Raw genomic sequence first — 1,124,394 nt, 5'->3', positions numbered from 1 at the left:
GCACAGTGATGGCTTCTGCTGCTGCAGGGAAGAGGGAGATCGGGAGCTGCAGGGGAATGTCTCCAGTGGAAGACAGAAAGCAAAATTCTTGAAGCTGCACAGAAGATTAAAAAGAACAGTTGCTGCCTGGCATTTTCTCTCTCAACAGTAAACTGATGGCCAGCCGCTGTGGAAGAGAACTCATCAGTTTGCTTACAGTGTCACCTGGACCTCTAAAATAATTTTTTTGTAGCTGGAAAATATTTGGGCTTAACTGACACTGGTAGTGCTGCAACTCTAGGGAAAAATATGATGAGGGAGGGGGAGACAGGGTTGAAAATGCAGGAGACATGCTGTGTTTGCACAGCAGGCTGTGGGTCCCCCAGCAGCCTGTAATCACTCCTGCCTGCCTCACAAAGCAGGTACTCAATGTGTGCGTGCAGAATACGGCTGAGGAATACATCTGTGCTCCAGAGGACGCTTCAGCTTCATCGGCCTGTGAGCAAGAATCAAGACATGTCTTACAAATAAATAATTTTTGAATGACAGAACATGTGAAGGCTGATTTCAGAGGGCTTTGTTTGCCAGGTTGGATTATTATGTGTGTAATAATGTACAGGCAGTGACTGAAGTATTCCCTGCAGCTCTCTCCTCCCTCGTGTGAGTTCCCTGGTACTCACTCACACATTTGCTTTCACAGTGTGATCTGGCTTTCTGCAAGGGGTGCTCATTTTCATCTGTCCTCCCACCTAAGTTTTGTAAAGCTTTGAAAGAAGACTATCTTTGAGACATCTAACACTCAATTCCTTTTGGTTGAAAAGTTTGATTTTCCATTTTAGGAAAACAGTTGTGGTGTAGCTCCATTGCAGGAGGACTTTTTAAAAGCCTGATATCTGATGTCTCTTCAATTAATTGTTTATTTAGTATGTCAGAACTAAACAAAAGTGCAAATAAGTCATGCACATGCAATATAAATTACCCACTCAATTCTAAAATCATTCAAGTCTCATGAAATTCCTTTGCTGGTACCTGGACCTATTACCTGAGAAAGTGCTGCCTAAATCTAGTCTCTTCAAATCAGAACTGAAGCCATTTTTTTTGTGACAGAGCAGGGAAGGGAGCCTGTGCTTGATTATTTTTAATAACAGAACAAGAAGTAAAAGAGTTTTCTTTTTCCGTGGTTCTCCAGTGAGTATTTTTCACAACCAATATCTTTTCTTCTTTCAAGGTAAATATATTGGTCTCTTGCTGGTTGAAATATGATGCCAAGGAATCTATATTAATCTCATCATTTTAAACTGAAAAAAAACACCTGTACTCTAAGAAGCTAACAAGAATAGATAGCTGACCAGCATCAAGGTTTCCACTGTGGTCTGACTCTTGCTGCATGCCTGCTGTCCGGACAGTTCTTTGAATACAAAGGCAAGAGTGAAAGTGTTGCCTTTATACTGTATATGTGCACTTCAGCTCAAGCAAATTTAGCTGTGGACACATACCGACTCCATTTCTCCTAAGAAACGTGTCACTATTTGTCTCACCAACACATACCAGCATCTTTTCTGCAGAATAGTGACGACCATTGCTCGTTCTGCATGCAATGCGCACATGCATGCAAAAAAAAGAAACAAAAGAAGAAACTCCCCAAAGCAAGAAACTGATGAAGTAGTAAGCAAAACCAAATGGCATAAAACCAGATACTGTAGGAATATGATGAGATTGGAATAATCTAATTTACAGTTAAGAATGCAATTTTCCATGGGAGCAAGAGGCCATGCTGGAGCCACGCTAATAACTTTTATTCTTTCTAACAAGTCTATTGTCACCTGAACTGTACATCAGAGGGTCATCCTGGTCATGGATGCAACACAGATTTAAAGGTCAGCCTACAAGAGACCCAGCAACCATCATAGTGAAATTCAAGAGAGATATGGACTTCAGAGGAGTGTAGAACTTAGTTAATATCCAAAAGTAATACAAATTCTATCCTGATACCATGAATAAAAGGATATTAAGAAGTTCAAAAGTTCTCTATTGAGAAATACAAAGTTGTCTTAGTCTTAGGAGCCCCAAACCACTATGTGTTAATACTAGTTGGATGGTTACTGTGTGCTTCCACAACAGGGTAAAATGATATTGAAAAGTTTCCAACACTGTTTACTGATGTATTAGGATGTGGTTTAGAAGGAATTTTTTAAAAGTATGCAATGGAGGGGCAGAGCTGCAAGGCAAGGTGACAATCAGCCCCCAACTGTGTGACACTTTCTTTGGGTACCCTAACAGGATAGCTTTAAGATTACAGATTTTCCTCCCAGCTTACAGATGAACTGATGGACTGTCAGATTAGTCCTACCCCTGAGCAGATTTGCCTTTCCCTTTTATCTCCCAGCTTTCACTGCCTTCTGCCTTTCTCCATCTGATTAGATGAATTATCAAAGCATATTTTTGTGCTGAGCGGAATACCCCATCCCAGTGTAGCATGGATGGATTTTCAAAAGAACCTAATCTTGGTTTTGATGAGGCTTTTGATGAACAGAGAAGATGAAGCCTGCTAGTCCATGCAATGTGTCCACCAGGTACTCCTGAAGGTTAACTGATAGGTGTTCATTGCTCTCTCTGAAAGGCCTCCAAGAGTTTACTTTTCAAGCTCAGGCTCCATCACTACCACCTCTCTGTCTTCACTCCCTTCCCTACACCTTCCTGCTGCCTCCTTGCCCTGAGCCTCTCCCTGACGTCTACCACCACCACTTTGCCCCACAACACCTTGCTCCTGCCTGAATCTCCTGCAGTCAGGGCTGGAGCCAAGCCAAGCAGCCTTAGCGGAGTTTATCAGCTCAGGATCTGTCAACAACAGGTCTTGGCCCCTGCTGGGGCTGACATACCTCGCCAGCAGGGCGTGTCTCTGCTGTCTGAGGCAATGTGGGCATTGAGGTGCCTCAATGTCACCCAAAGCCAACAGGGATCCACGGCAGCATTCCCTCCAGCCATGCCATACCGTGTCAGGAGCCTCTGCACAAATTACTACGTCTACATATCACAGTGATCTGCCTGTCAAAAATAGTAGCTTTGGTCTTGAAGTATGAGGATGATGCTGCAAGCAGATTAATGAGCACACTCACTCTCAGCAGAGACAATTAGCCAGGGTAGGCTGGTGGGTTAATTCAGTTCCAGAGCTGGCTTGTTTTCTAGTTGTGACCTTGTTTGCCTCTAATTTGGGTATCGTTGCATGCTGTCACACTACATCTTGAGACCTGGCAGCATCTATGCCACTTCGGAAATGCCGCTTAGTCATTTAGTTCATATAAGCCTTGTCACACTCAGCAGAGCTATACGTAAATGTTTTAAGTATCTAGGCACCAGCACACTTCTCAGGTGGTTTCAGGAATCCAGCCCACACAGCCATTTAATGCCAACCTGAGAGTGGCTGCTGGCTGCTTCATGCAAAACCTGGACTGATGCATTGTTTGATATATCTATCACAAAAGTAAATAAAAATGCAGCATAAAATACAAGAATCAAATTAAAGTGTTAGTGATCGCCACACTGCCAGTCCACATGAAGAGGGAACAGCTAGAATGGGCACCTAGAAGACTGAAAATCAGTGGGAATATCCAAGTTCGGTGACAAGCCCTGAGAACTGCTTACTTTTATTTGAAGAAAAAAATCCTGTCTGTCTCCTTCGTTTGCTCTTGAGGGAGGAAACTAACACTTAAAAGATGTATACAAAGTCTTCAAGAAAACAGTTTAAATGAGGTGACTGTCTTCAGATTTACTTTCAGAATAAATTGCCTTACACTAGGCTCATAGTCACATGGCTCAAGGCAGTAGTAGCAAAAAATTTAGTAGCCCTTTACTGTAAAGACACATCCTTAGACAAAAAAAGAGTTAAAATTTTAAACAGTCAGGAGAAAATTGCTCATTATACCTGCAATAATCTGAATTACTGTACCATATCCATATTTTAGTACTACTTAGTCATCAAGGTTGAAATATCTTGTTATTGCCATAATTCTCCAAGAGGCAATTGTATTACTGAAGACATTATGAAAAAAATTTAACTTTCCTTATTAGTAGGAACAATGTAGCAGGACCAAAAAAAAAGGGGTTTATTCAGTATCTTTGAGGGCTAGACATAACCAAATTTCTGAAAAATTGTCTCTTTCATGTCTCAGAAAATTAAGTCTGTAATTATATTTTAGATCTTGGTAGAGACTTAGTATTTACATCGTTATGCACTTCTTCTTTATATGTATGTTAATGTGCCATTTTTTAAGTTTTTGTAATTTTAATGTATAGATGATTCATTTTGAGCAGCAGTAAAGGAATCTTGAAAATTTTCATCTTTCTTTCCACACATTTTTGCAAATCCAGTCACAGCTTTGCATAGACGTGAGTTTGTAACCAAGTATTTTCAGTCTATGTATTTACAGAAACAGTTCTGAGTTAACGTGAAGTAACCACGGAAAGCTGCGACAACCTTCATACTCCAGCAAAACTGTAAGGAGATATTGAAAATGAGCTGCTGTTAAGAATAACTAAGTTAAATAGGAAATACAGATGTCACGGTTGCACAGGGCGGGTTTTGCAGGAGGCTTTGGGAAGGTGGGGGGAAGGCAGGCAGGGTGGGGAGGTGCGATTAGCCAGGGCCCCCGGCAGGGACAGGGTTATCGCCAGCGGGGACTCCTGCCAGGTCACGGGGCAATACTTCTCTGAAGCGGACAATCTGCAGGAGTTTAGTCATAATAAAACCGGATAAAGTGTGTTTTCGTAAACACAAAAGGGACACAGGTTCAGGCTGCGAAAACAGCTGCGAAAGCTGTCGATGTTTTGGAGTCTGACTTTCTCAGCTTCAACTTTTGAGATATTTAATTCTTCACGGAATATTTAAACAGGAAACAGTGACCATGAGTAGAAATTTAAGGTCTGAGTGGGGGGGAAAAAGGTATTTTCAAGAGAATATAGTGTTTGGGATTTTGCTTTTGCAAAATCTAGTAAAAATAGAGAGAATTGAGGGAAATAAAGGAAGTAAACTTTTTTATCAGACATATTTTCTCACGGAATGATCAGTGAAGCAGAGACGCTTGTTCCACATTGTGCAACTCTCCAGTTTAGGGAAGTAGGTGAATGTCACAGGGGGAGTTTCAGAATTAAATGTCCAGGTCTCTCAGACCCAGATCCTGCACAGAGAAACCAAAAGGAAAACCTCAGGCACTGCTGGCACTTCCAAGATTACGTCAATAACTGCATAGCTTCACTCACCTTATACTCGCTGTAGGGGGGCTATTTTTGTCTGCAGTTGTAACGCTGCAGCACAGTGATAACTCACTATGAAAGTGCGTGGGCCTTCACTGTGTAGTTTCATCTGTGCTTGGGCTGATCCTTCAGCCTGAGCCCCACCACCTGCCTTGGCAGGGCTCTGGGTAGCAGTGTACATTCACTTTCAAAGCTCTGTTTCATACTAGTTCAATGCCTTCTTTATTGCTTATAAAAGGGTTTCCATTTTTAATACCTTAATTCCTGCTCAAATTTTAGACATTTGCCAACAGATAAAAAAACCTCATGTGGGTACCTAAATGTTTAATCCAGCTCCATGTCTACTACTAGATGACTTAGACATTACTCATATACTCTTGTACAGATCAGAAAGCTTGTGCTTGCAGATCCCTTGCAGGACTAGGACCATACTTCATGAGTTAAGAACAGCTCTCCATGCTCAGCCATGTTTGGCTTTGGCATGTTGCATATGACAAGGTCAGCTGTACTAGTAGGGGTCTGGACGTCTAATCAACCAGAAAGAGCAAACAGCTATCTCTGGCGTCCTCCCCCGTCTCCCAGCAGAACACATTTTTCCAGAGCCACTGATATTCTTGCAGCACAGACCTGATTTATGACTAGTGCCTTCAGGAGCTACTGCAATGCACATACTTAATTTGATAGTAATAGTTACCGTACCACAAACTGATAACATCCACAGAGGATCTTTCTTTAAATTACTTGTATTTACAGAAATAAATTCCATTGGTATTTCCTATTTTCAAACATTCAAATCTGTGAATATGAATGCTCCTGCATTTGTACAAAAATATCCTCAAGATGCTCATAATAAAACATTATTGAAACATGCACAAATACACATGAAACACAGTATAAGAATTAAAGAAGAGAAATACACCAAATATACTCTATCAGAGAAATACACTAAAAAAATACCTGTTTTTAAACTGCCTGTTCAGCCCATATAACAGTCTAACTACATTGCTCAGGCGGATGGTCCTCTCAGCTACTTTCAGCTGAAGTACACAAAGCTGAATTTAGGAATTAGATAAAAAAGTAGAGCTACTTTCTAATTTCCACACGTTCAAGTACATTAAGCAATTAGCAGGAACACTTTGTGGATTAGCTTTTGCAAGCCCTACTAGAGGGGCCTCATGTCCTTAGCCTTGCTGGAACTGCACGCTGATGAGCTCATGCACAGGTTAAACCTGCATAGCCCCGTGCCATTTCCTGCAAAACACTTTGCACGTGGTAGTAGGGTCTCTTCTATTAACTCAAAATGTTTTAACATCTATAAGTTATTTGTTTGATAGAGGGCAATAAAGAAAGGTGAAGAGGGCTACCCCTTTGACCCACAGTGTAGTGCTCTGCAGCAGCACGCAGTAGCCTCGGGTGGTTTTTATGCCCAGGATTAACAGGGATTGGGAACGATGCAGAAGCAGCATGCTGAATCAAGGGTCGGAAATCGCTTTGCGGAGCAATTTCTCCAGTAAGATTCAAAAACAATGATGATTTCCAAGTACAAACAAACACCCTAATGGCTATATTCAGAATTTGTTCATTTAATCTCAATTTTTGTACAGTAAATGGTGCAGCTCAGAGCTTGTTTGGATGAGCTGTCAACACTGCGTTTCATCACACAGAGGTTTGGCTGCAAGTGACAAAACTATCAGAAAATTTGGGAGAAGTGAATGCAAATAAGTTTGTTAAACTTTGACAGCAAATGAGAGAAAAAAGAGAACTTGTTTTCAAACAGAGACATCACGCCATGCCCTTTTTCCCTTATTAGGGAAGGCAATGAAGCATTTCTGTTTATGCTGAATTTACTCCTGGTAGTTATGGATACAATTAGTTTCAAATATGTACTCTTTTTAAAAATCTTTATCTCTCAACTACATATTGACCTTTGATGAAAAAAGATTCTCTTGGATCCATTCTTAGTCAGATGGATTTCTACCTCTGGGTTTATTTTTTTCCTCATGTTCATTTTGGCTTTATGAAGGTTTCTGTATTAAAGAAAATGAAACATTTCTTTTGCTGCAAAGTCCTCTCCTTGTAAAAGCAGCATGCCTCTTTTTTTCCTCATCCTTGATTCTCTGTCCCTTTGGTTCATTTCTTCTCCACAGTCTTCAAGCATCATAAAAGCTTCAATTCTCTTTTCCCGAGGTTTCTGATAATTATCTCTTACTTGTTTCTACAGTCTCTCTCCTATTCCCTTTAAGAAAATTGCCAACACTCTACAAACTGAATAATGAATAATAATGAAGTATTTTATTGCACACTTAGCTGTAAGCACACTCATGAATTATCTAAGTTTGATTGTGAATGAATATTTACACTTAACCTTGCCTCAGACATATACATACATGCATTAAGAGTATCAGTAATATCTGTGACAGACAGAAATGTCTCAAGTTTTCTGTAACAAGGGAGAAAATCCTGTCTTGATTTGCTTTTCAGCAGTCTCAAGAATGTCTGTGGACTAAGAGTATTTTTTTTTCTCTTAGCTGAAGGACAGAGTTGCATAGTTCATCATGCCAAGATAATGTATTTATGGTCCAAAGAGCTCTCCTCACCCCCAGACTTCAGGCTTACAGTGGAATCCAAGGTATGTAATGATGATATGAATATGATATACTTTACTGTAACCTGTGCTTGAGGCAGCTGTTAATGCCAGTCTAGCTTTCTGTAGTCTGCAGCCAAAGGAAAGTTGTCTGCAGCATATGTATAGCTTCAGTCTGCAGCATACTTACTGTGAAGTCAATGGCATGCTAAAGTAGATGCCACAGAACCAAAGAGCCATTTGTTAAAATTCAAGTCTGAGATGTTAACATATATTTGGGATCATTTCTCTGCCTAAGAAAGAAATTAATTTCCTCCCTGTTAAATTACTATTGCAGTAGCGTCTAAAGTCTCGCACACAGATCCAGAGACACATTGTACTAAACTTTAGAGAAACACTGGGAAAGATGGTCCTGCTCCAAAGAGATAAAAGTCAAAGGTAGCAAAAAGGTCAAAACACATAAAGGAAAAACCAAGAACTACAGTGGGAAGGGAAACAGATAGATACACCAACCTCCCCACAACTGTTGAGCAGATCAAGAACAGAAGTATTTGAACTCAGTCTGTTGGCTCCTAGTCTAATCTTGCATTGTATGCTGCTGCTTCTGACAATCCTGGTCAGGAGAGAGATGCCTTACTATTTCAATACTGCCCTAAATAATCTCTTTTTAAGTTCTCTTGTTATGCAGACCCTTACATTTTCAGCTACAGTTTATGCAAGTCACATGTTGCTTTGTTAACCAGGAAATCATTACATTTTTCACCGAGTGTACATGATTTCAGTGGCATGCAGGTCAATAATATCCAACTCCCCTCTTAGTTTATAAACATGCAACACTTACGCACATGATGTAGACCCAAAAATGTGCACAGTGAGTTTCTCTGCAGCATCTCAATTAGTGGTTCTGGTCCTGAACTGCCAGGGAAGAGAATCAATCAATCTCATTGCTTTTCCTTGGACTTTTAGTCTCACTGATCTGCAAAAAATAACATGAGTAGTTTTTAAGTTCAGATCTTCAAGTGTGGAAGGATTGCTTAGTTTTATTTACATGCAACACTCCTCCTAAGACATCCTCATAGGATGTTTATTTTTGTGCAGCAGTATGACATGGTTGATTCATATGTGCTTTTTTAAAATTCTATAATCTTTAAACATTGTTCTACTGAACTGCTGCTAGTAAGCAGTTCCCATTTCTTAATTAATAATTTTAATTTATTAACATTAAATTATATTTATCAGTACCTAAATGTACCTCAGCTATAAGAATGCTAAGTGAAGTATTATCAAAGGCTTCATTAACCTCATCACATGTACTTACAGCTTCTCCCTATAGTCTTATTTATGTGCATACATTAGTGAAAGCTACAGCAACATGTATTGATTGTACTGTGGATTAGATTTTATTACAGTTCGTAGAACAATGATATAATTAAGTTCATGCATTATACTACTGCTGTGGAATAACTTTATCTTCTTTGCAACATTTTCTAGAAAACCGTTTCTCTACGAAGTGACTCTATTTTCAATCACACTGCCAAAATATAAAACTGCAGTCATAATTCAGGTGCTGTACACCAAGTACATCTTCAGTGTGGAGGTCTCAAGACCTTTTTGGAGTGCAGGGGCATCACCCATGCTTGCAAAGAGGTGAAGCTCAGGTATGGACACAGCTATCAATCACCTACACCTGAATTTCTCATCTACAGAGCCAGCTATCAGGTGCCAGACTGAATATGCAAGTGCACAGAGTGACAGGCAGGCATTGTGGACGACCAAAGATAAGAACTAGGTGCAAAATTTGCAGCAGATCAATGTGGACAGTACAGACATGCTATTTATCTTCCCAGAGCTCCTTGGAAAGGGCTCAAGACACCTTCAAGGGCATTTCCCCTTACAAGAGAGAAAGTGAGAACCTCCATGGCTAAACTCCTTAGTGATCTATAAAGGATTAAGCATTAGGGGGAAACAAGAAGAGCTAAAGTTCTGTAATTGATTTTTGGCAGAGAGGAGCACTCAAAAACCCCACAGATTTGGTAATAGCAGGCAAAACTGATTTCTTGGATCTAGTGCTACACAGAAGTATGAAAAGGGCGTAGACAGGAAAAGATGACAGCAAGACCACAGGGCAAAAACAGAGAGTAGGAGCTGGCTGCATGTTAAGAGAATGAGAGTGAAAAGAAGGCAAAATATACATTAACATCAATTTTATTTCCATAAAAGCCCTATTTTCTACTTGACTTTTTACATTTTACCTTAGCCTTTGATGTCAGTGAATGGCCTCTGTTCTTTCTATCAATAAATCTAACACACAGCTTCTAGATCCCACTATTTAACGAGATTTTGGAACTTTGTCATTTGATTATTTGAACATTTCTATCTGATTATTTGCACACTTCTACTGAAGTATTTGTCTGTGTGACATTCTGACCACTACATCCATCCTAAAACACACCTTGGAGTAAGTGTAACAGTGGGTTTTGCTTGCCTGAGCATTTTTAAAATTGGAATGCAATCCCAAAAGAGGAGCTAACCTGCATGTGTAGAATCATGAGACTACTTTAGCATCCTGCAAATACATTTGGAGAGAGCAAAATTAAACATTTAAGCATGCTGATTAAGGCATTGATTCTGCAAATACTTACTACCAGGCTTAATCCCTTTGAAATCAGGAGGACTATTCACGGTCAGAAAAGCTGTGCCTGTGAGTAAACACTCGCCTCTCTCAGCCCTTGAAAGCAATTGCAAGCAATATTTTCCTCCTAGATGGACTGTGCTCAATCATTGGCAGTCCACAACTATGAAATGACATATATTATAATTGTGAAAATTATATAGGACTGCCCCTAATAACAGCCTGTAGTCAGTAATTGGCTCAGTGGTGAGATGAGAAGCGCTTAGTCATTCCGAGAGAGGCACGCAGGAAATGCCGAGATGAACTGTCGTAATTAGACACGTTATTAGTATTTATTAAAACACAACTAGTTACACTGGTTGTGCGTATTCTGTAGGCAGACCTTTTGAAAAACTGAGTACTCTAGCCTTAGCCGTGCAATATAGGCCTTGTTTACAATAGAAAGTTGTGCTGACGTAACTATATTACTACAGTTAAAGCTGTGCATCTCCAGTTTAGGAGGAGCTGTATCAGAACAGCTTATGGTTTCTTAGCAGAAGGAAAAACAGCAGCAGTGTAAAACACCTTTGTACCAGTATAAGCATGCATCATTTTAAATAGTACAATTAAATGGGTTGTAAAAAGTCACACAGCTCAGAAAACATAGTTAAACTGGTGTATGATATATGAAGAGACCAGACTCTCTATTTCACAAATAAATGTGAATCAATGAATCTCACCCCTCCTGTGTGCAAGGAGGAGGAGAACAGAGAGGTGAAAATTTCCAGTGTTTAGGATAGAGCCTTTTATGCCTGAGCATCTTGTGACCTAACCAGCATTTGCAACTCAGTGAAATGCAATGTATTCATTTGGTGGCTGCCTGTAAAAGTACACTGATTCTCTGAATAGGAACGAAGAGGGAATCACTACGGCTGGAGGGAGAGAAGCTGCTCATTTAAGAAAACAGCAAAAGGTCACAGAGGGATAAATGTTTCTGCCAGCATTAATTTTACTATAATGTTCCAGTTTCTCATCTTGAAAATTGAAGGGATTTTTCCTTGTTCTTCCAGTCAGAGAAAGTAATGCATATATATGAATAAGAAATGCACTGCATTATGGTGGAAGCTGGTTAATACTCTCTGAAGAAGATTTTTATTTTCCAGTGATCTCTGATGAACACCACGGTGCTAGTGGACAGACAGCAGGACCAGGCGGCAGAGACTGAGCTTCTGCTTGGGACCCTGCCTCTGTCCTGCTGTAAAACCTTTGGTAAATCACCTTCTCTCTCTGTGTCTCAGTTTCTTCCTTTACAAAATGAGAGAAGGTCAAACTTTGAGAAATAACAATGACGAACAAGTGCTATATATTAGTTGGGTGGAATTGTTATTAGTTTCTATAAGTTCTTTTCTTATGCAATAGCCACCATTAAAGACAGAAATTTCAGCTTTGATTGCTTAATAATTTACTAATTTTGGACCCAAATCTGAATTCAGATTTCACATGAAGTTCAAAGCTTCAAATTATTGAATATGATTTTTCAGTTTCATGTTACAGAAAATGCAAACTTTCATGCAGAATACTTCAAGAAAACACATTTTTTTTCCTATTTATTATCTCAAGTACCCAAATGGACACAATCGATCTGCTCAGCAATGCTACCTCTTTTTGAAGATTCCCCTCATTATGTATTTATAGAGAATTTGCTACAAGTAATTCCATTACCAATTGCTACCAGTAATTCCATTAAGCTGAATCACTGAGTAACCTCGTTTCTGACACTATAACCAGATATATCACATGAAGTAGTGAACTGAATGCATCATGCACTGGGTGGCTGCTGAGAAGGATATACTGAAAATTAGGAAAAAATAGCATACAGACATGGGATCTAACAAATTGAGGTAGGATTTGGAGCCCATTGTTTCTTGCTGTATCTTACCAGCAAACTTACTAGAATTAAACTTTAAAAAAAAAAAAATCGATTAGCATAATTATCCGGCACATGGCACATCTTTTACATAAAGTCTCAAATATGGAAATAAAACTATTCACATGTCAAAATATTTTCAGGATCAGAACTGATATCATAAATCATTGAATCACAGAATGGTTCGGGTTGGAAGGGACCTTTAAAGGTCATCTAGTCCAACCTCCTTGCTATAAGCAGGGACATCTTCAACTAGATCAGGTAGCTCAAAGCCCCATCCAGCCTGAACTTGAATTTTTCCAGGGATGGGGCATCTACCACCTCTCCGGGCAACCTGGTCCAGTGTTTCACCACCCTCATCATAAAAAATTTCTTCCTTATATCTAGCTTGAATCCACTCTCCTTTAGTTTAAAACCAACTTGTTCTGTCTTTCTTATGTTGGTGCCCCCAGAGCTGGACACAGTACTCCAGGTGGGGTCTCACAAGAGCAGAGTAGAGGGGGAGAATCACGTCCCTTGACCTGCTGGCCACACTTCTTTTTTAGGCAGCCCAGGATACAGTTGGTTGTGAGCACACTTTGCTGTCTCGTATTCAGTCTTCCATCCACCAGTAACCCCAACTCCTTCTCCGCAGGGCTGCTCTTAATCCCTTCATCCCCAGCCTGTATTGATACTGGGGGTTGCCCTGACCCCGGTGCAGGACCTTGCACTTGGCCTTGTTGAACTTCATGAGTTTCACATGTGCCCACTTCTCAAGCTTGTCCAGCTCCCTCTGGATGGCACATTCCTTCCCTCGGGCATGTCAACCACACCACTCAGGTTGGTGTCAGCTGCAAGCTTGTTGAGGGTGCACTCGATCACATGGTCTATGTCGTTGAGGAAGTTATTAAACAGTACTGGTCCCAATAAGGATCTCTGAGGGACACCACTAGTCACTGCTCTCCACTTGGACATTGAGCTGTTGACTACTACTCTCTGGATGCTACCATCCAGCCAATTCCTTGTCCACTAAACAGTTCATCCATCAAATTTAGAGAGAAGGATGTTGTGGGAGACCATGTCAAAGGCCTTACACAAGCCCAGATAGATGACATCTGTAGCTCTTCCCTTGCCAACTGATGCAGTCATTCCATCACAGAAGGCCATTAGGTTGGTCAGGCAGGACTTGCCCTTGGAACAGGTGTTCCCATATGTAAGTTCCAGGCAGTGCGTGCTCTCACTGTAAGATCGTATTTGGTGTCAGTTTTACAGCTTTAGTTCCGTAAAGGATCAAATATAAGTAGAGTTAAACTGGAATAAAGGAAGCAGAAGCTAGTCTCGGCTGTTTGTGTACTGGGTGTGGGAGAATAGCTACTCTTGCTTAATTGAAATTGGCTCTACTTCTGGTTTACAGTTGTCCCTATTTTGTATATGCTAGCTAAATTTATGCATATTATTTACACATTTTATATCTGAAATGTTTATATTATTATATAGTGTTGATATAGCACAGAAAATAATCTAAAGCATATATTTCAATAATATTATTTGTCAAATCATTGTATCTATTTCATAATGGACTACTCCTTTACTTTTTTTTTGTATTTCTTGTGTTCTTGATATATGTAAGAATTCTCTTCATATGGCATTGAATCTTTGAATTATAATAATTCATTATTTCCTGTAAGACAGAAACTTCCTAGGTATGAGAATGGTTCATTCCACAATTCCTGGTAAATCTTTCCGATATCTGAAGTTATTGTCTTGAATACCGGTGATCCAGGCCCCACTGGTTTTATCAATATCAGTTTTACTGAGCTATCTGCCAGGATGCGTGTGATGAAATACATGAATAGCTTTTGTTTTATTATCTTTTGGATATCATCCCAGCATCTCTGGCCATTCCAAATCATGCTCACTAGAGATGGGTTTGAATTAATTCTCCAAATTCAATGACTTCTCAGTTCAAGGAATTCAGAGGGAGGCTCTGATGTACTCCGTTCTATTACAAATTTCCCGCCTATGTCCCTTCATCTGGTCCCATGCAGTTATCTGAAAACCCTGTGCAAATTATGAACGCTTTTTAAAAAGCTCTAATTTTGCACGGATTTGTATAAAAATAATATTGTAAACATGTATATATGGATGATGAGAGCAGTCTAGGATCTTAACAGGTTGTGTTATTCCTGTTCAATTAGTCGTAAATCATGTATCTTTCTGGCCCTAACATAGGAAACCACTTTAACCTGTGATTAAATACCAGTGAAATCAAGATCTCAGCACACATTTAAGGCTTAGCTTACACGTAGTGTTCAAAAGAGCAGCTTAACAACATGCATTCCTGAAGGAATATTTATCATGGTAAACCAGTATTTCCCTGTGATTGGGATACAGTGTCCAGGCAATCCACCAAAAGAGATTGAAGAGATCATGAGACACTGAAAAATTTATTAAATAACACTGAGACAGTATTAAATATTCAACTTCTGTGAGGTCTGACGTAGTAAGTTTGGTAGCTCCACCCTTTCCATACCCTGCAGGTGACTCTTGGCATTATCTCAGTGCTCCACAACCCACACTCCCTTATCATTCACCTTCACGAATTCAGTCAATCTCTTGAAACATGCATGGAGATGATATATGCTTATACTGAGAAATGCAGAGACATACCATTCAGCGCTCCTATCTGAAAAAACAGTACAATTTAGAGACACGAATATATATCAGCATACATTTATGGATTTCTGCTTTTACTTTTATGAACTCGTGCAACAAACTTTGCAACACCAGTATTTCATTCTTCCCAGGGAAGTAAGGGATTTGTGTATATTAACCAGCTAAACATAGATTCATCTCTGTATGGCATCTTCTCTGACATTTTGCTAAACTGAAAAATCATCTGCATCATTGTTATTCCGTGCTTTCTAGAAGTCCACAACTGAACTGTCAGCATGTTGGAGCATGCTGGTATAGCATATATATATGCTATATATATACACACACACATATATACTATATATGCTATATCCTGTCAAAATGTGTCAGAGCTCCTATGGTCCTTCCCCAGAGCCCTTCCAGGCGCTGGGGCTTAGAGGGTATGTTCCCTTCTGGAAAACTAAATGTACCCCATAATGTTTAACTACTGCTTTATCTTCAGAAACAGGTTTTCCAATAAAGTAAAATGAAATGAAATGAAATGAAATGAAATGAAATGAAATGAAATGAAATGAAATGAAATGAAATTAAATTAAATTAAATTAAATTAAATATACATAAATATAAATAAATATAAATAAATATAAATATTCTGCTGTGACTTCTAGTGGACTCTCTTATATTGTAGTGTATAAACAGTTTTTTTGATTATCTGTCACATGGAAAAGGGACCGAAAGTGAAAGAAACAAACCTTATGCAAGACAAAATGAGTATTCATAGTCGTATGTGGTAAAACTTTCCCAAAGAGATAATGTAAATTATGAAGTTTATTTTTTTCATTGGCATTACATCAATCTCTTACCAAGACATTTTGCCACTGCAAATAGTAACTGATATTTGTATGCAAATATGATACACTACCATGGGTGTTATACAAGCCAAATACAGCCCACAAGACAATTCCTCTCATACCATCATTACCATCTAGTACATCTTGGAGTGGAGATGACAGGAAATGACTAATTCAGGAGGTGCATGAATCTCAGCAGAAGTTGCTGCTTCCACATGAAGGAGTGGTTTGCCATTGCTTGGCAAGCAGACACTGGCATATTTGTCCAGCAGCAGCTCCAGGGTTAAAAAAGCGGAGCATGCATGTGCATGAACCTCTGATAAACCTTCTCAGATCCTTCTGGGAATGGGTTGCTGCTGCAGTAACATTATCACAAGAGCCTGTCTGTAGAGAGTTCTGCCACTGCTGTGTGTTGAGTGCAGAAACATGTTGGTACAACCTCTCTATTCAGCCCTGGGAAGGCTGAGAGGCTGGTGAGACCAGTGGAAAGACTGAGCTTCCACTCAGTGGAGCAGCACCATACTGTCCACTATAACTATGATGATGTACCCTTGACAGGTGATAAATCATGTCAACCTCCCTAGCTGCCATAATGTTTCCACTGCAATTATATCTATGTATCTATTTATTGCGATGTTTTATCTTACGGGTTTTAAATATGATGTATTAAAACATGGTGCAGTGTAATCCAAATGCAATGAGGCAAGTAACTGTAAAAGCCAAAATTAGGAGAGAGAGAACAATGTATTTCAAATTAAGTGGGAACAAGATTACTTGTTAGCTGAAAATAATGAGCACCTTCAGTGCCTTATGTGCATGCAAATGATAGGTGTGCCAAAGGAATATAATATCAGTTGACATTACAAAACCTACCACCATGAAAAATAAGAGAAGGGCACTGGAGAACCTAATCATTACAGAATTAAAAGAAAATCCTCCCCAAATCAACATCACAAGCAAAGAAGTATGCTGATTTATGTGCCACTACATAAACCCAAAACCTGGCTGCCCCCAATGAGACATGTCTCGGGTGAACCCCTGCAATGGGATGGTGAGACAGAAAAAGGTATGCAGTTAAAATATTCACTGCATCTATGTGTAAAAAAAATTTAACAAATCATGGAAGCCTGTTATCATCTCACGTAACTATAGAAAGCAGAATAGTTGATGCAAACAATCACACGCTCAAATTTTGAGACCAATCACAGAAAAAAGTAAGCACTTATCATTGACGTTGGATGAGACCACTAAGAGCAGTGAAACCAGGCAGTTATTAAATTTCAGCTGAGCTATTGGTAAGGTTTTCTTTGTAAAACAAATGGGGCAGTACTTTTAACGTACATTGGAAGTACTTCCTTCTACCACCAGCTCGTGTAACAGTTTTCAAAACTTCCTTGTCACAAATAATGCCAAGCAGTTACTGACTAGAAAAGTCAGTGAGTTTGCTGAAAAGAAACTGCAGCTGGATACCTCACTTTCACCGCACGATACATTATCAGATGGTGATAAACCCAAGAAACAAGGAACTTGAAGACTAGTATCACATATATGGTTAACCTCATTCACAGAAGAAATACTGTGCAGACACCCAGAAAATGTATCAAATATCTTAAGGAACTGAATCCAAACTATGGGAATTTACCCCCTCATTCAAAAGTTGGGTGACTGTAAGCAGGGAAGCTGCCTTCTTTACTTTTCCATATGTGCATGTCTTGAAGATGAGAGAGCAAATAACACATTTCAGTTATAAGAGCCTATCTCTGCTCATTGGTCTTCCTACCAGCTTTGTAATAGTTCCAGTCTGCATGATGCCTAAAATTCAAGAGTGCTATTCAGGTCACCTATTATCCATGGAAGAGCTTAAAATTTACTAGAGTTTCCACGTCGGACTACAAAATTTGCTACGAATACACCCCCCCCCTCCTACTTAAAAGTATCCCAAAGTGAACTCTTAAAGCTTTAATTGAGAAAGAAGTGCCTAAACTCTAAACTCATCCCCAGAGAGCCTATTCCCACACCTAGCATCCATGAATAGCACTGAATTTAGCTCAAAATCCATTTAGTACCCTCAGCTGACATTAGCACTCTTATCCCGCCTGTGGAGCAAGCTCTTCCAGAAGACTGCTCTAATCAGCAGCGTAGATTGTAGCTTAGGATGACGTCTGTATCCTCCTTCCTCTTAACTCTCAGTAACTCACTCATGAGATAGAGATAGTATTTACATTTTGCATTACAGAGCTGGGTAAACTGCATACATATAAAAGGAAATAGAGTTTGAATTCCAAAACTTCTAGACTTTTCATTTCAAAGGAGTATCTTCAGCAAGAAGATATAGGGAGTTTGGGTCTGGTTTTATACTCTTCTTGGATCTGCCTTTCCTGTCTGAACAATAATCTAGTCGCAACAAGACGGATGGAGAGTGGCCTGTATCCTAGGGGATTCTACCATTTGCTCATTCCTTTGAAAAATCAGAATTAGTGGGTTCAGCTTACTCAAGACTGAAAAGATCCTAGAAGAAACATTTCTGTCTTCCAAGACAAATGTTCAAATCTACAGATTACTGTGTACAGGGCTGCCACAGCTACATCCTCCACTGTTACCTGCCTGCAATGAAGACACAAATCAGTATTTTGAACTCTGAAGTTACGTTTACACTGGCATATAAACCAAGACCAGGGTATGGACTTGAATGCAGGACTACATAGTACATAACTATTAGCATAGTTGGCCAGTAGCAACTGCTTAGCATCATCTGGAGATAGCACGTGCCAAGAACCATCTCCGATAGGAAACCTGGATGCAGCCACACTGGTTTCAGGGAGTGAGAAGGAAGTGTAATCATGCAGATGTGAAGTGGAGGCCCCTCACAGCCCCTACTTGTAAAAAAGTCTTGGTGTCCAGAGTTATTTCTGGCAAAGCTGAACCTGATGATTCTTCAGATGGTTTTCAGTAGTATTTTCTACTGATGAGCTCTAAGCAGTATTCCGTTTCAGCATATGGCAGTCCCGGATCAGCTGGCAGCCCTAGGCAATCAGGGCAGGGAAGCTGGTGCCTCATACAGGTGCCCTGAATCCGTTTTTACGGTGGCTTTCAGTTTTCCACTGACTGCGGAAGTAATGTTGCCATAATATTTTTTTGGCACATCAGTGCTCCAATTTCAGATATCTTTTTTATGCACAACAGTGAAGCATGGAATTTTCAGCTTGCTTCTAAGGATATCATTTCCTACCTGCAGAACTTTTCAATTAAGTACTGTTCAATGTACAGGAGCACGTGCAGCTGTGAAAGTATGCTCCCAGAAATAAAAATCTGTAAAATCAAAATACTGCAACAAGCCAAAAAGCAATGCCCTTGGCTGCCAGTTTTTATTCACTGTTGTGAATACTGACATTGACATTTAGGAAGAAAATATTTGTTCTGAGAAATAAACTATTCTCTTATTTAATGATACTGCATTCATTTTTCCCCTTTAACAAATAAAGTCCAAGCAATCCATCTCATAGGATTATACTCCCATCTGTGATCTGTAGTTGTGGCCCTCACCTGGCATGTAATATTCTCCTCTGATATGCCACCACTGGATTATCTTGGTCTCATGTGTCTCCTCCTTGTGTTATCTGATCACAGTAGGTTCATTATTTAGCTCTATCGGGGCCTACAATCAGCCTCAGAGAAAAAAAAAGTTGCTTTCTTAGTGGAAGTGACCTCCATCTTCCCCACACCTGGAAAAGCTGGCTGGGTCTAGACATTTAACCATTTCTTTATTTCATGACCTCTTCAATTGTCGAACTGTGTGGGGTTCTTTTAACATCAAGACAGCAATTTTCATTCAGCCAGTCAACTATGTGTGTTTTTTTGTCTCTGGGCAGTTGATATTGAAATCGTATCCAACACAAAGACACACCTATTTCAACACAAAATCCTAACGAAACCAGAAAACAAGTAGTTTTCATCTCAACAGAGATAACTTTCTTGAGACAAAACACCTTTATAATATAAATACAGAAATTGGCCTTGGAAAGCGAGATAGTTTGTTTCCCATTAACAAGTTCCAGTGAGTAATACTGCAAATGAACATCTAAATATCACTCAGTTAAAATTACAGGCCAAAATATCATGAAAGATACTTAGAGAGCATATCAGTGTAGTTGCAAAGTATTGAAATAATAGCTACTTCTTGACAGAAAAGTATCCTTTCCTTCTCTTGTGCTGCTCAATGCTTTCTATTTCAGGCTGACAGCCCTGTAGTCAATCACACTAGCTAGAAATCTCTCCTTAGTGCAGTTACAGGTTTGGAAATGCAGGTACTAGATCTCAGAATGTATTTCCAAACAATTTTTTTCTAAGATCAAAATAGTAATTTTTTTGGTTGGGATTCAGCACCCTATTTTAAAAGCTGCTTTTGTCAAACTTAACTTTTATTCCCTATTCTATATGAGCTCTTTATAACGGCTGCTGGTGTTAATCAGCCACTCTTAATGGTTCTTCAATATCTATGGAATTAGTTATTTTTAATGGCAGCACTTCTCAGCTTATCAGTTTTATCAGAAAGCAGCAATGGCCATTTTTCCTTCTACTCCCACACAGATAAAACAGTTCACACACACAAATATACGTAAGTTTATTACAGCCTGTAAGTCATGCACACAAATTCCCTTACCTGCCAGAGCTTTCAAAACATGTTAGTTTCTTTTTTTTAAGCCTCTGAAAACATGCGCTCTTTTTGCTTTCCAGTTTTTTTAACATGGGATCAGATAAGAAAGCTTTTTTTGATCAGTCAAAACATGTCAAAGTGCCAGGACAATAACCCATTAATAGACAAAGGATCTTTTCTTTTACTAGGGTCTGCAACAGAATAACATGTTAAGAAAATGCTGATGCATTGGATGAAAGAATAATACCTTCAATGCAATTAGTTTAAGAACTTGATATATTTTCATGTGTTTCACTTTTTGTTTCATATAAACCATTAATAAAGACGGAATGACTCTTTTAATATATTCATTCCAAAATCCGTGGCCAGATCGTCAGCTAGTATAATGCGATCAACTCTCTTTTCAGCATTTTCGCTGACTGAGAATATGGCCAATATCTGAAAAAAATGTTTGGAGGAATTAGTGTGGAACAATAATTGTATTTCTGACGAGTAAGGCAAGGAGACTGAATGCTGATGCTGCAGGCTACTCAAGGATGGTTAATTGTATTCACGAACTATTTGTAAGACAGCAAGCTGCCAAAACCTCAGACATTTCCAACATGGTAATTCTGGAATGCTGTAGTAAATAGGAAAAAACAGATGTCATAATGTGTTTCATCTAGTTTAAAACTTAACATGTAATTAACTTAATGGCTCGACAATAGCTGATGTAGCAACAAATATAATGCAATTAAATTAGTACCTCATTATGACATCAAATACTTCTACATATGCATTACAAAAAAAGATCAGATTTTGAGACATTGGTATATTTGATGGTGACTACTGTCTTTAAAATGCAATCACATGTAATACTTGCTTTGTATTTCATCACTTGTGAAAATTATTTCATTTTTATAGCACTGTACTTTCTGTAGTCTTTTCATTATACCACTAGTGAAAGCTGTTCCTTGGTTTATTGTTTCAAATGCGCTATCTAGGTTCTTGGACTTTTACATCCATTATGTAGTATAAAGCTTTCATTTTCTTTATCTTTTGTACTGCTTGGCTGTTTGTCCAAAGCGCTGTAGGCAATTCTAGCGGATCTTTCACATCTTCTCTGAGCATTTCTTACAGTAGTCTTCAGGTGGTCTGTTTTATGCACAGCAGCATGTTGAGACAGAGTCCCGTTCATGTATTATTTTGGACTTTCCAAAGGTTTCTCAAGGTATTATTAGGGTTTCCCAATTGTTAGTACTGCAGGATGAAAAGGGGTAAGAGTACACCGAAGCAGAATAACTTTAAAAAAAAAAAAGTAAAGTCGCAAAGAAATGCCAACACCAAGTCCAGACAGTCTTGTTACAAAACCGCACTGCCTGACCTGCAATTTCTGTGACAGTTCCCTGTGTGCAGTTTGTGTTCAAAGAAAGCAAAAATGCATTTTGAGGTTATAGTGATAGAGTTGTATTAAATAGAACATAATTTTGCTTTGAATTAAGTAACTGATTTTTCAAATGACTCAGATTTTCCAAACTCACCACGCTAGTGTGTTCCTATTAAAGATATTGAAACCTGTTAGAGAGGAGTCTGAAAGGGAAAAGGTCAAACTGTGGCCTAATGCAGATCCTACTAAAATTTAATGTTACTTTCCATTCACTGCGGTAGCTGAGGTATCCTTGATGCTGACAACAAAGTGGCCCTCTGATGCTGTGGGTATCTACAGCTTGCTTTTCCACTGCGTGGGGATATTATTAGGAAAGAGGGATCAGTAAAAAGGAATCTGAAACCTGATCTAGTGCTGAGGAATGCCTTTTGAATGTGTCATTTGAACCTAGTTATTACTTCTGGGAGGTGTGAACGTTTTGCATGAGTCTTTGCTCAAAACCTGAAATGGACCGTGAAAAGTAGTAAAAAAGTTATGCAAGCCTTCATGCAATTAAGCAAAATAGTTTCAAAGAGATAATTATATACTTCTGAAGCTGTACATCAAGATATCCAATAAAACGCATCATGTATCTATTGGATGTTCCTTGTTTCACCTTAAATTAAGGTCCATCCATTTCATGCATTTTAAAAATATCTATGAATTTATGTATATATTTAGATCCTGCAAACTTAGATGATCTTTTTTGTTCTTAAACTACATTTATTCCCTCATGAATGTTGCTCTATCTCCATTTCTAAAACGCTGAATGGGCAGATTGTTTCTATCAAGCATTTCATATGAACAGTTTATGAAGTGTGAACATAGAGGACTGTCTCATGATTGGTTATCATGACTTTCAAAGTTAACTGATACAGAACCCCTGCTCAGGGAAAACCAGGGTTTTTTTATTGCACCTGGCAGGAAATTTTAGGGAATATTATAAACTCACCCATTTTAAGGAAGTAAGATGGATGGCTGACTGTAAAATGCTTACAAGCTGTGGCTATGTAATACTGAACTGCTGTGCAATTCCTTCTTAAGTATGTTCCTTAATAGGAAAAAAAATAGTATATGATGAGATTGATACAATTTTAGAAATTTATTGGAGACCCTTTCCAGCAGGGGTCAGAATGAAAATGGGAAACCGGTACTTGGGGAGGCCCACAGCTAAAAGCACAAGCCCATCAGTCACTCAGATGTTGTTTAGCATTCTTTTCAACACAGATCATTTAACCTTGGTTTTCCAAACAAGTGCTGTCACCTACAATGCACACCCACCTAATTGTTCTCCCTGTGTGTAGGCTGTCACACGGGCCAACAAACAGGATTCCCATAGAGAACTTCCATCTTTGATAGTAGTTCAGAAAGGAAAGGACTGATTGGAGTTAGCATGCTCTATCCCTTCAAATTTTTGGAGGAAAAGTTCATTAGCTTCTTCGCATGCCAAGGGACCAGCTGTCCTTCAGCACATGGAGCAGCTCTGATTGACCAGGAGGACAAGTGGGAAATAAGCTCACAGCAGTGCCAGCACGGCATATGGTCGTGTACCAGCTGTTTCTGAAACGCTTGCCAAATGGAGATCAGAATCAGGTTGGCTGTTAGGAAAATAAAACCCCCAAAAACCAACAAGCAAACCAAAAATTCCACTGTCGGGATTCCTGAGATCTGACCACAAAACCAGAACTGTCAATTTGAAATGTCACACAGCAACTACGTGGATATTCAGAGTAATCTGTCACTGGCTTGCATGCTCTGACTTGCTCCATTAGAACACTGATGTTCTGAGCATCTGTCCCTTCTGCAGAGCTTTCAGAGAAAAAAAAATTTCTAGAAACGGTAAAATATGGTAAGTGGACTCGTATTAGTGATATACACTACTAATACATTTGGAATACGTTCAGAAGACCGAATGCAGATTGATTTAAATTGGTGCCAATTGATATTAGAGACCAGTTCCAGGTGTCCACACTTTTCACTATATTTTATTTCTACCTTGAAAGGGGAATTCAGATTCTGAGCTCATGAACAAAAGGAGATTTGATTGCGATTGGCGGGAGTCGTTTTACAGCGTTGGTGAAATGCTTCTGATAAACCAGTGGAATGACTCAGCAGAAAACTGTCAGCAGGATTTTTCCCCCAAAGCTTTTCAGTTTCAGCTTTTCATAACAAGAAAATAAAGTGAACAGTAATTAAATGGTTCCCAGAATGATGCTGTCCTTCTATCATGGGGTTTCTAGCACTACTTTCTCTTTAGAGCTTTCCCATAATACTCCTTCAAGGTTTGGAGAAAGCCAAACTATTAACTGCACATTCATGACATCAATTACTGCCTCCGTGGTGGTTAAGAGAATGTTAGTAGTCCATTGTAGCTACAGAATCCTGCATATTTAACTTTTGACTAGCCTAAATCACATTTATGACCAAATTAGGCGCTAAGGAAAGCAAAACCTAGCTAAATCAAAAATAAGAGTAATGCTGCTCCTGTATCAGGAAATGAGGATATAGGCTGGGAGGCAGTGGTTACTATCTTGGCTTGTGTTCATGTTTCTTATGATATGTATTTTTATATACAGGCTTAACTTGGTGAAAGGCCTAAATGGGGCTACATCCGGGGTGGGGGGGTAATCACCTTTTCAAAGATGAGCCTGGTTCCAGTCACGTTGTTTGCACAGAAGGAACAGTGTTAGCCAACGTAGATGACATACCGCATTTTGGAACTCTAGGAGCCACATTTAGCAGTGAATAAAAGGAAGAAAACCCTTAGGATTACGCACAGAGGACTTACTTTGACATCTTACATAATATTGACTTTCCTTAGACCCATACGTGTTCGTATATTTGAGAAATGTAAGGTGCTAGTGTACACCTGAAAAGGGCATTATTATTTTCCCAATTAAGCAGCTTAATTAGTACTTTGGTGTGTCTTGTCATATTTTCAGTCTTACAGTGGCCCATTTTCACCCATCTACTATGCTAAAAATGTCGCTCTTTCATTACTCTACAGTTGTGTAAACAGTTCTGATTAAGCTGGCATTTAATCAATGGGAATAAAATTCTCCCGGCTCCTGAGGAGCTCACCTACTAAAACCGACTTTCAATAGCATCAATCTTCTAAAAGACAACTTTCCTTCCAGACGGGCTTTCATTTAGCAGCAAAATAAACTTTATTTGCTAACCTTGCCCTCGGAGTCGTGAAGCATTTCAAAAGGACCTCACATTACCAACACCGCCACACTCCATCATTATCCCCCATTTCCTCCTTCGCATTCCTGCCCCGGCCCTGGGTGTTTCCCTCCCCGTCGCTACCACGCAGCCAGCCCTCCCGAGGGGGCCAGGGTGGCTCCCGCCGGCAGCTGGCTGAGGGAGGCGAGGTGAGGCGAGGCGAGGCGAAGCGAGGCGAGGGGCCGCCGCCCGCCTCCCCGCCCGGGTGACGGCTGCCGCAGGCATGAGGGACGACGACGACGAGGGCGCCGCTGCCCTGGCCCGCCGCTGAGGCGGCCCTCGGCGGCGCTCTCCCCGCCGGCCGGCCGGTGACTTTCAAACGCCTCGCCCGCCCCTTTTCTCCTCAGGCGCCCGGCGAACAGCGCGGCCCTCTCTCGGCGGGCGGGGCCGGGCCGAGGCTGTACAACCAGGGCAAAGGGATACTTCCCCTCTGCCCCCCCGCCCTTCCTGCACGGCGGCCCGCCATGGAGCCGGCTCGCTGGCGCCCGGGCACTACCGGAGGGGGACGGGACGGAGCGACGCGGCGCGGCACACCCCCCCCCGCCGCAGTCGAGAGCTCAGCGCGCCCCTCGCCGCCCGCAGCCCCCCGGCGCGGCCCCACAGCCCGGCCCGCGCGCCTGGGCGGCGGGATCTGGGCCGCCCTCTGGGCGGAAGGATACGGGGAGGAGCCTGCGGCGCAGTCCGCCGGGGCGCTGAGTCCTGTTGCCGGGTGACGGAGCGGCCGGCCCCCCTCCCTCCCCGTGGCGCTCGGAGCCGCCGCTGCCGCCGCCGGTTTACGTAACGCCTCCCAGGGCAGGTCCCGGCTCCGTCCCGCCCGCCTCACTCGGGGACGGCAGCAGCGGGACGGAGTCCGCCGCCTCCTCCGGCTGCCAGAGGCCCCAGGGCCCCGCTCTGCGCCGCCACGGCAGGTAAATACCCGCCGCGGGCCCGGGGAGCAGAGGGAGGGGCAGGGCTGGAGGGAGGGCGGCTGCCGCCCTTCCCGTGGCAACGGGAGAACGGAGCCGGGAGGCGGCGGCCGGTGTGCCCCCCAGCCCCCCCCCCCCCCCCCGTCCTCCTCCTTCCCGCCGCTGCGCTGAGGGACGGGCAGGCTCGACCCCCGGGGAGGGCCGGGCCGGCGGCTCAGGGCCCGGCCGAGAAGGCCCGCGCCGGCCCGCTCTTCCCTCCCCTCTCCGCTAACAGCCTGGGAAGAGGAGGAGTTGCGGGGCCGGGCCTGGCCGGCGCTGGGAGGACGGTTTCCCGGGACGGCGCGTCCCGCTTCTCGACTGCGCCTGCCGCAGCGCGGCGGGAGCGTGCCGGGGAGGCCGGGGGCAGGGCCGGGGGGAGAGGGGAGGAAGCGCGGCGACGGGAGGAGAGGGGCCGGGGAGGGGGTGACAGGGAGCGCGAGGGGCCGGCCGGGGGGGCTGGCTGCGGGCCGGCGGCGAGGCAGGGCTCGGGGGCGGGGCCGGGGGCCCGGCCGGGGTGCCCCGGTCCGAGCGCCTGCCTGGGAGCTGAGCCCCCCCCGCCCCCCCCCGCGCTCCTCCATCCCGGTCCGGCCCCCGGGGTCCCAGCGTCAGGTGAGCGGCTTGTGCCGGGGCGGGGGAGGGAGGGAGGGAGGCACCGGCCTGGAGCGGGAGCTGGGGCTCCGTGCCTTCGGGCAGGGTCACGCCCGGGAGGAGAGGAGGAGGGAGAGGGAGGTGGCACCCAGCACCCACCCGTCGTGGGTGCCGGCCGGCGCCGATGTCACCCGGCGCAGTGGACGGGAAACCGGCGGATGCGGCGCTTCGGGTCGGGGTAGCGGGAGCCTGAGCCTGGCAGCCCCTTCCGTGCCCAGCCTGACCGTGAGGTTGAAGTGACGGGGCTTTGCGCACCCCCCCGCCTCCCGGCAGGCCCGGCTGGCGTGCGGGAACGGCTCACGCCGTGACCTTTCATCTGTGCGTAGTTGTACAAAGCGCAGACAGCGGCTGCTGACCGGTGAGGAGGAGTCGGGAGACCGGGCGAAATGCCTCGGGATCGCGGTAAATGGGAACCACCGCTGGCTCAGCTGCGGCGTTCCGGGGTTACCCTGGGGGCCGAGCTGGTGGGACTCGTTCCCCTCCTTTTTTTTTTTCTTTTTTTTTTTTTTTTTTATCTCCCCCCCCTTTCCAACAGCATTGTCCTTTAGGGCCTATTGAAGGCAAAAGGCGGATGGAAGGGCTAGGGCTGCTGCTGTTTCAGGAGGAGGAGCTGGGCTGATAGGAGACGGATGGGAGCCGCATCCTATGGCCGCTCGGAGCTGCGCGCCTGGGCGGGCCCGGCAGGGCCGCAGCCTCTCGTCGGCAATGGGCGGGGGGGAGGGGGGGACACGGACAGACAAGGTTTGGCGAAGGTTACAGCTGAATGCAGAAGTGACACAAACTGACACTTCATTCCAGCAAACTCATTTCTATCTTCTCCTCGTGTCTTCTGGATTAAAAGTATACATTTGCTAAGTTGTGTTATGAAACTTTGAGAAAAGCGAAAGTGCGGTGCTTTTTTTCGGTTTTGCCTTTGTTTTAATTACTCATTGCAGTACCTGATACTGATCTGAAGGGTGAAAATAGTACGATTTGCTTGTCCATTCAAGTAAAAGGTATTCCTGTATTTCGATGTTTTCCAAATATAAGTAATTCGGGTTGTAGTTTGTAGGCCTGGGATCAGAGGACACTGTGGTACCGGTAGTTGATTTTCCTCATGCAAACCCTTTTAAATGTTTAGGTTTTTACCTTCAGTGGCACATGGCATATTACTTCTGTGTTCCTGGGATGAGGTGGGAATCGTAGATCAAATCTGGTTTCTTAGCTGTCAAAAGTGAGCTCGTGATGATTCAGTAGATAATTGTGTAAAACAAACTACTGCAGTGCTTAAAACCCAAGTATTGCAGGCTTCTCACAATCCATGGGAGTCTGAAATTGACATTTTTTTTTATCATTTAAGACAAAAATATGCCTTATAAAAGTAAATGACATGGAACTTGATTGTTACTTGACATGTAACTGTACAGATTTTATTTTGTACTAATCCTCCATCTGCTGTTTCTTGTCAGTATGGATATGCTAAAATGGTAGTGTACAACCCCTCCCAATCAATAAAGCATATCGTATAGGTATCAAAATCGTCTATTTTGATCACTGAGATATAAAAGGGGGATGTAGGTAACTTGAATAAAATGAGTAGCACATGATGTATTTATAATGTTCTTCATTTTCAAAGACTTAAGAATTACAGGGGAAATCCTGGTTTGTTCACTCCATTGAAAGCATCAGCAGTTTATGTCCCCGCCATATTCTGTTTAGCAGATATTCCCACATGTACAGTCACAGAACTTTATCAGTTAATTTGTTTTGTGCACCATGGGGGTAATGATTCCTTGAGGCCACAGATTTTGCAAATTTGGATTGGATACATGACCCTCTAGCTTTTCTGCTTATCAGCAGGGGAATCAGAAGGAAAGGAAGGAGCAAACAGATCCGTATGTGACCCAAAAGGAAAAATTAGAGGCCTTGAACTTTTCTTATCTTAATATGCTGACTTCATAGTCTGCATTCCCCACTGCTTTTGTTGTTGTTGCTATTCGTTAGTCTTCCAAGTAAGAGAAATTCCATAGGGGTAAAATGATGTCAGCATTTTCCTTCGCTCGTTTGCTGTGCATTCTAGCAGGAATAGGGACAGGGGAAGAGCTAGATACTGCTCATAACTTTGTTATTTGTCCTTCTTGAGCATCTTGTTTCTAGGTGATTAAGGGGAATGAAGGAAGCCAAGAGGCTGGTTTTATACTTACCGTGGGTGAATTTTCGGTGGAATTCTATTGGTTTTTAGGCATTGTGCTGTAGAGTCAGAATAGACTTTCTAGCTACCTAACTAGAATCCTAGCAAAATCATCTATCAGTCTGCTTCTCCTTTAAGCTTTGCGTAAAGCAGCATACAAAATTTGTAGTGATGGATGTTGAAAGTAGTACGTATGTGTTAAATATTTCCTTTAAAGCCATCTAAATGTTCATGTGTTCAAAATAAGAAATTGGAGGGTTTTTTAAAATCTGTTTTGTTTTTGTAGTTTGCGAGAGTAAAAGACCCTTATTTCTTGTTACTCCATTGCAGCTTATTTTTCTTCTTTCTTTTTCTTAAAACATTCATTTATAGCATGGATTTCATACCTGTCTGATAGACTGATAGGGTGAAGTCCCTAACATTGTATAATGGTAATAAGAACCAATAGCTAATAACTAAAAGTAATAACTTACTACTATAATGAGTAACAATGTCTGGTAAAGCAGAATCTGATGAAGACAGCAAGACTTACAATTCCTGTAGGCAAAGAGAGGTAGCAGGAACTATTCTAGTTATCTGCACTGCTAGTGGAGCTTGGAATAAGAATTATCTTCTAGAAGCTATTTAATATGCTCTGTTTATTGGGATAGTTTCTTCTGAATTGTGGAAACAGAGATTGAAATCTTTCGTTTTAGTCCAAGAACGATGACAGGCTGGTTGGGTCATTTGTAAATGTAACTATAGAAAGGAGTTGTGTTGTGTCCGTCTCCCCAACCCCACCCCAAGAATTTTTTCAAATTTCATGATACAATATAAAAATGTTCAAATGAATATTTGAATGCTCAGTTGCATTTCAGTACACAGACAAAAAGAAAATTGGCTGATAGGAGGAAAAAGTATGTTTTTTAAAGAATTTGGAAATAATTTACCAGATTTTTGTAGGCAGAAGTGCCAGGTAACTGCAGGGCTGTCAGAGTGTTTTAGCAGAACAAGATCTCGATGAACTAGTTATAATATTTTTACTAAAAAGCATCTTGTTCTACTTTCCTGAAAGTTAGTTGTGTGCATTTATAATGGATGCTGAGGGACTGAATGTGTATTTTATTGGGCCACGGTGGTGGTTGGGGGGTGGAGGGAAGGGTTCAGTAGTTTGAACATTCAGGACAAAGATTATTCTTTTGCAGACTTCTTTCTATAAGTTATTTCTCCAGCTTTATTGGAACCTACTGAATAATTTAAATTTTTAATCTTCTATTTGCTTTATAATTTCACATACAAGTGTTTGGATTTACTTGCATAAAACTATTCATTGATTATTTCTGCATTATGTAGATTCTGTTCGTAACTTAGTTTCTGTATATCCACTTTGGTATCTGTCTTTCCAAGAGAGATATTTCTAAGGCAGTAGTGTGAAAATCTCAATTATAAAGGATTTAAATTCATTTTTCATTGTTGTGGTATTGCATGTAATAGATGAATTATATTTTGCTAAGTTTGTGGATAGTCTGTGCTCAGGCTTGCTATAACAGTTTTCATTTTTAATATAACTTGGGGAATGTTTAAATTTGTCTTTTTTACTGTATTGAGGAAGAATTTTCAAATATGCGGTCCATGCTAATCTTACTTTTGTCTGTAACTTCCTAGGCCTTATTCTAGAAAGGATTGCATGTGAAAATGTATACTCTGTGCAAAAAACTTGTGAATAAATAAAAATAGATTTTAACAGGGATGAAATCTGAATAGCCTTGTGTTCTTTTTGTAGCTTTTAAAAATCTTCCCCTAGTTATTTATCAAATTTATATAAGGAACAAGGTCTGCTGGATAGAACGCTGGACTAGGACTGAAGAGACCTGCAGTTTTCTATCAGCTCTGTCACTGAGTGGATTCAAGCAAATTGTTTCATTTTAGTGTGCCTGTGTTTAAGGTGCTGTATGGAAAGGAGGAGCTGTTACGCTTTTTATATGTTATTAAATTGTGTGAGTGTGGGTTTTTTGTTGTTTCTATAGTTTGGTTAGATGAACTAGCTTGGTCACAGAAGAATTCTGAAGGTCGCCATAGTTGCACTGCAGATGAGATTTTGCATATATAGACTGGGGAAGAAAGCACACAGAGAGAAAAGAGAGTAAGAGGCTAGGGGCAGCGGAAGGCCAGAAAAAAATAAAGCAACTTTTCTTAAGATTGTATAGTTTTAACATCAGAACAGCAGAGTTGAGTTGCAAGATATGTATACTCTGCAGAGTTATTCCAGGTAGCGTTAGCTTAGTCAGGATTTAGACTGAGATGATAACCTTCAACAGTAAAGTGGGAAAACATGTTAAAACATACGTAGAGTGATTAAGGAAATTATTTTGATCATTTAGCATGTGTCATGTGTGCTTTTAAAGAAAATAAAGTGTTTTATTAGCATAAAGAAAAAAGGCTGCTTGAAGCATCACTAATGAAGAAATCAGTAATGCGTATTGCTGCCATTGGCTGAGTGATTAATTCTCACTAAATCCTTGTGACACTGTAATCTGTTATTACAAACTTGAAACAAATTTGAAGACTCTGTGGCTGAGTGGGAGTGCAACATTAAAACACTGCATTGAATTTAGGCCACTGGCTTATCTTGAAAGAAACGGAGCCAGCTTCCAGTGATTTGTTGGACTGATTACTTACGAAACTTCAGGAAAAACTTTTTACTGTTTCATGATATTTCAATTTTGCTGGCTGAAGATTTTGAGTTAATGACTGTTACTAATTAGCTAAAGGTCTCTGTTGAGTGAATTCCTATTATCCTGGTTCTGTCTTCTGGGGTAGAAGTTCACTCCGCTGCTTATTCAACTATTGCATTTAACAGTGAAATTGAATTATCTATACTAATTTTTGTTTCATTGCAGTTTTCATAGCTGCTTTGCTGGAAGTCATGTTCATTTGTGCAGGGTGACACAAGAGTTTTAGAATGATTGTGTAAGTCCAGATATTAGTTTAATTTTCATATTTACATAGATCATTTTTTGCCCAGCTTCTCTGAACAGGATATCTTATCAGCTTGAGAGAAACCTCAGAGTTCCAGTTTTTAGTAACTTTGTTCTTGAGTTGTGAAAGAAATGCCTTGGTTAACAGTGCAGTAACTTCCTTGAAGAGAAGTAATATGATGCTAACCTGCTGGTTTTTGTAAGAGGTTTTCTGGTGGTGATAGTTAAATGTTTTGTATTTTAGTAAAATAAGATTTCCAACTGTCATTTGAAGTAGCAAACAGCAAATTTATTATTTTAAGAACAATATTAATCTGTCCTACCTGTTCAGTTTGTAAACTTTTTTTTTTTTTTTTAATAAGCAGTAGCATTTCAGGCCACATACTTAATCATAAAAGTGGAGGTATGATATGACAATAAATATCACCACTGTTTTTAAGAAAAAGAAGAAAAAGACATTTTTCTGGCAGTCTTACAATGTAAATGGAACAAACAATGCATATGCAAATGCACTCAAATGATAAAATAAATATTCTTTCATGTGAACTGTTCAGAATTGCAGAGTTCTGCTTCTGATCTCAATTTCATAAATACATAGAATTTTATTTAATAACATTATGGATTAAAAATTAGAGGTGGTAGAAGTACAGGAGAAAAGAACTTGAAACAATTTCCTTTGTAGGTCTGCCATATTTTCTTTGCTGCAAAGTTGGTATCTTCTCTGCTGGTTAAGTCATAGAGCTTACAAATTCAACTTGTCAGAACTCTTTGTGATTACTGAACCTCTTGTGGCTGACACATTGTACATTTTTACAGAGTTACTAATGAAAACATTGTCTATATGTGACTTCCAACTGAATTTGTGATAACATCTTTTTTTTTATAAAGAGCGCTGTTGAAAAGACTGTATGGTTAGGCAATAGTTGTATTTGGTTTTAAACCCTTCATGAGGCTATTTTAAGCATTTCAAAAAGGTAGTAATTAACTCCTTGAATTGCAGACCAAGTATGGAAAACTTCAATAGTAAGCATTCAGAGATGACCTTCATACAAAATAAAGAAGTTAAAATGTATAGTGTGGTCATTAACTAGTTAGATGTATATATATTGAAGTATAAATAGCTGGAGAAATACCATAGCCTTTAAATGGACAGTAGTTATTGGATCTTTGGCATTCATAATTCATTCTCCTTTTCTCTCCCCAGCCAAAAGATGCAATATATGCCTAAGAATAAATTGTATATTAATTGAAATAAATCCTATGTGGTTGCATGGAGAGAGTGGCCACTGGGCTACTTGGTACTGCAGTAGCATTCCAGCTGATGTGAAGGGCACTGAGTATTTTATCAGGGTGGCCCCACTGGCAGCCCAGGGAATGATTCCTTATGGTGGCTGCCTGTGCCTCGGAGGAGGCTGGCAACACTTGTTGGGCACACTGGTGGTCGTGTCGGTGCACGGAGACATTATGAAACGGGAGGCAAGTCTGTTTTAATGGACGCACATGTAACTTGGCCTCCAAGCCGTTACCATCCCGCCTGGGAAGGAACATGAAACACAGGCAAATAGCTGTTAGTAACAGGTGGTTTGAACTGCTCTAAAAGTTGAACTGCAACTTTTATAGCATCAGGAGGGCAGGAAAGAGAGTGATCAGAGCAGTTGAGAGAATGTATCTGATCTTTGCGTTACTTGACTGCATCCTCTGTTGCGTTGTTAAGCCCCCCCACATGCAGTCTAGGTGCTAGAAAGGCTAGTGAATATCGTGAGACACAAGTAGTAGAAAGCTTACAGATTTTACATGCCAAAAGTCCTGAAGATAAATGTCTCAGCTTAAAATGTGTGCATCCTTTGTGATCTTAGTTATATTTGGTTTTGGTTTTTATTAATGCCATTTATGTTTCCTTAAATCTGAAAAAGAGTAATTGAATCAATTCAGTCTGTTGCTTGTGTACATAGTGAAAGATACAGCTTTTGATAAATAGTGTCCCTGTGAAGATTCTCATGGGACTGAACAAAAAAGGCTGTAACTGTTTCCTCTTTGAGGTTACTGCTAGACAAGTGTTTCTCCCCATCTAGACAAGTATTTCTCCCCAGGACCTCTCAGGCCCTGTAGCAGTCCATCCAGGCAATCCTTGTGTGTATCAAACCTGAGGGAAACAGGAGAGAGTGAGATGCTTGTCATTAGCTTTACTCTGGTATGCTGATAAGATCTGCAATTTTAAATTGAAAAACTTAAATCATGCCAATGTCTTCAATGGTAAAAAGAAATGTTTTGGAACAATCTGATGTCAGTGATACTGAAATTACAACAATGGTTGGGGAGTAATGTAAAGTATGAGCTGAGACAACATCTATGTTTTTGAGGTGTACATGTGCCCACCTTCTGCATTAGCACTCACTTTCTCTTGGGTTCTCCACACTTTGGTAATCCTTAATATTCTAGGCTAGCTACAGTGCAACACCTGCCTCTCTCTTACAACTTGAAGCAACCGGTAATTTCTTTGCCATCTCCAGGTTACTGTTGCAGTGGGATTCTGTTTGTTTTGAGGCTGAATCTGCTGAATGATATAAGTATGGGGTACAGTTGCATGGGTCAGCAGGGAATTTCTGTAAAAATGTTGGAAGTACATATCATATCTATTGAAGTACCTGGATTGGCTTCCACACTTCGTGTTCCAAGAAATAATGCTGGTTTGAAAGACTTGCATCTGAGTTAGCTAAAATGTAGTTTCAGAACTCTGCCTTCCTAATGTTTTCTTGTTCTACTTAAGTGTATCTAACAGTGGGCCGCTGCTGAAAGGGGCAACCCCACTTCATCTCTTATGCCAGATGTAGAAATTTTGTGGCAACGAAGCAAGTTGATTGCTTATTTGTATTTTTTGAAGACTGGCCCCCCAAAATTGCATTTTTTCCATTTAGAACAAACTGATCTAGTTTGTTCTTGCAACCACACAGTGGATGGGTTAAGTACAAGAACGAAAGGGTGAGAGGGCCAGGAAGGGACGATGTGAGACACAGTAGAATGTCCTTTCTCGGTGGCAGTATGTGGTTGCAGTGCAGTTTGTCTTATGCTAACTAGCCTTTGAGTCAGCCACACAGGTTCCTCTGTCAAGATGCTGCTGCTGGTGGTCTCTGGAAAGTTACTTACTGCTGGTATAAAGACCATCACTTCTGCAAACTGGTATATGTGCTGGCAATAGTAGTAATTACTTCAACTTTTGTCAGTTATATGCAGCATTAAGTTCATTTTTAATGTGAAAAATATTTACTTAAACTCATTATCATTAGATGTCTATTTGTATTTTTAAACTTACAAAAAATTAAGTTATGTGATATGTGTACATTTTCCTTTTTTCAGATAGGATTTTTTTAAAAAGTAGACTTGTTTAAACAAAGGATTAAAATTTAGTTCAAACACCGGTTTTAAGCATCCTAGAAATTTATTTCAAAATCTAGTCTGGACAGTAACAAACCAAACTGGAAAAAAATTTTCTCATGGCAGTTTATGTTCCTCTTTTTAAAGAATAGAATGGAATTACTTGGACTGTACTGGTAGCTGGATAGCCTTGTTTGGACAAATTCTTACTAAAATAATGTAAATGTTGCCATTGTTAATGGCAGCTGGGCATTAGAAATTGGTGAAGTGGTATTTGAGTCCTAGATTCAGACAGTCTATAAATATCTTTCAATTTATTAAATTTGATCAATGCTTGAAAGTGTTTTGAAGAGTTGTAAGTCCTTCTTAAAATTAATAATGAAATTTTTGGAGACATAATGCTTTGGGTTGGGGGAGTGCAGGTTACAGATATACTGTACACAGACTTACATGGTACAGCTGCACAACAAACTGTGGTACCAGAAATTGTTTTGAGATTGTTTTATTTCTTGTGTTTTATCTTGTCAGAAATGCTTTGGACTCCATTGTGTTTGTTGAAATGGAAGTGGTGGCTATGTGCTGCATAATGAAGTGCTTGCTTTTGATTTTTCTTATGCATCTTTAATGTTGAGTCTTGACCTTCTGAAATGGTTTCCTGAGTGATGCTATGAAATAACAATACTTCTGTCTTGAAGGTAAAATTTGCTTTCTAAATTACCAAGACACCTATTGAACCATGATCTTCAAAACTTGCCAACTGCTAGGGCTTATTAATTAAATTTTTAAGACATATTACATGTAGTGAAGAAGCACTTCCTAGAGATGCTTCTTTACAAGTCTGCTATATGTAATAGGAACCCTTTCAAAAGAGTCTGTGTATGAAGCCTCTGTCAGACCTTCTTATAAATCTATGAAGTGATGAAGGTTTTGTTTGTGGTGGACATAGTATGCTGTGGCTGTTCTTCACAGTGTTTGGAGGTTTTGCTGCTAGGTCATGCTTTTTCCTCTTTCCATCTTGAGGTTTTTTCCTAACTTACAAATTGTACATCTTACAATTTTCCATCTTATATTACATGTTCATTTTGAGGAAGTGGAGAATACTCAGGTTACTGAGAATCTGGGGTTTTGGATACACAGCTGAAGCCCTAGTGTAGGTGCCTCACCAGCTAATTCTGCAGTCCATTAATAATTGTTTCCTGTAGCTCCGTTTTTGCTCTCTGATAGGATTGGTGTTCTGGCATCTTGTAACAAAGTTCATATATGTTAATAGTGTGCAGCCCTGTGAGTGCATCAGCTAACTGAACTCCTCCAGCTACTGTTTTTTGAAGTGTTGTTCTTGTATTATGGTGAACATGAATGTTTTATAAGAACAGCTGTAGTGGTTCAGACAAAGGCTTTGTCAAATCAGGTACTTGTCTGCAACAGCATCTGTGAGTGAGTTGTTAAGGACAACAGAGGATGCGGAGAGTATATGTGGTACCTCTCCTGAATACCCCCTCAGCCTCACACCCTGTTCATTCTAGGGGATTTCCTGAGCCTGATGTAGTTTGTCTAGTAGGAAACTCTCAAGGGATCTCTCTTGTTCAATTTCCTTTGGGTCTTCAGTATCTTTTGGCAAGGAATTTCTGGTAGCTGTTGTGTGAAGTTTTGTGCATAGCTCTTACTAGCTGGTTGGTAAGTTCTGTTTAAAAATGACATTGGGCAGTCTGTCTATCCATGGAGAGGCATGTCATCTTTGATATTACAGGACCAGGGTTGCATGTTATGTACAATATGTGTGCAAAAACATTAATTCAGTGATGCAAAGATTAGTTTTGTTCTGTGATTTGACTATTGCTGGGTTTGATCTTATAGTTTCATGGAATATCTAACATACGACCTGGGAAATAGATCCTGGGATTATTAGTCAGCTCACAACTTGTTTTTCTATGTCTTAATAGCATGGGGTTATTATTCTTCCCTGTCTCATTTCAGGTCTACCTATGATGAGTTTTGTTTGCCTTTTAATTCGCCAGTCCAGTTTCATAAGGTCCTTCTGCATTTTTTCAGTTATTTTGTGTTCACTATCCCTGATAGCTTACTGTTTGGTGGTTTCTTAACTGTGTCATCTCATCTTCCTGGTCACTTATGAAGTTAAGCAATGCAGGTCCCAGTGCAGAATCCTACAGAACTGTGCTGGTGATGTCCCTGGTGTCATCTTGGTTATGTCTCTGTTCTTTTTCTTTGCTAACCTAAGTAAATGAAGCTTATATGGTAGCTCTTGAATCCTTTTGAGTAATTCCAGTAAGCTTTTATACAGGGTTAGCAGCTTCAGATTTTCATTTGGATAAGTGTTATGAAAATAAGCTTGCAGATTTACAAGAGAAAAAAATCCTGCAGTAACACCCACACACTGGTTTCTGTCTCCTCTCTGGGTTCTCTGACTTGACTGGTGTTACACCAGAACCATAGCATAAGCCCAGCCTTGTTAGGTATCAGTCAGCCATAAAACATATATCCATTACAAATGAGATTGTATCACTCTTGCAGTTCCCGATAATAGTTCTTAATAAAAGGAAATTCTCTGTATATCTAAAAGTTAATTCACAGAGCTGCTTTTACACTTCTGACCACTTGTAGTGTTCCTTGCTTTGATTCCAGCCAGGTGTTTTAATCTGTGTTTCTCATGGCACAACAAAGCTTCTGAAGCTTTGTGGCAGAAATTGTCTGAACTCAGATGGAGGGAGAGGTTTGTTTATAGCGTAGGCATTATCAATTTTTTTGTTTTATGATAGTGTTTCAGTGCCTTGGTCATGAATCAAGTCCCTGCTCTGCTGTTTATTGTACAATAACATCAAACATCACCAACACATAAAAAAGCTGTCCTTGCTCTGAAGACTAGACAGCCAAATTTCTTAGATTATCGAGGAATGTGATGAAAAAGTGTTAACTTCCTTTTACTTCTGAATTCACATGTCTTTTAAATGCCATGTGAAATTCATTAAGGACACAGATTCCATTGTTTGTTAGATTTTAAACAGGCTTTGTTTCTGGGCTTTGACAGTGCCCTCCCCAGTGTGTGGCTGTTTGGTTTGTATGTTGAGGGTTTGTTTAGATTTTTCACTGAAAAAAACAAATGATGGTAAAATTGCTGATTCCTCCATAATATATAAGAACAATTTTGGATTTCTGTTACCGTCATATGATATAACTGTGCTTTTGGTTATCAGTCTTCTAGAGGGGATTGAAATTTACTGAAGTGAATATGTGATTTTAGTATATTACCAAAATTGACGAAATTTTCACTTTGATTTATACAAATCAGGATTTGCATATTTTTGCTACATGTAGTTGTCAGGGAGAGGAAGGATTGTTTTCTTTTAATAGAACCATTCTGGGAAAAAATACTGCTGCTAAAAAACTTTGTCCTGACTAAAAAAATGTGGACACTTATATCCATGTTAAATAAATTTAAAAAAATTTAAAAAAAAAATCTATAATCTTTCTTTTTCTCTGTGCATTGAAAAATTGTCATACATTGTCAAAGACCCTAGTGGGGAAACTTTTGAAAATGAGAGCTGTTAATTGTAAACTATATAATGTACTGGCATATTTTGAAGAATAATAGAGGAGACTTTGTATAAAACAGCAGTTGCGACTTAACTGTTGTGTGAGAATTTGTCTGGTCTAATTGTTAACATATAACAGTAGGCAGAATGAAGCACTGGAAACACAGATGTTATCCCCTTTGGGAATGGAAGCAAGGAAAAAGGTAGCAACTGTAGCTTTATCCCAGAGATCGACTTCTATGTAGTAAATGTATAAAAATGTATAAAGAGTAACTTTGAGGCTTGAGAGACTTCATTTGCAGATTATACAAATAAATAGTACGTGTTTTCAACTTCCCTCTCTATGTAGATCCTGTATTTTTTTTTTTTTCCACTGAGAGTATAGACACCAGTGTATGAATTCAAGCCTGCAGGCAATTTTCTTTTTAAGTTACCTTTTTATGATCTCCAAGAAATAGTCTGTGGACCTTTAGTCTACCTGAAAGAACAGTAAGGGTATGTTTTTTAGTCTCCTATTAAAATATTTTCTGTTACTTTAAGAGCTGATAGTAGGTATATCTTTAAGAAAGCTTGTTAAAGCATTAAGTTGACTTTTTTTTTTTCATTTACAAAAAATGGTTGTTGAGAACCTTTCTGTGTGGATACATAATTTTCAGAGGCCTCTTGGTGCTGATAAAATACAGATGAGGTTACCTTAGATTAATTCAGTGGGTTTTGTGGTTTGGCTTTGGTCACTGTTTTCCAAGATTAGAAACAATTGGGAAAAAAAGGCCTTACTTTTAAGCTCCTTAAAAGAACAACTTTTTTTGTATGAAGGGGAATTATGAAGAAAAAAAGCTGTTGAAGACTTGAAAATGTCTTGCCTGCTATGAGCTTTTAGCCAATCTACCATTTCTGTTGATAGTCCAATAAGAAATTAATTGAAAAGTGATTTAATTACACATTTCTTTTACTGCACTCTTTGGTAATCTTAGTGTAATTTTACACTATCATGCTATATTCCTGTAGACACAGCTGTCAAAAGAAGGTGTTTGTGTGGCACTCACTATTGCAGTACCAAGCCACTTTTTAAAAAAAATTATATTGACTATTTGTTATTACAATACCCATATTCCATTTCACTTATGGGGAAGACTAGGTTTTTTTTAGTCTTTAGAAAAGGTTATTTATGATGCCAGAACAACTCCGTTGTAGGCAATGGACCTGAAGTGTTCCAGCTTCAGTTTCTGTACTGTTGATCCTCCCTTCTTGTTTCTTGCTATAGATAATTTAAAGTTGTCACTTCTCCATAACTCAACCTCAGGAGACTAAAACTCAGTTATTGTCTTCTGCTGTCTATTTTAGGTCAAAGGAATGTTTAGTGACTATCACACTTAGAATTTTGAGAAAAAGTATCTATTCTAAGATAGTCTAAATTGTAAAATCTGAGTGTTTACACAATATTGTATTGTCATTCCTTTACAAGACGCTTCACAAACTGGCTTTTGTGCCTCTAGTTGTTAAGCTGTTGACAGTTTATCTAACATTGACCTTGTTCAGGTCATTGATTAGTATTACAGAAACTGAAGGTTACTTAAAAGGAAAAATTCTAATAGGAAGTGGAGTAAGTATAAATTCTTTTGAAAGAATTTATCAATAGTTTGTGAAAACTACAGATTACTCACCAATCGTAAAGTCAAAAATATATGATTAGAGATGTGTAAATTTTAATTTGGTAATTCTTTAATTTGGTAAGGCGTGTCCCTCCATCATATTTTATAGCTGAGAATGGAGAATTCTTTCTGACTTGATAGTTAAAATACCTAGCCTGGCACTAATTACTTAGGCTGTAATGTAGTCTCCCTGTTCAGATTAGCCATGGTCATTGTGAGAATAAAGTAATTTTTAACAACAATGTGAAAAAGATTAAGAAGGGATGATAATTTATTTGTCAGAAAATGATATGTCTGAAATTGAGCAGAAATGCTTGCTCTCTGACTTGTATTAATTTGATATGGAAAGCTTCTCTCTAGTACTGGGATGGGAAAATACTCAGTTTGCATTAAATTTTGTTAATTCTAAACTATAATGGAAATATGTTTAAGACTTTATGTAAAATAAAGTACTTGAGACAGTTGTAAAATGAGAACTGTCAAATATTATTTCAGAATTTTATTCAGATTTCCAGGTTTTTTTTATATCATGTATATATTTTGAAACTTAAAATAATGTTAAAATAGGTAATTGAATATGATATTCAGAAAAGCTGGACTATAATACTTGAACGTGACAGAAATTTTGTTCTCTCATTTCTTAATTCCTGTGATAACCTGTCTCTCTCTTGCTGTCTCTCCCCTTTCCTCCTCATCTGGAAAAAGCAAGACAGGCTTTAACTGGTCAGCCAAAGTCAATCAGATTTTGTCAGCCTAGATCTCAAGAGTTGAGTTTCTTAAATGTCTCGTGAAAGTAAGTGTAAAGATAGAAAAGAGAGGCCACGTTACCGCATTCAGGGAAAAGCTGAAGCATAAACTCAGTCCTTACTAGGTGTGGAGGATCTAAACCACGTGTCTAAGTAAGTTTGATTCAAGTTACTCAGTATCCAGAATCAGAATGGTTTGGGTTGGAATGAGCCTTTAAAGATCATCTAGTCCAACCCCCCCTACTGTGGACAGGGACATCTTTCACCAGATCAGGTTGCTCAAAGCCCTGTCTAGCCTGACCTTGAACACTTCAAGTAGGTCATCCACAACTTCTCTGGACAAGCTGTTCCACCCTCATAGTAAAAAATGTTTTCCTTATGTCCATTCTAAATCTCCCCTCTTTCAGTTTAAAACCATTGCCCCTTGTTCTGTCAGTACAGGCCCTCATAAAAAATCTGTCCCCATAGGCCACTATAAGGTCTCCCCAGAGCCTTTTCCTCTCCGGGCTGAACAACCCTACAGCTCTCAACCTTTCTTCATAGCAGAGGTCTTCCATCCCTCTGATTTTCATGGCCCTTCTATGGATCCACTTTTAACAAGTCCATGTCTGTCTTATACTGGGGACCCCAGAGCTGAACACAGCACTCCAGGTGGGATCTCACAAGAGTGGAGTGGAGGGGGAGAATCACCTCCCTCAACCTTCTGGCTATGGTTCTTTTTATGCAGCTCAGGATATGGTTGGCTTTCTGGACTGCAAGCTCTGGCTCATGTCCAATTTTTCATCCACCAGTATCCCTAAGTCCTCCTCTGCCGGGCTGCTCTCAATCCCTTCATCCCCCAATCTGAATTGATACTGGGGATTGCACTGACCCAGGTGTAGGACCTTGCACTTGGCCTTGTTGAACTTCATGAGTTTCACATGGACCCACTCCTCCAGTCTGTCAAGGTCCCTCTGGATGGCATCCCTCAAGCAAAGCAATTGCACCACTCAGCTTGGTGTCATCTGCAGGTTTGCTGAGGGTGCGCTCAATCCCACTGTCTGTTTCATTGATGAAGATAATAAATAGTATTGGTCCCAGTATGGACCTTAGAGGGACAGCACTCATTACTGGTTTCCACTTGGACATTGAGCCATTGACTGTAACTCTTTGGACATGGCCATCCAGCCATTTCCTTATCCATCTAATAGTCCAGTCATCAAATCCGTATCTCTCCAATTTAGCAGTAAGGATGTTGTGTGGGACCGTGTCAAAGGCCTTACAGAAGTCTAGGTAGGTGACAACTATAGCACTTCTGTTGAACTTCCAATATCCATTGCTTTGCTATATTGGATACTCAAAACTTTCAAGGAAAAATATGATCACCTTAACCAAACCCTCTCCATCCTGCCTCTCTTGACTGGTGTTGATGGTGTCTTTGCAGACCAAAGACTACTAGGAACGTGTGTTTGCTGTCCCTCTCCATTCTCCATACACTTTGTAAAAGAAAAGATTATGGGATAAAATAGATGGGAGACCTGCTGAATTAGAATAAATTAATTTCTTGTTTGGTCACTTTCTCACTTTTTTTCCCCTGATTTTCCTCCCCATCCACCCTTTCATAATTCCCCTTTCCAGTGGAACTTTATGTCAACTCTGTCAAAAAATTGTTTGTTCCCTGAACATTCAGGTAGTTCTACTCCATGTCTCAAAAAAGACAAATCAAGAGAGTCAGTTTTCACAGATCTTTGAAACATGGGGTTTGTGGGGCTGACTGGGATCGTGGCATTGACTTGGGGACAGTGTTCATCACATGTTGTGATGTGGAGTACCAGCAGGAGAAGGATGAAGTAGATATTTGAGTTGAATGCTGTTCTTCAACAGTTAAGAGAATATGGGCTGCATAATAGTTGGACTTGTGGCTCTTGATTTGAAGTATTTTGGTCACAATATTAGACTTTTATCATATGTTCTGTTCTCTGATTATGTGATGAAACAGTAACCTCTGGGCCCTTTGCAGGATGTTTCTACCTACTGATATCTATGCTTACGAGATTCTGAGTAATACAAACATGTTACTGACAAAGATTGAATACTCTTGTATTACCTACTTTCTCAAAATGAGCATTGAAATCAGAGAAGTAAGGTGACTTTAGGTGTAGGGTTTTGGCAGCTCTATAGCAACTGATTATAATGGGTTTCTTTTCAATGATGTTGCAATTGACTCAGTAAAGATCAGAATATACAGTTGTACCTGGGTGGTGATGCAAAGAAAGCTTCTAAAAACTATGATACTCTGTTGTGTGGACATAGTTATCAACTGTAAGGTCATCTTTCAATTTTGTTTGGCCACAAAACACATGCTGCCCACATGAAATGCTGCACACAGTGTATAGTTTAGATAGTTATATTAGGTGATGTCTGTTTTGAGTGTGTTGGTCATCTTGTGGTGGGGTTGAAACAAAACAGTAGATTTTTGCTTAGATCCTTTAGTTTTACTTTCCACTGAAAGGAAACAACTAGGATTTGAGCTTTGTTTTCTCTTGCTGAGAAGCTGGAGAGAGGAGGCCTACACAAATGCCAGATTGGCATGTGGTTGATGGTCAGACGAGTCCAAAAATGCCTTTTTTTGAACTGGCTGCTTTTGGGTTAGAGGGCAAAATGCTTATGTGTGTGGTGCTTGCATCTTCTACCCCTTACTTACCGAGATTGATTTGGGATTGTGGTATAAGTCTTAAGATGGTTTGTCTATTTTAGGATATGATTTAGAGTGTAAGCTTCAGGTAAGACTGGTGTATGCTTTCTGTAAAGAGGGTTAAATGTTAATTCTGGCACTGATAAATTATGTTCTGCTCAAATTTTTTTAAGTTACTCCAGAGATTTATGTTTTTATGAGGACAGATTTTGGATAATAAAATGCTTTGCTGTCCTGAGGCAAGGCAAATATTGAAACTAAAAAAATCCCCCAAACCCAAGCCTGAAGATAGCAACTATTTAGTGGTAGGATTTATGAAACTTCTGGCCAGATGAATTTCATAAATTCAGTGTTTTATAACAGAGACACTTTTTTTCTATTCCACAAACGGAAATCACTGCAAAACAGTAGGATTATATTGTCTTCTAGTGATGCAAAATATAGTCAGTCTTTATGCAAACTAACATAGATTGGGGTTTTTTTAATCAAAGTGGGTTTTTTTAGCTGATAGTGAAAGTAATAAAATCTCATCTTTCCCATAAAGCTGGGTCAAATGTGTTTCAATCAACGGATTAGTTGTGAAGTCTTTGATGAAAGAGTGTCTCTTCCTGCATTAAAAAGTACTTTTCTAAAAGTCACCTTTAAATTTGGAATAATTCCTGTTACTCTTCAATATGACACTGAATAGGTGTACTATATATGTGGAGTAAGCAGTATGTAATGACTGCTTTCTACATTGGGTGTTTTTTTCACTGTTTAATATTATTTATGTATGGATACATATTATCACAACTTATCGTTTTTTCCTCTTTATAGGTCCTGCTGGGGACTTGCATCTGGCCTCAATGTGAAATTAAGGTAGAAAAACACATCTACATATGTGTTTGCTAGTAGGATTTAGTTTATTCACTGGTCATGCCTGAAGAGTGATGTTCGTCTCTAGACGGCTAACTGCCAGGAAATATAAATGATTGTCCTAGAAGTCAAGCCTCTCTCCTATTTACTGGAGTGAAAATCACCTCCAGATATCGACGGAATATCAACTACAGAAAATGCTTCACGTTATAAGGATGCCAACCACCTAGATTCATGCGCCCTATCTGTACAGTTGTTGTGGATGGTTTGCCATCTGAAAGCTCCTCAAGCTCTTATCCAGGCCCTGTATCTGTTTCTGAAATGTCTCTGCTACATGCTTTGGGTCCAGTGCAGACCTGGCTGGGACAAGAGCTAGAGAAGTGTGGCATTGATGCCATGATTTATACTCGGTATGTCCTCAGTCTTCTGCTGCATGATAGCTATGACTACGACCTGCAGGAACAGGTATTTACATATTTTAGATGTTGTCCAGTGAAAGTGAGTTTTTGTATCAGTTATGTTTTGTGTATTATGGGTATGGCTCAGACTGGGGGGCGGTTGTCTTTCAATGTGTGGGTGGAAGGGAGGTATAAACAACAGGGGGAATCAAATTTGATGGGTGGACTGAGATTAATGTAGTTAGTTTGCTGTAGGAGCAATTACATTAAACAAAATTTTCACACTGCTACCATTGATATCAGAATTATTAACACTGGAATGTTCTGTATCAGAAATGCAGACCTTCAGTACTCATGATTATAAGGTTAATTTAATACTGGAACCATTAGTAAACTAATGTAATTCTTGTAAACTGTGTGTCAAATTGGCCTACTTCACAGTAGTTTGTAGACTCCCCATCACTTCTCATGGATTTCATCTTGTGTTATTTTCAGTAAAGAATAAAAAAACCCACCACTTTTTTTTTTTAGTATTCAAGTATTTGAAATACATTATTGCACATACATTATTCATCTCTTCTAAAAGAATGTTAGTGCTGAATCCTGATAAAAGGGTTGCAAAAGAGTAGTGGAACAGTGAGTCGCTATACATGGCTGTAATTCAGAAAGGGCAGGGAAAGAAAGGTGAAGCTACGTACAACTCTGTTTTCATGTGTCTTTATTGCTATAGATTTTACATGTCCCTAGAACATAGTTTTCAGTTCTGATTTCACCTCTTTTTTTTCTTTTTAATTTTCTAAATTTTAATTTCTCTGTATCATCAGCCTATATCAAAATACTTCTAATAGTGGAGTTTTCTGGATGTAGGACTCGGGGAAGTTCTGGTGTTTTCAAGAAAGGATGAGGATGCTGTTGATCATAGACTTCATCCTATAAGGTGGTTTCTGACTACAGTGGGAAGGAAGGAAAGCAAATACCTCTTATTCAGTGGCTTAATTGTTAGTTCTTTTTTGTTGCTGTTGTTTTGGTTACACTTCACACATTGCCACCTAACTGCTTCAGAACTTTCATTGTTTTCTAGCTTACTGTTTTAAAAATCCAGCAAGAGCAAGGCAGGGTATTGTGGAATAGATGTAAATGTAGCTGAAGCATAAAAAAATTCATGTCAGATGCTGCCAGTTTCTGAACTCTTAGCAACCATTACTGTGCATAAAAGCCTTCATGCTTCCATTGTCCAAACCAGAAAACTTTATGTGCAAAAGTAATTTTTGTTCAGAAGTTTATCTAGGAAGCAGTGGAAGTCACTAGAAACAACTAATAATAATAATCATCATTAAAAAAACCACTGCTGTAAGCACTCTTTAGAATGTACCTTAACAGTGAACTTGTAGGTCTTGATCAGACATGAATAGTTGTATTTTAGAAGGGGACAGAATAAAGTTTTAAAACCTGTTTGAAAGGAGGGTGTAGGGTGAGGACAGAAAAAAGAAACCAAGTGAAACCACACCAGAATATGAGGAGCTTTATAGATAGCCCTGTGGCCTTAGGGAAAAAATGAAGACTTAATTTCTTTTCAGTCCGTTTTAGAGTATAGTCATACTGTGAATTCACTACTGTTTTCTTTTTATCAGGCTTTGCATGAAGCAGGGTAACTATGTTATGAAAACCTCATTCAGTTTATTTCTCGTTTAGATACCTTAACTGGGTGCTTTGTGGGTTGATAGCTGAGCATTAAGGAATGTGTCTGTTCTTTTTCCAAGTTGATTATCTGAACCTAATGAGCCAAAGAGAGAAGAATACCACATGCTGATAGTGTAGCCAAAACCTGTGTTGCTGAGCGGGTGCTGTAGTACAAACGTACAGGATGTCTTCTGAAGGACATCAAGATTTGAAGAAGCTGGAAGTTTCTTTTCCACCTCCTCCAGTTTGATCCTGCTTATAACATACTTTTATCGCATTTGTTTCCTCTACTTCAAATAACTGTTTTCTAAGTTTTGAGACCTAATATCAATTTAGTTTTGGGATGATATTCTATAATCGTGATTGGATGCATATGTTGTGAAACATACTGCTACCTAATTCCTTTCTCAAATAGACTTTAGAGACTGCAAATACATACGGAGAATTGAGGAAATCTTAAACCACATGTTCTTGTTCATTTATTTATTTATTTATTTCTTATTGCCTACTGGTTATTTTTATGACCTGATATTTTAAAATTAATTTTGGTTTAGTTAAGTCATTCAGAAACAAGAAAATCTGTACTCTAAAGCATATGTTTGCAAATAAGCAGTTTCAATCCAATTTTGCTGATGGGTACAGCATTAAGACAAAGGGGAAAAACAAATACTAGTGGTGTTTACAAATAGAAATCAGGGAAGAGTGCAGCAATTAAACATTTAAATGAGAAATAATTTAGGAGGAAAATACTGAGAGCTGCTGAGCTCCTTTAATTCGGATTAATTACCATGGAAGAGGTGGCTGTTGACATCTCAGGAATTTTTTCTCCCATACGATTCCTTTGGTTCTTGAGGAAAGATGACAGAATTTCCAGGGAAAGAACTGTTCTCAATAGTGGGTTTATTCCAATGATTTCTCCCCAACTTGGAGGATAGCCACAAAGAGGATGGGAGGCTCTCTCTTCACAAGGAGCCACATGGAGAGGACAAGGGACAACAGGTGAAGCTTTGTCTTGTTATAAGAAAGAAATTCCTTTTTTATTTTTCTTTTTTTAGGAGTGAGAACAATCCTCCTCAGGAATGTGATGAGTCCCCATTGCTGGAGGTTTTCAAAATGCAGTAGGACAGGGTGCTAGATAATCTTATCTAGGCTCCCTTTCCCTTGAAAGGGTGGACCAGATCGTCTTTTGCGGTCCCTTCCAACCTGGGCTGTTCTAGAACTCTGTTTCTCTGGAAGTGTTTAGCCATTACTTCTTCCCCAAAATACAGCAATGACTGTTTTGAACTGGTTAAGAAGGAATGTGTGGTCTCTGAACACCCAGAACAGGATTACACATATGAACAATCCATTGCAATGCACTTTTTTTGCAGGTGGGGAAGAGGGCAAATTTATGAAGTCTTAATCTTATGGTTACTGTATAAATCATCTTCATTAGAAATATTGCAAACTGAAGTTAAGATGGCCATTAAGATCTTTCTACCTCAGAATGTTGATGACATCATTAGCACTGTTTTAGTTGCTTCAGGGAGCCTCCTTCCATGCTTTCTTTATAGTGTTCTGATGTCATCAACTGTAGCAGGCAAATGGAACTCTGAAGTCCTGGACTGAGGTTCTGTCAGGTAAGTACAGAAAGACTTGAAATAAAAAATTATTGAAAAATTATTGAAAAAACATCCCCAACCTTACTAGGCATACCCAGCTATTGAAAATATTAGTGCCGTGTTACCAGACACTTCTGTTTACGTTTAAAATAAATATTTCAAAAGAATATGGGAGTCTTGATTGACTAGGTCCTGAGGGTTGTTTTCGAGAAGAGGCAGGATGTTCCCTTCTGGTGTGTTAGTAATACGTAATATGTGGTTTCTGGTCTTGATTCTGCTGCAGACTTCTGTGGCTTTGGTCACTTGACCTCTCTTCCTCCAGTATTATCTGTCTCTGTATGGTGAGGTAGTTTGATATGTGGATAGAAGATAAAATGTGTTTAAGGTTCTGGTGTGGGGGGTTGGTTTTGGTTTGTTTGTGTTTTTTTTCATTTTTTTGTTTGTTTTGGGATTTTTGTGCATAAGGCTGGTTTTTGGGAGTCTTTTCTGGTTTTGTTTGTTTTTTGTTTTTATTATTACTGTTAATTCCATGCCTTGCCCAATTAGAGTGGTCTCTGTTGGGTATCATTATATGAACTTAGGCTTAATATTGCGAGATGATAGATCAGTAAGTCATGAGTTTTTGGAGAGTTGATAGGGGCTTTTTGCAAGACTTGTGTGGGGGGCTGTGGCTGGAGGCGCAGTAAGGAAAACACACGTGAAAGTAAAACCCTAATATGCTGCAATCAAATTTTACTGGAATATTTGCAGTCTATTCTGATTCATTGGCTTAAACTGAAATCAAAATATTGGGAAAATTGATAAGCAGGTTTGTTTTGCCCAGCTGTGTTTCAAGGTACTAGAGAGCTTTCAAGAAAGGAATTTTGTTTATGGTAAATTGCACTGTGGTTCCAAGATCTTCCAGAGCTGCTATGATTATACATATGTTATATGTACCTATTAAGAATTATCGTAACACCTCCTGAATATACACACTTCAAATGTTTTTTAAAAAATACTCAAGTACTGAATTTAATCATTGGTGTTTATAGCACAATTCTTATTCAAGCCTTGCTACTACTTGCTACTCTTGGAAATGAGTCTAAAAGCTGAAGATGTAGAAGTTCTTAAGCAGTCCTTCATTCTTAGTGTATGCACATTTTTCTTTCTTCTTTTTTTTTTTATTTCCCTCTCTCCCCTCCCCTTGCTTTTTGCGACAATTATATTGCTGGTGGGAGGGTGTAAGAGGGCCGAAGGGAAGACGCTCTTTAGGATTTTCCCCCAGCGTTGACTGATGGAGGAGAGAATACAAAGAGAATATGAACTGGGTTTGCATATTTTCCTTAATTACTGTGACACAGGATGTTCACAGAAGTAGTTTGGGGGTTTTGTGGCTAATTAACTTAGGTCTGTCATATCAAAAGACGAGTAAGGACTTCAGTGGTAGATTTGCCTCCCCTTCCCCCGATGTTTCTTGCTTACAAACTTTCTAGAGAACATGATTCTCAAATTGATTTACATATAAATTAGGTGTCTACATGGTCAAAATTACTAAAGGAATCTGTTGAACCATGTTATATAACACATTATATTCATTATTTAGGTGTGTTGGGGTTTTTGGTTGGTTGGTTGTTTTGTTTTTTAAGATTTGAGTCCTATCAATGGTCTCTGTTCAGAATGTTTGGAAACCACTGGTATTTTGTTCTGAGGTAGATGACCTTTTAGATGCTTTTGGTCTGTTAAGGAAAACCTCATAAAATTGGTATGGATTTAAAGACTGTTATGGTAACTAAAGTGCAGAATGTTTCTGTTAAGTGTATATGCTTTCATCATTTACATTTTATAACTGATTTTTCTTATTTTAGAATAAAGGATAAATTAAGGAGAAAACCCCATGAAATTACTGACAAATCTTTAACTTTTGGGGACCCACAGAACTGCTGTTCTGAACATTGTGAGACAGCCTTTAGACTTCAAAATAGATTGATTTTTTAATCAGAATGTCTTCCTCTTAGTTTCCTAATGTTAAACCAACTAGGTGCTTTTAAGATTTCTGATTGTTATTTAAGTGCTAGTTAAAAGTATATTTGTAGATACATGTGTTCTCAAACCAGTTTGTGATACAGTAAATATTGCATTAATATAGTATAATCTGTGCGAAGCAGAAGGCATTGCCTTAAAATATATTTTGTGTGAAACATTTTTTCATTGATCTTTATTTGTACAGTATTAAAACCAGTGTTCTGTGTTGTATCTTTTATATACTATTTGTGAGCATAGCTGTTTCTGAATATAACAAGTTCATGGTTTTTTGCCTGCAGACTATTCTCCCTTTTGAAGGGATAGAGCCTTTATTTAAAAAAAAAAACAAACCACAAAATACCCAAAACCCCCCCCTCCAAACCTACCAGTTAGACACTCTGCAAGATAAAGGCTTTGTTTGTGAGCCTTTGGTCATGCAGCATGAAGGTCTAAATGCATTTGTTATGCATACTTTCCATATCAAGTGTCTTCTGTTGCTTTTGATCTACTTCTTTCAACTTGTTTTTGGAAGTTTACCTTTTTTTTGACTCTCAGAAGAAAAAATCCTAAAAGAGTTTTTTCTAAAAGATAATATTTTCCTGACTCTCAGAGTTAAGTAGCTGTTGTACTGCAAACTGTTATTCTGTGGCCAGCATGAGATTTTTCCTTTTGATTTTTCAGTTTATATGAGGGAGGGTTTCATTCTGGAAGATTGATTTGCAGACTGATTTGAAATAGTTCCATTCAGGTAATCTTTTATGTGGAGAAATAGAAAAAGTCTTCAGAATGATAGCTGCACTTCTGCTGACTCTCTGCTCATAGTTTTTATTCTTGCTTTTTCATCATTAGCACATACATATTTAAAGTCCAAAATGTAGTTTTTTATACTAAGAACAGAGGGGTGGAAAAGAGACCGCCGCCTACATATGATAAATTTTAGGTCTTTACTTGGTTGTTTTATCTCCACAAATGCTTTTGGCCTATCACACTTTGAACTGGGGTGGGGATATCATTGGCAGCTCTTCTGCATTTGGCTAGTGTGTGCTGGTGACACGGGACACTTTTTGTTGACATCACATGTGATGCACTTGCTAGGTTCCAAGATCCAGTCAAATGTGGGGCATTTATTATCCGTGCCATGCCATGTTAACCCAGTAGAGGGACCTGATGTCTAGATTTATTTTCTAGTAATAGATATTTTGTTTTTCACAGGTATATTTTAGGGAGAAGAGGATGTGATTTGTTATGTGTGTTCTGAAGTGAAAATCTCATCCATAACCTAAAGATAGGAGGAGAAATGAGGATTTGGTCCTCTGTACTACACTAACCCTGTATTAAATGTTAATCTGGCTGACATGCCTATTTAACAAAAGATGATGATGCAGATTCTAGTGTAATTACAACTGCTCTTTTATCATCCCTAAGAAATAACTGTGGGTCATTCAAACCCTTTTTTTAATGCTTTAAAATATGCAGAGTATAGTTCAGTTACACTGTGGTAATGTTGTGTGACTGCTGCACACAAGTGTCATTAAGTTTCAAAGATCACCAGCAACACGTAAATTTCTTGAGTGCAAGACATTTTCAGTTTAGTTTGTATTTGTGTTTCTGCTTATTAAGTTGTGCAATATTCCTGTAAGAACAATTTTTAAATTTTTCTGTCCTTTTTTAATCATTACCCAAACTAAGTATGTAAAATTCAAGTTGTGGAAATGTGTGTATGAAGAAAAGAGTAGTTACATGGGAAAGGGAACTGTGAGACCAAGACTTCTGCCTAACTTTTTTATATGATTAATTTGAAGTCCTTAGAGTATTCAAATGTGTACATGTATGCAGGGTTGGGAATAAAATCCCTCTTTTTTTCTCATACGTAAACATGTAAACCAAAGAAAAAGCAGATTTTTCATATTTAGAAAACAGTGCTATATCCTCAAGTTAATATGCCCCATAAACATTACGTACTAATAGAAAATAGTTTAACTTCTGTAAAATCTCAGGCAACTAAGTTAAAAAGTTCACAGAGGAAAACTTAGCTGTGCTCCCCCTCCACCCCTTTCAGGAGTGGCTAGCTGAGGACTATATAACTCACACTGTCATATTTAAACTTTGGAAAGTAACTTGGGGAGAAAAACTGGGGAGATGTGGAGTCCTCTTCAGTTAAGCAGTGGAAAATGACTGAAATGACTTTACTGTAAAGGCACGTGCCTCAGGAAACTCCCAGATGTTCTCTCTGAACTGCTGCATGTGCAGCAGAGTAGGGCCTCTTGTTTTCAGTCTTAGAGCAGACTTGTGATTTCCCCCAGTGCAATGGGCTCTGTCCTGTGAAAGCGTCTGTAGTTCAGCTACAACTGCAGGTCCTGCAGTGGTTTCAGTTGGGTTCCTTTTCAAGTGCTGTCCATACAAGAGCTTCCAGCCAAAGCTCATGTAACAGTTCTGACCAATGCAACTCAAGTTCTTGCTTGTGCAGTGTCTCTGGGACTTACTATTTTCTTCTTTTTTTAAAAAAATTTATTAATCTTTATTTGGCATTTGACTTGTTAATTATGAGATAACTGTTATGTTCTGTATTTCTGTCTTGGTTAGACATGGGGTAGATTTTGCAATATGATGGACTATGCATTTGTGTTCTTTATGCTCTTTTAGGGGCAGGATTTGCGGTGGCAGGGATTGGAGCTCAGCAGCTAGGGTCTCAGGGTTATTGTATTTGTGCAAACTGAACAGGTTTTGGGGTAGTCAGCTTCAGCTGATATGTTACTGGAAAACAAAAACATTTGTTCTCAAGGACTGTGATTATCTGATAAATTTTTCTTTCAAACTTTCTGCCTTTGTACCAGTGTGAGCGATCATGTTGAAATGCTGATTCCTTTGCAAACATGTCTGTTCCAATATGTGAAACATCCATTTCAGGACATCAAACTTACGTAGGGTCTGTGGTGCCTATCTTATGTACTATCCTATTGAAGTAGGCATGTCTATGTAATAAAGTTAAAATGCTATCATTAGCTTCTGCTCTGAGTAACCAAAGCTATCTTTTAAAACAGTACTACATTACCTTTTGTGACTTTCTAAATAGCACCTAATGCTTAGTTATGGTGTATCTCTCACAGTCATGCCGAAAGAATAACAGAATCACTTTTTTGTTACAACTACTACTGTATTCCCACAAAGGCTTACATAATGCAAACCAGAGATACAGGCTCAAGTGCAAAGCGGGTTAGTCCTCCTAACAGTCGGGATTTATTTGCAGCTATCTCTCTGCTGGTATAATTGTATTGTTTCAAATTCTGGGGCTAGCTGAGATACCTCCATAGTGTTCTTTGTACAGTAGACCATTGCGTGACGGTACACTCCCCACATATCTCCAAGCATAGGGGTGCACTGCCTATATTCTTTGAAGGCAGATGGTTACAGTGGTCTGTGATGCTTGCTGTGCAACTTTATCCCTAAGTCCAAGAGAGCTACTGTAAATGCTGTGAAATAACTTCTCCAGTCATAATGTGACTCTTTCAGGTATCTGGACTCTGTTGTGGCAGTGTCTGGTGAGTTCTTGGCTTTGTTTTCTGCCGTGTAGGTAAGATGTGCAAGTACAATGATGTCTTAATAGCTATAACCTTGCTAAATTTTCTTCTTTTCTGTTTTTACTGTAATGGGAAAACTCTAAAGGCAGCCTGCTCAACAAACATAGGATTTCAACAGATGCTGCATTTGCATGTTCTCTCGGTCTTGGGAGTGGGTGTGATCAAATTTCTTTTGCTTGGTTTCAGACTAGAGTAACTTCTAATTAGTGAACAACACATAGACTGCACTTTCAAGTTGGTAGGATTATAAGCAAGAGTTCATAATTGACAGAAACTCGCATTACAGGATTTTGTGCTCAGATTGATTGGTTTTGATAGGTAGAGTTCTTCCCTGCCTGCAGATAGTGGAATCATCAGTCCTGAATGCCTTGAGGACCTTGAAGTTGTAGCAGTGCGTGATGTGGTCTGATATATTATCAACTGTTCCGTTACAGTCCATCAGCATAGGATTGTGATGTTTCAGTTACAGCAGCTGGGAAAGAGGTGACTGTAGTGGTTACATGGTTCTCAGGCTTTTCACAAAAAGTCTGAGATGAATTCTTTCTCTGGTAATATCCGGATTTGGAGTAATTATCTAACATTAAAGAATGTTTTTCAGTCTTTTCCATTCTGTGGTAGCATGGCTTTTGATACGGAGAAAACTTGTGCTGCTCTCTCAAAGTGTACTTGTCTGTTGATCCTCTTGTGTGTCTTCTGGAGAATATAAGATGACCTTGTGACACTGTTCTTGTGTTTTCTTCTGAATTGTCTTGCATATGTATTATCTCATTATCTTTGTCTCAGTCTGAGGCAGCCTGTGAGGAACGTCTGAGCCGATCTTGGCCCATTATAAACCTTTTTCATTAATTATAATGAGATGCAATGTCTCTTAAAAATTTTTGCAAAAGCCATTATGAAAAGGTGTATATCCCTGTGGCTGTAAGTGGTCTGTGAGAGTTTTTTCTGGAATTTCAGTTTAGGGGAAGTATTTTTTTTCAGGGAAGATCACCCAAGGTATTTATACAGTCTGCTTCTTGAATAATCTTAAAGGTGAAATGCACGTGTGATCTGTTGCAGTTTTCTCCAAATTCTCCATTATGAGATCCTTCTAGAGGTAGTGAGGACTTACTCCATTTTGCATATAATTTATGGCTGTTTTCTTCCATTGCTTGCCTATCCAAACATCTCAAGAATTGATTTTTGGAGTTCTTTAAATAATTTTTGGAGAAGCTTTCTTGCAGTGCGCAATGGTTCACACCTGTACACGAGCATTGCATTTAATTAAACACCAATGCTGTAAAAACTGTTGTTGCAAGAAGAGACCAGGACTGCTGGACTACCTGGGGTTTTGTTATGTCAGATTATATAGTCTTTGTTTTTGTTTATTCACTACAAACCTTGGTAGTTGTCACTAATTTAAGATATAATGATGATAGACTTTAGCAGGGAAATTTTGTGGACTGGGTGTTGATGTTCAGGAATTATGTTGCCTGTGTTTGTGGAGAGAGAGAATGTGAATGCCTTTGGGGAATGCTGCTGGCTTGAGCTGAGACTGTTTTGTCTCGGCAGAGTAAAGATCTGCAAATCTGTAGTTCTATCTGAACATTTTGGGGTTTGTGGTGTCTTGTACAATCCATGACCACAGTATAGCAGTTGGTTTGGGTGGTCTGTCTTTTCCTGGTTTTGAGCTTCTTTCTAAGGAGTGATGACATAGGCACTGATCACTTACTGTGTTCATGTGAGCATTCATTCTGTGTTTCCCTTTGGCCTGTCCAGTAGTTTGATGATCTATTTTAATTTTATTTGAGCATCTTTATAAAAGTTTTGTAAGAAGGGTTTATCCCTCAGCTTGTTAGAGGAGTTTGCAGACTAATGTCCCAGTTTGGAACAAGCAGACAAAACTTAATCTTTATGTACTGCACTGGACAGGAACTGGCCAGTCATTCAGTAGACATACAACTCCAAACTGCTTATGGCAAAAATACCAATGAACTGTTCCACTGAGTCTTTGGCAAATGTTTACCCCTTTTAAAAAAACTATATTTTTTTTTTTCACACTTCCTTGGAGATACCTCTTAATCTGTTGGCTGAGAATTATAAGAAGGAAAAATTGTGCACATATGTTACTCAACAATCTTGCAGGACTCTGCCTGTATACCTTAACAATTTGGGAAATTATTTTTTCACATTAGATGATCTTGTCTGGATGTTTAGGTTACTCCTTGAGTTGAATTCTTAAAGGGAGAGACTGTGTGTGTGATTATTTTTTATTTGAGAAATTATGATATTGAATGCTTTTTTTTTTTTTTTTTTGTACTAGAACTTGCTTGTTGAAGCAGCACATTTTGTCAGGCCAGCAATAACTTCTATGAGAGCAAGAAATGCAAAGCTGGTAATATGCTTGAGTAGTGACTGGTTTGTGCTGAAATTAAAATGCTCAAAGAAGAGGAGTTCTTCAAAATTCTCCGATTCAGAATTTTTTTTAACTCAGTATTTTATTCTCTCCTCTAAGAGAATGGAAATTCTTGCCCTAAAGTCTCTCATGTATAATTTGAAATAGAAATGTTGGCCACATAGTTAATTAGATAATTAAGACTGTTCAATACATTATCTGAAAACTTGATATACATTATATTTTTTCATCATCTTAGTGTGTATCTAATTCAATCTGTAGTGCATTTATACAGGGACAGTCTTAGGGAATCAGTTTCCCTGAACTTACTTTAAGAAAAAAAAATCTGATCTTTTTAAAACATGTTTTTCTGCTGATTTGATTTCCCCATTTGGGGAGTTTGTTGATCAGGTTATTAAATCTGATTACTTTCCTGTGTGTTCTGCTGATAAGGCAAAATTTAAGCCTGTTTACTTACCTGAATAGAAAGTGGGACCTTGAGTCATCTAGTTTCTGCATCAGTACACTTGACTTCAGCTTTTAAGAAATATGGGTCGTTCCTGCAAGATTCTTGAAGTATGTTTTAACATTGATTTGCTGTTTATGTAGACTATGAGCTTCAAAACTATTTTCAGTGTTATCACAAGGTGTCATGTTTGTTCTCCTACTCACAGTATATACTTCTCTGCTACCTTTCTAATAAATTAAGGTAAGAAAAACCACTACCAAACTTGCTTTTCTTTTGATTCTCCAATATCTTGGTAGTGGGAAGGGAAGTGGTGGAATTGCTGCTTTTGTGTAGTTGAGCAGGAGAAACAGTTTAGAAATCTCTTTATAAAATTTGTACCTGTATATGAATTTAGGATTGAATTATGCACTCCAGGATTTCTTGAGGTAGCATTAGCATAAAGAATACAGATACTTCACCAACTTTTTTTTATCCACATTTATGATTCTTAAGTTATTCTTGTGTTATGGTTTGAGCCCAGAGAGAAACTGAGTACCAGGCAGCCACTTGCTCACCCCTTCTCTCTCAGAGATGGAAGGTGAAGATAAAGCAAAAGGCTCAGGAATCAAGATAAGGACAGGGAGGGATGACTTGCCCATTATGGTCATGGGCAAAAGACAGACTCCTTAGGGGAAGAAAAAGAACATCAGTTTAATTCAAACACTAACACCACCACCACTTAATGGAGTAGGACAGTGAGAAGTATAACCACCTCTTAAAAACATTTCCCCCCCACCCCTCCCTTCTTCCCGGCTCACTTTTGCTCCCGATTTCTCTACCTCCTCCCCACCAGTGGTGCAGTGGGTGGGGGGTTGCAGTCAGTCTCATGCTCCTTCATCCTCAGGGGGAGGACTCCTTGTGCTCCAGCGTGGGGTCCTTCTCAAGGGAGACAGTCCTCCACGAACTTTCTCTGACATGACTCATTCCCATGGGCTGCAAACTCTTCTGAGGCTGCTCCAGCATGGGTCCCTCCTGCATGTTGCAGTCCTCCCAGTGCTGAACTGCTCCAGCATGAGCTTCCCTCAGAGTCCCGGCCTTCTTCAGGCACAGCCACCTGCTCCAGCGTGGGGTCTTCCACAGGCTGCAGGGGGGCATCTGCTCCACCGGTGGCCTCCATGGGCTGCAGGGGCACAGCCTGCCCTCTCACCACAGGCTGCAGGGGGGGTCTCTGCTCCAGTGTACCTCCCCCCCTCCTCCTCCTTTCTCCCACTGACCTCGGTGTTTGCAGAGGTGTTTCCTTCACAACTGCTCCTCACAACTCCAACTCCTCCTACCAGATTCCCCTTCTTACATACGTTACTGCAGAGGTGCAGCCACCATCACTAATTGGTTTGGCTTTGGCCAGGGGTGGGTCTGACTGGGAGCCAGGGAGCTTTGAGAAGCTTCTTACAGGGGGCCACTGCTGTAGCCCCCCTTCCTCGCTACCAAAACCCCACCACACACACAAACCCAGCTCAGTCGTCATGAAACTTCGTGCTTTCAGTGACTTTACAATTAAAAATCTCTTAATATAGAATTATCTAGTTACTTAGTAGGTAGGTACAGTAGGACTCTGAAGAATAGATGTTTAAATAGCAGTTGAGACATTCAAACTTGAATTTTTTTCGCTATCCAGATGGCCTCAGCTTGCTGTTGATATTTATTTAATATCAATATAAAAATTTAAGTAGTGGTAGTGTGTTTTAAATAGAATCTTGTGAGCCAAATCTCAGTTTTAATTCTGTGTGTATGCATGCTTTTTAGATCTATAAGTTTGGGGTGGCGTTGCTTTCATGAAATATTCAGTGACCACTAAATAGAATTGTGAAAATTCAAAGTTATGGTAGAGCTCTTGCATTAAAATGAGCATTATCATATAATCTCTAGTTCTGTTAGGAAACAAAGGTAGACAAAGGCATCTAGTAGCTGAAGAGTACAGAAGTCCTTAGTGATTCTTTCCATGTGAAGTAACTAGTTTACTTGCCTTCATGCATACAGAATGTTTTGTTGAACTGTTTTCTTTCCTGTTTGTCATGGACTTAATATTTTCCAGTCGAAGGAGTAAACCTACTAATGGGCTCCTGACCACCGGATACAAAGACAAAAAAAAAAGCAGGGGGAAAAAGCAAGAGATTAATTTAAACCATTTGAAACTACAGGATTGTCTATTTTTTTTTTTTTTTTTTTTTTTTTTTTAAATCAATTTAGTTGTCATAAAAACAGAATTCCACATGGTTTCTGTGTCACACCTCAAGTTCTACAACCTCACTCTTTGGGTATATAACATTGTCTTTAGCCATTCTATTGTAATGATTTTTTTCTTTCTTTTTTAAAAATTGATTTAGAGTGGTTCTGATAGATTATAACGCAAGAATTATGTGTAAGGATTTTTCTTCCCTGTTCTGCAGTGTTTTATGGGTGTGGTGTTTGATTTGTATGAAGAAAGTGCAAGGTCATCAATAAATTTAGGCTATATCAACTACATACATAGTGCTGATAAATATTGTAGTTTACATGAGGGTTTTAAAGTTTCAAAATTTTGTGTGGAATAGCTGTAATCCATGGTGTTTGCTAATCTTATAAAATATGAGGCTAAAAAACCAGCAAGTTGGTCCAGGAAAAAAATTTCAAACCTCCAAGTTTTCAACAGGCTTTTTCCTATAAAACCTAAAATGGCGGTGTGAAGCCCTGGCAGCCAGGTGTGACTGAAAACCATATGTTCAGAAACAAATTTTCTGTATATTGTATAAAGAGGTAGAAAGGAGAGGATTCTACTGGAGCTCTGTCCTCAGTTGCTGCATCCTACATGATGAGTTGTTTCCAGAGTGCACAAACAATATGCTTACTGTGGAAGGAGGGGTGAGACTGTGATACATGCAGCTCTGGGGTGTGGGCCTGAGAGAGAATTCCACTTAGCCTCCCTACCCCCGTTTAAAAAACTGGGTATTTGTTGCAAGGATTAAATTTTTAAAAATTGAAAAGTATCAAAGTTTTGTAGACAAGTATTAGATTATCTTTCAGATTATGTCTGTGGAGAACTGAGCAAAGAGCTTTATAAATTTCTGTAAGCATGAAGGTTCTTACTGCTCTGCTGACTGCAAGCATGTATGGCTAGTAAAGCTGCTTTTGCAGAGGTTAGCTTTAATGTACCAGTACAAAGGAAAGCTTTGTTGGTATAGATAAAACAAAGTACTTTAACATATTGGTGACGTTTTCCTAGTGTAGATGTTGCCTTAAACAACTTTTCACCTAAAAGCAGAATAAATTAGGTTAACCCAGGGCACATTTGCTGGTGTGCCTGGGTCTCAACAGTTTGTATACTTTCATGTGAATTTTGGGAGGAGTTGGAGTGCTGTACAGACTCATTGTATATAAAGAAATATATAAACTACAATTTTGGAAAAGACTGATGAACTTATTTTTTAAAAATGGAATGTATATGTGCACAGTCTATTGAACCTATTTTCTGATATTATTTTCTTTTTTTCCCCTATTATTTCTTTCTGTTAGACCTTCTAATAACAGAACAGTAGCCTGTTCAAATTTCTTGTTCTAAGTGAATCACTGGCATCTTGCACAAGTATAAGGAAAAACAGAGTGACTGGTAGCCTTTTGTTTGTTCAGAACTAAATCCATTTCTTCAGTTTTGGTGATCAAATAAGACTTTAAGAAATAAGTCCAATAAATTGCTCTACTCTTTCCTGAAGGACTCAGTCATGTAAAACCATGGACAGCAGCCATTTCAGTGCCTACTTCTGGAGATGATTGGTCCCTCTCCACCCCCTTTTTTTCCCATCTTATTCTTTGATTGCACAGACACAACTAGTTTCACTGACAACTTGTTTTTACTTCATTTTGAAGCCATGAGGAACTGCGATTTGTTTTAAATGACTGTAGGGCTTAGCCTGGATTTCATTAGAAGTGGTGATGGATATGTTGAAAAGGTTGAAACAGGTATGTTGAAAAGCATCATGTGATTCATTATCATCAAATCTGATAATAAATTTTGTAAATTCTGTAAAGTGATATCAAACAGAGGCTTACATGTCTTCAGATCATTACACATAATACAGGAACGTTGTTCTTTGATTTTATTGTTCTTATATGTATGGGAACCCAACCCCGCGTGCCCCTGTCCCTCCCGTCCCTCCCTCCCAGTGTTTAATTTTCTTCTGAAATAAATTCAGTTTCATTTTAAGATAGGCACTGCTATCTCTAGTCATAATCATGTTCATTGTGAGACTGTGAGGCTTTGGGATCTATCATTGCATTTTCTTCTTTTGGTTTGTTTAGCTTTCTCTTAAGTTTGATCCTAACTCTGGACTACTTGCTTTTCATCCTTATTATTTCAGAGATCAGTGAAAATCTCTAACATATTTTGTGTAAATTACAGTAACACACTCAACCTTAAGTTGGCCATAAAATGAACTTTATGGATATGCTTTGCAATTGGAAAATATTGCAGTGAAGTGTGAGTAGCCTCCGTCCTGTGAAAAAATATATGTGCTATTCTGAATAGTGAGCGCAAGTTTTCTGTAATCAAACTAGTCTTTCATTTGGCAAAAAGTAGTTTTTAGTAGATAGGATGAGGTTGGTTTTATTTTGAACAGTATGTTATTTGTAGTCCTGTTCTGCTATAGTACTGGAATATTAATGTATTTTAAATAATGTAATTTCTTTATTTTGATTTTAGGAGAATGACATCTTCCTGGGCTGGGAAAAGGGAGCTTACAAGAAATGGGGAAAGAGTAAGAAAAAGTGCTCTGATCTAACACTAGAGGAAATGAAAAAACAGGCTGCTGTCCAGTGTCTTCGCTCTGCTTCTGATGAAGTAAGTTTGGACTATTTAATAGATTCTTAAGACTTTATGCCCTTCTTTGTGTTAAATATATTTAGCTTGTGATGTTTATCTTTTAATTTGTGGCTTCTTAAAATGCAAGTTCGACCAGAGTTCTCTGAGAGTTCTTTATTTTTCTTTAGGAAATTATGAAATCTGTGTATGGCAGGAGGATTTCACAAAAGATTCTGTACTATCATGCTTTCCTTTCTGTAAGCCCTCACCTATTCTTGTCAGGGACAGTTGCAATGCACCAGTTTGTGTTGAAATTACCACAAAGCTTTGCATAAAGGTATTTCTTAAAATTCTGTATTTACTTTGTGTGGTGTGCAAGCAGCAAGGAATGGAATATTTGGGCGGAAAGCCATCTTGCTTTGTGTGTGCTGTATGTGTAATCCAGAATTGCTGAATAAAATGCAATGTATAGTAGCAAATGTTCACTTTCTAGATTACATCACTGAGTGGAGTTGGAGTTGAAGTGCACTGACTGGAGAAGGTGAGGAGAGGTGAAGTCAACAGGTTGAAGGAAGATACCAGAGGCAGCAGATACGATGTAGCTAAAGGAAGAATGGAGAAAGACTATTAAAGCAAATGTTTAAAAAGAAAAAATAATCTGTAGCACAGGTCAGTGAAAGCTCTTCAGGGAGATTTTTTCAGCCAGCAGAAATGAGAAAGTCTATCTTTTAGTTTACAGAACTACAAATACTCTGATCTGTCACTACTGCAAGAAGAAACTCTACGCTGCTTATGCAGCCTGGTTGCGTTATTGCTCCATACAGCTTCCTAGTCACAGTTTGTGCTTGCACAAGCATTTGTGTGGTTGTGTGGAGAACAGGATTGGGAAAGTGAATCAGTTTCCTGAGATTAACCTGACTGGGGTGGAGGAAATGTTAACCCAGAGAGGTTTCCTGGTCAGATTTGTAGCACAGACACTTGTGCCAGCAAGAGTGAGGAAGGTATGTGGCCAAGAATAATGAAGGAAGTGGGGTTGATCTATGTGGTCCCACCACCACCTTTAGCAGCATTGCCTTCCTATACTGGTTTACCATTCATGAAGCTACTTGAGCATTTGTTCAGTTACTAAAGTGCTAATTGACTAATTGGGAGATTTCTGAATTACCGTTTTCCCATTACTTATTATCCTAACAAAGTGATGCAAAATATAATTTTGTTCGTAATTTGCTTTGCTCTCATAGTTACAGAATATTGAGGCTGGCACTCTGACTACCCTAAAAGTTAATTTAAATATGAAGCAAATATGAAGGAATAATTGCAAGAAGTAATGTCTTTCTTGAGGACATGACAATCTTTGTATACTCATTTTATGGACAAGAAGAAGTAGTAGTCTTATACATAGACCACAGGAATACTGATGAAATTCCTCTCTTTATGCATCTTCACATAGCTGAAAATCAAAGAGCATCACTTAGAGCTAAATTTATATTATGTAGAGAAATCTAGTTGAAAAGAAAAAGGAAGGAGGTCAATTTAGTAATAATCCCTGGTCTGCCAACACTTGAAAGTTCATATAATCTAAAACAGAAGGGAAAAAACCCTTTAACTAGAGTTTTGAAAGAATAAAAATATGTGTGATCTGAAAGGTTAAACAAGTAACTTCCTACTTTGATTCCTGCCACGTCAGATTTTTATTCTTCAACATTAACCTATAATCTACAACCTGTAGACTTGTGTTATTTCAGGGCTATTTTGACTTCTGTTGCATGCTCAGACAACTAAGCTTGCACATTTGTTGTCCTTAATGAAGTTGTAGGACATAATTTTTTTAATGTATTTTCAAATACAGGGTGGAACCTTTAAAAAAAAAAAGTTGTGACATAAAGCTGTTCTGTAGGTAGTTTACCATGGGTATTGCATAAGAGAGAAACACAGATTTTTTTTTTTTTAATTTTTTTTTTTTTTACCCTGGAGTTTTGGGGGGGAAGGGTGATCCTACTTTGATGCTAGTGATATTTTAAAGTTACTTGTAAGGTATGTTTTCTTTCTTCTTTTCAAATACATTTCTTATGTTGGCTGGTTTCTGCACTTATGTTTATGAGCTGATCTGATGGGAATAATCATTAGTTTTTGGACTGTGAAACATAATGTTAAAATACTATTTCTGCTAAGGCATTCAAGCTGCTCCATGCAATGTTCATGATTTCATCTCTACAAAAAGACAAAAATACTCTGTCAACTGTAGCCAAAATTGATTAGTGGTGTGTGAGTGAGGAGCACTTATAAAAACTGTTGAGATACAAATAAATACTTTTTTTCCAATGCCACTTGAATTTTTTAAAATTGCTTTCTGAATCATCTGAAAATGTTTACCTGTAGAGATTTTTTTTTGGTCAAATAGGTAGATGTGTTCATTAGGATCTTCATAAATATGTCAACTAGCAGCTTTGTTCTCACAGGTTTTTTTCTTCTTGCAGTGGGTCTGGCAGTAGTCCATGTGGGCAGTTCTGGAGCTTGCTTATAGTTTTGCTGTCTTTCTGTGATCCTTTTTTCAAAGTAGGTGGATACAGAAATACCAATATCCTCACACATATATGGAACACTTGCTCTTCCAGCCTAACCCCTACTTTCCACCTTATCATTGGAGCAAAGCAGGCAAGGTTGAGGTAGCCCCATTATTGGGAATAATTGAAAGAAGTCTTAATGTATTTAAATAAAACTGTATTTAAGTGAAATGGTTAGAATGTTTACCCTGTGTGTGTCTGTAGAGAGAGTATATGCACACACGTGTGTGTATACACACACAAACAAAAGAAAAAAATAGGGAGACGATTAAATGAAGACTTTAGGATTTTGCAGCCTGATCTATTTTAGGGGGAAAAATGTGCAGAGGATGAAAACGTATTGAGGGTTAATAATAACTTTTCTAACTCTTATAGGAAATGACAGAGATTCAGGTACCATGATTGTGATGTTTATGTTTTATTAGTTAAACCAGCAATGTGTTGAGAAATTGCACAGTCTATCTCCTCCCTCTCTACCAGTAATCAAAGGCCCTAAAATTGGGTGATCACTTCAAAAAGATGCTTGATGGGCAGAGGAAGTCATAAAATAGATTAAGTGAAAATTGACTTGATAACAGTAAACACTGTTTTGTCAGTCTTTCATTTAATGAGTGAAATAAATATTTTGAAATCTTATCTTTTGTGGATTTTCATTATATAGTATTCATTCTTAGGGATTACTTTATTTGGTAGTTTAATTTGGTTTGAATTAGTTTTTTTTGTCTCATTAAAAAGAGTAATGTTGTAAAACACTAGTCTGAAACAGAAATCCAAGATTCTAGTTCCAGTTTTATGGTGGAGAAAACCAACGTTTGACTTCAAAAAGACTACAGTTTGGTGTTTCTAAAACGCTTCCTAAGTTATGGAATGTGACAAGTCAGAGAAGCTGCAGTCTTGTGACTGCTGTGTGTCAACTGTGTCTTGCAGTGGCAAAGCATGTTGTGGACGAAGTGCTTTTGTGAGAGGAAGTCTGATTTTGACAGATACTATCTGGTATATACAAGAACGCAAATTGTTAATGTATGTATGTTTTGAGGGCAGTGTTTTTTGTGACAAGCATTTTGATGTCTCAGATTGTCTATATTCATATGAATCTTTGGCTGCAGATGCTCTTGATGCAGTCAGAAGCAGAGAAAAGATAAGTATGTTGCAACTTGCCAGAAAATGAAGACAGAATGATGGTGAGAAGAACTTTTAAGACAAGTGCTTTAATGTAGCAATCAATTGCTATTCTTACTGCAGTTCTGAAGTTTTTTCGAAAACACTTGAATAGAGTATAAATAGCAGTTCAAAGACATGCTGAAGAATTGTTAATATTGACCTTGAGTAGAGACTTTATCTTAATTCTTATCCTGCTGAATTGTAGAAAAAATCTTAAAATGTTGGTTTGCCATTAACTGGCAAAGTAGGGGTATCCATTCTAATGAAATGTTGGGTAAAAACCCCACCTGTTTAAGACTGTGCAGTATTTATGTAAAAGTCCTTTGAGGAAAATAAATTTTATTTTGAAATTACTGCCTGAAATTTTAAGTTAAAACAGCTGTTTCTGTCAGCATTAAAACTTTCTTTTGTTAGTTTTGTTGTTGTTTTCTTAATTCCTGTCTGGTACACCTAAAACTGAGAAGGTCAGTCTGTTCATGTGCAATTTCTGTGATGATGCTTTTTTTTAAGCCTCCTAATTCTGAAAGTCTGTAAATTATTTTCGTTTTGAATAATCAAACTTGTCAGTAACAACACAGAAAGCAGTATTTTTGAGACTCAGAAGTTTAGTAAAAAAGTATGAGTTTAGAAATTCACCTGTGTTTGTGTTTTTGAAAGGTGGATACTGTCTCAGCAAGATTGGAACTAGAGGTTACTTGATAAGACTGATATGTGTAAGGCTTTTCAGTAGGTATATTTTCTAGTAATAATATTGAAATTACTCGTATTGCCTGTCCATTTGATCATAAATTCAAGCTTAATTAACTTTTACTTGAGTAGTTTTCTGCTAAAAGTTTCATTGCTCAATAGAGTAAGCAGATTTTCAGCTGTGTTATTGCAGTTCCTATATAATATAGTTCATCCACTGAACACTTGTAGTATTACGTGTGGAATTCCACCCCAAGATGGTGCTAGAGTTTCAGTTAAAGCAACCGGTGTATCTTTATTCTGCTGAACTGTATGTGGACATTTTAAGAATGAGCAAAGGAGTCTACTTCATATGTATCTTACTTTCTGCACTGATGAAGCCAGATGTCCCAGACTCTTTCCTTCTCTGCCTGTAGACGGCCACTTCACCTAAGCTGTTCCACAGCACATACCGAGACAGTGCTAGTGTCTAATGCTCCTCATCTTTCAAGGAATGTCCTAATGGGGCAATGTGGTCCATTTCTGAACTAACCAGGCTCTCAAAATCTGCTAACTGCCATGTGAAACAGTGTACAACACGTTAAAGTAAGAATTAGTCTTGGTTGATAGATTCCATAATGAATTTTGAAAGAGCACTGCTCTAAGATACTTGACAAAAGCAAACAGTGCCTTCCATCCTACTGTTCTAAGAATTTACTGCTTGGGGGTAACACTGAAACAATTGGTGAAACATCATAACAGTGATTTCTTTGAAATGTAGTCAGGTGTGGGCATGCTATTATTTGGAGCATTGGCTTTGCTTACATTGAATTATGAGGGGGAATATGACCCTTCTGATAGCTGTGTTATTGTATGGGAGCACTTAGAGGAACAAGTGTGGCTCTAGTGAACAGTGTTGTTAAAAATTTGAAATGGTAATCTTATTCTCAAATGTACCTTGCTTTCAGAACAAATTTGAGATGTGTCTGAAATAAGATTCTGTTGCAAATTTAGCGTTTGTCATCTTTCTTACTCTTAAGTGCAGAACTGTCAAACTTTCTATGCAGTTATACATAAACCTCATTTGAAGAATTAGGCTCCTAATCAGGCCAAATTAATCAGTTGGTCATGATTCCATGTCTGAGCATGTTTTTATTGATGGCCAGCTATTGTAGTCTCCAGAGATGATGGTATCTGTGTGCCTGTTAGACCAAGGCACTATTGCATAATCTGTTTTGCACTTGGCAATAGTGATGTGCAAGAACTGAGGCAAAAAGACTTGTGGAGCCTGTAGCGCAAGGACTATGTTTCGTTTCTTCCTCTGTAGGATGCCAAGTTAACTAGATTATTTAAAATTCATTTTAATCACTGATCTATTTCTGCTGTTCTCTGCTTCTCTGATGTAAACCAATATTAATTTGGTAATAGACTCTGACCACTATGCTGGGGTATTAGGGAATCAGCTGGTAAACATTAGGTGGTTTGTTAAGTGATTTAGTGATTTAACTTACGCATCTTTATATAACTAGAAGTTACATGAACAAGAGATGTGTAAAAAACCAAACCAAAACAAACCCTCAAACCAAGTGCCCAATATTCTTTTAACTTCTTTTTAAAAATAAGTGAAAGTCATAAAGCCGTGTAAGGAGGGTAACAAAGTGCTAGGATGAATACTGTTAATGTAAAGGACAGCACAAGAATGAAGCACACTGTGTAAAAGCCATCTTAACAGATCAGAAAGATGAAATGCTGAAGTTGCTGTTGAAAAGTCCAAATTTATTAAAACAAAAAAATGAAGTTAAGGTTCCAAAACTACTGTAATGCTTCTTGAGGCATATATCCTGTCTGCCTCAGTAGTAAGCATGTCTGTGTGTCTGAGGAGGATTGTTCAGGATTTTTTACAGGAAATGCCAAAAAATGCCCAAAACTAGTGAATGTTATCTTTTCTTCTGGGTTGTATCCAGTTGGCCTTCTGGAAAGGGATATACTAGCTGTTTCCAGAACGTACATCAATGTTTAGGAAACAAATTTGAAATTTTTCAGGACCTAAGAATTTTAGACAGGATGTATGTTTTGAAAACTAAAATGAAGGTAGGACTGATGTCACTCAGCTTCTTTTGTGAGAAGGGAGCATAGGGTTTTATTATTTCCAACAAGTCTGTGTTTTTTTAATGATAATTTAATTTGTATTGGTTTAAGAGAATTTGTATTGGCTCTGTATTATCAAATCCATTGGCTTCTAAAGTTTTTTCCTTTTTCCACTCATACTAAGTAAACTGTGTGGTATCGAATTTTGCAAACTGTATTAGCCTGTGTTTTATAGCTTCAGATACCATATAGAAAATTGAGGTGAGTTTGTCTTGCCAAGGTAACCATCACAGAATAAAATATTTACAGTAAATCAATTCTTTTTTCCTTATGACTTTGGCATTTAAATAGATATTCATAGTACCTGGTTTGTCAGGTTACTGAAGCTGCTACCATCAGTATAACAGTAAGTTTAATGGAAGTTGACAGAAGTTTAATTTATTCCAATTTTTGTATGGTTTTTCCTGATACAGAAAAAGTATATATTGAACTGGAGAAGTTCTTTGTGGGAGCTTAGTCTACACAGAAGTTGCTTCATAGTACTTTTTTGGGCATTTTTTTACTCATTTTACATCAAGCTAGCAAAAGTAAATTAATACTTATCTTGTATTTCTTGTATTTATTCTCATAGACAATTTTGTTTTGGAGGCTGAAAGTAAGTGTTCAGTATGACTGAAAGTTATTTCATCTTGCATGCACTCCCAATGAGCATGGGAGCAAAATGGGGCAAGGTAATTCTCTTGGCAGCAGCTTCTCTGATAAGTCTGAGACAGAAAGAAAGTTTGCATATGCACATCTTAGAGAAGGTGGCACAATCTTTCAGATACACAAGCATGGCCATGAAAATGCCAGAGAAGTTGGTTACAGAGCTATCCTGAATAATGCATTGTGTTTCGTCACAGAACAATGTTATTAGATAATAATTTTCCTTAATGTAGAACAATAATTTTCACCAAAAATTTGATTTGAGGTCCATTATGAATTTTTATCATACGCACAAGCAAACTTCAATGAGTATGGCAGAGTACCTACTGAGGAAATTTCAAGTGTCCTTTCTGCATTTCATTTGATGCAGAAAATAACTTCTGCATAATTGGTGGGAACACACTTCAAAAAGTTTCTCCCATTTCACTGATAATATAAATAAGAACATTCCAGCATCTGCAAGCCGAAGTACTGTGATTAAGTGAAATCTTACAGCAGCACTGCTTACAAGGATAGTAAGTCTTCTCTGGCTTTGAAGTCAGCATGTTTGTTCATAAGCAATACATAATAATAAAGAAGAATAGTTTCTAGAGAGGAGTTACCTTTCTTGGGTGGATGACTTATCTCAGTGTAGTCTGCTATGGGAGAGAGCTACAAGAACAGAGTTTTAAATAACAGAAGTCTGATTAGCTGCTCTAGTAACCTACATTTAGGGATAGCGTGTTCATTTTAAGTTAATTTGAGCTGGTAGTTGACCTCTTTTATCTAGAATTAGTAAATAACATGTGCTAATATCTCTCTGTTTTAGAACGTGCAGTGTGAAGTGGTGAATTACAGCTCTGAAATCTGAGCATGTACCTAGATATGTGATTTACCTTTCCTAATGCTGTTTTAATACAGAAGACAGGGCTAAGAGACTTGCAAGAAAGTATTTTGATCTCCTTGTTGGAGAGCGATTGCTCTTGTATTGCTTGAGATTGCTTGAATTTTTTTGTGATATTGTCAGTTTGTCTGCTTGAAAACTTGATGTTCTAAGGTCACACATCTGTTGAATTGAGTGTTCACGAGCCCCAGAAGAGAACTTAATAAATAGAATTTGTTTTTCTGACTGGTTCAGTGTCTTTATGTATTCAAGTGAAAAATAAAGATCTAATTGTGTTCTCAGTACTGAAGGATCAAAAAGTTGTTGAACAAATACATACTATGAAATGTTTCTTAGTGTCATCCACCTTACTATGCTGGAGGAAGATCCCATAATGCAAACTGGAACCTTGTTTTATTCCTTTCAACTCTACCTGGATTGAGCACCCCAGGGAGGCTGCTGTTTTGGTGGATTTATTTATTTATTCATTTATCTATATAGTGCTGATCTCGGGGCTGCTGTTTTGGTGGATTTATTTATTTATTCATTTATTTATGCAGTACTGATCTTTGGGTTAGGGATTTTTTTTAGTTTTGAGCACCTCTTTTGAGAGTACTTGTAATCAGATGAATTATACTGTATCAGAATGTTAGAAAATGAAAACCTAGACTTTTATCTAGCTCTCATCATCCTACAAAATATAGAAATAGATGTGTGGTTGCAATGAATCACATTTTATGCCTTATTCAGTTCATGTGGCTTAGCAGCTGATTCATATAGAACAGCTACCTAATCCTGCTCTTGGTGACAGGCTACATGCCAAGAAAACAGTCCTGGTACACTACAGTCAGAGTACCATCTCTGTCTGGAGAGTCTCATGACCCGTTAAAAGAATGATTCGAATCCATGAATATATTGATTTACTTTAATTTCTAGATTGTTTGAACTTGTATTCTGTGAAAGAAGCATCTATATTCTGCTCTAGTTGATCCTGCTTCAGCAGGGGCTTGGACTAGATGATCTCCAGAGGTCCTTTCCAACCTAATGGTTCTGTGTGTCTGGGAAAGTGAAATGAGGATTTATTTTAAAAGTGTAAGCTAGAAAGCTCTCAAAAACCTAAAAGCAAGTGAGTGATTATTTTAATTGTTAAAGTAAGATGAAGTTTAATGCTTTTGTCTTTGCAAAAAGCTTAAAGAGGAACAAGGAACTTTCCTCATACCTTACAGGTGTGAAGTAACAAGCTATATTTAGTAAATATTTTTACACTACACAGTTCAAAGCTTCTGGAGGAAGCTATTAACTTATGTTAGGCTAGAAGCAAAAAAAAATAAGAAACCCCCAAAAACCGAACCCAAACCGAAACCCCCCTTTAATCAGTGGAATTTTTCAGTTTCTGTGTATGTTTATGGTACATCAGATGTGGAAATCTCATTCTAAAGAGTGGCTATCAGAGCTTGGTTTTCCTTTTTTTTTTTTTTTACCTGTTGCGTATGTACAGATCTGCAGAACAAAGTATACATTTGTGTTGCATTTTTCTGGATGGAAGTACGAGAGCCGTAACTAGACATGACTGGGTGATGGAAAAGGGTGAAAGCTTGGTGAAAACAAAAAGTTTTGCTGACCAATGCTATCCTCAGTTCCATAGAACAACTATGTGACATAATAGTGGTGCAGGAACATTTGTGGTCAAATTCAGGAAAGACTTGTTAAATCTCCTGGATGGTGACTGCCCAGTGCTTGTTTGCAACATTCAGAAGTAACCTGTTAGCAGAGATGAATGTCAACAAAGATTAAAGTGATTTGTCAAGAATCTGAGAGGAGCTGATGTTTCACAGCTTCTCACTAAAACCTCTCAGAACATAGAAGCCAGTGCCCACTGTTAAAATAGGCGACAGTTTTTAGAGAGTTTGATATGGTGTACATAATACTATTTTGTTTCCATGGTTCACAATTAAACTGACTATTTTAACTTTCTAAAAATATTTCAGAAGTAACTAAATTTACATATTTGATATCTTCTGGGAACATTTTCTGCAGCTATATAGGGGTGTGAATGTACCTAGAAAAGCTGTTGAGTTGCTTTAAGCTAATGAGTTACCATTTGTTATCTCTCACTGCTGTACGTCCAAAGTAGAGCATGTTAAAAAGAACTTTGATTTAAGATTTGACATTATATATATATGTGCAAGTGTATTAAAGAAAAAACCCCACCCAAAAATCCCAAACAAAACACCAACAAACTTTTACATAGCTGTATATATAAAAATGTGTGTGAGCTTTGTTTTTTTTAAATTCCTCTCATTTGTTGTTATGCAGAACTACATTAGTTTGGCTCTGAGTAGAGTCATGTTGGTCAGTAAGGAAGACTTAGCGTCCTGTAACTCCAGCAGTCAGATTGTTCTTGTTCATGCTGACTGAGTTCAGAAGCTTAATTTATCTGTTAGCGCGGTCGCTCCTATGCCAGTAACGTAACACCTGTCCTTTATGTAATCCTTCCCTTGCTTCAATCAGCTGATGAAAAGCCAAAAAGAACAACTTTTTATGGAACTGGATGTAAGTTAAAGCAGGGGAAGGAAATAGAAATATGTTGGAAACAGTAGAACAGAATAGAATGTGTTTGGTGTGGAGGAAGTTTTGTTATGCAAAATGAAAAATATGAATTAAAAAAATGACGTGCTGCCCTTTGTAATTTGAATGAGAGAAGAAGGTTAGTAGAAATCTGGGCCAGTAGTTTAAGTAATCTTAGAGATAATCGTGAGATTTAAGCCTTTCCTGCTGGAATTACAAAAGCAATTGTAATTAGTCACTAAGACTTCCATGTTGAAAAATGGTCTTAAAGTACTCCAGTATTTGTATTATTTGGGGACTGTCTTTAAATATGAACATAAGCAAAGCGGTTCAGGCAGATCACCTGATTTTGTTTAACTGATTGTGTTGTATTGAACCAAGCCAGTGCCTGGAATATCTTACCTTCTGACAGCAAGGCTGCTGCAACTACAATGCATTAACCTAAACAATGAAAAAATACAGTAATTAAATCTTGCAGTCAGAAAACAACACTGTCATATACGAAAGAATTGCTGAGACATTCGTTACATTAAGTCTGCAGCTTGTTTTTATATATTGCAGTAAGAGGTTGAGCAAGTGGTCTCTAGGGACTTGGCATTCTGCACAGTGGCTTCATGTCCCGTCCTGTCCCTCCGTCCCCGTCCCGTGTCCCCCCCCCCCCCTTTTTTTTTTTTTTTTTTTTTTTTTTTAAAAAGCTACCGCTAGCTACATCAGTGTGCTATGCAGGACAGCGTGGAGCATGTCAGCTGATGCAAGTATTAGTTTCATGGTACAGGAGGAAATGAAGCGTTTGATTCCAAAAGTTTTCACTTCTTCGGTGTAATGGTGAGCATATTGTTGCTGGTTTTGGGGATTGATTTTGTTGTTTGGTTTTTTTTTTTTTTTTTAACGTGATGTTATGATTAAGGAAGTGAATCCGTATTCCTTAGATCTGAGTATTTGCTACAGGTGTCCTTTTGATTAGACAGTTCAGAGAGCTAGGCATAAACAAGGCCAGCTCCTCCTCTGTTGCCCTTTTGGGGGGACGAGGGGGGAGTCAGGAGTGGTATAGGCATAAAGTGATGATTATTATAACTACTTAGGTTTGTGCATATTACTGTGCTGCTTGGTTCTTTCTAAACAATTCAATTCATGTTGGTAAATTTACTGATACAGAAGATGCCTTCTAAAGTTTAATATTGCTAAGTCATTCTCCGTTAAGTATGTGGCATAAAGGTTTATATTTAGCACTTCAGTGCAGCAATGCAGTTAGGAATAGAAAATTGCTTTCTCACTTGACTGCAAATAATTAAAATTTAGAAGTTAGCATATAAGTCGTTGCTTCAGTATATGATTTTTCAAGTGTGTGTTTCTGACAGAATTAAACAAGCTAGTTTCACTGTATAAATTAGTATTCCCTTTTACATAATTTTTCTTGTGCTTTAGCAACATATAGTCACATTTCTCAGCAATTTCTAGCCAATAATCAGCAGAGAGGAGAAACTCTTAGATTTTGGAAAAACAAAATCTTTATACCACCATGGTGACACAGCAAATCAAACTCGTTTTTTATGCGTTTCTGTAACTTGATATTTGATCTGCGTTACGTTTGGAGAGAATGCGTATTCCATGACTACGTGCACACATGATCATGTCAAACTCAGAAGTGAGATGATTTTGTAGGAGGTTTGTGTAAGTCTCAGCATCTGCAAGCATGATGGGGACAAGATGCCGGAGTTGTTATTGAGGAAACTGCATAGGATACAAGAAGCTGCCCAGTTCTCCCTTGTTACCATTCCCAGCTGTATGGAAATGTGCAGGGGACTTGCAGCCTCCTCACTGGTTTTGGGTTGCTGTGTTTCACTGTGATTCCAGCCTTCTGTTTGCAGTTATGGAAAGTACAAAGTGTAATTTCCAAGCGTGATCCCTGAGCATTGAAATACTAAGAACACAAATATTTATGCAGTAGCCACCTCATGTAGTTTTCCTTCCAACAGGAATGGTCATTTCAGGCTGTAGGTTGGTATTTAGTATTTCACTGGCTGGAATTCAACTTTCCATTAGAATAGCACGGGGTTTTCTCCTGTGGGACAGTTGGTAGTATATTGTATCGTGTGTGTGTGTTTATTTTTCAGTATTTTGCTGTTCTGGTGCTTGCAAGTCTAGGCAGATAGTAAAAGCAGAAGCATGTGGGAATAACACAAAAATGGGATTTAAGAGGAAGCTTGAGTGTATGGAAGGTTTATGTGGAGAAATAAAGGAGGAAAATAGAGGATTCTAGAGAAGATGAGTAAGGTGTTTATTTTTCCCTCTGCTCTCCTGAGCAAACAACACAATATTTAAAAAGAAAAAACTGAGCATTGTAAACTGGCAATACTATGGGATAAGTTTTGCATGAAGATACTGTGGAAGCGTTTCCTCTTCCTCTCCATCTCTGCCACCTATACCTGTATGTTTTCATGCTTCCTATGTTTTCACCTTCACTCCTGAGTTTCTGTATCCTTTTAACAGTCCCTTTCTCACAGGTATAAATTGTGCAACCAAAAGGGTCAGGCTTAGCTTTTTTAAATGCATCTTAGTGATCAGTTGATTCTTGAACTTTTATCCTGAGACTCTTGGCTAAATCCTAAGTGATACAGTGCAGTATGTGTGACAGGGTTCGCAAAACCTTGGATATACAATAATGCAACAATGTAACTTGTAGTTTGAAATCTCTGTGTGAGTGTATCTATGTGTTTTGTGGAGTCGTTTTGACCTCTAATGTATTTAGAGGAATGGATTTATACCTAATAGTAGTATTTGTTGCTTTTTAATGTGTAGCTACCATGCAAAAAGAAAAATACATGTCTGCTAAGATATGCTTACAGTATTGATGTCTTTCTATAAAATGAATATTTGTTTTAGTAAGTTATATTTTCTTTCTTCTTTTTTTTCTCCTTTTTCCCCCTGTGCTTTTGTTGTTATGCAGAGCTCTGGGATTGAAACGTTAGTGGAGGAGCTTTGCTCCAGACTGAAAGACCTTCAGAGTAAGCAAGGTGAGGAATAAATCTTTAAACTTCTGAGGCCATATATTGTATTTATCTACTGTGTAACATTCTGAGACGTGGAGGTGGGGAACAGGCTGTTAATTAAGTAGCTTTTAATATAGGCCATGCAATTTTAAAATACGTTTGAATAATTTCATTCAAATAGTTGTTTAAGCAATTCTGTGCTAGTATGTTTTGTTTACCTAAGAAATAGTCATTCACAAATGAAGTTTTCATCATGAAAACCTGTAACTATTCATATCCAGCTATGTCTGCTTTTTTAGTCAATATTCCATATTCAGCATCTGCCCTCTCCACCAAAAGAAAAAAAATAAAGTAAGCTTGGTTCTGTTCCTTTTGTGTATTGATACTTGCAAAGAGTAGATTGGCCTTAAAATTGTTATATGCTAACTATTCCTGTAAAAAGCATCCAAGTAGCCATCACAGAGAGGTGTGCCTAAAATTTCTGGGCTTTAGGGGATGCTAATGGGGACTTCATGTTGTCAGACTTAGAGCAGGGAGCGTAATATAAGATTGTGGTGTCTCCAGTGAAAGTTCATTGCACATAAATGTTTGTTCAGGTGCATAGCAGCAGCCTTTGACACTTACAGTAAAGTTAATATGCTTATCATGTAGTATAAATAGCAATAAATAAGGGATATTTACCTGCTCAGAGCATGATTTTAGCAGTTACCATTCCGTTTTTCTGTTTCTAAACAGTAATTACTAGGCAGCTTTTAGTATTTCAGTGTTATGCTGTGACATTTTCTTACTGAGCCAAGGTGATGCTGACCATTTATTTTGAACAACAACAAAAAAAAAAGTAAAATTAATGTGTATCTCACAGCATTTTTTTTGTGTTCTACAGATTTTAAAATAAAGAATTAGAAATATTTAGAGCCACCTCTCACACAGGAAATATGCCTTTACATCCACCCAAAGCACAACAACTCCTGCAGGGGTATTTCCTTTAGTGATACACATGAGAAGTTTGATGCAACCATTCGTAAGAATATTTAGTTAAATAATTGATTTTTTAAAAAAAATCTTTTTTCATATGTAGCAATGCAGGAAGGAGAGAAGGATTTGGATATGAAATAACTAAAAATTCAATAGGAAGTCTCCTAGTGGGAGCACTGCTAACCATGAAGTTGCATGCAGCTGCTAGCTAGTCATCTTTGGTGAAATTTGCAGGGCTTAACAAGACAACTGTGGAAAACTTGAATCTTTATGTATAATAATCAGACTATAAATTGTTCTCTTATTTACAGTGCTCTATGGAAATTTGCTACTATTACAGCTATACATCCTGGTGCTTTTTGTTAAATACTGTTATTAAATTCACTGGCTTTTTGAATTTTTCTGTTAAGCATTTGGAATTTTCTTCCAAAACAGAGGAGAAGATTCACAAAAAGTTAGAAGGCTCTTTGTCTCCTGAGACTGATTTATCTCCCACAGCAAAGGATCAAGTAGAAATGTATGCTTTTTTAATTATTATTATTATTATTATTATTGTTATTATTATCTAAGATGCTTTTGTCTTTTCTCCTTTTACTTCCGTATTTTAACACAGTGAAGTTAACTTTGTGGGGAATCTGAAGTTTTGTGGAAATTAAGAAATAAATTTTTTACCTGCTGTCTTATTTTGTTACTCATACATATATAAGAATGAGCATTTGGTATCATGGGCTAGTTTAATTTCTGGCAAAGTCCTTACTGCTTTCTTTTGACTATATGCAGAACTCAAAACATACTGTATTTTAGTTTCCTTAAGACCAAAAGCCTTTAAAACAGCATTAATTGACATGTTAGACCTTCAGGGACAGAATCAGTTTCCTGGGTTCATAGAATGGTTTGGGTTGGAAGGGACCTTGAACATTCATCTAGTCCAACCCCCCTGCCATGGGCAGGGACATCTTTAACTAGATCAGGTTGCTCAGAGCCCCGTCCAACCTGGCCTTGAATGTTTCCAGGGATGGGGCATCTACCATCTCTCTGGGCAACCCGTTCCAGTGTTTCACCCGCCCTCATTGTAAAAAAATTTCTTTGTTATGTCTAGTCTAAATCTACCCTCTTTTAGTTTTAAAACCATTACCCCTTGTCCTATCTTGTTCAGAATTCTTTGTCTTCTGTTGCAGAAATGGGAAACTGAAACTCTTTTATAACCTTTAAACTCTTTATAACCAAAGTGGTCTACTAGCTACCAAGTACCTGTGTCCAGTGTTACTGAAGTACCCAGGAGTTTTATCATTCTCTTGGAGAATGGTAAAAAAAAGAGACTGTATCTCTTAATTGGTAGCAACAGTGTAGTAGAAGTGTCGCTAAATGGATGATACTTCTTCAGGGAACTGATTGTGCTAATGTGCATTTAACGTAACTGACTTCCGAATGTTTTTTAATACGTTTTCATTGAAATATCTGTGATTCAGTATAAATGTCTTTACTGTCAAACATATACTACTTTAAATGTTGCAGAAAACTGTATTTTAATTTTGTCCCTGTTGCACAAAGTTAAGCATCTTGAACCATTCAAGAATTAATCTTGTTTTGCAATAGTTTTTTTTTAATAACTGAACGATGAAACTATGTAGAACTTGACAGCTAGTGTCTTATTTCACAAAGGAGTATTAAAAAAAACAAAATTCGGGACTGAACTGACTGGAATTCAGGACTTCCTCATTTATACTTTAAATCAAACATGTTTAAGAAGACTGCAGTGAATTGCTACATTATCTAATCAATCTGGAGTCAGCCTTCCACTGTTTTAAGCATCCACAATTTCTGTCTACAGTGAAGTTTAGTAGTCCCTAAAAATGGGATTGTTTTACTTGGCAGTATATTTTTAAACCTATATTAATATAATCACTTTTAAAGCTTATCTTAATCTCCCCTTTTGTTATCATTCAAATAACCAGTGCAATGAGTGAATGTGCATATGTAGAACAAACTAGATTTTTTGGCAGTTAGATTGGTACTGTTTTGATGTGTTTTTAGTAATAATTTCTAATCTTAATGCCTGTCTGAAGTCCTACGATCTCAATGTCACCTTTTTGTTTTCCTTTTAGGTACTATGAAGCATTTCCTCCTCTTTCTGAAAAGCCAGTTTGCCTGCAGGAAATTATGACTGTATGGAATAAATCCAAAGTATGCTCTTACTCTAGCTCCTCATCTTCATCCACTGCTCCACCAACTAGCACAGATACATCTTCTCCAAAGGACTGCAATAGTGAAAGTGAAGTAACTAAAGATAGAAGTAATAAAGTATCTGCCACTGTACAGGAAAGAACCCAGCAAAAGAAAAGTAAAAATGAGAAAGAAAACAAGTTTAGTAACAACACTGTTGAAGAAAAGCCCGTTTTGTACAAAAAGCAAGTCCGACATAAGTCTGAGGGAAAGATGCGTCCTCGCTCCTGGTCATCTGGATCCAGTGAGGCTGGCTCAAGTTCTAGTGGTAATCAAGGTGAATACAAGGCATCAATGAAATGTATTAAAGTAAGACACAAAACAAGAGAGGTTCGAAATAAAAAAGGGCGGAATGGGCAAAGCAGGCTTTCAGTGAAACCTGGTGAAAAGGCCGATAGAAAAGTCCACAGCGGAAGCAGTAGCAGCAGTAGCAGCGGGTCCATCAAACAGCTGTGCAAAAGAGGTAAAAGGCCATTAAAAGAAATTGGAAGAAAAGAAGCTGGCGGTAGTGATGGAAAAGATTTGTATTTAGACAGCAGAAATGAGAAGGAATATAAAGAAGAACCCTTGTGGTATACTGAACCGATTACAGAGTACTTTGTTCCTCTTAGCAGAAAAAGCAAGCTGGAGACTACATACCGCAACAGAGAAGATATACGTGGCGTAACATCAGAGGCTGTAGAAGAGTTGTCTGAATCAGTGCATGGTCTTTGTATTAGCAACAATAATATTCATAAAACATACCTCGCAGCAGGTACTTTCATCGATGGTCACTTTGTAGAAATGCCTGCAGTTCTAAATGAGGATATTGACCTCGCTGGGACCTCAATATGTTCTCAACCAGAGGACGACAAATATTTAGATGATGTTCATCTCTCAGAACTAACACACTTCTATGAAGTGGATATTGATCAATCCATGTTGGATCCTGGTGCCTCAGATAAGATGCAAGGGGAGAGTCGGATTTTAAATATGATTCGACAAAAGAGTAAAGAAAAAACTGATTTTGAGGCAGAATGTTGCATAGTGTTAGATGGAATGGAGTTGCAAGGGGAAAGTGCAATATGGACAGATTCGACCAGCTCTGTTGGTGCTGAAGGGTGGTTCTTGCAAGACCTTAGTAATTTAGCTCAATTTTGGGAGTGCTGTTCATCTTCTAGTTCTGGTGATGCAGATGGGGAAAGTTTTGGAGGAGATTCTCCGATCAGATTCTCCCCCATCTTAGACAGCACAATGCTTAACTCACACATGCTTGCTGGCAATCAAGAGCTCTTTTCAGATATTAATGAAGGGTCTGGTATAAACTCTTGTTTTTCAGTGTTTGAAGTGCAATGCAGTAACTCTGTTTTACCATTTTCTTTTGAAACACTCAACTTGGGAAATGAAAATGCAGATTCTAGTAGCACTGCTAATATTCTTGGGAAAACACAGTCTAGATTGCTAATATGGACCAAAAATAGTGCCTTTGATGAAAATGAACACTGTTCCAATCTTTCAACAAGAACCTGTAGTCCATGGTCACACTCGGAAGAAACACGTTCAGACAATGAGACTTTAAATATTCCATATGAAGAATCCACGCAATTTAATGCAGAAGATATTAATTATGTAGTTCCTAGAGTGTCTTCGAGTTATGTAGATGAAGAAATTCTAGATTTTTTGCCAGAAGAAACCTGCCAGCAACAAGCTAGAACTTTAGGAGAAATGCCCACTTTGATTTTCAAAAAAAAATCTAAGCTAGAATCTGTCTGTGGTATTCAGCTAGAACAAAAAGCAGAAAGTAAAGACTATGAAACTACACAAGGGTGTAGTGAAAGCAGTCCACATGGAGATGGCTACAGCTCAGGGGTTATTAAAGATATTTGGACAAATATGACAGACAGAAATTCTGCAGCAATGGTAGAAATAGAAGGAATAGAAGATGAATTGTTTTCAACTGATGTAAATAACTATTGCTGCTGTTTGGATACAGAAGCAAAAGTTGAAACCCTCCAGGAGCCCAATAAAGCAGTGCAGAGATCAGAGTATCATCTTTGGGAAGGTCAGAAGGAGAACTTAGAGAAGAGAGCCTTTGTCTCAAATGATCTATCAAAAGTAGATGGTGGTGACTACACTACACCATCAAAACCTTGGGATGTTAACCAGGATAAAGAAAACTCATTTATACTTGGTGGTGTGTATGGGGAGCTCAAAACATTTAACAGTGATGGAGAATGGGCAGTGGTGCCACCTAGTCACTCAAAAGGGAGCTTATTACAATGTGCAGCTTCTGATGTAGTGACAATAGCTGGTACAGATGTTTTTATGACTCCAGGTAATAGCTTTGCCCCTGGTCATAGGCAATTATGGAGGCCATTTGTATCATTTGAACAGAATGAGCAATCAAAGAGTGGAGATAACGGATTAAATAAGGGTTTTTCTTTTATCTTCCATGAAGACTTACTGGGAGCTTGTGGTAACTTTCAAGTTGAAGAACCAGGGCTTGAATACTCATTCTCTTCCTTTGACCTGAACAATCCATTTTCACAAGTTCTTCATGTAGAGTGTTCTTTTGAGCCAGAAGGAATTGCATCTTTCAGCCCTAGTTTTAAACCTAAATCAATTCTGTGCTCTGATTCAGACAGTGAGGTTTTACACCCCAGGATATGTGGTGTTGATCGAACGCAGTACAGGGCTATACGGATTTCTCCAAGGACTCACTTTCGCCCAATTTCTGCATCTGAACTTTCTCCAGGTGGTGGAAGTGAGTCAGAATTTGAGTCAGAAAAAGATGAGGGAGGTATTGCTGTCCCTTCTCAAGTAGATGTATTTGAGGATCCACAAGCAGATCTCAAACCTCTGGAAGAAGATGCAGAAAAAGAAGGGCATTATTATGGAAAATCAGAGCTTGAATCTGGAAAATTCCTTCCCAGATTAAAAAAGTCTGGAATGGAGAAGAGTGCACAAACATCATTGGATTCCCAAGAAGAGTCGGCTGGGATGTTGCCAGTAGGAAACCAAGATCCCTGTTTAGAATGCAGTATGAAAGAATCTCTAGATGGGCGGGCGATGGAGAGCTCTAAAGTAAACTGCAGAATAGTGGAACCGCGTGAGGAAACTAGCAGGTTTTGCAGTTGTAAAGCAGGGTGCCATTTCCCCACGTACGAGGATAATCCCGTTTCTTCAGGAGAGCTTGAAGAGGTATGTGGATATATAAAATTACAGAATTTGTAGCTGGCAGCTGATAACCAACTATTTGTCATGTGATAGTATAATTTAAATGTTTGTAATTGTATAGCTCTCTAGAAAATACAGTTTTGCAGAAACACTGGAGGTTCCATCTGAGCCTAAGAAAAAGCTTTTTTACTGACCTAGTGGCCCAGTGCCCTGGCAGTGGCACAGGTTGCCCAGAAAGGTTGTAGAGTCTCCTCCATCCTTGGAAATAGTCAAAAGCCATCTGGATGTGGTCCTGGACAGCCTCCTGTAGGTGGCCCAGCTTGAGTAGGGGGAGTTGGACATGATGAGCTCCAGAGTTCCCTTCGAACCTCAATCATTCTGTGATTCTGTGAAAAATTAACTGTCTTCAGGCATTATGGTGTCATCTTGCATACCTTTAGCAATATATGCATATGTACACTCATGTGACTTTAAAACCTCTTTACCTTAGGTTTTTGGCTTACCTGATTTACATATAATATGTTAAAATGTGCATAAAGTTTGAGTAATGAGATATTACTGATTTTGATTCAAACTTATTTTAAAATTTTGAAGAGGAAGTTTTGAAGTGTCTTTTCAATATAGTTACTTCCAAGTAGAAGAATCTGAAGTTGAATTATTGGATGTCAACTTCAGCAAAGAAAGGTTTGTAGAAAGGCTTAATTGTCTGGAAGTTAAAATGTTCTCTTGTCAGCATAGACACAAAAAGAAATAAAACATGGATGCAAAATTTCCATCAGTAGTACTGTAAGGAGGCCTAACGGTAACTATGGGTTAAGCTCAGAGTTTTCTTTTAGGTAATTGTAGGCTTAGGTTAAGTAATGATCAAGAGCAAAAATCCTTTCCAGCCAGAAATACCCAAGTTTTTCTTGCTATGAGCTCACTCTGTTCTTGAGAAGAAATATTTGACCAACAAAATAATTTAATTGTGTGGCCAGCCCAGAGGTATTGTCTGGGTAGTTACAAGTTGCATCTTACATTTTCTTTTGCTCTTTCACATACTCAACAGTTGTATCTATGTCAGGAGGGAATTTTTTTCACTTTCAGCTGAAGAGTTGCACCCAGCTTGTGTTGCGCGATTTTATATTCCTTAATTACAAGTTTGAAACGCTAATTCATGTATGGGAAAGCTAACCTTTCTCTTGCTAAAACTAAAGCTAACCTTTTTGTTGAACAAAATCAGAGTTCCTTATTTTCCTTCTTCCCCATTGTTTCTCCTTTTATCCTACTTTAATTACTATCGCAGCTTCTTTTCCCAGTGTCAGTAAGTTGATGTCTGCTGCTTGCACATGAATCAAATTTGTGACCTTTCCAGACCCTTTCTAGACATCTTGGTTCCTGCTGCTTTGTTAACAGAGATAAAGTGGCTCCAAAAATCTTTTTTGGAGTCTGGGAGGTTTCTGTGTTTGTGCCAGGCCTTGCAGAAGGAGTCACCAAAAAAATTAATAAACTTAGCCTGTAAGTCAGAACAGATTCTGGAATTCCCTTTTACCAGGAGTAAGCAGAATCTAACTTCATCATGCAGTAGGACATAATGAATGAACAAATGGTATAATACAGTTATTTGTGACAGCAAGATTCTCAAGTTCCTTCTAGTCCTTTCCAGATCTCCTTTCTGTATGCATAGTGCTCTGTAAGGATGTTTACTCTCATCTTTGCTTCAACCACTTATCCATTCAAGAAAGTATTAATTGTCTGGTGTAAGTTTACAGTGGTTCTTTAGTTTATGGTAGTGATGAGACTTGAAAAAAAAACCTGTGGTACTGAAGAGTGCTCAAAAAGCTCTGGTATTTTATTTTGTTTCAGTCCCTCAGTGCAACAGGAAAACTAACTGCTTCCCTTGCTTGGGTTACATGATTTTGTAGGCATTTTCACAGCTTCAAAATTATAAGCCACTGAGAAGTACAAAGGGCCAACAACCGTCTCAGCAGTCTAGACTCCAATTTGGTTTGCAATTAAGCTCTTCCTAGGGGGCTTGAGGAGCCTGATTACAACCTAAGCTCAGAAAGACTGGGTTAACTAGCCCTCCTGCATCTAGCATGTCTCAAGAGGATGTGTGTACACTCAGGGCTTTTTTTTAATCGCCATTAGTGTGCATCTGAAGATAACCGGCTTTTTGGCTTGAGAACATTTGTCTAAATTTATTAATGTACTTAAGTCTATCTGTAAAAGAAGAGGGTTTTTTTTTAAGCATTAAAACAATTCTAATATGTTGGTTATGAAGTAAACCTTAATCAGTAAAGATGATGACTATATCATGTTCAGGAAGGGGTACAAATGTAATGCATTAATAATAGTGATACTATTTATTTTCATGAGCATTAAACAAAATCAATAAAAAATACCTAGAATTAGAACAGTTTAGGAGAAACATTCTTCCTGGACACCCCACACATACATGCATGGGAAAAATAGTTTTAACTTGAACAGAGGCTATGGAATTGGCTGATAGTATAGATCAATATTTGTAAAGAATGTTTTTAAATGAAACTTCTGTGCTTCCTTTTATTGACTTACGATAAAAATTAAAGTTACTGTTTAACTTACTGCTATCTAACATAAAGTTTGTGTTCTGAGGTATCTCTGATATTTTTGCATAAATAAAGGCTGTGAAAATAGGAATGTAGACCACAGTGTAATAGTAACACATTCTGTTTTGCATTACATAAACTTGACTTTTATATGTGCTGTGCAAACACACATCTTTGAATATCTCCTATTTATAAGACTGTAGGAGAATCTGGTTCGGTTTCCTCCCTCTTACCTTCTATATTAGAGCACTTCTAGAATTATAGCATATTTTGCAGCAGGAATTTGCTGATAGCTCCTGCAGTTCTTCAAAAGTGAATTATAATTATATACCTAGCCTTAGGATTAAAAAAATCCAAAATCCCACACTACAAAAAATCCCACAAAGCAAACAAACCAACCCCCCCAAAACCCCCCCGATCCACCCCAAACAACAACAAAAAAAACCCACAAAAAATGCCCTCTGAAGTACAGTCCTTTCTCCTCCAAGTAAATGCTCTTGCCATTTAGCTGTGGAGTTGTAGGTAAGTATACAATCTGGTCCAGTTAATGTTCTCTGAATATAACAATGCTGAATCTCTTATCAACAAATTTTAGATGGGCTCTGATCTAGTAAGTGTGTCCTAAGAATGCTTATCCTATTGAGTCCTTGAGAGAGATAAAGGGACTTGTGGGTTTTGTTGGGATCGGCACCAAACTTTTAAGGTCTGAACATGCCTAGGACAGTGCACTTGGGGATGAGGAAATTTTGCTGGCAAAAACCATATTTGTGGATCTCACGATTTAACTGGCCCATTAGATTTGGTGAGGTACTTCACTTGACTGGAGTAACGCAATGTAAGTGTGTAACTCCTTTAGGAAGGGCTGGCAAGAGAGGAAGGGGAGTGTCTTACATACATTGGTTCTGAGGTCAATAGTGTAGGACTTAGATAACCTGCTATAAATCTAGGTGGTGATAAGAGGGAGACAAAATTCAGAGGGATCTGCATTGTGCCTTAAAATCAGGAGAATCAAGTGGGAAAAACATCAAAGAGCATGTAGAGTGATCCACATACAAAGCAAAGGACTTCATTGAAAAAGAGAGAGTAGGGGGTTATCGGAGAGAGTTGGTCCAGATAGTTCTTGATATGTGCTGATCACAGCAGATGATAAAAACAGCTACAAAGACTCTGAGCTCTAACTTTCTAATTAATAAGACATTAATTTGCTGAGATTTTGAAGGGTGAAAGTATCTTGTATGAGAGGGATCTTAAAAAGGTAGAGTTCACAATGACAGTATAAAAATCGTGAGGACAAAACCAATTTCTAAGCCAATAAAAGATTTGGTACACCTAAATGTCTTATAAGTAAATCAGAAATACAAAGATGACTGAAGGATATTTCTGAGAGACAGAACTAACAAGCTATGAAAAGATAATGTTGAAAAGGTATTGTTTAGTGCATTTTTTTTGTCATTGTTTGAATTGGTGAAAAGGCAACTAAGCAAAGGAGTAGTACAGATAAATTACACTGCTTCAGCTAGTTGTAAGAGTATTTGGCTAAGTATCATGAGAAGCAGCAAATTTGAAAAAAGCCTAGTAGAATACTTGTTTGAGAACACACAGAAGGTAGAAAATATATAAAGGGAAACACATTTCCATCTTTTTAAAGAGGAAAATGGAACTTGGGGTATTACCAATGACACTTAAATTCCTCAAAGAAATGTTTTAAACTGTAAATGGCATAGATGCACAAAAAAATGAGAATGTTTCTAAGTGTTGGTTTGGCAAAAAGATTGCACTATCAAAATAAGTCAGTAGCTTAATAGAGGACAAGGGAGATGATTATTTTTTTCTGATCTCGGGCATAAAATACGTGTTTGTGAAAATCCCTGATGATAGCAAACTGGGAAAGTCTTCAGTTACACTGGAAGACAGGATTAGAATCAAAAGGTTGTTAAATTGGAGAAATGGTCTGAAAAATAAAATGCAATTCAGCAGGGACAAATACAAACTTCTGAAGAGAATAATCCTCTTTACAAACAGTGTGAGCAGTGACAGGCGAGGAAATTATGTGAAACACAAAAGCATCTTCAAGTAGGTCATAAGTTGAGCATAAATCAGGAATGACACACTGCAGAAGACAGGAACATTGTGATATATAAATAGGAATGCCCTTCTGTAAGAGGGGAAGTAATTGCTCCTCTGTAGTTGGAACTGGAAAGCTTTCTGCTGGAGTACTGGGCTCAGCTCCCATTACCTTGTATCAAGAAAGATCACTACTTTTGAAAACAGAGTGAATTAACTGGGATTGTTTTATCTCAAAAGAGAAACTTGAAGAAAAACCCATCAGTTTTGTAGAAGCTATGTTCATAGTTACATGAATTTATTTGTAAATGCATGTATTTCTTACTAAGTCCTGCTTTAAATACCCTTGAGCCCCTTCCTCCCTTCCGGAGTTTGAGCTTTTGGAAGGTGGTTCCCAAAGGACTGTTCCTCATTGTTAGGAGAGGAAAGCAGAATGGACAAGTTCAATATTCATTATAGCAGAATTTCATGAGAAAAAAAGTTTAATCTGGCACCACACTTCTGAATACAGCTCTTAAGTTGCTCATTTAGTTTGAGGGGAGCTCCTCTTTATTAAGCAATAAGCATTTGTAAGTTTAGGTTCTATAGGTTTGTAGTTCTGCAGTAGCTTAAGGAGGAACAAAAGGAGGGTTGTTAATTTTCCATGCTTAAATGTTCTCAGGTTTACAGAGGAGACTGGATAGAAGCTCAGTGTTGAAGCTCATTTGTCACTGGTTTTTAGTAGCTAGTTGCACTATAGTTTGTTTTTTAATCATTGTCTAATATCTATAAGGGATGTTACAAGCTGGCATCATCTTTTGAAGGTTAATGGGATTACCACAGGGCAGTTATAAAACTAGGGACATGTCTGTTGTGACAAGCCTTTGGTATTTCAGCCACATCCATTAATTTCATAAGGAAAGGGCTCTTGTTAACTTAAATTAGCATTAGAATATGATAGTGGTGGGGAGTATTTAGGTGTCTTTAGTGAGTAGATTGAGATGATTTTTAGCAAAAAGACAAATTATTAATCATCCTCATAACCAATTTGTCTTCACGTTGATACATTAGTTCTGTAGTTTAATTTTATGTTATTGCATTGATGGTACTTCAAGCATTAAATTTTGCCACTTTGCTTTCTTTTCTGCTTTGTTTTACACTGAACTGTTTGTCATGTTGACTAATGTTTCACTGTATTTTCATCTCTTGGGTAGCCATCTGTTCTCTTCTGTTTTGTACTTAAAGTGTAGGGCTGGAACTCGTCTTTTTGTTCTGGACTTGTACAACTTTATATCGACAAAGTATGAGCCCCTGTGTGGAGTGCATATTGATTATAAGAGTTCAGATAATGGATATTCTATTGTAATTTGACAGTCCTCCCACTAGTATTAGAAATTGAACCGTGTGACCGATAAGATCTAGCAAATTGGTTGTAATACCAGAGTTTCCTCCTTTACATGTAAGTATATTATTTATGGCATAATGAAGCATGATTATTGTCTAAACACTTTCCTATATTAAATACTAATCTGCAGAGAATGAGTGGCAGCCAGGAAAAGCAATGCTGGTGGGAAAAGGCGCTCTATTCTCCCCTTTTTCCTGCATCACAGTGTGAAGGTAAGAAGCCATAATAAATTCTCTTATCTGTGAGAGAATTGGGATGCTTCAGTTGCATTTGTAATCTCTAGCATGCTTCTAAACAGTTTGAAAGTACTTTTAAAATAGTCTTAATATTTATGCAAATTTACTTAATTCCAGGCTCTGGAATTAAGTAAGTAGAATATCTGACTCTGAAAATACTTAATTACATTTTTGAATATGTTTCAACCTGAATAATATTACTAGGTAGCTAATTTTATAAGAATGTGAAAACATGATAATTACCTTTTATGGTTTCACATAAATAACATGCCAACTATTCAGTGAATGTGTGGAATTTCTCTCAAGCTGGGAAGGAGAGGGATTTGCCTCTTGGGCACTCCTTTCGAAGTGACAGTCTGGGAGTTCTTCTGTCCCGCACAGCGAGTACGCCCAGTGCTGGTAGGCAGGCTGCTCGCAGGCGGAAGCAGGTGTGCCTCCAGCACTCTCTGTTGCCTCCCAAGAATTTGTAGCATCTGACAGCTGGCCCAGGCCCAGGCCCAGGTTTTCAGTGGACAGGCAAGAATCCAGACAGCTTTTTTTTTTGCCTGCATACCAATTTACCTTTTCTGGGGAGAAGGCAAGAAGCTACATAAGAACATTCTGTATACCGAATTGACAGGCTGTCTGATGCTTTCTGTTGGCAGAGGCTCAGTGCCATAAACTTTTGATCAGAGACCTGGTTCCTAAATAATCTGGAAGAAGATTAGCCAGTAATTATTACTGAACTACTTTTGGAGGGCACTTTAAAGTGCGATAAACTAAACTGTGTTCTCGGTGCCTAAATGGCCTTACTTTGCTGTTTACCACAGTTTGGGTTACTTTCAAGAACATCTTAACTTACTTCACTCCCAACTATGGAAGTGCATTTGCACAGTGAGAGAGTATAATAGATTCATGTCTACAGGACTTTGATTTGCCTCCTGGACTGGTCACAGAACTTCCCATATTAGTAAAATACTCAGTATTTACAAAGTAAAGATATTTAGTGTCCTTTTGTAAAGTTTTGGGGTTTTTTCATGGTGATAATTGCAGAGATATTATTGGTCTAATAGCAAATGCAGTGACCTGCACTTGAGTACATGTTTTACACAGAGTAATCCTTGAACTCCTGTGAGTGAGTTGTCATCTTTTTGCTGACATCTGCTGGTGAACCTCCATAACTGTGCAAGCGTTTCACCACCTTATTTCATCAGAGGAAGACAATATACAGTATAAAATACTATGAAGTCCAGAACCTGCTTGGTACAGTGGCTGAATTTCTGTGAAGAGAATAGTTCCAGGATTTCCTCTTTTTAACAAAAACAGAGCTTTATTCTCAGAGCTAATGTTATTCTTTCACAAATCGTTAGCTGTATCCAGTTTTCTGTATGGGTATTTTTTAATTATGGATATTGATGCATGTGATCCATATATATCTGTATGATATGTGTTGATATTATATATGGAAGTTTACTCTGGTAAATAGAAATCGCAGCAATTCACATCAACTTTTTTTTTTTTGAGTTCAGTTGGGATCAGGCTGCTATTGTACTATATTTTGTATGAGTATAGAAATAGGAATGGTCTGAACACCGTGCAGTATCAGAACTGAAAAATGTACTGAAGCATTTATAATAAAAAAAGTAATTCTTGCTCTTTGTCCCTTACTGTTTTAGATGTTTTCTTCAACTAAGTAGCTTCTTTTTTTTTTTTTAATTATTTGGTTATCCAGGTAAGATTTTTGTGAAGGTATTGTGCTTATCTTTTTAAGGATGTCAGACTATAAAATCCCCCACAAGCACAGAGTTTACATGGCTTAGAGTGTGAATTTCAAAAATACTTCTCTAGATTATTTCGGTTTGGCTCAATGTAAATAACAGTGTTCTTCAATTCTGTTTTTTCTTCCTTCTTCTGAAACACCCCCACAAACACAATGTAAGAGTGTTATACAAATGCCAAGGGAGAGAATGGTGTAGGAGAATTTGCAGATGTAAAGGAAATATCCAATGATGATGAACATCTTTTAGATTTTAATATGGTAAGTTTGTCATTGGTTTGGGGGAGGAGTTCTTTTGTTTATTTTATAAGGGTGTGCTACTAGATCTTTCCTTTCATCACAGATTTCAGTCTGGCCTCAAATGAAATTCCTATGAAAACCTTCAAAAGCTTTTCTTTCCTTACTTTGTTTTTTAATCTCCTCTGTGTCTTGAGCATTCTTCTGAAAACTCCTCAGTGTTGTACTTTGGGGAGTACAACCCTTTGTACAAACAGTTGCACTTCTAGTTGTTAAGCAAATTCAGTTTCCTTTGGGAACACTTGGCTTTTGCTTGTCTTGTGTGTTAAACATGATCCTTCTTTTCCTCAACTTCTAATTTCAGTAAGTGTAGAGTGCGCTGATGTGCACTATGAGGGCAGAAAGGACCAGCAACTAAAGGCATAAACATAATGTATGCTGAATTCTGTCCTGCTTACAAGCAAAAACCCTGATCTTTGTCTGTAGGGAAAAAATTCCATGTACGTGTGCACTTACTGATACACTTTTAAACTTTATAATGATGATAGCACTTAAATTTACACTTGTGACATGCTATAGATTTACTGATTCAGCTGAAAATATATTGGGTTTGCTTGAAGTTTAGTCAGATCTGTGCTGTGTTTTCTTGGTATTTAACACTACCAAATTTTGGAGATAACTTGTACAGTAATTTTCTACCATGAACTGTGATAATGATGTATTCGGACTGATTCTCTTGTTGGTTTGTGCAAATCCTAAAATTAAGGAATAGGAAAAAATAATAAAAGCAAGCCCCACCTTTTTTTTCTGCTGTTCTGCAGTCCTTTCTACATAGTGGACTAAATCAGGAAAGAGGAGGACTTGCCCTGTAATTGTGACATCTCTCTTGAACAACTACAAACCTGTATAACCTCCCAGCCCAGAAAAAAGCAAGCATGTTCTTTATTGTTCCCCATCAACACTGTCAGTTTAAATCCTTAGGTTTCTTCTGTTTATGAAGCAAGATGTGCAGATGATATAAATGCTGAGGCAAAACCAAATGGCTTCAGGAAGAAGATCTACTCCAGTGATAGCTCCAGCTCTGAAGACACAGCTTCAGAAGGTGGAAGTGAATGGGCTGATCCGTGTGAGGAGGAGCTTTTTTCTCGAACTCAACTATAAAAACTGCAGAGTAGAACAGATGATTTAAAAGTAACATGAGATGGAAAACTATCCTTCCTGAGGGTCTGTAGCTCTAAAACAACAACTTGAGTTTCCTCTTCAGTTAATGGATTCAGATGTGTATTTATCTTTCTCTTCTTGCTTATTTTATAGATGAGGACACAGCTGTCCCGTTGAAGATTTTTTTTTTTTCCCCCCCAAAAAAACTGTTAAATTCTTGGCTATTTGAACTAGACTAGATTGTGTTGTCAAATCAAGAATGGATGTGCATGTGCTTGTCTTAGTAGTACCACTGCTTTTTTGCATCTTAATTGCAGTTATTTTCATTCGTAACTGTAGCCCTACCACTATTACTATCTTCTTAGCATCGCAGTGTCTACAACTACTTCTGCTATTCAGAGACTTCAGCTTTCTGCACATTAGGCTTTGTTCTTTAAGAACTGGGAGATAAATACTTAACACTGTAATCTATCAGTGCCTTTCTGAATGCAGGAGAAAAGCATGAATGACTTGTCCAGTCTTCATTCAGTAAATCTCGTAACTTTGAAGTAGGAACAACAGGGTTGTGCTTTAGAGACTTACAGAAACTGTGTTTTCTATCCTATGATTCCCCCCTCCCGCAAACCAACACCGAGGATACCATGGTTTGTATTTTTGCTAACTGGAGAAGCCAAGGATTTTTTTGTAGGTATGGAGGCTATGTGGGGTTTTTTTCCTTTTTTTCTTTTTTTTTGTCCTTTTTAGCAACTTGCCAATGTGGGGCAGAAGTTTAAAAAGTAACACCAAAAATAATAAACCACTGGGGTGATGTGTGGATTGTTGTGAATTTTGTAACGAGTAATGAGAATGTTGTCTTGTTGCAGATGATGGCATTCATGTAGCCTGCAAAAGCATCCCGTACTGAACTTGAGCCTGAATGACTGAAACTATCTAAAATGCTCAGAGTGTTCAATGTTTAAATGCAAAGGGTCAGTGCTTCACTTGAAAGATATCCTGTGGCTGCTGCAGTTAGCTGCTGTTGTGGCTGTAATTTAGTAAATCTCGTAGTTCATTTTGTGTTTCTGAGAGAATGTGTGGGGCAAGTTATGTGTGTGGTGGGTGGGGGTAGGGAAAGTGATGACTTAAAACATACATGTGTGATTGCAGTAGTGATTGTTGCTTTATGTGACTTGCTTTTAAATTTTATTTTGTTAACTTAGAAAGTCAATACATCGTCAAGTTGCATCTGTACAAGACTATCAACTCCTTGTGCTTTTAACACATTATGCAAAATGTATAAGCCAGGAGGAGCAATATTTGCAAAACTAAACATTCTAAGTTTTTACCAACTCATAGTTTAAACAACAACAACAACTAACTAGTCTATACAATAGCAGCATGTCTATAACATCAGGAAGTGCAGAAAGTCCAATACTGACTTGAAAAGCTTAACCATTAATTTTGACAGGCAATAAACCTCATGAGAACTATAGCTGTTTGAAATGTGAGCTGAACTGCCTTTGAAATATGTTCTGTGCTAGAAAGGTTTTCAGAGTATAACTGGGTTTTGTTGCCTTTATTCAATTGATAATGTAAGAATTTAAATACGTGTTTGGAAAACCATGCTATTCTTTGTGCAACGCTTTTGTTGAGATCTTTACTTAAAATTGGCTTGGTTTGTCCTTACCCAGGGACTTTCTTTTGGTCCTCCTCTTAGACTATGTTTTAGGGTTTGTATTCATACGACTCTTTTGACACTTTACAGTTTCTTAATTTATTTGCAGACTTTGGATAGATTTTTATATATTTTACTTTCTTCTGGAGCTTCCTTGAGAGGTTGTTTAGCACCTGCACTGAGAACTAGATAACTGTAACATGAAAGTAAAAAACAACTTTACACACAAATTCTTCAAATCACTACAGTGAAGAATGGAATAGAACTTCATTTGAGAACAAGAAATGACCAAATGGACATATTTCAAACACAAACTTCAGCTCAGTTAATTTTGGCTAGAGCTGCTTCTTTGGTAAGAAAGGGCTCAAAAATAACAAAGGTGTTGCTTATAGTTACATTGTGGCATGTAATAATTCCAGCACCTTTGGGGAAAATGAGATCATATATTGAGCTTGGGCAATAACAAATTGTCTTTACTTGTTTTCATAGTTTAATGGCTAAAGCTCTAAAGCTTTCAGTGAGAGTTGAAGTGTGGTTTTTAGTTTTTCTGTATGGATAGAAACACACACAACAACAACAAAAGCATTAAAGGTTGGCATACGCTGAACCGCACTGTGGTATGAAGCGCATTGCATATCCATAGCACTGAAGTATCAGTTTTCCATTCCTGGGCTGAAATTTGTTTCTACTTTTTGCTTCAAGTGGTTGTATTGTTCTGATTTCACGTACACCAGAGTAACTGATTTTGTTTTCTTGTGGAGTTACTTAACACCGAATAAAAATATAAAAGGACAATTGGATGGTGTGTGTGCGTGTTCATTTTGTTTGGCTAATGTATATAACTTAGATACAACATGGCAGTTAAGCATTAAACATTCTGGAGAGATAGTATGAGGTATCTAATTTGGGAGTCATATTCATTGCCATAATTTGTTAATCTATTTTTTATTCTTTTTCAATACAAGGCAGAAAAATTAAATACATTCTATATGTTCTTTAAAAAAAAAGACAAGTGAACAAAAAACCACATTTTCTGTAGAAAATATCATCTCATTTCAAAAATTAATTTGTAATCACAACTTCATGTTGAGAGAACATGAGACCTCTAAAAAAAACAAAACAAAAAAACCACCCACAAACCCACAAAACAACCCATGCAAACCCAGACCCTCTCTCACATCACAGCTAAAGACCTTTTTTTATATAGTGCCAGATCTAAAATAGCAGACTTTTATAAAATAGCAGACTTTTATAAAATAGCAGACTTTTATTTCTGTTTTCAACTGTGTTCAGCCATCAAATGGTCAGTATCTCACTTCTACTTTTAGAAAAACTGCACCTGTGACAAGAAAATGCATACTCTTAACTCTGTGGCTGTACCTCTTTTTATAAAAAGGAAAAAACCAACCCAGTTTTCAACAGCTCACATTTCAGCTTGGTGCAGACGTGCATTATGTTGCTGTACGTTTACAGCCATAGTGACTTGGGATTCTGTGTAGAATGATTCAGGCTCCCCTGAATTAGAAGTGCAATGAAAACAACACATAGATACACACTTGAGAAATAATGGAAAACAGTTGGGTGAATACTTTTGTTCATTAGTATCTAGCATGCTTTAAACTTGATAGTTAAAACTTTCAAAGGCATAAATTCTTTTAAATTATTTCTTAAATACAGCAGGAGCATATTTTCATTGTGTTTATAGAAGATGCTTAATAAAAGAACTAAATTTAATCAGCCAGGCCTTTCAATTACTGTATCTGAATTAATATTAACTCTACTTATCCTAAAGAATTAGTTTCCAGTGTAAACAAAGCTTTGGTTTTTGCAAAAAACACTGTATAGACCTAGGCAGCAATTGCATCTGCCAGTGGCAGGGCAGGCTTTAGTGGATGTCAGACTTGTCAGACTGTGACTTCAGGGGAGTGCTGTCTGCAGTGAACATACAGGGAAAGGTCCTGCAGCTCCTAGAGAGCCAGTCTTCCCAGGATTCCCTGACAGTAACTCATTCTTTTCCTGCCAGGACCAGCATATTTAAGTATCATCCCCAATCAGTTATCTATCTTTCACACACAGCATCTCACACAATTTTCTTTTATGACCTGTGAAACTAGTAGCAAGACTCCAGAGGTTTGGAACAAAGGAGACTTAACTGATACATTTTAGTGCTCTACAGTAAGCTCTCTTTTCCATTGTTCAAGTTGTTCTTAAAATGTATTGTAACATGCAAGCGCCTATAAATTTTAGGAGCTACCTCTACGCTCCAATGTGATGATAATGGGATTAAAAGGAAAAACAAAGCTGACTGAGCTGGCAGTGGGTCAGCATGCTGCCGAGAAAAAGGGACTGGGTGGCAAAACACTTGTTTCCCTGCCCTGCTTCACTGTGTATGTGCATAGCTTCACCTATAAGGAATGCACCAAGGACAGAGACTGAGATGAGAGACTTCCGTGTATGCTGCCTTCTACCCAGCACCTCTCCTCTAGGGCAGGTGCTTCTCGAAGAACTGTACCTGTTACTGTAATGTATTTGAACTGCAGAACCCAGTTAATCCAAGAACAGGAGGTACAAAAGCAGTAATAAGTCTACAGTACAATGTAGGGTCACTTTTATTAACAGCAGTAACAGCTATATAATATTGCTACAATTGCTTTTCACATAAAGATTTTAGAAATTATTAATGAAGAAGGCTTAACTGCCCATCATTTCTGTGTAGACCTTATTTTACTCACTACAAGTAAATGGAGACACAGATGTGGCAACTCAGTAAGTTTGCAGATGACACCAAGTTGGGTGGGAGTGTTGATCTGCTCGAGGGTAGGGAGGCTCTGCAGAGAGATCTGGACAGGCTGGAGCGATGGGCTAAGGCCAACTGTAGGAGTTTCAATAAGGCCAAATGCCGGGTGCTGCACTTGGGCCACAACAACCCCCAGCAGCGCTACAGGCTTGGGGAGGAGTGGCTGGAGAGCTGCCAGTCAGAGAGGGACCTGGGGGTGTTGATTGACAGCCGGCTGAACATGAGCCAGCAGTGTGCCCAGGTGGCCAAGAAGGCCAATGGCATCCTGGCTTGTATCAGAAATAGCGTGGCCAGCAGGGACAGGGAAGGGATCTTACCCCTGTACTCGGCACTGGTGAGGCCACACTTCGATTCCTGTGTTCAGTTTTGGGCCCCTCACTACAAAAAGGACATTGAATTACTCGAGTGTGTCCAGAGAAGGGCAACAAAGCTGGTGAAGGGTCTGGAGCACATGTCGTAGGAGGAGCGGCTGAGGGAACTGGGGTTGTTTAGTCTGGAGAAGAGGAGGCTGAGGGGAGACCTCATCGCCCTCTACAACTACCTGAAAGGAGGTTGCAGAGAGCTGGGGATGAGTCTCTTTAACCAAGTAATATGTGATAGGACAAGAGGGAATGGCCTCAAGTTGCGCCAGGGAAGGTTTAGACTGGATATCAGGAAGTTTTTCTTTCCAGAACGGGTTGTTAGGTGTTGGAATGGGCTGCCCAGGGAGGTGGTGGAGTCCCCATCCCTGGAGGTGTTTAAGAGTTGGGTCGACATAGCGCTGAGGGGTATGGTGTAGTTGGGAACTGTCAATGTTAGGTTAATGGTTGGACTGGATGATTTTCAAGGTCTTTTCCAACCTAGACGATTCTGTGATTCCTTATCACAGAGCTGAGCAGTCTCAAATTCTTAAATTTCGTCTAAAATCAATGTAAGCAATGAAGCCTGTTAAAAAGTATAAATGAGTATATTTTCATATTCATTTCAGTGCTTTTCTTGTTCATAGCCACAGAAACGCCTGAGCAAAGGGCACTACAGTACAGTAGCAGTACTGAAAGCAAATACATAAGCACTAGAATAGACTGCCTAAAAAAGGCATGCTACTTCCACTGTTAAGAGATTTTCAGGAACAGATTAGACAAATGTGTCAGCAATCATGTAGGTATGTATACGTATGTCCTGCTTCAGGGGAAAAATGAGGAACTAAGTGATCTTCAGATTTCTCTGAATTTGTTTCCATACAGGAACAGCTTGTATCCAGGAGGGTGATTAAATTGATTCATAGTTTACAGAGAAAAAAGAACCATTAGATTGCCTATGGGACATAAAAATTTGTGCAGTTTTTCCTTTATTGATCCCAAACTTGTGTTTGAAAAAAAGTACAACTTGCGTGTAGTTTAAGCCCATCATCCAAAGAGTAATTTGCCTCATTAATCCCTGCCTGGTATGGTAGGCCCACCCTTCCAGATACAGGACAGAAATTGGGTCTGCATTTTTCTTTTTTGCACAGTTACTTTATTCATGCAATAATGAACATTAAGGACTGTTAGGATCTTTCTTGTTCCTGATACCCTTTTGGTAAGATTTTTCCCTTTCACTATTTTTTCTACGTTTGGTAACTTCTAAATTTTGTACTGATGTTTGGCTTTTAATTGTCTTTGCTTCGCGATGGGGTTTTAGCCCATAGCCTTTTGACTCTGGAACCATTATCTATTTGACAACAAAGTCTACTTCAAGAAGTCTCGATTGTTATTTATGCTTTTTCAATATTTTTCCTCCATTTTTCTTATAATTTTATTCAATACAAAAATAATAAATCCTTTGAAGCACTGCAGATCCATCGAGACATAATAAATGGATGTTATCTGCCCAAACTGAATGTTACTTGGTTTCATTCATCATTACTAGTTCCAGACAACTAATTTTCAGCGCAATACTTCGTTTTTTTCCTACCAAGTTCCAATAGAAAGTTACCATATGTTGGGTGCAATGCCTTTGGTGTTACAGAATTAATATATTTGGGGTTGGAAATGTAATTTAAATTGTGCTTGCTTAAGAAAATAAATCTGCTATAGCATCTCAACCTTTCATTACACAGCTGTGCATAATAAAAACCTTGTTTCCTTCTCTGGTATGATTTAGTGATGAGTGAAGACCCATAACAGAAGTACCGTGGAGGCTTTGTTAGCAATTATTTATGGGCACTTAAGATTCTGCAATTCTGAGATATTAATACAAGTAGCAACATTTGTAGTCTTACTCCTTCTCACCTTATTACTCATTTTGCCTTTCCTAAAGAGCTTGTAGACAGTGATAGAAACAATCCAGTCACATGCATCATGTTTCAGGAATATCAGTTTGAATGTGCTGGGAGGTCTCACACTATCTTTCCCCACCTTCCCTGCTCTTCATTTTCTTGCTGTCTCATGGAGGGGAACTTTAACTATGTAAGTCTATTCTTACCCAGTGGTAACCGAAGGGTTAACAGTAATGGTAGTTAGAGACCTGGCTTCATTCTCCTCATCCTTTATCAGGTTTAAGTACCTATAGGAGGCGGAGGCCTTTGGAGAGAATGAAATGGCATGTTCTCCAGCTGTTCCTGATTCATCCCAAACCTATTAAAATGGTTTGGTGCACAGAGGTGCCGCTGCTAGTAGGCATGGCGGTGCAGATAGTGGCTGAGCTGGAAATGGACTGCTATCAAACAGATGTGCAAAAGACAGACAAATACTACATTGTGTGAACATAATTAATTGGTGATGAATTTGAAGTAGAAGAGCATAGTAGTCTCCATTTGTCAAAAACATCACCATTTGCTTGTGAGGTACTGGTATTTTTGATGAAATAATCATCCTGCTGATTGCTGCAAGTCAGTAGAAACCTGAATTTATTCATTGCTCCCTTTTCCTGTGCCATAAAACATGCATTCGTTACTTTACCATACATACAAGTAATTCTGTAAAGCAAGGAGGAAAAAGATCTATGTCTCATCTCTGTTCTAACACTTACCTTCAAGAGAGCACTTTTCTGTCTCCTACCATGATGGACGATAACAGAGATTATCCATCACTTGCTACACTTAGTACACTTGCACTCTCGCTTGTGCGAGCCAAAACTACGTTAAATAACAGTGATGGGAAAGGGAGGCAGGAGCTATTGGTCAGCTAGTATTCAATAATGTGTGTTGTACCTTCACAATCTGCAAATCTTTGGTTAACTAAAGAAAAAAATATTACATTGAAATGTTTTCTAGTTTATGACAGAGAATTAACTGACCTCAAGATGGGTAGGGAGCTGCACAGCCAATTCAAATGAAGCTCAGCTTGGCAGTCTCTGAAAGCTGCTTGCATCATACTTGGCTTCTGATGAATGAAAATTCAATCTAGATGTTCCCATCTTAAAAAAAATTAAATTAAAAGTCGTATCAATTGCAAAATTGCTGAAGCTTCAAAACAGAACTGAAAGCCTAAGCGGAGAATGATTTCCCCCATCTGCACACATAAGCAGTGTGAGGGGAGCTTGCGTTTCTGTTCCTTAACTCTAAAGGAACAAAGGAAGGACTTTGCATACTTTTTTCATATGTAGTATATTTTGGAGAAATCAGTGAGACAGAACATGCTTTCTTATAAACATAAAACTGGTATATCGAATCCTGCTGGCACGTACGATAAGAGTTTTTCGATTGAATGTTTTCAAAAAAATTAAATTCTCTAGCACTGATCTATTATTAGAGTATTTTACAGGTTTACAGCTTTACCCGACTCTGAATCAATGGCAGGGGACTGATGATAACCACGCTAAGTGCCACAACTAACTTATCAAGCTTTTGAGGATTTACTTAGAACCCATCTGTTAAAACAGGAAGATGATTTCTCAGCATGCCCTTCTGGATGAACTTTAAATTTTGCACAAAAGGTCCCCTTTGCACTTAGTTATGCATTTATACCTCCCATACCTCATAGTACCTGTTCTGTTTCCTTTCAGTAATTAGGACATGCCACGCTTCTGTGACAGCTACTGGTGTGATGCTGTATTTAGTCACATAATGTCAGCCCTTCAGCTTTTACACAATACTTGCAGTCAGAATCTATGTTATCTCAGATGGAGGTGGCTTTAGCAGAACTGATGCGAACTGCTAATGCAAAAAGTCAACTTTTGCTGATAGCTCACAACAATCAGAAATGCCATTTCCCCTTTTCCACAAGTTACACAGTCATTCACATGCAACAGAATTTTTTTTATACTGTCTTGGCTGTGATTTTCTGTAAGCATTCTGAGGCCCACCCTGGTATTTTCACACTGCCTAGCACGTTGGGACCCTGGTGGTTCTGTTTTTCTTCAGTGCAAAGAACAGTAAGAATTTTGTTGTGAGTGGGTATCAAAAAACCTACCAGCTGAATAGGGAGTCATCTGTGGGTTGGAAATGGAAAATGTCCACTAAAATAAATCACTTAGAATGGGAACTTAAAGGTGTTATGATTGTTAGGCAAAATTCTATCCTTAAATAACTGCTGACTCAAAAAGTGTTTAAGCGCTTAACTCCCTGTGTTATTTGAAACTGTACTCTACACTCTGCTGCTGCTGAAATACTTCCTGCAGATTTTTTTAATAGCTCCTTCAGCCTAAATATTACAAAGATGGGAGTATCATTATTTCCTTTGAGACACTCTGCAGACTTAGAGAATTCATGACTGTATTTCTATTCTGTTATTTACCCTAGGAACCTAACAACTTTGACTCCAGTTGGATGATACCATGATGACAATACACTCTTACGGTTGCTCCAACAGAAGAACTGATTTCCACTCTCAAAACCAAAAGGAAAATGTTAATACTGCAAAAGGAATTAGTGACAGTATATGCTCCAAAACAGTATGTCTCTTGCATATAAACAAGTTTATATTGCTTTTATTTACTTCTCTTAATAATAATACACTGTCTTGGAGAGATAGCAGTGATTTTCAAAGAGAGATATGGAGAAATTAGTGCCAATCTTAATTGGTTTATATTGATATCTTAGAAATCCAGGAGAGTAAGTGCTGATATTTATCAGTCTCTGACCCAGTTGCAGAAAGTATCTGCAGAGGTGTAATTTTTGGTTGATGCCTACTTCTCATTTTGATAATGACCCAATTCTCATCTTGATAGCATGGAACTGGTGTCAATGGGGTCATGGTGGCAAGTACTTCCATGCAAGTTTACTCAGACTCTCGCAATTTATTCACGTGTAACTTGCCCATATCAAAGCTAGAATAATCTTGATACATTAACACAAGTTCAGATATTTCTGCATTTGCTGCACTCATACTTGCAGCTTCAGGGTAGACATAAAAGGTGTGAGGTGACAAAAGGCTTGTACTTACATCCTCAGTTAAGACAGGAGACAACTTTCTTACCTACCAGAGATGTTATCAGCGAGTCTAGGTGCAAAACCCATATGACCTTTGTACAAAAAAAGCAATGAGTTTCAAAGGTGGTAAGGAAACATGAGAGCTCTGCTCCTGTAAGGTACTGACTGCTCATAACTCCTTTCATTTCAGTATGGGGGTGGAGAGAAAGGGTGTGCACGGCAGGTTCACTACGCTAACGCCAGAAGGGAGCACTTTTGAGATGGAAGGTAAACGAATGAAAAGATAAACCACGCCTAGAACCTCCACTTCTGGCGTTACAGATCAGTTCCACACAGCGAAGGATACACCTTCGCTTGATGCCCCAGACCTTCCACACTTGTGAAAACCACTAAATTTTGTTTTCCTCTTAAACGCTGCTGGGAACGCACGGGCAGCCCCGCCGCAGACCTGCTCCCCCCGGGGGCCGCCAGCGCGCAGGGCCTGGCCGCCCCGGCCTCCCGCGCTGCCACTGGCAGTACCGCAGGACGGGCTGCAGCCGCCCGGTAGCGAAAGAGCTGCTCCCCTCCAGCGTGCAAGCCCGCTGACTGCCCTCGCTTAAAGCCCACCGCCCATTCCACCCGCCCCGCTCCCCGGGGCCACCCCACCGCCTCCGCCACGGCTGAGCCGGGCGCGCACAACCCACCCTCGCCGCTACCCCTCCCCGGGGCGCGCTGAGGCGATTCAAAATGGCGGCGGCTCTCCGCGTGCCTCCCCGCCTCCCGCCGCGCAGGCGTTTCCTTCCCCGGCGGGCGGCGCCTCGCTCCGCCGCGCTGAGGAGGGGGAGCGGAGTGGCGGTGGGGCGGGAGGGGAGGAGAGAAGACGAGAGGCGAGGCGAGGGGGCTGAGCGGCAGGGACCGGAGCGTCCCGGGAGGAGCCCGGCACCTGTCCCGCCGGCAGAGTCCGCCGCTGCGCCCGCAGCCAGGTGTGCGCTGCACCGCGCCGTGCCGTGCCCGCCGCGGGGGCGGGCGCCATGGGAGGCCCCGTGCTGCGCGGAGAGGGCGCCCAGCGGGCGGGGGCTGCGCCGCCTCCCCTCCGCTGAGCCCGCCGCTCCTCCGCGGGGACCGGGCAGCGATATGGACCGCCCGCCGCAGCCGCCGGCCGCCTCCTAGTCCCGCAGCAGCAGCTGTGGGGCGGGTTGGGCATGGCCCAGCGTGAGGAGAGCGACGGAGGGCAGCGCTACCCCGGTGGGTGAGGCGTCGAAGTTTCTGCGTGGCTTTTCCTCCTCGGGCGGCGCCTCGCAGTCCTGCCGGGGCTCGGCCCGCGCTGGGGGGCCGGGGGGGGGGTGGCGTTCGGTGGCACCTGTTGGGGTGAGGGGCAGAGCCCGGGGGGGCGAACGGGCTGCAGCCGGGCCGGGCGGGGTGGCGGGAGCGGAGCCCGGCGGTGAGGGGCTCGGGGGGGGCCGGCCGGGCCGCGGCTGGGGGGGCGGCTGCTGGCGGGGCCCGGCAGTGGCCGCCTTAAAAAGTTAGAGGCGCGGCGCCGCCGGAGTCTTCACCGAGTGGTTTGGAGACCACAGAGGAGGGTGAGCGTTGCTTCCTCAAGGCTTTGGGGAAGGTATTGGTTGTGGGGGTTTGTTTCTTTTATTGGTTTTTAGTGTTTTGTTTTGGGGAGCTTTTTTGGGTTTTCTTGTTTGTTTGGGGTTTTTTTTGTTGTTGTTGTTGTTTTTTTAATGAAGGCCACCAGCTAGGAAACCTTCGCAGTGCCGGGTCAGCCTCAAAGCCCGTGAAAAGGAGTCGACTTTCATTTCTCTCTCTGCCTCTCTTTCTAGTCAGTCTCCTAGGCGATTCCCAAAGACCAAACAAAACTACAGCAAACATGAGCTGAAGTTCTTGTGGCGCTGCTGCTAATTTAATGTGGCCTCAGATTTTTCAGTAGTATTGATGCGAGAGGAAAAAAGCCCTGTAAACTGCTTCTGGAGCAGAGACTTTAAAAGAACGTTGTGACTCATTTATATTGCTTGCCTGACGTAGCAAAAAAGGGGAGAAGTGGTGAATGGTTTACTTACGATCACTCTTCCAAGCTCTCCGTTCACAAGGCAGATTTGTAAAGCTCATGCTTCATGAAGGGCACCAGCTGTGAGTTAGATAAAAGACTTCTAAATAAAAAAAAAATCCTAACTTGCTTCTTTTATTTTGCCATTAAAGTTTTGGCAGCGTTTATGTATGTAGCCTTATTTGCTATATGCCATGCTTTGTCGAAAGCTCGACTTCTGTAGCCTCAGGAATTCTTCACTGTTGGCAGTGCTGTGGCTGTTAGAATGTGAACATAAACAATCTGAACCAAGAAATGTTTAATAAACAAAACTGGGTTTGATGCTTTTGTGCACTGAGGTCAGCAACTGCAGTTGCTCTCGAGCAATGTGTTTCTTGCTATATGCAACAAAAATATTGTCAAATGCATGGGGAGTATAATCCCTTGATTTTTTAAAAAATAATTTTCCTTTAAGAATTAAAAAAAGGGTTGCAACTTTGTAATTGAGGAAATTCCTTGCTCTTAAAAACTAAAAAAAAAAAATCGTTGGCAGAGGTAAGTGTTGAAAGAGACAAGATCTGTGATAAAAATTGAGATATTAACTCTTTGAGAACTGAGCAGTATATGTAAACCATTCCTCTTCTTATTTCTGTGAGGCAAGAAGTATAAGCCTGTTTTGTAGGTACCTGTCTTACCCTTCCTTCTAAACAGGTTAGTTGCCTAAATTGCACTGCAGTTCACAGCAAACTTGGAAGACGGTGGCTTGAATTGGCATCTTTCTGATCTTTGTTTTACTCTAATGGTTTGGCATTGCTGTTAAGTTTCTTTAAATTTTACATTAAAATGTGTTGAAAAGCTGTTTTATTCTAGGTCTTAGAAATTATAATCGAATACGACTTGTTCCCTCTGTGTGGTTGAGTGATATGAAAAGTCAAAATCTGTTTTAAAGCCTCTGGTTATTGTCAAAACACTCATTCTTGCATGCCATGATCAGAATCTGGGGAATGTGAGGCCACAGGGATGGCTGTACTAGGATGGACCAAAACTCCACCTGTCAGACAAAAGGATTTACCTGGGAGAGAGCCTGTAAGTGAGACTAATGCATCTTGGTAATTCCATGAAATTCTGACACTTGCAGTTCAGGGACTTCCTGAGTTTGTTTAGTTGTCAGTGATTTATTTTTTTTTCTTCTCTGAGCTTACATGTAAACTTCTGGCATCCACAGTGTACTGTCAGCAAGGAGTTAAGCAGTTCAACTACCCTTTGCATGAATAGCTAGGTCCTGATGTTAATTTTGAAGCTGGCTACAAAACTATCTGGTGCCCCTTAGTGCTTATGCTGGAAGAGGTAATGTGTAAATAATATGTACCTAGCCTCTCACTGCTACTTGTGACCTTTGCTGTATTTTCCTGTCTCACTTTCCCTTGTTATCTCTCTTCTGGGATATTCACACTTATGAGATCAGGGTTCCTATAAGATGTAGGATGTTAAGACTTTACAAATATCAGGTTTTTTTAGATGATAATATATTTAAGTAAACCATGGGGATTATGAATGTTGTGCAGACAAAATTGCTTATTCTTTCTCAATAGTTTATCATACTACTAGTACTTTAATAATGCTATGTTTATTATGATGATAATGTTACAGTGCTATGTTAATTATTTATGGAAAGAAGTTAGTATTGGAATGTTTGACCTCAGTTGTCAGATTTTGCACTTAGCGGTGAGGCAGCTAAAATAAGGAGTATAAATATCACTTCACTACATCCTTAAAAACAATGCTACAACAATCTAATGCAAAATGAATCAAGGTGTTCTCATGTATGTTTTTGACAGCTGATTACATCTCACGTTTTCATTTAAAGCCCTTCATGGGTATACTTCAAAGCTTCCCACAGTTTCGCTGAACTGTGTAAAACCTTTGTAGCTTGTTATTGCATAATTTGCTCCAGCAAGCTATAACTGTTAGATATTTTGCATTTGCTGGTTGCACATTTAAAGGATCTCTTCCTGTTAAATTTCTTGCTTAAAAAAATACCGAGCCAAATTAAAATAGCTTCAGTACTCCATGTGGAAATTTATTTTCACTTCTCTTTGAACTCTCTTGCTCCTTATTTGGCCTCTTGAGCTGCTGTGTTTACTGGCTCTTCCAGGGCTGCTTGATTGCTTACCATTTGTAAACCTAGTCAATAAGAGCCATGCAGTTAAACTAAGGACAGTCTGCTTCTTGGGAAGATCACTGAGCAGAAGTGAAGGCAGTCACTGTAGGAATTCATTATGGGACATGCTTGTGCTGTTTACCCAACCATCATCAAAGTTATTCCTGGCTGATTACATTACTGTACTCTGTTTTCTGGACTGCATTTTCTAGATGCATTAATGAATATGAATTGTGATAAAGCAAACACCTGCACCCTTGCTTATACAGTTCCATAGTGTGTGTGTGTATATGTTTTAGAGTAACGTTGGGGCTGGGTGGGCTGTTGTTTTAAAGAGTAATATAGTGTGTATGAAGGGGTGGGTAAGCATGGGGAAGAGGAAACAGTCAGGCTTACTTTAGAAAAAAAAGTGAATCCAAGCAGGAAGGTCCGAGAGCAGATGCAACAGTAATTATATCTAATGCTCCATGTTACATCATGTTTGTACACTTCGACTGTCGCAGTTGCCTTCATGAAGTAGAATAGTTTGTTGCCTGTATTCAAAGATCGTTGTTTAGGGTTTTTTGTTTGGGTTTTTTTGCTTATCCTTGCAATTTTAATTTAGTGAACAGAGGGGTTTGTAATGTTTGTAGTTGGTATGCTAGCTATCTCAAGACATCACCTCTTTAAATTGCAGGGGATGTAAACTTTTCAAATCATGGTAATGTGAAAAAAGAAAAGTTGCTATAGCAACTCTGTGAGAAAAGTGTACATCTTCGCAAGCTTTTTAGTCAAAACAATACATTTGAAACCTTGTTTATCTAAAGGATTAGGCAATTGATGCATTGATTGATTCCGATGTGGAGTATGTAGTTGACTGTTAAAGTTCTGAAATGGTCTAAAAGATGAGATATTCCAAGTTGTTTCTCCTTGACTTTTGCCTACACTTAGGAGTGGATCGAACTGGAGTGTCAGGTCAGCTGGTGAATAGCATTTGTGTAGTAAGCTAAAGGGTTGGTATAGCATACGAAGTATGTTTGGATTCATCAGCTTGTTATGTGACTGAAAGCTTGTGGAAAAAATTGTTATGGTTTGGACCAGTGGAATATGTTTGAAATTTGTTTCCTGTCACTTAGTCCCTGTCAGTATCACAAAGCCAAAGTGTATTGATGGGCTTAGATCTAGGAATGGACAGTGTGTCAAACCCTGGTGTTTGCCAGGGCTTAAGTACCATTAGCCAGTGGTTTGGAACTGCTGGGAGGAACCAGCTTTCCCAAATGAGATGTTTGGGTTTTGTTTTGGTGTAGAGGTTGGCGGTGGTGGGTGTTGTTTGTTTTTTAAAAGTAGAATGTGGGGAGGACCTCCTACAGGACAACTGGCACCTTTAATTAAGTGCTACACTTGAGAGAGAATAGGATACCAGAAGTAGGAGACCAGGCTTCAGGAACTGGAGAAATATCTGTCTAGAAATTGAGCTGCTTGCAAGACGGGAGGAGTATTCTTCACTCCTTCACACTTAGCCCAGAGTGTTTCAGAGTGAAGAAACCAAAGCAATATGTGCATATTTGTTCTGCCAACTGCTGCAGCTTAATTACACTGCAAACTTCAGCAGAGCTGTAGATAATGTAACTATTCATATAGAAAGAGTCAATGTATGTAATGTCACAATAATAATCATGTAGTGTTTTAAAGGGTCGGTAGCAGTTCTTGGGAGCCAGGGCAGCAGTCCTGATGGTCGTTTATGAAAGGCTGCAATTGCACATGAGGACAGTGCGTCTGACCTGCAGCTCACACTTAACTGCCCTCTGAGGGTCACTCAGATTTAGACTGGAATTGGGGCACTGACTGGATTAACTAACCTGCTGGCAGCCCCTGGGGAGGCAGTGTGAATACATATTGCAAATATGAAGGATAGTGATCCCTGAGTGCAGTAGGTACGGTATATTTGTAAGTGTCGGTTTTACCGCACCTGCACTGATGAAGTGCATCATGTGCGTTGTCAAAATGTTGACTACATGGATAGCTTTATAGATATTCAGATTTTGCATCTCTTGCTTAATGCAAAACTGATACCTTATGCATTCTATTTCAGTGACAAATTTATTATAAGTTTTATGGTTTCCGGAAGAATGCCAAGAAATTCTGTTTAAATGAACATTTTAGAATTTTGGTTTAAGTATATGGAAACAAGTTTTGTAACCACCAACATCAGTAAATATGGATTTATGACTGGATAAAAATAAATTTCAAATACTTGTCTTAATATTGACATGGAACATTAAAGTACCGCAGTTTTTATAGTATGTAATTTCACTCTCAGGAGATGTAGACAAAGCAAACACTGGCACACAAACTGCTTCTGAAAAGCTTTTCATGCTTGACATTTTCTAGAAGCCTAATTTAAGTTGCCATTGTCCTGCTTGTTCAAGCAGGGGGAAGGGATAGTAATCATGTGGAAGAGAAGATGAATAACTTTTAATTAAAAATCTAAATTATGATGGGACTGAGTGTATTAAAAAAACCCACTAAAAAACCACGCCAGCAAACAGTCAAGAACAAACCACAACCTTCCTGCAAACTTATAATCTTGTCTTTTCTTTCTTTTTAACCAGTTTCCAGTTGGGCCAAGACAACTGATGTAAATTTATCCAGCTCCTTAAATGGTTTGAGCTTCATGGGAATTCTGGACGCAAGAGTGGGCAGCGGTATCCAGGGCCTTCAAAACTTGAACTCGGGGACCCCGAGATCTCTCTCATTGCCTGAGTATGGGCCTGGACAGCTGTCCAGTGCTTTGGAAGATTGTCATAGCCTTAAATCAGTGGATTCTGGTATTCCAACTCTTGAAATAGGAAATCCAGAGCCTGTTCACTGCAGTGTGTTAAATGTGAAGAGAAAGCAGTCAGAACCTGAAATTGTGCCTGACAGGGCTTTTCAGAGCGCATGCGCACTGCCATCTTATGTGCCTCCACAGTCCCTGACTTCTGAACATGACCATGCTGTGCGAAAATCCTCTACTTTCCCAAGAACTGGGTATGACACTGTCAAACTTTATAGTCCAACTTCAAAAACTCTGAATCGAAGTGATGATATCTCTGTCTGTAGTGTTTCTAGTCTTAGCACAGAACTGTCAACAACTTTATCAGTTAGCAACGAAGACATTTTGGACTTTGTGGTCACAAGCAGTTCAAGTGCAATTGTGAATCTTGAGACTGATGAGGCACACTTCTCGGATGTTACCCTGAATTCCACTAAAGAGACCAATGATCAGAGCCAGCAGGAGTGTTGTCAAGAGACAGATGTGGACAGTAAAAGAAAAATACTGGGACCTTTTACAAACTTCTTTGCCAGGTAATGTTTCTGTAAAATATATTTGTATTTTAACCGTGACATTAAGTAAGATCATAGGAGAAAGGTCTTGTGTGATATTTTACTTTGAAAGAGATAATAGCTCGCTGTTTTAATTTAAATTGCTATTAACAACATATTTTTTCTGTTCTGAGTGAGTAGGCAAATATTGCAATGAACTAAGGCTCTGAATCCTACTCTGTATTATCTTTATGATATATGGAAGCATTTTAAATCTTCCTAAAAAGATTCCTTCTACATTACAGTAAAAGGAGTTATGAATAAGGTTTTTTTATCTGAACAAGGTTTCCTTCCTGGCTTCTCTAGTGATGCCTTTTGTGATTGTTGGCCAAGGTCCTTAATCTCACGACACATAAATAGGTAAATATAGGTAGGATCCATACCTGTATTGAAGAGCTTTGACATCTAAGGGTTCATAAGTGGTCTAGTAGTGATGGAGTATTTTATTGATCACTGTAAGTATGTGAAGCTTAAATTACAAATATTTGCCGAACACGTGACTACTATGATTTTTCCAAATCTCAGTTACAGTTTTGTGAATACGTTTTTTTCCTTCATTTTTGTATGGAATGAAAACATCTAACATTTTGTCATTCAGTTGTTGAAATGAAAGCACTGGCCACTCAAAGCAGTTATATGACCTCTTCTAAACACAGCCTTTGTATGAACGATAAGGTGTTCTAAATGCAGATACCCAGTGAAAGTAGTGAATGAGGAAAAGGACTAGTTACTTCTTGAGGTTTGGGTTGTTTATTGTGGTTTTTTGGCTTCGGTTTATTTAAGGCCTTCATAATGTTTCTTGCTTTTAGGTTATAATGTCCGAAGTATGATGTATTTTCAAGAAACAGTTCTAGAAGTGAACTTTAGACAACAGAGTTGGCTGCATCTAGTCTGTTTTGAACATATGATTGCTTCAGCTAATCTCGTTTTTCCTGCATGAGAAGAATAGGCTGGTACGAATAGACTGATAAAATACTTGGAGAATTGGCAAACATCATTCTTTGAAAGGCTGCCTTACTTGCAAAGCTTTAGAGATCAGTTTCTTTAGATCTGCTAAACTGGCTGAAGCCTTCATTGATTTTTATTCTTAAGTTAGAGTACTGTGCAGCAGAACTCTAGTCATCAGTCATGTTTGAGGTACTGAAGTTTTTGTGGACCTGTCTGTTTGTTGCCATGGAACCAGACTTAATTCTGGAGCAGGAGGCTTCTCGGCACTTCAAAGCATGAACTTTTGTTACCATTCTGGTATCACAACTGCTAACTCAAACAAATGCTGTCCTTCAGCCTGGAGGGAGCTCAGTGGAACAGATGCATTTAAACCCTGCTCAAAGTAGGATGTTTAACCACTTCTCAACTTTTCTCATCCAACAAAATAAAGCCATCTGTCCAAATTCTGTTCTAGTATAGCCTCTAGTGGTTTTTCCAGTGTTACAGAAACGGTGGTACTCACTAGACTGAGCTTTTTAACCTGATTTTTTTCAGGTACATTGATTTCCAGAGAACAAAGATTTCCTTCTTGCCTTTCAAATGGAGAACAGGTTATCTTGGTCACCACATGATGTTGTCATGAGAATATGAGGATTAAGTTCAAACTAGGTGATTGGCTTGAAGTTCCAGATGCTCTGTCTGTAACCTGGCCTTTAATATCCTTCCCTTTAACATCCACTTTCTACTCTGTTTTGAAGACAGGAGCTGCTCACTTTTTGTCTGCACTTGCACACCACACCCTCATTTTTTATGCATCTGTTCTCTTATGTCGTGTGACCTCGTGGTGAGTTTCACAGGTATTGAACAAGTAGGGAGCATCTGAAGGTCCTTCTGTGCCACAGGGACTACTATCTATATTTATGCTGTCAACATTGTTAAAGATCAAAACATGCTGTTACTAGTTTTTGTTGATACTTGCAATCTGCTGTTGGTGGAGTTGTAATTGCTTCCTCTAATGATCCTATACAGTCCCTGTTCCTGTGGGCTCCTTGGATTCCCAGGGTTTAAACGAGTACTTCAGTAAACGAACTTGGGCCCTGCAGTGTTTTGTTTGAAAGTAACTGACTTCTAGGGGCCTTCCCACCTAGCTTACCCTGAGCTGTGTGCCAGGGTTTGTGTATGGTGTTAGACAAGGAGGAGGCATTTGGAATGGTATCTTTGAAGACCAGCTTGCTGAGAAGGGAGCTTCTTAAAGTAGTTTGTAAAAAGTGCTGCGGTGGTAGGCATAAACAAAGTCCCAGAGAGGAGCATGCTCTTAGCACTTGGTGCTGAAACGAGTTTCACTTGAGATTCAGTCTTGCAGGTTAAGTGTGTAAACCTTCCTTTTTGAAAACCAGGGACAAACTATGGCAGAAGAAAGCCAAATTACTTTGTCTTTGGTCAGTGGCTGGCACACTTGTGTACAACATGGAAAAACAAGCACCTGAGTGGTTTGTACGCAGCCTTTCTACCTTCCAGCGGCCTGATGGTCATGGGCTAAGGCTCTCAGCCTTGATCTGCAGGTTTAGCCCTTTGAGGACTCTGAGTAATGGGATACAGGTTTGAACCACTAGGAGTGAAGATGAATCAGCTTAGTTTTTGCTCAAGTTGTTGACATTCGGTAGAAGGAGAAACCTTGTTTCTTGAAACAGCAGCTGTGCTTGTATTGAACCCCGTCTGTCATCTGAGAATGTGTTAGTTTCTCCGAACTTGTCAAGACTGAGTTTGCTCTGGATATGTCAGTTAAGATTTGTGGCTGCCTGTAGAGATAATGCTGACAAAAATGAGATGCCTCCAGTGCTTGGTCACATGCACCTAAGCTGCTTATTATCAATTAAGGGTAAATCTTCTATAGTATCAAGAAAATGCTTAGAGAAACATCTGCTTTGAAATATAAAATTATTTCTTAGCGCTCTGTAGATTTGTTTTTCCGTGCAAGACTGTGTGCATGTGTGCACGTACGCTGTGCATGAAGTTGTGTGTTCTGTATCGGTTGTAGCAATATCTGTGGTGTGTTACAAAGTGTTGGTCTTGGCTTGGGGCTGCAGGTGAAAATTGAGTTGTAGAGGAGATCAAAGAAAGGAGAACGGTGTTGGCTTGTTGCCTGTCAATCCCAGCACCTTCAAGGGCACTTGGGAATAGAGTGCACCTGCCCTGCCTTCTGGAGCACTACGGGGAAGAAAGTTTCCTGGACTGCTTCTCTGCCTCAGTTGCTGTCTCCAGCAGTTTGAGACTCCGAAAGGGCTGGTTGTTTCCTCAGGCTGTTACATGCTGCTTTGGGTGTGGCAGGAAGATCCAAAGTGAGAAAAAGAAGCCACTTTCCTGCTTGTTTACCCATAGCTTTCCTGTTGAAAAAGCTTAAGGCATCACAGGTACAATGCTAGGTGGAGTACTAGTGCTCTCATTAGGCTCCAGGTTAGCACATGAAAATGGGATTATGGCTTCTGAAAGGCTGACTGCTGACAAAGAAACCTGTCATGTTAGTTGTTTTCAAGTGTCATGCATACTTGTATCAGCTCTAAAAGGCCGGAGGTCTTTCACGTAAAGCATGAGTTTGAATTAATTTCCTTCATTTGAATATATTCAGGAACTTGGTTTGAGAAATAGAGTGAGCAAATAATTGGCTGGGAGACTAAAGGGTCAGTGGCTTGTCTGTCCCTTTACCTTAGTGACCTAGAATAGCATGGGTTAATGTGTTTTACCTTTGGACTTTGCTTCTCTACAGTACTGCTGAAACACAGACTTTTTAAATGCTTGGGTTTTAAACAGCTTTGCTGAATCAGGACTGTTGTGAACTTACTGTAGAAGTCGTACTTCCCACTTATCTTTTTCATCTATCATTTTTGAGACTGAGGATGAGGCTTTTACGGTTACACGTAGAGTGACCATAAAACAGACTAGGACTATGTTCAGTTAAATAATAAGCCATGCAGTTCCCTTTCTTTTTAATGGACTACAAGAATCCAAAGTCTTTACTTAGTCCACTGCTGTGGATATTGTCTATTTTTCCAGGAATATGGATTCTTTTTCTTTTCAGGCTACTCCTAGAAGTTTTTGATCCAAATGCTCTAGGTAGCAGAATCTCACGAAACCTCTACAGAGAACAGGGACTACACATGAAATGAAGGGCTTTAAGAAGAATATTACATTTTACTGTTTCCAGAGAATCTCTGTTTCTGAGAGAAAGCTTCTGAAGCAGGATTGGCATCCTGTATCATACATAGAAGCACAAATCTAGTTCAGACTGTGGCCTTACTTGTAGTCTGATAGAAGAAGGGCTTAAGTTTCAAAATAATAGCTACTGGTTTCAGCAGTGAGCCTGAAATCATGTGATTTTGATATGTTTGTCACACGTTATGAGGTGACTGGTCACACATAATTCAGAGTTCTGAATTTAGGAATTAGATCCATCATCTATAGCATAGATAAGTCACCCGTGTTAATGAATAGGACTCTCTCATAATGCTGTTTGCTGCTTTTAATGAGAGGACAGTTTATTTTGCTTCTCTAATTTTGATGTTAAAAGAAAGGTAGAACAACAAGGAGCATTATAGTGTTGATTTCCTTTTCATCTTTCCAAAAAGGGAATTCACTGACCATAGAAGGGAAGAGAAAGGATGAAAATAGTTATGATTTGAGTAAGCTGAGATATTAAACTTTATATGTGATGTCTCAACTTCTGTGCGTGTTTTATGTTAAATGAAGCCTATTAGATGGAGTATAGGCTGTTCAGGAGGAGACAGGCTAAGAACAGGACTGAAGTGTGTAGGACAAGGGACAGAAAGAGCTGGATGCACTGTGGGGGAGGATATGCGTGCACTGCTTTTAAGCACAAATGAACAAAAACTAGCTGAGCTGCAGGTGGAGTTGTCCAGAAGCTGGGAGTAAGGACTGCAGAAACTCTGTCTCTGACCGAGGGAATCTGCATGGACACCCAGCCCAGGCTGCTTCACTGCCCTGTGGGCAGGCTGGGCTCCCCAGTGCTGCGGTTGCCCGATCCCTGAGATTCACTCTCCTCTTGGAGGGAAAAGCTAATTGTTATCAATAATGGGCATCTAAAAGGGCTGGGGAGAAAGGAAGGCAAAGAAGCTTGTTTCAGTGGCGTGGGAAGAAGATAGACACTGAGGATCTGTCCTAACAGATGATGGTGAAAACAGTATTTCAGAAGCTCCTGAGGTGTTCAGGTATGCTTATCTGATGGGTGCTTCGGTCTTCACAATATGGTTTTGGATACTACTTATTTGAAAGCTACTTTCTGTCTACTTGAAAGGAAAGACTAGTGGTCCTCCCCTCGTCTGGACTCAACCAGCATGTCTCTGTGTAGAACCAAAGAAAAGTTGCAGAATTTTTCTGAAATAAACATTCTCCCAAAGCAAATCTTCCATAGGTGCAAAGTTGGAGTTCTACAAAGATAACAGCCTTTTGATAAAGGTTGAAAATTATATGATACACTTTTCAGAATTCATATCCTCTAATTCAGTGTGTGAAGTTTTGAACTTTGTCATGTGTCATGTTCTCCACTAGGTGTTGAACTGAAACTGTCCACATTAATTTTAATCCCTATTTTCCATTTATGTGTGGAGTAATGTAATTTTGTTTAGAATTATTGTTCTGTTAGTTCTTCCTTAAATTTTGCACTAAATCTTATTTGAGATGTGGCTCTTTAGAATAAAGGGAAGTTGCTTTTGTAGATAAAGCCTGCTTTAAATAAAGTCCTGTTTGTGCAGAACTGTTTTCTGTTACTCAACAGCAAAACTAAGAGGCTTGTTGAAGTTATTTGTTCATTATGGAAGTTAAATGAAAATCTGCTCAGCAGTACTTTGAGTTTTGGGTGGGGTTTTTTTAGTAGTGGTACAACATTATGCAGTAAGTGAGGACTTAATGTGGTCCAGTTACTATTTAAAAGAAAGTCAGATGTGTATGTTTCTTTTCTAGCAGCTGGTGGGAAGCATTACAAAGTCTCACACCGGCTAGTGAACGAGATTTGTAGCGTAGATGGGTGTTCTATGTTGCTTGCAGCATTCAGCTATAATGCTTTCCCCCCAATTCCTTCATCTGCTGTGTGAGGCTGCCTTTTGGAAAGCTTGCAGTTGTTCAGTTCTACACATTCTACATGCTTGCTTTTGAATAGAAAGAGTAAGAATTACATACGTTTTGATAGATACATACAAGACTTCAGGAACTAATTCAAGTGAATGAAATTAAGGTCTGTTTTGACCTTGAATTAGTGAGTTAGTCTTTGTATCTTCAGTTAAATTGCAATAACTTTCCTGATACGTTTCCCTTTGTGAAAAGGAGCTGTGAGGCTGAGTGGATGGGCACTGGGGAAGAGGCAGAGTATCGGCATGATCACTGCTGTATGACACACTCTTTATCTAATCAAAATACCATTTAATGTTCAACTGACTTTTTGCTTCCTCCCTTCTGTATCACCAATATTAACTGTTGTAAGTTACTGCAAGTACAGAAATGATTAAAAAAAAATTACTCTGACTGTAAAGAGTACTTAATTCAGGGTCAACACTGATGGAATATTATGCATGCTTAGAGATTCTGAAAAATGCAGTGAGCAAGGTGAAATTAGATGGAATAAATACCAATTTGTGCTCCTTTCGATACCATCTCCCTTCCTGTGTTATGTAATCTGTGGGGAAGTTGGAGTCAACATTAACTTTTGTTTTGTAATATCTTTATAAAGGCTCAAACAAGAAGTGGCCTATTAATAAAATTCTATGTATGGATGAATGCTTGTTTAACAGAAATAGTATATGGAGACCATGGATTTTCTGGAGCAGGAGTATGTGTTTTTATGCCTTGCTCTGGATATTCAGAGTTCTGTTAAATAAATGTTGAGTTTGCTGGCAGGAAAAAAAAAATCTATGAATTCTTTATGAACTGTTAATCGCAATTTGGGCATTAGTTACATTGTTGTTTTAAGGAGATATCCATATTAAACCTCTCTGTCGTTAAGTGCCTCAGAAGTTTTTGAGCCATACTGTAAGAATAATAGAGAAAAAACCCTACAGTAAACAAGGAGTTATTCACACCTTACATTGACAACTGGCAGAATAAACACAAGAACTTAGTAGCTGTCCTGAAATAGGACAAGGTATTTATTTAGTTCTTGGACTCCCCTTTGTGAGCTGCAGCTTTCGCAAGTACAGAATCACAAAACAGTTGAGGTCAGAAGGGACTTCTGGAGCCATCTGGTGTAACCTCCTGCTCAGTGCAGGGCTGGCTTCAGTACTAGATCACGTTCCTCAGGACCTTGTCCAGTCAATTGTGAGTATATCCAAGGATAGAGTTACCATGCCTTCTCTAAGATACATGGTCCAGGATTTATCCCCTACCACTGTGATTTTTTTTTTTTTTTTTTTGGGCTCCCCTTTTATCCAGTTGGAATTTCCCTTGCAGCAGTTCACTGCTTTGCCTCTTGTTTCTTCTGTTTGCGTCTCTGGGAATGGTCATCCAGGCAGAATGATCTCTCAGCATCCCCACTTGTATGTCGTAGGCCTTGGCAGCCAGTCATCATAGTGGTCAGCCATTGGGCTTCCTCCAGATCTTGATCTTTCTTTATTTTAACCCAGGGGCCCCAAACTGGATACAGATAGTCTCATGGATACCAGGTAGAGCTTTTAATATTTTTTTCCCCTTGATCTTGCTAATACAATCCAGTCCATGTTTAATCTTTATTGCTGTGAGGTCTTATTGCTGACTCAGGTTCAGCTTTTTCCCACAATGACGTTTCAGGTATTCATTCCAGTTTTGATTTGTATGGTAATAGTACTTAAGATCAATGAAGAAATCTGCTTTTAGACTCTGGGAATAGAATTTTGGGTTTTTCCAATAACATTGGGATAACTAGAAATATTGCCAGCTAGAAAAGAACCATTATGTATAGCTTGTTGACTCTTAGTAGTTTGAACTTGGACCCAAATACTGCTGTTGTGTGAGAGTCCTAACTTGCTGAAACTCCTGTTTCTAAGAATTCTGCAGTATTCGCATGGTAGGCTAGCACTGTGCATCATCAACATGTAAATTAGTTCTTGGTTTGCTGCAACCAGTCCTAACTGCTAAACATGCAGGATTACTGTCTGATTTATCTTTTCATGTCTTTGACACTAGTGCAGGCAGCTCTACTTTGTTCCCCTCTGAAATGGGGTCTACCCTCTAGGAAAAAAAGGTAAATGCAGAACATTGTAGTCATGATAAGTATTTATCAAACCCTATTTTTTTTTTCCCAGAAATCTAAAGAGAGATTTCCAAGTTACCCTATTGCAAGCTATCAGGTATCCTGTACTGCTGACTTGTACTGTATTACTGTCTTCCTCAACCTTCAGACCTGCAGGTGTTTGTTACGCTGTAAAGTGTCATTATTCTTGGTTCTTACTGAATATACTGGAATGTCAGTGGTTGGAAAACTTTATTTATAAAATGTGACAGGGATTTATAAAACAGGATTTGTCATTAGTTATTTCTTTCATAGGTAGGTCAACTTCTAGGCTGTCTGGCTCTACTTCTGTTGCATTTGTTTATCTATAAACCAGGCATTGTTCTTCCTTTACCCTGATGTTTGGCAATCTCTCAGAGATAAAATTTTGCAAACCTTGCATTTGTATGTAATTTTGGAATAACTTCTGACTTGCTGATGAAGGTTCTTCACCATAGCTAAATACTTGGACTTTTTTGGTGATGCTTTGTCGTGTTTTTTTCGTTTGTTTTTTGTTAAATAAAAGTGTAGGCTGACTGAGAGGTGATCTGGGGTTGGGAGAAGGGAATGCAAGAACTGACTATCACTGCATGTAGTGAATTATTTCTAGAACCCAGTGTTGTCTGGTCGTGGGTACTAACTGTTGGCGTTTACCTGTTGAGAATGTAGATTTAGGGCTTTTCAGGAGATTTTGGTAGGTCTTCTGACAAGAATTTCTTCTCAAGTCCATCACAGTCGTCATGATTTATATGTCAGAGTCTTGTTCCTCTGCTAATCGGGTAACTGGAATTCCTGTGATAGAATATATTACTGATTTTTTCAGGGTTTATTCTCTGTGGCTCTGGAAATTGTTTAAGTGGACAGAGTGCAAATTGGGAACATCTAGAGGTGAGAATCTTTCTTCTGTTCAGGGTAAGTTGTGAAGGTTATGATTAGTACAGAATACAGAAGGTCATTGAAGGATGAGAAGAGGACAATGTTGTCACACCTCTTACCTAAATTCCGTAGTAGTGTGAGAATGTTTCCTAGATAGTGTTAATTGGTACCATTTCAGGTAAGATGGCTGGACACATTTGCTCACAATGCAGCAAATACTTAATAAAATTTATCTTAATATATATTTTTCTTAATAGGTACTGTATGTTACTTAAAATGTCTTCTTTCAATGTAGGTTTCTGATACTTTGTGGAATGTCTGTGGAGACATCTCTTACACTGTGTTTACGTGCTTGACATGGGTTTACCTAGTTCTTATGATTAGTATATGCTTACTGTCAAACTCTTTATGTAAATGCTGTTATACGCTCCAGTATGACTGCCTTTGCATAGGCGGAGGGGCTCAAGACCTTAGTGGTGTCTCCTCATATAGTTTAGAATTATCAGGAAGTTTCAGGGTCTTTTTCCAGAAGCAGCTGAAATGAACTTTGACTTGCCTCTGTTTCTTTTCTGCTTCTTAAGAATACATGCAAGTCTTACACTCATTTGAAATTGTTTTTCAAGATAATTTTGTTCTACAAAATCTGAACCTGTTGAACTTTCTCCACTGTCCCTATTTTTCATCAGCTCTACTCATGAGACTGGTAAGTCCTTCCAGTTGTTAATTCGCATGACTATTTAAATTGTTTTGTCTTCTGGAAATAACCTTTGTAATTGAAAAACTAATTAAAATTTGGATGTGAGCATGCATCTTGAGAGCAGGAAATGTTGTATGTGTTTTTAACACTTGTAACAAATTTACTTGCAATTGCACATTAGTTTTGGGTAAATGGAGATAAAAAATTGCATCAGTCTGTGCATGAGTTGGTTCAGTTTCTAGTTAGTTCTTATACATGTTTCTTTACGATTGCCTTTTTTAAGAGTAAGGAACCCATTTCTTTAACACTGACCTAGCATAGAGATTATAGGTGTAAAGTAGCCTACCACAGAGCAGCAATATGCCGGTAGTTCACGTACTGTGGAACTTCATCTAAGGAGCCACAGCAAAATAGCTAAAAATCATCAATTTCAGATTTTCTGAAGAACCCAAATACTCTAATCATGAAAACTCCTAAGTCCTAAGCTCCCATACCCTTTTATTTCAGGCAACTGGTACATCTTGGGAGTTCTGGGGAAAAAAAAACAAACAAGCTGTGCACTGCCTGGAAGTCCAGGTGTAGGGTGTGTGTGTGTGCACCAACAGGTGTCAGTGGGTGTGTGTGTGTGTCTGCCTTGCTCGACTCCACCCTCTGACAGCTACTGTGTTGGAGCCCATCCTTTTTACGTGTTGTTCAAGTGACATGTGCAGGAGAAAATTACTTGCCTCTGGTGGTGCAGAACTCGAGAGGTATCTCAAGAGGTATCTCACCTGTATGGTGTTGAGCCCAGCCAGCTAGAGAAGACTTTGAGACTTTTCAGGGAGGAGGTTTACAGCTGACTTTGAGGTCTGGAGTAAATTGGCAGCAGAAACCATGGCAGCACTGTTTCTGTTCCTTTTAGTGGATAGGTTTGTATACTGAACTGGGGGGAGTGGTGGGGAGGGATGACCTTTTGAGAGGTGACCACAGAAGCGGCTAACTTCTCTGTTTGGACAAACCACAGCTGAAATACAGAAGAAGTGAATACTTGAACACTTGTGGAGCAGCCTATGAACTCATCATGTGGCAGTAGTGGCTGGCAGTTGTGTTAGAGCCTTCCTGTCTTTTTAGAAAGAGGATTGGACTGAACTAGATAAACTTTCAGCTTCAATGGTGATGCAGGACTTTATTTAAAAGCATAAACTTGAAAAAGCTGTAATAGATGCTATATGGAGAGGTTTGGCTTCCTTACTTGTTATTGATGTGGTTCTAATTTTTTTTTTTTTGACTGAGGCTTTAGCCTGACCATGACAGCACATAAGGCTACATAAATACTGGCAATATATGAATGTGCCATATGTATATATGGCAGCTGTTCAGTAAGTTGATCTTAGCAGTGCTTACGGAAACAAAACGAAATGATTCTTAAGTTTTACTAAAAAATAAGGTTTCCTCATACTGCTGAACTTATCTAACTGGTATTAACTTCCTCTCTTCCCCACAAGGCAGTTGGGCAGATCAGTATACAGTAGTGGTGCAGCATGTGTATGTTGAAGCAAAAGATTGTTCAGTCTCTCTCCTGTATCACAGGATGCTATTTGTATGTATGTAAACGTTAACTCTGGAGTTAGAATTAAATTCTCTTCAGGCAGATAATTCCTCTCCACAGCTCAATTGAAATAACAAGGTTAAAACAGCTGTTTGGTGCCAAATACTTTTTTTAGGGGATTGTGCAAAAGTAATTTCCTGTTTGAAATGTGATCTCAATTTAACTTCCATGCTTGGTTTTCCTGAAATAAGCAGCTGCAGACACTGTGTAAAATAGTTAACGTGTTCAATAGGATTGCAGATGTAACCCATGATTCTTTAATGGCTTCACACTAATGATACTGCAGACGTGATGTATCATGTCGGATATTTCTGTTAATATCCCTGTTGTAAATCAGCATGATGTGCTCTAATGGTTGTGAAGAGGACAGTGAGACTGAGATAATGACCAGCATGTGATCTTTGCTTTCCAGACATGTCAACCCTTTTTACATTCAAGATCTCAAATTAATTTTTGTATCTTAAAGCACTTGTAATTCAACTTTGAGGTATTTTACCCTAGGATTTCTGAGCTCGTCTTTGGAGTGAAGATGTTTGTTTGTTGTGTTGGGTTTTTTTTAAAAAAAATAGAAAATTTTTGCTCCTTATTAACCTGTATTTTCCATTAGGTAAGATATCCTTAAATTACCTTTAGAGAGGAATTTTTTTTTGATGACTTTCATTTACTCAGAAGTAAGACTGCTTAGTACTTTTTTTGAAAATTTTTTTTGAAATACTTTTTTTTGAAAGCTGTGTAAACATGGGAGGAAGGGAATTCCTTTTTCTGCTGTGGCAGCAGAAAAATGAAAGCTTTTGCTATGAATTATTTGATATATACATATGGCAGAAATTTTACAGGAGTTACATATATTAAGGGTCTACTTTCAGTCCAGTAGTCTCAAGTAGTGGCTTTATCAGGATCCTGTGGTGTTGTCTTCATTTATTGCAAAGATCTGCAGAAATTAGACCAAAGAACATTCCACAGTATTTTTTTTCCTTAAGTTTTTTCTAAAATCAGGTGCAAAAGGAGCAGCATCTCTTCTGCATCTTCTGTGCCAGCCCAACTGTTAATGTGGTTTACCTTTGGTTTGTTCCAGTCTGGGGCAGATCAGGGTTTAACAATGTGGTGTGTCCTCAGTCAAAGCAAGAATAGATAGTATTTTGTGGTTCTACCTCTAACTGTGCCAGTTTGTGGCTTTTGACAACGTTATGCCTTTTGGGAGTTTTGAGAGTTTTTGGAGTGCATGAAGAGTGTGGAGATCAGCAAAACACCAGGCCTTAGGCAGAGAGAGAGCAGGGAAAAAGAGTAAGTTGCTCAGTACAGAATGGGAGTGTATATTGACCATGCCCGGTGCTCTCAGTTCAATATATATTTTAAATTTTTGAAAAAAGTGAAACTGAAAATCCCTGCCATAGTACAAAGAGAGGAAGAGATGTCTGGTGCTCTAGAACATACAGTAGTAATCATGCAGACAGAAAAGAGTGAGCTGAGCAAGTGCTGTGCCATCTGCTAGATAAGCTGTAGAACAGATTACTTATTATGATGCTCCCTCTAAAGGGAAAACAGTTAGGATTGCATAATTGAATTAAAAGTGTGAGATTGAGTTTTCAGGTTTAGGTTATTTTATGCAGGCACTTGCAGCAGAGGGCTATTATACTTTATCATTCCAATTCATCTTTATTTTTCTCCGAGGTATTGCTGCTCTTAAAATCCCTCAGAGGAGATTGGGGGGATTGTGCTAGCAACCTCTAATGTGGATAGATAGTGAGAGAAAATTGCGTGTTAGTCCTTTAATTTTCCTGTTATTGCAGTGCTAATGAACTGCGGTGAAAGCCTTTTACTTGCAAAAGAGCATTAGAATGTGCACGGAAGTGTCACACAGGTGTGCCTCCTTATGAGCCTCTTCCAGGTGTCCTGGATGCTAGAAGTTCTTGTTTTCTCTGAAGACAGTATGTGGTCTGGAATTTAGTTTGCTTGCTTCTGAAGTAGTAACAACCTGAAAGAAAACCTTTTGCAGGAACAGCCAGCCTGTCTTTCATTGTGTATCCTATTTACCTTCAGTGGTTTTGATGATGTTATTCCTGTCACGTTTTCCTTTTTATTCTTAGATATATTTTAGAACTTAAAATTTCTCCATTTTAAGTTAACTAAACATATAGATACACAATTAATCTCATGTCTGTTTCTCTTTACATTTATTTCCCTGGTAGCTGTCTCAAACGATCCTATAAATCCTTCATCTCAGGCTGTGTTACATACATGTTATGAACTTGGGCAGAAGTAAAAACATAATTACATGCAGAAGCCCTTCAGGGTGCTAAACGCTCAAACAAAATGAATTCTTTATATTGCCAAGATGAAGGAATTGCTGGTGAAAATAAAGCAAATTCAACTGAGATATGTTTCTTGGAAGTTGTTTTTATGAAGGTATCTTTTTCCCAGCACTAGCAGTTGCAGCGGTAGCAGTGTAGTCAAACGCGTTGATTAATGCTCTAGTTAGCTTATAAATTTCTAAGTAGCATTACAACTGTGGTTATGAGCTACTGGAGAGCTTCATAACACTGAAATGGAGTATGCTAGTTAGAGACAAAGCAAATCTTTGGTTTTGACAGAGTAGTTTACCTGTAGAATTATAATTTCATGCTTTGAAAAAAGTGGCAAGGGGGAAAACATGGCAGTATGTTTCAACGTTTTCCATGTTGCTGTTCTTTAGTGCTTTCCTTAGAATTGTTTCCCCTACATCTTTATACTATTTTTTATTTTATGTGAGGTGGGGTAGGGGAAAACTGAAAGGGGTTTGTAGAAGTACAGTTACTGCTTAGCTTTGATGTCAGTTGTACTGACTTGTGTGATTTCTGGACCTAAACATTTTGTTCTTATCTTTTAATATGATAATCTGTTCCTGGTTTGGGTTTCAAGGTAACTGTACCCTTGTGATATAGAAGCATGTGATCATTTGTGTAAATACGTGCATATTTAAGAATCACAGCGCACCCTCTTAACCTTACAGTACATTCCAGCCCACTCTGATGTTTGTGCCTCAATTTTCTCATATTAAACATTTCTCCTGTATTCCAAGCACAGGAATTGGTTGGTGTGTTTATGATACTGTTCATGTTAGCTGATCCAAAGTGGCCAGGAAAAACAACTTTTTAGTGACCAGGTCATTCCTATTGCAGATGTGTATTCAATCCTTTTAGAACATGAAGCTCAATATAGTTTTATTTCCCAAACTGCCACACTCTATGAATGAGTTTGTACTTGGTTGGTCAACCCCCTGGGCATTAAGGTAGTAAGTAACTAAGGAAAAGCAGTAATGCCAGACTGGAAGCATCTGTGGTATAGTTGCCTGCTGATTGAAGTAGCAAAAATGCTTTTGTCTCAGTGGAATTGTTTGGTTTGGTTTTGTTTTGTTTTTTTTTCTTTTAAATGAGGGAGTAAAAGCATATAGTCAAGTTCCCAGGAAAACCTACCACAAGGCGTGTAAATAATTGAGCTAACCTGGACATATTTTGAATATTTGCTGAATTTCGACAGTAGGACAAAAGAAAATCTGTTACTTTAATAATCCAGACACGCCATGGGTGTAGAATACCTGTTGTGCTCTTGGAAGAGCTGAGTGCTACCAGAGGCATGAAGACTGGTCTGTACTGTGTGTCCAGTTTTGGAAAAACATAGTTATGGTGAGAAGACCTAAGTCTGGCATATCACTTTATGATGTAAAAACTAGCAATGTCAATAAAATACCTTAATTTTCAGTGGCTTTGTCTAGCTTTATGACTGTTACTATAGTGTTTAAGCTGGTTAATTTGAGACATTTCAGAGAGACTTCAGAATTAATGTGTTTTGATAGCTGCTTTTAAGGTTATTCAGGAACAATGATCTTATGAAAGCAGATCAAATACAGTAAAAGGCTACTATGTCTGCAACTTTTTTGTGAGGTTTTTGTTAGTAGTGTGTTGTAACAGGTGGAGAATGTTGATGCAGCAAGAGATTCAGTGTCTTAGTCTTACGTGAAAAGAGTGAGGCTGAATGATCAAGAGGGAGTCTAAAGAAGGCCACTTCTAGAAAGTTACAAGTGAACTTTTTTATCTACTAAAAATTCTTATTTAATGAAGTCCACTTTCTAGTATGGTGATCATACTGCATGGTGTACCTCTTAAGGATAGGAAACAATGCCTGCCAACAACAAGAGGATTTGGAATATGTGATTGGGATATATAAGCAACTTGTCTGTCCTTCTGTTTATTATAATTAATCAACTCTTTTTCTTAATCAAACTTTTTTTTTGTAGGAATTTGTTTACCAGAAAGCAAAGTGCAAGATTTGAAAAACAAAATGATGTGGGATGGAAGTTGTTTGGAAAAGTACCTCTCAGAGAAAACTCACAAAAAGATCCAAAGAAAATACAAAAGGTATTTGTTTAATTCTGTGTTAGGATTAGTGGTGAATGTACAAGCCAGGTAAGTTTATGATCTGCATATATGACCGTGAAGCGTGTTTGAGTTGCGCACAATTTCTTGGAGAGTATCAAAGAAAGTTCTTAATTGAAATTTTACTTCCATTATAATAGCGTCATTCGAAAGAATGTATTGGCTATTGAATTGAGTGCTCCATAAAAACATGTACGACTTTGGTATAAAGCATTTCATGTAAAGATTCAAAGTACATGAATGTGTGTTTGTTTTTTATAATCAAGCTTAGTAGGTATTTTGAAAATCTTTCAAATTTCTTTATCTTGTTCTAGCTTTCACTGGTTTATGGCCTTTGTGTCATAGACCCATGCACTTTGAAGGGCAATTGTGTTCTACCGGGCCTTGGCTTATTTGTGTTAAAATAGTAATGAAAAATACAGAAGTTCAAGATAGAGTGAACATGGTAGAGTGCCAGAAACTTGTGTTGGAAAGCTAGTTTCACCCATTTCTTGTTTTCTGAAGTATTTGCTGTTTGGAATTTAAATTCTCCATGTGTGGGCCTTGATGAAAATTTGGTTACTGACTTGGAATGTTGGAACAATACAACATAGTTCAGGAAAAGTGAATGGAATAATTATTTTTTTTTTTCCTTGTACAGTATAGTTCAAAAGAGAGTGTGTATTGCAATTGTTTGTTGAAGTGGATCCTTGAATAGAGAGAAACTTTACAAGCATCAGAAACACCAAAGAATTTGGATTTCTCTCTCCCTTCATTGCTGCTTGACTAGTTTTTGTCTTGGTTTTTATGTGTGTGTCCATTGCTTATATTTGCCAGTAGTTAGATCTATGATTTGTCAAACTTTAGTGGCTGTTTTTGGGGGTGGGGGAAGGGAGTGAAGAGGTTATAGCTATAGCATTATCACATTGTTGTCAACATAACATTTCAGGGGACTGGTTCTGTTACCGTAAATTTGGTCTCAAAAGAACCCCGTAAGACTCAGGTTGAAGAAGGCAGGTATTCTTTATTGCAGCACTGGATGCACAGGGGATCATTCCACCTGATGTGCATACCAAAAGACAAAAGCACACTTAGATACAATAAAGGAAACGAATATTCATGTAATTTCTGAGAAGTACACACCTATTTCCAGAGGATCTAATGCATATGTTAATACATTGTGCAAGCGTACTAAAATTTGGGGAAGGGTCTCAGAGGGGCTTCCATGCGGGTTTTCGGTGGTCTGTGATGGTCCCTAGTGGTTGCTGAAGAGGTGTCTTAGTGTCCTTTCCATGAACTCTGAGGTGTTGTTTTTTTTAATATATGGCCTCATCTTGGCTCATTGCTCTGTCTGTGAAGTTTCTCAGCTTTCTTATCTTTGACTACCACAGGTGTCTGTTGGTTTCTCTGCCCTCCCCAGGATGTACCCATCACAGTTGCAAAAATGATGTCCTTGGGTGCATTCTTATCTGAGGCCCCTTACAGCAATTATGTCCTTGGGTGCATTCTTGTCTGAGGCCCTTTACAGCAATTATGTCCTTGGGTGCATTCTTGTCTGAGGCCCCTTACAGCAATTAGCACCAACTGCTTGCAGGCATCAGCTAGCAGACATCAGTTCTACTACAGATCAACCCAATCACAGTGCTAGTGAATCAAATTACCTGCCTTCCCAATGGGGAAAAATCTTGTGAAATCCAACTATGTGGTCAGTAGTTTGAGCTCCTCTAGTGATAAGAAAACATTCTCTTTCAATCTGTCTGTCCTGGTTTTGGCTGGGATAGAGTTAATTTTGCTCCTGGTAGCTGGTACAGTGCTGTGTTTAGGATTTAGTGTGAGAATAATGTTGATAACACACTGACATTTTAGTTGTAGCTAAGTAGTGCTTATCGGAAGTTAAGATTTTTTCAGTTTCCCATGCTCTGCCAGCAAGCAGGTGCACAAGAAGCTGGGAGGGAGCATGGCCAGGACAGCTGACCCAGGCTAGCCACAGGGATATTCCATACCATAGAATGTTGTGCTCAGTGTATAAACTGGGGGGAGTTGGCTGCTGGGGCATTGGTCAGTGGGTGGTGAGCAATTGCATTGGCATCACTTGTCTTTTCTTGGGTTTTATATATATCTCTCTTTTAATTATATTTCTTTTCATTACTATTATTACTATGTTTTATTTTAGCTATTAAGCTGTTCTTATCTCAACCTGTGAGTTTTACCCTTTTTTTTTGATCTGCTCCCCATTCCACTGGGAGGGGGGGAGTGAGCAAGCGGCTGTGTGATGCTTAGCTGTTGGCAGGGGTTAAGCCACGACACTGTCTCACTTGGTCTGGGATTTTTGGATTGCACATATGCATTTTATGTGTTTGGGGCTTTTGTCGTATTTCATTCAGTTCTTGCTTCCTTGTTCAAACCACTGTAAGAGTAGGGAGGTTTGTGTGGAGAGATACCATGTAGTAAGAACTTCAAAACCAGCTGCTGTGTGTGAAAGGAGAATGGTGATTTGAAGGACTGTGCTGATTATTTCAGGGTAAAGCGCCCTGGAAATCCGGGTGTGTCATGTGACTGTTCTTAGCTGTAGCCAGGCTGTTAAAGTGAAGTTGAAGCAGCTTTTTGAAGTTGTCACTATGATCAACCATTCCGACTTTATCTACAGCTGGTCTTGATACAATTGACAGTTCCGAAGCGTTCACCAAAGATTTTTAATTGACACGATTGAAGAAGCTTAGTAACTGCAGTACTCTACATTACTCATCCGTTCTTTGATAAGTGGATAAACAATTTAACATTTCTGTGATTATTGCTGGTACTGTGAATATTTTTCTTTTACATCCAAACTATCTTACTTCGTGAGTGTTCAGGAACATTACAGCTTTGGTTGTATTAAATTTGTTAGAAAAAAGTAGCTATTAAAGAATTATGTGGTATGGCATCCAGCCATTGGTGAGTTTCTGGCAAGATTGCAAGTCTGAAACAATTGTCTCCCATGCCTCTTGGATAACAATAACTAATCCTTCCTAATTTATTTGGCACTTTCCTGAAGTTATTTTTGACATGTAGACTTTGAGACATGAGTAATGTTGTAAAAAAACTAATCGAGCCTCACCAGCATCCAAAAGCACATCCTGATTTAGTTACCCCCCCAGGTTGCTTTGACAATGACAAAGTAGCACTTGTGTTGCAGAGTTTTCTGCCCATTTGGAGGCACGCTTTTAGCCTTTTGATTTGTGCCTAAAGAACTTGCATATGTGTAAGTGTAGGAGGTGACAGCATATGGCTATTGGAATGCTGCCTGTTGGCCAACACCAGTTCCTTCTCCTTTCTGGAAGAAGGGGTACTAGGCCAGAAGAATAAATGTTCTGGCTCTATTTCTGCCTTGAGGCATGTATTTTATGTCCAAGGTCAGAAAAGTAGGCGCTTGAAAGATCCTTATCTTAGGTATTGAAGAATTTGGAGGTAGGCAGTGAAATGTAGAAGTCAGGGAAGAAGATGGCTGTGGTCAAGGTAAATGGTTGGTGTTGTAGTAAATTGTTTCAGTGTCTGCACTTTTTCCTGTGGGGCATGAAACAAGGTGCCTAAAGTATTTTTTTTTTTACAGGTGTCTATTGTCATTCTCCCAGTCTCTGTCCTCTGGCTGAGGAGGCTGGATTCCCTCAATACAACTAGTCTTTCTATTAAAGACTGAGACAAAGAAGGCATTAAGCACCTCAGCCTTTTCCTCATCACTTGTTACCATGTTTCCTCCTGTGTCTAGCAGGGGATGGAGGCTCTCCCTGGTCTTTCTTTTGCTGCTCACATGCTTATAGAAACATTTCTTGTTGTCCTTGATTGCTGAAGCCAGAGTAATTTCCAGCTGGGCTTTAGACCTCCTGATTTCCACCCTGCATAGCCTCACAGCCTCTTTGTAATCACTGTGATTTTGGGGCCAGTCCTGTTTAACATCTTTATTGATGATCTGGACAAGGGGATCGAGTGCACCCTCAGTAAATTTGCAGATGACACCAAGTTGGGGGTTTTGATCTGCTTGAGGGTAGGGAGGCTCTGCAGAGAGACCTGGACAGGCTGGAGCGATGGGCTAAGGCCAACTGCAGGAGTTTCAATAAGGCCAAATGCCGGGTGCTGCACTTGGGCCACAACAACCCCCAGCAGCGCTACAGGCTTGGGGAGGAGTGGCTGGAGAGCTGCCAGTCAGAGAGGGACCTGGGGGTGTTGATTGACAGCCGGCTGAACATGAGCCAGCAGTGTGCCCAGGTGGCCAAGAAGGCCAATGGCATCCTGGCTTGTATCAGAAATAGCGTGGCCAGCAGGGACAGGGAAGTGATCTTACCCCTGTACTCGGCACTGGTGAGGCCGCACCTCGATTACTGTGTTCAGTTTTGGGCCCCTCACTACAAAAAGGACATTGAATTACTCGAGTGTGTCCAGAGAAGGGCAACAAAGCTGGTGAAGGGTCTGGAGCACATGTCGTACGAGGAGCGGCTGAGGGAACTGGGGTTGTTTAGTCTGGAGAAGAGGAGGCTGAGGGGAGACCTCATCGCCCTCTACAGCTACCTGAAAGGAGGTTGCAGAGAGCTGGGGATGAGCCTCTTTAACCAAGTAATAAGTGATAGAACAAGAGGTAATCACCAGGGAAGGTTTAGACTGGATATCAGGAAGCATTTCTTTCCAGAACGGGTTGTTAGGCGTTGGAATGGGCTGCCCAGGGAGGTGGTGGAGTCCCCATCCCTGGAGGTGTTTAAGAGTAGGGTCGACATAGCGCTGAGGGATATGCTGTAGTTGGGAACTGTCAGTGTTGGGTTGATGGTTGGACTGGATGATCTTCAAGGTCTTTTCCAACCTAGACAATTCTGTGATTCTGTAATTGTCTGTGCTTTATGTATGCTTTACTTGAAATTGGGCTTGATTTTTTTTTTTTTTTTAAATTAGTTTTCTTTCCAGAAGTGCTGGGGCCTTCCTTAAAGCTCAGTGCAATGGGAGTTACACTTGCATTATTTGAAATCCACTATAACCACTAGGTGCCCTGAGAAGCTGATTGATTGGGGATGCAACGTTGGTGACAGTTTTGGAGCTTGAGACTCCATATCTTGATCACCAGCGTTTCATGACTTGACTACCACACTGTCTTAGATGTGAAAAACATTGTGGAACATTCTTACAGGAACTTGTCAGTATGGGAGCTGGGTCTTGAGGACTAGGCGGTGAACAATGGTGGCAACATTGTAATTGTCAGCTCTACTATTGAGTGAAGTGTGTAGAGGACACAGTTCTAGTGGAAAATGCCACCCAGACAGAAGGGACTAATTCATAAGTATTCTTTTAACACAGCACTGTGTGTTAAGTTCCTATACACTTCAGGAAAATGAAACTGGAGGGAGAAAAGGGAGGGTCAGTTTTTGGGACATTGTGGGCAGTCAGCAGGGTTTTGAAACCAACTGTCTGTTGATCTCTTGAGCTAACATAGTGATTCATAGCAGCAGTCACCTGTCACTCCATACCATACATTTCTGATATATTAACAACTGGACTTGTGCAGACTTGATGAGAAATAATTAGACATTGCTCATGTGCTGCTGGCCACAATTTTCGTGAGTATTGTTTCTTTCTGTAGTACATTTTATTCTATCTTCTGTATGTGCAGGTTTATCTGTCTTGATTCATAGGATTCAGTACTGTGACAGACTTATTTTCTAATGTTTTGTGCTGCTGACGTGATGTACAAAAGAATTGTGTGTTGGTATGCCCTTTTGTAACTAACTTTTCATCACTCTGCCTCTTGAGTATTCATCTGGATTTGTACTGAAGAGATACTCGGTGCTCTTAAAGGGTTTTCGTACCTATTTGCTGGTGGCAGGAAATGGTCGGGCTTCTGAGAGTGTTACGTGAGATGCCTCACGTTTGGGAAAGGGTGGAGATACAGACTGTGCTGTGCTTTTGAGCTTGAGCCTCTGCCTCCTGTTCCATTTCCTGCCTCTGTTGATGCTGGTACTTGAAACAGGGGTTGTTTATCGAGCAAGAGCCTTTCCACTGTCTGAGTGCTCAGGCTTGACTCATTGATTCTTTTCAGGGGGAAAAAAAAATCCAAACTTATTCATACCATAGAGTTCAGGTCTTACTGCAAATTGTCTGCTCACAGTGATGTTATTGTTTATGTGGTGAAACACTCATTAGCCCATAGATTGTAGGAGACTCAATCTGTCTAATTGCAGAGGCTCTTGAATAGTGTTTCTATTAGCAAAATCTTGGTCTAAGTTTATTCTGAAAGGCAACTTAAAGGAAAGGTCATAAATTCTTCATTGTGATTTTTTACATGGTTGTGGTTTCCCATCTTGAAAAAAGGAAGAAATAAAATTGAAGTGGCATGTAACTTGTTTAGGCTATCAGAAGTTCTTTGGATTATCAAAGATGCCACAAAATAGCCTGACCATAGTAGTAGCTATGGTTATCATTTTCTGTTTGTATCAGTCCTTGAGTTTCATGTACCTAGGGACATCTATTTGATTGTACTTGCTTGGTATGAAGCTCTTTGTGCACAGGAACTAACATGACTGAGCCACCAAGCAGTCCTTTCTCAGGTCAGCTTCTTTTGCTTCTGGACAGACATTAAAGAAATCCTTTGTGCCAGGTCACTAATTAGAGCCCTGTCACTGTCCCATTAATTTGGCTGTAGAGTCCTGTAGGGAGTTCATTGGTATGTTCATCATTCCATCTTCTGATACCTTTATCATATGGAGGAAAGATTATTTTTTTTCCACAACAAGATGAACAAAGTTGACTGCAAACTTAAATAGTCTTGTGAAAGGTAAGGATGATGTGTTTCTGTGCACATTTTTTTAACTTATATAAAGGGAACAATCCTTAAAATACATTCTTACTGTACATTGTTCCAATACTTTCCCCATAATAATCTTGTCTGAGATTGAAAGAAGTTTGCAAGAAAGAAGCGGAAAAAAGTAATTGAACTGCAAAGTGGGTAAAAATTGATCTTAGAAATAACCAGTTTTTACTTCCTTCTTGCCTTCTACTTGTAAAATAAATAAATAAATGATGAAAACTCCAGACCCTCAAACTTCTCTTGCTGTTCACAAGTTGAATGTTGTTATACTATGACTGGAGATGGCTGTACGTACAGAACTGAGCCAGGCACAATATGAAAGGAAAAGTAGCATTTTTTTTTTCCTCTGACCAAAAGAATAGTCAGACAGGTTTTTGAGCTCATAAGCCTTTTCTCAAGTCCTATAAAAAACTCTTCTGACAGCCCTCATTTGTTCAACTAATGTATACATGGCATAGCATCGTATTGTATTTTAACAATGTGGGAATTAAAATCACTCCAGCTAAGTTGTTGTTTGTCCTACTTTTAATGATGACAATATACATGAATATTAGTCTTTTGGTTAAGAATCAATATTGGCATATGCTAAAGTTGAATTGCTTTGCATGGTTACTAAGAGCTTTTGTACAGCTTTTTTCCAGTTAAATTTTTAAAGCTTAAAAGCTGTCAGAAAAAAGTAATCTCATCCGAGAAGCTGGAAGTGCATTTACAGTGCAGGTTTACATGATTAATTTTTTGTATCAATTATCTTTAGGAATCCTGCTCGAGCAGAACCGGTTATGTCAGTTGCTTTTGTAATTGATGTGTGAAAATGCACTAAAAGACAGATGACAGTACTTCACTGAGAATAAACACTGAAGTTAAATTATCTTCCCTTCCAGTGGACTATAGAACTGAGCTAGACTTTGCAGCCACTTTCTTTCAGGAACTCTTTTCAAGATTAGTAAGAACAGCAGATATAAATACTGTATGTTTGCAATTTCTTTCTTTTTTTTCCCAGTGGTTTTGTTAGTGAACGTTCTTGAAAAATAAATTCCTTTAAATATTCAAGAAGAGGTAAAATTGTTCTCAGCATATCATTTGGTTGTCTGCTCTCATGTGATCAGTCTTCACAGAACTTGTTTGCAACTGGCCAGTCGAGATCTTGTGTATTAACAGACTAATGTATATAGAGAAAAGTCATATTTTAGCTATATCCAAGAGACATGTTACAGCTGTCTTTCCCAAAGGAGCAGTTTAAATGAAATTACTTTTTTTAATAGCATATATACCTTCTTTTTTTCTGTAATAGGAAAATCAATTTTTCAATCAGTGTAATTTTTTTCCCTTCCAAATCTGTGACCCTATGAAGACTGTTCAATTTAACTGTATGAATTCCATAAGAGTAAGAGCTCAATGGAATGTCTTTGTTTTCTTTGAGTTTCAATACCAGAAAAATTCAGCACATACAACACTTGAGGCCTTTCAGTAACAATCTTTACCCATAAATTCAGGTCTAAATATTTTAGGATCTCATTTGCTGACATTCCGTATCAGAATATTTAGAATTTCTAATGGCAGTTCCTTACTAATAAAAAGTAGCTATGATTTTTAACCTAGGGATTGTCACCTTCCCAAACTTTCAAGGATTTATTTTTTGAAAGCCACAGTGCTCTCTTGTGGGGGGTGGGGAGACTTTTTCTTTTAGGATTCAAATAAATTAATTACTGGTCGGTTGGATTCCTGCCATGAAGCCACCAATGATGAAAACAGTCTGCCCACCTCAGGTACAGTGGAAAACTACCGGGGTTTATGTGCAGCTGTGGGTAACAAGTTTGTGTGAGGCCCAGGGAGCAGATTCCAGGCACGCTGTAGGTGGAGTGGCAGCATAAGAGCTCATCGTCAGGCTTTCCAGCACACCTTGCTTGTTCTGCCCTTACCACTACAACAAAGTCATTTGAGCCAGACTGTTCAGCCTTGATGATCACATTAATACAATATTGTATTAAGTCTTATTCTTTTTTGGTACCAATGCTAAAATTTCCCAACTGGGCTGTCTTCAGCTGGAGACACAACAGGCTTTCTTTTAGGAGTGGTGCACTAACAGGAAATAATGATTTACCAATTATATTTTTCTGTAATAATTAGATCATGACTATACATGGGATCACCATTCCAGTCGATTAAAATCAATTGTACTTAAGAGGCTTGCTCTGCACCATATGATAAAGTGAAAATGAGCTCTTGAAACAGCTAAATACATTGCTTGGCTCATAGGTGATGCTTTTTTATGGGATAAATAGTTGAGCCTATAACAGTACTCTAGGAAGAATCTTCATGAGTTGATTTGGGTCAGTTATCACTCAGGTTGCTCTTCACTTGATTTTCTTTTTTTTTTTTTAAACAATAGTCCTAAATGATTGATAAGACCACTTTACTCAAAGTCTGTTTTTTGGCTTGAACCTATTAGGTGGAAAAGTGTTGCACCCAGCAAGAAATACTGAAAGAAATTACAACCCATGCTTCAGACAGGCAGTGATGAAAGCTCCTGTTGAGAGCTGCATGTTTTATCCAGGGTGGAAAAAAAAACCCCACCAAACCAGAGAAAAGTCTTCTGACTGCTGACGTGGAGGTTCTTGTGCAGCTCCGTGTGCAAGGGCACTCCAGATGGAAGCTGTGCAGCATGGCTGGCTGGTGCCACATGTTCTACATCTGCAGCCCTCTGCTGATGGGTGGCAGTTGTCTAAAAATACTGAGCTTTTCTAAGCGTTTTGTGTTCAGATGGTCCATTCAGGGCTTTTTGAAGAGGAAGTGGTTGGTTCAAGCTGGCTGCTGATTCTGGGGGGAGCTAGATCTATGATTTTGCATAATGCATTGTCTTCTGCTCATACGAGCTTGTCTTTGGACAGATCACTGGATAAATCATTGTGACTAATGGCTATAGCTGTTAATGATGGGGTGAGTGTTTGCATGTAGACTTCATTCACACTTTAAAGCATTCTAGGCTATAAAAGGTGTAGTGCATTTTTTCTGTTCTGCAGTAGAAGTCCTAGGGTGTAAATGAGTCACTTCCTGTGTTCTCCTCCTCTGGGTTCATTTCTACTCCTCAGCCTTCAAAAAAGGCAGGATTTAGATCTGTCATAGTGTGCCTGAGTTCCTTTTTTTAAGAACGAAGAAACAAAAGCGTAGTTGCAGTGCAAGAAGGCATACTTACTGTGGTTAGTTTAAAACTGACCTATGCTTATTCTTGTTGCAATTTCTAGAAATAAAGGCATAACTCTAATCTTTCCATTTAAGGATTATAACCCAAAACTTGCAGGTTGCCTTAATGCACTGCTATTTCATGTCTGTCTTCTGATCGAATTAAAAATATTATTTTATTGTAATCATATGTAAAGAGCATCTAATTATTGTGAAAGTAAACAAAAATAGAGAAAAGAAACCTGGTTTGTCACTGAAGTCCTAAAATATTTTTTTTTCCAAGAACTGTGCTAGATAGATTATTCAGCAATTCCAGTTGACTGTATTACTCTACAAAGAGTGTGTTGCCCTTGACTTGAAAATTACCTGCCTCAAATAAATCTATCATATTTAAACAGATAAAGCAAGAGTAATAGCTCCCATCCTCAGTAAATGAAGGGCTAATTTAATACTATGGCAGAAGGGGATTGTTCCTGAGTATTTTAATAATAAAAGAATGTAATATGACCCACCCAAGTATCATAATCTAGCAGACTCTAGCTGCCAAAGTGCTGCTTTTGATGCTATTGGAACTTCTTCCCTTATGTTGTGAACCTGTGAAAGCACAAAATAGGTTACGAATGTCATGCTAATAGAAAGTACAAGCTTTGACTATCAGTTTTAACAGTTATGACAAGCTACAAAATATGTTTTGAAAGGAAGTGAGAAGTTGGTTTTCTTCCTTTTCCAGCTTTAAAGCTCTTGTTTTAGTTTTATCTCTCTTTAAAACTCCTCACAAGTTGTCGGGGTCAAAAGGCCTTGGAAGCTGGAGGGATCCTAAATAGGTGTAACAGGTGGTGTTTAAGGATAGGTGTTCTTCTTTCTGGCATGAAGATACTAAATAGAAGCATAAGCTTTGTTAGATGGCTATTGCAGTTAAAATATCAGCTGACTACTCTTGTACTGAAGGGCCTGTTTCATTGCCAGTGGCATGTTTCAGGGGAAATGGAGTAAGTTTAAAGTTGTCCAGTGAGATGGTAAACTTTGTCTGTTGTAACTGAAACAGTTACTTTGTAGCCCAAGTTGATGCTTAGCATTAGGTGGAATATAAATTCACATGGCACAAGATTATTTTTAAATGCAGGAAGCCACAAATTCATGGAAAAGTGCTTCACTTTTGAGGATGAAGTACACAGCTCTTCCTACCCCCAAAATTTCAAGGCCAGGGAAGACAACTTTTCAGAACCTGATACATTGGTGGAAGTTTGTTCTCATTTTTTATTAAATGAGAATCCAACATGCAGCTGTCATTTGTGTGTCTGCTAGTGCTTACAGATAGATACTTAAACACCTACATCGTTGTGTAGCCAGTAAGCTTTTTCAGTGTAGTAACCTTCCACCATCCATGCTGATAAATAACACACAGGAGGTTTTTGGAATTTTTTTTTTTTTCCCCCATGGGTTTTTTGAATGCAAATAGAAGTCCTGTAGAGAGAGCGAGCCTGGAAATATTGGCACATACTCTAGAAAGTTGCATCACACAAACACTTGGCAAAACATTTACTATGAAGCAAAGCTGGAGATAAATCCTTACAGGTGTGTTAGCCTCCAAATGTTGTGGTGGGACTCCCTATCCTAACAGGAGACTAGAATTTGCATTGCTAAAATGTAAAATTGAGAAAACTTTGCTAGACTGCAATATTTTATTTTTGTGTTAAGCAGAAGCAAGCTCCCAAGAAACCTGACCCAAAGGTTTTCTTTGTCTGTCTTCCAGTTTATACATTCAAACTTCATCTAAAATTAAAGAATGGGGGGAGGTGAAGGTTTTGAAAGGCTCTTACCATGCTCACTAGCAACAGCAAACAAAGCTGATGTTCTTTGGCTCTGCAAATGAATGAAGTTACTGTATGCATGTTACTGGAAACTCTGAGGATCCAGATGTAAGGATTTTAAAAAGCCAGACTGGTACTTTTTCCTTAAGTGTCTTTCTGAAGTAAGACTGTAAAAATATTTTGTCAAATTTTATGTTCTCATTCTCCCTCTCTTTCTCAGAGGACACTTGATCTCATTTTTCAATATGATTTTATTACACATTTTTTGTGCCTGTTAGTAATCTCCACATAAAAATTTTCTTTTACTCTACTGAGAAGTTCTCTTTCGCATGACAAAGTTCAGTCGAAACAGTTTTATGAATATTAAAGCCTGGAAATGGTCATCGCTTTAAGATAGACTATGAAGATATGTTGCCTTCCTTCACACATTTTATTTATATTTGTGTGTGGCTTTACAACTTAAGGTTCAGTTATGAGAAGAGATGAGACTGCAGCTTTTTAAAGAAGATTATATTCAGGAAAAGTTACATGCTGATACAGTTTTTTTGTACAATTAAACATAATATGCACAGAAGTCCACCAATCCGAACAGATGATGAGACGTACGAAACATACTGTCAGTGTAAGTACAAAAGAAGCTTTTGTTAGACATGTAAGAAATTGGCACCAGTAACTGCTTCAAGGGTAGTTTCAGGGATCAGAGAAGTAAACATGGATGTAGAAAACCACTCAGAAGCTTCAGTGCAATAGACTTGTCACCTCAATTTTCTGTAATTTCAAAGGGTAGACAAGTATCAAACTTGAAAAGGTCAGAAATCCTTAGAGATGCACAAATCTTGATAAGGAAGCAGAATCAAAATTAGTGGAGGGATTTGAAAAGCAGGGAGGGAAGTGGAATGGTTAAAAGTATCAAGCAAAGTACCTTTTCTCACACTGGTTTGGTGTACCTACTGAAGTCATGTAGCTGAATACAAGCCTGCACATACTTGCCTACATAGACAGCTGTTTGCAAACAAAAATAGTAACTGTGCTGTGGTGGATATCTGAACAGCATAATAATATGAGGAGTTGTGCATGGGCACACCCATTCTTGGATGACTTTATGCTGTCTTGAAGATTGCAAGTACCTGAGGTCATATTTGCAAGATAAAATGCCATATTCCTGTGACTCCTTTCCTATATCCTGGAGTTAACCCGGTCCTTTGGCCACTTCAGAATGGTGTCAGCATGAAGCTGGTGCAGCATAGAGAGTCCTTTTATTTGTGTCTCACTCAGAATGAGGGGGATATTTCTGACACGCTCTTCAGCCAGACTGAAGAGCATGTTATTTGAGACTAGATAGGAAAGATAAGTTTTCTTCTGCAACATCAGCACTAGTGTGAAATGGTTGGAAGAAGTTGCTGAGAGATTATTTGGAAGAGTATGGTGCTGAGGCTATACAGAAAACTGAGGTGGGGAGATCAGTGAATGGACATACAGTTTATGTAAAATTATGTTTTTACATGAAGTCCATATCCAGTGTAATCGCAGTCCCTGGAAATGACATTTAGGGGATATGCTGAAAACAGGTGTTGGTAGTATTTTATTCTGACAGATGTTCATTTAAAAAAAAAAAAAAAAAATCATTTAGCTTGTATTCTCTTGCTCAAGCATTTACCAGATGCTTGCCCTGCCGGAAGCCTTTCTGGTAGGTGTTTCCACTTGTTTGATACTGCAGTATATCAGATAGTATATAGGCAGACTGTGCACATGCTTATATATGCAGATTACATTACCTCCTTTTCAGTAGTAGGGTTTTTTTGTTACTGTGACTCATATCGGAGTCTCTTGTAACAGCATGCTGTACAATCTCATTAAAGATCCCACATTTGACAATAAAGAGCTGTTCTTAAGCTGCGTGGTTCATAGGTACGCTTTGTCTCTCAGAGTACTTCAAATACAAGGAAATATTCTAGGTTCCTTGCTTTTTAATAAAGCATGTCATTCTATATGAAGCAAAAAGCACTTAAATTATTTACATACAGCACAAATGAAATGTGAACCCTGAGGGTGAGAATCATCTGATACGTAGCACGCTGCATGATTAGAGGTGACAGACTCCAAAACAGCAAACTGTTATTCTTTCTTGGAAGACCTAACTTGGCCTTATCTAGGCTTAGGTTTTAAATGTTCCTTAATTTGATGCCTCTGTTGCTCAAAATATGACGCTATAAAAATACATACACATAAAAAGTGTTAAAATAGCCCAGTGGCTGGAGCACAGGACTGCAAAGCAGAGTATGTGGCTTCCAGTTCTCTCTTTACTGTTAACCTTTTGGAAGTTCTGTGCGTTATTTTATTCGTTTAACTTCAGTGTAAGTGTGTGAGACCACAGTTGCAAGCCCAAGCTCCGAATCACCTGTAATCAGAAGAGACAAGTAGATGCTTCTCAGGGGAAAAGGGGGAAATTTCAGAGCACTTGAAGTGATGCCTAAAAACAGGTAGTGTGAGGTTTTCCTCATGTGAACTGGCCATAGCGTCTTACCCTTACATTGTTTAAGCATTCCTCGATTGTTAAGTAGGGAACAGGGGAATACTGTGGTACTAAAGACAAGAAGGATATCTTGGTGGAAGATAAAACTTCACACACACGATGTTATTTCAATCAAGTTCTGTCATCACATTGATATCTTCTGCTCTAGTATCCTTTCTGTAACATAAGAGGATTAAATATATATATAGATGAGTAAAGCAAGTAGGACTGATAGTTCTTGAACCACTAATTAATTGTAGAACTTGCCAGATCACTTTGGCAAAGTGTACAGGTTGAGTGTGCACCTTGGCTTTCTCAGGTTGTTAGATCAGTAACTAATAGACTAATTGCGTTTCAGAGTAGTTCTGTACTTGTTTTGAAGTTATATAAAAAGCCCTCATATATATCCCTTAAGGAGTTGTTTGAAAGTTTAATATCTGAACTCAGAAGTTTGTATTCTCTTTCTGTTAAGTTTTGAAGGATATTCTCATAATCCAATCTTTGCCTGAGGTGCCAGTCTCCTTAAGTTCTCTTTGATTACTGTATATGTAAGAGCCTCAACTAAAATTGCTTTATTATGGCCTGGTGCCATGTCAAGTATCCGATGTTAGTTTCCTGACCCAAAGATCATCACAAGTTTCATGGTCTGCTGGTTTCAGTTAAGGTTCTGAAAGAAACAGTCCTGCTGCTTGCTCCTTTTTCCTTCCTTTTACTTCCACATTTACACTGCCCCACAGCAGACATAACCAGAGTAACCAAACTAATACAGCAAAACAAAAGGTTAGTTTTTAGCAGTATCATTTCCCTAATCCAGTGCATTGTACTAGTTGTTGTACAAGTAGTGGTGTACTAGTCACACAACTACTTAATGGGGGCACAAAAAAATGTGAGGGGCCAGAAGGGCAGGGGAGAGCAGTGAAGTGCTGGGTGTGTACCAGCTTAAATTTGTCTGTTAAACCACTTCATAAATAAAAGGCAAGAGATTGCAGATGGACAGATGAACATGCAGTAGAAAGCTATGAAGCAACAGAAGGGAATGTTGAAGCAATATTTAAGTAGCAGTCAGAATCAAAACCCAGGAAAAACAATTGTCTGTTGTTTGTGCAGACCTGGTGCAGTTGCTGTCTTGTGGAAATTCCAGTGGAAAAAACACCATGTAATTAAAGCTTGTGCATAACTTGTTTGAGTAGCCTCAGGTACTTTCATAATTGCAGCAGCCTAGAAATAGTGACTGCTACCAACTGTGTAATGTGTGGCTAGCTATGGTTTGAGTTACAGAGCATACTTGGCTTTTCACCCCACGGAAGTGTCTTCCTATGTCACCAGCATCACTTTCTCCCAATCAGTGTTTTGCAGAATCCATAGTTGGTTGAGCTCCTCTTTTTGTGGATTGACAAATGGCTATTTCCTATGTCCAGAAGAGCTGCAGTATTGTTCTATTTTCAGCCTGTGAAACCACGGAGATTTACCACAAGAATACTGTTGTCCACCTAAGGTTGCTCTTCCTTGTGATCTGAAGTTTTTTCTGTGTTAATAGCTGTAATATTAAATAAATGTTTTTTGATACATGCAAAAATTTACTGCTTCAGATAGCTTATGAGAAAAAGCATTAGCATTGGAGGCTGTAGTGCTTTTCATGAGCTATGTTGACTTGCCGTTGTGGTAATTATTAGTGCTCTGACCCTAGATGCTTGGATGCCAGATGTCTGTAATTAATCGGTGGTGGTGGGAATGAAGCTGAGATACTTTTAAACAGTGAGGTGGTCCTTATTGGATATTATACTGCTGCATCCATGAATTAGATGAGAAGTCCCAGGTTGAAAACAATAGCTGATACAACAGCTAGCACTTCTAAGAAAATAAGTTATCTCAGCCTTTACAAAGCCACCTCTTGAAAGCAGAATACTTAAATGACTTTGGTTGTTTTCAAGTCTGTCCCTGCTGCTCATTTTGTGATTCAGGATCAGGCTTTGATTAAAGGCCATGAGCAATGCAGCCTGGCAGCTGCAAACAGTAGTCAATGAGATTAAGGAATATGAAATCCTTAGTAGAGTGCTGAGAAAAGGACAACTAACGGTTGCAGATGAGTAGATAATAGGATAAAGTGTGGCTCTTCCAAAGATGGTACCACAGCAACTTGGGTACCTCCCCTGAGTTAGGTAACAGAGCTTTTGGACAAAGGAAAAATGGCAAATTTAATTAATCTGGATTGAGGCAAAATATTTAACGAGATGTGATTTGGAAGTTTTCTGCACTGTGCAAGCGATCTGTATCTCTCTGTTTTAGAGCTGTCTGAAGAGGACCGAGCATGAGTTGAACTAAAACGCTTATGCTGTAGGAAGTGTTTTCAGCGTAAGACTGCTGCGGTTCCTTGGGGACTGATTTCAGGGCTGCCGAGGTTCAGCTGCCCTTACGCTCAGGGCTGTTACGGAGGCTGTCTCGGCACGGCTCCGTACCCTGCCCGCTACCCGCAAACGCCCGACCTGGAGCCGGGGACGCGGGGAGGGGGAGCGCGAGTGTGGGAAACCAACAGAGCGGCGTCCCGGTGTATCAGGAATGCAGCTGCGCCCTAAGCAGCGCGTCTAACTCCGGGCTGTTCTGGGTTAAAGATGGTTGTGGCGAAGGGACGGGAGCTGGTGCAGGGTCTCGGTCATCGATCCGAGCCGCGCTGGGAGGAGCCGCTCGGGCGGCACGAGGGCCGGAGAGCTTGTGCCAGGCAGAGCGCGGCGCCGGGCAGGGCAGGCGCTGGCCTCCCCGCGGCGTCCGGGAGGCGTGCGGCCGGCTGGCCGGGGCCCCGGCGCGGCGAGGCCTCTCCCGTGGGGCCGCCCCTCCCCTGGGGCCGCCGCCGGGCGCGCCGTGCGTGCTCAGGCAGCGCTGGGCGAGACGGAGCGCACCGATCGGGCGCGGCGGCTCCGCGGGTGATTAGCGGGGCTGGCGGGGCGGGGCGGGCGGGCGGAGGCGCTGCGCCCGCGGAGGGCGGCCCGGGCAGGGCAGGGCAGGGTCGGGGCGGGCGGCCCGCGAGGCCGTGCGGGCCCGGGCGGCGCCGCGGCGGGGAGCCAGGCCCGCGGTGTGGGGCGGGCATGGGGCTCCGGCGCCGCTGCCTGTGAAGGGCCGCAGCTTTCATGGTGAGCGAGGCCGCGCTGGGCGTGCGGGTGCGGGCAGCCGTGCCGCCGGCGGGCAGGGCAGGGCGGCTGCTGGGCGCGCGGGTCGGGGGGAGACGGGATGGGTGGGCGCGGACCTCGCCGCGTATCGGTAAACTCAGCCTCGTCCCCGTTTAAGTCGCCCTGCTGGGTCTGGTAGAAAACCAACTTTCCGGGAAGGGGATCCCCTTTGTGCCGGGCGGGGCGGCGAGACCCCGCCGGGGGCGGAGGGCAGCGGCAAGGACCGGCCGGCGGCACAGGCCCGCCCGGGGGCTCGGGCTGCTTCAGCGCTGAGGCTGCTGGCTGGGAACCGGCGGGAGCGCTCACGGCCGGTCATCTCCCGGCCCGTGCAGAGCTGCCGGCCGCGGAGCAAGAGTCGAGCCGTCCGGTGTCTGCCTCTGTGGCACCTAGCATGAATATTTCATGTTCGACTCCCTCGGAGAGTGGTTACCTTTAAACAAACAGGGACGAAACAAGATGACCTTGATAGAGCGGTTTATGTTATTGTAGGTTCAGTTATGCTGTGCTGCTGCTCCTCGGGGAGGCTCGGTGCGTGTGAGAAGTCACACAGCCCTCTCCTGGTTAGCGCAGTTGATCTTTTAGCACTTACCCTGTGTTCTGGTGGGTTATTTGTATGTCTCCGTAGAGGTGGTTTAGGATCCCTTTGCAGGTTAGCTTCTCTTTCTTGAAGAATTGCAGAGGATCATCACAACTTGAGCTTCTTGCATTTCAACTGCAAAGCTGCCAGTTTCCACCCAGAATTAAACTCGGTTTCGGAGGAGTGTGTTTCTGTGGGGTTTTTTGTTTGTTTGGGTTTTTTTAAATCAGTGCTTTAATCTACAGCACGTTCCTTTAGAACATCTTCAAACCCTGGTTCAGTTATTGTGGCTGAAAGCTGAATAGGTTAAGACGAAACCTGGAAGAAAGCCTAAGTGATCTCAGTGATAAGGATGTAGTCTAAATTGTAAACGATCAGCTCATCCTAAATTGATCCTAAAATTAACTTGCAACCATATCAGGTTCGTAACCCTTAATTACAGTATAGGATTTAAATAGATGCTGAATTATTTGTACCTGTGAGAGATTTGAGTGGTTTTAAAAAAAAAAGAAAAATCTTAAAATGAGCTATTGTGTGGTTCAGCCTATTTGCAGTATGTCTGTATGTGCAAATACTTCTACTTGCTCTGTCAGCAGATACTCTTAATATGAGTTTGTGGGGGCTTCAGTCTGCTTCGTTGCTGTATCATACATTGTGCTCTGTTCAAAATTGCATTCTCTTCTTACTAGAATAAAAGATCATTTTCACTAGCTTTTGTCTTCTGTGAATTTTGGGTGTTTCGGGTTTTTTTGGTTTATTGGGGTTTTTTTGGGGGTGGAGTAGGGTTTTGGTTTGTTTTTCAGTTTTTCCTAATAAAAAACCCCGGTCTTGTAGATAATGACTGTCACCAGCAGACATCTTTATTCTTTTTTGGCTGCCACTGAAAAGGATGGAAGTACTACAAAGGACTCAATCTGATAAAATGTGCCACTCCCATTTTTATGCTGGTCTGGCTTCTTTACTGTAGGGTAGTGCAGAGTAGAACACGTCAGTGAATACTTGCTGAAATGCAGGGTGGGCTTTTGCTCCTTAAGAGGTTTGAATAACTGTACTAATATGCCAGTGCTTGTAACTAGCCACCCATATTCTAAAATAAAACATTCCTTGACCAAGAAATTCATGGAAGAATGATAGGCACAGTGCTGATCTGGAAAACTTTGTGCTTAGCTGAATGAGATTTCTAAATTCTTCTGTACAGAATAAAATCCCCATTGTAGCCCAGTGTGCACAGTTTTTCTTATCTTCCAAAAGCAATTTTGCTCTGCAGTTGGCTTTCAATGAAAGAAGACCCTGAAAATCATATTCATAAGCCAAAATCAAGCAGTTTTTCTGGAACTTGTACTGTAATAAGCATTGGTTGCATGTGTTTTAATGTCAAGTTCTGTGATGCTTTAGGGAGATCAATATATGATGATCTCTGCATATTAGCAGTTTCTTATGGATGCTGAATAGTTTTTCTTTCACTAGTAGTGTCTCAAAGGAGTAAAAACAGATTTGGGGACAAGGTTCACCTTGTCTGTGGAGGCAGTAATAGAGGTTAATATTTGACTATGTTAATTTGTGAAAAATAGTTAATAAAAAAATCAGTCTCCTAATAGAAACTGGAAGAAAGAATGTCCATTTGCTTCATTCCTGCCAGCACAGTGGATATGCTCTGCAGTTGATGGTGCAGCTGAAGCACGTTGTGATGGTGCACTCATACGCTGGTCACTATCGGCTGCTTGCAAGGAGTTACTAATGCAAGAATAATGTCTTGGCTTTCTGAATATGCTGTCAATCACAGTACCTTTTTTGTTATATTTCTTTGCTTATTTTCTCGCAGGACTTTTTTTTTTTTAGTGAATAGCTTTGTCAGCATGAACACTATCCCTTTACTAAACAAAACTAAGTATTATTCAGTAGTTGAAATACGTTTTTCTTGGTTCTTTTCCTTGTTTTCAAACTGATGTCATGCATAGCAGTATTAACTGGTATTAATGAGCCAGACATTCCAAATTCATGACCGTGTTTCCCGTCACAGCAATGCAGGCATCATAGGATTGATTGTTGAGACAGTGCCTGGTTAACAAACAAGAAAAAAGAGGGGTTTTCTGTGTCCCGAGCACTTCACAGACCTGCACCCATGAGTCCCACAGAACTAGCTTGAACTAGAGTGCGAATTACACGACTCAGAGTAGAAAACCACAAGCCGTGTTGCTCTGCATTCATGTGTGTTTTTCATCCATCCTTTTTTTTAAGGTGAGGTTGGAGGAGAAGGCATTTCTGGAAGTGGTAAAGATCCTGGTTTAGTTTCTGAATGATTCTGGCTGTTCTGATTGTGTTGGAAAGGTTGGATCTGTTGCCCAAGGAAGTTTTTTCATAAGTGACAGGTTAGGTTGAGCGAAAGAGATCAGTACCTTTGGAGGAGCGGTTTGTGCTAGCAGGAAAAAGTCTATGGCTGGAACACTGTTCGTAGCGCTCATTTATAATGATTAGTTTTCACAATATAGTTTCCTTTTTTAAAAATTTTAATATAAATGTCATAAACAAGGTATACATGTAAGCAGGTGGGTTTTGGAAGTGGCAAAATGCATTATAAAGTTGAATGTGAAAGTATCTATAATATGGACTTGATTTTTCTCTTGGACTGTTTGACCGTGTTTATTGTTTGCATATCACTGATACTTTGAGTACTTAATGTTTGCTATAGCACTTCAAGCTTTGGAGTAGATGGGAGTTGTGTAAAGGTTGTTTTATCCCATTAGGTCATGGTTTTGGTACATTTTCTTCCAAAACAGTGTTTGTAGGAAAAATAAAAATAGCATGGTACATGTAATGCCAAGTTCTCTAATGTAGATCATAGTGATACAATAATTAAGGGCGGAAGGACTGCTGAGGAGCTAACTCCCCTCTCAGAGCAGAGTCTGCTTAGACCAGGTTCCCAGGGCTCACCCACGTGAGCTTTGAATGCCCTCCAGGTCAGAGGTTTCACCACGACTCAGGAAATTTGTCCCCAGTGTTTGACTACCTCCTAGTGATTTTTTTTTTTTTTTTCCTGAGACCAGAATTTCACTTGTAGCAGTTTGTGCCTGTTGTCTTCGTGTTCTTTATACAAGCACCTGAGACTTGTACTCAACCTTCACCATCCTGTTATTGCTGTCTACCAAAGATCCCTACAAAGCCTTCTGCTCTGAAGGCCGAACAAGCCCAGTTCTGTCAGCCTCACCTCATGTGTTGCTTGCTCTAGAGACCCCAGTCATCTTGGTGCCTCTTGCTAGTCTTGCTCCGGTGTGTCAGTGTCTGCATTACAAACGCAAATTAATACGTTATGCTCTGTTATGATTTAGGATTGTCATACCTCAAGGCATAAGAACAAGTGTGGGGTTCCTGACTAACCATGATTTTAACTTTTTTTTGCCATTGTTGAACTATTGTATCTGAAAATAGCTTGGGTAGGAGAAATCTTATGATGAGATTTTAAGACAAGGAGCTTGTCAGTTTTGGCTTCAATTTCTAAACTGTGTAAATCAAAACAAAAATATTTTAAATAGGTCTTATTTTATACCTCAGATAGTATCTGCTGTTTGTAAGCTCATTCTTAGCAGGCTGGCACTCAGAGGAACTTAAGATGTTTCTACAAATAGAAGGAATGGAAAAACCCATCAAAACTCACTCCAGAACATAAATTTTAACATTGTTTTCAATTCTGAGGTTCCTCTAGTTGAAAAGCTTTAAAGGGACTGCAGTTGGGCAGAGACGTGAAATCATTATCTTGAAGACTTTAGTAGACCCTTTTAAAATTCTCATGTGCATCATCTCGGTGTTCTCCACTCTTGTAATTTGCCCTGTCTTTTTCTTTAGGAATATGAAGAAAAAACTGGACGAGCTCACAGACCACTCTCTCCTAAACAGAATGTGAGGAAGAATCTTGATTTTGAACCACTCTCCACAACAGCACTTATTTTAGAGGACAGACCAGCGTAAGTTTTGGGAAATACCACAGTGAGGGTCTCTTTAAAATTAGGCTAGCAAAGCTTTTCTTACTGTGTGTGTTTGATTAACTTAGACAGATGATTTAAAATTTAAAGGGTTTTTTTTTTTCAGGCTAGTGAATATGAAAGTGGGATGATTATGAGAAAAATTATTCACGCGAAAGTAAGCTTATTTTATAATAAAAGCAATGGCTTTGTATGAAAGGAAGTAATCAGGAGAGCAGAGCTCTACTTTTGAGTAATTCTACCTTCTAAACACAAATAAGGGATTTTTATTTTCCCTGAGAGGACATAAGCATAAAAATGAAGCTGGTATTTGCTAAAGAAATTGAGAAGCAAGGATACAGTGTCCTGTTTAGACAGAGAAAGACCACACCTCCATAAATAATGAAACAATACAATGATTGTTCTGCAGTGGGTTTAGCATTGCATTTTAAAGGTTGTCAAGTACTTGGTAAGTTGTTTCATGCTTCTGTTACTGCAGGGAGATTCTTGCATCTGCAGACTAACTCCATAACAATTTACTGGCAGCTGCTTCACCATGAATTGTTCCTGAATTACACAAATTCAGTCATGTTTAGTCAATTTATGAATGTTACCCAGCTTTACAGGCATGGCATCTGCATTTTTAATATAGCTGTGTATTGATGTAAAGAACTGGCATAACATAGGTCCATGTTTTCATCAACAAATCCGTATGAAGAATGCTCGTATCAAAGTTGTAGGGTTATTTAAGACACTTTTTGGCTTGATTGGTAGGCTACGTGACAAGATTTCTTGGGACATCTAGAACAATGTAAGAGTGTTTATTTGTTAGAGCGGGTTTTATTGTGTATAGCTGGAAACAATACATACTAGTTTATTTTTGTATTTAAAACCTGTCTGTTAAAAATCATTCTTTGTGAGATAATGTGAAAAGTACAGTGTTCAGATAGATTGAATTAGTGATACCTTAGAGGATAACATTCAGATTTTGCTTGCTTTTCCTACTGTTGATAGACTGAGGAAGTTCTAGCAGAAAAGGTATTTTTAAGATTCTAACCACTTGAGTCATCATTTCTTTTGTCTAGTAGGGAAAATTGCTCTGGACAACAGTGCCGTCCTCTGATGAATCTTTCTAAAGAATCTTTAATTGTTTACTTATAGTTTGCGTACTATTTTTTTTAACCTGTTAGGCTTTAAGTAATTTATTTTTGATTTCCTATGACAAAAAGATTTAAGACTTCTGGAGCAAAAATGCCATGAGACTTTTTCCAAAATGGTTGCTCTTGATCTTGCACTCATTTGTAGGGTTTAGGTAAAACTTTCTGGGAAAAAATTAATAAATATTCCGTAGTCCCTCTAGCTTTAACTGAAAAAAGTGTTGAATCTTAATAGATACTAAACATCATCTCACATGTATGGTGATGTTGTTAAGAGACAGGACAAATAATTTAAGTGGTGGAATTTAGGTTAACGGAACATGCATTGTTTCATCTGGTTTCCTTTCCAAACTTTCCCTAACTTACACCATTTCTAAAGACTTGGATTTAAAAAATATGCTGGCCAATTTATATAAATAAAACTGGAAAAGAGTAAGTAGATCGTTCTCTGTAATTTAACAATGACACTAATGTGAAAATCCACTTTTCTTGTTCTTGTAACAATCTTGATTTTAAAAAATACTCATAGGCATGTATCACATGGCTATGCACACTGTACAGGTTATATGATTATGTAAATAGTAAAGCATACTACTATTAGTGGTGACTGTGTTAATGGCTAGCAGCTGCCTTGTGTGACACCTTACAGGAATGTGAAAGTGAATTTTAGCATATCTTTTTTAGTAATCAAAGATATAAACTGTCCTAGGAATACAATAGTGTTCTACAATACAGAAGAACAAAATACTTAGTCATTTCCTGTTCTGATGTTTTGGTGATCCTGTAGTTGAATGAGATATGTAGTGTGGTTATGTTAATTACAGATATGATTAGCTTAAAGTTAATGTGGTCTGACATACGAGCACGTGTATTTGTATGGCAGAGATCTTACCAGTTCAGTCTTTAATCACAAATCAAGATGGCTGTGTTGGTATTGATAACTGGAGAATATAGAGGATGATTCCAGTGCAACTTGTTGGTGTAGAAGTGAGGGGGAGAAGTTAAGCCTTTAAAAGAGAAATGGGGTCTCAGCAGAGGGAAAAAGGAAGCTGGTGTAGGGAGTCATTACTGCATGTGTGAAGAAAGTTGTGGGTATAACTCTTAAACATGGTGCATGTTGTATGTTATCTGTAGAGGTCAGTTTAAATCAGAACTACCAACTTGGTATATACCAGTGTAGTCCCTTAATTTATGAAGATCAGCCTGTGGTTTCAGTTAGTTTAATAATAAAAATGCTGAAATTACCAAACATAAGGAAATTACTCAGCATAGTTTGTGTATAAAAGTAGTCGTAGCTGGTCAGTGTTCTTTCCTTCTTTTCTGCTGACTCTGGCTAAAAAAAAATCTTTCCAAGGATCTGCTGCTCTACTCTTTGATCAAATATTTTGACAAGAAGCAGTATATGCTTTTCTTTTAGAAGTGTCTGGAATTTTCTTTATATAGGCATGCCAAGTTTAAATACTGATTTTTATTTTTTTTTTTAAATTTAAGGAACCTCCCTGCAAAACCAGCAGAAGAAGCTCAGAAACACAGACAACAGTACGAAGAAATGGTGGTTCAAGCAAAAAAAAGAGGTGATGGAATTTCTTGTCTTCAGAGGAGAGCAGTAGAGTTAAGGGGTATTTCTTGACCTGAAATGCACTGTGTCAGTTTGTTGCTCTGTAATGTGAGGGATTTGTACCTCCTCTCAAAGAAGAATCAAGGCAGAGGAGAGAGAGGAACGAAGTAGTTTCACTAAAAAACCCCACTCCAAGCTGAAGAAGAAAACAGTACTAGAATCCAGCAGGAAAAAATTTTAATTTGTAACTCTTAAATAATTGACTAGCATCTGTTTGTGGGTTTAAAAACTTACCAATATATTGAAGTAGATTAATCTTCACTAATTTGACTGATAGACTTGTTTAGATAACTACAGGATATTTGATAGTTTTGTTGGGAACAACCTGTTGAGCCTGTAGTACATAAATACATAATTTTCCACATAGGAAAATGTACATAGTTATGTTCATCTGATAATCTCTCCCACTTAAAATTTACAGATTTCCCAAGGTTTTGATCATAATTTCTTATCTGACATTGTTCACAGAAGTTTCTCAGCAGCACTGTACCATGCACATCAGGTAGAGCTGACAGTAGTGGTTTCCTTCGGCTGATAAATTTGAGCATCTGGGTTTTCTAATTAAAAACAGCCATTGCAATAATAGAAAATCTGGACTCATAGAAGTTTTGTGTCCAGTGAGAGCTACTGGAAATATTTTTTTTTTCCAGCTGGCCAGACCCCTGAGGCATATGAAACAGTGGAAAGGAGATATGAACACAGCACTTGCTTTCTTCCTGTGGTTGACATATTAATAAAAGTATCTTCTTGTGGTTTTGAACCATACCTACCAGTGAAGTTCTGACTTCATGTGACTCCCATGTTAGTATATTCACTTAACATGTAGTAGTTCAGATGAGTTCTTCTGTTCTTTCTTTGCACGTAGGGCGGATAGTTTGGGAGAAATGGGTTGATGCTCAGGTTAGGCAATGGGGCAGGTCCTTGTGCTGTCTGCACTGGACTGGAGTATGTCATTCTGTCCTGATAAATAACCTGGCAAACCCATTTCCCCTAAAGCCACTCCAGATGAACAGCTTTGCAGAGTGATGTATTGTGTAGAGGTCAGGAAATCAAAGAATGTAAACACCCTCTTTTTGTTTAGAGAAAAATTCAAAGCTTGCATTAGGCAGGCTTACAAAGAGCTTGTATCAAAGCTGAAAATACTACGAGGCAGTTTGTATGCTTCTGCTCAGACACAGCTGCTTCTGGGTTTTAAAGTGGACCCATCAGATTGTATGTGTTTGTTCCAAAGACCTTGTTCATGGTACTGCTGTTCTTCAGTTAGTTTTCTTTGCCAGGTCAGTACCTCCCCATATTGTAGACAGTGTGTGCGTGCACGCGTGTCCTGTATTTCCACTGTGCTGCTATAAAGACTGTCTGCCTGCATTTGTTAAATTGCATGTCTAACAAATTTGCCAGTGGAAAAAATAGTAGTTGATGATGCAAGAAGGAATACTGAGTGATAATGCAAAAATGTAAAATATGTTTAAACTAAGCATGAAAAATGTTGTCTTTTTAATGAACTGAAGGTTTTCAGTATGTATATACTTTTGTGATGTATGACATTTAGATTAACCATACGATAAGTAGCATCAAAAAATGGTGGCTCTTGTGTTTTCCTGACAATGTATCTAAATCATAATTTATAAAGACAACATGTAAGAGTGAAAACAAAATACAAAATTTGTATTATTTTAGCCTGCATTTTTGAGTCTGACAAAAAAGGGGGTGGGGCTTTATTAGGAAATACTCTGACCTGGCCTACTAGGTGGGGCTGTTGGTTGTCAGAGATGCAAATTCAAAGTTACTAATGTGGTTAGATTTGAAGGATCAAAGGAGCCATATATTATCCAACTCCCTTTGTCCCATCTACAGAAAATGAGAGCCTCATGCATAGTTCCACTTTGTTCTTTATTCACATTTGGTCTCACTGCTTGGCTTGCTGTATGTCTGGGAGATTTTTAGAATTTGAACAGTCCACTGTACATTTAGGTGAATATAGTGTGCTTTTACATGGCTATATAACTATAATGTAATGACTACCTAACTCTGAATATTTGGTTTCTGGTTTTATTAACTTAAAAAGGAAATTACTTTTCTGCAGAGCTTAAAGAAGCTCAGAAGAGAAAGAAACAACTGGAAGAACGCTGTAAACTGGAAGAGAGCATTGGCAATGCTGTTTTAACTTGGAACAATGAAATCTTGCCCAACTGGGAAACTATGTAAGACAGTATGTTATATTGAGTTTTAATTAAAATTGCTGAGTCTGTATCCTGAAGAGAAATTACAAAGTTAGCAAGTAATATTTTAAATGGTCTGGAAAGCTTTTGTTTGAAAGTCCCTTTTGGACAGCTACAAATCAAATGAGCAACATACATTTCATTATTTCTATAAGGTGGCTGGAAGGGATGCAGTTCTAGTTTTTACTGTTTGTCTTTAATGGAGGTTCAGGGTATTCAGAATCTGAAACACTGGGAAGTGATCTCTGGTAGAGAATGTAAAAGCAGAAAGCATAATGCTTGAATGCCATGCATTTATCAGAAATGAGCTTTCCTTGACTACTTGAGCTGTTGATATTAATGTAGCTTGAAATACGTGTATGGTATTATGAAACCTCTTTAATTATAGAGTGGTATACCTGCTGGGATAATCAAGTGATGGCAAAGAGAAGCAGGGGAGAAGTTATTTTAAAAAAGTACTCAGTGCGAAAAGATCTCCTACAAAGACACAGCACAGGCAGTTGGTAAACTACCTTCGCTGTCTAGTTTTTCATGGACTTTGCTAGTCATCTTAAAAAAACTAGGCACCCCTTGCTGCTGCCCGCCCCCCCCCCCATATAACCACCACATCAACAACATAAACCAACCTCCACAGCACTCACAATTGCAGTTGTATTCACTATTACACATTTTAATTCAGATTCTGCTTTTAGATAAATGGATTGTTATGGTTTTTGTCACTACCACAAACTCATTGGTGCTTAGGTGCTATTCTGGTCCTCCTTCTGGGCATTCAGACTGATGAACATCAGTTGCAGCCATTTCCAAGCCTGTGTTCTGCTAAAACATCTTTCGTGCTGCCACCTAAAAGTTATTACTTGTTACATCTTCATGCATTTTTCTGGAGGGTTATTGCTGCAAAGCTGAGGGGGAAACTGCATGTCTTATTTGCACAGCAGGGTGATGACAGAGGGGAGAGGGTAGACTTCCATAACTTGTTTCTGTGTTTAATCTTACATGGAGATGTCCAGTCTTTAGCATAGGCAGTGGCATAGATACAGGCTTTCTTTTCATTTTTTTCTGTCCCCTATGATTCTTGCTGGTCAGGTGTGGTTGCAGATTACAAATACTGTGATTGTAGTGCTTCTGTCAAAATAAGCCATTAACTTGGAAGAAGTAAGCTTTCCGTTACAGTTCAAAGCAAAATAATACTAAGGAATGGATATGTGCAAATCGTGTTTGACTTCCTGGCCTGTTAATGTTTATTTTGATTTGGATCCCTTTAGTACTGGTAGGAGGAAACATTTGCAATTCAGCTGGCAATGGAATATTTCCTAGAATAATCTGTTTTACTTTAAACAGGTGTTGTTCCCGTAAAGTTCGAGAGCTATGGTGGCAGGGCATTCCACCGAGTGTGAGAGGCAAAGTCTGGAGCTTGGCAATTGGCAACGAGTTAAACATCACCCATGGTAAGACTGTTGTTTTGCAAAGAGAAAGGGTGGGGGGGACAGTCTTGTATTTATTATGGTGTATCAGAACCTGAGGTGTGGGTGTGAGGAGATGTTATCTAGTTACGCTTTTTTTTGTGGTGCTTTGACATATTTTGTTCAAAAATACAGTGTCTTTTTATCTTGTAGCTGCCCCAGGACTGCTGCTGTGAATTGTTTCTGATTATTGCTGTTACTGTGTCTTGCTTTGATGTTAGATGGAGATGGTCAGAATTAATGACTCAAGCTTTTTTTTTCTTTTTGAAACTTGGAATTGTTGGGTTTTTTTGTAGTGCCTATGAGTATGCATATAGTGTGCTTCCTTTGATTTAGAGCAAGACATCAGGTTTGTGAGAGATTAAAAAGACCCATGGGAAAATTTGTATTTTCGTTTATGTGTGTGTTTGTGAAAATAGAAATAATGTGCTACTTCAGAGTGCAGAAAAACACAGCTCTGAAAGACTAACATACGTAATTAATTCCAACATAGAAGTGTGGTAGATTGCCTGTACTCCTGCTGCGTTGTGCCGCTTTTCTGTGCTTGACTTGGTTACCTTGGGTGTAGTTCTTACGCAGAATTTACTAGACTTATCCCAATTATCCATTCAGACTATAATTTTGAACATCAGTGCTCTGTAAGAAAAGTAAATGCTTGAACATAAAATGCAACTTTGCCTAGATTGCTTTTCCTTTTCACTTAATCTTAAGTTATAGGTCAGTGGAACAAGTGTTTCAGAACCATAACCTTCTTGAAGACATTCAACTACTATGTTAGAGTCACTGTTACTTGTAATGACTGGGGCAGCATTGCTCATATGTTAGGTAGTAGCTGACAGTGGACGTGAGCATATACAAATAGTGGACTTGGTTTTCTCTGTTTCTCTTTTTCCAGAATTGTATGATATTTGCTTGGCTCGTGCCAAAGAGAAATGGCGATCACTTAGCACAGGAGGGGCTGAAGTAGAATGTGAAGGTACACTTTTCATGAATGATTTGTGCTGTGTTACAGCGTAAGAGATTTTGTAAAATTGTTCCTTAAAATGAAATCATGGATTTTAAACAAAAAAAAAATCAGCTATAAATATGTGTCTGGTAAAAAGAAAGCTGCTTTTTGTGGAAGCAAGAAATAGCTGTGTTCTTTCTTCTTAATGAAACTATGGTCTCTTATAAAACACACTTGTTCATTTTTCTTTATAAACTGTCTCTAGATACAGTTCTTACTTGATGTCAATTTGAAGGAAAACTAAGAAAGTTTGTGGATTATAATTCGAATTGCAACACTAAAATAATTTGCTGCATCTGTAGTTTTGGGATTGAAACTCAAATTATAGCAGAAAATTGCGTTTTAGTCCCTTACTGCAGCTTTGAGCCTATCTCTTGGGTGTGTTTCAGAGAGCAGCAATTTATTTTTGCAGACAAAGTGGTTTGAGATTTACTAATTGATTGGAAGAGTTGTCTGTTTTTGAGAGAGTGTAAAACTACTTGCAGATGCTTGAAATTGCCTTTGGTAAGTAATTATGCTGAGCAGAAAAGGAGAACATACATACTGGCATTTATCAACAGAAAAATATTTTTGATTGGAAAACCCCTACTTTGTTTTCTTAACATTGTCTGCATTTTAAATAAGATGACATCTAGTATGTTTCCAACTTCCTCTTGCAGTTCATTTTCTGGAATGTAGGTGCTCATGTGATTGGTGTGAGCATTGACTAGTGACAACTCTTCTTTTTGATTGCTCAGTAAGTAGCAGTAGGTAATTCCCAACTATACTTACCAGAACAGACAAAATAAAAATAAAACTTCTTGATATCAGAAAGAAAGCTAATACTTTAGAAACTTACTTCGTTATGAGATCCATTTCAGTTACGGAGAGTGTATTGCAGTGTCCGTAATCTTTAACAACACATGCAAGGAGTAAATAAACACAATTTTGGAAGAAGAACTGACAGTACGGTGGAATCCATGAAATGCCACTGCTGTAGTACTTCTCTCTCCCACCACAGCCTTTCCACAGAGGCAGCTACTTCAGGAGCCACTGGGAAGCCTTGTTGAGGGCCAGGGCATCGCGGGTTAACAGCCTTGTGTCTGTCTAACGATTTGTCAGCAGATACCAGTAAAATGCCTGGCCTGCCTTGCCCTGCGTCTTTCCCCCCATCGCTTCAAAACATACTGAGGGTCAACATGCACTGTGGGGTTGCTCTGAGTCAGGACATACATGCTTCTTAGCCTCTGCTGAATTCAGAGAATTGTCATGTCTATACCCTTATTCTCTAGCATTCGCATCGAATTAAATGAACTGTGCAAAAGCTAACTCTTACTGGGGGGGGCGGGGGGAAACATACACTGATCCATGTAATAAATGCAGTAACTTTGGCTTTTGTAGATGCTGGATTTTCTGCAGCTGACAGAGAAGCAAGCTTGGAGTTAATAAAACTGGATATCTCAAGAACATTTCCTAATCTCTGCATATTCCAGCAAGTAAGCGATGTTAACTTTTGTCTTGACTTCTCAGAGAAATTAAGTTTACGTAATCTTGCCTGTCCCTTGGTTGAAACAGCCCATTGAGTTCAAATCTGAAGGAGTACACATCTTGAGAGGACAAATGGAAAACTATAAATAATCTAGAAAAGAGTAACCTCAAGGTACTATACATTTGGAAGAGGCAGAAAACCAATCTGTTGGCTAATCATCATGATTCATCTAGCCCTGTTCATGCTGGTTTCTGTCTGATGCAGTGATGCAGGTGAGTGTTTCCAAGTCAGTGAATCAACAATGCTGGGTTGCAAAGACACGTAAGTGAGAGAGAGCACAGCTCAAGCAGGCAGGATTTGGGGGCCTTATTTTGGTTCCATGCAAGACCAATTTAACTTGTATGGTTTTGGTATGCTTTCATGACTCATTTTAACTAGATATTTTGTCCTTCTGTACACAAATTTCAGCAGCCTTGTAAAAAGTTCAGATTGTCATAAATGAACATTTTTGGAAATTCTTTGGAAATTCTCAGCCCGTTACAGTACATAGTGTAAGATACAGCAGCTGTTAATAGTCAACAATGTGAAATTCTTTTTAGCTCTACATGTCATTCTTGATATGCTCTGTGTGTGTTATGGCATATTGTTGTTTTAACTATTTTCTGCTTTCTTGGCATTATTGTCAAAGTGCTGCTAAGCGATAAGGAATATTTTAGGCTTATATTCCTCCTGTATAAAGATTTAGAATGTAATTGATGTATGAACTGTATGCATTTGTAGTAAATATGGTATGGAGGGCTGTTTAGTGCTTTTAAAGCCAAAATTATTTTGAAAGACTTGAGGCTGTTCAAAGCTGCATGGGAAACTAGTGTGTCCATCGGAAGTAATAGATACTGTCTGTAGCACTGAAGGGTTTTTAACATGTTTGTTATATACTTGGATGTATTGTCTTGTTTTTGTTTTAATTATAGGGTGGTCCTTACCATGACACATTGCACAGTATTTTAGGAGCCTATACTTGTTACAGACCTGATGTAGGCTATGTAAGTGAAGAATTTCTTTTTCAGGGGTGGGGAGGGAGGATTGTGTTAATCAGTCCTTTGTAGACCAGTATTAAATGATTTTGTGAATACTTGCGGAGTTTCTGTGTGCTTTCTTCTGTTCCAGTACATTCTTGAGAAGTGTATATAATGGTTCTGTGGCTAGATTTAAGCTTTTTACAGGTTAATTGGAAAACTCAAAAGTACATATTTGTAGCGCTTGTAAATTGGAGTCGGAAGATGTAGTTAAATTGGTCCTTTGGAGTACATACTGTTGTTAATGGCAGTCTTACTGAGACTCTTCTGTTGAGTATCTTACTCCTCTCGATATGCGTTTCTGTGCCTTAGCACTGTGAGCTTCTGGAACAGTCTTTAAGGCAATGCCTATTGAGGCTCCGTGAGCTCCCTCAAAGTATTTGAAGTAGTGATTATGAGAGGACTGAGTGGATTTCAGATACTTCATTTAGTCTTTTTTCCTAGAGCAGGGGCATACATATAGGAGCTTATTCTTTATTTGGGAGCACTTGTTTTAGAGTAGGCAAATGTAGAATAATGTTCCTATTCTGTGAGTAGCATGCGATGCTTGACAAAAACTGCTGAGTGTGACTGCTGGGAAACCAGGAGAAGGGCAGATTGGGTGGTGTGCTTCATTTGGCATGGAACCTGTTGTTGTGTTGGGAAGGAGCTTGTTCCTCAGGTTTGCAGGAAGGACTGTCACACCTTGGTCCACGTGACTCTGCAATGGCAGTGCTACACCCTTTGAGTGAGCAAGCTTTGCCTAGATTCAGCATTGATTCCACAGCATACTTTGTAGAAAAATGCAACAGCATCATGAAATTACGGTAAATGAAAGAGCTTAATCTTAAAATGCTACTGCTTATAAATGAGTCATTGCAGTTTGCAGTTGTCTGTAGCTGCTGGTAATTGATTGAAAAAGGAAAGAGCAGGCTTTGTCTCTAGTGTCCTAGTCCAGCTTTTCACAAATAAGGGTATCTATGACCCATCCCTAGGAGAAGAGAAATTACTTCGAAACAACTTATTCATCAAAAAAATCTTCTGTGTATTTGAAAGTGCCGTCATCCTAGCCTGTTTTAGGAGTTTTACTTGGAGTCTTTGAAAGGAGGCGACATGGGCATCATTAGCTTCCATGCTCTGAACATTCAATACCAAAGGGTCACGTGGGTTTAAAAATCCTGCCTTTCTGAACTTTTTGCAAAATTCAGCAGCTTAGCAAGTGCATTAAACACTAGTGATTACGAAGACAAAATGGGTCAGTATTCTTGAAACAATACAGTTATGGTTGAATAGTAACACTTATCCTTTCTTCAGGTACAGGGCATGTCATTCATAGCAGCAGTATTGATCTTGAACTTGGATACTGCAGATGCCTTCATTGCTTTTTCTAACCTTTTAAATAAACCCTGTCAGATGGCGTTCTTCCGTGTGGACCATGGCCTTGTAAGTATGCAAGAAAACTGTAATCTACATGTTGTAGATATGTGTAGGGGAAGATTTTTTTTAAAAAAATAGTGGGCTCATGTCATGGTTCTACTATGAAGAAAATGAACTCTATCCCAGCCAAAACCAGCACAACTCAGTAGCTTGGAAAGTCAGAAATTTATTTTAAAGCATACTTGATAAACAAAAAAACCTCCAACACACACACATGTGCACACCCCCTCAAAAAAACCGAACCTAACCAAAACCCACCCCACTAACCTTTTTGAACTGGCAGGTGAATGAAAGTGTTTTATGATGCTCAGAGGATAGTTATGAGAATAATATTGTAGGTGTTTTTCAAATGGAGCACTGTAGGTGAAAGCTGAAAACACCTTAATATTAGAAGTCTCTTGAAGGTGCTAAAAATAGACTGTTGTAGTGGAAACCAGGTTTCCCATCTCTTATTGTAGCAGCTGTGTTTGAAAAGGAGTCTGGGGCAATCAGATGAGCAGACCCCTCCATTCTTTAGTGGGAGCTGGTTGCCTGATTTTCTCTGGAGTGTCTAAAACTCTTTGTTCGCATGTACACTGGGCTACTTGTGTACCATAGCAAAACAAGACACATCTCCTGAAATGTTTTTAGTTTACTTTAAAAGTATTTTTTTGTAAAATATATGGCATTCTGTATTTCTTTCTTGTTTATTTGCCTTTTAACACTATGAAAATAGGATCTGCTTCTCAAGAACTCAAATGGGAAAAATAAAGCAAGGAAATGGATGACATCAACAACAATCACTTTTGCTGCTTAAAGAGTAGGACATCCTGTCCTAGGGATCCTGTCGGTATTTCCTGCTGGAAAAGCAGTATGTAATTCCCTGTTGCAGCCCCTGAATCTCAGCAGTTGTAAATGCCCATGGGGAGATGTACCACAGCGCAGACAGCATTTCTAGAAGCAGTATCAGTCATCTCCATTACTGTACTTGGAAAAAGAGGACATGCTTATGCATTCAGTTTGTAAATATGGTTCTTGTGAAGATGATTTTGGAATTAAATTTGCTAGAATAAGATTTTTATTTTTTTTTTAGCTGAAATAGTGGGTTTTTCTGTGCTCTTGGATAGTGTCATTTAGTTCCATTAGCCTGGCTAGATAGAGGCTACATGATAAATGAATGCTTATAGAAGAGTAGAGATGGTGACACATGAAAGAATATTAACATATTGTGGAAATTACAGAGCCATGATTCACACCACAAGGAAAACTTTGTACCTAATATTTCAGAGAGTAGTGAGACATAAAGTAAGAGAGTTTGGGCTTCCTGTGGTTAATACACTGATCTGCTCAGCAGATGAGGAGTAGATGACCCTCACCTTTTTGTGTCAGTTTTACAGCTTTTAATAACCAAATGCTGATTTGTCGTAACATATAATAAATTTTTTTAAAAAACAAAACCAGAATAAATTAGTTGTTGAAGTAATAGTAATTTATACTTACTTCTCTTGATCTCTTGTGTTGGTTATAGTTTCATTAAACTAGAAATTTTTTTAATTACTACTAAGTAAATGTCTTGTTGAATACCTGAACTGCTATTGCATTTTTAATAGAGCTGCCTGCATTACTATTAGTAGATGTGATTGTAGCAGTTATTTGTAAGATTCCTTCTCTAAAGTACTTCTGATATGCTTTAGTAGAACCCTCTCACCATGGTATTGGCATGTAAACAGATAATTTTGGAAGTAGGACTGTCTGTTGCATTACCTGCTTCCTTCTTTATAATCACAGATCTCATGTGATGCTTGGATTTCATGCATTTAAACTTTGTATGGCTATTGCTGTAGCATACACCCATACACCCATCTCTGATTGGTTTTGAAGCCTTACACTCTTACTGACTACCAGGCTCAATTTTTGTTTGCCATTGTTAATGAAGGTAGTCCACCATCTGTCACTTCATTCAGATGAAACAGAAAAAGTTTCTGTAAGGTCATTAAAAAAACTGGGAAACAAATCTGTCATCCTTTAAAAGGTTTTCAGACAAAAGGCTCTAAAAGGCTCCTTTTTTCCCTTTACTGTCATGGTGTTTTGGGGAGAAGCATACTGATACAGCTCATACTTTGAAGAAATCACAGCTATTCCTTACTGCTTTTATTGGGATATTGTAATTAAAATTACTGAGTCATTCAAGGACTCTGCTTAGTTTTTCTCCCTATAGTATTAAGAGGACAGGGCAGGATGGAGCTAAAAAGCCTTTTATTTTTAACTCTTACTTGGATTGAAAGATTTTCTGTGCCCTCTGTTATGAAATTTGACCTAAATACTCAATTTTTAAAATAACGTGAAAGTCTTTGTGTTAAAAGCAGTACAGTTCAGGGGTTACGGTATCAGATGGGAGTTACAATCTGTTTATGTAGGTATTTCATCTTGATCTCTGCCTTTTTTGTGAACTTCGTCTTTCCCTCTTTGCAACAGAAATGCTATTATCTTATTTAAAAAGGTATGGTGTAAAAGAAGCTTTGGTATTAGAATATGAGTTATCATTGGAGCCAACTGGACGCTTCACTCTTGCCATGGACTATTAAATTATTTTAGTTTCATATTTCATTTTATAATCCATTGAGCCTTGGATTTTATTCAGTATAATATTAAATTACTGCCACAAGCATAAAGCACCATTCTGTTACCATAGTTTTTTTGAGAAATCAGCAAATAACTTATCTCCTGCTGGTATTTTTCTTTCCAAAGGAAGTTGGCCAAGACCCAAAACAATAATTATATTGTTTAGTATGAGAGCAGTATATAGGTAGGTCTTAAACTCTGTGTGCTTGCAGATGCTGTCCTTTATGTAAATGTTTATCTCTTTATTGTATCATGTAACTCATATAATCCTGTTTTTGAAGGGCGTTAAACCAACAACATGTAATACATTTAAGCCTATGAATATAGCTAACTGCTTTTTTCTCCCCATTGTGTTTTCCCAGATGTTGACTTACTTTGCCGCATTTGAGGTATTCTTTGAAGAAAATCTGCCAAAGTTATTTGCTCACTTCAAAAAAAATAACTTAACTCCAGACATCTATCTTATTGATTGGTAAGCCATTGAAAGTATAATGAATGTGTATACTAGCATATAGCTCCATGTCAGTATTCATGACAGAAGCTGAAGTGCTCTTACCTGGTGTAGTATTCTTTTAAGGTAAAGGCTTTATCTTTTGTTCAGTACTTGAGTTTCTCAATCCAAATCATTCCCACATACTTCTGTGATGTTTAACATTTGCCTAACCTTTATTATTGTACTTCTGTTGAGTTTGAAGCTTATTTTAAAATACAGCTGTATAGCAGTGTTTATCCATATTTAGTGTGTGTTTGGATTGATCTTCTGAGAAAATCTGTTAGTTTTTCTACTTTATATGCAGGTGTGTACCAAGGGTGTATATCCAGACGGTATTGCTGGTCTTGCATTTGAAAGTTACAGTTTGTCCTCTTGCACAGAACAGGAAAAGCATACTTAAAACATAGTGTTTCTGTCCATACAACAAAAAGCTAGAAGCTACAGAAAAGCAAACACATAGGCTTTTGGCAGGATTAACTGTGGCTCCTGGGCAGTATCTCACTCATATGTTAGGTGGTCCTAGATCCTGTTTAGAGGATGCCAGTACAGGTTGTTTAAAAACTGATCTTGATACAGTCCAACTGAGTAGCTAAAGGGCAGTAGCATGTTTTTAATTACTGCACTTATTCCACTTTGCAGACAGGCAATTACAGTCTTTTTATTTGGTGAAACTGCCTTCCCTTTTAGTTCTAGTGTAGTTAGAACCTTTTTCCTTAGAGAGGAAAGAAAGGCAAGGATCTTATTTATGCTCCCGACAAATTTCAGTGTGGTATAAGGCACTTCAAATTGAGTATTTGCATTTGTGCGTGTCAGACTTTGGTTTGGGGCAGCGAAAATGTCTCTTCTCGTCAAGCAAGACTTTGTTGGCAGTTTCAGGATGATATGAAATCTTTTTTGTGAAAAATTGGCTTGCCATTAAATTGTTGACAACTTCTTCTGTTTTCAGGTGTCTGACTAAATACCTTCAGTAAAAATTTCAATTCCCAGTAGTAACAGCATTTTTTTCTGAGCTTCATAAGTTATTATTTTGGAAAGCATTTGTACTGTTAATGAAATTCTACCTGAACCAAGCTCTTGATACCCTGGTGATCTTTAAGACCTAGTTGTTAGGATTGGATATCTTGCTGATCCATTGGACAGAAATCCATTTAAAGTAATTCAGTCCAATTCAACAGTTCGAAGTCTGAATATATGAGTTTTCATAGGTTCATAAAATTGCTGGGGCATTGGAAGGGACCTCTGGAGATCATCTAATTTAAACCCACTGCTAAAAGCAGGGTCAACTAGAGCAGGTTGCCTAGGACCTTGTTCAATTGGGTTTTGAATAGCTTCAAGGAAGGAGACTCCACAACCTCTCTAGGCCATTCTGTTCCATTGTTCAACCACCTTCACAGTGAACAAGTTTTTTATTTTCTTATGTGTGAATGGAATTTCCTGTATTTCAGTTTGTGCCCACGGGGTCTTGTCCTTTCACTGAATACAACTGAGAAGAATCTGGCTCTGTCATCTTCACGCCCTTCTATCAAGTATTTTTACACATTTAGGTCTGAGCCATCTCTTCTCCCAGCTAAACAGTACCAGCTTTCTCAGCCTCTCCTGTGTATCAGATGCTCCAAGCCTTTAATCATATTCATGGCAAGCTGGATTTGCTCCAGTTAATCCATGTCTCTCTTGTACTGGGAAGTCCAGAGCTGGCTCACCATTGCTGAGTAAAGAGGAGGAATGACCTGCTTTGGCCTGCTGGCAGTGCTGTTCCTAATGCAGCCCAGGAGTTTGTGGACGTTTTTTGCTGCAAAGGCATGTTGCTGGCTTACATTCAACTTGTTGTCCACTGGGACCTCCATGTCCTTTTCTACAAAGCTGCTTTGCAGCCCACTGGCCTTCCACATGTATTGGTACCTGGGCTTATTTCCTCCTCAGGTGCAGGAATTGGCATTTCCCTATGTTGAACTTCATGAAGCTCACATCAGCTCATTTCTCCATTGTCTCAAGGTCCCTATGGAGTGGCGTATCAACCAATCCTCCTGGTTTTGTATCACCTGCAAACTTGCTGAGGGTACAGTCAGACCCATCATCTAGGTTCTTAATGAAGACGTTTAAAAGTATTGGATGAGTATCAAACTCTGGAGTACTCTACCATTGTTCAACGAGTGGATTGGCCTGGAGCTGTACTTCATGCCACTAGTGACAACCTTCTGAGCTTGGCAGTTCCAGTCAGTTTTCAGTCCTGTTCACTGTCCATTTATCTAGTCCATACTTCATCAGTTAATCAACAAGGGTTTTATGGCATACAGCATTGAAAACCTTGCTAACGTCAAGACAAACAATATCCATTGCTCTCCCCTCATCTCATTGTAGAAGGCTTTCAGGCTGGTCAGGCATGATTTTGCTTTCATAAATCCATACTGACTTCTCCCAATTACCTTGTTGCCCATCATATGTTTTGAAATGATCTCCAGGAATTTGTCTTCCATTACTTTGCCAAGGACAGAGGTGAGGCTGACCATCCTGTACTTCTCTGGATCCTCCTCCTTGAAGATAGAAGTAACATTTGTTTTCTTCTAGTCCTCAGGAACCTCCCCTGACTACTGGGACCTTTCAAAGATAATTGAGGGGGGCCTCAATGACACTTCTTCCTCTGCACTCACGTGTGTATCTCACCAGGTCACATGCACTTGTATATGCCCAATTTGTTCAAATGTTCTCTAATGTGATCCTCCTTGCACTAGGCTTTCCCACTGGTCTGGAGGATCTGGGATTCCTGAAGGTTAGTCTTCTTGGTAAAGGCTGAGATGAAGGCGGCAGTGAGTACCACAGCCTTCTGCATGTACTTTGTCACCAAGGTCCCTGTCCTGTTCAGCAACAGGCTCGTGTTTTCCTGAGTCTTTTTTTTTCCGCTAATGTACCTGTGGAAAACCCTTCTCGTTGTCCTTAACATCCATTGCCATATTCAACTCCAGACAGGCTTTGGCTTTCCTAGCCCCTTCCCTGCATAGTCAGATAATGTTTCTGTGTTTCTCCAGGGTCATCTGCACCTCCTTCAGCCTCTTGTATGCTTCCTTTTCGTATTTGAGTTCTGTCAGGAGGTTCTTGTTCATCTGTACAGGCCTCCTGCTGCCTTTGCTTGAGTTCATTGATTTTCATATGCCTCTTGCACAGAGGATAGTGTAACATGGGCTTTGTTTGACTTGGCTTTTACACTCGGATTAAATTTTAATGCAGCATGAGTAGGAGAATGAGGGGTGTGTAATGTATAGGCTCATTTCTCCCAACATTTGCTGGAAGAAATTTGGAAGGATTTTTATGACTGAAGGGTGAGAATATTAAACTGAACTAGATCTATGCACAGAGCAGGAGGATGCTAGAAAAAATACTGGAATAGGATAGAAGGGAAGGAAGAAGGTAGAGACTGGTATGTTCAATGATAAGAGGAAAGATGTTGAAATTATATTACCTCAGTGTTGTGAAAAGCCTGTGTGTGGAGGAAGCAATTGAATAAAGGGGATATCAGAATGGAAAGACTGTAAACGTGCTGGAGAATAACTGGATAAACAACATTAAAATCACCAGGTTATCATCTTTAATGGATTACTAGTTTAATATGATGCTGTTGTAAATAAGGGGATTTTTTGATGTAGGAGAGACTAAAAACAAGTGTCTTCATGGTGCGGGCATGTTGTTATCACTCTGTTGTCTAACTTTGAGCTTTACATTGTAAAGAAGAAATCCTGAGGAACAACACCAGAAATGGGAGATTTAGAAAAAGACTTTTGATGAAATATGGAAGGATTACTTTCCTCTCAGCAATTTCACTTTGATAGACTAGTCTTTATTGTATTTTCTTGAGTAAACATTTATGTGATCAGTTATTCTCTCTAGGCACATTTATAGGCTAAAAAAAAAAGAAAAAAATGCCTGACTTAGGAGCAAAGTGTTGAAGTCTGAGTGTGTGGGGCCTCCCTTTTGTTCCTTTTGTGCGTGTTAAGAGCACTTGAAAGAAACTTCTGTCAGGAGTGCTTGTGGATGGTGCTTCTCCAGGTCTTTGCACAAATGGACTGGCAACCCTTAGCATTTCTTGCTGACTACCTGTATCCTATTAAAGCTGTTTATTTGAATCCCAAGGACAATTTACTGCGTTCCTCCCCATCCCTAGAGAGTCACAACGCTGTGATCTTGCACAGGAATGTAGGCTAGTTGAGGTAGTCCTGCCCAATCCTATATTAAACTTTTTCACACTTGTCTTGAGCTAGACAGCTTGTCCCACTCCGTCTTTAATTTTGTTAGACAGTGGAGTTGGTATTTAACTGTGTTAAGATTTAGGTATAATATTTAAACATATGCGTGTGTCTGTGCATGTGTATATATGTATATATATGTGTGTGCACATACATATATATACACTTTAAAATACTCTCCTGTAGGAAGCAGATTTAGATTTATTTTTTTTTTTAAGTGGCCACTGGAAACTTAGTGAATTGGGCTTTATATGTGCTGTCCTTCTGTTACTTCCAAGAAATAAGATAGAAAAGATGTGAAGAAAAATCTGGTGGGTCTGTGTTCTCACAAGTGAGAAACTATTAAAGCTAAGGACTTTGGAAAATGTTGTTTATAAGGTTGCCTGTGGGTCATGGCTGACAGTGACTTTACTGTAGTACAGATACTGCTCCATTAAAAACTGTTTCCGGAACGATAAGAATGTGGTTTCAGTGTGTTTAAAGTCAGGAAAGAATATGGTACAGTGTCGCTCTGAATAGACAGACCTTTTGGTTTGTAGGTAAAAATCTCTGTGGAACAGCCTTGATCTACCAACATTACTTTTATTTAGATGTGCCTTTGTTCTGATCTCCAGAGGGATGCCTGCTGCTGTTTGGGTGGCTGGCATGGTTACTGTGCAGGCATGTGTGCAGTAAATCTCAGTCGGTGCCAGCTCTGGGAGGGCTCCAGTAGCCACTGCTGCACAGACCAGTTGCTGGGAAACCCTCCTGCTCCTACCACAATTACAGTGGAATCAACTAGTCTCCTTTGTGCTGCTTCCTGTAACCAGCGCCACAGGGAATGGCAGTAAAATTGGTATGCTTAAATCATTTGTTGAAGGAATATGTTCCAAGAAAAAGAAATGCTGTGCATATAGATGGGCCCAGCTATGCAGGTGATGCAGTGCTGCTTTGGGTTTTCTTGGGGCTGGTAGACGATTTAGGGAGGGGAACTCCCCTGCCAGTTCAGTTCCACCACTGCCTTCTGTGATGGGAAAACGCCAAAGACTTAAGAATTTAATTAAAAGCTACAGTGGCATGATTATCAGTGGATACCTGCCAGAAGGCAGGCATCTCTTTTAAAAAGGACCCATGTGCTTCAAGCCCCAAATTCAGCTGATAAATCTCCTGGTAAGAATTCAAAAGCTAGACAGGTTTTTACTTTTTTTGAAGAATATAAAGGGAATCAAGTGTGAGAGGGGTGTAAAAAGCAACGTGCAGTCAGGTTCACAGAGAATAGAGGGGAAGTAGTGTGTCTGAATAGCCCAGTTTTGGCCTCTCGGCTCTGTCAGCTGATGTACCGCAGGCTCTTGTGAGCAGAGCGGAATGCGGATTTGCAGAGGACACATGCTGTCTATTTATGGCCTGCTGCTGCTATGCAAACACCTCTTTATCCCCACTCAGAAAAATGATTTTGGCAATAATTATAGCCAAGGGCTTTGTTTGTACTGATGGATTGATCAGTGGTTCTTTAGTATTGGCTGTGTCTGTGAGCACTAACTTTCTATTGATACCATTTGCTTGTGATAAAGGTCCAAGCCACTTTGTGTGGATGTTTGTAGTGTAGACACCTCCAGTGAAGTATTTATAAGCTTCTGATCTGTTACATTAAGAAAAACAAAATCCATGTCATGCCAGTAACTCTTCACCCCCCCAAAAATATGAAGCTTGAGATGATGCTTTAAATTGCATGCCTCCTTTTCAAAGAAAAAAATGGACTGTAATTCTGTCCAAAGGTTTCTGGTGACATACAGATTTTTTGTATTGGAGTTGTTACTAGACTCCAAAACATAACCGTCTTCAGCCCAGTTTACAGTGTGATCATCCGTATGTTGCTGCAGTTTAGGGTAAAATCAAGTGAAATATTGCACTGCTGTGTAGTAGTCCTAGGTGAGAGAGCAGGGCTTTTTGGGTGCTGCTGACTGATTGGAAATTGCTCAGAAACTGACACAGTATTTGTATTATATTGATACATTTTACAATGCAGTCAGATTCGCTGAGTGCTAAGAAGTTGCTCTGTTGCAGTCAGTATTGTATAGCACATAATATTTTTTTTCTTTTCCTAATAAGGAACAAAGTATGCTTCGAATTTTTTTTTGACTGTAATGATTTTTAAATTGTACTAAATAAACTGTTACCAACAAGCTTAGTGCAATAACTCTATAAAAGTGCTAATGAGAACAGAGATGCCACTATACAATACAGTAATGCATGAACACTTAGAAGGATGCAATCTTTGTCTCAAAGCAGATGTAGTTGAAATTGATATAAAATGTAGCAACTAAAAGTCTGTACCAGGATGGAGGAGGGAGGATCCAAGAATAAGTTAAAAAGCTGAATTAGGTCATCAGTTTCCACAGCTGAACTCAGAAGTTGCAGAAATATTTTTGTGCTGTTACAGACATGGGAAAAGAATGTGTAGTGCAAGAATATAGAAGGTCTGATTTGCATCAGCACTGTTGTGCGTGAGTTGTCAATCCAGAATCCGGCATACCTGTCTTCAGTGCTGTTGCTAATGATAGCCTATGAAGACTTTTTAATTAAAAAAGAAAGGAGAAAAAAGTGGGGAAGAAGGAACAAAGGAAAGAAGGCACAGAGCCTGTGATTATCGTGGTAACAGTGCTTTCTTGATAACATTATGGTCATACGCTTTCCCTGTGAGTAGCAAACCAGCCAGGATTTCATGCATCTACCTCAAAGTACACTTCCATTGTAAGCAGGGCTGGGAGGAGCAGGAGCATCTGGCACTTCAGTTTTTTTCCCCTCTTCCAAACAGATAGCAGCCAGTAGCCTGCATGTACTGGGTCACTCTGACACTGGACATCTCTGTGGTAGTTAGCTGTGTTGTCTGCACCTGGGACTTCTAGTGAGTTGGAAGAGAGCTGCGGACAGAAAATCATCCTGCAGTACAGTGAGAGCAGATCATGTGCAAGTAGTGTGCTAGCGCTGCTGCTGTAACTGTTCTAGTCTAGCAGCTGCTTTATTACTATAATAAATTTCAGCTGGGTTTCAGACCAGTAGCTCAGATGTCTAAAAAAAAATCTTTCTGGAGGAAATGTTTGAAGGGAGCAAATGCTGTATCCTTCTTAGCAGTAATGATTCCCACTGTTGTTTCATTGCTTATTCTAGGGGGCCCAGTCTCCATTCTTAGGACTTGATGCATTTAATTCTATGCTAGTATTAATGAAAATTAATTGCCTTGTGGATTTGCTGCAAATTGCACTTCCTTCCAAATTATGAAGAGATCAGCGTCAAATACCTTATTTGATGTGACAGCTTTTTTGATGCAAGTAAATCTTTTCCTACAAAAAGTAGCGTTCTGATAAATAGTTCTGACTATTTTTTTCTGACAGTTAATTTTCTGCATAGTCGCAGATTTAGTACATGTGTTATTCAGGTTAGGCCTGAATCATGATAGAATAATAGCTCTTGTGAATAAAAACAGATCAAAAAAATGGGCATTGTTACCTATCTTTAACCAGGCCTAGTTTCTGGCTGAGTGTTTGCCTGCTACATGGTGACCAGGAAAGGACTCAGTTGAATTGCTTCCTATTACACTGTTCTTTTTAAATGGAAAAGCTGTTGCTGTTTCCTGTGTGTGTGTGTGTATAGACAAAGTCTTAACTCTGCTGTGTAGGTATTCTGTAGCAAGACATTTTTATATGGTGTGTGACTGTACAAAAATGTTTAAAGTGTGTACAAAGCTGCAACCCAAAGAAGGGGCTTGTATTGTGCTATTCTTATACGTTCATGTATGTATGCAAAATACATATATGAACAATAGTGGGTTTTTTTCATCCCAGACTCAAATAAAAATTTGCTTATTTTTATACTTCTAATTTAGCCTTTTGGAGAACAGAATTTAAACTATTTTCGCTTGTTATAAAAACATTGCAATGAGATGTAAAAACAGAAAAAAAAAAAATCCTAAGGATACTAAACCTGCAGTTTGCTTGTCACCTGAATTTGTGCAAATGGTTTAGTTTCATCTTGATGCTTGTTAAAATGAATATATTTTCTCATTTTCCTAAAGTGCGCTGATTCACAGAGAAGCTGGATACTTGATGACACATCATTCAAATAATCTTACGTAGTAAAAAGCAGATACTGCAGAAAACCTTTGATTATTAGAATTTGCTGTGAAAATATACTCATTCATATTCTATATGTATATATATGTGTGTGTATACATATATATACGTATCTGTTCCATTGTTTTTTTAATGTAAACCCAAATTTCCTAAATAAAAAATCAGAGGGCATAGTGGGGAGTCTTAAACAGAAGACAACTACTGTTTGATTCAGCATACTTGAAAATAAATTTTGTTTTAAAAGATGTGGGAAGGTTTTATTTAAATTTGAGGCTTTGCTGACCTCTGGTGGAGAAATAATTATTTGCAGTTTTACAGAGTTCTTTTATACAGTGCACCTGTGGAGAAATGTTCTCTCTAAATTCTGAAGGAAAAATACCACTGTAACTCTTTTCCCTTATATACTATAATGTGATTCCAGGAAACTTAATTCTCCTCACTTGCTGTTATGACATTGTTAAAGGCAATGAAAACTGCTCTGCCTTGTAGCAAAGTGTTGGATAGAGGAGGGAGTAGAGAGCATCTTCGTGTTCCTGGTTGCAAGGCTGTCAGCATTTTGATGAAGGAAGAAATGTGCTCTTGGCAGTCAATGAAAATACAGTTTTAGCAACTGTGAGGAGGTTCTTGCTTCTGCTGTTACCCTTACTCTTTGGGGATCACATTTGTCCAAGCACGCTGAACCACCATCTTATCACAGCTATCTACACATTGTCTCTGGACATCTTGCCTGTTTCTCAACTCATGAGAGTTTAAACTGATCTTTTCTCTAAAACTCATGCTATTATTACTTTGCCAGTCAATCAAGCCTGGAACACAGAGTTAATTTTACACATCTTCTTCATCTGATTAACAAAATTCCCTTTGCAGTATGTCTTAAGGTTCAGCTTTTTGTGTTCTCAAAGCTAAAACTGCATCAATCTTCAGCATCAATGCGATGATTAAATGTGTCTTTGATTAGACCTGTGGCTAGTGCATGTCCATCATAAAACCACGTATATTGTTTCTCTGATGTGATCCAAGAAAATTGAACTTGGAGACTCAGATTGATAGCAAGATGCCTTAATGGTTGTACGTTTTTATATTGTTTCATGGTGCAACTAGTAGAAGTGCTTTTGAAATTAAAAAAAAAAAAACTTGGTTATAAGTATTTGAGAAGCCTCAAACTTACTGATGGTCAGTCTGTGTACTTCCGTGAGTATCTAAGAAATTTTTCTTATTCAGTAACTGAAAATTTTATTCTGTTTTTCAGGATATTCACATTGTACAGCAAATCTTTGCCGCTAGACTTGGCATGTCGTGTCTGGGATGTGTTCTGCCGTGATGGAGAAGAGTTCTTATTCCGGACAGCCCTGGGAATATTAAAACTTTTTGAAGATATTTTGACCAAAATGGACTTCATTCATATAGCCCAGTTTTTAACAAAGCTACCAGAGGACTTGCCTTCAGAAGAATTCTTCACATCTATTGCTGCCATTCAGATGCAAAGTAGAAACAAAAAATGGGCTCAGGTAAAGAAGATGTTAGTCTTTGATAACAGATGATTGTACTGTACTCATGAAAATGGGGTTTGGCAACACCTGGAAGAATGTTTTAGCAGAGCTAGAGTTTGATTTTACAGGTAGGTAGGACTATGTAGCTCACTCCATGCTTTTAGTGTACATTCAGGAGAGTGGATTCCCTGAGCTTAATCTCCTCTGGAAAGGGAGAGCTCAGTCAACATTCAATATTGAAACGTTGAGTGGAGTTGAAGAAGTAAGGTATCATGCAGCTTTTACATTTATTAATTATAAAGGCTGCTGGCAGCACTACAACTTGATATTTAAAAGCAGAAACTCACTCTTCGGGAGGAGATGACAGTTTGTCAGGACACATTATCATACAGTCATCTTAATATTCTTGAGGATCTATTTTGCCTAATTTTGGGCTGTACAGAAGCGATTGTATCTCTGACTTCTTTATTGGAATTTAGCACTGAAGCCCTTATTTCAGAAATTGTGTCTCATCACTGTAATTTCAACTAAATTCTGGTTTAAAGAAAAAAGATGGAAGTGTGTCATCTGAATGTGGAAATCATTAAGTGGGTGTAACAGCCATTCATGCTGGAGAGTTAGGTCAATTGTACTCCACAGCGTTTGGAGTGGAAACTTTTTTTTTTCCTTTCTTTCTTTCTTTGAAGCACTAATACAACCTGCTTCATGGTCATGCTGTAATAGAGCTCTGACCATTTTACCCAAATTCGGTTTTGCAGTGAAACTGAAAGGTGATGTTAAACATAGTGGTTATGGCAATTCAGCTGCAAATGGGAGTTTATGGTTCTTTCCTGGAGTAATAGTCTGCCTGTAGATGCTGGGGGCTGCCAGCTTGCTATTTGAGATGAGAATTTCTAACCTTCACAGTAGGAGTCAATTGTAACCTTCTGAGCTTTATCTCGTATATAAGGAGGAGCACAACCTGTGCTGCCCAGCTAAGAGCAGCACACTGCCAGCATTTCCTCCCTGACACAGCTCTCCTCACAGCTTAGTTTGCATTTCCCTTCTGGTCTTGGTCATAAGTTGCTAGTACAGATCCAGCTTTGTTTCCACCCTCAAGAACATTTTTCAGCCAGTAGTGTGTCTACTAGTGAACTCCCAGTCTTGTTCCTTGTTCAGATGGCTCACTTTCTTTGAACACATCATGTGTGGATGAGGGTTGCAGAGAAGGAGACATAGGGGTCCTATTCTGCCAAGTATCCCAAGTAACAGGCTTTCTTAGCCAGTGGTTTTTCAGTCTGTGACACATGTGAAGATTTAGTGATGATTATCACAACAGGAGGAGGACTTCAAAGTAACTTAGCCCAAGCAGTCTTCCTCAGTCTCCTCATCATCTTCATTCTGACTACACTGGAATTTGCCAGATTGTTTTTGCTTGTTGTGGCAAACTGAAGAAAAAAATGGTGCTGAACCGTGGTGCAAATACATCTCAAAGAGAGTGAGCATGCTGTGGGGTTGGTGTTGGCTGACATCTTACCTATCTTAACTTCTGCACCAGCTGGCTTTCTTCACCAGGTAGTTCCACTGCTGAGTAAGTTTCCATCAGGAAAGCCTGTTCTCTCTCTAGCCTGCCATCCTTTTCCAAGCCAGAAGTGGGCAGGGGCTATGAGTCTGCTCATGTTGTGCTCTTACTGGGACTGCTCAGTTGTTGAGGTACCACTGTTGGCTGTCGGAACTGACCTAGAAACGTTAACAAGACCAAGAGGGTGTAGGAATTTGTTTTCTCTTACTAAGATGCTGCCTGTGACGGCTTCTTACCTCTCTTGTCTTTAAAGTTCACCAGGAAGAGTTTGTACTCGGAAACCTAACTTTGCTTTTCTAGGACAGACAGGCTTTTGGTAGTGTGTAACTTGGTTGCAGAGGTGGAGTGCTGGGTATAAGTCCCACACAGTATGCCTGAGAAGTCTGTCTGTGGTTGGGATGGTTCCTAGCTAGATAAGTTTTTGACCGTGACTATTGCTGTAAAAGTCAGATGCTTTGCTGTGTTATCCATGTATTTTCTGTAGGGAAATACCTTTTCAAATTAGCAAAATGGATGTCAAGAGCGATGGATGCACAACTTTGAAGATAAACTCCTAGGTGGACTGACTGACCAGGTGCACTAGTTCCCAGAGGATGCAGGATGCTCTTGAGCTTAGAAAAGTGGGCTTTGTGTTCTCATCTCTAGCATCATCTCATTTGGTTACAGTAACTATACTGCACAAGCAAGCAGCAGAGCTTGAGGTACTACTTCTTTGTAGGAGTATATTTGACTGTAGAACTCAGAAGTCAATTCAGCTGCACATCTCAGCAGTAGGTGTACTTGGCACTCAGAAAAACACCCGCTTACTGAACCTTTCACCTTGCTGTACCATGGTAATTATGGTCCTTTTATCCTCTGGGTCACATTCTGACCTGATGTTGTCTAGAGATGATATATGTAGGACCTCATCTGAAATGTTAAGGGGCTGCTTATGAAGCTGAATCCCACAGTCCTGCTTCCTTCATCAGATGGGCTGGTGTATGTTTTCCATTTCACTCCATTTTCCCTTGGTCACTGACAATGTGATCAGGAAACTGAAGACTGAAAGGAGTCCTGGTAAATCATGGACACAGCACCTCTAGTTACAAGGACTCTGGTTATTAATAGGAAACCTGCAAGCTCTGGTGTTCTTCTGGAATTACCTACAAAGAACTCCAGGGCCTTGTGCCAATACAGCATTAGCCTGAAATGTGAGTGGGTGTTTGTCAGCAGCAGCAGAGGAAAAGAGATGATAGAACAGACTAGACTGTTGGCTTAGCATTTCTGTAATCTGTATGCTTCAAATTTTAGCTCCATAAAGTTTTCCAGATAACTACAGAATATGAGCTCCATTAGTTGGCTTAAGGTCTATGCTTTTCTGGATCAGTATTTTGGTGTCATTCTCATGTCCCTTAAAAAGGGTAACTTTTTACCACCAAGGACATTGTTACTATGGCAGTTGAAACTCTCATAAGCCTGTTTGAGTAGCTGTTGATTTACCCTGAGTCTCTATGAAGAGGACCTCACTGAGATCTCTCTCCAACTTTAGAAATCACTGAACAGCCAGCCAGCTGTGGCTCTGTTCAGACCCATGTTGAACTCTCGTTGCAACAGCTATGGGTGCTTTTGCACTGAAGTGTAGGTGGTGGTGTGTGATTGCCCCGTGAGTGATTTAGCCCCACCTCCTGTTAATTCTGGTAGGCTGAGGTTTGTTTGAAGTCAGTCAGAGGGAGAAAATAAGGTTCCTTACTCGTAACTGCAGTTCTTTGAGATGAAGTGTCCCTCAGTACATTCTGTTCCAAGGTGATTCTTGAGGATGCTGCTGGATTTCTTCAGCAGAGACTAACTATAGGGCAGGGAGCATGTTAAGCAGCATGAGAAACTGACTGTTACTTTGCCCTCTACGCAAGGGCTAATAAAACAAAATTGTGCATTGGATACTAGGAAATACAGATTTTCAGTGAGGATACAAATGTAGACTTTTTGCTTCAGAAAAAAATGTAAGCAGATCTGGAGACAGTGATGTGCTCTAGACAAGCACCAGTCAGCGCTAAGGTAGTTCTGTCCTGAACTCTTAGGTAATGTCATATTGCTCAGGCTGCTCACTTGCTGTGTTTTTAGACATTCCATTTATCTTGAGAAGTATAACTTCCTCTCAGGCAGCATCCTTTAGTAGTGCTAAACTTGTGTAATCTGGGTAAGAATCTCACTTCCGGGCTTCAAAGTGTGTGTTGGGGAGAGATTGAATTTAAATGTTAAATCCATTTGTATCCACCATGCCACAAGGACTTATGGGAGAGGTCTCCATCAGTGGAGAGCCTCTCTAAATTTGATTACATTTAACAGTTAAAATGGTATTGCTCAGAGATAATTAAATTGGAAACTCTTCAGACACTGATTTATTGAGTCACTTTTTAAATCTAACACTTTTCTCTCTCATTCCTTGAAATGTCTAGATACTGGCTGCTCTGCAGAAAGATAACCGAGAAATGGAAAAAGGAAGTCCTTCACTCAAACGTTAAAATTATGGTTGCCTCCAGTGACTCACGGGAAAAGAGCTAAAGTGGCAAAAGTATTGAGTATTGTTTGACATGTATGAGCCTGCAAATCAAAGTGTTATTTCAGAGTTTTGTTTAGTAGTAGGATAGCCTTAAATGGGAGAGAGGAAAAAAGAGAAGGAGGGGAAAAAAAAAAAAGGAAGGAAGGAAATCAGGGGATAAAACCCTTATAAATTAAATTTAGGCTTAGCCTTAAACTTTTAGTGGAATGAGCATTTGCTGTGGACAGCGTTACAAATTCTGTACTTCTGATGAGGGCAGTGAAACTAAACAATATTAAGGGTTTTTTTAAGGTGTTTTTTTTTCTTTGATGTTTTAAAAGACTGGGCATTCGGCAATGTCGGTTGCTTTGAAAGCTATTCTCCAGTTTCATTCTTAGGCAGGATATACTTCCCATACCTATTAACAGTAGCTGGATCTGGATTTTAAATAACTGGTGCTGAAATTTATAGTTAAATGATGTAAGGACCATTGCTTCAGAAATGTTTCTTGTTTTATAGGCTGTGGGTCCCATTTACCAAAGAAATCATGTAGACATAGAACTACATTCCTTTCTTTAATAAGAAAAAGTTAAGTAGAAAGTAAACTTGGAAGAGAAGTCATGCTAGCAGTGCAAAACCAATTATTCTTCAAGATGCCTTGGAAATCTGTGTTTCCAATCTGGGTGCATATGGAAGAAGTTCCATTAATTAGAATAGATTCCAAACTCACCGGGGGGTTTCTAGTATTTATCTGGCATCATCTCCCAATTGTACTCTCCTTCCTGTTTAAAGCCAGGGTCACACAGTACTAAATGTATGTTTCCGTGTCTCCCTCTTTCTGGAGCAGTGCTGTTTGGGGGTGTTCTTGCCTACCAGCTACTTATTCCTGTACCATCTCCCCAGTCACGCTGATAACTGTGGGCTGAGCAGATAGACTGAGAAACGGTTAAAAGCGGTTTTTATGGTTACTTTAAACCCAGCTCTGTTCACTGGCAGAACTGAGGAGGAAGGGTGTAGGGGAGCAGTTACATAAGCCAGCGCTGCTGCTGGAAAGAAAAGGTTATGTGGGATCTCCTGAAGCTGCTGCTGCCACAGTGGGAGAGCATTATGTGGAGCTGATCTGTATGTAGTGACAAGTGAAAGAAGTTTATTGGGGAATGTGCCAGACAAATACCATCAGGATAAGTACAAGCTGTCATTTCCTAGCGTTTTACCCAGCTTCTAATACATGGGAGCAAGTTACAGAGGCGGTTGCATAATTCTGTTATACAGGTTAGATCCCCCCTGCATTCAGATGAATGTTGAACTGTAAATCATGAGTGCCTCTGATTTACAAGAATGTTTATTGCATAGTGTATAATGCAAAATCTATTTTATAAATAATGACGATCATTGAAAAGGGAAGCTAAGTGAAGCAATATTTGTGTTAACTGTAAACAGGTGTTACTAAATCCTCCAGTTGTATGGTCAGCAGTTTCCCAGTGCTCTTCAGTCTGTTTTATGCTAATTATTTTGGCACTGTGTGAATAAAAAAATGAGAATAATAGTTGCACACTGCTCAACTCAACTTGTAAAGGACTGTGGGATATAATCAAACTGCTGCCCTTTAGTACAAACATTGTTTCTGCAAGGGATAGTTTGATTGTAATATTAAAAAGAGCAAGAGCAAGATTCCCCGGTAAGTGAGGACTCATAATCACTTTGGAAGATGTGTAATGCTAATGCAGCTTGCAAGTCTGATACCTCATTGGCCTCTTTTCCTGTCCACTTTGTGTACCTGGTGTAATGGATGTGGTTTTTTGTTGGCCATCTTAATTCCTCCATAAGACGACTTCTAGGTCATCACTTACTGAAAATAGACATTAAGATGTTGGTATGAAACACATGTTAATTCTCCCAGAATTTGTATAGCTTTGGTTTTTCAGTGACCGGTACTTGTATGCTACATTGCTTTGAAGTGCAATAGAAAGCTGGAAGGTCAGTAAGTGTTTCTTAATACTACTTTTTCTGTTACTACAACAAATATGCCTTTCCATGAAGAGTATGAGAGGCCTACCATCTGAAACATTTGCACTATGCTATAAAACGTTTTATTAAACAGAGACAACTTTTTCCTCAGTATACATTTTTAGGTGGTACTGTAACTGGCTTTGTGATTTAAGTCTTCATTGCGACTAGATTTGTATTTCCTTTTAAACCAAGTCCACAAGTGTGGCTCATTTGTCTGGTTAAAATGCATTCTTTAGCTACTAGGTATCTTTTCAGCCATCCACAGCCTGTTCTCCTTTTTCTCTTCTCAGTAAGATGTTGAATGTAACAGTGAAAATAGGCATAGTTGTGGGGAAAAGGCCTGCTGCAACACTTGTGCACTGTTTGTTACTTGCAATGTAATTATTTTTTTTGTGATTTGATCTTTCTGTTCTTAGAAGATGTATATATTTTCTAAATGATTTCTTTGTGTATATAAGGTATGTTCTTTAATGAAGAAAAGCAATGCAATAAGGAGCTTTGCACAGTTCGTTCTCAAACAAAATACATTTGAAAAAAAAAAAATCACCTGCCTAAAGATGCAATTGTTTCAACTTCTCGGTAACTTGACTTGAAGGTAACGCTTGAATTTTGATTAAAAACAGAGGTGACTAGTAAGGGCATAGAATTACTTGCCACTGAGCTTTTTAAGTTTCTTGCAGCATACCAAATCTCTTAATTAGCTCTTAAATGTTTCTGTAATAAATTCAGGGATTGCATAAAAAATTCAGACAATTTTATTGTTCAGGTGCTTGAGAGTATCTGTAACAAGATGCATGAGATTTTCTTTCATTGAGGAAGTGTCCCCATCAAGCAAACTTTTTCTTCATGGGTTTAAGGAAAAATAAAAATGCTGCAGTACATCAGAAGTCTGCAACTACCACTGTACATGCAGCAGATTAGAGAAACAAGAAAACTTCAACCAGGTTTGGAATTCTGTATGACCTGCACTTTATTATAAAGCCGTTTTGCAACTTCAATCAGCAAACAATCATTAATGTTATTTCATTGAGTAAAGAATTTAATTTGAAAAAAAAAGAGGTACCTTGTAACAGCTTATTTTTGAATGTTTTAAAACTAGAATGACATATTAAGTGTTGATACATCCCCTGTACATCATGTTTAAAGCGGTTTTATGTAGTTATCAGGTTTGTTTTGTTTAGATACATGTATCAAACTGGAACTTTTTTCAACTGTAAATATATGGTTTTGTTAAATAAAGTCATGTAAAGTTACCTTAATCACCTATTTTCATTGTAATTCAGAAATTAAAAATTCAAGTACCCGTCTGTTTCTTCACAGGCTTCTTTAGCAATTTTTGTCTGTCCAAAATCAGGACTTTGGGACGTTTAAGTATTGCAGGTGGAGGACTTCTTGGTGATGCTTTCCAAGTTCTCCTGTTAAAATACCTGTTATATTACATGTGACATTTGGAAGATTTCTTATGGTCCTCATAGTTTAATCCATTTCATATGGCTTTCTCTGGAGGAGGTCTGAGATCTGATAAATTTATACAAAAAATAGATGTAAATACATTTTTGTGAGATGTGCAGAACTCAGAAATGCCTGAATCTTTTCTGTGTTTTAAAAGAAGAAATCCCGGTCTATTGCAAGTTTCATAATCACAAGGCATTTTTGTGCTCAATTTACAGCATTTTATTGTTTTAATATTTATGTTGTCCTAACTTCAGATTAAAATGGAGATGCTTCCTGTTGCTTACTTAACTGAAAAGGGGTTAAAGCACCAAATAAAATGTAAATAAAAGCAGGGGAGAGAAGATAGTACCTGTGCAACAGGACTGCGTGGGGAATGCAGTCAAAGACTAGGCTGCCACGATTCTAGTTTCTCACTTCCTTGTACTTACTTTATATGGGCCTATACCAGTTTGATACCGATAGAGCTTTCTGTTGTCTATATTACAGGAGTTGCACAAAATTGTTCAAAATTAGATTCTTTTACTTACCTGTTTCTCAGTACTAATTTCAGTCTGTTTGAAGAGAAGTGAAATACTTTCCTGCATGCCAGCACATGAGATAAGGAAGTAAAAAGACATTTGTCTGTACTGCTTCCTGATGGAATGTCTTCCTGTATTTATAGGAGGAAAATGGAGGAAAGTTTGATCTTCAATCTCGGGGTGCTTTGGAAGGCTGGGGTAGCGGCAGGTTGTCTCAACAACTTGGTGCTGAAAAAAAAGTCCTAGAGACAGTGTGTGAAGTTTAAGTAAATGTTTCAGTATTTGTTTAGTAGAAATACTCAGTTCAGGGAATATGCCATCAACCTCATTGGCACCCTAAATTCTTGCATTCTCCAGATGTCAAACATGAAGCAATGAAAACCATCTAAGATTTACTTTCCCTGCTTCTCCCTGTATCTGTCTACATTTGTTTCTTAATAGTGTTTAAGAAGTTAAAGGACAGTTTATATCTCTTAAGCCAAAAGCAGCAAGAAGCATAAGAATTTTCCTGGCAGGAATTTGTAAGAAGTCAAACCAGGTAAAAGTAACTTCTCTTAGGGAGATGACTGCTGATCATCCTTAATTCTTAATTATTTATGAAAACAGTTTTGTGAAACACCAGGCAGCTACTCAACTTATGCGATAGCCACTCTTTCAGCAGGAGAAGAGCTCACTTTCAGTAACAAAGCTTAAGATGAAAGGTACCGATTTCGGTGTCTTTTTTTAAAGTAAGTGGTTGGCAGTTGTCTCCTTTTACTATCCAGCAACAACAGACAGAGGTAGATCTACTAGTATTTTGTGAAAAGTTTCTGAATACTAGTTGTGTAATGTCTCTTCATGAACAGAGTGTTTGAGCTGCTGAGTACTCCATCCATGAGCAGAACAAGAGCCTGTGCTGGTCCATATGCAGTTGTTCTGCAAAACTGTGAGGACCTTGGAAGACTATAACCAAATTGCTACTGCCTAATTGCAGTAAGAAATTGATGATCTCTTCTCTCATTTCACTGCGACATCAGAACAAAATTTAAACCTTCAATAGTGTAATAAGCACTTCAATTATGTTTTGTCTTTTAAATATCCTGGCAATTCAGAAAACCTAGTTCAGAGATGATTTAAAAGAGAAAGGTGTAAGCCATTCCTAGAAACGTCTTTATGTAAGTTCACCTACTTTTTATCCCCATATAAGTGCATTCAGTGGCTTGTGTGCTTTGCTTCTTAATTGTGTTCTTTGCTTCTTAAGTTGCTTAGGCAACTTAATTTAGAACTAGAACCAGCAGCTCAAATACAGCTCATCAATACTGGTCCTATGGGGTGTAATTCCAACCTGCGGTGGAAAACCAAAAGACTCCATTCTTACTCTTTCCCACTGGGATGTGCTGCCTTTCCTGCAAAATTCACAACCGTTGAACACTTCAATCTGGGCCTTTAATACCCAACTCTGACTGCCAGAAATGGGACTAAAGTTTACTGGTCTAAGCAAAGTAGTGGTATCATACATAGAAATCAACAATTAATAAGGTGGGACTGATTCAATAATTGGGCACATCAGCTAGTGATGGCCTATAAGGACCGGAGAAAGTTGCAATTCCTTCAGTAATGAGAACATAGTATGTCAGAGCTCCACCATTTTACTGGCCTAAGATGTTTCTATGTTCTTGACATCCATCCCGTGCCTTAAATCAAAAATAATGCTACAACAGCAGCAGCAAGAGCTGTGGGATATAGATCAGTCTCATAGCCACTGTTTGCCATGGGAGAATCGGAGTTTAAAGAACATACTATTTTGAAAGGGTAAGCTGCTTCCTGTTACTGAAGCTCTGTGAGCTGTACAGTCATAAATGTGTAAATGTTTTTTGCTGCCTCCCCTTCAGTCTTTTTTTCTGGAATTCTGATGCACTATAGTTGAGCAGTGCAGAGGGGACTGAAACACTGATGGGGCTTATGCTATTCTCTACCTCTTCACAGACATGAATGAGGAGAACAAGGTTGAGTACCCCCTAAAACTGTAAAAGCTGAAAGACCAAAATAATTCAAAACTAGTTTTGAGTGGTAAGATTCATGTATATATTTATACTGTCAAAATAGTTCTTAAAGTAATAAACATTTCTTCTTGTGCACCACCAGGGCAAAGTTGGCAGCATTTACAGAATGGGTGAATGATTTAGTGCTTCTGTAGTATATTGGCTGTATGCAGGTCATGTCAGGTATTGACAATAAGCTGCTCTCCAGTTCTCAGCCCCATCTGTGAAAATTGCCCCTTGTGATGGGGCAGTATTTATTGTACAATATTTATTGTACAGATGAAGTCAATACCAAGTTACAAAATCCATACAGATGGTTGCAGAATCAGGATTTGAGTTAGGGTATGGGGAGTGCTGTGCTTATACAACACTGCCGTGGCCTTAAAGGAGTGAATGCTAAGATGGTTTTCTGAAAGTGCAGACTTTTGACTGAGGGTTTTTTTTTTTTTTAAGCCAGGCACATGTATGTGGTTTCATTCAAACTGAGTAACTACTGTAATCTCTTCGCTGAATGAATAATACTGACAGGTCACTTAGAAAAGGCTTTCTCAGGAGTACGTGTAACATATTAAAGACTTATCAAAAAGCATGTTAAGAATTAGAATTATGGAAAACTCTGTTTATTTCTTTTCCATGCTTTCTTTTCTTCAGTCATTCTCAGCAAGGAAAGAGGAATTGGCCTCCCTGATTTTTTTCTGAATTCCCCTACAAGTAAGGATCAGCCCAGCATGGTGATGTTTCAGTGTTTCCAATTGCTGGCTTAGCAGCTCTGCAGTATCTACCTTTTCCTCAAAGTCCCGAAGCAGTATCTCATTTCCAAGCAACCCACATTTCTGCTGCAATTTCAAATTGTTTCTCCGCAGCCTGTCTCTGGCCTGTTTTGTTTTGGTCAGAACGTCTCTCTCCTGTGACAAGACGGTCTCGATGTCCATCAGTTCAGCCTTCCGGCCTTGATTTTCAGCTTCCACAAACTGTAGTTTTTCCCTGAACTGGCTGAAAATATGTACTGTGTTTGATACCTTCTTTTTGAGCTTCTGGATTTCATCACTGAGGTCATCAATCTTTTTGTTGTGTTTCTGATTCTCTTTCCTCACGTGCTCAAAGTCCACAAAACGTTGACTCTCTACCAGCTCTCCCTGAGCTTTCAAGACGGTTTCAAGGTTTTGGATTTCATGCTTCAGCTTGATGTGTTCCACGCGGGCCTAGAGGAGTAGAAATAAAAGAATTACATCTTTAATCCCTGCCTTGCCAGGGAAGAAGTGCTTCCGTTTAAAGTAAGACATGACAATAAGCAAGCCTCAAGGGGAGAAAAGCATCGTACAGCTTCTGTTCTTCAATAGCGAGCGGTAGATGTTAGGGGGAGACAGTGCCCTGGCTGCGAGAGGGAAGCGCTGGCCTTGTCAGAAATCTTTTCGGCAGGAGAAGAGAGAGGGAGGAGCGGGACGACCGCGGCCGGAGCCTCACCTCGCGCACCCGCTGCTCTTTGTCCCGTTCCTGGGCCTGGATGCGGGCGGCCGCCGCTGCCGCCCCGCCGTCCCGCCGCCGCCCTGGGCTGAAGGCGGCCACCGCCTTCGTACGGCGCTGGAAGGCGGCCCACTCGGCCTGGGCCCGGGCCTGCCGCTCCTGGCCGCCCCGCTGGCGGGCCGCCACCCGCTCCTGGCAGGCGGCGGCCTCTCGCTCCCGCAGCTGCCACAGCCCCCGCAGCTCCCGCAGGCGCTGGCCGTACAGCTGCGGCCCGGCCGCGCCCAGCCCCGCCGGCAGCCGCCTCTCGCCCTGCCGCAGACGCAGTCGCTCGCCCAGCCGCAGCTGCAGGCGGGCGCTGGCCTGCCGCAGCCGCTCCCCCTCGCCCGCCAGCCCGCGGTGCAGCTCCAGCAGCGCCGCCCGCTCCCGCCGCTCCTCCTCGCCGCTCCTCCGCTCGGCTCCGCCGGGGGCGGCCGGCGCCGGGGGGCCCGGGGCCTCTTCAGCCCGCGCGGCGGGAGGCGCCTCTCCCGCGGCACCGTCCCTGCCGCTCGCCTCCTCCTCCCCGGCACCGCCGGCTGCTGGCGCGGCCACCGCGGGCCCCGAGTCCGACGGCCCTGGCGGCCCCGCCGCGACCTCCGGCTCCGAGAGCCCCGGCGGCTCCATCGCCTCCGGCCCCAGCTTCTCTGGCTCTGAAAGCCCCGGCGGCTCTTCAGGTGGTGGCCCCGCCGGGACCTCCGCCCTCGGTTCCGCGGGCTCCCCTGGCCCGACTTGCGCCTCGGGCCCCGGCGACTCCCCGGGGGCACCCGGGCTCAGCTCCGCCGGCCCCTCGGGGCGCCCCAGCCCTGCCGCCGCCTCCATGGCCTGGCCGCTCCCCGCTTCCCCCGTTGCCCGGGCAACGGGACTCGGCCCCGCCCCTCACCCGTGGCGCCGGCTGGGCCACGCCCCCTCACCTCTGACTACCACTCAGCGACGGGGTCGCTTGGGGTCGCCTCTCCGATTGGCCGCGGGAAAGGAAGACGGATCCCGGGCGGCCAATCGCAGCCGTTCGTTCATTTTAATAGCCCCTGAGCCCAGGCGCGTTGGTCCCATTGGTCGGGAGCCCGAGAGGAGGGCCAAGCCCTCAGCGCTCATTGGCCGTCCGTCGCGGGGCTCCGCCCGTCGGGCGCGCCGCCATTGGCGGGGCCGCTGCGGGGGCGTGCCGGCGCGTGCGCGCGGCCTGTCGGCGGGCGGGGTAAGATGGCGGAACTGGGGAAGAAGTACTGCGTGTACTGCCTGGCCGAGGTGAGCTCCCTGCGCTTCCGCTGCACCGAGTGCGCCGACATCGAGCTCTGCCCCGACTGCTTCTCGGCGGGCGCCGAGATCGGCCCACACCGCCGATGGCACGGCTACCAGCTCGTCGACGGGGGCCGCTTCACCCTCTGGGGCGCCGAGGCCGAGGGTGGCTGGAGCAGCCGGGAGGAGCAGCTGCTGCTGGACGCCATCGAGCAGTTCGGCTTCGGCAACTGGGTAAGGGCGGCGGGGCGGGCTGCCGGCGGCGGGGCCCGCGTCCCGCCTGACAGCGAGGGAGCCCGGGGCAGCGCCGCCCCTCAGGCCGCGAGCGGGCCCGCCCTCTGCGGCGGGCGCTCCCCCGAGCCCAGGGCGCGTCGGCCGCGGGTGCGTGGGGCCACGGGCCGCCGCTGACCGGTCCGAGGGACTCGCCGGCCTGGGCCGCGGGCAGCCCGCGGGCCTGCTGTAGGCGGGGGACGTGCGCGGAGCTGAGAGGAGGCTCCGGTGTCGCGTCCCGCTCCGCGGAGGGGGCAGCCTCTGGCCGGCGGGTGCACGCGCCTCCCTGCCGGGATGGGGCCTTTCGGCCGTTCGCGGGCTACCTGCGGGAGAGCCGCTGCTCCGAGGAGCTCTTCAGGCTTCTCAGAGCTGTCGCTGCCTTCCGTTCCAGCATGTGCCTTCCCCCTCAGCTTCTGTGTTACTGCTCCTATACCCTCCTTTTCCCTCAGTATGGCACAGCTGTAAACTTGCTGCTTGCCTTCTGTGTCAGTACACAGTCAGGCTCGTTTTTAAAAAATAGCAGTAAAAAGCAGCATTATCTGATTCATTAATTGTGACTCGATTGTGATTTGCTTCATTAAACGTGAGGACTTTTTCAAAATCTTTAAAGTTTGTGAACATTATAGCTTGTTTAAGTTCTTAACTAGAGAACAAGTAAATACTACCTTTCTTACTGTAAATACTGTATTTCTTTATATTGTTCTAAAAGTACTTCAGCAATGCAATATAAGTGAGCAAAAGCCAAATGATGTAGCGATCTCAGTGCTGGCTTGGGACATAGGAAGCTTCCCGGTGATGGTAAGCTCACTTTTTGAGAGAGTGAAGGATGCTCAGGAATCACCATGTGGATCCAGCGTCTCGATGGTGTTCCTGTGCCTAAAGGATCTGATGCAGCTTGCCTTAATGATGTTTCTGGCGCTGTTTTCGTGGCCTGCACGCTCCTGAACACTTGTAAATGCTTATCTGGACCTAAAAATGCAGATCTGATTGAAACATGGCTAACTTCAGTATTGCTAGAAGAGTTTAGGTATTGTGAGTTGGCTTTTGAGAGCAGGAAGGAAGTCATGCTCTTACCTGAGTGCACGTTATGCTGGAGATGTAACGGGAATCATTTTATCACTCCTCCTTATTTTCTGTTTAGGAGGACATGGCTGCTCACGTGGGAGCATCCCGAACACCTCAGGAGGTGATGGAGCACTATGTGAGCATGTATATCCATGGTAACCTGGGAAAAGCCTGCATCCCTGACACTATTCCGAACAGAGTAACGGATCACACGTGTCCCAGCGGTGGCCCGCTTTCTCCCAGCTTGACCACGCCGCTCCCACCATTGGATATATCGGTGGCTGAACAGCAGCAGTTGGGATACATGCCGCTTCGGGACGACTACGAGATCGAATACGATCAAGATGCGGAGACTCTGATCAGTGGCCTTTCGGTGAACTATGACGACGACGATGTGGAAATAGAGTTAAAAAGAGCTCACGTAGACATGTATGTAAGGAAACTCAAGGAGAGGCAACGACGGAAGAACATTGCACGAGATTATAACTTGGTACCGGCCTTTCTGGGGAAGGATAAAAAGGACAAGGAGAAAGCTCCCAAACGAAAGATCACAAAAGAGGAGAAGGAGTTGAGGCTGAAACTGAGGCCTCTGTACCAGTTCATGTCTTGTAAGGAGTTTGAAGACTTCTTTGAGAACATGCACAAAGAGAGGATACTTAGAGCAAAGATTCGGGAGCTGCAGCGGTATCGTCGAAATGGAATCACCAAAATGGAAGAGTCAGCAGAATACGAGGCAGCCAGGCACAAACGGGAAAAGAGGAAGGAGAACAAAAACATAGCTAGTTCCAAGAGAGGGAAGGAAGATGGTAAAGAAGGTGAATTTGCTGCCATTGAAAACCTGCCTGGCTTTGAACTCTTATCGGACAGGGAAAAGGTGCTCTGCAGCTCTCTAAATTTGAGTCCTGCACGGTATGTGACGGTAAAAACTATAATCATTAAAGACCATCTCCAAAAAAGACAAGGAATTCCTTCAAAGAGTCGCCTTCCCAGTTACTTAGATAAGGTACTGAAGAAAAGGATTTTAAACTTTCTAACAGAAAGTGGTTGGATATCCAGGGATGCTTCATGAAACTCAGCTGATCTGAAAAAACACAGCAGAGGCCCATTATAGCCTCAAGGACTCCGTTATTTTTTTCCTTCCCTCCCCAAAGATACAGAAATTATGTCACTTAAAAAAAAAAAAAGAAAAAAAAAGGAAATACATAAATCCCCACAGTATTCATGATCCATGGTTCAAATAGACTTCTGCTTTGGATCATGGAAAATACTTAATTGTGATCTTCTACATTGGATTTCACTGCTTTTGGTACATTATTAGAACAGATTTCTTTCATGTGAACTTACTCAAGTCCAGTAGTCCCAGAGTAGTTACTTTACTCCTTACTATTGGACAAATGAGTATCAGTGTAATCCTTGCTTTTCTTTGAAGGTAGGAGATAGTTTCATTTGCTGGAAACTTTCTTCTCCCTTTGTTTCGTTTTTTGGTGTAATGCTGGCAGCAAAGTGAAGCTTACAAAAGTCCTGAGCATGGTGAGCAGGGATTTTTGTGACCGTTGCTAAGCTTTCAGAACATTCTCCTTAGTAACTACAGCCAAGGCGCTGGGACAGCGAGGTGAGAGTTTCTGTCGAGAATACAGCAGGGATGAGCCATGGCAGGGAGTGGAAGGAAAGAAATGCGGTAGGTGAGATGCCTTCAGGTACTTGTGCTGTGGAAAGGGTTCTTGAAGAGCTACCTTCACACCCAGCTGATCCGGACATAGCTTTGACTTCAGTTTTTGCTGAAACAGACTCCGCTGAAGCTTCGATGTTAACTAATTAGTAGCAGAGTTGCAGGAGTACGTGGCAGCTGTGGTGCTCTGTTCCAGAGGAAGGGTCAGCACTACTGTGAAGTGGCTGATTTGGGCTAGAAATGGGGTTTGGGAAAATAGGCAGTGAGTTGTCTTGTAGCTGTTGGGAGCATCAGGCAGCAAAATCACCGTTTCCTCTTGTTGGGGGAGGTTACGCCTTCTTTGGCATCTGTAACTTCTGAGCTTGTATGGGATGAAGAGGTGTAGCTGCCAAATCCTGAATTTGATTGGGAGGGACAGGGAAAGAGAGTGAGATTCTCAAGTGAAGAGCGATCACTGAGATTGGTTTTTAAAAACAAAAATAAGAAGTGATAGAGATTAGGTCAAGATGCACAGCTAATGTGCTTCTGAAGTACAGAGCTGTAAATCAAGCCATTACCAGCTTCTGATGGCACATACCTTGAAACATACTGGACTAAACACGTTGAAGTTGAAATTACTGATGTGGCAGAACAGTGACTGCAGCCCACCGTAGTGAGAACAGTGCACCTGGAGAGGGAACTTGTCACGACTCTGACGACTAGTCTGAGCTGGTGATGTAACACAGCGTGTGGCGGAAATGCCAGACCCACAGCACTGTTCTAGTAAGATTAAGGGAAAGATGTTGAAGGAAGACTAGAAAAGATTTTAATGCTCATTTCATCCTTAAATTCCCGTGCTGGTATTTAACCAAAATGAATAAAAAATGGTGGTTGCCATGTGGAAGACAGCACAGTGTTACTTGTGCCTAAGCCTCTGCTGGTTGTGTCTGGAGCGGGAAGCTGTGGCCTCAGGCCAGGTGGGCAGGTCCTCTGGAGCGCAGGTGTGCCAAAACATGGAACTTAACTGGCTTCAGAACAAGTGCAAGCACTGGAAATGTCACTTTGGTTTGATGCTTTGGGCTGTAGTCAGTGAGGATACTTAAAACAGTATCAATTCTGCAACTTGGCAGAGGTATACTGATCAAAACTGGGTTTTAGTTAATATATCCAGCATTACCAAAATAGTGTTACCAGTGAGTTTAGAATAAAAGGGTACAATTACAAAGCCAGCATTTCTAAGGAAGAAGAAACCAAAACTCTAGTGCCTTTTTCTTGTGAGCTTGTGATGTTATGTCCCTTCAAAAAGGTAAGGGCTATGTCCTCTCGGATGTAATGCTTTGTTTGGCTTACCTGTAAGTGGCTTGTTGTGGAATACTTGAGACAAAACTGTCTCTCCTTGGCAGCAGTGGCACTAACTGCAATGTGCTGAGTAGCTTTAAGAACCACTTCCACCCTATATGCATGTACAAACAGCACACAAGTTCATAAGGTATAAACCCGTGGTTATTTTCTCTGTCCTACTCCTGTGGAAAGGAAGCTCAGCCTTTCTTTCTAGTATTCTAATTATGCAATTTGGTTCTTCCTGGAACTTGTTACCTAACTGCCATAACATACCATTACTGATAAGTGTTCTGGATCCTCAACTCTGCATGTAGCTGAGAGTTTAAAAGAATTGATTTGGGTTTTTTTAGTTTTTTCTCAAATCTGTGATTTTTATATTTCTACACTGTTTTGGCACATCTAAGTCTAACTGAAGCAATAGTCTAAAGCCCATCTGAACAATAACTTAAAAAAAATAATCTTAGGCACCAATGAGTCATTTAAATGTTGAAGTGAATTCTGCATTTAAACTCTGTAGTTTAACTCCTCAGCCCCTCCAAAATGTTTCTTTGGTGCTAGACGTAACTTATTGAACATCAAAATGAATGTAAAATAAAGTATTTTTAATGTATGAAATATGGATATCAATATTTATTTTATACTTGCAAGCAAATTCAAGGTGGTAAATGTTTGCTTTAGCAAATACTAGTCCCTTGGAAAGGGCTTCCCTAGAAGCAATGTCTCATTGTCAGCTATGCTTTTAATTTTAAAGGTGACTTGCACTAGAGGATGCTGCTGTTCCATATTTTCACATGGAACTGATCTAGTCTAAGCATTCCTTTGTTATGAGCTGCTGTTTTTTTGTTTGTTTGTTTTTAAGTTGAGATGCAGTTATGTTAATCCAGCAACTTACTAGAGCTACGCTGCTTCTCTTCTGTGGTGAAGGGGCTGAGAAAAAACATGGCAAAGAGCTCTTCAACTTGTATCTTGTGTTGATCTGGAAGCGCTTCCTGTACTGTACAAATAACCTAGCCTTCATGTTGCTAATGAAAAGGTGTTTTATATGCTTAATGCTCTTGACTTTTCTAATTAAAGATATTACTAATGATAGTATCTGCCCTAACAGCATTGATGTAAGCCTATGAAAAAGTGACACTCTGTAAGCTGTTCAAAATACTGATCTTCTGCTACAGCAATAAGTCTGTTTTAACGCTGTATGTTTACTTCAATCAGTCCAGTCCCAGTGATGTTTTACAGTAATATTTGTTCACTAGGTAACAAGGGAGTGATAATCTCCATTCTGTGTGTACTACCTGGTGCAGAAGGGCTTGTTACAGAGTGTTCTGGACACAGACCCTCCTGCCCTGTGTTCCGTTGCAGTCCCAGCAAAGCATTAGGAACAGCATTAGTAGGTTTGCACGAGTCTTTGACCATGAACTGCCTTGTAAATCACACAAACTAAGCACTCTGCCAATTATTCTCTTGTGCGGCGGCTGCATCAAATTTCTTTGCAACTGTAATGGACTTCATTAGCCTTTCAGTTTACTATCTCTTCTTGCAAAATGTTTTTGCATGTGCCCCAGTTGCTCTTACGTGATGACACATTGAATACTGTGAAGGAAGGCACGTGGTGAGCCTGTTCAGCTCATCAGCTTCTTCCTTAAAGGGAATGTTGCACTCATTTGAATCGTGTACTGGTGTAGCTGTGCCAGACACGCAAATGCCTGTGCTGAAATCATGTAAAACCTAACTGATGTTGTGCACACTCAGCATTTTATTAGGTTTTTGCATTGTATATTGGTAAATAAACTTGTATTAAAGTTTCTTTCCATTATTGATTTAATGGTAACATAGCTTGTGTAACGAGGAAAATGGCTGAAGCCTTTGCAAGAACGGAGATGCATTATAGCTAAATGATGACGGGTGGAGAAGTGGTCTTTATGAAATAGCTAAGCCAGAGGTACCTGGTGGTAGCTTTGCTGGCTGCTCTCATGCTTCAATTTCAGAACCACCTCCCTGTTTGATTTCTTCAGTGCTTCTGACTGTGGTATGGCTGTGTGTAGAGGTGCTCTGAGCTCTCAGTACAGACTGAAGCTCTCCCTGCCGAAAGCCTCTCTGAAAGGGCAGGCCAAGGAAAAAGAACCACTTAAATGAGATACTCAGTTACCAGCTTTAAAGATACTGGTTTGAGTCTTGCCCTGAACATTTAACAGTAACTTGTGTTTAAGAACCCCCTCAATGAAGTAATGTAGTCCAAAAGAGACAGTTTGTGTGAGGCCCTAGGAAGCTCATTAACAAGATCTTAATCTGCTAGGGAAGCTGTCCCTTTAATTGCCCTGCTAGAAAAACTTCTATACTTGTGAAGTGATTATTAGTTTTAGTTTAGATCCAGAGGGGGTGGGAGAAGGTAGAACAATACATAACAGTTCTTAAAAGGTATATAAATCAACCCTGGTCCCTATATGGTGTATCAGTTGAGCACAGGTTCCAGCCAAAGTGCAGCAAAACTCTTCAGTCCTACTTCACACAGCCACAGCTTGATCTAACCCAGATGGAAGCAGTTAGCGTGATCCAACTCAGATGGAAGAAAGTTACTTCCAAATTCTACTTAAGTATGTGGAATCCCCTGTTTTTTTCCCTGTAGTTTTACACTCAATTTTTGCATTTTGATCCCTATACTTGGTTAGTTTTAAAAAATTAACACTGCAGTTGTCTTACTCTCCCTGCCCAGTCAAAGCATTGATTTTCTTTCCTGGAGCTAAGAATGAATGAATCCTTAACCCCCAAACAGTATGCACTTAGGTTGTTCCTAGTTAACTGTCTGATTGCCATGAGGCAAACTAGCACTGGGAAAAAAGTCTTAAAGAACAAGTAATCACTTCTCACTGCGAGTAAGTCTAGTGTTCAGTAAACTGTTGGCACCTCTACATCTGAACCAAAAAAAAAAAAAAAAAAAAAATCAATACTTGACCTTAAAGTAAGAAGCTCCTTAATCTACCACAACCAGAAATGGTGAAAAATTCAGAACTACTTACTGTTTACCAGGTCCTAATACATGCATGAGTTTGAAGTTTCTGTCCTGTGTGTTAAATATATGGACTGTGAGGATACAAGAGGACAGATGCTTTGTCAGTTGTGTAATTTGCCCAGTTCCATCCACTCCTGTCCAGGTGACCAGACAAACGTAGGACAAAGCATTCAGTGAATCACGTACTGTATTTCAGCCTGATTCTGCAGGACTGGGAGCAGCAGGTGGAGTTAGACATGGCAAGAGCTGCGTATGGGAAAAGTTCTGCTGCAACTTAAGATCCAAGCTGAGTCAATGCAAGAAATGAAGATGAAACTAAGATCACATTTTTTGTTTTGAGCCACTTACATGCAATTATTTATGTAATTCTAAAAGACAGTATATACCAAACTCTCAGCTACTCACTTCTTTGGGTGTTGTGTCTTTTGGAAGGGTTGTAACTACAGTTTGCATAACAAACTGATTGTAAAGCTTGGAAATTACAAGACTATCAAAATTGTTTAAACCAATTTATACAATATTAAATTAAAAATCCAGAGATAGGATAAATTCTATTCGTTCTTCAATGCCATACAAGTATTAGATGGTTTTCTTGAGTCAACATTACTACAGAACAAAAAGGGTTGAGCAATTACAAAAGATATCTACTCTTCATTACCTTTTATTTACAGGTCAGAATTCACCAAGGTTTCCATTTCAGTTGTTGAGAGAGATTATTTCTGAATAGACAAAAAAGGGCATTTATGATATTGGTGTGTAAAGCTGATGGATGCTGGCAGAAAACAGGTTATTGTACTACTTCACCCACTTCTGCAATGTTAGATTCTACAAAACAAAAGGAAGTGTTCGAACCATTTGGATTTTCAATCTACACACAGTGATAAAACTTGAGACTGCAGAATTCTTGTAAGCATTTCATTCCTTGCACCTTTAGTAGCAATAGTTGTAAAAAATATCTAATTTAAAGCATTAGAGGGCTTAATGGCTCTTGTATTTCACACTTAAGAATTACGGATTAGTGATGTTGAAGGCCACTAAGCAGGAGAAATTCATTGGTTGCTTCATTTTCACTGAGACACCTCAATCAATTCATTTAAACCTCTCAGGGGGCAGAAGAATGAGGAAAGCATGGTGTAAGAGAAAAACCATCCAGGTGTTTAATAGTTGTATGGCATTTTAAATTCTCAGATTAAGCAGCTAAGCATCTTTCACAACACCCACCAAGGCAGGCCGCAGCGTACGCCCATGCAGCTTGTAGCCAATCTTGGATACCAGCGCAATAGTGCCAGGCTCCTTCCCTTCCATGGGAGCGTGGAACAACGCTTCGTGTTCATAGGGATCGAACTTGGCTCCGACAGGATTCAGTCTGAGCAGGCCATGTTTTTTAAACACTTTTTGAATCTGTACTTCTGTCATAACAAGACCTTCATATAAACTCTTCAAGTGAGGATTTTCATCCTTAATTTCTTCTTTTGGAACACTTTCTGTTGCTTTCTCCAAAATGTCTGCAACTTCTAGTAAGTCCTTACAGAAGCTCTGAATCCCTAAAAAGAAGTAAAAGAGGAGGGAATGGGATTAGTCCACTGAGGGAAACAAGTGTTAAAAAACCCCAAACACACAACCCCAAAACCTACAGCAATAATCTGTACTCTTGTAGATTTTTTAACAAGATATACGATACTGTAAACATCTGGGTAAAATGTACTTTCCAATTTTACTTGATGATACAGAACTATTACAGATACCCTGAAATCCACACCACCTCCTCTAGTTCTATGGAAGAATTGTATTTCAACTTAAAAGAGCTAAGGCTATGCTGATGACCTGACATTATCAGTTAAAATTCTAACCAAAGTTACTAAAACCTTGAGATGGCTTAATGTAATTTCCTCATGTCTCCCCCATCCCAGGATTCACCTAAAGTTCAAAGCATTACGCTGCCCTATTCTTACCCTTTAATCTGATGTGCTAAAGGTATCTGCAGAAGCAGCAGCATGTAGTCAGACTGATGAGAAATCCGAGAGATGAACAGGGATTCATACTTGAAGGAAAAGAACTCACACCTCTCCCTCTCACTGAAAACTACTTTCACAGTCAGAAGCTGTGCCTTGTAAAGACTGAGTAATTCCTAAGCCAACAATAGTCCGTGTCCTGAAGCTGTTCTCTGGCTCACACTAAAAGAGTGTGGACTAATCTTACTGAAGACAAACTGTCTCTAGCTAATCATGAAAAATCAAAACAACTCAGTAGAGTAACACATTTTTACACAGAAGTAAAAGTAAGCCAGTGACAAACTGCGCTGCATTTTGGTAGCCTTGTTCTTTTTTTTTTTTTTTTTGCCAGACAGCCTTTTTAATTCTAGCTCACAGTTTAGATTTTTTTTTTTTTCCCTTACCAAGAAGCAATATAAGAGCACATGTCTTTGGTTTGAACAAAAAAAACCTGCAGAAGCACCTTGCAAGATCTATAGGGATCAGCTAGTTCTCAGTAAGGGATCACTTTAATAACTGCACAAGTCTATAGAGACTTGAACTCTTTATAGAGCAGTAACTAACAGTGTCCAAAGAGTTCACAAATATGAACAAATGAATGAAGGTTTTAAATTAAAACTGTGGTTAGGGCTGAAGTGTCTCAGACTAATCAGTTGTCTAGTGATCTGGATCAAACTAAAGAACCAAACTCTTCAGAAGGTGGTTTGTTCTGGTTTGGGTTTTTTTGCATAGTTACCTCTGCAAATATCTGTGACTGCATCTCTGTGAATTTATGCAAGTCTCAGAAATTAGTTTATCTTCTTCCAACAGAAAAGGCACTCATGTACGAATGATAAAACTTACAATCATGCAGATTATCTGTAATTGTTTTAATGAAAAATTTTATTTGAATATTTATTTCTATTGTAGCATCTCTGAGATCAGACATCACTCAAAGTCCTTCTGCACTAAGTAGCAGATTAGTGAAACAATGCTTACTGAAAATCAACTTCAGGATGAAGCATTCAAACATCCATTAAAATGGTACCAGAATACTATGTAACTGAGAAGTGCTTTTTCTTACAGTACACATTAGCTGATGACGCTCTATTCAGAAATTAAAACTTCTGTATTCAGAATTAAACTCTACAGCTGTGTATTAGTGTGTGGCAGAAAAGGTCAACTCATTTTTCAAGCCAGAGCGACAGTCAAACATGAAGATGACAGCACTCTTCTGCTGCAGTATTTGCACACAATTTCTGTTTTACAGATTTGTGTTTAAACTGTCAAAAAGCTAAATCAGATGTCAGTAGCCTCGCTCTTGAATAAAGATGTGTTTCTAGCACTCCTCGTAGCCAGTGATTGTACATTCCTGAAAAGAATCCAACCCATCTAAATGTGTTACTTCAATTTGAAAGCTATGGCCTTCAACAGAACAGAAACATTATTTGAATATAAGAGGCTAAAAAAAAAACCACCCAACAAAAAAGAACCAAACCCAAAACAAACACCAAGAACAAAAAAACCTAAACCAGAAGGAAAGCTAGTATTCCATGCTCTTGGTTCAGTTTTTACGCAGTCAATTCTGAGACCAAGGTGCGTGAAAAAGGCAAACTTCAGGCCACAAACCTTACTGAAAAATCTGCTAGTGTAGTACATATTGTAGGAAATCAGACACCAAATTTAAAGAAAATTTCAAGTTGATGACTTCAGCAGTTAAAGTATTGCCCTTGTCTAGCAAGATGATTACAATCCTGATGCAAAGTGAGGAACTGGTCAAACCTCTCTGTGCCAAATACATTTTTTAACCAAGTAGTCAGAATCACTGGGAAGTACAATTTGTCAAAAGTGGGGGCCAGGCAGCTCAATCTTCCAGGCGCTGCATTTCCTGGGTCTTATGAATATACACAAAAGAAGCCCCCACTGACCGTATAACTTTGCCTCTTCTACCAGTTTCTGGCTTCTTTGCCTCACGTTTTCTGCATCTGCCAAGGCACGCTTGTACTTGTCCTAAAGAAGAAAAACCAGTAACAGAAGAGATTTCATTCCTGGTGGTTGGGTAGTTGACAATAATTCAAACCAGCATATTCAGTATAAAACAGCATTTTCCAACAGTTACATAGCCTAAAGCCACCATCTGAAGAGTAATCTGAAGATAACATGCCAATTATCACAGCATCCTTCCTACTAGGGCAGATGTTTGCTTCACTTTAGTGCAGACAGAAGTGAGGGAAAGGAAGTAAGATGGGTTTCCAGACTCTCCCTATTTGTCAACAGATTAGCTGGAAGAAATTTTTAACTCTATGGATATGTCAGGTTTTATGAATCAAAGACTTCTGCTTTTTCTGATGTGTTCACAGAAAGCCTTCATCAGTCACAAGGTATTTTGACACTCTGACAAACAAGATTCAACCCAGCCATGACTTTCAAACCATCTCTTCCCTCTCCATACATACCACAGAATGTCCTCCAGTTTTTTCAAGTTTTACAAACTATGAAGTCTAGTTCCTCTGTTGTTCAGGAACTGTATCCTGGGCTGCATCAAGAGAAGCGTGGCCAGCAGGTTGAGGGAGGGGATTCTTCCCCTCTACTCTGCTCTCGTGAGACCCCACCTGCAGTGCTGTGTCCAGCTCTGGGGGCACCAACATAAGACAGACAGGGACCTGCTCAAGCGGGTCCAGAGGGGGGCCACAAAGATGATCAGGGGGCTGGAGCACCTCTCCTACGAAGACAGGCTGAGAGAGTTGGGGTTGTTCAGCCTGGAGAAGAGAAGGCTCTGGGGAGACCTTATAGCAGCCTCCAGTACTTAAAGGGGCTACAGGAAAGATGGGGAGGGGCTCGTTATCAGGGAGTGTAATGATAGGATGAGGGGTAACTGTTTTAAACTGAAAGAGGGTAGGTTTAGATTAAATATGAGGAAAAAAATTCTTTACTGTGAGGGTGGTGAGACACTGGAACAGGTTGCCCAGAGAAGCTGTGTCTGCCCCCTCCCTGGCAGTGTTCAAGGCCAGGTTGGACGGGGCTTTGAGCAACCTGGTCTAGTGGAAGGTGTCCCTGCCCATGGCAGGGGGGGTTGGAACTAGATGATCTTGAAGGTTCCTTCCAACCCAAACCATTCTATGGTTCTATGAAATGCTGTCAACAGAGACGTTAAATAACATCTCTGCTTTGTCCTTCAGTGCTTTGGGAAGAGCAACAGATAGGAAATTCAATCCACTTATGATCCATACATACTGCTTCTATAGAAGGCTCTGGGCTACCTCTCAAAGTCTCAAACACTCTAGAGAAACATCTCATATAAAGCACTGATCCTGAAAAGCAATACCTTTGCTTAATCCATGCCTCCCACCTCTCAGGGCATCCTTCACCCTCTGCTGAAGTCACGCATGGAAGGGAATGCAAGATACATTAGGCCAGACAGAGGGAACGTGACACTTCAGCCTTATGTTTGAAGGGGTCTCCAACAGAGAAGGTTTGAAAGTTCCACTTCCTGAGTATGTAGTAAGTATGCTATTATATAAAAGCTAAGCATCATTAACCCTGACCTTTGAAAAGTCAGCAGCTGTTTTCGGAAAGCCTACTCTTAGCACGCACAAATACACACATCAAAGACACATTCAAACCCTTCCGTGGGCTTCCAAAAATCATTCCTCTGCTGAGCAAAACTTAAGTGAACTTAAGTCAGTGAAACTCAGTAACAAATCTTCAGGCGGAAGAAGGTCTAATTTCATCCAGAAACTGGAAAGAAACTATCCAAAATCTTAATTTTGGACCAGGGACTTCAGGTCTTGTAGCAGTCACACATCTGTATCCAGACTGTGCACTGAGAACCCGTAATGAATGCTCTTAGGTATGCAGTTTGTAAGGTATGCAACTTGATGACCAAAAGACACTTACAGTAACTTCTTTTAGTTGTTCTTCCAGTTTGCCCTTTTCTTCAGTTAAGATTTTTTCAGCTGTGCTGGGTTCAATTTTCTGCTCATTTTGGCTCTGACTCTGGTCCTCTTCCAAGTTCTGGCCAGTATTTTTCTGTTGTGTTGCTACACAAAGCAGTCGTGGAGAGGTCCTAAGGCAAAAACATGCAGATAATATTAATCAGTTGCTTAATTTGTAAAATGTTAGCATTTTCTGGACATGCTGGACACTTTGACACTTCAATGTCTACAGAATTCTCACATTAAAGCACGAATCAATACAATTCTAGATCTGTGAAAACTGTTTGCAGAATCTCTCATCAGAAGTAACTGAACTAAGACCATCTAAACTGTTGCAAGAAGTAACTTTCCCGCAAGATAACAACCACTGGGCAGCAGCTTGCAAGTGTCCATTATATTCAGTTTACGAAGTTGCAGCACGTTTAAGGGGAATATAAGCTCGTTTTCAACACAGCACTCATCAAGAAGCAAATCCAGTTTACATGATGCAATCATCTGCAACCGTCTCACAGAAAACACACCAACGAGAACACTGGTTTGCTGCTGACTGCTAGAGAGCAACTGAAAAGCACCTTCTGTGTCACTGCTATATCGCAAATATCATGTCAAGCACGGGCCAGTCTCCATGAAGCTGAGTATTTATCCCTTCCTAACGCTTCTTAGGCTGAACTAGCGGAGCTTCCTGAGCAAACCGGTTTACGGACGAGGCGGGTGGATCAGTGCCGCAACGACAAAATGCTTCCGATCCCTGCACGCCACATCAAGGCGTCAGGCCTGGAGGCCTTCAGACGCAAGGCCGGGCCAGGAGGGCCCCGCCATGCCTGGCCGGGCCACTCACCCGGGGGAGAGTAAGGGAAGCCAGCAAAGGGCAGCGGGGCATGGGCGGCCGGCATCAGCCCGTCCCGGCTGTAGGAAGGGGCTCCTCGGCGCAGAGCCGGAGGGCCGGGGCTCGGGGGGTGAAGCACCCCAGCGCGGCGGGGCCGGGCCCCGCTCTCCCTTTGGCTCGAGCCAGGCGGGCGCTGGCGAGGAGGTGAGTGCGGACCAGAGGGAGACCCTTCCCGACGCGCCCGATCTGGGCCAGGCGGCGCGGCGCGACCCTCACCTCAGGGAGAAGCTCAGCAGCGGGTACCGCGGACGGAGCGCGCCCCGCACGCACTGAGCCACCGCCGCCGCCATAGCGCCTTCCTGCCCGCCGACCGCCTCAGCCCGCCCCTCCGAGACTCCGCGAGACCTCCGCCAATCGGCAAGCGGTCACGCTAAGAGTGACGCGTCCGAGGACCAATCCGCAAGGCACATGCACGCCGCAGGCCAAACAGACGGAGGCGGGAGGTGGGGCCTGTAGGTCTTCCGGGGCGCCGCGGAGAGCCCCGGCGAGGAGCGCTCCTCCCGCCTCCTAGCGGCGGGTGACGCGCGGGTGGGCGTGGCCTGAGGCGGGGCGAAGGGGCGGGGCTCGCGCCGTGTCCCGCTCCGTGTCTCGAGCCCTGAGGGCCATTTTGTCTTGTGAGGGAGGCGGGAGGGAGAGGGTGTGTTTGCCTGGAGTGTGGGTCCTGTCGGGTCCTTGCTGGCCCTCCGCGGGGTGTTAAAGCATAATGTCGGGAACGAAAACCTGCGAGAGATAGCAGGGCACTGGTTAAGGTCAGGCATTGGTATTTTCCTGTCAAAACTGGTCAACACAAGCTGGAGGCAGTTTGGTGGCTGCAGGTGGTCCAGTCTGAGGATCTGCATCTTTCCCGTGCAAGCTGTGACTGGAAAAGTTTGAAGATTGCAGCCTATTTTTTTTAAAACTGCTGAATAACTCTGTTATTAGTAATACCTTGTAGCATCTTATCAATGTGCAAACCTCAATGTAGAGATTTTCATCGTGTGTCTATACCTGCTCACTATAACTGCTGTATACACTCTTGCTGGATAATTGTGATCTAAAATCTTAGGCTTTTCTTAAACGGGATAATGTTGGTAATCCATGGCTTCAAAATTTGGCCACCTGCTTGTGCAACCTGTGTTTGCAAGTGGCCTGTGTAACTGGAGGCTATGGAGACCCTGCTTGGTGATCCTTGGATGACTTCTTAACTTCAGCAATTAGTTTGTCGCTATCCTGTTAAAAGGAGGGGAAAAAAAAATCAAGGTCATGGATTTATTGTACGGTCCCAAAGTGAATGCTAGATTACTCACAGATGCCTGAACACCAGCTGTTAACCTGATTTTTGCATGCATTTGTACACTTTCCAAACAAAATCTGAAGGAGAGAGAAGATGCAAATTCCGTAATGCAAACTCAGTAAATGTTATATTCAAGTATATAATTAAAGTATTACTAAAAGAAGAAGCTGCAGAAGAAATTGCTGGCTTGCCACATGAGAATCCTGCAGAAGTTAGGACCTTGTTAAGTTCAGTCAAACTTTGGCAGAGTGCACTAGTTTTTCAGCATGGCCTTTATTTGGCAGGTTTGCTTGTCTATGATGTGTTGCTTCACAGCCTCTGCAGAAAGCAGGATAAATGGTATAATGAGGCCAGTGGCCTCATACTGTAACAGCTGTTAGATCCCAAGGAGTGTCACTGTTTCTTACAGTTATATGGATTTGGATTTCTCCTCCCATGAGAAGATTTGGAAGAGCTAGAAGCATACCAATAAACACTCTTCGGTGACAACAGGCAACAGCTCTAAGATAAGAGCCAAATGGTTTTGCAGTTCATGGCTTTATATTTTGGTTACTGCTGTTTTGTGATGTGACACTGGTACAGTCCAATGGCTTGCCTGTACAGAACACAGCAAAGAAAAATAGCGTACGCCATGTGCTGTCCATACATGGAGTGGCTGTAATGCTGTCAGTATGTGCTCTCTGGAAAGTAGGTAAGCCACAAATTCCAGGCTTCATCCTCAGATATACTGAAAGAAGTAGTAGAGGAAATCTGTTAAAGATGCTGATAATGCTGAGGAAGGAGCAGAGAGAACAAAGAGAAAAATAGGAATAACCATAAAGGACAATGTCCACAGAAAGCCATGAAGAAATGAGACTGAGAAGGTTAAGTGGATCATTAGGTCTGATGTTCTTAAAATGTTTCCTGGAAAGATTATTGGTTCCTTACAAAACCTAGACAAGTAGTCTGCCTGTCTCGTCTTTATTGTTTTTCCCTCACACTGTTAGCATGTAGCTTCCTATCATTCTCTGCTGCCTACCATCTTTGGAAGTGGTGCTTGATGAATGATTGATCACAAAATCACAGAAGTGATAACAAAAGGTTGAGAAAAGCCTATTGACAGCATGTCTCATTAACAACTGAATAAAATATATTGGATTCAAGATTTCTGAAACAAGTTCTTTCTTGTATTAGGACCCATTTACCTCAAATGACAGTTCATAGGCCTTTTGCAAGCAAATTTTCAAGATACTCCACAGAGAAAATGAATTTTGTTGTGATTTTCTCAACTTGAACAGCTGTCAAGAAAAACCCACAGGTAGCACAGATATTGATGGGTCAACACTAAACAGCACATGCAGCACAAAAGAAGAGCATGAAAGTTTACATGGAACTTGTTTGCATCATGATTGATGTTGGCTGTAAGTACTGTCCCACTCCGTCAAAAAAAAAAAAAGTTTTTCATGCTTTGTTCTGGCTCACGCTATTGCAGTCTGTTCTGATTTAATTGTAGTGCCACCTAGTGGGTTGGTTTTTTTTTTTTAAACTCAACTAATGAGTATTCAGCATGTGTTGCTTGACCTGATTGGCAGTCACAGGTGTTCAGTAACAAGCATAGTTTTGTTCTTGAGCAGTCCTCTCCATATCAATCGGTCTTTTGCTCTTCACATAAATACCGAGTTTGAATATGATTTGATGATAAGTAATGCTTATCCTGAATTCTAAAACATTAACCAGCTGCTACTTTTCAACATGATGTGGTTGAAAGTGACTCTAACCTCCAATTTCTGTGGACTAGTGATAGAATCAGGTAGTCTAGATATAATTCCTGGTTCCTCTAGTGATTCACTTGGTGGTCTTACGCAGTTATTTAACCTAATTTCCACATTTCTACAACTACAAATTAAGGGTAGTAATCTTTCGGTACCTTACAAGAAAGTTGTTTTGAGAGCACAAGGGAATTTCTGTGATATTTTGAAAATTCAAAATGGCAACTGAATGATAAGTCTCTTTTTTTATTATTAACATTGCACTTGTAGTAAAGAGACTTGTAATCCTTTGAGATGGAAAATGCCATAAATGCAAGATTTGTGCTTGAAAAGGTAAATGAAAAATTAAGGTGTTTCTGTTTCTCACAAAAAAAAAGCTAGTTCTGTCTCCTAATGCTAAGATATAGTCTATTGATACTCAACCAGCAAACAGAATGCCATCACATTTGTGTTTCTAATATGAACTGTATTATTAATGTTTTGTGGATGAAAGTAAAAGGGTATCATATCTTCTCCTATCAGGTATGTTATATGTCATCCTAATCAGAACTAGATATTGACCTATGGTGGGAGCAAGTGGAAAAGGAAAAATATCAAAAAATATCTTTGTAAATATTCTAGCAGTGACCTTTCAGGCCAGTTACCAGGAAATACCTACATCGAATTACAGAATGTTAATTTAGCTGTAAGATTGTTACTGAACTATATAGCAGTGAAGACAAATTTGTTATTCATACCTGTGCCCTTTAGAAAAGATCGCAGATAAGACCACTTAGCCGTAGTATTCCATAGTCCATTGTGGGAAGATGTCTAGTGTAAAATTAAGGGACTGATCCTTGTGTATAAAATAATTTAAAAAATTTATTCTATAAGGATTATTGAGACTGAGGATGAGCTACACTCTGGATCTGTTTCAGACAGATGACAATAAAGATTAAATCATTACTTGAATCCAGAAACTTTAAATCCTGAAATGCAGGTTGGGGTGTGGGAGGGAGATAACCTTACTTTCCTTTAATTATATCAGTACTAAAATGGTTAATCTGTACATTCAGAATTTATAATTTTTAATACAAACATTTAAAGAAATCTCTCCCAAGAGAGAATGTGTAATACCTACTTTCTGCCTAGTTTCTCCTTAGGCTGAAAATATAGAATCATACATCTTGCTCTGATTATAAAGAGTACCCTGTGAGTTCCCATAGCTTTTTGCTAACCAGTTTGAAAGGTACATTTTGTAACGATCTTGTTGCCTGGAGAACGTTGTCGCTGTGTTGGAAGTCTAATAGCTATAGCCACAGGGCTCTGAAGAGAGCTAATTAGAGCAATTTAGAATAACAAAAGTTCTGTTCTGGGAGGACACTGAAGAGATCCTTCCCCAGAGCAACATGCCACAATTTCAGAGACAATTTATTGTAATATTCCTGCATAAGTCATCTGGTATCCCAAGGATTTACAAATCTGTCTATCTATTATGGTTTGTTCTGTTAGCCCTCATGTTATCAGGGGCACTCGTGTATGTCTTGTAACATTCCTGGAGATATAAAAATGGAAAACCTCTGTCAATCAAGCATTGTCTGTCTTACTTTAGTCTAGTTACCAGTCAGAACGAAGCTGTGCATAATGCACAGAAATAATCTGTCATGCTGATGTGGCTTTCCACCTAGAGACAAATTTATTGAGCTTTGAGAGAAGAGTTTTCAAATCAATTGTGATTCTCTTAGTGTGGTATCATGGATTTTCTTAATATTTATCATAAAAATAAATTGTTGCCTTTCTACTTACCAGAACAAGTTGATGGAAGAGGAGGTCAGCTCTCTCTTGTCACATTCAGATTTGCCAAGAAGACAGCAGTTGTTGGTATCTGTTTCTGTACAAAGGCCAACAATGGAAGTGCTGTTATTGGAATGATATTCTGACATTCAGAGCTACATTTTTCTTTCTTTCTTAATTTTTCTTTAAGATTTGATGAATTAGTTGCTGTGGGCCCATTTCTGCTGCCCTTGTGTACAAGTGATTTGTATTAGTCAACGGGAATGTTGTATGGTGAAGGACTGCCAAGCCAGGTGCTAGGCAAATAGGCTGCCAGTAGCGCTGTAAAAGCCTGAGGCCTGGCTATTCATTGCTCAAGCGTGACTTGTGCAAATGTTTATCTCTTGCTTTTTACCTTTTTTTTCTGATGACTGACAGGATGTTGAACAGCATGGTTGGTTGGGCCAGTGCACACAGCTCTGTTTAGGCATGATGGTTTAGTGCTCTGATTCACAGTTCAGTCTCATAGGTAGGCTGAGGCTGTTCTTCGAGCACCCAGCTGGCTAACAAAGGAGGAATGCTCATTCTGCTGACGTCGTGCAAGGGTATTGAAAAAGCTGTGAATGAAAGAAACATAAAGCAAAATTTAAAAAGGTTATCTTCTGCTTTTATTCAATGCCTCTAGAAAGCAGCAAGAGCTTTTAATTGTGTTTTTATGTGTAATTAATGAGCGGGTGAACACTCCTGTGGGACCATTGCTGTGCTCCATTCAATCCTAATCTGGCTAGGTGAGTCTGGCCAGAATGGAGACAAAGAGCTCAGCTAAAAATAGCTGGAGTGGGAGGGAATAAAAACTTCCAAAAATCTGATTGCCACATAAATAAAATCTACCTAACACCTTTTTGGTGCTTTATGTGGAGATCACAGTCTCTGAACCTGGACTTAAACCTGTCCCTAAAAAGAGTGCTTCACACTTTGTTCCCTTCCCAAAAGCATCTGTGAAGGCACAACTTCAACCCTGTTATAGGAGCTCATATCATCATTAGACTGGTGAAATTTAAGGGGGGGGATGTGTGTGGTTTTGTCAGATTTTCCTCAAAATCAGTTGGGTTCTGTTACTGATATCTATGATATAACTCCAGTTTTTGGAGTTTATTTGAATGTAAAACATGTGCCAGGCAGGTACAGACAGAACTGAATGTGAGTCCTTGTTTTACATCCACAGTACTTGGACCTTGTTCAGAAAGCAAGAGCATGGCTGCTTTAAGTTTTCTAATAGCTGTCACCCAGAGTACTTTCACTGCTGTTTTAAAGGTCACCTCAGCTTTACGAATCACCTCAGGTTAATGTGTTATTAATCAATCAGAAACTGGTTGAAAATTATTGGTTCAGTACTGTCAATGCTCGTGTGCTAGATGCTTGTAAAATAAAATACCAGGAAGGGACTCTGTACTTCCATGCTATGTGTTAAATAGGAATTCTGAAACAACATAGTCTTTCCCTCTGACTCCATTACCACCTCCTGGTCCCTGCACTATTCTCTGATCTGACTGGACAAGCTGCTTCTCATTGCCTTTGCCAGCCATTGTTGGTCTTTGGATTTTTCCCAAGCTTATGCTGTTCTTCCTGCTTCTTCCTCTTTTACCTTCTGCTCTGCACTTTCCATCACCACGTCTGCTCTGTTTAGTGTGGAAGAGCCTTTTTAACATGCTGCTTCCATCTCTGCTTACTCACTCATTCTCGGGTTTTGCTGAAGCTATCCTTGCTTAAGATCTCATCATGATTTATGATCAAGAACACCTTCACCTTTTCAGTATTAAATATTGTTTCAACAGCACTGTGTTCATTTCTACAGATGGTGTGACTGGTACCCCCTGCACTGGTTCATGATATTAGCGTTGGTTGATAATTATGCTTGTGCTGTGGTAAAGCATCAAGGTGGAGAATCCCTGCCCCGCCGTGGCTTCTCTTTTAATTCATCTTTATTACTGAACAAAGCAGACTCTTTCATTTCAAAGAGCTTATCGCTTTTTTATGACTAGTGCTGTCTGTAGTTTATTAGGCCACCTTTTTCTGCTTGCTTAATTTCCATGTTAAGTCTATTTTAAAAATGATATTTCTATTGTGTCTTTTTAAATGTGTGTTTATTACTTTTCTATGACTCCCCAAGTGCCTTGGCTGGCAAAGTCTTAATGAATAAAATTACTGTCATGTTTTAGCTATAAAAATCCACTCCCTCCTTGGAATGGGACATGCAAGTTTGAAGAAGCTGAGGAAAATGAGAAGTATAGTTATCTTGGAGTTATTTTAGGTGTAATAGGATAAATACATAGAAAAAATGTTTGTAAAATTATTTTGCAGTTATGAACTGTTAATGTGTTGATCTTCCTAACTCTACATTGTGCACATAAACCAAATGGTGCATCTGTACCTTTATTATTACAGTGATGTTTGCTCTGTAGGACAGATCCACCCAGGCTAACTTTGTAGAAGTTGAACGCTAACAGTAGTCTGGAAGTACCAAAAATTCTGTATGTGCTAGAAAACCTGCTTGAGTGTCACAGTACATTGTTATGCTAATGAGATCTTGAGCTGGTTGTGCTGTTGGAAGACAGCTTGTGTCTGAGGCACCTTGTATCTCATACAGCTCTGTACTGCTCTGCAGACGCATTAGTGACTGTCTACACATTGATTTGACAGCTTTCTATTGTTTGGAAAAGAAGGAGCTGTTTTGAGCTGCTGGTTGTTTTTCAATAACAATTGTTAATACCTTGGTACAACACCAAGTGAATAAAAGATGTACAAACGGCAAGTTGAGGCTTCAGAGTCAACTCTGAGAGCTGTAAAGTAGATGCTGTACTCTTCTGCCAGAAGACAGCATGACAGACTCAGGATCTATTCTCATGGTTCTCCACATTGCAAATAACTGTGTTTCAGAGCCAGCTCTTCAGTAAACTCCAGTTAAACTATGTAGATCGTGTAAGCAGTTGGCCAGTGCAGCTACAGGCAAGGTCAAGCAAGAGCATAGCACAGGAAATATTTATGCATTAATGGCAATTTCCTTGTTACAGCTCATGGTTTGTAAGGAATAAATTTGCAGTTGGGGGCAATTCTGAAGCAGCAATCAAATTTACCGAGCTTTTTACTTTTCAGATTTTACCTGCATTTGTAAGGGCTCTGCAGATCATTAAGTAAATGCAAAATGCTGATAAAGTTAGGTGATGACTTAAGGCAGTCTCAGCTTTTCAGTCAGTCACTGAATGGGAGAGACAGGGTACGTTCATCTTCCTCTGTTGGCACAATGTGATGGGTTGACCCCGGCCAGCAGCAAAGCATCCACCAGCCGCTTGCTTATGTTCCCCCACAGCAGGAACAGGGGAGGGAATCGGAAGGGCAAAAGCAAGAAAAATTCATGGGTCAACAAGAAGACAGTTTAATAAGTGAAGGAAAATTTGAAAAAAAAACCACTAAGTGATGCAAAAGCAATCACCACCTCTTCATGAAGAGACTGATGCCCAGCCAGCCTCTGAGCAATGACTGCCTTGGAAAGACTCCCTCCCCAGTTTTATTGCTGAGCATGACATAGGGCATGGAATGACCCTTGGGTCAGTTTGGGTCAGCTGTCCCAGCCATGTCTCCTCCCAACCTCCTGTCTGCCCCCAGCCTGTTTGCTGGTGGTGAAAACCAGAGAAGGCCTTGGCGCTTTGTAAGCACCGTTCAGCAATAACATCAGTGTGTTAACAACACTGTTTTAGTCATAAATCTAAAACACAGCATCATACAGGCTGCTGTGAAGAAAATTAACTCCATCCCAGCCAGAGCCCATACGTACAATAATATATAGCCCTGACCCTACAGTGGGATAACACTGTGCTAACTATAAATACAACTTGACTGCATTTGTTCTTATTTTCTTTAGTTTGTGTTAATGACATGTATCCAGTTGACACTGAGAAATACCAGTATCTTAAACTCCTAACAAATTTTATGAAAGCTATAAGCAAAATTTTCAAATGGAATGGCTGAAATTGTGCATCTGATCTCTGTTTATGCACATAAATATTTTGGTCTTCAGACGTGTTCTTCACTTGCAGTCCCAGAAAATTTGTAGTAGTCTTCATTTTACAGGGGTTTTATATTCATCAGGTTTTGCTTGCATTTTGTGATATATTTTCATTGTATATCTAGTTGAAATTCTACTTTAGATAAATCTGTAACCTAGATAAATATAAACCTCTGGTTTAGAGAAACTTGTTCCTATAGAACTGTCTCTGTTTTCTTCTAGAAAAGTCCATGCCCTGTGGTGAAATTTCACTCTTTAGGGACTTTCTGAAATGTCATTTCTATCATTCCTGCATTTGCCCTGTAAGTATTCCTACTTTACTTGAATTCCTGTTTCTATGTGAAATTTTTTGCATTTATTTGTGGAATGGAAGATCACTTTGAGCAGAGGAGCTGAGATGACATGTGATGTGAGATGGAGGTGGTATGAGGCTGGAGACAGTAATACATTATTAAAACCAAGCAGTGTTTTGATCTACAAAGGGTCAAGGGATAAACTGAGCATCAGGCTTCATTTTGTTTGGCCAGTAATACCACTCTGGAACTTTTCTACCTGTCTTTTGGGCTGGCATCGGAGTCCTCTGTTTTTTTCACCATGTAAATTACAAAGCAAGTGATTCAGGTGCTAAATGTATGCAGTCCCCTTGTAGACACCCCACATATCCCACCTGGCCTCCAGCAGCTGTTCCAGAAGTGCACAAGCCTTAGTAAGCCTTGTTTTGTTTCCACCAGCCCCATACTGATGTCTCATTTAAAATGTTTTTAGGTATCTATCTTTAGGCACCTGAATCACTCTTGAAACATCGGTTCTAGCAAATAAGTCTACAAAAATCCTGTAAGCCACAGTTCTACACCTGGTATATCAGCTATACCATTGTAACTGGTGTACAAGCTCCTCTGTGCATGTCAGTATGCAGCTTTACATCATTGGGGCTTGTCTGCCTGTGCATCCCATGTGTTTGTGTGTCTACTTGGCTCTTGGCAAAATTATTTATGCCCTTTCCAGTCTGCCTTCTAGAATCATCCTGAGGCCTTTGGCTCAGTCTTCTGGTCTTCAGTCTGTTTTCCCTGGCTCTGCTCTCATCTGCTTCACTCAGTATTTCTTATGACTGTGACTCTTGTCAGTGGTTTACCCAGCTATTTCAGGAGATATCCTGTCTTTTGACTCTTGCATTTTGTGCTCTGTCTTGTGAGCTGGCCAGGTATGTGAGGGTCACCATAACCTTGATTTGAGTCATCTGAATGCATCCCTGTGTCTCATGTTATATTCCTAACTATAAACCAGCATGTTCTTCTTGCTTTGAACCCTAAGACACCTCAGGAGACAGACTTTTAAACCAAACTGTTGGCCTAAGAAGGCTTGGGATGCTCCTTAAGAGCCTCCTTCTGTAGCTTTGGATAACTAATTCCTTCTAAGTGATTAGGAAGGAAGATCAACTGTTTGGGATGAGTGAAAAAGTAGTTTAACTGCAGGAAGGACTTCATAAACCTTAGCGAAAGTTGGGTTTGCTATTTCAATATCAGATCTTCTTTCTTCAGCAAGATTTGTGATGAGCCAAATGCTCATTGCTTATCCTTGATGTTTCTTGGGCTCTCTACGTTGGTGCCAGAGATGAAGTGTATATATAGTACATACAGAAATATGTGTAATGGTCAGGTTAACGTAGTGTCAGTATACTACCATGTCTGATGAGCATATTGATGCGTATCACAGACTGAACTGAATGCTTAACATTTATTTCCTTGATTAGAAAGCATGTGGTGCTAGTAATGGCGTTACAAAGATCTCTTTTCAGTCATGTCAGAGTTGGTTCATTTGTTCCTACTTCTTAAAAAAAGATAATGTTGATTTATATGATTTAACTATAACTACTTACCTGGTGCTTGGACCATATTGAAAATAAACCCCATTGTATTTAACAAAAAATGCTACCCCCAAATGCCACACAGAAGTGGCAGCCAGCATACAGCAGATTGGAAAGATCTTCTATTATTTTTCTAAAGTTGTGAAGTGAAAAGAACATGCCTGTGAAAATATTTAAGTAATATATTCTTCTTATACTGTACCTTGTGTTCTGTAAATGCTTCTGAAAATCAATAAAAACAAATTGTACCTAATGTGTTCTGTGTTTTGCAAGGAGGGCAAGCCTTTCCCTCTGATTTATTAATGTTTGGAAAAAGTCATTGCACATAAAAATCCTATATTAAAAATAGTAATTCATGATGTTTTAATATCTTTTTCCCCTAGTTAAAGAAGAGTATGAAGTATAGGAGTGGTTGTTCTTTACTGCTATGAAAATATTTCTATTTTTTGACAGTAACTGGCATCAAGAATAACAGTAAAAAAAATATAAGCCATACTGAGTATTCCTCCTCTGATGTTTTATGTCTACTCAGAGAAGATAGGGTACAGACAATTGTTCAGCTGCAGTAAAGTTCTCATTTTTATTGTGCAGAGCTAAATTTATCCTTGCTGTAATTTTTCTGAAATTGGCAGAGTTACTTCTGCTAGGCATGAGAGTGACCTGCTCTGATTGTATTGCTGTTCTAGGACAGACTACACTCCAGCAGGGTTTTTTCACTTCAGTTGAATACACGTGTACACGTAAATTGTGTTTCTCTCTGCAACTGCTTGTATGATTATAGCCAGCACAGATAGAAGAGCACAGTAACTTGAATCTGTGGCTCTCAGGTGGATGAGATAAGCTTTTGTTGTTTCAGAGGAACAATGCTGTTCCATATCGTACTTCATCTGAAATGCTTCACCACATATCTGGTTAGGCAGAAGCCTTCTTTAGAATCAAACTGGGGTTGGTACTCATGAGATGTTCAGGCTTGGTATTTCCTACAGACTATACTGAAATCAAGGGTGGGGGGAAGGAGCTTAGATTTTTTTAATAAATATGTTTCTAGTGTTGTATTGGAATATTTTATAGTTATATATATATATAAAAAAAAAAAGTTGGTGCAAAAGAAAATAGGCTGATGGGAGTTTTTCCAAAGCTTGTATTTTAATGAAATAAATGTGTCAGAAAGGAATAGAGGAATATAAGGTTTACACAGAAGTAGGTCCAAACTGGGATTTGACATCCAGTTTCTGTTTTGAGATTATTCATTTTCTCCCTATTAGGCTGTACAGACCCAAAATGAGCAAGTTCCCTGTAAACTGAAGATTCATGTTTCACTCCCAATGTTTCATGTTCCAGTCTCCCTTTGTATTGATGTGAAAATCTGGATTTCTAATAGAACTGATTAATTTTTTTTCTCCTCCCTTGGAAGTATCATGTGTCCAGAAATGTATATGGTTCATTTCTGTGTCTGCTTATTTTTATTTATTTTTAATGGATTCTCTCACTCTCATCAGTAGCGTATGTATGATACAGGTTGCCATGGTAAATATGAATTTTTTATTAATGTTGTAAATATTAATTTAAAACATGAGAAGCTGGTAACTGAGATGTTAACACTGCTTTGGAGATTTTCCTGCTCCTGAGGTGATAGAAAGTATATATGGGATTAAAAATGTGAAAAGCAACGTGTCTTGGGAAGGAGGTCCTGTAGTGATAGTACAGCAGCCTAAGGGCACAGAAATGTAGGATATTTGGACTGTGAAGCAAAGACAATAGGTGGTCAGACATCAGCTGCTGAAAGTTAATAGTAGGGATGACATGGAACCAAGGTTCAAGTTTTAAATTCCTTCCTTCCATTTCTGGATCATTTGCAGTCAGTTCTTTGCATCAGAGTATGACCAATTGGCTCAGCTGAATCCAATATAAAAAAGGGAGTGTGAAGAGACGCAGTTAGCTTCAAGGCAGGGAGGGGCACAGGGCTGGCCTCCCAAAGTTTCATTTATGACTTTACATCTAACTTGCTGTGCTAAACAAGTAATTTTAGGCAGATTTTTGAAAACTCCCAGTTACCCAAATTTCGTTGGACTCAATGGGAGTTACCTGCCAGGAAGTTCTTGAAAATTCACCTTTCTAGACATAATATATCTCTAAAACTCATGTCCTTCAGCCTTGTGATTTTTTGTGAAATGAGTCCAATGTTGCTTTCTTTTTTGGGAGATGAAGAAGCGGAAGTATTTTTGGATTGGTGCTAGTTTTGTCCAATGGAAAAAATTTTCTGCATAACCTGTGATTCCAGATGAATTTCTATTCATCCATGAAGTCCCTGGTGTTATGACAGAGTGTTAATTTTTTCACTATGGATTCACTTTTAGAGCAGAAAGTTATGAGGTTGTTTGTTGTCTTGCCCTGGGACTTTGACTCGTATTTGATGGTGTCACTGAAGAGTGATTTTAGAAGAAGCTACATGATGAGAGGTACTATCTTTCAGCTGATATGTTAAATTGAGGTCGCTTCTGTCAATGGCCCTCTTAAAAATCACTTCTGTGTCTTGTCAGACATTCCATTTCCCAGAGAAATTTATTCTAAAAATCAAGGACTGTGTCTGAGGTATTATGAAGCCCATAATGGTGGCTCTGTTTGCCCCATCTTCATTGCACTACTGGTATTTCACTTACTATTTTTGTCAGGACTTATATTATAAAACTCAATTTTACTCCGTTCTATATCATGAAGCAGCATATGTCACGCTAACTCCACTGAGCAGAGTAAGATTACTACATGAAATCTTACATCATCTTGTGATATATATACACACAAGATTACTCAGAAAATAACTTGTCACCACTGTAGGCACTTCATGGTTGCTGGAAAAAGCACTCCATACTGAAGGTCACATTATACATACACTGATTTAACAGCTCTATTCACCCTTTGCTAGAACAGTGCTGCTAGCAGAAAGACAGGAGACTAGTAAAGCTTCATACTTTCAAGAAAAACTTTCAGATTCCTTCTGTTTAAAGGACTGAAGTTCCTTATATTAAAAGGAAATGGAACTTAGTAACTACATTATTTTGTAAAAATAAAAGCACTCTCAACTCCGTTTCACCTTGGACACAATTAAGACTCCAAATGTGTCACAAATGTTGCCATATAGCACACCTTAGTGGTTGCAGCATTAGACACTTTTAGATTGTTAGTTTCTTGGTTTGAATCATGTTGGGGATCTTTTTTTTTTTTAAATACGGATAAACAGTACAAATAGTTCAGTGTCTTTCGGTTCTTTCAGCTGAGATGTTAAAAAGCATAGTCCTCTCAGATTCCTAGCAGACCGAAATCTTATAACCCATTTTACAAGAACAGGATTTAGGAAAGTTTTGGTTTTGGGTGCATCTCTTTCCTCCATACTCTGTTCACTGTACTGTATGCTTTTCTCCTTGATGCATTTCAGTAGTGATTTCAAAGTTAAGAAGGCTTCCTTTCTGCTACTCTCATGATTGCCGATTGGTAACCTACTGAAATATAACCTTTTACTGCTAGTGGCCTGTGCCTTTGAGGTGGATCCCAAAACCCTGTGTCTTTCTGTTGGTTCTGTGCATTCCCAGCTGAGATGCTTAGTTTTGCAGACTCATGGTTTATGTGTTCTGACTTACTGTGTATCTAGAACTAAAGTTTGTTTTGGCTATGTGATGCTGGTTGATTTCTTGTCCTAAAACATTTGACAAACCCAGCAAGTTTTTTTATTTCTGTTGAGTGTATTTGATAAGAAGCGACAACATTTCACATTCTTCTTTTGTCAGTATGCAAAAATTATGTCTTAAGTGATTTGACTTCTAACAGACCCACATTTCAGTTTTTCACGAGGTTCTGATTTGCTTTGTGTTAGTTGATTTCATTAATGGTTCCAGCAACATCTTACGACAGAAGAATGTTATATGCAACCCAGTAGTGTTGCACTCTTTGTAGTCCACAAATCAATAAATGCACTTGAAAAGCTAAACTCTAAAAACCTTAATTACAGATATAGGCAAAGGTCACTCTCTCTGTCAAATTCCTCTCCCTTTCCTATTTCTAAATAAAGAAATTATAAAGCAGCACGCAATTTGTGAAGTCTAGTGATGTTTATTTTTATATATAAATTAGACTGTAATGGGTTCCATTTTGGAAATGGAATGGAAAAATTTCAGTCAGCAGAATTCCCTACCCGCTTAATAAAAATGGAGGTCCTAGCGTATTATAACAACAACAAATCCAGGAACATTATTGTGCTCACTGTCAGTATCTCCATGTGGAATTACTTCTTGATTGTAAAATGGCAGCAGTCTCTCAGCACTTTTACAGTAACTAGGCTGGCACCTAAATTGGTATTCTACCACTTTCATTTAAATTCTAGCAATTATATAAAATAAATAGATAGACACTTTTTGATGTTTTTCTGTCGCGGCCAAAAAACCGAGTCAAAGTGTTCTTTCTTTCTGCAGGGCAGGGAACGTTTATTTTCTTTAAACTCTCTTTTTCTTCTTACAATAATACATACTTATACAATAATACATACTTATGCCCTCATTCAAGCTCTTACTTCATAATAAGCAAATCAACAACTAGGCAGCCATCAACCCTCTCTCCCATCAGACAGTTCCGTACTTTTCCACAGCTCAGCGTTGCAGCTGTCCGTTGTTTTTCCCTGCCACCTTAGCACAGCCTGGCAGTTTCTTCTCTTTCTTCCAAGGCCTGTTTCTCCTCAAAAGCCTTGCTGCTTCTCCGGGCCTGCGCAGAGCTGACCAGCCGATGTTGATTTGCCTCTTAACATATTGAATCTTCCACAGCTGCGCAGGGCTGAAACTCCCACATTTTCCAAGCCCTGAATGTTGAATTAAAATGTGGAACTCCTAATTATGTCAAATGCATGTCACTTGAAAGTAATTCAGACATTACAGAGAAGGGTACGGCTTAGTCAGCTTATTATTTCTTCCACTTAACTTGAGTTCTAATGTGAAATTAACAGCTTTGTTGCTGTTTTAAATGTTTTACAGGCTTTCCTTCTCCACAGAAATTTTAGTCACCATATTAATTTAGGAATTTTTCCTTAATGAAATTAGTATTTATAAAAGTTGGCAACCTTGCAGGCAAAATTCTGTGTTTGTTCTTAGGACAGATAGAGCATAGGCAAGGAGAATGTTGCTAGATATGCATGGTCATCTGGATCAAGCTGCATCAATTAAAGTCATCACCACAGCCCCTGGAGATGACACCACTGTGTCCTACGCTCTGCATTGTGCAGGTGCTCTCAAACCATGTCCTGTCAAAGTCAGCTGAGACAGCCAGGTTTGCATTGAAGGAAAGGAGAAGCATTTACTTGTTTCTTCTAGTAGCAAAGGTTTGGGGGCAGTAGCCTGTGACAGGGGATAGTAACAAGCCACTGTAGATTACTGATATCTGATACGTGCTTCCTTGAGACATGAATGTGGATCATGACCTGAACTTCCATTTCACTTGTTCAATGATACTTCAGTCTTATTTTGGAATAGAAGAACAATTTCTAGCATTATGAATATGCTCATTTTTTTGGTAACATTGCAGTATAGATTGTGATGAAGGTTGTCTCTACCAGTATCATGTGAATGCAAAAAATTTTATTGTGAGCTAATAGCACTGAACACTTCTGCCTTATTTTAAATTGATGAAAATTATGCAGGGCTGTGGATTATGGGGCTTTAGGATCTTTCCATAGTTGGTAAAGGGACTTGTGCTAACTCTGTGATAAATAAGATGTAAAAAACCTAATGGTTATATGGTACATACACAGCCTGTTTTTATATAGCAGACATAATTTTGTTTGTTTTTAAGGTAGCAATTACAAGGTATCATTGTGCTTTTTGAAATTTTAGCTTCTGCACAAGAACTGGTCTACCTGCTTTGTCAATTTTGGTTTGACTTAAAAGGGCACCATTGAACCAGTATTTGAATCAATGCATCTGTATAATGTTGATGAAATGTAGGTAGACCTGCTATCTAGAAGGTGAGTAAAGGAACAAATACACTCTTCAGCTAGAGGTTAGTACACCTGATGCAGAGCTTCAGATTGGTAAATATGCAACATGGTGCAAAACCAGCCAGTGTAGCTCCAGCCATGACTGGTGTGGTTTAAGATGAGCTTTGACCTTGCCCTGAAGAAATGAGGAGGACTCACACATTCTGGCTTCTTGGCTTTGATGCGAGGGGAATACCTTCCAGCCAAGAGATGGCAACATGCAGCTTTAGGACAGTGACACCGCTTAAGGCAATGTTAGGGTAGTAACTGCTCCAGTCAACTGCTAAAAATCTAGTTTATATTTGTTAGTTTTGAACCATAAACATATAAACTCTAAGAAGCAGATGCAAACTACATGGGTGTAAACCAGATTAGATGTAACGCAAGAATCATAATATTCATGTATAATACTTCAAAATATCATTCATTAAGCCCATGCAAGTCACAGAGAGATCTGGGGGGGAAGAAAGGGTGCTACATTACAAAAATTACTAAGCCCCACTGTCTAAATCAACTCAGGCATTGGAAAGAATAAATGTCATGGAAAGTCAATAAGACTTGGCTCCTGGGTAACCTGTGTTATTTTAAATGTCATGCTCTGTACTAAATAGTGACTCATTTTGTACATGTTACTGAATCTTCTTGGGAAATAGTCTAGATTAAACTAATGCCCATGAAAGGAGCAGTCCCTCTCTGGCCATCCATTTCTGAATTTTTCATTCTTTAAATATTGATAACGCTGCAAGGGGTCTAAGAGAAAAAATGTCTCGTAAACTAAAAATTATCTGAATGCCTAGTAAGGATTTATGGCAAAGAAACCAAAGGTGTCAAATGCCCTATGAATTCTGAGACAGGACTGTTACATACAGAGGCAGACACACTTGCAGCTCTTTAAGTGTAGTTCGGGTCTGAAAGAGGGTTTCATATGTACTTACAGTTTTCCAGGAAATGTTTCACGGAAGTTGTATTTATGTTAAAATAAACATCTTTAATTTACTGAGCTGAATACTATAGTGTTTTCCAGTTTTTCCTCTCTCTAAACTCTGCTTAAGTGTCCTCAAAATAACACAGATGGTTTTGGTTGTCAAATAGCTGTTAACTTTGAATTCCAGGTTGTTTTATAAAGGAAAGTTGGTTTTCTGGTTCTGTCAGAACAAACAACATCAGATTGTATATGTCCTGGTCTCTACTCTTCCTTCACGTTAGTCTTGTACTCAGTGCAATCAATGGCTCAAACACATACTGAAAGTAGTAGGAAGTATTCTGTTGATTAATAGCAGTTGGACTTCTCAAAGAAAAAGAAAATCATCCTCTGAGATCAGAATCTCGCATCCAGTTTTCTTTCTACAATTTTAAGTATTTTTCCTGACTTTTTTGTGAACATGAGAGAGATTTTAGACAACCATCTTTAAGTCTACAACAGGAGTTGAAGAAGCAGAAATATTTTGTCTTGTTTCGGTTCTAACCGTGCTTGATTATAGTGTTCTCCTGTATGACACCATAGAAAAGATCTGGCAGTTAATAACTGTTTTGAAAGCTGTGTACTTTGGCTGTAAATAGCATTCCATGTGGAAAATTGGCACAGCAGGTGTCAGCTCAGGATACTCAGAATTCTTCCTCCCTCTGCTACTGATTCAGGCACAGAAAATGTTGTAAGGATTTGGTGGTTTCATGTTCCAGTGTGCTGTTTTTCATTCTCATTACTCCTATTTTACCACCCATCCAGCCTTCTAAAAGTTTCTTGAATGAGTGAGGTTCTACAAAAATGCAAGAAGGAGAACTATGTGAACTGCAGGCTTGGTAGCATCACTTCAGTCCTGAAGAGATTATGGAGCAAGTCATGTTGGAAGCTCCTTTCTACACATTTGAAGAGCCAGAAGATAATTGAGAACAGCACAGATTTACTGGGACAAATGATGCCTGACCAATTCATTACCTTCTAGAATGAAATGAGTGCTCTGTGGTTGAAGGAATAGCCATGGATTTTTTTTACCTTGACAAGGCTTCTGACATGGTCTCCCATACCATCTTTGCAGCTAAACTGGTGAGACATGGATTGGGTAGTGAATGAAAAATTGGACTGTTGGCTCAAAGAGTGATCAGTGGTTTGGAATAAAACTGGCAGGCAACTACAAGTGATCTTCCTCAGCGATCAGTATTGGGGCTGATACTGTTGAACAGCATCAGCACAAAGGGGCAACATGCACCCTCAGCAGGTTCATGTATGATGCCAAATTGTGTGTGTGGGAGGGGAGCAGTTGATATGCTGGATTGGAGCAGAGCTTCTGTACAGAGGGACCTCAACAAGTGGGAGGAATGGGCTGGTAGAAGCCTCATAATGTTCACAATGCAAACACACTGTTCTGCCAAGACAGATTAGTACAGGCTGGGGGCCAGCTGGCTAGAAAGCAGCTCTGCAGAAAGACCTGGGGGGTTCTGGTGGTGATCACGAGTCAGTAGGAACACTCTCAGAGCAATGAAAGCCAATTGCATACTGGGCTGCCCTGTCAAGCCAGCAGGTCAAATGGTTATTCCCCTCTGTTCGTTACTTACAAGACCGCATGTAGAGAAGTGTTTTCAGTTTTGACCTCCTGTGAAAGAGAGAGATGAATAAACTGGAGCAAGTCCAGTAGGGAGTGAGTAAGATGGTTAAGGAGCTGCAGCATACGAAAATTAAGGAAAGTTAAGGCAGTGCAAGGCAAAGTTGAGAGCGCTGTACTTGTTTACCCTGGACAAGTTAAAGCTAAGGGAGGATTGAACTGCAGTCTTCCAGTACCTTGAGGAGGGATATAGAGAGGACGGAACTCAGAACTGCACAGTAAAAGGACAAGATGCAGTGGATACAAGTTGCTACATAGAAAATTCAAAGGCATTAGGAAAATGTCTTAGATATAAGATAATTTTATTTCACAGGGGGGCTGCTTAAGTACTGGAACAGGTTGCCCATAGAGGTTGTGAAGTCTCCATCCTTGCCGATATTGTAACTTGTTACATCCCTGAGTAACCTATTTCACTTTGGAATGACCACGTTTTGAGGAGGAGGTTGGGCTTGTCAATCTTCAGAAGTCTTTTCCAACCTAGCTATTCTATAAGTACCCCATTCTGTAATAAGTCTTCACCTCTGGACATGACATTCTTCTGAAATGTAGGAGATGTAGCAAGGAGATGGGAAAGAATTGTGAGGTTTGGAAGTTATTCTGTGTGCTTTTGTAGATTTTTTTAGATTTTAGGTTAGTCCTCGAGTCAGCTCTCCTGATTTCCATGGGTGTGTTGATCCTTAGAAGTATCACAGAGCTCAGGTAATGCCTGAATAGCATCATGGTCCAGTGTGCAGGACACAAGACTGAGCTGGCTTCTGGATTTGACCATGCTGCTGCCTTGATAATGTACAAGTCACTAGTTTGTTTTCCCCTCCCATTCCTTCCCTATTTAGACTGCAAACTTTTTGGATCAGGAAGTTAATTTTTGCTAGTTGTTTCACACACAGCATGCCAGGACCTCATATTGGGTAGGCCAATATGTAAGTGCAATTTTTTGTAAAACACCATCTGAGGTGAACAATGTTGTAAAAATGCAAAGTGTTATAGCTGTAATTTCTCTCAGACTATTTGTCGTGTAACACTGAGAGAAAATGAAAGTCCTCAATGCTGTACTGCTCCCAGTGAGAGACTTGAGCTCATATTATAAATGGAAATGTTAGCAATGATGACTGGAGACTGGTATTGAATTAGAGTAATCTGGAGGAGAGAGGCTGAAGAGTCTTGTTACAATTAATGGGGCAAGACAACAGAGAAGAATTTGTATTTACTCATAAGACTCTGCTTGTCCCTTGGCTCCCTTTTCTTCCCTCCTCCCAAAATAAAAATAAACCCACAGGGCTTTATTTGGGGCTGAAATCCTTATGTGACTTGGTGGAAAACTTTCTGTTGATTCTGTAGTGTTAATTCCTGGAGGGTACTGTGAACCCTTGACTTCCAATTAATGTTGATGTAAAGTGCTCACAGGATTTACGGGCCAGAATTAAGAAAAATAACTGATGTGGACTGCTGCCATAGGCTCTTGAGATTCTCTTGTAGCCAACTTTGCTGCCACTAAAATTGTTTCTGGCAAAGCACTGCAGCTTCCTTTCTTTCCTTTCCCAAGATGGAAGGAAATGTCTGATCACGCCGTGTGTACATGTTCCCTGCAGCTTCTTACAAAAGCAGCTGGAACAACTGTTGAAATGAAGCGTTCAGAGGCCCAGTGAATAGTTCTGGTTGTGTTGCCACCCATGAGGCAATAGAAGAACAACCATAAAGCCCACTCCATCGCCAGGGACAGATTAACTCTGCTGTGGAAGAGCGCTGTGTTACTACTTTCTTCTGGGCCATGCAACTGTGGGTATGGCTGGGACATGATATGGTGCTTCAGCAGTGTTAAATGCCTGAATAGCCCCCCTTTGCTCCCACATACAACATCTGCCAAGCTAATTTCTGACCATTGGATAAGGGAACTGTGAACCATGTTTGCTGATTTCCTTACCTTTCCCAAACTGAAAGCCTACATCCGAGACAGCACAGGACAGGGCTGAAGCTTTTAAAAATATTTGTTCCTAGCAATTATTTGTCAGAATTCACTGTTTTCTTAAAAAAAAAAAAAAAAGAAAAAGAAAAAAGGATTCTTACCTACTGAGAGTATAAAGTTGTAATTTAAATTACTCTGGAGATGGTATTTCTAAAATAAATACTAGTCTTAGGTTTATATTAACTTGTCTTTTGCTCAGTTTTGCTCTGATAGAGCTACTGTGAACATATGGCAGGTGACTTAGAAAGCTCTGAATTTTATTTTGTTGCTGCCCCTGCTTGTCTCATTATTCCTCATGAAGTTCCAGGATGTGATCTATGAGTAATTTGTAATTACATGTGACTAGAAAGGTAATGCTGGTCTTGCAGATAAATCACAGGACCTGATGGCAAGAGATGTATGTTCTTTCAGCTTCATTAGCTTTGTGGCCTCCAGCAAGCCACAGGATTTTGGTGTCTTACAGTACCTATCTGCTTAAGTGGGCTCAGAAGCCCTGTCAAGTACAACAGAGACTCAGTATTTATATAGATTTGGTGAACTTTTAATGGACCGTTGTGTGATAGTTAATGGTATGATTTTGTAGATCTCAACCCAAAATTTAGAGCTCACCCAGGTAGCATGTTTCTGGTGAAAACATTGCTGCTCTTCATTCTGTTGTTTGGAAACTGGCTTAAAGTGCATGCAAGGCAGGAAAAATAGCAACAATGCCTGAACTGAGGAGATATGATACAATGCACCTTCCGCCTTTATGTTGTACCAACGTTGCTATCTGTAGTAACAATAAGTGTTTTTATGATGGTCAGTATTATAGTGTAGCTTCAGAAGAGGAATGTTATATCCTTCTGAAATTAATAGGCTATAATCTGAGTATCTTGACTGAATACATAGTTGAGAAGAGATGTCTTCCAATAGCAAATTTTCTGACAGAAAATTCTTGACCTGTAATAATCCTGGGAAAACTGATCTACAGCTTAATTCTGCACACAAAACAATAGATTAATAGATGGCCAGAAGTAACCTGATGTCTTTATCAAAGACAGCATTCCTATTGATTAAGGATTTTTGTGATTAGTTTGTTCTGTTATAGACTATGATAACTGCTGTGCACGGTGACACCTGGGAAATAGCTAAAAGAGAGACTATTACAAAGCATAATCTATCATTTTTCTTTTTTTGTTGAAACATACTTGTGATATATCTTACTGTTATGTTTGCTGAAAAAGAAATATCTGTGCACATACTTCTGTAAAATTTAGTTGGACTTTTATGAGTAGTGTATTTCTATGTGATAAAGAGAGGGAGATAAAGTGATAAAGAGAGCCAGAAAGATCAGTTGAACTGTACTGATCCCAAACTGTATGCTGGAGTCACACATCCATTTAACTGCAGTATGGAGAATTCTGATTCCTGAATACATTTTTTTTGGTATGATGATTTTTAAATAAGCCTTTAATGTTTCTGTATTTTTAAGGATTTTGTAGTTTTCTTAAAAGTATATAGGACTAATGGATTGACTTGTAGCATAGAAAAGGCTGAGTAAAATATTTTCCTTAAGCTTATGGTTCTGGTACCTTTACGTGCCTGTCCTAGTTCATTGAAATTCATTGAAATTCATTGAAATTTGTGTTGATAAAAGTTGGATTTGAGAACAGATACTAACCCTGACATATTCACACTCCACAAGGATAACTCCTTACTCCTGTTTTTTTACAAGTGGTCTAATTAATTTCAGTGGAATTTGTCACAAGACTCAAGATTTCTGATGGGTTTAGGGGCTTTTAGATTGAATCTAAAGTAGTGCAGTCCACTTCTCGATGCAGTTTGACATGAATGTTGTTCTAAGCTTTGACATAGAATAGCATAGCTGTGTGCTGTTAATCAGCTGCTGTGTCCCACTCCATGTGTTTGCTTGTGATTCCTGTGTCTTCCTTTAAATTTTTTTATTAACAGGAGGTGTTATTGGTGTTTATCAGGTGCTTTGAAATCCACATATGAATGGTGGTGTAAAAGTGAAAAGCTGTTCTTTGGCAATGCCAGGGAAAACAGGCATTGCTTTGAATGTGGCCCATGGAATTATTCTCATATCATTACTTGGCTTTATGAAAAAATAAATAAAACAATGGGGTGTGACTGGGCTCATTAGAAATATATTTTGTTATTAAGCATCCTATAAAGAACAGACTGTAATATCAATTACTGGCTTCAGCAGTTTTGGGAAATGGGAGTGCCAAAGTACACGAAAGCCAGTATGCACCAATGGTATAGTCATTGATTTTCATGGGACCATGGGAGTCAAAAATGTAAATTGATATTGCAGTGATAGTGATGTCCTGGGTAATTGACCATTTAAGTGGTTTGGTAGTAGTCCTGGAGGTAAGGGAAGAGATGCCCTTCTTTGGTGCCTGTTCCATATTAATGAGTTTCATACTTAGTCTTTTATGCTTGTTTCATTTATAGTAGAGCTCTAAGTACCTGAACTTGACTTGAGAGCACTTGGCATCTTGCAGGATCAGGAATTGTGCCTGCTGAAGCTTGCTGCATTTAATTTAATTGTATCATTTTATTCACTGTTACTCACTCCATCTATCCCAAGGGGAACACAGGGAAAGGAAAAGAGAAAGGAGAGAATGCCAGTAAACTATAATAGCAGAAAGAAGGAACTTATTTTAAACTGCTTTGAAACATGCTTTCTGTAAGCAATGTTGTCCTCCCAAGTGGCAAAGGGCTTAACTATTGAGGAGAACTGCAATAAACTTGTGTTTTCTTCCAATGGCATAGCACAGTGTGTTGATAACACCTACTTAGAAGCACTGTCTAAAATGGCTTTTCTAACCTAGGGAAATTGTCAAGTGGAGCGGACCCAAAACCCCAGAAATCCTTATTATGATCATAATTTATAGTGAGGGTCATACAGAGGGTTAATAAAAGACTTAATAGATATTTGAATAAAAGACAAATTGGCAATTACATCCAATAGGTTGCTTATGATCATTGCCTTTAACTATACGTTAAACCTAATGATATTGTCAGCTGTAATATGTAAATCTTATAACTATACCATATTTATAACATGTTATAGCCATTTAACCTTTATAAAATATTTATAAATGGAACCTTATTGTAAGTATAGCCCATATTTTGTGTCTTTGGTTTCCACTCTGCAGCATGCTGCTTATTGTGCAGATCAATATTGTCTTATTGCTTCCTTGTATTCCCCCATCTGCCTGTATGTAAGAAGAGAGGATTTTCTTTAGGTTAGTATTGCCATGCTACTGTGGAATTGTGCAAATGTGTTTAATAACGCGCACAAGTATTCTGAATGGCTTCCGAAAGATCAGTTCAGGAAATGCCAGAATGAATGTTGCCTGTCCCAAAAGAGGCACATGCAATCCTGATGTGAAGGGCTCCCATCTCACAGCGTATGAAATTGGGAGTTAAGCCTCTGTGTGATGTTGTACATGAAGCAGTGTTCCTCCTCTTCCTCCTGTGCTTTGACAGCCTACCACATGGCAGGACCAGCATGACGGTGTGGGTAAAAGGAAGATCCAGGCTCAGTGTCATGTCATTTGGTGGATTCACTGTTAGCCCACTTCGAAGGAGGAGAGTAGTTTTGAAGCAGATCTCCCAGTTGTCAACACTTACTGCACATTTCTTTGCATCACAGAGCATCTGCAGTTTGGATGAGCTAGATTGCTTTCAGATGAAGCTAAACCAGAAGATCCACTGTGGGTATGTACTAAATATGCCCCAATCCCTAATAATGAGGACTGAAACCATGAATTGCCCTCAGCACAGTGATGTTTCCCCGCATGAAGCAAATGCACACCAACAAAAGGCTCTTAGACAATTAAGAGTTTGTGCAGCACTCAGAAAGTGCTCCTAGTGCTATATAAAGGCCCATATGGCAAGTATGCCTTGATGTTTGCTGCTGTTGACCACAGATTAGTAAAGCCTTGTTTATCAATTAGAAAATTTTGAAAAGAAAATGTGAGTTGACAAACATTTTTCTTCAGGTATGCAGCAGATTGAAGATTTTTACTTAACTTATAAAATAGCTTCAAATGCTGTGTTAGGCATTTGGGGTGAATTAGAATTTTTAATTCAATTTGGTTTGACAGAAGTTACACAAAAGCAGACATTTCATAAACAAGACAGATGCTATTCACGAGTCTGACTCTAAGACCATGAAGAGTCAAAATAATTGTGTATTACTCAAATAAGATCTTAAATTAATTTATTTTTGTCAACAGAGAGAAAATAACAATGCACGCCACCAATAAAAATTAAAGAATACAATTATTTAAGGTTTTCTACTTGGTCATTCAATTTATCATTAAAATCTGTGACTATCAATCAGCATAGCTACAAATTGTCAGTAATTCAAAGGCAGCAGCAGAACTTTCTTACTCTTCAGACAGTCTCAGTATTCGAAGATAGAAATTTCTGTGGCAAAATGGGAAATAAAAGAAAGATCTGTGGAATGACACTGATGATTATGTTTTCAGTAATTCCTCAGTGGTAAAATGCTTATCGAGCAGTTAAAGCTGAATTGAAATGTGGCTACATATATTGAAATGCTAACTTACTCTACAGGAAATCACATTCATTTCAGCATCATGTTCAGTAATGTGGTGGTTAGTCAGTCTAAGACTAAGGATGGTCTTTTGCTTTTTTAGTTTCTTCTTTCTTACTGCTTGTAAATTTTCTCTGTATTTTTAGCTGCAAGTAGATAAAAATAAACTGACCACCATAAGGAAATTGAGCCAACAAAAGTATTTTACCTTTGGATATGAACTTAATGGAGAAACAACAACAAAAGCCCTCAGAAGACTCAGAATCTGGACTGGAAAGGCTGAGCTATATTTTTAATTGTAACACTTCTAAATTCTGTGCTGTTACTTCAGGTTGTTTCTCAATGGATTTAAATGGTATGTGATGAATAAAATATTGATTGGTGGTTTTGGATGACAGATGCTTCTAAATCTGAACAAACATAACTAATATGAAATTCAAATTCTGATCAAACAAAAAATTAATATGAATTTCATATTTTCTTGCTTTTAATAAGCACAGATGTCTTGCCAGTGGCTCAGGCTCTGTCAAGCATCACTGCATCACTTTTCGTGGGCTCAAACATAAAGGTATAGAGATCTTTCTATGTATGTGCCTTGCATGCAGAATCAAACTAGTTGATATTCAGGCATAGCTGATGTGGATTTTCTTGAATGGTGATTGTGGTCCTGATGTAAAAACCCTGAAATTCTTTGCTTTTCCAGTACAATAGGCATTTAGTAATTTAGGACCAGAATGGTCCTAGTTCATCAGTGAATCATGTCCCCTGGTCTTGCAGGCAATTTGATCGTATAATCCCTTTAACAGACTGATGCAGCTTTGTGCCTCTTACTGCATGACAATGGATAAAAAAGATAAAATTGATGATACTTCTTTTATCTTCTACCACATTACTGAAGATTAATATCCTTGCCTAAATAAACTACCGGTTTAGTGAACGATGAAGTATATGAATACAAGAATTGCCATGTAGGGCAAAATATTGTGTGTCTAGTCCAGTATCCTAGGTTTGACAATGTCCTGTTCCAGAGGTTTAAGAAACTCTTCTCTGAATCATCACACAGTGACCTTCCTCTGGGAAAGGCATTTTTCTAATGGCTGTCACTGAGAAATCCACCCAAATAGGAGATTTAATTTTTTTTAATCCTGCTGTATAATTTATGTATTCATCCTGTTTATATAAGCATATACGCTTTTCTTTTAATGTCTTATAGTGATGAGTTTCAGAGCTTAACCTGACGATTTTTATATTTTAAATATTTCTGCTTTTTACCTTCACTATTTCGCTGATTGAAGGTATTCTAAACCCTGACTGATTGTGGCTATACCACTGATTACTTTATATATCTCCATCATATGTCTTCTTGTTGGCATCTTGCCAAAGCACTTAGTTACCTCCATTATTTTTGAAAATACGATGCCCAGAACTAAATGCACTATTTCAGCTGAAGGCATATTAATGACTAGAATTAAATGACATGCTGACATTATTTTTATTCTTTTCTGTATCATTCTGTTACAGAAAATAAGGCTGAGAATCTTAGGAATCATCTTTTCCCCTCCTTCTCCCATAATCCTAACACAGTTTGCCCCTTTATTTGCAGTTGTGTGTTGTGTGTGATTTGTATTCAATCTGTTTACTGTAGTGCTCCTGTCTCTTTCCTGAAAGGTTCTAATTAGTTTAGAATTTATCAGTGTCTAAGTAATTCAGACAGGATTAATGTATAGTGAACTGTGTCTGTATTAAAATCCTCATGTGTTGGATTGCTGAGCAGATTTGTGAAAGCATGCAATGCCATTCAGTTCTAAGGCAGTTTGATGTGGTAGTGACCAAAAATTTCCACTGATGTGAATGGAGATTGTGGTGGTGTCAACTTGGTATTTTTTTCATAATTGCTATGTTTTTAGGAAATCTTCACCAAGAGGCCAAGGATGGTCTGTGCAGGTGTCTCTGAGAGGTGGGCTGGAGTGAAGAAGCTGACACTGCTGCTCGCTCTACATTATTAATTCTAAAAAGACCCCAGGGAAGGGCAAGAAAGTATTTTTTTAGTCAGTCAGAGACTTAAATGGTATTTCAGCCCTCCCCAGAGTGATGTCCTGAGTGTCTTTTGCTCCTTGGTTCAGGCCACTATGTTACATAATTCCTTTAATAACCTAACCAAACTCAGCCTAAAGATGTGCTGGGCACTGTGGCCATGGCCAAAGGATCCAGCAGTAATAATAAATTCTGATTAGGAGGCACCTACGCCTGAGGATTATAGCTTCATTAGCTGCAATTAGCATGAATATGCAACAAGCTGAAATATGCCCAAGAGTGCAGGATGAGAAAAATCTGAAGAAAATTACCATTTACATCCCATTGCCTCAAAACACTTAAAATAGATAATAAATATATGTCTGTACAGGAGCGATACAGTGTACAGCCTATTACCTGGTTGAGTCCTGATGTGCATATAGATACGGAAATCTCATTTCATGGCAAGAATGTACAGAGCATATTCAAAGAATGGAACAGACACAACACACTGGGTACATGAATTATCAGTATATGAGTATATTTTAAATTGGTACAGATAGTAGATACATAGTAGATTGATATGTCTAGTACATGTACATAAGTATTAGATGCAGGAATAAACTTAGTCTTACTCCATAATTTACTCTTCAGTCTTTCAACAGGTAAGCTAAGGGTCTAAATGTGAATGAAGGGAAAAACTCTGAACTTCATACACAGAAGCTGTAATTCAAACAACAAAGCAGATATGTTTAAGAACATTTAATAAGTAGTCATTAAATAGAGTAAAATCAAAGCTTCCAACACTTTTTGTATGTTAAGATTGTAAGTTAGGATAATAAAAGCTTCAGTAATGAGGATCAATTAAGCGAAGTCACATGCAGACCATAAGTAACAGAACATTCACCACCACTCTAATGAGAGGGCACTTGATTTTAGTAGAATGTGCTTTCTTTCTATGAAATTAATTATGCATGTTCTTAATCTTTTAGATCTAGGATTTTTAACAGGTAGTAACCACACCTTCAGGTGGGTATTAATTATATGGTAGAGACCATAATTTCTGGTGTTATCAGTTGGTGACTTTTCCCAAATCAAGCTGGAACAGACTTTGCACCTTATTATAAAGCAAAGGAGCAGGTAGGGACCATGTGATGTTTTAGAACAGTAGGCAATATAGAGAAGATTGGTGCGCAGCAAAAACTCTAAAACTGAAGTTGTCACCCTGCACGGGGCTAGAACTCATTGTTCAGAAAGTTAATAGTTTGCAGGTCCTTTTCCCTGGTGAGCGTTATTAGAAGTTGACCATCACTATGCACTAGGAAGAGTTTGATACATTTTAACCAAAATTGTTGCTGAAAATGTCCAGTAACTAATAGTAATCTATCCAACAGATACAGACTTTCTTTCTGCAGTTCTGTTTTTGCCATTGTGTCTTTAATCCTATTTGTCCAGAACACATACTCCAGTCCACCCTCACAATTTCTGAGACACTGAATCATTTGATTTCTCTAAATCCCTCTGTGACTAGATGATGAATTCATGTAACTCAGTAATCTTGCACCATTTCCCTCACTGAAGTAACATATTCAATAAGAGGGAGACTGTAACTAAGCTTGGTGCTTTTGCACCAAGTTTCTTGGGAACCAGATGGTCACGTGGCAGACTTGCTTAATGTCTTGCAAAAGTGAATTCTATTTCATGAAATTAATGGGACTAGGACATAATTCTAGTAGCTGTCTGGCTAGTTTGGTAATGCCATCTGAAAGTAGTGGAAAATGACATGTAGATAATTGAATTTCACAGCCTGTGTTGTTATTTTGTTATTGCTCCATATCTGAGTGTAGCTTCATAGAGACAGAAAGGTGAGCTTGCTGCTCTCGCCTTTTACAGTTAAGTTACTTTGCATTTTAAAAGTTAAAATGGTGATACAAACAGAGCAAAGGGATATAAATAGAGCACTGTCTCTCAATATACAGTAACAGATGTTTTGGGAAAAATAAAAGAAACAGGGCAAATACTGAACAATCTTTCCCTGGTGCCATCCAACCTTTATGTAAATGGCAACTTAGGGACTTTCAGACCTGGATGTTTCATCTGTACCATGATGCTCAAAAGCCTTGGTGTGCTGTTACCTCTCTCTAATGTCTCTTTATACTTCTGGCTTCAACAGCATCTCATGTGGAATTTAATTTTCTTAAGAAGTGTTTCATTTTGTATGTTTTAGACCTGCTGCATGCTGAATTCACAAGCAGCTTTCTCCCTACCAATTATTTCATAGACTATAGTGTACTCCTCCAAGTTCTTCATCCAAGCCAAGAGTCTGACTAGCCTCTTCTCATACAGATGTTGCTCATACTTCCAATCATCATTGTTGCACATTTCCTTCTTCTAGGTCTGTTACATCCTTTCTGAGATGGGAAGATCAGCGCTCCACACAGTATTTAAAGTGTATGCACACCATATATATATATATATATGTACAATAGTGAAAACTGTCTTTGCATCTGTTCTCAATTTCTTTTCTAAAAATGTGGCCATCATAGGAGAAAGAGAGTGTTTGAACACCTTGTCATGCCATTTACAATCAGCTGTGCAGTTCATCCAGGAAGACCAGACCTTACCCCTTTGATCTCTTCTAATGCACCCTTTCCTGGTCTTAAAGAGTTTCAGAGCTCCCAAATGGCCAGATTCTCTTTACTGGATATGACTAGCTCTGGAGCAAATACTTCTCTGACCTGTAATTCCTTTAGCCCTTTCACTTCTGAGCCTCACAAACAGCTACTGCTGCCTGCTTGCTTGGTGAAACTGCTGTTCCGTGTGATGTATGCAAAGGTGCTTCCCAGTTTATACATGCCAGCAGTCTCCTTCTCCATTGGTTTGTTTATCTGGCTCCTACTGCTTTCACATGCATGGAGTGCCATGTTCTTCCTTCACTACCTGCTCCCCTTTCAGGGTCTTCCACTTCTACATTACTTTGCTTGTATTATTTTTCACCTTCTGATCTTTTTCAGAAATCAATGGTGAGAATTTAATGTGATGGGAGATTGGAGGTCAGTGGCCCATTTTGTCAAGCAGCATACAAACTTGACAGAAAAGGTAATCTTAGTTCATAAGAGCTTACTATATAAGTTAAAGGTAATGAGGGGCTGTGACAAGGGAAATGGAGCAGAGCAGTGAACTGTAAAAACCAGAGGTAGTCACAATGGCCCTACATGTAGATGTAAGTCTCAGTCGAACCTGGAGACCTTGTAAGGAACTGTGTTAGACATTGTTTGTCTCAACATTGCTGCTCCGCGACCACCACTTCCCACCCCCAGCATCCTGTTGTTCTAAAGGAGTACGCTACAGAGTCCCCGACAAAACCATGACGTCCGCTCAAAGTGAGAACAATGACAGCCTTGGCAGTGCCTGCCAAGCCGTACCTGCGCGCAAGCTGGGTGCGGGGCGAGGAAGACGTGCAAAAGCTGAAGGGACCGCAGGTCGACCCCCCCCCCCGCCAGCACGGCCACCATGAACACCTGGGCATGCGCGTATGGAGGACCACGGGGCGGCACATATTACAATGAGCTCCGTGGAAATGGGCGGACTCTTCGGGGAAATCGTGGGGACTAAAGGACTGCGTACTCCTCTCTTGGTGCCACCGTCTTTGCAACCTGCTTCGACACCTGTTACCTGGAGCTGGGACCTCGGCGGAGCTTGGAGCACCACCACCTGCACCGAGGCCAAGTCTACGGAACATCGTTGGATCCCTGGTGGTGGCGGTAATTAGCTGCATCTCTACCATTTTCTGGCTTAGGGATTCTGACTTTCTCTTTCCTTTTCTCTCTGTCCTATCGCTATTACTAATTGTTACAGGAAATAAATTTTACAAGGTTATACAGCATTTGACCTCGTTTGTGTCTTAATCTCGCTCTTGGGATCGTTTAAGAACCCGCCCCGATATTGGATCGGGACATTTTAAATTGGCGTCACGGACAGGATCCCTTGAGACGAGAGTGCTGTACTATCTTGCTGTGTTAGATGCAAACCTCTCAGGATGAAATAACCCCCTTTGTGTTACACTAAGTTGTGACCTCCTGAGACTGAACAGGGGGTACTTGCATACCCAGGTGTGGCCCTCTCAGGACGATAATCCCCTTTGCATTGCTTTTGTGTTAAATTCAGATTTGGCCTCCTGAGAGTGAACAGGGGAATTTGACATTAAGTGTGTAATACTCTGTAACTGAGGAGTTGTTGTTTTGCTTCGAAGAAAAATGAGTATTGCTTTAGAAAAACCCTCAAAAGAGGAAGTACCCAAAATAGGGAAGGAAACTTTGTTTAAATTGTTAGAGAAACATAAATCAAGACCTTCGGTGCCTGGAATGGATTGGGCCCGGGGGAATTGGCACAACTTACAGGCTGTTACTGATAGGATTGTTGCTCTGCAGAAAGATGCAAAAGTCAGGTCTGGCAAGGGCAAAGGTTTTATATGTGCAGTCCTGGGTGCCAGTCTGGCAGCTGCGGTGGAAGAGAAAAAGCAGAAGTCGTATCAAACTGATATTGTAATAGACTCCCTGCAGAGGGTCATACAGACCCTGCAGGAACAATTGAAAGAAACCAAAGAATTTCTAGAGGAGGAGAAAAAACATAATACTAAAAGATGAATTGAGGGAGCAACTTTTGAGGAAGACGGATACACTGGCGAAGGCAGAGGTGAAACTTCTGGAGAAGGGGATACGGCAAATTTATCCCCAAGGGGATTTGCAAAAGGCAAAAGAAACCGTAGAAAGTCCCCCCCACATGTATCCGTTGGTTAAAACAGAGTATGTGTACGAGGATGATAGAGATAACCGTCCTCAGGTTATCACCAAAGAAATCCCATTTACATCAACCGAATTGGCAAAGTTGAAAAAGGATTTTGCAAGGACTGCAAAGGAATCAGAGACAGAATATGTGTGGAGAGTGTCTTTGTCAGGAGGGGATGGAATCTTATTGTCAGAGAAAGAAGCAGAAGGATATTGGGGTCCGGGTGTGTTTTTAACTACCGGTGACCACCGAGCCCCATGGTCATTAACTCAGAGAGTTGTGTACTGGGCTGGAGGGCTGAACCCCTTGGAGAGGGGGGATCCCCTTGCCATAACAGGTACGGTGGATCAGTTAGTGGAAAGTGTGCAGAAGGCAGCCTGTCTGCAGATGATGTATGATCGAGAGCTCAAGCCTAACCAAGGCTCCCCGATGATGATGCCTGTGGACCCAGAGAGAATGACTCCCCTGATACGAGGACTTCCTGACTCCCTAAAACCCATTGGCATTCAGTTACAAGGAAAAATTCAAAATAGTTCTGATGTAGAAAGAATGACGGCCAGTCTTGAGGGGATAGTGACTCCTGACCACCGACAGCCAGGGAGGAAAGTATGGACATGGGGAGAGGTGGCCCAGGAACTGATTAATTTTGGGAGAAAGTATGGCCCCGTTGGCAGGTCGTCGCGAAGAATAGAAACCAGGATTTTATGGGCTGCAGAGAAAATTATTGGTTGACAATCATCTATGAGGAAGGGCCAAGGCCTGGGATCACCCCGATTTCAGAATTCTGGGAGAGAGAGACCCCTAACTCGACAGGGACTGTGGCAACTAGGGCTTCAGAAAGGCATTCCCCATGACTTGATGGATGGGCTTACAACGAAAAAATTAGAACAACTTGTGCAGAACTGGTCAGGACAAAGGGTCACTTCCAGACCAACCCCAAGTGCCCCACCAATCATAAGCGATCCACCCTTGATAGACCTTGGGGAGGAACCGGCTGGAGAAAAGAAGGTGGCGGGAAACTAGACCCTCCGCCCCCCCAAGGTGAGAGGGGAGGCTGAGGATGGATGTTTATTAGACAACTCACCTGCAAGCCGAAAGGGGACTTACTCATAACTGTTGCTGCAGGACCAAGGAAAAGATTAGTAACCTTTTTGATTGATACTGGGGCACAAATTACCGCGCTAACGCGGACTGAAGCAGAACAATGTGGAATTCCGATTCCCTCGAGAAACTTAATTGTCCTAAATGCCCTGGGAAAAACACAGTCAGTACCTATGACTCCTGTGACACTGTGGCTACCAGGAGAAGAAAGCCCCGTCAACACCATGGTAGCCATAGGAGCTTTCCAGATGAATCTTCTAGGTATAGATGTTTTGAAAGGTAGGCAGTGGCGAGACACCCAGGGAAACTCATGGTCATTTGGTGTCTCCCAAATCAGGCAATTGGCCGGAACATCAGACACAGAAGTGCGTTTATTGCGAGCGGCACCTACCCTGCCTCCCTCCAGATTGACAAATGTGAAACCCTACCCACTGCCTCTAGGAGCAAGGGAGGGAATCACACCAGTTCTGGAGGATTTGAAAAAGCAAGGTGTTGTGGTCCCCACTCACTCTCCCTTCAGTTCACCAGCATGGCCGGTCCAAAAGCCAAACGGCAAATGGAGATTGACAATAGATTACAGGAGACTGAATGCCAATACAGGTCCACTCACATCTGCTGTACCAAACATTGCTGAATTGATAGCAACCATTCAGGAACAATCCCACCCTGTTATGGCAACAATTGATGTTAAAGATATGTTTTTTATGGTCCCTTTACAACCTGAGGACCAGGATCGCTTTGCCTTCACCTGGGAGGGACAACAGTATACTTTTACACGACTCCCTCAAGGATACAAGCACTCCCCCACGCTGGCTCACCATGCTCTAGTGCAAGAATTAGAAACAATTCCCAGAAAAGCAGAGGTAAAGATTTACCAATACATAGATGATGTACTCATAGGAGGGAGTCAGGTAGAAGAAGTTGAAGAAACTCAAAAGGATATTATTGCCCATTTAGAAAATATAGGATTGACAATTCCACCTGAGAAAATACAGACCCCCTCAAGTGAGGTAAAATTTTTAGGAATCTGGTGGAAGGGAGGCATGACGTGTATCCCACCGGAGACTCTCTCCTCTCTCGATCAGATCAAGATACCAGAGTCAAAGAAAGACTTACAGCATGCATTGGGGTTGCTTGTGTTTTGGAGGAAACACATACCTGATTTTTCGATTATTGCCAGACACTTGTATGATTTACTGAGAAAAAGAGCCCAGTGGGAGTGGACTCAGGTCCATGATGAGGCTTTACAGTTGTTGGTGTTTGAAGCGACTGCCTACCAGGCCCTGGGTCCAATTCATCCAACAGACCCGGTCCAGATTGAATGGGGGTTCGCCAAGACCGGATTGTCCATCCATTTGTGGCAAAAGGGTCCGGAAGGTCCAGTTAGGCCCATTGGTTTTTATTCTCGTAGCTTTAAAGATGCTGAAAAAAGATATACAATTTGGGAAAAAGGCCTATTTGTGGTTAGCCTAGCTCTGAGAGAAGCCGAATGTACCGTTCGGCAACAACCTTGAGTTCTCAGAGGCCCATTTAAAAGTGATCAAAGCAGTTTTGGCAGGAACTCCTCCCCCTGATGGGGTGGCCCAGAGAGCCTCCATGCGAAAATGGTATGCACAAATAGAGCACTACTGTGAAATCTTTTCTGTAACCGAAGGAGCCACGAAAGTGCTAAATATACAAGATGAGGTAAACCCAGATAAGGAAACACCCGAGCTTTTGCCAGTAATACAAGTAGCTCCTCCGTTTTCTGGACAATTGCAAAATGTCTGGTTTACAGATGACTCATCAAAGCGGGAGGGGAAGATTTGGAAATACCGAGCTGTGGCACTTCAGGTAGACACCAAGGAACAGATCATTACTGAAGGAGAAGGTAGCGCACAAGTAGGAGAACTAATTGCTGTGTGGAGCGTTTTCCAACACGAGGCTCAATCTGCTTCTTCTGTCTATATCTATACTGACTCTTATGCTGTATTCAAAGGTTGCACTGAATGGCTTCCATTCTGGGAACAAAATGGATGGGAGGTCAACAGAATACCTGTGTGGCAAAAGGAAAAATGGCAGGATATCCTTACCATTGCCAGACAAGGGAAATTTGCAGTAGCATGGGTAGCATCTCACCAGCAGGATGATACCCCAGTAAGCCGCTGGAATGCTGAGGCAGATGAACTAGCCCGGCTGGCTCCCCTACAAAGCTCCCAGATAGCAGAAGATTGGGAAAGTCTGTTGGAATGGCTACATGTAAAGCGGAAACATTCAGGAATTAAGGACCTCTATTGTGAGGCACAAGCCGGAGGGTGGCCAGTGACCCAGGAAGAATGTAAAACTTGTATATCTTCCTGTGAGCAATGCCGTGTCCGTCTGGACAGACAGCCCCTGGAGAGTGACCCTCGGCACTTAAGAGAGGGAAAAGGCCTATGGGAGGCCTGGCAGATCGATTACATCGGTCCCTTTCGAAAATCAGAAGGAAAGCATTATATACTGGTAGGTGTAGAAATAGTATCTGGACTAGTGCAAGCTAAAGCATGTGCCAAAGCAACAGGAGAAAACACAATAAAAGCACTTGAAGAATGGTTTGGAATCTTCCCCAAGCCACACTCAATCCAATCAGATAATGGCTCACATTTTACAGCCAAAGTGGTCCAAGAGTGGGCAGCCCAGGAGGGAATTTCGTGGGTGTTTCATACTCCCTACTATCCACAAGCAAACGGAATTGTGGAAAGAACAAATGGTCTACTAAAATGCTTCCTCAAACCGCATAAGCCAGGATGGGCTGAGCAAGTGTGGGATGCAGTGACCAGCGTCAACAGTCGCTGGGGAGTAAACGGATGCCCGAAGATCACGGCATTCTGTCCAAAACCTCCAACAATTATACCAGCCCCTCATGGTCCTGATCACCCTAGCAATCCATCTCATTTTCCAGGACAACCTGTCCTGGTCGAGCTCCCTACAGTGGGCAAAGTGCCACTGGTGTTGGACACACCCCTTAACAAATACACCTGGAAGGCAAAAGATGCCTGTGGGAAAATCCATAAGATTCACACGAGATGGATTGTCCCCTCCTTCTAACCCGAGAAGCGAATTTGTTTTTGTTTCACTTTCAGGAGGAAGCAAGCGACACAGACGCAGCTACAGAAGGAGTGAAGCAGACGCAGATTTTGGTGTAATCTGATTATGATGTGTATGTTAATTCTTGTTGCATTATGTTGGGGACTTACCTATGAAGCTGAAGGGAAACCAATTCCCCCACCTTTACCCAACCCACATGACCCCCTTGAGGATAATGAATTTGTTCTGTTAGCAAAGACTGTAAATCAAACCTTTAATCTAAGCCACTGTTGGGTTTGTGGAGGACCTCTAGGATTATCAAGCTGGCCGTGGGTTTCTATACCGCTCTCCCCATCACAGATTGTAAGCAACTATAGCGACATTGCAAATACCACCTGGGATGATAGTGGAACTTGGCCAGTCCAATTCCCAAATAAGGGCAAATTTTGTTTAAATCGCACTCAGAAAGGAGGAGTTGATGTAGGGGAAAGTAGGTGTCAATGGACACTCACACATAAATTGATTAACAAAGATAGAGGCATTTATGTATGGTTGTGGCTCAATGAACAAGGACGCAGCAAAGGATTCAAAGGGTTTTGGTCAAACAAAAATGAAACAGAACATGCTAAATTACAGGGAAACAACTTTTTCAACCAAACTTGTAAATGGAAAAATGACACTGGGTCTTGGTACTGTACCATCCGGATAAACAATCACCTAAATGAGGTTTTCAGCCCTCTGGGAGATAGAAACACAACCTATTTTCAATCCCCAAGGACTGCAGAGGGACCTTTTGCCAAAGGTACCAAAGCCAAAAAGGGTCATTATTGGGTATGTGGACATACTGCCTACAAACAACTACCAGCAAACTGGTCGGGAATTTGCTATGTAGGGATCATTCGACCCCTGTTTTTCCTCCTTCCAGAGGCAGATGGTCCTCAATTGGGAATAAGACTATATGATAAGCTAGGGAACAAAAGGACTGACCGCAACAAGCGATCTGTTGAGTTTAAAATAGGTGGAACTCAAAAGTGGGGGGAAAATGAGTGGCCCCCTGAAAGAATTATTGAGCATTATGGGCCTGCCACTTGGAATCCCAATGAACCAATATCAGGGGCAAGAGAACCAATTTATAACTTGAACCGTATAATTCGACTACAAGCAATTCTAGAAATTATTACTAATAAAACTGCTAATGCTATAGACCTTTTAACTCAACAATCTCAACAGATGCGCACTGCAATCCTTCAACATCGTATGGTTTTAGACTACCTATTAGCTGAAGAGGGAGGAGTATGTGGAAAACTAAATGTTTCTAATTGTTGTCTGAAAATAGCCGATGTAGGTGAAGTAGTCCTTCAGCTAACCATAGACATTAGGAAACTAGCTCATGTCCCCGTTCAAACATGGAATGGCTGGAGTGGTGATCTATGGTCTTGGCTACTCGGAGCACCATGGGTAAAGCAGCTTCTATTTTATCTCATATGTGCATTTGCTGTCCTGATGTTTTTGCCGTGTATTATTCCTTGCTTTATTCAGTTAATCCAACGTGTTGTTTCTAACATGCAATTTATATCTACTGTCGCACCTGATGGTGTAAAGCAGATTCGTATCGTTCACCAACCAAAGCCTGTAGCTGTATCAATCATTTAAATTTTAAGCTTAGGATAGACGTTTTTAGGCCTAAACCGCACATGTGCTCTGGGCTGGGGGCGTCCATTTTGGCGGATCCCCGGCTCAGGCAAGTCCGACCACCATTTATTCTCCGGCATTGCAGCTTGTGATAACAATTAGAATGTATGCTCTTTTAATACCTGATTTTCTGGCTCTTACTTTGTTGGCTATTGCTGTATTTACTCTTGCGTTTTGTATGTTTTCATCCGGTAAGTGTCCATGTAAGCCGTCTTGTAGTTGTGCTGTCTCATGTAAACAACCATCTCCTTCCCCTCCCCGCCGCCAAGGACCGAGAGCACATTCCTCGGTCCGCCCTAAGACGGGACCAAGGGCACATTCCTCGGTCCGGTTTGAGACAGAGCCGAGAGCTCATTCCTCGGTCCAGTTTGAAATGGAACCAAGACCGCATTCCTCAGTCTGGGTTGAGATAGAACCGAGAGCGCATTTCTCGGCCCTGGCTGAGACACAGCTTTAACTTTGTTTAGTTAAAAACCTGTTAGTCAATAATGTTACTGTTATCTTTTTATATGTTTATTTAGAATGTTGTTAATGTTGTTATGGATAGTGTTGTTTATTTACCTTTAAGTTTGGGAAAAAAGTTTCTAGGCCCTAATGATGCATGCACAGTAGGAAAAGGGGGCAGGGAAAGGAATTTTTCCTGCTGCGCATGCTGATCCCAACTGCAGCGGACGGTGTGGACGGCCAGAGACTCAAACATTTTGTGGTATTTTGGTTAAAACCGCGGGCAAAGATGGAAGAGGTGTCAGATTTGATTTTGATTCACGTTGTAATCTTTGCTTTCTTAATCACTATCCTAATTGTTATGCTTATTCTCCTTTTTTGTCCCTGTAAATGTCAATCATGTAAACTGCCATTATGTTCTTCTGTCAATTCATTGGAGCCTTAAAATTAGTTCATAAGATGCTTTGGCTTTATAAAATTGGTTAGCTTTATGCATGATATACCTGTTAAAGAATATTATTGGTTATTGGTTATATGTTTGTTAGTTAAGAATGTTTATATTTGTTATCAATGATATGTTTGTTAGTTAAAAAATGCTTATACCTGTTAAAGATATTGTTAAAAACATGTTGATTGAAAGAAAAGTTGTTGGAAATCTCGTTTGTTATTGTATTTTGCGCTTTTCTGGTCTTTCTCTCTCTCTCTCTGTACTGTTATCTTTATCGCCACCACGAAGACAGCAATGTTGAGTCATGGGGTGGTGTAAGGAACTGTGTTAGACATTGTTTGTCTCAACATTGCTGCTCCGCGACCACCACTTCCCACCCCCAGCATCCTGTTGTTCTAAAGGAGTACACTACAGAGTCCCCGACAAAACCACGACGTCCGCTCAAAGTGAGAACAATGACAGCCTTGGCAGTGCCTGCCAAGCCGTACCTGCGCGCAAGCTGGGTGCGGGGCGAGGAAGACGTGCAAAAGCTGAAGGGACCGCAGGTCGACCCCCGCCCCCCGCCCCCCGCCAGCACGGCCACCATGAACACCTGGGCATGCGCGTATGGAGGACCACGGGGCGGCACATATTACAATGAGCTCCGTGGAAATGGGCGGACTCTTCGGGGAAATCGTGGGGACTAAAGGACTGCGTACTCCTCTCTTGGTGCCACCGTCTTTGCAACCTGCTTCGACACCTGTTACCTGGAGCTGGGACCTCGGCGGAGCTTGGAGCACCACCACCTGCACCGAGGCCAAGTCTACGGAACATCGTTGGATCCCTGGTGGTGGCGGTAATTAGCTGCATCTCTACCGTTTTCTGGCTTAGGGATTCTGACTTTCTCTTTCCTTTTCTCTCTGTCCTATCGCTATTACTAATTGTTACGGGAAATAAAGTTCACAAGGTTATACAGCATTTGACCTCGTTTGTGTCTTAATCTCGCTCTTGGGATCGTTTAAGAACCCGCCCCGATATTGGATCGGGACAGACCTATAGTTCTAAAATGTGGTGTGGAAGGAATTGTCCTTGTGTTTATAGTAGACAGGATCAAACCTTTGATTCAGGTACCACTAAGCACTAAGATAAGAGAGTGTTAAAATTGAGACAATATTTTCTTGTGCCTCAGACCCACGTTCAAGTGAAGACTTTAAAAGAAAAAAGTCTCTGCAACTACAGCAATAAAAATACTAAATAAAAACAGTAAATACACTGTAAAGTTAATACAAGCACTCCCTATCATAGTGTTATATTCATGGTTTTATGCACAGGAAGTCTTTTGTACCCATGACATGATAAGTTATTATTGATAGATGAATCACCTGCTTAAAAAAAGCTACAAAATATTCCACTACTAACAAACTTCTACCTGATATATTTTTATCCTCATAATTTTTTATAGTGTCTTAACGTAAGGTGCTATTGTAGACCTGTATGTACAACATGTAAGGTGTTTTGAGAATAATAAATGAAAGCTGCTATAGAAATAACACAGGAGTGCTTAAGAATGACTTTTAAATGGTTCGTTGAAGTAGATACTGGAACAGCAATCTAAATTCTATCAGACAAGGTAATGGAGGGTAAAGAAGCTGGAAACCAGAGTGACTGGAAAACTAAATAAGCCTGAAGTGTAGAAGAGCTTTGAAAAACTATGCAAATGGGCCAGGAATCTAATGTATACATGAAGGACTGTAGCTTGAAGGGAGTACAATGAATATCTGATTGAAAAGTGGTCAAGGAAGACCAGAGCCAGAGGTGTTACTGAGGGCTTTTGCTCTGGATGCATGGCATCCGTGCAGCTGAGGGCTAAATTTCCATCTGTGGTGTTTTGATTTAACATAAGGCCTATACACATACAAAAGATGGCTAGTAGCAGTCATCAGGTGAATTCTTGGCTCCAAACCAGGATCAGTTGTACCTCAGCCATTCTTACAAAGCGTTGTTCTACTGGTCCTTAAAAGCCTGCATGGGGATCTGCAGTCACCAGAGGCATTCTCTTCCAGGTGTTGGCAATTCACCTTAGGGAAGTTTTCCTGATACCTCACCTTAATATTTCTTTCTGCACTTTGGACCCTTTAGTTCTAGCCACATCCTTAGCTGACAAGAATGAGAAGTTGCTGCTGTATTAGCTTGAATCCCAGGCTTCATTTCTGTGCTCCCAGAGTCATCCCTAATGTCTGTATGATACCCTTGGGCTCCGGTCTGGAGTGACTCACTCACCTCTGTAGACAGGGAACTTAGGTCATTGACAAAATGCTACAGGTGCCATATTTCTGTCTAAGTTATTTGCACAGAAATATTTGCACATTGGCCTGATAGTTACTGGTAGCTACTATTTTGACTGATACCCTGGATATCTAGCAGCCAATCACAAATGTGTGAATCTTCCATATTAAGCCTGGAAGAAAATCCTGGCTTCAAAAGGAGAACACATCTTAGAGAAATCCGTGGGAATACAACCTGGGAGGGAAACATTCACAGCTGGTGAATTCTAGTTTGAATGTGCTTAGTCTAAAGTGTTCTGACAATGGAGTGCTTACTGATAGTTATTTGAGAAATACATAATAAAAATAGCAGAGAGGCAATTTCAGTTCTCATATGGAACAATGACTGAAAAAGTTGCTCCCAGTGCTTTTCTAGAATTAGACAAGTATTCACTTGTCTAATTTAGCAATAGTTAGCAATAAAAATAGTTCAGCAATAAAAAGTGGTCTAAAAAGAAAGCTTAGCACCACAGTCCAGCCATGTGACAAAGTATTCTGAGTGAGTGAATCACATGTGTATCACAGTGGAATCCTGTGGTGGTTTTATAGATTTGGTGTTTATTGATGATCTGGCTGCTGTTGAATAGAGTAAAGCAGCAGATGCTATGTTGACATTTTGATTGAGGAGAAGACTGTTTTTAAGTATCTCATCCAACCTGGTTCCTTGAGGACTTGGAAGGAAGAATGTTCAGACAACATGGCCGATGAATGCCTTTGCTATACTGGTCAGTGCTACAGCTGTACTTGGTCTATAACCAAGCCTAAGCTTCTCAACACATGGTGTTTGGAACAATTAACTGTTGACTTCAAGAGGGAGAAGAATTTGATGTAGTTTGCTCTGATTTTAGCCAGCTGGATAGTGCCACACATTATTTAGTTTTGATTAGCTCAGTCAATGCACAGGGCTAGTAAATGTTAAACATTAATATTAATCATACAGCAGTGCCACTTACAGGCTCTTGGCTTTTGATCTTTAGCCAGAAGTGCAGGTGTGCAAATGAGGAATGTTTTGGCTTTAAAAGCCAAACCTTTCCACCTCTCATACCTGTACATGTTCGGAAAATAAATATAGCCAACAAAAGCTCTTCTAAAATATTATCATCCAAGGATTCCGTACCCAAACACTTGCAAGACATGCACACATACATAAAAGAAGCAGAAGCTATTCTGAGAAGCATGCATATTGCTCAGACGTTGATGTCATCTACTCATGCTCATCAGAACAGCAGCTTGTAGGAGGTATTTGATTACCTGCAGAGTCTGGTCCTGGCTCAGTAGACTTGTATATGTTTATCTAAAAAGCCTCATCTTGCTCCCTCTGCAGTCAATGCCAGTATTTTCATCTTGTCATTAGTGGGTCATCCCTTGGCAACACTTCATGAGACTGTAGTTCACATACATGAGGTTCCAATTAAAATCTTTGCAAATATCTCCTTTCTTGTTTGTTTGTTTGTTTGCTTGTTTGGAGACACTTAAACATTTCCACCTGCCTTCTGCATTTTATTGTTATCTTATTGTAGGTTCATATGTTTTTTAATACTCAAAATTACAGAGTCAAAATAACTACAGGAGTTACTCTACTGATTTCTGTAAAGTTATAAATGCATAATCTGCATGGCAAAATCTGGCAAAATGCAAAATCTGATATTAATAATCTCAGTTTTTGTAAGAAAACCTACTTTGAACACTGCTTGAGGCACTGTATTTTTGAAGATGTTAGTTCAAAATGAAATCGGAATTTGGTAAAGTGTACTTGTGAATAGAATCTATCACACAGGAGATAATATTCCCTGAAAGTTGCACAGACCCTCATGAAAGCTCTGCTGCTTAAAAGCAAGGTCTTCTTGTAGTACAGGATACACAGATGCCTAATATGTATCTTCCAGAGGTCAAGGAGGAGATAAGAAGATCAAAAGTATCCTCTTTAGATCAATAAACTTTTTATGAAGAGAAGTTGGATCCTGACTTGCTCTCCCAGGGAGCTCCCAAAGGAAAAAGCGAGTGTGTGTGTGAATCTCTTCCTGGTGTCCAGTGAGACAAGTGATTACAGAAGGAGTTAGTGCAGTTACTGTTGGAATTTCAGCTGTGCAAGTGAGCATAAGCACAGCAACCTTGGTAGCATAGCTGGGGAAAGCATGACTGAACTTGTTTAGAGCTAGTTTGGTTATCTCTTTCAACAGCAGATGTGAATCTGGCTTAATGTGTAAAACTTGGGGATACCCCAATTACAAGATGACAATGGGGAATATTGGCAGAACTATTTAAAGGGAATAAACATCATGAAGGGAAACAATTAAACTTTTCAGAGAGATTGGAACGATATCTAACTAAATGGAAATAATGGAACCAAGTCAAAGCAAAACTGTTAGGAAACGTATCTCATTTGCTTTGTGGCTCAAATGGAGTTGCATTTCTTACACTTGACCTCATTTAAGGCATACATTCACCTAAAAAGATCACTGTAGGCTTGGTTTGCATGGTAGTAAGTCTATCTAAGGTTCAGAAACAATGTTTATAGTAGGAGAACAAATAAGTGAATGGCAGTAGCTGTTAAGACATGATTAAATTTGATGTGTATGTCAGAGGTGGTTAACTTCTGAATGGCTAGAGGCTACTTTTATTCTCTGGTAGATGTTTGGTGACCAGAACTAGCAGCTGTATTTCTGAGGCATTGCATGGCCTGCCCTAGATTAGCATCCTCTGTATAACCCACACACAGAAATGCCCTTTAATTTGGCTGGTCTGTTGACCTGATGGCATTCCTGGAATCCAGGTATCTCTAAGGTTTCAGCCCTTCAAGACCTACTGACTCAGATTACTGAGTGGCCACTCCTATCAACTGTGCTGCAGATAGTTTTCCAACCTCAGTTAGGGGTCACAACATGAGTAAGACTTTAGAGTAAGCTGGAAATGGAAAGTCCAGATGACAAATATGACAGCTTGCAATGGGCCATCATCAGTATGGAAAATGCTACTATGAAGTCAATCCTTCTCCTTTGAAATGCTAATGCTTAGTGAATGCAATGGACACGAAATCGGGATTATGTCCATATTTAACCCTTTTTAAAAGTGTACAAAAATTTTTTGTTTCAGGGGGTGCAAAGGAAGATTCCTAGTGAAATCAGGGGATCCACTTGTATGACAAATTAAATGTGTGCTCAAGGTCTGTGCTGATTTGTGAGCCTTGGCGTAGGACCTTCTTTTATTGCTCTTTTTTGTCATTGCAGTCAGTAATGTATTCAACATATTTTCCATAATTTATAACCCAACAGTGACAAGCACTGTATCAAATGCTGCTGTAATGACTGATTGAACTAATGAAGTCCAGGGGCCATGTGCAATATTCCACAGCTTGGTGAAGAATTAGGCTGTTTGTGGAGATGGGAGGAGACTCAGCTAGTATAAAAAAAGATCAAATATGCACCCTATTTACAGTAATACTCATATCCCTAGGAATAACTACTAATACAGCTAAGGTGGAAAACCTAGAAAATGAAGGTGCTTTGAAAATAAAGTGGTAGAAATAAACTAAAGATGAGAAAAATTCTGCATCAAGCCAGTTACAACTGAATATCTTCACTAATATATTTTTTTTTTTCTGCTGACAACAAGAGACCCCATGAGAAGTCTTTTTTTCTTCCCAAAACAGAAGATTTGTGCCCTGTGATGCAGTTCTATGCAGGCTAAAACTACAAGAGCACTGCTGGAAAATTGCAGGAACAATGATTTATTCCTGGGTTGAAAGCTGAACAAGGAAAAACACATAAACACTGCACTATAGGCACAAAGGGTGATTATTTTTGCCACATGAAACAGTTCTAAAATTCATGGGAAAAACTAATTTTTGACAGTGTGGTGTAGGTGGTTTAGGTCTTATAAAAATAGCTATGGATGGTATGTTTGCTTTTCAGACTGCTATCTTTGCTCTACCATTCAGGTATTTTTAATGGCTTTTCTTGAATAAGACTTAGAGTAGTTATATTTATTGATGGATGAATTTATATGATTACAGCAGTCTCAAACTGCAGAATCTTTACAATAGCAGAAACAAATCTGTGGCCTTACTGTATTTTTCTTGAGCAAGTTGTCTTGGGAGAAAAGATCTGATCATTCTATTTGATTGATTTTTTTTTTCCTCATTTGTATTTAAGTATTTTGGTGGATAAATGTACTACTTTTCTGGGTACTACACTCTGAATCATATATGAAATTAGAGTGAAGTATGGGAATTTAGCAGTAGGTTTGTCACTAAAATATATATAAAAGTCATTCTCTGTTTCTTTGTCAATTTTTACAGTTTAGGTGATGCAAATTCAGATTTCATATGCTCTTTCATGAGCCCTAAGCAGATTTGTTTTGTTAGGTGTTTCTAACATCCATCTTTCCCAGATTTCTGGTTCCATCTTCTGTAGATCAGGGATACAGAATTTCCAACTAAAGATGGAAAAAGAAAAATACTAGTTAAGGTCCTTTTTTCTTAAAAATTATTTCCCAAGTATCATTTCAAAACCAGATGAAATTATCTCAGGTCCTGTAATGTAATAACCACTAAAAGCTTTTGCAAGTTTAGTCAGGCAGGAGAAGAAGATGGTGAGAAAAATCATACCAGACCCTTCTGCCACAGCACTGGAAAAAAACTAAAATGTTGAAAAATCATGAGGACGTCCTGAAGAATGTGACATTAAAATAAATTCTTGTCTTCAGTTTCTTTGTCTTCCAATATCCTTAGTCTAGAGAATTAATTTATTCTGTGTTTTCAGTCTTTCTTTGAAAACATGAGGACTATCTAACTTCCTAAATGCCAGCACTGGGATTTTTATGAAGTCTTCTGATTCCAACAGCTGGAGCTCTAAGAAAAATATTGTGAATCTATAAGCAGCTGCATAAGCTTTATATATTGTTTCCTGTATATATTGGATACATATTTGCTCTTATTTACCTCTCACACAGTACTTATTCCCAGTTTCCAAGTGAATGATATAGCAGGCATATGGAAAAACATACAAGTTTCCCAGACTTCCCTGCTTTTTGATAATCCCAAAGAAAATTGAAACAGTCACTCATGCCAGATTTCTAAAGGCAAATTAATTTTCTGAAGTATTTGGGCTCTTAGCTCCCATTGATCTTCACAGAAGTTAGGACCCAAAAGCATTGAAAATGCTTACCTGTATCTTTACAGATTTAGGTTCTTTCAAGATTCTGGATCAAAGAGAACCTCAGGGTAGGCTGCAATTGTTTGGGATTGGAGAGAAAATATTGCATGGGAAAGAAAAAAAGGTAGAGAAATGCTTTTCTTTTGGATATTTTTTCATCCTGTGTGTTTATAAGAGGTACTGATAATGGAATTTATAGAGGGCTCTTCAGAACAGTTTGATATTTATGCACCAGTTTGGTTTTTTTAAAGTTAGTTAGGTCATTCTATATTCACAGGACAGTACTAAAAGGCACCTTCTCTTTTGGAAAAGTAGTATATTGTCTTGATATAAGTAACCTGGCTTGGTGCATAAAACAAGACTTTAAGATGTTACAAAACAGGGGGGGGTTTGTTGTTGTTTTTCTAGCTCAAATACATAGCAAGAATGATTTAAAAGAAAATAATGTTTACATGTAGAAATAGAATTGATAAGGGGAAACTTGGAAAGACCTTTGTATTTCTCCAGCTTGTGATTCCAACGCCCTCCAGCCTTTTTCTTACGCAAAACATCTGCCTTCAGCTGTTCCGTTTTCAGGAACAATAGCTTGTAGGAGAGGAATTGGTTCCAGTTGTCTTTTATGTTTCTATTACTTTAATTTTCTCTATTACCCATACAGGGTTTTTTTTGAAAATGGTCTTCTCCAAAATGTGTAATAGTCAGGTTCCCTGGCATCTGATGATAGTACACATTTTTCACAGTGGTACATTACTTCCAGTAACTTGCTCTTTTGGGGAGAGGGGAGGAAGACCATGCAAATCTATATTGCAAACAAACGAGGAAAAAAAAAAAAAGACATGAAAAAGAATAAGCCAGCTCAGAAAAAAAACACTACCTAAACAAAATGAATATACTGTTCTGTTAATTATTTAAAGCATCTATTCCTGAAGGTTGTTTCCTTAAGTAAATCTATTTCACAGATTGAAAATAGTGTGGTCTTCTATGATATTTTAGTTGAATGTGTCTTCTACACAAAACTCCCTCATTTTTGTTGGTTTGGCTTTGAACCAGCCAGTGCTATATCTGCATACCTCAGCCATGAGACAAAATTTAGCAAACTCCCTGGAAAACTTACAGCAAAATCCTTCCCAACCCCTTCAAATAGTCACATAAGACCACAAAGTTAGTACCCAGTCCCACACCAACTTAAGCTTGATTGCTTGCAATAGAAAGGATTTGCTCTGTTGGGCAAAACCTATTAACCATAAATTGGAGCCTACTCACATCTGCATACATTGCTTAAGCTCCTTCCATGAAGAATTCAAGAGGATCGAGGTAGCTGTAAACATGTCATACTGGCTTCCCACTAAATGTTTACCAGATGGGAAGATCTCCTGTTAGAAAAATGGTGCCTTTAGGGATCCTTTGCAAAAGACCAAAAGACTGATTTAGAATGGATTGGTTTTAGTTGAGCTTAATATTTATTTATTTTTCTGATACCATTTTCTCAGAAATACAACTATATTAGCAAACTGATTAATAAAATTACACTAGTAAAAATACTGGTACGATTAGATCAGAAAGTAATTGGTTGGTAAGACATTAACAGTATTTTTTTAAATAAAAGGAACTGCATATCTGTACCTATATGAAGCTGAATGTAAACCTGAGAATTACATCCTTCACACCATATTTTACTTACCTAAATACCCAAATCTTTCCCAGCTTTCCATATTTTCTCAAATAAGCTTCATGAAGTTTTAGGACAGAAGAAGCACAAGTGCAAAGCTATTCTGTGAAAACCAAATTCCCACAGTCTTGCTAGCCACATGAAAGAAAAAGCTTTTCTTGTGCTGTTCTGAGCTCTTAAGGTGTAGACAATTAATCCAACTCTCTCATGTTTTCAGAACTCTCCTCTTTAATTGTTGGTGAGAAGTTATGAAGGCTGAAGACAGATATCTTACAATAGCCACCACAACATTATGCTTCACTATATGTTTTCTGTTTCACACTAAGCCACTGTTTCAGGCTCTGTGGCATAACAAATTTATACAGGTTAGTTGTATTTTTGTTTTTTTTCTAGTTGATGGAAGATAAAACTTCAGGGGCTCAAGGCAACTTGTATTCATTCTCAGCCTGTTTTGTAAGTGACAGTAATTTTACAACTTTTTTCTCTTCAATTTCATGAGCTAGAACTAGGGAAAATCATAGTGTATATTTTACCTACTTACTACTAAAAATCCTGCAAGGTGCTGAGCTGTTCAGTTGCTTTCATTGAATTAGATGAGAGCAGAAGATGCTCAAAGGATGAGGTTTCTAGTCTACTTCAGTGACTTCTTGTTTATGACTTCTTGTTACTGGCCTATATAAACATGGATGGTTGTGTCAGTTTTTTCCGCATACTGTTTGCTAGCTTGATACTGATAAAATTAGAAGCTATTTAGCTTTCCCTCAAATCATTTGCAGCTCTTCCAAATTGTTTCTCATAGGTGTATGTCAGTTAGTATACTCATACCTGAACACAGCTCTCTGTAATAATCAGAGATAATACACTATACTGAAATCCTCTCTCTTTTATATTGTTCAAATTTGAATAGGATAATTGAACATGTACTTTGTAGCTTAGTCAGTCCTTCATGGAGCAAAGGCAGCTACTCACTTTTTTGACTTCAGAACTGCCTACAGAAGTAGAGTTTTGTTTTTCTAGTGACAAGTATTGCTTCCTATTAATTAGGCTTTCTTCTGTGGGCCTCTGGGCCAGCTGCTGACAGCAACGTATCAGTGAATTAATGTGAACAAAACAATCTGACATCTGCTTGATCTTTTATTCTCTCAAATGGAAAGTGTTAAGACACCTAGATTTGTTGACTATAGAAAGATTTTTTTTCGTAATTGTAGGAATACAAATAGAAATAATTTTGGACCCTGAGAGGCCTAACTAAATCAAAACTTAGGCTGCTTGGCATAAGGGAAATGAGGGTATGACATTATATATAATAATTTGCATTTAATGTAGAACAAAGCATTTGTTTTTTGTTAATTGGGTAACAAGGCAATAAAGCTTTGCCATTTATTAATTTGTTAGCTTAGAATGTGGTCAGAGTGAGTAATAAGGCTGTTTTGGAGTCAGGCATTTTGATAAGACTCGTGTGAGACTAAGTTATTTTCATGCGTGAGCATTTTGTCAAAAACCCTGCAGGTCACTGTGCTCTTAATGATGTTGTTAACATAAAAACAATGTAAATGAAAATTGGTTTATATCTAATGAATAGAATAAGGTATACTAAATCCATCTTGATACATTAATTTAAATCAGCCTTTAAAAGAGGTAAACAATCTATAAGGAGCATGTTTAAATGGGTAATTCATGTTTTTCTACCATATTGTGCATCTGCAGTCATCTTGTGTTATCAGCCTAAGAAGGCTGTGAGTATAAAACATATAACAAATTGTTACCGATCTTTTCATTTGTAAGAGTACTTCTTATGTCCAGTAGCAAAAGGAATATTAGCGCTGCATCTTGGTTTCTGCTCCAGCAGAACTTGCGGCTTTCTGTAATACTTTCAGTGTTTAATCAGAAATGAACCTGGTAAAAATAAAGTGGGTTAATTGAAGCCTTTTTAATCTTAATATAATCTGACAGTCAATAAAAATGTGAGTAGACTTTATTTGTATAGCACTAATAATTCTGCCATTAACAGGAAGAAACTTGCCTTGGATTTACAACACACTAATTCTTTCTCAAGCTTTTTCTATTCCTATTCTGGGACTAGAGGAGCTCAGAGGTGTCTGATACTAGGTTATTTGTCTTTTTGTCTGCTTGTATGTGTTTGCTGAGCCAGAGTTTATAGGAGACATAAAAGGTGACAGAAATTTAGGGAAACCTCTTTGTTTTATGAATCCTTAAACTCAGTCTAAACTAGCTTTTTGGCAACCCTTAAAAAGTTCCAGTTAAACAAGCTTTGAAACTGGGAAAGCCCTTCACTTCTCAGAGTTGGTCTCTTACACATTGCTTAGCTTGCTTGGGCTTTCTGGACAAAATTATGCTCACTGGTCTATAAATTAGATTCCTTCCTTTATTAACATGCTTGATGTTAACAAACCTAGAAAAATCAGTAGCAATCTGTTCTCTTCTGTTGGTGTTTCAGCTGGAATAGTCACAACAGAGTAAGAAGTAATTAAATATTCAGGTCATACTTTGGACTAGAAGTATGTTATTTTGATTGTCCTTTACCTAACCAAACATTTCTATGTGGCTGGATCAACCTGTGTTTTCTCTTTTTGTAGAGTACCTACCTCATGCAATTGGACCCTGATCTGTGATGTGGTCCCCTGGCTTTGGACAAAACAAATACATAGTTTTATTTCTTAGGTGATTTAGCTACAGGACTTTGAATGACATTAATGGGAATTATATAATGAAGCTTCCTTTCTAGTTTTGCGTACCTCAGCCTTCTCATCTAATCTGCTCAATACTCATATTTTGAAACTATACTGTCATTAAGCGTACACAGTAGTGATATAATGCAATACAGGTATTGCTGCTACCATATCCCTAGTCTAGAGTTGCAACATTTTATTATTGTGAATTACTGATATATTAAATATGCATTTTTTATTAGATTGCAAGATTCAGTAAGTGTGTATTAATCTGCTTGATGCAAAACCAGCTTCAACAGCCATTGAAGAAGTGGCCAGGTAAAAGCCTTTCACTTAGTGGCAGAAGTTTTCTATCTATCCTGAGAATGGAGAGACAAGAGATGGTGCAAATATTTTCATAGCATTGCCCACACATCTGTCTTGGTTATGCTAACCTTTAAAGGAGGGAAAATAGAGAAGTTACTTGTGATTCCATATAATCCTTGACCTCTCAAGAGCCTGACACTAAGGGATTCAATTAGTGATGAGTACAGTGGTAGGTTGAGTGATTCATTCCCGTGTATTCAAATCTAACAATTCATACAGAGAAATAAGAATTACACCCATTTCTCTCTGCTTTAGCTTCCTTCAGGCTAGATTTTTAATTGACTTGCCTAAGAATAAAAGGCCTGTGAATCCTTCTTTGTCAGTGAGCAATCAGTTGGGCTGTGTGTCTGTCCATCCACCTTGGTCAACATCTTCTGAACCTGTAAGACAATTTCAACTAAACTGGCAAACAGGGGGAGGTCACAAAAATAAATAGCCAGTTTTGTGATTGGACAGACAAGGACAACTTTATTAGTGGATTTGTAAGGTTCCTGGAAGATACATGGGAAAGAATTCTCACGGTGGGAAAAGATTCAAGCAGACCTTGCAGTTGACTACTACGGGCTGGAGGAAACCAGGCTTCATTAGTTCTAGAACTAGTGCTTGTTTTTCTTTTTCTGTCTCACTGTGGGAAATGTCAGTTACTGACAGATACAAAGAGCTTGACTCTTCGGAATGTGGATGTTATCATCTCTTATCTGCTGCTCACTGGGAGCCCTACCTGTGGAACACAATGGTGAATGCAAAATGGATAAGCACAACAAAGCCCAATTGTATTCATTCAGATGAAGTATTAGTGTTTGCGTGTCAGTTTTAATCTGTTAGGGACTCAGGCCCTTCCATCTACTCTAAGTATTTTTCTGATATCCTACAAACGTTGAATAATCTTCACAATTTCATGGGAGAAAGGCCATGATGTCAGAATCAAAATTATTCACTTCCCAATAATGGACAAATCACCCTTCATGGTGGTCAATATGATTGTGGTTGGTCAGTGTTTTCCTAACAATTCAGCATTGCATTTTTATCCTGTTCCCTTTTGTGCAGAGGTGCAAAAGATGGAAGGTGACACACTCAACATGCAAGCATTAGTCCAGCAGGAATGACTTTCCATTCATGTATCTTCTGCAAGCGGTTGAATTACTGCCTAACTTTTGTGCCCCTAAAGAACATGTCCAGACAGCAATAATTCAAACAAATGTTTGACCACCAGCTGTCACTGAGACCAGTTTGCAAGAGTCAAGGGGGTTCTGTCTGGAGAACTAACTTTCTGCCTGCTTAAAACCAGGTGGTTTTCCCCTCACAAGGGTAGTGTTTCAGAGGGATAAGACACTGTGAGGAAACTAGCTGCATGCAAAGATCATTCTTATCTCACGCTTGTGTTTCACTTCCTTTAGAAGACTCCCTATAGCTTCTCCCAGGCCTTCTGAGCTTTCAGTATCATCTCCAGAAATCAAGATTTGGAAAAAAAAAAAAATTACTTGCTTTTTACAAAGTACTTCAGGAATGAATTGAATATGCAGCCCCTTCAAGAGTCCCAAGGGCAGCTTCTGGTGACCTGGGCCAGGTGGTGCTGCCTGTGGCTGCCCAGGCTCCTGTTGGCAGGGCATTCAGGGCAGAATCTCCAAAACTGGCAGCTGGAGATTCCCAGAGGAGGGGCAGTTTCTTCTGTTAATTCAGACACCGTGCTGGAGGAACGAGGGGGATGGTTGTGCAGAGACCATTTTAAGGGTGTGGGGCTGTGCTGGGAACTCTGAAAGAGGACTTTATTGGGAGAAATTGGCAGAAAAAGCACCAGGGATTATTTTTAAAAATTATTTTTAAATCTTTATTCCTTTTGAAATGTGAGTCACCCTGAATTTGAAGCTTACAGTTTGAGCCACTACAATAATAACAGGGCAGGTTACCATAGGTCTCCTAGCACTGAAGGTGTACAGCTAGTATGTAATCGTGTAGCTGGCTGAAAGTCATTTTACATGAATTTGGGACAACCAGGTTACTTTAGGTCATTATGGCAGTCATCCCAGGCCTGTAAATGGTATAGTTAAACCAGTGGATACTATTTTTTCTATTAATCTTCCTAGAAAAGCCTTTGTAATCCTAATTTGCTAAACCATTAGGGTAAAGGCAGATTACAACTAAAGCTGGTTTGCTGACTTTACTCACCTTGGTTTTACCCAGCCCAGATTTCTTCTGTTAGGTGTCATCTAACGTGTGCACCTGTAGCTGGAGTCGTTACTTCCCTCGGTGGTCTTTCTAAGATGTTTTCTGACATTTAGGCCTGAGCAACCTTATCTTATTGTGAAGTTAAATTCAGCTTCAGATTTGGCCCTGGACTGCGCAGCAGGTTGGACCAGGGATGCTCCGGAGGTCCCCACCAACCCCAGTTACCCTGTGATTCCAACCTGCTCCCTCTCACTGCATCAAACTGCTTCACAAGCCCCGTTTAGTCACAGTTACACAGCACGCTGCAGTGGAGCAGGGAGAGCATCCCATCTGTGATGCTTAAATCTTCTTCCACCCCTTCACGGGTCTGTTTTGAGTTATGCCACCCCGCACAGACCCCGCCGTTGCCCCTCTGGCCGTGACCACACTGCCCTCAGCATTTCCTGGTGCTTCCATGGGTCAGCCGCAATTTACAAGTCCCATGTCCCCACAGTGGGCGATGCTGGATTAGCAGTTGGCTCTGGACAATGCAGGTGACGAGCCTGGTGGCTCCTAGGAGCCGAGGGGCAGCAGAAAGGACAGGCTCCCGTGCTCCACGGAGCCGCTTCTCGTCTTACTCACAAGAATCCTATTTTTGCACCTGCTTCATTTGTTCCTCGGCTTCCAGCGGCGGACAAACAGACCCCTTCTGACTTTTTCACTGCAGCCTCCTGGGACTCACGGCCAAACCAGGGCCCCGCCGCTGTGCCGGCAGAGGCAGGGCTTGCCTGCTCGCCCCATCCAGCGCCCCTCGGTCCCCAGCGACCCCGCGAGCTGCGTGAACGTTCCTCGGAGCGCTCGCGAAAACCTGGAGCTCTCCCTGGAGCTCCGCCTGAAACTTCACACGCAGCGGGCTCTGCCGAGCGCGGCTCCTCCCCGGGCGAGAGCCCTGTCCCCGCCGCTGCTCCCCCGTGGCGCGGGCGGGTGTGACCGTGACCCCGCGTGTGTGTGTCCGTCCGTCCGCGCGTTGCCACCGCGCCCCCCCGCCCCCTCCGCCGCCGCCGCCGCCGCCCGGCGTTTCAGCGCGGGCCAGCAGATGGCGGCGCCGCCCCGGCTGGGCGCGCAGCCCCGCGCACGCCGCTGCCGCGCGAGCCCCGCTCCGGTTACAACCCTCCCCCGCCCCCGCCCTCCGCGGCGGTGTCTCCCTCCCCGCCGCCTCCCCGCCTGTCACTACCACGCCGGAGAGCCACCATGGCGCGCGGCGGGCCACGCGTGTCCGCCGCTGCCGCTCCGCGCGGGGCCGCCCGCCTGCCGCCGCTGCTCCTGCTGCTGCTGCTGCTGCCGCCTCTGCTGGGCGCCGCCGCCGCCGCGCTGCGCTGCGCGGAGCCCTGCGGCCGCCCGCGCCCCGGAGCCCTGACCCGCGGGGCGCGCAGCCCGCCGGAGCCGCGGCGCGGCGGCGGGGCGGCGGCGGGGGGCAGCCGCTCCAGGAGAGCATCCCCGGCGGCGGGCCGGGAGCAGGTCTCCCTCGTCAGCACCTCCTTCGTGCTCAAGGGGGACGCGTCTCACAACCAGGCGATGGTGCACTGGACGGGCGAGAACAGCAGCGTGAGTGCGAGGGGCAGTGCGGGCGGGGTGTGTGGGGGGGTCCCCGCCCTTACCCCTGCCCTTGCCACTGCTTTGCTCCCCCCAACTTGCGGGGCGCAGCCTGCCGCTGCCGCCTGCGCTCCGCTGGGCTCGCTGCGGCCGGAGCGCGCTACTCCCGCCGCCCGCTGCCCGGCCGGGGGCGCGGGGGTCCCCGCGGGCTGCGCTCGGGGCGAGCAGCGACCCGACGGCCGCTGAGGTGCCGCCGGGAGGCGAAACGCCGCCGGGGTCGGGCCGGCCCCGCGCACCCTCCGCCACTTCCCCAGAAGTTTGGAAAGTTTGCGAGCGCGCATCTTGCAGAGGGGCCGGGTGCGCGGTGCGCGCCGCGCTGCGAGGAGGAGGAGGAAGATGAAGAGGAGGAGAAGGAGGAAGAGGAGGAGAAGGGCTCGGCCCCGGAGCGGCGAGGCGGTGTCCGTGGGGGATCGGCGTGCCCCCGGGGCTGTGCGAGAGTCTCCGGGTAAAGGAGAGGCAGGGGGCGAGCCGCGGTGCGGGGATTATCCCCTCCAGCCCCGCATAAAGTCCCAGATGAAATTGTCGAGGCTTAATCGATTCGCCTCGATTCAGTCATCCCCGTGTAATCTCCCCCGCGCCGCGCTCTGGCTCAAGCGCCAGGGAAAGAAAAACCCCAAACGAAAATCAAATCAAACCCAGCCCCGGGCTTGAGGCGGATGGGAGCGGCGGAGCGGGGCGGTGGCCCCGCGGGGCATCGGCCCGGCGAGCGCGGAGCCTCCGCGCCGGCGCGGGCGGTGCGCGGGGAGGGCTGGGGCCGGGCGGGCTCCCTCCGCACGGCGCGGGGCTTCCCCCCGCTGGACCGGCTGCGCGCCGCGGGGCGGGGGGTCCCGCAAAGGTCCGGGAGCAGCAGCAGCAGCTCTCCGAGGGTTTTCACAGCCTCGTCGATGGATCAACATCGCGCGCTGGGGCCAGTGTTACTGCATCAGAGCATCGGTGTTCACAACTTTTCGCAGTTAAAGCAGCGTGCCTTGCCTTTATTAGTTAATTACCTATTTTAGACAGGAGCTGTCACGGTGAGCGCCCATAGTCTATTTGTAACTCATTTTCAATTTCAGCTAGTCGTCATTTCTTCATGTATCGACCCGTTAATGGTTGTGTATTTGCACGGGTGGTTTCAGGGATTTGCTGCTCCTAATTTGTCCTGCACTGAAACATTATATCATAACAGTGGGCGTCATAGGTAAATATTACATAGCACCTTGCACTGTCTATGTAACTTCATTGACAGGAAAATACCCTTATGAAGGCTCAAGATCAACTTTCTCCTGGAGGATTTTAGTGTTTCTGGAAAACTCTTGAGTGTTTTTACTACAGTTCGGCTAAGCTCTGACTCTGCTTGAACTTTGTGAATTTAGCATAAAGTTTACTTAAACTTGTCTCAGTTCAGAGAGCTTGAGTTGTACTTCTCATAAGTATGTGAATTATCATCCTTTCTCTAGGATCTCAAGTCCTGGTTTTTGCCTGTTTTGCTAGGGAGTCACCCAGGACGTGGAGCTGCTAAGGCTCCACCGGTGAGGATGCAGTGATTCCCTTGAGCACACTGAGCGCTTGTGTTAATGCTCTTGTATAATCAGGTGTCAGAGTTGGAGTCAGCATCATAAAGCTTGACACTTTCAAAGGCAGTTTTTGATTTGCTCAGGAAGGAAGCGTAAGATGCTGGCCATTTTCTGTGAAAAGAAAATGTTGCAAATCAGCATCAGCTATTCTGATTCTGTCCTTCCTCCATTTCTCTGCTGTTAGACTGCTGCCATTTTTTTGCGGACGGTGTTTGCAGGCTGTTAGGACTACTTCCTTGAAGAATTCAGTATTGAAAAGTTGGCATAAGTTCATTTTTTCACATAAAAGGCAAGTAACAGCTTTCATGCAAAGCGCTCTGCACTCTAAAACGAATATAGTAGAACCTTGCTAATCCACATTTATGACTAGTGGTCTCTCCTCGCCTCTCTGCAAAGATTTAATAACAGATGCTGCAGTGAGGGTTTGTATTGCTAAAATGTTATTATTTTTTTTCAGTGTGCTACAGTTCACTTACTAGAATACTACCAAGTAGCCTCTTCAAAAGCAAAGATAAATGGCAACTGTCAGAATAAATGAAAGTGTTTACAGTCTTTGCTGCAACTTAGTTCTTTTTTTTTGTTTGCTTAGTTACTATCTACTAATTCAGTCTTGCAGGATGATACTCTCATCATGAACGCCTGCAGACGTTCTCTACAGTATTTATGCATTCAATAAAAAATACTTTTGCAGAGTTACTTTAAAAGTATGTTGCTTACTCTGCCTGCCATCAGGTGATTACCGTCAAGCAAGGATGGGTTTGAAGGAGTGACCTGGTAATGAAAGACTCGTTGCTGCCCAAATGAGAGCAGCCAGTCTTTTGGCACTGGATGTTTTACAGTATGACTGTCAGCATTTTTTTTGCACCTTTTTTTCTTGTTAGCTTTGTTTTATTGCATGCTTCCAGCAGAAGAGCTGATTTTAACACAGGCTTCCAGAGAAAAATGATTTGTAAGGACTGCCTGTAGACCCTTTTTTTTTTTTTTTTTTTTTTTTTTTTATATATATATATAAAAGAAGTGGAAGAAATACATTAAGCCCCCATTGGAAGAAGGATGGGCTTAAAGGGTTTGGAGAGAATTTTGCTGCCTGTATGTATGTCAGATTAAAAGAATTGAAAATAAGTATCTGATCCAAAACATATTTAAGGTAGTCTTGAATGTTTCTTTGTTTATATAGGTATGTATGTATGTATTTATTTATTTTACTCTGGGTTGAGTGTTTGGAGGTAGGAACGCTAAGATCTAGTGCTTTTCAAACCTGGCACCTTACCCTTTGTTCTTAAATCCATGGCAAATCTTGCCTTGCCTCAGAAGCACAGGCTTGACCCGTGAAGTGCTGTTCTGTCCCAGACACACTACAGTCAAGGGAAGGACTATCATTCCTAACACTGGGGTTTTGGATCCAGGCCTGCGAACCTCTGGAGGCACTAAGCAATCTTAAAGTGTCACCACCCACATTTGGCACCTCATTGGAGGTACTCAGCACTTTGTAAACCAAGGAGCTAAACTAGTTGCTTTACCCTTTACAGCTGCATGGCTGAAAATTTGACAGTGATGAGCTCCAGATGACCGTATATCCTCTTAAACACCTCACCTAGTAAAATAAATGAAGAAGAAGTATGCAGTGGGATTATTCCTTTGAGCTCTGTGATGGAGAGACAAATAACCATAAAAGCTGAGGGGGCAGCTGCTTCTCTGAGGGATGTTCACCTGCATGAATAGTTCATTGAAGGTGCCACCATGGAATACTAGTGTGTGGATTAAGGGCAAATAAATAAATAAATTTGAAAGGGGCAGAGGTTAGGTTGATGTGCACATGGAGCTTTTAAAAATGTATTTACATCTTGTAAATCCTCCTGTGCTGCAATAATAGGAGTATGTAATTTTTTGGTTGCATGAGATGTCTTAAAAGAAACTAAGGAGGCTATAAATTAAATCCTTTCTCCTTCCCCTTCTTTTCTGTACTGTAGAAGTCTGACACGTACTTTATTATCATCTCATAATGCTGTTGGTTTTGTGAATTAGTAAGAAGGTGGATTTGAGAGCACAGCAGAGTATATGGTTGCATTGATGGTAAAGTGAGCTTGAATAACTGGGAAGATCATCTGTACAGTTCCTTGCCTTGTCAAGAGAGAGCTGTGCAGGGAGGTATGCAAATTGCTTCCTGTTTTGTGTCCTCATTACTTTTATTTTGTATTCTAATAATTAATTATTTATAAATTCCATAAACGATAGGCCTGTCTCTGACCTTTCTCGACAGTGGCATGTATCGTTAAAACCATCGGTAGAGATGCAAGTCTTGCAAAGCTAGTCCTTGTATCAAGAGTGTATCCGGTTAGTGAATTCCTACAATTAGTATTTTTGCTCTCTGTCCCCTATGCCCACGGAAATCTGTTGTGCACTATTACTTTCAAACAAAGGCTCATGCAAGTGGAACTAATTTCCTTTCCAGTCTTAAAATATCATAAACTGAAGACATGACAGGTGGGTGGTGCAGTGCACCATTTACTCTGGTAAGGGTTAGTGATCGACATTTGTGTAACTGATAAATAACATGGAGTTGTGCATTGGAGTATATATAGGCAGCATGCTCACGGAATAACCTCTTACTGTGTTAAGCTGAATATGTATGTTCCCAGATTTACTAAAAATACGCTACCCTTTCTTTGATTTGGGGAAAAATAGTCAATTGATGACAGCTTTTAAAAATCCTACTTTTCCTTAGAAGAGACCTTATAGTTGTCCCAGGGGCTTTTTTGTGCTAGACAAACAACTTTCTTTGCCAAACTACATTCTTTTTGACCCTTATGGAGAATTCCCATTGTTCATTAATACTATCTGATTTAAGAAAAAAATCAAGACCAAGCCAGAAATATGGGGAGAATGAGACTTGTATTCACAATTGATTTTGATTCATGGGCTACTCTTCATGCTGTGTGCAGACTGCTAAAGTGTTGTGAACAGGACTTTGGCCAACTAGTTCTAAGTCTGCAGTTTCATGGTGTCAGTATTTCCTTTTTTTGTTTGTTGTCAGAATATTAAGTCCATGCAGGCACTTATTTGTCCTTATTTGATGTCATGATCCCTCATAAACATGTTGCTCTTTGTTATGGAAAATAAACATAAATGCACACAATTTTTTCCACACATAATATTTAGCAGCACCTTATCAGAAAGGAAGGTTTATTGCACATGTACAGAAATTGCTATGCACAAAAATTTTAGCTGATTCAGACTTTTCTGTATTTGATATACAGATACTTTGTTTAATTTAAAAAATATTACTCTTTGCGATACAGTTTCATCATATATGATTTATACAGCCCAGTGATCACTAAATGTATTCTTCTGGCAGATATTTTATTTAATTGGTTTTCTGTTTTGTTCAGTTTGCAATAAATTTTGCTGAGGGGATCTATAAAAGGCATTGACTTCAATATTACTATAGCAGTATCTGTAAGAATAAATGTAATTATCTGTCCAAACTGGGCAAAAGTCCGTTTATGGTTAGGTTCTGGTGCTGTTTCTCCAGAGTAGCCAGACTACTTCTTATGAAATGAAAGGGAGCATGAGGTCAAAAATCCTGACGGCTCAGACCTTTGATAAATGGCAGATATATTGCAAAGTGAAAGGCAGATTTCCCATAGGGAGTTTTTTTTTTAAAAATACCTTAAGATGATAGTGTGATAAAAAACAAACAGAAACCAAACCCAATAATCATATTTGAATGGAAGAGCAGAATCCCACATGGAAAGCAGAATGATTTTAATCTGACTGAACTAACTCTGAAATTTAACATCTTTTTTTTTCTTTTTTTTTCTTTTTTTTTTTTAATGGTATAAAGTTTGTGACTTACTTCATCCATTTGCTTCTACCAGCCTCTGTTTTCCCTTTCTTCCAGCCCTACAGCTTGCTAGTCACGTTGCTGCCTGCTGAGCTCTCTCCACATTTCTGCAAATTCTCGCTGCTAAAGAGAAAGCACCTCTTCTCATCCCCTAAGTAGACACTTAAAATTGATACATACTTTAATTAGTCAGTGTGTGTTTCAAACATGTTTAAAAGTCTTCCTCCATGCGCAGCCCTCCACACCTGCAGTCATCCTGGTTTTAACTGGTTTGCTGGTTTAACTGGCGTCATCTGGATTGCTTAGGAGCAAGCTACTAGCAGCCTTAGCAGGATTAGGTACTGCTGTGCTGACATTGGGACGAGCTCAGAGACTTTAAGTCTAGGAGGGAAATTTAGCAATGAACACTAAAGACAGACACCAGATTGAAATCCTAGCTCTGATACTGCTGATATGCATGATAAACCAAGTCTGGCTTAATACCAATCATTAGATACGTGTTTAGGCTCTTGATAGCAGGTTCACATATCACAGTGGGAACATAATGCATTCTTCCCAAGCTTTACAGTGTTAGGAATCTACTGATACAGATCTTTGAAGAAAGAAATGAGGACACCCCTTCTGATTTTATTAAAATTCGATAGACTAGTAGATTCTTTCTGAACGAACAGAAGGGGAAAATTATGAGTTTTTCAGAAAAACTGTAATTGTTCTGCGAAAATGTGAAGTTCTGAGAGGTGTGTACAGATTTATGAATTTAAAACATGAAACTGCCTAGATTACGGAAGTTTTTATGCCAAGCCCTTTGTCCAAGTAAAATATTTTCATAGAATCATTTTGGTTGTAAAAGACCTTTAAGATCATTGAGTCCAACCGTAAACCTAACACTGCCAAGTCCACCAACACTGCCAAGTCTGCTACAGTCCTGTCAAATTAAGACCAAAGCATGTTAGCATAAGGGGAAATATTCTGCAGTACAATGCAAGTGAGATCCTCCTAGTTCCTGAAAGCACAAATTCATTGAAGCAGCAGCTGAAAGTGTAGGTTGAAAGTAGTCTGTAGTATATGACTGCTTGCCGTAGCTCAGGACGAAACTTGATGACCAGCAACATTCCTTTGGCATTTTTATTCCCATAGTCTCACATTCTTTACCAAACATTCCCATCCTCAACCCCCTGCCCCAGTAATAATAATTTAAAACCCTAACAAATCACCAATGACAAAACCAGTTTTAAAAGAAATAATGGATGGGATCTTTTGTCATGCCTAACTTCAGCCTTCAAGTCTGAGTTTGGACTTCTGCAGTGGGAAGGAGGTGGAGATGGTTCCTGGATTGATCTCTCCCCTGACAATCTTAACATCCGTACTTGAGAAAGCTTGGATGAGTCGACTTCTGAAAGCATGTATCTCTCTCTCTCTGCTTATTGTAGAGGGGCCTAGATGACAAACTTTGATAAAACACAGAATTTATTTAAAGTTATCCCTAACCCAAATCCATGGAGTTTATTGCTGCTGCAGTTATTTCCTTCCTTACTTAGTGCAGCATGGCAGTTAGAGTTTCAGTTATGGATTAAGACTCTGTTGTGGTAGGTATTGCACAACCACAATGCAAAAATACAAGTGCAGCTCTAAAGATTTTATAATTACAGTTCTACCTGCATACATCCCTGAGAAGCAGAATTCTATACCTAAAGGATGTACCTTGACAGAAATTACACAAAGGTCCAAGTTTCAGTCCAAGGGATGCTCCAACAGCTGTTTAAGTATTTTTTTTTTTCTAATGGCTTGGAATATTTAGACATAAGCAGTCATTGGGGCAAGGCGTAAAATTTCCTCTCTGAGTTGAGAGTTAATCAGGAGTTTAGAAATGTGTGCACTCTGTGCGTATGTATGTAGGTATGTTTTTCTGTCTCTTTCTCTTTTGTCCAAACCAGTAGATATGCAGTGTGTCAAGAAAAAGTGGAACAGTTTTAGCAGTAAGGGTTGTGAGTCTCTGTTCTGGCAGGAGATATGTATTTCAACTATTCATGCAGAAGGGGCAATTAGACACTTTTGCTGGGTGAGCACTCTAGCCCCAGTGCTGTCGTGCAAGGGTGAGGAGAAGGGCAGTGTCACCTCCCGCACAAAGCCGTGTTTCAAAGAGAGCTGCCACTGCGTGCTGTGAAATGCTCAGTGTTGTAGGTGTGTGCTGGCACATCTGCTGGAGTCACTGGCTTTGGTAAGATGAGTGAAGTGCCGTGTTTATGGATCCTATTGTATTTCGTCAGGCCTGTTGTGGAAAGAGGATTGATGCTGAGGCGCTGCTGTCTTGCAGGACTGAGAGCGTGCGTGCCACCCTTGGCAGAGCTGGTGATGCTCTGCGCTGCCCCGTCACTGCGTCTGCGAGCTCTGAAGCAGAGCTGGGGTGTTCATGGTGATACCTTGGGGAAATTTGAGGCTTGACCAGAGGTAAAGCATGATGTTCTAAATGGACGACTGTTGGGTTAAATTAAAGCTATGGGGTACCGAGGAGCTTTGCCATTTACCTCACCGGTATCCTCTGAGATAGCACTTGCATTATATAGGTGATTTTGTGCCTCACTTTCCTACCTGCAGTTTGAGAATAATGGTACTTCCCTATGTCTTCGGATTGCTGTTGCTCTAAATAAGCTGTGTACTTTGATATTAAAGTAACGGTTATCACCATAACACCTAAAAGAGGCGGGACCGTGGAAAATCGCATCTATGGTTTCTTTGTTCCTTTGACTGTTTCACAGCACAGTCTAGGAATTAGAGAAGAAAAGGCTCTCACAGGTCATGCAAACTTCTCTGCTTGTTCTGATGTTTGTTTTGATCAGGGCTCCTTTTAATGTGTAGTCCAGTTTAATTTAAATGCCTAGACTCTGGCATTCAAGGTCATTGAACAGACTTAAGATTATGTGGCTGAAAACATTTTCAGTGAAACTTAACCTGTATTTAACATTATTTTTTTCTGTCTTCGTTTATGAGTATACTGAAATAACTGTGCTTCTTTCTCAGTGTTTGTACTTTTCCAATTCTTGTAGACTAGTAATTATTTCTCTGAATGACATTTATTTTGGCCTTTAAAATTTTCTTTTATAACTCACTTTTGCTAGCTCTTTAATTGCACCATCTGGGTACGACAGCGCTTATGTATAATAGTACCTACCTACAGTGTATTTGACTGGCACATTTTTAAAAAATGTACATACACACGGAGTTTATTGTTCATTTCTGGCTTTCCTCTAATATCCTTGTGATTATCTGTGTTTTCTAAAAAGAAAACCACAGAACAGTAAATAGTTGTTGTTGTTGTTGGGCTTTTTTTAAAGATAAGTCATTAGCAAAAAAAAAAGCTAATTTCTGTGGTTTCTGTGCAGTAACATTGTTGAAGCTTTGTTCTTGTAGATGAATTAGATGTATTTAATGGCTTTTTCCCCCCCATTCGCTTTATGAAATTTGTTGCTTTCATGGTCTTTGGAAGCTCATTGGAGGTATGGTAAAACTTCATGAAGTGTTGTAGAAGCATATTTGCAAGCACCAACTACTGTGATGTGTCCTTATTCCTACTGAGCAGTAGTCCTATGTTTACTGGCCAGCATGTTCAGTTTTAGCACATAGCAAGCTACACTCTGTTAAAACACATTTTTTATCACTCTTCCTGTCCCTTCTTTGCTCCCCAGACTGAAAAGTGCCACAGGGAAAGAGCTGTCTTCCCCTCCCACGTGTATGAGCAAGGTGAGGTATACTGGGACTTTGCTCTGAGTTGGTGGCACTTAGGTGTTTCTGTAATACCAATAAATAATAATGATGATGACTGAGGATTGAGCTGTTCCACCTGTAAATTCTAGAAGTGTGTAGCCTGGCCTCCCTAACTGAGCTACAGTGAAGAAAAGTTGCTTTTCTCAGGTATTGAAGAACAGCCTGTTTATGGTTAGTGCATTCCTGTTCTTGCCTCCACCAGCAATTGTCACTGCAAGACAGATGCCCAAGGGGATGGAGCTGGAGGGTTAGAAGAATGTGTTGGAATCACTCCTTGAGGCTCTGTGGATGAGGCATAAAAACAGAAATAAAACAAACAAAAGCAACACATGCTAGTGACAGGTAGATTACTTTCTGGGTGCATAGAGATATCTTTGCCAATCAATTACCGCCACAAGGCAGTGGAGACCCATTGGGATGTAGTGCACATAGGCAGTGCTCCAACATTCAGCCTGTTACAGAGCTCGTGAGGTGAACTCCCGGGACATCTGTAGCAACACATGCCTGGAGATGCCCAGGGACCTGGCTGGTGATGCTGGAGACCCATAACCACATGCAGTCGGGTGACACAGAAACTCTAACGCTCTTTTGCACAACTCACCTCAACCTGCAGTGTCTCCCCAGTGGGAAAGAAAGTTAAAATCAAATGAATGGGATCTGCTATGTGTTTGTGTGTTTGTACTTGCAGGCTCTAATCTTGATGATTCTTAGCTAAATAAACCCCAGTATCCTACTTCACGACAGGTTGGTATTAACATACTTCTGCCTCGTAAGTTCCCAGCTGATTTTTAGAGTGATTCCCCTGTGCTCTTTCTGAGCACTTTATGGGGCCCTGTTGAGGCTAGTAAGGGTTCACATTAGATTTGGCTGCTACATATTGGTTTGCAGATACGCTACGTGAACATCATTCCTTCTGGCCTCTCTCATTTTAGTCTTGTAAACCGCAAAGTTTAATTGATATGTACAGGACTTTAGAGTCTTGGGTATTGTAGTATTTCATGTAGTTAAAGCATTGAAGCAAGCAGGCATATGAATTAAAAAGCTTTCCTCTCCGAGACTCAGATGCCCCCCCCCCCCCAGGCACTAGGACTTTGTCAGAATGGCAGCTTTTGATTTAGAGGGCCATTTCCTATTTTGCTAATTTGTTTGGCTTTTAATCAGTGGTTTCCTATGTTTCCCTGCCTGTTACCCAACCACATAATGGCAAGTATGTCAAAAGGTCTCAGCTGCCTTGAGAGCAGTCTTGAAATGTGCTCTTTGCCCTGAGTGAGAAGTACAAACTGAACAGGAACTGTGCAAAACATCTATGTTGGGAGACTGGCTTTAGAGTGGGAGCTGTGTCCTGAGCACCAGTGACAGACTATGGACGACTGACATTAAAGTCCCTGGTTGCCCTTGGATGTGTTGGGGGTAGAGATTGGGAAGTTGTTACTATTGGTGGTTCTGAGCTTTTCTTTCCCCCTGGATGAGTGAGGCCAATACTGGTGGAGTCAGCTGAGACCTGATCCTGTTCTTTTTGAGGTTTTCCAACCTGATAGGAAAAACAAATATGAAAGAATCCAGAGGGTTTTTTTTCCGCTCTTGTATGTGTCATCCACCAAGGTGCTGCTGAGCACATGCAGAAGGGAGGAGGATGTGTGGATGGACCAAAAGTGCCCATATTTTTGGAGCAAGCAGCCCACTATCAATGTTTTAAATTTCTCTTGGGTCACAGATATTATTATTAAACTCTGTCTAAAGCCACTGTAAAGAAGAGAAGCAAGAAAGTATGTTGCGCATCATCTGAACAGCATCTTTGTAGTTCTGTGAAATCTGCTTTGTGATTCACTGATTAAGCTGTTGGCTCCCACCAGCTTCTGCAAAGGAGGGTGCAGAAGAATGCATTCCTCTGCATATAGGCTGAATCAGGCACCTCTGCTTAAAAATTGTAAGATGTAGCTCTGCAAGCACGTTTTTAGTTCGTAATGCAATACATATGTTCATCTTCATGCACCATCTCTCAAGGGCTACTGTGCGGAGCTCTGAGGGCCACTAACAAGATCTCCTTTTCCTTCCTTCCTTCCTCTTCTTCCAACTGCTTTAAATCAGATTTTTTTTTTATAAAGTGGGCTACATTTAGAGGGCTTTGAACCTTGGTATTCCTTTTAACAATCTCATTGCTCCTGGAGAACTTTAAGAGCCAGCATTTTTAAAATTCATTGTATAAGCACCTTGTGCCCTATGTTCCATTTCTTTATTTAAAAAACCCTTGGGAGAGAGGAGGGAGATGATTGATATCAGGCTACCATATATAATCAGTGTGAGAGCTAGGTTGTTAGCAATATAAAATATTTTTTTTTAGTTTAGCTAACTGCAGAAAAGCCACTTCTTAAACTGTCACGAACTGGCACAACTTAAGAATTGAATGAAAGGCAAGCTTCTTCATCAGCGAATGGACTAGGTTCAGCTTGGTCAGTCTGCAAGCATGCAGGAATGTTTGAGCTGCTTTTGTGTGTGCTACTGAGGCAAGAGATGTTTTATGAACGCTGGAGCTGCATGAAAAGAAGACCCTCCACTTCCTGTTCGAATCAATGTCCATATTATTGTGAGGGATTACATCTTGGCTCTGATGTTCGTGACTGCGAAGAGACTGTTCCTGAAGATGGGAATGTAAGGCTAGAGAAGGATATAATCTTTATCTTGTTTGCAGAAACTGCCACCAAGTCTGGTTATTACATTGCTGTATTTTGTGAAGTATATCGAAGCTCCCTGAGGGAGCAGGACTCAGTCCAGCATGATGTTTCACAGGGGTCGGTAGCTCAGAAGTCAAACACATTCAGATGACAGCACTGAAATTCATGTTTAGGCATAGACTGTGTGCCAGGAAATAATATAAAGAGTTCATAGTCTTTGATCCACGGTCTGTTGTATGTGGAGGGTTTGTACAAAATATGCAAGCTTTTTATTTTTTGTAGCAACTGAATGGGCTTGTATTTATTAACTGAACCTGATCGTCACAGTCACTATCCCTCAGTGAGAAACTCTGCTCCCCTTTAGGCGACTTCTGTGTCTGTCCTTTGTTTCTGTTACTTTTCTGTCTGCCTTTTTGTATGTCTCTCATTCCTCCTCCCTCCTTTCTTTTCTCTGTCTCTGTGTGTCTCCTTTGTTATTCTCCCTTCATTTCCTTCACTGTATTAAATCACCTTTCTCACCCCTGAGGGCTTAAATAGCATCATCTTCCTGGTTCCATCTGGAAAAAAAGATCTTCAAAGACATGGTTAGTAATGACACAGATATGTCATCAGTTTGGGAGTTGCGATTCCAGTGAATATAGATGTTCACACCTGGTCACATGTTGTCTGCAGGCTTGGACAGATAGCGTGGCATTGCTTAAGGAAGTTTTGCATTGATGGCAGTATCTGTAGCCCTAGAGGATAGCAATAGCAGATGTTTAAAAAAACCATTGTCCCCAAAATGTATCATCTAAATTGAAACTGGCCCAGAAGCAGTGTATTTCACCTCAGGCCCCCAGCCTAAAGCTGTGAGGTGGTCTCTTAAACTCTCCTAGGGTGAGTTTTAGATTGGGGACATAAAGTGAAATACACTGCTCTGTGCTTCTGTGTGAGTTTAAATGATTGTAATTAGAAGTAAAAGACTCAAAATCTCATTTCCAGTCGTCCAGTTCTATAATCTGCACATGCCATCTAATAAGAATTTGTATACTACCCATCACTGGAATTAGTGTGCTGCTCATCCAGGTTTAATTGAAAAATAATCATAATCTGTTCAGTGTTGGATTTAATGCATAAATCAGGTATTGTGAGCAAAACAAAAGTTCTGAAATATGTATTACTGTGGATTTTATTGTCAGGATTAAGTTCAGATATTAGTGCACGTCATTATGACATTTGGGTGATGTCATTCTGGTATGCGACTTTGCCAAGTATGCCTCATTATTACTTTTCACAACCTATAAGCAATGAATTCTTTTTCCTTTAAACGAAATTAAATATTTACAAGCTGTTGCTTATTGCAGAAATTTAAATGAATGAAGCTTCTTTTGAAAACAAATGCAAGCTGAGGAAAGCAGAGACAGTAAATGGGTGTGAAGCTGTCATAGGAGGGAAGCTCTGCAGCTCATATATGCAAGCTCTGTGGCTTTAGCTGAGCCTTGAAAACATGGGAGTCAAAAGAAGGAAAGCGCTAAGGTCTTGGTTTCTGGCATAGCTTGTTTCTCTGATGCAAGTACGCTTGCTGTGCAGTCACTACAGTTCATGGACTGAAACAAGATGAACAGATTTAGAGTGCTTTTATCTAACATGAAATTGATACTGTCTTATGGGAATGACTTCTAAGAAGAACATAAGAATGTCTGTATTAGGCTAGACCCGTGGATATCTAGGGAAGAGATTCAGACTCAGATGAGTATTTTGTGATCCTTCACCAGGCAGCTTTTCTGACCAACAGCAATTTGTGATTCAGGGGTAACTGTAAAAGCTTTCCAGGTGCAAGAAACACACCTTGTTTATAAACATGAAAATGAGAGGGAAGATGAGCTTATATACTTAAATGCAGCAGCTAACCAAAATGCTAGTACTGAATTTCTATTGATTACATCATCCTTTCCCCAAACCTAAATGAATTCAAATTTTGGGGTATGTTCTCTGAGTGATTTAAATTTTCTGGATTTGTAGCTACATTTTAGAATTTCAAAACCATTTCTTACTATATTGATTTAAATAGTATTTAAATTCCAACATACTATATAAAATAACAAGTAGAGATATCAACACATTTACAAATTACTTTTCTACTGTAAGTTTCTCACTAGTTTGGGAAGTATAAAGGGTACTATTTCTCTTGAGTGAATGCTGTTTCTAGAAAGATACATGGCAAAAGTAGTTTTTAGGTCTTTTTGTTTATATGGAATTTATTAAAGCATCTTTTTAAAAGTGTTGGATGATGGTACTGTCATATGAAAAAGTACTAAGATTCCTGAATGTTTTCCTTGGTTATTTAAAGTTGAGTAAATGTTCATTAAATAGACAACCTCATCTGAGCCAGGATTAATTTTAAATTCAAACCATTATTCTCTTGGTACATAACCAATACAGTTTATGCTCTTATCAACAAGTGAGTCTCATTTTTAATTTATGAAAGTTTACCTGAGAGTATTCAAATGTCTCACCCTTTCCAAGTATTAAAAAATGCCTTTGATGTCTCAGTGTTTGACTTTAACACAGCTGATCTTCTGGTGTGCTGTATAATAAAGTTGTTTTGATACATACAAGAAATTCTGCTTGTTCATTCCAAGTTTGCATGGCATAATTAAGCTAGGTTTTTGTTCAGTAAAATTGGTGATTCTGTTAAAGTGAAAATCAATCCTTTTCTCTTAAGTTGCTTTAAGGCCAATTATTAAACAGGCATGGTCATGTTTCTTAGATTTTAAGAAGTGCTGAAGGTGAATTTTGAAATTCTTGCTCATCCTTATTTACAACTAGTTCATGATTTTTAAATAAAGATTTCTAGCGCTTTCTTTTCATTTTTAATATTGGATTGAGGAATATCAATAAAAACATTCAAGTATAGTGGACTGTCTATACACTCCACAGGAACCCATGCTGTGATTTGATTTCTCAGCTAGAGTAAAGCAGCACCATTTCATTGACTTAAATTTCACCCATTGTGGAAGGATTCTTAGCTTCGATTTGTCTCACAGTTAGTAGAATGTTCACAGTAATGGAAAAGAAAAAATACAGAAGCCTATAAAATGGGAAAAAGTAAACAGAAGCAGGTAATATCACAAGAATTATATTTTAAATGTTGAATTCCAGACTGTTCTTTCTTACTGATTTTCCTCTTAAATTTTTTGCCTAGTCATTTCTATATTATCAAGTTTATCTAGAAAGACCAAGCTTGTTAGCTCAAGCAGAGGTTTGTTGGTTTTTGCCTTTCTTTGTCTTCTTACTCTTAGTCCTCTACCTTCCTTTCTATGGTTTGGTTAATTTAATCTTTTGATCTGCTCTATTGGTTTGTTCAGCATTGCTAGGGTCAGAATGTTGCATATGGAAGGCAAATCAGCTGAAGGAAACTAATATCCTGATCAGTTTACCATCACTGCAGATAGAGGGAAAGCAGCTGGCACAAGTGAATTGATTTCTGCATCAATCTCCTTGCACAGGCAATCAATTCAACAGAGAGAAACGAGGCCGGAGTCCTCATCACTTTCCTGTTGTAGAAGGCTCCCTATATCAGAGTCTCCTTCTGAATTCGCTGATGTACACTGCTATCACTTAGCTATGAGAGCAATGGTACTCCATACAGTATTACTCAACCCAAAGCCTCTAAAAGGCAACAGCAGGCTTCAGTGTGGTTTGGATCAGATCCTTGGGCTAGTGCTACAACCATACTAGTCACCATATTAGTTAAGAGGTATTTAAGCCCCAAAAGCATTCTGAGGGATCTCTCATCTCTCATTGAGAACAGCGTGAGGCTCATCCCAATAACAAAGCAGGACCAATTTAATTTTTAATTTTTTAGTATACCCAGCTGCTCTGTGTTATTTCTGAATCATGTGCATGCCAATAATTCTGAGGAATGACATACAGTTTTAGTAGGCATCATGATTATATCTACATGGGGAAAAAACATGGTATTTTCATTCTCCTCCCTCACTTTTTTGGTGAAGGAACAGTAGTGCAGCAAAGCAGGTCTGTTCTATAATAAAAATTTTCAGAGCACTATACTGTATAACATAGGTAATAGCTTAAATAGTCAAGTTAAAGAGAAAATAATTAGAAGGCTAATTTGGATTCACCCTTCCCTATTACCGCTTAAAGATGTAGAGTTCTGTTACTGCTTCATTTAGCTTGACTATTGCAGTGACCTAACTCCTTGTGTGTCAGACTGTTCTTGTTCAGATATGAAGTAGGGTTTTTGTGTCGCTGGATCCGAGCATATAGCACTTGTGGCTTTTCTGATACTGTGGAATTAGGAGCAAATAAGCTGACATTGGCTTACACAAGGGAACCGACTTGCTCTGCTTTGGTCCCTAAGGTGTCATTGATTCTATTTGCATTACACAGTCAAATATTTGTATGTAGTATCATTGAGGCTAACGAAAGGTTGTCATAGGGCAGTGTTTATGTCACAAATTGTGACATTTGCTTGTTGATAGGATAGTATAATGTCAGCATGTCGTGGTGCAAATGTCATCATTTTGTGATGTGACAAATTGTCCCTAAGGATAGACTTTTTAAGAGACCTTAACGGATGCTGAAAAAATGAATAGGTTTAGACTGATTTTATTTGCGTCATATTTAGGAACAGTCAGAAGTTTAGAAAGCAAAGCTTGCAGCAATTTGTATTTCTTTTCTTCCTTGAAGGGTCTTTGCTAATGTCACAAACTTTAGTCATTATATACATGATGCTTACTTAGCAGGCAAATTTGTTGACTCATCGTGCTTCAAGGCAGCTCCAGAGATGACAATTCTTCAGTAGCTAACGTGTTTAACTGGACCATTCTTCATTTGTAGCAGACTGGATTTTCCTATTATAACCACAAAATAGTAGGAGAATTTGGAAAGTTTCCAGTCTGTCAAAACTTAAGTGCAATAGGAAGTAAGATAATTTTGTTTGTATTTGTTCTGTCCTTCATTCAAACCTTGTTAGAGGCAATTGTGAAGCATACTAAGCATGCTGCTCATACCTTATCTACAAGGCAAATTCAGCAGGGATGGCTGTGCTTTGTTAACATAACTAAACTGAACCAGAAGTATCTTTGGTATTGCAGTGTATTCCTGAGCAGCCCCCATGTATGCCTGAGACATACTGTAAGAAATCGAAGGAGAGGATGTTCAATAGTTTCCAGAAGACATTTTAAATAAAATGAAGACATGTAACTTGCACTGGAATCAAAGCCTTTGAGAATGTCAATCGGGTTTCTTAAATAGAAAGGAAATATTCTAGCGAGAACTGAAGGCTGCAGCTTTTTCTGTGGAAATAGTAGATTTCTGCTTCTATATCAATAGACTCAATGGATTATTTTTTTTTCCAAGCACAGAATAATTAAATCATAGATTTACTCTTCAGGTGAGATGTTTCTGTTTTTAATGGTGAAATTTGGTCTTAGACAGGCCTACTCATATGTCAGGGTGGTGGCAGCATGCAGGCTTATTCTGTTAAACATGGGTCAGAAAAGCAACATGTAATAGCAGTAATGGGCAGTATCCTGCTCTCTTCCCGAAGAGCTGTGTGCTCATTCTAAGCTGGACTTTGAATAAGTGATTTTGTATGAAACTGCTTTCCACTTGATTTGGAAAAAAGTTCTAATGAAATTTGTGCTTTCCAAGTCTGTATGTTCTCAACTTTGTGTTCTCACAGAAATTCAGTTTTGTGTATGTGCTGTATGTGAAACTATATATGCAGGTGATTTCAGGCACCTACTCTGCCTGTACAGTTTGTAGATTTAATACAGAATTTTGAGCTGCTGTTTTTTGAAAACACAGATAAATATAAATAAAATAGTGTGTTCTCTTGTAAAATTTTCTAAGTGGGGCTGGGATGAGCAGTCCCTGGATCACTCTGCCCCAGGAGCTGGGGGAAGCCTGTTCACTTATGTCAACTTTACTATGGCGCTACTGTCAGGGAACCGTGCTCGTGCGGATTCTTCTTGCTATACTTGGCCAATATTGAACTAATGCTCCATGATTACAGCAGGCTATAACTTGCTGCTAAGGAAGAGAAATTGAATAAAGGAAAAACTGTGTTTGATGGAAATGAACAGTGTTGAACAAACTTTGAACAGCTTTCTAATCAAGATATTTGGACATTGGGTACATTTTCCAAACCATTTGGTCTGGAACTGATCCAAAGCCAGTCTTTCTCCTGAGCAAATTCCTAAAGTAGGACATTTTTGCTCAGATTACCAACAGCATAAGCCTCTGTTTCCGTAGTTTCTGTGTCAGTTCAAAGACAGACTCCAGATGAGTTGTGATTTCTCTACAGAGGACTGTCAGTGGTTGCAACACGATGCGGTTCCTGCAGAAATGGCAAACAAGGTGGGTCCAGTTGGTTTTGTATCTCTTGGGTTTCAGGAGAACCACTTCTGGTTTGTGGGGCTGCCAGAGGCTTTCTGTTCAACCTTGAGCAGGTAACTTGAATCTTTCTGTATCTAAATGTCACCTACGGAAGTCTTATTCCACCTCTTCAGTTATAAGGGCCACATCAAAGATCATGAAGTGTTTGGATACTTTGAAAATTTCTGTGATCATGTTACCATAGGTAAACAAGGGAAAAGAGAGGCAAACTACACAGGAAAGTTATTTTTTTGATGTTAGTCTGATATAAAGGAATCTCATTTTACAGTCCCTTATCCAGAGCTTTCATGTGGCTTTACATCCTACATGATACTGCTTTTAAATGCTGTCCTGTAAAAACAGTAGAGCATTATGAATGATTTTTCATTTTTAATGTCCCATACTTGCATTAGTGAAATATGCTTCTTACCAGGCCACTTTTTATTTTGATATATATTATTTTCTTTCATAATAACATCTACTTAAAATATCATTGGGAACTTTTACCTTCCTTAAAGAATGTTTGGGATTTTTAGAATGCTTTTTCTCAACTATATGTTTTTTAATTTTAATTTAGTAAGAGTTATAAATTTCTTAGAATCATTGCATACATAATAATTTGAAATATGTCTGGCATTAGTTCTGTAAAAACAATCTGGATGTTCTCTGATCTGGATCTACAGAGCCATAAAATATATATGGCACTGTATTAAGTTTTATAATGCTCATTACTTCAGTGTTGTACCTGTTGGGTAGAAAATCGCTGAAGCGGGTGAAGAGTATTGCTCTTTGAGCAGCAGAAATATTAGAAGTGCTTTTTCATGGCCTGTTCTAGATATGAGTTTCACTGCAGGGTTCAGCAAAGAAATAATTAGTATTGTGCAGGGCTGCCAGACCTGCACCAGGAGCAGTTGCAGCTGAAGAAGATGGGGCTGGAGTTGGCCTCAGACCTGTCGTCCTCCGCCCCCACAGCCGGGGAGCGCAGCAGCCTCCGGGCCTCCTCGCTGCACTGGCTCGCGATGACGTCGATGAGGCCACGGGCCAGAGGTGCTGCACGTTCCCCAAGGCCTGGCTGCAGCACCTGGACCACGGCCTCCTCCACCGGGCCGCTGAGGCACAGGGCGTGCGTGATATTGCCCGTTGCACGACGCGTGTGCCACCACATTGGCCCGTGTATCGTCCAGAGCTCCTGGCGCAGCCAGGCCAGCACGGGATCGAGGAGACGCGTTTGCCTCTGGAAGAGTTCTGCCCAGACCTCGGGCAGGAGGCCACCCACGGCCTCTGGCTCTGCAGCCCCCTGCTGGTGTGGGGACAGTGTTCCCTGTGGAGAAGATGGAGGGGACGCCATGGGGTGACGGGGGCTGTTCTCAGCCCGGCGGCTGGGAGCTGGGCCTGCCTGGCTGCTGGCTTCTGGAGACACTTCAAGGAGTGTCACAACATACTGGTGGCCACCAGATCTTCCCTGCCCGGGAAACTGCACAAAGTCCACCAGTCCTCTGCAGAGAGGGCACTCTGGTTTCATCTGTATCCACCGTAGGATGCAGCCCAGGCAGAACCGGTGGCAACAGGGCATCACATAAGCGACATCACCTCGAGCGTTGTGGCAGATGGGACAGATCTCCTCTGTCTCTGAGGCCATGTTCTCGTGCCGCAGCTGGTTGGGGAGCGCTGAGGATGAGGAGCTGCTCCCGCTCGCTGGCACCCGCACCGCCAAAGGGTGTCACGTGCTGCAAAAATGAGAGCGGTCACTCGCTGTCCCAGCGAGGGGAGGGGAGGAAGGGGAGGAAGAAATGCCCAGGCCCCTGGCAAAGGACATTCTCATGGCTCCCCAAATCCAATCACCCGCCCCAGGGCTGCCCCAGGGGGATGCTTCCCTGCCCAGCTCACCTCCGCTGCTGCAAGGGTGCCCAGTGGTGCCCGGCTGCCTGACCCAGGCAGAGCTGGGGAAACACAGGGGATGGCTCGGGGATGGGCACTGAGAGCTGCTCACGGCAGCCCCCAGAGCACCACCCAGCACTGGGAGCAGCCTCGCTTGGCCCTTCAGACCTTGCAGGCTCGCTGCCAGAGTCCAGGCTCAAGCCAGACTGGACTGATGATCTGCCTGCTGATGTTACAGCCCACCACTTGGTGACTGGACATCTACCCCCGCAGCACTCGTGCCTCCACACACACCTCTGGGGCTACCGCAACCCCACTTTCCTCTCCCTCTCCTCAGCTCTGTCTTCTGCTTGCCACCGGTGTTTCATGCCAGTCGCCAAGGCCTTGGCTGTGTCTTCAGCCCCCTCAGATGCCCTGAACTTCACTGTGGTGGTGCAATTCCCCCCCTCTCCCCCCTCCTCTGCCACTTGGGGATTAGTGTGATTCCTCCCCCACTCCTGGGCCATAGACCAACCTGAGGAGTTAAGTCCTGCTGATGGAACTAAACAGAGTGTTAAGACGCTGCTTTCTGGCTCTGCCCTCCTTATCAGCTGCGGAGGGTTATAACAGCCCCTCACCTCCTAAGGGCCTGGGAGAACAATAAGAGAATTGCACACCCAGCAAGTTCTTGCACAGCTGGCAGAAGACACCAGAATACCTCATTGTCCGAGCTTGGCCGGAGTGAGAAGTATCTGACAAAAGTCAATGGGAGAACTTTGTAGAGTAGGGCTGATGGTTGGACTCGATGATCCCAAGGGTCTTTTCCAACCTGAATGATTCTGTGATTCTGTGATATTTAAACTGTTTGCAAAAGAGTATGACTGTTGCTCCAGAGCAGAAGAATTACAAATCAGTGGAGCACTGCAGAATTTTCCTTTGGGCTAAAATAATTGCCATATGAGGTCTTCAGGATATAATGAGGGATATCTGTGTTCTAGCAAAGTGAGCTTAAAACTTGACATAGTAGGACCCTGGTTTAATTCCTGAATCTTTCACATGACTGTCATTGTAATTTGGGGCAATGCTCTTTGTTCCTGTTCCGGTTGTTAGAGCTGTATTAACAATGTAATCTCTGTGTCTTTAAAATTAAGTGTGCCTTCATATTTAGTTAATTTCAGGGTCAATTGTTAAGCTACTTAGACAACAAATTTAACCTACCTGCTATGTAATCACTGTAATTGGTACTCTGGAAGGCCTGGAATCTACATGCATGTCGTACAACATGGACCATTGTACTCCAGCAATGAGCTCCGAAAGGTTAAATATTTAGATGGTGTTAGCTAACCTTCTGCTTATAATTATAATTAAAAAACCTCAATATTTTCCTTGATATCTTTCTATTTTTGGAAGGGATTTTTATTTATAATCTGTAGAAAATGCATTTATTTAATGGGCATTGCATTAGCATCGCTAATGGTCATGTTTTTAGCTTCAAAGGATACCTGCTTTGAAAATTACTGCAGAATAGTGGAAGTGCCACCATTCACTTGGGAGCGTCTAGGAGAAAGTCATGTTAATGTTTTAATTTTAGAATATGTTGTCATAGTGTTCCACTTCCATTACTGAAATGTGAGTTGTTTGGTCTCAGTAGAGATGCACAGGACATGAAACAGTCCTGTAAGTATCGTGGTACAAAGCTATAAGAAAACATGGAAGTTTATGGTGGGTGTATAATCCCCAGCTCAGTTTTGCTTGATGAGGGCTTATCTAGGTTCTGGATCTAAGCAACTTCTGAGTGTAGAAAGTGTTATGCATGGCCCATTTGTGTGAGTGACCCAGGTTCACCTGTCTATTGTATGGCTTTAGATGCTTTGCAATATGCTGATTTTGCATTCTCCCAGGTTGGAGCCCTCTTAAACCAGGATTGTTTTTAAGTTGGCTCATTTCACTGTACTGGTGCATGGTGCAGCTCTGCAACCATTTCACTGACTCAACTGAAAGGGCATCAGGCACAGGCAAGGGGCTGAGAACAAGTGGCCAGAGCAGTAGGGAAACAGCAACTTTGGGAAGCAGTTTTACTGCTAAATCAGTGTATTGTGAAACAGATTCCTTAATGTGTAGTTTGCTACCTATTTCTCTGTGCAGCAGTGCTGTCTTAAGCAGCCACAGAGTATTTCCAGGTCCGTACAAACCCTCTCAGCTGGTGTCAGTGTAGTTGTTTGTGGAGAACTGGAGAATTGATTGTGATAAGAAGAACATGGACAGCTGGGTTAGACTATTTTCTTCAATGTCTGATTTAAATCTGCCTTGCTTCAGTTTACTTCTTTCCCTATCCACTAGCAATATGGAGAAAAGTTTATTCCCTGTCTCTTTTAATCAAGTTTTAATATATCTGAAAGCCTTTATTATGCTTCTCCCATGTCTTGCATTGTTTAGATTTAATAACCTCAGCTTTGTCATCCTTCCCTTGTTGCTCACTTGGTGCTGCTTTTCTATACTTCTCATCATTTTTACTGCATTCTTCCAGGCTGTCTCCAATTAATCCACATTAGTCCTGTGATGCTCTGGCATGAACATGCTCTTCCAACTGAGGTCTTCAGGCTGGAGTAGGAGTTTCCTTTTTGAGACTCACAGTCTGTATGTGTCTTGCAGCCTCTTTATCCATGACCTTATGGTGCCATGCTGCTACGAAAAAGGCAGACATTAGTGTCTCATGATTCATTAACACTCCCAACTCTGCTGAGTGTACTTTGCTCTTGCCTATTCTGATTATGTGCACTTTAGTATTTATGCTCATTGACTGCCATCGTTCTTTCTGAATGGTACCCTGCCATTTGTGATCTTTTTTCCAATTTGTGAAGATCACTTTGAGTTCTCATCCTGTACCTCAGTCTGTATGTTTCAGCTTGGTGTCATCCTCAGATTTAATAAGCATAACCACTTCACACAGATGTTAAATAATACCAGACTGTGGACGTGTTCCCTTGCAAACCCACTTGATAGACGGGGTATCTGTTGCCTCTCTGTTATCCCTGAGGCCTGTTACTCTGCTGTATGAGGGAATTAGATAATTTTGATAGTATTTGCTTTTGAGAATTTCAAATTGGACTTCACTCATTGCTTGCACACAGTTTATTTAGTGATAGTTTCTAGAATTTTTCTGGGGATTGAAGCTATACTGATTAGTTGGTGCTTCCCAGACTCCTTCTACCCCTCTCCTCTTTTTATAAAACTAAGTTCAATGTGTGTCCTTTTCTGGTCATCTGACAGTTTCCATTAGTTCTTTAAGAAATTAGTGAAATAATATCAGAAGTTATGGAAGTGTTTGAGAATCTGAAGATGATGTTCATCTCCACCTTATCTACCAGTATGCTTTTGCTGCCTTGTTCTTTGTTAAAATATCACCTGAATTCTTTCACCTTTCTCCATCTCCAGGCACCAGTTACTTTTCAACGTATTTCACTTTGCTTTAAACCGCAGTTCTTTGTGCGACTTTGTGGTAAAGCAGATGAGTGAAATGATTTGGGTAAGAGTAGCTCTGTAGTCATTCTCCACAATGTCTTTCCTTTTGATGGTCTGAATGACACCCCCGCCCCCACGTTGAAAGAATCACATGTGGAGAAGTCTGTATCCAGAAGTGACTAGCAGGAAATTTTGGTCTGCCAAACAGGCTATGTCCTGCTGTGTTCCTTTTCCAAAATATGTCTTCGGGTAGTATTGTTCACTTTATTGGTAAACTCCATGAGTTGTATTGTTTTTCTTGCTGATCAAAATAACGTAGAAAGAGAGGAATCTTTCAGAAAAACACGAATTTCTATATTTCTGTGGCTTATACTTCATGTGGCAAACTCTGCTTTGAATTAGTGCATCTGCTTTAAGGCCTGCATAGTGTCATTGGGTTTTGCATGCCATTGCCTGGATGTTCTTCCACACTGGCATATGGACACACAGCATATGGCCTCCCACACCTCCTCCCACCTCTGTTTCACTGCACTTTTACTGCTGGGCATTCTCTTGGTCATCTTTAATTTGTTTTTTCTTTATTTCTTCTTTTTATTTTCCTGACACTGCTAGCAATTTCTTTCTTTCTCTCTCCACATTCTTAATTCTTCAACCTGCATGAGCTTCATAATACACTTCTGGATTATAGATGTTTATAGGTAAATTTTGTATGAGCAAAATACACAACTGGTAAAAATAAGTTCTATTAAAATCAGGGAAGGATCAGAAGCTCTGTGTGCATGTATGTATACATACTTATGTCTCACTTGAAATACTTTGTAGGTTAACCTCTCATTTATGTTCTCCCCAGAAAATCTTTGAAATGTTTACAAATAATGACCTTTGTTGCCTTGCTTATATGTTTACTTTTCCCTGTCCCTTTGCCCGTGTGGCCAATGTGAAATCTATGCTTCTGGAATAGTACCTTATATGTCACTTAGTAGAATTTTGATTTTGATCTTGGAGTAGGACATATAGGTGCTACGGTAAAGCAGGTAATAATATTCAGCAGATGTTAATGCATTAAACATAGGAGTTCAGAGGCAGGCTTCTCACTTTTATTATTATTACTGCACAGCTTTTAAGTGTCCCTGTGTTTTCCTAGGCAGATATCTGGAATTTATTGAGTGGAGTAAATTCCTTCTGGGTGTTTACAGGCAGAAGTGACAAATGTGATTTGATAACATTGACAATTACATGATTCCGTTCCTGCTGGTGAATCCAAAACAGCTTTTGAGAGCAATATGAAATTAAGTTATGACCAAGGCCAGCCACTGTGAGTTACAGTAAAACCAAGCATTTGGTTAAACCCTCAGAGCTGCACAATTTCTTACAGAGACATTCAGACAGGAGAAGAAAAATATCAGAATGTTAATGAGCTTTATGTCTACAAGAATTAAACTGATTTTTCAGACAAACAGAAGTGCATAGCTTGCTGAACAGAACAAAGAGGAAACATTACCGGTGCTCATACCAAGCTGTCACTGCAGTCAGTGTGATGAAGCTGTTGAGGAAAGTCTTTTGAAGAGTAACCAATAGTATAAGGGGTGCTAGTAAGCAAAGTGTGTCTGCTGTGCACACTGGAATGGTGTGGCAGTTACACACAACATTAGATGACTGTTTCTGGTGCAGTTCATGTGTAGCAAAATGCTCCACTGTCTTGTGTGCTCTACTTTGCAAGCTGAGTAGGTTTCATAGACTACTAATGGCATTTGTGTAGGTAGAAGACGACTGAAAATGGGCAGGGCTTGCACTAAGTGCGAGGAAACTGGAACGCTGAAGGTATGGAACTGTGTATTTCCCATGTATTTCTACAGAGGTCAGTGAAGCTGTATCAGCAGTTGTGTACACTGTCCTGAGGGACCTGTGTTGTAAAGAATCACTAAGAGCTGTAATATGAGAATTACCACTGGTAGGATCCAAAGAATTCACTAGCTGAGGGCTGTGCAAAGCCAGTGCTCTTTAGGAGAGTGCTGAAGGAAGGCTTAGCATGCCAGAAGAGAGAGGTCCTGGGTCTTCAAAAGACATCCTGAAATACTTGATGTTAGGTAGTTTCACTGAATATTAAAGAGGGCTCTGAATTTGACATTGTTACTGCTTGGACCATATTTTAAAATAATTTTTAAATATATACCAGTGAGTTTTTGGAGTGCATGGCATTCTTGATGTCGGTAGAAGTAAAGGTGAAGTTCATAAATATGTAACAAAGGCTCTGAAAATAATTTTGGAGAGGTCTGGAAACAAAGAACAGAGGAGATTGTGCCAGTGGGAGTTGCCATTGCGATTTTAAGTCTGCCACCTCTCTGAAAGCCAGGAAGTTGAGCTCTGTGATAATGCAGGGTCATGTTGAAAGTGTGAGTATATTTAGAGATGTGGGAGCTTTGTGATGGGGAAAAGTGATACTGTGTTATGGCCATCAGGCTCAGTTTTTCACTTTGGCTTTACTAGAGCCAGATTTGGTTTTTGAACAACTCCTGTAATCAATCTCTTTCCTGACCTTTGATAATCTACCTTTTATTTTCTTTTTGATCCTTTTTGTCTATTCAGACAAAACTTCAGGGAAAAGGCAGTTTCTTACCATGCATTTCTGTAGCACAAAGCAGAGGAATCCCAAATTTGAACAGAGTTTTGAAGTTCTATAGTGCAGAGAGAGCAGTTCACCAGAAGCAGAGTTGATGCAAATTATTTTGTTTGCTGAGCTGTAGCAGATCTTTAGGAAGAGTTTACAGAAGAGAGACCATTGGCTCCACTTGTCTAATAATCTATGCTTCAGTAGTTTGTGATCCCATGTATGTTCTGCTTCAGACTAGATAATTAGTGTTGCCAGTGGTTATCACTTTCTATGTAATAACTCATATCTGTGCTGGACTAGAGGATGATAAGCTTTTGTTCCATCTAAGGGTTGCTGTGCATCCTCATGCCACTGTATATATACTACTTAAACAGTAATAATCTCTCTCTCTGGACTTTCTCACTCTTGCTTTTCCGTGCCAGTGAGCATCTTTCAGGGTTTGAGAGAGAGAGAGTGAGTGGGTGATACACTTCACTGGGGAATGAGGACTGTTAAGAGGAGGTCACACTATATCATGCTACAGTATTTCTGTATCTTGGCCAGACAAGACTTCCTGCCACCTAGGGAGCATATTTTAAACTTCCAAGGTGGGAAAAAATGCCTGTGCCTTTGCTTCCTGAGTTAGAGACATGTCATACAGAGCAATGCAGCATATAGAGCTTAACAGGAGTATTTAGCCATTGGTCCACATCAGCATACAGCAGATCAGCCTGTAGAGTTTCTGGTAACTTGATGGTGGCTGGCAGAGAGCTTGTCTGAAGATGGTGCTCTCTGCGTCTAGACAGCACCAGTGGCTTGGAGTGGGCACAGGTATGGCTCCATGCTCCCAGTTTTCTTGGGAGAAATGTTTACTGTCACAGCATCCAGTTGTGACTAACTAAGGAGTAAAGGGAACAAGTCGGGAGGAGGAGACCATTATCATAATTTCTAATTGTAAATACTCCTTTAGTTTGTCTTTGTCCTGAATCTGAGTCAATAAGGAATAAGCAATAAGGAATAAGCAGAAGTTATGAGTAATATGTACAGTGTAACCGAGCCCCAAAATGTTTACAAGATCACAGTTTGATTTTTGAACAATTGCTTAAACAGATATAGTTTATTGATAGAAGGACATTTCTTGAGTTTGAAAATGATTTACGATTTATACAGTAATTGAAGTGGCAGTTACTTCATCACACTTAAGTTTATTGATTCCATTAGTACATTGACCTCCTTTCTGCTGAACCACCAGTTTGAATGTCTGTGCTGTGTGGGATAAATTAAAGGAAAAGTTGCCATTTTCCTAACTATGCAGAACCCAGTTTTCTGCAATAAATAAAGAAATAAAAGCAAACAAACTAGTGGAAAATGAAAAATTTCAGGAGAGATGCTGCTTTGAATGTCTTTACATTTGATGGATTTTTCAAAGTAACTTTGTGTTTATCAGAGGATGCCTTTTCTGCAGTTCCATGATGGGTGCTGAGTTTACTTGCTCTGTTAAAGTGGCCAGCATCCATATTCCAGCAATTTGAATAAGCAGAAGTCCAGAAGAATATAAAAACTGTCATATGAATGGGAGAACAAGGCCAGCTGGAAAGTAATTTCTGTATGATTCCATTTTGTATATTCTACATGTTAAATAACAGTTTCTGCACTTTTATTTCCCCCCCAGAAAGATCTCTCATAGTTGGGTGATGCTCAAAGCTGCAAAATAAAAATGTGAAGCATTGGCATGTGAACTCAATGGAAGCTGAAAGACAGAAATCACAGAAAGACAGAAATCTCTGCTTATGTTCTGCTGGAGCAGCAGCTCCCTCCTCCTCCAGCCTCTTTAGAGCAAGCTGCCTTCTGCTACAGTCTCGCTCAGTCTTATGTCACCTTTGGGAAGATAGTGGCTTTCTGCACCAAACAGTGCCTGTAAGACAAGGAGCTGCTGCCTTGCCAGAAGCAAGTGAACCTCTGCCTCTCTCTTCCCTCCCTGAGTTCCTGGCATCATTCAGCTCGTGGCAGTTCCCCTGGACAGCGTGGTATGAAAGCTGGTGGTCTGCCATGGCACTGAGTACACATCTAGTCCGAGCATGGCACTAAGGAATGAACATTTTGGCTTTTGCTGCATGTCCCTTAGATTTGATAGGTTTTCTGATTTCTCCCCTTAATCACTGATGAAAGTCAGCCAGACTGAAAGGACATGTTTTGCTCTTTGTAGCTGGGAAACAGAACAAAACAAAGTAAAGATTTGGCCCTTGGGATAATTGAAATGAGAATAACCCATCATTCTGTGTCTGGTGGAAGGATAGTTAATATTTTTACCATTGATGGTATATGCTGGGCTGACGGATGTAAAGCTTCAAAAGTACCTTTAGGATATTCTGACCATTTAATCATGCGATTCTGAAAAATAAAGGAATTTGATTACAACCAAGGCTCCATATAACAGTATCAAGCTAACATTCAAGGTCTCTCAGCAATTCTTAGATGCTGGTAGAAGAGGTATTTAGCAAAGTCATCTTAGGAGCACCATATTTTTAACAGCATGATTTGTGCTTGGATTACCACAAAGTGAGTTTTGGCACGATTCCAGGAGCACCTTTTCCTGTGATTTGGCCCAGGCATGCTGTGCTTTCATTGGAGTGAGCCTGGACAAGCTGAATGGGATAAATAGAAATTGGGAACTGTCATGCTCTTCCAAAAGGTTTTTCAAGCAGATTTGTTTTCATCCTATTGCAAGCTGGAAACTTTTGGATGCAGAGCCTAATTCAGAGACCAAAGGGATCGCATAGACTCGCGTTTATTAAATTGCGATGTGAGTTGGGCCATATGGCACAGAAGCAGAACAGGGGGATTGTGAAGGGTTTTCTTCAGGGATCTAATCTCTTTCTGTGACTACAGTGGAGTTATTACCATTTTATGGTGCAGACATGCTCAGATACTGTACTGTGAAGTGCAGTATAGTAATCTGAACTGGACTGAATTAATTTCTTTATATGACAACAAAGTCTCTGGCCATATTATGAAGTTGGCTTCTTGTCATCTTTTTGATTGTGGTGCTCTAAATTTGGACCATCTGTGTGGGGTTATATTCGTGTTGTTCCTCAGAAGTTTACAAGCTTTCTAACAGCCAAGTGGAAAGGGCATTTCTCATTATTGTACCAATGGCTGAGACATTAAATGCTTGTTGTTATGTTCACAAATGAGTGTACAGATTTTTGGCAAAACCAGGGAGTCAGATTCACTCATGCAGATTAAGGTCTTATTACAGTATGTCCAAGGGGGTTGTATACACCCAGGTTGAACCACTGGGTCTTTCATGTGAAACGAGAAGTAGGTCTTAGAAAAACGACAGAATTGGCATAATATTTTATCACCCCCCCCCTTTTTTTTTTCATCAGTTTGATTAAAGAAGAAAACAGGATCTAATTTAATTTCCCTTCCTCCTCCCTGTAAAAATCTGTTTTACTGGCAAATTAGAGTGATGAGAATTTCTGAAAATTTTATCAAGCAAATACTTTCCATCTGACAAGGCTGAAACTCCAAAGTTGCCAGGAAACCAGAAAGCTAGTGTGACGTTAATTAGAGGAGATGGTCTGGCTCTTGCTTTTGCCATCTAACTCCATTTTTCTATCCTTGCATCATTTCATAGAGAAAGCCCAATAACTATTCTAGGTTCAGTAGCCAACTGATTGTCTTGTCTTTTATATTGCATAGCATAAATAAAAAAAAGAGTTTATTTGAAGAAGTATCATGAGATATTTGTCTGTGCTACCTATGAAAATACAATAAAATTTTAGATTTTATGTGACCCGATCTTAAATGAGAAGAAGGGGAATGGCTGAGCACATAAAAACTGCAAGAAATACCTTCCACAAGCTTACTGTTATTATTTTATTAGAATGATGATTAGGAACCAGTATGAATATTTTGAATACAGAAAAGGTTATGCTTCCCACCTTCTGATTTGAGAAGATGCATAAGGATTAAATTAAAGTAAATATGCCTGTAATTTACTGTATTGCGTTCACTCAGCATACTTGCTCTTTGACAAGTATCCAGTTCTATTCACTGCCAGCTACTTCCTAACGAAGTAATAGATGAGGCTGGAAGGAGCTCTGGTTGAGCTTTTGCTGCTGGGTAAAGAGTTCTAAGGGGGCCAGATGCAGAATAAGCAAGAGAAGGCAGGATGCTATAGGAGCATGGATGCTGGGAGGATGGAGGGTGCTTCAGGTGCTTGTTGTAGGCATTATTTATAACTTTTTCCTAAGGATCGTTAAAGTGCATAAATGGTGATTAAAGCAGTGGATTTAATGTCTATAGTTGTGGTGTTGATACTTGTCTCAAATGAAGTGATCCACTACCTCCCTGGCTAAGAACTGTAGGACAGAATTTTTAGAAGTGGTGATTTTGGATGCATCCATGTCATCTTTCTTGCTAGCCTGATTATTAGTTATTTTTTTGTCATTTAGCTGTCATTGCAGTGGCCTTCCATCTTGTGAGGGTTATAAACATCTGCTGTCAAAAAAATGCTACAACCTAATTAAGAAGTAAGTATGAATTTAAGCTGAAGCATGTTTAGTCCTGGGATCACAGGGACTGACTACATTCGTTGATCCACAGTGTGGATGTATTAGGACTGCAAGGAGAATTAAACTAGATATTAGGGATGATTTTTACCATCCCATGGAACAACTGCAGAATATTCTAAGTTTAGACTGTGCCGTAAAGTGTATTCATTTTTTCCTGAAATATTTATATGGAATTTCTTGAGAATTTTGGTTACAAGCTTGACTTAAATGGAATCGTTTAAGTCATAGTAATAGCGATCCTTTGTGTTTGACGATGGATGTCATAGTTTTAGATCAACAGAAGCCAGATCAAAGTGGCCAGTCTCCAGGTTCTTGAGCTTCTGCATTGAATCTGTAAAATGGGAAAAATTATGGTTCCTTACATTTGTATAGTTATCCTGAGAATTACTTCATTAACGTCCAGTTGCTGGTGATGGGAGGCCTACAAGTATGTGGTGGGAGTATAGGTATTGGGTATGGTTACATACCTACTATATCCAGTTGGATTCCATGGAATACATAGTGATATTTTTGAGGATTTCTAAAGATTAGTACTTAGTTTTCTAAAGACTGCACTGAGATGAGGGCAAAAGTGGAATCTGAAGTTCTTGTTTTTCTTCAATACTATTAGTTCACATGACTTCCTTTGGAACCTGAGACTTTGTTCTTTCCAACCACAGTCCAAGATAAAACAAAAGTGAAATAATGTTTTCCATTGTCTCCCAGTAGGCACTGGACATGCATTGGATACGTTCCTATGCCTTGATTGTGTTATAAAATGCATATGATGGCAATAGCTCTGGTTTGTGTTAAAGATCTCAGTCCTGCAGCATGCTGGACACTCCTGCCTGTTCTCAGTGCCCTTACCATGGCACAGAGTGTTCAATGTGTCCCTTAGGGCTATGTAACCAAGCCGAAATACATTGCAGTGCTCAATATTTATATTTTCATTATACTGTTTTCTGATTCCCTCTCCTTTGTTAATTGTTCTCTTCATCTGGCTTTGGGCTCTGAATATTCTCAGGTCCATAATTGAGTTGTTAATGAAGTTTTCTACTACCTGTCTACCTCGTATTCCCTAATAGGAAGCCTTCTATGTAGGAGTAGAAACTTTCAATCTGTGGAGATCTGATGGGCCAAGAAGACTTTGTGTAACCAAATTAATTTTTAATGGCACATTGATTCAGTGTCTAGCAGCTTACATGTCAGAGTGTATGAGACTCACCCTTTGTTCCATCCCAAACGCATTTCCCTTTAGCAGTCACTGTGCATCTTTTTTTGATTTTTTGATTTAGACCTTCAAATGCACTGGTGCTACTTCATTAAGTTTTATTTAGTAAGAGTGGATTGCGTTGGTGATCATTTAAGCTGGTGAACACTGACAGTTCAGTGAAACTACATGCATCCCTGGTGTGCTGTCATGGGTAGGATGCTGCTGTTCTGTCGGCTGACATACTCCAAGGCAGAAGAAGTTTTAAGAAAGTGCCATACCTAACTTAACTTAACTTTCACATTTAGTGTGGAATAATGCAAAGTGTACGATCACGGAGCAGGAGCTGGCACTCCTGGGTTCAGTTTTCTAGGCAGATTTGTAAGAGGCTGGGAGCGCAGACTTTTGAATGCTGGTGCTGGCTGTCCTGCTGATTTGTTGTTGCTGTGCTATTGTGTTACCACAGGGTCTAAGCACCCCAGGCAGGGAGCTGAACATCTTTCTTCTATGTGCTCTGTACACACACCACTAAATGTGGTTTGGGGAACACTTTACAAAGGTGTATGAATAAAATTAATTTTCTAAAATTTATGCTAAAGTATTTAGATGATCTTGGCTGTTTTGGTTTTTTTCCCAGAAGTGATAGGCTGCTTTTTCGCCCATACAAAGACCAAGGGCCTAGCTGTTACTGAAATAAATTAAGATGGCAAAACAAAGAGTTTTAAAAGTGATTAATTGTAATAATATATTTACAGCTATTTAATTATTTCAAATATTTAAGATTTTTGGATACCCATTTTGAGGGTCTTTTTAAAAAGATCATTTGAAAGGACTGAGAACACAGTATTTTCTGAAAATTAGGTCTAGTTAAGGTTGCCTAAAATGGAGATGAGTGCAAGTCAGCTCGCAAGTCAGCTCACAAGTCACTTTTGAAAATCAATGTCTATCTGATGTTTAGGAACCTAATTTGAGGTCCCTGTTTGGAAACACTGATGCCTTTTTTCTCTTTTTTTTCCCCTAGCTTAATTTAATCCCTCTGTACAGAGGACTAAAAAAGATACACCTCGTCATGTTGCTGCCAGACTTAATACTTCAAAAGACTCTGAACACTTTGCAAATTACACCTCTAAAGTATGAATTTATTTATTATTGTGGCCCCTGGTGGAGACATACTTTGCCTTTCTGTATCTATATCTCTCTAAAATGAGCACAACAGTATTATATGGTATTAATCTGTCTTTTTCCTGTGGGGAATGGAAACCAGTTGATGGAGGTAAGAAATTCTGATGAGCTCCCCCTTTGCAGGTTTTGTAGCTTAAGAGTTCTCTCTGCTACATTGCTGTCTCCTTAAGCTGAAATTTTAAGCTGTTTCCCTCTCTCATTTTGATGCCTGCTTTGTAAAATATTCCTATTAACATCCAGTTTGTGTCCTGCATTATATCTGGTGCTGCTGTGTAGCTGAGAGGTGCAGGCATTTCAACCCAGAGTGAGTTTGTGGCTTTTATTCATATTCAAATTTTAGTATCATCTATCTATGAAATTATTCATCAGATTCCTGTGTGAATGCTTTTAATGGTTTAATGTGTTCAGCTGATAACAAACTGCATGCTCAAACGTAATGTTGCTCTTTTTAGACTTGATTAGACTCTATCCTTGATTGTGATTTAATGGCTGTTCACAAGCTTGTTCGCTCTTGCTGTTGCATATTAAGTACCAAAGTATCCAGCCAGGTCTGCCAAAGTCTTTCAAGGGACCATGGTTTCTCAAGGGAGATGAAAAGCCCTAAGTAGGCTAGCGTTTTGATTCAGGGATTGGATTGTAATTGATTGTTCTTGATCAGCAAAGATTTTGTCCCTAAAACCCTCTGGAAATGTTTTAAGTGCTGAAAGACCTGTCTCTGTGCTGAATTTTTGTCTTCTAAAATGCTATCTAAACAATCAAACAAAATCCTTTTTAAAGCAATTACCACAAGCAATAGCAGTCAAAACAATTCCAAATTTAAGTTTTACTCACCTTCTCCTTTTCACTTCCCAAATGCCTATTATCTGAACTATTGTGCCAGAAAAAGCAACATATGATTGGAAGTCAGCTATTTCTCATAAGCTTTATGCATCATCTCTAACATCTCATATTTGTTATCATGGGTACTTGCATGGCCCCAGTTACCATAAGCTCTGCTTTTTAGCATACGTTATTTTTCACCATGCCCTTACAGAAGTGCCAATAGACCTAACTCACAAACAGGAAGATGCGGGGATTTTCACAAGAAGTCTACAGAGCAAGGGCTTGATCTGAAGTCCTGTGCTAATGCCATTACCAAAGAGTCACTTTTCCCGTAAGTATCTAGTCTTCTCTGTTCAAACTAAGAGAGAATTAATAAAGGTGTGATACTGATACACAAGTTAGGAGATTGTTTAAGCTAGGCTTAAAGTTATACCATATGCTTGAGCAGCACAGCAAGAGATGAAATGTCTTCAGTAGTTTTCTGAACAAAGGGTCAGATGAGGGAAGATGTCCACTGGGCAGTGGGAATGTGGGACCGCAGAAGTATATTGATGTCTTCTAGTGATGTCCTCCTCACCTTTGGCTAATGTGTCTGTGCCCTAGTGAACTCATGTTCTCTAAGAAAATACCTGTAAGAATAAATTAGCTTTTAAAGTGTATGTTGATGACATCTGACCCTCAGGTGATGTTGAGCGTAGCCTGTCAGCAATGGCATGTTTTAAACCAGAGCTGATTTCCACAGCCTGCATTAACTACTGCTGTTCTAAAAAGAGAAATAGTCTAAGGATTTGCCCATGCTTTTTTATACCAATGAGTCTGTATTGACTTCGGTGGAATTATTTCTGGTTTATTGCTGCTAGCTGAGAGTTTAGTTGCCAGTGCCTCTCCTTTTCTTTCTCATGTCTGGCTGTGGTTAATGTATCTGCTGCAAGATTATTGCAAGATGATGGGTTCATTTTAGTTGAAATATGAACATGAACTGACTGCTTTTGAACTACATTTTATTTGTTTATTAAGCAAAATATGTTGATTATTAAAAAACAAAAGAAGTGCAAAAGGCGCTTATGACCTAGACTAGACTAGACTAGACTAGAATAGTCTACTTCACTTGGAAGGGACCTACAACAACCATCCAGTCCAACTGCCTGACCAAATCAGGGCCGACCAAAAGTTAAAGCATGTTATTAAGGGTATTGTCCAAATGCCTCTTAAACACTGACAGGCTTGGGGCACCAACCACCTCTCTAAGAAGCCTGTTCCAATGTTTGACCACCCTTTTGGTAAAAAAATGCTTCATAATGTCCAGTCTGAACCTCCCTTGGCACAGCTTTGAACCATTCCCATGTGTCCTGTCACTGGATACCAAGAAGAGTTCAGCACCTCCCTCTGCACTTCTCCTCCTCAGGAAGCTGTGGAGAGCAATGAGGTCTGCCCTCAGCTTCCTCCTCTCCAAACTAGGCAAACCCAGAGTCCTTAGCCGCTCCTCACAGAACACGCCTTCCAGTCCTTTCACCAGCTTTGTTGCCCTGCTCTGGACACATTCAAGTACCTGAACATCCTTCTTAAATTGTGGGGCCCAGAACTGCACGCAGCACTCCAGGTGAGGCCGCGCCAGCACTGAACACAGCAGGACAATGGCCTCTTTTGCCCGGCTGGTTATGCTGTGTTTGACGCACCCCGGGATGCGGTTTGCCCTCTTGGCTGCCAGGGCACACTGCTGACTCGTGTTGAGCCTGGTGCCGGCCAGCCCCCCAGATCCCTTTCTGCAGGGCTGCTCTGCAGCTGCTCCTCTCCCAGTTTATACCTGTGCCTGGCCTTACTCCGTCCTAGGTGCAGAATCTGACATTTTGGCTTGTTAAATTTCATCCCATTAATCATTGCCCAGTGCTCCAACCTATCTAGATCCCTCTGCGAGGCATCCTGTCCCTCAAGAGAGTCAACAGCACCTCCCAGTTTGGTATCATCAGCCAACTTGCTAGTGGCACATTCAACTCCTCCGTCCAGATCACTGATAGATGTATTGAGAAGAACTGGCCCTAGAATTGAGCCCTGAGGAACACTGCTCTTGACTGGTTGCCAGACAGTTGTAGCCCCATTCACTACAAATGTTTGTGGGTTTTTTTGTGGTGGTGTTTTGGTTTTTTTTTTTCTCCATAGATCAGAAGCTTTATTTCAAGCTAAGTTTCAGAGAAGGTGGGTATTGAAGAGCTCCTCTTGTGTATGGTTGTGGGGAACTTCCAGCTGCCTGTGAGACTGTGATGTGGTGTAAACTGGGGCTGTGTGTGTTTCCTTGTCCTCAGGACAAGGGCTTTGCAGAAAGATGTAGGAATCTCCAACTGAGTGGCTAAGGAGGGAGTTGACAGGAGTACGCTAGGGTCCAGTTGTGTCCCTGTTCAGGCCTGAGGCTGTGAAAAACAGGACAGTATGTCTAAACAATGGGAGCAGCCACCCCCAGTCACCATGGGCAATCCCTGCCCAGGGCTCTCCCAGCCTCAGGCCAAGGCTGTCAGTCCCACGTCTCCCTGACAGCCTGCAGACACCTGTCCAGGGGTGGCCATGTCACCAACCCCACCACCAGCCTGCTGCCCACTGTGACATGGCCACTACGTTGTTGGGGCTGGTGCCAGGAGCAGATAGCTCCAAAACGGCACTGGCCAGGTGTTATTTTGATTCTTTATCTTTATGTCAGTGTCCTTGTAGAAAGTCGCAAATCTCTCCAGCTGAGCGGCTGAGGACAGGATGCTCCATGGTCTGGTTGCATCATCTTTGGGGCCTGTGACCCTAGAAGGCAAAGGAACAGCAGCCACTAGCTGTTGCACCAGAGGCAACCTCTGCCTCCCTGCCTGTGGCCCAGCCATTCCCTCCCCTGCCCTCTTCCCTGTCCTCTCACCTCAGGTTTTGCTCACTCACTGGCTCTCCTTCAGCCTTGGCTGCCTCACAGTGCAGCCTTTTCTGTACCCTCCCTGGGCCAGCTGTGTTACCGACCCCCCTGTGACACATCCCCTGCCCACATTCTGCCTGCTGTGACAGAGCCGCTATAGAACTGGTGGCAGAGAGGTGTCAGGGGCTGACACAAGGCCCAGCCCTTGGCTGCCTGGGAAATAAGGGCTGTTGCTCTTCAGATTTACGCAAATGTGGTGGGACAGATGATAACTCAGCCCTATGAGGAAAATGGCCAACACAGCCCACTGTTGCTGCTGTCTGTGTGGTCACATCACAGCCCCTCATCATCTCCAGCCCATCCCACCTCCCCTCAGCCTCCTCCTTGCTGTCAGGGCTGGGGCAGTGGGAGGTGGAGGGTGCATGAGGGTGCAGACAAATAAATGTAGTGTCTAAACACTGGGGAGCAGTTCAGATGTTTAACATACTGAGCCAGGGCCACTTTGGCTGTCTGAAAGCCCAATGGTCTGTGAATATACATCAAATTGACAGAATACTGGGCCTGGGAAAAATACATGTCATCCTAGATCAGCCAGGTGGGGTACACTAAGGCATCTGAAATTACACTAAACACTTATTTTCATTGCAGTCGTAATGCCTGGAACTCCACTGGCACCATCTATGGACAGTTAGCTCATACCTGGCTGCACACCTGTGCTTGGGAAAGATACCAAGCTCACTAGCCTTTTATTGAGCATATTTAGAGATTAAATGCAGAAAGTTGTACATGAAAGAATGATTTTGCTGTAATAAGTAATGTGGTAAATACCAGTTATCAGGGAAAAGCCATAGGAAAGATGCAATTTTGACCCCTGTTGAGGAGGTGCAATTGACTTGTTTTGAAAGTCTTACAAGGAGGCAGATTCTTGTACCCTGTTTTAAAACACTTCCAAAGAATAAAACCTCCAACATGCCTATTCCTGTCCAAGCGGCTCTTTTGTGCTTGTATTCAACCCCATGCCTTTGTCACTGCCTGCTAAAAGTCCTTCATTTTTCCATGGGGAAATAATCACCAGCTGAAGTGGATCAAGAATTACTTTTATGTGGATCATACTCAGTAACAAGTTTAATTACAGCTGAAGTGTCAGATATTCCCCTTGTGACACATCCTCCCCTTTATTGGCACCAGAAGAAACGTTTACAGTGGAGGAACCCTGAACTTCCAGGAGAATATTCTGCTTTTTTGCTGGTCTGACCAGGTGACTCTTAACGTTAGCCCAGCTGCCCCTTTCATCTTCCTTTCAGGAGAGAAGCAATATATATTTTGTGATTTAATGCATACCTAGCACAAGGACTGGGTATAGTATTTTAAAATCAGCAAAATATTCTGCAAGCTTAAATTGCATGATAGTATTTTATTAAGGCAGCAACTCTGGATTTTGTTAAGATGTAATATAGACATTTTTATTAGTTATTAATCAAATCCCAGATATGTCCGGAACATGATTTAATTCCTACTTAATAATCCTCTAAATGCAAATATTGGAACTCTTTAAAACAAGCTAAATATTTTTTCACTTGAGCTTGATGAAGCTGATTAAGAAATACCTGCAATAATTTCTTTTAGTTCCAGTGTAGACTATTTATTTAATAAAATAAATTACCACCTCAGGGGAGTGTAAAGAAAAGCACTGGAATTACTAAGGGTGAGATTTTCAGAAGCAGTTTGCAGTGGCTTAACTCTGCTCTGGGGATTTTATCCTTCACTTCAAATGGAGGAAGGTGAGGGAAACACCCAGTGTCCATCTTGGATAAACAGTGCAGAGAGAATGCAGAAACATCTTTTCTCTATGTTCTCTACAAAATGTTTGTTCAGCATTGCTATGAAATCCTAGTTGTCTTGCTAAAACCAAAAGTCTTCTGCTAAAGGCAGGTTAAACTAAGTGAGCTGAAAAACAGCTGTTATACTCACTGGCAGTACTTTATTGTCTGTGTCTTGTTAGCTTTTTGTTGGATTTGGCTCAGTTCCTTGAGAAACAATCCTGTCTTTTGAAGAAATAAACCCCATGTTACCACCTTAAAATAATATGAAGAGTACTTGATTCTTCTTACTACATTCCTCCCATCTTCTCTTTTTAAGCTGTGTTGTTTGGCCGTTATTGTGTCAGCCCCTTTCAGTACTGAACCTGATACCTGCAATATTTTTTCATTGCCTTATCCCCTAAAAACTCAGGCATATCACAGTGCTTGCCAGAAGCCATTTGAGCAAAACATTACCAGTTTATGAAATATCTTTAATTAATATGCATATACTTATGAGAAATGGGTGGTGTTAAAGATTGTTCAGCCAAACTAAGCATTGTACTGTTGTTTTTATCCACAGATCCTCCCTCCTTTGTTTGTCTGAATCTCTGTTGAATCATTACATTAAGCTGCAAGTCCTTCGGAGGGTGGGGGATTCCAGTAGTTTGCCAGGGGGCTGGGCCCCACCCTACCTTCTGGACCCTGGGAAATAATAGACTGTGCTAGGGAAACAGTGTGGATCCAATTTGAAGTCCGAGAAGCAAGGATGTTCTGTGGCATATCAGCAATGCACGGCTTTTAACCCACTTTCTCATGCTTGGCTCTTGCCGATGTCCTTGAGAGTACAGTGATCAAACATGACACACAACATGCACTACCTCAGCTAAGCACGGTGGTGCAGGGGCAAGCAGAGTTATGGCCTTAAATTTGAATTTTCCATGGTTTTGCGATAGACAGAGTGTAACTGTGTTGGTGCTGATTCACACATGCATATTATGCGTGCTGAGAGGGAAGGCACCAAGGCTTCCCCGATGCCCCATGTGCCTCTCTCCTCCTGGAGAGCATGGCAGGGCCGACAAGAAGCGGTGCATTGCCAGCTTATGTTGCAGCAGCTATTCATGGCCACCTCTTCTGCAGAGCACCCAGATTGCAGATTTATCAGTTGTTATTGTCCTGGATGTTGATAAAATACAGAGTGAAAAATATACTGAACAGCAACTGGTTTCTTTTCTTTTGGGTGCTGGAGTTGGGTGCATCTCCTAATGTAAGTTGCACACTGTAGGAGTGTAGAGTGAGTAAAGTGTCCTCTGGAAGTTCATTGATGGAGAAACTGAATGTTATTGCCTTTGAGAAGTGGATATATTCATTTCAGGGCCCTGCTTATTAAGCTTCTATACGGAAGGAAAGAGAGCTTTCCATGCACGATCCTTTTCATGCAGATGGAAAACCTCTCTCCACAGCTGTCTGTCTTTTCTAACTTTTAGTTCTGTGCTAGAAGCTCACAGATAACCATGCATTTGTGCGCTGAGAAGGCTTTGGTTAGGCAGAGACACCATAAGTGAGGTCATCTGTTTTCATGTCCAGTCCTTAACCCTGACTGTCTTTGCAGCCTTAAATAAATCACTTAGGCCAACATTTTTTGAATGTCAATGTCTGAAGTTAGACATCCAAACTTGTAGTTAAGCATGTAAGTAGGACTGCTCTGATTTTTATAGACACTGACTCCCACTGTGTCTTTATGTGTTATATTGTGTGGGGGTTTGCAGCATTACTGAAAACTAAATGTGAATTTAGGAGCATACCATAAGATAGCCAAGTTTGAGAATGTCAGCCTTGACCTACACAAACTTAATTGTTTGCCCCTCTGTTAAACTAACCTAATAAGGCTTACCTGACTGAAAAGGATGCCAGGAGGACTGATGGACAGTGAGTTTTCTGATAAGGGAAGTGTTTTGATCAACTAGTATCTGATATTTTCTGGTTTATGAATAAAGACAGTTATTGTTACAATACAAGGATGGAGATTTCTTCAGACCCATTGCCCGAACACAGTGCAGTTGTCACATGCAAATGTAGCAATCTAATACATTTCTGAATATCAAGACTGTGCTGTTAAACACAGCCTGGTTTGATCCACCCTACACCAGAACAGATGAACTGCAGTTTCTTAATGAGCAGTTAGATAGATTCTTAGAGACATGTGCAATATCATACTGATGAGATAAGGGCTCCTTTGTGGTACTCTGGATTCATAAGCATGCTGGCGCCATGGGCTAGGGCAGAATGTTTAAGCATTTTATTAAAAAAAAAAATCCACTGTTTTGGTAAAGTTTTGGGGCCACATTCCAATCTCATTTTCATCACATACCTCTGGCATAGAGAACAGAGGAGCTTACAGCTACACTGGGGGCTAACTTCCTTTTCATCACGCGGGGACCAAAGTGTAGAGCTCTCCTTTTAAATTCCTCTAGTCCAGGTTTACAGTGGCAAGGACAAGTTAATCTTGCTTTGTATTATAAAGAGAGTGAGTTCCGTGGCATACTTGAAAGGACTAGTTTTGATGGTAGTAAGTGCAGTTGCAGCTTTCAGCTTGTTACATGATTAAGCTCCAGAGTGTGCATGTTAAAAAAGAAGTTCCCAGTGAATATAATATTGTTTGCAGGCAGAAGCATCTTCAATTCCGGTATCCCTCTCCCTTCCGTTTTGTGAGTGCTGTCACAACTCTGCCCCTTTTGGGGACAGACCAAAGTCTGCTGCAACTTTGTGTGGAACGTGTATCAAAGCCTACTTTTGTCTTGCTGAATTCAATGGGAATTTTGTCTTTAAATGTAGTGGCAGCCCTGTTGGATTCCTTCTGTTATAATTTATTCTTTAGGGACTTTATATCCAGAAGTACTGACCGCCTCTTGCTTCCAGTGACTTAAACATGAGCTGACTACTTATCACCCTTGGAAGGTGGATTTCTTCGCTGAAGAAGATTCCAGTTTAAACATAATTGTTCAGAAACAATTTTTCCCTTGGCTCTTGATGGGACTGTCTTAAGTCAGGCTTGGTTTGGTTTGGTGTGCTTTGATACAGAGGTGTGACAGTGCTTTTCATGTAATTGGGTTAACACTGAAAGTGCTGTCAATTTTGATTAACATAATGCAGGGTTTTTTTTAACAGGTAGAGAACCTGTACAGACACCAAATCATTTTGACTGCCAGAAAAAGTTTCTTCAAGCAAATGGGTTTATCAGATACATGATCAATCTTTCAAAATCCAGCTGTTGAGCAGAATCAACACAGGCAATTGTGTTTTCTGCAGTTTTAAATAATGTATCAGAAAGGATCTTGACTTTTAAGAAATGCACTGCCTGTATTGTTTTTTCACTCCAAAGCCATGAAGCTGCTTTGCTCCAGTTTGGATTCAAGTATCTTGTGCAGCACAGGGCTGTATGCAGTACACAACTGCTGGAATTGTTTCTTTTTTTAACTAAGAGATTGGCAGACACTCGGATGAGTCACAATCATAAGCCTAATTTTAGCTGGTATGTATGTATTGGGAGAATCTACAAGAGACAGTTGCATCTCAAGAGTTGAGAGAGGTGAAGTGAATTTAGTTTTCAGGCTTCTTGGAAATCAGCTTTTGTGTCTGAACTTTCTTCTCTTGTGGTTTTGTACAGTCATATTATATGACCTTTACATTGGAACACCTAATTCCTTCACTTTCCAGGAGTTTATCAGAAGGAGACAATCTAGAGTGACAACATCAATACTTTGATTGATGCTTGTTTGGTATGTGTTTGACTTCTGTTTGTATTTTGAACATAATGAAGTCCGGAGTTTAAGCTGCCTGTAGCATCCCAGTTCGTTTGTTAATTTTATCCATACTCAGCCTCTGCTGGTTTCCTCTAGCTGACCTGGGAAATAATATCCTGGAAGGTGTGGCAGTATATAGTTTGAGAGGAGTTTAGTATATGCTGTCAGAGCCCTCCAGTCATTCAGGCTGCATAATCTGGCTGCCAGCACTCATGCCACTGTTTAGTGGCTGCTACTGTTATTCTAAGGCAGTAACGGTATTTGGTTGAATACAGCATTTTGCTATGTTGGTCCACCTGTATCAAAGTAATGCAACCTCTGGCAGGAGCTGGTTCCTAGTTCTGGCAGCCTGTTAGGAAAACAATGTGAACAGTGGTGCCTGCCTTTAAATGCTGTGTACATGAGAAAGAAAAGGCATGTGCTTTTTATGGCATCTTGCTGTTCCCTAATGCATTATTCCTGTTTCCTGTGAGGCAAAGGTGTCAGACTGGATTGCGCAGGGAGATGGAGGCCAAGTTGTCATTTACTGCCCATGTTCAGAAAGCAGCTATTAGTAGTACCCAAACCCCTCGTCTGCTTTGTGTTCTGCTCAGTCTCTGTGTGCACCTAGGTAGTAAACTACCATATGTTGCTTATAGAGAATGCAAAGGCAGTGTATCGTTTTCCACTTAATCAGGATGTTCCTAATCGGGAAATTGCCCAGAGAACTAATAAAGCCAAATGTACTCAATAACTACTGTTTAAGAGACACAGTAATTTTGCTTAGCAGGAACATATTCAGGTGATTTACAGGTACCTGGGCCACATCCCATTTTTAAAGTGAACGTGGCCTGGTTTCTCCTAGGAGAGCTCTTATTTTTGTCTTGAGTTATGATGCAGGGAATGTCTGTACAAACAACTTATCTCACTATCTAATCTGTATTGGAGCTCTATCTTTTCTAGACCAGGTAGGCAGAGTGTCCTCCCAACTGTTGCTGTGGCTGGGTAGCAAGCCCTGCTCTGGCTTCAGGCAGAGCCACTTTTTCCATTACCCTGAGGAGTCTCAGGCTGTGGGCTGGTGGTCGTGACAGTGATGGTCCATCATTTGCTTATGCTGAGCATAAACACCTCCTGGCCCTGGACACATGCTCCTGATTTGTGCTGCTTCTTGTGTTGTCCTGGCAAACTCTTCATTCAGCTGTGCAGCAGCTAAATCTGGATACTGATCTGGCTGAAAAATAACCCAGAGAAAGGAGGGAAAAAAGGAAAAGAAGAGAGGTGTCTCGTCCAAATAATTTTTCTAGCCTGGTTCATGATGTGGATACACAAACAGCTGTACAAGCACAAAGAAGGGAGTAGTGGGAGTAAGTGGGTGAGGTCAGGGAGGAGGGAGGCTATTTAAGCCAGCATTGCTGCCAAAACGTTACTTGCCAAATTACTTCTCAGCTCCTGTGTTTTCTTGAACATTTCCTCACATCTGCTCTGTTACAGTAAACTCTTATGAATGTTACCACTTCTGCATAATAACAGAACAGCTGTACTGGTTCAGACAAAGATTTCATCTAGCCTAATATCCTGTCTCCAACAGTGGCCATAATTAGCAGACCCAGGAGGTAAGAAAGGGACAAGCACGTCTGATACTTCCATGAATGGTCCCTCAGCCTCAAACAATGTTTCGCTCAGGGGATTTCTTGAGCCTGATCCAGTTCATTTACACAGTAACTCTCAATGGGTCTCTTAAGTACTTGTCCAACTCAAGTACTATCCTGGTGGCCATGTAAAATCCTGGTGTTCATGTCATCTTTTGGCAAGGAGTCCCAGAGTTTTCCTACTTGGGATTATCATGAAGTCCATAGGCAGGACAGACCTATAGTACCAACATGAACAGGCCTGGGACCATGCTGGCCCAGAGGATGACAATTGTGGGAGCAGCCCAGGACTGTCATACCTCTGCTCAATGAGTGTTCCCTCCAAACCAGGGTAGCTCCAACTGCTCCTCCTGTTGGGACTGCTCCCTGGCTCACCATGGCTCTCAGGCTGTGTCTTGGGATTGCTGGCCGTGTTGGCATGAGTCAAATCAGTGTGGGACACCTCAACGGCTCCCAGCATGGGCAGGTGAGTTCCAGTGCTTGGGGGTGTTCCCTGGCACTCTTTAATTTACAGAAGGAGGTGCAGCCATGATGCCTTCTGTGATATTCCCAGATCAGCATTTTCAACCTCTGGGGGTTTCAGGAAGTTGATAATTTCCTAGAAGAGATGATAGTGCTTATTTAGTCTGCATAAATGCATAATTCCATTGAATCAGGTTTAATGCCCAGTCCAGTCATCTGTGGCCTATTGTCATTATTTTTATTAATATATATTTTTACATAATGTTGACTTACGTATGCAACAGATAAGATATTGGAGAAAAGGCTTCCCTGAAGAATTGGAAGTATCATGAAGCTGGTAACACCTGCTAGCTACTGCTCAACAAAGATGAAATTTTTTGGTTGTTTCAGTACAGTATGTGAAAGAAAAATGTGAAAGGACCCTTTTCATAAGCCAATGAAGGGTAATTAAATTCTCCATTGGTGTGCTCAGCTGAAATGACCAGGAGGGAGCATCAGGATGCACATTATGTGTTCTCTGAGGTGGATGGGTTGAGTTCATATCTGAAAGCACTCCGGCCAGTGGAAAAGCTTGCAGCCTGCATCAGTTCTGTGGGCAAATGAAAGTTTTTTACATCCTAATGCTTGTGTAATACCATTGGGGTTCATGCTAGATTATAAACTGTATAACTCTGGATACCATCATTTTCTGTGCACATCTGTGCTTTGTGACCAAGTCAGTGAATTGCAGTGGTGCTCGAGAAGGGTGAATCTGCTGAGGCAAGGCTGTGTTGACAAACTAGGGAAAATTTTAAATGTTTGTTTAGTGGTGTGTTTGATGGATTATAACTGTTGCTAGAACTACATACTGTTTATTGGGATAAGAGGGAAAACTCTCCGTCTCTTTTCACCTGATGTTCATCGTGTTTCTCACAGTAATCTGTGCTTAGGCCTGTGAGGCAGTCCTGGTCAGTGCAGCTCTGTCTGAGCCACCTGAGTTGCTTTCTCAATGAGGAACACATGGGCAGAAAATAAAATTACCTGGTATTTATTTGCACATTAAAATCTTTTTATGAATAGGCTCTACATTCCTTTCTCCTGCCCCCTTGGGATGTGATTCCCCCTTTGTAAGATATTCACAATTTATGTAAATGATTGTGATTGCCAAACTAATCAAACCAAGGGCAAAAGCAATCACAGGCACTCATCTAGCATCCAGCTTCCTGACTCCAGCCCCCACATTAGCTTCTACTTCATTAAAATATATATGACCCAATTGAAGAGCTAATTTGGATGAAACCATTAGGCTTCTGTCCTCATCACTGGTAGAAGTCTGACGTTCATTTTCACACACGAGTGAGCAGCTGCAGCTTTAAGATGCATGAAGGTTATTGCTGTGTATGTGCATATAAAAGGGAGAGGGAGAGTGGCAGACAGTGGACATACTCATTATTTCTGTAACAAGGGCATCAGTTTATATGGTCTTATTTGTGTTCCACCTGTGGAATGCTAGGTGGGGTATAAAAATATATGGACAAGTTAAACATATGAAAGGAAAATTAAGCCTCTGAGAAGGGAGAGTGGCAGGATGCTCATGTTGCATCGTAACTGTTGGGTGGCTAATACATAAGTCGGTGGTGGTCTCAGTGGGGTCTCTGGCAGAAGATGTCTGGTTGGATCCCCAGAGGTGTTTGGGCCAAGCCCAGAGAATATCTACACGGCAAAGTTGTTTGGTTTGGTTTAGGGTTTTTTTCATGTTGGATACGTTTTAAATGTCTTAACTTCAAAAGAAGTCCTTAGCAGGCAGAGTTTGCAAAAATACTTAGAAGATGTACAGATTCAGAATCTCAAGATTTAATCCAGCAAATCCAAGTAATTTATCCCAGCAATTTCCCAGTCTTGGGAAGGATGCCATGACTAGATTGTGTCAGTAATACCTACCAGCTTGTGTGGCTGGCAGGGGTTTCTTCCCTGGAACCACTATCTGGGGTATCAAGTTACTCTCCGGACTGATGGATGAGTCACTAGAATCTCTGTTTTGTTTGTGCATTTTATCAGAGATCATCAGGCAGCCGTCAGCATGATTGACTAACTCTGCGCCAAGTGTCAGGCAAAAGTACCTGAAGTGAAGTAACACAAGTGACAGCTAAAGAATAAGCAACAATCTGTCTTTTCAAATGAGTTGTTCTGTTGGCAATTTGACAAATTGTATGGTGTAACTGAAAGTTCTAGTTAATGTGTTACATTATTTCAAAATATTCTGTTATGAGATGCTTACATCTAAATTCTGCCAGATAAAATGCTTAATGATATCAGTACAAATTCAGTAAAATTGACATAAAAATGCTGAGACACCGCAAATCTTCTGAGATTTATTCCTAAATATACTTGCAAAGTCCCGTTTCAGCATTTTTAAAAATAATTTGACATTTTTGTTTTCTACAAAATAGAATGTAATAGAAGAGTTCTCGGTATAAATGGACAAGGAGGAGAAAGGGTGGGACTGGAAACAATTTGTTTGCCCATAGAAAACCTCCTGCAAACTTTTGCTCAGCAGGTTTATTTGGGTGCCATACCAACTGCTGATCAAATTTGTCTGCCTTGGACGGACGGGTAATTCATGTTTTTCCCATCCTAAGAAAACCTGACTTATTTTTTCTTTCAATTTGTTCAAAATTATGCTAGTTCCATGATATTAGGGTGACATTTTAATGGGACATGTAAATAAGGACTATCTCCATGAACTCCAGTTTTGTTGCACAAATATATGCCAGGAATGTTGGAAGAATTTTCTTCCAAGCTTCTGTTTTTCCTGGCTGGTTAATGCCTTGGGAGAGCTCATAGCTCTTGTGTTCATTGGTGTTTACCCATGTTTTTTGAAATTATGCTAATTCTATAAGAAAATGTGAATCATGGTTAATTGAGCAATGGCTGTATTAATTTATTATGACTGTATTTCAAGGTCTTATGATTCATTTCACACACTCTGACCAGTCAGTGTCTTGTACACGGGTAGTTAATGATATAGCTTGTAAAAAGCTTTACTGAAAAAATTAAAGTGTGATTTTTAACAATTGCAGTTTTACTGGTATATGTCTCTATGGGGATACCCTTGCTCTGCAATGATCTTTTCTTTTTTCCTTTTTTCCTAGAGTGACAAATCAAATTTGTGACTAAACTGAAATATTCTCCTCTGATTCCAGAGTAAGCATCCCCACATGAAGAGCTATTTGCAAGCAATCAAGTGGCCATATTGGCCATATTTTTAAAAATTCCTGTGAAGGTGCTTTAAATGTCCTTGTTTTATTTTGCACTGCAAAAGACTAGGGAGTGTAGATTGCCAGCTACCATGCCCGACTGAGAGTGCCAAGTCAATCACATGTGATCATTAAAAATCTCCACTGTCCATTAAATTGCTAGTACTCTATTTTGGGCTAAGATTGTTTGGAAGTTTGCAGCAGCTTACAGTATCTAGGTGCTTTAGGTTTCCTGTCATGCTTGTTAGTCTGATACAGTGTGAAGGCACACTGCTTCTGTTGGCAGGTGCAGATTGTAGATTAAGTACCAGTTGTACGGCAGTACATCTCCCGTTTGTCTTTGTCACTGCTACCTGCTCATGTTGTGGTGAAGATTTGTCCAGAAGTGTCTGTGAGAACAAGAGCAGACAGCAGGAACAGATTTTCATAACTATCACAACACCTTGCAAAGGTATTTTTTTTCACACGGCATTCCCTAAGTTTTAATCTCATCCCTCCTGATGATAACTGTATGGTTGTTGGGAAGAAGCACAGACTGCAGTTATCATCATCATATTGAGGCTTGGGGCTAACACAGAAGATAGGGGAAAGCTACTTGCTAGTTGCTCTGCCGAAAGCAAGGCAGCATCTTCTCAGTGTCACTCTGGTGGGGCTGGTACTCTTCCTGCTAATGCAAAGGCTCTCCCTCATGTTTTAGTCTGATTTAAGCACCCCTGGCATCAAGATATGTGACTCTCTTCTAGCATAGCTGATGTGACCAAGTTTCTTCGTCAAAATGGGTTGATACTGGAGCTCAGCTAGGGACTAGGTGGTTAAGGCCTAACATAGATGAGGAGGAGCAGAGACCATTTAAATAGATTACCAGCAAGTTATTGCAGAGAATATAACCACTGCTTGCCCTGAAGATATTTATCTGTTCTCTAATAGCTGAATTTGCAATGACATTTTAGTGCCTGTGGCAACTAGCACCATAAGAACATTTTCTTTCAGATACAGGTTTTGTATCTAAACCTTTAAAAGGCTGCGGTACTCACAGAAGCTGGCTTATGTGTATGCTGGAATCAGTGAGGCTGTGCTAACTTCAGCAGACCCCACCACACTGCAACGAGGCTGGTTGGTGCCCACCTGGCCCCTTGCTGCATTGTCTGACTTGGGACTACCTGCTCTGCAGCTGGAGAGGCAATTTTGGAGAGGAGAGGAAGGGAAGAGAGGGCTCTAAAACTCTTCCCTCTCTCCTACCCTCCAGTCAGCCCACTTCTGTGTGGGTTCTCCACCGATGAGAAGCTGGGGTTTTTCTGGAGGATGTATACCTGCTGGCATCATTCCAGTAAGTGTTAGACATGACAGTGCTTTTGAGATCCGTCGTGGAGAGCTGTAACTGGAATCTCTTGGCAAGAGTTTAAAAAAGAAGAAAAGACAATTGCACTAACCTCTCTTCTCCTCCCCAGTTTAAAACAACTTGGATGTCGGCATTTTCTCTTCCATTTTCAGAAGGATAAACACTAATCCAGAGGTGATGATGATAACAGTTGATGGGTTTACTTTTGTCATGTAGTGACTGTTGTATTAATCCTTTTGTTCTGTGATTTATGGTTTAAAATAAAACTGCCGGCAGTTCTGAGAATGCAGGGGAGGCTCGGCTAACATACGTATTGGAATAAGAAAATAAATAGATGAAAAAAATGACATTCTTTATTAGTGAGTATGTTTCTTTCAGGCTCATTTTTCTAAGGCAGATAATAAAATTATGTTATCTAAATTCAAACAACTATATTTAAAATATTTGATTACTTTTTTTGTGTCCCTTTTTTACTATATATATCCCCAGACTTTTGAAACACAGAGGATATCTTCTTAAAGAATCCCACCATTGCCTTAGTTTGCAAATTGGCTCCTTGAAATATCAGCTGTACATATTTTGCATTTAATAAATTAATTTTTTAAGGAAGCAAGAAATTGATTATTCAATTACTGTGGATCAGGCACCAAACATCCTAGTATGTTAGATGAAGCATGAAGCTGATCAATAAAATCTATTTCATCAGCGTTTCTTAGCAATGAACTAGCTGCTTGGGAACAAACGAAAGCACATACATGCAAACTCCTCTCTCCTCCAAATGTTCTCAGATGACGTGACTGAAACACAAATGTCCGGTGCAGTAGATCTGTGTATAATCAGGGAATTTGTTATGTATGAAATGCAATTTGCATTTCATTCCTTGAAAAAAGTTGTATACGTGTTTGTTTGTATTACATATGTCTGAGTGTGATATATGGATCCCATGAGTAAGAAACATGTTATAAAATCTACATGCAGAAAAATTTTGTGTATCTTAACATTAAAGCTGAGCTGAATGCTGGCAGCAGTCCAGAACCAAAACTGTCATGGTTTGTATGTGTCTGCCTGTTTCTTTCTTCTTAAAGATCCTTTAAATCTTTGCTTGAGAGCAGGCTCTTCCAGATAGTTTATAGAGGGTGCCACCAAAATCTTCTCATAGTGGACATATTAGAGGCCACACAAAACAAACCAGGTCTTTTCACTGGGGATTCATGTGCAGAGTGATTGCTGAATGCTTTGCCTACTTCGACAACCCCCCATAAAAAGATGTTCCTGTTGCAGCTGATGGAATGGATTATGTCTAACTATGTACTGCATAAGAATGATAACATACATCTATTTTGGGATGTGGGAAATAGAATATAATGACTCTTAACATCAACTTTCTTAATGTTGCTCCATTTGGATTCTAAATATGCAAGCATCAGGCCATTGCTTGCCATTGTAACTGTCTACAAAATAATGATTGTGCTGGGCGGTAGTGTAATTATTGAGCTTTTGTTTGCATATTTATTTAATAATCTTCAGTTTGGATTCTCCAGGCTGAGTTCTGCACTCTTCTAGATAAGTCTCAGACCTTTGATCTTAAATGTGGCTTGTGTAGTGTACTGAGATTAAGGAGATGACACTGCTCTTATTCTAGTGGCTTCAGTGGAGTTCCCTTCCATTTACATCTGAATAACTAAGATCAGAGTCAGGTTGTTGGTGTTTGGAGCCCTGTTTTTTCTTTTTCCTTTACTAGAATCCATGTAATGATATTCAGCTGCTTGAAAAATTTCAAGGGAGCCAAAGTATTGCTTGGTGGTTTGGGAGTCTTTCCTATCTTTGAACAGTTTTATTTTGAAAACAAAATTGTGCAAGCTAATTTGAATGCATTTTGCAAAACTCTGCTTATGATCTATGATTTGTATTATTGGTACACTCTCTTCCAGCCTGGGATCCCCCAGCTAGTCCTGGGAGATGTTATAACAGTAGAAGAATCTTTATCCCTCTGTCTATGAACCTGTAAAAACTACCACCACCACAAATTTACACAGATGAAGGAAGGAAAGCAAGTTAAACTCAAGGCAGATTTATGTCCCTCTTCAGCCAAACACTTCAGCATGTGTTTGACTACAGACATGGGTTTAATCCATTTTTAGTCAACAGCTCACTTAAATGCATGACTAAGTCCCACTGCTTTACCATGAGAGGTGACTGTGGGCGTACGTGCTTTCCTGACTTGGAGTCTATACTACACATAAGTGCAAGAGTCTGATAGTGTTGTGTGTGTGATGTTTGTGCCATGGTAGTTAGGTATAAAGCCACAACTAAGGGTGAATCATCAATATCACCACAGCAACAAATTTCTTAATACTCAAAACCTTTGTCTCTTGTGAGACAGAATCTCTTGTTACACTACCTTGATAGAGCAGTAAGGAGGTTTTTATTGAAGTGAACCGAGCAGGGAGGCTTGCACGTGTTGAAGATCAACCAGCAACTCTGCTTTGCTTTGTATAGGAGATCTCAGTTTGGGCTTCAAGTCCTGTAGTTGCCTCCCAGAGGCTGCCCTGGTGCTCTCATGCACTTGTGGAAAGCTGCGGCCGTCCCCGTGCTGATGGACGTGTGAGGAGAGGGGCACTGAGTACCCTGCTGCTCCCTGGCACCCGCCTGCAATCTAGAAAGGATCAATCTTTGTTAAACCCACAAACATTTGTGTATCAGCAGCAGCTACATCTAACTGTGCCATGTAGGGCCATCCATGAAATTAAATTATTTGATATACCAGATTCTCAACTGGTGAGATTCAGTACCTGAATTAATTACAACGATGTAAACCAGCCAAGGGGAGGACCCATCTTCCTGTGTGTGTTTTCCATTCAGAGAGTTTGCTCACTGAAGCAGACATCTGAAGTGCTTTTTTTTTAAATAGCAACATAAATTGATTATTTTGAGAGCATGCAAATGTTCAGAGTGAACCAATTTTTACCTAATTTGTGATTTGTATGACTACCAGCCTCACTTTCTGGTATCCCTTCTAGTCTCCAGCAGGGTGATGAACTTTCTAGAATGAATTTGGTGTTGTCCTATTCTCAATAACATGGATACAAATGTTTCTGTGAAGAGTCTAAAAAGAAAAGATACTTTTTGATTCTTTGCATAGTGATCTGTAGTCAGTCTTTAGATTCCTTATGGGACGTAGTTTGTCAAACACCCATCAGTCATGTAATATTCTCTGCTTTGTTGAGTTCTTAAAAAAAAGGCGTAGGATTCTGTTTTCAACTTGGTGCTTTAAAATGATTTAATAACCATGATGAGACAAATGATTTATGAGGCTTTTTGGCTCCTGTATACTTTTTTTGATATGGATGAAGGCACTTGAGGCTGAACTCAGAGCAAGGGTCAGAAGAGGGGTTGCAATGAGATGACCATCGTGGGAGTCCTTTTTTTCCCCCCTAGTATTTATTTTGATAATAGAGCTCTTGATGGCAGCAGAGAGGAGATTCATGACTGCTTGCAAGCAGGAAGGCATTGCAGTCATAGCAAGGTTGGGCACCCATATGAAGAGTTGGCCGATATTCTTTCATTTGTTGTGATAATTATGGTTTGAGGTTTCTTCTATTCCTGAAAAACAGCAGGAGGAAGAGAATATTAAAAACTACACTGAGAAGATAACGCAGTAACTATTCATCAGTTGCTGGCTCGTGCAACTATATGTCTTATGTTGTTCTCTACCTCAAGAAGTTTATGTGGACATAGTAGAGACACTTGTAAATAAAAAAAAAAAAAACAACAAACCAACCCACAACAAAAACTGAAAGAATTTGTTATTGAATAGGGGAGAAAATAGACAAATGTCTGACCAGCTCATCTGTCTTTGTCCTGGCAGTTATGTTGTGGATCTGACTAGGCTCATTTCCCAAGATTTATATCCATCTATAATTGTAAGTTAATGGGGTAGAGTAATTTCAGTCCTGATTCTGTGCTCTCATAATTAAATTACTTGAGACAGTTTGGGGTGAATGGGGGCAGTGTTATCTAGAAGTTGTAACCTTCTGTCCATCTTGCAGGAAATAAGTGCTATTTTGTGGGTGTCCCCATAAAGAATAAGAAGCTTCCTTTCTGGATGAATATTGTTCAACTTAATGGTTTATGTTTACATCAGTCTTTGTTAAACTTAAGCTAAGATTTTGTGCAGAAGAGTGCCAGCTAGTGCTGAGAAGCCTTTCCAAATGCTCTGCCCAACTCTTCCAAACATATACTGTTTTTAATATGATACAGTCTTTGGAGTTTACTGACTTAACAAGCTTCAGCTGTCTTTGGCCTGGCGGTACTTCTACAATATAAGTGTTAAGCACATGTCAGCTCTGCATTTTAGTTCTGGGAACAAGATTTTATCCAACTTGCAAATTCTTACGGTTTGCTTACTGACTATATTTATAGTTGCTATTTTGAATTTTTAAGTGCTGGATGTGCTACACAATGTGTTTGCCCCCCATGACTAAATATTTGTAAAATTTGCTATCTATCATACCTTTTTTTTTAATCAGTTAAAAAAAAAGAGAACACTTCCATTCCTGAGAACACTCTCCTCTGTGTTAATAGATGTGAAATAAAGGGTGGAAAAAGCTGTGTGGTACAAATCTGTTAATACAAAAATGCACAGGAGAGTTAGAGAACACATAAGAGGACATTTTCCTCAGGTAATATAGCCTGTAGCTTGTTACTCTGCAAAACAGATGATGTGTTAGCTGTACTGCTCAAAAGACACACTTCCATTGTTGGTTTTGATCATTTGAACCAGTCAAGACCCTTATGTCTGCTCAGTCTTGAAGAAATAGATAACTTTTTTGTCTTGAATTAGCCATTACATTTATAGTTCAGAAACATTTAAATACTGCATAAACTCTTAGAGCTTTCATTCCTCTTTTGATATACACATTATAGTAATTTTTTGAAGTAGAGTAGTCCTTTCCAGTCACAATATAAGGGTTACTGAATAGTTCATGTTTAATTCCTGAAATGTACATTTCTAAGTATATTCCTGGAGATGAGGCAAATGTAATATAACGTTATGGTTTTCTTTTCAGTCCACATGATTAATTTTTTCTCATGACATGGATACAGCCTAAGATTTATCAGTTTCAATTTATCAGGTCAATAATGGCCTTCTCTCCAGATGTGATATATTGAGCTCAACAGACAGCAGCCTTTTAACATTTCTGTCTTCTAAATTGCTATTTATGTGGAGAAGATGAGTCAGTGGAATCAGCTGGATTCACATTTTCTGGGGTCTTCAGAATGGAAGATGCTGGAGGAAAATAAAGTTCTGAGTGCCTTCTGGGTCTAACTGGCAGAGCTGGGTTATTGTCTGCCTACACTAATATATCATAAGATATTCTTTGCAGTCCACAAACTAATACCTTGTACCATGTGGTATCAGGGGAGTGTAAAATATGACCTCAAGAATTTGATATCCTTTTAGATTGAGGGCTAAGTAAGACATGGGTTCTTTATTTACTGTGAGGATTCAGAAATAGTTTCATATTTAATGGCAGCTATTGGTTTGCTAAGTTTTTTATTCTATATTCTATTTTATTCTATATTTCCAATCCTAAGGGTTGGAAAGAGGAGTGCTTTTGCTCATGTATGAAGTAACAGCAAACAAAATTTTCAAATCCCAGGCACATCTAAAGGGTACATCCCTAAATCAGCATAATTTAATTGGTAGTCTTTGGACTACTTCTACTGCTTACTTTCTGTTTCCCTGAGAGGAATCAGAGGAGATGGTGATTAGCTCTTCCTATACATGGAAAGGCACTCAGATGTGTCACTCCTGCAACAGCCTGGCCTATGAGAAGAAGCCCAAATATGGGATGTGTAGTGCCTTTTATATATGAGATTTCATCACTGCCTCTTAAATAACCAAGTGACCTAATCTATATCAGTGCTAAGCACCTGTAGCATCTAATAACTTTTATAAGCTTCATGGTGTTCATCATTTGGAAACAAGTTACTTAGATAAATGTTTTCCAGCTTTAAAATGAAGTTTTCAGTGTTTTAGCCTTTATTTCAATGACTTGATCGTAGGCTCAGTGCAGCTTTCTGGAATAGTCTTTTACATGCATCATCTCTTTGGCCACTCACACCTTCCCTCCCTCCTCCTATCCCTCTCATCTGCAATCCCCTGAGCAGTTACAGCTGCTGTTCGTGCACTGAGTCAGCCGTAGTGAATACTGATGGATGAACACATAACCATAATTCCTCTCCAACCTGGTATTTTACTCAAGAGCTGCCTCAAAGAGCAGGGATGATCTGAACGTCCATGTGTAGGTACAGTTAGAAACTTCATGTTACTATCTTCCAGGGTTCCAGCAGCTCCATGCTGTTGTGCCTCTGCCTGTGTTTAGAGGCTGAGGCCATTATATTGAAGCAAAGTTCATTTTTAAGCTTCAGAGTACAGAGATGTCTTTGTTGTGTGATTTTGCTCCTTACCACGTAGATGCTTTGCATGACTAACAGTACTTTTGATACTATGGGGATTTTCGTTTGCAAGGACACCTCTCCATAGACAACCTAGCTGGTTCAGTCTTTTAAGGTGGAGAGAACAGGTTTTTTATATGTAGATTTGCTAACCCAGCATTTGTGTTGTACAAGTAATAGTGGAGGTCTGACCTGATTCACTGAAGTAGCAGTTTTCATGTGTTTTTTTGTATGTGCTAATGTTAAAATTGTCTTTCTTATCTTTTTATATGTTGATATGCAAAGTGACAAGGTAAATGGAAAAAATTGAATTGATATAAAATGTTAATTGTTTGAACAAATAATTTAAAGGACTCTTTCATGTTCATTACCAAAAAAGGAATATTTCAAATATATTAATCAAATTCTGTGTGAAATTTGCAAAACAAATAGTTGAATTTCTTTCATGGCTTTCTCTAGCTTTGCTTAACTCTTTGAAAGGATCTGCTTTATGATGTACCTGAACTCTGTAAGCTCCACCGGGAATTTGGCCCATTCATGGAAGACACTTTTAATTTATTAAGCAGCCTGGTGTATTCTTAGAATGAAAACTTCAAGATCTCTGTGAAGGATTTGGTATGTATTGAATGAGTACCTGATTTGTGTACTGCAGAAAGAGAGGAACTGATTTATCTTGTGATCTCTTGCCTATACAAAAGATTGCAATATGTTAACAAGGCTGGAATATTGTTGCTAGCACATCTTGGAGAAAAGCCAAGCTCTGCTCGTATTTGGCTTCAATTCTAGTAAGTAATTTTTGATTATTTCAATTAAATTATTCGTTTTATGTAATTCCATAATGCCTTGATAACGCAGAGGCCTGTGCTGCACACCTGCAATGTCAACCTTCACGTAATAGCTACTATTTGGGAGGAACATAATAGGAAATAGTAGAATAAAAAAGAGCAGAATATAAACTTGCTGGTTTCACCTGGGGGTTACACCAAGAGTTTTACAGAGTGCTTGTTCTCTAATACATTCCTGTCTTACATGTTTCGCCAATGCCCTCAAATAAACGTAATAGCATTTTGGAAGAATAAATGATTGATTTCTACCAAAATAGTGGCATCTCATATTGCTTGGTCTCATGTTGGGAGTGCTTGCTGCACTTGTGGAAAGCCTGAAGCTGTTCCCCACATCATTTCAGGTCTGTGATTTGTGGCATTCAGGATCTGGTACCATCCAAATGCAAAGGCATATGGCTAAGGATGAAGCCATATTTAAATACCAGTTTCAGAGCATGAGCATGAACTCTCTCTTTTCTTTTTCTTCATTAACACTGAGGTCTTTCAGTGGTGCCTGTTCATTCAAAATAACGCTTTTCTTCTTCAAGGGATAGAATTATGCAATTGCCATAATGCTCCAGCTGGGTTTGCTGATAGGGTTGTGCTTGGAAATGCAGCTTCTTCTGTCTTGGGCAGAGAAGAAAGAAGTTGTACTTCTTAGTGGAGGTACTGCATAGCTGTCCAGAATGGAAATCTTTAAAGGGGGGGAATTTTCTAGTGAGTCATAGATATTAATGTAGATACTGATTTTTTTTTCTGGCTGTCTCTACTAATTATCTGATAGGGAACTACCCAACCAGAAAGCCAGGCTGTTGCTTTCTAAGCTTAAGATACTTGAATTGTTGGAATCTAAATATAAAGCTGCAATCAATAGGATGATCAGTTTTCTGCAAGCAAACAGAGCATAGTGTATGTAATAATCACTTTGTGTATATGTAGCTTGTTGAAGTGATTAGAAAAATGATGGCATCAGCCTTTTTATTACAGCGGTTGGATTAGTTAGGGCTTCGGCTTGCAATATTATCTCAGAGACAGCAGATAAAGCAGCTGTTACGGAAGCTTTGCTTGTTCCCATTTACAAGGAGCTCGCACCTGTACTTGTTTATTTTTCAGTGTGTGGGGAAAAGGCTGAGAGGGTAAAGCCACTAAGTAGCCAGAAATGATACCAGTCCATTACAGTTTTCATGGTTCATATTTTTTTACTGTGCTGTAAGCAGTTAATCCGAGCTACCCATGGAAATGCACATAAGCCACGTGCCTCCCATGCTATAGTGGATGCTACTGTTTGCCTTAATCTTTCCCAAGTGATATATTGGTCTCGATCCCTTAGCCTTTTCCTGTGTTGAGCAGTCCTTTCTTGCACGTAATCCTGGCTTTGCAGGACCCTCTCTGGAAGTACAACTTTGCGTGAGGGAGGACTTGCAGAGTCAGGTTGTAATTTCTGTTTTAACTTCCCAGGTGTATGGATTTCTACTGCTTATTGATCAAAGGCAGTAGAAATAAATATATGCATGTCAGGATTAAGGCACACAGACATCATGCAACTCTTCCTTTCTTTGGGCATGTATGATTTGAAGGGTAGATTTTCAAGTTTGTTTGGTTTTTGGAGTGGTGTTTTGGTTTTGTTTTTTTTTTTTAAATTTGCCTTCTTAAATCTTCTCTGGGTTTTGAAATACACATTTCTTTTTCAAGGCACTGAATACTGGATCTCCTGACATCAGATGCTGAGTACTTTCAAGATTTATAGGTAGAGATTTACAAATCCAATTAAGTTTCCAACAAAGTATGAAGCTAAGATGTTTATTAACCTTTATGTTTATAAAAGTAAGAATATCAGCACGTATTCTGTTTAGGATCATTATTTCTTTGCATTCATAAGCATATGAATGAAATTTTCTTTTTCCTGCTTGTGGTGATGATTTTTATTGATGCTTCACCTAGAAGAAGTTTTCTCCAAAACATAGTTTGTGTTTGGAGTTAAACAGCAGGCTTTGGCAAATTTCTTTTGACAAGGACTTTAATATTTGGCATCCAGCCATTGAAAATACACAGTCCTTGCTGCTTTGCTCAAAGCTGCATTGTTCCTCAAGAGCAGAGCTATCGTGCAAGATCATGGAAAATGAGGGGATTGTAGAGGCAGCTTGGTTAAAGGCTTTGCAAATTTAAGACAAGGCTTTAAAATATTTCTAAAAGTAAAAAGAAGCATTCATGTACTGGTGAGGTGTGTTTGTGTAGACTCCTGTTTGCCATGTGTGTCTTCATAGTCATATACCTTGCGCTAAATGTAGACAGATAGGGCTGTATCAGATCTGTGCAGGAACAATAGTCCACTGTCAAATTTACTCCAATAAAATTGTCCTGCAGTTTGGCATTATTAATTAAAACTAGGAGGCTTCCCATAAGAGTTAAGGCACTCAGAGGAAGAAAGGTGATCTTAAAAATAGCTTGGACCTAACCCATGTAAAGACTTTCATAGCTCAGCATCAACATCTTGAACTATATTAGAGTTAACAGGGCAGTCATATGGTCTGAAAAATTGTTATGTTTTGTTCCTTGTGGATAGCTGCTTTCTCCATTGCTTGCAACTCTTAAGTGATCCACAGCTGCTCCGTGTAAAAATCAATACAGTAATCCAGTCTGGAGGTCCTAAGGTGTAGCAGCAGTGGCAGTTATGCTTTGACAATAGACTTCTAAAGTGTGTGGTATGGCTTCATTACAGTGAATAACTTTAAATATATACTGCCAGTTTTCTGAGGCTCCTCTGATCAGGGCTGAGCTGGAGCAGAGATCTTAAATCAAGACAGCTGCTCTATATGAGCAGTTCAAGTAAATGGGTCTTAATGGTGGCAGCTAGCATGGGAATGAAAATCTCTTACACCTATTGCTTGGTGTAGCAGAGCTTTGGATACCACAAAAGTTTGTCTTCAGATGAGATGGGGGATTAGGATTAGTTTAAGGCGGACAGAGCAGATGGTTAAAGAAAATTAGCCACTCTGTATTTCAGGGAAACAGCAAAGACTTCAGATTATTTTGTGCTGCCTTTGTTGCTTTTTTAATTGTAGACGTTTGCAAAGATTACTCTGGATGTGTGCATACCAATAAAGAAACTTGTAGTTTATGTGGACAAGGAGTATAGCTTGTGCATTTATCTGAGATAAAGAAGATATTTAAGCCATTAAGGAAATGGAAACATAATGATAGAAATAAGCCTGTATAGATACGTCATTATTGCGTTTGGTCTTCTGCCAGATACAGCCCTTGGCGTTGTAGTGTTTTGCTGTCTTTAATATAGAGATGTGGCCACTGAGACAGTTGGTCAGAGTTGGAAGCTACTTAAATCAGAAAGTAGTATTGCCTGTTGAGGCTTGCAGTTGTAGGGGACTCTACCTTCATCGATCAGATCAAGATGGATGGCTGTGAAATTGGATCTCCAGCCTCGCTGAGCCACACAGGAGTGTGAAGGATGCAGGCAGAGAAATTACGCTCTGGTTTGGCCATACTGCTCCAGCTGTAGCCCCAGGGCTGCTTCCTCTATCCCAGCCATCTCTCTTTTGGCTGAAGCCTAACTGCCTCACCCTTGAAGAATTTAAGATAAAGGAATGTGTGTTCTAGTTTGAAGAAAAAAAAAAGTGTTTCTAGCTGTCAGTGCAGTGTGTGTAGCAGGCCTTTTCAGCTCTAAGTTAGCTTCAGGTTCATATGGGAATTAAAAAGGTCAATCTCTTGCAAAGTAACCAACAAGACAAATATAAGTTGCTCAAACAGACATCCCCCAGTTTCTCTGAAGCATAATCTATCAATCATTTCTCAGCCTCTTTTGTTGCTGTCATGAGATGATAGCAAATTAATTGTAGGTCTGTACATCAGACTTCTAAGTGAGTCTTTGTGCTTCTCTGCAAAAATAGGTTTCAGATGGTTTGAAAATTGTAATTCTAGTGAGCACTCTCCTTCACCCATAACACTTTGTGTCTTTATAAAGTCATGAACAAGAATTAAACTTGGTTTTAAAAATTGGTTTTTAAAAATTAACAATTGTTAACAGAGAAGGGCTTCTCTACAAAAATTGCAACCACCCTCCCAAGACCCCAAATCCGTTTGTTGCCCAGATTTCTCTAGCAAGCTGTCCTTATCAATGGGAAGAAAGTTTCTATAAAATTGATTGGCTTGACAATGTAGCAGGGGTGTCCAAAATAGGTCAAAATGCAGTATTGCTCACCATTTTTGACAAGGTAACAGGTTCCTGTGAGTTTGTGTGTCTCGATGCAGCAAACGGGGATCTTGACTGCCTTTGCACATGCTGTAGGATTGACCTACAGGGCCACATAAAAGGGCATGGTGGTAGTTTCATAGCAAAGTGAGCCTTAAAAATCCCATTCTTTATTGCTTAAACTGATTAGAAGACCAATACCTTTGGCAGGGCTTTTTGTAAATCCAGTTCTGTAAAGATGAGTATCTAGGTCAGAAGCTAGAGGTGCTGTCACCTGTTTTTTCAAAGCTATAGTATGTTTGGAAACTCTTTAATAAAGTTAGATTGCTATAAGGAATCCAGTGGGTTTCTAAAATACTCATTGAATTTAACCACTAAAACTCAACTTCCAGCAGGTTAACTGAGAATTGACAGCTGGTGCCTTCATCTTGACTTAGGCTGACATAAAACTTTTGAGAAGAAGCAAAGAAAAAATTCTGTGTTCTTTTTACCCTATTCACATGCCTTTTTAGCTCTTCTCATTTGCTTCACTTCATTACATTGCAAAATCGAGCTTAACTGCCTGTCATTTAGCAGTGCAGGGCACCTGGCCGTGTGGCCTCATTCTGCTGCTAATGAGTGTATTGACTACCGTGCTGAGGAGACCGTGGTTGCTGGTGTGTTGCCAGCGTTGGGTGCATCCAGCTGAGCAGGAGCTACCAGTGGCAAGGGAGGGAGTGAAGCGGCAAGGCCAGAAGTGATGTTAACTCCATGGAGCTGAGGCCTGGATACAGCGGTTTTGCCTGGGTTGTGCAGAAGCAAAACACCAAATTCATGCTTGTTAGCACAGAAAATCTGTCCTCTGAAAGGATCACCTTTGCGCTGAAGGACTTTTTGGGACTATATATACTTTGCTGGTGACAGTACCTTTTTTTGCTGTCATGAAATGATACTTGTTTCTCTGGAAGTCAGTGTAATGAATCAGCTGTCTGTAGGACTCCTCAGAAGATGCATTCTGCTGATATCAAAACACATGAATTCTAGTTCTTGTTTAGACATTTTTTCTCTGGCTTCAAGAAGGTTTTTAAAGAGTGTGTAGGTACTTAAATATTCAGGCAGAGACCTTGTGAAATTTTAAAAAACAACCTATTATTAGCCTGCAGTTATTACAGGTGCCTAAATGCCTTTAAAATCTGCCCTGTGGCTTCTCTACTCTAGATATTCCTTCAGTAAAATGAAAAGATAATCAGGATTAATTCACTAATGGAAAATGTGTGGCAGTTGGACAGTCTGCTGAGGACAAAAGTAACTTCCAAGAACTCAAGCAATCCAAGAAATATGAAATTCACATAATGCCTTTATAAGACCAATATGAAGTACATAGGTCTGACATGGTGGAGGTAGTAAGGAAGAAAAGGTTGTTCCACACACCCTCTAAAGAAATAACATCCCCTTGATGGCAGAACTCTGGGGTCCTCCTTTGCAGGAAGCAGACTGACAGCATTTGTAGGTTAAATGAAATGAATTAGCAAACAAGTAATTATATTTGCATGTAACCTTGTTAAGATAATATCCTGTCCATCTTAAACCTGTCATATTAGACATATTTAATCTTTGTGACGCATGGAGCAGCATATTATGTTTGACAGCTTCTAAAGGAAGAAGGACGAGAGCCTGTAATTGGAATGCTGCCGTTGGATAATAATGATGAGCACTTTTCATCTTCAAAGGGTTTTCAGCCTTTCTAGCTAATCCACACATTTGCTGAGTGGGGAAGGTAAGTTTTATCCCTGTTTTACAGATGGGGAAACTGAAATGGAAGAAGAATTACTGGATTAGAACTTGAAGTGCCTAGATGCTAGCAGTGCTATGTAAAAACAAAATTAAATTTGTGCACTCGAAGTAAATGTATTATTTAGATTTAGATTATGTACATTACATCAATCGTCCTGATATCTGACCCTTCAAATATAAAATCAGTCTCATGCACTACCAATATAACAAATGTTCTCTAGTAATCATATTACTGTTGAGTTCAATAGTCTGTACAAGTAAAACGTGCAGAGTTTCTGAATGTTTTCACTTGGAAGTGAAGATCCGATCCTGAAAGCCTTCTGGGTACAGAATCTGTTTTGTAATTAATGGAACTTCAGATTCAGAAAATTAGGAGAGTATCACCCATTGCACTGGCAAAACTCTTAACTGAAATGTGCAGCTTCCTGAACAGTTTTACTTGCTGAGACAATTTGAGTTTACTGGTTATTAAAATGGTAAAATGAAATCAGTTGCTGTAGCAAACATCTTCCTCTCCTGAAGTGATTGCTTAAACAGATAGGTGGTTTAAAAATAGCATTTTCCTTTGGTTTTATGTCTGTAACTTACATTATGAAACTGGAAAATGTTTTTAAAAGTTAAGTTTGCCTACTACTGTTCATACTTTATACTATAATTTCTTTTACATAAACAGCAAAAGATGGGTCAATTATTAAACATATTATTTGCCTTGTGTGATTCTGTTGTTTACAAAAAATCTTTATTTAATGAAAAAATAAATACTAAATTATTTTATCCTCATTTTCAATTTAGTGAAGCTTCCCCAATGTCACGAAAATTTTAATGTATAGATGAGCCAGAAACTGAACCATACTATAGTCCCCCATCGGAACCCAGTGGATGAACTTTATGCAGCTGGCAAACAGACATGAGAATATTCTGACTGATGACATTTCTAATTACTATCTATCTGGAGAATGCTTCATATATACAAAAAAATGCAAGCATAAATTGCAATATTTAAAAACCTCGTTAATAAAACCAGAAATACTCCCTTTTTCTTTCCACTGATAGTCTTACCCCTTCACTTATTTTTACATTGCAGCACTGCCCAGTAATTTTGTGAGTAGACATCCCTTTTGTTTTCTTTCCCTTTTGTATTTTGTGGGGAAATTCCTACATGCACTTGTTAGTTCCCCAATAAAAGAAAACGTTTTCACTTAGTCTTTACCTGAGTTCTATTGGCTGAAATGGCAATGCTGTTAAAAATCAATGTGCAGAAAGCCGGATCATTACTGAGGTTTTCCCTTGAACAGTTCACAGAGACAGCAAGCTCAGGAAAACAGCCTGAGTAAACTGCATCGTGATTGATTTCAAGTACATCTGATGGAGTATAATTGTCTACCCATTCATTTCTTTTCATTCTCCTCTCTACATGCTTGCGCTTTTGGGATCAAATAATCAGTAGCAATAATCACAAGAAGCAAGAATAAAAAAAAAAAAATACATAGAAATAATCCTGTCAGTTTTGGTTGCAAAACCAAATAGCAGTAATTTTATATTTCATTTATGAATTCCCATATTCCACTATAATATCAGTAGAATCTTTGAGAAAGGCCTAACTCTACTTTATGTTAACTTAATAGAAATGCACACTTTGATTTACATTGATGGTTTTGCTGCTAGTGGCATTGAGAATAGATTTTCAAGTGTGTCAATATCATCATCAATATCTTCTTCCTCTTAATTTCTTTTAAAATGTGGCAAGAGAATCAATACTGTGAGGGGTTAGGATCCCAACCCTTCTGGGTGGTTGGGGTTTTTTTGTTGTTTTTTTTTTTTCCTTAGTTTTTTAATTGACATTTATTGCACTCAAAATGGGGACTTTCCATTCAGAAAATATGGCTCTAACTGGCCTTTTTGAACAAAGCATTAATTGTGGAATGTGGTCTGATACCTGCTCGATATAAATCCAGACTATTAAATAGATATTAATAAACTTCCTTCAATAGGAGTCCCAATTAAAAGAAATTTAGATTTTACTCATACCCTTAACCTTGGAAATTTATATCAGTACAAACTCTGCTTCAAACTCTTAATATAAGAAGAAATTGTTCTTCTGTGGTTATCTGCCACAGGCTGTAAATCTGTTTTATAAAATCATACTCTGCTTAAAATATTCTAAAAATTATTTAATATATTGGTATTTTTGGTTTCAGGCACAAACAAGTATCTTAAGGCTACATAAGCAAATGGTTTTGGAAGGTTTTAAAAAAATTATATAATAATACTGTCATCTTACCTATGTATAGTTACAACATGCCTGTGAATTGCTGTTACTGCGCTGACAGGAACTGTTGTCATGAATGTGGACCTTTTTTGGTTTATTGTATGCTCCTTGCTGTAACTTCTTTCATACCATTGAGGATATCATTCCAGCATTGTGATTTCTTGCGTATGTTTACTCTAACATTGTATGTCACTTTGGAGTTTTGTTTAGTCCTAAATTACTTTCTCAAATAATGCCTTTATCAGTACATCCTCAGGTTCTACACTTGCAACTTCTCAATGTTTTAAGTATCAAATTTACTGGTGAAAAACTAGCATTTTTTTTCAGCTAGACCTATAAACTGAATTAGAAATGTGAGAATTAAGTTATGTCCCTCCTTTTTCTGCATATGTGTGTGTGTGTGTGTGTGTGTGCTTAAATCTATCTCCAGTAAGAGATAGGCTTCTTCAGGCAAGTTCAGTGACTATCATCAGAAAAAAAATCCACTTTTTTCAGATTATGTCTTCAGTGACCTCACCTACTGAAGGCGATGGGACTGTGAAGTGAGCAAGGTTATGAAGAATGAAAGCAGTAATATTTCATTTTGTTCAGTTAGGTCTCTTCAAGGAGCAGATGCCATGGAAAAGGTGTCATTTTATTTTGAAGCTCTTCAGAACGGAACAGTACTTTCGAGTATCTAAAAAGTCATGTTTACTGTCATTTTTATAGGAAGATCATTATACACTTTCTAGCTGTTCGAACAGTTTCTCCTTTTGCACTCAATTTTAGGTGTACTAAATCATTCCCGTCCTTCCTTTTTACTTTTCACATACATAGTTAATCATCAGCTACATCGATGTTTCCTTCTCTTTCCTTCAGCTCAAGCCTCAGAGGTTTTTCTTGCTTTGTTATTTCATTGTAGGCGAATCCCTCCAGCTCTTATCATGTTTTGTTACCCTCTGTGAGAGCGCTCCAGTTTATCTACATCTTACAAATAATATTATTCATAGAAGTGCTGCTTAGCCGACTAGATCTGTATTAATACAGCCTGTTAATAAGTGATTTAAATGTTTTCAGTTGTGTTAATATGTTAATACAAATTTGATCAGTAGTATATTGGCAAATACATTTCTATATTGCACAGACTTTTATATATTCTCTTCCTATTTCAGCTGTGACTTTAAGGGAGTGCTATTTACTTCTGCCATTCTGCATGAATTCATACATCTGTTTCAAAAAAGCATAGGAGGACTTTATGGTAGAGAAGGCCCTATCCTCACTGAGACCTTCACAGATAGTGAAGTTTTATGGGAAACAACAATTAATTGGTTTCTGATGAGAATTATAATTGTCTTAATTAATTACTTAATAGTATTAATTTTTGAATACAAACTGACATTGTGGGTCTTTTCATTGTCTCAAAATGTGTTTTGATTAATTAAGCAAGATAGCATAAAGCATAACTCATCTCTGGTTTAAAATAAAGGAAAACATTTCAGTCTGGTGTGTGGACCTGAAATTGATATCTCTATTCTCCTTGTATTACCTCTCTTCTTGTATTTCAGAGAAGTTCAGATGTATTGGTATAGTCCATGAAACTGTACAGCAAGGAAAAATTTGGCTGTGAATCCAAGACAAAATTCCTCACACAATTCTATCTCTATATTTAGTGAGCTTGCAGCCTATTTTTTCTTATATTTTATTCATTGTTACCAAAGTGTTTCTACAAGTAAGTCTCCTGGGATTAACCTTTTTTTTTTTTTTTTTTTTTAAGCTGTCAGTATGTCAGAAATAAACCTCCTGCTGTTGGAGAGGAGCAGGCTTTGAGGTGTGGTTCTCAAAGTCAAGATTTTGGACTATGATAAACCCCTTTTACTTACATACCCGTAATCAAATAGCCAGTTAAATTTCTGGGAGAAAGTCTCTTACAATAAATGTAACAGCTGATGCTGCATTGTGTGTGACTAACTCACAGGTCTGTTCCAATTGCACGTTAAAGCACAGGGACACACACTTCTGATTTCATCTGCTTCCAAGCACAAAATTACATGTTGTTCCTCATTATTAATATTATTTTTAAAATAGTACAAGGATGAAGACAAAGCCTGGACTATCTCTTGTAATGATATCCTGGAGCATTAGAGATACTACAAGCTTCTGATCTTGGTATGCAAATAGTGAGCAAATGGAAAATATCTGTGTATCAAGGAGGCAGTGAAGTCTTCCTGAATACTCTCATGCACACTTCCTCTTTGTTTTGGTGCAATTTGGTCTATACCACTGTGTTTTAACTCCTGTCCAACATAATATATTAGTTTCTAATTACACAGGTCTTCAAACAAATGTAGATCTCCAGGCTGTTTTTAGAGGTGATGGCTTAATGCATTAACTCAGAATATCAATCACAATAGCTGTTTGTTGCTGAAAATACAGAAGCTGTGCTGTTCACAGGAAGGGAAGACTACCTTGTGCCTATGAAAATTGAGAGACTATGACTCAATTTTTTTTTCTTCCACAGGTTTTCTGTGCAACTGTGGGCAAGTCTTTTAGGCTCATAAAAGGACTTGGGTCCTAGTACTTTCTTCTTGTGCTGTTTATTTCCCCTCTCCCCTTTGTTTTTTTTTTTTATTTTTTAATTGTAAAATACTTAAGTAGTCCCTTACGCTGGCAGTAGAAGTGTTGGAAAATATCTCTGTTCCAGTCTTTTTAATGACCTGGTGGTTAGAGGACCTTCTACCAAAGCAAGAGATGCAGATTTCACTGTAGGACCAATATCTACTAGATAAATGTTTTCTCCTTTGTATTAACACACAGAATTGTGAATAACTGAGAGTAGTGAATGACAGTAAAAAAGATGAGAATAATAAATGTAAGTAAGTGCATAACTGAATGAAGCATTAACTCTTCTGCCAGGAAGCTTTGCATTTTCCTTGTTGCATTCAGTGATTTAGATTTACCACATAAAACTTGTTCTGTACAACTTCTAGTGAAAAGAGGAAGAGAAACTGATTTGAATGGGAGCCTTTGCCGCTGGGATGGAGTGCTCTCCTCAGAGTCCTTGGGAAAATGCTTTTGGGAAACCTGCCTATTTATAAAACCTATCTATAAAATAGAACCTGTAGAGGGGCCATAATGACAGAAGTAATGTTGGAAACAAACAGACATTTTTTAGAAGGTAATGCAGGAGGACTGAAGTGCAAGACACTGGGGCAACCTGTCGGAAGAATTGTTCTCTTGCTGCCACGATGATGGGATGTGCTAGACAGAGATGGAAGACTAAAACTGACTCACCTGTGAGGAAGACAAAAAGGCACAAATCTGGCAGAGACATCATAGCTGATCTTTCTAAATTAGATGCTAAAGCAATATTGTAGCTATATAAGGCGAGAGGAGGTTCAGTATATGTGGCAGTGGGGAACCCACTAGTGCTTTCTAGTGACAGAGTAGAGATCTGTCTGGGTGGTTGGGAAACACTCCTGTTACACCCTCCACCCATGCTGTTGCTAGAACCAGTTGTCACGAGAAACAGAGTCCTCAGATTTTAGGCTAATTCCCAGCAGCAGTGGAGGTGCAGCTTGGAGCAGTTTTCCCAGTTAGCAGGTGTGTGTGTGCACCTGAGCCTCTCACGCTTGTCAGCTCTGAATACTGCAGAGCTGTCGGGGTGGTTGGCTAGGCTGGGACTAGCAGGACAGATCTTTGTAGGGGAAATATGTGTGGTTCTTACACTTGGGAAACTGCTACTTTGAAAACTGCCTTCAAAAAAGAGGCATCCCTTCTACAAAGCCACTATACTTGTCACCAGTTTTAAAGACTCTTCTCAAAACTCCCAGATTTCCTCTTCAGTTCCTTTTTTGGTGCTTTGTTTTTTCCCCTTCTCTGCCAAGGTTGTTTACATTTCATGGCTGTGTATTGCTTGTAGGCTATTTAGTCTCTATAAAGGACCTGTAGCAGAAAAAGGTCTAATAATGTGAGATGCTCGGTTCTTGTTAGTGCAGCTGCCATCTGTGCAAAGGGAATTCTGCATGGGCGGCTGTAGGTGCAAATTGAAAAAAATGGGGAGGTGGTGAAGAAATCGAAGATGTTGTGAATGTGAACAGAGAAATTGGATTGTTGAACATTTCTTGTCCTGCAGCATAAAATAATTATTGATGAAAATTTTACTCTGCAGAAAATCTGTTTTGAGCTTTGTGCACACAAGCTTTTCCATTTGGCATGCAGATTTAAATGATGTGGAGAAATGTAGCATCTTTTAGAAAGCAGATGTTGACAATAATGGCACTAACCTGGCATTTGTTTCTATTTTCTGTGAATTTGGCAGAACAGGCTAAAAAAGCACTGAGCATCCTTTGCTATTCTTATGATGAAGAGGACTGATCTTTTGCACTGTGCTTTGGGTTCCTCCAACTCCGCAGAATAGATTATCTGTTGCTTTTTCAAGAAGAAGTTACAATAATTGTATTGATTGTCTTTCATTTGACTCTTGACTGAGAGGAATAAAAAGCTTCAGGATTATTGATTTAGTTTTGCACTCAAGTATTTTACTTTTGTTTTCACTTCCCATAGGACCTAATCCCAAGGCCATTTAGGCAGTTGTGTAAGGCCTTAATGCAGTAGAGATAATGCAGTTTTGCTCTGCAGAAGCCTGAATCAGCAGACAGCCCATGTGTCTATCTCCTTGCTCAGGCATTTATAACTATATCATCTGAAAATAAACCTAAAATTAATTAAGAGAAGTTTAAGCAAATGGATTTGTTTATTCTGCCTTTTTAGGAACTATTCTTTTCTCTTATGCACCCAGATGACCTCTAGAGAGATCCTTGCTATATCTATCCCTGTCAGCGACCAGCACCAGAGGGGCAGGAATTTAGGGCTAGAGATTTTCAAGTGCCAAGCACACCTTGATCTTGTTGGTACTGAAATGCTGCATCTGTCATAGTAGAAATGGTCAGTGCATTGTGCTTTGGAACATCCATGAGTAGGAGTTGGGCAATGTTGTCATAGTCAGCACTTAAATTTTAGTGTTTAAATGTTATTTTCTTCTTCTTACACCCTATTCTGCATCCTCAAATAAAGTAGAGCTTAGACAATACTGTTCCAAGGAATTCTGGAGGAAAGGCTGTTGAACTCTATGCTAACCGCAGAGGTGATTCCTGGCTCAGGGGCTGGAGCTGAGAATCCTTTTTTTTTCAGTCTCTTAGTGCTTCAGTGTTTGTGGAAAATAGTTTTCCATAAATGTGTTGGATTTTATGTTTAATACTTATTTCTCTAATTCCTTTACTTGGAAAAATAATTAAAGAAACCCCTAAATATAAACAAAATTTGGTTGGGCAGAAATATTTAGGCACAAAACATAGCAAAGCAAACATGTAGTACAAAATAAACACAGAAACATGCCATTTAAATACAACAAGTAAAACTTCATGGGTTAGGGTCTGTTCAGCTTAAAGGCCTTATGATTCAAAGACCCCACATAGAATCAACACAACTTCTATATCTGCCAGGTTATGCACCGTGCCTGTATATGTAGTGCTAGTGTGTGTAGGAGGAAAGGACTGCGGCACATGAATTGATTGTTTATATGACACAGTTCCTGTGTTTGCTGTACCCTTATTAAAATCACACAATCCTGTAATAATGTAAGTTTGTCTTAGACTTCTTGGCCACATTTTTTCCATCACTTTCAAACATTTTCGCAGGAGTTACATTGGTGCTATATCCCTCTGCCACCTCATTTTCTTCGTGTTGCAGGTAAGGCATATTAAAAGCCATGAAATGCTCTGGGACAAAAAAATCATGTGCATTTAAAATTGTTTTACTATATTAAATTCAGCTTCCACTCCACTCTGAAATAGTACCTTATTCACACCAGAATTTTAGGAAAGCAATTAAATATACTTAAGTCCAGGTCAAGTTTGTTCTCTTGGACAAAGTGTTTCTCCTGGGATGGCTGGTAGCTAATAACAGTCTGGTTCTCTAGTCTTAGTTTTGACTTACTGGATAACCTTGGCAAATCTTTTCTGTTTCTTGTCCTCATTTGTAAGATAAAGATAAGGAGGCAGAGATCCATTTCACAATGCTTTGACATCTCTTGATGAAAAATGCTATGCTATTTCCAAGTTTTTGTTATCATCCAAGTGAGGTCGTTAGTATACTGTTTTCCCTGAGAACATGAAGCCCTTCTCCAACCTGTTCTCCTTTTTTTCCTCCAAAAATTTTGTGTATATATATGCCTTACATCCAGGAACCTTCTAGTACTTTAGAAAGATCGTGGGATAACATTGACTCCATTTTGCAGATGTAGCAATGGAGAATCTATAAAGAGTAAGATCCTTCTTGGAGATTATACATCTTGCTCAGTGGTCCAGGTGCCTCTCTCCCGGCAGCTTTAATCGCTAGACAACTTTGCTACCCTTTGTAAGAGAGAAAGGGATGAAAAAGCCATCTGCTGCTTGTGGTTGCTAGGGAATCTCATGCTGCCCTCAGGTTAGGCTGATCCACTTTCTCTCACATTTGTACTTGTATGGACCACTGCTCTGTACTGAGCTAAAGTTGATTTAGCTCTTGCTTTTATCCTCCCCCTCCCAGTAGTATGGCAACTGGACAGTTCGAAGGCTGCATGAATTTAAAGGTATAACCTCTTAATACATACATACAGAAAGGGAGAGTAAATGTAGATTTTGTAAAGCGTTGCTCTTCTACTTGCTTGTTGTCTGAAGCTTGCAGCATGGATGAGGAAGAAAACGATGTTTAATGAAGAATACTCACACCCGAGACACTGGCAGAATACTGAGGTTTATATAAATCTGTTCATTATGGCTCTGTGGGGAATTTCCAAATGTATTAACATTTTTAGGTCCTCTTATCAGCACTTGAAAGATAAAGTGGTGTGAGATGAACGCTTCTCCCATAGCGTGCTGGGTTTTACATACACTGTGCACCCAAAATAGGTAGGAAAGTCTAAAAGGGGATTTATAAGCAGATGTTAAAATGCGGTGAATGATTTTTCGTATGGTTTTTAATTATGGTTTGTCAGATGGCTTCTCATAGGAGCATAATCACAATCCAGATAATCACTGATGGTTTATTTAAAGAAAAAAGAAAAGAAGAAAAGGCAGGCTGGGTAGTGTTTTTGTGAGGTACTGCTGATGGGGGCTCTCTGTGTCTCCATCATGTTTATCTCCCTGCTCACTGTCGTCATGGAAGCTCAGAGCCAACTGGGAGATCCTGCTCTGCACGGGACTGGATTACTGACCCTAATGCATGGAAAATTGAATGTATTAAGCGGCAGCCGCATTTTCAACCCTAAGGACTTCACAAGGAATTTGAAACAAAAGGCCAGAGCCCTCTGAGGAGATTTTCATCCCAGGGGGGAGTCTCATTTTTAAAAAAACAAATTAACATCACCATAGAGAAGCAGCTTCCAATGACCAAAAATTAGAATACAAAATGAAAGATTTTTTCATTCTCCTGGGTGCTGCTTTCCATCTTTTTTTTGCCAGTCGAAGGAGCACTCTTGTCTTAGATGTAGCTGAGGTGAGCTAAGCTCTGACCTCAATGCAGTCGGTTGCACTCGCATTGGAAGTGGGAAAACTAGGAACATCAGAATGTCTTGCCAATCCTTGGCTGAAAGATAAAAGAGGCTCATTCTTTTATAGAGGGTTAACAGCAGCGGTCTCTTGATTTATGTGTATATAAATTCACTAAAGGTCCATGAATAGAGAAATCTATAGGAGTTAATCTAGTAGGGACAGATAGGGGGTTTTTTTCCTCCTTTTCCTCCTGGTGGTAAATAAAGTATTTCACAGACTTCTAGATAGCCAGAATTCTGTAAAGATCTGCGAAAGAAAGCTCATGAGCTCTAAAAGCTTGGCTTGCATGTGCTTGTGTGTGGAAAATGTGGATGTCAGATCCCTCAGAACAGGGATAGCCAGGAGCTGTAGGGAGAAGGCTAAAAGGTTTGCGTTTGGAAATGCAAAGGATGGAATTGCTGGAGGTAAGGCATGGACAACCTCCATGTGTCTCCTTAACTCCAGTTTGCTACTTTGTCCCACAGATTTGTGTTGCAGCTGCTGGGCAATGACTTGCATGGTGAGGTTAATGGCAGATATGTGTCTGTGTGTGAGAGAAGGAGGGCACAGGGCAAGCCTGGGAGTCTTGTTTTGCCATTTTGCCCCCTGGCGTGATGGCAGAATAGCTCCTGCCGGGGAAGTCTGTGGGGACTGTGTGCCGAATTAATGCAAAATGTGTTTCACCTACCTTTTCCTATGATAGATGCTGTCTTCTGAGTTCAGCATACATCAACTGAACTCCTCTAAGGAGTTGTTTTAGCCTTATTGCAAATGGTAGCAGATTTATAAGGTAACAAGCTTATACTGATGAGTGTTTTTCCCTTAAGCCTGGCTATCCAAATGTAATAATACTCTGCAGATTTTTCCCTGAAGGGTGCCTGTGTAGCCTGTCACTTTGGAGGATATGCACTAAGCCTGAAACTACACTTCATTATAAAGAATAAGCAGATTTTAATGATAGCTGTTGTCGTATGAGATTTTGCAAGTGAAGCATTCATTTTTGGTGCAACCAAACCAAGAGCAGACCCAGCAATACCGTCACTGCTTTTTGACTTTTTGCTGTAGAAAAATAATAAAAATATCTACAGTTATGGGGTTTTATATGCAAACCACTTTATAAATATTAAATAATTTGTCCTCACAAAATATATACTCAAAACCAAACATGTACCAAGGCGTCTCCTTGCCTTTCAGATTGTTTCTTAGTTTCTGTCATCCCAAAGTAATTCATGCAGTGCTCTGTGTTGATTTGTTTTTGATGGTATAGTACCTGATAAATAGTAGTATAGGAATGAAATAGGTAACAGCCTGATTTATTTTAAAGGACCATATGCTACAGCATCCCTCAGTATATTTGTGTATAAGTTTATATGTAGGCATGTGTCTCTGTACAATTAACAATACTAACACAGCAGTTTCACCACTGAAAGCTCTGGTTTTGGACACTCTGTAGAACATATTAGGAATCTTTTATTGTAAAGGTGGTGGCAAGATATCCTTTTTCTGCTTTGTACAGTGAACACTTAAAGGTCACGCTTGTTGAGAACAGCAGCTTTATTTTTGCCGCACAAGTGAAATGATTTGTCCTCATTTATGCATTTTACTCTGAGGAGTGAGTTGTTGCACTTGTGATGTGACTTCACACCATTTCAATTTGGTAAGTGTTGGGTGACATACACTACAGCCAACGGGGGCTCAGGCAGAGAGGTGCAAAACACCCTGGCATGATTTTGATAAAGAAAGATGCTGAATCACTGTCTCCCCTGAAGAAATCTCCTCCAGCAACACAGTTAAGATTAAATAACAGTAACTTCTCAACGGTTCACTTTTTTTTTTTTTTTTTTTTTTTGGTGTCTACTAGCATAATCATACAGTAATGGTGGGAAGTGGGATAGCCAAAACACTGCACAGGGTAAGATAATAATGGTAAACCATGATAGGAGAGATAATGAAACAGGGATCATATCTTCAGTGCCAGAGCTATAAAGGAACAGGAGGAAGAAAAGTGAAACAAAAAGACCTAACAAAAATCCACACTCTGATTAACATGTCAAAAAAGCAGAGATGCTGACATTCCTGTATGTGAATCGAAAGAAGACAAATGGACACGTGAGAGCCCCCCAGACATTTGCAGCTGATTAGAAGCACCACAGATGAACAGCTGTCATACCAATGAAATATTATGGAATTGAAATGAACTTACAGCTGGTTGGGGTGCCACCCCTCATACTTCACTTTTATCACTGCTGCTCCAGGCTCCTACTCTTTACCTAGTCAATGAGTCTCTCTATCTTCCTGCATGCATTCCATTTAATTAGGTTCACTTTAAATCAAAACAGGACTCAGTTTCTGCAAGCCTGTGTTTTGTAAGTTGGTAAGTTGTGGAGCAGACTTCAACTGTTCTCAGGCACAACTGAGATTGGGTAGATTATCACTGGTATAAGTGCAGTGCTGATCAGCTAATAGCTACAAAAGTTTGGAGACCACTAGTTTTCAAGCAGTTTTGGTATATCTCTGCTTTGTGCTCTTCATTTCTCTCGCCCCTCTTTTCTATTTTTTCCCTCTAGCCCTGTACAGAAAGCTTGTTAATATTTTGTTCAGCTACAAGCTAAGAGAATGAAGTTGCAAATAAGGGAAATACACTTTCTGAAGTAGCTGTATCCTTAAAAATAAATACCTGTATACTTAAAATGCTGAGCCTTGGTATAATGTGTAAAATATGTTTGCAGATCACTTAGCTCAAGCCATGGTGTGAAAGGTAATTCTAGTTGACTGCTGGGAAATAGGAAATGTAGCCTCTCATTTTCTCTGTTAAGTGCCGAGCTATTCATGGAGTCTGCAACTTTTTTTTTTTTTTTTTTCTTAGTCTCTATTATTTTCCATTATTCTCTAGATTTAGCTGCTTCTAAATCCAAAGGAATACTCTGGATTTAAAATATTGCCTCCAGGAGCAGAAAGTCTCTTTTCCTGTAGGATGGATGTTTTGCTCTTGAGTCTATTAATTATGGCCTTTTCTTTCAACAGGAATAATTGTGTTATTAATAGTCTTTTCATGAACAGAAGAAAGGCCTCTTTGGAAGGAGAATGCTCTTGCTTCACAAAAGGTTTCTGATAGCCTTAAGGTGGATTTATCTGGTGGAGCCTTGGCTAACCTTCATATTAAACAGACAGAAGCAGTTTAGGGAATTTGGGGATGTGAAGCAAATTAGAAAATAAATTAAAAGCATTATAGCTCAATAGTATAAATTAATGCAGCTGCTGTAAGCTTCATCCTGAGAGAGTTGTCAATATCTGCAAAGCTCCTGCTATGGGGAAGAAAATTAACGTGTATTTTAACATTTGTGTTTTGCCCCACAAGAAGCAATTTGAAAGAGTCCCTGTAGCTTTGATGGCTTTCCTTATCTTAACTCCTTCCACACCAGTGCCCTGGGTGTCCTCTGGGGACTGCAGAGCGAAGGGGCTAACAGCCCATCCCAGGCAAAGCATGTGATGAGTAAAAGCTGTGCAGAACAGATGCTGATGACACACTGATGCCCAGGCTTCCCTCTGCAGCTGCTTCTCCAGGCTCCTGGCTGTGCAGGTTGTGGCAGGCTTGGTCCAACAATTTCTCTGTCTTGCAGTTGAACAGTTTGGGGATAGAGGCATCAGCTGAGTCTGCATACACAGAACAGAAGTATCTTCTGTTCTGCTATGGTTTTGTTAGTGTTGGTGGGAGAAGAGCACTAACCTCCCTCCTCCTCCTCCTGTATCCCAGTCCTCTGCGGTGCTGTTTCCTCTGCAGCAGCTCTTTGTGTCTGCTCTTGTCAACAGGAATTTTAGTATTGTCTCTTCCCTCCCTGACACCTAGGTGAAGGCTCTACCAAGAGATCAGAGAGGACAGTGGCAGGTCTCTTTTTACTTATGGAACAGAGAGAGGAGTGCTGCTCACCCTAAACCAACATGAGACGTACCTTCCAAAGCAGAAAAGAGTAAGGTAGAGGATTTCTGTCTTGAGTATGGATGGAGTGTTTACATGAGAACTGAGGATAATAGAACAAACATGTTAAAGTGCTGATTAAAAAGAAGACTCGGTATGGCATTTGTGTTCTCTGGTACTCTTAATATAAATAGGAATTGAGAACTGTTGTTGCTGTTGTTATATTCTAGTTGCACTGGGCACTCTTAATCGGATCTAGTCCATGGTGTTCTGAGAACTGTGCAAACACATAGTAAATGAGAAATTATGTTCCAGGGAGTTTGTGACCTTGATCAAAATAAGATGTTTCAAAGCATATGAAGGGATGGAAAGTGGTGAGGGCAACCATGGTATGGTCCATGGCTGGCTAGATAAAAATCAGTCCCTACAAGGGTAAGCAGAAGGAGACGGTGTCTGACCACAGTTAACCTTTAAGAGAGATCGATTTTAGAGAGGAACCTCTTCAGCTGGTCCTGAGACAACATTTTTAGGGCTAGATGTGTCAGAGAAAGAGTTTGAGGCAACAGAGGACAAATGGCTAGTTGAGGTTGCCATTATTGGTATGTTGGAGCATGCTGGAGTGAGACGAGTAGCAGAAACAAAGGCTGCACAAATGTTTACTGCAGGGGACAAGGAAGGTGTCCTTCAGTGAGAGACAGTGGAGAGACTTCAATGGTAAGAATGATGTATCAGGGCTTTATGATGGTCCTCATGGAGATGAGCTGGGTGTTATGAAAATAGCAAGTATGCATGCTGGGTGCATACTCCTCCTCTGTGAGGAGGATACAATCTGTGGCAGAATATGGCAGCAGCAGATCTGGAGAAAATTTTATAAGTTTAACAGATTTGCTGATATCTATGGGGAGATATCCTAGAGACCTCTCTCCATGGTTGTAGAAAAGATACGAGATACTTTTCTAAATTTTAGCTTGCTGGCTCTTTTTAGGGGGTCTTATGTCTCTTATTTTTTAATAAAATAACTACTTGCTGTCTTTAATATATGCTACTACTCTTTAAACATGAATTCTAATCCTGACACCGTGAAATTGCTTATAGCATGCTTCTGGCAGAACATGACTTGCCTCCAGAGCAAACAAGGAAATTCATAATCTTGAAAATCTGACCTTTCCTTAATTTCTTCTTACTTGTTCTCAGTATGTGTTCCTCCTATAGTCTTCTCTTTATTTAAACCATAGGAGAGTAAGACTGTTAGCTTTGTCTTTCTGCCTTCTTTAAGGTACTTGGTGAACTTTGGATGCCTTGTAATTGTCTCTGTAAGAAGGGTGTGGGCAAGGAAGATGAGGAATTATACATATGCAGAGAAAGATGGAACAGAGTACCTGGAACAAAGTTGGACTGAAAAATTCTTATCAAATGAAAGCTCACTTAGGCATAACTCTGCATATGAGCTCCAGACATTACGAATGGAGCAAGGAGGCCTAACATGTGACAGCGGGTGCTAATATCTTTATTCTGCTGCACCTGAGACCCTGACATTCCCCTTGTGCTGCTGAAAATGCAGGTCAATTAATAGAAGCAGAGTTCTCATTTTTGATCCTGTATTTAATTCCCTGAAGCTATTATTGCCTTGAGGGAGTGGGGGAAAAGTGGAGAAGATAATTAGACTTGACCTTCTGCTATGGACTTGTGCTAACTGTTGGATTAGCAATGAACACTGTCAAAGCTTGGTTAGAAAGCAGGGTGGGGGAACAGGACACATTGCAAAGCATGTTGCTGAATATGCAAGAGAATAAAAATTGAAATGGAAAGGACAAGAGGGAAGCTGAAACCAAATACCGAGGCCAACTCTGTAAGTGCGATGCTGTCAGGAGTTAATTTCTTCTTTTTTGTTGTCAGAACATCAGTGATAATCAGACAGAATGGTACTTACTGCAGAGAAACAATTAAGTTGGGCCTTCACAGCCTACATGATTAAAAAAAAGAAAGTTAAAAAATAGGAATTACACTAAGGGAACATGTTATAACAGAACTTGTGATGGCTAAGCAGCAGCCGTACATCAAATAGATGGAGCAGAGCAACCGATTCAGATCAGCTTTGCTTTTTCTTTCCCATTTTTCACTGCACATTCTCTCACATTATCCTACTATTAGCATTACCGGCTTCCATTTTGGTGTGGATTACAATGGCTTGAATAAGTCTTTTTTGGAAACCATCTGGCCTTAAACATCAAAGAACAGCTGTAGATAGAGCTGGCTTTTAATGTAGCTAAAGTTCACGTCTGTGTGTAAAATAAAATGGAGCAGTGCCCACATTGATGCTGACATGGCGACACTGAGCCTTGGGGAATTCAATTTCTCATTTTTGGTTTCTTTGCCTTCAGCCTCTTCCCCTGTTAGGGCTTCTGGGCCAAATCCTGTTCACCTTGCTTGTGTGAAAATATTTTTTGATATCAGTAGGATTCTTCACTTGGCATCTTTAGACTATATTGTCTGTGTCCTAAATGTAGGCATTGTTCAGCAAGTAGGGTTGAAAGGAAAAGAAGGTGATATGAAACCCAACATTATTAGAAATTTTGCTACGATTTCAATTTTGCTAAATCCTTTTTTTTTTTTTGTCTGAGTCTTTGCAGCACTGGAAATCCAAAATCAAAAGCAGTTCAGCAAAATGAAACACACCAGAAAACTCTTCAAAGGGTGAAACCATAGGGCTGGATTCTGCTCTTGTTTCTGGTGGTGTAAATCTAAAGCGACGTGGACATCTTCCAGATTTATGTGGCTGTCACAAACAACTGTACCCAGCCTAGGAAATGGAACTGGTTGTTGTTTTCAAGACCAGGCTGAGTGCAGGAGGGAGAATTTGAAAGCTTGACATGATTTATGAAAATGTATTAATTTTCTGAATTCCTAGGACTTAGCAGTAGAATTACAGCTCAGCTGGAGCTGTAACATGAAGTTAGAAAATTTCAAAGGCAGCATTAACAGTCAGACTGCTTCCAAGAAAGGGCATGTGGTTGTTGCACTCCCTGTGTGTGGGTCCACAGAAAGGAGAGCAGTGCCATGACCCTTTCCTTCCTACCCCTGGGGCTTTGGTTCAGTGGGCGATGCTGATCTGGCCCAGCCCCACTGTGCAGAGGAGGACAGGAGTACATAAAAAGATTCGTCATCTTCATTCCCTCTTCTGGCTTTTGAGAGTCTGAATAGAACCGGGGAATGACCTGGCTTGCTGATCATCCCTTTCTACTTAAATTTCTGTAAGTAAAAGTACCTGTGGCCCCTGTGTACCAGGAAGGAAGCAGAATCGTATTTGTGTTATTGCTTTACTAATGGGCTGCACTGTCAAAATAGAGCAAATGGAGAGTGAGCAATGAGAGAGGAAACTAATCCCCTGTTTATACCAAATCATCTTCCATAGCCCTCTCTGAGATGAGCAAAAAGGAAGTTAAGGCGAGGGAAGAGGGTGCTGCAAACACGTTTCAATTACTTTATGAAGAAGTAACTAAATGTTCCTCTTTAAGATCTGCTAAGCTTCATTGATTTAACATTGCATTCACTATGGGAATTTTCTTCCTGAGCAGCTAGGTTACATTACACCTGACCCCTTTCCTGCTCTTTCTTTTATTTTTCAAGAGTGACTTTTTAATAATGATTTGCAAAACAAAATGACATTCGATTTTGTAAGTGCTCTCTGTACTTTCCTGTATTCTTTAGCCATTGCTTGTAGGAGACAAATATGTTAATATTATGAAAAAAAAGCCTGTAAGTATAATGTATCCAAACTCATGTCCTTATCCTGAGCAGATTTATTTTTAAGATAAAGTGCCTTGCATACAGTCTCACATTTAACAAAGTGCCGTGACCTATAAATACTCCAGTGAACATTAAATGAAATATGTATTGGGTTGGATGATTTCTAATATTTTGTACTTCTTCCATGGAGTCTCTGAAAGTTAATCCAAACCCTGCTTCCCTTGGGCTGCCAAGGTAATAAGGAGCAGAAAAAAAAGGAAAAAAAGAAGAAAAAAATCCCCGACAAACTGCAGGGTAAAAGATTATTACAGGAGGGTATGAAGTGCTAAAAGGAGAGATTAAAATCACTGCCCAACTACACTGTAGGTTTATACTTGGATTATCTAATGAAAGTGCAATGAAGGGAGTATATATGATGTATGTAAGTGTGATGTAAATGTAAGTTATATGATTATCATCCTACATGTAAGGAGGTAACAGTGCTTTAGATACATTAGTTAAAGATTATATACAAGATATATCTTCGTATTTAAAGTAACGCATAGGTGAATTAGCTGAATCGCAGGAAGGTTAAATGACATGCTGTAGCTACTGGGCTAGTCACAGAGCTGGGATTAACTTTCAGTATCCTCAGAGCGAGGGACTATGGTGTCTGGCTGTGCCAATAGCAGAGCTGAGAACAGAGGGTCCCTACATGCAATGTTCATCAGGATAAAATTACAGATCACACACAATGTTCTGGTCAATTAAGGTTGAAAATAACCTTTTGATTGCTGAAGATTTTTTCAGTCTTTTTCGTTTCAGTTGTTCTGGCATGTGTCTGGAGTGTGGGTTGCCTGAAGGGGGAACTATCTCTGGCCTCCTTGCTGTGACATCTCTCTGCACATCTGTGGCCCTGTGGTTAGGTAACAGTCAACAAATGGTATTGAAGATGCATTCATGAGCTAACTTGATGCTGAGGAGCCAGTTTTCATACTTGTCTGCCTCTTTCAAAAAGAAAGAGCTTGTGATTCTGTATTACCTTCTGGAGGCTTTGTTTCTCTTCTGGACACTATCATCCATGGCTGTGTTCAAAGTTGACTTCTCTCCCCAGACCATAATTTGCTTTGTGAATGTCTCCCAGGAGTCTTGCTTCAAAGTGGGGGAAGGATAGGTCCCTGCTCTAGCTGTTCCAGGCTCCTGCTGATATTTAGGTGATGACTTCCCAGATTTGGGCTTTCTGGGAATTGAGTGTCATTTTTCTTTTCACTATAGTTCTTAAAAGGACTCAAACTCACCATAGGTATTGTTGCTTAACCAGTTACTGTAAATCAGCTGAGCCATGGTGACTTTCTGTGAGTGCTTCTTGATGAGTCTCAGACCTTAAGTATGCCCTAATTGCTTCACAGAGATCTCCAGTCAGATGTCAGTGATTTAACTTACTGCACTAGCTTGCTATCTGCTCTCTTCATTTTTCAATGATGTATTAGTACTCAAGTCAGAAATATGCTTGAAGTTTTAAATCAGTTGCTGGTCCAGGAGAAAGCTTTCTTTATGTTCATCTTAAGATTCAGCTTATTGTCCTTTTTAAATTTTTTTTTCTAAAATTTTAAATCAGAATGTATATTACTTGATAATTTGATCAACGCTGCAGCAACAAAGGCCAGCCAGTGCCTCATTGCCTGTTGTGCCCTCTGGTTTGAATAGTAACAGCACATTTTCATGCTGAGTTTAGATGAATTGGCTCCTGCCTCTATGTGTGCTGGGTAATGTCCTTTCATATTCTTGGCATTGGTAATGAATAGGATTTTGAACACAGCTTGCAGATGTTAAGGCTTATTGTAGGAAAAGCTCTCACAAAAACTTTAAGCTTCTAATATGTGCCTAAAAGCCAAAGAGGGTATCAGAATTATGGTACTTATTCAGTTGCTATTGGTTGCTTGTTAGATCTCTGATTGCCTGTACAAGCATTTAAATGCGTTTGGCGACAGGTGACTTAACTTTATAGTTCCCAGATTTTTTTTTCTGTCCTTTAGTCCATACATAAGAGAACTTTGTCAGTCTGCTTGCTTTTAGACATGCACCTCCATTTGTGTTTTGAATCCCAAATATCTTCTTGAACATTAGTGGTGTTCTTGCATCTTAATTAAGATAAAAATTTGACCTGTTCTTTTCAGGTAACAAAATAGCTCTGTTACTGATACCATGGTTTAATATAGGAAATCCTAAAAAAAACCCCAAACAACCCAAACCAAAATCCTGAAAAAAACAAAAGGCCCCCAGACCCTATTAAAATGTCTGTTACCTGAAAATAGTCAGAGTCTTTGCCACCTTGTGATTTATTTATTTGCAAAACCAGAAACTGAAAAAAATGTTTGTGGTGTCAAAGCTGTCAACTTCTTATTTTAACAGGGTGTATTTCTGAGTAGTAACACAAATTATAAACAACTAACAAATAACAAATCTCCTTTTTTGAGGAATTACTGCGATTTGCAGATCCTATTTGATTTTACAGCAGAGAGTAATGCTATTGAAAAACCGGATTTAACACAGTTAAGAGGGATTCTGTCTGTTGGGGGTTTTTTTGCCCCCCCCTTTTTTTTTTATTCCCAAGAGAGACGTTTATTTCAGCTGTGGATTTAATCCTTTCTTCAAAGAGAACTGGATAAAGTGAATGCCAGAGCAGCACTGCAGGTTTCTACTGTACTTTTGCTCTTTGTTGCTGTGGTGCTAAACAAGTTTCTGTTAATGTGGTGGTGCAGGTGAAAATGCTGGGACTTCATTAACAGTCTTGCTGATGAAGTGTGAGCCAGAATAAAATCCAGTTCCTCCTCTGTTTGCCGAGTTAGATTTGCAGGACGAGCAGAAGCAGAAAGCAACATGCCCTGCATGTGTTATTCCGCTGAACAGATTTCGTCCACTGAACAGATTTCACTCAGACTACATAGGCAGTAGAGTAAAAGAAAAATAGCAATAAAAATGTGAAATCTTTATGCAGTCACATTTCTGAGTAAAACCAAACATCTGAGACCTTCAAAGTGAGACTTCACAGGCAAATTACAATGGGTCATCTGTGCTGTAGCCAAAATATACTAAGAAAAATAACTCAGGAACGACACATTAACAAGGAAAAGGTAAGGAAACGAACACATTGTTTTACCTTGTAGCCTGTGTAATTCAGCACAGTGTCAGAGAAGGGGGTCAGACTCTGACACAGGCTCGTGTGGTTGTACCAGTGCCTGGTTTGCTACCTCCTTAACTTCAGCAAACATAAGATGAATGGTCTTGTGGCCAAAGACCTAGGTCTTATGAGTACATTTGAATGAATAATAAGGATTTTTCCAATTTCCTGGCTAAAATGAATTTTAAAAATTGGAGACCACATAAAATGTTTTAAACCAGGTTAAAGCCATAGATTTTTTTTCCTGCCTATTTGTCCCTTTTCTCATGTGAGAGTAAATTCAGTGGTGTGTGGGTACTGTTGCATTGGGATGGTATGAACAGACAGGCAGCAGCAAGAGATTCCTATCTGATTAAAAAGTAGCCAGCTCACTGCAGAATTACAGTAGATGCTAAAGAAAAACATCTTTCTGTTCTGCCTTTCATAATCTCTCTGGTAGAGCTCTTTTCTAAACAGTGTTTTACATAAAATAATTTAACATATTAAAAAGAGTGCCTCAACATGTTTTTTAAGAGGCCTGAACAAATAAAAGCTTTTTCAACAAAGGGAAGTATATCTAACATTTCACTGTTTGTAAGTATCACAACACACAAGAAAATGAAAAACAGAAGAAACTCAGTCAGATGAAGATGGTAACAACAGAAGTTCTTTAAAAGCCAGTGTTTCTTGTCTCTTGGAAATGCAATCAATATATTCTCTAAAAACTTTAAGGCACTAATTTTGTTTAAATAGTGGAGTAGCTTTGAAATTCCTTTGCATACCTGGGTAAAGCGACATTAAATCAAGAGACAACATCATCAAACTTGCTTTGACTGATGAAAAAAAAGGGGTAGTTGTCTGAGCCTAACCCTTTCTTTTCTCCAAGAGATCATGCTAGCTGCAAGTCATCTGAGACAAAAATCAGGTTGTGCATCCATATTACCTTCCTTTGCAGATCTGACCAGCACTTTCCCTTTTTCCCTATGAATCAGAAGGATTTTTACTGGTTTTCATTCAATTGTATATACTGGAGGCTTTGCTTATTTCCAGGGCAGACTTCAGATAATGCATAAAACTTAGGTCATGAACACTGGTGGTAATTAAAGATCCATGGTATGTATGTTCTAGGTTGTTAACTTGGGTATCTGGGCAAAATTCCAGCTTGGGTAATTATGTGTTGTCTCACTGACTTCTGTTAGCAGCTTCCACTAGGTAAGGTATTGTATTCAAGTCTTCTCCTACATGAGTGCGTAATATTAGTTGCTCAGTCTGCTGGGCCTAGGAGCTGATTGCTGATTTACCCTTTGAAAAATCACTAACGATTTTATCTGTCTATCTTGTTGCCCTATAAAAACATCCAGTTCTGAGAGAGCACATCCTCAACACTTAGGGAAAATCAAGTCCTTTCAGTATTTCTTGTTAAATTAAGCATGTGAAATCACCAGTTATTTTGGAAAAATTAAGCTTTCAGCAGAAATTCAGCAATTTCTGGGTGGGTTTTGTTTACTGGTAAATTTCAAAGCATTTATCAAAAAAATAAAGACTCCCTTTTTGACAAAATACCACCTCCTCCCCTCCAATAATGCTGAATTTGCCTGAGAATATGTGTATCTTCCTGTCAGAGAAGAATCAGGGAGAACTGCAGTTCATGCTGTCTTTATTGGAAAGGAGTCAATTAGTAGGAGAGAATTCTCATTGCTATTATCTTAATGTATTCATATATTTATAAATATTGACATTATGTTCCACTGTGTTGCCTGAGTGTTAGCTGAAAGCTTTGAATATCTAAATCATTAATGCTGTAACAGATTCTAGTTTGAGGAAAATGGTGTTACTTTTTATTCCATCAAACGCTTTGTGAGAACTGTATTTTGTCATGTGTATGCTCTGCTGTGTATTACTGCTAAGTACCAAATTCCTGAAGACATTAGAGGTGTAGTACTGACAGCATCTTAAGCTGCTCAGTTAGAACAGAGGACTAAATATAGCTCTGGTCATTTTTATTTTAAAAATTGAGTTTTATTGTAGGAAGGCAGTCTAGTAATGCATCCCAAGGGACTACCATGATGAAGTTAATATAGCAGAGATTTTACATCTTATAACATCACCTGCGGCAAACTGTGTTGTCACCAAAACCATGCTGCCATTGTGGAAATAACCTCTTCAGGCATAATTTCTGTGGTTTCTTGAATAACAGGAGTGGAACTTCAGGATGAAAATTTCCAAAAGCATAGGGTAGATATTAATGGGATTAGAGAGATATATATTGTGACTCTGAGGATACCTAGAGACAGCTTCACCATCTTTAAATCTGATGTTGATATTGTTGACTGCTTACACAGACTTTGCTTTCTGGTGTCAGGAAGAATCACAGTAGTTAATGTCACGGATTCTGAGATGCCAAATAAGCAGATTTTTTTCCCCTTTTCAGCTGCATTTTTTCCTGTTAAAGAGGAAAAAAAAAAAAAGAGGAGATGATACAGTATGTCATCAGATCTGAGTCCTGTCATAAGATCATGAGTCCCTGCAATCGAGGTGGGACTAACAACAGTTCAGGGACATTCTTGATCCTTTGCTGCTATAAAGAACATAAAAATTACGTTAGATATTAGTAAAAATTTTTTCACCATGAAAACCATTGGTGGTTAACCATTAGAACAGGTGCCCAGACAAGTTGTGGGCTCCCCACTGTTTGCCTAGGTACAACCCTCACCACCTGCTCTAGCTTGGAAGTTGACCCTGCTTTTAGCAAGGCATTGGACGTGATGACCTCCAGAGATTCTTTCCCTTATATTCCATGATTCTAAATACGCATCTGGATATTTGGAGATGAATTTATCACTTGTTATTCCACTAACTTCACTAAATTCTATGTAAAAGATCTGTCCGCATGCCATTACAGCAGGTGGAGATGTTAATTTTGACTTCAGTTGGAATTAGTACATGTTCTGTGTCTCTGTAGTCCTGTTCCAGTGCCCATTAAATCAGACCTTCTATGACTCTAATTCATTTCACTAATTTCTCTAATCCATTTATACATGTGACATCTATCACAGTGTGTGGGAGGCAGTTCCACAGTATCACTGTATGAAAAAAACCCTATTTTGTAGCCTAAAAGTTTATCTTTTTTATTTGCATTCCTTCCCATTGCCTTCCCTCTGCAGTTTGTAAGATCCTCCGAGTTTGTCAGAGCATTTATATGAAGCAGAAACAGTACAAACCCCATATTGAATAAAAGAACTTAGTACGTAACACTGGATTGGGATCTGTCGACCATGACAGACAATAAAAGTGTTGAAATTTAAATAAGCATCCTGGGCAGTGTATTTCTACTTTGTCCTCAACGCTAAGATGCCTCAGCTGTGACAGTAAGATTCTGTATGCAGAAGTTACAGCCTCTTCTAAGAGTAGGGCTGGTGTGCAATGGATTATTTTTCAAAACTTGCTGACTAGCAGGAAGCCCTTGGCTGGTTTAAGAGCATCCTTCTACCCAGCCCAGAAGCTTGCCCGGCAGTCTCATTGCTCCTGAGAAGAGCCAGATTTGAGCCAGTGACCCGGAGGTGAAAAGCTCTATATCCCATTAGCTATTCTCTGGGGGATGTTCAGTCTTTCCAATTTTAACTGTTTAAGGATTGCTGCATTTTCTCTGATGGCTGCATTTGACAGAAGTGAGCCGTTGATAAAAAATGAGATCAAACCCATTCCCCTGAGGTTTCCTCCCTCTCCCTCCTCGCTTATAGCTCGACAGTTTGGATAGTGAAGAAATCAGTTATTTACTAACATTTTACAGTAGTTGAGGGGAAAAATGTCACAACATCTCTCTAATATAGTCTTTAGCTCCAAATTGTGCAAGACACTGCTTTGAAATGGCTGGAAATATGCATGACTGCAGCAAGCAGAAAAATTGTAGCTAAGAGCTTTGCAATCAAGATGAGTATTTCCTAATATTTGCAGCTCTTCTATTTTGAGAGCAGTATTTTTGCTACTTGTAGGCTGATCATTCTTGTAGGTTTTATTAGCATGGGGAAGAAAATTTGGCTGCTTGGGTCTATCCTTTGCAGTTCTCACAGTTTTACAATCACTAGTTGTGTAACCCTTTTTATTACTGGCAGGTGCTGCCGAGGTTTGTTAGTCCAGAGTTGAGTGGGACTAACTTCTGAACTGGCTGTATCAGCTAGAAATCTGACCAATTAAAAAAAGTGGTGTAATTATCTTGGTGTTTTCTGCTCTGAGACAGTGGTTATGGTTCCAGTCCGTTGCTAAAGGCAACCCAGGAGCTGCCTTTCAAACCAAACCTGTAGGCAGTACCGACAGCAAGCTGGCACGTGGAAGCGCAGGTCTTAGAGTGCATCTCCTTAAAATTGTGGGGTGCTGGAGCCTGCTCTAACATGCCTGCAAGGCAGCTTGCAGTTTGGGAATGGGGTGTAGCCACATCATGTTTGTAGACACTTCACTGCTAGACCACCTAGCCAATGACATGACCTCCCTGGGAAATGGAAGAGTAGCATCTCTGAGTGCATGCAAGAGATTATTTGTTTCAATAAAAATAATGTTGGCTGTGGTAAGCAAATAGTGGACCCTTATTCTTTTTTGCCAGAGGGCATCTAGTGTAGGAAATTACCTTTATTCCATGCATTTCTGCCTTGAATGGTGAGTGAGAATGGGTGATTCTACTTAAAAGGGCATAAGATAAAAAAGGAAACAGCGATACTGAGATATATATATATATATATATATATATTTTTTTTTTTAAGAAACCAGCTGAATTCTGTTCAGGTGCTCCTGGGTATGGCCATATTCAGGAGGCTGTTAGAAGGAAACCAAGCAAGACATTTCTTTCTATGTATGGAGAATCGATTTGAGCCGATAGCCTGGAATGTGGGAGTCTGCCACTACAGCCGTGATGCCACCAGTGGAGCCGGATGACATTCCTTGTGGAGCCTGACAGGATGCCTTGGTGCAGTGTAGCTCTGCCAGCTGTCTCTCTTCTATGGAGTGTAGCACAGTCCATTTAGATTCAATTTTGTTTTTATTCTTTGATGAGTGTTTAATAACCATTTCCAAATCTCTGCACAGTTGGAAAGTGACATTGTCAAGAACAGGTGCAGCCATCTGAAATTATGTGGTAATGCTTGTTGTAACAGCACTGGGACAGAGTAAAGCAGCAAAGTTTTATTTCCTTCAGGGCAGAGTTGGAATGGAATTGAGATATCCTGGGATAAAATAATTACCCTCTTGGTTTTGGCTCTCTTTCCATTGCAAGAGAAACGGGATGGCATTTTTGGCTAGGAATAAAAAGCTATATATTCTCATCCCAGCCTTGATATCAGCTTGCTGCATGACATTTGAAAAGTCACACGGACAAAATTTTGAGTTTTCTTGGTCTACAACCAGGTGCTTATATAAGCCACCTAGGTTCTTAAGGTAAACCCACAACTCTGATTTTCATTCTGGACACCCAGTGTTCCCAGCACTTGCTATTTGGGTAATTAACTGCATACTGATAGAGGCATTTGGGACTGAAGGTTTCAGCTTTATTTTTGCTGTAGGAGCTGTCTGGGTTGCAAGGAAAATTAGTGGAACATAGAGCTATGCAGCATCTTCTGAAATAATTTATTTTATTTCTTAGTTTCTTCCTGGTTAAATTGGAGGCAATAATTCATATATCATTGCGTTGTTTTGAGGCTTTTAATCAATTAGAATTGGGTACTGCAAGATATTGAACATCATCGGCTCTGATGGATATTAATAGATGAGCATGCAGGGCACCTGGTGCAAGAAGGGATCTTAATATTTGTGCTTGCTTTGAGATCTTTGCTTTGAGATGTTCTTTGAGTACTAAGGCTTATTAAGCTCCACCTTAATGCTAGCAGCCTACTGCACTGTCAGTGGGGACTAGCTGTTTGTGGCAATGTTCTTTTATTCATGATATGTTTTACTACTTTTTCTCTGATCTTTTCCACTGACTGCTTCATATAAATGTTTTGATGAACTCTGAGAGTGCTCAAAAGCCTCCCTTCTTGCAACTCACCACTATCCGTTTCTGTTTTCCTTTTCTGATACTCCACCTTTTTGCTTTGCTTCTTCAGTGCAGCAAAACAGCAGGCACAACAATCTCTGTCCTTCAGAGCAAAAGGATTACAGGGGTTAGATGTTGTAAAAGTATACATCGAATGAATAATTCCCATTAGAAAATCAGTTTGTTGACTAAGGGAAAGTAGCCGGGGAGGAAGAGAAGAGAAAAAAAAGGCTTACTTAAAATTGTTGTTCCCTGTTGAATCCTTGTTAATGTGAACAGCTGATGTCTGTGGAAACTCTCTAACCTTGTTGCCTTAACCATGAACCTCCTCTTTGTTGCTTTAGCTCCCTTTTTGCTAATAGAGGGGTTAACTCAGTAGATGGCAGTCTCTTTCCTCCGAGTCAGCAAAGAGAGGCAGTGAGCTGGAGCTGCAAGGCGGTTCTTCAGAGGGCCTCATTTGAAGAAGATATAAAGCCTACACCGTGGTGAACTGGAGTCAGTCAGGATTGTTGCACAGATTTCAAGAAAGTAGTTGTGTTCCACCCCAGTAGGCTATAGCTCTCATAATTACATCTCATCTTACCAAGTTAACAGTTGCTATTTTTATTATACCATAAAGTTTGGAAACAAGACAGACATGAGATCCAAGCCTTGTCTCTCTAAAGGTAGCCTTACATAACTGCTTACAGTGGAGCTGCTCTTCATTCACGTTTGGAAGTGGAAGAGGGGTCAATCCCAATGTGTTCTCTTTAGCAAGATGTTTGTCCAAAAATATGAGAAAAGGCCCATGAAGGTAAGTAATATGGGTAAAACCCTAATGACAAATGACTTATGAGGAGGTGTGCTGCTCCCGAGTGCAGCTTCTCATAGAGACAAATGTCCTCATGGAATAGAAGCTCTTTTATTTCATGCATATTGCAATAGTTGCAGCAAAAACCTGCACTGTGATCAGTATAACACCGAAAATAATTTACTTTGTGTTTTGTTGCTAATATTTAATTTAATCATTAATATTTAATGAAAATATTTCAGGAAGAAATAAAATTTGGTATGTATTGCTAGATTTTGTGTTAAAATATTGAGAACTTTCAGTCCTAAATTAATGAATTAGACTTAAAAAGTCACTCATGAGACTTAAAAATAATCCCAAATGTATTTTGAAGTTGGGTTTTTTTTGGCTTCTGACTGAGGTTCTGCATGGTTTGTCTTACTGCAAGAGAAATCAGGGGTGCTCTGAAACATTGCTTTGGGTTGTCTGCATGAGGAGGACAAGTCAAATTCTAGCCCCAGACACCATCATATGATGGCAGAAAATCAATGCTGGAGTTTCCAGTTGAGGGTCAAATAGTAGGCTGTATTTCAAGAGAAAAATTTTCATTTTTATTTTTTTATTTTTTTATTTTATTCTCATCAGTTGGTAAAGTGACCAGAGCATCAACGCATCTGTGAGACAGTGCATCCATTACTAATTGGGCAGCTGCCTGTTACACCAGCTGGAGTTTGTTTAGACGTCTAGCTTTTGGTCCCATGCACTGTGCACTGCTTTGAGGTCATATATATATATGGATGATCCTTGTTGCTCTTCCATTAGTACAGAAGAACATACAGGCCTGAATGGATTAGTTACTCTAAAATGTCCTTGCTTATTATAATTTTTGCCCTCTGAGCTTAAAAAAAAAAAAAAAGTGAAAAAATTTTGAGCCTCTGAATACATTTTTGTTAAGTATTTTGCACCCTGGGTTTTGACATACTGTATGCTGCCATAGTATTACTACAACACCTGCTTCGAATTCTTCTTTCTCCTACCTGTCAGTGCATCATTTCATGCTCCACTAAGTGGTGTGAATAGCAAAACCAGATGGTTCATTACTCATGTAGTCATTGTGTGAAATATGAATGAAACATCTCATGTCTGAAAGAGTCATTGTCAGCTGAGTCCAGCTGGTATGACAGTATTCTGCCCAGAATCCGGAGTCCAGTTGCTTCCTTCAGTTGTGCTTAGTCTTATCTTAGTACTTGTTCAAGCAAATGTCTAATTTGTGATTTGAAATCTTCTGTTTATTCTCTTTCTCCCCCTTTAAGTGTACTTTAGGTTTGAGATCCTTGCTAGAACATCTGTGGCATGAGGTCATTCTTTGATTTTATCATTGTAGGCACAGATAAGTGAATAATATATGTGTGTTTACTTACAAATGAGAGAAAGAGATGAATTTGTTATGTATTAGAGGAAGTTAATGAATGTTTTAAAGAACTCATTTTTTTCCCCACGCTGTCTTTACTGAAATAACTTCCATCAAAAGTTTTCTCCACCAGGTCTAGAGTTCCATCTCTGTCAAAGCTATTTGTACCTTTCTTTCTTTTGGCAGAAAGAATTGTTCCTTGGGAAGCCATCATTGTCAGTACTGCACAGATCAGATGGCAATGGCTTCTAAAATAGCAGGTTAATATCTCTGCCTGACAGGATTAAATGCTTAACAGTGATTCTTGCTTTTACAGCTATCAGAGTAAGTGATGCCGTATGCAATGATAAAGGTGTGACATTGTTCAGCTTGCCTTTTGGAGAATGATTAAATGACATGCTTAAATCCTTTGTGGCCTCACAGGTTTGATGGTACTGAGTGATACAGTGGAACAGAACAACTATACCTTAAGTGAGGAACAATGGCTAAGTTATGTATCGAAAATTTAGTTTATACTTATAAGTTGCAGGCAGAAGGAACAGCATGCACTATTTTCATTTCACAGAATCACAGAATCACAGAATTGTCTAGGTTGGAAAAGACCTTGAAGATCATCCAGTCCAGCCGTTAACCTAACATTGACCGTTCCCAACTATACCATGTCCCTAAGCGCTATGTCAACCCTACTCTTGAACACCTCCAGGGATGAGGACTCCACCACCTCCTTGGGCAGCCCATTCCAACGCCTAACAACCCGTTCTGTAAAGAAATACTTCCTAATATCCAGTCTAAACCTTCCCTGGCGCAACTTGAGGCCATTACCTCTTGTCCTATCGCTTGTTACTTGGTTAAAGAGGCTCATCCCCAGCTCTCTGCAACCTCCTTTCAGGTAGTTGTAGAGGGCAGAGTTCTCCCCTCAGCCTCCTCTTCTCCAGACTAAACAACCCCAGTTCCCTCAGCCGCTCCTCGTACGACATGTGCTCCAGACCCTTCACCAGCTTCGTTGCCCTTCTCTGGACACTCTCGAGTAATTCAATGTCCTTTTTGTAGTGAGGGGCCCAAAACTGAACACAGGAATCGAGGTGCGGCCTCACCAGTGCCGAGTACAGGGGTAAGATCCCTTCCCTGTCCCTGCTGGCCACGCTATTTCTGATACAAGCCAGGATGCCATTGGCCTTCTTGGCCACCTGGGCACACTGCTGGCTCATGTTCAGCCGGCTGTCAATCAACACCCCCAGGTCCCTCTCTGACTGGCAGCTCTCCAGCCACTCCTCCCCAAGCCTGTAGCGCTGCTGGGGGTTGTTGTGGCCCAAGTGCAGCACCCGGCATTTGGCCTTATTGAAGATCATGCAGTTGGCCTTAGCCCATTGCTCCAGCCTGTCCAGATCTCTCTGCAGAGCCTCCCTACCCTCGAGCAGATCAACACTCCCACCCAACTCGGTGTCATCTGCAAACTTACTGAGGGTGCACTCGATCCCCTCGTCTAGATCATCAATAAAGCTGTTAAACAGGAGTGGCCCCAAAACTGAGCCCTGGGGGACACCACTCGTGACCGGCCGCCAACTGGATTTAACTCCATTCATCACAACTCTTTGGGCCCGGCCATCCCGGCCATCCCGCCAGGTTTTTACCCAGCAAAGCGTGTGCCCATCCAAGCCTCAAGCAGCCAGTTTTGCCAGGAGAGTGCTGTGGGAAACGGTGTCAAAGGCCTTACTGAAGTCAAGATAAACAACTTCCACAGCCTTTCCCTCATCCAATAAGCTGGTTGCCCTTTTGTAGAAGAAGATCAGGTTTGTCAAGCAGGACCTGTCTTTGTTAAACCCATGCTGACTGGGCCTGATCATCTGGTTGTCCCGCATGTGTTGTATGATGGTACTCTGGATGATCTGCTCCATCAGCTTCCCGGGCACCGACGTCAAGCTGACAGGCCTGTAATTTCCTGGATCATCCTTCCAACCCTTCTTATAGATGGGCGTCACATTGGCCAATTTCCAATCTGTCCAATTTGAAACTAACAAACTGCTATATTGTAAACTCTGCCTCTGTGTAAGCTTTCCCACACTCCTCATGAAGGCTCTCATCCCTCTGGGGTGGGAAGGACTGGATGACAACATATTCAGTAAAACCCGAACCTGCATCATCTCTTTAGACTTTGGGGTAAGATTCTGTTTGTGAATTTAAATATCTGAATAGAATCGTCTACATGTGAATCAGGAGTCTAAGCTGCTATTATAAAGCCAGTAAAGATCTCATTATAAGAGTCTAAAGCTATTCAGCTTCTAAAGCAAAGCAGTCTAGGGCTGTTCAGCTAATCAAATCTAAGTGACTATTTTAGGATGAGCTGAGCTGCTGACATGGACTCTGTTGACTGTAATGAGTGCTCAGGTGATTTCTTCACATGTGAATGCCTGTGTGTGGCACCTACTTTTAGGTGTCCATCTGTGAGTTAGATCCAAGCGTCATTTTGTACAGTTTACAAGAGATGAGTATGCCTTCTCATGATCCATGGAACAAACTAAACCCTTGCAGCACAACAGATGAGGAGGATTTGGCTTGTTGAGATAGAGCTGTCAGGGTTGGGCAAACCCAGGGTCGAAGGTGGATTGTTTTCTGTGTACAGACTTGCACGGGCTTTAACATCCATGTACGCGAGGCACTGAAGGAACAGCTGAGCTGTAGGATTTTGAGGCTGTCACAGGGCTTCAACAATAAATGTAGGTACTGAAACAGAGGTTAATGTCTAAATATCTTTGAGGATTTGGGTGTTGGCATTGTGCACTGCTTGCTGACATCATATTTAAAAACAGTGTTTGGAGTGGTAGTTTGGTCTGCTTCCATATTTTTTATTGCTAGCATAGAAATAAATGATTGTGTTATATGATATTAATCATTCATATTAGGATATTGAAGAAGACAGTGCCGGGAGACATCTCAAGTGCTAAAATCGCCATCATATCTCCAAAGTCAGGATCAGCTGTACCAGTATATTTGGAGAAGGCCTTGGAAGGGTGGAGCTTGGGTGGTGCCTCATCCACCACTGTCATTCTGATAGTCCCATTGATCTGGGTTCTGTTACAGGTGTTTAAGGAGCTTCTCTTCATGCTTAAGTTTTTCTCCAGTATGAAGGTAAGAAAGGATTGCTTACTGGTGTTTCCAGTCTTTTGGCTGTTAATCTGTAGTCCCTTAGTGTTTTTCTTTTGAGTATCATGTATTGTTTCACATACAGAAATGACATCATTAACCAAAAATATTAGGAATATGAGAATTCTTAGACTAGATTTTAGTATAAGATTATATTTTTCTTTTAAAATTAAAATTAAAAGCTGTAGTCTGGCATAAGCCTTCTGCCATCAAGGGCAAAACCTGCAATTCTTTAATCAGTCTGTCGTGTAGCTTTAACAGATCCCTGTAATGGGAAATTAATCCTTACATAATCAGGCATCTAGCACTTTACAGTAGGATAAAATATAAGCTGCAGGTTTGTATTGTGTGCAGTTTCCAGGCTTGTAGGATGTGAACAGGTTTGGGTCAGCCCTGATGTTAGAAAATGACTCAAAGTTCAGAAATCTGGAAAGTTGCCGGTGTTTGCTTTGCTTAATAAAGCAAACTGTAAGTCAAACATTTAAACACAGCATTCTGGTAACAGGGGGCCTGTTTTAATACAGCTCTTTTATTGGCCTCTTTGTAGTTCAGAAATAATAAAGGCGATCCTGGCGGATAAGGTGTTTTCAATGCAAGTCTCATGTGGAACCTTTATTTTCAGACACAGGCCTTGTATAACAATATGAATCACTGACATGAGAGCTGTTCTGATCTATGGTGGTTTTTCCAGTAGGGAAATAACCTGCTGAGTTTATTAATGTTTGTCTAATTTACATCATTAGCGTCATTTTTTAAATAGCCCTGTCTGTTTGCTTTATTGCTGGCACGAGTGTTGGGAGGAGGGATGCTAGAGCACGAGGGCTGCTCGTTCTGAGTGGAGCGGGAAGCTGAGCCTCGTGTCCTCCCAGGTGCTCCCTGAGCAGAGAAAATCTTTGAGGCTTCAATCTCTGAAGGCCTGCACACCACTGCAGGCGTACGTGTTTCAGTGTGGTGTTTCTAGTTCCTCAGAAGACCTTTGTGACAGCAAAAGAACAAGGCAGGGGAGACAGAAGAGCAGGGCTTGTATGCGCAGCAGTAAGACAATGTGACACCCATTTCAAGGTTTTAAAGGGGAGTCTGTGCCATCCCTCTTCTTACAGGTGTTGCATATACCAATTAGCAAAGGGGAATTTTTGCAGTTCTTTGTGTGCTGATCATTTGGCCTCATGCTGCTTGTGGTAGAGAGGAAGCTCAGCAGTGGTGCTGAGGAATGCTATGGTGTTTCTGAAAGGCTTGTCCAGCTCCTCTGAAGTGTCTTCTCCTCTGAGGGATGGAAGATGTTTTTCTGTGTCATTGCAGGAAACAGTATTGTGTCTGTTACTACCGCTGCTGGCAGTAATACAGGTGAGACTATTTAGTTGAAAAGACTGATCTGCAGATCAGACTGAAATTCTGTTTTTTTTTCTCCTTGTTCATTCTCTAAGGGGAATAAATGATAGGAAAAGGTAGCATTGCAATTGAAATCTGGCAGACCAAGTCGTGATCTTTGTCTTCCAGTGAAAATCTGGAATCTCTCTTTGGTTTGCTTGTTACTCTGGATTTACTGCAATGAGATTAGAATTGATCAAGCTGCTATAACTTTTATGAACTATTTTTATTTGATATCTATATGTCTATCTATCTACTCATACATAGGCAATAAGTGGATGGTTGCCTGTACTTGACTAAAATTGTACTTCATTGTTGTAGTGGTAGAACAAATTCAGTTCTGCGGCTTCTGTAACTAAATCCTTTTTACCAGAGTGGGAAAACTTTTAAGAAATTGTCCAGTTTGAGCTGTAGTGCCTGTTGAGTTTGCCAGCGAGAAGCAGTGAGGTGTTCTGTCCTGGTAGTGCATCCAGCCTGGCAGGTGAAGCAGAGGCAGAGATTTGGAAAAATCCTGATTACCTTTTCTGAGTTTATACTAAGTTTCTGAGTTAAACTTAACTCTCTCACTAGTACAGCATTATACAGATTCCTTGGAGAATTTTGTTTGAATGACTGATTCCCCTTGTGTAAATATATTGCATAATTTAAGGATCTGAGGTTATTTGGATTTTGGATGAAAAGGAACTCTGAAAGAGCTTTTTAATCTGGTACACTGACTGTACTTAGCTCTGTATTAGGCTATAAGGAAGAAGTTACAGGCAACATATTTTCTTCTTTTTTCTGGGTAGGAATTTTTTTTCTTCTCTTTGTGTGGACAGCTGCTCAGCTGCAGGTAAAAAATGTTATAGTTTATGGGACTGCCAGCTGGAGCCAATTAAAATCTAATGGACCAGAGTTGGCACTAAAATATCTTGTTCTGCCCTAGCAATGTAGAGGTTTTGTTCTGCTGCTTATACATGATTTAAAAGGTTTACAGTGTTGTTAAGAAACAAGTTTACTTAGCATTTTGCAAACCAAGACATGTTTGAATTTAAAATCCAACACAGAAATATTACAGTTTGGGTCCTTTAATGAAGTCATGGTTTGAGCGTGAAGAGTTGTGATGGAGGGACTTTCCCTGCCTGATGTTCTCCTCTAAATGTGTGAGACAAAAACAGAGAACTAAATGACTTGCTTTGGTCACACCAAGTATCTGCTACATACCTAGGAAAAATGCAGGTCTTAAGACAGATGATCTGTTTTTTAATTCTGACTACCTCAAGCAAAAGAAACCTAGGACAAGTCTAGGAGCTTGAGTTACAGTATTGGAGAGTAAAAATCATTATTATTGAGAGTAACATGGGCAAAGGGAGATGTGGATAAGGTGTGTTAGAGGGACAGAGCAGAGAGTAAGAGCTCAACAAAAATAATTGATTTCTGGAAAAAGAATTCAGTTAATTTGAACTGTAAGGAGCTGTTGATTGTTCTTGAGATATATGATTCACACTAGTCTCTTTGTGCAAGCTTAAAGGCTTAAAAGGCATTTTTGGCCTTTCCAAAATGTAGTATTTTCAAAGATTGAATTGAGACTTTTTCACCTAATTTTGAAAGTGGGGAGATTTTTTTTTTTTCCCCCCAAAACCATTTCACCAACACTGTATGAAACGTGGCTCATGTAGGCCATTCTTCTATCTAGGAAACCTTTCTATTTCTTTACTTTATGGTAGTTTAAGTTCATTTCACTTCACGTTTTCAGTGAGAACATTTGATTGGTTAGTGACCAAGGTTTGTATGATAAACTCAGTTGCTTGTGATTGTTTCTCCACATTCTTAAAAATTGCTCAGGGCACAAAAGATACCCTGACAACAGGTATAGAAATAATCCTGTAGATGCATGAAAAAGGAAAGAGATGTTTCTTAAGGCATCTTAAGCCTGGAGCATATTGTCCCATGGTTTCCACAAGCAAGCAGGCTGTGCATTTGGAAGAGTGAAAAATATGAATAATGGGCATTTGAAAGTGTGATAAACTTACGCCTGATTTCTCTGTTTTGCTATACATGGGGCAGATCTAAGCCGCTTTTAAGCATTCTGCCAATTATTCAAAGATTCACATATTCAAAGACTGGTCAACATGGCTGATTTTAATCCTGTACTGACCAGTTTTAACCCAGAAATGGGTTATAACTCTAGAAGGCAGGAAGAAAAGAGGATTGGGAGGACAATAAAAGAGTGTGTGAAGTAATGGAGTTTAGAGATATTTGTATGGAACAGATTATATAATGCCTGAAAAACTTCTGTATTTGGGTGAGGTGCTTCAAAATGTCAAAGGAAGGTCACAAAATCTAAGGTGTATCTAGTGTAACAGTAACTGCAAACCGCTGATGTTTGTCCTGCTTTCACTTGTCTCACTGTTTCACTGGTTCCTGTGTGACCAGTCTTCTTGGGGCTGAAGTACTTTCCACTGCTGTTGGGATGTAGGCATTTACTTGCTGTCCTGACTGAACACCAACCTCAGATCAGTTTGTGTTGAGGAGCATTCACTATTTGACCACTCAGAGGTAAAGATGTGGATGGAGCTCAGCAAGGACTGTCCTTGGAGGAATGAGACTGGGGCCAAGCCTGACTTCTAAGTTAATGAAATGACAAGTAATTTGTTAGAGCTTTACACCGTTAAAACTATGTAGTTTTCCTTATAATATATTTGGGTCACCTCAACACTGAAACCAAGGATTCAAACAGAACTGGAGATTGTACAGCTGTAGGGTGGTCCTCAGGCACAGGACTGAGATGTGCTCTCAGGGAACCATTGGAAATACTGCATAGGTGTTGTTATGCCTGTATCACAGCCAGAGCACTTCCCTCTCTGAACTTGTCAATGTGTCACTTATAATAGGCATTAAATTTAATATTTGGAGAGACACACAACTTTGTAATATTAATAACAGCTTCATAATGTTCAAAGAGAAAGATATAACCTAATTGGAGAATGAATGTAGACTTTTTTGGCTGCTCTTCAGGCAGGAGATTTATTAGAAACACTGTAGTACTCTTAGTTCCTAACCTGTCTCCTCTCCCACAGTTTACAGTAAGTTACTCCATTTGCCTCTCTGTTTTAGGAGTACTCTTGAAATGGCATCTTTTTATGTACCTGAGTTTTAGAGAACATTGTGGAGGAAAAGGAAGAGGAAACCAATCCAAACCAGAATATGTATGATTCATAGTAAGAACTATTGAGGCTGTAAAAAACCCTGGTAGGGATTCTGACGAGTTGGCATATCTCCTTCCACATCGATAAATTTGTCACTGGTGAAAGTGTTTATTCCTTTGCAGTTGTCTGATTTATGCTGGACCTTTTGTACTGCATGTGTGGACCTATAGCTCATCCTCAAACAGTAGAAGATGAACTCTGACTAATAGATCTCTGTGACTATCCTGCAATTTATGCAGGATTAGTATTTTAAAAGGGTAGTGTGCATGATTTAAGTAGGATTTGAGTATATAGCCGTGGTTTGTCCTTTGCTGTCAGCAAAGCCATCCTAAGTTCATTTCTTTAAAGAAGCTCCAGGCCAAATGTCAGGAAAAATTAAATCAAGCAGTGATGTAGCCCCATAGGGAAAATGTATTTCAATTGTGAGGTATTCATGGATATAATATGTCATCCTGTAGTCTGTGACTGTTGGGTGCACTTACAGGCAACGTGGCTTGGTAATTGCTACTTGCTAAGAAATTTGGCTACAATAAAAAATGACCTGCCAGGGAGAGAGACAGTTTTGTTAATTTTGTTTATGAGACTTTCATCAAAACTGGAAGGATGTATGCATGTGGTGGCAAATCCTCTGTGATAGAGCATCTTTTATTAAAGAACATTGTTTTGGTCTTCCAGCAAGGAGATACCATAATCTTTTAGAGCTTTGGCTTCTGCAGTCTGAGGAACAAGTTGGACACAAGCCCCTTATTTTGCTCAGCCACCAACATTTTGCTACCCATTTCACCCCTCCTGAGGGCAAGTGTAAGCAAATTTTCCATCTTTCCGACAGATGTGGGACAAAGCTAGGTTTGTTGGATCAGCCTGGATCCAAACCTGGAAAGAATTAACTCCACCCTCTGTAGTTTTGTTTTCATAGAGATTTTTTTTTTCCTGGCATTTTCTAAATAAAACAAACCAGACCCTTACAATTCAGATTATTCTTTATTGTGGATACCTGACCCAGGAGCAAGATTGTGTAGGTCATAATTAGAGGCCTGGCAAGCTGAGGTGGAGCCACAAACTACCTTTCCATGAGACACTTTTCTGCCCATGCTTGTTGTATTAACTTAATCTCTAAACTCTTCTGGGGCCACAGGGGCTTGCAGTGGTTTTCTTTATCATCTTCAATTACAGATGGGTTAACTTTGTGGTATCAATAGCCGTAAGCACTGATGTGTAGAATTCAAATGTCCATTGTCATTCTTAGCCCTGTTGTTTGATTACTGTGAAGCATTACATGTGGAGCACACACATGATTTAGGAAGAGTATCTTTTCAGATGCAAATGGACGTTTAAATCAGAAGAAGCCAATGCACATTTGATAGCAGCATCCTTCCAGAATGAAAAGATTTATCACCTATTGAATCGTTAAGGAACAATAGACCTGCTCCCTCAGCTGGCCAAAATCATTGTATTGCTTTGGGCTTTAGCAACCCTCTGACATTAATGATCTAACCCAGTATTGTTCCTATATCTGAGGAAGAAAGTAATGAAGCCACATTTCATGGATTTATTTTAAGGATGTGAGAAATAGAAGAGGCCAGATTCTGCTTTAGCTTGTGCCACTCTAAGTCTGGAAGAGATGAATTAAAAACCCAAAGTAATTTTAAGCAGAGCCCTTGTGTTATTCCACAGTAACACTTTCCTAGCCAGAAGCTTAAAGCCAGTGACAGAAAAAGATTGAATCATAAGAATTTCTGAAGAGTTTCATTGTGTGCTAGCACAATGCACGAGATGTTCTGCGTAAGGAAATAGGTTGCATGGAGTTTTGAATAGGAAAAAACCCTCATGTAGTTAACCCTGTAGAATCTGCAGACCCAGGGAAGTGCCACACCAGCTGTAGGCAGGAAAATTAAGGATGGACTGTCACCAGACAGGTTCATGTGGCCCTTACATGTCTGGCAAGCCAGTCTTTTTGGGGACTGTTTTATTATTCATCATCTATCTGCAAAACAGTTCTTTTCACATCAGGTTCAGCTTTGTTTATCACTTTTTTGTGTGGATTTGTTGAATTAAAAGACCTATCTAAAGGAAGACAAAGTTTATGTTGTTTCCTCTAGTATTCATTCTTGTATGTCTTGGAAGAATCATGAATTACTCAGGGTCTGTTAGAACGAAGGTACTTTGGGAGACAGTTAACTAATGCCTCTTCACTGGAAAGGAGGTTGGTTGACAGATCAAAGTGCATCTTTCCTGTAATAGTGACCAAAAGATTTTACTTGAGCTGCCCATATGACCATAAAGGGATGATCTTTTTTCTTGGGGAGTCAAGGCTGATTTTTTGAATCTTTCCAAAGTACATTTCATTATGGTTGCTTTCCTTTGTTACATTGCTGGAACACTTTGCTTTGCTTGGTTTTAGTAGTTTCCCCAGGTCATTTCAGAGTCCAACCTAAATGGTACTGTGTCACCCACAGACATATGTTTTAACTATTTAGCATTCTAATGAAGATGTTGCATAAACACAAAGTTACTAAGACCATGCAAGCATGTCTGTTGATTAATTTCTTATATAAATGCTTTACATATTTACTAATCATTGGTACTATCTGTTTAGGCCAATACCTAGTGTTCACAGCTCTTGGGTGAATAAGCATTCATTCACATCCTTTGTTCCCCAGGTTCTCCTCTATTTTGTTTCCTACCAGTTTTCCTGTCTTCTTTGATATTACTGCCTGCAGTATTTTTCTCCTTTCCAGTTATCCCCCCCTTCTGTCATTGGAACCAATAATTGCTCAGTTTTTCCTAGACAGTTGATTTCCTCAGCTTTTTTTTTTTCCTCTCGTTTTTTTTTTTTTCATGCTCTCTCTCTTTTTGTTTATTGAGGGGTTCTTTCCTTCATCTCAGTTATATTTTATGCAGGTATTCAAATACGTTTCCCCAATCTACCTTGATTATATTGGACATGAGATGGTGCTTGTAGTAGCTGTTACCTCATGTACGGTTGTTAGCAATACCTGCTAACTTCCTTTTTAGAGACCTATTCATTGCCTATTGGTCCTGACTGAAGCTCTGAGAGATGGGACCTCTCACTGAAGCTATTAAAAAACAATTGATAAGAGGCAAAGAAGAGAGTATTCTGCAACTGGTAAATGAAGCAATCTGCTGAAGAAGATTAAAGACAGTGCAGTTGTTGGCAGTTGTGATTCCTACCCCTTTTCTTTGACAAAGCAATTTATGTAGACGTTATCAAATGGCGTTCTAGGTACACTGGACTTCTTGGAGTCACACAGATCCCTCATGCACATACCGTTGTCTCCTTGCCTGGATTTGCTCGTAGGAGGTGAGGAGGGCACAGCCCAGAGCCAACCTGTGCTGCAGATGGCAGTGGGAGCTGAACCAGCTCCTCTCAGATCAGTGAGACCTAGCTGTCCAGGCCTGCAGCTTCCTCTTTCTTTGCACTTATCCTTTGAAAAGTGCAGTTAAAATGTTCAGACTCATTTATGTAGTTTGGTGCATAATGATAAATACACTTTTTTACAGAAGCCATTTGTAGCACAATGGTTATGTTGCACTTTTATTTCTGAAGACTTCAGGGATTCTTTCCGGGCCATATGACTCACAACTTTGAAGTCACTGAGCAAAGGGTCAAGCCCTTCTTCACTCAATAGATGCTTTCAGCTCCAAGTGCTACTAGTACATTCAGGGCTAAAAATCTTGTCTATTGTAACAGCTGTAGCTTCAAAATGTCGTGAAGCTGCATTAACGCTTCATTTCCTGCAGTGAATCATTTTGCTTATGAAGTATAAGAGCTAGGGACATTTGGGAAGAAAAAAGAGAAATAGAAAGAAATAAACCCTCTGTGCTCTGGAAGATATTTTTCTTTTCCCCCCATTGGATAACTTTATCCCATCACAGCAGTAAAATACAATGATATGGAATAATTATGTGTTCCTAAGCTTTTCCAATTGATCTACTGTTGTGAAAATTTATTCAGCAAATTCACCTGAGTGACTTTGGACAGTAAAACACAAGGACATTATGAATAAAAGAAACACTTATTTGCCTGATATAATGGAGTGTTGTGACCACAGGAACATCATTGTCAGCTTCTATTCTAGATTAGAGTAGGTTTGTTGTCAGAAAAATTGGTGTGTGGTTCAGAAGGTGACTGCAAAAATTACTTGTGTGGCTTCATATTTATTCTCTTCCTCTACTTTCTGCTCTTAAAATTTAATTTTGGATTGGAAAATCAAGCTCTCTTCTTCCTATTACTGTTAACAGGAGAGTGATTTTTTTTTTTTCTTTTTTTTTTTTTTTTTCTGAGAGGTACCAAATGACAATTTTGCTGGGTGAGGAAACAGAAGAAATAAAGCCTAGCTGTCTTCTCTTGATTGGCTTTCTACTCATATTTAAAATATAATTTAGTTTTAAAAATACTCAAGATTTAAGGGAGGAGATACCTGGAGAAAAGAATGTGCCATTATTAATGATTTGTTTCTATCAGTAGCTGCATTTTGAAGAAGCACTGTCTTCCCCAGGCTGTATTAACACTGTGAACAATGAAAACAGAAAAATGCAATGTCATAGATAAAAAGTATACTCATTAGTATTCCCCTATTTTCCTGCAAGTATTCATCTTCTACATTTGTCAGCCATACTTTAGAATGCGAGGTAAAATTGTTTAAATGTTTGTCAAATGAGGATGTAGGAGTTAGGAAATGCTGTAATGAGAAATTATTTCAATACATGAGATAATATATATGCTATGTAATACACAGAGTTTGATATTAGTAAGACATTATTGCAGAATTAACAGATTTGAAAAAGACACTATGTAACAGCCAACGAATGTGATATATTGCAGATAAGGTCATCTTTTTAAACAGCTAGAAGTAATAAATTTATACTGCTCATGATTGGTTTTCTGTATATATTTATCCTTCAATGGCATTTGAATTTTTTTCTTTGTGTCTTAAACCAACAAAACGTACTGTAAAAACACAGAAACAATGAAGATAGAAGGAAAATGTAAGAAAAGAGAGGAGGCAAGGAACATTGCAGAGGATGGGTAGCAGAGGAGAATGCTCCTTCAAAAATAAATTTTTATATATTTTAATTTCAAGAATATAATTTTAATAGGAGACTGTAACCTGCCAAGATACAGAGTTGCCTAAACAAAGAGAAAAGGAAACCTTTTGTTCTTGCAGCTTCTACACTATTTTAAGTTTGAAAATTTCAACAGAAAGTATTAAATTTTGTGGGTTTATAATTAAGTGTTTAAATTTTAAATGCCATTTTGATTTAGCTGCCTCCCTCTTTATTTCACTACTGAAAAATGAGAGGATGTGGAAAGATTTGGAAAAAGGAGAAGTTAAAAACAGCTGTGGAGAAACAAAAAAAGGAGACCTATAAGTCCTGTCAAAGCAATTAAACAAAATTTCCAATTTTTTCCCATATTTTTAGTTATGGAGAAGTCCATTTTTGCCTACAAACACCTACTTTGAAAAAAAATTGACTAGTTCTATTTGTTAAATTATTATGGTAGAAGTGAGAACATCTAGCATGTTTCTGAATGGTGTGACAACTATAATTACCCACACAGGGAATAATTTTTGAGGGTAAAGAGATCTTCAGTGCAGGTGTCAAAGACATGGCAAGATCAAGTGGCTTGAAACCGAAGCTACACAAATTCAAGCAGAAGGTAAAAGCACAGGTTTTTAACGGGTGAGTGTGTGCGTGTTATCCATAGGAATGTCCAATGAGGCAATGGTGCTCTATCTCTACCACTTGCGGTGTCACATTGGTAGGAGGCTTTCTAAAAGATGTTCTGGAAGGAATTGAGAGATTTCTGGGATTTATATACTCCATTCTGTCAGAGACAAAGTCAGATGAGATATCACAGCAGTCCTTCTGGGCTTAGAGTCAGAATCTATGAAACATATTTTCAGACAGCTTTGTGAGTCTCTCCTCTATGGCTGTGAGATTCATCCTACGTGCTGAGCTGGAGGAACCAGAAGCCTTGCAGAGAAAGGCTTATCTGACCGCTTCAAGGGGACAGTTCAGAAGACCCACATAATCCAGTACAGCATGTGGTACAGTCAGGGCTGCCATGTCGTCTGTGAACCAGTTGACAGCTGTGTGTGTCGGCTTGTAAATGCATACAGCTGGGACACCCTCATTGCTCCTCTGTATGTGCTTCTCTCCTCTTCATACTAATTTCCACCTCATCCCCAACCAGCTGGTAAACACATAGCAGTGTCTCTGTCACAGAAAGAATGTATTTCTTATGTTGCTGCAATCCACTTCTTGAAGAAACCTCCATTTGGGAAAAGGAATTTTTGAGCCCAACAATTTCTGGTCTCTTTTGTAGCTTTTACCAAGGATATTAATCACAAAGGTAGGGAGAGGAAGATGAGGGTCATTTCTGTGAGGTGGGCAGCTCTTTACTGATGAGCAAAAGGTGTCCTGCTGCGAGCCGAGGTCAGCACTGGAGGAGGTGCATTTTTCACCTGGTTTTAATGTTGCATGGATTTAGATGTGGTGTCACTAGCACTTCTGTCCCTACAGAAATGTACCGTGCAGGTCACATCCTGTAATTCCAGGCAAAGAATAGGTGGAAGAGTCAGACTTAGCTGCCATCATTAGTTACTGAGTTTAGCAGCATGAAAATAAAGATATTGAGCAGAGGGTGAACATTCCCTGAGAAAAAGAGGCTGTTGTGTGTGAACAGCAAGGCTCTACTTTAATCATATGAAAATGACTGAAGAGTTGGAAAAGTTATTTAAGGATATGCAGGGCTAGTAGCTGAAGAAGTGCAAATGGGAGAAGAATTTTGCTCGCTTTTTCTTGGTTCTCTATCACTTCAAATGCAGTGACAAGGACCAGGATAGTATTACAGATCTGTGGACTAGGATATGCAGTTCCCACTCATTAAATAACATGGCTTCATAGTTATTGAGCGGATAAAGAAAAGTAATTTTAGGTTCACATTGTAAAGGGGGGAGATTAAGACAACTGAAATTTATTGTAGTTTTTCTCAGTACAATATTTGGCCAAGAGAGGAGCCTGTCCTATGCTAGAGTCAGCTGCAGGTGGCTCCAGCTCCTGGTTTGCCCAAATTTATGCCTGCATGATGGAGCAGGGTCCTGTCTGCCAGGGCCCAAGTCTTCCCAAGGACAGAAGAAGGTGAGTTGGGTAGAGGTGAGATGGTGACTTTGTGCCTGCTCAAGACTTGCTTTTGGGAGGAGACAGGAGACCTTTTCATGGCTGCATTTTTGCTATCCCGGTGGGCAAGAGGAAAGTAACATCAGGTTAAATTATATGCTCCAAAAAAATTCATTAGTTAAATCCTGATACAGCAGAGAGTTTTTGCGGGATTAGTCAACATTAATACTGGGTCATTAGGAGTTAAATTATTTTCCCAGAGTCTCAGAAAGGAGTGGAATCAGAGCCAGGATTTGAAGCCAGCATTCAGCATTTGAAGCCAGGTCCTGTGGTTGGACAATGAGGCTCGGCTCTCTTTTCATGGGCTACGGAGCAGCTGGGTAGAAACATCTATTATTTGTAATATACATATTCAGAGTATCTGCACAATTAAATTGTAGCATTGATCCTTCAGCAGTTGCATTTGAGACCTCTGTGGACTAGAGGATTCAGACCTTAATAGATTTTATGTTTTGTAAATTGATTTTGTAATTATGTTTTCACTGTTTCAAATTTCCCCCCTGAAATACCGACATTTGATATACTTTCTCCATCCATCTCTGTCTAGATTCAAACGGTTTGTGAGGTAAATTTAATCTCTCTATTGCATCGTTAGATTCAACAGCTTGTCAGCATTTCCATCCTAAGCTGTGTTGTGGAGGTCTTTGTAACTCATCTGTGTACTAGTGAAATTTGGACTTAAATGACTAAAATATGAGTGGTTTTCCCCCCTGTTGCTTATGGGTAATTAAAATAAATTGGTATGGAATGCATTTTTAAGTTTGAGGAAGACCTAATGTTTAGGCAGGGAATTGCTAGGAGGTTGTTTTCTGCTGCTTACGCTTAACTAAAGCCTGCCTCATTAGTGCAGTTTGCAGTTATTTTTAATTAGTTCATGCAAAACAAAGCAAGGAGATTGCCTAATTCTCTTCTTAATCCAACCTTTTTAAAACTGGTGTTGTTCCAGCATCTCTACTAGAATTACTGTAGATTTACACTTAATGACTACCATGACATGCTGAATAATGCTTTCCAAGTCAAATGTGTTCCTTTCTTGGTAAAACCTGAACTCTGCGATCTTCAGTTGCACTGAGTAGTATCTCAGGTCAAACAAAGGTATAGCTCATTCCCCATGTGTACTTCAGGCACCTGTATTTTGTTCCAGGTATTTACTGCTGTAAGCACTGTATGCCCGGAGGGTGCAGATTTACACAGCTGTGTGTCCTCTTACATGCAATTCATTTAAGCTATTTGCTTCATTGACACATAGTAAGGTAAAGTGTTAACCCAGGGCTTGTGGCAGCGTGAGTTCTGAACTTTGCGCTGGCCCCTAACTCAAGATATCCTCACTTGGAATAATTTCCAACTCTTCTGTGATTGACCTTATATTCGTGCCATCTCATCCCTCTTTTCAAATCTAGGTACGCACAGTGTGTACATTAAGGAAATTAAGTCAGCTGTTGAAGTCACAGCTTAGCAACCCTGCCTTGTGTGTGCAGTTCCATGCGTGCCCAGAGAACCAGGTATGTGGTTACTCAGTGTGAGATTAATTCACCAGGAATGAGTAGGACAGAGGTAAAGGTTATGAAGACAAACAAACAAATGCGGTCACTTTACATGTTTTGAAATAAATTGCTGCCTGCGCTAAGTACGTCTGGGAGAGATCTGTGGTGTGCTGAGATGGACAGAGCCTTGGCAGGTTGATGCAAATTGCACGATGTCTTTTACTAAGACTTGCAAACAAGTGACAATGCAGGACCATTAGAAATTAAAGGTATAAGTAAAATTTTTTATGTGTTTCCATTCACAATGCAGAAAGTAGAGACCTAAAGGGAAGTCTGCTTCTTTCTCCCAGAGGGATTTTCAATGAGCATAGCATTAATGAGGATTAAAACCCCAAACACTTGCTGTACAGGAAGTGGGAGCCAGCCTGTGGCATTTGTGTCGTTCTGCTGCAGCCAGTGTCTGTTTCGTCACTGCCTGCGCATCGTGGAGTGGATTATAGCAGTATAGATGCTGGAACGAAAGAGTTACAAAATCTTAACCTGGTAACAGTCTTAACTGCTGGCTGATGATATCCAGCTTAGAATCCCTTTTTGGTTGCTCTAACTGTTGAGTTTATAGCAATGTGTACTCCCATTAGTGCTTCTGGCAATTTGCTGGGCTGTTTATCACTGAGAAGTGACCTGTATTATGCCAGTGCTGTATATAGGACAGTCTGGGGCCCCTCTAGGTATTAGGTGCTGGATGATCAAGGCTAATAAAATACCTCTGGAGAGTCCTGCAGACTCGGGAGGTTGGTTGTCAGCAATCACATTCGAGGCTGCATTTCTTTACTTGCTTTGTGTTTCTCACATATTCACTGTTGAATGAAATACTGACTCATCTGAAATCATTGGGATCATCATTTGACTCTAGATCTTCCCAGTCCTCATTCTTTCCTCTGCTCTGGAAAGGATTAGGGATAGTTGCTAACCTCTGTACAAGAGCTGAAGATGAGCTCTCACTTTCCACTCCAATTTCATGTCATGCTTATTCAGGAATAAGCCTGATCTTGTCAGAAGTCGGAAATGTTTACTGTATACACTTTTGGTCCTACTCAAGCATAAATAATACTTTTTTTTCCAGTTGTCATGGTCAGTTGTATGCATCCAATATTTGGAGGAGTAGGAAAACTCTCCAAAGTGCTTCTGGCTTGTCAAGAAGTTTTGAAAATTAATTTTTGCAGAAGTCTAGTATGAACCATCTTAGTAGAAAATAAAATTATTGCATATCTACTGTCATTGTTTCTCTGTTTGTTCAGTGTTAGTTTGACAGTAAGTAATGTGCTGGGTTTTTTTTAAATATGTTTTTTAGTACATTGTGGTACACAGAATATTTGTAAAAGTACACTTGTTTGTTTTAAATTTCAGAGGAGAGGTTCTTGCTTTATTGGTAAGATGGGCTACTTGTCAAAATGAACTAAAAAATGTGTATAGGCTGGGACCACAAACCCAATCCTCATCTTGCTTACAGTGGTCCAGCCATTGCCTTGTGTCTCTCTTAAACTCATGCACATCTACTGGATCGATGACATTGCACTTGTCTATAAAACTGGTGAACAAAAAGGGGTGCTGACTTCAGTGGTGGTCTTCCAGATTTGCCAAGGCATCGGTAGGTTTGCCACAGTCCTTTTATCAAATTCACTGAATTTACCAACAATTATACATTCAGGATACAGGGTGCTATCAGTAGCTTTGTGCTTGGCATGTTGTGTTCTATGAGGGAGTAAAAACAAGTGGTCAAATTAAAACAACCAAACCGCTGAAGAGGTCTTCAGTAACTTAAATTAAAATTAGTGCATTTGTAGTGTAAGCCTGCCTTATGCTGTGTACTTTTTCAGTCAAATGAGTGTCATCTTTGCATGGTATTTAACAGGTAAACTGTGTGAAAGAGATGCCTCCTTGAAAGTATGAAGCAGGGGAGCAGAAAACTATTGGTGCTGTTGTTTCAGTTGAACTGTAGTCTCTCCCTACAGACTGAGAAATGTTATTGCATGACCTCCTGGTGAGGGTGGTTATCCTTAAAATAGTTAAATTCAATATGGCTCAAATCAAGAGAGATTTTATGCAATAGTCACACAGAGGGTCTCTGCTGCTGCTATAAGTATTTATGACTAATTAGCTTTATGTTTTATATGACAACAAATCCAACTATTCTGACCGAAATAAAAAAAACTAGGGATATGACATATTAAAAGTGACTGTTGTCTTGTATTTAAGTAACTCAAATATAGCTTGTATGTGTGTGGAACACACTGGTGCCCAAAACCCCAAAGCTGTGCAAGCCTTATCTTAGTTTCTTACTTGAATTGTTTTCCTTATTTATCTTGAAGGCTGACATATTTTTGTCATTAATATCTCTGTAGTACCAAAATATTTCAGATAACAAATTCTAACTCAATTTGTGGAACTTGACTGTACGTATTTCTTGGCTTTGCCACTTTGGGTCAAGCCTAAATTGCAGATAGGTCAAAAGTGAATGAAGAGGTGTTAACTGTCCATTAATACTGACTTTCCTTATGGATATTACTGGGGAGTCCACTGACAGCTGTGGCTCCTGGGGCTTGTGGTGGACTAAGAAACTCAAACCAAGAGATCCTATAGTTTGGTTTAGCCTAAGGCAGAAGGGAGTAATATTTCTGAGGTGTTCTGGATTGCTGCAGGAAAGTGGAACTAGGCTCAGTGCAGCATCAGGGATGACAGACATCACTGTCAAAATCTTTCTTGCACACTCAGGGGAGGTTTGAAAGAGCTCAGAGGCCAACACAGGACTCAGTAGAGGACTTGGCAATGGGACAGTGGGAGAAAGCTTTTGCTTTCTTTGTGTGCACTTCTAATTTGTCCTACTTCATTTGTTGGTATCGGTATGAGGTTACATTTATTTTGCATTTGATATGATGGAGTGACTCTTTTCAGCTTTTTAAGAATTTATTCAGCTTTCTCTAGGCATCTTATATCTAAATGTATGCTTTCTGTCTGTGACAAATGCTGGGAGTTGGCAGCCTAAAGGGAGAGGTAGCAAGAGGTGGGGGAGTTCAGTAAAGAAAAGACAAGAATTTGTCTTCAGTGTGGAAAGAAAGATCAATAATACCTTTGATCATTGCATTTTTGTAAATGATTTGACACAGATCACTGGTGACTGGAACATGCTAAAGCCATGTGGTCACTTAACATGAACGATCAATATATAAATGCAGGGCAGACAAGAACGGCAAGAATAACTAGTGTTCTTGAATACTTGGCTGCTTCTTGCCAAGTGCAATATATAGGTGGCTTTTAGGGATTGATGGATGAACATAATTTTTGTGGTCTCATGTGTGGGAGCTTAAGCTACAATGATAAAATCCAATTTAATGTTTTTTCTTTAGTGAAGGTTCAGCAAGGTTAGTTGTACTAGCAAGTACCAACTGCAGTCTCACCAAGGCTGGTATACTTCTAGTTCATCAGTGGTTGGAGGTAGGAGGATAGACTGAATTCACTTTTTTCAGTTCTTTTTGATCCCTTTCTTCTGTGTTTAGTGGTCTGTGAGTGGCATCCTTGCCATTTTGTCATGTGGATGTATGATGCGAAGAGGTGAAAATGAACTGTTCCATTCACCCCCCCCTACAGACTTTCTTCTACCTGTTTTCTCTCTCATCTATTTTACTTTTATTAATTAATCTATTTTCCTTTTATTAATTCTCCTTTCATTGCTATATGACACCAAGGAATGGCATTTACATTGAAGGCTTTTGGGAATTTGGTTAAAGAGGTAGGGAGTCTGACATGCTGAATATGCAGACAGAAAATGTGTGTGTGGCAGACATTTCTTCCTCATCTGGTGAGCCCAGCTCCTGAGCTTTTGTATATATCAGAAATCCAGACTCACATCTGATCAGCAAAGAGCCCCTAAGTCTGGAGTAGGCCGGCTTAAAACCTCAGGACAGAAATCTTCCTGGTTTCCTATCAGCTACGGCTTTGAAATGTAAATAAGTTAGTATTGATTTTGTGTGTATGTATGTGAAAGTGTGCATACCTACATACTTCGTTGCCCTACCAACCAAGTATTTTAGGATTCTCTTTTCTGTAATTTTTCTTTCCTTCTATTTCATCCAAGGCCTTTCTGCCATTTCTAAGACATACAGGGTGCTATGAAATAAAAATCCACATAGAGGTAAGCACCTTAAACCAGCAGTCTGCTCTCTACCTGCTGTGTGGGCAGATGCACGGGCCATTTGAAAGCACTCTAGTTTGAGGAGAAAGCCAGCTTCAGAGGAAAGGCAGTGTTTGAGAAATAAAACTCACACTTTCAAGGACTGAGGCAGAGGTTGGATGCCGTTCGGATTTTTCTTCAGCTTATCCTTTCTAAAATTTCAAATTTTAGGTCAAAACCATGTTTCTCAGAGAACTCCAGCTACTTCAAAGTCATTCTGCCTGCAAAAGTTTCACAGCTTGGGATGAAGTTACTGATACGGTGGAAGCTGCTGTGGGCTTTGAGATCTCGTGGGGTGTTCTAGCCAAAAGGCTCTTGTTCATTAAAAATTGAAGTGGAGAGTTAAAAGCAAGCCATGGGAAAGAATGTGTAATGTTTTTTAAAAGTCTAGGCATTTCATGCTTCCTAAATTTTTAAAATTAGTACATTTTATTGGGTTTTCCCAATGTTAAAAAATATCATGCAGCATTCAGAAGAACCTATTTTACTATTTCTGTAATTAGTTAATTTTATGTTGGTGACATCTAGTTGTTCCACCATAATTAGTACTTTTTCTGTTACAGAAACGAACTGAGAAACCACTGTGATTGAATAGGTTTGCAGCCTAAATCTATAAGTATTAGCGGTAGGTGAAGGACATGTCAGTGTCTCCCTTTTGCATATAGGGGGTATAGGCACGAGGAAATTCAGTGATTTGGACTTACAAGTTCTGCATCTGCTCAAAGCCTGGATTCCAGGAACAGAGCCCACATTTTCCAAAATCTCTGAAAATATGAATCTGTTTTATATGACTGGGTCTGCCATTGAACAGGACAGAATTACTTAAAAATTGTGCAGAAGTTAGTCAGATATCCACAATGTCAGTTAACCATCAGCATTCTAACCCCTGTTTTACCGAAAGGAGAACTGATAGAGAAGTGAATTGGGCTTTCTATGGCATTCTCAAGCAAGACATCCCAAAGAGGGATTATAAGGCTAATGTAGGAATTCTCTTGCTTTCACAGTAGCCCCCTGCTCAGCTTTCACCACCGCGATACAATCAGAATTCCAGTCTTTGGTAATAAATGCCTCTGCTTAGTTAGAAGGCAGGTGCGCGAAACACTGCGAGCTGCTATACGCTTATATGTGATAAAAGCAGCTATAAAGTTCCACTACTTTATACAAAATGAAGTTGTATCTGTTAGTGTTGAATTTTTCCAGGTTCACACTGTGAAAACATTGAGTTTCAGTCCTGTATAGCCTTAGAACTAAACCACACAGTATTGTAATTGATAAATAGTATTAAATTTTTAATTATAATTTGTCTTGCTATTGTATTTATTCCTATCTGTATGCAAAATTCAATCCTGTTTTTATTGTTAGCTATGTTAATACATTAATTGATCTCAAAGGCAGATTTTTATGCAACAGGTTCTGCTTGCTAATATTTCACTGAGTTGGCTTTAAGGCAAATCTACCTATTTAGGAGTGGTTTTCCTTTTTAGTTAATCATCTTTGACTGTATACCAGGAACTGTCTGAATTCTGCTTCTTGCACTAAACATTTAGTTCATTTCCCTCCTTATTATAAAACCACTTTCTGTAACACGATTGCCATTTATTTCAACAGTACAAAAATGTTCTGTATCATTATCAAAGTAACCACCTGGAGTGCTATAAGTAATGCGCATACATGGAACAACTCTGCTCTTTATTACAGATTTTTGAATGCAAAGTAGCTGCATGTTGATTTAAAATAACTGTTGACTTCAGTAAAGTTGTTCAAGATTTATACTTGTGTAATTGAGAGCAAAATGCAGCTTCATGTATACATCTTCTAATAATGCAGCGGTATTGCATGAGAAGTAAATCTAAACTTTATTGCTGTCTAATAAATTATCTGGTAAGCACTATAATTAAACTACAAACCAGTTCATTAGATGCAGGCAGTATCACTGGATTGGTTCTAATATAAACTAGGTAGCTGCAGAATGTAGCTGATTGTGAATATTATTGCTGTGACAGTAGCAGTTAATTCAAATAATGATGGAACTTTAATAGATGAGGTTGTGTGACAGAATTAGCAAAAGCAGATTTACTGAATAATTGGTTCTTTCTTGGTACAGTAAGTCATTGATTTCTATCCTTTTCCTTCTCCTCCTTCCTCTTACAAGTGTAATCATCAATCTGATCATATGTACATAATGCCCCGAGACTTCAGCTGTAGCAAAAGTTCAGTGCCTATCGGAATAGAGAAAGCCTGGCAGAGGAAATGCCAAATCAAATCTATCACCAAGCCAGCAGGCGCGTGGTCCAGGAGGTGTGGGTTGTGAAATAAATCGAGGGAAGGCACTCAGCTGGGAGTAACAACCAACCGCACTGTGCTGCAGCCAGAGCTGGGAGGGTTCTGCCACATGCCTGCTGAGCTGTTCTACCTGCTCCTAATTTTTTTAAAAAAATGAAGTTGCAGCCTAATGTAGTGCTTTCCAAGTGCAAATTGTCTGCACTGCAGATGTGATGTAGTTGTTCTTTTCTCCTTTCACTTTTCCTTGACTTTATCTGTTGCTAAAAAAAATCACAGTTGGGTTATTTTACTCACAGATCAAACACTGTTTCATGCTGTCCTTTTCTCTTACAGTGTGAATACCCATACATTTTTGTATACACGAGACATTGCAAAGTGTGTGCATGCATATGAGCTCATGAATGTATGTCTGTGAGAACGCACGTGCTACAGTGTTTTCGAAGCTATAATGCCATAGTTTCTCAGCAAATGCTTTCAGGGTGTGTAGTGTGATCTAGTATGTAATCCTGTTTAATGTATTTTTTTAATAGCACCAGACTGTGGGTTGTACTGCCAGATTCAAATTGATAGTAGTTGTTGTAATAGACATTTTAAGGAGAAATGAAAGACATGAACTAAAACACTGGAGGCAATTGGTTAAAATGTGGCTTGATAGGCAGGTGTCCAAAGATCAGATGTAGCTCCAGACTCTGTATTAGGATAAATCAATTTTCTTATACAGTAACATTTCTCAGAAAGTTTAGAGTTAGAGCTATATTTAGTACCTCAAGAGCCCTGCTTTGATTTTGGTTTTGCATGCTGAAAGCTTTGATTGGACCTGTGTGTTAACTTGCCATCACTTCAAGGAAGTGTTACATGGATTCATCAATACTCATTTTCCTGTGCCTTGACTACCTGACATGTTCTGCAGCAGACGGGGGGAATAACAGCTCCCTGCTGATGATGCCACTGCAGTCTCTACACTCCTCTCACACACAGATTCTGTTTTTTAGTGCCTACACTCCTCTCACACACAGATTCTGTTTTTTAATGCTATATAACTGCATTTAGGAGTTCAGTAATTTGGGACATCTACTTTGCAAACTCTGACAGTGTTGAAACAAGGCTCCTGAATAATTCTTAAAAAAAACATTTTTCATAGGGCTCTGTACACTGGAGTGACAGGTATAGACTGCGCAGGTACAAAGAAAACTGTTCCTTTTCTACGTACTCTGTGTCATTTCCTTGCCATTATTACATCTTCTGGATTCAGGCATGATTCCACCTGGATTCTAGGATTCCTCTAATTTTGGGTTAACCTTTTGGGTTCTAAGTTCATAGAACAATGAAGTTTTGACCCAAACTATGGGCTTAAATGTCCACACAGATTGAGGAGAGATAGAAATTATATAGATAATATACACATTTTGGTTCCTCTTCTACTAGCATGGAGTTTTTTATTGGATTCTGGAGAGTTGGAAAAGTCAGACTTTTTAATTTGCAGTCTGTAGGATTCTTGCAGATGCTTTGCAAATAGTTTTATACTCCAAGAACTCTGGACTGATCTTCTGCCAAAATCCAGGAGATATTATCCTGCTTCTTCTGATAAAGCAGGCAGTCTTTGCTTGGTATCCTGTCAACCAGAATCTAGACTAGCATAACGAAATATGTGCTGCTCTATTATAATCTTTAGTGTTTGGATAACATTTAAATTAATTTCCAAGTGGTAAGCTCAGTTGCAGTTCATCATTATGGTCCTTGTCTTACAGAGATACAAGATTAGGTACAACAGATGAACAGCTCAAAACCTTGTTTAAATACTATAAAATCTGAATACTTTCTAAATCTGTAACTTTATGACTTGATTCTGAAAAGAATTAGGCAAATATTAATTACATTGTGTGCAGACTTCTGTCATTGTTCCTTTCCACCTGAGGAAGGTTTTTAAATGACAATGATTTTTGTTTCATAATCATTTGTAATATACGTAAGACAATCTGATAAATGCCCTTTTGCAGCATTTGGATGCTACTAGATAAATTCAGCTTTGACTGCAGACATTTGTGTTGATAAATCATCAATTGTTGTTTAGACAGGTGCTAAATAAATAACAAACATTTCATTTTCCAGTTTCTCCCCTATGGACCTTTTCTTACCAGTGCTGACTGTAGCATCCGGTTGAGAAGTGCTGCCGGGTACCACTGGCATGGTATTTTGATAGTTTATATAGAAACATTAGAGAATCCTTGGTCCCAAATTCTCTTCATGTTTCCAGTTCTGCAGCTGATAAAAGCTGTTCTAGAAAAGAGCAGATGTTCATGTTTCTTGTGAAAGTCATGGATTTGCCTGTACTTTCTCTAGGTTTTTTCCTTCTGGAACGATAACAAATGTAAATTTACAGACAAGTAGCTCTGACACCAGTCACTTTTTACTGTATCATCAGTACTTGTGGAGCAGAAACCCACAGACTGTCATAAAAATATGTAGCTTTCCTGGTTTATTTGCATGTATATCCATTTAAAATTTTGGATTTTCTGCTTGTACTATTGAAATTAATACTGTTATCAGTGATCTGGATGAGGGGATCGAGTGCACCCTCAATAAATTTGAAGATAACACCAAGTTGGGTTGAGTGTTGATCTGCTTGAGGGTAGAAAGGCTCTACAGAGGGATCTGGACAGGCTTGATACATGGGCTGATGCTGTTTGTTAGAGGTTCAGCAAGGCCAAGTACCAGGTCCTGCACTTGGGTCACAACAACCCCATGCAACACTACAGGCCTGGGGAACAGTAGCTGGAAAGCTGCTGGTGGAAAAGGACCCTGGGGTGTGGGTCGACAGCCGGCTGAATATGAGTCAGCAGTGTGCCCAGGTGGCCAAGAAGGCCAATGACATCTTGGCTTGTATCAGAACTAGTGTGGCCAGCAGGACTAGGGAAGTGATCATCCCCCTGTACTCGGCACTGGTGAGGCCACAACTCAAATACTGTTTTCAGTTTTGGGCCCCTCACAACAAGAAAGACATTGAGGTGCTGGAGTGTGTCCAAAGAAGGGCACTGAAGCTGGTGAGGGGTGTAGAGCACAAGTCTTATGAGGAGTGGCTGAGGGAACTGGGGTTGTTTAGCCTGGAGAAAAGGAGGCTCAGGGGAGACCTCATTGCTCTCTACAACTACCTGAAAGGAGGTTGTAGCGAGGTGGTTGTCAGTCTCTTTTCCCAAGTAACAAGTGGTAGGATGAGAGGAAACAGCCTCAAGTTGCATCAGGGAAGGTTTAGATTGGATATTAGGAAAAAAGCCTTTGCTGAAAGGGTTATCAAACACTGGAACAGGCTGCTCAGGGAAGTGGTTGAGTCACCATCCCTGGAGGTATTTAAAAGTCATGTAGACATGGTGCTTTGGGACATGGTTTAGGGGTAGACTTGGCAGTGCTAGGTTGATGGTTGGACTTGAAGATCTTAAAGGTCTTTTCCAACCTAAACGATTCTATGAAATTGTGGAACAGCGTGTTAAATACAAACCTTGCAACAAATCACTAACGGGCAGTTCCTGAAGGATTTTTAAATTTAATTCAACATTTCCTGGCTGGATTAGCTTTCATCTCTTATGTTAGTATAATGAAGGTTCCCCTATAAAGTTGTATATAAAATAATATGATTTAAAGAATAATGTGAATAGGTGCTGTTTGACTCTTTGATAATTATTATGGTTGTTAATCCTTAAAGATCCAAGAAGCTATGTGAAACTAATTGGGTATTTTAGAGCTCTGTTATGTTTATCTAATGGTTTAAGTACTTCTAAATTAAGTTTGAAATTTACTTTTATTTAAGAATGGGTAAAAAGAAACGGATGTATTTAAATGGATGCATATTCTTCCATGCACAACTGTATATTGTTTTAGAAAACCAGTTACGTCAATTTAATTTGCATTTGAATGTTTACTTATGGAAATTAAACCTACCAGAGTCAGATTTATTTTTTAAGGACAACCGCATGGGGTTTAATAATGCAGTTTGAAATTACTTTGTTTATGGTATGGACGCAACTGAGTATGGAATGACTCTAATTGGAAGGTAAAGCAAATTGATTTAAACCGCCTGTAGTGATGCTTAATACAAGTACAGTTGGTAAGTGGTAACTTCTTAAGTGATCGTAACTCCAAGACTCTGTTAAGTGTCTATATCTTCAGGAGAAATTTACGGCTCAGACTTGTAATCAGTTTATTACTGCTTAATAAATTACCGTGCATCATCTGAGGCACAGTAGTGAAAGCCCAGCAACATAATCTACCTTAAATCTCAGCGTAAGAGGTTTGAGCTACATGGGATTACCTGGCTGTGGGCTAAGAGTGTGCATAAAGATAACAGAGTTGTGGTAATGTGAATTTGAGGCAGTATTGAATAGTGCGTAGGGATAAGTGTTTCTGTGTTTTTCCTAGTGCATTAAAAAACCTCAGTGGATTACAGCCACCAGTTTGTAAATGAAGCATCTGTAGTAGAATTATTCTTGTGGTACTCTCCAAAGCCCATAAATGAGTTACAAAGGTATATATTTGAATTTTCTTTGCAAATTCCATTAAGCCTGTATTTAGAAGTTTAAATTATATACTTTGATGTTTTTCAAAAATGTTGAACTTTCAAATCATTGGAAGTTGCTACAGGTTGAGCACTCTTTAAAAACAAGCCACGTGTTTCGGCTCTTAATAAAATGTGTGAACCTAGTTTTAGCACCCTCAGGATATAGTTCAAAGTCTATTACATTAATAAGATACCTTCCATTTATCTTAAAGAGATTAACTCAATCTGTAATTGATTCTGAGCTATTACTGCATGTTTAAACATAACTTTTTTTTTTTTAAGAATACCTCATACTGCAATGGAAGGGCTTCTGGGGAGGTATTCACATACAGCAATCGCCTCTGTGTAGCTATACAAAACAAACCAGTGACTCAGGTTAAAGAATTGTTCAGAAACTGAAGTCTGTAGAATACAGGTCAACAGGTGAAAATGCAGACTCTGTGTAATTGGTAGCATTTCTGTTATTTACAGATGTAACATCTCTTCAGAATTCTTCTAAAAGATATTTAAAACCAATATTTTGACTTGGGCTCCTCTCTGTGAGCTGAAACAGTGCTCCCAACTCATGTTCTGTTTCCCAGCATTGTCAAAAAGTAGTCTAAAGTAAGTTTGTTCGCATAGGGCTTAATTTGAAGAAGGAAAAGAAATCAGGACGTCAGGACTGCAGGCATCCTCCCATCCTCTGGTCATTTTAGTTAATACAGGCCAAGCTGGTGTAGAGTACTGTTATTTTCCCAGTTGGCTGGGTGATATGAAGTACACATTAAGATCTTAGTATAATTCTTTCTGCATGTGCATTTATCTTGCCTTACAAAGCTGTGGCAATCTGATGGTGCTGCACCAGTGGCAAGAGCCAAACCAAGCCCTCTTCTGTTGAAGACCCTTCAGGTGAGCTCAGAGGCTCGCAGCTGGGCATGCTGAACCTGCTCTGTTGATAGCCTGAGGATGGCAGGCTTCACGCTGGCACTCTGTCATCTCTGTCCATTTGGGTCTCTGGTGTCCTGTCTATCGGAGCGTATGGGGAAGCAAGTAAGTAGAAATCTAGAGCACTCTTTTGAGACTTCAGCAATTTAGGGCAATGCTCAGGTTTTCTGTTTCTTTGATTAAACTTCTTTCCAAGTCTAAGTACTATGTGTTTAAAATTAAGATACATAAAATCAAGATGAATTAGTAAGCTAGAATGATATTTTTTAGGAAATTAACCAAGATAGGATCTTTACTGTCATGTAATAGAATATTTTTTATTAATACATTTAAATAGTCAAACTCAGATATGATCAGACAATTAATGAGATTACATTTGATGTAAATTTCAATTCATTATTATGGTCACCGTGTTCGTAGACTCTATAATAACGTCTGTGTACCATGCTAGTTCAAAAGGATAGCTCTGCTATGGAACACATTGAGTGAGCACACACAGTTGGGAAGTGTCTTGGAATGAGTCAGAATTGCGTATTTAATATTGAAATATTTCTGTGATACTGTAGCAATCTGTAAATATTAAGACTGAAACAGCAGCTAAATAAGACAAGTCTCTCTATCTTATGAACACAGTTTAGGTAACAACCCCAGCCTGGGTAAAGTAGAGGGGTTGTTTGTTGTTCTCTTTTTCTTCCCAGATTTCACTTACTTTCATGAATTATTGAGCAGAAATACCAGACTAACCAAGCTTTATTGTAACTTTTCCACAGGTGAATATCGTCTCAGGAAGAAAAAATCCACATAAATTATTTAACATATTCCTTTTCCTGAGGTTAACAAATAAGGAAGAGATGATAGAAGGTTAAAGAAATAATAGTTTCTAATCAATCCTTATCTGAGGCTTTTCCTCTTTTCACTTATAAAAGTAATTTTGACTTGAGGACCCTCTGTATGTATTTCACTTCCAGCTCAGGTCCTCTCTGGCCTTATTTTAGAAGACTGAAATGTGCTTGCATTTTCTTTTGGTGTCATCTGTTTTCCTCCTCTTCCGAGGGATACTTTTTTATATTAACATTACAATCTACAGGAGAAAGGGTCCAAGGCATTACCTGAGAGCACAGGTTTAAGAGTATGTGCTGCAAATGCCATTATGTAGTTCTGTTTGTTGGTAGACAGTCTCTTTAATCATCTTTTCAAAAGGCTGATGGGCTTATTTTGATATTATTTGAAAGTAAATTAAGGTGGGAGAATGGTTGTAAAAACCCATGTGAATGTTGGAATCAGAAGTGTAGAGGAGCCCTTTCAGGCCAGTGCCTGTGAATAATGGTGTCAGCAAAGTAAAGAGAAGTAGGACTGCACCTGACTTGTTTCCTTTCACCATTTCTTGTCCTAGTTTTTCAGCAGGAAACTAGAGCCTGGAAGGTGCTCAGCGGCACTGTACAGTGCTGTTGCTCTATTGACAAGCCTGTTTCAATGTTATCCAGGTATGAAAAAGCCTTTGAACCCTTTTATAGATGTGGTTGAGTGTGACTTTTTCTGGTAATTCTTTTCCATGTTTTCTTGTTCAGAAAGGGTGACAACTGCCTCCTTCCTAGAAGCTGAGATGTGAAATTGAGTAGCTTTAGTAGCTGTCTTTCATCATTCTGCTAGGAGGAAGAGGTCAGGCCATTTAAAGATGATGAAGACTGATGTATCACAGACAGGGTCAGAAGCAGAATTTGCTTCATTCTCGTAGAATTAAGTTAACTCTTGAGGAACTGAATTTTGCTCCAACTTCTGCTCTGTATGCAGTATTTTCAGCTGACTTTTGTGGAGCTGTTCACAGAAAATGTCTACTGCTGAGCTGAACACATCACCTTCATCACTGGTTATATAAATCTGTTTCTTCCCACCTATCATCACTTTGTGAACAACTATCTTACATTTCCCTTCTTCAGAGTTTTAGTTTTCTTTTTGGTTCACTTTAGTTACTGACTTGCATAAGAAGTCTTTCTTGTAGCCAAAGTAGGAATTATCATAAAATTCCAGTGCATAAACTTTCCTACAGTACATCACGTGTCCAGTGATATCAGCAAATTTAGTTGTGTGAAGTACATGGCACGGAGTCTATACTAAACCATTTACTGGTGGGAGGTTTGTCAACAAGCCCTTCTCAAATCACTAGTCGAGAGAGCAGTTGGCAAGGTCAGTGCCAGGTAGTGACTGTGGATCCAATGTTGGGCTGAACCTGGATTTTGCTGAGAATCATCAGTTTCGGAAGGTTGTTGCTATGTGATAACTGAGCAGTGACCTATATTATTGCTTAGTCTTTACATGCCAAGTCTTTTGAAGCCAGTGATTTGAAAAGGTATGTCCTATAATGTCCACATGCAAGACCACGTGAAACGTATTGCTGCTCTGGTACAGAAAGTCTGATGTTGCTACAGCTCTCTACCAATTCCATGGCTGTTGAGGCATTGTTGGCCTTTAATGTTGTTAATGCATGATGTTTAATACAAGTAACTACTTCTGTTCCAGTTTAATGCCCTGAACCAGATCTGACAATCTCAGAATCATCTATCACACAGGAGTTTCCCATCTCCTCCTGTTGGCAGGTTCTGCACCTTTGTTCCAGACAGAGTTGCTCTCTGATGCAAATGTACAGCCACTTTTCAGATATTATCTCTATCCCATAAAAAAGATTTATTAATTCCAGAAGTCCCTTTTGACATTTCATTAGTGACTCTCTCTAGTGGCACCTTCTTTCTTATCCATTTCCTTCTAAAAACATTCATAAACTAGCAGTGTAGTTGACAGTGAATTGACAACAAATGCATAAATGAGTTGATGCAGATTCAGAAGGTCCTAATAGTGGCACAGTGTTCTTGTTATAAAGGTTTAGTTGTTGTTGAAATCCAATAAATGAAACTGGAGCTTTCAAACTGAATGCGGCTGCTACCTAGAACAGTTTAGTCTTTTGCTTCCTTTAATATGGTAGTGAAAGAGTATAGAAAGCTCATTTGTCATGTTCATATTCAGTGGTTCATAATGAACTGTAGTGCAATAAATTTTGGGATTCCATCTAAGATAGTAATTTTCATGACTTCTGGTCATGTTTATATCAGAGATTCTGTGGCAGAGATATGGAATTGTTTGGTTTTAATCACTATACATGTAGGATGGATTTTCAAAACTGTCTAATATAGTCTGCTCCCACTGGGGCATCAAAGTTAGTTTTACCTCTGACTTCAGCGAGAATAGAATTACGTGCCTGTTCTACATGCTTTTAACAATCCAGTTCCCTGGTTGTTTTAAATTTGGATACACTTATCCCTGACAAATGTACTTTGCTTAATAAAATTCCTTCTGGACTTGGTTCTTGACCGTATCCCATGACCAGTATACCCTTGCTAATAAGGAATTATAAACTTGTGATTTTATCTGACCTAGCTTTCCATGGTCGTACCTTTATACTCTCACTTTTAGTATTTGATAACATTTTTGCCTTACTTGTGCAAAGACTCTTTTAAAACATTTGAAGTCTTGAAGGAAATTCAGTGTAAAGAGATTTGAAAAAGGTTTCTTCTTGAACATTCTATTATCCAAAGAATACATAGAGGGAATAGTTATGGTACCATGAGGATTAGTATGAGCATAATTGAATGGAAGAGGTAGTATTTTAATGGTAAGATTTATGCTGTATAAAAGACTTGACTGAGCATCGCCTTGCATTGAATAAACCAGTAGGTGAGATCATAATTTAGGTAGTCACAGAAATGACTGGACATATCTGTCTCCTTGTTATTCTCTCCTTCATTCTCTGCCATTCTTTTTCTCTAGGTCTTCCTATTCAAATTCACCATGCAGAACAACTGGCCTGGGCCAGCTCCTGCTGAGCCAGGCTGATGGGAGAGTGCAGATTTTTGTTGCTTTTCTGTGATAAGTTGTGGGTGAATGTTGGACATAATGAACCCGGATAAAAAAAGCCCCGACGTACTAAAACCAAAACAGAGCCTGAGCACTTCTGGGGAGGGTGGGATGGTGCTCTGGGAAAATGCAATTGCCGTGTATTCTGTCTGTGCCGGCATTTGAGAGGAATGGTTATTAGAGCAGGACCCAGAGCATCACACCTGCAGTCCAGTCCCTGTGGGATCAGTAATTACGTGTTAATTAACAAGTCTGGTATGAGTGAGAGTTTGCATGTCAGCAGATAATCTGTATAGTGACTAATAAGCTGCAGAATGTTTTCAATTAGCAGGCTTGAAAAGGAAATCCCAGCGAGTGTTTTGCTTGGTTGGGAAAGGACTGAATGAATGCACTCTGTTGTTAGGACCCTCAGAATAGGAAAGTGGTAGATTTAAAAACTACATTGTAAAGATTAAGATCTGTGAAACACATACGTTTAAGTTACTTGCTACTGCTGTGCGTTGATGAAATCATATAGAGTAAACAAGTGAAATGAAATTTTTCACTTGATTAAATAAGAGTAAACGTGGAAAAACTCCACTCTTACATAGATTCATTAAGGCATTTTAGTAGTCTAAAATATATTTTTATTACAAGTTTGTTAATGGACTGAAGTCAGGACAACTCCAGAACCTGTTCACTTGGGATGGAAACAAATGTTGTATTCTTTCTTTGACACAGATTCTGGGAATCATTCACTCTACTCCCCCTCTGTTAGGCTTTTCACTGTGATCTCCAGGTGTTAGATTCCCTCCATTATATGTTTACACAGCAATGGAGGAGAAAAGTTATTTCCCAGTGACCTGGCTTGTCTATTTCGACTTGACTTTATTTCTGTTCTGTCCATATTTGCACTCAGGGGCCACATTTGCAGAGGTAATTTCCAGAAGTGTTTGAGCAATTTTGTCTTTTTTTTTTTTTTTCTTCTTTTTTTCCTTGGATGGTATTACAAGGCAGGCAATCTGGGACCCCTTTTTTTTTAATTAGCTACAAATGGGAGCTCATACAAGGGGAGAATGATTAAAATTTGTTTGGGATGTTACAATTTATAAAAGAGGACTATGAAATTTTTCCATTAGATTGGACAATTTAAGAGCTTCTAGATATATAGTGTATGCTTTTGAACAACTTTCAGGCACTGCAGATGGATCAGAACTGGTCAAGTTAGCCTAAAGGCACAGTTTTCAAGTTAATTCTTGATAAGTGAGCTGTATTCAAAATTACAGTCAGAAGACGTACACTGTGATGGCCTTGGTGTACTGAGAATTACTGTTATGGAGATATGCTCAAAATACGAGTGATTTTCAGACTTGTGAATATCCAGAACTACCTGGTTCCGGCTCCATGTTGCGCAGCTGCTTTTAACGTTTTCTCCTAGTGAGAATGCTTTTTGGGAAAGAAAAGCTGATAGAGACCTGCTTTGTCCATTCCTCACGGTCATGGCTCATCTTCAGCTCCTCCCAAGGAGCATCAGAGCTGTGCAGAGCCTACCCTGCCCGGGCTGAGCTACAGAAGTAGGAGTCCAAACTCCACTCCTGTGCTATTGCCATATTGTATATCTCTGATAATGAACATTTTGCAGCGAGTGAGAGTTATGATCTTGGAACAAGTGCATCTTGGATATCAATAATGTTGTAGATGATAATGTGGATGTGAATGAACAGTTGTAGCTCTTAATAATTGTTGACCTTCAGGTTGGCAGTGAGCTGTTTGCATGTCTAAAGTGCAGAACACAGAATCCCTCCTTTTCATCCCAGGTGGTACCTCTTACCCCATGAAAACCACTGAAGTTTTACTTGTAGTGTTCAAGGCTTGAGTTGCTCTTTATGGACCTTCTGTCACCTTCAGAGGCACTGTTATTTCCCCTGCTCCCCCATCCGTCAGATTACTGCTGCTGCCATGCTTAGGGAAGCGAGGCAAAGGCACATGGAAAGGTGCTAGATCATTTCTACATGGTGAGATGTGGCAGAGTTGGGCTGATCACTTTACAAGTCCATACACTGCAAGAAGTTGTCCTCAATTTCTCTTCTGTGTTTTCCTGCAGATCCCTTCCTGAATGCTACACTGAACTGATGCTGGATGTAAGAGAGCTTGATACCATCTAAGGCATCATGTCCTTCACGGCGCTAAAATTTTTATTATCTTGTAATTAATTTGTAAAGTTCTCTGTAGTACCTGTTAGGAAATGGAATTGTCCTAGAGCAGGCAGGCAGGCAGGCATTCTGCCCTGTCAGATGAACTATGACACTTCACTTCAAGCCTTTTTAATTCTCACGGGGCTTATTAGTGTTTACCTCCATCAACTGCATACTAATGGGTTATTTTTAATTAAATTAATCTAGATCAAGATCTTCCCCTCCTCCCACCAATTTCTGAAAGATACCTGAGTTTGTATCTCACTCAGATCATCTTGCAGATTTTTTAGCTTTCTCTTGTCATGTTAAACCTAGAATTGGTTGGGGCCTAAGAAATGGCATATGTTTTTCACTCTGAATACAACGTCATCTAGAATTATGTCCTCACAGGTAACTGAAGTTGTGGCTGTTCACACTGTCAGGGAAAAGAGGCACCGTGGAAAACTACTAGCATCTCAAATCAACAGTTGGTGTTTCTAAACCATGCAGACCATTATGTGTATAAAGGGGAAAATTTTTAAATGCGTTAGAGTGACTGTAAATTGGTTGACATCAGAGGTTTCTTTGGATAGAAAATGTCATTGCGGTTGTCTCATGTTAATCCTTCTGGTTTTCCATCAGTCAGACAGCTGTCCTTAACTTATTGTTGAGAATGCTTGTAAAGTGATGACAAGTCATATTATTCCTCCCTTACATGGCTTGTTCCAGATTGAATTAATCTAATGTAATTATTTTAAAAGTAATTTTCCCTCCTACTTTTGGGTACATGTAGAAATGATCTAATTACTTGTGATTCCTCTTAGAAAGTGCATTCCTGCCTCCCCTGCAATTTGACAGGTTGATGCTAAAATAAATGCTAAAATAAAAATGCCACTGAAACAATAGCAGCAGTTGCCAGCACATTGTGTTTGACACTGCTGTACCACTGAATGAACGGACAGGACTTTTAAATTACTATGAAATAAAAACACATGGAATTGGAGTGTAGCGGACTTAATTTAGACTTTCAGATGTTCAGCCAACCTCATGGAAGTCATTTAACTTTTCTGTACCTGCTTGTCTCTTGTTTGCCATCACCCGTGTGATTTACAGTTTCTAGAAATTCCTCTCATGAATGTCTCTAAAATGCTGTGAGACACCTGGATGCCAAAGAACTATAAATATTAGCAAATACTCTAATACCTAGAGCATTCGTACCACTGCCTGAACTGGGGTCACCACTGTAGCTTTAAAAACAGACTCTCAAACAGGATCTCAAATGAGAAGGAGTTTTAAAAAACTGACGCTTTTCCCAAGGTCTATAAAACCAGCTAATCCCAAACAAAAGCTGATGTCCTTAATTCATCTCACTGTAATTTCTGCAGTGTTAATGCCTCTTGTCCTGTCTGTTGGTGTGACTCTGTGATGAATCTGCTTGTATGCTGTTTGCAGGAGCTGGCTGAAATGCTGTGGGAACCCTGAGCTGAGGTGGCTCGCCAAAATCCCATCGTGCTGTCTGCAGCGTGAGAGTACATCACCAGAGCCAGGCTGGGATGGCATGCTGAACCTGCTGGGTTTTTAAGTAGGCATCATGAGTCAGACACTTTACTGTTAAAGTGCAGAGTTTGGGCTCTTTAATTATTTGTTAGCTATAAGAATCTGAGGATTCATGAACTGTCTCTTTTGAGGAATGCAATGATTTAATCAGATAAATGTTTAAAGCGGGGCTAAGACAGCAGCCAACCACAGCAGAAAAATATTTTTTCCTTTGAGATAACCTCTTAAATATATACATATTTAAAACCTTTTTATCTTCTCTGTCTAATTCGAAGCACCCCTTCTGTCAGCAGCAGACAGAATTAAAAAGAGAAAACCCTCAGTGGATGCCTTTATTTTTTTTGTGAAATGTGTCAGATGATAAGCAAAATGTAACTGGGTATTTATTTTACTTTTCATGTGCCTTGCAAACTGTGGAAGGCAGCAAGAGAGAGATAGGGCAGCAACAGCCTGATAAGCATGGCTTTTCCCGTTTTGCCGGCTTTCTGTTTATACTGCCTTTGAGCGAACACTGGGCTAGAGACCAAATGTCTTTACTCATCTGGGAGATTTCAGAGCTGCTGGGAATAAACTGGTGCAAAAAGCAACTCCTTGATTACAAGATCTGTAGGTAAATGTTACCCTTGCAATAATTGCCATTTCCCCTCCATCTCCTCCACAGCACATTCTGTTCTAGCAGTGCCTAACAAACAATAATAGCAAAAATAAGGCGTATTTTTTACACTGGTTATTTTCTGTCTTCTTACTGAAAAGGACACATAATGGAATGAATCTGGCTTCCCATCTGTTGCTAGGTGCAATTCAAAGTGGCAGTTTTGACCTATAAAGATTTGGCTGGTTTGCGTCATGCTTACCCTAGAGACAGCCTCTCCCCTTTAATTTCTCCGTGTCTCCATTTTCCATCTGTGAAAAATCAGAATAACACTACTTTTCTACTTCACAGGGATTTTACAAGGACACATTTATTAACAAGCACAAAGCATAGGCTCTGTGTTAGACATCACACACATATCTATGTCTAAAAACTTTCTACTACCCTTAGTCCCACAGAATCCAAGTCGGTTGACCTTCATGATAGAAGGTGATTTGTTGTCCTAAGCTGTATTATGGATTGCCAGCTCCTAATTTTGCCATTTGTAAACACATGCATAACATGATACTTGCAAGTCGTCCAGCTGGATTTGGTGTTTCCCATTAAATAGATTGGGACATCCCAGGGGTATAAAGTTAGAAGTGTGTTTACATGTTGCAGTTTTGGCTCCCAAATAAAATAAGGAACAGTGAGGATCACAGACTGTTGGATTGGAGGAGGTGTATGTGAGATACTTACTTACTTTACCTGGGAATTGTTTCCTCAGAGCACATATATCTGGAGTTGTGATTGCTTGTTGTATTAGAAATGAAGCAGTTCTTCAGTTAGCTTCATAAATCAGCAGTTCTCAGGTGTGTTTTTGCAGTCACATGCAGGTCAGGCCTATTTGAGAGAAGATGTCTCCAGGGCATGTTGGCTGATCAAAGCAATATTTTAGACCTGTACTAAATTATGGACTCAGTCCTGCAAGAGTTCAGGGGATGAGTAGGGGCATTTTAAGGAGCCTTGGCTTTACAGCAGCAACCCTTCAGTCCAGACTTATGGCATTTCATACCTGTCCTATTTCCAATATGATTGTTGGAATGACAAAATTCAAGCTCAACAGTGGTAGTAGTTCTGCACCTGAATGGTGAACAGAGCAGCAGAGTTTCTTGTGGATTACTACAAAACATGGTCCATCAAGCTATATGGATTAACTTCCTCAAAGGTGTGGCTCTTACCTTGGAAAAAGTGGGGTCCATCCCTATCAGACATTTATAATCCTTGGTAAAATCTCTGAGTTTTAGTTCCCTGCTGTGCTAAGCATGGATAGCACACATGCTGCCATGATGCTAGCCCTTAGTGAGGATTTTGGTGGCTATTCCCAAGATCACAGCCAGACAAGATGCAGACTGTGCCAAAGTAGCACATGTGAAACTGTTATAAGGTCTATTAAAGATCATTGCCATATTGTGTGTTTTCTACCATATTACATCCAAATATTCTATTTTTTTCATAATATTATCTTCATAACAGTAATGAAAATCGACCTTGTTGGTATGATACTGTTCTCTTAAAACTCCATTGCTTTATGTATGTGTGCATGCACACACTTCGCAGAAGATGCAAAGTCTTCTGCAGAGAGCTCCACCAGCTAAAAAAAAAAATCAGAGCTGCCACTCTATTTAATTGTGTGACTCCCCTTAATTCTATTCTTTGTGGATATGATAAATGTAAGATTTTATCCTTTTCAGTTCTAGCTGCCCTGTAGGAATCTTGTTGAGATAATTTTAGAAAAAATTAAATGAAATTAAAGCAGAGTTTTTTTCAACCTGTGTTTAGGAACATGTTAACAAACTGCAAATAAGTGGCAAATTAATATTTAGCTTAAGGTGTATTCGTTTTGGTTAACTAAACAAAACCCAGAAGCCCCTTCATTTAAACATCAGTGATGTGGAAGCTGCAGTTTTGAGGTTTGGTAGTGACACAGCTTTTGAGAACTGGAAATAAGAGTATCAGGGAAAGATATAATAAGAGTATCAGGGTCTCATCCTGCAAAGCTTTACTCATTTGAATAGCTTTTCTTATTTCCTTAGGGCATGTTTGCTTGTAGTGCTGCATTCCAGTGGAAAGACTCTTGCTTTTGCTCAAAGAACAGGGTCAAGAGGAGGTGACTTCTCCCTGCGTATGAGGGAGCAGGCAGGTCAAGCTGCACTGAGCCTCCTCATGCTCCTCCTGCTCAGCCCGAGGAGCAGCGCTTTGGCTTGACCACACGAGCTATCTCACAGCACCTCGTTAGCATGGGATGATGGCTTTACTAGGGAACAAGTCATAAAAAAGCTTCCTTTGGTTAAAAATGAGCAGTTTCATTTTAGTGCGATGACAGCCTGATACTGAGGATTAGATTTCTGAGTTTTGTGTGTGTGCAGGCAAAAGAAGGGAACTGTGGACACACATGCCTAGTAAGCAGCCGTTGCAGAGGGTTAAATCAAAAGAAAGAAAACCTGCTGTGATTTTTTTTTTTTTTATTTTATTTTTTAAACTTCTGAGGTTTTCGCTCTCCTGTCAGCTCAGTGGGCATCTCTTTAAGTAACAAAACCCTTGTGTGGAAGTCCTGTCCCTGAATCTCACTTATAAGTGATCATTTGCAACTTTGGAGGAGCAAAGTACCAAGGATGAAGGTATCAAATGCACTTTTTACTGCTAGCCATAAAGCAAGCATTTAATTAATGTATTGCACAGTCCTGTATCTAGTCATCATGGAAACACAGTCTACAGAAAGTTTCCATCTTACTTGTTCCACTGGCAAAACCCAATGTGAGAAAATGTGTCAACTCCCTCCCCCCCGCCCCCCCATATAATACCAGTGTTTAAAAATCCATGTTCACCTTTCATGTGAACATCCCAAAGTGCTTGTCAGATAGGGAAACTGGAGCACAGATTAATGACGTGGTACTTCTGGCTCCCTATTACAATATATTTATTTATTTATTTATTTTTATCTTGCTACCTGGGAAAGCCAAGCTTGTTTTTTGTTAATGCTTCATACCATAGTAGTGCCCACACCCTGCCCTGGTCCTGAGGTCTCCAGATGCTACTGTAATGAAAATAATGCATACCAGCAGCTCACCTGGTGAGGTTGGGGGAGGGGGAACGGAGCCCAGGCTCCAGGGCCAGTTTTCCTGGCTGCTAGGCTGGACTGCCTCCCTAGTGTTGGTTTTCATCTCCCTAGTGTTGGTTTTCATCATTGACATTATATTGATGTCCAAGGAAAATGCTGCAGAAAAGCAGCCATGCATTTGCTGAAAGCAAGGCCAGCATAATAGTTAGATTTAGAAACATTGTGCATGCATAGCTCACACAAAAAATGCATGTGGTTATCTACGGTCAGTCACAAGCTAATATGTCTGCCACTGGATAACTACAGACACCATGAAGAACCTTATCTAAGTTCTTCAATACTAAAATGACAGAGCTCTACCTGACAAGTCAGCATAAAGTAATATATGTGAGAAGATATCTGACTCAAACCTCTTATTAAGTGCTGTTTATTTTTTGTGATGACAGCCAGTAGAGGGCACTGGTAGATGTCTATATAGTACAGAGCTATGCATTCACTTTCCATGAGAGCCCAAATAAACCCACACAACTTGGTTTGACTCGCTGCCAAAAATATGTTGCATTTCTCACCACAGTGCTTTAACTACCAATAGTTTAGGTCTGTTTGAGCTACCAGCAAGTGGATTTAGTTCTTCAGCACGTATTGTAGACCTCATGCTTTAGGTCAGGATGTCTTCTTCTAACTTCATTGACAACCAGGACGATAGGTCTTGTGATAGAGGATTTTCTGCTGAAATAACAAATAATATCTGCAGGTAATGAATTGGGATATCCATGCATCCATAATTGGGACATCCATATTTAGAGATTAGGTGGGGAAGGGGGAAAAGCGTTACATATCTTGTATAGTTTAGCTACCTGTCAAGATGGAGATGGACCTAACTGAAGATACTGTACTTCTGTCCTCATTGATTAAGGTTTTAGGTATAGCTGTTCTGTGGCATCTGTACTTGCCTAGATGGTGTCATGTATATTTAATATACAGACATACTACCTGCAAGGGAGGAACTAATTTAAAAGGGGTGTTTTGTGTTGTGGACAGGTCCGTAAATGAATTGATCAACTGTATGGACCTGAATTCTCATATGTGGCCCTGAGAACCTGGCCCGTTTTCTGCTACCTGTATATTTAATATAGTTTTTGTGTGATGGCTCCATTTATGTCCCATACTTTGTAAAATAACTAGCACAGTGTTTCCCAGGTTGTGATCAGAGCCCCTGGGCATTATCATGTCATGAATAACAGTAATGTCATTTCTACCTTTAAGGCCTGTGATGACCACATCATGTTCTTCTATGAAATATCTGTCTTTTAAATGGTGTTCGTTGTTACTCCTCATAAAGACTGCAAGAGAAACATTGACTTGCCACTGAGAATATTGAACCTTAGAGCAAACAGATCAGTTATGGCCATTTTTGGGTGTTTTGGTGCCTTTGTATTCTTCAGGTTAAAGTACTATTTATTCTTAGTCCTGTTGACCTGATTTTAATCCTAGCTAATGTCTTGCAGCCATTGAACGGAATATATTGAGTAGAAAAATAAATTCAGTCTTACAGAATGATGCTATGTGAGCAGTTTAAAAAGGTCAAAGATGGAATTTATTTTCTCTGTGTTGCTGGAACTCCTGTGTTTGAGTGTTTAGAAACTTGATATGTCTTTATAGCAAGTGAATAAATCGGAGAAAAGCTAGAGCCTTATATTGGCAGTTCTCGAATACTTCACTGAGTGGCTTCTCCTTGGAGGTAAATCAGTGAGAGGTAAAAGGTGTTGAATGTCTTCAGCTATTTGTGGATGTAGAAGGGATTGGAGCAGGATGGAATAGAATCCATCCACGAGTTAAGTCACCACAAATGGTTTTCAGTCAACACACAGTTTCTGCACATACTAGAATAATAAAGAATGGGGGTGGCCGTATCAGAGGTCATAAGAAAAAACTGATGTGTGTTAAATGTTCACATCTGTCAATCCTGCTCTTTTTGGAGTGGATGGAAAATAGCTGAAGAAATCATCATGCATGTCCCAAATGACTCTATGCATGACCTGGGAAGTCTCCAGAGATGGTATTCGATTCTGAACACATACTACTTTTTCTTGACAGTCATCAAATTGGCATTGCACACTGCTATTAAGCTATTACCCAGTTTTTGTGAAATGCACAGAATCTTTGCAACAAGATAAAGCCTTAAGTGAAAATCTCAGTGCCTTCCAACAAACACTTGTTGAACAAAGCAAGATTCATACTACTGTTTTCTTCAGATGATGTTCAGGGGCATGTACATTCAATAGAGTAATGTATCAGCAACTGTAATCAACATGGGAGCAATAGTCTAAAGACATGAAAATATTTCATGAAACCTACTAACGAAAGTTAGGATTTTGTAGAACAGTAAGATCTGTTGAGCACTTATATGTGATTCCTGTAACTCGATCAGGGGATGTGGAGCTACACTTACCGGAGAAGGCTTCCTAGCTGATACAGTACAGTTTGTTAAAAGGATAATTGGTGATTACATAAATTTCTTGACAGATGTTTTCAACTGTATCAAAGTACCAATTCACTTGTGGATTTAAACAAAATGCTGATGACTGATGATAAGTATTTTTATTGTTTTGGAGACTGTCACTTCCATTGACTTCAGTGGAATAGGCCCAGCAAATGTTTCCCTATTTTAGGGGGAAAATACTTTGGCTTTTTCTCTAGTGCTTATGATGTTTAAGTTACTAGAAATACTTTTGATTTCCATTTTTTAAACGCATATTGTTTATCTTGTGGCATTTTTTTCTCAAACTAAGTGGAGTTTTAGTTTTATCCACTCTTCTCTTGAAGAGGAAGCTTATTTTAAATATGGTATTTTTCACGGAATCTTAAAAAAGTATTGGAAATAATTAATTTACACAAGTTTTTAGAAAACATTTGTTCATTATTTCTTAAATGCTATGTCTGCATTTCAGGTTTATGGTACCCATCCCTTTTGAAAATGGGAAATGTAGACAAGGAAGAGAGGAAAGTGATTCTAAGTATTAATTTAGTTTTTGCACTGAAAGCCATGAAAGATTCTTCAATTTTCTACAGATGGTTTAGAGCATATATTAATCTACAGTGGTGGCATGTATATGTAAACCCTCAACATTTGGAAACAAAATCAACCTTCTTATAATCTGTACAGAGATTTTAAAGAAAGACCAGATTATCTTCCTTGTTATTCAGCAGAAAGGGCTGTGTTTGCAACAGGACAACAACAATTCCAGCAGATTTTTGCCATATGTGTAGCAATGCCTTTGTTTTACTTCAGGAAGGTGACTGTTTTAAAATGGCTTTTCTAATTCACGATATTTTGATATTCAATACATAATTTAAGAGTCTGGATTAGGATGAATGTCTTTAATAAATGTATTTTAAATTAAATTAGATTGAAATATTAATTTATTTTTTCTGCCTAGCTCCAAGTTGCCTGTCAAGTCATATTTTTTTAGTTCCAAATTTTATCCTATGTAAAGTCACGGGGGTCAGCAGAGTTAAGCCATGCAAATATTTTTGCCCAGTGTAATTTTTGGTAAACTAATTTGTGTTTAATTGTTCAACATAATTACAAAGAGTACTTTAGTGATAGTTTATGAGAACTAGTCTCAATGAACCATTGCTAACACCATGGCTCCAAAAATGAAACTCTGCATCACAGTTTGCTAGTTCTGGCATCAGGTTTTTTGTTAAGTAAATAAAAGGTGACATGAGGAGATTTGGAACTGAGTTCAGCCTGCAAAAAAAGAATAATTTCTCTCATACTACATCAAGATTTCTTGCTCCTTATATCATTTCCCTGCATCAAGTGTAATGGGACTCTGTATAAACCATCTCCACAGTAGAAAGAGTAGCTTGTCAAATAGGCTGATGTATTCCTGCTTGGTATCTGTAGACTGTGGATGGACTATAATAATGACACATCACTGGACACTGTTGTTATAATTGTATTGGAGACTCTGCTGCTTAAGGGTAGCATTTTTGTAGTGTGTGTATTGCAGGGGGCTGTATGATTTAACTTTGGCATTAGCATCTATTACAAAAGACTGGGCTGGCTTAAATTGATATTGCCACTCAGAACACTAAGGAGAATGACACCACCAGCAGATGTGGAGCTTTATAAAAACTGACCTTCATACTATTGTTTGAAATAACAAAACAAAAGCTTGACACTGAATCCTAATGAATGAGATCTTTGCATTAATTCAGAGAATGTACTATGATTTTGTAGACCTTTTCAGGTGCCTAGATTAACTGTCCACCGCAGCCGTGAAAGGACAAGTCCGGTTATTGGTGTAATACTCCTTTTCTGAAGTGCCTAATAACCATTCCGTTCCTTGATCAAGGCCGTTGTTGGCCCTTTGCTGTCCAGTGAAAACGATATGAAAAAAATATTAAAAATATTTATGTGTAAATGGTAGTATCTAGTCATACAAAAATAATAGGAATAACTCATACCTGCTCTGTAGGTTATGTGGAAATATATCTGTCTATTAGGATGTAAACTTGCAGTAGATTTGTATTCTCTTGTCTTCAGTGGTCACAGTATTTTCCTTTACTTCTCTGCTTTGCACACAGATTTCTGAGGTTCCTTTCAAGCTGTTTCCTTAAATATTTGATCTAGTTAGTCTTACATAAATACTAGCAATCTAGGGTAAGATTGTGATCTCTTTTCATTTGCCAAGGTCTGGAGTAACTGTGCTCAGCTGAACTATTATAGACTTGTGTGGTAAAGGAGATCACAGTCTGGTCCCAACCAGTAAGCGTGAATTGTAGTCTCCCATTTGATTCATGCGCATTGTTCTCATTATCCTTAATGGATGTTGCATACATATATTAGGAGAATAGACCCTATTAGGATCTGTCTAAGAAGTGAAATGAAAATTATAATCACTTTGTCTTGGATGAGGTATTGTATTTATTCTATGGGATTTTAAAGGATATTTTAGTGCTCAAATTATCTGGTGCATTAGAGAATGATTTAGATAGGCTTTGGTTGATTGACAGTGGTGGGTATATTTTAGAAGATTATTATAAGCACTGGGACTTTAATTTTGCTGTGAATTATATTATTTTTGGAGATGTAAATTGTCATCTCTCCCAGGAGACAGAAAAAGTGTGCTGCTTATTTGATTTTTAGCAATAATTAAAATGATGTGTTAAATTAGGCTTAGGTAGTGTCATGAAACAGGACAAACCTACTTGTGTGTGGGAGTTCAGAGTCCTTGATAAAGCCATGATTATTTGTAGTAAAATAAACCGGGTACCTTGTGGTTCGTATCCTAGAAATCACCCTTCTCCATGTGTATCATCATGTAAGAAGGCCAAGTAGTCTGGCAGAGAGACAAGCCAGCAGAGCCTTTCACTGAGATTGAGGGCGGGTGCTCTCCAAATGATAATTAAACTAATTGAAGAATAGATGAGTGGTCTGGAGCTATTGCCTTGCCTTGCACTTAGCTGACACAGAAGACTGTAATTTTGAATGCTGTCGATCCTTTAATTTTCATCCCTTGCCATTCAGATCAAATGAGGCTGTGACTGAAGCAGTAAGTACCTACATAAGGGTTTCGAGGGAGAATTCGCTGCCAGCTGAATAGTGCAGAGATCTGCAGGTTACATCTCACTTTTCAGATCACCGAGTTTTGTGGTAGGACTGTAGGAGAGAATAAGGTTAAAAGGAGGATCATTGGGTCTCCTTGTTGTTTGGAGTTCATGGCTTCCTACCATCAGCCCCAATTTAGTTACGGTTGTTGTTTTCTCCCCTAGAGAAGAGAAATCATGAGAAAAGTAAAGTGACGTTTGTTACAGCTGATGGGAAGCAAATTGAGTGCAGTGGAGTGGGTGATCTTTATTGAGGACTAGGTGGCAATGTCACATATCACCCTCTGTGCAGAACCTGGCAAGTGTAAAGATCCTCTTTTCTTCGTAACTAGAACAGGGGACGGTTGTCACACTAGATGGATGTAGCAAATGTGAGAGGGCTCGGGGAGTTCTTTTATGCCTGTAATTGAGGAGAATCTGAGATAAACTGTTAATCTCCAAGGGACAGCAAAGAAAGTTTTATCAGTCAGTCATTGACAGCTTTGTTCAGAGAAAGAAAAAGACTTAAGTGTGAGTACTGTAAGAGCAGATTAAGTTGTTTCTAAGTAGGGGTGGGTATGGGTGTGTTTGGTGTACATCCTTAAATTCTCTAAGTACAAGGTGTTTGTCTAAAGCACAGGGCTGGGATTTGGAATAGTATTCAAATAATTTCCTAAATTCCAGCAAAGACAAATATAAATCTACCATATCAGGGAACTGCAGAATTAAGACTTAAATTAGTTTCTGTTGTACTATATTGTCTGCAGATGCTCTATGTATAATGTCGTAAAAATGGAAATGCTCTGCAATTTAACCATGTCACTTCTTACTGAGGTCATCCAGTGCTTTGAGATCACTTATTATCCAAACACTGGAAGAAGCATCAAGAATGGATTCCTAGCATTGATTTTGAATTTCTTTCCATTTTTGTCATGGGCCTTATAGGTATGACCTTATCTCAAAATGTTTGTATTTAATTACAAATTGCTTACGTGTTCTTTAATCCTGTAGGTGACAATGTGTAGTCATAATTTAGGGTCCTACAATTCAGCTGTGGTAGGAACCTACAGTCTCTGGGGCCTCAGATTATAATTCTCAGCATTTGGGAAGTGTAAGCAAAAGTTAGCAATGTGGTATTCAGATTTGTGTAATTAGGGACCATCCACCTGGGCATCTCTCTAGGCAAAACTCTGAACATGACTGTAAACAAAACACAGGGAGAATGCAAAACTTATAATGCTGCATCAAAACAACAGTGTGATCCCTATAGTCTGTATTGAGAGGTAGTACTTGATTTTCCAAAGGCAGGGATAGAAAATGGCCCGTAATGGGTAACTGCCAAATAAACATAAATTTCAACGTTACCGAGGCTTATCATAGGCAAACCCAAAAAAGTTGTATAATATTCTCTCCAAAACATTATTTATAACATTAGCTGCTGTATTGATTTGATATCCTCTCAACCAGTGTTTTTATTGACTTTATGTTCTTAGCTATTCATCTCAGTACTTATTCCTTTCCTCGTTGCTTTTCTTTTTCATACTTCGAGGCAAAAATGTCATTTCATCTCAATAACAATAGGACTTGATGATTTTTGCATTCATAAAAACTGAAAAGCCTGAGAAGTTCCCCAAATCCTCCACATTCTCAATTTGTATTTTTCTGTATCACTTTCTCCAGCCTCCTGTGCCAGCATCTTGATGACCACTTCCCTGGCAAATCAAAAAGTCTTCCTGCTGTCAGAGAAACTCCTTATTTCTGGCTTCTATTATTTGGAACAATTTCTTCACATCTCTCCACCTCATCAACCCACCTTATTGACTGTCCCTTGTGCTTCACATGTCCTCTAAGAACGTATCTTTCACCCTTGTCTTTGTCATTCTTTTCTGTCTTGGTTTACAGCCATTAATTGTACAATTTCAAAGTAAAAAACAGTAAGAGCACAGTTTGTTTGAAAAACTCAGTGTAAGATGAAGTTGTATAATATTTGCTTTATTCTATTAATTCCCCAGGCTGCTTCTCTCCCTGCAAAAATGAGGCTGAGTTTCTGGAAGTGTTCCCTATTAGCTTCCAGTTCTGTCATGCAAAGCTGCATCTTGAGGTTGGCTTATCTGGTTATGTAGAAAGGGAGGGTGAGCAGCCTTATTTTTCTACTATTCCTGTTAAACCATATGAGAATCATTCCTTCTCAAAACCATGAGCAAGTGTTATGCAGCCATTTGCTGTGTAGCACATGTAAGGAAAAGGCCATCACAGGAAAATATCTTGATCAGGAAATACTGATAGCATTTTTTTAGAGCTGAAACTTTAATACGGTGTGTTACTGATGTCTCTTGCACCAAACCAGTGTTGTTGAATCCTGTTTGTACTGTTGAATTTAGTTTGATTGAAATCTTTGGAAACACTTTCAGAATTGAATGTGAGCAGAATGAATTTAAGTGTTTCTTGTGATTATTCCCTGTTTCCACAATACAAAATAAAGGTCAGTGTGGACTGTATCATCAGGTGCATGGTAGGTTTCATGCCCTTTGGACAGCTGTCGGTGGCCATTGACAGTGTGTCCGTAGGTGAGGTCTCTGAGACAAAGTACTGCTGGCTGGAGAAAAGGTTGGCAGCTGAGGTGTCTGCACCAGTAGCAACCTGGGTAAAGACCAAAAAGTGGTTTTGCTGAAGGAGCCAATATAGAGCTGAAAGGAAATTTGAGCTGGAATAAGCCCTGTTGACAAAAACCTTGGGTACCTTTGAACAACGTCTTCACCATGAGCAATTTTTTGCTGTAATACAGCAGAATAGCTGTAGCAGCAAAACTTTCCCTGTACAGATGTGGCCAAAGAGGCCAGGGTCTGCCCCAGCCCTACCTGAACTTGCTGTGTCTGTTAGCACCCTCACCTGTCCTCGCTCCTCTGTAAACAAGAGCATTACTTTTCTGTCATGTGAAATGGCTTTTGTGTTAAGGAATTGTGCTGTCCTATTGGCAAGCTGCATTTCAGACAGTGTCTTGGCACAGAGGAGCTGTCTGGTCTCGGGAAGTGATGTTTTCCTCTGCTTTTGAGTGTATCATGTTTTTCACAAATGAATTTCTTAGTCTGAATGTGATGCCATGGTGCATGGATCAATACTGTTCCTCTGTGACAAGGTGTACAGAATGCCAAATGTATTCGGCAGTCTGTTATTATAAGGCAAGTTAGCAGAGCCAAGAAGCCTGCAACCACCACTTTCATTAAGGGTAATTATCCTTGAGCAGCTGGGATAGGAGCAGGAGCTTGAATGGTAATTAGCTGCAATTGTTAGGAGATGCATTTTCAGGTTCCTGTACCATTTTTCTCTCTGTTTAAAGAATAGACTGAGGGAATTGTGATAAATCCTGATTCCTTGCTGTGGGAGAGGAGCAAGCTGCCTACTGATCAGCTCAAATTAGGATGTTCTTTGCATGTCCATGTGGTCTTGCTGCAGTGAGAAATCATCCTGAACTTGGAGGATTTGGGTCTTTGCGACAACATTAACATTTTCCTATCTGTTCTCTCAACAGATGTATTGCTTTATTGTTGAGTTTTATGTTGTAATAAATTAAAGTGACAACTATTGCAGATCTGTTTCAATTCAGTTTTGTTATACAGGTAGAGAGATATGTATGGATGTCACCAATGAACAGAATTAACAGACTGGTAGAACCAGACAGGTATGACCTCAGTCACAGATAAGGTTGATGTGTTTCTATCCATCAACATTTTCAAAATGTACATTTTCAGTATAAATCTGGTGCTAGATTTAAATGGAAGAATAAGTTTTTGGTTTTGACCCTTTTTTTTCCCTCCACAACCTTCTTTGGTGTTATGTTTTTGTGTCAGTAAATAGAGTTGGAAGAGCTTGACAAGTAGTATGTCTCTGCTGCAATACCTTTTCCTGAAATGAGAGAATTTGTAGAGAGAGGAAAAAGAATTAATAAAGCTCTTATCATGCAGCACAAATCTGCTACACACTTGATCACCTCTGGTCTGTTCTTGGATAATAACAGTTGTCCTTATCTACTAATGTTCATCTTCAAAACTTTTTACAAGTATTAGTCAATGAACTCTTGGAACACTATTTAACCATTAAAAAGAGGTGCATGATGGAAAACTGAACTAAAGGTGTTAGGTAATACATACTTTTCCCATATTGTATTTCTGTGTAGGAAACACTTCTTGTTAGTTTGGAGGAAAAAATAAAGATTGAGGACTTGCTTCTGTGCTTTGCAGGGGACACCTGAGGGATTGTGTCAGTGAGAACCAAGGGCATTCAGTGTGGCTGTGTTAGATGCTGGGTCCTGGTAGGATTTGTCCTGGATGGACAGTTGTCTTTTCTGTTGCCCAATTATATTTTCCATGGTGACCGGCATTTGTAGTGTACTATGTGGAATAATCACTGACTTCTTTTCTCATTGTGTGTGAGAGAATAAATGACAACAATTTCTGTCTGTAAAGCAGGCATGAGTTTCCTAATATTACAGATTTGACTGTATATCCTTAGAAATGCCTTTTTTTTCCCTGCTACTTCAGACTTTGTTCTGTGAGTTAAGTTTTTTCTGCTTTCTGCTGGAAATCTAGAACAATGGTTTCATCCCCTCCTCCAGTTCTAGTGGAGTTCCAGCATAAGCTATTTATGACAGTATTGAGAATCACTGGTGCATTGCATCAGTGGGAGTGGAGAGGGCTCCAGCAGAGACTGAAGCCTTTGAGGAGCCAGGCACAGGTCTGATTTTTGCTGTATACATTGAGGTGAGTTTTTCAACTTTCTGAAAGCCTTTTTGGAAGTCTCCACTGATTTCTGGAGGGGAGGCCATGCTGATCTAACTGTTAATCAGTGGCAGAAGTTTTCATCGCCAGGTAGCTTGCTTTCTTTGACACTTTTACTCTTCAAACCACAAAGTCCAGCAGCTCACGTTCAGTTTAAGTGTGCTGCTTTGGTGCTGGTACTGTTTTGGCTGCTGCTTCTTTGTATAGAAAGGAGATGGTACGAAAGCTTGGTTACAGTGAAGCCTAACAAAGAGGACCTCAGAGGGTGGAGTAGAGAAGTCCTGAGCTTAAAATAAAGATCCATTTATAAATAACAGAATCTATCCAAATAACCTTTCTTTGCAGCAAATTTCTCCCTGCCCTCTTCCTTTTTTTTGGCTAATCTTCCTGTCCACCAGATATTTGCTTGTAGGTTGCATGAAGTTACAATTTAGTAATTGAAATTCCCCCATTTGTTGGCTACATATAGGCCCCCTGGTGCCTCGTTAAGTGCTCTGTTACCAGTGAATGTTCTTAATTATGTTCTGGAAGACATTGTTCAAGTCACAAGTCACAATTTACTCGAGGTTTGGACCCAGCAGGTAAACATTTTCAAATTAACTTAGGTTGCTAAACAGAAACCACTTAGATCTCTTGAATGCTGATAACTTGCACTTCTGACTGAATTCAGTGAGAGAAGAGATTATTTATTGCATTTTGAATTCAGGCTGATTGCTGGTTAAATGACAGGATAGGCTTTTACTAATCTCTCCATTTGGAATATGTTGAATATGTTTTGGCTAGAAAGAGAAGTGTCTATAAAGTGTCTGACTTGCATATTTAAAAGGGACATTGGGCATGTGATAATGAAAACAGTTGCCTATAAATTACTAGGAAGAACATGTGATCATAAATGACTAAACATGAAGATTTGTTGATCTCTGTCTTACCAGTTTTACATAAAGTAAAACAATAAAGCTGTCTTAAGAATCTCTATTATTCCTTTGTGCATGCAGATATGTCCTATAGCAAATGCTCTAAATATTGTAGATACTGAAGGTATTTATAGGTGAATGATTTTTCTTTTATCCTTTTATATAAGGACATAACTTTGTTTTTATGGACCTTCACTTAGTGTAAATGTGGCTTTTTTTCCCTTTCATTGAAAGCCATAGAATCTTTCTAATTTCTTTGCTGTCGTTGTCATCAGCAGCTTTGTCCTTGTGCCCTTACTAATGAATGAAAGCCATTAGAAACCTAGAGTCATCAAAATTTATACAGGACTATATACAGCATGAAGGGCAGGGCTCCCAGAGCTGCACTGCTGATGGACATGGAGTTTTACAACAGCAGGCTTATATCTTGACCAAAACCAGATGCTGACAAATAGTAGGGGAAAGTGTTCCCCTGCCCCCATATCCAGTTGTAAATCAATCAATAAATAAAGCTAGCAAACAAGCAAACTAAAAACCCTCTGAACAGATATAAATGTCCTTTATCCTAGCTTAAATAATTCCATGAATTTTTAGTGAGAAGAGCATGCCCATGTCCTGCTGACCAGTAAAGAAGTGGAAGGTTGTGAATTAGACATGAACATGACCTCAGTTTCTGATGCAAACACACATCAATTATGATGATACCTGAATTTCCAGAATCTTAATTTCAACACGTCTTTTGTCAGAAGCATAGCTTGTATTAGAAGTGGTCATGGTGGTTTATGTAGCAAACTTCAACCTGGGCATGTTTTTTTTTTTTTGTAGCTGGAACTGAGGAGTCCTGTCACTGTATCTTTAAGTACATGCAATTTTGTTTTTTATTCACTCCCACTGTCAATAACCTGTCCATCTTTGGAAAAACATGTTAGTTGTTTTAATCTGAGCTAATAGTGGTGAATATCAATACTTTTTAGTGCTATACTTCTGTTTCCATCTGTGACTTTGTTAGTATAGAACTTCTGACTTCAGCATAGCAGTCTTAACCATAGAAAAAACATTGAGCTTGCAGAAAAACTGTCAACAACAGAATTTAACTTTATAAATAGCTGTAATGCTATACTTGTTAAGATTTCTTTGGGAAAATATCACTTCAACACACATCTGCATCCACCCACAGTAAAAAAGATGATTTTTTTCTTTTTTAGCTAGGTAAAGCCAAAAAATTACTGTCGTTGCGCAGGTTGTTCTGTCAGGGTTTCCAAAGTAAAATCCATCTATTTGTAAGTGCATTTACAATAAAAATCCAGATTTTCATCAGTGAATCTTGCTCAAAATATTGTACATGTAGGGGAAGGACTGGAGACATCAGACCCTGTGTTCTGTGTGCCAGAAATTCAAACCCTGACTGATATCTCCTGCAAGCAAGGGGAGTACCTGAGGCTACTGACAGGAAAGCTGTATGTGGATGGACAACTTAGTCACCAGGAGGTGGGTGGCACTGAAGATGGTTTGTGAGACTGGTTGTGTGTATTGAGATCATATAGGTTTTGTGGGTATTTGACAAGTAGGTGTTTGTGGAAACTGGGGTTGCTATTGGAAGAACACATAAATAATGGGGATTTGGGCTACTTTGGATAGAAAAGCAAGTAAGTGCTTAGGGTACTTGGTGCTTGAGAGGTGTGTGGTACAGCTGGATTTAGAAGAACATGAGACTGCTAAGTAGACGCTCAACCTGATGGCGGTGCTTCCATGTCCCGGTGGCCTTTGCTAGTAAGCATTAGGCAGCTGGAGGGGAGGTCCCCAACTGCCCTTTCTGCAGTGGTGACAGGGGCTTGAAGTTCTTGCTGTGCACTTGCTGCACTCAGCGAGTCTTGAACTATGGGTTAGAACCAGTCTGGGGTGTGGAGTGGTGGAGCACCTTTCTTCTGACAAGAGAGCAGCCCACCAGGTTTCTCTAGGTAGGTTGGCTACAAAGACAGGGGTCTTGCTTAAGTACCAGTAAGCACTTGGATACATGGTTAAACTGAAAAATACCCTAGTAGAGCTGGCAAGAAAGACAAAAGCTGAAGACATTGTGGATGTAGTGGTTGAAACAGTTATCAAAGTGGAAACTGATTGATCTATCTTTGTAATAGAGACTTCAGCCTCTCCATTTTTAACATATGGGATTCTCTCTTTAGTTCCTTTCTACTCAGAATAAAGAGATGATGTGCCTCAGTCAGGTTCTTCTGCCCTGCCATCCTCCCAGGTCAATATAGATATGAATTTCTTTCCACTTTCACACTGCTAAAACCTGTTTTATAAATAGTTCCCATTTTTTTCCCCTGCAACTGAAGTTCCATTTGCTTCTGAACAGCCATCCATGATGTAGCTATCTCCCTGTGTGCCAGATGACTTCCTCAGTTGTTTTTTCCTCCCAAAGAATTCCCACTCTTTCCCCCGACTTGCTGGGGATATGAGGATGTGCCTCTGCATTTCCTAAGTGACCTAGATCAAAAGGAACAGAGTTGACAAGAGTTATGGTAGCTTCCTCTTCAGCCTATTCATCCTACTTGCCTGCTCATCTCCATATGCTTTCCTCTTTTATCAGACTTTTTAGTCATTTCAATGGGACGTTTCCTATAATATTCATACATTGATATCAAAGGGTTTATTGGAGTTCAAGAAGCAGCAATTGCTGCTATGTATCAGCAGTAATTAACATTCTTTAAATCCTTGATCCTCATCCGTAACAATGTAACATCAAAGACCCTGAAGATAAAGGAGCAGTAGCATCTAATGGTGCAGACTGTTTTCACCAGGTCATATATCTACATTTGTTTAGTAAGAGTTTGAAAGCAAAACTAGAAGTTCTATAATTTTTGTTACTTACACGAATCCAACTACTTTAGTCTATCACGTATACAGAGGTGTGTATATCTACCTGCTAGTATGAGGAAGAGCAAAGAGATCATGGTTAGGCAGCAAAAAGGCTTTTTGAAACTTCCATGAGTTGAGGGTCTGCATTTATTCTGCCAGTTCTTCAGAACTGATTCCCCAGTGCTTTGTAGTGAAGCATGCCGGGGTGAAGCATTTCCTTCTTGTGTCCCTGTGGGATGCTTCATCTTCCCCTTCCTTTCAGAGAATCTAGAGATGGTTTTTGATGTATGAACTCCTCCATGTTTTTAATCACAGAGAATAATCTAACTAGTTTCCTATGTGAAAGCTTTCTTAAAAAAAAAGGAAAAAAAAAAAAAAAAAAGGAGACTATATTCCATTCCCTCCCTTCCCACCCCCCTCCCCAGTTACTTACTTTTTCAGTTGCAGGGCCACCTCTTCTTCCTAGTAAGGCCTGCATTTCTATTCTCTAACACTGTTTTTTCATATTCAGGAGTGCTGTCCTTAAGCCACAAGGCACTGTGTTATTTGCCTGTGAGCAGAAAGGACCTTTCCCACCCTTGTTGCCTGAATAGTTAAATCACAGTGGAACGTATATTTAGAGAGGCCAAAAATAATCTATGAGGTAGGGGAGCAGCCTGTGCTGTACTGGCTGGTGTCTGGAAGAGATGGCAAAAGTCCCTCTGTTAACATCTTGTTGGTGTCCTTCAGACTCAAAGCCTGGAATAAAACGGTTTATCATCTCCCATCCCAAGCTACTTTCACTGAAGGCAGTTCTAGTCCTGACTCTGGACAGGCATGCTTCATACAGTAGTTCAAATTCCTCTTCATTTATTGTATGAAGATTAGTGGACCAGTCTGAAGTATTACAGATACAGGAGCGAAACATGTAATTGTTTTAGCCCATTTATTCTTCTGCAGCTGTTCCACTGCATGCTTGGAGAAGATAGCAGGCCTTTCAAACCAGCTTAGATGACCTGATAGGGGCTCGGAAAAGATATTTTTCTTAAAAAACCAACATAAACACTTCCCAAAAAGCCCAATACAAAACAACAACCACCTGATAGCCATATCTGAGTAGATACAGATACTGAGATCTGCATTGAGTATCTGCATGGTACTTTCCCCAACAAAAACCTCTGCTGTCTTATGGAAACTTCCCTGTATTGTTTTGGGTGATCTTACTGAGAACACAGTCCTGTAAAATCTGTGAACAGAAGCGAATTGTTAATTAGATCAGTAGACTGAACTGCCATTGAACTACTCCAGGCTCAGCAGCCTTGGTTTCCTTTTGTAGATATATTGATGAGTGAACACTAACTCCTCAATCTGTTTATGCTTCATGTCAGAAGACCAATCTAATGCTTTTTCACTCCCTTCAGAAGGCTGAGAGAACACTAAACTGCATTTTTCTTTCCAAGCTAGTATTACACTGAAAAACATGTATTCAGCTAGTGTCAGCTGCTGTCCTAGTGTTTCAATCTCCCCCTCCAGCTGCACCTACTGATCACTTGCACTAGTTTCCCTTACCTAGCCTTTATCTTTGTCTACCCGGCATCAAAAATTGGTAGAAACAGCAGTCTTAGCTGGAGCTTTTTAGCTTAAAAACACTCTTCCATGTTCATTGCAACAATATCCTTAGGGACATGACTTGATTACACTACACGGAGCTTGTCTGAACCACCAGAGAGAGCAATTGATCACTTAGTAAGCATGCTAAAAAGTCTAAGAATGAAAGAGGACTGCTTTGGAGGGGTATCTGGTGGGACCACCTTAAACATCACCCAAAAACATGTTTCTTCTGTTAATATGCTAGGAATTCCTCTGATGCTGTCATCAAGGAGTGAGCTTTCTTTTTAGTACAGCAGTATTAGAAGTACTGTTTTTTAAATGTGTATATGTATATATACAGTGAGCAGAGACTTCTTATTCTACTGAAAATAAATTTTCCTTCTTTATTGTAGAGGCTGGTGATGAGTTATGACTAATTTTTAACTTTTGGAAAAGTAAAGAGACAAATTTCAATTCATTCCCAGTTTAAGAGTTTTACTCCTTGCATAGACTTGCTTCGGGGCCTTGTATCAGACCACACTGTGGTTTTACAGCCCTCAGCATCTCCCTGTGTCTAGCAACAGGTATCTGGGTAACTCCTCATGTAGGCTGCTCTATTAATTGCCACTGGTTACCCTTCTGCATCAGCCACTTCTCAGTTTCCTGGCATGACTTGACTCTGCAGTTCAATCTCTGGTGTTCTTTGACTTCACATTATCTCTAAATGTCAGCTGGTTGGGGACTTGCCTTGTAAATGATCTTTCTCATCTGATCCTCAGGATACCAATGACTATCTGGCACATGGACCTTTTCCAATTTTTTTTATCCACTTCCCTAGCAGTCGTTTCTTGAATTGTTACATCTGGTGTGAAGTAGTTGCCCTGAGGCTAAGAATTAGAGTTGATATCTTTAAGAAAACCCCAGCTTCAGTGTTTACTTTATAAGTCTGCATATAACTTGGTCTGCAGGTTTGTGCAATGTGTTTGCATTGCTCCCCAGTGGAAGGAAGCTCCCTTGCTAATTGTTTGCAAACTGACTTTTCACAGACGATCTCCTATGTCTTACATCTGGGCACAGAACTCTGGCTGGGATGCCCTTGCCAGGTCTGGCACAGCTGGCTTCTCTTCACTTGAGCTGTCTCTTAAGACAACTGGCACGAGGAAAACTGCATGAAAGTATTTGCAGTGCATACAAATAGGCATACAGAATTACTCCTCCTGTCTGCCGTCTGGCTTGCCATTCCTTTCAATGTTTCAGAAAGCTGGTCTTTTCTGCCTCCTCTCCTGCTTGGAAGTGCTGTAAGCTTGCACAGCTATCTCTAAGACCCACTGAGAAACCACAAGCGAGAGGTTTTGGTATCACTGCTGAAAATTCTGATAGATACAATGCAGCTTTTTCTTTAACATTTTCATATATGGAAAGCAATAACTCCAAGATTCAAGTACATGTGGAAATGCTTTTGCCATCTGAATCCTCTGGCAGCACTTATTTGAAAGATCAGAATTTTTGGACACAAAAATTTACAATTTCAACATATACAGGGAGGATGCAGCTATCTGTTATCTACTGTAATAGATAACCACTGTCTTGTTATCCAGCTTTAACACTAACATACAGGCCTACTGGGTTTTTTGGCTAGGTAGGTATTGTTTTACTTGGCAAATGCAGAGGGGTTGCTGTTTTAGTTCACCCAGAAGTGACACAGCAGATTATACTGGTAATCACAGCCAATATGATATGGAAAAAGTGAAAAATTTCAGAATGTAAAAGGAGAAAGAGGGAAGAAGAGTAATTTCTATAAAAGGTTACTGTTTACTCAAAAATGTGATCTGTCTGTGCTTTGTATTGCAAAGGTGTAAAGGCAAAGGGCCAAGTCAGCCCGGGGTTCGTGTTAGTATAATTCTGTGGCAGAATAACAATATTTTCCTGTTACATGAAGAGAGTGCAACCAAGTTGCATCCTCATTATACAGGTGTAACCATATAGCATTGGAAACCCTGCACTTGAGAAAACTAGATTTAGCAATGAGTGAAATAAATAAGCTAGGAAAGGAGAGGACAGAAATCTGGGTGTTGGTGGTCATTACATCATTAGCAGTAATCCCAATTGCCCAGCCATTAGGACAGAGTTCTTTGTGTCAGGCAGTTGTGATGCATAAAGTACTCTTAACAAGAGAAACAGCACCTTTTACTCTCCTAAAAACAAACTAGCCAAGGATGGAGCATAGTCTGGGAAAATTGCACCATATGCTCGTGGGTTGTACTGAACCCTGTTGCAGAAAACCTGAAAGCCGGATGGGTTTCTGTGCCTTGGTGAAGGCAGAGTAGGTGTTTGGAGAGCAGGCTGATGGAGGTAACAAAATCACTGCGATGTTCTGCCAGGTGCCATCCTAATGCGGCTCAGAGCCAAGCCTGAATGGGCTTCCTAGCCCATATCCATACACATAACTGTGGCTCCTGCTGCTTAAGGACCCAGCTTGTCCGCACAGCCTGCCAGCATCTCCTCAATGTCGCAGTGGGCAGAGGCTGGCAGACGGAGGCTTCCCATCATGCTGAAGAGGAGCACAGGGCTGGAGCCAACACTGTCTGCCATCGCCTTGGCGAGTGGTGTGCCCTCGGCTGGGAAGACAGGGTGCTCCCAGCACTGGTGGAGGCTGGGGGTGAAGAAGGCAGGTGCTGACTGTGAGAAAGGCTGGGGGTTCCTCCACTGGCATGGCCAAATGCAATTTAGTCTACGCTTCCCAGAAGCTAAAATGTGATCCAGCTCTTCTGAAACAATTTAGCTTTGAAAAGCTGTGCATCCTGCCCGCAGTCATTCAGCTTTAGAGAGCGGAAGGTCTCAATTGGTTCAGGATGCATTGCTAGTGCACATGGCCTTGGACTTAGCTTAGTTTTCCTGTTTGTGAGAGGGCTGCTGTGCATAGTTCATAATATACAGTGAAAAAACTCACAAATGTGAGCATGGTTTCAACACTGCACATCTTGGTGAAATTCCTCTTCTCCTAAGCTCAGAAGCTAGTTCCACTTCGGGGGGTTAACACTGAGGGAAGGATGGACAGCAGGAATTAGCAGAGGCACAAACCAAACTCCCATGACTTTGAAATACTCTCTTGACATAGTTAGCCAACATCTTCATGAGGGAACTTGGTTCATATGTTGACAAAAACCCACTGTTGTCTATACCCACTGCTTTATGATTTGTTTGAAATGTTCCCTTTAAATTTCTAGATTTTTAATGCACACAGAGGTTGGTGACTTGAATCTGTTAGAAGGTACAGAAGCATGAGACAGTGGTCTGAAGAGCCTGCTTGCTTACAGCTGTGAAGGAGCTGTTCAGTTTTTTTATTTTTACTCATCACATGCTTTAAGTCCTAATTATATTTTTATTCATTAAAACAACACACTTAAACACATTTCTTAGAATTGCATTGCCTGGAGCTGTTAGATACTCTTACAGAGTAATTAGGTAGTTAAGACACTGTTAAAGCATGTGTAGAATTTGAAAAGCATTTTTTACTTGTAAGGCTTTACACATGGCTGAAGGAGGAAAAAAACCCAAAACCAACAAAAAAAAAGGAAATTCCACTAAGGAACATAAACCAACATTTAAGTAATAGTAAAGAGTCTGGCTTGAGCTCAAAAATTCAAGTAAATTCAGAATTAAGGCTGAAAATCCATGTTGACGATCAGCCCTGATTTTTTTTTTTCTTTATTTTTACAGTAATGAGAATGGAGACTGGAGTTGTCAGCCCTTTAGCTTTAGCTCAGAATTGGATTCTAAGTCAGACAATATTAAAGAAGAAGAAAAAAGTATCAGATTCTTGTAAATCAGTTGTAAATATTTTTTTCTTTTAATAACACAGTGTACTACTTCTGTAGAGAGAAGGTCTTTAAAAAAGCTATTCTTTCAGGTAAAAATATCTCCAGCCTGGCATGCTAAGATGCAAGCATGAATGTAGTCTCTCAACAGCAGCAAATGTTCATAAGGAGCACAACAGGATCACCATGTAGGTAGAGGACTGATGTGAAAGCAGAGTGGTTGTGGTATTCTGCAAACTGCAGGCGATCAAAAAGCAGGAGATTGGACTTATTAAGAAGTCAGTAAGCATCTTAACATTCTCTTTATGCGATCAGTACATTATATACAATCAGTGCAGATATAAACATATAATCAGTGTATATGGTATTTCTATCTGTGTTTACTTTTTGACCTCTGAACAGCTAGAGTTTACTTGATGAAGTTTTTTTAACTTCTTTGAGCTTAAATATTATGACGCAAGTGGTTAGAATTTAAAAAATAAATAATTTTCTGTAATAAGAGTTTAATTGCAATAAAATCCTGAAAGTTAAAAATAGTAGTTATAAATCATTGATGCTCAATTCCTTTCCATTTAGAAAGGTCACTTAAAACTTCTCTCTGATTTGCATTTTATTGATGTGGAACTGTAATATTTACAAGAACTTAGGTGAAATGGGAGACAGAGATGAGAAAACTCACCTTTTTTTTTTTTTTTTGGAAGTCTAAAGAGAACTCGCTATTGTGTCTCACTTCTTGGCTGTACGGTGTTTCCTGCAGATGCAATGAGACCTCCTCCTACTCTTTCATTTTATTTCAGACACTGAGTGCATTCAATGTCTACACAGGGGATGAAAATCTCAAGCCCTTTCGAATGAGAAGTACTCGAAATCATACAAAACAGCAAGTGCACATTGATCACTCATCCCAAATGGCCACAATCAAACTCTTTTCCCCAGGAGAGACGGCTTTTCCTGCCGGGGTCCAGTGCTTCCCGTTTCAGCTGTGAAGTAAGATGTTCTGATGGGAATATCTTTAATGCAAGTTCCTCTCATGTCCTCATCAGTTATTGGCATCCACTGGCTTTGAGATGGAAAATAAATCTCATGATCTAGAACACAAAGAAAATGTTCCTCGGATTTCCCTTGAGAGCACTAATCCCTATTTTTAAACGGGAGGCAAAACTTTAAAAAGAGGATTTTATTAGGCCTCGTGTTTCATGAAGTAAATAGCAAATTGCACAGCAGCAGCTTTGTATTCCAGTGGTAGTAAAAGAAATGCTTGAAATGGGCATAAAGATTGAACAGAGATCCATTTCAAGTGTGTTAAATATCTTCTAGGAAAATGTTGCTGACATGTTCTGTCATTTTTTTACACATTTCTACATTTTTTTAAATGTAGTTATCACTCTAAAGAAAGAATAGACTATTTAGAAAAAGAAATCTACTAGATAACATCACTAAGAGGGCTGTTACCTGTTGCTGTCTTCTTCACATTTTTATTTCAAGCTGCAGAGCTTTCATATTCTGAGCATATCTAGGGAAATTGCCATGCAGTTCAGAGTAATTTCAGGATATTCAGAGTTCAAATTCACTCTATGCTCCAGCATTATTTATTTTTTTTTACAAATAATGTTAATAAGTTTTATTGGTAGAGAAATATTGGAGACATCACTGTTTCTATTGAAGCTAAGGTCCATGCATGATGCTATAAACAAACTGATACCCACAGTTCTCTTGCAGTACTAGGTTGTCTTGGGTAATGTTCTTCCCTTTGCCTTCAATCCCACTCCAGCATCGCACACTTGAGAGCCCCTGTAGATGTGCATGGCTGCTGTGAGCTAGATGCAGGCAGGCTCTACTGCGACCACAGACATGCTCTGATTTTTTTTTTTTTTTTTATATAGAAGTTACATGCCCCTTGAGGATTTTTGTGGGTGAAGAAGTTCAGTTGCTGGAAAATGAAGGATAGTCATGCCAAGGACAAACTAAAGTAGCTTTGTCATCTTACAGCATGGAGCTTTTTATTTGTAGAGGAAAATAGTATATTGTGGTTTGTGTTAGTCTGGATCTGTGGGTTGGAAGGGTTGACTTGAACTTCTCGGAGTCCATGCTGTCCATGCCAGCTAAGGCTGGCCTTTTTTCCTAATTCCCTTTTGAAATGCAGTTGTAGTGATTTCTTAACTTTGGAGCCTGCAATCTTTCTGCCAAACATGTTTCATGGGTGGTGAACTTTCAGCTGTGAAATTCTGCATGAAGGGTGTTGCAGGAACACAAAAACCTGAGCTAATTTCCCCTCATTTTTCTCCTCCCCCTGTAAAAAAGGATGAAAGGCTTTTCCTACAGGATCTCTAATGAGTTGTTCAGATTCTACATGTCCCTCTGCACCTCACATCAGAATGAGCAGTCAGGACTGATTTTGCCTTAATAGGAAATATCTGTGTTTCAAGAGGAAAGGAGAATCTCGAATTTACTTAAATTCGTTACCAGCTCTAAGTAATTCAAGACATAACGCATCCTGTGTAGATCTGATAGCTGAACCGTGTATCAGAGAAACACAATTAAATGTAATAAAATGTAGATTTGAATCACAGTTTGGCCTGAATGTAACCCTGAAGTGTCTTTATTAATATTTACAATAGATATTAATCATTGCAATTAGTAATAACACTGAGGAGACAGAAGCAAAATAGTAACCCTACTAAAATTGTCCTTTCAATAATGTAATGTGACTCAGACATTTGAAGTGAAAATGGATGCATGCTGATTAAATTGGAAAAATAATTTTTTTTGAGTCTTTTTCTTAAAAAAAAGCACCTTATAGTTTGATTTGTCACTAAGGTTTACAGTTACCTGTAGTGGAAATGCAGAGCTCCATTAAAATAAATGGAGATAAGGGAAGAAAGAATAGCTGAAAGATCTATCAGACTCCTGTTAGAGCAGGTTTGGTTATCGTTTATCTCTGGCGTTTTGTGTCTTGCAATTTAAATATAATTTTGCATAACCTAAAGTCATAAGGGATTAGGAATATTTATGGTAACAAGAAAATACGTGAGGATACTATCAGATGTAGTATTGATAGCATCAGGTGTGGTAAATATATAGTGATCAAAATACTGAGTTTTCAGGCACTTCCCCTACTTTTCCAATCAAAACAGGACTGTAAAATAAAGCTTTTAATTTTGTATTGCTGTTATTATCTTTCTGCTAACTCAGACAGTAAAAGACCACAAATACTTCTCACCACATCTTAGCCAAGAAATGCACATTTAAAAATGGATTCTTAGTAGTTTCTACAGCTTTCTGTATTCTCCTGCCAGGAATCCTCTGTTCTGATCCTGATTATTTTCAAGCTGCAATCATGTAAGCCATAATGATAATGAAAGATACTTTGTGCTCTAAGAAAATATCATAAGCAAGAGAGTAGAAAATTATTTCAGTGCTGTCTTGGGCTTTGCAAGCTTAACAACATGACCCATCTCATGACTGCAATATTTGCAAAAACACTTTGTCTCACAGATTCTTTCCCAGCTTTTCATCTTAAGCAGTCTTTCCATCTTCTTTTTTTCTCTCCATTTCAGACTTCCTTAATTGGTATAAGACCTAGTGTACAAAAGTCTCATCTGAATGCATCCTGCAGAATCTTGCTGGCTGTAGCAGAAATGCCTGTCCTGGGTTTTTTTTGGTTTTCATTTTAAACCCCTACTATAGTAATTAAAGGCTCCCTTCTGTTTATATTGTAGGAGTTGCATACAAAGAAATTAATCAGCTTCTGTCTGTCAGTTGTAAACCTGTCTTTTCTGTTACTAAAAACATATTTTCTGTAGTGGTGAATGCTGCAGTTGCCTGATCTGTCGGCTGTCTACATTTGGTAAGTGTGGAGAAGTAGAGTTTGCAAAATTCTAGGTAAACCGAGATTCTTGAGCCACTGCCTTTGTTTCTTTGCTATCAAGAATCTCCATAACTCCTTGGTTTTGGAGAGATTTCCCCTCCAGGTCCCCATTCTAGTGTTTACAGTGTTACAGTTTACAGTCTTAGAGAATTTTCTTTTTTTTTTTTTTCCCCTGTAATTATGCACTGGTTAAGCTTCTGAGAAGGCCTGGTGAACGCTGCTTTTCCATCTCACCACTGGGCACAATGTTTGATCTTGAGGATACCCTTCTAGAGGGGTGTTGTGTTTTGTTCAGGCTGTTAGCATGCTGAAATAATTGCTTATGGAATAAGAAGGAAACCTGTACTCAGTCTTTGAGATTTTCTGATTCATTTTTGCAATCTGAATCATACAGGTAGAGCTGTTTTTCTCCTAGAAGATGAGCGATGTCCCATGTGGATGTACAGGTTTGATGGCTTCCCTGGGACCCTGAAGATGGTTGATGAAAGCTGCTGTCCCTTGGGTGCCTACTTCATGGCCAGTTTGGAGAGGTTGGCTTGGCTTTTTCAGCTGGAGAGTTTGCTGTATTTGAGAAAGCACATTTTTTGACTAAGCAAAGACAGAGCAATCCAAAGTTATTTCCGTACATGTAAAATGAATTTCTTCTTCCCTCCTCTTCATGCCACATCAGTTCATGGGTTAAGCACCCTGGCTTTAGGGTCCTGCAATATTGTTGAATGTGCTGTATATACATTTTATATGGGATTATCTAGATTTGTAAGTTCTTTGGGGTGGGGATCTTTTGGGCTCGTGTTAAGATTTGAGTCCAGAAGGACAACTGAGCACCATGCAGCCAATCGCTCACTCCTTCCCCCTTGGGAATGGGAAGGAGAAAACAAAACAAAAAACTTGGGAATTGAGATAAGGACAGGGAGGGATGATTCGCCCATTATGGTCACAGGCAAAAGACAGACTCATTAGTGGAAGAAAAAGAACAACAATTTAATTTAAACACCACCACCACTTAATTTTCCAATAAAAACAGAGTATGACAGTGAAAAATACAACCACATCTTAAAAACACATTTTCCTCACCCCTCTCTTCTTCCCAGGCTCAGCTTTGCTCCCGATTTCTCTACCTCCCCCCACTCAGCAGTGCAGGGGGGGCAGAGGATGGGGGTTGCAGTCAGTTCATCACTCATTGTTTCTGCTGCTCCTTCCTCCTGAGGGGGAGAACTCCTCACACTCTTCCCTTGCTCCAGCGTGGGGTCCCTCTCACAGGATACAGTCCTCCATGAACTTTCTCCAATGGGAGTCCTTCCCACAGGCTGCAGCTCTTCACGCACTGCTCCAGCGTGGGTCCCTCCCACAGGTCACAATCTTCCCAATGACAGACTGCTCCAGTGCAGGCTTCCCTCAGGGTCCCGGCCTTCTTCAGGCACAGCCACCTGCTCCGGCGTGGGGTCCTCCACGGGCTGCAGGGGGGCATCTGCTCCACCGGTGGCCTCCATGGGCTGCAGGGGCACAGCCTGTCCTCTCGCCACGGGCTGCAGGGTGGTGTCTGCTCTGGCGAACCTCCTACACCCTTCCTCCTTTCTTCCACTGGCCTTGGTGATGGCAGAGGTGTCTCCTTTGCAACTCCTCTCAGGTTCCCTTTCTTAAATATGTTATCACAGAGGTGCAGCCACTGTTGCTAATTGGCTCAACCTTGGCCAGAGGCGGGTCTGACTTGGAGCTGGGGGAGCTTCTTGAAGCTTCTCACAGGGGGCCACTGCTGTAACCTCCTCCCCTGCTACCAAAACCCTGCCACACACACAAATCCAACACAGCTTGATGTTTGTGCAGCATCTAGCACAGTGGGTTTAATTAGAGAAGTGATGTGCAGTATCATTGTGAAAACTAATGGTCTGTTAAAGTTCAGGGGACAGCTTAAGTAAAAAAAATAGATGTCTCTCTTTACCTGTCTTGTACAAAACTTTAGGCTCACTGTCTTCTCAGAGAATCTTTGCATTTAAATAGCTCCAGAAAAATCAGGCAGAATATACAGAACAATTATAGAGAAGACACAGGGCTTCATACTACTCGTCAGACTAACCATTCTGACTGTCTTCCCTGTCATTCCTATTTATTTTCACATGCTTTCAGATTGCTTTCACCCTTCCCCATCAATTTGAAAATGAGTTATTTCCTTTTTCCTGTCAGAACAGTTCTGAACTCCCAACCTGTTGTTAGAGGCCTATCATTGTTTTCTTGGGTTTAGGACAATTTTCCTTACCCTTGATTGGGCTTTCATCACTAACTGAGAATTTGACTGACAGGAGATATTGTAATTGTTTTCTTGCTGGTGGTTTGGAAAAGAAATTTCTAACCCATTGCACAAGGCTAGTACCTGTATGTACCTCATACTGGGGTTCATATAAATTTGGTCTTATTACTGCAAGCTTTCATTTCCTGATGGCTCCTGCAAGTCATTCCTTCCAGGAGATGTTTTGGCACCTTAAACTTTATTTACACCTGGATATTGTGCCTGCAGACTTACCAAAGTAAGATGCTGACTGATTAGAAGTAGACTTTTTGTATTCCAGTTGAAGAATTCACCATCTGTGATCTATAATTAGACTTCCTACTAGTTAGATATAACAAAGATGCATAATGCCAAGTTTGAGGAAGAACTTGTTAGAAATACAATGTAATATATGGCTGATAGTTTTTATTGCTTAACTGTAAATAAAACGTTCCTCTCATGTCCTGGACATCCATAGTTTCCTACCCCTGTAGTATTAAAAAATTCCTTTCAGTCATTCATGACACTATGTTGGTTGCTATAGTGATACCAATTTCCTGCCTCAAATTATTGTACTTCAGAGGTACACGAGGCCTTTTAATCTTCTTTTCTTTTGCCCATTGCAGTCTTTGATTTTACAGATGCTCTTACTCAAGAACTGGAATTCCTATATTGTTGGTCTGTTTTTTCCACTATCTGATGGAAACCAGAATAAATATATACCTTTCCCCCACAGGACTAATGAAGATTCCTGCTGCTTTATTGGTACCCTCTCTGATCATTGCTCTGTATCAAAGACTTACAAAACTTATATTTAGTTTTGTTATGGGTCACTAAGCTAGAGAAGCACAGGCTGTTCACCTTGGCAAAATCAAGAGCAGCTGCACCCAACCAAGTGGAATTTACACACTTATGAAAAGCAGCTTGTCAGCCATGGTGGATGTTATGTTGAGCAAGATGCTGCTGAAATCTAGTATGAGAAGTCCAGTTGGGCTAAGCCTCCATAATGTGACTTAATAGGGAATGAACCCCAACTGAGGCAGTTTGCTGTTTCTGTGATATATGTAACAGAAAGAAACCATAAAGCAGTATTAGTTGATCAATGTTCCCTTCATTTCTCTACATTTGACAAAGTTCGTGTGGTGGTTGAATTTTTTGTAAGGATCAAGGTGTTTCTGTGGGGTTGTCACTGTTTTGGGCATCTCTATATTGCTTCCCACTCTCTCTGTACATCCCTTTGAGGGCTGCTCTGATCAGAGATGAGTATGGCCTCTTGGTCCTTTGGTGCAATATTCCCACTGATTACGTGGTCTTATTCCCTCTGGATTTTGTTCTCCTACCTGCAGTATGGCATTGCCCTTGTAACCTTGATCACCAGCATATGTGGAATTCGTATGTTTTGTGAGATGTGTAGCCCTAAGCAGCCTCAGTTCAAAGGTCTGTATTGCTAAATGCCTTTCTGCTCAGGAATTATTCATACAGATGAATGATGCTGTTTCTGATACAGATCACATCCTGAAAACTCTGTGGAATCAGACAGACTGCTAGAGTTTCTAAGCAGCAGGAAAAAATCATTACTGAATAAGGTAAAAAGGAAAAGATTCCAGGTGGGATTACTGAATTTTCAAATGGGCAACAACTGTATGGGGGAAGGTGCATATAGAAAACATTTAGGGAAAGGAAGTTATCTGTGTGGCTGGAAGCAAGTGATGTGTTTGTATTTTAGTAGGTAATAGATGCTAAAACTGAAGAAGAAATGGGACATGAAGAAGACTGATGTGTGTGGATCCCAGGATTAATTCATATCCCATGGAATTATACATCAATTAAGCAGGGTGGCAACAATGTTTGTATAACTGAGAAGGACAGTATGCTCTTTTTTATTAATGCCTTTCTCATCTATATATATGCTGTTCTACCCCATTTTCTTTCTAATTTAGGCTCTTTTCTGATTTCTGTCCCTTGAGTGGCTGTCTAGCATGGTGGATTTATGCTGTTTGTTCAGTAACATTCCTACTTTTCTGAATTCTGTCCCACATGCGTTTAGCATAATCTTCGTTTGTACTTCCACTTGCTGCCTGCTTGTTTAGCTTTTTCTCCCAGGCCATTAGTTCAGTTCTGTTCTCTTTTGGGAAAAAAATTTCTTTCTGTGGTAGAAGTAATTAAGTCTCCTACACTAAAATAATCTTCTCCAGGATACTCCACATTTACTCCACTATTATTCCCTTGAAATCCATATGTGATGCTATGGATTTGTGATAGAAAAAACTTGGCTTCTCATGCTCTTCTTCCAGACAACAGAAGTTTCTGTGGCTGAACTAGTTGGCAGCAGGTGGGTCCCGAAGCAGTAACTGCACCACACCATTAGCAGCTATTTGCTTTGGCAGCCAGAAAGTTACCCTATGGTGTTGTCTTTTTTTTTATTTGTATTACTGTTCTCGGGTAGCAGCTGCTTGCTTCACTATCTGTTTTTATCTGCCTGTGTGTGGGCATAAAACCCATGCAAGGATCACTCTACTGTGGTTGTAATAGCAGAAAATAGATGTATTTTCATCTCTCAAAAGATCTTTAGATCTTTTCAAAAAGAAGCGAACTGTGATTGTGCAGGGTGAAAAGGGTCTTGTGCTTTTTAACTTCTATATGATGACACAAGGGACAACTACATTTCTTTTTTCTTTTTCTGTTCCTTTTATTGATGCTGGGAATGCAAGGCTTGTCTGGCTCAGGGGAATCCACAGGATTTATCTTTTTCTCTCTTTCTTTTGTACTTATTTGACTTCATACCAATGATTGGTTTGAAAGTATTTTTATTAGCTTTTTAACATTAATTGAATTGTAGTGCTATCTCTCTACCTCAGCTGCCAGCGTATGCTGTAACCACCTGTCAGAACCTGGAAGAATATTGTAGAACAAGCTAGGAAGAGCATGTCAACCGGTGTCTGAAAATTTTTAAACCTTTTAATTTTTTTCTTGCTTTTTAAATTTGATGTGGGAATAGCAAACCTAGACTAAAAACGATGTAAAATGAAAATTTGCCTAGTTGCAGGCAAGGTAATAAGTCAGGTCTAAAGTCAAGCCTGGAGATCTAAGCAATGATTCAGGAACATCAGGGAACGGGAGTGGCAACAGGCGCACCTATAACACAGCTCAGACTAGGACCCTGTGCCGGAGTTGAAATGAAGATTCTAGGGCTGTGGACAAGAGGGTGTATGTCTTGGGGTCTAAGGTGAGGCTGCCCAGGGCAAACAAGACCTATTGGTGCTCTCAGGACCCTGACAAACTCAATTTTCTTAAAGAGTTTACAGGGCGAATCTTATGGCTAAAGTCGCTCTGACCAAGTTAGAAGTGCCCAGTAGAGCTGAAAGGTGGATGATGCTGACTATGTTGAGAATAAGCTTGAGGAGCTTGTGATGAGTGAATGCTGGTTTTCAAATGGAGCAATTATGAGGAAAAATGGAGAGGAGATAATATCATTGCAACAGCAGGCTGGATGAAACCCACAGAGACCTATGATTCCAGCTTGTGCCCTCTCTTACCAAGACTTCTTGTACAATAGAGGAGCCTGGCAAGGGAAGAGAACAAGTATATTTCTTAGAACAGCTAAAAAAGTTAATGATTATAACTGAATTACTCTGAAAACAATCAATGGACTTACGTCACACTTGCTAGAAAAGACTGGCTTTTCAAAATCTTTTTGTGCTTTTGATCTGGGAAAAGAACTGCAGGGGATACTCTGGTCATATTCATATCAAAATACCTGATTTCAGACAGAAATCAAGTACTTAATAAATAAATTGCTGGTATTGTTTCTGTAAAAGATATGGATGCAAAAGGAGATGGCAGTGAAGAACCAAGGTCAAAAATCAGATTCTTAATGCTATCTGACTAATAGTAGAAATATTTGGTTTCCCAAGTCATTTGTCTTTCAGGGAGAAGACTCTTGTGGTAGGGGTATTTTTTACACAATGCACTTGGCCTTCTGCCAACAGATGAGTGCTCCAGATTGATACTAATGAAAGAAATATTAATGCACCGTAACATGTCAATTATCTTGAAAAGGTCTCCAGCAACCATTTATCACTTACATTTCACATCTTATAGCTGGGGACCAAATTGTGTTACATGTTAGAATAGTTCTGCCAAATTTGATCCATCATTAACTTTCATTTGTTGATAATTTGAACATGAATTTTTATCTAAGTTATGCATCTTTGTCAACTTGATGGAAACATCCTGAATTGTCATGTTGTCACAGATGAGTGATGCTGTTTCCCAGTTGAGACTTGACTGTATTCTGAAATGAGTTTAAGGATATATTCCCTAGGAAAAAATCCTGAGGTCAGGAACTTTATTTGTTGCATGGGGGCGGGGGGGGAGGGAGGAAAAGGAGAACAAAAAGGAAAGAAAAATTTTTATGATTTAAATTGGATTCTCAATTGCTGAATCATGCACAGAAACTTAGTTGGTTTTTTTCTTCTTTGACCTCATCGGTATGATGGCTTTCATTGCTAGGGTTACCAGGCTTCTAAGCAAAACAAAATAGTTATATAAGTGGGTTTCAGTGGATTGGGTGATATATCTCAGGTGCAAGAAGGCAAATGAATTCATTGTTGAGGATGTGATGCAGTCACAAGTCTCACCACTAAGGAACATTAATTGCCTCAGACTTTAGATAAAGGCAACACCCCAGAGGGGTATGACTAAGGGGGGTCAGCACAGAAGCATCCCCCATCAAAATATTTGGGGATAGATATCCTTTGGCTAAAGGAGTTTCTTGGACTTGTGCAGTATGGGATGGCTACTCTTCCATACTAGTATGGAATAACATGGTAGGCTGCGGAAATATATATCTTTCTGTGTAATATTGGACCATTTCAAAGCTCATTCAAGTTCTTTTCCCTGTACAAGACATACTTTTTCTGATTGCCTTTCTAAAAGCAAACACACAGCAGCTTAGACTTACTTTATTTTTTCAAATTTCTCAAATAAAATTCTTGGTGTCATACGGAATTCTGGCCAGAGGAAGCTCAGAGAAGGCTCATGCGTAGCAGGTTTTAATTGCAGTTTAATACACTTCTGTAATGTGCTCAGATGCTGTTTTCAGGAGTGTGGTATAAATGGCCTGTGTTGAACAAACAAAATGGGAATCAAATAAAATGTACTTAAACAGCCAGTAGATAATTTAACATGCTCAGGTGGCACCTTCAGATGATATGAATTAAAACCAGAGCAGAAGAGACAACAGAGTGTTAAATGCTGATTGTAGCTGTATGAAGTGCCTTGGAAATGGAAGCAAAGCCTTGGCATTGGGAAGAAGGAAATTTGTTTTCTTTTTGGAAAAGCTATGTCTGATCAGTATTCTCACCTATGTTTAAATGGACAGTGCAAATGAAATCTTCATGCAAAGCTCAAGGTTGCTGCGTATGTAGTATTTGTGCCTGTGTTTGATTTAATTTACTCTTCTGAGAATCTGTAGCAGTATGAAGGTCTTAGGTAGCCTTTCTCATCACTTGGTATAATGATTAAATCCTTGCATTATAAGTCAAGAGATCATTATTGTAGTAATTTCTCCATTATCCAGGGTATTGGGATGTTAGCACAGGCTTTGGATAATGTACCTCATGCAGGACATGCTTGGAGTGCAATTTAAAGACCCTTGAATCACTCTACTGAGCAACCCAGGTTTCTGGAAAGGCTAATTAGCTCAGGTTGTGAGCATAAAATACCTCTGTTCTGCTTCTAGACAAAACCTGAGCAAGAAGCAGCAAAAAAGAGTTGTTGCTGCACCTGAGCTAATAAACCTTAGCGTGCTCTGCAGAGAGCTACATCCATAACCCAGTACAGTTAATTGGCAGCTTGAATAATTTGACCACATCTGGGCATAACTGACAGAGTTGCTAACATTTTGCACCTTTGTCACGTAGTCCCAGTCTTAGTGACTAGCAGTTGGTTGTCACTCTGTCGATTGTTCTGACCCCACTGTGGCAGCTCTTATGTGTAGGGTCTCTTCTGCCTCAGCATGTAAACTCCTGGTGTCTATCAAAGGCTGTTGTGCTGGGTACAGAGTGAAGACAGTTACATTTCTCAAACACCATGCTAAATGAAAATCTGACTGTTTGTGTGGTTCTGTGGTGGTATCCCTTTAGAGGGAACCATGGTAATTCACGGGGGAGTTTTGTTCTGCTTCCCTTAGCTTTTAAAGCAGAGGGGCAGTGATATTACAGCAGGCAGAGTTTAGAGAGCACTGCTGAAACGTAGGCTCAGTTATGGTGCTGTCACAAATGCATAAATGTGAAGTTGCCTATACTACCTGGTGTTAACATCCATGGACACTTAATACATCTGTTCCTAATTTTATGTTGCTTTAAAAGCACCATGATTCACTAGTGGTACATGAAGAAAACCACTCCAAGTAATATCTCAATTTGCTTGTTTTGCAGCAAGCTGAGTAGTGCTCTGACAATGGACAAATGAACATCTCTTTATCTAACAGTAGTATAAAGATTTCTGATACATCTGTCTTTTTAGTGTCACAGTTGGAGTCATGTACTTCACTTGCAAGAGAGAGGCAACGATATATTTTATTGAGATAAGACAGTGAGTTAACAAAGTTGAACGGTAACTGCGACAGTGGTTTAACAAGATTTGATGGCAAGGTACACTTGATTATTTACTGCATAGAGGACAGGGTCAGACAAAACTGTCAGTGAGACCGTCCCGTTGAGTCATGAGGTTCAGAAGGGACCCCCTTGCTTTCTAAACGCCTTCTCAGTCTGGTCGATGGTTTATGTCTAAAGGATTTTATATGCACAATCAATCCTTTATATCATTTATTGAAGATATCAAAGTTTCAGTGTACTTATTTCCAATTCACTTACTGCATATCTGATTCGATAAGGATTCTCTCAACCTTGAGGAGTAACCTTGAGAGGTGTCCCTACTTGAGGGGAGATCCTGGTGTGCAGCCTGCTGCTGTGCAGGAGATCTCAATGGGCCCTGGGCTGTCCACTGTTTATGGAGTAAGATGATTAACTTATAGTCATATTTGCATACCAGCTGTATTTCATTTGGTGCATGCTCAACTAGCCCTCAGCTGTTGAGCAAGATTTATAACCCTTAGCTATTGTGCTGTTATCTGTCTCCCCAGAGTCCAACTTAAGCCGGATGCAGCCATTAGACCACCACTGGTGGCTGCTATTCCTTAAGCAGAAAAGGGGGGTGAGTGGGGCAGGGAGAACACAACCACACTTAGTAAATAGTAAGGAAAGCTTTTAAATTGTTCTTACTTGTTTGTTATTTCCTCGGTTGCATCTAAATGATTCTAGAGCCTATATTACAGTTTTTGCTTGTATTTTGTACATATTTTGTACATCTTTTTCGATCTCTTTTTACAGTTTGTTGCTTCTTAATTTTATTATCTCACATACTGAATCACCTCCTCTCTTCTACTTAATAGCATTTAGAGTTGTGCTTCATATTTAGGTTTGTCAGAAAAACAAATGTGTGGGTCATCAAAAAAACCAACAAACCAACCCTGGTAAAAACATTTCTCCCCCCTCTTTGCAAGAATTTAAGAAATATATGAACATCGGACAGTGTGTGTGTATTGCAGGACTCTGTAATAGTGTATAGCTTGAGGCACTGTTTTCATATCATGTTGAGAATGGAGATGTTCCTTTAGTTCATGTATGTCTCTGAAACAGGGAGGATTTGAAGGGGTCAGTCACTGTTGAAGGAAGAACTTCAGGATTTTTTTTCTGATGTTGCACATGTTTAAGTTAAAGCAATTAGGGAAGGTTTCAGTGAAGCTTATTTGTTTACTAGCAAAAAACTATGTCATCCTAACATGAAAAACTCCATGGTAGGAGTAAGACTGTCTTTACATTAACAAGCCACTTATCACTGGATTAAGTGATGTGTCTGAGTCACCTTCATTCTTGCTGTACTATGGAAAGCAGATGGGTACAGGAACTTGTGTTTTTGGAGGACAAGTCATGGTCAGTCACCTTAGCAGAGAGGCACAGGGGAACTGTTGTGGAATTGATTTTACTCAGAATATTATGTAAAAATGAATAATTTACATTTCAATTGTTATAAACTTTCTGCTTATTGGTAACATAAAATAAATTTTGCAATGGAAGTGGTCCTTGGGGGAAAACGAGAGTGTCAACAAACATAATTACACCAAACTGCTGCTTCCTGTATCCCCTATGGAGGTTATGCTATCTCTCTTTAAATGCATTCATGGTTCACATAAGTTTGTTATTGACTCAGTTTGTTGCCATTCCTGCCTTGAAGGTTTTAAGAAAAAAGAAATTTAAATGCCAGGGATCTTTGTTATCAGTTTTGGACACCATTAAATTGGATCCAGTAATGGGGTTCCAGACTGACAGGATGTCACAAAGTTTTCCACCGAATGGCAAATAACCTGGATGGCATCTGAAATACACAGCTGCATTTTGTAATGCCGCATGATCCAGACTGGTCTGGTCAGAATTACAACTGTACAATTCTGCTGAATCAAGGATGGCTGGGGAGAGAATTCACCCACACTTATGGCTCTGCATTGAGCAGATTGCTGTGAAACTGTTGCTCTGTAAGTGTGCCCACCTTAGGTAAGAGAAATTTCGCTGCTGGAGCTGCATACCAGTGAACGGGCTCTGACTGCCTTCAGATGCCCATGACCAGGGTCACCTCAGCGCACAGTCCTGGGAGAAGGTTTTCCTGCAGGCTCAAGGCATGGCCCTGAGTGCTCTCTTCCCCTTAGTCCATGGGCTGTGCGATCCTGCAGGACAGGAGTGTGTTAGCCAGCACACTGTTTTCCTGTCCTCTCCAGGAGTCTGTTGCTTCTCCCAGGTCGGTGTGAACCAGAAATGAGAGTCCGGCTCTGTGATCGTTAATCCCGGACCAGGTGCTCCTTCATCATCCAGCAGCCCAAGTGTGATCTGGAGCAGCGCTGTCAAATTAGCCAGGCAGCGCAGCATGAAATTCATGCTGGCTCTGTGCCTGATGCTGGAAGACAGATGTTACCTGATCCATAGGGGTGGTTGGAACAGTGCAGGCAGATAATACCTGAGCCAACATAAAGCCTGACAATAGAAAATTAACTTTTCAGCATTTGCTCATCAGATTTGAACTCTCAGGGTGAGTTAAGACTAAAGCAGTGCTTTGGTGGTTTTTTTTAGGAGCCTGAGGGGTAGTTCTGTTGTAGTGTCAAACTACAGCCTAACTCGCTCAACAGCTGTTTATGTAAAGCTGGTGGTGAAACTTTAAAAGAAAATGAGTGGTTAAATGTCCTTGACTGCTTTTGAAACCTTATCATGAGAGAGGTTTGCACATAGTGATCACTGTGGCTCTTCCTAACCAAGTATTGGACTTGGCTTACCTTAATTTTAGATTTAAAGGAAGCAGTCTGAGCCTGGCTACCAATGTGCCGCCTGTATGCAATGCCATTCAACGAAATGAACTGCAGATGAGGCACAATTAAGCACATTGCTGAATACTTCATTTTTCTTCCTTAGCTTTAAATTTTTTAGGAAATGTTATTATTATGTTGAGCTTCTTCCTATTTCTTTCTTCTTTTCCACATTGGGAGAAAGGGATTACAGAAAAATGAGTCTTTCCTTCACATTATCAGCAACACAATTTGCCATTTTACGGGCAATGTTTGTAGTCTAGCAATTTGTTAGGTATGTTCATAAAAGAAAGGAATGCTTGGAAATTTGGCTTTCCACCAAAATTTCCTCACTTTTGTGAGGAAAATCTGGTTGTAAATTGGTGCAAATTATTTGCACGATTTTAAGAGCTGTTTAATAGTTTATAGCCAGTTAATACTCTCACTTCCAAGTCCTGATCTGCAGCAATGAAGCATTGTTTCAACAGATGATGATTTTATAGTCTGTAGAAGAAGCTGCTAGAAAGTAATCTCTGTGAGGTAGACATACGTAGCAGGATCTCACTGGTGCAGACAATTTGTGTAAATTTTAAGGCTTATTCTTTACAAAATGAGTTCATTTTCTATGCTGAAACTACAGAAACTATCAGAACATTGTCTCAAGGATATAAATTGGTCTTAAAGGATGAGTAGAGGAAGGACTTCTTTTCATGGTGTAATGTACTACTGTGAAGTTATAACCATTAAGGGGAGACTTCTTGCTTTAACATATCTGGCATTATCCTCTTGGAGACAGGCTATTGTTATCTTTTTTCTAGTGTGACTTACAATACTTTTCAGTTACCAGATGTTACAGCAGTAGAATATATCATATTATTTGAGATTATTTTAAAATATAATCTATAGATATGCTGAATGGCTTGTGCACAGACGACTTTTTAAAGTATTTTTCAAGCCGTCAATGCTTTCTGTTTAAAATTAAATGATCTGGTTCAGAAAAGGAGATGCAGCTTTAACAAGGTATAGGGTTTTTGATATATTCATGTAGAATCTAATGGGACTTATTCTGATGCATGACAATGGGCTGTATAAGTGATCACATTCATGTAACATGAGATACTCATATTACACTGGCTGAGTCTATAGAGAAGGAAAGATAAAATAATCAGACCAGCCAATTTTGGTTTTGTGGAAAGAATTTTATCCTAACGGCAACTGCCAGTCTTATTCTTTCACAGGGAGACATTCTTAAAAGCAGAAATTCATTAGTGTAATGAACATACAGTCATCCTTGTGGGGGCAAGAATTAGATGCCAAAATGAAGTGTCTGTTTTTTAAAAAAAAGCCCATGACACCTCTGATATTTACAGAAGCGTAACAGAAACAACCTCACAGCTTATCCAATTACAGTTTAATACTATAAATAGATTCAAAATATTGGGTGCTTGCAAGGTCCTACAGGCATGTAGGAGATAATTAAAAAAATTTTGTGCATTATAAAAGAAATCTTATTTGAGCATGAGTTAAATGGCACTCTTCTTTTTTACGTTAAAATTCAGTCATGTTTGAAGAATTGACTCCTGCAGTAGGAATATAAGAATTAAAAGATAGACTAGTAAAAAAACCTGTTGCAGTGCATTTTATCTTTAACTCTAAATTGCAGCTGATCAATGATGTTAGCTAGCTCATGGTATGAATGGGATAAAAGTTGGTTTGGAGCAAATTGCTAAGTCAGCAACACAGTTGTCCTTTAGAAAAGGAGCTTTAGGAGTTGAGCCCTAATGTGATGAATACTTGGTATGTGGCTGGGTGCTTTGCTGAATCATGGTTTCTGTGCTGGAAGTCCAGCTCCTCCTAATTGACTCCCCTTTGGGCTGTTGCAGAGCATTGGCTAGATGGGATTCTGATTCTGGGAATCCTGCACACTCAGGCTGAGATTTTTTTGTTGAGGGAATGTCTTGTACAGTGGGGAACTATGTGAACTTGCCTGTCCCTTCTGTAGCACAACTAATATATTACACTCCTTTTGTTAAATCGAAGCCTGTGTTTCCGTGCTTCTTAAAGGTCATGATTTCGTCCCCTTTGAGCACCCTGCACAGGGTGGTAGGGAAGGGTCATTTTGAGTTTATGATGAGTATTTGAGAAAGTCACCATTCAGGCTCGGAAAACGTTGCTCATGCAGCTGAACAAGTCCGTGCTTGTTGCAGTGAGCTGTGGCCGCTTGCTGCAGCTGCGTTGCTTTTCTTTAGGGTATTTTTTTCTTAAGCTATGGGTCCTTGTGCTGTGAAAGGTTCTGAGGTCTTCTCTGTGTGTTTGTGTGCAGTTTAACAATAAAAATACTTTGTCAGTGGCTTTTGTTGTTGGTTGCTTTTTTTTTTTTTTTATTAGCAGCGTTGATTAAGACAGCAATTCATGACATTTTTGGCCATTACCCTCCATTGTGGTTTTCACAATACACCATTATTTTCTTTCTTCTTCATGGTGGGCTACTAGCCCAGACTCCTTCCACTTCTGCTGCAGTAGCAGGATGGATTTAACAGAAATATCTCTGGGCTCAAAAAGAAAAGTGACTCATCTCCCCTTGCTCATCCACTCATGTACCTCTTAATAAGTTTGTTTAATTGTTTTGTTATGAATGTAGGGTGTAGATTCAGTCTTGTCTTTGCAGTCTGTTAAATTTTTCATTTAAGCAAATGTGTTCAAAAGAGTTAATGTTCTCTTAGAGCCAAGTGAGTGCTCGGGGCAGATCCAGCTCACTCATCCTGCTACAGAAGTCCTGCTGTCTGGTCTGGCTGCTTCACCTCATTGCATTAGGAGATGTGAAAGACATGCTTTGCAGCTATAGCTCTGGTCGCTCTGGGAAACTAGGCACCCTAGCTAAAAACAGTCTTCTCAAAGTTAGCAGCTTTGCTTGTGAATACACAGGCATGAGAAGTGATTTGGGTAATAAGAGATTCCCATGGTAGACTGGGAACCAGGGCTATCTGGGAAGAGACAGACAGGAGAAAGCCAGAGATGACAAAGATGTAGTGGTTTTAATCCTAGCATTGCCAGTCTATGGAGTGCTTGATGTTACATTCTTTAATTTTGCTAACCACTGTGTATTTCCTGAAGATCTCAGTCAAGGTCAGAATTTCGTCCCACTAAATGCTTTACACATGTATGAGAGAAAGCCTTTGTCTCAAAAACTGTAAAGTTTTAGCAAACTGAGGACTGGGTGAGGAAAACAAACAATTATTGTATCTTTGCTCATGGGGAGTTAAGGTGATTTCCTTAAGAGGCAGAAAATTTACTGTCAGAGGAACTTGACCTGAATTTTCTGTGTTCAGGATGTGAGCCTCCAGATCAGTTTCCCTCTTCTGCTTATTCCCTTTGACTTGTCTTCTTTCTTCTCCCTCTGCAAAGCTTTCCGTAACCCCGTTTCTTTTGACTTGCGCAGCTGAGCTGAACTCATCCTGCTGCTGGGGGATGAAGCTGGACTCGTCAGTGTTTTACTCACCAGTGGGACTGGCTCATTTTGTCAGCTATGGAAGATTTTCAGCTAGATCATCTGTGGTACAAGCAGGAGAATAAAGATGGGTGTTGGGAAATGCAATAGATAAAGGCTTAAGTGGTCAGAATTTAAATCTTAAATTGCCAATTGCATGGCTGGCTAGAAAAAGTAAATGTGGGAAGAAAAAGGAGGCTGTAAACATGATGATTAAGTGGATCATACTCAGAGTAAATTATAGAATTCCTGAATGAAAGTCTCCTCTTTAACAGAGAAATCATTAAATGTTAAACTCACACTATTATTTGCGTTTCATTGGGTAGACTCGCGTGTGCAGAAATATCCATTTTAATTAGTGTTGAAAAGAAGTCTCGTGTACAGAGCACTGCCTGGTAGGTATTTTTATACTCCTCTCAGTGAACTCATTTTATATGATGATGATTTCCTCTAATTTTTAATTAACATGTCTAAGTTAGAGTTGGGGAGAATGATCAGTGTTTCATTAACTGCCTCACACTTGGAGTTCTATGCAAACCTAATTGATATGGTCGCTACAGGGTACTTTGTCAAAATGAGCCATCCTGCCACTACCTTTCTACCCTTGCTTTTCAGTTATATGAGTTTGAGTGAAAGGCATACTGCAACAGCATATAGTTTTACCTCTGAAATGACAGCATATGATGTGGGATTATATTTCAATGCAGTGTTTCATCCAGAATATTTCAGAATGTTTTATAGACTGTGTATTGGAAGATCATTTGTTTGTCACTGTTATATAGTGACCCCCCTTTGCAGAGTGTATATAACAGTGCTTAGGAAAAGAAGTGAGACTATTTCTTGTTCCTTCTCTGGGGAAAATTATTGACTAAACTCTAAGCATCACAACTAAAAATATACTTGCTAGTCTGTAACAGATATGCCTAAATTAATAATGTTTAATATCACAAATTATTAAAGCCTTTTGTCGATATTTATTAATTTATTTAACCATATATACAAATGAGTTGTATCTCACTGGAAAATGTGGTTGAGATGTAGTAAAGGTGGTAAAGGCCTCGGCTCTGGTCCTGGCTCTGCCACTAACCTGCCTAATGACTGGGACCAAATCGCTGGGTACAACTATTGGTGTATTAAAGAAAGTAATTTTGGGGGAGGAAGAGACTGTTATAGTCATACTCATTAGTAAGTGAGTATGTTCATACTAAAAGTTTTTCAAGGGGTTTAAGTTAAGATGTAGTTACTGTAGCTATAGGGCTTCTGTTGCCGTACTGGTATAATGAGAAAGGATATGAAAACAGCAAAGGTAAGAAAGAGTGGAAACCTAGCAATGTACTCAGTACTCTGCTCATGAATTATGCCATGTAACTGAGTTAGAGATTGTAAAGTCCGAGTAGAAATGCTATTTCTGAACTTGCTTTATCTCAGGAAAAATAAGACTTTTTACTGTCTGCTTATCATAGTGAGAAGAGCTAACTGCAACAGCAGTAGTAGAGTTGATATGTTATAAATTATTCAAGTGTGTTTTTATGAAGCCATTATTAAAAGGAGAATAAAAGCTTTGTTTTCTTTACAAAGTGGTGAAAAGGGTTATGGTATTAAAATAGACTTGATTTCCTCTGAAGTTTTGGACTTAGAAAATTGATCAAGAAATCTTTTGTCTTAAAATATGATATTCACATGAGATATTAAGGCACATGAGATTACTTTAAAAGCAGTTCATGTGACATAGAATTGCAGAATAATTGAGGTTGGAAGGGACATCTGGAAGACATGTGGCCCACCTTCCTGCTCAAAGTAGGGCTTATATCAAAAGTGAGATCAAGTTGTTAAAGGCCTGGTCCAGGCACATTCTGTCTCCAAGGTAGAGAATCCTCAGCCTCACTGGGCAACCAGTCCGAGTACTTAACTACTCTCATGGTGAAAATATTTTTCTTTTTATATCCTACTGGAATTTATCCTCCAGCATGTGGTTTTTCCTCTTTTGTTCTCAGACTCTGGGAAGAGTCTGTCTCTTTCTTCTCTTTTCCTTATCTGTCATGTGCTTCAGCTCTCTAACCATGACCCTCTACTGGACTCACTCCAGTCTGTCAGTCTTTGTTGTGGCAGGATCCCCAAAATGGGCACAGTATTCTAGATTTTGTATGTAGCTCTTGCTAAGGAGTTGCTGAATGATAAATACCAATGGTAGGATCCCTACAACTACCTGGATGTTAGGGGACTTGGTTTATATGCCAAACTTGCTGTGAGAAGCTGAATGCAACCTGAAAGGATGAGTTACATAGATCATTGCCTTTGCACCTTGCATTCCAGTTCTGGGAAGAAAGGGATAGGATGGAAACCCAGTTTGAAAGAAGAGAGGAGGGTAGAGAGTTCTCAGTTATAATGGTGATATTAAATACAAATTCTAAAGCTTCATTTTGACAGAGAAGTGAGTTAGAAAAAGTGAGTTATGGAGAGATGAGTGAGAGTATGTATGTCATTTGATTGGAAGAAGTGCATTGCAAGCCCTCAAGCTGACTAAAACACTGGAGCCACTTTAGTGCTAAGCATGATGTAATACAGTGAACAGTTTCCTTTTTTAAATGTTTTGAGTTCTGCAATTAGGAATGTAACCCATTGTTATGAGAATAAAATTTATTTTTCCTGGTAGGCTTTTTAATGTTGGGTAAATATGACAGTTGGAACACATGGTGTTTCCTTAAAAGCTGTGAATTCAAATGATGGCTTAGTGTTGAAAAAAATGATCTTGGGTGTTTACAATCTAAGGCAGGTCTGTCAGCTACAGAAGTTGGAGCATGTTTTCCACCAGCTAGAATAGTCTGACTGGGGCAGGTGCCAGGAAAAAAAAAAATCTCCCTTGGGGAAGCAGTGGGGACTTAATTTACAATTTTGTGAAAATCCATTACCTTAGTTTCTAGGCTTTAGTTCTGAATCCAGTACTAGTCACTATTTCTGTATTTTCAATCACTTACACAGACACTGATGTGAACTTTGCTGTTAAGTTTGTAGATGGCATAAAAATTGCTAAAATAATGAAGATTGTTGTAAAGGCTGATAGATGACAAAGTTCTACCAAAATTAAATTTAATAGAGCCAGATGAAGAGTTGTACATCAGGAAGTAAAAAAAAAAAAAAAATAGATATAAGACTCTCAGGGTGGAAGGCTGCTTTGGGAAGTAGCAACCCAGAAGTCGACTTAAGGTTATTAAGAGTAGCTTGCTCAACATGTACTTAAACTGAATTGGTATGGCAGAGAGGGCTCATGAGGCTTGTTCTTGGTGCTGAAATTCCTACCCATGTTTGTGAACTAAACTTGGAAGATTGTTCTCTCTCATACATTTTTCTTGTTTTTTTTCCCCTCCTCATCTCTGGCTGCAGACTTTTTCTTGACAAACTTGCTCTTCTGCAGAAAATCAGTTGGAGTCTACTGGCAGTTAGCCCAGGGAAGCAGAGACTAGTTAGAATAATTATTGCTGAAGGTGTAGGTGGAGGTCTGCAAAGCCTAAGGCTAAACAAGAGGAGACAGATTAGAAATAGCTCTTTGGAGTCTGAGAGATGAATAATGTCTGGACTTGGAAAGTTCTTGGATTCTTGGGGAGAACCTGGTAGTGTGGATGAAAAAATGCTGATTATTTTTGTGTGTATCTGCATTCATCTACTCCCCCCTATGCATGCCCTAATTTTATTAGGCGTGTTTGCCAGGTGATCTTTCTCTTTTAGGGAAGGAAGAACAAAATGTTTAACATAGCTCTCCAACAGCAGCACTGTGTTGGCTTATCTCAGAATCGCTATCCATGGAAACCTGTGATGAGGCTCCTGTAAGCTGTTTGTGGGGTGTCTGCAAAGGGTATACCAAGAACAAGTCAGAAAATTGACTTGCCTTTGCCTCTGGTAGCTTCTGTTGTTCAGATCTGGTGCCCTCACCTCAGAAGTGTCCTCAGTTCTAAAGGACATAGTCTGAAGATAAGGGATGAGGGGTGGGGAGAAGACCCACAAAAAATGGTCCAGATGCTGGAAAATAAGCTTTATGAGGTGAGTTGTAGAGAGGCCAGTCATTAATCTTACCAAAGAGAAAAGGTCAAGAGGTAATGTAATTGTTGCGTATAAGTACTTATGTATGGAGAATGTATTTGTCAACAGGGACCTTTTAATCTCCTATACAAGGACATGACAAGATCCCATAGCTAAAGATTGAAGGCAGACAAATTTAGTGTAGAAATAAGTCATCATTACTTGGCTGTCCGCAGAAGTGCTGGGACTCTAATGTTTTTTGAAACGTATTTTGAAATATTAAGCTGTATTTTGAGTGATGTGCTTTAACATGTTTCTGAGTTACATGTATTTGGGTCTGGAAGGGAAGGAGGAGAGGAAGCTGGACAGGAACGACCAGATGATCACTTCTAGCTTTGGACTTTGCATCTGAGATGTCTTCAGTTTATTCCTTTCATTTGAGGGCCATTTGAGTGTTGAGTGTTCATAATGGCTGCAAATCTCAAGCAAGATGATAGTTATCTGACACCTCATAGCATCAATCTGCAGGAGATCAAGAGAGATCCCATTTCCTCCTGTACTCATGGTTGGCTCTAGCTGCAGTCCCCCTGCCCGAGTGCACCTCCCAGCAAGTGTATGTTCCTACAGGGAGATGAGGAGAGCCACAGCCTGGGATGACGCAGTGCCTGAGATAATGGATGCAAAGAACCTAGACCTTTGGCTTACCACGTCTTTATAAAGAGAGCCTTTTTAGGAAGTATCATTGTGCTTTGTGCTTTACAAGGGCCATTTCCACTGCCCAGAAATGTTGCTGCCTCATTGCTCCATCGAGAGACCATCTTCTCCTTACTTCTGGGTCACAGGCAAACAGTCTTGACTGTAGGACTTTTGTCCCTGACGCCTCTTCCCAATATAAGAGCAAAGTATCAAATTAATAATTGAGAATAAATCAGAATATCATGCCTGTTACTGATGCATAAAGCTTACACAAAATATAAGTGTTAGGGTAAGTTAGACTATGGGTACATCTTAGGAGCTGGAACCTACATTTTAATGAATCTAAAAGCTAGACTACAAAATACCTTACAAGCTGTTTGAGATGCCTAAGTACAGAAATCATTCACTTTACAGTAAAAAGGAACCGCCATCAGGAAGCAAAATGTTTTATTTCTGTAAAAATATGTATTGTTGTTTCTTTTTTTTTTTTGTTTTGTTTGTTTTGTTTTTTGTTTTCTTCAATTTCTTTTTAGTTCAGGAAAGAATTACCTTGTCTACCACCCTAGTAAACATTTACCTTGTAGCCTTTATCCACTTGGATTCATTATGAATTTAGGCAGAAAACATTTAGCTTTTGTGATCATTATCTGCCATTACCTGCTATGAGGACGATTATACTTTACCATATTGAACATTACTGGAATTAGGGCTGAGTTGCAATTCCTTTAAGAAATATCTATCTCTGTGGATTTGCAGCACAATTCTGAGCATTCTGGGTAGGAAACATTTAGCTACAGGCAGTTATTTAATTTTTTATTTCTGTCCTTTTCCTTTGGTGTCAAAAATAAAATTTTAAATAGCATCATCTTCTGAAACTATAAAATAAACAGATTGTCTTAGAGGCTTACTGATTTCCCCCCCCCCCCCCTTTTTACTTCTGTCCATCCCCCTACCCCTTTTCTAGCTGAAGTGGGATGGACCCTTTTCTCTAGTCTGTCAGTGTGAAATAACCATGAGAGTCACTGCAAAGCTGAATGGTAGTTAATAATTAAAGGCAGATCCAGAGAAAAGTATCTATAATGCATTGATTTGTGGTGGGAGGAGTATGTAAGTTGCTTTTTCTTTTTTATAAAGAAAAGAAAGACTTAGCAGCTAGTCTTGATTTTAGACACAAATCCTTTTTGCAAACTTCAGACTAAGCTTCTTATTAGTCATAACACTGCTCCTGGGTACAGTGAGTTAGGTATTCAGTTTGCAGATCTCTCAGTCCTTGTTCATATTAGCTGGTCATGCACAGTCACAGATGGTTAGTATTCCTTGCTCTGAGAAAATAAATAAAAAAATAAGGAAGGACAACCCTAGGTACCAGGGTACTAAAACCAGGTACCAAAACAAAGACTTGCCTGAGCTGTGATCAGAGACCCTGAACATTTCCCTAATCTATTTCTCTTAAGGCACCGAGGAGTAAATATTTCTTAGGGACTGACAGTTCTCCAAATAGCTTAACCCGCTGAGAAAAAGGACGCTGTTTGAGTTGGATAGGAACCAAAGAACTGAACTGACGTGCTTGAGCATCTGTTTTCCCCTTCCTGGTTGATGCATTTAACTGGTAGCACATTTACTGCCTTTTTATTTCATTCATGGGGAATTCACATTATTTCCAGGTATCTGACGATGCCTGCTTTTTTCACTGTAGTCCTCTATGTCCTTTACATCCGTATTCTAGACCTTTCTGTCATTCAAAAATTTTTTGATCATCATCCTGTTGTGCCTCAGTTAATTAGTGCAACTGATTAAAAGCAGTATGTGTTACATGTCCTCCCTGAGAAATGCACTTCAGGCTGCTTGTGTCGTGACTTGGGGAAGGGAGAGGGAAGCTACAAAAACGTATCGCTTCAGGTAAATTGCTGTCTATTTGTTGTCACAGAGATTAAAGGATGCTTTCACCTTCTCTGGACCAGGGAATATGGAGGAGACTTGATTTCTTTCCCAGCTGATGGGGAATCAATGCCCTTGAAATTGCATAGATTTCTGTGGATAGGTCTCTGGGCTGGGTGGTTTGTGAATATAGGTAGGAAATGTCTGGACTGACTCCCAGCACTGAACTTTAACATTTAAAATTTCTTTCTTCATATAGCAGTAATAATGATGCTGTATTAATTAACTGATAGTGTAATGTGTTATGCTTGCTCATTTTAAGTTTCTGAAAGAAAGCCTGAGCCATTTTGATCTGTATTTTTCCTATAATGTGCACAAGAGTTTTCATTGGGTTACCATTCGCATGTTTGACTGTTGAAAGTCAAATTTTAGCTGAAATAAACTCTTGTTTCCTTACTCTTGACAGTGCTCTTTCTGAAGAAATGTCACTGTTCTCCCATTAGGAGAAAGAGTTCATTGAAGAATTAGCAGGGACAATAGAAGGTTTTTTTTTTTTATTTATTTTTTTCCTAAACGTTGATCAGCTTGTGACGTGCTTCTGTCTTCAGGAGGTGGCTGAGTAATCTTGAATGGATGTTTTATTCATTTTACTGTGTCTACAAAATACACTTCTACAAGCTATTTCTTGGGCTGGATTGAAAGCATCTTTTCCCTTCTACTTGATGTTGAAAAATACAGGCCTACTGCTCTATCTGAGAAAATAATGGGATTGGGAGAGGTTGGAATATTCTTTTTGTGCTCACAAAAAGATATTTTTTTGTTCCAAAGTGGGGAAATTAAAGGAGTTGAATGTTGTTTTAGATGTATGGGTGATACATTTTCCTGTAGCCTTTAATCTTGTGAAATTCTTGCAAAATACAGTATTTCTTAAAAAACAAATATATGTAGGTGATTATGGATTGACATAATAGATCTGAGGTAATTTCCAGTATTCTACCTCTGCTCACTTTCTATTCTACATTGTGAGTAAACTTTTACTTCAAGAAGTGTCTATTTAGAGAGATCTTCAGAAGTGTGAGTTCCCCCTATAGGATAGAAAAACTACATCCTTAAGTGTAACCCTAGCTGTTCTCTTTGGGTAGTCTCATGTCCTTTATAACTTGACATTTAAAGTAATAAATTAGTACAACTACATGCATTTTGTAGAAAATACAGCGTGGTTGTTTCTCTTGTGCACAGAATGTATGAGATTTTTGCAAATATGGGTTTTATCAAAATTGGATCCTTCCCTTCATGAAAGAAATTTCAGGATCTGATTTAATATGTTTAGAATGGGCTTAATCCAGATTCCCATTGGTTTAAACAGACTTTAGATCAGACTCAAAATAAATGCAAGCGTATGGAAGAGTGAGGAGGGAGCAAGAAAAACACCCGTTTGCTAACAACATGAAGCTGAAAAATTGCTATTGGGTTTGGGCTGTATCCTCTGCACTCTGGTTATTAGTGCCTTTCTGTCATGGCATCAGTTAAACCTCAAACTCCAAACTCAAGCAAAACAATTTGCAGGAATTAAAAGATTCAGATTTTTTTTCTTTGTTTTGGGATAAGGTAATTTCCATAAGAAAAAGACTATGACTTGTAAACAGAGAAGGTTGTGTTGTAATTTTCAGAAATAGAATATAAATAGAGACAGGCATTTACAATACAAATATAGAGCAAACTCATTAGAAAAAAACATTGGAAAATAAATAGCAGTTCTAGAGAGATGCTCAGTATAATGAAGGACAACAGTAAATGTTACGTACACTGTGCAGAAGTTTTAGCTGTTTAATATTGTTATAGTTCTGTAATAAAGTATGTTGGTATGAAACACATCAAAGTCATACATGACATTTTGAAGACATGAAAGGTGGTTTTTTAGTAGTTACAAAGCTAGTCTGCTGCACCTTCTGAGATGATATATAGTTGCATAAGTTTCTTCTCTTTCCTTGGATTTCCACTTATTGATGGAAAGGCAGGTAAGGGAAAAAGTTAATTTTTCCCATATTGAAAATGTTGACTTTTTATATTACATGTCATATAGGACATATGTGATATAGAAGCACATAACTGTACATCAGACCTCCCGGCTCTGCAAAGTGCTGGTGCATTGCTGTAAGTCACAGGTACCAGCCTTAGTGTAAGAGGTCTAGAATGGGTGCAAGACTTGGGTCTGGAAGCATCATGTGCTGGAAAAGAAGATCCTAAAGGTTAGGGGCACACAGAATTTATGTCGTGTCTCTTGATCTTGCTTCTCAGTTTGCCCTCTTTTTATTTGTTTTGTTTTTTTTTTTTTTTTCCTATGCCTGGACTTCTGCAACTCATTTAAGCACAGATTCATTCAGTCTTCTGAGAGGGTCAATCTGGAAGTGTAGGTCCCTAGCATGATAAATCAATAGGGAAAAAAGGACTTCTAAATGGCTATTCAGATCTAGATAGTCAAAACTGAGGTATCTGTCTCTGTCCCTAGGGACTGGTACATCCTAAAGTTAGGTGGGTTAAATCAGAGTGATACATCTCTGCTTCCATTTCCCAACTGTAAAATAGACAGTACTGCTACCTTATGTTAAGGGGATGTGAGAAGCCTGAAATGACTGCATTTCTACAGAAAAGACACATGAGAAGGTGTGTTAGCGGTAACTGTTCAGAAGTGTTATAGGCATGAATTAAAAATGTTTTTCTTCCAAGTCTTGTGCTGCTTAACTGTTGTACCTATCCTTATATCTATGAAGACAGAAAATAGTAGTTCTCATAACATGAAGAAAGAATTTCTTAACATATTTCTAAAACAATCTGGGATCACAGGGGAGAGACCAAGCATGAAAAACGTCAGTCTCTAAGGGGGAGAATTTCATATTACGAGTTTGTTACTGAAACTGTTTTGCAGCCCTAGCTACAGCCTGCTAAATGCTGACATACAAAAACTGTCTCCAAAGAATCTGTTGAATGCCTAAGTCTTTGCTGGAGTAAAATAAAGAAATATAGACCTCATTTATCAGGGCCTACAATCTTTTCCTGCTTGTATCTACTTGATCTGAAGGTCATTTAAAATGTATTAGAGGTTTAAGATTGGAATGCGAGGCTAATTTGAAACCTAAGATCTAAGATGACCGATTTTGTTAATATTCTTCATAGTGGTTAAACTAAAGCATAGTGTTCACGTGACAGCACAGCATTAACTAGGGATCCAAAATGATGTGGCATTGCCTGGTGAAATAGCTGTTTCTTTTCACAGATAATGCTGTATAATTCCACTTAGCTTTAGTGGCCCCATGGCTCTTAAAGTAATGAACACCTAGGGCAGAGGCTGGGTGAGGGAATACTAAAAGCTGGCGAAAACTCAGTGCTCACAGATTGGAAACCTCCTGGCTTGGCTTTGGACTGAATGTGGAGAACTATCCAGCACTCCCCTGGCCCCTTCCAATGTTTTCTCTGACATATTTGGCCTCTAACCAATTTTCCCAACTGCTCCCAAGCCCTTTCTAATAGCTTCCTAACCCAGCTGGATGTTCCCTCTGCTCCTTTATGCCCTCTCTATTGGCACAGATATGAAGTTCTGCTGCTTCAGGGATAATGCTGAAGATAAATGTGCTTTCATCCTTCTTCCTCTCAAAGAGGGTCATTCCCACTATTTTACAGTAGCTGAATTCTGTTAATGTCATTTGAGGTGTTTCAAATTTATTCTGAATGTGGCCAAAGAGAGCAGACGGGCTTGGCATTTGAGTGGGAATGGTCCTCTTTACACCATACTAGGGTCAGTGTGTTGGTACTTCTGCTGAAATTAATTATTTTAGCAAGATAAATAGAGATGAAACAGTTAAAATGAAAGGCAGATGTAGAGAGCCCAACTTCCACCCAGTAAAAGGACAATGACGGGGTGGCATTGGGCCTAGTCTGTCCCTGTATGAAGCTGCAGAGCAAATGGTCCTTGTTTGGAGAGACACCTCAACCCACTCCACTGGGAGAGTGATCATGCAGGGTGACTAGAGGATTTTTTTTTAGACAGCACTTGAAGTAACATGCCTGGATGTGTTTTGTGTTATTCCTGTTTTACTAGGTAAACCCCTGAATTTTTCTTTTCCCCTCTAACTCTGTTTTTGTGTCATTGTCCAGGCCTGTTTTCATCTTTGGAACAGAGGTGTTAAAGTATCCCTGAGCATGTTGGAATCATAGAATGGCTTCAGTTGAAAGGGACCTTAAAGATCATCTAGTTCCAACCCACCTGCCATGGGCAGGGACACCTTCTACTAGACCAGGTTACTCAAAGCCCCGTCCAACCTGGCCTTGAACACTTCCAGGGAGGAGGCATCTACAACTTCTCTGCACAACCTGTTCCAGTGCCTCACCACCCTCACAATAAAGAACTTCTTCCTTACATCTAATCTAAATCTACCCTCTTTCAGTTTAAAGCCATTACCACTTGTCCTATCATGACATGCCCTTGTAAAAAGTCCCTCTTGAGCTTTCTTGTAGGCCCCCTTTAGATACTGGAAGACTGCTATAAGGTCACAGAATCACAGAATCATCTAGGATGGAAGGGACCTTGAAGGTCATCTAGTCCAACCATTAACCTAGCACTGATGGATCCCAACTACACCATATTCCTAAGTGCTATGTCAACCTGCCTCTTGAACATCTCCAGGGATGGGGACTCCACCACCTCCCTGGGCAGCCCATTCCAACACCCAACAACCCGTTCTGTAAAGAAATACTTCCTAATATCCAGTCTAAACCTTCCCTGGAGCAACTTGAGGCCATTCCCTCTTGTTCTATCACTTATTACTTGGTTAAAGAGGCTCATCCCCAGCTCTCTGCAACCTCCTTTCAGGTAGTTGTAGAGGGCGATGAGGTCTCCCCTCAGCCTCCTCTTCTCCAGACTAAACAACCCCAGTTTCCTCAGCCGCTCCTCGTACGACGTGTGCTCCAGACCCTTCACCAGCTTCGTTGCCCTTCTCTGGACATGCTCGAGTAATTCAATGTCCTTTTTGTAGTGAGGGGCCCAAAACTGAACACAGGAATCGAGGTGCGACCTCACCAGTGCCGAGTACAGGGGTAAGATCCCTTCCCTGTCCCTGCTGGCCACGCTATTTCTGATACAAGCCAGGATGCCATTGGCCTTCTTGGCCACCTGGGCACACTGCTGGCTCATGTTCAGCCGGCTGTCAATCAACACCCCCAGGTCCCTCTCTGACTGGCAGCTCTCCAGCCACTCCTCCCCAAGCCTGTAGCGCTGCTGGGGGTTGTTGTGGCCCAAGTGCAGCACCCGGCATTTGGCCTTATTGAAGCTCATACAGTTGGCCTTAGCCCATCGCTCCAGCCTGTCCAGATCTCTCCAGGTCTCTCCAGAGCCTTCTCTTCTCCAGGCTGATCAACTCCAACTTTCTCAGCCTGCCTCACAGGGAAGGTGCTCCAGCCCCCTGATCATCTTCGTGACCCTCCTCTGGACTCGCTTCAACAGCTCCATGTCCTTCTTATGTTGGGAGCCCCAGAGCTGGACACAGCACTGCAGGTGGGGTCTCACGAGAGCGGAGTAGAGTGGGAGAATCACCTCCCATGACCTGCTGGTCACACTTCTTCTGACGCAGCCTAGGATACAGTTGGCTTTCTGGGCTGCAAGGACACATTGGCAGGTCATGTTGAGCTGCTTCTCAACCAACACCCCAAAGTCCTTCTCTGCAGGGCTGTTATCAATCCACTCATCACCCAGCCTGTATTTGTGCCTGGGATTGCCCCAACCCATGTGCAGAACCTTGCATTTGGCCTTGTTGAACTTCATGAAGTTTGCACAGACCCACCTCTCAAGCCTGTCAAGGTCCCTCTGGATGGCACATCCCTTCCCTCCAGCCTGTTGACTGCACCACACAGCTTGGTGTCATAGAAGACCACCAAATTTGTCAGGCATACTTTGTCCTTAGTGAAGCCATGCTGGCTGTCACCAATCAGCTCCTTATTTTCCATGTGCCTCAGCATAGTTTCCAGGAGGATCCACTCTATGATCTTGCTGGGTGCAGGTGTGAGACTGACTGACCTGCAGTTCCCTGCATCTTCCTTTTTTCCCTTTTTAAAATTGGGAGTTATGTTTCCCCTTTTCCACTCAGACTGCCACAAGTTCTCAAATATGATGGGTAGTGGCTTAGGACTTCATCCGCCAGTTCCCTCAGGACCCGTAGATGCATCTCATCGGGTCCCATGGACTTGTGCACCTTCAGGTTCCTCAGATGGTCTCAAACCTGATCTTCTCCTATAGTGGGTGTTTTTTTCTCCCAGTTCCTGCTTTGCCTTCTGCATCTTGGGTGGTGTGGCTGGAGCCCTTGCTGGTGAAGACTGAGGCAAAAAAGTCATTGAGAATCTCAGCCTCTCCAATATCCCACGTAACCAGGTCTCCTCCTTCCTTCTGGAGAGGGCCCACATTTCCCCTAGTCTTCCTTTTATCACCAACATACCTATAGATGCTTTTCTTGTTGCTCTTGACATCCCTGGCCAGCTTGAATTCTATCGGGGTTTTAGCTTTCCTAACCTGATCCCTGGCTGCTCGGACAATTTTAATGCTGTTAATGTAACATGCATGCTCTGTTTCACAAAAAGTGCAAAACAAGTTTTACATCTGCCTCTGCTATATCTCTGGTCTTTTGACTAAAATATTAATCAGCATCACTCTGTCACTATAATATAAGTGCTTTGATCTTTAGCACATTTGTCCTGGCAGTGTGCCTTTCAGGTAGGAGTGTGCTGTTGCCCCCTTCTGTAGATCGTGTGGCCATTCTCATTTATGAAGCACAAATTCAGGTGTCTACAATATTCAGGAAATATAAAGCTCATAATAAGAAGGATATTAAACTTTGTGACTCTTTGGCTGGTCTTGATACAGCGTCAAAGTCCTTGCTTCCATGTACAGTCTTACAAAGCCTCTTTATGATAGACAATTAAGTCTTATTTGAACACTGTAAGCCATTCTCAGAGATAAATAAATGTAATTTTGATGTCAGCATAGGTTGATGCAACCTGTGATAAATATGATGTTATCTGGTACAATGATATTTAATCTGGTGAAGACAGAGAAGCTGTGAGGGAGAGTAACCAGTATGAAAATATCTGCCAACAGCCCTGCGTCAAATGATCAGTTTTCCCAGCTTGTGGTATCCTCTGTAGATGTTTCCATATGTCTTGCATAATGCTGTCTTTTTTGAAATGAAGAGCGTAATTATTTTTATATGGTAATGTCAAAAAAGAAGTTCTGGCTTTGAAAAGGGATTTAGTGATGCAGAATGAAAGCTCACTTTCAGTTTTTACGTTTTACTATTGGGCAGTAATACTGCATGACAGATTGGGAATATTTCACAAACAGTACTTAAAATTTGATCTTTCTTTTCTGGTAGTGAATAGCTATATAACATTGATGACTAAGGTGAATTGCCTATTCATAATACTGGATTCCTGAAATATCTAGAAGACAGTAAAGATGTTTTACATATGTCTTATTTGGATGTCAGCTCTGCTTCCTCTTGAATTTTCGTGGAAATGGAAAAGAACATTCAGACAATAGGTTTGCTTCTGCAGGAAAGATTGTTAATCCAATTTAGAATACATTAATTTAGGAGATAAGTAAAGCTAGTCTATATTTCAAAAAAATTTACAATTAGGAGTCAAGCCAGACTAGGAAAAAAGTATATTGCTTCATGCTTTAGAAATTTATTCTCTTAGCATGTTTGGAGATGTGGTTTTAAGACCTTATCAAATACAATGTTAAATATTTAGACCTAAAAAATACTCTGGTTGTGTAGAAAAAGGCAGTGGCTGACAACTGCAGATTTTTGTCAGAGATGACATTGTTTTGGGCTCTTTGAAAAAGAACAGAAAGTTTAACTGAACTAGTAGTTAAAATATTAGACACTGTTTCCCAAGCTGCAGATTTAATCTAGAACTATAATTCTGTGGCCTTCAAACTGAGTTCCTGTTTGCTTGAGTAAGCTCTGCATCTGCTGCGTGCCCAAAAATCTCAGAGCTGCATCTAATAGTTATAGAAATGAGCAGCGACATGAATATGTTAGAGTAGCAGCAATCCAGATAGGTTGACCAATTTTACATATGCTTTGATTTTTAAAGGCTAAACATTAAAAGTTACAAACAAAACAGTCTCTATTGTTGTGTTGATGGGTCAGGCAGTACCATCTAGAAGCCTGTGCTTATCCAAGCAGCCAACTACTAAAAACTGAAGTAACAGCCCAACTGCCTGAGTTGCAAATTGCTGAAGGCTGGAAAATATATTTGGGAAGTATCTTTATTTATATGCTTCCCCCATTCTTACAGTTTTGTATTTTTTGTTTGCTAATGTTGGAGAAAGGTTACTGATCTAGATGGACCTGTGGTATGAACCGGTATGGCTACTTCAGCCATATGGTTATCTCATCTCTCTGTCAAATATGATTGAAATCAGTCAGTGGATTTAGAACTATAAGGTAGGTATGAGTAACCAAAAGCGCATATATGCAGTGTACGTGCAGTGCCATCACATAAACAATTTTCTCAGGAGCTTGCACTGAAAATCTGACATCAGTTTTGATGATGTGAAGACTTCTCTTTTTCTGAACTTGGACTGTAGGCTCCTAAAGGCAGTAGGTTGTCTTTCTGTTCTGTGTTTGTACAGTGCTAACAGAATATAATCCTGTTCTGTGCTAGATAGTGGATTGAATATATTAGATATCTTAAAGTTACTCTTCTGTATAAATGTTTGCAGGGTCAATGTGTAAAGTACTATATTTAACATGGCTTTGAATCCAGAAGCAATCACAGCCACCACTTTGAAGACCATGCATTTACTCAGCTCTTGTGGATAGAAATACTTCTTAGAGAATAGGAATTGAGCCATTATTGTGTCTTGCCTTGAATTATGAACAAATTCGCTATACAGAATTATTACTAATGCTTAAGACAAGTGCACTGGTCCGATCAGTGACTTCATACACACTAAGTTCTCTCTTCTTCGAATACAATTTTGTTGGAAGAACTATAAATCTAATTCTTTAAGTCTTTCATGTTAAGTCATGGGTTGTTTTTATGAACTTTATCACCAGAGAGGAGTGAAAGCTTATACAGTGAATTCTTACTAGCTTTAGTAATGGTCTAAATGTCTCCTTTTGCACGTTTCATCATAATGCTGCAACAGAGTAAAGCTAAACGTTCTTTTTCCATTTACAGTTCTCCCGGTGTAATCAAATTATTCTGAAGTTGTTAATAGTATTATGACAGTTGGTCCATATGATAGACCTGTGGTAATATACCTTCATATTAATAATCTCTTGGTTTTACTTTTTTGGTAAGAGTCTTTGTTTCAAATAATGACTATAAAAACTAATGTCGACCTTAGCATGATGGTTGAAGAGCCTGCTGCTGCAAAATTGGAAATGGCTTGAGGGATTGGAGCAGTAGGTGGTTGCCTATAATCTGTTAGGGAGTTTTCTGATTATTAGTTGTCAAGAAAGTTTTGGAAGTACAGGGGGTGGTGGTGATGAATTAATAGGCTAGAACATCTTGATCTCCTGAAATAGTTACAGTTTACAGTGAAATAGTTATAGTTTAATAGCTGAAAAAGTGAGTTAGACTGTTTTCTTGAACAAAACAGCAGCATATGTTCCGGTCATACAGAGTATTAAGTGCCTATTCAAGTGACTCTCATAAACACTTCTCTTGATTTCAGTGGGTTCATTCACATGAATTAAATTAAGCAGATGCTAAAAAGTTTTCAGGAACTTGAGTGTGTCTGAGCAGTATATTTCCCTGATAGCTCTGACTGCACGGAAGTTTTTACAGTGTGCTCTCACTTTCTAATAATCTTGGGAAAACACAAAAACTTGAAATCATACTTGCAATTATACATTTGAAAGTATGAGTCTTTTGCTATTAAACTTCTGAATAGATGACCAAGAAATTTACTTCAAATGACAAATGGCAGGCATCAAAATAATACATAAGAATCTCCATGCAGATAGAAAAATAGAGATCTATGTTAAGAATGGTCCATGAAAGAAAACATCGTGGAGGGAGCATGGAAAAAAAAAAGAATTTTTTCCATAAGTCAATGTTTATGAAAAAGAGAAGGATCCTAGCAAATCCTTCACAGAAAAGGAAAAAAAAAAAAAAACAAACAATCAAACAACAAAGATAAAATATAAACACCAGAGAAAGTGATTGATCTAGAATTTGTCCCTTTTTCCTTTCTCGCATCTCTTAGGTGACATGGTGATGAAAAGAGAGGATTAAAATGGGTTTCTTTAAAGACAAAATTTTATTAGGAAATGATTAAAAGCACATTGTATGTCTTAAAGTGAATGTTTTGCTCTTTTTGGTCCAGCCTCGCTGCAGAGCATTTTCAGAATAAAGCAAGAGAAAAGGAGGGGGGAAAAGCATAGATCATTCTAACTTTAATTATTCACAGATAAATGGAAAATTCCACAGATGCTATTGTTTTTCCTGTCCATCATTCACTGAAAACTGAAGACATCTCTATATTCAGAAAGGATTTTTGGGTCAGAAACTGCTACAACTCTTTCATTTGGAGAACACTTTTGAGCTGTAACTACCATAACAGTGAGAATGCAGGAGGCAGGAATTCCAGGCAGGAATTAAGTTATGAAAGCAGGGGAATGGCACGTGAGAATCAAAACCCTCTCTGTGCACCCCCTCCTGCCTGCCCACCCCCCTCCCCCCCCATGAAAAAAAACCAAAAAAAAGGTGGGAGGAAGATGAAAAAGTAGAAGTAGAAAAATTTCTGAACTTCAGGGTCTCCAAGACTGGACAAATTACCAGAATTACAGTTACTACTTCCACAAAAACTTACTTCCAATACACATTGCATATGACTTTTGGAATCCTAAGGGATTTATCTTCCATTCGTTGGTCCATATGGAGAAATACTGGCCAACTCTGGCTGTATGGAGAGGTCAAGGCCTTTAGTTAAGAAACAAATAAGAGAGCAGTGCTTTCATGACAAAAGCTGAAAGCTTTCATTTTCCATTTTTCATTTATTATTTTAAATTTGTACTGTGTGACATGGTTGGTGTATGCCTGTCATGTAGTATCAAAATAAAATTTATTGGAAAGGAAAGGGTGAAAATATTGTCTCCTGAATTCTATGCGGGGAACCAGGCAGGGAACTGGAGATACAATGCTCTGTTTATTCTAATGTTCCTGGAGGGAGGTGAAACTGCAGTGGTCTGCCATCTTGCTGCAAAGGGGCAGAAGGTGCTGGGATCAGAGCAAGCAGTAGAAAGGTAATCAAAAAGTGGTAAGGTGCAGTAAGAACTGCTCCTAAGAGAAGTCTGTGACACTCAAATACTGAGCAAGGGATCTGTACCAGACAAACATGTCTTTATTTTGGACAAAAGTATGTACGTATTTTTACTTGTATTTACTTAAAAACCCCAAACAACCCAAATTCCAATCTTTGTGCTTCATTAACATTTTCCTCCTTTAGGGTTTGCAGGTAGAAAGGCCTTGATGATGTTATTGGTAACAAACATGTCTAAGGGATCTGAGAAGGAGGAATTCTTAGGGACTTTTGTTTCAGGGCAATGAAAGCAGAAGGGATACATTTCTTAGGTGTATTTGACCAGAAGCACCACCAGGTGTTCATAGATCTCTAGCACACAGCAGTGAATTGTTGTTGCCACCTCCATTGACATACAGTGGGTATTAACTCAAAGAATTGAGGGTGAATTTAAGATGAAATGGTTTAAAATGGTTTCACAAGTCTTCTCATAAAACAGGACACTGGATGGACTAGGAAATCTCTAGGTAACCCTGTAAATCCATCTTTAAATAAAGAATCTGGTGGGTCTAATTCTCCTCCATTGCCTAAATTTATTTTAGCTATCAAATAATAACACAAAAAATTTATTTTAGCTGTCCATGACTGATGGTAGTATGAGCTGGTTCAGAATCATACCCTTGATCGTTGCTCAGTTGCTGCTGTGCTTCAAGCCTCTCTCCATCTCCAGGCCACCCAAGTGCTTCCATCCAACCTGTAAAATGCTTGTAATTACAGAGTCCCATTGAAAGGAAATCAGTGAAACAGGGCTCTGCTCTTACAAATGATGCACAGAATCCAGAGATCCTGATGACTTTTATGTTTTTATTGTGAAATGATTCCTCCTATTCCTTGGATCTGTTTATTAATTGAGGAATTCTGGTTAGCAGGACTGCTATTTAGCCTGAAAAGATGCCCACAATCCAGAGGACAATGCTTTAAAATCTGTTAAATAGCTGACCTACATTTTTCGGATATTGGGACAAAATCCAGTAGCATAGTTGAAACAGTGGTTGGTGCCCTGGCAGCCTCGTACTTCTTAGATTGTGACAGAAATCTGATAACAGTGTTTAAGAATTCAAAGATGTTTCATTACGGCTTTGTTTTTCCTACTAAGTCATTCTCCATACTCCTGAAATGCAAAATAAAGTATTTTAATTTCTGAATGAATTTACCAGTCAGAATGGAAAATACTGACAGCTGTTTTCAGAGCTATGACTCAGATTAAGGCACTGATCCTGCAGTGTAAATAAGACATCTTGCTCCATATGGCTGCTCCCCAATGCAGTTTGCAGTTACCTGAAAGCCATTAATTTGAAGTGTGTGGAACAACAGTAGCTTTCCCATTTGGTGTGTGCATCCCCTAGATGAACTACCGCTAGCAACCAGTACAGTGAGCCCACCTCTTGCTTCTGAAAGTCTTTAACACTTAGAACAGGTGCTGAGTTACAGAAATGGCTTATCTGGCAGGTGCTTTGTTGATGCTTCCATAAAGGTTAAGTTGAAAGCAGGTGGACTGATGGTAACCCAGTAGGATCTTCTCTGTGTGGTAGTAACCAGTTTAATTCAGGAATGAGACATTGGGTTTACCCTGCAGCAAGGGGGTTCCAACATACATTGCTGAAAATCATCTGAATTTTGAAAGTTATGACTGTAGGTTGTACAGGGATGAAAAAAGCTGGCTCACTAATTTCGGGATTCAGTTTTTGGTTCTGCATGAATGTAAGGAAACAAAGTGTAATCTCTTAAGTCTTTGGATATTTTCTTTATTATTTTCGTGCACTAAATATGCATTCTGGTATCTCTTAAAAAAACCTTCTGGGTCAATCTTTGTGGCCTAAGAGGGATATCAATTGTTCAGAAAAGCACAGTCTGAAACTTTTTCTTTAATAATTGGAGCCAATATATGCTCCCAGTAGTGAAGTTTCTCTCTTTTTCTCCTTAATTGCAAGCACCAGCAGAAAGCTGTAGTTAAGACACTGACAATAGAATAAATAGCTGACCTGATGGAGTGTGCTTGGGCTGTAGCCAGGAATCTCATCAGTAGATACTCTCTCCTTTGGGAACTGGTTCTTTCTCTTGGCTTTGTAAGTCTTGTAGTAACCTCTTTGAAAGTAAAAGATTTTATTTTTTTTTTAGTTTCTTGCTTTATTTTAAACCAAGCCTGTATTTTTATAAATCATCAAATTCCAACAAAGTGGTCTGGTAGATTCTGACTCTTTTGAGAATAGGGGAGATTAATACTATTTGTGAATTATGGATTGATTCTGCTTTTACTTATATCAATATACATCTAGCAATATGTGTTGTGAATTTATTAGGCTTAGATAGCCTTGAGTGAGGCTGGCATTATATCTCAGTTCTGCAAAACATTGTGTTATTTCCAAAACGCCTTGTGTATAACACCCATGGTCTGGAATTCTGTTCCCTCACAAGCTCTGGCATACAGAGACTGCAGCATAAATGTATCATCAGCATATTAATTATCTGAATAATCAAAGTGAATGCCTACAGTTGTTGTTTGCTGGAGATTTCATCCATTGGTCAGGAGCAGACGAAGTGCCAGCTAAATAACAGCATGCTCCAAACTGTTGGAGACTGACGTTGACCCCGCATTAAAGCAAGCCAACAGCTGTGCAAGAAACCAGAGGTTCTTCACGTTCTACCTCTGTGGGGTTGCTATGGGAACGTGGGTATAAGAACCACTAGTATGGACTGGAAGCAAGTGAAAGAAATCTGTTTTAAATGATCTAAATATAAAACATTCAGCTTGATACACCAGTCATGGACTAGTGCTTTATGTTGTTTGACGAGTGAATTTGTCACGTGATGAGTGAATGGAAAGTGATTCTTGCTGACTCTTCTCCTAGGTTGAAGATGTTTTATGGATAAAATTTTCTTGTGTATTTTGCTGGCTGTTGGTGATGTAGATGAGTAATTTACAGAGCACAGAGCTGGTTCTTGAAGGAAAAAAAAAAAGTGATACTTCTAGGAATGAAAAATGACAGACATGAAAGTTGCATTTCTCATCTTGTAGGGAAGACCAGAGCTCATTTTCTGCCTGAATTTATCTGGATAATCAAAGTTAAACACCATTGTTTAACACTTTGGATTAAAAGAAAAAAATGTGTAGATGTCCAAGAGAGTTGCCTCCTAAATTTAAAGTATCAATCAGATTGGTTCTTCCTGCTGAGAAAGTCATACAAATTGCTTGGGGCTGTCATGTGTGTGGGGGATTTATATGACTATTCCAGCTCCACTGCTCATGTGAAATGGGCAATCTTTTACAAAGTCCCCAAGTTTGCAGAAAACTTTGAGTGCTGAAATCACTCATCTCAGAAAGAGAAAGGGAAAAAAAAACCCAGTCCAAAAGCAAAACTGGTAAGAGGTAAAAATAAAGTGAAATACAGTTCAGATTTTCAGGACCCCCACTTTTGCATTCACCAGAATAATGCTGCCCGTGATTATACTTCTGTTTCTTATATCAATTTATGTATATAAATATATTTCTTCTCACTTGCTTTTTAGGTGATCCTGATCCTTACCAAGTATTATCATACTGACATGGGGAAAGTGCTGGAGAGCTCATTGTGGAGGTAAGTTTTCTGCTTTTCCTGTAACCTTTCCCCTCTGTTCTCAGAATAGATCTGTCTCTTTTCCGTTTTGAAACTGCTGCTGAATTGAGTTGGTAGCTGACTGATGCTAATATAGAAAGATTATCTAGATTGTCATCAGCTCTTAATCCTCTTCTTTAAATGCAGTTCCTGATGTTCAATAGCAAGGAGTTTGAAATGAGTTTTAACAGTAGAGACAAACAGTGATAAGAGAGTATGAGGTACCTTCCTGATGTCACTTTGCAAGATGCTGTTCTTTTCCTTTTCTTAGAAATTTTGCATCAAAGTTACTTAAAAACTTAGAAATACTTATTGTTTTGGGATGTGTTTGTTGGGAGTTCTTACTGCTCTTGAGTACTGTATTGAGGTTAGTAAATAATCTTGATTTGGAAGGAGTCACGACTGGATGAAATGTAGTACCAGTGCAGTTTATATTGTGTCTTATGACAACAATATGTAGTAATCAAATAAAATTCTAAATTGATTCTTATTTCCTTAACATTCATGAATTAAGATATCAGTCATATTGGTTATCTTCTTGCGTGTTAGTTTTGTTTTGCTAAGTGGGCTTTTTGTGCTCAATTTTTCTGTGTATCTGTATAAATTTTCCACCAAAAATTTTTGCTAGACCCATTTATGTACACTTCAAAAGTGAAAATATTTCACTGTTATCAATAAATATAATATTGCACCAATGTTTGCTATGGTAGTTTTGCTGGGTTATCTGTAGGAGTAGAAATATTCTTGAAATATTCTGCTGAGATATCTAAATAGTTGTTATAAATGACAGGAGACTTTCTTGAGGAGTCTTATGTGAAGTTATGTAGCCCATAAGCTTCAGGTCTAGAAACAAATGAGTTGTCTAATAGCCTGTGGCTTAGGCACTTGTAAACTTCATACCGGCTTGTATGGGATCTCAACCTTCATCTGTGTGAGTAAGGAGCTTTACAGAGACAATGCAAGAAAAGGAGTGGGCAAGGGAATCAAGAGCTGGAAAAGTCTGTGACCAGGATGTGCTGCACACCAGCCTTGTTACTTGCTTTGAAGGAGGCTGCATTGTTTTAACCTTGTGGAATTTCTCATAGTGACAGTGTATCTTTGCAACACCTTGTTGTCATACTAGGGGCTGAGCAGTACACGCTGGCCAGGGGCAGTGGTCCATGCAGCACAAGGGTATTCTCAAGTAAAAAATTAACTTCTAGTCATAAAAAGGAAAGATGGTAAGATCAAATGAAGACTGCTTGGTATTGGTCAGGATTCGCTTTCTTAGGGCTATGATGGTTCATTTGTAATTATCCTTTAAACTTACAAGATGTGAAATGAATTGCACATTTGTTTCTGTTTTAATTTTTGTCCCACATCTTGTGCAAAGAAGACAACCAAATGGCAATTTGGATACTCCCATAATTGCGTAAGCACACATTGCTTCCTGTTACAAGCCCCTGGCCTACACAACATGTGCAGTATGTTTCAAGTTTTGCTATACGCACTTCAGTGTAATCTGTCATAGAAGTCTTTTAAACTTATTCAGTCAGACTCTTCAAAATAAACTCTCTGGTCTTTCAAAATAAACATAAAACAGGCTTCAGATAATGTTGCTTTCTTTTGAGAACATAAACACTTTAAACAAGGTCATTCAGACCTTGCTGACAGCTGGTGTAAAGAAGAACTGGTGTGAACTGCATTGAAATAAAATTGATGCTAGCATATGCATCATAGGGAAATCAGGGCCTTTTACTTACAAGTAATAGATGTGCCAGATGCTTGGGTTGTTTATAAAACTAGGATGGAAAAACTGAAAGGAAGCAAGTGCTTAAGATTATCACTTGGGCCAGGGCACGTAGCTGATCCATCCCTAGATATGTTCTGCTCTGGGCTCACCTCCTTCCTCCACCTTTGCCCACTGTGGTGTAAAAGCAGCATGTGTGGTTGTCAGACTGGGGGAGTTACAAAGTTCTGGGCTCTGGAAAAACACAAATGGCACCAACTGGTGCAAAAATATCAAATAGTGCCTCTCTCTGTTGAGATGTAGCTCATTATTTGTATTAAATAAAATAAAAATAAATACTGCCTGTGAAGTCAGGGAACTTTCATGTTTTTCTGTGTGTAAAATGGTTGGGTGTAAATTGAAGTTCCATGTTTGCTGATGGAGCTGGGCTGTTGTACTCACATTGGCAGCCTGCCCAGAATGCACAGTGTATATTTTTAAACTTGTTTGATTCTGTTTTGCATTCCTCTCATTTGCATCAGAACAAATATACAGTAAAACAGGTGTGAAGAATGGGGTAGGGTTTTTTGTCAGTGGACAAAAGCCATTAATTTTTTGTGGTTTCTGTGCCCTTGTGCGAATGGATCCTGTCCAGTTATTCACAGAATCAGTCTAATATTTTTCTTCTTCCTATCTTGTCTGCCTAGATCATACTAGACACTTCATATTCTCTTAAGTCTCTAAGTGAAAATAAACTTGTTTTATAACCTGATCAATCCCCACCAGGTTAATTTTTAATGTTGTTAATCTCCCACTTTTATCTCGCCAATGAGTAAATATTATTCTAGGTTGGCATTTATTGGTTCTTTTGTTTCTTGAAACTGCATTGCTCTTTTCTTCCTCTAAAACATATTTCCTCTTCTTCTCTTTCTCTTTTTCTCCTGTTACTCAAAAGAATTTTTTTTTTTTTTTTCCTTGCTTAGTGGAACAGAGAATGAGAAGGGAAGGTGACTCAGTGGTCCAGGGATGCTTATTTGTTCTTAGTGACCTTAGAGTTGCAGTCAGACTTTTAAAAGTAATGCAAATGGTGAGGAAAAACACCAGTCAGAGGTACATGCCTGAGGTGGGCTTTATGTGAAGAAGATAGATTTTCTTTTTTTTTTCTTTTTTTTTTTTTTTTTTTGGAAGACGAATTTTTGTGCCTCTGCAGAGCATTGTTAATTTGTGTAGGTAATTTATGCCTGCCTACACAAGTCAGGTTACAGGATTGGGAGGCCTAAATTTTAATTACGTTGGAATTTTTTCATTGTTGAATAAACAGGGAAAATGGTGCTGGATAATGAAAGTCTTAACAACTTTTTACTAATAGCAGTCATGTCTGGTTACACTGAAGAGGTGGAGGCATAAATCTCGGTGGAAGCATGTAGTTAGAAAACACCAGGGTGTGCTTCTCTAGTCAGCTATTTATGATACTTTGCTAATTTGCTTATTAAGTAATTGTTAAGGTTGGGGTAAATTGTATAGTTATTTGACTCAAAATAAGGTAGGGAAATAAACAGATTACATTGGTTGCATCTTGAATAGAAATTAAAATAACTTATTGAGAAGGAACAGAGGATTGTCTTCAGGTTTATTTTTAGAGTTTCTAAACTGCAGTACGTATTGGGAATACAGGTTGGTTGTCATGTTAGGCCTCATTAGCATAATGCAAAAATTGATACTGTGACTAAAACTTGAAATTCAGGTACTAAAATTATCTTCACACATTGTGCATATATTGAAGATACTTTGCATACTAGCACTGTTCCTGTCAGAGTCCACACACATCTTTATCCAGCATGTTTACAGTATGAAGGACTTGAATCAAACAGACTATTTAGGATAACAGATACTTGAGTATGTGTTTTCATATGCTTTATGGACCAGTATGTGCATAAATATATAGGTGCACATATTTTACAACCTCAGGTGCCTGCTTGCATATGTTGCATGCTTGAAGTTTTAGATGTATGCACTTGAATCTTACAATCAAATATTTTAACTTTGAATTGGTAGCCGCTAAAAAAATAATGCTAACACTTATCTGTACACCCAAGTTAATTAGTCCTAATAATGTCTCTTGGAAATATATATATGTATATTATGATTATTATTCTATTTTATACGTGGGACAACTGAGATGGTAACTGATTGCTGAAGGTTATGCAGTGACTCAGCACTGTATGGCCATGGAATTGGCTTCCAATTCTGTGCTTAGACTGGCTCAGAGTCCTGTTTGTGGTGTGCATGCAGCCTTCCCCTTCTTAGCTTGATCTAAGCAATGAATAATAGATGCTGCTGATGATTGCTAATAAAGTTTTGATTGCATATTATCAAGCTGTAATGATACGGTAGTGCTAAAGCGACTTGCTGTGTAATTGCCATTGTTCCCAGTGGCATCACCATGTTGTTATTGCTTCACCACAGCAAAACAAACGGCATTATTTGATGTTAACTGCACTGTTAACTCCTCTTAGCATTGCATGCTGAACCGTAGGCAGGCTTGTTTTCAGAGATGTTGGGACATTTTGCCCCATGTTGTCAATAATGAACTGCTAAATGAAGAAACAGACTTCCCAGCCTGCTTAAATAGGGTTGGATATCCTAGCTGAGGTTCATGGGACTCCTTACTCCAAATGCAGCCTGAGGAGGGAACGAAGTTGCAGCGCTGTGCGAGGAGGTTGTGAGTCCAGGTCAGTGTCTGGGTAGCTGGAGGTGAGAGCAATTGGGTGAGCCTCAGGGACAGCATGAGAGTTGTCAAACCTCACGGAGTCAGGAAAATCCTGTCTTTAGTGGTACAGCTGTTTCTTTCTGCACCCACAAAAAGCCATGTATTCAGGGCAAGATCCATTGGTACAAGACCACTGACTGTCATTAGCGATCAATGCACAGTGACCGCATGGTCCTCTGGCCATTTACACTAAGGTGCAAGCCTACACTAAGGTTAAAATCCAGACTACAAAGAGCAGGACATTCTTTTAAAGTAGACACAGTGGACAACATACCACTCAAAGTAAAATTTTCAGGCCTTGTGTGGCTCACAGAGTGTGAGAAAATGAGTATGGGCATTTGTTTCCAAACTCTTTGGACTTGTAGGTGAAACTCATTTCACCTATTTCCTGAAATTAATTTAAAAAACAAATCAAAATACCAATATAGAGTCTGGTGCCCCAGTGAAAGTGAAGTGCAGCTTAATAAGTGAGCAACTGTATTCTGCAGCAATGTGCACTTCCAGATGGTCTTATATTGTGGTTCTGTTTTGAAAAGTGACTTTGTAGAAATGGCCCCAAGGGATGGAGTTACTGAGTCTGTGATTTCCATATCAAATTTGCTCTCTTTCCAAGTAAAAACAAAAAAAGAAATGGCTTTCTAATTATTAGCCCAGCGAACTCAGCTTGGGATCTAATGTCTAGCTGTGCTTTCTCTGGCTAATGCATCATCCTGAGTAATGCAGGTTCTGCAATCAAAATAGACTGCTCTCAATTATACCTGTGCAGCTCTTCTGTCCTCTTATTATATCCTTATTTACACCTGTTCCACCGTGAAAAGGTTTTGGGCAGTGCTGTTGAAAAGACAGTCGTACAATTAGAATTTTATTTCTCTTATTGAACAACAGATTTTTATGCTGTCTTTGATCATATTTCCATATTCACCTAATAGCATTACAAAGACTTTCATTATCTTTTCTGCAATTTCTGTCTTGCTAATACTCTACAGTGCATCATTATAAATTGCGTTGTGCAGGATAGTTTCTATTTTAAATTTACTTTGGACATTTAAAATGAGCTGTAAAACTATAGTTAGAAAGTGAATGTAGTGGATGTCAGCCTATCAGCAATGTTTTATTATGGGTATTGAGTAGGAAAAATACATAAAAGACAAAGGAAATGAAAGGAACATGTCTTGACAAACCTTGGAATGTGCAAGATATTAAAGAGCTGATTATTGATTTAACAGGCAGTGGTATTGATTTAGGGACCTAAAAGGTGCTGATGTTGCAGTGTGCTTCTGTAGCATGTGCTCTAATGGCCACACAAACCACCATAGTCTTTCCTAAGACTCAGACCCATCACATTGGCAATAACCTTGCCATTACCTTGGTGCTGCACTCATCCTGACACATGTTTTGGCTATAGCTTTTGACCATTCAGTAAAGGAATGAAATTTGGTTGTGGATGTTGGAAACCATTCTCTGAGTTGTGATCTGTAGACCCCTCTGAAGGAGATGTCTTCTAAAGGGCTCTCCAGGGCATGGGACTTAGCTTAAGGAGGTCCTTTTATGTCTATGTTACTATAATAACATTTACAAAATATTTTTATGTCTAGTATGTATGAAGTTCTGAACTGAAAAAAAATAAATCCCACAAGCAAATAAAAGCTACCAAAGAAGTCTATCTGAAATTCTTTACTGAATATTGGTTGCTCACAGATGAGAGTGCTGTGTCATAACTACTCTTCCAAGTCTTCGGCAACTCGAAGTGGTGATGATGATTTTGAATGTTTACATGTTTCTACACTAGTTTGTAAATACACAAAGAATATCTGACATATGGATTAAGATCCAGTTGGAAAGCTGTGATTTGTATAGTTAGGAAAAGGCTCTTGCTTGCAGTACACTTGTGTTTATTGGAGCTGGTTGCAGCATGGCTGCTGAGCATGTCAAATATATCTTGGAGCATGGGAATTTTGCTACTTCACAGGTTGATGTCTTGCCTCTCTCTGTTTCTCCTTCCCCCCCCCCCCCCCCCCCTTCTTCTTCTGGAAAAGGAATTAACTCATAATAAGTGAGTCAATTGTCAATTTATTAAGAAAGAATAACCATTTATTTTAAATGGTTTAAGAATTCTGTCCCATTGTTTGAGTAACTTGAACTTAAGTCATAGAATTTCTGATTGCTTTAACTGGAACTGGTATCATAAACATTTTTTATAGTCACAGACTGTGTGGAAATTGTACCACAGGTTCTTGTTTTAAGTAGATTCCTTTTGGCTGGGACTGATGGTAATAGAATAAGCAATCTTTTCTACCCAAAACCCATCCAGGTCAGTAGCAGTAGGAAGTTCAGGAAAGCCACTTCACTCGTGTTTCCTCAGATCTTGGTATCTTATTGCATAAGCCTCCTTACAAGAAATGATCATCTTTCTTGCTAGCCTCAGCAGACAGGTTTAAGATGAGAAGTAGAAAAACAATGTCCTTCTATGCATTAGTCATCTGTGGGGTTTGTAATTTTGTGTGTGTGTTGCTTTTGCCCTCCCTCCCAGCATAATGAGGTGAGCTTGCTTTGGCACTGCCCACAATCCACTTCTATACAATCAATCTGAGAATTGCAATCTTGGAGCTTTTATTGTGGTGTGATTCCTCTGTACTAAATTCATATAAAAACAGTTGAGCCATCAGTTTTTAGCTAATCAGAAGTACTTTGCAGCATTGTCATCCATTAACTCCTGCTGTCAGCAGGCCAGCGCAGCAGGGAGGTGCAGAGCCCATAACCTAGGGGCAGATGGAATGACACCATATATATATTAAGCGATGTTTCTTTTGCCCCTCTGCAAAATGGAATAAATAAGAAACCACAATCAAAGCAGCTAGTTTCATTGCTCATCACATTTTTATGATGATTAATGAGGTATAAAAACCTGAATAGGATATATTTTTGAAACCTGAAAAGGGTGAAGTCATGGCTTAGAGGAGCATATGGTAAAGTAGATATGCCATTGCACTCAGCAACCAGTGATGCTGCTGGTTCTACCTTCAGCCTACTGTGTGACCTTGTTTGAAGAACCTTTGCTTTCCTCTTGTGCTTGGTCTTTGCCCAGTTTGTTTCTCTGGATATAAGTAATTTGGAGAACTAATTGTACAAGCGCAGTGGAACCCCCGTCAGTGCTGGGGCTGTAATGCTGCATTAATACAAATGATACAAAGGAGCTGTAACATTTATGGACATTTAATGTTTGTCTCCTTAATGTTTTTGGCTTGAGCCTGAGAAGGACTGGAGACCATCAGAGAACACTGACATACCATGAGACTCATCCAAAACCACTTACCTGTATTTTCGCTACAAGGCAGCTAAAGATGAAGTGCCTTTTCTCATCCGCTGTTTTGAAAATGCTGTTTTGCAACCCCCCGTTGCTTCTTTTAGTGTTGGGCACCTTGTGTCACTGATGTGGTATGTGTCATGCAAACAGCTTCGCTTGCTTCTGTAGTATGCGTAGTCTGCTCTACTGCATCCCCTGTGAACTGATTGCAAATTAATTTGGTTGTTGGGGCTGAATGAATAAACAGCTATATAGTTAATTATGCAGAACGGTATAGAAAAATGTAGTGTTAATGTTTTATACTCTCATTATCTCTGCAGTATGGAATATATTTTTCAGTGTGAAAATAACAAAGGCAGTATTTCCCACATAATTTATGTATTAGGAACTTTGTATTGTTAGGCAGCTTTCTCTGCTTTAATCTGGTAGGGATTAGGAGAGTTAAAAACTCCATACAGGCCAATTTTTAAAATGTAAATATAATCTTATATGCTGAAGAATTTGGGGGTGTGGGTAGTTTACAAACATTAAACCCATTTTATAGTACGATTGAAATTCTTGATTCTTGTTGGTGTTCTGAAATATTGGAAGGTTAGTTGAGAGTTTTTCCTTCTTCTCCCTGCAACCTCTCATTGAGCAGATGACTGATTGGTCAATTAGTCAATAAAATCTCTGTTCCAGCTACTTTTGTTTTGGGTTTTTTTTGTTTGTTTTGATTTGTTTTCATATGATATTTGGTTTTGTCTCTTCCTACTTCTGCTCCCCCTCTCTCCCCTTTATCATTTCATGCAAGGATAGCAACTTCTTTTGCTTCAACAAAGAGCCATTCTTGATCTAATCTTCAAAAAAGGTATTTCACTTTCTCAACAATTTTCTCTCCTAGTAGTCTTTTCTTGCTAGCTATTACCCTCCCTCTTTCGTAGGACTGGGTTTTTGTATATTCCAGGCCTGACTTCTCCAGTCCAGGCTGAAGAAACTGCTTTTTGGATGAGGTGTTAAGTGTCTACCAAAAGTTTTTGCATTTTTGCCTAGTGTCAGCTCCAAAGCTGGCTTTTGAAGCTGTTTTAGAGCTGACATCCTTCTGATAGCAGGTTTTTCCCCTGTAGTTGCTTTGACAGACTGTAGACATTTTCATGACCTATGAGGCACATTTGCTCCCAATTTTCTGTCATAGGATCTGAAATTGTAATTTCAATCTGAGGTGGGGGGAAATACCTGCCAATGCCTATTTGTTGAAAAGCACCTGTCTGTGTTAATTTCTTTTTTTTCAAATCTGGTATGTACTTTCTTTGCCAAATGGATATCGTTTTTCTTGAGGAGGGTGCATGCAGTTCAAATTATGCCCCTTGATAAAAAGACATTGTGGTATTGGTGAAATACAGCCACCTCTGGGCAAAAGCCAGGGAAACAACTAAAGCAGACACGCAGTAAAGTGTGCTTTCTTAATATCAAAAAGACTAACAGTTCAGCTCAAAAGCATCTACATTATTCAACCTTTTGATATCCAGTCCTTCAAGCTTTCCTTTCTGGCAGGAAGAGGATGTATGGTCATGCTTTCTGTGTGATTCAGATACTTTTCTGTAACGCTGATCCGTCCTTAGGATCACTGGCTGTTCTGAAGACTTCAACATAAAATATTAACACATGGGAGAGAAAATGATTTTAAATTTTATTCTCTTCCAAGAATGTGGAGACTTATCAGTGTTTTATCTTAATTCTTACCATATGCTATCCACTCCTTAATTTTGTAATGTCTCTTTGGGATAGAATTTAAAAATAAAGTTGTGCTGTTCTGAAGTACACTGGCTAGTGTTTGAGATTTCTCTCCCTTTACCCTACCCCTAGGCAGTGTCTGTGCTAAATACCAGTCTCTCAGGTTTCAGAAGTTTTTAATTTGCTTTTTCTTCAGCCTGACATGTAAAATTAGAAAACCAGTAATAGATTACTTTTTAGTCTCATTTAAAAATAATTGGAAGCAAAATACACATGTGATGGAGTTTTGTATGTGTGAAGTTTGTGGGTGTGTAATACTTAAACTCTCGGTGGTATTTTGGTGCAATTTTCAGTTTAGTTCAGAGTGCTCTGTGCTAATGGGAAAGACACACCAGTTAAATATTATTCCTCTGCACTGTGAGAGGGCAACACTTTCTGGCAAAGTCCAGGGGCCCAGAGTGTCTTGGCTTTCCATACGGTCTTAGGTGAATATATGAATCTGTTGGTGTTGCAGAGTGGAGAGCATCCAAGAAGCACATTTAAATAAAATTAAAGAAGGAAAGAAAGTTAATTATTTAAAGATCAGAAAAGTATGTTACTAGTATGGCAGATAAAGCACCATGACCTATCACAGCATTACCTTAATAGGTCACAGTTAGAGGAGACCTTGACTTCTTGCTTAAATATGCTTCAGGTACAACATCTCTTAATGTGCACTGGTACGTGAAATGCAGGGTTGGATTTCCAAGAACTTCACAGTGATAGTAGGATTTAGCTTCTCAAAAGGCATGATAACATTTGTAAAGTAGTTCAGTAGGTAAATATGAGTAAATATTTAAGTATCAAATTATTTTTATTTCCATGTTAACTGTAAGTCTTGGTCTTGGTACTTCCAAATGCTTGAGGTTTTATAAAATTTTTTGAGATTTCTTCTTTGGAATTGATACACATGGATATTATAATAAACATGATTATTTCATTTTTCTTTAGCATGTTTTATAGGGCTGGGAATAGTAGATAAGTTTTCTGATTCCCAGTTGTTCACTTACGTAACTGCTTTACTGGGAAGTTTGTCCCATATTGGATACATTCAGAGAAGGATTTTGGTTGCAAAGGAGCTCTGGTGGTCATCAAGTACAACCCCTGCTCAAAGCAGGGCTTGTTGCAGAAATTAAGCAGGTTGCTTATGGCCTCGTCCCATCCAGTTCTGATAATCTTCCAGGCTGGAGATCCCACAGCTTCGCTGGGCAACCTCTGCCCATGCTTTGCTGCTCTCATTGCGAGGGGTTATATCAGCTGGAATTTCCCATATTGCAACTTGTGCTTGCCATCTATTGCCTTTTCACTATATACCTGTCTCATTTATAACCTCCCTTTAGATACTGGAAGACGGAAATCAGATTCCTCATTAGCCTTGCTTCCCAGACTAGCCTAACCCAGCTCCCTCAGCCAATCCTTGTACACTGTGTGCTCCAGTTCCCTCCCATCTTAGTGACCCTCCACCAGACTTGCTCCAGGTTGCTGATTGGTCTCTTCTGTGAAGTGACACAAAATTATTTTATCCCATTTGTAGAATTGGGTTGATCTGTCCTGTGGGGGTCCGTATCTGCTGCTCTCCCCACATAAAATAGACTGTGTTTGGTTAGAACAGCTACCTTATTTATCTGAATATAAATATATGTGAAAATCCCTAAATGCCAAAATCATTAACAGGGGAAATTCAGTTCTTTAAAAATTACTTCAAAAGTCACTTCATTACCTCTTGAAAAACATAACACTGGTCTCGTTTGCACTGAACCTCTCAGCATAAGAACAGTGGGGATGCCAGCATTAACTTTTTGTCCTCACTTTTCTTATGCAGTATGAATTATTGATAGGTTTTGATTTAGTTGCTGGTACATTATTTATGACATCTCTTGGCTGCAGCTGCTGTAATCCACGAACCAAAGCCAAGCCCATTGTTTCTAGGTATAGATTTGTAGTTTGTTGTAGAGCAACTCCCAGGTAATTAGACAGGATGTGCTGTAATTGGTTGTAACATGGGCTCTTCTAAATAAAGCATTAATCAGACTGATTGACAGATTAAAGTGGTTTTCTTTTTTTCTTTTGAAGATTTGTCTACCACAAGTAAACATTGTGGCCACAAACATTAGGAAGATTAATTTTGCCAAGAAAGGAAGGAGAATTATGTGCTTTTTTAAAAAATAATCCTTCACTTAGAAGAGAGCTCTTTTAAGTGAGAATATTGAAATATGCAAAGCAGAGTTTTTGAGGGCAAGAATTCACATACTAATCCTAGGATGTGAGTAAATCTAAAGTCTTGTTCAAAGAGTGGACATCATACAGCAGTTTTTACTGCTATTGGATTGATGACATTTTTGACAATTCTGAGTCATCTTTAGCTTGACCTACACTTTCACACATGTATATTCTTGATTGACAGGGTTTCAAAGGTCAAATGTAGATAAATGAAACTGCTTAAGTAAAAACTGCTGATTGCTTTAAAAAGTGATTATGAACTGAGAAGAAATTGTAAAAGGTGCAATTTAGTGGATTTCTTGTCTCTTGGCATCTTCCCATCAAAGCTGAATTCTTTTGTGGAATATGTGAGGGATACAAATTAACTGGAAACGATGCAAAGGATATGGGATGAAATTCAGCATTAGCTCTGAAAATCAGAATATACAGTAGCCACCCCAAAATCTATGAGAAGCTAACGGATTTGCCTCAGTTCATGCAGCATGCTTGTGAAACAGTCTTTGCCATGAGAGCATTCAGGACTGGGGATGGGAAACAAAAAAGGGAGTCAAATCGCATTTGCTCCATTGAAGGTTGTTCCCTTGAACATGTTATTTTACCATAGTGTTTTGTTAGGAGAGAAATTAAAGAACAAAGGGTCAAAGCTTTTCTCTTTTATCATTCTGTTTTGAATCTATACGTTCAGTTTGACTGACTAATGGGGAATGGTGTTTACGAAGAGGCTCTAGTCTGTTCTCTTGCAGGTGGCGAAGCAAAGTGAATTACTGTGTTGCACATTACAAAGCAAGTGTTGAGATGACACTGAAGCACAGCCTAGATCAGGCAGGGATTATTCCCATTTTCATTTTTGCTCCAGAGTGCTGCATATTCAGTATTTAATTTTCCTTTGCACCCTTTCTGTAAAATTCCCATGAGAAGTAGCAGCTGTTGTTGCTGCTGTGCTCACAGTGAACTGGATTTCCCTGTCAGTAAGTCACAGAGTGCTTTCTCTATCAGAAAACAGTCACTCCAGAAGAAGTGAACTGTGTGGTGTCACCCTTGGGGACAAGCTAACCTGCATGGCCTCCACCTTCTCTCCTTGAAAACAAACCGTATTTTATGGCACAAATGCATGTGCCCTACTGGGGGACAAGGCAATAAATTGGCTTAATTGGTATAAAGAGGGCTAGTACTTTTGGAAGCAGTGGGGCTGTGAAGATTTGCACAGGTTACAAGTCAGGTCCTAAAACTAACGATAGACTTCAACTGCAGTTTGTACCAATTGTGTATATTTTAGAGCAAACATTCGTGGAGTGCGTTATTTATTATGGAAGTAGGAATTATCTGTTCCCATTCTTTTTTTCCCTCTGCTTGGTAGCCTCCCAGGAGGCATTCCTTTGATCGTTGGAGTATCTGTTCCACAGATGAAGCCCTGCAGCAGAAAAGGGGTTAAACTTGAGCTCAATAGAAGGATTTTCCTCATCCTGACAGTTTGCACAGCATTTTTTTTTTGCACCACAAAGCATTTTCATCTAGGCAGAAATTGGGTGATCTTACTTGGGGTGGGAGGGTGGGACGAAGGCAATATCGATTGTGTACAGTTTAAATTATTCTGAGTAAAAACTGTAGGCTTGAAAGGCCTTGGGCTTCCTCCATATGTCTGACAATGATTGTGTTGGTCTGGGTGTTAAAGTGGAGAGAATTGGCATAACGGAATGAAGTCTCCTCATCCATTTGTTCTCAGCTACCTGACCTATTCTTTGCTCTGTCACAAGCAAGGATCTTTGTTGAGCCTCATCCCTTATCACTCATTTTGTCACTTAGTGTAATGGGCAGAAGATTTTGAGGAGACACACTGGAGGCAGAGTGGCTCTGGAGTAGACTCTTGGCTCTGGTTTCCTTCTGTGCTTGATAGCAAATGGCAAGAGTCCCAGTGTTGAACTGAGTCCTCCTTCCCCAACCAGGGTTAGCTCAATCCTGCTTAGGCAGCTGAACGGCAGCAAGACAGCCGGTTGCAGAAAGGCAATAGTTTCTGTCTGTCACAGTTTGCTCACAACACTGGCTTAGCTCAATATTGAAAACAAGCAAATGCATCAGTCCCACCTCTGTTTAAAGATATTGAAGTGAGGAACCTTAACAAAATGGATGCAGGGCTCTCAGCAGGATGGGCTCTCAGCAGGATGGGCTCTTGAGATAAGGAAGGAGCTGCAACTACTGAGTCCCAAGATAAGGAATGGGGATTCAACTAATGCTGAGTTGTCATGACTATGGAAATGCTGAAAAGACCTAATTGGGTGAAAAGTCACGAGAGGAAGAGGAGGCATCTTCAATCTTCATCCTGAAGACCCCTGCCCAAGACCACCAGGAGCACTGCGCAGGCGCAATGGGGAGGGACTTGGGGTGGGATTTATGTTAATGATTTCTCAAAACTAACTGTAATATCTCTCCCTATTCTCGGAATTATAAAGAATATGTAAACGCTTTACGCTATAGAAAGGAGCTGCTTTTCGCTCCAAGGTGTGCATGCTTGTGGAGGAGCGATCCTCGGTGCACCCAGTGCTGAATAAACGGACCTACTTTGTAACCTTATAGGTTGTGAAGTCGTGGTTCCGCAAGTCAATATGAATATCAAAATGTAAGTGTAAGAGATCTGATTGCCTTCAGCTGTCTGGGGCCATTGCTCAGAATTTGGTCAGTGGTAGGGTGCACACTTGATGTGGCATCTAGTGCTCTCATATTTTATTCTGAAATCAGCATGTGACTCACCCAGAGTCTTGTAAGTCTCACCAAAGCTGTTATCATGTGCCTTAAGTTGGTCACTGTATTTGTTCACATGCTAAATAAATTAATGCAATATTTCCATAAATGATAAGTAATTACTGATAACCCACCTAATTTTCAGAGGGTGTGTCTTCAGTACTTTCTAGTTACTAAGTTCTTCCCTCTGAGCACTCAGAATGGGATTTACCTAAAATTTTTATCATCTTTGAAATTAAATGGTGAGATGCCCATGGGAAAAAAAAAATATGATAAACAAAAAAAAGGTACTATTAAGCAAGTTTTGTGTTTTAGTTACTGAGCACCCAGAACTCTTGGGAACTGGTAAGAATGACAGCTGTTTTGTTTATGCAATAGAACAAGAATTATCACCAAAAAGAAATTGAACAGTTGAACCAGTTTTGTTGATTTCCACTTTGTTTTTCCACATCGTTACCAAATTTGTGCTTAAGCTTTTTTTTTTTTTTTTTTTTTGAAATTAGTCTGGAAGTCTTTAAACTGATATATTCTGATTCACTGATTCTTTTCTGTATCATATTCTGGGAGGTTGCTATCTTTTTAAATTGAAGTTTCCTGATACTTGTTCTCTGTTTGAGGGGGTGGGGTGAAAGCACTATGCAATATCAATAAGGCACAGGCTAAATATATTAAAAACTGGTTAATTCACAGATCTTTTAAATTTAATTAACATTGAGTAACTGCCTGGAGTGATCAGTATTAGCCTTACTTCTAGTCAACATTTTATCCACTTATTTGGTAGTAAATACAAATTATTGCTGATTACAGTTACGGGTGACAAAAAAGAATTGACAGAGTTATGAGAACTGGACTGATAGAAGAGCTTTAAGTTGGCCTATTAAAGCCAAGTTCAGCCTAATGGAATGCTATTTATCTGGGGAGAAGAAATGTGGGATATGATGTATGAAATATGTTGGCATATGGTGGAAAATCGTGATAGTAAAAAGGCTGAGGGGATCAGAGAGGTGACCTCCATGGTTTTGTCTTGGGTAATTATGAACTTCATGTAAACCACGCTCTTGAGTAGGGAGAAGAGCAGTATCTTGCTTTCTGTGCATGCTGCTGCAAAGGTGATGCTGAAATACGTCAGGGCCTCTTGTCCATACATTCAGACACATATAGAAAAGGGGAAGAGAGTCATGGGAGCGTTTGAAAGCTGGAGAAAATGGCCTGCTGTGAGAGATGCACAGAGTTCAGTCTTTCAGGTTATCAAAGGGAAGTAAAGGGCTCTTTAATCAAATGGTTAAGTTTACAAGAGGGCTTGATGTTTACTCTGCTCAACCCTAGGTGACCCTGGCTGTAATCAGTAGGCTGCAGGGAAAAGATGGCTGTGTCTATTAATTTGTTTTCTCTTTCTGATATCCCCCATATTATCTGTTTTGACCAAAAATACCTTTCTGAATCCTCGTTCCTTAGCCAAACAGATTTCTCTGTAAACTATTTTCTGGTAGTTTTTCATAAAAAAAGAAAGGGAGGCAATAACTGCTCTGTTGGATGAGCATGTTTGTTCTCCAATTGTTTTTGCAGAGGTGGGATAGAAGGAAGGAAGGCCAAAGATTACACAGCACCAATTGGTAATCTCAGTCTGATTGCTCACAGCAGAGTTGTTAAAATGATCAGAAGCCCTGCCAGAGTTGATGCTGATGTATGTTCCTGTAGGCAGCTGCAGAAGGACCAGGGAAGTGATATAAATATAGTTGTGGAATGTGCTCTTCTCCTTGGATGTGGATGATTCAGATCGGAGCTTCAGCCATAAGCACGAAGATTGGTTTTATTTTCTTGTCTGTTTAGTTTAATCAATATTAGGTTTTGAAACTCTGAAACCTTGTCAGGTGATCCTTTTAAAGACCATGTGAAGTAAAAAAGTATCACCTTTGTGTAATAGAGAGACAGGAAGGAATCCAGACTCGAGCATGGTGATGTTCACAGAGAGCCTGTGTAACTAAGGTGTCATAGCAAAGTGCAGCATGTACAGACCTTTTCAGTATGCCTTCAGGTGCCTATGCACTCTCAGGCTTTGGGATTTCCTTCTGAGAGCAGAGCCAAGGATATTATTCCTGTTTTGTTTGCTTGTCATCCACGTATTCCATCATTTTGAATGGGAATGTTTTCCCAAGAGAGTGTTAATTAAAAGGAAACAAAATATTTCAAATTGAAAGTTTTTCAGCAGATGCTGCATGAATGAAAACATTAAATAAGTGAATCTCCTGCATGTCTTCTGTGTCACGACTGCTTATAGAAACAATCCACAGAAAGAAACAAAACGCCCAATGGTTTAGATTGGTGGCATTTAACAATTTGAAATACTCTAATTACCCACGTACTTGTAAGAAGGAGAGGGGTTGGTACTTGAAGAGAGAACAGATTGACTTACATGATTCAGAGATACTGTAAATTAGTAAATGCGGATTTTGTTTAGGTTTAAATAGAGATGTTACAAAAGGATGTTAAACAGCTTGGATGTGGGGCATTTCTCTAAGCAGAGATTGTATGTCTTTGGTAGATTTTAATGGTCAATTTGAGTAGCTTCCATGCTGGGTAAGCAGTCTTCTCTAATTTGAAAAATTATTCAAATTTTGTTCTGAATTGCATTGTTATATTTAGATGGATTGAAAATTATTGTAATTTAAAATAAATGGACAGGAAGGGGAAAAATAAATCAAGATGAATTCTCTATTAGAGGATATAGTTTTGAAAATTCCTACTATAAATACCCTCCAAAACACCTTGTACATGCAGAGAAGGCTTTTTAGGAGATCATTGCTTTAGAAAAATCTTCTTTTACACTTTTTTCCTTTCTTGCCATTCTTTTTTTTTTTTTTTTTCTTTTTTCTATCAGATGAGGAGTGAGGGAAGATGAGAATATACTCATTGAGTATGGTAAGAGTTAGAGTGGTGTAGTACAAAGCACTATTGGAGTCCTCCTCAGCTACACGTTCATCATTTTCAGCCCTATATTTGAATTGGGATGAGGAGCCATTGGGTCCTTATGAGTCAGCTCTGAGCACCTTTTCCTTTAGGAGGAAGATAAGGAAGAAAAATAGATTCTTCAAACAACATAACCTCCATGTAAATCCTGTCGAAGTTATATTAAAAGGAGAATCACTCCCTGGAAAGCTTTTGGAATGTGAGAATTGAATCTAACAGGCTAAGCTTTCCGTAATAATAATTGCACTGCTAAGGATGATGCAAATTTAATGGCTCTAATCAGATGAGGTGAAAGAAAGCAAACATTAGGTTTATGCTTTAATTTGTGATTTGCTCTACTGTTGATTCTTCCGTGCAAGAAAGGTGTGTTGTGTGTGATGTTCTTTTTTTTTTTTTTTTTTTTCTTTTTTTCTTAACCTAGAAGGCTTTGGAAAATATTAATCAAATTGAGTGCTCTTCATCAACATAAACTGATTCCAGATTAAAATGATACATTTTACAACTTTTAAATTAAAATAGTTTATCATCTAGAAAATGAGAATGACTGTAGTATGTCACAGCAGAGTACTGACCTGGACAGTCCTTTGTCTCTGCCAGTAGCTCATACCAAATACTTATGAAACTGTACGAAAAGGACAAATGTCTGTAGTGGAGTTTCACAGAATGATCAGGGGTGGAAGAAACCTCTCAAGATCATCTAGTCCAGGCCCCCTGCTCAAAGCATTATCCACTATAGCAGGTTGTCCAGGGCCATGCTCAGGGGGTTTGAATATCTCCAAGGGTGGAGGGTCCAAAACGTCTCTGGGCAACCTGTGCCAGTGTTTGACCCTCTTCACATTAAAATATCTTTTTCTGATGCTTAAATGGAATTTCCTGTGTTTCAATGTGTACCCATTGCCTCTTGTCCTGTCACAGGGCATCACAGAGAAGAGTCTGGCTCAGTTTTCTTTACAACCCCCCCATCAGAGTGCACATTAATAAGGTTGCCCCTGAGTCTTTTTTTCACCAGGGTAAACACTCCCAGCTCTGTCTCTCCTCATGTGTCAGATGCTCCAGTCCCTTACCCATTCTCAAGACCCTTAGCTGACTTGCTTCAGTATGTCTCTCTTGTACTGGTGAGACCAGACCAGGATCCAGCACTTCAGACTTACTCACCAGTGCTGACCGGGAAGGATCACCTCCTTCGACATGCTGACCACGCTCTTCCTAATGCAGCCCAAGAGACTGTTGCCCTTCTTTGTTACAGGGGCACATTGCTGGCTCATGTTCAACATATTGTCCACTCTTGTTGAGTTTCATGAGATTCCTGTTAGCCCATTTCTCCAGCCTGTGGAGGTCCCCCTGAATAGCAGCGCAGCCATCTGAGGTATCAGTTACTCCTCCCAGTTTTGTATCATCTGCAAACATGCTGAGGTTACAGTCTGTGACATCACTCAGGTCATTAATGAATATGTTAAGCAGTATTGGCCCCATGTCAGCCCATAGGGTACATTAGTAATGTCTCACCTCCAGCTGGACTTCATTCTTCTTGTCACAACCCGCTGAGCCTAGGATTTCAGCCTATCCACTTACTAGCCCATACTTACGTTATGGGAGATGGTGTCAAAACAAACAATATCTGCTGCTCTCTCGTCATCCTGTGAGCTACTTAGAAGGTTATCAGTTTGGCTAAGCATGATTTTCCCCTTCATAAATCCATGCTGACTGTTCCCAAAACTCCTTGTTCCTGTATGTAGAAATGGGTTTCAGGATTATTTGCTCTATTCTTCCCAGGGATGAAGGTGAGGTGGACATGCCTGTAGTTCCCCAGATCCTCCTTGAAAATAGGTGGGACATTCATTCTTCCATGAACACTCTCCCAGCCTTAAACAAGTTTTGACTCAGGCAGTTCCTGAGCATGAGGTGCAGTCCCTTTGTTTAATATCACTTACAGATTCCACCCCCCACCCCCATCTGGGATTCCTTGGATTCCTTTTTTTTTTTTTTTTTAATTTGGGCACATTTTTTCACCACAGCTGCGGGTTGTGATGAAACACCTCCTCCACTTTATCCTGTAGGCTTTTGATTTTATGGACACTACAGTTTTTGGTCCTTGAAGGGAAGTCATTTCACTCCTTTGCTTGTCTTTGTCTGTCTTATGTGTATTTCTTGGGCTTCCCTTGTGTCCTGTTTGAGATAAGTCGAGCAGTATTGAACACCGTGTTAAAGGTACGGGCACAATGAATGGGCTAATACAGTGCTATACTGACATTTTCTGTTTTGTTCTGTTACCTTCCTAAAAATTTCTGAGTTTATTTGTTTTTTGAATTGCTGTTGAATGGCAGATTGATGTTTTCATGCTACTCTGTATCATACTGCTCAGGTACCTTTACAGAATGGTAATAATTTGTGCAAAAGACTTGATTTTGTACATAATGTTAAATCATCCCTTTTAATTTATCTACTGTGAATTTGTTTTGCCGTTTTAATGACCAGTCACTCCATATCATGAGTTTCATCTACAACTGTTCATACTTACTATTTTACTTGATATTTACTGTCTTTGTTTTACTCTTTTGAGTGATATAGGGTTATCAGCAGACTTTTGTCACTATCTGCCCATTTCTATCATATGAATATGTTAAATGGGACTGACTGAAGCACCTTGTGGGACTCCTTTGATGACTTTTCTCAATTGCAAAAATAAATCAAAACTTATGTTTCCTGTTTTTAGAATAACTATTCCTCCAAATGAAGACCTGTCCTCTTGTGCTCTTACCCTCTAGCAATATAGTTTCTTGAGCACGTTTTGTGGGGGAACTTTCTAAAAGATTTTTAGAGTAGTCTATTTGGTTGAATTTTCCTTTCTATATATGCATTGATTCTGTCAAAAACCGATGATGTTAATGAGTCATGCCATCCCTTGCCAAAGACGTGGACTTTCACTTGGTATCTCTTATTTCTCCATGTGTCAAATTAATGAATTGGAGTAGTTTTTACTAATTTGCCTAGTGCTGTCATCAAACTTCAATGCCCTGAAGTACCTCTCTAAATTGCTCTTTGAGACCTTTAAAAAATTGGAATCCATATTTGCAATGTCCATTTCTCTAATACAAACATTATTTAAATGAAAAGACATTCTCTGTAATTAATGGCTTAGTGATTTCATCCTTGAGTTCCTTTAGAACATTTGGATGAATACCATCTGGTTTGGGCAGATGAGTAGTGTTGATTTGTGGAAAATGTCTTTCACTGACACTTTAATATGAGACGTATCTTAATACAGTGACAGCAAAGAAGAGCTTTGACGTTGGAACATTTCAAAGCAGCTCCAGGGTGAGCAAAGATGCCAAACATTAGTTTGTTTTCTCTCCTGTGGCCTTGTCTATGGATGCTCTTTTCTCACCTTGTTAATGTGTTGGCTTCACAGATTGCTGTGGCAGGCTTCACATCTTTTGGTAGGTTGGCAGAAGATTTATTATTACAGTGTAAACTTTTTCAAGTCGTGTTTCAAAGATTTTTATTTTGGCCTATTGTATTATAGTGTTATCCTTCTGAGGATTTCTTTCCCCCTGTAATCTTGAGCTGGACAGAAAAACTTGTTATAGTTGACTTTCTTTTTTCATGTAGTGTTTCTTTTTAATCATGCCTTTTTTGTTTGTTTTGGTTTGGGTTTTTTGGGGGGGTTTTTTTTGGTGTTTTTTTTTTGTCTGCTTTAGGTAGTATGCACTTGCATGGAAGTTTGATCTCATGCCTTTAAAAAGTGATTTCTGATATTTTACCTATATCATTGCTTCTTTTAGCTTTTCTTTTTTAAGCAAGCTTTCTTCTTTTTGTGCAAGAATCCTGTTGAACCCCCTCCCACTGTGGATATTTTGGCTTCCTTGTTTGTGCACAGATGTTGAGTCTGCGTCTGCGCTGATCAGGGTTGCAGAGTGACTCACTGACAGCCCTGCTGAGACCCAGTGAAGAGTTGCTTCCCCTCAGAGTTTCCTGGCTAGCTGCTCATGAAGCAGAGTCTGAAAATTTGCTTTTGGCATTGTGCCCCAATATAACATTGAAGCAATCTACATGGGGTCATTGCAATCTCTCGTTACTGCTCTGTTTCCTGATCTTGCGGTCGTTGAGTTCATGAAGCAAATCAGAGTCACTGCTCCCATCCAGGCCAGCCTGGTGGTGATATGCTAAATACTGCATACAGCACCCCAGCCCTGTGTGGGACTGAACTTCCAGTGGTTACTTTGTACAGTTAACTTATTTATTGGATTTAGCTTTAAGCTTTTCCTGATGGATAGTACCCTTGCTAGCTATTCTATTTTTTCGGTATTCCCCCTCCCAGTATTTAAGCAATTTCTTTGATATCTAACATTTATATAGAAGGACATTTAATTACTTTATCCTCTAGTCTGATTTTCTATTTTTTTTCATGCTTGATTAAATGGGATTGTATTTTATTAGACTGCTCTTGATCATCTATTTCAGATTTGCCAACATCTCTCCTGTTCTTTGCTTAAGAATACAGTGTTTGACTCCCTTCTGAGAAAGATGCATTGTCCCAAACTGCATGTCTTTCTGTGTCTTTCAGCATTCTTTTTTATGTCTTTTTCTTTATTTGCTTTTTCATCATGTCTATCAACATTATTTTCAAATCTACTAGTAAGTAGAAAGATGAGAGGAAGAAATCGGCATTAATTTATCTGTTTAACAGACACACACACACACACCCCCCCACCCAGTGATGCACATACATTAAATTTTTTTACTATCAATATATTTGTTGGGGTTCTTTTACTTTCTCTTTTTCCTACGACTGTGAGTTCACACATTGGAGATGTCAAAAATGAGGCAGCACTACATTTCTTTTTAGGGAAGAGGGTCCTTAACTCAAAAGCATTCCTGCCTTTCTCCCTCACTCCAGTGGCTTCCCTGGGAAAATTCTCACTCAGAGCGAGGAAGCCTTTGTAAAATCCTTGGCCATGTGTTTTGTGTACATTTGTCATCTGGCCTTTTCCTTTTTTCTTTTTTTTTTTTCCCCTCTTTCTTTTTTTCTTTTAGTTATACATATTTGGTGTAAAACCAAGTTGAAACTAACCAGAATTCAGAGGCTTTGACTTCTCTGGTGAATAAAAACAAAGATAGCGCACATGAATAAAACAGACTTTGCGTGTCTGCAGCAGCTTCCCACACTCCGTCCATCTAGCAGCCAACACTTTCCATTGGCTTTTCAATTAAAGCTCTATGCATAGGGACGGATTTGCATCATTTAAAATAAAACTGCTGTTTAATGCCTCATAGACATTACCTCCAGAACATTATTATTCATTAATTTTTACGGCTAGAAACAGCTTAGTCATCTGGATTGTAGTTTATCTCACTACCACTTGTGCTTGTAAGAGATCCTGTCTGTCTGTGATTTGAGCAGTGATGTTTGGTAGTCCTTTCCTTGCCATCCATGCCTCTTGCTTCTGTCTTCCCCTTTATAGGGAGACATCTCATATGTTCTTTCACCCAAGAAGAGATGTCTCCCTGTCTTTCCTTTTTCAGGGTGTTTTAAAATATAAGCAGAAATGTTAATACAGAAGATCAGCATTTCCAAAAATAAATACAATTCTTGATAGTTTCTAAAAGGGTAATCATGGATCAAATTTCCTAGAAATTTCTAAGGTTTCCATGCATTTCCAAACATGATTCCATATGTTTTTAAGAAAAGGGCTTTTGTTTGTTTTTGCAGTAGCAAAACTCTGTCCATGACCTTCCTGTACAGTGGAACGTCCTTTTCTTGCTAAGGAGCCCGTTACAAGAACAAGTCTTTGTATCAGACGTGTCAGAAAAAGAAAAGGAGGAAGCCTTGTCCTTTTGTCCCTGCATATCTTTCATCAGGTGTATTCTATCTCAGAGGAAGAGGAGAGGATAGTAGGAGGTGAAAACTTGAAAAAAAAGGAGAGAGGTGGGAGGAATTCCTAGGAGACTATTTCATAATTTCTCTCTTTCTCTGCAGAAAATACTAATACACAAAATATAAATAAATGTTGCACGCCAGCTAAACTGTGTATTAAGGCTTACATCACCCTTAGATTGCCAGCTTGTGTATGTCAACTCAACTGTGTGTATTTAGGGGGATATAGTTGCACAAAGAGGCTACTTGGGAATGTGAAGTGCTTTGTAAGCAAGGACTGATTGTCATACCTTTGGGATTTTGCAATGTTCCTCATCATCAAGATCAAAACAAGGTCTAAGCACCAAGGAGTGCTTTTTAATTGGCTTTTACTGCCAGTGTCAGTGGTTTAGGATGGAACTTCAGGATGTGCCAGGTATGTACAGAAAATGAACTTGTCTGCCACGAGGTGGAAATCTGTTCTGTCATTCAGTAGTGAAGCCATAATCACTTCAAGCTCTGGTCTTGTTGGACCCCATCACCAAGCGAGCAGGGCCAGGCCAGGATTCCCTAATGCTATATCAAACCCAGAGCTACATGTTAAGCATAATAGGGAGAAGAGGTGGCCACTGACTAACTCTACTGCCCCTCTGAGTGACCAAAATTAATGCCAGTGCTGCATTTTGATAAGGCACTAAATAAAATCATTATCTTTTGTTATTAGTAAGCTAGTCTTTAGAAAAGGAGAGGACTTAACCCTGTTATCCTGGTAACACTTTAACTGCTACATGCCCATTTTTCAGACTTTGTAGAGATGTTGATCACAGGTAGCGGTGATGTGATACCCTTTGTGTTTATACGTGTGTGTTTCATATTCACACATGTATACCATTTAGAGGAAATTAATTGTACTCTCAAACAGAGGAAATACCAAGTACTGCAGAGCTCTACACTCTAACAAAAAAAGGCATGAATAGAAGCTGGGAATTGAAGTAGGACAAATTCAAATTGGAAATCAGGCACACATTTTTAATTGGAAGCTTAATTATATGCTGAAACAAACCAACCAGAGTAAGTGGTAGATTACTCTAGTCAAGACTGGGTGGCTTTTAGAAAGACATGCGTTAGACAAGAATTACCATCCTCTTCTGTAACTGTACATGAGCGATATGCTCTGGCAAGTTTTGTGCAACAGGTTGGGCTAGAGACTCTAATGCTTCTTTCCAGATTAAAACTAAGTGAGTCTAAACATTAACAGTATTGTTGTGAGACAGATGTATCCAGAACTGGAAAAAAAGCAGTCTTGTTAAAATGTAGAGGGGTAAGTGTTAAAGGAAGGCTCATGTCAAAATCATAGTTTAAATTCCTCATTTCTAGCTCTGTTTGTAGTATGTTTATTTTTTTTTTCCCCTTTTCATGGGCATGTTCTTTACCCATGCTGGCAAATAATTTAATGTAGAACAGCTTTACAAGTTGGGATCTAAGTGCATTTCTTAATGTACTTTTGTCATTGGTTGGACTGGGGGATACTAAGATGCTTTTGTTTTCCGATGAAAAGGAAAGAGCAGCAAATTAAAATAGAATTTATTTTCCTTCCTGTTTTTGGCACATTTGACCCTTTTCACATGTAGACATAGGAATATTTTTCTCAGTGCTTTTTCTGTTGTGTTGTGGAAGTTGTATCCTTCTATTTGTTATTAATCTGTGTCTTCTGCATCATCCAGAAGCTTGAAGTAGAAAATCAGACAATGTGTATGAGAAATTTCCAGTGGTCTTACACTGGAGGAGACAGCTTATCCATTTCCTACACTGGCTGCTCCATTAGCCTTAATGTCAGAAGGAAGAAGCAGCATGCCAGCAAGGTGGGGACAAGGAATGCTGAAAGAACTGAACTGTGCCAGCCTCTGAGGAAATTGTAATGATTGTCCTTCTATTCTGGCAAACTCTGACTCTGTATGTCTTGCAGGAATGAAGGGAAATAAGGTTTCAACACACATTTTTAACTGTTTTTCTTGTTCCTTCCTGTAACACTCACTGTTCTGCCTGACAGTGTATTGGTAGCCAGGGCCTGCTGGCATCCCCTGGAGGGGGAGGAGAAATCCTGCCTTGAGATTACATGGACACGATCAACTTTCAGCAGTTGTAGATCTCAGCCACCCAAAGCTGCTGTTGCCATCTATCTTCCTAGTTTCAAAAATTTGTTTTTGAATGCATTTTGTTAAAGCCACAGGAAGATATCGTATAGCCCTTAGTACTACACTATTCAAGATTTTTATGTATGTGGTACTCTGGGAGACTATGAAAGGTATAGGATATCTTGGGGGGATGTCTGTTGTGAGTTTTTTTATTATTATTTTTATTTTTAAATTTTTTTCTTCTTTCTTCCTCTCCCCCCCTCTCCCCCCCTCTCCCCCCCTCTCCCCCCCTCTCCCCCCCTCCCCCCCTCTCCCCCCCTCTCCCCCCCTCCCCCCCTCTCCCCCCCTCCCCCCCTCCCCCCTCTCCCCCCCTCTCCCCCCCTCTCCCCCCCTCTCCCCCCCTCTCCCCCCCTCTCCCCCCCTCTCCCCCCCTCTCCCCCCCCTCCCCCCTCTCCCCCCTCTCCCCCCCCCTCTCCCCCCCTCCCCCCCTCTCCCCCCCCGCCCCCCTCCCCCCCTCCCCCCCTCCCCCCCTCCCCTCTCTCTCCTTCCCCCCTCTCCCTCTCCTTCCCCCCTCTCTCCCTCTCCTTCCCCCCTCTCTCCCTCTCCCTCCCCCCTCTCTCCCTCTCCCTCCCCCCTCTCTCCCTCTCCCTCCCCCCTCTCTCCCTCTCCCTCCCCTCTCTCTCCCTCTCCCTCCCCTCTCTCTCCCTCCCCCCTCTCTCCCTCCCCCCTCTCTCCCTCTTCCTCCCCCCTCTCTCCCTCTTCCTCCCCCCTCTCTCCCTCTTCCTCCCCCCTCTCTCCCTCTCCCTCCCCCCTCTCTCCCTCTCCCTCCCCCCTCTCTCCCTCTCCCTCCCCCCTCTCTCCCTCTCCCTCCCCCCTCTCTCCCTCTCCCTCCCCCCTCTCTCCCTCTCCCTCCCCCCTCTCTCCCTCTCCCTCCCCTCTCTCTCCCTCTTCCTCCCCTCTCTCTCCCTCTTCCTCCCCTCTCTCTCCCTCTCCCTCCCCCCCCCTTCCCTCTTCTCTCTTTTTTTCCTCTGGTATACAGATTACACAGTAAAAATACCCTTCCAGCTGTTTTCCCAAAATTTCAATAGTTTTCAAAGCTTCCTATGAAGTCATCAGTCACCTAGTTACTACACATAAATGTGTTCCTAAATGTAACAGGTTTCAGATTTCTGGCTGAATTCCCCTTTGCCTATGTGAGAAAAGCACCACAAACTACGGACAGCTGGAGCTAAACAGAAATAATCATTCTCTTAAGTGCCTTTTCTGTATATGGCAAATGGACCACAGTTACTTAACTGCCTTTTAGGTTTTCTGTGTATTTTTGTGAAGACTGTACACAATATTAAGGAAGATACACATTTTTAAATTGCCCTTTTTGCTACTTTTCTTACAGTCAAAGAGTAATTTGGAGTTGGGGAACTTATTAGTAGGGGCTTGAATCCATTTGTTCTGCCCAGCAGAAACTATCTAAAATATTTACCAGTGCTACTAGGAACAAAGAAGAAAACCAGGAAAATACAGATAATTAAGCTTTAATAAGAAGAGTTGTAACTAACTCCATTTCTCTTTTATCCTCCCCACATAGGTTTCTTTTTAAAGGAAGAGCTGTCCTCTTCCTGTGAGCCCTAGACGTTCCTATTAACCTAAAGGCATAAATTAGATACTAACTGCCTGAGGTCATATGTATAGCTAATGGAGATAAGTAGAGGCCTCCAGAGGATGATTGGGAAGACAGGAGTGATGACCTGACCATGGCAGTTTCCCTTCTCTGTCCACTGATTTCTGCAAGGTGAACGTTAAGTGGGGTGGATCTGGATCATAAGAGTCCCATTGGGAAAGGAGGAGTCAGTAGGTACTAGCTCTCCAGTTCTCTTGTTTTGGAATCGGAGATGATGACCTAAGATACATTTAGGGGAAAGGAGGAAGCAAAAATACAACATGAACAATTCTGGGGAAGTGGGATTGGTGAAGTTCAGCTTGATGCCTTGTTGAGCAAGAAACAGTAAAGAAGGTGGGAGGGATACAATAGGAGACTGACTCAGTCACAGAGTGAGAAAAACAGTAGCAGATCAAATTCATGCTTTCAGAATACCTTTCAGATGATGCTCATGCCTGGTTCACTCCCATTGCTTAGTCCATGCTGGACATTTCTTGAGTAGGGAAAGATTTGCTGATTGTATATTGTATACTCGGAGGTGTTGCTATAGGTGGGTGATGATAACCACAACTGTAGTCTTTTTGATGCAACAGGGGTGTTGCTGCTATCACTTAGTGCCTTGTTCAGTGAGTTGCTAGGTTTTTCCTTGCAAGAAGAAGTATCCAAAAGAAATGGACATTGCAGTCCTCCCCAACAAATTCCTGGCTGTCTGAGTAAGGAGACTTCCTTTTCTCATGGAAAGAAACAGTTTAGTGTGCCATCTCCATCTGCTGGTTGAGCAGATTGGCAACAGGAGTATCTGAACTGATTTCAGAAGAAAGAGAATTAACGCATTGGAAAATATGAATAAGAAAGTAGAAAACATAATATACACTTTAACCCTCACTGAGAAATGGAATTTAATCAACAAGACATTAAAAATTACAGCCTTCCCTTGGATGAGTTAAATAATCTTCTGTATTTTCATGGCAGGGATACAATTACATGTTGTTTGATTAATTGCATAAGATATTACTGTAGAATAAAACTTGATTGATACAGGCATATCAGTATATCTATACTACTGAAAATATAGTAAAATAGGCATCTTGGAGAAAGTATCATGGTTTGTTTTAAGATTCAACCATGTGTAAAGCGATTATATAAATTGTATATTTTACAAACTCTGGGTGTTTAGTTTTTGACAATGTGTTTGATAGTTTCATTGTTATCCTTAGGGTGTAAAATTACTTAATTGCTAATGAAAATGTTCAGCCCACCTGAAAAAATGTATTACCTAAGTACTTGTGTTAAATATTTTCTGTTCTGTACAGAGCAGAGGAAGTTCTCATTTTTAAACTGGTTGTCATTGAAGTATTCACTTACTGTTGCTACACTTCATCATTTGAAATGTGCTTAGAGGAGGAACTTAGGAAATGTGTTTTCTTTTTCAGACTTTAGTACATAAAATAGTTTGAGTGGCAGGCTGATAACCCTCAGGGCAAAGGGATTTCTTCTGTGCCCGAATAAGGGAGGTGCACATTCAAGTCTTTCCTGAATCAGACTAGAAACCTTAAAAAGGTTAGAGGTGAGCTCTACCAGCTGGCAAGTTTCCTTGGCAGGCTGACTTCATTAAAATAGTGTATTAATTAAATCATGATTTGTAACTTTGGAGTTCAATCATTAAGAGGTGCATATTTACATGTTTTTAAATTCATATATGTGTGTGTGTGTACTGCAAGTACATCCCTGAAGTTTTAGCATTTGGATCTTCAGCATAACATTATATCAGTGTAGTTTCCCTCCTGTTGTTTTAATCTATATTCAAAGCAAAAAAAGGTAAAACTTCTATAAGCACTACCCTTTCCTTATTTCCAAGGAATACAGTTACCTTGATATTGATCTATCCCTTTATTCAAACGTGGTTTTTTGTATGTGTGTGATTATGTAACTACATGGAGAGGTGGAGAGAGGCGTGAATTTCTCAGTTGCACATTTCAATGAAAAGAAAACCAAAGTGATACAAGAGCAATTACTGTCATCATCTCCTGACTTCTCTGTTTAGGGTCATGGGTTTGCATCTGGATATCATAGTGACCTTTTGACAGAAAAAGAGTGTGGCTTCATCTCTACTGAATCCATTGATTTGAAAACAGTGAGAGTCCAGCAGGTCTTAAGTGCAGGCAACGTATATTAACCACACAGTTGAGGACAGAAGTAATGTAATTATTTGTTGGGTTTTGATGTTGGGTTTTTTTATACTGGAGGACTAAATTAAAAAAATCAAACCAAACCAAAACAGTGAGTGTTTTAGTATTTTGGAAAATGTTTGAGGTATAGGCCAAACTGTTGTTAACTCTAAGTAAGGAGCAAATTAAAAAGTTATTGTGGTAGGTATAAATTTAAATAAACTTTGTGCTTTGCTTTCTGTTTCTCCTCTTCCAGAGTGGTAGACAATGTAGTTAGTATTATGTAATTGCAACACGTAACATTAATAGTTTGGTATAACTAGAATACAAAAACTTCATGCATTAAGGAAATGTTAAGTGTTTGTACTTGAAATCACTGATGCTTAGTTTTCAGTCTATTTCCTATGAGTAGTTCTTCCAAAAGCAGCAGGATACGGGAAGGAGTTGGTGTAAACCTGATCGGTTATTCATTCCTTAAGAGCTGGTTATCCTTAGATAAGTTTCTCTGTCCAATCTTTGCCAGTTTGTACACTGTGAGTGGCAAGAATATATATCCGGTATCAAAAGGAATTGCACTGTTCATGAAGGCTTCTACAGATGGTCATCTGATATACATCCTTTTACCCCATTTGAGTTCCTCTCCTGTGGGAGAAGGAGGTAGTTTTGCCTTCATAATAAGTATTTTCTCTCAGTAAGCACACCTTTGATTAAGAAACAGTTTCTGTCTTAAAAAAAATTCAGCCCAAATAGAGTTTGAATAACCAGGAGCAGCCGTTTCATCCTGTTAGAATATGCAGTATGTATCCTGGTACTGCAAGCAAGAATGTAGAATGCATTCTGAAGAGAAGTAACAGTCAACCTTTTCATATAGCAGTTGATTGTATATTCCCTGATAACATACCAATACTAAGAACTTCAAAACATTTTATTTGTTGCTGCCTGGATTGTTGGAAAATATTTCAGCAATGATAAAGCCTGTGAATTTTGTGTCAATGGGCCTATTAGTGGGGCTTTGTGCTGTCTCCCACTTCAGAGACACTCACTGATATTCCTTCTTCAGCCTTGCCTACAGGAAACTTAATTAAAAAATGAGAGCTTGTTCTATTACTCCATGATTTCAAATCCAAAGGGCAGAAAATATACTCAGAGGGATCTGAAAGGATATGCTGGTATGTCTGCCACAGAAATGTCTGGTTTTGATGTCTTTTCTGGAAAGTAAAATTCATTCTTGCAATACCCCTCAGGCTTTTGAACTCTTAAGCCATTCTTCAAGCCATAGATTATTTGAACAAATGACCCATATCTCTCTATAAGGTCCTTCCTGCAGGGGTGATAGCACTGAAGGTTTTTTTCCTTTGTCTTGGGTTTATTTCAGGTGAGGATATAGAGTTTGGGTGATATCTAAAAGAGGCTAACCATATTTAGTATGCCACATACCAAGTGCTTTTTGTGAAGTCCTCTGGAGGGGAAGCTCTACCCCAGATCAGGATTTCAGCTGGAGTTGCCCACTTGCATGATATCTGGTGTCATCTTGGCTGGGCAGACCAGAGGCAGGATTCTCACCTTTGGAAATGGTGACTAGAATGAAGCCTCAGCTCTGAGAATGAGAAGGCACCAGAGGATCACTGCGTCACACGGCTGTTATGGAGCTGATGTAAATAAAGAGGTGACAGGGAAGGAAAGGAACTTTCCCAAGGGTCCTTTATGCTGTTGAATTTCTTCCTCCGTTCAGTGCCAGAACTGAGTGTACAATGCTCGAGTTTCTCTTCTTATTGCTGTCTTTCCTTGGAAGAAGTATGTTTGAAACTATTGTTATTATGTCTTTGGCTTGGGGATCTGGGGAAACTGGACCTCCTACCAAGTGAGAGAGACTTCTATGTCCACATGCTACAGAGTGCAATGGAGGCAGCAGATGTCAGAATGAAGCTAGACATCTCCATACTGCCCCATGATCAGTGATGGTGGTTTAAGGAGAGATGGCATGGCACAGAGGTAGTGCAAGAAGTCTCTTGACCTCAGATGAATACAGTTTCCATCTGTAAGGGAGTGAAATGGATTTTTTTGTGTGTGGTCTAGTCTCTGAGACTTCATTAACCAGTTTAAAGTTCACAGGAAGGGGTAAGTGAGCTGTAGAAGCCAGATCATAGAATCACAGGCATGTTGGCTGGAAGTGACTTTTGGAGATTATGTAGTGCAGCCGCCTGAGATCTTTGCATTGGGAAATATTACCATCAGCAGCTGTGCAAACTGAGGTGAGGGATTATTGCTGACGTATATGTGGGCTGGGTATTTAGCTTATATGTATACATATGTTTTAGCATTTTCTTATTTTAGTACTGTTTCTTTTCCTTGTAATAAAGGTACCTTATACAGGGTTTATGAGAGAGATCAAGCCACTGAGGTGTACTCATATAAGTAAAAACCCTTGGATGTTTGCATCCTTCCACCTTTGTCACTTACAACACTACTCTAAACAAGAATTTCAGGACTTGACTCTAGACATTTGACTTTGAATGAAACTGGATTTTGGGAGGTGTTTTTTTGGAAGGGACAATGGCAGTATTTCACCAACACCTGTTAGGCGAAGACAAGCTGGTTTTAGTCTGTCCATATAAGCAATAGCAGTGTATATATGAAGTGATAAGGGAAGTAATATGGAACTGGAAATCAGGCTTGCATACTCACAGGGCACTCCAGGATTTATTATGCATAATATACATTTATCCCTTAATGTTATTTTGAAGATAGATAATAGCTGAGAACGCCCTCTTGACCTGTTTCTAAAATATCTTACAGTATCTGAAGGCTAAATATTTAAGAAACACCTAGAGGTTTTGAAATATGAGAGGATCATGGTGTTCGGAAGTAAAGGCCACGTTTTATCTGCAGAACTGGTTCAGTGAAGGTCATGGTAGGAACCATTTCTCAGCTCAATGCTGTTTCGAAGGGTCTAGCAGAGGGAGGGTGCAGCCTCGATTGCTGTTGCCCGTTGAACCACTAACAATGTAGTGTGTGATTGCCAACAAGGCTGTCAATTAGTACTAATTGTGTTGGTAGTTTCTGTGAGTCTAATTAAATTTTTCAAGCTATTCATATTGCTTTCCTCGGTCTTGCTGGATTATTTATTGTTACCCACAGCCTGTGAGAAGACATTTATGCTTATGTGGCATTGGTGCCAAATTAGATGGTTTAATGGCTACACCTTGTTGAAAACTGATGCTTGTGACTTAGGAGTACCTGGATGGAAATAAACACTGACAGCATGTAGGAATAATAATTCAGTTTTCTCATTTTTCATTGTGGACTTCTCTACACAGTCAACACTTGCAGGTATTAACAAGTCCATCTTCTCTCCCAGCATTTGCCCACCAACTCACTTAAGCCAATATTATTATAAGCAACTAGAGATAGGTGATGGACTATGTCTTTGAAGGTGTGAGTTAGCCTCCATGAGATCTGAGTTTTTCTTTGATTTTCATTACCTAAGGATTTGTCTGGGAGTGGCGTAAGAGTGTGTTTATGTTTCTATACATACTGAGAATTTCCAGGATATAAAAGTGAGATTTTGGGGCAGGGGGGAGGGTGCCAGCTGTTAGTCTTCTGCTTCTTAATGCAGTTCAAGATTTTTCTTGGTTATTGGAGAGATCCCCATGTTGACAGGAGTGCTCAACTGAGTGCTCTGGCGTGTAGCCATTTACTAACTTTCATTTGAGTCTAATCTGCAAAGTAATACTAATTTTTCAAATAAATGTTTTAAAGCTGCAGGAAGTTCCCACACTGAAAGAAACCCCAGGGGGTCATCTGTTTCCTCTTTCCTGCTCCAGCAGGGGAGATTAGTTCTACCTCTTTCTTTCAATGCTGTTTTTTCCAACAGTACCTGTTGTCTCAAGCTAGAGACAGCACTGCCAGTCACAAGTAACCCAGGAGCTCAGCATTGCAAGTCATAAGCAGAATGAAATATTTCCTACCTTTTATTTGGCTATACAGTGCTGGATGGAAAGAAAAATGTTATTATGCTTTAGGAAGTGGTGAACCTTTATGTTCCTTAGATTAACTTGCTGTGTATTCAGAACTTGATATATTCTGGCTTTATGTCCTTAATAGAACCAAGTGTAAAACTCTTGTTCCATAGAAAGCTGTTACAGTAAGAGGTGAAAAGCCTGTTTAGTTGATCTTTGAGGAAAGATATCACTGAAATATAAATATCCATTGGCATTGTACTTATGAACAGTTTAAAAATGAATAAAGGAACTAGAAAGTGTATGAAGTTCCTTGTTTGAACATGTTTTTTAGATGAACTAAATTCCTGTTACACTTGTTCTTTCTAAGTAGTGATCTAGCCAAAATGAAAAATTTAACCCTGGATCCAAATGCAGTTTGTGAACATCCTTTTTGTACTGCTAAAGCCCGTGGACCTGATACTGAGTCCTTAAAGACATAGTGTTTAAGGACTGAGGACATGTTCAGAACATGGGCTTGAGCCCAGGGATCTGTCTCCTCTACTGTCAGATTTTGAGAACCTTTAAAAATTCTGGGGTTTTGCCTTGCTCTCAGCTGTTCTTCTAGTCCTTGGGCTTATTTTGTGGAAATGAGCCAACTGGGGAAATTTTCTTTTTTTTTCTTTTTTTTTTTTTTTTCCCTTTTTTTCTTTTTTTCATTTATGAATACTGCTTTTGCTGTCAGGGCACAAGAGAGTTTCTTTAAAGAAATTTATTGCTGAAATAAGGGAAGAAAATGAAATTCTGCTGACTGCCACTTAAGACTTATGGACAAAGAACATACAGACAATAATTACTTTTAAAGTCTCCCTGGAAAATATAAAATCTCTTGCTATTAACTAAACTGCCTTTAAAACTAAAGAACTCATGTGCAAGGCCTGCACAGTTTTTTCGTGTGTGTCCATGTGTAATTCTCCGTAGATTTCATTTCAAGTCTACATTTGCAATATTCTCCATTTCTTTCCTCTTATCCCTTTAAAAAACTTCTAAATGCCTGTTTAGACACAGAGAACATGTATTGTAATCCAGAATTCCACTACTGAGTTTATTTCTTTTTCATTTGATTATTATGTTTTATTATAATATTGCATGGACATCATGGTTAGCTAAATATATGTGTATTGATCTTATTAATGTACAGTTGGAGCATGTGTCTTAATATAGGCAGTTCTTCCTTCACAATGACTCTTCTGGTAGCTTGCAGTCTGTTTGTACTTTCCTTGGTAATATTTCCCAGTGGTGGGATTTAAGGAAGGAAATGGAGCAAAGCTAGATTCAGACTTTGCTTTTGGATTTCCTGTCTCTAGAGGATCAGAACAAATCCCCGAATTTAATGATGTACTCGAATATAATGAAAATTTGGATATTAATAATCACTGGGAACCTGTATTCTGTGTTCATTAAGTAGCAAATTTTGGTGAGTGCTTCCCATTCCCTGATGAGATACCAGAATAGCAGGTAGACTCCAAGCAGGTCATAATGCAAATTTTCTTTGAGTGCAGAGCATATTGCATTAGTTTTCAATGAAATCTCAAATTCCAGTTTTACTGATGTAACTTTAACATCATAAATATGCAAAATGGCTTTATCATATGCAATACAGGATTCTCATCACTTTTGTTAGTGAAAGTCTGCATTATTTAGAAAGACCAGTTCTTTGAATCAACATGTGAATTAGATTGAGGAACAGATTTCAGAAGTGAATAATAATAATTCAAGTGGCATTAGAAATAAGTGAACACTGAAATCTTTCCTGCCTTACTGGCAAAGTATATATTTTTTAATTAATTATATTTGTATACAAGGATGCATCATGACCTAAATCTTTGGGATCATACAGGACTCTCAGCAGTATTGTCAGTACAATGTATTCAGAAGTTGGAAACAAGCTTGACTTAATCAATTTTGAAATATTTTTGCTTGTCTTCTGGCATTTTTGCCTTTAGGACCTGTACTTTAAAGGTTTTGTCTATGTTTACAAAGAACAGAAATTTTCTTTCGCAATGCTTTAAAAAAAGAAAAAAAGAAAAAGGGACAAAGCTGGAATTTTCGGGTGATTATGTATCTTCCTGAAAGGAAAAAGTTCATTTAAATGGAAAAACCATTAAAAGAAAAAATTTAAGAAGTGATCTTAAGTCTCAGGGTGGTAGTCAGATCTGTCATAAGATTTCACAGTGTGAAGCAGAAGATCATTCCCACAGCTAGACCTGTGTCTTGCCTGTTCCCAGGACAAGGTTCCCTTCTCTCCGCAATGCTCCGCACCTGGTGCAGCCAAGATGTGCTGAGTCGTGGCGCAGGTATTTCCTATTCCAGTGGGTTCTTATGCAGCAGGACCATAGGAAGACATTCAGAATCCAGCTCAACTCATGCTCCAGGTCACTTCACCTGCCGCCATCCTCCCTCCTGAACCCAAATATTTCTGGCCTTGTAATGTGTCCTGGTACAGGGCTGTCACATGCACAGAGACAGTAAGGACTTGAAAGTTTTAGATAGCAAGGTCTACATATAGATCTTGTCACTGAGCATTTCTCCAGAAATAGAGTATTGGTGTGATGGCTCTTGCACCATGCAAGAAGTCTAGGTTTTTATAGTCTGCGTAGGCACGTGATGTTTCCCCCCGAGTTATTGTTTGTTTCACACTATAGGAATCAAATGACTGATTGAAAAATTATTCAGGATCTATGTTTTGCATCAGAAGGGAAAAAAAAAAAAGGTTATTTTTTTGAGTAGTCAATACAGGGAACTTAAGAGCAAAGCACATACAACAGTGGGTTTAAATTGTCTTTTTTCTAACTGCATTAAAGTGGGAGTAGCAATGTCTAGGCTAAGCTCTGAGAATGCAACTGAAGCTGTGTAACATCTGAAATTACTGAGTGCCAGAGGTAAAACTACATTTTTAGAATACAAGTATGAATTCACAATTACATATATATTTTTAAAAACATGCAAAACCCCCCTAGATTAGGAGCAAGCAATTGGATTCATGCTATTGGATTCCCTGTAAACTTTGAGTATCAGATGGGTAGGGTCTTGCTCAAGCAGATCTGGTGCAGAATCTTGTTTTCCTTCATTCACCTGGCAGACATGATGTTCTAGGTTCAGGACGCTGCAGTTCCCTGCAATGGCTGATGAGTTGCATGTACTTAAGGTTTGCAATCCCAAATCCAGAAATCAGTAAGGATGTAAAGGACAGCACTTTTAGATGCATTCCCATATACATTATAATGTTATATGTTTGTGTTTATAAAGATAGATTATTCCAAATGTTTACAAAATGCAAATCTGATTAGAATGTTTAATTTTTAATACATATTCTTTACCAGCTAATGTTATTTTAAAACACACTTTCCATACATAAAGTTGTTTCTAATATATCTATATGTATGTATCTTCTTTTCTCTTCATAGAACAAAAATGAAGTTTAAAATTTAATTAGTTTTTTAAGACAAATTACCATGTTTTTACTCAATTGTGTATTATGACTCATGTATTAATACATTGTATGTTATTTATTAAAAATGAAGCCTCTGAAGAAGATTTTAACTTCTCGTTGTTCATTACTTATTTTATGCAGTGGTACTTGAATACTCTTACTTCCAAAAGCTGAACAGGAAGTGCTAGAATGGAATAGCGTTAATTCACCAGCAGCACTTTCTAAATGTTTGCATCTTTTGGTTCTTTTGATTTAAAGAAGTAATGTCTGTTGCGGAAATATTAGCTATGTTTTTATGTTTGTTGTGGGTGCTAAGCAGGTCTCCTTCCACGACTGGTCTGAGCTTGCAAAACTATGCATTCTTATACTAATGAACTTAATATTAGATTTTATACAGTCTGCTTAACAAAGCCCAAATGGGAGTAGACTATTGAAGATATCCTTCTAAATCCTCTTCTCTTGTGCAGTTTCATACTGACATATGTAATTTATAGTAAATGAGTACCTGCAATTACTTTCTCAGTTGGCATTCTTTCCTAAATGCCATCTTCTTTTTTGCTTGGTTTGTATGCAGAAGACTTTGGGAGACAGTGGCCTTATTTATTTTAATGTTATAATAACACATTTAGTTTACTTGTGTACATCAGCAGATGTACGTTCCATGTAGTAAAAGGAAAAAAATGAAATCTCTTTGTCTGGTATTTAGCATGAGTTGCTTTAGTTGAGTCTAGGTTTTAAAAACTGAGATCTTCTGCCATGTAAACCCATTTGTCCATAATTTACTGCCTATGAAAGCCTGTTATTTGCTTGTCCTTCCTATCCCGTGATGACTGACTGGGTTGAATTTCAGGAGTAAATGAATTTGTGAGCAATGGTTTGTTCCTTTCTGGCTTTAAGGCTTAATGAGACTGTAATGTATCCAGGCTGAGGTTTCTGTTTGATCTCGTAATAGGAGAAAACAGACAAGTAGATTGCACTAATCATAAAAGATTGTTAATACATTTGTTTCTCTATTCTGACAGAATGACTCTCTAATGCATGGGTTGGAGTCGGGTGCATGGTAAAACCAGAAGGGTTATATTATCTTATGTAATGTCACTGGCAAAATGCGTAGTTGTTATAGAGAAGGTTGGCCATCTTTCATGTCTCCCTCCGTAGGAGTTGAAGATGGAAGGGTCAGTGCTGTTTAGAATAGCAGGATGTTTTTATTGGGAACCTCCTCCTCCTGTGAGCTGCTCTGCAGGCATGACAGAGCTGATCCTAATGCCAGTGGAGGAAGCGGGCTGCTTTCAGTCATGCCCTGTGGGAATTAACAGTCCAGAGCATTGTGTTGGAACTGGTGGCACATTTGTCCTGTGAAAGTAAGAGTTCAACTTTAATGTAGTAACTGGTGCTCTCTGAATTCATTCCCAAGACTCAGTCCTTTTGTTCTCTCATAGGTGTTGGAGTGAATTATCTGTCCTGCCAGAACAGTCTGAAATGAATATACTTCCTTTAGGAAAATTACAAAATTAAATTAAACTTTAAAGAAACCACAGAATCCCTTTTGAATATTTAACTTCAACCTTGACTTTTTTTTTTTTTTTTCCCCTTTCACTTGGCCTGACATGGGACAGAATCAGAACTAAAGAATGGAAACCAGGGGTAGGAGGGCAGTCCTGAGCTAGAAGTTGGGTATTTGGATGGTGACCAATCATGGGAGAAAGTCAAACTGGAAGACTTGCAGAGGTGTTAAAGGCTCTGAGCCCACAGACCTGTGGCTCACTGATCTAAGCTAGAAAAAACTGCTGATCTGAAAAGGTAATATGAAAAGTATCATAAAACTTCTGGATTATGAAATAATATATGCAGTGAAATGGGAAACAGTTGTGGACTTTTTAAAAACATCTGGATGTTCCGGGGTGGTTTTTGTTGTTGTTTTTTTAAGTTGAATAGGACTTAAAAAATACGCAGCATATGGGAGCTGCAAATTCCCACCATGTGTTGCTGCTAACACATGCTAAGGATGCATGGTTTTTGCAGTAACTTTTATTGTTTTTAAAGTGTCTGTGTGATTTACTGCTTGCTTTGCTTTCTCACCCACCCCAGTGAGTGAAGGCTGTCAGCTTGTGGGAAGAGAGAGCATTAGAGCCATTGCAGACAACATTGTGGTGATCTGGAGATGGACATAGATCTTGGCAGAAGCAGACCCTGGGAGCCTAAAAGTTTCCAGTGTAACTTTACTGGCCAGTGCGCTTTCTTACAGACCCTGTCAGCAACACTTAACTGTGGTGCTGATAAGTACTATAAAATGTCATGAATGTTGTCTAGAGCCAAATCCTGATGGTGTTGTGTTAGATTTGATCATGGGAATATGCATTCTCTTAGAAACAGTTCTGATATCAAAAATAATCTTTGCACCAAAATTTGCCTGGCAGCTACATAGACACTTTCCAGTAACAACCAAGACTGCTTTATTTGCTTTTGGAAGGTTTTGCTGCCCAAGCTCATGCTCCTTCCCTGCCTTTCTCCACATGATTTTTTTTTTTTTTTTTTTTTTCCCTGTAAAATAGGACTAGATCAAGGCACAGTGGGTTTTGCAAGAAACCTTATGCTTTTTGGTGTCTCAGTGACAAAACAGATAAGAAAGTCAAGTGTCTTTTCCTGGCATACAAACATTTACTGACTGGAAAAAACAGTATGTGGGGAGTATCCAAACATTTACAGTGAGAAGAATGGTCATTGCAGCTGCACCGTGTTTTATAACTGTGATAAAGACAAAATCATTCTGGTGCTTTTTTGAACCTCAGGAAATGACTTAGTGAAGGAAAAAAAAAAAACACCACATTTCCGGTGTATATGAAGAAACCCACATTCTTGCTACACTTAAATTCTAGTGCAGCAATTTTGGCAAGACCTGGGAGTGTTTTCCTTGTGACAGGACATTTCCTGGGGAAACACAGAGCAGGGCCTCGCAGCTCAGACAGGGTGTAGAAGCTTCTTGGCAATCCTTATGCCTTGTGGTGTCTTTTTTATTTTTTTAAAGGTAGTTCAAGATTAGGTGATCTGGTTTTCAGAAGTGAGTATTTAGCAATAGGCTAGCACCTTTCTTTGAAACTTTGTTGGTGTTTGAAACACTGGGATAACTTCACAGTTCAGAGTGTGTTATGCACATCTTGGTGACGTGGTGAAAATATTAGAAGATGCCAGATGGGTGATCTGATATTGTGGACAGATGACAGGGACTATGACTAAGACTTGTGGAGATCCAGTCATAATGGAGCCCTTCAATAACAGATGCTGTATAATTTTCTAGTGTAAATGCAATGAAGAGTATCTCCCTGTAACTCAGAGCATTAGCATCCTGTTGAGTAGGCAGATGGCTCTGGAAACTACCAAATGAAGGCATTAAATACCTGTTGTATATGCTAATCTTTGCTAGTAATGATGCTTTTATTAGTCTTAGAATCAAGGCACACATCTTCTTTGGTTTTTTTGAAAGATTTCTTTGTATGTGATGACTAATGTTTTTGTTGCTTGGAGTTTTCATTGAGGGTTTTTTTACTGCTTTTAAAGACACTAAAGGTTGCTAAATAGCCTGCAAAAACAGTCTGCTAAGTTAAGAGATGTATCACAGGATTGTGCCTAGCCCTGAATAATGAAAATGAATCAGATGAGAACAAAATGCAGTCTATTTTTTGCCTTGTATTCTGGGAGATAGAATAGATGGATAATCTTCTAGTTCAGGCATAAATCCTGGGTTTGGCTCTGCTATAAAGTTCATACCTGGTGCTCTCAGAGGCTGTTCAAGGAGCTTTCTCCAGGCATTTACGGAGGATCTCAGTGACCAATTTTGTACATTTAGGAAACATGAAGCTTCAAGGTCAATTGTGTCTCTGGGAAAGCGATTCCATGGGCTGGGTACACAGCTCTCTTCACTGGCAGTTTAAGTGGTACACAGATACTGCATTTCTCAAATCCCATGCAAAGTGCTCACTTTTGTGCAATCCTATCTTTTTGAACACTATTCTCTGCTTATAATTGTCATAGTCTCAGTATGATCTAATCTCCACCAGGGTCACTTGGAAAATGTTACCTATCTTTCATGTTATATTTTGACATGCTGAAACTTGATACAAAAACCAGGGGAAGCACCATGTTTTCTATGAAGATATAAGCTGAACTTCACAGGGTTTCAGGCCCAAAGGAAACACTAGAGGATTTAGTTCTAATTTTCTTTAGAGAAAATCATAGAAAAAACCATTTTTTTGTTATAACCAAATACTCCTTTGTTCAGATTAAATAATTTTTGTCTTCTGGAGACTAAATTCTTTGTGCCAGAGAGCAGGAGAGATCACAAAACCTCCAATACTTGATACCCTTGGAATGACAGGGAATTTATTAGGTATGATTACATGACTCTATCAGAAAAGAATGAGTTCATAGCACCATTTTTTTACTTTTCTTTTGCTTGTGCTTAATTTCTAATGCAGAGTAAGCTAAATAGAGTTCTTTCCTCTCCTGCCTTTGGAGTAAGTCTAGATAGCTGCATGGGAGGGAGGTGGTGTTTCTGACCTCAGTGGGTGATTTTGGAAGCCCTAAAATATGAGATTTCAATAAAATTATTTTCTTAATAGAGAACAGAAGTAATTCTGACTCTTTTGGGAGAAAGACAAGAAATGCTCTTTTCCTGTGATATGTGAAGGAAGAGAGATGAGCAGGCAGAGGTTTTGGGGCCTGTTTACCTTTATAGTCTTTCTGCCTCTGAAAGTCAAAACATGATCTTTCCTGTCCAGTCCAACAAAGCATGTTAACTGCAGAGAATTTCTTCAAGAATCTGCAGGAAAAAATGAAAAAGAAGAGAAATATATTCTAGAAGGATAGCATAATTTTCTTTTAAAGACTTCAAGCAATGCAGAGTCCCTAGGTAAAATATTTCAATTTGATTTTCCCAGCTGTGAAAGTAATCAAAAGCTTCTTTCAAGGTTTAACTTGCTAATGAGATCCAGTGACTGGAAGTTAGTTATGCCATTGTCTGCATGATTAACTATTTCCATCCTGTTATCAGATAGCTTTTATGTGTGAAAATACCTGTACGTGGTGATGAAGTCGGCCTATAACATTCTCTTTGATGATCTGAATATGTTGCGCTTCTGAAGTCTCACATCATAAATCATGTTTTCTAGGCTTGAGTCATTTTTGTGGCCCTACTTTGAATGTTTTCCAGTATTTCCACATGTTTCTTCAATCGTGAACATTATGCTGGTATTCTGTCAGAGGTCTCACAAATAATATAAAAAAAGTGAGATAATTTCTATTTCCCTAACCTTTATTTGATTCCTCCCCCTTCCCCCAGAATGTCATAGATGCTTTTCACTAAGGAAGTCTTTCAAGAGTTTATCCTAAAGTTCTCATCCTTCTCTTTCCTCCAGCTTCTCTTTTATATCTCACTTCCACCGAAACTCTTCTCTAGGTTCCCACAGTGGGTGGCTGCCATGGCAGTGACCAACTGATAGCCTTCAGGCATCCAACTCTGGAAGTACCTGTTCTTTTTTCTGTAATTCTGTAGGAAACATAGGCTCTTGTTTTAAAAACTTTAACTATCTAAACTAAATTCCTTAAGTAGGCAAGTCAAGTACAATCCTGAAGTTCCCATTAGGCATATAAAAACTCCATTCTTAATTCCCCGTGTGTTGCCTTGCATTTGGTTCTCCTTGTAGGCAGCAACTCAGATCGCTTCTCAGACACCACATTTTCTTCCCGAAGACTGAAACTGTCTCACCTACCGCTGTTACCACAGGAGATCTTATATATTTGATAAAAATATCTTCAGATGAAGAATGAATCCCTTACAGCTTTACTAAATGAGGAGTTGTCAGTGTCAAGAACACTTTGAGACCTGTGAGTATATTACAATTGAATCCAACTGAAGTACACTCTGTTAATTCCACATCATCATTTTTTAATTGAGATGTCATGTTGTACTAAGTCAAATGCCATGGAGAAATCAAGTGCACTATAGCATACAATTGCCTTTGTCAACCAGACCTGTTATCTCTTCACAAAACGACAATAGGTTTGTTTTACAAGACCAACCTTCCATTAAACTAACTGATTGACATTAATTAGATTTTTAGCCTCTAGTTCTTTGTTGATGAAATTCCAAATTAATCACTCCTTTTACTGAATGCTAAATAACTATTCTAGAGGTCTGTGGCCCATCTCTTTTATTGCTGTTTAAATATTAGATCTTTTTTGGCAGTCCTTTATTTCTTTGGAATTTCCCCAGTTTTCAAAGATTTGTTTAAAAATTAATATTAGCAATTCAGGGAAGCTCCTCAGCATGTCCTTTTAACACTCAGGGGTATGTGTTATCCAGGCTGCTGATTTGAACATTGTTTAATTTTAGCAGATGTTGCCTAACATCCCTCTTTATCGCATATGGCAAACTTTCTATTCCATCCACAAGGTTGCATGAGGTGAACGAATCCTGCTGCTTCATTTTGAATATAGAACAGAAAAAAAAAAAAAAAAATTGAGCATTTCTGTGTACTTCTCATCATCCTGTACAGTTTTACCACTCACCTCTTGTAAATCTATATCTTTTCTTCCCACTATTATCTTTTATGCAGTCTTTCACTTACCTTTCTTCAGCCTTATACATCCATATCTTTTTTCCTATGTGTGTTTTATATGTTCTATTTTTTTTCTCTTGTCATTGATAACTTCATGTCTCATTTTAAGCAAGATACTTTCTTGGCCTTTTTTTGTGTGCATCTGGGTAATGATGACTACCTGGGAATTTAGAAGTTTTTACTTGTGAAGACACCCTCATATTTTGTTAAAACTTACAACTTATTTTGTTGGTTTTCAGTTTTTATGCCAACAGTTGCTTTTAATTTTGGAAAAATCATCCTCTAGAGTTCTCGAATTTCCTGTAAAATACATGCTTGTGCTTTTACATAGAATTTGTTTTTCTATATGGAGGTGTTTTGCACAAGGTAAGTGCAGTGAAATCATGATCATGAGTATCGCAGTCTGATGTTGAGCACATGTTTTTTTCAAACAGTGTTTCACATTCAGATATCTGAAACAGATCATGGGTGATGAACCTGGAGTTTTTGGGGTTCTGACATGCTGATTTTGTCAATGGATGAAGGCAAATATTTGTCTTTGCTGGAGTTTCCTTTACATTTCTCTGTGGAACTGAGCAAATCGGCTGGTGCAGGGCCCGTGGAGAGCTGTGCCGCTGTGCCAGCATGGAGGCTCCATGTCATCAGTGAATTCCAGCAGCTGGTATCTGCAAATATGACGTTCTTTTAATGATACTCAGTGGTATTTGCACAATATTACAGTGAAAACTGTTCATTCAGGCCCTCTCATGCATGAGCTGTTAATGCAACATGCTAGATCTCCGGCTTGCTGTCCCTTCTATGTTACAACTGCAATGACATTAATATTACTTCCTACTCTCCTAGTGTTTGAGGAGGTATTGTTTTGGGTCTTAATAAGCTGTATTGGCTCCCTCTGGCATCTTTTATGTGCTGCTCTGGTGCCCGCTTCTGCCCTCAGCAGTGTTTAGTCTTTTTGGCAGCAAAGAGCTCTGTAGCCCCCAGATTTAGATTTACATTTAGAAAATGCTATAGAGGGAAAATAAATACCCTGAAGCAGTTGATGCCCGGTGTGAACACAAGACAGAAGGCATGGCCACCGTGCGGCAGAGTCTGTTCGTGATAGGGTTCTGATCACCCTTCTTTCTGTCTCCTCGGAGTCAGGATGCTGCCATGGTGAGAAAGGGCTACGTGCAGGGAGGTTTCGTGAGGCTGATTAGGAAATTCACTCCTCAGAGAAAGGACATGCTGAGATTTTTTAAGCAGCAGAGAGGAGCAGAAAAGTTAGGGGCTGATAGTTGAGGGTAGAGGGTACATCTGAACTGGAGAAGCTCACGTGCACACAGCAGCTTGGTCTCACAAATCTTCCTGTAACACCAATTGGATTGCTTCCAATATCTGAGTTGTGGGTACATATCGTTAATACCTATTTCATGTAGAAGCGGCTCACATAGCTGTATGTTGTTCTTTGTCCCAAGAGAACAGTTGGGGATAAAATCTAGGGTTTCAAATGTAGAGACTTAAGACAGTGCAGACTTGATGTCCTAAGCGTAATTCCCACCTTTAAAATCTGAGACGTTTACCACAGAATTTTTTATACATCTCATCGATTTCTTCATATTTTGACTCCAAGTCCTGTGCTTTCTTCCCTTGCTCATTAGTACTCCTGGAGATATCAGTGCATCCTCGACTGCTCTGACTGCTGTGGCAAAGATGACTTTATTATGAATCCAACTACAAGTGTTCTTTATGGTTTGTTTGACCCTTTCTAATCACTTTAATCAGTTCCCTTCCCTAAGTTGCTGGCTGCTGACAGGCGGACTTTGTTTTCTAGCTGTCACCGAATGCATGAAGACTAAATAACCTTGTACTTCAATCACATCTTCAATGTTTGTGTCTCTAATAGAAAATTGATTGATCAACTAATTGATAAAATCCAGCTAGGAATTCACTAAAGTGCTTGTGGGCATCAGGGAGGTGAGGAAAATATGGAAAACCTATTTATTCTAATTAACTTAGTAAAGAAAAGTTTTAGGAAGCAACCAACACCTGCCTTGGTGGTGTGGTAACCTATAGATATAGGCAAAATAGCTTTATATAATGTTTCTTATTTCATTAAGAGGGAGTTTCTGATTTGTTGGAGGGGCTCACTTTGCAGTGTTTTTGCTATACAAGTAAGGTAGAAGAAGAAAATTAAAACTAGAGTCCTGGCCCCTTGAATGTAGTGTACTCAACAGAGGTCTTTGTTCTTCTTGCAGCCCCAAGCACGGAAAATCTCCTGTGCTGTTCCATTTCTTGCCTCAATGCAAATGTTTGAAGTAAGGCTGAGAGTCAAAGTCAGTGGTAAAATTCAGTGCCTGGGACATGGGAGTGAAATGGAAAGGAGCTGCAAGACATCAGCCGCATGATTCTAAATCTCATTGATTTTATCTTCTTTGTATGTTGGAGTTCAGGAGAAGATTCTGCCCTTGCCTCCCACTTCCTCCGCAGGAATGACAAAAAGGTTGTTTTGACCTGTAAATGCTTTGGAGTCAGAGTGTATGTGCATGTATGGATAATTCAGTCACTTTCTACAAGTCTTTGTGCAACACATAATATGCTGCAGTTGATTCCTTGGGTTAAATCTGGTCCCGTAGCTAAGCCTTTATTTTAAAAAAAACAAACCACCACCAACGAACAAAAAACCCCTAAACCAAATCAACAGCAAAAAAACCCCAAGACCAATCAAGCTCCTCTTTCTTCAGTAATTTCTTTCAGTTGTTAGAAGTTTAAACCAACAACTCTTTGCTTGTCTGATTTTTCAAGCCTGACTGTAAGATTAGTCTTTAAGGGGTGATATTTCACCGAGATGCCAAACTTTGAAAAAAATCAAATGATACCAGTGTGAATAGCAGCTCTTTCAACTTTAATTAATTATTTCATTGCCTAGATTAGGCAGTGGAATAATTAACTAAATAATATGCTCGATTTCCAAACTCAGACAGCTTCCTCGGGTATCTAAACCTTCCAGTATTTCCTCTCCATCTGTCAAATTTTCTGCTTTTCCTATAGCCTTTCCTGACAGCATTTATAATGTCCTTATGCATTTTCAGTGCAAAACTTTCTCCGTGTTGCCATTTAAATCTTCAAAGTCACACAAGTTAATCAGATGTAGTATAAAATTAAAATGGGAGTAAATGCAGACCCGATCATTTAATATTTAGTTCACTTTAACATTTTATTTTTCAGTGTGCTACAAGCTTTTCCCCTACATTACAGTAAATGCAAGACTCCTATCTGAATTGAGGCATTTTCCCCACAGTAAGTGGTGCTTGCATGCAGCAAGGTTATTCCCTGTGTGCAGGGCTGGGGTGGGCAGCAATGGACACTCGCTAACTTGAGCTGCAATTCACTTCTAGCCCTAAACAAGGTTATTATTCTCTCACTTCAGCATCTTTAGCAGGTGAACTTTATAGATCAGATATAAAAGCTATACCTCTGAGGAGGGTATGGGACATTTTCTTCCTAAAAATCTTTGATTCCTTCTCTCCTTTCTGAATAGCACAGGGCTACTGCTGTTACTGCAAGTGCTTCATTGAGTGGCAAAGCAGCTCATTCAGTACAGCTGCTTTCCGTCCGAAATGCCTTCATGGCCCTCCTGGCTGCTTTGGATATGCCTAGCTATTGGAAAACCAGGAGTGATGTTGTGCTGCTTTGACTAACCTTAATTTTAAAAAGAGGGAAATCTTTTTGAAATTAAAGAAAGGATATATTTCTACCAAACTGTCCTGGATTTTCTAAAGGAAACATTACTATATTTTATAGCTATATTACAAGTATGAAATAAGATTGGATTTATTACAGAGAGACACTGATCTCTTCAAAGAGTTTGTCTCATTATGCTTCTGTGTACCATGAGCTATATATTGTCAAGTGAGTTTATTGTGTCATAGAAGTTATAAGTTCAGTTCAGGATGACTTAGCTCAAATTGCTGCAAACTGAATAGTTCCGGTTCAAGGCTCTTATAAGCTCCTCAAGTCTGAATGTTCTCGCTCAAGATATTTATATCTCCTGCCTGTGAAGGCCAGGGTAGTTTGTTCTGCAAGAAGAACAGCTTGAGACTTCTTTTTTCCTTTCCTATTTATTTCATAATGTGTTGGCTTGTGGGTGTTTTTTTTTCTTTTCTCTAGGTTTTGCTCACTTCTGCACACTCATGGTATTGTTAAATAAACAAGTCGCACACTCATGACTTCTGTTCAGTAGGGGTGAAAAAGAACATACATAAACATCAAGAAGTTGAAACTAAAACTTGAATATCCATCTCTAATTTGACACAGGTTGTATTTGCAGTAAGATATGTGTCACTTTGTAGCACTGACTACTTATATAATAAAATTGATTGTGCTATAAAAAGTTATGATTGTCAGATACATCATACATTGTCCTGGTTTTAGCTTTATTGCCGGCTTTGAGGGCAATAGAAAATTTCATTCATAGGCAAGAGAAAACGAGTCAGTCTGTGAAACTTTTATATTCTTTAAAGTTGCATTCAGCAGACTTAGGGCCTTTAAAATAGCATTCATTTCTTAAAACTAAAAACCTAACTCAATATTTAATATAGGAAATTATATTTAATGTTTGGAATGTATTAGTAATTACTGATTATTTTAACATGAAAGTTTGAAGTGATGTTCAGGTTAATCTTGGAGACTTGGTATGATGTGAGAGAGTCAGGGAGTCAGGGGATGTGAGAGCCTCTGGCAGGCCGTATAGCAACATGAGGCTGCAGATGGGCTCTATAGGCACCACAGGTCCTCTGTGGTACCTGCAGCTGGTGCATGGTGCCTGGTCATAGCAGAAATGCTGCACCGAGACCACGAGTTCCCCATGCTGGGGCAGGGCAGTCACAATCCCAAACTAATTTTGGGCAAGCTGCCAGTAACTCTTACTGCCTTTATAGGTCTTCTGCTGGTGAAACCAGTGAAATCTGTTGTGACTCACTTCAGCTACGTGTGGAGAACAAGCAAGCAGAAGAAAATGCCTTTTGCAGGTCCCCCCCTTTGAAAATAGCTGTAGGAGGGGAGGGAGCAGGGTTGCAGGGTGTGCTAATGCAAGGGATGTTCAGGCACACAGACATAGTGGGAAGCCTTCTCCTGAAACATTGTGGTTTGCTACTGTGTAGGTCAGGCTCCTGCCTAAATGAGATTTCCTGGAAAAAGCTGGCTTTTTTGTTTAAAAATTCAGTTTTGTTGGAGTTTCTTATTTTGGTTGATTTGTCTGATTCCTGCTTTACAGACACTGCAGACAGGAGTTCAGAGTGCTTGCAGCTCAGAGAAGTGAGCTGCTCTGCCTGGTGCAGAAACCATTGTTCAAATACGGCATCCAGAATATGTCGTCTTTGCAGGACCTTTAGCTGACTTTGTACTAATGAGAGGAAAAGAGGGAAAGTTAGGAAGTCAGAAAGCTTCCTTTCTCTGAAAGCCTGGTGTAAGGCAGCAGTAATGGTGAAAAAGGGAAAAACTCTTCTACATGTATACTGTTGCCCTAAGCAAATCCCTGTCAAAAGTGTGTCTTCCATAGTTCATGATTTTTGGTCTTATTTGGGCATTATTGTATAGCATTATTTACATATGTTTATGTAAATAAGTTTACTGATTAAAGTTGACACATTTTCTTTCCTGTTAGTTTTATGATACTGCCTTCCCTTCTTCCTCCTTATTCCATTAATAAAAAGAAATTAATGTTCTTGGAATTTAGACCATAAAGGATGAAGATAATATCATACCCTTGTACATTATCATTATCTACATCTGTATATGGATATAGATATAGATTTTTATTATAAGTAAATATTTCTGATGTTCCAGAATTGTTACTAAGAGCTTTTGGTTAAAAAGGAAATAAAAATAAAGGTCAAAATAGAAAGACAAAAGTTGGGCTTTGTCCTTTGATGTCTTACAAATAGGAGGTATGTATCTGGAAAATGACTGCCTTCTGAGGCCTCCCTCTGATTCAATAATCTTTTAAAATTGGTGCTGATACTTTTGCTCAAATCTGGGAATAAAACCTGTTCTAATGTTGACCTGTGATCTGCTTCTGTTTTTCTCCACCCCCTGCCCTTCATATAAAGCCTGCTTGTAATGGAAAAAAAATGGTCAGTGTGCTATACACAGCTAGTTTTGAAAAAATGTAAATACGTAAAAATGAGTTCACTTTGAACAAACTTACCCAGTTCCTCTATTTTTCTATTAATGCATTGCCAACAACTTACATGTAAGCCTTGAGAGCCTATCTAGCCTGAGAGTCATCTATTAATTTTTTTGATCTTAGGTTTGGGGGTTGGAAAGATATGAAAGATCTAGTGAATGCACACATATTCTCTGTAATAAAATGTGAATTGGACACAGATTAAGCAGAAATTTGTGAATCTGAGTTCTGTGCAGAATTCTGAAGTGCACACACTTGTGTGTAAACATGGTCCCTAAATGGTAGTTCCCATTTATTTTGATTTCTTTGAGGTCTTGTTTTATGGTTTTAGAATACTTGTGGTGACAAAATCAGTTGGTGTCTAATTCAGTTGATGAAGGAATCGACATTATTCTTTCAGTGTCCTAGTCATGGCAAATGGACTATACAAGGACTATAAATACTTTCCAGTGTATTCCACAACCTGCATGTGCTGGTGAATCCCTTTTACTGGATTAAGTCTAACCAAACTTCTATTGAAGTAAACTAAGCATTTAATGAAAAACTCTGAGTTTTAACGTACAGCCAAGACACAAATGATGTTTTGTATTTCACAGAATTTACCACCACCCATTGTCCACACATTCTGTTCACTTAACTCTTAGTATGTCATTCCTGTTCCTATTAGAGCAGGGAGGACTGAAGGGGTCCCATGCATAGTGGGAACATGGTGGCCCACAAAGCTACAAAACAGACTGTGCATATCGATGATGGATTGGTCTAGGAGACAATGGTAAGATAACTCACGGTCTGTGAAATTGCTTTCTACAAAGCCAAAGCACAAATGTTGAAATAGTTGGGTGTTGGTGGCTAAATGTATTCCTAGGAGTGGAAGATGAAATTCTGTGGTGCAGTATGCGCATTGGGGTAGGCTGCCATTCAGTGTAGCTTTCCACAAAAAATAATAATTAAAAAACCAGTATGTGTGTTTTGCATAGCTCAGAAGTAGCAGCCTTTGGTAGCAACTGTTGAAGCAAGCAGAGCACGAGGAAGATGGAAGGATGGTGGCACGAAATTTCAGGGTGATATCGCTTATGAGTGGAGCAGGGCATGTGAGAGCACAGAATCATCTGGGTCGTGAGAAGATGGTGTTACATCTCATAGATTTGCACAAATGGCTGTTGGCTCTGCTGTGCTTGGTGTTCTGCAGGAAGGCAGTGTGTTAATACCATCGGTTTGAAAATCCAGCCAGGTTTTAAGTTGAACAGGAGTCAGGTGGTGATCTTGAACAGTTGTTTTTAGATGTAGGTTTTGGCCTGTTATTTAGTGTCTTCGTACAAGCACATAGCACTTAGGGCCATTACATTTGCATCTCCCAACAGTTTATAACAGACTTTTTATATGCTGAAGTCTTGATACAGATTAAGATATCTATGGAGCAAATGCTTTCTGTGCTCCAGCAATTGCTGTTACATCTTGGGATAACCTTTTCCCGGGAAAAAGAAGTTTCATAATCAGGAGATGTGTTTTTTTGAGTTAGTTAGCTATAAATCTAGTGCTACTCTTGCAGAAGGTAATATTGAGTAACTGCAGATATGATTACAGCTGTGTCAATTTTGATATGAAAAGGTGTCTTAATTTCTTCTCAGCAGTTCTTCTGAATCACACTCTTGTTCCTTATAACAGAATTGTTAACCTCATGATACTGTCCCTAAATGGTCTTGATACTTAAATGGAATTATATAGCAGAAATTGAGTGTGCAAGAGAATTACAAACTTTGCCTTATGCCCAATTTCATAGGAAGTTCATTTTTACCAAACTAAGGCAACAAAATTGTAAGTGATTTAAGAAACATAAATCCTTGTAAAAACTGGAAAATGTTCAGCACAAAGGTTTTTGAGGCCCGGTGTCCTCTCACTAACAGTGTCTGACAACAGATGCTTAGGAAATAGTATGAAAACAGACATAGGTTATACATGCAGAGGCTCCTCCTGCCCCTGCCACCAATCAATGTTTTAGACTCATTGAACCAGAGGTTGCATCAGGATAACTGCAGCCATTTGCAAATCCTCCTTTGCTGATGCAATACAAAGGAAGAAGACCTACGAAAGCAAGGTCCAAGTCTGTCTTCTGCACTTCCAGGATTACTCACAGGCGTATGAATCTGCTGCCTCTGTTATGAGCACATCTTTTGGAAAGTTGTCCACCTTTTTCTATAACCTACTTTTTTTTATCATCCCTCTTTTATGCATACAAATTTTGCTACACTACCTCTGTGAAACCTCATCTTCCAAATCACATTTTTTCAACAGGATTAATCTTTTCTTTAAAGGCAGAGGTTTGGCTTCATTCCCAACTCTGCCAATGAATCGCTTTGATTTTGGACAAGACTGTTTATCTACTTTGTGGAAGCAGAGGTAATAATATTTTTCCATAGAAATGAGTTTAAAGTTTTTTAATGTTTAAAGATACTGTACTACTAGGTCCACACTATATCATAATATTTTATTCATGAACCGGACAGTGAATAAAGCTTATAGTACAGTGAGATCATGAGATATTGCTTGGGAGCCAGCTTAAATTTACCTAGTGGTGAAAATTCAGTACACAGCTGAATAGCTCTGTCTGGCATTTCAGAAATATACATCTGAAATACATTGAGCTTTTTCCTTAAACAACACTTCATTGTGGATTTCTTTCCAGTAGAAGTTCTTTATGTCATATCTGTACTTGCAAAGAACTTGATTCCTATGGAACGATGGTTAAATGTGCTCTAAATTTTCTTATGAGGTGTTAAACCCCTTTTCTTTCAGGCTTTGCTGTCTTTCTTAAAATGTAAAAAGCCCTTTGGTTCCATCCGCTTGCACTGTCCATATTTGCCTGCTTACCCAACCTGGCATGCCAAAGTCAGTTTGCTGATTCCAGCTCTTCTAGAAACTGTTGAAAGAGCCAAGCTATATTTTTTGCCTTGTAACGTGTCAGAGAAATAGTGATTTATTGCATTTATTTCCAAGATGAAGTACAGTGCAAGAGGCTGGTTCTCGTCATGATTTCTTCTGGTCTAAAGCACACACTAAAATGGGTGTGTGCTTGCGATGCACAGAGAAAATTATTCCCATTAACTGACATAAGTGGCTACTTGTATGTGGGCAGTGATGATGAAATGCTTCTAAAATTAACTACTGAAACATAATAATAAGAAAAACCTCTATTATGCTATAAGGTTCCTGTAGGAATCCATTCTCCCTAATCAGAAATGTGGAAAGGATGTTATCTCCTTATAGCTGCTGCTGCTTCCACCTCCTGCCTCATGGGGTGATTCTTTTATATGATGGCAACATTTTTTAGAAGATTGGAAAAATATAGAACATGACATCAGAAAGAAAGATCAGTCTCCTGCTTGGCTGTTTTATAATGAATATTTATCCTCTGTCATGGTGTAAATTAACTGAAAAATAACTATGCTAAAAATAAATGTACTGCTGTAGTAAATGAGTAAAAATTGTATTGTTTCTCCTTATATTATTACAAATGATGCATTCCATCCAATCCTATCCTGTCCTAATCTATCCTGTTTTGTTTTTTTTTCTGAAATGATACTACTTTCCTTAAATGATAACACTGAGTTTAAATGCAGCAAACAATGTAGTCGGGAATAGTGCAAAGCTGCTGCTGTGCAGTTTCTCTGTGCCAGCTCAGGACTGAACTACACTGAACAGTCTCTGTTTTCAAGTTCTCCATGAACAAAACTGAGAAATGTTTTAATTGTTGACCTTCACAGTGAAAAAGCTGGTGCATTAACTTATAATGTCCCCTGCCATACTGTGCTTATCGATTCATGGGGCCAGAACTGTAGATAATAACAAACTGATGTGCTTTAACAGCAATTTATTATAATAAGTAGTCATCATTGTTTGATGGCATCTCTTCTCCTTTCATCTTCTATATTTTTGTTGCACCCCCTTAAGTCCATTGGTTCATCTGACCTTCTTATTAGTGTCTCTTTAATGCCATATGCATGAAGTTTTAAGCCCTCATTAGATAATCAAAGAATTTTGTATGCACCAGGACAAAACACAGGTTTCCATAATAAAGTATTTGCAGTTCTTCTCTGGGTCAGGTTCAATACGATGAGAAAATATGTACTGGATACCTCATTTTAAAAGCTGTTTTGTATCTTCAAAGTAGTGCAAATGCTGTTTTGCTAAGTAGTGAAGAACTGGTGTAGATTGACTTGTACGTGTGCTAAACCACTTTTTTTTTTTTTTTTTTTTTTTTTTTTTTCCCCCTGCATCTTTGCTCCTGATTTTGGTCTTGGCAGGTTGAGAGCTCTGCAGGGAAAACTTCATAAATGCTTTACAAATCTTTTGTAAATTAGGCTGTAAGTTACATCAAAGTAACATTTGATCTAATTATCTAGAAAAAGCATGGCTTGCTGCAGGATTTAATGGTGATTGTTGAATTAGATGATGGTTTTTATGCTGGCTACTGTAACCTCTGGTGATGTAGATGGATAAGACATTATCTGACATGCAGCTTATAGAGATGTAGAGTAGATGGCTCAAACTTGGACAGGAAAGTGCTGAAGATATTTGGGGGAAAAAAAAGAAGCTATTGATCGGTGAATACTTATTTTTGTTGCATTTAATCATTTTCATAATGTACATGGTATTAAATGGATCTGGCAGGTTTTATTTTGTAGATATAGTGTTTAAAAAGGGGAATGTAATTCATTTAAATGTGAGTGGCCTGAACTCTCACCAAGAGGACATACGAATGCTCATGTCTGCTAAGAACTCAAACCTTGAAAACACACACACTGTGACAGGGAGTGCCTGCAGCTGCTGTAGGTGACTAAGCCACAGTAGGGAACTGCTATAATTGTTTGTTTTCATCATTTATATTAGTTCTTGAGTCTTTCCAAGTGCTGATCAAACTAAGTTTTAAGGGTGTTTTTTTCTAACGTGGACAAATGTTTCCTTGTCTGGATTTGAAGTCAAGGCAGTGCAGTGTCCTTCTTACCAATAATATGAAAAAACACAAATTATTCTCTTAATTCTCTGTCCTCTATGGGAAGAGTAAGGCAAAAAGCTGCTCTAGACATGAGAGATTAGAGCAGGCTCGTAAAGTAATTTAAAAGGTAAGTGAATTACATGTAGTTTCACAGAAAACATGTCTTTCTGTAGGTGTGGCTTTTAGGCAAAATTTGACATGCAATTTTGATAACTGAACATCAGAGTGTAGCAATAGGTCAAAGCAGAATTTAATCCAGATACTAAAGAATACATTCGACTGTGAATTATCAAATTGCTGACTGTGTTTATTCCAGCATTACACACTAGGTTTCTCTGAAGCTCCCCAGTGAAGAGAATGAAACCATTATGTCTTGTTCAGGTATGACCATTTGTTACTTCTGGTGTACGTAGTTGAGGTCAGGCTCTGGAACCCATAGTGACCATTGTGTGTCAGTGGAAATGGGTAATAAAGGTCTCCAGAGGTGAAATATGTTCCATCACCTGCAAGGGCTCTAGTGGAATCTCACCAGTGCTATATGGATTATGTTTCTAGTGCTGTGTGTAGCATGATTATGAATTGATTTATCATGGTCCTGTATCACTTGTTAGGTTTTATTATATCACTCCAGATACAGAGATAGTCTGATATGGCTTCCAGATCAGTTATTTTGCAGTTATTTTATTGTCTTTTGAGTAGTGCAATGTATTGGTTAAAGCACCTTCAGAAGATCTTAATTTTCCATACATTACTGCAAGAGGAGATAACATTTTAGTGCAACTGCACTGCCTAATAAATTCCTTGATGGAAGATGTAAAGTAGTTATGCAGAGAGCAGAGAAGAAAGTTCTACTAATGGTTGCAAATTATTTATATTCTGATTCCTCCTTTCCAGGGAGATCTATCTGCTTTTGTTTTTTAACTCAAGCCAAAATCGTTTAGTCATTATACAGAGACATGAGAAAACTAAAGAAAACAATTGTCCCAGCTGTCGTTATACAGAATTAGGAAAATTTGAAAAGCCTAAATAAAACATGAGCAAAAGTTAAAATTTGGGGTTGAAAAATCCTTTCCTTAGAATGATAGTGGGGTGTTTTGATTAGGTTCAGCAGTGAGAAAATGTTCATTTTTGTGTTGACTGATACAGCTCTTTTTACCCTCATATATTGTTCCTAGTGAGATCTGGCTCAAGTACACATGCTTGAGTATCATTCTACACAGGTCATGAACCTTGCTTGTTTTGTGATGTACTTCTAGTCATATTGTTTCTTATGCATATATAGGGTGTTTTTCTCAGACCAAGGGAAAAAGAAAATTAAATTAAGACATTTGCTTGGCTGTTTGCCTCAGTACAGAGCAATCTACCCATTGTGTGTCCAGATCTCTGACCATGCCTTCTGCTCAGGACTCAGGCCCATTTCTCCTTAGAAATGTTATTCTGAGTGGTCCTGTGGCAGCAGGGCCCCATCAAAGCAAGGGTCGTGCTTGAAGAACAGGTGAGAAGGCGGGCTCTGAAACTTCTCTGTTCCTGTGGACCTTAAAGAAGGGGCTGGCCAGTGAGGTTTGAATAACTTCTGTAGGACAGGAAGACATTAGGTCTGAAGACTGTGACTCTAGGATGACAGGTTTCCTAGAATTTTTTCTTAAGCTTTACAAAGTTTCCAAAATGTGGTGGGTTTTTACAGTTCACTAAGGGAAACACCCTTCAGATCTCCCTAGTAGTTTGCCTAATGGGCAAAATTGATACCAAAAAATGCCCAACAGAAGATCAAAACAAAAGCATGCTTCGCATTAGCCCAATATGTGTTTTCCTAACACAAAGCTTTGATTTTGGTTGTCATTGGCAGGGGTCTGGGACGTTGTTTGCTTTTGATTCTGTGATTTGAGCTTGGTTTGAGAACAGTAAATTATTGACAAATTCATTGAGACAATTTACACTTAAAGCAACCTAGGAAGCCAAGTGATCATAAACGATACTTGCCTAGTTTCTCAAATAAAGCTATTCACAACGCTCCTTTAAAGATGTAATTTAAATCTTCATGATATTATGGTTGTTAGTTCTCAAAATAATAATAATTTCAATTTATAATACTAGTGTGCAATTGTTACACTGTAACACTATGCTCTGGAGAGCATTTATTCAATGTTTTTGATTGGAAGACCTTAAAGGATTTCACAAAGCATTAATAATCCTTGCAACTGCCCTCTTAAAGGAAGTATTCACTGCCCCAGTTTCCATATAAAAGAAGACAGAGACACTGAGTCATTTGCCCTAGGTTACAGAACAAACCAATGGCAGAGTGACAATATAACCTATGGGTCCTGATCTCTGAGAAGTGAAATAAGTCTTCTAAAACAGGGAAATGTTTTTCACTGCATGGGAATTCCTTTATATGAACAGGGGGAATAGGATAGATGGGTAGGTTTTATGAGTGAGTGCTTATGGAATTATGTACTAATTTTCTTGAACTCTTTCTCATAACTATTTTTTTAGATCTTTTTGAAAGAGTAGAAGTAAAATTTGCTAATAGGGCTATATAAGAATGATTATCTTCTGTATTTTTTTTGCTATGTTATTACAAAAAATAAAAATACATGCAGTGCGTTTGTGAACATTTGAATTGTAAATTAGTATTTAACTGTTCAGTTGCAATGATATCAAGCACTACCAACCAGGGCTGACACAAGTGATATGGAAATATAGAACAATGCAATTTTTGCATCTCTGAGGAGATTCAAACCATTAGCCTGTGTAGAATAAACTATATTTGAACGGATATCAGCCATATGAGAATAGACACTTTTAACTGAGTCAAGCTTAGTCCTTGAATATAAAAAGTTTTATTTACATAACCAAAATTATGGTACTGTAGCTTTTTTTTTTTTTTCCTGGATGTAAGAGTTTTTCTTTATTTAGAGCTATAAAAATGTGAAAGGTCAAGTTAATATTATGGTTTTAATAATTAACATTCTGCTGTAAATCAAGTGTATAGCTTAGCTTGAAGTTTTTATATCAGTTTCTCAGGAAGTATAACTTAAAGATTAGCTTCATGTCACAAAAAAGCAGTTCTGTATTAAAAAGGAAATAAATATCATGAAGAGAATGATGTGTCTGAAGTTTCCTTTCTTCATCTAGCACAGGGCAGTTTTATCCCCAATTTCTACTCGGCAAAGAGAGATTATTCACATCCTTTCCATGGTCTGTACTATACTGAAATAATATTGATGGTTTTTCCATTTTGGAAGGTAAGAAAGGTGCAACCCAACTGCACTTAAGATCTTCTGCCTTCGTTGTTGAAGGAAAGGTGCCTGGTGCTCTATTGGTTTCTAATGTACATCTTGGACAATTTCATTGCATTAAATTACTGTAGTGATACAACAGGAAACGAAGACTATTTTATAGCCCCCGTGGAGAAAATAGCCTAGGAGGATGCTCTGCTCCTTGGGTCCTTAGACCTGTGCTAACACTAATCTTTTTTGTGCTGTTAGTGGTTTTGGAAAAATGCTATTTGCACTACTGTCATGCTTTGTAACAGGAAAAATACTGAATTTAAAAATTAATATAAAAATAAAAATATGCTCAGTGATGGCTTTGGTCTCTTTCTGTAGGGTTGGGCACCTTTCTGAAAAGAAACTCTGTGAAACACACTATAACTGGTTCTGTGCTGACTTTAGCTTATGAGAAACAAGCTGTTGGAATTCAGATTTTCCAAATCAGTATTCAGTCTGCAGTGCTGCATGAAACATTATAGATTGAATATATTATGAGTAAAGCTGTCAGACCTACTTCAGGAGAAATAATATTAGTTGCAAGGCATGCTGTCGTCATGACAAAATCCAAATGTTGACTTGAACATACCTGATCTAGTGACCACTGATCTTTGTAAACATCTTGTTTGGAGACTGTTGTATGTCTGTGGTCTGTGTCTGAATAGCAGCTATTTTTCCATAGCCAAAAGAAAAGAACATCAACAACAAAAAAATTTCCCTTTCAGAGATATACCTTGGAAGAAAAGTCAAGTATTTAAGAGCAACAGATACAAGATTGTGGATAAGCATAAGAAGAGAAAGAGAAAGGGAGAATTTTACAACACTGCAGTTACATTTTCAAGTAACCAAATTACTTTTTCTTGCTGATATAGGAAAATCTGTATGTTTAACTTCAAGCAGCTTGTGATTACTAGGTGATGACCAATGATCCAGCTAGTCCAGTGTATAACATCTGAGTACCAAACGCTTAAGAAGTAGTTCAGAATGTGTTAAGAGGTTTCTCTGGTATCTCAGCTGGTTGACACCCTGAAGAATTGGGTTCGATAAGGTTTCCAAAATGTGCTGGAACACTTGCCAGTGACTCTAGAAATTGTTATTTCTCTAAATATCATGCCATGACCTAAATATCATTCTTAGTCTTTCTCTGCTTGATTTCTTTACTATGTGACAGGGAAATCCATGGATTGGTTGCTTGAGAAAGATTGTTTTGCTTGATCAGGTTTGATTTGATACATTCTTTATTTCGTTCGTTGTACCTTTTGTCATGGTGCTGCATTAAGAAAAGTGTCAGATCAACCCTCCATAGCCTGTACTTTTGTTATACAGCATGCTTATCATGTTTCTTCTAATTTTATCTTTGTAAAATAATCTTTCAGTCTTTTAAATTACTCTTTTTGAGGGACTACTACTATCTCATTATAATCAATCTTATACCCCCCTTCCTGAACCCCCTTCAGCTCAGTGAAAGGATTTAGCCATTTGGTTTCACAAAGCAGACTAATTCTGCAGCTAGAAATGGATTTAAACTTGTACTTTAATGTTTTGCTGAACCTTGGCCTAAATTAATACATTGGTTAAATCTGAAGTGTTTCTTAATTAGTATGCAGACACTGGTGAATGAATATTAATTTCTTATTAGCTATTTTTGGATTAAGTTAAATAAAATTACTGAGCATTTCATGAAGGACTATTTTTAATATTTTTACTCTTGTGCACTGTCATCTAAATATGTGTTTTTTTCAGATCTTGTTTTCTTTTGCTCCTTAATGGATCATCACCACATTTCAGAAACAAATGTGCATTTAGTGAACGATCCAAATCATACATTTTAGCATATAAAGCATTTGAGAAAATAAGTCCTCCCCTTATCAAAGGCTATAAAAGAAACCCTGACTGACCTTTAATGATAATGTCATGATCATGACTATACACCATATAGGATTTCAGATGAAATAATTTATGTTAAAACAGTTTAGAACATTGGAACAAATCTGTTGCCTTTGGTTCCAACAAGCCACATGCTGTAGCAGCTTTGTTAATCTTCCAATATATGTAAGGCACACCACAGTTTAAATCTTTGCGAGGGATAGGTACACATACACAAACAATAAAATGATTGTATGAATTAGGTGAAAAAAGTTTTACAACGTGGATTTGTTAGGATTACCTCCTTTCAAGGCCTGAGCTGCCTGTGCAGTGGGAGTGCAGTGGGAAATGTAATATTGTTTGGCTGATGGGTCTCATTTTCTCCCCTGCTCCCTCCCCTTTTTTTCTTTGGTTCCCAGCCCGAAACCTGAAGCTTTCCCAAATCCACATCCAATCCACAGGGATAAGTTGCTGGGAGTCGATTAGCCTTCCAGGGAAACGTGGCTGGTCTGGGGCTCTGACATCTGTGGCTGTGACCTTCCTGTGAACCCTCTAACAAGTCTATTACCATTTTTCTGCATTTCATTCAATATACACAGCAAAGATTCACTAACTGCATTTGCTGGGCTATGCTACCTTTAAAACATTGCTTTTACAATGTCCTTTCCCTTCATCCACTGTTTTCTTCCCCTTTTCTGCAGTATCTGGAGAGTATCAAACTGATAGTTGCAAACTGACTATGAGCTTTTGAAGTCCAGACATTTGGAATATTGCTCAGCTTTAATGGTGAGAATAAGTATGTTATTGAGAGATATTAAAGATAACTGGACTCCTAATGATGTCAGGCCTGAAAAAAATTATTATTCTATCAGTAGAACATTTAATTTCTGAAAATTAAATTATGCATCATTTCCAGATTTGTAATAAAATAATTAGTGCCTGCACTTTCTCATTATGGACTGGTTTGCTCCGATTTCTTTATATGAAAGGAGCTTTGTCGTTTAGTGAGGAGTCATATTATAGTCAGGTTTTACACATTTTATTGTCTCAACTTCAGCTCCAAGAATTACATGTCTACTTGGGAAATGAATTCACAGTACCACAGAGGCTGGCAAGCTTCCAGATTTTAATTGCTTACCAGTAAGGTTCAGGGCAGACTGTTCTTCCTACGGTGGGAAAACAAAAAAGAAACAATCCTCAGTTGTGCTAAAGAAAATGAAAATCACCTTCTTGAAAGCAGTATTCACTGATACATGAAACAAAGAACTGCACCGTAGTTATCATTACATAGTGGGCTCTGTGGCTGAATGAACAAAATTGGGGAACCAAGCAAAGTTGGTATGTTATTGGTCATGGTGTTTAGCCAAGTCTTACTGCTCTTTGTAACTAACTTCTTTTTGGCTGACTGAGGTAGATGATGGGGGAAAAAAGGGACTTAAGATCAAAATCCATGGGAACACTTGAGAGGAAGGATGGGCTAGAAAGCTCTGTAGTAGCAAACCAGAGAAGTAGCCTCAAACACGTCAGCTGCAATATAAAGGGACTGTGCAAGAGTGTCAAGTGATGAGATCCTGCTACAAAAAGCCAAGAAATCTGGATTTTGATCTCTGGCTTCACAAGAGGCTCCTCTCATGACCTGTCATGCCTTGTTTCTGGTACGCTCTGTCTGCAAAGAGGAAATATTTTTCCACCTTTTGCCTAAAGAGCTCTTTGTCTCTCTCTTTTAAAGAAGTATTTTCCATTCTATAACATAATATCATTGCTTTCATGCCTTCATCTTGTAGTGTACAACCACCATGATACCAAAAAAGTAGCGAGAGTAACAGAGTGGAAAGGACTGGTGAAGGATAAATATCTGAAGTGAAATAGTAACTGTGCATGTAAGAAGTTCTTTGCAATTTGTTACCATCAAGCTGTCTAGAAACACATGTTATTTATTTGGTACAGCTTCAAAAGTGATCATTGGAGCTTTGAGGAGGAGGAGGACGTTGTGTTTCACCTGCTGACACCACTGCAGCAGCTACCTAAGACTGCAAAAAGGAGAAAAAAGGAAAGAAGGCAGTGTTGAACAGGCTTAAGTCTAGGCTTTTCTAGGAGGAGTGATTCCACAAAGTGAAGCAGTTAATAGGTGATAAAAAAGTGTATTTTGTGTTTGCTACAAAAGTGGGTAGAGAGCTAGTGGAGCTCTACTAGGAAAGATCTTTATTGCACTGTGCATGAATAGATGAAAAATAACATGCTTGAATTGGGATATGAGCAGCTTGGGAGATTGTGGAGGAGGTGAGATGTGGTAATCAACAGCTGTAGGAGAGCTTGGCAGCTGGAAGGGTGGCTGGATTGGTGTGGGGCAGTCTGTCTTCCAGGACTTGTTTACTTGGAGCATGGACAGCCTGACATCTGGTTGTCTTGTAATGAAACTTAGTCTCAACTTCATTGCCTCTCCTGAGTTTTCCTTTCATACCTCATAATTGGCTTATACTAATATTTGAGCAACCCCTGCTTTTTTCATTCTTCTTTTCACTGCCAGCGTGGTAAATGACAGGAAAGAGATCAGCATGGTTTAATATGTTGCAGTGCAACATGGGCACTAAAATATATTCATCAAATGAGGAAACATACCACTTAACATGACTTAAGATTTCTTTATCTGTCAACAATTACGTGCTCCAACAGGTACTGTTCAGTCTGAAGATACTAATAATATGCATGCTAAAAAGAGCTCTAGTTAGATTTGTCAGATCCAAAACTTTATAAGCCTTGCTATTCATTCACTAATGTTCACACTCACCAATGTTCATGCTCGTTAAATGTAACACTCATTAAAAATATATAATCCATATTCATCATTTTAGTTATCCATCACTAAATCAGATTAATAGATCACCATACAATTTTACATTCTTTTTACAACTTAATGGAAATGATCCATTATTCAAATACTGAGCATTGCCCATCTGCACTGTTCTTTTTTTATTTTTTTCTCTATTTGAGTCACCCACTAATGAGTGACAAAAAGAGTAATGCTGACAAATGTATTTGGAGATCTTCAAGATGTTGCCAAGACCCCTTGTACGACTTGGTCAACTTTCTGAGTCACTACTCTCTGCTTCTGGCTTCTTGTGCGTCCTCGGGTGGGATACTCCTGTTTTGGCAAAGCCTCTGAAGGATGAGATCTCTATGATTGGATTAATGGATTCCCTTATTATGTCTGATGATTGTTCATATTTCTTATTTTAATCAATTTTTTAAAAATGACCTTATGTCTTGGTGGCTTCTTTCCCATGAGAGGTCTGTTTTAATCAAAATACTTCATTAAAGGGATTTTTTTAGTAAGTATCTCAATCTTTTTGCTAATACTGCCATAGAAATACTACATCACATTGTCATATAGTTTCAAATTCTGTGTATCTAGGATAGGCAGGACATTGTATGTGTTTCTATTCCAGTTTAGGGTTTCTAAGCATACTAAGGAGGCAAAAACCAAGATGATATCATACTTAGCTTCAATATTAATCACAACAGTAACTAACTACAAGCATATCCCTCACTGATTTGTTTCATCTGGGTTTAGCTCAATCAAAACCTTCACTCTAAGAGATTTCTCCCTCAGGATTTCCCTATCTGTCTTTTATTAATTCTAACTGGTTTTGTCTTGAACAACAACTCCAGAGGAGGTGGTTGCTGAAAAGCTGTGTAGCAGTCAGTCCATAGAGGACAGCCTCTGTCCCCCAGCCCTGCCACTGTGAGGCTTAGGAATAGGGTCTGAAACCTTCTAAAAGTGTTAGGAGCTTCTCAGTCAATGCTGCAATTGTAGGAGGAACTCTTGTCAATCTGTTCTTCTGTTCATAGTCAGCAGTGAACTAGCAGATACGAAGGGTGCCCCGATTCCTGGACAGTTCGTGTCACTCAGTGCACAGGGTTGAGCAGTACTAACCAGACTCGAATTTCACAAGAAATGCTAAGGGAGAGGGGTGAAAAAGGAGTGGGGGAGAGGTAAGTCTGGGTCCAGTCATTGCAAGAAACCACTTTCAAGCACCTGTGAAGCTCATGATGAGTTCTCTCTCTCTCTCTGTAGTGTTTTTGAGTGTGTGTTTAATTCCTTTCACTAGTGACTGACAGGTTGTACACATAATATATTCTTTTAAAAATACCATTTAGTAAATCCAGCACATTCCCTTTAATTCCTTTGTTCTTTACCCTTTATTTTGTCTCCACACTTCATTCTATTTATACTTACCAAAGAGCTGCTTGTGGAGGCTACTGTCAGTAAGGATGCTGGGCAGGTGATGTGCTGAGGGGACAGCGGGGACACCTTCTGCTTCTGGCCTTCCCTCATGCAACCCATGTCCAGCAAGTGTTGCGGTGCCCTCCTGAACCTGCTTGCCACTGGGCTGATAGTCTCAACTGGTTGTGCACGGAGCCAGGTCTTCAGTTTTCTGAACCTGCTCTTTTTCTCCCTGTTTTCCTTTTTCTTTCTACCTTGTTTCCTGTGTCTGCCCTCTGCCTTCCCTCCCGAGCTGCCTCCCAAGAGCTGCTGTTAAGGGGAGCGGATGCAAGCTGGGCTTGCTGGCTGTGAAAGGTTTTCACAGAGGAACCTTGTAGGAGGCTGAAAGGTGAGAATTGTTTTCTTTTTCCTCAGTAAACACTTGAAAAAAAAAAAGCTTTGACAATGAAATAAACCTTCAGAAGTGATACTAGAAGTAGAAGTGAAAATTTTCCACAGTGTGGAAAACGTATCAGGCAATGTGTGTTTTAATTACAGGAAAGCTAATGAAAAAAGCTGTGAAGTCTGCAGTTTTTTGATTCAATAATAGTAGCTTTGTGAATCGCTGAGAGAAGTGTTGCCATGCTGTGAAATCATCACATTCCCCCATGCTGGCCCTATATCGGTAAGGCAAAACCAACTTCAGTTTATGTATTTATCTAAAGCCTACTTGCTGCTGCTGTAAGCATCTTCACAAACCTAGAGTGGATCTGAGTTATTGATCACTCAAAAGTCAGGTACTTTAATAACAGAAAAATAAAGAAAACAACAGTAGATCCTATATCAATATTTTAAACAGTTAAATAAACATATTTCATACACATCCTTTCCTAATCATGCCTTTAGCAGCATATTTTTTCTATGTAGGTCCAGTGATGCAGTGAGTGGAGTTAGTTCAAGTGTTGTGCAACAACATTTGATTTCACCTACATGATTCCGGCTCAGGAAAAAAATCATAGATAGGATGTGAGCTTTGTCCTATAGCTAAAACATGATGAGCCAATTTTTACTGACCTTGCAAAGTGTTTGGACAAGCTCTTCAATTATGAACAGTTTCTTCTAATGTTCAGTGGTTTGCTAAGATTACTATTTGCATTTCCTATTCTTATCTCCCTGCCTGCTCAGCCTTCATATTTCCTTCCCAAATATATCTTTTCTGTATGTACTTGTGTCTTTTTCTATGTCTTTTCCCCCTGTCCTTTCTAATTTGAATTCCTTTGTTCTCTTTCAGCATCAAATAGCCTCACCTGCATCCTTACCCTGATTCTGTAAAACCTTTCAGGAGCAATCCTCCTCTGGGATCCCCTAATGTCAGAAATGAAACAAAACAACAGAAGAAAGAGCCCAATGTATTGATAAATGCATCTTTCTGAGTTTCAGTATTTAGCCTGCCTTGTTTTGTTGGGGCTGTGTGCTTTGGTAGAGACACTTCCTCGGAGAACTTACAGACTGAAAAGCACCACTGGAGAAAGCAATCAGTTAAAGAGGTTGTCATGTACAGGCACAATATGTTGGACAAACAAAGCCCTTAATAGAAAAGAAAGATTTTTTTTTTTTTTTTTTTTTTTAATAGTGTAAATGGCAGTAGTGGGTCTTCAGGAGGGATGTGAGCAATGAGAAATCTGTAGAGGAATTATTTGCTTAAGAGAGCTTCTCATGTGTAACAGACATGGGAAGGAGGGAAGGGAAGTCACGTTGTCGGTGAAGGAGGGAGACAGGAGCAACTTCATGAGTGATTAGGATAGTTTCCTGGACTTTCTGCTCCAAGTTCAATGGAGTTTCAAACTGGAATGAAGAATTTCAGATGACAGTCTGGCCTTTTCAAAAGATTAAGGGGTTTGTATCCTCCTTAAATATTTAAAGAACGCAGGGAGCACTTTGAAAAGACTAAAGCATCGAACTAGGCAATTAAAAGAGGGAAGATTCTGCTGAGACCTTGTTTTTGAAGATGTACAGGAGAGGTAAAAAAGCAGGCTACTCCAAATGCTTAGTACACAGAAGACAGCAGATAGTAATTGCTTAAGCAAATGTGTGTTGTAAAAAAAAGTGAGCAATGCAAAAAAGGTCAGTGTTCCCAATTTGCCGTTGAGAACCTGAGTACAGTTGTGCATGTTTGCATTAGAAATCCATGCGCTTACATGGCAGTGTGTAATACCCCTCTGTACTGCTGAAATTAGGAGGCTTCCAGCATCGTTCTACTTAGATAAAATTGTTTCATTCAGCCTCTGTCCATCCTATCATTGAGAACTGATGGGATATCCCGAGATTTATTGTGCTCACAGATTTTTCACAGCTGAAAATCTCTGCAAAGGAGTTAATTGTAAGATTTATCAATCAGCAGCAATCCTCCCCCACCCCTGCTACCACAAGGATTTTTGTCCTGAATTGGGGGTTCTTTGATACAGCTAGTGGTACCTGTAATGTGCTTCAGAGAAGCATAAATGAGAAAGACATAGGTTGTTCAGTAGTGGATGTTCACAACTGAAAGAATCCTAGGAAAATAATTGGCTTCAGAAGACTTTTGATTTGTGATTAATTATTCACAGCACAATTTCTCTAGCCCATCTTGGTCTTACACTTTAATCTCTTCAATTTGTCTGGCCTTCGTTGGTTTTATTTGTAAGTTCATTAAAATTAATCTTTTTGAAAAAGAAGTCTGACTTTGAATATAATCTTGCTTGTGTGATGAATGTGGAGATTTTGCTTTGTTACGTACATATATATTTGGGGGAGCCGCCTATGAAAGGGTAGTCATGTGGATTAGATGAATGTGCAGTCAGTTGTCTTTGACTGTAATATGTCACACAGCTTCCCTTCTAGAAGGCAGTGGACATGTTCCGCACAGCAGCACTGCCTTCACGTTGCTGTACATTTTAAATAAAAGATAAAAACTCTACTACGAATAGTTTCAAATTATTTGTAAGTGGACTGCAGATGCAAAACTGGAGTACACTTTAGGTGCTGTGTTTGGTTTCTTAGTCCGTGTTACGTTCCATGTGCTTGGTGCTGGTATCTTAGGGCTGGGGTTGCACAGGCATTTTAATGATCAGAAATTCCTCTGGCACAGAAAGGAGCAACTCCTTTCCTTCTCCCTCCCCAGCTATGGGCCACTTGTACTCAAATTGTCCCCTGTGCAGGCATTCGTGTTGATGCAGCTGCAGATGAGCAGGGCAGAGCGTGGGGCTGGTCACCGGCTTTGGGAAGGGGAGCAGTTTACAGCCAGGTTTTTTTGCAGCAGTTTCTTGCTTTGGCTCACTTCTCTTGCTGGGGGTTTTGGTACAAATGTGGGAGCAGTGGCCTGTGGCAGGGAAGCAGGGCTACAGACAGCCTGTGTATCTACTTCTGAAGGCATCAGCAAGCAGTAGTTTATTTTGATAAGCAGGATAGCATTGCCATTTGTCAAAGGCCACTGAAAGGATGGGTAACAATGTTTAGGACTGTATTAGTGCTAATGAATTTAGGTACTGATTAAGATTGATGCATGATTTGCTAGAGTGGTATTTTAATGTATTGGTTGACAGAAAAAAATAATGCTTTGGCAATTTTGATATTCTTATTCCTACATCTCCTCTGGTGTATTCGAGTGGAAAGTGGCGCAGGATCCCCTCTGATTTGGGACTCTGTTTTGTAGCTATTTGCTTGAGTTTCATGCACGTTCTTTTGATCTCTTTAGAAGTATTTCTGTACCTCTCAGCACATACATTCTTGATCAGGTAACAGTGTTTCATCTGAGCTTTTTTCAAAGTTATAATGATGCTCTGCTAGTTCATATTCCAGGAGGAGTAAGTATCACCTTGTTTTACTTGCTATGAAATTAGTTTTTGTCCTCTGTATAGGTATTAAACGTGCTTTATGGCTCAGCTGAACATAGTTGAATTTTCTTAGCCCTTTTCTGTGAACAAAATAATAAGCCTGAATTAATATTTCTTAATTAGCAGTCCCTAGTCTTCACCAATAAAAGTCACTTTGAAAAGTAAACCAACCAAGGCTGCTGTAGTGCTAGAAATACTCATTAGGTACTTCTGTCCATAAGACTGTTCCAGGTGTTCCCCCAGATTTTAGTGCTGATATTTGGAGTTACTGGCAACGGATGGGGAGGAGTTTAGGTCCTAAGTCCTCAAAATAGCAAATCTGCAATTTTGCAGTTCACAGAATCACAGAATCGTCAAGGTTGGAACAGACCTTGAAGATCATCTAGTCCAACCATTAACCTAACACTGAAGTTCCCAACTACACCATGTCCCTCAGTGCTATGTCATACCCGACTTAAACACCTCCAGGGATGGGGACTCCACCACCTCCCTGGGCAGCCCATTCCAATGCCTAACAACCCGTTCTGTAAAGAAATACTTCCTAATATCTAGTCTAAACCTTCCCTGGTGTAACTTGAGGCCATTACATCTTGTCCTATTGCTTGTTACTTGGTTAAAGAGGCTCATCCCCAGTTCTCTGCAACCTCCTTTCAGGTAGCTGTAGAGGGCGATGAGGTCTCCCCTCAGCCTCCTCTTCTCCAGACTAAACAACCCCAGTTCTCTCAGCCGCTCCTTGTAAGACCTGTGCTCCAGACCCTTCCTTCACCTGTGGGTTAGAGTTGGTTCTGATAGTGAAATTCCTATCTAAGCTATGGGGGTGTGCTCAAGTGCCTCTTCAAGTAGCAAGTCTGTAACTATGTGTTCTCAGCACTAAGGTCTTGACTTCTCTGATGAAAACCAGGCAGTGGTAGGTGCCTGGGAGCACAAAAATAGAGGTTTGGAGCAGGTCTTAGGAAAGACTGAATCCGTCCCCCAAGCTGAGCCATATTCCAGTTGACCAGTATGGACCAGAAACAAGGGAAGATAGAGTGGAAGTGTGTGGCCAGCATGAAGGGAGATACAGCACACTGGTGGTCATCCTGTTTAAGCATTCTCAATGCAGCCAGCTCAGTCAAGATCAGTTTGCTCTCTTCTTGTGTTTTAAATCTTGGTGTGAAGGAAGAAGGGACAACGTAATGCTTTCAGGGTCCTGTGATAATGACTCTCACAGTAGAGTGCCCTGCTTTAACCCCACATCTTAGTGGAGCATTTCAGAATTGCATAAAGGCTGGCTTTTGTTCTTGGCCAAAAATCTTTTAAAATCTGAAAGCACGAGTGAGAGCCTCACCAGTCTGGGGTGATAAAACATCCCATGGAAGTAAGGGGATGTTTTGCAAATGAAAGGAAGAAGTTGGAACTGTGAGAGCTTCCAGTGGTCAGCTGGATCTGGGTAGGAGACAACTGAGGAATCACAGGGCAGTGTGGGCAGTATGAGAGCTTTACTTGCAAGATGGTGCTGTGCTGTGTGGTCAGCTTGCTTGTTCCTCTGCTCTGGGAATTTTAAAAGTGGTTTAGAAAGACAAAGTGGCCAAGCCTAGAATGAAGTGAATTTATGCCAGTAGCCTTCCATTTGGGTAAAACTTAAGGGATCCTGGAGAGAAGCATCTAATATCCAATAGACAGGTGCCAGCCAGTACCAAATAGCTGTACGGAAAGCAAGCAACACATACGAATGTGTTTTATGGAGGGACAACGTGATTTAAAATGCATACAGAAAAGGAAGTGACTGTAAACATGTGGTCACATGTTTATCTATGTCATCTGAGTCTTTGATGGTCTTATAGGGTCTCCTCTCATAAGATACAAACACTTCCTAATAAGAATTTGAAATACTCATTTTGTCTGTCAGGTATAAGTGCCATTTAAATCTGAACTGAGTTTGAGACCTCTTCCAAAAAGAGCTGTTCATTTTTGCTGATAAATAACACTTGGAGCTTTACATGCAGGATGTAGCACATACTTTCCTCTTCTTCCTGATGTTAATATTAAAGTTTGTAGCAGTGAGGGTGGGGGGAACTCAAACCTTAAACCCTCTTGAATTAGCCCCGTATCTATCTCAATATTAATTTATTGGAAATTACAGATACCACCACAGGCATATGGGACCACAGATTATTCCTAACATCTTTGTAATTTTGGAGCTTGATTTGATAAGGTGCCATACCTGGTGATTGCTTAAATACTGACTGTATCTGGAACACTGGCAGATTATTCCTAGTATTCTGATCTAATAGGAGTAGAATTTAGCTTTTCAGAGGTTTGCCTTAACTGTTAATTTTTTATCTTCCAGAACTGTTGCTGAACTTGATATTCAGAAAAGAGACATGATATTATCAGTCACTGAATTGTTTTGTTACAAAATATTGTTATCAGCTCAGCCATTTACATATTGCCAATACAGAGTTAAGCAAATATTTAACTTCACCCATACTTGCTTTGCCAGTTGCCTTCATGGACAAAACTTTCAGCTGGTATATTCAGAATTTTACAAATTTAAGGACTTTCTAATGGTAAGGATTTTAATTTTTGTGTTGCTTGCGTGGATATGTTTCAGACTAGAGATTGCTTTTGAAATCTGTAGTATCCTGTGTCTAGGGAGTTAAACCTGCTTTGTGTGCGAATATGTTAGCAGCATTTTCTTATAATACCATATTTGAAAAAAATGAATACTGGAAGTCCTTGGATAGCCAAACATTAATATTCCTTGCAGAAATTCTGCCACTTTGGACTTCAGGTAGTGGGTGGTAAAAGAATGATGGTTGTTACTCCTCTGGTCGATGGCTTTGTCTTGGTTCACTGAGTTTCTCTCTCCACAAACACGTTGCATGTGAATCGCTACTCACCATGTGTCCCAACTGATCTAGCCAATATCGTCTCCTTTTTCCAAATGGGCTGAAATTGGGCAGTCAAATGGAAACTCCTATTCACAGTCTGTGATAAAAAAACTAAGAAAATGCTCCATTAATCATTTAGTTTGCCCTTCATTCCCACTGTAATGAAGACTGAGAGGCAACATTAGCCCATCTGAAAGGTTTAAGCATTTGAGATTGATCTTGAATAGGATAAGGCCATCAGTGATATGATACAGAATTACTAAAGACTTAAATAAATAACTCATGTCTTATAGTTGTGTTAATATAACAATCAGTCATACATAGTACTTCTAGGTACTGTATTTAAATTTCATTATTGAAATGCTTCTCACTGCTGGGAGTTTTGTCTGTTTGCTGAGAAACTTGGGAAGGCTGCTTATTTTGGCTATCCAGTATTTTATTGTACTACTTTTAATGTTGTGGATGTTAATAATGCTAAGTGAGGCGGGAATTATTTTTTAATAAGTGTAAAATAAAAATACTGCTGCTTTGTGCAGAGTTTCATCAGTCTATTGGCATCATTCTTTTCTTTGTGCCAAATGATCCCAGATCAAAATCCCACTTAGAGACATGGACATCAATTGTCTCAACATCTTGACATGGTGTCTGGTGCTTTGCATGAGGTGTTGAGCCATATCCATGTTTGAAGTGCAAATTCTGAAATTACAGGCATAATATATGGAAAGTGTAGAGGAATTTAGGGTACAGTGTAATTTATATTTTTCTTTTGTAATACTTCGTTCACAACCTTTATAATTACAACAGATCATCTATGGAAACAAGCATTGGTATTCAAAGGACTTTCCATTATAAGTGTCTCCATTAAGTAAATAGATGTAGGAGTCATAGCAAAGCAATTTGTTGTTTAGCTGTATAAAACAGCAGTGATTTGTGCTTATTGAATTTTAAAACAGCACAAAAAAGTTAGAGCAGAATTTAGGAAATCGCTATGCAGTTCTTGTTCAGTGTTACAAAAAGTTGAGTGATGCATACAAATAGCACTAATTAATTTTTCAGTAGGAAACCAACACTTCATGCATACTGATTCTTCCAACACTGGCATGAAATTGGTTACACTATTGCTATACTGGGAGCAAGAGGCATTGCTGCAGGGAATTATAATGTGTGTAGAAAGTTGTTATGCAATCAGCACTTCTTGGATCTGCAGTCTCATTGACTGAAAGCATTAAAAATGGGAAAATGTATCATTCTGGTTTTACCTGTTACTTACTTTGGAAATGTATGAAATTGAAATGTAATTTTCTGATTTTTTACTTTAGGTAAATTAAGCTATGATCAGTCTGTAACAAATGGAAGGATTACTGTGGTGCTTGAGTCAGGATTGGCGGCGAGCTCTAGGCAACGATAGTCTTTAAATGCGCTGAACTTGTTGCTTGTCAAACAGTATTTGTCAGTAGAGCAGGTTTAATGTGAGATTTTTAATAACAATAAGACTTTGTTGTTTTGTGAAACTCTCTTTAAAGATCTGTAGAGTTCCTATTAATGAACAAAGACTCAGAATACTTTATTTTCTTTTATCAGGCTGCAATATTCAAGATAATAAGGCTTTAAAAAGCTCCAAGAGGTAGTTAAAGGCTGCAGCTGTTAATGCTACTTCTTTCCATTTAATTTTTTTCAAATGCAGTGAAAAGCTGAAATGTATGTGAAATTTCTGTACAGCAGGAAGCTGAATTGATCATTCTGATGATAGGGAGGATAAATTTTCTGAAATGTTTTTACAACAGAAAAATGTGGTAAAATAATAAATGAGTCATGATAGCTAAAACTTCAAGTCATTGAGGCTATGCCTCTGCATATCCACTATGGACTTAGCCCATTAGCCCATTTGGATGATGAAGCATGAGAAGGTGGAAAAGCAGTGTTACTGCCAGAGGATAGAGTATAAAAATGTTGGTACAGGGCTTCTCGTTGTCAGTTACTTTGCACTTCCCTTTGATATGGCTCTACATACTTTTCCTGGGACAAAAGTAGAGTCTGCAGAATTAGAAGTTGATGAGGTTCCCACCTTACACCAAAGAAAATCTTTCTGTAGGTCTTATATTAAAATAACTTGGAACTAATTTAGAGTGGACATATTTGTGTCTCTATGAGTTGACTAAATTGTGTTTAGGCCCTAGCAGAATGTCTAAATTACAGTCCATGGCTTGGCTGCATCCTCTGGGATGATTTGTCCAGACTTGGAGCAATTACAAAGTCTTTTTCTTCCCCTGCTTGTGTCAGAGTGCCTACTCTGCAATCTGCTGCTGTAATCTCATGTTTCTCAAGAATGGGGTGACTTGCTATTGATATATACCACAGCAGACATTTGGCTCAAAGATTTGAGGATGTTGAACAGTCCAACCACAGAATGGAACAGAATTGTTAAATTTTGGGTGTTAGTGAAATAACTGTTATCGATTTCACTGAATGCAAGCTCAGGTGTTAGAAATGTATAGCACAATACAAATTTCAGTGTCAACATTTTCAGCATCCTCTAGGAAAAGAGTGGTTTCTAGCTCACTCGCAGCCTTTCTCTATGTCTTCTTTAGAAACTTCCCCTGTTGCTTAACTGGCTGATATGGAATGGTTTGGAATATTGAGGAAATGTCTTTTGTAAATCTTTCTGGCAATAAGAATTCATCTTGTCAGGCAAAGGGATCAAACAGGTCAAACAAGACCAAGCTGATGTATCAGGACCATTCTTAAGAACCATCATACATTGCTGCTGTGACACTCTGGGAGCAGCAGGGAATTTCATTTCACAACTCTGGTGCTCTAATGCATAGTCAGGGCCTTTTTAATAGGGCAAGACCTTTCCCGACTGGAAAATTTGAGACAAACTGAGAATTAGCTAAGTGTTTCTAATGATTTTTCAGCCATACCTACTCTGTAACACCGAACTGAACAGACTTACCTCATAATATTACATTTCTTGATCTGCTCTATCAAATTTTGGGTGCATTAAATGATTAAATGACTCATTCGTTCTTTATACTACTCAGAATGCAAACTGCTCCATGGTGGTGGGGCAGCATTTCTCCTGATGTAAATAGCGTACAGTGGGAAAAACAAGACTCAAGTCCCATTCTTTGAAGAGACGTCAGAACACTGCTTTTTAATTGGACTGTGTTAATATTAGAATGAATCAAACTCAGAGTAGCACAATTTCTGTCTGAAAGAGGAAAAGAAAAGCACTCTAGACAATCCAAACAAAAATTTATTGTCAGATTGTAAGAATGGGGTAAGGTAACACTGTTGAAAGTGATTTTTGCTGTTAATTCTAGAGCATTAATAGAGGTATCGAACTTGCAATAAAAAGTCATCTCAGGAATTCAATCTGTTTTATAAAGACAATTTTATTTGCATCCCAAAACTTTTGATGGAAGTAATTATTATAGTCAAGTAAAGGGGACTACAGTTTGTAAGAGAGTGGAGGATTTTGTCACCTCTCACTAGATCCCAGACCCACTGGGAAAGTTTGCAGAACAAGAGATTTCTTATGAAAGAAGTGAATTTGTAGCCTGGTGATTTGCTCCCCTCCCCTTCCCTCCCTGATTGAGCTGTATTACTAGTTTTAATGACCCAGTATATTTTGTGATACTATGTTTTAAACGCCTTATATGAGATCCTATAGCTACCCGACAGCCTATTCTATATGTTGTTCAGACAAGTCTTTGTGCAGAATGAATCCCTCTGATGCCTTTTGTGGCCAGGTTCCCCCCTTCTTTCACAACATGTCTCCTTTTATTCAGTATGACACTGATTCAGACTGTCTGATCTGTTCATTTTAGGCTTTTGTCACTTAGATTCTTCTCCCCAGTGTCTTGTGGCGGATGATTACTAAGGTTATTACTCTTCCATGGGTATTTATTTATTTGTAACCTAGGCTTTGTAGCTTGCATTTCTCTGTAGAGTACAGGAGAATATCTGAAATACCTATCTCACCACGTCTCTGTATTTCTAAGTCATTAACAATTTTATTACTTCTCTGTTTCTATTAACTGTAGGTTTATATTATCAGTAATTTTTTAACCTATTTAGCTTTCTGAGTCTTTGATCAGCTTTAATATTGACCACTTTTAGATTCAAGCTACTACTCCATTTAGTTCTCTCTTCTACCACTGTAAATAATGCCTTACTACAAGGGATTATTCTTAAAAGGTGTACTCTCACCTTTCCTGCCAGGTGTAAATAAAGCATTCTCATTCCTTCTCATCTGAGCTTTACCTTTACAACCCTTTCATTGTTTTGCTTGCCTACTTTAAATTTTCTCTAATTTATTAATGTCCTTTTTGTAATAAGTGCCCAAAATGGCATGCAGTACTTAAAAGCACAGGTGCTAAATAATTTATTTTCTATAAATAATTCAGTCCATGCTCTGTTAATGAACTTATCCTGCCTCCACAGAAGCATCCATTGTTTGTAAGTGCACCAAATTGTTTGTGCAAACAAATTACAGGTGATGTGATCTTGAATAGTTCAGCTGTTTGGTTTTGGTGGTATATGACTATTAACATAAGGTCTTGTTTTACCATAATCTTCCTTAGTTAAAGTGGTGCAAAGGGCTTATGTCTTAAAAGGACTTTAACGTGCTCTTGAGTACTAGTAGTGTTACAAGTTCAGGTCATCAGCTCATTTTCATAAACAGAATCTATGATCTTTGTCCATCACAAATGTGAAATGAGATTTTTGCCTCCCCTTCAGATACACAGGTTTAATCTAAGACTGAATACAGCTGTTACTGCTCACAAATTTTCAGCACGTACGTCTGTATTCTTGGTTGCATGTCTAAACTTAATTTACCCTAAATGTGTTCCTAAGCAACTTCAGCTAAATTGAAATAAATACATGTCTTAAGCTGAAGTGAGAGCAGATACAAACACCTTGCAGAAGTGCAGTGCCATTCTGCAATCCAGTCCTGTCCGTGTGCCAGGATTGCAAGAGTGAAATTGCAAGAAAATAGGATTATGGAGTGCCATTCAGTGAAAAGAAACCAAGGCAGTCCTGCTAAGACAGGCAAATACAGGAGTTGTCACCAGAATCCTTTATCTGTTCCAATAATCATAATCAGAATCCTGTTCCAAGAATTAAAACAGAAGCAACATCTAACAATGTAAACATAGTCTTTCACAGATTGTGTCAAGAGTAAAATTTGGAGTGGTTTCACTGATGATTAAATCATTTTTAAAATACAAGATTTGAAAAAAGATGTAGCTGGGACCTCATCATTTGTCAGTGAGTCAACGAAGGATAACGTTTTCTGTTATTAATCTGCTTGCCACAGTCTGTGAGACTGGAGACATTGAATTTTGACAGGGACATTGAATCTTGTAACAAGCTCTCACAAGAATATTCTAAGGAAAGTATCACTTAAAATTATTTAACAAGCAATTTTTTATTTTGACTTCATATTCAATGGCTTAATTGCCTTGACTGTAAGACCTTATGTCAAGACCATTTTCCTCTTCTATGCTTTGATGTCTGCCTCAGGTTGGGTGATACAGATAATGTAGTGATACAGATACATAGTAGTACTGAAATTCTATATTAGTTTAGCTCTATAGATAATTTGTATTTTTTAATTCAGCCACTCTAAATAAAAAAATTCAAAATATCAAAGTCTATATTTAAAACAGTCTTGTAGCATGTAATATATCTAAATTTAGAGATGAAATATCTCTGATACTATATTCTGAAGGGAAGATTCCACAGACTTTGGTCATGAAGATTGGATTTCAGGTAGGCAAATCAGTTGTAATTCCTCTTTCTGCAAATTGAAACATCATTCTGGTCTTGGTTACTATCTCTGATTTTAGGATTTCTCAATAAAGGAGGCCATTTTATAATGCATTTCAAAAGTAGTAGAAAAATTCTATCCCATCCTCACAAACAGTTATAGGGGATGGCATTTCTTTGACTGATGGACTAATTTTGACTTCTAGTAAAAAAATGAATTGCAGCCATAACTATGAACTCTCTATTTCCAATTCCCATAAGTGCTCTTCTATTGTATATTAAGGACATGAGATCTGAAAGAAGATTTAGTAAGGAGAACTATAATTCAGAATTAATAGAATATCTGGAGTCATATCAAGGTATTTGATTGGCTAGTGTACAGCTTATTACTTCTTCTTTAGAGTTAATTTAAAACACATTGCTTAAAAATAGCCATATGTCTATCACATTTAATTTTTTTTATAACAGCAATAAAGTGAGTAAAAGTAATTTCTGTGGAATCGATTGTCAACAAAGGTTAAATGTCCCAAGAAGTACTTTGTGTCTTGGTCATTGTGCCTGAAGGAAGTGTGGATAGCTTAAAAACTTGAAAAAGTGTTGGCAAGTACACAAAAGTCTGCTCTAAGGCATAAAGATGAGAAACTATATCAAAAGAAGATGTAGGATGGAGTACAAAGAGGTATTCACGGTTGGACCAAGAGGAATTAAATAACTGAGAGCTGTTCTACAAATAGTTCCTGAGAAACTTCAGATGGGTATAATGAAAACCAAGCATATTACGGTGAATTTTAGTACAAAACTGTACCTTGGCTTTATTAGGATTTAACAAATAGAGAAAAGCAAAAAAACTTGAAGGAGAAAAAAGGTGAACCTTTAAAGTGTTCAGAAATAGCAGAAGTAAAACAGAACAACATTTGAATCCTTTTATAGTTATTTGAGATCTTTAAAAAAACACTTCAAAGATTTGCTTTAGCATATCTGTGGTGGCACGCAGCTCCCAGCACACTAGAACTCAGCTTTTTTGGAATTATTTGTGTTTGATGATGATAAAAATAATTACTGTTAATGCATAGATTTTTGATCAAGATTATTTGGCAAACTGGTGTAAGTAGGTGACAGAAAATTAGCTAATGTACTTGTGTCAAAGTTATTTTCTACTTTTTGCCCACTGGGCCCAATTCTGTAGTCCCTGTAGGCTGTAACTGATTCAGTGTCATTTGGAGAATCTTTTTAATAGCAGGTAAACATGGACTTTCAAATGTAGAATGACAATTATGCAAGACTTTTCCCCTGATTAAAGATAATATTTATTTAATGCCCCATGATTATCTTTTAAAGACCTGATGGTATGTGAGTTATTTTCACAATAAAATCTTTGAAATTTTGTAGTGATTGTGTTATGTAATCATGAACTGAGAATAACAAATAGTAGCATCTTCTGTAGGATAACACATATATCCTTTTGTTATTTCTAAATTATAACATATTCTAAAAGCAAAGCAAATTGAATCCTCCAGCTTAGATGGATGTTAAGAACTCAGTTCAGGAAAGCACTCAGAAGAGCTTAAGCATGATCTCCTCAGCCTTCAGTATTTTTAAAACCAAAATCAAAACAACAGCAAAAACCATTCAATTCTCCTAGAACTGTGTGCTCTGAAGGTACCAATGGGCCTTGGTGGCCCTGACCAACCTCCCCTGGGACATCTCTCATCCCCTGCATGTGGGCCCAGGAGCCCCATTTCAGCTCATCCTGGGATCATTGGCCCTGCCTGAGCCATGACACAGCTGTACCTGTCTCAGCTCTGCCACCACATGCCCCTGCCTGGCCATGAGCCTTGATGATCTGGACCCCACCATGCAGGCTGACTTGTTGGCTGGATCTCAGACCTGCCTCATTGCCGTGACATTGCCTTATAATCTGGACTCATGATTGGCCCTGGCCACCATCTGCGGTGTGTCCAGCTAACTTCACTTGACATGGTAAAATGGGGTCCTGGTCAGTGAGATTCTAGCCCTGCTGACCTTGTGCTTCAGGGAGCAGTCACCCCTTGTTACTCCTTGACAAATTAAGGATTATTCCATGTATTTTAGAACAGTAAGAACAACCTCTGCATGAATTCAAACACTGCAATCCAGTGTTTCAGTAGTTGTCTTAAGTTCATTCTATTATAAATCCTGGGGAGGGAGGAAAGAACACAAAATACACAAGCTACACGCTCTGTTGCCTGCCTCTGCAAAACAATTTAAAGAGAATGTCCTATCTGAAAATGGAAGTCTGAAGAACCACTTTTCCTTATGCTGATGATTAACTTCCTTCTGAGAAAAGCGCCGTGTGTTCTGCTGGTTTCTGGAACACAAATCTGAGAACGAACAGAGATCAACCCATCTGGAGATAGAGAATACACTGGGCTGAAGAGTTTCAGAAGATCATAGTCAAAGACTTATTTTCCCATATTGAAACTGCAGTAAGTAAAAAATGGCATCTGTTACATAAATAAGTGCCAAGGGATGCTTGAACTTTTTTCTTTACAGGGTATTTTGCCTCTATCATTTTTCTGATATCTTGTTGTGTGACTCTGTAAACCCATTGGAATGTTGGCTTTGATTTTGTTTCTGAAGAAAAACCCCAACCAACCAACCAAACACAAAAAACACAGAGAGAGGTTTCTGTTATGAAAGAAAAGCAAATGATTAAGCAGTTTTGCAAAGAGACTGTACATTTATCCTGCTAATTTAAGCTGATTTATAGTAGAAGATACAGCATACCTTCTAATCCAGGTAAATACTGATAAATTCTTAGCCTAATACATGGATATTTTGATAGGTGAATATGTAAAGACCAATATATTGAGCCGCAGGCATCTTCAGTGTGCTACTTGTTTTTACTCTTTATTCTTATATTCCTGTTAAAACAAGAACGGGAAATTTGGCATCCAGGACACTGGCACATGATGTGGTAGAGCTTTTCAGGAAGACACAACAACTCTTCTTTGAAGGATGTAGCTGCTGAACAACGCTGTGGTAGCAGCATAACTTCATCGATTCCTTCTCTGGGCTATCTCCTTGATTCTCTCCATGTTCTGCCATTGCCATTGTAATAACAATCACTGTTATTTTTCTACTGTCATTGTTTTACAGCTTGACCAACTTTCCCCATTCTAGTCATGAGATGGGCACACAAACACTTCCTTGAGCACAGCGCTGCATGCCATGCAAGGGCAGGAATAAGCAGCTGGGACTGAGGAGGTGATTACTTAAGCTGCTATAGGCAGTGCTGCTGGTGAATGTGTAATTGCAGCCTAGCTCCCATTGACTTTCAGCCCCTGTCACTTCTGCTTATGGAAATCTGAATCACTTTGTATGGCCAAAAAAAAATTCTGTTGTAGACTTCCAGCATATTTGATCTGACTACTTGGTGTTTTCAGACTGAAATACCTGACCTCTTTTTGGTTTATCTGTCTTTGTGACCCCCTGAGTCGACAATGACTTATTTCCTCTACAATGTGAAGTCTGAGATACAGCTGTAATTACTGGCTCACTCAAACATTTTGGAGGATCCGCGCTGTTGTAAACAATTACATTAGGTGAGTGCTTCCCCTGCTAGCAAAACCACGTGCAGTCACTTATCACAGCCTGCTCTCGCTTCTCCGCCTTGGAAGAACTGAGTTTTTGCAGATTACTGCTGCTTAACTACTCTCAATCTTCTTTCAGCTCCTTTGCCCCCGCTCCAGAGGGGCCATGATCTGTAGTGTAAGAGTGTAGAGACCACATTCATATTCATAAATTGAATGTATTAAGTGTGCAACTTCAAGTGAAATTGAAAAGAGGAATATGAATTTTGGAAGAGGGAAAAAAGGCCTCTCAGAATCACTTAATCTCTTTTTGAGCTTCATCTTTATAAGAGAATACCTAGAAGAATGTGTGTCTTTTATTAACCTGAAGATCATATTGCTTGTACCTTATATAAAGTCATCCTGTTGCTTTCACCTGGGCTATTTAAGAGAGTAAGACACGAATCAGTATAATGTTTGAATCTTGCTGTATGTAATGCTTGAAATTGTATTTTCAGGGTGTTTTCTTTTTCATCTGACTTGGGCTGCCTTATGAATACTTTTTTTTTTTTTTTTTTTTTAAATTAGAAATGACCATTTAACACAGTTTTCTGAATCAGCTGTGGAAACTTGCCATGTTTCTGTTGCCAACCCATAAGCAGGCTTGAGACCACAATCTGAGAGCCCATGAGAGTTTGAGAATAACTCCATAGTTTGTTCTGAAACTCAAGGTGGGATGATTATAACAAAGATAACAGTATTCTTGTTCTATGGTTTGCTTTATGATCTGAGAATGTTAAAAAGCAATATCTCAGTTCTCTGAGCCAAAGCCAAAATACATTTATAGTCTTTAAACTAGTTCAGAGTTTATGTTGTTAATATATAGAAAGTTTCTTCCTCACTTGTTCTCTGCCCAAGGTGATGGTTAGCTCATTATCAGCCACTAACAATTAGCTCTTGTCTTCTGCTAGTTCAGTGTATTTGTATTTCGAGGTGGATAATGCTCTGGTTCTTCTCTCTCTAATTTATTTTTTTAATCGTAAAAATCAGATGGAATAAACTTATTCTAGAGATGTCTGGGCTTTGAGGGATCCAGCCAGTTTTTCATTATTACGTGCTCTTACATTACATTTTATGCCAATGAAATACATCATCTGTCAAGGCTTACCTTTCATCCTTTTTTCTTTTTAATACAGTTACACTTTGGAACATAGCATGGAGAGTTTCTTATAAGTCTGATCGAAGTGTGATGGCTCTCTGTTGGCTTGTGCAGGAGATGGTAATGGAAATCTTCACACTTTTGACTTGAGCTTGAGCCGGGGTCTTCAGCTGTAGCAGCTGTGGACTGGGCCAGTGCATACTGCCCAATGGGTTAAATGGGCACCGTAAAACTAGATAAGAATCTTTCCACGATTTTAATAAGGTCTGGATTTGATCCTAAATAAATATTAAAAAGTTTTAAAAGGACGTAGTCCCAAGATGTGCTTTACATTCATGAGCCACAGATTTTCACATGGGCCAGAAATAGGTTTTGATTAATGAAATGGCAGTAGTTCAGCTGGTGATGCTAAGAAATACACTGATTGCATGTAAGCAAATAGAAATTTGACTAATGCATGGTTTAGTGGCCACGTAGTGTCCTTCCAGGCTTACATAAGTTATTGATAGAAATGTTTCATGCCTCCAGTAGACTTTAACCTTCAACTGGAAGAATATTTATTTGTGATCTAGTAATTAGCTCTACTGAAGTTGGCACATATATTTTGCCATTTTTGAGGGGACATAATGTGTGTGCAAAGCAAAAAACTTATTATATTGTAGTAGAGAGGTAGATGAATTGTTCAACTTTTATTTCTATAAAAAATATTTTATGGGACATACAGCTGAAAGCCAGTCTCAGCTGCTACTGTGGAGTGATAGTTGCTCTATAATAAACTTACGATATTGTCACATGATGAAATATATAGATGTGAGCACACTGTTGTGTTATAAATATTTGATGCTGTGCTGTTTCAAAGACTCACAGCTTGAATCATGGACTTCTGTTGGTTTTCTTTACAGATTATATGAGGGTATGTTGGTTCCACATCGTACAAAAAAATACCTTTGGAGGAGAAAAGAGAGATACTGAATATCAAGCATGAAAAGGTTTATAACAAACAGTAAAAGGAAGACAAGCAGGAAAAAGGAAAAATTAAGATACAGAGCTTGTGAGAGTCACTCCATCAAGCACTGAAATAAACTTGTTCTCCAGCATGCTTGCTTAGTCTATACTGTTTCAGGCTGCTGAATCCTGTACTCTGTCATACTTCCCAGGTCTTTGGCTCATCTGTTCATTCTTTTGTTGTTCATAGCAAAGAAGTCTTCTCCAGAGGACTGTAGTGAAAAATGAATAGAAATCGGGACATCCATCTTAGTTATAATTATGACCTTGCAACTTTTAAGGAGTATTGGAGAGACTTCTTGCTCAAAATTTCCCCAGAAACTGCTCGTTTGTAGTAACAACATTCCAAATGAAACTGGCAGTGAACTGTTCATAACACAAGGTCAGTGAATCATCTAATGCTAGTTAGCTGTGGAAAAAAGTATTCTCTAATGTAGATGCTGTTAGCATCTTAATAGTTTATGTCTCTAAACATGGCCCAGCATACTCTGTGAGTTATCATTTAGCTTAGATACATGGAAAAAAAAAGTCTTCTATCTAAGCCGTATTCCTGTCTTCATATTAGTCATGGTTAACACTGTTTGTCACCCAACATTGGAGGCTGACTAAGCTGTGCAATGTTGAAAGACGCTGCATCCCTTTATAGTGCCTGGAGTTGCAAAAAATTTTGCATTATAAGTATGTGATACCACTTATACAGCAGGAAGCATTTCTACATGCAGGTTGCATCCTTCTTGCTGTGCAGGAGCAGCCTTGAGGCCAGACTTGAGGCCAAATTCATCATCTATATACTTAATTTTCTCCAATGCCTTCAGGGTTGCCTCTGAGGTATCACAGTAGTGTTTCTGGGAACTCCTGTTTCAGCTCACACTCAAGTGTGTATTTATTTGTATGCAGCCTGGCAGTCTCCTGTGCCTCTGGCACACATGTAACAGACATTCATGCAGTACTTCTTAAATGGCCACCAAGTTTATGTGCCAAAAATGTAGATGGATTTCTGCAGTAGCAGTTCAGGCTGTCCACAAAGAAAATGTGGAAGGATGGTGCAAGCCTAAGTATAGGCATGGCCAGAGCACCTCTAGTGGGACCAGAATCTTTGATGAAATAGAAAAAACAATAATAAAGAAGGAATTGGTGGTGAGAGGCTGTGTGCCATCAGGCCTTGGAGTATAGAGGAAATACAAAAAGGTTCAAGCTAGGTTGTTGCTTCTTATTCCTCTTCTCTCATTTTTTTCATTTTCAATATGATATCTCCTGTGGATTTCCCCATCCATGATCTCTCTGCCTTTGTAGAGCCTCCCCAGGTGTATTGTCTCCAACAGTTTTGCTCTGTATTCTTTAGTGTAGCTTTCCTTGCTGCTTCTATTATTTGAGCTACTTCTGGTCAAATATATTGGTCCAGATAAGGGAATTACTTCATGCCTCAATCTCTAAAATAGTAATAAAAAAGGAGTACTGGAGAGGGAAATCAATCTTTTCCCTTAATCTTATCTGTTAACTCTTCTCCAAACCATGTTTTGTTTGTAGGCATAGCCCTACATTGGAGTTATTGCTAGCAAGGAAAAAAAATCCCCTAAATTAAAAAAAAAAACCACAATGTTTTTTGCTGTTAAATTTACCTCCAAATATATGGCATGTGTCTGCCTAAATAGTACAATATAAATAGTAGCCCAAGAGGGAGATAGCAAAGTGTTGCAGCAGCAGTATCTTTTACTGAAGCAAGCAGGAGTCACGTTACCTTCCCTACAGTCATTATGATAGCAGTAGGACTGTCTTGGTTAGTCTGGCAGCTGTCCCTAAGTGTGCAAAATGAGATATGGGGACAGAGAAGAAAACTGTGTGTGAAGAAAACACATCTCTTAATTGAGCTGGGACTGAAAGTGAAGGAGTCTTTATGAGAACACCTTTTATTATCTCTCTCTGCATCAGGTACAAGAAGTGACCTGGAGCACTTTGTGTTAGAAATATTTTCCACTGTTGGCATAAGCATAGCAAAAGTAGCACAGCAGCCAACATCCTAATGTGCATTGGCAGTATATGCAAATTCTGTAAAAAGTTTTCATTTATTTATATTCACTGATATCAGTGTGGTGGGAATTGAAACTAATAACATCTGAATTGTTTAGTTGTCTTCTAGATAAATGAAAAGCTTCAAATGTGGGAACCTGATAGGATATATGTTAGCTTTTTAGATGGGATCATTTAAAAATGTTTTTATATATTGTGTTCTAGAAGGTTCTTTGCTGCTGAAGACACTTGCTCTGTTCTTTGAAGAATTGCTATGCTAAATGAAGCTCTATTTATTGAGGTGTTAGCATTTTTCTACTAGAAAATGGGGTGTTCCTTTTCTAGCTACTTGGAAGCTTATTCTCCAAGGAAGGGTGTCCATTACTCAGGCTAGTTGTCCCTGTTCCAGTACCGTCATCTTAATCTGAGAACAAGTCTTGAATTTGCAGGACAGAAAAAAAGGAGGAGGATTGATGAAGCTCAAGCTAGACAAGAAGAAATTAAAGCTTGGCTGCTTTGAAAGATGGATGCCTCCCAGCAGGAGATCAGAGAAGAATTGCATGTAAGAATAGAAAGTGGGGACAGGTTGCTGGGAAACGGATTAATGAGCTGGAAGATATATTGAGAGGAAAAATTAAACAGCAGATAGACCCTGCCTTTAATGTCACAAAGACTGATGTCCGGTTCCCTGTAAGTGAAGAAGCTGTGAGTAAAACTGCCATCTTAAATCCTCATGCTCTTGGTTTCCAGACCAAAACGTGTTCTGCAATCACATCTGGTGGTGAGGCAGGTTGGGGTACGTTGCACTGCACATGTGTACTCCTGCCTGCGCATGGTGGTTTTGAGACCTGCTATAGTGCATGAATAATGACACTCTGATAGCATTACGTGGGAGAAAGGCAGAACTCGGCCCTAGAATGAGAAGAGTTACCAAGTGTTCTCTGTTAAATCACATTTGGATGCATGTACTTTACTTGTCTTGATGAGAAACCCTAATGTTTTCTGATATGTTTTTAAGGGTAAAAATGTTTTCTTAATTGATTTCAAAGTTTATCTGTAAAAATCAATGGAATACCTAGGTGATTGTTTTTGAAAACACACTATTAAGATGCTATGCATGACGTACGTGCATTGGTACAGAATCAATTTGTCATCATTTCACAATCTACATGTTTGGGACTAAGGCTAAGTCAGCCTTAGATCAGTAGGGAAACCTTTGACTGTCACAAAAGTCCTTTTGCTTGTCAGAGTAGTGGTGCTGGTACATCATTATGAGTGAGCCAGTGATGAAACCTGTAAGCAAGAAGAGAATTTTGGATATGCATGGGAGATCTACTGCGGTTTCTCAGGCAAAAGGAGAACATGTCTCATTTGGAGAGATGGTGGAAAAAACAGATTATGGAAATGGGTCATGCTCTGCAACAATATGTAATGCCTGAGGGAGTATCCAAGAAGCGTCTAAGAGCTGGAAATATAATGACACAGTTATGGATAGAGCAGCTCTGCTCATCCATTGGAGCAGAAAGCAAATAAATCACTTTTCAAGAGCAAGAGAAGACAGGTGCAACAATAACTGAAGGGAATGAAGAGTTACATACTGTGTAAAGCTCTCCTATGCTAAGGCCTTGGTGTTGAGTCCTTTTGTACACATTTTGCAAAATATAAGTTGAAGGGGTTTTTTGTTAAAATCTTACATGCCTTGATTATCCTTTCATTTAACTTGATGCAAATTTAGTGTCGATCAGTTTAGTTCAGTAGAGTTACTTTTCGTTTCTAGTAAGGCAACTGAAGCAATGTCTGGCCTCTATGGATGTTATACATTTGAATGCAGAAGAGGGCAGTTGTGTGAAATGATGCTCTTGTCAGAGCATAAGAACAAGAATGTTAACAGGAAGGAGGTAATCCTTCTAAATTTGTAAAATTGCATTAGATTAAGTTTTCTAAAATTCTGGCCTTTAACCTAAGCAAAGGCTAGCATGGGACTGAATTTGATAGGCTGGATAAATGGGAAGATGAAGAAAGCAATCCAGCTGAAAACAGGCTGAGATGACTGTGTAGAGAATGATATTACTGGTTTTGGCCTAAATCTGATCACATTGATCTCAGTGGTTCAGTATCTAGGCTACAAGGGGCCTGTAGAATACTGTGGAAAGTTTGGGCAAAAGCTAGGTGGCAGACTAGTTAGATTCAAAACTATTTAGACCATATGGATCTAGTAGGCAAAGAAAAACAAAAGAAAGAGAGTGAAGCAACACCTGAAGTATAGCATTTTTAGACAACACAGATTATTTTACTGCTCTATTTGCTCATCTTCCAAGTGAAAGAAGGAGGGAAAACATGACGAGTTCATTTTGTTTAACCGTACTACATATAAAGGTAACTCGAGTACTTTTAGGTTTTGTGCCATCTTGCCACTTGTCAAAATATGCAGATGAACCTTCTTTGTCCTGATGGTTGATGTACTGCACAAACTGCAGCCAGAGTCGGGTGATGCTAAAAAGGTTGGCTTTGAAAATACAAATAACGTCTTTGCTATTATAGCTCCTCCAGCCTCTTTCTGTAGTCCAGCAAAAGATTGGAGACAGCATCAGCTTTTACAGGGTGCTCTCAGATTTCTACTTTCTCTTACTGTCTGGTAAGTTATGAGCAGTCATATGGCTGGTGAGGCATCTGGTTAATCTTTAATTCTGTAGTGAATAAATTCTCCTGCCTTTAGCACTGATGTGAAATAATGGGTCTGACCTTTAATTTCAGACCCTAGTCTTGTGGGATAAAGTGAAGCATAATGCTTTTTTCACAGCTCCAGGAGATTCCCTGTTTAATATTGGCAAGCGTACAATAGGATCTCATGTCTCATTATCATTGGGCAGTTTTAGGAATTTTATTAGAAGTATTTAGAACAATAACAAGAGATACCCTTTGTAGAAGCTCGTGTATAGCATCCTGATGAATCTTTTCAACAGAGGCTCCCTATGAACCATCTCAAGGCCTATTATTAGGAAGACACCTGTCTCAAGTCAGGTAATTGCACCACTTTTTCCTCACTCTCTATCATATGTGAAAGTCCTAAGAACCACTCCTGTCCTTCAACTGTTTTTTTTGTTTTTTTTTTTTTTCCACTATAGTCCTATGATTAATAAGATATTCACCTTGAATCAGATGTAAAAAATAAGTTAAGATGAATATAAATTTGCAGGCATTATTCAGACTTCTGAATTCTCAGATTCCTCATTATGAAAATGAAATTCTCCGGATGCAGACATTGGAAATGTGGTATTAGGAATAACTTTACTTGAAGAATATGAGAAATGCTCAAAGGAAGTGCCATTGTATTAGGATATTATGAGGAAACACTATCAAAGGATCAGAAACATGCACTAGAAATTTGCTTTTGAACCCGTAATTAGCCTAACAAGCTTCAAAAATGTGAGGTGTTTACAGAGGACTTTTTTTTTAAAGAAAAAAAACTTGAAAAATATTTTTGAAATTGAAATTGCAGAGGATTTAAATATGAACTTGTTGTGTCTTCATTGTACTGTTAGGCAGAAACTTTCCAGTCCTACTAGCCTGGACACACAGAACTTTTTCTGGTTTTCTCTCACACTCATTTGCTTATACTTCACATTTCTACTAATGTGTAGTTTATTGCCTGTTAAAAATGCAGTCATTTTCAGTAACGCTGATACTGATAACATGTAACTCTCTGTAAATCTCTGCTGTTAAGAAGTCACATTATAATTATGTCAGTGGCTTATAATGATTGTGAAGGTTTCTTTTGTGAAATACACTATTCAGCATCAAATGAAAGAAGAAATTATGAGAATGCCCAACCCTGATGGCTGTGCACCCTGCATTCCAAACACGGTGGTTATGGGACAAGACCACTTTCTTTCATTTGTATATTTTAAGGATAATTTCACTTATTTTTATGTCATGTGTTATAAAATATACCCTTCAGGCAGTTTTAATTTTACTGCAAACCAGTTTCAGGATCTGTAATCCATGAGCATGGATAGAGGAGTATGGCCCTCATTCATAATTCCCCTGAATGGTCCTTTATGAATTAAAGTTATAAGGACATAGCTATTGTAATTTAGTAAGAAACATTAATGTTTCCCATTAATTTGGCTGTAATTTCAAAAGAGAGTAAGTTTCCATCAGTTGCTGTATTGCTAAGACATCGATAATCGATTAATTTGTTTCCAATTAGACTTGTCATTTATGCATGTTTCCGTTTGTTTGACTGCCAAAACTGTGGTAAGATGCAATATCATAGAATCACAGAATACCAGGTAGGAAAGGATCATCTGGTCCAACCTTTCTTGGCAAAAGCACGGTCTAGGCAAGATGGCCCAGCCTCCTGTCCAGCCAAATCTTAAAAGTGTCCAATGTTGGGGAATCCATCACTTCCTCGAGGAGATTATTCCAGTGGCTAATTTTTCCCACTGTGAAAAATTTTCCTCTTGTGTCCAATTGGAATTTCCCTGGGAGTAACTTGTACTCATTACCCCTCATCTTTTCCATCTCACTCCTTGTAAAAAGGGAGTCTCCCTCTTCTTTGTAGCCACCCTTTAAATTCTGGAACATGGTGATAAAGTGTCCCCCAAGCCTTCTTTTCTCAGGGCGGACAAGCCCAGTTCTCTCAGCATTTCCTCCTATGACAGGCTTCCCAGTCCTTTGATCATCTTTGTGGCCCTCCCCTGGACCCTCCCCAGCCCATCCACATCTTTTTTGCATAGTGGGGACAAAAACTGAACACAGTATTCCAGGTGCAGCCTGACAAGCGCTGGGTAGACTGGGATCATGACTTCTTTACCTCTTCTGGTGATGCCTTTGCTGATGCGGCCTGGCATCCTGTTGGCTTTATTTGCCACAACAGCACTCTGTTCACTCATATTGAGCTTGTTGTCCACCAGGACACCCAGGTCCCTTTCCACAGAGTTGCTCCCCAGCCAGGTAGATCCCAGTCTGTGCTGCACTCCTGGATTATGTTTCCCAGGTGCAACAAGACCTTACACTTGTCCTTGATGAGCTTCATAAGGTTCTTGTTAGCCCACTCTTCCAGCCTATCCAGGTCTTCTTGCAGGGTGGCTCTTCCTTCTGAAGTGTCCACTTCCCCACTCAGTTTGGTACCATCAGCAAAATTCATCAGGGTACCCTTGATCCCATAATCCAGATCACTTATGAATATATTAAACAGCGTTGGGCCCAATATTGATCCCTAGGAATTTGTTCCTAAAATGCCTTGAAGTCTAACATGTCTGTCACCTTTAGAAGCCAGTGGAGAGATTCCTCATTAATTTCAACAGGAATTAGATTGATGCAAAAATTACTTGGCTTTAAGACTTATTTCTACTTTCTTTTTACCAGCACATATTGTGGGTTGTGCATTTTATTCCATACTTCTCTCTCATTAAAAAACACATTATTTGGAGAGAGAAGCTCTAAGCATCGTGTGGTTGGAAGACAGGAATTCTGTTTTTCAGCTCTTAGTAAGAAGAATTTATTTCTGTCTGAGGAGACTCATTTGTCACCTGTGAAGACATTTCAACTTTGTCACGATTACCAGTTGCAGGTAATATTGTTCTTTCTGTTTACTTTTTATCTAGTTTCAAGAAAGGAAAGATAACTATGGTATTCCTAAAATTGTGAGATAGAAAGCAAAGAACTGAGAAGGCAGATGGAGAGTGTTTAGGAGAGGGTTGGGATAGGCATTTAGAATGTTGTATCCTTTTTAAAGTCTATAAACAGATTACTGACTTCTGCCTTTATAGTTTCCAAATGGAAAAACAGTTATGCTTTACAGGAGTCTGCTTGCCCTAATCTAATCTACACATGGGTTTAGAGTCACCACACTCAAGTTTCAAATGGATCCATAAATTGAACTAAAATCGTATCTACCTTTTAAACAATTAAAGTATAAATTACATTTGTTCTGTCTTGGAGAGAAGGGAGAAGTCCATGAAAATGGCTTGTCAAAAGTCTGTGCAACATACAAGAGCTCTAATTTATACAGGGGTCATGATTTTAGGGAATAAATGTTTATAATCCCAGATGGGAAAAGGTCTTAGAAAATAATTTTATAGTCATGGGATTACCATTCAGAGAAGAATTACCTTCTTCTGGACATACCTTCAGTTATAATTCAGTTAAAGATGTCTATGTACACTAGTAATAATTTAACACCTTCCTTCTGTTGTGTCTTACTATGATGGAGAAAGGCTTTAATTCTTCACTGAACTCTCTGTCTCTCTGTTTTTCCACCTCCATTAGTTCTTCCAGATGTCTGTAATAGATGCCATGGAATGATAAAAGGATTGAGGTTTTAAGCCATCTGGTGATGTAAGTCTTCCTAGCATTAAAAATTCTAGTTACACATCTCAGTGTAGTACACATTTTCAAGCCTACTGTAATTTCATTTTCAATGCCCTCTGTGTAGGTCTTTCAAGGCATAGATTTACTTTTTTACCTGTTTTAGAGATCAAACAAATATTCAGTATCATGGTTATTTGGCAGCCTTCTTTTTGTATTTTCACTTACAGAAATATCCTTACAAATATTGAAATATTTCTCCTATGTTTTTGTGGAATATGTGTTTTATTCCACTTCCTAACAGCATTTTAAGTAATCTGCATTTTACTAAAACATCTAAGGTCCAGATTCTTTAACTTCATCCCTTTGAGGATCAGGGCATGATTCACTGCAAGGTCGGTAGCGTTCACGCAATAGCGTGATGGAAATGAAATGAGAGTTAAGCTTCTTACACTGCACTTCATCCAGTTGCTTTAATAAGCAAAATGCTCTCAGTGTAACTGAAGCAGGCAGCTCACAAATGGCTGAGAATTGTAATTGTAAAATTATCCAGTCCTTGAGAGTGGATCTTCTTTGCAAGTGCTTCTGAGAAAGAAGCGTCTGTGGATTGACTCCGGAGAGCCTGCTAACGTGTACCATGTTTCTAGGGCTCACTGTCAACATCCAGGCAACAGCTCCCACTGGATTTTCAGAATAGGGAAATAACTCGTGGGTGGTAGTGGTGTAGGAAAGTATTGCAGGCATAGGAAGTTTCTAAATGTAAAATGGTCAAAGTTATTCAAAGCCATGTTTTGGTATTTTTACTCTGCTAATTAATTTAAATAAGGAATAAATTGCCAATATTGGCCAAAACCTGATTTTTGGTGTAAGGGTATTGCCATCAGATACTTCGTGATCTAATCTAAATGTCGGCAATGTAGATGTCCATGTACGTTGTCTGGATTTCTGTTTTATATGTGTTTGTATAAAGATTGTGTGCTAGTCACATAATCCCAAAGCAGTTTTCCAAACCAGAGCCGTCGTATGCCTGTTTCTCCTCATTGGTGATAAAGTGAGCCCAGGTGACTGTCTCAGATGTTGGCATTTACATTGTAGAGGTATAATGTTTGGCAAGATGAGTCCCACCATTGGCATGGCGAAGTCAGAAACCCCCAAACCTTACCTGATTTCTGATTTTAATATGCAAGCTCAATTCTCAGCTGCAGAAGGCTATATCAAGGCCACATAGAATATAAATTGCAAGGTAATTTATTGCAGTGACACACTGCACTTGTGTTGAAATGGACTGCGTCTCATAACATGTTTTACAGAAGAGTGACTTTGAGTTCACTTATTAAGGCTCTAAACCAGTGGGGAATCATGTCTGCGCAAGAAGTTGCAAAGCAGCTATGATGTGAGAGCCGCTGGCCGCAGTGCCACGCAAGTAAGAGCTTCTTAGACCAATATCCACAAAGACCATTACCTGCAGCAAATCAAGCAAAGTTGTCAAAACTCTAAGTAACAGGAAGACTTGAACAGTTAGACTCTCCTTTCAGAAATGCCAGTCATACCCATTCATAACAAAAATGGCATTCAACTGTATGAAATTCAACTGCAGCTGGAATTTCTAAAATGAAGAACAATGTTGTGGGTAAAATCCAGATACAGAGGAGGTTCTGGCTGACCTTTATGAAATAAGTTACTGATAGATTTTCCTTGTTTAACTACAGCCAGTTAGTCATGTAATACCAGTTGCTATATTCTATACCTAGACTCCATCTTTTCTTAAAACTGACAAAGTCCTAACCTGAGACATCCGAAGTCAGTCAACAGTAAATTTTCACTCCCTCTTTTAAAATTCAAGTGAAACTACTATCCTGTCAGATACATGAAATTCTTTTCACCTTTATTAATGAGCTCCAGCCACGTTTTTGAAGGCTGACTTTTTCTAATCTAAGTTGGCTATTCAACACCTTTTTCTATCCTTGCAGTTTTAATCAGAAGGCTGTATTTTCATTTTAGGCTTTAGGATACCATTCATTCTGAAAGAAACAGGATACCTCTTTACTGTAATTAGGGAAATGGGGCTTTGGGCTGGGATTTACATGCATTCCCTGGGTGACTGTCAAAACCAATCCATAGTTTGTAATCCCTGTCCTCTGGGAAGGGGAAAAATGTTTAAAGTACCCCTGCTTGACTCTTCTGTTAGTCACTTCAGTGGTTTCTCTAGGCTTAATGCTTACCAGTGATCTCAAAAGGGAAGGGATAGACCTGGACAGGGTATCTTAGTAGTCTGAACTTGATATAGCACTGAAATATCAGAAAACATGTTTTAGAAAACTATATTGGAAATATGAATGACTTCCTAATTTGTGGGTTTTTTTCAATTTCTAGGTTGGATGATTCTTTGGCACATACTGTTTGTTTCCTTGAGTTCCCTTTTATAGCTGGAGAATTTGTGTGCCCTCATTAGCAGTAAACTGGTATAGGACTTGGTATCTGTTTCTCTTGGCCTCATGTTTGCTCTTCTTTGGAATACCTCTTCTTTTTAAAGATTTATAAATATCCTGACCCATTTCAGTAAAACTGCAAGAACACTAGCAAGGGCATTGGCCACTTCTTCCTTCCCCTTCTAGTAAATATGAAGTTTAACAGCCTTTAAGCAGCCTTTCTCTCCAGAATGTGTCATCTTTTTTTTTTTTTTTCTCAGAATGTCCTAATTTTGCTCAGGAATGAACATAAGAACTGCTGCTCAGGGCAGGGGTCCTCCCAGCCCGGTTTCCTTTCTCCAGGAAAGATCAATACCTTATGGAGGAATAGAAAAAATGAGGCATTGAAAAGAAGCTTTAAAATATATTAATTTATTGAATTTATTGTAGCCATTGGTCCAAACAATATAATTCTCCCCTAGAAAATAGCACTCTCATATGAAGTAGTCTTTTTCATGGTCTTAGCAGCTGTACACAGTCATTAGCTCTGTTTTATGCTAAAGCATAATAGGTACTTACTAATTCTCTCTGGACTCATATAAATTGCTGTATGAAATATAAAATTTTGATAAAAATTCAAATATAGCACCTACACGCTCCTCTGTTCATAGTAGATAGTTTTTAACTTATTAGGCCCATGTACAATAAATCTTAATCTACTCTGTTTGCTATGTACAGAAAATATTCTCCAGCTGTTGAAAACAAGTGTAAATAATGTTGGAGAAAGCAGAAGCTGACATAGATTAAGTGACCTTTCTAATAAAAGGAACAATAATTGTAAACTAAAGTTTCAATTACCTAACATACCTATGGATCAATATCTACAGATGAGTCTCCTGTTGTGGCAATAAATACTAAGGGAAAGGTCCTATATACAAGAGGAGTTTCTTTTTAAGTTCTTTCTCTTCCCCCTCTGCTATTTTTTTGCATTTTTTTGGACTGTAATTTCTTGTGTGGAATTGAGTTTCTGTTCCCAAAATTAGAACTTCTTTTCCTTATCTTTATTTCTGTTGGTGTGCCCTTGACACCTCTCTGTTCTTCATCCCTCCTCCAGTCCTCACCACTACTCTCTTTTTCCCTGGATCTTCTTGCTAGCAAAACTAATGTCATCCATCTATATTCTGTTCTCTGCTGCTGTTTACATTTCTGATTTTCTCACTTTCTATTTCCACAGCATGCTCTTCATATTAAATCATTTCTCTTTGTTTTATTTTTCCACTCTGAACTTTGATCTCTTATTTACACCTGGAAGATTTTCCTCATTCAGTGGGGAAATGAGCTCTCTTCACTCATCCCCTTTCTGAGAACTTGTCTCCTGTGTATGATTGATACTGATAAGCCATGAAAATTATTTTAGGTATTCTTAAAATGATTTACAGTTTGAGATAAAGTCATATTCAGCTCTGTAATGCTTTATGTGTCTGTCTTGTATGTGATTATAGGTGCCTTGGGGCAGGGTTCCTGTCTTCCTTTCTCTTGCATGCAGCTCTGATCATGTTACCCTCACTAAACAAGTCATGGTATTCTTGACTAATAGATGGGGTGTTTCACTTCTCTGTTTTCTTAATTTGAATCTCTGTGAAAGGTGATTCCCTTTTCTAACTGTTTAAAAATGATCTTACAGCTACATTTATTCTCAGACCAATGGAATCAAACAAGGTATTTTGTCAGCAGAAGCTTTTTAGATAATATGTACTGTTGGAATGACTCCTGAATCTTGATTTAGAAGATTTTAGAACAGACATTTTGAATGATTTCTAAATGAAGTGCCGTGAATTATATGCTATGTTTGCTTCAGAGAATGACTGACATGCAATCTAGAATGTCTTCACAGTTGTATAGTTATTACTTTTGATTTTAATGTGAAATTCAACCCACCACTATCAATTTGATTAATGGGGTAATATAACTTGTGCCATTAAAAAAAGTTAAATGTTGATAAAGATAGCATTTACCTAGGAAGCTGGAAATACATTCCAGTTATTGCTGAAGAGTTATGAAGTCTGGTCTCTTGAAAATGTTAGCTTGATTCTTAATGTTACAACTTTAAATAATACTTGTCATCTGAATATTTGTGCAGTTCTGTATTCTGTAGGACTTTACACTTAAGCTCTGCAGGGGCAAAGAACTTTGTTACATGAACTAATTGGTTGTGAAGAAAGGAAAAGGGCATAACACTGACACAAGAATAAGCAGAAATGTCACTCTTTTTGAAATCCACTGACTAGAATAGTTCTGAAAAAATTACATATGCAATACAAATATGCAAAAAAGCATGTTGGCCTCTTTAACATTTCATTTACTTTTTGTGTACGGTATGTAATATTTTTATTACATTTGACTGTTGTGGTGGAACAAAATATTGTCCATTTATAAGCCAACACACCATTTTCTCTACAGTTGAAGTAAAAGAATGCAATTACAGAGGGAGACAGCAGTACTCCATACAAAGTATAGTTTAACACACACTCTATTCCAAAAGGTGATGTTATTTCAACTGTAGAGGTGAAACAGGGAAAAAGAAGGAAGATTTAGAAGGAGATTAGTGTGTAAGGGTAGATGAAAGCAGGGTATGTAACAGGAGGAATGGTAGAACTGAATCCTTCAATATCTGTCATGTTTATAAATTCCTCTTTCTAGACGTAGTGATAATAGTACCAAAGGAGATACGTCCTCAGTTATACAGTTCTACATGGTCCTTCTTTTCTGTAATACCCTCTTAAGTATTCTAGCTGTGTTCTTTTAAAATACAGCCTTTCTTCTTTCCAAGGCACATCAGTCTGACCATTATTACACCGTAGCCATCCAAAATAGCATATTTTCACAGATGGAGAAAAGCAGTATTGATTGGAAGGCAGAGAAGATCACAAAACTAGACACTCATCTCAAGAGGAAGAAATATAACCATATGCAATTAATTCATTTAATATTATTTTGTTTTCATAGTAGAGTAGAGCTATAATCTGAGAAAAATAGTTTTTGATAGCTGTGAAAACAATGTTGATTCCTATGTGCTGTACTACTAAATTCATGTCCGATAGTTAATATTTCCTAGTATATATTGACATGAAGTGCTTCTCTGTGGGAGAGGGAGTCCTCTATGCCAGAGTGTTTAGGTGTGTGCAAATATTATGTGTATGTCTGTGTGCAACTCTTGACTTTGTATTCTCATCAGGCAAGAGGAGTTGTGTTTGGGAAAAAACCAAAATTTTACCCCCATTTACAGCTGAAAAGCTGAAGAACAGAGAAATTAAGCAATTTGAGGCCACAGAACTAATGTCCGGTGACAGAACTAGGACCTTCTGGGCCCAGAACTTCCCTCCATAGCAGGAATGTTATTGCTGCCACTCATCCTGCTCTACACTGAACTACAAGCCCTGGACTAATCTTGTCTATGAGGCACACTACAGGGCTATTAAGATTCATATCACAAAATACTCAACTTCTAGGAAACAACATCATCCTCAGTGTTGTCATTCTGCCTCCCATCTCTTCAGTGACTTGCTTAATCTAAACTTGTCTTTAATATGAGATTGGTACTCCTTATAGACTTTGTGTTTTTAATTACCCTTGGCTTAGGGAACATTAGCTTATTGTTTCAGTGCTCATGTAAATTCTTTATGGAAAATAAGGAGCCTCAAATGGCATAAATTGTGTATTTTATCATCAGTTTTCTCCAAATAAATTGACAGTTTCAGACACTTAAATACTTATAGCCCTACTCTCAGTTAAGACTGTGAGCAGGCCCAAAGGGATTCATGACCATGTTTGAATAACGAGATACTGCACAGAATGAATGAAAATAGCAAATGCCAGTCCTATGCTGTTACTAAAATGTTGATGTACCAGAGGCATATAAAGTTGTGGCTGAAAAAAAAGGCTTTGAAAGGAAAGCAGAATATAGACAACTATGAATGAAGCTTTAAAAGTACAAAGAAGATGACCTGAAAGGAGAATTGATTTAATGTACATCTTGCAGAATGAAAATTGAATCCCTCCCCTTCTCCCCACTGATATTTTGCTCACATGCTTTTAGAAAACAGCAGTGACAAGTTAATGCTTTACATCAATTAACATTTTTTCCGTAGTAGACTTCAATGTTTCTGTATTCTTGAGGAAATCTAAATTACATGTTAAAATATTAAAATGGTGGTGTTAAAATTCTGCCATCTTCTTATGCTTGTGACAAATGAGAACCCATTTGCTTCTGTATTTTCACTCATTTCATTCAGTGGTTGCCACAATATTGACTGCCAGTTCCCATGCTGATAGGCTAGAGGACTTTTGTATGATGTTTGAATATGGACTGGTACTCTCAGGCCCTAAATCCAAAATATTTTCCAATGCTGAAGCACAGATGATGCATTTGTTTCACTGAATTTTTATGTTCTCTGTACAAATGCAATTCAAAGTCCCACGGAGTAGGTTTCCATCTTCTTGGTCCTGTATAAGAATTTCTCTGAGATTGTGTAATCTAGTATCTGTCTCCAGACAAAATCCATTCTTCAGAGAAGCTGTCAATGTACTGGCTCTGAATTGACTGATGCCATCTGTATGTTGATTTTCACATGCTCTATGTGCTTATGACCTGAAATATGGAAGTTTTCTTTATTATATAGATAAAATCAGGAGCAGAGATATGTGGAATTATATTGCTTTTTTGGTGTATAGTATTCAAATGTAATGAAACTTTATTTTTAGCTTTTTAATCACTAGCTACTGGTACAGTGAACTCAAAAATAAAGTTGAACACTGATACGTTTTAATGTAGCAGTGCATCAGTTTTCACTATTGTATCTTTGTTTCTAAATGATTTCTTCTTCCTATTTCTGTTCTTGGTGCTCTACATTTTTATGTCCAGATGAAGCAGTTTTATGGTTGAGAGGTTTTTTTTCCAAAGTAAATGATGAATGTAACTTTACACAAGAATTTTAATGCAACAGATACATTCACTTATATAGAACCTCAAAGACTCTTTGATAGCAAAATGAAAATATATTAGTTTGTCATTAAAGGAATTTTAAATTTCTCACTGACTTAGATAAATGCAACAAAGTACATTTTTGACATCTCATTAGTTAAGTTGATTTCAATAGAGTCATACATTGTTAAATATGATAAAACATAACATTAGACCCTTGACTGGAAAATACAGTACAGCAAAACTGAAATTGATTTTTGTGTGTTTTTTTCTGCACTCACATTTTTTATATGATCAGCATGATTTTATATGAATTAACTTAAAATCTTACAGAGATATTACCAAAATAGGAGTTTTGCTCCAATATTTATTTTTAAGTGCAAATACAACTATGAGATAAATTGTTCTCATTAACCAGTGGTCATACTAAGCCTGCTACAAACACATTGCCTACCCAGCAGACAGACACCAAGTACACAATAGTAAATAAGATTTTTTTTTTTATAAGAATTTTTTTACTACTTTGATATCTGGCACCCTGTCCTGCCTTCATGATCCTGCCTTCTTTTGGTTTATTGGTGGTCCTTGCTTTGTGATCTTGGTTTTGGAGGGTTTTTTCTGTCAAACATATCCCAATACTCTCTGCTCTTACACTGTATTGTTATCACAGAGTCTTAAGGAATTGATAGGTGTTGTGATTGTGGTGATGGAAGCTTGAGAAGATGAAACGCTTTAAATGCAACAAAAATAAACTAAAGAATTAAACAAACTAGGCCGCAAATTCATTATTAAAAACAGTTCTATAAAATCCTACTTTTGAGAAATCTGACCGGTAATTGTACATATTTGGGATTGCCAGTGTCACAGTGTAGCTTTTTTTACATGTCGACATTGATTTTAACCAATATCAATGGTATGTTTAGCATTGACATTGTTATTTCTCACTTAAATAAAATGTTTACCTCTGGATCAGCTTCCTGCAGGTACAGCCTTTGCCAGACAGCTGGCTAGCTTGCATTTCTGCAGTGTCATTTTATTAGATTTGTTACTGGCTGAATGTATCCCATTCAGAAACAACTGGGAACATGAAAGTAACAAGTGATACTGGAGTGTCATTCCTTAAAACCTCCTTGCAGAAAACTCAAGGGAAAAAGAATAGTAAAGTGAATTAATTGTATGTACTGTGTAGTAAGCCCTTCTAATGGTCATTGGTTGTCTCTTCATCAAGGTTGTAACACTGTCTCTGAGAACCAGGGAGTTTGAGCATTGATTTTTAAGGAGATGGTATGTTACCAGGGATGCTAATAATAGTAAAATTTTCTCTTGACAGTCAATAAATAGTAAAATATGAAGATGGGGCACTTTCAGCAGGAAGAAAGAACAGTGGGAATGGCATGCCTGCCCCAGAACTCCATTTATTCACATACTGTCGTTTTGAACCTATGAATTTGACTAAAATTTATTTTAACTTCACTTATTATTATGTTCTGGAAACCATTTTACATCTCTGCAGATGCTTTGGACTTGCATCCTTCTGTAGCTGTGTCATCAGTCCTCTGTATACAAAACAGATTCATCAGAAGGATCTAAGAGAAGTTAGGGTTTCTTGGGGGCTTCTTGCAAAAGTTGTGCAGTGTTTATTTTGAAATTGGTATGTTTAAACATTTCATGCCAGTTTCTGTTAGTAAATACAGAGAGATACAGTTTAAACTGTCCTGTGTGAACATCCAAACACATTGACAATATCTGGCTATTAATATTTTACATTTTAGCCTTTTGCCAAAGACAAACTGAGAATAGGCCCAGTTCCAGACAATACTGCTTGTGCTACTGAAAATATTCTGTTGATTATCTGATGATTGGACATCCCTAGGTCTTTTTTGGTTTTAAATCAGAAGGAGTCAATATCTTTTATTCATTTGTCATCCCTAATTAATACTTGCTGGTAATGTTGTCCCCTGAACATCTGTTCCCTCTTTCATTAAATATAGTTAGGGAAGTGGTTGGTACATACTCTCTTTCCCAGGTTGCCCATACCACTGGGCATGATTGATTGAATATACACTTTTCTGAAGAGCTGGCAGGCTGGTTGGTGATTGGTGTTATCTTCTGGTAACTGGCTTTGTGCAGGGACAGCTCAGCTCAATCAAAGTTTAGGACTTCAGGAGCACATTGCACAAATGCATCTATACTTTTTGGGTGGTGAGGCACACCTGACTTCAAACTGATGCTGTGTAGTCTATGACCAGCTTGGGTCAAAGACAGGTTGCAAACTCCACCTCAGTCCTGACCTGACCAGATGAAGCCTTCCCTTCTGCCCCAGCCCCTGATCTGGGGGCCTTTGGTGGGGCTTCATCTTGTAGTTTATAAGCCCTCCCTTTGTGATGCATGAGCCAAATGTCACAAAGCTGATACTTACCCAGGTCCTGCTGGGGTTTCTCTGCATCCATTCCCATGCTCCTATTTCTAGGAGGATTTTCGTTTGCTCTCTTTCACGATACTGTGCCTATGGTAATGTAGTGCAAATACCCAAGCCAAGCTGGCTTCCTACAGACAGATGTATTTATTACGAGAACAAGTCAAACCTCCTACAGTGTCTGTTTATTTGGGGGTTTGCCCTTCTTGGGAGTGTGCCAGCCCCCTTCCTTGCCTTCGATGATAATTGGCTCATTTAAAGGATCTGTTAAAATTATAGACTAGGGACTCTTTCAAAGGTGATAAAAAGAATTACTGGTGCTGGTAGTTATTCTCTTTTGTCATATTTTCCTTTACAACCTTGAGAGATGTGGAGCAGGGCCTAAGAAGGGGTTTTTTTGTGTGTATGTAAAGAGACATTTTCACTTTCATTAAAAATATATGGGGGACATTACAAAATATGGTATCGAGACATTGACAGGATTCAGTCTTTCCAATGCAGTCAAGATTGAATGCTGCTTCAAGTATGTCGTTGAATCTTTGCAAGATGACATAATGTTCAACTAGTCTCATTCTTTATGTAAAATCAGAAAATGTGCAGAATTACTTAAGTGTTCATTTCTGAAATGTAAAGCGTAATTCAGGGACATGAATACAATGTGGATTGGTCCAAACTACATGGAAGTACTAAATTTATTTTTACTCCTGTGCAGTGAACCCACAGTATAGTTAACAATGTGTGCAGCAGCATGGATACAGCTCCCTATAATATGATTTAATGATTGCATAGCTTGGTTTTATAATTTCTGTATGTATATGTTTCTAGAAATAAAAAAAAAAAAAGAAGAAATTCAAAATGGCTCAGTCAACAAAGGAAGGAAGAAATTGAGCAAAGTAGAGATGCACTTTTTCTCGCAATGTTTTCACAATGCTGCAGAAAACAGACTGGACAGCATTATAGGAGTGACCAGTTTATGACAAAAGAGGTAATGAGCAGGAAATGAGGCAGCAAAATGATAAGGTGGAAAAGAGTAGATGTGGAAAGAATGATGCAAAAAAGAAAGTATGCTGTTTGGCGAGAGAAAAATTACATGATGATCTATGAAATTAGAGAGGAAAGAAAGATATGATGAAGTGAAATTGGATTTAATGAGGTAGAAGAAAGGTGATTAGGGACAGAAGAAAAATAGAATTTAGTGATGAGAAAATCCTACTAAATTATCCAATAAATCTTCTTGCCACTCAAGGATTTCCCTTCTTTCTCCTCCTTCTACCCAGGATATTTTCCAGGGTAGTTGTGTCAATATCTAACCTTAAAGAAATGCCATTTTCCATATGAAGCACTTCACTATCTCTTCACAGAACCAGGAAAATGATACAAGGTACTCCTGGCGCATAGTCATACTTCAGGCTTGCAGTCTATGCAGTGTGTTTGTGTTTTGTCAAGACCATGATTAAGAGACTGGGATAACTTTTTTAAGGGCTCTTTTGTTTAGGGTGTTTTTTGAAGGGAATTATATCCATTCATTGTAACAGATACTATGCATGAAATAACGGTCTTGCCATTTTTCCAGTAATGTTCATTGCATAAGTTAAATCTCTGGACCTTGTACTGTTTGCTTGCTTTTAACGCCACTCAGTTCCACCTTACAGCTTTTCTAAATCCAAGCAAAGTAGATAGGAACAGCAATATAGTGCGCATAGCAGATAGGTTTCCATTAGGAAGTGATCAGTTTATCTGAATTGTACTGAGAAGGTAAAGTTCACAGTATTTTTGCAGTCTCTTTGTTGTTTTTTTTTTTTCTTTAAATGGATAAACAGGAAAATTCAACACTTCAAGCCTTAACAAAACCACTCCGAAGACAATCCATCAAAACAACAATTACAATGCAGCCTCTATTGCATTCTCAGTGTGTGACCTTTCTGCCTTGATGTCATGTCATTGAGACCTTGTTTGGCAAGAATTTGCCTATACATTAGAATTTGATATGTTTGGACAGTAGGGTGGAAATGCCAGCAAAATGACGTATTTTCCACAAAAAGTGGTTTAACAGAACAAGCCTGGAAAGACTTCAAGGACAATTCACGCTTTACTGATCTGAAACAGGGCTCTCTTCAAGTCAGTGAGCTAGTAGAGATGAAGGGGTATAATAGAGGAGTGTCCTGAAAAAGCAGTACAAGTAAACTGCAAAGTAATTAAATGGTAGTTTAATTTGCATATAGAGAGCTTTCCTGTGAAGTTACAGTAGCTCTGACACATCAACTAAAGCACCAGTCTTAAAATGGTTTGTTTTACAGAGTGGAAGGCAGCTAAACTGACCAATGTTTCTAGAGGTCTCCTGATCTTTTAGTGATGACTAGTCACCAGTTTGTAAGGTTTGTTTATTTTTCCTTTGGCAATAGTTTTAGATCTTCTGAAAGACTTTTTTGAAGACTATTTCGCAGGAAAAAAGAAATCCAGAAACTAAAGTTAATGCAGTTGTCATAAAAGAAATATGTTGGTTTAGTCAAATCATAAAACTTTTTGGAGTGTACTGTTATGCTTATCCTACAAACTGGGAATATTGAGCAGAAATAAATGTGTACTAACCAAGTCTTCCACTCTGTGTCCTTCATGGGAAAACATTTTAAGTGCTGCAGTTCCACAAGTCTATTTGTTCAGCTTGAAGTACATTTCAAAACTGTTCTGGTCAATTAGATAAGCCTGGTGTTGCTCAGCAAAGTTCTTAATTTTTAGTACCATAAAGTTGCAAGAAAGTTCCCTTAAGCAGTAGTCTCCATGACATGGAAGGTGCTGAAATCAAAATTGAGCAGGCTGCTTTCCTTTCCTATAGTCTCTGGCTGATAACCCTGTCTCCATAAATTCGTGTTACTCACCTATTGTCATGCTGAAGATGCAATTGGGAGCATTTCGGAGAAATAGAATTGTTAACTTACTTTAACAATAGAACCAATATCCAAATAAAGCCCGTGTACCAGGATTTTGGAAACGTGTGTGAGTATGAAGTAAGAGCATTCCTATTGACTGTGAAAAAGAAAAAATGCTGAAGTAATGACACAATTCAAAGAGAGAAATAAATGTATACTTTTAGATCTGTGGTCTAGCTGTTTCTTAAATACTTTGTATTAGCAGTAGGGGCTCTGCATATTAATCCTAAAACCTCTCTTTATTGGGAAGATGATGCACACAGAGGTTGCTATGCCAGCTGTTTTTCCAGCCAGATGAGTACAGTCTGTGTTTTTAGTGATGGACCAAACACCCATTCTTTTACCAGTGATTCTTGCATTGGGTTCTGGGCAGGTTCCTGCTGTGTGTGTGTACCAAAGAGTCAAATTGTATGTGAACTCAAATTTGAAAAGAAGACAGCAAGAAAGAATTTTTTAAGGAATATAAAATAAAACATGATAGCTGTTGAAAGCTAAGGGAAGCTTAAAGTGGCAAGAAGAGAGGAAGTGTTCTAAATTTATAATGAAAATTAATTATGCATTCATTGCATTTGAAGAGGTCAGACATGATGAATTTAAATAGTACATGAGAATGAAGGCCATCTTTTATATTAAAGGCGTTACAACAGGGTGATGTGAGGAGACGCAGAGAAATAAAGGAAGCGATGGGGGGAAATTGCAACACTGAGGCAGTAAGTAACAAGAACATTAAACTGAACAGATCTGCTTTGTGACTAAATTGATTCATGATTTTCAGGCAATTCAAAATAATGATAATTTATTAGCCATAAAATTATACTGGAAAAATGTTTTAAGCTGCTGAGAAAGTTAATAAAAAAAGGAATTTCAAAGTAGATTCTCAAGAGCTTGCAGCAAATTTTACAGCTTCAGTACAGCGGAGTAATTTTTTTCTTAAATTTTTTTTCCTTTCTTACCTATAGTTGCTTCTTGCTTTTATGGGGAAAATACCATTTTTTTTCCTGTTTTTTGCTGTCTCCTGTCACATCTGTTCTGCTTTCACTACCCTATTTCATTTGAGAATGTAGTATATGAGCAAAGAGATTAAACACAAGCCTGTGTAAATGCCGCATGGGATAACTAGCTGTAGGGCTAAAGCAGACTATGTTGTTCCACTTTCTCGGTTACTGGAGCAGAGAGTTATTCTTAGCAGGGATAGACCATGCTGAATAAAACTGGTAGAAATACAGCGTAACCTTTGTGCTTAACAGTTTTTTAATATATGTATTCTGGGGTGTATGAAGATATCACATTGCTCAGCTACCTTTCTGTTTAGAAACTTGGATACTTTGGAGCTTGGGACCCTATATCTTTCATGCGGATTTGGGCAATACTTACACGGATGTCTAAACACTGCTGTCAGATGCAATGGTTTATTTTGACTCAAGGTATTGCTATGAAGCTTGAGGAGATGCAAATAGTATGTGTACAGTAGTGTGACTAGGAAGTCAGAAACTCGCACCAACTTTCCCAGCAAAGGCATACCTTTAATTACGGAAATTCCAGGTGAAGGAAGTCCTTAAAGAATTTAATTTCTATGGCCCTGAGCTAAGCATCATCGATAGCAAGTGAAATCAGAGAGGCTTAGTGTTAAGAACAGGGGAAAAAAGGTAGAACAACAAATAGTAAATTGTCACTTCTGGCTTTTTCAAAATAGCACATAGAGAAATAGAGTATTTTTCCCCAGAGGGTGGTTTCATGTACTTAGCTGTCCATGGGGTGCAAGGTTACCAGAACTGGATAGCGTACCAGATAATTCCCCTATGGCAGCTGTTATGATTCACTGGTTTTAATATTATCCCCAGCTTCACTTCAGGGAATTCTCCAGGCAAGCTTCTAACGCATTGTGTGCAACCTAATAGCATTATTGGTTTTGTTTTCTTATCACAGGCATATTCTTCATTTACTTACAGTCTATTCTGAAAACGGCGTCATAATTCCTATAGCTACAATTAGATAAGCACAGTTAGATTGAATCAATACCCATTCTTGTGAAGAATGTTATACTGAAATTGTGGAGTATGGCTCTCTTTGTCCTGACAAATACAATTACCACTGGAACCCTGGTCTAAAGTCCACCTAATTAATGTAATAAGTTATTTACCAATTAAATAATATCTAAATAATGGGTAAGTTAGCATATGCTGTCCTCATATTTTAGAATCCTAAGTGTTCAGCATGGTTATCTATTGATGACTGGTTATTGCACTGTTTGGTGAAAATCCTAACAAGTTCAACAGCCAAGAATGGTGCTTTTGGGCTTTTAGCACATGGGACACCTGATACAGAGTGTCAGGTTTTCATGTTATGTTTCCTTTTCCCTTTTATTTTCCTTTTCCTTCACCCTAGAAATGAGGGTAATTGTTATTATGAGGGTAGAAAATTTGTATGTCTCCTTACCCCCAAAGCGCTTGGTGTTACTTCCTTCTCAAGCTTTGCATTGCATTTTGAACTGGCAAATGGTTGGGCTGGCATGGTTCTACTAAAATCATCGATGATGAAACCACTCGTATTAACCTGTTATTTTTTCTTTGAGAACTTCACAGTTCACTCCCTTAACACTGAAAAACTGAGTTATGTTGGTGTACTGCTAGGAAGTTTTCCTTTGCAAGGCACTTCTACACAACTGTGTGTTAGCCTGCTAGCACCTATGGATGTTCCTAAGTTACTGTTGGTTTTATGGAGCCCAAATATATTATCAGGTGTAGGTCTTGGTGAGCTTCTTTTGATGAAGTCTGAGAGTCTTCACTGTGATTGTGTATTAACTTTACATCAGCTTCCTTGGTGCAGCAATCAGTGCAGTATATAAAATGAGATTATATATAGGGAGTTGTACCAAGATAGGCTTACCTTGTCAAACAGGCAAGTCAAGCACAAGGTTAAAAAACACACCATCACTTTTTGATTCAGTTATGTTAGTTAGTGCCTTTGCAATATCAGCCAGGTCTGTTGGCTTTTCATTTGCTCTGTGAACAAAGTTCTGGGCACTGGGTAACTAAATGGAGATAATACCCTCCCTTCTCCACAAAACTCATAGGTGGGTATTAGGTAGTTTTGGGAAAAGTAGTTATAGATGTCCATGAGAAAGAAATGCTAACAAGAATATGGTGGGCTATCAGCAGACCAGATCAGGTAGAAGTTTGTTTCTTGAAGAGACAATACATAAACCAGGACAACCATTTCCTGTTTTCAACTTGCCATTTTAATGCCCTCTAAGGACATAATCTGATTCCAATAATGATTTAAATTTTGCCCTAAGTTTGACTTTAATATTAAAATCCTATTCTTTTTTAACTTCTCTGGGGTTTTAAAATGTTTCTACATAATTTCTCTCATTTCAATAACTCTGTTCTCACCAGAAGTAGATTTTTTCTTTTAAAAAAGGCACAATAGGGAAAAATCCTTCCCTGCTAGGATCCAGTCAAATTTTCCTTATCAGTTAGGTTGACAGCAGGTTTAGCACATTTATTAATTATGAGTGCAATTTGTTAGAACAAACAAGATTCCAAACCTTTAGGAGGCTGAGCATTATTATAAAGAAACAAAAAACCTTGAAAAATGCTTCAAGGCAAGAGCTCATCAAACAAAAAGAATGGACTCTACTTTGAGACTGTACCAGTAAAGTGGAGAGTACCTTCCCCTTTTGAAAAATGTGAGGTATGTTAGCAATATGTTAATGGTCTATAAGTGTATATATAGTTTTTTGCTTTCTGGAGGTTCATCAAAACAAAATACGTTGTGAACTTGTATATGAATCTCTTTGTAAACATCTTTTACTTTCAGGACTGGCAGTAGTTCTGTCTTCTTTCTTGTGTGTTTGATTGTATTTCCAGCTTTGGGGCACCCATCTATACTACTCAGCAGATAAAAATCTGCAACAACAGTGATTACTCTGGGAAGTTGGTTCTGGGTTGGCCCATGCTCTTCTTCTTTTTCAGAAGGATGGCTGCTTTCCAGGCCCTTACAGGGATCTCTGGAGGTCATCTATCTAGTCAAACTCCCTACTCAAAAAGTGCAACAACCTTCTTCAAAATCGCTGTCTGTCATAATTAACCAAAAGGGGAAGGTTCATTTTCATACATCATTTTCCATGTTGCATTTGTTACCTAACAGACTACTTATTGAGCAGAACCAAAATGCTAATTATGGGGACATCAGTTGTCATAAATTACTACAGAGCTGCTTTTTGTGTGCCAACAGATACAAGAGATTTAGGTGTTTATCAGCTGTCACGGTCAACTACTGTATGTAGAGAATCTTAACAGTTCTGTGTTAGAGGCAGGCAGTGTGGCAATTTAGTTGGGTAGCACTAAGATTATTGATTACAGATCTTGAGAGACTTGTTAAATATATCATGAAAGCCAGTATTCATTTATTTATTTTTTTTATGAACAAACATCAGCGCTTAAACAATGAAAGTGGAGTGTACAGCAATGACATGAATAAACCTTATGTTAATGTCTTCAGAAGAAGCAAATGACTGTTTGTAACAAGCACAATTGTATTTCCTGACCTGATCTGACCTGTGTCTCCCTATTTATGATTTCTGTGATTTCAAATTTTATATATCTCACCCTGTAAACATATGCCTTCCAGTGCTGTAGCCACTCCATTCCTTGATAAAAAACCAGTATGAACAGTTGTGTCTTGTCTTACTGTCCTGGGATTAGTATATCTGTATTTTCTTCTATGCCAGGGGATTTGCATCCAATAGTTGCCATACCTGTATCCCATTGCTATATATCCTGCCATGAGAAGCAGAAAATAATGTAATGCAACAAAATAATCTGCTCGTCGCTGACAGTAGAACTTCAGAAATGAAAATATTTGTTTTCCATAACTAACCTGGATACCCTTTTCTCAAGGACATGTAAGAGCACTTGTGCCGTGAACTGGATTCACCTCTTTCTTACACCAATGTTGAAAAGGGTTCTGTGGTTACATTTCTGGGGCAGTTCCAATGAAGTTCAGGGAACTACTCCAGCTGTACAGCTTTGTAAAATAGAGATGAATTTGACTGATGTAAGCTGAATTCTTCAGATGTAAGATTAGATTTTGCTGATGTGCTACTGTAATGTGCTGCTTTTGTAACTGCATTCATTTCTTTGAAGTTGCGTGGATGGCAATGACATACTGTCAAGGTAGGTTGGACCCATGGAAGTGTATGAGATAGTCAAGAAGAGGCTATTGTGGGCTGTGAGAGCGTCTGTGTCCCAGAATGTAGCACAGAAGTGCATTTACTCTGTGTGCTGATGACATAGTCACTTTGTTTTTTCAAGAACTCGGTTACTCATTTTCCCACTCTATTATGTTTATTGGATGTGTTCCACATAGTTCACGATCAGCAGAAAACTGAGGTCATACCATTAACATTTTTTGGCATTCATAGCTAGATGCATTTTTCCCCCTTTTAACTGAACGCGACTTTGAAATAAATAAAGTAAAAAACCCTGAACCAAATTGTAGTACCTTGTAGGTCAACAATTTGGTTTTCCAAAAAATGGTGGTGTCTGACAATACCTGTTGGCAGCGGCTCAACCATTCTGAAAATAAAGGCTTAGGTACATGAGTGTAAATGTCACTGTCTGACTTAAGGATTCTGTGTTATCTGTATTTTTTTCCATAATTTCTTTATGGCCTGAGGGTCTTTTCCCTGACACAGAAGTTAATAACCAAAGAAAACATACTCACATCTGAGTGTATAAGTATAAAGCACCACAAAAGTGAAGGATTCTCAGATTTTGGACATTTAATATCTGAGCTGTTCATCTTTGTCCATCTGTGAAGTTGCTGCACTGACCCAAATGTCTGTGGGATCAGTTGAAAGGCTGATATTTGTTTCGCATTCTTAAAAAAGCCCTAAATGCTTTGTGTAACCATTCCTGATGTTCAGTAAGATGTATTCTCTTTCTGAATATTTATATTGAGATTCCTGAAGGACTAGATGGTAGACAATTCACTCAGTGACTGACTTTCGGGCTGCCCTGGACTTTTATTTTGTGATTTCAGATGTTTTAGCTGTGACCATTTATGACCATACTAACAAAGTAGGTTAGTTTAAGTGTGTTTCAGATTTGAAGTCTTCATTGTTCCTTAGAGTTTTAAGACACAACGTAGATATAGAGTAAGCATAGTTACAAACATAATTGCTAGTAATTGAAAAACTTCTCCAAATAAATTGAGGTTTTTTTAAATATGATTTTTTAAAATTCTCAGGTACTCAAGAGAGATATTGTCCTATTAGCTGGGTATTCTAGAATTTGCATTGGTTTATATTGTATTATGTGTATTTATACAATATTCTTATAAAGATAATTGTATTGTTAAAATTACTAACATATAATAAAAGAGATGTTTTAGGAATATTGCGATTAATTCACTATTCAGAAGGTTGGTCCTTTATCTCACAGCTTTGTGCTCTGCCTTGTGTTTGCCCTGTGGAGTCTTCCTCTACAGCCCTTTCCTTCCTGTCATTGTCTTCAGTGACTCAGTCCCACCCTGGCTTTCTCCTGTGGCCTTTTGCTCTCCCAATCACTTGTAAGGGCTTGAGTTGGGAAGGAGACTGTTCTACGTTTGGGTGATTACAGCTTTCATTTCAGGTGTGCAGACGAGACATGATGCCTCCCAGTTGTAGATCATTTTTCTCCTGTCACTCTTCTGTCATTCTTCTTCCTGTCATTCTTCTGTCACTCACCCCACATGTGGTCTGTGCTGCAGGATGGCTTCTTGGTCCATACCAGGAGCTGCTCTCTTTTGTTACCTTTTCTCTCATTATGCCTTGAAGCTAGAAAAGGCATCATTTCAGCCGCTGTCTGCTGCTGTGGTTCAGGCAGTACAGAACCAGGAAGGTTTCACAGGACTTGTCTGTGAACAACTGTATTTAATGATGGTTTTCTGTGGATTTTGGAAGATCCTGTAGTTAAAATTATCATAATTCAGTCTGTACAAACGCTTTTGGGAACATTTCATAGCCATGCCCAAGCCATTCTCCATGTTTTGTGCAGACAAGGAGAGGTGGTTTCAAAAGAAAAATTCTGTGCCTTTCTGGATGACATCCTGCTGCTTCCCAACCATTTTTTGTTTGCCTCTTTTTTTTTTTTTTTTTTTTTTTTTCCCCCCTCCATCATATATTAATTCCCTCTCTTCCTCCTTCAGAGACAGATGGTGAGCTGGTGATACTAATGAGCTCCCTGCTGCCCAGGGAAGGCAGACTGAAATGCTTTGTGTTCAGAGAACTAACAGTCTGAGGACCCTCACTAAGGATGTAACACATGCGATGAAAGGTTTGATGCACAAATGCTGTAGCAGACTTTCTTCACATGCACCTACGAACTGTGTTTCCCCAAGAGAACAACTTCCCGAAACAGCCTACCTAATAGTCCGATCCTTACTGTGTTTATTGGGGTATTGCTCGGAATGATACAATAATCCCTCTCTTTTATGGAGATGGAGAGAGCATTAGGTTGTGGACACATGGCAATTGAATGCCCTGCTTCTCTGGCATTAGCACACTGAGAAATAAAAACAAAGAGCACCTGCTGTTCCTCAGAATGAGTCTTTGAACATTATAAAAACTTTCTTGGCAGAAAGCCATTCTTTTCTGGGCTGACTTTAAAAAGAATGCAATTAATTATAGGAGCCACAGACCTCTAAGGTAACTAAATGCAATTATCCAGGGATTCATGATGGATTCAGTTATGTCTTGTTTAAAATGTAACAGGATTGTCAAAACTGACTTGTACTAAGTATGCAATTAAAGACAGATCCAGTTGGCCTGGAAGTCTAATGGCTGCAGTCGTGTGGCCAGTTCAAGGCTGCCTGCAAAGTTCCCAAGTGGTGGTAGTTATGTGGATTCAGCATGATCCTGAGGAGTTTTTCAAAACCTAATGAATTGGTTACGATTCTGAGAACTTTTGTAATGGATTCATTAAATGTTCTCTCTCCAGTAGAGATCACAAAGAGAGATATATCCCTTTCTTCACTCTCAGCAGAAAATCTGCTGTAACACAAGATTTCTAATTGAGTGACTGTGTTTAAAACCAAATACATACTGGTATCAGAGTATCTGTCTTTTAATGTGAGATCTCTTTCTCAAGAAACAGCATTTTGCCACTAGAATGGAGAACATTAAAAAAACCCAGACATTGCTTTCAATGACTACATTGAGATATATCACATAAGTTTAGGGGATGGATAGTAAATCTAACTCTAACCTGACCAACTATTGTAGCTGATAAAGAGGTGCTGGTCTCTTATCAAAGCAAGTGCTTTGATATCTGTTGATGCAGAATAGCACCCAGTCCACATTTAAGTTAATTACTGTATACTAGCAAGTAACAGATGTGCTGCAGATGGCTAGGGTGATTAAAATAAAAAAGCTCACAAATAAAGATTGTACAGGTTTGGAAGCTAACAATAAATAAATGGGTTAAAAAGCACTATATTAAAACTCAAATATTTTAGTAATTGAACTAAAACCATGTTTGTTTCCTTGTTATCAGTCAGTTACTGTGAATAGGTTTAAAGCAAAATAATGAGTTACAGACTTAAACAGAGATGTTTTTCCCATTTGAATTTACTTGTACTATGCCAACAGTTATGCTGGGAAAATGTGTGTGTACTGTCTTCTTGGTTCTGTGCTTTCACCAGGTTTTAGTAAGAACATAAAATGAAGGTCAGTCTGAAAGTGGCTGACGGTCACTTTTTTAGAAAGTACATTTACATTTACTGAAATGAAAGCTTTTTCCAGGAATGTACTGGTTTCACCAAGAATGCTTTTACAAGCTTTTCTAGTTTATGACTGGAATTTCCACCCTGAAAGGAGTGGGAGCCACATATAGACAGGCAAACACCTATCTCAGAAAAAGCAAGGTCGTCCTGTAGGCAGTGTAGGATCAAGAAGTTGAATCAGAGGTTCCCACAGGACTAGTGGGTATCTTCACCATAAGGCTTTTTTCTCTTCTGGGATGTTGCTCATTCTCTGGTTTTTGTTGTTTTGGGTTGGGTTTTTTTGAGAAAAAACATGGCATGTCTTATTTCATCCTTATTTTCATCATAATTCAAACCATGGCAATTTATGGAGTCTCAAAACTTTCATATAACAAGAAAATGGTCTCCTGCCGAGCTGTGAGAGGCATCGTTGTAAGGTGAGAAAGATTATGAAATATTAGTAAAGGAAATTATACAATCTCAGTAAATGAAGTGTGTATGGGTAGGTTGACCCAATTTCCAAATTAATAATAAAAGTATAGACCACCTTGCTGTGAGATTCTGATCAAGAAGAACCACTCAGATGGATACGTGGTGTAACACTGAATTAGCCTAAAGAAGCTTAGTATGTTCAATGTGCTACACTAAGTAACTTGTACAGAAGACCCATCATACTGTGGTACTCTGGACTGGATTAAAAAAACAAAAAAAAAAAAAAAGAAAGGAAAAGAAAACTCATCTTTTAGAAACTGTTCATAAGTCAGTTTTTGTTTCTTTGTGGTTTTTTTCCTCATGGGATTATAAGTGGTACTTAATCAGCAAAACAGTGTATGAATGTTTTGTTTTAAGAGGGTATTTTTAATAAGTGAAATAAACTACTTTTTGGAAGAGATGACTAAATACAGGTGAACTGCTTATTTCTGGATTTTGCTATAGCTGTTTTTGCAATTACTTATTAACGGGGAGATCACAAACAAATAAGAAGAGAATGCTCAACTTCTACTATTTGTGCTTATAGACTGCTGTGTACATGTGGGACATCGGATAACCCCACACACTGCAGAGAAAGGCCATGGAAGTTTCTCCCCATATCTTAAGGCATTCTACTTTTTATTCTAGTACATGTCTGCACTGTATAGTCATTTACACCATATTCACATGGAAGTAGCTCTGATACTGAAATCACAGAACACTTTGCTTATGGGTTTTTCTTCTATCCACTGTAATAACAAACTTCCTTGCTACGTTCCCCTGACCTTTCTCTTTGACTCCTGCAATACCCCATGGTGCCATCTCCATGTGCTTCTTGGAAGGGCAAGAGGCAGTATATACTGTGACCGATTATGAGCTGTTGGTGATGATGCTAGTGAGCCGGCTGGCTGCTGCCTGCCACAACCCCTGATAGCCTCTTCCATTTGCCTTTCCCTCAGTGGAAATGCTAATTTTGTCTGTATCCTTTATCCAGCAATTGCTATTCATAAAACTCGTAGGAGTTCAGGATTTTTGAGGTTGCTCTTCATCTGAAATCTGGGTCCAAATGCCATTTTGGAAGGGGAAAGGAACTGGAAGACAAAACGAATGATCATGTAAGTCTAGTTTCCTTAGGGAGCCAGATTAAAGATGTGTATCTAAGCTTGTCTCACACATTATAAATCAAGTAGGATGCATCCTCTGGTGTATAAGTATAGTGGGGATCAAGAATTTCAAACTGTGCTGCTATTGCCATGTGATAGCTCTGGATTTGTATTATTTCAGAAATGCAGTTGCCATTTGTTCAGTCATTTGTTCATATGTTCTAGGGAGTTGTTATCTGTTTCCAACTGTTTCCTCTCAGGTCATAGCCAGAGATGACATATTTACATGCATTTATTTATATATGTTATTTTATTTGCCAAAAAGTGTTGCACTGTGCTGTGTTCTGTCATATGAGAAGGTAAGCACGAGATGCACTACAGAAATATTTCCTTGCAGTGTTCTCTCACTTATTAAATTTGGTTTCTGTTAATTCTTTCTATTAGTTTGGATTTCTGGATATGGTGGAACATTATCAAATATAACACAAGGTTTGCATCATCATAGACACCCCCTTAAAGAATTCGGTAGGAAGCTAAAAGAAGAAAGTTGCCTTTTCCTGAATTTGTATCATGAAACACTTTCTTATAAATCACTTTTAAATTTTTGTCATGACATATGAAAAAATCCTTACTTTCCCCTTAGTTGTGAGACAGATACCCTACCCTCTGCCCAGATGTACAGAAAGTTGTAAGCTGAAAAAGTATTTAGAATTGTTTAAGCTTTCTAGTTTGACCATATGCTGGTGGCACTGTGAAAACCTGGGAAACTCTCTCACAGTAAAGATGAAGTGAGAGATGTCTTTTTAATGCTGAATAAACCACCTCTGCTTTAAATATGGAGAAGCTTTGGTATTTTAGATTTAATGAGGCCCAAATATGTCAACATTGGAGGATGTTTGCTTTTGTTAAATAGTTGGCATGCTATACTGGCTGGCATTGTTGTATTTGCTCTGTCAAAATCCTCTGATGCTCATTGTTTCCCAAGCTATATGAATTCAGCTCTTCAGGTCTGGCTTCATATTTGTTTGTTCTATTTAGTTTTAGGATGAACTACATCCTCTCTCTATTTTTTTTCCAAATGTCTTGCTATATCTTCTGTTATGCATCCTACAAGCATTGATATAAACAAAGTAATGTGAATAATTATTTTGAATAAAACCAACACAAGAAAAGTGATGCATCTGGAATGTGAACTGTGGAAGTTTAGCTCATGTAGATACTCTAATGCAGACTGATTACATTCAAAATTGGCTTCTGAATGTGCAAGACTACAGTTCTTTTGGCCAGGGGCACAGGGCTCTCATGCATATGGAGCTGGATTGTTCTGCAGTCACAAATCTGAAATCTCCTGAGCTCACACTGCAAGGGATTATACTTGTTACAAGTGACAACTATATACTCTGCTATAAGATTTCTCTACCAAAAATAGTTCTAGTCACGAGGCTTAGTTGAGTTAGTATCTAGAAAACATATTTTCTCTACAGTTGCTACAGTTTCTAATTTCTCTTTCTGTGGTTAGCATGCAAAGGACTAAAGTAAGTCATCTCCTTTGCTGTTGTGTACCATATCTCTCTTGTAAGTACAGCACCAGAATTATAATGTGAATAGTTAATATTCCAACGCTGAGCATTGAAGTCAATGAAAACTTGGCATGTAGGACGATGGGATTATCAGTACGAGTTCAGTAAAAAGCATGTATGTTTTATTGCCTTACTCAGTGATTTTCCATGAAGTAATTTTGGAGTATCCAGTTCTTTATTTTTGTCAAAAGATTCTGATGGCCTCCTGAAAAAAACCCAACATCTAGGGCTTGATAATCAAATGCAGCTACTACAGAGGTGGTAGAAAGCTGGTATGAAGACTCTCTGAAGAGTCATTACTGTTTCACTGGGAAAACAGAAAAGTGAAATGAATGGGATTCTCTAGAGATCTGTGTGTTCAGGGTAAATCAATTTTTATTAGTGATCTGACTGATGGCGTAGGCAGTGTATATATTAAATTTGTCGATGTCATGTAGTCTTAAGGGGTTGTAAGCATATTGGAAGACAGAATTGAAATTCAAAATGATCTTGGAAAATGGAGGAAGTGATCAGAAAAAGAGAGGGTATTAATTAGTAGGTATAAGTGCGAATTATTGCACTTCAACAGGAACTGACAGCTTCACAGCTACTGATTAAGTGGAAATTTTACAGAAATAAAATTTGAGTATTAAAATGGACCACAATGAACTTCAGTCCTTTCTTGGTGATGCAGAAAAGCCAGACTTCACACTGAATATAAGTTTGTCTGAGTTTGCATTCAGAAGATACAAATTAGTCCTTCTGGTCAATTCAACTTTGTAGGGCATCAGATGGGAGTGATCCTAGAGAAGAGCATCAGGGATGCAGGAGGGTCTAACACTTGACCTGTGGCAAAGACCAGAAGAATGTGGGTTATTTATTTTAGAGAAGAACAGTCAATGGGCGGTGTGTTAAGAGTCTTCAAATATTTTAAAAAATGTCAGCAAAGAGGATACAGTCTCCAAATGCATAGTTCTAGGTGATGAGTAACAGGCTTACATGTTAGCAAAGAAAACACAAGTTAGAAATTAGGGAAGACTTTATAAAATGATATGCCATTTGGATTATTTGCCTGAGGAGATTATAAAATCTTCATTACTGGAGGTTAATAAATATATATAAAAATATTTGTTAGGGATGACAGAAGTATAATTCACCTACCTTGGCAGTGGTAGAAATGAAGTAAGCTTCTTTGAAGAAATTTGCAGACCTGTTTTCTGGATTTCTTTCTGGTTTTGTTTGTTTGTTGTGATTCTTATGGCAAATTGATATCAGAAAATAAATTTTGGGGTTTAGGACTACTTCTTTATGTACTTACAGCCTGAAAAATTTCACACCTACAGGTAATATTGCTTATATTTAAGTGATAAGAGAGTTTCTTAAATTAAGCAGATCAATACTGGTATGCTGATCAATAATTATTTAATATATCTGCAATAGATTAAAATCAGATGTTATTATCATTTCAGTATGTGGTAAATTGTATATTCCTTCTGGAGAATTTCCTTTTATGACCATGCCTTGAATAAACCCTTTTATCTGCTCTGACATCTTGATGGTAAATAAAATATATTGTTAGTATTATAGCTCTTTTTTAAGTGTCAGATGTATTCTGATTACTACTGTGACCTCCTGAAAGTGGTAATTTGGAAAACACAGTAAGAATGTTAATAGGCTCCACAGGCACATTAGCATATGTGGCATTAGAGTTTATTTAGAGTTTATTTCTAACTTCAGTAGAAGTCTGTACAATAAAGCAGAATTTGCCTCAGTGCCTTTGGTCTCATTTGTACTGATGTGCTGTTCTATGTGGCATGATACTTCTGTGTCAAGTAGTATAAACTGAGATTGGAAAGAAATGTGACATCTTTATCACACAGAGGAATAACCTACAAAAGGATCTGATGGGAATTTGGGAGAGGCAAAGGATTCCATTTCTTTTTCCCTGTAAGTCCTTTCCCACAGTGGAGATGGGCATGGCAGAGCAGACGGGATGCCCTATGATGTTTAAGGAGGATGTGACACCTGAATTAATCCTCTGCAGAGGTGAGCAGTTCACCAGTAATCCAGTGGTCGGCAGCTGTTCTGCCTGGCCTCAGGACCTTTCATTTTTCATAGAGAAAGCAAACTTTTGATCCTGTAGGTGCTTCCTTCATTGTGGATTACAGGTATGTGGGAAATGTGTTTAGATCCACAGTTCAGTAATGGAAGGATCAAGGACTGAAACTCTTTCACTGAGAAAAAAGTTATTTTTACAGTAGTTGTATACAAGAGAGAAATATTTATAGGCACTGTGACAGGAAACTGGAATTCTGACTGCTAATTGTGATTTATGCTCAAATCAAGAAGCTTCTTTTAGATTTTTCATGCTTTGCGGTTGTTCGCATTTCTGCCATAATGCATTTTCAATTCTTTTCGTTACTTAAATATCCTACATCTTTTAGATTTGGAAGAATGGACAATTTCCACCAGACTTGTTTGTTCTGAGTTGCAGCATTACTTCGTGGTTTTATCCCATCAAATATAGTAAACACTCCTGGATCCCCATGCAAAGTTGTAAATGAATTTGATATCGTATGCAGGTGTTAGCTCCATTATAAAGGTAGAACAGTGAAATCAGATCCTGTTATCACTGAGACTAACATTCACTATCATTTTTTAAAAAAAGAAAAGCAGTCAATGGCTCTAGTATTAACAGTAGCCTGCTGCAATTACTGGAGGTTGTAAGCATCGTGCATGGCAACGCTTGCAGGACTAGCATTGGAGCTTGGTTTATACAACTATACAACTTGAAAACATTTTCAGACAAATATGAACACTCTCCAAAAGTATGTGAAGAAGAGGAGCCAAGAAGTGTTTGTGGTACTGACTGATGATATTTGTAATGTTCTGCAGTGAAATTTTCATGAAAGCTGGAGGTTCAAAAATATGTTAGAACAAGTAATTCCAAGGTTAAGATTGAAATCAGGATGTTTCCAAGTGGCAAAACATTGCCAAAAAGACAGAAGCATAGACCAGATGAAGAAGAACTTGTTCTGTGGTTAGGTTTGCTGGGACAGGTACGGTGACAGTATTTAATCTCCCATAAATGCAGCACACATCACTCGTGTGTCTTACAGTTCTGTTCAGTCATGTTATTGCTTATAGTTCTGTTCAGTCACTATTAGTTTCAGAGAGAGAAGCAGCATGTTTGAGGAGGACTTAGGCAAAAGGGCATGCATTATTTAGTACATACGCAGTGTGCAAGGATTAATTTAGAGGCCTCATTTAAGGGTAGAAAGTTCTGTTGCAAGGGGTTCATCAGGTGAACTAAGAAACCTTTTAAACTGCTCCCCCCACACACTTCTGTTGAGTTGGACTCAAGTTGTTGGAGAGGAGAAACAATGATTTTTGATTATGGAAATAACTTTTGCTTTGAATGGTAACATATTCTGAATTGAAATGATTTTTAACCACTTGGATAAGCGGATTTCAGGATGAAATCATGTATTTAGAAATGTCTATATTGAATGACAACAGGAAAATAACATTTACATTTTGAAGCACTCTTTAGAGAATGAATTGTAACTTAAAAACTATTGTTGTTCTATGTCAGTAGGGATAGTGGTAGCTGGTGGGGAAATGGAAGGGTAATGCTGGAATATATTAACTTGGCTCTGGACGAGCAAGTGGCTTTCCTCTGGAGCACAAAGTGACCAGGAGCTCTGGCTCCTATGATAAACCTCTGTGACTGAGAAGGGCTGCTGTCAGTAGATCTCGTCTGCTACAAGTTCTGCCAAGCTCCTATGTGTACTCAGGTTTCACAGTGCGGCATTTAAACAGAATCAGCCCTGCTAGTAGTTATTCCCATGTAACTTTATGGCATGTAGAGCCAATTCAATTTTTTGTATTACTGTTTTTCGAAACTGAGTGTTTTCTAGGAGCAGACTGGAGCAAGTGTTGGTACTCTGCTTCTGTTTGCAGGTGTTCCTTCTGAGATTAGGAGCTGGCATCATTTTGTTCTGTGAATGGTGTGATTTGATGGACAATATTCCCTGCAACACAGAGCCTATTAGCAAAACCAGCAGCAAAAATGTTAGTGTTCCTCTCACACCAAAGATTAATTGACAAGCCAAATGATACCTTTGTGGAACCAGTGAAGGTGAAACCCAGAGATGTGACTATGGCCATTAGTTTTCCCTTGGAAGTCTTCCCTATGTTTGAGTGTATTTGAGGTTGCGATAGAGCTTGACTTCGGACGGGAAGCATATGGCAGTGGACTGGGGAGACGAGACACTGCTGGGACACAGAACACCCAAAGAAGCTGCACGAGGAATTTAATCTCTTATTCTGCTTGAGTCGAGCAACAGAATATTGCAAGTTTTCTGTGAATATTAGCTCATATTTGAGAATTAATTTATTTCAATCCTGTCTAGACTGGTCCTGTGTTCATTTTCTACAAACAGACCAGCAAATGGCGGTATTTGACAAATCTTGACATTTTAACTATACATTACAGAATAGTTGAGGATGGTAATTGGAATTTATAACCACAAATTCTTAAGAACGAAGTTTATTCTACAAGTCACAAGTTGATCAGGGAAAAACAAACTTAACATATTACCTTATGCCCTGTCAGAGCTCAGGTATTTTATACCTAAGAAGCTACAAGTCAAGAATGACTTTACAAATAATCTGAGACAATTATTGTTGTTTTTTCAGATAATTTACAAACAGAAGAGTAATTTGTCTGAATAAATAATGTAATGCAATGTTCTGTGATGTTCTTGTGTATTGAGATGAATTTAGTGCTCATATAAATAGAAAGCACAGGGCTTGATTCCAAGTGAATTCCAAGTGACACTTAGGTGTCTTTTTATTGAGGACTTAGAGGATAGACTGTTCTCAACCTCTCAGCATCTCTTCCTTTCCTGTATGCATCTTTGCAGAATCTTTACCATTTTCAGGAAATTCAATTTGTCTCACCATTCTCAGAGCTTCAGCTTTTCTCTGTTATAATGGAAACCAGGGTGGTGAGGGTGGCAAGTGAATTCAAGGAGGATAGGCTAAATCCAGAGTTAGTACATGGAAATGATGCAGTTAAATAAACAAACTAATGTAGGTTTAGATGAACAATTTTCCAGCCATCTGTCCTATTTTTCTCTCCAGAATTGATGGCAGAGCATCAAAACTGTTGAATAGTTAGCGATAGCTGTTAGGGGTATCTGTAAGCTCCCTATATAGTGGTTCACAGATAGTGGGTATGGACCACTAGTGGTCTGCAAGTTCATGGGCCGATGCTTCACAGCTGAGCTGTGGAACTATATTGCAGGTGTGTTGTTTCCCATTGGAAGTGTAAAGTACAGTGATATTTGAAATATTCTGACAGAGTTCCATTTATCCAAAAATTTTGGAACCAGTTGTCTGCAGACAGCATAACTGATATTTAAGGCATTTGTGTTTTCTCTTCTCTATGATGGGAGAGTAAATTGACACTGAGTACTGATATGCTAAAAGAGAACATAACAGAAAATTCCAAAGCAAATACAAATAGGCCTTCTTGTCTGTGTGCCAAGGATGTATGATGTTGCTATCAGTAATATTAGTGATGCTCTAACTGCAATTTAGATGAAATCTCTGCCTAGCATGTCCAGCTTTCAAAATAAAGAATAATGCATTTCTCTCTCCTTGCTGATGCTACACACAGAGTCTTGTGTAATCTCTGCCAAAAGATAAGAATGAAATGGGAAGAAAAAGTAGCAAAAAACAATGCTGTTCTGGTGGAGAAAGAAAAAAAGATAGGTATAAAAGAAAGATTGTATGTGCAATTGGTGCTGTGATAATAATTTGAAAAGCAATTACTAAAGGTCAGCCATCTCCAAAGGCAAATTTTGCACTGCTGCTCGTGGACTTGTAAGCGGGGAGAGGGAAAGGCTTACAGGAAGTAACAGGTAGGGATAGGGTGGGCCGAAGAAGATAGCAGATCATCTTTTCCTCCTCGGGACCTTAGATCTTCTAATGATGAAATCACATACATCTCTAGTTATCATATACCTGACAGTATTGCTTATTCACTACGGTTTCAAGGCATGGATCACCCTGCTCCATTCCTGTTTCATTATACCTCTGCCTTTGTGTATTTGCTGCTCGAGGGATGGGGGAACAGCAGAAGTAATTCCCTCCCACATTGTTCTATGCCATTTGACACTTTTACTAACAAAGACCACCTTTTTTTTTTTTCCCCCCAAAAAATCTATATATAAAGACTTGAAGACACAACTGCAAAGCATAAAATTGAAGCCTGAACATCTACCTACAGTATGTGTAACCCAAGCTGTATTTTCTTGAAGATACTCCATTGAAAATATGACATAAATGTTCTTCTTTTCTTTCCTCTTACACTTGACAGCATGTGTGTAAAGATGTGAGTCTGAATGTGGTGTTATATATTATTATTGTTGTTGTTGTTATTTAGTAAAGCCACAGAGCTGAAATGATAAGTAACCAAAACCTCATAATAATGAGTAGGCATGACTCATGGGTTGCTTATAAAATATTTGCTCCATTAATCCAACTCTATCATGTGGTTTGAAAGTAATTATATTCTGAATATCAGTGTGAATAACTTAATGGTTTGGAATCACTTAAAATTTCTTATGAGTCCATCAGCTAATATCCCTTACTTATAATTTGCATTCTTAACAGAGTGACTCAAAGCTACTTCTTATTTTACTTCTTTTTATAACCATTTACAGCTTCCTTTGATCATATGGTAATATTCTTCACTTTTACATCCTTCAGTGTCTTAGAGGCAACAGGTAACAACTTTGTTCTATTTTTATGCTTTATTGAGGCAAAACCAGAAGTTTCTCTGACCTCTTATAATATTTGAGGAAATTTGAGGAATCTGAAACTCAGTTGTGTTGAATGTACATTTATTCATCTATGTAAAATATGCAAAATGTTAGGAGTAAGACAGATCCAAAAGCTATAACCAACAAAAGAATTAGAAACTTTAAGTGCTAATCAAAATGCTGTCCACACATAGCTTCCAAATAGGCCGTATGTGGCCAATGCAAATACAGGTGTGACATGACTGTTCATTGTTCTGCTAGATTAGTCTGTTCCTGAAGCCACAGCACTAATGTTGGAGGACAATTTCTCTGGGATTTGATGGGTCATCTGATTATCATATTTTGTATTATTCTTACTAATCTCATGCTGTAGAGTAGATGAATTTGTGATCAGGTAAATATGGAGAGTGCAACTATATTGGAAGGAGTTGGAACAAAAGATCACTTTTTCTCATGAGACAGTTATGCAGCAAAGCAAAGAGCCTTTAGCAAGCACAAGAGAAAATTATTGCCATATGTAATTTTTTATGTAATATTGCTAATGAAGGAAGGAAGGTATTACCACTGGAAAATATTTCCTTCCACCATACCCCTCCTTAAGTCTAAATGTCTCATTTTCATGAATGTGAAGGAGTGCAGGCCCCATGCTAGTGACATGGGGAAAAATAGCCTGTTTTTATACATTGTACATAATGATGAAAGAGTAAAACAGGTTTAAGTCATGTAGGCTGCTTCTCAAACTTGCCCAAAGCTTGCCCAATAAGAGGTGACTAAGCTTTTTAGGTTCTCTAGCTGTTTCTGGAAAGGGTGTTGCATCTGCCAAGTCCTTTATTTGACAGTATAGCTTTTTTCTTTTTCTCACGTAATGTGGTCTATGCTGACCTTAAAGAAATGAAGACTGTCCTTCAATTAAAAAAAACACCAAAGAATAAAAAGTGGTTTAAGGATTGTTTTACTTGTCCTTAATCATAAGGTGGAATAATGAAATTTGTCTCTCTTTCTAAAAGTACATTACAGATGACCCTACTGTCCAAACTCATTTACTATTTTTAGATCTTTTCAAACCTGAGAAGTGCTGACATCTTGTCATTAATACTCTTGTATTCTGAAGTAAACAGATTTCAAAGACACTCGACCGTTAGTGTGAAGACAAGGTCAAAGAGTTGAATGGCAAGTCCTCCTGGTACAATAAGACTACCCATCAATCAGTTTTACTAGCAACTTCTTAATAGAGAAAAGAGATCAGAACATGACAAAATAGTATCTTGGAAAATATATGTGCTTGACATCCATTTTGGTATCCTTGGAATAGTAGTTGATGATGAACAACTATTATAAATAGTTTGGAAATATATTAGTCTCCTGTAGGAGAACCTCTTCTGCAGTTTAAAATTTCTGAAATTCAGAAATTGAAAAAACCTATTATGCCAAAACTTTCTGAACATGATATATTAAAGTAACTAAAATAAGAAAGATGGTTAAATTTCGTTTAAGAATTGTCAGGTTTTAGTATTGATAACTCAAAAATGGTCATTTACACCCATTAAATGCAATTTTATTTCATTTATTAAGTACTATTTTGTATGAGTCTGCAAGCTTCACTGTCAATGCATTTGGCAAATGCACAGCTCACAAGCTAGGTCATTTTCCTCTAACGTTCTGTGGAAAGTTTTTGGAACTTCTTAGCCTGCCCTGTGGTACCGCTGTGTTTCATTTCCTTAAATCTTCTGTGGCATTTATTCTTCAGGGTTAGATGTTACAGATAGGTTAATCAGTGGTAATGTTAAATACAGCCAGTCTGCCAGCTTAATAGTAGGACAAGGTCTAAAGTTACACACATGGCTTTGGAAGAAGGAATTCCCTTTATCTACTAACTAAATGTATAGGAACAACAAAATTATGACTCAGATATCTCATTTTTATTAACACAGGATATTAGAAATTAGAGAAAATTTAAATGCCTACATGTGAAAGGACTTCAGATGTGTTCAGTAGTCAAGATATTACATGTGTCTTTAAGATACATTGTGAGGTTTTTTCACTTGGTCATTATCTCGATGACAATGAGAGTTTGTCTCAGCAAACAGAAAACAAAAGTCAAGTCAGTTCATACCTGAAGATCCAGTCTGAACACAAGATACATTTACATGTAAATTTACTTTACTATAGGAAGCAGACTTCAGTCTGATATGTTCCATGGGATTACCTACGAATGTGGGGCAATAGGCATTGCATTGAGTGACTCCTCCTAACCCCACTCCTTTTGCTTTCTCCAATAATAGCTGGAGTCTTGATTTTTTAGAAAAATATTGCCTTGGAGTGAATGTGATTTGGAAATAAGAACAGCAAAGGTATCTTAGTCTCTCCCCAAACAGTGACATGTTGGTTTTCATTTTATTGGTGTAAGATAAAGCTGGTTTTTGAGTCATGTATAAAAGGTACTTAATAAAATATGCCTGGTGGGACTAGTGGCTAGCATTTGGGATCTGTACATTTCTTTGTAGAGTAGTGGTGTTGTGCTGAACTTCACTATGAACCTGAGGCTTGACTGCATATACCAAAAGGTTTGCCAAAGGTTTCATAGGTTAAATTCCCCAAAGTGGTGGTTTTGAGTGAAGTCAACAACAGCAGAAAAGAAAAAAGGAAAGCTTTCATTGGGCAAAACCACATTTTTTTTTTCATGTAAGCTTGACTGCTTTGGGCAGTTGAATAAGAGTTATATGATTGCAAAGAGAAATGTAGATAAAATGCTTCTGTGCCACCTTTCATGTAGAGTTTGGGATATGACTATAGTTTCAGACTTCATATCCAAAGATTGTGCAGAACTTATGTTGTACTTTGCTTATCAGTAAATGTGAGGGTATCTTTTATCGGCTTAACCAACACTGCTGCACAGTTGGGCACTTCTTTGGCACAAGCGAACTGCAGGCAGAGATCTGATTCCACTGAATTTAGAGACAAGACAAAATGACAAAGCTTTTGTTTTTAGTATGATCAAGACTTTATGTGAATTTGTGGATTTCCTAGAAAATATTAAGATAAGTTCCTTCTGTGACTTGGTGATGTTCTAATTGTGTTGGTTGTCTAGAGAAAATTATTTTTTTTACACAGTATCTTCAACAAAGACAAATCATGTTACATAATTTTCAGTAACTGCAGAATCACAAATGGATAGATGTTGGAAGGGAACTCTTGACATCATTGAATATACCTCCCTTACCCAAAGCACGGTGCTCTAGACTTTGTCCAGTTGAGTTTTGAGTATCTCCAAGGATGGAAATTCCACAACCTCTCTGGGCAAACTGCTCCAGTGTTCACCCACCCTTGTGGTAAAAAAGATATTTTTTTTTCTTATGTTTAAATGGAGTTTAATGTATTTCAATTTGTGCCCATTGCCTCTTGTCACTGAGCGCTACCAATAAGAGTCTGGCTCCATCTTTACTCCCTCCCATCAGGTATTTATGCACATTGATAAGGTTTCCCCTGAGCCTTCTCTTCTCCAGGCTGAACAGTCCCAGCTGTCTCAGCCTTGCCCTATGTGGTAGATGCTCCAGTCTCTAATCATCTTTGTGGCTCTTTGCTGTTCTTACTCCACTGAGTCCATACCTCTCTCATACTGTACTGGGCCACAGTACTGCAGGTGTATGTCACTGCTGCTGAGTGAGAGGGATCACCTCCCTTGACCTGCTGGCAATGCTCTTCCTGACGCAATCTGAGAGGCTGCTGGCCTTCTTTGTTGCAACGGCACATTGCTGCCTTACATTCAACTTGATGTCCATCAGGACCCCCAGGGCCTTTTCTGCAAAGTTGCTTTCCAGCCTGTTGGCCTCCAGTATGTACTGGTGCATGGGGTTATTCCTCTCCTGGTGGAGTACTTTGCACCTCCCTTTGTTAGGCTTCATGAGATTCCTGTTTGCCCATATCTCCCCAAGATGTATCACTGATGTATGAGCCACTCCTCACAGTTTTGTATCATCTACAAACTTTCTGTCATCATCATCTGGATCTCTTTCCTGTCATCTCAGAAGCTGTGAAGTCTGCTGACGTCCATTTGCAGGTCTTCACTTAGTGACCCAGATCTTCCACCACCACAAGGCTCCTGCAAGGAAGGAGCCCCATTTCCTGCTGTCCCAGCCTCAGTGAGAGACCCCAGACACCCCAACAGCCCCAGACCTGTGGAGCTGCATCCTCTACTGGCAGCTCCATCTGAACTTGAATGGTAGAGGAAGCAGAAGAACATGTAATAACCTTCACTCCTACAAAAAGAACTCATTTTCAGATGTAGGGTCACTTTTTTGTCTTCCTAGTCTCTCTTAATGCTAGATAAGAATGTGATTGAGGTTTTCAGCTCCTCTGTGGGGGTTGTTTTCACTTGCATTTGATATTACATGGCAACAATTTATAATGGACCAAGCTTCTGTAAGAGCAGTTAGTCATCATCAAGTGAATTAATGTATTAGCATGTCACCCTGGTATATATCAACCCTCTCTCCTATAAAGCACAGTGTCAGCTGTGAACACACTCAGTGCAACTTTCTTTTTACAGAAGAGATCCAGCATGGCATGTATTCAGAAGTCTTCTACCAAGGATCATCTCCTTACTGTTTTATTTTTAGAACAGTAGCATGGCATGGAAGCACTGTAGATCCATGTGAAAGTGTAAATGGCCATAAAACCGCCTGCTTCCTGGACTTATTGTTATAAAGTGTGATCTCAGTTTGGAAACTCCTGGGTAAATGCATGTATTTGTCTTACGATTCTGTTTCCTAGCAAACTGCGATGCCGTGCAAAATGTGCTGCATTTTCTGTGGCTGGCCCTCATAATCTGTCATGATAATTTATGGGAACACTTCATGGCACCTTCTGCTGCTGCTGGTCTCTCAGAGTCCTGCAGAAAAGACTGGTTCTGCCTCCTAATTTTAAGAGCCATGATGGTGGCACTGTTTGTCTCCTTTCTGGATCTATTTTGGATTTATGTCTGGCCAAGGGTTTGGAAGAGCTGCTATAAAAGCAGAAACATCTGCTGGGGCTTTATGTGCTGCTGGCTTGCCAAGTTCAACAGCAGGCCAAACTGCAGCTGATGGGCTCGGCCCTCCCCCAATGTCATTGCAGTTACAGGAGAATGACTGCAAGGGAAATTTGGCTACTGAAAGCTCTAAAAAAAATAAATTTTTAAAAAGGTTCAGCAATTATAGAAGGCTATTAGGAGATTACAACTGGGGTCATTAGCAAGTAGCAGAAACAAATCCTGCTGAAGTGGTTGTGAGCATCTGAATTCCCTTGGTGCCCTGATTACTGCAGCACCCTCAGGTGTGCCTCCTCCCATCCCTAACTGCAGGCTTTCCCACTGTTCTGCAAACTGCATCTTCAGGTGGCACAGACACACAGTGATTTTAAAGGCTGTTAAGAAAACCTGATCTTGTCAGAACGTTTTCATGACTTCAGACACATCGTGGCAACCTTGTTCATGGGCAGACATGGTGAGGTAGGTGCTGTTTTCAGCATGGACAGTGAACTTCTGTAGCAGGAGAAGAATTCAAAATGATGCCTTAAAATTCCTTGTAATGGTTTTGTTCGCAATCCAATTGTAATAACTTAGAATAATGATTCCATTGACACTGGGGACATGGGAACTGATATCCTGGATGAACTTGTGCTGTATCTGAGCACTGCCCAGCCTCCATCCATGATGTGTACTAGCAGTTTTGCACAAGCATGCCAGAAAACCCACCACAGACAGCTGTGGGGCAGTTGATGGGTCTCTAATGCATGCAGCATAAGGCTTGATACCTTCCAGAGTATGTTATCTGTATTTACTTAATGTTCAGGATATTTTAATTCTTTATAAAAATGTCCAGTTACTCCCTTAGTTCTGCCAAGCATTTGGCTTCGGGTGCAGAGTACCACAGTCAAATTACTGACAAAACACTGACTTCATTTACCTTTTTATAAAGTGCTACAACCTGGCCATATAATTCACTCCCCCTCCCACCTCCCCCGGAGCAATCATAAAGTTGAGGTCAGCACTTTAACAGCAAAAGCAAAAACTTCTGCAAATGGAGTTAAAGAAGAGTTCCACTTACCTAAGAGTAAGTAGCTGACTATTATAGTTGGCAGAGCCCATTGTTGGAGAAATACATAATCCCATGTGAATGTGCACATACATTTATTAAATTATTATTAGTTCTTTTTTAATTTCATAAATGTTCTTGTTGCAGCTAGATCTATCCAGTGATTACAAGAAAATTTGCAGTTCTGGTCAGAAAGCACAAGGCCAGATTCTCTCTTCTCATAGATCCCAACATCCTTCTTGCCTTCCAAGGAGCTGCCTGACTGAGAATAAAGTTGTTTCAGAAATATTTCAGCTGCGTGTAGTTGTTTAAATAAAAAGCCTGGGCTGTGGTAAATACCTAGCATTTTTCCATGGTGGAGAATTTTAATGTTCCTTGAAAACCTCAAGAAAATGTTCCTAAACCATCCCCTTTCCCCAAAGAACACAAGTATGTGAGATGAGAAATTTTCCTTTGTAATTACTCATTTCCAATCACAGCACTCATAAAAAAGGAATTGTACTGGAAGTGATATAAGGATGTTTCCACTTCTGGCAATACATTTAGTAAGCACAATTTTGGAAAATTGCATTTTAATACCAAAGGCTTTTCTTTCTTTTTTCTTTTCCCTAAATTTTCAACAAACACACATTTTTTTCAAAGGTTGTTGTTTGTTCAAATTGGTGGAAGGAAGTTAACGCTATCTAGGAAGTAAAGTATTCATTTCTTTTGTAGGTAGTAATTAAATAGTTAAATGAAGCCACTGGTTTTTTTTCCAACACAGTACTTTCAGAAATAATAAATTGAACTTGTGAAGGAAAGCCTTTTATTAAAAAATATACACCTAACAGTAAAATTCTTCCTGTACTCTAATCCAGCTAACATTTTTAGTGTACAAACCCCCCCAAATTAATATTAATCATTTTTGTAGCACTGTGTGAGATATCAGTTATGGCATTTTATTTATGTTTCTAATATGCCAGAGCTGTCTCTCAGTAGCAAACCCCTCAAATGCCTCATGATATATGCCATTCCTTGCTGACATCTACTAATGCAATGCTGGATTTGCAGCTGCTGAAACTAAATCTACACAAGACTTTTCTTAGGATAAATGCTTGCACACTAATGGTTAGTTACATGATATGTTGAATTCAATGAAGAAAGTGTGGTAAAAAATTGATCTTTCCCTTTTCCCACAATTTCATTCTCATTTTCTATTCCCTTATTTAGGTCACTACAACTTTGTGGGACTGAGTTCTAAACAGGATTACTGAAATGATCCAGGTTAAAAGCAAGTCTTTAAAACCATTAATTTGATCGTGGATCATTTCAGTCGTTTTGTTTTTAACAGAAGCAAATAACTGGGGTAGAACAATGGTGGGGGGGTTTTAAGGTGCCCCCAGGCCCAGCTGTGTCCAGCAGCTGCACTTCGAGGGCTGCATCTTCGCTGCCTGCCCCAGCCCTGCCTAGGTCTTCCAAGAAGGAAGAAATAACACAGCGCTTTTACTTTTTACAAAAGTAAGACATAACCCTGTCTTCCTGGCAGTTTCTTGTCTGCTTTGTCACTGTGACACTGCTTGTTTCATGGTTGAACAGATTCATCACAAATATCTGTGTACTGCAACTGTGGCTACAGGCTGTACCTTCCAAGACGTGCTGTCAGCGAGTGCTGTGTGTTGGTGATGGAATTAATATACCAGGGCAGGAGTTTCAAAATAGGTGTCTTACCTAAACAGTTTCTGGGAGAAAAGGTGATGGCTGCAGGTAATAGAAGCTAATGTGATATTTTGCGGGCCTGTAAAATATAAAGGCTAATTATTGGAGCTGTGAAGCAACGTAATGAGGAGCTTGAAAATGTAACTGATAAGCAGCACGATTATAGGCTAATGAGCAGGATGTTTGTGGTATACTGAAGGACTAATGAAGGTCTGCAAAAGATAACTGTGGTTGTGTACAGTGAGACTATGCAGAGCAGGAATGTTTAAATACAGCACTGAAAGATATGTAGTATATACTAAAGACACAGTGCTGCTAACTCTAGGGGTTTAAGTGTGTATGTATATTGTACAGATCAGATAATTAACCAAAACCAGTACATGATAAATGCATGACAGAAGATACCAGTAAGGGAAAACACGATACAGTACATAAGTACGTATTATAGACTTGAAGTTCTGTGGCAAGTAACACCACCATCTGTACACAGAGCTCTGTTTATCACCTTCCATGTTCCCTCATAAGAAAACATGAATGGTCCCTGTACCATGCGAAATTTTGTGTCCAGACAGCTCTGAGACAGGGTAATTCCTGGAAAACATGGGCTTTGAAACACTTGCTGCAAAGGTAATTGCAACATCAGGATAGAAAGTTGTAGCCTGGCATGCCACTATGGGGCACAATCAGCCCAGGTACCTGTAGCCTCAGGTGAATTTGCTGTCAAACCCTCAGGGGACAACTCAACATGTAGCATTGTTTAGGATTTGTCTTCTGTGATTTTTAAATACATTGCAAAAGAAGGCCATGTCCTATTTCTCACTGTGAAGTTAGTAACCATTGTTCCTGAGGAGGGATCTGACTCCCTAAAGTCACCTAGCAAGGTAATCCTTGCTTTTATTATCGGCTACAGAGAACTGGTTTTCCCTTTCAGTGCAGCCAGTTTTGGCTGTATTCAATGCATTGAATAAAAGTCCAGTTCTAGAATTTGTGACCTTTTGATCCTCATTGAGTTCTCACTCAATATGAATGCAGCTGTTCAGTGTTTTGGTTTTATTTGGGTTTTTTTCTGTGGATTTTTTAGGTCAGTATTTTACAAGCAAATATATATTTACAGGTCACTAAAAACCCACTACGAATGGTTGTCTGTCCTTTATTGTGCTCCCGTGGAGTGACCAAGACTGTAGGGCTCTTCATGTGCACATAATACCCGTAAAAATGGGAAGGAATGTCTGTAACTGTATAAATGCAGAGTTGCATCATGTTCTGTACTCATCAGAGCATTACAGAGCAGGTCACTTCAGCTAAAAAGGCTGTCATGATAATCCACAGTTCTTAAAAATATCTATGTTATCAGCATATGTGATCAATATATGTTATCAGTACTAGATTGGTAAGTAAAAACAGGATGCATTCATCTTTGTAGTGCTTTTGGAAAAAAACGTAAACACTATATTGCCTAAATGTGAAGTTGCTAAACTGTTTATGTTGGCTCTTGCCTACACTGTTGATTCTTTAGTGTAAAACTGGATTAAGGAAGAAACATTTTCTGGTTTTGAGAGGAAAAATATGTAACTTCAAAAAGGCTCAACTTTTCTGGAAAGCAGAGAGAGAGGTATTTTCAGAAAGTACTCCAGCAGAGCTGATAGCTGATGAGTAATCTGTTAATTGAATTGCTAGGAGTCACGCTCTTCTACAGCCTTTGAAGAAACTTTCATCTTCATGAATTCCTCAATACATGAGTCAGGTATTGGAACCCAGCGTTACAATGTGTTTCTACTCTGAAGAAAGGCTTTGGGGTTTTGGAGGGTTTTTTTTTCTGTTTAAAAGGATTTTATGAGGCTAACTAAAGTCTCTGCAATTTCCACATTGTATGTATAAGAGCCCTTGAAATCTTCTGTGCTGTTTAAGTAAAGAAGATACATTAATGTACCACTTCTTTAATGATATTCCTCTGTTTGCTTCCCTTTCAGTAGGTTTGTCCTGGCATTTGTTGGAACTTCTGATTTATCTGTTTTAGATACTCCATCAGCCAGTTCTCTACTGTCCTATAAATATCTGGTTTCCTTGCAGACATTTGAGGTATAGGAAATAGTGTTTTCTCTATTTTCTGGTGAGGGGCCAGAAAACAAAGGAAATCCTGGTGTTAGACATAAGTCTGTGATAGAGCAAGAACCTAAATTATTTTCTCTTGCACTTCAAAGTTTATAGTGTAAATACTGAATTGTTCTTCTGACCAAAAGGACGGGAAGGTGAGAAGATGACATTTGCATACAGTTTGGAGAAAATTCAGTGGGAAGAAGTCCAGTGGGTGTTATGCACAGATCCACTCTTCCTTGATTCTGTAACATGCATCTCAATTGAATCTTTGTTTTTTCAACAATTTATCAGTAATCTAAGCCAGCAGATGTTTTGCATGTTGTTTGTCAAAGGCTTTCTTTTTGGTTTGCTAGTTAAGTAATCTCTGAGTCAATTGAAATCTCTTCATTGTTGCCTTCTAGGATTTTCAGTTAATAGGGCTTGTACAGTATGGCTCATTTGGCTAGCATAAAGCTTGAGTTAATCTTGAAGAAGAAAAGGTAGAGGAAATCCGATGAACATGTGTGTTATGTGGTCCAACCATTCTCTTTCCAGTGCCTCTCTCAATTCATTAAAAATAAAAGAAAACAGGGAAGGAAGCATTTGCAGTTGACGTTTTCTTTGAGTATTAAATTTGACTTGGGAATGCAATTTTAATCTCTCTAAAATTTTTCATTAACCTCTTTATATATTTTAATATTTTTTATATATATTAATATATACTTGTAAATATAGTCTGGAAAAATAACAATGAGCAATACTGAATCATAGGTGTGAGTCATCATCTGTATAATCATAGTGAAGTTTAGACAGGCAGACATTTGGTTCATTTCTCTTTTGGTATCTGTTAATTTTCTACCTTCTTTTTCAATATTTCTGTTGGAAGATGTCCAAACTCAACATTTAGATACAGTTCCAAATTATGTTAGGCATACATTTATTTTAGCTCAACTACAAAAAAATTACATTTTTAAGGACAAGAACCAAATTTCCTCAGAGTTTAGGGGCTTTGGGAGTTTCGTTTTATGATGGTACATTTCTGTACCACTTCAAAGTTTTCCCAACTATTATTTCAGCTCACAGAATTAAAACAAGCTAAAAAGACATAATTCTATCTGTGCTGCAATATCATTGTATGATTTACATATATGTTTACATGTTATTTGAACATACCATTGTTACAGTGACAAGTGATTTTTCCTTAAAGAAAAAAAAAAGAATGTCACATATTTCAGCAGATGTACACACTTTCAAAGAAGTTATTATGCAGCTGCAAGCCCTGTCAGACACAGGTTGTGTGATGTCTGTATCAGTACATGAGTAATCATGTCGTTCCAGCATCCAGTGGTCCTACTGCTCTTGAATGGCCCATCACTTGAATACTGGAAGATGAGTTTCCTGTGAGTTCTCCACTGAGTTTTGCTCTACTAAGAAACATCCATACCATCTGTAGTCTGTAGTGCACAGGTGGATAAGCAGCAGCAGGAAGCAGCCTGTGGATAGCTTGCTGTATTCCAAATGCTCACTAACTGCATCCAGATCACTCAGAACTGCAGGTCAGGCCCATCTTTAAGAAATCAGACTTTACACTTCTTGCTCTGTTTTATGGAGTTCTCCTGTTGTGCTACCACTGCAAATAAACCATACTATAGAAGGATGTTTTACTCTTCTTACCAGGTACATGTGTATCCTCTTTCCATTACACCTTGAAATATCTTTTCATGAATTTTTAGGGAGGAAAGATAACGTATTTATCCTGATAAACACAGAAATTTCATTTGTGGGTTTTGTTTTGTTTTTTTTTTTCTTCTCCTTAACACTTCTGACACAGGCCAAGTTTGGTTTTTAACACACACAAAAAAATCTCTTTGTGACTGGAAGAGCATAAAGGGCTTTTCCTCTCCTGAATTTGTTACAAAATACATTTTGTGCTTCTATTTAATATATTCTTGAAACAGGCATGCACTGAGATCCATCTGAGATTCATCATCCCCAACCCTATCTGTAGCCCAGTAGTGCAATTACAGGGAATTCTCTTCTAGCTGTGTGCTACAAAATGTTAATTCTTTATATACGCAGAGTCAGGAACTTGGAATTTATATCTCATGTAAAAAAGTTGTGGTGACCTGTTTTCTCTGGATTATAGCAGATTTGGAAAACCAATTATTTTGGACAGTGCTTCCCTTGAACTATGTCCTCTTGTATGTAAATGTCTCAAAGAGTAGCTGACATTCCTGGACTCCCTCAAGGTTGGGTTATAGCAAAAAAGATTTGGGAGTCTGAATGAATTTCTCCATAGATCCACAGATCTTCTGCCAATCCAGGTCTTCCTGTTTAGACATGGTGTACCTTTATGGATATGCATTAACCTGTTGTCTCAGGTTGGAATTGGATTTTTTTGATTTGTAGCAGAAAATAAAAGATTTTTGACTATATAGTTTTTCTACTGAAAGGTCTGAAAATACCTTAGTTCCCTTAGTGTACTCTTTTTGTTACAATTTTATTCTTTTCTTGTAGTACTTTTTATAAGTCATGAGATTTAGAAGAGGAAGTTTTAGCCTGGAACTTTTTATCTTTGAAATGGCTTATCCTCTTCGGGCTTCCTGCCTGTACTCTTTTCATACCTTGATACAGTTGCTGCCACCATCCCTCCCGCAGTGTCACTCTCCAGTGGTCCCATTGTATTAATCCTGGAACTGCCTCTTCACAGTAAATTGGATCATCTTTAAGGTTCAGAGAATTATTTCTGGATGTTATTACTGGGCAAGCCACTGACCTGATATTCTTTCCTCAAAGAGAATGGACTAGGTTCTGTTTCCATCATACATGTTCTGCATGATTTCAGTACATCTGGCTGAAGTCAGTATTTTAGTCTTTGCTTTAATTTCTTTTCTGTCAAACACCTCTGGCAAATTAGGTTTAGCTCTGTCCATCCTATTCCCCTTAGAATTTTAATTAGCTCAGTGCTGAATACCTAGTGCAGTGCAATTGTATGTATTTGATTTCTACAAAATTATTTGTCAAAACTAAATTGCTATGATTCCATTAGCTTTTGTAATGCATTGCTGTATATCTGCAGGCGAAGCAATATTATGGGGGGAAAATAACGGATCAAATCCATTCAGATGTCACTGTGAAATAGATAAGCTCTCAACTTTAGGCTGTGAATGTGGTCTGTGTGTCGTAGGCTTATGCCCAGTCATTTTTTGAGTGGTAGAGAGGGAAGAAAAGCGAGGTAAATATGAACCCTTCTTTACTTAGTGTCCCTTAGGACCTGATCCAGGCATATCATTCTGTGCTCAATATGCTTAGTGATGCCAAAGACATAGAAAGCTGCTCCACAATCACAGCTGAAAGTTCTCATATCATGTGGAAAGCTGGATGTGTAAAAGCAAAGTTGCCTCCTCTGGCTTTGTACCACATGCCCTCTCACATCCTTGGTGTCACTGGGACACAGGTGGGTGGAGGGTGGGCACACAGTGCTCATGGCAGCCTCCTGCAGGCACCAGTCCCTTGGGGACCATGTGGCTTGGAGGAGACCTTAGACTGTGGGCTACCTGCCAAGGTGTATACACTCAGCCAGGGATTTGGTTTCTCACTTTTCTGTCTTGCTGTACTCAGTAGTGTTCTTATGAATGTCAGCAGTGACTCCCCTGGGTGAGGAGTATGAGACAACAGAGTCCAGTGGGAAGCAATGAACATGGTAGAATGGGGCAATAGGGCGGAAATGACTGCACAGGCAGTCCTCAATGTCACACTGGGAGGGAGAGAGGTCTCATCCTGGTTCTCTTGGACATGAGAGCTGTTGCATGTTCCCGATTTGAATAATGCAGAGATACCGGGCAGCACATCTTCAGCCCGCTTTGTTAAAGGAGATTGTTATTCGAGTGAAAAAAAAAGGGAGTACAGAGTAGAAGTCCTCCCACCAACCGTCTGTCCTAGGGAGGGCTTCTTGGTGAAGAAGGGACAGGTGCCTTAGATGTGTCTTAGTCCCCTTCCAAATGCGAAAGGAAAAACTGTAAATAAGGAGAGACCATATGGTGCAATTTGATCTACAATATAGAACAAATGAGGCTTCATCCAACGTGTTTTAATTTTGGATGTAACTTGCTTTGAGTTTCACTAACTAATGTTTTCCTAAACTAACATTTGACTCGTGAGTTTTTCTTATACTAGACATTGCCAATACAGGTGTGTGGCACAGATGCTATTTTCACTGTAGGTTTTTCAGGAATATGAAACAATTCCTGCAGAGTGCCCACATTGGAAATATTCATAGATTTGTGTGTATGACATGCTGATGTCCAAGTACTGACTTTATTCATTCATTAGTGATCCTCTGAAAAATGAGCTGGAGAATTGGATGGATACCTTATGAAGTTCGAAGTCTGGTAGAGGTCCATTGCAAGTCTTCCAGATCTCAGGCCAAATTGTTCTCTTATGCAACACCAGGCTGTGAAGTCAGCTCTTCTTTTTCTGCATAGCTGAGGAGGTGCTGTTAGTACTTGCTGATGAGCCTTTGCTCTGCTTAGCTCTTTTTTCCCACCTCGTGGGTGGTGATGGAAAGGTATACATGTTGGGTTTCAGTCACTGCACAGTGCAGTGTCAGGATGAAAACCAACACCACACAGAACTGCAAAATACAGAAAGAACTAGCCATGTTTTTTCAAACCTAGAAAAATATTCTTAACAGTGGCAGGTTTCTTTCGGTAGCTAATGAGCACTGAAAAGAACAAAAGGATGGCAGAGAAACATTGAAAATGGATAGCTAGTGCTACAAAGTGAGCTCTTTTTGCAGAGTTTCAATGCTGAAGCCTTTAGAAGAGAGCACTTACAGATGTTTGATTTCTTTCAGGTCCTCAGATTTTGGGACGTTATACACAAAGTTGAATCTACAGCCTGGGATTGCCACTGTTATTGACAATTTCTACATTTGTCCCACCAACAAAAAAAAGGTATGTGGCAAAAAAATGACTTTTTATAGTGCAGCTGAGATTCTGCAACTATGTGAAGTGTGTTTTACAGGTTTTCAAAACATAGGGAAGTGGTTTTCACAAAGTTGAAGGTCACCTTTGGTGCATTTGTGACACAAGGAAGTGGGATATTTATTCTTTCTGAATAATATAGAAAGGAAAAAATGCCTTGATGGACTCTGAAAACTTTTGAGGCCATTAACTCCTAGTAACTGAGCTTCCATGGAGTTTTCCATGGAATAAAAAAGGAATTTCTGTTGGTTTTCACACATCCACACAAATTCTGGGACTAACATTCAACCTCTTCATCCTTTATGCACAAAGTCCTTTGCACATTCCTTAAAATATAGCATAGACATTGGGCAGGCTGTCATTGAGAATGATGTTTATCCTGTGTAAAACCTTAATTAAAAAATAAAAAACCCTCTCCTTGAAACTCTTTCTTAAAAAATGTTCCTGCATCATTACTGAACCGAAAAGCTTTTCATGGAGCCTAGGAAGATTCAGTGGACTTTATAAGTGAGAGTGAAATCGACCCATTGAGTATATTTACAATGGATGTTATATTAGAAGCAACAGGAAGAGTGATTATGAGAAAAAAAAAAAAATAACAACCCTTCTATGTCTGCAAAATGCCTGGGATTTAAACGGCAAGAATTGTGAAATACATTGTGAATAACACAAGCACAGTAGGTCTTTCATGAAATAAGAATTTTCTCTTGATAAAGGCCTTTTAACTCCAGTATTATACAGAAGCATTGATTTCATGCAGAGGCCACTGATTGGAAGGACAATGTTAGTTGTGTTTATCTGTCTGTTCTGCTTAATCAAAAATCAGTGGAACTCGGTGAGGTTGCCTGGATGATTAAGTACATATTTTATTTCTCTTGCAATTGTCACTGGAGTTTTTGTGCCCAAGCTATGCTATGCCCGAGCTTGGTAATATATTCCTAATCTGCTGCAAAGACAAAAATTATTTTTTTGTTTCTTGAAGTGGAACTACCACCAAGCACAATGTTTCTGCAGATTGTGTGTCTCAGAGATAAGATCTACTGGTGATTTCACATCAAAAAGAATAAAAACAAAAATCTTTACCCATCTCAGTTTCTGGAATAAAGGCTGAAAGTATGAGATGTATGAGAGCTCTGTGGAGGATTTTTCCCAGCTCATCCAGCTACAATATAAAAGCCTGCACAAGCACAAGGTAGTCAGTGACAATGTGGTTTTACCAGTTGTCTGGCAAAATAAACAGTGGTAAGATCACTGCTGAATATCAAGCCTGAAGGACACACCAGTGTTCACAAAAAAATCTCATGTTAACCCTATCTTAGAAAAATCTATACTCTGCTCAAGACAAGTTGAAGTTCTTAGAGATACAAACCCTGCCTTAGTAAACGAATATCATATTGGAATCCATCTGTTGCAGAAAGTCCCTTTGAGTCATTAAATACACAATTTTTATGCTCAGATTTGCTTCTGTGAAGATGTTCAATAGTATATAAACAACAAAAACAGCAGAACAGAAAGGATTTCAAGGGCCTGTAAATGATGCCAGTGGGAGATACATTTATATGTGCAAATGTACATACATACAGGCATATATGGTACAAAAATGGTGAAAAAATTGGGGTTAAATGCTGTAGCCAACAGCTTCAGAGTGATCTTGGAGGTGTTGCAGTCACACATGGCAGGTAAGGGGGAATTCTCCATGTCATAAGAACTTTGTCAGTTGTAATGGGAACTTTTCTGGTGATGGACATTTGATTAGGACACTAACTAAGACTACAAGCTTATTTCACAAAGGCTCTTTAGAAAGATGGAAGAACATGTCTCCCTATCTGTCCATTTCATCACAATTGCATTGGGATGGAATAGAACATTTAGAGCTCTGACTCTCTTTTCTAAGCTGAGCAGAAGTCTTGGGGTTTCACTCATTCCTGATGTTACCAGACTTCAGATCATTATGGTGTGGGTTTTCTTCAACCCATTCACATCTTCTGAAATATGCTGGAAATGGAAACTGGAGTGCTGACCATGTGTACTAGAACCGAGCATGCACTTTAAATATAAAGCATAAGTAATCCCATGCTACCACTTAGCATTTAGGGACTGGGAATATGCATGAAAGAAAAGACAAAAGACATTGATGAGGATTTTTTGAATACTTTGCATATTAACCATTGTTCTGTGCATTCATTTCATTTACCCATTGTAGACCTCATCTGTGGAAGAACTGCAAATTTAATGCTCATCATTTCCACCTCAATGTTATCAGAGCATTAACCTCACCTGATTTTAGCTCTGTGGAATTTAGGTGTCTAGTCATGCCCCCTCCCTCTATAGTCAAAGGAGAAATGTGGGTACCTCCAGGCATTTCATCTCGTTAAAACCATAAAATCACTTACAAGAATAAGACTGAATGATCTTGTGGAGGTTCCTTTAAATTACTTGTCACTATTGTGGGTCTGAACAGAGTCTCACTGCAGCTTCCTACAGACATACAAAGAGATGAGTTGTGGTTTAACCCCAGGCGGCAACTAAGTATCACAGTCACGGGCTCACTCCCCCCACAGCGGCATGGAGGGAAGAGCACTGGAAGAGTAAAAGTAAGAAATCTTGTGGGTTGAGATAAGAACAGTTTAATAATTGAAATAAAATAAAATAGTAGTAGTACTACTAATAATACTTTTTAAAAATTATAATGGAAAGGAAAATAGAGAAATAAATCCCAAGAAGGACAAGTGATTCAAATGGAAACAATTGCTCACCATCAACTTACCGATGCCCAGCCCTGGGCAGCAGCCCACCTGCCAAACCCACCCCTAGTTTTATTGCTGAGCATGACATCATATGATATGGAATATCCCTTTGGTCAGTTAGGGTCAGCTGTCCTGTCTGTGTCCCCTCCCAACTTCTTCTGCACCCCCAGCCTACTCGCTGGTGGGGTGGGGTGAGGAGCAGAAGAGGCCTTGACTCTGTGCAGTACTGCTCAGCAGTAACTGAAACATCCCTGTGTTATCAACATCGTTTCCAGCACAAATCCAAACCATATCTGCATACTAGCTACTATGAAAAAAATTAACTACACCCCAGCCAAAACCAGCACAAGATGGAAGATTTTGTTTTGTTTTGCAATGCAATTAGATTAAATATTTGCTGGAAGGCTTCAGTCTAGTTCTTGGATTGACATTATTTCTTCAGTTTATCTCTGCCAGTATACCAGCTCCTGGAGTGACTTAAGAGTTTCACTCAACATGCCTCCACTCTGTGAGCTGCAATTATACCATACAGACCAATGGACTTATAAATGAGCTTTATACAGCAAATGTGAAACTGTACTAGAAATTTTCACTCCCTGTGAATTACTTTAGTTTGCATTTTCTTAAGATGCTTTGAAAAGAAAAAAAAAAAAAAAAAGGTGCTATTTCTTCTCTACCCCGTTGTTTAAGAAAGTTAAAATTCAATAGAATTATAATGTTGCTTATGAAGAAGTGCATTAGCAGATGCAGAAGGTACAACAGCATCCTTTTCACATAGTGGTACATGGAAAAGAGATTGTATTAAAAAAGAACAAAATTACAAGGTAAAATATAGGAATGCTGGTGACTTTGAAGTAGCTGGTGGAAGAATGGAAATTGTTTATAAAACCCACTAAATCCACGCAACAAAGTGACACATTCCTTTTCTCTCTTACCCTTCTACGAACAAGTTGTGGTAAGTACTGTTCATAGGTCTAAGAGACAAATTGGGAAGGAGTTGTATCAAGGTCATATCTACACAGTCTTCTTGATGATGGAGGTAAATTCACTCAGTCTGGGTCTTTTTCTGGCTGAACACAGCAGAATTCTGATGCGGAAATTGTGTTGCTGCGGTTACCACAGGACTCAAGCTACGAAACCCAGTTTTAACAAGAAATGATGACAAACCTCTGAGGGTAGAGCTTTAGAGGGTTTCATGTATCGCTCTCAACGAGTCTTTCTGATGGAATCGTGAGATGGAGGCGTGAACCGTGGCTGTATTGTTAGTGATTCAGAGCTGAATTGCAGTCAGCCAGCAGCACAAACAGAAGACATTTGCACCTACCTGCAAAAGACCATGTAAGCTCACCCAAAATGCTATGAAACAATGAATAGGTGAGATAACGCTGTCATTAAGAGTTCATGCTGTTATTAAGAGTTCACGCTTCCTAAGAATGCATTAATATTTGTTTTGTATTCGGGCTGTTTTTAGTGTAGTACAAACCTGCAACCAAAGACACTGAAACTGTTATTCTGATATGGTTTTGGAAAGAAGAGTAATGAAGGTGAGTTATCCTGTGTGAGCTCTGTGATGCTAACTTCTCCATTCAAAGCACATTGTCATTGATCTCTGACATAAAATAGCCTTATTCTATGCAGGCCTTGAACTGCTGTGCATTGATAAGGGATGTTCCTGCACTTTAAACCAGAATTTACTAATTATCTCCTTTTCAGTAATTGCTCTATACCGGTAGCGTCAAATAGTGCAGGCATCCCATAATGTTCCATGTGGGAAAAATTATTTGTATCTTTTGTTTTCCAAAACAGCATTATAATTGTGATTTGAAAGTGATGCCCATGACTCATGGAGTATGGCATTATGCTTTCCATAGTGTCAAACTGAAGACAGCTGAACAAAGTAAATTCTTTCTACAGAAGACAAAAGTTAGCAGACATCAGGTTCTCTAAGCTAAATTATCAACAAAATGTTTAACGTTTTTGTAGAGCATATATACCATTGGATGTAGAATTTACATATTTGCTTTAATTCTGTTTGTATAATGTTGCTGGAGAGTTGAATGAACACAGTGATTTTTTCCCACATTCAGTGCATATTTTAATTTTCATTGGCGCTTATGCAACTGATGCATCCATCTTTCTGTTTATATGCTTCTGGAAAAAAGGCAGCTCAGCAATGTATACTCAGGCTTTTCATATTAAGAGAAAATAAATGTTGATTGTGCATACACTGACTTATTAGTCAAATGGATTGACCACTTATATTTCCCAGCTGTCACAGTAACCAATAGCTGCATGTTTTTCCAAACTAAAAGGCGAGATAACAAATGTGTAATTTTCTTGACAAACCATACAGAACACTTAAGATAGTAATAAGGATATAGGCTATCCTGTACAACACTTTAACTCCTGATACTTTAAAAGAGTATAATTTATATGATTGCAAAAGGGTATTTGCCACAGCTGTAAAAGCACTTCCTGAGATGCAACTGGCTTGAGCAATGTTTGTAAGCACTTACAGGTAAATGCAGTCCTACCACATTTTGACATTTGTTTTTCAGAGCAAAACAATTGTTAGTGGAAGTTTTCAAAATGCAGTATGACTATATTTAGTTGTAAGGAATAATTCTATTCAGGTATCAGTTTCCTTAGAGACCATACCAGAATGTCTGCAAACATAGAGAGCAGAATTACATTACACTTTTATTAGTAGAAGTTGTCAACTATGGAATATTCCTTTCAATAACCTGAGTAGTTACTCTGGGAAGGTTTCACTGTGAAGTTGCAGAATATGAGTCTGTATGTTGTGATGCATCATCTCTCTACCACGATGCATTCTTTCATTATAAGCAGTGTCACCATTCAGTTTTATTCTAGTGATGCACCCACCACCAGAGCACTGATGTAACCTGACTGCATCATTTTGCTTAAGACTTCTGTCCAGGACTGTTCAGCTCATCTTCAGCTTTTCCAAATGCTTCCAGAAGTATGCCCAGTAATTGAATTTTTTTTCCACCCACAGTTTGCTAGTAAGTGGATTGCCGTGGGAGGCAGTCCTATGCAGAAATCCCAGGTTTTATTCACACACAGCTGATGAGCAGTTGCCTAGTTGACAGCCAGGAATCTATTAAATGCAAGTGGAACTCAACAGGTTAAAACAGTCAGAGTTTTCACTGAGCTGTTAGCTAGGAGTCACCAGAGGTTCATGTAGCACTGATGAAACCAAGCCATACAGGGGGAAGATGTGATGGATGCTATTTGATGGGGTGTGAGTATGTATATGTGGAAAAAGTATGATAAAGCTTTGAGAAACAGAGAGTGGAACATTGAAAATTAAAAACATATATGGAACAATCACTAGGAATCTGGCTATTAGAAAAGTATTTGAGCTATTTACTGGCTAAATGGAGGCTTTTGTTTTCCCTGTCTGACTGATTTCTGCTATGTTTGAGAAATCAGGGCTTTTTCACACTTTGTATGTAAACAGGGCTGTATCAAAAATGTGTAGCTCTTATGTGATTTTCATATTCCAGCTCCTTGTAACTCCTCCAATAAGTCAAATGTAGTAGCAGTGTTACTGTTTTAGGTATGGCCTCTCTCTTAAACAGTAGACTATGAATGCATTTTTCTATACAGTGTGACGGGGAAAGGTTCGGTTTGGTTTCCATAAAAATTTTGCAGACACTTTCTGTGCATTTCTCCATGCTAGTCTTCTACATAAGAAGTTAGAATGGAGTCCCCAGCTCTAGCTGATTAAAGGCATTGTTGTCTTTGAATACTTTTTTGCATGTATGTCTACCAAAACAATGAACCATGCAGACTGAAGTTGCCTCTAAACCTTTTTGTTTCAGTTCTGCTTCCTTTGACCTATAAATGTTTTATGGTCCAGCACCTGTAGTAGACTTTGTCAAAGGCTGCACCTCGATTTAAAAAAACCCAAAAACAACACACAAAAAAACCAAAACGAACAAGCATGTCTAACAGTATGAGTGAACAGTAGACTGCCCTGACTAGTGTGTAGATTTGCCATATGTAGATTACTCATCAAGGTAAAGGGTGTGTGGGCTAAATGGGTGCCTACTTGAACAGACATTCTGTGTTATTATTCTATCCTATAAGTTATTTGATGCTTAATGTAGAGATTTCAATTGAAGTTTTTGAGATTGACCTTTTGCTGTGATTGTGTAGCGTAATGTGCAACTTTCCCGTTCTTTTGTGCTCAGGCATACAATTATTCTGAGGAAAAATAGTCCTGTCTTTACTGCACGTTTATTATAGATTCTTTTGTTCTGTTTTTATGAATTTCCCATCTAAAACTCATTAATCATAAAAGCAGACCAACAACTACCAAAAAGCTGTAATGTTAAATTAAGTTTACTGTAGTGAAGCCAAAAATAAAAAGACTAGTTGGTGGGAGTACAACATAAAAAAGATTTATGTGATAATGGAAAAGACCTGTGAGCAAGTGTTAAGAGACCATTGTGCATATGATTCTGCACTTGAGAGACATCCATTTCCCTGCTGGTAGTTCTGGGAAGAGAAGGAATCCAAGCGTCATATTTTCAGCAAGGTTTTATTTCCTATTATGACGAGCAGGGGTCATTGCTCGGAGAAATAGGAATAGTCAATCAAGAGCGTATAGTAGAAAGCAGGTCTGAAGTTACCCTCAGCACCTGTGGTGGTGTGTGCTGCTGAGAGGGTGGTTGGTTCGAGAGGAGCTGTAAATGGGAAAGCATAATGTTCCACACTAGAGGGATTTTAAGATCTGGGTATGTCTGAAAATAAGGTCAATTTTGCAAAATTTAGACCAGGCTGTCATTTCAAAGCTCGTTATTTTAAAATGTAGATTCTTATACTTAGTCCCAAATCTAAATCTGAGCCATATGCCAGAGAAAAATCTAGGGGGGTGGCGGTAGATTTGCTGTGCAGGACACTAAGCAAGTCATGCGTTTCCCTTGTCCAGCCTGCCCATGGTCTCATTGACCTGAAAGTACTTCTTAATTCCTCCCGTGCTTGAGATAACAACTAGGGGAAAAACCAAAATCAACTAATCAACAAAAATTATTTTCTATAGGTCTCTAGACCTGAGTGAGACCTAGGCTTTTCTCCAGCATGACAGAGACTTTCTCATGTCCTAGCTAGAGGAGGGGCTTCGAAGAGGAGGATAGCAGCAGGGGACCCTTCTGAAAGCATCAAAAACCCATGGCAAAACCGCAAGACGAGAAGGAAGAAGCCCAGGGAAGAGGGAGAGCCTCAAGTCGCCTCCCCCAGGGAGCACGAGTGACCAGGAGCGCAGTGAACAGGATGGGCAAACAGGGCCTGGCGCGTCAGAAGGGTGAGGCACAGCAGTTTGTGCGGCAGTTCGTGCAGGCAGGGCGAGCGGACAGGGCGCAGTCCATCTGGCTCTAGAACTTATCTAAGCTAGTTTCATCTTATCATCCTCCACGAGTGGACTGAACCACGGTCTCTACTCACGTCAAAACCACCACCAGAAAGAATGTGGCGACCCAGATGGAGCTGCCACACAAACATGCAGCAGTCCAGGTCTCGGCCTGCAGGGAGTGCCTGAGCCTGTCAATCCTGCTGGAGGGCAGCAGTGACAACACCTGTGTGCGCTGAGATCAGCTGGATGACCTGCTCAGCCTGGTGGCGGAACTCAAAGAAGAGGTCAAAAGATTAAGAAGTATTAGGGAGTGCAAAAGGGAAATTGGTTCGTGGAGCAGCACCTTAGCACCCATGAAGCAACAGGAGCAAATGGAGGCTCCAAACGAAGCAGGCAATCCCTCATCCTCTTGCTACCAGGCAGAAGGAGGGGACCTAAGAGATGGGGGAGGCTGGAAACAGGTCCGTGCTCACGGAGGCAGGAAAATCCTCTCCCAACCACCCTCACCCTCCATGGTGTCCCTTCACAATAGATTTGGGGCCCTGGAACTTTTGAGTGAAGAAGAGAAGGAGGAAGAAAATGAGACAAACAAGGAGGAAGACCAAGGTCCACCAAGGCTGGGTCATTCCAGACCAGGTATTAAAACTAGTTCTAAAAAGCACCCCAGAAGAGTCATTGTAGTGGGTGACTCCATTCTGAGGGGTGTCGAAGGCCCAGTATGCAGACCAGACCCACTTCATAGGGAAGTCTGCTGCCTCCCTGGTGCCCGGGTCAAGGACCTCATGACAAAACTCCCCGCTCTGGTGAGACCCAAGGACTACTACCCTCTCTTGGTTTTTCAGGTAGGTAGTGACGACATTACCAGGAGAAGTCCTAAAGCAATGAAGAGAGATTTCAGGTCCTTGGGGAAACTGATTAAGGGGTAGGGGGCACAAATTGTGTTGTCCTCCATCCCTTCAGTTGCGGGGATAGATGAAGAAGAATACAGGAGAACTCAACAGATGAACTTGTGGCTCCAAGACTGGTGTTACCATCAGGGCTTTGGATTTTTCAATCATGGATTGGTATACAGGACGCCAGACCTTTTGGCATTATATGGGATGCACCTGTCCCAGAGAAGGGAGAGGATCTTGGGGCAGGAGTTGGGCTCATTGACAGACCTTTAAACTAGATTCGATGGGGGAAGGGGGCAAAACACCAGCCCATCTGAAGTGTATCTATACCAATGCACACAGCACAGGTAACAAACAGGAGGAGCTTGAAGCTGTGATGAAGCAGGAAAATAAGATGATGTGGCTATTACAGAAACATGGTGGGATGTCTCCCATGACTGGAGTGTGCCAATTGATGGGTACAAGCTCTTTAGGAGGGATAGACAAGGAAGGAGAGGTGGTGGAGTGGTGCTGTATGTTAGGGGCTCTTATGATTGCTTTGAGTACAAGTGTAGTGAAGACAGGATAGAGTGTCTTTGTGTTAGAATCAGGGGGAAGGCCAACAGGGTAGATGTTGTAGTAGGAATCTACTATAGGCTGTCCACCCAGGACAGAGAGGTGGATGAAATATTCTGTAGGCACTTAGGAGAAATCTCACGATTGCTTGCCCTTGTTCTTGTGGGAGACTTCAACTTCCCAGACATCTGCTGGAAATACAATACAGCAGAGCAGGACCAGTCCCAGAGATTCCTGGAATGTGTGGCAGATAACTTCCTGATGCAGCTGGTGAGTGAACCGACCAGAGAAGGTGCCCTGCTGGATCTCGTCTTTGTGAACAGAGAAGGACTGGTGGATGATGTGGCGGTCGGAGGCCGACTAGGGCACAGCGATCATGAAATAATAGAGTTCTCTATTCTTAGAGAGGCCAGGAGAGGGGGAAGCAGAATTGACATCCTGGACTTCCAAAGGGCTGTCTTTGTCTTGTTTAGGCACCTGCTTGAAAGGATCCCTTGGGAGATGATCCTGAAGGGTATAGGGGTCCAGGAAGGCTGGGCGCTCTTTAAGAAGGAAGTGTTAATGGCTCAGGAGCAGGTGGTCCCCAGGTGCTGTAAGAGAAGCCGGTGACAGAGAAGACCACCCTGGCTAAACAGGGAGCTTTGACTGGAACTCAGGGAGAAAAGGAGAGTTTACAGCTTTTGGAAGAAGGGGCTAGCCACTCACAGTGATTACAAAGAGGCTGTGAGGCTATGCAGGGTGGAAATCAGGAGGTCTAAAGCCCAGCTGGAAATTACTCTGGCTTCAGCAATGAAGGACAACAAGAAATGTTTCTATAAGTATGTCAATAGCAAAAGAAAGACCAGGGAGAGTCTCCATCCCCTGCTAGACAAATGACAAAACATGGTAACAAGTGACAAGGAAAAGGCTGAGGTCCTTAATGCTTTCTTTGCCTCAGTCTTTAATAACAAGACTAGTTGTATTGAGGGAATCCAGCCTCCTCAGCCAGAAGACAAAGACTGGGAGAACGACCCCTCTGCAATCTAGGAGGAGACAGTCAGTGACCTACTGCATCACGTAGACATACACAAGTCTATGGGACCAGACGGGATACACCCGAGGGTGCTGAAGGAGCTGGCTGGGGTGCTCGCCAAGCCGCTTTCCATCATTTACCAGCAGTCCTGGCTGACCGGGGAGGTCCCGACAGATTGGAAATTGGCCAATGTGACGCCCATCTATAAGAAGGGTCGGAAGGATGATCCAGGAAATTACAGGCCTGTCAGCTTGACGTCGGTGCCCGGGAAGCTGATGGAGCAGCTCATCCTGAGTATCATCATACAACACATGCGGGACAACCAGATGATCAGGCCCAGTCAGCATGGGTTTATGAAAGGCAGGTCCTGCTTGACAAACCTGATCTCCTTCTATGACAGGGTGACCTGTTTATTGGATGAGGGAAAGGCTGTGGATGTTGTTTATCTTGACTTCAGTAAGGCCTTTGACACCGTTTCCCACAGCATTCTCCTGGCGAAACTGGCTGCTCAAGGCTTGGATGAGCGCACACTTTGCTGGGTAAAAAACTGGCTGGATGGCCGGGCCCAGAGAGTTGTGGTGAATGGAGTTAAATCCAGTTGGCGGCCGGTCACGAGTGGTGTCCCCCAGGTCTTGGTTTTGGGGCCACTCCTGTTTAACATTTTTATTGATGATTTAGACAAGGGGATCGAGTGCACCCTCAGTAAGTTTGCAGATGACACCGAGTTGGGTGGGAGTGTTGATCTGCTCGAGGGTAGGGAGGCTCTGCAGAGAGATCTGGACAGGCTGGAGCGATGGGCTCAGGCCAACTGTATGAGCTTCAATAAGGCCAAATGCCGGGTGCTGCACTTGGGCCACAACAACCCCCAGCAGCGCTACAGGCTTGGGGAGGAGTGGCTGGAGAGCTGCCAGTCAGAGAGGGACCTGGGGGTGTTGATTGACAGCCGGCTGAACATGAGCCAGCAGTGTGCCCAGGTGGCCAAGAAGGCCAATGGCATCCTGGCTTGTATCAGAAATAGCGTGGCCAGCAGGGACAGGGAAGGGATCTTACCCCTGTACTCGGCACTGGTGAGGCCACACCTCGATTCCTGTGTTCAGTTTTGGGCCCCTCACTACAAAAAGGACATTGAATGACTCGAGCGTGTCCAGAGAAGGGCAACGAAGCTGGTGAAGGGTCTGGAGCACATGTCATACGAGGAGCGGCTGAGGGAACTGGGGTTGTTTAGTCTGGAGAAGAGGAGGCTGAGGGGAGACCTCATCGCCCTCTACAACTCCCTGAAAGGAGGTTGCAGAGAGCTGGGGATGAGTCTCTTTAACCAAGTAATAATTGATAGGACAAGAGGTAATGGCCTCAAGTTGTGCCAGGGAAGGTTTAGATCAGATGTTAGGAAGTATTTCTTTACAGAACGGGTTGTTGGGTGTTGGAATGGGCTGCCCAGGGAGGTGGTGGAGTCCCCATCCCTGGAGGTGTTTAAGAGTTGGGTCGACATAGCGCTGAGGGATACGGTGTAGTTGGGAACTGTTAATGTTGGGTTGATGGTTGGACTGGATGATCTTCAAGGTCTTTTCCAACCTAGACAATTCTGTGATTCTGTGATTCTGTAATCAATAGCTATGAGGATCATGCACATATTTTTTTAAGTCTACGCATTCCCGTGGGAATATCATCCTGGAAGATTTACTGATGCAATATGGAGCTTGCCCAATTCAATATAACAAGAATGCAAATTATAATATATGGGATAGTGTCAGAAGGAGAAGGTATCCATATGAAGAGTGAATAGAGAGTTACTGATTCTGGGTTGCATGAAATCTGTGACAGATAAAACCAGAAAGGAAGAGCTGGTTATATTAGCAGTGCTGAATCCTGAAAAAGGAAGGAGAAGAAGAGAGAGAGAAGCTATTTGTAAAGAGGAAATGGTAAAGGATTAGTAACAAGCATCTTATGGTACTTAATAAGTATTTAATTGCTTGCCCAGTACAGTGGGATGAAATGAGTCCAGGTAAGTCTATAGAACAGAGTCAGGTTTCTGCAAAACTGGCATACACAACATAAGGTTTTTTGTGATTAATTTAGATTATTTATATCTATTGCAATTATCCTGTATATTGAGATTACATTCACCTAATTATTTACTGAACATCACAACATGCTTAGATGCGTGTATCAGTGTTCCTGAGTTACAGAAGCGGGGAAATCAGGATCTCCACCTTAACTCAGACTTTAACCACAGCAACAGCTAACCAATAAGGCAGTGTTAAGGAGGTTGTATGAAAACTTCTAAACTTCTAAATAGTATCTGAAGAAAGATGAGTAATACTGTTCAGAATGTCTGCAAGGACAATATACAGTAGGCGTATTCCCCAGACAGCCCGAAAATAATGGTGTAGTGTGTTTGAAACATATTCATCATGCTTACTGATGGATCTTCTGCATCTCCTGGAGACCTGTGCATTTCCTGCTCATTTCCCCAATGATGGAATGGCAGCACAAGTCCCAGCTTCCACACTTCATGCTCTGCTAGCATTTTCCAATCTACTGATGTGTCAAATTCTGCTTCTCTTCACTGCAGCTGTTCGACTTCCCTCCACTCATGCTGACCACACAAACTCCTCTGGCTCTCTGAGGAGCAGAGATGCAGCAGGATTTTTTTCCCCAGGGTTGGCATGGAAGCACAGTGGAAGTGAGCAGGGTTTAAATTGCTGCCACGGCCATTTTGCAGGGCTGGCAGTGTGCTCGCCCCACTGAGAATCCCCGTGGCTGCCCCCCTACACTGCCAGGAGTAAAACTGCTGCCTAAACCAGTCGCAGTCTTGCTGTCATGGCACAAATATTTTCTACAGGACTCCTAAACTACTGCGAAAGTTAAGTATTCCAGTCATTTTGTTTATTCCACTCTCTTTGTGGCATTTACTAGAAGGGATGAATGCAAGTGTTTTCTTACCTGTTTCTAATTCTGAAATGAGCCCTGATTCCCAGTAGTCCCAGCAGCCTGCAGCAACAAACTTCTACTCAACAGGCAGGACCTGTGACAAATATGTTTTAATCATATTCTTCTCATGCAGCCTGTACCTATTTATTTGCATACAGTCAGCAAAAATTCATGCAAACATAAAACAAGATTTTTTTTTTTTGATTTTACACTATGTGTTTCTGTCAGGCAGAGGAAGATTCCTGGTCCTGGAAACTGAAATGTCTCATGTTTAACAAAGCCGCCTCTGAAGCCTTCTTGATGGTAGCCTCTTTCAGGCTCATGCTAGAGACAGATTTTTTCCATCTGTGGGAGTAACACACTGGGTTGCTGTCGTCCCTTCATAGCAGAAGATTCTTCTGTGGTGGATTCTTCATAATTCCTGATTTGGCTTTGAGGAGGGATCTTCTGCAAGCTTGTTTTGTTTTGTGCCTAACCGGTATTTTTCTCTTCCCACTTTTTTTCATAATGATTTTTTGCAGCCTTTTATCACCTCTTTTTGTCCTTCTGTCTCTTAATCTCTTTCCAAGGCTTTCTTGTTTTCCTGCTTTTCTTTCTTCCATTTCTGAGCATTACTCCTTTCTACACCTCACAAGTAGATTCTGGACCGAATTAAACCTTTTTCTTTCATAGTTACAATTACTAAAGAAAAATATTCAGAAGAATGTAGCTAATGGTCTATGTTTCTATTAAAAATATCACAGTTTTCTTGGGATCATAATAAAACTGCTGACACATCCCTAACTATAATTCATAAAATGAATCTCTTCAACAGCGGTAGCAGGATGATTCGATCAGGGGGCTGTTAGCCAGGAGACCTGATTTCAGTTTCTATGACCTTGAGCAAGCCTGAGCCTCCCTGAAGCCTGACTTCTCATTGCCTCGCACCTTGTAATATCATTTGCCTTGTGCAAAAACAGTGACATGACATGATTTGACAGTCTACCTTGAGGTCAAATTACAAGGTTTTGCAAAAAGAACAGAATTAGTCTGGTTTAGTTTCCCTATTTATAAACTTAAGACAATAATACTGAAGTCTGCAGAGCACCTGTGATCCCTAAGTAAATGCTAAGTATTTTTATGATCCCATTTCAAGAGGAATGCATATTTATAAGGTATTTTTAGTGTCACATCCCTGCAGTATTGAACAGCATCTTAAGATCTGCAGCATGCTGAAAATAACAGTTATAAGTACGTTCCTATGTTTTTCCAGACTGTTTAGTGTTTATCAGGCATGGCTGGTTCAGGACATAGGTAATACTTTGAAGATGGTGACTTATTTTCTCACATAAATGAGGAAATGAAGCTGTTTGCCCCAAATGGAGCAGGATTAATTTCTGCTGAAATTGCTGGATCTACAATTTACAGGTTTACGATCTTATTCTCAGTCCTCTAAACAATATTATCAGTGTGGACATTGAAATGGCATTCAGATTTGACTTCAAAATGCTCTTGTTCTTTTCTAGAAGACACTAAGTCGACACAAGGAGATCTGGTGGAAAGGTCTGGTGAGGGAAGTGGCTCAGGTAGCACTGAGGGACTGTGGAGTGTTTATCTTGTAAAGCTTGGTGCCAAAAACGGACGACTGCTAGTTGCATAAGAAGCTGTGCTTTCAGTGTAACTATGACTACAGGAACCAGACTGGGATCCTTGGGAATAAGCAAACATCTCATGTCAATTTAAGATATTAAATGCACTGGAGTTGTTCTTTAATGCTAATATATGTAATGTTTGTTTCATTCAGCCATGCTTGTGAACTAAGTTTTTTTTTACATTGCATCACTTTACAGGATTTTCTGTGTTTAAATGCTTTTACAGTTTGTGATGCAGTGCAGGCAGGCATAAATTGGGGGGGGGGAGCAGTGATTAAAGGTTCCAGACTGTCCTTGAGAATAAGCGTCTCGCACTTTGTTCTTTCTGTGGACTCCAGCAAAGACAATGGCTCTCTTACTTGCTGCAGCTGAAGGTTGGAGAAATGCTTTTCTGCTCTGCAAGATGCTAAAACACAGGAGCAGGAAATCTGGGGCTCCCTTTTTTACACTTTTGTTACGAAGAGCTCAGGGATACAGTGTTTCTGCTGGACTTTGGGATTGCGAAGCCCTAAGGCTCCTCTGAAACTCTCCTGTCCTGAATATTATTGCAAGTTCCAGCCATAACTTTTCCCTTGACTTAAGCAGACAAAGTCTATAAAACTGTCCTTTCCAGAATAAAATGCTGTTCAGGAGGTAGTAATGTTCCATTCTAATATTGCTTGGTATATTGTAAGACCATATTAAAACCACTTGTGAGTTGTACTCTGCCATAAGATCTCAAAATTTTATATGTGTGTAGATGATTTGGTGTCTCCTGTTAATAGCTTTGGGAATTCTGAAGAGGTTATATGATTTCCCTTTTACAGATGTGGAAACAGAAAGATGTAAATGACTTGCCTGGGAAAGAAATGAGAGAAATTTAATAATATGCCACATGTCTAAGCCAGCCTCTATGCTTGAAGCATGAAACTACCCTTTTGCCCCTCAACAAAATAACAGATTATTTAAATCCATTTTTACCAATTCAAGGGAGAGTATGGGCTTGTGGAAGGTCTATCAATACCATAAATACTATTAGTAGTCAAATATATTAAAGATTTTTTCTGGAAAAAAAATCAGAATGGTTAATACTTCCAGAATGAAGGACTGAAATTTGGGAAGTATTTTCAATGGTAAGATCATAATTAGCTTTAAGCAAGGACAAAGTAGATTTTTACACTTTTTTGTGTTATCATTTTGGAACATTAAATTGGTGTATACACAGAATTTGATAAAATATTCAGCAATATCTCTTCTAAGACTGAAGATGTGACTTCTGAGCCAAATTTCTTGATAACTTTATAGAAAGCTAATCTGTGATGATAACAAAAAAAGTTTTAAAACTTTTCTAAAGTGTTAGAGGCAATTTGAACTACAACTTCAAAAAGTTATAATTGAAAACAAAAAAGGGAGCTGAATTTACATCTAGGACCTTAATTTTAGACAGTCTGTTGGAAAATATTGGCCCTGTGTTTCTGCACAATTCATAGAATTCACTTTTTATTAATGCTTGTCTACTATAAACCAGTGACCATGTAAAAGATGGCTGGGTTAGGACAAGGTCAGAAATGTTTATCAATACTCTGAAAATTTCAGAAAAAATTATATTCTGGCTTACAGATGAAAATAAAAAACTTGAAAAAGAGTTGATGGAGCCAAGATAAGGAAAACCAGATGAGATTAAGTGAAATATTTTGTTTAAATTGTGACCCTCTTAAATGTAGTGTTTTAAAAGTATGTCAGGGTTTACTTATAAAAATAATAAATACTCCTAATTAAAATTAATATTTGAATTTGGAAATTTGTCAAAATTAAAATGTGCTTTGGAAAACATTGCCTTTGTCACTTCAGCATTTTCTGACCAAAATTTATTTTTTCTGAAAGTGCCCTGGCATTTTAATAGCCAGTAAAGTGCCAGAATCCTGTACATTTTTTCTCTGATAGCTGGTAAATTTTTGATTTACATAATATTTATAACTCTGAATTTATCTAAAAGCTATAATGTATTCTGTTTTACTTATATGTTTTTCTCTCCATGGGATTCTTTGATTTGTTAATAAGGGGATTATCCTCTTTCCCTCTTTTTTTTTAAATTCAGATGTTAAGAGGTAAATTCATTAGGCTGATGCTCACAATCTGCAGGTGACACTGCTATGTTTTTCTTTTTTCCCTATTCAGTCGTCCATGGTTTAGGTAATTGCCAGGTTTTGGGGTTTTTTTTGAATATTTTGATAGCACACTGACTTTTGTTTGTGGTGGCTTTTTACCCTGTCTCTTGTCTGCTCTCTTTGACTGGAGAAACTACTGCAGCTTGTCAGTGGCTGAGGTTGGATACTTCACTGTTCCTAAATACTACTGTGTCACCTGCCACTACATTTAAGCCATGTTCACAAATGTAAGCTAAATATCACCCAGGTAGAAACCAGAAAAAGGCTAAATCTCTAGATAGTCATGCTAGCAAAATAAGTTTATTTAAAAATCACCAGTGGTGCGGTGGCAGAACCCAAGAGTCCCCCTTTCTGCCTTCTCTGCAGTTTATAAACTTCAACTAACAAAATTATCCCGAGAGGACACTGTGGTTGTAAACTGGCAATGACATCTAATGTGGGAGGGGCTACAGGCTTTTATCAGAAATCTCAGAAGAAGGTCTGTTCTCAAAGCTGTAACCATTTTTTAGTAGATCTTAGAAAGGTGAAGAATAAGATAAGAATGCACAATAAATTTTCACTCCAGTTTTTAATCCATATATGTTTTAATCCATAATATGTTGATGGCTGCACAGTAAGACGTTATTGTGCTTTTTCTCTGAAGGGTTTGAAATTCCAGCTTATTTTGATTTCTTAAGGAACCACAGAAATCAGGAGGAAACCTCCAATTTAGACTCGCCTAGCTCTGCTATAGTACAGTATATGGTAACCAGGGGTACTCCAGCTTGATGACCTTTCATCTAGGGCTGTTGTTTAACAGTGTACATTGCTGTAATCTGGGCTTTCATGTGTTTTGAGTATTGATTTTCCAGATAGGGAGAACTGCAATAATAACCTGTGGAGGTCTGGCATCACTGTGACCTGGTTTGTTTTTATCCTGTATAGCTCTAGGAAAGCGGTCAGTTCCTGGGAGCGGTGGGCTGCTGGAAATGGCACATCTCTCCTTTGATTTTGTGAAAGCCCTGAAAAAGTGTTTCCCTGGTGTAACTGGATCTCCCTTCAGCTTTCCAGCTTAATTTCCTTCTCTTTTTCTCCTCCCACCCTTTGAGTTGCAGGTTGGCCTGGAAGGGGCCTTTCCCAGCACCCTCACCCCAGGAGCAGCAGCATTCAGCTCAGCCTCTATTGTTGGGCAGCCTTGCACCGGCACTGCTAGAGGCTGCAGCATTGGAAGCGGAGGGAGTTGCATGTCAGATGCAGAATTACTTATCAGATGCAGTTTTGGTCAAGAATCAACTCAAAATGGTGCTCTGCTTTCATTACGTATTGTTTCTTTCCTTTGGATAAAGAAATGTGCTGGCATTGTCATGTTTGAATCTCTACGTAAATTCACTTCTTCCCTTTCTAAAGCTTTGGGGTATGAATCTTGTTCACACTGGGGTGCTATAGAATCATAGAATCATTTAGGTTGGAAAAGGCCTTTAACATCATCGAGTCCAACTGTAAACCTGTAACACTGCCAAGTGCACCACTAAACCATGTCCCTAAGCAGCACATCTACACATCTTTTAAATACCTCCAGGGATGGTGACTCAACCACTTCCCTGGGCAGTCTGTTCCAATGCTTGATAACCCTTCTGGTGAAGAAATTTTTTAAAATATCCAATCTAAACCTCCCCTGGTGCAACTTGAGGCTGTTTCCTCTTGCCCTATCTCTTGTTACTTGAGAGAAGAGAGCGACACCCATCTTGCTACAACCTCCTTTCAGGTAGTTGTAGTGCAATAAGGTCTCCCCTGAGATTCCTTTTCTCCAGGCTAAACAACTCCAGCCCCCTCAAGAGACTTGTTCACTAGACCCTTCACCAGCTTCAGTGCCCTTCTTTGGACACGCTTCAGCACCTCAATGTCTTTCTTGTAGTGAAGGGCCCAAAACTGAACACAGTATTTGAATTGTGGCCTCACCAGTGCCAAGTACAAGGGGATGATCACTTCCCTAGTCCTGTTGGCCACACTAGTTCTGATACAAGCCAGGATGCTATTGGCCGCCTTAGCCACCTGGGCACACTGCTGGCTCATGTTCAGCTGGGTATTGATCAACACCCCAGGGTCCTTTTTCATCAGACAGCTTTCCAGTCACTCTTCCCCAAGCCTGTAGTGTTGCATGGGGTTGTCGTGACCCAAGCGCAAGATCCGGCACTTGCCCTTGTTGAATCTCATACAATTGGCCTCAGCCCATCAATCCAGCCTGTCCAGATCCCTCTGTAGAGCCTTTATACCCTCAAGCAGATTAACACTCCACCCAACTTGGTGTCCTCTTCAAACTTACTGAGGGTGCACTCGATCCCCTCGTCCAGATCATTGATAAAGATATTAATGATCTGGATGAGGGGATTAAGTGCACCATGGTGATGGGTGGTTTCCAAATACCAAAGACAAAAAGTGTGATGATGGTTGCTGTGGTGTTCTTAATCCCCTTATGATCCTCTTTATATGATACTAGTTCTATGCAAAGAACCTATGATCTAGACTAAATGCTCTCCATGCCAAAGGAACAACAGTATGGGGAGAAGTGGTGCTTCATGGGGTTAAGCTGGTGACTGTTGTCAGTACTCCATGTTTCTAAAGCTGTGTCACCAGATGTCTTTGTAATCTTGAATACTGATTCTAAAAAACTCTTTGTAAATGGGGTTCTCTTATGTGAATGACCTTACTTAGCAACTATTTCAGAATACAGTATGTTGTCAATATTTCTTCATCACATGTAATGGTGGCTATGCAATATTTATAGTCAACATAAGGATTACCGTTGGGAATAGTGGATTCAGAGTCAGCAGCCAATTGCCTCAGCTGCTACTTACAGCTCAGTTAGCATACCTTGGTTGGAATAATCTAGTCCTGCATTAGAAGTATATTACCCAGTAAACACAGTGCAGTTGATACCTATTTGAAGAGACCTCACTCATTTCAAAAGTCTCAGGAGACAAAATAAGTTATTTGTGTGGCTGAATCGCTGAACAAAAGAGAAGTCATTTGTTATCTGAAGTAACAGGACAGCATATGTTTCACTGCAGTGTGTCTGGCAGCCTAGAGCCTTGAAAAATATGTTCTTGTCTTCAGGGGAGCATAGACATCAACTTTGTGCATCTCAAGAGGTGTTAAAACAACATCTGATGAGTCAAGTTGCAGTCAAATGAACCTTGCTAGGGAAGAGCAAGCAACATATTCAAGAATTTGGCAACTGCCATTTTACCTTTGCCTTTTTTAATCAGAGAAAATCTACTGTGATTTCTCAAAAGTTTTCTTGAGCTTTACAGTAAAGAAAGATGCCCTGAGCTATTCTCTCTCTCTCACCCAACTGTCTTGAAATTTTAACCTCAGAAGTGAAAAAATAAAATGTTAAAATACAGTTTGTATTTTAGCTTCTGTTCTCTTACCTATTAAAAATTACTGAGTTTCTCACCTAAGATTTACTGAGTTGGTCACCAGAGGGGACACCTGCGGAATCTAGCTTTATTCTGGTAAAAATAAATTGTCAGTTTTCATTTTTTATAATTTTGAAGAACACTTTGCCTGCCAAACAAATGTCCTGAAGAGTCAATTCTGCAGATGTATGTAGTCCTAAATTTGTCATGTTTGTGTTCAGATAGGCCATGCCATCTGTCTTCATGATTATAAGAAATCTATTATATGTAACCCTTGGGAAGTTTAGAGTTTGTATTTTGTGGTAGAAGATACCAGCGATGCCCATATTTTTAGCACCCTCACACTAGTAAAAAGACAAGATGGTAATCATTAGAGACTTTTTATGCCCAGCAGCTTGCAAACACTGTGGAAAATAGTCAGTCCTTGTACAAGATAAAGATGAAAGGTGTGTGAAATTGTTTTCAAAGTCCATATGTTTCTAGAAGGTCGACAACCTTCATCACCAATGCTAGGCAAGGATGAGGGACTTCATTTGCTGCTGAGAAAAACAGCCTGGTCAAAAGAGGTAATGATCAAGTGTGTGGAGGGTTATGTGTTTTGGTTGGATCTTCTGGCATTCCTCCCCTGTTCCAGCACAGTCCTCTTTTCACACGAGACAGTTCTCTGTCATGACATGAGTCACTCCCACGGGCATGTGGGTCACCCCCGTGTGTTGCAATCCTCCCAGCGCTGAACTACAACAATGGGGCCTTCTTCTCATGGGGTCCCGGCCTTCTTTGGTTGCAGTCACCTGGTGCAGTGTGGGGTCCCCCACAGGCTGCAAATCAGCCTCCGCTCCACCATGGCCCTCCATGGGTTGCGGTGGGGATGGCCCTCCCGTCTCACCATGGGATACAGGGGAATCTCTGCTCCAGCGCACCTCCCCCGCTTCTTCTCCTTTCTTCCACTGACCTTGGTGTTTGCACAGATGTTCTTGCCACTTCACCTCACAACTCCCACATCTCCTCCCAGGTTACCCTTCTTAAATACGATATTGCAGAGGCACAGCTAATTGGCCCAGCCTTGGTGCAAAGGTGGGTCTGACTTGGAGCTGGGGGAGCTTCCAGAAGCTTCTCACAGGGGACCACCACTGTAGCCCCCTCCAGTGCTATGAAAAAGCCTGCCACTCACTCAAACCAGGTCACATCTTTATATCAATACTTGGTCAAGTTCTCAGGAGCAGTGGTTTGACTGGTTCATGGGTGACAGTGATTAGTAGGTATGACAACATAGACACATCTTTTAAATATTTTTAGTGTTTTCTTTTTTGACTTTTCCATGGCTGTGAGCAACATGGCAGAGCATCACAGGCAGTGTGTTGCTCCCAGTGCTGCTTTATGAGCTGACTGAAAGAGATTGATAACTAGCTGAATACTGTAAAAAAAAAAAAAAAAAGAGGAATGATGTAAATTAGGTAGATTTACTCTTCAGGATGTAAGCGAAGGGGCATTTATCAAAATATCATACAAAACTTCTGCTGTGTTTACTTGGGTCACTTCATTCACATGTCATCACCCCTCTTGGAGCCTAAACCTTTTGTTTGCCTCTAGAACTTGAGTGTTGAAAATAGTTTCTTAATTGTTTTATGCACTATGAGTATCTTTATTATCAGATTATATCCTTATGACACAGAATACAGCTAGAGATGTATGATACGCAATATAAATATGATAAGAAGTGTCACTAGATCTCATCCTTGATTAAGAATTTATTTTACTCTCCTCTTAACAAGGATTGACTGGATCACAGGCCATTTCATTTAGGAGGCTGTATGTGAGAGCTTTGTTGATTTTTAATTTTCCTCCATTGATTTTCAGCATCCAGAGAGCACTTGTTCTCTAATGGCTCTCTGTGTTGGTGTTTGCTTGCAAATTGAAGTAAAAGATAAATAGCTTTCAGGGTAATACCTCTCCAAGGGCTTTCACTTGAGGGCTGGTGGCTGTTAGCAGAGCTTCAGTGTGTTTAGAAAAGTTCTGTGCTCAAACAAAAGCATTCCTGAGCCTCTAAGTGCAGTAAGATTGTTTTATGCCTGCCGTGACAACAATCTCTAGCTGATTTATAAATCTTTGCAAGGAATAGCATTTTTCTATGAAAGTTAAATGCTATGCACTTTTATTAATAGGGATTCAAATGTTTTTCTTGCACATGTTTTTCCACAGCAAACAATTGATTTTTCAGTAAAAGAAGGGGAGAAGAACTGCAAGTATTCAGTTACTTGTGAACAAGTATTTGTACTGAAATGCAGTAATTTTTTTGCTTGTGCTAAGGTTGAAAGTTTTGTCCTGTCTATTGGAAAAGAATATTTTGAAATGGCTATAAATTCAATTTTCAAAATCTTTACTTGCTTAGTAATATTAAGCTCACCTATAGTGTAAACTAGCTTTATATTTGGATGTTTTAAGCCTGCTTGTACGCTGTTGCTGCGGTGCATTGTGTAACAGTGTTATGTCTTGCAACCACTGCTAATGAAAGGGTCCTGCTTAGCACCCCTTACCCATTGCCATCTCAGAACAGGGTTTTCTATTTAGAAAAGACATATCCTTACCCCAGGTTTGATCTAGAAACTCATGGGAAAAGGGGTGTGAGGCTCTTGGAACTCCAGGGAGGTGATCCTGTGGATCGTGAGCCTCATCTCCCACAGATGCTGTGCGGCATCTCTTCCCATTGGCTTCTCTGGAAATGATTGCTGTTCATGGCCTCAGAAAGTCATATTTGTGTGTCAGATAGCTTTATACAGCACATACACACAGACTGCAGTATGTATTTTCATACGTTCAAATTGTAAAATTGGGCTAATACAAATTTTTAAGAGAGTTCAGTTATTAAACATATACTACTTATATAGCATCCATATATGTAATTTCTTAATTAGGTTTTCAGCTTTTCACATGTCCTGTAAAATCAGTAAGAATTTGGCTTAAGGAACCTGTGATACATTTTTGTTACTCTCTGCTTCTCATGTCACTTACATTGAGCTTAATTCAAGCAGCTTCAGCGAAGGTCTGGAATAAGATATGCACGTCTGGATCAGGACTGAAACAGCTCAACAAACTACTCCATTAGCATATAGGTCTGAGAAATTAAAGATTCAGTCTGAAATGAATAGGAGCTACAAATCCTTGGGTCCTTTCTCTGTTCTGCTGCTGTGTCATTTTGTATCTCTAAGATGGGTTTTAAGGACAGTCTTCTTAACGGTCCCTTCGTCCTGCAGCCTCCAGCATCAGTTGGAGTTTTGTCAAAACTGAATAACGGAGACCTGAACTTCAGGTTGGTTTCTGTGTTCTGCTTCGACAGAAATTTAAACTGTTCATGTTTGGCATTAAGCACATGGATGATGCTATTGACTTCAGTTCAGTGCGTAACGTTAAGCATTTGCACAATTGCATTTGGGAACTGGGGAATAAAATGGAATGCACAAAAATTAGCCTTTACCAGAGGAGCGGGACAGTAACCTCTCAATACCTTAATTTATAAATGAGAAAAGTAGCTTTTTTCCAAGCAAATGAAGTTACTGTTTTAGAGCAAAATGCAGTTTATCTGAAGACTTCCCTTAGCACTTTTTTAGAAGTCATAAATTGCTTATGACTGCTTGTGCCACAGGGCACACAGAAATCTTTTGCTGGAGGCTTTGTTTCAAGCTTGTGGGGCTTTTCCTTCTCAGTAGCCAGACTTATTACATCAGATGTGATTTTGTTTTGCTTCTTCAGTGCAGCTTTCAGGGTGACCTCTGCTGAGATAAAAGGACTAAAACTACTGTGGATTTTCCTGAAGCAGTGTCTTCAGCAGCAATAGGCAGTTCATTGCTCTAAAAGCAACTGCACACTCCAGAAAAGAACCCAAACCAGACCAGCAGACCTGACAGAGCTCTTGCTGTTCGTTGTTCCTCAAGTATTGCTTGTGAATCAGGGCAATGTTAAATCTTAAAATATGGTAGTATAGGTAAAGATCATAGTAATGATTGAGAAAAAGTGTTTATTTTTTCTTGAGGAATTTAAGGAGTATTGTAATGTCATTACATTCCTGGTTGGCTGTTCATTGGGGCTCTTCTGGAAGAGCTTGAATTTTGGGCTGTATCTTCACTGCGTGGCTCAGTGATGTTTAAACTCAGGCAAATCTAATGTGAAGGAGTTTGAAATGCTGCCAATAGTAAGGGCGGGCTTTAAGGTACTGTTACTAGAAGCACTGCCAAAATAGGGAAGATGACTGGCTTTGGACCACGCAGAGGTGCCACGGCTGGTCTGTAATGAAGGGACATGTATATGCTTGGGATCTGTTCCAGGGCCTAGTCAGTGAGTTTAAATATGGTTTTAGGCCAGCACAGAGTTCCAGAAAAGGATTTTCCCCCTCTCCCTCTCTCCTAAAAAGGGGGAGCATCACGTTGGCCTCAAAGGAGCTCTTCTCACAAAGAGAAATATATGTCCCCCAAATGACTGAAAGGCAAAGTTGCAGACCCAAGGGTTCTTAAATGGATTGAGTCATGGTGTTTCTTCTGTTTGGCTTTAAAATAAAGCCTGATGCAGCAGCCTTCCTGCAAGAGGTGGTGCTTTTTGCCTGGGATGGTGCAGATGAGGCTGGCTACTCTGCTTACACTGCAGGAGCTTGGCAGGGATCCAGCAGTTTTTGGTGAGAGGGCAGGGTGGTGTGTATTTAGCTTTGCATAGCCGTGAATGGCTAAATTGAAAGTCAGGGAGTAGAGAAAAGAAACCTCCATTTCTTGTGGAAGTGGCAAATAATAGTCTCTATTGTGAAGGTGACTCTTTGTTTACTTTCATTGCAGTAGAAGGTAGGAGATTTTGTAAGCAATATTAGACCATTTTGCAATCCATAACTCAATCCATGTTCTTTGAAGTGGGGTGGGGGGTGTGTGTGTGCATGTGTCTGTTTAGCAGCAATGGATGCGTGGAGTATTTCATTGTGAAATAAGTAAGGCTAATATCAGGGAATAGTCCTGGAATAAACTTTAAATAAAATAGTGAATATTTTTAATAATATTTCTTTTTAATAAGATGCCTAACAAGGGAGTTAAGGGAGGGCACTGGAGTGGTTTGAAGCTGGAAATCAAGCATATTTATGGAAATAGACTCATTAAAGCTGCCTGTTATAGAAGTGCAACTGTTTTTCTATGAATGTGGTATTTGTTCAATAATCGAAATAAGATTCTTAAAAAGAAATATACCGTCAGTTTTATTTTTTTGGTTAGGTAATCATAAATGCCATTTATAAGTAGACTAGATGCCTTGCCCTAGAAAGCCTGGAACACATCTACATGTTTTTTACTGGTCTGGTAATGTATCCAATCTGCAAAATAGAGGTTTATTTTATTACCTTTGGGTAAATTACTAACGTGAATCAGTAAGTAGAGATGTGGTTCTGCACCACAGCATGTATTGTCTAATGCTGATGAACCAGACTCAAGTTGCTTTAAGTTCTTTGCATTATTTAAAATACCTTCTATGAACTAATATCTTATTTTATAATATATTTTTTAAAATATTTTCTAAAAAGAAATTCTTTCACTTTGAAACTTTTGTTAGATCTTAAACAATAGACCTTGCTCTTGCCTTTGCACACAGGTTTGGGGGAGCCACTTGATTACTTATTGTAGTTATACTGTCATCTTTTTAACCCTCCTATTAATATTTAAATTCTACAGAGTGCTACTTAGTTTTTATTTCCACCATACAGAGCAACAGCTTTGACTTAAGGAAGTCTATGTAATTTATTCCAGCTTCAATGCTCAGTGTCAGGGTGCAGCGCGGGGCGGCTGCTCCCTGTGGGATGGGGAGCTGGGAGCCGAGGGGCATCCTGTGGCCGGTGGGGCAGGGACAGAGATTGTCAGGCACATCCATGGTGAGGAGGCCACAGTCAAGGGGGTCAGCCCTAGCTGTGGCCTCCCCACAGGACATCTGGGAGCCTCTTCCTCCCTCCCACACCAAAATTTTCACAAATATTTTCAACCTGAGATAGCTGTTCTGCTAATCCCATCGGACAGCCCCCAGGCTGGTCTGCTTGAGCAAGGGACTGGAGTGGAGACCTCCTGAGGTCTGCTGGGCTTCTGGGGTTACTGAGTGCCACACATGTTCAGAATTCAGTTTCATGGTTTTTCCAGTCAGAGGTTATGATTTACTTAATGTGTTTTTATTTTACATGTCTAGTTGTTTAACTTAAATTCAAAATTGCTTAAGACTCTTTTTTGGGTAAGATGAGCAGTATGAATTGGGCCGTTTATGTATACAATCTGGTTATATATTGCAGAGTTTAAGACACCATGAGAAAGGAAAATTATATGAGCATGCAGTATAAATCCTTGAAATAGATCCTCTGAGTCTCAAAGTCACCAATTTCTCACTGGTCACTGTACAAAAATGTGTTGGTTCAATCTTCCAGTTGGTCACAGACCCCATTTTAAACATCTCTTTCTCATTTCCTTGATATCCTTTCCCTTTTTTAAGTATCTGAAAAAAGTTGTTCAAGATTGTGGCATTTCCTTCCTCCCCTTCCCCGATGGGACAAAAGATTGCTCCTGTTGTGTCCCACGGAGCCCTACTGAGACAAGAATCAGTGCCTTGTAAGGCTGAGAGCATCCCAAAGTCTCGAGGGATGGAAAGCCATGCTCTTGTAAGCAAGACGACACAAGTTCAGTTAGTTTTGTTGCTTTATGTATATTGATATTGGTTCTTTTGTCCTTTGGCTGACTTGTCACTCAACAACCTTCCTGTATTGAACTCTAGTAGCACACTGGAGACCAGTTAAACCCAAGAGACACTGGTGATCTATTGTGTGGGAGTTAAGGGTGTCTGAAGCTGTGATTTGCAATTCAGTGAATGTTGATCAGTTCCTGTGGCGGATGCCATTAGTTATGGTTTCCCTCTAAGCAAAAGGTTTGCAAAGGCCTTTGTACCAAGTTCATTGGTAAAAGAGAAAGACAGTGTACACATGGAGTATTTACCCCCTTCCAGAGCGGCCCACTCTTCTGTAGATTTTTTTCTTCTACTATACATTACATACTTTGCTGTTTATTGATGGATCTTTTTCACCTGTTCCACGTAATTTTGTTTAGAAATTGGCTATCTGGGTAAACTGGTTTATACTTTTCACTTCAGGTTGTTCATTCAAAAACATCAAAGCATGCTACAAATTTGTCTAAACCCATGGCAAAACTGAGTATGAGGTACTGGAATGCAACTCCAAATCATGGAAGAAGAGATAGAGGAAGATAGAGTCCATCAAGGTGGGTCACACCCCATGTGTGACAACATCAGAGATTGCTCGCAGAGTGCTGATTGCATGACAATTAATAGACCATATTCTCAGCCTTGAGTTTCTTAGGTGTATATCCTCACTGTTAGTGCATTAACTGCTGGGTCTTGGGCTGTTCACACAGGGTATTGAAGGTAGACCTGTATAGGACTTTTTTTCTTTTTTTTTCCTGAAGTCTTTTTAAAGCGGGCAAGCTGTGAGAATCTGCAGAGTACCTATAGGCAAAGTATGTTCTGTACAGGACATTTGGTAACCCCTTTCAGCTCTCCCTGTAAACAGTAGAGCACCTATTGATGGACTTTGTGTTGGCATTTTCATCAGGTTTCTGGCTAGCTCAATCAATAAAACTCAGTTAGATTTACTGATTACACAATTCTCTTTTCCAGAGACAAACAGCGAGTTTGTAATTGCTCAGTGTACTACATTTTCTAGCAGCTATATCCAACCACACCTGTCAGTTTACATGTGTCACAAGACAGGATTCAGATCACTTCAGATCTCTTTCTTCTCCCACACTGCTGAGAGCTGGTGGACCTTCTTCAACAGAAAAGGAGAAACATGCTTTTTACAATCTGAGCCTGTCACTGCAGTCTTCAGAGCAGCGACCATAATATGAAACAAATGTTTTGAGATTTTACAAGGGTAGATTGTGACAGCTGAGTGAGCTACCTTAAAAAAGAGATAGACTGTCTTTATATAGCATACTAATCCTACAAATTAATAATAAATGAAGTTATTATAGTACATCCAACTGACCTACACTATCACTGATTTTAATTTTCCAAGACTATGCTAGGAACTCTGAAATGCATTATGTCACCTGTACATTGGCAGACATGTCACTCTTTAGTTTTGGGAGTCTTAAGTCTCCAGTACACATAAAAACTCTAGGCTTAGTCTAAGTGTTGGGCCTCTCATGCAAACTAAATACCAGTCAAGAAAAACTGATAGTTAAAGTCTTGGAGCTGAGGGTAATTCATTCATTTAATCCAGCCTATCTAGATATCTGCAAACCACTATAGTACATGGTAATGGACAAGTCTCTCAAACTGCCTTTTTCTCCCTAGGTTTGGTAAAGAACTTATTCTCCTCTTTGAAAATGCAGGTCATGTACGACTTGAAAAATACGTGTTAAATAACACAAAACAGTTAGATGAGAACTTCCATTCCTGTAATCACATTTTCCACAGAATTGCTGTTGTTTTTTAGTAATCTGTTTACTGTTGTAAGAATGCTGCAATTACTGGACTAAGGCGTATTTCTGAAGTACTCCCTAAGTAGCTCTGTTAGACGTATGTCCTTCTTTAATTTGGCTGGCTGCTAGGGAATTACAGCCATTCCCTCCCTGCTTCCTTTCTTCTGGAGCACAGATTCTCTGTTGACATGAACAGACATAGCTTCATTGATAACAACACTCAATTTTGAGCCCTGTCTTTTCTATGCCTTCTCCTGCACTTTGGTTGTTACTTCTGCAAGAAACTTTTCTTGCCAGCTTGCATAATTTCTTTTGGTAAATGCAATAGCTTGACCATCCCTCTTGCTGGGTGTGCAAACCTGACACCCCTGGAAAATCCATGGAAAAAGAGGGGAAGGACTCAATGATGCAGAATGGCTGTAATTGCCTTCTCTTAGGGATTATGTCTTTTTTTCTAAATCATTTCTAAATCACTCTTGGGGCTTGATGCTCCACTGTCCTGAAACCTACTTAGTGACTTCTAAAACTGAGGAGAAGCTTCAAGCACACAAGTACTCCCATCAACTCTGTGACAGTACAAAATGGAGGCATCTGAGAAACAGGGCTGGTTTTACACAGCAAACAGAAAGGATTTGAGGATCCTAATACAAGGGTTAATAAACGTTCTCAAGGGTAGAAACAGCCTGAGTTTCCTAATGAGTATTTTATTGCATTTCAGACAACCGTTTCAACAAAATTATCATCTTCGCTTTCTTTGAAACAGACTGACCTGCAGCTGAACTGTGCTAAGACACAGTTTTAACAGAATTATACCAGCTGTTAATAGAGAGTTAGAAAAAAACATGTCCTGGATTCACAGCTGGTATAAATTGATGCAATTATATTGTGTTCAGGGGAGCTCTGCTCATTATATGAACCTGTGGGTCTGGTATTTGGGGCTTTTCTGGGGCTGTATGCAGCATGTGATTGCTGTTTTCCCCATGTGCTGTGCTATTTTGCTTCTTGTGAGAAGGTGCAAATATCTAGGTTTAGTCTTAGAGATTGATCTTTTGGATTTTGAAGAGTCTCCTGAATTCAACCTTTTGCTACCTCTAATGCTTCCCAGCTCTTGAAGAGCTCAGCCAAAAACTGTTTGCTTGTCTGGAAGTGTACCAGCTGGTCACAGATATGGAACCTCCCTGAGGTAGGCATAAATACATGTGATATGTTATTACACTTCATAGTGTAAAAACACTTGAAAAGGAGGCCCTGTTTTCAAGGAGAAACTGTACTGTAACAAGTTGAAGATACTTACACATGCGCAGCATCTGCATTGTGGTCTTACCCACTAGCTTGCAGGTAGGTGGAAATAAGGAGAAGAAATTGGTGGGCTCATCTTTTCCAGGTTGCCTACTCATTAGGAAAACTATAACTAAAGCTTTCTCCTTCAGACAGATTTGTCTCCACTAAAAATCAGTCAATTGATTGGTTTTTAATATCAGATAAAGTTTTTAATTAATAGCTTAATTTCTTTAAGTAGTTTTCTTGTAGCAATTTTACATTATAAAATTCCTGGGAGATGGGTGCTAGTCCAGAAGGACCTGAAAAATATGCTAAGCTGCTTTCATCCAAAACTGCATTTTTCAATGTCTGTCTACAATAGTGCAAGGTCTCTGATAAGCTGAGGTTTTTCCCTTGTTATTTTGGCACTGTGAAGTAATAGCTCTGTGATAGTGGTGATATTTAGTAACCCTTGCTTACTCCTATATGTAGAAGTAAAAGTCTTCAGAAGAAATAAAGGTAAATAAATACATGCTAAAGACATTTAGACCATCTTTACTTTTTTAGATATCTAAACTGAGACATTTTTTCAGATGATTACTACTTGCCATTTTCTAAAGTAGGGACTGTCTCCAAGTGGATGTGCTGGAATGAGATATCAAATCCATTTTGTCTTTGTTTCTTAAGCAGCCTGTTAAGATAGAGGGAAGGGCAGCCAAATGTTAAATGACATGTCTCAGGCCATAGATAGTGGTTTCAGAGACAGCATTAAAATTCATAAAATATTAGTACCTTTCCTTGGACTGATATCTTTAAGTGTGTGTGTGTGTGTGGGGGGGGGGAACAACAATCAACCAAAACCCAAGAATTCCTCCTCCCCTCCCAATGCAATACTTTTATATTTATCTTTAAAGATTTGTGTGTGTACCTCCTTTAAATCTATGATTGCCTAAGTTACTTCTCTCTCCCAATATATAGCATCCCTTATGACCAAGGGGAGCTATTTGTTATGTGCTTCCAGCCTATTTCAATATGGTTTAGCAGGTGGAAGAGGGAGCACAATTACCTTCAGGTGGCCAGGTACTCCTTGGTGTAGCAGCAGCAGGTGAACTGCTGGCCTCTAGTGGTAAATGAGGAGTAAACTGAGAGTCTGAGTGTCTTGCTCAGAGATGATGTCTTCTGATGTTACTTCATGTAAGTTACACCAAAATTTGAAGTGTGACTGAGACCATGTCTGTGATTTAGTTTCAGTTACATGGACTATTTTCAGTATGATTCAGATAATCTTGAAATTAAATATTCTTCATTTTTACTGGTGAAAATAAAGCTTAAGCTGTGTGTGAGCACTGGAAGAATGAAATTCTTGTAGCAAGAACCAAGGGTAGAGTTATTTTAAGGGACTATGCCACCAGTATTTTATAATTTCTGTAAAGAGGAAAAGCCTCAGTCAGGCTGCTTGTGACAGAGAAATAGATGCCATTATAAAACATGTAATCCACTCCAGATGCTTTTTTTCCTTCTTTTCCAAGTGAATCTATAAAGAAATATGACTCTCCTTGGGCTTATATGGGCAGCTCTCTCTTTTTACAGTTAATGAGGAAAATAATACAAAGGCTGTTTGATTGCCTACAGGGAAGTGTTGTGTCACAGGGCTGATCTCTGCACTCCTGAGATAGCAGAAGCCTCAGAGGGGATGAGCTGAAACATTCCCATTTTTAACACATCACTGCACTGTGGTCAAGTCCAGCAAGCGTTGCAGTGGTGCTTCTGTGAGCTTGCCTGATGAAATTTAGTAGTCACATGGAAACGGTAGCCAAAACATAGAATCATAGAATCACTTAGGTTGGAAAAAACCTTCAAGACCATCAAGTGTAACCATTGACCTAACACTGTCAAGTCTACCACAAAACATGCTGCATCTGTCCAGCAGTCTCCAGGACAAATGTTCATTGTAGCAGTACCTTAGAGGGATTCAAAGAAAGGAGGAAAATACAAACCTTTCCAGGACAGTTGAGAGGAGAGAAAGCTCCTTCATTAATCCCAGAAGTAATTAGTGTGAGAAGTGAGACATTTAGTCTCACTAATTTGTGTATTGTCAGATGTTTTTACATTGCTTTAATTTTCTTTGATAAATATATCTGAGTTAAAGCTTACCCATTGCCCAACTTGTATTAACGTGAGATATAGTTACTCTCAGCTCAGTTCAGTCCTTTTTTTAAAGGACAGAAATCATGGCACTGAGTCCTAATCACAGAAAATGGTATAACTCAGAGGTTGAACTAAAGGATCTCTGCCAAGATCAAACCAGAATGGAATTTGATTCCTTTGCTCTGAATGGTGAGTTACACTTTGGCTTTGAGGTTGAGCTAGTGTTTTCCGGTTAGCCCAGACTAGCTGCCATTTCTGCAAGGATATTCCCTTCTGTAAGACCTCCTTCATCCCCTTTATCCTCCCTCTCCTCAGTCACTGAAGTGACAGAAAGGATCTGCTTATGCTTACATGCACCTCAATAACAGTATTGGCCAAATGTTCCCTGGCAGGACATTTTGTGGTGACTAAAAGTTTCTCTTTGTGTATCCATTTACTCTGCCCCCCCCCCCCTTTTTTTTTTTTTGTCTATTTGGAGACATGTAAGACATCTGCTGGGTTTCTGGATGGGCTGTATCCAGCAGAAGGCGGCATTGCAGATAGAGACATCCCAGAAATACAATTTACTTTTCTTTATAAAAGATAACTTGCACTGTAGATGGTTCAGCTGCAGACCAAGGGCTGTAGAGCCCAGCTTTGCCCTGCTTGCCCAGCTGCAGACTGGCCGATGCATTGGGGTTCTTAGGACCTGAAGGAAAAAAAACGACAAAAGCAAATTAAAAAAGCCAAGCACTGCAAGAAGCTTGAACAGCCAGGTGTTGTTTACCCAGTATAGTCTCTGTGAAGTTTCTATTGCTGTAGAAATTCTAACGTTTAAGATTTGCCTCTGAAACTGTCAGTATTTCAGCAGCTCCTGAGTCTTTTGGACCTTTTTCCCCAGTGTCCCCACCTTTGAAGAATGTGTGGCTTTACTGTAGCTGCTGGAGATCAGGCTTTGTGTTTGGTTCTTAGTGTGTTCCCCTCATTCTTAGGGAGCAGTGGCTTGGAAGAAAGACTGATGCCCCTCCTGGCATTCATAATAGGATTTCCTTCCATTTACAGGGCCTTAACATTACTTAGTCAGCTGTGCAGGGGTTGATGTCAGTGAATAGTTGGCTGAATCATTTTTGAGTTATTTAACATGTTGAGGATAAGCCTGAAGCTGTCAGATGAGTAACATCTACATAGACTTTTTCTAGCTGCAGCCATTCTTAATTTCTGTGCTATATTAAAGCTAAGCTAATAATAGTACTTTGGGTAATACTTTGATGGAAAGCTCTGTTAATGCATTTGTGGGGACTAAAGAGGCTGGTTAATTCAGTACTAGAAATATTAGAGAGGCAATGATGCTAAACTGGAGATTGAATGAATAGATGGAGCAGGTAGTTGTTTTGCGAAAGAAGATAAAATATCTCTGTAGGTCTTTGCAGCATATTAACTGGTGAATAGGCATGATAGCTGCATTGTCATAGTTGGAGCTGCTTCTTCTTTAAGAATGGATGCTTAGTGTTGCACGAAGAGACTGATTGTTGAAAGTGAGACTAATTTTAAGAGTATGGGTACAGATACTAAGTTTCTTGTTACGCATTAATAGTCATTCCCACACTGAATCTTTTTTTCAGAACTAGTTTATCGTTTAGCCCAAGGTAATTAGAAAGAAGGAGAGTGGTACACCTCTGAGCCGTCAGCAGATGATATACAAAAGGCACCCATGTCTGCACTACTGTGCAGCAAAATAAAGTAGGGCTGTCTCCAAGCTGATTTGGTGACTTGAAGGTTAAGAGAAGAGTGGTGGCAATGAGAGCTGCATCAGAGAAGAGGAGGTCATGCTGGTGAGGATGAGGAGGCATGCTGGAGAGCTTAATAAGGCCACTGTCATAGCAGAGTTGTGTGTCAAATACATCTGCGTCAGGAGAACCAGACCCCTTTTTGGTGGCGTTGATGGAGTCAGGGGAGCTGTGGTGACTCACCATGTTTGAGATTTTTGTCACAAGTGGTCAGCTGCTTTACTGAGACTTCCATGGGCTCAGAGGTATGGGGTAGCTGACATCCACCACTGACTACTCTGAGATGCATCATGGGTAGGAAAGTAAGATTAGGATATCTAATAATAAACAAAACAGTCACTGCAAGACTAACCCTTTTGAAATCATTGATTTTTCTGTTAAAATAAAGTTCAGTTAGATGTTAACTGTTCATAAAAGCAAAACTTACGGATATATCCTTTCTTAAAATGAATAGTTTTATGTTTATATCAATAAACTGATAATAAATATTGTATAGTATATGTTGATTTCTGCGGCTATGGTTTTTTTTATGTGTGGGACAAGTTGCAGGGTGAGATCTAAGCCTATCCTGACAGGGTTTACTTTCTTACTTTTCCTTACCCTTTGGTGTCTCTCTGTGGAGTAATTGTACTGTATTAGATAAATTCTATTCCTTATATAAAATTTTATAGGTAAACTTGAAAACTATTTTGAAAGAAAATACTCTACTAAATTATACGGATTGGGATTTATTTCCTTTGTTTATACTGAATAAGGCTATAGAGGAAGAATTATACGTTATATGGTATTGTTTAGTATTAGTAATAGTGGCAGAAACAGCTTTATATATTTGAGTAATATTTCCTTAGCCATGTCTGAGAAAGCATCAAGGGCAGCACAAAAGAACAGGCCAGAATAAAGAGTAGGAGACAGAAATGCTGAAAAAGATGGTAAAAAATGAAAATACATTAGTGCAAAGAAACTAAGCCATTTGTTGCCTAGCATTTTGTTGCCTTCTCCATAGGTCCCCACATTCAAGGGGTAAGCTAGCACGTGAAGTCCTGTGGCAGGAAACCCGATGCACGTGTACTTATTGCAGACTGCCAGTATCAGCTTGTCTGTGGCACTTCCCACCCAAGCATTTTGGTACAACTTTCAAACATTACATTGAGAAAGTGTCATTCAGAGAGGTTAGGAGACTCATTTGGGGCTGTCCAAGGATGTGAGGCAGATGCAGAACCCAGCCTGTGGGAGGCTTTCTCCATATTCCCCTGTGCGGCTCAGCATGACAGCCTTGTGGTGGGCACCACAGCATCCTTGCCTTTGGGAGACATGTATTCTTTTGATTGCAGAAGATTTCTCAGTGTAGAGTCACAAAATGTGTCCTGTAAGTTACCTTCACAGGGGTGTTGTGGAGACTGCTGATGCATGTTACCCTGTGGGAGATACTGTCTGTAGTCTATATACGATATACTAAGGGAGCAGAGTCGGATCTTTAGCCCACCTAGCAGTGGAAAGTTTCTGTCCAGATTGGCTCCGGCTTTGGATGAGAGGAAGGCAATGGGGTCAATGTCCCGTATTCTCTGTATTCCCCCTTTGCTCTAATTGTACAGTTTGTTCACAGTGTACGTAAGCCGATAAGCTCCTTTCTTGTATTCCCTTTGTGATTTCCTTGCATGTTTTGCTTTTTTCTTTCTTCATACATGGACTAAGTGATAAACCTTGAAAGCAAATGTGCATGAATAAACAGATTGTCCACTCTCTGTATCCCTTACAGACAATACAGACTTTGAAATGTTTTTTCTTTCATCTAGAAATGTCAAAATAGTCAGTGACTGGAAAGCTACTGCTTTGTATTAAGGGAAAATGTTGACACAATTTTCACTAGCATCAAGACACTTAATGAGCAACTGTTAAGGAAGAGAGGACCAACACAGGTAATTGTATTGCTCATTGGGATTACCCTGTCAGCTACAGTTCTCCTCTTCAGAAAAGCAGAAGAATATTTTTATGATAATTAGAAATGTAAGCAATACTGAGGACTGAGACTTGCTTTTTACACCTGGAATATGAAGCTTCCAATCATACTGAAAAATTGAATAACCACTTCTGCCACAGATGTGATGCAGGGCCATTAATGAGTCAATGGTAGATCATTGTCCTAACCTTGTCTTGGCCTCCATGTCATTCACAGGTAAAGTGTGAATATCTTCAGATGATGTAACTGAATAGGATGCCTCTTGAGATTTCTAAAACTCTAATTGTCTCTCGCCTAGTACAGTTATTCTTGCAGGGGCAGTGGAACAGGGACACTTTTAGCAGTCAAAGCATTGAATAATGAAAGCTAAGGGAAATAGTCCCTCTTCTTTTTGTGGGATTTAAGCATGCAAGGTCTATTAATACCAATGGTGCTAATGCTTTTAAATTCTGCCGGTACTCAAATGTAAAAACCATGCAAGCTCATCTAAAATATGTATCTCTGGCCAGGATTGTCTGAAAACTGAAATATTGCTGTTCTAGAATTGACTGAAATGGCTTTTGTTGTTATGAAGAAATAGAGCAATCACAAGATTTACTAAATGGACATCATCACTCACTGGTTTATGTACTGTGTAGCTGTGATGCTTTGTGCTTTCTCTGCTGACTCCACTGTCACTAACCTAGGTATAAAGGCTGATCATGCAGGATCTGTACCCAATGTAGAGGTTTTTTTAAGACACAGACCTTTATGAGATAGGTCTGGGCAAGAATTGGTTTAATACTGGGACAGAGCCAGAAAAGAACGCCAAAGTCCAAATTCAGGGTCTCTAAAGACAGAAGCTTTTGGTAGGTGAACTAACTTAAAAATGTCCTTGTTCCCCAGAGAAAAAATGGTGTCCTAGGTATTTAGAAGTAATTTTTTGTTGTCTTGGTGGGGGTTCTTTCTGTTGTTTTTAGTATAAAGCAGATTTTTGTGTTGCAACTAGTGCTGATAATATTTTAAGCAACACACAGAAAAAAATAACATGTCAAGGGGCTGGATTAAAAAAACCAAACATTACTTTCTCTGTACTCTCTTTCATTACTCTTCCTCTACTTCCTAAATGATACGTCCTACTGAATTTCCTGATTATATGATGATTTTAAAGAGCTGTCAACTTGACAAAACTTGAAAATTAGATTTGTTTATACACATCCAAAATATTTTTTTTTTTGTTAAAACTTTTGGATTTATTTTATTCCGTCATGATGTTATTGCTAAGGGCCAAATTCTAAGAGCTACCATTTTCATTTGGTTTATATTTTCATTGGAGCCTCATCTGTAGAAATTAGATTTAAACCTCATGGCAGTACTAAGGACTGACTTACTTGTTCCTGAATGCTTCAGTTGTATGTCCTCATCTCTCAGAAGGTCACATGTTCTGCTGTCCCTCAGGTTTCAAACAAAACGAGATCCTTTGGATGCATTTTGTGTTTCAGCCTAACAAATAGTATTTGGTTATGTACTTCATGAAAAAGATTGCTGGTGGATGCACTCGCTTTACTTTCAGTTGTTATCTGTGCTCATCGATCCATGAGAGCAGTTTAATTACACTAAAAATGAGTGTTGATGGATGTTGAAAGAAATAAATCTTTTAAATCTGTATGGCATACTTCACTGAAATAACTGAGTTTACTGCCCTTTAAGAAAGATTAAAATGGAGATACAACGTTCTGTGTGTCTGCCTCCTCACATTTAACCTGTGTCACTACTTCTAAAATCAAGGGCTGGGACAATGAGTTGATTTGTAGGGCAGAGCTTTGTCGATTTCAGGTGATCTGTCTTTATGTGATATCTCATGTTTATATTGGGTTGATTTGCTGTGGATTTATTTTAGCCACACTTAAAATGGAAAGAATTATCTATGAACGGATAGGAAGTGGGTTTAACTGTTACCCAGATAACATATCAAAAAGAGTTATTGACTGAGCTTAGCTCTGTCTCTCAGCTGTTGGAGCAGCAACATTTTGGTTGAGTGGGAACTGTAGACTTCATTCTGTTTTGCTGCAAGGAAGCATTCTGGAGGTTTTTCCTGAACATAATGTATTGTTCAACCATCAGAATCACCAGCTGTGTTTTCCAAATTGTGGGATTCAAGACACTTATTTGTATGCATGTGAGGCAGAAGGGTAATTGATGTTTAGGTCAGTACCTTGAATGGTCTGAAAATAACTTAGTAGTTGTGTGATCTGATTGTTGCTAATCTCATTTCCTGGTCTAAAAAGTGTTTGAGATTTTTGGCTGTGTTTTCTGGCAGTCTGCTGAATTGCTTGGTGAAAATACAGTAATTTAGAACAACTCACATTTCTTTAACTCTATTTGTAAGTGAATTTCTCAAAGGACTTGATAAAGCCTTTAATTACAGAGTAGCTGTGGAATAAGTATCCATAGGACAATGCAGGTACCATTTAAAGCTCAGCTACATCGCCTTTATGGCAATCACGCTTAATGTCAACTAATGAGCATGGTGTTCATGAGAGAGTAGATATTGGCAGGATAACATAGCCGTTGCTGCAACTATAAAAGGTCACTGGATTTTTTAAGCTTTCAGTTAGCAAACAGCTACTTATGTGGCGGGAACAGAGACTGATGTTTCAGCCGTTATCACTGTAAAGTCGCTTAAGTATATATGTACAACCAGTGAAAATCTGACAGCTTCCACCTTCATGACAATCAGGGGAAAGCAGACCTGACCTTGGTGGCTCTTACCTTCCCTGCATTAAATGCAAGGCAAGCACTACTCAAAATGCTTCATGTTTGTCACCTTCCCATGCACTCACCGACTTCAGAACTTGACTCATAGGTTCAACTGTCCATTCATTTAAAGCAAAACCCCAAACCTTTCTATTAAACAGTAATCAAACCATTTTAGAGATATTTTTTTTTCCCCCTCTCTAAATGTTACAGTGTTTACTTTTGAAGTTGAGACTGATCTCCCCGAAGTCAGACAGGAGCTGGGTTGTGGAGGCAGATATAACTTGGGTCTCCTGGTGCTGGTTTGATTCCATTGGAATGTGTTGTCTACACCAGCACTGTGCGTCCAGTGTTTCCAGCTTGCTTCTGTATTTGGTTTTATAGTCACAGTAATGAGTGTTGCTCATCTTGTTTCCTGCTACACCATTTATTGTATTAAAATCTGTGTGCTGTGTTATCCTTAAATTGAACTCAAGGGTTGCTATATAACAGTCCAGTGTTTATGGCTCATTTAACTTCGCAGTTTTTAAACATAGTTATTGAGACTCCCCTGTCCTTCACTTGTAATCACTGCAAGGACTCAGTGGTCCTGACTGATCAAGTGTATTGAACAGAGAAGTAGCTTGCAAAATATTAAAGAAAAGATGAATGGGGGGAAAGCAAAATTTACTTGTTAAACTGCAGCTCTAGTTCCTTGTGATTTAGGAAAAGGAGAAATTTTTCAACTGTATATGATTTTTGGTTTGTTTTGGTTTTTTTAAAGAATATCATTTTCCCCTCATGATTCTTTGATTCAATGATTGCTAAGAAGGAAAAAATAAAATTATTGCTGCTGTAGTTCTGACATATTGTACACAGTAGGCCAGACCCAAAAGTGATACTGGTTAACTACATACTAGTAATCTAGAAGAGAGGAGGAACTCTCTTCCTTCAACTGTAGCACTCCAAAAAGTTAGGCATTAGTGCATTTTAGTTGTCGAAATTAATGAAAAGCCAATGGCATCTCAACATGACACATCATAGAATTGGAGTGAGAGAAAGTTGAAATACATCATTGAATATAGAAAGTACGGAGCTGACCAGCTTTGTCTAGAGACTGAGGAGATCTTCACTGAGAGGCAGGTTGTTAGAAATAACCAGTGAAGATTTAGAAACTGGCCTTTCATTGTCATTATTGACTACTACTTTGTGTGTGTTTGCTGTTAAAACCTTAAGTGTTAAGTTAATCTCGTGTTAAGTTTGCATTTCTAAATCAATACTACCAAAGCAGAATTTTGCTTGCAGAGTTTACTCCATGTCTGACAAATGAAAACTATTAACGAAGAAGTCCTGATTTCCATCTGCATTTCTACGGTGCATCATAAACTGGTTTGAAGTGATAGATCGATGCTCTTGGTTGCTCAGTCATTCATGTCTTCTAGTATAAATTGCTGTTATCATTACTCTTAAGAGTATGTTAGGTGGGTGTTTGGATGTCCATTGCTGTTGGTACTTCTCCTTGCATCAAGAGACATGTCGAACACCTCCTAAAGCAGTAAAATATTACTTCTGAACCTGGAGAACTGTGATACAGATTACAAACTGGTGCAATGAGGGTGTTGCAGTACAGAAAAAATAGTAAAACTAGAAGGGTCCCTTTATTTGGCAAGATCATAGCACGCCTGGAGATGAACAAAGTGAAGTGGGGATATCTGTGTTAACTTTTAGTCTGTTAATAGCTGATCTTCCTACAGTCCAGGTCTTTTTGTCTTTGGAAAAGCTATGTTCTTTCTCAGTTTTGTGCACACTGTTAAACTTCAGCAAGAAACTACCTGAAAAAAGTCAGAATTATGTACACACATGGCAGATTAGACCTGAGCTCCTGAAGTGACTCTTCACTCCTACTAACAGTAATTTGGTTGGTTTTTTAAAAAAATTTAATAGAAAATATGCAGCTAGATGATGTCACATCATTCTAAATAGTCTTCATTGTCCATGGCCATTTTCTGTCCATTAAAAGGACATAAGGGTGTTTGCTCCATGTTCCCATTAGAAGGGCTCTACTGAAGTACAGTCTGTTTCTTTTTCAAGACCATGGTGGTATTAATATTAAGCAGGTTTTCCTGTAGACGTGGCAAATAGAGGACAATAACAGTTTTGTGTCTAATATTAATCATATAGAGATGTTAAAAATGAATAGGCAGGTGGTCTCCTGATAAAGATAAGTCTATATTTGTAGATCCAGACCATTTTCAGGTCATTTTGATCTAGGTAAGAATTTGCAGTGGGTATTGTTTTAATAGAGTATAATGGTACAGTGCCTGAGAAAGGTGGTAGTTCTAACAAGAAACTATGGTCAATAAGGTATGATTGAAGTAATTAAATGCATTTAGAATGAACCTTTAATGAAAGTCTCAATGTGATTAATGAAGAAAGGAGATTCTTCATAAAGGTTATATGTTAATGGTTTTAACACTCAAGATGTACTGAAAATTACTGTGATATATTTGTAGAACTTCAGTGGCTTCCTCAGTTGCATACCAATACATGCTTTCTGAAATACATAATCAGTGGACTACTTCAGTGTGGTACACGTCAGATTTGGCAGCAGGTGTGATTATCATCTCCTTTCTGAAGCAAGTTAATTGTCAGTTGTTCAATTTAACACATATATATTTTCCACTGAAGGTGAAATATCAGAGTGCTACCTGCTTGATGAGGATATTTAGATTCCATGGCTCTTTTAGTAAAGGTAGATTTTTTTTCTGCCGTTAAGATTACAATCTGCTGAAGTCTGTAATTGTTAGGCACATTCTTTAGCTGTCAGCTGTCACTCTGCAGAAGCTGGAGCTTTTCATTGGCACTTTACGTGACTTTGAAGCCTTCTGGGGTGAGCAGAACTGCTGTGTTAAAGTATTGCTAATAAAAATGTAAATACCAAAAGACACGTTATCGAGGGAATTTCAGATCTGCAGAATGTGCAGATCCTACATGGTGAACCTTTTGTGAGAAGCATCAGCAATAGAGATTTGGGTATTGAGATAAGTAACATTGGCTTTTGACTCTTCAAAGTGTCACAGATGGCAGAGAGGCAAATTAACAATTCTTTGAGAAAACAGTTGTGTGTGCTACCAGGCTTTTGACAGATGGGTTTCTGCAGTAAGGCCTGCAAGCTATAGTTTCCCCTGCTGCTGTTGACTTACGAATTCAGGGGAGTTAGCGCTGGATCAATAGGGATTTCAGAAAGCTTCAAGGCTTATACTGGGAGGTGAGTGAGTGATATTCTTGGACATTCAAGAGGTTACTCAGTGATAAAGCAGGCAAAGATATGAATTTCTACCACAACAGTGATATGAAAGAATGAACTTTCTCACTTGGAAGATGTTAATTTTTCTCTCTTCAACAAATGCGCATATGACTGAGATTCAGTTACTTCAGTTTGGCAATTGGATCAGCAGTTTCTGTGGCAAAGCCTGACTACTGGAGTACTGACGACAAAAACACAGACAGATCTGTTATTCCTGCCGAAAGGCTAATCCCCTTGGTGCTGTTTTCTGTGAGGTGGCCGAGCCCATTGTTGATGCCCCTCTGGATCTGTGGAAGCAGCACCTCATGGATCTGCTACGTGTCCATCCCTTGGTGCATGTGTTGAACCTGAGCTCCTGGAGGAGGGAAGACGTAAAGGCTCTAAGGAGAAGACAGGTACCACAAATTGGTACTGACTGGTTATAAAAGAAATTGGAAGGCATCTAAATGTAAAGGCTTGAAAAAAAACTAGAGAGAGGGACCAGGGCAGGGTCTTTGCTGTATGCATGGATGCATACCAGCTCATCTTATAAGAATAGAAGACAGGTGTATACCAATACTCAAATGGCTTTATCTTAAGCTTGTTTTTCCAGATGTATTCAGGTCTCTGATAAAGGGAAAAAAAAAAAAAAAAAAGGCTGAATTAAACTGACCTCATATTTGCTACAAAATATCATATCCAACGTAGAGGAAGAGTACCTCTTAAAGAGAATTGTGAGTGTTTATCTGAATGGTTATAGAAAGTCTTGTCATGTTAGATAAAAGACAAAGTGCAGAAATGAAAAATTAGGAAGCAAGGTGAAAACCTCATGTAAGTAAGAGGGCTAGGATTTACTGGTGTCAGAGATGCCAGTAAAAAGCTTGTGTCACTTCGGGAGGTGTGGGGAGGGTTGCATGGTGGGGTATTTGGTGGACATTGCCTCTTGGATTAAAAGTTGTATGCAGAGTACAAGCCAACCTACTGAAGTTTCCATGTGAAAAAAACCCATCCTTTTGCTGAGGCAACAAGAGCAAATGGGGGCACAGCAAAGTGGGCAGTGTACCACCCTTGCTATCCATGGTCTGTGGCTGGTTGCTAGATCACCTGTAAGTAGCCAGAACCTCTCACTTCTCAAATAACTAACCCAGCATCACCCTTCAGCAAATCCTCCTTAGAGCAAATCTATTGGAAAGCAGTGATTTTGCATATTAATGCATGACTGTTGGATTCAGGAGTCCCCAGTGTCAAATTTTGACTGAATGCCTGGCAGAGGGGAACCCTGATTGCATCTGGACTACTGTAAAAATCTGCACCAAAATACAAATGTATTAATTATAATCTTAATGCCAACTGCAGCTGCTGCTTTTATTAACATCTTTAAAGAAAATTTTAAAGAATTACTGTAGTCAAACTTTCATATTCAAAAATTACTGAACTTCTAAGTAACTCAGTTTCCAAACATTTGTAATTCTTCTTTGCACTGGATCAGTCACCAGAATGCCTAATGCCAGCGAGGGAATATTTCACACTGACAGACTAAAGGAGAGAGGGGAAACATAAAATTCTTTCAGAGTAAGAAACAAGACAATTCATTGCTGATGGTACTTTAGGAAATGTTAGAAACAGCCTGTCAGGTGCATTGGTGAGAGCATCTTCTGGACATACTGATAGACAAGGCTAATAAAGCCAGGGCCAAGAACATGAAAGAAAGAGCACTTGGCAGGAAGCCATAGGCAAAAAGTTCATCTCTGTATTTAGAAATGAGTAAAATTGCAGTTGAAAGGAGGTGGAAAAAAGCCAGGCTAGATGTGTAAGAAGAACCAGAGCACTGATACTGTTAGCACAGGAAGCACAGGGCTACATATCGGAGAGTGACTGACTGTAGACTCATCCTTATTTCACATGGCCTGAGACCAGAAAGGGGAGAATGACATCATGCAAAGTGCGGGCTGTCTATTAAATTGTGTTGAGTAGTGTTGTACTGGACCCAAGAGATTTGCTCAAACCAGTGCTGCCCCAAAGCACTGCACGCTACAAGTAAACAGGGGAGGCTCAGTCATGGCCAGTGCCTGAAGCCTCAGAAGTGTCAGAAGATGCTCCAGGTCTGCACTGCACACCTTGGCTGAACAGTTCTTTGTCAGCATGGTCTGGGGTAAGATTCCTTCTAATCCTAAATCTCATGTGAACATGGAGAAAACAAAACCATGAACTTAAAAATTGGTTTATTTTTGCTGCCACAACATCGTGTCTTTTTATTTCTGTTTTCAGTTATCATATCATAACATACACACATCATCGAAACTGAGCATTTCTCTTTCATTACATCTTTTCCCTGTCTGGGTACCAACAGATTGCTCTTGCTGAACAGCTTGAGCTCTGGAGGCCTTACATGGTAAAGCTGACTTTTCAGCCCTGAGAGCATTTCTGTGGCTTTTTTTCCTTATAGTTCTGTGACATTATCACATTTTACATTTGAGCAAATTTATTTGCTAACTATATACCTGCTCTACCTACCTAATACTCTGTATCAGGTTTTTCTTGTCACCTACAACTGGTATCAGCAAAGAATCTATGTAAAGAATTTATATGATCAGTGATGGTGACTAGTTACTAGGAGATAAAGAACCTTTAATGCTGCTTAACTATATAGGCTACAACTGCGGCAGTTGACTCTTTCTTCAGGTCCTTACAAAATATGTAATTGTATTTGTGAGGTTGGCTCTTCAGAGATTTTTTTTTTTTGTTGTTGGCCTAGTTCTGCTCCTGCTGGAGACCATAGTAAACTTCTCTTCCTAGCCAGTGGGAGCAAAGTTAGGCAGGCAATGAGAGTTTTAGAAAATCGCACCCTACAATTACAACCAAAAATAATTTTCTAGCGTATGGTTGTCTTTGGTTTCTTTTTTTAAAGCAAAGCCACCCACTGGGAGTTTGATTCTGTAGGACTCAAGATGATTGGGGAGGAGGGAGGAATTCACCCTAAAAATAACTTAGAGGAGCTCTTTTTCATAAGAGAGCAAGTCTTATGAGGAGCAGCTGTGGGAACTGGGATTGTTTAGTCTGGAGGAAAGCAGGCTCAGGGGAGACCTTATTGTGCTCTACAACTACCTGAAAGGAGATTGTAGTGAGGTGGGTGTCAGTCTCTTTTCCAAGTAACAAGTGATACGGTGAGAGGAAACAGCCTCAAGTTGTGCCAGGGGAGGTTTAGATTGGATATTAGGAAAAAAGTCCTCACCAAAAGGGTTATCAAGCACTGGAACAGGCTGCCCAGGAAAGTGATTGAGTCACCATCCCTGGAGGTATTTAAAAGATGAGTAGATCTGGTGCTTGGGGACGTGGTCTAGTGGTGGACTTGGTGGTGCTAGGTTAACAGTTGGACTCTGATCTTAAAGGTATTTTCCGACCTAGATGATTCTATGATTTTATGCCTCAACAAAGATGCAGTTATAGGCCTGTCATTTCTGGACCTCCAGGGCTGAGGAACAAGTGTTGGATGCTTTGGAAAGAGAATATGTGCATATAAGCATGTGCCTGTGTGCTCTGGATGTATACACAGAAACTGTAAATTTTTGCCCTGCTTGGGATGAATTAGAAACATTTACTCAAGAGACTGTGTTACTCTCTTCTGCAGAATCCTTATTACATTTTTTTTTAAACAGGTAATACCTAAAGTAGTGCAATTCTTTGACTATTGTTAGCTAAGTTGTTGGAAATCTTTTAGTTACAGTTTACAAAACAGTGAGACTGTTGATACAAGCAAGTAAATTGCTGTCATCAGAACTGCAGAGAAAGCTGGATTTTCAGAAGGAGTCTGATGTGTTGCTTTGTAAGGAGAGCAACATACACAGGACTGTGCTGCGCTTAACCCTTAAACCAGAGTTGATCCTGATCAGCTCCACTAAATTTACTAAATCCGTACTAACTTCATTGTGCGTTTATGTGAAAGCACAATATAACCTGTGGTGTCCTATTGCTTTCTTTACTCATGGGTGGATTAACAAGGTTCAGCACTCACGTTGCTGGTGACTTGTGACTCCTAGTTGTTCATCTCCCCTTTGCTGTAGCATCGTAGGAGGCTGATGAATATGTCACTTGGGAATGAAGTAGCAAAGTTCCTGTGGGTAAAAGGCATCTGTTTTTTTCCTCCTAGGAGACCGAGTGTGTCACTTGTTGGTTGTTTTCAGAGTTTATTTGGCAAGTGTGCAGAAAAGTTTTTCTCATGTGTTGAGTTGAAGGTCTTGAGAATACAGTCTTTCCGCTTTTCAGGGTGGGTATCATTGGTCTTGCAGAGCAAATGCATGGGGATGTCTGCAATGCTCTGCTACTGTTCTGCTGGAAAAGCTGGCCATATAATGTAAGGTAAATTGAAAGCCAGAAATATAGCAGACGCTGCTTGAATTCTGTAGTTCTTCCACAAAGAGTTAATACTCTCCCATTTGTTTTACAGTGTGACTTCTGCATTTATTTTACTTTGAGTGTCCAGTAACGCCCACAAAGCCTGATCATACAAAGGGTTTGCAGTCAGATGCTACTCGGGGAGAAGGAAGGATGTAAACATTGATGTTTGCTTCATAAAGAAGCATATTAATCTCACTCTGTCAAGCCTTTGTAAACTTTTTCAGTGGATAGATGATATTACAATTCTTAAAGCATGTAGAGAAGGGAAAGCTGGTTACTTTGCTTGTGCTGTCAGCTATCATTGGCAACATGAAGTCTGTATTCCTACAGCTGCTGACAGTTTGTAGAAGCCGTGAATAAAAATACACATTTTTAGTCAAATTGTGCTGTCTAACCCCAGTATGCTGTTAGCATGATTTCCTATTTCTGGGTGGAATATAATAGATTTGATTGAATAATTCTGTTTTGAGTTTAGTATTTCATCTTTCTGCCTGTATTTTCACGGCTATAGATAAATTGATGTTATAATTTGAACATTATCTTACAATGAAAATCTATGGTAATTCCTGGATAAGACATAAGAATTAATTGGTGATTTTGATCAACTGTTCAGATCTATACTTACGTGTATTCATCATTATGCATTGTAAAGTTTTTGTCACCATATTACAGAAACTTATAATTGCACTCTAAGACTGTAATTTCAAGAAATGTTCTTTGCGGTAGTCATTGTTGACTGGTGCTATAAAAGGTAGATTACGAAAAGGATTCCATTCTTGCTTTCTGGAGGTCACAAATAGAATCCTAAATATACCACAATAATATGAATTCTAATTCATATTTTTGTATAATTATAGAAAACATAGGTGGTTATTTGTCCCCTGTAATTTTCTGGTTGTATTTCCTGTAAATGTCAGCTCTTTTCTATATATTTTCATTTTCTTAGCTGAAGGAAAATGTCATTTCCCAGTAGACAGTCCTCTGTAAATAAAGTAAGAACAGAAATGTAAAATGTCAGCAACTGTTTTCTTTTAAAGAAGGCCATTTTATTTGTGTGTTTGCATGCAGTAAGTAGGGAAAAGGAGTTGCATTTTTTCCCAGTATTGCCGTTAAGGATGATATTTCAAGCAGCATTATTAATTTGTACTTCTCCAGGGGCTGACTGGTATAAAATGGCGATAATGAATTATTAACAGTTTTTAACAGAGATGCTGCCAGTTCAGTGTGCCTGTAATCCATGGTTGGTCCCGTCCTCCTTGAAGGAATGATACTTTGTTCTGTGAAATCAGTGGGATTTCAGGTGGGGTCAGATGACCTTCAAGAAACATCTGTAGTGGGCTGCAATGGTATCATCCCTGAATTGTTCACCCTTTGCACCAGAGGTTGGGCTGGAAGGCAGTTGAGGTAACAGAACAAATCGTCCAGATGCTGTTCAGCAGCTTTTGTGCAAAATCAACTATCTTTGTTTAATCAGGTCTCACTAGTTATCCAAGTCAAGCCATTTGAATCTGTGCTGATGAAGAGGTGGGATGTTTATACAATCAATTCCTCAATCAACAGTAGGAGGGGTCATCTCCAGCCAAAGAGTTAGCAGAGAACTTGTACAAGGGAAAGGCCTGCACCTTGTAGAAACATGTAGCCATAGGAAATGCCAGCCTTCATTGTTTTCCTGGTTTATTTTAATCTTGGAGAAGAAAGTTGGAGAGGGTGAGATTTGTACATTGGGATTCAGATTCGTTTCAAAACCTGCATAACTATCTTTGTTTTACCTTTCTAACCTGACAGGTGTCTTTCCCTGTAGAGAAGGACTGGCATTTTGAGGGTGCATTTCCTTCCATCTAGGATGTGAATAATCCTGTGCTTGGTCTTTTCACTTAGTGTAGAAGGACCATATGCCATTTCATACGTGTATATTAAGTATTACCCTTGGTTGTCTACAATTAGGTGGGATGGATTTGGTGTTAACAGCTCAAACATGCATCAAGTTACTGTGCTAACAAATTGCCTCTGACAAAGTCATGCAAGTTATCTTTAACAATCTCTCACTGCATATTAAGTTATAGTGCATTAATTTGCATTTATTATGGTCTAAGACTATGCACACCTATGCCATGGGTCAGGTGATATTTGGTAGCTGAATAAACTATAACAACCGGATTTGGAATTTAATCTCAGGCTGAATGAGTGCATGAAGAGTATTACTGTTATTGAACTTCTTTATTGAAGTATCTGTGTGCTAAGAAACCAAGAATTGCATTAATAGCTGTGATCTAAGGTAGACAGATGTGATCTGCTTAGGTTAATATCCTGTCTCCAAAAGAAATTTGTGAAAAACATCAGTAGCTCACAATAAGGAGTGAAAGGGAAAATGTTTCCTATCTTTTTTTTTCCCCCTAAATATACCACTAGTCAGTTTCGCTGAATGACCCTTACTCTTCTGTTATAAGACAGAGAACTAAAGCTCCCTCTCAATATAACTCATTATTTTTCATATATTAATTATGCATCATCTTGTTTATTTCCCTTCTGGGATAAACACTATCAATGTTTTCAAATCCCACTTCAAAGGAAGAAGCTCTGTTTACAAAGAATTCCTTAAAATATGGCTAACCTTAAAAGTATCTTCCAGACACAAACTATGTGATAAATGTGACATTACTATTACAACAAAGCATTGTGGAACAAGATAGTCAGAAAATAATGCCCTTTCTGTTCATTGACCTGGTGCTGCTACCTTTAGACTGAAGATTGCTGGAGTTGATGTGAGAAAATCTATCTTGTTATGTTTTGGAGGATAGGGAGATGGCAACATATTTCCTATTAAATCTACAGTTTGTGTGTTTTGGGGTTTTTGAATAGAGATGCTGGACTGCTCAGTTCCTCAGCAGTGTGTTAGAAACAGATAACAAAGGGAAGCATAAACCAGGCAATGCAGTCACTGGAGGAACAAAGACAATCTACATATTTATGAGAATAAATAAGGACAACATTTCAACTACTTTTTGCTGTCTCAGTTGCTTCTTCCAATTATAGAATCCCTTTTTATCTGTCTTCATCTGTTTCTTAATTAATACTGGTGAAGTCATCCTCATCCATGTTGTCTAGACATCTTTTTTCATACTTAAACATATTATTTTTTTTAAAAACATTATGTTGCTTAATGATCTCAACATACTCAGAGATGACATGAATATGCTTAGTAGTGTTTGCCTTAGGCTACTTTTTGGTATATTGAGGACCTGTAAGGTAGGTATGAATCAGAACACCAGAGTTAGAACCCAAGTGTTCTATGGAATGAGCAGTGAGAGCTATGTGACCTTGAGGGTGGATGAGGGTGTATATATCAGGAATTTGAACAGGAAAGTGGCTCCTCTGTAAAAACCTGACTTTTTTCACACCTCACAACTTTAGTATTTCAGTTGGAAGCCTCTTATGACAATGGCGGTCTTTTAGATAAGTTTTTTTTTTACTCGAGCACTGGCACTCAATTTATTATTGCAGATGAGAAGGAGCATTCAAGAGCATTAGAATGCATGTCAGGATGTTCTTCAAATCACAAGATTTGTTTAGTTTGCTGTTGCACAGGCACAATGATATTCTGAAAGGACCAAGGCATTAGAGTAATTTTAAATTAGGTTTTACAGCTTAATATATTTCTTGCATAGCAATAGATGACTTGTTTTACAATACAAATAAAGTCATTGGAATTAATTATGGGGTATAAAATTAAACATAAACTTGCTGAGTCCTTGCAGAACTGTGGCCTAACAGTTATCGCATCCTGGAAAATGATTAGATTTAAGTACATCTCAAAACTTGGCTTTCAGTTTGGGAGATAGATCTGAGCTATCTGACAACTTGATGAAACAGATTTTATGTAAAAAAGATTGAAAAAGCAAGTTTGATAGGAGCAGTTGTTTCCATATATCAGCGTTCATTTAAAAAAATGTTTCAGACTGTCAAACTCCATGTAATGAAGTCTTAGTCAAAACCGGGTAACTATTACAAAAAGGTATGTCAGAAAGAGGCAACTCACGACCAGCCCATGGGTAAGTCAAAAGTTGTTGGTACATCTGCCTATATACTGCTTTTTATTGTTTGTCAAGGAGTCAGAAGATGCTACAAAGGGGATTATGTTTTTTAACTAGTGTCTGTGCTGCCAGACCATGGCTGTGTGCAGCAGGGACTGCACATACATTGTTTGAGTAGTCTTTACATAGTAAAGAAGAGAGCAAAGGACTTAATCTTTACTGTGTCTCAGAGTATACATTCCCACTGTAATCTGCCATGGATTGCTGTTGCCACTGTAGAAAAACAGTAGAGATTGCTTGAATTTTGTATTACGTTAGGGAAATTCAGATAAAATGGGTGCAAAGTAGACCATGTTCCAACTTGTGTTCTGTAAATGTAATTCAACTTTTAATATGGATTTTTCTATGCTTTTCATTATATTTATTAGTATTATCTTGCTGCAAGAAAATAATTCTTGAAGGAGAACAAGAAATCTTTCTCTTCTGTCAGTGAAAATAAAAACACAATCAAAGTTAGTCTGGGAAAATGCAAAATGGGTGTCCTCCATTTTATATATAAAGGCTGAATAAATTACAATTTTGCATATTCTCTAATTAACTTAAGTTTAGCAAAGATCCCTTTACTAAATCTTGCACTTCCTTGCTCATTGATACTACATTAGGCGAGACATTCAGTACACACAATTGTACAGTTACATTAATCCATTGTCATGCAGCTGTCCTTTATTTGGGAAAGAAGCCATGGCAGTCTGCTTCTGTATTAGTTCACATATTTGGGTCTAGGACATAGGATGATGTAGCTGATGTCTGGCTGCCATTTAAATTGAAGGATCAGTGTTCCATTTCTGCCATCTAAAGAAATGAGCAATAATTGCTATAAAGATCCCAAGGATAGCGCTAGAGCTTCTCATGGGTGTATCTCCTTTTAGTGTTGGAGAAATCATTGCAACTTCAAATGTTTCCCAAGAGAGTCTGAGATTTTGAACAGTTCTTCTAGAAATTACCCAGTTACTTAATGATTTAAAAGATACTGAAGCTGTATGGAAATGCTCAAGAAATTACGTAACATTGGTAGTAGGAGACTTTAGAATAGTTTTTAGTCTATAGCAAAGTATAATGCATTTGATATACTTCAATATGATAGTAGTTAAGATATCTAAGAATGTAATTCCAGTTATAATTTTTTCTTTTTTTTTTTTTTTTCCTTCTTTTCTGAGACTTCAGCACTGCTAACCAGCAGCTACAGGAATTGAAACTTTGGTAACAGTTTTTGGAATTCTGAAACAGGGAGAAAACAGAGAACTTTTTTAAAAGAAAAAGAAGAAAAGCAACAGCAATTAGTTCAGCTTGGAGCACTTTCCTCCATGGCTGGACAATTTTAAAGTGATTGAATCAGTTTCTCTGAGCAGAGGCCAGATGAAGAGAGACCAGATCACAGTTAGTACAATTGAGTAGCAAAAGCCTAAACCCAGCATTTAAAGTGCACAATGCTTGCTAACCCCACAGCAGTTTGCTGTTGTGTGCTGCTCTACTCATGTATCTTCCTTTATATGAAGTGTTGATTTGTCAAAATTCTCTGTAAGATCAAATATATTTAAATCTTACTGATAACATTTGGCGACTCACCTTTTCTCTTTCTATTCTTTTTGCAATTCCTTTCTGGTTGCACTGCCATATACTTCTGATGGTCAAGATGATACACTTGAAGGCACGCTTGCTGTTGAACTTGATCAACAAGCCGTTTGTGATTGCAGTAAATGTTTGTTGTATTTGAATGCACTTCAATGAGCATGTTTTTCTATTTGTTCTACTCTAGAAGTAAATGCAGGCATGGTTCCCTGAAATCACCATTTGACACCAAGGGCTAATGGCAGGACCAACCTCTCAATGTCCAAACCAAGTCTTCTAACCATCTCCTTGCTGATGGCTGATGCAGACCTTTGCATTAGAGAACTGTGTCTGTTGTGAAAATTATTTGACTGAAGGCTGCTTTTTAAAACTAAAAACTTGAATGGGCAGTGTGCTGCTTGGTGCTTTCACATATCTAAAAGTGTTATATCACAGACCATAAATATGACCATTGACTGTACATCACGATTATGTCATATAAGTGCAGCTGGAAGAACATTTGTCTGGCATTAAAACAAACAGCTCAACTCTTTCAGACAGCAGCACACATATAATAGTTTCAGATCATTCATCCATCTCTCCTTTTATCTACTGTGAAAAGAAATGCCAGAATTTATGCACTTGGTCACACTGCTGACAGATTCTTCAGGATGCTTTGAAGAAATCTGACGGCTCCAATTTAAGTTTACTAATGTGATAAAGTGTTTTTTAAAGGGAATAAACATTTTGTAGGGTGAGCTGCAGCCTTGCCAGAGAAAGTGTTTGGCTTTACAAAAACATATAGCAAACAAACTCCCCCATATAAAATAACATGGCTTTACAGTAATATCATTAGAGAACTTTATATAGTTAAATCTGCTGCAGAAACTAAAGGATTCCATAGGCCATTGGATTTCTTGGGAAAAATCCAAGAAATCCAGAAATGTTCTAACAGAAGAAAGGTTAAATTTTATGATTAAAAAAACCAAAACAGAACACCTGTTTTTTCAATTTTTCTTTCCCCCTAAATTAAACATAATATATTGGCTTAAATGGCTTAAACGTGATTTTTTTTTTTTTTTTTTTTTTTTTTAATGGAAATACCTTTACAAAGGTCAAATCCAGTTGTTTGGCTTTGGGTTTTTTGTTTTGGGTTTGTTTTTTTTTTTTTTTTAAATAATACTCCCTGGTTGAGATGAAACTTTGTATTTAAGCCCTCCAAGCTACTGATGTGTCCAAACCAAGCTACTCAGTTCAGGACTGTCTCCAGTTTTACATCCGAGTAACTCATTTAATGTCTTTCTTCAATCATTTCGAATACATGGAACCAGAGTAAGAGTGCAGTTAGCGTAATTGCTTTGTCCAAACATATAGAGCAAGTAGTAGTTCAGGAGAGAAAGCTGCCACAACATGTCTGTGGGCATTGTAGTGTTTCCTATATGCCTCGACAGCAAAGAATAAGAAAACTGATCTCTCCCTTCCCAATCAGATTGGGCCAATTTCCTTAATGCTTTTAATGTAGCATGAATGAAAGAGATTTTTAACTTGAGCTTGTGAAAGAACTTAATTGCTGTTCAGGATAGTTACTTGTTTTCTGCTGTACTGTAATACATAATGTCCTTTTTGCAGTAAAATAGCATCTTAGAGTGAGAACAGTTAACAATTACTCTGATTTTAAATTATAACCATCAATGGGAAGGTAGGCATTGTGGTGTTCCCTACTTCACAGATGTACATTGAAGATAATCAATTGGTTTGATTGTGTCTGTTGTCAGGTGTAAACTTTGAGATAACCAAGAGAATGCCTGAAATGAGTCAAAAGTCCTCCTACCATCATCCTTGTTCACAGGGGACATCTGGGAGGATGAAACTGAAGTGCCAGTAGAGGAGATAATAAAATAAATTAGCAGGAGCTGATGATAATCACCCAGGAGGCAAAAGGAACTTAGGGATGAAATAGTTGTCCCTGGTACCTATTACTGAAATCTTACATGTCACCAGAGGACTACAGGGTGTCAAATATACCTCAGAATTGGAGGAGAGAGAAAAGGGGGAATGTGTGATCTGTGGAACTACCTGGTAAGCCAAATACCCATAACTAATCATTAAAAACACTTTCAAACAGTAAAAATAATAAACAAAATTCATATTGAAGGGATTCTATATGAATCTGAATGTCTCAAAAATATGTTAGAGGGTTTTTTGAGGAACCAACCAATATTTGAACAAGAAAGTTTTATTTGATAGTCTAATTGGATTTTCTAGTGGTCCTACTTTCCTTCTACAGCTGCTTTGTGTATTTCAGTACTGGCACAGGAGTCTGTGTAAGCTAAACATTTGCAGTGGTTTAAAAAGGGATTAAGAAATTCATGGAGGAAGAGTGCATCTAGACTGTTACACACAAAGCTGCTACTCTTGTCTTGGAAACTACTGAACTGTGAGTTGGTGGAAGATGGCAGTGTAGAAAATCTGCAGGGCAAAAAGTGTCAGGCAAAGATTTACTTTCCTATAGTAGTTTTTCTCAGAAAACTGTTTCTCTCCAGTCCTAGAGAAAAGACATTGATGTGAAACCTCTGTCAGCACCATTGTGGCTAATCTTATGAATATTTGAAGAGTATAAAACTGCAAAAGCCCCGGCATAGTATCTGCATCATCCACTGGCCAGTGCTCCCCGTGGCTGTTTTTTTTAAAGTGAAATGATAAATGCACCCAATATATTTTTTAAGTTAAATATTATAGTTGTTCTCTGAATAGATTATTATTGAACGTTTACTCTCCTATAACTGAAAATACTTAATTTAAAACTATTCCAGTAGTATGAAATATGTATCACACAATGTATGATTCTGTTCAGAAGAAGGTGTACCAGAATACACCTGAATGCTCCTGAAATGATTCCACATACTCTTTCTCAATATTCTGAATGGAATTCCCTTATAGCTTTATCATATAATGTTTTCTATATATTGTCTTTGTTAAGCAATGGATTCAATGGATGAACATGATATTTGGTGCTAAACTTTCTCATCACTTTCTAAATCTTCTCATTTCTTTCAGCAGATAGATATAGATACAATTGTCTATGCGAATGACACACATGCCTCTCCTCAGTTATTCATTTCTTTGTTGCTTCTTATAGCACATTCATCATCTTTCTCTTAAGCCTAGCTCAAAATTTAGCATCTAAATACAATTTTGATGGAATCAAAGTGCAGGAGAATAATCCTGAGAATGTCACTGAGTGAGTTACAATCCCTAGAAGTCCAACTTGTTTTACGAGTGGAGTAACTAAAGTGCCTAGGCTTTTACTGACATGCAAACCCACGGGTGCCTCAGTCCCAGTTGAGCTGAATGCCTTGGCACCTACTTGGTGTCTGAGGCAGTGTGTGGTTCACACTGCTGGCATCTCACTGCTTAACCCCCTAAACAAATAATCTAATAAGTATATTCAGCCCATGTCCAACCTATATTGAAAGTGCTGCAAAGCTATGACTAGTGTAATTGCTACGAGTGGTGGTTATACCTGTAAGTAAGTGATAAAAGCATCTGTCCAGGGAATGGAAAACCAGGATATTAGGACTGTTTTAGTTAGAGGGAATTCAAGACAGAGCTCGCACTTTGAAAAGTGCCCCCTAAATTTCCATTCTCCTATGAGATTTTCTGTTTTATACTAAGTGATCAGTGAATGTACTTCTGAAAACCAGGGCCAAATCCAGAACTTTGCCTTCCCAGATGATTCCCAAAAGAGGGGACCTAGAGAGAGGATCCTGCTATTCTCCCCTTCTTGCCTCCCTAAATCTCCTCTTCTTCCTGACTCAATGGTCAAGCATTAACGTGTGCCCTTGTCCAGCTTGGCTGAAAGTTGATAGGTGACATGCTCCTTAACGTTGTGAGTAGCTTATCATATAGTATAGTAAATAACATTTCTTACACCCCTTCCTCCAATTTAAAAAGAAGAGCATATGTCACTTTTGTCTATACAAAGTGAAACTTTTAATTTAGGGGAAAGCTGATAATCCCAGTCTTCTGTCAGTATCAAACTGGAGGCTTTTTCTCAGCATATAATCTCTAGAAAGAGGTGGTATTTTTGACCATTTTATCTCAGTTACTTGAGGTGCATTCTTAATCCTCTGCCCTTTTCAGTGTACTAATAGTAGTTGAATTCTGTTCTAGGTACCTCAGTCCTATGTTCAAAATAGAGTGGGTTTAAAAAAAGATATTAAAAGAATTAGCACAGAGCCAAGGGAGACCCAAGTACCAAGATGCAATATACACATATTTACCTTTTTTACCTCTAGTATCAATATGTCTGTTTGCATGACAAGTAAGAGTGTCTGCATCATTCTTCTGCTTACAGGGCTGGCTCAGAAAGCCCTGTTAGGGCTCTTGGTTAGACAAACTTTTATGCTTCTGAAAAAGCAGGGTTGTTAATTCTTCTTTGACAAGTAGGTGTCTTGACTCCCCTTGCGGACATGACCAAAGGACCATGTTGATACCTATGTTAGAATTCAACCTGTATTTTCATCCTCTTCTGCATTTCTAAAGTATTCCTAAGCCTTTTATAAGGAAAGTAACTTAAGCTGTGGAAGTTTTAAAACTAATTACATTGAAAATGCCATATAGTATGAAGAAGATTTGAAGACATGGTTCAATATTTTGTTTTAAATGGATTTATAATTACATATGGGGATTCTTTGCTTCCACAGCCCTGAATGGGACAGAAGGAGAAGAATGACAGCATGTGTGGGAGTATTGATTTTATATAACTAGACTATTAAATGATAGCAAAAAATGCATCACTTGGTAGATGCTGCTAAGAACGATATCACGTTCATCCGTCACTGTGGAATGAAAAGAAGTTTTAGACTAATACCTCAGTTTTTGATATAGATTTTATGGACTTTTTTTTACTTTTATAATTGGATTAGAATTGTTGCACTTGTAACCTTTTTAGTAACTACTCATTCAGGTATTGACACACATACGTGTTTTATTAATATCACCCTTGTTGCGCAAGGGCCTGCACTACAAACAAATGGATATCTGGCTTTCTAGAAATATCTCCTGATGACTGCAAATTCCAAGAAAACATATAATTTATAATAATATTGATTTTCATTTTTTCGCTTTACTTGAATTTAGCAACATCTCTTCAGGTTGACAGTATTGGTTATTAAAACTCTCTGTTCAAGTCCAGATGGAACTATAGTTCATTCTCCCTGTACAATGCTTAAATCATGTCAGCCCCTCTGCAATCTTTTTTATGACAGTTTAGTAAAGTTGGGAAGTGTTATGTTGCTTATAATAATTGTATCCAGTGAAAAATGCAGAACTTTGCTTAATAAAGCTACTTTTAAATTTGTGTTGAATTAATACCGTTGTTACATAACAGGTAGAAAAAGGTGGTGAGGTACTGATTTATTTTTTTAAAATTGAGTTTAATTTTTAAGTTGTCCTAACTGGGAAGAAAAAAAAAGAAAAAGCATTAAGATAGAATTATAGAATGGTTTGGGTTGGAAGGGACCTTAAAGTTCATCTAGTTCCAACCCCCCCTGCCATGGGCAGGGACACCTTCCACTAGACCAGGTTGCTCAAAGCCCCGTCCAACCTGACCTTGAACACTGCCAGGGAGAGGGCAGCCACAGCTTCTCTGGGCAACATGTTCCAGTGCCTCACCACCCTCAGAGTGAAGAATTTCTTCTCTACATCTAATCTAAATCTATCCTCTTTCAGTGCTGAACAACCTCAACTCTTTCAGTTTGTCCTCATAAGGGAGGTGCTCCAGTCCCCTGACCATCTTTGTGGCCTCCTCTGGACCTGCTTGAGCAGGTTCCTGTCTGTCTTATACTGAAGGCCCCAGAGCTGGACACAGCATGCAGGTGGGGTCTCACAAGAGCAGAGTAGAGGGGGAGAATCCCCTCCCTTGACCTGCTGGCCACACTTCTCTTGATGCAGTCCAGGATATGGTTGGCTTTCTGGATTGTGAGCACACTTTGCTGGCTCAAGTCCTTTTCCGCAGGGCTGCTCTCAATCCACTCAGTGCCCAGCCTGTATCTGTGCTTGGGATTGCCTTGGCCCATGTGCAGGACCTTGCATTTGACCTTGTTGTACTTCATAAGGTTTGTATGGGCCCACCTCTCAAGCCTGTCAAGGTCCCTCTGAATGGCATCCCTTCCCTTGAGTGTGTCGACTGCACCACACAGCTTTTATGCACAGTTTTTACTTTAAATATTTGGGAATAAAGGAAACATGTCTCAGAACCATTTGTTTTTCATAACATTACCAAATCAGAGAGATTTAGAAATTCATGATCAGGAATTAGAAAGTAATGACATCATGTAAATACAAAACACATTGGAACTGGAGAGCAGACACATCATATTTCATCTGGAAATATGATGGGAGAGAGGCACTCCGAATTTTTGTGTAGATACAGTATGTGTTTGAGTTGGTAAAGAGGCAAAAGAAATGCAAACCTTTTATCTGAAATACATAACTGATATAAGAGTAATTTTGATCCAAAGATGGCCTTTGTGATCTCAGAGTAAGTTGTTTAGTATGTATGCACAAAAAGTAATGTTTTAAATTTTTTTGGTTTGCAGAAAACCATATAGCTCTCCTGTATTATCCTGAGGGATCTTAGTCCTGGTAACGCTACTGGGAGTTTCATGTGAGAAGGTGATACAACACCTTCCTAATGCAGAGAAATAGGTGGTTTCCAAACACAGCATGTTAAAGCCTAATTCTGTGCTTGACTTGGGAGATGTGTCTCATGTGGGACTATATGTATAAGCAAGGATAATAATTTCCAGTTTGCTTTTTTCACAAATACAAGCATCAGGAGTTAGATTATATGCAATACCAACAGTATGAAAATGCTCCCTTAAAGAACAATTTTTATTATTACTTTAAATAAAGCATACTTTCCAACCATTAGTTTTTTTCTGTATGTTTTGCTGAAAATACCTGAGCTCAGCTGGGGAAACCGTATCCATGTGAACAGTCTTATTAACATCAAGGTTTGTGGCTAATTATGCTACAGAATAACTGAACAGTGGTGCAGGCTCAGGCTCTCAGGTGGTTTCTCTAGGGGTAGGAAGTTCTTTCCGATTTTCCCTTTTCCACTCCATCCTCTGCCTTTTTGCAGTGTCTCTTTTGGCTGTTTGGTTTGGGGTGTTTTGTCAGCATTTAAACTCTGAATATCTGTTCCCTTTAATATAAGTGGTAACTTTACACACACGAGTAAGCTTTCTTAATTCAGTGGGGACTACCTGTGAGTTTAAGACTGCACATCATCCTCATTCTCTGGGGAAAGGATTACTTCTCATCCATGACAGTGCAGAGCATATCGTCAGCACTCTAAACAAACAGTAAGTAGTAACTACACAGAAAATACCAGGTTTAGATTTGTCAGTGTGCAGAAAAGTACAGAATTTTTTTTTAAAGCACACATAACTCAAGACTGGCAAGATGATTTTGTGTTACTCGTCCCACAGTATTTTCTTTTGGAACCAAGACCAGGCAGAAGAAAGATCGTCCCAGATGCATGCTTTTTGAGGAGGTATACATGATGGAAAAGACCCAGTTAGAAGTAAAAAAGGCTATTTCAACTTGACCTTTAACGTTCATCCCCAGATGATGCTCTGTGAATAGTTTTGGTGGTTTTCACTTTGGAAAGTTTTGTTTTAACCTAATGCCTGGCATGCCAAAGCTCTCTGCAGTCTGCATCCTCATTATGGCTGATGGATTTCTGATAATATAGGCTTTGGCTAGAAATATGCTGGCAGAAGTTTTGTTGATGATGGTAATGATCTCTATTTGCGATGGTGAGAGTCAGGTTGTAGTTGTTTAGTGGGGAGGCCAGAGGTTGTTCACCTGGGAAACATGGATGAGGTGCGACTGTATTTGTCTTTTTTTTTTTTCTTCTAATGCACTGCAAGCATCTCTCTATTAGTGTTTCTAAGATGTGCATCTCTCTCACAAGACTGTCTGTTCTGCACACAAAACGGAAATGACCTTTCACTGAATCAAAGGCAGACTCATGAGGTAGTCTCACGATCTTTATAACCTAAAAATGTTTGGTGGTTTGTTTTTTTTAAAAAAAGAAAGCAAGTCACATAGGCAAGAAGCAGATCTTTTCTGGATCATTATTGTGTTGCCTTTCCTGCTCTCCCCTCCTTAATGTGGTGTGCATAATCAGGTGTAAATTAGTGATGTGAACTTACAGCTGCTGCTTTAGGACCTTACTGATAAGAACTCCCTTGTATTTCAGACAACGTGTGGTGACAGTGGGAATGAGCACCACCATGATGACCAGACCTCTATTCCTGGTGGCATTCCTAAATTACATACAGCAGCACACTTGGCAGCATTGGTTGAAGCAACTCAGGCTAATAATTTAGGTTGTATATGGGATTTTTTAATCTTTGTTAAATTTGTTTTCAAATTACAGAAGGTTACAATAGGAGACGGATGCAGAGTCCAACAGCAGATGCTGCCTGCTACAAAAGGGGGCTGGAATGGAGTTTGAGGACACTAAATGGGGATAAAGAGAAAAATAAGCTGTAAGTCCATTTGGAAAGCTTTTGAAGCCATAATCCTCTGTTACAGGTTTTTGTGGTGTTTAGAAACCCATGTCAGATCAGCTTTTTCAGCTTCAGATACTGGTGATGGCATAAGGTTAAATTTAAAAAAAAGAAAAAAAAAAAAAAGTGGTGTGAAGTTCTAGTAACTCTAGTAGCAGAAAAAAGTTGAAGCCACAGGGATGAACAACAGCTGACATATCAAAGCATAAAGTAGATTTTATCTCAGTTCTCAGTCCTTTTGTAAGATACTAATGGTTTATTTGAAATGCAAATGAGAGAGGACGAAATTTTATTGCAAAACCATATTCCACATCAAACTTTGATGTCTGATTATACAGAAGGAGCTTCTAAATTTTTTCTGTAGTTTTTTAAATCAGCTCAACATATTCTTAAAGGGCCTGCATTTAAGATAAAAGACTTGGTAAGCAAACAGTTGCTGTTTTAAGTGCAGTTTCCAATTCTCCAAAGCATCAAGCAGGACAATCATTAAATCTCCTTTGTTTAAGTTGGGTGGAAGGAGACAGGGGAGGTGAATAAAGATATTGTGGTTGTTTTCTCAAAGACTGTTTTATACAGCCCTCTTGTACCACCTGACTCAGAATCAATAGTACTTTATTGGAAAACAAACAAGCAAAATGAAAACCCAGGAAAGCTCCTGAACGCAGCTGCTTACATTGCCATTGGGAAGCGAAATCTTCCTTCAACTTTCAGCATTCGCACAGAAGGGCAGCAATGCCATTAGAGTTTTACACTGAATTTGACTTCTTTTTGGGACCTTTCTAAAATTTTTTTTTACAGAAAGCACAGCCTACTTCATTTCTTCATTTTTGTCGAAAATAAATCACATATTCTTGTATGTGCTGTACCAATGCAGTAATTTCTACTTGGAAAGGTTTTCCTTTTTTTCTCTCTCTTTTTTTTCTTTCTTTTTTTTTTTTTTAAATTCAGCTCTATGTTCTTGCTCCCTTTCCTCTTTTCTTCTTCCACTTCCATCCCCAACTCCATTTCTTTACAATGGCATAAATGTCAACCAAATTGCAAAGAAGTGGAGTATTCTTAAATGACATTTTCTCAGAAAAACTCTTGATCTCTTTGGTTTGCACTTTGAGTGTCTTATCTGTGTGCCTTCCTGCACTCAGAAGGTGTTACCGACTCAACAAAGTAACAGAGAATGCAACTCTCTAATACAAGCTGGAAATTGTCAAACAGAAATGGAATCTTTTTTTCTAAGGAAAGAAAAAATTCGTTTGAACAATTCCTCAGAAAAATGTGACAAAGTTGTGATAATTTGTGAATTGGAACAACATTGATTTTGAAATGTTGTCATCAAAATAAACATTGATGACCTATTCTGCTAATCCTCTTTTTCTTTGGTTTGGTAATGACCATTTCACAAAACTGGCTTCAAGCCTGGGAAGAAAATCCCCTAAAATTATTATTGTGATTTTTTGTTTTAACATGCTTTTTTGTTACTTTTTTTTTTTTTTTACATTTTTAGAAATATGAATGGATGGAACTGTAAAAATTAAGAATGGTTAAATTTTTGGGTGGGATTCCTCAGGCCTAAGGCATAGATGGTAACATCTCAGTTAATTATAATTGGTGGAAGTAATTGCACTTTTAAGATGCAGTTCAATTCATAGACTGGATGTCTGAATTTGTACCTATTTCTCTTGGTTGCTTAGAGAAGCTTGGATAACTAACTCAGATCTAGGTATTTATGTAAATGTTTAAATTTAGAAATTAATTTTGTGCTCTAACTTGACAGCATGCAGTCAAAAATAGACCTTGGCATCAGTGTAGACAGCTGAATTCAGGCTTCTATGTATTGTGCAACAGCTGCCAAGGAATAAACAAATATTCAAAATTTAAAAGAATGGGAGAGAGAAAAATACTGAGAACACTATGGCTATGATTTTATTAAAAAACAAGAAAAGTCAGTGCTGTACCCTCACCTGGGATATTTTGTTTGGTTCCAATTGCTGCATCAGAAAGACACATTAGACAAATAGAGAGGTTGAGAGAGAAGATGAGAATGATGGGGGTATGGGGAAAAATGTTCTCATAGGAAAAGAGACTGAAAAGACTTGGATTATTTAGGAAGAGGTGAATAAAAAGGAAACAGTAAAACTAACCAAAGTAATAATTACAGTAAAGAAAAACAGGATGAGAATTTTGTATTTTATTTTTAAAGCTTGAATAGAAGAACAAGGAAATACTGACTGAATCTGGAAGGGGGAAATTGAAAACTGATGGAAGACAACACTTTATTCACACATTTTTGTAATTAACCTATGACAGTCATTTCCCTAAGATGGCACTGAGGCTAGTGTTGTACCAGCCTTGGAAAAAGGGTCTGGAAATGTATATATGGGAACAAGAGAAACATCTGCAGTGCTGATAATATTCAACATCCCCCCTCAAAAACAAGAGAGGAGCTTTGAATGTTTTCAAAGCAATTTCAATGCTCCTAAAACAGCATGACTTTGGGATGATTTAGATTTCACCACTTTTGAACCAAGTAGACAGTAAATGGTTTCGAGGATTTTTTTTTTTTTACTAGTTAATTTGTTTATGCAAAATAAATGTACTATTTAGAACCATCAGATTGAATATGCTTGGTTATCATCTGCTCTCATTTATTCAACTTTATGCAAAATCCGTTGTGGCCCTCTATGAGAATGAAGGCATATTTTTGTTTGTGATATATTAAGGGCAAAATAGCAGCAATATTTTAAAAAGAGTGGGCTAAATCAGTTTCAGTATATTGTCTGGCTGGGAGATGAGCTCAAAGGAATCTCAAAGCAATTCAAGCAGGTTGCAGCCTTTAAATGCTAATTGGGTTTGTCTGCAATGTTATTGATAGAGCCTCAAAGGAAGAGAATGAGAATTCATTATTCTTTATGTGAATAACCTAAGGAAGAGGAAGTGAATTAAAGGGAGATATACTTTTTCTTACTGAAGTCTAGATTTATCAAACCAATTTCGCTCATTTCAATCTTGTGTCTAGTGGTCAATGTAATGTTTTAGATTTTGTTCCATTTGAAAGTCATTAAATATCTGTTGCAAATATTGGTGTTTTTTTTTTTACTTAAGCAGGTAGCAAAAACATGAGCTCTTGTTGATTGCTCTGGTTGTGGGATGAAAAGTAGCAATGCAGTCCATTTCTATGTCCGCTTTGGTCTATTCCACAAGGATTATATGAAGTCCTGTTTCTCTGAGCTAAGAACAAAGTTTTCTGAAAGCCTAAAGTTTGTTTTAACCAGGACCTCCCATCAAGGTGCTCCTTGAACCCTCTCTTAAGTGCCTCTGTGACTTTTTTGGCCAAGGAGATCTGGAATTTCTGTCCTTGTCTCATTGCCCTCTCCCCTTGGTGGCATTGCATTGTGCTGTGCAATTCCCTGATTCTCACCTCAAGCTGAGATGGAGTTGGGGCTGTATGGGATTGACATGAGAAGGCAACACAGCAGCTTCCTGCAGTCATTCTGTGGTCCATGGGGGAAAAAGTATGGGGAGACCACTTCCAGAAGGGTATGACAATAACGTATGAGGCAGCACACTGATTAGGGGTGGTAGGAAGCAACAAAAAAGGAGCTGCTTGGAAATAAACAATGTGGGGCTTTGCTTCCTAATCTGGAATGATATTCTGGCTATGTGCACTTCTCTTCCCTTTCTCAGTGTAGTTTTCTGTGGTCCTACCCTTAATGTTGTTACTAACTGAAAATTTTCGTGAAGCTGCTGCTGCTGTGAGTGTCAAATTGGGTTAGAATGTGACTTGGAATGAGCAAGGAGGAGTTCAAAACTGGGACTGATGGGTCTGTATTCATTAGTGCATACCAGCTGCTCTGTGTTGATGTGAAGGGTATGAACACATCATCAGATCATGAGATTAAACTAGGTTTATGGCTGCTTTCTCTTGCTTTCAAAGAGACTGCTGTATTGTATTGGTGAATCCCTCTAATTTTGAGACTGGTTTGAAAAAGGAAGGCCATTCATCTTTCAGATTTATTTTGTTAAACTCTGGAAAAATGAATGTCACTGAGAGTACTATTATTTTTCACAGACTTGCAGTAAAAACTCGAGAGTGCCTGTAAAGATTGTGCTGGATACTGTATGTGCGTACCACAGATAGCTGTGCCCCAAACACCTTAGAAACCATTTGCTGAAATGAATTTTTCTTTTTTTTTTCCCCCTCCAATTTCACTGATGTTCTTTCTATTCACTTCTTTTTTCATAAAACAGGTTTAAAATGAAGAGTTTGCAAACTCTCATATATTCACTGATGATGTGTTATTTTTTTAACATTCTTTTTTTATTGTGGTATTGGAATAAGCAGTATAATTATGCTCTCTTAAACCAACCCAGAAAGCATTTCCACGTGGCTGGGCAGAAATTTGTGCCCTTCTCCATAGCACAGGGGACCAGAGCCCATATGTATTTACTGGCATTCTCTCTTAATCTTAAATTTAAAACAGAAGAAAAACAACAAAAGCTGTAGTAGTACAGAATTTTTTGCCTGAGTGCTTCTGGTTTCCCCCTTGTCACAGCCCCTCCCAGCTGCTTCTATAGTGTCTCTCCAGCCATTCTGGCTGTAGTTCTTTCTTATATGTCTTCATACTGTTGATATGGGTAAAATAACACCTGTCAGGGCAAAAAATCCAGCACAGTAGCTCTTTATCTTTGTGCACTGCAAACCTGTCTTGGGGCCTTATGTTAAATCTCTTAAATCCATTTGGGGGTGGGCACATAGCAAGTAATGCCTTGATCTGCAAGGGTCCTGAGGAGGTCTTGTTTCTTAGGACTTCCATGGAACGTGATGCTGGTTATCTCCCCCGAAAATCAGTCCTTATGTTTCCAGACCTTAATGCAAATATGTTAGACTTAGTGGGAGCCTCTGCTTGAGATTTCTTAACCTTCTTGCTGCCAGATGCATCATTTCTAAAGTAACAATAATAATTTCCTTTGAATGACTTAATTCTCACAACAAAATATATTTCATGTACATTTTTCTATTATGCTCCATTATTAACAGTGATAATAATGTAATTATTCAAAATACAAAAACTATAAATATTCCTGCATTCAGGTCCTAAGTGATGGAGATTTAAATATCATCACTGTATAAGACATTGTATTTACTTCATAGCTGCCAAATGAAAAAAGAGTGGATGCATATTTAAATTGAACTTGGTTTGAATTCTGCAAGAACTGAATATAGACCACTAGATTCGTGGCAGCTCTTTGTATTCTAGTTCTTGAGGAGAAAGTGTGTTTAGATAATGCAGGGGGAAAGAATTTGAAGGATTATAACTCTGCACAAAGCTCAAACTCTGAAACTAATGAGGATACTTGGCAAAGTTTTTTTCATGCATATATATCAGTATAGGCATGTATTAATCAGAGTAAATCTATTTTGCCTAATAGGCAGCCAGAAAGTGTCTATAATCAGTATGTGTATATAGATAGATAAATGAATGAAAGCTTTACATCTGTAGCAGAAGAAATGTTTCAGAATGAAGATTTAGGAAACATGCATTTAAAAAAATAGAGTTGAGTCAGAGCAAAATAAAAGAACAACGTCCTGTAATAACCTGTGCTTTGTCACAGATAGGCTGAGAGATAAGTGTGTCATGGCAAGTTTTAGGTATTGGGAGATGGTTATCTTAAATTGTCAGTGCTGCTCTATGTATCACAGTGACTGGCAGACCACAGAGCACGTCCACTTGGTCTGTCGAGCCAGTGAAGCATCTGTCTGTCTTTTTCAAATGATGCTTCTTGCTAATTGCTGTTGAATGGAACCCTGGCATAGAGTTTTTTGGAGGGTTTTTTGGACCACGTAATATTGAAGCTTTTTGATATTACCTATATATATGCCTGCTTTGTGATTGTCTAAGTATTCTTTTGGTGCCAGTTCAACTATGGGCGGATTTGCAGAGCACACAAAGTGGTCACAGCCAGTGCGGAGAAAAACAGGAAAAAATATCAACGTGACTTCAGAAGTGAAAGTAGGAGCAATAAAAACATATGGCTGGTGCAGAATGAAGGTTTTATTTCCAAATAGCTGGATTTAATTCTTTTTTTTTTTTTGACACTATTTTAAAATGTAAATGATACTGATGTAAATTTGATGAGAAAGCAGAATATCACTGTACCTTCTTAGTGCCTGGTATGCTCCAATGATGCAAACTGAATGGAAGCCTAGTTTAAAGTGAGTTTAAAGTAAAATGGCACCTATTCCTATGTCATTGTTGTCACCCACAGAGTACCAGGGACTGTAGCTCTAAAATTGTGTTACATTCATTTCAAAAAAAAAAAAAAAAAAAAAAACTTTGCTTTTTTAATATCTAAGTTTTGAGACTCAGCAGAAATAGTCATAGATATGTTCATGGTGGCACTAGTAAAAACTTCAAAATTATTGTTTACTCTCTTTGAAATGGTGACCAAAGCTTTCCTTTATCACCTTTGTCTTTGCCTGCAAGTGAGGTGATTCTTTTTTCATCACTTTCCAAATAGAGACATCACAAACTGGCAATATTAGGAGAGAGGTTCATTAAATGAGACTATGATGGTATTTCAAGGCATTCAAAATTAGCCGTACATGCTTAAAGTGACTATCTGCTCTCCGTTATGTACCATATACTGCAATTAATTGGATGGCCTTTGAGAATATTTCCAGCCATCTGGATATCTACAAAAATCGTGGAAGAGCTTTATCTCTTCAGGTTTGGTTTTTTTTTTTAAAAAAAAGGCAAGCTTGAGTTTAATATCAATTAGGGCTTTAACATCTGTTACTAGAACTAATAGTCCATAAACATCAGCATTCTCAACATCAAATGTTAAAGGTTGGAATGTATCTGGCTTAGCATTAGCAGTATAAATGTTATGCATCCAGCTAGAGCTGATTTTCTAGTGTTTCTGTCTAGTCAATGGACAGATGCATCTACAGAGGAGGATTTGTTCTGTCCTAAAATAGATGTCTAAGATGACTAGCTGAAGTTGCCCTTTCAAGATGCCTGCCTTTCTGCTATGACATTATAGAGAAACTAGGTGTTTTGTATTTTTAGATCGCTAGGCTGAAATCAGATTAATTCCAATTGAAGTACCAAATTGCAGTTTGTTTAAAAAAAAAAAAAAAAAAAAAAAAAAGGAGAAAAAGAAAACCAAGGGGGAAAAAAAAGGTACTGTAAAGTGGTGATGAATATCTCACAGCAGGTGTAAGTCAAGTGACATATTGGGAATCTTTGAAATCCGCCTGACTTTGGAATTTGTGCTATGTAGGGAAGGGGCAGGAGAAAAGGCTGGAAGTAATTAAGACATGCTGTTATAATTGGAATACTATACTCTTATGTTTGTTTGTTCACTTTCACTTGTCCCACTTAGGTCTGAACCCCAAAGAGAGCATGTAGTAGGTATTGTCTTGACTGTTTAAGTACAACCACTTTTTAGACTGAATTTTTCACAGCTATTCAAGCATAGATGCTGATGATTCTGTGCTGTAAGGGTAATTACCATTTTCTTACCTTAGAACTTTTTTCTAAAGAAATTAGAGCATTCCTATCTCCATTCTTCTTTCTCAGTGATTTAGCATATCCCCAGTGTATTTGAATTGTTCATTAACCAGATGCTACCTAGATTAGAAGGAAAAAGGTAATCTACCATGCAACATGACCCAGTAGTTGCTTAAAAATGAACTAAATTTGTTCCAAACCATAGCAAATAACATGGGCTTCTCCCTTGGGCTTTCCACTGAAAATTTCATGCAGAGCTTATGAATGTCATCTCTGTGACCATATGTAATTTGTACACATGCTGTTTTGTATAATGAAGTGTCTTGTCAGTCCTGGACAAAGTTGGGATAATGTTGTAGGGACAAACCACAGGCTGCTTTTTTGGTGTGGGTTTTTTTTTTTTGTTTGGGTTTGTTTGTTTGTTTTTAAATATATATCATGCCATATATGGAGAATCAAATAGTTCAGTAGTGATTCTGGAATTAGATCTGTCTCCCTTCTGTGTAGATCTGTTGATTTTTTTTTTTAGGATTTCATGAAGCTTTAAGGCCATGTGAACAGAACTGGAGACTGTGGTTAAGGTTTATAAGGACCAAAGGAAGCAGACTTCTTCCAGAATTTGCATGAATGCTTAAACAATTTGGTGATTAAAACCAAAGTTTAGCTAAACCATTGTGGGCACTGCTGTAGCTCATTCTAAGCACATATTTATATTTGAGAAGTTTCAATATCTTCATAAATCTGACTACAGGAGCTTAAACCTCCAATAAATGTATACTTTTGGGGGTTTGGGGTTTTTTTTTTGTTTGGTTGGGTTTTTTGTTGTGGTTTTTTTTTTTCATTATTCTCATTTACAGTCCATAGCTGCATGCAGATCAGTGGAAATGCTCATAAAAGAATGATTGCTAGGAGAGGAGCCAAGACAGTTCTCTCCACATGCTCACTTGTATTAGGGTTTTAAATTCTTACAGTACCATTCATTGTCTTTAAACTTTACACAACACAAGCCACAGGAAAACACATGGTCCTTACCTGAGGAACCTGCAACATATCGAAAAAATGCAAATTAGGTATAATTACTGTAGGTTTTGTGTGATGACAGTAGTAATAGTAGCATAGTAATAACATAGTACAGACTCGAGATACCCTCTTGTCATCTGTTTGCCATTAAATTCTGTAGCTTCTGTGCCTGTTTTACTGTTAAACCTAGCTAGAAGAGTAACACTGAACTTAATTTTTGTTCTTTTATATTATTGCCCAGTGTTACTCCTAATGTTTCAGATATTTTCTTTCATCTTTCCTCCTCTTTCTTATAGACCAGGTAAGTGCTGCGATATTCAAGATCAAACCATCATGATGGAGAGGGTTCAAATTTGGTGAAAGGAGTTCACTCATTTTCGATAATGATATAAAATATATTGGTAGTTACAGTTTTTGAAACTGCTATATGTATATATCGGAAAGGCTGAATGACTCTGTGATCTTATGAATGTTAAGTATTATAAAGTAATGCTTTTCTTCCTGGTGAAGTTCTAATGTCAACATGCTCTTGCAGTGTTATAGGCACATGTTTTTTTATGTAGAAAGCCTAACAGATGGGTATCTTTTCAATCTTTTTTATTCACAAAGGTGTTCAGTAATTTATATGCTACTTTCCATCCTATTGTAAAACTGCTCAATGAGCAAATTAATCCTTAAGAAGGCTGTTGGTTTTGTGGAACAGAATTCTGTTTAGTATTTCAGTTCTTTTATCTCAAGTCTCTCTCTTCCTATCTGTCCTTACCACTGCTGCTTCTCTTGTGTGGTGCCCATACCTTTCTGACCACCAGCTTCTGTCCTCTGCCGTTTGTCATCTTTTCTGTCTACAGAATTTCCATTCCTGTAAAAACAGCCTAATCTTCCACAGCCTACTCATAGTTTTCACATTCTATTTGGAGTTGTGAATTTACAGAAAAATGACAAATTTGCACCCACTACAGTGGAGGGAGGTAGAAGTAAAATTCCTGTTCTCCACTTAACATATTCACAGATATTCCCGTTTGACCCATCTGCGGAGTAGTTGGACATTCAGCCCTGTATTGTCTCTTTAGGAATGGTGTTTCTTTGCTGCTTGTAGCTTTAAGGAAAATTTGTTTACCCTGTTTGCACAAATATCCAGCATGATATACTGCCATTAGTCAAAAAGGTAAATGATTCATATATTTCTGTATTATTTCTTTTCTATTCTGCAATTTGACAAATTGACTTTCAAGAATTCAAAATGAAGAAATTAAATGTCTTGAAAGGGTCTGCTGACCTCAGAATTAATGAAGTAAAGATCATCGATTTTACTGGGGATAGTGCCATGTCAATTAACAAACAAATTACTTTGTTATATGTATGATTTGAGGACAGCAAGATCTAAAAGGCATCTAGAAAAATTCAAGGTGGCAGTTTCTTTCTCAAACCAGGGTCTGCAGTGATACCCACTGCATTCAGTGCATGAACTTTTTCTGCCAACTGCAGTACATTGCAAGGAAGGAGAGGAAGTAATTCTGCTGCAGACAATATTTCACTGTGTTGAAATGTTAATAAATGTGACTTAATTTTGGTTAAACTATGAAAATCAGGAAGGTTCTATTTGTGGATAATTTGATTGTAAATTGTATGCACTCATTAATGATAATTTCCTTTTAAATGTATTAAACACACAAGGCACTCTATCTCTGAGTGGGTAGAGATAATTTCAATTAGGTGCCACTGATATTCTGTTGGGTTTTACTAGTAATCAATAGAAAAGGTTGGCAGCAATGTCACTTATATTAGCACATGGCTTTGCTTTGCTTTTCCATTTATTGAGAAAACAAATTGTTTACATTTTGATCTAAAAAACATAAATTGTTGACAGGTCCTCACTATTCTTACGTCTGACAGTAAATTAAGCAACAGAAGGCTTTGTCAGACTGATGTTACCAGTTAGAATCTTTTCCAGGTGTGATTGTTGATATTTTTATTTTTTTTTTCCAAAGACATTTGCAAAGGAAGATTTGGGAGTTGGGAGCAGACATCCCAGGAGTCATTTAATGGTCAAAGTTGAGCAAAAGGTAGTTAAAACTCAAAAGTGAAGCCAGGAATGCTGTAATTCACAGGAACAGGAAAAAAGGAGCCAGAGAGGGGAGCAAAGAGGAGGATAAGAAAATGGTTTAGATGAGTATCAGTGGGAGAAGACTGCATTTGCAAAGGCCAGGAAAAAGGAATCTGCAGTAACAGTTTGACAATGTAATATACTGAACAGGACTGAATAATATTAAAGGAAAGTCATATCTTAGATTTGGCACACAGTGTCTGCAAAATGTAGATGCCTGATAAAAAGGTGTCTGAGTGGAAAGTTGGGTCTGAACCAGGATAAAACAGTGCCATCTCCTAATCCAGAAGCTCTCAAATGCTGAACTTTGCTGAGATTTGTTTAATAAAACATATATTTTACCAAATAAGCCTCAGTGTTACTTAACAGAGAGTTTAGATGGTTTAAGCATGTATACAGTTGAGATTTATAACAAATTAATGAGATCAACTTAAAATTGATTCAAGTCAAACCAGTTCAATTTCTCATGAAGATCGAATTTCAGATGGGTCAACTACTGGAACAAGAGATTAGGGCAAAGTTTTTCCACAAAGAGAGTTTGCAGATAGTTGGCAGTTATGAAAATCAAACTTCTGATTGATGGTTAAATCAAATGTAGGAGCTTAACTCTGTTCTTTTTTCTGTCTCTTGGCCTTAGTGACTTGCCCAGGGTTGCTCTGTGAGTCAATGGCAGAGGTGGAAATAAAACTGAAGAATTATTACTCCCTGTCACAGGCACTAACTACAAGACAATCTTTCTCCTCATTTCCTTTTAATGGACTACACTTGCATTTAGAATTCCACACCAGTCAACACGGGAAAATTATTGGCTTCAGTTAGACAAGTGTACTAAAGAGTACCTCAGAGTTTATGGATGAAAACAGCCATAAAAATGCTCAGTTTTATTATTATTATTTATTGTTTGCAAACATGGAAATTCAATAACAGTTTACAGATAAAGGAAGACCAGGACAGGACTTAAGTTTCCCATTATTTCTTTTCTGTTCCAAAAGCAATATGCATTGCTTGAAATATTTAGCTTAAAGAAGATGTTGCCAACATTTTTCTGATATTTATTATTGGAAAAATATATTAAAAAATGGAAGAAATCATTATGAACTCATTATATTTAAACTAGATCTGAAGGGGGAAGGGGGCAAAACATCAGCCCATCTAAAGTGCATGTATACCAATGCACACAGCACGGGTAACAAACAGGAGGAGCTTGAAGCCGTGATGCAGCAGGAAAATTAAGATGATGTGGCTATTACAGAAACATGGTGGGATGTCTCCCATGACTGGAGTGCGCCAATTGATGGCTACAAGCTCTTTAGGAGGGACAGGCAAGGAAGGAGAGGTGGTGGGGTGGCGCTGTATGTTAGGGGCTCTTATGATTGCTTTGAGTACAAGTGTAGTGAAGACGGGGTAGAGTGTCTGCGTTAGAATCAGGGGGAAGGCCAACAGGGCAGATGTTGTAGTAGGAGTCTACTATAGGCCGTCCACCCAGGACAGAGAGGTGGATGAAATATTCTGTAGGCACTTAGGAGAAATCTCACGATTGCTTGCCCTTGTTCTTGTGGGAGACTTCAACTTCCCAGACATCTTCTGGAAATACAATACAGCAGAGCAGGACCAGTCCCAGAGATTCCTGGAATGTGTGGCAGATAACTTCCTGATGCAGCTGGTGAGTGAACCGACCAGAGAAGGTGCCCTGCTGGATCTCGTCTTTGTGAACAGAGAAGGACTGGTGGATGATGTGGCGGTCGGAGGCCGACTAGGGCACAGCGATCATGAAATAATAGAGTTCTCTATTCTTAGAGAGGCCAGGAGAGGGGGAAGCAGAATTGACATCCTGGACTTCCAAAGGGCTGTCTTTGTCTTGTTTAGGCACCTGCTTGAAAGGATCCCTTGGGAGATGATCCTGAAGGGTATAGGGGTCCAGGAAGGCTGGGCGCTCTTTAAGAAGGAAGTGTTAATGGCTCAGGAGCAGGCGGTCCCCAGGTGCTGTAACAGAAGCCGGCGTCAGAGAAGACCACCCTGGCTGAACAGGGAGCTTTGGCTGGAACTCAGGGAGAAAAGGAGAGTTTACAGCTTTTGGAAGAAGGGGCTAGAGACTCACAGTGATTACAAAGAGGCTGTGAGGCTATGCAGGGCGGAAATCAGGAGGTCTAAAGCCCAGCTGGAAATTACTCTGGCTTCAGCAATGAAGGACAACAAGAAATGTTTCTGTAAGTATGTGGGTAGCAAAAGAAAGACCAGGGAGAGTCTCCATCCCCTGCTAGATGCAGGAGGAAACATGGTAACAAGTGATAAGGAAAAGGCTGAGGTCCTTAATGCTTTCTTTGCCTCAGTCTTTAATAACAAGACTGTTGTATTGAGGGAATCCAGCCTCCTCAGCCAGAAGACAGAGACTGGGAGAACGACCCCCCCGCAATCCAGGAGGAGATAGTCAGTGACCTACTGCATCACGTAGACATACACAAGTCTATGGGACCAGACGGGATACACCCGAGGGTGCTGAAGGAGCTGGCTGGGGTGCTCGCCAAGCCGCTTTCCATCATTTACCAGCAGTCCTGGCTGACCGGGGAGGTCCCGACAGATTGGAAATTGGCCAATGTGACGCCCATCTATAAGAAGGGTCAGAAGGATGATCCAGGAAATTACAGGCCTGTCAGGTTGACGTCGGTGCCCAGGAAGCTGATGGAGCAGCTCATCCTGAGTACCATCATACAACACATGCGGGACAACCAGATGATCAGGCCCAGTCAGCATGGGTTTATGAAAGACAGGTCCTGCTTGACAAACCTGATCTCCTTCTATGACAGGGTGACCCGCTTATTGGATGAGGGAAAGGCTGTGGATGTTGTTTACCTTGACTTCAGTAAGGCCTTTGACACCGTTTCCCACAGCATTCTCCTGGCGAAACTGGCTGCTCAAGGCTTGGATGAGCGCACGCTTTGCTGGGTAAAAAACTGGCTGGATGGCCGGGCCCAGAGAGTTGTGATGAATGGAGTAAAATCCAGTTGGCGGCCGGTCACGAGTGGTGTCCCCCAGGTCTTGGTTTTGGGGCCACTCCTGTTTAACATCTTTATTGATGATCTAGACGAGGGGATCAAGTGCACCCTCAGTAAGTTTGCAGATGACACCAAGTTGGGTGGGAGTGTTGATCTGCTCGAGGGTAGGGAGGCTCTGCAGAGAGACCTGGACAGGCTGGAGTGATGGGCTAAGGACAACTGTAGGAGTTTCAATAAGGCCAAATGCCGGGTGCTGCACTTCGGCCACAACAACCCCCAGCAGCGCGACAGGCTTGGGGAGGAGTGGCTGGAGAGCTGCCAGTCAGAGAGGGACCTGGGGGTGTTGATTGACAGCCGACTGAACATGAGCCAGCAGTGTGCCCAGGTGGCCAAGAAGGCCAATGGCATCCTGGTTTGTATCAGAAATAGGGTGGCCAGCAGGGACAGGGAAGTGATCTTACCCCTGTACTCGGCACTAGTGAGGCCGCACCTCAATTCCTGTGTTCAGTTTTGGGTGCCTCACTACAAAAAGGACATTGAATTACTTGAGCGTGTCCAGAGAAGGGCAATGAAGCTGGTGAAGGGTCTGGAGCACATGTCGTACGAGGAGCGGCTGAGGGAACTGGGGTTGTTTAGTCTGGAGAAGAGGAAGCTGAGGGGAGACCTCATCACCCTCTACAACTACCTGAAAGGAGGTTGCAGAGAGCTGGGGGTGAGCCTCTTTAACCAAGTAATAATCAATAGGACAAGAGGTAATGGCCTCAAGTTGCACCAGGGAAGGTTTAGACTGGCTATTAAGAAGTATTTCTTTACAGAACGGGTAGTTAGGCATTGGAATGGGCTGCCCAGGGAGGTGGTGGAGTCCCTATCCCTGGAGGTGTTTAAGAGTAGGGTTGACATAGCACTGAGGAGCATGGTGTAGTTGGGATCTGTCAGTGCTAGGTTAACGGTTGGACTAGATGATCTTCAAGGTCCTTTCCAACCTAAATGATTCTGTGAAATTCTATGAAAAATATCTTAAATTATTGTGTTCCCATTCTTAGCTTCTCTTCTTCACCTAGTAATTGTTACATGGTTCTCTGCTAAGAATATGAAATGGAACCTATTAGCGAAATCGTGAGTAGCTATAGTCCTGAGTAATCTGTGAAGGGTTTTCTTTCATTGCCAGATCATTTTCACTAGTCTGAATGCTTGCTCAGGTTCTCCACGCTGAGGTCAGTTCCCAGATTTTGTAGTTGATTTGTCTTTCTGCCGTTGCCAATCAGTATGAGTGAGTGGTGGGAATGAGTTGTACTATCAAGTATCATCCAACATGAACAACCTATAAAAATTAATGGCTATAGTTTTCTTTTGGGGATTCCAGTAATTTAAATGTGAACCATATTTGACAGCAAACATTTATACCATGAATTTAAATAATTGAGAATTGAGATAAAAAGATAAGGTTATCAGGTTATGAAACTTCAGACAGTCTGACTGCACAAGTTGAGCAAGGACATCGCAGCATGTCCACCAATGGGTAAGACACAAGACTGTTGTCTTGGACACGTAGTCACAGAAGAAAAGAAACAGATATGCATACCTAGCAGAACCTGGCAGTGGTTGTAGGGCTGCAGCAGAAGCAGGGGGTAGCTAAACACCAGGCAGCAAGCAGTGTTTTGCATATCAACTGCCAATCCTGTAAGCAAGCTGCAGAGATGTGCCATGCAGCTCACCATGGAGAGCAAGGATAACCTTCAGGGGACATGTGCAATGACAAAGCTTGGGGGCAACACTTCATCGTGTTCAGATATTGCAAATTATGTCCATGAGGAGAGGGCCTACCTCCATGGATTCAGGGTGCTAGAGGGGTTCTACATCTATCTAGTCACAGAACAAAGAGGCAATGGTGTGAAATACTGATGCTTCCAAGGGCCACAAGGCCCTGCAGCAGCCAGTGTATGTTTTTTAATTCAGAATCTCTAGTACCTTTTGTTTGTGGAATGAGCACCTATGAGTGAGCCCAGGGTGGTAAAATAGGAAATTGGTGCTGATAATACACAAGATGCTGGTACTGCTAAGAAAGGGTGAATAAATTAGCATGAATAAGTAGTCCAGTAGTGCCACTGCAGAAATGAGACAGGTACATTTGAACGCTGTGCTTGGGAAAGTAAAGTTATATGTAGAAGCATAACATATGGATGGGTATGTCTGGTATTGCTACGTACACTAAACTTGAAAAATACGAGGAAAATTTACAGTTTTGTGAAGAACTGCAGATAAGTACGAGTGTATTGGTGTGCCTGGAACTATATGGAGCTTCTTGTTCATCACGTCTACCCTGTGCTTTTTCGATTTAAAGGACTTTCTTCTCTTTATGTTCATTTATTTATTATCAAAAGATTGAGTATAATCAACCTCAGTTGGACAAGAAACAGCGATTTTTAAAGCCTTGTCCTTCTTGGCCATATGTGTGACTCATATACTTAAGTTTTGTTTATTCTTTAACGCTGAATCCCAGTAGAGTGAAGAAAAAAGTAAGCAAGCAAATCTCAGAACCTAACACAAAACGCAGTCAACAAATAGCAGAATCCAATAGCAAATTTCAGGCTTCACTTGACTACAAATTAATTCTGCATTCTAGCTGTGCTCTCTGGTTCATTAACATTCCAGTTTCTTTTGTGTTTTCTGAGCACTGCATTTAACTCTAACACATCCCAGTTTATTTCTGCATAACCTCATTCCACCACAACATTCCAGTAACAGTCACAAGCTTAGAAAAATGCAGGTTTTGTTCTTTTTTTTTAACCTCTCCTCCTACATATATCTCATCAAAGGAGTTTTGCCATCAGCTTCCATAAGGCAGTATTTCACCAAGTATGCATTAAAAATGAGGATAAAGTAAGTGTGTAAGTGTGAGCACATCAGTAAAAATAGTTTTGTGGGTTTTTTTGTTCCCCCCTCCCCCCACTCTTTTTTTTTTATTTACAAGCCATTTTGATCTTTCAGAACTCTCTTAGAAGTCATTAATATTGTTATGGTACTCTCTAGTCTCAGTAGAGTGACTTAATCTATTAAATAGACCCAAGGAGGGGAGGAACCCTTCTGTGACAGCAACAATACCAGGCTTGTTTTGCAAGATGCCTCTTACCCTCTCCACCTCTTAGAAAGGTATGAATTGTAACTAGTAATCTGAAAATAACATGAAGAATTGTTTGGAATGTGAAAAGTAGTACAGTAAAATTTACTGAATGTGAAATCATCATGTACTATTGTTAATATAAAGTACAAATGACGTAAGCTTTGGGTTTGCAAGCAGATCAACTGGAGTAAGAGAAATCTCCTAATCTCCAGGTGCATGAGGTTTTATGCATTCCTCTAAAGCATTAGACCACAGCTGGAAACAGATGAGGATGATCTGTGGCACTTAGTGTAACAATTCCCAGAAAAATATTCATTTAACATTTGCAGCCATTAAATGAGTACATTTATTTAATAGATTTCTGTTTTTACCTTGGACAAATGGTATTCCAAAAATTAAATGTTTGGCAGACTGCAATACAAAGTGTGAGACAGATTTATTTTTTGTTGTTGTTATCCTTTAATAGGAAGCGAGGGATGCAATGTAATTCTTTTACTCTGTTCTGCTTCATGCACCTCAGTCACAAATACGTAATGGAAATGTGGTGCGACTTATGTCACCTTCACAAGCTGCTCCATAGTAAAATGTCAGGGGGACTCAGACTTGACTTCAGAGCCCTGCTTCTGGAATTATTTCTGTTTTTCGTATGGTGGCTGTGTAATGTACAACGCATAAACTAAGCAGGGAGTATAATCTGGTTTCTCCCACTGAGTATGAGGCCATAGAAACAGCTCACTCTGCCTGCAAATACCTTCACCCCTCTAATGTGCAGCCATGAAATGCAAGTTCACCAGGCTCTCCTGTAGCCTGGTAGACAGGTTCTCTGCTTTGTATTCCTCCCACTAAATTCTAGATGCATAACTGAAATGTAAGAAAGAGTTCAGGATCTTACCTCAATAACGAATGGAAAAAGAAGCAGTTCTCCATTAAACTTATTTACAGGTAAATTGCCCATGGGATGTACACACCTATTTATATGCCCTCTCAACCCAGAGAGATCCACAACAAATTCTCTCCAAGTTTAGGAAAGCACCTTAGAATTAGATGGAGGAAGACTTGCCTCTCTGAGAAGCATGACAGGTGGGTTTGAGTTTCTGCTACCCAAGGGAAAACCCAGATCCCATGTCTTCCGTTCCTGGTTTTATATGCTAACCTACAGGACACTGTGTAAGCAACTGTTGTCACCCGTTATTGGACATGGCTTACAGATACAAGTCCTACCTGCAAGTGTGGCACCTGGATCTCAAGTGGAAGGAGCTACTAAGCCCTTACTCAGGTGCCTTTGCTTCAGAGCATGGCAGGAATTTGGAGGCAATCCTCGTGTAGCTGTAGGTTTCTCCTTGCTAACTTTGGGGCTTTCTAGGTCATTCTCTGGAAGCTTTTGCTGCTGGTGATTTGTTTTTTTAAAGGGGATACAGAGTCCTTGGTTAAAAGCAAAACAAGAACATGTGTATGTTGCTACCTCTCTCTGTGAACTGGCTTATGTAGCAGCAGTGTTCAGTCACAGACTTAGCTATACTAGGCAGGTATCCGACACAAACCAGGCCCCTTTAGGTCTTCAGCTGCTCTGTAAAGCTGTTCCCTCCCCTGCTCCACAGGGTAAGGGGTAATACTCTTTTCACTTGTCCTTCCCATTCTGGATGACATGAGTGTGAGCAGGGCTGATTGCACCCACAGGAGGTTACTAATCACTTCTGACAGCTTGGTATTAATACAACCATCACAGCATCAAATCCTGGTGCTGTGAAAAGGCATATGCGTTTTCTTAAAGCTCTTAGCCTGAAAGACACAATTTAGTTGTGAATAGGGATATTTCTGCTAGGAATATAATCTCCTTTCCCCAGTTTTACACTGAAGACAGTCACCTAACTGCTTATATTTGCAGTTGTAAGTCTGTAGTAAACCGTGTGACTTAAGCATGTTACATATCAATACAATACATAAGTCATGGTCTACTAAAAATAAGACAGATTTTGTATATGTGAAAACATTACTCAAGTGAACAGAAAGATCATGTTCGCGTGATCTTTTTTTCCTCTCACTGTAAGCATTGGAGAGTAAGTGAAATACCAGTTGTCAATATGCAGTTATGCCATTTAATATGAAAACTTGATGGTTTTGTGAACAATCTAATAGTACAAGTTCTCCAGATTTACTTTCTTTTCTTCACTTGAAGAAGTGGTGATATAATAATATCAGAAGTTACAGCAGCATTTTGGCCAATGTAGTATGAAGGGTCTTGCTGTAAGTTGAAGTAGAGAATGTGTTAAACATTCTCTGTCAAGCATGCAGTTAGGTGGCTTGCTGAGGAAGGAGGTCATAAAGCAGAAAATGGAAAAACTGTGTGTTTGTTCTTATGATGTCCCTGGTTTAGTATCTTAAACTTCCAAGGAACGGGGTATTTTGGGGGTTTTGGTGCTTTGTTTTGTTTTTAAATATTGGGAGGAAGTGATTTGCCTCACTGTATTTTGTAGTAATACAATTCTGCTGACATCTTTTTAGTACAGCTCTTTTACAGATCTTGTAAACAAAGCAAGGTGAGCATTGTCTCTCATGAACGATAAGTGATTACAACTGATGCAAAACATATCACCTGAGCTACTTTTTGTGCTAATTACACCTCTGTTCGAAGCCATGGTGTGATTACAGCTGTTTGGTCTGCTGTAGGGCAGACAATATGCATATAATCTCACATGTCTATAGTATTAGTACATTCAAAGACTGTGCTGGGTTTAATAAAATTCATAGTAATTGAGAACTCAATACAATCAATCCATTAAAAAGTTCATCAAATAATTTGCTGCAGCATGCTGAAACCTGTGTCACTGAAAATTGGATAAGTTTTTGAGTGTTATGTTTTTATTATGTTTAAATAAGTGAAGTATTTGAATAAGGTAATTTTCTCCAACGCTTCAAATGTCGCAACTGTATTTCTAAGAAGAAAATAGTCTGGGATTAAGAAGCCTAAGTATTTTAGGTTGCATGAAAATTGAATCAACTAAGCATTTAGAAGTGTTCCTCATTTAAAATTAATAGCTGATATATCCATTCTACACAGGACTTCAGCAATTCAGTGAGATTTATTCCATACTTGACTTCAATTCCTGGAAAAATACTGGAAGAAGTCACTAAAAGTACCTGTTAGCACCTAGAAAAATAAAGGAGATGAGTGATGGTAAACATACATTTGCCAAGAACAAAATGTGTCAAACCAATTTAATTTTATTCTCCGTAGAATAACAGGTCTTGTGGGTAAAGGACAGGCAGTAGATGTTGTGTGTTTTGACTTCAGCAGAAGAAATTATTGTAGGTGGATAGAAAACTGTTGAAAAAGCTATAATAGGGGAGTGTTATTAATATTTCACTGTCAAAAAGAAGCGTGTGTCAAGAATGTGCTTATTAAATCTGTAGATGACGCCAAACTGAGAAGTACTGTAAGTACTTGGAAAATAGTGCAGCAGCAGATCAGGAAAAAAGTTATAATATGACTACATGGGGAGAGGTACCTGGAAAATGTAATGATGTTGCAATAAGTGAAGAATGCCTCAGTCTTCCTAAAGTTTAAAATAAATTGTGGCTGAATAAAAAGCATGGCAGATCACTGAGTTTGCGATTTTTCTTGATGTTTATAATTGAAAAAGATTTGATTTTCGGTGCCCATTTTAGGACTTAAGGTGTGATATTTCTGTCTAATGATTTGGATTAAAGAGTCCATGCAGATGAAAAGGGACATAATATCTGTTTGAGAAAAGTGCAAATCTTTTATATAAAATGTTAAAGATATTTTATGTCACAACTGGCTAAAACTTCAACTTCAGCGTTACAACTAATATATCTGCTCTACCTAGCCGTAAACTTTTTCTTGTATTAAATGATGTTTTATCATTTAAATGGGTAAAATATCATTTAATTGATCATTTGAAAAGATCAGAATAGAAGTTCTGTAATAAGGCAATTTTCATCTCTGTGTAACAATGAGAAAGCAAATATTCTTGGTAAAAGTAGTTTAGCATCATATTTGAATATTGTTGTTAAAAGGATGTAATCTACTCTGTAACTTTGTTTTTATACCTTATTTTGCTTCTGATAGAAGTATACTAACATCTGTATGCGTGTCTTAATATACTTACTGTCTATACCTCTATCTCTATATGCATGTTAATCATACCTGAGAGCCTTACATTTTGCAAAACTCTATCCTTAAACCCTCTTTTAGAAAGCTATTATTATTTTAAGAAAATTATTTACTTACATTTACAAAAGAAATATGAAGGGCTGGAATTCAAACACCAGTTTCCTTAGTAACATTGTGTTAACCTCATTAAAGAAATTCTGTTAAGTGTAGGAGCACTGTGGGGTTAAGTAAAGGATTGCTGAACAGTTTCTTTTCATTGTATCAAAATTATTGGGCTTAAGTGATCAAGTCTCAGCAAAATAAATGCTTCTGAAATCTGCTTAACTTCAAAATAACTATGGAGAATATATATATATATTAATATAAAACTGCTGTTTCATTACCATGTTAACATTTCATTTGTTGTGTTTCTAGACAATACATCTTTAATATTAATCCCATAAATATGTTTTACCATCTTTTTCTTAGTAAGATTATTTTATCTTCACTGAAATCATTATATTTTCCTGAATAATGTGCTCTTGGCATGAATTAATTTTTAATAAACCATTAATAAGTCAGATCTCTATGGATTTCTTTCCCTTAAAAATCAAACCTCTTCAAGCAAGGAGTTTTTGATAGATCCTGGTATTTGAATTTATTGTAGCATTTTCAACATTATTCATAATAAGAAGAAAGGAAAAATTCTGGTTAGTCAGACCATAGATTATTTTTTTTTTCCCCTTTGATACATTTAATAGACAGTGTGAAATTAGTATTGCTGGAGAAGCTGATTGTTTTAAGCTGTGGTGAAGCCTGGGTTATTATACCATGTGTTCTAATTTCCTAGTAGAAATTAGCAAAATTGCAAATTTTATCTGTTTATCTACCTGTCATAATGTTTCTGTTGTATTCAAGCGCTGATTTACTCTTCAATTGATTGATAAACTACTGTGATAATTTTTGCATTGTTGCTTCAAAGATCCGAGTTGCAGAACTGACATGGTCTGAGCTTGGAAACAGGAATTCTACTTAAAACTTGAAAGCCTGCCTTGGTAAACTACAGACCTAGCCTTCTGTCTCTTCTATCCAAGACTTACAAAGGAGATAGCATGAATATATTGGTAGTTGATTTTAATATTGTCAGCAATCAGTCTTCAAATGATAAACTAAAGTGCCCTGAGTTTGTATGTTAACTCCATGAAAAAGCTGTACATTCCAGCTCTCATGGGGGCTGGATGCTCTGTGAAAAGAGCATATCTGGGTTACTTTTTGTTGTGCTCAGTTGGGAAAAGGTGGACAAGCTTTTAGGCCTTCCAGTTCAAAACATTTTTTTTCAAAAAGAAAAGTTTGCTGGGGTTTAGTTATGTTGATACCAGCTAGACCATTGGGAGAAGGTAGTTTGGTACTTGTGGATGGAGTGGAAAAGGCTGAGTTGTTCTCTCCAGGGAGAAGGAGGTTAAGACTGTAGAAATGTAAACTATCTTTTTAAAAGAAAGTTGCTTCTATGTTAATTGCTCTTTGTAAATTTAGGAAATATGACAGTGTGTTTTATCTGCTCACAGGTACTCAACATTTATATCAGAGACTTTTTTGTTGACCTCTAGTGGGTTACTGCACTTAAGTGAAGTCAGTGACTTTTCCCATTCAGTGAAAGTTGGTGTTGGAGCTCAGTAACCCCTTGCATGCAGCCTGTTGTTTCGTGGACAGTATTTCTGTTAACAGAGAACATAAAGTCATTGAGTGGAAGGCTCCTTTTGGATCATTTTGTGCATCTAGAGTTCTGTTTCAGTATAAAGTTGATGAAGTCCTGTAGGCATTTGCTTAAAGAAAAATTAGTTTGCTCTGAATTTTAGACTCTGTTGTATTACAGAGCGGAAGGAAATGAGTGGATTCAAACCCACTTGGTCGGGATCTACCCTGAGGCCAGAGCTACCTTTGATTCTACTTATACCTAATTGATTTTAATAACATTTTGAGGGTCTAAGGCCTCACTCCAGCATAGTCCCTAGTCATCAGCTCAACTCCAGCTGTGCTACCAGTTCCCTTGAGTTAAATGGGGCTACTGCCAGTCTTCTATTTGGAGTACTGAGCATGCTGTGTGGGATCAGGCAGTACGTAAACTGGGATTTGCTGACTTTACTGCTCCCAAGGTGGTTGGGGATTTTTTTGGTTTGTAGGTTTGAAGTTTTTTTGTGTGGTTTTGTTTGTTTGGTTTTTGTTTAATTTTGTTGGGGCTTTTATTCCCAAAAAACCCTGTGTGTTATGAATTAAGTGATGGTGAACCTGAGTTAACTTCAGCATTTTAAAGGAACTGCAGAAAAGCAGAGGAACTAGTTGTGTGTATATGGCAATATGCATGTCTATATTCTGCAAAACAAATGTGGTCATTTCTTCATCCATTGCATTATGAAGATAGTGTTCTTCTCAGGTTTGGGACTTCCTTGCTGCACTCAGAAGTGTTGCTCTGTGTGTGGAATTCAAAGGCAAGATTGTGTTCCTGTGCTGTTGTGTGTTGAAGATATTCTCCGTCTGAGCCATTAATTTAAGAGGAAACTTACTTTTTGTTAAATTGCTGCTAAAGGTTTTTAGAATAGACTTCAAAGAGGAATGGATAAAACAGCCCAAAGAACTTATAATTGGCCTGGATTTATAAACTATGTAGCTATATATATCTCATGGTTACTTCCAAAAAGATTGTCAACTTCTTGCTTCAAAGGTGCTACTGTAGTACAGTTTGAATAAACCTGCCAACATGCAAATGCAATCCAAGATAAGCTTTCACTAACACTAAAAGCCAGTTGATCAGGTCGAGTGACAGAGGAGGCCATGCGGGGCTAAACCAAAGTTGGAAGAAGATTCTTATTCCTTTATTTGTATTCATTTTATTGCTGCTAAATCACAGAGGTATAAGGGGAACACCCACAGACATTCCCGTGTAATGTGATTCCGTGACCATCAGGATAGTGTCTTTTGCAAGCGTCTTTTCTAATCAATTACTGATGCTTTGTACCTTATCATGTAGCCATTTTTACTCTTTTCTAACTTAGTTACAGTAAATTTCAGTGCTTACGTTACCTGCTTTCCATGCTCTGCCTGCACTAAATCTGTCCATCCTGAAGTAAGGAACCTTGAATAGTTTCCACATACTTTTGTTTCAATAAGTGTAATCATGGGGTTTTTTTAAGATTTAAAGCAATCCAGCATGGACGATGACTGGCGTTCAGAAAATTGCTGTGTTGAATGCAGGGTTTTTTTGTCACTGTTACGAAGCATATTAAAAATACTGTAGACAGATAACATCAAAAGGTGTTTTTTTTGGGGGGGGGGGATAGGGCTTGTGGGTTTTTTTGTCAATTAACTACTTTTTAGGCTATGCTTGTTGAATGTGATCACTGGTTTGTGTGTATGAGTTAGGTATTTTTATGGATTAGGAAATTAATACAGTCTCTGTTCTTGAGGTTTATCTAAGGAACAAGTAAGCATTCTGGAAGAAGTTTTTAGGCACACAAAATAAAAGCCTTTACTTTTAAGTGCATGGCTTCACTTGCTTTTTCTAGCAAGATGATTTCAGTTCTGCTGACTTAAATGAATCTAATACACTGGGGTGAAATAGAAAATACTGTTCTAAAGGGATTTCCTAAATATTAGCATTAACTGTAAGAATATATATGTATAATAATTGATATTTTAAAACATTGTCAATTATAATAATTTAGACAGACCACATAACATGTGAAACCTTATTAGACACCCACACTGTAGCAAGAACTTGAACTTTTAGGATTCTTTAAGTACCTAGCCTCCATTACTGTAAATGAAAGAACTGTCAAGAATCAATACCAGGATTGCTAAGAAAGTGCTTAAGCAGGCTACCATACATTGCAGTATTTGCACTCACTGAGTTTGGCCAGTGCAATAACCACGTCTGAATGTCTTGCTTAGTCTGAAATAACACTGCAGTAGTTGCTGCAGCAGTCTGCTCAGTGGAAATGGGGCCAGGTGCAGAAAGGTTGAGGGTGAGAGCTGAGCCCTAGCACCTCACGTTCAATCTCCTCATCTGTCACAGAAGCCGTACTGATGGGTGCACCATAGGCAGACTAAGGAAATAGAAAGAGCTAATTGTTCTAAACGAAGTATCAAGCATTTGGGCAGGAGGAGTTGCTACATGTTCACTTGTCAGTTCCTTTGCACAGACTAATAAGAGAAAAGTGAGGAAAATAAGTCTTGAATCAGACAGTGGTCTTCTAACTGTAGTTTAGAGGAATCTTCTGAAGATACTCATGTTAGTGGTGCATTTGCTTAAGAGATGACAGAGACCGATTCCATTTTGTCATCAGCACAACAGCAATGTGACTCTCCACTCCTGTTGAAACTGTCCCATTGTGCTGAGCACAGGGGCACAAGAAACAAGAGAGAAAGCAAGTGGGGAGGAAGGAAGACACAGGAGTGATATGAATCCTTCTGACTCAGCTTCTGTATTAAGCAAAGACTGTTTACTATAAAATATATGAGTGGTCTTGTAAGCAGGGACTTAAGGCTTCATAATCACTGTTCCTCCCTGCTCTATCTTCCCCAGAGGTAATCTCATAGTTACAGGCGCTTTGGTAGGAGATTTGGATCTGAATCCTTTCAGGTGGAGGAAGACATTGGACTTCAATCTTTTACTCTCTCACAACTGCATTTTGTGCTGGTTTTTATGATGGTGGTAAATGTTACTAGTACTTTGAGAACACCTACCAGACTGAGACTCCAGAGGCATATAGACAAGAAATTACCTAGTTTTTTTGAAACTGGCTGGTGTTCAGTGCCACAATACTTTTTCAGCAAAACCTGAGTGGAAAGGGCCATCTGTAAAACAGGGGAAGGAGGAAGAATATTGGCATTACAAGGTTGTTAGTTTAACTAATTTTTCTTGAAAAGCATTGGAACAAATAAATAAATTCTTTGCAAGCAACTAGAAGATTACAACTATGTGTAATAACTGTAATCAAGAAATAAAGGTTAATCAAGATAAAGAAGTGTCATATGAATTAAATTCTCTATTCTGACAGTTTAACAGTTCTGGTAGATAGAACAGAAGCCGTAGATGTCTGTATATGTACACATTAGAAAACCTGTCAGAATGGACAGATACATCAAGTGGGACTTTTCCGGAACATGACTTCAGCCCAGTTACTATGCTGTATTTTCATTAAATACTTGGAACAAAGGATAGAGACTGCTTATTCAGTCTTCAGGTGACAACAACGTTAGAAAACGTACAAGGATGTTTGGGAGGCAAGGTCTGAATTCTGTGAACATAAGACCATTCTAGCTGTTCTGTTACTGAAACACTCTGGGAAAAATAAAATAAGCTTAGCTGGGTTGCTATGTAGAAAGGACAGATTTAAACTTCTGTATTTAGATAGGAATAATTAACTGTACAAGCACAAGATGGGTAATGACTCCTTAGGCACCAGCAATACAAGAAAAAAATGTGGGTTAATAGTCAATTTTAAGCTGAATTTAGGTAAACAACGCCTTGTCAATGATGTCAAACACCATCTGGAGCGTGTGATGGCAACATTGTGTTAAACAGCAGAAGGAGTTCTTTAGCCCTTCTTGAACCTCCTAAGGTCAAAAAGGATATGGACCAATTTAGGAGAGTTCAGAGAAAAATGATGAAAGTCCTCAGAAGTCTGTTTGAAAAAAAAAAAAAAAAAAAACCAAACCTAATAAGAAAAGGTTGGAGGAACTGGATTTTTCTGAATACAGAGAAGGTAAGACTAAGGTGTCATGATAACAGCTTTCAAATATCTAAAAGGCTGTTGCAAAGAGGTAGAGAATATATTCACAGTCTTTCACAGGGAGATCAGTGAAAAACAGACTTGAATTGCAGCAAGGAAGATTTAGGTTATACATCAGAAAAAAACTTCTAACAATAAGGATGGTAAAGCTTTGAAACAGGTAGCCTAGAGAGAATGTGAGGTTTCCATTATTTGAGGTTTCAAGAACAAATATCTCTATTTGGTATTGGGGGAATACAGCAGGAACATGGGGATATCTTTGACCTATGGTAATAGATGTATATGAATTTGATTCATTGAGTAACATCTATTAGCTTTATGTTGGATTCTTGGAAGCAGCGTCTTTGTAATTGAATGTTTGTTGTATGATGCTAGGATGTAATGTTGTTAAATATGAGTTGAACCTGAGAAAAGGAGCATAACTTATTCCTTTGTTCTTTCATTCTTCTGTGCAAAGGCATTTCTACCTGTTAAGTCTTTCAGAGGTGAAGTAGAGAACAAATCTGAACTGCTTTTCTTACAGATGTTTTCGTACTAAAATGCTGGTTCAGCACTTGGCAGCTCAGAGCATGACATTTCCGCTGGAGAGCTGTAGGTCTGTTCTAACCCCGTCCTAATGGCACCACTGGGCCCAATGCTTCTCGGCCACTGCTTGTTATTGACTTTGATTTTGCAGAACCTGACAGGAAAGGTCCTGCAAATTCCAGCCTTGTTATAGGCTTGTTTCTATGTCTCATAACTTCTTTAGTGGGCACTGAGCTGGGTCTTTTTTTTGGGTTTTTTTGGTGTTTTTTTTTTGGGGGGGGGGTTGGTGTGTTGTTTTTTTTTTATCATTTTCTTCCCCTCTTGCTTGTGTAACCCTGGCTGGGATGCTATCAAATGGTGTTCTTAAATATCAGGTCCAAAGCCACCTCTCTGCTTGGTCCTGCTTTTGTTGGGAAAAGAGATCTCTTCTGGTTTTGTTTTTAAACAGTGAAGGGCTTCACTTCAGGTCACACTGTTTATCTGAAAGGCACTTCAGAGATAAAAAGAAGAATGCTGTATTTATCTTGCAGTAACAGCAACATCCAGAAAATAATGCAGCCGTCTCCCTTGGCTCCTGTGCCTGAGACACAAACAAACCAGCTATAGAAAGCAGTTCATGTTGCTACAGACTCTCAATTTAAGCACTGCCTATTAAAGAACATCTACATGGCCAGTTTTTTCTTGTTTTCCTCCCTCAGGAGGAAAAAAAGACCTAGCTGTTTTTCAGTCACAAAGGTTCTCAGTCCCAACAGATGGAAGAGCTGTCATCTCTCTTCTCCTTAAGTGGAAAGAGGACATTCATCAGCTCTTGGAATTGGGTGCAAAAATCAAGAGCTCCTGTGTTAAAGCCATTCAAAGCAGTAGTTTTGGCATATTTGTAAAACAGCTTAATGCAGTGAATAATTTAAAAAAAAAAAAAAAAAGCATTGCAATAGGAAAACCTCATTAATTTCAGTATTAGCCAGAATAATCACTATTAGCCTACTTAAATATTAGTATAGATCCAAAATATAAGGCTTTTTCTTCTAATCCAAAACAGACTTTATTTTAAAACCCAGAATGAATTTATCACATTTCATATCTTCTAAATACTTACTTGCGTCGTAATTCAATTTGTCACTAGCTTAGCTAGTGCTGTATGCATCATAACCTGTGACAGAATTGCTAGTGAAACCTGGGCTGTTCAGAAGTGACTCAAAGGCAAGAAGGAGGTGGATGGGTGCTGCTTCACTGAGTTTCTGATTTTGAACTGATCCGTAGTATGTAGCTGAGCCTCTACTGCCATATCCTTCAGTGGTGACACTTCAAGGTACTGGAATTAGTCTAGGATAAATACATCAAATCCTTTGGCAAATACAAACTTTCTTTGTTCGAGGAAGGTGAGAGAAGTAGTAGGAAATATTTTTTCTGTAACTAACATTGGGTCTTTCACTGAAATTGGCATGTGGGTTCTTTTCAGAATATATATGACAAATTTTGATGTTTTGCTGACACTGTTCATTTGAGACTTCATGACCCTCTGTGACTGTCTTTAGTCTTTCTAAATTTCAGAATAAACTTTGCTTTTAAAGATAGAGCTTTTCATCATTATGGAAAATTCTGTTTAATCTCAGAATTAAGAGCTCCTGTTCACTGGATAAGGAAATCTGGAATTAAGTTGTTCCGGTCATGCTATGTCAATAGCCTTTAACAGAAATGTATTTCGCAGCTCACTTATGATAAAACGTGTAAAAAAAAAAAAAAAAAAAAACCAAAAAAACCCACCAAAAAACCCCACCAAAAACAAACAAAAAAAACCAAAACCAAAAACAAAACCCAAAACAACAAAGTTGGAATGTAATCTGAGAGACTGAGGTCTGAGTTTTTTTCTGCATATAGAATATTCCTGAGATAGGAATGTTTACTTCCCATACAGCAAATGAGTGCCCTAACATCTGTGTGTTGGGTGGTCTGTCTCGATGAAGCTTTGACTTCGGGAAGATCTTGCGTTGTCAGATGTGTAATGAAAAGTTTCATGCCCAAGCACTAGTTCAGGGTTATAGTTACTCTTGGTAGTGATCACAGAATGGTTGAGGTTGGACGGGACCTCCAGAGGTCATCTGGGCCAATCCCCTGCTCAAGCCGGTTGCTCAGGACCGTGTCCAGACAGTTTTTGAGTATGTCTAAGGAGGGAGACTCGACAACATCTCCAGGCAGCCTGTGCCAATATTTGGTCACCCTCACAGTAAGAAAGTATTTCCTGATGTTCAGAGGGAACATCCTGTGTTTCAGTTTGTGCCCACTGCTTCTGGTCTGGTCACTGGGCACCACAGCAAAGAGCCTGGCTCTGTCTTCTTTGCACTTTCCTTTCAGGTATTTACATACATTGATAAGATCCCTCCTGAGCCTTCTCTTCTCCAGGTTAAACAGTCACATTTATAGCATCAGTCTTATACTGTATCATACTAAATTTTACTATCTTCATGAAAACTCATTAATGTTTCTGTTTATATGTTAGTCAGATTATTTACTGACCTGAAAGCAGTTGTACTTACAAAAATACATTGAAAGCAGTTGGTTTGACATATTAGTAAAGTCAGGGTTGAGTACTATGTGTTTGAATAAATAAAATCATAATTTAATACATGAAGCTGTATTTCTGGTGATGACAAACTTCTGAGCAATTCAGCTTGACTGTGAGATCCCAGCTTGAGTTTGGAGTGGAGGACCAGTAAATAGTTGTGAAAATCTCTGAAAGAGAATGTCTTTTGTTATGAAATTTTGCAGTCATATTTATAAGGCAAATTTCACTAAATATGTGTACTTCAGGATAAGCAGGAATGTTCTTTCCTTGTACAGACAGATATATCCTATGCTACAGGGAAATCCCTTTATCTTATCACACTGTTTTTTCTGTGGTAACAAGGTATTATCAATCACATTACAGCAACAACAGATTTTGTTTTCTTCTGGAGAACAAATGTGCTTGCAGTAGATCTCATTGAGTGTATTGTTTTCAAGGCAAAGCCTTGAGATATCTTCCTTTAATGAGAAAGCTTGAATTCTTAGATCTCATTATTGCTTAGGTTTAGAGGAAGTTGTGTTAAAATTCAATTGTGTTAGTAAAAATGGTCAACTGGTTAAAGAATTCTTGTATCTGTAACATTGCTAAAATTGCACCTTTTTTGGTTCTGACTTTAAAGATTAAAGGTGACTTCTGGAGTCGTTAGAAGTGGGTTTCACGGAAAGCTTTGAAGAAAATCCTGGTCTACTATTCAAAGAAGACACAAAGCTGTAATTCTTTCTTTGATGAAGTCCACCACTGTGAGATTTGACACTTGAGTCCCCATTGTATTCTGTACACTCATGATGGAATTCTGATAAAAGTTTGTGCTGCTCTGTCATCTGGTTTTGTGTGTGTTTACATGTGGTTATTTTAGAGGATATATGACATCTCTATCCTTTTCTCCTATCAGTGTTCTTAGTGTGTTCTCAGGGTAAGTAATAGAAGATCTTCTAGAAGTTTTATTGTATAAAATAAATTGCAGATAAAGAGGAGCTTGGTGGCTCATTACTACAGAAATACAATTTCTTTTTAATTGGCAGTAGCATTGAGAAATATGTATGCATAGTCTTTTGAGAATTTGATAAAGTTATCCTTATTGTAGTCTTTCCACTCTTTATTACTTTTTAATGAAGATGCAGAATTCAGTTTTGAGTACTTGATATATGGCAGTTAAACATAAAAAATAACTAAATGTAGCTTGGTCATATTCTTCATAAGAACATTAAGGAAATTTTTCTGCAGACTGGATGCTTTATCATGACTTTGCCTTACAATGAGCAGTGTTACTGGTGGGAAGATAGTGTTTCTTTGACCTGAAGAATTTTTTACTGTGACTTCTGTGTCTTGTTTCTTTTAAAAAATAAGTAAGTAAAAAAGGCAGTGTTCTGAGACCAGCATATCTTAAATGATCCTTTTGTGGCACATACTCAACAAAAATGCCACAGTGTAGTCTTGTGCTTAGGGCTTATCTTAACATGTTCTGTCAGACATATTGGCAGGTGTTTTATTTCTTCTCCTCCCTTAACAACTCTTTTCTACTGGTGTAAGCTACAGCTTCAACTAAAAGGAGTGTGTTGGAGAGAAGTCAAAGGAGCTACAATTCCTTATGGCCATGAGAGTATCACAGCTTGTACGACATCACATCTGCAAACTACATGCAGGAATTCGGATGCTATATGATTTGATTTTTTTGGGATCCAGGTGCATGATGACAGGATATTAACTGTTAAATCTTCAGCTGGGTTCAAGGCACATCATACTGAACACTGATCATCTCTAGAGCTGGATTAGAAAAATGGAAAAAATTATTACTCTGCTGGAAGGGTGTTTTTGCACTTGATAGTTGATGGATTTTCTGTTGGGCATTTGGTAAGGGAAGATTGCAGAGGGGTAAGGGAGAAGGCAGATGGGAAATGCAGGAGGATTCAGAACCTGAGCATAGCCAAATCATTTGTCAGAGCAGTAAGAATGCATTATGCAACTGGGCGGTGAGCATGTAACAGTTGTGGCTCTCAGGCTGTAGGAGAAGGAGAGGTGCTCGAGATGTCCTGCATGTATGCTTTGAATGTTCAACACCAGTTGAGGATGCAGTGCTTCTTCAGTCCTGTCAGGTTAACAATCAACCTTTCAAGTGTATTTTTCAGGTGGATTTTGTGTGTTGTTATCAGGATCTCTAAGTATTCACCCTCATTCACATTCTCTCTCATAGCTGCAGTTATCCATCCTGGTGATGGCTTCTCAGGCTTTTAAGCAATACCAGTGTACTAAAACCTTATCAGCATCTAATGCCAGCAATTAAATCAAAGGCAATACCCCAATATTTCCTCCTACTCTAAACGAGATCAATTCATTTTTTTCTTTGGCATCAGGGAAAGACATGCATATTTTTGTTTTATTTGTCTCAGAAAGCAAGATATAAGAGAGGCACTTAGATTGAATGCCTGCAAATTTTTTTTTAAACTGTAGAGGTAATCCTCTCAAGTGATTAAAAATCACTAGTAACCTCCAGTACCGTTCAGTGGACTTGGGAGTTAGATGACAGTTTTCAGTTACACCTTGTAGCTCATGAGTTCATGCAGAGCTGGAATCTTTTGCAGCATAATAAAAAAAGTCCAGATTATCACAAATTATGTGACTGTTTTGCTGCTAGAAAGCTGCATATTTTTGGGAACATTATATATATAGTATAGTTTTAAAACAATTTTCAAGTAGCGCAATCTCATTAGATTATCAAAAGAAATACCCAAGATATGGCATGACTATGATTTATGAGTATGGTAACCAGAGACAGTTTTCAAGAAACATGAAGCCAGACAATTTAAACTTCATACTGCATGCAAATTTTAATGGTTTGTGACTTTAACCTCTTGAGGTTTCTGGCTTGAAACTAGTGACTTATTCTATAATATAAAATATACTATAGGCAAATACTAGTTGAACTTGAGAAGTGGCATTGCATAGTCTTTACTGCACTTATTTTAGGCTAGGAGTGAATCAGTGGTTCCCAAGTAATAAAAATCTCTGGCAAAATTAAGGTAATGTTGACCTCTCAAATACTTATTAAAAATAAATTGGCAAAGTTAGACCAAAAAATGAAACTAAGCTTCATTTCAGAAAGAAAACCTGCAATCTGGAAAAACAGGGGACTTGAAAATCATAAACGTTTCATGAGATCTTGGCAGTTACATCTGGCTTGTTCTACACTCCTACATCCCAAACAGAATAAACAGTTGGCACATCATCTTTGTTACCATAAGTGGAGCTGTCTATGTCACTGTTAGTGGACTCTACCCCAAACTTTGTATCCAGTTCTTTAGAACTGACTGAAAATTTTGTTTTCATTTTTAAATTTTCCAAGTCTAATGGTGAGCTATCTCTTACTCTTAATTAGTTTTCTGTCAGACTTGACCAACTCTACCTTAAATGGATGGCTGCAAATTTGTCCAAATTTTCTCTTTTAGAAATTATGTTCTTCTGATTCTTATCTGAGCTAATGATAATGTTAAGACTTGATCCTGTAATAGCATGGCTGTCACTCTCATTACTAGGTGCTGGACCTGATCTTTTCCTCAGGGTTTAACTTCCCCCTGCCCTCATTCATGCAGATGTTACCAGCTTTACAAGGGTAATATTGCTTGAGTTGCAGCTGCTAGAATAGGCCTGTCAATCCATCAAGTTTGGGTCACTTTCTGACATTCATAGGTGTTTCTTCATATTGATCACCCTGAACAGGGATATTTCTCCTGTAAACTATTGTAATAATGTTGTGATTTATTAGTTGCCTGCTAATTTGTGAATGGTTTGATTGAAATTTTTTGATTCTGTGAAGGTTAGGGCAAGTGATACTAAATGAATAGAATGAAGAGCAGAATATCCCAGGAGATAACAGACGTAGAGCAAATTTCTTAAGGAATTGCTTGTGTCTAACAAAAGCTGTCCAAGAAATGAAATGAAGTGATGGTCATTCAATAAAGACATCAAGAGAAGGGGAGGAGGGTTCTCCACCTTTCTCATGCTGTGTATTAAAAGAACTAGTGAAGTATGTCAGAACTCTCTCTTCTTTTTTAGCAGAAGATAGCTTTTGACTATTAGAATTCACCAAGTTACCAGGTCAAACTCAGACCTTTTTGGGGTAGAGGGAGTTACTTACAATCAGTGAAGAATAGGAGACCTGAACCAATTTGTGAGGAAGCTGTAACTGCTGCTGCTGTTGTGTTGCTTTTTAAGGCAAATGCATAAATCTTAGGCCTGAAGGTCCGTTGAACTTTTTTATGTAATACAGATCACAGAATGTCGCCAGTGTGATGAGCTGAAGCACTTGTCAGGTGTTTGTAGGCAAAGCAGTTTGTTCACAAGATGCCTTGAGTATTATCAAAATATTAGATTATTAATTCAGAAAAGTTTTACTAAAATATTCTGATTTATGAGGCATATAATACCTAAAATGCAGAAGTACTTTGGGTAATATACATAAGGATTATAAAAATGTCTGCTATAGCATGAGACAATAATAATTATAATAGCTGTTCTTCAGTAAGAGACACTTCCTGCTCATTGCAGGCATTTGTTTAGGTTTTAAAATAATTTATTTTTATGTTTAAATAGAATTTTATTATAGAGGTTTCTGTAAATCAGAACATCTATAATTTCAATAGAAAAAAAAAATCCGTAATAACCAAACAAGAAGTTTCTCACAAAAGTGATTTCCTGGTACTGCTAGGCTGTTATATCTGGAAATTGTCTATTTTAGGACAAAATCCAGCACCAAGCTATACATCTGTACAAAGACGTTTTCTTTTTGTTTGTTTGTTTTTTAAATTGATACTGAATCAGTGCTGCTCCCTCAGTCCCTGACAACTTCTTTTCTTTTTTTTCCCCTCACCCTTTGCAGAGCACAGTATTGACCCCCATTTAGAGCAAAGGGATGCAGTCTGTGGTTTTATCTATAAGCTTTCTTTCCAACTGCTTGTCATTCTCAACAAGGCTGAGGGGTCTGTTTCCACCTGACCGCAGTTGGTTTTGGAAATGAGCTCCATCATTTTTACACAGCAGTAGAACCCAGAATTCCTTCATTTTATGGTTTTTCTTGGTAAATTAATGCAAACAGATGAATTGTGAACATGTGTTGCTGTGTACTTGTCAGTGTACAAGGTACAATTCAGAAATACTTCCTTTGCAACTCTGTTGTGCTTCAAGGGGAGACATTTGTATGGGAAACACTGTAAATCAGTTTACTGAAGTATGTCATCCATGATTCCTAAATTCCTAGTTCTCAGCTGGGCACAGGGTTTTATTCATCATGACTCACTTGGGACATTTATAATAATCTGTCATCATCTCCCTTTCCTCCCCACCTGTCCTGTCTGACCCTTTTCTCCTGCTAATCAGTGACTGAGATGTTTTTATTTCCTTGGATTTTGTCATTGTGGTGACTCCTCTGGAGATAGTGCTGAGTTCAGATAATCCATTTCAACTCAGAGCTCCAGACAAGTGCAGAGGAAGAAAGCAGGGAGTGATAGAAAATGACATTTGGAGGAATAGAGGATAAGCAATAAATTTTTAAAACCCAGGTGATGAAGAAGTGGGGATACATAGGGAAAGAAATAGCAGCAAACATATTTCCAGAAATAGGACATCTTTTCAAGTCATGGATTGGAAACGATGGGTCATGTTATGATGTTCTAAATCTTTGCTGCACCTTTTAAAGAGACATTGCACACATGGCTTCAAAAAAGGCTCTGCAGTGTTAACTGAGTAAATTCTGTATTAGATTGATTTCTCTGTGATACATCTGTTATTTAACAACGTTATTTGTGTTTCACTGGTAAGCTCATGAATTTGTTACACCAAAACTGCAAACTAGAAGGATGTTTACTTGTACTCAGCTTTTTAGTACAGTATAGTTAGCAATAATTGAAATTCTCATGGTGATTTCTACGTTCAGAATGTAAGTTTAAAGAAATATAGTGATTTAGCAAGCTGGCACTGCTGACTTCTCAGGATTGCACTTACATCTTCTTGCAGTTTACAGCACACATAATTTATAAAATTGAAATCCCAGGAATGTTCTCAGCCCCACAATAGAATGGTGTTGGAAGGTAAGGTCAGCTGACATGTCACCTCCAATTTTCTGCAAGACCTGAAATGTTTTTACAGGGGTCTTTTTTTTTTTTTAAATATATAAATTGGATGAATCACAAGGAAAAGTTGTCTAATATTACCCAGTAAAGTTCATGGTTCAGTGCCTAATTTTCCCTAGGCTTTTTATCCTCTGGTTTAAGTACCTGATTGCATGGTCTCATTAAAAATGAGCTGGAAGCAACAACATATAGAAATCCTTTCTCTATCTTTTAGTAATTGAGGTGATAGGACTGCTTTGATACCTGCTCTCTAGTAACTGTTCTTAAGCATGAATGGTGTCTGTGCTGGACAAGGTAAAAAAACTCTGCAAAGCTTTTGACCTGAACCAGGCAGCCATTGAACAGACTTCAAAAAGCCTAGAGAGGGATTGATTGTTGCTGATTTGCTTCTCATGAGTCCATAAACCAGATTATCAGACAGTAAATTCTGCAGATGAACCATGTTCTTATCAGTTTCTTCATTTGAAGAGTAATACCATGGTTTGGGGTGTTTTATGTATTTGTGAAGTAATGAAGGCAATAGCATATATTTCCTTTCAATTTCATTTTGGCACAGAGAGCAACTTTAACTCTTTGTTATGGCTGTTTTTTCATTGTACTGGGAGATGGAATGGGGGGGGAGGCCTGATCCCACCACTGTTGAGGTCAATAACAAATAGCCTGCTTGAAGAAACTGTTGTCACTACGGGACTTCCTATTGACCTCTGAATTTTGGACCAACCCCATGAGAATGGGAGCAGGTCCCTAGCAGAAAAAAAAACAAAAACAAATAACAAAAAGAGCAGAAAAGCAATTTTCATCTTGACTGAAACAAGTTTGGAATAAGGACCTTGAAGTCTTGAATCCCCTAAAGGGACAATGAGGCATCCTCGCCTTTATTCCTTCAGAGCATATCATATCACCCAGCAGGTCTGCAGATGAGCTGAAAGAGGACTTGTAACATCGCTGAACATCATCACAGTCATTTTTTTGAATAACCAGCTCCAGGAACAGAGCCCACAAGCCCACCTTCCAGCACCTGCTCTTTATAAAGCGCATGGAGACTGTCAGGTGTCCAAGCACGTGAGCTGTGCAGGACTGTCTAAGTGAGCTCAAAGCTGTAGCCAGTTGCCTGGAGCAGCAGGAGGTAATGCTAATATGTCTCAGCAGCAACTGCAGGCTGTCAGCTGTATCACGAAGTGAGGGGAGAGAGTGAGATCCCAGAAGGGACATGGTTTGGGGGGAGAGAAAGAAAGAGATCTGCACCCATTTGCAGCTTGACTAACTGTGATCCCTGGTCCCTCAAACGCAGTTCCTCTAAATCGGGCAGATCCCAGTACTCTTCCTGCCATCAGCCTTTCCCACACAAGCCCCATCAGCCTCTCTAGCCCTTGAAATGCTGATGCCTGCTTCTGCCTTTTCTGTGGTTCGTAAACCACTGTGTTGCCACTTCAAAATTGAATTGCTAACAATACTGAAACCTGGAATCACCCGTGAGTCATTTGACAGGAAAAGGTGAGCAAAGGGTGCAAAAATATGTCTGTGGTCTGACTGGACTGTTTCTGGGGTAGGTATTCGTTGTTTCGAATTTCAGGAATTTAATCATGTTTATCACTTTTTTCTTAATTTGTTGGGATGTAAAGAAAGAAGATTCTGCCATTTGTGCAATGGCCTCATGACTGTATGCCCTCTCCGTGAGCAGGCAGCTGGGTTCAGTTGCATCCCCTGTCTCGGCAGTGCAGCCCTGCCTCCCTGCGAAAGCTAGGCCGGCTGGCAGGAGAGAGGGTAGTGAAGAAATCGGGCTGCAGCTTCTGTCTGACTGTGGTTTATGCATTTTATATTTTTACTCTTCAATGAAAAATGAATAAGTAGTTTTCAGGTGAAGATCTAGAAGCCAGGTCTGTATTTCCTGGGCAGGAGCCTCAGCCACCCCACGCTGTTAGGGAAATGTAAGCACTGCTGCTGTCTTCTGCTCTTTGTTTTCCTCCTTTTTGTGCTTGGTGCTGTCCATGCTTAGGGGCATGTGCTAAGTACATCTTCCAGATTAGTAGACAGAAATTTTAGACTCATGGATGCTTAAATTTAGGATTCTGAGCTGGAGTTAGCGTGCATTTACATACACAGCTGAGGAAAGATGGCAAATGCACAACAGCAAACTCAAAGCACCCCAGTAATTCTTCTGGGGAAAACAGAAGTTCTCAGGGATCTTTAGGTATGGAAGGTGTTACAATGATAACTATTTTGTAGCTCTCGCATCTAGACTCTACTTAAATTTTGCCTGGTATGAATTTTGGATGTCTGAGAGCTTTTTTTTTTCCCCCCTAAATATGGACAGAAAAAGTATGTCTGGGGAAAATTGAGGCACACAAATAGTACGTTTACACTGCTATAGAATGTTTTATGTTAAAAATTAGTTCTCAAATTTACAGATGGATTTTTTTTTTACCTTCTTTTTCATTAGAAGTGTATTGGGATCCAATAGGAGCTAATGATCTAAAGATGTAATAGGCACTGAATTTTGCAAATTAGTGAATATACAAATTCGTTTTTTTAAAAGAAAAGATAATGCAATTCAAAATGTATTTTAGTTCCTTATTTGACAAAAGTAGATGAATATGGAATTAAAGGCTTCCTAGAATACTAATAACTACTATTTCATAAATTTCAGTAAACCTTGAGATGTAATATACAGTAAATTGCAAATCTCATTATGTCAGTCTTTAGAAATCCTTTCTGAGAAGAAAGCAGACAGTGATTATAATGCAAATTGTGGAGTGCAATCTAAATATTAGCTAGTAAGGTGCTATTCTGTTTAGATTTTATGATTCTTATTTTCTCAGATAAACCTACTGCATTCATTTTAAAAATAGTCTTATGGAGTTTTTGTGCCTATTGTACATTAGGTTAAAGCGCTATTTTTTTTTTTTTAAATTTGTGAGGTTGTTTAGTATGATTCCATTTATATGTAGAGATACAGAAGAGAGCCCTCCTTTCCTCTTTCTTTCTGCTCTGAAATTTTTATTTTTTGCAGTGATTGCTTACTCTGGAGAAGTGGAAAAAAAGGTGATTTGAACTGCTGTGACATGGCTTTCTGGGTTCCCCGGCACCTCTTGTGGCCTTAATTTCTCTAGATTGATCATGACTTTCCTATTGAGCTGTCAACCTGTCTCTCCACGAAGTGATGATGCTCACAACTGCTTTGACACCCTTTCGTGATGATGCCGTTGTCAGAAGCATAACTTTTTCTCACCGTATGCAGTACATAATGAAACTGTCTTTATGTCCAGGGTGGATTCCCATGGCAACAGCAATGTGTTCGCTGAAAGGTTAATTACAGTCATGTTGGTAAATGCAGAGCTCCAGGAGCTGCATGGTGACTAATTGCATCTACCTGTGCCTGCCACTGAGGCGACTCTTGGTTTATGAGGAGCCAGTGCGTTATCCTTTCCTTCTGTTTGACCCCATCCCCAAGAGTCTGTTAAGGAACTGCTACACAGAGTAAAAAGTTTCAGACCAAATCCTTCCAGACTTACTAGAATCCTTTTTATTGGTATCTGACAACAGATATGAGAAAGTGTAATCTCCGCGTTAGCCCTATAAAGGTATCAGTGTGTGATGAATATATTGAGAGAAAACTTCTCTGAAACACCATGGAGGGAAATCTACAGCTGTCATCTTTAAGCTGTAACTAAACTTTTCAAGGACAAAAGAGATTGAATTGTCAGGTGAAGTTTAATAAATACATCTTATATTTGAGGTAGTTACTTTTTCCATTTTTACTTGTTGAGTATCATAATGTACTGGTTTTGGCTGGGATAGAGTTAATTTTCTTCATAGCAGCTAGTATGGGGCTGTGGTTTGGATTTGTGCTGGAAACAGTGTTGATAACACAGGGATGTTTTCCTTACTACTAAGCAGTGCTTACACAGTGTCAAGGCCTTTTTAGCCTCTCACACCACCCCACCAGTGAGTAGGCTGGGGGTGCACAAGAAGCTGGAGGGAGACACAGCCAGGACAGCGGAACCCAGCTGACCAAAGGGATGTTCCATACCATAAGCTGTCATGCTCTACATATAAACCTGGGGGAAGAAAGAGGAAGGGGGTATGTTCAGAGTTATGACGTTTGTCTTCCCAAGTAACTGTTACATGTGATGGAGCCCTGCTTCCCTGGAGATGGCTGAACACCTGCCTGCTGATGGGAAGTAGTGAATGAATTCCTTATGTTGCTTTGCTTGTGTGCGTGACTTTTGCTTAACCTATTAAACTGTATTTATCTCAACCCATGAGTTTCCTCGCTTTTACTCCCCCATCCCACTGGGGGGGGGGGAATGAACAAGCAGCTGTGTGGAACTTAGTTGCTGGCTGGGGTTAAGCCATGACACATATAATAATACAATATCTTGAGTTGAAAGGGACCCATAAGGATCATCAAGTCCAACTCCCTGCTTCTCACAGGACTACCTGTATCCTTGATACTAACTGTATCCAAATATACCTGGTATCTTTGTTACACTGGTCACCATACTGAATTTTTACAATTTCCTTTTGAAAGCAAAGACCCATTTGGTGAGTTTTTGCTTTCATAGTGTAAAATGTAGGTAAAATCCTTAGTAATGTAACCTGAGCAAAACACGGGGTTTTTTGTCATAATAGACAGCCTGGGAATGTACTATTCTACATTCTAACATTTAGCCCATTGTACATTCTAACATTTAGTCCCAGCATGGATGATACCAGAGAGGAGTGTATATTGCAGGATTCATCCACATTGCTGCCTACCTTTTTAACATGCAATGACTTTATTTATGAAGAAATGTGTGCAGATGTGGAAGGAAAAGCAAATATAGTTGAGCTAACAAAATGTGTACTGAGCTTAGCCACGCTTTTATCAGTTCTCTTTTTCTTTCTTTACCTAGTTTGATTTTATGCCCTTCAGAATACTGTCTAGCTCTCTGTAGGAAGTACATTACTGTTTCTTTCTGACATTGTGCATGTGATAAATACTAAGAAAGTTTCACCTGATCTGCTGTGAGAAGTCAGGGACACTTGGTCAGAGAAATTTACTCAGCAGAGTAGGAAAAAAATCATATAAGACAATTGAAATTTTAGACTTTGGAAGACTGTAATCACAATTTGTAAATGCATTTGCAAATTTCCTTGTGGAAATAATTAAGAAGATGCAGAATGTTTAAATTGGATGCAGAGCAATGATTGTTTGGTGGTGTGGTTTTGTTTTGTTTTTTTTTTTTTTTGTACGAGGAAATCTGTTTTGTAGAGATCAGTCTTTTAAATATATCTACTATGAAATGAGACAGCTTGGTGCTTATTTCTTAGTCCAAGCTTAGATCATTCCGGTAATGGATACAGAATAGTTAGATATCCTGTTTTTAGTGGGATTGAAGCCTTGTGAGATGTGATAGCTGCTCATCATCAGCGACAGCTAGCAGTATGAAGGGCGTGACGGAGGTCACTTTTTAAAAATCTGTCTAAGTTGTGTCAACGTTTTTCTGTAGACATTTAGTTTATACTGCAGCATTTGAGTCTGTTTAGTCTTGAAAAAAAGAAATAAAGGCAGAATAAGAGGTAGATGCGGGGATTTTCTGTAAATTCCTCCCCCCCCCCCCCCCCGCTCCAATACCTTGTCCCTTCACACAGAACAGAGTAAGCCAAGTACAGGACCACAGAAATATGAAGGAGCTGGATGGACAGTTGCTATTACAAGTAATTGTTACTGAAATAATCTACAATAGTCACATTGCAGGTAACCATCCTGGCAGGGTGCTCTCATCCCTTGAGAATGGAGTCAGTCTGACCTTTGTGGGGACGAGGAGGTGAATAGTAATAAATATGGCATCTGCACATGAAAAAATGTGTGAACAAAATAATGCCATTCCCCAGTTTTAGTTTGGTATCTGGAAAACAAATGTGTGAGCTGTGTTGAAACAACGTGGGGAAGGCATGCCATGGGTTACTGCTTTGTGTGAATAATGTAGATGCAGTGTTGAAGTAATGCTTTTGGACAGCTAAACCAGTATGTAAAAATTGGTGTATGGTCTGTCTAACAGTAATTTTACTTCCAAAAACTTTCAAAGTTTCCTTGGGGGGACAGGATATGTCAAGCAGAAAAAAAAGCATTATAGCTGTGTGCTGTTATGGTGATAGGGAGTGACTTCAAAGGCAATAGGTTTTGACCCAAAGCTCCACTTGCCCTTAGTAAGGTTTAGTCTCCAAACTTGTATGTAAAGGCTAGAACAGCACATATGTTTATGCAAAAGATATGAACACTGGCTGCTGAGTAAGTGGCTGGCCTGCTGCCATCTTTGAGTAATCTACCACAATAGCATATGTTGGCTAGAAAACATGTTTATGTAAACGACCAATTTGTAGACAAGGAATGCTGAGTGGGATTTGTCTCATCTGAGCATGCCTGATGTTAGAAGACTGGAAGATTAGTCTCATCAACAGTAAATACTCCTTCTTCCACCAGCCCTTGTAGGGAAAGAATGATACCCCAAGCACTTCGTTGCTCACTACCTGCTGCCATGTGATAATTGCTTTGGCTCAATCAAACCTTAATTAAAATGTTATTGATAATTTGTCTGCAAAGAAACACTTGCTCACATTTCTTAATGGGAGGTCAAATCATGTCATCACTTACCTTAATCAGCTAAAACTTTAACAGAAAATAGCTAAAATTTACCTTGGTCTTTTTGCTTTACTGTGGAAGTGTTGGTCAGTAAGTTTTCACCCTGACTATTTCTCTATGCAGAACTAACTGGTGAAAGCAAAGAGTATAGGGTAATATGCAGGGACATCCAGGGATGGCATGCAAAAAAGATGTATATTTAGAGATAACACTTTACAAGTAAGATAACTTATCAATTGCTTTGCAGCTATAGCTGAGTAAATCTCAGTGATTTTATTTCTTCTGCATCTGTTTAAAGACTTTATCCTAATTTTTGGATCTGAAGTGTAACAATAAACAACTTTCTCTTAATGTTCTAGTAGGAAAAAACCCACAGACCCTTATAGTAAAATTCAAAACTGCTCAACTTACCTGAGTTAGCACCAAAATATGTAGTTAAAGTGATTTTAAAGAAAAAAATCACTGAGGTTGTCTCCACTCAGGTTACTTCAGGAACAAAGATCTTCTAATTCTTAGCATATTTGTAGCACATCATCTTCTATTTGGAATTTATGTTTAGGGGTAATTGCATAATGTGTTTCAGGTTCATTTGATTTGCTCAAAATAGATAAATTTTGTGTTTACAAATCAGGTAAATTTTATATGATTTCAAATTTGATTGCCATATTAGACACTGACACAATCATTTACATGCTTTTAAATCAGTAGTAGATGCATGTAGATGTCGTAGATGCAAGTAGTAGTAGCAGATAAGTTAGTAGATGCAAGCAAGTGCCTTAAAATCATCTAGGTGTATGTAATGAGTCAACTTTTATGCACCAGATATGAATTTACAATGCTGTTGTTTTCATTAAGTTGCCTAGCTAGCACTGATGTTGGTAGCGTTAATGTCAGTAAATACTATTGACATATTATGCGTGTGTGTATGTATACGGATAGGTATATATCCACACATATAAATATATATATATATGAATCTCAAAATTATATTGGGGTCATATAAGAGAAGAAATTGGTTAATCTCTGAAAGTGATCAGATGTTTGGCCAAGAAATCCTGTAGCTTTGGTCCCTGACAGCTCTGAGTCCCACTTCAGAGAACATCGCCATTAAGTAAGTACCTGAAGGGAATATACCTTGGCAAAAAGATTAGTGTGTGGAATGGTGCCAGAACAGAACAAGGTTTTTATATTAGCTATTATTATTGTATATACTTGTTTTGATTTCTGGTTGGAAAAATTCTTTGGAGAAAATCTGTCATTGACTATACCCAGTCTACCTTTGGCTTAATCCTTCAACAAATGTGTGATAAACCATCTTTGCTGGTTATACTGTCCTCCAAGTGTATAGGATGTTGTCTCCACTTCCTTTTTCAGTGTTTTTTAGTGTTACATTGTAGCTACTCTGTGAACTTCTGTAGTTTAGTATTTTTGTTCTGAGGCTAAAAAGCAATGTATGCTTTTAAACAGACAGATAAGAGCAGTAGCTTGATTATGAGCTTGATAGAACTAGTGAGCTTTATTCTGTAGAAAATGGTTAAGTAAAATCTGACTAGGAAAGGTATTGATACTACAAGAGAATATTTTATCTCACACTCTTAAATTTGTTCCAATACATGCACGTGAAAGAATGATTCACTTAACCATAGTTGTCAACATACAACCTTATGTGTGTAAGGTTTTTTGGGGGAAAAAAGGACAAACTAGTGTATTAACTTCAAAGAAAGTTTATTCAGAGCATATATAAGCGCTTTCAAAAACAAAGCAATTGTGCCCAAGAAAAGTGTTGGCTGGCTTGTGGTCTGGGACATTGATATCGACCATTCACACCGTGTGGATTATAGAAATTTTTCTGTTATTTTAGAAGGCACAGTTTTTAATTTGTAGAGTGATTTTCCTCTTTGGCCTCCTTCTTCACATCAAAGTCTAAACATTCTGATTGCTTCCATGATTGAGGTAAATCTCTGTGGGAGGAGATTTATTCCAGTATGCATCTAGCAGATAGGGTGGGGATTTTCTTTGCTCTCATAAGTAGATTATGTAAAAGCAGGCATAAATTGATTCTCATTAGCGCTGGATATAGGAAGGCCAGTTTCTTCATTCTCTCTCCATGAATAATTAGCATAAAATGTTACTCCATGCTCCAATATGCCTTTGTGATCTCTTTTTCATAGCTGACATAACTGAAATACGCTTTATGCTCCACATTATCAGTGATGTACAAATCATTAACAGTCCTTGTCATTTCCCTTTCATTTTTGTGATGAGAAAGGTATTATCATCATCATCATCTTTACAAAAAAGTCTAACAGACAGGAAAGTGAAGAGGCTTCTTCATCATGATTCACTGGCAGAGAGTCAGCCCTAGATAATGACAATGCCCAGAGTAGAGCGGATGGTCACTAGTGTGCAATTCTGACTACTGAACTGTGCTTCCTTGCCGGGAGGAGAGGTAAGAAAGGATTTAATAAGAACTGCTAGGTAGCCAGAGACAGCTACATTAGGAAATGAGGCAGTATTTATTGCAAGATGCATATAGCTGCTGTATTTCCTTGCCAGGGAAGTGAAAGCATAAATATTCAGCCAGATTTCTAATTATTTCTATACAGTTAAGGGGGCTGTGCAATCTGTTTGGAGCTAAATCTCTGTGAATATAATGTCCATTTTTAGTTCCAAGAAACTATTCTGTTTTCTTCTGCAGGGCATGCATCAAGCATAGCCATCGCATCTCAGTAATTCCTCATTGCCCTCGTCCTATTTTTCTGCGTTGAATCCATCCAGTAGGTGACCAGTTTCCAGTTAGACAACTGTGTTTGTCTTCCAGTTAGACAACTGTGGTTTTGTTTCAGCTTTAGTGAGTCTAACTTTTTAAGTAAGAAATCTGATTGGACATCAAATGTATTTTGTGACTCCGATGAGATCCTGCTTAAGGAGATTTCTTCCAATTCACAATAGCCTCAGTCTGTTGTTGTGTTACAGTGAATATTTTTGTCACTGATATGTAAAGAAATAAGGAACTGAAGACTACTGATACATGGAAATCAAACACTCGAACTTGGGTTGAAAAATAAACATTTTTTTGGTCTCTTCCTGTCTTCTGCATTTTGTGTATGACACATTTTGGTTTTCTTCTGTTCATGTGTGTAAGAGAAGTGAAAACAAGTGTGACTTTGGGATTCTACAGCTGTGGATTTTGGACTACAGAAGTATGAAATTCCTTTACTCAAGACATGGGTCATGAAATCTACTCATTTCCCTTTACTGTCTACAGATCTCCTTCTATTTAAATCTTTGCTAATTTTGCTCTAAAGAATTTGTTTTACCTCATACCAGCTATAGAAATGAGTATTTTTTATTGTCTCACTAATTTAAAGCAATTACTTCTCTCTGAAAGTAGCAATATTCCATCTTCTCCTTTACTCTTCTGAAGACTGTAGCCTTAGTAGCTCATGTTCATTTACTGTCTTGTCTGTTTTCAGACTCAAGCCCACTTAAGCCCCCCTATCTGGTTTGACCAACATGACAAAAAATTATTAGCAAATTAGCTGCATAATGTACCTTTCTGTAAAAGATAAGCCTGTCAAATGTGTACCATATTAAAAGAGAAAAGCTGAAGGGGAATATAAAGTTGTGTGTGGAGTTTTGGATTCCTGTAGATGAGAAGTCCTAAGGACTTTGTATAGTGAAATTTTATCATCAAAAAAATTACCCAGCTGAAATTCTTCCCCAATCCCCATTGTAGCTGTTGTTGTCAGATAATAGAGCATCCAACTACTTCAGTCTTTGACAAGCTTGTATGTGTGTGAAAAGTCAAGGGATGAAATAAAGTAGAACCTCCTACCCCTAGGATGGTAGTTTGAACTACATAGTTCTGTAGTTTGAGGTCAAAACAGTTGCCTAAAATCGTGACTGTGGGTTTGTGACAGGATAGCATCTCATGCTGTGGGTCAAGGTCATCCAATCTGCCAAATTTCTGATATAGTCTAATGAAAAATTTGTTTTATCACTGATTGTGAGAAAATCTTAAACCAGGAGCTGCAGGAGGGCATCAGTATATTTGTTGAAGTACTGATCATACTTGTTTTTACCAGCTGCTCAGGGTTGGAACTTGACTTTATCTGTGTTCATGATACAGTGTTTAACTTGCAGATGATATAGAAGTTTTTCAACAACTCCTCTTATATTATACTTTACACTGAGCCTTGTGTTCTTGTTCTAATAGGCACATTCTTTGCCAATGAATCAGAAATACAGATCTTCCAACAGAAGGATTTTTACAGCAGTGTTTTCCTGCCTGAGCCACTTATCTATTGTACAACTGTCTACTGAAGAAATTTCAGATTTTCTCGAAATAATCATCACTGAAAGAGAAGGGAATGAATAATCATTGCAGTAGTATAGAGTAGTGGTAAGAGCGTGGAAAAGCAGATGAGCTTTTCTTTTGCTCTTCTTGCAAAGGTGTTTTATTTTTCTCCAAATGTTTGTTTCCTTTTCAAATCTGACCTCTAGTTGAAAGTTTGCTTTACATAATTGATTTTTTTGGCAGGGAAACCTTAGATGACATGTCTAATGTATACTGCAGGCATCTGTTCTCCTCTGATAGTAAGTCCTGCTAGAACATTTTAAAGCCTTTCAACTACCAGATGGCTGTTTGAGTTTTCAAGAGAACTTTTTCATTCTGAACCTGGGTTCGGTTTATCTCAGTCCTGTCATTTTGGTTTGTGAATTCTGAACAAAGCATTGGGGAAATACATGAGTACAATGCCACTTAGTTTAATGATACATAATCATTATGTAGTTTTCCTTTTTCTATGTACTAACATTTAAAGGGAAGTGTCACAGTGGCCCATTTCATGACGGGCTGGTTTCCTTAGTGTTACCTGATTTTGGGAGTTTGTGCTAGTTGTTTGGTCATTTGGGAAATAAATGCTGGATTTTTATATTGAACCTGAAGAATTTAACTGTTTGGCACAAAGTGATATGCCTTACCAAGCAGAATCAATGTGTCTCTTTGTGCCTTTTAAGATAATATCATGGTTTAGCATCTTTTTTATTTAGTGACATGCATTCAGTTTAAGAATTCCTACCATTGATTGCAAAAAAACCCCAAATCCAAAACAAAAGAAAAAATGAGAAAAGGCCTTTACATTAGGACTTAAGTACTTTAAATATTAGGTGCATTTTAAGTTTTAAAAACTTCATTAAATAATCACAGCAGATATACTCACCCTGATTGATTTTTCTATTGCTCATCTTAATTAACCATAACAAGGAGAATTTTTTTAAGTGACTAAATTACTTTATAAATGCATAGGGCAAAACGTGCTACAGTCAAATCAAGCACGCTGATGCCTTCAGTAATGATTTTGATAAAATCTGCATTTTCAGAGCATAAGCACTGCTTTGAAGATATTAAAAATGGTTAATGAAACCACAAGGTAGCCTTGAATGTTTTGTCATCTCTGTGAGATTTGCTGTAGCACTCTGTGTCAGTCGAAGTAACAGGAATGTTTTGAACAGCCAGAGGAGTTGGAACATCCATAAATAACTGAGAGAATGGAATTGACCTTGACTGAAGTTTGGGTTTCTATATGGTCTTAAGCTAAACAGAATCTTATGTTTTGCTTTACTTATCTGTTATATGAGAGCCTCATTTGAAGCTGAATCTTCCTCTGTCCTCCACTGGGTTTTTCATAGGTTTCAGATGAATCTCCCATGGCTATTATGAAGGTTAATAAGCTAATGTTTGTGCCACCCACAAAAAATGTAAGGTAATCCCTACCCAGTGAATATGCGGTATTTAGCAGTGCCTGTAGTCCAAGTATAGATGGAGAGAAGGAAGGGTGAAGGGTTGAGGTAAGCTACATATCTACACAACCGTGACCATGTCACATGATTCAGGAATATATACCACTGTGTTTAGTGATAATTGAGGAGCTGTAGCCTCTTTAATCTTCCTTATCCGATAAATCTATCCTATCTGAAATAAGCCTTCCAGAATATTTAATGAGTGGCAGCCTCTGAGAAGACAACTGTTTCACGCTCCTTGTACCCCATGAGTATGGTTTTACTGGTCTTTAATAAGAATGAACTGCTTCTTTGGGGAAAAAATTACTCCCATTGAGTTAATGTATAGATAAAATATTGTTGGATTATGCTAAATATTAGGGATTCAAGGTGAGTGCTTCTATTTTGGTGCTTTGTTATCTGGATTTAGGCTAGCTAGTGAATTTTTGTCTTACCTAAGCTATTTTAGACAGGCAGAAGATTTATTTGCAAACATGTCTAAAGACCAGCTGTAAGAGTAAGGTGACATCATGGAGTGAGATACTTTCAGGTTAGCTCTTGTAAAAGACAGTTTATTCCATAAATCAAATAAGTACAGCCCCCTTGCATTTGGGTTTCCACTCATTATATGCCACCTTTGAATCTGAAGGATTCCCTTTGTGGGAGGAAGCCAGAAAGAGAGGATGATGAAGACAGGTGAGGGCTGGACTTGGAGGCTATTCAGAGGAAACCTGTGCTTTCACATGGTGATGATGTTTGGAATAGTGAAACCAGTTGGCAGTATTCTGGCTTGTAGAGCAGTCCCTATGGGCATGTTAAGAAAGGAAAAAAGTGACACATTAATTTTCACTTACTAGTGAGTACCTTCAAAGATGCTTGGCTTCCTGCTTTCTCTGCCCCTTCCATGTAGAGAATACCTTAAGAGCCTGTAACATCAGAAAAATTGTTTAAACAAAATTTAATATGCTTTTGCTTGGAAGCAGAGATACTCTTAAACTCTGCACTAAGCCATGAAATCCTTCCTTTTTGTTGTAGTTTTATTTAAACAGAAAATTGTTGCCAAAAGGATGTTCCCTTGTTTTATTATCTGACGTTTCTTTGCCTCACTTTTTCAGTAAAGTACAATTGAGATCAAGGAGGATAGTGAACTTTTGAGGTAAAAATGAGGGACAGCTGCAAGGTATGTTTTAAAGCCAAAGAAGATCACTTATCATCTGTGCTCCTAAGAGCCATGGGGTAGCTTCTGTCTCTGTACACGTCTTTGCAGAAAAATTTAAAGATAACCAAAGATGCTGAGAAGCATTCTTTTAATCCTGCCTCTTACACCAGCAATGCCTGAGAATTGAACAGAAGAGCTTAGAGAACATACTGAAGTGCTGCAATAAATAAACATATTTGGCTGTGGATAAAGTCAGTTGGACACATCTCCCTCCAGAGATGAATAATACAGCCCTGTGTGGCAGCCAGAGGGGCCAGTTAAGAGTGATTTGAGCTGTTTGCAGCCCCCAGAAGATATTAACAATTGCATTTAATGCTTATGTAGCACTTTCCCAATGTTTAACTGGATTACTGGAGGCTTGTAACTTAAAGGCTTCTGATGACTTAAAACAGAAGAATAGGTGGAATCCATTAAAATGAAAATGCCCCCCAAAAAGCATGGTGTTCCCTGCCTAAACCTCTAGCTCTACAACAAGAACATGATAAAGAACAAACACAGCTAGAGGGCAGAAACATCCTCCTCCCTATGGACATGCTCTAGGACAGGAGCACTCAAACGGGAGAACAAAAGTCCTCTCGAACTTGAGCTTCACCAAATGTAGCGTGTTATGTACAGAGTATGCACCAGGTTATATACTCAGCAATCAAGCAAAAACCAGAAATGGTGTCATATTGACAGCAATGGTAGATAAAGGGTTTTTTTCAGCATGATAGCCATAAATTAGACTCAAGTTCTTACTAGCCAAAATGTGGTCTGGCCCTAACATGTCCGTGAAAGGGCCAGTAAGGAAGACATAAAATAATCCTGAAACAAAGCCAGTCCGTGTGAAAGGAGAAACATATTGCAGGCTCTAAAGATGGGAAAATCAGCTAAAAATTTAATTTTACCTTAAGTGGAAGTGAAGAAGCTGGTAAAGGATTTTGGTGGTGCAAAGTAAGAGTCGTCTCCCTGGGTTCCCTGCAAGGTGATGGAGCTGAGAATTGGCTCATGTACAAAACACCAAACAACAGCATCCTAAACAAACCTCCTGCTAATATCATGTACAGACTAGATAGCAAGGGTTTGAAGCAAATCATACCAGACATATTTCATAACCCATTAATGGCAATGCATTATTGCCAGCAGATACCATGGCATTAGAAAATAAAATGTACAGGTACTGGAACCATGGGATCATGCTGTCTGTTTTGTCAAAGGCATGATCCAAGTATTTGTGGTTGTCATTAAAGTTGCCTAGTGATTCCTAATATGGGACTTACTTTTCAGTTACTTATAATTCTGCCTGGCTTTAGTTTGGTAAAATTTAGACTGAATTTTTATGTTATGTGTCTGTTATGTCATTGTTTTAATTAACTGTGAAAGTTCTAGCATTTTTTTGTAATAATAGGCAGTAAATGGCCTTTGAAGATTAGGTGTACATCTTTTGCCAGTGAATGAAAGAGATATGTGGAACTATGTGCAAAAAGGAAAGGAACATATGCTCGGACTCATTTGTAATAGATACTTAAGAAGATGAGCCAAAGTTGCACAAGCAACGTCAGTATAAGTTTTGGCAATTACAGCTCCAGAATTTCTGGTCAGTATCTCAGGGACAGGAGTGCTGGAATATTAAGGGCTGAGTAAACATGTCAGTGGGGGCCCATGTGAATTCAACTCTGAGTCAGTTATTTGTGTGCTTGTTCACTAAACAAGTAAATCCTGGAGGGCTCAATCAGCTCAAGTGTCACACTGCGCCTGAGATAACCAAGAGGTATTCCCTGTTCCTTGGAGTGCCAGGGAAGGTAGTGCCAAATTCCGTGGATCTCTCTTCATGTGCTGTATGTGGTTTACCCTCCTGTGCATGTGTGGCAATAGAAGTATTACTTGGTTTTCCTTCTTCCTCCTTCCTCCCACTTCCAAAATCGGAGACTTGACTCTGTTTTCTGAAGAATATGTCCCTTGTTGATCGATTTAGCCTTTTGACATGTGAGGACAGTTATGTGGTAGACATGTTACCTCTTTAATCTTCCCCATGAAGTAGAAGTGAAAACAAGTGTGGTTTTATTGTCAACAAATAACACGTTGGAGCGCAATTTCAATGGCTTTACTCATCATGTACATTAGCATGTAGCTCCAGAAGTAGCCTGACTGGATTCATTGGGTCTGTTCATAGAGCAAGAGGTCTCTCACCATGAGTGAACGCAGAGAAGTGGTTATCTAACATTGGACCAGACAGAAGATCTGGCAAGAAAAAAAAAAAAAAAAAAATCTCATTATTTCTTTGTAATTTTGACATCTACATTCTGTTAAAGCTAGCAAGAATTCATAGGAATGTGGAGGAAATGAATACAGAGGTAGCATATCAAGATTTGGCTTCTCTTGGTAAGGGAAAAAAAGAGATATTTTGATACTAATAGCTCAGCACACTGCAAATATAGCAACACACAAGCCATGTGAGCAGTTATGGGCATGGGTGACCAAACAAATATAATTGTGCTCGGTCAACCTGATGCAGTGGTGACACATGACGTGTTCCTTTCCAGCAAGACATGATGTGTGGTTTCATCATGCCATATTGCATGGGCCAGTAATCAACCTAGAAATGCTTTTGGTAGAGGAAATCGAGTGGTTCTGTGGTAAAATACTAAGGAAAATATACTGTAACTATATTTCTGCTTGATGTTTGTGCATCCATTTTTCTGTCAAGTCAAACATGTTTCATTTCATAAACCTCAAATCACTATCCAATCAAATATGCATTGTCATTTAATCTTAATCTTAGCATATGAAACCAGAAGACTATATTTTGTTTTCAGTAACAGTCTTCAGTGACTTTATTCATGTTTTTGGAACATGAATTTATAAAAGTATAGAGATCTCTGTGAGTACAAAGCTCTAACCTGTGTTCATAGTGATGATGAAAATTCAGTAGTTGCTCCTATAAACATCCAGTTACATATCTGCATCTACTTGCATGCATAATTATACATACAACTTTTTAAAAATTAAGTCATTCGTAATTATGGTTACTCTGCCACTCACAAAATGATCATTTATCTTAATATTTCAAGAGCGTGCTTGACAATATGTCCATTTGTGTAATATAGTTAGCAAGTTTATGATTACAAAAGCACTTCAGTCCCCAGATAACTGGGAAAGCTGATATATTGTAGATAGTGCCAGCAGCACTTTGGAAGCATGAGAACCTAAGTCCTTCTGTGCTGAACTCAGCTGTTGGACTCGTATGTGTTCTTTGGGGACCAGTTCTTTGGAGAACCACCATTTGCTTGGTTTTGGTTTTTTGGTTTTTTTTTTCATGAAAAAGGTGCAGAAAAGTAGCATTTCCATACCATAGTCCCTAACCAAGCTGAAAAAAAGAAGGCTAGAATCTGCTCATGTTTTTTTTAACTAGAGGAATTTTGTTAAGAGGCTTAAAATAACCAATGTTTTTCCAAGGATCTTTCTTACTGAAAAACTTTTGTCTGCAACAAATCAACAAGCTCCAAGACTTGCATTTTGCTTAATTTTCTAAGCAAAGTAATTTGGCTCAAACATCACACAAAGATTTTTTCAAAATGCTAAGATAAGCTCATAATATAATTTTGAAGATTTGAGTCATCCTCTACCTTCAAGACAATAACATTCTTCTTATACAAGGAATGTTTCTATTGTATATAAGGTACAGAGTTCAGTTCCTCATATTGAAAATGTTCATAACTGTTACTGCGATTGAGTTGCATCCCATCAGATATCTTAGTTGATTCTCCATATTGCTGCTGTGTATCAGGATAATAGATTGCAGATTTATTTTTCCTTCAGTAATTTTCCAGCCTGTTTATGAATATGCTGAAGCATTTTACGCAGTCTGATTCCTTACTTCTGAGCTAATTATTATACATATCAAACATGAAGTTTACTATCTGCAAGGTTTTTGAATTGGCATTATTTCTCAACTTATTTGATGTCAGATATTTTACCCAGTTATTAATGAGTGTGGTCTTTGCAGGAAATTGTTTTTACAACAGAATTAGAAATTAAAAAGAGCAACAAAAATGATAGTAAGGCCCAGTAACTCAGTGGAGGCTGTGCCAAAGTTATACTTTTCATGTTTTCTAGCAAGTGTTTCTACTCAAGGGTGAATTCTTATAGCAGAGCTGGCTCTGAAGATCTTGGTGTCTTAATTTTTATTATTTGTGCAAGTCCTTCATATCCCGCTGTGAGTCTGAGGGGACATCCTGCCCACTGCCAATTTTTTTCCCTTTCTATTCTAAAATGGTGTTAAAGTTAAGGATGTGCTCAGTGGATTGCTGGTTGATTTCAGGCCCTGTGTGTAGCTTCTATGTATCAAATGATGAATTTTTCTCTGGAATTTTTTTGGGAAAATTAGATTTAAAGGTTTTAAACCTATTCCAAAAACATGCTTCAGCCAAAATTTACGCTTCTTCCATCCTCCTTTTATGAGTACCTGCTGAGATGGAATTTTATTTTTATTTCTTCAATGCTTTTTTTTTTTTTTTTCCTGACACCTTGATTAAAAATGTGAAATGGCAATGAATTCTTCTCTCAGAATGTATCTGCACAATATTTGGTAGTAATCATGTAATCTGTCTGATTACATAGGCTGATTACAAAAACAGGTGTTCAGATTGATTACGTAAACCAGCTTCCCTTTTGCAAATAACTGTCATTAAGGGATGAATTGTGCTCTCATGTTAGTTTAATTCCAAAGTCACTACATTAAAATTAATGGAAAGTCTTTGGATTTCAACCAAGATACGGTGTTTAGCGAACAGTTCAGATGGCAAACAATCATATGTGTCTGGCATCTCACTGTACACATTTTTTTTTTTTTTCCCCTCAGATGCTCTAAAGCCAGAGAGAATGTTTTTGGGTGGTTGTGCAGAGGTCCTTATCTGAGATACAGATTAAAGAAAGGAGCTATGATGCAAAGTGGAATTTTTGTTTGTTTTAAAGTGTGAATTTCAGGTCTGATATAAACAAAGTATTTCATTTTGTTGGTGTCATTAATGGCACTGAAAAATTTCTTGGAAATAGACCACAGGCAAAAAATATAGCACAATTCAGGAGCACCATTTATTTGTCATGGCTACCTTTGCAATTCCTAATGTGGGTAATGCTCTTCCTTGACAGCTGCAGACCTTTCCTCAGTTAAAATATGATTCCATTAATGTAGAGATGCATTGAGGTTACTTGGATACTAATATTTTCCCAATACCTCCTGATAAGACCTGACGTATTCCTACATACCCCCGCAGGGGATTAATTTGCTATGATGTTGAGTAGGATGGTGTTAGTATCACTCTCACCAGCCCCTCTTGATCTTTGGATGGTTCTGCTTCATGAGATAAACTTCATTTTACAGCAAAGCAGAACTCATGCAGTGAACCCTAATCTAGGAAATAGAGTTGCACCGTTTTCTAGTTTTACTCTACATTGCAGTGTTTTTATGTAATAGGTATAAGCAGCATAATATTAAAGAGATATTTAGTAGAGATTTGGAGAAAATCCAGCAAGACAGCAAAATTATGCCAGTGTAAAAGTGATGTTAGAAATCTACAATATTACTACACACAGTTTCAGCAGTGTTGCACTCCTAAGAGACTGTTGTAGTGGCCTCTTTTAGCCTTAGAAGGTATGAATCTGTGAGATTTTTTTAAAGTTAGGGAAAATATAGCAATTGCTCTGTATTTTTATGGTGAATAAGTACTTCTAAAAATTGTTTGGTGTCAGTAATTTAATGCATAGCTGACTCAGCTGTTTACATATGGGTTGCAGTCTGACTTTTAGATCAATTCCTCCAACAGATAGAAGCCTCGTAATAGATATGTTTTCACACTGTCTGGTGCTCAGAGTTTGTGCACAACACACAGCAAAACATTTTATTATTTTCTTACAGGGCTTCATTGTCTTTTTTTATATCACAGAAGGAGAGATAAAGGGTTCTGTCCTTCAGGTTTTTCTTTCTCAAACATGCCCTGCATTTGAACAGGAACACTGCTTAATGCTATCATACTGCAATCCAAGCTCATTGCACTAAAACCAACACTGTCATGATTTGAGCACAGCTGAGCCAGTTCTGTTGTCTAATCTGTAAATTCACAACCTGCTGTACAAGTGATAGCTTATCAAAACTTGATTAAGAGGTAGAAACTGGGGAGACAGGATAGGAATCTCAAATGCTACACCTTTTGAACTCTCACTTGAAAAATGCTAGTGGCAAATAGCTGATAGCAGTAGGTTGCTATTGCAAAGGCTTGAACAGGTCCAGTAAAGGGCAGTGGTGCACATCTGTGTCAGCTGTGTATCAGCAGTGATACCTCCCTCTCAATTACGCTTATCCCTGAAGTTTCATGGGTACATACCACCTTCATAAAATATACTAAACAAGGATAAGGATATTCCATGCACAGAGCTCAGTAAAAAATTGACTGTCTTGTATGATGCTGAGTTGGAAAGTTATTGATGGAGGATCTGTAAAGGGGGGTGAAATTCAGAAGAGAAAAACACTTTAATAAATCCTAACTCTTGAATCTAATGAATGTTGATTGACTGTGTAACTTTTACATTGGTTTGAGTTGGAATAAATGTCAAATATAATTCAGTTCACACAGCAGTGTGAAAAGAACTGTTACTTCCCTTGGAGAAAACCTGACAGCCCAACTTTCTTAAAGGGCTTTTCTGTCTTGCTCGTTCATTCTCCCTTTTTAATGAAGCCTTTCACAATTGACACTTACCTAACGAAAGGTAACACAGGTCATTCTATTACACAGAGTATTCTTCCACCAGCGACATCACAGCTGTAATCTGAGATCAGAAACTATTATTTCTCTTTCATCTGATGGGAGGGATGAGTTGTTACTCATAAGAACAGTGTGGTGTTCTGAAGTGATGTCTCCAGACTGCAGGTGCTTGGTATTAGTGGTACATGTTGAGAACAGATATATAACTGCCATAACTATTAACATATATATATATATGAAACTAAGAAATGTGTTGTATGAAATTCTTGAGTGAAACAGAAAATGCACTGTATTAATACCCATCTCTGCAACTGAATTCACATTTACAGAATCATTTTGGGAGCAGATTTGGGAGATGGTGGGAGAGGAGAGAAAGGATCGAACTGATTAGTGCCTATGATGAAGATCAGATTTTCAAGAGCTCAGAGTACCGAGTTTTGACATAATTGGAAAATGTACTCATGGGGTCACAGCAGGAGTTGTTGTATGCTCATCATTTTTGAAAACCATGTCTTTATTTATATGCTTCAATAGAAGGTAAGGTTTTTTGAAAGCTGGTCTTTGTTTTTCTCCATCAATTCACAATATGGAGAATGATGATAATATTCTTCCCTTCTACTTCAGTCTGTTTTTCTTTTTTACATTGCAAATGATGGTCTGGATCTATTTCCTCTCCTTTGTGCTCTCATTTCTGATCTGCTGTGGTTGGTACAGAGTCATAGAAGCGTTCAGAGGTCCTTCAGATCTGTCTGTTGTATTTTAGCCTTCTGGGACAGGATTACACTGCTTTTAATTGTTGGGGATTTCTGAGAAGATGGCCAATATGTGTGCCAGTCAAAGTCAGGAGGAGTGGGAGTCTTAGATTTGCTTCTAACAGGGGAGCAACCAAGCCAGGGTGGGTTTAAAAAGGAAGACTTTCCCTCCAAGGGCAATCAAGAAAGGTGCAAGAGCAGGGCAAGAAAGGAGGAGAAGGAGCAGGAAGTTGTAGAAGCTAGAGATTGCTTTTGACAAGTGATTTAGGAAGCAACTGTCATGTCAGTAATTCAGCCACGTTGAACCAAGCCACCTACAGTGCTGCTCCTTGTTGAATGTTGGGATGTATGTTCATTCAGCATTGTAATGAAAATAAAGAAATAAATGTGTCTGACTAGCAGGGAGCTGGGTTGAACTACTAAAAGCCTCTATTGAAATGTAAAAAATGTTTGACCCTGTAAAATGTAGCAAGTTCTGTTCTGGATGTAATTAAATAAGCAAGGCTGACAGATAGTAAAGAGCAGATGAAGGAGGGAAAAAAGCACCCGTATTGTTTTCAGGTAAGACTGAGATTCAGTTTGTATCTGTATTTGTTACAGAAAACAAGGCAAATAGACATCCAGTTTGGTGAAAATGGAATTATTTATGTATAGAGTAGGAAATGAGAAAAAAAAATCTTTTCTATTACTGGCAATGGGTTTTTTTATACTTCTCTTGAGGTGGTTAAGAAAATCATTTTGGTAGTCCAGTCTGAAGATAAATTTTGACACTTTCCAATCATTCCTTAATTACAGTTGTTTATGACTTGGGAGAAGCTGGCTGTGTGATGTGACTAATGATCATATCCCCTGTGATTACTCAGAAGGCAGCAGGACTTGTAAGGTTTCCTGCAATTTTTGTCTGCCCAAATTATACAAAAGCCACTCTGGGATATAATATTTCTCAAGCAGCCAAATACTGTTCTTCAAAGGTTCTTAAAATTACTCTAGTAAATACATTTTCTATGTAGATAAAACCAAAATAACTTAAATCTTAGAATGATTTGCATTGCTGTATTTCTCTGCCATATTTTGCTGCCATGGTATATATTCCCACTTGCATTCCAATGCAAATACTAGTACACAACTACTACTGCTTTGAAGCAAGAATCATACGTGATTTTCCTTCATTTTAGCCATTTTGGGTTTTTTTTACAAGATGACCATTTCAAGGTGGAAGGCACACATTAAGTACACAGTTAATGCTTTCCAAATTTCTATTCAGAATTGAATGGTTTGAATTCAAGAGAAATGTTGGGGAGTGAGGGAGACAAATATTCTGATAATTCAGCAGTATTTGCAAATTGTGTATTTATTTATTTGCAGTGGGTCTCCATGGGTATTGAAGTACTGCTTTATCATATTACTCCCTAGCCCAATGGGGAAGCTTGTCTTTGAAGAAAACAAAGCTTTCTTGGGATTTGGTCTGACTTCTCTCTGTCTACAAGGGGCACTCTTGATCTGGTATTCTCCAGAGTACAGAAGTGTGTATATTTTAATAAAACTGCAGATCAAGTCTGTGCACAAAAGCGTCCTTGAAAAATATTTTTAAGGATCTCTCTGTGATCAGACTGTATCATTCTATTTATTCAAATAGACCAATACAGAACTCAACATCCAGAAACAGCGGTAACTGACAATGCTGATGGAGTCTTCTGAGGTGAAGACTGGTTTATACTGGCTTGTAGTCAGCATGATTTGACATGATGTGACTTTTGATACCTTTTTCTGAGTAAGTCAAGTACGTTCATTCAGAATTTGTAATATAATGGTGAATGCTGTGATTCTGCTTTTTCTTTAGAGTGGTGAGACTGCTAGTGGTAATTACTAGATCTAAAAACAGATATTTTATCTAACTTTTTGATCAGAAATAGGGGGAGGGGAAATGGAGTGCTAAGACAAGTGTTAACTTTTCATGCCGAATTGAGGACCTCTTGATAATATGAAAGTCATGGAATATTGGTGTGCTATAGAGGATAAAACAGTTCCAAGGCCTGAATTCTTAGACCTCTGAAAACCAAGGCAGTCATCACAAAGTTGAAGTTTTCTTCAACAGATGGTCACAGCAAACCTGATTCTGCAACCTTCTCTTACATGAGAAAGGATTACTTATTTCACTAAAACACCTCATATATTAAAGTGAAGAAGGACTGTACAGACTCCTACTTCCAGCTCTCCATTGTTTGGAAAGGTCAAAATAGATATGGACTTCATAGGTTTAGCCACAATTTTTACACTAGCAGATGTGATTGAACCAGTTTTTATAGCAAAGGATTTTATTTCTCAGGGTAAAGATTCATATCTCCTAGACTGAGCTTCAGCAGATTTAATGGTCTTCATATTTGGCTTTGTCATTTCTAGAGGGATCTGTGAAGTTGAATGGGTGGAGGTTACACTTACTTTATGGAAAATCTGCTTTTGAGACTTCTTTTGACAGCACAGATGAGGTTTATTTTTCTTCACTATACTGTTTGTTTCCTTGTTCAGTGGCTACTATTTTGATCTACATTATGCCCATTACAACATTAAATGGTTTTACATTAAATGGTCAAAATACCATCATGGAAAATAAACATGAAACCTGTGTACTTTTTTGAGAAGTGTAAGTAGGGATATTCTGAAATACTTAGAGCAGAGGACAGTTTAATGTTAAACCATACTTTAATTCCATCATCTTAGACCTACATTGCAAATATGTATTATCTCCATTGTGTTGATGGGTACTGTAAAGCACAGAGAGGTGGGGTAAACAGTCCCCCAAGTCTTATAGTGAATTGCTGAGAAAATCTCAAATACACCTTGGGATCCTGACTCTCTAATGCCTGGTTTTGCTGCCTGCCCATCACAGCCACCTCCTTGTTGAGATCTAAGAGTCATCTTCTGGTGAGTCTTGTTTAACTATCAATGTCATGGTTTCTTGTAATATACTGGTCTGTGACCAGAGCAGGCATTTTTAGCATTCCTTTTCTAGAACATAACCTTTGGCAGAGAGGTTGCAGACATCCATCTCAAAATACAGCAGTGTTGGAATAGCTTTAGGGTCTTGGGCTGAGGGGAGGTCTTTGTGAGCATGTAGTTTTATTACAAATCTTCTATTAAGAAAAGGCTGTGTAGTTTGTGCAGCTGTGATCTATGTTTGCAGAGTGTGATGTGCTTTGGGAAACATTTACTGTACCTTGTCAGCTTGCATTATGTTACAGCATTCACAGCAAATTGTTTTGTTACCATCACTCTATTGCAAAAAGTACTCTTCAGTGAAGTAAAATTTTGAAGGTGATTTTTTCCCCCTTATATTTAACAAAGTGAGTATGTATTAATAAAGTCACAGCTGATTATTTTGCCTAAAAATACAACAGCTGAATTTGGGAATAGATACAAAAAAATACAATGCATTCCTAAATTCTGAAGACAAGTGTAGACAGAATACTGGTATAAAATCAAACCATTTTTCATTGTATGAGAATGTGGAGTATCACAGGATCAGCCATTACTATTGTGCTATGTAATGGGAACTACAGACCAACAAATGCTTTCCTGGGGGGCCCAGATCTGATAAAGATACAGAGCAGCACAAATCACTTTAACGGCAACTTTTCATGGAGATGCTTATATGAATGTTTGTATTACCTATAACCTACCCTGCTCATTCTCCTTCTCCTTCAGTGATAGTTCATCAACTTCAGTTTCACTTAAACATGAATAATGGAGAGAAGTCAAAAGATGTACTTGGGGTTTGGGGGAACAAAATACATAAATTCCCAGCCTGACCATGCTAAATCTTGGACACTTATGACAATACAAACTTATCGTAACGTGATCTGCATCCCATGAATGTTTCCAAAGCCTTGCAGACATGTAAAGACTCTGTCCATTTTTATTTTACTGGTGAAAACTAGAGATAACCTCTGGTTAATAGGTTATGATGTGAACATGTGGGTAGGCTGCAAAATGTAGCTGTTTCATGTCTTTCTGAGAAATGTCTCAATATGAGACAGATGTTTTTCAGTGGGATTGTTTGATTATAGAACTGGTTTTAGTTGGAACCGGGTTATGGTTGAGCCATATGTCCCCAGTTCACTGAAAAGTGTTTCTCTGTAGTGGATGTAGGTTCCATACTCCATAAGAAACTGTGGCCTAAATCTGAATTCACAAATTCTGTCATAAAACCAAAGACTAAACATACTAACTGTAAATTTGAATGTGGATAAGAAAGATGTCAACAATTGTTTTGTATTAAAAAAACATTGACATCATGCTGTAGCTGCCCTACCTGGTTGGATTTCTGTGAAAACTTGTACTGATGACATGCCTGTTCAGCAGAGGGACCTGAGAGTCCCCCAGTGTCACCAAGAGAGAGAGGGGAATCAGATGAGCAGGTCTTACCTGAGACTTGACTTGACAGGTTGGGTATGTTGAGGATTTGCAGAGATTTGCCATTCCCCAGAATTGATATGGTCCATTCCAAAAACATAGCTTGTTTCATCCTGTTTCAACTAGCTGTTGGCAATATGACGTTCCTTAGTCAGAGCTTGTTTTCCAGGTGAACAGTTGAGTTTCTGAATGGCTTGCAGTGATTCCTGTCAGTTAGCATGGTACAACAACAGGTTGTTCAGTTGTGAACCTGCGTTGTTCCCTTTTCCTCTTTGGCTGCAGTGATTATAAAAGCCTGAATCACATGTAACCTTTCATTAATACCCGCTGTCATGATTGGTTGCAAAATGACATTCATAGCTCCAGGATACTGAAAACTCTTCCTAGTGATAAACCTTGGAAAAGAAGCTTGGAATAGGAGGCTAAGCGGACTCTGGCTTCTCTGTAGGCATAGATCTAAAATCTTTGAAAATTGTTGAAAGCTTGAAAGAAGATGATACAATTGGGAATTTCTGATGCTGAGCAGTTTGCAAATCACACCACTAGTGTATCAGCAGTAGTACAGTGAATGAAATTAATGGAGCTGCTTTCTGTATATGATGGTGGAAATGAGGGCCGTGTTGTAGCTCATTTGAATTAATTTGCCATAAAGATTTGATATCTCTAAAAATCGTCAAGTTCTCATTTAGGGGTTAAAAAAATAGAACTTAGTTCAAAAAACACTCAACAGCTCTCAGCACTCTGTGTGAGCAGTCTGATTTTTGCAGCTGTGTTTACTTTTGTCGTGGTTGCACCTACAGGGAAAGATATGATTGAGCTTGGCACTGTCCAGATGTAAAGCAGAGACAGAGTCTTCCCCTGGGCAACTTGTAATCAGGTTGACAGATAAATGGATATGCTGAAGCCCTTTGAAAACATAGATAGGACTATAGGCATGCTGACCACATTTTAGATGGTGGGATCTTCTTGCTGCTTTGTTTATGAATTCTAACTTCAGTATCACCACCTTGATTTATACAGCTAAAACTCACAGAAATTTTAGTTATTACTTTCTGAAGTAATTTCAGATTGATTTAGGATTCTATATAAACATGCGATATTATTTAGTTATCAAAGACAAATTATTTCACAGACCACATAGATCTGTTTGGAGGCAATTTGGGAAGACTAACCATCCACCTGGGCAATCTTTCTTCTTGAATGAGGCTTATTTTTTATCTCTTGGTTTTTGGGGGGGTTGGTGGGTTTTTTTTGTAAATGTAGCATCTTTGATGTCTTTTTAAGTCCCATAGACCCTTTTGTTTTCAGTAGCAATAAATGAGTTTCACTACAAACTTTTTCTTGTCTGCTTATTAATTCTCTCAAAGAAGTTCCTAGGAGCAAGCTGATGAAGCGAGGTAGATTTGACTGTGAGACACTGTCAGGCAAGAGAGTAAATAAACCTATCTTTTTTATTTATTTATTTCCCCCGCCCCCCCCCCCCCCCCCCCGCCTGTCACTGACTGTTTAAATTGCAATAAATTATCAAGAACTGTTAGTAAATTAGTATGCCACCTGGGACAGGCTGTTGATTATTGTGTGATTCCTATTTACTTTTCTGGAATGGGCTGCAGTCTCAGATGAGTGCTTCTTTCTGGAAACTCATTTGTAGAAATGACAAAAGGCCATTTTTTCTGGATATAGATTATACTGAGTTTTTAATTAACTTTTAATTGTGTGAAAGAGGCTCTTCATATCTCCTAGTGTTTATTTTTTTATGTCTCATCCTTTATGGCTAACTCACACCACCCAGCCTCCACCCTATAAGTTGTGTTTTATCACAGTGAATTTGATGGTGCTTCCAAGTTTTTAGGAGCATTACCTCAAATATAATTTATATAAAAGACTATAAATCTTTCACTTTTTATCAGTGGCTAACTATGGTCCAGGGCTGCAATGGATTAAAACATAAGAGGTGAAGGACAAGGCATCCTGGAAAGTTATACTGGAAAGGATTTTATAAATTTAAAAAAGTACACTATGTTGTTTGCAGGGATAATACCAACAGGGGAAAAAAAAAAAAAAAAAAAGAACAAAAAGAAATTTTGAAACAAATCTGAGGACCAGAAAAGGTCATTTGACTATATTGTAGAACAGAGATGAGCAGTTCAACGTTCCTCATTATAACTGAGGCTAGAAAATCAAGGGTGGAATCACATCCTTCTAATTTAGGAATCTGAGATCCTACCTTATCAAAGTGTTAGGGGCTTGGACTACTTGGGGCAATTGACCCATCTTTACCTAAGCATTTAGCTTTCTCCAATAAGATAGTTAGAAACCTCTGAAAAATCCAGAGAGCAATCTAGTCTTCCCAGCTTCAGTGCTTGCCCTTTGCTATGGGTTGTACAGGGAGCAGTGTTTGTGGGGGACAAGGTGGTTGGTGTTGAGTCAACAGCAATTATTAGGTGCCTCCATCTACGCACTTTTTTTTTTTTTCAGGATGGTACTTTCAGAGTCATGTTCACTATGCAGGTTGGAGAAATCTGCTGGGAGGAAACATGTGAATTTCGACAAAGGCAAATACAAAAAAAAGTCCTTATCTGGGATGGAATAACTCCAACAACTGTATGAATGGGACTGACTGGCTAGAAAGCAGCTTTGCAGGAAAGATCCGGGGTTCCTCACTGAACACTCAAGTGCAGAGCAGGGTGCCTTTGCAGCAAAGAAACCCAACTGCATACCCTGGAAAGAGTGTAGCCAGCAGGCCCAGGGAGGTGATCCTTCCTCTCTATTTAGGAGTTTTGAGACTGCATCTGGAATAGATACTCCAGTTTTGGGCTCCTTGGGACAAGAAAGGCATTGACATACCATAGGGAGCCCAGTGGAGGGGCAGCTAGATCCAGAGCTGTGGCACAAGAGACACAAAGAGAGGCTGAGAGAGCTGGGCTGGTTCAGCCTTAACAAAGCTCAGGGGAGATCTTGTTGCTGCCTCAAACTGGCTGTGCATGAAGCTGGAGTCAGACTCTCCTCAGCGGTGTGGTCTGGACCAACATCACCAGCCAGAATACAGAAAACTCCAGTGGCTTACAAGGAAACCAATTTTTGTGATGAGGGCAAGCTGAACACTGAAACAGGCCATCCAGACTGTGGGATGTCTATCCTTAGAGATATTTGGGACTGGAAGGAATGTGATCCTGAGCTACATATTCTACTTGGCCTTGCTTGGAGGAGGAGGTTGGATTAGATGACTTCCATAAGTCCCTTCCTACCTATATGTTTGTACTATTCCCTTCTCTCCAGCTTTCTGGGGGTTACACTGGACAAATAACTCCCAGTAGCCACATTAGCCTGTCCCTTAGCACAACAGATGATCTGAGGGGAAAAACAGTGAGATGAGCTGAAGTTCTTACCTAGGAATAAGAACGTGTTCATTTGAAGGAAAAGGCTGTAAAAACATGCAACTTTCAACTCAGAGTTGCATTCTAATGCAATGCCTGGGCAGTATCCATTTGGGTCTATCGAACACTAGAACTGCGTCTCAGAATGATACCTAATTACCGACTGAGATGAATTGCTTTTATCCTTTCTGTCTAACCCAGTTTATTTAAGACTGCCTGTTCAAATCCAAAGACATACAGGTCTGTGTTCTGTTTGCTGTGTATGTGCATGCCAATTGACCAGTAGATTTAATCAAAAACATACACATCTGCACAGCTGAGATTAGAAATTGGCTCTGGAGCAGTAAGGCATTCTTCCCTCATGGAAGTTAACTCTAAGATACTGATATGTATCAGTATAATGTCGTCGTAATGTGCAGTAAAGGGATGAAATTTATTATTCAGTTGTTGGAAGTGGACGGTACCTTAAACTGAAAGTCTGAAGTTACACTGCAATTGGTTTGGATTCTTTTTTTTTCATAAGAACAACTCCTGGTATAAATATGAACATTTTTTCATTATTGATATTTATTTCATTGACAGCGTTGGGGTGGGGGGTGGTATATGGGTGGGAGAAGTTTCTTTTTTATTTACTCCTAAAATTAATTTTGTTAATACGGGGCTGCTTCCAATAGCCCCGTATTTACTTCCAATATGCTTGAGACAATCCAGTGACTTGTATGGTATCTGGTAAGTTCTGCTAATGAAATCAAAATATGAACAATACAGAGATTTGGGGAATAGCGGAGAGGTTTATTTCCTCCTTTCTTTGTTGAAATGCAATTGTTCCTGCCAATATATCTTCTTCAGTATTTTGTTCCCATTCCCAAATTTCTCTGGTTTTGCACTTCCTTCATTTCCATTTTAACACCACCTGTAAGCACATACATATTTTTATTCCTGTCTTGTTGGTACTGATATGAAATGTAGAGAACTGTTATATATGTAAAGTCTCATAAGACATTTGTCTACAGCCTCAAGAACTACTGTAAAGTCTTCTAAGTGCCAACGTGGTGGTAAGACTAATGTTTTGTTTGGATTCTGCTTCAGATGGCGACAGTCCCAGGGTCTGCAAAACGGTCAGTTTGCAAAGTTCTTGCTGACTGAGAACAGAATTGGTACCCCAAGACTAACCTCGGTTTGATAGTTTTGGAGCTCTGTGTAGCTGTCTGTATTAGAAGGAAAAATAACAATATCACCTGGATTTTCTTTTTTAGTATCAGCCATAATTCATAGCTGAATCTCTAGCAATATTCTTGCCAAGAGAGAAAGCTCCTGAAATCTTCCTAGATGCCCTCTGTGTCTGTAAACACACTGCCAGGATCCGAGCTCTCCAACTTCTCATTTTCAGTAAAATATTATGCTTGGAAAAAAAAAGAAAATCCACTGGATTAATTACAAACTTTTCATGAGGATTAAATGTTAGTAAAAGTGAAAGAAAGGGGATTATTAGAAATGTTTGTGCATTTATTTAATTTTCTTTCCTATTCATTTTTCAACTTTTCATTAAAATGGACTGAAAAAGAGCCAGAGTAACATACTTGGGAACAAATATAGCTAACAGTAACCCTTGCCCCTCTGAATATTACCCGTCAAACAAATGAGCAAAAGAACATTGTTTCTATTTCTGTCTTGGTTTTGGTGACATGCAGCTTTTTGTGTGTCATATATATGAAAATAGGTACAGAATTGCCTGAAGTTTAGTAATCACAGCATTCAACTGGGAAGATACCAAGACTTGTTCCTGCAACAACACATGCGAGTGCTCTAAGAACTGATCCACAAAGTCAGTGTCTCTGTCCCAACAAATATTTTCTACCTATGTGCATAAGGTGGAACAGCCCCAGAAGGAATACCCTCTCCCCCTAATTCCCTCATGGGCCTTAGGAATCATGCTGGTAAATCTTCTGATGTAAGTTTTCAGCAATACATTTCAGTTATGGCAAAATGATGCTTTTCAATAGAAAAAATGTTTTATACATCATCTTTCAAAAGCTCCAATCAACACCCATCCCAATTACACCTGGAGAAAACTAGTGCAATGAGTGCCAGGCATGTGCATTTACTAAAACCCTACCTCAGTATAAAATGGGTACTTTACAACTTCAAAAATCTAAGCCCTGATGGAGAAAGGTTTATTATCTACAGTGCTGCTAGAATCAGGCACAGCAGTACGGTATGCTTCTGAATATAAAAGCTCTATTCTTCAGTGAAGTCCTTTTTCTATTAATGAGATTCACCCTAATGGGACCAAAAATTACTTTAAAAGACATTTCCTTTCTGCTTTTCAAGGGCTTTTTTCCAGTCCATTTGGACTGGATATCAAAGATAAGGGGAAATATTTCAATAGCAAGAGCTTTTATAATTAAGCTTTGTAGCCTACATAATGGAGATATGGCCAAATTCAAGTGAAAAATAATTACTGTTTTTCCAGCACTTGCTACTGCTGTTCTGCCTCCCTTTCTTCTCCCCCTTCCATTTTCCCCTTCAAAACCACATAATCAGTTGTGCCTTATGTATGAAAGACTTGTTCAACGCTGCTCTTTCCCCCAGGTTTGGGTTTTTCCCTGAGGTCTAGGAGAGAACAGCTGTTCAATCTTTAACTATACCCAGACCTCCATTAAGGAGAGTGCCTACAGGTCGCAAAAGGAAGCAGGTGCTTCCTGAAGGGTAAGGACATTAACAACTCACTTCATAGTGCCAGCTACCTCTTTAGATATGGGAACGGACAAATTCAAAATACAGTGTGAGACGCATCTCAGACTTTGTAGATGATGCTAAGATGGGCATGATTTTTTTTGTTTTCTAGTCTTCAGGAACCTCTCCCAATCACTGAAGCCTTTCAAAGCTCTCTGTGATTTCAGCCAGTTGCTCCAGCAACTTTGGGAATGTAGCCCATCTGGTTTCATGAACCTGTGTGTATTTGCAGATGTGTACACACACACCCCTATATATGCACACACATGTCTTCAGGTTTTGAAAATGCTACTTATTCTTCATGATTAACGGAGTCGTTAAGTACATTGATCTCCATAAGAAGTGCTCTATAGAATTGGGAGAGAGAGGAGCAGAGGTGCTTGAAGTTGATACCTCAAGTGATGGTAGGGGTATATTGGGAATGTTATGGGAAGGCCTTTGGCTGTGAGAACACCAGGAACCTGTTGAGTATTTGCAACTGGAGGGGACAATTTGTGCAAAGTGAGATTCCCCAAAGTAATGCTTTGAGAGCTTCCTTTTCCAGTTTTCACGGAAAATTCTTATGCAGACTTATGATAGAACTGAGTTTCATAAAAAAGACAAAAAGGCATGCCTGTAATATTTTTAAGGCAGACAAGTGTTTACGTATTACACAAGACAGCGAGGTCCTGATAAATCCCATATGACTGGTATTTTTAATCACCACAACTGCATTTGTTTCCTTCATATTTTCTCCCCATCCACTAATTACCATCCATGTGACTTTTTCTTTGAGCTTAGTGCAGTTTTTGCTGCTGACAAATTAATGGCTGGCAACTAGGAACTGTTTGACCTGTTTCTTCATTAAATTAGATCAACACACATATACAGTCATTTATTGTGCATTATCCTGTTTGGGAAACATTGTTTTATATTTTTGCTCTGTGATGTATTCAAGCAGAAAAAATTTGCAGGTTTATTGGAGGTCTGCGAAATAACTTCTTGAATTAGATTAGTCTGTGAATGCCCAAGCTAAAAAGATCACTGTGTGAATGTTCTGTCTGGGAACTACTAATGTTTGTGGAGATGTTGGTGAGAAAGAGTGAAACTTGTCCATTTCTGCTGTGCAATCCAACTTCCTTATTTTTTCCTCCAAGACATACAATATGTCCTTATTTTATGGGCAATATAAAACCTGGTTAGAGAACATTCCCCTGCTGTGACAAGAATTGGCGCTATGCCTCCCCTAGTGCTGTTCACCGCTCAAACTGCTGATTGAGGCCATACTGGGAAAGACTATCTGATTTAGTTCCTGGTACACTGTAGTGCATAGTTTTAAATTAAACCATTTGAATATGTAAAGATATCAATATGATGATCATCCCACAAAACAGCTCAGCATTAAGTTTTGCTCTTTTTAGATGTAGGAACTGTACAAAGAGTACATTAAAGGATCACTTCTGCTAAAGAATTAGCAATAGCCAGGCTAACATTGGACCTTGCAAGAAGACCAAAGAACTCTTCTGTTTTCACTTTAAACAGAGACAAAAAAGTAGTATCTGTAACAAATAGTATTAGGTTCCTTTATGTCAACTTTAGGTACCTAGTAAAGCTTCTGTTCCTGTCAGTGTAAGTTCAACCTGTGCCAAGAGATCCATTGCATATATTAAGGATATTCGTTATTAATTAACTACTTGCTCATAACAATACCAATGTATTTTGCAGAAGATGAACAACGTATGCGTATCTTAGCTCTGCAAGATAGGTGCAAATAACACTAGAAAAATTAGCTATTAAAGAAAGGACTGTCTATGAAGATGTTGAAGTACTGTTTCTCCTCTCCTTTTGCTGTGACCTTTGACATATTCACACCTCTCTCAGTATACTGAAGGAATACCAAATCTGCTTAACATGTGCCATTTTTTTTTTTTAGAATTCTTGGGCTGGTGGCATGAGTTACTGCTCTGAAATGGTTTTGAACAGAGCATTCCTGTGTTGGGTTTGTGTGTGTGGTGGGGTTTTGGTAGCAGGAGAGGGGGTTACAGTCGTGGCCCCTGTGAGAAACTTCAAGAAGCTCCACCAGCTCCAAGTTGGACCCGTCTCTGGCCAAGGCTGAGCCAATTAGTGACGGTGGTTGCACCTCTGTGGTAACATATTTAAGAAGGGGAACCTGGGAAGAGGAGTTGCAGTTGTGAGGAGGAATTGTGAGGAGGACACCTATGCAAATACTGAAGTCAGTGGAAGAAAGGAGGAGGAGGGTGGGGCAAGGTTCACCGGAGCAGAGACCCCCCTGCAGCCCATGGTGAGAGGGCAGGCTGTGCCCCTGCAGCCCATGGAGGTCCACATGAAGCAGATACCCACCTGCAGCCCATGGAGGACCCTACGCCAGAGCAGGTGACTGCACCCAAAGAAGGCCAAGACTGTAGAAAGCCCATGCTGAGGCATTTTGTCACTGAGAGGATTGCAATGTGTGGGAGGAACCCACGCTGGAGCAGTTTGTGAAGAGCTAAAGCCTGTGGGAAGGACTCATGTTGGAGAGAGTTCATGGAGGACTGTCCCCCATGAGAGGGACCCCACGCTGGAGCAGAGGAAGAGTGCAAGGAGTCCCCACCCTGAGGAGGAAGGAGTGGCAGAAACAACATGTGATGAACTGACCGCAAACCCCATCCCCTGCCCCCTGTGCTGCTGGGTGGGAGCAGGTAGAGAAATTTGGAGAAAAGCTGAGCTGGGGAAGAAGGGAGGGATTGGGGGAAAGGTGTTCTTAAGATGTGGTTGTATTTCTCACTGTCCTACTCTGTTAAGTGGTGGTTAAATTGATGTTCTTTTTTTTTTCCCCTAACAAGTCTGGTTTTTGCCTGTGACCATAATGGCTGAGTCATCTCTCTCTGTCCTTAACTTGATTCCCAAGCCTTTTGTTGTATTTTCTCCTTCCCCTTCCTAGGAGGGAAGGATTGAGCGAGCGGCTGCGTGCTGCTCAGTTGCCCTCTGAGCTCAAACCATAACAATTCCTCATGAAAATTTGGCCTGCCATGCTAGTCAAGTGGCAATAATTTTTTGGTTCCAGCAGGTTATAGATGGATAAGATTTGTTCCTGTGCAGGAAGAGCTAATGATCAGCTTGCTTATCCTACCTGACACTTCTCTAAATAAGAAGACTGAAGAACTGAGCTGTAATTGGTATCCCCTAGGGAGCTGGCGTACACAGAACCTTTGAGGTGTTCACTTGTACAGATCTGGCAGATTTAGATATATACAGGTTGCCAACAAGTGCAACAGGGCAGGATTTTCAGGCTGGTCATCAAAATCAGTCAGAACTTTTGTAGCTGTTTCTCTGTGGGCATCATTATTATGATATGTAACCACCCTTAAACTTGCTTCCACTATATTGAATGCCCTAGAGAAAAGCCAACTATTTCAAAACTATTTCCTTTTATGATCAGATTATATAATTTCAGACTTGCCTAGGTGCAGTGTGAGCCAGTTGTTCTCTGTCCAGTTGCTCTGAACACATTTTTCTGTTAAGGTGCTAACTCTGATGTTCGTTGCCTCTTCAGCATGTCTTATGTTATCAGCTGCCCCAGTTGGTAACTAGCTCATTTTAAGATCCTAACCTCTTAATATTCACTCCACATCCTAGAGTGCCTAATATGTTGCTGGTACTAGATAAATAATATTACAGTTTCAGTTGTGATATTCCAAATGATTAATGAGCTGACCATAACACAGGGGAGATGAAACTGTAATACATGCTTTCTGTTAGCCCCACCAGGATTGCTTCAGATGGCCTTTGCTTGTCTCCTGAGATAATGTGATCAGTGTAGCGGATATTTCTTGGGAACCATCCTTAACATTCCCACCTTCACTTCCCTTACGGCAGTACGCATAGAGACTAGTTGCTGTTTTGAAATGCATCTGTGTGACAGCTTGAAAGGGGCTCTTCAAGAGAAAGTAAATACAAATTCTAGAGGAAGTTGTGAATGCCTACTGTGAAAAATAATACATTGTCTGGGGTGTGTGTACATTCATGTACATATGTGTTCCATCGATGTTTATTTACACAAATCAGTTGTACACAGAAGCTGATTTTCTAACTCTTGTTAATTTTCAGTGATTCGTTAGTGATTAGATTCACTAATAACTAACATTTGTGAGGAGTGATTTTTGGGTGCAACTTCCAGGAAAAATCTACAAGATTCAACTGCTATCTGGAAGGCATTTTATTTTACAGTCTGCTTGGAATTACCCTGGGTTGATTCTTTAGATATTGTTTTTACCACTATGAGAGTAAAGGGACTATATTTCACTCTGTAGCTTTGCCGCTCTTGAGTTATCAGGTCTTTCATACCATCCAAGATAAAAATCATAACCCTTGGCAATCCACTTTGTGTATTTTATGAATGCTGCCTGAGAAGCAACATTGCATTTACAATTGGGATGAGGAGCTAGAGTAATTTCTGTATCAGCCAAGCATATCTAATAACACATAAATAATGTAAATTGTAAACCCAAGAAAAATAGTTGAGTTCGTTACTTAATCTGAAAAATGTTGAGGGTGTGACTGCAATGCTGTGAAGATCTATGAATACTGCCCTGAGACTGGCAGTACTGCCACAAAGAATATTTATCTTCAAAACACACATAGGCATACAGGTTTATGTGATGGTATCGCTAGGAGTTTGGTGCTCCCCTGTGCCCAGCAGCCTTATCTTCAGTTTAGCTAAGAACCTTCATCTAAGCGTTAACATTACATGTTCTTAATGGAAATTATTTGACCTTAATGGGGATGGCTCATAAGTTTGCACCTTTAAAGTTTTTGCTAGAGCGAGTCCAGCACTCTTTAGTTTTGAATCCCCATAGCAAAATCCTCTATGTCCAGTGGGAGTTCAGTCTACTGGAGGTGACTGAAGAGGTGTAGGTGCTTTCTGGGCATGCTTGGCCTCTCAGTGCATGGCTGCTGTCTGCTTAAATGAAGAGTTTTGATTTCTTACTCAGCCCGAACGAGGTTTCTTCCTTTAAGGTCAGTTTAGAGTGCTGAGGAATATGAGGTGTCTTGATTTCTGACCATATGCAGGATTATAGAATTAAAAAATGTGTCTCCTCTCTCACCACTTAATGCAGAAATTTCCTGTGGTAGGTCAGATGCTGTGAGTCTAGAAATTTCTTTGTGATGGACATTTTGACTTTTTATTTTCCTTTTTAAATAATAGAGAAACAGAAAGGAAAATAAAAGCTAGAATTAAAATTAAGATCAGTTGCTGTAGCTGAAAGAGATGGCACAATTGTAATGTGTTAGAAGATTGCCTTGTTTTAAAGAAAGTGCTGATTAAGATCAAATTTATCTTGAGTTTACATTTTGATTGGACCTAAACTGAGGGGAGGGTGGTTATATTTCAGACACAGTGCAAATGATGCATGTTAATATCCTGTGTTTATTGCCACTTGAAATTACAGCATTGCTTTGAATTGCTGCCAAATCTACAGTTAAGACTCCCTAGTAATCACTATGATTATTCCAAGTCTTCATGGTAATAGCGGAAGAAGTATGATATGCAAGCTACTGTAGCCCAAGCTGTCAGAGTCTTTTCATCCTTTGGGGCTCAGATTGTCATTCCACCCAGTAAAGGGAATGGTTAGACATGCACATTGGCCAATCAGTCCTGAAAGAGAGATTAAATAAATGGGCTTAATTTTTTTTTCATTTTTTGTTTTCAGACTTATTTGGCTTTTATATTACCTCCTGCCTCACTAACTTTCCTGAAATGAGGAAAAGCATAGCTTTTCTTTATTTTTGGAATGCTTTAACTCATATGTTGGCATGATGTAGTATTTTTCATTTTTATTAGAAATCTTTTTTGCTTTCCTCCCTCTTGATCTATAACATACTCTATTTTCACTCATTTTCTTTACAATCCATGGAATAGTTTATCTCCTTGAAATATTTTTTTTTACCTCTGCTTAACTACTGGTATTTGCAGATTTACATCTATCTCAATGTATACACATGTGTTATTGTTGTTGATTTAGCTGATGGGAGATTAAGTAGCGAGGTCAGGGATAAACAGCATAATATAAAGTTGCAATTTACTAAAAAATATTAGAAGAGTCTCACAGGAGGGAGAAATGCTCTGTAAGAAGTTGTTTAAAAAAAGCTTAAGTGAAATTTAGATGTGATTAGAATCTGTTTCTGGATATAAAATTATTCAAGCAAGTAGTTGTTTATTTTGAGTTAAAACCCTCAGCAATCACTGTTAGTCGTCTCTCCAGATAGTATGTCCCAGTTGCACCCCTTCATCAGTTGCTAGCAGGAAGGTTTTGCTATTTGTTCCACTTACAAAGTAAATAAAACTTGCTATGGAAAGCATTTAATGTGGGTACAATATTTACTCTGGAATATTTTCCTCAATAAGAATTGTTAGCCAGCAGGCAAGTCTGAGCACCCAGTGTGTTAGCTGTGGGAAGCAAATCTGTATGCCTGGCATATAATGATCAGTTTAAACTATTGAAATATAAATCAGAACACTGAGTGAAATTCAGAATAATTCATTGAATGAATTATGATGTGTGTGTGAATAAAAGTATAGTTAGGGACTCTGCCATATATGCTTAGATGTCTACAGTCTTTAGGCTATGTTTTTTCTGAGAGATTTAACTCCGAATGATACATAATATTTTTGAAGGACAGCATTAGCAAATACCACCATGTGTTTGCATTTCATTATAGCTAGTATTTTTTTTATGACTCAGTTTCTAGAATTATATTCTCTGCAAGCTGCTCTTGGGTCCTCATTATGAAACTTAGACGTGCCTATACTCAAGGCTCATTAACAGTGAAAGTCACTCCCAAATTTGTAAACCTCATTCCTTTATTATTTTGAAGCCAATATTTTGGTATTTTTGGAAGTGTAAGATTTACTGGGCCAAAAAAAAGAAAGGAAACAATAGCGCTGTAGCCCAGAGATTACCCTTCTGTACACATGCAGTTCATGCCTTTTCTGGAGTATATACTATACTGATTTGTTGTCTCAGTTGTATACATTTTAAAAAACATTAACAGGAGAGAATTAAGATAATGATATTTACAGAAAGTGTTATTTGGACTAGAAGACTGTATCCAAAGATATTAAGCTTTCTGTATGGAAATACTACCGTACTGCTTCTAGTGATACATCATGGAAGGACTTGTACACACTGCAGGCTAAGCGTGGGTCTTGGCACCAGCCTTGTGCATGTGTTGAAATGTGAGGACATGCCTGGACGTAAGCTTCATCAGGGATTGTGGAGCCTACATGGCAGCCTTGTGTCGCGGATGAAAGTATTGACACGGTAATATTTAGTAAGAAATCTAGGTTTATTAATAACTAACAGCAATTATAAAATAATTCAGAAATACTAAAAGAAAGAAAAGCAACTTATTCAGATTCTAAAATGACAAGATTCACACTAACTTACTTAACGGTACCTATATATATATACACATGCATGCACATAACAAAATGGACAAACATACAGAAACAAAGGTGTTTGGATTCAGTAGAATGAACACAGAACGGACACACACACAGAAACAAGGGTACGTACACACACACACACACAGAGACACAGAGTAAAGAGAAGCTAGCTCAAAGAAAATTTCCCTCTCGAGTTTAGAGCAAATACTCACAATGCCTTGACATTCCTCAACGGGCGATAATTGAGACTCAAGCGGGGGACTTCGCCCTGGCCTTCCGTCTGGAGCAGACGACACCTTAAGGGTTTGGTACCTGAGAGGCGTCCCAGCTCAGGGGAGGTGCTGGTCACAGGCCCGCTGCGATCCAGGAGAGCTCAAAGGGTCTCCCTGGTGGTCGCCATTTATAGGGTCCAAGATAATTGACTTTTGTCAAATGCCTTCTGGTGCCTTCCAGCAGTTACACAAGAATTTGATTAATGTGCGACTCTGTTATTGTTCCCATTTGACCACATCCCAGGCACAGGTGTGCCAGGCCCTTAGGAGTTGATGGGCCATTTTAATCATTTCCAATCGGGAGGGGCAGGAGCCAGGCTCGTTAACATTGTCAGTCCTTATCTCCACAGATTGGTGTATAGCTCAGGGAATGTGGGTGGAATCGCACCTAGCACCAAGCAGCCCAACAAAGAGGGGCGGGGGGTGGTAAGAATTGCACCACCACACCTTGCTTGTGGAGTTTACTTTAGCAGAGGAGTGGGTCCTTCCTTCTGTGATCTGATCAGGGATCAACAGGAATGAGCACTGTATAGCTCACTCAGCATGCAGACAGTTTGAATTCATTTATTTCCAAGAAAAACTAAGTATTTTGAGCCTGAGTTGCAGATGATAGTGTGTCAAGGAAGGTACAAGTCTCTGTGCTGGGCATAAACACTTCTTCACTCCATCTTGTAATGGAAGCAAGCAGATAGGGCAGCACATGGCAGCCATACCCTCTGCAGAAAACCTGCCAAATAAGTGTGTTACAAGAATATTTGAATGTTTTATCTAGGTCACCAGCAGCATACTTGGAGTGTATATAGTAATAAATTAAACAGACACTGTTTGAAAGAGTTTACCAAGAGTCAGGAAGCTATTGGATGCAGTAGGAATAAGAGATGGCATTTGTGAAGGTGTCATTTATAGAGGCTTTCTGATAAAAATGACACAGTTTCCTACTCTTGGGTAAAGTATATCATTAAAAAAATACAAGATCATAGCAAGGTTATGGGCTATTATCTTTCTGCTCTTAGTCACACAGCTAATAGAAGTAGATTTGGCTTAATATATGCTTTAGTGTAGAGTTTCAGCAGTGGACCGTGGACCCTGAAGTATGTGTAATTCTCTCTCTTGTTCAGCAATATACTTCAATATGTGCCCCATTTTAGGTATATGAAAACTACACAGAAATTAGTGCAACTCTGTATGAGCTTCAGGTACAAGTGCACATGCTTAAGTAACCTGTCAAATCAAACCATCGACAAATGTGGTATTTCTAGCTTTTCCTCCAAGACCAGTTGCAGTTAAAGCTCAGTCCAGCCATTGTATCTGTGTAACTCATTAGAAATTTTAAATTTTTAACTTGGGCTTTACTCTAAAAAAGTGACTACATAAAAATTGTACTGTTTTATCTATTTCCTTCTCTATATTCACATCATTGTAATTGTTTGCATAACTTGTTGACATTTATCTCTGTAAGCAATTTGCAGTCACTGTATCACAGTGATCAGCATTTAGTGTTGTCTTCTGCATCATTTGCTGAATAGTCTAAATACATTTTGAATTCAGGATTATTTTTTTAGTTGTTTTTGAAGTGTGAGCCAAATAGACCCCAGCTGGGCTTTGAAAATCCATGTTTTGTTTATAGGCTATCAGTTGATAAAGGCACCTTTTTGAATGCAAACTGGGCCTGTTTGATCTGGAAAGACAATAAAAATGCATGCTCACATTGGGTTTTTTTAGAACCATGCTATAACACACTAGCTAACTGCAAAAGGTGAAGAGGTTGAAAAAAAGTGAAATTCTGATTAAATTATGTGGGGAGAGTTTCTTTGTTGCTGAAAGCCTGACATGAAGCTCACACAAGGAGATAGCTCAAGCTCTTACTATATTTGAGTCAAGGTATTATTTGGACCTGAGAAGGAAATGCAAATAATTGATTGGCATATTTTTCTGCATCAAAGCGAATTGTCTTTTTATCCAAAATGTGTCAGCAGAAGAATGGTGAAGCAATAGAGAGACGTTATAAACTAGTTCTGTCTCCTCAGACATTCTTCTGATACAACTATAGCAGTGATTATTTTTACATTTAGTATTTATAAAAGCAGCCCCACTAGATAAAGTGATGTATTTATAAGGACATGTTAGAATGAGTCAATACTAGTATTAATTCTTTTTTGGCTAGTCTGGAGATTTTCTCATGTGGCCTCATGAACCTTGCACAAGGACCAAAATCTAAGACAGTAATTTTGAGTAGAGATGAGGAGCATGGTCAATTTGGTGTGATTTGCAAGAAAAGTTATAGAATTTAACATTCACAGATTTGTTCAGGAAAGATTAACAGGATCTTGCAGTCCTTATCTCTTAGATGCTTTTGAGTTTCTTGTCCACAAAATTTTAATAGATAAGGTATGTACTAAATCTGACATTTACACAAGAAAAATAAGGCTGTATTGTCTGTTATAGAGAAAACAGTCTACTGAATATATGTTGTCACTTTTGTCTTTTAGATAATTCTTGTAAGTTCTTCCCATAATGACCGTGACCAAAGCCTTTTCATAAGCACGGATGAAGGAGCCACTTTCCAGAAACAACCCATTACTTTCTGTGTGGAAACTCTCCTCTTTCACCCAAAAGAAGAAGATAAAGTACTCGCTTACACCAAGGAAGGAAAGGTAAAGTTTGAATATACTGCATTTGTTTGAAATTTAGGAATTACTTTGCTAAGGAGATATAAAACAGTTCTGATATGTGCTGATTAGTGTTGGGTTTTATGAAATATCAGTTGCCCAGAAGGGAATCATATTCTGGTTTTGAGGTTTATTTAAATATTTATTGTCTTTGTGTCCAAATCTTTGTTTTTACAGTAAATTCAATCTTGGCATTTTCAGTTGATATGAATATTGGTAATATTTATCCTCCTGCATAATATAGTTAAATAGTACCTCTGAATTGTGCTTCTCCCTAGAAACCGACCATAAGCAACTGCTCTGTAATTTATAGTGTAGTAGAAAGTTAATGAAGCTGAAATAGTGCCTCCAAAGGCCATTCATTGGATGTAAAATAAAGTAATATAAAATAAATGGCACAGTCGTTCAGCAGAAGAGGATTTGGAGAATCAGTGAATATACAGTGAATTTGCAGAAATGTAGAATAATTTTCTCTCTTACAATGTATTTATACCACTTTCAGATTCAGTTGTATCATGTTTGTAAATACTGACCATCTTTCAGATTTCTTCTGGTTAAATTATAAAGTCATTTTTCTGGATGGGTTAGGCAAAGGACTGATGAGTGTGCACACAGTCTGTAAGTGTGTAGTTCATCTCTTTTTCATGGTGACAAAACTGCAGCTGTAAAATCACTGTGATTCTGGTCTTGGTAGTGGTCTTGGCTCCCATCATTTCTCCTGTTTTAAACTGAAATTTGTAAACTCTAGTCCATTTTAATCCTTGTCGGACTTTGCATAAGGCGTATATTTAGGTGGTGAGATTAGTCAGAGAAAGTTGCTCATCCTGAAGCCAAATACTGCACTGATTTCAGTGATGTTATATCAAGTCATTCGTTGGGATATTTTCTGAGATATGTAAGTTAATAGCTGATCCCTATACAATTCACATTTGCAGGCATTTGCAAATAAGGATAGAACTAGAACAAAAAAACATAGCAAACCAAACTCAGTCACAAATTACATTAAATATTTTATTTAGCATCTTCAATTTGAAATCCTAACACAATTACAGATATGTTGAATGCATGTTATGTAAACAAAATACTTCAGGGAAGCCTGAAGTTATGAAATGCCTGTTATGAAAACCTCTTTTTTCAGTTTGACTTTTGTTTATGATATAATTCCTGAATTCTGTCTAATTATGGAATGGCAGAACCTTTAAGTGTAAGAGTCTGAAGAAATGTATTCAAGAAGTTGACCAGCCCATAACAAGTGGGTAGAAATATTTGCCGGGGGAGTGAAGGAGGTAGAAGCACAAAGTGAAGCATTTGCTTTGTGTTTTGATGAAATATGTATGATAGGGAGATTTCAGGCATTTTATACTTGGATAATCTTCCAAAAAGGAGTGACGCTATTATTTGCCACTCTTCAAATGTGACTGGACAAAAAAAAAATACAAAATATTCAGTAAAGAATAACTGCAGGAGTAGCAGGAAGGGTTAGGTAATCTGATGGATTTTTCACAGACTTTTAATATGACAGTAAAAGGAGTCAACCATAAAGACTAATGGGACAAGTCCTACATCTTTACCTGAGATGTGTAGGAATGAAGGCTGCTTTTGACTATAACTGGGTCAGTAGCATGCTTACATTTTATATAAGATCTGATATATTTGGCATAGGAGGGAGAGGAAGATGAAGTGATGTTGACAAAGGAGGAGTTGAAAACCAAAATTGCAACTTGATAACCAAAATTGCAACTTGATATAAGAAAAGGTTGCTGTACTAAAATCAACAGTCTTGAGAGATAGTGTTGATCTGAATTTGGCCTAGGGAGATGATATACTCTAGATTTTTGAGTTAAGTAACTTTACCTTTACTGAAATAAAGTAGTATCAGGATGTAACATAATCTAAAACTCAGGAGAAGCCATTACCTTCTGTTACTCAAATGATTTCTTACAAAGGCACTTTTGAGAATATGGGATCATGTCCATCATAAATAGCTATCAGCAAGGCTTCTCTGTCTACTGGAGCATCACAGCCTTTCTCACTTCTGATTTGATTTAGGGCTTATTTTATATTGCAAAATATGCGTTGTTCTTTCATTCAGAACCCTATATTTTGTTTAAATAAAGCTCTAGCCTCCAGTTGACACTATAAATGAATGCAAAGACAGTCAACATGGCTGGATTAATCCATTTACTGCCTCAAATCTATACTCTCTTTTTCTGGCTGCCTCAATTATAAGGAATACAATCAGCTATTCACTGACTGTATATAAATGCTTCTAGATTTTTTAAAAACTCAACAGAGGTGCAGTAGATTTTATTCATTTGGAATCTGAAAGGATGAAAAAATGGCAAAACTGAGAAAAGCATTTTCAATTTTTTAGAAAAGTGATTCCACACATTTATAAAATGGGTGGTAATAAACAGAATTGTAAGATCTATTAGATGTGTTTGCTGAAGCCAGAGATTTTAGCTGTCCACTAATATAACTGTTTTCACCTCATATCTGATCTCATTTAGTAGTTTTATCATATCTACCTGTTAAAACCCAAAACACATATGGGTCATATTTTAATTAAAGGCAATTGAATGTGTACATTAGTTACACATTATTTTTTATTTCACAGAATCATCTAGGTTGGAAAAGACCTTGAAGATCATCTAGTCCAACCATTAAACTAACATTAACAGTTCCCAACTACACCATATCCCTCAGCACTATGTCAGCCCGACTCTTAAACACCTCCAGGGATGGGGACTCCACCACCTCCCTGGGCAGCCCATTCCAACACCTAACAACTCGTTCTGTAAAGAAATGCTTCCTAATATCCAGTCTAAACCTTCCCTGGCGCAACTTGAGGCCATTACCTCTTGTCCTATCACATATTACTTGGTTAAAGAGGCTCATCCCCAGCTCTCTGCAACCTCCTTTCAGGTAGTTGTAGAGGGCGATGAGGTCTCCCCTCAGCCTCCTCTTCTCCAGACTAAACACCCCCAGTTCCCTCAGCCGCTCCTCGTATGACATGTGCTCCAGACCCTTCACCAGCTTCGTTGCCCTTCTTTGGACACGCTTGAGTAACTCAATGTCCTTTTTGTAGTGAGGGGTGATTTGAAACTATTTGTTTCAAATACTGCACCAGTTAAAAATTCCTCTCAGTTTGAATATGTCTTATTAATCCTACCTCACTCTGCCTTACAGTAATATTGCAAGGGCTTCCCCCTACATTAAGCCAAACTGTTCATTCATAAGCTCCCAGACTTAAGTCTTAAATGTGTGTGAGGGGAGGTAGTTTGGGTTTGGTGGTGAGGGTTTGGGTTTGGTTTGGTCTGTTTTGGCCCCTACTGCACAGGCGTCACTGTTCTAATGACTGGTTCTTCTCTCATTTTCTTCTGATATTCCTCCATGACAAAACTATATACCTTTGTTCATGTGCCTTACCCTAAATAGCTCTTTCCCCTCTTGCCAGGAACCTCTGAATTCTTGGCTTTCTTTGCAGCTTGGACACCAGGGTTAGGGCAGCACATTAAACGATCATCTCTTTCACATTTATAGCAGTCTGCTGAGGCAGGTATCTAGCTGACCAGGGTCCGCCCTTTTAGAAAGATGGTCAGACCAATGGTTATTTTTTCTGCAATGCCTGTGGTGACAAATGTTTGAAGTAAGAAGCTTAGGTTCTCTGTCCTGCATTCAAAGCCCATTCACAGCCCAATCAAAGGTACATCCCTCTCTCCCAGGAGGTTGCTCTAAGCTATATGCTTATAAAATACACTGGCTGCAGCAAACCCTAACCCACTTAATAAAACTAAGATCAGAAAGTTAGCAGGCAAATCAGGAGCTTGGCTCTGCAGCCCTCTCATTAACGCATTTAGCTCTGAGGGCAAAGACTTTCTGCTCCCTGATCATTTCTGTCTCTGCATTGACTGGGTGAATGTTAAAGTAAGCAATCCAAGTCCCGTTTGTAGTTTCTTACCCAAACTGTGGTCTACCTCTTTTAATTGTGTGCAGAGTGGAACAAAGCCCAGTCATTGTGAAGTGCAGAATGAGAAATACTGTTTTATCTTTAATTCAAATTTTAGTAAACTTTTCCATAGAGTTTATGCTGATATGTTACCTCAGCCTTTATCTTTACATATTAATATTTCCTGTTTTCTGTAGTAAAACATAATACATAATCAGGTTTTGGGTTTTTTTTTATTTGTTATTGAACTTGTCATTTAAAAAAAAAATATTCACTAGTCCTCATAAGACACTTTCTCCCAGAGCTATCAGCGACTGAACCGATGACTTATTCCCACATCAGAGAACAGTTTTGCTTGTCTTTTTTTTCGCTATTAGAGATATTAAAAGAAAACTCATCATATGTAAATTGGAACAAATAAGAAATGCATGCAAACAGCAGGGGACTTTATATTTGTCTTTTTAGAAGTCTGATAGGTATTTCCTATTTTAACTAGAGGAAACACATAACGAAGGCAAATGCTGAAGGAGGGAGATTTTTGAATAAGTGTTTTATATCCCACTTTATTCTGGGGGAAAACAGCTTTCATCCGCACTCTTGATATCCATCCATATCATTAGCATTTGGCTTTTTTACCAGGGTAAACTGTTCAGAGGGAAGCTGGATCTGGAGTCCTCCTCCTCCAGGTCATCTTCTGATTCTGTGCTGAGTGACCATTTCTCATGGGTGACAAATTGGTATTCATGCCCTTAAGGGCACCTTTCCTCATCAAATCTCTTAAACATTTCTCTACTATCAGTCCTATTTTAGAAGATTTTTAAATCCACTGACTTCTTGGCTTAAGTATTTTGGTGAATTAAGGCTTGAAGCATAAAGGGAATGTTTGTGTTTGTTTGGTCAATGAATGGGAAGAAGGAGAAGAAAAGTGTCATTTTACCATCCCTCTTGTGTAACCCTGCTGAGGTAAAAAAGAATCTGACCCACAATGAAGTGTGAATTGTTTTCATGGTAAATAAGAAGACATTGTCACTGAGTTTTGTTCATTATATATTATACTTTAAAATATTTTCTCTGGGAAGGGTTATTACTCTGAAAAACATTGTAGAGAGTTCCTGGTAATGATTTTATTTTTTTTAATTGGTGTGCAATCTGTCATTTTAATAGTGACATAGGACCTGTCTTTGAAGATGTACAACATTAACAGTTTCCTATCATCTAATTTTTCTTTTTTTCTTTTGTAGGTTTATGTATCCATTGACTTGGGGAAAAAATGGATCCTTCTGCAGGAAAGAGTTTCAAAAGATCATATTTTTTGGTAAGAAGCCTGCTATTTTCCAAATAAAAAATGAACAGCAGAAGTATTCCATTCTGATCAAGAAAGATGTTTCCAGAGGTATTGATGGGGGCAGTATGAGCCTTGGCATCTTTTACAGATTGAGTATGTCAGCGTTGCTGCATCCACTATTACAAATTCATACTCATGCCGGTGATCATACTGAGTGTCAGCACGTATGAGGGTTATAGGTCTGAATCTATGGAGCCCAAGATTTAAAGAGAGCTGTAATGTCCAATGAAATTGCTCTTCGTTTTACTGGTGAAATTGATCTTTAGAAAGGAGAGCAGTCTTTTTTCAGAGAAAAATCTATAACATTTTTTTAAGAGAGGTTGAATCAGACCTATTAACTGGAGTCATATATAAACTTATACTATTAAAGAAACTGGTGAAAATATGGCTTTATCGAGTACACATACATCAAATGATTTCATTTTTAGCTCAAATATTTTACGCTCTCAAAATGTTGACAAAGTGATTTAAGCAGGTTGACAGAATGTTTGAAGAATAAGTCAGTGCCTGCTTTTTATACAAATGAAATTAATTTGAAAAGTGTGTAACAACTTCTACACCAAAATTAACCATTCAATAGTGTTTTAATTAATTTTATATTTTAGAATGGTCAGTTTGCACACTCAATATTTTTCTGATTTCTATTGAAAAAGCAAGAGAATTCCCTCTTTCACTTTTACTTCTGTGTGTAAGTATGGACTGTGCATATCTGTATCATTACCAATAATCAGTATTTTTTATTACAGGATTAGTCATAATATGCTAGACACTTCTGTTCCCTAAGTGACTTTTGATTTTGGTTGTAGAAGAACTCTGATCAATGTCATTTGTGTAAAGTGTAATTATCTGTATGTCTATGGAGCAATATCTAGCTTCCAGCAATATTTTATGGTTTGCTATTGGTGTTGCCAGTATTGAAATGGATATACCTGATCTTGGTTGCAAGATTTGCAATGTGTTTGGCCTTGATGCTGTGATTCTCCTTCTTCGTGTAGTTGCTTTTCTCTTAAGCTGAAATAGATACTCGTCCTGGCCATACTCTGGCAAAAACAAACCAAACAAAATCCCAACCTGCTTAAACTGCTGGTGTAGAGGTTAAAGCATGCAGAGCTGTTACAGTACCTACAGATACATTGGCCCCTGGCTGAAAATGGAACTTGGGGAGTCCAAAGGTGTGCTGGCAAGTGTGCTGCTGCTGAAGCTGGCCAGGGGGGAGGTTGTGACCCAGGTCAGGGATATGTGGACAGATTAAACCCTGTTTAAAAGATCTGGGTGCACAAGATCTAACCTGCCCTGCTGCTCTGTTGGTGTAATTACCCCTGGACATATCAAGGGAGGTTTTTCACACTTCCAAGTCAATCTCTTTTTCAATCTGCAACCTACTTTTAGAAAACCAGCCTGCAGTTGGTTTGTAGTAACACCCATCTGATTTACTCCAGTTTGTCTCAACCTTTTCTGCTTAAATACTTGAGTCAGCCTGACACTTTCTGCTTACTTGCTCCTACAAAATATAGCCTTATTGATGAACTTATTTCTACACAGCAGCTGGAGTTTCATAGGCAATACACTTTACAGGTCTCTTAACTACCATGTGAAAGGATATAATCATGTAGAAATAACACAGTGGGTCAGAAATGTCCACCTTATAACTGATTTTTCCTTACAAGATTATATAGGGTGTAAATCAGGAGGACATGTGGTTCTCTGTCTTTAACCAAAATTTTTTTTAAAATGTGTTAGGTCTGAAAAACATCAAAGTCACTAACATGTAAGAAAGAACAGTGGAAGCCTCTCTCTTGCAGACATCTTTAATGATGGTTTTCTTATCTGAGTCTAGGTATATTTAGCACACTTAAATTATGAAAAACATAGCATACCACTGAAATATATGTCAGTTTTACTCTGACTCAATCAATCTGCCAGTGGTTTTTGTATGTAAGAATTAAAGCCAGCAAGTGCATGTTTAATATTAAGTCTGTATTTTGCTGTGTTTCAAAATCCTTATGTTGCCTTATATCATTCAGACACAATCAGGGAAGTGTCCTGGATCTTCGATAGAAATAACTCCCATGTAGTACTTCAAAGTAATGGTTGTTCATAAACGTCACATTCCTCTCAGATAAGAATAATAAATTCTAAGAGTCTGTACATTTACAACTGTTAGAAATATTTTCTAGGTTTTTGTTTTCCCCTTTTCTGTATATAGACCGTTCTGATTTCTCTCAAGGAGTATTTCAGCCAGCAACAGCAAGGATTTGGGAGCAGACATTTAGTGCCTAATCAGTACCAAATGATCCTTCTCTTAAACTTCCATAGAAATAAAACTATATAAATATATTTTACTTCCAATATCATATGAGACACTGCAATATATAAAGAATCTGCTGCAGGTGGAGAGTTGAACGCGATGGCCTTCCAGTGGGAGTTTGTCTGTCATCATGCGCAACTTTCCACTACTTTATGGCCTTCATCACCTAAGTTATCCGAGTGCTAAATAGAAATAGTAGATAGAAATGTAGTTTTCAACAGATGTGAGAATGTGGGCTTTTTCATACCTTGACTATCAGCACACTAAGTCCAGTATTGATTTCTTGGCAATATATAACATCTGATAGGTGAAAGTAATTCAAATTAATTGTACATCCAACTATAAATGAGGGCATGGGTCTTGCTGGTACTGGCTGCTTGTGCCAAGAACATTTCACTGTGCAGATCTTTAGCAGATGTTTCTTCTCTGATTTCAGTCAAGCTTTGTCACTGAGGCTGATAAAACAGTCCAGGACTTTTATTTCAGCCTGGTAACTACAAATATCAGTCATAATATTTTCCTGTGGTTTGTAAAAACAATTTTTTCCTGTGCCTTCAGCAGCAGCCAGATCTTCATGTATTTCCTGAAGAAGCTTTTTTTTTTTTACTCCGTGAAAATCTGAATGGAATTAATTTAATGGGATGCCTTATGTATTTATATTAAGGGAAGGTCAGTAGGGACTGAGTATTTTAAATTATTTATATTCAGATCTTACACTGTAGGTTTATGAGCAATACATTAAAATAATCTTCTAGGATTTATTTGCTTTTCAAGTGTTCTGGACCATCCCTTAAGTATCTTTGCAGATTTAATGTATGGAATTTGGTCTTTCATGATAGTGGAACTAATGCAGAGATTATTGGTATCAGTGGATAGTGTATACTACCATCTCTATTTTAGGAGCATGGAATATTTTCTTCCCATCTGTGATATAGTGTGGCATTTTCTTAACCCCTCCCAGCTGTTTTCCCAATTTGTTTCATTTATTCATTCAGAAAGGGAAGTTTACTGATCCTTCATAACAGTTTTTCTTCTCTTAGTATCTTAGGAGGTAAAACAGGCTTCCTAGAGAGATGGTCAATGCCCCAAGCCTGTCAGTGCTTGAACCATTTGGACAATGCCCTTAATACCATGCTTTAACTTTTGCTTAGCCCTGAAGTGGTCAGTCAGTTGGACTAGATGATCATTGTAGGTTTCTTTCAACTGAAAATATTCGATTCTATTCTAAAAACAAAAGAGCTGTAAGGCTGCAGATAGATGTAAAGGTGGTAGCAAAACAGATGCATTCTAGAAATTTATTTTTCTTTGCTTGTTTTCTCATTCAAGTTGAAATGATAAAATCAAAGTATAGAAAAAACACCTGTTCAGAAAATATAGAAATACTGAAAATAAATGCTCTAACGTTGTTCATTGACAAGCTTTTCTTAGTTTTTCAAAGCAAAATCATGAAATATGGATTTGCAATTAACTTAATAAAATGAAATATTGTCACACTGTAATTAAAAACAAAAAATTTCATTTTTTATGAACATTTAGAAAATAAATGTTTTATTTGTGTATAAATACTAGCTAGGGAGATTCAAATCCTTTTTTTTTAACGTGAAAAGTTTTAATTTTGAGCAAATTCTTGTGCTTTAAAATTAAGAAACTTCGATTACCATGACAAGATTTACTGCTGCATATAAACTGCAACTGGACATGCAGTATTGCCCCAATGTGATGATTTCTGTTTAAGAGATGTTACAGTACCCATCTTTTATAAGTACTTTTTCTAGTTCCTGGTGTATTTGTAGGAGGGAATGCAAAGAGATATGACCTATCCCAGCCAAACATTAAACACCCACACATCACACGGTATATAACTGGTTTTATACATCAAGTCCATTTTTAAAAAAGAATGGTGTATTATGTGGTAATCCTTGAGAAGAAGAAAGAGCAGTGCAGTTTGGGATTCCTCTGGCTCTGCTGCTATTCTTCTCAGTCCCCAAGGCTTATGCGCCAGTTAAGTTCCTTTTGGTTTCTCAAAATAGAGATAGTAATACATAAGCAAAGAACAGATTGTGAATCAGCTGTCTACACCAGCAAAAATATACCCCAGGACAGTAAGTCATGAATCGGTAATTACCAGAGAATTAGGCCCAGCACATTTCCTATATGAATCTGTCTAGAGCCTTAGCAATGCTTTATGCTCGACTCACTAGGATATGTGGATCCTATGCTATGGGTATCTGTTAGTCTTATTTTTAGCTATAGGTTCTCCATTTTCATGAGAGGTGAGAACATAAAAATAAAAAATGACGAGTTTATTTGGGTAGAGCAGTTGTTCTCAGGGGACCAAAGTGCTGTTCTCATCGTGAAATCCCATACGAGTAATCAATCACAGCTGTACCCATTAACGTCAAGTGTAGTGGGTTCTGGCTATTCAAGTGTCAGCTGAAAGGGGGAATTTCAGCAATGTTATGCCCTGAAGGAGAGAGAAATGCAAAGAGGATTTCACTGAGCCTTCAACATTGAATTTTGTGTGAAAGGCACTTGTGTGCAAAGCCAAGAATCTGTGTGGGCAGTCATTCTTATGTTTGACTTAATCACTTGGGATGGTATTTGTTTCTATTTCTATCTGTGTGGTGATGTGTATGACTGTACTGGGTTTATATGGCAAGGTCTGGTAGCAGAAGCAGGCAGGGCTTCTATGAGAAAAGACCAGAAGCTGCCCCCTGTCAGACAGAGCCTGTTCCAGCCAGCTCCAAGGCAGACCCACTGCTGACCAAAGCTGAGCCCATCACTGACACTGGTGGCACCTCTGTGATGATGTATTTAAGAAAGGGTAAAAAAGCTGCACAACAGCATATGGGAGAGAAGAGTGAGAAAAATGTGAGAAACAGCCCTGCAGACACCCAGGTCAGTGAAGCAGGAGGGGGAGGAGGTGCTCCAGGTGTCAGAGCAGAGATTCCCCTGCAGCCCGTGGTGCAGCCCATGGTGAGGGAGCTCTGCCCTGCACCCATGGAAGTTAATGGTGCAGCAGATCTCCACCTGCAGCCCATGGAGAACCCTGTGCCAGAGCAGGTGGATGCCCAAAGAAGGCTGTGATCCTGCAAAGAGCCCATGCAGGAGCAGGCTCTGTGAGGATCTGCAGGATCTGTGACCCCATGGAGAGGAGCCCATTCTGGAGCAGGTTCTCTGGCAAGACCTGTGGCCCCATGGGGGATCCATGGAGCAGTCTGTTCCTTGAAGGATTTCACCCCATGGAAAGGACCCATGCTGGAGCAGTTTGTGAAGAACTGCAGCCCATGGGAAGGACTCATGTTGGAGATGTTCATGAAGGACTGTCTCCCATGGGAGGCACCCCACGCTGGAGCAGGGGAAGAGTGTGAGGAGGAAGGAGTGACAGAGACAATGTGTGATGAACTGACCACAACCACTATTCCCTGCCCCCCTGCATGGCTGTGGGGGTGGAGGTAGAGCAATCGGGAGCAAAGCTGAGCCTGGGAAGAAGGGAGGGGTGGGGGGAAGGTGGGTTTTTAGTTTGTTTTTTGTTTCTCACCATCCTACTCTGTTATTAATTGTCAATAAATTAATCTTTCCCAAATCAAATCTGTTTCACCAGTGACAGTAACTGGTGAGCAATCTCCCTTATCTTGACCCATGAGCTTTTCTTTTTTTTTTCTCTCCCTGTCCTGTCCTGTTAAAAGGGGGATTAACAAGCCGCTTGCTGGGCACCTGGTAGCCAGCCAGGGTCAAGCCATGGCAATGACAAACCACTCCAGCTCTGATGTTTGGATAAAGGTGGCAGGAAAAATGATTTTGTTAAAAAGCATTTAAGCACAGGGAGTAAATAAGTAGCAGCACACATTGGCTGTGTAGGGCATCGACTGAATCATTGAAGGTCTGTCTTTCAAAGCAGATGCGAAGGCAGCAAGGCCTGGAAGACAAATCAGTCATAATCAAACGTATTTTTAGCTTGTATGAATCAAATCATAGTTTTGTGTCCCTGAGTAAACAGGTTGCCAAGAGTCAATGCCATTTTAAGCTATTCAGTGAAAACACTTGCATGCTTTTGACTTGCTTTCTAAGGAAGGCAGTGCCCTTAAGCCAATCGCTAGAAATCAGTCAGTATAAACTGGGAACTTGTTTCTTTTTGGATAAACTTCATATTCAGAGATTATGATAGGAGCAGATTGAGGAGACTGGCAACTTTTCAGGTGGCCTTTGATGGAGGTAGGAGCGAGTAGGTTTGTTTTGATTTGGTTTTGTTTTCAGATGTCTAGTTTGAAGATGTCTCTTCATTAATATGCACCCAAGTTAACCGCATCAAATATTTAACAATGAAGGGATCCATTGGAGGTAGAGAAAATATATGTCCATGGCAGACTCTACTTGATTAGTGTTTGCAGACAACTACTCCCCTACAAAATGAGCCTGGACTACTGTAAACAAATAAGTGTTTCCTGCTTGAAGTAAAATATGAATCATAATTATCATATAAGGGACTGATGCTTACAGTTCACATTTTGAGATACATAGTGTTACATGTCAGTGGTAATTTTTGTTCATGTATATTACATAAATATCAAATTTCAGGTGACTATTCGTGTCTTTATAACACTGCATGCAACTACAGTAAGAAAATACTCTGGCAGTTTGTGAAGAAGAGAGGTAGCTGAATAAAAGAAAAATAATTAGTAAAATAATGCCAAAGGTCTCATAATTGGAATTCTTAACAGAAAATTTGAAACTTTTAGAATTTTAGCATAGTTATTTAAAAATATAAAATACCTAACGGTTGTATCATGGAGTATACATTTATACACAGACCAAGGCAGATGCAGAGGGCTTGTTAGTCCCCTCTGCTGCACCATCTTCATGCTGATATAATGCTGTTAAGGTCAGTGGAATTACATGGCAGAGCACTAATGCAGATATGTGAAGAATTAGGTCATACAATGCTACTCTTTCAGGAGAACTTCCCTAAAGTCTAAAAAACCATATGCATGAGAAAGGGGTCTACTGTCCCTCAGGAGACCAAATTCATGCCTGAATGGAAACAAAGGTGCCCTGATTTCCCTCTGCTTTTCATCATGTTTTATTAGATGCAGCTTTACATTAGCAACATTAGACACGCACAAAGGCTGCACCAAGGCTGAGGCAGTTTCACCTCTGCACCATCAAAAGAGCTATGTTTCTGCTTTTCTTCTGCAGGATTGGTGCTTAACTTCTGGCATGATCAGGTAATTTAGGAAACAAAACTAATCCCTGTAGGACTAGTTTTCCAAAGAGGCTCAACATGGTGTTAGACAAGCACAAGGAAGGTAATGGGAACTTATATTCACAGGAAAGGGAAGGAGCATATTGAGGCTGCATATATTTACACCACCCTACAATCAAGTTAGGCTATTTTAGTTCTGAAGTGTTGTAACCATGCTGTTACATGATCTGAAGTGCTGGTGTGTTGCACTTGCTTTATCCAGCATGATATGCTTGGTCAAGAGATATTTCTTTTCTTAGAGGAAGACTTGTCTGATGAAAAATTAAAGTTAGTCTGAATTTCACTGGAAATTTCAATGGTTGCATACAAAATGTTAAAACAACCCAGACCAGAAAACTCTAAATTCAGTGGCAAGCTCTCCTTTACCAAGTAAAACAAATAAACTAAGAAGTGGTCCTAGATCGTTCAGATATGAACGTTTTCATTGCAAACTACTGTGAGAAGAAAAGTGGGGGAATTCTAACCAAACCAAACCAAAAACCCTGCTGAAATTGAGAAAAAGAGATAGTTTCTGAGAAAGCTCTTGTTCTGTTTGAGGAAAAAAAGTTAAAAACTGTGCTGAAACGTCAACTAAAAAGGAAGCTGTTGGATTGTGTCTCTGCTTTATAAGACAGAAGAGTTCCTATCCTAAAGCCAGCTGAGAAACAGTGAACTGTCCTTGTGAGAGGATGTGTGCACACAATCCTCACACTGGTACAATGCATTTATGTTGTGGTAGTAGTAAGTTTGTAAATGAAAATGCAAAATTTCTCCCTCAGTATGAAAAAAACATATAACTGAACCTTTCTTTTAAATGGATCATTTACTATATGTGTTCCTGTATGTACATCATTTGCCCATCATTTTAAGAAAGCTGTGTTGCATGGGCAGAGAGACCTAGACTGTGTTTAGCCCGCACAGTGTCATACGACTTTTCGTTTCATTCATGATGTAAGCACAAGAGAAATAACAGTATTGCTTTTTAAAGTACTATTGGCAGAAGAGTCAACTGAAATGAGTAGATTAGTTTACTCTTCGGGGATATAGCTTCAAGTTCCCTGCATTACTTGTACTCTGTTCTGAAGATTTTCTTAACAACCATGATAGATGGCATCTTTTTTTCAATAAAAGAAGAATGAACTGTTCCTAGGTGTTTGCAAGGCTGGGTGAAGGGACTTCAGAGTTCAGAAATTCTGCTATATAGCTGACACTCAAAAGTAGACTTTGAGGGTGTAACATCTTCAGTGAGTAAACTGAGTTTCTGCTATTAATAGCTCATCTGTACAATTCAAGTACTGAAAAACTCAAAACATTTTTGAAATATTTTGCTTACTTAATTTATGCCTTTCAGAAAGGATAAAGTCTGCACTTAAAGGGTGCATCTCACCTGTTAGACTTGTCTGAAGTTAGAGATCTACAGGTATGCTTAATGATAATTTCTTTTGGCAGCCTTGGGACTTACATCTTTTAAGGGTCACCTCTAAATTAGGCAATTCCCAACGCTGGGACCTGGCAAGTTCAATGGGACATCTGAGGTTGTGAAGGAGAGGCAAGATTGGGGACACAGAATGGTGTGGCTTAATCTGTTAGAGGAGTGAGAAGAAATGCTTGTCAAACTGCAGCATGGAGCTGTCATCCTAAACCTTCTTTATAGTCAATGGACACCATGAGAGGGGATCCAGCTAGTTTAGGAATAGAGGACTTATGTTTTGGAAGTAACTGTTTTCCTGGTTAATGAAGGGTAGTTTTAAAAGGAGGGGTAGGGGTAATCTCTGAACTTCAGGGGAAAAGAGGTATTACTTTCTCCTGGCTGCATTAAAAAAAACCCTTCCCTGTGACTTATTAACATGTACTCAAATAAAAGTCTAAAGGAGAAAAGTAGTCTGGGTTGGAAACTTTCATTTTCTGTGTCCATGCAGTGCTCATGAAAACAGATCAGTTACAACCCCTTGCACTAAAAGATTACACTGGAAACAAGATTAGAGGCTACTTGTGCCAGCTGCCACTGTTGGAACATGGTAGATGTGAGATCATTGTCACTTCTGAGCTGTCGAAACAAGTATGAGAAGGTAAAGATATTGACAAATATCTCAAACTGTGCTTGTGAAATCATGTATGATAAATTATAGATGCAAGATGTTGTTTCAAAAGTACCCAAAAACTATCTTTGCATTATTGATGCTGTCAGGCTGAGCCTCAGAAAATTTCAGCCCTAAAGTTTCTGTTAGCTTGTGGTTCAGCCGCATGAGGTCCAGCGCAAGAAGTAAAATATTCAGCAAACATCATTTTCTTCCCTCAAAACTCTGACTGCAGAGTTGATAGCAGGTTTGATTTGGTGTTGTGAATATCTAGAAAAATATATACAGCTCACACAGCAAAAAAGTTCAGAGATCCTTCCCTCTGCTCATATATATTCTTATCAGACTGCAGTGAATATAACATCTTCTCTGACTTAATGTGTTGCCTCTGAAATGCTAGAATAGTTTGTGTTTCGGGACCTATTTCTTAGTAAATGCAAGATTTTTCCATGCATTTACTAAAAAATTCCCACTAGAAGTTTCCTTCGCATCTAATGGCTTGGCGGGGGCTCATCCCTCCCCCTCCTCTTCCTCCTTTAGACTGATCATTTATCTTATTAGGGAAAAACAGCATATGTGATTATTTCTGGTTGTTATGCAGCAGTGGAAATCATCCAGTCTCTTCCCCCTGGCCTGCGTTCCCAAGGAGCCACCAATTAGCAAGTCTGAGTTTTAACCGCTCCTCATAAATCAGTGCTGTTATAATCATTAAACAATGATGTAATTTCAATCCAAAGTATAGCCTTATTGCATTTGATTATTAATAATTGTATCAAAATGATAATTTTCTCTTAAGTATTTTAATGGGCTTTTTTAATATGTGCATCCAGCTGCACTTTATCACTCAATGTATCTCCTCTGCGTGTCTTCAACTCACAACTGCCGACTTGATGGACTCTTACCGTGCCAGTGAAGAGCCTTGTGAAGAGCTCTGGGAGTGGGTCCGGATTCTGCTTTGTTTAGTGACAGCACAACTGTCAGCTCAAAACTTTCTCTGCAGCATCTGCCTGACTAATGACAATGGAAGGGCCAGAAAACAGTGCAGCTGGGGCTGCTGTTCCCAGGTTGGGATGGAAGCCCTGGGGGTAGAAAACTCATCTTTTTACTTAGTGTATTTGACATGGGAGATATTAAGAGAAAATCAGCCTTTATTCCCATTACACCTTTTCAAAGTTAAACTGCACCCTGATCAATTCTGACTGAATTACCTTCTCAGGATATTCTTCTCAAAATTATTCTTCACTCTTCCTTCATCAGAGTGGAATCTACTCTTCTCTTGAATATACTAACCAAAGATATATCAATTCGCTATGGAAGCCATGTGTCAAGTTCAAGATTTTTCTAATAAGGATGGAATCTAAGTCTTTTTTAGCACTAAATCTGCCTTGTAGTCTCAAATGTCAAATGTAATTGTAAAAAGATGCTGTAGCGCTTGCCAGTGAGTGTGTGTGTATCTCTGTGTGTGTATATGTATCTATATATATCAATTTATGATTATGAAGTTTTGTTTCCAATTTCATACCTATTTCTGTTTTTTCTCCAGTTGGTCCTATTTGTATGCATATTTTAGTTAAGGAGATTCTAAAGAAATTTAAGGAAAAACATAATGTCAAGTACAGAAAAAATAGTTTCCATCTAGACATTAGTAACAGGACATAATAAATGGGGTTATTTTAATTTCCCAGCTAGAATGTTAAAGCTGGTTAGTATGAAATCCTCTCTTTTCTTCCATCCACATAATTACTATTCTGTAGCTGGCTCTGCATAACTTGATTGTATTATGTTCTCAGGGCCGTTGCTGGAGTTGACGGAGACTCTGATTTAGTTCATATGGAAATCCAGGACCCCAGTGGAGGTATGCAAATGAAAATGTTATCAGTTGATACCCTCGTGTATAGTAATTTCTCTTTGTTTTGGAGAGTACTTTTTGGATTGTTTTTAAAACTAGTCAGAAGAGAAATTATGCAAGTCAGATTCTTTTTGTTTATCTGTAGTCAGCAAAGCTGTCCTGTTGTATAAAAATATAGTATATTTTTAAATTTACTTGTTTTCCACTCTAAGATGAATTGACGTCAAGATGCTATGCTCCGTTGAAAATGTCCATTAACAGTGCAATTTATTCTGGCAGTTAAACATTGAACATTTTTCCCTGATTTGCAAATAAAACTGGCAATACAGTGTTAGTGCTGGGTAAGTGTCTGTTGAAGTGAATCGTTGCGTATGACAGCCTTACTGCACTAACCACCATCTACCAGAATTTCCTCATGTTATAGTATCCAGTATACTTTGAGACTTCAAAAGGCAAAGAAATGAAAAAGCAGATTAGCAGTCAAAATGTGCTGTACTAAACAGTCTCCATGATTCGAAAGAATTCCAAGAAACTTGAATAGTTTCTTGTTACCAACTGTACTCTTGAAAGACAATTTAATTCCTTGAATCAGATCATCTAAGCTCCTGTGCAGTCTTAAAAATGAGTTGTAAAGACTGCACAGTCTGATTTCCCCATATCCAGTAGCTTTTCTTCATTTCAACCCTACTAAAGAATCAGTTACCATGTTAAAATTTGGATGATGAAGTTTCTAAATCTTTTAGTCGTGAGATTTCTGAGATGTGGTGACCCCTATGCAGCCCCACCAGCTGCTCTGTTTAGAGACAGCATAAGAAGATTCTTCAGGAGCTGGATGGAGATTTTTTTATTATTATTTATTTAACAGAAACAGCAGAAAAAGAAAAACTCTCATGAACTATCTCCTGGATGAGTTCTCAACAAACTGACTTATAGTCAGTACAAGCATTGGCATTGATTTTAGTGGAAACAGCATCTTTGTACTACCTATCTGATGAAGAGCTATAATGCTTGTCATGTGAATTATGAATGACTGCAAGACTTCTTGATGCCCCATGGCTGTGCTTGCTACAATATCCTTGTGGTGATGATTTGGACATAAGCAGGAGAACTTCGATTGACTCTATCTCTTAAACAGATCCAGATTTTAAAACAAAGATTTGTATCTAGTATACTGGTTTGGACTTTTCTAATTGAAAGTCATAAAGTGTGGAATGCATTTACTATCACACTGCAAAAGTAATGAAGATCATGGGCGTGCATTATTTGCTCTTTTATACTGTATCTGGAGTGTGGGGAGAATTAGTGATCTATACATAGGCTTGTGTATATAACATTTTTCTCGCTATGCTTGGGAAAGTCACCCAAGTACTTTGTGCTCAGAAGCTTGTGACAAAGGGTGAGCTGTACAAGGGTTTGAATCTAGGAGAAGGTCTTGGGCCATACCTGGTGTGAGATATGATTATTGGCTCTGCTCTCTCTGATAAGAGCAGATTACATCAAAGATGTGGTGATACTGTTCTAACAGCCCAGGCAGAGAGGGTATTCCTTGTCCATTGATAACTGGAGAGAAAGGGAGATGCCACAGCCTCCACTGATATAAATTAATACAGGCTTTTTCAGTAAAGTTTTAGCTCTGAATATAGAAGTCCTGCCCCAACAGAGCAGTTCCAATAACATGTTAATAATGTGTCTTAACTCACCTACAGAGCTTTGAAAATAGCCTTTAAAATTCTGCACTGTCTATTAAACAGAGTCTGATTCTCTTCTCACTTATCACAATTTTATACTGGGGTTGATCTATTGATTTCGGTTATGTTGTGTCAGGCTGCCATTTCTCCAAGTGAATAATTTGTCTGTGTGCATAGGTTAAGTGAGAAAAGAGGCTCCTTCTATTATCCCCACCCATGAATGTCTCATTCATCTAACCCCTAATCTCTCTGGACCAGCAAAATTTGGATAATAACAGGCTGCCTCCCGGGAATGATCTGAACTTTAAGCAGTTAATATATTCTCAGTACATTGGAAATTGAAAAACTCTTGTATGAGGGTTTAATATAATAATTTTACAACTAACTCACCTGGCAAAGGCAGCACTTTCCCTACATGAATAACATTTTCTACTGCTTGCTGCTTCTTCCCTTGATAGCCCTGTCATATGTTTCTGTCTCTCTTCCCTCAGGTTATCGCTACATCACTTGCCAGATTCAAAATTGCTCTGATAAGACAATGACAGTCCAGTTTGCTGGTGGCACTGATCGGGATTCCCTGACTGTGCAGGATGACTACATATTTCTTCAGGTACTGCCACTTTCTGGAGAGACGGCCCATTTTCAAATTCAAAAACAAAATTTTAAAAAGTGCAGCAACACTGTAATTTAGGAGCATGGAGAAACCTGTTCCAGAGTATGAATGTTGATTTATGAATTTTTACATGGAACAAAGCATTCCTTTATCAGTCAAAAAAGACAATACATCTTTCATTTGTGTGGACAGTTCCCTATTCATATGGTTGATTTTAATTTCTCACTGACCTAGCTTTAACTATATAAAATTTTCCAGTGGATTGTGTAGTTCAAAGTTACTTTTTATAAATACTGTTTTGTGTTAGGCAAAATGCTACCCTTTTGTTCTTATGCTTACAACCTCTTCTGGGTCCTTTCCAGTACCACCATAACACAAAAAGGTTCCCTAAGAAAAGCATCCAAGGAAAGACACTGACAGAGTAGTGGCTCAGCTTCTTCATGTGGATTCTTCTCTGAAGAGGTTTTGCTGGGGAAGAACTTACCTGGCTGTGTGTAGGAACCAAAAGGGTAAAATGACCATAGCTGGGGAGCAACTTAGAATACAATCATAGAATCATTTAGGTTGGAAAAGACCCTTAAGATCATTGAGTCCAACCATAAACCAAACACTGCCAAGTCCACTACTAAACCATGTCCCTAAATGCTAAGTCTACAACTTGTGATGGTCTGAATTACATTGGGGTTATTTCATTCCCAAACTACAAGACCTGCGTGCAGAAACCTGGGCTCGAATTCTGTCAGCCTTATGGCACCAGTACAACTCGGGCACACTTGAAAATTCCATTTTATGTGCTTGGGAGTGCTTGTGATCTGAATCTCTCAGAGCTGCAAATTTTTCAATGAATAATTATGTCCTCCCTGTTTTTTAAGATTTTACTAGGGAAGTTGCTTGTACTTTCCTCAACGGTTGGTACAATTTTCCCATACTTTGCTATGATTTGCTTGTTTCAAGGCTTGTCTATTTATTGACTTTTGCAGGAAAGCAATATCATGGCAATGGATAGGTCTTCCCACCGTTGCCTCGATGTACATCGGATTGGCTTCTTTGCAGCTTTCCCCCACTTGTGGCTGTTTCTTCCAAAAGTATCTGTAAATTAATGGAGACACCAAAGATCTGTCCTCCTCTTGTTTGTCACAGCCATTTCAAGCGTCCATATGGCTTAGAACATTAAGCACCACAAAGGAACAGCAAAATGGATTTGGGAAAGAGCTTTTGAATTAAAGTAGGCATTTTTCAGCTCAGGTCTAGCACTCATGGCACTCTTTTTGCTCAAAGGTATTATTACCTGTGGCTTCTCCCAGGCACACTCTAAAATCTATTTCACGGTGTGTAGACAGTGAGAAGTGCTTCTCACCATGTGAACTTCCAGACTGCTGTGCTCAGCAAAACACCGGGTGCTTCCTCTTCAAGCATTTTGTTTTGCCAGACGTCTTGTACAATTGCAACTCGAGCTGTTGTTATTCAGTCTCATGCCAGGCATGGGCAGACATAAAATGGAAGTGCAACCTGGAAACGTGCTCATAAAGTAATAGACAGTTGTTACTAGAAAAATTATGCCATTGGTAAAGTAGTCTCTGTAGATTTGAGATCTGTCAATGCCAGTAGATGAGATGTGCGTGTATTCCATATAAAGGGGAAACATCTCTAGTCTTCTCCTTTCCAACTTATCTGCAGTAAATCACAGTATGTAACATAAATCTCTATTATTACTAAATTGGTTTACAGTTAGCCATTTCTATATTACTGGAGGCTAGAAGATAACTGGGATCCTGTAGTCACATCTGAAGTGTAGCTGCCCCCTGAGGTGAGATGCAGGACACTACTTACCTGCTCCAGTGAAAGCACACAGAGCTGCACATCTGAGAAACAGCATACTTTCAAAACCATGTGAAAATTCTTTTATCACTACACTAAAATATTGCCATATAAGTTAGAATCAGACCAGGGACTTCTCTTAATATCACAGCAATATCTGTGAGAAAGAAGATAGGACAGAATCATCTGTGCAAAAAGAGAGGGGAGTTTGAGACTGTCTTATTGCCTCTAGCATGTCTCACATCCCCTGAGCTGTGCAGCTGTGAATCAGATGCAGGTCTGTGCTGCTAATCCTGGCCCAGCTCTCAAACTTTTAACATCTTAGAGGAAGATTTCAACCCCATTTCTTTAGTATGTCTCTATCCACAAAGAACAGGAACTTTCTAATACTCATTTCCAGTTTGTACTGACAGTCAGTTTCAGAGGTGATTTTAGTAGGAGGATTAAAGTTTCAATACTGTTTTTAAGCACAGACCAGCCTTTAATGTCAGTGAGGCTTGACACAACTAGTTACTTAACTCCGATTCTTTGCTGTCTTGCATAATCTTCAGTCATTTAAAATGAGTGACGTAAAAAAAATGCATAATGAAAAAGAAGGCTATGAAAAGATGGATAAGACTGCTATTTAACACTAATTAAATAGATGGTGAAGGTTTTGGTTTAATCCATCATTTAACAAATCAGATTCCTAAAGGGCATCACATTCTTTCTACCACAAAAAAAGGAAATTGGTTTAAAGAAAGAGTGAAAATGATTACAATATTAAATAGTTTGATATCTTTAAAATATTCAGGCAGGTGGACCTGCTGTAATGCATCAACTTTATTTTTACCAAGCCAAGCCAAGTTTGCATGCTGCAGGGTAGCCTGTCTTTCAAATCAGCTTCCCTTTTTAAACACAAAAGTTGAGGAGAAAAGCAGTGAGATTGGGGTAGGATTTTAAATGGATTTCCTAAATCAACGAAAGAAGATGAGTCTGTGCTTCTGTTCCACCATCTGATTTGTCATGGACAACCAGAGAAAAATTTTGGACGTTTCATTTCACTTCTTACTTTTTTTTTTTTTTTTTTTTGACCAGTCCATTCCTGCAAAGCAGCCACACTTTATAAACTTAGGGAAAATGACTGACTAGCCATTACCTAGCTGATTTTCTGGGGGAAAATAATGTGGAAAAAAATATGAAATACTATTTACCAAAAGCTAAAACCTTTGCTAATTTAATCTGATGGTTCTCAAGAGGCTTAGTTGGAAATATGCCTCTTTATATACCAGCAAAGATTTTGGCATTATGTTTCTGACTATAAAAAGCTAGGGAGGCTGTTAGTTGAGTATTTTCATTGACATTTATTTAGAATCTTCCTTTTGGTACTTTGCAACATTATTTGCATTATTATTTTTTTTTGTGAATCAGGGAAAAGTCTTAAAATGACCAGTGTATCTGCTATTACAGAGGAGAAAGAGGCTAATGGGTAATAGTCATACAGCAGTGTTTCTTTCAATATGTGTTTCTGTTGGCTTTCTTTAGTGAAAATCTCCATAAACCCCCAAGTGTTTTACCTAAAACCTGATCTGTCTTCAGTTCCACACATGCAAGCAGTTGAAATCTGTGTTTTACCTCTCTATTTAAGCATATAACTGTGTCTTCAGGACACATCACTGACTTGTAAACTGACCAACCAATGGATTCAAAATTGCAGCATTATCTTCCATGTGGCATGTCAGCATCTTGCACTGGAAAGTTTTATCCTCTGTAGAAAATATTAGTCAAATATAGTGAATGCTTTACATGTGTGAGCATGATTTATTCAGGTTTTTGAGCTCTGCTTTGAGTTGTGCTGTTGGAGTACCACTTGCCCTTAATGTACCTGGTGTTCATAGGCAGTGTAGCTCTTCCCTACCTCTTACCTGGAGGGTTTTGCTGCCTGGACTTCTATGAAAGGGCAAAGATGTGGGAGGCCAGTACATATCAGAGATACCAGTAAGGATTGGGGAAAATGAGATGCTGAAGTCTCAGGTATCACCCAAGACAGCTGAAATGGCAAAAGAAGGAAGTAAATCACTTTTTTCTTCCTAAAGAGGAGGAGAGAAGAAGAGTTTGAGTCTACTTGGACACTATTTTGTCACAACTTTTTGATTTATTCTTTTGGGAGTACACTGTGCAAATTAATTGCATGCAGTAAAAGTATTAGCTAGGTATTTCAGTTGCAGGTTAAAAAGAAAAAAATCTTCCATCTCAGACTCTTTAGATTTAACATAAACTGTCACAGGGTTCTGTTTTTCCTTTGTATAGACAACATCAGCAAATCGGACTAAGTATTATGTGTCTTACCGCCGAAATGGCTTTGTACAGATGAAGTTGCCAAAATATGCACTGCCAAAAGTAAGTATACACGTTTTTCTTTCTATTTATATATATTTCTCATCTTCTCTTTCTGCCTAAACTAGTTTTGTTCTTTTATTTTTTAAACCTCATTATTCTGAGATCACAATTTCTCCTTGCAAAGATTTCTGAATCCCATTTGTGGTATATTCTTACCCTACTGTTTTTATTCTAGGAATGTAGTATCTCATAAATCATAGAGGGCAAGAATGTACGATAGCTTATTTGTTATCAGTTACCACAACAGTTTTTGAGCTTTGCTTCCATGAAGCAGTGCTTCACACCCAATGGCAACGTAATGGTACTGATCGAGTGTTCTTTCAAGAATCAATTACAATTTAATCCCACATGGTCTTTTCTGGTATAAGCATGAAAAGTAATATATGAGAATTTTACCAGCTGATGGTGCTTTATTTCATTAAAGAATCCCAATATGAACTTTGATTACTTACAAAATCGCAAGGCTTGTTGAGAGGTTCCTTCAGTCTAGCATATTTTTATAGTGACAGGGTTTCTATATTTGCATAATAAATCAGCAATAAAACACAGACAGATATTTACATATTGTCTAACTGATGCAATTGAATTTTTGTGCTGCACACAGTGTGTTTCCTAACTTTATAGTTAGAAGGCTTCTGCAGTCCTGAAGAATAACGACTTAGAAGTTTTAAAGACCCAGCTGGATAAAGCTCTTAGTAACCTGGTCTGGCCTCACAGCTCATCCTGCTCCCAGCAGGAGGTTGGTCTGGAGACCTGTTGAGGTTCCTGCCTTTTCATGTGATTCTGTTTCTTACTTAGCAGAGAACTAAGACATGTTACCTTTGCATGTGTTGAATTGCACGGGTTTAATTCATTGCTCATCTGATGAAGGACAGTGGAGTACAATGTATTTCCTTCTGCTGTTATTGTTATGAAGTAAAGAATGTGTTTAATATTGGTTTTTTTGCCTTTGATTTTATTTTAATTATTTTTATTTTAGTCTAAGTGGTGGTCTGAAGTATTCTGGTTTAAAATGTACAACATATTAACAAAATCCTCAAGTCAAATCCTCAGATATCAGTTGAACAAGAATCTAAAACTTGGATATGCTCCTACTAGCACTATAGAAATAGCTATGTATTTATCTATCAATCTATCTGTTTTGACACAAAATGTATAGCCAAGGACAGGTAAATACATCAACCCTTTCACATATTATTTCAGGTTTTTTAAGGCCTTCAAAGTAGCCTTTATGCTTTCTTGGGGGCATTTGTAAGTAGGAAAACAGCAGAAGAATAGCCAGTTTTAAATGTTAAACCATGCCAAATGTGGACATCCCAAGGGACTGCAGGCCATGGATGGCCCACACTGGGACAGAAGAAAGCAAGGAGCAAGGGAGGAAAGCAAAGAATAAGCAAGGATTGAGAAAGAAAAACTTCCACAGATGACCCCAACCTCCTGCACAGCCGACTGCCTCACTGAAGGAGTTGAGAGGAACTAGATTAACACAAGCTGGAACAAGGGAGTTGAGAGTAGGAAGGGTGGAGAAGAGGTATTTGATTAAGCTGAACCTAGAGAATGGGGAGGAAGGATGTTTCCCTAAGTGTTTGTTTATACGTTTGTTTTGGTTTGTTTTTTTTTTTTTTTTTTTTCTCAATACCCAAATCAGTAATTTGAAGTGTGTGTTAGCTGGCAATAAATTAAATCAGGTAACATTCCCCAAGTTTTGCCCATGACAAATTTCCTGAAGTGTCAGCACATTAGTGCAAGTGTTGACTATGCTAACTTGTGTGGGAAAATGTTGTGTCTTGGGAAATGGAAGGGCAGAAATCTTGTAAGAGAGACAAGGGCATTTCTTCCTTCTGCTTCTGGATAGCTTGTACAGGAAGAATCTGTACCTTTCCAATGCAATTTCCTTCTCACGCCCAATAATCTGCTGCATTTGACCGAGGCAGCGCTGTTTGTCCTTCCTGATACTGCCATCATGTAGAAGATGGACATACTAACTCAAGTTTTTAATAGTTGTACAGAGTGCTATTATTATAGATGGTAGTTAATATTTGATGTGTGGATGATTACTTCAAGCATTCAGGACAGTGAATTATTTTTAACAAGTTGGATGTGTACTGTACCTCCTTAATAACACATGCTTCTGATTTAAATATCAATATCACAGTACCCTGATTAATAAAGGGCATGTTATTTGGGTTCAGATAGAGCTGTCTGACAGATCTGAATAAACCAGTGGAGGTTGTCAGAACTCAAGAACTATATGAGACTATTGTCTTGTAGGCATCCATGTTTGTAATAGGTGAGCTTGCATCAGTTGTGAAGAAGAGCAGCAAATGTTATGGGAGGGGTAGAGATAACAGCACACAGTGGGTAACCTAGATCTCTGTCCCGTGGAGCTTTCCTTGGCAGCAAAATCAGTTCAAGAAGTTCTCCACAGTCACGTATTTCTACTGCTCTTCAACACTTCACGATGATCTCTGCTGTGTTTGAGAAAACACACTATAAACAACATCAGTGTAGTGATCTCAGTGAAAAATAACCCTGAAAAATGTGTAATTTGTTTTTCAAAAAGCAGATCAAGAGGCAACTTGATAGTAATGAAGAAGCCTCCTCTTGAGGAGAAAATACTGAGTCTTAAAAGTACTTTAGTAGAGGAAGACCCACTGTAGCTGGGAGCTGATTCCAAATTCGAAACTGAGCTCAACTTCTTAATGGTGTTGGCGATTATGTATTTAAAAAAGTGCCAAGGAAAGTGACAGATATTCTAGGTTTTGAAATTTTCAAATCGTAACTGAGTGCCTTTCTGGGAGGTTTGCTCTAACCATATAGAAGTTATTTGCTCCTCGTGAATCTTATAAAATATGCAGAAATAATTGTTGGAAATTCTCTGGTTGGAAAGATTGGAGAGAGCGACTACAGGATCTAATCATCACTTCTAGCCTTAAAATGCATTAATCTGCAAAGGGTGCTTAGTTTACTGGGCATATGCTCTTACTGAGTACGTTTCTGACATATTCAAAAAGTGTCAGGTATAACTCCCTTGTATTTCTGTCGTATGTAGTCTGGATTGTTTGAAATAGTTCTGCATGCTGAATTCTTTGTCTTGGAAAATATGTTTTTTGTTTATTTGTCTTTTTTTTTTTTTTTTTTTTTTTATTGCTAAGCAGATTAACTCCAGGCTTGACTGAATAAATAAATTAGAAGTTAATGGTTTCATTTTGGATAGCGTCAATAGCTAGCTAGGAACAGGATGACTGTGTCATTTGGAAAGGGATGTTTTTGTGTTCTTCCTAGTTCAGGCAGTACCCGATGAGTGGAACGAAATAAAATGTATCTCTTTAGCATTTTGATGGTGCCTCCAAGAGAAGTTTCTTTGGTATCTGCACACAACAGAGCTGAAAATTTCACTTAGAGGGCCTGGAAGCCAGACATCCATTAGAACACTAGTGAATGTGAGAGATTTTAACTTCTTTAAAAGATACTTTTTTTTAAAAAGTGATTTGGTACCTTCGCATTACAGCAGAAATTTTAGATACTGAAGTAAGAACACAGCTCTGAAGTTTTTCATCAGACTGTATTTCAGTAGGAATCATCCGAGTGCAGTAGAAGTGTATCTTCCAATACAATTTGAACAGAAGGGAAAAGATTCATATCAGCAAATTACTGATGAAATCCTGCAAAGAAGCAGGATATCAGCAAAGATGCTGGCACATTAAGAGTACATCTAGAACATGTGAATGTGGAGTTGCTACTTTTACGGTGGTAGGAGATAAACAGAATGAAAGAATTTACAAAGACATTTTTTTAAAGATTAAAAACTAGCTTTTGAAAGAACTGAGTTTCCGGGTTTTTTAGGTATTAGATTTCTCCTAACCAGGAGATTGAAGTGGGTCTGAAATAGTCTGTATTGCATTTTTCTCCAAAGAATTGAACAAGGCTTCAAAAAATCTCCTTTCAAGTGCTTCATGTCACTGGCCAGAGTTTTTGAGCAGTGATTGTGTACAGGGAAGGAAACCTGTAGCCAAGTCAGAAGATTCTACAGGCTGGTCAAGAATGTGTCTAACAACATTAGGAGAGCTGTGATGGAACAGGAGGCTGTAGCCTGAGGGAACAGTGCTGGCCTCTTCAGATAGTATTCTTTTGCTGCACAAATGCATTTCATGGTGATTTTATGTACAGAGATAGAATGAACATTTTCAGACTGAGTAATTAACAAATGTTAATGATGTCTTGTTTTCCTTTCGATATGAAGAGGTTGAAAATCTGCAAAAAAAGATTATTCAATTCTTTTTATATTGTTTGTATTTGCATTTGTGTTTGTATTTGTCCAAATGTATCACCAAGGAGGAACCTAGAAAAGGATAAGTGTTTGTCTTTGGACATATCTCAAGTCCTCCTTACTTATGAATCAAAGGCTGCTAAAAGCAGCTTCCAGCCAAGCTTTACATGTGCTAAGTTTCTAGGCTCCAGCTCCACAGTGCCACTTAGGTCACCTTTTTGTAGCATACCATAGCTCCACATATGTACAGAGAGAAGAGCTGTTGGGGGCCATGTAATGAACAGAATTCAGATTTCTTTTTTCAGCTTTTTCCATGCTGTTGAGATATTTTTTTATTTTAGTAGCCTGTTTGATACTGACACTGCATTTGAATCACATAGCTGTCTCCTGCGTTTGACAGTAGTCAAGTACTGGCTGCTGCCAAGCAGGGTGGTAGCAAAGGTTGGTGAGACCATATTAAAGGTTGCCTGTATGCTTCCCAAAACAGAAGAGGAAATCTGGAGCTGTTGTTTTAAAAATAAATTGGTTTTAATACTACATTCCATTTTACCAAGATTGCTTGTTCTCTGCTGCTAAAACTAGATCAGAAGTTAATAACTTGTAGGAAGGGAATACCAAAACCAAGCCAAGAGAAGAAGGATTGCATTTGTGTGTCAAGATGGCTGGCTAGGCATGCAGGAGTGTTCCAGAGAGATCTAGCAATCCCCCTTGGGCTGTTTTCAGCCTAGAGCAAGGGTTCAGGTGCCATTGCTAGGAGAGCAGGTCTGCCGAGCGGCACAGGCTGCAGCCCCATCTGGAGAGTCATCACACTTGTATTGCACAAAAGTTTTTGAAGTTCTGATTGGCTTTGCCTAGAGAAGTGTGGTGTGGAGAAGGATTACATTGGGTTCTGGTCCTTATTCAGGATTTTGAGTCATGCTCTAATGTGACTAACAAAAAAAAACTTGGAACTAGTTCATTCAGAGAGTTTAAGCAAAGTATTTGTTAACAAAATTGCTGACCAAACCAAGGATCTCCTACAAATAATGGTAGTTTTACTGTTGCAATTTGGGAGAATTTAATTATTCTGAGTCCCCTTCCCACCTCTGGTAAAGTAAACTCCATTGTTAATGATCTCCTTTTATGAATTGATACAAGACATTCATTGATTCTGGATTTGTTCGTGCCGGCTACAAAATCTCAATGCGAGAGCTCTGTTGTCTGTTATATCCTACTGCAATTCATAAAGTTTAGTTCTGAAAAGATACGGTGTGGTAAAAGCTTCTTTTGTCTATTTTTATCTCTGCATTTTTTTTTCAATCTTGTGAAATAGGCAATAATGTAAAATTTTTCAGGTAACTAAGATAAAAGAGAGTACAGGGGAAAAATAAACAAAAATAAAAGAAGAAAAAGATCCTATTGCCTTAGAAATAAGTTGGTCTTTAACGTATTAACGGTAATACCAATCTTCTATACATGCCTTTAATCAACTCCATATATTCTCTTTATTTTGATTATCACCTAGTGCCCTTCTGAGGGGCTCAAAACAGGCCCACCTCTTCCTTGCCTCAGTCTGAGATATACATTGCTGTTTTAACCATAGGTTTTTTCCCAAACTTGTATCATTCAATAATAGATATAACACTATCAGGAGTAAATTATTTTGAGCAGTTTTACTCGTTCTCCCTAAATAGCCATCAGTCTTTTGAAGCATGTATTCCTTTATCGAGCTCCTTCTTGCCATAACTTTTTCAAGGATTTTTTAAATGGGCCCATTCATTAACAGCAGAAATGGCAGGAGAGGTTCCTGCAGCCCTTTTGTCCTCAAAGTTCTCTAGGGGCTCTGGCTGCATGATGGTTGGATTATGAAGTACTGAGACTATGAGAGCTCATTTAGCAAGGCTCTTAGTCTCCCAAGAATTGTTTCTCCATTTGGGTAGCTCCTTCACCACCTTTGCTGTCTGCTGCCCCAGGAGGCTTCAGCTGTGGTTGTTCCTCTGTGCCAGGCAGAAGAGCCATTTGCAGCTGCAGCAGGAGTACTTTCCTATTCTGAAAGTCCATTGGAATGGCTGCTAAACAAAGAATAAAGGGGAACAAAATAGAAATACAGGTAGCAGTGGCATTTGATGCAGGAGAAGTATTCCTTTTCCAGGAGGTGTCAAGGCAGTAGCCAGTGAAACCTGAGCTGTAGCAGGTGTCTGGCTCCCTGGTTGTGCAAATCCATCCGAGGTGGATTCAAGGAACTGTTCTTTTCTTCAGAGTGTAAATTTTATTGATTTCTCTCCTTGCACTGTTTTACTTGGCCAGGCAAGGAAGATTAGAAAGATTATCTTTATGTGCTATGTAGTTGCCTTGATTGTGTTTAAGAGATTACAGGGGTATAAATGTGGTGCATCTGGAGGTCATGGCTGAGACTACACAGCCTTGAATGCTTACATCTGTTGCGCTTGTGATACATTTATTCCTCATGATTCTCTGTTTAATTTATCACTTGCTTCAGGTTAACCTGTTGCCCAACCACAGTATTAAAAGATTGCAAAGTGGAAATATTTATTTGTCTGGAAATTGTTTACTTTCATTAGCATAGTTAAGAAGCTTGAATTGAAAAAAAACCCCAAACAAACAAAAAACCTGCAAAACCCAAAAATCCAAATCCTGTCTTTTTAATAATATTTTTAATTGTATGTGTAACATTTCAAGCAATCTCAGTAATATGTGTTTTTATTTTCCTCTGTTTTCACAGTATCATAGACAGTAGACATGGAAAGGATCCTGAGAGGTCCTTTTCCAAAGTATGGTCATCTGCCTAGACAGATATTTGTCTAATCTACTCTTAACAGCACCCAGGGATGAAGATTACTTTACCTCCCTAAGCATTTATCCTCAGTGTGTATGACCAGGCCCTACTATAGAAGGATATTCTGATGTCTAACCTGAATCTCCTTAGCTGTGATTTATACCCAGTATTTAACTCCAAGTAGACTTAGACGACAGTTTCTTCCATTTCCCTTGAGGTGACTGTTTACATCATTTGAAGGCTAGTTTCTGTCTACTTTCATCCACCCATGGGAAAACGACTCTGTGGACTTGATTACATAGTGGATTTTACAGCACTTTCAGGCTACTTTGATTGTACCTGTAGGTAGACCTATCTATGGCCCTGGGTTGGTCCACTGTCTTGGATCTATGAGTTGTTCCACAGATTTTTAGTGATTAACTTAGACATCTATGCTTAGTGAGGTATAACATTACCCAGTAAAGAGAGGAAAACGAAGGAAACATTGTGACAAAGAAGTTCATAGAATATGGTGCACAAGAAGTACCTTAGCAAACAGAACACAGAGATCTCATGGAGTTTTGGACAATACAGCTAGTAGCATCTCAGAACTGTAGAAACTTACAACCTGAGATGATGAGATAAAGTAAATGGAGAACACTGGTACTTGGGAATCACATTCCATCACTGATACAAATTATCATTGGTGAGCTTTGGGGAAAAAAAAAAAAAAAAAAGAGAAGTGAGAATGGTGAGCATGGGTGCTTGGATCAGCAAGACATGGAACAAAGCAGACATGTCATACTGTACAGAGCAAAAGTAAAGTAGTAAAGATGAGAGAAAGGATGTCCATGGAGGAATGGGCATGCCATAAAGGAAATGACGTGGTTTCTGTGCCAAATCTGGGAGAAGATTCTGTCTTGGGACACCTGAAAGTACACAGACTCTATCATTTGAGCATGGAAATGAAAGGAAAGCACAAGAGCTCAAATATGGAACGTATACAGAAAAACCATCCTGGAGATAAACAAAAATCTGATTAGTGACAATAAGGAATGTTCCAAATCCTGAAGATCTCTAACATCAGTAAAGATGATCTTTATAAATTAATTTGAAGAAATCATGTGTGAATAGCATAATTACAGAAAAATTAGATGATCAGCAGGACTTTGAGTAGCCTGCAAAATGCGGAGGGGGAAAGCAGGAGGTCCAGCAAGAAGGCAATTGCAGTAGTTCAGGCATGAAATCATCAAAGAATAAATGCTTTCCTTATAGGATCTGCCGAGATTACAGCCTAAACTAGTATGTGGCCATGAATTAAATAAAGCAATAATAACTTGCATTCCCTTCATCAAGATATTTCTTCTTTCTCAGATGTCCTTACTAGCTAACTCTTCAGTGACAGTAAGTTCTGACTAGCAATATTTGCTGACATGCCATCTTTATGTGCTACCATCTGTTGAACAGTGGGTAGCTGGGGTGAAGGGTTGGACTTAGCACACTGAAGACACAGCCTCTATGTTTGTCAATCAATTTCTTTTTCCTCTTTTTAAATTCACCTTTCCAGGATAGGAATAGTGTAAGACTGACATGACAGTTTAGCTTTGTTTTAGTTAGATTTCCAGCAGTCTGTGTCATCCGGGATTTTTTTTAAGATAAATTTAAGATTCGGGCATGAAATTTGCAGTTTTCCTTACTTTGTCAATTAATTTTCCTGGAGGATTATATCATGACTAGACAGAAAATGTTGTGCAGGATTAATGCAAGGTAGTAGAACTGAAGGACTGATTTGCTTCTTGAGGGAAAAGAAATCACTGTGAAAGGAAAATAGCAGTAACACTGAACTGGAAATCTGAAAGTGTAAATTCTGAACAGAAGGAACAAAGTCCAAGGCAGCTAAAACCAGAATCTGTTAAGTTCTTGCCTCAGAAAATAATTGGCATCTAGCAGTCTGAGTGTACAAACCTCTTTCTTCGTAACAGTTGCTGCCAAGATAAAAGTAAACTCTCATCTGCTTCAGTAAATTTCTGCAGTCCAGTCCCTCTCTCTTTCACCTGATCCCTCCAATCTGCCCCAAATTAATTTTCCTGTATTTCTACACCACACATTTTGGCTCTTTGTGTGTTGCTTCTGCTGACCCAGCAGCTCCTACCCCACCCTGAGATCCAAGAACCGCAGCTGTGCCCATCCTCCCAGCTCTCACCCCTGCCACATGGGCCACCCGTGCAACCACTGCCACCCCAGCAGCGCTTGGGGCAAGGAGAGCACCTTACCTACATTCACTGTATAAATGTTTTATTATATTTTTTACAAATACATATTGGTATTATATATCATCTAGTATATATAATAAATTATTTTATATGTTATATTTGCATAACATATAATTATATATAAATATAGGTGATAATTTTACTGAAAGTTCCTGGCATCACAGGAGAGTAAGGGTTTTCTAGAGGTTTTCACATAAAATAGAGAACCGTTTCTTTATTCCCTCTTTTGACTTTCTGCTTCACTTCCATCCTTACTTATCGGATAATCAGGGGAGCTTTTCTCACACTGCAAAAGAAGAGGTGAATTCAGTATTAGATGTGGTGTAATGTGGGCTACCCAGCCTCGCATTGCCATGGTTTAAGGCAGGAGATGAAGCATTCTGTACATTTCAAAGGCTTTTTAAAGAACCTGTTGGGATCAGTTGCTGTGTTTTGCTGGTATTTCTGCCAGACTCCCTGCTTCTGAGTAATTTGTGAGTATAAGGAAAAAGAGAACTATTCATGCGATGCTAAACAAAAATCTACTTTAGTACATAGTTCAACATGAAAGTCTTTGAAAACAGCATTGAGCTGTCATTGACAAGAAACTTCACTTAGGCTCTTTTGTATTGAGATGTGTCATATATGTAAAAATACTTTAACTAAATGATTAGTTATTTAATAACCATATTTGTTCATAATAAAAATCTTTCTCTTGTATTATTTCTATTCATGTCTTTTTTAATCTAAGTGCCTCAATCACATCATGCATGTTGCCTAAAGCATGACTGCCATGCTTTACCAAGTATTCAGTATTGCTCTGTTACTCACATTTTCTTCAGTCTTATCTGGATTCTTACAAAATTTGTTTTCTTTCTCTCTTAGAGTTCTACAAAGTTGATTTCCTGATTTATTTTTTTAAATTTTTTTTTAAAGCCAATTTTCCCCCAATTCATATTCTTTTTACATTTTGGTAGCTTTATTTAATATTCACTCCATTGCCTTAGTTATTTTTACAGTAATAAGGTGACCAGAACTGGATACAGTATTCCAGTTAAGTACCAAGGTCATAAAGAGTTTACAAGCTTTCAGTCTCCGTAACTAGATGTCATTTCATGTGTAGTCCCAACATCTGCCTTTATGCTGCCATATCCTATTGCCAACTCATGTCCTTTTTTTCTGTTTGCTAAGCTTAGTTCAGTGTTGCTAGTTCCTGATTTATTTCTTCTGTTTAATATTAGTGTTAAATTATTTTCCCCAGCTGTGCATTGTTTGTCTGAGAAGTTTGGAGTGAAGAAGCTGGGAAAACTGAAAGCAAGCTCTTGCAATATCCAAGCCTGAAATTCTTGAGAAATAAATGCAGAATGTTGACTCCCATGTTGTTACTGTTGAATATTTAAGCAGATCTGTCTACATAGATAGATAAATTAGTGTTATGTATATAATATACATGAACTGTGTGCATGATATGTACTACTTCTGTGTGTAACTGCTGTAAATTACATCTGATCCTCTTTGTGCTATGCTATGCTTTACCCTGGACAAAATATTTCTTAATTCTCTAGGTATCTGAGGATTATTTTTTAGATTAGCTTTGTTTATATTGTTTCAATCTTTCATTGACTGTCATCCAGATTTTGGAAAATAATTTACTTCTTTTTTTCCTTTCCTTTTTTTTTTTTTTACTTCTTTTCAAGAAGTCATTCCCCATAAGAGTAAAAGCAGATCACAGCTGTTGCACATTCATGATTTTGGTCTCCACTAAGCTATTTGCACTCTAATAACCTGTAGCCAAAAGGCAGTGACTGACCACCTCAGAGTGGTGGGATGCAGCATGTTGCATCAGTATTATGTTGAGAGATTACTGTTACTGAACTTTCAGATACATTTCTTCCCCCCCGCCCCAGCCCTGCCTGTGGTATTAAACTGTCCGGGCCAACTTGTTTGTAAAATAGAAACGATGGAAAAATTAGTCAATTTGTACCTTATTTTTCTACAGGATTTACAGATAATCAGTACAGATGAAAACCAGGTGTTTGTGGCTGTTCAGGAATGGTACCAGACAGACACGTATAATCTCTACCAGTCTGACCCGCAAGGTGTTTACTACTCTATCCTGCTGGAGAATGTCCGGAGCACAAAGCAGCCAGAAGAGAATGTCCTGATAGATATTCTGGAGGTAGGTCTTTATCTCTTCCAAGGTGTGTAGTCTGTGTAGAGTTTTAATTTTGATTATGAGTATAATTAATTTTACATTGATATATTTTCACAGTTATTTTTACTACTATCTTTACTAGTATCTATTTTTACTACTTACATTTTTCCCTCTTGCCCTGCTAACGTGCTGCGTGCTTTAAGAACAAGATTCTAGGTATGGGGTTCCATGGATGTACAAAACCAGAACTGGCTGAGGGTTGTTTTTTGTTTGTTTTTTTTTTTTTTTTTTTAAGATATTGGAAAGTGAAGGCAGCACAATTTATTACTGAAGTAAGAAGTTATGCAGCTGCCTACATACAGCTTTTTTTCTTTTAGGTGACTCTGATACACTTCCTGACTTAGAGCAGAACATCTTTTAGCCAGTAGGGTCTTAAATAGTAATCCTGTGAGCCTTGTGCTAGGTTGTGTCAGCTCTGACAAGCAAAGAATCAACAAAATTAGATATTGGACAGCAAATCCACTTGCTTTCAGTAGGTGTCTTGTGCCAGTAGCATTTGCTATGAGACAAACTCTCCTGTAAACAAATCTATCTTGGATTTTAACATGAGTGCACTTGGCAAAATAAAAGACTGAAGAATATAGTGTTTTGGAAGAGTAGCACAAACTGTTCTCAATTCTATTCCTGTTGATGACAATATTTGAATGTAATAAGGTGTACATTTGCTCTGGTTCTGTTCTTTTGTGTAGGACATAGGACTGGCCATTATCAAGACATTAAACTAATGGACCTTTGGTCTGACACAGTTTGGCCACTGTTACACTCTAATCTGACTGGTATCAGTTTTTAAAAAAAAATATCTTTATACATGCACCAGACTTCTTTGGAAAAGGTTTGTAGTCATGCACTTACAGAGCTGTTAAATGACTCTTCTTGGTGGGGGAAAACAATGGTAGTTTTTTCCTCCTTATCTCCTCCATCTTTGTTTAGCTTTTTCTTTCCAAATGTCTGTAGTACAACAAAAAGGTCTATCATTACCAATGATTACTGTCTAAACTCTACCTTTTTAGAAATGTAACACATATTGCAGTCCTTGAGGATGGGATTTTTTTGGTCTAGTCTGGGTTTTCTCTCTGGGCATTTTAATGCAAGCATCCCATCTTGGGAAGAGACAGTCCAAAATGATTGACAATTTCCCTTTCCACCAACATGTAATTCTCCTTAAAATTTGCACTGTCATTATCATCTGCTAGCCTCACTTCATCTTTCACTTGTACATTTGCTATAAAATCTTTTATAGGTTTCTACTATCTACATTCATTTTCTTTTATATACTTTATCTTTTTTTGGTACCATATTTCTTTTCATGTTGCATGTGTGAAAGGGGAATAATTCCCAGATAATTGTTCAAAGAAGGAAAGAAAATGAAATGTAAAGTATTAAGTGACTGTCCAAAAGGAACACGCCCTTGAAATTTGTGACTATACAAAAGGAGTATATTCTTGAAATTGTATCAAGTTCTGCCAGTGTGAACCACTCACAAATTTGACATAGACATGTTTGCAAAATGGGCATACTAATGTAATACTTCTAGATTGGATCTTGCTGTGACTCCTCATATAGATAAGAGCTACACAAGTTGCAGTACGCATTCTTCATGCTTTTTTTCCAAATAACAAACTGTATTTATTTAAATGCTAATCACAAACTTTTATTATATAGTAATATTTTTGTATTTCAGTAACTGCTGCTAATAAATACTGTAGGGCCATCTGAACTGTGCTTCTTGCTACCAACTAGTATAGAATATTTAGCTGTAAAATCAGTAATGTAACAATGCGGCAATTAATGTGCCACAGAATACATAGTCATAGCAGAAAACCTGTTTAGAAAATAGGTTTATAAGGTACAAAGTGCTTTTCTAAGAATACTGGGGAACAACTAACCCCTGAACTGTTTTGGAAAATAGGTGCTCTGAGAACTAATCCAAAAGTCCAAAGAAAATCAAAGGAAAGGTAATTTTGAATTTCTTTGTGTTCATCTGGCTTTGGGTAGCTACTGGACTGTTCATCAGAGTAACTGAACACTCCACAATGTTGAAATGTTTTCTTTTCCATAGCACCTTATTATTAGTGTGGAGCTTTTCCCTTCTTGGTATAAAGATACTAATCTCCCAATTTTAGATTAGGGAACTGAGTTAAGGAGCAGAAAATAGAGAAGAATTTGGGTGGCTTGCATCACAGTTGAATCTGGAAGGTAGATTAGAGAGCTGTCCTATGGTAAAAATGGTGTATGAGTTGATATACATTGTCAAGAATTTTTCAGAAATTCAAGGACCCTCATAAATAATCTCAAGGAAAACAATAGCACTCTTAAGGAAGCCTTCAAATATAATACAAGATTTTATCTCATGCCATTGGGTGAAATATTAACAGAACTAAACATATTAACGTGCGATTACTGTCAGGTTGCTTCTAAAAATTATCCTCATTAACTTTGACAATCTGAGTTGTAATCATGTTCTAATACGGATTGTTTTGAAATAAAATAACTAAGTTTGCCCAAGAGAAGAGAGAGCCTGTAAACATTCCGCCCCCCACCCCCCCCCCACCCCCCCCAGAGGTTTAACAGGTGAAGGGAGGCTAAATGTGTGGAGGTGGACTGGGTGTGGAAGCATTTCAGATGCTTGAGAGGTTGATTCAGCCCTCACTGTTTCTTCCCTGGATGATCTGTCTGCATTTATTTCCAAAAGGCAATTGTGCTGCCTAATTCAGTGTTATTTTAAAGGATATTATACTGTACTTTGTTACTGTAACCTATTTGTGTGCTATTTATATGATGTGGGTCACATGACTTCTGTGTAAAAGTCAGGTTGCTGTTATAAATTGCTTACATCATTCGTAGAATAACATTTTAGAGATGTCCATGTTTTAAAAAAAAAATGCAGAGCTGTAATTTTAACAGTAATATGCAGTAATACCATGCTATTGTAATTTTTGTATTTTGCTGTATAAACTACATGTAATTTGATTAGCTTTCTGACACTGAGAGAACTGTATATCCTTTTTAAATACATTTAGAAATACAAATCAGTTAGTAATTGTCCTCCCCTTTCTCGCTTTCCTCTTATCCTTTTGCCTTATTTTTTTTTTTAAGGTATCATTCACTTTCCTAGTGGAGAAAGCACCTGAGGGTACACAGTTCTGAGCCACAAAAGAGCAGTTAATCAGGGATAATCCTTGTTGAAAAAAATGTGTAAGTGCTGGTCATTAACCCTCTCTCCTGTATGCTTCAGGTCAGAGGTGTAAAAGGAGTCTTTTTGGCCAACCAGAAAATTGATGGGAAAGTTACAACTCTGATAACCTACAACAAAGGCCGTGACTGGGATTTTCTAAACCCTCCAGACATTGATATGAATGGCAAACCAACAAACTGCAAACCTGTAAGTGGCTCTTTTTAGCCTATCTTTTCTCTAAAGTGCACGAGAATTATTTGTATGGTAGGATTTACAGTGGTTCCAACAGCCCCATAGAGCTTTGTACTCAGTTTACCAGCCAAACTAGTAGGCAAATCTATTTGCATCGCATGAGTAGTGGTTTCACAAGCTGGTAATCCAGTCATCCTGTAGAGTGACTAGTCTGGACTCTGTTGCACTGCATTTCATATTTTAGATCACTTTGACACAAAGAGGACATTTTTTCTTGTGTGTCACCCACACAACCCAATTCAGAATAATCATGACAGCAGTCATTTGTGTCTGGATATAAGGGGCACATCATCAGTCAAATAGAGCTCATCAATACCTTTTCTCTTTCCATCTTCGTATTTTTGTTTCATCTTAAACTAAGGTAACCCTTGGTTCCCTGTTAAAGGGAACTCTTGACAGTTGCTTGGAAATAAATGCCACAGTTAACTGCATCAAAAAAATCCTTTTCTAAGATGATATGTCAGTTTGTGTAGATGTCCCAGCTACCCATAATATTTTGTTATTTGCGAACCTGTACTGAAAACCTTGTGTTTTTCTCACTGACTCTCTGTTCCTTGGGACTTCGAGTTCTGCATTGCTGGGTGAAGTAAATGCTTTTAGTCCTGCCACTGACAGAGCTTTGGTTCCTCTCCAGAAGTGGAGGGCTGGAACTGCTGGCTCCCTTTTGAAGAGTTCAAGACTCTGCTACATGGTTCAAGCCTGCAGGGCCTGATCCAGAGCTTTCTGAGGGGAGCGGAGGCATCACCGTGGCAGCAGCTCCCAGATGGTGCTGGCAGCCCGCTCCTGGTAAAGCTCATGGTCAGATTGCTGTGAGCAATGTGACCTCTGAGTGATGGTGCACAAAAAGCAAGCAGCAGGGAGTTGTTTAACAAGGAGAGATGAGGGATGTGTCCAAAAGCCATTATGCTATTTTTCATAGCACTTTTTTTTTCTCAAAAATAAATTTCAGTACAAACAGTTGTTTTTAATCATCATTTTACCAGTTACCTGGGACCTAAAACCATGCAATACTTGTTGTTGTTAGTTATAATTTTTAAGCAACTGTTTTGTCAGAAGGGTTTTTTGTACAGTCATTTCATCCTGACTTTTTTGAGTTTGGATATCTTTTTGCTGAGACAGTGGCAGACTACACAGACATCACCAGTGATTCTTGTTAGTTAGATGGCTAATATTAACTGGATATTTCAGACTGGACTTTTGCTCCATGGGGAACAGCCATTCTCTTTCTCTACAAAGACATACATTGCTGAAGCTGCTCTCTGACTGTGCTTCCATTATTGTAGGACCATAACTGTTACCACTTGGTTTTTTTTTAAACCTGTTGTCTTCTTCCCCAACAAGCCTGATTGCTACCTTCACCTCCATCTCCGCTGGGCAGACAATCCCTATGTGTCAGGAACAGTCCATACGAAGGACACTGCACCAGGGCTCATAATGGGGGCAGGTAAATGCATAAAATTATTTTTTGAGGTCTGAAATGTGGCAGCAGTTCTTTGTAGATCTAGTATTCTGGTTTATAACAATACCATGCTAGAAACATTGCCAATATAAGGCTTTCCCTGCAGGATAAGCCTTCATGGGATCTCTTGATCATACAATTTAACAACAAATTAAAGTCCCAGAGTTGTGTCTTCTAGGATAGATACATAACAGGATACATTATGCTTCCTTGTGCTGTGTAGTATCTCCTTCCCCATCAGTGTGGTGTGAAGGACTTGTCCTGCATTCTTTTTCTCTAGAAGTGAGGTGTAGGGCCTCCAGCATCATGAGTAGCCCAGCAAATCCAATAAAGTGATATAAACAGTGGCCAAGCCTTTGTTCTTTATGCTCAGATACAGATAATTGTCTTGAAGTTTTTATTAGTTCCCTTTTTGCCTAAAGAGAGATGAAGTGAAAAAGGCAAAGGCATCTCTGTGATGGGATCAATGCTGGTTGTGACTTCTCCATTATAACATACACATGGAGCCATGGTACTGTGAAGTGGCATTTAATAAAAGGAATTCCATTGTATTGTTGACTACTCATCCAGAAAAATATTCTCATAACTCTGTTTTACTTTGTATCCTTGTGATTCATCTATTAACTTCATTTAATTTTCAGTTTCTTTGTTTCAAAATTATTGAAATGTTAACTGTTCCAAGTTTTTTTTTAAATTGCATTCTTTTATTCTTATGTTATGGATTATGTTTAGGTGAAATACACACATGTAACTGCTTCTCTTTTCCTAAAAGTATATCTGTTTGTAACCAGTAGTGCTTTCTGCTCTAGCTTACACTAGTCCCATATAAACGGCTTACTAAACTGAAAATTTTCTGAGAATATCAAGATGAGCATATTTGGTGCTGAAAGAGACTGACAGCTGCCATTATGTCAATATAACTGAAGGTCTGAAGTTTCCCCTAGTGTAAATGAGTTTAATGTGTTTTACTGGAGGCAGGCCTACCTGGTAAAATGCTACTCTCTTTATTGATGCTGATGAGACTAAGAATTTATGCAGTGCCCTTGTAGATACATTTCTGTTAGGTGTTTAATTCACATTTTATGAATTCCAATGATCCCTTTCAGGGATCTTCTTTCTACATTTTAATGTAGGTTCTTAATTTTAGCCTCACCTTACTGTACCTGGAATGCCTTCTAGTAGCAAATTAAGCAGTGAGGTTTAATTAATTAGTCCATTACTTCTATTGCATTTTTCTCTGTCCTTGCATTATAATCTGATGTGGTGAACTGATATTCTTTGAGATATTGGGTTGTTTTCATTTGGTTCGGTTTTGTGGAGTTTAAGTGCACTATTTTCTGAGAGGTTATCAGGGATGGCAGGTTGGAGAAGGGTATTTTGCCCTTAATTCCTTCCTAGAATCAGGCAAGATTTTGTCACTGTGACCTTTTTTTACTGTAGCGGTAGGTAAATTCGTCAACAGCTTTCCTCAATTTGAATATGAGAGCGATGACATCCAGATATCATTAAGAACTGGACTGATGTTAAATTTGACTTGATTGTGGAGAAACCTATAATGTAATGGAAATGGTAGAGAGGCACCCTCCCTCATAGCAGCTGGCTAAAAACCTGGGAGGGATGCTATGGAACTGGGAAAAATTTGCCTGAGAGTATTTGCAGTACGTCCTTTCTCAGGTAGAAGGTCATGTAGTTGCAAACAGAGCCAAAGGACTTATTTTGGAGTCTTAAAAATCTTAAAGAGCAACTGCATCCCCTTGCCAACAGACAACCTGAATCAACTCTGATTTTGACTTGCATTTACATTACTGGATTCAGTGCTCATGTTCAGTCCTATCTGGCAAACCTGATATCCTTGTAAACTTACACTTCCTATCAGAAATAATTTACATACAATGAGCTTGAATTTCTTCTGGCCTGATTCTTGAAACTGATAATCCTATGCAAATCAACAGAAGTACTAGGTTCTTAGCCCATAGAGAAATCAGATTATTTGGGCTGCATCACGCACTATTGGAGTTCTAGTGTTAGGTTTAGGTAGAGCACATCTTCTGGAAATGACTGAAGATGATAAAGATCTGTGGAATGTCAGTTGATCACAGTGTGTCTAGGAAACATCAGTGCCTTTTGCTGTGAAAAAGGGAAATGTATTCTGAGGGTGAAGTGGGTAAATAATTGCCAGTGGAGAGAGTGAAATATTAATACTCTGGCAAAATACTGTACAGTGACCTTATTAATAAAAATGTGTACAATTTTGATCATCAATTTTCAGGACCAGTGAGCAGGTGCTGAGAAGGACTACTTGGCAGTTGATGGAAATAGAGAATATTTACAAGAGAAACCTCATTAGCTGAGAAAAATAAAGGACAATAAAGAATCTGATTTTTTTTCATGAAAGTGTAACCATGGAGTAGAAACAAGTGATGTAAACAAGTGGATAAGAACTAGAAATTAGAAAACAGTTTATAACCGTAAGCTCCATGAAGTTCATCCTCTCAATAAGAGCAGCGTGACTATCAATCAAAAAAGAAAAAAAAAATTAAAAATTCCTTTAACATGGAGTTTGTCTACTTTATAGGAAGCTTGTGGTAATGGAAAACCTAACCTGTGATTTAAGGATAGTTTTGATACTGTGCTTGAATATCAAGAGCACGGAGACTACTGAATATTGTTTTAATTTAACAGATAATTAAATGCTGAACAGCATTAATGGTTAGAGCATTTGGGAAAAATGCAATAATAGGATGTTAAAATTGCATCTTTTTAAACTCATATTTACAAATAAAAATTCTACTCTATTAAAGTTGCATAAATAGTTCTGAGGAATGCATATTTTTGGCTTATGTGTATATATAAATTGTACAGACAGAATACTACATTTTATAGCTGCATATTAAAGTGTTCTTTTAAATAACTGCTTTGCTCTCTTTAAGAAATGTAATAGGATTTTGCATTTACATTTGATTTTCATGCATTTTAATCTTGGCAACAGCTTCTATTTCTCACAGCATCAGCTATGAAATGTGTGTCAATTGATGTGTAAATTTTTACTATAAAATTGCAAAGGAGTTTTCTATGAAAAATGTTTAGAGCAGTGTAGATTTTTCAGGTGCTAGTTTACAGTAATTGTCTGCTTAGCTTCCAATCCAGATGGCAAATCAAGCAAGCAGTAGATTCTGCACATTCACAGGAACTGAGGAAGTGCTGGAAAAGTTCCGTTTACTCTTTGTCATGTCAGGCCCAAATACGTTGCATACATTGTGATAAATTTCTGTCATTTTTCACACAAGTAGCATACCAGGATGTCACTATAAAAAGGATGAGGGAACAGGGAGATTATTGAGCATTTCCCAGTGCATTTTGGAGTGAAGATCCCGCAGTTCCCTTGGATTTTTGTCATGTCAACATGTTCCCCCATTCTGATGGTGTGAATTGCTCCCTCAGCCCTCAGCTGAACACTTCTTCAGACTGCCAGGCCAAAAATGTCTATCTGGGACATTTAAACACAAATTGGTAGTATGTTTGTTCTACGCTGTGACTACAAGTTTACATACCATGAAATTTCAGTTTATTGTGCCTTGACTGAAGGGATATTACGACTGTATTAATTACCAGTAATCTAGGCAAGGCACATCTCTTTTTGGAGTAGGTGTCTGGCTGTATGCTAAATTTAAGTAGCTGGAAAAGATTTTCCATATTGGAAAGATTATCAAAGTGTTGCATATGGGGATTATTTCTTCTCACAGTAAGCATGTCTAAAATCACATATAAAAATATGGTTAAATGCAGTGAAAAATGCACTTAAACCATGTAAATTAATAGTAAATTGTAAATGAAAGTAATCTCCCATATTTATGTGACCCAGGAGGAACCTGCCAAAATACCTGAGCAAAGACAAACTTTTAATTACTCTCTTGAGATCTGTACGTGTTTTTCACAGCTATAGCACCTTTCCATAGAGCTTGGTTGGCCATCAGTCATCACCAAAATACATTGCTTGCTTTCACATCCTTGTGCTACCAACTACTAAACTGGCGTGTGTGAAGTTACAAATAGCTTGAAGAACGATCTTGCATGGTAGTTAGTACCCCTGTATTCTGGTTTTAGGGACTTCCATCCCCACAGGATGGAATGTCTGATTTTACCCAGTTACTTTAAAATTACCCTTTACTCAGGACAATTAAAAAAACAAAAGAGCATTTCCTCTATCCCAAAGCACAGTCTGAAAAAGTTTATAAGAATGCAAGTAACAGGAATGAAAAATGACTGTGCTGAATCAAAAAATCCAAAATGCAGAATAAAATGTTTCCTTTTGTTTCCTAAATTGAAGAAACAAGGTGCCAGAACTTAACAGCAGGAAAGTCATACAGAGTCAGGCCAAGAGTCCATCTAGCACAGTACCCTAGCTCTGTTGGTGACAAAAGCTTTTGGGGAAGTGTTTAAGAACAATTCACATGTATATGGTCCCCCAGCCATGTTTTGGGAGAAGGCACACACATGAGACTGTTTCTGATAAGTGCAAGACAATAAGGTCAAGACAGCATCAAGGTTTACCTCTCCTAACCTACACAGCTCAAGAAAACTAGCATACCTTGGCCTTCTGCCCTCAGACACATCCCCTCATGACTAGGGGCATGCCACACACATCCTTAGTTTCATCACATGAAAACAAAATTTTCATGGCCTATAACATATCTCTCATGTTATTTCAGGTAATTTGAACTGGGTGGGGAAGAGGGAACCTCACAAAAATACATCTTCTGGCCATGGCACACCACCTGGGGAGAGCCAGGGCTGAGCACTATGTGGTGTGAACATGGTCAGGTCATGCCAGCTGGCCTTGGCTGCAGGACAGTCTTCTCTTATTTGATGTATATGTGGTGTTTGCAACAATGCCATCCCTTTATTAGGGACAAAGTATGAACATCTAACAATGCCTTTAACAACAATATATTTAAATTGGATGAGAAATGTAGAAAGCAAAGTTAAAGAAAACAGTAATTGAAGGGTCTTCTTTCCTGTTCCTATCATTTAGCTACAAAAAGAATATAAAATAAGACAAACTTGAGAAGCTTCTGTATTACAAACAAAACTTCTTGAAACTAGATGGCAAAACAGTCTGTGTCATGTCGGAGGAGTTTTCAGGCCCTTTAGATCAAAAAGTGATGTTAAAATGATAATATTTATAGCTCTGGCTAAAATAGCCTTGTCATGGTTTAACCCCAGCTGGCCACTAAGCGCTACACAGCTGCTCGCTTGCTCCCCCCCCCGCCCCCACAGCGCGGGAAAAGAGTTGGAAGGGTAAAAGTGAGAAACTCATGGGTTGAGGTAAGAATAGTTTAATAATCCCACACACCCACCCACCCCACTCTGCCTGCCAACCTCCCCACTAGGTTTATTGCTGAGCACAACGTCATATGATAAGAAATATCCCTTTGGTCAGTTGGGTCAGCTATCTTGTCTGGGTCCCCTCCCAACTTCTTGTGCACGCCCAACCTACTCCATGGCGGGGTGGTGTGAGGAGCAGAAAAGGCCTTGATGCTGTGTAAGCACTGCTCAGCAATTACAAAAACATCTCTGTATTATCAACATTGTTTCCAGCACAAATCCAAAACGTAGCCCCATTCTAGCTGCTATGAGGAAAATTAACTCAACCCCAGCCAAAACCAGGACGACTCTGCAGCTGATTACCCATTCCAGCTACAGTAACTTTTTCAGTATGAACCTGAATTGCCTTCAGTGTATTAGATTACCTTTACTTGTTACCACAGGTGGATTTTGAGATCTAACACAGACCCACTAAAATGATAGAAAAGTTTCCATGTTGTAATGGTACACCTGAAGAGTTACTGCAGATATTTACAGCTGTAATAAGGAGCACAGGTTTTGGTGTGATTCGCCAGACAAACAGCACACTGATGTTTGTGGGTGTGAGGTATAGTCCAAATGTTTCAGGATGTGGTGGGAATGGTACTTACACACTGGAAGTGTTGGCTTCCAGTCAGGGCTGAGCATAATTTGCCTGTTTCTCACCTTCTGTATCATTTGATTGAGATGTCAGTTGTGCATGTGTGTTATTGGCTGCCGCACTTACCAAAATACGGTTCATAATTCTCAGATACGGCACAGAAAATTTCAGGATGTCTCAGTTCTACTTTGAGTGGTCCCGTGACTTCGCAGTTGTTTGTTTGTAATGTTATTAAGGTCAGGATTTTTTGCATTTCATTTGATGTGAATTGGATGTAAAGGGGTTTACAGGGTGCTATTACATGTGCTTTGTTTAGTTAGCTGGCTTAATCCAGTAATGTGACAGACTGTGATCTAGCTGCAGGCTAAAATCACGTGCTTTATTTTACATCTCAAGAAGAACGGAATGCACCAAACCTTTGAAGTTATTTTTTATTAGATCATAAAAAATAAAGATAAAACAATATAACTCTTTAAATAGAGAAAACTCATAACTCTTGTGTGACACATGTTAAATAGAAAGGTTTGCACATAAAACTGCAGTGAGTCTGATAAGTTCTTTGAAGGACTTAGTTTTATTCTGGTTTTACTTTTTTAGGCTAACAGCTTTCAAAGATATCATTGGTTTAACAAACTCATCACACGTGTTCCTATGGAAATTCCCTTCTGCCTGTCACCTCTGAGGTTTGGCTGCGAGGTTGCTTCCCACTTCAAATAACCCGCTCTGCTTTGCAGGAGCCTCCCTGTCTCCATTGGTCATGCACGTTTCCTGCTCGCTGTCTCACCTGCTTTTTCCTTCTGAATCCACTGATGCTGTTTTTCAACAAGACGTTGTCTACAGTACCCACGTAGCAAACTGCAATTAAATTGACAAGTTATATCTTCCCTTACAGAAAAGGTTATATTATGTTCTTGAAGGCTTGACTTTATAAAGTCTGCAAAATTATGGAATATAATTGCATCTCCTAAAAAATCTGAAACTAGTGGAAATGACAGTGTTCTGTAATGTGCAGAACATTATGTCAGCGATCAGAAATTCCTGTGTGCACCACTTCTAGGTTTTCACCCTTTGCTTGTGAATGGACTACTTTCAAAGGTCAGAGAGCAGTGAAGTCCTTTTTCCCAAAGCAGTACACCAGCCTCTATGCCAAGTTTGTCATCAGTTGTGTTTTTTGACAGAATAGCATTTCTCTGTAATTATAACTGAGTCCACCAACTCCTTTTGCTCATTTACCAAGAAAAGGCAATAAAGGTAAAACCAAAACTAGGAGAAGTCAAGCCTGTCTTGTTGCAGAGCTGCAATTACAAAGCTGTTGCTAATATCTTTCAGTCATTACCATATCAGCTGGATGTAAAAGGCTTTCTAATGGAGCACAAGTTGATGCTGTTTAGTTTACAGACTAATTCTCCATTAGCTAAGGCAATTTACCACTGCACTTTTTAAAGTTCAGATCCATAGTAATTCTCAAAATAAAGACCTACTCATGTAAGTAGATTTCAGTAAGTGATGTAAAGAGGTAGAATAAACAGCTTTGTTCAGGAGCAAAACTAATAATGCATTCATTAAAGGTATCTGAGCAAAGAAGGGTGTGGACTGACAGCAGTACTTTAGATTCTAGCAAGCAAATAAATACTTCTATCCTCAGCTATCCCAAAGAAAGAGATCTGCAAGTAATAGCAGAAGCACGAGAACATACCTGTTTGCAGAAATATATATCAGTGAAAACTATACAGAGAAAAGTAAGAATTGTAAAAGAAATATGTTTTTTATAAACAGCAAATCAAACCTCACTTCCCTTCCTTCAATCCTGAGAAGGTCATTTCTCATCCATACCTCCTTCTAGTTAAGATAATTTTTCCTGATCTTTGCTCATATGGGTTTTTAGGATTCAAAGTGATAGTAAGTTCAAAATGGACATTAACCAAACGGTTTTAAATAAACCTGTATTTGGGGAGAAAATATAACTGAATTCAAGTGTGATGCTTCCATTTCAGAACTGTCTCATTAGGTAATATTCATTTAATTTCATTAATATAAATTTAATTTGTTTAGTTGTAGGGTTTTTTTCTCTTATATTGGATTATCTGCCTAAATGAATGCAACATGACTGTAACTAAAATATGTAATTTTCCAAGGACTACTGGACAGAATAAAACCTAAAGTTGAATCTGTTCTTAAACATAAATTGAAACTTTTGTTAGGCCTATGGTCCTTTGTCCTTAATTCTGATGGTATAGTTGTAACTTTCTGCCAATTTCTGTCACGGAGGTTTCGTTTTGATTGCTGGTATCACTAGAGCCTTTGTTTCTTAAAGCTAGACATGTGAAAATGATAACCCTTTTATGAAGCCATATGATGGCCCTTGCTACCCCAGCTGCAGCGACCAACTCAGCAGGCAGAGCAGTGGGAAAGTGAGACCCCATGTCTGCCAGGCAAGCACCCCACAGCCTCGGTGCTGACTTAGGGGTGGGCTGCTTCTCAAAGATGAAGATGTTTCAGGGAAAGAACAGGGGCTGTTCACTCCACAGTTACCTTTCTCTTTTCTTCTCACTTGGCACAACTGCTGTCACATCCAGTAGTAGTCATGAGGGTCATCCCTGCACTTTAAGGCTAAACTGGTTTTGGCACATTTCTAGTCTTGCAGGTCATACATCTACTTCTTCCATACAAGCCTGGTTCTTAAGTAAGTGTTCAGTCCACATCACCTTCGTCCATACTGTACTGACCTTATCAAATCTTCTCGGTGCCTACAGGAATAGGGTCTTATTTTCAAAATGACATGACCAACTAAATCTGTGCTGAGTTATTTGATAAATGAGAGCATGTGAAGTGGGTTGGAAAGATGAAAACCCAAGAGGGGGCAGTGACATCTTCTGAAATGTTAGAGGCAGTTGAAAGAAATGAACTGACTCCTATAAATTCCCTGATACAACATAAATTTCCTAATCCTGTCTAGACTGTATTTAGGGTTAAATAATGTAGAGTTATACCATTAAACAGTGGAGAACGTGCAATCTTGATGGTCCAAACGGAGCATGTATTTTGAGCAGTGGGTGCTGTCATTCCTCTCAGGAACCTTTCAGCACTAGTGAGCACATTCTGCATAAACAGATCTGGTTTGGTGTTTAAAAACAGCTATTTATATAACACAAGTGAAATTTCATACTGCTATCGTAATCTCAAGTGTTTTCTTTCCTCTTCTCTTCAGCTTGAGAGGATCTGCTAACTTTTATTTCTACTGTAAAAACATGTAAACCATATATTTAAGTCAAAATCCCCTGGAGGACATAATTTAGAAGGAATATTGTGCTATGATTGCTTCTCCCCTAGAACACTGCAAACTGCCTAGTAGTTTAATAGTTTGTTATTTGAAATACTACATTTCAAAACATGGAGATTACAGTATTTGGGATTGTATCTGCCAAGATCATCTTCCACAAGTTTGTTTTAACACTTCTGTTTGCTTTGCAGCATGCTGAATGCTAGCTACTGCTCCTCAGTGCTTTTTGTCAAAATATTCAGTAGCTTCCTTGTCAATATTTAGGTAAATCAAATAATTCTACTTTAGATTCTTTTGTATTTACACACTTTTTCAAACCCCATGACCCATCTTTTCAGTGTTACGTATTTCTCCGGATCCTAGATTTTGCTACCACTTCATAAACTCTTACAGATAAAACATTTTTTATTTCAACAATTTAAGTCCAAGATGAATACTTTTATAGAATGTGATTAAGGTTAAGGTATGGCTTCTGAGTTTATTGGTTTCAGACTTATATCTTATACGTGATCTTTTATAATAATTTTTCAGCATGCAGCAACAAAACTAAAATGTTGGTTTGGCATCTGCATTTCAGTATTAGAATTAAGACTTATTGCTCACACCTATGGATAGCTAGCAATGTAAAGGAAACAGTTTAAAGTGCTCATGTGGGTGCAACTCTTGTTTCCTCCTGTTTTGTGACAGGTAACCTGGGGTCTCAGCTGGTTGAGTATAAAGAAGAGATGTACATAACATCTGACTGTGGGAACACGTGGCGTCAGGTAGGAAACAAAAATAATCAAAGGTATCTGGAAATTTTAATGTACCAAATGTGATTAATTTTATAATGCTTAATTTGTCTTTATATACCCACTCTTTTGAGGGAGGTGGCTGTTATTATCCCCATTTCTTTTGGAAACTGGGAGAGATTAAGAAGATGATTTGCAAAGACTCATATTGATTTGGCTATCAGGTTCAGCTAAAACTTGAATATTTTTGTATCTTTAAAAATATTATAAGCATCTTGCATAAAATCATAGAGTCTGTTTAGGTTTTTAGTAATTTAAGTAATCTTCCTATGCTAATGAAGCAGTGGACTTGGGCTAGATTTTGCAGTACAAATATTCCAAGTTAAAAGACATGGTTTAGGTACGAAGGCAGAAAATCTTTTGCTTCATAGTCTGAAAACTGGTACTGAAGCTTAAACTTTGTTCTTCATTGAAACTGAGAAAGTGAAAAAATGTTTTTAAAAAAACAATAAACCTTTGAATGTCTTTTAATATGATTTAATCAATTCTGTGACTACAAACACCGAAGCATTAAAAAAGAACAGTCATGTAGTAGGGGTAATGCCATTTGAATTCTGGATGTCTTTTGCTTCCAATGCCTAGTGTAAATTTAAGCATTGCACCTTTATTATGTATTTCTTCCTAAATTGCTCTGTCTCAGCAATGCTTAATCACAGGGATATTTTCTTTCTGTGTGTGTATAGCAACAACAGACAGTATGATCTGGAATCCACTTATAATGTATATCCAGGAAAAAAAAAAAACAAAAACCACCCTCAAAGGACCAAAGTGTGTCAAAAAGACAATTAATTTCAGTTAAAATAGTGGTTTAGTGTTCAGCTGAAATAAAATTAAGTTGTGTTATTTTCTGAGAGCAAGTAAGTATGAAAATGTTCTCACCATTGTTACCAAGCTTGAGGAGTTTGAGATTAAAAGAGGAAAATACAGTTTCTTATATTGCTATTGTAGGGTGCTATTAGTACTCCGCAGAAAGACTTTAAAAGAAATACATTATTTTTGTCGTGATAATGTCCTTTGAGGTTTAAAAGATAAAATGTTATGCCAAATTCCTTCTTGAAATCTAGCATATGATAAATAGGTGTTTAAATGCAAAAGCCTTCCAGGATTTATAGTGGGTACTGTGTTGTCTGATACTTCACAGAGGACTCTCTAATAATTTATTGTCACAATTTGCCAAAGTTCTATAGTTTTTCTGGGGTGAAAAATAAGAAGAAAAGAGTTAAGGGAATCAAATTCACATTTTTGCTGCTTTTTGTTTGAGAGACACTCAGGCAAATGATATGTGATGAAACTTGACCTTAAGATGACTATTCCTGCTGTAAAACCAACCACAACCTGATCCCTCATTATGACAGTCAAAATGAAAAACACCATTGCTAGTTTTATTTTAATTAAAACTGCTACAAGGCATTTGAAGGGGCTTACTCAATCTTAATATATGTTATCAGAGTGAAAATGTAGATTATTGTATGTATTTCATGGCCTCACTGTTCATGATCAAACAGTTCTTTCAATGGACAGCAGTACATTTCCTTTCTCTGTCGGAGTTCATGCAACAAAAGAAAAGGCTTCAGTCTGAGATGGGAGTTATTTAGACAGTATATTACAGGTCATGTGAGCTGGTAAAAGCAGAGCAAAGCTCATGTTTTGGCACTAGTCTTCAGGTGGGTTTAAGTCACTTGACTTGGAAACTTTGTGGCTGCCACGAGTGAATGCCTGTAACCTTTCTCACATGCCAGACATCATGTTGCAGAGCTGTCTACAGACTAGAAGAGAAGCAGTCTGTGCTTGCATAGAGTGACAGAGCAACACAGAAAAGTAAATATAAAAGACTTAGAAGAACAGGTAGTTCAAGGAATTAATTAAAAGCTTTACTGAAATAATAGCAGTATTGGTTCATAGGACTGGGAGGAAGGTCCAAGATCATGTAATTCAAACATCTGCTCTGAGACATCAAACATACTAGGAACATCTCTAAAGAGGTTTGCCAGGCCTATTTGTTAACCCTTCACTGTAAGAGATTATTCAGTCTGACTGTGTGGTGTGTCACCACTCTTCATAGATTTTTCTGAATATTTAACATAAGCAGACTATGCTTTTTGCTGTTGTTCTTGCAGTTTTACGAGTTCTGCAAGATAAGTTGATTTCTCCTTGTCTCTGGAGAGTAGTAGTTTCCTGTCACCTTTGAATACCTTTTCAGATGTTGAAAGGTGATTACCATTTCTACCCAGAGTATAGGGTTTTCCCCCTTGGAAAACAGCAAACTCAAATCCATTTATTTTCCTAATGGATCAAATTTCTAAAACACTTTTACTTGTTGTTGCTCGTTAACTGGACTGTGTAACATTACATCCCTCTCCTGAAGCATGTAAAACTGAATGCAAAATTAAAAATTTTATCAGTACTAAACAGAATGAAATGATTGCCCTTGATGTCTTGACATTGCTGGCACCTCATTTCAGAAGATTTCTCTTCTTTGCACTACCATCACATTGTTGACTCAGATTCAGTTTGTGATTCTAACTGGGACCAGTCCCCGAGTTCCTGAATTTGTAATACATTCTCAATTTAACAATGACCTAGTGATCATTTTCGTTCCATGAGTTCTTAACCAGCTGTATACACTTAAAGATTTCGATGGAACCCTTATTTCCATAGCTTGCATATGGTAAGGTCATATGAGAGTTCATATCCTACTATGGTAGGATATACAGCCAGTGTTTATAGGTAGAAATAAAAATTCCCAAATGAGAGTTTTGTGAAATTAAGTAAATACTGGTGATAAATGGAAAAGTAAAAACAAGGACTGTGATTATAAGTAGCCACAATACCACTTGGGCTGGCTCCAGTTGTTGTTCTGGCTTTCTGTTGCATGATACCTGAGCTGCTTGTTGGTATCTCCTGAAACCATCACCCCACTGCGTACCATTTTAAGGCAAACTGAAATTTGTGACTGCATATTGTACAACATTGCACTGTAAATAGCAGTAGTTTAGGAGCTGATTGACAAGTAGCTTAAATGTCCATGCAGCAGCCGTGATCTGGCCTGTAAGAGAAGAGAATCTCACCTTGACATTATCATGAACTATGTGGGCTTAGATCATCTTAAGTGAACCATGAAGATGCAGCCTAAGGTGAACTCCTGGGACAGATATGTCTATTTGGAAGGTTTCTCTGTCTATTACACCAGACAAACAATATCATAAAATTCATTAATAAACATGATACCAAGTCAGATAGATAAATAAATCTTGCATCTTGGGAGAAATGGGCTACCATTGAACACAATTTCAGACCATACAGGTTTTAAACTATTTTTTCCCCTGTGGGGCCTGTTTCTTCAGTCCTGATTTTTAAAATATTACAATACACTGTCATATGCTAAGGATGACCTTGTGTATAGATATGAGTTTATTTATTTTTTTAAAAAATGATTTATGTTCACAGTTATGGTTGCCATTGCTATTTCAACAGCATCTGTTAAAGCACTGTGCTTGAAATAGGGCAAACAGACTAAGAGAAAGGTCTGGCCTTCAAAAGAAATGGCTTAAATAAACGGAAAAAATCAGCAGCAAAAAGCCTTTCATATTTGATCTGCTACCAAAGTAGCTAGTGTAGCAACAAAACGCTCAATTAAACTAATAAGGTTACACAGAAAGTCTGTTGTATATCTAGGAACTGAATCTAGACCTCTGGAGCTTTAGTCCAGTGCTTTGTTGAAATATTATTTTTCTATGTCAAATCCTTTTGTATCAAAGCAATTTGGGAAACCTTTGTTTAAGTGAGAATACTTGTTTTTCTGCAGACATCTTAAGAGGTAGATGGTTAACACCTTTTAAGCACAACAGGAAAGGCTGCGATCCCAGCCTCTCACCCCTGGGAAGGTCTAACTGGCTCATTCTGTGTAGGAAGACTTCTGTTTCCAGATTTGAATTTAGAAATGGATGTCACTTGGTGAGAGAAGCGAGTGACTTTGGGCATTTTTGGTTACTTTTGAAACTTCTGTATCTCAGAGTAAAATTGTGTGGAGCAAATTTCTCTAAGATAATTTAAACATGTTTTCATTGATTTCATGGAGCTCTCCTAATTGCTCCCCCAGCAGATATTCTGTCCTGAAATAGCTGCTGAAGTTGTTAGGACAGACACAGGAAAAATATTTAGATTAGAGGGAAGAGAGGGATGGACAAGAAGTTGACATTATGATTATAAAGCACATAATGTGCTCGAAAAATTACAGAAGAAGGAAAAAAATAGAAATAGGTTATAAAAATCTAGTTCTGTAGTGGCTGGCTACTAGCAAGGATCATAATAAATTTATTACCTGGCTTTAGCTAGTGGAGAGACATACATCAGAATTCGTGGCTGACTGAACACACGTCTCTTGTTCCTGGGTTTGAACTTGTTCTGACACTGGGACCACCTTTACCTGAATTCTTTGCAAACTGTCTTGGTTTTGTTTCCAGAAAGTAGAGATGTTTGGTATTGTGCTGCACTCCACAAGCATGAAATCGTTAATTCTTTTCAATGTACTAAAGATGAAGATATTTCATAAGGAGTTTAATAAATTTTGGTTATAAAATGTTTGAAATGTGTGCAAGAAGAGCATGATATAAAGATGGCATTAATGTGCCTGTAATGTGTCGGCTGTGCTTTATGGCGTGCTAAAACTGGGGTACTAAAATGCTGCATGAGGAACTGCCATGGTGCTTTTCTGGGAAAACCTAATTTGGATCAAGTGATGCAGATACCAGCTTCCTTTATCATCAGTATGATGGTGAAGCTTTTGGAGACTTCCTGAACCAGCATATACTGTTTCATTTTTATTTGAACAAAAGTTCAAAGTTTAGAGGAGGATCAAAACTCTGCTTGCTTATCTGACTCCAGCTGATCTCATCCTTTTGAAATGCATCTAAAATTAATGTCTGTCCTTTACTGAATTCTCTTCTAAAATATGCAGCTGTGTGGAACAAGTAGATAGGACTGTAAAATGCCTCATATCAGGGTTTTGCCTGTAAATTGGCAACACTGAAAAACTGATCAGACACTTGAAGCCCTAGGATTCCCATAAAATATATTCTTACTAGATGAGAGGAAGACTCAACCCAAATTACATGCTTACTCTTTTTGAAGTAATTGTGAATGTGCTGTAAGATACTTTTTCCCCACTCCAATTCAGTCTTGCTGATAAATCCTCTAAATGTAGCATTTAGTATTGCCAGAAAAAGAAGCATTTAATATTGTAAGTTTTCATTCACAAGGCAAAGTAAAGCTAACCTTTATGTTTTTCACCTTTGCTTTGTCAAAGCATGTAGGAGGCTGCATGTTTGTCCATTAACTGCTAAGTGTGTGTAGTAACTCTCACTTTATCACCTGTGCTTATGTTAAATGAACTTTCATTGGTTAATAACACGAGTAAACCCTGTCTTAAAACAGATTTCAGATGTAAAAAAGGGAAGATATCTACCTGTTTGTTTATTTTAGTACTGCTGCTGAACTCTAGAAAATGAATGAAAATAATTCAGGAAATTTCAAATCCTTTACATCATTAAATCAATATTACATGTATTTTGGTTCAGAACTCAGAGCACCTCTGTGGAATCACAGAGAGTTTGAATTTAAATAAAACATTGACACTGGAAATGCAGAAAACATGCTTGCACCAATTATTTCCAGTTCTGCAAAATATGGAGAACATGTGAGAAAGTCACAGACAGCAGTACTTTTCCTATTTTTCTTAGAATTAGACTACAAAGCATTTTATTCTGCAAGATACACAGAATATGGCAAATACCGAAGTAAGGTGATAGGTCACTTGGTGATATATAACAGGAAGGATTGCATAATGCATACTGTGAGAAATACAAGCTTGGGCTAAAATCACTTTAGACAGTTTAATCTGACTGTGATTTGAACCTGAACGTTTTTTGATTCACCTGCTTAACTTTCTTTTTTTCCACAGCTGAGAGAAATATAAGAGTTAAACTGACTTTTATGTCCTTTTCAATTTTAAGTGTGGACATTATAAAACATATAAGTCTTTTAATCCTGGTTTGCTTGTACATTTTATCTCTGCTGTTTTTACATTTGCTTAGCTGGCATTTTTTTTGTCTGCCTTGTAGGTCTTTGAAGAAGAGCACCATATCTTGTACCTGGACCATGGTGGAGTTATTGTGGCCATCAAAGACACATCTATCCCTCTGAAAATACTCAAGTAATCCTACAGTTAATTAGAGTAGAGCTATGGTGTATTCAAGACCTCAGGCAAAGTTCAGAGTTTGAGATGTGCATTTCAATGTGATCATGTATGAAATGCAGGTGGAGTCAGCTTAATTTAACATTCATTAAGTCAACAAAATGCAGGTGGATGTTTTCTTAAAGATTACTTCATGGTGCTTAAGGTACCAGGGCATAATGCATTAATCATAATAAAATTTTCTTGCGTCAGTGTGTAGGTGTTTTGGCTTAAAAGTCTGTCCTGGAACGCTACACTACAAGACATGTTCAGCATAATTGTTATCTGCTACTGGTTTGTACCAGCAGTATATGGCAATGATGCTCAACCTATCATGCATATATGGCTTAGATATCGAGTCATGATAGTTCATTCATACTGTAGTAAAACTCTGTCCCTTCCAAGGGCCACAGTGAGTGAAGACATTGGAGAATAGCCTTAAATTGCTCTGGCAAGAGAAATATCATGTGGACTTTGGAGCCAGTGGGGAAAGGACTTAGGAGTGCTTATGTACTGTGTAACACAGTATACAAGAAGCCCAGTTCATCTGAGATACTCATGCACAAATTAACTGAAGTATGCGTAGATCCTGCCATATAGTGATAACATAGTAAATGGCCTTCTCAGCTAGTTTGGCAGGAAAGGTTTGCTGCAAAACATTTTATTATAAAATACCAAGATTTAAACTGCATGATAGTGAAGCAAAATATCGTAACCTTATGTAATGGCATACAAAACTATCATCTTCAGCATGAAAAATGTGAGAGATCTTTAACAGTTGTGACTAGGTTCGTTTTTATGTAATACTGTGTGCACTAGTAGGAACTAGGCTCTGTACTTGCTTAGCTAGAATGAAAGTCATCACTAACCTACTATCCAAAAGACGTGGATGAAATGTGCAGAAGGAAAGAGACTTTGATTTATAAATGTTGGGTGCACGGAGTATTTGGAGTATGTTTTCCTGATTCATCAGCATCTTTTGCAAATTTTTTAAATGGATGGTATGGGTTGTGAAGGGCCATCATCTTGGTGCCTGCATTTACTGCACCTCCCACATGTTGTAGTAATTGGGCTGTTTTGCCTCTCATGTTTCAACTCTGCTTAACAGGTCTGTAATTCAGAGACTACTAGAAAGAATAAAGTGTAAATTCACTTACTCTTGAACCTAGAAGGTAGCAAGATAGTTTGTTGACAGACCTTAGTTTTTATCTGCCTGAGAATTTCCATTGTTGTGGCAAATTTATTATACAACTTCTAATAAAGACGTGAGCTCCTGGATACATTGCTGAGAAAAAAAATCACATTAATATGATATACTGTCCTGGCATATTGTATTTTTGTGATCATAAATCCTGGGCTTTAGTAGTGAGGGGATGTTTTTTTGAATAAATTAATTCTGTTTTGTATAATAATATTTGTTAATGAAAACCATTCCTGCTTTTTTACAGGTTCAGCATAGATGAAGGCCAGACTTGGAGTACACATAATTTTACCAGCACTTCAGTCTTTGTAGATGGATTACTTAGTGAACCTGGAGATGAGACACTAGTCATGACGTAAGTTCCTGGTTTCAGCTCTTTTTTTCAGGGCTCTCTCTGCTTATGCACTTGAGCATATTTTTAGTTGTGGATGTTTGAGATGGTCCTCGAGTCATTGGCTTTTGCTTCTTGCAGTCACATAGACTCTTACACTGATGTCCAAACAGCCCTAGTATGCAACCTGTCTTTGAAATTACCTGAGTGAGGTATTTCACATTGTAAAGATGAACTGTTATGTTCATATGAAATTTTGCAAAGTTACCACCGGGGAGAGTGGAATAATAGGACTGCAAATACAAATCTGAGAAACATAGGTCAAAAAATAACTATTTCCTACAGTTTTTCTGTTTTCTAGAGATTCTTAGGCAGACTTCAAAAATGTTAAATAGCTATCCTTTCTTTTTGTGAAAATTGTTTTCATGTTGTAAACAACTATATTGTTGTCCTAGTAACTAGCATTACAGTACTTTGTGTAACCAAACATTGGGCTAACAAATGCACATTTTTATTCTGTGCAGTGACTGAGGCAGATGCTGTGAATAGAGTTAAAAATAACCAAATTCTGCAATGCAATCCCCTGTTTATCGTTTTTTTTTTTTTTTTCCAAAGGGTCAAGGACATCTGGATCTGGGCTGCAGGTTTTGCTCTGTCTCTAGGATAAATGCTATTATTTCAGAAGTGACTGTAAAAAACACCTGCCCAATTAGGGAGAAAGGCACATGCTGACTGCAGCAGGAAAGGGGAATGCACTCAGAGATGTGCAGGTTGTTACATGTGCTCCTATCAGAACAGCTTGTGTGATCCTTTGTGTTGGAGCTCAGTGTGTTCATGACAAGCTTTTTCTCCTAGGAGCCTTTGATGTGTACCAGTAGCATTTTCCCCAGGAAAAAAAATAAATAGCCCAGTGTGGAGTTGTGTAAAGGTTCCTCAGCAAAACAGAAATCCCACCCAATGTACTTAAAAGCATTGTGCCAAGTTCATAATGCTATACTGTGTAGGGGTGAATTTGGTCTGTTAGTTCTTTCACTGTTACATTTATCCTCTCTTATATGTATATGACCTGAGAAGAACAGTATTACTCCACCATCTTCCCCTTCTGTCATGCATAGGGGTTTTTTATGGTATAATATATGCCACACAGAGATAGTTATGCCTCTGAATGAAGGATTTCCATTGATTTCAGTGGAAGTAGAGGGATCAAAAGCTTATCCTAAACTGTACTTACTGTCAGATAAAAAGGTGTGTGATGACTATATGCTCTGTGGATATTTTTACTATTAAGTATCATTAAAACCAGTGATTTTGTGAAGATGTATTTAAATATATGGCTGAATAGGCTAAAGAGCTCATGTAAAATGATTACCTTTTTGAAGTCATTCATCTGAAATATATAAAACTGTAGCTAGATTTGGTACTTGAGGCTAGATTGACAAAAAGCATCATGTGATTTGCATGTTTCTAAGGGCAGAACAAGAGTCTGACTCCAGCATCTCAATGCCAGGCTTGTAGAATCTTACTTTGCAGCTAGTTCTACTGAACATAGAGGACATCAACCACTTACTGTCACAGACTGGCCCTGAGAAGACTTCCACCTTCCTACCAGACTCTAAAGATAATGGGAAGAATAAATTTACAGTATGTGTTTCCTTGTTGCTGTTATATCAGCTTCCTACTGCTTTGGATTGGGTTTTACCTTCAGGATGACGTTGTCTGCCCAGTGACACTCTGTCTGGCTTTACATCAAGATCTGTCTGGCTTAAGTTTTTTTCTCTCAAACCTTCACACTTGTATTAAGTTTCTGTGCATGACTTAATCTACAGTGATCTGCTTCTTTTGAGAACTGTCATCCACTGATATGCACTCCCTGGGGGGAAAAAAAAAAAATCAACTATGCCATCTTTTGCATTTTATTAGATAAAAGGTGGGGTTTTTTTCTGGGTAGAACATGGTAAGGTGAACTTGTCTATAGTAATGGGAATAAACTAACTGTCTTTCACCCTGAAGAATCTCCAAATCCATTACTAAAGACCTAGTCTGACATTTTTTACTTCTACAGGAATTTAATTTTCTCCCTTTGGTAGAGAGTTTGTTTGAGTAAGGACTTTGAGTAAAGAGTCCAATGTCAAAATCTGCATAAATTAGTAGAGATAACATAATTCTGAGGTGGGAAGGTAATAAATGAAAAAGCATACAGCAGAATTATGGAGCAAAGAGTGTTTTATTTAAGGCTTCTAGAGTAAACTCACAAAAGAGTCAAAGAATATTCTACTTGTACGGAAAGCAGCTGTTACTGTAGGGTAAAATCCTGGTTCCTTAGGGATTTCCTAAGGTTCTCTTAAGGTTAGGGATTTCCCTCAAGGTTTTTAATTTTTATTAAAAAAAAATCCACAAAAAATATTATTTGGGAAAGACATTTAAGGGACCTATTAACACTGTGTGTAAGCGAGACTTCTCATTCTCTAGCATGGTTACTGGGATGTTAACATGACTCACAGGGGACTTCCATTTGAATTCCTGTTCTGTCCTAACTTATCCAAAATGAAGTGGTCTGGAAAGCTTTACTGAAGAAACAGGGGAATGTGAAACTGGTAGCCTTAAGTCTTCGTTTCAGAAAGTTTTGTGTTTTCTCCAAAACAGAGAAAAAACAAACGTTGACTTGTCAAAAGTTTTCATAAAACTGTTATTATCTGCCAGTCAACATTAATCTAAATCATTCATCCAAATCCCCTGCAGTATTCAAAATATGTAGACTCAAATGCCAATGAAAATGTATTTTATTCCATTGTTCTCTGCCATAGACCTAGTTAAGATTTGTAGGAGTTTTAAGTGGTAAAGTATTAAAAACTTTAGGAAACTGATTCTATGTAATAATCAATTTCTGAATAGACCTAGTTAAGAGTTTTAGGGAAGATAAGCAATAAAGTATTCATAAAGTTTAGGAAGCTCGATCTGTGTAAAAATCAATTTCTAAATGAAGAGCTTAAATTCACCATTTATTGCTAAATGAATAAGTAAGGTTTGCTAAGAAATTTTCTCAACTAATTGATATATATTCATCAAAATAGTGCGTGGTCTAGTAGGCTTTATTTTGTTCTAATTTTTTTAAGAATGAAAGTTACTGCAAGCCAGTGTTATACTTAACAATAGATTATATGTAGGAAAAATGACTTAATAACGCTGGGTTGAGTAATGGCCTAACTCAGTGGAAAAAGGAAGAATTTTTGTGTGTCTGAAATATTGATGTTCCTCTTCAGAGGAAGTAGTTCATATAATGAAAGTTTCAAACCTGTTAAAATGACTTCTAAATCACAGTTCAGCTTCTGAGAGTGTTTCACAAACCAGGTTATTTAGATTGCAGTGTAAACCCAGTAGGCGCAATAACCATGGTTATCATGCGATCCTGCAGACCTTGACGCCTTTTAAAAGGCCAATAAGAGGTTACGTAAAAGGACTGCTTTTCTTTATGTCAGGTAGAATCAAAATCCTCCTTATGGGTAATTGTATTTTTTTCCAGAGGTTTTTTTTTTCCTAAGGTCTCATAGAGTAACAACTTAAGATGCTGCTGGGAACTTTATTACACCTCTGAACTGCAGTACTCCTGCATGTGTGTTTTACTGTCTTGAAAGTCCGTTGCATTCCTGTTGAGTTCCTAGGTGATAATGAAAGGCAAGAAAATAGTCTAGTTTAAACTTACTCAAAACAAAGTGGATATGGTATTAACAGGTGTTAGATATTACAGAAAACCATCTGGATTTTTGCAATTGTCGATTCTGTTAGGAATGTCAACCTCAACTTTAACAATATCACTGTCAACACTACGTGTACTTTGTGGGGCATATTGCTGTGCCACACGTGGCAGCATGCTACCTTTCCTGTTGTCTTTGAGTAAGGACTTTGAGTAAAGAGTCCAATGTCAAAATTTGCATAAATTAGTAGAGATAACATCTTACTAGGTGGAGATACTTCTCTGAGTTGTGAATTCTTCACTACTAACTTTCTCATATTTCAACCCCTAAAAAAGGTAGATAAAGCTTCATTGTGTAAGAGAATAGCTGATTTCCCAAGGCAAATTCTAGGTTTTATTTGCAGCTAGTTAATCTCTTGTTTGAGAAGCATTGCTCAGTTATGAAATGATTGTTCTGCTCTCTGCGTAATGAGGAACATATATGTCTGCCAATTGATGGAGGAAACACACAGAAAGATGGGAAGAGAATGGTGAAAAAAGCATTGAAAAAGCAAACTGGTTACTCTGTTTCAATCTAATCTAGATATTGTCTAATACAGATGTACAGATGCCTGTTTAATGGCAAGTTAATGCTGTTGCTGGCATCTCTGTGGACACAGATGTTAGCAGAGCAAGTCAGTTTATTGTAGTGTCACTGCCAACCTGTGATCTTGGAGCCATGGGACTGCTCCTGTCTCTCCCTCTGTTCAGAAGAAGTTCAGTGGGTAAAGCTTCATTTTTTGCTTTTCTTTCTGTAAAGTTTTCATAATATATGCAGAAGCATGATACTTTCAGTGACTTGCTAAAGCCCATATTTAGTACATTTTGAGGGCAGACCTGGAAATATATTTGAATAAGAGGAGCTGAAAGGTTAGGAATCTATGTTCTGTAAGTATCTTTTATCATCTTGTCCCTATTTAAAGGACAAGAGAGGGACAGAAAAAGGGTGACACGTGACTTGGTCATTCAGATAGAGTCTTTGTGTCAGTTTGAGCCCCTGTCACTGACCGAGTGCCTATAGCTGTGGTGCTCTAACTTCTCTTTCAGGGAGACAGTTCCATTTTAGTTTCTAGTTCTAATAAATGGTGGTGATGAGGTAGATATTAGAAACTTAGGCCAACAATAAAATTGTTCAGCACTTTACTTAATTTTGTGGGGGGTCTTGAACTCCATTTTGCTATATTTTGCTCTCAAAATGAAGGAGCCATAGTATAGATGACCATAGGCTATTTACTCTGGGTCTGCCAGGTCAAGTCTGAATGAAGAATTTCCTACCTGTGACAAAAGAGACCAGATTTTTAAATGTGTGAGTAGGGAAGAAAAAAAAAAAAAAGAATTATTAGCTAAAGAATTAATTATACAGTTTTGTAAGTATCCCAAATGAATTTGATTTTAAGTAAAATGACACAAGAGAGCTGAATGATGCAAAGCTATCCTCTAGAATGTCATATGTTTCTCTTTAAATTAATGCATTTTGTTCACTGTTCACTTGTATATACTTCTGTATAAGGCAGCAGGCTAGGCATTAAATCTGCAATTTTTTCCAAACAGCTTACATGTTAAAAGGTTGTTCTTGGACAGGAATTTACCAAATAGATGGAAAAAATGTTGGAGGTAATTCACAAACATCATGGAGCCACTGAGCTTCTGGATAAATGGGAACATGCTCATCCTGCTCCTCCCCAGCACTTCTCAGAATCTAAGCATTCATTTCCGTTCTTTTTCCCCAGAAGAGCTGAAATCAAGATGTTTTGGCATAAAAGAATGAATGGCAATTATTATTTTTTGGGGGCAGGAAACAATGAAAAAACATATTTTGGTTCAATTTTAACTAAATTGTTTCCTCCCTTCATTTTTCACTTTGGCAGTTAAACAAAAAAAAAAAAAAACAAACCACCAACCCAAAACTACTCTTCTCTTTAGTGCATTAAGTATATGCATGTGTTTGTAGTTTAAGGCACTTAAATCATAAGTGTCTCAGTATACTTGCACATGATCTGTTGTGTACACAAACACTGTTTATGTGCAGTTGCTTTATGTAGACAGGTGTCTACTTTTGCACGTGGAAGCATTCATCATTTCTGTAGTTGCAATTTGGGAAGAAAATGTGACCTCTGTTACGTTCTTTTGGAGAATTAGAAAAATATGCTGAATTATAATCTTGATGTGTAACAGATTGCAGCTTGAATCTTACATTACTTTCATCCATTTTACTGGTATGAACCCTTTGACTTATCTAGTTTTTGTTGATTTTACAATGGTGTAAAGGAAGCAAAGACAACTGTTAGGAGGAAGACATGTCTATAAAGATTCATCTGTCATTTTCTTTTTGGAAATGGTAGGCTTTAAATAGCACTGTAGGACACAGTCATGAGTAACCCACTCTTCCAACCCAAGTATCCCCTTGGAAAATCTTTCATTAGTAATGTTACTGCTCTGTGACTTAAGAACACTACCTGTTGGCAGTGGTTACACTAGAGATGAAGAGCATCCTTCCATGCCACAACCTCATCACTTTACTCCCTCAACTGGGTAATTTCTTTACAGATTTTGGCATGGGGAGGTCATGTGTCTTGCTGTATGTTCAGAGGCACTGTAATAATATGAACTACATTAGACCACACAAAAAGAAGATTGTCATATTTGCTTTTTCAGTTATATTGCCATCTTTTGTAGTAAAGGCCTAAGTGAAGCAAAGGATTCAGCTCTTTGATCTCACTGTAAATTGACAAGAAACTTCTAAAATGCTAGTCCTTTATGTAAAACCGAGAAAGGTGCTGCTGTTTTAATGTAAATGGCTTCTGATATCTAGTGAACTGTAAGGTGGATTAAGTATTCAGTCTGAAATTGCAACTGCAATTGTGTTATGAAAATAATCAGGGAGGTGTGACAGTTAAAAAAATATTTTAACAGTACAGTAAGTTCACTGACAATTATATTTCCTACTAATATGATTTACTACAGGAAAGGAAGCCTTATATGGAGAACAAGATCTAAGTATAACTTCTTAGCATAGTCTATGATAGTTTCCATTTAAATGAATACTTTCCAAGAGACAGACTGAGAGTTGTTAAAATAATTAACTAGCATCTCTGAGAGTCTAGTTTCCTTTACCAGCTTGGTCACATACTCACTGTTGGATATTGAGGTTTAGATCCATAAAGAATTTCAGGTACCTGCCTCTTTGCACATGTTTGGACATCTTTGCTTAAGTGCTACCCAGAGGAATTTAGACATGTTATCCAGGATAGAGCCACTCAGACTACCCATATCACCTGTATGTGGGATCCTCAATTGATACTGATTCAAACCCTAGGTTTTATTGTCAGTAGTTTTACACATTTGAAGACTGTCCCAAAAAAATAGAGGTCCTGTTCCACCCCCAGATGACATGTCAACTTAGCAGAATGTGTCAACAAGGCAGTACAGCACTGTGCAGACAATTTCTGCTACCTTGGCTGTATGCTGTTTCTAACATTACGGTTGATGACAAAGTCATATAGAAGAGAGCAAAAGCCAACGCAGCACTTGGGAGATTAAAGCAGCATGTCTAGAATGAAAGAGGCATCTGATTTCAAACAAAAGTAGCTGTGCATCATGCAGTTATCATCACTGGTCTTCAGTATGACTGCAAAACTTGAAGAATTTAAGTTGCTACATTAAATATCTGAATAAATTCCATATGTGCTGTCTTTATAACCTTGGTGGGGTAGTACAGCAGGATCACTGCCGCCACTCTGACATCTTTGAGCATTCTCAGACATTCATCAATAAAGCAAAACAGTTGCAGGTTCAGCTGTGCTGCTCTGAGGATCCAGACATCAGGCTGCTCAAAGCCATTTTCTTTGTCTGGAGACAATATGCCAAACAGTTCAAAGGTAAACTAGCATAATACTACAAAAGGTTGCTCAAGGTGTCTTAATGTATATGGCGTGAGATCCATGGTATGGCACACTAGCTAAAAATCCATCTGCTCTGGCAAATAGTGTTTTGATGCTGTGACAGCCTATGAACAAAATCCTGAAGAACACAGCAGAAAAGCTAAAGAGGAAGGGAAGTGTGGTGGTTATAAAAAGCTATGTCAGTGACATCTGAGATGAGCAGTGTTTATAAAAAGCTACGTCTGTGACATCTGAGATGAGCAGTGTGTTGTCAAAATCAGCCTCATTTCTCCTGAATGAAGTCATGGAAGCTGCATGTTTACCTGATGAGTCTCTGGGAGTCTCCAGCATCAGCACCATTCATAGCTGCAGTCAGGTGGTTTGCAAGTGACGCAGACAGCAGCCGACAGCTATGACTGCTCACCTGAAATAGGAACATCTAATGAATAGATGCTCTTTTCTCTTGAATAGAAACATGAATTTACTGGAAAAGATTATCATTGCATATAATTTCTATTAAATTAGCTCCCCTGATTATGAGCTTTATCAGGAACAGAAATAACCAGCAATCCTCCAGCAAATAGTTTAAATGAGTTAGCTTAAAAACTGCATTAAACTGTCTTATCTATCAAATGATGCAATCAAATTAAAAAATGATGTGCTCATAAATGAACTAGGAACAAATGTACAAAGTTGTTATGGCAACTGAAACACTGAAGTAAAAATTATGGATCCCAAATTCTTACAAATAAAAGTAAATTAATTTCCAAGGTAATTGGAATTTCTTTCAAAAATTATTTATCACAGCATCATCTTTCATAGTTCCAACAGAATTGATTTGATGGCTTTCTAATGAAATTTAATTAATCAAGAGGAAGGTTTTAGTAGCTTATGAATTACTATCATCTTGATATTTAACTTCTAATCATCAGTTGCACTTGCTGCACCATTCCAGTTTTTTCCATTCGTATGATTTTATTGGGCATACATGTTTTGCACCTGAGCAATTAGATTGTGATTGCTGTTATGTATTGCTTTATTGTAGCTCACGCTTTCATCTAATCCATTGAATCCTACTTAATACGTGCCTTTCTTTCTTACTTTGGAAAAATAGTTCTTTTTTATTCTAGTGATATTTGGCAATACTTTTAAATGGGGTCTTCTGATGTGTCTTGAAAACCCTGTCCTCAATAGGGCAACAAGCGTTACTGCAGCAACAGCATTAATAATCATTGTGGTTTTTTCAAACAGTTTGCTAAGCTGGGTGCTGTAAAGTACTAGATTCCTTAGGAAATTTACTGTAGGAATTACAAAGCTGCATGGCTGCATTTTTCATGGGATTTGTGACTGTGCTGGGACACTTTCTTGAATCTCAGGAATTTTACTTAAGCCAAAGAATGGTGAAATCAGTGGTGCAGTTACTGTGCTCTGTCAAAACATGGTTTTCAGTCTGTAGAATCAGAATAGCCATGATGGAAATGAGTATTTTTTTTACAAGAGACTGGACCAACAGGCAGAAAAGTTATTTCTGTCTTTTGCTAAAAATCCACAGAGAGGCCTATAGTTCACCCACTGAAGCAGTGCCTTTGCTGTATATATAGAGAGTTTGCACATAGTTCCCATATTACTCTAGTAGAATTTGCATAATTTCTAGAGTAATTTCTATAATTTTTATAACATTATAAGATCTGGGACTGGGCAATATCTCAAAAATTTATCTAATCTCTAGCTCTAATCCTGATGTTTCACTAATTTCTTGCTCTAGTGAGGGAGAGGAAACAATCTCAATATCTTGTAGCATTACCATCACAGAATCACAAAATGGTTGATGTTGGAAGCGACCTCTGGAGGTCATCTTGTCCGAGCCCCCTACTCAAGCAGAGCCACCAAGAGTCAGTCACCCAGGATTGTTTCCAGACAGCTTTTGAGTATCTCCAAGGATGGAGTCTCTACAGCCTCTCTGGGCAACCTGTGCCAGTGCTTAGTCACCCTCACAGTAAAAAAATGTTTCCTGACATTCAGAGGGAACCTCCTGTGTTTCAGTTTATGACCTTTGACTCTGGTCCTGTCACTGGGCACCACTGAAAACAACCTGGCTTCATCTTTTTTGCACACTCCCTTCAGGTATTTATATACATTGGTAAGATCCCTCCGAGCCTTCTCTTCTCCAGGCTTGAACAGCCCCAGCTCCTTCAGCCTTTGCCCATAGGAGAGATGCTCTTGTCCCTTCCTCACCTTCACGGCCTTTTGTTGGACTCCCTCCAGTCTGTCCATGTCTCTCTCGTACTGAGGAGCCCAGAACTGGACACAGTACTCCAGGTGTGGCCTCACCAATGCTGAAAAGAAGGAATTAGAGAATTGCGCAGCTATGTCTTTTAAGTTTATTGATCTCTTTGAAGATGGAAACATTTTGTTGTACTTTTCAGCTTTATTTTTTTCCAGAGAAAAGCCCAGTTCTTTCAATCTTTCTTTATTGGTTACATTTTCAAAGCAGCTTATGAGTCACCCGTGCCCTTTTTCAAATTCCTTTTTAGTGTGTGTGTAAATATGCATATAACATCCAAAATTAGACACCATATTCTTCCAGAGGCTCCACCAGTGCCAGGTTCATCAAAATAATTACCTCCATGTCTTCTGTTTTCCAGTTCTAAGTACAGCCTAGAATTAGTTTTTCTTCTTTTGCAGCAACATTGTATTCTCGTTTTAATTCCCCACAATTTCCCAAGCCTTTTCTTCAATATTTGAAAGTTATTCTCCATTGTGTTTTTGCACCTTTGTTGTGTTTTGGGTTTTGGTTGTTTTTTTTTTTTTTTTTTTTTCCTAGGTGTACTTTTTGCAATTGGTCATGGGTATTTCATCATGTTGATTTCTGAACATTGCTTCCATCAGTCAGTGTCCTCACCCTTCCTTCTGTGTTATCTGCAAAATTTTCTGTGTTTGTTATTTGACCACATGGGTGTTAATGAAAATATTGACTGTGGACCCATCATGTCTTTGTGATAGATATCTCAAAATACTTCCTTGTTTGATAATTATTTTTGAAAATGGATTCTTCTAATTGGATATGTGCTTGCATTCCTCATGACAATGATTTTATCTGCACTGTTTTCTTTTTTACATTGAGACAATGTCAACTAGAACTCTGTAACAGTCAACAAAGGTCAAAATATGCTACACTTTCTCCTTTCTTTATCCACTAAACCAGTTACCCTGTAAAAGAAGTAAATTACATTAGTTTGACATGATTTGGTTTTGTCAAATCCATGGTGGCTGTTTGTTATCATCTTAATTATCTCCAAGGTACTTATAACTGGATAGCTTAATTGTTTGGTATCTTTGTGGTTATCAAAATTAATTCTGTAACTCCCCAGGCTCTGTTTTGCTGGTTTATGTATGTGGTTATATATACACACATATATATGTGTGTAAGTGTGTGTATATATAGATATGTGTGTATATATATATAAATATATATTCAAAATGTTTCCTTTTCCATAGTCATCTGGAATCACCCTCATCCTCTGTGAGGTCTCAGAGATGATGATTAATAGTTCAGAGATTTTGTTTTATACTTACAGGAGAATTTCATTATTCTGTTCTGCACTGAACTCAAACAACCATCTCCTTTCTTCTCCTTTCCTGACTAATCTGCCTGATAGCTAACATGAATGAAGAAAATTTCATTTGTTCTGTAGCAAATACTTTTCTTGAGGCAGGAGTGAATCTTTGACAGGACTTGGCTCCTTGCACTTGAACATATTTGTTGATAAATGAGTTAATAAAAGAAATGTAACCATTTTGTAAAGTTTTGTGGTGTCTAAAGAAGCATTCACAGAGGTAGGTAGCTGCATAAGCACATGGTGAAGTCTGCCTTATGTTAGTACCTTGTATGGAGAAAAAAATATTTAAAATAAAAAAGTGCAAGTATTTAGCATGCAAAAGACACTTCATGCCTGTCAGCAAAGCCAGTCATATTGAAGCAAGCATTGTGGAAAAAGCATGAGACCACCTAAGTAGTTGCTTTACTGGGTGTGTAACTACAAGTGAATAAGATTATATGGTGACAGCAGCTTTCAGGATCCAGCTGAACCAGAAGAAGGAATCAAACCTGTAGGTCTCAAGGAGAGAAGTGGGACCACACACCTATGTGCACATACAGCCAGTGGACTGAGCCACATTTTTTAGTTTTTGTGTATTGTCTCTGAGCCATGGGTACATTTAGAAGGAAAGAAAGTAGATGATCCAAGTCCTTTAATCTCAGAGCCTTACAAGAAAAGTGTAAGACATACAAACTATATGCACATGTTTCTGTTTAATTAAGTGCACTTCTGATGGTGAAGTTTCCTGTGACCACGGATTGCTTAGTTATTATAATGAGTAGCATGGGCAATAATCTATAGATATCTACATCTTTGTGCTATGGCTGGGAAGCAAAGACACCAGAAAGGAAAGGAGGAAATCACTGTACACCTTTAGTCTCTGCGACTGGTTTTCAGCCTCTTTGGTAGACTTTAGAGCTCTACATCCATCTACCAGAGAAGGTGCTTAGTGTGATGATGATTTCTCTGTGCTGCAGAGAATCCACCATTTCCTCACTTCTGGTCTACCCTAGTTCCACTTTGAACCTGGTATTAAGGACAAGAGAAATTACTGTGCACAGCAGAATGCTTTTAGCAAAACTGTACCATTCCTGCTGTGTCTGGATTTGGACAAAACTGAGGACAAAACAAAAGGAATGAATTAGTTTGGAGAATGCTACTAAAGCTTGGAAAATGAACTCTGTGCAGTATAAACTGCACAGAGATTGTTGGCTTCAGAATAACCTTAAATTCTTTGGCAAGTAAGCCACGTAAGCCTGATACAAACCACAAATATATTCGACTTTTGCCCAAATAGAGTCCTTATCCTTTCTAATTTGTTGCTGGATGTCATACTTACCCATTTTGTTTTGGAAATAAATATTCTGACTGAAAATGTTGGCTGCTTTGAAAGTGCAGCTTGGTTTTTAAAGCAATGAAATTTCCTTTTATTTTTTTAAAAAAAGGAAATTTAGTTAGTGGCTGGTTTTTGTTGTACATTGGACTATCTGAAATGGAGACTCAGAGTTCTTCAGCACAATGTGCAGATGCAGTGTATTCCTTAGAAATGAATACAATTTCATTATACTGCTGTGAGTTTAAACAATAGCAAATTGCCATCTGAAATCTGTAGAAGTTAAAAAAAAAAAACCCAACAACAAAAACAACTGAAGAAGTTGCACTATAATTATAAGGAATGAGTGACAGATCTGGAAATTGAATCTGGTGATCCTGGGTTCTGCTCCCGGATCTGAGCTCCCCATCAAAATCTGAGAGCTCTGGATGTTTCATATAACAAGATAATAGACAAAAATATTGGGTTTATAAAAGGTAGTACATTTCCCATTAAATTTCTGGATAGTTTGCTGGGAAAAAAAAAAATCTCTAATCTACGAACTATTATTTTTACTTTGTAAGGGTTCATAGACAATTATCAAATGTTTTCTAACTAGACACATTTATATGAAGAGGAATAAAAGAAAAATTAACCAGGAACCTTTTAGTAGGGAACCATGACTGTGGAAAGGAAAAGATAGAACTGAAAATTTGAATGTAAGATGTATGATATTTCTTTGCAGTAAGATTTTCCTTTTGATCCTTTTGTTCAGAGTCTTTGGACATATTAGTTACCGTTCGGACTGGGAACTGGTGAAGGTGGACTTCAGACCATCCTTCCCCAGGGAGTGCATGGATGATGACTACGAGTCTTGGGAGCTCACAAATCTACAGGTATTCTTGGTCTTATGTTAAGTGCCACAACTTTTCTGTAGCTTTCAGATTCACGTTTCCTGTGTGCTAGGAAAATGTTTTCAAATAGAGTTTGGATGCTGCGTCCCCAGCTTTGATCTCCTTATGTTAGTATTTGCTGATTTTACGATAGTTTAAAATGGGAGAGGATTCCGTGTTCCTTTTGGTTGTGTGATCTGTGTCCTGCAAAAGGCAGAAGTACATCTGGTGGTCTGCCACAATAATAGGTGGTCCTGCTGGATTGTGAAGCATATACCATAAACTAAAACGTGTAATATTGGTCGAAGCAATTTCAACATGCACTTTATGTGTTCTGCCAACTTCCTGACCACATACTGTACTCATATATAAATTGTTATAAGTAAAGCCCATTCCAGAAGTAATTTAGGATCTCGGTGGATCAATCATGTAATGGGGTCCAGTTGTTTTGGGCAATACCATTTCTGCAATAATGCATTAAGGCTGTGCTAATCCTGGTGCTCTGGCCAAATCCAATTTTGGGAAGCTACATTCTCTATTCAATGTATTGATTAAATAGACCAATGTGAGGGGTTTTTTTACATTAAAGGGAATATGTCATATTTATTCATAATTATTCTGATTATTATGTTTTGCTTCTTCCAGTACATTTGTTCTCTTACTCTCTGCAGGGTTGGGGTTTTTTTGCATACTACTTACTCTATGTTACTTCAGCTCTCCGGCTCTCATTTGCTAGTTCTCATGCCTAATTTTACACTTCTTGTTTGGGAATGCTGTGTATTTACAAAGAATGTTATGCAGATCTGAGCCTAAAGAATAACAGTTTCTTTGGATATTGGCATTGAAATGCCTTTCAGAAATTAGAAACTGCTAAAATGACTTTGACAGAGTACTTGCAGCTGCCCAATTACCAGTGGAGTGTGTTCAGATAGTCTTCGTTCTACTTGTGTCCACATGGTTGGTGCTTTGACTGCTGACAAGAGACACGGTGATTCAGATAGAACTTCAGCCATCTGCATCCACACAGAAGTTTTAAATGGCCAGTTGTAGGGTTGTGCCTAGATTGTGCACAGATGAAACATGGGTTAAATTGCGCTTGAATTTTCATGTACATCTTTGGATTTATGCCCTGAAATACAGCATATGCTGCAACTGTGTAAGGGCCCATTAATGGACAGCAGCGGATATGACAGTTTTCTATGCCTATACCTTTGAATATGAGAGAGTCGATACAAGTTTACAGTCTTGGCAGCAAGACCAGCCTTTCTCAGTACAACATAAGGTCACGTCTGTGTGGTGTAAGTTATGGTGTGCATTAAGTCCGGTGCTTTGATGTTCAGGGTGATCGTTGCATCATGGGCCAGCAGAGGAGCTTTCGAAAGAGGAAGATTTCATCATGGTGCATTAAAGGGAGAAGTTTCACATCAGCTCTCACATCCAAAGTTTGTGAATGTGTGAACTCTGATTTCTTATGGTGAGTCTGTGGACCTTTTGATTTATTGCTAGTAAACAGTTACTTAGAATTTCAGATGGATTTATTTTCCTCCTTTTGCCCTTCTCCCCAGATAGCTGTGTATAAACAAATAGGCAGGTTGCTTTTGCATTTGCCTTTGTTTAAAAACATTGCCATGTTTTGAGTATTTGTTTCACCTGACTGAACAAATCTTGATGTTTTTCTGTGTTGATCAAGACTTAAAAAATGACCATTGGATTGATTCATAAGGCAAGCAAACCCCTTCTATTTGTAAATGAAGCAAAAAAAACAGAAGAAATGTGTTGGTCTGAGTAGCAAAATAAACCTTTTAAAAATCTAAGCTATCAAGAGAATTAATTTGCAGAACTGACAAAGTAATTACAACAAGTTTTTCCCAAGAGTACCAACTCCCGTTGAAATTAGACTTAGAACAGAACTGGCTTCATCAACTTGTATGTTCAATTGGTAGAATAATACTAACAAAATCTTTTTACTCTTAAAAACATCATCTCATCCACCCCAAATTAGACTGCTAAATGAAGTGGGGATAGTAACATACTTGGTGTTGATATTTTTCAGTGATTATGGGTTTGAGCGCTCTGTACCTCTGAAGTCGGAGTCTAGCAAATGCTTTGCTGACTTTTGGTTTAACCCAGAAGCGCCTCCTGAGGACTGCATGCTGGGGCAGGCATACACCAGCAGCACTGGGTAAGCTGATTTTGCTTTCAGCTGGCTTGCAAAGGCTTCCAGAGAAGAGGAGAACATTCTGACTAAGGGCCGCAAAAGTGGTTTGAAGGAGCTGTAGGCAAACAGTAAAAACTGGGAAATGTAAAAGTTCTGACTCTGACTTAGAGCACGTGCAGAAGTTTCCTACAGACTAATGAAAGAGAAATTGTAACTTTGCATGTTCACAGGAGATCAAAAATGAATCCATTTGAGAAGAGGGGGAGCTGTCTTGTTCTTGCTATTTTTTTTGTAATATTTTGTAGCCATTGTTACACTTCTTATAGGAAAGTCCATTCAGAGCTTTTTCTTTTAGCCCATTGCTTGGGGTCAGACCAATTTTCAGATTGAATACAATTAATTACTCTAAGAAGCCAGTAACATCTCACGGAACTTCCCAGCCTTTCACTTCCATAGGGGTAAGGAGTTCTGTGGAGAATAGATTCTTTTCCTGACCATATGGGACACTCAGAATCAAAGGAAAGCACTAGTAACTGTAAACAATACCACATAGAATATACATTACAATATAGTCTGACGTCTGTGCTGAGAATAACTTGCAGCTGGCATCTATTCTGGCTTATCATAACATCATCTCTGTCGGCTGCGGAGATGAGAACCAAATGATGAAATGTCAAATCTGGCACTAGAATCATGGTCTCTGTGTATATTTGCCTTACCGAGGAAAATGATGCCTTTTGGGCTGCGGCTGACAGCTGTGATATACAGAATAGGAATTCAAAAGAGTGAAATCTGACTCTGATTTTAAAGGATGTTTAAAAATAACATACCTGAGTGAAACTGATCTGTAAATAAATCTGTACACATCCAAGTATTTCATTATTAGTTCTTTAAAAGTGTTAGGCCTTTCACTCTTTTATACTGTTACATTAAATAAATACTTTCAGTGTTTTAATAAAGACATAGATTTGAGAGCAGCAGTTAAGCAATTGGTTCTGGGTTAATGCAGAAGCTGCTTGATCTAATTTCTTCCTGATCTTTGGGGTTTGAACCAAGAACTCTAGAACACTAAAGACTGTTGAATACTAGGAAGGGGTATGGCAGAGAGGACAGGAGAGTGTCTAGCTCCTGGAGGGCTGGTCAGGAATGTTTCTAAATTTGAAAAGGCAGACTCTTGCAGTGCATGCAAGTGGAATCCTGCTCATGCTTCACATCCTTTCTTCAACAGGTTTTACTCAGTAAAGGCAATGTCCCTCATCAAAGTATTTGCATCATGAGTCGGTTTTGAGCATCTGCGATCTTGTCTGTGAACCAAAGGAATGTTCATTAGCTACCATCACACTTGCATTTGGTGGCCCTGATGGCATTCTTCTGCTCACCTCCGATTCACTGTGCTCACTGCTTACTGTTTTTGCAGATACAGGAAAGTTGTTTCTAATGTGTGTGAAGGTGGCATAGACCTGCAGCAGAACTTAGCACAGCATATGTGTCCATTGATTGCTCCCAAGGGACTTCAGATCAGCATCAGAGAAGAAAGCCTGGCTGTTAAGCCTGGGGAAGACATCACCTTCATCGTCAGACAAGAGCAGGTAGTAATGAACATTGGCTTTATGAAAGTTTCCTTTCTATTTTTAGGGTTCATTTCTCTCCTACCTGCTTTGCTGCTGACTGAAGATTAATTTGTGCTTGAGACAAAGATGAATGACTCTCTAAATATTGCAACTTCTGTTTTCAAGTGAATTGGACGATCTAGTAAGCTCAGTGAACCACCAAGTTCTGTCCAGAGAATGGAATTTGTCTCCTCAGCAGCCTAGCCAGTCATTATTCCTTAAAGGCAATGGCTTCTTGGAAAATCAAGGGAAGTAAATTATGAAGGTCTCCTTGGACTGAAAATTTCAGCTGCTGTATCAGAGAAGAACAGAAATGCAGAGAACATTTAATATTCTGGTTTAAGTGTTTTTGAGAATCTGCCTTTCAGACAGGAATGAGGTAAAGCTTTACAGAAATCAGCAAAGAGCACAGCATAAGAACATTTATTATATATTAGTTGTATCGCCAAAGGTATGTTTTCTTCTGTTTATTGAGAAAGACAATGCCCTAAGGCCCTGACCAACAGCAGTGAGTAACTTTTGGATGAATTGTTTGCCATGCGTATGTTTCCTAAAGCTAGTTTTTTAGCATTAGGCTATAACTCCTGTGTTCATGTTACTGGACTATTGTACTTCCTGGCTAACCCCACTGATTTGCAAGAACTTGAAGAAAGTTCACACATTTTGGCAAACCTGTGCAATATAAATCAGACACTTGGGATTTATTTCTGTAATGGAATCAAGGTTACATGCAGAACACCAGGCTGCTTAACGCTTCACAGCTCTGCACCCCAATGCTTGCAGTGCCCCAACGGTTTATGTGGCAAGTTGCGCTGCCTTCTCTTTTTATAATTTGTTTAGAAATGTTTATTGTAAGACTAGAGCATTTGGTTGCAATTTGGACTCTAATGATTTTCATTGGCAGTTTTACTTTCCTACTGAAGCTTTCATGAATCTCTGTGGCAATACGTAAAACATTTAAAACTGTTCAAAAATCTTCAGAAGTGAAGGATCTTGAAGGGAATCCCGTGTTGTGTTTTCTGATGCAGTCGTTGCTCGGTACATTGAAGTGGAAGGCAGATTTAGAAGTGTAGCAGTTTGCTGCCCCCTATGGCTGAGAAGAATATTTATACTCAAATGTCCTGAGCGTTGTTTAGGATTTAATCTATACAACAAGGTCTAGTAAGAATTCATAACAATTACTGCGTTTAAGAAACAGCTCTACTAGGATAAACCAAAACATGCCCCTTTCTCTGCTGAACAAAATTAATTTACTAGTTTATGTGAATGCATGTTACTAGGTGCAAGAATGCCAGACATCAGGGAGTAAAGAAAGCAGACTTTGGATATGTTTGGGCAGTTTGTAAGTGACCTTAAAAAAATAATAATTTATAATTATAATTGTAATTGTAATTATTTTTTCCCAAATTCTGTTGGCTGAATGTATGAATAAATAATGTCATGACAGTCATTTATTTTGCATGGAAGTGGAAGCCTCAATTCCTTTTAAAATTAGCTGCCTTTTCCATATGTGACTTTTGTTATCTGTCTACTGCTCTCTGTCTTTCCTGGTCAGGGAAACAGAAGTGCCTTAGTGTTTTGAAGACAGCACTCTCATCTTTACACTAGAGAAGCTATTAGAATAAAACATCAAGAGAAGCTTGCATCTACTGGCTTTCAACACTGATTTCTGTCTCACCTAGAAAGAAAAAATGCATGCATACTTGTTAACATAAGGAAGAGCGAACAAGAACTGTTTGCAAGCTAATGTCATCTAAAGAGATTCCACTTACTGGCATATTGCTGTCAAGAAGGCATCTCTTTTGCTTTAAACTTTAATAACATATTATCTCCTCTGCTAAATTCTACCCATCTGTTGTCAAAAGAAATATGTTATTTGGAAAAAAATATTCACAGTGAAGAAGCTTTCAAGGTCCTTTATGTGTGTTGAAATATGGTGTTTACGTATTTGATAACCTGTAGGGTTCCTTATTATGGGTATTCTTTTACATTATAAGCAATGCTCTTTCATCCGATAAAACATGGAAGAAAATCAACCAAACTGCAAAATAATAAAAAGAGGAAATAATAGTATGTTTTCCTTCCCTTTGTAATGCCAGGGTATGTAAGTTCTAGGCTTTGTTGCTTCCTTTGATATCACATTAGTGCTGCCTTCTGGGTTTAGATTTTGATATAAACCTATTTCAGAGAGTGGCCTATGGGAAGTGAAGTGATTTTTGAATACTTTGATGGGTGACAATCCTTCTCTGATCTGATGGCCATTCAGGTCACCTGACTAGCATATGGATGTATGTGTTCCTTTCTTAGAGGCCTATCTGTTTTCATGATATGGAGGATTTTCTACCAAGCCTGGCCCTGCAACCTGTTTTAATTGCATGATTGTCATGGCCGTGTACTGTGGCAAGGGAGCAGGAACGTATTACTGAAGACTGGGGAAGCAGGACAGCTTGCTAAGACAGTGCTCCCAGTACTATTGAGAAAGTGTTGCTGCTCGCAGCTAAAATGAATTTTTCTTTGACTCCATCCCCATCACCAGTCCATGTAGCACAGGCCTGACTTCTCTCCCAGACAGCCACACTGTGACAACATGAGTGATGGGCATATGTTCATCCTCTGACAGTAGAATCACTCTTGCAGTATTTTAGGCCTGAGTTTGGGAAGACAGTGTCACTTAAAGGAGCACTTAGCAGAAGTGCAGTGAATTATAAATTCTGTGAGATGCTTGACATGACAGAATTATTTAGCTAGTCTTTTAAACCCTTTCCCAAACTCAGCTCAATAATCTGCTTCATTAAGCATGCATCTAATTTTGCAGTAGAGCATGTTAGTTCTAGACATACTGGTAGCTCTGTATAATGCAGTACAACTCTGTGTGAAGATCCCAGCTTGGATCTTGAAGGCGATATGGTTGACACTCAGAGGGTGTGGTTCGAAGGTGCTCTGAAGAAGGTCTAAACCAATTGATTTTACTTTATAATTGCATAGGCTAGAGATTCACTGGATGAGTGGTAATTCACTAAAATAACAATATTCAGTTGTTCGCAACTGAATGTGGTGTTGCCCTGCACCGTTCATTATGTTAGTTAATGTCCAGCTGCATTGAGACAAGAGTGATGGCTTCTGTGTCACAAAACTTGGTTAGTGATCTGGGGTGTCTTATTTTAAGATATCAAATTTCCACAGTAAGGTGCTATTATATCTACTAATGCACACAACATCTGTTGCACTAAAATCTTTGCCATGGGTGTAGCGCTTTTATTGCAACTATTGCAATTAAGTCAAAATATCTGGCTGGGGCTGGAGATGCTGTTGTGATTCAGGAAATGGTTGTAATCATGTGTCCTGTCTATTTCAGTTCTGGCCATTTAAAATATTTTTGATCTATTTTCCTTTTAGGGTGATACATTGAATACCAAATACCAGGTAGATCTTGGAGATGGCTTTAAGGCGATATATGTCAACCTTACGATGACTGGAGAACCCATCCGTCACCGCTATGAGAATCCTGGGATTTACCGTGTATCGGTGAAGGCTGAGAATGTGGCTGGGCATGATGAGGCTGTGGTGTTCATCCAAGTCAACTGTAAATCAGCTCTTTTTTTTTCTTACTTTTGCTGCTGGGTAAAAGCCTCATGACAACTGTGAAGTAGTAAGGAAAATTACTAATTACAATTAGGAAAAATGCATATTTTTTCAATAACCTCATGCAGTCTTGCAGTGCTGTATGTTAATGCAGAGACTTGTAAACCTAATGTATTAGGAGGTCAGAGTTAGTTTTGTTTGGATTTGGGAGGATGGTGTATTAATCATTATATAGCAAGCATACCTCAGTTCAAATCTCAGATTTGATCCATATTCCTGACTCAATACCTCATTGGCAGTCTTAGCAGATAAAATTTAACACTTCAAGCTATGTCTTCTTAGGAGCTTCTAGTTGCTGCAAAGCAAGTGAAGAGATGTGTTGAGAAATGTATTAGCTCTTGAATTATTTTAAAAAATAATCAAAATCTCAGTGTTTCTAAAAGTCAGGCTACTTATTAAAGTACTAGAATCAAGATCTGAGGTAGTTAATTCTCACAAAGTTTTAAAGTGGCACTTAGGTGTAACTTTATGTTGGCAGGCAGTATTACTTGACTTCTCTTCCTCTCCTTAATTAAGACCTAAAAAACCCCATCAAATAGATTTAAAAGAAAAGAATAGCATGGCACAAGGAATATCATGCACCATCGCAAACTTAATGTACCTCAGTTATCTCATAATTGAAATGAAGAAGGATACTCATAAATGGAACTGAATTTTCTTCTTCTTTTGAGATTCAAGAGAGCTATTGCTTTGCCTGTTTTCAGATGTGTCAAAAATTCAGAGACAAGTAACATCAAAAGAAAAGATACTCATCTTGCATTCTCCAGGTGTCTGTTTCCATCTGTTGTGAGTGGCGTGTCTTCCATCCTAATCCCAAAGCAATGGAAATTGCTGGAGCCACATACAAGGCTATGCTGTACAGATCCATGTGCTTTATGTCAGCCTGTTTAGTGACAGCTGATATTTATGTATTTTACTAGTCAGAGTCCTTGAGTCCAGAGTTTCCAGTTCTGCTTTGATTAGCAGATGGAGCGGAACCCATTGATGCTAATGGTCAATCTCCTATTAAAATCAAATGGAAAGGATCAGAATCAAATTCGCCACCTCTGTTTCATTATCTCTTTCTTTGTTGTGTTTGGTTTTTAAATCATTTGACAGGTCCAGGGAGCTCAGATAAATTACTTAAGGCTTCACCATTACTTTTATTTTTAGGAGCTTCTAGGTACTGAGAAGTAGATTAAGCACAGGAACAGATCTGTACAAGCAATGAACAGCAAAAAACTCTGTGTAACAACCTTCTCTCCAGGGAGAACAACTTCTTACTGTTCAGAGAATGACAAGCAGTAGCAAGCCCTGACGGAAAGCGGAACAGGCGTTTTCTCAAAATGTGCTTCTGGTGTGACCTACATCAGGATAAGCATTAAAAATAAAATATGTTGATTGTGTTTTATGCAGTGGATTTACAAATTGCAGAAGCCAGAGGTATTTTTCACAAATAAAATGACTGGTGCATTAAGAGGTTTTTGGTGTTGAAGTGCAGAGGCAGCAGAGCACTGAAAGCACATGTGGTCCAATTCTGAGCTTGTCCATGGGTGCCGCACATGGTCTAAAAGACTCATGGAAGCGTGTTACTCAGCCCACTTGAATAAATCCTTTCTATGTGATTTATTCTGTTTAATTTTTTTAAGTAAATTACAAGATCTGAGGAAATTAGCTGGCACTAATTAAACTGCTATTTCTACATTCTAGAGGAACACTAATAGCATTCAGTTACATTTTTTACTGTGGAATACCATGAAAGCAGAAACATCTGTAGAGTCCTGCTTTCACTCTGTCTCCAGCTGGTGTATTCTCAGGGAATTTTTTCAGGAACACATGATAAAGGGAATATTTTGTACTCCTGCCAAGTTCTGTTGCTATGGGATGCTCTGTAATGTAGGACAATTATATGAACTTTGGCCTGTTGTCCAGATTATGCTTTCTGATCCAGATCACACAATGTACAACTTGTCAATGAACTGTAAGAGAAATTAGAGCAAATCTGGTAGTATAAATGTAGTAGGTAACCCAAAATAAAAAGACCTGAAGAAGAACCAGGCATATATATTCTTCATCATGAAACAGTAGTCTCCATAGTGTGCTAATAGTCATGGAGCTTTGAAAACTGTACTGAAATTGTAGCTTCATTAAACAGAAATCAAGTAAGTCAACTTCATTCCTTATTGTACACACTTAAGGGTGCTATGTAGCTTGTTCAAATGCATTATGGAATTGTGTGACTGAAACAAGCAGAAGGACTCACAATAATTACTTTTAGGTCTTTAATATATAGGAATGGTAAACTTGAAATAACAGTCATCATTCAAGTACCAAACAACTTCTCTAAAAATTTTGGAAAAGAAAGTAACCTTCTTCAGGAGCAAAACCATATCTCAAAACGATCAGTTTCCTCTGGGAAAATGTAAATTTATGGCAAAATAAAAACAGTGATGCAGATCCCTCCAGACTTCTTTGATTTGCCTTGTCAGAAGGAAAATCTGTTTCTAGGAGGAACAAATTTAGTTGAATTCCTATAATTTCTGAATTTTCCTCAAAACACCAGCAACAGGAGGAACATTTTAACTCTGTTTTGGTAAAGAAATTATTGAAGTAACCATTTGTTTAAAGACCCAATATGTCTTGAATTCATCTGGGCGGTTAAAGAGTTATCACAGAAAACAAAATGAAAGCGCATTGGATGAAGCAGCAGACAGGATGGTTGAAGTGAGGTGGAAAAAGAGGGTGTGCACAGCTCAATCAACTTGGTCTCAAGTTCAATCAGTTTAGTCAAACTGAATTAGAAGTGAACGGGCAATGATTCAATTCATGAAAGAGAGTAAGAGAAAGACTTTGGATTGGTGTTAATTACCTTTAAGTTTGCACTGAGATGAAAGACTTTTGAATGAGTTAAAAGATATTTAAAATGAAACCAAAATGGATGGATTAGTATTCATTCTGTGTAATGAATGCCTTTTGGACCATCCAGTGGTTTGGTATCCTGGATAGATGGTGCAGCTGAAGTTAAGAAATTCTAGTTATCACATTATACTATTATAAAGCTTTTACCTTCAGACATTCTGAAAAAGATATACTCGGAAACCTCCAAGGGAAAGATTTTCTATTAGTAAAGTTATTGTACTATGAAGCAAAATACAACATTAAGAAGCAGATAAAATCACCGTAATGATGCATTTCTTTTATACAAATAATAATGTTTACAGCATCTGTAGGCAAAAGTTCAGAAAGGTATAAACTTAGTCTAAGGCACATTTTGAGGTACAGAGGTTATCTGTTTTGATTTGCAAATAAACGCTCCGCTGATGTACACATGTATTTTAAAGCATACATTAATGAGAGTTTGTGTGGTGTGAGCCTAACAGCTGATAATTTATAATAAAATGAGTAGTCAGCAACATTCTTTTTCAGTTTTCTGCTTTTCCCTTAGCAGTTTGAGATTTTTTAGATTTCTATTAATTTGATCTTTTATTACTTTTTTTTTTAAAAAAAAAAAGCTGAGATCGCCTTTTCCATATTTTAACCTAGGATGTTTGCTTATGTTTTATAGAACTGGACATGCACCAAAAAAAAGTGCATCAGAGGTGCATTTTAGTCATTGGTCTCATTGCTCTAGGATTTTCTTTGTGGGTTTTTTGAAGGGTTTTTTTAGTTGAAATGAGGTCCTTCCAATTATGCCCATAGCTTTCAGTGCAGATGTAAAAGCAGGAGGGAGGGAAGAATCAATTCAGGACGTTATGGTGTGTAGGTGAGAGACTTTTGGGGAAAGAGGCATTAATAAATTGATGGATTCTTGTCCAATGATGTTTTTGGAACTTTTATTCAGCTCCACTGCAGGCTTTAAATTTAGAAGTGGTTCCAGTCGTTGGGAGAAACCAGGAGGTCAACCTGACAGCCATCATACTGCCTAAGAACCCTAATTTGACTGTATTCTACTGGTGGATAGGAAACAATCTTCAGGTAGATGATCATTTTTTACTGAGATTATTTTCAGTCTCTTTCCAATAAATGTTGAGTGTCACCTTTTACTTTAATAGAAATGCTACCATGTTGCATTACTTCTTTTAGACCATCTTTCATTCCAAATAGCCAGTTATGTCTCATGGCAAGTGTTATCAAACTTCCTCTGTTTTATCACATATGTTTAAGATATTAATTCCCCTTTATTGCTAATTATGTGGAAATGGAAATTTCTCTCATAGAGTTGGTTTGTATTTCTAAACTATTTTCTTTGGGGTGCACAAAAATTCATTCTATTTCATTACCTGTGGAAAAAAACTTGTGGAGGGGAATGCATTTGGGATCATAGCATTGGTGAATGATGAAACTTAGATTTATGCACTTCCATGTTGATAATGTGAGTACTGTAAATTTATGTGCTATACAGAAATATATATATTCATTATATAGATAAATATTTTCTGGGAGTCTAAAATAAACTGACATGTCAAAAATAACTGAGATATCTAAAAAGATATCAAAACAGCGAGAGCACTCAGACAATCTAATGGTATTAATTTGGGGATAGAAAATCTGGATAAACATATCCTAGAGCAATAAATATCCAAGTATTTCTATTGGCAATATTTCTTGTCAATCTGGGTTAATTTCTTTTAAGATAATTCTTTCAATAACAGATAAGTAAAATATTTTCTTTATGAGATAGACCAAGTGTGACAGAGGAATGCTTCAGATAAGCACAATGAACTTTCTTCTTGTAAATGTGCTGTCTACCATAATCCCAGCCTGTATCTGTTCATTATTGTTGACTTTGCCATTGCTAGAACAGGCACTGCAGATCAGTGTAGTGTTGTGAAGGGTTTTGTAATTCATACAGATGTGATCAAGGAACAGAGTATTTCAGTTCCATCTTGGAGGTTATGGTGGACTGGTGTACTTCATGGGTCATGCTCTAAATCAACAGAATTAATCCTTTTGACCCTGACATACCCTACATTATTTGAGGCAAATGACTTGCTAGATATGATCTTGTTGGGATTGTTGAGCCTGCCTCAAAATCCATTTATTTCAGTGGGATCTGAATGAAAACCTAATATTCTAATGATTATTCTAAAAGAAATGTTTGCCTCATCTGTCAGCTATTCTGTTTATAAAGGATTCATTTAGGGAAAGAAACATCCTGTATTGAAACTTATAATTGAAGAGTTTGATAAAATGTTGACTGTGTAATTGATGTGAATTTTTGATAATATTTTTAATGACAGTTTCTTCAGACACTGTTCTCATGGTTCTTGCTGAAATTCTATTTTCAATTTTTCCTTGTTTTTTAAAGCCACTCCTTACATTGGAGAGTTTTCTGGTGACAAACTTTGCTGAGACAGGTGACATCAGAGTTACTGTCCAAGCTTCCTGTGGGAGCTCCATGCTTCAGGACTCAAAAGTTGTCCATGTTTTTGGTGAGACATTCCTCTTCTTAATTTTTTTTGTTTCATGAGTACTTGTTTCTTATACCTCTTAAATCAGCCCTGACACCACTGAACCTGTTGTAAAATTATACCTAATGCCGCATTTAATTCTTAAAATTAGAGGGGTGAACTGTCGCTAGGTAACTCTGTGAAGTTGAACAGTGTGATTGTATGGAAGGGTTTTATCCAAAACATTCTGTTTCCTTTGCTTATTTTAAATGTTACTGTGGTTCCCAACTGCTATATGTAGTACTAGTGCTTAAGTAGTATTTTGGCCTATGATTAGAAAGTTTCTTAGAATTTCTAAATAAAGTAGTTTAAATATCTCTGAAAAAAAAAAATTAGTTATATATATGCTCTCAGCATTAAAAACTATGTGAAATAATTGCCTTTTATCTCAATATATCACTGTTCCTTTGATGTTTATCTGAGAGTTTGGATCAAATATAGCTCCGTTGTAATTATTGAATAACCCTTCAGCTCTTGTTTCACATTATGCCCTGGTGTGTTTTGTTGTGTCTTACAATGTGGTGACAAGGCAGAATATACTGTGAAAAATGTAGTGCCGACAGATTATTTACATTTGTATTTGTGCTGTCACATGTGGGAATTCTGATAAGTGAAAAACCTTCTTTTTAATGCAGAACTAAAAGCCTTCAGATATCATGAAATACATAACATGATACATCTCTATTGTCTGTTATTTTTGCTTTTAGCGTACTTATTTACTTAAAATAATGGTAAAAATCACACTCATGCTAAATGGAGCTTTTACAAACCTTCTCCTTTCCTAAGATAAATGGATTTAATGTTTCGGATACCACTTATAAGTACATCCACTTTTTTAGAAATCTTTAGTAGTATAACCCTCTTAAGGGTGACTAGATCAATGACTTTGGCTTTGCAATGCTTCTTCTGCTCTTAGTATTGACCAATCCTGATACCAAGAGCAAGAAAGTACTGGCCATGAGGGAAATAAAGAAACCTTTGGAAAAGAAAACCACATTAAAATACAATTCTGTTGGAAGTGTTGGGGAGGCCAGGTTTGACTCATGAATTCCAGAGGATCTCTTTCTCTGCTTTGCACGAAGTTCCCCAGGTGTTCATCCAAGGAGCCTATAAAGGGAAAGGGAAGATTTTACTGTTTACTGAGGAACAGCCCATTTCCAGTATTTCAGACATTTTTGACAATATCCAAAGAAATGTTGTGGGTGTACCTTGTTTTTATTTTTTTCAAAGAGGGCAGTACTTAGCCTTTGTCATCTCATTTATGTTCTTATTTTTGTAGCTAGTTTATGGAGTATGTAAAGTATTCATTTTACATGAAAAACAGGAACATGTAATGGGCAAAAAACATATGTTTATGATTCAGTGAGAATGAAATCCATTGGCGCATTCCCATTACACATAAAAGAAACTAACCATGTCTGTGTGGTGTATTGTCCTAAGGAAAAATTATTGGGAAGGTTATGACCCCAGAGCATGTATGTAAATCTGCTTTGTTATTTTTTTTCTTCCTACTTTTTTATCTTTAGGCACAAATTAGATGATGTTGATGAAAATACAGAAAGAAATAGAGTGCCTGACAGGACCGTATTCTTGCTCCATGCAAGAGTAGTGGGGTTCCTAGATACTGCTGTGCTGCACAGCAAATAATGCCAAACACATATTTTCAGCTTTTATTTCTACAAAACTGTTTTTGCAACGTGGTTTATTACTTGTTCAAAAATGTTTGGCTGTTTGTTTTGTTTTTTTTTCTAGATCATTTTCATGTTCTTCCTCTGAAGTTTACTAAGCACCTGGACATGTACAACCCCGACATACCAGAGTGGAGGGAAGACATAGGGCGGGTAGTAACACGACTTCTTGCAAAGGTGCTCTTTCAGATTGCTCGTAAAATGTTCCCTCACCAGTTGTAAAGCTTGAAGGTTAAGTTAATGCCTTCTCATTTAGAAAAAAGGAGGCAGAGCAAAATAATAAAGTGAACCTCATGAGCCACATTTCAAACAAGTTTGAGCCTAGTGTTGCTTTTACATGCAGGCTGTAGATGATGATATTGTAGCATAGACAGTTCAGAACTAACACAGCCTAATTGGCAATTAATGCTAAATATTGCTCTCTGGGATTAGGGATAGACATATTGGCAAATACTGCTGACTCCAAAACAGGAAGAGTAGCTTAAATGTGATATATTTAGAAGTTAAGCAAAGGATGCTGTGTAATATAAAAGACATAGTCTTTGTGTAACAGCAAAGCAGAAAGAATTTACAATGTCAGTTGTGTAACTTTGGAAATGCTATATAAGATGTAGACCCACAGTTCGTACAGCTGGTTTTTTAGATCACATTCACAAAAGAAATGTGGATTGGGAGCAGCTGAACCCTGTAGGTTAAATCAAGGACAAAGCCATGCAGCACTGCTGTGAGGTAAGTAAAGAGCACCCCGTGAAAACTGTGAGCTTTAGAGCTGTGCCTTTCAGGTACACATGCTGCAAGCAACCGAGAGCGCACACACTGACTTTTGTGAGGGCAATAGCACTGAGGTGCAGGTTGATAATGTTTTTAAAATACTTGCATTTGAAATCACTTGACTTTTCCTGCATTTGTAGTTGTGCAAATCAGTTCTACAATTTTGACTTTATACCGTTTTCTGCCTTTTTTTAATGGTTCATATCAAATGTCAAATTAATTTCCCTCTTTTATCAACTTAAACCCATTCCATAACCAGTGTCAGTCAAACAAATATTTTACTCCCTTATAAAATAGCCCTTGCATTTTAATAATTGTTAAATGATTTGCAAACACATATGAATGATTTAATGCAATTTCAGAATCTGTTTGAGGAAGGCTACAGGAAGTGCCCAGGGTGTTGTCATTAGAATTGTGTGGCTGTTTTATACATTGGATGGAGGAATTTGGGACTAAAAGCAAAATTTGGTCAAACTATTTTGAAAAGGAATACACTTGACTTTCAGTGGGGGATGAAGGTATTCATTACAATTTCAGGAACTCAATTTAGTGCTCTTAATCTCACCCTGGAAGACTTTTCTCCATCCATCAAACACAGATGGAAAAGTAGCCTCCTTAAGCTAAAGTTAGCTGTAATGAATGTGCCCTTCTAAGTCTACTAAGTGTCTGAATGGCACACAAAGGTTCCTAAATCACATAGGAATTTTTTTTTATGTTACCCTGGAAATGCACAGCCATTGCAGAGTTTTGCTAAAACTGCATACCACTTCATTTTGCTTCTTTCCATGATGCCACTAAATTGCTTTAATGTGATAACAATGCTTAGCTCTTCCAATCTTCAAACAGCAGCTCACATTTCAGTTAATTTATGTTTGGCTTTGTTCATGTTTTAGCTTCTGTTGGAATCCCCTCTAAATATTAAGGATCTGAACACCAAAAACCAAAAGACATGTGTGGAGTTTCCTTATGTATTTTCTATTACATATAAAGGACGCTGTCCTATAATTGGTCATATGCCTTTGTCTTCACAGGAAACCAATATACCCAAAGAAACACTCATGACGGTCGTGAAACCTGGTCTGCCCACAACTGCTGACTTGCATGTGCTACTACCAGCAAACCAACCAAAAAGGAAGAGAAGTGTAACTAGTGATAAGGTAACCAGAGCAATGTATTTCTGGTTAGGACAGTTCCATCCTGTTCTTCAATCAGTGGCTGTACTCTCTTTGTCTTTATGTGAAATTAAAAGGTGCTTCCTAACTATGTGAAGATCTCACTCCCACCTGACAAGAGACATGTAAAAGCTAGCAACAGCTATGACTGCTGTGTTGGACACAGCATAATCTACTGCTTACTGGTATTAGTGTGTTATTCAAGAATAAACAATAATGATCTGTTTTTTAAACAGAAACAACAGTGATGGCATGTCAGTCTATGAAGATCTGGTAGAGCAAAGAGTGTATTTAGAACACTGATATTTCTGAAGAAGGATGAACCATCTCTGCACTGTCTTTAGATTTACATTTCAGGTCAAACAGAAACAGAACCTTAATAGTTGACCTATAACATAAAGAGCATCAAGCAGTAGTTTCTGCCTTTATGAGCAAATGTCCTTTTCAATTGGCAGGAAACAAATATAGTGAACACAGGAATGAAAATCAAACATTAGTTTCTCCCTACTTATTTCCAAACCATATTTCTTCCATAATAAAAGACCTTATGCCAGTTGAAAATCAGAAGACTGACACTTACAATTTATGATATTTGTCCTTTTGCTGTGATAGAGAAGGAACAGATCCCAACACTGTGCCTGTATCTTGCAGTTCAAGTCCTGCCAGTTACAAAGAATCTCAGTGTAAGCTATTGTTAGTTTTGAAAGGCATTTTTGAGACGAGGTCACAGTATCCAAAGAGCTGGAGAAGTAGGTAAAACTAAGCTCTTCCTATTAACACAAAACCAGTAGATTGTGTTTGGAATTGATGGGGCACACTTTGGAAGGTCCAAAGCAGTATGTTGATGTGGAAGTACTCCAACAGGTGTCTTTAAAATGCACAGAGTACAGTGTAAATGTACCAAATTTTCTGCTTTGAGGCAACCCCAAACCCCTACTGCTCTCCCTCTGTTATCACAGTGGGAATTCCTGGAAGTCTGAAATCCTGAATATATTACAGGAAATGGTTAATTTTAATGGGTTGTTTCTTTAGTAGAGAGTCAGTCATGAACTATGGCTTTCAGACGGGCGACTATTACCACTTCAAAATTATTTGTGTCCTTCCACTTCTTGAAGAAGCAAGGTGTAGCCTCTGAAGGAATTTGTTTCGCTTCATTCTGAGCATATATGGAATGGACGTCTTTAATGATTTAAGGGAACTGATGGTGATAGATCATAGGTTGTGCAAACATTTCATTTCAGTTCAAAGTGGTGTTATGCATATTAGTTCCCTTTAAATCTCAAATGTTATATTAGCACTGTGCTTCAAGGCAGCTTAAAGAATATCATCAATTATAATTAATGCTGTTGTAAGGTTTTTTTCATGTTTGTGTCTGAAATATCCTGTGAGTTACTCCAAAGCATAAAGAAGAACAATCACATATTGCAAATGATTTGCGAAAACTTCTGTTCAGTGGGGCTATGGGGAAATTACAGTAGTTTAGCAGGACGCAGTTTCTGTGACAAGTAGTCCTCTGGTAAGACCTTGCAAAGGTTTTCTGAAACTAGAGGAGCACTGAAAGGTGAAAGTAATTGTATAATCTGGAGAATAGATGTACATTTCTGACATTGTTAGGATGTACCAGGTCAGACCAGTGGTAGTTGGGGATTACATGTATGGAAATACCAAATATGGTACAACCTACATTTCGTTGGAGCAGGAACAAAGGGAAACAGGAGCAATTACAGTGACCTGTGTTATTCAGTGATAAGGTACACTAGTATCACACTTCAACACCAATTGTTTTATATAAGACTATAATGCTGTAGAGCCAGACTTCTAGTGTCAGCTGCCTACATTTCTATTTTTGTATTATTGTTAAGGGACACTACTTTAGCTGTTGATATGTGCATATAAATTTGTTGATTTAGAATTGAATGGCATAAATTTTGATAAAATGTGTGTTGTATCGGAATCCATTATGAGTCAGGAAATATCCTGAAAATATAGCCTATGTAAATAAACTTAGAAGCAGTAACTGGCTAACTCAACAGGAAAATACTCATAGTGTCACTGTTACCAGAGTAGAATCTTGAAGGTCTTCATCATGTTTCACTGGAAGGATGTGTTTTGTCATCCTGCTAGTGCCAGTTCTCAAAGTCAGTGTTGTGACACTGTTGTGAAGACTCACCAATGCAAAATGTTTTCTGCACGTTTGGAGGAGGTGTTCCTAAAATCCTTAACTTAGACATACTTATGAAATGTCTTCCCTTAAAGAGAACCTATTTGTTCTTGGCTGAAAACCTTTTAGATTTGGGATGTGATTTCAGAAGGATTGTTAAAGGCAATAATTTGTTCGTTAGGCAGAGAACACCTGCTTGGTGGAGTTTCTATTGGTGTTTTACATGGAGTGTTGTGATGTGATGCTATTTATTAAGCTAGTGATCTGGAATAGGAGTTATTACTGGTAAAAGTAGCCAGCAATAACAAAGATCATAAGTAAGTTGGTAGTGTAATATTAGGAGCCCTTTGAATGATTCTGAAATTTGATTCCATTATGACAAAAGCCCTTTTTCTTTCAAATCTATGCATGTAGAAATAAAAGCTGAGTGTGCCTTAACCTGGTTTTAAGAACACAGCAATTTCAAAATTATTTCATTCTAATCATTGACTCTAGAGGAAGACTCAGTTGCTTAATTTATGCACATCTGTTACATGTCTAATGTCAGGTGGGATGACTCCAGTTGAAAGGGTTAATTAAAGTGCATTTAAACTATAGCCTGGAAAGCAGTGGCTCTGAGGAATATTTGGGGCTCTATCTAGACAAACTACTACATGAAAATTCCCAGTGAGTTACTTTGGCAAAAAGGGCAAGTCAGACATCCAGATGTATAAGTGGGTAAGAGTTTGAATAGAGTCATTATTTTTGCATTCTTATACCACAGTGCAGGAACCATTGTGATCACATCTTCAAATATCAGCATTGGAAAGAACGTAGAAAAAGATGATAGAAAATTCAAATGCTGGTATAAGAACCTTAACTTAGAGAGTCTAGGGAGGAACTCCAAACACTGGATTTGTTTTTTAAAAACTTGAAGAGGTGGCAGCACTGTGCTCAATAAATACCTTGGGACAGAAAAAAAAAAAAAAAAAAAAAACAAAAAACCATGAGTACTGAAACAACCATAAATATAACAGTGAAATAAATAAGCCAGAACCTTTGTCTGGATTCACATGAGGTTCAAATTTTTGACCTGTGGAAGTGTAGTTTGTATAGGCTTGGATGGGAGCCCAGGGGTGGAGAGAGAAATAACGAACAAGTGTTAGTCACTTAAGCAAAAACCAGAGCAAATGTTGGATTCTTCAAACTCCTGCCAGGATAATATGATGTATCCAAAGCTGTGGGGCTCAGTCATTTCATTTACTGGCTGAAAGTCAGATTAGCCTAAAGTACTGGTCCCTCTTGCATTGTATACCATGAACATGTGAATTAACCTGGACTGAGACAAAGTAACTCTATTTCAGTGGTGCCTGCATCATTTTAAAGGCTGCTAATCAGTATAGTTGTCATATCCATTCTCTTTTCAGACTTTGGGCAAAAAGATAAATACTAAGGAGCTATCTGGAGTAGCTGTCTTGTAAAATAACTGAGGCCATGCTCACATCACCCTTATGTTGAGTCATTTACCCACAGGAAAAAGTAATAGTCAGTGGAATGGCTTCAGAAGTTAGATATTCCTCAATATGAGTAAGGATATTTGAATTTCAACTTCTGTACTGTCTCTGTCCATAACATGAGAGAGACTACAGAGATTTCTATCTATTATACTGCAAAGGCTTGTCAAAGATGAGCACCGTAATTGATAATATCATAAAACGAGTTACTCGTGAAGGTTTCATGGATATAAAGCGTATTTCTAATTTGGCATCCTGTGGGAAGTCGTATCCTAAATTATAAGGCATAGAGTATAAAACTAGCTTTGATCTTTTAGAAAATTACTCATGTTGAAGACACAAGCAAGTAGAAGGGAAAATTCAGACAATTTGTCATCTGGGGTTAGGATATGATGGTATATTTAATGGTTCTGCTCCATAAAAATGTGAGAGACCATATTTTACTCTGCTCTATCCACTGGAGAAAAATAGGAGGAATCCTGATTTTTTCCACATGGATGGATGTATATATTTCTACAGAGTATTGTTAAAAATGAGGTATAAATGGAATTCATCCCATTATAGGTAAGGAGATGAGGTAAATTACGATGTGCAGTTCATTATCAAATAGCAGTTACTTTTCATAGCAAGAAATCTAAAGTGACATCACAGGTTTTCTTCTGATAGGTTAGAAGAATGGAGAGTTTTTAATATGGATTATGCACTGTGTGAGTTATGACTAAGGTAAACCAAATAGCGCATGCAAATGACATGCTGTCTGTCACATCCTGGGTAAATGTAAAGGCTTTGGGAAGCAGAAAGAAAGATTTGGCTGTAAAGATTTGACATTTTCAGCTTTTATGGCTTGTGGAGTTTTGCATGATTTTTAAATATGGAATTTCTTTAAGATTTCAGCTCACTGCTGACAAATGTTTTATGAGTTTCTCACCATTTAATGAACCAGAGGTTTTCCTTTTTAGAGCATTGAGTCTCTCAAAGTGGAACAGAGTGCAAGACATCTGAAATTCTCTCTTGTATTTTCAGAGAATAGCGGCTATAAAGCAGGCCTTGAATGCACACAACATCAGTTTCTTTCTGAGGGGAGGATACTGGGTCCTAGTGACTTTAGCTGACTCCAGTTCAGGTAAATATATAAACAAAGCTTCCAACAGACCAACCTTTGGATGCCTGTCTGAGTTCTGATAAGTTAAGGAGAAGTTCTTTGTATCAGTATAGATGTGTACATATACACACATACAGATATATTTACTTGGTACTTGTTAGGTGTAGATACACACATAAATATGTATGTGTATATATATGTATGTAAATGTGTATATACATACACACACACGTATATATGTGTATATTTTCATTTGGTACTTGCTAACAATCACCAAATAAATATTTGTTACATATTTCCATTTTTGTCATACATCATGATTTGTTTCAGAAGGTTCTTGCTTTTTTCTGTGTAACCGTGAGATTAACTAAATACCTATATTATAGAAAACAGTGCTCTGAAGGAAGAGCCAACCAGGCTTCAAAAAAAACATCTGGTGAAGCACTTCGGCTGCCCTGGCTGCCAAGGAAGCAGAGTTTCTTTACTTCAGCCATTAACTCTGCAGATATAACTCCAGGGATCTGGGACATAGCCTTGCATCTCTGCCTTGCAGTGGAAGTCAGTTTGAGATCTTCAAATCAACTGACGTGAAGCTTGCTGTAGGGTCTCCACATAGCTAATCCTGTCCTGAGATAAATTATATGCCTATATGTGTTTAAAACAAATGGAAACAGGGGGTTTGCATGCATTTCCTGCATCTCTGTATTCACTATGTACCTGGAAACTGGTTGAAGAGAGTATGTGTGCATATATGTGTGTGTATTTTGAACAGAAATACGTTAAAAAGATGTTTTAAACAGAAGGTTTAGCTTTGACATGAACCTTGTATTAGAATGTCCTGTAATTTTTGTTTGTGTATCATATCCCATAATATATCCTTCTTTCTTGTTTCAGTGTGTTGTGGGAGAACAGCTTAGCTGACCACAATCAATTTCTGTAAATACTGGTGTGATATTTTATCTGTCGGCTCTCTGTAGAAGACAGAGCTCTTTTATCTGGTCTCTAGTGTATAATCGTGCTGCAGTTTTGCTGTGTTACCTGGTTTAAAGGGCTAACTTTTGTTAGCCAGCAGAAAAGGCTGGGATTGGAAGAAGCCCATGTTCATTCCAGCCTTTACCAATGTACGATCTTAGTTCATCTGTGAATTAATACAGCCCTGCTTTTGCCATGCATGTACTTAGGGTATGTCATCATTTCCTACGATAACTAGATTCTCAGAAAAAAAACCAAACAGTGAGTATGCAAATAATTAAGACCTCGGGGCTTTGGTTTTTGGGTTTTTAATTGGTCCTCTGTCCTTCAGGCACAAGGCACCAATTAATTTTGTGTTGTTGCCTTTTTGAAGAGGCTGAGGATGGAGTGAAAAGAGAAGGTTACACAAATAACAAAAAATGGTTTTGACCTGACAATTAAATAGAAAAGAAAGCCCAAGAATGTGACTGACCTGAAAGAGGACATGCTAAGCTGTCTTATTTTGTATTTCAGACTCTCAGAGGATTGGAGGAGGCAGTGGCTACTGGGCTATTGTGGTTCTCTTTGTTATCTGTCTAGTCGCAGTTGGGGCTTTCATCCTCTACAAGTTCAAAAGGCAAGTAAACCTTAATCAACAACATATACATTTTAAGAATTAGAATTGTCCGCAGATCAGCAAAACAGAGTTTATTTGAAAAGGAGATTTCTTGGAAGAATTGCAAAGAGTCCACTGCTTTGAAAATTATGTTTTTCTGAATTTTTCAGATATCAAGGTACTTCACTGAGGCTTGCTTTCACTTGCTGTGTTCCAAGATAAATAGCAGTGATATGGGAACTATGGAGAGTTTGTTCAGCTTGTCTAAATAATACCATGAAGAAAGAGAGCTGAGCTAAAGTATTATTCCTGATTAATTCCTCTCTCAGTACTCCTAGCAGTTATGAACAAACTAAAGCTATCGGGACAGTGAGTGCATCTGCAATGCTGATTTGCTTAAAAAAAAGTAGTTTTATCAAAATGCATAGCTCTGGAGTTTCTCTTTGCACACATTACATTTGTGATGTAATACTCATACATGAGTGATGGAAACAGATTAGCGTTAATTTGACACTAGAGCATGTTGAGGGAAGAAATAATTCTGAAAATGGCCTTTATGAGAGATGCATTCTCAAAATTGACAGGGGATACCATGCCAGTCTTTGATGGTCTGATAGGTCTTTAGTCTGCAATTTATTTTAATCGTAGCTACTAGGGTGCTGTGCAATTTAAAGAATTTTGGTTTTGTTGACGTGTTTGTGTAATCATTGGCTGTGCTCTTGTTAGTTTGTATCTCTGGAGCATTTAGAAGCTATTGGGTTTGATCATACTGGAAACAAGCCTTCATCATCGTCAAATCCTGATGTCCTCACTCATTGAGGATTCCTACTGATTTGTCTTACTCTTTAAAGATAGATTTTTATTTGAAATAAATGTAAGTTTATAGAAGTGGGTGCGACACTGAGTTTGTGATAGCTGTAAGCATAGGTAGCATTTAAGTAAGAGTTTGTTTAGTTAAAGAGTTTTTAAGTCAATAGAGAAAACCTTTTTTTCCAAGAATCTCTTAATTTTCTTGCTGCAGCACCTGTTTCTTAGAGCTCAGAGTGGCTGATTGCTCTAAAGGACAAAGCACAGAATGCCGTATCAGACTGTCTACAACTGAATAAAAATTCATTTCATTATTTTAGGTGCCTGCAGCAAGGAAAAGCATAAAAATGGTTGATGTGATGTAATTATATTATTTCAGCAGCAATACATGGAGGATTTGCTGACTGTAGTGTGGGATCATAAAGCTTGCTTGTGTTATCTTTCGAAAGCTGTATGATTTATATCTTTTATTAGCTCTTAAATGAGAACAATTAAATAACAGACACAATTACTGCATGGAAAAACTATAAAATATTCAAGAAAGGGAGAAAAAAAATTATTTTCTTTGAGTTCTTTCTAAAATGCCCAATGAACCATTGCTTTATAAATAGAGCTTTTATTAAGGAGGAAACTATAGTACAATTTGCAGATTGCGAACTTTAATGTCTCTCACACTTCGATTTATAATTTGTGAAAATAATTTTCATTTAAATTTTGTGGGGGTTTAATTTAGGTGCAAGTGAGGAGAACTGTGAGATATATTCAAATGTTTCTCAGTAGCCTGAAAACTGCTGTTGGCATTGATGGATGACCATGCGGTAGTATTCAATTTTAGTCCGTATCATATCTGTTTCTGATATATTTGACAGAATTATTTCTAAATATTCCTGCTAAGCTTTTCCAAGATGACAATTTTTTTTGGTTGCATCCTTCATTTGCAATTTGATCTTCAGAGAATATTGAGTGTCTAATTGGTGCTATGTTTGAAAAATCACTTTTTCTCCATGTGCTCCCTGTGAACTCCTCTCCCACCCAAATCTTTAATCCCTTAAAAAAAGCCTTTCCTGTGTTTATAAAGATGGATGGTGAAATGCTGGATCCCCACGGAATACTTACTTGCAAGTATAGTCACTTTAAAGTCAGTACAGTGAGTATGTAAGTTTACAAACTGGTCCATAGGGACTGAGGCTATGAAACTGAGTGTCCTTTATAGATATAAAGGTTGCAAGTTGTAATGCACAAAGGCAGGCTGTCAATATTATCTGCCTGTATGTTAAAAATTAATTTGCTGGAAGAATGCCGTAGGCAAAAAAAATTGTTCAATTTTAGGAGATAATTTCAGCAGAATAACACTAGGCCATATGGTAACTCAGACAACACATACAAATACAAATATGAATTATTTCCACATAGAAATTACAGACATGTATAAGGTGTTGAAATGTTAATACTGTCCATAATTTTTATGTATGAGTCACAAAATTAAGGAGGAGATGAAAGACATTTGGTGGTGCTTTCCTTTCATTTAAGTAAGTTGATAGTCAGATACTCCCTTCAGAAAAGGGTTAAAACTCATTTTTTCCCCAAGTCACAGAAATGTTTATTAATCTTAGTTTTATCACTATAGTAATTGGGTCTACAGGAATTGCAGTTGGCATTGGGGCTCAGGCAAAGCAGATAATCTGCAAAAGACTGCATGGACATGCCTTGGACTATTCTTTCTCTCTTTCTCTCTCTTTGCCAGCCCAAAGGACAGCTCTTGAGGTTAAGATGGAAAGACTTGCTTGCAGATAAGATGGTGACTGGACTGGCAGGGAGGTTACGGCTTCATATGTGAGAGCATTTCATCCATTTGCAACGAGCAGAGGCACCGTTCAGGACTTGTGATGAAAAGTAAAGAGAAAATAGAGGACTTCTGTGTAGACCATCTTATAGGTTCAATAGAAAATGGAGAAACCTGCACAAACTGCCCAATGGTTCCTGAGTGCTGAAGCCCCTTGTACCCATGCATGGTCACCTGTCCTACCTGCCCAGATTATTTCTGAAGTTAATGTCATAAGAACTTGGATCTTAATTTACACTAATTTTTGTCAGGCAGAATTGAGAGATGAAAGACGGTGTTGACAAGCCATAAGGGTCTAATCTAGTACCTCTTTTTTATGAATCTTTCAAGGCAATCAGGACAGCTATGATAAAACTTGCTGGTCCTGTTTAATTTCCCATTTTCTGAAAACTGCAATACCCAGCACTAAAAACTGGTATCCCTCACAAGAAGTAAATCTCACAAAACTAGTTTGGGGTAGAACAGTAATCTGAAAATAACAATCCTGCATAAGATTCTGTGTCAGATGCCTCATATGCAGAAAACAAACAGAGTGTTTTATTTAGTTAAGTAGCAGGGTAGGGGGAAAACAGAGGCAGATTCATAGAGAGGTACTGGGATTTTGGCTGATTGGTTATATGCATAGTAAAAACCAATGCCATCTCATCACTCCTGAAGGGATGCCCATTAAAAAGAAAAGATTAAAATTGTATGATTTCCCACTACCCTAATCAAAACTAAAATAGTAGTGTCTGCTGGATAATCAGAGCTGTCATGGCTGTCTGGCTAATGATTAGGTGACTGTAGGTTACATCCATTCTGGTTGGCCTAATCCCAGATACTTGAACACTGACTAGGAAGACTGCTCCCCTCTGTTCTTATATGCAGTAAAATTGCAAGCATTTATCATTTCATCTCCTTGCCCTCCCCAACCCCACCCCCACCCCCGTTTTATCTAATGGCCTATTTGTGCATCCAGCCACTTCTCACCAGGAACATGTGCTCAGAAAACTGGTACTGGAGTCCCCAGAGCTTGTGGAGCGACTCCTGGCAATCCTGAGAGGGGTTGGTTGCTTTAGACAAAAAAAATAGAAAGCCAGAAAATCTTGAGACATGCAGAGTTCTGATCCTTTGTGATCAAAGTAGGTAAGCAATTCAGAGTAGTAAATTAAAAGTAAATTTTAAATTATAAATGCTGATGGCTTGAAAAACTAATTCTAGCTGTATCCCACAAATGAACAAAGATTGGTTTAGATAGTTTGGGAGGGGTTGAATTCTCAGCATGGCAGCAAGGAGCAAGAGATAATACCTCAGTTGCTAAATCTGACTGTGGCTGTGGCAGTGCAGACAACGAACATGAATGGTGGGCAAACCAAGAATAATTTGCCTTTTCTTTGTTTGTACTTTCTGAGTATGGAAATCGCTAATCTGATGCCTCAAGCAAACAGCATGTACAATACTCACTAGTATGCTTCAGTTGTTTAAGCATCCAGATAAAATGGACTACAGGTGATTCTTTTGAACTGAAAAATATGAAGCAGCTGGTAAATAGTTTTGAGAAATCAGGTCTATTTTTTAATGCCGCTCTGGGACCTGCCTATATTTTTTCTATACCATGCCACCTTTCTAAATTTGGTTCAGTAAAAATAAATTTCTTCCATTCCCTTTGAAATAATATTTATATTTTTTTGTGGGTTTCCAGTTGCTATCCAGAACAGAGTTCTTATCCTTTCAGAGTAAGCTTCTATGGTGTGGGGTCCTAAGCAACAGTATAGAGAAGACAAATAGCTGTCTGCACTAGTCAAAGTGGAGGAAAGGAGAATTATTTTTTAGCCACATCAAAGCTGCCATGTAATCATTATGTTACTAGTGGAAGATCTGAAATCATCCTTTTCTTATTTTTCACTTCTGTATAACAACAGGATAGTAGAGTAGCCAAACCAGAGCAAATAGTTGGCTTTTTTCCTTCAGTATTTTACCTGGTTGATAATAGCAAATTTAATTTTCTAAAAGAGTATGAAAATCTTCATCTTTTAATTTGTATGCAAACTACTGCCAGCATACTTAAAGCTGCTTACATTGTTTTCACAAATTGCCGTGATCTTCTTCAGCCAAATTTACACCATTTTGTGTGTATTCATTTTTTTTCCCCACTACTATCAAGTGCCACTTTTGGTAAATGAACCCCCTCCTGGGTCATTTCCACAATCTGGAGCAGAACTGTGTTATCTTTCTGCCTCATTGACTTACTATCTCATTTTCAGTCTCCGAAGAAAAGCTATCTTTTCTCTCCACCTTGCTTATACTACTTTTATGTTCCATGAGAGCAAGTTTAGTCCCAATCCATGCCATTTAGTTATAAAAAAACAGGCACTAATTTAATGACCCATAATATTTCATAAAAACTTCCTCAGAAATCAAAGTAATAGCATGTAGAAAAGATTTCTGAAATGAAGGAGGCACGTAAATCAGGAGTGCCTTAAAGCACAAAGAAGTCAGTCATCTGAACATTAATCCAAACATAATAAAGCCAACACCACAATAAAGTATTCTATTTAATGGATTATTATTGTTGTTAGTTTTATTTAAGTTCCAAGAGAATGCTACGTTATTCCATATCCTTTGCCATGTGAATATGTTCCTATTTTTTATAGTAAACAGAATCTTAATGAAGCCTCTGGAAAACAAATGAAGTTGCATAAAGGCCAATGAATATTGTCTCCAAAAGGAAGGAATTGAAAGTCAAATAAACTAGAGAGTTTAAATGAGTGGGAATCAATAGCTCATCTCCCTCCTGCTGTTCCTTACTGCTGAACATTTTTAAGTGTAAACAGTTTCGGGTATGAACTGTTTAGAATTTGTGAATATAGGGAAGAAAAATAGTACTTTCTGGAATATATTCTAAGTGTGGGACCTAGAGATCTTGGTGAAAGCCATGTGCTGTGATGTTTGTTAGTAGTTCTGTGCAAAATTAAGTCTACAGTTCATATTTTTATGGTCCTCAAAGCAGGCATGAATATTTCTTCTTCTTCATGATTGAAATAAAATGCCACAGAGAAAACAAAAAGAACTAAAAATGTAAACTATGGAGTGCTACTCAGCAGAGGTAATTGTCTCCAGTGATGGATGTGAGCACATGCATTTTGCAGCTGAAGACTAAACCCTCAAAAGAAACTATTGCATAATCTTTTTCTTGGTTCTTATAAATGTGCTTTCAATTTTCATATTGCTGATATAAATCTCTTGGGTCAAATTTCATGTCTTGTCATGTTTTCACAGTAGTCTTTTATGTAGACCCAAGTGTTTCAGCTCTGCCTACTTCAAACAGTTACATTGGACTCAACATAAATTGCTTCCTTAAGAAGAGCAAAGCACATCAGGGTACACAAGAGTTTCTCTCTGTATAATTAGGGGTAGCAGCTTCCTCCCTACATGTTAGAGCAGTGAGGAGTGACTGGAAAATTGTGAGAATCAGGCCCATCTTCAGCAAGGATTCAGTATCCGCATCCTGTTTCATCCCACAGAGCAGTTGTCCCTTATAAATAGAACATCTGGCACGTGTGTTAGAAATGTCACTTGAAAAGGCTTAGACTATCATTTTCTTCAATCTGGTTGAGTCTCTTCCCTGTAAAACTGAACCAATATGAAATACACAGAGATCTCTACAATGTATAAAAGGTCAAAAGTCTACATTGTATGCCTTCACAAGACCTGTAATATTCTCATTCCTCCCATCCTTACTCCATGTATGTAAATCCATACTCCACTTTCCTCTCTAAGTGTGAGGACCAGAGCAAAGTATGGAAGTACCTCAACTTTATACCTCTGAAAAAGGATCTGTACTTAGCAGGACTGGGTTTATGAGATTTAAGTGAGTGAGAAATAAAGCTTACACCTTTTTGCCTTTTACCTGTTAGCCATAAAGCAGTGCTCTTAACAACAATATGTTTAATGGTTATTTGTGTACTTTTGAGGTTTCTTCATGCAGGAACCCCTTAATATGTTTAGTAGTATGTGTTGTGATCTCTAACTAGTAAGTCTGACCAGAGACGTGAGCTGAAGCCTCAGGATTTATACCAAAGGACACACCTTGTTGACCTGGTTTCTGACAGGATCTTCGGCCTGGGCGGACAACAGTTAGACTAGCAGCTCTGCTCCCTTTACTTAACTGCAAAGGTCTGATGTGCCATATGGATTTGAGATGGGTAACATTTTTATTATGTCAAAAATATTTTGATAATGCCATTGATACTTCTACAACCTGTCAGAAATACAGTTTTAAGAAGGTCCCCTAATTATTGCAGAAACATATGTGCTAATTTTGCAGATGTGTTGCAAAGACATTCTTCTGGGTTTTGTTTCCCTTAGGCATTTGGCAGTGGACTGAAAGTGAGCAATTTGACAGGTTTGATGCAGGTCTGATTGAGAGGGATATTGTTTTCCACATGACCAGTTTCATTAGCAGACACATTAAAAATAGTCTGGAGTTACTGTCCCTAAAGAAAAAAAATCAAAATTAATTACCTAATGTATATATTTTGGTAATGAGGAATGTCCTTCCCCCTTTCAATGTGGCTTTCTTTATCCATTTAACGGGAGGGGAGTGTATACACATACCCATACAGATTTGCATGTGTGTGTACATACATAGGTATATAGGATGCAATTCATCCCTTGGGTAGTTCAAATTAAAGGGAGGAGATCCTTTTCAGTCATCTTTCATTATTTAACAATTTCTATTTATTCTAATTACTTTGATACAATGGAAGGTGCTGTTCAAAATAGTTTGCTGCAGTAACTTTTATCTCAAACTAAGATGGTGCCACCTGGTAAAGAATCTTTCTTTTGAAATTACATTTAAAGACAGGTCATCTTCAAAAGCCTAGAGAAAATAGAGCAACCTGTGTATTTATCCAGCTTTCAAACTGCTGCCAGAATATGGAGCAGAAGGTGATTGTTTTTAGAGAGATGCCTAAAAATTAGTGTCACTTTTCTTTTTCTATCTTCTCACTGTCTAAACGAGCTCAGCAGAAACTGCAGCTTAACCTTAGAAGTTCAACCCCGTTTTCTCTTTTCTTCTCGTTGTCTGCCTGTTGCAATAATTTGTGTTTAAGCACCAACTTTGACAGCCATGATCTGCTGTCATGCTGATCAAGCTGTCAAGCTGCTTCTTGAAATGTAAGAAACGGAGCTCACAACTTTGAACTCCCTAATCAGAAGTGTCTGCTTGGTGGCTAGGAAAGGATGTCCGTATGTCCCCAGGCAGATTTCAGGTGAATGCAGCTAAACCAAAGTGTATGGCTCTCAATAAATGTTTAAACCATAAATTCTGCTGCAAAGTTAGAAGTCCCTGATTATTCCCTTTGATTTTACAAAGTCTAATTTAAGATAATCTAGTTAAGAACTGTTTATCAATACTAAGTCTTAAGCCTCCCAGTCTCAGCCACGGTGCTAATTGTTCATTAGAGCCAACAGAACCATTTAATAACTTGCTTTGGGTTTTTCTAGATTCAGATCAGAATGAATGAATGAAACACTCTCTGCTACAGAGAATTTTGTCTAATTCAGCAGTTCCCAGTAGTCCTGGGCCAAGCTTTACATTGTCTGCTTCAAGTGCTGCCTGCTTGACTTCACCAACCTCCTGTCCCAATCCGATATCGGGGAGGGTTCTTAAACGATCCCAAGAGCGAGATTAAGATGAGGTCAGATGCCATACAACCTTGTGAACTTTATTATACAAACAACTGGTAATAGTGATAGGACAGAAAGAAAAGGAAAAGAAAAATCAGAATCCCTAAGCAAGCAAATGGTAGAGGTGCATCAAGATTACTTTCCACCACCACGAATCCAGTGACGTACTGTTGGCTCAGTCTCGGTGCAGGTGATGGTGCTCCAAGAGTGACAAGAGTGATGACAAGCAACCCAAGAGAGGAGTACGCAGTCCTTTTATTGTCCCAGTCCCCACGATTTCTCCAAAGAGTCCGCCAATTTCCACGGAGCTCATTGTAATATGTGCTGCCCCGTGGTCTTCCACGTGCGCATGCCCAGGCATTCACGGTGGTCATGCCGGCCTGCACGTCTTCCTCACCCCGATTTAACTTCGGGCAGATATCGTGGTTTCGTCGGGGACAATTCGTCTCCTTCAGAGCGTACTCCTCCACGGCGACAGGATGCTGCATCCAGGAAGTGGTGACGGTGCAACAGCAATGTTGAGACAGATACAGTCCAACACAGTCCCTTACACCTCCCCTCTCATCTTCTTTGCCCTTACTGATGCCTGTTTACCTCCTTACTACTTACACCTTGATCCTGGCCTCCTGGTTCTTCACACTCTGCTCCCTTTACATTTCCTGTCTCCTGGATTTCTCCTGCTTCTTTCTTCTCAACCCTGATGGAGTATGAGAGTGACATTTGATGCTAACACCCTTCCTTCAGTGTCAGCCCACCTCACCAGTGAGATGTGATGATGACTAGGACCCAGCTTAATGTTTGTGAAGACACCTGGAACCAGGAATGGATTCCTGTTGGGCTTTTTTAGTGCTTGAGTTCTTAAAATAGTTATTTTGTGGTCTTAGTAATTTTTTTTCTCAGTTATCATTCATTGTCTATCAGTCTTCGTCAGAAATTGATGCTTAATTATTACATCGGTATGAACATCATGATAAGGCAGTTACATAAAACTGTGACTGAGAATAAGGAGTTGATAAGTTTAGGTTATGAACACAAAATTAAGGAAGGGTGGGATCGGTGCTGTTTTGTGATTCTGGAATGATTTTCCTCTGCTGGAGCTCTGCTCTCATGCCAGCGTGTGTGCAAAACGAAGGAACTCCATCACAAAACTTTTTCTCCTTGTCCAATTTAGGAAACTGCCAGGCAGAAATGTCTATGCCCAGATGCACAATGAAAAAGAGCAGGAGATGACGAGCCCTGTTAATCACAGTGAGGATACCCAGAACATCATTCAGGGTGAGGAGTTTATTGATGATGATCTGGACTCTCAAACACTAGGTAACGCAAGAGGTAACTTCATTTTTAGTTTATAAATTTTCATAAGTAATTGATTTTTAATTGATGTTTGTTTTCATTTTATCTTTTTTCATTTTCTGCTCAGTCTCAGGAAGAAGTAAATAGTACACCACTAACAAAGGATTATCTCAATTATCTTTTGGCTTCCTTGTAATACAGGCTAATGTATTGATGACATGCTATATAGAGCATGATTGCAGAGGTGGTACAGTTTAATGTCAGGAGAATTACTTCGGCAATTTTAGAGAGAAATTATATTGGTAGAACAGGATATAATAGGTAACAGTTGAATTAACTCAATAATCCTCTGAATTAGTGGAAAATGGAGTTTGGGCCGGAAGGATTTGTAGAGTCAATGTTTCCACGATTTCAGATGAATTGTATCTAGACCCATTGCTATATTTGCCATCATATTCCAGTGTCATTTAAAGTTTTCATGATTAGAAACATTAAATTTATTTCTGTATAAAAATATGACAAATCTTCCCTAATTTAGCTGGTAACTTTCTAGTATTCATGGACTGGTAAGAAGGAACCGATGAGGGAAACTTTCTGTGAATATCTCTTGGTGCAGATGATTTCAGTGTCAGGTGGAAGTGTGTATCCTGGCACACTCTGGTTATTTTTAATGTAACATGGAGTGCTGATCTATAAAGTTTATTTCTTGTAAAATTTAACATTGTGTTCAGACTGCTTTCAGGTCACAGTCTGAAAAGTGTAGGACAATAGAAAAAGCTCCCCAGTTCCATTTCCACACATTTTGTGAAAATAAATCAGATAACCCAAAGCCTTTGAGATTTGTAGCAGTAGATTCATGTGTAACAGGCAACTGTAATGTTTTCATGAACCCACAGAAGATGTGTTTTAGCTGCACCAGAGATAGCCTGGGGAAGGACAGAACTTTGGCAGAGGAAAGATTTCTTTATCTTGGATTTCACCTTATCATTTGTTGTCGATGTCTTTATTTTCATTTGCTGAGCTGTGTGCCGCTTCTAGGTCTTGGAGGTGTTAGCTTTGAGCACAAAGGAAGAATTCAGCCTCCTGCTTTACTTTGTGTATTTCTATCTTTTCTTTGACAACCTTTGTGTATGAGTATCACTGTATTTTCATTCAGATAGTGCAAGATGACCTTGACTGCACTCCTGACTTTACCGGAGTAGTTGACAACAACCCTGGAAAAACAAAGTTTGTGTTAAAATTGTTTGATCAACTCATCTCCAGGGTCTTTAGAGGAGAAGGCTGAATGCTGACAAAGTCCTTGCAGACATACCTATTAAAGTGGAGCATTCAAACACCTCTAGTAATGTACAAAAGCATAACTTCTTTTAATGGCAGAAAACCCCTTATGGCCTATTTATATAAAGCAGCTTGGGATTCTGGAATAAAAAAATGCTACCTTGATTTGTAATGCATTCAGAAATAAACTCTAGTTGCCATGCACTGCTTACTCAGAGGAAAAAAAAATCTTCTATCTGGGCAGAGCATTACTAGGGTTAAAGAGTGCAAGATCATGATGTTTTGATGTGAAACTTAAGACAGTCAACAAATGCAGATCTTGAGATGGTTTGTGCTACTGCCAGGTTGTCAACACCAGCAACATTTCCAGCGGAGCATAAACAGTTCATTTCTGTGAATCATAATCATCCATATTTGTCAGCTACTGTACAGCTTTTAGACACAAGACTTTATTTAAGACATAAAACTATACTTCTGGTCGCTGTACTATTTTGTTATTTTCTTTCCACTAGCTCTGGTATTGCTCAGTACTGCCAAGAAAATATTCCTGTTAATGATAGTCCTCTATTTTATCTGGCTAGAGTATGAAACATGTTATAATCCCTGCTTTATATTAAATTCTGGTTTACGACGTTATTTGCAGAAGGTTCCTATGCTATGGAGACCCCTTCTAGTTCTGGTGAGCTTTCTCCCTCCCTGTTGGGAGATGTCAGTAGCAGCCTCCACTCCATGCACAGCAGGGAGTTAACAGGCCTGGGTTTCTGTTTGTTCTCTCTCTTCTCATAACTTTTGAATTTCCACAGTACAGTATTTCCAGACTCACCCATCCACTTTTTTTGTTTTCTATATATTTTATGTTGCCTACTTTATCGCAACCCCCACCTTGGGACTCCTCAACACCATTACCTTGCAGTGACTCCTTCTGGGAGAAGTGGCAACTTGAACAGCTACAGAGTTCCCTTATTGCTGATGCCGGTCAGTGTCCAGTCCCAGGTCAGTGGCATGTCGAATGGACGCCTCAGGTTCCATTCTCCTCCCTCACCTGCACCCCTCGAGACAACTACACCTTTTTAAGCCACAAAGAGAACCAACTTATGCTGTCACTGGGATAGAAACCCTAGGAATTCACCACAAATTCACCACCATGAGCAAAAACTTTGCGCGAAAGTATGTTGTAGGTACATGGAGCTGTTGCACCAACCTTCACCTGACCTGTTGTTTGATAAAGCCACTCTCTTTATGCAATTGACTTGTCCCTGCAATAAAAGAGGCATTTATTGTGAAGTGCCTGAGATACACTAATGCTGGCCTTTTGTTTCTATATTTTCATAGGCAATCACTCAGGCGTGGTTTTGAGCATCAACTCCAGAGAGATGCACAGTTACCTGGTTAGCTGATATTTACAGCTGAACACAAAAAACGAAAGACTCTTCTCTGTATCGTTTTATTTTTCCCTGGTGATGTCACAAAATTGCAAATATGGCTGTAAGTGCTGGTGGAGAGGAGGTTTCTTATCACTCCCATGGAAAAAAGCATCCATCATCAGTTACCAAGGGAGAAGGATAATACGTCGTGTGTTCACTCTATGGCCTGGGAACTCGTTACGATTGAAACTCAAACTATGGTAGCAAATTTGTAGCCCTAGGCACCTTCAATGCCACCTTATTTCTTTTCTGTATATGCTCTAGTTCTTTATGTTTATTTTTAGAAGGATTGACTGTAACTTTTTAATTATATTTTTAATTGGGGTATTCAGCGGAAGGCTGGGACTCTTTAGCCCAAAAAGGTGATTTTTACACAAGTGACTAGACCAGAACAGATGGTTGGTTGATCACAATGACTTCTTTTAGGAGGCCAAGTGTTTCTGTTCTGGGAGAGGACTGAGTGAGGAGACAAATGCACTCCTAGTTGACACAAGCTCTTCACTTAAACATATGTGAGACAATCTAATTAATTTAGGCTTAGGCCCTTCTGTCAATTAAAGGAAGTAAAGTGTTAATTAAGGTATCTCATAATATAGGATAAAGCACTTGTAAGTGTAGCAAGTCCTGACAAACCATCAGCACCACTATCTCCCCCAATCCCACCCTGTGTGAAAGTAAAACACCAGCTTGATGCTATTTCCAGACCAGGTGCCTTCACTTGTGGACAGTTATTTCAGTTGTTCTCTTGTCTCCTGAGCGAGCACCTCTAGGATGATAGATGAGTTATCCTGTAAAACCCCATGCTGGTGGCCTGTCTCTTTTTAAATTTCCAGAGTGTGTAAATACCTCTTTTAAGTCACTTTCTTTATATGGTTATTTTTTTAAAACTTCCTATTAGGGCAGAGGTGCCGGGCAGGTCAGAGCTCTCCTCCAGGCAGGACTGGGTAGTGCACTGCCACCCCTTCCCACCCACATCCCTCTTTGGGATTTTTCCCTGGCTGTTTGTCTTGCAGGGAGGTGTGGGCAAACTGTGACCTGACGTTTTCCGCTCGGGTAGGTTTGACAATCTGGAGGGCCATGGGGAGGATGGGCTGGGATTTAGGGGTTCGTATTTCCTTTCCATCACTGCAGGGTGTCACTCAGTCCCTACCACTGCTGGCCCCTCTTTCTGCAGGGAGGGCAGCGAGGCTTCTGAAGGAGCTGGCTGCAGAAAGGCTTGTGAGTCAGGTCAGAGTCTTCTAATCCCAATTTTGCTAGTTGGGTCAGAGTTTCCTAGTCCTGACCTCTGCATCCCTAGGGAAGCAGCAGTGTGGTGAACCCACACCCCTCTGGTCTTCTCCCTGTGGTTTATGGAGTTGTGTAGGAAACGGACTGTGGTGTGATGAGTTTAAACATCTGGCATCCTATGTGTCCCAGCTGCCTGGGATTAGGATGTTTCTCTCAGAAACCTATATAATCTCTTCACTTTTTGCCTTTGATAGAGAATAAATAGCTCTTTGCTCACTGAATGTCATACTGATGCTAGTGGCAAGCTCGCACACCACCTTGCTGAATGAGGGTACAGATAGCTAACTACATCTTTCTGAATAAACAAACAAAAAATAATGAATGCTGGTAAGACAGAAAAACACTGTCTTAAAATTACTGTATTCATTGGAGTCTTTTTTCCATGTATCTGTGGATATCCTAGAGCATATTGTCATCAAATACAACAGACTGGCATGTAATAATTCAGTGTAGTACTGTAGGCTCTTGAAACACCACAGGATATATGTGTAAAGCACAAGAAAATCTAGATTATAAATTTACTGTAAGGAACTAGGTGGAAAATTTAAAGTGAAGATTCTGAAAAGTGCTTGTAAACTGCTCAGGAAAATAATTTCAAAAATTGTTCTAAAATTTCTGCCTATTTAGTTGTAGAGTGCCATGCAAACAGATTTATGGAGCAGCAGTGCTCTAGCTGACTGTTGTGTGTCTGACTGTGTAGAAATCTAAAGTGTGACATGTATCTAAGTCTGGGTTTCTTGAAAGGAAGTGCAAATACAAAATGTGCTGTGCATTGGAAATTCTCGGGGTTGTTGCACCAGAGGCTTTCCCTCCTCATCAGCTCTTTAGGCTTTTTCTAATGGAAATGAGCTAGAGCAGAGAATAGAATAGTATTGCAAACAGCTTACTTCTTCCTGTGAAATAAATCTGAAGTGGGTTATTAGTATAGGGCAGGTGAGTGGCAGATTAGCCTCATGGACAAGGGATGGGATGGAAATTCTGGCTTGGGCTTGTTCTCCCACAGTTTGTCTGATTGGCAAAGGACACTGTTGGAACTAGGTCACACATCTAATTTATGCTTTAACAGCTACTTTCATACATTTAATACAGGGTGATTTGTGTCTCTGATAACAGGAGTCTTTTGGAACACTGTAAAATATTTAACCACTTGGTACTCTAATTAACACTTAGCACAATATAGTGCCTGTAATAATATTTTTCGATGCTTATTAATTTGATTCATGCAGCACTCCTGCAAGGTTGGTTTGTCATGTCTTAAAAACACTTTTTTCTAAGAGATGTCAGTATTGCCGTAACTGTATTAATAATACCCAGCAGATAATAAAGGAAGCCTTTGATTCCCTGGCAAGAATAACTTTAAAATGAATTATATTAAAACTGAGAAAATATCATTACCATTTTCCCATTCATGGTGTCTTGGTTTATCTTTAAATGAAAAGTCTCACTAGTGCTAGGTTTTGAATCTCTTGAAGTACGTCCACGACATCTTAGCATTTTATTCTTTATATGTATCCAAAATGGTGATACAGGTGTATACAGAAACACAGAATTGTTTCTATGCACAAAAGCTAGTCACACATGCATGCACACACACATGCAGTATTTGTACATATTCCAATTAAATTTGTTAGTGAGGAAGGGTGATTTGATGGCTAAGAAACAGAAGATGGCTGTCAGGTACCTGGATTCTGTACCCAGACTTTGGGTAAGTTACTTAACCTGTACGTGCCTCAGTTTCCCCACCTGTAAAATGGGGCTGATAGTAATTACCTACCTCACAGGGGTATTGTGAGGCTAAATTAATTACTGTTTGTTCAGGATCTTCAGAGTGAAATAATTTTGTGAGTATAAATTATTAATAGTTTCACTCTCATTATTTTACTTGTAATTATTAGTGTTATTAAAGGTAGTCTACTGAAACCAGCTGCAATTACGTATAAATATAAAAAATGCATAACCCAAAAAAGGTACATCACTTTTTTTTTTGGAAAAAAAAAGGTAATTTTATTTAAAACCTGTTGTTGGAACATATGGCTACGTGGTGAGCATTGCAACACTGGCTGTGATTTTGCTGTTACACACTAGTATCTTAAACTTACTTTTCTGCGTGTTATTTGGTCAAAAGCCCTATAATAATGGGTACAGTGATACTTATCAACATTGATATTGAACTTTACTGAAACTGACAAAATTGGTGGTGTATTGGCCTCATTTACATCTTTTGGCCTTCTTAAACTCTGATGTATTCTCAATTTCAAAAACACCCTGTACTTTCAACAGCGCTCCAAGCAGTACTGATTTGAAATATTCTAACAGAGCCATCAAAATTTACAGCTATCTTTGCTTTTCCTTTTGACATTGAATGTTTTATATAGCTTTGGAGTGGCCCATCCATACAAAGTGCTCAGAAATGCTCAGAAGACATTTATGGAAAATTCACACAGATTATAAATTAATTTCTCAAAAATAAAAGCAATATAAACCAATGTATGTTTTTATACCCTGTAGAAGAGAGTGGTGGAAATGGCTGTGAAGAATTAGAAGGTGCCAGCCTGAGGCAAGATATTGTTGTTATCTCCAATTCACGTCCAATTTCTCTGAACTCTTTTAGGATATTCTCATTGAATTATATCCTTCTTGATCAGTTTTCTGCTTTCAATGACCAGTGTAAAGATCAAAGTGTTTATTCGTATGAAGTAGATGATTTGTTAAGTTACTGTCTTCTGGACAGACATAGACAAATCAGCACTTCGCCATTAGTAGTTCCTAGCGCAAAGCAGATTTCATCTGACATGATTATGATGCTTAGCTGTGTTTTAGGTCCAATGAGACATCCCTTTAGTTGGAATACTCTACTACTGTATGCTGTCTCTTTAATAGAGGTCAGTAAAATGGAACTGCAGTGGTTTCCATCCTCCTTACACAAATACATGCTTAAAGAAATGGGTTTTAAAATTATTTTTAAGAAATTAAATACATGCATTTGTTTGCAGTAACTTTTTGATGATGAACCAGTGGTTCTGATAAGCTTTGAATTTCTAGTGTTATTTCAAGTCAAATACAGTGTTGCTAAGTTGATAGAATCGGTGACAATTTCAGTTTTAGATTTTTCCTATGTTTCCTATAAAAAAGTGTTTTGTAATTTTTCATTAATGAGACTTTGGGGGGAAAAGAGAGACTAACATTTTTATTTCATTGTGCAATCCCTGACAGTTGGAGTTGTTATTGTATATTGATTGATACCGCTGTATTGTTTCCATCTTCATTTTTATTTGAGTTTTAGATGAAAGTAAGTGCACATTTCTCTCAAAATATTGGCTTTCCACCAGAAAGAAATTTATAAGCATCTACCTTTATAAATATTGATTTTTGAGATGCAAAATTTTGTTGTGTTTTCTAAGTCTATACAAAAAGCTGCTTCCTGGTTCATTTTCTCTGTTCTAGTCCCAATTGCACATTGCTTCTACAACTTTCTTTATGAGACTGGCATATAACCTAATCTTACTAGTCTGAGAGTCTTTCTAAAACTTCCATTAGAATAGCATCGAATTGCCTAGAAGTAGTTACAGGATCTGCTCAGACCATTTTCTTAATTTTAAGTATGTATTTTCATATTCTTTATTTCCTCTCAGTATTAGCCCTTTCAGTGACATTTAAGTGCCTGTTTATTCCTGTCATGGAATGTAATGTTTTTCACTTATTTTCAGACTATAATCGTCAAAGTGACAAATTTTGAAATAACTCAGCCTCCCAGTTAACTTTTGCAATTAAAAGCCCAACCCGCAGTCTTTGGGAAATGTCCATCCGTGCACTCTTAATTTTTTAATCTTCTTTCCTAAGTCAGCCCTTCTACCCGATTGATCACCTCAGCAGCTCTTCCTCCAATTCTTTTTGTAACCTTAAGCTGGAGGGTGTGCAGAAGGGTTTCTCAATGTCAAGATGGACTAAAACAGCTCATTTCTCAAATCTGAACGGGAATGTCGTGTGGACAAAGTTTTTATTTTTCCTTTCTTTTCAAGTATGTTGCATAGAGCAGATAGGATTATACATACCATCAGGGAAATAAGGACCTGTAATGGTACTTCAGGGTGATGTGAAGACTAAAGAATGCATTCCTCTTAGAAATGTCCTTTTTTTTTTTTTTTTTTTTTTTTCCCCTGAAAATGATACATACAGCAAGTTAGTTTCATGATTTTTAATATGTGAGATCTCATTTCTTTAAGTCTTCAGTCCCAGCCTTTTTTCTCCTGTTGAATGGAGTGGCATATTACTTAAAATACAAATTGTGAATGAAGGATTTTCACTTTTTTCATGTCTTTTTTTTCCTTATGTGAACTTTGTCAGAATTGCTGTTTTCAGCTAGTTTATGAGCTGGTAGCTGAGATGGTCTTCTGGAAGACAGTATGTAAGACAAGAAATACTGGAAGGCTTAGAAATACGTACTCTGGAGTCCAATGATAAAGCTATGTGAACAAAATCCCTATCAAAGACCTGTTATAGTTTGAATTAAAGTAGATTTTTAATAGTATCTTTAAAAATACATGTTCTTAATTGCATACTCTTTTCTCTCTCTCTCTCCTTGCAGATTGATTTTCTTTTAGCAGCAACATTCACTAGCCCTGAAAAAAGTGGTTTCTTTCCCTTACACAAGTAATTCTGTTTAAAATTATTTCCTTGCAACACCTGAAAGCATTACACAAACTTGAGCTTTATTGATTGGACTTGATTTCTGAGTTTCTGTAGAATTTGCATTTTTACACTGATTTGTTGCAATACAGTGGACATAAAGCCCTATTGGGCAGCAATAATACATGCAGCAGTACATGGCGCTACTTAAATAATATGCCTTTGTTGCACATATTTTTAATGGTGTAATGAGTATATTAATCACCAGGAAGGCCAGGCATTCCAAATAACTTTCTTAGCATGTCTTATATTTCTATGTTATGTGTTGCTAATTTTAGCCAGCTTTTGATACTTATATTTAGTTCTTACTGACAGCGTCTGCTCTTGCAGATCAAAGGGCAAGAATTGGCTTAGTCTCTTTTTTTAAAAAAAAAAAGTATTAATTCACACTGTTTGCTTATTAATTAAAGCAGTTTAAAAAGCAAATCTTTCTGAAATGGCGAAGGAGATGATTTTTAACGAGAACAGCTCATATAGGAAAACATCAGACTTGTATCCATACGGTTTTTGAGGCATTCTTGTTATGGATTCTGAGTAGCGCAGGACTATGCAGAAGGAGAAGTGTACACCCCAAACATCAGTAACATGCATATAGGCAATTTGCAAATGATGAAACTAGTCTAAATGAGAATATTTTAATACACTACTTATGTGTCCCTGATTCACAGAAGGGCATTAAATGGTTAAGATTACAGAATATCATCATAAACATCAAAAGTTACACAATTCACTGGCTCCATTTGCTTGTAAATACACTCTTCTTGGAGTTTTGATATGCTGAACTCTTCAGAGAAGTGACCTGCATTATTTAATGTTTCCAACTTTTTGCTAAGTAATTAACACTTTAGAGAAAAAAATTTCTGAATTTCCAATCGTGTTTGTCCTTGTTTCTTCCCTCCTCCTTTTTTTGTATTTTTGTTTGTTTTCATTATTGCTGCTGTTTGTTGCTCTGCCTTGCCTGCCTCCTCCTCCTGATGACATTCTCTGTAGTCCACTTTTTTCTTCCTTGCTTTTTGTTTTGCCTTATGTTCTGTTTTTATCTGTGTTTTTATTTAGATATGCACCCTACTATGTGATAACAAGAATCATGATCTCTTCCCCATCCCTGTCTCTCCTCTGAGCTCTGCTGTATTATCTGGGTTGATGTAGATCCCCTGTGCTTTGTCTCACTACCTTCCTCACTCATCCTTCCTGTTTCTTTCCCACTTTTGATTCTTTTAATCCTTTCACTTTTAATTTTGGCTCTCATTTTCTCTAAATCTTTCTAGAACTCTTCCCTCTTGCCTTTCCTCTCAGCTGCTTGTCCCAGAGAGCAAATACCTCTAGTCTGCAATGTAGATGAGTGTTGTACTCCCTGGAAGAATAAGTAACTTCCTCTCTCATCCATGTGTATATTGACCTTGTTGTTGGTCTGCAGTGGAAAATATATATTTAATTGAGACAGCTATGCCCATTATCTCCCAAATGCCTCCTTCTGCCTCATTTTGGGTTATGGGGATGAGACATGGTGTTTGCATGAGTTTCCTGGAGGACAGCAAGGGCTGGCTTGCTTTGCTAGCCCTTCAATCTGGCAGTTACAGAATTGCAGCAAGGTTGGGCAGAGACACCTTGCTAGACCATTGGGCTGCGCTTGTATTTCAATAGGGGAAATACTGAGGCCCAAGCTAGTACATAGCCTTTTAGATAAATTGTTACAACCTGGAGCTGAAGAATAGGTGAGGTAAAGAGGGTCCATTCTTAACAGAGGAGCAGGACCAGGGATCATTCCTCTTGGGAGCCATTTGACTTACCATGTTTGTGGGACAGGTCTATGCGCAATCTTTCCTAGAGGCAGAGGCAAATGGCTTGCTTTCAAGTTCCATAAAATAAAAGTTTAAGTAAAGTCACCAGATGGGTTTGACAGAATCTTCTTGTTGGAGAAGTTTGGAGAAGTTGATGGGAATAAGGTAACTGAAAAGCTCAGCGGTACCTTTAAAGGGTAGAGCCTCTGTCAGAGAGGGAGTGTATGTGAGAGAGGTGCAGGAGGGAAGAGAAGCACAAGACTAAACAGGACAAGGAAGAACAGGGAGAAAGCGTTACCACGAGTTGTTGATTTTGTTTTGCTTAAGCCCTGGAGTTTAATTCGTCATGGCAACTATTTTCAGTTTTGTTGGTTATATACAGAGACTTTAAACCATGAGTCTAAACTGACACATCAGGAGTGTGCAAAATTATCATCATTTCTACCTATAATTTAAGAGGGATCTGTCTCACAGCAACATCCCACTTGAGGTGCATGGAAAAGAGGTTGCTTCCCAGGAGTCAGGATGCATGTATGTGTGCTCCAGAGGTAGCTCCCAATGTAGGTTTATTTCTGAGGTGATTGTAGGGCATTTACTAATGGTGTTCCTCCTTAGCACAGCACTGAGGATGCAAGGAAGAAGAATTATTTTATAGGGTCTGTGTCTTGGATTTATACTGCTTAAATATAATTTGCTAAAATCCCTCTATGAGCTGTAATTTTATAATGTTTAGAGAGGATGAATGGAGTTGGTATAGTATTCCTGAGGGTAAACACCAGCCACTGGAGTTTACTGAACATGTAACTAGAAATGGTAATTTTAGGAACACGGAGTTCCTCCATTTCATATACACACTAGTCATTTGAGTACAGCTCCTTTTTTTATTTGTCATTGACAAGCTATGATTTATTTCCTCATGGGTATAAGTCATGGGCTGCGCTTGCTGCAGTGCAGAAGCCTCTGGAGGGAAAATGTTATCAAATGGAGAAGTATACTTGAATTCTCCCTTCTTGATCCCAGTTTCTTCTGAGTTGCTTTTCTCTGATTGTAGTTCTGCCAGTAAGGTGGGTTGATGTCAAAAGAAGATTAACACATTTTTATCCTCTTCTGTGTGGCTGAGAGAAAAATACAAGAAAAATTTTGCAGAGGAATAGCAGATTGGAAGAGGTGGGACACTTATCAACTGGCAGGCCGCTTTGGGAAGCTTCCACCCTCTTATTTTGACAAATAATTTACCTGATTTACCTTTCCATTAACCATAGATATGTTTCTTTGCAAAAGGGGAGGTGGTTCTAAAGAATACCACACTAGTGCATTGCAAGTGTGGTTTTAGGAGACATCAACTATCCACCCTTCCTCACCTAAGTGAAATGATCATATAGCATTGCTCTGTATGAAGCTGCACTAGGAATATCAATTCACCCTGGATTAAGTATTGAAGAAAGATTTGGAGAGATAATGAGAATTGGAATGGGAGCATTTTCCATTTTAAGAGTAAAGGATGAATACTGGTATATTTACAATGCATCTGTGGCTGTTTCAGCACAGGTGGGTCCAAAATCTCTCATTCTAGCTCAGACAGATAAAGCATATAGATTACCCATGCAAAAAAAAGGAGAAAAAATTGGTAATTAAACCAAACCCAAATCATATTTTTTGGCTAATTAGCACTACAGCTCTTGGTAAAGATATGAAAGCCAATAAAATAAAAACTACACTTGAAGATTCACAAAGTATTTCTCCTGTTGTTCATGTGGAGCATTATTTATTTGCCACTGCAGGGCCAAATTCTACCCTAATTTATGACCATGCAGTTCCACAGACTTTCTCAATTCAGCTTTGTGTTATGGAAGAAAGGTGCTCAGCCATGATGAATCTGAAATGCAGCCGTAGGCTGAAATCGCTGGTCATCTCACTGCGTCTGTCCTCACAGAGGTGCCCGGCTGATTTTCATCTGTAATTCCCGTGGCTAACACAAGAGTACATCAGCTAGTGTAAGCTAATTACAGCCAAGGTAGAACTTAGTTTTTGAACTACTTGCAACTGCTTTTCCAGAAAGCATTTCATGATCAGCAAATGCTTAACACTGTGTTTCTAATTGGATTTCTGACAAAGGGGCCCTTCCAATCCATGTAGAAGCTCTCAGCGGTCATCAGTATGCTGTAGTCCATACCTTTAACATACATGGCTACGCAGTCCTCTCCTTCTGCCTTTGCACATTCTAGTATTTGTGAAAACGGTACATGACTTTTCCTAATTTTGTTTCAGGAGACCTTGACTTTGAGCAGGTTTCTTTGTATACAGTATCAGGGCTCAAGGGAAGAATGAAATTAATCCATAACTGGTGCATTGTCATAAATGGGGAAAAGTGTTATTTGTATATTTTTGTAAATATGTAACATTTAATGGCAGTTTTGTAGTGACGTGCCGTTTTTGAAAAGAAAAAAACCACAAATATATGTTTGAATATGCTTAATGTAACACTTAACTGTGATTCAATTGCACAATTAATAGCTTAATCAAAAGTCTTGTGCAATATGTAGTGCACACACATAACCAAGTGTCTGTTAGTGATCCACAACCAAGTTTTTGGCAACTTTTGATGATGGTGATGAACTGTGCAGTACAGATTATCACGGTCTCTTTCAGCTTCCAAACATGTAGCAGGCAAACTACTGTATACGTACCTGTGTACTCCACTGCATCCAAAGGTATGCATTTGTCCTGAGAACCTGCACTACAGGTTTTTCTTTAATAAAATTTGGCTCTAAACTATTGGTTGCTTTGTTTTTCTTGTGGAGGGCTTCATGGGATTTGTGGAAGGGAAATGGTTTAACCAGTCCCCAGAGTTTGTGTGTATGTTTTGATTTGTCAGTAATTAGTGTCAAACTACTCAACGTCAGCAGCACTGAACTCAAAGGCTGCAGCAAAGCTTCATCCTCCTCCACTTTAGCCACTCCACTTCATCCTCCTATACTGCAGCTCAGCGCCACTCCTAGAAGTAGAGTTGCTGCAGTATAGCTGGCATGAGAGTGACACTCTGTGGTGAGACGGAAGCCATGCAGCTGCAGTTGAAAAATAAATCTTCTGGAACTCTGCTGCATCAAAGGCTGAATATTTCTGTCTGGCTAAAGAATTAAAGAATTTAGCAGGGTTCAACCTTGATCTCTCTATAATAGAAAGACATAAACAAAATTAAGCTGTGTGTGCTTTTCTGCCCTTTCTGTGTTTTTATTCCAACCTGTTCCATTTTCATTGGCTTCACACACTACTTGCTCCTTATTTATTCTTTTTTCTTTATTAACTGTGTTGTCTTTCCTTTATCCCACTCTCTTCCTGAAGAGTTGCCCGTGCTGTATAGCAGTTGCATCCACCTTGTGAAATTGAGGGGTCTGGAAATAAAACCTTGTCCTTAAGTTATCTGTATGCAAGAATGTGGCCCTGGCACTCAAAACACTGTTACTGATCCTGGCAAGTGCTCTCTATCTTTGCAAAGGTCACTGAACTGCTGAAGTCAGACTATGCCGTGCATCCCTGCAATTTGTACATTCTTCCCTGATTCAGAAATTTGAGGCAAGCTGCTACTGGCTTAGCTCAGGTTGAGGGCTAGCATGCAGTTTATGGTTCGCCGACACAAAGCTGCTGCTGTGCAGCTTGGTACAGCAGCTTGGCCTTCCCAGGGAAAGTCTGACTCTGGTAAAAGAAAAACTTGATGGTTCTTTTCACTACCTAACACTCACAACAGGGAAGAGCAGAGATATTGCTAAGCCTTGTGGTTGTGGATGTGCAATGTGAACTCTTATGAAACCTCATACTGGGACAAAGCAGCAACATAAACTATTATCTACCAATTTTTTAATTAGCCATAGAAATTTTATAGTCTACAATGAAGTTTTAATGGGAGAATGAATGCATTATTTATTCATCGAGTGGGTATATTTTGAGGATCAGAACATGGGAAATGAGAAGGAAAAATTTCCAAAATATAAGTTTAAACTTAATTTTCTCAGTCTGTCCTAGTTCAGCACTTTCTCATAGTCCCTGCTGAAAGACCTAGCAGCCAGAGGAACCCCACGGTATGGGCTGTATGATCCTACCCTGTGACAAGCACATCATGCTAAATGTGAGACTGGGTTCAGAAATGAAGCTTGAGGCTTTCCCTACTTGTGTAACTCAGCTAGAAAACATTCTGATGATTGTCATTTCAGGTCCTCTAATCCTATATCGTGGCTAGGTGAGACTTTAAACTGCAATTTATCACTAAAAAAAGCAGCCTATTGAATCTCAAGTGACTGGGTTTCATTTTCCAAATTTCGTGCTCTGATACAAATAAAAAGCAAAAGAACTAAAAAGACCCTAAAGTCTCTTATTTTCAATGATGTTACAATAGTTCTTTCTGAGGAAAGCTCCTGAGTTGAAAGGGCAGGAGTGAGAACAGACACAGACAAGTTGTTCCCATAAATGAGACACCACGTGAAACTTGCTAATATTTAACCTGAAGGGATGCTTTACTTCAAAAACCAATTTCCATGGAAAAAATAAGATAATCACTTCACTTCTGTATCCTTTGCTGTCCTCATCAAAGCCATATTAATTGCTACACTATTTTTAAGCCTGTTTTCAACATCATCATAAATTATGTCTCTATAATAAAACTTCTGAGTCATAAACACCATCCAATATTTTTTCCTGTTTTCCATTAAGACAGTGATTTCTTTTCCATTTTTTTCTGTCTGTGATTTATGCCTTGAAAGATGCTTTGCTTTCATATGAATCCAGCTGCTGTGGTGAAAATGTTACTGTATTCTGATCCTCATGGTTTACAAAAGCTGAAGTAAAATGCTGCAAATGCAGCTTAGTTTATTTTTAACATGACACAAGGATCTGTTCTCACTGTTACAGCATCACACCGAAAGCTGATCTCCAAAAAAATTAAAAACAGCAGTACATGCTAAAAAAAAGGTTAAAAAAGTGATAATTCCAAGGAATAATTCAGTGACAGCAATTATCAGTCTATTTTAAAATTAATAATGAAACGAAGAATGAAGCTTTTCACTCATGTTCCACTCAGGACTATGTAGCTTTAATTCTACTGAGCTGTAATTCTACAAAACCTAATAGAAAAATTATTTCCTTGTCATCAGGACAGATTATTGAAGAGGAATATCCTTGATGTAATTTAATTATTTCAGTTATCTAATATATTGTGAAGGAATGGTACTGCATTGTCTCGATCTTAAGACAGATGCTTGCTTTAAAAATCAAATTAAAAAGAATATGATACATTATTTTATAGGAGAGAACGCTTTTGTAACTGCTGGTGGGAAAAATTAAATAGTCGTCTATGAAAGAAACCAGGTTCATTTATCAATAGCAGTATGGCAGGGCAAGGGCGGGAGCACGCGAGGACACTTACCCAGTATGCGCTTTCAGCCTCCGTCCACCCTGGAGCTGGACCTTTCTGCTTTGGAACTGGTAGCTTTGTGTTTGATAGCCTTAAGCAATTCTTTTCTGCCATGAATTTTGTTTATTGTTTATGGACCCATGTAAGCTTTTAGCATCCATAAAATTCTGTGGCAACAAATTCCATAGCTGAATTGGGCAGTGAATGAAAGTACCTCTGTGCAGTTGTTCTGAACCCGCTCCATTAATTTTGATACTCGCAATAGTTTGTACTGTTACAGAATCACAGAATCATCTAGGTTGGAAAAGACCTTGAAAGATCATCTAGTCCAACCATTAACCTAACACTGACCCTGTTAGTGACAGGGACTATTTCAGTCCCCATTCTGCTGCTGATTTTTATGACTGTTTCACATATTCCTTTCCCTCCTCAAGATTTTTTTTTCACACTGAAAAGGCCTTATCTTTGCTTTCCCCTTGAATTCCATTGTAATATCAAAAATATTTTTCCTTGTATGGAGGGGTTGCTATGCTTCTGGATTTCTTTCTTCCCTTGTACCATTGTCCATATGAGTTGATCTATTTCTGACAGTCAGTGGCCAGACTTTGGATAATGTTTTCTATGTCCTAAAGTAGAAAATGGAGGTATCAGCGATGATAGATGGGCGGTTTTCTTTTTTTACCACTTGCTTGTGCAAGTTGTGCAGGTCAGACAGGGTCTAGAGCTATTTGCTGCATTTTAGACCACAAGGTATTTGCAAGGGTTTTGGTAGGGTTTGGGGTTTATGGGGTTTTTTCCTAATTATTGTTACTATGCAGTACATAGACCTAACTATTAAAACTCCATGATCATCTTGGGTGTAGTGCTATTTTGGCACTCATAATTGTTTAGATTGGGGTTTTTGGAGTTTTTTTTCTTCTTTCTTACCACAGGTAACTTTTTCTATATTCCTCTACATTGAGTTTCTTCTGCCATTTTAATCACTGGTGAAGCTGTGAAAGGTATTTCTGCGAATCCCTGTAGTTGGCTTTTACTGTTACTATCCTGAATATATTACTAACAGCAAATTTTTCATTGCTTTTTTCCCCCCCATTATTTCTGAATATTCTGGTATGCACAAGGTTCAGACCCCAGCCCTGTTGGGATCCCAAGGCTGACTGAAAAGAGAGAATTTATGCCCTATTTTTTGTTTGTTTACCAACCAGTTAGTTATCCTATTGGGCCTTCTCCTTTTCTCCAGTAGCTACTTCAACCTCTTTAGTGACGGCCCTTGTCAAAAGCGTGTTGAAGTAATCCAACCATAGTATATTCTTTTCCTGAATGCTCCCTAACAGCCTCACAGATCTCTTAGCACTTCATGAGCAATGACACCCCAGTAGAAAACCTGTGTTGACTCTATCCAGTACAGTGATTTCTCAGTCTGTTCACTAATTCTTCACTTTATTATACCATCTGTCAATTTGCCCAATATGGCTGTAAAAGTGAGTGATTCTTCCCTCTCCACATTTGCCATCCTTCATTCTCTAGCCAGGAGCATTTCTTTATAAAACCCTGTGCTCAAATACAGTAATGAGGGGTCTGATGGTGCTCAACTTCTGCACAAATTTAAATAAAAAATAAGAGAATAACTTAACAGTAAAGCACTGTGATGCTTACAGTGTGGGTGCCCACCTGCAGGAATAAACCACAATGGAGTAAGTTAGGTGGCGTGTTTCATATTGAATGCCTTTGGGATGCAACTGGGTAGACCAAATATTAAATGTAGCTTACAGAAAAACACTAAGATTCTCTTTAAGGCTTTTCTAGGCCATGAGCCTGAGTAACTTAAGGTATTAATTTTCTCATTTTTGCATATATACTATTATACTATAATAATATTATATAGTACTATTCTAAATATATATTTTTACATATAACATATATGTATTTATACAACCTGTCCTATATGTATCTTTTCTACTGACCTTTCTTTCTCTAGAGAAATACTAATAATTTGCTTTGCTTTTGAAGGCTTTTACTTGTCAAAAGGCAGAGAAGGGTTATAAGCTTTGATTAAGCAGAGCAAAAGCTGTGTCTACTTGAGAGACAATTCTTCCTAGTTGTACTACCATGACAATTTACAAATGTTGACCACTTCTCTCTCCTGAGGTCAAGGAGGCAGTGAGTACAGAAGGGAAACCAATTGTACTTCTTTATAATAGTGCTTCCCTGAGTTTGGTAAAATTAAATGTATTTTCTACTTAAGCATGACATTTGGTAATAATTTAGTGTAATGGGAGCAACAGCTAAATCTAAGAAAAGTCACGAGGAGTAATTATTATCACTTTTCAATCTCATCTGTCAGTCATCTATAAGGAATTGCTATATTCATCATTAAGTAGCCTGATAATTGGCTCAGTTTGCTTTTGAACCACATTAATTTCTTAGGGGTAATTTTTAATGTTTTACATTTTACATTATTTATGAACGGGGTTGACATGTAAGCAAACTGATACAGTAACACTAGATAAGTGACAACTTCTGCTATGAGCTCTGAATACATTGAACTTCCATTTTCCATTGCCAGGAAAGCCCTTAGATAGACTGCATTCAAATTGCCCAGTTAAAAGGGGACAGAACTGTTATCAAAAAAACCCACTAATTATAACCGGTCCAAGCATTTCTCAACTGACCGGCATGGGAGATTGGTACTTGGCTGAGGTTGACTATTGCAGGTGTCCTGCTAAGGTGCCCACCTACTTATACTGACAAATACCAAGAAACAACAATGCAAATACTTCTTTTTTTGACAGGTAACTTTATTAATAATGGTCTTGGATCTGTCGCACCTACCAGGTGCCAGTCTTTTTTCACACTCTGCAAGACTTTCTGAAGAACAAACTAGAAAGGCATAAAGTTAGTTGAAGCTACTACGACACACATTGTGGGTGTGAGAGACACACAAGGTGGGTCTCTTTTGACTTTTTTTTTTTTAACAGAAGTTTCCATGAATGTGTGTCAAAAAACTTAAATACAGTGAGAAATACAGTAGAAAGACTATATTTACAGTCAATTATAATGGGCACTGCCAACATATCCAATAACAAAAATAAAACAAAAACTTTTTTCATGTTTCTTTCATGCTTTTTTCACAGAGATTTTTTTTAAATATGATTTTGTTTTTTAAAAATACAATAAGGAAATAATTACATTCTTAATATGAGAACATTATCTTACAACATACAGCCTGGGCCAATTAATTTGAAAGTGTCTTTAACAAAAATTGATACTAAATTAAGTATTCTCCATTTGAAAAATTAAAAAATTGCCACAATCATCTCATTAAAAAAAACAGCTTTGATCCCCCAAAGTTATGATCTGTTTTTTTTTAAAAAAAGCATCACCCATAAAAAAACAATTTAAAAAAGCACCTGGTACGGTAACAGGAGTTTGCTGAGGAAGCACAAGTGTAACATTTTCTTAAAAGACAGAAATGGTTTAAAATACAAGAGTTTTTCTTTAAAACAGAAGTCATGCCGCTCTATTGCTGACTTTGCCTGGTGATCCTGAAATCTAAAAATGGTGAAAATACAAGCTCTGTCGCTTTTTATAAAAAACTGTGCAGCAATAGTACTATTCAAGAAAACAGAGTACATTTCACAGCACTGAATGTGGTCTACAGAGAGGTTATTTCCAGAGGTTTTTTGTTTTCCTCCTTTCAAAACCTTGGCCATTATACAGAATAGACATGCCACTAATGCAAATTGCAATGGTACCGATGTACTCAACCATTAGAGACATACAATTACAGTACGTGCTGGGTTGGGGGATGAGAGGGTGGTGGTATTTGCTGGAGGAAGGGCGAAAGAGGCTTAATTTTGCCAGCAGCTCCTGCTGCAGTGGGTGCTATAGGTGCCAAGGGCACTATAGGTGCCGAGGGTGACCGGCGTCTGTAGCAGAGCAGAAGGCTGCAGCACTGGGGCTGGGGCTGTGTGCATGGCCCCAGCACCATGCGTTTTCTGTTTGCTTGGACAGAAATTTGCATGCTTCTGTATCAGGCATGGATTAAAACCTGTCCTTGCCAAGGAACTATTTTTTCTTCCATGGGATATAGGGGTGGAAGATACAATGCCAATATTGGGTAAACAAGACAAGTGATTTGGCTTTTGAGTACTCTGCATTACTTAATGTGGGACCACTTCTTAATGGCAACTGTTACATCATTGCAAACGTTGACTAGAAGCCTAATTTGCATCATAAATATGTACAGATATAAATTAAATATTTATTGAAATATACAAATAAATAACTTAATTTGAAATAAAAAGCCTAAATGAACTTACTTTTGCTTCAAATTTGTTTCTGCTAATATTTATGGGAACTTGATACTGTTTAGTCCATAGTCATAGAGCACAGGATGTGCCCTCTACTTATAGAGTTAGTAATTAAGCAGATGACCTAAAATAATATTAAAAAATCCTGTTTTCAGTGAAAACCACACTGACACTTGTTTCCCTACTGTATCTGCATTCCTGCGGCACTTTGTACAAAGCACAGTCCCAAGAAGCAAAGAGCCTTTTCTCATGTTGGGCCCTATTTCTACTCTGCTAAGGTCAATGGGATCCTTGGCACTAATTGCATTTGGGAACAGGACACAGCCCTGTGTCCTAGCAGCTATCAGGTCTTTCTGATAGCTCTGTGCCTTCAAATCCCACTAGATCCTGCAGGAAGTCCTCTGGAGTCCAGCTCAGCTGGGAATCCCAGTGTTCCCTGCAGGAGTTATGCACACCCATTCATTCCTAAAGGTAGGAGACAAACCGTAGGCTGGGCCACAAAGGGATGTGATCCTTGATAACTGCTGTCTTGCCAACTTCTGTGGTTTTAATTGCAAATCTTAACTAATTATCAAGATTCCAGCCCTAACATCTGTGATTATCTCAAAATATGAGTAGTATTTTAATTTTTTTAATTAAAGTAATTTTCTAGTCCTCACAGTTGAGGAGTAAAAAAATCTTGAGAATGTGATTGAAGGCTCTCCAAAAGCTTAAAAAAAAAACGCAGAGAAAAAATTAAAAGAACCCAACTGATTAAATGTTTTTTTTCCCTCTCTCTTGATTTTTTAAAGCCAATCTTGAGCTTTTGAAGGACTTTAGTTGGCAATTTACTGCATGTAAGTTCTTAGGAATGACATGAATGGAGACAAAGAACAGATTTCTCTAATTTTACAGACTAAAATGCAAGACGCTGTTTCCTAGTAAACAGAAATGGACTCCTGTCTGAGAAAATCCCCAATTCTTTGTAAAATTGCTTATAGAAGAGTCAGGAAATTATCATCTTTTCAGTCCGTCTTCCTCAAAAATAATAGCTGAGGTCTGAAAAGATGAAAGAAACTTAAGTACAGCAGTGTTCTATAACTCAAGTTTAACAATACTATATTATAAAAAAACAAAACAAGACTGACTGCATAAGCTATTCTGAGTTGCCATTATCTGTTGAGGATTAATTTCAATTATGTTTTCTTTCTTATTTTCAAAAAGTATAGAAAAGAAGCAGTATCTAAAAATACCTGTTTGCCTTTTAAAAAAATCAGGAACAAGTCATAGTTCAACAACATGACCTTTGAAAATGACTGGTGCTTCAGAATAATACTAAAGAGAACGTACTAAAATGAATTTTGTTCAAAGTATGGCAGCTTTTCATCTTCCAATGACAAAAGCATCTGTCTAAAAAGTATCCAGAAATGCTTCACAGCTGAATTGTGTTATCCCACGGTCTTACACCAGCATAGAGGACAGCGACACTGAAGAGCTCCTGCCTTCCTGGCCAAACAAGCCACGACATTTCTGTGAATACATTTCTTCAGTTTTCTTTGCCACATGAACAGCTAACAGCAAAGTGACTGCTAACGAACAAGAAGTCGCTCAGCCACCTCTGTGGCAGACCTCAAAAGTCAGTTTTAAGCTGTAAGAGTTATGGTTTCACCTTGGTCTTAACACACCAGTCTTCAGCGGTGTTCAGGCCACCTGATGTGATATAATTAACATTGTTGGTCTATGCTGTTTCAGCAAAGTAAACTTTTCAACTGTGACTTTATGCTCCTTTTCAATTACTATGGTTGGTTTGGTTTTTTTGGTTTTCATTTTCTTTACCAGTGAAGTTGGAAATAAAGAGTTACAGCTAATAAAAAGGGGCACATGTAGTTACACAGCAATACAGTAGAGGGAATACAGGCAAATTAGCGCCAAGCTACCATTAACTTAACAGAATTATAAAAACTCTTCTGTCGTATCGCTTGATACCACCTTTCAGACGAGTCTTTTGCAGCCTATGTCTTGGTCCATAATAGGTAAGGCCTTTATGGAAAGCGAGTGGTTTTTCTATATTTATGTTCCATTTTTCATCTCCCATTCCTGGAAGGGTATTAAAGAAAAAAAAGATATGAAAAATGTTAGAGAAATCAGGATATTCTACTGATGTCATCAGATCTCCTAAGCCAAAGCCATCTGAGGTCAGTAACAGTTTTTCCATTGACTTCACTGGATCCAGCTTCTGCCCACAATTAGTTAGGGAATGGTAACAAGTATGTCCTGGTAGTGTCTGTGCTTCCACACCTCCACAACTACGTACGGCAACCTTTTTTCCTAGTGCAGAGCAAATAAGCCACGTTTGTTTTCTGTAAAGGTTACTTACGGAGCAAATTCTCACCCCGCAGTTGGTGGAAAGCACTCAGCTAGAGCTGAATAAGGGAGAGGCTGATTTAGCATATAGGGCTTTCTAACTTAACTTGCAGGAGACAGCAGAAAGCACTCAATATCTCTCATAGCTGGCACCAACTGATTGCTTTACTAATCTTCAATTTTTTATTATGGCAGACACATGTTTCTATGGCTAAAAAAGGCAACTTACTGAGGCAGAGAGACTTACAGGCAGGGTAAAGAAAAACAAGTTAGTTTACACTGCATTTGTTTCCCATATACATAATCCAAGTTGAGCTATTCTCAGCAAGTTAAAGAAATCATTGTGCCTTTCTGTGCCTCAGTTTCCACACATGTTAGCTGAGGACAATGACACCTACCATCCACAGCAAAGCACGTAATCTGTAATGCTTTCATCCATGTGTCTCAGAGCAAGGTATTGCCATGTCTTCTGCCACATAAGTGAAAATGATGAGATTGCTACAGCTAAACATCCAGTTAAATCAAACTTGTGGCTATTGAGTGTACCTACAGTATTTCTTAACAGTACACAGGAGCAGAAGAGCTGAAGAGGGATGAGCTCAGCTTAGGACATCCACACTGTACATCCTCCCTGAATCACACCCTTACAGCGATCCAGAACCAAGGAAGATATGAAGGAGTTGGCCTCTTGCTGAAGTAATCCCCATGGAGCAACCACCCAGCTGTTCCTAGCCAGGCACTGGGATCTACAGATTCTTCTCACACCCGTCTACTCTGCAGATAATACTCTCCAGGCAGCCTGCTGACTTGGCTCCCAACCTGAATTCCTGAATTTAACACTCATTCCACAACATTTAAGAGCTCTGACTGAAAACCGTTACTTATGCATGTAAATATCTGTTTCTGTGGCTGAAAGCAGTAATAGCATTAGCTTGGCTGAACAGCTGCATGACTGTAACACCTCTTCAACCCCTGTAAAGCAGCAGTAAAGGTCATGGAGGCTGCTTTAGCAATGTAAGAAAAAAATCTTGGGTTTAAAGCAGGTAGACATGAAATTTTTTTTTTTTAATCTTGTGGGGGGTTTTTTCCTTCATTTAAATGGTGCTTTTATTAAAATACAATGTATTTTAAATATTCACTTTTACCCTTCAAATTATGGTAAACCTAAACTTAAACCACAGTGTTAGCAAAAACTAGCTTAAGAAGGCTTTTAAATATATATTCCCTACGTATATGCTACTAAAACTCTAAAGGAGGTCCTTGGCTAAGCAACTGGGAGGAGAATTTTGTAAAGTGTTAAATAAGCCTTGAAAGCAGTAGCTTCTTTTGCAGGTGCAGAAGGAACTTTTTCTCTGTTTCCATTTCACCAGCAGGTTCACACCAATGAAAGAATGTTTAAGTCAACACTGACAGCCTGACTGGGAGCTGGGAAACTAGGAAAGCTCCTTTTCCTCTTCAGTCTCTGAACATAAGCAAAATGTAAGCTGCTGACATTCACCAGTCCACCAGTTTTGAAAACAAATCAGAAATAATCATTGTAGTTTCCTTGTTATACATAACAATTTGGTTTTAGAAAGTAATTTGAAATGTGAAATGTTTAAATAATTGTTTTTCTTGTACAGCAAGGATATTTGGACCATTCTCTAGGAATGCTAATGCAGAATATTGTTTTCCACATTTTAATACATTCTCCATTTCCAGCCAAGTAGAGATTTAACAAAACCGCAATTAAAATGCCTTCTGACTTATTAAAAATATGCGTTATTATTTTATGAAAAAAATTAAAAGCATATGTTACAAACAGAAAAGTTAAAAAATCAAAATATACGTATGCATATATGTATGCAGTGTATGTCCTAAACAGTCCCCAAATTGCAGCTACTTCTTAGATTTAGCACTAGATCTGTCCTCTTGCTTCTGTCTATATTTCCTTCTCATGTCAGTGCATCTGAGAGGAGAAGAGGTTTTGGTGGAGCACCTTCCAAACCTGCTGTGTCAGGTGCCTTGCCTCTCCCACGAGGCACTGGTGCGCACACAGCTCTGACAGCTGCTGCCCTAGCAGAGTGCGGCACGGTCGTGCGGCTCATTAGCACGATGGTGACACGAGGGTGGCTGCAAACACAAGGCTGGCTGGTGACAGACTCAGCAACCTTTGTGAAAGGAAAGAGCAAGAAGGGAGGCATTCAGTGCACTCAAATACATAGTGGAGGGGAAAAAAACCCCTGACATTTTGAACACTTATACAACTCCCTCATAAAGTTGGGAGATTTGCCAGTTGCTGAAGATGCAAGCGCAAGCACAGACATGAAATCTGTTTCACTCCCACATATTGCACTGACATCCATGCATGGAGAGCCAAGAAAGTTCTGCTCTGGGATACTCACGTGTGACGCCCTTTCCTTAGCCACATCTATAAGGCCTGGGCTCACTTGCAACTGTAAAAGGCCAAAAGAATTGAGAGCCAAATTCCACCCTCGCACATGTACAGTTACCCCCCCCGAAAGCAGGGTGTGCTGCAGATGCATACCTGATGGCAGACTTTGGCTGCAGCTCCTTGCAAATGGGCTGAGTACAGCTTGGGTTGCACTATCTAATTCAGCAGAATTTCACTCAATATTTAGTGCATGAGGTTTTAGGAAAAAGCTGTTAAAGCTGAATTGGATACTTTGAGTTGTTTTTCCCAGGATGGGAAATATGCTTAGTAGCATATCCTTTTTGATTAGCCTGAGCTTATATCCAAGATTCCTCTACAAAAGAGCTTGACTAACCTATCATGCCATCCAAAGCACAGCGATACCAAACAACACAGCAGGGTTTTTCCTGTATGGTATATGCTGAACATGAAAAATGTACTACAGCTGGAAGGTATTCTTTACACCAAAAATGTTTAGGTTTTTATAGTGCCCTGGTTTATCCAGCTGTAAAGATTAAATGGCTGGCTTTAATGTGCCTGTCCAGCACGTAGCACAAACCCATGCTCCCTTTTGTAGGGACTGTGCTCTGCTAGACCACATTCCCTGAGTAACACTGTCCTAACATGCAAATCTAAGACACAGTGTATAGTTAGAGATGGTATCTTAATAAGACAAATTAGGGGATAACTGGAATACACAGATAAGCTTTAGAGCACATGAATCCTTCTTCAGGTTTGAAATACAAGCAGCAAACTTCAAAGTTAAATAGAACTGAAACCTATTATGCTGAGTTTAATTAGTCTTATCTGAATTTAAATGAATCAAGTTAACTGACAGAAAAAGCAGTTGGTGTCCATGGAAAGGATGGGGGAAATGGTAGTAGAAGAAGGGGGAGAAAGCTCTCACATAAGGTATAGCAGGAGAAGTAATTCATGGCCTGGGCAATGTAGAGAGGTAAAGGGGCTGGGGGGGAGGAAATGGAGAGATTAGGATGTGCCAGAAAACCAAGTAATTTGTTGAGATTATCATTCTTCAGTATCTACTACATTTAGGTGCCAGGCTCATGCTCAGTCACTGTAAATGTATATCATCAATGAAGACAAAAGTTACTTAAAAAAACCCCTATACTGAATACTTCATTGTTTTGAAAAAACAAAGGGACTGCATGAAAGACAAATGTCTATGATTATTATTGTTTATAATTACAATTAGCAGTAAACTACTAAATCAGCAAAAGCTTAGGCCAACACTATTACTGTCACCCTTGGTTACGTGCTGCTAGCAAATTTAGCCCAGAAGAATGGTCATGCAAATCCCATTTAAACTAAAGCACAAAAATTAGAAAACTGTAACAACACAACAGGACTGCAAACTTCAGGCTGGTACTTCTCAGATTATATTAAATTAATTAAATTTCTACTTTAGGTGTACATTAAAAGTAGATACTTGCACAACAAATTGTTGATTATTTTAATGTATAACTACTCTGTTCTTGCACCAGCTGGCAAAGAAGAGACCCAATCTTGTGTTGTTTCAGAACACTTACTATAACTGTGCTCTTTTAACCACTGCTCTGCTACACAGATTAGTGTCACTTTATAAATTTTAGATGGACTGTCCACACCACAGACCACTTACCTTGCAAATTAAATCTATAAAGGAACAGAGAAAAATAAAGAATGAGACAGTAGAGTAAAATCTGTCTCCAAAACTACTTACCAATTTTTCTGCAAAAGGTTCCCCAAAATCAGCAGTATTTATGTAGTAATACATAAATTTAGATACGGCACATTCTCGTCTTAAGGCTAAATTTCACCCACAGAAGCAGCAGGAACCAATCTTTCCCTCCCTCCTTTTCTGACTCTGTCTCTCCACAAGCAAATAAGATTTTTAATGAAGTAATAACAAGGACAGAAGAAGAAAACTAGACATAAGTCTTCTCACCTTTGCTTTTCGAAGGACATGGCCTCGACATGGAGAATTATTTGATGAGGGAGGTCGCTTCAGAGCCGCTGCGCTGTTCACAGGTATTGAGCATTCCGTATCACTGGTATCACAACTGGAGATTGGAGAGTTTTCCAAAGTTCGGTGCTTGAAAATTGGAGACTAATGAAGAGTGAAAAGCCTACAATGAGTTTCCTCCAAGTAGTCACACGGGCAATGTTTTCTATCTAGACTTAGAACTGCAGATTTTTTTTTAAAGAAACCGTATTCATAATAATGATGGATAAATGAGTAAGAGGTTAGAACAAAAGAAAACAAAACAAAGTGTGTGTTCTGCGATGAAAATTAGAGTTTGTTTTCTGTGATTAAACAATATTGGGTCATCCGGAGGAACTGACACATCCCTCTCTGATCCTTCTGCTGCAGCTACTCAGACACAGATCTATAGCATAAGCCAGGACATGTGAGATGCAGCCCTTGCCAAAGGTGACAGTGACTGATAGGGGATCAGCACAAGTACGTCTCCATCACTGCATGATGACTTGGTGCACCCAAATCTCCCTGGGATGGAGCAATGTCTCAGTTCATGCACTTTTAGAATCACTGAGGACAATGAGGTGTCCACTTTTGCACATTATCCTAACACATACTGCCTGTGATTCCCATGTCTACCTGCTCCCTTTTGCTGTAGAAAGTACACCAGATGTAGATGAAGAAGGCAAATAATGGACAAAGACATTTAGTTATGTTCTTATTTCCTGGTCTTAATAAACCTTTTGAAAACTCTCAGTACCCACTCATTTTACTGGAGCTGAGAAGGCAGAAGACTCCCAGCCCATGGTACTGGGATTTCTGTGTTTAATGGCTTTGCATACCTGTGGGCTTGATGTTCCCGACTTGGGCTCAATAGCCAAGCCCAGTGTGATGCCACCAGCCAAGGCTTTCTTAAGGCTCTCCTTCACCTCGGTCAGTTCTAGCTCCAGGTTTACACGCTCAGCCTCCTTCTGCTTACACTCCTCTTCCAACTTCTTTAACTTGTCTTCAAGAATCACTTGGGTCTTCCTACCTGTCATCCACAGCAATGTTATTATTTCAGTAAGAAGCTTAAATTGACACTTACAGAAATTACTGTCTTTTAAAAAAAGGAACAATGTCTTTAAAAATCAGTGACACCACAAAAACATTATGTACTTCGCAAAAAACACTTTTTTCATGTAGTAAGCTTAGTAACAGAAATCAAATGCTTTCTTTCAGTGTCTTCCCTAGGTTTCTAGTCTAGTTTCAAATCAGGATTTGTTTTTTTATTTTTCCATGTCATGAAAATATAATTAGCCAGTCACAATAAAATTATTCCCATGTTCTGCTTGTCTGAAGTCCCCATCAGTGTAATTTCATAGGGGAGTGTGTATATATATATATATATATATATATACAAACACACACACATATATATAAAGTATGTATATAAGTATATACACCTACACATATATATAATATAAACAAATATTTATATATTTTATATCTATATAGAAAGCAAATGTACATTACAGAGTATTGTTTAACATCAAACCCAAACCTCATGTAGTGGCATGTCTTCAGCATAGAATACAAAGGTATTTGGATAATTAAGGCTACCCAGGGCAGAATTCAGCGCAAAAAAGCACCTCATACCAGCATTGACTTCAATGGCAGCGCGTAGATCTTTTCTTTCTTTTCGGAGCTGGGCCAGCCTATTCCGGAGTGCTTCTTTCCTCTTTAGCAGCTCCTCCTCTTTGCTTTGTAACCTCTTTGCATCTGCCTCCACCCGATTTTTGCCGTATTTGTACTGCTCTGCATCTGTATGTATTGGTTTGTAGTTATTTATGGTTGAAATTAACAGTAAAACTCTATAAACTATTCCCTGAGACTGAACATCACATGGAGCATGTCATGGTTTGAGAAACTGGTTTGCCATCCCTCTTCCACTGTCTTTTTCTCAAGGTCCATGATTCCTGCTCAGTTCTGCAGCACAGCTACGGAAATAGTATGGGATAGATAGCTTCTCCTCTACATTTATATGGGGAAGATGAGAAATACCAGTTACCTTATACTACACTGGTTTTGAAAAATGGCCTTGCCTTTCTATGGAGTTCAGAGGAAGGAAATAAGGCTCCTCTTTAGCTATGAACCCTTGATTTTTAATTGGAAAGGGTCAGAGGAAAAACTCATTTGCCCTTTTGCCTTGTTTCCATTCCTACTTCAGGTGCTTAATGCAAATGTCTTTTCTCACCTGACATGACAGAATACAAAGATGTTCTCATTTTTTTGATACTTGAGAGCTTTCTTTTTTTAGTTTCCCATATAAATGCTTTCATTTCATGGTTCACATGACAGGACCTCCGCCTGGGGATGGATGAGGAGCTGACTGAGAGATTATGGGTCAGGATTAAAGGGAGGGCAGGGTCAGGTGACATTATAGTGGGGGTCTGTTGCAGACCACTCAATCAGGAAGACCAAGCAGATGAAGCCATCTATAGACAGATAGGAGCAGCCTCATGTTCACAAGCCCTGGTCCTCACGGGGACATCAACTACTCCGGTATCTGCAGGAGGGACAACACAGCAAGGCATAAGTAATCCAGGATGTTCCTGAAACATGCTCATGGTAACTTCCTTCTCTGAGTGACAGAGGAGCCAAGGAGGAGAGGTACTATGCTGGACCTTGTTCTCACCAACGAGGAGGGGCTGGTGGGGACTGTGAAGCTCAAGGGCAGCCAAAGCTGCCCTAGCTCATGAAATGGTGGAGTTCAAGATCCTTAGGGCAGCGAGGAGGGCACACAGCAAGCTCACTACCCTAGACTTCAGGAGAGCAGGCTTCAGCCTCTTCAGGGATCTGCTTGGTACAGTACCATGGGATAAAGCCCTGGAAGGAGGACTGGCCCAAGAAAGCTGGTTAATATTCAAGGAACACCTCCTCCAGGCTCAGGAGAGATGCATCCTGACAAAGACGGAGTCGGGTAAGAACGCCAGCAGGCCTGCACAGATGAACAAGGAGCTCCTGGACAAACTCAAACACAAAAAGGAAGCCTACAGAGGGTGGAAGCAAGGGCAGGCAGCCTGGGAGGAATACAGAGAAACTGTCTGAGAGGACAGGGATACATTAAGAAGGCCAAAGTCCTGATAGAATTAACTCTGGCCAGAGACGTCAAGGGCAACAAGAAAAGCTTCTATAGGTATGTTGGTGATAAAAGGAAGTACTAGGGAAAACGTGGGCCCTTTCCAGAAGGAAACGGGAGACCTGGCTACCCGGGACACAGAGAAGGCAGAGGTATTCAATGACATTTTGCCTCAGTCTTCACTGACAAGTGCTCCAACCACACCGCCCAAGACACAGAAGGCAAAGGCGGGGACTGGGAGAATGAAGAACTGCCCACTGTAGGAGATCAGGTTTGAAACCATCTGAGGAACCTGAAGGTGCACAAGTCCATGGGACCTGATGGGACATACCCCTGAGCCCTGAGGGAACTGGCGGATGAAGTGGCTAAGCCACTATCCATCATATCTGAGAAGTCGTGGCAGTCTGGTGAAGTTCCCACTAACTGGAAAAGGGAAAACATAACCCCCATTTTTAAAAAGGGAAAAAAGGAAGACATGGGGAACTACAGGTCAGTCAGTCTCACCCCTGTGTCTGGCAAGATCATAGAGCAGACCCTCCTGGAAACTATGCTCAGGCACATGGGAAATAAGGAGGTGACGGGTGACAGCCAACATGGCTTCACTAAGGGCAAATTGTGCCTGACAAATTTGGTGGACTTCTACGATGCGGTTACATCATTGGTAGATAAGGGAAGAGCAACTGATGTCATCTACGTGGACTTGTGCAAAGCATCTGACACTGTCCCACGTGACATCCTTGTCTCTAAATTGGAGAGACATGGATTTGATGGATGGACCACTCGGTGGATAAGGAATTGGCTGGATCACAGAATCACAGAAACACAGAATCATCTAGGTTGGAAAGGACCTTGAAGATCATCTAGTCCAACCGTTAACCTAGCACTAACAGTTCCCAACTACACCATATCCCTCAGCACTATGTCAACTCTACTCTTAAACACCTCCAGGGATGGGGACTCCACCACCTCCCTGGGCAGCCCATTCCAACGCCTAACAACCCGTTCTGTAAAGAAATACTTCCTAATATCCAGTCTAAACCTTCCCTGGAGCAACTTGAGCCCATTACCTCTTGTTCTATCACTTATTACTTTGTTAAAGAGACTCATCCCCACCTCTCTGCAACCTCCTTTCAGGTAGTTGTAGAGGGCGATGAGGTCTCCCCTCAGCCTCCTCTTCTCCAGACTAAACAACCCAGTTCCCTCAGCCGCTCCTCGTACGACATGTGCTCCAGACCCTTCACCAGCTTCGTTGCCCTTCTCTGGACACGCTCGAGTCATTCAATGTCCTTTTTGTAGTGAGAGGCCCAAAACTGAACGCAGTAATCGAGGTGCAGCCTCACCAGTGCTGAGTACAGGGGTAAGATCCCTTCCCTGCCCCTGCTGGCCACGCTATTTCTGATACAAGCCAGGATGCCATTGGCCTTCTTGGCCACCTGGGCACACTGCTGGCTCATGTTCAGCCAGCTGTCAATCAACACCCCCAGGTCCCTCTCTGACTGGCAGCTCTCCAGCCACTCCTCCCCAAGCCTGTAGCACTGCTGGGGGTTGTTGTGGCCCAAGTGCAGCACCCGGCATTTGGCCTTATTGAAACTCCTACAGTTGGCCTTAGCCCATCGCTCCAGCCTGTCCAGATCTCTCTGCAGAGCCTCCCTACCCTTGAGCAGATCAACACTCCCACCCAACTTGGTGTCATCTGCAAACTTACTGAGGGTGCACTCGATGATCACATTCAAAGAGTTGCGGTCAACGGCTTGATGTCAAAGTGGAAAGCAGTGATGAGTGGCATTCCTCAGGGGTCTATATAGGAACCAGTGCTGTTTAACATCTTTTTTAGCAGCATGGACAGTGGGATTGAGTGCACCCTCAGCAATTTTGCCAACAACACCAAGCTGTGTGGTGCGGTCAACATGCTGGAGGGAAGAGATGTGCCATCCAGAGAGACCTTGACAGGCTTGAGAGGTGGGCCCATGAAAACCTCATGAAGTTCAACAAGGCCAAGTGCAAGGTCCTGCCCATGGATTGGGGCAATCCCAAACACAAATACAGGCTGGGTGATGAGCGGATTGAAAGCAGCACTGCGGAGAAGGACTTGGGGGTATTAGTGGATGGAAAACTGACTATAAGCCAGCAATGTGTACCTGCAGACCAGAAAGACAACCGTGTCCTGGGCTACATCAAGAGAAGTGTGACCAGCAGGTGGAGGGAGGTGATTCTACCACTTTACTCCACTCTCGTGAGACCCCACCTGGAGTACTTTGTTCAGCTCTGGGGCCCTGAACCTTTCCCCAATAAGGATATGAACCTGTTGAAGTGAGTGCAGAGGGGGGGCCATGAAGATGATCAGGGGGCTGGAGCACCTCTCCTACAAAGACAGGCTGAGAAAGTTGAAGTTGTCCAGAAGAGAAGGCTCTGGGGAGACCTTATAGTGGCCTTCCAGTACCTAAAGGGGGCTTACAAGAAAGCCAGAGAGGGACTTTTTACAAGGGCATGTAGCGATAGGACAAAGAGTAACAGTTTTAAACTGGAAAGGGGTAGATTTAGATTAGATATAAAAAACGAGTTCTTTACTGTGAGGGTGGTGAGACACTGGAAGAGGTTGCCCAGAGAAGCTGTGGCTGTCCCCTCCCTGGAAGTGCTCAAGGCCAGGCTGGATGGGGCTTTGATCAGCCTGGTCTAGTGGAAGGTGTCCTTGCCCGTGACAGGGCGGCTGGAACTAGATGATCTTTAAGGTCCCTTCCAACCCAAACCATTCTATGATTCTATGTATCTGTGGTCTAATTTATAATCACAGCCTCCCCTCTACCTCTGCTTCAGTTGCAGACTCAAAGAAAATAGGTCAGCTACCAGATCACTTTATCTGTCTGCCTAACTGAAAGCAAACTCAAGGAGACTAAGCCATTCCTGACAAATAGTTGTCAAACCAGTTTCAGCTCCTCTTTAGTAACTGAGATGCCTTTACTCCCACAACCATCTATACCAGTACCAATTGACCTGCATAGTTAGAAATATACATACTTTTTTTCCTGGAGCGTATCCCAAATTTCTCTTGTTGCCATTAAATCCATGATTTCTTAAAAATTTATCATGGAATGAAACAAACACATTCACTCCTTCTCTAGAAGCCATACTTTTGATTCCGTATTTAAAAATATGATTATAGCTCTTTTTTGTCATCTTCTTTACACAAAGCAATCCCTGTTAGGGATTTCCTAGAGGCAAACCAGCTGACCAGATGAACCCTCTTTCTGATCATGCTACTCACCAATTGAAATCTCCTCTCTCTGAGGAAGCTTTTGAGCTGTGTGGTTGTCTTCATTATTTTGTTATAACTTTTTCTTTCACATTAGTGATAATAGTAAGTCCACTTTTGAGCAAACTAATGTTCTCATGTCTTTCCCAGCTCATTCTCCTCTTCCAATAGGAATACAGAACTACTCTCTGCTCCAAATGAAGAATCATTACCCTTTTTTTTTTTTCCTGGTGCCCTCATGACTTTGCAGCTACAGGTCCACATTTCATATTTCTTGTTCCCATATGACAACCTTTTACGTCTTGGCATAGCTGGAGTACTAATGAGTCACTAATGCACAAAGTATCTCCTGCTTAAAGTCTCCTGCTCAGCTTCTCAGCCACAGAAGAGCCACAATGGTTCTTTATCTTGTTTGCTAAGACAGCTATTTTGGGTATCCTCATGACTCCATTCACAAGTGAGGCAGCAGTAAGGAGAGATACTTACTGGATGCAGTGCGCTTCACACATGATACCGATTCAGATTTCTTTGGCTGGCTATTTAAAGTTCTCCCTTTTCCAGTGATCCCGTTAGCAGTCGCAGGAGGCTTCTTACCTTTAAACTGTTTGAAAACAAAAGTACAAATGGGCTCCAGCTAGTCCTGTGCCACTGGCATCAGTCACCCTTCCATCAAGGGCAAAGCTTGACAAAAAGCCACCTGCTTGGAGAGCCTTAATAGAGCACTTTGATTGAGCTGGAGATTGTGCCTCCTCCAGAGATGTTGTCTCTGAGAGCTGCCTGCTCATCAGGAGCTGCACCAGCAACCACAGGATAACAAGGGGATGAACTCCCCATCTCTGGTGGCATCATGGTCTCCAAGTTATTTAAAACCCTTGCATTTACTGTATTAAAAAAGCCATCGTGAGGCAGAAGAGTTGTACCTTTGAATAATTTTATACAGTGAAGACTCCTGAAACACAGGTTTGTCAGAGTTAATTTCATACAGAAAAACCCAACAGGGTTTGCCATACAAAAATTCAACACTGTTTCTTATTTATTATATGACCTTGCCATCCTTGTGGTGCATAGATTTTTTTTTTACACAATATAATTATTACATATTTTTAAATATCAATTTCCTCTTATACAACCTCTAACTACTAATTAAAAGCTTTTCTTACCTAAAAAAACCTCTCATGATGGCCAGACAAGCTCACAAGATTACCAGAAACAGCACATTTTATGTCTGAGGGGTTTCCATTTAGAGGGCTCCCCTGCAATGAACTGAACCTTGGGAAGAGCAACACTGTCCTGACTAATCGTAGTGTTTCCATGGGGATGCCCTAGCTGAGCACAGGATGCCTGTGCCATGCTCTGTTCACCTGCTTTCAAAAGCTTTTGAGGACTAAACTGGGAGTGCAATGAGAAGCCTGCTGCTTCAGTCAAGGATCAGGGCAATTTATTGCTTAGGTCCACTGCAACTTTACTGAATTCTACAAATTCTGCAACTTTACTGAATTTTAATATCCCAATATTAAGTTTTTGTAAGGGTTAAGTGAGTTAGCATGCAATATGACAGGTACCTTATACAAGGGAAACACTTATCTAACTGTTCAATTTCAGATTAGATTGAAAACCCCCCATCTTTGTGGTATATTCACAGGCTTATGCCAGTGACCAGCTTTTGGAGACTGGCTACAGGCTCTCAAGAAGATCCCTGGTGTGGCTGTGAGCAAGGCTTGCTCTACCCCCCCTTGCTGGGGTCTGCCTGTCTGCTCCTGAGACTGAGAACACAGGATTTCATCTGCTCCGTAGCTTCGCATTTCAGCTGAGATCCAGAAGCCTGAGGCCACACTCAGAAAGCAGCACAGACATAGTCTTAGTTTTTTTCAGGGGAAGAAAATAACAGGCAGTAATTTAAATATGGTACATACACTATAAATAATATAATTTAGTATATATATAATATATGTTATGATATATATCTATATTCACAATATATATAACCATAGTATATACAATATACAGATTAGTAAAATTCTAGAGGGGCAAATTTGCTGTCACAGACAGGTCATACTTCACTTTTTTTTTTAAAGTCATCACTAGGCGGCTAGATATGCATTCAGGTTAAATTTGGAAAGTCACATCTATTTTTTTGTTATTATCCGCAATCTGTAAATCATCAAGAACTTGTGGGAAAGCCTTTCCCAGGTGCCAATACTTCCACATCAGAATTTACAACTTAGCAAACCTGTTTCATTTGCAGTGGGCTCATGACTTAAGTCCACGCACTTCAGTGCTAACACTAAGGGACTGAAATAGCCCAAGGCCCTTAAGATAACAACCAGATAAACCCAACAGCCAAAAAATAAAAAGCTTTGTTAAGTATTAAATAGTACAGTACCTGCGAGCCAGATCCCCTCCCCACAGCAGAGGTATTAGTGACAGACTGAGCAGAAGACAGATTGGATGAGACAGGGTATTTGTAATGGTTAGAGGAGAGTTTGTCAGTAGATAGCCTATTGGGTTTTCTGTCAGCTGGCGGATAGCGTGCAAAGATTTTTGGAGATGGCAAGTTATCGTACAGGCCTGCATTATCATAAAGCATTTCTTCTCCAATGTTCCTGCTACGAGAAGAAGGAAAGCCATCTTCTGGTTCCCACTGCAACACATACACTTTGGCAGTTAGTAAACGATACACCATGCAGAACCTCCTAAGTGAAATTAAAACATTAGTAATTCTTTAGACTGTAGCAAGCCCCTGGTGTTTAGCAAGCATATGCTTATTGCTTACACTTGAGTCAAACTATTTAGAAAGTGTGGAAGGACACAGCGTGGAAAGGAAGCATTGCATTACATGGCTCGTAGCCTCAGTCTTGTGCATTTTCCATAGTATGAGCAAACTGGTACTATCCTATCAACCTTGCTGTTTCACAGACTGCACCTTCAGTTAATAGCTTTAGCACTGAGGGGGCACAAGCAGACTGTGTTAACAGGGGGATACTCACAGGCTACACAGGTGAATCTGTGGGATTACATCTGGTACATGAGTTGTTAAAAGTAATATGGCCTAACAGCAGAAGCCAAGAGGGTTTTTTCTTTTTTTTTCTGTTTTTTTTTTTTCTTTCTTTCTTCAGGCTATGTCTTTCCAGTGAATACCAGCTGCTGGTATGCTAGCATTTTATTTGCTGGAGAATTATTATTCTGAGCTAGTCAGCTAAAATAGCTACAGGCCATTCTTTTTTTTTTTTTTTTTTGTCTTTTCAGGAAAAAGAAAAGCTCAACAACAATACTTCAGTGATTCATTCAATTCATCTTAAAAGAAACCAACCTGGTTGCCAAATATCCTTCCTTAATCCATTCTGGCTGTGGCAGTACGCTACTCATACAAAGGCATGAGCACATCCAAGAACTACACAAACAGACTACTCACCACACATGTGGTTGTGTGCTGTTCCCAAAAGGGGCTTTCTACCATCCTTCTGACATTACTAAGCCATAATGGAGCAGACCCATTTAAGAGCTGAAACGGGCTGTAGCTCCCCTGTAAATCTTCTTGAGGACCACATATTGTTATGCGTAAACATCCACTATGTGTTAAATCCTATTACACATAGGCCTACGGATCAGCTCTGCAATTTATGAAGATGGAAGTAATCTTGTTGTTGTTCTCCTTTGGGATGAGCAGTACCTGCTGTCATAAGCAATGCAGCCCCAGGGACTAAGAAGTGTTTGGTTTTTGGGTTTTTTTTCAACAGACACCAAAAAGTGCCTGGTGTAAGTGAGTCCTTAATTTTGCCAGGTCCAGTGTGATCTAAAAAATACCCCCCTCAAGTGAGTATTATATTCAAGGACTTAGCAACAAACTGTCAACACGCAACTCCTTTCTAAATGCACACTGGCTCATGTGCAGGCTAATGTAAAGAGTATGTCCTATACTCCTAATACTCTGTAGGTGTGAGTGAAGTTTGCAGCCTTCAACCAAAAAAATAGGAGTTCATTTGGGAATTGCCCAGTGGGGCTTTTTAGATAATACAATTTTCAGATGTCCATGCATTCAACACATGCAAACCATTTGTTCTGTGCAAATTCAATTCTTACCGATCCATTTATGCAGGGAACATCATCGTAATGAAGTGCCATTCCACTCGGACAGGCGTAGCCATTGGCAGTGCTTCCCCGATACGGATTTGTAGAAATAACTCGCCTGTTCATGAAACTGAATAAAGCAAAATAAAAATAATAAAAAGCAGTGCTTTAACCTAAGTCTAAATGATGATTCAGTGGTATGTTCCCTGTATCTGATTATGTAGCCTGGAAGCACATATCTTCTCACTTTCTGCAGGACAGTTTTCCTTCTTTTGCTACTCACATGTTGCTGCTAGCAGCCAATATTACACCATATGTTCCTGTACTCCATTCTTACAGTGGGGATATGACTGTGTAAAAGCCAGGAGGGCAACAGCTGTAACTGCTCAGTGACATGTTTACATGGGAACCTGCTGATCTATCTTATAAATCAGCTTGCCAGTGTCTCATAAAAGTTCCCTTGTTGTCTGCACTGGGGAGAAGCAGGTGTTTCTGGGTGCATGCATTCTCAGGAGGTATGTGAACTTAGGAACCGAGAGAAACAAGGATCAAATCCAGCAAAAGTTTGAAAAAAAAGTGGAACTTTGATGAAGTCTAAGTTAACATATCTATCAAAATTTGCTGAATAATTACTTCCTCAAAATCTGGGAATTTTTCTTTTTCATATCAGAAGTTTTGGCTGGGTAAAGTGTGCACAATGGCACTATACTTCCCAACTCTGTCTGGGTAACTGCACGCAAAATACTCTCTCTGCTCATTCTTGCTATGTTTCACACAGTGGATCTGAGTCTTCTGGAAACTTCAAAAAGGATATACATACAGATATACATATATGTATTCCCCCACCCCCTCAATCAACATTGTAGCTTGTTTTACTGGAATTCTGCAGAACACATGCAAGATATCATGGACTACAATGGGTTTGCAAAGGTCTAATAACGCAGAAAATGGCAGAATCATGCCCTGTAGTGATAACCACCCCAAGGGTGAGCTTTCCTTTGTAGCAACTGCTAAAATTGAATGAGGTATAGAGTGAGATCCCTAATAATTCCTATAGCTTCAGGTGTACATGAATGGGAAAACAAAGCTTTCCGTCCCAAACAATGGAACTATTCAGACTCTGTGCTGACATTCATAAAATATGATAAAGCCCTACTAAAGCAGAGTGGGTCTTCTGTAGCGCTGGCTGGAGCTCAAGAATGCTGTGGTTTCAACAGTTGCTTTCTTTTGGCTTTGGAATAACATGGAGACCATTGAATTTCTCCTTCAGCAGGAGACAGACCTCATCCCACTGTGGCTCACCTGAGCTGCAGGAGACCCAGGCTCACAGGAGGGCCGAACCTACCCAGTTGGGTGTGAACCTTTTAGGGCAGTGCAGGGGTGGAATAATCATTAGACAGAAGCTTTTCTTACTTCAAACAAACAAACAACAAAAAGCCCAAGATAAATTCCATGGTAAAAATGTTTTTAACTTTATCATATCTCATACTTTATTAGACATTATTAAAGGGCTGCATTTATTTACCATTCCTCTTAATGAAGAGCATTACTCAAGTGTTTCTGGTTAGTCTGAATGACTGCATTGGAGTCATTACTGTATTTCTTTCTATTTAAGTAGCTTCAATGAGAGTGATGCATAATAACCATGTCTGAAAACTGTGATATTCATTAATGACATCTGATGCACCTGTAGTAACTATTTCTACCACCAAAGGAAGCTAAGATTTATCTAAGTATCTGCAAACACTTCATAAGCATTATTTCATTAAGCCGCATTAATCCTGTTTACAAATGCATCCACATAAGCTAACTGTATTCTGAAACTGCTAAATAGGAAAGGAAATGGAGAAAACCTGCTTGGAAGCATTTTTTCTTCAGCCTTTCCAAAATACCTAGTGATTCAGATGAAGAAAATTGATTGGACTATTAATGAAGAGCTGATCATTTTGCAAATGCAGTCTCAGTAAACAAATAGCCAATAATCCTGAAGTGACTGTGCAATAATCAAAGCTGTAATGATAACTGCAGTTAATTTGGAATACTGATATTCATTCTATAAAGTACAATAGTATTTTATTAACACTTAAGTATCATTTAATTTCTCCTCATTTTCTAGGAGCAGTTGAAAATCAGCAGACAGCTACTCTAGTTGTTTATCAACAAGCTCTTCCACTCTTTTAAAGACACCCAATGAATGTTAACTAATTCTTAACAGGGGAATTCTGCTATTTTGCAAGTTGTTTGACATTCCTTTTTTAACATGTGGTCTAGTTGCATATGTTTTTTCACTTGGCTCCAATTAATATCAGATTTGTTCAGAAAAGGAAAGCCACGCAGTATTCAGGGGGAAAAGGTTTCCATTCTATTTCTTTCTTAAATGTGGTTATTGCTAGATGCTGACTGAAGCAAAAATACATGTCAACACAGGATAAACCTTTTGAGCCCTATTAACTTCAAAACAAGTATTAACATAAGTCTGTAAGCTAAGTGCATTTTGATTCTATCAAAATTATCTGGTTTTTACAAAACTGGGCTTGTGGTAACACTGAGTCACTTTGATTTCTATCAGAAGGCATTCAAACCAGTTCCTGACTGAAGCTGTGCATTTTCCCTCGTTAAAGCTCTCTTAACACCTCACTAATGGCAGCAGAATCTTCTTTTGGAAAACTCTGAAGCTTTTTTTTTTTTTTTGCATTTTCAGGCTGTTTAGAGTTATGACATGCAGATGGGGTGTGATTCTCTAATGTATTAAGTCACACAAATTCCAAATTTGTGTATGGAGTCTCATTTTGCAGCGAGATGAGGGATAACGCCTTTGCCAGCTGTCTTCTCAGGCCATTCACTTTCTGACCATGGGAAACCATGGAGAAGGTCTGCAGCAGGGCATCCCACCTGTCCCAACTGTTCCTTCGCTCCCGTCTCTAAACAACCTCATCTAGCGAAGGAAAAATGACTATCTCTTCCCACCGAAGACTGCTTTAATTCCTAAACTGATTTGAACACGTATAGCACTATATATGCTAAGTATGCATTACTTAGCACAGGATCAGTAATGGAGAATTCACTGTACTGATTTGCAATTTAAAGAGAGATCCTGTGCGGCACCCTAGACACCTTCCCAATTTCCACCTCCTAATTAAAACCCAGAAATTAATCTGACTGGTGTGAGCTTGATGAAGTTTTTAATTAATCATAAAGAACTTGAGAAGGTAACACTGAGAATGTGACTACTGAAGACTTAAATTTGCTATACATTTTTAGTGTAAAACATGAACTACATAGCTGCATATTTCAGCATATTTGTGCTCTTCCAGAGATAGTTCTAAGTCCTCGGCCAAAATAAAAGTTTAAAATATAGCATTTGTTATACTGAAAAAATGAATAAAGTTGGATAGTGTCTGCATCTTTTACAAACTTAGCAGGATGCCAACACAATAATCATAAACACATCTAACATGCTGTGATGCTGAAACACTTCAGGAGTTCAATATATGGCAAAGGCAGAGGTGGATTTTGATAAACTGTCTTGGCACCAGAGTTAACATATGAATATAAATTCTCAGAGTACTGGAAACACCCGGGTAGCTGAACGCCTCTCACCAGAAGGTCTGTTTTGCAGCCTGGATGACGCTTGCCGTCATTTCCACATCGATGTAGTCGTAGTGCAGAGCTCCGGGGTCTGTCGAAGACCCTGTTTCCGCCAGCAAAATTCCTATCCATCTGCCCATGTCTTCGGAGGAGGATGCCTGCAAGGAGAGGGCAAGAACATAGGTCAGATACTTACTCTGCCACTGAGCTGAGCATTATTGCAAAAAGGTGCATTCTTCTTGGCTGACAAATTGCTACCACACTGTATGAGAAGCTCTGGTTTCTCTCTGCTGAGCTCCTAAAAACCCCAGGATTTCTTATTAAATCTGCTTTGCTAGAAGAAGTGCACTTTAAGAAAGCTATGTGCTCATCAGTTATATGATGTAATAATACAAAGCAGGCAATCTCAAAAAAAGAAAAAAAACTAATCATTTAAGGCTAGTGGATTTAGATTCAAGTCATGCTTATTTTAGACTTCAGAAAATTGAAAGCTATAACAGAATTATTTTCCTATGCTAGGCTGGGGGATTTTAGTTAGCATGACTCCTGAGAAGAAAATGTTAGTGCTAAGTAGAAACGAGGTGGGTGGGAACTAAATAGTAGAAGAGATTTTAATGTTGTTTTTTGTAAAATTCCACTAAATTTGTCTAGATGATTGCATTCATTTTCCTAATGGCCCAAGTACAAATATGAATACTATTAAAATATTTTTAAATTTTTCATATTTTTCTTCAAGTCACCAATTGTGAAGTTAAACAGTAGCAAAATAAATAATGGGAAAAGGGGGGGTAGAAGGAAACTGTGCGGTTTCTAAATTTGTTGTTCTTTTTAAATACTTCATTCCCTTTTGCAGTCCCTTGAGCTGCTTTGTAGTTTTTCAGCTCTGAACTGCTCACATACAACAGGCTTGGTTGTCAGGACAGGAGACTGATGTGACCTGCAGTTGGCAATGCAAAGTGGTCATAGTGTCCATCCTGCCACCAAAAGCAAAAGGGTGTCTCCTCTTATATCTTCACTATACTCGGCTTTAAGTATCTTCTCATTTCAGCTTTCAAAATATGATGAAGAAAGCCTCTCAAAAAATCCTGGCCCACCTAACACAGGTGAAGGTATGACCTGCGTAGTGCAAGGAGCGTGCCAGTGTGTACACGTGCAGTGTCTCAAGAGACTCACCAGGTTGCTGGCACACTGTATTTTCTTACTGCAGAATTACCTTAATATGGATACAGACTGAGCAAAAGGAGTTCACATAAGTAGCAGACAACTGAGAATTAAGAGCTCTAGAGTTCCCATCAACAGTGATCCATTATTTAATTATTGCTAACTTATTTACCCAAACTAATTATATCCCTGATGTAAAAGTGTGCCTAGAGAAGCAGCAGGGATATTTTAGTAACAGGTCAAGGGAAGGTCAGTGTAGAGAAAAGCATCTTACTGAGATTTCTGAACTGCATTAAATCTCAGTTCTCTCTTTGCCTGCAACTCTTAGTATTTCTTTTCTCCTTCCAGTATTTACTATCCAGCTCTGTAATATTATTATTCCAAAGACTTTTTTTTAACGGCCAGGTTGTATGAAAGTGCTTCTCTAATTTAGCGTGTGGGTGTTCCTACAAGTCATAGCCCTTAGCAACCACCACACCTCGAGCACAGCGACCTCCTGCCCATTTCGGAGCAGGCGGAAGGTCAGGGGATGCTTCGAATCCAGTCCTAGGATGACTTCGCAGCCACGGAGAGGGATAGAAACAATGTGTGTCTTCAGATCTGTCCTGTCCTTGTGGAAAATGAGTTTATTATCTTTCACTCTGCACCAGCGCTCACGCCAACGGTTATTTGAGAGCACATTGAGATATCCTGCAATAAAATGAAATGTGAGATATTTTACTCCTGACTTTTTTTTTGAAAAGAAAAAAAAAGAAACTTACTTTTCAATGTAATGCTAGCACTTAAACAACTTATTCCTCTTATAATAGAAAATCCAGATGGATTTTAGGAACACAAGTAAATGATCCTGCCTCACTTCTTTTAATGAAAACTTTCACTGTGCCAATAACCTAGAAAACAGCATATAAAGATGTGATCATGCTCATGTGCAAATGGCTGTTCTGTGTTAGTCACTGCAGCAGCTGGATGAGCAGGAGCACACTGATTCACAAGACTTTAGTAAGAACAGGAGAGGGGCAGTGATAAAAATGTATGTACACAGCTGATGTGCTCATACAGAAGACCCACCTTCTCTATGTGTAATGGCTTTGGTAACTGTGACTGACCAAAAACTTCTGGGAAAATTACAGTTCAGATTTTATAATTAAGTGATGAGCTACCTTCTGTAACATCCAAAATCAGTGTTTTAAAGACCTGCTAAGCATTGATGTTATGTGTTCTAATTTCATATAGAAAGAAGAATGCATGTTTGGTTTGCAACACTTTTAAATCAGAATTCAAAAGATAGCTATTGATGCCAATAAAAATAAAATTCATATTGGTTTAAAATTCAAGAAGTAACTGTATATGAAATTTAGCTAAATTTTAATACAAAAGTTTAAACAAAGATTATCTTTTTTTTTCCAGAGATAACACAGTGCCCTTACAACAAATCAAAATTTCATGAACAAACTGCCTTTTAAAAAACCCCGCTTCTCTTATCATGCTCTATATCAGATACAGTGTCTAGGCATATAATAACATTAAATGGGCAGTGTTTTGTGTTTTTCCTTCTCTGTCCCACAGCAACAATCATTCCAGACTCAAACCTTAAAATCAAGACAATGCCCAATTCTCCTGCCTTATTTATTTTGGGAATGAAAAAAAAAAAAATCTTTTGCTTCCACATTATGAATGGTACATGAATTCAGCATGTTGCTGCTTCCAAACAGGATATGAGAAGGGAAACAAATTATATCTTACACAGGCTAGAATTTATGTAAAAAAATTGTCTTCTATCTCAGGTATGATTTTCATTTAATCCTGTTGGATAGCGATCTCTTTGGTTTTCTTTAAAACGATGACTTATCATTAATTTTCTGGGTTTCCCTTCCAACATTATGGTTCAAATGTCAAAGCTTGATCCAACAGGATATAGCAGATCAGAATTGCACACATCTTGGAAGGTGCCATAAAAAGAGGAGGATGTACACAATCCTCTGATTTTGGCTCCTTGTGATTATCACACTCTCCAGCTCCTCTCCCTCTTCTCATAACAAAACCCTGTATAGCTGTGCATTATACTATAATCCCTAGAAATGGAAAACCCTTCACGTGCAAGCCAGCTGGCTTGTTTTGGAGTGAGAGTCCTTTTCTTCAGACAGTACTTGTTTTTTTCCCCTCTGCTCCCAATGCACCTCTCAGAAAAGCTCTTCCAAACCCTCCTACTTCAGTTGAACTAAGCAGGAACCCATGCTTTTCCTCCCACATATCCATACTTAAACCTTCAACAGTTAACATGACCAAAATGCCTTGAGTGTCCCAGTTGGGGGATTAGCACTTCATCTTAGGCCAGGTGGTCAAAGACCAGTGATGCTCTAGGGAAGAGCTTTGCCATGACTCCAAGTGCAGGTGGGTTTTAGTTTCCACTCTAGCTGGGTGTCCCCTGTAGCCCCGCTGGGCTTCTCCCTTTGTTCATGGGAGGTAGAGCCTTCAAAAGTGTAAAAGCCTTCAACTATGGAGCAGCCTCCCAGAGGGCACTGAACTGAGCCAAATTTCTGGTGGTGAGAAACTCCTTCTGCAAAGACTTCCTGCAGTGACCAAAGCCTAGACACTTACACATTTTCCTATAAAACCTGCAAGTGGTGTTGAGTAGAATCAAATGCAGGCAATAATAATGGCTATGTTTATGTCCATATCCAAAATAATGACAGAAATACTAGGAATTAGACTGTACAGCTGTGGTTAATGTCTCACATAATACAGATTAATCAATGGAGTATGAGACCCCGGAAGTTTGAACTTTTATGGAAGCCAGATGCTTCGGACAATGCATCTGGCTGGACACAGCTTTTCCCAGCTGTTCTTTTGGTTGATAAATCACATCTGTACTTAGCTGATGTATAGATATAGATATACACACATACACACACACACTTATTTAATCAAAGATTGCTTATGTGAATGATTCCCATAGTGTGGTTTGAGAGCCACTTAAGTTCTTGCTGGTGGTCCATGGATCTGCTTCTTTCACAGTGGGCAAGCATCTATCACACTTAATGCATCGATGAGTTCTGCCAACTGCTGCCTAATCACAGATTTCTGCATTTCCCAAAATGTTCCTAGTCAATTAAAGGGGAAAAGGCAAATCCAAATTCAGAATCCTGTGCGAGTGCTTCACAGCTTTCTTTCTATGGAAATTTCTTTTGGAAGACACTGGGAGAAGGGTGGGTTAGACCTTATTCATGTATGGAAGTGTTACTTAATACTGCAGCCACAAAAGGCAAACAGGAGAATGTAAATACATGGCATTGTTTGAAAATACCAGAGCTGTGAGGACATCAGCTAAGTGCATTGCACAAACTCCCAAATTGTGAGGAAACTTTAACAGCTAAGATACAAAACAGAAACATTTTCTGCATGCCTTTTTATAGACTTCCTTGGTGCAGCCAAGCACCACAGCTGATATATGGAGTGATCAACATTAGGAGTTAAAATAGCTTACTAGAAATTTGTTACTTCATTCAAGTTTTGCCCAATATGTATCACAGAATCATCTAGGTTGGAAAGGACCTTGAAGATCATCTAGTTCAACCGTTAACCTAGCACTGACAGATCCCAACTACACCATATCCCTCAGCGCTATGTCAACCCACCTCTTGAACACCTCCAAGGATGGGGACTCCACCACCTCCCTGGGTAGCCCATTCCAACACCTAACAACCCGTTCTGTAAAGAAATACTTCCTAATATCCAGTCTAAACCTTCCCTGGAGCAACTTGAGCCCATTACCTCTTGTCCTATCACTTATTACTTGGTTAAAGAGACTCATCCCCAGCTCTCTGCAACCTCCTTTCAGGTAGTTGTGGAGGGCGATGAGGTCTCCCCTCAGCCTCCTCTTCTCCAGACTAAACAACCCCAGTTCCCTCAGCCGCTCCTCGTACGACATGTGCTCCAGACCCTTCACCAGCTTCGTTGCCCTTCTCTGGACACGCTCGAGTCATTCAATGTCCTTTTGTAGTGAGGGGCCCAAAACTGAACACAGGAATCGAGGTGTGGCCTCACCAGTGCTGAGTACAGGGGTAAGATCACTTCCCTGTCCCTGCTGGCCAAGCTATTTCTGTCGCAAGCCAGGATGCCATTGGCCTTCTTGGCCACCTGGGCACACTGCTGGCTCATGTTCAGCCAGCTGTCAATCAACACCCCCAGGTCCCTCTCTGACTGGCAGCTCTCCAGCCACTCCTCCCCAAGCCTGTAGCGCTGCTGGGGGTTGTTGTGGCCCAAGTGCAGCACCCGGCATTTGGCCTTATTGAAACTCCTGCAGTTGGCCTTAGCCCATCGCTCCAGCCTGTCCAGATCTCTCTGCAGAGCCTCCCTACCCTCGAGCAGATCAACACTCCCACCCAACTTGGTGTCATCTGCAAACTTACTGAGGGTGCACTCGATCCCCTCGTCTAGATCATCAATAAAGATGTTAAACAGGAGTGGCCCCAAAACCGAGCCCTGGGGGACACCACTCGTGACCGGCCGCCAACTAGATTTAACTCCATTCACCACAACTCTCTGGGCCCGGCCATCCAGCCAGTTTTTTACCCAGCAAAGTGTGTGCCCATCCAAGCCTCAAGCAGCCAGTTTTGCCAGGAGAATGCTGTGGGAAACGGTGTCAAAGGTCTTACTGAAGTCAAGGTAAACAACATCCACAGCCTTTCCCTCATCCAATAAGCAGGTCGCCCTGTCATAGAAGGGGAGATCAGGTTTGTCAAGCAGGACCCGCCTTTCATAAACCCATGCTGACTGGGCCTGATCCCCTGGTTGTCCATTATGTGACTTTTAATGGCACTTGAGATGACCTGCTCCATGACCTTCCCTGGCACCGAGGTCACTTTAGGAACTCACAATTAAACTCAAATCACTTTGGCTGAGGCCAGTCTACTGATACCTTGATTGCTATCCCATAAAATCTAACCACGAGCCATCATAAAAGACTTGATCCCTCCCAAGAACCTTCTTCTAATTCCTAGACTAAATTTATTTCATAGTCCAGCCTATATTAATTTTATATCCATTTGTTTGAAAACAGCTCCCGTTTCTTTCTGATTTTTGTCTACACTCCTCTTTCCCCTCACCTTTGCAAAGAGCAATGATATTCCTTCTGAGCCTGTGCTACCATTTTATTTAAAAAGTCAAGTTCTTTTAGTCTCTTTCCAAATTAAAGCTCTCGATTACTCCTCTTCCAATCTGAGTGCATTCTTCTGATGTTGGGGGAAGAATTATAGCAGTAAAAGCAATTTTAGAGGAATTTCTAGGCAAGAATTTTATAGTTTTAGTAGCAATGTGCATTTAAGACTCAAGGAGAAAAATCACTTACCACATGTTGGAACATCTTCTTCAGCTGAAGAGGTTTGTTCATCTGTTGATGGCTTTTTCTTTCCTAAACTAATGATCTTTGTTATTTTTTTCCCTGTTACTTTAGTCACAGTGCCCTTGGCTTCTGATTTCGAACTTTTTTTCCTCTTCACTATCAAGAAAGCAAAAGTGTGTATTTTAGTGTGTTTGAATTAACCAATGAAAAGAGAGAACCTGAATAAAAATAGTAGTTCAGACAAACAACCCTGTGCAAGATGACCATTTGTACAAAAATGGCAGACTGCAAAGAGATAAACATTATATGCTGTCTCTAATGCAAATGCCTATAAATAACCTCTACGCTCTAAAAATCATGGCATTCAGAAGGATAAGAAAAACAAAAATCAAGCTTCTAATTTAATTTGATCTAATCAAGCTGAAAGTCCCCTTCCACAGCAGCCACCACCTAATTTATCAGTATGACTGAGGTACCTGCATATACACAAGACTAAAAATCCAGTCAGATGATCCTTCATTGTTACTAAGTATTTACCTCAAAATACTTCAACAGTTAAGTACATAACAAAGACAGAATATGCTTGCTATCAAAAATTCTCCTGCCATGTACAATTAGGTTAAGGTATCTTACCACAACGGACCTTTTAGAAAGACAAGAATTATAAATTGACTGCTAACAATTAAATTAGTGGGATCAGTATAAGCATTCAATGGTTCGAAGTTGGCACTTTCTTGTGATCATGAGGGCTTGGAAAGAAAAAGCTCTGCTGAAAAGGTGTTTTGCTAACATCGTCTATGCTTCCATTAACTTAATATGATACTAGTAATACTATGGCTCTGTGCACTGAGTCATGTTGAACTGCTGAACGTAACATGGCAAGGGCAATGGATATCATTTTTAGAAGTGCCTACCTGACTAAAATCCTAACAAATTAAAAAAAAAAGTATCTAAGAATAAACAGAATCAGAAAAAAAGACTTTCTATTTGCAGAACAGAGTAAATGAAATAAACTTTCAGAAATTGCATTCAGTGGCCTAATTTGAATTCCATCAGCAGAGCAAAAGTCTCTCTGCTAACTGACAGGGCAGCAAAAATATCCATCAACTTGCCCTGATACATGATTTTGATGAAAAATACATTTAGGAGAGTTACTGATTGAGCTGCTGTATCTTCATCCCTGACGCAACAATTCCCTTAGCAACGAGGAACATTTAGTGGTTACAGACTTGTGTAAACTGAGGAAAAGAGGACAAAATGAAAAATGACTGTATGAACTGATGAACTGGGAAGAAGAATGCACGGAAAATAGAGAAACAGTTTGGGACTCACAATGGGATAATTTATCATATTTAGTTTGTTAGGATTCATAGAACATTATTTAGAAATTGTATCTGTAGCCAACACTGTATAAATCTGTCACCTGCTGTGTGCGGCGCTGAGGGGGAAAGGCAGCTTTTCAGGTGCGGATAGCTGTTTACCAGCAAACGCCAAAACAGAGATGCACATGTGCAAGCAAGAGTCTAATTCTCTTCCTAACGGAAGGGTGTTCACAACATATATTGTGCTCTCTAAACAAGCAACAAGCTCCAATGTTTGAGGGAGGAAGGCCACCCGTCCCATCTGCTCATGTTTTCAGTGGTTTTTTACTTTTCTGTCCTATCTTCCCTTCATACTGTTGTTTTATCCTCCTGCAGAACTGAGAGGCAATAGAAATAAGGCCTTCATGACTTAATCTTTTTGAGTCAAAAAAATATACTGATTGCCTGACTGCCAGTCATTTTTGTTTCACAAAAGTATTTTCTTCTCATTTCTTTCCTCACAGCAAAATGAGCAGCTGGTTAAGAGCAGAACAGAGGCTGGCTGGTGGGTGACAGCTGGCAATGACCATTCTCCGGAATCCCCCTTACCATGTACTCCCTAAGCGTTTCCTATCCATTGTTTAAAAGATAGTGTAACTTCATCCAGAACCCCTTAAAATGATGCCAGGTGTATTTTGATCTCCTTGCAGTCATTGATGCCTATTATTTTTATTACTACATATTGAAGGTCATAATTTTCAAAAGCAATTGGTATTTTAAATTACTCTCAAGAGATCTAAGCTGGGCTGGTTTTCCAGCAGCACACGGGCCATCAGCATGCCTCCCGCAGGGCATCTGAGCCACCAGGCACTTTTGGACATCATAGACAACACAGTTTTTTGGTCACAGGTGTTTTTCAGCAGTTTCAGAGACTAAAACAGGACTGCGCTTTTTGAAAGCTCAGTAGATTTTATAGGGTGAAATCTAACCATGTACCACAACTTCTAGAAACCACAAAACCTGATGTTGTTCCATACTGTTGGGTATGTCAGAAATCGGTATAGTCAGGAAGTGTTGGAAAATGATCCGGGGAGACGATAAAGGAAATGAGTCAAAAGGTGAGACAGTGCTGGCACCAAGGCTAGTATTGACATTGTGCTCACTGCAGCTCACATTACCCTTCATCTTGACAGCTGCAGAAAAATGTCTTATCTAAACGATACCATTGCTATATGGCAAGTTAACGAAGTCACAAAATTTCTTCCACTCTGGGGAGGAGTGAATGGGACAGGGAAGAGAGCACAGGGGTTGAGAGTTTTAGATATAACTCAGGCAAAATTCCCTCTGGGTTTGGGATTTGCCTTTGTTAGATTATAAGGACTATAAAACACGCATGGCTCCGAAGTAGCACATGTAAAATTATATACATATATACTCACAAACCCACTGATATTACATGATTATATACATATATGTTAATATAAATAATCATACATAACAGTTTATATATGTAACTATCTGTGTATACACACACACATATATAAACTGTGTATATATGTGTATGTATACATACATATAGATATAAAATATGCATGGTTCTTTCCTTCTAGTATTCAGTGATAGCTTTTTTGCTTAGAAGCTATACACCCACTATTTATGTTGCCACTATACAGTTACTAAAAACAACCGTTAGTTGCCTATAGTGGTCACCCAACCTCTGAAAAACTGTACTTTTGAACACACAAAAGGCCAAGTCAAAATTTCTATATTCTGTTTCTTTATACTAATTACACTGATCTTTCCTGCACAATAACATCACATGTCTTCTCTAACTGCAAAATTTTACGGAATCACTCCTGACATAATTCAGTTAAACTGAATCCTAATAAAAATATTCAAAAACTTTACTGCCTATTTTTAAGACAATGGCCAGGCATTTCACTACCTATCACTCCCTATATGCACATATTATTTACACCAAGCATCTAAGACATACCTTGTTCTTTCCCATTGCACACGGTAGTGATGCCATTTTCTACAGCACCCTCCCCATCGGAGCTTGGCCTCTCAAATGACAACTTCTGCAGGGGCAAAGAGATTAGCTGACATACAGTGTTGGCACCTTTGTCAAATGCAGTGTCATGAGTGAATTTAAAAGTATGCTTATTACGAAGTAAAACACATTTCAAGCTCTCATCCACTTGGAAGACAAACGGAAGATAGTAGAAAAATCAGTTTTAGAGGCTTTAGAAAAGCATGGAAATCACAAAATAGGTCTGTATTTGAAAGTGTAGTCAAAATGGTGAAGCAATCAGAATTCAATACCTCTTATTACACAATACATTTTTCATGAATTTCTAGACTCTAAATGTTGCTGTTTATTAATCCACTAAGCAGTGAACAATTACATGGATCAGATAAGAATAATTTTTAAATTATTTCTTTAAATAAGGCTTCATATATGCATTTACAATTACAACCTATCAGAAAATACTGCATTCCCACAAGGTGCTTCAATACTTTCAATAGGTGCAAAAAAAGAGGCTTTTGAAATAAATTTTTAGCATTGATTATTCTATTCCATAAGGGTTGTGTATGAGAAACGGGATGAAGCAGTATAGAGCTTATGTCAGCACAGTTTTGGTAACATTACTCATGAGTTGTGAAGCCATGAAGAAGATGCACAGATTATCACAAAAACAAATGAGAAGTTTTGCTACACTTTTTTATGGCATGCATTTTAGAAAACAACTGTTTTACGACACTTTCAGTTACTTTGTTAATACTGTGCAAGTGTGTGCAAGCATGCAAACACAACATCTTTTCCCTTGTGAGATCAGGAGGTCTGAGCTGTCATGGAACATGCTTTGCTTTTGGATTCCCAGGTACAAAGCAACATGACACTACTGACAGTGGCGTCCTTCCACCACCGGGGTAGAACTTGCCATCAGGAATTTGGTGACAAAACCTTTACAGTGGGACTTTTAAGCAGGGCCCACAGAGGGGTCTGTTCACATGGATGCCGTAACACAGCAGGCGCTTAAATTGGTGCTGGTAATGTAGTGGTCATTCACTGCAGAGCTGCTCTCTTTCCTAATTCTTGCTCTCTAATTCTTCCTAATCCTTGACTCTGCTGAGTCAAGGCAGCAGAGACAACCGTATGTGAATATAAAAGTTTCTGTATTGAGGCACGAATGCTTGAAAGGGTCTGCCAAAACAGTGACCTCAGCATGCCCTCTTCAAGAACTAAATTCCCCAAAATAAAAGACTTTCCCTTAAAACTTTTGTATAATCTTCAGCTATTCTTCTCTGACTGGCACATCCCTGCTTGCTCTTTGCACTTGACAGAGAGCGGCTCTGCATCACAGCACACGTATCAGACCCCCTTAGTCTACACCCTTGTAAATGCCTAAAGAGAAGCTGCTAATGGATACGAGCCAGTCTGATGGTTGGCTGTGTCCAAATTAATAGACATGGCAGAAGTCTTAACTCTGTAGGATGTGTGCGCATAACCAGCCAAACAAAAACACCACAGTGACTAATAGTCTGAAACAGTAGCAAAAGTCAGCAAGTATTTACATACAGCATCTAGCAGTGCCTCTTTAGTAAGTAATCATAAGGAATTCTGCATTCATCATTTTCATGAGTTTACCTTTTCCAGCTCTGTCTTGTGTACTGGGGAACTAGACAATGGCCCATCAGAGTCTACAGCTCCCGTGCAGTTGCTGCACACATCTTTGATAACCTTAGGAGACAATGCAAAACTTGTTAATTATTCATAAAATACAAATCAGAAAAATTATATATGAATAGGGAGAAGGAGAATCATGTGGACATTTGTTAGACTGGCAGGTGTCAGGCAGGCTGTCACTACACCAACCTCTCCACACTGCCTCCCTAAGTCATTTCACGTACGACCTGGAGGAGACATAATGTCTAGAGGTGGAAGGTTTCAGTTTCCAGACAAGAAAAGCTCCAAGACTCTCCTGAGTAAAGAAACCAACAGCGCTGCTGATTTCCATGTGCTAGTTTTGCAATATAAACTCAGCTGACACAAACAAATTAATTTCATTATGATGATGAAAAAGTAGGATCAAATCCAAGGTCCCGCAAGTCAAAGGACAAGAGTTTTGCATAATACACTACCCAGCTGCTTTTTTGCTATTGGAGAACTAATCAAGTGCTGATCAACTTACAGTTAATACTGTGTAGGGGTATTTCATGGCATTTTTGTATTATAATTGCACATTTACAACGTAAATGTAAATGTGTTCAAAGGAAATGGGAATGGCATTGTCTGCTTTTAAAAAGTTGAAGAAAAATCCAGAACCTTGAATTCACTCAGATTTTGATAGAATTTGAAGACCTTGTCTCTAAATTGGAGTGACATGGATTTGATGGATGGACCACTCAGTGGATAAGGAATTGGCTGGATGGTCACACTCGAGTTGCGGTCAATGGCTCAGTGTCCAAGAGGAGAGCAGAGACAAGTAGTGTTCCTCAGGGGTCTGTATAGGATTTAACATCTTTTTTAGCAGCATGGACAGCAGGATTGAGTGCACCCTCAGCAAGTTTGATGATGACACCAAGCTGTGTGGTGCAGCCAACATGCTGGAGGGAAGGGATGTGCCATCCAGAGGGACCTTGACAGGCTTGAGAGGTGGGCCTGTGCAAACCTCATGAAATTCAACAAGGCCAAGTGCAAGGTCCTGCACATGGGCTGGGGCAATCCCAAACACAAATACAGGCTGGGTGATGAGTGGATTGAGAGCAACCCTGCAGAGAATGACCTGGGGGGTGCTGGGTGATGAGAAGCTCAAAATGACCCAGCCATGTGCACCTACAGCCCAGAAAGCCAACCAGCAGGCCAAGGGAGGTGATTCTCCCCCTCTACTTTGCTCTCATGAGACCCCACCTGCAGTGCTGTGCCCAGTGCTGGGGTCCCCCACATAAGACAGACAGGGACCTGCTCAAGTGGGCCACGAAGATGATTGGGGGGCTGGAGCACCTCCCTTATGAGGACAGGCTGAGAGAGTTGCGGTTGTTCAGCCTGGAGAAGAGAAGACTCTGGGGAGACCTTATAGTGGCCTTTCAGTACCTAAAGGGGGCTTACAAGAAAGCCAGAGAGGGAGTCTTTATCAGGGAGTGTAGTGATATGACGAGGGGTAATGGTTTTAAACTGAAAGAGGGTAGATTTGGATTAGATATAAGGAAGAAATTCTTTAATGTGAGGGTGGTGAGACACTGGAACAGGTTGCCCGATGAAGTTGTGGCTACCCCCTCCCCGGCAGTGTTCAAGGCCAGGTTGGACGGGGCTTTGAGCAACCTGGTCTAGTGGAAGGTGTCCCTGCCCATGGCAGGGGGGGCTGGAACTAGATATCTTTAAGGTCCCTTCCAGTCTAAACCATTCTATGATTCTATGATAACTTAAAAACCTGAGACTATATAAATGTATAAATACTTGATGAATAAAGACATTTGATGATTCCCATGGACATAATTAAGTTTTTTATCTCTTGTGAGGTTACCACCAGCCCTGGTATGACCAGACCATCAGTTTGAAATTGCTTGTGCTGATGAGAACAGGTTCCAACTCTCCATCCAGACTCATGCTGAGGGGTGCTCAACTCTATACCACTGATTACAACCATGCAGCCAAGCAAGGATGGCAGAGCCAAGCAAGCTAAGAAAGGCATCCTGCTCTGCTGGAAGCATTACCACTAGACATGCAAACTTTTCTCTTTACATGTACATGTATGTGTTTACATATCCAGCTCCTCCCTTTACACTGTTTATAGCACAGCCCGCTGGCAGAGGAGGATCTGGCCTGAGAATTCCTAGTTCCAGGGAAAACAGCAATTAGCTAACTGTCAAAATCCAGATTTCTTTCAAGGAGAGGAAAAGAAAAACAACAAACAACATCTTTTTAGTTTTGAACTGAACAATTTTGATGTGGAAACTATTAAAGAGCTAAAGGTGGCACCAAACAGTCCTTTCACAGTTCCCTTTAAGGGTGAAGCTAAACAAATTGAATGTTTATGGGCTTACAAAGACCCTACTGCTACAACTCATGAGCACATCATAAATTACAGGCATTATATGCCATAAAGAAAGAGCACCAGCCCCATTTTACAGATGGAGAACTCGGGAACAAAAGAAAGATTAAATCACTCAACTCAGTGTCACATAAAAAAAATCTAAGCAGAGCAGGGAAATGAACCTACACTTTTATTTCTGAGCTAGTATCTTGAAACACTTTAGCATCTTTTCCTGACTGTCTGAACTTCCCTGTATCTTGTCCCACAAACATAAGAACAGTATTTTGTGGCACTTGGTGTCCTCTGTAACAGAAAATTTAGATGTATCTGTTGCAGAGCATTTGCACCTCAAAGTTAAACATAGCCCTAAATTTCCCAAAATCATAAGAGGTTTTTTTAGGTGTGTTGTTTTATTTTCACTTGCTGGTCCTCAGTATGGTGTAAATACACTGCTGTCTTCTTCCTAGAGAAATGTGACTGTATGGTTTCTGGGAACATTCATTTCTGTCTCCTGCATGACCCTGATTCAATGGCTCATGTTTTCAGCATCTGCTCCCACCACACAGTTAGTTAACTTTGGCAAAGGCAGATAGTAATGGGAGTTACAGACAGAACAGAGGGAAATGATTTGGCAGAACTAACTGAATAGTATGTGCAAAGTCATGCACTCAAGTAAATCCGGTTCTTATCATAGCTCACATATTTAAGGAGAATTTAAAGTGTTTAATTGGGTTGTAATTAAATTTTGATTAAAAAAATTACACACTATCAAATGGAAGTTTGTGGCAAGATCTGAAGTAAATGCATATTCAAGGATCCAACACTTCATTTAGGTTCAAGGGGTTCACTGGCAAAGACTTGCTCATCACCTTCTATGTGCAATGTAATTGTGTTCGATGCACAGCATAAAACTCATACTTCTACAGCTCACCAGGATGAAACGCCTTTAATATATAATGGTTGCCTGGATGCACTCTCTATAATTACGTTTGCAGACAGCTGCCATTATAAATGTGGTTTTCACATGCTTATAGCTTTAACTCAAAATTTTAAGGATAAAACATTCCACCCGTGTTGCCAACTTGCATAATTTCAATCACAAGACTCAGAGTTCTTGTCAATTTTTTCTATGTTCCATCTCCTGGAGCCATATGAAAACAAAAGATCACTATTTTTGTTAAAAAATACTTGTGAGAGAGTGGGGAAAGGAGGTCAGCAAACTTCTATCCACTGCAATGAAATGTGTGAAACTGAATAAATGTATCTCAATGGCTCCAAAACTAGAAAGCAAATAAAAGGAATCCCCAAATGTGTTCTTTTTAATAAAATGGCATAATCTGGTAGGCTGTACTGAAAATACTTCGTAATGGCACATACTTCATTAATAGTTTAAGTTTTCTCATACATTAGAAAAAGGAAATCATTCTCTTTTTCTCACCACAAATGCCTTTGTGCATTACGTATACACACAGGGTGATCTGCCAGGAAAATCAAACTGAGATCATAAACAGACTATGTATTCAAATATTTAAAATATACGAGCAAATGTAATCAGAAGAATGAAGACCTTTCATTTCTTTGTATAGCCCTCAAAGCTACATACATTTAAAATAATCTTCTGTTATTCCTTTGCAAGAATTTTAAATACCACAATTACCATTACAATGTTACAATTAATAGACTTCAGAACTGCCTCTTTCAGATGCAGACCTGGAAGAAGCTTGTGCAGCCTGAACTATATTATTCTTCCTTATTTATGGTATAGGAAGGTCTTGAATCCCCAGCTGGATGAGGATATATACCAGTGTATTGTACTGAGTGTAGTGACATGAGGCATAGAGGGGAAATATTTGCTGGTAGAAAGCTGGAAAGGTTCCCTGCCCCAAACCCTTGACAATGACGGCTGAAGTCAGTGGAATTTCTGCCACGTGGTGTCTCTGGAATATTTCTCTCCTTAAAACTATCTTACTACACAAGCACTAACATTTACTATAAAACCTTCGTATCTGCACTCGCCTACAAATTTCTAGAATTCTTGTACCTTATTTTAAATGACACACCAGGACTGGAGGCAATATACTTGCGTGACATTTATTCTTTCTACATTCAATGTCAGAAGAATCAAATTAGATTTTTACAGCTACCTTCAAAGATACAGGCTTCAGATAAAAGGCACAGGCTATGAAGTAAAATCAGAAAGCCAGCAGCTTACTAGCGAGACCCTGCCACACAGCAACACAACAAATTATGAGTGGAAGTACTAAACTTGTAGATAGCTCCTTGTGGTTGATCTCTTTGGGACCTGATAAGGAAATAAGACTGAAAGTCATTCTGCGTTCGAGGAGCTGGCAGACCTCTCTCCTGGTGGGTACTGTGGGATGAGTTCAGGCTACAGGCTGTGCTACCACAGGGGTGTGATTACAGCATCTGTGTAGAGTTTTCATGAAACTCAGAAGAGAAACTCACACTTAATATGATGGATTTCAGAAGTGACTAGGGAGAAAGCGGACAGCCTGACTGCACATTTGCTTCACTTCCGTATGTAACCGGGCTAGAACTCCATCCAGCCACTCCACCCCCTCGTCCCCATCTACCCAAATGTTTTGCAAATACAGGATTTGCTAGAAATGGGATGGGCTGTATCCCCTACCTCTGCTGCTTAACTCTGAAGATAGGAATATGGTAAAGCTGAAATCTGCTTATGCACAACACAACACAGCAGAGGGAAAAGGGTTTGGCTCCAGACCTAACTTAGTATTTCTCATTCCTGAAACACTCCTTTTTCAGTGCTGGAGGAGTACTGACTTTCTGGGACTCCTTGTCATTTTGGCATGACTGAATTCTCATTTTCTCTCTCTTTTGGATCCTTACACATTACATATGTTAATGTCAATCTCCTCCTCCTTAAGAGAGCACCAAAACTCTCTTAGAATTTTGCAGTGAAGAAAAGACCCAAGGAGTTTAATTAGATAAATTAGAGGAAAAGCAGGCATTATTCTCATCATAGCTTGTGCTTTAAGTCTCAAAAAGAAACCCCCTTTACCTTCTCTACTGGAAAATGTCATTCTCAAGCATCCCCTAGCCTGAAAAGATTAATCTTTCTGCCTTATTGCCATTTGTCTGAGGAAAGTGGGGATGAGATTCTAGCAGACTAGCAGCCAGCAAGCCTATCTTTAATGTCTGCATATCCCCTTAAAAATACTTTGCTGACATATTCAACCAAGACAACCCATGTATCATTTCTCCTCCTGCATTATTACCATGAAGTCTATTGCCATATATGGCCACTGGATCGGGCAGAGCCCAGGGAAGGAGGTGTTGGGTGGCCTGGGAGGGCGACTGGGGGCATTGTTGCTGCAAGGGGAGAGGCACCCTACGCAAGGCGAGCCCAGGCGGTGCAGAGATGCAGACCACACTTTAGGCCATAAATCTGAGCTAGGTATGATTTTAAAAATTTTCCATCCAAAGCTGTGAGTAGGAGAGAGGAGGAAGACTATCTAGTTGTGAAAGCAGGGGACCAAGTGGTTGGCCCTCCTGGGTTCTGCTGAGACCTGCTACAGCTTGTATTTGTCATTTTAGCTGGGAACCTAAAGAAAACTTATCCCTGATAAAACAAGTAAATAGGATGTTTGTGGTCCTGTATTCATCGGTGTGTTGTTTTTTTGGGTTTTTTTTTTAAATTTACTATGCATCTGTTTTTTTAAGTAACATATTGTTTTCCATGGTGCCAGTCACACACTGGTTCACAGCCAAGCTGGGGTCCTCTGGCTCTGTCAAAGCACGCTGGCAGCAGCCCTGCAGGCTCATCAAAGCTCTGACACACGCTCGGTCCATCGCATCTCCAGGTTAGTCCCTAAATAGCTCTTATGCAAGTATAATGACCTTGCTGTGATTTGAACCAAGGTATCTAAAACCATCTCTTTGAGACAATAGAGGTGTAAATCCTGGGAGGTTTAATTTAGTTTGCAAACCCTTCACTGTTGGTGATGATGTGCAGTGGAGAAAGAACCCAGCCCAACTATCTTGGGACACAGTATGTTCCTGAAGTTACTTATAAACTAATAAACGCTACATGGAAATCACTTGTACTGAGCATGCATCCCCAAACACACTTTTTCCACTCAGTTTTAAGGCATGATCATTCAGCACTTGACTCTACTCAGCTACAAAATGGAGATAATAACCTCTTTGGGGAACATTACTTAAGACAAGAAAGTAATGTATGAAGTGTTTTGAGAGCTCTAGCTGGAAATTCCCATAGAAAGTAAAACCAGCCACACAGTGTTTACAGTTACAAGCACAGTTTTGTGCTGATTTAAACTGGTAAAAGAAAAGCTGTCAGTAGTTTATTCTTCAGTAAAACTCAGTCCACAGTAAGACTGGAGCCCAGAAGTTACTTGACTCCCCTCACTAAGCTCAGGGCAGTGAAAAAAAACGTTTTCAAAGACTTTTATGGGAGACAACATGCAGTTATCAGAGACGGAAGCTCATTAAGACAACCAGATTAACAGCCTTATGAGGAATGTTGCAGGGTCTCTGGATGACTGGATATAGTCACAGCCTTGGTTTTCTTCTCTCTTCAGGGCAAAAAATCCCTCTTATTACAACAAGTTCAGAACTGACTGAGTTGTCAAAATGACAGATGCAGAAACATGCCTAAAAGATTCACTGCTCAATTACAGGACCTCAACTGAAGAGATTGCTGCAAAATGGCTGCACACCATAAAATGAAGAAAAGTTAACAAAGGGTGCCTAACATTAGGGAAAAATGAAAATCAAGGCCAGTACTCCAAAATGATAGATTATCTCTCTGGCATGATAAATCAGAAATACATTTTTGCAGGAAGCAATGCTAAGGGGAAGGCCTTGCGACCAGACACCATGACCATTTCCTTCTTCTACGGGTCTTCTACAAGAAGCTACTTCAGAACTTAATTTCTTTGGCATCCATGTATTTTTAATATTAAGAGCAGTTTTCTGTGGCCTAGTCTGAAGGTCCTGCACACAGGACACATTCATCTGTATGAATGAAGCCACTAAACAAGCATCTTCTTGTAATACCATGTTCTAAGTAGTCTTTTTGTTTTTAATGTAGCATTTCCCAGGGATGCTGACAAGTAAGTATAGTTTCACCAGTCCGTTGGATGTGCTGAGACAAACAGGCAGATTTAAGACCTTACTTGACCACAAATGCACAAAAGCACACACAGATGCACATATACTCAAGCGTGTATGGAAAAAGCTTATTTTGGGGTCAGCGTGTAACTGCACACATTTTTTCATGTACATTTTTGTGGGAACATTTTAGGACTCAAGTCTGGAAAATTCCACCACTTTATGTTGCCCACCATATTACTGCTATGATCTCAGCTCTATCCTGAATTTATACTAGTTACGCTCCTTGCTCTGAAATCCTGACAGGCTCTTTGGTGACATCAGCTATCTTTTTTTCATCAAGCATTTGTTAGCTGGTAAAACTGAAACTCCCTTTGTGGTTTCCAGTCTAGACTTCAATTTGCACTAGGTTTATCAGCTGGGGTTTTTTGGTGTCATCTTTACAAAAAAGGTCTAAAATATTCTGCATTTATTTTGCACTTGTCTTCCAATAGATATTTTAAAATTATTTGCTTAAGTAAATGTATTATATACTGATTATATCTGACTTTAAAAAACATCATCTGGTTTAGCTTTCATGGTAAAATCTGGCCTCCAAACCATTCTGAGCTTTTCAGGCTCAAGAGTAAAGCTTCAATTTGACACTTATATATACATTCATGAGAACCCATTGTTCCTGAGTGATAACCTGTCTCCACTGGCACATATTGGTACAGTATTTTTGACAAACAAGGAATCATATGATTTAAAAATGTGGTTGCAGCGGACTTTCTCATTGTCAGTCTCTGAATCTGCTCATTTTATTAACTACAGAAATCACATGTAGGTGACAGAGTGCTGGAGTGGACCCTGGCCCTCTGAGTGACAGGGAGGCACAGCTCAAACCAATTCTCCCAAGCAGTGATCTCTTTCTCAGTATAGGAACTCCCTACACAAAGCACTCCTACACATGATTTTCAGAAGCTCATTTTAAGTAAGGTTTGAATGAGCAAAAAGATAATTATTTTCATAATAAGAAAAAATCTCTTAAATTTTGCTACATTTAAAAATACAAAAAACAGTGGTTTTTTCCTCAAAAAGCTATACTTCTTGAAAACACTGGAGCTGTTTTAAGGGCTGCACAGGCCATTTTTGGATACTGCTGGATAGGCAATCTGTACTAAACAGAACAGAGTGCTGCAGCAGTGCTGAGTACTTGGAAGTTGAGCGTACAGTAGCGTTGCCATGGACTTGAAAGAGCTTTTATTAATAGAGAGCTTTGCAGCATGAAGGAACTAAATAAAGTGCTGTCAGACTGACTGCAAGTGCTTTGCAGATAACATACTGTCCTGCCATACACCCTCGGCACACACAACTTTGTTAACATGCAACTGTACAAAATAATTTATTTGTTTTTTTAAAGTAGCAGGAGTGCATCTGGGATATGGAAAAATCTAGCACTGCTTTGTCTGCCTGTGTGGGGAATGTTTGATGTACAACTTAAAAAAAAAAAAAATTTAAACATTTTCTTTCATTTTTGTGAATGAAAGTCTGATAAATGCCAATGAATTCAGCATTACCAAGCCCGTTTAGAACAACACAGGAAATAATGGTGCAGTTACTATGATCTAATTAGAGTGGAATTCCCTTGAGAAAGAATATGACTTCTGAATTTCTTTTCATTCCAGTCAGTGTTTCTGAAACTCTAGGTGAGTTAGTAGGACACTTAGATGGCGTTAGATTTTAAGACTTAAAACAAGATACTGATGTTAGAAGAAGCCTAACAAACAAATACATAGCTGTGATTAGTTTCTATTAAAAAGACCACAGAGAGTGCATTTTCTAACCTAAGATACAAACTCACAGTCAAAACCAAATACACACACACACAAACTGCAAACCCCCAAAAGGTATATTCAAATATTGCAAAATAAGAAATTACAGATTAATTTTCCATTTAGTAAATCAGCCCACAGCAGAACTTGTACCTCTTAAGCTGCAATTTATGTCTCCTTCTTCTGCAGAAAAACTATCTGCCATCAGGAAATTCCTACATGTTTAATTCGATAGTATTTGGAAAATACGAAAGAAGTACCTTATAAGGTTAGATCACAGCACAGCATGGGGAATGCCTGATGAGTCTTATGCATTCAGACTTTTACATGCATTTAAAAGGCTGCATTTCAAGGTCTTAAAACAAGCTACTGAAACTGCAGTGATAGTTTCCCACACTACTTCACTGACCTCCACATTTGAAACCAGCAAAGTCCAACATAAATACTAGTAATCTGGCTAGGATCTAAAACTGCAGCCCTTGTGTTGGGATTTTCCACATTTGCAAAATGAACACAAAGGAGTGGAAGATGATTTTTAAGAAAGGAAAAAAGGAAGACCTGGGGAACTACAGGCCAGTCAGTCTCACCTCTGTGCCTGGCAAGATCATAGAGTAGATACTCCTGGAAACTATGCTCAGGCACATGGAAAATAACGAGGTGTTTGGTGACAGCCGACACGGCTTCACTAAGGGCAAATCATGTCTGACAAATTTGGTGGACTTCTACGATGGGGTTACAGTGCTGGTGGATAAGGGAAGAGCAACGGATGTCATCTATCTGGACTTGTGCAAAGTGTCTGACACTGTCCCACATGACACCCTCCTTGTCTCTAAATTGGAAAGACATGGATTTGATGGATGGACCACTCGGTGGATAAAGAATTGGCTGGATGGTCGCACTCAAAGAGTCAACAGCTCAGTGTCCCAAGTGGAGAGCAGTGATGAGTGGTGTTCCTCAGGAGTCTGTATAGGAACCAGTGCTGTTTAACATCTTTTTTTAGCAGCATGGACAGTGGGATTGCATGCACCCTCAGCAATTTTGCCAACAACACCAAGCTGTGTGGTGCGGTCAACATGCTGGAGGGAAGGGATGTGCCATCCAGAGAGACCTTGACAGGCTTGAGAGGTGGGCCCATGAAAACCTCATGAAGTTCAACAAGGCCAAGTGCAAGGTCCTGCACATGGGTTGGGGCAATCCCAAACACAAATACAGGCTGGGTGATGAGTGGATTGAGAGAAGAAGCCCTGTGGAGAAGGACTTGGGGGTATTAGTGGATGGAAAACTGACTATGAGCCAGCAATGTGCGCTCGCAGCCCAGAAAGCCAACTGTATCCTGGGCTGCATCAAAAGAAGTGTGACCAGCAGGTGGAGGGAGGTGATTCTCCCCCTCTACTCCACTCTTCTGAGACCCCACCTGCAGTGCTGTGTCCAGCGCTGGGGCCCCCAACATAAGAAAGACACAGACCTGTTGGAATGGGTCCAGAGGGGGACCACGAAGATGATCAGGGGGCTGGAGCACCTCTCCTGTGAGGACAGGCTGAGAGAGTTGGGGTTGTTCAGCCTGGAGAGACCTTATAGCGGCCTTCCAGTACCTAAAGGGCGCCTACAAGAAAGTTGGAGAGGTACTCTTCATCAGGGAGGGTAGTAATAGGATAAGGGGTAACAGTTTTAAATTGAAAGAGGGTAGATTTAGATTAGATATAAGGAAGAAATTCTTTAATGTGAGGGTGGTGAGGCACTGGAACAGGTTGCCCAGAGAAGCTGTGGCTGCCCCCTCCCTGGAAGTGTTCAAGGCCAGGTTGGACGGGGCTTTGAGCAACCTGGTCTAGTGGAAGGTGTCCCTGTCCATGACAGGGGGGTTGGAACTAGATGATCATTAAGGTCCCTTCCAACCCAAACCATACTATGACTTATTCTATGACTCTATGACAAAATTGTATATCTCAGAAGTCTGCATTCCCAGAACAAGCCATAACAGATAATACACTGCTCAACCAGGATTAGCAAACTTGAATTGACTTCAGGAAGCTGAAGGATTTTTCTCCATCCAGACAATTCAAAAAGGTATCTCCTTGGAGCTCCTTTTTAAAAAGGTGACTGTGATGTTGGTATGCCCAGTTTTTGAAGGGTAGCCTATGGCAGTAGGCTACAGTGGTAGCCATAGGCCTACAGTACAGGCCATTCCAAAAAGCAACCTGTCTGTCAGCCCCCTCCACCTTAGGTAATTTGAACCTTCAGCTCCCTACCAGTGTGCCCTAACCACCAAAGCATTCTGAGAATAAGTTGGAGATGAAGATGGAAGGGAATTTGCCACCTCCCCTCTCAGTGCCAGATTACTGTGTAATTTTCAGTGAAAACCATACGTAGCAGCAGCAGCTGTGTAATACTCAGCTTCTGGTTGCCCAAGAAGTTGCTTTGAGGCCTGAACATTAAGTCTGTATTTTTGCAGTCCCAAATTAGATGGGATTTAAGTGTTCTGCATTTGCCTGAAAGTTGCTGTCTGTATCTCAGTTTTTAACAGCAACTGAGCAGGTAATGGAAGCAGTCTGTGGGTGGAAAAGCTCCTAGTCAGAAATCCCTCCTTACCTTTAGCCACTGTTCTGCCTGCTCTTTGCTCTGCACTGCCAAAACCAGGGCATCTGCTCCTTGGTGAGAGATTTTCAGCTCATGTTTCTTCTTTTTGCTGTCTTTGGGAATGTATGTGATACTGCAGTCATTCAGGAGCAGCTCCATCTGGGGCTGCTGGTCCTTGGAACTTTTGTAACACTAAATAAATGTAAGGAAAGTTCAAAAGTTAGATATCACCTTTCTGAACCTTGGGGGAAAGCTGTTACTATATAGAAATGCTACTTTTTAATTTTTAATATTTTTCATGCACGCCTTTACCACATACCACATTGCTCAGCCAACGCCAGCTTTGCTTATCTCCTTCTTATTCCCTCTGTAAAGCAAAATTACTTCCAGACTGACATTAATAGACATCTTTTATTGCAGGACAGGTACAACATATGGAGAGCATTAAGCTTCTCTGTGTTATCCTTATGACTCAACCTTGACCTTGATGAGGTAGGAAGAGGGTGATTTAGGATATCTATTCACTTGTAACAGCAGAATAAACTTGTACAGTTAATGACTTTAAAGCCCAGATGTTTACCCTGCCCTCCAGCAACAGCCCAGCATATCAAGGCAAATCTACATCAGTGCCTACATGCTGCTCTTGCAAAGACACTGGCACATGCTTTACTCAGCTGTTCTTTTTCTTGAGATAAGTAAAAAAAATTGTCACAGTGTGGAAAGGGGGGTAAAGTCCCACTTTTTCACCTAACACAGTTTAATAGTCACTGCACAAAACTGCATAAATCTGCATGTTAGTTTTCTTTGTAAGCTCCTGGCTAAAACTATATGACTTACGTGGTGGTTTTTTCCCTCATTAGTAAATGCTGTCATTGAACAGCCATTTCATGCTGGACCACTGATGACGTGCTCTATGTTTGAATTGGTGATCTAAAGACGAAGGGTTCCACATTACATCACTTGTCCTATAGATCCCGTCCCTACTCTCACCTTCCAACACGTCAGTGCAGCTAAGGTTCCTATAGCTGTCGTAGTGCCAGACTACAGAATGTTTAACTGTGTATATGAATGCCCAGTTATTTTATGTACTTTTGTAAATTGGGCTTTCATTCATACAAGTAAGCGCGACAGATAAAGAGATATCTGATAATAAAGAATGTATCTGCTAATAAAGAAGACTAATTAGTATATGCATACATAGAATAGCTGAGTATAAATGTGACAGCGACAAGCATGTGAACTTTTGCCTGTCTACAGCAGTATTCATGTCACGATGCAACTGTCAGGAAGACAGTAGCTGTTAAAAGAATGTTATAAACACTATAACTTAGGCTGAGCAAATACAGGCACCCTGCAAAACCGGCCTCTGCAAATGACTCATAATCCTCCTTCCCTCTTCAAAGGCCATTAACTCAAAGTTTCCCTAGCTTGGTCACAGCTTTCAAGTTTGTAACATTAAAAAAAAAAAAGTTTTCAAACTACGAAATCTTGAAAACATACAACATTAGTCACTTTAAGAAGCAATAAACAGCATATAATTCCCTTTATATTAATTTAAATATTTTATTTATAATTATACATTACTAAAACTGAAGTATTTAAAGGACATTAAGTGAAAAACGATACCCTACTACAAGTTATTTCTAATGTCTAAATCTAATTGAAATATTTTGGTTTTACGATGACAGCTGCATTTATAACACAAGCAATTACTAATCCCTAAGAACATATATTTGTTTTACTTGCATATCTCATAAGTTAAATGTCTAAGTCCTCCTTCAAACAATAAACCAATCTTGTGTAACTTGGTCGTTAGACTCCTATTGTGATTTTTATTTTCTTAATCCCCTTTACTGATTTACTGAAAGACAATCCATATAAGGAAAAAAAAAAGCTTTTCAGACCACACATGTGGCTAAAGGAAATGAAAATAGAAAAAACAACATTTTTATACAGAACAACAAACATAAATGTAGAAGAAATATTGTGTGACTTCAGAGAAAAATCTGTTTCTTTCCTTCCTTCTTTCTTTCTTTTGTTCAAGCTATTATCAGACAGTCCTGAAACCTGATATGATCCTGATATATAGTGATAAAAATGTGGACTAAGGATAATGGCAGTATAACAATATAATAAAAACTGAATCAGAATCAACATTCTTTTTAACATTTAAATAGAGGATACAAAAATTAAATCCTCAGTAACCAGTGAAAACTAGCAAATTCATTCCAACTATATTTTCAGAAATCTCTTACCTCTATTTCATATCCTGTCATTTCCTATACTGCCATAAGCACAAATGTACTTGGAAAGTGAACACACCTAAGCTACACTGTACTAGTGTAGAATAATGAGGTTCTACAGAAAATGTTCTATCACCTGTTAATCAGCTTTTAACATTTGGGATATTGCAGTAATTACTAGTTCCATAATTAGTCACAACTGTTGGAGGCACCAGAAAGGAAGGCACAGAGTGCCTAAGACCCCAACTTATTTATTACTGTAAGCATTAGTTTGCTTATAATGACACAGAAATAAGTGTTTCCCTCAATTATGCTCTCTTTTCAGAAAATAAAAAGACATCTATGAGCAGATAATTTACTAACGTATGGAATATTTTACTGGTGTCTCCAATCAGAAAGAAACAGAACAGATTTGCTTAAGGAACAAATATATCCACTTGTTTCTTTCCTTTCTATAATGCAGCTGTGCATCATGTGAATACTGCATCTGTAATTACCGCAGAACAGATGGCAAAGGTTTAGTTTAAAGTGTATACATTACCACGGCATATGCTGCCAAGTGAATTCTCAGTCTAACAAGGGACTGTTCTCTCCAGCGGTCTGATCCAATAGTTCATACACAAAGCTCCCTATGAGATTTTTTGTCCACAGGGAATGAAAGATTGGATTTACAGTTTCAGCAATTTTTTTTCCCAAATGAAATATGTTAGAAGATAATAGGCCAGACTTTCTTTCCAATATTAGGGAACTGCTTGTGTTTAAGTGAAATAAAAATCAAAGTTCTAAGTGGCTAAATGATACACTTTCAGTGCTTCTCTGTTTCTTAGGCAAATAATGACTGAACTTTTTGGTAAGGTTACTGTAGACTTGGCCACTGTTTGCAGAAAATATTCCAAAAACTAGATTCCTGTAAAAATAAATACATCACCTAAAAGGTACAAAGAAAATATAGCTAGATAAAAATAAAAATTACCAGTAGTTTGTTTTCTTTGATAACACACAGTAGTTTGGTCCATTGCCCAAATCGTTTCTTTCTAAGGAGGAAGGCACAGATTTTGGCATCCTTCACCAGATCCATAGAGGCCTCCTCGGAAGGCCACTGATGTCTCATTTTCTTCCCCTTTCCATCCTCCTCCTCTTCATCATAGGATTCATAAGAGCTGCTCATAGCATCTGAGTCATAATCTTTAAGAAAAGCATAAAAGTGTCAAGTTAAAACATTTAGCCACGAAGTGTACTGAAATAACTAAAAATCTCAACAGGGTTCATTTTAAGTTAAGTCTTTTGAAAGTCAGCCATGAACAAGTTACTGTTTCAGTGCTTAGTAGTATCAATACATTAAGTTAATTGAGTAAGAGATGGTGTTGATTATGAAACTTTATAGAAGACCCATACTGATACTTTGGGAATTTTAATTGAAAGAATAAACTGGCAATACATAGCTAGAATCTTAGGTAGTGTTCTATTATCTTCAAAATATTATTTTGCAAATACCTTAATCTTCTGTAATTCTTTTACAGAGAAACATCTTCATCTTGCCCTATTGAATAATGCAACATGTAGGCACAGAAATGTCAATATTAGTACAGCGTATCAAGAAACAAACACTGAATATGACAAAGAGTACATTATGGGGCGCTATCTACCTATCATAACGTTTCATATAATTCTCAAATACAGCACCTGAACTGATACAATTAACGTTGAATAGACAATGCTGTTCCTTGAACTACAGATTCTGCTGGGGTAAAAGGCATTCTGCAAAAAACGTTTTGTTATGTGCTTAGCCTAAACAGCTTAATCCTGCTCCAAGTCTGGTGATGGAATGGCAAGATTCCTTTTTATTAAATAATCTTTGTTCAGGCCTTTCATTTTCAACAATGCAGTGAGCTCTAGCAGTGCCATCAACTACAAAACTAATCTGTCATTATCACAGAACCCCCTCATCCACTATTCATACTTATTTATGTGGGTGTATATATATAAAGCCCTTCAGACAATAACACCTGAAGGCATGTCTGTTATCTACTGGCACATGCTTCCATGGAGGAGAATCGATCGGAATATTTTTAACAGCTGAAATTTCATCGGAATATTTCAAGTAGATTTTGATACATTTTTAGGCCAGAAATTGGAAGAAAATCTCTCATTTGCTTTAGCTAGGTATTTAGGACACAGATGATACGTAGGAAAGAGACCTGGAACTATTGGGAAGAGGACAAGAGAGTGGATTGCTGGAAAGCTCATTCTATATCAGTTCCTCCCTATGTGCATAGTCAGAATGAGATGTACCCAGACCTCACATCTCTGAATCAAGACTAGATATTCTGATCCGATTTGTGTTTTCACAGAAGTGTATGAAACAGCACTTATTCATTCCAAAATGAAATGAAAATAAAATTTGAAGCTTTGGCAACTTTTTTTATTTTTTATTTTTTTTTTTTTTAAATTTAATTGCCCTCTTCTGGTCAATTCTGCTACAGAGTGTTTGGTTTGGGGCAGCTCCATACGGGCAAGTGGTAAAAGCCTCAGACCATTATCAATGGGAAAACACTACAATTTTTTACTTGCTTTACAAAAATCAAGAGAAAGATGGAAAAAATTAGAGTAGATGTTTAAACTGACAGATTTGGAAACATTTATTTCAGAGTATTTTTGCATATTTGTTTAAAAGAATGTGTAAGATCTGACAGAATTTGCCACTTCATCCATCTCTTCCTCCTTCTTCCCCATGAAGCAGGAAAAAAGCCTAAAACCCCACCAAAACCAGAACCAAAGCAAAACATTCTCTCTCCTCCGACCTCCTCTCGGAGAGGCTATCCCCAAACTTTCACAGAGAAACATCAGGAAATGTTTGAGAGATCACTGACCAGTCTCAAACACACAGTAGCACGTCAGCCTGTTCGAAGCAGAGGCAGAATGATTCATGTGGTGTTACCAAATATGAAGATGCAAGGTCTAGTCATTAAATCAGCATCTTCAAGAAGGCCTTCTCCCAAAGGCACGGGCTAAGGGGCAAGCTGCCATAATCTGAAGTTGCTGTCTCTCTGCAAACTTCATCTTTAACTCATGCCCTTGCCTTTTCAAAAAATTAATACTTAGGTGCCCATAACCTCCTCAGCCCTTCCTCGAATTTAGCAGTGATCTTTGTTGCAGCTATGCCACTGTCACAATGTTCACCTTGATGTTTGCTCCCTTTCTACAATACTCTTTTACCTCTTTTGTTACTTTATTCTAGTTTTCACAATAATATTATTCTGAAACTTTAATTTTTTTGAGGTAAGAAGCAGAAGTAAGAAGTCACTACTCATATACTGAGACATGGAAATACTATTCTGGTAGAATTTTTCTGTTTAATTACTAACGAGATTTTTCCTCCAAAATTAAGAAAGCACATTTTCAATGTAAGTGTCTGGGGGTTAATTTTCATCAGATCAACTTAAAACATGAGTGTACAGGAGGGACTCTCCTCAAATATAGTCTTCCCAAGAGAGTAGAGCTGGGTCATTTTTCTACACTCTGAGTACACACTGAAGAAGGGATGTTAGCACGACAGTGTCAAAGACTTTCCTATCAGAGGATAACCTATCAAACATGCCTTCTCCATCTGCATTTTTAAGTGCATCAATCAAAAGGATGCAAAAACTGAATCTGTTTTAACACACTGTTTTTTCTTCCTCATTAGGACATGATTTAGCTTTTTCATATTGCAGAAAAGAAGGTTTCACGTTGGATAAAATTACAGGTCATCTCTCTGCCATATGTCAAAAAGAAGTTTTTCTTACCATAAACCCCATGCCATAATCTCACCTTCTTTTCAGCAAAGTTACTGGGTTAAATCATTGCTTTTTCCTCACAGCATTGAACCTTTTTTTTTTCCCCCCTTACAGCAAGTTTTACCAGTTTACCTCTACATTTACAGTATTGCCAGTTCTAGAGGAGTTTACTCTGGATGATACTTAACTCTGGACTCCTGGCCCAATGCCCCCAACCACGTTCATGGTTCAAAGCTGTTCAAAAGACCAGTGGCTGATTTGGACCCTCTGTCTCCAATAGCAGCTGAAACATATTCATGTGCTCCTAACTTAAGCTCCAGGTTTAGTTTCCTCTAAAAGGAGCCTGGTTTATGCACACCAAAACAGTTCTGCAAACCAAGCCAATGCACAGCCAGTGAGGATAACCAGAACTGGCCCCAAATGGTCAAAGCCACACTTACAACATGTCACCACAGCACTGATAGAAATGTAGCTGTCAAATACTAAAAAAGTTGAAGGACACTGGAATTACCAATTGCTCAGAAACTGATCTGGAAATATATTACTCACTGGAAGTGATATACTCAGGAGCTTTGCCAGGGCTAAGTGGCACTGCCTCTTCGTAATAGCCTTCAGGAAGGGAAGATGTTGGTAATGGTGGAGGCCCATTATCTGGTGGCTAAATGAAGAAAAAAAGAAAAAAGTGATTACAGACCAACAAGGTGTTAAATTTAACATGGTCAGAACATCTGCTCATGATCAGTGCTAATGTTAGCAGCCTTATAAACCCAATGGCTGGTCCTGTGACTATTTCTTATGTTAACTATCTCTAAAGGCAAGGCTCTAGAGGGGTGAATTAGATGTTGACCTTTGAATAAGGCATGTTCTTCAGGGTAGCATCTTTTAGAAGGAAAACAAGCCTAAATCTCAAGTTCCTCTTATGTTGTTATAATTAAACAATAATATGTATAGGTTGAGATTTGATGCAATAAAGTGACTTAATTATGCATTATAACATAATGATACATTTTTAAATGTATCATTATTTTCAAGACCTTTACCTCCACTCGAGATAAGGAAGCAAAACCTTCTTGCACGTCCTCCAACTGAGTCCTTTGGTAATATAAGGACAGTGGGATCCTACTTGCCATTGTTAAAGATGGCAAAATCAAGATAGCTACATTAAAAGAAGTTCTTTCTACAACAGCATTAAATGGTAAAAATGTTGAAAAGACACAGTTCTCTCTTTAAGAACTAGAAATCTAAAGGGTCTACATCAGAAAGAGATTTCTATGCATAGACCAATTTACAGTGTTAAGGCTTATTTATTGGTGTTTTACACCTAAAATAATTCATACTACTGCAGCAAACAATGTTGGACACTTCAGAAAAGTTAAATAGCCTGGGCTGGCAGAGATCAAGGACATTTAGGTAATTTAGACCATATTTTCATGATGCATTTTGTTTTTCAATGGCAAATCAATCTTAATATAGACATTAATTTTTAAAATGCTATTTCTACATAGCGAAAACAGAGCTACAACCAATGAAAAGACTGGAACATCAAGAAACGATTATATGATAAAATAAATATTTCAAATACCAGGTCAAATTCTAAAATGCTTCTTTTCTAAATATAAACCTGTTTTAAATTTAAAACTGACTGACTGCTGGCATGTTGATATAGTAACAAAGTAAATTTAGTACTCTGTGACTTCTTCCATATGACTTTACTGTTCTATTTCCTTAACAAGTACCAAACCAACTGTATTTTATAGAACTCGCTCATATATGCCACAGGCTTTGAGTTCCATATTTTCATATTACAGAAAATACTGGTCTTTTTCCAGCACCAGTGGTTTATTGTATGATCACAAAAATATAACTTCTAAGCAGAGTCTAATTTCTGCAGTAACATTTTTTCAATACACCTTTCTCTTTTTTCATGTAATGAAAGAGATGTAACAGTGTCTGTCTAAACTCAGAGAATAGAGAACAAACAGAGATACTGAAATAAGAAATTAGTTAGGGTGGGCTTTGCTCATGGTCAGATACAGACACTTCTAGACTGTTACTCAGGTGGGCTGAACAGTCTAGCAGAGGCATAGAGCTTTCTTTCACATAATACAGATGAAGCCACAATGACTACACTCCTATTTTCCTACAGACCTAAAGTTACCCAGGAGGAACTTGAGCTTTAATAGCACGTGGCATTAGCTGTAATGAAATTAGTTCTGTGGGTGCTTTCAGGTCTGGATTCACCTTTGCATATTTCAAAGCTACACATCTCCAAATCTCATTACTGATTACACACCTACGCAAGACACACTAATTCGTAACAATATCAGCTAGACGAGTCCCACCCTTAGTGTGCTCTGTAGTTAAATTCATATTGAGTAGGTCATTCCACCTTGCAGGTAAGTGCTTGTGTATTCCCAATGTGCAGGAAGGCCAGAAGCTAGTGATTAAACTTGCCCTTCAGCTCATCCAGCACTGACTTCCCTTTGTGCACCTAGTAAAATCAGAAACTTCCTCATGAACAATGAACCGATTCGTGACTGAACACAGAAATTCTTGGTCAGATTGAGATTTACACTAATATTACTATATCAAATGATACAGCCAACTTCATATGTCACACTCAATTACAGATAAGAGATGGCAATTACTGTTATCTATAATGTCAGCCAAATGAGTTTTCTTCATCAGTTTTGCTAGAAAAATTAGCTGTCAAAGAATTAAAATAATGAAAAAATGGCTTTTAGCATAGTGTCCCTGTTATTCTGCTGAAAAAACACCCCCCAAACAGCAAATCTGCACATCATCACAAAAGAAATGAATCTTTCAAAGTTAGCTGCTGCTGCGCAACAGGCATAAGTGACATTAAAAAATATTACATGTTAATATTGGAAATTTGTCAGCAATTATTAATTTTGCCCTACACACCTGCACACATCAGCTCCGTGTGGCCTGAACTGCTACACACAATAGGTGAAACTGCCTCCAAAGAGTTTGTATTTTCTCCCTTCATGCAGGTGAGCAGAGCCTTGCTCAAGTGAGCTGGGGTCAAGGTTTGTTCCTAGGGCAGTGGAGATTCATACCACTCCTTTCATTAGACAGATATATTAATATCTTGGTCTAGCCTTAAACTATTTTTCCCGTCAGGTGTATATACAGTATATGAAATTCCTATCATTATTAAATGTAATTCACCCAGGAAATACCCATCCGAGAGTCATTCCAATTTTGACTTGACACAGTACCGAGGTTTCAAAGCTATCTTTTATCCAGAAACAAATAAGAGGTTCCAATAAAGATCGGAGGCGGGGGGGGGGGGGGGGGGGGGGGGGGGGGGGGAAATCCTTGTTTTTAGACAAAATGTTATTCAGAAAGAAAGAAAAAAGGAAATGAAACACAAATGGTGCTTGTCTGAATTCGACCCTGCTGGAGCACCAGTTACTTCATACAGTTGGGGCGGGCTGGGCTGTGCAGCCAACGTCAACACAGATGGAATCCATTGCTGAATTAGCCAGGCCCTCCTCTCTGAAATGCATTTTGCAGTGCTTGCCATAGCAAAGTTGAAAACAATTATAAAAAAGATTTTTTTAAAAAAAATTATTAGGAGAAACAGAAACATCCAACATTAAATACTTTCTGATTAAAGCAAGGCTGCTTTAATATTGAAGGAAAATCCATCTGATTAAAAACAAAAATATGTCACTCAAATCTGTACCATAAACAACCTCATCTTCTGGGAGCTATGGAATATGTAAGAGTTTGAGCATAAAGAAATGTAAAAAGTACATCTGAACATTCTGGTATTACTTACTAATATTTACAGTGCTTTAATTTTTTTACTGTTGCTAGCTGAATGGTTTAAGTCTTTCAACTTGGCAATTTTGAGTGGAAGAATTTTGATGCAGTTATGAATTATGAACTGAAATAATTCTTGGTTCAGTAACTGTTCAATAGTTTATGAAAAATAGAAAGGCCATAAAACCCGCACAACTATTTACGTATTCTATAAAAGGATTAAATCTCAAAAAACCCTAGAACATGTGTAGTTTGAATGGTATCATGAGGAAAGACCTGGCAACCTGCAAAGAAGTCATTAGCGCAGATTTCTACCTTTACTTTTTTTATAACAGCCAACAGGGAAGAAAACTAGAGAATGCTGCCTTTCAAGACAAATAACCTTGTTCAATCACAGGAATAGGAACAGTTAGAAGGAGGAAAAGGGACAAAGATGAGTGAGATTGTTGCCCAGAATAATACCAGTAATACTGAAAAAATACCAGTGAAGGTGTTGGGTCTGAGACCAAGTGAGAGATGCTTTATTTGAAACCAAGAAGTGGATGGGGTGATAATTATACCTCAGAGTTGAGACCTCTGAAGACATTAAAGACTGGATCGTGCACAGGACGTCCAACTCCAGTTTACAGGAAGGATTGTTGAGAGTAAGAAACAAGAACCTCCAAATAATAAGCAGTATTTACCTGGACAGTGAAACTCATTATTCTACGGACTCTATGAAACAGACTTAATGGAAATATTAATTTTATGGCGTATCATGATATTCCCCTCCACTTGCCTGTCTGTGTTCCACAGACCACAAATGAACTCTTTCTTTATGCTAGGAGATAAATTACTTTATTTCCCCCTCCTGTCCAAGGGTCCCTCGCAAGACAGTAACTTTTTTTTTAGGGATAGTCTAGCTGAGATCTGCTGACGATATGGAAGTATATCGTGTGGAAAGCAATATGAAAGACAAAGGAAAATAAATGTCATCATATAGGGGCCTGCAGATATAAAATCACTTGACACCCCAGTGAAGACTTACACTCTGTAGGAAATAGAAACACCTCCCTTTATGCAATGATTTAGGACTTGGAGATTTCCAGTGCAAAGCAGTGACTTTAGCAAAGACTGTCAGTACACTCGTGCTGCAGGCAAAGGCTGCCAGCAATTCAAAGGCCATGCTCGCATGTGTGTTATTAGATCAACCACCAATTCAGATCCAGCCAGACTGTGGAGCCAGCTGCTACGTAACCCCTCAACACTGAAAGCAGCAACATGAGACTGGAAAAGTGGTCACACATTGGTAATGCATAATAAAGCTATTCAGAAGCCAGCAGGCAAATGCGGGCTGTCAAGAAGAAACCTTGACACATGCACATGCCATTTGCTTTGGAGCAAGCTTAGACCTGACCTCTGTACAACCCCACCACATCCTTAGCCTGGAGGGGGAAGAGTGCTCAAACATTTATGATCCCTCTCCCCACACGTAAAAAAATCGATGTCCAGAAAGTAAGATGAATCAACGGGGTATCAATACAATTGGCAAAATTACTGACCGCACATTTCAACCAGGCTTCGTTGTACCACTGCAAAGGATGGAAATTGCGCGTAAGTACTTGCCACGCACTTGGTATGAAAGTCTAAGCCTTTAGATAAACTCAAAATCACTAAGACACAAATCTATTGCCAGCAGTTGAGGACCTGGATGGACCTTGGATTTATTCAGGACAAAAGCGCTGACTATATGGGATGTTAAGACCATATTGAGCTGTGCAGGAAGGAAATATTAGCCTGAGTGTAGACAAGGAAAAGCTGAGAATAACTCTTCATTTGACCTCAGCTCCATATTCTAAGGTTATTCATTTCTCAGCTTGTCAGCTGGACGCTACAAAACTGGGAGCCAAATGTGAAAGAAGTTCTCTTTTCAGCTTCTCTTTTCAACTTCTCTTTTCAGCTTCTCAGCACATCTGACAAAAGACAGCAAACCATCCAGTCAGACACAACACTCAGCTTTTTGGAACAGAGTAACCCTGTCAGTCCCACCACAAGGTGGGTAACACCACTGCATGACAGGCTGTTGGCATAGTCTCACACAAGCATCGCTGAGTGTACCCATGCAATTACAGCACACACCTCTGGGACACTGGTGCTACCAGGAAAAAAACAAAAGGAATTGCCCAAGAAATCAACAGCCAGAGTCAGGCATGATGGGAAGCCGAGCAACACTCAGCAGCTGGTAACCCACCAGTTTCTACTGCAGTGCTGAACAGATGAGGGCAAGGAGGAAATGCTAGTGGAAGTAATTACCAGGTGGTGGATGAGTATAAGCATAAGCAAAGCCTTTCCTTAGGGTTATCCTGAACAGTGACTTGAGCAAGTTTAAGACTAAGAACAAAAGAAGGTCCACGCTTTGCAAGCTGTCCTCCAGGGAGTGGAGGTACATCTCACACAGCCTAAGAGCGTGTCTGCTGACTCAGGGGTGAATGCCTAATTAAAGGTATCTCTGGAAAAGTGCTTAGTATGTATAGTGACTACAAACAGATCACAGCCTCAGAAGGCACAGCCTGATGATGGGAAAGGGATCTGAACAGACTTGTTTGCATTTAAAGAATGAATCAGAGCATACTATGTCTCCACAGTTTGATCTGAAGATTGTCTGGAGAGCATTTATACAGGAACCTCACCAGGAACTGAGTTACACATCTGATTTCTGCTTAGATAACCCAATAAACCCTTTACCTAAGCAACAAGAAGCTAAAGATGGCAATGAAGAGGACCAAATGGAAGCAGTAAGAAACCAACACAGTATATCGACTGAACAGAGAACACACATGGTTCTTGCATCTCTCTCATGGCAACGTCAGCCTGCGGCAGAACCCAGCATAAGCTTAAGTGTCAATTCTTGCTATTGTATTTAATTAACATTTGAGATATTAAATAAAACTGAAGAGACTGGAGCACACACTGCACCACTGAAAGGACAGATAGCTGTAAGGAGTCACACCCAAACTCTTATGGAAGACAGGAGAGGAAGCAAACTCCAGACTCCATGGAAGTAACAGAAGATCTAACAAAATAATTCGGAAGTGAAAAAGAATGAGCTAGAAACAAAAACATGGTATTTCTGTATCATTCAGATTTTATAATAAAAGATTATTACACAGCCAGTTGGAAGCATCACTCAGACAAAACAATAGAGTTGACTCATACCAAGCAAAGAGTCTGGGTGTACCAAGAGAAGAAATGGGCTTTAATTAATACTAGGGAACACTTTCATGCATATTGCATGAGAAAGATGAATCTGAATTTTAAGCAGCATGGGGCCCTCAGTCAGAGGTGGTTATTGTAACAGCTCAAAGAAGTGTCTGTATTCCCCAGCAAAAACAAAATCACCTTCCTCTTCCAGGAGTTAATAATAAGCTCATCCAGGTACCTAACATGACAGTGAGGACAAGACAAGGCAGTACAGTGAGAAAAGTGTGAGCAACACCATTTCCACCAGAACAATATTCTCTAAGAGCCTGAGCCCTGCATCAAACAAAAACAAGAGAAGACTTGCTACTTACTGGCCTAACTCCTTTTCCATGTGTCTGTGCACAGAACATTAATGAGCATGGTTAGGAAAGCAAATAGGCTGGTCCCTAACTATCAGCACAGAGAGGGTGTTTTATGGACAGGTATAGCACAGAAACAAGAAATGAAAAACCTGAGGCCAGAAGTGTGAGCATGTTATGAAAAATGGTGGGACAATATCCTATCAAATCTGTGGCATTAGTAATTTAATAGCTTCCTTATATGAAGGTCAAAGATCATCAGTATCTAGTAAGAGCAGGAAAGAGGGCATATAGCTTCACAATGATCACAGAAAGAATCTGGTAAAGCAGTTCAATCCTACTCTGAACCTGACCTGAACTCATCCAGTTTAAATGCAAATTCCAGTTAAAGGCAGTTGGGAACAGTTCATTCTGGCAGCTTAGATATGAAGAAAGTTTTGAAATATGGTGATATGCATCGTTATAAAGGTATACTATAAATGAACTGAGAAGGAAATTAACTAAAACATTTTGTGATAATATTTGCAAATGTGAAATAAATCATCAATAATAATGCACCAACCCCACCCAGGGGAAATGGCAATGACAACTACAGTGTCCTGCAAGACATGACCAACATAAAAAAGAGGTTGCAACCATTTCTTTATCCTTATTCCTTATGCAATCACATATGATGACTGGAGGTATTCCACAACTGCAGTGTGCGCAGGTGGCCAAGAAGGCCATTAGCATCCTGGCTTGTATCAGAAATAGCGTGGCCAGCAGGACTAGGGAAGTGATCTTACCCCTGTACTTGGCACTGGTGAGGCCACACCTTGAATACTGTGTTGTTTTGGGCCCCTCACTACAAGAAAGACAATGAAGTACTGGAGCATGTCCAAAGAAGAGCAATGAAACTGGTGAAGGGTCTAGAGCATGAGTCTTATGAGCAGCGGCTGAGGGAACTGGGGTTGTTTAGCCTGGAGAAAAGGAGGCTCAAGGGGCACCTTATCAATCTCTACAACAATTACCTGAAAGAAGGTTGTAGCTAGGTGGGTGCTGGTCTCCTCTCTCAAGTAACAAGTGATAGGACAAGAGGAAAACGGACTCAAGTTGCTCCAGGTGAGGTTTAGATTGGATATTAGCAAAATTTCTTCACCGAAAGAGTTGTCAAGCACTGGAACAGACTGTCCAGCAAAACAGTTGAGTCACCATCCCTAGAGGTATTTAAAAGATGTGTAGATGTGACACGTAGGGACATGGTTTAGTGGTGGATTTGGCAGTGTTAAAGGTTGCACTTGACGATCTTAAGGATCTTTTCCAAACTAAATGATTCTACGATTCTGTGATTGTATGTCCAGAAGACTCTGCTGTTCTGGTCACTCATGACCAAACCTCCCATGAACCTTACTGTAGGTTCATGGGAGAAATACTGATATAGTTCACTAGAATTAAACTATAGCTCAAAATGAAACTGACAGAGCCTTTCTTATGTGTAATGGATTGAAATGAAACCTGAGAGGAATATGATTGTGACTTCAAAGGATATCTGAGGCACAGGTATCAAGGTGAGGAAGAAAAAGCTACTTAAACACAAGGAAAAGGCTGACAACGAACACTGAGATGGCGGAACAGCCTTTCAAATTAAAATAGTGGGTTAAAGAAACCTATATGCTAGTGAATAGATTTTGGTAAGTTTCTGAAAGGGTTAATATTTTATAATTGCCTTCAGTAAAAGTGACTGCACTGAATGATCAAAAAGGCCCGTTTAGTTGTTTCTTCATTACTGAAGAACTTGTTGAGATCTCTGCAAACTGAAACTATTAGCCAGCTCTGAATGAAACAACTGAATTTTTGTTGAATTTATTTTTGTGGCTTTTAAAAATTTTCTGCAAGGAAAAAAGCCCAAGGCTAATACTAACTTAAGATTATCTTTTAAGAACAGAAAATAACAACTGATTTTCAGTGTTAGAAGAAAAAGCAAGATGATGTAAGATTCATAAGTACCCACCTGGCACACGAGCCCCTTGCTTTTGCTATGGCACTACTCTCGCTGCACATTTTAGAAAAAGCTTTAAGACTGGCACTTTTTTGGTTGTTATTCAAAGAATGATTAATGTAACTGGTGATGTATCACCTCAAAAATCCCTTTGATTTCAGGATGATTTTTTTTCTTCTCCAAGGACACTGTCTCCTTTCAGCATTTTCTAAGGGTATACCTGACAGGCAGTCAGATAAAGGGAGGCTGTCAAATCACTTCTCCACAATAGGAAACCCATTTATGTGAAACACTCCTACAGAGTGACTCTGTACGTTGCAGCAAAGGGTTCGAGGAAGATGACCTATCCTTTTGATTTATATCTACAGGGGTTCTGGCATCTTGCTGGACACTTGCTGCAGTTAAATAACTATTAAATTGTCAATATTCCAAGAAAAACAAAACATTTACTCAATTTTACTGTGAAAATCATGCAAAATAGCTAAGTGCGCTGTGTTTTATTTTGTTGGAGTGCACAGTGCACTGAAATCACCAACTGTCACATGTAATATGACAACCAAATGCTTGGAGGCTAGAAGTATTCTGTCACTGTCATGCTGTGGATAACTTATGCCAGTAATCCTCAGGCACATCTGAGCAGCAGGACACACCGGATGTTATCCTCCTGCCTCAGTGGAAAATGTACTTCAAGGCAACTTGGTGATAGTGCAGTGATGGGATCCCAGGTGTTAAACCATCAGCAGCACTTTGAGGTATGCACAGAGCACTGGCTCTGTTACTCCTCCAAATCCATCATCTGGCACTGCTTCTTGCCTTTCAAGAGCAGGGAAATATCACAAAAGTGGCTGCTGATGTAGAGATGGAGAAAGAAGGCTAAAAGACACAAGCCCTCGCAGTAAGCAGATTCAAGAGGGGAGAACCAATATAACTCTATTTCAGACATGGTGATCCCCTCCTCTGCTGCTGATGCAGGCAAAGCTACCCTAGCTGCTGGCACTGTGTTCATGCTAGGAAGCAGGCAAGTGGCATTTCAGTTCTGCAGCAGGACTCCGAGTTGCCCTTAAACTCACATCCTTTATCTGCAGCTTTTACTTTGCCGGCCATCTGAAGGAGCTGTAGGCACAGGCTAAAGCAAGCGAGGATTTGTGCTTTCTAAGCCTGACAGAAAGTCTGCTAGACCAGATGTAGGCAAGGGCATGCATACAGAATTACTAAATGACTGTGTGCTTAGTGATTCGCTTCATTCAAGTATATGCAAGGTCCAACTTTGTCCCTCAATTTTAAGACCTGGTCCAAAGCCCACTGAGTCCAGGAAAACTCTCTGGGCTTTAATGTGTTTTAATAACTGGAGACTTCATTTAAACTATTAACAGCATGTCTCTAAATAATATGAATTTTATACTCTTTGTTCATGGGTGGATGAGTAACAAAACTGATACAAGATTTGGCCTGAGAAAATATGCAGGTCTGTTTACAGATTTACAAAGGAAACCTTGCACAGCACCTGCCCACATATAATTCTGGCTCCTGGCACTACTTTAAGGAGTATTGAATTCCTTCCCACCCACACATCTTTACATAAGTAAAAGCTTAAACATAATTCAGACTAAACATTTTTGAATGCAGAATCCCTTGAGTGCCATAAAGAGAAACAGTGGTGTAAATGAAACTTTAATTTCCATCACGCTCAATAACTGATGTGCTAAAAACATAGATTTTAAAACAGTGCATAGTTTATTTAAAGTTATTGATTCCCACTTCCAGTAAATTCCTGTGTTCCAGCAGCACACTGTGTTTCCACTGGAGGCTGGGACCACCACTAGATGTTATTCAGCAAATGGAAAAAAGTTTCTGTCCTGAATGGCTGGCAAAAAGAGATGCCATACAACATGACTTCCAACTTGCCATGTGAAGAAGGGCAACCTGGAGCAGAATTTCCTAGCCTCTGGTGGGCCCAGGGGATTTCTTCCACTTGACTATGAAAGCACGGTGTATGAAAAGTGGCTAGGAAAGGTAGCTCAGTATTTGTGTCACTGAGCAATGTAATCATGTACAGTTTTTATAGAGATTGGCATCATCAGCTACAAATTTTTAGTAGTCCATTGATTCAGGGTAGGTTGAAGATCACCATGCAGGAGCATTAAGGGAAGGGAAAATTAAATCTTGGCCACTACCACTGATGTCCAGCTTGGTATAAAAAGAAAGATAATATGACAGTCTCTGATCATATCTAATAACAATGAGGGGCTAACAAAGAGGCATCTAACAGAGAAAGGTTTCCAAAAATCAGCTAATGATCAATTCCATTAGTTCAACGTGATCTCAGGTGAAGTTTTTAAACAGTCAGACTGGGGTTTGAGCTTCCCTAGTGTTCAAAGGTCAAAAAGCTGACAGTTTTGTCCTTTCCTTCTGACTCCACCTGGTCTTCTGCAGGACAGCAGCAGTCTGTCATCTTTTTCATAAATTATGATGTGCTACCAGCTTAAAATAGCACCACTTGTAACCTGTATTTGGATAATGCAAGACAACGAGAGTCCTGGGACATTTCCTGGCTGATCTCAAAGTGGCACTGACACCAAAAAGGAAGATGAAAACCACCACTGCCTGACAGCAGCAACAGAATTGCAAAAAAACTGGCAAAAATCAGCTTCCACCGCTATGGAAAAACTTGCTCAGCTTGGTGACTTCACAGAGATGAAAGTGTCTGCAGCATTATGGGCAGGTCAGAGGGGAGGGCCATGTTCAAACTCCACTTTGCCAGGCTCAACATGGGAAGACCATGCTCCAGACCAGCCAGCTCTAACTGTGTCAACTTCTACAGTAATTTCCACTATATCTCATAGAAGTATTTTTGTTATTCAACAAACCAAACCGAACTACTGCAAAAAACAGTGCTGACCTCCCGGACCTAATTCATACTTCACACCATTTCACTCACTGCAGCTGTACCAGCTTTAAGGGAATTTACACATTAGTGTATGAGAAAGGAAAAGTAGGTCAGTTGTCTTTAGAAAAACAACTTGAATCTTCAGAGCCAAATTATTAACCTGAACCTACATAAATATGAAAGAATGAGGATCTCAACTGGCTTCAGCTTACGAAGCTAGCACCTGAAGTCTACATTTCAAAGGCATGTGCATTTTGCATAATTTTTCTGCCTCTCATCAACCCTTTCCCTTGTAATTTATGCTATATGCATCTTGAATTAAAGAAAAATAATCATTTTCAGGCACTGTTAACCATGAAATGGATTCTCCAAGTTTCACTGCATATTAATAACACCACTTTTGCATCCATTCGAAACTATGCATAATTATTTTACAGCATCCCTTTTAGCTGAATTTTGCTACAGTATATATACCAACTCTGGATATGAATGTTTCTAGCACAAACATTCCCTTCCTATAATGATTTCAGCATACCCGATTACATTAGGTAGAATTAAAATTAAAAAGAAAAATCATGTTCAGGTCACAAACCAAAAGATGTCAGTGCTTAGGGAGAAACTATGATTAAGGTATTCTATATAATATATGCTTGCTGCGGTTTTTTACTTTGTTCTGCAATACATAGCATTATTCACCATCAAATAAAGGTTATTATGAGAGGCTGACCTAGAGTTTGATCTGATAAATTAGTTCTTATGTTCATAAAATGCTATTGGTTTATATATCCTTAGACTTGGGCATAAATGCGGTAACAGAGCAACAAATGAAGCAGAACATCAGCCATCCAATTGTTCTGCCCCTGTAAACTGCATCTGTACTTCCTGCTTCAGCCAATCAATGTAGGTTTCCAAGGATTGTCCTTACCACCATGAAAAAAATTTTCCACAAATGAATACAAAGATGGATAATTTATCAGTATTAGGGCTAAGGCCATGTTCACCTTTCAAGAGGTTAAATCATTATTTGCTTACGCTCACCTAGAAAAAATGTTGAAAATGTTTTCTTCTAATCTACTGTAAAGTCAGTAACAGAGGAGCATCAAAACTTGTTTATAGTTTATTCTATAATAAGACAGCTGCTCTCAACTGGAGGAACTGAATTACAGATCTCAATCAGTATCTCTGCTATAAACATCTCCAAGAACATGCACTTCTACTTGTTCTGCAGGGAATTTCCTACACAGAGACTGGGCACAGAAGGGCACTAAAGACTTTATAAAAAAAAAAAGGAAGTACTCTTCTTTCATTTTAAAACTCTGAATCTTCATTTATCAGCTATCAAGAGGAAGTCTTCTCATAAGTCTTTCCCTCCTTGCTCCAGGAAAAGCTGATCATTAAAATCATAAGAACCTGGCTGGGACCTGTGGGCTTGGACAGGCCAACCTCCAACACAAGACCAGTCAACCTTTGAAGTTAAGATTAAGTTGCTCAGTCTTTTGCTGCTTGAATTTTGAAAATCACCAAAGATTGCAATTCCACAGCCTTTGCAGATGACCTGTTCCCGGGCTTATTTCACCATATAGAATTTTTTGCCTTCTCTTCTGCAAATTGAACATAATTCCCTCAACCATGGCAGAGGTGAGAGGAGAATTGTTTCCCTGGACCTGCAGGCTCCTTCCCCTTGTAACCAATTCTGTTAGTGCTTATCACAAATATATTCTCTCTTATATATAGTTATATATTTAAATTAACACTCACCAGCCACTGCTGAGGTATTTCTGGCAGAGGCATTTGAGGAGGTGCCGGCAAACTGTTGGCGACTTCTTGTTTCTGTACATGTTCTTTTATTTCAAAACCTGTGGAAGAGCAACAGACATCACTTAACATTTCCGTGGATGTAAATGGGACATTTTTTTTCCACATGTGGACACCATGTCTGACTGTCACACACCGAGATCTGGCACACAGCTCTGTTCACAGCCCACCTCCCAGGCGCGGTTACTGAGGCAGGACTAGAAGAATGCTGGGAATTCAGGAATTTAATCAAGCAGAACAAACACATACTTACTCTATATGATAATGACATATATGCTATTTGGATCAACAAACACCAGACATAGAAAAAATTTTCAGGAAATCATTCTGAACTGCCTATCCATCTGGAACTGAAAGACTTAACTAACATTCAAATATGTTGCCAGGCGTCTACCATACAGATAAAACCATTTATGGGGGGAAAAATACCACACTTGTGGTATTTCCTAAGGGCACCATACTGTGAATAAAACACGGTCAGCCTGTGGGCAGTATATGGCTGTCTGCCTTTTACCAGTGGAGACGAGCAACTGTTGCTCCCATGGCACATTTTGGATGGGCAAGGCCATCATGCAGAAATAAGGCCAAAACAACCCTTCATGCCACAAGAGTGAGGTAGAGGGCAGAAGAGACCCTGCCTGCCTCCCTTCCTGGCAGCGATGGTGACAGCTATTTGGCCAAGCCCACAGCACCCATGTTCCCTGCAGTCCCTGCTGCCACCACCTCTGATCATGGAGCCGTGGTGTGAGTCTGCCCAAGTCCTGGGAGATGCAGGATGCTGTGACACCCCAATCTGGAGCACGCTGCTGCTGGGGGGACATTGCCCTAAGCAACTCACTGTTAACAGAACCACATACCAAGCATGTTTTCCCACCATTTCCTTCTTTCTCTCATTTTTTTAAAATAATCCCATAGTTTGCCAGGTGAATTTGAAAAGGGAAAAGAATCTGAATGTAGAAGCTGCTTTGAGGGTCCTTTGTATCACTATTGCATCTCCCTCCCAGGGGAAAAGAGGAGCGACCCACTCGTTCTGAGTTTTTGGCACAATAATTTAAATCACAGTTGCACTCACTTCATAGGAACATGAAATAGTTTATTTTTCTAAATATCAAAAGGGAGATCAGGGTGCATCTCCGCAACGTTCTGGCAAAAATTCAGTCAATGGATGGTACCCTGCTTACCCACAGACTGAATTTAGCTCCCAGTGTTTAGTTTTTAAAATATATATTTACATAGTCAAATGGGTATCTTTTGGTCAAGATCATGTAATTCTCAAAAATGTAATCAATGATGAAATGTTTCTTGTCATAATACCCCAGTCCCACTGGCTGTGAAGTCATGGATTGAAAAACAACACTGATAAAATAAACTAGCTCCAAGGGCCACAGATTCTTCTTTCTTCATACAAATCAAGAGGGGGATTAGTCTTGGGAAACATTCCAATTTTTCTTTTCAGTATAACTTTCACTTGTTCCTCCTTATGAAGGATGAATCCATATTATGACTGCCATCCATATCTGTCTCCCATGCTTTCCATAACAACCAGAAGTCAGATATGAAGGGGTTTTTACTGCAAAAAAGAAGTATTCCAAGTGAATTCTAATGACACTGTAAAACTAGTTTTTCCCCAGTTTTAAACTATGTGTGTTTCAGCAAGACCCTGCTCTAACATTTATTTTCTTCTACCAAATCACACAGCAAACTGAGCACTATAGGTTTACTGCATCAGGTCCCTTTAAGGAAAACAGGCAATGTTGACAGTCATATTAAATGACTAAATCCAGCAACAGTTCTTACTCCAAAATAAACTGTGTCTTTGTTTTCTAGAAGAAAGTCTGAGTTTCAGAAGGAAATGCCAAGTGTTTTCTTCAGACCTACAATCCACTGGGCATGCCAAGGCTCAGGAAGAAAAATAAAGTTTATAGTTTTGCCAGCTATTCAGAGTAATCACTGGTTTGGATGTGGGGCAGGTCAAGGACAGGCAGCTACGACCTGAAGAACACATCTGCTTGGCCCAGTACTCTCTGCTTGATAGTTATTATAAATGAAGAAAACAGTGTGCATTTGGGAGATGGAGTAAAAGAAGGCAAAAGTCTTCTAAAGAATTCCCCAAGTAAGAACTTACAGAGTTTAAAGTGTTTTACTAAAAGCTAACCAGCCCATTATAATTTCCACACCTTACAAAGAAAAATATAATTGTCCATTTCCAGATGTTATAAAGAACCCAGCCAGTTCCCAGTTGCCCAGATCCTTCATTGCCATTCCACATTGATCTTAAATGGTTTGCTCCAGCAACTGAAATATCCTGTTGGATTCACACAGTTGATTTTTGCAAATGCATATAGAGTCTGAACTCAGCATAGTCCTCAGGCCTCTTAAACTGTGCCAGCAACCCAAGAGCTCTTGTGGAGTTATGTGGGTGGAGTAAAACAACATTTTGAAAAACAGACTCCAAATGACAGTTCAGCTTAGTTACAAAGTACTGTGGGTTTATGCATCTTTTATTACTTTTAATTTTAATGAAGAGATGAATAGTTTCAAAGGGATGGGAGTACTGATAAAAAAACCAGCAGGGTCAGTTCCAGTAAAGAACATGACTCCCCAGGTAGTTTCACACACACTTGAAGCCAGCATGGGATGGCAGTACTCCCAAGGATGCAGATCCTCTCCTTCCCTGCCTTGTTCCTGTCCCTGCACCAACCTCTCCTTTGTGCCAGCGTAAGCATGTGTGTGGCCTCAGGTTGAACCAGACCAAGGAAGTGACACTGGTTAAGACCAAACCAGCAAAAAAAATCAAATAATGCTTGTGCTAGCAGAAAGGAGGATGCAGTACATGATGAGCAAGAATGAGTAGCCTGGGGAGAGAAACAGGATGCTTTTTTAGAGGCCATGCTGGCTTAAACTCTATTTAAACTGCAGTTCCATAAACTAGAGTTTATAGACATATAAAGCATAGTCCTATGACCTCTTGCTTAACTGAACTATGGGATTTCCTTGAATTAATTCTTGTTTGAACTAGAGCATATCTTTTAGCAAAATATTCCATCTTGATAAAATGCCAGCCATGGCATGCAGACCGTATGAAGTTCTTCCATTAGTTCATAGCTTCAGTGCTCACAACATGTGCTTTATTTCCACTTTGAAACAAACATTCAGCCATTGCACTTACTGTTATAAGTCTTAAGAGCTCGTTTTTAGTCATTCCTTCTCTACATCAAGATTAATTATGATACCTCATTTTGGGTAATTTGAAGGCATATTTCTGCATCCTTTAATCACTTTTATGACTTTCCTTTGAAATGTCTAAATTTTATCTCCTTGAATATAGGTGCTAGAAGTGGGTAAAATGTTCCAGTAACAACTGCACTGAGCTAAGCTCTACCACTTAATATGTGGATCTTGTATGGATCTTGCTAATGGATGGATCCTGTAATAGGATGTAATGGATCTTGTTATAGATCCTGTAACAGGCTTTAAAACCTAAATGGTGAGTGCTGAAAAGCAGAAAGCTATGGTCCTTGGGTTTTTTAATCCTTGGCCACATCTAGAGTCATAAATTAAACACACCTAGGAAGGTGCTCTGGTACAGAGAAATTGGTATCCATACGGTTAAAATCTCTCACTTCTCAAAACCAAGGTGAGCTGTCTGTTGGGAACAGATCCTTGCCTGTGCTAACTCCCAAATCATGCTTAGAAACTGATGGAGGAGATGAGTCAGCTCAGCTCAAACCCATCCCAAGGACCACTCCATTAATTTAACAGCATAAATAATTGAGTTCTAGGGTCCAGAAACATACCCAGCACTGTTTAATCTACTAGTAGAGCTGTAGCTTTTGTGTCCTGAAACATCATCTACAATCCAAAAGGAAAGGATATGACAACCCTTCCCTGTGTTTGCAAAGTTGGCAACAGAATATCATCTGACTTCTTGAGGAAGTCAAATGTTTGTCTTAATAAATCTAGTTGAAAAGATTACAAGAAGAACATACAGTGTCAGATCAGTATTGTTGAGGTTATTTTGAACTCCTGTAAAATACAGCTGTTTCTGAACATATCAAATTGCAGGTTCTCACCTACAGAGTTTGGTTTTGGGGAGTTTGGTGTATTTTGATCAACTTTTGGAGCACGAAGCCTCCTTCCACAATATGTGAAATTGGTACCTGCCTCCTTCTCTCAGTGGTGAAGTAAAAATAGTGATAGGTCTTTAAGAATGTCAAAATGGAAAGGAAGACAATCACTATTTTCAAGCTGATCCCCTTGGACTTGAATCCTGTGGCAAAAATGATTACTGAAGAGGAGAAACACTGCATCAAACAAGACCATATTTTTTTAGCACTGGAAAAGAAACAAATCATGAAAAATGCATCTGCTCACAATGTGGCATTTTTCTTCAACACACTCTGGTAATTTTTCAAAAAATCTAAACACTGAGGGTTTACACTGACAGTATTTCTGTCACATGTAGGAGAGACAGAGGTCTCATAGCCCAGATGCCACTTCATACAGAAAGGTGCTGTAAGGAAATAAGAGTACTGTTAGTGAAAAATGTGAGGAATATTGTTTGTATAAGCTCTGTGGAAAGGTTGATGTACACAGTGAATCATTTATATTGTATTTCAGTGCCATAATCCAGACAGAGACAAAAGCAATTGCACTATCAAAATGGTTTTAGATAGGAAGAAAAGGGGAAAGTGAATGTAACACTAATTGCAAAATGCAAACCAAACATGCTGACAGCCATTTCTCAACTCTGGCTTGGCACTCCTGTATCAGCCATGCACCAGAGACCACCTCAATATCAAGCCTTTTAATGGATTTGGGTCATTTGACTGAGATGCAGCATGCAGCACCCACGCATCTATAAAATGGTGCTGTGGCCAGCACTGCCTGACGCAGTATTACTTCTTCATCAAAACTCATAAATAGCATTGCTGCCACAAATAAAATAAAATAACCACTCTATCAGCAGAAGTGAAAACATTCTATCTAGCACGTAATTTTGTGGTTGGATTCACCCGTGTGCACCCAAGATACTTCCAGTATGCCTTTTGCTCTATTTTACTGCAGAACATGAAGGAAAGCATTCAGGAAAGTTACACTTCGGCTTCACCCTCTCTGTCCTGCTTCAATTTAGGGCTTGTCTTTAGCTCTTAAAGCTATTTCACTGAGCACAGACTTATTCTATGCATTCTGCAAGCAAGAAAACCCACCCCTGACACTGACCTTTTGATGACTGTATCCTCAGGAGAATGTTAGTTATTACTGCCTTCTTCTCCCTGACAGTGGAAGTTAGATATTCATGGTCCAGAAGTTCAAGAAACAGGCGCAGCTCAACTATTAACTCTTCCATGGCTGAAAGACAAAAAAAGAAAATTACTTTTTCTAAAAAGTCCCAGTAAAAAAAAGACAAATTCTCATTTATTCACATTCATAGCTATTTTCTAGCATTCCTTAAAAATGTATGGTCCTCCCTGCTGGAAACAGACTATTCATTAGTAAAACCAACAGAATAGTCCATTAGTGAGCACTACTGACATTTGTAGAGGTTATCTCAAACTTGATGCAGAAAAGACAGTTCTTTTCACATACCACATCATCAAGCCAGCACTAGACAAAAGTAAGTGCAGAAGTTGTGGCCATCTGCTTTTCTACCATTGCCACTCTGGTTCTCTCCCTTTAACAAACAATTTCTAACTGCAGAACAAATTTAAAGTTTGACAAAGCTTCTAGACACATCAATATTTTCATAAATCTTTGGGGACAGTCTCTCTTTCCTCATCTTATTTCTGCTGTTTGCTGTGATAAAAAAGAGTGGGTATTCCTTTTTTACAGTGATTTGTCTTAAAATTTCTTATTGTCTTATAATTTCTTATTACTCCTCAGATTCCTGATGATGCACTTCATATTTCATCCTATTTCTATTATTCCAGATCACATGGCTTTCCAATTTGTTCTAGAAAAAAATACATTCCTTCTCTGTATTCCTAATGCTTCTCCATTATTTTATCAACAAACTTTATAAGCACATTTCTATGTTTTTCCTTTCAAATTACCTCTAAAGTCTTGCATTGTCTTAATACCTGCAGTAGCTCAGACCATATATATAAACATATTTGTTACAGCCTAATCATATGATACCTATTCAGCAGGTGTGTGAGAAGCCCATGGTACTGAACCTCATTTTCATGCTTCAGTTCTCTCATAATTCTGAGATTCTCTGGTCCCTTTGCTTAAGTGGACTCGCTATTTTTAGTTTTGGTTTCATCTTGGATGGAATAGTTCCCATTTCCATACTTTCTGTATCTGATGTCATTATCCTCATTAAAAGATGAGGAGAAACATCCATTTCATTTCAGTGCCACACCTAGGATTAACTGCAGTCCTATCCTCATTCCAAAATGCCTTTACTTAAATTTTTCTCTACTTAATCACATTTGTTTTTATAATCTTTTCAAGGCCTAACAGGGTGACCGCTGCTAAGCCTCTTCAGACCTCTAAAAAGTACATTTTTTGCTGCTTACTTCCTTACCAGCTCTTCCCTACCGCTAAAACCTTTTCTGATACAGTTGTTTACCCAACCGAACCTGCAATCCTTTTTTCCATTTCTGAGAACGTGTCCAGATGTTTAAACAATCCTTGGTCAAGATGCACTTGTTTTATCCTACACTTGAAAATAGCACTGTGCAGGGAAACCTGCAGATGCCAGCTACACCCCTACTAGAGGCTGTTGGCCCCCTTCTTGTCTCCAGTGGATGCAGATTTTCCCACTTACTTGCAGATTGTACCTGCAAGCACGCTCAGGCTGCTCTGGCAAACCGGACATACTCACAGCAGGCACAGAAGACGTGCCAGTTCACAATACCAAGGAACGATAGTGTCTTAACAAAGAAATCCCTGAAGAAGTACACTTGGGCAAATATTTTCTGAAAGACACCATTAATTTGCACATACACATCAATCCTGCCCAAGTTTTTTCTTGGTGAATATGTTCTTCTATTCAACTGAGCAGTAGCACTGCCATTATATAAACTGTCCAAATTTTCAGGAAATATGTTTCTCAAAGTTTTTTACAATATATAGACAGGAAGAGGGTATCCAAAATGACAGCAAAACTGTCTACATCACTTCACAATGTAGCTCATGAAAAACATCCCTTGGCTACAGATAATTTTTTTTTGCCATCACACTTGTAGCTAAGCTGTCTAGAACTCTGTCAGAAATCCAAAATATTTCACAATAATGCTATTCAGTGGTGTTCAGATTATGGAACAACAACAACAACATATATATCTACAGCATACAGCTTTCTGAAGCAAAAAGGTATAGGTTCAGATTTACAAAGCAGTAAGTGATCACAAGACTCAAGGAGGAAAAACGAAAGAGGACCTATGACCTAAAAAACCAGTAATACCCAAATAATCAGCTCTTAGAGTTTTGCTATATGATACACTTTAGAAATAAGATGTATATGCCATTAAGTGTATAGTGGTCTCCTGTTTTTAAGTATGCTTTGAATGTTAGATGTATTACTATTGTTGTTATGAGATTTATTTTAATTATGGAATATATGAATCTTCTAATATTTACTTATTTATTATAATACATGGATTTCAAATGCCATCATTACCACAGAATCTAGGCAGTCATTGTGAAATCTAATCAGTATACCGTACAAGAAATGTATATTTTTCAAGTAATTCTACAGCCATATAAATTATTGTCAGTAATTGTATATATTATGAGGCAAAGAGACAGGGAAGCAAGAGAAGAGGACACAGGAAACTGCTGCTGGAGAGACTCCTGGGAGCTGGTATCAGCCCAAACCTCTCCTGAGGCCTCATCCCATAAATGTGTGGCCTTCCTGGTGACCACAGTCCACTGACCTACAATTACCAAGCCACCTAAGTTACTGGAATCATTTTCACTGTCCCAGCAGAGGATTTAAAAAAAAAAGCCTTGGTCAAGACTGATAGAGGATGACAAGATGAAACTGATACCAGTGAGACAATGCTTAGAAAATCTCAAAACTGCTGCCGTAGTAACGCATTCACCATAACCGCATTTACATTTGGCCTGGTGTCCAGCACTGTGGTTCCAATATCTAATAGTGCATCATAAAGGAATAAAGAGTGTGAGAAGACTTGCTCTTCCTGCCTTTGTAAGCTTACAGATATGTGACACTGACCTCAAGCTAGCCATCATAAATGACAGTTTAAAATTTTAGTATGACAACAGAATAAAATTATTAGCAGCTGTTGTAAAATGCTAGGCATGAACATTTAAACATCACTTCTCTTATTTTTCTACCAGAATTAAATTGGGGGTGTTATTTTCTTTTGTGGGAGTTAATAGTATCATAAACATCAAAGTGTGAAGGAAGGAAATTCTGAACTTCACTTTATATGTATGTAATGATGTCAAACATCTCGAAAGAAAAGAAACACTGCTCCCAGCTAGTAAGAAACACTCATTCCACATATATTAAAAGTGCACTTTTTTAATACTTTTGCTGCTTAAGCAGAGAACAGAAATAGTGCATGGAGTGAATTTCAAGTACTTAAAATAAGGAGCTGAAAACTCTTTTTCTGAAGATGACAACAAAAAAACTTGTATGTACACAGGAAAAAACCAAGTTTGCCTGTTGTCAATCCTTGGCTTATTCTCTGAATTAAAGAATCTTCTTTTCTCCTTCCTAGAAATGTAATGATGTGCTCACAAAAATTAATGGAACTAAATAATAGAAAATCCACATAATGCATATTTTCAGTAAGCAATCATTACTTCTGAAATGGAGACTAAAAATGAGAGGGTGATGCAAGTCCCAAAGAAAAACATACTCCTTCAGTGAGAGATTACCCTTGGAAATCTGACATCACCACAAAATAAGAATAATAATCAGAAGGCTCTCAAAAAGGGGCCAATTTATTTGACAGTTTTGGCTGTATTCTCATTGCCAAAAGAATTACATGTAAGTGGCAGGTGGTGAAAGGCAGGGTGGAGCCCAGGGATGATAATCACAACAGTAAGCAGATTTCAGCTTGACTGAGGAGCAAAATCACATTCCATATTAAATGATGAGAAGTCCATTCTATGCTCAATAGGAATTATAGGCCCCTAATGGGCTGCTGCAATTGCCATGCACAAATAAAAAAACAATGATACATCCAGAAGGGTTTCCAAGAGTGGCTCTCAAGAGTTTTAAAGTTTTTCAAATGACAGCACATAAAAACTATATACACAAGCCAGCAATGGAATACACCAAGGTAAAAATAATCAGAGGAAGGCAATTACATCACACTGCAGTTTTTGTTCCAAACAAGAACTAAAACCAACTGGGATTGAAAGAGCATGATGATGCAGTTATTCCAAATCTACATTTATGGGCACTAGCCTATAACCATTTTTTAAAGAATATAAAGTTTTCACTTCCAATTGATTAAAAAAAATCATAGGAGCAATGCTATATCACACACATGATTTCAAGGTTGCTTAACCCAGAAGAAAAGACAAGGATGAGCTCATTAAAAGAATGGTCAGTCTGTTTTTTAGTCACTCACAGCTGTTACAGTATATCTTAACCGTACCATGACCCAAATGACACAAAAGTGTTTTCCAGTTGACTAATATATGCTGAAGAACTTTTAAAGAAAAATAAATACAAATCCAGGAAGGAGAACAAGAAGTATTTTTATTAACTATTGTCTTGTTCATACAACACAAACCCCACACAAAGTAAATGCACTTCCATGCTTGCATGTCTATTATAAATGCATGTATACAAATATGTCAGTATACAAATCTATCACAGAAATATCAATTAAAATTGAGCTTCAAATTTTCAGAAGATCCTCTCGATCAGTTCCTTGCACATTGCTGAGTCAAATTTCTCTGGGCTTAAATTTTCTGTTCTCTGTTTAGTTTGTCATTTACAGATGTTAAAGGCCAGAACAGACCATGTCAATGAGATCCCCTAGAAGAAATCACCTCATCTGACTTTCTGTACAATACAGGCCAGAGACTTTCATTTATCTACTCCTGTTAGTAGAGAGACTGGTATTTACCTAAAGCACATCTTCCAGGAAAGCCAAAAATCTATGTCCCATTTAACTTCCCGAAGCAAATTTGACTGGATTTATGGATAATATTGACTCTAATCTTCAAGCTATAGATGAAAATCAGGTGTTGAGAATAGGGGTGCTACAATCCGAATACAACCCAATACAAGCACACACATGCACGTGCGCACACACGTGCACACACACACACACAAGCACTATATTTGGTAACCACTGAGAGGTTTTCAAAGTGGATGTCTCTGCCTTAACCTTGCTTTTATGGTTGTTTTATGCAAGGCTATATTAAATGAAATACATACCTAATTCTATAATAGTATTTATTCTCTGAAAAATATTCATGCTGCAATTTTGTACTACTTAAAGAAGATGTTCTTTAAGTCATACACCTCATGGGCCAATTTCAATGCATCTATGTTTTCACTTCTCAAAAATCTAAGCTTTCATGTTCTGTTAGCAGTATAAAACATCGGGACTTCAGAAAAAAGTTAAAGCTGGTGATGGCTGGCTGGCTGAATGATTAAAAATTATTCTGCTTCAAAATCTGATTAAAGCCTACTAAGATCCAATGTGTAAAAACTTCTGGAAACACAGACTCTCCCACCCTGCCAAAAAAGCCTCATTGGCATTTGGGTACACAAGCAACAGTGGAGAAACCAGATAAATGATCTCGTTTTGAATCAAAACCAGAGTGTGAACTGCATGTTTATACTCATTTCTATTGAAATAGTGTCATCATCCTTAGTTTTCGATGTCGTCATTTGAATATTTCATTAAAAAGCTCATAACTGAATATTGCTGGGGAAACCATGTCTGTATTTTGTAAGGATATAAATATCAGAGACACTATGAAGAATATAGAGCCATAGGGAGACAAAAATCTTTATGAAAAAAAAACCACAAAATCACTTTGACTTGCTTCCACTCAATCCTATAATGCAGTTACAAAAATCCAGTCATTAATGAAAAAGTTCCTTTCATGACTACATTATCATTATTCAGGAAAAGAATTCACACAGAAATACAGAAAATCTGGAAGCAGGCAGTGATAGCACATTTAGCACAAGGAAAAATTTTTACTTTTTTCAATATGCTACCAGAAACTAGATGACCTATTTGAAAACTGTATCAAAATCCTATCCATCAAGAAATGAAAAGGCATGCTGTTTGAAGAACACAGAGTGAAAAGACTTTTCACTAGGAGAGTTTTCTCTTGGTTGCACTGGTCCTTCTTTGTTGCCCAAACAATAATACAAGGTGTAGGCTAAAAATATGCTCCAGAAAGTAGAGATTATAATCTCGGGGTTACATGGCCTTACAGGAAGGAATGGTAAAAGTGTATGAAAAAGGACTGAACCTTAATAGTGGATGAAGTCCTAAAGATGAAGAATTAGCATGGAGCAAGTAACACACATACAATTATTGTCATCAGAGTGTTTTAACATAAAAATAATGATATTTAAGCCTCTCTAAAAACTCATAACAACGATCTTTTGTTTAAAATCTGGAACTCCCCAGACTGTCACAAACTCTCTTTCCAGACAGCTTGGGGCAAGAGAGGCAAAACACAGCTACTAAAAACTCCTCCTGTCTCATGCATATTTATGATCAACTTCAATGAGTGTCAAGGGATCATTTCAGCCACAACCCACATGTATTCCTCTTTTTCTTTCTTCCCTCTGCTTCAGTTTTCAAGGAATTGGCTTTTAAAAAAACAGCTTTCCAAAAAAGCTATCAGAGCTCCAACTGCTGCTATTGCAATACTTCGGTGATAAAACAAGAGGTGGGAGAGCATTAAGGAATGTTTGGACAAGAAACAAGCAGCCAAAAATCCTACTCAATCAGCTAGAGTCATGCAATGAGTGACAGCAATGCAAGAGTGTAAGCCATTAGCATAAGGTATCTGGATAAAGAGTTTATTTTTTGAAGTCCAAACCAGTGTTTGAGCATTGCCACAGACTTTGGAGAGGAATGCCTCCCTTCAAGCAAGTTCACAGACTCAGAGAAAAAAAGAAGAAAGAAAAAATAAAAAATAAAAAAGAAAGAAAAAGAGGAAAAGATAAAAAAAGAAAAAAAATAATCATGTAGAAGAAATAAAGAGAAAAAGAAAAAAGAAAGAAGAAAAGAAAAAGAAAAAAGAAAAAATAGTATTACATTTTTATTTAAGTACTAATTATCTACAGTGAACTCATGTTAGCCAAAAAAATAATTAAATGCTGATAACTAACTACAGAAACTCACAGTGGACTTCATCAAGTTGCTGAAGGCTTTCTCTAAAAGTATATTTTCCACATGACGTTTCTTTGTTCCCAAAACAAATGTAACATACCTTGTAAGGCAAATGAACATGGATTTCACTCCAACTGCATGCCCAGTAGGCTGGGCAAGAGTCTCACCCTCCCATCTCTGTGCTCACTGTGGACATTCAGGCTGAGTTTTCTTTTCAGACTCCCATTACCTACTAGGGCAGAAAATGGAAATTTCTTGCATTTAACCATTTCCAAATGTATCAGCTGACATCATCTCGTCAGGACAAGACATTCCAGGTCTTGCTCGCTGGCTCCTGCATTAGCTCAACTCCTCCATTACTCCAAACCACAAAAGATAAGCAGCCACTACAGAATTAATAAATGGGCTCTGATTCCACAAAAGAAAAGCGGTTCTCTCATGATGCAAAAAGGTAACAGAAAATCTGTGGTAGGGGGTGAAAGTCTGCCCCAGACTCCAAGTCCCAGGAGGAGATGGGGCTCAGTTAAGGCTGAGACACACAGAAGCAGATTACCTGTGGTAGTAAAAAGAAAGAGAAGTGTTGCAGTGCACCTTGTGAGTTCTTCACTCAGGCCCTCAGCTGCACACAGATCCTTTTTTAGGTCAGGATTTCTTTCAAAGTTAAGAATAATTACATATCTAGCAGAAATGTGAGACAGTAAATTAATTAAGTTAATGGAATGGAGAAACAGAATAGCAAAACACTGACAAAGAAATACAAATATGGCAATGGAAGGAACTGCATGTTATAATTTGGCATTTTTTTGTATTCATCAACACAAATTTTATTATACATTTCAAATACCAAACTTAAAAAATTGTTCAAGAAGTCCTGAGTCTGATCATGTCAGCCATACGTGCAGTACAATCCAAGAACAGTTTGCACTCTGTGAATCTGGTGCTCTAGTCTTCCAATTTGCAGTTAATTTAAAGCCAGAAATGAGATAATACTGTGTTTTATAAGAACAGATCCAGAAGTCCTCACGTTTGTGTATGAAGATGGAAAAAAAACAATTGGTTTTGTATCCTACAACACTTCTTTATACCACAGTTCTCACTGCTGGGTCCATTATGCAATGAGTAACTTCTACCATGCATTGGTTACTGTCTGATGCTCTTCCCAAGGAGAGAAGCATGTTCTGCTTTTTCTGTCAGGCTTTTGAAAACTTCTTTAAATAAATGTTTTTAAATAAAAACTTCTTTAAATAAATGTACACATTGATACAGATTTATGTTAAGAAAGTAAGACTAAAGAAACATACTTTACACTGACAGAGTAGAATAGCGAGAGCTGAAATCTCTCGTCATGTAGAAAATACATCACTTCCCACCTTACAACAGTTCCCTGAGAAACTTCTGTCTCCTTTAGTGTCACCCCTTATTCTTATTTTGAAGAATTTCATTATGTGAGAAGTAGATCATAGTCAATAGGAAAAAAAAAAAAAAAGCACCCCATAGGTGAAGAACTATTAACATAAAAATGGAATTTAAAAGAAAAAAAAATCTGTAGAGAATATTCCACAAACTTTCAACAAATCCTTCATAGCAAAAAATGCTTGAACCCTGTGAATATCATGGAGATATATACCACTTATTTAGTATCTTCTGCGCTCTGTTCCTTATCCAGGGGTGGCTCTGGGCCTTAGGGACTTCACAGTCTTTTATGTGCTCCATGAAATGCAGAAATATTAGCAGAATAATTGTCAGTGTCATTCACCCTTAGATTGTCCAAGTGATTCACAAATTAAGTTTGCTACAACGCACGATTGCACAGGCAGTATTACCTCATTTTAGATAAGGAACTAAGGTAAAGAAAGAGTAGAGATGGAAGGAGCTCCTGATTCTGGACACTGATTGAAATAACCAATTTTTCAAAGTGCTTGAAACCATGCAGAACTTGACTCATGCAAGGAGAGCTCTCCTGGACACCACCTGATTGGGAGTGCTCTGCACTTCTATCAGGTGGCTCACAGGACCTTGATTTCCATGTGTAGGGAATGAGGAATACCTGGTCACTATCAGCCTCCTGGGAAGTCAAGTCTAAAATGCTTGGATCATCATGCAACTCTGAATACACAGAGGATTCAGTGTTCTAAGGCAATGTTCTAACTGCCAATGTTCTAACTGCCTGAAAAACAAGAGTATCCTTTCTCTGCTGCAATTCTTTGTCCCATTCAAAAACCTGGAGGGCACATAAAGAGGTGCCCTAAAACCAACAGATTCTCCCACTATGCAAGTGGGATATGGACCTCTGTTCTGAATAAGGACATAAATGCAACCGAAATTTCATAAAATCCCACCATTGCGATAAATATCATCATAAAACTTCCCAGTTAAATAGTCTGTACCTCTAAACATATTTTTCAGGCTAGAAAGTGAGCTTTGCTACATCTCAAACATAGACTTTTAGAGACCAAACTGAGAAGCAGTTGCAAATGTATGGGACTTTAAGGGAGAATATCCTGCAGTAAGCATCTTCTTTCATAACACTGGCCCTCCCTCACAAGCACGCATCTAAAAGAGCTTTTCACAGTCTGATGCTCAAAAAGGAACAATGTCTTAAGCAAGTTGTCCCAGGACATTCATAGTTTTATGGAGAACTGAAAATGAACATTTTGAAACCAGCTCATAAACCAAGACATAGTCAACAGTAAATAAAGTGTTCACAAAGAAGCATATACAATGTAGTAATAATAATAATAATATAATATTTGGTATGTAGCCCCTGGCACTGGAATTGTGTGGTACCAATGGAGAAATTTTTCGGTACCAGATCTGACACCAGTCTGCAGTGGATAATAGAAAGCAGGGTTTGAGGCACTAGGCAGGTAATGAAAAGTGAGGACCTACTGTTTGGTGACACACAGGTAGGGGTGGTGGCAGAGCCTATGTGCTAAGCAAATCCATCAACGGGTGACATGGAACAGCTCTCCTCCTAAGCTATGCCTTCAGAGCTTTTTCTCCAGCATGCACACACACCACTTTGATCACCACTTTGCTGAACTTCTTCGGTTTAGCATTCACTTGGACCTGGCTGACACACATGATCTCTGAATGTAACCATGAAATATATTCTCTATTGAAATACAGAATATAGAAATATAGACAAATACTGTAAACAGCAATATATGCATTTCAACACTGGATTCAGCTAGCTGTGATAAAGTAGGAAAGTTGTAATTCTGAAATGGAGTATTTCAATTCCTTTTGTTCCTGTAGTCCTCAAGCTAATTCTCCAAAATACATCAATGTCTCTCTAATTTCTTCTTTATGGTTCTGCTTCATGATTAATATGTAGACAGGAAAATTAAATAAACTTTTAATTTTATGGTTTCTGACAAAAAAAAAATCAACCTCAGCCACGCAGAGGCAAATTATTCCTTTGAGTTCCTTCACCCAGCACACCTCCACATCAGACAAACCAAGACTGACCAAAGGTTCCCTATGTAACCGCACTGTGCTGGCTGGCACAGTGAGTGCTGGGAGCCTGGATTTGGTCTGGGTGCCTCTGGGCTTGGACAGAGACTGGTCGAAAGGACAGACACACCAATCCCACTCTTAGGGATCAGCTAAGAGTGGGATTCACACTTGGCAATGAAGCTCCACAGAGCAACCTTCAAGGCCCCTTTTTTGTCTCTATAAATGTGTTGATAAGTGAAAGTTACACTTTCTTCCTAAATGCAGATAAATTTAGCAAGTACCTTTTAGAAATCTATGAAAGCTTAGGTCCCAGAAACTAAATTATATTTCCTTCAAAGAGGAGGATTAGAAATCAAAAAGGTGCATTTTTATGTATTTGTTAGAGAACAGGTGCTAAAGAATACACTAGTAATAAGCTGGTTCAATAAGACAACAGAAATTTTGCCAGTTGAGCTAAGGACTCTGCTGGGATTTTAAATGCTATTTTGTCACAAAATCTCATACCGCTGCCTTTAAAAATACGCAGAAACTTCCTTATTTAAATATTCTAGTACAATGCTGGAGGTGCCTATGAGAGTTTTAAAGAAATGCAGGTGTATGCATGTAAGGTTCACTGCCCTGGCAAAACACGGGCAGTATTATCGTGATGGGGCCTAAATCTGAGCATGATGTAGAGGAAGGATCACAAACGCTCTGGAACAATTTTCATAAATGGATTCAGACCTCAAAAACCTGACGTAACAAGTTGTCACTGTGTCACTAACAGCCACCCAATGAACCATATGAAATACACTAACTGTAAAACCAAATATTTTCAATAACCAGAGTACTGATACATGGTGGTTCTTGGCTCTAGCACTGACTGGGCAGAAAACAAGGTATCAGACCACTACATTTCAAAAGACTTGGGCATTTCATGGCATGAAATACAAACCATGAACTCTTCCTTTAAAAATCAGTAAGTGATACATCGTTGTAATTACTGACTGTATAGTGTGACATAAAATGGACAGGACCACTGAAATTAGTGAAGTTATTTCTTCATGGTAGCCTTCAAAATGCACAGTCAGATCCCTGAAACATTAAATACTGGATACTGGACAAGCTTTCAAAGAAAACTCCATCCTTCTCATACTACCAACAGTTATTCTGAAGACTTATGATGAGCAGGATCTTCAGAAATACGAATTGCAAGGCTGGACACTGAAGTAGACTATTGTGCTCTTAGTTCTGTTTGCTGGGATGTTTCTTCAGAGTACAAAGTTCTGCTAGGAACCTTTGCCTGAAAAAACGCAGATTCTGACAAATTTAATTACTGTTTGTAGTTTGGGGTTTTTATCTATAATTTGCCTGAATACAAACCTTGGACTTAAAATTGAATTTCCCTCATCAAACAAAATAAACAGTAATCTGTATTTATATTCTAAGGATACAGAATAAAATAAGCAAATTCAGCTCAAAACAAAATACAAAAACCCCTTTGGGTCATTATCTGTTGTAGTTCTCATCGTTTCAGTGATGCTCAACTAATTCACTGCAACCTAGGACATACAGCTAATACTTCTATGTTACAGAGATTTCATTTTAATTATAGATGTGCTTTGCATTTATCATGAAACCAGAAAACATATGTTTTAACAAAGAGTAATAAACCGCTGCCAACACCTTTCTCTGAGGCTGCTCCAGCCACCTTTCCTCTTCTATGCAATCACCCTTGCACCTCTTTGGAATACAGACTGTGCTCGACAGACTTACCTACAAGATCTCAGGGAAAATTCACCTCCATGGTTTTCACTCCCCTTAGCCGCTTTCTGTTTTCTGCACATTATCCAGTTTTTCTACATCTGGTTACGCTGCCCCATATGTTTGGAACAACCTCCCTTCTCCCTGCCAAGCAACCTCCCTCTCTCCTATGAAATCCCTCTTTCTTTCAGCAGTCCCTTCAACAATAATCCTCACATTCCCCCTCGCCTAACAGTTGCGCCGTGTCTCGTCATGCAGCTGTTTTTTTTATCTACCTTTAGGCCAGACCTTGTAAACATTTTCCCATGGCACAAAAAAAAGTCCCAATCCTTCTGATTGGTTTCATTAACTACAACAACAGGATGAGTTCAGAGAAAAAAAAAAATCCGTGTTTTAGCTATTAACATTTAAAAGGCAGTAATTTCATTCCTGTGCAACAGGAGCAAAGTAGACAAAGTCAGATGTCTGTTCCTCCTGCCAGCAGTGGGAGGATGCAGCACTGAGGATGGGAGAACAGGGCAGCTGCCTGGACATACCCTGGCACCAGGATGGGCACTGAGCAGCTGGCCGCCCCTGCCCCATCCTCCCCCTTCACAGCTGGCCCCTTCCAACAGGGAGGTGATATTAAAAAAAAAAAAAAAAATTCTTATTCTATACAAGAGTATTTCAAAGCTCTGAGGACGTATGTCCAAAATGTTACTGTTACCAGAGGCTCTCACTCACCCTGGGTCTGGGTGCATTTTTTGAGGTCAATGAGGTAATTTGCCGTTTGTAAAATGTGCTGCCACAGATCGGAACAGCACAAACAACACCAGTTTCTCACTGTTACAGCATCTAAAAACTTCATATCTGGCCACAGATAGAGAAAAAAATGCACTTTACACATATCCTCAGCATATTCTCCCCATGATTGCCCACTTGCATCAGCTGATGGATACTATAAAGATAAAAATGGACCACTGGATCCAGAACAAAACCCTCTATTCAAATTAGGCAGCTACCTCTGAGCATACTTCAACAATATCACTTGGGCAAGGAAGCCACATTTAGGAGAATCACTGTGACTCCATTTGTCCTCACCAGACTTCCGTCACAGCTGAGGGAATATCCTGATCAACATGAGCTTCACCAAGGGTTGGGTGTGCCATAGATCTCGAGCCTTGTATCTCTGGATAAGGTCCTGGATGGCTTGTTTAACAATATTTGCCAAAAGGTGCTTCCCAGTTCTTCCTGTATTCCTGAGTAACAAAGAAGATGCACTGCCAAATGTCCTCCCACTGAGATCTCAAAGGCAAAAATCCAGCACCCTCCCCCAAGAAAAAAAAAACAGCAAGGATTTCAGTTTATAGCAAGTTTGCATATTTTCCTGGGTTTATGTGCTTTGTTTTTCACAGACTCATAACCTAACTAGAAAAACCACAGACTGCTGCATCTGTTGGTCTCAGTCATTATCAAAAATGTGCTGACTCTATATAAAAGTTATCCCATTGCATCATAGCACAAACAACCCATGTCATGCCTGTAGCCGTGCACAGATGAGCCCTGTGCAGCATCCCGCTGCAGCCAGGCTGGGGAAGGACCAGCTGGTGCAGCCGGGCAGCGATCAGGCCCTGCCAGCTCAGCCCAGCACCAGCCACAGCTATTAAAGGTAAAAGCTATCGATGGCAAACATTTGCATCCTTGCCTCACCATCTGCTTCTGCTGCTGCTCACTTGAAAATTAATACGGTGGTTGCTTGAATCAAAAGCTAATGCTACATCTGTTTTCCTTAGCATTACCGATAATTATTAGACTACACACGCAACCCTTTTCGCAACTCAAATGGGGCAAGTGGCCTCTAATCTGACAGGATCTGTCCTTCATCAAGAAAGACCAAAATGCTTCATTTGCAATCGTGGACCCTGAAACAAATCAGACTCAATCTTTCTCCTCCTAGTCTGTGTTCCCTATTTTCCCTTCTTCCCCCATACACTTTCATCAGAGCTAAGAACTAAATTAATAAAAGTGTAAACCTCTTTCAAAGAACATAAAAAGGTCTTTCACAAGCAAATGCATGGAAAACTCAGGGCTGGTATTGCTTGTATAAATTACATCTCCTAGCCTAATTTCTAGGGGCTGTTCACCAATCATGGACATTAAGGAAACAACTAAAATTGCATTTTATCATCTTGATCATCTATTCCTAATAGTTTCCTATTTGCATCTGATTTGCACTGCATGAAGAAAAGCAGAAATGTGAGAAGAACCAAGTATATACTGCCATAAAGTCCTTGAGGTTAGCATACTCATACAAATCTTAATTCTGTGGCCTTTAATCCAGAGAAAGTCTCAAAGAAGTACTCCCTATATACAAATTGCAACATATTGGTTTTAGAGGACTAATGTCACAGGCTTTAACAGAAAAACTCTGAGACAGAAATCTGTTCTCTTGCCCATGGAAAACACAGTGTAAACTGCTTATAGGAACATTATCAAAATGAGTATTTTTAAAAGCCTCCTAGTAAAAATGATGTTACCCTACATATACTTTTTATCATTCAAGTTAGAAATTATTTACAATAAGAACGCAAGCAGTCAAATCCACTTTTGATAGTTTTTAGGGGAATTCTAGAGAAATGTATATATCTAAAAAAAAAAACAAAACCAAACCACCCACAAACCAAAAAACCCCTTCCCTCCTGTTCAAAGCATTTTGAAAATGCAGTCAACAAACTTCTAAGAAGAGTCTGCAACCATTTTTTTCATAAGCTGTAGTTCAAGCACCATGGTTATAGCAAATAAGCTGTTAAAACTAAAAAAAATGTAAGAAAGGATAAAATGCTCCATGACGTCCTTTCCAGTTCTGTCCCTCTATTTGCAGAGGCTCACAACATATATACACACTAGCAATGAGATACTACTGCAAGATGACCTCCTGCACCTCCTAACAGCAAGACAATGACAGACAATTGGCAAAAGGCAGAAAAGGCGGGTGGAAAAATGGAAACTATTTAAATAAGCCTTTGCTTTGGAGCATTTGAGAATGGCAGAAAGGTGCTTCAAAAAGGCCAGGCTGTCCTGTGAATAGGAAGGAGCATGAGAAGAAAAACAAGAAAGAGATGAATCATTTCGAGTCCATGAACCTTAACAGTATTCCTTGAAGAAAAACAAAAAGGGTTATCTCAGTTAAATAGTTTCTTTTTATGAAAGATGCAAACATGCACTTGTGGTAAAGTTTTTTTCTCCTCTATGCTCCTTTAATCTGTTTTCCCATGATTACACCTTTTTGCCCCCAATTTTTCTTAAGAGACATACAAAGAAAGGCAAAATCAGTTTATGCTTTCTTTTCATTCCGGATGGCAAACTGATAAAAACTGACTAATAGCCAAATCAAGAAATGAATTATGATGAAGGCATGGATTCTAAAAAAAAAAAAAACAAAACACCTTTGCAATTTTTCAAGTGAAAAAAGCAGCAGAGCAAATACGACGTTAACTTTTAGAAAGTCATTTACATTCTCAAGGCACTGTAGACCCATTAACTATTCAATTTTCCTACCACCCTTTTGGGTTACGTAAGTAGCACTCTCCCTGATTTACAGCTGGGAAACTGAGGCAGGCTTAGTACCACAAAGCCCTTCACGGAACAGAAGTCAGGGCTTCCATCAAAAGGAGCAGCCACATGCACCCTTCCCAAACCCAGGCTGTCATTCCTGCCCCTTCTCTGGGCTGGCATGTGTGCTTGTGCAGCCACAGGATGGACTGGAGCAGAGGACTGATACAGGTTTTAGGTGCCATATCTAGTTATGCTAGAGTAACTTTATGCTGGAACACTACCATAGGTCTATTTGTACCTAAATTAATGCTCTGTGGAGCTCCATGGGCCTGTAGTCTCAAACTCCAGCTGTTTAGAAATCCCTTTTATCCTAGGATCAGGCAATAGTGGAGGATCTTAGTAGGAAAGAATCAGGTGGTCCTCTGTGTCCAATTCCCTGACATATCACAAGGACAGACAGGACACATTGAGGGCTGGTGTCCCATCCACACTGCACACTGAGCAGTTCTGTGCACATGCTAAAGCAGGAATACCTGATATTTCCCTCCTGGGGACACCAGCAAAAGATGGGGAAAATTGCAGGTTCTGCAGTTCTCTTAATCTACAAATTTGGCATCAACATCATTTCTGTACTACAACATCAAATCAGCCCTATGGACCAAATATATACACATTGAATGTCTAACACTGAATGTCTGACACAAAATCTCAGATCCAAACAGCATTTGTCTAACGATTCCCATTAATGGCAAAGATCTCCCAATGTCAACGGCTGCTGAGATCTAACCCTTAGCACATCTGAAAACCCAAATCAAGCTGTGGCCCTCTCAAGATAATCCGAATAGTTTTATCCTTTTTTGACAGTGTTGTCTATTTTTGTCTTTGGCTTTTGTAATTAAAATGTGGATCTAAATCATCTGACTTGGATGCAGTGGAAAGTCCTTAAGGACTTTTTGAAGAAGAGATAAATTTTCCTATAGCCTAAAAAAGTCCAAATCCCTACATAGTAAATGATTAGACAATTCTACTAGAGAATTAGAAACAATTGTTCAAATAGAATTTACTATTACACTATTAATAACTTTAATAATAATTCATTTTATTAATAAATTTCTACACCACTTTGCAGGTATCCCTGGCATTTCAGGGCTGTCCCAGGGCCACAGCCCCTGTGAATGGGGGCAGACCCTGCCTCTGAGCATGCTGCAGCATGGCTTGACCAGATGTGCAGATCTAATAAATAATAATAACGATGATGATGATGGCAGAACCATGTAAGCGTTCATGATTTTCTAGTTTCCAGCCTCAACTCGATCTATAACGCCAAACTGCCTCAGATGGCTGGCAAGAAGTCAGATGCTGACAGCCATCCTGGCAGCGCTCTCAGCCCCCGGGGCCCCTCACCTAATTAGCCTGACATGGAGCAGAAGGATGCTGTGCTGCTGCCAAGCGGGGAGGTGCAGGCTCAGAGGGACACCCAATTTTAGCATATGATGCTCTGCATGGAACCCAAGGAGTCTGGTCTGGGAGGACAATCACAGGCCACACTGGGCCCCCAGATCTACATTCCTGGCTTGCACTAGCCTGCAGGCAAATGGCTTACCTAAATCCAGGAGTAGTGAGGAAGAGGATTGGATTTCAAGCCAAGACAGAGATTATTTGCAGCATGGATTAATTAAAACTACTTGGATTTCACTTTTTACTCTCCCATACTGAGAAAGAATAAATGCTTCACAATAAAAATGCTCAACCAAGCCAATACATCTCCCCCACCAATGCCACCAACTGATTGCTGCATGTGCCAGGGCGCAGTCTGGCCATATGTGGCTAGCGTAATTCTCTGACACAATGACACTGACAAAAATTATTTCACAGGCTAGGTGAAATTGTACCCCACTGTATCTGCTTAGCCTACAAGACTCAAACAAGAAGAACACGGAGAAGTAAAACAAGACGTGAAAATTGTCATCATATTCAAGCAAACCACATGCACAACTCTGAAACGTTCATTATAAAATTCCAAGCAATGGTCTCAGTTCTGCGGCACAGAGAGACTATATTTTGAAATAATGAAAGAGCAAGGGTGGAAGGGGGTTTGGAATAAAAGTCAGCAGGTGTGATGATTATTTGGAAAATTCTTATGCACTTATTCTTCAGAGCACTGCATGAATATTCATTAAGCCTCCCAGCTTAGGAGGTTTCAGATCGGAGTGTTGATATCTTCCCTTTATGGAAGAAAAAACAAAGCATAAAAGCCCAGCTTCAGACAGCTAAGTGGAACTTGAGGATTGTAGTTTCTCCATAGCCTCATCAAGTCTTTTAAGAATTATCTTTCTTTAAGGTAGAAAGAGTAACAACTAAGTGACTGTGGAGAAAAGCAATTGCCTAAAACCACTACAAAAATAAATGGCAAAGCCAGAGATGAATTCAGAGCTCTGAAAACTCAGTCCAGTACCCTGGCCCTTTGGGAACACTACTGAAGTGTAGCAAATCATGAGCTAATATCACTCTTACCAGCTCTGGTAGCAGTTTCCCAAAGCGTGCTCTGTGAGGCCACAGTTCAATGATCCATGCAGCTGATCAATGGAGCAGTGCTGTCAGCAGAGCTTCAAATTAAAAGCTAAAAGAAAAGGGTTCACTGAGCTCTTGACATAAATTTTAGGTTCAGCAACGGTGTCTCAAAAACATTGCTCTTTGGCAATTATCACAGTCAGATGGTGTTTTTCAGAAAATATCTCATTTGGAAAATAACATTTTGTCAGGGAGTGTCTTGCTATCCCTGAATAATTTTGATTTGCAGTTGAGGACTACCACGGCGAACACCTCCCTAAGTGTAAGTTAGAGATGGGCATCTATTTAAGTGTAACTTAGAGAATCTGCATTTTTCAGCCAAACACTGGGGCAAAAAGTTTTGCTTCAAGAAGTTTCAGTAACATCTCAAAAACCTATTTAGAGAAGAAACAATCCTGGCTGCAAAGTCTGTGTGGAACGCCTAGGAAGCAGTCACATGATATGCTGTGCCCCAACACTTTTGCTCCCCAAAAACTAGAGGACTAAAAAGGAAGATACTAGAGGACTCAGTAGACCTGCTTCTTCTCGTTCTTCATGGACCTGTCAGGTGCACTGAAGCAACTGTTTTCTCCTCTCTGTCTTCAAGGTTCCACATAGCTGGACATAAAGATAATAACTTTAATCGCTTTTGTTTTGAGCCTTGATATCCACTAAAGAAAGACACTGCATTAGAGTTAAGTCTCATAACATCGTGTTTTTTAAAACACACATATGAAAGCAACATAAGAATTCTTGCGTATGCCATCTAACAGTTTTATGGTTTTGCAACCATGCAAATCTGAAAGCATGACAAGAAGAAAAAGTGCTACAAAGCTAGCTAACCAGAGTATGATCCCAAAGGTCTGCCAGCAAGCAATGAAATATGTCTTATTTCTTCAGTAATTTCTAACTTTCCCTGCATTAGAAAAAAAGAAGTTGCTATTTATCCTCATCTACAGTATATTCCTTTGAGTAAAGGACACAGCAAGGATCATTGGTACTCTGGCAGGGTTTAATCTTCTAGGTGGTCTAAGTAATGGGAAAGTTTTTCCAAATAAACAAATAAATATGTATCTTCAAACCTTTCCCACTTAAAAGTAAACAATATGAAGCTAAGTAACACAAGAACTTTAATCAGAGTAAAAACAAATCAAAGAAAAACACTGAGGCAATACAGATGGTAGAAACCTGAAAAATGTGATGTCTAGGAAAGGGAAAATTGGGAAGAAAGTTTAGGAAGGAGCTCTGACAAGCTGCTTTCTACACTGCATTTTCATACAGGGTGCCTTAACTGCCAGGTTGCATGATGCTGATGGGAAATGTCACTGCCATTTTTCACCCACGAGCTGACACAGAATCCAAGAAATGCCCATTCCCATCAGCTCTGCTAGGCTGTGGGGTCCCACGTCATTCTCTCCCGTTCTTCCCCAGCATGGCCCATATGGAGGAGAAAGCACCATGTCACTTCTCAGTGACACCCCAGCACCTCCCAGTGGGCCCCACTGAACCTCCCCAGTCTCCTCCTGTTCCTGCCATGTTGACTCCACACTCCATCCCACGTGACAAAAAGAAAAATTGAGTGAACACATCTACTTCATGTACCATGAGCAGCAGCAGAACAGGGAATGTATAAATGGTGAGACAGAAACAACATTTTTATAATGCTACATGCTTCTCACAGAACTCATGTATAGATTATTAAAATTATTAATTAATAATTTATTCATTATTATTAACACTTAAAAGATCAGGCAGAACTCATGTATAGATGATTAAAATTATTAATTAATAATTTATTCATTATTATTAACACTTAAAAGATCAGGCAGACTTGCTACAGAGAAAAAACAAAAACATAATCCATTTGTCTTAGGAAAGGAAAAAGTGTCAAGATAATGATGTAAGACTGGGATTCTATTTACTCCTTTTGATAGTGAAACAGCAAGAAGGTAGCAAAACTGAAAGACAATAAACAGATAAAAGGAAATTATACAAAATTGTCATGTGACAAGCATGGATATAACATATAAGCAAGGATGCAAAGAATGTATTTTTTGCTATTAATTCTGGATCACTGGGTAGACAAAGACCTAACAGGGCTATCTATTTCTCAGGGGTTAAGGAGAAACTTTTTGGAAGGGCATGTTATGCCAAGATGGGCAAACAGATGGGGTGAGGCATCCTCTTTTTGTGCATTTGTTAGATGAGGTGGATCTCTGGCAACAGTGCACTCAAATAAGGGCAGATAGTAATAAAGGGTTGCATTTGCTTTGGGAGCATCTTAGCAATATTTGATTCCATCATCACTAATTGTCCTTATTTCTGCCCCTACACTTCAAGCATGCCCTGGCACCAGTGAATCAGCAGAGAAGACAAGGGAGAAGCTGAGTGCAAGGAATAGTCTGGGTCATAATTTGTTTATTACTTTGTGTTTCACTTAATTCTATGAAATGCTTTTCGAATTTTCATGTTTTCCAAGAGCATTGCCTCTCTGTGTTTTATTATAGATTCTGCACCTCTTAACGAGCCTCTTTGCTGCCTTTTGGCTTTAGACAGGCTGCAGCCTCATCTCCCTTTGCAGAACTTTATTTATTCTCTTTGCAAGACCCTATTTATTGTTGGACACTGGTAGTGAGATCAGCCTCCTCAGAACACAAGCGTGGACACAGTCCAAACCCCCATAGAGTTTACAATCCAAACATTCACTCAGCAGAAAATTCTCGTTAGCTCTGTTTTATCCCCGTCTCCTACCCCCTATTTATTTTGGCATTGTAAAAGAATATGCTGTGTTCCTGAAAACAGAAGTCTCCTCTACAGTAGGATTTAGGTATGTTAAAGCAGGTAAAGTGTAATTTTGACAAGCATTTATGTAGTAGCCTAGTGGGAATGCAGCTGTTCGTCTGTGCTCTTCACAAAAAAGACATGCTGAACTGTATGCGATAGCCACCGGCTTCGCCATGGCAGCAAGAGGGATGGAAGAAAAGGAGACCCATCCCAGAAATGCAAAGTTACCCAGTTTGTAACATCACATTCCTGTTAAATGAGCAGTTGTGAGACCCTCCAGTGAAAGACAAGTTTTATATAAACACATACATATTAGATCACTGCCAAGGGTCTTCAGGAGCTTCAGAATCATTTGAATTCAGCCTCATATCCCATTCTCATGGAGGTATGTCTTGGTGTACTAGAAGGAGGAGGTTGTGAAGGGTTACACAACCATTTTCTCATCAGGAACTGCATGCTGTGACAAGGAACAGGTGATCTTCTGCCCTTCCTCAACCATCCTTCTCTTTTCTCTTCGAGAGCATGAGAAGTTGCCACACCAAGAGATTTGCAACATACCAAGCATAGACAGGATCACAAGGGGTGGTGAAAGGCCTCCTCTGAGAACTGGACCTGTTCAGAAGTCTTCTACCAGGACAAAACATAAGGCCCTACCAGCCTGAGATACTGAGATAGAATCAGAGGGTCCCCTCATTTACAAACAGTGCTCCAGAGACATTTCTTCATGCCTTCAAGGCACAAGAACATTTTATTTCACCTCAGAATAATACAGTATTAAATGTTAGAAAATGATGTTCTGGAAACTTATCATGTAGGTTACCAGCAAATACCCACTTCTTGGCAGCCTTTTGTATTTGGAGAGGTCTTTTATTTCATTTTAAAGAAAAAAGAATCTTTTACTAAATAAACATACACACGTTATTACTCACATCCAGAAGGAAGTGTGACTTTTCAGGAAAAATGAACTTTCTGCTCAGGCAGTTTCCAATAAGAGCCCAGAAGAATGAGTATGCTACGAATCATATTCATTAGAAATAAATTAAAATCGTCTGTTATAAGAACCTTCTTTTTTCCTCTAAACTTTTGTTCTGAAGCAGAAATCGATTTCAATTGTACTTCAAAACAAAGTATATAAAAGATTTTGTAATTTGCACTACCTCCCTAACCGTAGTGTTTGTAATGAACAGAAGTTATTATTTTTGGAGGGCAAAAAATGAACAGTCTGGTTATTTTTGGCTATTTTGTGTCTTTTTAAGAGCAATATATTTCCTTATTTTCAAATGCCTATTAATTTTTGGCATTACAATACCTTTACATAATTTTGTAAATAGAAAGATACTGAAGTCTCTGTCTTTACATCACTATGTTATATATCTTTTTAAAAATGAATCTCATTGATTCATTTTGAAATTCCCCAAAAGTTCAAAGTTTTCAGCACTTTTAAGAACTGGCCCCTGATATCAGTTAAAATATCATTATCTATTAACCTGTTTGGAAACCGGAGCCTCTCCACTTAATCATAAACACTACAGCTAAAGTCTGACCTAAGTAATCTTCCAAATGCTGCGCTGGAGCTGGTGCCAGTTAGGATGATAATCTAATTCCCTCTGTTCCTAGAGCTGGGCTTTATCCAGGGGACAATTTTTTCTTTGGGTTGTATTTTTTTTAAGCTAATTTGGGGCATTTTGCCTTTGGCTTGGAACATTTTCTAAATAAAATAAAAACTTTAATTTGGACATAGTATTAGTGCCAATACCATAATGTACTATTTTTATATGGTTTAATGTGAAAAAAAAATCCCCACTACATCAAAGAGACAATTATAAGAGAAGATATAGTCCTAAAAAGCCTTCTCTTTCTTCAGGCATGTGGGAAATGTTGCTCTGAACAGATCTGCAGAACCCAAAAGTTAACTTGAACCATCTTCTCATGGCACATCTAGCTGGAAATGCAATTCCTTGCTGCTCCTACTTCAGTATGATTGTGGGCTGCTGGGAAAGGATGGAGCTGCTCTGCCCTCCACTTTCTGCTGTGGCTTTCTGGCTTTTTCCTGCATTAAGGACTAGACTGAGCAGTTGCAGAGTGCCTCTATTCAGTGCAAAAGGAAGGATTCCTTTTCCTTGACTAAGAGCCATCTCACCCTACAGCTGCACAACTGTTAGACCTGGTGCATCCATCATGAATTCAACCAAGTCACTGGTAAAGCCATCTAGTCAGGTGCTGTAATCTTCAAGGGCTGGTGACTTTAATTTTACGATGATTCTGCAGCTACTCAATTTACAACCACTTTTTGTTCTGCTTGCTAATGTCTGAAGTCAAGAATGCAAACTTTCGATAGTTGGGTTTAATCACAAAACCCATTTATATTTAAAAAGTGCATTTCTCCGATATTTGCTCAATTGTACTGCCCCGAATTTTGTCAGATAATTTACAACAGAGGGCAGTCAAACTTTGTGCCAGAAGCAGCTCAGCAGGTCACTCTTATGTTTTGCTAACATGGAGAAACAGAAAATTAGGAGCTGTCTTCATGGAACTGATTTCTAATTCTTTATTAAATACTTCCTGCTAGCAGTTCTGTATTAGGTCACTGTTTGTTGGAAACTACAGGCCTGATCCTGGTACAGGTTGCATCTCCCGAGGCACAAAACAACTCTGCCAGTGTCTGAGCCTCTCCTACAGAGCTCTCTGAGTGCTCTGTGCAAATGTGTCCATAGACAAAGCCATGCCTTGAAACCACCCTTTGTGCTGCAGGGCCAGTGCTTGCTTTTTTTCCTGGTGCTTAAGTAGTTAAGGGGAAGGAAAAAAAAAAAAAAAAAAAAGGTTTCTAAAAGTCAAAAACATAGTTTCAAATCAGAAATAGAATTAGACCTGAGATGTTTTGGGGGAGAACTGCTGCAGGGTGGATGGCAGCTAGGGAACCCTCAACCCTCATCTTTACTCTCTTTTAAGGTTTGCTCCTACAAGATACTAAGCAAAATACACCACACACATGCATTATTATCTGAATTCATGGAGATTAAACCCTTCTCTTGGGTCCTCAGAGGACTGGTACATACTCTGGCATGAAGGCATCCAAGTGTAGCAGGACACATATTGCCAGAGATTCATTCCCATTCTTTTCTGTAGTCACCCTGTCATCCCCTCAAGGACAGCTAATGCACAAAATGTATCACCATAGTACTCACATTTTAAGTAAATGAAAGGAGCAGAAAGTAAGTGCTGGTCTGGAGAGCCTGAGGCCATCAGATGCTGCCTGAAGTTGGAGCAGGGCGCAAAGCTCCCCATGCTCCCCTCCACAGCCCAGGACTAAACTGCATTGGGCTGTATGGACTCCCCCTCACTCACACTCCAAGGAAAGGGTGAAGCCAGGGAGCTGAAACCTTTCTCTGCTGTCTCAGTGGACGCAGTGCTTAATGCTACAGGTTTTCCCCATGTCCTCTAGTCTTGGTGGTTGAAAACTACTGCAAGACTATTTCACGTGGTTCAATCCTCCCATCCCATGTCACAGACTGTCCTCAAGCTTAATACACTCTCTCCGCATCACTGCTATTAGACTATATCTGTATGTAAAAATTTCTCTGTAAATTGAATGAAAGCCACATCCAACTTGTAAATCGATTTTCTCTCTACCATCTATGGCTGGAAAAGATCCCATCCTGTTAATCAGTCTAAACTTCAAAAGACATTTAATTCTACCTTTTCACAACTACAATGGCAAATGCTGGGGTTTTTTTTTCAGTTTAATCTGTTTAAATTCATTTAACTGAATGCCAGTGATGCGCTGTGAATTACACACACAGATCTTTCTGCAGAAGGCTCAGACAAGCCTTTTAATGAAGAGCCAGAGGCTCAGTAACATTTACTGGCAAGTTATAGCATATTGACAATACTCTTATTATTTTCATTATGCTAATACCCAAGATTGCAAAATGGGGTGAAATTAACTGAAGTTTTTTTAAAGCTAAGAAGACAGTACCACTACTTGCAGGATTGGATGCTCAGTTTGGTTTTCCCACATATAATCTCATCTGCCTCAAGTATTCATTTTAGTGTTAGGAGAGAGTCAGTTCTTACATCCTTTCCATTCTGGATGAAAGTTACATTCATCTCAAGGTTTCATTCAGACACAGTAATTATAGTGAGGGTTATTCTACTGTGTCTGAAATATACCTCAGTCATGAAAACTGAACTCTTCTTTCTAAAAGCCCAGCAGGTATAGCATGGTAACGCAATAAAAAACTCCAGAGGATGCTCCACTAACAGACCTCAAACATGATACGGAGAAAAAATTTTCTAGGTAAAAACCTTTTCACATCCTAGGAAGTTGCATTATTTTGTTATTTATGTATTTAATTACACCCACTAGAAATATATTTTCTGCACCAGTTGCAGCAAAAGCATTTTACTATAGATGTCTATCAATAACTGGATGAAACTTCCAGCTCATTTCACACTAGCTAGAAACAGCCTCAGCCATGTTAATGACTTCGAGGTTGGCTGGATTTCAGCTAATTACCTAAAGATGAACAATCTTAAGTATCCAATTACTGAGTCCCTTCAAATGGACACTAACTGGATACTCATCTTTGTATTCAGAGAGCAAAAAGGAAAAAATTCTTAGCCAGGCTAGCAGAAACCCTTTATTTGGCAACTGTATGAACTAAATAGTAGATTTATGGGTTTAAAGAATAGTCTAAAAATTAGAATTGCCATGAAGTCAACACACAGAAAATTGTAATCTTATTCCAAATTTTGACTGTAATCTTTCAAATGACATCCCTGACTCAGTTTTCAAATCTTAAAAGTCCAAGAAAGGCTTGGTGGCCAATCAAAAAGATATTCAGTAAAAGCAATTTGTAATGCAGGATAATAGTTGTAACAGTTCCCGGTGCTGGGTGTGTGGTCCAACTTTCCTTTCTCGTTCTTGAGCATCTACTGAAGAAGTACACAGACTATTTCACATTCTGTTTTGATACAAGTAAATAATTTATGAGTAAACTGCTTTAACAGAAAAAGCAGTATTTGGTAAATATGAATTCCAAGAATGAAAAACCTGTAGAGACTGTTTATCATGTCAGTGCTAGTTAAAATAACTGCAGATTATATGGCACCAAAAAGAGTAATCAAAACTAAAAATACAACAAAAACAAAGAGATTATGTTAAATTATAGGTTTTGAAGTAAATACAGCTTTCTTTAAACACTAAAGGTTAGTCTAAGACTGCTTGCTCTTCTGTTTTCCCTAAATTCTTTGTTTCAAATTTATGCAAGTCTATTGCTATTACCAGATCTATTCCCTTCTCAATGCTCAAGTGAGAATGTGATTCCTATCCTACAAATAAACACACTCTGTGAAGACACAGAAGAGTACAAAAAAGTGATAAATTAACCACTTATGATCATAACTGGAATAAAGGAGTTAATAATTTATAACAAAATATGAATATGCTGAACATACACTGGTTTTCCCTGAAGTTCTGTTAATTCTAAGAAACACGAAGGAGAAGCCACTCCTCCTTATTGCATAGTTATGTTCATGCACATTTGTTGCTTATGAAACCCAAGTCCCTGTTGCCTGCCTTTGCTGTCCCCAGTAGATGGGACACCTGCTCTGCACACCAGAATGCCACAGGTGTATTTTAATCACAGTATAGAGGAAGGTCTATTAAACCCCAAAGACATCTTGTACATGTCCCAGCAGCATACATATCAGACAGATACCAGATAACAAGGAAATCAAAATCTCAAGGTTTTTGTTGAGTCTCAAGGTCTAACAGAGCCAAAAAAGGATCTTTTCTCTACTGGTAACTAAGGAGTGACCCTCAGGGTGGGTACAAGACAAGAATTCCATGTAACTCCCACTCCGCTTAAGCTGATCTAAAGATGGAATAACACTGCTGCATTCCTGGTGGTTTTCAAGATTCATTCCTCTATAAATCAGGAACCAGTGGTTTCAATTATCTGATAGGGGAGGCTGGAAATTTAGACTGCAACATTTTAGTCTCAGGTTCTTCACGGTCTTCCAGTACAGCCTATATTGACATTATTTAAGGTCTCTGAAAACACTAACACATTGCCACCTTCTTTTCACAAGTATTGCAATACGTGGAAGTCCTCTGATAAAAGCGATGGAAGTGGTCAGACTGCCAACATGCCCCTTCCAACCATCACATCAAACATTTAACAGTCTGCTTCTCAGAAAGGACACCAGAACCAACCTACTGATAATATAACTTCTATAGATACAAAATTATCCAGCAGCTCCTGTACAATTAGGACCTCATATGCCACATCAGCTGGTATCAATGGAGTAAATAACAACACTTTTAACACACTGATTTTAAACACATAATATTCTGTTAACATTGATGCATTTATTCCTTGCTTTAATCCCGTCTACCAGAAGATCCAGCTATATTCCTAAAATCCTTAGCACAGTACAGTGGCAGCAAAAAAACAGTTCCTTGTCCCTTTGTTCATCTCAGCGCTTCTGGAAAAGTGCAGTATCAGTGACAGATACTGCTTGTCGGGAATTGTTAATACTTACTGCCAAAAAACACACATACCAAAAAAAGCTAGGGAGCAAATTTAATAGAAAAAACATCATGTTATTTATGCCAATATCATGTAGGCCACATTAAACGTTTGGACATGGTGGTTCACATTGACATTAAAATATCTAAGGAAGAGTGGTGAGATTTTTTTGATGTTACTACACTCTCACAATTTCTAGGGAGCACTGTGTACCTTCTTGACCCTTATATTAAACATACAAACTCTATCCTCCACTGTTTCTCAGTTACTTCCCTGAAAAACTAAGTTTGGGATTAGAAAACCAGTAAATACGTATAATTATTTTTTTCTCATTTTGTAAGTAAAGAGACCACAAATTTTTGCAATCATTTCTAAACAAACTATTCTAAAGAAAGACATTAACAAAACAGCGCAGTCCATCTCTGCCAAATCAAATCAAACCATCCATCCCCATGTAAATATAATAAAAAGAAGGCTCCCCATGGACTCCTCCAGCATTACTCTTCCAGAGAATCTATCATTTGAAAGGGAAAAACTACAGGAATCTCCCAGAGAGTGAATAGCCTCTAAATATTCAAATATAAATTAGAATTAATCCTACTTTTTGCAACACAGAAAAATTTATTACTCTTACCTCCTTATTACTAAGACATTAGCATGGCTTTGCAAAACATTCCAGTGGCCTTCCAAACTGCAAAACCTGCCAAATTCTTTGACTCAGTTGCCATAAAATGTTTCTAAATTGCTGGAACCAGATCCAAATTTTGTTTTATAAAAGTATAAAAAGGATATGAGTAAAACCATGGGTTGATTCACTGTGAATGTAACATATGTTAAAGGGTTTCCGGGTCCTGTTATTCATTATGAGAAAATAGCGATCCAGATACGCAGATATATTATGGTGGCTCCACAGATTTAGTCTCATCCTATTGTTTTTGGTAGTTTTCCCTTTCATCTAATCATCTGCATCTGGATTTTCCCTAAGTGAATCCATGTCTTACAAAACCAAGTAAACTAAAGTAGTGCCATCAATAAAAGTGTGTACTTTCTCTAGTAATAGTAACCACACGCTTTCCTCTTCATCAACAGAGCAAATTAGATGACGGAGAAAACGACCCTTTGGACTTCTCAAAAATTCAGCTACATTACTATGAAATTTGAAGTATTTTATCCTTTTGAGATGACAATAATGTAACTTACAGTTGAATTTACAACCACGTACAAACAGCTAGAAAGAATCCTCAAATATTTTTTTTTTTATTCTTACTCAGAATGTTTCAGTGAAGTTCTCTTGAGTTTTGCAGTTTAAACAAATCTTTAGAGGCTGTTCAGCAGTTAATACTTTCCATATAATCGACCAATCAATCATCATGAAACTCATATTTAAATATCTGCTAAAACATGTATTTTGCTGAAAGAACATCTGCTTTATTGCTCAACAGACTTACCCGGTTCAGGTGTGGGAGGCCTACCAAGTATACATAAGATACCTCTTGCCTTTCTAGATGGGTTTTGCAAGAGCTTCTGGGAGCATATCTCCACAGGTTCACCACATCCTATCAGGCACATATAGGAAATTCTGGGAATGCACAGGAAGAACAACTCCTCTGTAGCTTGGCCCAATCTTCACTGGGAAGAAGCAAGAATAGCAGCCTGCACCAATGACCCCGTCAGCTATTAGCTTATCTGCTCATGTCAACCTGCCTGCCTACACTGAAAGCAGCACCAAGCTCTGTTCAGAGGTTTTAAAGTGTGTTTGGGAAGTGAACTAGACAACTTCACACCTGGGCAAGTGTAGGAGTGAAGTCTGCAGAAGAAGCAGCAGCTAATTCATGTCCATCAGTCCTTCCTGGAGTCTGAGCAGTCCCAGAGCTGCAGCTTAATGGGAGGTAACTCAAGGCTTAACAATACTGTTTGGCACAGTTATTTTTTTTCTCTAAACTAAAGGCTGGAATTACAAAGACAGATATAAAGCAAGTTAAATTCTTATTACAGCTTGTGATGTTTGTGTAATGTGCAACTGGGTTTTCTGAATTTCAGGAAGTGTCTTTTAGAGAGTTCAAGCCTGGGCAGTGCTGGGGGAGTGATGAGGCTGTTTTGACCTCATTCGTAAGGAAAAACATTTCCATGCTTTTAGTGTCAGTTTTCAAAAAAGCAGAGGATATTTTTTTTCTTTTGGGTAATTTTTTAACTTTCAAACAAAGACTAAAGCGATCCATTGCTTTGGAGGACTGTGTGGAAGGGAGGCATTTTTAACAAACACCCCAAGATCCTCTTTAAAAATAAAACCCGCAATCTCTTCTGTCCCATCCTGATGGGTTTTTTGACTGCACACTGATTTTTTTTAAAATTTTTTAGTTTCTTCTTATTTGGCTGTACTGTAGAACATATATTTACTCTCAAACATGAACATAAAGCAAATGTATTCTTTGAATTCTTTTACTGATTTCTGTCCCTTCCACGATATATTTTGTTTTTTAATGCTCACCACCCGTATCAAGCTGGTTTTAGGCAGCAGCACAAGGAACTTTAGGATTTCACTTAAATATTCAGTATTCCTCTCCCTAAGGAATGGTGGTATCATATTTCAGCTTTTGCTTTATATTTCCCCTTGTCATGTGTCGTCTTGTGTTTTTTAAGACACAGTTTAGGCAGAATCTATTTCTGTGGGGTTCAGAGTAGGAAAAATGCACTTTTAGCAAAGACAAAGAGGATGACAATAGGGAAAGATGCAAGAGCTAAAGAAGCAAAAGGGAAAAATACTAGCAAGTACGGTGTGATGGCAACTCCAAATCATCATTTTCAGCCCAAAAATGTTTATAAAAAGTGGAATCTTAATCATTATCTCTGTTTTTTTGTTTTTGTAGCTAAGTGATTATATGTAACACAGCTTGAAGCCAGTTATGTTTATACAAGTGCGTGGGTCTAACATGGGGAACCGAAGACTGCCAAAAGTAATTGAACCGTAAAAGTCACTGGAAGTTTTCATGTTACACCAGAGGGGGAAAAACACAAATACTGGTGCTGTATTCTAACAAGACAGCTGAAAAAGAAAGTTGAACATTTGCTGGTCATGTTTTCTTATAAATGGTATTTCCACAATACTTCAAAGAAAACCTTTTTTGTACTAAAGCCACTTCTAAAGCCGCAGCAATCAGAAGCAGCAGGATGAGACAACAGAGGCAGAGGGGAGGAAGGACAGAACACAACAGCAGAATGAGATGTCCCCTCTCCAACGTTCGTTCCTTTAAATGCTCAGCTGGATACTTTCCTCCTAAAAAGTTAGGCTTTAATAATCACAGACTTCTACATTACTTTGAAAGGACTGTCTGTTGTAAGTCATATCCCTCAGAGGCTGCATCTCATAAGGATGAGTGGTGGGCTGACTCAGTACAACGGTGTACTCTCATCAGGAAGTGAGAAGTGCCAGCACTAAAAACTGAAAGAAGGGGACAGTAAACGTGTCCCAGCCTGACAGCCGCTTCATCAGATGGTTTTCTTCAATTTATGCCCATTTGAGATGAAAATTGCAGGGAGAGAAAGGGAAGGTATTGCTGTCAAGAAGAGGTGACAAAGCAACTAATCCTGCAGCTGCTACCAAATGTGAAGAGTCCGTGTCAGTTTTGCTAAGAATTGCAGAATTCATTTTCAATACAATAAAAGAAGAAAAAAGAACAGAATAATTCCAATTCTAAAATTATATGGAAAACTTGGGTGAATATGAAACTGTGATCTGAGAAGATAGAACTAAGGATATGAAAGTGAAGCAATGGTGTTTTGCAACTAAAGCCTCCTCCAAGATGTCAAAACCATTTTGCATTAGTTACTGTATGACCATCATACTCTATTTAAGATGGAGAAACAGAAGCTGTCAGGTCATTGTCTGAAGAGAGCAGCCAGGAAATCCAAGTTACCATCGTGAAAAATGTTCTTTACTATGTTTAAGTTCACTTTGTTAAGACATCATTAAACATTAGCCTGAGGAAAGCCATTACTAAAAGACAGAGGAAAAACCGATCTTTTGGGTGGGAGAAGGTTGAAAAAATATGAGAATGCACACAAAATAAATAGTTCTTGTTCAATCAAAGAATATGGCTGAAAGAAACATTGAGGAGGTGATATTGTTCATCATTCTCATCCAAGGTGAGATCAACTATACCTATCTCATTCCTCATGGAAGTCAGTCCAACCTTTGATGTCTGCTGGCAATCAAGTCCGACCCTGATCATTGTTAACATAAGAAAGAGTGCTTCTAATATCAATTTCCTTTGCTGAGTTTGAAGCCCATTTTCTTCTGGTTCTGTCCACAGAAGACATGGGGAACACATTCCCTTTTTCTTTGTAGCAGCCTTAACATAATTGACTATTATCATGTCTCTCCTCAGTTTTCTCTCTGCTGAACAACTGAAATCCCATCACCATTCTCTCACAGGTTGCATCTTCTAGCCTTCTGATTATGCCTGTTGTTTTCTCTGAAATCTCTCCAACAGTCCATATTATCCCTCACGTACAGCACCCCACATGACACACTGCTTCAGCTGAGGCCTTCCTAAGGTTATTTGGGCCCAGGGGATTATTTCACACCTCGTCCAGACAACATTCCCAGTAAAATGTTTGCCTGATTTTCTGGCAAAGGCATGACACCAGTCCTTCAGGCTTGGCCAAGATGTGGCTGTCACATCTACGTATCTTGCAGTGCATATAGTTGTTTTATTCTTGCTATAAGTAATGCAACAAAATAAAAGATACCACTTACTTTCACCTTTTGTCTAAATAATTGTCTCTTATTACTTAAATACAGAGAGGGGAGGGGCAGGAATGACATTTTATAATGATGCTGGCCTTCAGTCTCTGCATAAGCAATGCAAAGAGAAAGAAGTCTTAAGGGTTTCTTCATGACATTTATCATATCAAAGATGAAAAGGGAGTGGAGAAAACTCACCCTAATTGCCTAGAATAATAGATCTTTTTGTCATCTGGGCATGAGAAAAGATGACAAAAGAGCTGCAAATGTCCCAGCTGGCAGCTGTCTGAAGAAACCACTTTGCTCCAGGTTGACAGACCCCTTCCCACATGCTAAGATTTTGGAGAAGACCTGCTAACTCCTCCTCCATGTTATAAAAGTCAGTTTTATGAGAAGCAGAAAGATGGAAAAAGGAAGGATTGTAAATGGATGATACAAATGAGGTGCATAGGAGTCCACAAACAGCTTTTAGCCTGGACTTGTTACTTTTCTGCTTAAGCAGTGTTTGAGTAACAGTGTCAGCTGGGGGAAAGAACATGACATAATCTATCACCTCCTGATACTACTGCACATCATTTTAATCAGAGAAACAGCCTGTGTATGTCTGAAGTATCAACAGTGACAATAAATACATAGCCCAGCTGACCTTATCTTTTCATAATAAAAAAGCTTGTGATGAGGAAACATTCCTTTGCCAATATGACAAATTAGTAGGTTCTAAAGAAGTGGACACATGACAAAGCCTAATTATGGAGTGGAGATAATAGGTTATAGGCTCCTTTCTGTCTGTCCTGAATTATTACAAAAGTTCAGGCAGGAGGAAAAAAGAGGCAGGATATTTACAGGATGAAACATTATACAGGCCCCTCACAATCAGGTCAGCTCAAAAGAATGACACAGTTCTCTTAGGACTTGACCGAACCTTTGCACAGTTGCCAAGGATATCACTCTCCCTCTTCCCCACACATGGAAGCTGCATCGGTCTTATTTCAGCTGATGGGCCACTGTGGCTGAAGAGTCATATTAATGCAGAAGATCCCTAATTCTGGTTAGTATTTAAATGCCACCGCAGTCCAGCAGCTGAGTCACAAGTAGTTCAGCCATGCACAGGTAGTATTAACTTCAGTTGACTGTGAAGGGTACACCAGAGCTCTTAACCAAGTAGGGTTTCAAAGGCTTACCACTAAAAAAGCCTGAGCAGATCTTCAAGTAACCAATCTTTTCCTAAGACACTCCTTTCTTGCTGGTTTATCACATGATATAATTTTCACAGGAAATAAGTGCTTCTCATTAATGATTTAGATCTAATCATGACGAGTGCTGTTTAAGTAGGAAGAAATCAAGTTCTTAAGGAATTTGTCAAATGCTTGTCAAGGAGTAGCAGTTATTTAGACATTAGCTGTAACATATCATCCAAATAATATACCCGGAAACACCAGAAAAAGGTAATTTTGATGTTGCTAAGAGTTTAAATTCAAAAGGCATTCATCTACTTCTCTTTAGATTGGTATCAGATAAATAATATGCTCTGTGAGAGAGTGACATGTACAATTAAACATAAACAAAAAACTCTTGTTGATGCTCTCTCCACTTCCCTCCTTCCCTTCCAAGATGCTCACAGTGTGCTTTCAGCTTAACTATTTCCTGGAGAAACTGTGATCCTCAGACCAGGCTGGATGTTCTCCTTAACAACAGTTACCAGTGCTCTGAGAAAACAGTAACTGGGAAGTCACTTTCTGAGATACTGAGTTGACTTTAAGCACACTCTGCACAAGTGAAAGAACCACGTATAAGTGTGCAGATATGTTTGTATTTCAAATTAGATGGTTATTCTGCTTTTTTCCTCCCTGCTTTTCCTGCAAGCTGTGGTTTTACAAAAAATTTAAGTTAACCTATGTCTGGGCTGCTGCTGAGAGGTGCTGATCTCCTCTCTGATCACTCATTTTCATGCCTTCCTTTGGGCCAACTTTAGCATTTCTGGGCCATGGGGTGAGCCAGAGGAGGGCATAGAGCCAGCTCACCATGTGCCTGCAGGAGTTTCTGCTGGTGCCAAGGCAAGGCAAGAGCAAGGAATGGAGGATGAGTTGGATGATCTCTTTTAGTTGCAGCTTACATTTAGATTTAAAGCTATTGTGAAACAACAGTCTCTGGTGTAGATGTCACACAGTGGTTAATGTTGGAAGGTACCTCTCCACATGGTCTAGTCCTATATATATGTGTGTATATATACACACACAAAAAAATACACACATACATACGTGACTGTCCTTATGTTGCTGTCGGTGGAAGCGTGACAGCTATCTGTGGTGGGAGAAAACATCTCTGTCTCCTGGGTCAGGCACTCGGGGTATGGCAGGAAGGCTGCAGCTCACCCCAAGCTCCTCCGAGAAGAGTCCCTAGTCCTGTGGGGTTTCATTTGTTTATGTGTAGGACTCAGTAGCTATGTGGAAGCAAAAATAAGGATGTTTTTATTATGCAGTACACTTAGCTTCTTGGAGCACACATGACTTGGCCATAGAAATTTTGGGCTGCATAGCCATATTGTAACAAAAGACCTGAAGGTAAAAAATGGTATTTATTAAACACATATGCAAAATACTTCTGTATATTATATGTGAAATACACTCAGGCACTCTAAACTGCTGAAAATACTGGAGGCAATGTCACCAATAGCCTAAATGTTATAATTATTTTCAAAGGAAAGCAATAGCTCCAAGTAGGCTCACATTTAGCTTTCTTCTCCCTGGGGCAGTGCATTCCTAGCAGGGGTGTTATCCTGCATCTCTGTGGAAAGCATTAACTGCTCTGATAACAATGCAGCTCTGTGCTTTTCAAGACTACAAAGCAACCATGCAAAGAGTAGTAAAGTTCATTCTGAACATTTCTGTGAGAATTAAACAGTCCAGTAGTATTTCATGTTTTACATTAGGGACATTGTTTATTTTCCCTTCTGAAATCTGGCTTAAGGTCAATAAATACAACATCAGTAGAGATATTTTTTTTTGACGAAAATAATGAACAAGTGGGCTACCACACCTACCCTTTACTTTTTATCCTTCTGACTTTGTGCTTCTACCCGATAATTAAACAGAACAGACTGAAACCAGATAAGCAAATGTCATAATGGAGGAACGCACACAGTTACTCACATCTTACATTTCAAGGGGACTTATTTAATTTTTTGATGTATTTTAACTATCAGGACATTGTTCTCCGGGTGAAATTGAGTACAATACAGTTCCTTCTACACTCTTTTTTCCCACAAGTATGGTTCAACCATATTATTAAACCCTTACAGAAGCAGTAATAATAGAAAATACATACATATTCTTACACTGTAAGATGAATTTAATAAAACTATTTACTGGAAGAATAGTTGACAAGTATTTTGATTTGTGCTGACATGTAACAACCAAGAGAAGTCAGCAATTTTTAAAGCACCTCCTGGCAAGGTTTTGGAATCCACAAACAGGACAGCAAATGAATGCAGTAAAAAAAAAAAAAAAAAAGAAAAAAACCCAACCAACACTCAAACAAACAAAAAGAACCCATACCCTTTAAGGATAGAGTATGGAAAGCTTTGGTGCTTCCAGTATACAAGAAAATGGAAATGTATTTGAACTGATAGGAAGAAATGTCTCCTGAAGGCTTTCAGGATTTCCCTGCAATGGGTTATACATGACATTGTATTTCTAGTTGCTTATCTATGGATGTCTGTTACAGAGTATAAATGCATGCAGAAGTGTTAATGCAAGACACCGCAAACACATCCATTCATATGTAAAACCAGCTGTTCATAACACATTTTAAGTAACTGTGTCTTTCCTATCCCACAGCTAAACCTATTCATCCACTGGAAGCACTACACAGCTCTACTTAGTGCTCCTGTTTCTGCACCAAAATCCCACAGCTCCATCATGGACTCACAGAAAGTGGGCAAGCTTGACTAAATTAAGATGACAAGAATCAGGTCCACTGCTGTATCGGGTCTGGCTGAGCCAGAATTGGTTTTCCCCTGTAGCAGCCCCCATGGTGCTGTGTTTTATGTTGGGAGCTGGCAGGGTGTTGATAGCACACTGGTGTTGTGGCTACTGCTGAGTAGTGCTTACACAGCACCAAGGCTCTTTCTGACATTTTCCCCCCCGCCTCAGTGGGACGGGGTGGGCAAGATCTTGGGAGGGGACACAACCAGGACAGCTGACCCGAACTGACCAAAGGGATATTCCATACCATATGACGTCTGCTCAGTATAAAGCTGGGAGAAAGGAGGAAGGGGGTGGGGTCACCCTTGGTCCTCCGAGGCAACCGCTACACGTATCAGAGCCCTGCTTCCTGAGAAGGCCTGACATCGCCTGTTCATGGGAAGTAGAGAATAAATCTGTTTTCTTTTTTTTGCTTCCGCGCGCGGACCGTCGCTTCGCTTTGCTTATATTAAAACTGCTGTTGTTTTACCCACAAGGGTTGTTTTGTTTTCCTATCTTATTTTCTTTCCCTTCTTTGCCCTATTGAGAAAAAAAGGGGAAAGGGGGGGAAGTGATAGAGCGACTTGGTGGGTACCTGGCATTTAGCCAAGGTCAAACTACCACAACTGCAAAGACCCAAAGATGTTACTCAGGAATCTCAGTGCCAGGGATGAGGCAGTGCAGTGCAAAGGTAGACATAGAGTTGAGTGTCATTTCAGAGTGTGGTTTCTTCCAGCCAACCTCCATTGATCCAAGAAGAGCACCTGGAGTATATATTTTGTTTTAGATATATATATATATATACACACACAGAGATAGATATATATATATACATATTCTGTAGGACATCAGTAGGATAGCAACAGAAAGGGGAGGAGTAATGTGTACCAGCTAGTCATCTATTTAAGAAGCTGGGACCAATTCTCCCCAAATATATTTATGGTCAGCAAATGAGACTGCTTGAAGAAAAAAAATGTAGATGTTTCCACCCTTTTGAAACTGAGAGCCTGTGGTCTCCTGATCTAGGCTTGCTGAACAGTATATGGTTTTATTCCAGAACTACACTTGCAATACACTACTAGATTACTAGGTCAGACCTCACTACTTCCCAGGGCAGAAGACCAGCTGCAAATTAGTTTTAAGTCAAGTAATCCTATCCAAAGCAGGATTTATTAATACCCTCATGAAGCGAAGCAATATAAGCACCTATGTACTATATGGTTGCAGGTACCTACCAGTTTCTTCCAAATCAATGTCAATAGTGAAAGCGAGGCATCTCCAGAAGGTTGTTCCTTGCACTTGGATTCTTAATGACTGCCCAATCCTTTAAATTTTATTGCATCTAAAGTCTTTATCTGTGTCCTGGTTTCAGCTGGGATAGAGTTAATTTTCTTCCTAGTAGGTGGTATAGTGTTATGTTTTGGATTGAGTATGAGAATAATGTTGATAACACACTGATGTTTTCAGTTGTTGCTAAGTAGTGTTTATACTAAGACAAGGATTTTTCAGCTTCTTATGCCCTGCCAGCAAGAAGGCTGGAGGGGCACAAGAAGTTGGAAGGGGACACAGCCAAGACAACTGACCCAAACTGGGCACAGGAATATTGCATACCAAGTGATGTCAAGCCCCATAAACTGGGGAGAACTGGTCGGGAGGGGCAGATCACTGCTTGGGAACTGACTGGTCATTGATCAGCAGGTGGTGAGAAACTGCATTGTGCATCACTTGTCTTTCTTGGGTTTTATTTCACTCTCTTTTTGTTATGTTCCTTTTCATTACTATTATTATTATTATTATTACTATAATTATTAAATTTTTTTTCAATTATTAAACAGTTCTTATCTCAATCCATGAGTTTTACTTGTTTTCGATTCTCCTCTGCATCCCACCGGGCTGGAGTGGGGAGGAGTAAGTGAGCAGCTCCATAGTGCTTAAGTTGCCAGCTGGGGTTAAACCACTACAACCTGTAAGAGATATCAGCAGTTCTGTGGATAGTAAGGTAAGGTGGATTCTATGAATATCGGCAACAGATCTCTTCCTACCAACATCTGTAGCAACTTGTGATGCTTTGCTAGAGATCTGGGTACAGTTTTGGGGAAAGCACAGAAATATCTACCAGGGCTTGATGCCCTCATTCAGCTCTATCTTGCCTTTCTGGTTAACACAGAACGTTAACATAAACTCCAGCTGCTCAGAATGTCATAAGACCTTGTAAAGAACATGTAAATGCACGCTGCCTAAAGTAAACAGCAACCACGTGGTGGTCTACACTTGAGTGAATGTGATGTGTTTATGAATAGCACTTTATAATAAATGCTCTACCTCACCAGTTCTTAAAAATATTTAACATATCTCTTTCTTTCAATAAAAATTATTTAGGTAAAACAATACAGCAATAATCATCATGTTTCAAACAACAATGAATCCTGGGAGGTCACCTACAATAGGTAATACGAGCAAGATATAGCCAGGCAGCAATTATTCAGCCTGAAGCAGTGTTGAAGACCTACATTCTTTATAAAAATAGCTTAAATTATTTTTAAGTCTTTAAACTATTTTTAAGACTTAAACAGCAACAAAAACTCAGACGAAGGCTGATACCAGTAAACAAATGTCAACAGGAAAAGAAATACAGAACATGGGTTATGTACACTGTTTGCCTTAGGGGTGAAGTTAACCCCAGGACAAAGGAGCTTCACAAGGCACTCTGCATCTTCTGTGTCTGCAGTTTTACTTGACCTTCTGGCACATTAATAGACATATTTAAGTCTCTGAATTTTCCCATTGACTTCAATGCAAACACACACGTGTAAAGAACTCTTGCTTGATTGAGTCTCATGGGCAAAAACCTATTTTTATAGGTGTTCATTTCCTACTGGTGTCATTTGAGTGCTGTTGCGGGTTTACAGTTTCCAGCCATCTCTGTGTAAATCTCCTCACTAAATTCTATGGAAATTATTGCTCTACTAAGCTACCTGAGAATAGTAAATATATATATAATATATATTGTATTTAATATGTAATATAATATAGTATATCATAAAAAACAAAAGTTTGGTTAAAAAACAGCCTTTAAGGAGATCAACTTGCAATACAATACTTTATATATGGATTTCTGCTAAAGAAAGCCACATTTCTCAATTATCTATATCGGTACTTTCTGTCCAAATTTAAAATATAAAAAAATTCAACCCACTGGATCTCCCTGGACATCCTTTCAAAATCCCAAATCCCTGACATTACCCAGAAATTATAGCCTCTAATGCGCACCTTTTCAAGAACACAAGCAACAAAATTTTCCCAAACTCTAGCTGTAGTTTCTCTTGTGATGGCTCCTAAGCCACTACAGCCAGTTTCTTTTTGACTTTTTCTGTCTTCAGAGCATGCTTTTCTGTGATGTGACAGCACATTTTTTTCTTTTTTGATTTTAAATAGTGGTAATAAAACTAACAAATTTTGGTTTATTTCAGATTAAGAACCTCAGTGACCCAAACACAAGACACCTTAATTAGTAAGGCACTGAGCACACCAGTCTAAATAAAAATCTCACAGCTGAATGAACCGACATTTGGTATACAAATGATCTTATATGAGACCAATATGGCAAATTACTCATAAAGCAGAGAACTAAAATTATACAACAATGCTCAGAAATACACTGCTAAGAATTTTATATCATAAAACTCATTTTCCAAGAATCTATCTCAGTCACCATTCCTGCATTTCCAGCTTCTTTTCAAGGATGTTTTCATTGAGTCCCATGAGCCTTCAAAGCATTGAAGTAGCCATGCAAAGATATCGTGACAGGCTTTACTGTAAGCACTGAGTAAACCCAAATTAAGAGTACAAATAATCCACCTATCTGTGCAAATCCAAACAACGATCATCTTCTTTTAAGAAGTCTCCTGAATATATTCTTTTTCTTTTAGGGTTTATTTTATAGGGTTGAAAGCAGGGAGGCAGCCCACTTGAGTTTAGAGGTGACTGACATTCCTCTGACTGACTGCCAATGCTTACAATGTAGTCATCTGTATCTCAGCTAGTTGCCCTAGGCTCAATGGAGAAATGTAGGCTTCCTAAAATAGACATCTAGAACAGATCAGATTAATTACATCCTAGAGAAGCAGATTTCTATCCCCTGATCGTAAAGGAAGTCTACAGGGAATAAGCTCAGCTGTAGACCTGCTCTCCTGTGTGTGGCTGAAGTCTAGCAGGATGTACACCATTCTAAGAGCCTATCTGCTTTCACATGCCTTTAGTTTGAAAATCTGATCCCATATTTACTAAAACAAAAGTGAAAAGGAGCTTTCTCATTACAGTAAATCTATTTAAATACAGTTAAGGAGCTGTTTAAATAGTCATGTTATATTCACACACATATTTAAAAGTGCCATTCTTGTCATTTTTAAGTTATCTTTTACCTGTGGTTAACCAGCTTTACTGAGAACAGAAGCAAAAGAAATATCTAGACTTACATTTTCTGAAGTACCTATTAACTGGCACTCCTGGGAGCCACAGAGGAGCTCACATAGAGTCTCCTTGGTTTCTGACTCACTCAGCATGCACATGAGGCTGCTGTTACAAGCACCAAGGACAGGCAGGACTTGTGAACATGTGATGACACTTAGCTTCATATTCCCATTTTTTCAATACAGATGGTCCGATTGAGTGCTTTTCTCAGTGCTTTGCAAGTATCAATAGTAGAGTCCTAATTTAGAAGTGAACAGATTAAAACAAACTGTTTCTCCTCAGTTAGAAAGCACATTTCCAAATGCTAATCTTCTAGATTAGTAAATGTAACATTACTTCATAAAAATGCATTCTCATTTCACTCTAACTTCAGCTTCCCCCTGTCACAGCCTCGTCACGGGTCTTTTTCTCCCAGCCTCAAAACTCTGGTGTGAAAAACTAACAGATTTGACATACGAATGAAAGATTTCATCCCACTACCCCAAGAGAAGGAAGGAGGGAAAGGAAGCACTTCTGGCTCATAGCTGTCATCCGTGTATCAAGAACAGCCAATGCGACAAGCCACCACACACATAATGAAAATTGTTTTAACAAACAGCATGCCTGTGCCTTCAAATCCCACAGATAAGCAGGGTAAGGGTTTGCACTGCACTCAGTCCCTCTGCTTTTCCTAACCTATCAACACCAGTTCAGCTTGTCGATTTAGCTCCAGCCCCTGCAGTGCACTGAATAATGCAGTTATATATCCCATCACTGCTCTTCTATATCCCATTACTACTTTTCTACACCCGATGTAGATAAACATCAATGTATTTATTTCACAAATCTTGTTACTATTTGAAATCATTCTCCTCTTCAATCAATGTCCAAGTTGGTTGTCCTCTGCTTCACTTTGCCTTTGGTTGCACACGTTAAGTCACACTCTGTCCTTGAAGGAGAGTGATTGAAAATAATCTGAAATTAAATCCCCTACATAATTTCTACCCATGGCCTTTTGATAAGAAAGCAGACCCCAAAAAATTCCCATTGGCAGGACTGTATCGTGGGACTGAAAGTTACCATGCAGGAGCACCTCAGTCTCATTTCTTACAAGGAGTGACTTTTGCACCATTTGTCTTCTAAAGCAATTTGTTAGGATACAAACTCTATCATAATCTCCTCTCACATGAAAATTCACAACAAATGCAGATACTCAATCAAATAGAGCATAAGACAAGGCCAAACAAAAGCATGACAGACAATTATATAGAGGATAGGGTACCATCCAGCCATGAACATATGCCAAGTCTAAAAAAACTCCAGTATGGGGCAGGCTTTTGCTTAAGAACAAGCATAAACATAAATAATAATTGATATGATTCTTCTGGGGTAGGATATTTACAAGTGAAGTGATTTCACTGTGGAGACACACCAGTTTAATGTTTTCCAAGTCCAGCAGAAATATTGTCATCTTTGGAAGATGGGAGTTGGATTGAGCTCATCCTACATTGTAAAGTGCCCTGTATGAGTAGATGCTGATAGATGATAATTTGGAAATGTGTTTGGAAAAGCAGCTATCAGTCACAATCAATAAGCCACTTTAAATCCCTTCATAAATTAATATTTTTAATCTGGAAACTGATAGCAATCTGACCTAACAAGTATCTTAGTAAAAATCTTACAGTAACAATACAGCAAATGAGTTGTGACACATTATTTATTACTTACCTTACAGAATACACAATTTTTGCCTTGAAAGATTCTGAAAATGGGTGCACATATGAAGAAGGTACAAAAAAGCCTCTGGGAAGAGAAAGAACCTAGGACAATACAAAACTACCCGAATCAATCCCTCTGCTAGTCTTAATACACATTTTACAGTTGTTTAGCTAGCTTAATAATGCCATTCCTTAGCCCTCACACTTGGAACAGATGAGATGCAGCCCTCTGATCCTTAAATTAAAGAACACGCAACTTCATGCTGACTAAACTTTTAATCATCCAGGACACACAGTCTACCACCATCACAATTTTAATTCAGTGACATCATTCCATGGTGCAATCAGATAAAGAAAGGAAAATAATGGTATCCTCAGAAGCACAGATCCTACTAATCTTCACTACTAGTCACAAGCTGTCAGACAAGCTGAATGTAAAACAAGATAAAGGTAGCAGACAATGAAAATTCTCACTCAAAGGGCTCTCTGCTGGCATTCAGTGATTTCCCAGCAGTCCTATTATTAGGGTCCCAAATCCCTGATCTTTCTGTTATTAGTCAGTGACAAAAATTCACTTGCCTACAGGCAGAGGAATAGTCATTGTAGGCATGGATGCTATTTCGTAGGCACAGGAAGAAAAAGGCATCACTCTAACACCAAATAAAATTATTAAACGCTGTATTAGGTTTACTACTGTATAAATAGTAATTCCATAGGACAATGCACTTTACATGTGAAATCAGCAATGACTGAACATTTATTTTTCCAGGTGGCTTTTATCATTCTGTTCTTAACAGTTTGAAATGGCATTTTCTCCTGCTTTGGACAACTTCCACTGGTGAATGTGGAATATCTGTTTCCTCCTTACAAAAATCTCATTGGAAAGAAATTCTCAGTTTCATAAAGAAACAATGACAAAAGGAATTTAACATTTTCCTAGGTATACTTATCTCAGAAAATGTCCAATAATTACAATTTTTGAGAATTATGCCACCAATAATGACTTCTCCAATCCAAGGAAAAAACTTCTTGTCACACCCTTTGCCTGCTTTCATGTAGTTATACCCTGACAGACTCTATTATCACAAGGTACAATTGCTCAATATTATTTTGTGCCTTTCTGAACTATTGAAAAATGTTCTTTATTACTGACTGTAGCAAAACCACCCTGTCAAGTGCTATGGTACACACAGAGCCATGCTTTGTTCCACCCCTCCCAGAGCTGGCAAGAGCCTTCTAGAATTATACACACACTTTTAGTTGAGTAAGGGAAGGATTATTTTGGCAGACTATATAATGAAGTGAAATGATCTGGGATGGTCATGACCCCCTATAGCTGACCTTAGTGAATGCAATCAAAGAGAAGTGCACATATGTGTGGAGAGTCCCAGCATGTCTCACGTCAATGACCTAACTTGCACGGCTCTTCTCCACTGGCTCACTGGGAGAAGATCCCAGTCTGTAATTTTAATAGCAAATAGTATAGCATTACGTGACACTGCTCACGTAAGGAGTACAAGGCTGTAAAACAGATGAGATGTTTGCTCCATAGACAGCTTGACAGAAGGAGCAGGTGAGCTAACCCCTGTAAACTGAAGTTCAGAAGTGGTGTGACAAATGGTCTTATGGATATAACACCCAGCATTATTCCAAAAATTAAGTTACCCAGGTAAATAGATAAATGCTTGTTTATCCCAGAGTTTAGAAGTGTTCCTAAACTCACTTGAGTTGCAGGAGTTAAGATGAAAGCTTATAAATGAGGGGTGACTATAGCAGAAAAGGGAAAAGATGCTATAGGATTCTTATGCGCTTCTCTCCCTCCTATGCACTTCATTAAAGTGAAGATTATGGTTTTGTACTGAAATCTTGGGAGCGTTGAGGCACTAGCAGGACTGATGAGGGAGATGACCAGTGTACCAAAATCCTTACAACTTTATTATCCATTTCTTTCAAGCAGTGAGGCAGACTAAGTCCATTCTCTCCTTCCCTCTGCACTCTGAGCATGTCATTTCCATTTCCTATTCCCCATCCCATCTCATGAAGTCATTAATTTTTTATGAGTTATTAACATGTAAAGAGCTGCTCTAGGGTACCAAGTGCTCCATAAGTCACTGATGACAACTTGCTAGAAGGGCACACACTTCTTTAGCTATATGTACAGCTCAAGCTATAGCTTGAGCAAGGGCACTTTCCTGCTATGTTGTCTCTGGGCAACTTTGGTCCTGGCTCAGTCAGGTGACTGGACCATCCAGGTGATGCCTCCTGGCCAAGAACAACTCCGCAGTCACACCTAGGAAAGCTGCGTACCTTCATTTCATGTATCTTTACTTTCACATATTTACATTTAGATCTTGCTCTGGGTTGTCCAGATCCTGACTCACAGAGGAAAGCACTTAGACCTCAGTAGGAAGCAGCCCTTCCCTACAGTGATGTACAGGGAAAGGGCTGGACTCTTTCATAAATACTGCTTCCAAGTCACCTCCCTGAAGGGAAAGAACTTAACTAGTGCAAATGCAAAGACTGAGACTACTTAAAGCACACTCAAACCAAGCTAAGGTTTGATCCCTATTTGGCAGAGTATTTTTTCTTTATTTGGTTGTTTCTCTTTAAAGCTGGCAGAATGACAACCCCAGAACAGCTGGGTTTTTGTAAGGGCTGATATGTCAGGAAACCTAGCCCAAATGACCCCAAGTCTCAAAAAGAGATTTCACCCTTTGCTCCCATAAAGTAGAATAAACTTTAGGGCAATCTGAGTTTGCACTTAGATCTTGGAGCCCGTAGATGTGCTGACCATAAACAGAAAGGAATCCCCAAGTGCAAGTACAGCAGAGCTAGTCCCATAATTCTTAAAAAAATATTACTGTGGTAGGAAAAAGAAGTTGAATGAGTTGAAAAGGGTTGAAGAAGTCTAAAAATCCCAAACATCACACCTCTTCAAGACAGCTTTTGCTCTTCTTGCAATTTAATCAATATTTCAGTTGTTTCTTTGGGGGAGACTGTCACATGGGCCTTCTACACATACCTGTAATCGCCCTTCGGTTGTAGAGAGAGCCACCGTTTACAGGGAAGCCTTCAGCATAGCTTATTTTTTACACTCAAATTACTTTGAAAAGTTACATAGTTGGACTACAAGTAAGAGGACAGAAAAATGAGAGAATATGAGGTCAAAGGGGTGACAGCTCTCAGCAAGATTTTTCTCATATGCAAAATCCAGACTCGGTGTTTTATAAACAGTAATAAAGGAGAAGATCCAAAGGGATGTGAAGGAAATTGCAGCACTGAGAGGCTGAGAAGCTCATGCACTACAGACAGACAGATGGGAACAGCAGTCACCAAGAGACTAATTGGGACTTGAGTCAGGTTGAAATTAACTGTTGTGTCTTTTTGGCTTGTTGGATACAGTTTGATCCAGATCAGCTCCGGGATCAGGCTCAGGATGTGGCTGTCACAAGGGGAAAGGTGTCTTGGTGGCTCCAAGGCGCAGCAGTGGAGGTCGGTGGGAGGGCTCCTTTTGGGGGCAGAAAGGTTGATGTGGGGTCAGCACACTTACACACCCTCTGAGCTGACTCCTGTTGGCAGGGGTTCCCATTCAGCAGACCAGCGTAAACACGCACGCAACCCCAAGCGCTAATCTTACTAACATCAAATAAGATGATTCATTTATTTAAAGCTGAGCACTTGCATAAACACTTCTCTGAGCCCCAGGGAAAGGAGTGCAGGAGACCAAGAAGCTGCAAAAAGTGAACCAAGGACAGCAGAAAGTCCCAGAGAAGATGAAAAGTTCACAAGCCACAGGAACAGACAAACTTTCCCAGAGAGGGAACATCTCTTCCTTTCCCCAGAGGACACTTGTTTTCACTTGTTTTGTTTATCTGAGGTTTTTGGTGTGTGCTTTCAGCTGTCCACATGTTTGGGGGCTTGTATCCATTAATTTCTGAAGTGACAGACCTTTAGGTCTTTTGGGTTTGCCTTTTTTTTTTTTTTTTTAAGGTCTCCAACTGTCTTTTTTCCTTTTAAATGAGACCTTACTTGTTAAAGCTGCTTTTTTTCAGAAGAACTAACTAACCTTGGAAATAGGATTGTTTTTGTAACCAGGTGGGGTCCCACCCATCTGCAGTCAGCATTATTCACACTGGCCTGCATCCAGAATTTTCCCCAAGACTCTTCAGGGTGGATCTCATTCCTGTTAAGCTCAAAACAAAATGCCGTGGTCTGACCTAGCCTCTATCTCCTTTCAGCTCTCCTGGTTCTTCCTGAAGGACCCACCATGCACCCATCATCCCCTGCCCAAGGAGACTCACAGTTTTTCATGGTCCTAATGGCAAACACATGGTGTGGACAGAGGGATCAGGCGAGGAGAAGAGCTCAGTATATTCACAGAAGGTCCTCAGCCTGACTATTTTTCCCCCCTCCAAGAAGTAAATCTTTTCATTTTCCAATGGGTATTCTTTGATAATGTTGTGTGTTAACAGAGTTGAAAATCAGTTAGCTCCTAACATTTTCAGGTATTTATTTTCTTCTGTCTGTGTCTCCTACAGTCAGCAATGACATCCAGTTAAGTATTTCACTCTATTCTCTAGCATGGACTTGGCTTACAAGAATAAATCCCACTCTCCACAAGGGCAATTTCTTTTGGTTTGATCTATGCTAAGCCCAAGTGCCAGAAAAAGCATCAAAAAGTGGCCCCTCTGCAGCTCAGCTCCTGGCCACCACTGCCCCAATGACACTCAGCAGCCCTGCTTCTTATCTAATGACTTTGTCTTTTACATTACCTATCTTATTTTCAACTCCTGCCATTTTATCATTTTCTCATTGCAGCCCACCCTACTTGCAGGGCTGAAATGATATCTTTTTGTTCAGTCTATGCCAGCAGCAGGCAGCCAGCTGGTTTGCTGTGTGCTTATGAAGCAGGAGCCCCCAAACGATGACACAGGACTAAGCTCCTGAGGCTGATTCCTGCGGGCAGCTTCTCCTCTCCTCCTGCTGGAACAGGACTGCTTATGGCTTTGGCCTCTTAAAACCCCTCTACCAAGTGCAGCTGTGGTGCCTGGCTGCTGGAGCTCATGGTCCAGAGTTTCAGCCCCTCCTGGTCCCATCCCCTGCTCAGGCAGAGATGCTGGGCTGGAACCCAGGGGCTGATGCCAGCTCAACAGTGAGGATGGGCACCACTGGCACGCAGGGGCTGACAGCACCATCTGACACCACCCAAGGATGTCTGTCTGTCAAACCCTTCCCCTCGGCTGGCAAAATCCTCAGGGACAGCCCCAGTGTTTGAAGACAGATGACGTGCAGCATCGTTTTGGGCAGGCTCCTTTTCATTCGGGTTTGCTGGTCTCTGGGGCAGGGACTGGGAGCTGTAGCTGCTGCCCTGCCCAGTGCCAGTTCAGCAGCTGGGGCCATAAAACCTGTCAAACTGACAAGGCACACACAGAGGAAAACCACAACAGTCATTCTTTCCATAGCCAGCTAGCCAATTCACGTGATTTTTTTTCCTGACAGATAACCATTTTGCTAAACGTATTTCACATTTTATGAGCATTTTCCTTGCACTTGCTATTGCACATTTCTTACGGCATTTCAAGATTCCTTGCCCAAATCTGGTACCAAGGTAACTTATATCAAGAATCAACTGGTTAAAAACCACAGAAATTATAGATCATACCCTGCTGTTCGCCATCAACATTACCTGTTAGAAGCTCAGGGCCTTAACCTTTTACTTGATAGTAGAACAGTGAATAGATATGTATTTATTAGATTAGTCATTTTTCTCAGAAAATCTGTGTGACAAAGACAGCTCTAATATATATCAACTATACCTACACACTCTCTCTATATCTGTCTACATATCTATCATATATACACACAAACATATGCCCATGAAGTTAGAATTACACACTAGCAGTTCTGCCTGTCACCATTGCTTTTTGCTCTCCCATCTACCTGTTAGCTAGGACTTTGCCTGCAAGAAAGCCAGACACAAAGTGACAACCTGTCACTGTACTGAGCCCTGGAAAGGAAGGCAATGAAGTTGTACTTACTGCAGCTGGCAAGAAAAGGAGAGCAAAGCAATCTGAAAGTGGCAGTGAACTTGGTGTAACAATGAAAAAAAATCTAATACAAAATGTTTTAAATTTCAGTAAAACTCCAAAACCAGACCAAGATCAGTACTGAAAACCAACCAACCAAACACAAAGCAAACAAAGGAAACACTTAGAGGTTGTTACTAATGTTCTGCATGCTTAAAAGTGGGATGTTGGAGCTAATCCGCTGACCTTGGCCACTTCATTATAAACTTGCCTCCAAAAAAGCCCTAGAACAGCCTGTGAAGGCACACATGTTCCCACAAAAAAAAAAGCAAACTGGTTAATCTGAGAAAACTGTGTTATTTCATACAAGAAGCAGAGAAGTCTGAAAAAGCTTTGTTATTCCCTAACATTTATGTGTGCAGAAAACACCTGAAGTAATCTAACTGCATCAGCTTCTTCGTAAAACTAATGCTGAGGATTACAGTGAGACTGGAGAGCATCAACTGCGAAAGGCTGAAGCTGCAATAGCTTGTGAATGATTTGCCAATGCCATTGAGACGTAGTGGAAGTCTCTTCCACTGCTTTACAATCATTATACTTTATTAATCAGCCCAACAGCACACGGTAAAAATTGAAATCTGCCTACAAAGCTGGTACATATGGGAAAAGCTCACTCCTGGTTGTTTTATTTTAAACAAAACCTACAGTAGCTTCCATTGTTTGTTTGTTTTTCCCCCCAGACTAGACAGCATGTGGCTTATGAGCCACACTGATAGATGCGATAAAGCTCCTGCCAGATCTGATTGATGACAGCACTAGGAAATGCTATGAAGGTCACACTGTAATTCTCTCTTTGCAGCTGCTCCTGGTAAGAAATGGTACAGCAAAATAGAATCTGGATCCGCTAATTGCTAATAACAGGGAAAGTCCATCCTTACCTTGCCTTCTCTTCCAGTTTTGAACAACACGATACCATAAGCTTGTTTAACCGATGAGAGATCAGGTAAGTTTCAAAGAGATACTTAAACATACTTTAATAGACAAAAGAAAAAATCCACCCACAGCAACTGGCCAAATATTGAGTCTTTATACATTTGAAGACAGCCCATAGTAGTTTAGCACAAAAGGGGCACATTAAAGAGCTTTTTTTACTATTTGCTTCTCTGCAAAACTGAGATAACATACCACTACATATTCTCTGCGAAGGAGTGCTATCTCTCATAATGTGAATACATGAATTAAGCTCCTCTCCCGAACTTCATTCATTTTAAATGAACTAAGCAAGCATGCTCATTAAAAGTGGCTACCAGCTCAGGATAAATTCAATAAATCAGAACATCAGCCAGTCAAGCAGGACACCAAAATCTTGTTTTCCATAAATGTTTAGATGTGATTAGGACAGGGGTAAGAGACTTTGGGGAATTCACAAACATGATACAATGACAGTCCCCTAATGAATAATATATATTTAGTGCAACTCATAGCAATTACCTCACATACACAAAGTGCTGCATTTCTTGGGGGTCAAATGCTGTTATCTTCAAGACATGAGCTATATTACAGATTAAATTTGAAACCACTTGTGTACTCTTTTCTGGCACTTATTATTAATGGATGGAAATATTTTTATTCAGCATTTTCTACTCAAAGATTTTGGCACAATAAGGCCATTACCAACATCTGTCCTAGAGAAAGACAGCCTTTATCACTCAGCTCAAAAATAGGATGGCAGAGATGCTGGCAGCAAAAAAACCCCCACATAGTCAAAAAATCTCACCACTATGTCACCATGAAAGGAATAATGCACTGATTTTTTTAAAAGTTTTATTTCTTTTTCAGTTTAGGAAAGAGATTTAAAGAAGACAGTTCTATGCAGTTTTGCTTATTTTACTGCCAGACATACACAATCAACTTTTAACACACCACTACACGGTAAAGAGCAGTATCTGCACTAAACCAAACCTATAAAGTTCTCTTAGGGGTTTCTTTCCTAGATTTCTTGATGTAGACTGGTAAAATATACAACAGACATTGATTCATCATTTTCACAGCCTAGTGTATTCTCCCAGGCTACTCTAAGAGAGGTGCTCATCATCATCTCATTTGGATGTTGCTGTGTGTTAAGGGTGCTCAGCACCTTGAGCAGTCAAACCTTACCACACACCACATGTCATGACTGACTTTCTGTTAAGGTGGCAGAGCGGTAATGGATGGCAGACAATCTTTTTTTTTTTTTTTTTTTTGCCATTCAGGACTACATCTTTTACCATATCTCTGGAAAATAGGGCTTATGTCCCAGAAGCTTCATTTGTTATCTGCTGTGAGATATCTCCCTTTCCACAAACCCCAATTATGTTCCCGCAATACTATTTATTAGCATTACTAGCATTAGCACGTGTTTCATGACCTGGAGAGTCAAGAGTTAACTTTTAATCATAGAGTAAGAGCAATTTAATCTATACGTACTATTTTACACTGCTGTTGCATATGCAATACAAATACAAGACCTTCACATGTAGCTGGATAGGTGCAGTCCAACAGTCATGCTGGTGTAACACCTGCACACTGCACTCACAGTCACCCCCATGCGATTGCAGCTACGTGTTTTCACACCTGCTAATAGTGCTGACAAACTATTCTGGGTATTGCTTTATACAGACACTCCCCAAAAAGACACCTAGTATGATATTAAAAATTTAACCTTGGTCTAAGTCCAGCTTAGGCTGCTTTATAGTAGAAAAGCTAACTCTTCCTAAATTTCAGTAGATAACCTTAATAGACGTAGAACAGGAGTATATTCAAGACTTAGCTTTTTCAGTCTTGGCTCAGAGTTCACAGTGACTCTGTAGTCCTTTGGTTGACTTCCACTATTCTATTATTTTTGTTGGGTTTGACTCTTAAGAGTTCAACTGGGAGCCTAAGAACATTTTATATTAGAGTATATTAACCTAGAATAGTATCTACTGAGTATGTAACACACTCACCTGCCCAGCCCAGACAGACAGTTCCTGTGCCAGATGAAACACTGTATTTGTCAATAAACTGATGAATCAGAGGAAATTCAGGGTCATACCAGTAGCCAGGTGTCATTCGCATCTAAACCAAGTTGAATTACATATCTGGAAGGGATGCATACATTTTTTGAAAAGTTGACACAGCAGGCTTTAGTGTGAGTAAAACCATAGTAGCATAGAGTGAACTAAACTGTACGGGAGTTTGGAAGCGTAAGTCCTTGCATCCCACCCTCCCACTTCAGCAAGAGATCTCTTGCAAATGAACATAAAGCACATCCACTCCTCCTCCTCACCCCCTCCCTGCAAAACAAAGAGTGCAGCTTTGAACAATGCAGTTAACCAGGCAGGCTCCTGGATACCATACTCCCGCTGACTGATGTATCAGATACGAAATTTTTGAAAATGGACGGAAATTAAATTGGTCGACTCCAGATTGCATAAACCAGCCCTGAACCGCTGGCTTTTTGTCCTGGGGCAATGTCTCAAGGAAGTCTACAGCGAGCAGCAGGGCAAGACAATTCCTGATCTGACCTTACAGCAGGTTCTCTTTGCAACACTGAAAGGAATAGCACAATTAGTCATATGTGTACCAAATACAGCCTGCCCCCATTGAGATTTCAATTTATTTTTTTTTTTTAATGTCTCTCACAGTACCCCTTCAATTTTGAGAGCTTCAGGAAATGAAAAACTCCTCACTAAGCTTGGAAGATTTTAAAATAGTGTAAGTGGCTGACCTACTGAAGTGTCATTGCATTTTACCCCTCCTTGTTAGCACTCCTTCAACAAACACTGCAATTTCAACCTCACAGATCTTCCCAATCCCTTCATCTAAAAATCTACCTGAGACCCAGGAACACCACTTAACACTTTGAATTTGGCTGACATATCTCCTGGGAAACACCGAACAGTGCCACATATCACCAAAGCCAGTGAATATCTGCTTATTGTTCTGTGCACAGGCTTGTCACTGCAATCACTGGGTATCCAGACACACAAAGAAAACTGTAGATGCTTCTTTTCAGAATCCGTTTCAAATTCTTCCTAAACCCATCTGGTGCCCATAGCTGCAGAAAGACAGGACTGCTCTCCCTCTGGCTCTAATGCAGAATTTGCTCCTCTTCCACCCCAGTTCCAAAAGGAAAAATGGATTTTTCAAAAGGAGAAAGTAATTGTGCAGTTCTTCCCATGGAAACCACCAGGAGGCATACGGGATGACTGAAGGGCACCAAGTGCCCATATAGGAGAGCGCTGATGGATGGATCCATCTGGCTGCCAAGCTGTTCCCTTGTCCCCCTGCACCGACCCTTCCCAGAAAAACAGAGAAAAAGAACTTCCTAATACCGCTGTTTTCACGAAAGAAAAAAATGTCCCTGTAACACTCAGAGCAAACAGTGACAGAGCACCTGCAACGGCAAGATACTAGTTATGGAAAATACCTCTGAGAGCCGAACCAAGATGTGCTGTGACATTTTTTTCCCCGTGGAACAAAACAAAGAACTGCACAAAGAACAGCAGAATCCGTCGGCTTAGGAAGCCTTGCAGTGCAGTACAACATTTAATTGGATCTTTCTGTCTTTGAGATGTATTATTTTATAGTCAGATCTCAGCTGTAAAGATCAATCATTGCAAAGGTGTGATAAATAAAACAGGCAAGGATACACCAAGTGTTCGCATCAGATTGATCATATAGGATCCAGAGGGGAAATTAGCCAAATATTCCCTGTTCCTGACATCAGACAGATGTCTTGCCTTTCAGAAGTGTGTGTTCACTCACCTACACAGCCTTTCTGGGCAGGTGAACGCCTCGGTTTCTGAGGGATGCCCGCCTGAATCCACTCACCTCCTCTGTAGTTTATAAAGGGCCGCCTGCCTTTGGCTGTTTATCTGGCTCTTTCGCTGCCTATTATTTTTCTACCGGCTAAATCTTTGGCAAGTTTCCTCTATCGCCCCACACAAGACACATAACGCGCACAGAACCAACAAAGTTAAAACTGAGTTTCCAAAAAAACCCTCACTGGAAGAAATCAAAATACGTCGCTGTGAACTGAACCGCCGCCTACCAATGGCAGGCTGCTTTTTAGCCTTAACCTCTCTGTTAAACAGGAAATAAAAAGGAGGGGGTCGGATGGGGAAGCCAGTGGGACAGATCTGGAGGGATGGCTTCTTCGCCTTTGCCCTTACTGAATCCAGGGCTGTAACATGATGCAATCTCTCGGCTATGATGAAACGGGTTCAAATGGCAAAGTCTGGAGAGAGACCACCTCTTCCCACCCTAAAAGGCAGACAATAATGAAACTCTCAGCTGTACAAAGCAGCAGCGCGGCTGCCAGGCTGGTGCCTTTCCCCGGGAAGGGATGCGAGTTTCGGGATCGCAGAGGGTGTCATTCCGGAGGAGCTCAGCCAGATTTTTTGCTCTTTCAAAGCCCGGGCACGGGCCGCAGCGTGCCGCGATGCCGGAGCCCCGCGGGGAGCCGAGAGGGGCGGCAGCCCCCGGAGCTGCCGCTGCCTGATGCTCGGGCTCCCTCGCAGCTTTTTCCATGTGCTTCTCCCAGCCAAGAAAACGAGCGAGACTTTTTTTTTTTTTTTTTTAGGCTTTTTTCCAGTAAGCCCGCAGCTTTCCTAGCACAGGGCTGCCTGGAGCGGCAGCGGAGCCTCGGCAGAAAAAGCCCCTTTCTGATTCCAGCCCTTCCCCTCCCTCCTTCTTCCTCCTCTTTTCCCTGCCCGCCCGCGGAACTCGGGAGAGATGCGAGAGCCCCCCTACCTTTCCAGCCGTCCTGCCGCGGCTGCCGGCACAAAGCGGGCTCCGCGCAGCACCGGGGGCGGGCGCAGCTCCGGCCGCGCAGCGCAGCGCCGCGGAGCGCACCCAGCACCGCGCCGCGCCGGGGGCGGGGAGAGGCGGGGCGGGACGGGGAGGGGAGGGGAGGGGAGGGGAGGGGAGGGGAGGAGGTGCCGGCTCCCCCGGTCCCACCGCCCCTGGTCCCGCAGCCCCCGCCCCGCGGGGAGGGGACAGGGCCCAGGCGGAGCGAGCGGAACAAAGGCGGGGGGGGGGGTGGCGCGGTGTGCCTCTGCAGCATCCCCCAGGAGGGGCGGTGGACCCCAGGTGTCGGGCGATGGGGGGGGGGGGGCGGGCGGGCGGGCAGTGTGTGCGGCAGCCCCCGGGCAGGGGGCTCCGGGGGACGCGGCGACCCGCCAGGCAGGGGCAGGCGAGCCGAAGTGCTCCCCCGGCGAGGCGGATGCTGGCAGTTCAAAGTCCCTTCCCCCGAGTCAAGCATCCTCGGTGGGTGGAAGCTTTTTCCCCGAGTAAATGCTGAAATACTCTGGTATCATCCCTGGAGCTTCAGTACAACCAGATACTACTATTATCAGGTATCACACCTGCAGCTTCAGTCCATCCCCTTCCCATTTATGCCCAGGAGATGCTGTCACTCCGGCATTCAGCTGTGGGGGGAATAACCCAAAGCGTGGAATTGGAGCATACTGAGCATCTTGCCATTTATCTAATGTTACAATTTAAGCCCTTTTGTTAAAATGGTGTAAAACCATGCACGACCCGACATGGATTTAAAACTGGGTTCCATCATCTTAGTTTAGCTTGATATAAACCAAATTTAAATCAAGAGTGCAAGTTTATGTTGATTAACATTTATATTGATTAAAAGTGCCCTCCAACAGCTTAAAGCAGGCTTCAGTTTTTAACAAAATTGCAGGTTGAACCAGTGCAAACTTGCACATGGACAAGGTGGGTAAACATATTCTAACTTTGGCAAGTTCATGTATTTATTTTCCTCTCTGTCCATAAAGAAATTGGAAAACTGAGGTCACAGAAAAATGTTACTAAAGGAAGGGCATTATTTAAGGCAACAATATTTCTTTATCTGTAGTCCAGCTGGGTGTTAGTGCATCTTTTCTTTTACTTCAACAGTTGGATGCACAAATGTTCTCTTGTGAGAAGTATTTGTGGAGCATTCTACATGCAAGTTCACCATTCTCTACAAATTTGTAGCTTATGTTGTTGAACGTCTTTGAGCAAACAACTTATTGAGCATCTTTTGGTGATTAAAATTTGGTTTGATCTGGACACATTTAATGTGGCTTTCTGCCTTGTTTCATCATCCTCAGTCATTCCAATAGGGTGATACCCAAAGTAACAGGTTCAACCAGGGAAAATACTGTTTATTCAGCATTTACACTGCATGGCCAGCTAGGATATGCATGAGATCTCTGTAGCCTAAGCCAGGAGTGCTGAATTCACAGCTCAACCTTGTCAGGACAAATTATTTAGCCTAAAATCTCACTTTCAGCTGTTCTCTTTCTTGTATGCCTTTGGGTATGGGCAGGGAAGGACTTGCCTACTGGATGAGCTCCTCTAACAGCAGCAGCCTGCTCCTACCTGCCTTTTTTCATTTTGCTTGTTGGGAGCTGGCAGGAGTCAGGTTTGGAGTACTTAGAAGTAGTTATTTTTCTGGCAATATTAAAGGGCTTAGTCGGCCTTGAAAAATTAAACCACAGCTCCTCTTCTCCACAGTTCAATTGCTTTCAGCTATTGCTGCCTTAGAGCTCCTTGATTTGTATCATGACCTGTAAAATATGATCACTAGAGAGAACAGTCCAAAAGTTTGCTGTAAAAGCACAGCCGTTGGCTGCTCTGGCGAATGCAGTGTAATCCGTGCATAGTACCACTGATTTGTATGCTTCAAGTGAGCACTTCCAGGATTTGCTGGCTTTACTGCCTCTGGTTTGATAAATTTTAATGGACACATTACATTAAGTAACATTTCAGTGTATAGCCTCTGCCTGCCCTACGATGTTGTGTGTCAACTCTGCAGTCTGTAAGCAGCATGCTTGGTTCTAGCAATACTGCAGAGTATTTCTTTCACAGAAATGTCCTGAAGATGTTAGGAAGCTGATCAGCAAAGAAATGAAGATGAGAAATAATCACAAGACCGGCAAGAAAATAAGTACTTTATGCCCTTAGCCAGATGATAAAGTGAGATAAGAAGGGTTTGTCCTTAGGCTGTTGGAGAGATTGGTAAGGACTTCTTGTGTTTTGGAGGTAACTCCATAGGGACTAAAGAATGAGCCATCTATCACAGAGACAACATCAGACAGCAACAAACAGTTCTTGAAGACAAACTCTTTCTAAAGCTGAAGGGCTCAAAAGAACTTTTTTCTTATTCAAATTCTTAGTTTCCACAATGCTGCATTCCCCACCTGCCCCCCCCCCCCCCCCAGCCCCAGTTCTGAGTTTGGCCATATGCATTCCATAAGCTACTTCAGCTGCAAAATAGACCTTAGCGATTCAGTGAATTTCTTTCCCATGAGTCTGTAATGACACTATTTAAATACGAATTCTGTTTTATAGAATTAAAAGGAACAGCATATAACTCACCTTGAACACAATATCATCAAAATAAATCAATTGATTATTAAGGAGTTTCTTGCATGGAAACTGAAGTCACATCATTAATAGAAAATCTGTGGTTCACAGTAACTGTACGTCATACTTTGCACCCAATAAACTTCTTAAACTATTCATCTTCTAACACAAAGCAGTAGAAGGCAAATTTGTATAAATGTCCCTGTTTGAAACACACATCCTCCATGCTTGAAAAAGTGCCTTGTAGCTTTAAGTCCAAACATCCATTCAATGTTCCCAATACTGTCTTTGTTCTCAATAATTCATAATACACTTCCACTCTATCAAGGGCAACTTCATTACTATAGAAACTGTCTTCACAAGCTTTAGGCGATAAAGCTTAGGTCATACGGATGCCATTATCTTCCTGTAATCTTCTTACCACTGGTTATCACAAAAAAGGATCAGAACAAAGAAAAAGAAAATAATCTAATAGTCCCAGCAGTAAGGTACCCAAATATGGTTGTTTACAAGTTTGGGACTTTAACATCAGATAATCCCTAGTGTTTTGAAGGAGAAAAGTCATTACAATGACAGGCCGTATTTATTATCTTTAGGATGTGCTTAGAAGAGTTATTATGCATGTTTTAAGATTTTTTTTTCCCTTGGAAAATCAGCATTGGATGAAATCTGAGAAACACAGGCATGAGAAATAAAATCTCCAACCATTTGTTGTGATTTATGTCTTGTAAGGAACTCCAAGCAATTTGGATTTGGCTGACTTAATGTAAAAAGGCAGGAAAACAGTACTTTAAACATTTAAAAGTATAGGTCAGTTTTTAAAGATACACTCAATTCCACTTCAAATCTGCCTTGGACTGAATCCATAAGCAGACAACTCACTAGTTTAAGAGGCCCCAAAACCTCAGCAACATCTTGGTGAGAAAACAAGAAAAGCTATTGGATGATGTGATGACTGGTATCCCCTGAAAGTCTGCTCAATACTTCTCAGTAAGACCTTTCAAGATGCCTCTAAAAGAATATGATTGTTTTTTTTCAGTATCGTAAAGTGAAATCATAGCTGTAAGAAAGAGCCTGTATGTTCTTGTCATTTGGTACCAAAAACGCTGTCAAAACAACCTGCCTCTGTAGGGTTTTTTGGGGCGGGGGGGGGGGGGGGAGGTTGGGGGTTTTTTGTTGTTTGAACAGACATCAAAAACCTAGTTGGCAAAATGTCGACTTTGTGTGGAGACCAGACACTGCCCTGTGCAGAAGACACTGGCATGTCAGGCAGGGGAGACGAGGGGTCCCTGGAGCGAGCCTTGCTGCGGCTGCCTCCCATATCCAACCTCCTGCCCTTGCATTGTGTTGGCATGGGGGAATGGATGGCCTCAGGGAATAGTGAAAAGCAGGCAAAAGTACTGTGCAATCTGGGCTGTCAAGAGATGGAGTGACATTACAGTAATTGCCACTCTCTTCAGTAAAACATAATGATGGCAGGATTTCAAAAACAGAAGTCAAGTTATAGCTTTTTAGAACAAAAATCTTCTTCTGTTACTTTGAGACTGTGATATTTCTGTAAGGAAAACATCAGTGTTTCTACAGCTGTCTCAGATGCTTGAAGCATTTACAAACCAGGAATAAATGTCTTTTACCCACAGCAGAAAGCTCTTGATAAAGGTTGGGGTTTTTTTTCTTTCTTTTTTATCATATACTGTGATCCTGTTATGGCAGACTCTATTGTTATTGACACTCTAATTCTCAGCATCTTTCTGATTGGTTTTTAAGAGTATCTTTTTGAAGCATCTGTTCAGTGAGTTGTTTTTCCTTGGGTCCCATGTATTTTTCAGGTTCACTGGGGAAAAATAAATCATATTTTACATATACTTTTAAAATTTGTTTCAGGAATCTCACAGTGATGAGTATGTATGCATCCCAAAAGGACTTTTTACACAGGAAAGACTTACTTTTATAGAAATGCCATTCACCTTTCTGCAGAAATCTAATCTGAAAAAGTATGCATCATAGCAACTTCAAAGAGAGGGATCATGCAGCTTTTACGTAATGCATGTGCTTCTCCTTACTTCCTACACAGATAGGTATTCTCCTGTATAACAAAACTATTTGCAACTAACTCCTCTTCACAGAGATGTAACATATCTTAAATGAGCTTCTTCATTCCACTACAAATTGATTTTGAATCTGGGTGAAGGAGAGATACATACAAAGGGGTAAAAAATGGTTACTTACCATTCGTATACTTCTGTTTGAGCTAAACATAAACACTTCCTCCTTCTGATTTCAGTTTTAGAAGAAATTCTATATAACCTGACCTTTGCAGTCTTGTGCAAGTAAGATTGCCAGTGATTTCAGTGGGCTTAGCATTCAGCACCTGACATTTTCAAAATGCTATGCTAACATCCTTTTATTAGTTGCATATTAAACCCCCAGCATCACTGAAAAGTAGCTCTACCTTTGGGTAGTGCAATATTTTGGGGTTTTTTTTTAAATCTTAGTCTTGCTATTTTTATTTTTATATTATTAAGGTTGAACACACTGGGACAAGATATCCTGTAAATCTCACCTCCTTGCCCCTGCTTTCTTGGAATTCAAGCAGGATTGAGCCAAAAATGGAATCTCAGCCCTTCTCTGCCTCTTATTCCCCCCTTCCCCCCACATTGTTCAACAAGGTATGAAACTCTATACCTTCCTTCTCCTCTATCATCAAGATTAGGGAGCCTGGGTAATTCTGTTGAAAATCTCAACTATTCAGATAAAGACACTGTGTTCTTCTATGATACAATTGCTTTGCACTTTTTTTCCTACAGAAGCACATTTACATAAGCACTGAAAAAGCTACTTCAAGTTACTCCATATTTACACCTTATTTACTTTTGAGTTGACTCACTGTGCTACAATGTCACTTTTATACATGAGTAATTTTCTTATACCTTCAAGAAAGCTTGGCCAGGTTCACTTTTAATGCTACTTTCACAAGTTAGAAAACCATACTTTTTCTGCTCCAAAAACCCTTTCCAATTTTTCCTTTAAGAAAATGTATCAGAAGAATTTTGAAAGAAAAAGACCGTATTTATGGTTGGGCTCATGCTACTTTAATGCTTGCCTTCTGTACAATGTTTGAAAATCAAGGTCTGATGATGTAGAGTAACTATCTTTATAAGGTTTGCTTTGCAAGTATTAGGTGTCTGAATTTCTTACAGTAGATGTTTTGCCTTTTTTTAGTAAGCAAGATAACTTTCATAAATACTTCTAATTTCAGAATAACTGTTGTCAAACTGATATTAGTATAGAAATACTATTTTTCATCATCTCACCAGAGTAGAAGGCCTGAAATATGCTAATTTGTGCGATCCTGTTTCAGAGGTACAAATGTAAAGTAAATGTGAAAGCACATAATCTGATATTTATATTTTTATAGAACATTTTCAAAAACATTTACAGACCCTGGAGGAAGGTGCCTGCCTTGAAATTTGGCACCTCGTAATAACATACAGCAGCACAGTCCTCCTATTGATGACAACAGGAGTATGTTCTTCTGTAGAACCCTTTAATTTTAGACACTACTCAATAAAAAGATACATTTTAGCTTCTATTCTGTATTTATATTGTCTTCTGGGTCATTTAAAATGGAATAAAGTATTACAGTAGCCTTTGATTATTGTGTTTTTTCTATTGTACTATAAAAATAACCAGTTATTACACTGAAAAAAAGGATTAAGGAAAAAATGCAATTTGAATAATATGATGCTTATACAATGACTCATAAAGTCCTGCAGGCACTGCCATCTATCAAACAATAACTTGGAGATGAAAAATATCTAGTATAAAACTGGCAAAAACCGGTAAGTCCAAAGGGTCTGTATTCCACATCCTTAACTTGAGATGATTTTTTTTTTTTGAAGTCTGACTAGCAAAATTGTCAAGTGACATGAAGAGTATTAACCTGGTTACACAACTGAATTCATCTAGGCCAGAGAAGAGGGAAAATTGACAGACCATTACCAAATTCAGTTGTTTAATTTGCTATCATGCTACTTATTTAATTATCAGTTAACAGAAAAATGTATAGATACTAGTACAAAAAATTGAAATTACTCATGTCAGAGTTCAGAAGCATGTCCATTCAGGGAAAAAAAAAAACCCAAAACAGCAGCGTGCAATAGTGAGAATAGCTCTAGCAGGGCTTCAGCATAATATATATTTGTACTGAAAAAGTCAAAGTTATTCTTACCTTTCTTCTTCTCCTGTAACAAAAGATGTTATGTTTGACCTAACACAGTGAATATAAAGCAAATCCTGTAGTGCCTTTATTCTGTCAGACAATCTCCTGCATACAAGTTACAATGGACTGAAAGGAGCTTGCAGAAGAATTATCGAGGGCAAAGAAAGTTTTTTATCTCAAAAGAAATTGAAAACATTGCAATTTTTAGTGGAGGCAAGAGTTAGAGGATATAATAAAGGAGTACATCATAGTTAAGTGGAGAAAACAGGTCAACAGCAAATCATTCAGGACACAAATGTAACAAGATTCAGAAAAAGAAATCAAGGATATCCTGACTTCTTCTAACAAATGGTAAATACATCATAGCCGAGACAATAAACCTCCTCCTTAAAGCCTTGAACCATTATACATTTAGATATGTGGGACATGTTGCTTTTGCCTATTTTTGTTGTCCTACCGATCACTCTGGAGCTGCTGCTGTTGGGCCGTCTGGCACGGAAGGACTAGTGGCTGGTCCAAACTGCTGGAATGCTGCATAGAGTTGTTCAACCATTTAAAAAAATATGGAACCTACCTACTTACAAATACATGTGTGCATAGTAGTCAAGATGTTAAACAGCGAGTAGTAGGAAGAAAACGTGCTAAATCTTGAAAAATAAGAGCGCTTAGAAAAACACAAAACTACTTCTCTTAGCCATAACTCACAGAGATCATGGTTGTGAGGAGGAAATGGTAACCAACTGCAATAACCCAACAAACTTCAATTTGTTGTGTGCACTTCATGACCAGAGAAGTAAACATTGATATGTTTCAAAGACATGCATTTTTACTGAGTACCACCTCTTCTAACATGGCTTTTCACAGAACAGAAAATGTGAAAAGGGATACAAAGATTCCAAAAGCCTGAGCCAGCACCTCCCATGAGCCTGTGAGGATATGGCCATACCTCAGAGGTGGCCTGGATATGAAGAAGAAATGCAAGCCTCCAGTCTAATTTTACATCTACAAGAGGGTTGCAGTCTGTCACTGTGATATGAAGAAGTTGTCTTTTTTTTTCAGATATTCAAGATATCTGAAAAATGATAGTCAGGCCTGTAAGTAATCACACTGGTCAAGGGTCAGTCTAGACCTTAGAAAGCTTAGAATAACATGACCCTTTCCCTCACATACAAGTCAAAGAGCAGGACACTATAAGGACACTCTGAACCCCATGTGCCATACAGATGGCAGTGCCTGGGATCTCACCTTGCTCACCTGCAAATAGCAGAACTGCATTTTCCTGCAGATCTATGAAAAGGCTAATAAAATTAATGGTCTGGCTTGGTCACACTTCGGAAATGTCAAATAGATGGCACCTCATCAAAATGAGGAATGTAAGACAAGGCATCTCTCTCAGTCTGAACTTTTTTTTCTTCATGTAAAACTAACCTTGTCTCAGAGAGTTATAAGATTCCAGGTAGCTTCTCACAACTATGTATCTTCTTGTTTCTGCAAATCGAGTTTTCAGAGTTCTCCTCTGAACCACAAGGAAAAGAAATAGCAGAAGGTCAGACAAAAATGTCCAGCCTTCTCAGACAGCTATAATGGTAATCTGGCATGCGTGGTTTCCTATCTGGAACTGTTGGTCAGATATTGCTCAGCAACCACAAAAATCCATGTGTTCCTTTGTCTCAAAGACTATGATGATGAAATAAACCGGCTCTTTCATTGCTGTGTTTGAGACATGCCTTCTTTAAAATACATGAGGTGAGAATTAGGTCATACATCAGGGTTGTCATGAACAGCTGAGACATACAACTCAGATCCCAGTATGAAAATGAAATCTCTGACAGCATTCCCTTGCTTCTTGTATACATATCAAAATAGGTTCCTTCAAGAGCTATACTGATCCTTTTGAGCTGCACAGACATATCCGTATTTACCAAAATGCTGAAAGACCGCATTTCCTTGAAAACAAGACTACGGAACAGCATGTTAAGAACTCTAAAGAGCATTATCTAAAAAACAACCAATGATTTATCAAGACTCTCCATTTGTTACTGCCAGCGCCAGACCATACTATCAGATGAAATATTCTGGCAAAGATTTATCTCATTACTTTGAAATGCATTTTCCATTTAAGATTAGCATATAGAACTCTAGAAAGAAACTGGAATATTGATTATGCCCATATTAGTCCAGTCACATTTAATAAGACACTCTAAGTTCCTGAATGAAAACTACATGACTAAAATTCGAATTTGCAGTTTTTAAATAGGGAAAATATGATAAATTTTAGAAACAGAAATGTTGTATTCTCGGGTATGCCATGTTCTGGTTTACGGAGTTGAGGTGATGTACAGAAACTTTAGCAGTGAAGTGAATTACACTACTCACTTTTTATGGCCCTTTTACACTGGTATATTTGACTGGTGCCAAATCCAGCATACAGTATCATACTGTAAATGAGAATTTAGTCAGTCTAGAAAGCATAACTAAATAGGTCACTACACCATATGACAGTAGATGCTTTAAATATAGAGTGATACACCAACATGTATCATCTGAAAAACAGAACAGCTTATTGAGTTACGTTACTTTGCACAGAACATATATCTACAAATCATTTCAAACTTTCAGGAAAACGAAATAAGAAGGACACACAAGAGTACTTGTTCATCTAACGTCAGCAAAGGTTTTGTGTATGGAAGCCAAAATTCCTTTTTGGTTTTGGCTGGTAATAGGAAGCTGAGTTGATAAACTGTCTTCTAAAACATTTTTGCATGTTTGGCATCGAATACATTTGGTGAATCGTATAATGAACATGAAGAATTACTGTGTTAAAGCGTTGTGTGCAATTCAAAGTACTGTCCTGATGGCTTGAAAGTGATTTGGTAATTTGGTCTAGGAACTGCCAGTGATTGTAAGACTGGTATTCCACCAACTTGGTAAAATTTCTCAAATTATTGTCACTTACAGACTGTAGGCATACATCTAAGATTAGACAGCTTGCAATGTACACTTCTGCAGCTGGATTGGCTTTCTTTGTATCCAGTGGACAGAAATATGATAGGTGCAATTCATATAACTAGTTTTGAACATTAGGATATGACTGAAGTGCTTTTCTCTTCACCGACCATTTTAGGGGGCACAGAATGACAAACTGACTTGTAAGCAAACATAGATAAGAGGATGAGGTACCACTACGAGGTACAGTTGTGCACTGTGATAACTGATGCTCATGTGCTAAAAGGTCTACATGGGGGTATGTAAAACAAGAGTTGTATCTGATTTAGCTCAGGTAGGACAATGACCTTCAGGAAACACTTTTAAGGTTGCTGACACTATAATAGACTAAGTGGCTCAAAACAGCATAAATGGGTTGAACAGAGCTCACATGCCCTCACTGTCCTCACTTGTCACCAGCCATACATCTGCATAATACAGTACAGTAGCATGAAGCTGTTGATCACATGTATTGCTTAGTAATGCACATTTTCCTTACAGCACAGGCTGAATACTACATCGGTACAATAGCTGCTGTGGTTAAGCAATTTTAAAATTATTTATGAAAATCCACACTGAACCTGATCTGCACCGGTATATGGATTTCTTTGATGAACCTGCAATTTTTTTACTCATTGAGAAGATACCTGTAATCAATCTGATGTCCCAGAAAGGTGTAGTGGTTTTCACCAACGTCAAACTTACTCATCATCATTCTCCAACCAAGTGTTCTCCTGGAATAAGATTTTCACAGTACCTTGCTGATCACGTTTTGGATTTGCCCCTTTCAGTGCACTGCCAGTTTTCACATGTAGACAAAACATAACATGCTATTCCGAGGTTCTGAGCATTATGGATGTGGTCTACAGGTGATGAGGAGCTCCCAGTTAAGACTGCCTAATGGTTATGTACACTGAACATCACCACTGAAGCAGCTTTTCCTTAGTGAGACGTGACAGTTGCTAGATGGATTGTTTAACTCATGATCAACTTTACAGTAACTTGACATTCAGAAGTACACTGAGCGTTCTCAGTGAGCAAATCTAATGCAAATTGCATATTATTTACATTAATATCATGGGAAGACCCTATCCAGAGCAGCAGTACAATCTAAAAATTATACAGACATTAGCAAAGTCATCCAGTTATGTCTTTGTTTTAATGACTTTTCTGAACATTTGTATCATCAGACAAAACATTTAGGTCATGAGAAAATATTTATTTCCAACAGCATGGACTTCGAAAGGTAGTTGGAAGAAGGCATGTTCAATGCTATGATTTTTCCAATGCTGGGTCAGTTGAAATAGTGTGTTGTAGTGCATATATTAATCAGTTACTTTACGGAAATGCAAAAAGACATAGTGAAATAGGAAGTGAGTACAAACATTCAAGGCAGTAAAAATGCAGAATACTGACACATGGCTGAAAAATGTACTTTTTGCAATGCTCTTTTAGTATCACACAAAACTAGCAACTCACTTTAAAACATTCTTTGTCAGCAACCATACTTCTGACCATATGAAATTATTAAATTTAATACAGTCTTTCAGCTGGAAGAGATACTAAGGTCTAACACTCATATCAAACGCTTAGATTTTGTTAGCTTTGCTTGTTATTTAAGACAGTTTCAAGGTACTGCATCAGTATTACATAAGTTTGGGGTTTTTTTAAATTGATTTGTACAGAAACATGCAATTAGTAATGCATGAGGGTTTTATATATTTGATTATAATTGGATGTATTACTGATAGAGCACACCAAGCTTTTTTTGTTACATTTTATGCTGAACTGTTCCATTTCCACACCTACCAATTGCCAGTACAGTTCTCATGGCTTACCATGTAAAGCCAGAAAATGGAGAAAGTAAAAATGTCTTTATTTAGGACATATATTAATGAAAATAATACTTTTATAGATAGATATATCTATCTACATATAATTAAGATTACGTGGTATTTTTATCAGCATGAAATGTAAAAAAAAAGTTCTCCAAACACCCAAACTAGTAGGAAAACACAGTCAACTGGCACAATACACTCTTAAACCAGTTTTGTATAAGGCTTCAGTTTTCCTGATGAATGGGACTAAATTTTTAAGTAGGTCTGTATACATTTTAGTCATTATAACTGTTTTATGTCACAATATATTCTTAACAAAATAAAAACTCTTGTGTTGTAAAGATAGCTAGTTACCTTCTAGACAAATATGACCTTTTAGAGAGTAGGCTGTGTCTAAATATAAGTAGAATTAAGGTGCTTCCATATTTTTGTTTTCATTCTTAAAAAGTACCACACATAAACAATTGCAATAATTGCTTGCGGACATGCTTTTCTTTGGCTTTTACCATATTTTTAATAGCATGTGATCCCCTGTTGGAGAATTTTATATTAATTACTTACTTGATTTTGTAAAAATTGTGTTGTAAAACTTAATGGAACAAAATGTTGGATGCATTTCCTTTGTCACAGCTACACTTTTTTCTCTTCCTTTCAGAATTTCCATTTGCATCAAGCAATAACTGCAAGCAACAATAAATTTAAAGCTAGATTTTCTGCACGTTGTAAACTGGGTAGGACCAGGAGTTACTGACAAAACCAGCTGGTCATGCAAGATTAGCAAATTCTCTGTATTCCAATGCATTGCCATCTATTCTGTCCTGTTTCCCCTGACACATACTAACACAATGAAGCTGGACAATGGTTCAACAGCAAGTGCATGTGATAGTTCTCGCAAGACTATTTTTGTTTTGATTAAGCACATATTTTATCCGGGAGGGGCTAGAAAAGCAGGGCCTTTTTCTTCAGGTCATTCCGCTTCCAAAGTGCCAGACGATCAAATTCCTCAATGCTCATTTTGAAGACTTCCTGGAACTCTTCAGGGGATAAATGCCTCTTGAAAATGAAAATACAAAAGGTATCATTAAGCTCGTCTGTGCACAGGAATATTTCTGTCTTTCCTAAGTTTTAAAACACATCACACAATAATGCATTAGGATTTGCATTTAAATTCCCAAACTGGTTGTGGAAAAGAGTACATCAAAACCAACTGAGCTCAGAGTAGCCAGGAAATGAAATTATTGATGGCAGTAGTGACTTTCAAAAAAATATGATCTTTTCAATATAGTTCCAACTGAGCAGAAGCTATGGTTTTTCAGTAGAAAGATGCATTTATACACAGTGCTTGATGACAGAGCACACTGAGATAAATTTAAGCTATTTCAGGACTTTAAAGAGATTGATAACAATGTAATTTCAGAGTTGGATTTGTTTTGCCTTGATCTTTAATGAGAGCAGTGGACACCACACTGGTCCACTAATAGCAGGCTTGTAACAAAGGAGAGAGCACATTACTAAATTCTTAAGTCCAGAATGTGCTTATGCATGAGGATAGACTCACATCAGAAGTCCAAGCTGGATAAAGTTGGGTTTTTTTAAATGCCAAGAACTATGCTTCTATTTGATGTTTTCATGATTCAATATTTTAAAAAGAGAGAGAAAGAAAGGGGAGAATACCAAGATAAGAGGTGGAAGGAGGTAGGCTAACAATTGCCTAACAATTATTAGTATACGCACAGAAAAGGCAGAAAAGATAAATGTGGGAATTAGAAATGAGTAGCATATAAAATTCTTCTGATAATTGTGGACTAACTCTTGCTCAAGCATTTCAGTAGTACCAGTCATGGTTCTCTGTTTCTGATGTGTTAAGCACACACTGAAAGGGACAGATTCAGTGCAATGAGAATTACAAATTGCAATTTTTAAACATGGACTCTCCTCTTGCACAAAGATTCCTTGAAACATGGGACCAGCCCTGCAATCTAACCCACTTCTCCCCAGCCGAGCTTTTGACTTGAAGCTCCCCAGACGCAGTTCTCCTTCCAGGCATAACCGGGCAGCCCCAGCCTGAGCGCCTTGGTTCCTGCTGAACCACCACCTGCATCCAAAAATTAGGTCCCCCCTCAAACCTGCTAAATGCAAGAAATGCTTGGACACAGCAGAATTAGGCTCATCACACATTAGACAACTGCATTATTTCAAGGGAAGGATATTGGCCCTTTCCTTTCATCTCACTGCCTCCTGGTGCAGGACTTCCCAGGAGGTGAGAAACCTGGGTTCAATGTCCTCATCATTTGGAGGAGGCTCAAAACCACCATCTAGTCCACATTACTCACTCTCAAAACACATTCCAGCAAGCCAGCCATGAGGGTAATTTTAAAGGAGATACAGTCCTCATGAATGTGAATAATGTTACCAGCAAATGTTGAGTGCAAGATGATGGAGGTAGTGGGGAGCACAGCACTCCCCAGGGGAGAGAGAGGCACTGGGTTCTTTAGACTATGTTTTTACTGGTAATTCAAATAGGCCCAGGCTGGAAGAGCGCTTGCTGCTATTAGCCAAAATTGTGGCAGGGAGCATACTAACATGCCCTGGTAATCCCACAATGGTTTACCTGACCAGGATGGACACAGTCCCATTGGCCCTATCTTATAAACCTATTTTTTTGACAAATTTGAAAGCAAAGCTTTACATTCCACTTATTAACAATGAATTTATCTTTGTAATGTAAATTACTCAAGGAAAATTAATGAAATTGTTTGTAAGAAATCACTACATTTAATTACCTTGAGTGGTCATCATGGGCCCTTGTGGTTTCTTAAAAAAGGACAGCCTTGGTTTTTTTTCCCTTGAGATTCCACATATTCAGAAGAACAGTGACTAAGAGTTTGGAACTATGCCTTCATTTTTCATTTGACCAATGATAGCAACACAACTTAAGCACGATGCATAGCACAGAACAAACACACCATGCATATTTGGCAAAGGAGATCCTGTTTCGCATGGAAATGAGCAACATCTGACAATGTATTTTAGAAACAATCTCTCACTGAGAGATTTAATTCTACTGGGTTTGGAAATAAAAAGTAACTTCTCTCTGCATTAATTTTTAAAAAATATTTTCCTGGTAATCCAATGGACGAATGTGAGAAAGCTTAACTTCAATAATTTCTCACAGCAAGGAACACGTCTGTAAATTGTGGGACTGAAAAAGAAGTCTGGATGAGCAAAGTGTATCATATTGTGTTTTATCTTACTTTCTAGACTGTGGATAAGACTTGAGAGGTCCCCTCACTTGGGAGAAAGCAGTCACAAACTCTAGTTCATACTCAAACAGAAAATCAGAAAGCCTATACTCTGTAGGTAAATCCATGTTGTCAATCATCCAAAACCACAGGAAATGTAAAACTTTAAAAGGAATGTTTTTACCATTTTTTTTTTGGTGGTAAATTACACCATGCCTTCCTAGAAACTGCTGTGGTCTCATCTGTTTCAATACCGAAGGTCAACGGAGGGAGAGTCAGCAAGCCCTACATCAGGCCTCAAGCCTTTTCTGCAGGGTGCCTAATACTTGCTACACCTTCACCTCCCAATGAAGCTTGTCGCCAATCTCAGTACAAGCTCTAAAATTTGCCCTTTCCTCTCTAAGGCTGTACTTTGCCATTTATCATTTTGCTTTGTCCTCAGGCTTAGTGAACTTTCAGTCCACCCACATCTATCCAAGCCAGTATGAATTAGATGTGCCCTCTGCTCCTCTTTGTGTATCCGGATGACATCACCTTCATTCCTTGCATGCACTCATTTTCTAATTATGCTGAAGTTTTGTTTTACACCAGCACCATGGTTTTTTTCCTCCCAGAAGTTCTCAGTTGGCGCCACCTGGTCCAAAAGCAGTTGAGAGTTTCCAGCCCAAGGACACAGTAGCAGAGATTGAGATGGGTAAAACATGAGCTCACCTATTTCCACCTCTCATTCTGCTGGGCAGTTTCTTTGCTTTTAATTCTCCTCCACATACTGTTCCTCATCTGAAGGACTAACAACCAGACTGCAATATTAGCAAAGTTTCTTACTCCATCAATGCATTATCCACACGCAAAATTAATTCTAGTAGAAGGGAACACTTCCCCGTTGGTGTGAACTCTCTCTGAGGACACCAGTGTGTGCCCAGTGTAGCATAATTCCCACTGTTTTCCCTGGATCTCAGAAACTTTCACCATCCCTTTCTTAAGCATCATGGGCTTCAGCTTTGACCCTAGAAGCAGCAATAATTACAGTTCTGTCTACAAATTTTGGAATAAACCTTGATCCCAGAAAGATGTCATCAAACTGGCAAAGCTTCAGATAAAAGTAACAAAAGTAATCATGGGTTGCAGAGTTTGATTTATGAGGAAAGATTAAAAGGCTTAAGTATGTGTAAGCTTAGCCAAATGATGATTAAGGGAAAATATGGTAAATGTCTACAAGTATTTGAAGGGTCTAAACACCATGGGAATAAGCCAGTGTGGGAAGTTTATGTTCATACTTTTCATTGTATGTGTGATGTTAAATTTTGTCTGCACTATTGCTGAGACTTTCCTAAACCTTATAGCTCTAAGACCTAGAGCTCTTCCCAAACACAGGCAGAGAAAATGCACCACTAAGAAATCTTAGATTGATTTATCTTCCTTCTCAGCTATTTGAATATTAATTTGTCTTAACTGAAGTGTTACCTTGTCTCATTAGTCAAACAAAAGAAGGGAAATTGAAAATTATGCATAGGGAATAGGGAGGATATTCATTTTGAGGTATGAAAGAAGATGTGTGTGTAAAGCTATGCTTTACAAGGCCAAGAACATTATTTCTTTTTTTTTTAGGATTGGATCAGCTTAAAATATCCAGCTATGTTAATAGTGCATCATTGGGCCATTAAAGGAATGGCCAAACTTATTAGTAAAAGTAACATTCATTCCTTTTTTTTTTTTTACTATGTTGGCCTTGTTTACATAGGAAGTCTGGGTGTTTTACAGTGTGCTAGTAACTGATTCTTAATTCCCTTTGTGACAATTTGGCCATATTCAGGCAGCTTAACTCAATCTACTTCTCTGCTCTGCATCAACGGCAAAGCTGGGCACGTTGCAGACATTGAGGAGAGTACAGAGGACCAGATTAAGGTCCCTTTCTGCCCACTCTCTGAAACAACTGTATTTAAGTGAGCTTAGTCTGGAAGCTGCATAATGATGTTAACATGATGCTACCTGAAGACCTTGCTAAAAGATAAGGTAAACAGTTTAAAGATGGTTCTTCACTAAAAAGACTACTATACTGGAGCTCGCAGCATTAAAATATATCCAAAATGATGATGTTCAAGTGTGAAATTGCCACACTAGAAAGGACTACTCCATTATTTTTTTTTTGGATAAAATTTTATTAATCCGAGGCTTATAAAGTCAATAGTGCTCAGTTTGTTCTGGATAGCATTTTGTGTCAGCTTGCATGGGAAATCAGAAAAAGACAGTGAGACTCAAGCTCAGTACAGTGCTGAGGATCCACCAGATTTGTCCACGGGTCACAGCAGTGGCTTTGTATGGAAGAGGAGAGTTGTGTCTCCAGAAGCACAATCTCTCACCTGCACTGACAGCATTTTGGAACAGAGATATGGGATCACAACCTTGGGATCCCATTTTGGGAAGCCCGAAGGTGGCCTGCAGCTTGAGAACCCAATGAATGTTGCTGCTGGAATTCCTCACCTGGATGTTTCCTCTAGGGCACAGCATTGTGTAAGAAGGGTCACCACACCTTGCTGTAATTACATAGCTAGCTCTCCTAAAACATACAAACGCACACTGGAAGAATTAAAATGCAAATGTTTCTTATTAAGATGCACAAAACTAAGCAAGGGCTGAGCTAAACCTCTCTACTGCAATGCAAGCACTATAATGAAAAATCCTCATTCTCTACGAAACATGATTATTAAAATGAGTGGTAGGTAAAAAAAAGTACAGAACAGAAGTAATTAATTGCACATTAAAATACTTGCTTCACAGTGTTATCTCAGAAAGAAGTGATGCTTTTCGCTGTAAATTAATAAGGCTTGTGTCTCTTTTTCTGTGGCCTGCTAAAAAGGCACTAATCATTCTAAATAGAGTTACAATGTTTATTTAATTCAATGAGATTTCTTTTCCCCGAGAATAATTTTGCTTTTAATGAAATTCAGAGATCATGAAAACTAATACTTAGAAATATGGCATTAGTGTAAGTCAAAGGAAAGGAAAATTGCAATTAACCTACAGCCATACTGCAGTAAGCTGTGACCAGGTCATGCTGCACAAGCATGTTTATTCTGTGTTAGTAATTGGATGGGAGTCCTCATGTGAAAACCTGCTAATGTAGAAAATTTAGAGGATATCATACTTCCTCATGAGTCAATATTGAACCAAGGAACCAACACAGTGGATGGCAGGAGGTGATGAGTTGAAGACTAGACAATTCAAAGTCCTAATTCTTAGAGGTTATTTAAAACCTCGTATTTGTTTCTGGTTTGCTTTTTGTTACATTATGTTCATAGGAAATGACAGCTGAGCATTATATTGCCTTTGCTTGAATCCATAGTGAATGCTAGTCTCTCTCTGAAGCACTGCCGTGAACTCTATTTTATAGAGTGTAACTTTAAATAGTTGTCCACTTCATTTTTTTTCAGAGTCCCTGTAACACTTCCAACACTTCCAACAAAATCCAGAAGTAAAAGCTACAGGATCTTTTCCAGAGTCTTCAAAATGCAAAATACTCAAACTAAACAGGGATTTACTGGGAATGGTTTTTTCACAGGTAAGCAAGTATTCATGTAAATAACCAAATCTTTGCTCTTTAGTGTACTAAAGAGGCTTTGCTGGTGGGACATAGATTTTTCCTGTATTAAGATTTAGGATGTTAGAAGTATCTCAACATTTGGAACAATTAATAGCCTCCTCCCTTGTCCAGTTTTTCTCCTCACCTCTCCCCCTCCATTCTAAGCCTACTGTGCCACGTTCCCAAGGGAGTATTGAATGTTATGCTCATCTATGGAGTAATTAAGCTTCATGCTCAATAAATCTTTCAAACTATTAAGTAATTATGTGATAGGGGAGGGAAAGTTAAGAAAGGGTCTGAGTTTCTACCTAATGAACTTCAAAAGGTATCAAAAGATAACTAGAGCAGCTCCAGTGATTAGGGGATGAGGCAGTAGGTGCTACAATTGTGGTTACACTACACGAGGGCACTTAGTCACAACACTGAACCGCTGGAGCACTTGTCCAACCGAACCTTGGCAGGAGGTATAGATCCCCCTCTCTCCTCTGCTTCCACATAGCAATGTGGGTCCCCAAAAAGGCTCCCAGGAGAAATAGTGTAACAGAAGGAGCAAGGAAAGGAGTCTGAAGTCCTTCCCCATGCCCATGTCACCCCAAGCATCTATACAAGGTTCCTGGATCTGTCGATGTATCTTGTTTAGTATCTCAGGGTATCATGAAACTTCACAGAGAAGCTGCATTCCACTCAGCACTACTACTGTGGGGTACTTACAATCTAACCTCTTGTGAAATATCACAGGGCACACAAAATATTCTGTAGTACCATTGTACATTCAATATTTTCCCCAGCTGAGTCATCCATAAATATGCAAGAAGCTGAAAAGATACAAGTATTTCTCTCAGGGATATCAATATATTACCTACACAGTGGTACACATCTCTGAGAATAACCTGTGCCATCATTCTGTCACTCGGTCAAATGAGCTTTTTCATACTGACACTGACATAAGTAATTGCCTTCAGCAGACTGCTGATAAAAAAATTACATAATTAAGAAAATAATTCATAAATAAAACTAAAACTATGAATCCATAATGGATTATTAAAATATATAAAAGATTTTGAGTTCCAAAAATTTCACTTTATTTAGGCACAAAATACTTTATTCTTAAAGCAGATTTTCCAGTTTCCCTTAGTTTGGGCTTTAGTGCATCTGTAATATGAATGCTCCACATCTAATTTCTGTTCACTCCCACAGCGTTTCCATTCTGATAGGAATTAGCTTTCGTACATATCACATAATTTCTAATGCATATTTTCATTTTATAATGACTTCTTTCGTAAGGGCTTTGAAAGATGATATAGACATCCAGCACTGATCACAACACAAGCATATGCCTACTATAAGAAACACGACACAAACATTTTTCAAGTTAAACAGTGTGAAGTTCCACTGAAGTCAGTAACCTGCACATTTTCACTCCAGGTTATGAGCTTCATCGTGAAGTGAGTCCCTAACCTCAAATCCAGCCCCAAACTACAAATTGCACTTCTCTGTTAAAACACAGCATTCCAGTCTTGCTCTGATGTTCCCCATCTGAGCTTAAGAGGAGGTGGGACACACAACACTACTTGTATGAATGACATCTAGGAGCTGGGGCTGTTATAAATTCAGGCTCAATTACTGGAAACCAGTCCTAAATGGTTGCAGCCCAAATGGCTAGAACACAGGGTGACTGTTGAATAAAAACTAGTGGAAAAAATGTCATCCCTAAAACAAATCCAGACAAGCAGTTTCAGGAGGAAAAGCATGTTTGAATTAATGTGAGTGCTCTATTCAAACAAGACCGCACCCATGTTTAAATCTCTCATTTCTGTTTACAAGAGAACAAGGTGGCAGATGAAGGTTTGCTACTTGACATTCCAGAATATTTTTTTCCTTAGCAATTGTTTCAGTGTATCCTTGTTAAACAAAGAATGAACAGGCTCAAACAAAAGTGGAATAATTTACTTTGTACTGTATTTGATAGGCATGAATGAATAATGCTTTTAACTCTCTGACATTTAAAAGAAAAGGCTAAAGAAACTCTGATACATTAAGATAAGAAAATCAAATGAAAACACTAAAAGATGGTTTCCAAATGTAAGACTCTAACTATGTTGCCTTTCAAAACTACCAGCCTGTGACCACAAAAGAAATCTTATACTCTGTGATAAAAGCAACTTCAGGAGGGAAAAAAAAAAATCTGTGCAGCTGGGCATGAACTATCAGTTTGGGTGTGCAAGCACTGAACCACATTGCTGTGACTGGACAACAGGCAAACAATATTCAATCTAAGATAAATGTATCAAGTGCATGCTTTTAGGAGCCCTAGGCCTAAATCATAAAAGGTATTCAAGTACGTAAAAGAGGTATCAAGATTTTCAAAAGTGTCCACATGCCCACCTTCCTTTGGAAAAAATAAAAACAGGTCATGTAGAACACCACTGGGAACCCAGCAGGTAAGGAATGTGCTCACGTGTACCATCCGAAGGTGATGTCTTAGTCCTTGGAAACTCAGGACATAAGCTGTTCAAAATAGGGAAGTTTGCTCGAGGACACTTATATTTAAGTCCCTGCATAATAAAACAATCCTTTTGATAAAATGTTCCAAGATAGACCAAATGATGTATTTTTTCAAATGCTATTGTAGCAAGAGCACCAAAGAATCCTATTTTGCAATTATATTATGTTAAGGCTTTGTCTTCACAGAATATACCAACCTAAGCAAATTAGAGACTTACAGAGGTCTTCAAAGCAGGGCCAACTTTTAAAATTAGACCATGCTCCTCAAAGCTCTGTCCAGCTGAGTTTTGCATGCCTCCAGGGATGGAGACTCTACAGCCTCCTGGACAACCTGTTCCAGTGTACTACTTTCCCAGTGAAGAACTTCTGCCTTACATCTTTTTCCCTTCCTGCAACTTGTGACTGTAGCCTCTTGGCCTTCCAGTGTCTACTTCTGAGAAGGCTATGTTTTCCTCTATAACCCCTCTACTGCAAAGGTGAGCTGCTGACTCATGTTCAGCTTGTTTTCCATCAGGACCATCAGGTACTTTTCTGCAGAGCTGTTCCCCCATCTTGTGCTGACAAACGGTGTTATTCTGTCACAAGTGCAGGAATCTGGATTTACCTTCACTGAACTTCATGAAGTCCCTGTCAACCCATTCCTCTAGCCTGGACGTGTCCTTCTGAACAGAGGCTCCGCTCACTGGAGCATCAACTGCTGTTCCCTCAAGTTTGTGTCATCTGCAGATGCAGTGAGGGTGTGATTTCTCTTCTTCACACAGATAGTATAATCCAACCCTGTGCTACTGCTTTATTGTTCTGCAACAACTATGTGAATTAACACGATCTTCACCATTTCCCATTAGAATAGCTCACAGGAATGCTTCTCTGTTCATCTAATGTCAGAATAAACAGCACTGTGGTAGACAGAAACTTCTAAAAAAAGTCCTGGGCCAAATCCTTATCTCGTGTAAATTCCTTGCATTTCTGATCAGTTTATACTAAACAAAGATCCAGGCTATTCGTTCAAAAGCCAGAGTGCCAGTAATGTATTTAAAAATCAGCAGGTCATTTATTATAACTAGGTCTCAATGCTGCATGTATTAGTTCACTGTTGGCATAAACATCTCCTGGAGGAGCACAAGGAGCTGAGTACTTCTGCCTCACTGTTGAGTTAAAACAAGCTAACAAAAACATGCCGAGTGTTTCTATGCTTAGATATATGTGCTTTTGAAGAAAGAATTCCTACTATTTGAATGCATTTATTACCAGTTGAGCCTTCCTAATCTCTAGATACCTCTTGGGCTTAGAAAAATATGCATTTTTACAAGGAAGTATTTTTTATAATTCTTAAAATAAATTTCTTACACAACAGCATAATCTAAAAAATACTCACAATGGGAGAAAAGTTAGAAAAACACTACCACCCATTAAAACCCCACCCTCCTGTGGTTCTTGACCATTAGCCGAGGCCTTCATTGCGGTCTCCCTTAATTTGACCCAAAGAACTAATACCATTTACTTGAGTTCACTTTTCATGACAGGAACACTCAATATAGGAGACTTCCCTTGGAAGAGGGAATCAAAGATCAGTGCCTTCTCCATGACATCTATGCCAGATCATTAAAAGTTCACAACAAACTCTACAAACAGGAGCCTGCTTCAAGTCAACTTGCAAGAAGGCTGTTAAATAAATATAGCTCATGAAGATTTAGTCACCTTATTGCTCCTAAGTAGACCAGGAAATCAGAAACATCACGTGTGAGATATTCTAATCATACTAGACATGGTAAGACCATTTTCAGGTTTGACAGCTGATACAAAACACAACAGTTCTAGGTCTCCTTTCACTGACACCATTCATATCCCATCCACAGCCATCACACCCAGGAGCTTGTTCTGATTTGCAGTGGTGAGAGGAAGGTGAGGCTTCAGCCCGCGAAACAGATCATAATAAAATTAGAATATTAGAACATGGATTTTTTTGTAAAATATTTTCCTAGATAAATCACTCTATAGTTTGGATAATACATGGGCTTAGCAGCGCTATCACCTTCACCATTTCTGTAGCCACAGTCCAGCCCTTTCACAAGTGATATTGGCTGTGCAGAGGGAAAACAGGTCAGTCAGCAACCAGTTCTGCTTGGAGATAGCACTTCCCTCCCAGAGATTCATGAGCATTGAATCACACCCTCTAGAGAATGTGAAACAGAGCTCAAGGTTAAATCTAACCTTAGTACCTGCTTCCAGTATTCCCAAGTGTTGCCCACAAAAGCTTTAAGATACCAAGATATGCTAAATGGGTCCTCTACTAACAGATGGTGTCTGTGTCTGTGTCTGCGTGTCTACTCCTGTGCAAACCTATAAACCCACAGTCTTGGGCTCCCTGAGCCCTGGGTTTGCCCAAGCCTGAAATCTGCTGAATGCACAAGTCAGCAACTAAGTTACAATCTTTTTCTTCTGCTGCTGCAAGAGGAAATGATGATAAAATGCTTTTCCACCCAAAGCTTCTTACTTGCAGCAATTCTGTAAGGCAGAAAGAAGGGATGGAGAGGAGGGGAAGAGGCTGGCAGGGAAGGCAAGTTTGTGCCTGTCACTCAGTGCTGCATATGGTTTCAATGTGTAGATGAGCTGCTACCTCTGTTTTTCCAGTAGTTATAATCCTATTAAAACGCTGCTAATTTAATTGTTTAAAAAACTACTAATCCCTAATAAATGTAAGATGGTCTACAAAGGAGTCCTTCCTGCAGACACACATGTTTAACATAGTGCAGCAATCAGCAGGATTAATTAGCCTGGTCCCCTTATCGCTTTTCTGGTGTAGGTTTGAAGCAGATCTTGTTTATTGTTCTTTTTTGCAAACCTCTGTGAGATCTTTGAAGTGGTTGGGCTCCTTGAGCCATCAGGCACTGGGCTGCACCTGGTGCGAGGCAGACTGAGCAAGTCCAACATTAAACAAACAGCAATCCCAGCTGAGGACAGTGCATGAGTTATGGATAATGGCAGCCAGGGCAGGCATGATCATCCAAAGCAAACTATACATTGTCTTAAAAAAGCAATTTGGAGCTGCATTTGCTATTCAGACCAGTCTGATGTGTTTAAACAAAGGCTCTCTTCTTTAATACACACAGACATATATGTATATATATAAAAGAATCCTTTATAGGATGTGTCCAGATGAGTATCCCCCCAACTCCCTGCTCCTTTTTCTGGACTCACTATGCTTTTTATTATTGCTATAATGCCCTGCTATACCCCAGGCTTAAAACAGCATACATTTGAGGCTCTTTTTTCCTTACAATCAAATCAATACCACTTGCTGGGTAATCAAGAAACAAACACATTGAAGTATTTAAGAACATAACACCATTTCCAAAATATACTACATGTATAAGAATTTGGTAAATTACTTGGTTTTTAAAAACTGATCTTTAATGAGGAATGTTCTGCTACTTCATAGTTTTTCTTCTTTTTTTTAAGACTAAAGTTTCTTTCTTCTTGTCACATGACCAAGTTAAAAATACAATAAATTTATCTAAATATAAATCTTCCCCAAAGCCAAATACTGTTATTGCATAATTTTTATTGAACTATCTCCTCTTCTTAATAGTAATTCACACAAAGATACATTAGTTTAATAGTTTAGTTGAGTCTTTATTCAGTCCTGTCATTACTGAGTCAAAAAAATCAACCTCATATATTTTGCCTGAACATCAACTTCAGGATTTGGCCTTTGGAAACTAAGGTTTTATTTATGATAAATTGTATCCGTTTTCTCCAGCTTATAATACTACTCTTTGAGAGAGGTGGATGCTGCAGCAAATCTGTAGCACAGTGATCATGGATCACACAGCCAAAGGAAAGGCTGAATAAGACAATGGACCAGAAACATAGGTCCATGTATTTGCAGGATAAATGGAGCTTTTTAATAATACTCAGTTTATTCTAGGAGGGTGTTTTTCATAGGAATTAGAAAAAAAAGTTTCCACCCACCCACTTTCAATATCCTGTATAAACATCCAAAACTAATGGCTTTCATCAGTACCTTTGTAAAACACCATTTGGTCAGACATTTGCCAGGGTTTTTGGCTGTTCTTATTTTATTAAATTGCCTAAATACTAGTGTTTTGAAATAAAATATAATATATAATGTTATTCCTCTCTCCTCTCTCCTTTCATTGCTATTACTTGGGCACAGGAACATCTAAGATGGTAAACAAACAGGACAAAGACTTGCAAAGCCATCAAACAAATCTCATTCCTACCTCGAGCCTGGTCCTGTCCACATCCTTAGGCAATTTCACACGAACTCGGTTTGTTACAATAAGTGTTTCATAAGGATAAATCTGTTAAAAAGACAAAAGCATATGAACTCCAGACAAATCTGATTCTGATGTGTGGAAATGACAGTGTGGGGAACTTACTAATTTAAACGGTACATACTTGCATCCTGATTTGACAACTATTTCACTGGCACAAAAATTAACAAAATAAAATAAAAAAAGGAACACATGTAACCTTGCTAGGAAGTGCTGAATCTGATTGTTCTTCCAGTGTTGGAAAAGCCCTTCTTACCTTGTATTCTGCAAAAGAATGAGAACAGGGTCACAGTTTAGAATTTATAGGATTCTTTTGGAGTCACCACAATGAATATTTAGGTACATCGGCAATTTCTTATGCTACTATATTTCTCTCTTCTCAGTAGTTGTTGGATAACTGCATGCATAGTAAGCATTTGACCCCCATGCTCTGAATGCGTATAATACTGTCTATTACCAAAGCAACAGTCCTTGAAATCAAAGGCTTATTACAAAAAATCCATCTCCTGATGCCATTGGGTTACACAGTGAGCATGTCTGGCAAAATTGGGAATTTCTTTTTACAGGAGGCTTTTGTGCAGAGTTAGATCAGTCTTTTATCCAAAAGTCCTGCCCTTATTGTTCTTTACTGAAAATAGTTAAAATATATGGATTATTACAGGCATGTCAGTTTGGGAACATATACCATTGAGTTAATACAATATTCCAAGATGCCAACATCCTGCACTTGGAATGACTTGGGCTGACTGCAGTGGGAATAACGATAGTAAAGAAAAGATGATCTGAAGGTGTGGGGACAAAGACTCCTGGATCTAAACTAGCACAAGAGTATTCCAGTTAGGTCAGTATATGACTATATATGATATGACTACCACAAGGTCATCTATTCACAACGATGATTAAATGCAACCAGGATAGCCAGTATGTTTTCATAGACCTTTTTATGGTCAAAAATGAAATCAGAGATAAATCTACTTTTCAAATTCTGTACTTTAAACTATTTAGACATAGAGACAAAGATTTGTATCAACAAGAGGCACGAAGTGAAGCATTAGAGTAACATATTTAAAATGAGATTAAGTGTCTTGGAAACAAAATCCTACTCTTCCCCATGAGTAGATGCATGTTCCTAAATTGCTCAGCTCTTTTGAAAATTCCAACCCAAGTTCCATATTAAGTTCACAGTCCACTTAAACTGTAATAAAAAAAATGAATGCAAATAAATTCTGCTTTTTGAATTCTGTACATTTTAACCACACTGTAGCACAAACAAGAAGCACAATGGACATTTTTTTTTTTAATTAGATATGTCTTGAAGGAGTGATTATCTTAAATTACTTCTTCTCTTTGATATAAGAACACCACCACAGAAGCTGTTGCCACATATTAAGGATACTGGAATTGACTCAGCCTGGTTGCACCACTTTATGATGCAGGACTTCAGTCAAGCTTTTATGCTTGCTTAGATAAAAAGAAGATTCCCTGTGATAAACATGATACTGAGCTGGGTCTCTCTAGTCATTATTATATGAAGTATGGGAAGACCTCAGAACAGTAACCTTTATGGTAATATATTAACGAGCATCCTCAAAGGAAGAAAACATGAAGTGGAGTGGAAATGATATTGCAATGTACCTTTCATCCCCCAGCTCGCCTCCTGGTCCATGTCGTATTGGCCCATGTTTTCAGGCTGAAAGAAAGAAACAATGTAGTAGCAAAATACACCACATAACCACTCTGCACATTGTTGAGAGAAAAAAGAAAACCAGCTGGTACCACACAATCAAAATATAGATCCTTGCAAGAGAGGAGGAGAATAAAGTCTCATTTGAACTTGACCTAATTGCTCCAAGCAGGCATCCTGAGCGTTCACAACACCCATCAATCTATGATTGCAGAGATGGAGCTCTGTCTGTAGAAGAGGATGGAGTGCCAAGTGAGTGCCTGGGTCCTCATAGGCACTGCAGGTGCAGTTTGCTGCCTACCGTGAACTCCCACAGACCAGCAAAAGCTGGAGCTTGGATGTCACTCAGGGAGGCAATTACAGTGTCGTATCAACCCACCTGACCCCCAAGCCCTTTGGACGTTTTTGAGCTTTGAATCCTTGCAGCTTTCAATGATGCAGAAAGGTGTCAGAAAGACACCAGCCACCACTGTTTGAAGACCTGGCAGTAAGGTAAGACTGAAATTGTCATATGCTTTTCCCTGTGATGCAGACGTCTTAGTGCCATCATCACAAATCACTTATGCTGCACTGAAACTTGTCTCATTCTGCTTTCTGCTTCACAATGCTGATCCCACTAAGACCAGGAAGAACTGTGAATATGTGCCATAGCTTTGTTTGACCCACTGTCTTTTTCCTTTGCTGGCCAATGCTATGATGAAAAACATTACAGGAGATCAGAAAAGCACTGTTATATGACTTTTTTTCCCCAACTCTCATTTTTGCCTGTTAGGGTATATCAACGGTGCGCACAGCTATGCTCACAATAACCTGCAAAGCTCCTTATTGTTTGGTTTTGGTTTATTTTGTTACGCAGCACTGGGATGGATGATTAAAAATAACAAACCACAAAAGCTGGTATGAACCTGCAATCCAAACAGAGGACATCCATTCTGAGAAGAACTCTGGCCTCAAGGATTTGACCATGAGCAACCTTTTCAACTTTCCTACAGTTTTCGCCTGCGAGGTTGGACTCTTTAGGCGGGACAAATGCTGCCATCTGCTGCTTTCATATTAGATTGCACAGCTTCAGCCCACAAGCGCGGCCAACTCCACTGCTGATGGAGTTTGCTTTGGCCTCCTCTGTGTGAAGCCTTCTGATGGCTTTGGTGCCTCATCAGCGCAACGGCTGGGCGCAAGCTGGTACCTCACTCGCTTCAGGTTACTGGTAACAGTTATTCTGAAAAGTCAGAAAAAAGCTGTTGACTCACTGGTGGGGACAGGTTTATCTAGACCCTTTCAAATTCCTAAATCTCAGTTGATCAAGTTGCAGTGCCACTGGTTCCTTCAGAGAGGAATTCAAGCAGTCAGGTATTGAAGCAACACGGGCACAATTAGTCTTGTAATATTAATGCAAAGGGATGGACATTCAGTAGCTACTGAAAAATTCATTTAGCTACTCTCTGAAGCTTTCTTGTAGCTTCTTCCAATGAATGACCTGCAGTTTGACTCTTACCATTGGGGAAGTTTAATCCTGCTCATGTACTTTTGCAGCTTTCACATCTTCCTTTGGAGAAAGGAGGAAATTTGTAATGAGGTCCTGCCCTTGTAATTTAGACACAAATTAATCTTCAAAATATAAGTGCATGTGCATCTATGTATTGCCAGCTTATCACTACTAACCATCATGGTTTTGTACCTAAAAATATGAACAGAGAACCCATAATGGTAGATGCCAGAGAAAAAGAGAGCCCACAGTGTCAAAGATGCCTTTTTCCTAAAGACTTACAAAAATTATAAAAAAGGATTAGAAAAATAATGCCTTGTCTGATCTGATCGTAATTTTGTTATGCATTTTGTTTTTTAGATTGCTGCCTGCCATTCCCTCTGTATCACTCTCTCCACGCCTTAAAAGTACGATGACTGTGTGTGTATATACACATATATATAAATATATATACACACAAGCATACTGGAAAAAAACAGAACAGATGGTTCAAGAAATGCAATGGACATAGGCTGTTCCACCTTTGCTCTAAGATCATTACTTGCCTAATTACAAGCCCAACCCTCTCTATCATTAATTCAAACTATACCGTGATCTATTAATATGTGCAGCCTGTACATTTTGGACCTTCGTTTGTTTTGGGAGGAGAATCAAGATTCCTAATGCTCATGATGCACACAATTAAAAGGAGAAGCCTCAGTCTGTCTTACTCTTGCAGACAGACAAACTGTAACCCACATATAGGGCATGAATCTGTCAGAGAGGGCTGTCAGCCAAAACACCTTTGAAGTGTTATTACTGTGTAAATTTTCAACCTAGTTACTAAGCTGCCTATTTATGGTACACTTTTGCCTGGAGAATGCATTCAAATGTATACCTACCTGATGTAAGCCATTCTTTCCATAGCCAGGTAGAGAAGCAGATTTAGAATATGGAAATCCTGTAAAAGATATAACATACAGCTACATGTTTTGTGAATCCTTTACAGCCTACTAAAACACAGAATTCAAGAAAACATCCAAAAGTAGCAATTACAATAGCAATATGTACATTCTATTAGTGGGATGAAATATAACTAAGCAATGCTCATCTTTTCTCCATATTTGATGTACATGAACACGTGTAACAATGTCTATAAATAACAGCATGCCAGGATGCACTCACCTTACTGGGCAGGACGTGAAGAGAGGTGTGGGACTCATGTTACAGAAGCCTTATGCAGCTACATGATGCAAAGCAGATTTGAGAGCTTGTGAAATCTCTGCCCTCCAACTTGGTGTTAAACCATGACTTGAAAATGGATTAAAAGTACCATCATTTTAGACTTACATCACTTCTGACCATGATGTATGTGGTCTGGTTTTGGTTATTTTTTTTAAAAAGAAGTGTCGGTATTCTACCACTTAACCCACAAAAAATTCTTTCTTTAAAACTTCTACTGCTTCAAGTGGAAAAAAGCATAAATGAAGATATGACAATGGATAAAGTAAATCAGTGAGAGTATAAACACTCAAGAGAAAGAAAGTTTCAACATAGACAAAATTGTCAAAGTGGTGTCATGATGAACAAACTGGATATAATATGGTGATGAAACCGTGTGCTGTCACTATAAAACAACTGAAAAGCCTACTTTTAATATTGACAGTCTAATAAGAAACTTTGGAAGTTCCTTTTGTGAGTGAAAGGACAGAAAGTGTTTCTGATTAGTTTTTGGTTAATAAAAATAATGCTGAATAGAAGTGAGAAGCTGGATCAGTTTAAATTAAACAGAAGATGAACAAACACTTGTGTAATAAACATTCTTGATTCCACTAAAGGAAACTTTGATAAATTGATGCAAAGAGTTATACAGAAGTCAGTTAGCTCAAAGAACTGAATGTACAAAGCTTCTTCCTGTCAAAAATGTTAGCAATCTGTGTCCAAAGGGGAATGAGGGAAGGGAATCCAGACCCCACTGGATTAATAAATACCCCAAGGAGATGGTTAAGAATAAGCATACAGAAAGAAAAAACAAAAGATGGATCAGCAAAGAGCTCACAATGTGCTGAGATAAAGAGAGAACTGCCAGAAGTCAAGCTGAGTTAAACACTGAAAATGATATTACAACAAATAGCAAAAGGTTTTCCAGCTATCCAAATAAAAAAAGAACAAGGAAAGAAGAAATGGGATCATTGGGAGTTACGCTATGTCAGTACACAGCAGAGGTAAAAGATAGCCTAGGTAGGGGTCCAACACTGAAGGAGTATTTCACCTCTGGTTTTAGGAACAAAATGTAGACTACTGAGTAAGGAGGGAAAACTAACGGAATAAGGGTACGCCATTGTATCACAGTCGTGATGGAAACATAATTCAAAGCACTTAACGTACTTACATCAAATTACAAGTCCAATACCTCTTACCGTTTCAGAACAGCAACTATAGTTTTTATATTTAAGAGGGGAGAAGATAATGAGGAGCTACCAGTTTGCTTCCAACAAAAAACTTAAGGAAAGACTGAACAAAAACATCAAAATAAACAGAAAATCAATTATATTCACATAGATTTTAACTGGATTGACATAAATTAAAGACACCGTACCAGGCTGGCTTGGTAGCTTTCTTTGTAAGAAAAATGACTTCTACACAACATAAACTTTACTGGATCTTATCTAATGTGGTATCATTACTGTGTTTGGTATTGGGCTGCACATGGAATTAATGCAAATCTGGAGAAGATGAAGTTTATCAGAGGAATTACAAGGTCGGTAAGGAAATAATGAAATGTAAGAAATGGGTAGTGAGAACTGAGCAGAGCTCATAGATGAAAGTGTCAGCATGGACTGGTGTTGAGTTGAAATTGACTCATGTTTTCTCTAATAATCTGGACACCAAAAATAGTAATGGGCTAATAAACTTTGCTGTCTACACAGAGTTATAAAGCACTGACAATAGAGAGGAGGACTGGGATATCATAAAGAACTGGGATAACCTTGAACATTAGAGTAATAGAAATGGGATAAAATTTGGTAATTCATGGGAGAAGTCATGCACTTGGGGACTCATAAATACCCCAAACTTCTACTATTTAAGTTGAGAGCTCATAATTAGAAATGATGGAGAAGCAGACAGGCTTAGATATACAGCTCAACTACATGATGACCTTGAGTTGCTAATATAAGTGTAAAAAACCCCAAAAGTTGGAAATGTCTGTCCTGATACATGTAAGATACAGAAAGAACAGTATTTTCAGGCAGTGACAGGAGATCCTGTAGAAATCCTTTGTGCTGTTCTTGTTCATCAGTGTTCAAGAAGGTTAAATTAACTCCACCAGACCAGTAGCCTACCGGATAACTGGGGCAGTGAAAGCTCATCGCAGGAAAGAAGGCTTGATAAACTTGACTTACTTAATCTAGTAAAATGGAGATGATCTATAAAAGCAAGAGATGTTTTAGAAATATAATCAACCACCATCTGACGAGTGGTATAAAATACAAGGAGAACTTTTGTTTTCAGTCCCACAGGGGGTTTCCACATCTGATACAGGGATATAGTGATGAATGCTGAATTAGATGGATCGCTTAGCTATTCCAGTTTGGAAACTAGAAACTTATCACTGCCTGTTATCCGAATGGTAGCAACACCAGAGGCCAAAGAGTATAATACCTGTGAGATAGAATGAATGTATCTGCAACAAAACTATCATCTCTGCTCCTGCCTGGAAAAAGATGCTGGTGTTGAACATCAGTGCAGAGTTCAATTTCTTGACCTCTTGGCTACAGAGAGGATGGGTGAGACAGTTTTGTTCTATCGCCAAACAATACTACTGTTACCAAGGAAAAATGCACTAAGTTAAAGACCACTTTGAAAACAAACACAATTCACTTTAGCACGTAGCAGTGGAGGAGCTGCCTCCCAGGCTGCCAGGGCTGAGCCACATTCGCGGGCTCAAGCGACATCGTGTGGCTGGCTGGAAAAAATCCAAGAGGCAAATAAAGCCGAAATAGCCCAAAATAAGCTATCAAGAGCCACTGAATCCAGTGGGAACTGTACTTCACTTAGCTTCTGTTTCCCATTAACTTAGTTACAAAGTTAAACACATCTTATTTTGCTTCTTTTTTTTAATATAAAGGAAAAATACAACACTAAAAGCCAACAACCACATACTGTTCATTATCACATCCAACTGCAGTTGTACTGTTAGAGTGAATTTTCTGGAGTAACTGGCCAAGATAAAGCAGTATTTCTCTCTAATTAGGCACTATCTGAACATCAGCTACTCTCTGCAAGGATATGGCTTCTGCTTTTTCCAATATGATATTCACTCCAACCTGGATATTCTGAGGTTGCCTCTCAGCACATCAGGGAGACATGAACAGCAAGGGTTACACACCTTGCTGGATGTTTGCTTTTCTAAATATGTGTCATTTTAAATCATCAGTTATGGTAAATTATTAGCTATTAAACATCTACATACACAGAAACAAGACGCATTTACACACATGGATGTAAGGAGATGCAAGCTCCACTCTAGATGCCTGCTAATTACACAAACCTTGTAGTGATGTGCTTTGTTGTTAGATGCATTCCTCTGGACATACAGCTAACGTAATGTGGCTAAATATCTTCTAGAGCAGAATAACCCTTCTCTGGTTTGCTCAGAGGCTGGACGGATGAATATAGGGCTGTTTGCACAGTATGTCTGGACACAGCATCAGAGTTCCACAGTCTGATACCTTCTAACCCTCTCCACTCTGCATGTAACCACTTGGCACCAAACCTGTATCTAAAAAGTTTATTTTCTCTGATACTCACTGTATGTGCCACAGAGATGGGGCTGAATGTCAGAGTTCTCAACCCTAAGTGCAAGCGGCAGAGAAGCTACTCTTCCATGGCCAACGGGGCATGTGCCAGACTACAAATATTCAGAACTAAAAAGGGAAACACTGAGTAAAGAAGGAATTATTTTGGATGTCCATAGGTATTAAAACAGTCAGGGGGCTGAATAAAATCATAAAGAAAGGAAAATAAAAAGCAGTGTAAATGTCATGAAAAGAAAACTTCCTCAATGTCATTTCTGTGTAGCTGCTAATTGGGTAACAGGGCAAACTTTCACAAGGGACAGAGAAATGCTGACAAAAATGAAAATGAACTACACAACATATGGCACAGAGGTGATACTGACCCTGACAGAGCTGTGAACCACCTTTTGCATTTCTAGTTTTAATAAGTCCACATTTCCAAGATAATCAAAAACATAAAAGAAATGCTGGCATAGAAGAGTGACAGGTATAGCAATATTCTCATGAAAAAAACTGACACTGTATGTTGTTCCGGTATAACACAGTTCTTGGTGTGCCACATACTTCTCCTACTTAAAATCTGCACTCAAGGAGTATTCTCTCAATACATATGGAGAAAAGCATCAGATCAGCTCCAGAAAGCTTCCAAACATACCCAATGTGCACATTACAATGACAGGTTTAGGTGTTCATTTCGGAGCAATGACTTATAGATGTTAGGTGAGGTGGCCAGACTTGGTGTCCCCTGCACAGGGAATCCTACAATACACCTTGTGCACATGTATGCGATGTCTGGTGAGGACTAAGGCATGAAATCCCTTCAAGGCAGACCAGTAAGACTGATGATCCAAAATAACTTTTCTTCTTTATCTTGTTACAGCCTTGTGACAGACTTTGTACCATCTGTTTTTCCTCTTCCTTGCATAGCTAAGCCATAATTTCCTTAATATAAGTTGATGGAGCCAGCTATCACGTTACCAAAATGCCCACAAGACTGACATCCTAGCCCTGCTGCCAGACATGCCTTGCATTGGATACATTCTTTTGGAAAACTGCATCCCCAACTTGTTTACCCCAGATGACCTGCTACTGCTCTATGGTGTAAAGTGGGGGAGGCAGGGAGAGAAATGGCCCAGTTATCTGTTAAAATTAATTTAATCTATTTTTTGTCATTTATGCAATCTAAAAGTAAAATTCAGACCCGATTCTGATGACCATTTCCTTCACTTCCTGACTTGCTGAAATGTGGAGTAAGAGATGTGCAGAACACGCTTTTGGTACTGACAGGTACTGACATATGGTCTTCAGACCAGTATTTAGTAAGAAAATTATACCATTATTCCACCTGGAAGATTTCTGTGAGCTTATAGGTATAATGTGAGCAGTAACAAAAAAGGCATATTCTAAATTAATCTTTGGAGCAAAGTGTTCTTTATGCTTATCACGATATGGAAGAAATGGCTCTACCAATATTCAAAATGCATAGTTTGTATCAAGGAGTAATTAGCACAAGTCAACAATCTGCCTGATACTACTATCCTGTCTATTGAAAATAGCATATAATAAATAGACACCTTCATGTATTAATGAGAGGCAGGTTTTTGTGGTAAGGAATCTCTGCTCAGTCTCCAAAGAGACAATACACTTTCTTTATACAAGCAGTGTTTCTTCTTTCACTAATATGAAACTATAAATAGTTTCTTTATTGAAGTCTGAAGGCACTGAACGTTTACAAGCCATAGCAAAACAAACTGAGAAATAGGTGTAACTACGATAATGAAGCATAAAGCCAACTAGAGATCTATGTGGATGTGGCTGCAGCAGGGTCACCTTCCTTTGCCACATTCCCACTTGATAGTGCCGGTGGGCAAGGAGATGCAGTACTCACGGGAGTAGCCAGCAGTCATGCCCTCCTGTGCCCTTGGGAAGTTTTCTCTGTCAGTTCCGGCAGTAAGAGACAGGGACCGTGTGTCCGAATCCGGGGAATTAGTTCTGGTGTCCATATCCCCTTTCAGAATAAGCCAACTGGTCTTTAGCTGGAGAGAGTAAAAGCCTATTACAAGATTCAGAATTTAACATCCAAATGCAGTTCTACTTCACCTGTCCAGGAAGTCTTGTGAACTGACTGTATGTTTATGCTCATTGCAACTTGTACCATCCTTTGTCAGATTACAGAAGTTGACTATATCATGACTTAGACATCACAGTTACCAAAAACTTTTAACTTTCAGCTGGGCTGAGGATAGTTCCTCTGTTAATTAATCTGCCCACTGTGCCCCACTTTAGAAGATGCATTGTCATTTTCTTAAAATTAATCTGCTGTTAACTTTTTTCTGGTATGTTAATATGCACCCTAAGTAAAAGTCCGCAGGTTTAGCTGAATCACCAATGTATATACTGAGACTGAGTGAAAACCCACAAGCTTATTGCTCTTAATCTCAATATTGCTACTACTTTCTTTACTGTAGAATGTATATTCTAAACCCTCTGAGTGAGAGATTAAGCTTTTCTATATCTTCCTGAAAAGACCTAAAAGTAGTAATGATTATTTCAGTTATATGAAAAAATATCTTTACGTATGAATGTGTTTTAAAAAACAGCTGCTTAAGAGAGATCAATAAACTACTCTTTTGTTCTTTCTGATCATTACCTTCTTACTGTCCTGATCCAAGCTTCCATCCTCTCCTTCTGATCGTCTTGCTGCTGAAAGATTAAGTTAATTTTAAAAAGTAGAACAGATTACATCTTTTTTGTCTTCTGTTTTCACTGTGGTTATGTTCCAAGTATTTTTAAGAGGGGAATAAAACCAAAAAAACCCACAGAGCTGGGCAGGAAATTCGATGTGTAGAGCTATGGTTTCACAGAATTACTTAAAATAGTTTTGAAATTATTACAGTAACACTCATCCTTTAGGTATACAGTGAATTTAGACAATCTATTCTTCCTGGATTTTGAACCTATCTTTTTAGGAAGAAACTACTTTTGGGGAATGATTGGTGGGAAGAAACCTACATCATAACTTAGGGACACATTTATACAGTCACAGTGCAGTCATTTCCCCATTCTTCTGTGTTACTATGATCCTGAAAAGTACATATGGTTGCACAGATACTTTAGTTTTCTGCACACCTGGGCCACCTACACTCTCAAAAAGGACAGGCAATGATGGTAAAGAAGAACAAATCTGGTATTACCTCTTTATGTAATCTGCAAGAGAGGCTGTGTCAGACTCCAAAATTCACAATTCTTTGACCAACTACTTTTGTTTTTCCCATTAAAGAGTCTTTTAACAAAAAAATACCGTTGCTATTTTACTGTTGGTTTATTTTCTTGTAACTTTCCAACTTGCTGAGAAGAAAACTCAAAACTGTAAACCTAAAAGCTATTCATTAGATAGTTCCCAACCATCAAATGTGTTTTTCCTTGTCTATTGTTACAGACACTGAGTTAAACCTCAGCATCTTACAGAAAGGTTTTTTTGTGCCAAATTTCACACAATTTCAGATAAATTTCCAAAATCAGAGTCCTACTTGCCTTCATATCACTCTGTGTTGTTTTGAGGAGAGTTTTAATGGTACAAAACTGGAGTAATGCAATGATCTAGCCCATGATTTTAAGCCCATGAGAAGTCATCGTAACAAGGGTGGTGTCTGCAATGCCTGAGGAAAAGGGCAACACAAAGAGCCCCATGCAACGCAGTGTAGCCAGAAAACATATTTATTAATAATAAAAATAGTATGATGGTACAAAAGTTAAGTCTCAGACTAGATTCTTAGAGGTGGAGAGGAGATTAAGTTGCACCACTGCAGAAGTACTGCAACACTCCCAGCAAGTTGGGACCAACTCTGCCCTCTCTGTTTCCCCAGCCAGCATGTTTGCAGAGGATCTGCCCTACATCTAAACCACATGGGGAAAAGGCCACCATCATCAGCATTTCAATGCTATTCTGCTTCATTTCCTGGTGCCATCACACAGCTCACATACAGACCTTAACTGGTTTTGTCGAGGATGTGATACTTACAAAATGACAAATTGCAGTAAGGAAAACATCTATGGGTTAGAGGTGAAAATCTCTAACTGTAGAGTTGTTTTTTTCTCAATTTAATGTGGCAAAACAAAGCTGGGTCATAAAATAAAAACAGCATTATGAAAAAACCTCAAGGTTTTCACAGTAAACTAATAGCACCCTGATGAGGGCATTTTCCCAAGATGGGAAGCTGCTTGTCTGAGAAATAAATAGAAAGAAATATCCATATATGACAGGTGAAGAATAAAGTCCCTACATTGCAAGAAGGACTTAAACCTGGTTCACTGATTATTTTGGGAGCATACCTTAAATCACCAGTCAACCAGGTGTTCTAGGTTATATGTATGGATCTTGCTCTCACTAAATCAGAAATCCATATAGAGAATCTAATGTATTTTTGGAAATTGTTTTTGTTTCAAGATGTTGATGTTTTCAAAGGAAAAAAACAAGTTTAATTCAAAGCCGTTATTCAGAGATTTCAAATGTTCCACAGGATCTTGAGAGCATCTGACTTCAAAGAGAGGAAGAAGAGTACAACCAAAACCAATAGGGCCATGAAGGCCTGCTCCTCCCAAGCTCCCGAGAGGGCTTTATACAATCCAAGTGGCATGAATTTCATTCAGTACTGAGCATTAGCTTCACCACTACAAGGGATACTTGGTTCTGCTGGGAACCCCAATGTGAACTGCAAGTTTCACACGGATCAATGCTAATATTGCCCAAGAGCAAACCTCTTAAATTATTTTTTTTTTAAACTTTGAATGATGTTCAAATATTTCTGAAACATGAACACAGGCTCCCGCACTCTTCACTTTCTGACCCCAGCTCTCAGTCTGATCTCTCATATGTCCCATTTTTCCACCACCTTTTTTTTTTTTCATTCTGAAGTTGGGTGTTTATAATAGAAACACAGAAGCTGTAGCTACAGCAAGTCTGTTGGGCACTGCTGTAACTGAAACCTTTTAAAGGCAAATGTTTTGGAAGAGCTTCTTGCACGTTTTGTTTTAAAGAACATTTTTGTGCTTGTTTGTTCAAACTTGGTCTCTTCAGCAAAGGAATGTTCTCTGGCTCCTTTTCAACATGTATTAGTTCAGTGTCCTGTTAGCTTGAGGAGCTGAATCATCAGCTGCTCATGTGTTCATGCTTTAGCTGGGAGTTTTTCCAGAACAAAAGGTAAATTTTATTTATATTTTTATCTTAAAATTTATTTTATTGGAAAGAAAGTTCATTGATTTTGGGGGGTTTTTTTTGAGTTAATGATGTTTTTCTCTTCAGTAGAAAAACAACGAGCATGTATTTTCAACACAATCTTTCAGAACACCTATAATCTATAAAAGAAAGTTTAAAACATATATCCTTGTTAATTTATAGAGATTGCTGACTTGATAATTTAATTCTCCGCTCACTCCAGTGATTACTCCATACAGCAGAGCAAAACTGACATAATCCAGACTTTGACTGCATATCTGAGGGACAAAAAAATTGCTATAAAAATGCCTGGCCTGGAAGAAGAAAAAGCTGCTGCTTAGAATCCTCTTTGCAAACCCAAAATATCTATAAAATTAAATGACACAGCCAGGATACCGGACATCAGAGCCATTTCATCAGTTTGTGTAAATCAGTGAAGCTATGCTGATTTACACCAGATGATTGCACTTTTGCATTCGCTCGTGATCTTTCCAAACACCACTACACTATTCAACTTTTTCCTTTGTCAGTAACTTTTTGTTTTGCTCAGCCTGAGTAGTTGCCTCAAACGATTTGTATATCTAAGGACAAGAAGAAATTAGAGAGCTTGGGCAGACTATAAAGTTGGCAGATTACATGAAATCAAGCACTAAACCGAACAGATACTATCTTTTTGCCTTAGAGGTAACATACTAGTTTGTCCAATATTATGATATTGTGAGCAGAAAATGTCTACCCACACCTAAAGTGCACTGAAACATCAGCAAGTCTGACTTTGCTCAAAACCATACCCAGAAAAAACACAGAGGTTATCTAAATCTGAATGATCTGAACGTGCAGTTATTTTATCATGAAGCACCAGTTACAGTGAATGTGCACAGGCTGACTCACTCAGTTGGGAGACATCAGTTGACAATTTTCTTTCTCCTATTACTGTATCAGATCCAAACTAGAACTTCATCCAAAACAGAAATAACTGTTGTTTTCCACGAAAGATAGTATACAAATGATAACTACATAAAAGCATAATTTTTAAAACTGGGTTAACTGGATATTTTAAAATCAGTTAAAGTGCCCTGTTACCACTAAAGAAAAATGTTAAATGTATTTATCTTGTTCCAACCATGAGGGCAGTGATGTATCTGCAGTTCCCTAACCTTTCACTCAGGGAAAGTTACCAGCTATCAGCTAAACCCAGAGCACGGGAGAACAGACACATGGAGCTTTCTCACTCTTACATCAACATGGGAAGTCACCTCTGTGTGGACAGTGCTGCAGAAGGCAGTAGGATGGGAGGAGCTGCTCCAGCAGAGACACTGCTTACAGGCACAGCCTGGACCTTCCCTCGCCATGAAGAGTGGTGTAGCTTCGCTCTCACTCCTGTATCCCTGAAGATACATGCTTACATCCCCAAAGTGCCTTAGCTCACAGTGTGATGAACACCTCTCATGTTTATTTTATTCTCATTTGTTCCCAAGCAGGGGTGCAGTCATGATTAAAATAAAGTTTTTGGTGTGGGGCAGATTTATATTACCTATTTTATTTTTATTTTTGTCCTTTGCTTCTGAGTACAAGAGTACCCCAATCATGACTCTTTTAACCAGAAATGTACTTCTGCACTTTTCAGGCACCCTTACTGCAGCAAAATCACTACATATTTGTTTCTAAAGATTAATAGTGGAATTCAGTTTAAAAAAATGATTTCCCTATTACTAATCTTGTATCATGAACCAAGGTCGTTGTCAAACATCACTGAGAACACACAAAACCAACACGAAAATTGCACTGATGTTAATTAGTGAAATATAAAGCAAGAACAGAAGAATGTAGACTTTATATTTCTATTTTTCATATTTACTAGGGTCTTAAGTCAGATTTTCAGACAGATAAAACATCACATATTTCTTTCTGTTGTTTAGAAACTCAGACAGCAATCTTAGTGCTGGGTCTACCAAAGGTTTTCCAACTACATCTTGCCGATGTTATCAGTTACTGACTTTGTTTCTAACTGCCATGGTGTGACTACATTTGTTCTTCATATTTTACAGCTTGAAGAACTTGCAGATGAAAAGTAGATGTTTCATATACACAACTTATCAATGCACAATTTTTTTCCCCAGCAATGTAGAAGTCAGAATTATTTGCAAAAACTAGATACCCCAAGTCATGGTCTGAAAACAGGAGAGAAAATTTCAACATTTACATGTGTTATATAATTCCGTAAGTAAGAAAACTAACTAAATTACTAACAGCTCTGAATTACCAAGACAAATAAAACTATCATTACCCTAGTCTTAGAGAACTTACTGAATCCTTGGACAGAATGTTATACAAAATGCTATTTAATTTTCATGTTACTTTTTTTTCATTTCTATTTGAGATTACAGGAACATAATGGAATGCAAAGACTACAGCAAATTAATTTGGAAGTCAATAAGCATTTCTTCACGAAAACATGTAGAGAAAACTGCAAGAGAAAAGCAGACTGTACCATGCTGTTTGTAGATAGGAGGTTTCCTATAGATGTTATCTTTTACGCCAGTGTCTGAGGAAGAGGAAAGAGAAAGGAAAGAATAAAAGAGTAAGCAAGCAGTTCAGACCATGCTGCTCTTGTCTCCTCTCAATAACACTAAAAATGCAAACGCTTCAGAAAAGACTATGCATTCATTCAGTGGTTTGTCATTCACTGGTTATTACAAGATAGTGAAGTTTTATTCATCATCTTTATACATTTAAAACATTGGCTATACCCACCTATGCAGCATAATCCTCCCTAAGTCATTCAAAATGCTTTAAGGCACCCTGAATGGCATTTATTTACTGAAATGTAGGTTGTTACATCTGCACTGCCAATGTATAGACATCAAAGAGGAACTGGCTCTGCTTGTCACTACTTAAAATAAAATTCATATACAGGTACAACAGACTACTATAATAGTCACGCTTGAAAAGGCACTTTCTCCATTAATGATGAAGAAAGTGTACATGTTCAGATTTGGATGTCTATACTGGAAATGTCCAATATTCTTATAGGAAATCTTATAGTTTGTCTATATTTTGAATTGTATTGTTAACACGGCCTTCGAGGAGTTTTTTGAAAGCCCCCAGAGGCACAGTCCAGGGTTCCCATACCATGTTGTACAGATATCAGATTTACTTAGTACTACAGACCTGAGCAGATACAATTCCTAATTACAGTACATTTACACAAATGTTAACCCCAGAAGCTAAACATACATAAACTATTCCACTGAACAGGTAGATGTGCTTAGCAGTCAAAAAGCTAAACAGTGTGGACATAAATTTAATGTGCTTGTTGACTGAATGTAACTCGAAAACAGTATAGTACTTATACAAAGACACAGCCACATTGAGCTTCCTGGAGTTCTAAGTCTTCCAGCTATTTTCAAAGTCTATGTTAATATGACTCTTTAATTCAGAGAGTAGACGGATAAGGAAAAAACCAAAACCAAAATACCTTCAGCCTTCCCTCCTGCACACGTATTCAACAGACCTATGCAGCCATGGCACTATAAATAATTGTATCTTTGTAGGCTTAATAACATTTGTCACTGTATGCCTCCTCTAATGCATTTTTTTTTATATACACATAAGCACACAGCTCTCTCACTCCTTTATTTCTGACATGAAGTTTAACAGGTAACAGATTTTTCACTTATCAGACATTTTCTTCTCTTGCAGTTTGAAATTCACAAATCAGTGCAAAAAAAAAAATACATTCAGAAGAGAATAAACAGGTGTCAGCAATTGAAGATCAAAAGCTAAGCAGTGAATGCCTACCTGGAATATGGAAATGCCTAGGAGCCTGCTGATAGACAGAAGGTGAAGATTTGCTGTCTGAGTACATGGATAAGCTTGGAGTGCTCCGACCACTTTCACTGCCTCCAAGGGGAAGAGCAAAGAAAGCAGATAAAAGAAAAAATGGAAGGCAAAGTAGAGTATTTCAAGCATAAAAGCTTGTCCAGAATGACTTGTTAATCCAACAGTTTTAAATATATGGTTTTCGTAAAACCCATTATTTTTCAGCACAATGTACTAGCTTGAATCTCCAAACATCTCATCAATAATGAATACCTGATCGATAATATCAGATTAAACTGCCCCACTTTGAAACTGAAGTTCCTCTTTCAACAACACTTTAATGGAAAAAAAAAAAAAAAAGGATAAGAACATCCACAGTCTTGTAATGTGTTTTGCATAGCCTTAACTGAATATTTTTAAAAGCTTAATGCTATGGCTCATGGCCTGCCCCTGAAACCAGTAATGAAATAATTCAGTAGTGTTTAAGTTATCTCAAAGCAGGACTAGACCAAAAAACAGATGTTACGGTTAAGTCAAACATTCCTGCATATATCAGTGACAAAAACAGATGTTGAAATTTGGTTCTTAATTGCAAACTTTTCCCACAAGTAACATGCCACAGCATTTTTTATTTATGCAAACAAAGTTGGATTATCAAGTCATGGTTCTATAATGCCATAGTCACTTCACCAGATTTCAAGATATACATAGGATTTATCCGTATCCATTTTTCCACTTGTTTTGTCAAATGCTTATTAGGTGTCATTCATTTCCTCTTAGCTTATTTCCCTGAAGCATACTCTATGGCATTATAGTGCTGCTTGGCAAACAAAAAAGTAAAGCTCTACTTTTTTGGGACTTGTAAAATCCTATTAATTTACAGCACTGTTAAGCAACTGGAAGCCAAACATGACATTTATTCTAACATAAAATGGTTGTTAATTCACTGTTATTGTTTTAGTGTGGATGAAGCACAAATTTAATGGCTAGTAACAATGAAATTATAGCAACTTTTTGGGGATAAAGAAAGTGCAGCAGCTCAGAGCACGAGATCTGTAACTGAGTTCTGCCTTCAGGGAGGAGAAGTTTTATAACCATAAAACTGCTGGATTACCCTAACTGTCTAGGCCATGCCCATGGAGGTGGTCTCTGCCTCTGCTGACAAGCAGTGGATGCATGGTCATCGGTCTGTCACCAAAGCCAGACTTGACATGCACCACTGAAGTCAGCTGGGTACCGCCACTGAGCTCAGCGGGAGCAGAAACAGGCCAGACGACATCAGAAGAGAATGCTGTGCATCTCATGATGATACACTAACTAATCAGCTCTACATTTTGTGTCTGTTATTTTCACAGTTGGTGAAAAATTAAAACTCAGAAACTATTCAGCTGTTACCACTGTATACCAAATAACAGTGATTTCTTGTTGAAAAAATGTAATCTGAGCAGCTGAGCAACTGAAATCTCAACTGCACATGCTGATAGCCAATGGTCCTTCCAAAAAGTAAGGGAAGAATTATGGAATTACTAAAAATCTGGTGCATCACCACCAGCTTGCAGTCAAGTTGTCCTCAGACAAGGAACCAGACAATTATTCAGTTTCTTGATTCCTGCTTTGCTCTTGGAAGGAAAGAAGTGGTGACAGGTTTTCACCGCACATTTATTAATTTCCTCTTTCTTTGCTGCTTGCTGCCCAGATGCATGATCATCCTTACTAAATGGAAGAAGCCAGTTTGAATGCAAAGAGCAGTAGGAGACACTTAAGTAAGGTCCCTTACAACTCCAAAAACCTTAAAAAAATCTTGTAATGTCATTCATCCAAATGTGATGTTACTATTGGAATTTTTTATTTGAAAAAGAAAAGGAAATTTTTCAAGTGATTTTCACAGTGTATTCATTCCTCATTTACTTAAAAATTATATGTTAATTATATATTATTAATATATAAAATATATTCATATATGACCTGCCTGAACAATCACTTAATTGAGCAGTGACCCCAAGGTGCTGGTATCTTACACACATAGCGAGTCGTTCTTCAGGGGTAAGGTAGAGTGTCAGTGAGGAATCATGAAGAAGCATTGATTAAGAGGAATAAACTTGTAAGAAAACAGGATGCAAGCACAAGCACCAGAGGACAGCAAATCTGCAAACTGCTGAATGCAAGGGTCATCTGTGTGGAGCAGTTTGCATAGCCATCACCTCTATCTTGCTCAAAAGGGAAGAATTAAGGATGAAATGAGGGAAAAGGTTCTTCCTGCAGCCCAGTCGTACAAGCCGATGCACATTTAAACTTTAATTCTGTCACTGATTTGGACAAAACCCACAAGAGTAGTTGTATTTCACATTTTGCATACAAAAATAAGTATTCAATAAGAATACAAACTGAAGACCCGTGTAGAAAGTTCATGTGGAGGAACTACAGTCAGTCATTTAAACTAGCCTATAATTAAAGTCTCTAAAATGAGACTTTGCCAAGAATTTGTCTCTTTCAAGGTTTGCCTGGTATACACTGAAGAAGAACTTCAAATAAGGTCTCAGAGAAAATACAACTACCAGACTGATTTTTCAAACTTTTGGTTTTGCCTTCTGCCACAAGCAGCTAAAGGCTGTGATCTGCTCTACTGGTCAGTGCAGAGCCAAAAACCAGAATCATGAACTCTTCCTTGGATTTTGTTTAACTTGGAAAGAATCTGGAAAGGTTTACTTTGAACTTGAGTGTCAACCACAAAAACTTCCTTGTGTCTTTTGGCTGCTGACGGGGTAGGCTGCTCTTTTAACCTTCTGTGTGTGGAGCCAACTGACCAGAGCTCAGACCATGCTCCCTTTTCAAGGGATTGTCAGCAAAAGCATGATATTGTTTATACCTCCTTTCTAGTCAGCTTTTATCTTATCTGGGAGGATGGGAAATTTGCTAACAAGATACAGTAAGAGCTGTCTAAGTTCAGGATTGAACAAACAGATACCACTGGCCTAATGAGAGAGATGTCAGACGCCGACTCCTGAAACTGAATCCTTTAATATCTCTGCACATGGTGCATTAAACTAGACAAAGTTTTTTGAAGTTTGATGACTAACTCTTTTCAAGCTTTCAAAGCCAAATAAATGGGCTTTGCAAGCTGTGCTCCTGCACTAGAAAGGCAAGATACTTTCCACCACGTTTTAAGTAAGCATTTTCTCAGCAGGACTCAGCACAGCCTGGTCACTCACTGACTCCATCACCTCAAAAGGAAGAGTTACACCAAGTGTAGGTACTTGGAATATCACACCCTATGATTCACAAGGCATGAACAGTAAAGATTTCTTGAAGTGAGGCTGTCACAGGATTTATTTTTAAGACATTCTGAAGACAAAAATCCTTAAAAGAGCACAAGCAAATCATTTGTCTGCATGATAAAGAATAGCCCATACTATTACCCTTCATGGGAGCTAGACTACAGTATACTGAAGAAAGAACAGGAACTCGGTAATCATATTTTCACTGGAAAAATGATGAACCATGTCATTCTCAGGAAGAATATGAAGCAAACTCAGTGAATTCAAAAGGAAGATTCTGCCTGTTTTAATTTCCCTAGGGTAGTAACATTTCTGTCTCCTGGAAGCTTAAAGAAATATTTTTATGACAATTGTGGAGCGCTGGTTTTACAAAGATTACTTCTAGCATTATTAAGCTGTGTATTATTTTTGGATTTAATCACATTTTTTTAAATGAGCATGATTTCACTTTGTTAAAACTGAAGTGGCAACATAATCCTTGGTCTGGATACAAAGCCACTATTGGTACAATCCTACTCTTCCCACACTAACCAATTTGAAACGAAAAAAGTAGCACATTGACACCCTCAAAAGACTTCTCCAGATAAGGAAAAAAGTCTGCAACTCAAAGAAAAGAATTCAGAGACCTTGAAGAGGATGGGGGCAAATCAGACTCATTTCAGACTGAGATGTTAACTCAGTGTAAAACAGTGGATAATCTATACAACCTCTGCAGGGCTCAGGATTACCTATATAGGAAAATTATAAACGGACCCATCTGCCTCATAGGATTGCTGTGAGGCACTGTAAGTTACTGCTTGCAAAACATTTTAGCTCCTTGATAAAAAGTGCTGCAGAATTGCAAAATATTATAATTTTGAGCACACTATTAATAATTGTTTGGGCACAAAGAGCTGCCACTTGAGGATTTCTTCCTCCAAACAGCAGCACTAAGTAATTGCTGCTGCTCTGAGCAACAACAGGTAGCGCCGAACAGAAACTCATTTTAACAGGAGTGCTGCTAAGCAACTGCAGGCGGGCTTTCAAACAAGAGCTTTCCATAACGTGAAATCGTGCACTGAGGCACACAAAAAAGGTTTTTCTTACTCAGTATATCGGGTTGGATAATATCATCCAAATCTAGAGGACAGATCAAAAAACTGTTCAAGCAGTGCCTCAGAGAATACCAGGGTGTGTGCCAGCCTTCCAAGAAATGCAGTGGGGGTGACTGCTTGTGGTTGTGGGAAGAAGCTTTGCAGGTAGACTTTAAAATGACAACAAACAGTTTAATCTTATCAGATTTTTCCTCCAAAATTTTCTCTCGGGGATCATATTTGGAAGACTCAAGCCTGATTCTGTTCCTGTTATACTAGTGACATTCAGCTGACTTTGGCAGAACTGTTTCTGGATGCATTAGTGCCCAATGAAGATGCATTAGTTATTTTTCCAAGGGCAATGAGTGCCTGCTATTCACTTGAGTTTGCAAGTCTGGTTCCTGCAGAGGGTCACCTCCTTTTCTGTTATGGTTACGAGGGCAAGAACAACAGTTTTGCTTTATTAAATCAAACAGTACATGAGAGTCAAGGAACAGGCATTGAAAATATTTGCCATTCATGTCTCCTTCCAGTTCATATTGTTACTAGAGAGGACAGACACAGGGGAAGACATGTGGTAGCTGAATGTCTTCTCTTTCTGACATTTAACTAACTAGCTAGAAAAAAAAGCCTTTGCCTCAAAGGCTTTTGGCATTCCTCAGTACTGTCTCACATCTGCAACATGAAGGTGATTAAAAGTTAATATCCACTACAAAAAAAAAAAAAAATAATGGCAAGGAGAATAGATTCAGTTATTCTGTTATAATGTGTGGCACAGATTATTTACTAATCAGTGCAGTTATATCGATTTAACTAGATTATCTAGCATCATTTTTGGTAATGCTACAAATAATATGAAGATATCTAAATGTAGGATAAATGTAGGTTAGATGGTTATAGATAACTGATCATCCAATGTTGGATCCCATGTATAAGCTTGTTATAATATTTATTTAGCATCACCAAAATAGGGTAAGCACTGTATTTTAGAACAGACTTTTAAATTATTCCCTCCCTCATTTTCATTATAAAAGCTAATTCCTTCCCTCCACCCCTTTGAAAGACACTTAACACTTACTGAAAAAAAGCAAAAATAAAACAACCCATACCCACTCAGTTCTTAAAACTTACACAGTACATCAAGAAAGCACTTGCACAAAATTAAGACAAATTTTATCCAAGTGGAAGCCATGCTTGCACAGACATAAAAGTGGAACACATCTGAATAAGTCTACAGTATCACAGCACGGTTTTGCATTCCTGGACCTTACCTTTGAAGAAAGGGATGTAATGATGTCTGAATGTAGATGTAGGGCTTGGGTGTTGGGGCAGGGAGATGCAGCTACTGGTACCAAGACTCTGAGTACCAGCTGGGGGCAACAGAGAGTAAGTGAAAATAAACTATTTAGTTCACTTACTGAAAGCCACAAATTACAATGCCATCCTTTTTTTTCAGGAACATTTTCCTCCCGATGCTTAGAAAACATATAGTTTATATTTAAGACTTCATCTTTCTCTAGTTATTGCTAAAAACATCACAGTGGCCATACTATGCGGTTGGCCAAGGGACATGGGCCTTCTGCAGACAGAAATGCTGATAATGTAACGCATCAGAAAATATTCCAGAAAAGGCACCACAAAAAGCATAGCTGCACTCAGGGGAAAACCTGCATTTTTCAAAAGCTGCAAGAGGGAATGATATATGCTCATAATGGATCTAATGAAATGAAATGGGGAGAGCCTTGTCTCTGCTGAGAACTGTGCTATGAGTGGGTCCAGTTCTCACTGCCGTCAGTGCACGCTGGTAGCATTTAGTTCACAACGCACCAGAGCACTCAAGTGCATGGCTAGTTTAAGCATTTGAAGAAACATCATGAAGTTATTTGAGCTCTGAGAGTTAGACATGTTATTAAGTACTTTAAAAAATGTTCTCAAAAGTCATCTCTATTTGCTTTGTTGTAATAACATCCTGATAACATATTTTGGAGGACTAATGGCAATTAATAAAAGTGGCAATTATGATGACTATCATCTAGCTGTAAAACATTAGAATTTGGAAATTCTTTCATCCTTCCTCCTTGCTTTAACAGTGTGCAGCTAAGCTTAAGCATCACACAGCTGCCAAACTTTCAGCGGAGACTAATCTTTCCTCTCTTTAATAGATCTTTGATACTCAATCTCATTTTCACTTTGTCAAAGACTTTATGTAGTACAAATACTCAATTCCTGTAAAAACTGTTTCTGTTACCCGTAAAATTTTCATTTCCATTGGAAAGATTAAGAACTCCCAATTTCCAAACTAGTTTATCATTATAATGTATCCCCAATGAAATTAAAAGACACCAAGAAAATAATATAAATGCTCTGTATTCTCCACCCAAATGATGGGAGTGGAGAAAAATTAGAATGAATTTTGAGCAGTTTAGTTGATTATTTCTAAGGATAAAACTCTGTACAGTGCCCAAATATGAATGGGCTTTTGTAAGGGACTCCCATGCAAAGATCAAAAGGAGGTGACCCCTCCTCTCTGTGTGATAAGAGCACCAACACAACTGCTACTACAGCCCAAAGCTGCAATAAACATTGCTGTAAGTTCTCAACTAAGGCAACTTGGCCTTCAAAACCCAGTCATTAGAACCCCTAGTCACTCCTCCAGCTCTTGCACTATGGAGAGGACATACAGACCATAACCCTGAGGTACAAAAAAGGAGATGAAGTCACTTGGTCACCCTCTTGGCTTTGCGTGCATTCACTGCTACCATGCTGTACCTTGAAAGAGCTGTGGATTGAATGTGTAGCTTCAGGCAGGATGGGACCACGATTAAGCCCTTTAAACTCTTCTATCTTCTGCTTACAGATACATAAAATCAATCTTTCTAGATACTTGTTTTCATTTTCTTAGATGCTCATTCCTGAAGTACTTGTTTCCTTTCTCCCCATAGGACTCTGTTCACCATAAATAAATCACTGCAATGAACTGCTACTCCACCTTAAACCCCTGTCTACAAGAGTCTGCTCTACTTATAAGACAAAGTAGTGGAAAAATCTAGAGAATAAGTAGGGCCGCTTTTCAATTACCTGGTCTGCTGTAATGCTGAGGAGAATGGGAGGTTGGAGTGTAGCGACCATAGCCCAGTGAGCCAGCAGAGCTAGGACTTGAAGTCCTGTACTGCTTGAAAGATCTGTCATCTTGGTCACCCTGAGAGGAAGAAAGGAAATATATGTTATCAGGGAAGAGAAATAACTTCTGAAACAGGCACAATATGACATTTCGTACGTTTCTGTGCAGTGTAGATGGAAGTCAATGCTGTCAACACTCCATGCAATCTCAATGAAATGAGGTTGCTTTCAGCTGTAAGCACCTCTACCACAGTGTGACTGGAAGAGCTCTGCCAAGTATCAGAGAACAGTCATGTTCCCAGGAAAGTCAGCACATACATGAATTTAAAATGACAATGTAATCTGAAAAGAACATAACACGGTAGAAGTGTTGTTTCAGGACAGTATAGTTCCCTGAACACACACCAGTGGGTGGAAGATGAGATCAGGTTAGCGTGATACTGCTATGGTCACTTTGTACTCATATGAATGGACGCATAATGGCTACAGGCAACACAAAAATCAGCATTTGTTGGCTTCATTACATCACAGAAACAACTGTGTCTGCTGTACAAATTGCCCAGCGTACCATATTACAACATGGTCATTACTAGCTAGGGAAGTGATATAAACACTCATATATAGCATTAGCATTAATACTGCAGCATTGTGCAAAGCAAGTCATACAACCCATTCCCACTAAACCCTTAGCTTTAACCACTTAAAACCATGTACACCCATTCCAATCTCCTCACTCCCTATAGCTAGTTAAATTACAATTGCAATTTGCATGTAGTGTCTTCTTAACAGTAAAAGCATTACTGAGTGAATCAGATGTGGAAATTACTTTTTGTAAACTAGCTATAAAAGGAAATTCAAATTTCTTGTTTCTTTTAAGACAAGCAAGAATTGGCTTGAGTTAACTGCAAATTAGAACAAATCAATGTAACCTGCAGATGCTCCCTTATGGAAAGTCATGCTCCAAAAAATGTTTCCCCTCTCCTATTCCAGTAGGAGTGAGTGAAGACAGGCTATACCATAGCAGGTATTAGTCACCTGTCATGAATACTGGGACTTCTTTAGGCATCTGCATGACTCCCACTGGATCATTCATCATTTAAACATAGGATATCCTACTTAGCCCCATCATCATCTCCCAGATTCCTATCAGGACAACTTAATTATATCCATCCATTCATTTTTAGATGAATGCGGTTTCCTATTCAGCTTCTCCTTGACTCCACAGAGATGTAGAATGTTCTCCCATCATTGTTTTTTCTCATCTTCAGGTATGCTCCATCCCTTCCACCTCACCCTAAAGTCACTGACTGCATTTTCAGAAACAGAAAATCAGTTTTGTAGAGTGGTAAGTAGCATTATTGCTTTAATATCCATTTCAGAAGAAATTATACAAAAAAGTGAGAACAAATGATGTCTTCCCAAGCATGCAGTTTTGCAGGCATTCTGCCACCAACCCCTCTATGCCCAGTTTGAGATGTTTCCTTCACAAAGTAACTACATTAGTTAATACCCACTATAACCCTTGTGAAGAGATTTATAAGCACTATAGCAATGTCTCTAGAAAGTCTTGTAACGATATTTAAATATTATATGAGTGTTAGCTAATGGTTGATGATGTGTCTGATTGTATGATACAGTGGAATTTTCCCCTAATAAAAATCCTGCAACAAAATTGGTGACAAGTTTGCAGATGATGATTCCTGAGCCCCTGATCATAGACTCTTTAGAGAAAGACAGCAAGCATGGCAAATCTGGATAATGTGAGAGCATTCACATAACACAAGTCATGGCAGCACCAACCTCCATACCAGTCACTTTTGGAATTTAACAGTATTGACAGTTTGATAATTGGTAGCTAATTTAAACAAAATTATTATAATCTTCCAAAACATCAAGATTTCATATTGATTGTTTCAGAACTTACCTTTTGTTATTTTGTGTCTCTGTAAGGAACAGTCAATCATGTTCATGACATCCATTATTAAATAAAGCACGTTTTTATTTTTAAACTATCAATAACATTACATCTCTATTGGTTAACTTCTCTGTTTAACCAGTGGTTATAGTCACAGTTTGTGATTTATAATCCTTAACAGAAATTCTCCATCCTCCACCAATACCAAAATTTTGCAATACATAAAATTGGGATAATGGAGAAATTAGCCAGGCCTGATATGTAATTGAGCTACTATCTGGGAAATGATGTGAAATGCTATCCCTGCTTCCAAGGTGATGTTTCTTGAAACAATGACTGGCTTTGATCATTAATACACATTCAATAAAATACACAGACCTAGAAGTTCAGGTATGTACAAATGATTTAACATTATGTGTGCACAAATAGTATAAGTAGTTTAACTATTTGTGGAATTAAAAAAAAAAGAAAAAAATAAGAGAAAGCTATGCCAAGCATTAATCCAACTCAAGCTGGCAGCTTTAAATGTAAACTTAAATCATATTTCCCAATGTAATTTATTTAGTAGAGCTTGGAGAAGTGACCACCATACAACCTTTATTTTGGAAAGCAGAAAGATGGATGACCATGGAGGTAGATGCATACAGATGACAATCCAGAAGCAGAGCACGTATTCAACACAAGTAACACTGTGAAAAACATAAATGATAAAACCCCATGCACTGTAGAGGTAGGAGGCAAACCCCACATTTCAGATGCTGCTGGTAATCAATATGACTGGGTTTATGCATCACAAAATGGGTCAGAACAGGAGAACAAAGGCATTGGGGATTACCTCAGTAGGTGTTGGAGAGAGCAACTGAGGTGACTGCAAACAGCAACACACAACAAATTAGTGATACAAATTCATGCATGATGTTACTTGTGAGAACTACTTTTAAAATATCAATATCCATGTATAACACATGATAGACTTAGGAAAAACACCTGTCAATTAAGTCAGGGCAATTTTTCTTTGTATTTGTTTTTTAATAAGTAAATAAGGAATAAGATATAAATAATTTCATATGAAGCTTTTGTTGATTTCTCTGCTACAAAATCCTGGGTCTGGTGAGGCCAGTCCTGTGTCACAGAGTACTGCTAGTAGGGAAACTCCCATTTAAAGCAACTGCCTGAAACTACACATAAGCCCCAGCTAAATCTGCTTTGAAGCAAATCTAGACTAGAACTTTGTTGTTCAGAGCTGATTGTTCTAAGGGAAAGTAAAATATCTGTACTATTGTGGTGGTTTGACCTTGGCTAAATGCCAGGTACTATTTCATTTTTAATTAAACATCATGTAATTTGACAATTTGCTGTTTAGTCATTTTCCTTTCAAAATTAAACGCTATGTTTTGTGAGTTGAGCAAATCTACCGAAACTAGTGCAACTGCAGGTAGTAGCCAGGATGCTGAAATTTGGAAGACAGGATCTTTTTTTTCCCTTGCCAATATCAAGGATATAAATATTTGGAGCACCACGAAAATGTGTATGTTGGATTGCAAGCACCGCCCAAAATCACCTCAGAGCGGGTGCAATGACTGAGTCCTCACAGGAGCTGGGCGGAAGGTTGTTTAGTCTATGCACCTCTGCCAAGTCTAGATGAAAATGAGCAGTTGAGGAGGCCCACAAACATTATCAGCACCCATGAATTTTGACACAGAAAGGAAGTGTTTATAGTCCATAAGTTCAGGGCTAGGCAGCAACTTTCGGTTTTGTGAAATCAGAAACCTAAATACCATTTAAACCCTTTACCAGATACAGTCTTAATTCTTTTAGGATGCATTATAATGGAGCTACTGTGGTTCAGCATAGTACAGAGAGGGGTTGGAAAAGAGTCTGCAAAACCTAAAATATGGGCTGCACTTCACCTGGGAGAAGTACTGAGACTTTAGTGGTACTGATAAAGTGTAAATGGTGTAAGTGATAGCAGGACTACGGCTATTATAAATAGTATGGCTATTATTTATAACATTTATTTCTACCCATTCACTTACACCTATAGAGAACAAAGCAGACTTCCATTCTAGACCCTTGCTAATATACTATATATTATCTTGCTAATATACCTAGTATATCTAAGAGGTTTGATTTGTAAAAATGTATCTAAAATTATAAAAGAAATCAGAAATTCAAAGGAAAGGTAGATATGGCTAGGGAAGAAAAGCTAACTTGCATGACAGGTTATATACAAATATGCTTCACAAAAACCAGAATTAGTAAGATTATGTTAAATTAGATTTCATTAGCACAAACTGCGTAATATTAGCTCTGCATATGAATAGGTTGAAATGCATGAATGACATGAGAATGAACTTTAGGGACAGCTGAAAGAAATTTACACATAGGAAAGTGATACCATTGTTGTGTTACCAAAATAACATGGTAAACTTTAAAAAAAATTTAAAAATCACAAAAGACATTTGGCTTTGCTTCTGATTTCTGCATTATAATTAGCAATGGCTCCTGTTTCCTACTGCATGCATGTAGAACTCCTCTCACAGAAAAACATATTTTAATTGCATGTCATCTGTTTAAAAAAATGATCACAGAAAGCAATTCTTTAATTTCCACAAGCTAAAAAGTGAAATGAATATCTCGCTTGTTTTTTGGAAGGTGTGAATGAATGGATGACATGACTCAATTAACTGAAGATACAAAAGTTGCGGTTTTTTTAAATTATGAACATGTTAAAGAGTGTTCAGCAACATGTTTAATGATGCACAGATAATCTCAAATTCATCGTAAAAAAAAATACCCATGTTTCAGTACCTCCCCGTAACTATGCCTGTCATCTGAAGAGTAACTGATATATGGAGAATAGGAGATCATATCTGGGCGGTCAATGTTATAGATGGCTTTATTTTTAGGAAGAGCAGCCAAATCCCTGTAGTCAAGAATTTCATCTCCAAGCTTTGCCTAAGAAAAGGAGGAAAGAAAGCAGTGAGAATAAGAAAGAATATGATCAGGATGCAATCAGAAAAGGACAAGTAAGCGTAGGTAGAAAAGTCGTCATCATCATCTCTTGTATTTCTTGTATACAATCTTGTAATACAATCTCTTGTACTTGCTACACAATGCTAAATATTACCGCCGCTTTCCTTTTATATACTGGTGCTTTCTCCTTTTCTTTGTCACTCACATTTGGTTAATAGAAGTAGCATGGCAACATTCTACTTCCCTTGGTTATATCCTGCTTACTGCTAGCTGCACAGAGACACATGGGGGACAGATATTGTAGTCTTTTCCAGGCAAAACACCCTTCATTTTAAAGTAGTTTTGGTGTGCAGGGTTTCCTACCATAAGCAGTAGTGAATAAGCAAATATGTATTTCCAACGTAAAAACATTAATCAGATCTTTTATTTTTCCCATTCAGCTGTGTCCCACAGCTTCAACTCCTTTCCTGACTATGTCTAAGTATCCCTTAATTATGGGTCACAAACCAGCAGATGATGGATTTGCACCATGGTGGATTAGTTGAAAGATCACAGATGCCACTTAAGGAAAGTTCAAATCCTTTCATGAGACTCACACAGCCAACAGAGAGAAAGGGCTGTGTCTCTCCCCATTCTCCTCTTACTACACTTATTCCAAGAGTATAATTATCAAAATGCCACATTTGCACAGATTATCCTTAGGATAATGGTAACTTGCACCAAAAATGTATCCAGTATGTACTGTCTTTTAGATACAACGACAGATTGGCCACATTGAGAGTGGAGAAATGGGCAGCGTAATTGTCTCATTCTCGGTTCAGGCTCTGCATAATTATAAGCTCTTTGTTGGCAACAAAATGATGAGTGAAACTTGCTATTCTCTGAAAATCTTGGTATGATCAGCTATAAAACTGTAATAATGTTTTCCACATGTAAAAATATTAAAGTACCCAGGATTTGTGTGCAGTGATTATAGTTTTTCTTATGATGAGCTAAGAAAAATTAAATTTTCCAGGGAAGTTTTCTATTAGGTTAGTCATACAGGAAAAATTTAGTGTGACAACTTTCAGTTATCTCTTTTTCTAAAACAATGTATGAATTTGTGCAAATGTAAGCAACATGCAAAGGAGAAAGATTCCTCTTAACTATGAAAGTGGAACAAAGCTTCCATAACCATCGCATATTCTCATCCTCAAAACTCAGGAAAAAATGTGTTTTAATCAAATATGTGATTCTTCAGTGAGCTACGGATCTCACCTTCCTTGCAGCTACTTTAAGAAATTGAAGGGAAATTAAATAGCCCCTTAAAGAAAATAAATCCCTCCCTACTGAGAAGCCAGTGGCAAGATCTGATGCAGAGACAGGTCATGCAAAGGTAAGGAGGAATCTGTCCATCAGGTCTGTTCCAGGAAGACTTTGGGCAGCACTGTACCTACAAGGAAGGCAAAGGAGGCTGTGATAATTTCTTTTTTTAAGGTATCCAGGGTTGTGGAGATTATTCTAGTGAACCCAAAGAAGTTCAGAATTGGGACTATTTAATTACAGTAATTTTAGCCCCTATCTCTCCATCTAGATGTGCAACTTGAGATTCTCCCACTAGACTTCAGAACTGTCAGGAGTAAAACTTATCTAGTTACACAAAATGTAGGCAAATTTGGATGAAAAAACACCTTAGAGATACAGTAGCTCTCTAAACACTCAATTCTACTTTCAGCCTACATTGGTTTTTATTTTATTTGTTTCACCTAGTTTCAAATATGTGAGTGGAATTCAAATATGCTAGGGAAAGCTCAAATTGAAGTTAAAAAGCTTTAAGCCATTTCTTCAATAATCTGGTATTTTGGAGTCTGTTAAAACCATGCTCCAAGCTTAGAGTATCTGTTTAATTTGGAATATGCAATTTTACAATTGTATAATTGCAAATATGATCTGTATAAAAATATAATGTGATTTCTGTTTCTAGTATAAGAACATACAACACAGCTATGCAACCTAACCTAAACCTTCTGGTTTGATATATTAGATTGGAGCACCTAATTCTCTCTTCATAAAATTTAGCTAAGGATAAAGAAGGACTTTTATTTAAGCCTTATTTAATGGCATAATTTAGAAATCAACTAATTTTTAAGTAGTATTTAGGGACTCCAAGGGGATGTCAGCACCAGGGTAAATTTCAGTCTGGATATAATGAAGCCATCACCAAAGGTCATGAAAAGATGTCCATTAACTTCAAAGGGCATTGGCCAGTGCTCTCTCAGAGTGCAAGAAGATACCAAAGTCTGATATTAACAGATGAAGAAAAAGCTGTATGGCTTTAGTAAGCCATCTGTATGAACCACATTCAGGTTTAGACAAAACATGCTTTCTTCCATCTTTCCCTAGCTGACCGCTCAACACGACCCAGAAACATGTCTCCCATGAGATGGTGCGTTGTTCAGAATGATTGCATTGCTCTGACTTGATGCCTTTGAAAGTAAGAGCACCATGAATGCATGGTTCCTAAGCTTTAACTGTTTCCTCTAAATTCTCTTTTGTCCCAACACAATACTTCACAGAGCTCACCAGTTGTTAAAGTACAGTTTTACTGCTGGTTTTAATGATCGGAATCCATGCTACTGAAAGTGGCTGTCCTGTGTGCCACTTCCCACTCTGCTCTGTCTTCTATGTTAGCATTAGAAGACATGTAGATGGCTGGGTCTCTTTTTGCCTCTTTGGTTGGCTGGAGTTTTTTCCTGGGTTATTTTTTAACTGAATCTGGTCTCAAATCTGACCGATCATACCTCTGTGCACCCACCAGCACCAAAGAGGAGATGGGAAGACATGGCCACAGACGGACAGGGCTATGTGTGGGTGGGACCTTCCTTTCAGTGGCAGCATGAATTTTAGGTTTGGTAAAACCAATCACGAAAGCACCCAAGACAAATCTTGAGCATGTCTGTAAGTCATAACACTCCTGTAATAGAAAACAGATGCAAAAGATAGCCAAAGAAACATTTTGATAATATAGAAGTCCAGTAACATGTTTTTAATTCTTTTTACTTTCCTGTTCGTGAAAGCCAAAATAGGATTTAATCAATCTCACAGCTTTGACAATTAAGCAGTCAGAGATGAGACAGATATAGCAAGAACTTGCACGCCTCTGGGAAATCTTTTTTCCTAATTGACTCATATTTGTGAGACAACTTTATTCTTTCACAGTCCCAGCTGCTTCTAAAGGAATAGTACAGTAACAAACATTAGAGTTGTGTGCCGATTTAATGATATCCTTTGAAAGAAACAGAAAAAGAGAAGGGAGGTTTGTCCTTGACTTTTAACAGCCTGTGAAGCATATTTAAAGCTGTAATCACAAACATCAAGAAAAACAGTACCATCCAACAGTTAGATAAATGTCACTAAAAACATATAAATCTTAGAAGGATGCTCATGTTTATAAAAACAATGTAGTAGTACATGGCTGGAGAGATAGAGACCATCTGGCCAAAATAGTATTATATTACATGATAACAGGCTCCTAGCACAATGAATTGTCTTCACAGGAGTTGAGGCAATGACTTTTTTTTTTTTTTTTTACTGGGAATATACCACTGATATTCACCAGCATGGAGCTCTACTGGAAAGAGAACTCAGAAACACCGATAAGCATTTAGATAAGGGGTGGTTCCTTCACTTCTAGTTCAATCTTACTCAGATAAAGGGTATATTGAGTTCAAAATAATTTTTACTTGAAGAAAAAAGACAATTTTGTCTCCAAGGCACTCTTTTACTTGTCTTAGTGTAGTAGATAAAATCTCTTAATCTTTGTGTAATAACCTCTCTGGCAGTCAATCATATTTTCAGCAATTTCTTCTACATATGGTCCTATCCAATGAGAACGACCTGCCTACCTGAGGGATACTTGGACAGGACAAAGAGGCCTGGGAATACTGGAGCTCTCCAAGAGATGTTTGTATGGATCATGATACTCGTGGATATTTTTTACCTACTGGTGGTAGCCTTGAGAATTTGGCCATGAACATTAGCTACAGCAATTATGACAAGCAAGGTACACCTGGTATTGAAAAAATACTCAGCATAAACTTTCATCATACTTGTTATTTTAAATTCTCTCTATGAGCTTTCCAGAGCCAGAACTTCTTAAACCATAAACACATCAAAGGTCCTCTGAGGTTAGGGACTGGCATTTGTCAAGGCCCAAGTCCTGCAATCACATGCATGAGTATTTTCATAAGCGATCAGATGCAGGCTCAAGAGCTCGATTTAGACAAGTTGCATTCACATCTAAGCTTGTAATCTACCTGTGGGCTGTACTGTTTATTTAAACTTTTCTTTTTAGAACGCACTGCAGTATTTTGCACGCTTTGGTATAAGCCAGCTCTAGTCATAATGTAAGTGCTATAAATACACCACAAAAAATAAGAGGAAACTGCCAGAATTCTGTTATGGCAAATGCAGTATTCAAACATTTTAAATGTGAGAAAGTAAATCCCATTTTAGAGGAATCACCAACTGCAGTGGTTTGCAGACACTAACATTCCACACAATGTGCTAAGTTGTAGGAGGAAGCATAGGGTTCTCCCCATCCCACAGAACAAATTTCACTGTGAAATACTCACATAGATCACACGGCTTGGGGAACCTGATGTACTTGAAGCAGGTACAGAAATAATACTCTCAGAGGAAGTCCTTGTTTCCTATTGCAGGAGAAGAGAAGTGAAACAGATAAGAAGTAGAGGAGAGGGAGAAAATGTAACTGTTACTTCAAAGAGAATATGCCAGACATTTCATTTAATTTAACCTTTACCACTCAAAAATGGCATATTACAGCTAGCTCGAAACATACAGGCATACCAAGGAGTTAAAAATGAAAGAGCACTTTTAGACAATCAAATTAACTTTTGAAATGCAAGCATTATTTTACATTTTACTTTCTTTTCCCCTCCCTTCAGAACAAAATGGCCTGGACCACTTCTGAGCTGCCAGGACAGCCTCTGGGCACTACCAGGGACAGGTCAAATTACAAGATGATACAGTGGCAGCATTTTTACTCTAAGGTTATACCATCAAGCCAATCTACATTGCTTCTGGAACGTGTCACATTGTGGTGCCATTCACTCACGACAAACAGCACAACAACCTGCAGAGCATCCTGAATCACACCCAAGAGGTTAGCTTTCCCCTCTCTGATCATAACACTACCAGATTAACTTTAATACTCAACTGGTTTAGCTCTGTTTGCAATCATTTTGGCATTCAGACTGGCAGACTTTTATTGCTTTCTTTTTGGTAGATTCCTTTATGATGAAAAATATAATTACTTTTAAATAACAAAGGGTTGTGAGACACAGTGGTATTAACCATGAGTGAACAGACCTGACATTCATAATTGAAGTTTAAACAAATCTTACTACGAAATCAATCGGTTTATACCCTCTTTTATCCAGGTATGTTAATTCTGGGTAAATATTCTTTCTCATCTATGAAAAAACACGTCCCTGATAGCAAAAAAGTACATATTTTTCCATATGGTCAGAATGACCATCATTTACTGTCCCACTGGAAGCTGACACTTCTTACCTGGAGGTTACAACGGTTCAAACCCTTAAAAGGATTTTAGCATTATTAAGCTGTCAGGTCAAGGTAACACTCTTCCTACTACTCCAGTCTTTACTTGAAGTATTTACCAGCTTTTAGAAGCAATATGTGAATATACCTGTACTGTTAGCAGACCAAACAAAGTAAACGATCACAACTATCCTTCCACTGACCTTCTTTAGTCCAAATATTCCTGTGGCTCCTCTGAGACAATATGTGGAGATACTTATCCACATAAAAAAGATTCAGTTCAATTGTTCTGGCATGTCTGACTGGGATTTTCGAATTTTCTCCCTCTCATTTTCACTTGTCTCACACTGAGGCTCTGTATACACACAGGTCCAAGGGGACAAGCAAGGAAATGACAGAAATACTTGTGGCTGCTGCTGAGATGACCATTTAACACAGACAGTGTAATTGCACTGCTCTTCTGCATAGTTAAAGCACACTGCAGTTTTCCAGAACTTGTGTAAATGACATGAAAGTGTCATCAATGTACTGATGTCATGTGCAAACCATAATTCTCCTTCATGATGTTCTTACAGGAGGCCCAATGCAGTAGAGGGAAATAAAAAAAAAAAAAAAAAAAAAGAAAACTGCACTGTTCCGATGTTTTAAACCCTGTTAAGTCAAATGACAGTTTTGGATTAACCTCAGGATTTCCTAGATAAAGCTTCAGAGCTTCTTTGTGTGTCACGTGCATCAGTGGAGTGTGTTTTAAGGTCACACAGTGTAGCATGACCTTAAAACACATAAAATACCTGGCTGAACATATTTAATAAATCTTAATAAATTCCTGGAGTTTTTTCATGGACTTTCCTCAACTTAGAGGTGCCATCTTGTTTTTAGGAAGATCTACAATTCATTAAAATTTCTAGCTTTTGCAGTCAAAGTGTAGAGTCTCATCTTTCTAAGGTACTTCTGCAGATCGCTTCCATGATTCCTTACTATGATTACTCTCACAAATTTTCCCATTTCTCCTCTTGGTGATTAAAACCTGCTCATTCCACATCTCACACATACTCTTTATTCCCTGCATGATCCATTACCCTTTTTTAGCATCCTCAGTCCATGACTGCTACACATAATCTCCTAGCTTCTGCAATAAAAACTCACATCTCAGTTGACTCCATTGCTTCTGTTCAGTTCTCTACCACACATTTTTATTCTTCCTCCATCTATCTCTTTTTCCTTTATGCCTTTTAATAATCATTATTCTTTCTGTTACTACTTTGATTTCTCCTGTCTTCTCCAGCTTTATCCCTTTTGTTTACAATCTCACTCTCCCATCATTTTTCTTTTTGTTGTCACTCTCTTTCACAACTTCTTTTTCCCTTGCACTCCATCTCCAAAGTTTTGGAGTGTGCTGCCACTTACTCCTTCTGCCTTTGTCACCTACTTTAATTACATGCTGTGCATATATCTATATAAATATATAGAAAGGTAACTTTTAAAACCAACAAAGTTTTAAAACCAACAAGGTTTTTAAAACCAACAAACTTAACCAGTACATCCCATTTCTGACTTTACAAGTTATGTTGAAAAGTCCATTACTACCCTCTTTGAAGTGACATCCTTTTTTTCAGTAATGCATGTAAAGACTTAAAAAAGAGGAAAAATTCAAAGAAAAGGAAAAATGACTAGACTTGGGAAAATTCTTTGAGCTCCATTTGGGGTTTTTTTCCTACTCAGGCAAAACTCCCACTGACTTTCAGATACAGATGTCTTCCTCTCTGCTGGGGAAGGGGCAAACTCCCAGCACTCAGGAGAGATGTGTTATAAATGAGTTAGCCTTTACACAATATCTTACAAGTACACTTTATTTGCCTTTGTGAGAAAAAGGCAGCCAAGTACAATCTTGTCCGCTGTCTGTCTTTGAAGGAGGGGAAAAAAAATTTCAATAAATTACACTGGGTTTTAGCCTTTCAGTTTCAGTTACTCAGCCAGAATAAAATCCTTAGGAAGCCTGAAATACTGCTTAATAGTATTAGGCTGAATCACAGCACTTATTAAAGTATTTTGACAATTTTAAATATACATGTATTAAAAAATACATTTTATACTGAAATGCTACTTGCTTGATATTCAGAGCTTGCCATGAAGAATACCAGGGCAGTTGCTTCCCAAGCACATGGGTACAAGAAAATACAGCCAAGATCCTTCAGGGTAAAGCCCAAACCAAATTTTTTTCAAAACTGTGATTTAGTCAAAGTTGCACTTGCTAACACACCAGATTTGTAAACACTCTTTTTATAGCTGCTGCCTGCTGTTCTGACTTGTCCCATGTGCCTTCTGTCTAAGCCTTGATAAATCAAAGCAGAGCTTTTTCAAACAAGGATACCAAGGGTACCAGTTGGAGCATCAGAGAACATCAGAACTGAAAAACCCCATACTTGGCCTCTGCATTAAATGAGATAGTTCTATCTCAGTCCCACCACTTCAGAGGGATCACTTCCCCAGCTACAGATCCATTCTTCATTTCCTAAGGCCAGCTTATTCATCTGCTAACCTTGTAATTATTAAGGTTGCCAGAACTCCCCCCCTTTCCCCTTGCACACAGACAGATGCACAAATCATCCAATTAAGGAGGTACTTAAAGCCAGAGATTAAATTAAGTTGGGGCTGGCTTGCCAACATTTTACAAACAAATAATAAAAAAGAAATTCCAAGGAGAGATTTTTTTGTAAAACAAATAACGCGAAAGTCCTCTGAACTTTTAAGTGCAGAGCCACATAAAAAGAGGTCATGCACTGATCACATCATAATCAGACAGAAGTTTAAAATTAATTTTTTTTTCTTACTCATATTTTCACATTTTTCCTTATTCAGCTTATACATATAACTCTTAGGTCAGCATTCTCCTGAAGCTGTAGCTTTAATCACTAAGTAAAAGCAGAATATTTATATTACATTATTACATTAACCTACTAGATTTCTGTCATTTAAAATTTAAAATTACAATAGTGAAAAAATTCCAAATCCTTCCCTTCATGCACACTGCAAAAAAAGGGATAGAGAATAACACAACAATGGAACAACACTGGGTAAAAATGGTCTTTTTACCTTGTTTTTTTCTTCAGCCTTTGCAGCCTGTCTACAAACTGGATGCCAAATGGATGTACCTGGAAAGTAAATTTAAAGTTCTGCTTAGTTTAGCTCCCCAATAAGAACCTTAAAATGTTTAAAATAAGAACCTTATTAAACCTTCCTATAAGGTTTTGTAAGACAGATGATTCCACCGCAGTCACTATTTCATGGATACGTTCAAAGCTAAAACGGACAGCTTCTCAACATCAGAAAGCTTGATCACATACATTTTAGAGACTAGATGCACTACAGAAAGTTACATGTACTTCACTATGTGAGATCAACATCAAAACCTGAGTCCTAAGAAGTGTGGTACAGGATCTCTGGAGCTCCTCCAGCCCAACCTCCTGCTCAGAGCAGGTTCCATTGCAGCAGGCAGCTCAGGGTTGTGCTGTGCCCAGTGGGGTTCTGCGTATCTCTAAGAATGGAGATGCCACAGCATCTCTGGGCAACCCGTTCCACTTTCATGGCAATTTTTTTTTTTTCTTATATGTAATTAGAATTACCTGTACTCTTACTTTACATATTCTTTTAACAGTCTGGCCCAGGTCATACTAAGTAGCACACTGTGATGGGATGGAGTAGCATTGTGGCATTTAACACTAGCTGAAAATCCAGACTTTCTTTCTGAATTATTCACTGTACTGATTTTGCACTTCCTATATGTTTGTCTCTCATAAGTCAAATATTAATAACTGCATAAATTCAGGAGAATATCCAAGAGGAAGCAGGAAATACAGAATGAACCAATTATCTACTGCATGTAAGTATTAAACAGAGGATTATGAACACCAGAGATAGAAATAAACATTAAGTGTGAGAAAGAAACTTAATAGTTTTGCATTAGTCACAAAGGAAAAGAAAAATCTTTTAAGAAGTACTTAGTCTTCAATGGAAGTGGAATGTGTGTAACTATATAAACAAAAGAAATATTTACAAATTTTAATAGTAAAAAAGAACCTCTATGTTTATGCCAGTCTGAGCTTGGACAAGCCACAAACTAAAGCTCCGCACAGTTAAATAGTGTGAGTGCACTGCAACTTCTGCCTGACTAAATGGGAAGTTGAGAACCTTTGTCTTATAAATGTTTAATGTTTATACTGGGTGGAGAGCACCAAGAAGAGTTATCGGAAATACTTTGTTTTCACAGCAGTTTGATAGTTTTCTAACCAGTGGATTTTGGAAACATGATAGAAACAGAAAGTCTATTTCCCAGAAGACAGATGGAGATCATTAGAATTTATTTCGCAAAAATAACCCAGATGAACCCAAACTCCAGCAGTAAAAGACTATCTATAAGTACAGACCAGATAGATTTTGTTTACTAAGTTACTGAAGTTTTTTGGGACTGAACCACTAAGGAACATCTTTATAACCCCTTCAAATTCAATGGTAATTTATCTTCCAATTACAAGTGACTCTGAGCTTGCCCACTGAAAGCGTTTGTCCCAACTGCTGCATAAGTTGATGTAAATCTTCCCAATGGTTTTAAGAAGTACTTAGATTTTTTTTTTTTTTTAATTACTCCTACCTATGATCAAGCAAAACTATCTGGGAAACTTTTTCACAGAAGAAAAAGAGTCCTTTCACCCAAAAGTCATCTGCTGAACAACCACTGATGACTCAATTTCTGCTAAGGAACATGCAACACCTAAAGAACTTTACAGTACTTTATTAAGAGGATAAAGAACAAGTTATAAAACCCTGGACACTGACATTTTTTATTATCTAACATATCAGGTGAGGCAGTCCAAATAACTTCATGAAAGATCTGTGATTAGGTAACACCAGTTTCTAATGAAAACTGTTCTTCATGTGAAGACAAAAAGCGTATGATAGGAAGCCAGTAGCAGTGTTTCATGCACCAGAAAATAAAGTGAGTAAGATGGGTCCAAATTAACAGGACCTGAGCACACTTTGTGATTATTTGAACTAAAAATCAGCACAAAACCTAACAAATATCCACCCTTATAACAAACTGAACTTAAAAGAGAAGATTCACTAGCAACCCAGTTTCAAAGGGTTTGAAATCTGGAAACAAATTTGTAGTTTGGTATCTTTTTTTAAAGCATTGATTTCCCAGGGGATTTTACTACTGCTAAGCTACTTTTCAATTGGAAGAACCACAGCATTTTCTGGCTCCTGAGGGAGAATCCATGAGCAAAGACGAGGATCATTATGTCCTTTAACGAGCCAGTTCTTGTTGCAAACCAAAGTGACAATAAAACTGTCATTTTAAATAACATACTAAATTATAATTAGATCTTACTGAGACCACTGTTGTGTTTTAAATAAAGTCTAACTCTTCTGACTTAATGAATAATTTCAAAGTAAGCTTCTAGAAAACTGAGGACAATTGCAAAGTTGTAATACCGATCTGGGCAAGCATGTGATTTTAAGATAATAAACCAGCCTTGCAGCTCCCACATCCTACTGAGTTTCTCAATTCTGTTTTCCTTTGAATAGATACTGCCAGTCAAAGACATAGGCAAAAGCCTTCATTTTCTCTGGTGTCCAACCCTGTATTTAACTGTGTAGACGTTGTTTTCTTTGATCAGTTTAGTACAGCTAGAAGTTGCTACATATGAAATATAGATTTTAGCTCATAACTATGTTAAATAACTCTTTTTTCTATTGAATAAATTATTGTGCAAATCCTTCTCTATTACCTGACAAGACACGTTGAATTTCTCCTATGCAAGCTTATGGCTGCATAAGGTATAAGCATATTGCATGGTAAGGGCTTGAGCTCCATGGCATCCTCTTCTCCACCCTCTGAGAGCACTTAGGTCTGTCTGAGGGGAATTCAGGTAATGACCTTAAGATTTTCTCCTCATACCCAAATGGGCAATGGGTACAGATCTGGTCTTAGGACAGCAACAGCAGCCTTAGAGAACCTGCTGTCCCACATGCGTGTCGACTTTCATCTGGACCATTTATCAATGCAAAAAAATCACATTTTTTTAATAAATGGGAAATTTTATAATCTTCTCTGTCAATTAGTTCCATCTGCAGGAAATAAGCGCCTCCACTCATCGTTTCTGTGACTCACTCTTGCTATTTATTGGATTTGAACTGAGAGAGAAGTAATAGGTGAGTAAGAAGCAACAAAGGTTTGGTTTTGCTTTTTCTTAGCCTACACATTGCATTCGTCACTTTCCTTGGTAGTTATCAAGTAAGAATATGTGCAAAGCAGCTCAGCTATGCTAGCAGGTATGGGCAAGACTGCCATACTGCCAAGTGTAACTGGTTTGAGTTTCGGTTTTTTGCTTGTTTTTGTTTTTACCTTGAAGATACATTTCTTCTCCTTCTGCAAACATCTGACTGCACCTGACACATCGTGCGCACGTTGGGTGATAATGTTTTTCTCCTGCCTGTTTGGGAAAAAAAGTACAGATGATTAAGTATACTGATTAATTTAACAGCTTCACTATGAGGAGCTTTTCTTTCATCTTCTAGGATATGACTAATTAGAATAAATTAGTTAATGCCAATTAGTTCAACAATCTCCTACAACCACAAGGCTTATTTTTGATTATAGACAATTCATAATTTTAAAATGTAATTAAGGCCTCACCTACACAGAAAAGTTAATGTGCAATAGTTAAGTCTCTGAATTCACAGAATGGAAATGATTTTATATAGTGAACACATTTTCCCTGTAAACAACCATACTGTGCATCAAGTGTAAGGTAGCTGAGGAGTTACCTGCACAAGGAAGTTGGGAGGTCATAACCTTGAGCATGGATTTGTAACTCAGCTGTATGGTCGTCATGATCCCACTGAATTTATAATCTTAATGCATAGCAAGAACCATCTTGTGCAAAGAATGTTTGTATCTGCTTTGGAAATGTTTTGCAGGTAACAGGTACTAAAGGGTTTCCATAAGGAATGTGTGTGGTGTGCCTACAGGACTGTAAGTTCTGAGCTGACACTTCTGGGTACTGTGCACTAACTTCCTCAAAGCCAGGAGCTTTGCCAGGAGCTTTGCCAATTATTCTGAGATTAATCCATGTAATTTAATACCACCATTTTCATTGCTGGAAGAAGCACAGGACTGAGCCCTATATTTGCTCAGAACAGCTTAGTAACTCATCAATTTTCATAAATTTAAATTTCCAATTACCTTATAACCCCATTAATTTAAACTGTTTCACCCTTGACCTCAGTGTATTTTTCAAGAGGAGACATCTACCTGCTAGAAAGGAGCAAGTGCTTGTGTATGTCAAAACATCAATGTGTAACACAAACAAGGGTGAAGTTAACCTCAAACAACTATCAGAAAAAAAAGCCAAGATTCTTGGATCAAGGTGTTTATGCAGGACTCAATTTTGGTAGCTCGTCCAAAATTCAGTACTATGGCTGACTGTGGGCAAACTTGTTAGCTCCAGTTCCCAGAGGCAAGGACAGCAGCACCACAAAGCTATGTTGGCTTAAGTCAGTAACAAAAATAGCACTCTGTGTGCTCTTCTGAGTGAATGACGTGGGCCCACCCCTCAAAATTGCACCCCTACCCCATCTTTCAGATGACACTCACAAAACAGAGTTCAACAGCCCAAAGCCGGCTCTTGTGCATGCTCCCAGCACTCCTCATTCTTCAAAACCCCTACAGAACTGAAAGCCAAATCTTGGCATCTCCTACCTCCTCTTTGACCCTGCACTCTTCTGTGCTAGACAGAATGGCCCATGGTTTAAGTGGCTTAAGGCCACTTCCATTATGAACAAAAGCCAGGAGACCAAGTAACTCTAAAGCTTAGAGCTAAATTAAACTAAGTTTAATTTAAAGTTAAGCTAAGTCTGACTACAGTAGAAATTCTCCTGGAGTTAAAAATAAGCAAATTTTGGTCCATGTAGAATGTCTCACAACCTGCTTATCTGAAAAAGGTTGAAAGTGCTACTAGGATTGTGTGTGCCTTTAAGAAATTACTATCAAGTATTGCCCCACTGTCTTCAGCATGTAAATATGCTCTCACAGCATTGTACTGTAAATTCCCTTCTATTAATCTAGAAATTTAACACTGTTAATACAGGGATGATTTGTCTTACTCTTTTTCACTGACTGAATTTCAAAACTTTCAGAGGTATTTATACTAAAGAACATAATCTGTGTTTGGGGGCTATTTTGCTTTTCTCAATATCAAACATAGGAGTGTGGTAAATTTAGGTTAAAGGCTCTCTGGTTTTACTTCATCAGTGTTAACTTGATTCACTCCTGAAAACCTGTTGCTGCATTTAAAATCAGCAACGAGGAAGAGCAATGCATCACATCAGAACTGCTATTTTAAAAACAGCTTGTTCCAGTTCACTCTTCATTTTATGGTGCCATTCGTGCAGACCATTGAGTGATTTTTGCAACTTTAGACATGGGAGATGGTCACTACTAACTGTGTTGACACCTTAAAGTATCAGCATAAGGCTTAAACATCAGGTTTAAAATTGTTTGCCTGAGTGCAGGTGTTTAAGCACAGAAGGGTATTTAGCTATTACCAGATAAACTCAGGTTTGAAATATCAAGCTGAAAAGAAATATCATTTCCCTTGGAAGATTGCTACTGCACAAGCATTGCTAATGCAATGCATAGCCTCAATAATTCAATTGATTTAGCACAGCTGATACAATTCCCAGGCTAACACTCTCTAGGGGAATTCAATTACTCCTTTGCTATGTCAGAATGTCAGAACACATTCTCAGATAACCTGGATGCATCACAGAATAAAATCTATTTCCCCAAATTTAACAGTACAACCAAATACATCATTTTAATTCACTCTGTATAGTATGTAATATCAACTAGCTGTAGAATTACACAGATAGACCTCTTTTATAGCTTAGATATGATTACAACAGAAAAATCGGGGGACAAAGGTGTAGTGATCCTTTTGCTGATGCTCACAGCAGGATAACTCCAATGGATTTTCCATAATTACTTCTGAATTAAAATGGGGCATACTCAAACTTTTCATATAACTCTAAGTGCTGACAGTGGGTTTTGTTCCCCCTTTTTTAAAACTTCTTATTTTGATCCTTTTCTAACCAAAGCACAGAAGACAAGACATGGCAGACTCCTCATCACTAAGTGTTTAAAACAGATCTCACCATCTTTCTAAATGTGAGGTGATAGCTGAATCTGATGCTAGAGACTTGATGAGGGAATTAATCAATAATACTCCCTGATATGTTTATACAGTTAGCCTGATTAGATACTATAAATTATATTCAAACCTAGGACCTGGATGTGATGAATCTGAATGTGAATCATAGCCTCACTTGGGTACATGCCAAGGAGGCTTTCATCAGTACCCTTTTCTCCTCTCTCTTCAGACTATTTCAGAGGCTTCATCTCATGGATGAACAATCAATTCCAGCAGAACCCAGAAATTTTATAAGCTTAGGGCAGCAACTGTTTTATGTTTTCAGTTTAGTTGTAATGACGGCCTCATTATCTTTTCTCTTCTTGGTTATAATGTTGTGAGGGAGTTTAATGCAGCAACAAATTCATAACCATATGGTTACTTCTTCTTTGCACAGTTTGAAAGCTTAGTTTGACAGATTGTTGTCTCAGTGTTTAATAAAATACCAACACACACATAGCACTGAAAAAGTAACATTCATCTCTGAGAGATTTTTTATGATTCAAGTTATAGATTGTAAGAAACCTTCTCAATATCCTACATTTGCTTCAAGACCGCATCAGGTCTTTGTGCTCAAGCATCCACATGTGAAGACAGTAGTATTATAAAGATCAATTTAAAGATTGATTCTCAACTGAGATTTCCTCAAACATGAAGAGCAAAGTATGGCCTTAGCAACACAGTACACTACCAACAGTTTAATTTCTCTTCAAGTGACTACACCAGCTTTCCACAATCACCAAGGGAAAGTTTTGGTGTGTAACTTAAACGTGGAGTCAAAACAGTCCTTAATACTCCGAGACAAAGAATCATGAATTACTTCATTCCCTTTAGGTATGAGGGACTGCTTTGAATGGCAAATCTCCTCTGCACAGCAAGCAGAGCCTTCTGGGCTGGGTCAACATGAGGAATGTTCTTCCCAGCAGAGCCAAGGACCTCCCCGCGCTCTCTGCCCTACGCATGGGGGCACCACAGTGTTGCTACCTGTCCCGCAGCACACTGACAAGTAAACCCAAGCTTCACAGAAAACAGGACCAGAAAGGTCTGAAACAAAGTACATAAACCTGCTTTTTCTCATTTCTCATAACTTCAGGGCTTGAACTAGATAAAAGAGGAATGAATGTGATGTGACAGATGTGAATCACATCTTTTAAAGCACAAGTTGAAGACAGTAAGGGGTGTTATCCTAAAGTCTGCAGAGCATTATGAACACCAGGCATGGGAAACATGCAATGCTAGCAAAACCGGAGTAATTCATACCAGAATGAATAACCTTACCTAGTTAAGGTTGGGTTTTAAATTAGCTGTCATCACTCAGGAAAAAGATACTACATTATTGCAGACAGCTCAGCAAAAACCTCTGCTCATTCTCTGGCTATGGCTGCAATAACTGATGAATTGGTAAGAATAGATAAAAGATGATATGTATAATAATTGTAACTCTATTACAATGACATTGCTCATCTGGCCTCTCATGCCATTGCTAGGAGTGTGACTGATGTAATTTTTTTACTGCAGTTGATGAGTGACAACTGCCTACGGATGAAGGAGGGAGGGAGGGAGGGATTGAACCAGAGCAGCCTAAAGCTCAAAGTGCAAGCTGAGTCCTGGAAAGAATACTCAACATTTCTGATGACTCTTTCACCAGTGAAGTCTAAGTACATCCTACCTCACTGCATTCCTCAGTAAAGTGGCTAGTAAAGGGAAGAAAGAAAGTAGACAAAGTCATTTAATATGTTAAATAAACTCATACATAGCTACTTGGTTCCTTTCATGAGAATGAAAAGTTTTCAGTAAACTTTTTCCTGTTAAAATAAAAAAATAGTAATAAAAAAATCTATCTTGTTATAAAAATGCACAGTAGTAACTGACACCTTTTACTGCTGGGAATAAAGAGTTTGTGGAAGTGAGAAAGGGTTAGGCTGCTGCAATGATTCAATCATATCAAAGCGTATTTTCCATTTTAAGGGTAGAATACAATATAGATTGCTGTAACAGTGCATTACTACTGAGTGTTATCTATTGAGGTAGGTCCAAACCCTGACACCCTCATACTCTAAAATCTCCAAATGAAGTCCTAACTGTATCCTATCTTGAACAAAGGTAATGGAAGTCAGCCTACAAAACACTGAGCCTGCTGGTATGCCAAGGCATGGTGCAGTTGCATGACCCAGAAACAAAGCCCACAGAACTGGTATAAAGCATTCTTAGTTAAAAGCTTTTCACATGGAACAAATTTGTTGGAGAGTTGGGTCATCATCAGACAACCACCTGTCCAAGCAAAGGGAAACAGAATAAAGCACAAAACTGCCAACAACCAATAAGCCTTTTCATCTGGCAGCTTCTCACCCTGAAATGAAGGGCTAAAGCTCTTGTGAAAGACATATGACTTGACTGCTGCTATCTGTTTAAGTGGAAGGGAGTTACTATTTGTTTGGGATGGGAAGGGGAAAAATACTTAGATACTGTATGTGGCAGGTGTACCCACCCAATGAAAATAGGGCTTCTTGGCTGCTGAAGTGTAGCAGCTCCTGACTGCCTTTGCTCTTGGGGCTTGATGGTAGTTGGGGCCTTTGGCCAATGGGAGCTGCTATTGAGCACAGGTCAGATTCAGCCTGGGTATAAATGGAGTCCCCTGAGGGAGCCATTTTGAGCTTGTCCCTTGGAGCAGCATGCTGTGGTTGAGGACTCTTCCCTTGGGTTGGGACACTGCCCAAGGAAACTCCTTGAGGTGACTTAGGTCAGGACACTGCCCTGAGAAGGTCCTCAAGGCTGAAAGCCCTCACTTGTTAGGTGAGTGATAGAGCGTTTTGGGTTGTCGTTAAACCCTAGGGAGTGGGGCTTTGTTCTGCGTTTTGGGTTGTCATTAAACCCTCAGGAGTTGTTCTGTTCTCCTCTCACAGACATTTGAACCTGTAATTTGTGCAGGGCTAGTTAACTGTGTTGACAATGAAATTTTTAATTTTTGGTGGTTGTTTATTTGAGAGCCTCCATAACACTGTAGTGATGGGCAAAAGTTTAAAACTTCAATTTAGACAATAAATTCTTTTTCCTTTTTCTATTTGTTGTCTCAATTACCTGAATAACTTTCATTCACATGGACATTCACATTCATTCATTAAAGGGCACTGAGATTTCTTCAAGTGCCCATTGTTAATACATCTAATAGTAGAATTACAATTCAGTTTAAAGTCAGGAGGTGTGCAAGTGCACCACAGAATGACAGAATAATTCAGGTTGGGAATGACCTCAGGAGGTCATCTAATCCAACCTCCTGCTCAAAGCAGGGTTGATGCTCAGTTCAGATCAGTCTGCTCAGGAATTTGTCCAGTTGGGTACTGAAAACCTCCAAGGATGGAGACTGCACCACCTCTGAGAACATGGCTCCAATGCTTTGTTATCCTTACAGTGATTTTTTACTTCTTTATATCCAGTCAGAACTTCCCCTCTTTTAATTTATGACAGTTGTCTCCTGCTCTCCCACCATGCACCTCAGTAAGGAGCTTGTCTCCACATCCTTGAGGGCCTCCTCAAAGGTATGAAAATGCTATTAGGTCCCCCTAAAGCCATCCCTTCCCCAGTCTGAGCAAGTCCAACTCCCTGAGCATCTCCTCACACGGTATGTGCTCCAGCCCCTCAACTATCATGGTGGTCCTTCACCAAACTCATTTCAGTTAACCAGCATCTTTTGCTATAGGAGGGCACAAAGCTGGATGCAGTATCCTTCATGTGGTCTAGCAAATGCTGAATAGAAGAGGGATATCTACTTGTTGAAATTGCCCTCTAGGCTGGTGGCCTTCATCGCTGCCAGGGCACACTGCTCTCATGTTTAGCTGACTGTCCACCATATCCCATATGCATTTCCAAGCACTGATAATTGAATATAAGACATTAAACTAAATCAAGATGTGCTTCAGGTACATACATCATACTGAAACAGAACATAAAATCAAGACATAATTCCCTGATAAATGAATCCACTACTGCTTTCAGTTTGTGTTGAATGCGTTCATATGAGTAGATCTGGGGAGAAAGCCATCTTAACACTGGGTAAGGGAAGTTCATTATGTACAATTTTAAATTCAAAATTGAGGAGTATGTACTTTCACTAGGAATTTTTTTTCAGAGTATGCAAGCCAAAGAAGGTGGAAAACTACTAAACTCCTTTAGTGGATATTTAATTCATCCTGTTTATACCTCCTCATTCATTCCTCAAATGACTGTTTTTACTGGTATAGTAAACTATTATGTGAACGAACTGTCCTTTTTCTTGGGTGCCAGAAATTTAGAAGAAACTGATAACGAAATACAGGTATAAAAAGGAACTCTGGATATTTACCTTTATGAAATTTAATAGTTTTTGAACAAGATATAGCATTTTGACATTAAATGGCCCAACCAGTCATTGCATTGATTTATGGAGGCAAATTCACAATTTCCGTAAGTAAATGCAGTTCCCTAACTTCGGCTGAGCTAAGGTTTTAGTTCCTGCTCCCAGAGCTAAATTAGTTATTATTTAATAACTCTGACCTAGCAGCACAGAACTGGCCCAGAAAATCTTCCCATGAAGTTACTCCACCTACTAGGCTGAAATCGGGGGTTGTTCTTGCTTATTCCCACCTGGTAGCACAACCCTCCTGTTCTTGGCCAGCACATCAACATGGGATTGTGCAATGTGAGTTTAATCCTAAAAGCTGTGTAAAATCTAGGGCCCAGGTGTTTGTCCTTCTGTCTTTATCTCAAGAGTACCATGGAGAAGGTGCACAGCACTGCACCATCAAGTGTTGTTCAATGGCCACGTGCTCATTAACTCTGCCACTGCATCTACAGAGTGGCATATTATGTGGACTATACTGGCTCCATAAAATGGATTCTATGGGATATTTTCAAATTAGAGTGACAATATTCAGAAAATCTGATAACCTTTGGTGCTTGCAGTAGAATACTGTCCTCAGTTACCAGTTTTAAGTGTAACTACATAAATCTCCATTCATGGTCCTAGCAAAGTCAAAGTTTTGCATATGCTACAAAGTAACTTCAAGGATTACACAGTGATAATTGTATACAATAACGGCTAATTTCATAAACAGCTATCATGTCATCTACTGGGTACGAAGGGGCATACAACATTATCAAGACAGAGGTATTTGGCAAAATATCTACTGGCAAAACAGTGCCGAGGAGAGAAAAATGTGAGAGCCAGGAGACAGAGAATTATGTAGAGGAAAATTCTTGCTAATTCTCTTAGACACAGTGGACCTGACTCACCACTGAGTCACTTCAGCAGTGTGCCAGGGCAAACGAACCGTTTTCAACGGGGTTTACACCAGCGTAAATGTAGTGTAATGTTTTGAATCAATCCTTCTCCTCATATTCTCCTTACTGGATTCATTTATCACCCCACTGGATGCCAAGAAACAGTCATGTGAAATGTTCAATATATGCACCTGCAGCATTACTTACAGCTCTAGCTGTCTCACATGTACAGTTATTTCATATTGTCTTGGTTCTGGCTCATCCCGCTGTACTTTGCAGAGCCTTGAGACTTCCCACCCACATCTGAGTCATTTTTACTGCCTCCCACACACTCTTTATTCTCCCAGGTATAAAGTGCAGATTGAATGTACCAACAGGGACATTTATCTCAGAATGATAGTAATCTACTATATACTGGACTCTCAGAAGGAGAAGTTTCTGATGCTTGTCGGAGAAATAAAAAAATAATTAAAAATCCCTAAAGGGAAAGATTCAGAAAAAGAAAGAATAGGAAGAAAAATCAGCACTATTATAAACTGTCATCTCATTCTGTGACATCTGCAAACAAGTTCTGACTCAGGAGCAAATTCAGCCCTGCTGCAGTCAGGCAAAAGCTGGAAAAGGCCAATAGCACATTTTTTCTACAGGATTTGGTACATGATTCTGTAAATCAAAGTAGTCTGTCGTGCCTAAATTCACTGATTTTGCACTCAGTTGCTTTTTTTATGCAATGTGTGATCTGCCCCCTTTGTCTTTTTCTTCTCAGCTTTGCAAATTTTTCTTGCCACCCACTGAGACTGGAAGAGGCTTCTGTTTTCATTTTGCTCAACAATCCCCTTCATTTCTTTTCCACTTTTCTCTCCCACTCCTTAAAACCCACTTACGGGCCAAGACAAGCTGCAGCTGGCTCTCACTTCTGTCATCCCTTGATAGGGGAGAGGGAGTGAAGAAGGAGAAAGATGACTTGCAGACATATTCCCCTTCTTTTTTGACTTTGCAGCTGTGCATTTAGCCCACCCATTTCAGATGGGAAGAATGAAGCTGCAGCTAACACTGTACAGCCCTGGAGAGGCAGCATGATTTATCAGATGAAGATGCTATTAGGCCCCCCTCTTTCACACAGCTCTTTTCACACTGGTCATGGTGATCCAGGCTGCAAACATCTGAGGACAGAAGCTGACTCTCATTCTGTGCCTGAATAAGGACTGATATTTTGGATCCCCAAATTTAGCTGGGACTGGAAATGCTGCTGTCATATGCAGAACTGACATTAATAGTCCTTCCTGGAAGTAGGAAGTTGCTATTTTCAGACTCATCCACACATTTCCAGTTCAAGGTACCATTCAGAATTTCTTACTGCGGGGCGAAAAAGAAATTTGAAGAAGCACAAAAAATGCTGAAGGTTGGCAGGATGAAAAATCTTAAAGATACAAGAAATGAGTCACATAGGCTGCTTTCCTGCTATTAGCAGACACACAGAACCATTGTGACATGGGCCAGAGCATTCTGGAGATACTTTATCAACAAAGTCAATTGTCACTAAGTGCACTTACTGCTGCACCACTGTCATGGTTACAGGAGAAAGCTGGAGGGAGGCGCTTGTGCTGTCGACTGGATCGTGGGTAGGTCCAGGGCACTGCAGAGCAGTGGTCTGGTCGACCGCAGCGTGCCCCAGGCAGGAGTCAGAAGACCACAAGAAATTAAATAAATTATCAAAGTAATAGGATGAGGAACTGAACAGATCCAAAAAGTGCAGCGTTTCACACTGTCAAAATATTCAAATGCTGGCAAATTGCACTAGACAATAATGCATCACCACAGCAACATATCACTTAGAGAGCCATTGTAACTGGCATACTGTATGCTGTTTGTGTCTGAGGCTCAGAAGGTGTAAGATGACTACTGGAATCACTGCTTTGATGCTTTGACTAATCAATTAAGATAGTTTAAGACAACTGGTACTACATTTCTGCATAATGGAAAAAGGCAGTGGACACCATTCACCTGTCTGCCAGACTCAAGAGTCAAACTATGCACTAAAACTCTACCACATACAAATGCACAGCAACACTACCGGGGAGTTTTCCCGAGAAATCCTCAACAGAAAAGCAAGCAAGTAACTGAAAAAAACCCACAAAACCTGCAATAGTCATTCTTTCTTCTCTATCAACCAGTTTCCCTCAAATTCTAAACTTCTCTTTTGTGTTATTCAGAAATAGCTTGCAGAATCCCTTGCTTTGGTAAAAATATAACAGGCTTAAGCTTATCACCAAATCCTACTCAGTGCTCTTCCTCAATAAACCTAAAAACCGATTTAGAGGGTAAATCTATGCAAACAGTTCCTTTTAATGTGTATTGTTTTTTCATGACATGTCAACAATTGTGAGATTTTAACAGTTCAGACAATAAATATGGAAAGGTGTAGCTGTATCTCTTTCTGAAGAGAAGAGGTGGTTGAAAAAGGGAAGGGATGAGGGTGGAAGATAAAGCAAATGCATCTAAAACAATACACCTGGGCTACAGAAAAGGCTAAAAGCTAAGGTCAAAACATTTGCATTGCTATTTATAAGCTTGCTGGTAGTATTTTTAATGATCATAGAATCACATAATATCTCAAGTTGGAAGGGACCCATCCCCAGCCCAACTCCCTGTTTTAAAGCAGAAAGTTTAAGTCAACTGTCAGTTAACACTTACCCAGCCAAGTTCAGATACACTGATGATTAACCTGCCTTTGCAAACCATCAGTCCCAGACGAATGCAAGTGGCACCAAAACGCAGACCATTCTCAAGCTGCAAAATGCCTTGCATCCATGCATTGAAAGTGCGAGTTAATGTTTCCTACCTTAGATGGTTTCCTTTTGCAAGAACTAATGCTGATTTATTTAGATGTATCTTTTCCAACAGTTTTCCTTCTTCTCTTTTGATAGGAGAAAACTGGCGCAGAGAGCAGTTTCTAACTGAAGATCAGTACTGAAACTTGGATCCTTTTGCTGCTCTGACAGCCTTCGCAAGGCTGCCCATGCTACAGGAAACCCTTCGTTCGTATAGACCAAGCTGCTTTTATTGCACGTTTCAGTATTAATGCCTATATTATAAGCTGCTCAAGTACCTTTCACACATCACTAGGTTTTGTTGTTAGTGAAACAGCAGGGTAACAGACATTTCAGAATGAACCATTCTTCCACACTGCAGGCAGAAATCTGTACACCCTGCTGTAAAGAATTAGTCTCGTCTCTCTGCTATACCGAGACTTTTGCAAAGGGAAAGGCAATTGATTTCCAAAGTACATGTGGCTGTAAACAAAAGCAGCTCAACACTAGGGCAAAGCAAAAAATGAACTACAAAAAATAAGATTCATGCTTTAATTAATAAGTCACTGAGGTATAAGTGGCATTTAAGTGACATATAAAATATTGACATTTCTAGTCTCATTCCTGCCTAGTGCCTACTGTATTTGCTCCCTTATTTTAAAGTAACATATGGTTGTGATTAATAGATTTTTAAAAAAATATATTGATTATGCTTTCCCAGACATTTACACAGACATGTAAAGCAGAAAATGTTAACCCTTTCTTCCCCCACATATACTTAGTGCCACACTGTCACGTTAGGATGCCTGCTACAGCAGTTGGACCCATCTTTATGTTTAGTAAGTGATACAGCCACTTTCACCAGCGCTTGTAGGACGCATACACACCACAGCCATGTAACTGTAAATAATGGGATGGTTGTAGACAGAAGTCTAGTCAAGTCCTGAAAATAGCCCTCACTGCTTACTGAAGCAGTTGGGTTGCATGTAAATAACCCCCAAGAGACCTTTCCAAAAGCATAACTTCCAATGTGCTACACTGTCAAATTTTATTCACATGAAATCCAAAACACCAGCAAGTAGTGGTGGAGAGCCAGCTTGTTCATCGGCTACCAGTACAGTTGGTTGTGGAGGCCTGCTATGAGGCAGCTCCGCCTGGCCATTACTGGGCTGCAGTTGCCTATCCAAGCAATCACACCTGACCCCCTTACAGCATATACTGCATTTGCCATCAAAACATCCCCAGGAGGTTATCTTTGGATATGAAGGTTTCCTCTAATGACGCAGGGTATCACTATCTGAAACGGCAGATGAAGAGAAAATCCCCCAAGTCATATCTCACTATGGGCTGTAAATGTTAACGAAGCCACAGAAATAAACCACACTTAGTGCAAGATACACCAGGGAAAGTACTTTCTTTAGAAACAGTGGAAGGGGTTACTATCACTGCACAAGGCAGTGGTAAGGCATCATCTGGAGTACAATGTCCATCCATGCTGAGAGAAGGTGGTTCCAGCTTGGAATAGAGAGTGAGAAGGTCCACCAGCGTCACCAGAAAAGCCTGGAAATGATTATGAGCAGCAGAGAATTTCGTACGTTCAGTTTTGCAAAATAGAACTTGAGAAGAACTAAGACTTCTCTATAAATTCTTCTTAAGAGTTCATCAATTAAAGGGGAGAAGATAAAAAAAGCTAGAAATCAATCTGTACCCAAAGAATCGGTAATTATATACAGGCGACTTCAAAATAGAGAGGTGCTGGAATTCAGTTTCTAAATACATTAAGGATGTTAAGGAAACCCAGGCATGTTCCCCAGGAGGGGACCAGAAAGACTCAGTGGCTGCCACACAGCTCCTCGACACACCTGAAGAGCCTTCCAAGCCTCTGAATGGCCTGTCACGTGGGAAGGAGCAGGACTAGGTAGTCAACCCATCTCTACTGCCTCTGAGCAAAACACAGCTAGAAGACTGATTAAAAAAATCACAAAACAAATGGAAAGTGTTTTCTTGATTGAAAGGGGTCTGTATCAGGCTCTGAATTATCATGCAAAATACAGTATATTTTTAGAAAAAAGGCAATTACACTTATTTTGTCTATTTTTATGATATGCTCCTTAGCACAAGTTGAGATTTTAATTAATAAATAACTGCTTGTGATAGAAGAAGAGAGAAAAAAATATTTTTAGTGCTAAATGCAGAGAAATAGATTGCAACACAACAAAAGGGAAATGGCTGGTTATAAAAATCAACAGCCTGTTATTTTTAAATGTGTTTATTTTCTGTGTTATTGCATGATTTTAACTATTGATGGATTGGCAACAGAGCTATAGCATAAGCACTAAAATAAACCCTTTTTCTCCCTAAAGTTTTTTAGTTGCACTGCATCTTAAGTCAAACTATAAAGTTAACTTCAGCCACCTCTTGCTCCCCATTTAAGATGGTCAGGGGTATATGGGCAGGGACAAAACAGAGCAACTTCTAGGAGAGGACTGATGTTGCATTAAACAGTGCTCTGTATAGTTCACAAGCAAAGCAAACTTTGCCCATAAAAGCACTGATGGGCAGGGGTTTTGTAAAACGAACAGCAAAACTGTTGCTTTTAAAAGCACTAGAAGAATTTATGGTCTCCGTAAATTAGCTGCTCAGCCTCTTTGTAGCTTTTCCAGTACAAGTTCCCTGGGAGACTGGGGGCAAGCCAAGGTGGACTTGAGGGGAAGAAAGAAACAAGAAAGGAATTATAAACAGCTATCCTGTGTTTAAGCCCATTTACTACATGGAATGAATCTGACCCTCAGAAAATGGACTGAAGGAAGAATTTAAGTAACTAAATCATCATTGTATTTGGCTTTTAACCTACAAAAACAGCCATATTTTTATAAGTTATCAGTAACTCACACTAGTTGACTCTCCCTTCCTCCTCTGCTGAATAAACAAAATGAACAAGTGTTGGAAAGGGAGACAATATTATAAAATCTGGGCACAGAATGATTGTGGAAGCAGCTGTCCTCCTGACATTATCACAGAAATCAGAGATGGAAAAAATCCTATTAGGTCATATAGTCCCTCCCGTTGTCATTGCAGGACTGTTCCCTAACGTAGACTTTCCAGTGCCTTGTCCAATCTTGTTTTAATACTATCTAAATGAGGGCTTCCAGAGACTAAAATGGGAGACTATTCTGCTTAGTAAGTATTGCTGTCAGGATTCTCCCCCACTTTAATAGCAATTTGCCCTATTATTTCTGTGCATCTTCAGAAATTATTATATTCAAGATGATAAAAAGAGATACTGAAGTTTTGAAAAATGTTTCAGGATTCCAGACAATTCCACAAAAACAATATATCCTACAAGAAAAAATAGCCATGGCTGCTTTTCTTTTTTTTTTTTTTTTCTGTCCTCCTGACCCTGAGATACACAAACATAACAAGTTGGCCAGTGACAAACACACGCCGAGTTCGATACCAGACAGATGGAAGATATCAGCCACAAGTCCACGTCTTTTGAACAAGTCCGTCTGCTGCAGACAAACAACAAATGACTTAACTGTGTCAGCTCTCTGCATTCTTTTAAATCTGTTTGCTTAGGTCATGACTTCTAGTCTAGCTTCCTAATAAAATGAGGTGTGCACACTACCTCCTTCATCTGACTGCTCTCCACGGTCAACACTGAAGCTCAACAGCCATTTAAAGCAGTCCCTTACAGAGGTCCAAAGGCTCATGGAAATCACATACTGATCACTACGGGAGCTTCACACTGTGTTGTCACCTCTTGATCATGTAAACAGGCAGTGGAAATGTAAAGAAAGCTTCCGAGATACTTCATGGAGAAAGAGGGGATGAGAGCAGGTATTTGGGAGATGTCATGAGGAACAGGATCTGTCATGACAGCAGAATGCTAGGATAGAGGACACGCACCCATATTCAAACTTCATTAGTTTTGCTGCACGCAAAACACCAAATAGTTTTATACAATCTTATGGAAACAACATTAGAGACCATAAAGTTTCCAGGCTGTTGTAACAAGCCTTCAGACATTAAATATCATTGTACCTGTTCAAATCCATTGCCGGCTTCATACTAACTTCATCCTATCTTTCCTATTTGACAGTGACATTATCTGACACTGATGTGCTTTTACAGATCGTGAAAGTCCTTTCTCCTAAATTTTTTTTTAAAAAAGTTTCAGAATCTTGCATGAGTATTTTTTCCACAGTTAAATGCCACAGACTTCAACTGAAGTCACTCCCAGTCTGCATCAGTTCCAAAGTAAGAAGAGAATCAGTGCTACAGCACTGTCATCAGAGCAACACAGGGGAAGGGGAGAGGAGGAGGGCACACATGCACTAACTGAAAACGTCACCTAGAACTACAATGACATACGTAATCAGTATTGGTAAAACTCCTACAACAGCTTTAAAGAAATCAGTTTTCTCAAGTTTATTATTGGTCCATCTATAACAAAAACAAGGAACTCTCCTCCTGTTCAGTATGTTCCCACCAAACAGAAGAAAAAGACACAGACACACGTCCCCCCAGGTCCCACAAATCCAACTCAGTGCTGTTACTATGCAAATCTTTTCAACTTTTTTTTTTTTTCATTTCATCATCCACAGAGACAGTAAGGACTCAGTTCTTAATCACATCACACCACATGCTATTGTTTAACCCTACTGCAGGTAAAATAGCACCAAATAAAGAGAGTATTTTTGTACAGTTATTTCAGGGCAAGAACCAGGACAGAAAAACACAATATTGTGAAACCAAGAGTCAGTACAGAAATTGGAGCTTCTGTTCTCCCATCTCAGTATTAATTGTTCCCTGTAATCTGCTATGAGTAAGTGTACCCTAAATCTGCTCTACCTTTGACCATGACACTCCTCTCTGCATTCACCTCTCTTATCGTGTCAAATATAACTTAATTAGCTTCACCTTCAAAGCCCACCCCCCTCTTACTACCTTTCATTCAGTGTCAAAGGCTGACACTGAAAACATGTAGCAGCTTCCACTGGTCACCTCTTGCATTTTTAATGTTTTTTAAAGTTTTCTCCACAGAATCACAGAATCGTCTAGGTTGGAAAAGACCTTGAAGATCATCTAGTCCAACCATTAACCTGACAGTTCCCAACTACACCATATCCCTCAGCGCTATGTCGACTCTACTCTTAAACACCTCCAGGGATAGAGACTCCACCACCTCCCTGGGCAGCCCATTCCAACGCCTAACAACCCGTTCTGTAAAGAAATGCTTCCTAATATCTAGTCTAAACCCTCGCTGGCGCAACTTGAGGCCATTACCTCTTGTCTTATCGCTTGTTACTTCATTAAAGAGACTCATCCCCACCTCTCTGCAACCTCCTTTCAGGTAGTTATAGAGGGCGATGAGGTCTCCCCTCAGCCTCCTCTTCTCCAGACTAAACAACCCCAGTTCCCTCAGCCGCTCCTCATACGACATGTGCTCCAGACCCTTCACCAGCTTCGTTGCCCTTCTCTGGACACGCTCAAGTAATTCAATGTCCTTTTTGTAGTGAGGGGCCCAAAACTGAACACAGGAATCGAGGTGCAGCCTCACCAGTGCCGAGTACAGGGGTAAGATCCCTTCCCTGTCCCTGCTGGCCACGCTATTTCTGAATCAAGCCAGGATGCCATTGGCCTTCTTGGCCACCTGGGCACACTGCTGGCTCATGTTCAGCCGGCTGTCAATCAACACCCCCAGGTCCCTCTCTGACTGGCAGCTCTCCAGCCACTCCTCCCCAAGCCTGTAGCGCTGCTGGGGGTTGTTGTGGCCCAAGTGCAGCACCCGGCATTTGGCCTTATTGAAGCTCATACAGTTGGCCTTAGCCCATCGCTCCAGCCTGTCCAGGTCTCTCTGCAGAGCCTCCCTACCCTCGAGCAGATCAACACTCCCACCCAACTTGGTGTCATCTGCAAACTTACTGAGGGTGCACTCGATCCCCTCGTCTAGATCATCAACAAAGATGTTAAACAGGAGTGGCCCCAAAAACGAGCCCTGGGGGACACCACTCGTGTCAACACACCACCACACTTCTGATTTGCCTCTCCCACTCTGAAAACATGTAGCAGCTTCCACTGGTCACCTCTTACATTTTTTAAAGTTTTTAAATGTTTTCTTCTGTTTTGCCTCTCCCACTTGAGACAGCCATCTGTAAAAAGTGAGAAAGCTGTTTTTATACTCTTTCAAATCCCTTATTAGAAGTCTTTTTTCTGAGATGTCTGTAAAAACATCTGTTAATGAGAAGGCCTCCCCTGACTAACCCTAACACCTTAGTATGGACTCACTGTTTCCTTCCACTTGCTTCTCAGTTCCTACCTAGCTATAATTGTCCATCATTTGGATAGTTAAGTCTTTGTAGAGCTCATCGCAGATCTTTCTCTGGTGGAAGTCCTATGGGACTTCTCCAGGCTTTCTTAACTGGGGAGGAGCAAGAAGTGAACTACGTGACCTGGGGAACCTCTTCCTAACGCCAATACTGCTAAGGCTTCACCAGACACAGGGAAAGTGCAGAGAGAAAAAGTGGATAATCGATGACATTGATAGGATAACAATACACTTAGATGCAAGGATGAATTCTATTCAGATCAAAGGAATATATTAATTTCTGACTCTGGATCAGTTTTGTGGAAATCTCTTTTTCATAAAGCATAAACATGCACCTAAACAACCTCCTTGCTTTTTAGAACAACAAACTCAAAAAAATCCCTGCAACATAGCTCATTTCTGGGTGCAAAAATACATTTCAAATGATTCATTTTAGTTTTTGAACAGCTTCATCCTAACTTTGGGGATATGATACAGAATCAACAAGCAGAAATTACAAAGGAATTTAGCACAAGTATTAAAATGTGCCCAACAACCCATTCACATATTACTTCTGCTACCTGAACACTCTCCAGCACCACAAATATCCATTTACGGAGTGTGTGTATTATCTAATCAGTAACAGAAGAAACAAAAAAGAATTATAGAAAAAGTTTGTAGTATTTCATAAAAACAACATTAAACTGTTGCGTTAACACTCACTTGTGAGCATACAACTACATCCAAAAGAGCAAGTCTCTTTGTACACTTTGAGATGTGTTTGAATGACAGGTTCTCCTTACCTCGAGCACTCTTCCTGTGATATACTTTTCACAATTGTCACATCTGATACCAAACTTTGCATGATAGTCTGTTTCGCAGTATGGAACACCATCCCTAGGGAAGAACAACAGGCCATACAGAGATTGCTTTATGTAGGCTCTTACTGGGAGATTATACAGCTAAAATTTGTTAATGCTTCAACAATTCATAGGGTGTTTATGGACTTTCCCACCTACCAAATAATTGGTTTTATTAATTTTCTAAAGAACTGAATAGTTAAGGAACTATTCTGGCCCTTCCAATTCTACCACGATCCCACTTTCCTGCTTTGTCAACAAATTCAGTCATTGACTCCCCCCTTGTCACAACGCTCAGTCTCTGAGACCCTCACACAATTTGTTTTGATAGTGTTACTTATTAACTTCTTCCACATGTTTACCCCTCTTTGGAAAAAAAAGTTATTTCTACATATTATTCTTTCCCTCTTATCATCTAATTCGCCTAATATATGTATCATCTATACATATATCATCTAATTTTTTAGCTTAGACTGCAGAGTAATTTCTCAACTGAGTATCTTGACTATAAACCAAGTTTTGATTAACATTTAAGTCTACTGACATTCTTGACTTCCTTAAAGACAGTTATGGATTGATCCTGCTCCATAGAAGCCAGTAATGACTACAGGAATTCAACCTGAGCAGCAGAAGAAATCTTTCCATATGCATGATGCAAACAGTTATTTCACCACCACAAGTGATTTAAGATAATCTACAATTTAAAAATATGAATAATAAAAACAGAAGTCTTAGCTTTTATTCTAAAAAGTCAGAACCAGAACTCTTGGGCTATTGCTCTGAAATGAACCTAATTGTTAATTTTACATTTAGATCACAATTTTACAAAGTTTTACATTTAGACGATTAAAAAGTTGCATGAAAATAAATCGCTCTAGAAGAAACTGGAGACTTCTGTTTCAAAGTGCATGTTAAACATAGTTAAATATGTTTAGTGTGTTATGCTAAAATAGCTCATGATTGGACAGATTTATTAGCAGAGGCATAAATTTATTGGACATTTCTCTGGAGAAACATAAAAATTAATTTTACAGCATACAAGTTAAATTGCTTAGAGACTAATCTATAAGTTATCACAATAATTAATTGAATTAACTGAAGCCAGGATGTTTCTTCTCTTGAGTTATTTTGCTTGGCATTTGTTTTTAAAAAGAGGATTTCACCATAACTATATCTTTGCAATTTATGAGGGTTTTTTTATTATTAAATGACAAGCAAAAAAAGCACTGTACCAAAATACAACAGAGTAGCATAACATTTGAGATAATGCAAAACCTTATTTAAGAACACCCTTTTGTTAAATATTGTTTCTCCAGTGCAAGCTGTGAAATTAAATGTTATACTCTTATTAATCCAAATCCAAAGAATTACTGAAAGTCAGTGGGACACCGGCTCTGAAATTCCATCATCTCTGGGCACTGCTGACTGAGTTACTTAGCTGTTTAGGAAAATTTCATCATATCAACACACTTCTCTGAAGCAGAAATTAATCCCAGGTGCCTTGGCCAGTGAAAGCCCTGTATCTCACCAGACTGATACGAGTGTTGACATGGGACTTGGTCTGTGTGTGTACTTCGTGCTGCCTCTCATTGCTGTCATCACATGCAGTCCAAATCGGACAGCACAAGGTGCTGGAGCAGCACAAAAGCATGATACGTACCTCCTCAATGAACTTTTTGAGAACATTTTTGCTCATGTGAAACACATAGAAAGGATAATACCTGCTTGTTCACATTACAGCATTGCATAGAGCAAAGTCAAACATACAAAACTAAGGGTGTATCTACAGGGCTCTGAAGCATACTCCACCCATTGCCTTTCCATAGCATATCTGTTTTGTCAAGTCCCATTCCAGGTAAACGGACAAATTTGACTTCTACTTTTCTTCATTGGATTTTTTCTGCTTTTAATACAATTTAGATAATAATCTCTAATCTTTTATATATCTCCAAACATACATAAACAAAAACTAAAGGATATGCAATACTAAGTTACTTATCTGGTATTAAAAGAATGCTGAAAATGAGTGAAAATGCTCCTCAACTTACTTGCTTATGTACTCTGCATTCAGTAGCTTGCCGCATGTATTGCACTTAAAACAGCCCAAATGCCAGTGTTTGTCCAAGGCAACCAATGACTGCCCGTTTTTTATTTCTGAACCACAGCCCCCACAATCTGCAAGAGAAAAATCCAGTAGGAGTGAATCACACACTTTAGGTGGTCACGCAACAATACTGGTTACTGCAGTGCAAGGATCCATCGGTGTCCTAGTAACAGGCTCTAAAGCTTGCTGCTCACTGATGGGTGACGAGTGGTGCGGCCCTAATATTGTCCTAACATTGCTAGAATACATGAATCATTCAAAGAAAAAAACCTAATGACTTAGGTTTCCTAGAGACCTAGGTTTTATTTTAATTAATTTATACTGTGTTTAAAAGATACGAAGTTTTGCTGATTACGTTTTTAAGCATCACAAATCAGCCCACTAAGGTTAATAAAAAAGACGTGAAGTCATGAGATTAAAAGAAATAATTGAACCTTCATACTAGACTTTGCTTCTGGATCTGAAAGCTTTACTTATTATTTCAAAATTCTTTTTACAACTGTGAAAAAAAGCTAAGATTAAATACTGAAGTTCCGTAACCAGGAAAAATACACCAATATCTGAGGCATTACAAATTCCTGAGTAGTAGTGACAATATGTGAAAGTGATGGCTGGCTACATATTATTTATAGAAATTCACTTATATAAAGCTCCAAAAAGTGGTAACGAAAATTAAATGCAAAATATGTCATAACTGGATAACATAGGCTAGACTATGTTGGTTAAACAGGCTATACGTGAACTAGCTATACTCCCCAGAAAAAGTAACTGAGGACAAGACTTTTGTGGGGGTTTGGTTGCTTTTTGGGCTTTTTTAACAATGGAAGCTTTTGATTATGCTAGTAAAAGTCAAATCTACTCTCAGTTTCCATATCAACAGTCCACTAATGATTAGAGATGCTACATAGACATAGAATTTGAACCTGGTTCTCTATATCCCAAATGAATTGTCTAATACCCTTCAGGGTCCATCTCTCATTCACTCTTTACTCTGTAGATTCCTGTCCATGTATAACTTTCCTTACAAAATGTTAAATGTTAAAATAGTCAGAACATGTGGAAAAATAGGGATAAATATCAGTAACAAACTGATTCTAGTATCAATATCTCAGTAACCCTTGTAATCCTCCATATGATTATATCTTCCATCTTATGTGAAACCATATATAAATACATTTTTTAGGAATTTTTCATGTATACCAACAATTTCATAGAGAGAACACAAACCCTGAAAGAAACTTGAAGAAACATTTAGAGATGCCAGAAGAGAAAAAGAACACAACAATGTCTTGCATGGAAGAGAAAGATACACAAAGCATTAAAAAAGATTTATCTAGTTATTAAGAAAGAACTCCAAACACAGGATCTCATTAAAAGATTTAAACAGTCCTCTTAAAAACTTTCTGATTTAAGATTCTATTTAGTTGGTTACGTGACACTAATGAGACACTCTGTTAGTACAATTGTAAATGTTTCATTTCTGAGTGCACAACAATAAAGGATAGTTCTTATTTTCCCTTAGTGGATTTGGAACGGATTATGAGAGTAATAACATGTCTCTCTAATGTCACCCTGTAGAGCACCAATATGTGGAAACAAGCCCAGTACAAAAGCATGCGCACCACAGATCAGAACATTTGAGTTTTGCTAATAAAAGAGAAAATTTGGGTGTGTGCCTGGATTTAGTCCCACAAGAGAATAAATACTGCTGCATTCTGCAGTATCTATTCTTTAACTGCAATCAGAAATTTGTTTGTGATCTCCCCTGCACTGGGGTTCATTTGGTAATCTAATTTAATCTCACTGGTTGAGAGTTTATTTCACAAACTTAATACGACACCATATGCTCAGATGTCATTCACCTTTCATCTGTTTTAAGCTTCAGTGGGCAGAAATGCAGGATTTTGTGAGCTACTTTTTTACTTCCAACTGCCATTTTCTCTGTTAAATTCCCGATAATTAAAACCAAATATTCTGGTTGCTATGCCAACACATGCCTACTGATGCAACGTCCTTGTCTTCCTATCTTGGATGCAGCATCCTTTGGTGACTCACCTAATTTCAACCAATAACTCTGCAGAACACATCAATTTGATGCTACATGTTGATATTCTTTCCTGAGTACTCTTTCATCATCAATACTGCCACAAGAGGTTTTCACAGCTAGCATTTATGAACAAAACAGAACAGATAGGTAGGTATTTATATAATAATAAAAAATTCAAGGACTCAAACAAAAAGCTACTATTTGATATTCTTCCTTTCTTCCAAATGTAATGCATAAAGGAGGTCAAAACCCAAGTCAGAAGTCAAAAACAGAAGGACTGGTCAGAGGGGGCAGTGATGCTGGGAGCTCAGTGAGTCCCAAGAGATCTCCTGAAAGCATTCTTGAGCTCAAGTCAGAGATAAATAGGCTGATGAATAACATACATTGTACATATCAGGCAGTTCTGAGCCAGAAGCAAAACCAACATAACAGTGGATCAACATATTACTTGGTCCTTGACTCAGCTTGCTTTAAGTCACACGCTTTTGTGCACTAGTGTTCTTTTATGAAAAGAATTGTTTAAAACATTAAGGTTTTTTCCAAGAAGACTGTTCTTAAAACAAGGAGACATGCCATTTATTGCTTTGTGTAATATGTAGCCTAGCTACAGAGTGCCATTCTGGACTTTCCATTTTCCAGTTCAACCAAGATGTCTCTGATGCTGCTTGTTTATTCCTGAAACACTGGTTCTAGCCTAAGGATTAATGTGGTTGGAAAACAGCTTGTATTGCATATTGGTCTTTTACATATTATATATTAATCTGAATGGTTCTCAAAATCTTTATTATCTTTTTAGATATTTAATTTTCTGTGTATTGTCATTGGTCAGGCTCTTACATATGTTGCTACATACACATGTATGCACCTCCATGTATTTGTGGCTGCAGTGCTTCTCACTGACCCATCAAAGCTCTATTCCCCACACCAAGGAGGGGTTATGCAATTGCTATCCAATTTCCTGAGTCCCATGAGCTCAAAGCTCTTGGGTCAGCTGGGTGCTGCACATCACCATGAAACCAAAAGATGCTGGCCTGCAGCTGCACTGCAAGACGCTGGGGAAATGGAGCAAGGAAGAGATGAGAAAGGATATAGTCTACACAGGTAAGGATGATATTTGTCTAGAATCCTGGAAACAATCTAGAATCATGGTACAATTTACTTGCAGGCCAGATATAGACTTCAGTTTTGCCCTTTGAAAAATCATTATGTCTATCAGCTCACTCCCATCAGTATATCATTTGAAAAGCAGAGCTGGTTAGTCTCAGGTGAAGACGAGATCAAATTCCTTTAGAAGTCCAGTCTACAAGTGTGACAGATATCATCCAACTTTGAACCAAGACTCTTAACCAATTCCACTGAAACCTGTGGAAAGGCTTCATCCATTTCTGATGAGATTTAAAGCAGATCTGTATTTGAGGTTTAAATACATACGTTTGAGATTTTATTTGTGGAAAAGCTAAACTTTTGGTTTCCAAGGTCAGTTTTTGCCACAAAGATATGCTTCCAGTGCTGCTTCCCTTTGAGGCAAGTGGTTTGCTGAGGTTTCCAGGTACCTGTGCATTGGGGAGACTCGGTGCAGCGACCTGAGAGAGCTGGGGAAATGCAATGCAAGAAAAACTCTCCATAGGGTGTATGTGTGTGTGTACAGAGAAAGGGAATGTAAGTACATTAAAGGATTCTGTATCACAGATAATCAAATAAACTTGTTCTGTCAGTACTCAACCAGGCAAATAATTTCCATTAAAGTCAAAGCCACTTTTCCAAGAGACAAGGAGACAAACAGATGATAGGCCATTAAAGTACAGATCTGCAAATGCAGCCAGCCAAGATGGCTGAGGATGATCCATCTCTTGAATAAGTGACAAGAGAAAGCACCAAAAAGAGGGACATCGCCCCCCCAGAAGAGAACAGCATTAGCAAGAGAGGAATCAGCACCGCATCTCTCACTGCATTCACACAGCAGCTTTTGCTGAAAAACTGCAGAAAGGAGAGAGTGAAAACCTCTGTAAAAAGACAGATGCAGGGAAAAACAAAGAAAAAAGAAAAAAAAAAAAAAAAAGAGAAGCTTCTTCCTGAAGTGGGCTGGATTCCTTATATACAAAGAAGAGCAATCTATGGGGTCCTTCCTTGCTGAATCCAGCTCAATGTGATGTGACAGTCATTAAACATATTTCTGTCATTGATGTTTACTTGAATTGCTGTTACTGTTTAATTACATAAAGGCAGTGATTGACTGTTAAAGCAGAGGAACAGAGTTCAAAGCAATAACAGCACTCTGATCTGCTGCAAAAAATATTGTATGAAAAGACCACATTTCTTCTCTGCAGTGTTTGTATCTTCTGATAGCACACGATAGTAGTGAGGTCAAGGCACATGTCCCTCTGGTCACACTGCATACATTAACCCTTCCTGTGTAGTATTTAGCCATGTGATCCTGTCACTGATATTTTCTGAAGCAATACCAAAACATGTACAAGTTATTAAATCTCACATTGGGTTTTATTTTAGCTGGAGCTGGACTAAATCCTCAAAAATATTAACATCTACATTACACTTTTCTGCAAATAATTTGATTTCCTCCAATTTTAATCAAATGTATTGAGAGGTTCTGTGTATTGTTAACCCTATAATGGCACCATTTGCGTTTCTCTTTAATATCACTTTCCTGGAAAGGTACCATATACTTTTTCACATGGCTACACTATATTTCTTTTATGCAGCATAGTGGTAGAAGTTCCAGTTAACACATACTGGTGTAAAACTGTATTCTTTAAACCTCTGCAGAGTAAGAAGTACCAACAGAAAAGAGCAGAAACTTACTTCGCAGGTTCTGTACAGGGAAAGAGCCGGTGCTACTGGAAGGGGGCAGGGAACATTTCTGGCAGATGCACTCCTTCCCATTAAATGTTACTCGGTCACCAGCGGGGAAAGGCAGCCTACAACAGAGGAAGCAAAAGCAAACAGGTTACAGGCTCACGCCTTTATCGAAATGAAACATCTTTCCATAATGGAACTGCTTATTAGTCTGGTTTCTTTTTCTCTGCTTGCCCAATTCTCATCCACAATTTTTCAGCCACTTGGAGGCCAAAGTACTGAAGGGACACATCAAACAGACAATTTTAAATGCAGATGTTACATCTACTTAGTAAAAAAATAATACCTAAAGATACAACAACACACTGAGCAAGTCCAAATCCTTGTGTATCTAAGAAATGTAGTATCAGCAAGCATTGATCACTAACAGGATTGGCTACAGAATCAAAGTGAACTTGGCATTACAGGGGAGTAAGTACAGGCAAATGCAGCTGCTGTTATGTTGTTAAAATGCTGCATGAGAGTGATGACTTTTATACATTATAAAACCAGCACTTATCCTCCCAACTTTGATCACATCAAAGTCCTCTTAATCTATATGCTCAGAAAGCAAATTCCAGTGAACTCTCTCATAAGAGAAAATCTACCCCAATTATAAAACCCAAAGCATCTACATTACTTGTTTGCTCTACTCAACAACAGCTCTCCTTATGCTTAATTAAATCCTTCCTTTTTATCAATGTCCTTAAAACAAAAAGCTTTCCGCCATGGGCTTTCTTGTCTGGGCACTGCTGAGGTTTTTTTCTGTAAGAGGACCAGATGGACAAATCACTTCATAATGCAGCAAAGGATGCTGAGGATTTAGAAACACATTTTCCTCCACCCAAAGCTCAGGCCCAACTAAATCCCAAGCGAGCTATCAAAACATGGCTTAAGTGGGGCACAAATATAACACAGGCCTTCTGCCTCATTGTGAAGTCCATCTGATCACTTCATTAACATTTCATTAAAACTCTGCATATTTCCCCACAAACAAATTCATACCAATTGAGAGGTTATCTTCACTAAAAAAGCTGCATAGACACTTCTTTCTAAGCATAAATATTATTTTGCTCCCTAAACCATCCAAAAGTGGCTTATTCTACATTTGTGTTGCATTTAAAATAAAATTTTTATTACTTAAAAAGATAATAAAAGCAATACTGTCCTTTGTTTCTAAATAATGTTACTAAAATTTATTTTAAACCACCTAAGTAAGTGTTCAACACTGTCATCCATTTTGGACCACAGGCAATACTTTAAAAATTACGAGGACACATGGAGTTTAATATTGTTATATCTTTGGATATCTGATAATTAATTCTGCTTTTCACCTTTTTTGTTCTTCACTAATGACTTTATACTCCAAGTACTCGCTACCTTCTTACTTACCTAAAGTTAAGACATGGAAAAATATTTTATGGAAATAGCCTTTAAAACTGCCTTGCTCTTTGACACAACTAAATGCTCCATGTGTGATTCTGGTACAAACAGGCCCAACACCATATTAGTACAGATCCAGGAGTCCTAAGTTTCCACCTGTTCAAGAGAGGATTTTCTACCATGAACTTTACTCAATAACCCGATCAGAAGATGACAACACTGTCTCTAGTGTACAGACAGGATATGATGGAGCTGCACTCAGTCTGACCCATCTTGCAGCAATCCAGCAGCAGCAAGCTCCTGTGTCATGTATAAAAAAACAAATGTTCTTTTTAGATAATAACTGTTACTCACAATGAATTTTTGTACTGCTTGAAGTCATGGAGCCTTCTAATATATGTAATAAATAAAAGAGTTTCATGAATATCACAGAACAGTTGAGGTTGGAAAGGACCTCTGGAGGTCATCTGGTCCAACCCATAAGTTTATTCAAATGAACATACATACATTTGAATAAAAATTAGTAAATGTGATACACTTCTATATAGATAATAAAAACTAATGACTAATTACCAAAAACTGTCTCAAAAATGGAGTGATATAATTCAAATGCTGTCCTAGTTTTCTACTGCCAATGTGAAAGAAACCATTTAATCATGTTTTCATTTTAACAAATTATTACAAAATCAAGTCTAGAACTTAGTATTATTGACTGATCTGGAAAGGCACAAGACAAGGAATTTCAACTGTTCCAGAACTGAGACAAGAACTTGTAATCGATCTCCTACGTGTTTTTAGGAAGACATCTCATCTTGATTTACAGAACCCATAGATGACTTATGACCACTGATAATCTGCTCCAAATTAACCCCCCCCAAAAATGGTAACCTGTTCCACAGATACAATCACACAACTACTGTTGTACACCGCTGTACAACCACCCCAACATCTTTCATTCTCATGGACAGTTGCACGCCCTGGGCAGGATATTACCATCAAGTATGTTTTGCCAGTGTCTTTATAGGGACCAAGACTGAGACTCAGTTAATGACCCAGCTGGACTCTCATGAGATGTCTCAGTAAAACAGCAGGCTTTGCACCACTAATAATCCTGGAGATGGTGATGTACTGTAAGCCACGAACAATTCACTACTCTGAAGAAGTACTGCAACCACTGAGCATTCTTGTCTCTAGTATACTAGGAGCAGTAGCCAGAGAGAAGGTTAATATATTTTTTGACTAGGTGATTCACCTAACAAAAATGCAGCTGAACTTCCAGCTGAACACAGAAGCCCATCTCAAACAGATGCACCAAGCATTAAGTAAAGTAGAAGCAGGGACTGATCACTTTGAATTGGCTCATCTACGTTAGGCAACTGGACAATCTGAAAGAAAATAAATTAAAGCTAGAGAAGAACAGGATAATTGACCTCTTATGGCACAAAGACAGAGCCAGGTAGATGATGCCCAGAAAACGTGCCAAAGCTCACAGGCACCACAGCATGCCACAGAGCCTCCTTACGGGGAAAGGGTGGGGGGAGGCATGTGGGGGCTTTCCTACTCTACAAACATACAATATTTGGCTTGTTTTCTGAAAATTTAGTAACTAGTCACTGTGCCCTTCCATTCAGAAGGGAGAGGGTAACAATTCCACTTCTCAATTAAGTTTTCCACATCTGCAAGATATCTTACTCTATAAAAGCAGGGAAATCCTCCTTGGAAGTTGTCCATCCAAAGATACAGGCAGACGTTGCCTGCCCTCATTGGTCTTCTAAACCTGTAATTAAGTGTCAGCGTTTGCTTCACTATTTTGTTCATTGGGAATCCAGAATTCGTACACAACACATTTGCTAGTATTTCTGTAACATCTGACCGCTCCCTTTCACAAGCAGCCCTGCTTGAGGATTTCAGCGCCAATACGAGTGAAGGCACAACAGAAGGTGATAACAGTCAATTACCAAGGTTTCAGTTTCTGAGCTCTTTAACTTGTGAGCAGGACTATATATAGCATTGTAGGTTAAGAGCAGTGTATCTGTCTTTGAATATAATGACATCTCACAACCAGTCACCCACTGAACATTGCTAGGTATGGGTTATAATTAGCTACATATCCTTTTAAAAATATTCAGTGTGATTTTCACAGTTGGCTAATCTATGTTTAAAATGAGAATTAAGAGCATCTTTAAAGGAGCTCTCTGAAATGACTTGTAGGATTGTAATACATCTTCTATGATTCACTTCCCAATGAATTTTGTTTTATCCACCTGCCTACAATATTTGTAAAACACAGCAATGACTGGAGCTGACCAACAAAATTATACTGTAAAACATCAAACAACTGTCAGCCTAATCCAGGGTAACTGTGTGACACTGAAAGGTTTGGTCCTGGTTTTGTCCTTCTCCACACCATGCCTCAACCTATACAGCTTTGGGCAAATCATTCAAGCTTTCTGGGCCAAATGAAAACATTCAATTTTTTCAGAGCAGCTGGATGTCCTTCTGTTCTTTAAGTTGCTCATCTGACTCTGTGGCTGAACAGTCAACTAAATTTGATATAAGAAAATTAACATATGCATACGGTCAGGGTTGTGGGGAGAGCAAATCTATTAATTTCAGTAGCAGACTGAAGTTACACTGGGTCGGGTGTAATGTCAGACTGCAACGTAAGGACCCACAGGATCAAATTGCACTCTAATTTGTACCTAGTACAATCACATCCCTCAAGGTTGCTCCATAGGGACGAATTTGATCCAGGGTGTTAAACGTCATGAAACAAAGTGGACATTACCTGCTTTTTGTTGCCTTCATGAATATCAACAAGGGCAAATACTGTCCTGCATCCAGGGAGGAATAACCCCATACACCAATATCAGCTGGAAAGCATAAAAACATGTTGGGTTCTGGTGGACTAGTGTCACATGACATTGGCTGAACATGAGTCAGCAGAGTATCCCTGCAGCAAAAAAGGCCAACTGCACACTGGGCTGCATTAGTGTAGTCAGCAGGTCCAGGGAAGTGAGCTTTCCCTCTGCTCATCATTTGAGAGATTGCATCTGGAGCACTGTGTACCATTTTGGGCTCCTCAGGACAAGGCTTACTGGAGGGAGACCAGTGGAGGTGGCTACATCCAGAGCTGGAGCACAGGACACATGAGCAGGAGCTGAAGGAGATGGACTTGTTCAGACTTAAAACGCTCAGGGGAGATCTTATTGCTGTCTAAAACTACCTGATGATGTGTATATGAAGTTGGAGTCAGGCTCTTGCCAGAGGTACAGAGTGAAAGGACAAGAAGCAGCAGATATAAGCTGGAACATGGGAAATGCCAACTCACTGTAAGGAGAAAAAAAACCTACCACGAGTGTGCTCAAATGCTGGAACAGATTGTCCAGAGAGTCTGTGGGATCTCCATCCTTGGAGATATTTAAAATGTGACTGGGCAATGCCCTGTTTGAACTGGACTTGCCTTGAGCCAGGGGCTGGACCACAGGACCTCCACAGGTCCCCTCCATTTTACATGACTCTAGGGCAATAGGTATGCTCCATGCATAAACCTGAAGAGCAGGATAGCAAGACTCCTTTGTTCAGGAAGCACCATATATTGATAAACGTATTTGTTTTAGAATCAAAACGCCAAGAACGTTCAGTCTGATTTCAAAACTTTGGCCTCAACATCCAGATGAAGAAGCCTGCATCATGAGATGTTTTGAGAAGTACCCAGTACTGCTTAAATGGGAACCAAACTCTTTCAAAATTCAGCAGTACTAAAAAAAGTGAGCAATTAAAAAGGTTTAGCATATTCAAGAAGCCTGACATAATTGCTATGTTCCAGAATAAACTGAATTTTAACTTCTAATTTTCAGTATTGTCTTAATTTCTTAAGACATACATACACAAAAGCCCCCAGCTTCTTTCTAGAAATAGCAGTGTAGGACTATAAAACCCTTTGCTGGGAAAAAAAAAAAAAGTTTTCAGTTTTCTGAATTTTTATATTCAGCTGCCTGACCACAGTGAATTACCTTCTTGAAGATAACAAAAATACAAAACGGATTGAGAGAAGTTTTAGATCTGGATTTGGCACAAAACTCTTTGAATATGTAACTGCCTTTTGCCCCTCCACACATTATTCATGTCTGCATGGCACATATTCAACTTCCGTCAATATGCTGTTTCAAGACAAAGCTTCCTAAATTCAGTCAAAATACTGAACTCAGATATCCAAATTCTGTAAAGCAAACATATACCTGTTTTTTTATTAACCTGGAACACATGTGCTAATTTACCCCCCCAGCTAAGTAAGAGTCAAATTGTCCTTCTCTCATCATTTACATGGCACAAAAAGCTGTATTTCTCCAACCTTTAATTGAAAGAATATTGACATTAAAGGGCTATTATATACATTCCTCCAACTGGATGAAATAAACAACACCCCCAACTTTACTAATTACATTAACCCTTAAAACCAAAACCCAGAATTTTGATACCCTATGCATACACAGCATGTCAGTAACATTGAAATCAAATATAGAGGCTATATATAGTACAACCTTATGCAGACCATGAATCTTATGTATGTATGGTCTGCACAGATGTATATTTATATAACTTACCACACTAAGCCTTCTCCTGAAAATTCAATTTTCAAAGGTATTATCACAGATATGATTACCCATTGCTTTTTGAAAGACTCCATTTCCTGCCCCTTCCCATCCTGCATAAGATACTCCTGGGAGCCGTACAGTCCTGTTTCTGACATCCATATAAGAGCTGCATGCACAATTTTAATAAAACTCAGCTTCTATTGATACAGATAGACTTAATTTTCTCCCTCTTTCTATTTCACTTTTACAAACATGTGAACCTTTTGGAGGAAATGTCTCTGGTAGGCCTCTGGAGGACACAGCCCCTTCCAATTAATGAAACCGTAAGAATAAGATTGTTCACCCACTTCCTGAAAATTTAGTTAATATGCAATGTTTTTTAATCTATATTATTATTCTTCTACTCATTCCTAGTTTTAGACATTATCATCACGAAACACAACAGCAGAAAACTGTTCCATTGGACTATAAACAGCACTGGAAGAAGAAGGGGCCAAACCCTCAATCTTTATGCCACCAGAACAAACACACAATTGAAACCAAAATTTGTTTAGAAGCCAACTGGTCAATGCAAGATAAACAATCACACAGAATGATACATTTGACTGTGCTTTTAATAGTTTTTCTCTGAATACTAATTCATTTTTTTTCACACTTTGACCTGTGGCAGCTCTGCGCAATAGCATCTGAGTCCCAAGGATGAGCTGGGTTTCTGACACCCAGCTTTTTCACAGAGGGCAGCAGCTTATGAACACAGTGCAGAGGGCACCAGGGAACACAGCTCATTTCCGAGACACCAGGTCATGTGGCATTCAAAAGCAGTAATATCAGGAGCTCTAGAAAACAAATGGGCTTGTGTTACTGGCTTTTTCTCACTGCTCCAACTAGCAGTATGCACACATTCGATTCTTCTCACTGATTTTACCATCTGAAGCAATATACACTTCCCACCAGTTTCTATTCAAATCTTATCTTCTCTGAAAATAAGAAAAAAAGGAGTTGAATAGTAAACCAGTCACAGTGGCAACACAGCAACAGTTTAAAAGAGATACTTCAGAGCTACAGAAATACAGGTTATAAAAGTGCTCATTTAAAGCACTTGATCCTGCACCACTCTGAAGACCCACGCCATGAGTGCAGACTGCCTTCTGCTGCCAATGTTCTCCCTGCTGAAGTTGGTAAGAGCCTTGCTTGGTTTCCATTAGAGCAGGATCAGCCCCACTGTCAGTCCGTCATCACCTCTCGAGTTCACACCCTTCTAGAAATCAGATTTCTAGAGCACCCACATTAAAGTACAGCTGTAAAAGGTAATGTCAGATGCAGTTTGTGCGATCAGTCAACTGCCTCAGACGGCATGCTTTCGGCCCATTATTTAAGGTTTCTGGCCATCTGTGAGAAATGAGGACACAAATGGTACTCCTGATTTCCCACCAAAGAAAATGCCAAGGTAGAGTGCTTTACAATCACGTACCTCAAATCACATGGTTCTGGTTTTTTTGTCTTTTAATATTTATTTTTTTAAAACAAAAGAAAAACGTTCTTGTTTGTAGTTAAACCACATGCATTTACAGTCTACCCACCTTATTTTTACTAAGGATATCACTCAATAAAATAAATGCTGCTGATGTTTAGATAGGACACTCTTTCCCATAGAAAACATAAATTATGTCTCACTTGCAAAGACATGGGTAATTGAAGCAATGCTGATTTAAAGCAGCTGAGGACCTGGTCAATTTTTTTTTACTATAAACAGATGATAGGATTGTTCTGTTGCTCTGCACCAAATTCAGTGTTACAACCCCCCTGGGAGACACTAATTGAATCCTGCTAGTCAGCAGGGCATTAGTTGGCTCTGACAAACACCACATGAATTTGCGTGTCCTTCTAAGCAAAGCAATGGAAGCAGATCCAGATCTTCCTACCGAAGTTTTACATAGCAGCAATTAGAAACTTCATCAGTGGAATAGCTTTTAACCCAACTATTTAGTTATACAGAAGGTTAAGGAACATCTCAGATTTTTTTTTTTAATATGAAATCCTGTTGTATCAGGAACTTAATTTTTAAAAGCTTTAGCATGTGTTCACTACATATAGTATTTGTAGCGTTCTAGTGAGTATTTTCACTGTATTGCAATTCAGCTCACCTGAATTGCTAGGTACTTAAGGATAAATAGCTTAGTCATAATTATTCTGAATTTCCAGGGAGACCAAATAAATTGTACCACCAAGCTCTAAATTATCAGCTGAACAACTGACTAAATACAGCAGGTGGTTAGTATATCCAATGGCCTGACTGAAACCTAAGTTATGTACCAAGCTGCTAAGTACAGTAACACACAGGTAAATAATTTATGCCTGAATGCTAAACCCTAATGGTGTGGCTGAGGATACAAGCACATTTAGCAGGTAAATGGAGTCAACCAGCTTTTCTTCTTTTAAAGGAAGAAGTACCTCACTTTACAGAAGGTACTAGTGCTAAGAAGAAAGGTACCAAGAATTAGCAGAAGAGCTGTAATACTGACAGGCTGCAGGCCAAGAGGATGTGCAGTCAGCAGTTAACTCATGAGATCTCCAATTACCCAATTAAATAATTTCTCCTCCTATTCAAAAAAAAAAAAAAAAATTATTTTAGGCTTTTTTGTTCTTCACTCTTCATGTTTGTCTAAAGTATCCAAAAGGAAAAAATCTCCTATTAAACATAGCAAAACTTGGAACAGACAGAATTTAATGTAATAAAGGCTTGTCAGTCTCAGAGTCTTCCCCTTAATATGGCTATTTAATTTTTCCTGCACTTGATACGTTAAATTGAGATCCTGCCATGTACCATGGCTGTTCTGGAATTTGAAGTCCTGCATCTGCATCAGTGCAGCAGGACATCTGAGCTCAGTGGCCCAATGAGCTGGGTAGATTTGGCTGGCAGACAGCCTCCGCAACACGGACACGCTGGTTTTGGACTGCACAGTCACCTGAATGAGGCACCAGCACATACAGCACCTACAATGCGGTGCATCAGTGCCCCATTGTGCTTTCCCTTTGAACATGGGATTACTTTTCTTGTACTGCTAAAGGCTGAAGTTTAGCCAGAGGAATTATCACAGCATTTCCATGTGCTCCAAACTGCTGTAACAGTGCATTTCCTGAAGGTCTGGTGGATTTAAAAGTTTCTTCCTGAAGTCTTCAACAGTTTTGTTTGTGTTCTTTCCACAGAAAAGGATTAAGATGCAGGTCAAACAGACTTCAATCACTTGTGCTGCAGAGTCTGCAAACATCCCCACCAACACTGGGTCACAACGTCACACATACCCGTGTGAGAAATGATCCCACTGAATACCCTGGGCTGTAGCGGGGGAGAATCTTGTGTGTTGTATCACTTGTCACCTCCATGGCTGCTGGAGATCCTCAGTGAAATCCAAGACGTACATGTCTGTGAGTCCAGGACCTTTCTGTCCTACTTTAAATGACTATCGGAGTTTCTGGGAAGCAGCACTGCGAAACTTCAGTTCAAATCTATTAATACAGTAACTACTCAGCTTGCTGAAGACTCAGCCACTGGCATTTCTATCCTTTGTAACTTCAGTCAACAAAAGACAAAATAGCAGACATCGAAGAAATAAAGCAACATTTGGAGTAAAAGGTCTGACAGTAGAGGCAGTGGCAGTTTCTCAAATACTTTGAAAACCTCACACATAAGATACCATAAACCAGAAAAAGTATTTGAAAGAAAAAGTGGCAACAAAAAGTGGCAACTCAGAATTTGCCTTTTTTTCCCCCCCCCCCCCCCAAATTCTGCTACTTTTTAAGGAGTGGATAATAGAAAACAACTGGGTTATTTTTCCATCTATAGGCTATAAGTTTGAAGCCTGGCATTGGTCTTTAAAAATCTAGTTTTTAAATGAAACACAACTTCATGTAGAAAACATACCTGCAGACAGCACACACAAAACAGTCTGGGTGATAGGTTTTGCCCAGTGCTGAGACCACTTCTCCCTCAATGAATTCATCACAACTGAAGCACCGTGTGCCATAGAGTCTCTGGTAGTCCAAAGTACAGATGTAGTCTCCCTGTCTCACAAAAAATCCTCCTTGAGCCAGGTCACATCCACAAGCTGCAGGAAGAGAAAAGGCAGACTCAGAAGGCTGGAAAAGCAAAGCTTGCTCTTTCAGACGATGCTGATATTTCATCTATGGTCAGTATGGTTCCTGGTGGAGTATTTGAGCATTCAGTATATGGGCTTATGATCACAGAGCAGCTGTGCATCTGAAAAACTACTTTTATAGTAAATTACATCAGTGATGTATTTCGTACACTAATGGTTTGGATTTATTCCATGTAAAAATATTAACCTCAGTGCAGAGGCTGCTACTACAGAGTTAAGTCTTTAGGAGTTGAGTTCAGGGCTAGTATATACGACATCTGTCATATTTAGTAGGTTAAAGGAAATGCATGAAGGATATAAAGCTTCAAAATCTAAAGCACCAATGTTACAAAGAAACATCTCTGAGAGATTACAATTGTCTGATATTCCTCCTGGACACAAAAGTGGTTCAAATATTGCTCCCTCCAAACATGGGGTTTTATGAGCATGGCAACTGCTGTAAACTTCCACAAATTTACAAGATCCTTTTTAAAAATCAGATCTTATGTTTACCTGATAAACATCACTCACCAAGCATGAATTGGAGGGATCTCCATAACCATCTGCTCCTGGCAAAAGTAGAGTTTTTAATCCTATCTGTCAATTTATATTTTTAAAGCTAAATCTGTAGGAAAGGGTTAAAGTTGATTAACCAAAGCCTTGCGAGACTTTTCAGGGGCTTTCTCCATTTCACCAGGATGGAGCTAGGCTGGCATTTTGTGAACATGTAAGATGGGAAAGGAGAGATACAACAGACTGGCTGAAGTCATACAGAAGTAGACCGAGATGCAGATGATGATCCTGATCCATATTGATCAGGATCTTTGAAAACAGACTTGAATTGATTTATAAGGAGAACTGGAATTCAAAATGGTGATTCTGCTGCTGTGCTGATTACTACTTTAAGTCACAGCATCTAACTTTTTACTATGTACTTCTGCTCCTGGAGGTGTGCATGTTAAGGAAGTACTTCCAGCAGCAAACCGTGCTTAAAGACAAACGAGGCTGAGGAGACAACCACAGCAGTATCACTACTCACATCCAGCACACAGAAAAATGGGAACATTGCTTATGAAATTTGGATTGCATGTACAAAACACTGAAGAGCTTGCCTTGGTCCCAAAATAACAGAGGTACCTAAACATTTAAGTTCAAGACTGAGATTTCTGCTTAGGTACCTGAGAGTGCACAGGCACTTTAGTTTTCAAACGTAAAGCCTCCCAACTCACACCAAAGCCTGCCTGCAATGCCAGAATCAGTCATCGTGCATCTAAACTATGAGAAATGAGCACAGCAGGCATGTTCAAGGCACAAAATAACACATAGTCACAGCACAGAAATCCCAAGAAAGCATAGGATCCTGAGCATTCATTCAAAAACACATCCAATCACTCGCCCTTTTTTTACTGTCTCTTAGTAGAGACCACAATACAGGAGGCCTGGGCTTAAGGCCCTCTTTAAACCCTGAGTGGGCATTTAAATCCTGATCTTTCTCCCTGGAGATGGTCCTAACCACTAAGTGATGGAAAACAACAATCATTCTGAAACTGTATTAGCATATGACCAAGAACTGAAGAACCATGGGTTAATTAACTTTTCTTATAAGGCAAAATAATTTCAATTATATTGCATTTGTCATGGACAACAACTATGGACTAGATGATTTATCTTGCAATACATTGTTCCTGTGCTTTATCTCACAGGCTTAATACATTCACTTGAATATTTTTCTTTTTCACCCTTGCTCTAATTTTTACTAAGGACATGCTTTTTGTACAGATTTTCCAAAAATATGGCATGATTTGCTGAATATTATGAGTTTCTTTCAGTCTATATATTTCATCTAGGTACATATTGGTGTGACAGAAGCACAAATCAACTATGGATTTAAGATGATGCTGAACAGCATGCTGAGCTGATAAAATGAGGCACTAGAGCAGTTCTAAATTGTATCATACAGTGTTTAAATTTGCAGAGTGGATCATAAGAGAAAAAAGTTAAAGGACATAATTGGATTTCTGAAAGTAAGCAGGGAGGGGTTATGTCCCTATAGAGTATTTCTTTATGCCAGTAGTGGAACATCTTATTGCAGTGCACCTGAACAAGCCACCAAGAACCACTTTGAGCTACAGGGCAGGCACTGACCTACACATTTTGGTCTGTGCCATCCAAGAGGGACTTGGAGCTGGGCTTCATAACAAGAGGAAGACGAGGAGTCGATAGCGTACCCACAAATTATCTGCCACTGCTCTGTCACATACTCTTGCCACTACTCACCTGCTAAATTGGGCTGTAAGCATGAGCAAATCTGTATGTTTTTACGGCTGACGTGGGTCCTTAAGGGAGGCCAGGCAGGCCCTGTCTCACTGCTGCTAACAGGGCCCCCGTGTGAGGTTTGGGGCAGGTGGGGTTGGCAACAGCCCCGCCACTGGTGGTTGATAACACTCTGTCTCACCTTGAAGGTACTTGCCTTTCTCTCTGCTGCCACCGAGGTTACAATTACTCTGCTTGTTGTGTATTACTCTAAAGCAGTTTGCACCAATGCACTTAATTCTGGCTTCTCAGGAAACCCTGCAGTGAAACTGTTCACCCAAAGAGAGACAGAAAAACAAGATATTTGGACTGCAAAATAAAAGCTGAGTTCAGCATCCTCTGATCAGGCCCCCTTCTGCATTGCTGTCACTTCAGCCTCCCTGTACACAGAGTGCCTGAATTCAGTAAGGAGGAACACAAATTGCTCCACGTTCATCTGAACCGCAGAATGAAGATTAAGAATTGTTTGCTACCTAAGTTGTTCTAACACCTGTTACTGTACTTTCCAATTAATATTAACAGCCTGACAGTCATAACAGGTACACTGCAAGTGAAGTGCATGCCAAAGTAATGGGTTCTTCTAGTGGCTTTCACTACACACCACACTACAGTGACATTCATACAAGAAATGCAAGAAATAAAGTGGCCTGTGAAAAGGAAAAATAACTTACCAACTTACTTGCTCCACAATACAGAGTCAATGATTTCACTCCTGCAAAGAGCTATTTCAAGATAAATGACTTTCTAGATAAACAAAGTGTTGCAAATCTCACCAACCTGTAGCTCTAGAGCAACAGATAGGATAGAAAATATTAACAGGTTAAGATCATAATTATGTAATTGGCCAAGGGGCCGATGACAGTGATTTGAGAAGAAGGGGGAAGCACAGAACCAAGAAAGGCTATTAGTGCAGCTGATTAATGACTAACGGAAATGCCAGTAGAAATAATGTTCTTGCCACAACAAAGCAGACACATGGCAATGAATTGTGTCAATGACCCAGAGCCCACAGGCACTATCAGTGCAGACAGAGATTTGGATAGAAGGGGAGTTGGATACCTTGAGACATGGAAAAGGGATTTACTTTAAATGTACAAGGTGAAACATCTTCCATTCAGACAGGAGCAACAAAAAATTCCCTTCTGAGTGGCAGAAGGAAAGAAAGACCTGCAAGTATCGACAATCACAGGACAACCACAAGTCATTAATGTTTTGAAGTAACAAGAAAGGATGCAGTGGGCCAAACAGGTCCCACAGAGCTAGCTAATACTAAAGACAATAAACCTTGTGAGCTCTCATCTAGTGCACAGGGTATAACTTCCTCAGATATTTCCACAAAAGACTGATTCACAGCAGAGCAGGACTATCAGGATGACCTACAGGACGAAAGCCTATGTTAAGAGACAAGTAGAACTTGGCTTGTTTAGCCTAACAAGAAAAACCCAACCTTGGGAAACAACTAGTATCTCAACATACGTCTGAGGTTTAAACTGAGCAAGTTAAAGAAAAGATGAAGAGCTATTTAAATACACTGAGAATGTTGTCACAAGAACAAACCCTGGCTATGAATAAATGGAGGCTGCAAATTAATAAAAATCGTTTTAACATCACAGGAAAGAGGTTGTGGAACAGCATCCCAGTAAGAATGAAAAAAGATGGAAAAAAAGGCCTCAGATCTCTATAGCTTTGGAATGAAGTCTGAGCAATGTTTAAAAGGGATTAAGAGATATGGTTAAAACATCAGCCCAAAGAGACTACCTTTTAAAGGATAATGAAAGAGGTATCATAGAACTATAAAAAGCATCAAATGTGAAACAAGCTTGGATGAAATTAGAAAAAAAAAAAATCTTTTAAAATTTCTTAGGGTTTGGGTACCTTAAACCCAATACCATCCATAAAATGTAAATATCAACATTCCAAATCACAGAGCTTCTGCTTAATTAAGTAGATGCATCTGTCATCCTCCATAAAATCAGTACTTAGCAAACATGACAATATAACAAATACCTGAACAGTTTTATTCAACTGTTCCCCAATACTGCATGAAATTTCGAGTTCTTGTATTCTCTGGTTACAGCACAAAATGCATGGGAAATAAGGAAAGAAGCTCTTTTTCACTGACAGTACTACTTTCTGAGTAATACAGTAGTAGAAATAAACTGACATATAAACAGTTTATAGCATAAATTTATTTGGAACCAATTAGATGCGTAACAAATTGAATTGAGACTAGTGCCCAACATGCTTATTCTTCTTCAGAGATTTGATAACCTCTTCCGCTCAGCAAGGCTATTAAATCTCCTGATGCACATCAGTATGACTACTGATTCAGTTCAGTGCCAGAACATTTTTAGGCAGAGGATTGTAATTTTCTTGAATATTTCTTTTATAAAGCCAGCCACTTTTATGTCACTAAAAACATAACTTGTGAAGATTTTAGCTGAAGCAATCTTACACGCACCATATTAAAGAAAAATATGTTTTCCATTACAGCTTTTAAATGAAAACAGGCTTTTCATGCAAAAATGTTAGGTACATTGTAAAATATTTCTTCAGAGAAAAAAGCTGGGATGAAAAGATTTCAAACAGGCATAGCCATCACACAAGTTTTTATTTGTATCAGTGATACCTCTTTTGACACAGGTTTTCAGTGCTTTAGCATTCCAAGAGGTTCCAATAATCATTTGTGTCAAACCTTGATGCCACATTTGGCCCCTTATTCTCAATTTGTGTCAATGGTCTTTATTTCCTCTAGAGTTCCCTCCAAACTGATTAGCCAGAAGCAAAACTCCTAAGAAAGATGCATTAACGCATTTTTTGGCACAGAAAACCGAACAGAGTGGGCTGTTGGCCCTTTCTTTCCATCTTGTTTTGGTACACATCCATAACAGAGACCACATACATGACAGTTCACAGAGGTGCTACACTCTGCAAAGTCTTTATATTTATTCATGAATGAAGAAAAATCTAGCTCACAAGTGAATCTGGAGCACAGGAGGAGTCTTGTTTATACTCTCCCTCTTTCCCACTGACTGCAGGATGGGGGAAGTCACTGCTTTCCCACAAGTCAAATACTCCTCCCATGCTCTTCACACATCATCCACCACCAGCTATGCTCCACCAGCCACAACTTGAGTCACGAACCCTTGCGTTCTCCCGTACTCTTCAAACCATATGATATGATTTAAAGTGACAACCAGCTGACTAGAGGAGAACACAGGGATTCCAGTTAAATACTGGCCTGGATATTAAAACACTCCCATTTTAAAGCTGAGAAGAGTAGCTCTGAAAACAGACCTATGTGCCATCCCTCGGGTGAGATGCTGTGCCCCTTGCCTGCTACTTACATGGACAGAGACACTGCCCAGCTGAGATGATCCTGCACACCTGAAGAGACAAGAAATCAGGGAAAGGAAAGCTGTAGGAAGTCTAGGGAGCATGTTCGAAGGCAACTACCAGATCTTACTCTCCTAGGATAGGAAACCAGCGTTATGTCACAGATCCACTCCTACCCAACACTTGTCATCCAAAATGAGTATCTGGAGGTAGGGTTATTTAAAACCTAGAAACAGTTTCCAACCATTACTGACATTCATCCTAGTGAAACAAGAAAAGCACTGCAAACATAGCACTTATGATAACGAAGAGACTAATACTACCTCAGCTGTTTGTCTTGGTATCACCCTGCATACCAAGCCAATGCCCTATCCTGAACAGTTATGAGCTGTAGGAGTAATTTTAAAGTAGTGAATAAATGTTTGTCTCCTCTTATGGTATTTGGCAGCAAGCCAGTACCTGGACATGCTGTGGAACTTGAAGTGGAAGATACCCACACCATTTCTGAGGGGGGTACCTCAGGATGGCTTCTCTGACAATTTAGTAATTCCACTCATTAAAATGATTTGCAGTTAAACATCAAAGTACCTCATACAGATCTGAGGTTCCTCTACTTGCTTAGGAACAGGCTACTTTTTACCCCAGCCTGGTGTCTGTAACAGTACCTGGAGCACTGTCATTTATGCTGTGTGATTTCACAGTTAATCTAACTTCATAATTCTTTATTGCCTACAGCCTACAAAAATAAATAGCAGCAACAGCAATTAATTAATGCACTTTAATCACGTTGCTAGCCCACTATTGTATGTCATCAGTATTCCATTTGCACTGTACGAATATAAAATGCATCTCTATTTTCCTTGCTGGCAAATAAGCCTACTGAAAGTAGATTAATTTTTTGTCTGTGTGCTGGGCCTGAAAATCAGCTGTGTACTGAAAGACTCGGGGGATGCTATGCTCGCTGTGCTGCCGTACACTACAGCAGGTTGAAACAGTAAAATGCACTGGTCATCTTGCCATCCAAACAGTGTCATTTTGCTTTCAGCCTGCCAGACAGCCAAATGTTCTGCTTATCAACCTGCAACTGCATGTATGAAGTCTTTTTTTTTGATCCCTTTGTTGCCTGATGTAAGCAACCAGGCGTGAATCCAACACAGGAAAGAGAGGCAGAGACCCTGAAAATAAAAGAAGGAACAAAGACCCATTCATAACATTGTTATAGAGAAAGCAAGAAAAAGATCTCTGCTTGCTCAGAGCTAAATAAAAGTTTTCTTCCTCAGCACTGTAGCTTTTTGTCCATTTCTAGTATTTTCCTCCATCTCCGAGATGGACGCTGGTGGCTGACTAAGATCCCAATTATGACACGTAGTGTGCTGTTAACATAATTCTCTTTTGGCAGCTAAACTGCATGTCTTCATACACTGCTGATGCAGTCTGGGAGCCCATTCTCCAAAAGCCCATGATTATATCCAGAACATTCCTCCTGGCCACTATGCCTGTGAGAAGCAATAGCAACCACCTGGCAAACTTCCATCACTACAGCTTTAATTTAACTTCAAACTCACCTGCAACTAATTTGAAGCAGTCTAAGCCTGTTTCCAGAAGATAACTGTCACTGTGATAGTCTTTCTGTTGCATGCTCTGGTGTGGATGAGTCCAGGTTAAGATTTTCACAAACGTTTAGGGGAAGTCTTCCCCAGCTGGAAGCTCGCTTACCATGTAAGGTCTGCATGGTAATATCATCTCGCTTGACCTCTTGGACAATTCACACCTGTAACTTCTGTCTATAGGTGAGGCAGCACCAAGACAGAAGGAACCTTGCGATGGTATATAATTCATATAATGCAATCACTCTTCCTAGGCAGGAATGATTATATCTAAGTCTTTCCAAGCAGATGTCCGTGAAACCAAGAACACCGAAGCTTGTCAGTCACTGGCAGCGTTTTAGCTATAATATCTGAAATACCAGCTATAATCTCAAGGACTGGAATCTCACCACATTTTGTTACAGTCCAGGGTAAAGAAAAATAGCGGTATGCAACACCAGGAAAGTCTGGGGCAGACCTGCTGGGCCCTTCCTCAGCTCCCAACCAGGAATTGCAGGAAGGCAGACAGTTCTGCCAGAGGAAAACCACACCAACTTTCTGGAATGGGTAAGACAGAGAACCATGGGCTCTATCTTATCCATCTTACAACACTTCACCATGCATGTGTAGCATTGATAAAGCTATAAAGGATACAGCATACGGCACACCAACACAAGCTCTCAGGCTAGACTGGCCATGATACCCATAAATTAATTTGTGGAGTACACACTTCAGTAGAGGAAAACCCTTAGAGATTCAGAATGCTCTTATGAGACTGACAAAACATTAATGACTCAGGTGTACTAATTAAAATGAAGGAGTCTGGGGAGTTTCTTGTGCACTATGTAACTTGACTCCTATAATTTATGGGAACTACACATCTAGTAATTTTTGCATTAGAAAGTGCATTTCCATTTTCCATTTCCCTTCTGGAAAGCAGAACTTCCCAGTAGCTTAAAGACAGTGTTACTGCCTTATAAAAGCTCTCCTATACTGTTCAGGGTAAGAGAGATCCTCACAGTGCTATGTACATGCCTGGTCCAAGCTAACAAAACAACCCCCAGGAAAACTGAAGAAGCTGATTGGTTTATATTGATTTATTATTTTAAGGTATCAATCTAGTTATTTAAAATCTACACGCATGTTAAAGAGATTTAAGAAACATATTAATGTGCTTTAATCCATTTTCAACCTAATAGCATTTTAAGTGTTTATGATAAAATACCGCTGTCATTTGCCAGACTAATTAAAACTGTTTGCTTTAAAAAAAAAAAAACAACACATGTAAAGTAACAACATTAAATATTTTCTGATTTTTCATAATGACGCTTTGGGTGCCAGTTACAGGTTTGCAAATTAAGTGCTTGCTCTGATTGTGCACAGATATGGCAGATGGTCTCATGTTAATGAGTCGCAGAAAGCAGGAGGTGGAATAACACCACCGTGGCAGTGATGAATTTCATGCAACAACTCTCTCTGGGTCTCCACGCAGGCTTCACAACACCTTAGTGCATCAAAATGCCCAGTAACTACTCCAGCATGTTGGCTGTATCCCTGCTATATCCCCATGTGAAAAGGCATGATACAGACAGAAAGTCCCCCTGCATAAAGGCATCCTTTCACTGACATTTTTTGTGTGGGGAAAAACTTTACCCTAAAAAGAGAATTTGAGTAAATCAAAAGAATTACAGGCTCTTCACGGGCATAACATTATCTAATGTGGACTGAAATTATGTATGCTCTTCTTTATATGAATAGTACCTTTACTGCCTGCAAAGTTTATGTTACCACCCAAAACTTTATTTAATGAACATCAGGCATAATTTGTAAATGCACTCAGTTTTGTCCCAGTTCTACTTTGATTTCAACCAGGATGAGTTTTACTATTCTCCACTTGTTTGATGTCTTTGTTTAAATTTACCTCAGCATTTCCAGCACAGTTAAGCACCTCTCCCAGGTACCTCTCTCTTCCCAGTTAGGAACCAGTCCCCCACAATGCAAACATCTTCTGCACATAGCTGTATCTGCAGTTTGGATCATCCCCCAGAAATTTCAGCAATTACTTCTTTGAAAATCCTATCCATGTTTTTAATGAGCACTTAACTTCCTAGTATAACTTCTCAGTCTTTGGACTAGAAGGATGTAAATAAGGAGAAAAACAAGGCAATTAAAAAACTAAAGAAAAATATAATTAGTAAGAAAATAAAGCAGGGGTATTATGTAATATTTGGGGTATAAAGACAAAAGTATGTACAGCTTTACTATGCCCTAAAAATCTAAACCCCAGAAACTCTGTATCTTTAAATGAAATAAATCAAGTTGGAAACTAGACACAACAGAAGCTTGGCTTCCTGTAGTAGATAGTTAGCTAACCTTTATTGAAATGTTAGGAAGATATTCCTTTACCAGTGCTTGTAACCATGATTCCTCACTTGTCCCTTTTATCACACTGTACTAATTATGTAAATTCATGAAAGATACTCTTAAAAAAATTAATTAGACTCTGGATGAAACATATACTAGGAAACAAAGCTTTCACTAAAGTATTGATTTCATTGGTATATGACAAAGACATGAGGGACTGCAGAAAGGTCTTTATGAATACAAAGAAAGGTTGCAACAAGAATGTGATTAAAACAAAAGAAAAATTAACAATTACTCTGTAATTGTGAGAGTTCACTAACTGACCAAAATTTTTTTTCATTCATTAATTATTGAGTTGCTTTTAGAAAGTTAGTGATTAATTATTTTTAAAGTTTAAGTTTAAACATATCAAAACCACAACACAGAACCACTGGCCACTGCATTAAATTACTTTTGCACAGGCAAAAGTGATTATCATCATTATTTCAGTGAAATAAAACATTAAGCTCATGTAACATTGACAAGTCAGCCCCAAACCTACCATACTATCCAAGCTAGACCCTATGAGCATTGCATCAGAAGCACAGTTTTTCCTATTATACTGAGTTAATATGATCTGGGGTTGCAGACTCCTGAAGGACTTGGGAAGCGATGGGCACATTGCTGAGAGCACCTGATGAACAAGAACGCCTACGCCCACCCCCAGCGCCTAAGATGCCACACATGCCATCAACTGCTACTGCTTGGCCAAAAGTTGGGACTCAGAGATCTTACTACTGAGCTTCCTGTAAATGACTCCCACTCCGAAACGTGAAACCCTGTAGCTATGTTCAAACGCAAGTCCCTCAGGTCACTCAGCGTAGCTTTTAACATATTTATATCCTAGCAGATGCGTTTGATCCAACAAACAAATCACTCCTATTACGAAGTTACTTGATGCTTTTAACTTTTTCACCACATATTCTGTCTTAGCCCTCCCCATTAACATGGCTTCACAACAAATGACATAACTCTGGGTTGTGTTGTATGTTCTACTGAAAAAATGGTACAGAAGTGATATATCCAGCCCAGGGCTTCTTCACAATTTCCAGGAAACTGTAGTGCCACAAGAATCAGAAACACTGACCCACAGAACCACATACCCAATGTAAGCTGAAGATGTGATATGTTCTAACAGATTAATTAAACAAATAAATGAAAATTCATGGGGGAAAAGTATACTTGAAACTGCTAGCTGTGCCAGTGTGGAAGACTGCATGTGTTGAATCCATAACAAGACAGCAATCCAGGGAATTTTGATTAGGGGTAAAACAGGACAGACACATACATAGCAAAGCTGCTATAGTACAATGGTCATGTTTTTTACATCTGTGGCTCAGACTGCAAGCTTACTCCATTTCATCAAGACCAAACCAGTAAGGGACAAAGATAGGAGTTACGGTTCTTCTCATGTATTAGTAATCTTGTACAAAGAACATTTTTTTGCAGGATTGCACAGATTTTTCCATTTAATTAGGGTGGAGGCTGCAGGATTTCTGTATGCAAATATATTTGCGAATGTGTTACGGATTGTCCATTATTTGGTCTGCTACAGTGACTATATAAAACACTGTAAAGTGTACTTTCTGGTTTTATATAAAGCTATAGTAATTCAATTATCCAGATCCCCTAGAAACATGGGGCTTTGACTCACACTTCCAGTATTTCCTAAATACTCTATTTGACGTGGAATACTGCTACTTTGGAAGTGCCAGGATGCTATGACATCACAGAAAAAGAAATACTTGACAAACACTCCTAAAACAAGGTAATTCTATCTTTATGAAAGACCAAAGAGGCTACCCAGGATAATATAACTGCAGCACCTACATCTCTCCTACCTACAATTCTACGTTAGTCTGTGTCTGCACTGGCTCACTAAATTATACTGTTGTAACTGAGCTCCAAGTGAGGATTTGCTTAATATCATACCCTGTATGAGAAGCAGTCCTGACCTGACAGAATGAACTAGACAACACAATTTGTTTTAATTTGATAGACTGAGTCATCAATATTTTATCACCTTTTGTCTTTTTCCTTGGTGCTTTCATTATAGTGGTAAGAAATACTAAGAGAATTCACAAACATGGGAATCAAAGCCCTTGAAGTGTTTGCCTCAGTATTTCAAAGGCATCTACTTCTATTATAACTGCATTTTCATTAAACTCAATTAAAATGGGAGATATTTTAAAGTAAAATTTGAAGTGAGGCTAGATGGCATGTTCCCTATAGCCTTTTACTAGCAGATTAGGTGTGTACCTTAACAAGAAATAATATACACAAATCACTATGAGTAAAAACCTTGTTTATGCTGCCTATTTACCTCCATAAATCCTATTAAACTTTGACACTTAGCAAAACTACCAGATGTTCACAGTACTGCTATTAATATTTTTAATCTGAATGTGCATCTCAATCTTGAATAATAAGAATTGTTTGATTTTTAAATCTTTTCTTAGAATTGTTTACAACCATTATCCGGGGAACACAAGAAGAACTGGATGGGAATGAGTGACTTTATACTAACTTTCATTGGTTATACAATTTAATTTAAATACAAAAGGCACCTACATACTTGCTGTTACCATTCTGAAACTCACAGTCCCCAGAGGAATAATCAGACAGCTGTACGGCAATATGCAAAAGCACCTTTCTACCCTATAAAAAAGAAACAATTAAATGTCTCTGCCCCCCTGAAACCTCATAATTTAACCAACACTATCAAATAAATGGTTTCAGATTTCACACATATTCAAAAAGGTAAGTGTGACTTCTTCCAGTGTAGTATCCTGTGTCACTATTCAAGTCATTCAAACAGACCTCAAATACCTCCAGACACCCTCTCAAGACACAGTCATTTGTCATTCTTCTTCATGGGCTCTTTGTCAGTTTGTGGTCTCCATCATTGTACATCTGTAAATACTATGAGAAGGAACATAATCTTCTGCAGTTTTACAAGTACCTAAGGTTTTCTGACAAAAGTTATGACATGAATTAACACAGAGGCAGTCAACCTATCAGGCACGCAGCTTATCAGGGAAACATAGCCAGGTCACATGTGGGATTATTTGTCCTGGGGCTGTCCTGAGGCTGCACTGTACACTGGACACACAGAGCTTCTTTCAAGGTGCTGTCGTTGGCAGATGAGGTGAGAGGGGACAAATTGCATCACGGACTACCATCAAAATAAATGCACTGCAGGGAGGAGTCAACTGTAAGGTAAATATATTCCCAGAATTATCACCCTGCCCATGCACAACAGCATGACAAGAAAAGGGGTTCTGAAAAGGGGTGGTGGCACAAACCTCTCCTCCAAGGCTGAAATGAGGTAAGTGGTCAACTGACCAGGAGAACTGAGTACCATGTTTTGCTAAATTAACTATATTTTTTCATCCACTGATTTGAGCATGATTAAAAACCCAATTCACATATGTCTAACCTGTTTTTTTTCCCCCCTTTATGCTAGCTAGTGAAATGTATGTTCAGTGCTCTGTTCTGTTCCTAAGTTCTTCTCATGTAACAACACGGTAAATCCACACTAGAACGCAACTTATGCTTCTTAAGTAACAAATAAAACCCAGAAACAAAACAAAAACAGATACCAGAAGGATGCCAGCAAATTGATGGAAACCCTTGAAAAGTGATAAAAGAAATTATGACATTTAAATAAAGAGGGAAAAAAACCCCACAACCATGTGCGCAAATTTAGCACTTAGCAAAATGATTAGTAAGGAGTGTAAGTACTCCAAGAGCCCTGACACCAAGATGCAGTTTAACCACGCATCTCTGACACTATCTCCTCTGCCAGCTGAGAGTCTGATGGGTTGCTGACAGATGCTACTCTGCTTCTTCCTTGTTAACATAGTGATTTTTTTTCTCATTTTATCCAAGAACTGCCTGAAGCAAACAAACTCCTTACATCTTACAGAGAGGTAGGGGCAATGCAGCTTCTACAATACATTCACCATCATCTTCTGCATGAGGGTGGGAGAAAAAAAACCTCCACACTGCTTAAATTTGTGATCAGTGAATAGTTTCAGAATCTGCTTGCTGCATCTGCAGGTGACCTGTCAACCTCTAAAAGGAGATACCCTATGAAATGAAAACGTGGATGTATAGTTGTCATGTTCCTTCCATAGGACTTGTCAATGTCTTCTCATAGCAGATCTCTATAAAAGGGGGCTTGCATTTCATTAAGATAATTATATGAAGCACATACCAGTATATTACTGAGACTTCAAGCAGGAAACAAGACTCCTGAATAACAAAATAGCTGCTTTCCTCCTGAGTCAGGTCTGAAACACTAATTTGATAATAAAATTTGCCATAACAACAGGTGGCTTTAAAAGAGTTTGAAAGATGTATGTATGAGCTGTGTTCTGCTTTAAATACCATTCTGGTTCTGAATAGGTGACCAAAATATTTTTGATATTTAGGATACTGCACTATGCTTATTTTTCTTGCTTTGTGATTTTGCAAAGAACACAATTATTGAGCTGAACATTTAATCCTGTCTATATAACTCATTAAAGATTGAGTCAGGTATTGAACACTATATACTTAATCCCATGGGATTTATAAAAATATTTATAAAAATAAGGACAGGTTTTTTTTCTGATAGTTTCCTCTAAACAGAAATGGAGATAGTCACATTAACACAGCTGGGACCAGAACCATGCTTGTGTTTCTAGGCTGTGCTACAAGGATTAATAAATGTCACTTGAAATACTGCTTAGTAATAAAGTTAGCAGGTTGTCCAGTAAACATCAGTTAACATTTACTCATTTGTATATTCAAAAAAAAAATTAGATCTTTGCAACTTTCAGTTTGGGTTGGAAGGGACCTTAAAGATCATCTAGTTCCAACCCCCCTGCCATGGGCAGGGACACCTTCCACTAGACCAGGTTGCTCAAAGCCCCGTCCAACCTGGCCTTGAACACTGCCAGGGAGGGGGCAGCCACAGCTTCTCTGGGCAACCTGGTCCAGCGTCTCACCACCCTCACGGTAAAGAATTTCTTCCCTACATCTAATCTAAATCTCCCCTCTTTCAGTTTAAAGCCATTACCCCTTGTCCTATCACTACATGCCCTTGTAAAAAGTCCCTCCCCATCTTTCCTGTAGCCCCTTTAAGTACTGGAAGGCTGCTATAAGGTCTCCCTGGAGCCTTCTCTTCTCCAGACTGAACAACCCCAACTCTCTCAGCCTGTCCTCATAGGAGAGGTGTTCCAGCCCCCCGATCATCTTTGTGGCCTCCTCTGGACTTGCTCCAACAAGTCCATGTCCTTCTTATGTTGAGGGCCTGAGAATCTTTCAAACAACCAAGTATCTACAGAAGGGGTGGTGTATTGGTGAATTCCCTATTTCCTTGACCATCCTTCTGCCATTCACAATGTGTCAATATTAGATCAGGCACCAACCTGAAGCAAACCAAGTAGTTACCCCCCAAAAATGGGAAAGCACAGAGGATCACACTGGGATTCAAACATCACAGTCCAACACAAGAGTCTGAACAGACATGGCCATGGCCCACGCCATGGCATGCATTAGAAAGCTGGGAGAGGGATAACTGCCACATTTCTTTGTAAATGTTAATTGTCTCCTAACCCTGCACCGTGTTTCACTAGCAGTTCTCCCAACCTCTTCTTCCTCAGGTCCCAACTCTATAGTAAACTCCACAGGTTTATATCGGTTTAAAACATACTCCACTCTTAGGACTTAGGATGTTTATAATCTTACAGTAAGCAGTCATCGAGTTTACAGTAAATCCTTTCAGACATGGATTGGATTGTAAAATGTTTGTGAAGTTTCCAGGACCAGTAAGTCACATTCCCAGTGCTAAAACCTACTCATAGGAACAGCTGTCACAAACACTTACCTTTGCAAACAAAGCACTTAATATGGAAATATTTGTTCTGAACTCTCAAAACTTCTCCCTTGCATGGGTTTCCACAGTTATTGCAGAGAATTGCAGTACTTGATGGCTTCTCCAGTTGGCTGTGTACAGCCTGTGGTTGTGAAACTGCAAGGAAAAACAAAAGATAGAGCATTTTAAAGGTCATAAAATGCATCTTCTGCAAGACCTACAAATAATGACAGTTAACACCTGGGACAAAACAGGACAAGGAGATTAAACAGTTCTAACTTCTGGTATTGGCCAGCACAGGATAAAAAAATCTGCTAAAGGAGCTGAGCCAAGCTTCTCATTTCATAACTTTCGAAGCTCATGCCTGCAAACATTTCAAACATAAATCAGAATTGCTTATAGAGGAAAGAATCCACATGATCAAGTCTTGAGAGCCTCCACCTGAATTTCAAAAAATGCTTTGTCACATTTTCTCTTCAAGAAGTCAAAGACTATAGATAAAAGCTATTGTTTTTACCCAAAATACCTTTAATGGGATTTAGCAACTATTACACTGTGGGCTACTGATCTTTAAAGTTCAAGGTAATCGCCTTTTAAACTCATTTTAAGCTAGAAATACACTTCTGTAGATGTTTTGAGTTCATACTTCTGAAACATTGACATCTCTGTAAATACCATGTACATCTGATCATTAAACAAAGGTTGCTGTCGTTTCGTAAGAAAACAATAATTAGGTTTATCTAGGTTAGCAAAACATTAAGTGAATTAAAAATCTGCTGCCACCTTGTGATGTAAATTAGAAATTGCATTTATTGGGCTGTTGATAATAACAATATAAATTGGCATCCCAATGTGTTATGTGGAACAGGTAAGATAGGACCTTATTCTGAGAATTCTGCTGCAGTACTTGCATCAATTTTTTATTGCAGTGTACTTAAGAGCCTAAAGAGCAAACATGAAGGCAGTTAATTATAAAGCGGCTGAACTATATGTCAATAGACTTGGCTTTTTTTCTGTGTTAAGAACAACTAACAACAGGAAAATACATCAAACATTTTAAGTAAATTACATATTTAATTACATTCTTCTTCTGTAATGTGGCATGGTTATTCTAAGGTTGGACTGCTTATTTCAAAGGGATTTATTTTTTTTAAAATTTAGCTTCAAAATAAACTTATGAACCAACCAGCCAAGATGGACAAACCTCTCATAGGCCAATAGACTAAGTATAAATGGGAATCAGATGTGTTTCCCTTCAGGGTTTAGTCAAGGGATAATGCCACTGCTGTGTAACCCTTTTCTTTCATCAACATTCAAAAAAAAAAAAAAACCAAAAAACAAAAAACGGAAGTTACTTTTTGTATGAGACTGCTGCAAAACAGTTAATAACTTTGTAAGAGGCTGAGTTAAACTCAGACCAGCCAAGATCTTTAGTTTCTATTCCTACTGTAATATCAGAGTTGCAATTTCAGAAAAAAGACTTCTAAAGGAAAAAAAAAGAAAAAAAAGAGGGAAAAAACCCACAACATTGAATTTAATTTAAAAAAGAACAACAACAAAACAACAGTAACGTCTATACCTTCACCATAGGTAGGGATGATAAAAAGAGGCAGTGATGGTACTGTCACTATGAACATATATGATAACAAGACAATACCAAAATCAGTAAGTATCAGTAAGTGAGCGTCACCCAGCTCTTGTTCTTTAACATCTGACCTTGATGCTCTTCTTCCTCTATTCTCACCTCAGCCCCACCACTGGCACCTTGTGATGATACCTAAAAGGTCTTTCCACATCCACCAGCTTTAAGGAGTCAGTATTTCAATGAGATGCTGAGCCTTTCACCCAGTCTTCCAGGGGAGTTTTTGCAAGTTTTGCCCAAACTGACACTTTCTACTCTTATAAGTGGTTTTTTTTCCCAAGAAGATATATGGGATTGAGCTGCCCATAGAATTATTCACCATACATTAGCATTCTGCCTTGTCTGTTGAAATTATGCATTCTGGGATTGTGAAAAAAGTCCTGCTCAAGGCAATATGAACTTTGGAGCTATTACTGAAGCCCTGGTTATAATTAAGTACATGTCCAATAAAAACAACACAGCATGACAGGCAATTAGAAGCTTAGAGAAAGGCAGATGCCCAAATTTACAACAGAGCAAACAGCACACATGGTTCAAGCTAATACGAGGGTCTGACCGATTCTTCAAATGAAAACAGAGGGAACTCTGAACTTTGCAATACTTAACTTCTGACATGAGAATTTCTCTTTACTGTAACCTGCCCAAAACAAACTACCCACCCTGAAAAAGAATCAACCCTGTAAGAAACCAAAACAGTATTTTCCTGAGTTACTTAGTAGAGTAGCTGCTAAAAGTTTACAACTATGGGTGAAGAAAGTTTGCTCCCTCCAGAATTACTAACAAGCATGAGATTTACAGCATTTAATTCATGGAAGACTTGATTTAAGAGCTGACCACACCCAGAACAGTTTGGCTTAAAAAGTTACATTTGAAATATAAAATTCTGATTGCAACGATTAAACATTTGCCTTTTTCTCACGTTCAGCTCTTCCCATGGCTGAGGCTTTCTGAACAGCATCTCTCCAGAGGCATCAATGCCTGGCCGGTGCGGAGGCATGCAGACGGCCACAGTCTCATACAGTGGTGTTGTCCCATGGGCAGGGCAGTAACCTGGCCGAGGAGCCCCAGCTGCAGTGGAGGGACTCAGATGCACTGCTGCAGAGCCCTGAAGGCACCCCTCCATGCTAAACATACCTCCTTTCCCTAAACTGAAAATATTGTAACATTTCCAGAGAAAAATTAATTTTTCTCTTTGTTTTCTTGCACCTGGAAGTTCTATGATGGATTTATTGCATAGAAGCATGAAACTGAAAATTGCTGGAAATAAGTTTTTTGAATTGTGAAAACTGTTGCAAACTGAAAACTGTTGCAAAGTGGCAGAAAACAAAGTTTTGCTTTCCACGATACACGTGGTGGTCAGTGTCCAGAGCTACAGGGCAGGACAACTTCACATATTTGCTTCTCTTCAGGTCTCTGGGTCAAGGTTTAGAATTCAAAAAAACCCAACTCAGCTATAAAATAAATTAAAAACAAAAAGATGTAGTATTTCTCTTGGAATTCTTCCATTAATCTTGAAGTAACACAAATCATATTTAAAATATGCATGGTAGACAGATGAATAATTATTTTGCTTTTCCCTCAGTTCAGAACTAAGATATTCAGTATTTCACACAAAACCCCAGTGGGAATACAGTGCCTTTGGGCTCATTATAAAACTGTGCTTCTGAAGAGAGTTTTAAATACTTATTCTTTCATTCAACACAACAAAATGATGTAATTAATGATATATTAGTTTAAGTTTCAATATTTTAAAATATATTGTGTTTTATGTTGAAATTGCAACTGCTGACATTTCTGAGTAACTATACTAGTGAACTTAACATTTAATGTTTCAAATCATATTTAAGGAAATAGGTTTACACGGTAATTTTAAGCATTCTACTTTTATGCCTTTATGTATAAAAATCAGTCTTTGAAGCAGCAGAAGATACAATTAACATATTTAATGAGTGAAATAGTGAATTACTGATGGAATGTAATGATCTGAGACTACTCATCGGAACATAACTAAAGACCTCATTAAAAATTAAATGCTTATATTATACCCTGATTTATAGAATTTAATGAAACTAGAAATTTCCCCTTACCTTTAAATGACTTATTCTAAACAGAGATACAAATGAACACCTGATTCTCCAAACGTCCCTTTCTCCCAGACTGCATTCTCCTCTAGCAGAGATACCGCCACCAATCCTTAAACCCTAAAAAGACCTGACTGCATTTACTTTTTGACAAGGACAAAAACTGGCAAGAAATGAACTACCAAACACTTTCCACAGCACTTTGGTGTGCAAGACCTGTCTGCTAGGGACATCTCTGCCAATAATCTTGCCAAACGTTCAGTGCTCACATACTACTGATGTCAACACTCTGCCTCTCTCCAACAGGCTACACAGTACATAACTCTGCTGTTCTGGATAAAGTAGGGCTTACTGAATTAGCAATGGTTTATTAAAAGAATGTCAAATAAGATACATTCCTCAGATTTATTTCTATACTGCTTTCTCGAGACATATGCACTTGCTGCAAGTATGGTGAAAAGGGGACAGTGGTATCACTTGTTATTATAGCTGCATTACACACCTTATGGCAACGTAAAGTGATGTCTTCAGGGTGCTTGTAACTTTGCCGAACTTCAACCATTTAAATAGACATTATTGACATTTGGTGTGCTCAAGCTCATTTCTTCAGGGAAAATTTCAGACAACCTCTTTAAGCTTTTTATAAAGGTGGAAAAAAAAAAAAAGGATAGGATACAATATAGTGGTTTTCAATGTTAAAAAGAAAGCATAGCACCTTTTTTTGGGAAGTACTTGGGAGTAAAGGCTGAAGCCTGACAGAGACGGATGTTGTGATAGGTACACTGTATCCATGAAAATCCACAATATGTGGTCAAAAAAGCACCTTTGAACAAGCACATCTCCTTTGGCATTGCCATACTAAGCATGATTTAACAGCAATGGGGACCAGGATGAGGTGCCAGGGATGAGGACAAGATTTGGCTGAGATAGGAGTGTTCTGGAAGCAGCTCAAGACAAGCTGACAGTGGTGGCAGAAAGGGGAAGAATCGCAAGTCTCTGGTCATGCTCCACTCTGGAGCCTGGGATGGAAAATGTCACCTTGTCTCTGCTGTGAGCAAACTGCTGAGGGAAATTAAACCCTTACCAGAAGATCCCATCTAGGACTGGTCCACACAGAGGATAACAAACCCCTTTGCTATCAGGCTCTCTGACAGCCAAATGAGAGAAATCTTCATGGTGGACCACAGACATAATTGAGAAACATATGGCCAGAAACTGCAGAATTTGACACAGTCCTAATGCTTTTTCGAGTTTGGTGCATTTTGTTTCAACTTAGCATAAGAACCCATAGAAGCCCTCACTGAGCTTAAAAATAGAGTACTGAAAAGTGAAGAAGTGTCATGCTTAAGAATATACATTCAATCTTGGATCAAACCTCAAATATGAAGTTTAATAATAAAGACTTTCACCTGCTTCATTCAATATATGGACAGAAATAAGGCCACGTATCCCACTTACTCCACATTATTTAACCCTGTTACAAAAAAAACAGTTTATTAGATTTACTGCTCTTGGTGGTTACAGAAACCTGAAATGACAAAGGGCCAAATGACACAATTTAATATTAGAATCATAGAATGGTTTGGGTTGAAAGGGTCCTTTAAAGATCATCTAGTTCCAACCCCCCTGGCATGGGCAGGGACACCTTCCACTAGACCAGGTTGCTCAAAGCCCCGTCCAACCTGGCCTTATGTGATATTTCATACAGACATTTTAAAGAGTACTGTGAACTAAACTAAGGTGTAATTTGAATGGAGGGACAACATTTATGTGAATAAGTATTTTATTCCTAAAGAACAAGTTTTTGTAATCACAACAATTACCCCTCAATGCAGGGAAAGTGCTAATTCCTCATCAAGGTTCCTGGATGGACAGTGCGGAACCAGATCGTGAAGGCAACAGTAAAAGAAAAACCAAAGGGGTTAGTTAGGGAGGGTGATCACCTCCCCTGTTCTTTTTGTGGCTTGTTTGGGGTTTTTTCATTGTGCTCTGGAGGTTGGGTTAAAAGAGTGCAAGCCTTTCATTTCAGGATAACACAAATATAATATCATTTGCCTTCAACAACATTAGCAGAAAAGCTACATCAATTTTCTTTAGCAACTATCGGTGCTACTGGTGTCCCTATAAATTCACCAGGAACATCCATTCTTCACAATCCATTACACTTGCTTCATGAGATGAGAACATTTTGTTTGAGGGGAAAAAAAATTATTAGAAAGACATTAGTATCTAAAATTATCAATATCAGCTGCTTAGTTCGTTAAAATGTTCAGCTTTTTCAACAAAGGCAAAGGCCACACTCCAACTCTGAATCAAAAATGCACACTTCCGACAACAGATATTATTCTGCATGGAGGAATTAGCAGAAAATTATTTCTGTGTTGACACAGAAACGTTTCATCTCTATAGCTAGAGGTGGTCACTGAAAATAAATATAAACAAATATGAGACCCAAATGCCATTTACTCACTAAGTATTTGAGAAACAGAAGTATTGATTGTTGAAATTCTGTACCAAGCGATTTAGGGAGGGTGTGATTCACAGCAACCCCAAGGGGAATTAAATTTGCAGTCTTCTCCGAGCAGGATTAAAGGAGGAGGAGATGAGTGCAGCAGCACCCAACTGGAATTAGAGATTGAAGTTAAAGTTGTTTTTTTGTCAAACCCTTCTTGTGTTGCCTCAGTCAAAACACTTGGGGTTGGATTTAAAAACACCCAGATGAAAGCAAAGAAAACAAGCATTTAAGTGCCTCTTAATATCCCGTGAAGCATTATTTCTGGTTTTAAGTGCCTAAAGCTGGCCCCTGCTTCCCTCCCTGTCTTGTGTCTGCAAAATACAGTGACTAGGGGTTCTTCCAGTGCTAGTGTGGGAGTAAGGGTAATATAACACAGTAAAAAGTAATACAGTAATACATGCGGTGTTCAGAGAACTACATGGGTGTGAGCCATAAATTTACGTTAGATAAGGGATATTTCAGTTTTGGTTGGTTGTTTTTTTTCCTAAGAACTGGTGATTCATCATGGAGCCTTGTGGGGGCCTGAGACCTCCATGGTCCTTTCCACAGAAAGAATAAGAGTGATTGTGAAAGAGTAACTCCACAAGCTTTCCCCATCCCTCCTTCCAACTGAACTTGGCAGCAGGCCAGACCAATTCCCCAGGCCCAGCCCTGTCTGGCCCACTGGGGCAGGAGGGAGCACAGTGTGCCCAAATGGACAGGCACTGAACCTGCCCAAGGAGCAGACATGTTAGACGTTCCACAACAGCATGTTAAATAACTAGTGGTAACCTGGTGTATCTTATTTCTCAATTAGCAGCTTGTGTTAAAAGCCATTTCAAACATGTTTGCATGCCTCACGGTGCCTTTTCTTTATAACACAAGGACTTTTTCGTAGTCCCTCAAGCCCTCCAGCTGGCCATACAGAGGGCTAAGCTGTCCTCATGCCAGTGTACGTGAGCTCGCTCACTTCCCCAACAGGGATTTTCTGCACCAAGTGGGTCCAGCCGCACCCCCAGAAATGCTCGCTGTTCTTTCCAAGACCTCTGCTGCGGCTCCCTACAGCAAAGCACTATTACTGCTTCTCTCTTTAGTTCCTATACCGTAAGACAGGCAATTCAGCAAATTCAATAAATCTTTATGTCAAGAGATCTCTATTTAATTGAATGCTATCACATAGTCCAAAAATACAAAGTAACACAGCTCAAGAATCACTTTCCTTTTTGAAGTGTATACCTGCTTTTACTACTTATAAACAACAGCTTTTATAGTGCCTTTCCTTTGGCACTGGGGAAAGGATTGCATGCCTTTTCTAGCACTTCCTATGGATCATAATCAAAACAGAAGCCTATAGCTGATACAGGACAGCAGGCAGACAGCACAACTGAAGCAAGCTCTGCTTTCACTGCTAATTACAGATTTTATGGGATCAGAGGCGAAGGAGAGGTGTTATTCAGCAGAATGTGAATACAACCATGCATGAGATGCAGCACAGCCCAAGTACTCGGCACATAAGACCCCCAAATTTCCATATGCTCAGTGCAAAATTCACATCACATAAACAAGCCTAGCACGAGCTAACCTCCTGCCCACATTATTATAATAAAATATTTACCAAATCCAAAGGCAGTTAGCAAAAATCTCTGCTGAATTTTAGCAACCGCTACTGCAGCAATGTAAAGGCTATTTTTGTATGGGTTTAGCAAGATTACGATGAGAAAGGATATGGGAACAGCACTCCAATATATCTACATAAAGCAATAGGGGTTTTTTTCATTACAATCTAATATAAACTCTAAAGTCAATTTAAATTAAATAAAAGGAGAAAAGTTTTCAAATTTAGCTGTCAGCAAAGTGACAATATTATTACAATTCCCAAATCATCACTCACATAATTAAAAGAATATGAAGCATAATTTAAAATCAATGTTTAACCATTTTCCTCCACTCTGCTGCATTTCCACATAAACACAGAATAATTATTCTCATGATAGTATCAGTGATTTAGTTACCGCAGCTCCAGGTGAAAAACAAGTCATTTCAGGTCTAGGCTCTCCAAAATATGGAGTCATCACACTGTACCTGTATCTTCCGGCATTCCCGTGGTAATTCCCTTCCAGAAGGGAAATGCCACCAGAAGCAGGGCTGCTGCGAGGCCGGCCGGCGGCGAGGTGCTCCGCCGGAGCGTCGAGGGAGCTGCGGCAGCGTGCCGTCCCGGCAGCCGTTCCGACACCAACGCACCCAGGGGTCAGATGACTCCTGCTGCACCCACGCACAGGCGGGAGGTGAGCCAACACCTCGCCGCCGTGTAAAAATAGCATCCGGCAGAAGCCTAAATATTGTCACGTCCTCAGGGTAGGCCACTGCTGGCAGGGTCCCGGACGCAGGACGTGCCAGCGATGGCTGGCTTTGCATCAGGTGATGCCACCTTCCATGGCCACTGCAGGGTGGTGCTGGGCACCAGGGGAAAAAGGGTCGAAGAAGGAAAACCTGCAAACTGCCCGGCTACAAATTAAAAATACAAGATGAGGTAGCTGGGAAACCCCTCTAGCCATCCCCTGAGTCCAGGCGTTCCCTTCCCCCTGGGGCAGGAGGGCACTGCACTGATGTCAGAAGGAGATGCTGTAAGCTCATCTCTCCCCAGGGTGGTCAGTGAGATAGATACCTGGCAGCCAAAAATCTCTCCCCTGATTGCTCATATGGAGTTGGACTGCGTATCACTGGAATAACAGCAATGTGTTGAGCTATTTAAAGCAATACTTGCTTGCCCAGTTACCATGTGAATATTCCAGGAGGATTAAAATCTGTAGCTCTTACTTGCTTTGGACTAAATTTGTATGAAGGTAGCAACGTGGCTTGCGCACTGGAAAGGGGACTGATGGCTTGGAGAACAAACTGGCTAAACCTGGAGTAAAGTGTTGGGACAGGAACAGGATTGCACCTCCCTTTTTCACAATGCAGATCACTTTTTTCCCTGCAGGCTTCACAGAAGCCAAAACACTTTCCACTCTCCATCGCTCATCATCCTTTACCCAGTCATCGACTACTTGGTTACAAACCAGCAAAGAAGCAGCTTTTTCTCTCCTTCAGCAAACAGAAACTAGTCAGGGGTGTAAATGTGAAAACGGGTCTCTGCAGCTTCTGATGCTGCAGAGGGAGGGCTGTGAAAGCAGCACAGCTTGTGTAGCACCATGCGCAAAAAGCACAGTAAAATCACTCTGCCGCAGAAGTTGAAGAATAGTTTGCACTGAACCATATTAAAATCTATTGAACCGATACAATCTGCATGCATGTTGAAGGGTGAGTCTCCATTGACCTCAACAGTCAATGCCAAATCATTTCACAGAAAGTTCAATACCTTCCAACCTCCATCAAAAAACAAACTTCTGTTTAAAACTCGAAACACTTCTTTTTTTTGTTTGTTTGGGGGAAAAAAAAAAGACCTTATTTGTATAGAATAAGGTGGGAGTTTTATGGCTTAGTGAAGCTCTTACGAATTTCTTTAAGCTTTAACCAGCTCACTATGGATGAATTGTTGTTATAAAAACTATATAAAAAGGGGGTGGAGGCTCTTTGAGTTTTTTGAAAACAAAAAGGATCAATGCTTCAAAAGCTTCTGTATGCAATTAGGATCAGGTTTGAAAGCATTTCATCATGAGAAACCAGAAACAGCTGATAGTTTGTAGATCTTACAGAAATGCCCATCACCTAAAGCAGAAATCAAGAATTTCCTCTGAGTTTCAGAATGTTTCCCTTTTGTTTATTACTTCGAGAAAACATCTTTACATTTTTTAATGGATACAAAACAAAACATTCCTTGTCCAGTATTGACTGGAACTGGACAGAATGAGCATTCTATAAGGACAGTTGAGGAGCTCTGACTTCAGAAATCTACACGGTGAGTACACCACTGTCCTGGGCCATGCCACACATGGTCTGTAACTTTAAATAGCCCCTGGCTGACATGGCCTGAGACCCAGAGAGCAGATCTGAAGATCCCAGATTTTGCACATTAAATCAAAACTATGAATTATTCCATTTTTTTAAATTGTTATATATATGCTATCTTGCAGCAACTGATTTTCAGCATTAAAACCTTATGGCAATATTTTATTTTGTTCAATACTGTTATGCTGTCTGTGTTCGATCAAATGTGTCCCTGCACTCTTTTTGGATCATCATCAACCACACTGGCCAAGCTCTCCAGATATTTGCAGGATTTGGCCTACTTAGTTTTTCCCAGCGGCTACTTCAGCTTGGCAGAAATGCAGAAGGCACTTTGCTAAATAGCAACGCTCTAAAGGAACGTAAATTAATAGGCAGGAAAAGTGAAAGCGCTTTCATTATAACACAGCCTTCCCCTCCGCTCGCCAGGCTTTCTCCTTTTCAAGGCTAAATGCTATATAACCCACATTTTGACATTATATGATCATAATGCAGTCACATAGTGTACTAATTTGTAGTTACAATTCTAGATGTAATCCCTAAGCCCCCCCTGTGGCCTCACCGCTTGGCTACAGCAAAGAAAAAATCAAACTCCAAGGGTTTTGATGGTGTTGCTGTGAAACTCCAGCACCAGTCACGGGCTTCAGGGGCACAAAGTATGAGACTACTGCACTTCATTAGTGTGATGGACTGACTCGGGGGAGCATGACAAGAGACAGCAGTGATGGCAGCACAGGCGAGACAGCTCAGGCACTGCCTGCTGACACTCCTGCTGCAAACGATCCAGAAAGCAGAACAGCGTTAACCCGATTTCTCAAATCAACACAAAGCAAACACCTGTAACTACCCTGTTTTAAAAGTAGTAACAGTACACTGCCCTTGCTTTCAAAAAGGATGAGGCACTTGGCTCCTCTTACAACTCCAAGCGAAGTTCTGGTAGCCACAGCAATGCCCTCACCCATCCTCTGTTTCAGGTTTCTTTTCACCAAGGTTACATTACCAAGGTCAACGCCTTTACTGATGTCTTTGCAAGCAGCAGCCAGACAGCTTAGCAATGCATTTAGGCTGCGACGAAATGGATTAGCTGGCTGCAAACTCTTTATAGCCAATGGTACCATTGGTTGTAAACAGCATTTTTAAAAGATTTCAGATTCGCTCCTAATTAACTCATGTTTTTTTCTGTTCTAGCATCGTCTTCTCACCAAAAGTTAAAGTGAATGTCAATAGTAACTGAAGGCAAAGGTATACAGTCTAATCCTGCTCCTTTCTCCCACGCTCATAGCACCTCACCAGACCCATTTTGAGCTTTTTCCATAGCCTGTCTTTTGAAAAGGTTTAGAAACAACTATTTATTTTATTAAATATGGAAGAACATAGATGTTCTTCTTCACTATAAAATATGAAGTACTTTCTAATCAAGAATTTTTAAAAACCAGAGCTAAAACAACCCCTGAGATTCAGGGACTTCACAATATACTACATGTACGTACCTACTCGCATACAGCAATTCTCATGCTGCTTGCGATCTGCATATTGGTTTAATTTTAGGTTGCCCTGTGTGGAGTCAGAAGTCGGACTTGACGACCTTTGTGAGTCCCTTCCAACTCAGGATCTTCTACTATTTTATGATTCTATGTCCCTGAACTCTGAAGTCACTCGCTAAGTTTCTAACCAAATGCATGTAGGACTGTTTAACAGCAAATGGAGACTACAGAGTCCAGTCTCAATACAGGTTAAGAAATTTACTTTTCAAAAAAACCAATCTATAATTAATGAATTTTACTTTGAAAATGCTGGAAAATACAAGAAGTCATCATATTTCACAGATTTTTCTTAGTATGCATTAAGGTACCTTTCCTTCTAAATTGTAAAAACTGGCTGTAGTGCTGCTTCATGTTCATTTTGACTTACAGTGGGTTTGATCCAGGTTAGTGCTTATTCAGATTTCCTATTAAGGATAATATCAGAGATACTATATAATATGATCCCAAACAAAAAAATGCCACAAAATTATTTTATGTCTGTATGTAACAATGCAGATGCTTGACCACTAGGACAAAAAAAAAAAAATTAAGAAACGGATGTTTCCTTTTAACTGTCATTAGCTGAACTGAAGCAATCCTTAGTGGTTGGGTTCAAAGTTGGCACTACTGCTGAATGGTCCTTGCCCTCAAGCACTTACAATCCAAATAAAGAGGCGAAACCCATGGTAGAAGTGAAAACTAACAGTAAAAGGGTAAAGGTTTAATGAGATGGAGTTGGATAAATAGTGTCTCTACAACTAAACCCATGTCTTCCAACTTTCTGCCACCCTCTCTTGCATCAATCCCACTCCTGCTGACAATGGACTTGCAGTCACCCAATCATGCCCTCAGTGACCAGTGGCACCCTGCCAAAATCCATCCTGCTCAGAAACAGCCTGAACTTAAACTTCTGGCTCTTAGACACCTCCATCCTCAAGTCCACGCATGAGAAAACATTTCCCATCACCCACAGAGTCACGAGCTGTATACATGGTCATCTTCAACTGAAACACACACACAAGCAAGTCAAAGAAGAATAACAATTCGTGGGGTTTTGTAGTACAAGACACTGAAGTACAAGACAACTGACAATGCTGCATATTTATGAAGCAGGAAAACTGAAAATGTGAAATCAGGCTGAGAATCCACTCTGAGCTCTACACAATGGAGAGCAGGCAGCTGTGCTTCCTCCAGAGGTAACTGGGTCATGAGTCCTTCTCTGCTCCCTGCTATCTCTTGGGAATAAAGAGATTCCTTCAGCCCTGAAATTCATGATGACAGCCCTTGTCTGCTGGCCAGCAAGTTGGATGAATGAAACCAGAACTTCTCCCACTCTCAGCTCCTTTCTCCCAGAGGGGACCTCTCTACAGCAGACACAGATCCAGACCGAAGGGTGCATTATCCCCTTTTACTCGCCCAACTAGAATAAAAGCACCATCCAGTATTCTTCGGAAAACTGTACACATGAAATACTGAGCAGAATTCAAACATAATGCCTGCAAAGCCTTTAGCAGAGATTTTATAATGGGAAAAAGTGGTATATCAAACCCATAATTAGGGTGCAAGAAAATTCTTAGAGGATTGAGAAAAAAAAAAAAACCAAACAAACCTGTCTCATAATGAGGGGACAGAGTACTGGCACATCCAGAAAGCCATTTGCAAAGTAACACAGGTTAGAGAGATACAGGGATATGGTCTGGTTAGCAGTGAAGAGACAATGAGCCACAGCAGTGGTACCACAGGTCACACGCCTTCAGAAATGAACCTGCCACACTGGGAATCTGCTCACCTGATGAAATTGATACGGATGGCCAGTAAAAATGGAGTAGATGTCAGATAAGGAAAGATCTGCTTAAGTAGAGGTCATAGGCTACCATTTAGCGCAGAAAAAACTGCCCTGTAGTAAGGATAAGGCAAGCAATTAACATAAGGTATTAGTTTCTAAAAGGTCAGGCACTACAATGGACTAATCAGAGAAAGGACTTGAGAGTGCAAGAGGGAAACTTAAACCGTCTGCTGAATACCTAGCTGTAAACTGGGAAAGTGAACAGGATAAGGGGATGTATTGTATTAAGGGAAGGCATGCTGGCTGCAGTAGAAACAGTACTGTAACAAGAACCACCAAGATAAAACCTAGAATCCAAGCCTGGCATTTTATGGGAGGGAAATTGAAGAAGCAGAATGAGGCAATAAATGTCAGTTGGTGTGGCCAAAAATTGCACACACGTAGTACGCATAAAAGTTAGAAAAGCTCATTTATATCCTTTAATACGGGAGGAATTCAACTACAATACAAATTTGACATTTAAGGGATCGTGAATGGTGAGAGAAAGATGACAGGCATTGCAAAGATGCCAAGATCATTTTTGGGTATTTCTTCTGGGAGTAAATTAATGCATGGAGCAGGTTTTTAAGGATGGATTTTTCTGTGTGGACTGATGTATATGCACACAAAGAGAGAAAAAGATCACTAAATGTTATCATTGTTTTACATACAAAATTACCATTTAAATTGTCTGGATTTTTAATCAATGGAAATTTAGAGTGCCTAGAGAATAAACTGAAGTATTAACAAAGTAATTAGATAGACTTAAAGGATCTTCATTGCTTCGCTCTCTTCTGAAAAGTTACACAGACACTGCCACTGCCATAATTTTGCAATCACCAACTACCCATCGTACAAAATTATCAAATGTTAATGTGGGTTGCATGCTATTTAGAAAAAAGATTCAACCTCTCATGTGTGTTAATTAGAATCCAGAAATTTAATTTTGGAGGTGTCTCAAAGAAAAAGACAAATCAAAGAATGTACACAAAACCCCCCAAAAAATGGAAGATTTTGAGAGTTAAGAGACCTGGAACTAAGTCTAAGGAAAGACTGATGTGCCTGAAATACCACACACGTTAAGTCCAAAGCTGGAAGACTGAAAACCCCTTTCTCACGCCTGCTCCTCAGCACGTTCAAAGGCAGAGCGAGCTGATTTTTCACTTCTCATTTCCCAGCTGTCCACAGAGGACTGAAAGAAAGTGCCTTCAGCTTCCCCCCCTTTTCCATATGTAGTGGATGGTAAAGCAGTTATATGTGCTTGTTTGCAGCTTATATCCTTTGGGTGAGTGTGGAGTACCGAGCGCTTTACTTGGTGTCATCCAGCAGATCTGAGAATCTTCCATCTGAAGAGTTACCTTGTTTCCCAGGAAAACATGACTTAAGAGACCTTTCCAGATCCTTGACACATTTTTTGGAGGAAACCCAGAGAGACACTTCCCGCCCTGAGCCTGGGCTGCCTTGCTGCAAGGCCGTGCATCTCAGCCCACCTCTGATGCATAGCACTACCAGGACAGGCATGCATGGCCAAAAACACATGCAGAAACCACTCTTTGCAAAAAATTGGCTATCATCTCCGGATTAGGGCAATCCAAAAAAGTGGCAAGGTAAATTTAACCCTGATAGATCCAACAGGAAACCACAGCTGCAAATCCCACTTACTCAGGAACTCGAGCGGCTCCGAGTCTAACCCCAGCCCTTGCACAAACAGCTCTGTTAGGTTTACAAAGGCGAGGAGAGAGAGACACTGAAATCAAGTTCAGGATCCAGACTGTGAAGCCCTGAGCAAGAAACCTTCCCCAGAGGGCAGAGGGGATTTCAGACACGACCTTATCTTCAGCTCTCCACATCCCATGCGCGTGCGCCTGACTCCCAGAGCTTTAATCCTTGCATTTAGCCCACAGTGATCATGCCAGAAAACATTTTTCTGCCTGCTTTTCAAATCCCTTTCTCTATAAAGGGATGTAGCTGCAAAGCAGAAGGTCAGATCCAAAGCCTACTTAAATACATTCATTTTGGTTGATGATCACTGAGGAATTTGTCAACAACATGGAGTGCTGTTTTGAAAGAAAAAAAAGGTAAAAAAGAAGTAAGTGGAAATGTGATGCTGTTGGACTTCACCCTGTTCCCAGTGAAGCCCACCAGTAAAACTACTATTGATCTCAGTGGAAGACTTCCAACAGCATTAATTTCTGACCTGAATTCAGCCAAGTTTTGATCTTAGCAATTTACTCATCACTACCAGAAAGTTCAGCCTCTCCCCTGTTTGCCTAAGGTTACAATTTCTCGTCAGTAGTATCTGAAATTAAATTATGTCTCTTAGCTCATTTTAATACCAAGAAACAAAGCAGAAAGATTTTTCTTTTTTCTCAGAGTATTATCTAAATTAATTGATAGTCTTTATTGCTCAGTTCTAGCATAAGTAGCTCCAAAATTGTAAGAATCAATTAAAAAAATCAGTGGACTCTGTCTGTTACTGCTCTGCAGCTCCCTGGCTGCCTCATAATCACTTCTAGCACCTCCACCAGTTACTCAAGCCATATTCCTGCCACTTCTCTCCTCTTCAGGGCATTAAGCTATAGAGAGCTGTGACCCTAGATCAGAAACTGGCATTTCAATGTTATTTCCTCCCCCCAAGTCTGTAACACTGACTGGGCAGCACCCCTGCTCGGCATCACTCTTCATGCTGGTATTTGCTCCATCTGTGTCATCAAATGGAGGAGGGGAACAAGCACATTCCCTGGCTCGGAAATGAGCAAATGTTTGCAACTGTGGAAAAACAGTTTAGAAGGAATTTCCATGGCTCATTTCTTTCCATTCCTGGTACAAACAGAATAATAATAACAATGCCTGCTTGTTAAAGCAAAGGCAAGATAAAGTATTGTAGAAAATAACAGTTCATTTTGCTAGCCAAGCCATGATGAATCACCCCCAATCATTAATTAAATTATAATTTACTAACTTTCCACTAACACTATATGAAATGGTGTTTCTAAAAGGATACAAACAATAATTTAAGGACCTTTCCAAAGGTTCTTTCTTTTTTATGTTGTATTCTACAGCATATAAAAATGTCGTAAATAATTATTCTGAAATATAATACTGAACTCCTGGTTTTACTTGCTCTGTTTAATTTGCAAAGGATTAGCTGCTGTTTTATTGCAATCATACAGTTACTTCAAATATATATAGGTATTGACGTTACTGAAGTGCTGGTGCTGAAGTCACACTACCTTACACAGGTGCAAATTTGTTAACTTTGGTGAAGTTGTCACAGCATGAAGATTTCTTCTTAGATTAAATTACACCCATGCAAATCTAATTGTGCTTCATCCCCATCAGACACATCAGCATGTTTCCTCCCTTTTCACATTCAGGCTATACAATTTCTGCAATCAATTATCTTTCCACACCACATTCATAGAAGAAATGTGTTATATTCACACAAACACAACCCTGGAGCCTCCAGCCACTGTGCTACTTGCACAGTTCTGCAACTAACAGTTCTACTGTTGACAGATTCATTTTTAAGCTATCTATACAACACGCTTTTTGACTCAGTTTCGGGTTGCTTAATTTGCAACCTGCCACCTTATTCAGACAGCAAATGAGTTTTATGTCAAATTGAGTATTTTGGTCTGAAGTTCAATATTCCCTTTTGCAGATAGAAGGGGAAGAAGCAACATAATCTGGTAAAACTCTGTCTTATTTATAAAAGAAAGATACCACACACCATTTTTCCCAGTTAATATACAGAAATGCAATTCAGTGAAGGACAGATGAAAATGCAATGCCAAATCCCACGTTACACTCACTCCCCTGATTTCAACAGGGTTGAAACACAGACAAAAGATGTTCATTGGCCAAGGGAACAATAGTGGAATACGTGTGGTCAAGGGGCAGGAGATGCTGGAACCCACTAGTCCCCATCCATCTTCTGTACCCAGGTTGCTTTTGCATGGAGACCTTTGTTTAGAGGAGGCGAGGGGAACTGGTGGCCAAGGTCTGGTCCCAGTGCTATGTCAGGGTGAGCCTGTGGTGAGCACAAACAGGAGTTGCCAGACTTCACATTCCCTGTATTTACTTAGTCCCAACTCACTGGAAAAGGAGGAAGAGCAGGCTCAGGGTGGACCTTAACACAGTACTGCGGTATTTAAAGAACTTCTATGAAAAGGACGGAGGCCCTCTCTTCACAAGAAGCCACACAGAGAAGACAAGGGACAATGGCTACAAGTGGCACTGGGAGAGGTTTCATCCTGACATAAGAAAGAAATTTCTCACAGTGAGAACAATAATGCCCTGGAACAAACTTCCCAGGGACATGCTGGAGTCCCCGTTGCTGGAGGTTTTCAAGATGCAATTAGAAAGGGTGCTAGGAAATTTCATCCAGGCTCCCTTTCCCACTAAAGGTTGGACTGGGTCATCTTTCAAGGTCCCTTCCAACCTGAGTTGTTCTATGATTCTGTGAATAGATGCAGCCCTGCATGATGAAAAGTGTGATTCAGAAATTCATTTCTGTTCACCATGGGGGGAAACTGTAAAATATATTTGGAGGCAAGCACCAAAGAATGCTTTTCAAGTGAAGAGAAAGCAAAACAGTACTTTCTTAACCTAAATTGGCTTTTAGTTTCACTGGGACTAACCTGGTAAATCCTCACATTCCATGCAAAAAACACAATTAATCTGAAATTGTAACCAAGGCGTGGTAACACCAGCTACCTTTGCAGAAGCATTAGAAAAACCTTTATTTTCCTTGGACTCAAGAAGACTGGACTCAAGAAGACTTTATCTCTGTCCCTAACACAGAAAAGCCTAGTGAGCTGCTGCAACATGGAGGTTGGCAGCCTCACTGTACACCCCACTGGGCAGATGTAGGCCACTCCTCTGTGCAAGGTGAAGGAAATGGGGAGTTTCATCTGGCTGCAAGCTGCTCCAATTGACAATAATCCTAACAATTCAAGTCTTTAATAACAACCTACTAACATGACAATTACTTAGAATGCCACTCCTTGACCCTTATGCCACTGAAGCAAGACTCGGTCTGTTGAGCCATCATTGACAAACCCATCCTGCTCACGGACTCATCTTGTGACACTACATGTTTTACTGCATCCCCTTCTTGCTGTGTATGTGGCTCTGAGGCTGTTTGTATTCACAGTCATTCCTCCTTAACCACTTCAGACTTCCTTCTGTTTCTGCAAAAGGGACAACTGCTTATATATGGTTTTGGTCTATGCCTTGATGACTGCTGTTCGGCCACTTGGCATTATGTAGAAGCAGGATAAACTATGCATAGTCAAATCTGGGTGACCATGGGACACAGGGATGCCTCCCACACACAGCCAGCAAGGACGGTGGGTGCCAGTCCCCAATAAGCACAGAGTCCCCCACCAAACCCACACACAGTTTAAGAAGAAGACAGGACAAACTGTGGCCACCAGGTACTGGGCTTGGCCAGAGGAGGACACTGCCCAGCAGCCAACTTACTTGCAACCATCCCAATTTATACCTAATTTCTCTCCATTTTCTCACAAATGCTCCTCCCTGACCCACCCTGATGCCTCCTTTCCCCACCTTCGAACCTTCTGCTGGACATCTCCCTTCTCCTGGGTGCACAGTTTCTTCATGCTTTCCTTCCACCAGCCCTAGGGCTCCCTGTGGAGCTGGAGGAGGTGATTCTCCCTTACTGTTTTGCAGGGCTGCAAAACATGGGACCTCTTTTTTACTCTTCCCCACTGCAGACCATATACCAAAGGAGCATCAGGCCACAATCTGGCTCTGCTCTACTCCCAAAGCATCACACAAAAACACTGGTTTTAATGAGAGAGAAGCCCAACTTTAGTTTAATGTGACACACAGAAAGAACAAGTGATCCATGCTACCACAGCACATTTCCAGTGTTTATTTCTAAAACAGAACATAAGCAAAGATAATTGTCCTCCCAGTCCAAATACTCATAAAGTAAATGATGACTCAGATGGTAAATACCTTTTCTATAGCATCCCAAAGCTCTCTATCATTTAGAGTGACAGCCCTGCTCTCACTGAATTAAAAAAGGACAATTCTGCTTTGTAATGAATGAAATCAACATTTGCTCTAGTATGACTTGTTTTTCTGCACTGCTAAGCACTATCAGTACCTGTACTTCAAAACCTTTTGTTTTTAATAGTGTTTCTGTAGGAGCAAGCCTGAATTTCAACAAGTTATTTTGCTTTTGTGGGTACTGTTAAAACATGGACGTGAACATAGCACTAAGTAAAACATAGAAAAACATAGTCTAATGAAGTTAATCTGATCAAGCTGGAAGAAGCAGGCATCAATTTCATATTCAAAGGATGATATCCAACTCCATGAAAAGACTGATGAGGTCCTCAGGGTATGAAAAATGATGTGATTGAATTATCTCAGCAATAGTTTCTTACATAAGAGCTAGAAAAAGGACACAGTAAGGGCTAACATGTTAAATAAGCAGAGAACTAGGAGCAATTCCTTAATGCAATCCAATCCTTACATTTGCAATAATTTTAGCTACAACTGTCATTGGGGTTGTGCAAAATGAAACATCTTCTGGAAGTGCTTCTGTCTGCTGATTATCCAAGTTGCTTGCACACCCCAGTGAGACATTAGGCACCAAAAGCATAAATCTCTAAATTAGCCACCATGACTTGCAGAAACCCTTAATTTGACCTAACTTTCAGACTCAGTCATTCTAACAACATTTTTCATACTGTCAATCACAAATCAGTCCCAGGTCTTTAAGCTATTCTATTAGTAATACTTTCCTGTATCACTAAGCATTAGAAATCCCAGCGCTATCTCAATTTCAGTCCTTCTTCTAACACTGAGCTGAAACAGAGTTGAAAAGCCTGGTCTGAATTTCAGTCTGGAAGATAGGAATGACATGCACTTACGCCCCAAGCCATACAGCTTGATAACCCCCATCATGTCACAGTTTCACCGTCTGACACCACACTGACAACCCAAGGCAGACAGGTTTTAACACCATGCATCATATCACTGATATCATAACAACAATGCTTTTAGACAGCTTTGTATTTTCAAAGCACTATGAGCAAGACTAACACGGCATCTTTTCCAACAGCAGTTGTAATCGTCAAAGGAACAAGTTTTCAGTTCTTCACTCTATGAAAACATGAACTTTATACAAATACAGAGATCAGGTAAAACCTCAGTCTTCCCTTGTTTGCTAGGTGGGAGTCATCTCACACAACTCCAAGCATCCAGAAATCAGGAAAGTAGTTAAAGTAGGTTCCCACTATCATGAAAGAGACAGAAACTTCCCACCATTAAGTCCGTCACCATAGGCTGGCACGGAACATCCTCTGGAAGTGCCTCCTTTCCACTCAATGTTGGACTAGCTCAGGCTAGACACCTAACGTTGAGATATCTAAAGTCAGATGAGATAAATTCAAACCTGAGCACATAATTGCTCGCTCTGTTTTCTGTGCTTGTTGAAAATTCTTGTTGGGGCTGTGAGTTTGTTTCCTATGCAAACCATGTCTGAATCTCCCACATCTCCCTGTCACTCAGCTGACAGCTCTCCTGATCCTCCTCATCAATGCTTCTTGTGATTCCAGCATGGGAGTCCTGTAAACATGTGAAAATCTTATCCTTCATTAGGAAAAGAAAAATACAGCTTTCTAATCCAAAATTACTTAAGAATTGTGTATAATAATTTTAAACAAATACAATTTTTTTGGAAATTAGATTTTCTAACAATTTGGGGAGACTGGTAACACTTCAGTATCAAGTATCAATCCATCACTTCAGCAATACACTGTACCATTTTCTTCCTTTTTGTGCAGGGCCAAAGAACAGGAGGCAACGAAAAAAAATGGCCCTTCTTCATGTTCTTTTTTTAAGAAAATTTAATTTTGCAAGGAATATCTGCATTTGTTGTCAATTCTTCCTTCTAACCAGAATAATAAAAAGTTCCCAAAATGCCAGCTAACCATTTGTGAAAAAAGGAGCAATGCTTTGTCATTCTATGATTACTATGTATTATCTGAAAATCTAAGATCTTTTGATAAAATATTCTTTGGTCAAGATAGTGTCATGGAGGTTTTCTATACGCATAGTAATAATATTATCTTCATTAATAAATACACCACTAACACAGTGCCATTCAGTATGGCACTTGAGAAGGCAGCAAAATCCCTGCACCTCTAATTCAAGAACAACTTTCTGTTATGCTTTACAATTTGCTTCTTCTAAGCCTTCATTTAACTTTCTTTCCAACTGCAGGTCAAATCTGTCACCTAATTCATCATCAGAACAATTACTGACAGTCTGCCAGTAAGGTTATACCTATACCGATGTAATCAACACGTATTTACAAATTGATTAGGCCAATTCCAGTTGTGAGTTCCACTTAGCAGCAGGGAAGGGTAAAGGAAAATTGCTTTAAATCATCTTGTCCTCCAGATAGGCAGCCTATGCGTCCGACACTGTAGCACTGTAACAGCAGTCCCCAAGGATCCTCCAGCAGACTGACATATTTCCCACTTCCACATTTGGACTGTTAATAATTAACAGAGATTGGGAAAAGACAGAAAATAATCTTATTATAACCAATCTGAAAGCTACTGAGATGGAGTTTTTCATTCATTCTCTATGTTCCCTTTTCAAACAGTGAGATTACATCTGTACAAAGGTAGAATTCTAACAATCACATTAAAGTGTGTTCTTCTACTCACAGAGTAAGATTTAATTATTTTACTTAAAGCACTGATCCAAAAACCTTTCAAACACACTCAGACCTGCTCAAAGGCTTTAATGCTTATATGCTAATCCTAGAGTCTGGTATGTATCAATCCTTTTATTAGTCCTATGATGAAGTATGGACATAATTAGAAAATGTAATAAAATAAATTTTGCTCTTTCAAACTTGGAATCATTAAAAAAGTTCCTTTTCTTCATTACCTTTTATAATCATTTTACAGGCAGTTTTATACTAACGAGATTCTACCTCTCCTATCTAGGAATTCACTATATTTTACATTCAGTCCACAAGAAAATAACGGTCCCAAGATTCAACTTGAAATCGAGACACTATCTTAAAATTGGCCTAGTTGTAGTAGCCACATATTAAATTAAAAATGAGAAGCTGAGTACTCTACTATGCAGAAAATCTATACAATATTAGCAATGTATTGTCTTTATTCTCAGGTCAGCTGTACAAGAGATTAGATCTTTTAATTATCTGTCACAGAATGGGAAATAGAAGCCTTGAATCCATTCAGCTGTTCAGTTTATGACCTGGAGAATTAAATCTGACCTCTTCCAAAGTACATCTAAGCATCATGGACACCCTGAGACATAGCTATGGTTTTAAAACACTCATATAACTCTCAGTTGGTATATCATTATGCTACAGAATAACTGAGTTTCCATTGAAAATGTAGGTGTGTCTATATTTTTTGGAAGTGCTGCATGAGAGTCCCAGAAGCATTGCCTTGCTGCCCTGCTCCAGCTTTAAATGCAATTTTAATCACGCCAAAGTCAAGTTTAGCACTCCCACGTGCTATATTTAGAACCACAGAATAATTTAGGTTGGAAGGCACCTCTGGAGGTCATATAGTCCAGCCTCCTGCTCAGCACAGATCCCATTAGATCAGGTTGCCGAGGGCCTTGTTCTGTCCAGATCTGAAAACCTCCAAGGATGGAAGGCCACCACCTCCCTGGGCAACCTGTTCCAGTGCTATACCACCTTCTTGGGAATGTTGTTTTCCCTTATACCTAGTCAGAACTTGCCATGTCACAAGCTGTCATGGTGACTCGTCCTTTTGCCATACACCTCAAGAAGAGTCCGGGTCCATCTTTTCTACAGCCCACCAGTACGAACACGAAGACAGTGATTTTTTGTATCAGAAACAGTGTGGCCAGCAGAGACAGGGAAGGGATCTTACCCCTGTACTCGGCACTGGTGAGGCCGCACCTCGATTCCTGTGTTCAGTTTTGGGCCCCTCACTACAAAAAGGACATTGAATTACTCGAGCGTGTCCAGAGAAGGGCAATGAAGCTGGTGAAGGGTCTGGAGCACATGTCGTATGAGGAGCGGCTGAGGGAACTGGGGTTGTTTAGTCTGGAGAAGAGGAGGCTGAGGGGAGACCTCATCGCCCTCTACAACTACCTGAAAGGAGGGTGCAGAGAGCTGGGGATGAGTCTCTTTAACCAAGTAATAAGCGATAGAACAAGAGGGAATGGCCTCAAGTTGCGCCAGGGAAGGTTTAGACTGGATATTAGGAAGCATTTCTTTACAGAACGGGTTGTTAGGCGTTGGAATGGGCTGCCCAGGGCAGTGGTGGAGTCCCCATCCCTGGAGGTGTTCAAGAGGTGGGTTGACATGGCGCTTGGGGATATGGTGTAGTTGGGATCTGTCAGTGCTAGGTTAACGGTTGGACTAGATGATCTTCAAGGTCCTTTCCAACCTAGATGATTCTGTGATTCTGTGATTTTCTTCCTCAGGCTTGTGCAGGAGCCTGGCTCCCACAGCCCCTCCTTGCACACCCAGCCTCTGACAGTCCAGGTAGCCTGTCCATGGACCTGCTCCACTTCATCCCAGTGGCAGGACCCTGGCACGACAGCAAAACAGACCTGTCAAAAATTCCTAACATGAACATCATCACAAGTGAGTGAGGACACACACTTTAAAGCAGGGTGATTAAAATTAGCCTTCCAAACTCATATTTAGCATCTATCAAAAAGTAACCTGGTGTTCAGTGCTGCTGAACACCTTTAACTTGCAGCATCTTTGCCCATCCAGGTTTCTTTACAAAACCTTCCATCATAATATCATACTACATCATAGTATCATACTACATACCACCTTCCATGATAATATCATACTACATAAATTATAAAGCAAAACTTTTCTCTCTGGATCTGCCATAACGAACTTGGGATGTCCTGGGGGATCAACATTTCTGATTTGAGCATGTAGCTGTAGACCACTGGATTCTAACAGAGTAGAAGCTAATTTTAGGCACACTCATGTATAGATGGCTAAATGAATGACTTTTTTTTTTTTTTCAGATATAAATGTCAGAATAAATGTCTTGTCCCATGGTGCTATCAATCACAATGAATGTGCCTATTTCCATTTACACCTCCTGCCTTCAGATTTGCAGCAGCCTGGCCCAAGGACTGACCCCAAGAATTCAGGAGGAATTTCATTACAACCCTACAAACCAAATATTAGACATACAGTGACCTTGGTGATCCCACCACCAAAAAGTCACAGTGAAGCAGAGAAGTCAAGTTGTCTTTTTAGATCTATGCATACACCAAACATACAAAGAAACCAACCTGGTTTACAAAATTACACATTTGGCATCGTAATTTACCTTAGAAGTAGGGATTTTGTTGAGACAGTAAATACCAATCCCACCTAACCACATATCCGATGGGTCTCAGGCCTTACTGCACAGGTACCCAGTTTCCAGACTCTACACCCCGCACAGGTTCCTTACAATTTAAAGAACAGGCGATGTGATTAACACCTCTAATCTGGTTGCATTTTCCATTTTGGCTGACTGTTTGACATGGAAGCTCTGGGAGTTCTGACTGCAATATAAGCATTGTTAAGTCTCACAATTTTATCACAGCCTTGAAATACTTGACGTTTTAAATTAAGTACCATCACTGGGAGATAAGTGATTATGCAGCAATCTGTTCTCTATTTTTTTATTGTTTTAATTTGGTTCTATTTGTCATAGTTGCAGAAAAAGGTTAAAGGTTTTTAACATTTTAAAAAGTCTCATCATCCCTTTCCTGTGTGAACAACATAAACAAAATCTAAATGGTAAAAAAGAAGCTCCAACTTGTATTCTGATTTATGAATATGGACGCTACTGCTTGCAATTTCTCCCTTAATTTTCTTGTGAGTATACATGGCCTAATTGATAGATCTCAGAGATACTCATAAGGTTTTTGCTGCTGCTTGTATACTATCTGGTAAACTGATGATATTACAGTAACTAAAAAAAAATAGTATAAGATTATTTAAAGTCCTAAAGCTACACTACAATACCTTGCTTTGGAGCAAGAATGCTAATCACGTGGGTTTTGTTGTGAAGCCACCTTTCCATGGTGCGAGGAAGAGCAGACAAAGTAAGCAGGGCACTTCCACTCACCAGTGTAGCCCCAATCGCAGGCAAAAATATTAGGGAAAAAGAGAAAAAAATACTCCCACAGCAAATGATATTCTTCTCGGAAACACCAGAAATGGTCCCTTCATTCCACTCACCAATTCTGCTGCTGTGGTGGGGGAAATAGGATGGCAGTGACAATGCCCTGAGAAATGTAGCTGAGAATCTCCCACCAATCCAAGGCAGGGGCCAAAAGCATCTCCCCAACATGGCTGGTAACAAGGGACCCAAAACTGTCCTCCAGCCTTCCATCCCTTGGAGCCAATCCTGAGCTGCTGGATCTGTCCATGTACCTTTTGTCATAACACTTAATTTTCCAACCCATAAGCAAGATGTCACTGAAATGACTTAACGCATTAAGCTGCTATTTGTTTAATTCTAATGTGGCAAATGCGGCACACTTCAAATAGTTTAGTAGCAACCTACAGTAATCTTTCATAATTTTATTCTAGACCTATTTGCTTACTGATTTTATTTTAAATCATAATTAAAACCTGTTTTCTTGCTTCCTATCTACATTTTTTAAGTGTACTCTTAACTTCACCTTCAGTTTTCCCAAGCTGAATAAACAGAACTATTATCTCAAATAAACATTTAATGCCCTAGCATATTTTATCTACAATTCATTTGCATTAAAATTTACACAAAATAGATGAGAACTTCCAGAATAACGTATTCCATTAATAATTTGCAGCACAATAGTTCATAGATGAGTGGGCTCTGGGGGCTCAACTTTGAGCAATATTTTAGTATCTATGTCTGCACAAGAAAGCTGACCAAAGCTGTATTTGGAATTGGTCTCTGAGTAATATTATCAATAAAGCCTCAATATAATGCCTATGAAGTTTAGCTCTTTTGTGGATTTGCATCAGATGTTGCAGAGCCTTATTAGCTTGATGAACTATAAGCGTGTATTAGTACAATTAATCCTCTTGCATGTAGCTGCACTGCTTTGATAAGCCAGCATCCCTAGCATTAGCACTTCTGGTTTCTTGAGACTCTCTGGGCACGTGTAAGAGAAATTTAATTTGCCAGTGCCCTACCCTGATGCTCTGCCATGACACACTTTGACAGGCATTCCCTATGGGGGCTGTAGGCTTCAGGGCTGGCTGCTTTTCATCTGTGGCTTCATGTCAACAGCTCTGAAAATAACCCTTACGACTTTCTTAAAATAAACTATAAAATTGAACAAATTTTGGAGTACCCTTTTCAAAATATAGCTTCTAAAACATACGCTTCTGTGGTCTGAAGCCCAGTTAAAGCCCATTATTGTATGATATTGAGGATTTCCTGCAAAGAAACACCTGTCAGCACTTTTCCTTACACCAGGCCCATTGAACTTGATGGAGGTCAAACAACCACTCCTCATCAACAAAACTGCAATGACCCATATGCATGACAAGTGTAGGCACAACCCACTGGAGAAAGGCTTCAAACAACACAAAAGCTTAAATGAGTTTGTTCAACAGCACAGTTCTTCGTAACTACCCAGTGCTGGTGCTGCACTGGTCCCCAGTGGACACCCCCTGGTCTGACCTGTCTGCTCCACGTTTCATTTACATGGTTCTTGTTATGCAGATGGTCTTTCCCCCAGTATTAAATTATCATAGAATCATAGAATGGTTTGGGTTGGAAGGGACCTTAAAGATCATCTAGTGCCAACCCCCTTGCAATGGGCAGGGACACCTTCCACTAGACCAGGTTGCTCAAAGCCCCGTCCAACCTGGCCTTGAACACTGCCAGGGAGGGGGCAGCCACAGCTTCTCTGCGCAACCTGTTCCAGTGTCTCACCACCCTCACAGTAAAGAATTTTTTTCCTCATATTTAATCTAAACCTACCCTCTTTCAGTTTGAAACAGTTACCCCTCATCCTATCACTACACTCCCTGATCAATAGTCCCTCCCCACCTTTCCTGTAGCCCCTTTAAGTACTGGAAGGCTGCTATAAGGTCCCCCCAGAGCCTTCTCTTCTCCAGACTGAACACCCCCAACTCTCTCAGCTTGTCCTCATAAGGGAGGTGTACCAGCCCCAGTGGTTACAGTCTTACTATACCAGTGGTTACACTCTTCTGGAACTATGAAATGATCACAAGGTGATGGCAAACACAAGAATATAGGCACTTGATGCTGCCATACAGAGAGCATTAGGGGACAATCAGTGTGATGCACTTCGGTCAGATTTTTCATAAAATGAACTTGGTTGTTTCGATGTCTTTTGAACAGAAGTGCTATGTGTGGCTTGGAGTAGGTCCACTTTATACAAATGTACCCAGTAAACAAGCTCGACTCAGTACAAGTCTTCAGGACTGAAATAATCTTCACCCCAATAACTAAGCTTTCGGGTCACTGACACCTGTTATCAGTCTGATCTGGAATGGATCACAGATATTTTTCCAAATTACCTACTGTATTTATGTGCTTATGACTGATGAAAGCTGCAAAAATTGAAAAATTGGAAAGCTGCCTCCATCCCCAGCTTCCTTACTGGGCTAGGAAAAGGAGATGGGCGAGCAGAGAGAAAAGCTGGGGCTTTTCCACTTTTCTGTATGTATCTGTAACACTGGCCTTTGGGGAACTATTAACTTAAGCCTGCCTCTAGAGGAAAGAGCTGCATCTTATCTCTTTGCTGCGTTACGTCACCTTTAGAGAGCTTTAAACAACTGGCAAGTGACAGTGGCAGCTGCTGGCAAGGGTCTGCTGGGAGAGTCATCACTGTGGGCTGCACAGATTCCTTGGTGGGGCTGCACACTTGCAGCTCGGGTGCCAGTACGTGCAGACTTTTCCTACCATGTAAAACTAAAAGAACATTTTCTGGATTAGGTTCTTGTGGGATTTCTTTTTAAAGTATTGTACGTGTGCAGTCTTATCTGATGGGTGACACCAGCTGCAATCTTGATTTCTTTTTCAAGTGAAATTTCCTCATGGATATGATCCAGACAGAAACAAAAAACTGGGGGGGGGGGGGGGGGGGGGGGGGAGGGAAATATTTAGGCTGCCTGGGGCATGGAGTTAACAGCAGGAAACTGGCTTTATTGCAGTTGGTTTTTACAATCCCAACTCTTCCCTGCCTCCTTGAGCCACTATAGAAGCTAAGGACCAGATATTATTTTCAAAACTTAGTGGAAGATGGCAAACAAATTAAGCTTTCATTTTCCTTTCCTACTTCTGTAGACAAATGTCAACCACTCATGCCAGTGCCAAAAATAACTCAAACCGCGTTAAGCCTTATGCACATGAAGTCAGAGTGACCTAATGGATGCAACATTTAATTCAGACTTCGGTATTTCAGATTCTCTTCCTCTTGACAAATCCTACCAAACAAGTCACAAATGTCTTCTCAATTCTCCTGTGTGTACAAACAAATTCCCTTCTCTTGTGAGAGCTCTGCAGTCAATTAACCAAAAATATTATTAAAAAGCTAAATATATTTACAAAAATACACAGCACCAACAATATAGTCATTGAATTCTACTAAAAAGAAACCCTGACATCAAAGAACATAAATGTAAAGAGTGATACACACTACCAAAAAAGTGAGGAGTTCCTGCAAATTATGGCAGAGCTTTCCCAAAGAGATGATGTTATCTTCCAGCTTGGGACCAAAAATAATATGTTTGTTTATACAGTACACAAAGCCAGAGACAGCACCTCCTCCCAAAAGTTTACAAACAACATAAACTGCAGTCAGACGCAATATAGGGAATATTAATATAACAGTGATTACCTTATTAATTACATTATTTGTATTTAAAAGTTTTCTGATTTTTATTGCATTAATAATTTAAGGCATAACATTTTAAGATGCTTACACAGAAGCATACAACAAAAAGTCTAAATAAATTGATAAAAAGAGACTTTAACTCTGACAGCAAGATGCAATGGTCATCTCAGAAGCAGCAGAAGAGACGGCAGCCTAGAGACAGCAAGGAGTGAAACACGTAGGGTGACTTGTTTACGGGTCAGTACAACAGCTCTCCTGGATAGCTCTTATTGTCCATCCAAAGTCCTTCCTCCCTACTGCTCAAGTGCTATACATAGCTATCAAGTTGAAATGCCAAATAGACTGTGACTAATATAGGTTCTTTGGTAACTGTTAATTCCTTGTAGTACCGTAATATCAATGCAGTGGAAATACTTCCCATATTATAATTTTTTTTCCATAGCATAATTACCATAATCTCCCTAGAAAATTCATAGGGGCTACCTGTTAAACTTCAGTCCTTTGCCTTCTAGCACAATAGTCATCACCTGCCTCCCAGATCCACAGCACGGAGCCACAGGGCAGACTAAGAGTAGGAAGCTTGTTTTAACAGGCCAAGGTTTGCTCTTTACTCACTGCTAAAGTCTCTGTAAGCGACACTGGATGCACGACTCCTTAAAATACATTCACAGATTCATTTATGGAAAATAGGTTCAATTAGAGAAAACAGAAAATTATTTTTTTATTAAAAAAAATATAAACCAGTACAGCATTTTCTAAGCAAGCAGAGTGATTAGTACAGAAATGAACCACCAGGAGAAGCAATAGGTTCATTATTTTTTATTATCTTGAGGGAAGACAGCTCTGACTTTGCAGACAACTTAGTATTGGGATATGTGAGTGAAAACAACCAGTTATATAGCATAGTAGAAGATTGGATGGTTTAGCAACTGAATTTGACCTATAACCTAGACAATGTCATAAAAATAGTTTAAACAGATAACTAAAAATTAATTTCAGAACTAATATGGGTGAGCTTTTTGATGGCCACAGTGCAGGCAGCTATACTGAAAGCATCCATCGCTATTAAATACATAATTACTGACCTTAGGAAACACATGTATGAGACCAAAATTACCAGAATTGAAGCTGGGACTGCCTCCAATATATAGCATTCCTATCTATTTCCAAAAATATTAAGTACCCTTGTATTTAGAAAGGCTCTAAGAAGTTTCCTTTTTCTAATTCATAACAGGACGGGTAAATCAAGCAAGTATCCAACCAACGTTACGGCAGTTTCTGACAGCTTTAGATTAACAGTCAGGCTTCTTCTGCCAACTTAAATTTGCAGCTCGTGCTGTTTGCTGCTTTCTAAAATAGGCATAACTATGGCATGCTTCTAGATCTATGTAGACCTTATGTGCTTCAGAGACAAGATGCAGAAAGCCCAGTCGAGCATTTCTTCAGAGCTGGCAGCATTACCCTAATGTCAGTCTCATATTCTTTACAGGACACAGACCATGTTGTTCCCACGGAAAATCAGCCTTGACCTTGGTAAAAAACTCAGGCATATCGCAAATTAAAATTATAAATCTATGGAAAGAAACGTGAAATGGGTGCCTATCGTTTCAGTAGTTTTCCTGAAACTGTAGCATATCACTTCAGTCCAGAAAGATTGTTTAACCCCAAAGTTTAGAAGTAACAGGAGGTAAGGGTCCTCAGCACAACCTAGGTTTCAGTCTTAGGTCAAATCCAATTAATAATATAGACACAATTGCCACAGTTTGAGCTCAGAGGGCAACTGAGTACCACGCAGCCACTCACTCCCCCTTTCCCCACTCAGGACTGGGAAGGAGAAAATAAAGCAAAAGGCTCTGGAATTGAGATAAGGACAGAGAGGAATGACTAATCCATAATGATCATGGGCAAAAGACAGACTCATTAGGGGAAGAAAAAAACAACATAAAATTAATTCAGACACTAACAACAACAACACTTAACAGAGTAGAACAGTGAGAAGCATTACCATATCTTAAGAACACCTTTCCTCCATCCCTCCCTTCTTCCTAGGCTCAGCTTTGCTCCCGATATCTCTACCTCCTCCTCTGCCCAGCAGTACAGGGGGGCAGGGGATGGGGAGTGAGGACAGTCCTGCTGCTCCTTCTTCCTCAGGGGGGTGCGTGGGTGGGTGGGGTGGAAATCCTCACATTTTTCTCCTGCTCCAGCGTGATTCCCCTCTCATGGGAGACAGTCCTCCACAAACTTTCCTCGGTGTGAGTCCTTCCCATGGGATGCAGCTGCTCCCATGCTGCTCCGGTGTGGGTCCCTCCCGCATGCTGCGATTCTCCCAGCACCAAACCACAACAGCACGGGCTTCTCACAGAGTCCCGGCCTTCTTTGGGTGCAGCCACCTGCTGCGGCCTGGGGTCCTCCACAGGCTGCAGGGGGGCATCTGCTCCACCGGTGGCCTCCATGGGCTGCAGGGGCACAGCCTGCCCTCTCACCACGGGCTGCACGGGGGTCTCTGCTCCAGCGTACCTCCCCCCCTCCTCCTCCTTTCTCCCACTGACCTCAGTGTTTGCATAGATGTCCTCCTCGCAACTCCTCCTCACAAGTCCCAATCCTCTCAGGTTCCCCTTCTTAAATAGATCATCGCAGAGGCATGGCCACCATCACTAATTGGCCTGGCCTTAGCCAGAGGCGGGTCCGACTTGGAGCCAGGGGAGCTTCAAGAAGCTTCTCACAGGGGCCGCCACTGTAGCCCCCTCCCCTGCTACCAAAACCCTGCCACTCACACAAACCCAGCACAACAGTCAAAGATACAGCAGCATAACTGGGTAGCTCTATTACGATTTTAAGCTCTATTAATATATAAGCAGAACTTTATTGTTAGGCTGGCTTTTTGCAATGAAATCTAGGTCACGCTACTAAAAATGAGCTAAAATTTGGCATTTGAGGTGATGCATCAGTACCATCTTGAAAAACATTCAAGACCAAAATGGACACAATTAGCCACTTGTGGTCATTAGTTCCCAGGTCAGGATGATGGGCACAGCTGGACACAGGCTACTGGACCACACAGACATTTAATCTGAGCTGCTACAGACAGCGTTATGATCTTAAATAATGACAATAGATGTGGCATACAGCAAGCCGAAACATAAATGCTTATTACTAAAGGTTTTATGGTTCATAAGGACAGAAGCCTTAAAGAAGATGCTAGAAAAGCTTTGATTCTTCTCACAGCCAACAATTAAGACAGTCTTTGAGATGCTTGTTATCTTAGTCATGTACCATAAAAAGCCATAGCTATTAGAATAAAAAAGTTAAAATTTTTACATCTAATTCCGTACTAAGGCACGTAAATAAATGCCCTGGTTTCAGAGTGACAGAACACTCTGCAGTTCACAGTGATTTCACCCATGGGCGACGGATGCTTAGCACTCCTCAAAGTCCCAGCACTGATGGAGAAGTCGGATGTTCACACTAAACTCTCTGTCCCAGTTGAGGGGGAGCTCTGCAGCTGCACATACATACATACATAACCCCCAGGGGAGGTCTGCATCTTTCGGCAACTGTTCAACAGATTTGTGGTACATAAACCCTGTTTCTCCACAGGGCCTGGTGCAATAGAGCTTACAAACGTTCACACATGAAGCTGACACTAGTTTTTCTCCAATTTTCCAAGGCAGGAATGAGCCATCAAAGCATAGCCAGGAAGACTGGCTGGTAAATGGCCACACAAAACATGCAAGATTCATCTACCTGTAGATCTCTGTGGCAGCTCAACGGGAGCTCTGCAGTCATGCTTAAGTTTGGCTTCAGATACCCACAAAAAAATTTGGACCAGATGTCCAGAGGTCCAGCTCACAGCAGGTCAATCTTCAAAGTTAGGTCAGGTTGCTCAGGCATTTGCCAAACAAATTTTGAAAATCTCTGAGGCTGGAGATTTCACAGCCTCTCCAGGCATCATCCCTCCAGGGTTCAGGCACTCGCATTGTGCTTTTTTTTTTTTTCCTTACAACCAGTGAGAATTTCCCTTGCTACACCTCCTGACTGCTGCCTCTTGCCCTTTTTCCACGCACCTGTGAGAGGAGCTTGGATCCACCTTCCCTGTACCCACCCATTAAGAGGTTGAAGACCGCAATTCAATTCTCCTTGGCCTTCTCTTCTCCAGGTGGAACAAAACCAGACCTCTCCACCTCCCCTTGCAGGCCACACACTCGAGGGATGCACACAGCAACTCCTCTCGCTGCACGAACCCCGGTAGGATTTGGGGCTGGACTTTGTTGACTAATTGGGTGGGAACACTGTACCTAAGTCTACACTATTAGTCATGGAGAGCTTCAAGACAGCATGCAAACCAGTGCTGCCCTCTTATCACCAGTATTTACCTACTGTCTGGGCTCAGGCACACTTCTGTCACTGCTCCAAAGCCAATGGCAGAACATGGGGTTTAATTTAGTCTGAGCAGGGCAGAAGCCGCTAAGAACAGCGAGGCTCAGAACACAAGCAGAAACCCTACAACTGGCACTCTTTGAGCCTGACTTACAGCCAGGTTAACAGATAGCAGAACGGAGAGCATATGTGCAAGTCACAGGGGTGAGGTGTTCGAGTTGCTGCCAGACACTCGCTACAACTCGCGGCGCAGACATACGCAGCCCCAGCTGTTCCCGACTGCCTCGTATCCCAGTTGCGGGATTTGGCTGCAAACCCTTTTCCATTCCTGTCTTCCCGTCATCAAGGGTAATAGTGGCAATATGGTCCATATCTATGGTTTCCTTTGGTCTCTGTGCCCTACACAATTATATATGCAACCTTAAAGATCAGATCCTCTGTGTCTGTGTTGCATCTAAAAGTGTAACCCAGTGATTGCTTCAGTGCTGCTGGCATTGCAAACCAAACACCAAAGCAAGGCAAACCCTACAAGACTCTGTAAAGCCCAACTTAGCTGAACTCTATCAAAAATCCTCAGCAGTCTGTTACAAGGTAAAGAACAGAATTTCCTGTTTGACTTGCAGATCCCAGCTAAGTTTGCAATACTGAGAACATCAACAGGAAAAGAGAGGTAAAGAATTTGTAAACAGAGCAAAGCAAATGAAAGTAACTGAGATGAAAATAAAGATGAAACTGTAAAAATATTTTTCATGACTTCTAGAGCATTCACATCCTTTTAAACAGCAATATTTGCAGCAATCTGGGATTTAAAAATGTACTTCAATAAACTCTCTTGACAGAGGTAAAAATAAGTCAAGCAAAAACCGAAGTGGTCTGTGATCAAGAACTCTCCAAATTAATCACTGCATAAGGCTGCCTATTCATTTACTCCCACTTAGCGCTGCTCAGCAGAGAAGATGACAGTATATATTCAGACAACAACTAGTAAACTGCTTTATGTATTACTTCTGAAATGCCCTTCTATCCATGAATCCTCAAGTCACATACCCGTGAAGGGCGGGAGGTATATGACCTATTTTCTAAAGTGGCAAAAGTTCTTGTATGACAGGTTCTGTGGCTTCTTCTTCATATAATATGTATCAAACTTTAACTCCTTCTACTTCACCAAGGATTTCAACATATGAACAATGTCACAGGGATTCAATTTTACTTTGTCATCCTCTGAAACAGACTTGAAGGAACACAACTACTGTATGCTTAGTGCTTCACGTTTATACTATACACAGTTATTTCACTCCATAAACCAGTACAGCTGATGAATTCTAATTTTTTTTTTCCCTGAAGCTCAAATTAATTTGGCGAGAAGAGGAAGAATGTGGGACCATCACATTTCATCCTCTTCTGAAGTATCAGAGAGTTCCCCATTCTAGAAACGAGAGGTACTCGAAAACTTCGAAGAAACTGGATGCTGTTATTTGTGAGCACCTACTATGCAGTAACAACCGAGATACCACACTTGTTCCTCATATCCACCAGGAGAAGCAACTGCAGTCTGTTACTCTTTTACAATTACAGTATTACTTAAGTCTTTAAAATATCACTAGTGATACCTCACAATTCAGGAATGTTTATTTTTCATGGCCAATTGCATTTAGACTTTGTTTTCCTTCAACTACAAATCAAACAACTTGTCCTATAGGATCAAGAGAATCTCCAAAATAGAGTTATTGACCAATTTGATTAATGCCAGTAGAAGAATGATTTGCTTTTACAGAGAAAGGGAGAAGAACGGCTCCTAAAGCGGACAGAAATATTCACTGAATGGTGTTTATATTCCTGTCACATAGCTTTTCTGAAATGGAAAAATAAGTAACCGTGCTTCGTGCAAAACAATACTCCATCTAGATTTCAGAGCACGACCATCAACTAATAAGCTGTGAAAAAAACATTCCAACATTTCAGACAGTAACAGTTAAGGACCTTGACACACTGCTAATGGATCTTGACATGGGGAATAATCTAAATTCAGAAATATTTGCCTTAAGGTTATATTTATGGATGCAGACAGCAAGCCAGCAAATTGTCCAAGAATCTCAAAGGCCCATCCGCTGCCCTGCATCTGATGCTGGGCTTTGTGCAGAGGCACAGCTCTGCTGGCTGTGTCCCCTCTCATCCCGGCGCTTACAGAGCTCTGCTTCGAAAAGCCCCAAGCAGCGCAGCCCATTTCCACACAAATGTGTTTAATTCATTACTGAAAGTGGTGGATGCTTTGTTTGGGAACCCAAGGTCTGAAGGTGAGTTAATGGCACCAGCAATCCCCTAGGAGGACTGGAAAATGCAGTGATGAGCTTAAAGTTAACAACAGTCAAGAGCTATGTGTTTCCATTGCTAAAAGCCCGAGTTTCTGTAGTGTAGAGGGGGAATGATTTATAAAATTAGGTAGAATTAAAATCAGTTTCCTCACTTCTCCTTGAATGTAGGCCAGCCCATTGCATAGAAGAGGGTAAGAGGGAAAAGGTTACCTCAGTAGCCATGCTTTGATTAATTTTTCAGTTTTCTTTACATTTCTTTTTTTTTTTATGAGGTTTTTATGACAAAGTTGATTATTGGGCATTAAATACATAAGCCATTAATGTCCTGAGAAGCAAAACTGAAAGTATACTGACTTTAACATTGCACTGAAATGACAGTCAGGTGTGTACAGATACCAGCCACGGAGGATGCTCATTACCGTACAGATGCTGCACTGCAAACAGGCAACTTGGCAAGAAATAGATCTTGCTCACAAAGCCAAATGTCTGGGTTTTTTAAAGCAGAACTAGCCACTTCCCAGAGATCTCCTGCAGCGTGGGGCAGCACATGAAGGCCTGTGGCAGACAGGATGTCCTGCAGTCAGAAGCTACCAGCTGATGTACCATCACCTGATAATCTCTTCTGACCTATTTCATCCTCTCGTAACTGTGCTGTACATTCTTACAATCCAAGAACAGGATGCCATTTAACAGATGTCATACACTGAGCTGAGATCCTTTTCAGAATCTTCAACCAAAAACCTTAAAGAATCCTAAGATATGGCTTCCTGTTTTTTACAGTCTAAGAAATTATATACAGTCTATGCAATTCAACTTCAGAGGAAGAAAATACCATTAGGAAATACATGTCATTGCCTTCCCCGCACCCCCCCCCGGGAAACATGGCTAAAATGGCAGTGAAATGAAGTAGTTCTAGTTCTGTTTAATTACAAAATTTGGAGGACTGCATGCTATAATCTGTACACGTTCATTTCTTGGAGAACTCCAAAGCAAGTCAACCTCTTACTGCTCCTATCTAGTAATTCAACACTCTCTTCTACTAGTGCTCAAAATGAAGGGCTGAAAGCAAAACACTGTATCTAACTATAAAATATACTACACACTGAAACAGTCATACTATTGTCTCCAGAGAAGATTCCTGTCAGCGTATTTGCATGTGAACTTTGAAAAGGAATTAAGCATCTCCCAAGCAGAGCAGCACCCTGTGTGACCAACCTGTGTAACCTCTTCTGTAACCAGAATCACTATGTTCCTGCTTCATTTGGGCTGCGACACTCCCATTAGCTGTTCTCTGATCCAGACAATCAAATTTTTCCTCTAATATAATAGTTTAAAGACTAAATAGCTGTGTGAATTTGTGTCATGACATTTAATTTAATCTAATCTAAGATAATTCACCTAGTACGTAATTAGCTCTGCGATTCCTCTTTTTTTGCACTTAAATAATAGACACCATGATATCCTATTTCTGGGAATTGATGAGAACCTAGTTTTCTCAATTTCAAATTTGTAACATACTCTGTTCTTCTTGCTATGATTTCAAGATGGCAAAGAACTGAAATATCAGAGTCATAACCATATCATAAACTCTTAAAAAGTACATATAGAATCCTAAAAGTACAGCCATGTTATACAAATCTCCTAGGTATAAAAAAGCAGTGAATGGGTTCTTTCTCAGAAAGTTTCAGCCAAGATCAATGGATTGGAATATGGAAGGCAGCTGAGGAAAATCATGTGTGGAAAAATCTAATTACAACGTATGTAATAACACATTTGAGCTGTGTTTTACTATGCCACATGATCATATGCTTTCTAGATTTTAAATTACAGCATGAGTCTGCAATCCATTAATACAGAATGATGGTTCAAAGCATGTACTACTGAGCCACTTCAAATTTTATTACCTGTATCTATGTATTACAAACTAAATCATGTTTACCAAACATAAGCATTTGTATATCTAAAGCCAAATCTTAGGGTTAAAATGGCAAGGCAGGGTCGCAGGGTTGCCTAAAACCCTCTTGATAGAGATAGCTAATGATGTGTTGCATCGGCACAAGAGGGGGGACTGACTGAGCAAAGGTTTCTGGAGTGACAAGCACAGATCCACAACAGCTTACTCCATCTCAAGAGTAACAGGAAGAGCGGAGATTTCTCCTGGATTATGAAAACAGTGCAGAAATTCCTCGTACCTTCTGTGGGGCTGATTTTAATACCTCATTGCACCCTTATTTTCTTTGCAGAACCAGAAACATCCTTCTGTACAGTAAACACAAAACTCCGAATTAAAGCCTTTCCATAGTAATTTTGGTGGAAAGCTTTTGGAAACAGGGATTTTAGTCAAATTGTGGCATTAAATTTGCTGTACAATACTTGCCCCATTGACGTTAATGGAAAATTTCCATTGATTTTGCAGAGTAGATGTGGGCTCCTCACATTTAATTTATCATGAAAATTGGTTGTAAATTGTTTACATAGTCCACACAGACATGCAAAATCAAAATTTGGAAACATCAAAGCTAAACCTACACTTAAAACCAATATTCCTAAAACTGCCAGTTATACTTTCAAATGAGAGCTAAGAACTCTCAGGGGTTTTTTCCACTCTCTTTTTTCCCAGGATGTTATTTTTATCTTGGCATGGTTCATTTTTGCTATTTCATTTACACCATGTTTGGTGCAATTACTGAGATAGAATTGTGTCAAGTCTCCCCTGCACTAGACTGTTATCCACTAACTTTTCTATTGGGTTTATAACTTTACAATCTATTTACAGGCATTTTAAATATTATAAAGATACAACTTTGGACTTTAACACACCCTCTGCCAACATCCGTTCTACTGCTACAGAATTTAAATGTTTCACAGTATTTCATGTTCTTCAGTTAGAAATTACAGACGAGTAGCCAAAGATAGGATTCTGTGCTGGAGTTTAATCATCTCCAGTGCAGATGTCGCCAGCTGCATTAACCATCTCCATTCCCCTTAGAGATGGACAACAGACAGGATTTCCAGCACACTATTCGATTCACCCTGAAACTCTGCTCTCACCTGCACCCCCAGACACCTGCCCTGGCCTGGGCACTTCTCTGGAGAGGACTGGCATGCTGGCAGTGAATGTTTCATCCACAGCCCACGTGGGAACGTGGATGATTGGCACACATGGAAATATTTACACCTTCAACAGACATAAGGAAATGCCAAACTAGGTTTTTAGCTGAAGTCTCTGGCAGGTGTCTGACCCCAGGTCTCACACTGTTCTTACAAGGAGCTCGTTTTCCTCTTTGTTTGCCCTAGGCTCTCATTTGGCTCGCTATGAGGATGTGATATGATTAAGCATGTTGACATACAGAGTCACCACGTAATTGTAGCTATTCAATGTCTCCCTGTTGTTGTGGCAGAGGGTATATTTAGCAGCTACAGTTACCCTCAGAGACAAAATACACAGTCAACTCTCAAAGCCTCCACCTTCCCCCTATGCCCAACCCTGTATTTGCGTTAAAGACTGTAATATTTCGCGATCAGCTGTGCTCTTGAGCAACCACCCCCCGCTGCCACACAACGCAGATGAATGCTGAATCGCTGGAAAACACAATTCCAAGTCAGTTCTCAAATTTTTCATGTATCACAGGATAAATTACTTTTGTATTGCCCTGGGCAACTGGATCCCTCCGGGTAGGACCGCTAGCTAGCGAGGGCTCCATGAACCCTCCGTGATTTTCACCTTCTCCATCAGTCACCACGGTATCTCGGCCAGCAGAAAAGGCCGGGATTTTAACCCAAATATCCCCGTCTGCGGAGCCGCGTGCTCCCACCCCCCGGGACACCGGGCGGGGAGAGAGGCAGCAGCGAGACACCCTCCTCCCCGCCGAGCCGTGCCCTGGGCTACCGGCCGCGGCGGTACACGGACCCGGGGCTCCTCCCGCCGCGGCCGGCCCGGCCCGTCCCGCAGGGCTCCCGCCGGGGCGCGGGCGGCGCCCGGGGCGATGCCGCGCAGGGTCCGGCCGCCCCGGCACGGCGGCGGCAGCCGCAGCTCCTCCCGCCCGGCAGCGTCCGCGGCTGCGGCAGTACAGCTCTTCTTCCCCCCCCCCCGCCCCGAGATACATACACAGGCGCGTATTTTCTCTTTGGTTGGGTTTTTTTTAGGTTACCAATTTTTAGCCGGCTCCCCCTGCCCGCACCCCGCAGAGCAGCCGCGCCGCAACGTGACGTGACAGACCCCACAGCGGGGCAGCGGCCACGTCCCCTTCCCAAACACCGAGGGGGCTCCTGGGCTGCGCCCCGCGCCCGCCTACCTGTGCCGGTGCTCATGGCGCGCAGGAGGAGCCGCGCCTGCCGCCGCTCCCCGCCGCTCCCGCCGCCGCCCGTCACCGCGCCCCCGCGGGCGGCACCGCCACCGGCACCATCCCCGCCCGCCGCCGCGGCCGCGCAGCGGGGCAGGCGCCGCCCCCCCGCCCCCCCCGGCAGGTGCCGCGCACCCACAGCCGCGGCGCGGCGCGGCGGGCACCTTGGGAAGTGTAGGCAGCTCCGCGCCGCCCCGCGCAGCCGCCCGCGGACTACATCCCCCTCCGTGCCCTGCTGCGGCCGCGGGGGAGGCTCCGGCCCCGCCGGTTCTGCGGGCGGAGCGGCTGCAGCGCTCCCCGCCCGCCGTCCGCCGGCGGAGGCTTCCCCGCCGTCTGGGCGAGAGCCCTCACCTGCTCGCCCGCCAGCTCTCCCTCCAGCCCTGCCGTGCGCCGGCGGTGAGGTCTGCCGCTGCATTTTCCTGCCCTCCCCGCGCTCGGTTTGTCTGATGCCCGAGCAAAGCAAACGGGTGCACAGGTGCTTTGGCGTGTCCCCAGCGCGCCCAGGGAATGACGAGGAGG

At 39.2% G+C, this 1,124,394-nt stretch overlaps 9 protein-coding genes, 1 long non-coding RNA gene and 1 pseudogene across 28 annotated transcripts; 6 read left to right on the top strand and 5 right to left on the bottom strand.

The window, feature by feature from the left end:
- Positions 1 to 25,773: 25,773 nt before the first annotated feature.
- KIAA0232 (KIAA0232 ortholog) lies at positions 25,774 to 93,409 on the top strand. 6 transcript variants are annotated; one of them, XM_074822053.1, is made up of 9 exons: positions 25,774 to 26,028; positions 44,648 to 45,151; positions 61,496 to 61,633; positions 75,156 to 75,222; positions 76,609 to 76,690; positions 78,279 to 81,576; positions 87,701 to 87,782; positions 89,726 to 89,823; positions 90,621 to 93,409. In XM_074822053.1, exons 2-9 carry the CDS (start codon positions 44,921 to 44,923, stop codon positions 90,669 to 90,671), a joined length of 4,047 nt encoding a protein of 1,348 aa, XP_074678154.1. In that variant the 5' UTR covers positions 25,774 to 26,028; positions 44,648 to 44,920; the 3' UTR covers positions 90,672 to 93,409. The 6 variants fall into 6 exon arrangements, with proteins under 6 accessions (XP_074678154.1, XP_074678156.1, XP_074678157.1 ...); XM_074822055.1 differs by having other exon boundaries at positions 25,775 to 26,028; positions 44,648 to 44,689; positions 90,781 to 93,409; XM_074822051.1 differs by having other exon boundaries at positions 25,776 to 26,028; positions 90,781 to 93,409.
- On the bottom strand, positions 62,088 to 101,627 carry LOC141922611 (uncharacterized). The gene is made up of 3 exons (XR_012623023.1): positions 101,424 to 101,627; positions 98,667 to 100,832; positions 62,088 to 62,196 (listed from the first exon to the last, which is right to left on the bottom strand). It is a non-coding gene; the product is annotated as an uncharacterized LOC141922611 (long non-coding RNA).
- Positions 101,628 to 101,680: 53 nt separating this feature from the next.
- TBC1D14 (TBC1 domain family member 14) lies at positions 101,681 to 177,701 on the top strand. 3 transcript variants are annotated; one of them, XM_074822059.1, is made up of 14 exons: positions 101,681 to 101,702; positions 107,501 to 108,236; positions 123,865 to 123,985; positions 145,887 to 146,005; positions 148,651 to 148,733; positions 150,861 to 150,978; positions 152,338 to 152,444; positions 153,355 to 153,435; positions 154,846 to 154,940; positions 155,905 to 155,976; positions 157,303 to 157,431; positions 160,389 to 160,498; positions 170,113 to 170,371; positions 174,350 to 177,701. In XM_074822059.1, the coding sequence occupies exons 2-14, from the start codon at positions 107,563 to 107,565 to the stop codon at positions 174,413 to 174,415; spliced, it is 2,034 nt and encodes a 677-aa protein (XP_074678160.1). In that variant the 5' UTR covers positions 101,681 to 101,702; positions 107,501 to 107,562; the 3' UTR covers positions 174,416 to 177,701. The 3 variants fall into 3 exon arrangements, with proteins under 3 accessions (XP_074678160.1, XP_074678158.1, XP_074678161.1); XM_074822057.1 differs by having other exon boundaries at positions 101,702 to 101,964; XM_074822060.1 differs by lacking the exons at positions 101,681 to 101,702; positions 107,501 to 108,236; positions 123,865 to 123,985 and adding an exon at positions 141,313 to 141,433.
- Positions 177,702 to 181,083: 3,382 nt separating this feature from the next.
- CFAP184 (cilia and flagella associated protein 184) lies at positions 181,084 to 182,755 on the bottom strand. The gene is made up of 2 exons (XM_074821259.1): positions 181,901 to 182,755; positions 181,084 to 181,638 (listed from the first exon to the last, which is right to left on the bottom strand). Exons 1-2 carry the CDS (start codon positions 182,753 to 182,755, stop codon positions 181,084 to 181,086), a joined length of 1,410 nt encoding a protein of 469 aa, XP_074677360.1.
- A 356-nt stretch (positions 182,756 to 183,111) lies between these two features.
- TADA2B (transcriptional adaptor 2B) lies at positions 183,112 to 189,297 on the top strand. The gene is made up of 2 exons (XM_074822049.1): positions 183,112 to 183,403; positions 184,581 to 189,297. Exons 1-2 carry the CDS (start codon positions 183,134 to 183,136, stop codon positions 185,571 to 185,573), a joined length of 1,263 nt encoding a protein of 420 aa, XP_074678150.1. The 5' UTR covers positions 183,112 to 183,133; the 3' UTR covers positions 185,574 to 189,297.
- A 1,846-nt stretch (positions 189,298 to 191,143) lies between these two features.
- On the bottom strand, positions 191,144 to 197,645 carry GRPEL1 (GrpE like 1, mitochondrial). Its single transcript, XM_074822050.1, has 4 exons — positions 197,508 to 197,645; positions 196,368 to 196,536; positions 194,399 to 194,480; positions 191,144 to 192,044 (listed from the first exon to the last, which is right to left on the bottom strand). The coding sequence occupies exons 1-4, from the start codon at positions 197,579 to 197,581 to the stop codon at positions 191,698 to 191,700; spliced, it is 672 nt and encodes a 223-aa protein (XP_074678151.1). The 5' UTR covers positions 197,582 to 197,645; the 3' UTR covers positions 191,144 to 191,697.
- A 30,767-nt stretch (positions 197,646 to 228,412) lies between these two features.
- LOC141922605 (endogenous retrovirus group 3 member 1 Env polyprotein-like) lies at positions 228,413 to 237,656 on the top strand. Its single transcript, XM_074822048.1, has 2 exons — positions 228,413 to 228,917; positions 234,144 to 237,656. Exon 2 carries the CDS (start codon positions 234,214 to 234,216, stop codon positions 235,738 to 235,740), a length of 1,527 nt encoding a protein of 508 aa, XP_074678149.1. The 5' UTR covers positions 228,413 to 228,917; positions 234,144 to 234,213; the 3' UTR covers positions 235,741 to 237,656.
- On the top strand, positions 229,410 to 230,964 carry LOC141922604 (uncharacterized; annotated as a pseudogene).
- A 14,592-nt stretch (positions 237,657 to 252,248) lies between the features above and the next one.
- On the top strand, positions 252,249 to 824,904 carry SORCS2 (sortilin related VPS10 domain containing receptor 2). The gene is made up of 28 exons (XM_074822047.1): positions 252,249 to 252,602; positions 443,460 to 443,527; positions 580,051 to 580,150; positions 718,810 to 718,974; positions 724,180 to 724,253; positions 735,702 to 735,766; positions 737,940 to 738,058; positions 742,169 to 742,258; positions 753,535 to 753,714; positions 756,986 to 757,132; positions 758,519 to 758,621; positions 768,569 to 768,645; positions 774,792 to 774,883; positions 776,353 to 776,460; positions 789,734 to 789,854; positions 791,192 to 791,325; positions 791,905 to 792,033; positions 793,427 to 793,598; positions 797,016 to 797,202; positions 801,082 to 801,215; positions 802,549 to 802,672; positions 804,443 to 804,555; positions 806,181 to 806,306; positions 810,999 to 811,098; positions 812,563 to 812,665; positions 822,136 to 822,293; positions 824,449 to 824,528; positions 824,868 to 824,904. Exons 1-28 carry the CDS (start codon positions 252,249 to 252,251, stop codon positions 824,889 to 824,891), a joined length of 3,447 nt encoding a protein of 1,148 aa, XP_074678148.1. The 3' UTR covers positions 824,892 to 824,904.
- A 15,898-nt stretch (positions 824,905 to 840,802) lies between these two features.
- Positions 840,803 to 966,257, bottom strand: AFAP1 (actin filament associated protein 1). 5 transcript variants are annotated; one of them, XM_074822041.1, is made up of 19 exons: positions 966,145 to 966,257; positions 911,789 to 911,917; positions 906,509 to 906,606; positions 893,104 to 893,212; positions 889,752 to 889,963; positions 886,548 to 886,727; positions 874,647 to 874,739; positions 872,991 to 873,075; positions 869,700 to 869,849; positions 864,831 to 865,042; positions 863,204 to 863,349; positions 859,616 to 859,733; positions 857,919 to 858,176; positions 856,022 to 856,136; positions 850,803 to 850,967; positions 850,007 to 850,197; positions 849,132 to 849,293; positions 847,158 to 847,208; positions 840,803 to 844,506 (listed from the first exon to the last, which is right to left on the bottom strand). In XM_074822041.1, exons 2-19 carry the CDS (start codon positions 911,913 to 911,915, stop codon positions 844,480 to 844,482), a joined length of 2,499 nt encoding a protein of 832 aa, XP_074678142.1. In that variant the 5' UTR covers positions 911,916 to 911,917; positions 966,145 to 966,257; the 3' UTR covers positions 840,803 to 844,479. The 5 variants fall into 5 exon arrangements, with proteins under 5 accessions (XP_074678142.1, XP_074678143.1, XP_074678144.1 ...); XM_074822042.1 differs by lacking the exon at positions 966,145 to 966,257 and adding an exon at positions 965,224 to 965,323; XM_074822043.1 differs by lacking the exon at positions 847,158 to 847,208.
- A 10,850-nt stretch (positions 966,258 to 977,107) lies between these two features.
- ABLIM2 (actin binding LIM protein family member 2) lies at positions 977,108 to 1,123,954 on the bottom strand. 8 transcript variants are annotated; one of them, XM_074822032.1, is made up of 21 exons: positions 1,123,828 to 1,123,954; positions 1,083,455 to 1,083,598; positions 1,067,728 to 1,067,911; positions 1,057,792 to 1,057,907; positions 1,052,869 to 1,052,995; positions 1,050,764 to 1,050,857; positions 1,032,740 to 1,032,827; positions 1,029,430 to 1,029,488; positions 1,025,388 to 1,025,465; positions 1,020,610 to 1,020,756; positions 1,018,634 to 1,018,666; positions 1,015,842 to 1,015,962; positions 1,008,395 to 1,008,496; positions 1,007,085 to 1,007,138; positions 1,002,029 to 1,002,081; positions 1,001,267 to 1,001,414; positions 995,482 to 995,540; positions 993,066 to 993,120; positions 991,630 to 991,694; positions 991,377 to 991,457; positions 977,108 to 978,858 (listed from the first exon to the last, which is right to left on the bottom strand). In XM_074822032.1, the coding sequence occupies exons 1-21, from the start codon at positions 1,123,841 to 1,123,843 to the stop codon at positions 978,745 to 978,747; spliced, it is 1,938 nt and encodes a 645-aa protein (XP_074678133.1). In that variant the 5' UTR covers positions 1,123,844 to 1,123,954; the 3' UTR covers positions 977,108 to 978,744. The 8 variants fall into 8 exon arrangements, with proteins under 8 accessions (XP_074678133.1, XP_074678135.1, XP_074678134.1 ...); XM_074822034.1 differs by having other exon boundaries at positions 1,002,029 to 1,002,078; XM_074822033.1 differs by lacking the exon at positions 1,123,828 to 1,123,954 and adding an exon at positions 1,091,742 to 1,092,003.
- Between the last annotated feature and the right edge of the window lie 440 nt (positions 1,123,955 to 1,124,394).

Source organism: Strix aluco, chromosome 4 (genome assembly GCF_031877795.1).
Source record: "Strix aluco isolate bStrAlu1 chromosome 4, bStrAlu1.hap1, whole genome shotgun sequence".
In the NCBI taxonomy this organism is placed as follows: Eukaryota; Metazoa; Chordata; class Aves; order Strigiformes; family Strigidae; genus Strix; species Strix aluco.
This window is presented reverse-complemented; position numbering and strand designations above follow the sequence as displayed.

Excerpts from the sequence above, each read along its gene's own strand:
- CFAP184 (XM_074821259.1), bottom strand. The coding sequence starts at position 182,755 with ATGGAGGCGGCGGCAGGGCTGGGGCGCCCCGAGGGGCCGGCGGAGCTG. Across the intron at positions 181,639-181,900 it reads AAGAGCAGCGGGTGCGCGAG|GCCCGCGTGGAACACATCAA; the intron begins GTGAGGCTCCGG and ends CTACTCCTCTAG.
- ABLIM2 (XM_074822032.1), bottom strand. Across the intron at positions 1,050,858-1,052,868 it reads AATGCAGAGTACATAAGCAA|GGATGGTGTTCCATACTGCG; the intron begins GTAAGTTGAGGA and ends GTTCTTCCCTAG. Across the intron at positions 1,025,466-1,029,429 it reads AGGCTGAAGAAAAAAACAAG|GAAACAAGGACTTCCTCTGA; the intron begins GTAAAAAGACCA and ends CTCCTGCAATAG.
- TADA2B (XM_074822049.1), top strand. The coding sequence starts at position 183,134 with ATGGCGGAACTGGGGAAGAAGTACTGCGTGTACTGCCTGGCCGAGGTG. Across the intron at positions 183,404-184,580 it reads AGTTCGGCTTCGGCAACTGG|GAGGACATGGCTGCTCACGT; the intron begins GTAAGGGCGGCG and ends TTTTCTGTTTAG.
- LOC141922605 (XM_074822048.1), top strand. The coding sequence starts at position 234,214 with ATGATGTGTATGTTAATTCTTGTTGCATTATGTTGGGGACTTACCTAT.
- KIAA0232 (XM_074822051.1), top strand. The coding sequence starts at position 44,921 with ATGCGCCCTATCTGTACAGTTGTTGTGGATGGTTTGCCATCTGAAAGC. Across the intron at positions 75,223-76,608 it reads AGACCTTCAGAGTAAGCAAG|AGGAGAAGATTCACAAAAAG; the intron begins GTGAGGAATAAA and ends CTTCCAAAACAG. Across the intron at positions 81,577-87,700 it reads CTTCAGGAGAGCTTGAAGAG|AGAATGAGTGGCAGCCAGGA; the intron begins GTATGTGGATAT and ends ACTAATCTGCAG.
- AFAP1 (XM_074822041.1), bottom strand. The coding sequence starts at position 911,915 with ATGGAAGAGTTAATAGTTGAGCTGCGCCTGTTTCTTGAACTTCTGGAC. Across the intron at positions 874,740-886,547 it reads AGGCAGAACAGTGGCTAAAG|GTTATCAAAGATGTGTGCAG; the intron begins GTAAGGAGGGAT and ends TTGTCTCCTAAG. Across the intron at positions 869,850-872,990 it reads GTGCAATGGGAAAGAACAAG|TGAAGAGGAAAAAAAGTTCG; the intron begins GTATGTCTTAGA and ends CTTTCTTGATAG.
- SORCS2 (XM_074822047.1), top strand. The coding sequence starts at position 252,249 with ATGGCGCGCGGCGGGCCACGCGTGTCCGCCGCTGCCGCTCCGCGCGGG. Across the intron at positions 724,254-735,701 it reads TCAAAAGATCATATTTTTTG|GGCCGTTGCTGGAGTTGACG; the intron begins GTAAGAAGCCTG and ends TTATGTTCTCAG. Across the intron at positions 811,099-812,562 it reads TTTAGCTGACTCCAGTTCAG|ACTCTCAGAGGATTGGAGGA; the intron begins GTAAATATATAA and ends TTTGTATTTCAG.
- GRPEL1 (XM_074822050.1), bottom strand. The coding sequence starts at position 197,581 with ATGGCGGCGGCGGTGGCTCAGTGCGTGCGGGGCGCGCTCCGTCCGCGG. Across the intron at positions 196,537-197,507 it reads CTGCTGAGCTTCTCCCTGAG|GACCTCTCCACGACTGCTTT; the intron begins GTGAGGGTCGCG and ends TTTTTGCCTTAG. Across the intron at positions 192,045-194,398 it reads AGAAGAGGCAAAGTTATACG|GGATTCAGAGCTTCTGTAAG; the intron begins GTCAGTGGGGGC and ends ACTTCTTTTTAG.
- TBC1D14 (XM_074822057.1), top strand. The coding sequence starts at position 101,922 with ATGGCCCAGCGTGAGGAGAGCGACGGAGGGCAGCGCTACCCCG. Across the intron at positions 101,965-107,500 it reads CGGAGGGCAGCGCTACCCCG|TTTCCAGTTGGGCCAAGACA; the intron begins GTGGGTGAGGCG and ends CTTTTTAACCAG. Across the intron at positions 108,237-123,864 it reads TTTACAAACTTCTTTGCCAG|GAATTTGTTTACCAGAAAGC; the intron begins GTAATGTTTCTG and ends TTTTTTTTGTAG.